Source organism: Ranitomeya imitator, chromosome 5 (genome assembly GCF_032444005.1).
Source record: "Ranitomeya imitator isolate aRanImi1 chromosome 5, aRanImi1.pri, whole genome shotgun sequence".
NCBI classification, from domain to species: domain Eukaryota; kingdom Metazoa; phylum Chordata; class Amphibia; order Anura; family Dendrobatidae; genus Ranitomeya; species Ranitomeya imitator.
In genome coordinates this window covers 155,035,868-155,945,543 of record NC_091286.1, presented here as the reverse complement: position 1 = coordinate 155,945,543, position 909,676 = coordinate 155,035,868, and the positions used below count along the sequence as shown (strand labels likewise).

General features: G+C 43.7%; 2 protein-coding genes and 2 non-coding genes across 5 annotated transcripts; all 4 read right to left on the bottom strand.

The window, feature by feature from the left end:
- Positions 1–56,792: 56,792 nt before the first annotated feature.
- On the bottom strand, positions 56,793–672,880 carry KIF26B (kinesin family member 26B). Its single transcript, XM_069769230.1, has 15 exons — positions 672,492–672,880; positions 660,928–661,329; positions 481,355–481,891; positions 376,994–377,160; positions 292,519–292,702; positions 184,902–185,108; positions 160,172–160,265; positions 159,123–159,385; positions 152,511–152,694; positions 142,609–142,768; positions 105,487–105,649; positions 101,449–104,818; positions 75,264–75,466; positions 63,116–63,266; positions 56,793–57,739 (listed from the first exon to the last, which is right to left on the bottom strand). Exons 1-15 carry the CDS (start codon positions 672,555–672,557, stop codon positions 57,591–57,593), a joined length of 6,300 nt encoding a protein of 2,099 aa, XP_069625331.1. The 5' UTR covers positions 672,558–672,880; the 3' UTR covers positions 56,793–57,590.
- On the bottom strand, positions 155,735–155,806 carry TRNAP-AGG (transfer RNA proline (anticodon AGG)). Its single transcript has one exon. It is a non-coding gene; the product is annotated as a tRNA-Pro (tRNA).
- TRNAK-CUU (transfer RNA lysine (anticodon CUU)) lies at positions 444,057–444,129 on the bottom strand. The gene has a single exon. It is a non-coding gene; the product is annotated as a tRNA-Lys (tRNA).
- Positions 672,881–839,370: 166,490 nt separating the features above from the next.
- EFCAB2 (EF-hand calcium binding domain 2) lies at positions 839,371–907,961 on the bottom strand. 2 transcript variants are annotated; one of them, XM_069767932.1, is made up of 7 exons: positions 907,927–907,961; positions 893,113–893,197; positions 880,132–880,204; positions 845,753–845,832; positions 844,771–844,813; positions 844,505–844,571; positions 839,371–839,804 (listed from the first exon to the last, which is right to left on the bottom strand). In XM_069767932.1, the coding sequence occupies exons 1-7, from the start codon at positions 907,949–907,951 to the stop codon at positions 839,794–839,796; spliced, it is 384 nt and encodes a 127-aa protein (XP_069624033.1). In that variant the 5' UTR covers positions 907,952–907,961; the 3' UTR covers positions 839,371–839,793. The 2 variants fall into 2 exon arrangements, with proteins under 2 accessions (XP_069624033.1, XP_069624032.1); XM_069767931.1 differs by lacking the exon at positions 839,371–839,804 and adding an exon at positions 844,131–844,426.
- Between the last annotated feature and the right edge of the window lie 1,715 nt (positions 907,962–909,676).

Genomic DNA, 909,676 nt, shown 5'->3' with positions numbered 1-909,676 from the left:
CACACTTCAAACTTGTGGCCTATAGCTTAGATTGCTATTTGAATAACTCAACCATAACTCCCCAACAGGAACTAGCTTCCTGTACAAAATACGCCAGTAATTCCTCCCATACTTTTGCTGGCATAAAGTGTTAACCTTATCATAGGCTAATAAGCTGCAGCAGTTGAATGAATGTAAAATCACATGATTATGTCACAGTCTTCAGAGAGGGTGTTTGGATGACTTAGCCACCTTTACATTGTCATGATCCAGTTCAGGGTTTGTTTTCTGCTATGCTCTCTCTGGACTGGTCATGCGGGGATTAATCCCCTCGGCTTTGTTTTGGAGCTGGCTGGGCTTTTTAAGTCCTCTGCAGTCTGCAGGCCAGCATCAGTGATAGTTAATGCTTCCAGGCTAGAGCAGCTGACCCGTATACCCTGGTGAGCTTTCTTCCTCTGACTTCCCGTATATGTGTGAGACCCCTTCCCTATCTCTAACGTAATGTTTGTTTGGTGGTTTCCTTACAGTGTAAGACTCGGCCTGATCTCTGTACCTCACCTCTTGCTTTCTGTCTCCGGTATCTCGTTCCCTGATCGGCTTTGACTTCTGGTTTGTACTCCGACTTTGTCTTACGTCTCACATTTTAGATACTGCGCTCCCGTTTGGCTCTGACTCCTGGCTTGTCTCTGACTTTGTGCATGCTGTAACCTCTGGCAGTTTCTGACTCTGCTTGTCCTACCACTCTTTAGTTACCTGTGACACCTGTGCGGCTGCTCAGTGTTGTTACGCTGATAGTGTACAACCTCTTTTCCCTCACCAGCACCCCCTGGTGGAGGTTGCGCTAATCTGCACTGCAGCCACTTCACATTATCACTGACCACACACTTAAAGGGGATTTGGCTTTTTTTTTCTCTGGTCATGGATCTCCTTTGTAACTTGGCGGATCAAGTGTCCAGTTCACAGATGATGCAGGATTTTTCAGTGGAACATTGGACCCTTGCCACGTCTCATACTCCCTTATGAAAAAAGCTGACGGAGACTGTTAAGACTGTGCAGGAAACCACCCTTCATGCTGTTAGTCGACCTTGTGATTCAGTAGATGTTGTTTTGCACTTCCCGAACCCTCGGTTAAGCTTCCTGACACCTTTTCTGGCGAAAAAGATAAATTTTGTACATTCAGAGAGGGCTGTAAATTATTGTTTTCTCTTAGACCCCGATCGTCTGGGAGTGAGACTTAGCGAGTAGGGATTATTATCTACTTACTTAGGGAGAGTCTCCAATCTTCTCGCTGCCCCCTACTGCCCCTGAACGGATGTCGGTAGATAGGTTCTTTGAGGCCATAGGACTTATCTATGATGATCCAGACCATGTCAGGTTGGCAGAGGACACTATTATGGGTCTGGTTCAGGGAAAGCGCTCAGCTGAGTGGTACAGCTCCAAGTTCCATCGATAGTCCACTGTCCTGGGATAACTTCGCGTGATGCCAGTTTAGGAGTGGACTGTCGGATTACTTGAAGGACACTGTGGCTCTCCATCCTCCTCCCAGCTCATTGGAGGAAGATATGACTCGGGCTATCCATATTGATCGGAGGCTGCCGTAGAGAGGTGTTACACAGTGAGAAGATCCGTTGCTACCTGCTGGTCCTGTTGTTGTGCCTCCATCTGAACCCATGGAGGTGGGAGCCGCCAAACTCGAGGAGAAGGAGAGATGGCGACGTGTAGGAAAGCTGTGTTTTTACTGCACAGATCCCGGACATTGGAAAAAGGACTGCCCCTCGTGCCCATCGACTACCAAGCGGCTGAGTCTGGGTTATTGTCGTGGAAGTCACCCAGACTCTCAGGTACCTTTTTCTACAGTTTCAAAAATTTTGTTGGAAGTAGAACTTTGTTGTGGGAGTGGCTCTGCACCCACTTCTGCCTTCTTGGATTGCGGGTCGTCCATGAACTTTATTTACTCTGACTTGGTGTCCAAGTGTAATTTAGGGACAGTTAGGCTGGAGACTCCTATTCATATTGTTGCCATTGACAAAACACCTCTGGCTAAGAATATCATCAAATTTGTTTCAGAAGAGTTTCTCCTTAAAGTGAGTTCCCTACACCAGGAACATATTTCATGTTTTGTTATGGTCAATCTGCCTGCGGGACTGGTGTTGGGGTTCCCCTGGTTACAATTACATAATCCTGTGATAAACTGGGAATCTCGGGACATTGTTAAATGGGGTCCTAATTGTGGTAAAAATTGTCTCACTACTGTATTTGTGTCATCTGTCAGTCTGGAGGGTATTCCAGAATACCTGAAGGACTTTGAGGATGTGTTCTCTGAAAAGAAGGCTGAGGTTCTACCACCAAACCAAAAATTGATTGTTTGTTAACAAAGTTTATAAGCAAAATAGACGTTGTACTTTTTATTCAAAAGGGTGCTACACCCAGACATAGCATTGCTGATGGACATGGCAGGGCGATAAAAAAATATCATCGATAAAAAAATATCATCGATAAGTGTTCTGTTTGTTGAATCCTGTCATAAATCACACTCTGTGAGTATCTCCAGGCTCTTTATTCACATCATGTCTCAACCTTCATTACATGAATTCCGAGTACAACAACATCCAACAAGTTCCAAACAAAGAATATAGAACACACATAAAAGTAGTGAGACCCCTAGAGGCCACATGAACATATAACATATTGCTACATCCTTTCTCTTTTAACTAGAGGAACAATAAAAGATACTAAACTAATGTATACTATGACAAAGTTAGAAATTAACCTAGTACGTCCAGTTAGATATAATCTTTGAGGTGCGCCGGCTTTTTGCTAATTCTGCCAGCTCTGGTAATATAAGATGTGTCACTTTCTACATCTGGTACATCTGGTAGTTCTTCTGATATTGTCTGTCTCTGGCCAGAGTCCTCACCCTGATGGTCAGCTGTCACTGTTGGTGCCTGACTTGTACTTGCTGCCTCGTTGTCTTGGGTGTCTGGATACTGTTCAAAAGGCCATGAATCATCTCTTTCTTGCGCTTTCCTCAAATATCTTCGATTCCTCCTTAGTCTTCTTCCGTCGTCTGTTAGAATTTCGTAAGACCGAGGTCCCAGTTTCCGGACAAACTTTGCCTCTTGCCAGTGTTTGTCAAATGTGGTGCTTGGCTGCAGCCGAATGTTGTCATCTCTCTGGAGCTCAGGAAGATCCTTTGCAGATTTTTTGTAATAGAAAGCTTGCCTAGCTTGATTCTTCTGTAATTTAGCTTCGATGTTTCCCAGCAGCTTTGGCTCTAACAGATGACACGCAGTTGGTACTAGTGTCTTTGTACGCCTACTCATGAGCCTCTGTGCCGGACTGCTGTCTAGGCCTTGGGTGGGTGTGTTTCTATGATCCAGTATAGATAGATATACATCAGCACCCGCCTGGTTTGCTTTCTGCATGAGTCTTTTGGCCGTTTTTACTGCTGACTCTGCTTTCCCATTACTCTGAGGATATCTTGGAGAAGACGTCTGGTGTTCAAATTCCCAGTTCTTACTGAAAGTTTTGAATTCTTCCGACGTAAACTGTGCCGCATTGTCAGAGAAAACGATATCTGGAATGCCATACCTGGCAAAATGGGCCTTGAGTTTTTTAATCACTGTTCTCGCCCTTGTGTCCTGCACCAAATCAACCTCCCAAAAGTTAGAGAAATAGTCCACTGTAATCAGGTATTCTTTGTCATTCCATGTGAACAAGTCTGTTCCTATTTTTGACCAAGGCCTATGTGGAATTTCATGAGGTTGCAATGTCTCCTTTGGTTGCTTATCATTGCAGGATGCACATATTTCACATTGTGCTATGTAATTTTTTATGTGGTCATTCATTCCTGGCCAATAAACTGATTCTCGTGCACGACGTAGGCATCCTTCCATGCCTAAGTGAGAAGAGTGCAATGTCTTCAATATGCCTCTTCTGAGAACTTCAGGTATAACAGCCCTGTCTCCTTTAAAGATGATTCCTTGCTGCACTGACAATTCATCTCTTATGTGGAAGAATGGTGAGACTTCCCTCGGAGCATGCTGCTTGTATTTTGGCCAGCCCTGTAAGATGACAGTCTTTAAACTCTGGAGACTTTTATCTTTCTCTGTAAAAGTCTGGATTTGCTTGACCTTTTCTTTTGACACTGCAAGGTAGTTACACATATTGATGGTTTCAATGTCTTCCTCCTCATCATTTGTGATTGGAAGGTAAGCTCTGCTTAGCGTATCTGCAATCAGTAAGTCTCTTCCTGGACAGTACCCGATGTCAACATCATATTTCTAAAGTCGCAACAGCATGCGCTGTAGTCTCTTTGGGGCATTTAGTAATGGTTTCTTTGTAATGCTCTCCAATGGTTTGTGATCCAACTGCACTGTTACCCGTCGACCGTAGGTGTACTGGTGAAACTTCTCCATCCCAAATACCACAGCCAGTAGTTCCTTCTCAATCTGCGCATATCCCTGCTCTGTTGTTGTAAGGGCTCTGCTTGCAAATGTAATTGGCTGTTTGTTCTGCATTAATGTGGCTCCAAGGCCTTTTTCCGAAGCATCACATTGTACCACCACTTCTCGATCTGGATCGAAATACTTTAGGGTTGCTGTATCTGCAATGGCATTCTTTACTGCTCGGAAAGCCGTCTCCTGGCTTTCTGTCCATTCCCAGCGCACATCTTTGTGGGTTAGCTGTCTCAGTGGCTCACACATGTCTGACAGATGTCTGCAAAATTTTGAGAGATAATTCACCATGCCCAAAAATCGTTGTACTCCAGAAACATCAGTAGGGGTAGGCAAATCTTGTATTGCTCTCACCTTTTCAGGATCTACTTTGACCCCAGTTGAAGTCAGTCGATGACCAATATAGGCCACTTCTGTCATTTTCAATTTGAATTTGTCCAAATTCAGCTTTATGTTTTTTTCTCTGCATCTGTCCAAAAATTGTATCATCTTCTGATCGTGATCCTTGATTGCAGATTCCATATTTTCACCTTCTCCCACTACTAGGATATCATCCGCTATTGTCTTCACTCCAGTAAGTCCTTCCAAAGCCTGCATCAATTTCTGCTGGAATATCTCTGGAGCAGGTTTTAGTCCCATGGGCATTTTCAGCCATTTAAAACGTCCAAATGGTGAAGAAAATGTGGTCAATAAACTTGAATCTTCAGTCAGGGCCACATGCCAGAATCCATTTTTTACATCACATACAGAAAATATTTTAGCCTTTGATAAATCTGGTAGAACATCATCTAATGTTGGCATTGGGTAATGATTTCGTTTCAGCGCCTTGTTGAGTGGCTTAGGATCAATACATATTCTTAACTTGCCCGATGGTTTCTGCACTATGACCAAACTGCTGATCTAATCTGTGCTCTTATGGATTGGTGCTATCATGCCTCTTCTCTGTAGATCTTGCAGTTCTACTTTCAGCGGTTGCATTAACGCTACAGGCACTCTTCTTGTAGGTAATCTGGTGGGCTGCACTGTGTTGTCAATTTCTAGCCTATATTTACCTTCAAAGCATCCATCACCTTCAAATACATCAGCATACTCTGCTTTTATTTTCTGCATGTCCAAGTTGTGCTCTGCATTTAGTTTTGGATTTTGTATATCCTGGGCAACTTCAACAGACATAATGTTCTGAGACTGTACTTTTATTAAGTCCATTGCCTGAACTGCTTTTACTCCCAGTAATGGTACATGGTTACCACCCCGTAACACGGTAAATTCAACTCTATAACTCTTTCTGTTACATGGGTTTCGTATTTTTAGCTTACATGTCCCCATTGGTTTCAGAACACTTTTGTTGTACATCACCAGTACCTTGTCAGTTGGCTCAATAGAAACCTGTTTGTTTAGCAGATCAAATGAAATTACATTGCAGCTTGCTCCACAATCCAGCTGAAATCTAATGGGCTTCTCATCCAACAAGAATGTTGCATAAAGCTGCTTGGCATCCTTCACTACTGACTGCCCGACTACATTGACTTTCTCTGTTGTAGACTGCATTTGTAGCCATGTAATGTCCTCTGCACTGTCAGTGTCTGGTGTCACAGTGTGGAGCTGTCTGTACTGTTTGCCTCTTCCTTGCCTGCAGACAGCAGAGGAATGATTCTTCTTGCCACATGACCTGCAGGTTTCCCCATATGCTGGACACTTGGTTTTGTCTCTCTCATGGCTTTTCCCACAATACTTGCAGTGGACAGTGTTTATAGGGTAGTCTGGTCCTGTCTTTCCTTTCATAGATACTGCATGTACCTTGTCATCATCATTCTCACTGGTGCCTGCCATCATCTTCAGGCTGTGCTTTGTGAGCTCAGCAGCCCTGCAGATTTGCATACATTTCTCTAAAGTCATGCCTTCCTCTCTCAGTAATCTTTCTTTGAGATGACTGTCCTTTATGCCACACACCATTCTGTCCTTGATTAGACTGTCCCTGATCTCTCCAAAGCCACATGTTTCCGCAAGTCTCCTCAGCTCTGTCAGATATCTATCCACATTTTCACCATCCTCCTGATGTCTTGTGAAAAACTTATATCTTTCCACTGTCTCATTCTTCTTTGGGTCACAGTGTTTATCAAATGCCTGCACAATGTCTGCTAGGAGGAGGTTGTCTGTGTCTGGGAGCAAGGTGTGGGCTAATTCTCTGCCATTTTCCCCAATTAGGTAATAAAACAGCTTTACTTTCCGTTTGTCATCAGTGGGGCCCACAGTCAGATCCACATACAGTGTAAACTCTTCCTTCCAATGTCTCCAAGTCTGGGACAGATTACATGAAGTGACATCCAGTCTCTGAGGGGGCTTCAGACCAGTCTCCATTTTTCTGTACTGTCAGGGAATCTGTACTTACAGTTGCAGTGATCTGTGCAGTTCCAGCCTCATATAAGCTCTAAGAATTTGCAGGTTCTGTGCCCGGCTGCCACCATGTTCTGTTTGTTGAATCCTGTCATAAATCACACTCTGTGAGTATCTCCAGGCTCTTTATTCACATCATGTCTCAACCTTCATTACATGAATTCCGAGTACAACAACATCCAACAAGTTCCAAACAAAGAATATAGAACACACATAAAAGTAGTGAGACCCCTAGAGGCCACATGAACATATAACATATTGCTACAATAAGAATATGGCTGCCGTTATCGGCAGCTCAAACACCAGAGGTAGTGCTGGCAGCAAACAACCCAGCAGTAGAAGCACCAAAAAGACACATTTGGCTGCTTTTGCCTCTGGCAAGTGCATTAGCTGGGGTGGAGTATAGAGTGTAATGGAGTATATGTCCCATTACTCATCTCAATTAGAGCAGGATGAAGTAGCTTCTGACAGCAACACCAAACAACTAGAGTCAGGGTTCACTTCCTCCTCTGCCATAAATGTTAATATTGTACATAGCGGAATTTCCATCCATCAGTTATATCGGTTTTTATTCTGCTCTAATGTCTACTATCCCATAGCATATTGGAGGCTAAGGAACATAATACACCAGAAAACCTTTTACCAGGTGATATCTTGGAAGACATAAATTGACTGTCTTTGTTCTTGAAAGACATGGGCCAGAGGAGATGAACAACATGATTCTAATGTCTATCTGTGTTGCTGGCTGTGCCAGCCAATGTGGTGGGGACACAGTCGATGGTAGTAGCACACTGAGCCAGGGAAAAATCTCAGATAGGTATCATGTGGGGGGAAAGGTGAGCTGCCTTTTCACACAGAGTAACACATAGATACATAGATATTCTCCTGAGAAAGACAAAACCTCACTTTTACTTTCTAAAAAATTCAGGTTTATTAACCTTTTGGACTAACTGACAGCGTTGTAGTTCAACAATAAAATTAATCATCAAATATACAAGTTGCCTAATAATTGTGCACACAGTGTTGATTGCTTCTCATTGTTCTGATTCAGGTAACGTCTTGCCAATTGCCCTTATTAATCCCTGAATACCCTAAAGGTACCGTTACACTAAACGACTTACCAACGATCACGACCAGCGATACGACCTGGCCGGCGCCAGCCGTAAAGCAGAGCACAGCGGTGACGTGATGACTTCACCGCTGTGCTCTGCTTTACGGCCGGCCGGCGCTGACACAGTCAGTGCGGGAAGCTGACACCGGGGGACGTGACAGACATCGGAATGTGAGTATGTACTGTTTTTTTTTAAAACTTTTACAATGGTAACTAGGGTAAATATAAGGCCCTGCGCTTAGTAACCCGATATTTACCCTGGTTACCAGTGAACACATCGCTGGATCGGCGTCACACATGCCGATTCAGCGATGACAGCGGGTGATCAGCGACCAAAAAAAGGTCCTGATCATTCCCAGCGACCAACGATCTCCCAGCAGGGGCCAGATCGTTGGTCGCTGTCACACTTAACGATTTCGTTAACGATATCGTTGCTACGTCACAAAAAGCAACAATATCGTTAACGAAATCGTTATGTGTGAAGGTACCTTTACTGGTTTAACCCTTCGACTACCTGATTTCTTTTTGCCTTTTGAATTGAATTGACCTCCTTATGAATCTGACTAGACCTTCTCTGTGTATGCATTTGGATATGATTGTGTCATTGTCCCTTCTTCTCTGGTACTCAGCTCATGTTTTTTTCTCCAAAACTCACTCCACTGGTCAGCAACTACTCCACATTTCCAACCCAAAGGTTCTTGCAGCAAAGTTCATATCCCTGTATGAATTTAAAGGGTGAAAACTGGGAAGCTCCTGGATCCTGCTAAGTGGAGTGACTTGTGCCATGGAAATCCACTTTTCCTTGACGAATATTAGAGGAAATTTTAAAGATTTTATAGCATCTGACCTCAATGATATGCAAGTCAAAAACATGTTTTCCATTTTCACCATTAGTTACAGATTAATCCTTTAAATACATAGGAAGTTTTCCTTTTTTGTGATTTTTTTTTGTGGTTTTCCTGCACTTGTTTCAAGAGTCATACCTTTTTATTTTTCTGTCGACATATATGAGGTCTTGTCTTTTTGTGGGACAATTGTAGTTGTAGTTGTGATTGACATCAATCATTTTACCATACAGAGTTGAAAAAATTCCAAGTGCAGTGAAATTGCAAACCTACCCTACTATTGCTTTTTTTTTATTTTGTTTTTATGCATTTACTGTGTGGTAAAAGTGACTGTACAAAATGATTTTTCAGATTATGCCGATACAAAAGTTGTTCAGTTTTTTTTAATTATTTTAGTGGTGGAAATAATTCTGGAATTTGCAGTAATCTGCTGTGTCCCTGTCAGGCTCACAAGCTGAGCACATGGGCAGTGTTCATAGGAGATCGTGATTTTTGCTATACATAGCAGAGCTGAAGCCCTGCTATGTGTAGCACAAATGATAAAATCCAATAAAAGGTGATCAAAAGATTGCATCTACCCCAAAGTTGTATCAATAAAAATGTCAGCTCAGGACACAAAAAATAAGCCATCACCCAGCCCCAGATCTCAAAAAATAAAAACGGTAAGAGTCTCGTAAAATTGGGATGTAAGCTAAAATTTTTTTTTTACAAATTTCAGAATTTTTCTTCAACACTTAAATGAAAAAAAAACTGTACTGCTTTTCTATCTGCATACCCGTATGTCAGTTTTATCATATATTCAACATGGTAAATAAAAAAATCAAAATACCATTGTTGAATTGAATTTTTTGCAATTTCACCACACTTGGAATTTTTTTCCCAATTTCCAGTACATCGTGTGGCATTAAAAAATACAACTTGTCCTGCAAAAAAACAAGCCCTCATATGGCTATATGGCTGGAAAAATAAAAAAAGGTATGGAGCTTGGAAGAAGGGGAGGAAAAAACGAAAGTGAAAAGCTGAAAATCAACTGGGGATGAAGGGGGTCAGGCATTCACTTGCTACCCAAGTAGTGGGACTTTGATGCATGTGATGGAGCAATGTACTGCATAGAAGTCATGGAAGATGCAGACTTTTTCCTGTACCACTGCTTGTAGAAATTGTATTAAGCTGGGAGGCACAGGAGCGGTGTGCTCCTGAATAATGGAGCTGGAGCCAGTGCTGGGTAACTTATTAGTATTCTTCTTTATAAATCTGATTCCATTCTCACCACATACAGCTGCAGCTGTGATTACACGATTATCATTTGCTCTCTCTGAAATTAACTGGAGAGGAGCATCTGACTTTGATTGCTATCTTTTGACCTTGAAAGCTAACAGATAAAATGGAAATTATTGAAAAAACTCTTGAGTTTCATATAATGGAATATTTATCTGATTACACAGTAATAGACAAATCAAAAGGCCTGTTGTTTCCTTCATGACACAGTCATGTAGGTTTCCACAAGGCAGCCTCTCTCCGTGACAATTCACAATTAGTTCTATTAGGGTAGGTTCACACGTTGCGGATTTGCTGTGGATCCGCAGCATTTTTTTGCGGTGCAGAAACGCTGCAGATCCGCAATTGATTTACAGTACAATGTAAATCAATGAACAAAAAAAAACCTGTGCACATGGTGCGGAAAATTCAGTGAGGAAACGCTGCAGATTAAAAGAAGTAGCATGTCACTTCTTTTTTGCGGACCTGCAGCGTTTTTGTACCCATTCCATTATAGAAATCCACAGGGGTAAAAAACGCTGAAAATCCACAAAAAATCCGCAGCAAAACCACACCAAAAACTCTGCGGATCCGCACAAAAAACGCGACAAGTCCACAGCTGCGTTTTCTACCAAGAGAGGCAGAATCCGCACTAGAAATTCCTAAGGCTAATCCGCAACGTGTGCACATAGCCTAAGAGTCACTTAAGTGAGCACTGACATAATACCAATGTTCTTCCAATAATGAAGCGGTCATAAAACCTATGGATTTGAATATACTTGCTTTACAGCTAATCTCACAGACATGCGCGTGTATTCATTGCTGATTACCATTCCACATCTTTTGGCTTGATCTCTGTAATCAGCAGATTGCTACTCATATATGGATCAATGATCGTTAGAGAGTAATGGAGAATATGTGGCAAGGCACTGTTTTGCAATATACTTACTGTATCTCATATCTCTCAACAAATTATCTTGCCTACTTGCATTGCTTACTCCCAGGGGATGGAAATCTGAAGGGAACATGTAATGATCGCAGAAGTACATGGTTCGTTACAAGACACAGTGCCTACGTGTCACGGGGCAGAGTTCTTGCCCACCAGAAATAAGCAATGTGAGTTCTTGTAAACAGCGAGGAATGCTAAAAACCACAAGAATTTGATTAACCCCTTCATGACCGTGGGATTTTTCGTTTTTCCGTGTTTGTTTTTCACTCCCCTCCTTCCCAGAGCCATAACTTTTTTATTTTTCTGTCAATTTGGCCATGTGAGGGCTTATTTTTGCGGGACGAGTTGTACTTTTCAACGACATCATTGGTTTTACCATGTCATGTACTAGAAAATGGGAAAAAAATTCCAAGTGCGGTGAAATTGTAAAAAAAGTGCAATCCTACACTTGTTTTTTGCTTGGCTTTTTTGCTAGGTTCACTAAATGCTAAAACTGACCTGACATTATGATTCTCCAGGGCATTATGAGTTCATAGACGCCTAACATGACTAAGTTATTTTTTACCTAAATAGTGAAAAAAAATTCCAAACTTTGCTAAAAAAAAAAAAAATTGCGCCATTTTCTGATACTCATAGCGTCTCCATTTTTCATGATCTGGGGTCGGTTGAGGGCTTATTTTTTGCGTGCCGAGCTGGCGTTTTTAATTATTCCAATTCGGTGCAGATACGTGCTTTTGATCACCCGTTATTGCATTTTAATGCAATGTCGCGGCGACCAAAAAAACGTAATTCTGGCGTTTCGATTTTTTTTCTCGTTACGCCGTTTAGCGATCAGGTTAATGCTTTTTTTTCTTGATAGAACGGGCGATTCTGAACGTGGCGATACCAAATATGTGTAGATTTGATTTTTTTTTATTGATTTATTTTGATTGGGGCAAAAGGGGGGTGATTTAAACTTATATTTTTTTAATTTTTTTTCACATTTTTTTTTTACTTTTTTTAAAAACTTTTTCCATGCTTCAATAGCCTCCATGGGAGGCTAGAAGCAGGCACAGCACGATCGCCTCTGCTACATAGCAGCGATCTGCTGTTCGCTGCTATGTAGTAGAAAATCAGGTGTGCTGTGAGCGCTGACCACAGGGTGGCGCTCACAGCTACCGGCGATCAGTAACCATAGAGGTCTCAAGGACCTCTATGGTTACAATGCAGAAGCATCGCCGACCCCCGATCATGTGACGGGGGTCGGCGATGACGTCATTTCCGGCCGCCCGGTCGGATGCGGTAGTTAAATGCCGCTGTCTGCGTTTGACAGCAGCATTTAACTAGTTAATAGCGGCGGGTGAATCGCGATTTCACCCGCCGCTACTATTGTGGGCACATGTCAGCTGTTCAAAACAGCTGACATGTCCCGGCTTTGATGCGGGCTCACCGCCGGAGCCCTGCATCAAAGCAGGGGAGCTGACATCGGACGTACTATACTGTCCAATGTCAGTAAGGGGTTAAAGAAAATATATTGGAAATTTGTGTGTCTCTTTTTTATTTTTAAACATATATTGATATCTATATTTCATCTCTATACTAACCATATATAAAGAAAAAGATTATATAACTAACTTATACAAGAATTAAGCAAGAAATTCACAGATTTGCTATTCTCTAATGCTTCTATTATACCTGGTATTGTCAAAGTTGTTGGTTATAAGAAATTCTATATTCCAGAAGATGGATAATGTAATTTATCTCCTAAACTGCCTTAATCAAATGGTTTGCAGTCTCCCTGGTGTCATGGTTTGGCATGTGGTGGAATGAGTTAATAAACTATTGCAGCATGTCGGTGATGATCCAGCTGTCACGGTCCACCTGAGAACCAACGACATAAGTAGAGGATCCTTAAGAATAATTTTAAAGAATAAGGCTGCAAACTAAAGGGAAGCAGCTAAAAAGTAGTATTTTTTCTGGCATACTGCCTGCGGTATGCACAAAACACTAGAGACAGGATACGTACCAGTATATTCAACGTCGGGAAAGGGATAAAAGACCAATTTTTTTCCCTGCTTCAAAAAGGTGGACACTACTGAAAAGGAGGTTAGACATAGCAAAAAGTGATTCCATCAACATTATTAAAGATCCGTCATCGTGTTTTTCAGGGCTTCAGATGGAGCCACTGACTTAATGTGAACTTGGCCTTATGTTGATTTCACATTAACCTTGAGTACCCTTTCACACAATGATTAATTAAAACCAAATTTTATAATGGTCAATACTGATGAGCGAAACTGTGGATATTTGGATTCACTGGGTTCAACGAACATACAGTAAAAAGTTTGGTTCCGACCTTGATCCCAGACCCAAACCCAATAGAACTCAATGGAGACCTGAACTTCAGTGCCTTAAATGGCTGTAGAATGATCATGGTGAGGGGCTGCAAAATGAAGCTAAATGAGGGTAGAGGAAGACAATTGCCCTGAAAACAAATGTGAATAGGGAAATTATTTTAAATAACAGAATAAAATAAAAATAATTTAAAAAAAATCTTGAACCAGGAGGTGGAGGGGGTGGAGGACGTGGATGTGGTGGTTTATGAGGCAGGGGAGGAGGTATGCAACACTGCTTTTCTGAGAGTTTTTTGTTTTTGTTAGGGAACTGACTTAAAAGAACATAGAATAAGAATAAAAACTAAATAACAATCTAGAACCAGGAAGTGGAGATCCAAGTGGAGGACAAGGTTGAGGTGTAGGTGTAGGTAGAAGAGGGGCAAAAGGAGGAGGTAGCAAAAACTGACTTTGTGTTTGTTTGGGCTTTTTTGGGTGGGGAGGGGGTACTCTGAAAACAGTCAGTGTAATAATCTGCTGGCCACTGTCTGTATATACTGGTCATGTAATACTCTGCACTTTTTGGGGTTGGAAACAATGAGGAGAGCATCAAATAAGGGACATGGCCGTGTTGTTGGTAGTGGTGGTGTAGCTACTGCAGAGGGAGAGAGGATGTGGTCAATCTATACCTGCTACCAGGGCCCATGGGCAACTGTCTTCCACCTCACCCCTTGCAAATCAGGCAAGCAGTCTGAGCCCCAAGTCATGCAGCAGTCACTTCTGCCTTTTGATGCTGGCTGTGATTCCGTGGTACATCCAGCTGGACCTGTTGAACAATTGGAAGAAAATGAGTGCACTGATGCCCAACCACTTGTTCTGTTGGAGTATGAGTACATGGGAGGGGTAGTGCAAACGGTTAGCAGACCACCGCAGCACATCTCTGATGATGATGAAACACAGGTGCCAACTGCTGCAGCTTTCTGTTGTGTGTTGCTTGGCAAGGAGGGCAGGGGTGAGGACTAAGTGGAACATCATGCAGAGAATTATTATTTTTATTTTTTTAGAGCACCATTGCTTCCATGGTGCTTTACATAAGGAGGGGTGACATGCAAAACACAAACAGAAACTACAATAAACAAACTAATAGTGACAGACAGGTACAGAGAGGAGAGAACCCTACCCTTGCTACCTTTATAATGGGGAAGCAGACAAAAGGTTTGGGGGCTACCGCAGCTCTGGTGTTGGAAAGGTGGCAGCGGGGTAATTACAGGCTGTAAGCTGTTCTGAAGACATGGGTTTTCAAGATCGGCTTGAATTTCAGAATGTAGGGGATAATCACGTGTTGGGCAAAAGAATTCTAGTGGATGGGGGCTACTTGGGAGTAGTCTTGCAGGCAATTGGATGAGGAACGTTCGATTGTGGAGGAGAAAAGATGATCTTGGGAGGACCAGCAGTTACATGGTGGGAGATATCGGGAGATTAGTTCAAAGATATATGGAGGAGACAGATTATGAACGGCTTTGTGGTCAGTGTTAGCAGCTCGCAGTGGATATGTTGTTAAACTGAGAGACAATAAAGGGATTAGCAGAGGAGTAGCGAGGACGCGACTGGATTAATAGGGCAGCAGAGTTAAAGGGAACCTGTCACCTGAATTTGGCAGGACCGGTTTTCGGTCATAGGGGCGGAGTTTTCAGGTGTTTGATTCACCCTTTCCTTACCCGCTGGCTGCATGCTGGTCGCAATATTGGATTGAAGTTCATTCTCTGTCCTCCGTAGTACACGCCTGCGCAAGGCAAGCTGGCCACTTTCAACAAACTTTATTATACTGGCAAACCTGAACAATAAACCGGACATACAGTAAAAAGTCTGTGTTTGGGGTTTGCTGATCCCTAATGATCAACTTCCAAAGTTCTGATGCAAAAAAAGCATCTCCAAATCATGCAATCTTTGAGTTTTGCATACATGCCTTTACATCCTCATTCCAGAGCACATTGTTCCCAAAATATTGATGTTTGTCTAGGTGTTCATGGTCAGACTTTATCCTCATCCAGTAGCTCTTTAAGTAATAATAGCAATAGCAAGGGCAGATTAAACCAGGAACTCAGACACTTTAGGCTGGGCAAGCCCCTCAGCACCTGATATACCATGTGACATATCACATGGAGTTTTTGGGAGTCTATTTGATAGGTTATGTGCTGACTGCTGAACACACAGGCCCTCTGTAGTATATCTGTTTGTAAGACAAAGGGCTCATACTCACTTGCGCGAGACTTGGATAGCGGGGGCTATCTAGTTATACTTACCTACTCCCGGCGCGGTCCCTGCTTCTTCCAGTGCTGCATCTTCTTCCTGTATTGAGCGGTCACATGGTACCGCTCATTACAGAAATGAATATGTGGCTCCACCTCCCATAGAGGTGGAGCCGCATATTCATGACTGTGATGATCGGTAACTGTGACCGGTCAATACAGGAAGAAGATGCAGCACTGGAAGAAGCAGGGACTGCAGGGACCGCGCCGGGAGCAGGTAAGTATACGGGGAGGGGAGCACTGCGCGATATTTACCTGCTCCTCGTTCCGGTGCGGCTCCGTCTCTCCAGCGTCCTCTGGCAGTGACGCTCAGGTCAGAGGGCGCGGTGACGTAGTCAGTGCGCGCCCTCTGCTGAGCGTCAGTGCTGGAGATGGAGCCGCACGAGGAGCAGGTAAATATTGAAAACGCCGGCGTCCTGAGCGAAGAGAGGTGAGTATGAGATTTTTTTTTTTATTGCAGCAGCAGCAGCATTCTATATGGCACAGCTTTATATGGAGCATCTATGGGGCAATAATCAACAGTGCAGAGCATTCTATATGGCACAGCTTTATAAGGAGCATCTGTGGGGCCATAATGAAGGGTGCAGAGCTTTCTATATGGCACAGCTTTATATGGAGCATCTATGGGGCCATAATGAACGGTGCAGAGCATTCTATATGGCACAGCTTTATAAGGAGCATCTATGGGGCCATAATGAACGACGCAGAGCATTATATATGGCACCGCTTCATATGGAGCATCTATGGGGCCATAATGAACGGTGCAGAGCATTATATATTGCACAGCTTTATAAGGAGCATCTATGGGGCCATAATGAACGGTGCAGAGCTTTCTATATGGCACAGCTTTATAAGGAGCATCTATGGGGCCATAATGAACGGTGCAGAGCATTCTATATGGCACAGCTTTATAAGGAGCATCTATGGGGTCATAATGAACGGTGCAGAGCATTATATGTGGGACACAGCTTTATATGGAGCATCTATGGGGCAATAATGAACAGTATGGAGCATTATATGTGGCACAGCTTTATATGGAGCATCTTATGGGGCAATAATGAACGGTACGGAGCATCTATTTTTATTTTTGAAATTCACTGGTAGCTGCTGCATTTCCCACCCTAGGCTTATACTCGAGTCAATAAGTTTTCCCAGTTTTTTGTGGCAAAATTAGGGGGGTTGGCTTATACTCGGGTCGGCTTATACTCGAGTATATACGGTAAATTCATGGGATCAAATAACTAAAAATTGTCTTGTGCATATGTATTCACCCCTTTTACTATAAAGCCCCTACAAATTTCTGATGCAAGCAATTACCTTCATAAGTCACAGGCTTCAAGCAGGGCCGCCATCAGAGCATTGCTGCCCTGACTGGCGTATGGGGCCCGGGGGGGCAGAGGGGGCCCGCATCGGGCCCCGTCTCATCTGCTCACCGGGCTCCCCTACAGGTGCTGCGGCACGCTATTGACGTGCTGGCCTGAGCCCGCATGTCAATAGTTAACAGCCGCCAGCCAATCGGAGGCTGGCAGCTGACTTGAGCCGCAGCGCGCACTTCGCCGGCGTCTGACATCATTGTCAGCCGCTGGCGAGTGCGCGCTTCACCTGCGTGGAGGGAGTGAGCTTCGCCCGCTGCAGGAGCGCGGGCAGGTAAGAACTTGTGTTTTTTGGGTTTTTTTTTTAGAGAAACGATCCAGGGGGCCCCGGGGCAGAATGCTGAACACGCTGGGGCAGAGATGCTGGACACGCTGGGGCAGAGATGCTGGACACACTGGGGTAGAAATGCTGGACACGCTGGGGCAGAGATGCTGGACACACTGGGGGGCAGAAATGCTGGACACGCTGGAGCAGAAATGCTGGACATGCTGGGGCAGAAATGCTGGAGACACTGGGGCAGAAATGCTGGAGACACTGGGGGCAGAATGGAGATATGGGCATGATTGGAGACATGGGGCAGAATGAAAGAGATGGCATGATTGGAGACACTGGGGGCAAGATTTGAGATAGATCGTGCAGCATCATGGGGCAGGATGGATATGATGGAGACAGATGGGACAGGATGGGGAGATCATATAGGACAGGATGGGGAGATCATATAGGGCAGAATGGATACTCATGAGGGCAGAATGTGAGAACATATGGCTGGAGCCAGGAATGAGGCACACAGGGGCCAGGATGAGGGATACTATTACCATAGGGGCTAATTAAGGGATATTATTACTTCAGTGACGTATTTAGTTTATTTTTTGAGTATACTGTTTTAAATGGGGGGCGGTCCTGTTACTGTGTAGAGTAATACTATGTCGCCTTTTTTTCTTCATGTGGTGTAATGTAAAAGTTGGGAAAAATTAAGTAATGTGTTCTGCAAGCGGAGCTCGAGATAACGGTGTTATTTCCTGCAGAGACAAGTCCTGGCTGGAAGAAGTGACGGCAGTCTGTGCTGGATGAAAGTTGAAAGATGAAGGACTTCACCTAGAGACATCACTGGTGAGTCAGTGTGTTACCTATACACTGACACTATACACTGTATACTATATACAGAGGTCTTGTGTATAATGTCACTAGTGATCACTGTATTACCTATACATTATATACAGAGCTCCTGTGTATAATATCACCAGTGATCACTGAATTACCTGAACACAGACACTGCATACTAAGTACAGATCTCCTGTGTATAATGGCACTTATGGTGATGGTATTGTGTTTTTTTTTATTACTGATCAGTATTGTAGTATTCGGTCACTTTGTGGTGGTAATATGTGGTCTGGTCATGGTGCAGTGGTATTTGTCCCTTGTATGTGCTATTTGGTCACTATGTGGTAATAATATGGTGTCTGGTCATAGTGTTGTGGTATTTGTTCCTTGTATGTGATGTTATTCAATCACTGTGGCGGTAATATGTGGTTTTGACATGGTGTAGCGGTATTTGTTCCTTGAATGTGATATTATTGGTAATTTTAAAAATTTAAAAATAAATAAAAATATACCTAAATTTTATTGCATATTTTAACAAATATTTAATAGGTTACAGCAGAGTAGGGCCCGGCCAAAAGTGTCTACCATGTTATGGTGGTGGCTTAAAAAATCTTTTGGCCAAAACAAAAGCTGCTGGCTATATGTGTGATATGGTGATGGGAACTGTTAATGTGTGATAGGTGAGAAGTGGAGTTTTTCCAAGAGAGAGCAGTGGGACTGTGGACAGTTCAAGGAGTGGAGCTTAGAGGTGGGGCTGGAACCTGGGCGAAGTCTCAAGAGGGCCCCGAAAAATTTGCCAGTATGGGGCCCCAAAATTTGTAGTGGCAGCCCTGGCTTCAAGAAAGGAAGTCCTCCTGTGTTCAATCTAAGTGTGACATGGTCTGGCAGTATATACACACCTTTTCTGAAAGGCCACAGGAGGCTGCAACACCATTAAGCAAGAAGCACCAGTAACCAAACAACACCATGAAACCAAGGAGATCTCCAAACAAGTCAGGGACAACGTTGTTTAGAAGCACAAGTCAGAGTTAGGTTATAAAAAAAAAAATCCCATTCTCTGATAAGCACCATCAAATCCATAGAGTAAGAGAAAAAAGAAGTGTATATAAAGTGGCAAGGATCATCGTTATTGATAAAATAAATCAAATTAATTTGGATACAACTATACAAACAAGAAAACACACATTTTAAAAACAGTTAAAAAGCCATTTGAGCTGGTATGAAAAAACATCCGGGAGGTCACATAACACCAGCCAGACTTCTCCAGGTATTACTCAACAATAGGCAGACCTGGGTATGACAAACTGTTCAAATAATATAGTGGTAGATCTTAGGCTAGTTTCACACTAGCAATCGGCAGGGCTGCGGACTTCCTCTGTGAAGCCCCGCCCAATGCCACGCCTCTTCCTTCAGCTCCACCTATGGCTGATTGCATCCTGCATACCCTATCTTTAACATTGGGTACACAGGCCATGCGGATATATGCGGATGCCTCCGCATGCGTCATCTTGATGCTGTGCTGACCTGCGTAAAACGCAACATGTTAGAATTTTGTTGCAGCTTCAAAACGACGCATGCATGCGGAGGCATCCGCATACTTCTGCATGGCCTGCGCACCAAATGTTAAAGATAGAGTACACAGGATGCATGCAGACGTAGGCGGAGCTGAAGGAAGAGGCGCGGCAGTGGGTGGGGCTTCACAGAGGAAGTCCGCAGCCCTGCCGAATGCTAGTATGAAACTAGCCTAATACATAGCAAATGCAGGAGTATATTTGAACAGTAAAAAGAAACCTTCCAATACAAATATGCCCCAAAGCCAAATGCAAACCCCCCAAAAATGATGGTTAGAGAAAAGGGGATAAGTCAAGTAGTATCCTATGTGTAGAAGATATAACACAGGCTATAGGCGGACAAAAAGTGGACCCAGCAGAGCAAAAGGCTAGGTAAACCTGTAAGTATATGAAAGTGCAGGGTCACAACATGATGTGTGGAGGGAAGGATACACATTGGAGCGAGCCCTATTGCACATTTCTTGGGATTCTCCATCAAGCCCACAGCTCTGAGCGAATCTACTACCGCTTGTACCCGGGAAAACTGGGTATGCCAGTCAGTACTAAAGGTGATGATGCATACTTCCAATGGGGTTCTTGCACTATGTCCATCAAGCTCTGGAATGTGGCTGGGGCCCCATGTAGTCCAAAGGGCAAGACGATTTAGTGGTACAGACCCTCCGGTGTTATGAAGGCATTCTTTTCCGTTGCCGACTCACTTCCTTTGCCGACCTGCCAATAACCCTTAGTCAGTATAGTCTAAAACAAGAAAAAAGGTGGCACTCACTTTCCAATTAAAACAGTCCTTTATTTAGTCCATAAAATGGGTACAGCAGGAGAGGAGCGGAAACCTTCTGTGGACAATGGCCGTTTCGCAGTGACTGCACTTCAAGGGGTCCTGAGATAGCAGTTAATGACGAGGTACCCTATTACAGGGAATACCTCACAGGTGATTCTAACAAACATAAGTATATCTGATTAACATTTTCAAACATTTTGTCGTTCATTTCCTGTGTTGTTTTTTCTGTTTTACTGGGTGGAGTGACTTCTGGTTCTACACTCATGTTTGTCGGTTGTCTGGTGCTGTGATAATCACAGAAGTAAGTGCCGGCAGTACACTCCTTATCCAAACCCTTGGTCAGATCAAGCGTGGTAAAGTACTGGGCCTGACCCAGTTGCTCGATCAGCTCATCCTCCAGGGCCATTGGATAAAGGTTGAACTTCAACACCTCATTTAATTTACGTAAGTCATTGTTAAACCGTAATGATCCGTCAGGCTTAGGGATTAGCACAATCGGGCTAGCCCAATCACTCTGGGATCCCTCAATTACTCCTAGCTGGAGCATTTGTCTTACCTCACTCAAGATGGCTTGTCTCCGAGCCTCCAGCAGACGGTATGGTTTCATTTGCACCCATACGTGATGCTCAGTGACAATGTCATGCTGGATGACAGAGGTATGACCTGGTAGTTCCAAGAATACATCTGCATTCTTTTGCACTAATTTCCAGACTTCTTGACGCTGCTGTTTCGAGAGAGTGTATCCCATTTTTGCCTCTCGGCCTCATCCTTGGCCCATGACCGAGGGTTACCTGTTGGTACGACCGGGGTTGCCTCCACGACCAAACATCCCCAGTCCTTCCAGGCCTTTAGTAGGTTCACATTTTATTACTGTTCGGTTTATCTCTTTCTGGGCTGGTAAACTCGGTAGTTCACTTCCCCCACATTTTCCTGAACCCACATGTCTGGGACCTTGGCATCGCCAGCACCTGATAGTGGGAGCACCGTTAGTCTTTGAGACTGATTTGGGGAAACTGGTCTCCTCCCATTCTTGCTTTGGGGTACCCCCTCATTATGGATGCGGGGATGACTGGCCCCAGCAGCAGGTCATGGACTTTTCCCAGGTTCCTGGGCTGGCGGTGCCCAATGTGACAGCCGAAGTGGAGCAGTGTCCCGTATAAAGCCATAAAGTCCTGAGTGGCTGTATACCATTCAATCAGTCCAACCACCTGGTCTAGTGTGTCTGGGTCCCCTTGCCCCACCCATTGCTGTATGGCTGCTGGCAGAGCTCATATCAGCCGGTTGACCAACACCCTCTCCACCATCTGGGCCGGGGTCAAGATCTCAGGTTCGAGCCACCTTTTCACAAGCTGAAGCAAATCATAATCCTCGGAACGGATGGGCTGGGCCTCCACAAAAATCCATGAAAATACCCATTGGGTTTTCACATAGGTATTAACTCCCAGTAGGGCAAGGATCTCACCTTTTAGCTTGGCATAGTCCTGGGTGTCCTCCCGACTGAGGTCAAAGTAGTCCTTTAGCGTGTCTCCCTTTAGGAACAGAGACACTATGGCAGGTTCTTCCACTCTGCAGTACGCTCATAGACGGTGAGGAAAGCTTCCATGACATCTTTCGGATTCATCTTCCTCAAAGTGGAACGGACCTTGTCCTGGACCTCACGTCATTCCGGGGTCGGTGCTGTAGGTGCCTCCAAATGTAGTGCAGCGGTGTCCACACCGTGCAGTAATGAGGCAGTGACGCAGGAAAGTTCAAAGCAAATGTGTTTAATGTGCAAACCACTCACAAATAAAGAAAAGAACGGTGTCCTCTGGATCGCAGCCGGAGTGTCAAAACAGTCTGTATCCGAGACGGGTTGCCATGGACGACTGCACCACTGTGTTACGCTGAAGGGTGCCAGGCGTTCGCTTATCTTGGCTCTGTGTTACCTCACACAAGCCGGCTGTTGCAGAGCCACCTGCTTTGCCGCTTGCAAACAAACACTGACACACTTAACCCTTTGGTGCAGGGTTTTTAAATGGAATCTGTAGCCATGGGCCACTTGTAAGATCCGGCCTGGAGGGAGTGAACTGACCCACTAGCATCCTGTAGTTCGCTCCAAAAATAAAAGCCCATGCCGGATTTTCCTAAATCTGCTTGGGCATATAGCTTGCCCAACAGCAAACTTACTTTCATTTTGCACCGCAATCACAGCTATAACTGCCTCACAACATTGAAACATGGTAGTGGCAGCATCGTGCTGTGAGGATGTTTTTCGCAGCACGGACAGCGCACATGATCCAAGACGAGTGAAAGATGGATGGTGTGAAGTACTAGGATATTCTTGAGCAAAACCTGTTTCAGTCTGTCCTTCCAACAAGACAATGACTCAAAGCATACTGCTAAAGCAACACTCGAGTGGTTTAAGGGGAAATCTTTAAATGTTTTGTAGTGGTCTAGACAAATCCCAGACCTTAATCCAATTGAGAATCTGTCCTCAGACTTGAAGATTGCTGTTCCCCAGAGGAAACCATCTAGCTTGAAGTGGTTGGAGCAGTTTTGTCTTGAGGAATGGGCACAACATCGCTCCTCAGCCCCTGTATACAGCATATGGAGATCTGTAGTACATGTTTCTCAGCCCCTGTATACAGCATTCACCTGCAGTACAATGCACCACAACCCATGCATAGAGCTTCCATATGCAGTATATCACTCCTCACCTCCTATATGCAGCCTCCATATACAATACATGGCTCCTCCAACACTGTATGCAGCCTCTATATACAGTACATCACTCCTCAGGATCTGTATACAGCCTCCATGTGCAGTACATAGTCCTCCAGTGACTGTATATAGCTTCCATGTGTAGTGCAAGTTCCTCAACCCTGTATACAGTCTCCATAAGCAGTGCATGGCTCCTCAGCCCCTGTATACAGCCTCCATAAACAGTGCATGGCTCCTCAGCCCCTGTATACTGTACAGAACACCTGACAAGTTATCTATTGCTTTTCCTCTGCAGGTAATGGAGTCCTAAATCAGTATCAACTAGGATCTATACAAAAGCTTAGAATTAAAATAATGGTGAGAATCCAATTACCCTGAGTCTGTGCACAATATCTAGCACTGTAATGAAGGAATTATTACACATTATTGCCACGCTTTGTCTAGCATTTTACTTCATTTTCTTTCCATTTTTTATTCATTTTGTCTATCTTATCTATAAAATAAAGTGGAGTACATTCATTTAATTTATCATTTGTGACAGGCATTTGTCTTCATATATTCTTTCGTCTCGCCCACGCTTCATCACAGAGACGCCAGAAATGAACATGAAATCTGTAGGTGAGCAAAATCCAGACGTCGACTCCACTATTCAGAGGATGTGAACTTGAACGCTACATTTCGAATCTCTAAAATGCACAACGTCCAGCTGACAATGGTCTCACACACCGTCCCCATCAGCCGTGTGAGTGTCGCTGCTCCCCAGAAACTAACCTGGAAAATGGAATACAGAAGCTCTGAAAAAATGTCAAGGCCAACTGAATAGGTTTTGTAAAACCAATTTCGCATCAGTGAATATTTTTTTGTAATGCTTTCACTGGAAAGATGCACGCCTGGAAATACGGATTTTTGCAATTGGACAACATTTCAGTTTAACCCCTTACCAGCCCTCACCAGTCTTTCCCGTATACCTTGTCTCAGGGATAATATAGAATAATTGATGTACAAACGATAATTAAAATAAAATAATGTAACCACTGAGTCTTTTTTAATTAGATACTTCATTACAGAGGTTAAAAGTTGAACAATTAAGTGTTCAAAATGCAATATGGATATTTCCCTAGAGTCTAAATGCCGTCTGGAAGTTTCCATAGTAACATCACATCCAAGGCAGACGAAATACAATTATTTTGTTTAATACGAAAACATTAAAGAAAATAAGAAGCTGGAAGCCGCTGGTTGGAAATGTCGTCATTACTCCTATTCCCTGGTGATAAGGATCTGCTGTATGAGGATTCTTTATAGATGATTTTGAGCCATTTCCTCAAGTAACTCATCTACTTCACAATTACTAGATGCAGCATTCTTCATGATTTCATTGTACTCAATAGTGTAAGTGATCGGCATTTCAATGCAGTAGTCGCATTAATCACCGCAGAGGCATTATGTGTACAGAATGAAGAGGTCTTTGACGTAGTAATATCGCAACACAGCAGAGACCTGGGTGTGTGTATTGCAGCGTGAAGTCATTGCATAGCTCTATAGAAGCCATGGAGGGGACAGAGATGCTGCCTTGTACAACGGACTTCTCTGGAGTAGGTTTATCATCTACAAGTGGATTTCCTGTTATCCTCTAAACATATTCCAGGTCCAGCATAATCCCAAATATAATGTAGAAGAAATGACTTTTAGTGATGATCGAGTATACTCGTTGTTCGGGTTTTGCTGAGCACGCTCAGGTGATCTCCGAGTATTTGTTATTGCTCGGAGATTTAGTTTTCCTCGCCTCAGCTGCATGATTTACGGCTGCTGGACAGCCTGAGTACAAGTGGGAATTTCCTAACAAACAGGCAATCCTCACATGTATTCAGCCTGTCTAGCAGCCGTAAATCATGCAGCTGCAGCAACGAAAACTAAATCTCCAAGCACTAACAAATACTTAGAGACCATCCGAGTGTGCTCGGGAAAACCCGAGCAACGAGTATACTCGCTTATCACTAATGACTTTCCACAATACTGCCCATGGTGTGTGCTTCATCTCCATTGTGGTCAGGCCCAGTGTTAGACAATGGCTGGCATTCTGCAAAAATTAAAAGTGGGGCCACAAATTCTAATATATTGTCCAATCCAGAGGCGTAGCTAGGGTTTTGGCTCAGGGGGGCGAAACTTCTGAGTGGGCCCCTAACCAAGTAACCTTGATTACAACTTGATGACGCACTCTAAGGGCCCCTTTCCACTTGTGTGAGAAAAAAACGGTCCGATTTACGGACCGAAAAAACGGATGTAACGTCTGCGAGTGCCATGCGAGTGCCATGCGAGTGTCATGCGATTTTTTTATCGCAACATCCGTATGACATCCGTATTGCTGTCCGATTTTTACGCACGGGTCTCCTTTGAAAAGCCGGTAATTCAGCGCAGAGTACAGTAAAATCACAGTGACAGGTTAGATTAGAGTAGATATATACACATAGAATAGGTATATATACATATATATATGTCAGGGAGACACCTATATATATATATATATATTTAATGCAGCGCTAGATAGCTTTAAAGCTGGTAATTCAATTACCGGCTTTTGCTTTCTCCTTCACAAACCCGACATGATATGAGACCTGGTTTACATACAGTAAACCATCTCATATCACCATTTTTTTTGCATATTCCATACTACAAATGTTAGTAGTGTGTATATGCAAAATTTGGGCGTTCTAGCTATTATATTTAAGGGTTAAATGGCAGAAAAAATTGGCGTGGGCTCCCGCACAATTTTCTCCACCAGAGTAGTAAAGCCAGTGACTGAGGGCAGATATTAATAGCCTGGAGAGGGTCCATGGTTATTGGCCCCCCCCTGGCTAAAAACACCTGCCCCCAGCCACCCCAGAAAAGGCACATCTGGAAGATGCGCCTATTCTGGCACTTGGCCACTCTCTTCCCATTCCCGTGTAGCGGTGGGATATGGGGTAATGAAGGGTTAATGCCACCTTGCAATTGTAAGGTGACATTAAGCCTAATTAATAATGGAGAGGCGTCAATTATGACACCTATCCATTATTAATCCAATTGAAAGAAAGGGTTAAAAAAATACACACACACATTATTAAAAATTATTTTAATGAAATAAAAACAAAGGTTGTTGTAATTTTTTATTTAACGCCCAATCCACTCAGTGAAGACCCTCGTTCTGTGACAAAAAAAAAATAATAAACCAATAATATACTTACCTTCCACAGATCTGTAAAGTCCAACGATGTAAATCCTTCTGAAGGGGTTAAAACATTTTGCAGCCAGGAGCTTTGCTAATGCAATGCTACTCCTCGCTGCAAAACCCCGGGGAATGAGTCTAAATATAGATCAATGAGCTATATTTAGCTTCATTTGCGGTGAGGCGCCCTCTGCTGGCTGTTCATAGATCGTGGGAACTTTCCTAGAAAGCCTGGGAGCCTGGGAGACAGAAGGACAGACGGAAGTGACCTTTAGACAATTATATAGTAGATAATGTACCCACACAGTATACTGACTCCTTAGTAGCCCCTAAACTGTTTGATGGCTCCAACAATGTATAATGACCCCCACACTGTAATCTCCATACTGTATGATGGCCCCCCTACCTAAATAGCCTCCATGTACAGTAGCATAGTGCACCAAATAGTCCACAATATAGTATAATGCACTCCCCATAGGCAGACTCTATATCATACGGCAGCCCCCATAGTCAGACCCTGTAATAACGCAGCCCCCATAGTTAGACCCTGTAATAAGGCAGCCCCCGCCCAGAGGCAGACCCTGTTATAAGGCAGCTCCCACAGTCAGACGCTGTAAAAAGGCAGCCCCCCCATAGGCAGACCCTGCAATAAGGCAGACCCCCACAGTCAGACCCTGTAATAAGGCAGCACCCCCATAGTCAGACCCTGTAATAAGGAAGCCCCCATTGTCAAACCCTGTAATAGGGCAGCCCCCGATAGGCAGACCCTGTAATAAGGCAGCCCCATCACCAGTCAGACCCTGTAATAATGCAGCCCCCATAGTCAGACCCTGTAATAAGGCAGCCCCCCATAGGCAGACCCTGTAATAAGGCAGCCTCCCCCACAATCAGATCCTGTAATAAGGCAGCCCCCCATAGGCAGACCCTGTAATAAGGCAGCCCCCCCCCCCACAGTCAGACCCTGTAATAAGGCAGCCACCCATAGGCAGACCCTGTAATAAGGCAGCCCCCCCCCCACAGTCAGATCCTGTAATAATGCAGCCCCCATAGTCAGACCCTGTAATAAGGCAGCCCCCCATAGGCAGACCCTGTAATAAGGCAGCCTCCCCCACAGTCAGATCCTGTAATAAGGCAGCCCCCCATAGGCAGACCCTGTAATAAGGCAGACCCCCCACAGTCAGACCCTGTAATAAGGCAGCACCCCATAGTCAGACCCTGTAATAAGGCAGCACCCCATAGTCAGACCCTGTAATAAGACAGCTTCCCCATAGGCAGACCCTGTAATAAGGCAGCTCCCCCATAGTCAGACCCTGTAATAAGGCAGCCCCCCCACAGTCAGACCCTGTAATAAGGCAGCCCCCCACAGTCAGACCCTGTAATAAGGCAGCCCCCCACAGTCAGACCCTGTAATAAGGCAGCCCCCCACAGTCAGACCCTGTAATAAGGCAGCCCCCCATAGGCAGACCCTGTAATAAGGCAGCCCCCCATAGGCAGACCCTTGCTAAAAATCTCTATACAAAGAGCAACACTGATATTACTGCCATATGGTCAGTGGTAAATACCAGCCCTGCAGAACATATAACAGATCAAAGTACAGTTACAGATAATGACTTACCGCCAGGGGCGTAACAACTGCAGTCGCAGGGGTCGCGATTGCGACGGGGCCCGCAGTGTTTTCAGGGCCCGCCCAGTCCAGCAAACAAGTAGCAGGGGAAACAAAGGAGAGAAGTCACGCACGCATCCTGCTGGCCATGCCCACAGCTTCCCCAGACTTTCAGCAGTGTGCAGGGAGTGGGGAGATGGAAGGCAGCAGCTGGTGAGTGATGTGCTGCGTACACCACACACACACACACACACACACACACACACACACACACACACACACACACACCTACCTGTTCTATGCGCACAGGACCTGTGATGAGGTCACAGAAGGGGAGGAGTCAGGGGTCACATGAGCAGTGGCCTCAGTGTATGCAGGTGTGGCACCCCTAGGGGTATTTGCCACAAAAATAGTTACTGACAGTAAGTACAAATACTAAAATAGCAAGACTGCACTACCACCTCCGGCCAGAAGGGGGAGCTCCAGAGACTCCCCTTGATCCATTCTGGTCTGAGAGAAGAAATGGCAGTTGGGCCAAGGAGCTGATAGTGAGAGGTCATACAGTTGAATCTCAAACAGCCCTGTGACTGTTACCAGGCCTAAATCACCGGCCTGAGGAGAAGAAGGATAGAGAAAAAGGACATTGTGAGAACCGGGTAGCATTAATCACTACCCAGAACAGGCGCAAAGACGGATACCGGATCCGTGGCTGTATTCATTATATATAATACAGCAACCGGAAAAACGTGAGGTGATATCAGCTTCACTAGGGTCGGATGCAGCAACAGACACAGAGTTCAGCGGTACTCCCAGAGGGGGTAAACCGATAAAAGGACTCGGGTTGCCCGTCGAACCAGGACCCGGAGGGGACAGATTGGGCCGGCAGCCAGTTCACATGCAGCAGCAGGGCCACACAGAAATTGCACACAATAAGAGGCGAAGACCCCGGCAGGGTCAAAGTAACTCAGAGTTCCCATACAGACTCCGGTGACAGGACTGGTTGTAAATCCTTTTATGTTAAAGTAAACTGGTTAAACGTTTCAGTGCCTTAGTCTTTCATTTGGACAATAGCCATCTATCCAGGATCGAGATCGTCACCGCTGGGAGAACCTGCTGCTGATCAAGTAAGTGCCTGTCCCCTCACGATACCCCTTACACTGTGCATTGCCTGAGGCCACAGCACCGGGTCAAGCCACCCGTGACATCCCCCTCAAGAGACAGACTCCATTGGTCCGGTGCTGGGTATCCCGGTCTCCTGGGCGTCACAATTGGCGTCACGAACAGGATCTAGCCAGCCCGTATACCGGGTATTGTGTGCCGTGATTGGAGCCCAAAACTGTGAAAACTGGGATGAAAAATCTTGAAAATTGACTTTATTAAAGAAAAATCCATTCCCCATTGAAAACTATTGAAAGTGACTTTTCCCCATTGGTTATAATGGAGTAAAGATGGCCGCCATCCCCTGAGGTAATCACTTCATAACCGTTAGGCACGAGACTGTTAATTGAGCTACGCCATCACCTGAGCCCCAGTCTAACTGAAAAGCTTCAGAATCCGCCATTACAGAGCGCGGTGGGTGGGAGCAGCAGGGGGCGTGTCATTGTGGGCGGCACCAAGCTGAGCGCTCTGACATCAGAGCAAGGGGAAAATCGATCCTGCTGCACAGTGGAACGAATCTACACTATCCCGACGGAAGCGGAGGACCGGAAGGGTCCGGATTAACTAAGGGGGCACAGTATGTCGCAGCACGGAGACGCCGCAGCACTCGGCAACGCTAATGCAGCTGAAAGACAGAGTGTCAATAGAGAGTCCGGCAGCGCAGCGGTGCAAGGAGTGGCGCCCATCATGCTGGTGCTGATGCCATATACCCCGGGTGGCCCATGGCTTCCAATGTATGAAGGTGAGCCTAATACCCTTGGCGATTTCAGAGAAAAGATGCTGGCCCATTTTGACATGTTCCCTGTGGGTGAAGTTCAGCGTGTTAGTCTCCTGATGATGCAGTTAAGTGGCCATGCTAAGCGAGAAGTCACAGCATGGGCAGCTGATCTAAAAGGCACTGTTGAACGCATATTTGCTGGATTAAAAGCTACATTTGAAACCACGGCCAGCAGCAAAGCTAAAATACGATTCTTTAGTTGCAAACAAAAAGCTAATGAGGGCGTGAGAGACTTTGCCTTAAACCTGCAGGAAGCCCTTAAATCACTTACATTGGCTGAACCCATTTTTAACACCGGAGCGGATAAACTGCTAAGAGATCAATTTATTGAGGGACTCTACACCCCTTCTCACCGGGGGCATGTGAGCATGCTTGTTTTTAAAAACCCTGAATTGACATTTGCCCAATTAAAGGAGAGCGCTATACATCTCCAGCTGGCAGAGGCACCTCGGGATCAGGATCCTGCGCAACCCATGGCAGAGGCACCTCAACAACAGGGAGTGCCAGTGACATCAGCTATGTCTGGGGCCATTGCTAAGCCCCTGGGGCCCAGTACTAATGAGGCTCTTCAACAAAAGCTTGACTCTTTAGCTGATGTTGTTGCTTCAATGGCTAAAACCATGCAGGAGATGAGAGGACACAAGATGGAGTTGGCAAACTGTAGAGAGGATGTTCCATGGATGAGACCCCGGAGATACCCGACATGGAGAGGACGACCCCGCGACCGCTACCAACCGGATGGACAGCCCATTTGCCGCCGTTGCCAGCAGCCGGGCCACTTTGCACAAGATTGTGATTTAAACGGGAATCCCCTGGGAATGCGGGCCGCTTCGCAGGAATGAAATTTCAAGGCCCAACACCCTGGCACGACAGGTACATCGGAAGACGACCCATTATCCCTATCGTGCTGGACGGAATTCCCCTCAACGCTTTGCTGGACACAGGTTCCCAGATTTCATCTATACCGTATATCCTTTATAAGAGGTACTGGGCTGATGCAGATATTGATAAAGGGCCCTCTGATGTTGAACTAGATATATGGGCCAGTAATGGTAAGTTGGTACCGAAACTAGGATTCAGGGAGATGACCATAAAGATTGGTAAAGTAGAACTGAAGAAACAGGGTATAATTGTTGTTGATGTTGACCGGCGGAACTGTGAACCAACTGTATTGATAGGAATGAATGTGTTAGAGAACTGCTTTTCCGAAGTCATTTCTGTCTTACAGCAAATTGCTGAAACTGCCCAATCCTGCCAGCAGAGAGTTCTCCGGAGGGAAATAAAAGTATTGATGTTAAGGCAACAGGTAGAAGTTGCAGGTGGAGAAATCGGCAGTGTGAGGGTAAGTGATCCAACGTCTATTGTAATCCCACCAAAAACAGAAATGCTGGTATGGTGTAGAGCAGCCATTGGTACTAAGGGACGAGATTATCAAGCCTTAATAGAACCAGTGTACACCGACAGCAGGCCCACTATACTCACAGCACGAGGGATAGTCGAGGTACACCGGGGACGAGTGCCGGTACGACTTTTGAACTGTGGAGAGGAAGAGGTCACTTTGCCAAGGTATGCTACAATGGCAAAGCTACATACTGTTGACAACAATGCCATCACAACCATTGAGCCCTTAGAACCAACCTGTCAGGTGGAAGGCAATGGCTCAGATGGAGAAATGGAGGATTGGTGCCAACAGCTACACGTGGGCATAAATTCAACACCTACCCATCAAAAACAAGGGGTGTATAGGCTAGTGACGGAATATGAACAAGTCTTCAGTAAACACCAATTGGACTTCGGACGGATAGAAGGGGTAGAACACACAATCCCCACAGGTGACCATCCCCCAATAAAAGAAAGATATAGACCCATACCGCCCGCTCACTATCAATGTGCAAAAGATATGCTGAGGGAAATGAAACAGGCCGGGGTAATAAGAGACAGCTGTAGCCCATGGGCGGCCCCTCTAGTGATTGTCAAAAAAAAGGACGGAACCATGAGAATGTGCGTAGACTACCGGAAGATTAATAACATCACCCATAAAGACGCCTACACCTTGCCTAGGATAGAAGAGTCCTTAACTGCTTTGAAATCTGCTAATTATTTTTCCACCTTAGACTTAACAAGTGGGTATTGGCAAGTCCCTGTGGCTGAGAGAGATAAGGAAAAGACGGCATTCACCACACCAATGGGTCTATGTGAATTTAATCGCATGCCGTTCGGACTCTGCAACGCATCCAGTACCTTCCAGCGGCTGATGGAATGCTGCCTCGGACACAAGAACTTCGAGACCGTCCTCCTGTACCTAGATGATGTGATCGTCTACTCAAAGACTTACGAACAACACTTAATAGACCTGGCAGAAGTGTTCGAAGCCTTATCCAGGTATGGCATGAAAGTCAAGCCATCCAAATGTCACCTTCTCAAGCCAAAGGTACAGTACCTGGGACACATCGTGAGTTCGGAGGGAGTAGCACCAGATCCCGAGAAAATAAGCGCCATAAGGGATTGGCCAAGACCTACCAGCGCAAAAGAAGTGAGACAATTCCTGGGATTGGTGGGTTACTATCGCAGATTTATAAAAGGATTTACCAAGTTGGCAGCACCCTTGCAAGACACCTTGGTAGGGCAGACGAAGAAACCTTCAAACCGAAACCCTCCTTTTCAGTGGAACGACGAAAGGGAAGACTCCTTTGAACAACTAAAGAAGGCACTAACCGGAGAAGAGGTTCTGGCATACCCAGATTACCATAAACCTTTCATCCTCTACACCGATGCCAGTAATGTGGGACTAGGAGCGGTGCTGTCACAAAAGCAAGAAGGTCGGGAGAAAGTCATCGCCTTTGCAAGTAGAAAGCTCCGGCCTACTGAAAGAAATTCAGAAAATTACAGCTCCTTCAAATTGGAACTACTGGCAGTAGTTTGGGCTGTGACGGAGCGTTTCAAACACTATCTGGCCGCTGCAGAATTTATTGTCTATACTGACAACAATCCGTTGACCCACCTGGACACAGCCAAATTAGGTGCGTTAGAACAGCGATGGATAGCCCGGTTATCTAATTACAACTTCATAATCAAGTATCGAGCAGGTCGCAAGAATGGAAATGCCGATGCCCTATCCCGGATGCCACACTTGAGAGATGTAGAAGAGGAAACGGGGGAGCTTGAAGAAATTGAACTACCAGCCTTCCATCGTCCCAAGGCAAAACATCATCAGTCAAGTACCTATCAGAAACAACAAGAGGTGAATTTTAATCCGTTAGCACACCATAGATGGGCTGACACCCAAGACAGCAATCCGGCTGTGAAGTTGGTGAAGGAACTGTTGACTGAGCAAAGTGCATATCCCTATGAGGATGCCCCAGAAGAGACGCATCAACTCTGGAAAGAGAGAGGCAAAATGTTCCTGTATCAAGGGAAGCTCTGTAGAAGATACACCAATCCGAAAACACATGAATTGGTTTGGCAGATTATTGTGCCTAAACAAGATGTGAAGATGGTCCTCGAAGCTTACCATAATGGTGCTGGTCACTTCGGTTGGAAAAAGTTAGAAGTACTTCTAAGAGAAAGATTTTATTGGGTCGGGATGAGAAAATCAATCGAACAGTGGTGCAGAAATTGTGGCCCGTGCAACCTCAGAAGAAACGATCAAAAGAACCAAAGAGCACCACTGCAGCCCATAATCACCAAACAACCACTTGAACTTGTAGCCATGGACCACGTGAAGTTGACACCAAGCCGGTCCGGCTATGTCTATGCCTTGATCATCGTGGACCATTATTCACGTTTCTTGGTAGTAGTACCCGTAAAAGATCTGACAGCAAAAACAGCAGCCAAAGCGTTCCAAACGTACTTTTGTAGACCCCATGGATATCCGGAACAGGTTCTCACCGACCAAGGTACAGCCTTTGAATCAGAGATCTTCAGAGAATTCTGTAATATGTATGGTTGCAAAAAGATCCGGACGACGGCCTATCATCCACAAACAAACGGCTTATGCGAGAAGATGAACCATATTGTAATAGACCTACTAAAGACTTTACCTGAGACAGAAAGGAATCAATGGCCAGAGAAATTGCCTGACTTGGTGGATCTGTATAATCATGTCCCGGTGAGCTCCACCAACTGCACCCCAGCTTACCTTATGCGTGCAAGACCCGGCCAATTACCAATCGATCTAGAAATGGGAATTCTGAAACCAGACGCAGAAGTTCAAGACTCCAATTGGGATATCATACGGCAAAAGCAGTATCGCCAAGTGCAAGAGAGTGTGGAAAGAAGCCTTCAGCAAACTAGAGAAAGACAAGAGCGAACTTTCAACCAGAATGCTCTAGCGACCCCATTAAGACCGGGTGACCAAGTGCTCAAGAGAAATCGTCGAACCAATAAACTGGACAATCAGTGGGAAGCCGTACCCTACACAGTTTTACCAACAAGAGTGGATAATCCTAAAATGTGTCTCATTAGCAAAAACGGAGGCTTAACATCTGTACTAGTGTCAAGAGACAATCTTAAATTATGTCCGGAAGCATTGAAAGAGCCAGACGTTGTCCAGCCAGAACCAGAAGTTATTCAACCCATACAGGTTCAACCAGTAAAGGAAAAAGAAGAGGAAGTGTATCACACCTGTATAGGAGACTTTCCCAAAACCCTACTAACATACCATGGTGCAGTAGTGGTTCCCATGGTGGCCTTTTACCCAACACCGAACCCAATACCAGAAGTCCCAAGACAGGAAGAGGCTGACCCCGTACTACAGGAGGTTCCAGGCCAGGAAGAACAGATTCCTGGTCAGAGTAATCCCATTCACGGTGGACTTGCCAACTCCATAGTCGTGGAATTATCTTTAGCAGAGCGGGCAGATACTACATCCGCAGTAGACAGTAGTACACCACATGAAGAGACACCGCTATTACGTAGATCACAGTGTAGTACCCAGGGTCAATTACCGGCCAGGTATGCAGATTACCAACTATAAAGCTCATAATGTGAATTGTATATATGTTATGCCGTATATAGTTAAACAGAAAATGTAGTATAGTCATTGCTATCACTCTGCAACGTTTAAGCCCAGTGCCTACAGAGACTTGTCTGTATGAACTTATTGCATATTCTTGAACTTTTTATCAGCCCGGAGGCACTAAATCAAAGCTCCGGAAAGACTGCTTTTTGAACTTTGCTTTTTGCTCTTTTTGAACTTTCTTTAGACTTTATATTGATAACTCCGTTGGAAAAATGGAACTAAATTCCTGGACACTAAGTACAGTGCCGTTCCTAATACCTTCAAGGATAGAACTGTATTAATGGACGCTATTTGAAGTGACTTTTTACAGAACTCTATTTTTGTTTCCTTGAGTGGTTTTTGTAACTTTTCATTTTTAAGACTCTGTACATATTAATTGTTATTTCAAAATGTTATTGTCCCACAGTCCCGGAGTACTGTTCTTAACTAAGGGGGAATGTGGCACCCCTAGGGGTATTTGCCACAAAAATAGTTACTGACAGTAAGTACAAATACTAAAATAGCAAGACTGCACTACCACCTCCGGCCAGAAGGGGGAGCTCCAGAGACTCCCCTTGATCCATTCTGGTCTGAGAGAAGAAATGGCAGTTGGGCCAAGGAGCTGATAGTGAGAGGTCATACAGTTGAATCTCTAACAGCCCTGTGACTGTTACCAGGCCTAAATCACCGGCCTGAGGAGAAGGATAGAGAAAAAGGACATTGTGAGAACCGGGTAGCATTAATCACTACCCAGAACAGGCGCAAAGACGGATACCGGATCCGTGGCTGTATTCATTATATATAATACAGCAACCGGAAAAACGTGAGGTGATATCAGCTTCACTAGGGTCGGACGCAGCAACAGACACAGAGTTCAGCGGTACTCCCAGAGGGGGTAAACCGATAAAAGGACTCGGGTTGCCCGTCGAACCAGGACCCGGAGGGGACAGATTGGGCCGGCAGCCAGTTCACATGCAGCAGCAGGGCCACACAGAAATTGCACACAATAAGAGGCGAAGACCCCGGCAGGGTCAAAGTAACTCAGAGTTCCCATACAGACTCCGGTGACAGGACTGGTTGTAAATCCTTTTATGTTAAAGTAAACTGGTTAAACGTTTCAGTGCCTTAGTCTTTCATTTGGACAATAGCCATCTATCCAGGATCGAGATCGTCACCGCTGGGAGAACCTGCTGCTGATCAAGTAAGTGCCTGTCCCCTCACGATACCCCTTACACTGTGCATTGCCTGAGGCCACAGCACCGGGTCAAGCCACCCGTGACATCCCCCTCAAGAGACAGACTCCATTGGTCCGGTGCTGGGTATCCCGGTCTCCTGGGCGTCACACAGGACTCTGCTGTGCTTGATTGTCATGGTGCTGAAAGAGGGGAAGTTTATGTAACAGAGCCGTGTGTGTGTGTACAAGGTGTACAGAGCGGAGCCGTGTATGTATGTAGTGGAGCAATGTGTACGAGGTGTACGGAGCGGAGTCAGGTGTGTACGAGGTCTACAAAGCTGAGCCGAGGGTGAAAGAGGTGAGCAGATTCGTGTATGTATGGGGTGTATGGAGTGGTGCTGCGTGTGGACGGGGTGGACAGAGCGGAGAAGCGTGTGTGAGGTGTACGGGGCGGAGCCGCGTGTGTACAAGGTGTACGGAGCGGAGCCGCGTGTGTACAAGGTGTACGGAGCAGAGCCGCGTGTGTACAAGGTGTAAGGAGCAGAGCCGCGTGTGTACAAGGTGAAAGGAGCAGAGCCGCGTGTGTACAAGGTGAAAGGAGCAGAGCCGCGTGTGTACAAGGTGAAAGGAGCAGAGCCGCGTGTGTACAAGGTGAAAGGAGCAGAGCCGCGTGTGTACAAGGTGAAAGGAGCAGAGCCGCGTGTGTACAAGGTGAAAGGAGCAGAGCCGCGTGTGTACAAGGTGAAAGGAGCAGAGCCGCGTGTGTACAAGGTCTACGGAGCAGAGCCGCGTGTGTACAAGGTGAAAGGAGCAGAGCCGCGTGTGTACAAGGTCTACGGAGCAGAGCCGTGTGTGTACGGGGTTCTCGGAAGGAAGCCGTGTCTGTACGGGCTGTAAATTTCCGAGTCGGGAAGAATGGTACACGGCTGTGGGCAGAGCCCAGCATGTGCACTGTGGGGGAGTATTGGGTGTACTCGCCAGCATCAGAATGTGCAGTGCGCATGCTCCGGAGTCAACCAGTACACCCAATACACTCCCACACTGCACAGGTCTGGAAATGATGCACTGCAGCGTCATACCAGGAAGAAACAGCACACAGATTTCAAACGCCGGGAGTGCGCCTGGAATTAGAGCGAGGGAGGACATATTACAATAGGGACATGTTAGTTATAAAATCATTTTTCTCAGCGATTACAGGGCAGTATTAGGTCAGACTATACAACATTGCAACACAACTATAGTGTGCGAAATGAATAGGGAAAATGTGAATTTCGGTGGGAAATATTTTGGCGCCGGGGGGCCCCATTTGAAAGTTCGCATCGGGGCCCCTCACTTTGTAGTTACGCCACTGCTTACCGCTGACATTCTTTCTGATGGAGTCGTTCACTTTTCTGGTCTTTTCCATCTGGTCCAGACCGACACAACTTCTTCCACCCAGGACTTGTCTGCAGAGAATACAACAAAGACACATTTCACTTCTCATATTTTCAGCTCCGTCACCATCTGTTCCCAACCTGCACAAGCTCCTCATCTCATCCTGCCGATACTGAGCCGCTGCTGCCGTTTGTGTCCCTATTACTGCACCTGCTGTGTGGTTCTCTGTGCCCTCTAAATTCTAAAGCACCCCTCTACAATATAGTAATGCCGGGTGCAAGTGCCCTATAAAACAGTGCCCACATTTTGCTCCCTAGAAAGTAATATTGCCCTGTGTGCCTCTTTGTTAGTCATAGTAACCTGAGCTCCCCTATAACAATAAGTGCCCACTTAACATTGAATAATGTCCGAGCCTCCCCCCTGTACAGCTCCCCTATACACAGCATGATGCTCTCTTATATATAACATGATGCCTCTGCACTGTAATGTACCCCCCACACAGTATACTGACCCCTTAGTAGCTCCCAAACTGCTTGATGGCCCCATCACTGTGTGATGGCCCCTTCACTGTAATCCCCACACTGTATGATGGCCTCCTCGATAGCCTCCATACAGTATAATGTGTCAGATAGTCCTCAATATAGTATAATACATTCCTCATAGGCCTCCATATAGTTTAATGCATTCCCCATAGGCCTGAATAGTATAATGCATTCCCCATAGGCCTGAATAGTATAATACATTCCCCATAGTCCTGAATAGTATAATACATTCCCCATAGGCCTGTATAGTATAATGCACTCCCCTTAGGCCTGTATAGTATAATGCATTCCCCATAGGCCTGTATAGTGTATTGCATTCCCAATAGGCCTGTGTAGTATAATGCACTCCCTATAGGCCTGTATAGTATAATGCACTCCCTATAGGCCTGTATAGTATAATGCACTCCCTATCGGCCTGTATAGTATAATGCATTCAACGTAGGCCTGTATAGTATAATGCACTCCCCATAGGCCTGTATAGTATAATGCACCCCCAATAGGCCTGTATAGTATAATGCACTCCCTATAGGCCTGTATAGCATAATGCACTCCCCATAGGCCTGTGCAGTATAATGCACCCCCATAGGCAGCCAGAATGTAACTTGTGCATGCCAATACAGTTACATATTGTAGCTCCGAGTGGGCCCCTTCAGAGCGTGGGACCCTGGGTGACCGCCCCCTTTGCTCCCCCAGTAGCTATGCTTCTGCTTTCTGTATATCGTCCGAGAAAAAGGTAGCATCCAGCTCGGTTTCCCATGCATGCACAAATCTGAGATCCACTGAACAGAGTGAATGGCTTAAAAGGACTCTGTCACCTGAATTTGGAGGGAACAATCTTCAGCCATAGGGGCGGGGTTTTCAGGTGTTTGATTCACCCTTTCCTTACCTGCTGGCTGTATGCTGGCTGCAATATTGGATTGAAGTTCTTTCTCTGTCCTCCGTAGTACATGCCTGCACAAGGCAATCTTGCCTTGCGCATGCGTGTACTATGGAGGACAGAGAATGAACTTCAATCCAATATTGCAGCCAGCATGCAGCTGGCGGGTAAGGAAAGGGTGAATCAAACAGCCGAAAACGCCGCCCCTATGGCTGAAGATTGTTCCCTCCAAATTCAGGTGACAGAGTCCCTTTAATAGTCGACATACAAGGGAAATCAAATGGGAGGGCGGTGTGTTATGATCTGGTGGCCTAGGAGCAGCATGAGACGGACTCTGGAGGAGGTGGTCCCTGTACTGACCGCAAACCCTGAATCTAGCAGCGCAACTAGAAGTAGCCGTGGGGGGTACCTGACACTCCCTAGACCCCCTCGGCACAGCCTAAGATCTAACTTCCCCTAAAGACAGAAACAGGAAACCTATCTTGCCTCAGAGAAAATCCCCAAAGGATAGATAGCCCCCCACAAATATTGACGGTGAGAGGAGAGGGAAATAACATACGCAGATATAAAATCAGATTTTAGCATAGGAGGCCATACTAGCTAAAAGAAAGAATAGAACAGAGTACTATGCGGTCAGTATAAAAACACTAGAAAATATCCACCACAGAAAATACGAATCACCACATCTGACTAAAGACATGGGGGTATATCTGCATCTCTAGAGACACAGCTTAGCTGCAAAAAATCCTTCACAGACAAAGCTGAACAAGACAAAAACATGAATATGCACAGAACTATAAGGTCCACCGCAGGTGGACAGCAAAAACAAAGCCAGGACTTATCTTTGTAGAAAAGCACAGCAAACTGGAGAGACCAGCAGGGAAGTGAATCCTTCAAAAACAATGGACAACTGGCAGGGACTAAAGAGTCCAGCAAGGCTATATACCCCAGTCAGTTTTGCAATTAGTAGATACACCTGTCCAATCCTGCAGTCCAGTCACAACTGCATTACCCTCTACAACCACCGGAGGGAGCCCAAAAGCTGAATTCACAACAGCGGTGAGCTCTGAAGGAATAGGTTCTCAAATGGTGTTGGTGACACTAGTAAGGAGTGCCGTCCCCTCTTCTGCCAAAGATTTATAAACTATTTCAACTGTTCGTATTCTATTAACATAGTAACATAGTTATTAAGGTTGAAGGAAGACTTTAAGTCCATCTAGTTCAACCCATAGCCTAACCTAACATGCCCTAACATGTTGATCCAGAGGAAGGCAAAAAAAACCCATGTGGCAAATAGTAAGCTCCACTTTGGGGAAAAAAATGTCCTTCCCGACTCCACATACGGCAATCAGACTAGTTCCCTGGATCAACGCCCTATCAAGGAAACTATATATATACCCTGCAACATTATACTTTTCAAGAAAGGTATCCAATCCCCTCTTAAATTTAAGTAATGAATCACTCATTACAACATCATACGACAGAGAGTTCCATAGTCTCACTGCTCTTACAGTAAAGAACCCGCGTCATTCTGTTTTTATGCCTAAACCTTCTTTCCTCCAGACGTAGAGGATGCCCCCTTGTCCCTGTCTTAGGCCTGTTTCACACGTCAGTGTCTCCGGTACGTGAGGTGACCGTTTCCTCATGTACCAGAGACACTGACACACGTAGACCCATTAAAATCAATGCATCTGTTCAGATGTTATTGATTTTTTGCGGACCGTGTCTCCGTGTGCCAAACACGGAGACATGTCAGTGTTCGTGGGAGCGCACGTATTACATGGACCCATTAAAGTCAATGGGTCCGTGTAAAACACGTACCGCACACGGACGTTGTCCGTGTGCAGTCCGTGTGCCGTGCAGGAGACAGTGCAACATTAAGTGCTGTCCCCCCCACTGGTGCTGAAGCCCCGATTCATATCTTCCCTGCAGCAGCGTTTGCTGCAGAGAAGATATGAATAATAGTGTTTAAAATAAAGATCTATCTGTCCTCCATAGGGGTGGAGCCGCATATTCATTACTGTAATCGGCGGCCTCACGTGACCGCATACAGGAGAAGATGCAGCCAGAACAGGAAGCAGCGACAGCCAACGAGGGAGCCTGGTGAGTATTTTCAGAACAGCGGGGGAAGGGGCGCACAGGGGGTGGGAGGGCAGGGGACAGATAGATCTTTATTTTAAACACTATTATTTATATCTTCCCTGCAGCAAACGCTGCTGCAGGGAAGATATGAATCGGGCTTCAGCACCAGATGCTGGTACATGTGGTACCCATGAGGTTTTTGATCACCCAAATGGAAATAAAGTGACCTAGACCATGGTACTGATAAAAACTGATAATTTATTGAAGAAAATAATTCTTAAAAACAAGATATGTAAATGGAAAAAGAGGGTACTGGACCATAAAAATGAGGGACACACAAATGCCATAGGCTACATCCCAACAGTGGACCGACACAGTATATTAGCATGTAAAACACACCGGTACAATATATATCATATGCACATAACAGCCACTATTTGTGATACCTGTGATGTTACAAACCATCTAATGAAATATGCTCATGCTTCCATACTGTTCTGAGGTGAGCTATACTCATCCTCTGATGTGATACATGATTCTAAACAATAGACACTATGCTATGTGCAGACATGGATGAATTACCTGAAGGTCAGTCACACGGGTGAAGTCCTCGGCGTCCCTCTGCCCCGACGCGCGTTTCGCACTGCTTCTTCAGTACCCTCTTTTTCCATTTACATATCTTGATTTTAAGAATTATTTTCTTCAATAAATTATCAGTTTTTATCAGTACCATAGTCTAGGTCACTTTATTTCCATTTGGGTGATCAAAAACCTCACGTGATACAGTAGTTGTTACGGTACTTAGTCCTCCAGTTGAGAAGGACATTAATAATATAATATTGAGCAGATTTTTTGTGAACATGTGGTACCCAGCACGGTGCGTGTGGTACCCGGTGGGCACATGGCTGGCACACGTGTGCCACACTTGTGCCACACTGATGTTCCACAGAAACGTAGGGGCACACGGACATGGATAATTCCGGTACCGTTTTTTTCCGGTACCGGAATTATGTGGACGTGTGAAACCGGCCTCAGGTCTATGATTAAAAAGATCACCAGAAAGGTCTTTGTACTGTCCCCTCAAATATTTATACATTAAAATAAGATCACCCCTTAGTCTTCGTTTTTCCAAACTAAATAGCCCCAAGTGTAATAACCTATCTTGGTATTGCAGACCCCCCAGTCCTCTAATAACCGTGGTCGCTCTTCTCTGCACCCGCTCTAGTTCAACTATGTCTTTCTTATACACGGGAGACCAGAACTGTGCACAGTATTCTAAGTGTGGTCGAACTAGTGACTTGTATAGAGGTAAAATTATGTTCTCCTCATGTGCATCTATGCCTCTTTTAATGCATCCCATTATTTTATTTGCCTTTGTAGCAGCTGCCTGACACTGGCCACTGAATATGAGTTTGTCATCCACCCATACACCCAGGTCTTTTTCATTGACGGTTTTGCCCAGAGTTTTAGAATTAAGTGCATAGTTATACATCTTATTACTTCTACCCAAGTGCATGACCTTACATTTATCCAAAGAAAAAAGAAATCCAGCTCACCACAGTAACAGTCCCAGGAGGCTCGGAGCACGGAAACGCTGTGTCAAGGCGTGCAGTACCAGGAAAAGAAAAAGGAATTCCAGCTCAACGAAGCGGTGAAAAGTAAAAACTAAATACTTTATTCACTTCATATAATAAGCAGAGGATAAAACATCAGCACAATATAGGTAAAAAACACTATCTACGCGTTTCAGGTGACGCAGCACCCTTAATCATGATATCTGATTAAGGGTGCTGCGTCACCTGAAACGCGTAGATAGTGTTTTTTACCTATATTGTGCTGATGTTTTATCCTCTGCTTCTTATATGAAGTGAATAAAGTATTTAGTTTTTACTTTTCACCACTTCGTTGAGCTGGAATTCCTTTTTCTTTTCCTCTTACATTTATCCCCATTAAAGCTCATTTGCCATTTATCAGCCCAAGCTTCTAGTTTACATAAATCATCCTGTAATATAAAATTGTCCTCCTCTGTATTGATTACCCTGCAGAGTTTAGTGTCATCTGCAAATATTGAAATACTACTCTGTATGCCCCTACAAGGTCATTAATAAATATGTTAAAAAGAAGACGGCCCAATGCTGACCCCTGTGGTAACCCACTGCTAACCACGACCCAGTCCGAGTGTCCCCCATTAATAACTTTGTTTCCTATTCCTGAGCCAGCTCTTAACCCACTTACACAAATTTTCCCCTATCCCCATTATTCTCATTTTATGTATCAACCTGTTGTGTGGCCCTGTATCAAAAGCTTTTGAAAAGTCCTTATACACTACGTCCACTGGGTTCCCTTGGTCCAGTCCGGAACTAACCTCTTCATAGAAGCTGATCAGATTAGTCTGACATGAACAGTCCCTAGTAAACCCGTGCTGATACTGGGTCATGAGGTTATTCCTCTTCAGATACTCCAGTATAGCATTCCTTAGAATGTCCTCCAGGATTTTACCCACAGTAGAGGTTAAGCTTACTGGCCTATAATTACCGAGTTCAGTTTTTGTCCCCTTTTTGAATATTGGCACCACATTTGCTATACGCGAGTCCTGTGGTACAGACCCTGTTATTATGGAGTCTTTAAAGATTAAAAATAATGGTCTATCAATGACTGTACTTAATTCCTGCAGTACTCGAGGGTGTATCCCATCCGGGCCCGGAGATTTGTCAATTTTAGAGATTTTTAGACGCCGACGTACTTCCTGCTGGGTTAAGCAGGTGACATTTAATGGGGAATTTTCATCGCTAGTCATTTTGTCTGCCATGGGATTTTCTTGTGTGAATACTGATGAAAAAAAGTCATTTAGCATATTGGCTTTTTTCTCATCCTCATCCACCATTTCACCCAGACTATTTTTAAGGGGGCCAACAATATTATTATCATTATTATTATTATTATTTATTTATATAGCACCATTGATTCCATGGTGCTGTACATGAGAAGGGGTTACATACAAGTTACAAATATCACATACAGTAAACAAACTAACAATGACGGACTGATACAGAGGGGCGAGGACCCTGCCCTTGCGGGCTTACATTCTACAGGATTATGGGGAAGGAGACAGTAGGTTGAGGGTTGCAGGAGCTCCGATGTTGGTGAGGCGGTAGCTCCGGTGTTGGTGAGGCGGTGGCTCCGGTGTTGGTGAGGCGGTGGCTCCGGTGTTGGTGAGGCGGTAGTGATGAGGCAGCAGCGGTGTCAGTGCAGGCTGTAGGCTTTCCTGAAGAGATGAGTTTTCAGGTTCCGTCTGAAGGATCCGACTGTGGTTGATATTCGGACGTGTTGGGGCAGAGAGTTCCAGAGGATGGGGGATATTCGGGAGAAGTCTTGGAGGCGATTGGATGAGGAGCGAATAAGTGTGGAGGAGAGAAGGAGGTCTTGGGAGGACCGGAGATCACGTGAAGGAAGATATCGAGAGATTAGTTCAGAGATATATGGAGGAGACAGGTTGTGGATGGCTTTGTAGGTCAGTATTAGCAATTTGAACTGGATACGCTGAGGGAATGGGAGCCAGTGAAGAGATTTGCAGAGGGGGGAAGCGGAGGAGTAGCGAGGAGAGAGATGGATTAGTCGGGCAGCAGAGTTAAGGATGGACTGGAGAGGTACAAGGGTGTTAGCAGGGAGGCCACAGAAAAGGATGTTGCAGTAGTCAAGGCGGGAAATGATGAGGGCGTGCACAAGCATTTTAGTAGATTGGGGGTTGAGGAAAGGATGGATCCTGGAGATATTTTTGAGCTGGAGGCGACATTTTATTATTCTAGCCAAGAGAGTTTTTCAGTAGGAAAATTATTTTGAAGCTCTGAGAAGGAAGGAACATCGGGTCCCTCCAAAATATAGCTAATGCGAATATCATCACGACTATTCCAACAGAGGAATTTGTCCTTCGTACAACCAATTTTCCCGGAGTCCATCGCACAGGAAACCATGGAACTGCGGGGGGTGGCTCTGGCCTTTCACAAAATGTCGGCAGAGCCCCCCACAGCACAAGAGACACGCGCAGCAGCACCGGACACCCCACAGCAGCGCCGAACACCCCTACATCACCAGAGACACACGCAGCAGCACCAGACACCCCCGCAGCAGCTCCAGACAGCCCTGCAGCACCACCGGACACTCGCAGCAGCGCCGGACATCCCAACAGCACCAGACACCAGCAGCAGCATCAGATACCAGCAGCAGTGCGCAGCACATCAGAACTACCCCTCATCCCAGCCTGTGGCCTGCAGCATCACCCCACTCCTGCCTCCTCAAGCAGCGACCCTGGGACCTCGCTCCATCGCAGCCACCACCCCCGGTAAGCAATAAGACACATGAATTATAAGAAGCACCACAATTTTATAAAAAAAAAAAAAAATTCCTATTTTTGTCCTCAAAATTTCAGGTGCGTCTTATAATCCAGGGGCATCTTAAATTCCAAAAAATACAGTACATTATCTCGGGATTCTCTTCCCTATACAAATCCCACTTGATCAGTGTGAATTATTGAAATGAGAAGGGGTGTTAACCTGTTGGCCAGCAATTTAGAGAAAAGTTTGATGTCAATATTTAATAGGGATATTGGCCGGTAGTTGGGAGACGACGAATCCTTCCCTGGTTTTCGGATCACTGTTATGTGTGCTTCTAGGGTTTGTGGGGCAAAGGGGGTGGAGACAGAGACAGCATTAAACACTTTGGTGAGGAATGGAATAAATTGCTCTCTGAATGATTTATAGAACTGTGCTGTAAAGCCGTCTGGCCCAGGACTTTTACCTGGGGGTGTGCTTTTAATAGCGGAGTTGATTTCATCTTCCGAAAATTGATTTTCTAAGTGTTTTCGTGAGTCAATATCGATAGTGGGGAGGGCCGTGTCACCTATATATTTATCAATGCGGTCCTGCAGAATCTGAGGGTCTAAGTCTGAGATATTTCCCTGAATGTTGTAAAGTTTAGCATAGTATGAGTCCATTATTCCCAGAATTTCCACAGGATTATACGGATCCCCTCCTCCCTGCTGCTGTCATCGGGGGATATAAGAAGTTTGGTTGCGTGGATGAAAGAGACGCGATAAAGTGCGACTACATTTATGGTGTTACCATCCACCTCTCGTGTCTCCCCTTTTCCCCATAGTTTGTAAGCTTGCGAGCAGGGCCCTCACTCCTCCTGGTATCTGTTTTGAACTGTATTTCTGTTATGCTGTAATGTCTATTGTCTGTACAAGTCCCCTCTATAATTTGTAAAGCGCTGCGGAATATGTTGGCGCTATATAAATAAAATTATTATTATTATTATTATAAGCATGATTATAAAAGACCCTCTTAAAACGATGTTTATATTTCAGATATTTGTCATCCATTATGGATCTAAGTTCCTCTCTACACTTAGTCAATTCCACCAAGGTGGTAGGAGAGAGATTATTTTTATGTCTAATTTCCAGTGTACATATCTGTTTTAGGAGTTATGAGATTTTAAGAGCTTTTTTTTTGAGACTAGCGCCATGTTTTATCAGCGTGCCCCTAAGAACAACCTGAGAGCTTCCCACTGTAAGGGTAAAGATGTGGGTTCTGAAGAATGTGTTGATAAAAAAAAGTTCAATTGTCTCCTGAAGGTCAGAGGTACAGACAGAATCCCTGAGCAAATTATCATTGAGCCTCCATGTCCAAGTATGGTTTGGGCTATCTGGAGGATGGATGGTTAAGAAAACAGCTGCATGATCCGACCAAATAATGTTGCCTATGGCAGGCCGAGGTTGCCAAGCGAGTGCTTGATGACTAATTAAGAAGAAGATTTGTGGGGATTTGAATAAAAAGTATATTCTCTACATTGCGGATTCATGATATGCCAAATGTTTGTTAATTGCATGTGGTGTAGCCTTTTTGTCACGGCTGATCTTTGTCTGGAGGGAACGGCACTCCTGCTATGGTATCCAAGGCAGGATCTATGGACATATTAAAATCACCACCAATTATCACTACACCCTCTGCTACATCAGAGAGTACCGTCAGAAAGGAACAACAAACAACAATTAGTTTGACCTTGGTTGGGTGCATACCATCCCACAATAGTATACATATTGGCAAAGATTCTGAGCTTCAGTATGGCATATCTACCTTCAGTATCCAACCAAGTGTCTACCACTGAATGGATCAAAGATTTGTGTATTGTTATAGACACTCCCCTTGACCGTAACTCTGCATTGTCACTCTGGAACCATTTTGTGTAATACCGATCTATTATATTATGAACGTATCCATCTTTAAAATGGGGTTCCTGTAAAAGTAGTATTTGTACTTTTTGCTTGTGCATTGTGTATCTGAGATCTTTTTTGAGGAACATGGAACCCCTTGGTATTTAATGATTGTAACAACTCTGCTGGCATCACGGTATGGCCTCACATCTCTCACACAATCTTACCCACTGCTCCAGGTCATGATGTGGTTTCTGTTTCATGCCAGCTCAATGTTCTGTGTCTCTGCTCTGTGCATACTTCATGGCTATGTGTATAGGGGGCCGGCACCTGAACTCTCTGGTTCTTATAGAAATCAGGTGCATCTGTCTAATCAGTTCCTGACCAATTATCAAGAGGCCTCCTGTATATAGTGCAGCTCCACCCTGTGCTCTGGGCCTGTGCAACTTACTCCCTCAGTCAGTTCTTAGCTGCTGAGGTGCCAGGTCCTGTCTCGGTTACTCTTTCTTGTCTGCCACCCAGGGGGGCGTTGTACCCTGGTCTTGTCCTGTGTAGCCACCCAGTGGGGCTTTGTACCCTGGTCTCTGTCTTGTGTAGCCACCCAGAGAGGCATCATACCCTGGCCTATTTCTGCCACCCAGAGGGGCATCATACCCTGGCTTGTGTCTATGTCTCTGTGTCTTGTCTCGTTCCTGACTCTGTCCTAGTCTAGTCCTATTCCTCTGTCTGTTTATATCTGTCTTGGTTTGCCTTTTCTGCTTTGTTCGTCATTGTCTGTGGCTCTGCTTACTTTGCTCTGCACTCTGACCTTGCTTTACACTCTGTGGCTTTGCTCTCTGCTCTGCACTCTGACCTTGCTTCGCACTCTGTGGCTTTGCTCTGTGGCTTTGCTCTTTGCGGTTCTACCTGGCTCCGCCTCCAGCGTCTCCGCTCTTGGCTCCGCCTCCAGCGTCTCCGCTCTTGGCTCCGCCTCCAGCATCTCTGCTCTTGGCTCCGCCTCCAGCATCTCCGCTCTTGGCTCCGCCTCCAGCGTCTCCGCTCTTGGCTCCGCCTCCAGCGTCTCCGCTCTTGGCTCCGCCTCCAGCATCTCTGCTCTTGGCTCCGCCTCTTGCGGCTCCGTCCTTGGCTTTGCCTTCTCCTTCTCTTAGTTCCACCTTCTACTCGTACTCAGCCTCCTGCGTTTCTGTTCTTGGTTCTAGCTCTTGTGCTTTCGCTCTGCATCCGCTCTTGCGGTCTTTCTCTACTTGTTACTTAATCCTCCTGTCTGAACAGGTTCCTACCTGTTTCACATACCTGCCTGCAGACCGGTCCCTACCGGTTCTTCCTATGTTCCAGCCGTACCTGCCTGCCTACCAGAGAGCCAGTCGTGTCCGCCTGCCCGCCAGTGTCTGTTGTACTCGTCTGCCTGCCTGTGTCCCAGCCGTGTCCGCCTGTCAGCCAGTGTGCCAGCCGTGCCCGTTCCGTTCTTTAGTGGGATCAGCAGCCACAGCCAGACATTACCCTGGAGTGGCACCTGGTAGCTTCCTATTGCACAAGTCTGACCTCACCATCAGAGGCTCCAGCGAACACCTAGGAAGCTACTTAGTTACGTCCCTTCCAGGGAAGTTTGGTCTGTGGTCCAGTGGGGCCACACCCCCGTATGCCCGCGCCAACCAGTCTGGGCGTGTGCGTGACAATGATCCAAATTTTATGGGAGGCATATTTGTATCAGATTACTATGGCGATGCTGACCACGTTTTGAGTAGCCCCTATTAATAGGAAGTGAGAGAAGGGAGGAGAAGGGGGTAACAAGCAAAAAAAGGGGGGGTCCCTAAAGAAGAGGGTAGAGAGTGAGGGGAGAAGTGTGATACCCAAAGTGTTTTATCCAGATCTTTTTTCTCTATTGATTCGGGGAGGCCTCTGACTCTGATATTGTTTCGTCTGCCCCTGTTCTCTGCATCATCCGTCAAATCAGCAAGATATTGTAGTTGATAAGTGTGATTTGATAATACAGTTTCCCGGGACCGCATTTGTACAGAAAGTGTAGAAGTAGATGCCTCCACTGAAGTAATCCTTCCACCCTATTGTTGGACTTCATCCCTTAATATGGACAGTTCAGCCCGATATGAATTTTCAAGTCTTGAGACATAATGCTCCATATCTTCCCTAGTAGGGATATTTTTAATCCAAGTACTTAAATTACTCCAGTGTTGGGTGTTTATTTCTGTTGCACAGAGCCTCCTTGCCCAGGCCTTTTAAGAAAGTGAACAAGTGCAGTCTGTGAGACACATCACTGTCACTGTCCTCTGTGTTGTACCATTTGCACTGGTGAGGCTAGTGCCCTTGCCAGCCAGTGCACTAGTCAGAGCACTGTGAGGTGACAGCGAAGGATGAGGTTCCTGATGGCGGTGGGGGAAGGACCCACTTAGGGCGTTAGGGGAGTGCATTTCCCTATCAGTAGGGTCTTCCTCCCCCCTTTTCCATCCTGTTGTGTGTTTGTTGTGGCGTTCACTGACTGACCTCCCGTTGGGTTGTTATATTTCATGACACCCACTATTTTCCTCTGCTACCCGGCTGACATGTTCCTCATCAGGGAGACAGATACATGACTCTCTATATCTCTTCCGCACTTTAGGTTCAAGACTGTCCCGGCATGCAGACGTCATGCTGCATGTGAAACCTCTGCTTACAGAGCAACTGCACATTTCTTCAGAGTCTTCTCTGGGGATGTGCACTTTAATTCTCCCTCCCACACCCTGCTAATCAAAGCGCTGCAGCTAATCTAGTAGTCTCATAAACTTCAATTTTATTATAAGCCAAATGTAATAAAATACAGTTTGCACGATGGTACATTACCCTGTTTCACCACACCATGTTAATATTGTAATATTATTCTTAAGTAATAAAGCAATTATTTAGGTGCTAAAACAACATTTCCTTTATACCTGGCCAATATTTTGGGGTACCTGGCCAATACCTACAATAATATTTTTGGTAGTGAAGGTGTCTACCCTAAAGTAGCCATACACATTGACTACTTCTCACCAAGCTATTTATTTCAATCGCCATCTACACTTGGATCAGCTAGACATGCATGTGTTATCTATAGGGACAGAGGAGCAAGCAGCCACCAGACACTTTTGAAGGTAGCTTATCGCCAGTAAGAATACAAGTATGTGTTGTCTGATGGTGAGACTAACTTTAATTCACAGAAGGCTGCCATATTGGAGGAATGTACTGTACTGTATAGAGAGAGAAATGTATAAAAGTACAGCCCTCTTCCTAACCTAATTTAGGTGTACATCATTGCTATGCTACTGCTTTGGCAATGTATCCCACAATATATCTATAGATTCATTTGTGATTACTTTAAAGCTCAAAAATATTTTTAAAGCTTGAGCCAAGTGTTTTCCCGTGTGGAGTTGGACGTATACTTGCTCTAAATTTCCCTTGGTTTCTTCTTGTCTTTTATTCTATCTTTTACTCTATTCTTTATCATGTTTGTGTCATGTTATTGTTGTTTGATGACTTCCCATGCTTTGGTTTGTGGAAAAATAGCAGGGTGTAGGAGGTACTCAATACCCAAGCAATTTTTGGGTTCTGGATTTGCTGATCTCATCCTATCATGCATTATAGTCTTACTGGTTTTATAGGATTACGATTATGATAATCTGTTTTTTCTTTTTTATTCACACTCATTGTTGCTATCTAATTTTTTGTTTATTATGCCTTAAGAGCTTATGTCCTAATTCATGGTTTCATAGTTTTTAATATTGAAGGTAGAAATAAGTCCATTGAGTCTAACTTGTAGCCATTACTTTCATGTTATATACCTACTTTTTGTGTGGCTCCATGTCAAAATCCTTAGAAAAATCCAGATAAAGAACATCCCCTGCCCAGTGCATTACCATGGTCCAGTCTGGAACTCACTGCCTCACATTAATTTGACAGGATCGATCCCTCAACAACCTATATTCATGTTGAGTCATGAGGTCATTCTTATTGAGATACTCCAGCATTACTTAAAAAACCCTTAAAGATTTTACTCACAGTAGAAGTTAAATTTACTGACTTATAATTTCCAGACTCAGATTTTGGTAAACGCACTTTCAGCAAGGTGGCGGGGCAGCATTGCAATGCTATTTACTTGCAGATTACCCCTATATCTGCAGGTAAATTGTGTTTTCCAAAATGACAGGTTCCCTTTAACCAAGGGTGATTTTCTACAGAGCAAAATTTACTATTCTATATTAATTACAACTGTAACTCATAGAACTGCATAGCAATTTTTATAATGTCCATAAAGGAAACGCAAAAGAAGCAGAGCGACGCAAAACGCGCATCGTGGACTGTCTCATGCCGGTGATCTGCAATCTCCATCGCAACCATATTCAGCAACACATTTTCCTGGTAATACCACCTCTTAAGCACTATGTCCCACCATATGGGTTGGCACTGCAATTAGTAATATACAATCCAAGAAAATAAAGTGTACTAATTATATGGTTGTTGGCGAGTTTTCTGTTTATGCATTGTATACATTTTCCATACCTACTCATAGTTTGTGTACCTACAGATTGGATTCAATATGTATTTTATGATACCAACAGTGGTTCTTTACGCTACATACTAGAGACTCCTCTATTTTGCATATTGATATAAGTGTAAGGGATTTCGGATATTGATAGAGATTCATATGCATTTTACTTTATAGAATAACCTACAGCTTATAATATTATAGATGCAGCTTCAAGTGGCTGATAGCACTTAATTAAAATGGTCTGAAATTACTATTTTTGGGGGTCTTTACAAGGGGACATGGCTCACAGGGTTCTCTGGGAGTGTGTCTTTAGGTTGCTCTGCTTTACTCTGGAACCATATGGCGGATTTTTTTTTTTTTTTAAATGGTATGATTAGTGGCGTAATCGAAATTAAATAACAGAAAAAACTGTCAAATTTTGACTAGAACCTTTTTAACCCCTTAACGACCGCCGATATACCTTTTAAAGGCAGCAGTTAAGTGTAGTTATTCCTCAGCGCCGCTTTTTAATGGCACTGAGAAATAAGTGTATAGCGCCGCCAGCGTCGGAAAATCTCTGAGACCCAGAAAACATGATTCAAGTCAGTTTTTACCATCCCCAGTATTGTGCTCGCAATTATTCACCAAATAACGGCGATCACTAAAAAAAGTCCGATTTCCCATTAATTTCTCTCTCCTCTGATATGATCTAGCATACTAGACCCCAGTGATCAAAATAAAAAAAATAGTAAATCAACTCCCCCTTTGTCACCCCCTTAGTTAGGTAAAAATAGTAAAATATATATATTTTTTCCATTCTTTGCAGTTAGGGTTAGGCTTAGGTTAGATCTAGGGTTGGGGTTAGGGCTAGGGTTAGAGCTAGGGCTGTATTGGGGTTAGGGTTGTGTTGGGGTTATGGTTGTACTGGGGTTAGGGTTGTGTTGGAGTTACGGTTGCAGTGTTGGAGTTAGGGTGCTGTTGGAGTTAGGGTGGTGTTGGGGTTATGGTGGCGTTGGCGTTAGGGTTGTGTTGGGGTTATGGTTAGGATTGGGATTAGGGGTATGTTGGGGTTAGAGCTATGTTAAGGTGGGAGTTAGAATTGGGTGGTTTCCACTGTTTAGGTACATCAGGGGGTCTCCAAATGCGATATGGCGCCCGCCATTGATTCCAGACAATTATACGGGTTATCAGCGTACTCAGGAGAAATTGCACAGCAGATTTTGTGGTCCATTTTCTCCTGATACCCTTGTGAAAATAAAAAAGTTTGATTCCAAATGAATTTTTTTTGTAAAAAAAAAGTAAAATGTTCATTTTTTCCTTCCAAATTGCTTTAGTTCTCGTGAAGCACCTGAAGGGTTAGCAAAGTTCTTGAATGTGGTTTTGTGCACATTGGAGGGTGCAGTTTTTAGAATGGTGTAACTTTTGGGTATTTTCTGTTATATTGACCCCCCCAAACTCACTTAAAATGTGATGTGGTCCCTACAAAAATGGTTTTGTAAATTTTGTTGTAAAAATGAGAAATCACTGGTCAACTTTTAACCCTATAACTTCCTAACTAAACAAAAAAATTTGTTTCAAAAATTGTGCTGATGTAAAGTAGACATGTGGGAAACTTTATTTAATAAGTATTTTGTGTTACATATCTCTCTGATTTAAGGACTTAAAAATTAAAAGTTTGAAAATAGCAAAATTTGGGGCAACTTTCCATTTTTTACACAAATAAACGCAAGTCATATTGAAGAAATTTTACCACAATCTTTAAAGGGAATCTGTCACCTCAAATTGGCGGGATATGTAAATGCCTTTTTTCCGGTCCAATGGGTGGCGTTTTGTCTTCATTTCTCCACCCCTTCCGTCCCTATTGTCCGCAATATGTTCGAGAATTAGAGTACTTGTCCTCCATAGTTCGTGCGTGCGCAATGCAATCTTCGCTCGCGCACGCGCAGTATGCTTTGCCACAGTGTGGACAAAGCCAAAAAGCATTACTGCACATGCGCCCGTGCACTATATCTTGGAAGTACAGTACAGAGCAAAAGTTTGGACACACCTTCTCATTTAAGGATTTTTCTGTACTTTCATGATTATGAAAATTGTAAATTCACACTGAAGGCATCAAAACTACAGTATGAATTAACACATGTGGAATTATATACTTAACAAAAAGGTGTGAAACAACTGAAAATATGTTTTATATTCTAGGTTCTTCAAAGTAGCCAATTTGAGGTCACAGATTCCCTTTAAGTACAATATATCATGAAAAAACAATCTCAGAATCAGAGGGATCCGTTAAAGCGTTCCTGAGTTATAACCAGATAAATTGACAGTGGTCAGAATTGTAAAAATTGGCCTGGTCATTAAGTACAAAATTGGCTCTGTCACTAAGGGATTAAATATTGCTTTCTTATAGTTGAGGATACTAAGAATAGAGAAATCCTTTTCAACATTTACTTCTGAATCAGTGTATGAGGGCATGGTAGAAGAAGACACAACCTCTGAAAGTGTTGGTATTGCTGTGATATACTGAATTCAATGCATTCTTGCATTGTTGATACAACTGTCAATGTATTATTTCTGCTTTCTAGGAAAATATGTTGTGGAGCGTGAAAGTAACAGTGTAGATGCATGGTACAGAATGGTTAACACTTTGCCAAGTCCTATAGCTGGGGGAGATTCAGTATTTAGACATTGGAGAAAGAGAAGGAAGCCAGTCACAAGTATTGCAACTGAATAGCCACAGTACAGTGGGTACGAAAAGTATTCATACCCATTTAAATTTTTCACTCTTTGTTTCATTGCAGCCATTTGTTAAATTCAAGTAAAGTTCTTTTTTTATATTAATGTACAATCTGCACCCCATCTTGACTGAAAAAACCCAGAAATGTGGTAATTTTTGCAAATTTAATAAAAGAAAAACTGAAATATCACATGGTCATAAGTATTCGGACCCTTTGGTCAGACACTCATATTTAAGTCACATGCTGTCTATTTCCTTGTGATCCTCCTTGAGATGGTTCTACTCCTTCATTGGAGTCTAGCTGTGTTTAATTAAACTGATAGGACTTGATTTGGAAAAGCACACACCTGTCTATATAAGAGCTCACAGTGCATGTCAGTGCATGTCAGTGCATGTCGGACCAAATGAGACTTATGAAGTCAAAGGAACTGGCCATGGAGCTCAGAGACAGAATTGTGGCAAGGCACAGATCTGGCCAAGGTTACAACAGAATTTCTGCAGTACTCAAGGTTCCTAAGAGCACAGTGGCCTCCATAATCCTTAAATGGAAGAAGTTTGGGACCACCAGAAGTCTTCCTAGACCTGGCCGTCCAGCCAAACTGAGCAATTGTGTGAGAAGTGCCTTGGTGAGAGAGGTAAAGGAGAACCCAAAGATCACTGTGACTGAACTCCAGACATGTAAAGTGAACTATCACTGCAGCCCTCCACCAGTCGGACCTTTATGGCAGAGTGGCCAGGCAGAAGCTTCTCCTCAGTGCAAGACATATGAAAGCCCGCATAGAGTTTGCTAAAAAACACATAAAGTACTTGGTCTGATGAGAGGAAGATAGACCTTTTTAGTGATAATTCTAAGCAGTATGTGTGGAGAAAACCAGGCACTGCTCATCACCTGCCCAATACAATCCCAGCAGTGAAGTATGGTGGTGGCAGCATCATGCTATTGGGGTGTTTTTCAGCTGCAGGGACAGGACGAATGGTTGTCACTGAAGGAAACATGAATGCGGCCGAGTACAGAGATACCCTGGATGAAAACCTCTTCCAGAGTGCAAGAAGCACAGTCACTTGGCCAAAAGTTCACCTTCCAAAAAGACAATGACCCTAAGCACACAGCTAAAGTAACAAAGTGTGGCTTCAGAACAACTCTGTAACCATTCTTGACTGGCCCAGCCAGAGCCCTGACCTAAACCCAATTGAGCATCTCTGGAGAGATGAGAAAATGGCTGTCCACCAACGTTCACCATTCAGCCTGACGGAACTGGAGAGGATCTGCAAGGAAGAATTGCAGAGGATCCCCAAATCCAGGTGTGAAAAACTTTGCATCATTCCCAAGAAGACTCATGGCTGTACTAGCTCAAAAAGGGGTGCTTCTACTCAATACTGAGCAAACAGTCTGAATACTTATGACCATGTGATATTTCAGTTTTTCTTTTTTAATAAATTTGCAAAAATGACTACATTTATTTTCCATTCAAGATGGGGTGCAGAGTGTACATTAATGAGAAAAAAATGAACTTTTTGAATTTACCCACTGCATGTGTGTGTGTGTGTGTGTGTGTGCGTGCGCGTGTGAGAGGAAGTAGAACCAGAGACATAGGTAGCAAGCCATTAACCGAATAGCAACATACCAGTTGGATCTGGAAAAACAGCAGGCAAGTCTATTTATCTGGAAACATTCTGGATGCAAAACTGATAGCCATGCTCAGCTTTAGTGGTACGCAGCCAAAGGTTTGAAGGAGGTAGCCATGGTTAGTAGAACCATGTGAAGGCAAAGTGGAATAAAGGGACAGAGGCTGATGCGCCACCAGTAATCGCAAACTTTGTGCCTATGTGTAAAACAGATGATGTTTCACCTGTGTCAGCAGTTTCGCCATCTATATTACCAGATCAGGGCTTATTTATTGTGGGACATTTTGTATTATTAAATCGCATATTTTTGGGTGCATGTAGTACATTGAAATGACTAGTTTTTGCCTTTATTGAGGAGCAGGATTACATAAAAAAGAGCAATTTTGACACTGTTCTTTGTATTTATTTTTCATTGCTTTTTGCCATTATACAATATACTGTATATATACCGTATTTTTTTTCGGTTCAGTATGGATGTGAAAAAAATAATTATGTATGTTTTTTCATTTTTTAAGCAATTTTGCACAATAAAAACATGTTTTAAGGGAGAAAAAATGTATTGTCACATTCCCAACTTTATAACTTATTTATTTTTATTGACTAAGGGCTTATTTTTGTGGGAAAAAAATGTAGTTTTTGTTGACTCCATGCAATTTATTGCCATTTTTTGGGGCGTGGTGGGGTGTGGGGTGACAAATGTTACACAACCAAATTAAATCGAATAATTTAAAGTGGACGCCATTATTTTTGAACTTTAGTTTTCCAGGCACTGATCTACAGGATAAGTCATGACAAATGAGACTGGGAAATGTTTCTTTTAATACTGTATGGAGCTGTGCCCATTGTACATTTAATACTGTATACCTAAACATGCATACACAAGCTGTTTATCTTCAGTAACTGTTACAACAGAAAACCTTTTACCAGGTACTGACCATGTGAGTCCTCAGAGTCCACACATTGATACCAGACAGATCACACATAGTCATAAGCTGTACTGATCATAAAACATTGCAACAAACACAAGTACTTAAAACAGCAAGTCAGAGTTAAGATAATTCACAATGGGAAAACAAGCTGCAAATACATTAAAAAAATGTTGTTTTTTTTCCAGATTTTTTTTTTCTTTTTCATGACTAGCACCATCTGTACACAAGAAAATATTAACATAAAGTTTGGATAATAAAAGGTTTAAAGGCACTTATTCTGTCTCACGGCAGATTCTCCTCTGTCGTAGAGTACTTTTGAAGCGTTTTAGTCACTCTTTCTTTGACCCCCAATCCTCATAAATGAGGAAAAAGTTTAATTCTACCAGTCTCTATATACAAAAATTAACCATTAAAGTTTTTCAAAGTGCTTTCTTCAGTTTGCTGCTGACCTTTGTCTTTTTTATATTTTAAAACATAATTTGCAAATGTGTTTATTCAGTTGACATCTTCTCTGCCCATCTTTTCACATTCTCTGTCTCATTCTGACAATACATTGTCCACTGCTCGTCATCATTCCAAGGTTTTTGGATGTTGATCAGAGGGAGAAATTAACTACTGGGGGCTGTAAGTTTTTTTCATAGTCACCAGCATCATCTTAACCCTCCATGTTTACCGACGTCTTGATGTAATATCAAAGCAGGTAATCATCATAAGGTGAGCCTTGCAGAAGTTGACCCGGTTTTCTAGACGTTCAGTCACACATTCCAGTGCTTCCAAATATTCCAGGGAGTCCACCTCATAGGTTTGTTCCAAGTCAACTGAAACACAGTGGATTAAAGCAATTAATAACTATATCTGTGAAAACCTCTATTTCATATTTAATACCACGAACTCAAGGTAAAAGGCAACAAAGCAAATTCCCTGCTTTACCAAGAATATACCTACACACACAAGGATTATTAATGGACATATAAAGTACTAAGCTAAAGTTTTGGGTAAAGAAATAATGCTTTAAAAAAGATAGTGATAAGTGATTATTTTTGACAAGAAAATGCAAAGTAAATAAAAAAGTAATTAAAAGAGAAATCTAAATCAAATAAGTATTTTTTTGTGAGGAACCCTTTGCCCACAAAACAAAATCAATTCTTCTAGGTACACTTGTATAGTTTTGAAGGGACTCTGCAGTGAGGCAATTCCAAACATCTTCAACAACTAACCACAGATCTTCTGTGGATGTAGTCTTGTGCAAATCCTTCTGTCTCTTCTGGTAATCCCAGACAAGCTTGATGATGTTGAGATCGGGGCTCTATGGGGATCATATCTCCACTTTCATTTATTTTTTATGACATTGGCTGCATGTATGCGGCCGTCCTAGTGTAAAATAAATCTGGCCAATCAGATGCCTCCCTGATGGTATTGCATGATGGATTAGTATCTGCCAGTATTTCTAAGCATTGAAGACACCATTCATTTTAACCAAATCTCCAACTCAATGTGTAGAAATGCAACATCAAACTTGCAAAGAGCATCCTCCATGCTTCACTGATGCCTGCTGACACTTGGGCAAACAAAGTACTTTCAGTTATAGCCAAATATATGAAATGCTAGCTCATGAGTCCAGAACAACTCCTGCCTTTTCACTGCACCCCAGTTCCTAAGTTCTTGTGCATAGTTCAGTGCTTGGCCTTTTTTCTGTCATGACTCTGGACAGGATGGTACCGTTTCCATCGTGGTCAGATCAGAGTTAATTTTAGTCCGCCTCTCTTTGGTTCTGGGGTGGCTATTTAATGTTGGTAGTTCCTGGGTTTGGTGACAGTGATACTTTCGTATACTTGGCTTGTGGTTGCTGACTCAGGTTCTCGTCCGTAAACATTGTGCCTCTGTGCTAGTGTGCCTTGCTGTGTATGACTCGGTTTTGTTCTCTGACTTCTGTCTCTCCTGGTTATCAGACCCCTTGGCTTGTCCCTATTTACTCTTTGGGTACCGTTACACTAAACGATTTACCAACGATCACGACCAGCGATACGACCTGGCCGTGATCGTTGGTAAGTCGTTGTGTGGTTGCTGGGGAGCTGTCACACAGACAGCTCTCTCCAGCAACCAACGATCAGGGGAAAGACTTCGGCATCGTTGAAACTGTCTTCAACGATGCCGAAATCCCCCTGCAGCACCCGGGTCACCAGGGCAAACATCGGGTTACTAAGTGCAGGGCCGCGCTTAGTAACCCGATATTTACCCTGATTACCATTGTAAAAGTAAAAAAAAAAAAAACAGTACCAAAAAAAGGTCCTGATCATTCCCCAGCGACCAACGATCTCCCAGCAGGGGCCTGATCGTTGGTCGCTGTCACACATAAAGACATCGTTAGCGGGATCGTTGCTACGTCACAAAAAGCGTGACGTTGCAACGATATCCTTAACGATATCGTTATGTGTGAAGGTACCTTTTGTCTTATCCCTAAGGTACTTCACTCCCTCCTGGCTTTGACCCTTGGCTCTATTTGACTACGTTTTCTGTCTGTGCCCCTTCTCACTGTGTGTTCAGTGTCATTCCCTACACTCAAAAGCTGTGGCTCTGCCCCCTGGTCATGTGACTGCTTTGTGCTAGGTCCTGTGCTCACTGCATTAGAGTAAGGTCCTTGAGTTCGGCATTACTTGTTTCTGCACTCAGTACATTTATTCGTGCCCCTTGATAGCGTCCCCTAGGCAGCGCCAGTGACACCTTAGGTGTCACAACAGTTTCCTTGCTGAAGGTATCATACAAAGGATGTAGAAATGGTGACCATTCCTTTTTAATCAATACGTCCGGATTTCCATTTGTTCAGCAGCGCGGACAATATCCACAAAAATACTTTGTATGGTTCCAGATATGGTCAATCTTTGACCCTTGGGTCTGCGGCAGCTGACGTTTATATGCCCTATCAAAGGGGCACAAGGTGAGCAGTTTTCTGATTAACAGATTCTGAAATTGTCGGATAAGACCCTATGTGCTCTTCTTCTCTCCTATAGTTTCCTTGTTGAAGGTATAGCTTTTTGGGCACAATTCTCCCATGATGACCACTCCTGGCCAGTCATCTCCAAACAGTAGATGGGAGTATCTGGGTTCCACTGGTTGATACCAGTTCAGAGCTGATTACTACTGGACATCGTCCTGTTTTGAAGGGAAATATGCATGATTTGTCTTTCATCTTCTGCACCAAGTTTCATTGGCCAACAATTGCTTCTCAACGTTGTCCATTTCCTGGTGTTTCTTGAAAAGAGCTTGAACAGCACATCTTAAAACCCCAGTCTGTTTTGAAATCTTTGCCTGAGACTTTGACTGATGCAGTATATCTAACGAGGGTCTTGTTGCTGTTTTCAGTCTTACCATGGTGTATCATCTCTGACATTAAATTATCTTCTACTACCTCATTTTTGTAGCAGAGTTTGACTAAGTCTACTACATGGCTATTTCTGCTTCAGTTAATGACTTGCTGAAATCTACACATGAAAATGATGATCATTATCAATTGTTTAGTAATCATTGACTTTGTGCAAGATGCTGTTTTCAAGGTAAATGATGGTCATTACAAATATTTATTTGATTTACCGTATATACTCGAGTATAAGCCGAGAATTTCAGCCCTTTTTTTGGCTGAAATTGCCCCTCTCGGCTTATACTCGAGTCATTCCCAGGGATCGGCAGGGAAGGGGGAGCGGCAGCTGTCTAATAATGCTCACCTGCTCCTGGCGCGGTCCCTGGATGTCCCTGGTTCTCTGGGCGTTGACAGCGTCTTCCTGTATTGAGCGGTCACATGGTACCGCTAATTACAGTAATGAATATGGACCCGACTCCACTCCCATAGGGGTGAAGCCGCATATTCATTACTGTAATGAGCGGTACTATGTGATCGCTCAATACAAGAAGAAGCTGTCAGCGCCCAGAGAACCAGGGACCTGCAGGGACCACGCCAGGATCAGGTAAGTATAATGGGGGCATATTCACCTGTCCCACGTTCCACCGTCAGCGCCGCTCTGTCTTCCGAGTCCTCTGCGGTGATGCTGAGGTCAGAGGGCGCGATGACATGATTAGTGTGCGCGCCGCCCTTTGCCTAAACAGTCAGTGCAGAGGATGCGGAAGACACAGCGGCGCCGACGGTGGAATGGGAAAGGTGACTATAGCAAGTGCAGGGGGCCTGAGCGACGAGAGTGAGTACGTCATTTTTTTTTATCGCAGCAACAGCATATGGGGCAAATATCTCTATGGAGCATCTTATGGGGCCATGTGCAGCGTTATATGGGGGCAAATATTTATATGGAGCATCTTATGGGGCCATGTGCAGCATTATATGGGGCAAATATCTCTATGGAGCATCTTATGGGGCCATGTGCAGCGTTACATGGGGCAAATATCTCTATGGAGAATCTTATGGGGCCATAATCAGCATTTGTGCAGCATTATATGGGGTAAATGTGTTTATGGAGCATCTCATTGGGCCATAATCAGCATTTGTGCAGCGTTATATGGGGCAAATATCTCTATGGAGCATCTTATGGGACCACAATCAGCATTTGTGCAGCATTATATGGGGCAAATGTGTCTATGGAGCATCTCATGGGGCCATAATCAGCATTTGTGCAGCATTATATGGGGCAAATGTCTGTATGGAGCATCTTATGGGGACATAATCAGCATTTGTGCAGCATTATATGGGGCAAATGTCTCTATGGAGCATCTTATGGGGTCATAATCAACATTTGTGCAGCATTATATTGGTCATATTTTAATATGGAGCATCTTATGGGGCCCATTATGAACTCTATGGAGCATTATATGAGGCTCCTGATTCAATATGGATATTCAAAAACACTTAACCTACTGATGTCTCAAATAATTTTACTTTTATTGGTATCTATCTTTACTTTTGACATTTACCGGTAGCTGCTGCATTTTCCACCCAAGGCTTATACTCGAGTCATTAAGTTTTCACAGTTTTTTGTGGCAAAATTAGGGGGGTCGGCTTATACTCAGGTCGGCTAATACTCGAGTATATACGGAAGATTTCTCTTTTGATTAATTCACTTTGCATTTCATTGATTGAACTAACCTATTAACACATCTATTTTTTTAATACTACATTCTCATGATTAGTTTTCAAGCAGCGTTTCTGCACCTACTATGTTAATTAAGTTACTTGCTTTTTTCATTAGTTTTTTAGTGCATTTAGTTTACACATATTTTTATTGCGTTTTTGATGCTGCAGTTTTTGTATATTTTTGTTTTTTTATGTGTTAAATAAAGATGTTTTGCATATTATTGATATTTGAATAAAAAAAAACCTTTATTGACAGAGTCATATGTAGTACGTTTCGGTAATGGAAAAATGCATATGCATTTTTACCTGCCAATGTTCTGCTCCTAGTGTAATTCTATGGGGAAAACAGCACAAAAATCAGCATATGTTGCGGATGTCAAAAACACACCTCTGGTCGGTTTAAGCAGTATTAAAAAAGTACATTGTACATGAGATTTCTATAAATCCCATCCACTTTGCTGGGACTGGAAGACACTGTGTTGTTTTAGCAGCAAAAAGAATCCACTTCAAAAACTAAAAAATAAATACAACTCATCATGCGAACTTCCACACCTGCCTAAAACGTTTGCATAGTACTGTAGCTAGATGTAGTTATTTTCTAAAACCATAAGTAACCATCTATCTAAAGAGTCTGCACTCCAGTATCCATCCATACACCCATCCATCAGATGTACAATGCTGCATGCAATACTCCAACTTGATGAAAATTAATGTACACAGTGACTGATTTGTCGTAGCTTTCTTGAAATTAATTGGGCCTCTGTTTCCATTGGAATACCCAAAATTCTACAAATTATTCTACACAAATGCAGAGAATCTCAGAAGTGTTCTACTACACAACTGTTTTACTCATGATGTCATTTTAGGGAACCGGTATTGGCAAAGATGAAATTTTTGTCACAACCATTGAAAGATCTGAAAGGAGGCTCATGATTAAAAAACATATACAGGCCATGAAAGTACAGCAGGTCTCAGGTCTAATGTGTGCAATTAAAACATCCGTCACATCCTAACATCACTACAACTTAATCCGCTAGCTAACAGGAAATAATGTGGTCAGTGGGCTCATGTGGCTAATAAAGTGGCCCCCATTTATACACAGTGCTTTAGATATACTTACATTCACTTAGCCATTTATTTGGATCCAGCATCAAGTATTGCTTGGTGATTTCTAATTCCTTCATAAGCCATTCATACTTAGCTTTGACCTCCGCAATTCTTTGCTGGCGATGTTCAAGAATTTTCAGCTTTGAACTAAACAGTGAAACAGACTGCAAAAAATAAAAAAGGTATAAAATTTAATTTAGTTACTTAATGTTGATTCTAAATAATTGCACATACAATATATATGTTAGTATACATAGTATATATATAGTTTATTATTATTTTCACTAGTATATACTATATTTCTTGTTGCATTGCTAACATTACCTGATACAGACTTTTAAACTTTAGGCAAATTTTTCGTTCCTTTGGTCAGTTACCTTCTGTAGCATACTCACTAATATTTTACACCAGTAAAATTTTATTGTACTTACAATATATTGTGCTCTCTTCTTTTTTCCATTCTTACACTTTTTTAACCCCTTAGCGTCACAGCCAGTTTTGGCATTAATACTGTACCCATCTCCGTGTGCGGTTCCACCATTACTCCAAAGCAACATGCCCGCTGCCTTGGGGTCATCCTTGATTCTGACCTTTCATTCACCCCCTACATCCGATCACTGGCTCGCTCTTCTTATCTGCATCTCAAAAACATTTCTAGAATTCGCCCTTTTCTTACTTTCGACTCTGCAAAAACTCTGACTGTTTCACTTATTCATTCTCGTCTGGACTATTGTAACTCTCTACTAATCGGCCTCCCTCTTGCAAAACTCTCCCCGCTCCAATCTGTCCTGAATGCTGCAGCCAGGATCATATTCCTCACCAACCGTTACACCGATGCCTCTACCCTGTGCCAGTCATTACACTGGTTACCCATCCACTCCAGAATCCAGTACAAAACTACTACCCTCATCCACAAAGCACTCCATGGCTCAGCACCACCCTACATCTCCTCCCTGGTATCAGTCTACCACCCTACCCGTGCCCTCCGCTCCGCTAATGACCTCAGGTTAGCATCCTCAATAATCAGAACCTCCCACTCCCGTCTCCAAGACTTTACACGTGCTGCGCCGATTCTTTGGAATGCACTACCTAGGTTAATATGATTAATCCCCAATTCCCCCAGTTTTAAGCGTGCCCTAAAAACTCATTTGTTCAGACTGGCCTACCGCCTCAATGCATTAACCTAACGATCCCTGTGTGGCCTATTTATAATAAAAAAAAAAAAGGTTCCTCGCATCATGTTCTCATACACTTTATGCAGTATTAGCCCTCTGTGTCTGTACTGCTACATACTTAGGCAGTTAACTGGTTCATGCAGCTTTACATGAACACCTGAGCCTTACACTATAGCTGGTCCGAATAACTAAAGCAATTGTTATCATCCACCTCTCGTGTCTCCCCTTTTCCCCATAGTTTGTAAGCTTGCGAGCAGGGCCCTCATTCCTCCTGGTATCTGTTTTGAACTGTATTTCTGTTATGCTGTAATGTCTATTGTCTGTACAAGTCCCCTCTATAATTTGTAAAGCGCTGCGGAATATGTTGGCGCTATATAAATAAAAATTATTATTATTATTATTATTACTTTTTTTTTAGCACCTTTCTATTGCTGCGTTTCAGGAGCCATGACTTTATAATTCCTTTGGTGACCTAGTCAAACAAATGGTTGTGTTTTTTTCAGGATGAGATGTATTTCAGAGTGGCACCATTTTGGAGTTCATATAAATTATTAAACTTTTATTGACTCTTTATGGGAATGAAAAACAAAACAACAATCCTACTACTGTGTTTTTGCACTTTAAATTTTACACTAATTACTGTGTAGGACAAATAAACTGTTGACTTTTTTCTTTGGGTCAGTATGGTCATGACGAAACCAAATTTCTATAATTTTATTCATATTTTATTATTTGTTTTCGGTACTATAATGTGGTGCAATTTTTTAAATCACTTTTATTACACTATTTGGAAACAAAATTAACACGAAAATATAATTCTGAATTAGTTTTATTTCTCTTAAAAACAGTTTACTGTTCGGTATATTTGTCATGATATCTATTATACGGGTCGGTTAGTTCAATACTAAATTCATAAAAATTAATTTATGTTTTACCACTTTTGAGCAAAAAGAATTACGGTACTTAAAATGACAAAAATATTTTTTTTTTTTGCTCACTAAATTCTGATACCCATAACATATTTGTTTTTCAGCAGATGAAGTTGCATGACGGTTTGTAGTTTTCACTGGTGCCATTTTAAATAGACTTTTTAACACTCTATTTATTTTTTGGTAGTAGGCATGAACAGAAAATAATAAATCTTAAATAATTTTTAATTCTATTATTTTATGGCGTTCACTGTGCAGTATGGTTGACACGTTAACAGTATTTTGTGTGTCGATTAGTGTTGAGCATTCCGATACTGCAAATATCGGGTATCGGCCGATATTTGCTGTATCGGAATTCCGATACCGAGTTCCGATATTTTTGTGATATCGGAAATCGGAATCAGAAGTTCCTATAAGTTCCCAGTCATCTTCGGCGTGTGCGGTGCGTATGGTTCCCAGGGTCTGGAGGAGAGGAAACTCTCCTTTAGGCCCTGAGATCCATATTCATGTAAAAAATAAAGAATAAAAATAACAAATATGGATATACTCACCCCTTGGACGAACCCTGGCTGTCACCGCTGCGAGCGTCTGCCTCCGTCCCTAAGAATGCAGTGAGTGAAGGACCTTTGATGACGTCACGGTCACGTGAGCAGTCAGGTGACCGGTCACCTGACCGCGATGTCATCGAAGGTCCTTCACTCTCTGCATTCTTAGGAACGGAGGCAGACGCTCGCAGCGGTGAAAGCCAGGGTTCGTCGGATGGGTGAGTATATCCATATTTTTTATTTTTATTCGTTATTTTTTACATGAATATGGATCCCAGGGCCTGAAGGAGAGTTTCCTCTCCTTCAGACCCTGGGAACCAACCAGGATACATTCCGATATTTGTGTCCCATTGACTTGCATTGGTATCGGGTATCGGTATTGGCGATATCCGATATTTTTTGGATATCGGCCGATCCCATCCGATACCGATACTTTCAAATATCGGAAGGTATCGCTCAACACTAGTGTCGATTCAATCAAACTGACGCCCAATTAATATATGTCATATTGTATGAGCCCTAACTTTCATTTTTCTGAATACAGACCTGTCTGGTGGCTTGGATTTTTTGGAGTAAGGTGTAGATTTATTGGTACCACTTTTGGATACATACAATGTATCACTTTTTATTCAATTATTTTGAGACAAGATGAACAGAACTAGCAATTGTAGCAGAGTTTTTCAATTTTTTTTAGCTTACCTCCAATCTTAGTTGTTCGTATTTGGATCTGCTATTGTTTATCTGGTGATACATGGAAAGAGCTGGATTTACCTGAGCTGAGTTGGGGAAGTGCTTATGCTAAAGTGAAAATAGGGTACTGAGGGCATGAAAACTTTACAGAACACGGGGAGACTTCGTGGGGCAAAACGGGATCTTCATTACTTGGGAGTACAGTGACATGTGCCTTTGTGAGGCATAGTGGGATGACTATTACTTTGAAGGGCAAAGAGGAACCACTATTACTTTTACTTTCAGGCCCACAAGCGGTACTAGTAATTCCTGGGGACACAGAAAACATTATTTTCTAGTGCGCGCATTGAGAGAATTATTACTACTACTATCAGCATTGGTACCTCGGGAGGTATAGAAAAGGTACGGGTACTGCTCAGGGGGACACTGAGATAAATATTGCAGGTAGGATTCAGATGGGGAGTTTGTGGGCAGAGATGAGTTGTGACTGGACAAATTCTTCACGGTAGTCAGGGCTTGGATGAAGAAGAAAAGATAAAGCAAAATACTCAAATAAAACAAGATGTCTCCTGTGAGTCATTGGACATAACTACAAAATATTCAATTCTTCCTATATAACTGGCATATGCTGCTGGGATAGGGGTAGAGGGCGGTTGGCGGCTCAAGCTAAACATTTCCTCCCTTAGAACATAGTAGACTTTATTTTTGTTTGAAAGTGATTAAAATCTACAAAAACATGATATTATAACTAATGACACAAATATTGAATTTGGTTGAAGGAAAAAGGTTTTATATGTCAACTAAATTGTTTGGAAATGTAATATCCCAGCACTCCAATTCACACGACACCTTATTCTTCAATTCAAGCCCTCATTTAATATTTGTCAGTCACCAATGCAAACTTGCTTATTTAAATCCGTAACATAACATCAGTTAAGGAATATCATTATAAGACCAGAGAAAGCCTGCACTGCTCTTTCTTCATTTGACTTGTGTCCTCTCTCATGTATTCATCTTTTTATAGAAGTTCTCCGACATCCGTAAAGTTAACATGCCACAGATAAGGTTTGAAGCAGCAAAACCAATAATACAGCACAAACAGTTTTCAGATTCACACGAGCAACGTTTCAGGGGCAAAATATAGATGAATCAAGGGGAGGTGAATTTAATAACCAAGATACTGCATGGCATATTAAAAAAGAAGACTATCTCAGGTCAAATACATGATACTTGTTCATAAACTTGATGGCTTTTTTTTAATTTAAAGTGTAACTGTCATCTTAATTTTATTTCATAAATCATTAGTACACATGAAAATATGCAATTTTGTAATATATCTTATCGAAAAAATTTGATTCTCTCTGCCAAAATTGATCAGTCATTATTAAATTTCTCAATTCTGAGGTAAAATCTGTATTCAGTGAAGACAGACTTTCCCCTCTCGATAGAAGGGTGGAGCTCTTGCTGTAGCTCCTCCCTCCTTCCCTATACATGGAATTGTATCACCAAAAAGAACAAAGCAGGTGCATATTGTCTTTTGAAATGTAATGTTTATTAAACTTATAAGATTAAAAAAATCAAATACATATAATAACAGAGTAACCCAATTGAGGACCGTATGAAATGCATTTGAAATACAGAAGAGAAAATATGTTCAGTAATATGGGGGACGCTTGTTTCAGTCTACACACATCAATTGGGACCATTCCTGAGTCTTCCCTCAGTAAATTACTAACCCACATTGGGTCTCCATGCCCCTGATCTTCCTCTCTGGGTATGTCCAACCTGACTGTCCCTATCTCACAATGGGCCACCAACCTCAAGTCAATCAAGTTTACTGAAGACCCGCAATCTACAAAAGCAGAAGAAGGAAAAAAACAATTGTCCACCCCAACTTCCACTTTTAACAATAGTTTGAAGAGGAAAAAAGTACCTGTGGGTCTGGGTAACTTCCTCGGCAGTTACCCAGACCTAGTCATTTCCAGAGACCTTGGAATCTGGGGGGCAGGAGGGACAGTCCTTTATCCAATGTTCTGGGGCTTCAGAAGGTTTTTCTCTCTGCGACGTCTCCTCTCATTTTCCTTCATGGAGACAGCATCCACCTCCATGTTCAACCGACGACGAAGGCTCCGATTTCATTGGCAACAGAGGAGCTTCACGTTGCACGACTCCTCTCTCTCAGCCTGCGGTCCATTCAGACAGCCTGGGTCATGGCCTCCTCCAGAGAATCAGGCGGTGGATGCAGGGCTAAGGCATCCTTTAAATGCTTGGAGAGGCCCCTTCGGAATAGCCCCCTGAGTGCCGAGTCATTCCAGGATACTTCTGATGCTCATCGCCTGTACTCAGAACAGTACCACTCAGCAGAGAGCTTTCCCTGGGTAAGACTCATAATCGTGTCCTCTGCCAATCTCACTTGATCAGGTTCATCGTAAATTAGACACAAGGCCTCGAAGAACCGATTAACAGACATTCTCTCGGAACGTAGGGGATTGGGAGAAAGCCCAGAATTGCAGCCCCTCAAGTAACAGGGAAATAACTATCCCCACCCTTTGACTCTCATCACTTGAGGAGCGAGAACTGTTATGATACGGTGGTCTAGGAGCAACATGGAACGAGCTCTGAAGGAAGTGGTAACTGTACTGACCGCAGTCCCTAAGCTCAACACAACACTAGAAGTAGCCGTGGAATGCTCCTAACTCTCCCTAGGCATCTCGTCACAGCCTAAGAGCTAACTACCCCTAAAGAAAGAAGCAGGAAAGCTATCTTGCCTCAGAGAAAATCCCCAAAGGATAGATTAGCCCCCCACAAATAAGGACTGTGAGTGGAGAGGGAAAAGACATGCACAGGATGAAACCAGGATGAGCACAGAAGGCCAGTCTAGCTAAATAGATAGGACAGGATGGAATACTGTGCGGTCAGTATAAAACACTACAAAAATCCACGCAGAGTTTACAAACAATCTCCACACCTGACTAAAGGTGTGGAGGGCAAATCTGCCTCCCAGAGCTTCCAGCAAGACAGAATTAATTCACACTGATAAGCTGGACAAACATAGAAAGCACAGAATGGATAAGTCCACAATCTATGGACAGAAAAGAGCAAGCAAAAACTTAGCTTTGCTGAACTGGTCAGGATAACAGGGAACTCCAAAGAGATGTGAATCCAACCAGGAACCATTTGCAAGTGGCACTGGCTGAGGAAAGAGCCAGGCCTAAATAGCCGAGCAGAAGAGAAGATAAGTGGAGGCAGCTGAAGACAGCTAACTCCAAGGAGCAGCCATACCACTAGAAACCACAAGAGGGAGCCCAAGAGCAGAACTCACAAAAGAGCCACTTACAACCACAGGAGGGAGCCCAAGAGCGGAATTCACAACAGAGGACGTAGGGAAAAAAGTAATTTACAGCTCTCTCTAAACACCCAAAATGTTCTCTTATCCCCAGAAAAGGTATCCGGAAGTTTGACAGAGGGTTCAAGAGAGGATGTGGAAACATCAGAAACAGTACCCCCCACATTGCCAAACGAAGAAGGGGCACCCTGAACAGCATTAACTGTATCTGCCAACTCCCTCTATACCTGTTGGTGAGAAGCAACCAACACTCTTTGCTCTACCGGAAGGTTCTGCATCATTTCGGTCAGGTTAGATACCTGATCCGACAGAGTACACAGCGGGTCCATAACACCCAAACACACAAAACCCTCTGAAAAAATGTAAAAGGTTGGTGATAATGTAATGACACCAACGGTATCACTGGTGCAGCCTAGGGGGTGCTGTCAGGAGGCACGGGAAGGAGCGCAGGGAGTGAAGAAACAAGGCACGCAGTGTGCAAGGACCTGTGACAAAGCAGTGAGCGCAGGACCTAGAATAAAGCAGTCACGTGATAATAGGGGGTGGAGTCACAAATTAATTAGGAGTGTATTCTCGACATTTCAGCTATTTTTTTGCTCTGTTTTGTTGGACTAACATAACACACACCAGGTGATTGGCTGGTGTGAGATGACACCGCAATGACTGCCTTTTGATTGGCTTAGCAGATAAGCATACCATAATTTGTGAGTTGCCATTGGTTAAATAATCTACACACTTACCTTTATATACCTATCTTCTTGCTTCTTTTCTGAAACACCTTGTCAAAGCAAGGGTGAAACATGTGTTGGAGCACCAGGACCACATGCCACCAGGGCCGCCATCAGGGCATTACAGCCATAACTGGCATATGGGGCCTGGTGGGCAGAGGGGGCCCGCATCGGGCCCCGTCTCATCTGCTCACCGGGCCCCTACCGGTAGCCGCAGGCTAAACCGGGCCCTTATCGGCGGCGCTGCAGCTGTTTAACGCTATTGACGTGTGGGCCCGCGCCCGCACGTCAATACTTAACAGCCGCCAGCCAATCTGAGGCTAGCAGCTGACGTCTGCCGCAGAGTGCAACTCGCCGGCGTCTGACGTCATTGTCAGTCGCCGGCGAGTGCACGCTTCACTGTGTGGAGAGAGCCAGAGCTTCGCCCGCCGCAGGAGCGCGGTCAAGGTGAGAAGAACTTGTTTTTTTTTATTGAGAGCGGCGATCCGGGGGGCCCAGGGCAGAATGCTGGACACAGACAGAGGCAGAACGCTGGACACAGGGGCAGTAGGCTGGACACAGGGGCAGAATGCTGGACACGGGCAGAAAGCTGGACACAGCGGCAGAATGCAGGACACAGGGGCAGAATGCTGGACACAGGGGCAGAACGCTGGACACAGGGGCAAAAAGCTGGACACAGGGGCAGAATGCTGGACACAGGGGCATAAAGCTGGACACAGGGGCAGAAAGCTGGACACATGGGCAGAAAGCTGCACACATGGGCAGAAAGCTGGACACGGGCATAATGCTGGACACAGGGGCATAATGCTGGACAAAGGGGCAGAAAGCTGGACACAGGGGCAGAAAGCTGGACACAGGGGCAGAAAGCTGGACACGGGCATAATGCTGGACACAGGGGCAGAAAGCTGGACACAGGGTCAGAATGCTGGACACAGGGGCAGACTGTGAGACACAGGGGCAGAATGCTGGACAAAGGGGCAGAATGCTGGACAAAGGGGCAGAATGCTGGACATTGGGGCAGAATGCGAGACACGGGCAGAATGGATATACGGGGCATGATTGGAGACACGGGGCAGGATGAAAGACATGGGGGCATGACTGGAGACAGATGGGGCAGAATGGAGACGCAGGGGGCATGATTGGAGACAAGTGGCAGGATTGCAGACATGGGGGCATGATTGGAGACATAGGGGGCAGAATGGAGACGCAGGACAGGATGAAAGACATGGGGCATGATTGGAGACACTGGGGGCAGAATTGGAGACAGATGGGGCAGGATTGGAGACAGATCGTGCAGGATCATGGGGCAGGATGGATATGATGGATACTCATGAGGGCAGGATGGGAGAACATATGGCTGACGCCAGGATGGCGAATATTATTACCATAGGGGCTAATTAAGGGATATTGTTACTGCAGTGATGTATTTATTTTATTTTTTGAGTATACTGTTTTAAATGGAGGGCGGTTCTGTTACTGTGTAGAGTGACACTATGTCGCCTCTTTTTCTTCATGTGGTGTAATGTAGAAGTTGAGAAAAATTAAGTAATGTGTTCTGCAAGCGGAGCTCGAGATAACTGTGTTATTTCCTGTATAGACGAGTCCTGGCTGGAAGAAATGATGGCGGTCTGTGCTGGAAGAAAGATGAAGGACTTCACCTGGAGACATCACTGGTGAGTCAGTGTTACCTATACACTGACACTATACACTGTATACTATATACAGAGGTCCTGTGTATAATTTCACTAGTGATAACTGTATTATCTGTACACAGACACTGCATACTAAGTACAGATCTCCTGTGTATAATGGCACTTATGGTGATAGTATGGTGCTTTTTTTTTATTACTGATCAGAATTGTAGTATTCAGTCACTATGTGATGGTAATATGGGGTCTGGACATGGTGCGGTGGTATTTGTTCCTTGTATGTGATATTATTCGATCACTGGTGGTAATATGTGGTCTGGTCATGGTGTAGCGGTATTTGTTCCTTGTATGTGATATTATTGGTCATTTTAAAAATTGAAAAATAAATAAAAATATACCTAAATTGTATTGCATATTTTAGCAAATATTTAATAGGTTACAGCAGAGTAGGGCCCGGCCAAAAGTGTCTACCGTGTTATGGTGGCGGCTTAAAAAATCTTTTGGCCAAAGCAAAAGCTGCTGGCTATGTATGTGATCTGGTGATGGGAACTGTTAGGCCGGCGTAAGAGAGGTGCTGAAAATACGGATTGCATACGGTACAATGCTTCTCTATGCCCCAGCTCCTATCAGCCGTATTTTACTGATCCGTATTATACGGTCTTCTACGGCCGTAGAAAATTGCAGCGTTTGTCACCGTATTGCGCAAAAAATACGCCAATGAAAGTCTATAGGGGCCAGAAAAATACGGATTACACACGGACCAGCAGTGTGCCTTGCGAGAAATACGCAGTGGTGTTCTATAGAAAAGCCAGCAATTCAGTGCGGTGTACAGTAAAATCACACTGACAGGTTACAATAGAATAGCTAAAATAAATGTCTACACATAGTATAGGGGTATATATATATATATATATATATATATACATATATATATATATATATATATATATATATATATGGGAAAATATTCAGAAAAGTTCTCAGGCTCGGGTTCATATGAGGACATCCAGCAGAGGGCGCCTCACTGCAACTGAAGGTAAATACAGGTCATTGACCTACATTCCATTCATTCGCTGGGGTTTTACAGACAGAAGCACAGTTGCATTAGCAGAGCTTCTGCTTGTAAAAATAGTTAACCCCTTCAGATGGATTTACAACGTGGGACGTTACAGAACGACGGAAGGTATGGGATATTGTTGTTTTTTTTATTTTAACTTTGTTACAGGACGAGGGTCTTCAGGTGGATTACCAGAATAATAAAATATTCCAACAACCTGTCTATTTATTTCATTAAAAGACTTTGTAATAATGTGTGTGTGTGTCTTTTAACCATTTCCTACTATTGGATTAATAATGGATAGGTGTCATAATTGACGCCTCTCCATTATTAATCTGGCTTAATGTCACCTTACAATAGCAAGGTGACATTAACCCTTCATTACCCCATATCCCACCGCTACATAGGAATGGGAAGAGAGTGGCCAAGTGCCAGAATAGGCGCATCTTCGAGATGTGCCTTTTCTGGGGTGGCTGGGGGCAGATGTTTTTAGCCAGGGGGGGGCCAATAACCATGGACCCTCTCCAGGCTATTAATATCTGCCCTCAGTCACTGGCTTTACCATTCTGGCGGAGAAAATTGCGCGGGAGCCCACGACAATTTTTTCCGCAATTTAACCCTTTAATTCAATAGCTACAGAGCCCACATTTTGCACATACACACTACTAACAGTAGTGTGGAATATGCAAAAAAAAGGGATATGAGATGGCTTACTGTATGTAAACCATGTCTCATATCATGTCGGGTTTAGGAAGGAGATAGCAAAAGCCGGCAATTGAATTACCGGCTTTTAAGCTATCTAGCGCTGTATGAAATATTAATATATATATATATGTGTGTCTTACTGATATATATATATATATATATATATAGACATTATATATGTTTTATGATTTTTTGAGCACATGGATCCATTGTATGTCCGTATGTCGGTTTTGCAAGCCTGCGAGAAAATCTCGCAGTACGGATGCCATACGGATTACATACGGAGGATGCCATGCGCAAAATACGCTGACACACCCTGCCTACGGAGTACTTATGGATCACCATTTTTTTACTTTTCTGGCATATTACGGCCGTAAAATACGGACCATATTTTTATACGCTGAGTGTGACGCCGGCCTTAATGTGTGATAGGTGAGAAGTGGAGTTTTTCCAAGAGAGAGCGGTGGGACTGTGGACAGTTCTAGGGGTGGAGCGTGGAGGCGGGGCTGGGGTGGAGCCTGGGCAGAGTCTCAAGGGGGCCCTGAAAATTTTACCAGTATGGGGCCCCGAAATTTCTAGTGGCAGCCCTGCATGCCACACTAGCTTGTTTGAAATGTAAGTGCTCATCTTTCGATTTTAGGACATATCTTCTGCCATTAGGGCTCTAATTTGACTGATATAGATCAGCACTGTTCATATATTATTTAGATGTTAATTGTAAACAATATAGCTAGATTGTGTATAAATTGATATCATATTTATTATATTTCTGGCTGTAATCTATTATATGTATTTGATTTTTTAATCTTATAAATTCAATGAACATTGCATTTTAAGAGACAACATGCACCTATTTTGCTCTTTTTGGTGGTATTTTTGATAAGAGGTGTGTCTTTAGTCACAAGTGTATTCAGACATTTTGCTCTCATGGGTTGGTAGTCATAGAATTGTAACGGAAGCAACTACCATCTCCTCTCTTAGCAATGTGAAAGTGTTTTCACTGAATACAGATTTTCCCTCAGAATTGAGAATTTTGATGACTGATCAATTTTGACAGAGAAAAAAGATTTCTCTGATACGATATATATCACAAAGTTTCTTATGTTCGTGTATACTATTGATTTATGAAAGAAAAATTAAAACAACGGTCACTCTTTCACTAAGCAAGTTTGCAATGGTGAATTGAATAATATCATGTTGTGTGAATTGGTATAAAACTTATTAATGATGTCTTGAGGAATGGTTGGACTTGAGGAATAGGTAGATCTGCCATCACTTAGTGGTTACAATTTATGATTAATGAAATAACTTGAAGAAGTCAATAAGAAACGGTATACCTTGCAGTCTTCACTGCGGCGGCGTTGAAGCCTTTCCACATCATCGATTTCATAAACTTTTATTTCAAACGGCTCTCCCAAGCCTCGCTGTCCACTACGTAATGGGCCATCCACCCAGCGTACTCCTGGGCTGTTGGCTGGTTTTCTTACAGGAGAAGTTGCATCAAGTGATAAAGTTGGAATAAGACGGCGCCTTTGTGATCCTAATTAGGAGAAAGTTCAGTTACACAACATGTTCAGAAAAAATAAGCATTACTACCATTATAACTGGAAAATCTTGTGTAAATCCAGAACAGGGTTTTCTGTTAGCTTTTCTTTTTATACTTATGAAATTAATTATTTAAAAGTAAAAATTCATTGTATTTTAATTGGATCAATTGTACATAGCCCTAGTTGCTGTATGTTGCACATTTATACCTTTCATAAATTAATAATGAATTACTTTTTATTAATATACATAAGCATTGCTTTTATTTCTCAATTAATAGAGAAGCTTTTCCTATGAAATAATTGCCATAAGGTTGTGCACAAAAGCAATGTGAGTATCTCATTGAAGGCAGTATCAATAGGCAACTTCTGGGCTCATTTACAATCATTCTAACTCTCAAGATGGCCATTCACATTGCAAATTACAAACTCTCCCATTTAGGGCTCATACCCATATTTGTGAAAAAAAAGTTCCGTAATCTACCAGTTCATTTTCCCATGCTCCAGAGTTCAGCGCAGGTCAGGCTGTGAAGGAGCGCAGCTTCAGTGATGGCACCGCTAGTCACTGAAGCTCCACTCACAGCATCTCCTCATTCACCAGTGGTTTTCAGCCAGGACGGTGGCATCTTGGTACCATCCTGGTTGAAAACTGTATATACCCCAGATATGGATTATGGCGTGGGACACAACTACGGACAGATATGGTATATTGTTGGTTTATTATTTTATTTTTATTACAGGAGATTGAGGGCATCTCATGGATTAGGAGTAACAATAAAATGGTAAACCTTTGTTGTATTGTATTTCATTAAAAGACTTTATTCTGGCTGTGTCTTTATTTAACATGTACCAACTATAGGATTAGTAGTGGATAGATGTCTTATTGACACCTCTCCATTACTAAGCCGTGGGCTTGATGTCACCTTTCAATACAAAGGTGACATCAACTCCACAATTATTACCCCACTTGCCACTGCTACAGGGCAAATGAGAAGAGCAAGGCTCAGTGCCGGAATTGGCACATCTTACAGATGTGCCTTTTCTGGGGCTGCTAAGTGCTGATGTTTTTAGCTGGGGGGGACTATATCCATGGCCCCTTCCTATGCTATTAATATCAGCCTGCAGCTATCTGCATAGCCTTTGCTAGTTATTAATTATATGGGAACCCCACATCATTTTTTTGGGGGTCCCCCATTTTAATAGCCAGTAAAGGCTAAGTATACAGCTGTGAGCTGATATTAATAGCATGGGAAGCTCCAGGCTATAAACATCTGCCCCCAGTTGCTGACTTTCCCTCTGCTGGTTTTGAAAATTGCACGGGAGCCCATTTTTTTTCCAATAAATAATCGTTTATTAATTAAGTACATGTCCAGTAATTTGCACACACTGTACTTGTATTTGTCACTGACATCTATATATTTACCTATTCTATATGTATTTACTGTATGTAATCCATCTCTCTTCTATCCTGTCGGCTCCTGCAGTGATTTTACTGAAGATGGCAGATGAATTACCGGCTTTTTTTTCTATTTTTCTGTGCAATATAAATACTGTGCAATATAAATACATATATATATATATATATATATATATATATATATATATATGTGTTACTGACGTGTATATATATATATATATATATACTGTATATATACAGTACAGAACAAAAGTTTGGACACACCTTCTCATTTAAAGATTTTTTTGTATTTTCATGACTATGAAAACTGTACATTCACACTGAAGGCATCAAAACTATGAATTAACACATGTGGAATTATATACTTAACAAAAAAAGTGTGAAACAGCTGAAATTATGTCTTATATTCTAGGTTCTTCAAAGTAGCCACCTTTTGCTTTGATGACTGCTTTGCACACTCTTGACATTCTCTTGATGAGCTTCAAGAGGTAGTCACCGGGAATGGTTTTCACTTCACAGGTGTGCCTTGTCAGGTTTAATAAGTGGGATTTCTTGCCTTATAAATGGTGTTGGGACCATCAGTTGTGTTGTGCAGAAGTCTGGTGGATAGACAACTGATAGTCCTACTAAATAGACTGTTAGAATTTGTATTATGTCAAGAAAAAAGCAGCTAAGTGAAGAAAAACGAGTGTCCATCATTACTTTAAGAAATGAAGGTCAGTCAGTCTGAAAAATTGCGAAAACTTTGAAAGTGTCCCCAAGTGCAGTGGCAAAAACCATCAAGCGCTATAAAGAAACTGGCACACATGATGACCGCCCCAGGAAAGGAAGACCAAGAGTCACCTCTGCTTCTGAGGATAAGTTTATCCGAGTCACCACCCTCAGACATTGCAGGTTAACAGCAGCTCAGATTAGAGACCAGGTCAATGCCACACAGAGTTCTAGCAGCAGACACATCTCTACAACAACTGTTAAGAGGAGACTTTGTGCAGCAGGCCTTCATGGTAAAATAGTTGCTAGGAAACCACTGCTAAGGACAGGCAACAAGCAGAAGAGACTTGTTTGGGCTAAAGAACACAAGGAATGGACATTAGACAAGTGGAAATCTGTGCTTTGGTCTGATGAGTCCAAATTTGAGATCTTTGGTTCCAACCACCGTGTCTTTGTGCGACGCAGAAAAGGTGAACGGATGGACTCTACATGCCTGGTTCCCACCGTGAAGCATGGAAGAGGAGGTGTGATGGTGTGGGGGTGCTTTGCTGGTGACACTGTTGGGGATTTATTCAAACTTGAAGGCATACTGAACCAGCATGGCTACCACAGCATCTTGCAGCGGCATGCTATTCCATCCGGTTTGCGTTTAGTTGGACCATCATTTATTTTTCAACAGGACAATGACCCCAAACACACCTCCAGGCTGTGTAAGGCCTATTTGACCAAGAAGGAGAGTGATAGGGTGCTATGCCAGATGACCTGGCCTCCACAGTCACCAGACCTGAACCCAATCGGGAAGGTTTAGGGTGAGCTGGACCGCAGAATGAAGGCAAAAGGGCCAACAAGTGCTAAGCATCTCTGGGAACTCCTTCAAGATTGTTGGAAGACCATTTCCAGTGACTACCTTCTGAAGCTCATCAAGAGAATGCCAAGAGTGTGCAAAGCACTCATCAAAGCAAAAGGTGGCTATTATGAAGAACCTAGAATATAAGACATATTTTCAGTTGTTTTACACTTTTTTGTTAAGTATATAACTCCACACCTGTTATTTCATAGTTTTGATGCCTTCAGTGTGAATGTACAATTTTCATAGTCATGAAAATACCGAAAAATCTTTAAATGAGAAGGTGTTTTCAAACTTTTTGTCTGTACTTTATATATATATATATATATATATACATACTGTATATATATATATATATATATATATATATATTTATGTATTCTATGGGTATATTTCTATTCTATCCTATTCTAACCTGTCAGTGTGATTTTACTGTACACCGCACATGAATTACCGGCTTTTCAATAGACACCGATGCGTAAAAAAATGGACAGCACTCGCATGGTGCAAGCGCTGTATGTTTTTTTCTCGCATCCATTGACTTACATTGGTGAGTCTCGTGTGAGATATGCAGCAAATCACAGCATGCTGCGATTTTTTTTCTCAGTCCGATTTCAGCTGAGAAAAAAAATCGCAGATAAGGTGCAACTCATTGAATAACATTGGTCAAAGTGCAATCCGATTTTTTTATCGGATTGAACTTGTCTGTTTTTCTCGCAAATGAGTATGAGCCCTTAGACAAAGTCTTCACTTGGCAGGCACCACCTAGTGTATACCATTTAGCAAATTGTAATTAGAAAATTTAGCATCAAACATCTATGGTCGGCATTATTTATAATTCCCAATTTATAGGGCCCATAAATATTGGAACTCATCTATGTAATAGTAATGACTCCAGCTAGCAACATTAAAGCGGATCTGTCACCACATTTCACGAGAAAAATGGCACACATTAAATAGATCTCATGTTACTTGATCAGAATGGCTATAGAATCCCTTATGAAAGTTCAACTCCATCTCCGCCCTTCTAGACTGCTTGACAGTTCCCCATTGTCACCTGTACTGCTGAGGTCTCACACTGCTCAGTACAAGCTGCAGCTGTCAGTCAGACTGGGTGGAGAATGATTACACTTGGACTCATGTGCTATTTCACTCTGCACTTGGGCTCCATAAATGCTCACCTTAAGGCCTCTTTCAGACGTCCAGATAATTCCGGTACCGGAGAAATCGGTACTGGAATTATCCGTGTCCGTGTGCTCACGTAGCACATCAGTGTAGCACACGTGCGGCATCCGTGTGCCGCTCGTGTGCCGCCTGAGGACAACACGGACCATGCAGGAGAGACAGCGCTACACTAAGCGCCGTCCCCCCTGTGTGGTGCTGAAGGCGCATTCATCTCTTCTCCCCTGCAGGAGAGAAGAGATGAAAGATAATTTTTTCTTTTTTTTTTGTTAAAAATAAAGTTTGCTTGTGACTCCCGCCTCCCATCCCCCGTGTGCCGCCAGGCCCCTTGCAAAGAAATACTCCCCTAGCTCCCGCGATGTCTCCTCTCTCCTCTCAGCGCTGGCAGCAGGTCCTGTGTGAGTGGTCACGTGGTCCCGCTCATTACAGTGAGGAATATGTGCATATTCCTCACTGTAATGAGCGGGACCACGTGACCGCTCAAACAGCACAGTCTGCAGCCGCTGAGAGGAGACATCGCTGGAGCTTGGAGCTGGGTGAGTATTTCCTGGCAAGCGGCAGGCGCACAGGGGATGGGAGGCGGGAGGCGGGAGGCGACGCATTAACTTTATTTTTATGGGGAAAGAAAAAAAAATGATGATTCATCCCTTCTTTCCAGCGAACGCTGCTGGAAAGAAGGGATGAATTCTGGATTCAGCACCACACGCAGGGGGGACAGCGCCTAACTGTAACGCTGTCTCGCCTGCAGACGGTACGTGCACAGGGAGGAGAGTGCACACTGTTCTCTGTGTGCACGTGTGCGGCACGTATTGCGGTACGTGCTGCCGGCGAAAAACAGACATGTCTCCGTGTTTTCAACACGGACACACGGTCTGTGAAAACACGGAGACATGTGCATAGACCCATTCTTTTGAATGGGTCTACGTGTGTCAGTGTCTCCGATACGTGAGAAAACTGTCACTACACGTAACGGAGACACTGACGTGTGAAACCAGCCTAATATACAGCTATTCTAACATAGATGTTTAAAGTAAGTACACTAGTGTCATCAGGTCTAAGAGATCTATTAATTAATGTATACAATTTGTTTTGTCAAATCTGATGACTGATCCACATTAGGATAATTAATAATGGCTATTAAACAACAAACATGATGGAATTTATGATATTGAAAAAAATAAACGTTTTAATTTTATGTTATTTGCAATTTGTTGAAAATATTCTCCATGGCTAAATTCTACAAACATTAATCTGCCTGAGAGAAAGCAAGACGCAGCTAGATAAGGACACCTTTCTTGTGGTTTCACTAAGCAGAAAGGCGCCTTGGGTATTTTTTATGACACCATGACTGACACGATCTGCATTACTCAGCTGAAAGATGGAAGCGTTCTCTCATTTGTAAATTCCACTTAGATTCCATTCATCACACCCGGTGTTTGTGGTTTCTACGGCAAACAATTGATCAGCTTAGCAGGAAAGACACAGGTAACAAAGCAATAGTGTTTGTCATACTGCCACACAACAGGATGGAGCTTGTCTTCACATGGGGAGCAGTAACGTGAGCTGCCACCGACTGTTACATGTCGGGAGCCCAATGTAAATTACCGTCTCTGCCAGAAACCTATGAGTGTTGATTTTATTCTTGTTACTCTAATGACAATTGACATTATACAGAGCAGAACTGCTGACAAACGCAGGACAGTCTGCAAAGCTGGAGCTGATGGAAAACTGCATTCCTTCTTCATGCTCATGAAAGCCAACTTTAATATCTTCACCTTCTCTGGGAAAAGGAAATCTGTGCTGTGACACCACATGTCTCCTTTTCTGTACTTTTGTGATCACCTCTGAATACTGGGTGGTCCTGCTCCTACTATCAAAATGGGAAAATCACATTTGTAGTGTTTCCCAGCTTGGTTGTTCCTGCTGTGAGACCTCATCTTGCCTTTTCCCTTGTATGACTGGCTATCCCCAGCTCGTACCAACCGGCTACCTTTTCCAGTCTGGAAGCACTGGGAACGTACCTAGAGTCAATATGGACTAATAGGAATTGGGACTTCCACCAAAAGCTACATTGGAAGGGTGGAAAAGCCACCTACTCATAATCAGGCAGCCACAACTGTGTGCACAGCATTTATGTGTGCAGCATCGGCAGGGCTGGTTTTAGGCAAAGTGGGGCCCTAGGCAAAAGTTTCAAATGAGGCCCCAAATACTAACATATTGCACATCACACAGAAACATTTTGGTTGTAGCTACATGCGCTGATTTCAGGCCACTAAACAAGTGTGATCAACAATATTGAAGTCATTCGCCACTTGTTTCCCAGCCTCTTTACACCTGCTGAGGAATAATGATGGGGACAGAATGATCACTAGATCAATCTGTCCCTATACAGTATCATCTTACCAGCATATCTGCAGTTTTCACTGGGCGATGTGCTGATGAGAAGAAGGATTTTTGTTCCGGCAAAACCAATCACATACACACACACATACTGTACAGGCATACACACACAGCCACACAAATATACCATACATACACACATATACCATACATACATCCATACATACACAGATACACACAGATAGAAGCATACACATAGATGCACACATATTGTACATACATAGATGCACACATACTGTACATACACAGATGCACACATACATACTGTATATACACACATGCTAATCTGTGATATCAGGTGATCAGATGAGCCCTGGATGAGGTCACATAGTTCAGCTGGAGGGCTGCAGAAACAACTGTGGGGGATGGGGCACAGAGCAGACTAATATCAGCCCCCTGGTTCTGCAGTGCTGTCCCTTGCAGTGAGTTCCTCCCCCATCTCTTCACATTGAGGAGATGCCGCAGGCAGCCTGCTCCGAATAGAACAGTGGAGGGAGCAGAAGACACACTGTAAGTCCTGCTCGTCCTCCACTGTTGTCCCTGTGTGCTGTGCAGCCGGGGCCCGACCACAGGTGAGTACTCACCATTGGGACACGCCATGCAAGAGGACAGACGGCAGCCAGTGAGTGCTCTCCTCAGTCTGGTGGGGAAAGCGTTCATTGGCTAGCATCTCTCCCTGCATGACACTCCCTCTCTTTGAAATCCTGCACTTCGCGTCCCGCTCTCTCTCTGGCACTTGGTGTTCCATGATTACAGGAGGGAGTGAAAGGGGCCTGATCCTGCATGATACTGGGCCTGCCTGCAGGGGCCCCCCTCCACCTCTGGGCCCTGGAGCAGTGCCATCAGCAGCATTTCTAACCCTGGCTGGGGGCCCCTAGGGCAGCAGGGGCCCTAGGCAGCTGCCTAGTCTGCCTGCCCCTAACGCCGGCCCTGAGCATCGGGATCCTACAGCCAGTGAGATTGCTAGACCCTGAGCCAAAAGCAGCATGGGGGCTCAGTGGTTAGCACTGTTGTTTTACAGATCCTGAGTCCAAATCCCACCAAGGACATCATCTGCAAGGAATCTGTACGTTCTCTGTGTGTTTCCTCTGGGTACTCCACTTTTGTTATCGCTGTACATGCAAAAATCCAGTTTATCAAAATATAAAATTACTTTACCAGTGCGCTAAATAACGGAAAGCAAAATCAACTTAAAAAAGCCACAATTGCCTTTTTCTGTCACTACACCTCATGAAAAAAATTCAACAAAAAGTGCTAAACAAATCTTACCTATTCCAAAATGGTACCAATAAAAATTGCAGCTTGCCACACAAAAAAAACACTCACACATGTTTATTGATGGGAAAAGGAAAAAGTTACAGACACCAGGAATTGTCCACATAAATTAATTTGTTTTCCTAACAAATCTCGGATTTTTTTCCATCACTTGAAAAAAAATGATATGTATGTACTGCTATACTGGTAAAGAACTGAAGAATCATGTTAGATCATTTTTGCCATACAAACCCCCTATACAAAATAAGGGTGGAATTGTATTTCTTTTCACCTTTTTATCCCAGTTGGAACCCCCCGCCCTCCCCTCCCCATTTCAAGTACATTGTATGGAAAAAGGAATGAAGTCATTCAAAGCAACAACTTATCCCACAGAAAACAAACCTTCATATGACTATGTAAAGAGAAAAACTAAAAAAGTTATGACCCTTGGAAGAAGTGCTCCTCATTCCCACATGATGCACTTTATTGCACACAATTATCACTTTCTTTTATATACTTTTTGATATTTAACCTTTTATCGACTCTACATATGCATTGCACCTTTCTTTTTTTTACTGAATCCTACTTGACATCACTTTAGGGGAATTTCCTATTCATACCACACTTACTTGGCATTGTTGGTTATCACGCCGGTCATATGGGTTATCGTATACCCCAGTGCCAATTTTTGGCCTAGGGAACAGGTTGGGCACAATTTGCGTACTTTTAAATGATTTCGTCTTGTATAAGTTTTTGTGTTTTTTACATAGTAAAGATTTACAGTGTTTCAATTTAGGAAGTGCAACAACCTTACGTATGGGTTTTCTCTTTTTTTAAATTGCATTTGTCGTACACGTATTTTGGCTAGCGCTCCATCGATATCCACGTGGTGACTGCTCCACTGTTACTTTTTGACTCTAGGAAAACGGGGAGCAATTAACAAAGTGCAAAATTGAAAATTGACCATGTCTGGAAGAGGGTAAAGATTGGTGATGTTTGTGGGCCCTTTTCAAAATTTTCCCTGGTGGACTACGAGCTTAAAGTTATGCCACTGGAGAAGAATTTACATAAAAATGGAAAACTCCTCGAAATTGTGAGGAGATTCTGCCACTAATAATGCGTCATCCTCCAATGTCTGCATTCATTCAGTAACAAGCTGTCTGTGCACAGGATGAGCTGTCATCACCTCCATTAATCTCAGGTAGACTATTAACTCCGCGGTGCAGGGCACTTAGGAGAACAGAAGAAGGGTGCAGAAAATGTTTGAGAAATCCCATCACAAGCTCAGACAAACAATTTAATCTTTCAATAGCTGTGTTATTCTACTGCTGGGGACACAGGACCGCCCGGCTTATACGAGGTCGTGCATTTATAGGATAATAAAAATTTCTTATTCCCTACTGCAACTTGCTAAGATGTTCTTCCCTCAAAGATTTATGATTCTCATCTGCAATAAAATAAAATCCCCTACAGATCGTGCAGCGGCAGGTCAAGCATGCACGCTGCGCCCCTCTGCACTCAGGCCGACCTCAACAATTTATTAAAATAGCGCTATCAATTACTGTACTGCACCGCGGCTCCACTTACTGCTCCGATTCAATTATAGAAGCTACTAATAACATGGATTTAAGTATTCACACAACTACAGCACTTAAATGTTGACCCTCGGTGTGGAACATGCCTAAATAGCTGAGATATTTGTAAGGTTTCTGCACACTAATATATTCCACAGTGATGACACCCTTACAGGAGACATGAGGAGGGAAAACTGTTATTTTCTGGCATTTTAAAACACATTTTAAAATGCATTTATAATTTATGGAACTAGCTTTTTTTACAGAATTTTTAGAGGTTTTTTTTTAATCTGTGTCATTTTTTTGCATGAGCTTTTCAAGTCATTTTTCCAGAACTATAGAAAAACATAAGTGAAAAAATACCTTTCATAAACACCTAGTTTGCCACTGTAATTTTCCACTGACCAAAAAAAGCTACAAAAATGTCACAAACGAAAACGTTAAAAACAGCAGCATGAAAAACGCAACAAAAAAAACACAAAAAGGTATGGTAGAATCCAACCTAAACATTGGAAGTAGTTCACATTCACACATCTATGTTTCAAATAGACTGAAACAGGTGGCGTCTGCGTGCTGTCCGTCTTACACATGGTGCTGTAATCATAATTACCGAGTGTATCAAATCAGACCAAACTTGGATAAATTACTCCATTTTATATGCAAGCTATCATTTTAAAAACCCGACAGCACACATTCATGAAAGCAGATGTGTGAATTCAGCTCAGCACGGTGGCTCAGTGGTTAGAACTGTTGCTTTACAGCACTAAGATCCTGGATCAAATCCCACCATGGACAACATCTGCAAGGAGTGTGCATGTTCTCCCCGTGTTGTATTGATTTTCTCCCACACTCCAAAGACAATACTGTTAGGGAGTTTACATTGTCAGTCCAAATGGAGACAGTGAAGATGTTCAGAAAGTGCAATGAAAGATGATGGGGCCATAAAAGTAACGTTTTTGCCTGTTTGGTGTGTCATGCTTTAAATAAAGCTGCTTTGTTTTTCAAACTTCCTGGTATCTGACATTCTTAGGTGCGGATTACATGCATTTTTGATGAGTTTCCACTGCAGATACGCACTAAAACACATGCAGCTTTTATTTACTGATTATCCGCATAAAAAATGGAAATCTTTGGGGATATTCTGCACAGGTTACTCAGGATACCCGCAAAAGAAATTGACATACTGCGGATTGGAAAAAATGCACTGCAGATGAATACACGCAGCGTAAAAAAAAAGCACAGGGGAAATGGCATTTCTATAAATCCCATCCACTTTGCTGGTAGTGTAAAACACCGCTTTCGATGCACCAAAAATACACAGTGTCAAAAACGCAATAAAAGATCATTGAGGGCATACAGCCTTAGATATACAAGTGATTCTCACAAAATTAGAATATCCTGAAAAAGTTCATTTATTTCAGTTCTTCAATTCAAAAAGTGAAACTCATATATTATATAGAGTCATTACAAACAGAGTGATCTATTTAGAGTGATCTAAGTGTTTATTTCTGTTAATGTTGATGATTATGGCTTGCAGCCAATGAAAACCCAAAAGTCATTGTCTCAGTAAATTGGAATAATTAACAAAAAACAACTGCAAAGGCTTCCTAATTGTTAAAAAAGGTCCTTTAGTCTGTTTCAGTAGGTTCCACAATCATGGGGAAGACTGCTGACTTGGCAGATGTCCAGAAGGCAGTCATTGGCCCACTCCACAAGGAGGGTAAGCCACAAAAGGTCATTGCTAAAGAAGCTGGCTATTCACAAAGTGCTGTATCCAAGCATATTAATGGAAGGTTGAGTGGAAGAAAAAAGTGTGGTAGAAAAAGGTGCACAAGCAACCGGGATAACCGCAGCCTTGAAAGGATTGTTAAGAAAAGGCCATTGAAAAATTTGGGGGAGATTCACAAGGAGTGGACTGCTGCTGGAGTCATTGCTTCAAGAGCCACCACACACAGACGTATCCAGGACATGGGCTACAACTGTCGCATTCCTTTTGTCAAGCCACTTATGACCAATAGACAAAGCCAGAAGCATCTTACCTGGGCCAAGGAGAAAAAGGACTGGACTGTTGCTCAGTAGTCCAAGGTATTGTTTTCATATGAAAGTAAATTTTGCATTTCATTTGGAAATCAAGGTCCCAGAGTCTGGAGGAAGAGTGGAGGGGCACACAATCCAAGCTGCTTGAGGTCTAGTGTGAGGTTTCCACAATCAGTGATGGTTTGGGGAGCCATGTCATCTGCTGGTTTAGGTCTACTGTGTTTTATCAAGACTAAAGTCAGCAAAAGCTGTCTACCAGGAAATTTTAGAGCACGTCATGCTTCCCTCTGCCGACAAGCAGCAGGACTTGGCACTTGTCCACACTGCCAAAAGCACCAATACCTGGTTTAAAAACAACAGTATCACTGTGCTTGATTGGCCAGCAAACTCGCCTGACCTTAACCGTGTTGTCAAGAGGAATATGAGAGACACCAGACCCAACAATGCAGATGAGCTGAAGGCTTCCATCAGAGCAAACTGGGCTTCCATAATACCTCAGCAGTGCCACAGGCTGATCGCCTTCACTCCATGCCACACCACATTGATGCAGTAATTGATGCAAAAGGAGCCCTGATCATGTATTGAGTGCATTTACTGAACATACATTTCAGTAGGCCAACATTTTGGATTTCAAAATCATTTTTCAAGCTGGCATTATAAAGTATTCTAATTTACTGACATAATGACTTTTCATTTTTCATTGGCTGTAAGCCAAATCATCAACAGTAACAGTAATAAACACTTGAAATAGATCAATCTGTTATATAGAGCCATTGCTCTATATAATATATGAGTTTCACTTTTTGCATTGAAGAACTGAAATACATTAACTTTTTGATGATATTCTAATTTCGTGAGAAGCACCTGTACTTCCGTTTTTTCCATTGTGCTTTTTTCAGCTGCGCTTTTTGTCTCCCTTTGGTGCATCACATCTCCAATAAAACTACTTTGTTTTGGATATTTCTTGATATTTGTCTTTGATAAAACTTTATTGATAAAGTCATGTGCGGATTTCATGTGTTTTTGTGTGTTTTCACAGCGGAAACATACTTAGAACGCATATGTGCTTTTTATTTGTGGATTTTCAGAATAATAATAATTTTTTTTTATATAGTGCCAACATATTCCGCAGCGCTTTACAGTTTGCACACATTATCATTTCTGTCCCCAATGGAGCTCACAATCTACATTCCCTATCAGTAGGTGTTTGGAATGCGGGAGGAAACCCATGCAAACATAGGGAGAACATACAAACTCCTTGCAGATGTTGTCCTTGGGGAGATTTGAACCCAGGACCCCAGTGCTCCAAGGCTGCAGTGCTAACCACTGAGTCACTGTACTAATCTCATTCAAGTCTATAGGAAAAACCTGCAAAAAAAACTAATATTCACTGCAAGAGAAATTGACGTTTCGCATTTTAAAAACGCTTCAGTTTAAAAAAAGAAACATTGGGCATGACATTTCTCTAAATTCCATACACTTTGCTGCCAAAATACACAATGTCAAAAACGCAATAATTTATCATAGGAACTAAGCATCAAATCCAAAACATACAGTATGTACAGTGGGTACGGAAAGTATTCAGACACCTTTAAAATTTTCACTCTTTGTTTCATTGTAACCATTTGGTAAATTCAAAAAAATCCATTTTTTTCTCATTAATTGACACTCTGCACCCCATCTTGACTGAAAAAAAACAGAAATGTAGAAATTTTTGCAAATTTATTAAAAAAGAAAAACTGAAATATTACATGGTCATAAGTATTCAGACCCTTTGCTCAGTATTGAGTAGAAGCACCCTTTTGAGCTAGTACAGCTATGAGTCTTCTTGGGAATGATGCAACAAGTTTTTCACACCTGGATTTGAGGATCATCTGCCATTCTTCCTTGCAGATCCTCTCCAGTTCCATCAGGTTGGATGGTGAACGTTGGTGGACAGCCATTTTCAGGTCTCTCCAGAGATGCTCACTTGGGTTTAGGTCAGGGCTCTGGCTGGGCCAGTCAAGAATGGTCACAGAGTTGTTCTGAAGCCACTCCTTTGTTATTTTAGCTGTGTGCTTAGGGTCATTGACTTGTTGGAAGGTGAACCTTCGACAAAGTCTGAGGTACAGAGCACTCTGGAAGAGGTTTTCATCCAGGATATCTATGTCCTTGGCCGCATTCATGTTTCCTTCAATGGCAACCAGTAGTCCTGTCCTTGCGGCTGAAAAACACCGCCATAGCATGATGCTGCCACCACCATGTTTTACTGTTGGGATTGAATTGGGCAGATGATGAGCAGTGCCTGTTTTTCTCCACAAATACTACTTAGAATTATCACCAAAAAGGTCTATCTTCGTCTCATCAGACCAGAGAATCTTTTTTCTCATAGTCTTGGAGTCCTTCATGTGTTTTTTTTAACAAACTCTATTCGGGCTTTCATATGTCTTACACTGAGGAGAGGTTTCCGTTGGGCCACTCTGCCATAAAGGCCAGACTGGTGGAGGGCTGCAGTGATAGTTGACATCTCCCTACTGCATCTCTGGAGCTCAGCCACAGTGATCTTGGGGTTCTTCTTTACCTTTCTCACCAAAGCTCTTCTCCCACAATTGCTCAGTTTGGCTGGATGGCCAGGTCTAGGAAGGAAGACTTCTGGGGGTCCCAAACTTCTTCCATTTAAGGATTATGGAGGCCACTGTGCTCTTAGGAACCTTGAATACTACAGAAATTCTGATGTAACCTTGGCCAGATCTGTGCCTTGCCACAGTTCTGTACCTGAGCTCCTTGGCCAGTTCCTTTGACCTCATGATTCTCATTTGGTCTGACCTGCACTGTGAGCTGTGAAACACAGCTGGACTCCAATGATGGAGTAGAACTATCTCTAGGAGGATCACAAGGAAATGGACAGCATGTGACTTAAATATGAGTGTCTGAGCAAAGGGTCTGAATACTTATGAACATTTGATATTTCAGTTTTTCTTTTTTAATACATTTGCAAAAATTTCTACATTTTTGTTTTTTTCAGTCAAGATGGGGTGCAGAGTGTACATTAATGAGAAAAAAATGACATTTTTTGAATTTACCAAATGGCTGCAATGAAACAAAGAGTGAAACATTTAAAGAGGGTCTGAATACTTTCAATACCCACTGTACAATATTTAAAAAAATATTATACCTTGTGCTTAAATGTAATTAATGAAACAAATACTGTAATTACGGTACCTATTTGACATTTCTGTTCAAACAGACTGGTATGGTGTATATATGACTTTATGACAGTTTTGAACTCTTATTTTTACATTGTTCCTTTCATAAATACAGATTTCTATTATTCTTGTCTTATTTTTTGCACAGACAAAAGCCTAACAGAAAGAAGTTTCCATAACAGATTTCACTTTTCCTAACTATGAGGATGTTAGCAGGTAAAACCTCAAAGCTGCTCAAAGCTGGATCTATTATGTAGCAGATCTTCCTAGACTGCTGATCTTGAGAAAAAAAGAAATAGGTATGGATCTAATCTGTAGATTTAAACGATGTGCTGACATGGGAGGAATTGATGGAAGGAGCAGTGTGGGATATTGCAGGATGTTCTCACACTTTGTAATCTATAGTCTGCAGTAATCTAGTCCCTGAGTGCACGGCTTACGGTACTACTGTATTTTCCGATGTCCAGGGCCTCCACAAACAAGGAAGCTTACATTGCAATTCAATGTGCACAGACATTGTCTAACGATTAATTCAATACAAGCAACTGATGCTCCTGATCGTTCCTGTAACATCGGGGGGCAGTGGGGCGGACTATCACAGGATCATGGATTCAGTTTATAAACTTGCAATTGAGATATTGATCAGTGATTTGTTTTGTCCTCCTTTGGAACAAGTTAATATAACACAATTTTTTTTTGCAGAAGGTCTACATAAGTGTGATTATTTAAACATAGAGTGACAGTGAGTGGCTTTGGCTTCTAATGGGTTAACACTGATTTAAAGCTTCACGATGACCCTTCAGTGTCACTGCAAGTCTCCATCTACTTATTTATGGTGATCATTTATGTCAGAAGTGTTTCTGGTCACAACAGCCATAAATAAGCCGGACAAGGTTGCGTGATCCAAGATGAGCGTATCTACACTGATGTAATCTTTGAAGCACTATGAATTGTGGAGCGCAGTGTCCAGGGCGCTGAACACCAATAAAGAGATTGTGATTTCGTCTCCTAAACTACTTGCCCTTTTTATGATTTGCCGTAATGAAAAAAAAAATTCCATTTGGAAAAGGATGGGCAGTGGGAGTTGTTGCACTTGATTCTTTCCTGTCATTTTGCCTCAGGGCATCAACTCATAACTGAACTAATTCCAACTCTTGCTATCTCTCTGCAAAATTGCGTTGAAACCAAAAGGAAAGATAAGAATACTTCTCTTGACACAGAGAACTCACACTACCACCTAATATTGTTCCATTGTGTGTAATATAGATAACTAGTGGGCAGTATTCGGCACAACTGCACACAATAGTACAAATAATACACATTTAAACAAATTCATTAGTTTATTATAAATTGAAATATTAGAATTAATCTTAAAAAGAAGACAAGAAAAATGGCTTCCTATTATATTTTGAACACAAAAACCATATAAATATAAAAAAGTGAAAATGGAGGAAAACTGGTAGGTTTGTTTAAAAAATAATGAAATAATGCTTATTTAATTGTTAAATGATACCTATCATTTTTAATGTAATAAATATGTCCATTCATCGATACACATACTGCAGATTGGTGGTTATCCAGGCACTTAGACCACTGTTAATCGCTGCTCAGGGGGCATACACATGTGGTCAAAATTGTTGGTACCCTTTGTTTAATGACAGAAAAACCCACAATGGTCACAGAAATAACTTGAATCTGACAAAAGTAATAATAAATAAAAGATCTATGAAAATGAACAAATGAAAGTCAGACATTGTTTTTCAACCATGCTTCCACAGAATTCCACAGGCCTGGACAGAAATGATGGTACCCATGAAAATAATTTGACAAAGGGACATGTATAATCAAGGTGTGTCCACTAACTAGCATCATTGAGGTCTACAATCTTGGAATCAGTCAGTGCGCCTGTATATAGGGCTACAGATACTCACTGTGCTGTTTGGTGACATAGTGTGTATCACACTCCACACGGACCAGAGAAAGCGAAGGAAAGAGTTGTCTCAGGAGATTAGAAAGAAAATTACAGACAAACATGTTAAAGGTAAAAGATATAAGACCATCTCCAAGCAGCTTGATATTCCTGTGACTACAGTTGCACATATATTCATAAATTTAAGATCATGGGACTGTAGCAAACCTCCCTGGACATGGCCGCAGGAGGAAAATTGATGACAAATCAAAGAGACAGATAATAGGAATGGTAACAAAAGAGCCCAGAAAAACTTCTAAACAGATTAAAGGCGAACTTCAAGCTCAAGGAGCATCAGTGTCAGATCGCACCATCTGTCGTTGTATGAGCCAAAGTAGACTTCATGGGAGACGACCAAGGAAAACACCATTGTTGAAAAAAAATCATAAAAAAGCCAGATTGGAATTTGCCAAACTACATGTTGACAAACCACAAAGCTTCTGGGAGAATGTCCTGTGGCCAGATGAGACAATAATGGAACAAGGCACATCAGCTCTATGTTCACAGATGGAAAAATGAAGCATATCAAGAAAAGAACACTGTCCCTACTGTGAAACACGGAGGAGGCTCTGTTATGTTCTGGGGCTGTTTTGCTGCATCTGGCCCAGGGTGTCTAGAATCTGTGCAGGGTACAATTAAATCTCAAGACTATCAAGGGATTCTAGAGAGAAATATGCTGCCCAGTATCAGAAAGCTTGGTCTCAGTCACAGGTCATGGGTCTTGCAACAGGATAATGACCCAAAACACACAGCTAAAAACACCCAAGAATGGCTAAGAGGAAAAGATTGGAATATTCTGAAGTGGCCTTCTATGAGCCCTGACCTAAATCCTATTGAGCATCTTAGGAACGAGCTGAAACATGCCGTCTGGAAAAGGCAACCTTCACACACGAGACAACTGGAACAGTTTGCTGTTGAGGAGTGGAACAAAATACCTGTCGAGAGGTGCAGAAGTCTCATTGACAGCTAGGCCGCGGTCACATTTCCGTGTACAATCCAAGAAACTCGCACGAGTCTCTCGCATCAATACCCGACACTGCCGCCGGCACTCGGAACCAGAGGGTTCAGCTGCATAGAAATACATGCAGCTGTACGCTCCGGTCCCGAGTGTCGGCGGCTATGCCGGGTATTGATGCGAGAGACTCGTGCGAGTTTCTTGCATTGTACACGCAAGTGTGACCCTGGCCTTACAGGAATTGTTTGATTGCAGAGATTGCCTCAAAAGGTTGTGCAACAAAATATTAAGTTAAGGTACCATCATATCTATCCAGGCCTATTTCATGAGTTTCATTTTTTTTTTTAATTCTGTGGAAGCATGGTTGAAAAGCACTGTCTGGCTTTCATTTGTTCATTTTCATGGATTTTTATTTATTTATTATTACTTTTGTCAGATTCAAGTTATTTCTGTGACTATTGTGGGTTTTTCTGTCATTAAACGAGGGGTACCAACAATTTGGACCACATGTGTAAATAGCTCCTTTGCATTGTACACTGCATTCTTAATGAAAGGGCAAGCATTCATTAAGAGGTGCACACAACTTCATGAATTCAGCGCACCTGCTCCATGGTGTGAGCCTCCTTGCACGTCATAAGATATCTTACTCCAGTGAGGGACTAGAGTAATATTTCTAGAGTAAGCAATGGTGTAGGTTTTGATTAATTCAGTGTCTGAGAACCCCCACGTCCAATCTTGTGTGTATGTTTCATACTCTTTGGATATAGCTGGACTAAACTGGAGCAAAAACGCTGACTTTCACTTGCAAATAAATTTTGCGATTCTTTAAGTGTTTTATGCCAGAAGGCATACGTTTTTTGATGAATCGGACCCTAAATCTCTCAAAAAACCTTTTTAGAGCAGTCCCACACGTCCAGATAATTCCGGTACCGGAAAAAATTGGTACCGGAATTATCCGTGTCCGTGTGCCCCTGCGTTTCTGTGGCACATCAGTGTGGCACAGGTGCGGCACGCGTGTGCCGCCCGTGTGCCCACTGGGTACCACACGGACCATGCAGGAGACAGCGCTAAAGTTTAGCGCTGTCCCCTGCATCGTGCTGAAGCCGCGATTCATATCTTCTGTGCAGCAGCGTTTGCTATAAAGAAGATATGAATAATCAATTTTTTTGTGGTTTTTCGTGTATAAAATAAAGGTCCATGTCACCACCCCCTGTGCGCCCCATGTCACCACCCCCTGTGCGCCCCCCCCCCCCCCCGCTGTTCTGAAAATACTCACCCAGCTCCCTCGTTGGCTGCCGCTGCTTCCTCTCCTGGTCGCACCTTCTACTGTATGCGGTCACGTGGGGCCGCTAATTTACAGTAATGAATATGCGGCTCCGCCCCTATGGGACATAGATCTTTATTTTAAACACGATTATTCATATCTTCTCTACAGCAAACGCTGCTGCAGGGAAGATATGAATCGCGGCTTCAGCACCAGTGGGGGGGACAGCGCTTAATGTAGCGCTGTCTCCTGCACGGCACACGGACTGCACACGAACAACGTCCATGTGTGGTACGTGTTTTACACGGACCCATTGACTTTAATGGGTCTGTGTAATACGTGCGCTCCCACCAACACTGACATGTCTCCGTGTTTGGCACACGGAGACACGGTCCGCAAAAAATCAATGACATCTGCACAGATGCATTGATTTTTATGTGTCTACGTGTGTCAGTGGCTCCGGTACGTGAGGAAACTGTCACCTCACGTACCGGAGCCACTGACGTGTGAAACCGGCCTTACACTATGTGGGTAATGGTAGCATTGCTTGGCATTTATAAGTTCACATCAGTGTGCACATCAATCATTTGACAGTTGAGACACATCATTCTAAATAAGTATAATACTATTAATGAAAATGCTGACAATATTACAATATATGTTTTTAAACATCCTTATTTAAACTGCTGGTATATTTTATTTTTTTTAAATAAATGTAAATTTAAAATAAAATTTTATTAAAGGAATTATCCACTACTCCAACAACAATGTCTGAAAGAGTAACCGTTGTTTTAGTTTTTATTTCCTCAATCAATTGTACACTTAAAAATAAGCAATTCTGTAATGCATGTTATCAGGGAAATCTGCTTCTTTCTCCTTCTATACTGATCATTCATTTTCAGAATTTTTAATTCATGGTTAAAATCTGTATTCAGTGAAGATAGAATGTTACATTACTGAGATAGGAGATGACAGTAGTATTGATAAGATTCTATGTGGAGGAGAGGAGTGGAGGGAGGAGATAGAGGCAGAGCTCCTCTCTCCTCTATCTTATAAAAAACAACTAAACCTAAGGCTGTGTGCACAAGTTCCGTATTTTTCGCGTTTTTTCGCTATAAAACCGCGATAAAACCGCAAAAGAGCTCACATTAAGCATCCTATTAAAAGAATGCAATCCACATTTTGTATGCACATGCTGCGCTTTTTTCCTGAGCAGAAACGCATTTCGGAACAAACGCAGTATGTTCATTAATTTGCGGAATCACGGGGATTCCGCACACATAGGAATGCATTGATCCGCTTACTTCCTGCATGGGGCTATGCCCACCATGTGGGAAGTAAGCGGATCATGTGGGGATGGTACCTAGGGTGGAGGAGAGGAGACTCTCCTCCACGGACTGTGCACCATATAATTGTTAAAAAAAAGAATTAAAATAAAAAATAGTGATATACTCACCTTCTGATGGCCCCTGGAGTCCTCCCGCCTCTCAGCGGTGCACGCGGCGCCTTCCGTTCCCAGGGATGCTGTGTGCAAAGGAACTGGGATGACGTCGTGGTCACGTGACCGTGACGTCATCCCAGGTCCTACGCACACAGCATCCCTGGGAATGGAAGCCGCCGCGTGCACCGCTGAGGAGATCAGAGGCCGTCGGAATAACCATTTTTTTTATTTTTTTTATTATTTTTAACATTAGATCTTTTTACTATTGATGCTGCATAGCCAGCATCAATAGTAAAAAGTTGGTCACACTTGTCAAACACTATGTTTGACAAGTGTGACCAACCTGTCAATCAGTTTTACAAACGATGCTACAGATCGCTTGGAAAAACGCTAGCATTCTGCAAGCTAATTAAGCTTGCAAAACGCTAGTGTTTAGCGGGAAAACGCATGCCAATTCCGCATGCGACATACCAGCGGCATGAGTTGCAGAATTGCCGTGGAAATTTCCGAGGCAATTCTGCAACGTGTGCACTTAGCCTAACCCTAACTGAATACTAATTTTACTCATGAATTGAAAATCTTTAAAATAAATGATCAATCCTAGGGGGAGAAAGAAGCAGATTTCTCAAATAAGATATATTACAAAGTTGCTTATTTTCATGTGCACTATTAATTTAAGACATAAACATTATGACAGCTACTCTGTAAATAATGTATCCCCTAGTGTAAAATAACAAATAATCACGTCTCATACCTGCATGCACCATCACCATTCCAGCAATGAGGGTGCCGGGTTTTTCAAGGGTCTAATGACACTGTTATGCCATGCGAGCACTGGAGCCAATGTCAAGCGAGCCTTTGGAGACCCAGAGGAGACATTGTTGGAACTGTGCAGATATGGGAAATATCCATTGTTTTAACTTTACCAAGGAGAATATAGTATTTAAGAAGGGGTTGTCCGAGGAGTAGGCAATCACTTTAATTCTAAGGTCAGGACTAGATTCTAATCTGGGGTCTGAATTTCCTCTCTAGTAGGGTGTCTAATTAATTTAGTTTGTTCTTGTCCACAATGTGAGCTATGTGTGCACTATTTAGCCACTCTGTAAGCTCTTTGTGTGAGGCATGTGTCCACTGATTAAGCTTTGTGTGTGGAATGTGTCCACTGTGTAGACTGTATGGGTGTGTCATGTGTCTTATGTGTAAATTCTTGCTTAGTGAGGTGTCTAAATAATTTAGGGATTAGCCTAGTGTTGTAATAATTTCGGAGTCTAGTTTGGTCTTGTCCACAGTGTGAACTGTGTGTGCATTAACTTCTTTGTGTGAGGCATATGTCCACTGTGTAAGCTATGAGTGTGGAATGTCTTCACTGGTTGTGTGTATGGTAGGTGGACCTGCGTAAGGTGTGTGTGTGTAGAATGTGTCCTTTGTGTGAGCTGTGTGTGACAAAAGTTAGAAAAAAATAAAAAATAGAGACTGTGGTAAAACTATATCACTTCTGTTTGGCATTATCAGTTTGGAAATATATGTTGATTTTTAGCACATTGGGAACATTTTATTTGAATACACCTGACAGCTGGCTACAATGGACAGGGTTCGTGCAATCCACTCCTTTTACCAGATCCCATTGGTTGTCCTGGCCTTCACCCATTAACTTCTGGTAAGTGATCTGGACTTACTCAGGGGACTCTGGGCTGGGGCCATTGGCTTAGCTGCTACCCGGCAGGAGTGGACAGTTAGTCAGGTTAAAAACAGGAATACAGTGAAGGCACAAAATCAGAAGATGCAAGTATAGTCCGTAAAGAGGCCGAGGTCAAAAGAGGAAACAAATACACAAGACAGGAGCTGAGCATACAGGAATGAACCAGAGGAGAACAATGCTGGGTTTCACTGCTTAAAGCAATATACCGAGAGTTTCAGTATGCTGTGTTGCTTTCCAAGTGGTTGAAGAAGAGAGCTGATTATTGCAGGTGGACAGCAGACACACCCATACTGCGAGACTGGATGGTGCTACAGGTCCCAGCTATCCTAGTCTTAAGAGGCTGGACAGAGCCTCCATCACCCAAAGCTTCTGTTTCCGACATTTCCTCCATCACTGGCAGTGTGCGTACTGATGGACAATGACCCAAACCATATTACGAAAGCAACTCAGGAGCTTTTTAAGGCAGAGCAGTGGAATATTCTGCCTTAAAATGGCCCAGTCCGTCACCAGATCTCAACCCCATCAAGCAGCATTTCACAAGGTTGAGACAAACTTAAGGCCAAAAGACAAACAAACAAGCAACAACTCAAGTCAGCTGCAGTAAAGGCCTGGCAAAGCATCACAGAGGAGGAAACCCAGCATTTGGTGACATCCATGGCTTCCAGACTTCAAGCAGTCATTACCTCCAAAGGATTCCAAAGTATTAAAAATAAACATGTTATTTATAGTAAAATTAACTGAAATGAGGAGGCTTTGTGGAAAAATGTTTGCAATTCCTTTCACAGGATACTTTTGTTCAACCCCTTTAATTAAACCTGCAAGTCTTCACAACAGTTGCATCTGTTTCATCTTACAGTAAATACATAACAGTGATGTGCAGATTCACGAAGATTTGGTCACTGTCCAAATATTTCTGGACCTAACTATGTATATAATCCCAAACAATGAAAGTTGATCGGCACATCCAAAAAACAGATAAGATAATCACATTTTATTCCACAGGTATCAATCAATTAAAATCCACATACTGGAGATAGAAAAAACACTCAGACACATTTCTGGCGCTTGTGTGCCCTTAGACTAAGTGCAGGCGCTGGTACAGGAGGTCCACATACATTTTTTAATATAATGATGTTTTCTGGTTATAGGTTTGCAAAGCACTGCATTAAAATAATAAATCAGATGTTACTCAGTCTCCCCACCACTGCTATTGTCTTTGTTTATTGGCTGTAGTGGTGACATCACAACTACAGCTCACATCACCGCTGCTGCCAATCACTGAGCTCAGGCAGCTCTGCTGATGTAAACATTTGATCTGCTGAGGTCAGTAATTGGTAACAGCAGTGAATTTAGCTGTAGTCGTAATGTCACTGCTGCAGTCATTAAACATATTGAAAAAATGGCAGCAAGCGAGAACTAGACTTGGGGAGGGTGAGTAACATCTGATTTTATCACTTTAATCCAGCATATGTCATCTGAAGCATGAAGCCTATAGAAAATACCATTAATGCAGCAACACCTTTACTATTAAATTAATATACAAGTGCACAAATACTCTATGTGGCAAATATACCAATAGATTCAAACATGATGCGTCAGCACACTGCGACTAATGAATCCATGAACACTAGTGATGAGCGAGTATGCTCGTTACTCGAGTTTCTCCAAATACATGTGGGGACTGCCTAACAAGCAAGCAATCCCCCCACATGTATTCAAGCCATCTAGCAGTTACATATCATACAGCAACGTCGACATAAACTAAATCTCCGAGCACGCCGAAATACTTGGAGACCACCCAAGCATGCTCGGAGAAACTCGAGTAACGAGCATACTCGCTCATCACTAATGAACCCCAATATTGTGGCAAATGTTAAAAATGTAAGGTACTTAATTAATATGAAGTGGTTAGATCAAAAGGTAATTAAGTGCCGCACATTTTTAATGCGTCTAGCAATATTGTAGTTCATGTATTCATTATTTGCTGCGAGCACTGCTCATGCATCGTGTATGTATACGTTCACACAGCAGCGGTTCTCCAGGAATAACTTTTTCTGTCCATTGGGTTTTGCTACATGAAAACAATAACAGGATCAATTACTCACCTTTCCATGTTCCAGCGACACGTCTCTGCCGCGGCTCTTGTGATTGGTCACCAGTAATGTTTCGCAGTATGGGTAACGTGCTGACTCACTACTAATACAAGTGACGAATACCTTATTACAACCCATATTCTTAGCGGTAGCTGCCAATCAAAACCATATTTATTCACTTATATTCCACCATTAATTTCACAATGCTTTATAGATGTCAGAAGTCATATGATTTCTTGCCTTTTCTAAAGTGAGAAAATTTATTCTGAGTTGAGTTTGGTCACTTAGTTCGGCCCACCACAACAGTCCTAGTTTCTTACGTGGCCCTTTGGCAAAATGTATTGCCCACCCCTATAATTTCATATAATATACAGCGTGAACCAAATGTAGGTGGACAGTAACTAAACATATATCTATAACTCTATTCCACCTACTGTCCACCTACTTTTGGTTCACCCTGTATTATGAAGCTATTGATCATTGCTAAAAATCAAGCAGTATCCAGGGTCAAGTCCCTCGTGTTTAAAATTGAAATAATTTAAAATTAAGCATCATCTTAAAAAACACTGTTGGTAAGCCCCAGATTTTCTAATAGCTTTTGACTTTTCCTGGCTAGAGTTCTATAGATGTAGAGTTACTCCGCAGTCTGGCTGGGTAGTCTGCCCTCCATACTGCTTTAGAATGACTGTGGGGGGAGACAGCTGTACAACAAATGCTAATAAAAGTATTAAAAATGCCTTTCTTTTTAGCATTACCAGCTATTTAACTCTAGAGGTCACTTTTAACGTGAATCTGTGAATTTGTGACATTACACTTATATACGAAAACACTTATATAAATTATAGTGGTGATATATTTTACATAAAAATGGCATTATAACTATAGAATATTTTTTTTCTGTAGCACTGAACAAACATGATGGCTCAGAGCAATATAGATTTCCATTGAAGTTATATAGTACTGTAGTCTATCAGCTTGCAAAAGAAAAATGAACTAGCATAATGCAAGCAGAGTATAGTATCCTACAGCCAATGCAATCAATTTTATTGCTTAATTATATCCAAGGCCATTTTTCTCATAGCCTTTTTGTGCGCTATTGATTACTAATATAGCATACAATTTTATGGTTCCCAGCTGCTCCTCCAATCAATTTGTCTCCTGATGATGTCAACAGCACCAATGTTCTACAGCTGATTCATGCAAAGGGTAAAGGGCTGATGACTACATTACAGTACCACTTATGTCCTGTGTAACATAATCCTGGGATTAGTATGTGTATAATAACATCAGTGTGCGGTCACTGTCATATGTCAGGCCTGCATGTGAGTTGATACACACAGTGCCTTTTGTCTCCTAAGAGAATGTCCTGTTCGCCTCATAGGCATTATAAGAGTATAGGACCAAGCAGTTTACTGTACACAATGAATCAGTGAAAAAAAAACATTTGGGTAGCATATGCTCACGGCCTCCTGTCAGTGACATACATCAAATAATACTTTTTTATGTATATGTTTGATGGAAGAAGCAGCACAAGATCTGAGTCAAGGAGCAATTCTACCAAAATCCAGTGCAGCCACCACTATTCTTTTGGAGAGACACACAAGCAGGGGACACAACCACTGCACAGATGTTGCCCAGATAAATTAGTGCCCTCAGTTACAGAACTACTAAGATACTTTAACATCCAAATCAGATAACGTAGCTGACTTTTATGTGGACAAATAGAAAAGATTGCAGTGTTGTGCTGCTACTCTTGAGGGGTTCAAGGGGTTTTTGCAGGATCACAATTTTGAAGGTTTAGCCTTAAGATCCCCACTGGACTAATATTAATGGTCTATACCCAAGACAGTCTATCAACATTGCCATACCGGAAAACCCTTTTAACATATACGGTATATATTACATATTTGGCCAGAAATTAGAAAATTTCAAAACTACGTTGACCCATACCTGAATTAGATCTTTTTTTTGATGATTTAAGACTTCGACACCTCCCGCTGACAGAGCTACTGTTTTCACTCATAGAATCTTGAGCAGAAGAACCACTTCCCGTGGCTTCACTGTCTCTCATCATGCTTTCATATCCACTGCTTCCACCACTGTGATAAAAGAGTGCAGTTTTGCCCATAGCAGGTGGCAGTTCACCACTAAGAACACTGCTGTTGTCACTGCCATGGCCACTGCTGCAGCGTTGTGGTTTTCGTGGAGGAGTGATTTTACTATAGGGAGAAGGTAAAGTGTGTACAGTGGGTTTCTCCTCAGCATGGAGAGCACCACGTTCATCTGTGTCTGCATTTCCATGGGAATGCACACCTCGACTTCCTGCGCTTCCTTGAAGTAATTCTGAAATTCGACCATTAACGGCTCTTAACGGCAACTTGGAAGCAAGACCAGAGCCTCTATTTCTGCTGAGAGACTGTGTTGACCAAGACATATTTTTTCCATTTGGAGGAAGGCTTGAGCTTCGTCCTACAGATTGTGGAAGTGACTTTGTGGAAAAGCTCAGGGTTTTGGTTGTAGAAGCAGAGAGACTACGGGCCTTAGGACTGGCAAGAAGCAGCTTGCTTACTGCTGATATCTTTGAAGGGGTTGCTTTAGGAGAAGCTCCTGCAGACTGAGAGGTGTTAACTGGAGATGACAAAACACTTCGATTAAGACTTCTCCCAGACCTTGGCAAAGTGCTGTCTTTGCTAAGGATTATTCTTGAGCTCACTGATGAAAGGCTCCCTGCTCGCTCTAAAGATAAGCATTCATAGTGACTTCCATTGGATCTTCCCAAAGAATTAGTTCTGCTAGCTAACTGCTCTAGTTTGGCACTAAATAACTTGCTACTACTGTTGCTTCTAGTGTCCATACTGAATCCTGTCAATTTACCATTAAGTTCATCTGGAAGACTAGGTAAGGAAGAGAGAGAGTGTTTTGATGGGCTGTTTACAGTGTGCTGAGGGCTTGCCCTATTTCTATGATCTAGGCTTGATTTCCTTACTGGTGGAAGAGGCGGAATACCTTTGGGGCGAGTAAGAATGCAATGTTTAGGGGAAGCAACTTTTCTCTCTAAAGTAGATCTATTGATTTGAAGTGGGTTGACGGATCCAGCAGTGTTATTCTCGGAGTCATAACTCAAGATATCCTGCTCCTCAAGCTTACAAGATCTGTCCAACACTCTAGGAAGGCTACATCTTTGTGAGTAATCATTTATGAGAGCTAGACTCTGTGTGGTTAGTGCCATTTCACACCCATCTACAACCCTCTTAATGCTCTCAGAGAGTGGGGAGATGCTGCCTTCTCCACTGCTGCAGCTTAATCTGTCAGACAAACTTTGCTTTCTGTACAAGTCATGGTCAGTTATACAGTTAGCTGCTTCAGCTATTTGTCCCTCCATTGCTTCATTTTTCTGTCTTTTGTTATCATCATTACGTTTTAACCAAGGATCATCAAATATAGGTTCCATTTTACAGTTTTTAGCATCATTTTCAACAGACTGTGACAATTTGTCAGGCAGATTGAATTCTGGCAGGCATTCAATATTATCCTGAGCTTTAAAAGGACTCACTGCAATGCAGGGATAAACTGTAATGTTGGTTTTCATTGGAATGTAGTTTTCACAGACGTTCAAACTTGAGGTATTTGATATAGTGACTGTGGTTTTCCCTACTGCTGAAATCTTGCAGTTCTTTATAGTAGATGCATTATTCTGTACAGGGTCAAGCATTTCTGACTGAATGAGCACTTTATCCATTTCTGGCTTTAGTCTGTTGTTTGCACACATCACACTAATATTCTGCAATGCAGTTGTAAATTCAGAAATAGGGGGCTCAGCCAATGCTTCACCATGGCCATAGCATGTCTGAGCAATAAAACTGTGACATGACTGATCACCATCACTACCCGTGCTCATTTCACTCAACCAGGAGCTGATGGAAGACCTCCTGCTTCCACCTTCTTGACACTTTTCTTCTAGTCCAGGCTTAGGAAGGGGTAAGAACTGTGTGAGGCTGACTTCAGACATAGGTGCTGAATTGGTAAAGCATTCAAGGTCCTCACTTATGCTGCTAATAATACTTACAGGTCTTGAACCAGAAGCCATAGCCTGCACAGAACAGTCACTATTAAAACTGATAATACTTGTTGGCCGACCATTGTCAAGGACTCCACTGAAGGTTAATTCTTCAACTAGGGTAAAAACTAATTCATCTTCACCATTTAGTTCCAATGGTTGTTGCACAGTTACCATTGTTGTACTAAGGACTTCCTTTTTGGTCTCCTCTGAAGTTTGCTGCTCTTTAAGTATAGATTCAGAAGCTAAATTGCTTGAATTAGATACTGATCTTTTCATGATTTGAGGACTCATACCAACAGGAGGAGTCCGAATCTCTGGTTGCGGTAGAGATGCCAAGAGTGATCCGGGATCTTTATTTGTAAACTGTGGAGGAGTAGAGCAAGGTATTACCCCTTTCTGTGTGTATACTTTACACCTCTGTGATGGAGAATTTGGTGGTTTGTACTCAGACGTTTTAGAGAGACTAGCAATACCTAATCTTGGTGATCCCATTGCTCTTGGTTTTCCTTCCACAAAGCCGCAACTGTTCAAACTTTCTCGACTTCCTTGTAAACTGGCATTTTGTACTAATTGAGAGGTTCCATTTGCCATTCCACAGCTACCAGTAACACTCCTGGGAGAAGATGGAGTAGATGTACTAGCTACATTACCAGATGGAACTGGAGAGTGATTTCTTGGTATTTTAGAAGCCGGGCCAACATTTTCTCTGCTATCTTTGTCATATTCTATATCTTCTGCAATACTTTCTTCTATATCTGATTCAGTTAAGTTTTTGGGTTCTGTGGTTGGGCATAAAGCTTTTGTTGATTGGTCTCCGCTATACTGAGCAGGCAGCTCTTCAAATGGGAATTGGATAGTTTCCTCACTGCCATCAATACAGTCCAACCTTTCCTGCAGTTCTGCAAAAGTATTACATTTTAGACAATCTCTTTCCGGTTTGTTGTGCGCAACTTCATTTACATCCTCAAGTTTCACTTCATTTTTTGACTTTTGCAGAACTGGAACAATTGGGACAAAGTCAGGTGGCCCTTCATTATCTGTAAGTTCCTTGTCGGACAGGGCTGTTCCATTGGGGCCAACATAAATAACTGTATCACATGACTGTTCACTGCTTGAAGAATAATCTGGATCACTGGATAAACTGAGAAGAGGGAAATCAGGGTCAACTACGTTTCTCGAATGAAATGGTCTCAGTTGAGTCGGTCTGCGCATTCGTCCTTCTTCACAGGAACTCTCTCCTCCAGATGAACTTGATGTATACTGGTAATCAAGAAAACAATTTGTATGAAGAAATGTTAAATAAGACAAACAAAATAAAAAATGACAAGCAAAAGATTTGACTTCTCGTGTATGAGAGCTTTGACACAGGACAAATATCTTTACATATAATACAACTTATGTAAATAATTAAATGAAACAAAAAAAATGAAATAAACTAATTTAAGAGTTCACAAAGTTGTATGTCATTTATAAAAAAAATACCCCAATGATTGCCGTGTGAAGACTGTAAAATACAGAAATAATTTTGATAACACAAAATAGAAAAAAGACCTACATGAGAATGAGTACAATAACATATTAATTAGATGTAGGATCCTTCCCGAATAAATATTTTGAATGCTAAATCTTGATCTATACTTGTTATACAGATTTCAGGATCTACAGTTTTAAATGGATTTGCAAATAATTTAGATGTATTTAGATAGAAATGACATTATTTTACAAGTTATACATAGACACAAAACATTTGTTGAACTAATAGTAGCTCTAAGTTCATCCACATTTCATGCTAGTCCATATGGCTCTCATACTGAGTCTATCTCACTCATCTAATCTAAAACACCGCACAATCTGTTGCTTTATTGCAATTGATCTGAACTCTCCCTCCAATATCATGACAAAGGTATCTTTAATCAAGTGTCTCTTACCTTGCTTTTCTTTTTCTTCATCCTCAGCACCCGAGAAGCGATCTGAATAGTGGACAGTGTCTCAGCATAGTTGCCTGCAGCAGCCGAAATGTGAGCTATCATTGTAGTGCGGCAGTTCATGTTCCCCAGAGACTCTCGAAGTAGCATTGTGAGCTTGCTCTCTCTGCAGAAACAAAATGAATTAAGGCTGCATTAGTGAAACATGTTTCACTTGTACTGTCATGATGTGACTTCAGAGCCCTGAAGTTTTTTTCTCTCTTCGCCTTAATGGCATGCTAATCAGGATCATGCTGCAGAGTCACATAGCATCTCATGTAAAGATGAGAAATACAGGGGATGGGTCACTAAGATTTACTTTATGGAATTACATCAATCTTGTGACCATTTGATTTTATGCAGAAATGTGCCTACAAGCAAATGTTAATACTTTTGGCTTTTAATATGCCTAATTAGTTTTGACAGCTTGAAAGTTAGAATGAAAATTACTTTTCTATGTTATAATATTGGATTTTCAGTGCATTAATTTTGTTTCTCCTTAATTAATCTTTTAACTAAAATAATACACAGTAGAGAGGAGTTGTAACCCCAACTAAGGATAAGCGTCCCAAGAGCACTAAATTAAATAGAAAATCCAAAAAGAAAATGTACAAGGACTAGATAAATAAAAGTAATCAAAGAATCTTTATTAAATAGTTTGTTAAAAAATAGGTAATAAATATCCTACATAACAAAAAGGAACAAAAATAGTGGGTGAGCCACAGGAGAAAAAGATTACCAGAAGAATCAAAGCAAAATCAAAAGTACGTCTGGGCAAAAAAACCTTATAAGCAATGCATAACCCTTTATGTTTGTCACAGAGTCACTAAATATTGAGTAATGAATTGTTCTGAAAACCTAAGTGACTGAGAGACCATAAGGGTAAATTCACGATTAACCCAATAAAGCAGGGTAAACACGATAACAGAGGTGCCAAAAATATTGTAGTTTCCATAAAATGAATAATTTAAAGTGCAAACGGTGCATGTAAAAATGTGCACAAAATGAGGCTCACCGAACACCCGACGCGCGTTTCAGCAATGCTTTTTCACGGGTCTATATGGAATTACATCAATCTTGCGACCATTTGAATTTATGTAGAAAATGTGTCTAGGAAGCAAATGTTAATATTTTGGCTTTTGAGCTACCTAATCAGTTTTGACAGCTTGAAAGTTAGAAAGAAAATTACTTTTCTATATTGTAATATTGGATTTTAGTAATATTAATATTGTTTCTTCTTAACTGATCTCTAAAATAATATACAACAGAAAAAATTACCACTAATTTTGTAACAATTAGAGAAATGTATTTTACTTTACAAGTAAGTACAAGTGACTGCACTTTTTATAATACCCATTCATTCCAAAGGACATTGACCATGAATGCACAGCCTGCTCTTCACCACAATGGGTGGGTGTAAAGCCATTTCTTGGGATCAATAATGGTTCCAATGGATAGACCCTCACTAATTAATGTTTTATGACATGTACTATCAATATATTTGTGGGAAAACTGCTTTAGTATAAATATTTGAACTGTCTCCAGAATTTACAAACAAAAACATTATTAAAAGGTTGTCTTAAGGTACCTTCACACTAAACGATATCGCTAGCGATCCGTGACGTTGCAGCGTCCTGGCTAGCGATATCGTTCAGTTTGACACGCAGCAGCGATCAGAATCCTGCTGTGATGTCGTTGGTCGGGGCTAGAAGGCCAGAACTTTATTTGGTCGCTGGCTCTCCCGCTGACATCGCTGAATCGGCGTGTGTGACACCGATTCAGCGATGTCTTCGCTGGTAACCAGGGTAAACATCGGGTTACTAAGCGCAGGGCCGCACTTAGTAACCCTATGTTTACCCTGGTTACCATCCTAAAAGTAAAAAAAACAAACGCTTCATGCTTACCTTCCGCTGTCTGTCCCCGGCGCTGTGCTTCTCTGTACTGGCTGTGAGCACAGCGGCCGAAAAGCAGAGCGGTGACGTCTGGATCGTTGTCTGGATCGCTGCAGCGTCGTTTAGTGTGAAGGTACCTTTAGTTTTGTTGAGGCTGGGGGACTCACTATGAAAATCCATGTCAGAACAGCTATGTTAGTTTTTAAAAGTTTGTATGATTGATACTAAAATGAGCTTTTTATGAGTCCATCCCCAGCTATTCCTTTGGAAGTCTCTGTATAACCCGGCCTATCGCAATGTTTTCCCCCCCTTGCGACCACTGAAACCTCTGGTCTGCATGGAAAATACCCACAGTCCATGGATGACATTGTTGACATCTAATACACTTTGAAATTACTATATTAGGCTACGTTCACATTTGCGTTGTTGGGCGCAGCGTCGTCGACGCATACCGATGCATGCATCATGCGCCCCTATCTTTAACATGGGGGGCGCATGGACATGTGCCGGTATGCGTTGTATTGCGTTTTACGACGCATGCGTCAATTTGACGCACCAGACAGGGTGCGGAAGATGCTACTTGTAGCGTTTTCCCTGCGCCAAAATTCAAGAACATTACTAGTTTATGGCAACGCATGCATCAAAAAATGCAGCGTTGTGTTTTGCGTTGTTGGTTGTGTTGACGGCGCTGCGCCTACAACGCAAATGTGAAAGTAGCCTAACATTGTAGGTTTTCCACCCCAAAAATCGAGACCCATGTGAACAAGTCCTTAGCTTATCAGTAGGAAGAGATTACCATTGAAAATAAAAATTATCAGCTCACCTATCACCAAGTGCACAAGATCCTAAAATCCAAGAGGAAGCAGTCCATGAAGAGAAGGGAAGAGATGAATCCAGGACTTCAAATGCAATCCTAAGTTTTATTTCATTCTTTAAAACATGATTCCAGGGAAAAATTCACACTGAACATTGGCTATGTATATAATATCCGAGGAGAAAGTCCCACAGGAAATTGAATATCGGAGTTGATGCATTTTGCAGTGATGCTTCTTATTCCTAAACAGGTTATAAATAAGAAGCATCACTTCAAAACGCGTCAACCCTGATATTCAATTTCTCGCGGGACTTTCTCGTCGGATATTATATACATAGCCAATGTTCAGTGTGAATTTTTCCCTGGAAACATGTTTTAAAGAATGAAATAATACTTGGGATTTTATTTGAAGTCCTGGATTCATCTCTTCATGAAGAGATTACCATTGTTTATTTCCGCCTCTGCCTTTCTTTTTTTACTACAAAATGAATTTGGCCATATTAATTAGGCGAAAGAATGAATGCTCTGTTCTCATCACTGTCCAGCCAGGAAAATTATTTTCCTCCTAGATGGGCCAGAGATATTTGAATTTTAGATAAAAACACTTTAAGGCTATGTGCACACGTCAGGTTATTTTCCTGACAAAATCCGGAGTTTTCTGGCAGAAATTTGCGTTTTTTTCCGCGCGGATTTTTCGCGGTTTTTGCGCGTTTTTTGCGCGGATTTTGCGCGGAATTTTTGCGGATTTTTTGCGTTTTTTTTTTTTTTTCCCTGAATGTCCTTTTATCAGGGAATCCGCAAAAAATCCGCAAAAAGAATGAGCATGTTCATTTTTTTTGCGGATTGCGTTTTTTTTGCGGAAAAAAACGCATCCATCTGCACAAAAATTCCGGAATGCATTCTAAATGATAGGATGCATATTTTTAGCGTTTTTGATGCGGAATTATAGCGTTTTTATGGCGAAATTCCGCAAAAAAAACGCTAAAAATCCGGACGTGTGCACATAGCCTAAGAATGAACAAGTGTATAGCCTATTATTAGGTACACAAGAAAAGCACAGTCTTGCTATTCGGGACGCATTTCTCACATTCGCAAGGTAAGGAACTAGTTTAGTTAACAGTGATAAGGACTACCTTATCACTTATTAGAGAAAATAGCTGCCTCCAGAGTATATCGGCCACACAATTGCGACTTGATACAAAATGTTATGTGGCATTCTATACTACTGTTATGTCCCGTATTGCTGATAATGGATGTTGCGTAATTAATATACATTTAGTTCTAAATCCACTAGGGATGTTCTATTATACAGCCATTAATTACATTTATCAGCATTTCTACAGCTGTTTAGATACTAAATGCAGGATGTATTACTTCTTGTTATCTCTTTGTTTCTAACAAAAATGAATTCAAATTCATTTTAATATCACAATGTTAATTAGACAAGTAGAGTCATAGATTCCTGCAAGTCAGCACTTCAGTAATGATTATGCATCACTTTAACATCAAAATGTCTGCTTTTATAAGTATTCACCCTCTTTTGCAATTTTTGTGTTTTGCTACCTCACAACATGGAATTTCACTTTTTTTTGGAGGATTTGCATGCTTACAACTGTCAACATTTAGGCTATGTGCACACGTTGCGGATTAGGTTTAGGAATTTCTGGTGCGGATTCTGCCTCTCCTGGCAGAAAAAGCGCCTGCGGTTCCGCAGCGTATTTTGTGCGGTTCCGCAGCATTTTTTGTGCGTTTTTGCTGCGGTTTTCTTGCGGTTTTTACCGCTGAGGTTTTCTATAATGGAATGGGTACAAAAACGCTGCAGATTCACAAAAAAGAAGTGACATGCTACTTCTTTTAAACCGCAGGGTTTCCGCAGCGGATTTTCCGCAAAATGCGCACAACCTTTTTTTTTTCTCATTGATTTACATTGTACTGTAAATCAATTGTGGATCTGCAGCGTTTCTGCACCTCAAAAAACGCTGCAGATCCACAGAGAATCCGCAACGTGTGCACATACCCTTAGTTTTCCTACATTTTATGAAGCAAATAACAAATAGGACAAAATAACTAAAAACTTCAGTGTGCATAACTATTCACCCTCCTAAAGTCAATAATTTGTATTACCTCCTTTTTGCAGCAATTACAGCTGCAAGTCGCTTTGGATAAGTCTCTACAAGCTTTCCACATCTTTCCACTCGGATTTTTGCCCATTCCTCAAGGTAAAACTACTCCAGCTCCTTCAAGTTAGATGCTTTCCTCTGGCGAACAGCAATCTTCAAGTCTGACCACAGATTCTCAATTGAACTAAGGTCTGGGCATTGATTATGTCACTTCAAAACATTTACACGTTTCCCCTTAAACCACTCGAGTGTTGCTTTAGCAGTATGTTGTCTTGTTGGAAGGTGAACTTATGTTCCAGTCTCAAATCACTGACAGTCTGACAGTCTGAAACCGGTTTTACTCAAGTATATCCCTGTATTTTGCATTATCCATCTTCCCCTTGACTTGGACCATTTTCCCTGTCAATGCTGCCAAAAAAACATCCTCACAGCATGATGCTGCCACCATGTTTCACTGTGAGGATGGTGTTCTTGAGGTGATGAGTTGCATTGGTTTGGTGCCAGACATAGCATTTACCTTGGTGGCCAAAAAGGTCAATTTTCATCTCATCTGACCACAGCACTTTCCTCCATGCATGGAATCTCATACATGTATACATGTCTTTTGTCAAACTCAAAAAAACCCTAACAATTTTTGTGTGTAAGTAAAGGCTTTTTTCTGCCCACTCTTCCATAAAGGCCGTCGCCTCTATGGAAAGTACAGCTTATTGTGGACGCATGGACAGATAGTCCAGTCTCTGCTTGGGAGCTTTGTAGCTTCTTCAGGATTACTTTTGGTCTGCCTCTCTGATGAATGTCCTCCTTGCCCAGGCTGAGAGTTTTTGTGGTATTAAGTCAGATTTCTGTTCAGTTGTTGTGTGCTTTGGAGTTTACCACCACTGTCTTTCACAGATGGCATTAGGTTTTTACAATGTATCGGCAGAAGATAATTTACATTGTACCAGCAAAAGATTATCACTAAGTGTTGGGACTAGCCCACAGGGGGAGGGCTTAGTGATAGGGACAGGACTGTGCTGCCTGGATAGAGTAAGATAGAGTTTGGAGAGTAACAAGTGTGCAGTGCTGCTAAGGGGTGATCCACAGCTAGAAGAGACTGGAGCAAGGAACAGCAAAATCCTAAAGAAAGTTACTGACGAGACTGTGAGACATTCTAGAAGGCATTATTGAATAAGATGCCGAGTCACGAGAAACTCGAGAGCTTGAAAGTTCCGAATGGTAGCAGACCTAAAGAGGATTGAGAGCGAATGACTAGTGGGGAGTCCTGAGTGGTAAATCCAGGGCGTCCATAGTGATAGGACGCAGAACCACTGAGCGAGTAGAGAGAAACTCAATGTTCAGGACTATGGCCTAGAAGCTGGGTTGTGGCGATATAGAGATGAAACAGATAAGCTGCAGAGTCCTGGAGTAACCTACAGAGGAAGGATATAGTGGGAATGAAAAGGCTTCTTACTGTGAAGGAAACATGCTTAAGACTGTGTACCCAATATCTTTTGTACATAATCCTTATTAAGTTTAGTAAAGTTCCCATGTTTGAAGGGAAGTCTCCGTTATTTATATGTGGAATTTGTGATCTTGGCCAGCCAACACCATCGGTTGAAGGTGGTCTGCATGGGCATACAGCCCACCAACACCCAACCAGGATCCAATTTTTAATGTAGCGTGCCAAGGTGTGACAGGAGAAGACAACTGCCTAGCCAGTGGCTGCCGCCCAGTGCTGCGTTACATTAGATCTGACACTATTTTTGGAGTAACTTTGGGCTTCTGAATCCAACAGTGACCACAATTTTTCTATATCGCAACAACTTTTTAAGCTACAGGATACTCTCCCTTTGTCTTCAAAATGATACAATGGAAAATAATGCAAATAATATCCTGAATGTAATGTTTATTTAAAGCTATTTTGTTCATACAAAGGATATATTGTTACTGTAAGTCAAATTGTGTGCAAGTAGTAAAATTACGTAGCAGTTAAGGTAAAAATGTACTCACAGCTTTTACTGGAGTGTTCAATCTTTGAACAATGTTGCCTAATGCTCCAACAATAGTCAGCTGTCATATGTACATGCCATCTACCCTGACACCGTCCCTCCATGACATTCAAACTTGGTGGAATTGTTCACCTTGCTCATTACTGACTGCATCAATGTTTTCAGAGACGTTAGCAAGATGGCTTTTGCAGAGAATGCACCTTGATGCTCTTGTTGCAACCAAGCATATTGTAGCCCTCCAAGAGTTTCTTTACAATTTTGGTGAAATTGTTTGCTTGTGTTTTCGTGTTTAGCGCTAAATAAAAAGTCCCATTTCTCTGGAACTGTATGTCAGATTTGAAAAAAAACAAAACTAAACCAAAAACAAAATCATAATGCTCAATGGAGTAGCAGGAACAAGATAAGGGCAAAAACTGCTCACTTCTGACCTGGTGACAAGTCCTCTTTAACCCCTTCCCGACCTTTGACGCCACGTAGGCGTCATGAAAGTCGGTGCCAATCCGACCCATGACGCCTATGTGGCGTCATGGAAAGATCGCGTCCCTGCAGGCCGGGTGAAAGGGTTAACTCCCATTTCACCCGATCTGCAGGGACAGGGGGAGTGGTAGTTTAGCCCAGGGGGGGTGGCTTCACCCCCTCGTGGCTACGATCGCTCTGATTGGCTATTGAAAGTGAAACTGCCAATCAGAGCGATTTGTAATATTTTACCTATTATAACGGGTGAAATATTACAATCCAGCCATGGCCGATGCTGAAATATCATCGGCCATGGCTGGAAATACTAATGTGCCCCCACCCCACCGATCGCCCCCCCAGCCCCCCCGATCTGTCCGGTACACTGCTCCGGCTCCTCTCTGTCCTGTGCTCCGCTCCCCCCGTGCTCTTGTCCGCTCCCCCGTGCTTTAATCACCCCCCCGTGCTCCGATCACCCCCCCTGCACTCCGATCCACCCCCCTCCGTGCTCCGTTCCACCCCCCCGTGCTCCGTTCCAGCCCCCCCTGCTCCGTTCTACCCCCCACGTGCTCCGTTCCACCCCTCCCGCGCTCCGATTCACCCCCCCATGCTCCGATCCCCCCCCCGTGCTACCCCCCCACCCTATCATACTTACCGATCCTGCCGGTGTCCGTCCGTCTTCTCCCCGGGCGCCGCCATCTTCCAAAATGGCGGGCGCATGCGCAGTGCACCCGCCGAATCTGCCGACTGGCAGATTCGTTCCAAAGTGCATTTTGATCACTGAGATAGGTTATATCTCAGTGATCAAAATAAAAAAAATAATAAATGACCCCCCCCCCCTTTGTCACCCCCATAGGTAGGGACAATAAAAAAAAAAGAAATTTTTTTTTTCCACTAATGTTAGAATAGGGCTAGGGTTAGGGGTAGGGGTAGGGGTAGGGTTAGGGCTAGGGTTAGGGGTAGGGTTAGGGGTAGGGCTAGGGTTAGGGCTAGGGTTAGGGCTAGGGGTAGGGGTAGGGTTAGGGGTAGGGTTAGGGTATGTGCACACGTATTCTGGTCCTCTGCGGATTTTTCCGCTGCGGATTTGATAAATCCGCAGTGCTAAACCGCTGTGGATTTATGGCGGATTTACCGCATTTTTTCTGCGCATTTCACTGCGGTTTTACAACTGCGATTTTCTATTGGAGCAGTTGTAAAACCGCTGCGGAATCTGCACAAAGAAGTGACATGCTGCGGAATGTAAACCGCTGCGTTTCCGTGCAGTTTTTCCGCAGCGTGTGTACAGCGATTTTTGTTTCCCGTAGGTTTACATTGAACTGTAAACTCATGGGAAACTGCTGCGGATCCGCAGCGTTTTCCGCAGCGTGTGCACATACCTTCAGAATTAGGCTATGTGCACACGGTGCGGATTTGGCTGCGGATCCGCAGTGGATTGGCCGCTGCGGATTCGCAGCAGTGTTCCATCAGGTGTACAGTACCATGTAAACATATGGAAACCAAATCCGCTGTGCCCATGGTGCGGAAAATACCGCGCGGAAACGCTGCGTTGTATTTTCCGCAGCATGTCAATTCTTTGTGCGGATTCCGCAGCGTTTTACACCTGTTCATCAATAGGAATCCGCAGGTGAAATCCGCACAAAAAACACTGGAAATCCGCGGAAAATCGGCAGGTAAAACGCAGTGCCTTTTACCCGCGGATTTTTCAAAAATGATGCTGAAAAATCTCACACGAATCCGCAACGTGGGCACATAACCTTAGGGTTAGGGTTGGAATTAGGGTTGTGGTTAGGGGTGTGTTGTGGTTAGGGTTGTGATTAGGGTTATGGCTACAGTTGGGATTAGGGTTAGGGGTGTGTTGGGGTTAGTGTTAGAGTTAGGGCTGTGATTAGGGTTATGGCTACAGTTGGGATTAGCGTTAGGGATGTGTTGGGGTTAGGGTTAGGGTTAGGGCTGTGATTAGGGTTATGGTTACAGTTGGAATTAGGGTTGTGGTTAGGGTTAGGGGTGTGTTGCGGTTAGGGTTGTGGTTAGGGGTGTGTTGGGGTTAGGGTTGTGATTAGGGTTATGGCTACAGTTGGGATTAGGGTTAGGGGTGTGTTGGGGTTAGTGTTGGAGGTAGAATTGAGGGGTTACCACTGTTTAGGCACATCAGGGGTCTCCAAACACAACATGGCGCCACCATTGATTCCAGCCAATCTCGTATTCAAAAAGTCAAATGGTGCTCCCTCAATTCCGAGCCCTGACGTGTGCCCAAACAGTGGTTTACCCCCACATATGGGGTACCAGCATACTCAGGATAAACTGCGCAACAATTACTGGGGTCCAATTTCTCCTGTTACCCTTGTGAAAATAAAAAAATGCTTGCTAAAACATCATTTTTGAGGAAAGAAAAATGATTTATTATTTTCACGGCTCTACGTTGTAAACGTCTGTGAAGCACTTGGGGGTTCAAAGTGCTCACCACATATCTAGATAAGTTCCTTGGGGGGTCTAGTTTCTAAAATGGGGTCACTTGTGGGGGGTTTCTACTGTTTAGGCACACCAGTGGCTCTGCAAACGCAACGTGACGCCCGCAGACCATTCCATCAAAGTCTGCATTTCAAAAGTCACTACTTCCCTTCTGAGCCCCGACGTGTGCCCAAACAGTGGTTTACCCCCACACATGGGGTATCAGCTTACTCAGGAGAAACTGAACAACAACTTTTGGGGTCCAATTTCTCCTGTAACCCTTGGGAAAATAAAAAATTCTGGGCTAAATAATTATTTTTGAGGAAAGAAAACGTATTTATTATTTTCACGGCTCTGCATTATATACTTCTATGAAGCACTTTGGGGTTCAAAGTGCTCACCACACATCTAGATAAGTTCCTTTCGGGGTCTAGTTTCCAAAATGGGGTCACTTGTGGGGGGTTTCTACTGTTTAGCCACATCAGGGGCTCTGCAAACGCAATGTGACGCTCGCAGAGCATTCCATCAAAGTCTGCATTTCAAAACGTCACTACTTCAATTCCGAGCCCCGGCATGTGCCCAAACAGTAGTTTACCCCCACATATGGGGTATCACCGTACTCAGGAGAAACTGGACAACAAATATTGGGGTAAAATTTCTCCTGTTACCCTTGGGAAAATTAAAAAATTCTGGGCTAAATAATTATTTTTGAGGAAAGAAAACGTATTTATTATTTTCACAGCTCTGCATTATAAACTTCTGTGAAGCACTTGAGGGTTCAAAGTGCTCACCACACATCTAGATAAGTTCCTTTCGGGGTCTAGTTTCCAAAATGGGGTCACTTGTGGGGGGTTTCTACTGTTAAGCCACATCAGGGGCTCTGCAAACGCAACGTGATGCCCACAGAGCATTCCATCAAAGTCTACATTTCAAAACGTCACTACTTCACTTCCGAGCCCCGGCATGTGCCCAAACAGTGGTGTACCCCCACATATGGGGTATCAGCGTACTCAGGAGAAACTGGACAACAACTTTTGGGGTCAAATTTCTCCTGATACCCTTGGGAAAATAAAAAATTGCAGGCTAAAAGATCATTTTTGAGAAAATAATTTTTTATTTTTATTTTCATGGCTCTGCGTTATAAACTTCTGTGGAGCACTTGGGGGTTCAAAGTCCTCACCACACATCTAGATTAGTTCCTTTGGTGGTCTAGTTTCCAAAATGGGGTCATTTCTGGGGGATCTCCAATGTTTAGGCACACAGGCGCTCTCCAAACGTGACATGGTGTCCGCTAATGATTGGAGCTAATTTTCCATTTAAAAAGCCAAATGGCGTGCCTTCCCTTCCGAGCCCTGCCGTGCGCCCAAACAGTGGTTTACCCCCACATATGGGGTATCAGCGTACTCAGGACAAACTGGACAACAACATTTGGGGTCCAATTTCTCCTATTACCCTTGGAAAAATAGGAAATTCCAGGCTAAAAAATCATTTTTGAGGAAAGAAAAATTATTTTTTATTTTCATGGCTCTGCGTTATAAACTTCTGTGAAGCACCTGGGGATTTAAAGTGCTCAATATGCATCTAGATAAGTTACTTGGGGGGTCTAGTTTCCAAAATGGGGTCACTTGTGGGGGAGCTCCAATGTTTAGGCACACAGGGGCTCTCCAAACGCGACATGGTGTCCGCTAACAATTGGAGCTAATTTTCCATTCAAAAAGTCAAATGGCGCGCCTTCCCTTCCGAGCCCTGCCGAGTGCCCAAACAGTGGTTTACCCCCACATATGAGGTATCGGTGTACTCGGGAGAAATTGCCCAACAAATTTTATGATCCATTTTATCCTATTGCCCATGTGATAATGAAAAAATTGAGGTGAAAAGAATTTTTTTGTGAAAAAAAAGTACTTTTTCATTTTTACAGATCAATTTGTGAAGCACCTGAGGGTTTAAAGTGCTCACTAGGCATCTAAATAAGCTCCTTGGGGGGTCTAGTTTCCAAAATGGGGTCACTTGTGGGGGAGCTCCAATGTTTAGGCACACAGGAGCTTTCCAAATGCGACATGGTGTCCGCTAACGATGGAGATAATTTTTCATTCAAAAAGTCAAATGGCGCTCCTTCCCTTCCGAGCCTTACCATGTGCCCAAACAGTGGTTTACCCCCACATATGAGGTATCAGTGTACTCAGGAGAAATTGCCCAACAAATTTTAGGATCCATTTTATCCTGTTGCCCATGTGAAAATGAAAAAATTGAGGCTAAAAGAATTTTTTTGTGAAAAAAAAGTACTTTTTCATTTTTACGGATCAATTTGTGAAGCACCTGGGGGTTCAAAGTGCTCACTATGCATCTAGATAAGTTCCCTGGGGCGTCTAGTTTTCAAAATGGGGTCACTTGTGGGGGAGCTCCAATTTTTAGGCACACGGGGGCTCTCCAAACGTGACATGGTGTCCGCTAAAGAGTGCAGCCAATTTTTGATTCAAAAAGTCAAATGGCGCTCCTTCCCTTCCAAGCCCTGCCGTGCGCCCAAACAGTGGTTTACCCCCACATATGAGGTATCAGCGTACTCAGGACAAATTGGACAACCACTTACGTGGTTCAGTTTCTCCTTTTACCATTGGGAAAATAAAAAAATTGTTGCTAAAAGATAATTTTTGTGACTAAAAAGTTAAATGTTCATTTTTTCCTTCCATGTTGCTTCTGCTGCTGTGAAGCACCTGAAGGGTTAATAAACTTCTGGAATGTGGTTTTGAGTACCTTGAGGGGTGCAGTTTTTAGAATGGTGTCACTTTTGGGTATTTTCAGCCATATAGACCCCTCAAACTGACTTCAAATGTGAGGTGGTCCCTAAAAAAATGGTTTTGTAAATTACGTTGTAAAAATGAGAAATCGCTGGTCAAATTTTAACCCTTATAACTTCCTAGCAAAAAAAAAATTTGTTTCCAAAATTGTGCTGATGTAAAGTAAACATGTGGGAAATGTTATTTATTAACTATTTTGTGTCACATAACTCTCTGGTTTAACAGAATAAAAATTAAAAATGTGAAAATTGCGAAATTTTCAAAATTTTCGCCAAATTTCCGTTTTTATCACAAATAAACGCATAATTTATTGACCTAAATTTACCACTAACATGAAGCCCAATATGTCACGAAAAAACAATCTCAGAACCGCTAGGATCCGTTGAAGCGTTCCTGAGTTATTACCTCATAAAGGGACACTGGTCAGAATTGCAAAAAACGGCAAGGTCTTTAAGGTCAAAATAGGCTGGGTCATGAAGGGGTTAACACTAGAAGTCCCAGAAATTTCGAGCTCCAAAGGTTCCAAAGGTAGAAATGTTAAATGACCCCTCTTTGGGACTTCTAGTGTTCATAATAACCTAATATATCTCTCTTTTATTTATTGCATATTATTTTCTCTATATTGAAGTATATATCATTGTGCATTGAAAGAAATATAGACAATGTATTAGAGGGAATCTCTCAGCCCTTGGAAGAATTTAAATGGAACCTGTCACCCCCAGGCGTTTGTAACTAAAAGAGCCACCTTGTGCTGCACTAATGCTGCATTTTGACAAGGTGGCTCTTTTAGTTCGGGTCCCTGGCACTGCTGCAATAATCGCTTTTGAAGTTTGTCCCTTTTACCGTGAAATCGCCAGGGGGGCAGGACTTTCCCCCCTAATCCAGATGCCTCGCAGCCATCACTCATGGCCTCTGCGCGCCGCCTCCTCTTCCAACTGCGCATGACCAAAAAAAAACAACAGCGCAGGTGCCAGGTACGCTAATGAAGGAAGAGGCGGCGCCCGGCATGTAGAGGCCCTGAGTGACGGCTGCGAGGCGTCTGGATTAGGGGGGAAAGACCTGCCCCCCTGGCGATTTCACGGTAAGAGGGACAAACTTCAAAAGCGATTATTGCAGCAGTGCCATGGACCCGAACTAAAAGAGCCATCTTGTCAAAATGCAGCATTAGTGCAGCACAAGGTGGCTCTTTTACAAACACCTAGGGGGGTGACAGGTTCCCTTTAAGCTATTACTATGGGCATACAGGTAATACAATGGTAAAACCGGTCTTATCTGTATGCCTCATTGCTGCGGTGTAGATGTTGAGAAATTTAGTTTTAATCTTTTATGTTAATGATTTCTTCTAGACTACGGGGCATGCAGAGCCTGGAATAATGCCTGCCTTCTCTCTTCATTATAATGGCACCTCACTCCCATGTACGTCACACTGACCTGTGACGTGCAGTAGGGGCGCTGTAATCCCACACATGTGCCATCCACTGAGCAGTGACTCATCGGCACCTGTGCCGAATATTGATGAAGACACTGACCGTAGAAGGGTGGATAAGGTTCACATAACTGCGTGAGTGCATGGCGCATGCGCAGGATTACAGAGCCGCAACTACACGTTACAGGTCAGTGTGATGTGCATGGAAGGGAGGTGCTATGATAATGAAGACAGGAGACAGGGATTTCTTCCAGGCACCGCACGCCCCCGAAGCCTGGAAGAAATCATTAACATATAACATTAAGGCTATGTGCACATGTTCAGGATTTTTCAAGTTTTTTTCGCGTTTTTTCAGCCGTTTCCGCTAAAAAAAGCTTACATTAAGCATCCCATCATTTCAATGCAGTTTTTATGCACATGCTGCATTTTTTTTCCGCAAAAAAATGCATTGCGGTAAAAAACGCAGCATGTTCATTAATTTTGCAGATTTTCTGCGTTTTTGCAGCTATATTATTGCATTGGGAAGCTCCGGAAAAAAACGCGAAAAATCCGCAAAAAAAGAAAAAAACGCGAAAAAAAACGCAAGCGGATTTCCTGCAGAAAAAGTCCGGTTTTGTTCATGAAAATTCTGCAGACATTCATGAACGTGTGCACATAGCCTAAAACTGCTTTTCTCAACATCTACACCATAACTATGAGGCCCACAGGTAAGGCCCCTTTCACACATCAGTTTTATGCTGTCAGGCTTAATCCGGTGAATTTTGAGGAAAAACAGATCCGGCGAATGCTGCCGGATCCGTTTTTTTCTCATAGGTTTGTATTAGCGACGGATGGCCTCACGTTTCATCCGTTGTTCACTGGATAAGTCAAGAATTGCTGAATCGGTGGCAGGAAAGAATGGACAGAGTAATATTTTTTGTCTGCGGTGAAAAAACGGACAGCGCCAGATTCGGCGTTTGCTAGAATGGAAGCCTATGGGCGCTGGATCCGTCACATGACGAAATCCAGCACTGGATTCTGTTTTTTTAACTGCGCATGCTCAGATACAATTTGCCAGCCCCCAATTAGGAAAGCTCTATATAAAGCCTGTCATGTGTAGGGCTTCACTCATCCATGTACCAGCCTGCAAGCAAGACAGAGAGCTAAAACCTGCCGCCAGCCAGAGCAAAAACCTGCCCCAGGCCAGCAGCCAACCACAGCACACCAGGCCAGCAGCCAGCCACAGCCTACCAGCCAGCAGCCAGCCACAGCCTACTAGGCCAGCAGCCAGACAACCAATGTCTTCTTCTGGGAGGCCTCCTTCGCGTTGTCAGCGCTGTGAGGGTAAATAAATAAATATATATATATATATATATATATATATATATATATATATGCTGTATTCTTTTTATATCTATATGATACAGCTTGAAGCTTGCATGTGTTCACATTGGGAGTGCTGGTTGGCTTTTTTTTCTCTGTTTAGTGTATGGATGTGGCTGCAACCAGACTGATCTTGCACTCCTCCCATTGACCTTGCAGGTGGCGGTAATCAACTCTACCTGCCCATAAACTGTAGGTTTAGCCCAGAGTGACATGTTTGTCCAAAGTTGTTGGCTGGTGGTCCAAGAGTGGCATGTACGGTAGAGTAGGACCCATCAGAGGGAGATCACCTTACCGTTGTTGATGGGCACACATGAATTGGCCAATTTATGCGCTAAGAATCTTCATTTTATCTATAACTGTAAGTTTTATGAAAAAAAATTTTTTGAAATTTTTTTTATGAAAAAATATTTTTGAGAAGTATGATTCATATCGAACATTTGTCTGTGTTTTCACATGGCCTAGATTCATGTACATGTGCTGCTGTGTTCTTTTATATCTATATGATACAGCTTGCATGTGTTCACATTGGGAGTGCTGGTTGGCTTTTTTTTTCTCTCTCAAATTATATATATACAGTATAGACCAAAAGTTTGGACACACCTTCTCATTTAAAGGTTTTTCTGTATTTTCTTGACTATGAAAATTGTAAATTCACACTGAAGGCATCAAGATTATGAATTAACACACGTGGAATTATATACTTAACAAAAAAGTGTGAAACAACTGAAAATATGTCTTATATTGTAGGTTCTTCAAAGTAGCCACCTTTTGCTTTGATGACTGCTTTGCACACTCTTGGCATTCTCTTGATGAGCTTCAAGAGGTAGTCACTGGAAATGGTCTTCCAACAATCTTGAAGGAGTTCCCAGAGATGCTTAGCACTTGTTGGTCCTTTTGCCTTCACTCTGCGGTCCAGCTCACCCCAAACCATCTCGATGGGGTTCAGGTCTGGTGACTGTGGAGGCCAGGTCATCTGGCGTAGCACCCCATCACTCTCCTTCTTGGTCAAATAGCCCTTACACAGCCTGGAGGTCTGTTTGGGGTCATTGTCCTGTTGAAAAATAAATGATGGTCCAACTAAACGCAAACCGGATGGAATAGCATGCCACTGCAAGATGCTGTGGTAGCCATGCTGGTTCAGTATGCCTTCAATTTTGAATAAATCACCAGCAAAGCACCCCCACACCATCACACCTCCTCCTCCATGCTTCACAGTGGGAACCAGGCATGTAGAGTCCATCCGTTCACCTTTTCTGTGTCGCACAAAGACACGGTGGTTGGAACCAAAGATCTCAAATTTGGACTCATCAGACCAAAGCACAGATTTCCACTGGTCTAATATCCATTCCTTGTTTTCTTTAGCCCAAACAAGTCTCTTCGGCTTGTTGCCTGTCCTTAGCAGTGGTTTCCTAGCAACTATTTTACCATGAAGGCCTGCTGCACAAAGTCTCCTCCTAACAGTTGTTGTAGAGATGTGTCTGCTGCTAGAACTCTGTGTGGCATTGACCTGGTCTCTAATCTGAGCTCCTGTTAACCTGCGATTTCTGAGGCTGGTGACTCGGATAAACTTATCCTCAGAAGCAGAGGTGACTCTTGGTCTTCCTTTCCTGAGGCAGTCCTTATGTGAGCCAATTTCTTTGTAGCGCTTGATGGTTTTTGCAACTGCACTCGGGGACACTTTCAAAGTTTTCCCAATTTTTCGGACTGACTGACCTTCATTTCTTACAGTAATGATAGCCACTAGTTTTTCTTTACTTAGCTGCGTTTTTCTTGCCATAATACAAATTCTAACAGTCTATTCAGTGGGAATATCAGCTGTGTATCCACTATCCACCATACTTCTGCACAACATAACTGATCGTCCCAACCCCATTTATAAGGCAAGAAATCCCACTTATTAAACCTGACAGGGCACAACTGTGAAGTGAGAACCATTTCCGGATGAAGCTCATCAAGAGAATGCTAAGAGTGTGCAAAGCAGTCATCAAAGCAAAAGGTGGCTACTTTGAAGAACCTAAAATATAAGACATATTTTCAGTAGTTTCACACTTTTTTGTTAAGTATATAATTCCACATGCGTTAATTCATAGTTTTGATGCCTTCACTGTGAATTTACAATTTTCATGGTCATGAAAATACAGAAAGATCTTTAAATGAGAAGGTGTGTCCAAACTTTTGGTCTGTACTGTATATATATATATATACATATATATATATATATATACACAGGGTCGTCGGCGTGAGCGTCAAGGTGGACGCCATCGAGTGAGTACCTTTTCTTTTTAGATTTTTTTTTTTTCCACTTCATGTTGATGATTTCAGTGTAATATTTTTGTTTTTTGTCTTATTTAACAGGTTTCACAGCGTGCTCCGGACTTTGACGGTGAGGAGGCCAGTCTAGATATCGACCTCCTCATCAATCTAATCCGAGAGCGGGAGCTGCTGTGGAATATGGGGGACCGCCACCACGCTGATCTTGGTGTGACTCGTTGGCTCTGGGAGGAAGTATGCCATGAAGTAGTGGACCATTGGGAGGACCTTGAGTTTTGGGCCCAGAATCAAGCGCGTAAGTATTCACAGTTCAGTTATGTTGCTTGATGTAATGTGTTGTATACTAACCAATTTGTGCTTTCACTTTACAGGGGAAAGTGTTATCAAGCGGTGGCAGTCATCGCTTCAAGAAGGAGTTCAACAAGGAGATGCAGGCCCCGAGTGGATCGGAAGGATGCAGGAACAAATACAAATATGCTAGAGCCCTGTTGTTCCTCCGGTTGACTATGGTTAGCAGAAGATAAATATTCCCCACCCCATTTACTAAGTAAAAATGTTTACATGTGTAACCTTTTTTTTGTTTCAGCCAGGGCCAAGCAATAACAATATATTAATTACAATTTTTATTTTCTTTATTCCACAGCACCGTCTGCAGCATTCCGGAGCCTGCAGAGTTGAACCCTTCTGAAGAGATCCCACAGGAGTCCGCCACCGGGGGCCACTTCGACAGATCCGACCCATCTGCACCTTCCCAGCCTTCCCTCAAACCAGAGTGCCAGGAGGAAACCCACGCAAACATGGAGAGAACATACAAACTCTTTGCAGTTGTCTTTGGGGGGATTTGAACCCAGGACTCCAAGTGCTGCAAGGCTGCTGTGCTAACCACTAAGCCACCGTGCTGCCTGTAGCTTTTCGTTTACCCCACCCCTCTGACACTGCTGCCACCTCTAGAACACCTTTGGGTTCTGAGTGGCAGCGCCAGAGGGGTCAGGAAAAGAGCTATGAGGCCGAGTTCTTGCATCTAAATGCATCCTTCCAGAACTCGCTCAAACTGCTGTCGGAGCCATTGACTGCAAGATTTAACCTCCTCAACAACAGTATTCTTGAGTTGCACACGCGTCTGGATGGGATGCATTCAGATGCAAGTAAATCGACAAATCACTCATTTTTCCAGGAATTAGTCGAGCGCATAGACAAGCTATCTCCTGACCAGCAGATGCATGTAATGCAAGCCTGCCAGTTTGCCCTAGCACATGTTAGCTCCCAAGCCCCTCCACCTGCCACGGTATTTCCTTCCGCACCTGCCCCCCTCCAGCCACTGTCCCTCCTCCCCCTCCTATACAATACCAGCTTCATATCTCTTACCAGCTTCCTGCCCCTTACCAGTTCCCAACCACATCATCTGTGCTTCCACTCCCTGCCCAACTTCTACTCCCTGCCCACTTCCACCAGTCTCCTTCCACACCCATCATGCCCCAAACACAGCCCTCTTCTCCACCCACCACCTCTTCTTTCTCCCAATCCCTACACTCCACCCCTTAAGCCTTCCAAATTCCCTTCCCTACTTCCAGTTTTATGTCCACCCCTTCACCTTCTGTTTTACCTTCTGATCCGTCACCACTAGTGATAAGCGAATATACTCGTTACTCGAGATTTCTCGAGCATGCTCGGGTGTCCTCTGAGTATTTTTTTGTGCTCGGAGATTTAGTTTTCATCGCCGCAGCTGAATGATTTACATCTGTTAGCGAGCATAAGTACATGTGGGGGTTGCCAGGGAATCCCCACATGTAATCAAGCTGGCTAAGAGATGTAAATCATTCAGCTGAGTTGAGGAAAACTAAATCTCCGAGCACTAAAAAATACTCAGAGGTCACCCGAGCGTGCTCGGGAAATCTCGAGTAACGAGTATATTTTCTCATCACTAGTCACCACCACCACAATCCTCTCTCCACATTCCCACTGTCGAAGTGGTCCAGTCTGACAGCCCCTCCAGTAATATCTCCACCCCACACTACCTAAACTTATAAATGTTTTATAAAATTTGTAAATAAAAAAATATTTTTGTTTAAAATTTTTTATTTTTCATTTATTTAATTATAAAATTAAATACTTTGGGTAAAACAAGGTACAATACTTTGGGTAAAACAGGTACAATACTTTGGGTAAAACCCACCAGGTACAATACTTTGGGTAAAACAAGTACAATACTTTGGGCAACAAGGTCTAAGACAAATTTTTCAAACTATCTCATCCTGCCAGTGTACTCTTCCTTGAGGTGAAATAAAGTATTCTGCAAATTTGTCCCTCATTTTGGAAACTTCTACAATTAATGTTATGATAATCATTCAAGGTGGTTTCTTCAAAGTTGTCATCAATGGAAATCTGTTCCTTGCATATTACGAAATTGTGCAGGACCACACAAGCTTTCACCACCTCGTCCACAGTGTCAGTCTTCAGGTTTATAGCGGTCAACAGAACTCGCCATTTGGATATTAGAATCCCAAAAGCGCACTCCACCATTCTTCGTGCTCGTGTTAGTCGGTAATTAAGAACTCTTTTAGTTGGCGTCAATCGACTACTTGAGTATGGCTTCAGCAGGTGTTCCGAGAGTTGGAGCACTTCATCTCCAACACAGACAAATGGCATTGGTGGCCCAGAGGTTTCAGGAAGTTGTCTTGGTGGTGGAAATTCGAAGGTGTTTCCATACAAATGACGCCCCATTGCAGACACTTTAAAAACTTGCGAATCATTGGAGCGGCCATAGGCCCCAATATCGAACCGCTATAAACTTGTATTGAGCGTCTGCAATGGCCATGAGCACAATGGAGAAATATTTCTTGTAGTTGAAATATTCAGAGCCAGATGAAGCAGGTTTCATTTCACGATACGAATATGTTTCCCACTGCTCCCAAGCAATTGGGAAACTGACAAATTTTTGGGAAGTTGTGGCAATATCCAACCAACTTTCCGTTGTGGGATGTGGGATAAATTCTTCATGTAAACTGTCCCACAATGCACGGCAGGTGTGCTTAACAATCCCCGATATGGTGGAAATCCCGAGTCTAAATTGAAAATGGAGTGAGGAAAGGGATTCTCCAGTTGCAAGGAATCTGTTAAAAAGGAAAGGCATTAATTACTACAAAATACCAGCAACAACATTACAGCTAAAAGTCAGCTTTAACAGTAGGAGGTACAATAAAAATGGCTTACCGAAGAGTCACCATCAAATGCTCCGCCGGTGAAATGGAGAAGCGGCTATATGTATCACTTCTACGGATGAGGTTCTCCGCTTTCATACGAACGTAGCTGAAAAACTTCTTGGGGTTTCCTCTAAACACCATGTATAATGTTGAATACATCCCACGTGTCATTCTCTGTGCTGTGATTGGGAGTATCCAAAAACGTCGTCAGCGCATATGCATGATGCGCTGTCTCTCGCTCCTTATCCAGAACAATCGCTTTCAAACGATTCACCTCAAAAGTGAAATCCACATAAATCTGCAGAATGTTTGCCATAACGCCATCCATCTTTGCCACTTGCTCTACAACCTGTCAAAGATGGGCTGTAGAAACACTGTATATATAGGTTTTCAGTAGCCAATAACGTTTGGGAACCTCCCATGGGCATTTAAAAAAAAACGGATCCGTCGTAAAACGGATTAAAAAACGGAAGAAACGGATGAAAAACTGATGCGACGGATCTGGTTTTTTGCTGGAGCAGCCGGATTGTGACTGACGGCAAAAAACTGATGTGTGAAAGCAGCTTAAGGCCATGTTCACACCATCCTTTTTTTAATGCGGAATCGCCGCGATTTTCCCGCTGCGGGTCCGCAGCTGTTTTCCATGCAGGGTACATTACAATGTACCCTATGGAAAACAGGAACTGCTGTGCCCACATTGCGGAAAATCGCGAAATAGCCGCGGTAAAAAAGAAGTACCATGTCACTTCTTTTTGCGGAACTGCAGCGGTTCTGCACCCATAGACCTCCATTGTGAGGTCAAACCCGCAGTAAAACCCGCAGATGAAAAAAATATCTGCGGGTTTTCTGCGGTTTGTGGTGCAGAACCGCTGCAGTGTGGCTGCCCCCCTCGTGCCCCAATCCCACCCCCCCATGCTCCGATGCCACCCCCCCGTGCTCCGACGCCCCCCCGTGCCCTCATCTCCCCCCCCTTATACTTACCTGGCCTCCCGATGTCCGTCCGGCCGTCTTCTCCCTGGGCGCCGCCATCTTGCAAAATAGCGGGCGCATGCGCAGTGCGCCCGCCGAATCTGGGGGTAGGGTTAGGGTATTTTCAGCCATTTTAACCCTAAAAAACTTCCTAGAAAACACACAGACTCTGCATAGAAAACTGCATAAAAAAACCCATCAAAAACGCATCAAAAAACGCACCAAAAAGCACCAAAAAAAGGACCTGCGTTTTCTGCCAAGAGCTGCGGTTTTTAGTCCTGAAAAAAAAGGAGGGAAATCAGGAACGTGTGAACATAGCCTAAGACTGATTTAACCATTCTATTACCTGTGTACTCATAGTTTAAAATCGTCCAGAGAATGACAGATTCCCTTTAATGTTCTTTTATTTGTCACCTCTTCAGTATTCTCATCAGCGCTTTACCCTTGCATACAATGTTATAATAATGTCAGTGTGGGATGTTTTCTGGTTACTTTATGGTCCAGTTAACTGAAAATAAAGCTCCATCAAATGACCAAACATTCAATGAATTATTAAACAAATTCTGACAAAGGGACTTTATAACAAAGCTGCTGAATCTGGAAAATATGTCAAATAATCAAAAGCCTTAGAATGGTTAAGCATAATAATAATGATAAATTTAAGGCTATTCGATGGAATCTGCAGACAGTATCATAATGGTTTGCCTTGCTTCCAAAGAAATGTATTTGATTTTTTTTTATTTCAATTATTTTGGTAAAGGGGCACTATTTATTGAGAAAGTGACCATCCATGCTATGAATACTGATTAAACGCAGTGTTATATATCTTCCATTAAATGCCGGTTAGTCAGTATTGGTTGGTCAGGATGTGTCTTCATACAATTGAGCCTGAGCCATGTGGGAAGCAGGTGAATATATTTATAGCCGGAGACTCTGACTTAAGGTCTGCTGAACTCCGCACATACTCATTTGTATGCAAAATTGCTTCTAAAGCCTCATTTACTGCTAATCAAGTCATATTTGAGAAATATGAGGGGCGATGGACTCAATAATTTGCAGATAATTCATGTTTATATATTGACAATGGGAAACCATCCCTAACTATTTAATTGGCAGATAAGCCCTTGCAGAGTTTGCATATTAATAAGGCCTGCACTGATCCCTTTATCCTCTTTTAAGGAATATTATGCGGAACGGGTGCAGAAACTGCACAGTGTGGTGGAATACAATAAATACAATTTCATTAAGGAGATTGAACAAACAGTTTATATTCAGGACCCTTCTAGAGATTTTCCATTTTTTCCAATACCTGTTCTCAAAAGGGCCTTTTTTAAAATAAATTCACTCTGTTAATGGGCCACCAGGGACCCACTGTAATGTGCTGAGGAATACAGCTGCTTAAAGAGGTTGTCCACTACTTTAGCATTGATGACCTAACCTTAAGATAGGTCATCAATGTCTGATCGGTGGGGGTGTCACACCCGACATCCCCCCCGATCAGATGTTCTCAATGCTGCCGATAATGCACAGTTACGAAGCTGCTCTGTCTACTGATAATGGCAGGAGCCAGGTAAAGCACATCCACACCCTTTTGATTTAAATAGGACGAGGATGTTCAGTACCCGGCCACCGTCACCATCAGTGGAGAGAGCAGCTCCGTAACTGAGCACTTCTGTCAGTCACCAGCACTGAGAATAGCTGATTTATGGGTGGTGCGGGGTGTCGCAATCCCTCTGATCAGACATTGATGACCTCTCCTAGGGATAGGTCATCAATGTTAAAGTAGTGGACAACCTCTTTAAGTTCAGTTCTCCTGCAGAGCCACCACAGGGGAAACGGAGCACTGCACAACTCCCATATACCTAAAAAATCGGATGTCCAGTTATTGGATTCATTTAGTGGGTTATCAAGAGAGGGACAGTTTAACTTTGATAATGATCCCAAATTAACTTGTAGGGCATGTGCACACAATGTCTTTTTTAGGTGGATATGCTCCATAAACCTGCCTGAAAAAATGCTACATGAATGCTAAAAAGAATGAACATTTGCACTGCAATGTAAAGATGGTATGCTGTGCAAATGTTCAGTATTTTGAGCTTCTTTTCACCACTTCATATTTATAAGGAAGCAAAGTGGTTAAAAGATGTGACCTGATCATATCTCCAGCCAATCACTAGTCTATATACTACAAGCAAATAATATAGAAAAATGCAGGTGGCAAAGGAGCTAAAAAAGTGATTGTAAAGTCACCAAAAGAAAAGGATGCTTTGGAAAACCACTGCCGGCGTTTCACTGAATTGTCTTCTGCTTCAAAAATGTCTTGTGTACGCCGGCATCTAAATGACATTGTGTGAAAATATCCTAATGAGGTATCTGTAAATGGGTTTTGCAAACCAGAAAACCTTTAAGGGTATGTGCCCATGATCAGAAATTGATGCGATTTTAATGCTTAGCATTTATGCAGCATCAAAACTGCAGTGGCCAGATGTTACAGTAAAGTGGATGGGATTTCTAGAAATCCCATGTCCACTATGCATGCATATGCGCCTATGGATCACACGCGGAGACGGACATGCGGTGTGTCTTTCAGGACTGCAGCATGGCAATTTCTATTGCAGGGATGCTAGTCTCCCCAATAGAAATTTCACCAATAGAATGTATTGGATGCGGTAAATCAACACGGTTCAGTGAACACCTGCAGATTTACCTGCGTTCAACAGAATGCAGCGTTTTGGACTCCCAAAGCACTGCTACTTCCGGATTGTGGGCACACAGCCTAAGTAATGTCACCCCCTTTTCCTTTTTGCTGGATGAGAAGGGTTACTGCGACAGATCGCTACACAGTCAGAATAAAAGCTGATATCCAACATGCTAAGGTTGCAGAGAACAGACTAATCAGACGGCCGTGAGTGTGTACTAATGAATTCCAACTTTCCTGCAGCCTCTCACAGCTTGACACTGATGAAGAAAAATGAGGACTTTTCATATTCTTGTGTGAATTTTTTCGCATTTTTCAGAAGCCGCTCCAGCTAGATTCAGAGAGCTGTCATAGGCGACAAATGGAGCTGTTTGTTTTTATTTCTTTTCTAACAAGATAAAAGGCAATGTGTTTTCAGTAAAAAAAAACCACTAAACAAAATTGGATTTTGTACAGATCATGATATTAGCTGAGAAAACATATAAACCACGCTAGTATAGATTATGCATGAGTGCGTTCAAAACGCATCCAGGGATCAGTAATAGAAATGTCAAATGTACAAACTGTTGATGACATAAATTGCTAAATAAGGCGATTTTATTGTGTATAGATTTATTAAGCAGAAATTTTGCCCTTTCGGGAGAATACACGTCCCTTCAAACCATGTCTTAAGTATACTGTTTTTTCAGTTGATTCAGACAAAATTGAAAATTGCCAGTTATCCACTTACCTTTGGATTGATGTGAAAGTTGAGTATGGGCTTAAGGTGGACGTATACACAATATTAATGTCAGGTAAACTGGACAATTTTAGTGGTCCGGGCTGATCATTTGCGTATGGGATCACTCACCTTCCACCTGACGCATGATAAAAAAAGGATCGGGCAGATGCATTTCAACAAGCACGATTGTTCTATTCTTAAGGCAGACATGTTGCTACGGGAGATGCTTGATTGAAAGTTACAGTATTTTCTACTCACCATTCAGTACATGCACGATTGGCAGAGATGACAATGCATTTGTATAGTGTATTGTATATTATGTCATTTTACTTAAGCTCTGCACAATTCTAAAAATGGGTGAGGCTTAATGGGACGAGCATTGCCAACCTTAGCACAGCTTTTTAACTATAATTTATGTTATAAACTGAGAAAATGATAGACAAAATCTACATTTGCTCCTACACTTGCTATTACATAAACCCAGAAGAAACTAGGAGTACTCAGTCCAGATATTTCATATAAACGTATATAGTACTTTATTACATCACTTGTAAAAACATGTATAACAACATTACATAATTAGAGGGTTAGGGTAGTCACAGTTACACCGGCACAATCATATATCACAATGTAAAGTGCATAGTGCTCTAAATTTGGATGGGAAGCTTCCCCAATAATGTATACCCACTAGAGTCAGGGATTGGAGATTGCTACACACTTGTAGCCCAATAGAGTGATAGTACTCTTTAAGGGGGCTTACCCATCATGTGGTAAAAGACCGGGTCTGTGTTGCACCGCCACCGACGCGCGTTTCGCAGTTCTTCTTCAAGACCGCACCTTGAAGAAGAACTGCGAAACGCGCGTCGGTGGCGGTGCAACACAGACCCGGTCTTTTACCACATGATGGGTAAGCCCCCTTAAAGAGTACTATCACTCTATTGGGCTACAAGTGTGTAGCAATCTCCAATCCCTGACTCTAGTGGGTATACATTATTGGGGAAGCTTCCCATCCAAATTTAGAGCACTATGCACTTTACATTGTGATATATGATTGTGCCGGTGTAACTGTGACTACCCTAACCCTCTAATTATGTAATGTTGTTATACATGTTTTTACAAGTGATGTAATAAAGTACTATATACGTTTATATGAAATATCTGGACTGAGTACTCCTAGTTTCTTCTGGGTTTATGCAATTGGTCGGAGTGTCCTTTTGATGATATATGGCCTGTGATACGTGGTTCGTATTTACGGATCCTATGGGCTGTGGTAGAAGTAGAGTGTTCTATCTGGTTTGGTTTTATACACTTGCTATTAGTTGGAAAAGATTTTGGTTTTCAGTGCACTGGTGGGCAGTAGATGTGCCATTTTTATAAATAGGTATGTCTCTTAACTTGGTGCAACTAACTCAAGCTGGCCTTTGATTAAAACTGCCATATATCCCCACTCCACAAACTTGCACATCCTCGCAGAAATCGCAAACACCTCGACCTATACTCACTCTCTGAATCCCTTCTCCCTCTTAAAGACGTAAGTTTCTTACAAAATACAGATGCTGCTGTCACTTTATATAACACCAGAACAGCTGCAGTTCTTGAATTGGTCGCCCCCCCTCCTCCACATACCAAAGCTCGCACACTTATCAAGCAATCCTGGCACACCAGCCTAACTAAACGACTGAGGGGGCCATCCAGAATTGTAGAGCAGAGATGGAAATGAACCCACTCGAATAAGCACTTCATCACATTCAGACAGTCCCTCATTACTTTCAAGTCCATGCTCACTGCAGCAAAACAAACATACTTCTAATCGCTCATATCCTCTCTGTCTCCCAACCATAAACAGCTATTCAACACTTTCAGCTCTCTCCTCTGTCCACCAGGGCCTCCTCCCTCATCTCTCATCTCAGCTGAAGACTTTGCCTGATTCTTCAAGCGGAAGATTGATAACATCAGAGAAAGCTTTGGCCTACAGTCCCCACTGCCCCTCCTCATAACTACTCAGCCTTCCTCCTCCAAAACCAGCAACTCCATCATTACAGAAGATCAACTTTCCTCTTTACTCTCCAAATCACATCTCACTACCTGTGAACTTGACCCAAACCCATCCCACCTCATCCCAAACCTCACCACAGTCTTCATCCCAACCCTAACTCATCTGTTCAACCTATCACTAACAACTGGTATCTTACCCTCATACTTCAAACATGCCTCAATCACACCCATCCTCAAAAAGCCCTCCTTTGACCTATCCTCTGTCTAACTATCGCCCCATATCACTTCTACCCTATGCCTCAAAACTACGGGAACAACATTTTGAACTGTCCTCCCACCTGTCATGCTCGGATACGGGTAAGTCTGGAGGACAACACAGCATATAAATAAGACAGAATGAAAAAAGAGAGGAAGGCTCTAATGGCAGGGAGCGGTGGATAGGACACATCCTGACATCAACCTATGCCTAAGCCTAAGCTTCCTTAACACTCTACGTGGGTCCTTTCCCCCCACAGCCATCACGTACCTAGTCCCTGTCTCTCACCGCTTTGGATCCTGGCTAGTGCACTAGCGATACTAGTGATACTAGCCTTGCCACTGCAGATGGTAACACACAGGGGAAGAGACAAACAGGGAACAGACAAAAAGAAAACTACTCAGCTTACACTCTGCTGCTAAGCTCCACAGCTGCAGAGTAAGGCTGGTTTCACATTTTACGCGTCATGCGTACATAAATTTAACATGGTGTACGCAGGGACATGCGTCTGCATGTGTTTGCTTGCAGATGCGTACGCATGCTTCGTTTCGAGGTCTGCGGCTGGGTCCAGCGAACGCAACATGTTGCATTTTTTGAGGCGTTAAATATTGCACAATCGTCCGCATGCGGACGATTGTGTCAAAAACCGCATTACTGTCTATGGGAATGCATTGGTACGCAAGTACATGCGTACGCATGCATTCGATACGCATGCATACTTCACACTAATCATGTCCAGGAAATGATGTTACCACCTGAAAAATCACCGATGTATAAAAGGGGGTCTGGAGACAGGTAGTCCATTACTCTCAAGACTCTGGAAGCGATTGTTACTGCTTTGCTGCTCTGAAGACTGCTTTGCTGATCTGAAGACTGGATTTCACTCAGGATGTGAAAGCTATGAGAATGTCTTTTTCTCTCACTGAAATCTGTACTCACTTCTGTCTTTCTTGCAGCATTCCTCATCAAAGATGTCCTCCAGTGAAGAGCATACCTCCCAGAGTGGACAGGAGACTGATGAAGTGAGTACATTTGTTACTGATTGGTAAGTATTGACTGTCAATATGACACGTGGGGTAAAATTATGTATTTTCTTTACAGAACAGTTCCAGTGCGGAAGAGCAGGAGCAGACTCAGGCCCAAGTTCAGGTGAAAAAACGGCGGGCAAGTATTATTGACTGTTTTTGTTTGTTTTATGTTTACAACTATATTAATGTGTTTCTTTGATTTCTAGGTTCCACATTGTGAAGCCACTATTGAATGCAGTGCAGTAAGTGGGCAGGTTTCACAGGCTAGAGAACAGACAGCTGGTCCTTCAGGTTTTCCCCTGTCCCAGTTCTCTGCCACTGTTTTTTTTTTTGCTCTTCTGGCCACGGCAGAAGGCCTGGAACAGGCCTCTCATGCCAGACTCGGTCTTGCAGAATGGCATAAAGGCCGTTGGGGGACAGACTGGAAAGTGGGTTCGCGCATGTGAACTCACTTTTCCAGGAAGTCAACCTATGCCTTGACCGCCTGGAAGCTGATCTTCAGAGAGCGGCACAACATTTTTTTAATTCTATAGAGTGGGGCATGTCGGAAAACCTTACACCTGACCTCCAGGTGAATGTGATGCAGGCCTGCCATGCTGCTTACAGCCAGGCTATGCAGCAGACTCGGTACCTCCAGCAGCCACACATGGCATTTCCGGCTGTTCCACCAATAACCAGGTTCACCACCATACCGAGTCCTGCTGAACACCTGCCTCAAGCCACCACCATGCCGAGTCCTGCTGCACGCCTGTCTACCTCCACCACCATGCCGAGTCCTGCTGCACACCAGCCTACCTCCACTACCATGCCGAGTCCTGCTGCACACCAGTCTACCTCCGCCACCGTGCCGAGTCCTGCTGCGCACTAGTCTACCTCCACCACCATGCCGAGTCCTGCTGCACACCAGCCTCAAGCCACCACCCCCACCCTCCCAAAGAAAAAAAGAAGCAAACAGAAGGCCAGAACCAGTTCAGCACAGCAAACCAAGAAGACAAGGACCAGCCAATGTACCCCCGAAACTGTCCTACCACCTCCAACCTCACCCTCCAATATGTCTGTTTTCTAATTTCTCTCTCCCTTCCCAGGCTTCCACTTCTATTGTGTCTACTTCCATCCTTGACCTCCCAGACCACACGCATTTTGTAGGCCCTTCCGCTGGAACCCCTTCATCATCCAAACATGCAAGCCAATCATCCCAGCTCCACACCCCCCATGTCCATTATATTTCACCGTCCAACATTCCCCAAAGCTAATTTTTTATTGTTAAATAAAATTTTGCTTTCGTTTGCATATTCACTGTGTCTTCTTTATCTCTGTATGCGCTGTCGACACAACTTATGCGCTGTCGCCGCAAACACACACTTACCGTATATACTCGAGTATAAGCCGACCCGAGTATAAGCCGACCCCCCTAATTTTGCCACAAAAAACTGGGAAAACTTATTGACTCGAGTATAAGCCTAGGGTGGAAATGCAGCATTTACCGGTGAATTTCAAAAATAAAAATAGATCATTATTTCCCCATAGCTGTGCCATATAGTGTTCTGCACCGTTCATATTTCCCCATAGGTGTGCCCCATATAGTGCTCTGCACCGTTCATTGTGCCCCCTAGCTGTGCCATATACGGTGCTCTGCACCGTTCATTGTGCCCCATAGATGTGCCATATACGGTGCTCTGCACCGTTCACTGTGCCCCATTGCTGTGCCATATACGGTGCTCTGCACCGTTCACTGTGCCCCATTGCTGTGCCATATACGGTGCTCTGCACCGTTCACTGTGCCCCATAGCTGTGCTGTGCCATATACGGTGCTCTGCACCGTTCACTGTGCCCCATAGCTGTGCCATATACGGTGCTCTGCACCGTTCACTGTGCCCCATAGCTGTGCTGTGCCATATACGGTGCTCTGCACCGTTCACTGTGCCCCATAGCTGTGCTGTGCCATATACGGTGCTCTGCACCGTTCACTGTGCCCCCTAGCTGTGCCATATACAGTGCTCTGCACCGTTCACTGTGCCCCATACATAGCTGTGCTGTGCCATATACGGTGCTCTGCACCGTTCACTGTGCCCCATAGCTGTGCTGTGCCATATACGGTGCTCTGCACCGTTCACTGTGCCCCATAGCTGTGCTGTGCCATATACGGTGCTCTGCACCGTTCACTGTGCCCCATAGCTGTGCTGTGCCATATACGGTGCTCTGCACCGTTCACTGTGCCCCATAGCTGTGCTGTGCCATATACGGTGCTCTGCACCGTTCACTGTGCCCCATAGCTGTGCTGTGCCATATACGGTGCTCTGCACCGTTCACTGTGCCCCATAGCTGTGCTGTGCCATATACGGTGCTCTGCACCGTTCACTGTGCCCCATAGCTGTGCTGTGCCATATACGGTGCTCTGCACCGTTCACTGTACCCCATAGCTGTGCTGTGCCATATACGGTGCTCTGCACCGTTCACTGTGCCCCAAAGATGTTCCACATAAATTTGTGCCGCCGCAATAAAGAAAAAAAAACACATACTCACCTCCCTTGATTGCAGCTCCCGGCGTCTCGTTCCGGCGCCTCCATCTTCCCGGCGTCTCTGCTCTGACTGATCAGGCAGAGGGCGCCGCGCACACTATATGCGTCATCGCGCCCTCTGCCTGAACAGTCAGAGAGCAGAGACGCCGGGAAGATGGAGGCGCCGGCCGGGAAGATGGATCGGCGCCCGGCGGCTGGAACGAGGACAGGTGAATATGCTATACTCACCTAGTCCTGGCGATCCTCGCGCTGTCCCCTCCTGTCTTCGGCGCTGCAGCTTCTTTCTCTATCAGCGGTCACCGGCACCGCTGATTAGAGAAATGAATAAGCGGCTCCGCCCCTATGGGAGGTGGAGCCGCCTATTCATTTCTGTAATGAGCGGTCCCACGTGACCGCTGAAGAGAGGAAGAAACTGCAGCGCCGAAGCCCGTGGGACGGCAGGGACAGCGCGAGGATCGCTGGGACTAGGTAAGTATACCCCAGCGCCCTCACCCCCTCACCCGCCGACCCCACCGCTACCGTGACTCGAGTATAAGCCGAGGGGGGCACTTTCAGCCCAAAAATTTGGGCTGAAAATCTCGGCTTATACTCGAGTATATACGGTATGTGTATTGTATTATTGAGGGAAATTTGAACAGGTGTTTAACTAGAGGTGGTTTATTATTTCAGTCAGCAAATATTACAGGAACATTTTAACATTACAGGTAAATTTCAAGATAACATTACAGGTACATTTTAACATTACAGGTACATTTTAACATTACAGGTAAATTTAAACATAACATTACAGGTACATTTTAGTGGCCTAAACCATTTCGTCTTGCCATGACACACATCCATTATCAGAAACAAAGTAGGCAGCAAATGTATCCCTCATTTTGGCAACTTCCACTGAAGTCCTCAGAGGGTGATCTTGGTAATCACGTAATGTGGTAGTAACAGGTTCCTCTAGTTCTAAGTTTGGTTGCTCTATAGCCAGAATGTAGTTCAGAACAACACACACAACCTCATCAATAGTATAAATTTTTAGATTAATGGCTGTTCCCAAAATGCACCATTTAGAGACCAGCAATCCAAAGGCACACTCCACAGTTCTTCGTGCCCTTGTCAGTCGGTAGTTGAAAATCCGTTTGGTGTGATTTAAGTTCCGACTTGAGTATGGTTTTAGGAGGTTGGCACACATTTGGGACACTTCATCCCCAGCCACAATAAAACACATTGGCGGTTCTTCAGTGATGGGAAGAGGTTGTGGCAGTGGAAAATTAAAATCATTACCATACAAATGTTGGCACATGTCAGAGTTTTTAAAAGTCTGTGAGTCATTTCCTTGTTCAAATGAGCCAATGTCAATGGCGACAAATCTACAGTCAGCATCTGCAATCGCCATGAGAACAATAGAAAAGTATTTTTTATAATTGAAAAACTCGGATCCACTTCCAACTGGTTTCCTAATGCAAATTTCTTTGCCATCCACAGTCCCCAAACAGTTAGGAAAATTACAAATGTCCATAAATTTTCCAGCATTTTCCAGCCACAGTTCAGTTGTGGGTTGGGGGCAGGAATTCTTGACGTAGAACGTCACATAAAGCACAGCAGGTGTCTGCAACAATCCCAGAAAGGGTGGACACTCCAATCCGGAATTGGAAATGGAGAGATGATAATGTCTCTCCAGTAGCCAGGAACCTATGGAACAGAAAATGGAAAAAAATCAGTACATGGCTTTTAGAAAAAAATGGAAAAAAAAATCAGTACATAGCTTTTAAAAAGAAGGGAAAAAAAAGTCAGTACATAGCTTTTAGAAAAAAAATGGAAAAAAGTCAGTACATATCTTTTAGAAAAAAAGTTAGTACATGACTTTTAGAAAAAATGGAAAAAAAATCAGTACATGGCTTTTAGAACAATCATATTAATGACAGATGTTTCTTTTTCAAAATTACATACCTTACACCAACAGACGTTCCTCAGCATGAATTGCCATAGTTGTGTCATGCCTGGTGATGGATCCTCGCACACGTTACAGTAAGTCAACGAAGATCTGTTCCGACACCCTGGTGTAATCGAAAAGTTCTGAGGGTTTGCCCGCAGCTCTGTGTACAACGTGTGGTAGGCTCCACGGCTCTCTCGGACTTCAACAAATGGGTGTTGCCAGTAGTGACAACGATGTCTTCTCCGTCTTTCTCTTTTTCTTTCTTCATAACAAGCAACAGCAAAGGCATAAGCCAAGTTCAAATCCAAATCCAGATTACGATATAAGCTCTCCATTCTGAGATCCATCTTGCAGCAGAAAACAGCAGCAAAAGATGAGGATTTCATCTGTACAATGGTCTATACAGAGAATTTCCATGAGACACGCCCATTGGACGTGGCTTATGTCTAGGAAATTCTCCTGGAAAAGCATTGTCCCATCGAACGCTTGCGTATAAATATCGCAAACACATGCCAAAACGCATGCAAAAACTGCAATTTTTGGCGTCATGCATAAGGTGATGTGGATAAAAAACGCTGTGTTAGCATGCGCTTTGACATGCGTTTGCGCATGCGGATAATATGCTGTGGACTCAATCGCTAATGTGAACCTAGCCTAAACGACACCAGTACAGCAGAACTCCCACAGAAGCAACACCACCATCACATGTGCGCTCCACGCACCAAACTTGTCTGCATAGAACAAAAACACTAAGACCGACAATCAGCTGATGGGTCATGTGACTATTTAAAGGAAGGTGGGAGTGGTTACAAACCAACATCAGCTGACCAGCCTAAAAAACAACTTCCAGCAAGAGACTGACATTAACTATTGCTAGACCAAAAGAAAAAAAATAATTTAAATTTCAGCAGACCCAGAGATGCCACGAATCCCTAAATGATTAATGAAACCACCTCTCCTCCCGCTCCCTTTGACCACTCACAATCTGGCTTCTGACCTCACCATTCCACTGAAACTGCCCTGACTAAAGTTACCAACGACCTACTAACTGCCAAACCCAAGCGACGCCACTCTATCCTCCTCCTACTGGACCTATCATCTGCCTTTGACACAGTGGACCATTCCCTTTTACTACAGATTCTCTTATCTCTTGGCATCACAGACTTGGCCCTATCTTGGATCTCCTGATACCATTATACTATACCGAACTGGACATTCATCTTCTTCCACTCACACACCACCTCCTCACCTTGCCCCCTATCTGTCGGTGTCCCCCAAGGTTCAGTTCTAGGATCCTTGCTCTTCTCCATCTACACCTTTGACCTCAGACAGCTCATAGAGTCCCATAGCTTTCAGTATCACTTCTATGATGATGACTAGTGATGAGCGAGTATACTCGTTGCTAGGGTTTTCCCAAGCACACTCGGGTGGTCTCCGAGTGTTTGTAACTGCTCGGAGATTTAGTTTTTGTTGCCTCAGCTGCATGATTTACAGCTGAAAGACAGCTTGAATACATGTGGGGATTCCCTAGCAACCAGGTAACCCCCACATGTACTCAGGCTGGCTAGAAGCTGTAAATCATGCAGCTGAGTCAACAAAAACTAAATCTCTGAGCATTTACAAATACCACCCGAGCGTGCTCGGGAAAACCAGAGCAAAGAGTACACTCGCTCATCACTAATGATGACACACAGATCTACCTCTCTGGACCTGATGTCACCTTCTTACTATCCAGAATCCCACAATGTTTGTCCACTATTTTATCTTTTCTCTCAGCTAGATTTCTAAAACTTAATATGGATAACAGATTTCACCACCTTTCCACCATCTCACTCAACCCCACCTACAGACCTATCCATCAAGGTCAATGGCTACCCATTCCTCCCAGTCCCGCAAGCTCGCTGCTTAAGGGTAACCCTTGACTTTGATTTCTCCTTCAAACCACACATCAAGCTCTTTCCACTTACTGGCTCCAGCTCAAAAATATCTCCAGGATCTATACAATTCTCAACCAAGAATCTGCAAAAACACTAGTGCAGCCCTCATCTTCTTCTGTCTCGACTCCTGCAACCTCCTGCTTTGTGGCATCCCCTGCAACACTCTCACACCCCTCCAATCTATCCTAAACTCCGAAACTCCACTGCCCGACTAATCCACCTATCCCCCTGCTATTCCCCGACTTTTCCTCTCTGTCAATCCCTTCACTGGCTCCCCATTATCCAAAGACTCCAGTTCAAAACTCAAACAAAAAATGGCATACAAAGCCATCCAAAACCTGTCTCCTTCATAAATCTGTTACCTAGTCTCCTGCTACTTACCTACACGCAACCTTTAATCTTCAAAATATATCCTTCTCTACTCCCCTCTTATCTCCTCTGTCTACAATTTCATACAAAATTTTTCCCATGTATACCCCCACTCTGGAACTCTCTAACCCCAACATATCAGATTCTCGCCTACCATGATAATCTTCAAAAGGAACCAAACTGCAGCATGACCAGCTATACCCTCACCTACTGTACCCTCACCCATTCCTTGTAGATTGTGAGTGCTTGAGGGCAGGGTCCTCTCTCCTCCTCTACCAGTCTGTGACTTGTTTTGTTCAACTTTATTGTACTTGTTTTGTGTTATTTTCCCCCCTTTTTCACAGGTAAAGCGCCATGGAATAAACGGTGCTATAATTATAATAAAAAAAAAAAAACTATGTTGCCAAAGTTCCTGTATTCTCTATGGAAGCCATTAACACATTCATTACAGGAAGTTCACTCTACTTAATACAAAAGCATTGGGAACTGTGCGCCGGACTCTAGATCCATTTTGGATGCCTCTACTTAATGTGTAATGTGTACCACAGAAGATCTATGATACAACGTTTTAAAATATAGAACATGATAGTGGTACAAAAGTACAATGTTTATTCGCTTCTCACTGCTACTTCAAATTAGGCGGTATACAGAGAACTAAAACACAGTACCAGTCAAATCAAGTTGTATGGTACAGGGTGGGAAAATATTGGAAGCAGCCTCTGCGTTTTACTAGCTCCAAATTCCCTTATTGGTGAGGGCATTGGCTGTCAGAATTCCACCTCTAGTAAGGTATACACAATATATTACATAGTTTAAAGGGAACCTGTCACCCCGTTTTTTGAGATTGAGCTATAAATACTGTTAAATAGGGCCTGCGCTGTGTGTTCCTATAGTGTATGTAGTGTACCCCGATTCCCCACCTATGCTGAGATATAACTTACCAAAGTCGCCGTTTTCGCCTGTCAATCAGGCTGGTCAGGTCGGGAGGGCGTGGTGACATCGCTGGTTCTTCCTCAGCTTTACGTTGGTGGCGTAGTGGCGTAGTGGTGAACAAGCAGCGCGCGATCTGCGCTGTAATCCCTTGCATCGGTGGGGGCGGCCATCTTCCTGGGGCCGCGCGTGCGCAGATCGAGTGCTCTGCTGCACGGGGCTTCAGGAAAATGGCCGCGGGATGCCGCGCGTGCGCATTAGAGATCGCGGCGGCCATTTTCCCAAAGCCGAGATGCAAACTCGGCTTTGGGAAAATGGCCGCCACGATCTCTAATGCGCACGCGCGGCATCCCGCGGCCATTTTCCTGAAGCCCCGTGCAGCAGAGCACTCGATCTGCGCACGCGCGGCCCCAGGAAGATGGCCGCCCCCACCGATGCAAGGGATTACAGCGCAGATCGCGCGCTGCTTGTTCACCACTACGCCACTACGCCACCAATGTAAAGCTGAGGAAGAACCAGCGATGTTACCACGCCCTCCCGACCTGACCAGCCTGATTGACAGGCGAAAACGGCGACTTTGGTAAGTTATATCTCAGCATAGGTGGGGAATCGGGGTACACTACATACACTATAGGAACACACAGCGCAGGCCCTATTTAACAGTATTTATAGCTCAATCTCAAAAAACGGGGGTGACAGGTTCCCTTTAAGACAGAAAACTAATTTATTTTACATTTTGGACAAAGTAATATAATTTTCTCATATTCAGTCCAAAATAGAATTTAAAACAAGTTATATTTTGAAATGTATTAATTACCCAATACATTGTCATATATTTGTTGCTTAAGAACCTAACATATTGTAGTTAATTAATGTCATCTGCTCCAGTCCCCTTACTGGATTGCTAACATTGAATAGATAAAATTGCATTTTTCTAACATCGACAGTCCTTTCATGTTGCTTACTTGTATGGTATGTGCTTGCTGCCATTGACCAGAGCGAGAATGACATTGCCAAGTGCTGACAGAGAGAGACACAAGCCCGTGCTGCTATCTCTATTTTTACTCTGCACCTTTACGCAGCTTCCCAGATCAATAAGATGCAATCGACTGCGACCTCCCGACACTGCCAAGAGAAAAGAAGGCAGGTTAACCTTTGAGAAGTGTTGCACGCTCCAATATATTATGATACAGTGTCATTACAATTTTTGCACTCACAGCATTAACACTATAGGGAAAATGTTTCATAAATGAAATACTGGACTAAGAGAGCCCCAAAAACTGTCCCAAGTGACATGTACCAGATGTATACAAGTATTTCTAAGAATATATTTTAAAAATGCCTCCCTTTAAAGGAAAAACTATGATCAGAAAATTATCTATTGTTTACATTAGGTTTTTGTGTTACATATATTTTTTTAGCTCTTTCTAGACAATGTTTTTATTTTTAATTTTCCAATTTAAAAAACAAATAGCAATCTTGCAATTTTTATATTAACCACTGGGAGTTTTTAGACTTATACTTCCTGTCCTTTCTGTAATGGTTATCCAGCAAAGCTTCATATTACCAGAGATAGGATTATAATGACAAGTAATACCTCTATATTCAGCTCATTAGACACTTCAATACAAAAGACTTTCAGGATGAGACCATTGTGGCTATGTACATGTGTTGTTTCCTGAAGTAAAGGGAAGTTAGAGACTAAAAAATTCCCAGCGGCCAGTGTGAAAATTCTATTTTTTTATTACAGATTGTGTTAAAGGGGAAAAACACTGCAAAAATTGTAAACAATAAATGTAACACAAGAAAACCCAGATTTAAACAACTGTTCATTTTTTTTATGATATACGACTCCCATATAAGATCATCTACTCTCCAACTGTATGAGCTTGTAGTGTAACACATGTATGAACTGAACTATTGATAACACTGTGGGAATGGAAAAGGTCAGAGATAATTTGTCTGCATATATTGCTAAATAGCCTCTTTCAGACAGTTTAGCTAAGAAAGAGAACGTACATAAGTTCCCTTGCTATGTTGCCATATGCCTATACCTTAACGCTAAAACCAATATCTAGCTAGAGCGCATTGTTCCACTATTCCTTAAGTGATTAGAGCAAATTCTGATATGGTATTCACAGCTGCAGAGCAACACATTCAGATAAAGCCTCATCTGTTCAGTATAGTTTGGGCACTAAAAGTGAACTAAATTTGATTTTTCTCCCTCAAAGATCTGAATTGTTGCTTAATTAAATATGCAAATACATTGAAATATACTTTCATTAGATGGATACATGAAAGATATGTAAAAGTAAACTCCAAGTCTCTTACCATCACCCTAACCCAGGAAATCTGCTATGTATGTTCTATTGCTATTCATGCAGGTATTATGTAAAATTATTGCTTCATTTTCCTACTTTCCATAAAATGGTTTATTTGTGCTAGATTCATCATTCGTGGCTTTTCTCTATCGAGTAGGGTCTACAGAACATGACTTTGTCATTCGAGAGTTAGATGGAAGCGAATAATTCTTCTGCTTTCTTCTTGTACTTGGTTGTCATCAATCAACCGGAAAATAAATCCATCCAACACAGTGCTGAGCATGAACTCTTACTGTTCCTTTCAGTTAAAATTGCTTTTGTTTAAATCTTCTAGTTTTTGGTTACGTCTTGTCACTTTCGATCAAGCTTGGCTCACATGTAGGGCTCTTGCTATATGCTGATTTCAGATCTTGTTGAATTCCACTGACCGGTCATTGACTGTCTGTTATTGTTTATGGGTAGGTTTATTTTTCCTAATACTTTACATAGTAAAAAAATATTAAAAACTGAGAGTTCTCAGTGGTTGAAACCTTTTAATAGCTAACTGAAAAGATGATGACATAGAATAAAAAAAAGAAAAAATAATAATCTCGAACCAGGAGGCGGAGGTCCAGGTAGAGGAGGTGGACGTGGCAGTGTAGATGAAGAGGAAGTGGAGGAGGTATCCAACACAGTTTTTGTAGGTTTTTCGCTCTTTTTGGGGAACTCACTTAAAAGAACATAGAATAAAAAAAAATAAAATAAAATAACAATCTAGAACTAGGAGGCATAGGTCCCAGTGCGGGAATTAGATGGAACAGGTGTAGGAGGAAGAGGTAACCAATACTGGTTTTGTGTTTTTTGTTTTTTTTTGGTGGGGGAGTAGTCTAAAAACAGGCAGTGTATTAATCTGCTGGCACTGTCTCTCTGTATGCGGCTGTGTAATACTCTGCATTTTTGGAGTTGTAAAACAATGAAGAAATCATCAAATAAGAGACGTGGCTGTGTTGATGCTGGTAGTGGTGTAGCTGCTGCAGAGAAAGAGAGCGCGTGGTCAATCTGTGTTTGTTACCAGGGCTGTGGATTTGGAGTCATGTAGTGGAAGTTGGTGTCCATTTTCGTGGAGTCTGTATAAAATAGCCTGCCTCCAACTCCTAACATATATAATACATTTGGTACAGTAGTCCAAAGCAATATGTGCTGTAATTTTTGGGATCTGGGAAAGTTATGAAATCTACTATATAATTGTCTAAGGGTCACTTTCGTCTGTCCTTCTTACTTTCTGTCACGGATATTCATTCGTTGATTGGTCTTGGCAGCTGCCTGTCATGGCTGCCGCGACCAATCAGCGACGGGCACAGTCCGGAAGAAAATGGGCGCTCCTTACTCCCCGCAGTCAGTGCCTGTCGCCCGTATTCTCCCCTCTGGTCACCGCTAACACAGGGTTAATGCCGGTGGTAACGGACCGCATTATGCCGCAGGTAACGCAATCCGTTACCGCCGCTATTAACCATGTGTGTCCCCAACTTTTTACTATTGATGCTGCCTATGCGGCATCAATAGTAAAAAATGTAATGTTAAAAATAATAATAAAAAAAAAAAACTGCTATACTCACCCTCCGTAGTCGCTCGCGCCGGCTGCCATCTTCCGTTGCAGGTTCCGGTGGCAAAGATGGTATGGGAGAATATGAGCAATATACTATGTGGCTGGGAAATATACGTGACTGTGCAATATACTACGTGGGCTGTGCAATATACTACGTGGACCTGCATATTCTAGAATTCCCGATGCGTAAAGGTACCTTCACACTAAACAACTTCACAACGATATCGCTAGCGATCCGTGACGTTGCAGCGTCCTCGCTAGCGATATCGTTGTGTTTGACACGCAGCAGCGATCAGGATCCTGCTGTGATGTCGTTGGTCGCTGCAGAAAGTCCAGAACTTTATTTCATCGCTGGACTCCCTGCAGACATCGCTGAATCGGCGTGTGTGACGCCGATTCAGCGATGTCTTCACTGGTAACCAGGGTAAACATCGGGTTACTAAGAGCAGGGCCGCGCTTAGTAACCCGATGTTTACCCTGGTTACCATCGTAAAAGTAAAAAAAACAAACACTACATACTTACCTTCCGGTGTCTGTCCCCGGCGCTCTGCTTCTCTGCACTCCACCTGCATCCTGTGTCAGCCAGCCGGAAAGCACAGCGGTGACGTCACCGCTCTGCTTTCCGGCCGCTGTGCTTACAGTCAGTGCAGGAAAGCAGAGCGCCGGGGACAGACAGCTGAAGGTAACTATGTAGTGTTTGTTTTTTTACTTTTACGATGGTAACCATGGTAAACATCGGGTTACTAAGCGCGGCCCTGCGCTTAGTAACCCGATGTTTACCCTGGTTACCCGGGGACCTCGGCATCGTTGGTCGCTGGAGAGCTGTTTGTGTGACAGCTCTCCAGCGACCAAACAGCGACGCTGCAGCGATCGACATCGTTGTGTGAAGGTACCTTTAGAGTCGGGCCACCATCTAGTGTACTATAATTGTCTATTCTATCCTTGATCTAAGGATGTAGGCTTTTAGTTAAGATGAATCTCTGCTGCACTTTATGCTTGCTGGGTGACAGAATGTAAAGCTGCACTCAAAATGTGATATGTGCGCAAAGGAAAACACCTGTGTTACGCTAGACAGACTGCAGCCAGAAAACAAAACACAAACACCCAGAGAAATAGTGTGTCTCCTGTGGCTCGGCAGAAAGAAAATCTGACCACAAAACACAAGTTCAATGGATCAAATCCATGTTTCAACAATATGGTAATGTGTCCACACATCTTCACAAACTGATTGATGGGTCTGGCCCATTTAACTTCTGTGTCTCCAAATTGGACACATAGCCTAAGCTTGCCCTTTACGCCTTGGAGGAGCTAGCCTGCCCTGCTGCAAGTGTAATGTCGGAATGTGTGTTTAGAATGGCAGATGGTGTGATCACAGACAGGCGCATGTAATTGTCCACAGCATTAAAATCCAGGTGTGGATCCCTCAGGATTCGTCTATAACTTTGGCTGAATATAGAAGTATACCAGCCGCACCCAGTCATTGTTAGACTGCACAACAGTCTGTTTGTTCTATTTTCCATCCACAATGTTTTGTGGTCTACCCAATTTTTTTTTAAAAAGGTTGTTTTGCAGATTACACCCACACAGGATGTTTTGCAGAGAACCCGCACAGAGGCTTTTTTCAGAGTATTTACACAGATATGCGTGCAGAGTACACACAGAGGTTTTTCTGGAACAGTGTTCCTACAGACACGGTTGCGGTGTAGAAATTATTTTTTTTACATACAGTATTCCGAATTTCCAAGCAATAATTTTTTTTTTTTCCGAAAAGGAGAAATGGTCAAAATTAAAAATATAACCAGTGCTTTCAGACCTCAAATAATGCAAAGAAAACAGATTCATAATCATTTAGAAACAACAATACTGTTTTAACTCAGGAAGAATTCAGAAATCAATATTTTGTGGAATAACCATGATTTTTGTCACACTCACGCCCTGACTGGTGGGCGTGAGCTTGGGGGGGTTTGGGGCCCCACTGTGCCACAAACCAGTCTACCCAGGAAGGGGCGTGACTATGACAGCTGCCTGGGTTTCCACTGGAGCCTCTGATGGTGAGGTCAGGCTTGTGCAGCAGGCAGCTGCCAGGTGCTACTCCAGGGTGGTGTCTGGCTGTGGCTGCTGATCCCACTTGGAGAACAGGAACACTAGGACAGGTGCGGGCATCAGGCAGGACTGGCAGAAGAGCACGGCTGAAACTCAGACGAGTAGGCTGGCACGGCAGAGACACAGGGCTGGCAGGCACTGCAGAGAACACAGGGCTGGCAGGCACGGCAGAGAACACAGGGCTGGCAGGCACGGCAGAGAACACAGGGCTGGATGGTGTGGTGTATGAAGGAACAGGTAGGGACCTATTCACACAGGAGGTGCAGGTATGGATATGTAGTATGAGGAAACAGGTAGGGACCTGTTCACACTGGAGGTGCAGGTAAGAAAACAAGCAGAAAGGAATGAAGTATGAAGGAACAGGTTGGGACCTGTTCACACAGGAGATGCAGGTACGGAAACAAGCCAGAAGGAAAGGAGAATGAAGGAACAGGTTGGGACCTGTTCACACAGGAGATGCAGGTACGGAAACAAGCCAGAAGGAAAGGAGAACGAAGGAACAGGTTAGGACCTGTTCACACAGGAGATGCAGGTACGGAAACAAGCCAGAAGGAAAGGAGAGTGAAGGAACAGGTTGGGACCTGTTCACACAGGAGATGCAGGTACGGAAACAAGCCAGAAGGAAAGGAGAATGAAGGAACAGGTTGAGACCTGTTCACACAGGAGATGCAGGTACGGAAACAAGCCAGAAGGAAAGTAGAATGAAGGAACAGATTGGGACCTGTTCACACAGGAAGAGAAGTGCAAGGCTGCAGATAGGAGCGGAAGAGCAGCAAGAGATAGCATAGCAAGAAAAGCTAAGCAGAGCAGAACCGCAAGGAATGCGGAGAGGAGCTGCAGCAAGAGATTTCTGCAGAAGCTAAGCAGAGCGGAGCCACAAGGAGTGTGGAGAGGAGCTGCAGCAAGAGATTACTGCTGCAGCAGAAGCTCAGCAGAGCAGAACTGCAAGGAATGCAGAGAGGAGCTGCAGCAAGAGATTACTGCAGCAGCAGAAGCTAAGCAGAGTAGAACGGAGCAGAACCGCAGGAGTGCGGAGCAGAGGCAAAGCTACAAAGGTACAGAGCAGGCAGAGCCACAAGAGTGCAGAGCATAAGCAGACTGAGAACACGAGGAAAGACACAGCAGGGAAGGAAGCCACAGACAAGGAGACAGAGATAGGACTAAGTTAAGACAAGGTAATGGAACAAGACAAGGAACAAGAACAAAGACACAGGGACCAGGATATTCTGCCTCCTGGAGGGCGGACAACAAGATCAAGGCAAGAACACAGCGAAAGACCACTAGAGAGGGAGCAACACAGAGGAAGGCCTGGCAAACTCAGAAGCTAAACACAAACTGAACTAACACATTGCACAGGCCCAGTCCACTGGGTGGAGCTGCACTAAATACTGGAGGCCCCTTGGTAATTGGTCAGGAACAGATTAGACAGGTGCACCTGATTCCTATAAGAACCAGAGAGTTCAGGCGCCACACAGCCAGGAAGCATGCAGAGGGCAGAGGCACAGAATATGGAGCTGGCAAGAAATAGAAACCACATCATGACCTGGAGCAGTGGGTAAGATAGTGTGAGAGATGAGAGGCCATGCCGTGATGCCAGCAGAGTTGTTAGAATTTTTAATCACAGCTTTCATGTGTCTTGGCATGCTTTCCACCAATCTTTCACACGGTTCCTGGTGCAAAAATGTAAGCAGTTCTTCTTTGTTTGATGGTTTGTGACTATCCATCATCCTCTTGATTACATTCCAGAGGTTTTCAATGGGGTTCAGGTCTGGAGATTGGGCTGCCCATGACAGGGTTTTCATGTGGTTGTCTCTTAATAATTTTTGCCTAAACTGTATGTGAGTTGCAGAATATACACAGAAGCTTAAAAGACAGTACTCCAAACAGGCGGGCGGGTGCAGAGTACACACAGCAACTTTTAGGGCAGTACTCCCACAGATGGGTATTTAGAGTGTACACAGTGGCTTTTAGCACAGCACTACCATATATACGGTATGGGTTACAGAGTACACAAAGTGTTTTTTTTGCAGTGCGTGCAGTCCCTATCTGTCCCTCACTACAGCTGCGTCCTATCCCTACACTAATGAGAGCATAATGCCAGCGGGACTCATGATCCAGTCTTTATACAGGCCGGGTCAATACTTGTCATGACTGTAATGGCTTCCGAAGTGCCCACAATCTAAAAGCTATTGATTGGCCTTTCAACTAGCTTTATTAGACTGGCGATCCCAAACAGGAAACTGGACCTGCAGTAAAAGGTCCATGTTTGGGGTTTCGTTACCAGTTCGGGTTCGCTCATCCCTAAACAAGAGGTTTGCGGTTTCTGCTCACAGGCTTACAATCAATGAATGAAAAGGTGTCGATCACTGAGGACTCTCAATTTATAATATTTTGCTAGCTACTGGCTAACAGGATACAAATATATATTTTTCCTGTATACGATACAAAAAAAAATCTATATAATTATGTTGGCTAAATTGTTTGCAGATATAGAAATCTCATCCTGCTTAAATTCGTTTTAGGGAAAGAGGCGGTGGTGTCAGAAGCAGGGACTGTCAAGGATGGCGACTGAAGGTATGAGCGCTAGGGACATAAGCTGCAATGACCTCTTCGTCACTTCCCCTAAAACAAGATGTCATCAGGGGATGGTGGTCACATAAGCTGTGGTAACTGACCGAGGCATCTCCTTCTGATTATGTCCCGTTTCAGGGAGTGATAGAAACTGTGGGGAAGGAACTGTAGGGCCATCCTCCTGGGATATCCTATTTCAGACTCCCCTCAAACTAATTGTCACAAGATATAAAGAAAAAAAAGCACATGTAGGGAATATCTGTATAGGGAGAATGGAAAGGAATTTTATAATAAGGCAAATTACAAAAGTCGTTATGCCTTAAAGATGCAGTGGGGAAAATAAGTATTTGATACCCTGCCAATTTTGCAAGTTTTCCCACCTACAAAGAATGGTCTGTAATTTTTATCATAGGTACACTTCAACTGCGGGAGACAGAAAATCATATTGCATGATTTTTACATAATTAATTTGGATTTTATTGCATTAAATAAGTATTTGATACAATATAAAAATGAACTTAGTATTGGTACATAAACCTTTACCCACAATTACAGAGGTCAGATGTTTCCTGCAGTTCTTGACCAAGTTTGCACACATTGAAACAGGGATTTTGGCCCACTCCTGTATACAGATCTTCTCCAGATCTTTTAGGTTTTGGGCTTGCCCCTGGGCAACATCGAGTTACAGCTCCCTCCAAAGATTTTCTATTGGGTTCAGTTCTGCACATTGCCTACGCCACTCCAGGACCATGAAATGCTTCTTACAGAGCTACTACTTAGTTTCCCTGGCTGTGTGTTTCGGATCATTTTCATGCTGGAAGACCCAGCCATGACCCATCTTCAATGGCCTTACAGATGGAAGGAGGTTGTTGGCCAAAATATCGCAATACATGAACCCATCCATCCTCCCTTCAATACAGTACAGTCGTCCTGTCCCCTTTGCAGAAAAGCACCCCCAAAGTATGATGCTTCCCCCACCATGCTTGATGGTTGGAACGGTGTTCTTGTGGTTGCACTAATCCTTTTCCTTCCTCCAAACACAGCGAGTGGGGTTGATATCAACTTTGGCTCTACTTTGGTCTCATCTTTGGTCTCATCTGACCACATAACCTTCTCTCATGCCTCCTCTGAATCATCCAGATGGTCTCTGGTGAACTTCAAACGGGCCTAGACATATGTTGGCGTGAGCATGCCCTGCAGGTTTTGAATCCATGATGGTGTAGTGTGTTACTAATGATAATGTTTGAGACTGTGGACCCAGCTCTCTTCAGGTCAATAACCAGGTCCTCCCATGTAGTTCTGGGCTGATTCCTGACCTTTCTCAAAATCATCCTCACCTGACAAGGGGAGATTTTGTATGGAGCCCCAAACCAAGGAAGATTGACAGTCATCTTGTGTGTCTTCCATTTTCTAATAATTTTGCCAACAGTTGTTTCCTTCTCACCAAGCTGTGTGCCTATTGTCCTGTAATTCAAACCAGCCTTGTGCAGGTCTACAATTTTGTCCCTGGTGTCCTTAGACAGCTCTTTGGTCTTGGCACATGGTGGATAGGTTGGAGTGTGATTGAGTGTGTGGACAGGTGTTCAAACAGGTGCAATTAATACAGGTAATGAGTGCAGAATAGGAGGGCTTGTTGAAGAAAAACTAACAGGTCTGTGAGAGCCAGAATTCTTGCTGGTTGGTTGGTGATCAAATACTTATTTCATGCAATAAAAAGCAATTTAATTATTTAAAACTCATACAATGTGATTTTCTGGTTTATATTTTTAGGTTCTGTCTCTCACAGTTGAAGTGTACCTACAATAAAAATTACAGAAACCTCCATTCTTTGTAGGTGGGAAAAAGTGCAAAATCGGCAGTGTATCAAATACTTATTTTCTCCACTGTAGATATTTATAAACAGCTCTGTAGGTACTGTATATATTGTATGCCATTTTAATCAGTGTCACTAATATTGATGGTTATATTCTTTGTATGTGTTGGGTATTTGATGTTTGGTTTTCCTTTGATGATGCAGGATATCAGATTCTTTTTTCAAAAAAGTTCATAGATGGTCTAATTCTAGAGTGCGGATTTTTAATAGTATTCATTATTCTGTTTCAAAATGGATGGAATTATGAACAAGTACAAAATACATGAACAATACCATTAAAGGTCTAAACTTATTAATGATTTTTGACTCTTAGTACATTCCCCGTCACTATGTCTCACATAGTTATAGAGCGTGCACACTGCAGGAAAGTGACGTTTAGATTTTTTCAGTTTTTTATGCTGGATTTACACTTACTGCCTCCTTTCCCACTTTTCTCCATACGATACTGATAAATGTGCAGAGTAAAGAGCATGTGAGAGTTTCTGTGGTCATCTTCATCACAATCCCGTTGGCTGCATTTGCGTGAGGCAATAGCAGCATCCAGGAAAAAGGCCGCTTTCTCAGCAGTTGGTGCTCGCAGTTCACTCTGGTTCTGCAACTAAACACAAAGCAAATATAGTATAAGCGATAATTAAGTAATTTCTACAGTTTTAGAATTGTGGAGGTGGACTATGTGGATGCAGAAACTCACTGACACTGATCAACTGGTGTAGAAGAAGTCCAAGGCATCTTTTAAGTTACAGGTGGGAACCAAGTCAAATGCAGAACTGCTCAACTACTTGCTCATGGCTATCTCTAACATGAAAAAACACTTTCTAAACATGAAAATATACATATAAAATATATTATTTTGAAATATTACAGTGTACTATTATGATATATAATATATTATAATATACACTGTGCATGAAATATTGATTGGATTTAGATTTTTCTTTTATCCTGGCACATTTTATTATTTGATACAAGTAAACCATTTAAGGGGGTTATCTGGGACTACCTATCTGTGTTGCCCTACAATGATCTCCCCTGGCTCAGGGTGGTCATGCCATCAATTCTCCTGTTTCTTGTGGTCACGTCCGCTCTGCTAACTGCTAATGTCAGGTTGATTGACAGCCGCCTCCCCACTCCCCGCTACTTTAGACTGAGCTCTGTCAATGAATATGACATCGGTAGTGACACCATGTTGACGGAGCAGAGCAGAAGAGAATCACCAGTAGGAGCAGTGCATGACCACTCTGACCTGGGAGAGATTGTCGCATGGCAGAACAGACAGATAGTTTGCAACTGTTTGCCGATAAGCGCTTAGCCCCATAGGAAAAAAAAAGTCCAGGATAACCACTTTAGCACTTCTATTTTTTAGAACATTCTTATTTTGCTGAAATGTTAACACAGTCTCCCCAAAAATTTTTTTTTGCAAAAAACGTCAAAACAACACTTTGATACACACAACCACCAATATGAGTGCACTTAATGTGGTATACATCTGTTGATCCTTATCTTCTCAATAGCTTTAGCCTATGCTTGAAAAGCTCTTTTTCAGGATTTATGCAATTTCTTTGGTGCAATACTTCATAGGTACTTACCTTGTGTCCCCTTGCCTTTGTGTTCTTCTTTTTGTGGTTCCAGAAGCTTGATTCTGTAATTTTATTCTTTTTTAAAATACTAATAAAAATTATTTTGTTTTAATTATACACATCTTGCATTTATCGTCCTCTCCCACTCATATTGGTGGTTGTGTGCATCAAAAATTTCTTATTTTGCTGCATTTTTTTCCACAAAAGCATAAAAACACTTTGCATAGCTATGTATATATAATACATATAATATACTCCTCAACGTTGAAATTGCAGCCCTAAGAAGGAAAACTTGTGGAATTGCCGACAAATGATGTACCAGATATGTTCGATGGAAGACAAGAGATGCCACAGGCCATGGAAGCAGATTTAGGTCATGCAGGCTGCTTATAGTAGCACAAACATCATGAGGGCTGGCATTGTCGTATTGAAAAATGTCACCTGGGAAACTTTGGAGAACTGGTTCCATGACCAAAACAATGTAACGCTGAACTGTTAAAGTACCTTGAATACATGTTACAGTGGTCCAGCTACCGTACGTTATGCCACCTGTGACAAAGTAACTGTCAAAGTACTAGAGGAGAGGTATGTTTCACTAAGGGTGTTAGCTTCAGTGATAGCAACCTAGCAAATGCTCCAGCACACCAAGTGCTAGAAGGGGTTGATCAGCCATACTTAGTGCTCGGCTGATTGAACAGCTGTACAGTCGGAGTAGACCAGAGAATAAATATCCAGCCTTCTAGAGCATTCAGTGTGGGGTTGGCCTGGAGGTGCAAGCTCTGGAGCTGTTTTTTCATGTTAAGGGAAGTTGAACCTTTTCTTCTTTGTTCCTAAATATGGCAGATTCCCATAGCAACAAGGACTGTGCCATACATTATGTTTTTGTTTTCATGTTAGGCCAGGAAGGCCAGGTTTTCTTATATAATGTTGCACTGGTTTATGCAGTATATACTATATAATCGTCTAATTATGTCTGTTACGGAAATCCCACGTCGCTGATTGGTCGTGCCAGCTACCAATCAGCAAATGGCGCAGTCCGACCGCGAATTGATGCGGGATTTGAACCATGCTTCGCTGATTGGTCGTGCCCAGCCAGCCACGACCAATCAGTGATATTGGCGCGGGATTTAAACCCCGCTTCGCTGATTGGTCATGCCCAGCAGGCCGAGTGACCAATCAGTGATATTGGTGCGCAATTTAAACCCCGCTTCTAGAATACCCGATGCGTTAGAATCGGGCCACCATCTAGTTCTTAATAAACCAGTGGATGATTTAAAAAGACAGTATCCTGTGTCTATCTCTATGTGCAGCCAAGTGAGCCGATCTACCACATACCCCACACCAAAATCCCAGTAGTACAGTAGTAGGACCGGCACAATGATTCCTCATGAAGGCCTCCCCATGGCATTGCCCACATTGTCTCCAGATCAATCTCTGGCTAACAATGCATCCAATACAAAAGTGCGAGTCTTCGCTCAAGTGGAAGACCTCCAATCCTGCTTCCATTGCAGTCTTGCCTGCACCATAGCCTGCAGTCTCTCCAGACTTCTTCCCCATTGAGCACATCTAGGACGTCATTAGTCAGCAATTGCAAAGGGAGCTTAGAGCTGCAGATCGTGATGATTTTCATGCTCAGTCTTGGCAGAACAGACTGACTTTTTTATTTGACTCTCTCAACTCTATGCCAATAGATGTTGTCATAAGAAAGAATAATCAAGCATGTAACATAGTAACATAGTTAGTAAGGCCGAAAAAAGACATTTGTCCATCCAGTTCAGCCTATATTCCATCATAATAAATCCCCAGATCTACGTCCTTCTACAGAACCTAATAATTGTATGATACAATATTGTTCTGCTCCAGGAAGACATCCAGGCCTCTCTTGAACCCCTCGACTGAGTTCGCCATCACCACCTCCTCAGGCATAGTAACAAACACTTATCTTGATAGCAAGTTGGGGTTATTGTCATGCCTTGGTTTTGGGGATTTGATCCAGTGACCTCTTGCTCCGTTGTCGGTTATCCTGTCTGCTGGGCTATTGCCCCTTTTTTTTTTAGAGTAGGGCTCATCCGGGATTTGAACCCGGGACCTCTCGCACCCTAAGCGAGAATCATACCCCTAGACCAACGAGCCAACGACAGACCAATGAGCCGACGACAAATTTCAATTGTTGATACTTTTTTTCTTGCAGGACACTAGCTGCAGTTAAAAGTGTCTAAAATTAGCTACAGTCTTCCTCCATTCAGGACAAGTGTACGTGCATGCAAGAATCGTGAGGAACTAGCATTCATCCGACAGGCATTAAAAGTGCATAGGTACCTTAAAAATAGCTGCAACCTGCATGGTTTCTATTGGATTTTAGTAAACTAATAATTGGAGTACAGATGGCTTAAAACAGGGGTGGGGAATCGTTTTTCTGCCAAGGTCCATTTGGATATTTATACCATCCTTCAGGGGGCGTACAAACTCCGCCAACAAAGTACATCCTGACTCTGGCACTGGTTTCAGGACGTAATCTTTTATTGCATGCCCTTCAGTGTTCAGTTGTGAACACTGCATGTGTGTGCTAACTGAGCAAGAAGAAATTAATGAGCTGGTGGCAATCAAAATACACCTCCCTGCCCAAGAAGGCGGTCCCTGAGAATCTGCTCGGGTGCTTGATAAAAGGTCATCAAGGGCCATATATGGCCCTGAGGCCTGAGGTTCCCCACCCCTGGCTTAAAATCTTCCCTCTCCTTCCCTCCAATTTTCTTCATAAGTAACTTGATCTTTTATTGGACGTCATACTTATATTTTATGATAAATTGATGCTGATATTGCCCTGTTTATTCTTTTTTTGTATCTTTGTAATTGAAAATGTTATAATCCATCAAAATTTTCATTTAAAAAGAAAAAAAAATGATCAGGCAGAATCAGTTCAACCGGACATAATTATACACACATGCAGTCATTTCAGATAAAATGTATGAATTAGGGACCTAAACTGCAGGTGTTTTTATTTTTATCAGATTGCACAATATGTTATATGTCACTATTTTCTAGCATCATCTAAAGAAACTTCAGCAGACAAATTCGTTTAGATAAGTGATACAGAATTCTATTCTATCACTCAATTTTCAGCATTCTGGGGCTGCCACGGATCAGATACAGAAAGAAAACAGACTGTCATGAATAGTAGATTGATTTACAATGTAATAGAACAACTCAAAACTCAAATTAATTGTTTTAGATTTTTCAAAGCTTGCACTTGACATCCCCCTTTGAAAGATATACTGGAGCTGCCACCTTTTCCTATCTACCAAGATGATTGATTTTGGTGCCTGATACATTTCTAATTTATTACTACTCGTCATAAGTTTTATTATCATGGTTCACTGCACAGCAGCAAACGCTTTGTGTTTATTTGTTGTCACACAGTCACCTAAACAGCATGTTTCTTATATTAAATCCATTCTATCCATTCTACCCTACCTACTGTATCCTCACCCATCCCTTGTAGATTGTGAGCCCTCGCGGGCAGGGTCCTCTCTCCTCCTGTACCAGTTGTGACTTGTATTGTTTAAGATTATTGTACTTGTTTATTATGTATACCCCTCCTCACATGTAAAGCGCCATGGAATAAATGGCGCTATAATAATAAATAATAATAATAATAATAATAATTCTATAAAGTTTTATACTGGGTTTATAATTTACAGCTTGTTTCTGATATATTGAGGAGAATGGCTGTGCATTTTATTTGGAGATTTGAGGCTACTAGCCTGTTTTGGGGGAGAAGGAGGTCCTCTCCCTACTTATGGAGAACTGCAAGCTAATGTAGGGAGGTTTAGGCCAATTTCACTTGTTGCGGATTTGTTGCAGATGTGCGATGCAGATTCTGAAGTGCAAGACGCCAGCAATTAACAGTACAATACAAGTAAATGGATTTATGATAACCCGAATCACACATTGCAGAAAAAAACTAAGCTTAAATTAAAGCATGGGGTGGATTTCAAGTCTTCAGTGTGCTTACTGTTTTGCAAAATTTCATTGCGGTTTTCACCCTATTCAAACCTTAGTAAATGGAGTAAGACGAAATCCGCAAATATCACATGAGGATTCCGTCTGTGGATTTGCCGTGGATTTGTCGAGGATCTGTAACCAAATCCGCAGCGGAAATTTTCTACAACATGTGAACATATCCTTATAGGCCAAACAATGGTATGCAAATAAGCTCCCCTCCAAAAAGAAGTAATCTGGTCCCCTGATGCCACCGATTGGAGGTCGGAACCCTATAAGTCAATGTCTAACCTGTTGTGAATTCTGTGGCAGAGCTCCCTCCTGTGGTCACAAGTGGTACTTCGGCTGATTCTCTCTGTGAGCTTCCGTTGGTGGAGGAAAGTGGTACTGCGGCTTCTGAGTTTCCTTCCTCAGGTGATGTGGTAAGTCGTTAGGTGCTGCTCTATTTAACTCCACCTAGTGCTTTGATCCTGGCCTCCAGTCAATGTTCTAGTATTGGACTTGTTTCCTCCTGGATCGTTCCTGTGGCCTGCTGCTCTGCATAGCTAAGTTCCGCTTTGCTATTTTGTTTGCTGTTTTTTTCTGTCCAGCTTGTCTATTTGTTTTTTCCTGCTTGGTGGAATCTCTGGGACGCAGAGGGTGTACCTGCGTGCCGTTAGTTCGGTACGGAGGGTCTTTTTGCCCCCTTTGCGTGGTTTTTGTAGGGTTTTGTGTTGACCGCAAAGTTACCTTTCCTATCCTCGCTCTGTTCAGAAAGTCGGGCCTCACTTTGCTAAATCTATTTCATCTCTACGTTTGTCTTTTCATCTTAACTCACAGTCATTATATGTGGGGGCTGCCTTTTCCTTTGGGGTATTTCTCTGAGGCAAGGTAAGCTTATTTTCTATCTTCAGGCTAGCTAGTTTCTCAGGCTGTGCCGAGTTGCATAGGGAGCGTTAGGCGCAATCCACGGCTGCCTCTAGTGTGGTTGGAGAGGATTAGGGATTGCGGTCAGCAGAGTTCCCACGTCTCAGAGCTCATTCTATGTTTTTGGGTTATTGTCAGGTCACTGTATGTGCTCTGACCTCTATGTCCATTGTGGTACTGAATTACCTTATCATAACACTAACCCTTTATCAAACCAAGTCTTTAATACATTTTATTGCATGACTTTCGTTTGCTGTCAGGATAATTGTGAAATCTAGGGAAACACTACGCTGTGACATTAGTGGGGAATAATAATATTAATATGCCAGTAATAAAAAACCCAACATAAGCATAGATTTGAAGAGCTGCCAATAGAGAACCCTGGTATTCATTCACACAAATCATATTAGATTAAAGCTAACTCTGAATTCAAGCTATAGATATGAGTGTACCCTAATAACACCCATTATCAGGCTTCCATTATTTTTCATCAGCTTATGAAGCATACCATACAACTTTGTTCTGAAGAGACAGCTCTAGTTACCTGCATGCCGCATATTGGATCCTCACACAGGTAGACTCCAGGAGACTGGCCATCCTGAAGACTGCCGGTAGCCACTTCTGATAACAGGTCTCTCAGGTTCTCCTCCTTCCCCCACACTTCCACTGCTGACACTCTGACCGAGAACCGAGCTCCTGTCTTTTCCTTCCGTTCATTAATCAACTTAAAGAGCCATGAAATAGCACAGGGGATAATGCCAAGATTCTGCATGGAGTCATCCTTGCCAATCATAGTGTATGACTTTCCTGTCGGACACAGATTTGAAAAGAAAAACATAGAAATGTATTAGATTTTCCTGTACACGTTTATTCTGCATTCAAATATTTTCATCAATATTTATTTAAGTAAAAAACAGTTCTGTTATTAATGATGTATTTGTGGAATATTCCTAGTTGCTCTAAATGGAAAGTCACCCTAGTAACACGTATCCCTCTCTAGCGTATGAATAACCCCATAAGAGTGACATGTCCACAAACACTGCTAGGGTTTGAGTTGGTTAGATTTCACATGATTTCATTTACTGTACTCACTTATATAGCACCATTAATTCCACAACATTTTACAGACATTATCGGCTCTGTTCCCATTGGTCTCACAATCTACATTCCCTATCACTATGTCTTTACAGTATGGGAGGAAACCGGAAAACCTGGAGAAAACCCATACAAACACAGGGAAAACATACAAACTCCTTTATGAAAACCGCTGAACCATATGATTGCCTAAAAAGCCGCCCATTTATCTGGCACCCATTTCCAGCCTTTTCTATGCCTAGGACCCTTAAAAGAGGCAGTTTAAGTAGCACGGTATAAAATGGCTGTGGGTGAATCAGGGCATCCAAGATGTTGGCTAAGAGTTAGTGCCTTGAATGGGGCACCCTTTTCCCGACTCCGAATTCCCTTCTACAGTAAAATGTGCTTTCCAATCCTGACAATCCCTACAATTATTTTTTAATAACGTTTAACGTATAATTGATAGATGGTAATATTGGAGCGCTGCACACTTCTTCACATTGGTTGCTTAGTACTTACCAAGCTTGGAATGCCCGAAGCAGAAAACGCATCCATCTGCTCCATTCACAACAGACTGGATAACTTCAGCAACTGTTCCAGCGCACACCTCTGCCTATATGGGACAGGTAGAAAAGTCATCTCATTATCTATACATATAATTACATTTCAACTTTAATCCAATGCTTTGCTACAAATTTAATAGTAAGATTCAAATGGATAAAACATTATAAGATTATGCACACAAAGTTCTCTATCCCCATCAAGTACAAATCTGGAGTGCTGACACCGCTGCTCATTATTTCCTATCCGCGCTGCATTGCTTTGAAACCATTCACACATAATTCCTCTATCCTGACACAGAAACCTAATAAAGGAATCTTCTGCTCAGACAAGTCTAAGATATTCCATGGGCTATAGTAGATTTTCAGAACTTCTAAGGTATAGATCTGAATATCCAAATACTTAGCAAACTAACCCTTGACATCATTAGCAAGAACCCCATAAAGATTTATACAGACACATCACCTACAGACAGTCAGAAGATAATTTCCTTTACAATATTCACACATTAATATACAGACAGGGCTGCATTAAGTTAAATGGTTATTCCACCTAAAAGATAAGTATGGCTACTGAACCATCTCTAGTAGGGATGAGCGGACCTGTAGAGATTCGGGTTCTGGTGTCCAACCTGAACTTTATTCTACAGTTCAGTTCCAATACCAGAACTTAAACCAGAAAACAATGGGGTCCCAAACTTCTGGATGGAAAATACTCTCTTTCGAATGTTTATGGTTATCTTTACTTAATATTTAGGGCGAACGTTACTAAATACATGGATGAGAGTTTTGACTTACAGATCAGAGCTTCAAATCTGTACAGATATAAATTACCAGCCTAGGGGGAACGTGCAGCATACAGATTTATTACTGAGTTCAGTGGGAACAGTATAGAGAGAGCTCCTAGCTTCTACCCAATGGTGGCTGCATTCCGCCAGCATTTTTTCATTAATGGCTGTCTTACACACATTTACAGATTACTTTGATATTGAGTGTTTGATGGGATTATAAGTTTTCTGTTGCATGTACTGTACATGGACAGAGCTATGACGTTAAAGGAAACCTGTAAAGGGAGATTTTAGCGTGCACTCAGTCTACTAGAGGCGAGGTGCTGGTGTAATGGACCAAAGGGTCCTAAATAATAGTAAATTTTATAATTCACCGCACACTCTAATTAGATTCTGTACAATGGATTCATGCAGATAAAAGTGTGGATTTATTTATACATTTGGGAGCATAACAGAATAAAGCAGCTCATGCGATCTGACACAACGTTTCGGCTCCGCCGGAGCCTTTTTCACGTGATCGCTTATTCCAGTGTGAAAGGAACATACGGAGGAGGGAAAGAGATCCCAATGGTGACACTTACACTAATGAAGATGCAATGGCCTATGTGTGGCTGCTGGCCAGATGAGGGTATTCTGTCGGAGACGCTGTGCTGACCGGCTTGGTCAATCCCTTCTAATGCTTTCGGGTGTGACAATGTACTTCTAGGTTCTCAGTTAATGTTATCCGAGAATGCTAGTGTGCTAACTGAGTGTTCAAGTCCTCGCTGCTGCATGTCTCGTGGCTGTTCGACAGTCACAACACATGCAGGGATTACCTGTTTGTTAGGCAATCACTGCATGTGCTGCAACTGTCGAACAGCCAAGAGACCTGCAGCTGTGGGAACTCAAACATATTATCCGAGCATGCCGGACACTAGGTTAGCACCTGAGCATGCTCGGATAACACCCTATCGGAGCACATTCGCCCATCACTATTCTCAGTCTTAGGCCGGCGTCACACTAGCGTATTGCATCCGATGCGAGAGCATCGGATGCGATATGCTAATGACCCTCGGCTCCTTCTCGCAGCAGAGCAGGAGCCGAGTGTCATCCGTCTGTGCTCCGATTCTCTCGCACAGGGAGGATCGGAGCACAGCTGCGGAGGAGGCGGAGAAATTAATTTCTCCATCTCCTCCATTGCTGGGGTCCGCTTAAAGCGCACATCACTCGGATGTTATCCGAGTGATGTGCGCTGTCTCACTCGCACCCATAGGCTTATATGGGTGCGAGTGAGCCGCGAGTTTTCCTCGGTCCGAGACAATCGCAGCATGCTGCGATTGTCTCGGACCGAGGAAAATGGCCGACAAAAAGTCGGCTGCTGGGAGCGGCCCCATAACTTAATATTGGTCCGAGTGCAATGCGATTTTTTATCGCATTGCACTCGGCCGTTTTAAACGCCAGTGTGACGCCGGCCTTACGCTGTATTTCTTACCTAGCAAATCCCTCCTTTGGCTGATTGACAGAGCAAACGACCTGTCAATCGGCCAGGGGATGATCCTGGCAGGTAGGAATTACAGTGTGAGACTGTAAAGTTGCAAAGAGCAGTAGTCATGACCGAGCTGCTGTCCGGTTACGCTCTGACACTTTACAGGAAAATAGTGTCCCAGTGTGTTGTCAGGTGTGGGGTGCACCACATTCAGTTGTAGGCCCCAGGCCTCTGCTGTCTCCAGGCCTCCATCCTCAGGAGATTCCGCACACAATTCAGAAGACATCAAGTTCATTGCAACAAGCAAACATTTACTGGTTAGTTAAAGGGTCATTCCATGGTAGCTTACGTTACAACACAATATAGTAACTTATGTTACAAAGATGATGGTAACTTACCTTACCATAAGTTTAATCCAATGGATGGTAACATATTGTAACGTAAGTTACCATCAGCTTAGTAGCGAAAGTTACTATACTGTGCGGTAACGTAAGTTATCTATATTTCTTGTAATAAAAACTGTTGCTTTTAACTTGAGAGGTTAAAATAATTTTTTTAAAAGTTGCTGGGACTATGGTGTTTTTATACAATAAAAATAATGCTTCTCCCCTGTTTACCAAAACAGAAAATTTGGCAGACTCATGAAGGACAATTGCCTTTCCTTATTTTGTAACGTAAGTTACCAAGTAATAACACTGTATTTTGTATTTAATTTTATTGTTGAAAAATCAAACTGTGTTGAAATCTATTGAGAATAGTGATGAGCGAGTGTTCTCGTTGCTCGGGTTTTCCATCATCCTACTGAGGCACGTAGCCGGTGACCGGAACACCGAGGAAGTAACAGACTCCATGCACTACTTCAAATACTGCAGGACAGTTGATTATAGGTTGGCTGTCTACCATACATCACCTAAGAAGACATAGGGGGCAAGCATGGAGAGGGGCGTCTCTAGGGTCCCAGAATAGCTCCGAGCCTTCCCATCAAACAGGTGCGTCCTATCCAGATAAACTTGGGGGACGGAGAGCGAGAGAGAGAGAGAAAGAATGAACATGAGAGTTGTGAGGACTATCCCGAATGCTCAGCAGGGAAGAACTACAACACACAGGCACTAGTTGGTAGGCACTGATTTCCACCTGCAAAGGGAACTCTGGATGCTCCTTCGGACCGGCCGGTCTCAGACAGCCCAGTTAGCAGTGCTCTGGATTGAGGATCCCGAAGCCTTCAGTAAAAGGTAAAGAGACTCATTATTAACTGCGCCTCACACCATCACCACCTACACTACTGGGAAGCCCTGGGGATATACTTCACCTGTGGGAAGGTATACCATCTAGCTGCTATCACATCACACCCAGTGGACCCCAAGCAGCGTCGGTCACCCTGACCGAATACCACAGGTGGCATCACAAAACCTTAGCCGACTTTCATCACCCCTTTTATTGGACGCCCCTTAGCAGGGTCACGGACTGGGTCCAGCCACCGTGACAATCCTAGAACTGAGAAAGAGAGGACCGGTATCGAGTAACCCGCGGCCCTGCGTCTGGGGGTGCTCCACATGTAGGGACCATAAGCTATCCCCCTCCAATGTGCTAGCTCTGAACACAGGTAAGCATGAATCATAAACATGGAACAAACCCCAAATAATGTGCTACAACAACATTTAGATGGTACCAAAGTGCCAAATTGTGATGATGGTCCACTATATAAAAATAACAAAGCACATAAAACAATTCCACTGCAAGAACCCTTCAAAATAAAGCGTGTTTGTTCCTGTATAGACTAATCCAAACAATGTAGTAAAAGGTCATGATGAAATAGATCATAAACTATAAATAAGACCTTAACTATTGTAGCAATGCCCTTGTGAATAAAAAACAGATCCAATTATTTTGCACACAACAGGTGAAAACGAAAAAATCCATAAGCATGATGTACTTAGAGTAAAAAGAGCATATATTCCATAGATAACAATGGATCAGCGCTATGCCAGCCTATAACTGATCAAGATGAAGATATGCAAAACAAGTTCAATGACTCCAAGAGAAAGTGAAAAAATGCAGATGCGAAATCCTGCAAGAATAAGGCAAGAAAAGGAAAACACACATTAAAAAGCATAAGAAGCATGAGATAGCTTCATGAAGAATTCATAGCAAGATTGGAACCTGCTGCCAGCATGATGTATGAGGAGGAGGAGGAGAACCCCACGCGTATCGCCACCCTAAAGCGTGGCTTCCTCAGGGGATGGAGAGTCATGGCCTCTACAGTTGCTAAGCCATTTAACTATATGAACAGCACTTATTATATCCCAAATGTAACCCTGTGCTTACCCTGCACTTTTCAGTACTCACATTGTACATTAACAATTTACATTACTTATACGCTGTACATTACCATCCCACAATATAAAAGATGCACATCACTACTCACTTTAAATGAAAAACTGCATGGCACTGTACCCATAGCATGATTGTTGTATTCAGGGGTAGGAATGCAGCAGAACAGTCCATCACCCTGACAAGACTGAAAAGCTAGAAGTCCATCAACATGTCACAGTGCAGACACAACTTCAAAACGCTATTTCTCTTGGCCCTAGAAGGGCTTTGGAGTCATAAAGGGATCATCTGACCTATCTTTTAACCCCTTTCTGACCTCGGACGGGATAGTACGTCCGAGGTCAGATCCCCAGCTTTAATGCAGGGCTCCAGGGGTGAGCCCGCATCAAAGCCGGGACATGTCAGCTGTTTTGAACAGCTGACACGTGCCCACAATAGCGGCGGGTGAAATCACGATTCACCCGCTGGTATTAACTAGTTAAATGCCGCTGTCAAACGCTGACAGCAGCATTTAACCGGCGCTTCCGGATGGAAATGAGCGCATAGCTGACCCCCGTCACATGATCGGGGGGTCGGCGATGCATCAGAATGGTAACCATAGAGGTCCTTGAAACCTCTATGGTTACTGATCCCGGCCTGCTGTGAGCGCCACCCTGTGGTCGGCGCTCATAGCACACCTGCAATTCAGCTACATAGCAGCAATCTGATGATTGCTGCTATGTAGCAGAGGCGATCGAGTTGTGCCAGCTTCTAGCCTCCCATGGAGGCTATTGAAGCATGGCAAAATAAAAAAAAAAAACGTTAAAAAATATGAAAAAAAAAATATAAAAGTTTAAATCACCCCCTTTTGTCCCATCCAAAACAAATCAATAAAAAAAAAATCAAACCTACACGTATTTGGTATCGCCGTGTTCAGAATCGCCCAATCTATCAATAAAAAAAGGATTAACCTGATTGCGTAGCGAGAAAAAAATTTGAAACACCAGAATTATGTTTTTTTGGTCGCCGCAACATTGCATTAAAATGCAGTAACGGGCGATCAAAAGAACGTATCTGTACCAAAATGGCACCTAAAAAGTAAGCCCTCAACCGACCCCAGATCATGAAAAATTGAGACACTACGGGTATTGGAAAATGGCGCAATTTATTTATTTTTTTCGAAAAGTTTGGAATTTGTTTTCACCACTTAGCTAAAAAAGACCCTAGACATGATTGGTGTCTATGAACTCGTAATGACCTGGAGAATCATAATGACTGGTCAGCATTTAGTGAAGCTAGCAAAAAAGCCAATCAAAAAACAAGTGTGGGATTGCACTTTTTTTGCAATTTCACCGCACTTGGAATTTTTTTCCCGTTTTCTAGTACACGACATGGTAAAACCAATGATGTCGTTCAAAAGTACAACTTGTTTTGCAAAAAATAAGCTCTCACATGGCCATATTGACGGAAAAAATTTATGGCTCTGGTGAGGAGAGGAGCGAAAAACGAACACGGAAAAACGGAAAATCCCAAGGTCATGAAGGGGTTAAAAGGCTGCACAATCATAGTAATAGTTTGTAGGGGTAAATATGATGGACAGGTTCCCTTTAACCCCTTAACCGCTGGGCCATTTTCCGTTTTTGCGTCTTCATTTTTTGCCTTTTTCCCAGAGCCATAACTTTTTAACTTTTTGATCAATTTGGCCCTGTGAGGGCTTGTTTTTTGTGGGACAAGTTGTACTTTTAAACACCATCATTTGTTCTAACATACCGTGTACTGGAAAATGGGGAAAAAAAAATGTCAAGTGCGGTGAAATTGCAAAAAAAAGTGCAATTCCAAAATTGTTGCTTATTTTTAAATGCTAAAACTGACCTGCCATTAGGATTAAAAAAAAAATCCAAAATTTGTAAAAAAGTAAACAAAAAAAAAAAGCGCCATTTTCTGAGACCTGTAGCATTTCAATTTTTCGTGATCTGTGGTTGAGTGAGGGCTTTTTTTTGCACGCAAAGCTGACGTTTTTATTGATATAATTTTGGTGTAGATACAATGCTTTGATCATCCGTTATTGCATTTGACTGCAATGTAGCGATGACCAAAAAAAATCTAATTTGGGCGTTTTGACTTTTTTTCTCATTACGCCGTTTACATAGTAACATAGTTCTTAAGGTTGAAGGAAGACTTAAAGTCCATCTAATTCAACCAATAGCCTAACCTAACATGCCCTAACATGTTGAACCAGAGAAAGGCAAATAAAACCCCATGTGGCAAAGAGTAAGCTCCACATTGGGGAAAAAAATTCCTTTCCAACTCCACATATGGCAATCAGACTAGTTCCCTGGATCAACGCCCTATCAAGGAATCTAGTACATATAACCTGTAACATTATACTTTTCAAGAAAGGTATCCAGTCCCCTCTTAAATTTTAGTAATGAATCACTCATTACAACATCATACGGCAGAGAGTTCCATAGTCTCACTGCTCTTACAGTAAAGAATCCGCGTCTGTGATTATGCTTAAACCTTCTTTCCTCCAGAAGTAGAGGATGCCCCCTTGTCCCTGTCTCAGGTCTATGATTAAAAAGATCATCAGAAAGGTCTTTGTACTGTCCCCCCTTATATTTATACATTAAAATAAGATCACCCCTTGGCCTTTGTATTTCCAAACAAAATAGCTCCAAGTGTAATAACCTGTCTTGGTATTGCAGACCCCCCCAGTCCTCTAATAACCGTGGTCGCTCTTCTCTGCACCCGCTCTAGTTCAGCTATGTCTTTCTTATAAACCGAAGACCAGAACTGTGCACAGTATTCTAAGTGTGGTCGAACTAGTGACTTGTATAGAGGTAAAATTATGTTCTCCTCATGAGCATCTATGCCTCTTTTAATGCATCCCATCCCGAACTTTCCTTTACTCCCTATATCCGATCACTCACTCACTCCTGTCACCTGCATCTTAAAAACATCTCCAGAATCCGAGCTTTTCTCACCTTTGAAACTGCTAAGACTCTTACTGTCGCTCTTATTCATTCTCATCTGGACTACTGCAACTCTCTTCTGATCGGTCTGCCTCTTTCCAAACTTTCTCCTCTCCAATCCATCTTGAATGCGGCAGCCAGGGTCATATTTCTGTCCAGCCACTTCACCGATGCCTCCATCTTGTGCCAGTCATTACACTGGCAACCCACTCGCTACAGGGTCCTGTATAAATTCATCTCTCTCACCCACAAAGCTCTCCACAGTTCTGCACCTCCTTATATCTCCTCTCTCATCTCCATCTATCGCCCAACACGTGCCCTCCGTTCTACAAATGACCTAAGACTAACATCCCCCGTAATCCGAACCTCGCACCTCTGTCTCCAAGACTTCTCTCGTGCTGCACTAGCTATCTGGAATGCACTTCCCCAGATGATGAGACTGATACCTAGCTCCGACCTATTCAAGCACGCTTTAAAAACCCATCTCTTCAAACAAGCCTACCACATCAACTACTGAGTAAACTAACTTTGTCCTGTTCCCTCCTTCCAAATATTATCTGCATGTGAATCTGCACCCTACAATTCATCTGTCTCCACACCCTCCATGCACACGATAACTGCACTTGATACTTGACTATTGCACTTAAACACACGGGCTGATGACCGGATCATGCAGCTTTATATGAAAATCCCTATTTATTATAATTGCCAGACCTGAAATAACAAGCACTTTTCACCTATTGTGTCTCCCCATTTTCTTGTAGATTGTAAGCTTGCGAGCAGGGACCCCCCCCCCCCCCCTATGTCACTGTTTAAATTGTCTTAACTTGTACTGAATTTATTGTCTGTACATGTCCCCGCTTAATTAAAGTGCTGCGGAACATGTTGGCGCTATATAAATGAAAATTATTATTATTAATATTATCCCATTATTTCATTTGCCTTTGTAACAGCTGCCTGACACTGGCCACTAAATATGAGTTTGTCATCCACCCATACACCCAGGTCTTTTTCATTGACGGTTTTGCCCAAAGTTTTAGAATTAAGCACATAGTTATACATCTTATTACTTCTACCCAAGTGCATGACCTTACATTTATCCCCATTAAAGCTCATTTGCAATTTATCAGCCCAAGCTTCTAGTTTACATAAATCATCCTTTAACATAAAATTGTCCTTCTCTGTATTGATTACCCTGCAAAGTTTAGTGTCATCTGCAAATATTTAATATAAATTCTGCTCTATATGCCCCCTACAAAGTCATTAATAAATATGTTAAAAAGAAGAGGGCCCAATACTGACCCCTGTGGTACCCCACTGCTAACCGTGACCCAGTCCGAGTGTGCTCCATTAATAACCACCCTTTGTTTCCTATCCCTGAGCCAGCTCTTAACCCACTTACACATATTTTCCCCTATCCCCATTATTCTCATTTTATGTGTCAACGTTTTGTGTGGCACCGTATCAAAAGCTTTTCAAAAGTCCATATACACTACGTCCACTGCGTTCCCTTGGTCCAGTCCGGAATTTACCTCTTCATAGAAATTGATCAGATTAGTCTGACAGGAATGGTCCCTATTAATCCCATGCTGATATTGGGTCATGAGGTTATTCCTCTTCAGATACTCCAGTATAGCAGCCCTTAGAATGCCCTCCAGGATTTTACCCACAGTAGAGGTTAAGCTTACTGGCCTATAATTTCCAAGTTCAGTTTTTGTCCCCTTTTTGAATATTGGCACCACATTTGCTATACGCCAGTCCTGTGGTACAGACCCTGTTATTATGGAGTCTTTAAAGATTAAAAATAATGGTCTATCAATGACTGTACTTAATTCCTGCAGTACTCAAGGGTGTATCCCATCCGGGCCCGGAGATGTCAATTTTAGTGATTTTTAGACACCGACGTACTTCCTGCTGGGTTAAGCAGGTGACATTTAATGGGGAATTTTTGTTATCAATGATCATATTGTCTGCCATGGAATTTTCTTGTGTAAAGACTATTTTTAAGGGGGCTAACACTATCATTTTTTTAGTTTCTTACTATTTACATTGTTAAAGAATATCTTGGGATTATTTTTACTCTCTCTGGCAATGAGTCTCTCTGTCTCAATTTTTGCTGCCTTGATTTGCTTTTTACAGAATTTATTTAATTTTTTGTATTTATTTAATGCCTCATCACTACCTATTTCCTTTAATTCCCTAAATGCTTTCTTTTTGTCACTTATTGCGCCCCTTACAGCTCTACTTAGCCATATTGGTTTCCTCCTATTTCTAGTATGTTTATTCCCATAGGGTATATACTGTGCACAGGTCCTATCCAGGATGCTAATAAACGTCTCCCATTTTCTTTGTGTATTTTTATGTCTCAGGATATCGTCCCAGTTAATTGCACCAAGATCATCTCTCATCCGTTGGAAATTTGCCCTCCTGAAGTTTAGTGTCCTTGTAACCCCTCTACTACACATTTTATTAAAGGATACATTATTATTATTATTATTTATTGTTATAGCGCCATTTATTCCATACATGAAAACTTATTATTTTTTATTGATTATTATCACTTTTCCCCAAGTGATCCCCAACCCTTATATTAGCTCTGCGGTCTGGCCTGATGGTTAATATTAGGTCTAGCAGTGCCCCCCTTCTTGTTGGGTCCTCAACCAGTTGTGAAAGGTAATTGTCTCTCATAGTTGTCAAAAACCGATTACCTTTGCTGGAACTACAGGATTCTATTCCCCAATCTATTTCAGGGTAGTTGAAGTCCCCCATAATAATGACTTCTGCTTGAGTCGCAGCTTCATCTATTTGCTTTACGAGGATTTTCTCCGTTGCTTCCATTATTTTTGGAGACTTATAAAAAACCTCTATCAGTAATTTATTATTTTTTCCCCTCCCCTTATCTCCAACCATAGGGACTCTACATTTTCATTAGATTCACCTATATTATCCCGCAGGATGGGTTTTAAGGATGATTTTACATATAGACACACACCTCCCCCTCGCTTATCTGTTTGGTCATTTCTGAACAGACTTTAACCCTGCAAGTTAACAGCCCAGTCATGGCTCTCATCCAGCCACGTTTCAGATATCACCACCATGTCATAATTATGCTTCAACACCATTAATTCTAATTTGTACATTTTGTGGGCGAGGCTTCTGGCATTAGTATACATGCACTTTATGTATCTCTCTGTACCTCTATTCTTTCTTAAATTATTACTTGTTCTAACCCCACCCCCCTATGCCACCGCCACCACCAACTTCCTTATTTGTGCCCAAGTCTCTATCTTCACTATCTTCCCCTCCTATAAAACGAATACCCTCCCTCCAATCCCTAGTTTAAACACTCCTCCGACCTTCTAGCCATTTTCTCCCCCAGCACAGCTGTACCTTCCCAATTGAGGTGCAGCCCATCCCTAGCGTAGAACCTGTAGCCAATTGAAAAGTTCTGCAGGAATCCTTGCTTTCAGCTTGCAGCCTAATTCCCTGAAATCATCTTTAAGGACCTTCCACCTACCTCTAACTTTGTCATTTGTGCCAATGTGCACCATGACCACTGGGTCCTCACCAGCCCCTCCCAGTAACCTGTCAAACCGCCAGATCAGGACTAGCCTCTCTCTACCCGGCCTTCTTACTGTCACCCAGTTTAGTGATCGGGGTTTTTAAAAAAAAACATTTTTTTAACTTTTTGAACGCTTCAATAGTCTCCAGATCGCCTGTCCATCAAGTTCAACCTATAACCTAACATGTTGATTCAGAGAAAAGTAATACCCCCATGAGGCAGATTCTGATTGCCCCATAGCAGGGGAAAGATTCCTTCCCGACTCCACATACGGCAATATTTCCTTTGGTTTCTATGAAAATAATTGGTTGTGCTTCTGATAGGTAAACCTGCTCCAGTCCCCCAGAGTACACCAGCATTAGCTGATACCATAATTATTATATTATTCATATTACATGCACAATTCCCTTATGAAACGTCATGTGCTGTTGGGCAACCCAGAAATCAGGATGCATGTGATGTCACGTGTCCAATTACATTATTCTGCCAGCTGTTTTATGATGGAAGCGGCAGGTGTACAATGTGGACGAGCATTGAGTTATGAGGGCTTAATAAGGCTATAGTGGCTCTATATCATCTAAGCATCTGGGTTGTTTAAGAACCAGTGGGTTTGAAACATGTAAGGCCATGAATTTCCCGGGTTAATCTCAGTGGAGATTTAGGGTCACATGCTCAGGTTTGGCAGTCTCTCATTGGTCCTTCTAGGAAGGTCTTTTACTTGCTGCAGCTATATAAGGCTCGCATGGCCGCACAGCCATGCGCTAGTATCAATTCATATATGTGCTTTGCGCCAGTGTTGTTATGCTTGAGTGTGTTCAGGGACCCGGCTGAAATAAGCCCCTAGAATACCGGCACCTCCAGTGAGGAGATTGTATGAGTGTGTTCAGGGACCCGGCTGAAATAAGCCCCTAGAATACCGGCTTCTCCGGTGAGGAGATTGCATGTTGCATAACCACTGACTGCTATCAGCTTGGCAGTAAGCTTGTGCTCCTGTGAGGCTAACAGGGCGCAGTGCTTCCCTTCCACGGCTACTCTGTGGAGTAACAGAGCTAGTCTATACCGCCAAACAGTGCCGCCATTCGCTAGCAGCAGGTTCCTCCTGCACGGTGGACCCCGGGCTGCGAACGCACCATTTATAATAAACATCTCTATTTACTCGGTGCGTTCCGCTAGCCCTAACAACTTTTTTCTCACATATATTTTTAGTCGTGTTTTAAGAATGAAACGCTGTATAAAAAAAGCCGTAGGTGGTTAGCAGCACTGCATGGGTCATACACGTACTTTTGAGCTTATAGGTCCTGTTTCATGAAGGTGTTTTCATCAGAATTCTAGCTTAAAACACATTCAAATATCACAAAATTGCTGTGCAACATGAAGTTTTGTCATTTATTAATTATTTATTTAATCAGTTTAATTTATCAGTTTTCGCCAGCTTTCCCAACGTTTCACTGAGTGAGGTGTGGCAAAGTCCACCTGATAAATTCATCAAAGGTTGTGGCATGCTAGTTGTAAGATGTGCTAATTCATTAGGTAAAATGCACCTCTTAAAGGGGTTCTCTAAGAAATAAATAAAATGTCCCTCATCATGTATTTCAAAGATCAGACTGATCTAGTCATGTGTCAGAACAGGCTGCAGTCTGAAGAATCACAACTCCCAAAACTTGTGTCTCAACTGACAGAGGAGCTGTATTGTAAAACCTATATTGTTGAGCTGTTGGAAAAGGATTATGACAGGAAGAAAAATAAATCTTCTCCTCGACTGACTGAGAACAAATTATTCTTTTCAGCCTCAGTCCTACGGTACACAGTCAACCAAGGAGAAGATTATTTTTTTCTCTGGTCACAGCCCCTCTCTGCTAGCTCACCAGTATGTGTGCTTACAATACAGCTCCTACAGAAGTTGAGACACAGCTCTCTGGGAGCTGTGTTTCTTCAGATTGCAGTCCATCTTCACATGTGACTAGGACGGGCTGACATTTAAATGATGTGATTGAAGCTATTTTATAAACTTCTTGCAGAACCTCTTTATTGAAATAGATGCATCGTACTCAAGAACACCCATCTTTAAGACTGGTGTGTACAATTCCAGTCTTAATGAATCAGGTCCACAATGTAGTTTTTCTACGATTTCCATTAAATTCAGTGCTCTCAGGTTGTGTTTTAAAGTCAGTCTCTTATTAAGCACGTTGTAACAATTTTTCTGTATTCTGTTCATATAACCATGCAATGAGCCATCTCTCTGATCTCTAAACTATTTAACACAATATAACACAATATAACAAACCTGATCAATTTTACATTTGTGGAGTATCATGTCATACTGGCAGAATCAATGAATTCATACACTTCCCCGAAGAAAAATATAATAAAACAGAAAGTACATCTGAAATTAAATTACGGATGATTTGCCTTGGTACAGAAAATGTATCACAACAACAAGAGGCTAAACACAAATTTCCCCACAGATGGACTCACAATTTCTGCTTGAAGGAAAATACATATAAGTATGATTCACCTTAGATCTACATATTTGGTTTACTTAGTTAACAAAAGAAACAGAAAAATAAACATTATGGCATTGTTTTCATCAAACGATAGAAAAAATGAGCAGTTTGAATTAAGATGCAGTATAATATTGGTGCACAGTTCATGTCTGAGTAAGGCTACTTTCACACATCAGGTTTTTTGTTTCAGGCTATATCCGGTGAATGTTGGAAAACCTGGATTCGGTGCAGATCGTGAAAAACTGATGCGATGGATACGGGTTTTTTACGGATCCGGCTAGCCTATCTAGATTATTGGATTAAAAAAAAAATTGGAGCATGCTCAGTTTAAAAAACCGGATCAGGCCGCCGGATCCGGCTTTTTCTGGATCCGGCATCTTCCGGCTCCCATGGGCTTTCATTCTAGCAAACAGCCGGAAGCGCCGGATACGGCGCTTCAGGCTTTTTCGCCAGAGACAAAAAACGTTACAGTAGACGTTTTTTTCCAGACGCCAGAATCGAATGTTCGCCGGATCCGGAAAAAAAACGGAAGAAACGCTGGGCCATCTGGTGCAATCCGGCGCTAATAAAAGTCAATGGGGGAAAAACCGGTTCCGGTTTTTATTTTTTCTGGTTCCGGTTCTTCTCCAAAGAGCCGGATTTAGCCTGAAACAAAAAACCTGATGTGTGAAAGTAGCCTAAGACTGCCTAGTGCAGTCGAAATGCGTCGACTGGGTCATGTAAATTTTTCTTTTGTATGCACCATATTTTCTTTTTAAAAATATAAAGAAAAGGAAAATCCAGTCCTGTTGAGCCGGACTCCAATTTTTTCTATTAACAATAATATCTGTCTGTGATATCTGCAGAGTGTCAGACCCATGACTAGAATACTGACCGCCATTGCCTGCTGAATAGTTTCAGGCCAGTGCCTGGGTGCTTTAATCACCATCCCTAGGTCCTCCTCGACTGCTCCCAATGTTTGGTATTGGCTGCAGCTCAGTGGCTCATCTTGTGTAAGCGGTGCGCCCTCTTCTGCTGGGTGCCCGTTGCCCTTCGTGACCGTTAGTTACAGACGTTCCAGGCCGGCGGTCACTGTGCGCACACTGCATAAGGGTATATGCACACGTTGCGGATTTTGCTGCGGATCTGCAGCGGTTTTGATGCTGCGGATTCGCAGCTGTTTTCCATGAGATTACAGTACCATGTAAACCCATGGAAAACAAAATCCGCAGTGTACATGCTGCAGAAAAAAACGCGCGGACACGCTGTGTTGTTTATTCCGCAGCATGTTCATTCTTTGTGTGGATTCCACAGCGGTTTACACCTGCTCCATTATAGGAATCCGCAGGTGTAAAACCGCAGGTGGAATTTGCACAAAAACCGCATAAAATCCACTGTAAATCCGCAGGTAAAACGCAGTGCTTTTTACCTGCGGATTTCTCAAAACAGGTGTGGAAAAATCTGCAGAGATTCCATCTACGTGTGCACATACCGGGTGACTCAAACAGAACTGAGTAATTTCTCCCCCGCACACCTCCGCAGAGTTGAGCCACGCGCCGGCGGTATAACAGACTGTGCTGCACCCTGTATGATGAACCGTGGATCCAGGACCCCGCTTGGAACAACAAGGACTCATCGCCATCACCGAGAAACGAACCTCCAGCTTCTACAGGACGAAATTGGAGACATCACGCACCAGTTGCATAGGCGCCACCGTTGGAACTTAAAGGCTCTGCGGCCAGATAAGTTAACCCTTTTATGAACAGTTGCTTATTCTGTTACCTCGGCCCGCATTCATTTTGTGTTAATGTTCATCCCTATACCCCCTGCTTAACCCATTACCTCCCTGTGTAGAGTATACCCTTGTCAGCAGGTTTTTATTATATAATTTGAGGAGAGCATGAGGGAAGTATTAACACACAAATTTCAATTCAATGTGTCACACAGAGGCATATCTAGGAGGGGGCAAGCGGGGCATTTGCCCTGGGCGCAGTCGGGCTGCCTAATGCGGTGGTCCAAGGTGCTTCCCCCCCCAGATCTGCATTTTGCCATCCCCCCCCACCCCCCACACACACACACTGGGATTCAGTTGTTCTTTGAGCCGGCTGAGACATACTGATAGGGAATCTAGATTGTGAGCCCCAATGGGGACAGTGATGATAATGCCTGTAAAGCACTGAGCAATTAATGGTGCTTTATAAGTGGGTAAAATAAATAAATGGGCCTGGGATGGAGGACATATACTGTATACCAGGAAGGAGGCCAGGATGATGGACATTACTACATAAAGGGGGAGGAGGTGCAACTCGTATGTCCTTAAAGGATTTAGAACGCTACAAGAGCCCATACATCTGACAAACATTCGAGGGAGGGCCCAGGTCCAAATCGGGGCCCATCCGTGTCTAGTTATGTTGCTGTTTATATATATATTCATTAATAAGCTAAGTGTCATAGAAATGCTGTGGTATTACCAGCAATAAGGTATCTGGGCTTCCCCATACAGTATATGGTGCTTACAATGTACTTTCTGCCCATAGAAGGAGACTTTTCATAGCAAAACACCATCTAAGCAGGAACAGGAGACTAAACAGCAGCTGCAGATCGGTTCAGTGCTCTTCTTCACACTTGCTGAGGTGAAAGGAAAATTCTGCCATGTCTGCTTTTTCCCCTTGTGTTGTATGTTCATGATAAAATCAACACAAAAGCACATCAGTGACACATCCAGGATCTGAAATGCTGAGGTGGCTTCATTACAATTCATGAATTTCTGCCCAGATATAATCAGATCTTTTACTCCACGGCAAATGCTATGCAGTACCAGCGTGGCACGAGTACTGCTGGCACAAATTTATAGATCATATAAAATTTAGGGAAGGCTTCTTTATGTTTCAAGGCATAAAACATACTTGATTTACAAATTAATGAGCTGTGATGTAAAGCGGAGGAGACAGGCTTATTTTCCATCTTCCACTGAGCACTGCTGAATTAGTAACAGCATAATGAGATGAAATAACCAATATAGTAATCCTGAATTTCCAGCAAGTGTCAATGTTTGTGTAATATGAGAAACACTCTGTAATATGCAGCACAGAGAGAGCGGAGAATTATATCTGGGACTGAAACAAGCCGTAGTGTGCACGGCGGGGGTCTTCTATGTCAGGAATAGGAATATACTGATGCCTCTGTGCATGACATCGGCTGTGGAGAGGGGGGTCTTCTAAGTCTACAGTTGAGCTATAATACACTGTACACTTTATGGCTGGCATTGTGTATATTTTATGTAAACCTCCAAAGGAGCACTGTCAGGGATTCTTCTAGCTTTGAGAATTAAATATGACAGTGTGCATGCTGGTATAATGAGGTGTGGGGTCTACTGATTTTTACTGGCAAATGATCGCACCCACTGTAAGAAAAAGGAGGTTTTGACTCGTATACCTCAACCATGCTGGACTAATGAGAAAATTATTCAGTGCTTGGCTGTCACATCTTTATTTCAACAAAAGTAAAGAAAGACCCTTTCTCATATCATCAAAATAATATTACTTTATTAGTTCAAAATATCAAAAATAACGCAATTGTATACAAAATGTAACAATAAAATTCAAAGAATATACATGATGTGCAGGAAAGAGCCCTGTGGTAATGTGCATTACAGTGTTTGTGAGCTCCTTCAATATCAAAACACCAATTGCCTATAAGGATACTGTTTATGTGACAAGGAGACGCTGCATTGATGATTTAGAATCATCCAGCAACTAGAGGCATTATAGTAGTTACAGGAGACAGAGTGGTTAGCACAGCCCCAGGGAATTCTGGGATAGTTGTTGTTGTGTTCGGGAATCTGTAGGAGGAATCAGTGTCAGAGAAAGTCTCTTTTCAGTTCTTTCAGGGAGGTGACTACTGGAAGAATAGAGGCAGTCAGGACAGCTTGGAGCGATTATTTTTGCCTCAAGACGAGTGTGGGAGAGACAACACTGGACTCATCCCCCCTCCACCTCACTGCATGATGAAGGTATACTGTTACGCTGTGTAAAGACACTGTGTGTGAAGAGAAATTGTTTGTGAAGAGCCTTTCATATATGTTTGCTGGAAGCATTGCATAAAGAGAAGTGATTCTGTGTGATGGAAAGAAGCTTGATTAAAACCTTATAATCAACCTCTGCCTGGAAGCTGTTACCTCACATAACTGTGAAAGATTCTGGTTAATGGTTGCCTTGAGAAAAATCCCTTCAAGATTCCAAAGAACTCATATTCCTTTGCCCTGCTTCCATATACTGAGTGGTGGACATTCAACATTTATACATAAACTAGATGGTGGCCCGATTCTAACGCATCGGGTATTCTAGAATATGCATGTCCACGTAGTATATTGCCCAGCCACGTAGTGTATTGCCCAGCCACGAAGTGTATTGCCCAGCTCCGTAGTATATTGCCCAGCCACGTAGTATATTGCCCAGCCACGTAGTATATTGCCCAGCCACGTAGTATATTGCCCAGCCACGTAGTATATTGCCCAGCTACGTAGTATACAGCACAGAGCAACGTAGTATATTGCCCAGTCACGTAGTATATTACCCAGCCACGTAGTATATTGCCCAGTCACGTAGTATATTGCCGAGCCATGTAGTATATTGCCCAGTCATGTAGCATATTGCCCAGTTACGTAGCATATTGCCCAGTTACGTAGTATATTGCCCAGTGACGTAGTATATTGCCCAACCCGTAGTATATTGCCCAGCCACGTAGTATATTGCCCAGTCACATAGTATATTGCCCAGTCACGTAGTATATTGCCCAGCCACGTAGTATATTGAAAAGTCACGTAGTATATTGCCCAGTCACGTAGTATATTGCCCAGCCACGTAGTATATTGCCCAGTCACGTAGTATATTGCCCAGTGACGTAGTATATTGCCCAGCCACGTAGTAAATTGCCCAGCCACGTAGTATATTGCCCAGCCACGTAGTAAATTGCCCAGCCACGTAGTATATTGCCCAGTCACGTAGTTTATTGCCCAGTCACGTAGTATATTGCCCAGTCACGTAGTATATTGCCCAGCCACGTAGTATATTGCCCAGCTACGTAGTATACAGCACAGAGCAACGTAGTATATTGCCCAGTCACGTAGTATATTGCCCAGTCACGTAGTATATTGCCTAGCCACGTAGTATATTGCCCAGTCACGTAGTATGTTGCCCAGTCACGTAGTATATTGCCCAGTCACGTAGTATGTTGCCGAGCCACGTAGTATATTGCCCAGTCATGTAGCATATTGCCCAGTTACGTAGTATATTGCCCAGTGACGTGGTATATTGCCCAGTGACGTGGTATATTGCCCAGCCCGTAGTATATTGCCCAGCCACGTAGTATATTGCCCAGTCACGTAGTATATTGCCCAGTCACGTATTATATTGCCCAGCCACGTAGTATATTGAAAAGTCACGTACTATATTGCCCAGTCACGTAGTATATTGCCCAGCCACGTAGTATATTGCCCAGTCACGTAGTATATTGCCCAGTGACGTAGTATATTGCCCAGCCACTTAGTAAATTGCCCAGCCACGTAGTATATTGCCCAGTCACGTAGTATATTGGCCAGTCACGTAGTGTATTGCCCAGTCACGTAGTATATTACCCAGCCACGTAGTATATTGCCCAGCCACGTAGTATATTGCCCAGCCACGTAGTATACAGCACAGAGCCACGTAATATATAGCACAGGGCCATGTAGTATACAGCACAGAGCCACGTAGTATACAGCACAGACACGTAGTATATTGGCCAGTCACGTAATATATTGCCCAGCTATGCAGTATATTGCCCAGCCACATAGTATATTGCCCAGTCACGTAGTATATTGCCCAGTCACATAGTATATTGCCTAGCCACGTAGTATATTGCCCAGTCACATAGTATGTTGCCGAGCCACGTAGTATATTGCCCAGTCACATAGTATGTTGCCGAGCCACGTAGTATATTGCCCAGTCACGTAGTATGTTGCCGAGCCACGTAGTATATTGCCCAGTCATGTAGCATATTGCCCAGTTACGTAGTATATTGCCCAGTGACGTGGTATATTGCCCAGTGACATGGTATATTGCCCAGCCCGTAGTATATTGCCCAGCCACGTAGTATATTGCCCAGTCACGTAGTATATTGCCCAGTCACGTATTATATTGCCCAGCCACGTAGTATATTGAAAAGTCACGTACTATATTGCCCAGTCACGTAGTATATTGCCCAGCCACTTAGTATATTGCCCAGTCACGTAGTATATTGCCCAGTGACGTAGTATATTGCCCAGCCACTTAGTAAATTGCCCAGCCACGTAGTATATTGCCCAGTCACGCAGTATATTGGCCAGTCATGTAGTGTATTGCCCAGTCACGTGGTATATTACCCAGCCACGTAGTATATTGCCCAGCCACGTAGTATACAGCACAGAGCCACGTAGTATATAGCACAGGGCCATGTAGTATACAGCACAGAGCCACGTAGTATACAGCACAGACACGTAGTATATTGGCCAGTCACGTAGTATATTGCCCAGCTATGCAGTATATTGCCCAGCCACGTATGTAACAGGTTAAAAAATAAAAAATAAACATACTCACCTTCTGAAGGGCCTCTTGTAGTCTTCTCGCCTGGGTGCGGTGCACGCGGCAGCTTCCGGTCCCAGGTTTGGTATGAGCGCAGGACCTGTGGTGACGTCGCAGTCACATGACCGTGACGTCATGGCAGGTCCTTCTCGCATAACATCCTTAGCACCGGGACCTGCCGCTTGCACTGCCGAGGACAAGACGACAATTCGGAGGGTGAGAATAACGGGTTTTTTTTTATTATTCTTATTTGTAACATCAGATCTTTTTACTACTGATGCTGCATACGCATCATCAATAGTAAAAAGTTGGTCACACAGGGTTAATAGTTGCGTAACCGGAGTGCAATACACCACGCTCCGGTAACGCTGGCATTAACCCTGTGTGAGGGCTGACTGGAGGGGAGTATGGAGCGGGCACTGACTGCGGGGAGGAAGGAGCGGCCATGTTGCCGCCGGACTGTGCCCGTCGCTGATTGGTTGTAGCAATGGACGTGGGCATTTTGCCACGACCAATCAGCGACTTGGATTCCATGACAGACAGAGGCCGTGACCAATGAATATCCGTGACAGAAAGACAGAAGGACAGACAGAAAGACGGAAGTGACCCTTAGACAATTATATAGTAGATTAGATGCATCTCACTAGTCCTCCTCAATAACGGTCAGATCTCAAAGTGCATATATCTCACCTCTGTCAATTACAGTTCTTATGTGATATTTCAGTTTTTCTTTTTTAATAATTTTGCAAAAATTTCTACATTTCTGTTTTTTTCAGTCACGATGGGGTCTAGAGTGTACATTAATAAGAAAAAAATGAACTTTTTTGAATTTATCAAATGGCTGCAGTGAAACAAAGAGTGAAAAATTTAAAGGGGTCTAAATACTTTCTGTACCCACTATATATATATATTTGTATTTATGTACAGAGAGGTACTATTATGTAGTTCCAAATACATCCAAGACTTAGTCTCACAAGAACAACCTAATATACAACCCCTGGCAAAAGTTATGGAATCACCGGCCTTCGAGGATGTTCATTCAGTTGTTTAATTTTGTAGAAAAAAAAGCAGATCACAGATCTGGCACAAAACTAAAATAATTTCAAATGGCAACTTTCTGGCTTTAAGAAACACTAAAAGAAATCAAGAACAAAAACTGTGGTAGTCAGTAATGGTTACTTTTTTTAACCAAGCATAGGGGAAAAAATTATGGAATCACTCAATTCTGAGGAAAAAATTATGGAATCACCCTGTAAATTTTCATACCCAAAAATAACACCTGCATAAAATTAGATCTGCTCGTTAGTCTGCATCTAAAAAGGAGTGATCACACCTTGGAGAACTGTTGCACCAAGTGGACTGACATGAATCATGGCTCCAACAAGAGAGATGTCAATTGAAACAAAGGAGAGGATTATCAAACTCTTAAAAGAGGGTAAGTCATCACGCAATGTTGCATAAGATGTTGGTTGTTCACAGTCAGCTGTGTCTAAAATATGGACCAAATACAAACAACAAGGAAAGGTTGTTAAAGGCAAACATACTGGTAGACCAAGGAAGACATCAAAGCGTTAATACCGGAAACTTAAAGCAATATGTCTCCAAAACAGGAAATGCACAACAAAACAAATGAGGAACGAATGGGTGGAAACTGGAGTCAAAGTCTGTGACCGAACTGTAAGAAACTGCCTAACGGAAATGAGGTTTACATACAGAAAAGCTAAATAAAAGCAATCATTAACACCTAAACAGAAAAAAACCTAGGTTACAATGGGCTAAGGAAAAGGAATCGTAAACTGTAGATGACTGGATGAAAGTCATATTCAGTGATGAATCCCGAATCTGCATTGGGCAAGGTGATGATGCTGGAAATTTTGTTTGGTGCCGTTCCAATGAGATTTATAAAGATGACTGCCTGAAAAGAACATACAAATTTCCATAGTCATTGATGATATGGGGCTGCATGTCAGGTAAAGGCACTGGGGAGATGGCTGTCATTAGATTTTCAATAAATGCACAAGTTTATGTTGATATTATGGACACTTTTCTTATCCCATCAATTGAAAGGATGTTTGGGGATGATGAAATCATTTTTCAAGATGATAATGCATCCTGCCATAGAGCAGAAACTGTGCAAACATTCCTTGAAAAAAGACACATAAGGTCAATGTCATGGCCTGCAAATAGTCCGGATCTCAATCCAATTGAAAATCTTTGGTGGAAGTTGAAGAAAATGGTCCATGACAAGGCTCCAACCTGCAAATATGATCTGGCAACAGAAATCAGAGAAAGTTGGAGCCAGATTGATGAAGAGTTCTGTTTGACACTCATTAAGTCCATGCCTCAGAGACTGCAAGCTGTTATAAAAGCCAGAGGTGGTGCAACAAAATACTAGTGATGTTTTGGAGTGTTTTGATTGTTTGTTTGTTTTTCATGATTCCATATGTTTTTCCTCAGAATTGAGTGATTCCATAATTTTTTCCCTATGCTTGGTTAAAAAAGTAACCATTACTGATTACCACATTTTTTGTTCTTGATTTCTTTTAGTGTTTCGTAAAGCTAGAAAGTTGCCATTTGAAATGTCTTTAGTCTTGTGCCATTTCTGTGATCTGCTTTTTTTCTACAAAATTAAACAACTGAAAGAACATCCTCCAAAGCCGGTGATTCCATAATTTTTGCCAGGGGTTGTATAAAGCAATAGGATATGGTGCCCAAGATTTCAGAGATATTTTGAGATATCATGTGCAGAATCACAATTTGGGGTAAATGTGCCCCCTCCCATTTTACTCCATAATACTTCACAGTGGCAATCTCCTTGACGGAGAACAATGCATAGTGCAAATGTAATGAGCATTCATGAAGGAGTACAGAGTAATACATGCACCACAATCTCTTACACAGTCATAACAACAAGTGAAATGAGAGCACCAGAAGGCACATAAATTACTATGTAGCTTAAGCAACACTATGTCTATATCTGATGTAACGGTAAGGAAACACGGCACTCAGTAGATATGAGGGTTGGCGGTGCTCAAGTAGGGTGTCCACCCCGTATATTAAAGATGAATGAAACTTAGCACTCAATTTTCTCCTCTGCTCTGCACTACTAGCGCTCAGGATCCAGCGCCGTTACTCCCTCCAGGCTTTGTGCCTCTCCTCTGGCGCTTCACCTTCCTTTGTGATCCTGCAGCAGACTGCAGCTCCTATAACCCGTGCTCTGGCTGACGCTCATTAGCTTCCTCATCCAGTCAATGTCTAAGAAACGCTCTGACGAAGGTCCGGTGTGGACCGAAAACGTTTAGCGGTTTTGTTGGTCTGGATGCATCAATAAACTAAGAAGCTTTTCTTCTCAAAAATTGAGTGCCAAGTTTCATTCATCATTCATCTTTTATATCTGATGTAAGATAGCGCTTACTGCATGTCTTGGGGGACACTCGCTTGGCAACGGGATTAAGGCACACAGGAATGGTTTCTCACAAAAAAACAGTCTATTTGGTTTATTTTGACATCATAAACCGCACCGTAGGCCATTTTACACGTCACAGGCCTACACAAAGTCCATAGCACTTTATAGTATACAGTTTTAACTCAGTCACGCCGGACTTCTCTCTTCGTCCGTTTACCATGGGTGATCATACAGTTCATAAACATCCATGGAACATCATAGACACTAACAGTCTGTTCCACTGGCAGATACTCATCTGCCCATAACCCCCTTTATCTGGAGTTACCTTACAGGAGCTCCTGCTCCACAAACTGACTCCTGTCAGTCCTCTCTCCTGGGGAAAGCGGACTTACTGGGATCACCGTCCTTGTGACTCCTGACAGTCCAGACCCGCAGAAGGAACGGTAGCTTCCCCAATGCAGTGCCATCACAGACTCTGCACATACGGTCTCTCCATGTGCTATTCAGGAAGTCCACTCCTTCGACCTTCCAACACACAGGCCTTCAGGTCCATGGCCTCACCATATGCTTTAAAAGGAATCCGATCCTACTCCCAGGATCTTCCAACACAGACCATCCAGGATCTTGCACTCTGACCACAGCCCATGTGACCCAAACTGTGGTCAGATTATGTAGCTGTAACCACCCCCATAGGTGGGAGGTGTGTGTGGTTAGTCAGACCCAGCCAGCTCTCCGACTAACACTGTAAGCTTCCCTTTAAACTAAGCAAATACTTGTGGGACTACAGGTCCCAGAGCAACATTACTGACTTACAGTGCAGAGGATCTCCTCTGTGACACATACCGGCCATTCACAATGACATCGGTCACTGTCTCACTATCATCATTACTCAAGTGAGTGCCATGCACTCCCATGGCCTCAATACGCCTCCGTGCGTATTCTGAGAACATACAGCGCCCCCTAGCTGCAACAGGGGTCACCGCCTCACATAGACCATACTATAGTGTTCGTCCTAAAAACTAATTCTACTGATCGTGGTCGGCAAATGATAAACAAAAGACATGCCAGGACGTGAGCAGGTATAAAAAGTAAAACATCACCTACCTGTGAAGCATCTTGGGGAAACACGGCATCAAAGGCAAACATTTTTGGTGGTATCTGAGTTCCTCTCTTCTGGAATGCATTTTGCCCTCCACAAGATAATGGGTCATACAAGGTAACCTGTTTCTTCCTTGGATCAGCTTTCAAGAAAGAACTGGAATCAGTTGACTCTCCCACTAGAGTTGAACAGATGCGCACCATGACCTTCACCTGTGATGCAAGAGAAGAATAGTGGGTTTTAATTGTATTTGCTGATTTAGGAACAGACCTTAAAAAATACTGCAAAGCCCCCATACACATTAGACTAATGTCGGCTGATGAGGACGGATTCGGCTGACAGTCTAATGTATGAGGAAGCCCACGAACAATTGATTGTCAGGGGAGTTTTAGATTTGGCATGTCCAATTTCGGATTGCCAATCCTATAAGCTGACCAGAGATATCTGATATCGACTTTCATAAAGGACACAGGAGCATTCCTGAGAGTAAGCACTCCTTAGTATGGGACAGTTGGGTGAGATAGCTGCCATCAACAGCCATGTAATGTGTATGGAAGGCTTAAGGGTCCTTTTCTATAGGCATGTGAACTATCTACTGTAAAACCAGTGCCAATCACAATTTAGAAAGTCAAGGGGTGTTCTTTTACATATTGCAATAATAGTGAAGGTGGACCTGGGAAAAGTGAGTAAAGAATGGTTTGTTTTTGTAGCAAACTGCGCCCACTAGGAATTTTTGAAAGGGGCAACCCCTTTAACACCAAAATAAGCTTATGGAGATGATAAGTAGCTATTGCTGGATTTTATTCTTCTTTTGTTGGTTACCATTTTTTCACTTTGCATTTTATATGACCCAGGAAAGTTCCCCCTTCAAGATGCAAATGTCTACAGTCTCAAATATTATATTAGGAACCTTTAGTTTATGTTTCAAAATATATGCCTCGAGATGTATAAGGGTGTACAAGTGTATTGGCTGCATTGTTGGCAGATTAAATATGTATACAATCAATAGTTTCTACAAAATCCTGTTTACATAGTATTCTAGATTGTAAAATATCTTTAGGTCAGCGACAATAGTTTTGAAAACCATGGCCTTGTCTTAATAGCCGCTTAGAGAAATTGAACTTCATGCAAACAAATGTGTGCAACAGCAGCCTGTATACCAGTACACATCATTACATCAGATCCTTGTACATCCTTGTACAATGTACTTCAATACAAAAGGCAGAAATTACCATGGCCAAAGTAGAGTCCATAGATCTCGGGACAGTCCCTAATTTGCTGCATGTCACAAAGTCATTTTATGTTTGTGTGTGTGTAGCCCATTCACTATCTCCATCTATCCTCCACCCCCTAAAGATGGCTGGCCATCATTGTAAATACATCATTGTAAATACACACCTGTACTTTGTATCTCTCCCACCTCATTGTAGATTGTAAGCTCTCACGAGCAGGGTCGTCTTATTTCTCTTTAATTATTGTATTGTTAACGTTGTTACTTATGACTTTTGTGTTTGAAACTGTTAAACTGTAAAGCGCTGCGGAATATGTTGGCGCTATATAAATAAAGATTATTATTATTATTATTAATGATGTCTTAAAATGAACAGTAAAATGTACTCTTAATGACAGCCATTTGGGTTGTCTGCTGTGAAATTGCACACCTATAAATATTCCTTCCCAAGAGAAGATATGGGTTATACCTACTAGCGGGTGAGGGAAGATGAAGACAAAATATCTACTGATTCTCCAAATGCAATGTCCAATCTCCCACTGACTTACATTAGCAATCACTGTGCTATAACAGTATGATCAACTCTTAATGAACAACTCCTATGGAGATGGTCATCATCCCAAGCTCTGCTTTGCCAGCTGCATTTGTGGATTAGGCATCTCCACATTCCAAACGTGATTGCCACTCTGTAAAATTCCTTTTAGTGATTTCAGTAGTACGCATAACCGAGTCCAACACTTCACATTTTCATACATAAAAAATGAATGCAAAAAAAGAAAAATCATATGACTTTATTTGGAAATATTTTCTAATATTTTCTTGAAAATGCATTGTTGGGGCAACAACCATCTTGAAAGAATACAATCATCAGAAAATGACCTTTAGTTTATCTGTGTTACACGTATTTAAAAATTGACAACGTATTTTGTTTTTTTTTGTTTTTTTAAGCACAATCTTTATAAATAAAAAAATCTAAATTAGTAATTGTGCAATTTTCACACTGGCCGCTCGGGATTTTTTTAGACTCTTACTTCCTGTCCTTTCATTAGGTGTTTTCTAATCAGCAGTAGCAAGTGTTATGACTGCACAAGCACACTCACATGGGTAACCTACAAACCAGGAGAGGCAAACACCTGAACCCAACGGGTCCCTATTCAGATTAGGAAAGTCCCTAATCTGAGCCTGCTTTGTCCCTTCCTAAGAGCGGAAGATGGCACCCTAAATTTACACAATGGCGCCCCCACTCAATGTTGACTTACCCTGAATGTCCTTAACTGCACCCTCTCTATAAACAAAGGACAACATAAAAAACAATAATAACTTAAAAGTGAAATACACAAAAATCTGAGGAAAAGCCACAGGCCTTTGAATGTGTTCACTCGACACACAATAAATACGGAAGAAAATAAGAACAACACAACAAACTGAATATGTGGAAAACCCAAACGTAAAAGAAAGGGTATTGGGGAGGAAGACACACAAACTATAGGAAAAGCAACAGAGATTAATCAGGAACGAAAATCCCTAGTTGAGGAGCTGGATCTCCAAACACCATTGATATTGAAATATAGCCAGCAAAGACTACATGTGCCGGGAGAGAATAAGTAGTCCCTCCCGAGAGGAAGTGAAAACATCTGCACAGAAGCCACATTGCAAAAGAAAGACAAGATCATTATCAGCAGTTGGACAGTGACCACACAGGCTGTGGTCCAACAGAGAGGGAAACTGACCACAGCCAGAGGGAAACTGAACACATGACCGGATCGAGCCCCAGAGTCAACTCATGACAGCAGAATCATAATGAAAGGTAGTATCACTATACACAGCTGTGAACACAGGATCACCGTTCACAATAGCTGATATCACAGGTGACCCTGCTCCCACAGAATCATTAGATTGAATACAATACACAGGGTTAGGTTCTGACCATTGTGGCTATATACAGTGGGGCAAAAAAGTATTTAGTCAGTCAGCAATAGTGCAAGTTCCACCACTTAAAAAGATGAGAGGCGTCTGTAATTTACATCATAGGTAGACCTCAACTATGGGAGACAAACTGAGAAAAAAAAATCCAGAAAATCACATTGTCTGTTTTTTTAACATTTTATTTGCATATTATGGTGGAAAATAAGTATTTGGTCAGAAACAAAATTTTGTCTCAATACTTTGTAATATATCCTTTGTTGGCAATGACAGAGGTCAAATGTTTTCTGTAAGTCTTCACAAGGTTGCCACACACTGTTGTTGGTATGTTGGCCCATTCCTCCATGCAGATCTCCTCTAGAGCAGTGATGTTTTTGGTTTTCGCTTGGCAACACGGACTTTCAACTCCCTCCAAAAGTTTTCTATAGGGTTGAGATCTGGAGACTGGCTAGGCCACTCCAGGACCTTGAAATGCTTCTTACGAAGCCACTCCTTCGTTGCCCTGGCGGTGTGCTTTGGATCATTGTCATGTTGAAAGACCCAGCCACGTTTCATCTTCAATGCCCTTGCTGATGGAAGGAGGTTTGCACTCAAAATCTCACGATACATGGCCCCATTCATTCTTTCATGTACCCGGATCAGTCGTCCTGGCCCCTTTGCAGAGAAACAGCCCCAAAGCATGATGTTTCCACCACCATGCTTTACAGTAGGTATGGTGTTTGATGGATGCAACTCAGTATTCTTTTTCCTCCAAACACGACAAGTTGTGTTTCTACCAAACAGTTCCAGTTTGGTTTCATCAGACCATAGGACATTCTCCCAAAACTCCTCTGGATCATCCAAATGCTCTCTAGCAAACTTCAGACGGGCCCGGACATGTACTGGCTTAAGCAGTGGGACACGTCTGGCACTGCAGGATCTGAGTCCATGGTGGCGTAGTGTGTTACTTATGGTAGGCCTTGTTACATTGGTCCCAGCTCTCTGCAGTTCATTCACTAGGTCCCCCCGCGTGGTTCTGGGATTTTTGCTCACCGTTCTTGTGATCATTCTGACCCCATGGGGTGGGATTTTGCGTGGAGCCCCAGATCGAGGGAGATTATCAGTGGTCCTGTATGTCTTCCATTTTCTAATTATTGCTCCCACTGTTGATTTCTTCACTCCAAGCTGGTTGGCTATTGCAGATTCAGTCTTCCCAGCCTGGTGCAGGGCTACAATTTTGTTTCTGGTGTCCTTTGACAGCTCTTTGGTCTTCACCATAGTGGAGTTTGGAGTCAGACTGTTTGAGGGTGTGCACAGGTGTCTTTTTATACTGATAACAAGTTTAAACAGGTGCCATTACTACAGGTAATGAGTGGAGGAAAGAGGAGACTCTTAAAGAAGAAGTTACAGGTCTGTGAGAGCCAGAAATCTTGATTGTTTGTTTCTGACCAAATACTTATTTTCCACCATAATATGCAAATAAAATGATAAAAAAACAGACAATGTGATTTTCTGGATTTTTTTTTCTCAGTTTGTCTCCCATAGTTGAGGTCTACCTATGATGAAAATTACAGACGCCTCTCATCTTTTTAAGTGGTGGAACTTGCACTATTGCTGACTGACTAAATACTTTTTTGCCCCACTGTACATGTGTTGTTTCCTGAAAGAACAGGATGTATGAGACAAAAAAAAGCCACAGTGGTCAGTGTGAAAATTGCAGATTTCTATTTTTTACTTTTAATACAGATTGTGCTATGCATATATAAAAAAGAAGAAAACATTGCCCCCAAATGTTAAACAAGGCATTTAATACAAAAATCTGATTTAAAGGCGTGGTCAAATATCTAAATTTTTCTCGATAAATATCTATTTTTACACACTAAGCACTATTGGCATTAGCTTTATTATACAATACCCTACACTTCTCCCTAACCCATTAATCCATTAAAAAAATCATTAATTTCTTGTGATCTTTTGTTCGAGTAGTCTCAAAATAATCAAGTTATTTTCTGATTACTTCCCTTTGATATATAAGGTACCCATACACATCAATTAATGTTGGCCAAATTTGACGATTTCACAGGACGACCATCTTATGTGTGTTGGAGCCTACCAACCCAACTCGGCTTGAAATCAAACACCAAATCCTTTTATTCACTCTGGACCTAAGCTGATACCATGAGTTGATCTCATTGACAACACATAAACACTCGGTGGCACAGAGTATTCATTAGTATGGGGGAATTGGGATCTATTGCTGCTGCCAATAGCCATCTAAGGTCTATGAGCACCTTAATCCCTGCAAGTGACTGCTATCGTCTTCTATGGGACCCCTGATCCTTTTCCATATTAATATTTTGAACAATCACATATTATATAGATACAACGATCCTTGGCCTGTGACAAGTTAACACCCTTTTCTATTGCTTATGTTACCTATTCTATGAGATCCAAAGCCATGTATGTTGGCCTGGAGTCTGTGTGAGCACCTATAGTAGCACCCAGTCCACTATTCGGCCTTGTGAATGAGGCCTCCAGATTATACACATGCTGACTAGCAACCTCAGAGGCATGCAAGGGAACAGATAATCATTTGCTCCCAGTGATGATATATTCTTGGAAGTAGCTAAATGAATTTATCGTGCAGTAATCATTCAGTGCAAGCATGATGAAAAACAAAGAAATTGGTTTGTAGAGACCAAGTCATTATCAGAGAACTGTGGAGAGAAACGAACAGGTTATTACAGGAGTGGAGAAAGTGAAGAAACACACTGTGTGAGAAGGCTCGCAGGAAGATGCAATCTCCTATAGCTATTAGGAATGACTTAGATGGCATCGCTCTAAATCTAAACATCACATGCGCAGAGATCATGACTTCTGCCAAGCTTCAGCGCCTGCGATAAGCTCACACTGCAGGTAAACCACTGCGAGCTGCTTCCCATACAACTAAACTGGATTAAATTAGAAGGTTTGAAGCTTCTAAACCAAATTATTTTTCTAATTTAACCCTCTATTGAGAACTAGTAGAAAGAAGAATTGCTTCATTCTTTGATATTTCTGGGAATTATATATACAGGCCCTGAAATCTACAGGTCTACTTCAAATAAAATTGATAAGCTTCTATCAAATAGAAATTACTCCAAAAAATTAAAACCTGTGGCAGGTAGAATGGCTAGATAAATATGGACACACATGGCAGATTCATCATCTTCTTGCAGTTCTTCTTACAAGGGAATTCACACTGCGATTATATGTCCCTTAGAAATCTGTATGTCTTTCATAGGGATGTTGATGCAGATTTGCCTTTGACCTTCACTAATTCAATTACATTTTCATGCCATCTACATTGAAATTGCATGTAACATATGTAGATTTATCAGGGGCATAAAATTCTCCCACATGGCTTATATAAAGTAAGTTTGCCTTGACAGAATTTTTCATTAATGGCCCATTCAAACAAAGCTCACTACATGTAAACCGACCGGTGATCAACTATTCACCTATTAGACAGGCTGATCTCACTTCTATGATGCTTGCGATGCTCCACTCAGTGGGGCTAATGTAAATATCTGAGCATTGTACTCAGTTCTACAGACAATAAATGGAGTAGAAGTATGCATGCTTGTCCCCAGCTTCAGTCTCCAGCCACATTAGGGCAGAGTCAAATGAGCATATAAAAAAATCATTGTTACATAGGTTGCAAAAGAGCACTCAAAAGCTTTCTCCACCAATTATACATTTTTTGTCACTAAATTATCTATAATTCACAATTTTATATGTGTTGAGGAAATCATGCAGCCCTTTTTAGCCCCTTTTAGAGACTACTACTTCCATCAGGCTACGTCTGTTGTCACTGACAACAGTGATAGCAGGCACCGCTGCTGGAAGTAGTCTATCGACAGCCGGCGCCTGTGCTCAAAGTAAAATAAATAAATAAATAAAACATGTAAAATAATTAAATACATATGAGAATAAAAACAATAAAAACATTACACTCACTGAATGCCTAATGCCCTTGTTTCTTGTAAACAATATAAAATAATAAACAACCATATACTCTCTTGTCCGCTGTAGTCAGCCTGGTCAAGAGTGTCCCACAGCGATCTCACTCATAGAAAAGTCACATCAGGAGATTTGTCTGCTCTAACCGGCAGGGGTGAACCTAGCCTCTCTGCAGCCTGAGGCGAACAGCAAAATGGCGCCCCCCCATAGTAAAATCAGTACAAATAAATCTGGTTTACTCTTTACTAGCCTAACCTGACGCACATGGAAAAAACATACACTTTTAAATAGGAATATATTTGAAACATCGATCTTTACACTTCTTCAGGGACTAAATGCCGCCTGAGGTGAAGTGATCAACTTGCTTCATTTAAAGAGTGTCCTTGACCGGGGAACAGTACTTACTGTAGCGCTTCTTCCCCGGCAGGCGTCCGTGTCGTACAGATGCGGCACACAGTTGCCACACGTATTACACACACGGACACGAATATCTCCAGTACCGTTTTTTCCGGTATTGGAAATATCAGGATGTGTGAAACCAGCCTAAAGCCATATTCACACGTTCAGTATTTGGTCAGAATTTTACCTCAGTATTTGTAAGCCAAATCGGGAGTGGGTAAGATATCCAGAAGTGGTGATGTGTTTCTTTATACTTTTCCTCTGATTGTTACTCTGCTGGTTTTGGCTTACAAATGCTGAGGTAACATACTGAACATGTGAATGTGGCCTGATAGCGTGTTTCTGTTACTTCTGACTTCCCACAAACAGCTGGAGCTGGGGCGGACCGCGGCGCCCATCTGACCCGTAACGGACCGGGACCGCCCCTGGGTTAGTATAATATAACCTTTATTTTTCATCTTTCAGGTTACATTGGGGGCTTATCTACAGCATTACAGAATGCATTACAGAATGCTGTAGATAAGCCCCTGATGCCGGTGGCCGCAGCTCATATACGATTTTTGGGGTGACAGACGCCCTTTAAAAAGGTACTACTGGCCTCTTAGATCCTCAATATTAATCTGACCTGATAGCAAAATGACTATAGTTGCCCATAGGATATGTCCTCCACTTGCCCAAGTAAGTCACAATAACATGTATGTTATCTTATAAGCACCACTTATTTGTACCATATAAATGAGATCATGTATATACTATTCATCCTATGGGCAAATATAGTTATTTTGCTATCAGGTCAGATTAATATTGAGGATCTGAGAGGCCAGTAGTACCTTTTTAAAACCCCCGCCCCCTTTTTCTGTTCGTTGGTTATAGGGAAAGGAAGAACAGAGAGAGAAAGAAAGAAAAGAGAGAGAGAAAAAGAAATAAAGAACAGAAAGAGAAAGAAAGAAAAAAAGTAAGAAAGAAAGAAAGAAAGAAAGAAAGAAAGAAAGAAAGAAAGAAAGAAAGAAAGAAAGAAAGAAAGAAAGAAATGAAAAGGTGTCAGCCCAACCAAACAGCAACTATTAATTTTAAAGAAAAAAAAATTGTGAGGGCTCCTGCATAATTTTCAGAACCAGCAGAGGGAAAGCCGATGGCTGAGGTCTGATGTTAATATTCTAGTAAGGAACCAATAGCCATGAAGGTTCCCAGGCTATGAATATCAGCTCTCAAAGACAGCCATAGAAACACTGAGAGGAAGTAATCGCTCTCGCAGTGTATAGCACTGAATTGCCATGAGAAAGTCCTCATGCAGTTGTGCCGTTCGTGAGAGCACTGGAGCTGATCAGCTAATGAACTGTCTCACGCAGCCCAGTGACACAGTGCAGGAGTGATCCTGTCAGTGTACTGTATTGCTGACGGCCGAGTAGAGCAATCACATCTCTCGATGTGACTTTTCTACACATGAGATCACGTGGGACACTCGGAATTAAATGGACTATGGAGGACAGGTGAGTATACGTTGGTTTATTAATTTACATTTTTTCTAAGAGACGAGGGCATCGGGGATTTGGTGTTAAGTGAGTATAATGTTTTTTTTTCTTTTTTATTTGAATATGTATGTGACTATTTTACTCTTTTTTTAACTGTGAGCACAGGCGCTGGCAGATGAGACTTAGGCTACTTTCACACTAGCGTCGGAATCTCCCCGTCGCAATGCGTCGGGCAGAGATTCCGACGCTAGCGTTTAACGCATTGCACAACAGGTGCAGCGGATGCATTTCTCCGGCGCATCCGCTGCCTCATTGTGAGGTGCGGGGAGGTGGGGGCGGAGTTCCGGCCGCGCATGCGCTGTCGGAAAAAGCGGTCCGTCAGGAGCAAAAAACGTTACATGTAGCGTTTTTTGCTCCCGACGGTCCGCCAAAGCACGACGCATCTGTCGCACAACGGATGCGACGTGTGGCAATCCATCGCAATGCGTCGTCAATACAAGTCTATGGGGAAAAAATGCATCCTGCAAGCACTTTTGCAGGATGCGTTTTTTCTGCAAAACGACGCATTGTGACTGATTGCAGTTAACGCTAGTGTGAAAGTAGCCTTAGTCTCCCATCAGCAGCACCTGCTGTCACTGTTATCAGTGACAGCAAATGTAGACATAGCCCAATGGCAGCAGTAGTCAGCCCACACCTACTGACCTGTGGTAAACTCTTTACCACAGGTCACAGCTGCGGGGTCACTTTTGACAGCATGATCCCGCAGCGCAGTGACGGACGGTCTTACTGACGGTAGCATTACTGCAGGTCACTGCTGTGGGTCACAGCTGCGGGGTCACGCTGACAAATGACAGCATGATCCTGCAGCGCTCTGACCAACAGTCTTACTGATGGTAGCGTCATCGCACGTCACAGTAACAGCTTCGGGGTCACGCTGACATCTAACAGCATGACCCCGCAGCGGTCTGAATGACGGTATTAATGGTGGTAGCATTACCACCAATAAGAATCACCATGCCGGTGTTTCCAATGCTTTCACACAGATGACAGCATGGGAAACACCATAGGAAGCCGGTAAAAACGCAAACAAGAACACAGCAAATCCGCAAACATTTTTATACTTGCGTTTTTGCTGTGGATTTGACTGACTCAATTGAAGTCAATGGGTGAAAAACGCTGCAGAAACGCACAAAGAATTGACATGCTGCAGAAAAATAACGCACTGCAAATACTTCAGGAAATTTACTGATCATGTGCACAACACTTCAGGATTGTCATTGAATTAACTTCTATACAGATTCCCTAACACTTTTGGCTCATTTTCACATGGAAAAAAACACTGCGAAAAAGCATAAAAATAGCACAGTGTGCACACAGCCTAAGAATGTGAGATACAGCGGTCTGTCAATTACTGTGCTCAATTCCCGCAATATCTGTGGATGAATGCCATCTGACCCTGGGGATTTGTCAATATTTCATTTTTACTTCTTGTGTTAAACTAGTTACATCAGATGGTGAACTTTGATTTTTGCCTTTTTGAATGACCCCTGTGCTTGTGGATGAAAAGTGCCTATTTAATATCTCAGCCTATTATTTTTCCTCTATTGTTACCATCTTCTAAGGGGCCGATACCATCCATTTTTATTTTCTTTTTGACATTGCTGTATTTAAAAAAATGTGGAATTTATTTTAATGTTGATGGCGATTTGTTTCTCTGTAGATAATGTAGCTTGATTTCTTTTTTCATTTCGAGTTGAAATCTTTATACTGAAATGCTGTTTTTGTATTTTCAGCATTCAAGATTTTGAATGCCCTTTGTTTTTGTCTTATTAAACTTTGTAGCGTCTTATTTATCCATACTCTTGGACATTTTATTACTAGAAAATATACCGTAAATTTTCTACAGGATTCCTTTAGTATTTCCTTAAAAAGCCCCATTTATGTTCGGTATCCCCAGTTACCATGAGATCGTCCCAATATACAAGATTAAACGCTTTTCTTAATTTGTTGAAATCAGCTTTCCTAAAGTTCGAGGTTTTTGCATTTACCCTTTTGAATTTTTTTTTTTTTTAAATATTACATTGAAACTTACCATATTATGGTCGCTGCTGCCCAAATGCTCCCTGACATGTATATCTGAAATTGTATCTGGTCTATTTGACAGAACCAGATCCAGCAGATTACCTCCCCTGGTTGGTTCATCAACCAGCTGAGAGAGGTAATTGTCGTGAACTCTGGATATGAACTTGCAGCTTTTAGACAACCACAAGATTCTATGTCCCATTGAATGTCTGGGTAGTGTAGTGCTGCAGGGTGGGTGCAGTGTGACAGATAGGCAGGGACCACAGGACGGTTCAACACAAATGTTTTATAATGTCCAAAAAACTCACAAAAGAAACAAAACTCTAAATCCTCTGGATCGCAGCTGGGAATCAAGACAGTCCATATCCGAGACCTTTGCCGTGGGCAACTGCACCGCCGTGCTATGCTGAGGGATGCCAGGCCTTTTGGCTCTGCTTGGCTCTGCATTACTTCACCCAGGCTGAGCCATGCAGTGCCACAGGCTCTGCAAGTTTGCAAACCAAGACTGACACACCCAACCCTTTTCTGCAGTGTTTTAAATTAAATCTGTAGCCATGGGCCACTTGTAAGATCTGGCCTGGAGGGACGCGGACTGCCCCACTACCAACCGGTAGTCCGCAACAAAAATAAAAGCCCATGGCAAGTTTTCTTAAATCTGCCTTGGGCAAATAGCTTGCCCAAGACCAAACACTTTTATTTTGCACCGCAATCACAGCTATGTCTCAATACGCTTCTGTGCGCATCCAGGGGGACACATCGTGACCCTCGCATATAACACCTGTCGATGCCTCACAGTTGTTAAAATCCTCCATAATAAGGACCATATTATTATACTTTTCAGTTTGTAGATGCATTTCATCCTCTACCTGTTCAGCTATATTAAGAGGCTTGTAGCAAACTCCAGTTAGCAGCTTTCCATTATTGCCATCTCGGTACATTTATCCATAATGACTACATTGTCGCAGCTCCCCCTATGTCATCATTGAGCACAGGTTTTAAGTTGGATTTAACAAGAATTCACAGTCCTCCACCTTTTTTGTCTTTCCTGTCCTTTCTGAATGTAGTGTAACCCTCTATGTTTGTCACCAATGTGTTTGTCCAGCCAGGTTTCTGTAATGCCCATCACATCGCATTATGTGGCTGACATAAGAGTCTCCAATTCATTCACTTTGTTTGCAAGACTTCTTGCATTTGCCAGCAGACATTTAATACTATTAGCACATTTATTACTCCTGTTTATTTCCCTATTTTACTTGCATGTCCTAGTCCCCTCTAAATCCTCATTGACCCCAACTTTTTCATTCTCTCCATCCACTCTATCCCTTTGTTTGCACAACCACCTTGCCTTCCCCGCAGATCTTAGCTCCTCCATTCGCCTGATCATTTTTTCCCCTGGCACAGCTGTATCCTCCCCATTGAGGTGCAGACCATCCTTTCTGTAGAGCCCGTAAACTCAGTCCAGTTCTCCATGAACCCAAACCCTTCTTCATGCACCAAATTGCCACTTATCTCGCTAAGCTCCCGTTGTATTTCTAGTGAAAACTCAAACAAGTTTCATCCATGTCGTCATCCATGTGCCATAACTATGTCAATTTTTTGGTCACTGTGTGACATCCATGTACCATACGTTTTTACACATGAACATTTTAAAATGTACATGATCAAATACAGTTTCCTAAGTTATTCTTGGCTAATCCATAAAAATCGGATGATACAGAGCTGATCTACATGCGATCCAATTTTTATTTGCGCAGCCATAGTCTTGTATGGGCGATTGTCATCTGATACTCTGAACAGAATAGTGCATGTTGCAATTTTATTCACACAGACATTTGGTCCATGTAAAAAACTATAATCTGAACAGCCTTATTACGTTAAATTAGACTGGACAGGTAATAAAAGTCATTGATGAGAAAAAACCCTGTATGCTCTGTGTGCACATTATACTGATTTTGATATTGTTAAAAAAAAAGCTAAATCGGGGGGCGTCGCCTGAACCTTGGACAGAGAGGACATGTGTTGGAGCAGCTCCTGCTGCCAGGTCAACTGATTTACTGTTTGGGCTCTCTCAGAAAAAGTCTTGGTGTCAGAATAGGCACCGGAGCACTGGAGGAGGGTGCCGCAGCATCTGAAGGTTCCCTGGGATCGGAGGCGACCCGGTAAAAAGCGAGGAAACTTTTCGGCTGCAGGACCAGGCGCCATCATACCGCGCGTGCTGCTCGTCCCGCCACTCCGGACAGGGAGGTGAGCGGCGGCTTCATTAATACAACAGCACACGGAGAGAAAAGAAGATCTCACCCACACAGCGGAGATCCCCCGATGGTGTACAATAGAAGGCGCTATATCTGCTCCACGAGGGTCTGCAGGTGAGAGTCGCAGCTCCTGAACGCTAGCTGAGATTCAGGAGGGGAAGTCAAAGAGAGGCTCCTGGAGCTCTGCTACATGAAAAGACCGTGTTGTGAGGCCAGGTGCTGAATTGAGAAATCCTGTGGTGGGGGCCTTACTATTGGGAACGGAGAGTGTATGTGCTTTACCTCCATATTCCCCCCCCTCCTCCCCTGCTATTATACGCTGTAACATACAGTAAAAGACTCCTTAAGGGAAACTGTTATCCATCTATATCCCTCTTCTCAGCCAGTTTAACCCCTCATTGCCATACCCTCTGGACTGGGGCTTTCGTGGAAGGGGTTGTTATGCTTGTATTCAACCCTGCACAATAATCTTTTTTCTATAAATCATATAAGTTGCTAATCCCGACAGCCTCTTGGCAACATTCCCTTTAACTCAAACTGAGTAGCTGGGATGAACTCCTCAGCCTTAAATATGTTGATCTAAGTACTGCTCTGGCACACGAGCGGTGATCTTTAAAGCGAGCGCTATATTCAGATTTAATGGTCAAACCTCATAAGGAGCGCTGAAAAACTTCTACCACTGTTCCCCATCAGGATAAACAAAACGAAATGGAGAAGTTCCTTAGACGCAAATCGTTGACAACTCGAATTGCCCACAAAAACTCTCTCTCTAATACTGCTACAGAAGACCACATTGATGATTCTGACGCTAGTGATGAAGCATCAGGGGGCGATATTCTCCACATGGACTCTGGTGGGATCTCAAAATCCTTTCTTAAAAAAGCTTTAGTCCTAGCGATGAAACCTTTGATTGCTGAGGTCTCTGGTTTGAGGGCAGATATCCAACAAATTGGCAATAGGGTGGACTCTCTGGAAGCCACTCAATCTTCCATAATAGGCTATTCAAACATCATTAAAGAACACTTAGATTTCCACAGATCTCAATTAAATATGGCATCTCTATCCATAGAAGACCAAGAAAACCGGAGCTGCAGGAAAAACATCAGAATTAAATGCATACCGGAAAGCATCTCCAATGAAATACTTGAAAAAACAACTGAAGAGATATTTGCATTATTATCGCAGGAAAGATGTGATCAAATGGTGATTGAAAGGGTTCATCGCTCACTTCGATCCAAACCAAAAACTACAGACCCTCCAAGAGATGTGATTTGTGGTCTGCTGAACTATCTCGACACCTCAACAGTCTTGAGCGCAGCTAGAGACAACAAAAACATATCCTATGAAGGTTCTTCAATTCAGCTGTACCAAGACTTAGCTCCATCAACTCTTGCGAAAAGGAGGGTCATGAAACCCCTTTTAGATGCACTCTGTGCAAATAAAATACTATACAAATGGTTATTTCCTTTCGGATTGACAATACATGGCAGAGGAAAACAAGCTATTATTCATCATCCAGATGACCTCGTCAAAGTATGGGAGATGTTTAACATCGAGGCAATAGATGTTCCCTCCTGGCTCACCCTGGACATGACTTTAAACGCTCCCCCCAGGCTTCATTCTCTGACAGGTCAAGTTGAATGGCGTTCAGTTAAAAGATATTCATCACCGAAATAAGGAAAAACTGGAGCAAAGAAGAAACCACCTCCTTGAAGTGCTAATAAGTCAAACTGTCCATTTACCTTTTATTGGTCTCTGGGTCATACCTCATTGTTGTGGTCTGTTTTGGTCAAGTTTTGTGACTGGCAAAAAAAATGGATCCTGTTCCCTACATTATTTCTTCAGAAAAGTTTGCATTTAGTAGATGTTTTTTTTTTTTTTTTTCCTTCCTTCCACCCAGCTACTTTGGATCATCACTTGTGCGCCTATGATAGACTGTTCTATCTGCTTTAGGAGGATGTTTCGTGCCCCTACCTCCGCTGCGGATGGGATTTATTATGTTAATATGTTATATTCTGCTTCACTTGTTGTTATGGTTATATTTCAGGTTTGGTACACACGTGTTGACACTTTTTCTACCCTACTTCTAGGTCATGACCGGTAGCGATTTTAAGTCAGCCACTAAAGTAGTGGCCTCATACAATGTTAAGGGCTTACGCTCACCAAGAAAACGAGGACAGGTGTTGAGATTTTTACATTCCAAAAGTTCTAGTATAGTATTTTTTCAGGAAACCCATTTTAAGAGGGGTAGAATTCCTGATATGACAAGAACGCGTTTCCCTACTTGGTATCACAGCACAGGTTCCACGGCTTCAAGAGGAGTATAGCAATCCAAACAAATGTTCCCTTTAATTTGAAAGATACTTTATCTGATCTGGATGGGAGATACATTATGGTTAAAGACCAGTTAGCCAATCCAAAAATTACTCTTTGTAATCTCTATGCCCCGAACAACAATCTAATTACTTGGTTGTGTAAAGCACTGAATATTCTTAGTTTGTTCAAGGAAGGTCTTCTAATAGTAGGAGGGGATATCAATGTCTCATTTAACCCGACGATAGATACTTCATCTGGTAAATCCTCTATCTCGCAAAAATCTTTAAGAAAACTGCATTTTAATCTACAATCTTTAAATTTAATTGATTCATGGAGAATGCTATACCCCTCATCTAAAGATTTTACCTTCTTCTCCCCTCCCCATAATAGTTATCATAGAATAGATTTTTTAATCCAAGCCTCCCATTTACAACTAGTGAAATCTGCAAAAATAGATGTTATTTCTCTTTCAGATCACGCCCCGATATTTATTGAAATGAATATCTCATCTCTGCCTTTACCTTCATACACCTGGACACTGAATGAAACACTATTAGATTCCAGCTCCCATCTGTCTAAATTTTGAGACTCCCTTGACCTTTTTTTCAAAGAAAATTCTCTCTCTGGTCCTTCCATACTCGTGGTCTGGGAAACTCACAAAGCTGTTTTGAGAGGAGAATTTATAGCTTTAGATTCATACTTGAAGAAGGAAAGGTCAAGGGAGATAATTTCCATTCTCCATCAGATTAACTCTTTTGAAAAATTACACAAAAGATCTCAGGTAGATGAAATTCAGATAGAGCTCATAGCACTTAGAAGAACTCTGAAAGATCTCTTGAATATCCACTCAGCTAAGATATATATGAGAAGTCGGCAGAGGTTCTATCTCCATGGCAACAGAGGCAGTAAACTCATGACTTCCTTTCTGAAGAAACGCAGTGGGCAAACTTTTATTACACAATTAAAAGCCTCTAATGGTTCAATCGTATCTGAGAATGCTGATATTGCCAGGGAGTTTAAGTATTTCTACAGTGGTTGTAGATACAATTGATAATTTCCTTTCCTCCTTAAAACTCCCCTCAATGTCTATGGAAGACTATGCGTCATTGATGCTCCCAATCACATCTGAAGAAGTACTAGAAGTTCTTTCGACCATCCCTAATGGGAAAGCACCGGGCCCTGATGGTCTCCCAATCATTTATTATAAAAAACTAATTAAACCATTATTACCACACCTGGTAGCTCTATTTAATTCATATCTAGCAGGACAAGCCCTGCTGAAACAAGCCCTGGAAGCTTTTATTACCATTTTGCCAAAAGAAGGGAAAGATCCCAATCTTTGAGCAAGCTATAGGCCGATATCCTTACTCAATGCAGATACAAATCTTATGGCCAAAAATTTTAGCGACCAGGCTGGGACACATTCTTCCTAAATTAATACATTCAGATCAGACAGGGTTTGTACTGGGCGAGAAGGTAGGGACAATTCTGCAAAAATTCTCCAATCCATAATGTATGCTAAGAATCGGAATATTCCTCTAACTCTCCTATCCACAGACGCTGAGAAAGCTTTCGATAGGGTGAGCTGGAGATATATGGAGAAAGTATTGATTAAATTTGGATTCCCACCACAGTTTATTTCTGCGATTTTTTCTTTATATTCTTTCCCTACAGCTAGGGTCCGGGTCAATGGCACTCTATCAGATAATTTTAAGATTAATAATGGTACAAGGCAGGGGTGCCCATTGTCCCAGTCTCTATTTATATTAATAATTGAGACGCTGATTCAAAGAGTCAGACAAGATGAACATATTGAGGGATTCAAAATAGGAAAAATTGAATTAAAAACATTAGCTTTCGCAGATGACTTGCTTTTCGTTATTACTAATCCTTTTAAAGCATTCCCTATCATCCTTAATATACTCAATCATTTCGGCCTACTATCTAATTTTAAAATTAATAACTCAAAATCAGAAGCTCTCAATATAACTTTATCAAACTCTCAATTACTTAAACTCCGCAAATTGACCCCCTTCTTTTGGTCCACAACCTCCATAAAGTACCTGGGAATATGGATTACTAGAGATCCCACTAATCTATTTAGATCCAATTTTTCCCCTTTATTAAAGAAACTAGAAGCGCTGATGAAGTCTTATGACTTACCCACTTTATCTTGGGTGGGACGTATTAACGTATTCAAAACATACCTGATGCCAATACTTTAGTATTGTATGATTATACCTATTCATCTCCCCCTTACCTTTTTCAAAAATCTAAAATCCCTGATATCTAGATTCATTTGGAGACACAAAAAAGCTAGATTGCCCTATAAACTAGTTGCATATCCCAACTCTTATGAAGGCTAAGGTGTACCTGACCCTTATATTTATTACAGTATAAAGCCATTCACTTAAGTAGATGGTTGAGAACTGTACTCAGCTATGAAAAGGGTGCACTAGACACCATTGATTTAGCTTTACAAGGTACTAATTGAATACCATTTCTGTGGTCACGCTCAAAGCCACTCGAATCAATGAGATTGGATGAAATTACCCTGCGAATCAGATGCTTGGCACTCAATGACCTTCCACCAGAGTCGTTTCCTTCATCTTTAACTCCTGTTGCAGCTATACCATATCTGGTTGACCCTTATTTTCAGGAACCATATAACCTATGGTCGACGCTACCTAAAGACTTCTTGAACAGTTTTTACGACAATAAAATCTTTGAAGATGATGTTTGGCCTAGAAATGCTCTGACAAAACCAAAAAACTTCCTTCAAGAGCAACATGTTAAATGAACTCTCTCAAGGTTTAGACAACAATATCCACATAAATGTAATTAGTCTTGGCTAGACCTCATGTTCAAAACATCCTCTCCAAGACTCAATATCATATCACGAGTATACTCCCATCTCATCACTCCTCCTCATAATTTTAAACCTTCGTTTATATACTCTTGGGAATCCGAACTACATGTCAAATTTTCGGAAGACCAGATAGCTAAAATATTGCTATATGCGCGAGGTTTCTCACGCTGTATCCTACTTCAGGAAAATTCATACAAAATTTAAACTAGATGGCATATGACCCCGATCAAACTCCGTCATCTAGGTCTATCAGATTCTGACTTATGCTGGAGGTGTCATAACCACCAAGGTAATCATGCACATATATTCTGGGAGTGCTCATTAATTAGAAATTTCTGAGATAATGTGAATCTCACCCTTGAACGGTTAAATTTAATCCAAACTAACCTGTTGGCCTCTGAAGCTATTCTTTCATGCCCGTCAAAATTTTTTAAACCATCTAAACATGGTCTTCTTCCCTTACTATTAACTGCTGCAAAACATTTAATAACTATACACTGGAGAAGTGAGACTTCTCCCACTTTAAGTGAATGGTTTGCCAAAGTAGAACAAATCTCCAGATTAGAGGAACTCTCAAGCTGGGAAGTACATAATCACGACCTATTTCTGAAAACTTGGATGCCTTGGAAAAACCTACAAGCAGATAAGGTTCTATAATGCCCTTTACCCACACTCGTCCTTTAGTGTAATACCTGCTGCCAAAATGCTTATATCCTTATAGTGCTCATGTGTGTACCCATGTTCTATTTTTGATTGTTATGTTGATACCCCCACCTCTCCCTCCCCTTTTTCACCTAGTTTTCCCTACCTACCTAGATTTACATTTTCCTTTTCCTTCTTCTTCCTCCCCTCCCTTCTCCCCTTACTTCCCCCATGTTTTGTTTGATCACCACCACACTGTAACTGTAGCAATATGTTATATGTTCATGTGGCCTCTAGGGGTCTCACTACTTTTATGTGTGTTCTATATTCTTTGTTTGGAACTTGTTGGATGTTGTTGTACTCGGAATTCATGTAATGGAGGTTGAGACATGATGTGAATAAAGAGCCTGGAGATACTCACAGAGTGTGATTTATGACAGGATTCATCAAACAGAACATGGTGGCAGCCGGGCACAGAACCTGCAAATTCTTAGAGCTTATATGAGGCTGGAACTGCACAGATCACTGCAACTGTAAGTACAGATTCCCTGACAGTACATAAAAATGGAGACTGGTCTGAAGCCCCCTCAGAGACTGGATGTCACTTCATGTAATCTGTCCCAGACTTGGAGACATTGGAAGGAAGAGTTTACACTGTATGTGGATCTGACTGTGGGCCCCACTGATGACAAACGGAAAGTAAAGCTGTTTTATTACCTAATTGGGGAAAATGGCAGAGAATTAGCCCACACCTTGCTCCCAGACACAGACAACCTCCTCCTAGCAGACATTGTGCAGGCATTTGATAAACACTGTGACCCAAAGAAGAATGAGACAGTGGAAAGATATGTTTTTCACAAGACATCAGGAGGATGGTGAAAATGTGGACAGATATCTGACAGAGCTGAGGAGACTTGCAGAAACATGTGGCTTTGGAGAGATCAGGGACAGTCTAATCAAGGACAGAATGGTGTGTGGCATAAAGGACAGTCATCTCAAAGAAAGATTACTGAGAGAGGAAGGCATGACTTTAGAGAAATGTATGCAAATCTGCAGGGCTGCTGAGCTCACAAAGCACAGCCTGAAGATGATGGCAGGCACCAGTGAGAATGATGATGACAAGGTACATGCAGTATCTATGAAAGGAAAGACAGGACCAGACTACCCTATAAACACTGTCCACTGCAAGTATTGTGGGAAAAGACATGAGCGAGACAAAACCAAGTGTCCAGCATATGGGGAAACCTGCAGGTCATGTGGCAAGAAGAATCATTCCTCTGCTGTCTGCAGGCAAGGAAGAGGCAAACAGTACAGACAGCTCCACACTGTGACACCAGACACTGACAGTGCAGAGGACATTACATGGCTTCAAATGCAGTCTACAACAGAGAAAGTCAATGTAGTCTGGCAGTCAGTAGTGAAGGATGCCAAGCAGCTTTATGCAACATTCTTGTTGGATGAGAAGCCCATTAGATTTCAGCTGGATTGTGGAGCAAGCTGCAATGTAATTTCATTTGATCTGCTAAACAAATAGGTTTCTATTGAGCCAACTGACAAGGTACTGGTGATGTACAACAAAAGTGTTCTGAAACCAATGGGGACATGTAAGCTAAAAATATGAAACCCATGTAACAGAAAGAGTTATAGAGTTGAATTTACCGTGTTACGGGGTGGTAACCATGTACCATTACTGGGAGTAAAAGCAGTTCAGGCAATGGACTTAATAAAAGTACAGTCTCAGAACATTATGTCTGTTGAAGTTGCCCAGGATATACAAAATCCAAAACTAAATGCAGAGCACAACTTGGACATGCAGAAAATAAAAGCAGAGTATGCTGATGTATTTGAAGGTGATGGATGCTTTGAAGGTAAATATAGGCTAGAAATTGACAACACAGTGCAGCCCACCAGATTACCTACAAGAAGAGTGCCTGTAGCTTTAATGCAACCGCTGAAAGTAGAACTGCAAGATCTACAGAGAAGAGGCATGATAGCACCAGTCCATAAGAGCACAGATTGGATCAGCAGTTTGGTCATAGTGCAGAAACCATCGGGCAAGTTAAGAATATGTATTGATCCTAAGCCACTCAACAAGGCGCTGAAACGAAATCATTACCCAATGCCAACATTAGATGATGTTCTACCAGATTTATCAAAGGCTAAAATATTTTCTGTATGTGATGTAAAAAATGGATTCTGGCATGTGGCCTTGACTGAAGATTCAAGTTTATTGACAACATTTTCTTCACCATTTGGACGCTTTAAATGGCTGAAAATGCCCATGGGACTAAAACCTGCTCCAGAGATATTCCAGCAGAAATTGATGCAGGCTTTGGAAGTACTTACTGGAGTGAAGACAATAGCGGATGATATCCTAGTAGTGGGAGAAGGTGAAAATATGGAATCTGCAATCAAGGATCACGATCAGAAGATGATACAATTTTTGGACAGATGCAGAGAAAAAAACATAAAGCTGAATTTGGACAAATTCAAATTGAAAATGACAGAAGTGGCCTATATTGGTCATCGACTGACTTCAACTGGGGTCAAAGTGGATCCTGAAAAGGTAAGAGCAATACAAGATTTGCCTACCCCTACTGATGTTTCTGGAGTACAACGATTTTTGGGCATGGTGAATTATCTCTCAAAATTTTGCAGACATCTGTCAGACATGTGTGAGCCACTGAGACAGCTAACCCACAAAGATGTGCGCTGGGAATGGACAGAAAGCCAGGAGACTGCTTTCCGAGCAGTAAAGAATGCCATTGCAGATACAGCAACCCTAAAGTATTTCGATCCAGTTCGAGAAGTGGTGGTACAATGTGATGCTTCGGAAAAAGGCCTTGAAGCCACATTAATGCAGAACAAACAGCCAATTACATTTGCAAGCAGAGCCCTTACAACAACAGAGCAGGGATATGCGCAGATTGAGAAGGAACTACTGGCTGTGGTATTTGGGATGGAGAAGTTTCACCAGTACACCTATGGTCGACGGGTAACAGTGCAGTCGGATCACAAACCATTGGAGAGCATTACAAAGAAACCATTACTAAATGCCCCAAAGAGACTACAGTGCATGCTGTTGCGACTTCAGAAATATGATGTTGACATCGGGTACTGTCCAGGAAGAGACTTACTGATTGCAGATACGCTAAGCAGAGCTTACCTTCCTATCACAAATGATGAGGAGGAAGACATTGAAACCATCAATATGTGTAACTACCTTGCAGTGTCAAAAGAAAAGGTCAAGCAAATCCAGACTTTTACAGAGAAGGATAAAAGTCTCCAGAGTTTAAAGACTGTCATCTTGCAGGGCTGGCCAAAATACAAGCAGCATGCTCCGAGGGAAGTCTCACCATTCTTCCACATAAGAGATGAATTGTCAGTGCAGCAAGGAATCATCTTTAAAGGAGACAGGGCTGTTATACCTGAAGTTCTCAGAAGAGGCATATTGAAGACATTGCACTCTTCTCACTTAGACATGGAAGGATGCCTGTTATGAACAGGTGATTCAGAACCACAATGGACCTAGTGGTTAAGAGCACACAAAGTGACCTGATAGTTACTAACATAGGACGAGCTCTGAGACGTGGGAACTCTGCTGACCGCAATCCCTAATCCTATCATACCACACTAGAGGTAGCCGTGGATTGCGCCTAACGCTCCCTATGCAACTCGGCACAGCCTGAGAAACTAGCTAGCCCTGAAGATAGAAAAAATAGCCTACCTTGCCTCAGAGAAATTCCCCAAACGAAAAGGCAGCCCCCCACATATAATGACTGTGAGTTAAGATGAAAATACAAACACAGAGATGAAATAGATTTTAGCAAAGTGAGGCCCGACTTACTGAATAGACCGAGGATAGGAAAGATAGCTTTGCGGTCAGCACAAAAACCTACAAACAACCACGCAGAGGGCCAAAAAGACCCTCCGCACCGACTAACGGTACGGAGGTGCTCCCTCTGCGTCTCAGAGCTTCCAGCAAGCAAGAAAAACCAATATAGCAAGCTGGACAGAAAATATAGCAAACAAAAGTAACACAAGCAAAACTTAGCTTATGCAGGGCAGACAGGCCACAAGAACGATCCAGGAGAAAACAAGACCAATACTGGAACATTGACTGGAGGCCAGGAACAAAGAACTAGGTGGAGTTAAATAGAGCAGCACCTAACGACTTAACCTCGTCAGCTGAGGAAGGAAACTTAGAAGCCGCAGCCCCACTCACATCCACCAGAGGAAGCTCATAGACAGAACCAGCCGAAGTACCACTCATGACCACAGGAGGGAGCTTGACCACAGAATTCACAACAGTACCCCCCCCCTTGAGGAGGGGTCACCGAACCCTCAACAGAGCCCTCAGGCCGACCAGGATGAGCCAAATGAAAGGCACGAACCAGATCGGCAGCATGAACATCAGAGGCAAAGACCCAGGAATTATCTTCCTGACCATAACCCTTCCACTTAACCAGGTACTGGAGTTTCCGTCTCGAAATACGAGAATCCAAAATCTTTTCCACTATATACTCCAACTCCCCCTCAACCAAAACCGGGGCAGGAGGATCAACGGATGGAACCACAGGTGCCACGTATCTCCGCAACAATGACCTATGGAATACGTTATGGATGGAAAAAGAAGCTGGAAGGGTCAAACGAAAAGACACAGGATTAAGAACCTCAGAAATCCTATACGGACCAATGAAACGAGGCTTAAACTTAGGAGAGGAAACTTTCATAGGAATATAACGAGATGACAACCAAACCAAATCCCCAACACGAAGTCGGGGACCCACACAGCGCCTGCGGTTAGCAAAACGTTGAGCCTTCTCCTGAGACAATGTCAAATTGTCCACCACATGAGTCCAAATCTGCTGCAACCTATCCACCACAGTATCCACACCAGGACAGTCAGAAGACTCAACCTGCCCTGAAGAGAAACGAGGATGGAAACCAGAATTGCAGAAAAACGGCGAAACCAAAGTAGCCGAGCTGGCCCGATTATTAAGGGCGAACTCAGCCAAAGGCAAATAGGACACACAATCATCCTGATCGGCAGAAACAAAACATCTCAGATATGTTTCCAAGGTCTGATTGGTTCGTTCAGTCTGGCCATTTGCCTGAGGATGGAAAGCCGAGGAAAAAGACAAATCAATGCCCATCCTAGCACAAAAGGCTCGCCAAAACCTCGAAACAAACTGGGAACCGCTGTCAGAAACGATGTTCTCCGGAATGCCATGTAAACGGACCACATGCTGGAAGAACAATAGCACCAAATCAGAGGAGGAAGGCAATTTAGACAAGGGTACCAAATGGACCATCTTAGAGAAGCGATCACAAACAACCCAAATGACCGACATTTTTTGAGAGACGGGGAGATCCGAAATAAAATCCATAGAGATATGTGTCCAGGGCCTCTTCGGGACTGGCAAGGGCAAAAGCAACCCACTGGCATGAGAACAGCAGGGCTTAGCCCGAGCACAAATCCCACAGGACTGCACAAACGAACGCACATCCCGCGACAGAGACGGCCACCAAAAGGATCTAGCCACCAAATCTCTGGTACCAAAGATTCCAGGATGACCAGCCAACACCGAACAATGAACCTCAGACATAACTCTACTCGTCCATTTATCAGGGACAAACAGTTTCTCTGCTGGGCAACGGTCAGGTCTATTAGCCTGAAATTTTTGCAGCACCCGCCGCAAATCAGGGGAGATGGCAGACAAAATTACCCCCTCTTTGAGAATACCCGCCGGCTCAGACAAACCCGGAGAGTCGGGCACAAAACTCCTAGACAGGGCATCTGCCTTCACATTTTTAGAGCCCGGAAGGTACGAAACCACAAAGTCAAAACGGGAGAAAAACAGCGACCAACGAGCCTGTCTAGGATTCAACCGTTTGGCAGACTCGAGATAAGTCAAGTTCTTGTGATCAGTCAAGACCACCACGCGATGCTTAGCTCCTTCAAGCCAATGACGCCACTCCTCGAATGCCCACTTCATGGCCAGCAACTCTCGATTGCCAACATCATAATTACGCTCAGCAGGCAAAAACTTCCTGGAAAAGAAGGCGCATGGTTTCATCACCGAGCCATCAGAACTTCTTTGCGACAAAACAGCCCCTGCTCCAATCTCAGAAGCATCAACCTCGACCTGGAACGGGAGCGAAACATCTGGTTGGCACAACACAGGGGCAGAAGAAAAACGACGCTTCAACTCTTGAAAAGCTTCCACAGCAGCAGAAGACCAATTGACCACATCAGCACCCTTCTTGGTTAACTCAGTCAACGGTTTAGCAATACTAGAAAAATTATTGATGAAGCGACGATAAAAATTAGCAAAGCCCAGGGACTTTTGCAGACTCTTCAGAGATGTCGGCTGAGTCAAATCATAAATGGCCTGAACTTTAACAGGGTCCATCTCGATGATAGAAGGGGAAAAAATGAACCCCAAAAATGAAACCTTCTGAACACCAAAGAGACACTTTGACCCCTTCACAAACAAAGAGTACGCACGCAGACCCTGGAACACCATTCTGACCTGCTTCACGTGAGACTCCCAATCATCCGAGAAGACCAAAATATCATCCAAGTATACAATCAGGAATTTATCCAGGTACTCTCGGAAGATGTCATGCATAAAGGACTGAAACACTGATGGAGCATTAGAAAGCCCGAATGGCATAACCAGGTACTCAAAATGGCCCTCGGGCGTATTAAATGCTGTTTTCCATTGATCGCCCTGTTTAATACGCACAAGATTATACGCACCACGAAGATCTATCTTGGTGAACCAACTAGCCCCCTTAATCCGAGCAAACAAATCAGACAGCAGCGGCAAGGGGTACTGAAATTTGACCGTGATTTTATTTAGAAGGCGGTAATCAATACAAGGTCTCAGCGAACCATCCTTCTTGGCCACAAAAAAGAACCCTGCTCCCAATGGCGACGACGACGGGCGAATATGACCCTTCTCCAAGGATTCCTTTACGTAACTCTGCATAGCGGCATGTTCAGGCACAGACAAATTAAACAGTCGACCTTTAGGAAATTTACTACCAGGAATCAAATCGATAGCACAATCACAATCCCTATGCGGAGGTATGGCACTGGACTTGGGCTCATCAAATACATCCCGGTAATCCGACAAGAACTCTGGGACCTCAGAAGGGGTGGATGATGAAATAGACAGAAAAGGAACATCACCATGTACCCCCTGACAACCCCAGCTGGACACAGACACTGATTTCCAATCCAATACTGGGTTATGGACTTGTAGCCATGGCAACCCCAACACGACCACATCATGCAGATTATGCAACACCAAAAAGCGAATATCCTCCTGATGCGCAGGAGCCATGCACATGGTCTGCTGGGTCCAGTACTGAGGCTTATTCTTGGCCAAAGGCGTAGCATCAATTCCTCTCAATGGAATAGGATACTGCAAGGGCTCCAAGAAAAACCCACAGCGCCTAGCATACTCCAAGTCCATCAAATTCAGGGCAGCGCCTGAATCCACAAATGCCATGACAGAATAGGATGACAAAGAGCAGATCAAAGTAACGGACAAAAGAAATTTCGACTGTACCGTACCAATGGTGGCAGACCTAGCGAACCGCTTAGTGCGCTTAGGACAATCGGAGATAGCATGAGTGGAATCACCACAGTAAAAACACAGCCCATTCCGACGTCTGTGTTCTTGCCGTTCAGCTCTGGTCAAAGTCCTATCGCACTGCATAGGCTCAGGTCCATGCTCAGATAATACCGCCAAATGGTGCACAGTTTTACGCTCACGCAAGCGTCGACCGATCTGAATGGCCAAAGACATAGACTCATTCAGACCAGCAGGCATAGGAAATCCCACCAAGACATCCTTAAGGGCTTCAGAGAGACCTTTTCTGAAAATTGCTGCCAGCGCACATTCATTCCATTGAGTGAGCACAGACCACTTCCTAAACTTCTGACAATATATCTCTACCTCATCCTGACCCTGAGACAGAGCCAGCAAATTTTTCTCTGCCTGATCCACTGAATTAGGTTCATCATACAGCAATCCGAGCGCCAGAAAAAACGCATCAATATTACATAATGCAGGATCTCCTGGCGCAAGAGAAAATGCCCAGTCTTGAGGGTCGCCACGTAACAAAGAAATAATGATCTTTACTTGTTGAACTGGGTCACCAGAGGAGCGGGCTTTCAAAACCAGAAACAGTTTACAATTATTCTTAAAACTCAGAAACTTAGCTCTATCTCTAGAAAACAAATCAGGAATAGGAATTCTTGGCTCTAACATAGAATTCTGAACCACAAAGTCTTGAATATTTTGTACTCTTGCAGTGAGATGATCCACACAAGAAGACAGATCTTTAATGGCCATCACTACACCTGTGTCCTGAACCACCCAAATGTCTAGCGGAAAAGAAAGACAAAACACAATACAGAGAAAAAAAAATGGTCTCAGAACTTCTTTTCCCTCTATTGAGAAGCATTAGTACTTTGGGCCTCCAGTACTGTTATGAACAGGTGATTCAGAACCACAATGGACCTAGTGGTTAAGAGCACACAAAGTGACCTGATAGTTACTAACATAGGACGAGCTCTGAGACGTGGGAACTCTGCTGACCGCAATCCCTAATCCTATCATACCACACTAGAGGTAGCCGTGGATTGCGCCTAATGCTCCCTATGCAACTCGGCACAGCCTGAGAAACTAGCTAGCCCTTGCCTCAGAGAAATTCCCCAAAGGAAAAGGCAGCCCCCCACATATAATGACTGTGAGTTAAAGGGAACCTGTCACCTGAATTTGGCGGGACCAGTTTTGGGTCATATGGGCGGAGTTTTCAGGTGTTTGATTCACCCTTTCCTTACCCGCTGGCTGCATGCTGGCCGAAATATTGGATTGAAGTTAATTCTCTGTCCTCCGTAGTACACGCCTGCGCAAGGTAATCTTGCTTTGCGCAGGCGTGTACTACGGAGGACAGAGAATGAACTTCAATCCAGTATTTCGGCCAGCATGCAGCCAGCGGGTAAGGAAAGGGTGAATCAAACACCTGAAAACTCCGCCCATATGACCCAAAACTGGTCAAGCCAAATTCAGGTGACAGGTTCCCTTTAAGATGAAAATACAAACACAGAGATGAAATAGATTTTAGCAAAGTGAGGCCCGACTTACTGAATAGACCGAGGATAGGAAAGATAGCTTTGCGGTCAGCACAAAAACCTACAAACAACCACGCAGAGGGGCAAAAAGACCCTCCGCACCGACTCACGGTACGGAGGTGCTCCCTCTGCGTCTCAGAGCTTCCAGCAAGCAAGAAAAACTAATATAGCAAGCTGGACAGAAAATATAGCAAACAAAAGTAACACAAGCAAAACTTAGCTTATGCAGGGCAGACAGGCCACAAGAACGATCCAGGAGAAAGCAAGACCAATACTGGAACATTGACTGGAGGCCAGGAACAAAGAACTAGGTGGAGTTAAATAGAGCAGCACCTAACGACTTAACCTCGTCACCTGAGGAAGGAAACTCAGAAGCCGCAGCCCCACTCACATCCACCAGAGGAAGCTCATAGACAGAACCAGCCGAAGTACCACTCATGACCACAGGAGGGAGCTTGACCACAGAATTCACAACAGATGCCTACGTCGTGCACGAGAATCAGTTTATTGGCCAGGAATGAATGACCACATAAAAAATTACATAGCACAATGTGAAATATGTGCATCCTGCAATGATAAGCAACCAAAGGAGACATTGCAACCTCATGAAATTCCACATAGGCCTTGGTCAAAAATAGGAACAGACTTGTTCACATGGAATGACAAAGAATACCTGATTACAGTGGACTATTTCTCTAACTTCTCGGAGGTTGATTTGGTGCAGGACACAAGGGCAAGAACAGTGATTAAAAAACTCAAGGCCCATTTTGCCAGGTATGGCATTCCAGATATCGTTTTCTCTGACAATGCGGCACAGTTTACGCCGGAAGAATTCAAAACTTTCAGTAAGAAATGGGAATTTGAACACCAGACGTCTTCTCCAAGATATCCTCAGAGTAATGGGAAAGCAGAGTCAGCAGTAAAAACAGCCAAAAGACTCATGCAGAAAGCAAACCAGGCGGGTGCTGATGTATATCTGTCTATACTGGATCATAGAAACACACCCACCCAAGGCCTAGACAGCAGTCCGGCACAGAGGCTCATGAGTAGGCGTACAAAGACACTAGTACCAACTGCGTGTCATCTGTTAGAGCCAAAGCTGCTGGGAAACATCAAAGCTAAATTACAGAAGAATCAAGCTAGGCAAGCTTTCTATTACAATAAATCTGCAAAGGATCTGCCTGAGCTCCAGAGAAATGACAACATTCGGCTGCAGCCAAGCACCACATTTGACAAACACTGGCAAAAAAGGCAAAGGTTGTCCAGAAACTGGGACCTCGGTCTTACGAAATTCTAACAGACGACGGAAGAAGACTAAGGAGGAATCGAAGATATTTGAGGAAAACGCAAGAAAGAGATGATTCATGGCCTTTTGAACAGTATCCAGACACCCAAGACAACGAGGCAGCAAATACAAGTCAGGCACCAACAGTGACAGCTGACCATCAGGGTGAGGACTCTGGCCAGAGACAGACAATATCAGAAGAACTACCAGATGTACCAGATGTAGAAAGTGACACATCTTATATTACCAGAGCTGGCAGAATTAGCAAAAAGCCGGCGCACCTCAAAGATTATATCTAACTGGACGTACTAGGTTAATTTCTAACTTTGTCATAGTATACATTAGTTTAGTATCTTTTATTGTTCCTCTAGTTAAAAGAGAAAGGATGTAGCAATATGTTATATGTTCATGTGGCCTCTAGTGGTCTCACTACTTTTATGTGTGTTCTATATTCTTTGTTTGGAACTTGTTGGATGTTGTTGTACTCGGAATTCATGTAATGGAGGTTGAGACATGATGTGAATAAAGAGCCTGGAGATACTCACAGAGTGTGATTTATGACAGGATTCATCAAACAGAACAGTAACAGTCATGGTTCATTATTGCAATGATAATAAACTGGCTGTAATGTTATCAGTGCTTTTCAACAAATAAAGAATTTACAAAAAAAAAGAAGCTAAATCAACTTACAGCTTATATAAGTTTAAAGTGTTATTCTTTGAGTCTTAAATTGCAGAGATACAACTTTTAACTAATAAAATCCACATGCTTTTTTATTATTTAATGCAGGGGTGGGGAATCTTTTTTTTTACAAAGGGCCATTTTGATATTTATACCATCCTTCGGGGGCCGTACAAATTCCACCCACAAAGTACATCCTGACTCTGGCACTGGTTTCAGGATGTAATCTTTCATTGCATGCCCTTCAGTGTTCAGTATTGAACACTGCGTGTGTGTGTGTGCTAACAGAGCAAGAAGAAATTAATGAGCTGGTTGTAATCAAAATACACTTCCCTGCCCAAGAATGCGGTCCCTGAGAATCTGCTCTGGGGTCTGATAAAAGGTCATCAAGGGCCTGAGGTTCCCCACCTCTGATTTAATGCATTATTGTTACAGATTCTTCTATTAATGAGAATGTAAACTGTTTATTCTAGACAAAAAGGGTATCAAAACTGAAGTTCTAAAGAAGTTAGGCGCCCCTTTTACAGATCATTTATAGTATAAAAGGGAATAATCGGGTTTCCAAGGTCAGCTCTATGTGATTGAGTGTCCAATGTACAAGTTGCATACTTGAGGTCGTGGGTATACTAGATCTCATCTATTTTTCTCAAGTGAACACTGAGAGAAGATAGTCAGTACGTTACCGCAAGTATTTAGGACGCATGTTTGTACTCACGCGATGGCTCACTTGTTCTGGAAATACAAAAGGATCCTGTAGTGTGCATCTAACACACTGTCAGGATTAGGCAATCTGCAATCACATAGACTGACAGCAGAAATGTATGCTGAGCCTAGAAAATCCTACTAGGGGGGGTTTCAGTTTTATCCAAATAAAGATTGATCACAGTATAATGGAATAATATATACATTTCTAACAGGCTTTGCAGATTAATACTCCCCATTTTCAAGATCCAAGCTTGCTGTTGGGGAATGTAAACCTACTCACTCGCATCCAGTGGGTACAAATTAGTCTAAATCTATTTCAGCCATTGTCACAGGAGAACAAATTGTAGCAGATACATGGTTAGGCGATACTTTTTTCCCTTTGAATAACTTGCATTTCCGTTTATTCAGGAAGTCACATTTTACATAGAACATTGCTATCATGCTAAAGATGATTCTAAACTATGCGAAAGTTTTAACATGTCACATACTAAAGCAGCTGCTGGAAATGATAGGATATTTGCACATTATAATATTTGGTTGTGCGGCACATACCCATTTATGCGTGACTTAACCAATGCCAGGAATTTACAGCCTCAGAGCATCCGCTTTCTAAAGAGAACATTATAAAGATCAAACACAATTTTCGGATTTAACATAGTTACATTGCTTTATGAAACATGACAGCAGCTACTCAACAATGCTCTAATTAGCCATGTCAAGAATATTTCATTCTTCCTTAAAGGCACAGTTCCATTTACAAATTTCCAACAAATGCTTTTTATAAACTTTGAACATAAGACTCACACTTATTCTCACATTGGGGCTTTAGGAGCAACCTTCAGGGTGTTAGAAGAAACTGTATAGTCAACACTAAGTAATTCAGTGTTGAAAATGAGAAATGTGGCGTACTGTAGAGCACAAGCCACACTGGGCTAAAATGTATCTAACAAGGTGATAGTAAAGATACTTTGGTTTCATCAGAAATAAAATAGATGCTGGAGTGTAATATACCAGAGCTGGGCAAAATGCGGCCTGCGGGCCACACCAGGTTTTCTGGCTGTTCCAGTCCAGAGTGCGGACCGAGACAGCCGGAGGGCTGAATATAATTGCCATTGCCCCCCTGCCTGAGGCCTGTCCGCAGCCGCCCTCTGTCACCATTATCCACATCCCCTCAGGAAGCAGATAGGGATTAAGGTTAGTTTCACATTTGCGATCGGGAGGGCTGTGGATGGCTGCCTACTTCCTCCTTTCTTCCTCACTGAAGCTCCGCCTACTTCTGTATGCGTCCTGCGTTTCCCTGCGTACCTATCTTTAACATTGGGTAAGCAGGGACGTGCATTGTATGCGGTTGCGTCCGCATACGGCGATTTGACGTGTGCGGCGAATGCACAAAAATGCTAAATGTCCCTGCGTACTCAATGTTAAAGATAGGTACGCAGGGAAACGCAGGACGCATACAGAAGGGAGGAAGAAAGGAGGAAGTAGGCAGCCATCCGCAACCCTCCCGACCGCAAATGTGAAAACCAGCCTAATACAGTGGTGAAAGAGGTGTTGCTGTCTTCTTCCACTAATCAGTGTGTGACTGAGCCAGCAGATGCGATGCCATTATTTCATCACGTCTGCTGTGCCGGACAGTCAGTGCACATGAGACCAGAGCAGAGCACCAGGGGAATGGGAATGAGGTGAGTATGTGTTGTTGTTTTTTTCTCATATGTTTATGGTAAGTTTTCAAGTACATACTGTAGGAGGCTATGTTGGGGGCTCTTATTGCAGTTAGAGGGCTACGTGAGGGGTATGTGGGGGATCGTGCTGTATATAGGAGGCTATGTGAAGGATTATACTGTATATATGGGTACTGTGTGGAGGCTCATACTGTATATAGAGAGGTAATCAAACAAAAAAGTTCCAGCAACAGACATCCAAAATCAGGTTATGGACTGGACGTTAAAAACTTCATTTTATTACAATGCCTTTAAAAACATGCATGTTTTGGATGTCTGTTGCTGGAACTTTTTTGTTTGATTACCACAGCTGATTTTTCCAAGCACCATCCTGGAGTCCACACCCAAAGCCAGAGAAATTCATCTAACGGTGAGCAGAATATTTTTTCTTCCTTCCATATTAATGTATATAGAGAGGCTATGTCCGGGTGATATTGTATATAAGAGGTTATGTGGGAGCTTATACTGCATTTAGGAGGGCTGTGTGAGAGCTCATACTGTATACAGGTGGCTACTTAAAAGCTCAAACAGTATAGAGAAACGCTATGTGGCGACTCATATAGGAGGCTATTTGGAGGGTTCATATTGCAGTTAGAGGGCTATGTGAGGGGTATGTTGGGGATCATGCTGTATATAGGAGGCTATGTGAAGCATGGGCAGACATCCTGCTTTTCAATCGATGCGCCTACACTGGGGCCCGGGGGGGCCTGCTACAGGGCGGCTATTTATGAGGGCAATATGACCAGTTTATCCGGCCCCGAGGCTCCGGGGGGGCCCTGGCCAGATTGCCCTCATGTGCGGCGGGCAGGGAGCAATCCTGCCTGCAAGAGAAAATGGCAGCGGAGCAGAACTGCAGGAAATGGATCTGTCCTGCTTCCTGCCCGGCGCTTACTGTCTCACATAGCAGATCCTCATGACATCATCAATCAGCGCAATGGCTGTGCAAGACAGGGAGCTGCTGGCGACAATAGTGCGGCTTCAGGATACCATGTGGTGAGGTGAGGGGTGTGTGTATGCAGAGGTGAATGTTGCTGTGTGTGTGTGCAGAGAAGTGAATGCTACTCTGTGTGTGTGGATGTATGCAGAGAGGTGAATGGTGCTGTGTCTCTGTGTTTGTGTGTATGCAGAGAGGTGAATGGTGCTGTGTGTGTCTTTGTGTGTATGCAGAGAGGTGAATGGTGCTGTGTGTGTGTAGGTGGAGGAGAGGGCAATGATGGGGGTGATGGGGCAGAAGGCAATGATTGGGTTGACAGAGGGCAGTGATGGGGGAGAAAGCAATGATGGGGTGGTGGTAAGGGCAATAGTGGGGGTGGTGGGGGAGAAGGAAATGATGGAGGTGGTGAATGGGCAATAATGGGGATGGCGGGGAGAAGGAAATGATGGAGGCGATGTAATGGGCAATGATTGAGGTGGGGGCAGAAGGAAATGATTGGGTTGACAGAGAGGGCAATGATGGGGGAGAAAGCAATGATGGGGTGGTGGAAATGACAATAATGGGGGTGGTGGGGGAGGAGGAAATGATGGAACTGGTGAATGGGCAATAATGGGGGTGGTGGGGAGGAGGAAATGATGGAGGCGTTGTAATGGGCAATGATGGGGTGGTGGGGCAGAAGGCAATGATTGGGTTGACAGAGAGGGCAATGATGGGGGTGATGGGTTAGAAGGCAATGATTGGGTTGACAGAGGGGGTGATGGGGAGAAAGCAATGATGGGGTGGTGGAAAGGGCAATAATGGGGGTGGTGGGGGAGGAGGAAATGATGGAGGTGGTGAATGGGCAATAATGGGGATGGTGGGGAGGAGGAAAAGGTGGAGGCGGTGTAATGGGCAATGATGGGGGTGGTGGTGTAAAGGGCAAAGATGGGGATGGTGGGGGAGGAGAAAATTATGGAGGTCATGAAATGGGTAATGATGGGGGAAAAGACAATGATGATGGCAGTTGAAAGGACAATGATGGGGGTGGTGGGGAGGAGGAAATGATGGAAGAGGTGGAATGGGTAATGATGGGGTGGTGGAGAAGGAAATGATGGTGGCAGTGGAAAGGACAATGATGGGGGTGGTGGGGAGGAGGCAATGATGGAGGTGGTGGAAGGGGCAATAATGGGGTGGTGGGGAGAAAACAATGATGGAGGTGATGAAGAGGGCAATAATATGATGCGGGGGGAGGAGGACAATGAGGGGTGTGGGGGATTGGGATGGGAGGAAGGGGGATTTATAATGGATTTAGGAACAGGGGGAGGTGGAGGAAGACTTTATTATCGATTATTATGTCTAACACAGTCCCTTAGTATAAAGTGTACTCACTTATTATGTATAGTACAGTCCCTTAATATATAGTGTATTCACTTATTATGTGTAACACCATCCTTATTAAAATCGTTTCCTCTTTTGTTATGCATAACACCGTCCCTTATTACATACCATCCTCTCTAGTTATATATGGTGACATCCCTTATTATATATCTTTCTCTGCTGTTACGTGCAGTGCTGTCTCTTAGGCCAGTCTCACACGTCCAGAAAATTCCGGTACCGGAAAAATCGGTACCAGAATTATCCGTGTCCGTGCGTTTATGTGGCACATCAGTGTGGCACATGTGCGGCACACGTGTGCCGCCCGTGTGCCGACTGGGTACCACACGGAGCGTGCAGAAGACAGCGCTAGAGATAAGCGCTGTCCCCTGCATCTGGTGCTGAAGCCACCATTCATATCTTCTGTCCAGCAGCGTTCGCTGGAGAGAAGATATGAAAAAACAAAAAAAAGGATTTTTCATATCTTCTCTACAGCAAACGCTGCTGGACAGAAGATATGAATGGCGGCTTCAGCACCACGTGGGGGGGACAGCGCTTACTGTAGCGCTGTCTCCTGCACGGCACACGGACTGCACATGGACTGCACACGGACAACGTCCATGTGCGGTACGTGTTTTACACGGACCCATTGACTTTAATGGGTCCGTGTAATCCGTGTGCTCCCACGAACACTGACATGTCTCCGTGTTTTGCACACGGACACACGGTCCGTGAAAACACGCTGACATGTGCAGAGACACATTGATTTCAATGTCTCTACGTGAGTCAGTGTCTCCGGTACGTGAGGAAACTGTCACCTCACGTACCGGAGCCACTGACGTGTGAAACCGGCCTTACATAGTGTATTCTTGTTATTTTTGTTATTCACAGCGCCCTCTTTTATTACATAGTCCCCTCTCTTGTTAGATGTAAAATGACTACTGATGGAGGAGCCAGTGACCAGACAACCAGTCCACCAGCTCCTCATTTAGAAAAGAAGCTTTCCCATGCTCCATAAGCCATCTTTGCATTATACAGCTAACAAGACAGGATAGTATGTAATAAAAAACAGGGCTCTATACATATATGTGGCTATATATATATATATATATATATATATATATATATATATATATATACACACAGTGCAGACCAAAAGTTTGGACACACCTCATTTAAAGATTTTTCTGCATTTTCATGACTACGAAAATTGTACATTCACACTGAAGGCATCAAAACTATGAATCAACAAATGTGGAATTATATACTTGCCAAAAAAGTGTGAAACAACTCAAATTATGTCTTATATTCTAGGTTCTTCAAAGTTGCTTTGCTGGTGACACTGTTGGGGATTTATTCAAAATTGAAGGCATACTGAACCAGCATGGCTACCACAGCATCTTGCAGCGGCATGCTATTCCATCTGGTTTGTGTTTAGTTGGACCATCATTTATTTTTCAACAGGACATTGACCCCAAACAAGTGCTAAGCATCTCTGGAAACTCCTTCAAGATTGTTGGAAGACCATTCCCGGTGACTACCTCTTGAAGCTCATCACGAGAATGCCAAGAGTGTGCAAAGCAGTCATCAAAGCAAAAGGTGGCTACTTTGAAGAACCTAGCATATCAGACAAAATTTCTGTTGTTTCACACTTTTGTTAAGCATATAATTCCACATGTGTTAATTCATAGTTTTGATGCCTTCAGTGTGAATGTACAATTTTCATAGTCATGAAAATACAGAAAGATCTTAAAATGAGAAGGTGTGTCCCAACTTTTGCTCTGCACTGTATATATATAAATATATATATGTATATATATATATATATATACACTATATAGCTTTGTCGCCTTAAAAGGAGGGGGGCCCAGACACATTTCCTGCACAGAGGCTCCAAGCTGTGTCCACCCCTGATGTGAAGGATTATACTGTATATCGGGGGACTGTGTGGGGGCTCATATTGTATGTTTTTTTCAGCTCTGATCAGATCGTGATTGGACAGAAAAGAAAACAAAGCATGCTGTGATTGCATGTGGAATTTGGATCTCAGGCAAACATATAAGTCTATGGGTGCGTGTGAAACATTGCACTGCACTCTCATATCACCACAGTGCAGTGCGATTCCCGCGGACGCCACCTCTGTGTGAGAGGATAGGAGCACAGAGCACTGGCACTTGAGCTAGAGCCGAGTGTCATTAGCATATTGCGTCCGATGCTCTTGCATTGGATGTGATGCACTAATCTGACTGCTGAATTCACAGTTGTGTTAGACTGCTGGCTGTGAGGTAGCTGGTTCAGGTTTGGGGAACCACAGTCAGTTCGGATATAATACAGACAAGTGAATTAAGTGCAAGGGCTGGTTCACAGGAGAACATAATCAGCCTGTGTGCTGTCCATGTGTGCCACAGAACCATTATAACCAGTGTGCCAGTCACCTGGCAAGTTGAATGAAAAAAAAAAAAGAAATACACTGTTGTGGTCTATTTTAAGTATCAAAATAATGTGGGCAGCCGCAGCTCCCGTCCTGGGTAGACAGGCAATTGCAGATGTGGTTGGCCTGCTCTCAATATGGCCGTCTGACCCTGCCATGTAAGGCGCACACCAAATTAAGGCCGCAGACACACTAGGGTATCACATCCGATGCTCTGTGCAATGTGCTAATGACAGCTGTCTCCTGCTCGCTGCGAGCGTGATCCGAGTGTCAGTGCTCTGTGCGCCCATTCTCTTACATGACAGGATCGGAGCATAGTTGCGGAGGAGACAGAGAAATTAATTTCCCAATCTCCTCCATTGCCGGCGCCGGCGGGAATCGCACTGCACTGTGGTGATATCTGAGTGCAATGCGATGTTTCCATAGATTTATATGGGTGTGTGTGCGATCCGAGTTCAGCAAGCAATCGCAGCATGTTGTGTTTTTTGTCTGTCTGATCGTGATCCAATCAGAGCAGGCAAAAGAACACCATTGAGAACACAAGCATGAGATTACATTGGTAGAAATACGATTTAATCGCTATGAAAGCGAGCCCTAACTCTTACAAACGTTGGACAAGACTCATGAAGCAGTTCTCAGCAGTTTTCTGATGTAAACCACATGTGAGAGGATCGGAGCGCTGAGCACTGACACTGGGCTCACGCAGCAGAGCTGGGCCGAGGGTCTTTAGCATCTCGCACCGGACCCCAGACGCTGGTGTGACTCCAGGCTGCTTTCATTGTGATATTCCAGATTGGGTGATAGTATTATTCTACGTGTTTTACCAGAGAAACCACAAAATTCCTCAGGTGGAAATGCCGGCTTATGGTACATATACAGGTCCTTCTCAAAAAATTAGCATATAGTGTTAAATTTCATTATTTACCATAATGTAATGATTACAATTAAACTTTCATATATTATAGATTCATTATCCACCAACTGAAATTTGTCACGTCTTTTATTGTTTTAATACTGATGATTTTGGCATACAACTCCTGATAACCCAAAAAACCTGTCTCAATAAATTAGCATATCAAGAAAAGGTTCTCTAAACGACCTATTACCCTAATCTTCTGAATCAACTAATTAACTCTAAACACATGCAAAAGATACCTGAGGCTTTTATAAACTCCCTGCCTGGTTCATTACTCAAAACCCCCATCATGGGTAAGACTAGCGACCTGACAGATGTCAAGAAGGCCATCATTGACACCCTCAAGCAAGAGGGTAAGACCCAGAAAGAAATTTCTCAACAAATAGGCTGTTCCCAGAGTGCTGTATCAAGGCACCTCAATGGTAAGTCTGTTGGAAGGAAACAATGTGGCAGAAAATGCTGTACAACGAGAAGAGGAGACCGGACCCTGAGGAAGATTGTGGAGAAGGACCGATTCCAGACCTTGGGGAACCTGAGGAAGCAGTGGACTGAGTCTGGTGTGGAAACATCCAGAGCCACCGTGCACAGGCGTGTGCAGGAAATGGGCTACAGGTGCCGAAATGGGCTACAGAGAAGCAGCACTGGACTGTTGCTAAGTGGTCCCAAGTACTTTTTTCTGATGAAAGCAAATTTTGCATGTCATTCGGAAATCAAGGTGCCAGAGTCTGGAGGAAGACTGGGGAGAAGGAAATGCCAAAATGCCTGAAGTCCAGTGTCAAGTACCCACAGTCAGTGATGGTGTGGGGTGCCATGTCAGCTGCTGGTGTTGGTCCACTGTGTTTCATCAAGGGCAGGGTCAATGCAGCTAGCTATCAGGAGATTTTGGAGCACTTCATGCTTCCATCGGCTGAAATGCTTTATGGAGATGAAAATTTCATTTTTCAGCACGACCTGGCACCTGCTCACAGTGCCAAAACCACTGGTAAATGGTTTACTGACCATGGTATTACTGTGCTCAATTGGCCTGCCAACTCTCCTGACCTGAACCCCATAGAGAATCTGTGGGATATTGTGAAGAGAAAGTTGAGAGACGCAAGACCCAACACTCTGGATGAGCTTAAGGCCGATATTAAAGCATCCTGGGCCTCCATAACATCTCAGCAGTGTCACAGGCTGATTGCCTCCATGCCACGCCGCATTGAAGCAGTCATTTCTGCCAAAGGATTCCCGACCAAGTATTGAGTGCATAACTGAACATTATTATTTGATGGTTTTTTTGTTTGTTATTAAAAAACACTTTTATTTGATTGGATGGGTGAAATATGCTAATTTATTGAGACAGGTTTTTTGGGTTATCAGGAGTTGTATGCCAAAATCATCAGTATTAAAACAATAAAAGACCTGACAAATTTCAGTTGGTGGATAATGAATCTATAATATATGAAAGTTTAATTGTAATCATTACATTATGGTAAATAATGAAATTTAACACTATATGCTAATTTTTTGAGAAGGACCTGTACATAAACTTTTATTTCTGACATTTCAGTGACTGTGACTTCATGGGTGGTTTTCAATTTATTACAAAATAATATCATCGGCATGAGCAGCGATAAGTGAAATGTGAATAATATCCGCATTATTTTTTCTTTAATTCTGAAAACTATTCACACAAGATTTATGTAAACATTTTCTCCTCAGCCAAAAGAAAATTGTCCTTTTCTGTTTGGCTCCCAGCGCGTCATTATTCCCGTGGGATTAAGGCAACATATTTGAGTAATCCTGTGCAATTAATGGGCTTAAGATGATACCTCTCCTATTTAGTGAGAGCACTCACACAGCTTCTGCTTCAGCGGCAGCCATCACCAATGTAGGAAAGAATAATAAATATCAGGTTTCTGGGACTGCTCACCTTCATCACATCATTCCTGAGGATTTCCACCTCAGAAAGCCACTTAAAGACACATATACGTTAATCATGACAAAACGTCTGTCATAGTTCACCAAACAAAAATCACCGACGCCAAAAAGTATCCATTTTCTTACAATCTCAGAAGTGTGAAAAAATGGACTTCTGTTTTAATCCTTTGGCTTTAGCTGTGATAATAACCAATTATGTCACATCCAGCAATCTCACCTGTCCATGCCATGTAAAGTGCATGAACTTTATTTGCTCTGTTCATGAAAACCTGCAACAACTGAAGTAACAGCCACAAAGTTGTAATGCCTGGCTAGCAGCCATATGTGTCATCGCCAAGTTGCGTTTTTAGACATTTTGCAATGTGTTCCTTCTTGTCAACTATTTTTATAAGTTCTTACTGTAAATCGCATAAATTCTTACACGTGCAGTTGAGCCGTCAGTGTACATCCCGTATATATTGATTTCCTTGTACATTAATTTCCAAGTAAACATAAATGCACTAAACCTACCTCAGTGTGCAAGGCCCACGAATACGATAGGAGATAATCACCGTATGGTCAAAGGTATTGGGACTTAGTCATTGATTTTCAGTTTTTCACTCAGTCCCATTGTCACAGATATATACAATTGAGGCCTTAGCCATGTAGACTGCCTTTACAAACATTTGTGAAAGAATGGCTCGTTCTATAGGGCACGGTACTGTATTAGGACACCGCCGTTCCAGCAAGTCATTTGTGAAATGTCTTCAATCCTAAATATTCCACAATTAACTGTGAGTGGTATTATTGAAAAGTGGAAGCATTTAGGAACCAGAAAAACTGAGCCCCAGAGTAGCCACCAAGTAAAATTATAGCGAGTAGCCGCCTAGTATTGATGTGCATAAGTCACCGACGCTCTACTGACTCAATAACTGCAGGGCTCCAAACCTCCTTTGGCATTAACATCAGAACAAAAACTGTGCACCAATAAGTTCATGACAGAGCAGCCTTACATCACCAAGCACAATGGCAAGCCCTTACTGTAAAGCACACTGCCTCTATACTCTGGAGAAGTGGAAACATGTTCTGTGGTTTGGCAAATTATGCTGTTCTACCTGGCAGTCGGGGTATGGTGAATGCCAGGAGAGAGTTACCTGCCTGACTGCAAAGTGCCAAAAGTAAAGTTTGGTGGACCTGGTATACTGCTATGGGGTTGTTTTCAGGGGCTGGCATCTTAGTAGCAGTGGAGGGAAGTTTTATTGCCTTAGCATAGTAGGACATTTTGGACAATTGTGCACTTGCAACATTGTATCAACAGATTAGGGAAATGTTTTTTTCTGCTGCAGCATTACAGTGGACCGATTCACAAAGCAACATCCGTAAAGGAATGGCTGACTGACTTTGGTGTGGATGAACTTAACTGGACCACACAGACCTCGAACATCTCTGGGATGAATCAGACCAGAGTCAGGCCCCTTCGTACAACATCAGTGTCTGACCTCACAAATACATAGTAACATAGTTTTTAAGGTTGAAGGAAGACTTTAAGTCCATCTAGTTCAACCCATAGCCTAACCTAACATGCCGTGACATGTTAATCCAGAGGAGGCAAAAAAACCCATGTGGCAAAGAGCAAGCTCCACATTGGGGGAAAAAATTCCTTCCCGACTCCACATACCGCAATCAGACTAGTTCCCTGGATCAACGCCCTAAGGCTGCTGTCACACTAGCAGTATTTGGTCAGTATTTAACATCAGTATTTCTAAGCCAAAACCAGGAGTGGGTGATAAATGCAGACGTGGTGATGTCTTTCTATTATACTTTTCCTCTGATTGTTCCACTCACGGTTTTGGCTTACAAATACTGATGTAAAATACTGAACAAATACTGCTAGTGTGACGGCAGCCTGAAAAGGAATCTAGTGTATATATAAACTGTTATACATTTCAAGAAAGGCATCCAGTCCCCTCTAAAATTTTAGTAATGAATCACTCATTACAACATCATATGGCAGAGAGTTCCATAGTCTCACTGCTCTTACAGTAAAGAATCTGCGTCTGTTATTATGCTTAAACCTTTTTTCCTCCAAATGCAGAGGATGCCCCCTTGTCTGTTGTGAATTCTGTTTTCGAATTCCCTCCTGTGGTCATGAATGGTACTTCGGCGAGTTCTGTCCATGGACTCCCTCTGGTGGCTGTGAGTGGAGCTGCTGCTTCTGAGGTTCCTTCCACAGGTGACGTAGTTTATTCGTTGGCTGGCTGTTCTATTTAACTCCACTCAGATCGTTACTCCATGCCAGCTGTCAATGTTCTTGTACTGGTTCAGTTTGCTCCTGGATCTTTCTGGTGACCTGTCTACTCCAGCAGAAGCTAAGTCCCTGCTAGTTATTTATTTGTTCATTGTTTCCTTGTCCAGTTGGCTATCATGATTTTGTCTTGCTAGCTGGAAGCTCTGGGACGCAGAGTGGCACCTCCGCACCGTGAGTCGGTGCGGAGGTCTTTTTGCACACTCTGCGTGGTCTTTTGTAGTTTTTTGTGCTGACCACAAAGATACCTTTCCTATCCTCAGTCTGTTTAGTAAGTCTGGCCTCCCTTTGCTGAAACCTGTTTCATTTCTGTGTTTGTGACTTCATCTTAACTCACAGTCAATATATGTGGGGGGCTGCCTTTTCCTTTGGGGAATTTCTCTGAGGCAAGGTATGCTTTATTTTCTATCTCTAGGGCTAGTTAGCTCTTAGGCTGTGAAGAGGCGTCTAGGTCGTGTTAGGTACGCTCCACGGCTATTTCTAGTTGTGTGATAGGATTAGGGGTTGCGGTCAGCAGAGTTCCCACTTCCCAGAGCTGTGTGAGTTTAACCATCAGGTCATTCCGGGTGCTCCTAACCACCAGGTCCATAACACTTGTCCCTGTCTCAGGTCTATGATTAAAAAGATCATCAGAAAGGTTTTTGTACTATCCCCTCATATTTATACATTAACATAAGATCTCCCCTTAGTCTTCGTTTTTCCAAACTAAATAGCCCCAAGTGTAATAACCTATCTTGGTATTGCAGACCCCCCCAGTCCTCTAATAACCTTGGTCGCTCTTCTCTGCACCCGCTCTAGTTCAGATATGTCTTTCTTATACACCGGAGACCAGAACTGTGCACAGTATTCTAAGTGTGGTCAAACTAGTGACTTGTATAGAGGTAAAATTATGTTCTCCTCATGAGCATCTATGCCTCTTTTAATGCATCCCATTATTTTATTTGCCTTTGTAGCAGCTGCCTGACACTGGCCACTAAATGTGAGTTTGTCATCCCCCCAGGTCTTTTTCATTGACGGTTTTGCCCAGAGTTTTAGAATTAAGCGCATAATTATACATCTTATTACTTCTCCCCAAGTGCATGACCTTACATTTATCCCCATTAAAGCTCATTTGCCATTTATCAGCACAAGCTTCTAGTTTACATAAATCATCCTGTAATATAAAATTGTCCTCTTCTGTATTGATTACCCTGCAGAGTTTAGTGTCATCTGCAAATATTGAAATTCCACTCTGAATGCCCCCTACAAGGTCATTAATAAATATGTTAAAAAGAATGCTCTTCTTGTGAATGGGAAACATTCACACTGACACACACCAAAATCTTGCAGAAAGCCTTCTCAGAAAAGTGGAAGCTGTTTTAACCGACTTCATATTAATGTCTAAAGATGTAGAATGAGATGTCATAAAAGCTCCTATAGGTGGAATGTAAAGGTGTCTCAATACTTCTGTCCGTAAGGTGTACCATGAAATACTGGCAAAGTAGCTAATGAGCAGGTAACATATGCGGTGGAAGTACTGTGTACAGAGACTGCAGAATCTGGGGACAAGCAGACATTTACATTAGGCTGTCTGTTAGTCGGACAACCCATTTTCAATCCCTATGTTACTCCCCAGTAAAATAAGAACACTTATACTCCTTTCTGGTGCCAGCACTGCCAGCCGCTGTGGTAAATCAGCATTGGCTTCACTCTCCTTTGGATAAATCAAACATCTGGAGTAGGCGAGAGCTGCAAATCCAGCGCTGATTGCCTACAGGGACATAACAATGTTGTGCGAGCCCAAGGAGAGCCAGTACCGACACCGCTGGAATGGCGGCTACACCACAGGTGAGGAGAAGTGTTATTATTTACTGGAGGGAAACACTGAGAATGAGAATGGGTTGTCCGAGTAGTGGCTCTTTAGCTGCACTGCCCTGGACTACAATTCCCAGCAGCCTTTGCTTCTTTTTATATTCTGGAAGTAGTGGCATATTAGGGAAAGAGGCGGATTGAATGGGCAATCTGGGGAAGAAGGGAGGAGCTAGCAGCAAGAGGACATGTGTATACCGCCATTAAAAACAGCTGAAGGCCTGACAATGGAGAGCCGAGAACGGAGGCACATAGTGAGTACTGACAGCCCAGCAGCTCAGGGTGAGGAGGAAGATCATTCTAGAGCCCAATCACATCTGCAGGCCAGGTTACCAGGAGAGGTGCACCCGCTGGGTCTACTGAAGGTAGACTGGATCCCAGTGTGACCAGAGAGTTGCTGTATCAAGGAGAGAGTACATCATGCTGGGACTTGTGGTTCTACTACTAATGAAACTATAAGAGAACTGTTGTGGATGGGATATTACTGGGACTTGTGGTTCTATTGTTAAGAACTTCGTGAGAGAACTGTTACTGAAGAAATTTTGCTTTGATTGTGACATTAAAGTGCATCAACGTATACGTGCCAAGGTGCCAGCATCCACACCAACTGGGCCCCAACATTGGACTGTATTACTCGCTTTGCTGCAGCCATTTATGGGTTAGGGGTCAACGGTTATCTGGTAGGAGTGTGTCTGTTGCCATTTACAGTGAAAGTGTCATCCTTAAAGGGGTTTTCCCACAAACAAAAGTTAATTTTAATCAATAGATCTTTGAATAATAATAATTTCCACAATTGGATTTGTTTAAATAAAATGTCCCTGTGCTGAGATAATCTTATACATGTGTCCCTGCTGTGTGCTGTGCAATGGCTGTGTCTGACCGTACAGGGACATGGGCTGATCATATCACAGCTCCTGGGCGGGGTGGGGGGGGGAATCATGTCTGACCGTACAGGGACATGGTCTGATGATACCACAGCTCCTGGGCAGGGGGGGGGAAATAATGTCTGACCGTACAGGGACATGTCTGATCATACCACAGCTCCTGGGCGGGGTGGGGGGGGGAATCATGTCTGACCGTACAGGGACATGGTCTGATCATACCACAGCTCCTGGGCGGGGTGGGGGGGGGAATCATGTCTGACCGTACAGGGACATGGTCTGATCATACCACAGCTCCTGGGCGGGGGGGGGGGGGAGGGGGAAATAATGTCTGACCGTACAGGGACATGTCTGATCATACCACAGCTCCTGGGCGGGGTGGGGGGGAATCATGTCTGACCGTACAGGGACATGGTCTGATGATACCACAGCTCCTGGGCAGGGGGGGGGAATCATGTCTGACCGTACAGGGACATGTCTGATCATACCACAGCTCCTGGGCGGGGGTGGGGGGGGAAATAATGTCTGACCGTACAGGGACATGGGCTGATCATACCACAGCTCCTGGGCGGGGGTGGGGGGCGAATCATGTCTGACCGTACAGGGACATGGTCTGATCATACCACAGCTCCTGCGCGGGGGGGGGAGAAATAATGTCTGACCATACAGGGACATGTCTGATCATATCACAGCTCCTGGGCGGGGTGGGGGGGGGGGGGGGAATCATGTCTGACCATACAGGAACATGGTCTGATCATACCACAGCTCCTGGGCAGGGGGGGGGGAAATAATGTCTGACCGTACAGGGACATGTCTGATCATACCACAGCTCCTGGGCAGGGGGGGGGGAAATAATGTCTGACCGTACAGGGACATGTCTGATCATACCACAGCTCCTGGGCGGGGGTGGGGGGCGAATCATGTCTGACCGTACAGGGACATGCATGGTCTGATCATACCACAGCTCCTGGGCGGGGGCGGGGGGAAATAATGTCTGACCGTACAGGGACATGTCTGATCATACCACAGCTCCTGCGCGGTGGGGGGGCGGGGGGGTTGGGGGGAGAAATAATGTCTGACCGTACAGGGACATGTCTGATCATATCACAGGTCCTGGACAGGGGAGGGAATCAAAAGAGTACACAGACATTACATGACGGGGTTGCAGCTGGTTCTTTTTGTGAATGAAAACATTTCCCTGCCTGTTTTTAAACAATGTCCCAGTACGGTCAGACACAGCCATTACACAGCACACAGCAGGGGCACATGTATAAGATTATCTCAGCACAGGAACATTTTATATAAACACATCCAATTGTGGAAGTTATTATTATTCCAAGATGCATTGATTAAAATGAACTTTTGTTTGTGGGAAACCCCCTTTAACTGTGAGTCAGTGACATAAATATAATGGGTGAATTCATATTCATATAGTTGTACTGTTTTACCCCCTATGGATTGACTTGTGCCATCTGTTGAGGCTGGCAATCAGGCAACACAGCGTGCAGTAACCAGCGCACATACAGAGATCTGGCAATAACCAAAAACAATAGGACGAGCTCTGAGACGTGGAATCTCTGTAGACTGCAGTACCTGATCTATCCTCACACAACTATAAGCAGCAGTGGATTGCGCCTATAACTACCTATGCAACTCGACACTGCCTGAGGAGCTGACTAGCCTGCAGATAGAAATACAAGCCTGACTTACCTCAGAGAAATACCCCAAAGGAATAGGCAGCCCCCCACATATAATGACTGTTAGCAAGATGAAAAGACAAACGTAGGAATGAAATAGATTCAGCAAAGTGAGGCCCGATATTCTAGACAGAGCGAGGATAGCAAAGAGAACTATGCAGTCTACAAAAAACCCTAAAACGAAAACCACGCAAAGGGGCAAAAAGACCCACCGTGCCGAACTAACAGCACGGCGGTGCACCCCTTTGCTTCTCAGAGCTTCCAGCAAAAGTTAATAGCAAGCTGGACAGAAAAAACAGAAAACAAACTAGAAGCACTTATCTAGCAGAGCAGCAGGCCCAAGGAAAGATGCAGTAGCTCAGATCCAACACTGGAACATTGACAAGGAGCAAGGAAGACAGACTCAGGTGGAGCTAAATAGCAAGGCAGCCAACGAGCTCACCAAAACACCTGAGGGAGGAAGCCCAGAGACTGCAATACCACTTGTGACCACAGAAGTGAACTCAGCCACAGAATTCACAACAGTACCCCCCCCTTGAGGAGGGGTCACCGAACCCTCACCAGAACCCCCAGGCCGACCAGGATGAGCCACATGAAAGGCACGAACAAGATCTGGGGCATGGACATCAGAGGCAAAAACCCAGGAATTATCTTCCTGAGCATAACCCTTCCATTTGACCAGATACTGGAGTTTCCGTCTAGAGACACGAGAATCCAAAATCTTCTCCACAATATACTCCAATTCCCCCTCCACCAAAACAGGGGCAGGAGGCTCCACAGATGGAACCATAGGTGCCACGTATCTCCTCAACAACGACCTATGGAATACATTATGTATGGAAAAGGAGTCTGGGAGGGTCAGACGAAAAGACACTGGATTGAGAATCTCAGAAATCCTATACGGACCAATAAAACGAGGTTTAAATTTAGGAGAGGAAACCTTCATAGGAATATGACGAGAAGATAACCAAACCAGATCCCCAACACGAAGTCGGGGTCCCACACGGCGTCTGCGATTAGCGAAAAGCTGAGCCTTCTCCTGGGACAAGGTCAAATTGTCCACTACCTGAGTCCAGATCTGCTGCAACCTGTCCACCACAGAATCCACACCAGGACAGTCCGAAGACTCAACCTGTCCTGAAGAGAAACGAGGATGGAACCCAGAATTGCAGAAAAATGGAGAGACCAAGGTAGCCGAGCTGGCCCGATTATTAAGGGCGAACTCAGCCAACGGCAAAAATGACACCCAATCATCCTGGTCAGCGGAAACAAAACATCTCAGATATGTTTCCAAGGTCTGATTGGTTCGTTCGGTCTGGCCATTAGTCTGAGGATGGAAGGCCGAGGAAAAAGATAGGTCAATGCCCATCCTACCACAAAAGGCTCGCCAGAACCTCGAGACAAACTGGGAACCTCTGTCAGAAACAATATTCTCAGGAATGCCATGTAAACGAACCACATGCTGAAAGAACAAAGGCACCAAATCAGAGGAGGAAGGCAATTTAACCAAGGGCACCAGATGGACCATTTTAGAAAAACGATCACAGACCACCCAAATGACCGACATTTTTTGAGAAACGGGAAGGTCAGAAATGAAATCCATCGAAATATGTGTCCAAGGCCTCTTCGGGACCGGCAAGGGCAAAAGCAACCCACTGGCACGTGAACAGCAGGGCTTAGCCCTAGCACAAATTCCACAGGACTGCACAAAAGCACGCACATCCCGTGACAGAGATGGCCACCAGAAGGATCTAGCAACCAACTCCCTGGTACCAAAGATTCCTGGATGACCGGCCAGCACCGAACAATGAAGTTCAGAGATAACTTTACTAGTCCACCTATCAGGGACGAACAGTTTCTCGGCCGGACAACGATCAGGTTTATTAGCCTGAAATTTCTGCAACACTCTCCGCAAATCAGGGGAGATGGCAGACACAATGACTCCTTCCTTGAGGATACTCGCCGGCTCAGATAACCCCGGAGAATCGGGCACAAAACTCCTAGACAGAGCATCCGCCTTCACATTTTTAGAGCCCGGAAGGTATGAAATCACAAAATCAAAACGAGCAAAAAATAACGACCAACGGGCCTGTCTAGGATTCAAGCGCTTGGCAGACTCAAGATAAGTAAGGTTCTTATGATCAGTCAAAACCACCACGCGATGCTTAGCACCCTCAAGCCAATGACGCCACTCCTCGAATGCCCACTTCATGGCCAGCAACTCTCGGTTGCCCACATCATAATTACGCTCAGCAGCAGAAAATTTCCTGGAAAAGAAAGCACATGGTTTGAACACTGAGCAACCAGAACCTCTCTGTGACAAAACCGCCCCTGCACCAATCTCAGAAGCATCAACCTCGACCTGGAACGGAAGAGAAACATCAGGTTGACACAACACAGGGGCACAGCAAAAACGACGCTTCAACTCCTGAAAAGCTTCCACGGCAGCAGAAGACCAATTAACCAAATCAGCACCCTTCTTGGTCAAATCGGTCAATGGTCTGGCAATGCTAGAAAAATTACAGATGAAGCGACGATAAAAATTAGCAAAGCCCAGGAATTTCTGCAGACTTTTCAGAGATGTCGGCTGAGTCCAATCCTGGATGGCCTGAACCTTAACCGGATCCATCTCGATAGTAGAAGGGGAAAAGATGAACCCCAAAAATGAAACTTTCTGCACACCGAAGAGACACTTTGATCCCTTCACGAACAAGGAATTAGCACGCAGTACCTGGAAAACCATTCTGACTTGCTTCACATGAGACTCCCAATCATCTGAGAAGATCAAAATGTCATCCAAGTAAACAATCAAGAATTTATCCAGATACTCACGGAAAATGTCATGCATAAAAGACTGAAAAACAGATGGAGCATTGGCAAGTCCGAACGGCATCACCAGATACTCAAAATGACCCTCGGGCGTATTAAATGCCGTTTTCCATTCATCTCCCTGCCTGATTCTCACCAGATTATACGCACCACGAAGATCAATCTTAGTAAACCAACTAGCCCCCTTAATCCGAGCAAACAAGTCAGATATCAATGGCAAGGGATACTGAAACTTAACAGTGATCTTATTAAGAAGGCGGTAATCAATACACGGTCTTAGCGAACCATCCTTCTTGGCTACAAAAAAGAACCCTGCTCCCAATGGTGACGACGATGGGCGAATATGTCCCTTCTCCAGGGACTCCTTCACATAACTGCGCATAGCGGTGTGTTCAGGTACGGACAAATTAAATAAACGACCCTTAGGGAATTTACTACCAGGAATCAAATCGATAGCACAATCACAATTCCTATGCGGAGGTAGGGCATCAGACTTGGACTCTTCAAATACATCCTGAAAGTCCGACAAGAACTCTGGGATGTCAGAAGGAATGGATGACGAAATAGATAAAAATGGAACATCACCATGTACTCCCTGACAACCCCAGCTGGTTACCGACATAGAGTTCCAATCCAATACTGGATTATGGGTTTGTAGCCATGGCAACCCCAACACGACCACATCATGCAAATTATGCAGTACCAGAAAGCGAATAACTTCCTGATGTGCAGGAGCCATGCACATGGTCAGCTGGGCCCAGTACTGAGGCTTATTCTTGGCCAAAGGTGTAGCATCAATTCCTCTCAACGGAATAGGACACCGCAAAGGCTCCAAGAAAAATCCACAACGTTTAGCATAATCCAAATCCATCAGATTCAGGGCAGCGCCTGAATCCACAAACGCCATGACAGAATATGATGACAAAGAGCACATTAAGGTAATGGACAAAAGGAATTTGGACTGTACAGTACCAATAACGGCAGAGCTATCGAACCGCCTAGTGCGTTTAGGACAATTAGAAATAGCATGAGTAGAATCACCACAATAGAAACACAGTCTGTTCAAACGTCTGTGTTCGTGCCGTTCTACTTTAGTCATAGTCCTGTCGCACTGCATAGGCTCAGGCTTACTCTCAGACAATACCGCCAGATGGGCCGACCATTTCCTAAATTTCTGACAATATACTTCTACATCATCCTGACCCTGGCATAAAGCCAGCAGATTTTTCTCAGCTTGATCCACTGAATTAGGCTCATCGAAAAGCAATCCCAGCGCCTGGAAAAATGCATCAACATTACTCAATGCAGAATCTCCTGGTGCAAGAGAAAACGCCCAGTCCTGTGGGTCGCCGCGCAAAAAAGAAATAATAATCAAAACCTGTTGAATAGGATTACCAGAAGAATGAGGTTTCAAGGCCAAAAATAGCTTACAATTATTTCTGAAGCTCAGGAACTTAGTTCTGTCACCAAAAAACAAATCAGGAATCGGAATTCTTGGTTCTAGCATCGATTTCTGATCAATAGTATCTTGAATCTTTTGTACATTTACAACGAGATTATCCATTGAGGAGCACAGAGCCTGAATATCCATGTCCACAGCTGTGTCCTGAAGCACTCTAATGTCTAGGGGAAAAAAAAGACTGAAGACAGAGCTAAGAAAAAAAAATGATGTCAGGATTTTTTTTTTCCCCTCTATTGGAAATCATTGGAGTGGCTCCTTGTACTGTTGAAGCTGGCAATCAGGCAACACAGCGTGCAGTAACCAGCGCACATACAGAGATCTGGCAATAACCAAAAACAATAGGACGAGCTCTGAGACGTGGAATCTCTGTAGACTGCAGTACCTGATCTATCCTCACACAACTATAAGCAGCAGTGGATTGCGCCTATAACTACCTATGCAACTCGACACTGCCTGAGGAGCTGACTAGCCTGCAGATAGAAATACAAGCCTGACTTACCTCAGAGAAATACCCCAAAGGAATAGGCAGCCCCCCACATATAATGACTGTTAGCAAGATGAAAAGACAAACGTAGGAATGAAATAGATTCAGCAAAGTGAGGCCCGATATTCTAGACAGAGCGAGGATAGCAAAGAGAACTATGCAGTCTACAAAAAACCCTAAAACGAAAACCACGCAAAGGGGCAAAAAGACCCACCGTGCCGAACTAACAGCACGGCGGTGCACCCCTTTGCTTCTCAGAGCTTCCAGCAAAAGTTAATAGCAAGCTGGACAGAAAAAACAGAAAACAAACTAGAAGCACTTATCTAGCAGAGCAGCAGGCCCAAGGAAAGATGCAGTAGCTCAGATCCAACACTGGAACATTGACAAGGAGCAAGGAAGACAGACTCAGGTGGAGCTAAATAGCAAGGCAGCCAACGAGCTCACCAAAACACCTGAGGGAGGAAGCCCAGAGACTGCAATACCACTTGTGACCACAGAAGTGAACTCAGCCACAGAATTCACAACAGCCATCACAGTATCCAGGTCTGTTGTAATGCGCCTCCTGTACCTTTAAGAGTATGATATATCTGTTGTGTTTGTGTGATATCATGTGTTTGCTGTTCTTGGCTTCCTTTCTCTACAAAGGCTGTGCATATTACCAGCTTAATGTGGATATGAGGTTCCACATAGCAACAAAGGAGCTGAGTGGCAGGGGCAGATGATAATGGGATTGTGGTCAAGGAAAGTCCTAGTGGAAATCAATGTCATGGTCAGGTTAGATAGGAAATTCAATTATTAGCATAAAAAAAGGAATCAGGTAAAAAGTAGCAGGGACCATGACAACTACTGTACATATATATTCTAAGCTTTTAAGAACTGATCCTTGCTGCTTCTTTTTATTATCAAGCTTAGAATAGTCTAAGACAAGTCTCTGCATTAATACTCCATGTAAGGACATGTTTCAAGTTTAGAGTAGAATTTCTTCAGTTTCTAGTAAAGGCCAGGCTCATATACTCTTAGGGAAATGGAACTGTGAAGACAGAATGAAATTTCTCAAAATGGAAAAGATGGACATTTCCTTCGCTGACTTCACACATTCACACCCTCATGGGCATATAGGAAGTCACTAGACCCACGGCCAGTCCATACACCGCAGGCTGGGAAAAGTCCGATGTGTGGCGCTGGCCTTAAGGTTCCTAATCACCCGCTGCTATTGCTTTGAACGTTTCACCGCTATGAAAACTAAGAATGCCTCACCCTTCTGGGAAAAAGGTGGACACATATTGAGAAAATTCTAAAACTGAATAATGTCACTGCTGCAGTGAGACTATGCCTACAATCAAGTGTTTTCTGAATTTCACCTTTTACTCCATCCACTCTGAAATATTGCTACTATGTAGCAGTGCATTGTAACGTCACAGGTACAACCATGATACTGGGTGATTGCTGGGCTCTGCTCACATCAATTCATTCACTCTGATCTATTGTAGGAAAAAAATGGAATTGTTATGGGAACAGATCCATTACAACACAAGCAGGGAAACACATATGAATAAGTGGGTCCCATCTGTTTTTTTTATGGAATCTTTGTAACGTTTTGCTGACAAATGTGGACTCTTTGACCCAGGCTCCTGTCAGAGGTTCCAGTGCAGATGTGAAAAGAGACTTATGTCTGTGACTTTCTCTCTAGACAGGGGGACCACCTACTGCTTTAATTCGTAAGAAATAAAATGGCACAAAAGCGTTGATTTTTCCTAGATCTGTTTTTTTCCCTTTTTTTCCTGTATAACAAAAATTATATACCGTATATACTTAAAGGGGTTGTCTAGTCTAAAAGGGCAAGTCTGCAGTCACTCCATAAGTACAGACTTGTAAATCTCCCCAGTGCACGCCCTGCACTCGGTGAGGATTCTCTGGTGTCAGTGCAGGGAACGGCGGTCCCGTGACCCAAGTGTACAATATATGCATACTCCCGGTCAGAATCAGACTAAACTGTGTCCGGCGTACTCAATACAAATTTATCATTATTTTTAGTGTATTTAGATTTTTATTGCGATATCCAGGCAAATATTTATTTTTGGACTGGATTTACTAGTATGAAAATGCTATAAATATTGTAGATATATGCACATTCTTTCACATATTTTATTCATAAATTTTCAATAAGCCTGTTTGTGTTCTAACTCTTTGAGAGTTGGCATATTACTTCTACAGTGTTTTTTTTTATTTTGGGTACACAGTTTTGCCGATGCTCTGTGTTTTAATTTTGTTAGAGTGCAGACAGTGCTAGGGTTGGCAGATTGCACTGAATAAAATATAAAATAGAGTGCAATCGCAACCCGGGGCCCACCGTGCAGAGAGGACCTCTGCTGCTAGTGAGAATAATGACGAGCGTTACCTTAAACACACAGTGTGATTGGAACACCGAGTACCAAGCTCAGTTACTTCACCGAGAGAGCCAAGTGCTAAACCCTGTTCACGTCACAGGGCCGTTAGCACGTGGATTAGACTTACTCTGCAACTAAACTGTACTAACTGCACATACAAGTGAAGAAGATGCTGAGCCAATAGAAAGAACTCTTATGACGATAGATCCAATACCCTGTCGCCTTCATTGAGAAGTATAGTGTAAGGGTTGAGCTTGCTCTGTAACTGAACTGTGCTAACCGCACACAAGAACGAAACAGATGCTAAGCCAAATGGCTAGTTACCCCAGTCCTGATACTAGTGAACCCGTGCCTGACCGGCACCCAAAGCATGTAGCAGACTAGAGACTCAGGCAGAGAGCCATGGGTACGAAACCACATAAGTGTGCAACCTGCCTGCCAACGTGTACAGGCTCAAAGCAAAGGCAGACACACAAACGTGCAGACAGAGTGGCAGCGTATCCATCCTTACACACCAAACATAAAAGACACTAGTGCACCCACGTGCGCCGCTAAGAGCCTTTTATATGCTAGGCTCCACCCCAAACACTCATGCCCAGTCAGCCGAGACATCGCCCGTGGGCCCATCCGGAGCTGCCACATCACCAAAGGAGCTAACGTTTGACCACCAATCAGAAGACACCACATCACAGTCATGCTCAGTAAGGTGATCTCTGGACTTAGACTCCAGAGCGCAAGCCTGTATCTGAACATCACTAGTTACCAAAGACTTGGCTGAAGGGCCAGCAGTAACCAACTGTATACCACGAGCCTGAGCAAGACACTGGCACTGATGTCTTTGCTGAGCAGCAATTGCAGCGGCCGGACCTGAATGGGAGACCACAGAGGCAGATAAAGCTTGGGATCTATCCCACGCAGCAGGAGAATCCCAATGACAATGGACAGTCTGCCATAATTCTATTTAAAATATTTTAGTGAATATTGGTCAAGAAGCAGGTCAAAATGGCAATAGTTGTCAAATAGGTTTTTATCTTAATAATTTCACAATCTAAAATAATTATTTATTTTTAGGATTAATTTGAAGTATAAATAGTAATGAGCGAATATACTCGTTACTCGAGATTTCTCGAGCACGCCGAGTATTTTTTAGTGCTCAGAGATTTAGTTTTCCTCACCGTAGCTGAATGATTTACATCTGTTAGCCAGCATAAGTACATGTGGGGGTTGCCTGGTTGCTAGGGAATCCCCACATGTACTTATGATGGCTAAAAGATGTAAATCATTCAGTTGCGGTGATGAAAACTAAATCTCCGAGCACTAAAAAAATACTCGGAGGTCATCCGAGCGTGCTTGGAAAATATCGAGTAACAAGTATATTCGCTCATCACTAGTACTAAACATTAAAATATGTATGATGTATATTTATAATTAATAGTCTCTTCCTAAAAAATTTTCTTAGACACCACTGAGCAAACAGAAGCCTCCTGTGCCTACACTACAACATGTCTATTGATCCATTAATTCCCCCAGTCCTTCTTTTATACCAACATCACTGAATAAATGTATATAATTCCAGCTCTGAGGTATGAATGCATTTCTTATTCTCATATTATGTGTAAAACTACCTACATATACTTTACTTCTAAAATGGACCCACAACTTTTCTCATAGACGTGGATAGACGCTACTCACTAAAGAGTGGTTTGATAGTACTGGAAACTAAAACACGACAGAGAAAAAAATTATGAGTTTTATCAGTGTTTCTTGACTTGAGAGACTGCAATTTCAGACATATGACTGAAGTCATACTATACTGACAAAGATCCCATTCAACATTTAGAGACTCAGGAAATTTCATGACTTTTGTTTAAAAGTCTTCCATACACATATTCTTTACCAATCAACAACCTTCAATCAATATGTCCAGATGATTGCAAGGTATAAGTCCAATAAACTTTCTTTCCGCAAACCATACTTGATAAAATGTAAGCCCATATAGACCACAGAGAAGGGATATCACTTTCCCAGACTGTCTGTCTATCTAATAAGCAAAGTTCATACAAACAACCTTTCAGTTTGAGCCAACATTCTTATGAAAGAAGCAGTTATACGGCTGCGACCATTTCATTTGACATATACAATGACTAGAGGTGAACTGCAGTTCCCTTCTAGCTGCTAAGCATAGGATTGAATTAGAGAAATACTTTCTTAAGCATTGCTGCTGTTGTTGATCTAACTAGATTAAATACCTCTATATTCCTTGTCATTTAAACTTTTACTTTGTTTCAATAGTATTTTAAAATCTCTAAGAAATATCAATTTCAGTAAATATCACTACTCTAATCTAATTCCTGTGTTGGTTATTATATCATTTTCAAAATATGGCATTGATTTGATATTCTAAGAAAGAAGAATAAATATATCTAGCAAATAAGTTACTAATATCATACATGACATGCCCTACATACACTAGAAATTCCAGGAAAATTAATGTTAAAATGATTAGAATGAAATGTTCAAAATCTGGTCTGTAAATTTGCTATGTGATTTTAGGGATGACAATATATTAGAAGTTACCATTTAATAAATATTTAGGAGCACTATAGAATAAATTCATCTAGGCAGGGACACCACTAAGTAAAAACGATCATACTGTCTCGGTCACAGGATCAGGGCAGTATATGTTTTCTATATGTTTTCCAGATTGCGAGACCTACTCGAAGCAGCACTTGTTGTAAAAGTTATGGCTCGTTACTTTTTCACGCAGGAGTTCTACCAATGTCCGTCATGTACTGAACTCATAGCTATTATGCTCTATGGAAATGTACACATCTCTGAGTATTTTTACAGATCAAGTGGTCAGCAACAAAACATTGAAACATGTCTGATTTCGATCGGAATATGTAGAGAGGTGAAGAACAACACTTCAGAGTCTTACAGGTTTGTTTCAACCATATATTTATTGACATAATCCAGACCCAACAAAACTACAGTTTTTGTAATTCTTATTCATTACATGCTATATTTTGGGTCAAGAGACCCTTCATCAGCTAGGTTGTTGTTTGTTTAGGTGGTGTCCCTTATATTATGGACCTGACAGCATGTAGAATGCAGTTGTGTTTTTAACAGCAACACACTCGCATATCCAAGTTATGAATCAAACTCGCTAATACAGGTCTATGGGTCAGTGAAATAAATCATACAGCACTCGTATGACATCCGTGTGCTGTCTAATTTTCATATTTGTTTCATATGAAAAGCTTTAAAAAAACTTGTCATACACATAAAAAAAAGATGAAACATCAATGGTAAAAATACAGTCACCAAACAACTGTGCACATCTGATCCAAAGCAGAGATAAAATCTGTCTCATTTTTGCATATGAGAAAAATCACTGATGTCTGAATGGGTCCTTAACATTCGGGAATGAGAAGCTTAACGCATAGGTAGATATAGAACAAAGATTTACTAAAATTCCATTAAAAACACATCATCCCCTAGGTGTGATATTGGTGTTATCTTAGAGTAGCCAGATATGTTGGACCAGGTACATTTTATTATTTTTAGAATGTAAATGTCATGTTTATATTGTGGTGAAATTTTCTTTCCTATTGTGCTACTGAGGAGAGAGTTCTACCATTTTCTTTCTCTTAAATAAAATATTAAAAATAAGTTATCATATTGGTATAGAAGGGTTAAGGTTTTTCTAGTCTCATATTTTATTTAATATTTACTTATCTCTAATGCAAGCTTTGAAGATACAGTATGTTGCATGCTGGCAAAGAGATGTGAACTGATTATTATTAGACCTAACCTCTGAGAGCAGGAGGTTTGGTGGAATTTCCCATAGGAACTTTACGTTAATTAAACGGTATAAGGTGCCTGTAAAAATCAACAGAGGTGCTTTTGCCCACTACCTATGTGCATCAGTCTCTCTCCCAGTTTGTACTGAACAAAGCCTTAAGGTACCGTCACACTAGACGATATCGCTAGCGATCCGTGACGTTGCAGCGTCCTCGCTAGCGATATCGTCCAGTGTGACAGGCAGCAACGATCAGGATCCTGCTGTGCTGTCGCTGGTCGGGGAAGAAAGTCCAGAACTTTATTTGGTCGCTGGACTCCCCGCAGACATCGCTGAATCGGCGTGTGTGACACCGATTCAGCGATGTCTTCACTGGTAACCAGGGTAAACATCGGGTAACTAAGCGCAGGGCCGCGCTTAGTAACCCGATGTTTACCCTGGTTACCAGCGTAAAAAAACAAACACTACATACTTACATTCAGCTGTCTGTCTCTTGCCGTCTGGTTCCTGCACTGACTGCTGGCCGTAAAGTGAAAGCAGAGCACAGCCACAGCGGTGAGTCACCGCTGTGTGACTCACCGCTGTGCTGTGCTTTCACTTTCACTTTACGGCCAGCAGTCAGTGCAGGAACCAGACGGCAAGGGACAGACAGCTGAATGTAAGTATGTAGTGTTTGTTTTTTTACGCTGGTAACCAGGGTAAACATCGGGTTACTAAGCGCGGCTCTGCGCTTAGTTACCCGATGTTTACCCTGGTTACCGGGGACCTCGGGATCGTTGGTCGCTGGAGAGCGGTCTGTGTGACAGCTCTCCAGCGACCAAACAGCGACGCTGCAGCGATCCGGATCGTTGTCGGTATCGCTGCAGCGTCGCTAAGTGTGACGGTACCTTTACTCCCTGACTAGGCTTCACTGGTGATCCCATAGTCTGACTCAGCCTGGGAACATAGCCAATCAGCCTATTCGGAATCTGTGACAGTGAAACTTCTAGCTGCAGCACGGTAAGAAGTTGTTTATTGTTACAATTTCATTTCACTATCTCTGTGTTTTCCGGGTAAGGTTGTACACAATTTTCTGGCATCACCAATGAGTTATGTGAATGTGTGAATCAAGGAAAATAACAGAAAAGTCCCTGTTTCGGTAAAAAGACTGCTCTACCACTGTTGTGATGGAGAGGTTCCTGTTGTCTTTGCTGTGAGCACAAAGGACTGAGTATTGTCCTCCTACCAACCCTGTCTGCACTCCCGTGTGTTTTGGCAAAGGATGGTGTTGCACAGAAAAACCAAAGACCTGAGCACAATAAGAGGAGACAGATCAGAAATAAAGCGAAAGTGATATTGTGCCTACTCATAGAAAACCTGTCAGTAATTGTTTTGGTCATCAATGTGTGTGTTTGTCTTGCTCCTTGTCGTGTGGTTGATGTATGGGATAATCAAACTGCAGTGTAAGGGTACTCTACTGCACACTTGGTCTAGTAGGTGAGAAAGCTGTGTGAGCCTTCATACTTCACCACGAGCTGGTCTAATGGGTGAGAGAGCTTTGTAAGCTTTCCCATTAAACCTTTCATAGTTTTTAAGGTTGAAAGTAGACCTAAGTGCATCAGGTTCCCATAACTTAAGATGCTGACCCAGAGAAAGGCCAAAACTCCATAAGGCAGATACTAATAGCTCCATATTAAGGGAAGAAATCCTTTCTGACTTCACATACGTTAATCAGACTAGCTCCCTGAATCAATATCCAATCACAAAATCTAGTACCCATAACCTGTAATATTATATTTTCAAGAAAAGTATCCAGGTCTTCCTTGAACTTTAATAGTGAGTCATCCATTTGGCAGAGTTCCATAGTCTCACTGTTCTTACAATAAAGAAATGCAATCTGTGATTATGATTAAACCTTCTTTCGTCTAGACATAGTGGATGCCCCCTTGTCATCGTCATAGGTTTTGATGCAAAAAGATCATTAGAAAGATGTCCTCATATATTTCTACATTCTATTTTGTCATGAGCATCTATGCCTCTTTTAATGCATCCCATTATTTTATTTGATGTGGCATTAGCTGCCTGGCACTGGTCACTGAAGTTGAGTTGGCCATCCACCCAGTATTTTTCAGTGTCAGTTTTCCCAAGCTTTTTAAAATTTAGCACATAATTATACATTTAATTTCCTCTTCCCAAATGCTTGAGCTTACATTTATCTACATTAAATTTCAACTGCCATTTCTCAACCCAAGACTCAAGCTACATTAATCCATCTGTAACATGAAATTATCCTCCTCAGAGAGAGCATTCTAACTTGCTATAGGAGTGTCGCCTGTTGACAAGGATCCAGGTAAACCAGGAAGGCATTCGCAGAAGGTGGGCTGTTGAAGGAAGAAGCTGAGGTCATTGGCAGGGCCAGCGTTAGGGGCAGGCAGACCAAGCAGCTGTCTAGGTCCCCCGCTCCTGCAGAGGCCCTCAGATAAAGGTGTGCCACATGGTTGCTATGGGTATTGGAGCCACCCCCCACATCGCGCATTCAACTTATCGGCTTCACAGATGCCGATACAGTTGAAAGAAGTGATTAAGGAGAGAGCGTCAGATGACACTCCCTCTGCCATCAGTCCCCCTGTGCTTGTTACTCAGCGGGCGCGCGATGATGTCACTTCATCGTGCACCATGCTGTGCCAGCAGTGGAGCCGACGAGACGTGCTGCAGAAGCCAGAACAGCGCAGGGAACGAGGAGGAGAGGCAAAAATTGTATATATGTGTATGCAGTATACTGGGTGTATATATGTGTATGCATTATATTGTGTGTGTGGGGAGCTGCATTACACTCTGTGGGGGGCTGCATTATACTGTGAGTGGGGGGCTGCATTATACTGAGGGGATTGCATTATACTCTGAGGGGGCTGCATTATAGTCTGAGGGGCTACATGATACTCTATGAAGGGGCTACATTATACTGTGTGTGTGGGGCTGCATTATACGCTATGAGGGGGCTGCATTATACTCTATGAGGTGGCTGCATTATACTCTGAGGAGGTCTGCAGTATAGTCTGAGGGGCACTGCGCTATACTCTATGAGGGGGCCTGCAGCATACTCCATGAGGGGGGCTGCAGTATACTCTGCAGGGGCTGCATTATACTAAGAGCGATCTGCATTATAGCCTGAGGCGGCTGCATTATACTTTATGAGGGGACTACATTATACTCCATGAGGGGGCTACATTATACTGTGTGTCGGGCTGCAATACACTGTGTATGTAGGGCTGCATTATACTCTATGAGGGGGCTGCAGTATACTCTGAGGGGGATGCATTATACTCTGAGGGGCCTGCATTATACTCTGAGAAGGGCTGCAGGTGCATTATACTCTGTGGGGGCCACATTATACTCTAAGGGCGTTGCATTATACTCTGAGGGTGCTGCATTATACTTTGAGTGGGCTGCATTATACTCTATGAGGGGTGCTGCATTATACTCTATGAAGGGGCTGCAGTAAACTCTTAGGGGGGCTGCAGTATACTCTACGAGGGGGGCTGCATTATAATTTATAAGGGGGGCTGCATTATACTCGATCAAGGACCATGGGGAGTGCATTATACTATATGTACTACATGGGACCTGCATTATACTGTATCGAGGACTATCCGTACTCATCATTTTTCCTCAGCCAGTGTAAAGAAACTCAGGAACAAGCGTCAGACTACTTCAATATTGTTCATTACACTCGTTTAACAACCTGAACTCAGAACATGTAAATACAACCAAAATGTTTCTGTGTGATGGTGCAATATGTGAGCATTTGGGGCCCCACTTTAAACTTTTGCCCAGGGCCCCACTTTGTCTAAAACCGGCCCTAGTCATGGGTAAGTTCAAGTTGTTTAGTGTGCAGACTGGTCTGACAGTGGGATCTAAAACAGCTAATTAAGTAGTAATAGATAGAGAAAGAAAGAAAGAAAGAAGGAAAGAAAGAAAGAAAGAAAGAAAGAAAGAAAGAAAGAAAGAAAGAAAGAAAGAAAGAAAGAAAGAAAGAAAGAAAGAAAGAAAGCAGTGAAGAATGTTGGAACAATACTAAAAAAGGCAAATATGCCAGAGTGTGGATGTGTGGATGTAGAAAATGGCACAGATTCAGGGAAGATAACATGAGTTGGATAAAGGACAAAGGAAAGGAGTAGCAAATGAATACATGGTGTTGTGTGGCTGAGAAAGCGCAGCAATGCAGGCATAGTAAAACCAAACTAGGATGTATCATGTATTAAGAATGTTTTGACCAAAACCGAAGACTGCTACTGCGGGGAGAACAGATATTACTCGGATTTTCCATTCCACTTGCCATAGGAAGTCGGCAACTCAATGACAAATGTTAACCCTGTTTTTGACAATGACCATAACAATGCTAGGGGAAAGGAGGTAAAAATTTTGATTGACACTGTGGTGCACAGACACTTGATAGAAAGTGTGTGGTGATAGAGGGTCTGGTGACTGAAGATCCTCTGACTAAATGGATGAAACTGAAATTGCTAGACAGCCAAAATGTGTTTGTGTAACTTATTATTAGTGAAAATGTTCCTATGAATTTACTGGGGAAGGGGGCAAATGTGCTAAGTGAATCCAGGCTACTGTACAATACATTCCTGAAGGTATTAGAGTCACAAGTCCCCTCTCAGATAAACAGTTATGCAAACTTGCAGGAATTATGAAAACGTCAAAAGCTGTGAGAACACCTCAGGCCAGACTGATTTAGAATATGAAAATGTATTAAGGTGCCAGAGAAAATGTGGTCAAATAGGAAAACCGATGTGGGGCGATTCCGCGTCCCTCCGGTCATGATTAAATTGAAAGAGGGAACCACCCCTCCATATATTTGAAGCAGTATCCCTTAACCTAGGCCAAATCTATGGCATGGAGTAGGAATATAAGAAAATATATTCAGGAAGGAGCCCTGGTGCAAAGATCTCCCCTTTTACCCAATTAAGAAAAAAGGACCCAAAGGTTCCCCTGATAGTTACCGAATGGTCCATGATTTGTGGGTTGCTAATCTTTAATGCCTTTACTGACAGCCAAGCAGTGGAGTACTTTGATGTATGCGATGGTGCATCGTTCTGCGGTTTTCCTGAAAGATGCAGTTTTTAGTGTACCACTGCTTGAACAAATGAGAAGGAAAAAGTCCAGCGCAATGACAGGTACATGGATTAAAAGTCCAGAATTTATTGTAGAATCATATGGGTAAAATCAGAGTAATAGGCAGCTCTACCATGACTAAGGGTCCCTTGAGCTGAAACGCATTGGTTTCATTCACACTGGCTAGAGCTGCCCATTACTATGATTTTACCCATATGATTTTTTCCATTTCATTCGTGGTACACAGCTGTTATCCCAGGCTTGTTCATGTGCATTCACAGAAGGATTGGTGCTGCAACAAGTGGTGAGCTGACTCTCCTTTTCCCGATCCCTGTTTTGATTTTTGTACTGCTTGAACAAAGTGTCCTCTAAAAACTGGCAGTATATTTGAGAGTTAATTTTGCACTCACATCACCCATAAAAAGTACAACTAGCTCATCTTTAATAATACCAGCCCCCAGCAGTACCTACAGCTTGCTGGTGTTTGAGTCAAAGTGGAGGTCTGTCCTGTTACGGATCCAGCCACGGGCTCATCAATCTGGTCGGTTAAGAGTAACTCTGAACTCACCAGTGCAAAAAAACCTTTTAAAAAATCTGTCTTCAGATATTTCTTGGGCCATTCTTCATGTATCAACTTGTGTGTCTCGTTCAGTGGTGGTTGGTTTCAGCCTCCCTCACCTTGGCCGTGTCTCTGGCCACTGGACACCTTGTACTTTGGTGTCTTGTTCAATGGTGTTCGGGTTTCAGCCTCCCTCACCTTGGCGGTGTCTCTGAGCACTGGACACCTTGTACTTCTGTGTCTTACTCAGTGGTGGTCTGATTTCAGCCTCCCTCACCTTGGCCTTGTCTCTGAGCACTGGACACCTTGTACTTCTGTGTCTTGTTCAATGGTGTTCGGGTTTCAGCCTCCCTTTCCTTGGCCGTGTCTCTGGGCACTGAACACCTTGCATTTTTGTGTCTTTTTCAGTGGTGGTCTGATTTCAGCCTCCCTCACCTTGGCCGTGTCTCTTGGCACTGAACACCTTGTACTTCTGGGCTCTGTCTTTGTTACATAGTTACATAGTTACATAGTTATTAAGGTTGAAGGAAGACTATATGTCCATCTAGTTCAACCCATAGCCTAACCTAACATGCCCTAACATGTTGATCCAGAGGAAGGCAAAAAAAACCCATGTGGCAAAGAGTAAGCTCCACATTGGGGAAAAAAATTCCTTCCCAACTCCACATACGGCAATCAGACTAGTTCCCTGGATCAACGCCCTATCAAGGAATCTAGTGTATATACCCTGTAACATTATACTTTTCCAGAAAGGTATCCAGTCCCCTCTTAAATTTAAGTAATGAATCACTCATTACAACATCATACAGCAGAGAGTTCCATAGTCTCACTGCTCTTACAGTAAAGAATCTGCGTCTGTTATTATGCTTAAACCTTTTTTCCTCCAAACGCAGAGGATGCCCCCTTGTCCCTGTTTCAGGTCTATGATTAAAAAGATCATCAGAAAGGTCTTTGTACTGTCCCCTCATATATTTATACATTAAAATAAGATCACCCCTTAGTCTTCGTTTTTCCAAACTAAATAGCCCCAAGTGTAATAACCTATCTTGGTATTGCAGACCCCCCAGTCCTCTAATAACCTTGGTCGCTCTTCTCTGCACCCGCTCCAGTTCAGCTATGTCTTTCTTAAAGACCGGAGACCAGAACTGTGCACAGTATTCTAAAGGCCCCTTCACATTAAGCGACGCTGCAGCGATACCGACAACGATCCGGATCGCTGCAGCGTCGCTGTTTGGTCGCTGGAGAGCTGTCACACAGACCGCTCTCCAGCGACCAACAATGCCGGTAACCAGGGTAAACATCGGGTAACTAAGCGCAGGGCGGCGCTTAGTAACCCGATGTTTACCCTGGTTACCATCCTAAAAGTAAAAAAAACAAACACTACATACTTACCTACCGCTGTCTGTCCTCCAGCGCTCTGCTTCTCTGCACTCCTCCTGCACTGGCTGTGAGCACAGCGGCCGGAAAGCAGAGCGGTGACGTCACCGCTCTGCTTTCCGGCTGACCGACGCTCACAGCCAGTACAGGAGGAGTGCCAGAGCACAGCGCTGGAGGACAGACAGCGGTAGGTAAGTATGTACTGTTTGTTTTTTTACTTTTAGGATGGTAACCAGGGTAAACATTGGGTTACTAAGCGCGGCCCTGCGCTTAGTTACCCGATGTTTACCCTGGTTACCAGTGAAGACATCGCTGGATCGGTGTCACACACGCCGATCCAGCGATGTCCACGGGAGATCCAGCGACGAAATAAAGTTCTGGACTTTGTTCAGCGACCAACGATGGCACAGCAGGGGCCTGATCGTTGGTCGCTGTCACACATAGCGATTTCCTTAACGATATCGTTGCAACGTCACCAAAAGCAACGAGATCGTTAACGATATCGTTATGTGTGAAGGTACCTTAAGTGTGGTCGAACTAGTGACTTGTATAAAGGTAAAATTATATTCTCCTCATGAGCATCTATGCCTCTTTTAATGCATCCCATTATTTTATTTGCCTTTGTAGCAGCTGCCTGACACTGGCCCCTGAATATGAGTTTGTCATCCACCCATACACCCAGGTCTTTTTCATTGGCGGTTTTGCCCAGAGTTTTAGAATTAAGCACATAATTATACATCTTATTACTTCTACCCAAGTGCATGACCTTACATTTATCCCCATTAAAGCTCATTTGCCATTTATCAGCCCAAGCTTCTAGTTTACATAAATCATCCTGTAATATAGAATTGTCCTCCTCTGTGACTCAGTAGACTATTTGAAACAAAAACTTTGTTGGTTCTGTGATCACACCCCAATATGTTAAAATGTTTCAACACAACTGTATCCAATTTTTTTACTTTTCAGCCAGTTAAAACTGTTTTTGGCACATTTTGCAGGAGGGAAACAAGCTGCCTAATAATTCTGCACACATTGATAAAGGGTGCCGTGTCCTTAGGCTGCATCCTCTCTTAATACACAAATGCACATCACCTGATCTGCATCATCTAATAGGTATTAAAGCTTATACAGCTTAGAATTGGAAAATCTGCATAAAAATGATAAGGTCAAAATACTCACTTGCCCCCAAAAATGGGGGAAAATGATGTGTAAGTGTATACTGCAGTTACAGGCTGATGCCCGGAATCCGCCTGGTATGCAGCAGTCTTAGCTCCTGAGCTGACTTTATACTTTCCTTGGCAAACTATGACAAAATGTACATTATAACTTGTTGAGCAGTTTATATAAATCAAGAATTATCCATGACAACTGAAAGTAAATTCCAGTCTCACTTCTCTTACTGTAAGGAATTCACTGAATAAACTGTATTTTGTAGAAAGTAATGAATGTCTCCTTATCATAAGTGGGTATGAACAGATTATTATAGAAATTTCTATACTGACATTATATAAATATTTATGAACATAATTTTGACACCGTTTTACTTTGAGTGCATACTGCACACTACTATGCCATGGTTCCCAACACCCTATACTATTCTATATGCAGTCTGAGCAGTGATTGGTAAAGCAATATAATGACGCTGTCGTATGTATTTATGTCCCTTTTGATGCATCTCATGACCATATTTGCCTTGGCAGCAGCTGCCTGACACTGGCTGCTATAGTTCAGCTTCCAGTCCCCATTATCCCCAGAGCATTTTCCATGTCAGTTTTACCCAGTGTTTTCCCAAGCAGTGACACGTATTTCCCTTCGAAGTCCCTTTCCAAGTCTATAACCTCACATTTACTGGTGTTAAATATCATTTCCCATATGGTTTTGCAAACACTATGACGAGGAGAAATAGAACGTCATAGAGTCACTAGATTGTTTCCTATTTTTTCTCTTTATTTTTATTTCATATGTGCAGTTAACTGATACGATGGCCATTTGCTGCTGTTTTTTACTCCCCATAGAACTACATATTGGAATAATTTGTGTTACAACATTCATCAGTAAGAGATAGAAGAATAGAAGACGCATTTCAAAGGTGCAGTTAGAGATAAGACATAACTGATTTACTGCCAAAAATATGCTTCTTTGTTGTCAGCAATGGCACGTAATAAATTGGTATTTCCAATTATTTACGTCTTCCGACAGGGAAAATGCTGAATAAAATGCTAATTTAATGACAAAGAAATAAAGCATTTGCCTTCAAGTCTAACGATGCATTTTTCTATGTGCGGCATAATCATTTACATCTTTTAGAACAGAGGTCCCCAACTCCAGTCCTCAAGGCCCACCAACATGTCATGTTTTCAGGATTTCCTTAGTCTTGCCCAGGTAATAATTGCATCACCTGTGCAATGCAAAGGAAATCCTGAAAACATGACCTGTTGGTGGGCCTTGAGGACTGGAGTTGGGGACCTCTGTTTTAGAAGACTTGACTGACACTATTACAAGAAGCAAATAATAATAAGTGACTTTTCTTCGCCAGAAGTCCTTAGAGTCTTAAAGTGACTACAAAAACCAGATTTGTTCTATGATGCCTCATCTGAATTGCGATCAATGAGCACATTTGAATCTATGCACTTCTGCCATCCTAATACTTCCAGACAGAGCTGTATTATTTCATGTGCACATTACAGTTATCTCCCTAAAGCATAAAACTTAGTCAGGGAACAACAGAAAAAGGCTGAAATAAATGTTTTCTTGTTTTACACAGACCAGTGTAATTTTTGCCAGCAACCTTTAACAAACGGCGCCTGATCAATAATGCAGACTTCTCCATTGGAGAATAAAAAGGTCTGCCTTACCAGTTATGTCTGTGGAAAATGTCAAAACCATTTATCACTGGCCCAGATGAATATCCCGCAGCTATATTTTGCTGAAAATATAAAACTTCATTCTGTCCTGCCTAGGGACCGGACGATTCCAACCGAGAAAATCTCCCATCATTGCTCATTTACCCGCGAGCACCAAGTATAGTTACACCATCTTCCGGGAGTAGTGTCCGCCATTAACTGGCCGCTTTTGTGCTCAGTTCTCAGTTCTCACTTATTTGCCCAATTTTTTCCTATTTTTAGCTTTCTAACTGCTTTGAAGTTTCAGTTGCACATTTGGTCTTATCATGACGCTCACATTTGTGTTGCCTACAATTACCACTGACTTGGCTCGCAATACGATTCAATTTCTTTAGGATGTAGCTGTCTCTAGGATTTGTTTTCATGTTGTGATACATTTTAATACATGGGTTGAAGCTTCTTTGAGCTGTTAGTTGGCTCAGCAATACAGCTTTTCTTTTTATTGCTTTCACTGCTGAATAAGAAAAGGCTATGTTCACACGGTGCATTTTTTTCTGCAGGCCAAACCTGGTCTCTTGGAAGTAAGGAAGCTGCTTGCTAAAAGCAGGTTTTGCTGCTTTTTTTGTGCAATTTTTGTGCATTTTTGCTGCTTTTTTATATGTGTTATTTGTCTACAATACATGTCTAATAAAGTTTGTTTTATTCATAAAAAATGCTGCAAAAAATGCATAAAGAATTGACATACTGCAGTTTTCAAATTCAGTCAGGAAAAAAATGCGTGCGTGAGATTTCTGAAATCTTACAGCTTTTCCTGGTAAGTAGCTTTTAAATTGTATAAAAAACAGCAAAAAACTGTAAAAAACGCAAAGTGTAAACATAGCCTAAAGTAGACCTGTAACTGGGTCAAAAGTGGACAGTTTTTGTTTTCATTTTATTCCCGGCGGCTAAAAAAAAGTAATTCTAGAGCTTCAATTAACCAATCGGATTTATTTATTTTATATTGTGATAGATCGGACGTTTACGAAAGCAGCAATACTAAAGAAGAGACACCGTGTTGTCTTGATACAGGAATCATCCGATCACTTGCACTATACATAGCAGGGCTTCAGCACTGCTATTTATAGAGAAAATCACAATCTCCTATGAATGCCAGCTAAATGCTGGCTTTCACAGGAGAATCGTCACGACAAGCACAGAGGTCTTCATGGCAACTTATCGGCACCCTGCGATCACATCATGGGTGTGCGCCAATTGGCACGTGTAATGATGTACCCCCCCTTCCGGCACGTGTTACATGCTGCTGTCACAGATTGATGTGGCATTTTACCGGTTAGCAGTCGTGGGCCTGACTCCGCTCTGTCTGTGGCAGTTAAAGACAGATGATGGCTGATTAAACCAGCAATCATCAGCCGATAAGACATGGGCTCGATGTGCGAACCACCATGAAAGTCAGTGATGTAAATGTACATCATATGTCATGAAGGGGATAATAGGTAACACCGTATATAGCCATAGCCATCCTTGGCTTACAAAAAATGAGAAACATTACTCTGAGGGATCAAATACATTTATGCATCACACTGACAGGTCAAGGTTAGTAAACTGGCACTGCGTATTACCTCACTTTTGGTGGTACCATGGGAAAATTGAATACTTGTTGAAATGTTCCCTCAGATCTCAGCTGTTCGCTAGGGGGCTCATCTAAGGAAAAGCCGTTTCCAAAGTGGACAACCTCTTTAAGCACTGAAATCTATAAGATGCCTTTGGGCAACTAAAAAGGACAGTTTTGAATGTGCAGCACAGAGCATATGCTAGCTGTAAAGACTTAGACATTTGTTTTTTGTTTCTAGTTAAGCACAGATTATTTACATACCTCTTTTAACCTTCCTGCCTCACTAACATGAATTGCCTTGAACGCTTGGTAAATTGCAGCATCTGACACAATTAGTTGTAATCGAGCTCTGAGCTGCAGACACAAATTAAACCTGACTTTATGTGTATTAAGCCAATGACAAATTGAACTGAAATCAAAACAGAGTCTGTGTGGGCTGCGAGATTAGCAGAAGACCCCTGAAGATGTATTAGGTTACATTATCAACCTGAGGCTGTAGGAGTGCCCACAGTACAGTGAGCAGACATTACCATCACCAGAGATTTGCTCGGGCTAATTTTGGTTACCAGGGGCAACTGGCTACAATCTTCGCAGCGCTGCGGAGGTCTCGGACACGCTCCCGGTACTGATTTACTGTTCTGTGAAGCCCATAATTACCATGTACAGAAAAATAAAGCAAGGGCAGTGACATGGGCAAAATCGTAAACTGGTTCCAACAAATGTCTGTAAAACCTCATTCCCAGGCCTCCAATGACACACTACTAGCACTCGTCATTACAGCACATAAAAGGCCAAACACTATCGGATATTTCATATTCATTATCCTACAGGCACAGATACAGCTACAGCAATAAATCTGATACATAATGCCGTTCTTTAGCTCTCCTGGGAAAGGCAACTCTCCCCTGAAGAGGAGCTGGAGATGAAATCATGAAGTATATCATTCTGTTGTACATGGCATTTATATAGGTTAATAGTTAATAAACGCAGTCATATTTCAGAATCAGACAGCAATTATTTACACAAAAAGATGACACTACGCAATCTACGGCAATGTCGGACTGGGGTGCCAAGGGCCCACCGGTAACATTAACTTGGGGGGGCTCCTGTGTTCAGTTACATGCAAATATTAAATTACCGTCATTCATAAATGTACCTAAATGTAACTTGTTACATGAATAATGCTGCCTTTGTCTGTACATAGTGAATTAAGTATATTGTGCCAACTGCTGCTCCTATCAGGGGTGGGGGTCCACTCCTGCACTGAGGCCCACCGGGGGATTCACCTGTACACCAGTGGTCAAGTCCAAGTCTGCAATAGGGATAAATTAAGATTTTAAATCATGTGAGAGTCTAATATTCTATGAGACTTTTCTATACTAAATAATAGAAAAAAAAGATGAAAAAAGGACATTTGAAATAAAATAGATTAATAAACCATGATTAAGACGTTAGTCGAAACGCGTGGAAAGAACGCTGCCATGTGTGCATAATGCTGTAAGAAATTATAACTTATTTACAAGTGGTGTTCCATAGGATACAACCCTTTCCTTTTTTAAAAAAATGAAGAAATAAATTTACTGATTTTACTACATTCCTGCTGGATTCATCGATTTTTCTGTGGACTGAGTGCTCAACTTTTCCGTGCAGGAACAGGTGTGCAATAGCCGATATTCAGGTGAGCTGACCATCTTTTGGTTTTTTTGTGCCAAAACCAGGAGTGGGTGATAAATGCAGTAGTGGTGCATATGTTTCTATTATACTTTTCCTCTATTTGTTCCACTCCTGGTTTTGGCTTACAAATACTGAGGTAAAATACTGAACAAATACTGCTAGTGTGACAGCAGCCTAAGACTGAGTCTCAGCGCTAATTTTTCACCAGGTCCATAGGTCCACCTTCAAAGGCAACCTTTAGGGGTAAAAAGTTGAAGACTTGGTATGGATGAAGTGGAAAATATCCGCAATGGGTGTGGACCATTGAATAGAGATGTTGGGATTTAAACACTGAAAACAGTGTAAAATTCTGCCATGTTAATGGTACCCAGTTAACCTCTTCCCACTGCTTTAATGATGAAGTATGAGATTAATGGCTAACGAACAAGAAGAAGCATTGTTCACAGATTTAGCCGCACCACAACGATCGGAAAAAGCTGAGAACTCTCAAAGAGACCTTTAGGTCTGTGGCTTTGTAAGCAATTTGCCACACTAGTCATTCGTTGTGGATAAAAGCCATTCCCTGAGGAAATTGTTCTAGCAAAATTAGCCGCTGTCCAAGCCAGCAAGCTCATCTTGTCTCAATCAAGGAGGCATGAAGAGAAAAGCCAAGCCATGCATGTCGCTCTGTTGGGTGATTAGCCTTTTCTTTGGATGCAGACGCTGGCTGGAATTACCAGTTCTCCAGATAATCCACTGTTTTTATTCATTTACAAAGAATTTTCATGCAGCTGTCAAGGTCATATAGAATGATAGTTGTTTGAGACGTATCTGCAAAAGATCATTTCATTTTTTATAGATACCCTCACAAAGTACTAACAAACTTTAGCATGAAAAATTCATGTTAGAAATATATGGTGCAGTGTTATATGTGTAATTTTTTTCACAGTACAAGCTTAATAAAGTTAGTTTTATTCATCAATAACACATCAAAGATGCATAGTTGTGCTTTTGCAGCATTTTTGCACTTTCTCATTGCCTCCTATGGTGAAAAACACTACAAAAACGCTGAAAGAATTGACATGCTGCAGATTTAAAAAACAAGCAGTTTTTCAATTATAGAAAGGGGAAAAAAAACAAGAAAAACAAATGTGTGCATGGGATTTCTGAAATCTCATAGCTTTTGCCGATACCATAGAAAGTAGTTTTTTTATTTCTATTAAAAAAAGCAACAAAAAAACCTACAAAAATGCGACATGTGAACATTGCCTAAGCCGTGAGATAGCTGAAGAGCACAATTCCAACTATTTATCTCAATATGTTCCTTGTTACTGACTATTAACTATCGGGGCAGCACGGTGGCGCAGTGGTTGGCACAGCAGCCTTGCAGCGCTGGGGTCCTGGGTTCTAATCCCACCCAGGACAATATCTGCAAAGAGTTTGTATGTTCTCTCCGTGTTTGCGTGGGTTTCCTCCGGGCACTCTGGATTCCTCCCACGCTCCAGGGACATACTGATAGGGATTCTAGATTGTGAGCCCCATCGGGGACAGTGATGATAATGTGTGCAAAAACTGTAAAGCGCTGCGGAATATGTTAGCGCTATATAAAAATAAAGATTATTATTATCATTTAAGAGAATAAATGACAACAGATGTGACAAAAAATGTTGTTGACGTTTTGGTTTCTTGGAACTTGAAGTTTATGTTACACTAGATGGTGGCCCGATTCTAACGCATGAGGTATTCTAGAATATGCATGTCCACGTAGTATATTGCCCAGCCATGTAGTATATTGCCCAGTCACGTAGTATATTGCCCAGTCACGTAGTATATTGCCCAGCCACGTAGTATATTGCCCAGCCACGTAGTATATTGCATAGCAACGGAATATACAGCACAGAGCCATGTAGTATACAGGCTTAAAATAAAAAATAACCATATAGTCACCCACCGTTGAAGTCCTGGCCCTGTGTGCGGTGCACGCGGCAGCTTCCAGTCCCAGGGTTGGTATGGGCGTAGGACCTGTGATGACGTCGCGGTCACATGACCGTGATGTCATGGCAGGTCCTTGTCGCATACCATCCTTGCCACCGGAACCTGCCGCTTGCATGGAGTGGTCATCGGAGCGTCGCGAGGAGAGGGAAAGGCGCCGGAAGGTGAGTATATGATGATTTTTTATTTTTTTTATTATTTTTAACATTAGATCTTTTTACTATTGAGGCTGCATAGGCAGCCTCAATAGTAAAAAAGTTGGTCACACAGGGTTGATAGCAGCGTTAATGGAGTGCGTTACACCGCGGCATAACGCGGTCCATTAGCACTGCCATTAACCCTGTGTCAGCGCTGACTGGAGGGGATAATGGAGCGGGCACTGACTGCGGGGAGGAAGGAGCGGCCATGTTGCCGCCGGACTGCGCCTGTCGCTGATTGGTCGTGGCAATGGTCATGGGCGTTTTGCCAAGACCAATCAGCGACTTGGATTCCATGACAGACAGAGGCCGCGACCAATGAATATCCGTGACAGACAGAAGGACAGACGGAAGTGACCCTTAGACAATTATATAGTAGATGTGACCGACTTCCAGCTTTCAGATACTTAACAATGCTGCTTATGGTTACTGAAGGTAGGTAAGCTGGCACTTCAAGAGAACTAGACGGCAAATAGATTGGGGGAACTCCTTTCTGGTTAGCTATTTGCTCTCTAAACTGCTGTAGAGGAGATTTTTCAATAACTCCCCGCAGTACTCTAAAATCAAGATTATTTCTAAGCAGCCTAACAGACTTAATATGGCCATACATACACTGCTCAAAAAATAAAGGAAACACCAAACGACAGAATATAACTCCAAGTAAATCAAACTTCTGTGCAATCAAACTGTCCACTTAGGAAGCAACACTGTTTGACAATCAATGTCACATGCTGTTGTGCAAATGGAATAGAATAGTGCAAATGCTCTTCACAGATGAAAGCAGGTTCACACTGAGCACACGTGACAGAGTCTGGAGACGCCATGGAGAGCGATCTGTTGCCTGCAACATCCTTCAGTATGACCGGTTTGGTAGTGGGTCAGTAATGGTGTGGGGTGGCATTTCTTTGCAGGACCGCACAGCCCTCCGTGTGCTCGCCAGAGGCTGTTCTGCCCTGTATGCACACATGGATTTTTCCTCTCTGAACCCTGTTCACACAGGTAATATACAGATGATCAGGTTTTTAAATACATCAGATAGGGATTGCATACATTAGTTAGGACTGCTCTGATATGGGTATACCGTGAAGATTGGTAGAGCAGCTTAGTATACATTTTTTGCAAAAAACGTATCAACCAAATACCCTGTTATTTACATCTTTTACTAGCACTTGCGGATTACTGCAAACATTTTTTCAAACTGAGTGTTTTTGGTTTTACCATTCTCTTTTGTGTCTTCAGGTTTCTTGGTGGTGTGTGAACATGTTCTTACAGACTTGTTCACTGTGCAAGTAGCCCATGTGTTCCTGTTTCCATGATTGTTCTCTTGTGTCTACAAGACTGGGGAGTTCCACCACTCCTCTTGGGCTAGCTGCACAAAAGCTGTTCTGCCCTGTATGCACACATGGATTTTTCCTCTCTGAACCCTGTTCACACAGGTAATATACAGATGATCAGGTTTTTAAATACATCAGATAGGGATTGCATACATTAGTTAGGACTGCTCTGATATGGGTATACCGTGAAGATTGGTAGAGCAGCTTAGTATACATTTTTTGCAAAAAACGTATCAACCAAATACCCTGTTATTTACATCTTTTACTAGCACTTGCGGATTACTGCAAACATTTTTTCAAACTGAGTGTTTTTGGTTTTACCATTCTCTTTTGTGTCTTCAGGTTTCTTGGTGGTGTGTGAACATGTTCTTACAGACTTGTTCACTGTGCAAGTAGCCCATGTGTTCCTGTTTCCATGATTGTTCTCTTGTGTCTACAAGACTGGGGAGTTCCACCACTCCTCTTGGGCTAGCTGCACAAAAGCTGTTCTGCCCTGTATGCACACATGGATTTTTCCTCTCTGAACCCTGTTCACACAGGTAATATACAGATGATCAGGTTTTTAAATACATCAGATAGGGATTGCATACATTAGTTAGGACTGCTCTGATATGGGTATACCGTGAAGATTGGTAGAGCAGCTTAGTATACATTTTTTGCAAAAAACGTATCAACCAAATACCCTGTTATTTACATCTTTTACTAGCACTTGCGGATTACTGCAAACATTTTTTCAAACTGAGTGTTTTTGGTTTTACCATTCTCTTTTGTGTCTTCAGGTTTCTTGGTGGTGTGTGAACATGTTCTTACAGACTTGTTCACTGTGCAAGTAGCCCATGTGTTCCTGTTTCCATGATTGTTCTCTTGTGTCTACAAGACTGGGGAGTTCCACCACTCCTCTTGGGCTAGCTGCACAAAAGCTGTTCTGCCCTGTATGCACACATGGATTTTTCCTCTCTGAACCCTGTTCACACAGGTAATATACAGATGATCAGGTTTTTAAATACATCAGATAGGGATTGCATACATTAGTTAGGACTGCTCTGATATGGGTATACCGTGAAGATTGGTAGAGCAGCTTAGTATACATTTTTTGCAAAAAACGTATCAACCAAATACCCTGTTATTTACATCTTTTACTAGCACTTGCGGATTACTGCAAACATTTTTTCAAACTGAGTGTTTTTGGTTTTACCATTCTCTTTTGTGTCTTCAGCTCGCCAGAGGTAGCCTGACTGCCATTAGGTACCGAGATGACATCCTCAGACCCCTTGTGAGACTATATGTTGGTGCAGGACAATGCCAGACCTCATGTGGCTGGAGTCATGTGTCTGCAGTTCCTGCAAGATGAAGGCATTGAAGCTATGGACTGGCCTGCCAGTTCCCCAGACCTGAATCCGATTGAACACATCTGGGACATCATGTCTTGCACCATCCACCAACGTCACGTTGCACCACAGACTGTCCAGGAGTTGTCGGATGCTTTAGTCCAGGTCTGGGAGAAGATCCCTCAGGAGACCATCTGCAGCCACATCAGGAGCATGCCCAGGTATTGTAGGGAGGTTATACAGGCACATGGAGGCCACACACACTACTGAGGATCATTTCCTTGTCTTGAGGCATTTTCACTGAAGTTGGACCAGCCTATAAATTGATTTTCCACTTTGATTTTGAGTATCATTACAACTACAGACCTCCGTGGGATATTAATTTTGATTTACATTGATCATTTTTATGTTTTATTGTTCTCAACACATTCCACTATGTAATGAATAAAGATTTGCAACTGAAATATTTCATTCAGTGATATCTAGGATGTGGTATTTTCGTGTTCCCTTTTATTTATTTGAGCAGTGTATAAGACAAAAGTCAAATTTGGAAACATTGGCTGACTGTTACACTAGGGTAGTGTTCCCCAACTCCGGTCCTCAAGAGCCACCAACAGGTCATGTTTTCAAGATCTCCTTAGTGCACAGGTGATAATTGCATCACCTGTACAGGCAATAATTCCATCACCTGTGCAATACTAAGGAAATCCTGAAAACATGACCTGTTGGTGGCTCTTGAAGACCGGAGTTGGGGAACACTGCACTAGGGCTTCTCAAGTCTCCCTTGACGGCAGATATTAGGGGAATAAAAGATTGTACATGTTGAATTTATCATGTAAATCTTTTTCTTTGCCCCATAATGTAAAAGCCATTTTCCCCAAAAGTTCATGGAGTTATAGATCACTGGGTGACGTACGAGTGTTCTGCCGACAGCTCCCTTATTTGATAAGAGATTGGGCATTTAACTACTCAAAAATCAATTTTGGCTCATTTTCACTTTACGGTTCACCGTAATTGTGTCCAGTTTTTTCCTACATTTGCACTCCACTGTAGATCACTAAAAGAACACCAATAAATCACCCGCTATACAGCGCATCTACAGTAAAGTTGTTTCTGTAGAAATAAAAACAACGATTTGCCAATCCTTCTTTAAAATTTTTGTTCTTTACTGTTCATTTTTCCTAAATAATCCCATCTTGTGTGAGTTGCCACTATCATTCCTCCCTGCAGGATGATCTAAGTCTCACAATGTGGAACGGCACAGTTGATGGATTGAACTAATATCACTGTCATCTGAAGAAGGTTTACTTGGGAGCTTTTTTTTTCCCCTTAACAGAGAAAGAAGGCGCTGTAATGTTTTATTAGGGCAGAGCAACTTACAAAGACAAATGATCCTGGTTACTGGGCCACTTGCTCAGTCAATCGTCCCAATAATCCTAAACGCCATGTGTGATATGCTTGTGAGGCATTATTAATTGTCTGTCTGCCTCAGCCCAGCGCAGGGTTTGGTTTATTTTTCTGAAAAATCTTCCTTGCCTGTCCCTGAGAGACAATAGATGCTGACTGTGCCTTCAGGACGAGGACATCCGATTAATCACTGTCTCCTGGTTATTACCCTCGGAGTTGGACTGGAGCAGTGCCATCCATCTTTTGGGCCATCTCAACATGTACCATTTGGATTTAGCCTCCGGTACAAGGAGTCTGTGTGACTACTACAAGGAATGACAAAAATACACCTTATCCAGCCCCTTGGCATCAGTGCCAGACCTTTTTTTTTTTCTTTTTTTTGTTCACTTTTCTACTGTCTTGTATCAGCAGCCATAACTTTTTTGCTTGGGCAACAGTCATATGAGGGCTTGTCTTTTTGGAATGAGTTGTATTTCTCCGTGACATCATTTTGCGGTACAAATAAATTATTAATAAACTTTTTATTAACTCTTTTTGATCACTTTTTATTACACTCTTTAGAAGGAAAAATGAACGAAAAAATACAATTCAGAATTATTTAAAAAAAAAAAAAGCAGTTCACCATTCAGTATAATTGTCATGATATCTTTCCTTTTTGTGTCAGTTCATTCATAGCAATACTAAATTTATGTAGGTTTGTTGCCAAAATAATGGGGTTCACCATATTCTAACAGCCTTAACGCTTCTATTTTTCAATAGTAAAGTAGTAGTTCATGAAGTAATATGATATTACTGCTTGTTTTTATTTAGGACCAGTTGTAGTTTTCACTGGTACAATTTTGAAGTACATAGGTCTTTTTGATCATTTTTCGATTTTTTTTTTTTTTTTTTTTTTTTTTTTTTTTTGGGGGGGGGGGAGGAGGCATGAACAAAAAACAGTAAATCTGAAATTGTTTTTAATTGTACTTTATATGGAGTTCATATATAGTTTTGTTTTACACAAAAACATTTTTTAGAAAGACCCCAGATGAAAGCTGGATGCAGCCAAAACGCATTGTTGTTTTTTTACTTCTTATTTTTACTAAAAAAAAAAAACCTTTTTAGTGAGTTTTACTACTTTCCATTTTTATCCACGACATCACCCAAAAACTGGCTCTATTACCTTTATTACCTATTAACTTTTGATTTTGGCTGTCATATTGTAAGAGCCCTAACTTTTTCAGTGAGGGATTATTTTTTTTGAGACGAGCTGTATACTTGTTGGTACAACTTTGGAATACTTACAATTTTGTATCACTTTTAGGGTACTCTCACACTGGTGTATGACACAGCCAAGTGCTATTTCATGTTTTATTGGATAGCCCTCAGCCCACTGTTATACTATGGGGCAGTGCAGGTCAGCGATTATTTTCTCATGCTAATTCGGCAGGAAAGAACGATCACAGCATGCTGCTGGTGCATCTGATCTTTCGGATAAAGTGCACCCATACATGGGTGCGTGTGAAATATCGGGCTGCACTCAGCTGTCATCCGAGTGCAGCCCGATGTAAGCTCACAGAGACAATGGAAAAATTAAGTTCTCCATCTTCTCCGCACCTGCGCTGTAGTTCTTTCATGGAGGATTATATATCTTTTAAAACTTCTAAGTCTAAGTACTGCACCTAGCTGTTCCCTCCCCGTTATTATGTCATAATAACGATATTTTATATAATAGAAATTTCCCTCTACAGTTACACTGGACTTGGGAGGAGTATCTATGTTTTAATATTAATGTTATAAATAACATTTTTGATTTTAAAATGTATGTAGGGATCACAGATGACTGTAGAGCAGGGGTGTCAAACTGCATTCCTCGAGGGCCGCAAACCATGCGTGTTTTCAAGATTTCCTTAGCATTGCACAAGGTGCTGTAATCATTATGTGTTTAGGTGATTAAATTATCATCTGTGCAGTACAAGGAAATCCTAGGGAGCGGTAACCCTGAGGAAGAAGAGCGTGGCTCTTCGAAACGCGTTGGTTAGCTCCGTTCACTCTTTTTTGAGCGTCTCAGCGCTCCATCCTGAACGTGACGTCACTAGTAGGTGGAGCCTATCAGCCATTTTTCTTTTGCCCCGCGCGATCTCCAGGGACGTTACCGGCCGGAGAATCCCTGGTTGTACATCGCGCTTCACCATCCGAGGCACACGGTGCCGCAGTCCCTGATGCCTGCTCTAAACCAGTGAGTCTGCACCTTACAGACATGAAACAAACCCAAACACCGGTATTATTGATGCACCAGGGAGACCAAACTGGATTCTAAAATAATATCTTTATTAACTAATAGTAGCAATACAGAACAAAAGGCAATTCCCTGAAATTCTTGTGTCATTGTGCCAGAAAAAATTTTAAAAAAATATATATAACAAATATAAAAAATATACAAAAACAATATATAAACAATGTAAATAGCAATGGGTGGAGGTCACACACAAAAAAAGCCGTGCAAAATTGCAGCAAGTAATATAAAGTGCCTAAGTGTGGCAATAGATTCAGGGTGGAATCCTCACATGTGCATAGGGAAATCCCTGAGATCTGTGTGAAATCCCTGGGAGCTGTGCAAAGCTGCAGAATCATAAAGTGCAATGTGCTGAAAAAGTGACTCAGGAAAAAAAAATTTCAGGGGAAGATACTATTAGAGCATTACCTTAGGGTGCCTCACTGTCCTGTAAACGCACACACACACCCGACGCACGTTTCGGAAATCACTTCCTTCATCAGGAATACTGGTGTTTGGGTTTGTTTCTGGTCATGAGTGGTTTCCACTTTTCTTTCTTGTTTTAACACCTAGGGCAATCACTACCATTAATATATATTAATCTTATTTTTTTTTTAAATGTTATAGTTTTATATTGTTCCTAGGTGATTCAACTGTATCTAACCTTACAGACACGGAAGTACATCGCACGCTGCAGCACCCAACATTCACAGGTGAGCTTGCAGCTATATATGGTCCTACCGCTGCAACTAGTGGACAGACATATCATATGGACACGTTAGCTTTCTGGCCACTAGAGGGATTTTGTTGGTATTTACAAAGTCACTTACCGGAGGGTAAGTTGAGGCTTTGGTGTACTGCACAGTCCAACCTACGTAAAGCATTTCTTTTCTGGTTTACCCTTAAGCGCGGGATCGTTATTATAATCTAACTAGATGGCATACTAGAATCCATATATACTTTATTTATTCAAATGTAAGAATAATACAATTAATAAATAATAGTAAGAAAGAACAAAAATAATAGGCAGTATATGGAGAAAACACCAAACAAAAGTTCAAAATTGGTGTGAAAATGTCACTGAACCACTTCACAACTAAATATATATAGTTTTGGTAAATGGTATTATCATTTTTTTGACGAAATTCGGCAGGAGCTTGAAGAGCAACGTCACTGGGCCCGCCTCCACGCAGTAGAAACTTGCTGTGAGGTAAAAATTCAAAAATCACACCAAAATGGCGGGCGGAGTGTGTCACAGTACGGCACTTTCTGATTGGTCGCTCGCAGCAGGCGGCAACCAATCAGACACTGGACACTGTTGACGTCACTTATCTCCGGACATTATCTCCGGACATTAGCTCCGGACAGGAAGTTGGCACAAATTGCAGGAAGTAGTATTCTAGGCAATTATATATCTAATATATAATTGCCTAGAATACTACTTCCTGCAATTTGTGCCAACTTCCGTGGCTTTGTCCGGAGCTAATGTCCGGAGCTAATGTCCGGAGCTAATGTCCGGAGATTAATTGCCTAGAATACTACTTCCTGCAATTTGTGCCAACTTCCGTGGCTTTGTCCGGAGCTAATGTGCGGAGCTAATGTGCGGAGCTAATGTCCGGAGCTAATGTCCGGAGCTAATGTCCGGAGATAAGTGACGTCAACAGTGTCCAGTGTCTGATTGGTTGCCGCCTGCTGCGAGCGACCAATCAGAAACGTGCCGTACTGTGACACACTCCGCCCGCCATTTTGGTGTGATTTTTGAATTTTTACCTCACAGCAAGTTTCTACTGCGTGGAGGCGGGCCCAGTGACGTTGCTCTTCAAGCTCCTGCCGAATTTCGTCAAAAAAATGATAATACCATTTACCAAAACTATATATATTTAGTTGTGAAGTGGTTCAGTGACATTTTCACACCAATTTTGAACTTTTGTTTGGTGTTTTCTCCATACACTGCCTATTATTCACTGACTGTTATACTGAGAGACTGCCGTTTATTAACCTCTTCTTTGCCACATTGGGTATATTGCTCTATTATTTGCCACATAAGGACATTGTCCATTATTGCCCAGCAATTTCTCTGCAATATAAACTGCCTATTTATTAATATCTGCATTCCTGCAAAGAACTATTGCCTATTATTAACTGGCTATTTTCCTACTACCTGACACTGCCTCTTATTAACCTGTTGTTTGCCACCACCACGCTTAAAGCTGTTTAGCTTAGCCAACATGAGCTCTAATAGTAAGGATACTAATGACACAGAGCCCAAAGCTGCTGATGGCGCACGTAAGATCAGGTCTGATAGAAAGTATACTAATAATGCAGAGCAAAAAGACGCCGATGCCGCACGTAAGCGCAAACAGCGTGCTAACAAGAGTACAGAGGATAGATGCAAGCGCATGGAACACGCAAAGTTGTCGTCTGATGTCTTTCATCCCTCCCCTCATAAGCATGTTCATGGATCCTGTGTAACTGTACCTTAAATAACAAGAATTGTCAAGAGCTGGTGAGTGCAGCCATTTTTTGTTCTTTCTTACTATTATTTATTAATTGCATTATTCTTACATTTGAATAAATAAAGTATATATGGATTCTAGACTCCCGATTCTTTAGAATCGGGCTGCCATCTAGTACCAAATATTTGTTGACAGCGGCAGGCGAGGAGTTGAAGGGGTCTTCTGTGTCCAACATTCTACCTACAGTATTAGATATATTCAACACAAAACCATGGAGCAAAAATGTCCAAAACCACATAATTGTAAAAATATATAAAGTCTTTATTTATTGTAAAAATAACACACTTACAACAATTGCAATAAAGTGCTATATGCACTATGCATTTAATGGGCGGACTTCAGCCTCACGCCCGCCCTGCTATGACGGCTCCAGCGGTGACGCGCCCCGGACACCACCGCACATGCACCGGCTTTCCGGCTCCATTTCCGGTCCCACGGCCATTTAAACAGCACGAGACTGGCTATTTGTGTACCCCGCTGAGAAAGCAAACACGCGAAATGCGCGTCTGGGGGCACCAGGCAAGGAGGGGGCACATTATTCAAATGACTGCAATGGGTAAGCTTGATCCTTGATCTATTGCACTTAATGTATTGCATCTGTGTTACTTCTTCTAAAGGGATACCGGCTGGACCCTGCAAGGTTGCTTAACCTTTTTTGCTGAATGAAAAGGGATGTATATTTACCATTGGACATTTTTGCTCCATGGTTTTGTGTTGTATTTTGCTTGGAGCAGTCCCGACATTTTGTCGCCCGTTGGGCATTTTGGGAGAGCTAATTTGGTTTGTTCTCTTTCATCATCTACCGTGGTGCTTCATGATTTAGTTATTAAGTATTAGCTATATTGTCATTTTCTTGCATTGAAAATGTGTGTTCTCAGCACTGGTCATGTAAAGTAGAGAGCAGTTTTACAACCTTTCTGGCCACATGTCTGTCTGATTCTGTCTGGTGAACGATCACTAATCATGTGGTTGTGAGGCTCCATGATCTCCTGTGAGAAATGCGCATGTACAGACTCAGAGCAGGTGGATTCATACAGTCGGAAGAGGATAAGACACAATGGTTGGTGGGAAATGGAGTTTCAGGATGAAGCAGAAATTACTGCCATGCTACACAACTGGAGCCCTGCGATTACTGCGATGCCCCCAGGGCAATCTCACGGTGGTAGGAACATCATTTCTGTGAATAAATTGTATTATTAACAATATTAGCTCTGTTTTCTTACAGACTTGTAGTATCCATTTAATCAAGCCGATACATCCAGGTTACCAGACCTTGTGCCTAAGGGCTGTACAATACATACTTCCGCTCACATTGAGGTCACCATAGAAAATAAATTAACTGTCAGACATACTATTTGGGTTATCAGTAGAGTAGGTTACATTCATAGCCCTCCCTATAAACCCTTTTCAAGTGCTGATCATATTGGAAAAATTCCAATGTACGATGTCATTGCAAATTAAATATAACTTCCTATCAATAAGACCTATTACAATAAATCATGGTAAAAATAAGGTCTGGGGTGTGCGATGCATCAGGCTCCATCAGGTACGGACTGGGGCTGAAATTCAGTCCTGGCATTTGAAATCACCAAGGCCCATGTTGTTCCCGTCCCCATGAACCAGATGGGATATATTACTAATATTACCCTGTATGGAGGAAAGGGAGATTTTCTACAAGACCAATATTTCTAACTAGATGGTGGCCCGATTCTAATGCATCGGGTATTCTAGAATATGTATGTATGTATATAGCAGCCACATAGTATATAGCACAGGCAACGTAGTATATAGGAGCTATGTAGTATATAGCAGACAAATCCGATGTGGCCTGTGCTATATACTATGTGGCTGCTATATACAAACATATATACATATTGTAGAATACCTGATGCGTTAATGCAGGCCACGCAATATATAACAGTGGCCACACAATATGTAACACAGCCCAAACAGTATATAACACAGCCCACGTACTATATAACACAGCCCACGTACTATATAACACAGCCCACGCAATATATAGCAGCCACGCAGTATATAACACAGGCGACGTAGTATATAACACAGGCCACGCAGTAAATAACACTGGCCACGTAACATATAACAGGCCACGCAGTATATAACACTGGCCACGTAATATATACTGAGAGCGAGTATAGCAGGTTTTTTGTTTTTTTATTATTTTTAACATTACATCTTTTTACTCTTGTAAAAAGTTGGGGACACACAGGGTTAATAGCAGTGGTTACCCGCGGCATAAAGCAGTCTGTTACCGCTGGCATTAACCCTGTGTGAGCGGTGACTGGAGGGGAGTATGCGGGCGCCGGGCACTGACTGCGGTGACTGGAGGGGAGCATGCGGGCGCCGGGCACTGACTGCGGTGACTGGAGGGGAGCATGCGGGCGCCGGGTACTGACTGCGGTGACTGGAGGTGAGCATGTGGGCACCGGGCACCGACTGCAGGGGAGTAGGGAGGGACTAATCGGACTGTGCCCATCGCTGATTGGTCGCGGCAGCCATGACAGGCAGCTGGCGAGACTAATCAGCGACGTGGGATTTCCGTTATGGAAGTTGCAGACAGAAAGACGGAAGTACCCCTTAGACAATTATATATATAGAAGATACCCGTGGCCTGCTGCGGTAACTGTCAGCGACTTTGTGCTCCGTCACAACTCTTAACAGTATGGGTCTCTTGAGAACACCGATTATGTTAACAAAGTAGCAGACAAGGCAGCCCATGACCAGACAGGCCCTTCTGGCATTTTATACACAGTGAGATTGGATTATTTGGACACTGTGTATAAGGTACACCATAAGGGTATGTTTCCACGGTCAGTAAACACTGCGGATTGAAAGCTGTGTACAGCCGCAGCGTGTGCTTTTGTAGTATAGTACATTTGTAGGTTTTGACTGACTCCTTGGCTAAGAAAGCCTAGTGCTGATTTCAATTAGTGCTGGATCCTTCCTAGCCTTTAACCCCTTTCTGCCATTAGACGTACTATTGCGTCCATGTGGGGTGGGCTTTACTTCCCAAGGACGCAATAGTATGTCATATGCGATCGGCAGCGCTCACGGGGGGAGCGCCGCCGATCGCGGCCGGGTGTCAGCTGCCTATCGCAGCTGACATCCGGCACTATGTGCCAGGAGCGGTCAAAGACCGCCCCCGGCACATTAACCCCCGGCACACCGCGATCAAAGATGATCGCGATGTGCCGGCGGTGCAGGGAAGCACCGCGCAGGGAGGGGGCTCCCTGTGGGCTTCCCTGAGCCCCCCGCAGCAACGCGATGTGATCGCGTTGCTGCGAGGGTCTTACCTCCCTCCCTCCCTGCTCCAGGCCCGGATCCAAGATGGCCGCGGATCCGGGTCCTGCAGGGAGGGAGGTGGCTTCACAGAGCCTGCTCAGAGCAGGCACTGTGAAGCAGCCTGCACTCCTATCAGATCGGTGATCTGACAGAGTGCTATGCAAACTGTCAGATCACCGATCTGTGATGTCCCCCCCTGGGACAAAGTAAAAAAAGTAAAAAAAAAATTTTTCAAATGTGTAAAAAAAAATTAAAAAAAATATTCCAAAATAATGAAAAAAAAAAAATAATATTATTCCCATAAATACATTTCTTTATCTAAATAAAAAAAACAAAACAATAAAAGTACACATATTTAGTATCGCCGCGTCCGTAACGGCCCGACCTATAAAACTGGCCCACTAGTTAACCCCTTCAGTAAACACCGTAAGAAAAAAAAAAAAAAAACGAGGCAAAAAACAACGCTTTATTATCATACCGCCGAACAAAAAGTGGAATAACACGCGATCAAAAAGATGGATATAAATAACCATGGTACCGCTGAAAGCATCATCTTGTCCCGCAAAAAACGAGCCGCCATACAGCATCATCAGCAAAAACATAAAAAAGTTATAGTCCTGAGAATAAAGCGATGCAAAAATAATTATTTTTTCCGTAAAATAGTTTTTATCGTATAAAAGCGCCAAAACATAAAAAAATGATATAAATGAGGTGTCGCTGTAATCGTACTGACCCGAAGAATAAAACTGCTTTATCAATTTTACCAAACGCGGAACGGTATAAACGCCTCCCCCAAAAGAAATTCATGAATAGCTGTTTTTTGGTCATTCTTCCTCACAAAAATCGGAATAAAAAGCTATCAAAAAATGTCACGTCCCTGAAAATGTTACCAATAAAATCGTCAACTCGTCCCGCAAAAAACAAGACCTCACATGACTCTGTGGACCAAAATATGGAAAAATTATAGCTCTCAAAATGTGGTAACGCAAAAAATATTTTTTGCAATAAAAAGCGTCTTTCAGTGTGTGACGGCTGCCAATCATAAAAATCCGCTAAAAAACCCGCTATAAAAGTAAATCAAACCCCCCTTCATCACCCCCTTAGTTAGGGAAAAATTAAAAAAATGTATTTATATCCATTTTCCCGTTAGGGTTAGGGCTAGGGTTAGGGCTAGGGTTAGGGCTAGGGTTAGGGTTGGGGCTACAGTTAGGGTTGGGGCTACAGTTAGGGTTGGGGCTAAAGTTAGGGTTAGGGTTTAGATTACATTTACAGTTGGGAATAGGGTTGGGATTAGGGGTGTGTCAGGGTTAGGGGTGTGGTTAGGGTTACCGTTGGAATTAGGGTTAGGGGTGTGTTTGGATTAGGGCTTCAGTTATAATTGGAGGGTTTCCACTGTTTAGGCACATCAGGGGCTCTCCAAACACAACATGGCGTCCGATCTCAATTCCAGCCAATTCTGCGTTGAAAAAGTAAAACAGTGCTCCTTCCCTTCCGAGCTCTCCCGTGTGCCCAAACAGGGGTTTGCCCCAACATATGGGGTATCAGCGTACTCAGGACAAATAGGACAACAACTTTTGGGGTCCAATTTCTCCTGTTACCCTTGGGAAAAAACAAACTAGGGGCTAAAAAATAATTTTTGTGGGGAAAAAAAAAGATTTTTTATTTTCACGGCTCTGCGTTATAAACTGTAGTGAAACACTTGGGGGTTCAAAGTTCTCCCAACACATCTAGATGAGTTCCCTGGGGGGTCTAGTTTCCAATATGGGGTCACTTGTGGGGGGTTTCTACTGTTTAGGTACATTAGGGGCTCTGCAAACGCAATGTGACGCCTGCAGACTATTCCATCTAAGTCTGCATTCCAAATGGCACTCCTTCCCTTCCGAGCCCTCCCATGCGCCCAAACGGTGGTTCCCTCCACATATGGGGTATCAGCGTACTCAGGACAAAATGGACAACAACTTTTGGGGTCGAATTTCTCCTCTTACCCTCGGGAAAATACAAAACTGGGGGCTAAAAAATAATTTTTGTAGGAAAAAATGTTTGTTTTATTTTTACGGCTCTGCATTATAAACTTCTGTGAAGCCCTTGGTGGGTCAAAGCGCTCACCACACATCTAGATAAGTTCCTTAGGGGGTCTACTTTCCAAAATGGTGTCACTTGTGGGGGGTTTCAATGTTTAGGCACATCAGTGGCTCTCCAAACGCAACATGGCGTCCCATCTCAATTCCTGTCAATTTTGCATTGAAAAGTCAAACGGCGCTCCTTCCCTTCCGAGCTCTCCCATGCGCCCAAACAGTGGTTTACCCCCACATATGGGGTATCAGCGTACTCAGGACAAATTGTACAACAACTTTTGGGGTCCAATTTCTTCTCTTACCCTTGGGAAAATAAAAAATTGGGGGCGAAAAGATGATTTTTGTGAAAAAATATGATTTTTTTATTTTTACGGTTCTCCATTATAAACTTCTGTGAAGCCGTTGGTGGGTCAAAGCGCTCACCACACATCTAGATAAGTTCCTTAGGGGTCTACTTTCCAAAATGGTGTCACTTGTGGGGGGTTTCAATGTTTAGGCACATCAGTGGCTCTCCAAACGCAACATGGCGTCCCATCTCAATTCCTGTCAATTTTGCATTGAAAAGTCAAACGGCGCTCCTTCCCTTCCGAGCTCTCCCATGCGCCCAAACAGTGGTTTACCCCCACATATGGGGTATCAGTGTACTCAGGACAAATTGTACAACAACTTTTGCGGTCCATTTTCTCCTGTTACCCTTGGTAAAATAAAACAAATTGGAGCTGAATTAAATTTTTTGTGAAAAAAAGTTAAATGTTCATTTTTATTTAAACATTCCAAAAATTCCTGTGAAGCACCAGAAGGGTTAATAAACTTCTTAAATATGGTTTTGAGCACCATGAGGGGTGCAGTTTTTAAAATGGTGTCACACTTGGGTATTTTCTATCATATAGACCCCTCAAAATGACTTCAAATGAGATGTGGTCCCTAAAAAAAAATGGTGTTGTAAAAATGAGAAATTGCTGGTCAACTTTTAACCCTTATAACTCCCTAACAAAAAAAAATTTTGGTTCCAAAATTGTGCTGATGTAAAGTAAACATGTGGGAAATGTTACTTATTAAGTATTCTGTGGGACATATATCTGTGATTTAATTGCATAAAAATTCAAAGTTGGAAAATTGCGAAATTTTCATAATTTTCGCCAAATTTCCGTTTTTTTCACAAATAAACGCAAGTACTATCAAAGAATTTTTACCATTGTCATGAAGTACAATATGTCACGAGAAAACAATGTCAGAATCACTGGAATCCATTGAAGCGTTCCAGAGTTATAACCTCATAAAGGGACAGTGGTCAGAATTGTAAAAATTGGCCCGGTCATTAACGTGCAAACCACCCTTGGGGGTAAAGGGGTTAAAGAGGATCTTTCACCAAATTGTTGAACTGGACACACGATGTAACAGGTACTGCAGAGCAGAATTTTTCTTTTGCTTTTTAATTTTCTCTTCATTGCGGAGATATTAGTGATCAAAGTAATTGGCACCTAAAAAACTTTTTTTTTTTTTTTAAAGTCCAAGTGGGCTTTACCAGAGAGATTTCACTGGGGGCGTGTACTTCTTCCTCTTTCTAAAGCTGACCAATCATAAGCAGGCAGCAACACACTGGGGAAAGAATAACATCCCCCACAATAGTATTGGCAATCTACTCTCCTCATTGCAGTGATGACATGTGCTGGAGCACAGCAGAGCTGAGTGTGGCTATAACAGCTATACGCTCTCACCTGTCACATTCAGTGGCAAGGGCAGAAATTGAGTCTTCTTACAAATACTTCTAGAAACTCTCTTCTCACATACCATTCCAAATTAGCCTTATTAGCAGAACCAAATACACATTAGCATTGCCAAAGCAAGTGTGCCACCCCTGCCTCCACACTGGGTGCATCATTATGTCTCATACACAGCCTGTACAAAGCTGTAGTGGGGTGTGTTCTTCTGTCCCCAGTGTGTTTCTCCCTGATTATCATTGGCCAGCATTAGAAAGAGGAAGAGTGAAATATCTCTGGTAATTTCCTCTTGAACTGAATAATTAACTCATTAGGTACCAAACACATTAATTGTTTATATCTCTGCAATTGAGAAACTAAATGAAAAAAAACAATGTTTTATTCCGCTCTGCAGCCTCTATTACATCATTTGTCCAGTTCAAAATGAAAAATTTGGTGGAAGGTTCTCTTTAAATTTGTACATTTTTTGGCCTAAGAAAGGCGTATCTGATAGGTTGTGCTCGCTCAAGATAAAGGTACACCTTGCTATGGCTTGTGGGCACTGGGCACCTCCATTTTCTAACTATAATCTATATAGCAGTAATGCAGGTTCAATTTTTTTTGTTTGTTTATACCTTAGCCCATATAGTGCTGCAATACACTCGTATATAGATGATCGACGGGTGATTGTGCCATATGAACCCACCATAAGGCAGACCTTGGTTACTGCCTCCAGTTTCATTCATCAAGGGGTTAAAAATAGCTTTCTGAAACCTGCTATTCTGCCAGTCTGTTTTTCTATGAAAAATCTTTATAAGAAAAAAATGTACAGGCAAAGTGTATGACACAAACTGGTTCATGTATGTAATGTTTGGGGTGAGAGGCAGTGCAGCTCCAGCCAGGGCTGTATTTAGAGTTTCTGCTGCCCTAGGCACTTTTAGTGCTGCCTCCCCCATTGTTGAGTATGACACTATCGGCATAGACTTTTGGCAAGAATTGCTGATGTGAAAGTAGCTTTTTGTAGCAGATCAGGCAGTTTTTCTGCATCTGCCGTGTAACGGATCACTTATGGCAACACTGCGTTCGGCCTGATTCATTCCTTATGGGATTTGTGGCACTTGCCGTGATCTGGCAAATGTGGTACCATACCTCCCAACTTTTGAAGAATGGAAAGAGGTATAAAGTTTGCGGCGCGCCGCGGCAAATTTTAGGCCACGCCTCTGACCACACCCATTTCACAACTAGTCACACCCATATCCACGTCCCAACCACACCCATTTAGCACTGCTGATCACACTGTTTCATCTATATATATATAATTGTCTAAGGGTTTTTCCGTCTGTCTGTCTGTCTTTCTGTCTGTCTGTCCTGGAAATCACACGTCCCTGATTGGTCGAGGCCGCCAGGCCTCGACCAATCAGCGACGATGATGTCATAAAGGACGTAGACATCCCGCGTCTCTGATTGGTCGAGGCCGCCAGGTCTCGACCAATCAGCAACGGGCACAGCGACAATGATGTCATAATGGTTGCCATGGCAACGATGATGTCATAAAGGTTGCCTCGACCAATCAGCGACGGGCACAATCTGCCGCGAATTCTGGAATCATCATTGTCCATATACTACGGGGACATGCATATTCTAGAATACCCGATGCATTAGCATCAGGCCACAATCTAGTATACAATAATTATAAACAAAAATAAATATGGCCACACAGTGCTCCATACTGTATAATAGCCACACATGATGCTCCATACTGTATAATGACCCCACATGATGTTCAATACTGTATAATGGCCCCACATGATGCTCGATACTGTATAATGGCCACACATGATGCTCAATACTGTATAATGGCCATACATGATGCTCCATACTGTATAATAGCCACACATGATGCTCAATACTGTATAATAGCCACACATGATGCTCTATACTGTATAATGGCCACACATGATGCTCAATACTGTATAATAGCCACACATGATGCTCTATCTATCTATATAATTGTCTAAGGGTTTTTCCGTCTTTCTGTCTTTCTGTCTGTCTGTCTGTCTGTCTGTCTGTCCTGGAAATCCCACGCCTCTGATTGGTCGAGGCCACCAGGCCTCGACCAATCAGCGACGGGCACAGTATCGACGTAGAAATCCCGCGTCTCTGATTGGTCGAGGCCGCCAGGCCTCGACCAATCAGCAACGGGCACAGCGACAATGATGTCATAAAGGACGTAGAAATCCCACATTTCTGATTCAGCGACGGGCACAGTATCGACGTAGATGTCATAATGGTTGCCATGGCGACGATGATGTCATAAAGGTTGCCTCGACCAATCAGCGACGGGCACAGTCTGCCGCGAATTCTGGAATCATCATTGTCCATATACTACGGGGACATGCATATTCTAGAATACCCGATGCGTTAGAATCGGGCCACAATCTAGTACTGTATAATGGCCACACATGATGCTCAATACTGGTTGCTCATCTCCCTCCCATCCCATATGCATGGCTCATATTCCCCCTCCTCCTGTATGCATGGCTCATATTCCCCCCCCCCCTACTGTATGCATGGCTCATGTTCCCCCCCTCCTGTATGATGGCTTATATCCCCCACCTCCTGTATGCATGGCTCATAATTCCCCCCCTGTATGCATGGCTCATATCCCCCCTCCTGTATGCAAGGCTCATAATTCCCACCTGTATGCATGGCTCATATCCCCCCCCCCTCCTGTATGCATGGCTCATAATTCCCCCCCTGTATGCATGGCTCATATCCCCCCTCCTGTATGCATGGCTCATAATTCCCCCCCTGTATGCATGGCTCATATTCCCCCCCTCCTGTATGCATGGCTCATAATTCCCCCCCACCTCTTGTATGCATGGCTCATAATCCCCCTGTATGCATGGCTCCTCTCTCCACCCCCCGCTCCTTCTCCCATGGCTCTGCTCCCCGTCCTCTTTCTTCTCCCCCGTCCCTCATACTCACCTGTTCCACACCGCGCGGCTGCGCCGACATCCCTCTGGCTCTGTCCCGACTCCCGGCGCAGCACCTTCTTCCTGAGTGCGCGGTCATGTGGTACCGCTCATTAAGGTCAAGAATATGCGGTCGGTTGGGAGGTGACCCAGGACTTTAAAAAAAAAAAAAACCTTTCTCAGGTGCCGCCCCCCGCATCGTCCCCGCCCTAGGCACATGCCCTCAAGTGCCTGGTGGCAAATACAGCCTTGGCTCCAGCCCCTTCATTACCCCTGGGAGGTCTGTAATGCTAGGTCAGCTGTCAGAGTACGGTATGGGCTTTATATTGGACAGCAGGTCTGTCACGTTGACGGGTTTTCTTCATGTGGTAAACCTTATTCCCTTTAGGTGGCAAGAATGTCTTTCCACTTAAGCTCCCTATGAAAACTTTTCAGGCATCCACATTTTTTAAAATTCATTGGATCTTGCAGCTCTGTGAGTCCTACATCCACCTGATGTGATTAAAGGTAGATCATAGGAAAAGCTTGGGGTAGTGATCATGCCCTGTCCAGCTCAGTGTACCCAGTATTACCTATACTGAATATCTGTAGTCACTATATCAACATACACTCGGTATAATCACTGTACACATCAGAGACATGCAGCCGCGTGGACTCGGACATAGTATACGAGCACCCTGAAGACACTGTCAGCACCCGAGCATACGGGATAACGCCTTATACGAGCACATCGCTCATCACTAATTTCTTTCACTCACATAGCATATTCATTCACTAATTCACACTTCCCCTATTTATGGGCCAACAAGAACTATTTTTGAACAGGATATGACTGTCTGCCATCGGATCACATCAGGATCTTCACTGGGTATTTCATTGAAAATTCCTTTACTTGTTATAGCACTGCTATATAACCCACAAATACATACTGATAATAACAGCAAATCTTTGTACCCACAGAATGAGTCGCCTGAAAATATAATCATAATACACTCAGGACAATTTTTTAATACTGTAAGGGATTGTCCACTTTTGGGAAGATTTTTTTTTTAACATAAAGCACCACTCCAGTGTATTTTTTATTACAGCGCTGGAGTGGTGCTACTAATCTATGTTCCCTGCACTAAGTCTTATATGTCCCTGCGCTGTCTTCAGCTGTTCCCAGTGGTGCACATGCCGGTGTCCAGCAGTTCTTGACCTGCGGAATCGCTCCGGTGTTTGGAAATCAATGTAAGTGTATGAGAGCTAAGAATGAGGCCAGAGTGAGGCTCGGACTGAGGGATCGTGATCGTTACCGTTGACTTCCAGTCAGTCACAAGTTGTGGTTGTAAGATGGCGGCACGGGAGCAGCACCAGAAAGAGCTAAGTGCCACCACTCCAGTGATGAAATAAATCAAGCACTGGAGCGGAGCCTTAAATGCATGTAATAAATCGTTTTCAATAGGGTTTCATTAAAAATGTTGCACTGTTTGTCTCCTGTGGGCTTTGTGTTGTTCTTTGTATTGCTGGCTGCAGAATGAGCTAACAGAGTATCCATCAGTGAACTCGCTTTCACAGTCCACAGGCCTCAATAAAATTCACTGTACAGGGAAATAAAATCCAGTAACAGCCAAACAGTGCAAAATGTTTAATGGGACTGAATTATAACACAACATTAATTTATCACGTGTTCTTTATAACGGCTTGCTGATAAAATGGAATAAAAGTCAAGTATACTGATTGGCCCCCAGTATCAGTGTAACTGGGCCACAGCTAGATGTAGGCCTCCAAGATGACCAGTAGGTGTCATTGCCTGCCCCTATGACCGTGTCCACCAGACACACCGTGTACTGCCACATCAGAACAATGGAGGACATTTACTTCAGTTTCCAGGCAAATGACAGATAAGATAAGACACAGGAGTCTGTCATTTAAGCAAACTTACCGGTATTTAGATATGATTAGTTGTTAGTGATGTTACATAGGACTGCAGGCGACCTTACTGCATTAGCGAGCAATATTTTATCAAGTAATGTAAAGAAACATATAGGATCTAGATAATCTAAAAAAAAACACATTTTCATGAAGGATTACTAGATATTTGAACACGAACAATATCATTTGCTGAGCATTTGATCGCATTACCTTGACTTTCTTTAGAAGGTGATTACGTTATTAACGTAAATTAGCTTGTTCATGGATCAAAGGATAATAATGACGAGGCGGGAGCTGCACGCTGAACACTTCATTTGAATGATACGACTGAATGAGCGGATTATGGGAGAAAGACAGAGTGAAAGTGTTCAGAGGCGGACGAGCTGTGGGCAGTGCCACCTAGGTACTATTATGTGGCCAGCCTTTATGCTGCAGGGATGTAATCAGGGGTCAGTACAACTGCTGGTCACAAAGGTCTCCAATGCATGATGGCGTCAGACGTAGGTATAATGAGACTGATCATTGCTAATTTACTGGGAGACTCTTAAATGGACACTGTCACCTGAATTTGGAGGGAACAATCTTCAGCCATAGAGGCGGGGTTTTCAGGTGTTTTGATTCACCCTTTCCTTACCCGCCGGCTGCATACTGGCTGCAATATTGGATTGAAGTTCATTCTCTGTCCTCCATAGTACACGCCTGCGCAAGGCACGGGTTTCCTCCCACATTCCAAAGACATACTGGTAGGGAATTTAGATTGTGAGCCCCATCGGGGACACCGATGGTAATGTGTACAAACTGTAAAGCGCTGCGGAATATGTTAGCGCTATATAAACATGAAGATTATTATTATATTATTATTCAGGAGTTGAATAATTTTGAGACTGCAGTATGCGAGTAGATCCTTCAGAGGAGCATTGAATGGCCTAAAAGCTTTACCAACTCTGCATTTATGGCCACTGTTGGATATATGGGCTCAGAGGCCACAGTCTGGGTAAGCCTAGGCATTCATACATTATAGGGACCCCCTTTTTTTTTTTAAAGTGTACCGCTTGGCTCCTACTTTTGTGGTGGCTCTCTGAATAGAAAAGTATATTCTGCTGTGCTTTCCTGTAGAATCAAATACACAGTATATACAGGTCCTTCTCAAACAATTAGCATATAGTGTTACATTTCATTATTTACCATAATGTAATGATTACAATTAAACTTTCATATATTATAGATTCATTATCCACCAACTGAAATTTGTCAGGTCTTTTATTGTTTTAATACTGATGATTTTGGCATACAACTCCTGATAACCCAAAAAACCTGTCTCAATAAATTAGCATATTTCACCCATCCAATCAAATAAAAGTGTTTTTTAATAACAAACAAAAAAACCATCAAATAATAATGTTCAGTTATGCACTCAATACTTGGTCGGGAATCCTTTGGCAGAAATGACTGCTTCAATGCGGCGTGGCATGGAGGCAATCAGCCTGTGACACTGCTGAGATGTTATGGAGGCCCAGGATGCTTCAATAGCGGCCTTAAGCTCATCCAGAGTGTTGGGTCTTGCGTCTCTCAACTTTCTCTTCACAATATCCCACAGATTCTCTATGGGGTTCAGGTCAGGAGAGTTGGCAGGCCAATTGAGCACAGTAATACCATGGTCAGTAAACCATTTACCAGTGGTTTTGGCACTGTGAGCAGGTGCCAGGTCGTGCTGAAAAATGAAATCTTCATCTCCATAAAGCATTTCAGCCGATGGAAGCATGAAGTGCTCCAAAATCTCCTGATAGCTAGCTGCATTGACCCTGCCCTTGATGAAACACAGTGGAACAACACCAGCAGCTGACATGGCACCCCACACCATCACTGACTGTGGGTACTTGACACTGGACTTCAGGCATTTTGGCATTTCCTTCTCCCCAGTCTTCCTCCAGACTCTGGCACCTTGATTTCCGAATGACACGCAAAATTTGCTTTCATCAGAAAAAAGTACTTGGGACCACTTAGCAACAGTCCAGTGCTGCTTCTCTGTAGCCCAGGTCAGGCGCCTCTGCCGCTGTTTATGGTTCAAAAGTGGCTTTACCTGGGGAATGCGGCACCTGTAGCCCATTTCCTGCACACGCCTGTGCACGGTGGCTCTGGATGTTTCCACACCAGACTCAGTCCACTGCTTCCTCAGGTTCCCCAAGGTCTGGAATCGGTCCTTCTCCACAATCTTCCTCAGGGTCCGGTCTCCTCTTCTCGTTGTACAGCGTTTTCTGCCACATTGTTTCCTTCCAACAGACTTACCATTGAGGTGCCTTGATACAGCACTCTGGGAACAGCCTATTTGTTGAGAAATTTCTTTCTGGGTCTTACCCTCTTGCTTGAGGATGTCAATGATGGCCTTCTTGACATCTGTCAGGTCGCTAGTCTTACCCATGATGGGGGTTTTGAGTAATGAACCAGGCAGGGAGTTTATAAAAGCCTCAGGTATCTTTTGCATGTGTTTAGAGTTAATTAGTTGATTCAGAAGATTAGGGTAATAGGTCGTTTAGAGAACCTTTTCTTGATATGCTAATTTATTGAGACAGGTTTTTTGGGTTATCAGGAGTTGTATGCCAAAATCATCAGTATTAAAACAATAAAAGACCTGACAAATTTCAGTTGGTGGATAATGAATCTATAATATATGAAAGTTTAATTGTAATCATTACATTATGGTAAATAATGAAATTTAACACTATATGCTAATTTTTTGAGAAGGACCTGTAGATACATATAGATGCATATAGATTCTAAACAGTACATTTTTACGTGTCAAGAATTTCTCAAAATGTTTCACATTAAGTTTCAATCAGTAGCAACTCTCTCATTGTAAAAGATGGGCCTTCTAGATTTTATTGCTAATTATTCATTATTAATGAGATGTGATTACCTCTGGAAGTTATTAGTGAAAAAGACACAGACAGACATCTCATAATATCTAAAAGAGATGTCATTAAATTGGTGCCACTTAGCCATAGGCAAAGCGTGATGTTGGCTACTTTTAGAGGTCTGCGTTTGACATTATTTGACTGGGAAGGAATGTGTGGCCTGTAGGACCACATGCGGGAAGTAGACTAAAATGAAGACGAAATTACAGTGTTATCATGCTGGGTACAACACCTCATAAATGCACATGGCACATCTGCTTTACAAAATCTTCTCCACTAATTGTGACTGCTTTTCCTCTGGTCAGTTGCAGCTCATAAACTTTTACTGACTTTATCAATCTGCTTTTACAGATGGCTAATAAACCATTCATATGCAAAGCTAAGGCTATTCAGCGTTTCTCCAGACCTCTGAACATGTGTACAATGCAAACCTAAAGCTTAAAAATGCAATTCATGACCATGTTAACGGGAAAATGCAAAATGTTTCTAAAAATGTGTCCACACTGCCCTGCAGAAACTGCAGCTGATAACCCATCGGCATATTATGGGTCATCACATTATGTGGCACTGGTTTGCACTTAGATGCAATGCAAGGCATTGGCTTGGCCACTATAGTTGGTGCCAATCAATTAACAAGACTTGGTCCATTGGGCACATAAGTCATATGTGGGCACTGGACAGAAGCCCTAACTTAAAGCATTTATGGCTCTTCTTTTGATTAAATGGCATTTATACGGATATAAAAAATGTACATTCCCCTGTTAAAAAGCCAGGCTTTTGTCATGTAATAAAATACTTAGAAGAATAATTACAGAACCTTTTCCACCTTTAATATCATCCATGATCTTTAAAATTCAATTGGAAAACAGACTGCAATCTTTTTGTAAGGAAGTAAAATAATGTGATTGCATAAATGTGCACACTCTTAAACTAATGCTTTGGTGAAGTATTTATGTCATAATTAAGCCTTTTTAGGTAGGAATCTATCAGCATTGCATATCTGGAATTGGCAACTTTTGCGCACTCTTCCTTGCCGGAGCGCTCCAAATCTGTCAGATTGCGAGGACATCTCCGTGTACAGCGCCTACTACAGTTCAACTCACAGATTTTCAATTGGATTTGGATCTGGGCTCTGGTTGGGCAATTCCAAAACAGTTGTTTTCTTCTGGCAAAGCCACTCTTTGGTTGATTTGGTGGTATGCTTAGGGGTGGTTGTTGTGCTGAATCATGTAACTACTCTTCATCTTCAGCTTTTTAGGGTCTGACGATTTTATTGCAAAACTGACTGATATTTGGAAATTTTTATAATTCCCTTCACCTTAACTAGAGCCCCTGTTCCCACCACAGAGCACGACCACCACACCAGCCTGGGAAGGGAGGCTGCATTGCCCTGCAGCGTCGGACCGGGACTGCTGCCACAGTATTTTGTAAGTATATTTCAAATATAAGACGCACCCCTATTTCCCCAAAAAAATTATGGGAAAAAAATGTCTTATAGTCCAAAAAATACGGTAATTTCCTCCCGGTAGCCATGCTTTCAATGCAGCAACCGCAAAGCTTTAGAATTCTTTAGAACCCAGTATCTGCAGGTTAATGGCATCTGTGGACATGACAGATTGCTTTTAAGCAGCAAAACAAGGGATTCCTTATTATTTTTTTCAGGCACATCAGCTCGGATAATAAATGTGTTTGTACCTGGAAATCTGGTATTTCAACTAAGCCCCACTCACCCCATGCACTATGTTTTGATGACTATTAGGGAGGGAGGTCCAGGAACATCTACTAATCAAACACTGGTGGACTATTCCTAGGATAGACCATAATGTATTAGTCCCACAAAAACCTCTCTAAAATTCATAATTATACATCTATTTTAAACATAGGACATGTAGTGTTTGGAACCTTCTTAAAAATATTGGATAGTCCATGTTTTATAGAAAATATTTTGCAATCAGTCTTTGAAATGTTGCTTTTTCTTGATTTGGGCACAATTCGTTATCTCGTTTGCACTTTTTTTGTCTAGTTTTTGGTGTTTTTAGCCTCTTTTCAATTTGCACATTACTCTTTTTAGTTTGCGTCTATGCCATTGCGGGTGGGGTTCATTGTTTCTCAATGTTTTTGGCTAATTCATTAACTGCGGCCTTTAAAAAGTTTGCGCAGTTTTTGCTCATATGTACTCCAGTCTTCTCTTGGAATTATTTTTTTTTTTTGTATGCCTGACATTTTTGCGGTGCAAATTTTGCAATACATGATTTTTTTTTGCACTAAAAGGCTTTTTGTATATTGTAGCTGGGAAAAAGCCTGTGAGCTGAGAGAATAACCTGTAATCCTTTCCCAATGGCGGTCTCATTCCATCACTCAGCTAGTGTAGAGGCATCCTCGTCCATGCATGAGCAGACATTGCAGGCTATATCACAGCAGAAGGTAATTGGCTAGCATTCTCTGGTGGGAATTGGCAGCACCTGAGCCAGTGCCGCTAGGAGGTTTACTTGAAATCAATTGACTGCAGCAGTGAAACCATTTGCGATGGCTTTATGATTTTGGGCCATAAAATCGTGCAGTGATAATTGAAGAAAATAAAGGATAAGGTAATAAAATGAAATAGGGAAGTGGAAGAATATGACCTGTGGTATAATCAGAATTTTGCACTGGGTCATTAGTCAGAGTGGGAAGATCTTACAAAGTGATGCATAGCTTTAAAAACCCTAGATGGGGCAATCTATCACAGCAACCTTCCTGCAAGGTGAGGAAACCACAACTATGGGACAGCCAAAATACAAAGAAACATATGACCGTTATATATTATGCTATTTTTTAAATAATTTAAATTATTTTTTACTTCTAATTATTTCTTTATACTTTACAAAGAAAAGAGATCATGGTGCAGTACAATAGAGCTGAGCTTGTGTTCCGCCACTTTTTTTGGCCTTCCTTGAGACTGTAGAGAATACTCGTCATAGTGTCAATGTGGAAATGTGCCCAGAATGGCACAAATATGAGCGTCGTCAGAGGTGCTACTACTCAGGCTCATGAATGGGAAATGTCTTTGATATGATATCTGACAATTAATATCCTCATTTCTGATATATTTTTATATCTACAAGTATTGCATATTTTTCTATAAATGTCCAACAAGTCTGTACAGGTGACATTCAAACACTTTGCTTGGCTGCTTCCATAATGTATAATGTATGAGGCTGCAATTACGCACAGCCATGTCTTCTCCTAGATGTGGCCACCATTGCTTCCTCAGGTTTGGGAGACACCCACCTATTAGACATTTATGACACATGATGTTTAGAAAGACTGTTTTTCCTCAAGTGTTTTAAAACTAAAAAAAAATATGTTTATAAAAGAATTAGCAATTACATAGATGTAGAAATGGGCACGGCCATGGAAGCATTAGTTATACTGATATTGTATTTAAACTGCAAAATATCACAAAAACGATCAATTTTACCCCGGTTGTAAAAATATTTGACTATATAGCCTAGCACATTAATAGGATTTTCCACCCCTGACTTGCTCTAAAATAATAAACTTAATTTTATTCACCATACAAATCACCACTGCTCCTCTCCCAATGTTGCCCAGGTCCCCCTGCCAGTCTCTGTACTTCAAGTTCTAGATAGACAGAAATGGGGGCAGGGAAGCTAGTAGGCACTGGATGAGGTATGGTGGGGGATGAGTACGGTGAAAATGATTATTTTTTATTACGGTATTTTAGAGAGTGTGTCTTTCAATCTGTTTACATTTGTCTGGGCTACATCTGGAGTTAGACACAGAAGAAGGAGTCAAATCCAATGGTCTCAGTCAGCACATTATTTGCTTCTGGTATTCATTCTAGGTCACGTACTGTAAATCTGCTCATATTTATCTAATTATAACAGTCCAACATTTTCATTGTACTATGTACACACTTCTTTATTTGGAAATATTAGGTTCTAAAAATGTGGCAGGTAATCGTAGCCAAGAGTATTGGATAATCATTAACTTGGATGAATTATCTGACTGTATTTTTTTTATATTTACTCATGTGTTAAATCCTTTATTTGTTAACTTTCCTTTAGTGAAATCCATGAAAACTATGTGCCAAGGTTAACAATAACTTAACCGGGCGTTAACGTTTGCTGCCTTCCAGTGAGACAACATAAATACCCAAGTTGAATACACGGTTGATTATTATTCCAGGTGTTTTCAAAAAAATGTCAAATCCCAGACCTGGGTCATGATTTAGTGATTATTTTACATCAAACAGAACACAATTCAGTCATATCAACACCCTCTTGTCAAAATAGACCATATATACTTAGGCCAACAGACGAGAAAATATTGCAAATCTCTTCCAGGATCATTTTATCAGTAAAGTAAATTTATATGACAATGAACAATAAATATCAACAGATTACTACAGAAAGAACAAAACTGCTCAATTTGGATGGCAATTGTACATGCTCTCCTGAAGACGCCTTAGAGCATAATATCATATGTTCTGTTCCATTGGACCTTATCAGTACAGCACAAGGATCTGATTGGTTATGTTATATACTGTACTGTTAGTACCGCATTGCTCAGGTACTAACTAAGAAGAACTTAAAGGGAAGATCTACCCCAACCCTCCCCCCAAACCATTTATATTACTATTTAGCGTTCTAAAAAAATAAGCCAGTTAATCTCCTTTTCTCTCAAAGTGCTGCTCCACTAACAAGAAATCGCATTTGGAAGTTCAATATATGTCTGCGTGGTAGAGCACAAGTAATGATAATAATAATATTAATAATAATTTTATTTATATAGCGCCAACATATTCTGCAGCGCTTTACAAATTATAGAGGGGACTTGTACAGACAATAGACATTACAGCATAACAGAGATCACAGTTCAAAACAGATACCAAGAGGATTGAGGGCCCTGCTCGCAAGCTTACAAACTATGAGGAAAAGGGGGAGACACATGAGGTGGATGGTAACAATTGCTTTAGTTATTCGGACCAGCCATAGTGTAAGGATCGGGTGTTCATGTAACGCTGCATGAACCAGTTAACTGCCTAAGTATGTAGCAGTACAGACACAAAGGGGTATTAACTGTATAAAGTGTATGAGAACATGATGCGAGAAATCTGATTATGGTTTAAGTTGTTTTTTTTTTAATGGGCCACACAGGGATAGTTAGGTTAATGCATTGAGGCGGTAGGCAAGTCTGAATGAGTTTTTAGGGCACGCTTAAAACTGTGGGGATTGGGGATTAATCGTATTAACCTGGGTAGTGCATTCCAAAGAATGTAAAGTCTTGGAGACGGGAGTGGGAGGTTCTGATTATTGAGGATGCTAACCTCACGTCATTAGCAGAGCAGAGGGCATGGGTAGGGTGGTAGACGAAGACCAGGGAGGAGATGTAGGGTGGTGCTGAGCCATGGAGTGCTTTGTGGATGAGGGTAGTAGTTTTGTACTGGATTCTGGAGTGGATGGGTAGCCAGTGTAATTACTGGCACAAGGTAGAGGCATCGGTGTAACGGTTGGTGAGGAATATGATCCTGGCAGCAGCATTCAGGACTGATTGAAGCGGGGAGAGTTTGGTAAGAGGGAGGCCGATTAGTAGAGAGTTACAATAGTCCAGACAAGAATGAATAAGTGAAACAGTAAGAGTTTTTGCAGAGTCGAAAGTAAGAAGAGGGCGAATTCTAGAAATGTTTTTGAGATGCAGATAAGAGCGAGCCAGTGATCGGATGTGGGGGGTGAATGAAAGCTTGGAATCAAGTATGACCCCAAGGCAGCGGGCATGTTGCTTTGGAGTAATGGTGGAACCGCACACGAAGATGGCAATGTCAGGCAAAGGTAGGTTAGTAGAGGGAGAGAACGCGAGGAGTTCAGTTTTTGACAGGTTCAGTTTCAGATAGAGGGAAGACATGATGTTAGAGACAGTGGTAAGACAATCAATTGTGTTTTCTAAAAAGGCCGGCGTGATATGAGGAGAAGAAGTCTATAATTGGGTGTCATCAGCATAGAGATGGTACTGGAAACCAAATCTACTGATTGTTTGTCCAATAGGGGCAGTATAAAAAGAGAAGAGGAGGGGGCCTAGGACTGATCCTTGAGGAACCCCTACAGTAAGGGGAAGGTGAGAGGAGGAGAAACCAGCAAAAGATACAGTGAAGGAGCGGTCAGAGAGATAGGAGGAGAACCAGGAGAGAACGGTGTCCTTAAGGCCGATGGAGCGGAGCATAGTGAGGAGGAACTGATGATCCACAGTGTGAAATGCTGCGGAGAGATCCAAGAGAATTAGCATGGAGTAGTGTCCATTAGATTTAACTGTTAGTAGGTCATTAGAGACTTTAGTGAGGGCAGTTTCAGTAGAGTGTAAAGAGTGGAAACCAGATTGAAGTGGGTCGAGAAGAGAGTTATCTGAGAGATAGCGGGTAAGATGGGAGTAGACCAGGCGTTCGAGGAGTCTAGAGATGAAGGTAAGATTAGAAACAGGTCTATAATTAGCGGCACAGTTTTGATCGAGGGATGGTTTTTTAAGTAATGGATATATGATGGAATGCCTAAATGAGGAGGGAAAAATACCAGAGAAAGGTTGAATATTTTTGTTAGGTGAGAGGTGACAGCCGGGGAAAGGGACTGGAGGAGATGTGATGGAATGGGGTCACTGGTGCAAGTGGTTGGGTGAGAAGATGCAAGGAGCCTGATTACTTCTTCTTCTGTAACTGGTTCAAAGTCAGAGAGTGAACTAGATGCAGTGGGGGAGGGAGGACAGTGCATGGTATGAAGGGATTGCGAGATAATTTCCTGTCGAATGTGGTCAATTTTTTCTTGGAAGTAATTGGCCAGATCGTCAGCGCGGAGATCAGTGGTTGGGGCCTGCACTCTTGGGTTGAGTAGGGACTGGAAATTGTCAAAGAGACGTTTAGGGTTATTGGACAGCGAGGTGGTGAGGGTGTTGAAATAGGTTTGTTTGGAGAGGTGAAGGGCAGCGTTGTATGTTCTTAGCATGAACTTATAATGGATGAAATCTTCGGGTGGATTAGATTTTTTCCACAGACGTTCGGCGCACCTGGAGCACCGCTGCAGGAAACGTGTTTGCAGCGTGTGCCATGGTTGTCGCCATCTGTGCCGAGTTGTTCTATTTATAGGAGGTGCAGATTCATCCAGGGCACTTTGCAGGGTATCATTGTAATGCTTCAGAGCAGAATCAGGACATGACATGGAGGAGATTGGGGCCAATGAGGACTGCAAGTTCTTCATAATAATGCACTTTCAGCTCCTCAGCCATCACACTGTATTCCCTGTCTAGCGCCTCCCTTCTTTGGTTGACTAATAGGTAATTACTATGATATAGGGCCAACAACTTGTCTATGAGCCAGGGGAGGTTGGCACTAGGAAGGGTATACAGAGTAATGGCTGAGGAGCTGGAAGTGCATCATCACGCCCCAATGCACTCAGCTTGAAAACACAATTTCTCTCTGCTGCTGCAACATCGCTTTTGGGACTTAAAGGTATCGACCGGCTTATATTTTAAATGGTTACATTGTCTTATACATGGTTTAGGAGTAAATGTTTCTAACAGGTTTCCTGTCACATATGACAACTTTTTCATATTCTCTGTTACAAAAAATAGCAATCATTGAGGACTTTTCCCTTTTGATAACCACCTCTTTAACTCAGATAGGAAAACCCCTCTGAATACCCTCACCAACTTTGTTGAATTTAAAGTTATTATTATGGATAACTGTATATTAACTATTTCGTTTGTATGGAACCCGTTTACCACTAGATGATCCAAACGGGGTCATGTCCAGTATCCCCTATCAATGAAAGTGCCCTTGCACTTTGGCAGCTGATGACCCAATTAAAGCTATCTTTACTGACCCCGTTTTTACTCCTATATGCTTAGAGTTTTCTGTATAAGGAGAGAGTAGAAAGCCACTGCCAGAGACCTCCAGGGGCTTATTTCTTGGTAAACAAAAAGGATCGTGTGTTTAAAGTTAACATGCCTGGTACTTCTTTCTCCAAACATCTTCTGTTAAGGAAGAGTCTAAAGGCCCCTATACGAATACAAAGGAAGAGAGAACACAAAAACCGAACTAATACCCAAACAGTAAATTCAAATAATTTTATTTGTAAGTAAATACACCAAATGGTAGAGGGGGAAAGAAAACCAAAAAGAGGCACAATACCAAGAAGACGGAGCAATAAACAGTCCTGCTGTGATAAAATAATGGGGTGATACAAGATAGATAAATAAATATATATATATATATATATATATATATATATATATATATATATATATATATATATATATATATATATATATATATATATAACCCCACACAACTGAAAAACTATTAATACACACAAAAATATGAAATTAAGTGTATGCACAAAAGAAAAAAAGTGTAAAAAAAGTGCAATATGTGGCGGTACACCTAAAAAAATGGCCTAAGGTACTTGATAGGCTAAGGTGTACACAAAAATATACCAAATGCCATAAACGATGTGTGTATATATGGATACACCAGTATAAGGTGCAACCAGTGCTAAAAAGTGCGGCCAGAGTACAAATGAATAAAGTGCATAAACGCGCGTCGGGGAGTGGCACATCCAGGAGACGGTAGCATCTCAGGTAACACCTGCTCCAGGCTCACTACTTTCAGATATTGGTTGTTTAATTTATGATCTACTATTTGTGATATCATGACATACGCCCAGATTTAGGTAGCAGGCACCTGCATTCACACTCCTTTTACCAGCGTAATTGTTGTTGGCCGCACATTTGCACTTTATTCATTTGTACTCTGGCTGCACTTTTTAGTACTGGTTGCACCTTATACTGGTGTATCCATATATACACATATCTTTTATGGCATTTGGTATATTTTTGTGTACACCTTAGCCTATCAAGTACCTTAGGCCATTTTTTTAGGTGTAACGCCATATATTGCACTTTTTTTTACACTTTTTTTCTTTTGTGCATACATTTAATTTCATATTTTTGTGTGTATTGATAGTTTTTCAGTTCTGTGGGGTCATATATATATATATATAATATATATATATATATATATATAATATATATATATATATATACACTAGATTGTGGCCCGATTCTAACGCATCCGGTATTCTAGAATATGCATGTCCCCGTAGTATATGGACAATGATGATTCCAGAATTCACGGCAGACTGTGCCCGTCGCTGATTGGTCGAGGCAACCTTTATGACATCATCGTCGCCATGGCAACCATTATGACATCTACGTCGATACTGTGCCCGTCGCTGATTGGTCGAGGTGAATTCGCGGCAGACTGTGCCCGTTGCTGATTGGTCGAGGCAACCTTTATGACATCATCGTCGCCATGCTGTGCCCGTCGCTGGCGGCCTGGCGGCCTCGACCAATCAGAGACGCGGGATTTCCAGGACAGACAGACGGAAAAACCCTTAGACAATTATATATATAGATATATATTTATCTATCTTGTATCACCCCATTATTTTATCACAGCAGGACTGTTTATTGCTCCGTCTTCTTGGTATTGTGCCTCTTTTTGGTTTTCTTTCCCCCTCTACCATTTGGTGTATTTACTTACAAATAAAATTATTTGAATTTACTGTTGGGCATTAGTTCGGTTTTTGTGTTCTCTTCCTTTGTATATTTTTTCCGATTTGTCCTCTATTATGTCCATTACGGGATACATAAAACTATATATGCAAAATTTGATTGTGTACTGTACACTTTATCATTATTATTATACTAAGAGCATCAGGTATTTATGTATCCCTTGCCTTGAGTTTCTATTTAACCCTATACGAATAGGATGGTCAATCAGTGACACAGAAATCAGGTGGTTTTCGCAGGCTTTTTTTGAATATGAATGGGAGCCCCAGTGTGCATTTCTGGTGTTATTTTATTTTTTGTAGGCATGGGTTGTTATAAAATAAAAAACAAATGCATATTCACTTGCCTAAATCCCTAAATCCAGTGCAGGCCACTTTGATAGTCGGTATTCGCTCTGAAAGCAATGACGGTGCCCCATGGATGTTAAAAGACTTTCTGAAGCCTGTGATTGGCTGGATCAGGAAGGTGACTGGAACAGCACATCATCTGACACTTGTCTGGCACAACGCTATTTCAGTCATCTATCCACTGCAGTCACTCAGACATCGGTCTGAGATGGTTTAGTGAATCTTGCATTCAGCAGGGGGTTGGACCCAATGACCCTTGAGGTCCCTTCTAATTCTAACATTCTGTGATTGCCAGAAGTGGCCTGTACTGGCTTCATGGCGGTAACAACTGGTGAGTATTCCTATGTTTTGCATTTTATACAAATTCTCATCTAGGAAGAAATGTTTTAACACCAGAGCAGCTTAGTAGCAAGCCAGCTTGAGTAAGCTTATATTTAGTAGGACATTTTTCTCTTTCTCCTACACTCTCTAGCAAACAGATTTTGTCTTCTTGGCTTTGGGGATCATAGCAGTAAAAACATATTCTGCATAGGTTGTTCATTTTTATAAATGGAAAATACAGTATCTTTAAGGTCAAAAAGTGAAAATTTAAGACAAATTCTGGTACCTTCAATTATAATTACATATTAGAGCTAAAGGTGTAAGATCTAACTGTTTCTTACCTTCCCCAATCCAGGAGTATCTTTCACTTTGTTGACTGCCCTCAGTAAACATGGTGGTGCAGGTGGAGGAGAAGTCTGCAGAATCCCACAGAAGCTGGTTGAGAAAAGTGGAGGCTCTGACACCAAGGAAGGTGTTGTTCTCTGCTTCTTCTTTTTAGATGACAGATTTAACTTTTGAGCGGCCCTGAAATAGTCACAACAAAATGTCTTAAGTGAATCAATCAATATATAAACGCAACAATCTATAAAATATGTCATCAGGCTGAAGGATGAGTTAATGGTAAAATATAGATTAGCGGACTATAGACATAAGATCACTGTTAACAGCTATTAGCCTCAACTTTCCCATTAATATGTATGATCACTGTATGTCAGACAGTAGAGACAATAGATTGTTGACAAATTCCACCAAAATTCCACCAATCTGTTGATGTAAATCTAAAGTTTATGGCCATTATTATGGGTAATTGTACAGTAAGTCAATGCAATTGATCATTTATGATTACTTATGATAGATATCGTCATAGAAAATTAGCTGACAATTGCAAAATCAGAACTATACAGTGCTATTATGGAAATAAAAGCCTAAGTACGATGGAAATAAAATGCTAAGCTTCTGCTTGCAGTCGGCTTTTTAATGCAATATATTCACATGGCTTCAATGTGCTCAGATTGAGCAACAAAAGTTACCCTTTGGCCGGTAACTGGCTTTGTGATAAAATGTTTCTTAAACTGGAATGTCCACATTTGACATTTAGGTGAACAGGCAGAAGCAATGAAGAAACTGAATCAATCATACACCAGTTTTACTCTAAAACCCATAGGCATGTGGTCATTTCTCAACAGAATTTACCTTTCATATGGCATTTAAAACATATCTATGACTGTACTTTATGAAATTTATAGCAAGTCTCTATCATTGGTATACATGATCTATTCAAGTCAGGTACCCAGCAGCAATCACAAAAAATACAGTACTTCCCAGGTAAGGAAAAATGATTAATTTCAACTAAAGGACTCAAAAGCAATGTGAAAAGATTTTATTTTATACTTTACAGTAGTTTATGGACTAAAAACATCCACAGGTCATAGGAGATGTATACCACTGTGTACAGTGGCGCAGTGCAGCGCTGGAGTCCTGGGTTCAAATCCCACCAAGAACAACATCTGCAAGGAGTTTGTATGTTCTCCCCGTGTTTGCGTGGGTTTCCTCCGGGTTCTCTGGTTTCCTCCCACACTCTAAAGACATACTGATAGGGAATTTAGATTGTGAGCCCCAACAGGGACAGCGATGATAATGTGTGCACAACTGTAAAGCGCTGCGGAATATGTTAGCGCTATATAAAGTACTGTTATCGTATGCAACAGGAAATAAATATTAGATTTCTTTTCCATTATACAACATCCACCTACAACTGAATAAATGCACTCAGCTTAGAAACCGACTACTCTGTACATACCGTTCCAACTGTATTGACATGTCATGGCTGCAGCCAATCACTGTCCACAGTGATAACCAACACTGTGATCAGTGATTGTCTGCAGTGTTTATATGTCCATTATGCGAAAAGCACAGGGACTGGCGGGAAACTCAGGTAGCATTTGAAATGGAGCTGCGGGGATCTGTAATGGTATTTTATAAATATATAATTTTTTACATTTATGGGCTATTTCTGTAAAAAGAAAATCAGAGGTGGAAAATCCCTTTAACATAGAAATAGATGTGTTAAATAATAGCCCATTATTTGCTTCTAAAAAGGGAGTTTCCGATAGGTAAACCTTCCAAATCTGCAGCTTAAATGAGTTTTTCCATTCTTATGCAAAGTAAGTACTGAGAGTCTGCATAGAAGTCATACATACTGAAAAATTCAGCAACTTCTTAAAATACATTCATGTCAATTAATTCCCAGTTTTAAAGGGAAACTGTCACATAGAATATTGTAACCTATAAAGAGGCCAAAGAGGAAGAAAAGTAAACATGGCCTTACAGCCACAAAAAAAGCAAGACCTCATATAGTGAAGCTTACATAAAATGAAAAAGTTTTGCTGCATAGCTTGTATGTCTTGTTCCTCTGGAAAAGTTGGGAGGTATGTTGTAGTTTATAGAAAAGGTGATTACAGTCTAAAGTCAAAGAACTAAAAATAAAGTAAAAGAAAAAAAAGAAAATTCTAACCCCCTTTCTTCTTATTAGAAATAACAAGATAATAAACATATTTGGTATTCCTGCATCTATTAAAGTATCAAGATACAAAATTAACTAAAAGCTGTAAAGAGAAAAAAAAAATCTAAATATCAGAACTGTTGTTTTTCTATTGCCTCAACTCCATTAAAAAGTGCAAAAATGTCACATGTACCCCAAAATTTTACCAAAAAAACCTTTAGCTTATCCCATAAAACAAGTCCTCATACAGTTTTATGGATGTAAAAATGAAAACACTAGGAGAGTCTTGGCAAATGGTGACTCAATAAAAAAAAATCTTACAAATTCTCACATTTTATTTCACCACTTAAATAAAAAAAAACTATAAAGGTTTGGTATGGCCATAATCATACTGACCTGGGGAGTCATAATCCCAGGTCATATTTACTGCACAATAAATGTCATAAATATAAAACCCACAAAACAATGGTGGAAGTTTTCTAGTCCAATGTATGGCTATAATAATGTTGTGATTCAAGAGTAGAGCCCGTCCCGCGAACAACAAGCCCTCATACGGCCATGTCGATGGAATAATAAATAAAGTTATGGTACTGGTAAAAAGAAGAGGAAAAAAAGGAACCATTGGAATAAGAACCCAGTCGTGAAGGGGTTAAAGATTAAGAATGCGACTTCTGCAGAGATTGGTAATCACAATAGATTAACTATGGCCCAATACTGAAAATTCATCAAATATAATCCTTTCTCCTTTGAGACCTATGGTCACAGGAGTCATCATATCTGGACTCTACGTGATTAAAAATCTGCTTATTGACTGATAAGAGCCGAAACATACAAATGCCTAATGATTACTAGATTTCTTGCATGGCAAAGACATATTTATTGGTGAAATTCACTTAGAACCCTCCAGTGAAATGAATTCATGCTGTTATCATTAGTCCACTGCTCCATAAAAAGCAGGTACATGTTTTTCTAAGTAACTTTAATCGAATCTGAGCTAAGCTTTTGCCCATTAGCGGCCAGGCTGCTTAGTTACAAGAGCAGCAGCAGTAAGCAAACAGCCGAAACCTGATTGTCAACAGGCAAACAAACTGAGGGGTCCTATGCCGTACCCGCATAGCGGTGCTTTCATCACAGCATACAGGGATTTGCCGTTTAGAAAGCCTCTGGTAACGTTTGGCACCCTGATAAACGTCTTTCTGTGGGATTTTAAAGTGCTGTCATGCATATTTCATGAAATTACGAAATGTAATTTCTACATTTGCACTAATGAGAACAAATAATTACAGATGCTAAAAGTACAATGAGATTAAACACACTGCTGGAAAGAGGTATGGAGTGCGTTTACATTGACTATATTGAATTAACTTATTTAATTTACATGAATTTTTGAATGCACACGTACTGAACACAAAATATATTCAAAGTATGAACATATCTAAAGTCCCACCACCATTCATAAGACATGAAGTGATCTTAAAGGGTTTATCCGGGACTTTGGGTTTCTTTGGCAATGGGGCAAAGAACTTACCAGCAGGTAGTTGCTAGCCAGGGCTGGCATTAGGGGCAGGCAGACCAGGCAGCTGCCTAGGGCCCCCGCTCCTCTATGGAGCTCCTGAGTAAGAAGGGCCCAGCACTTTTGCCCCCCCTCCCCCTCATCGTGCATTTAACTTATCAGCATCATAGATGCCAATACAGTTCAAAGCACTGATGGAGGAGAGCGTGTCATGTGACGCTCCATCTCTCATCACTCCCCCTCTGCCTCTGACTTAGCGTGTACCAGCAATGGAGCTGATGAGACGCTGAGACGCTCTGCAGAAGCCAGAGCAGCAGGGGAACAAGGATGAAAAGTAAGTATTGTGTGTGTGTGTGTGTGTGTGTGCGTGTGTCTGCTATCCTATACTGTGTGTGGGGGGACTGTACTATACTGTGTTGTGTGTGTGTCTGCTGCACTATACTGTGTGTGTGGGGGGGCTGCACTATACTGTGTATGTGGGGTTGCATTATACTGTGTGTGGAGGCTGCACTATAGTGTGTGTGGGGCTGCATTATACTGTGTGTGCTGCACTATACTGTGTGTGAGGGGACTGCACTATACTGTGTTTTGTGTGGGTCTGCTGCACTCTACTGTGTGTGAGCAAAAGAGAAAGAAACCGAACAATGTGGTCAAATATACAAAATAATGAATACAATTAAATAGATCTGGTACAAAATATATTTTATTATGAAGTACAAAAAAATGGAAGAAATAATGGTAACATGGTACTAATCACACACAGTGGGTATCTGCCCATAAGGACCATACAAGACCAGAAATAGGACATTGTATAAAACCAACAGAAGACCAACAGTGTCCATTCTTTGTTATTGTTTATGTATGATGCTTATTTTTAATTGTTTTTATACATCTTTGCTTTTAGTACTCGATGTGGTCTTTTATCCTTCTTTGCCTTCATTCTACGTCCCCAGGTTGAGGACGGTTATACTACAGCGACTTTCTAACGAACGACTGGGAGTTGATTCATTGTGTGTTTTGTCACATTGTGTCCTGTGTTTAGTTTTTTACGTTCTCATTTTTCATGTCATATTTACATATGTGGTTTTATGGTTATTGTTTTTGCATATTTATTTTATGTGGATTTTTTATACACTTTCATATTTAATGCATATTTTGTTAAAAAAAATTGATATCACTGTGATATGCATACATATTTATTCATATATATTTATGCATCTACCATGTATTTTTTCCACATTGCCACGTATATATATATTTTTTTAATATCACTGTTTGTTATTCATTTCCTCCACACACAATTTTATATATCTTTATTTATAAAATTTTTTATTTAATATTTTTTATTTACACATTTTCATTTTCACATAAATATATATATATTCTAATGATCTTCTATATGGTTGATCATCACTGTTGCGTTTTTTATATCTTTTTCCCACTTTCTGTTGTTCACATCCTCTCTTATATTGGTATATTTCCCCTTGTATATATTTACCCATGTTGGCCGGATCTGCCCTGCATGTATGCGCGCCTGTGTTCCGGGTGCTGTTGGGTACTGGCGTCTCTATGTTGCCACGGTGATGGATCACTGACCTGTGCTCTATCGCTTCAGCGGACATGACACCGGCGCTCATGGCTTCTGGAGTCCTCCTGGCTAGGGTTGAGCGAAACGGGTCGAACATTTTCAAAAGTCGCCGACTTTTGGCTAAGTCGGGGTTTCATGAAACCCGATCCGACCCCTGTGCGGGGTCGGCCATGCGGTACGCGACTTTCGCGCCAAAGTCGCGTTTCAATGACGCGAAAAGCGCCATTTCTCAGCCAATGAAGGTAAACGCAGAGTGTGGGCAGCGTGATGACATAGGTCCTGGTCCCCACCATCTTAGAGAAGGGCATTGCAGTGATTGGCTTGCTGTCTGCGACGTCACAGGGGCTATAAAGAGGCGTTCCCGCCGACCGCCATCTTACTGCTGCTGATCTGAGCTTAGGGAGAGGTTGCTGCCGCTTTGTCAGAAGCAGGGATAGCGTTAGGCAGGGTCCATTAACCACAAAACCGCTTGTGCTGCAGCGATTTGCACTGTCCAACACCACCCTCGGTGTGCAGGGACAGTGGAATTTTTTTTTTTTTTTTTTTTCCCCTCAGCGCTGTAGCTCATTGGGCTGCCCTAGAAGGCTCCCTGATAGCTGCATTGCTGTGTGTACGCCGCTGTGCAAACCAACTGCTTTTTTCAAAGCACAAATCCTCTTGTTCCTTCCTTTCTGCACAGCTATCTTTTTTGTTTGTCCACACTTTTTATTTCATTTGTGCATCAGTCCACTCCTTATTGCTGCCTGCCATACCTGGCTGAGATTACTGCAGGCAGGGAGATAGTAGCTGCCTGCCATACCTGGCTGAGATTACTGCAGGCAGGGAGATAGTAATTGTAGGACATTCCCTGTTTTTTTTTTTTTTTTTTTTTTGGTGGGAGATTAAGATTGGCAATTTGGCATTTCTGCTAGAGTGCCATCCCTGTGTGTGCCATCTCTCTCACATAGTGGGCCATAGAAAGCCTTTTCATTTTTCTGTATTTTTTTTTGTGGGGTGTATAAATTCTCCCTGATAAAAATACAGTGGGAGATTAATATTGGCCTTTGGGCTTGTGTGCCAGTCCTGAGTGTGCCATCTCTCTCACAAATAGTGGGCCATAGAAAGCCTATTTTATTTTTTTTTGGGTTTTATAAATTCTCCCTGAAAAAAAGGGAGATTAATATTGGCCTCTGGGCTTCTGTGCCAGTCCTGAGCGTGCCATCTGTGCCAGTCCTGAGCGTCCCATCTCTCTCACAAATAGTGGGCCATAGAAAGCCTATTTAATTTTTTTTTTGGTTTTATAAATTTTCCCTGAAAAAAGGGAGATTAATATTGGCCTCTGGGCTTGTGTGCCAGTTGTGAGCGTGCCATCTGTGCCAGTCCTGAGCGTGCCATCTCTCTCACAAATAGTGGGCCATAGAAAGCCTATTTAATTTTTTTTTTGGTTTTATAAATTTTCCCTGAAAAAAGGGAGATTAATATTGGCCTCTGGGCTTGTGTGCCAGTTGTGAGCGTGCCATCTGTGCCAGTCCTGAGCGTGCCATCTCTCTCACAAATAGTGGGCCATAGAAAGCCTATTTAAATATTTTTTTGGTTTTATAAATTCTCCCAGAAAAAAAGGGAGATTAATATTGGCCTCTGGGCTTCTGTGCCAGTTGTGAGCGTGCCATCTGTGCCAGTCCTGAGCGTGCCATCTCTCTCACAAATAGTGGGCCATAGAAAGCCTATTTAAATATTTTTTTGGTTTTATAAATTCTCCCAGAAAAAAAGGGAGATTAATATTGGCCTCTGGGCTTCTGTGCCAGTCCTGAGCGTGCCATCTGTGCCAGTCCTGAGCGTCCCATCTCTCTCACAAATAGTGGGCCATAGAAAGCCTATTTTATTTTTTTTTTGGGTTTCAGAAATTCTCCCTGGAAAAAAAAAGGGAGATTAATATTGCCCTTTGGGCTTGTGTGCCAGTACTAAGCGTTCCATCTCTCTCTCTCTCTCAGTCAGTGGGCCATAGAACGCATATTTTTGGTTTTATTTGTTTTCTAAATTCTCCCTGAAAAAATCATTTTATTTTATTTGGTTTCTAAATTCTTCCTGATAAAATCATATTTTTTTTATTATTTTTATTTCTAAAGTCTCCCTGAAAAAAAAAAAAAAAAAAAAACAACCAAAAAAACAGTGGGAGATTAATATTGGCCTTTCTGCTTGTGTGCCAGTCTTGACTCCTGGGTGTGCCATCTCTCTCTCTCTCTCTCTCTCTCTCTCTCTCTCTCTCTCTCTCTCCAATTGTGGTCCATAGAAAGCCTATATTTTTTTTCCTTGATTTGGGTTCTAAAATCTACCAGAGAAAATAACTACATCAATCATTGGTAGAAAAATATTGGCCTCTGGGTTTGTGTGCCACTCCTGACTCCTGTGTGCGTCATCTCTCAGTCAGTGGGCCATAGAACGCCTATTTTTGGTTTTATTTGTTTTCTAAATTCTCCCTGAAAAAATTATTTTATTTTATTTGGTTTCTAAATTCTTCCTGATAAAATCATATTTTTTTTATTATTTTTTTTTCTAAAGTCTCCCTGAAAAAAAAAAAAAAAAACAGTGGGAGATTAATATTGGCCTTTCTGCTTGTGTGCCAGTCTTGACTCCTGGGTGCGTCATCTCTCAGTCAGTGGGCCATAGAACGCCTATTTTTGGTTTTATTTGTTTTCTAAATTCTCCCTGAAAAAATCATTTTATTTTATTTGGTTTCTAAATTCTTCCTGATAAAATCATATTTTTTTTATTATTTTTTTTTCTAAAGTCTCCCTGAAAAAAAAAAAAAAAAAAACAACCAAAAAAAACAGTGGGAGATTAATATTGGCCTTTCTGCTTGTGTGCCAGTCTTGACTCCTGGGTGTGCCATCTCTCTCTCTCTCTCTCTCCAATTGTGGTCCATAGAAAGCCTACATTTTTTTTCCTTGATTTGGGTTCCAAAATCTACCAGAGAAAATAACTCCATCAATCATTGGTAGAAAAATATTGGCCTCTGGGCTTGTGTGCCACTCCTGATTCCTGTGTGCGTCATCTCTCACTCAGTGGCCCATAGAAAGCATATAGTTTGTTACATTTGTTTTCTAAATTCTCCCTGCAAAAATCTATTTTTTTTTTTTTGGGGGGTTTCTAAAGTGTTCCTGAAAAAAATAAAAATAAAAAAAAAATAATAGTGTGACATTAATATTAACATTTGTGCTTCAGTGACAGTCCTGCGTGTGGGGCATCTCTCTAATTTGCAGCCACCAAAAAAAGAGTGTGTAACATTGGGCCTGATTTTCGCTGTGGTCTCACCAACCTGTAAAGGGGTAGCTAAATCATACAGAAGTTATAGCTCACCGTGTAAGTTGTGTGACTGCAACAAATAACGTTAGTTTGGTTACGTTTTTAAAACAATGAGGAAGTCTAGTGGAAGAGGTCGTGGCCGGGGGCGTTCATTGTCAGCTGGTAATGAGGGTAGTGGTAGTGGTGGAGCATCAGGTGGTCGTGGGGGAAAAAATATTGCACCTAAGTCTGGAGCTGTGGAGCCAGGTTCGTCGTCCGGCTACACAAGGCCTCGAACGCTCCCTTTTCTGGGATTAGGAAAACCGCTTTTAAAGCCGGAGCAGCAAGAGCAAGTTTTGGCTTATCTTGCTGACTCAGCCTCTAGCTCTTTTGCCTCATCTCGTGAAACTGGTAAAAGTAAAAGCAGCGCGTCGTTAGTGGATGTTCACGGTCAGGGACAAGTCACTTCCTTGTCCTCTTCAGCAAAAACAACAACAGAGAAGAATGCAGCAGGCGACACAACGGGTTACTCCATGGAGCTCTTTACACATACCGTCCCTGGCTTAGAAAGTGAAGCAGTTAACAGTCCATGCCCATTACAAATTGAATCTGACATGGAGTGCACTGACGCACAGCCACAGCCAGACTACTATGCTGGTCCTTTGACTCAGACCACAACATTGCCCTCGCAGGGTGCTGATCAAGAATCAGACCCTGATGAGACTATGTTGCCCCATCACGAACGCTATACCACCGAACGACACGGTGACACAGACGAAGTTGCGCAGGAGGTACAAGAAGAGTTATTAGATGACCCAGTTCTTGACCCCGATTGGCAGCCATTGGGGGAACAGGGTGCAGGCGGCAGCAGTTCTGAAGCAGAGGAGGAGGAGGGGCCGCAGCAGGCATCAACATCGCCACAGGTTCCATCTGCCGGGCCCGTATCTTGCCCAAAACGCGTGGCAAAGCCAAAACCTGGTGGAGGACAGCGTGGCCATCCGGTTAAAGCTCAGTCTGCAATGCCTGAAAAGGTATCCGATGCTAGAAAGAGTGCAGTCTGGCATTTTTTTAAACAACATCCAATTGATCAGCGCAAAGTCATCTGTCAAAAATGTTCTACTTCCTTAAGCAGAGGTCAGAATCTGAAAAGTCTCAATACTAGTTGCATGCATAGACATTTAACCACCATGCATTTGAAAGCTTGGACTAACTACCAAACGTCCCTTAAGGTTGTTGCACCCTCGGCCAATGAAGCTAGTCATCAACGCAACATCCCTTCCGGCAGTGTAGGACCACCATTTAGCGCACCACCTGCTGTATCTGTGCAGGTATCTTTGCCAGGCCAAAGCAGTCAGGGTCAGGGAATCACCAGTTTCGTAGTAGGAAACACTGCATCTAGGGCACCGGCGGCAACAATACCATCTCCCACCGTCTCTCAGTCTGCCATGTCCACCGGCACCCCCGCTAGTTCCACGATCTCCAGCTCTCCAGTCCAGCTCACCCTACATGAGACTATGGTTAGAAAAAGGAAATACTTAGCCTCGCATCCGCGTACACAGGGTTTGAACGCCCACATAGCTAGACTAATCTCGTTAGAGATGATGCCCTACCGGTTAGTTGAAAGCGAAGCTTTCAAAGACCTGATGGACTACGCTGTACCACGCTACGAGCTACCCAGTCGACACTTTTTTTCCAGAAAAGCCATCCCAGCCCTCCACCAGCATGTTAAAGAGCGCATCGTCCATGCACTCAGGCAATCTGTGAGCACAAAGGTGCACCTGACAACAGATGCATGGACCAGTAGGCATGGCCAGGGACGTTACGTGTCCATCACGGCACACTGGGTAAATGTGGTGGATTCAGGGTCCACAGGGGACAGCAAGTTTGGGACAGTTCTGCCTAGCCCACGGTCTAGTAAACAGTTGTCTGTAGCCGTTCGCACCCCCTCCTCCTCCTCCTCCTCGTCCTCCTGCAGAAGCAAGAGCTCGTCCACAGACCGCAGTCGCACAAACACTCCATCCGCACCTGCCACTGTTGCACACCAGGTCTCCCATTATGGGGCAGCTACTGGCATACGTCAGCAGGCTGTATTGGCTATGAAGTGTTTGGGCGACAATAGACACACCGCGGAAGTTCTGTCCGAGTTCTTGCAGCAAGAAACGCAGTCGTGGCTGGGCACTGTAGATCTTGAGGCAGGCAAGGTAGTGAGTGATAACGGAAGGAATTTCATGGCTGCCATCTCCCTTTCCCAACTGAAACACATTCCTTGCCTGGCTCACACCTTAAACCTGGTGGTGCAGTGCTTCCTGAAAAGTTATCCGGGGTTATCCGACCTGCTCCTCAAAGTGCGTGGACTTTGCGCACATATCCGCCGTTCGCCTGTACACTCCAGCCGTATGCAGACCTATCAGCGTTCTTTGAACCTTCCCCAGCATCGCCTAATCATAGACGTTGCAACAAGGTGGAACTCAACACTGCACATGCTTCAGAGACTGTGCGAACAGAGGCGGGCTGTTATGTTTTTGTGGGAGGATACACATACACGGGCAGGCAGTAGGATGGCAGACATGGAGTTGTCAGGTGTGCAGTGGTCGAAGATTCAAGACATGTGTCAAGTCCTTCAGTGTTTTGAGGAATGCACACGGCTGGTTAGTGCAGACAACGCCATAATAAGCATGAGCATCCCCCTAATGCGTCTGCTGATGCAAAGTTTGACGCACATAAAGGATCAGGCGTCTGCACCAGAGGAAGAGGAAAGCCTTGATGACAGTCAGCGATTGTCTGGTCAGGGCAGTGTACATGACGAGGTACCGGGCGAAGAGGAGGTGGAGGATGAGGAGGATGATGGGGATGAGTATATTTTTAATGAGGAAGCTTTCCCGGGGGCACGGGAAATTGGTGGCGTGGCAAGGCCGGGTTCTGGTTTTTTGAGGGACACAAGTGACGTAGATTTGCCTGCAACTGCCCCTCAACCAAGCACAACCGCAGATTTGACAACGGGAACTTTGGCCCACATGGCGGATTATGCCTTGCGTATCCTCAAAAGGGACACACGCATTACAAAAATGATGAACGATGACGATTACTGGTTGGCCTGCCTCCTTGATCCTCGCTATAAAGGCAAATTGCAAAATATTATGCCACATGAGAACTTGGAACTAATATTAGCAACAAAACAATCAACTCTTGTTGACCGTTTGCTTCTGGCATTCCCTGCACACAGCGCCCGTGATCGTTCTCACACGAGCTCCAGGGGCCAGCAGACCAGAGGTGTTAGAGGGGCAGAAATCAGAAGTGGCGTTGGACAGAGGGGTTTTCTGACCAGGTTGTGGAGTGATTTTTCTATGACCGCAGACAGGACAGGTACTGCAGCATCAATTCAAAGTGACAGGAGACAACATTTGTCCAGTATGGTTACAAACTATTTTTCATCCCTTATCGACGTTCTCCCTCAACCGTCATTCCCATTTGATTACTGGGCATCCAAATTAGACACCTGGCCAGAATTGGCAGAATATGCATTGCAGGAGCTTGCTTGCCCGGCAGCTAGTGTCCTATCAGAAAGAGTATTCAGTGCTGCAGGTTCAATACTAACAGAAAAAAGGACTCGTCTGGCTACCCAAAATGTAGATGATCTAACCTTCATTAAAATGAACCACAACTGGATTTCAAAATCTTTTGCCCCACCCTGCCCGGCTGACACCTAGCTTTCCTATGAAAAGGTCTTGCCTGTGGACTATTCTGAATGACTTTTCCAATCTCGTAATTTTCTTCACCTGATTGTCCAGCATACGACATGTTTCCACCTCACGAAATGGCCAAACTCCCCACACGGGGCCGTGCTATCGCCACTTTGCGCTTGGACCCTTGAGAGTGCTGTTTGTCTGAAGAGGTGGGTGTGGCCGCTTTTGGTCGACGGCACTGCCACTGGGTCCCTCATAGTACAATAAAGTGTCTCTGGCGGTGGTGGTGCGCACCCAACGTCAGACACACCGTTGTAATATGAGGGGCCCTGTGCCTGTACCGCCGGCCACAAGACAGTTCCCCCCCCCCAGCTCAAACAGTGCTCTACCACTAGCAAAATTATCTCTCACAGCTTCACCAATGTGTAGTCTAGCCGCTGACATCCTTCAATGCCTGGCACTGACAATACCATTGTTTTGACATTTTTGTTATGTTAGGCCTTCGAAGCCTGTCTGCGGTCCCTTCTTTCTACAACTACTACACTGACCAGGCCACTGCTGGCCGTGTTACCCTGGAACCAATTTAAAAGTGCCTACAGTCAGCCCAATTTTGTTATGTTAGGCCTTCGAAGCCTGTCTGCGGTCACTCCTTCCACTAGACTTCCACTGACCAGACCACTGCTGCCCGTGTACCCCTGGAACCAATTTAAAAGTGCCTACAGCCATGTGTTATTATTTTAGGCCTTCGATGCCTGTCTGCGGTCACTCCTTCCACTAGGCCTCCACTGACCACACCACTGCTGCCCGTGTACCCCTGGAACCAATTTAAAATTGCCTACAGCCAGCCCAATTTTTTTATTTTAGGCCTTCGATGCCTGTCTGCGGTCCATTCTTTCAACTACTACTACACTGACCAGGTCACTGCTGCCCGTGTACCCCTGGAACCAATTTAAAATTGCCTACAGCCATGTGTTATTATTTTAGGCCTTCGATGCCTGTCTGCGGTCACTCCTTCCACTAGGCCTCCACTGACCACACCACTGCTGTCCGTGTACCCCTGGAACCAATTTAAAATTGCCTACAGCCATGTGTTATTATTTTAGGCCTTCGATGCCTGTCTGCGGTCACTCCTTCCACTAGGCCTCCACTGACCACACCACTGCTGTCCGTGTACCCCTGGAACCAATTTAAAATTGCCTACAGCCATGTGTTATTATTTTAGGCCTTCGATGCCTGTCTGCGGTCCATTCTTTCAACTACTACTACACTGACCAGGGCACTGCTGGCCGTGTACCCCTGGAACCAACATCAGAAAATATAAAAATAAGTATTTTGCTTATAAAAAAGAAAATACTGGTGAGATATCAAATGCAGACATTTTAACATTAAAAACAAACACACAACTCTAATCTGGTACAGTACTAAAAATGGCCACCAGCTACAATTACTTTCTCCTGCAAGTAGTTAACTGAAAGTTTTTTTAAATTGAAAACACACATATGGCATCCACCGAGTGTTGTCCTGTCGCGTCTTCTTTATATTATTGCCGAGAAGATGCAAAATAATGAAAATAATAAAATCATTAATTACCAAAATAATAGAGAAAGTCAACACCACATTGCAAATAAACATTCATTCCAAATAAAGAAGCAGGGCGCGTCCGAGGGTGAGTATATACCTAATAAGAATATAATCACCCTCGGACGCGCAATGCTTATTTCCAACAGCCTTCCTTCCTAAGAATCAGCCCTTCCGTCGTGTAGAGAGACGTTGTGTTACACTCCAAGGTGTTCCCCAGGTTGCCTTTCCTGAGCTTCGATCTTCCGGCTCTCGTTTAGTAGTTCTTGGAAACTACTCTGCATTAGGCCTTCAAATTGGGTATGGGGTGTAGAGAGATGGTGTGTTCCACTCCAAGGTGTTCCCCAGGTTGCCTTTCCTGAGCTTCGATCTTCCGGCTCTCGTTTAGTAGTTGTTGGAAACTACGCTGCATTAGGCCTTCAAATTGGGTATGGGGTGTAGCGAGAGGGTGTGTTACACTCCAAGGTGTTCCCCAGGTTGCCTTTCCTGAGCTTCGATCTTCCGGCTCTCGTTTAGTAGTTCTTGGAAACTACACTGCATTAGGCCTTCAAATTGGGTATGGGGTGTAGAGAGAGGGTGTGTTACACTCTAAGGTGTTCCCCAGGTTTCCTTGCCATTGCTTCGGTCTTCCGACTCTCGTTTAGTAGTTGTAGAAAAGTACACTGCATTAGGCCATACAAAATGGGTATGGGGTGGAGAGAGATGGTGTGTTACACTCCAAGGTGTTCCCCAGGTTGCCTTTCCTGAGCTTCTATCTTCAGGCTCTCATTAAATTGTGGTTAAATGGAACAACTGCATTTGGCGTACTAGTTGGTTTGGGGCCTACTATCGGTGTCTGCCACTCCTTGCTGTTCTCCTCCACTGAACAAAGCTGTGCCGCCTGTTTACTACGGTTGCCAATTTTGAACTGCATTTCGACTACTTACTGATTTGGCCCTACTCTCTGTGTCAGCCTCTCATTCCAGTTGTCCTCCACTGCAATGCCCCCTGGTTATTCCTGTGTTACCAATTTTGAACTGCATTTAGCCCACTTTCTTCTTTGGGCCTATATCTGTGTTTCCACTTCATCGTGCCCATTGCCCAGCCAGTGATAGATGAGTCTGCTGGTACATTGACCCATAACGCAACATTCCCCGTGCACGCTACACAACAACATTGTGACCCTGCTGAAAGTCAGGTTGCTCTTCCCGCATACCATACCACCTTACACGGGGACAAAGAGGAAGGTGCAGATGAAAGTGCAGGTTCCTTCATCAGGTGGGGGGAGGAATACTAGTTGGCGACGTCACTGGCACAGGGCCTCTCATAGTACGCAAAAGTGTTGCTGCCGGTGGGAGGCGCCCCCGCCGTGCAAACACACCGCTGTACTTTGAGGGGCCCTGTGCCAGTGCCAATGCCAACGAGTGGGCCCCCCCTGCTTGCTCAGGTTCACAGCACTTGCAAAGTTGAAATACTTACCTCTCCCTGCTCCACTGCCGTGACGTGGTCCAGATTTCCTGGGCCCACTAATTACTTGAACCAGCCCTACCCCCCACAACTTTAGCCAAATGACCCCCAATTTCAAATGCCTTCCAATTATTATAAGGTAAATTACGCTTGACAAGCTTCATTAAGAAGAATGGATGGTTTTGACATTAAAATGGCCACTCTAGGTGTTTTCCTGGCCCCCACTCACTGCCGACTATGCTGCCCCATTGACTTGCATTGGGTTTCGTGTTTCGGTCGATCCCGACTTTACGTCATAATCGGCCGATTTCACTCGACCCGACTTTGGACATAGTCGGGTTTCGCAAAACCCGGCTCGACTCTAAAAAGGTCAAGGTCGCTCAACTCTACTCCTGGCTACGCATGCGTCAATTTACATTGATCCGTCCTCATTGGCCACATCCCTCTTTTTAAACCCTTTTCACATGACAAGGACACCACTCTCCTGACGAAGGACTTGTTCCAAAACGTGCGTTGGGGCGCGTGTCTTCTCCTGACCCATACGACCACCCAGGTAATTACCTTTCATGCTACTATCCAACTCCTTGCAGCACTACTTCTTGATTCTTTTGGTTAGATGGTTATACTGCTAGCACAGCTTCCACATACTCAATCTTTTTCAGTGCTATCTTGGCTAGTTCACAGCAGATTCATTGATTGCATTGTGTCACCACTGGCACTGGACTATTTGCTATAGGCAGCTCCTGTGTATTATATGTCATTTTGGACAGTGACTTGTCTACAAAGGTTATAGCTGTGTCATTTACTACTATTTTGATTTCCACATTTTTTGTGTGATCATGCTGCAAGTATATTTGTCACCTGGTCTTTATATTGAGGTATTTACTACATTCCACAACTGATACACATATGCTCTTGGCGACAGTTATATTTCATGTATGTTGGTTATATATGACATTATTATGTCCTAGTACTATTTTCTGACACTACATTTTTTATATTAACATTTGTCATACTATTACATTTTTTCGTATTACTGTTCTTCTACGATTGAGCAGGGCAAGCACGGTGGCGCAATGGTTAGCACTGCAGCCTTGCAGCGCTGGAGTCCTGGGTTCAAACCCCACCAAGGACAACATCTGCAAAGAGTTTGTATGTTCTCTCCGTGTTTGTGTGGATTTCCTCCCACATTCCAAAGATATACTGATAGGGAATTTAGATTGTGAGCCCCATTGGGGACAGCGATGATAATGTGTGTAAAGCGCTGCGGAATATGTTAGCGCTATATAAAAATAAAGATTATTATTATTGAGCACTTTAATTGATGTTGTTGGTTTTATACAATGTCCTATTTCTGGTCTTGTATGGTCCTTATGGGCAGATACCCACTGTGTGTGATTAGTACCATGTTACTATTATTTCTTCCTTTTTTTTTCCTTCATAATAAAATATCTTTTGTACCAGATCAATTTACTTGTATTCATTATTTTGTATATTTGACCCCATTGTTCGGTTTCTTTCTCTTTTGCTCGCTATCTGTTCTTTGCCGAATGGTCTGCCATTCTACTTTTGCAAACACGTGGTCACCTACTATATATTACCATAGGACACCCACTATTTATCGTGTGCTTTTGCTGTTTGTAAAGTGTGTAATTTTTTACAACTATACTGTGTGTGTGGGGCTGCATTATACTGTGTGTGTGGGGGGGGGGGCTGCATTATACTATGTGTGGGGGCTGCATTATACTGTGTGTGGGGGGCTGCACTATACTGTGTGTGGGGGACTGCACTATACTGTGTGTGTGGGGGCTGCACTATACTGTGTGTGTGTGGGGGCTGCATTATACTGTGTGTGGAGGCTGCACGATAGTGTGTGTGGGGCTGCATTCTACTGTGTCTGCTGCACTATACTGAGTGGGGGGGCTGCACTATACAGTATGTGTGGGGGCTGCTTTATACTGTGTGGGGGGGATTGCATTATACTGTGTGTGGAGGGTTGCATTATATTGTGTGTTGGGGCTGCACTATACTGTGTGTGGGGCTGCACTATACTGTGTGTGGGGGACTGCACTATACTGTGTGTGTGGGGAGCTGCATTATACTGTGTGTATTTGTGGGGGTCTGCTTTATACTGTGTGTGAGGGGGTCTGCTTTATACTGTGTGTGTAGCTACATTATACTCTGGGGGAGCTACATTATACTCTGAGGGGGCTGCTTTATACTCCGGGCGCAGCATTATACTGAGTGTGTGTGTGGGGATACACTATACTCTTAAGGGGCTGCATTATACTCTGAAGGGGCTGCATTATACTGTGCAGGAGTGGGGGGCTGCATTATATTGTGTGGGTGTGTGGGGAGGCTGCATTATACTGTATGTGTGAGGGGGCTGCACTATTCTGTGTGTGTATGTTTGTGGGGGGGGCTGAATTATACTGTAGGGGGATGCATTATACTGTGTGTGTGGGAGGCTGCATTATACTCTGAGGGGGACTGCATTATGCTCTATGAGGGGACTACATTATACTCTATGAGGGGGGCTGCCATATAGTCTGTGGGAGGCTGCAGTATACTCTGAGGGGGGCTGCATTATACTCTATCAAGGACTATGGGGAGTGCATTTTACTATATGTAGTATATGGGAACTGCATTATACTGTATCGAGGACTATCTGTACCAATCATTCTTCCTCAGCCGTAGTAAGGGTAGGTGCACGCGGTCAGTAAATGATGCGGGTTGGATGCTGTGTACTTGTGCAACATCCAGATTTTACAGCATAGTGGATGGGATTTCAAGAAATCCCATGCCCACTATTCAAGCACAGAAGTAGCGTAGCTACCGGAGGGGCAGAGGGGGCCCACCAAGAACTACGCTACTGTAACTGCATTGGCGCGCTGCACGTGCCAATACAGTTACATTCTGCGGCAGTGCAGGGAGAATCAATCTCCCTGCTCTGCCGCTATGGGGCCCCTGAGCAGGCGGGGGGCCCGGTGCCAGCAGTGGGCCCTCTCGCCATCAAGGCAGGGTCAGCTGTATCGGCATCTAGTTTTATTTATGGGGGTGCTGTCTTATATACAGGATCTGCCTATGGGGGGTGTGCTGCCTTACATACAGGATCTGCCTAGGGGGGGGGGTGCTGCCTTGCATACAGGATCTGCCTATGGGGGGTGCTGACTTATATATAGGATCTGCCTTTGGGGGGTGCTGCCTTATATACAGGATCTGCCTATGGGGGGTGCTGCCTTATATACAGGATCTGCCTATGGGGGTGCTGCCTTATATATAGGATCTGCCTTGGGGGGTGCTACCTTATATACAGGATCTGCCTATGGGGTGGGGTGCTGCCTTATACTTTATGATCTGCCTATGGGGGTGCTGCCTTGTATTATATTGAGGACTATCTGGCACATTATACTATATGGAGGTTATCTATGGGGGCCATCATACAGTGTGGAGATTACAGTGAAGGGGCCATTATACAGTGTTGGGGCCATGAAACAGTTTGGAGGCTACTAAGGGGTCAGTATACTGTGTGGGTGGTACTATACAGTGAGGGGCATCATACTGTGTACAAGAGAGCATCATACTGTGTATAGGGGAGCTGTACAGGGGGGAGACTCTGGACATTATTAAATGTAAAGTGGGCACTTATTGTTATAGGGGAACTCAGGTTACTGTGACTATCACAGGGGCACACAGGACAATAATACTTTCTAGTGGGCAAAATGTGGGCTCTGTTTTCTAGGGCACTTGCACCCGGCATTACTATATTATAGAGGGGTGCCTTAGAATTTAGAGGGTACAGAGAACCACACAGCAGGTGCTGCAATAGGGTCACATATGGCAGCAGCGGCTCAGTATTGGGGTATCAGGAGCAGTAATAGGGACACATACGGCAGCAGCAGCTCAGTATTGGTGTATCAGGAGCAGTGATAGGGACACATACGGCAGCAGTGGCTCAGTATTGGGGTATGAGCAGGATGAGGAGTTTGTGCAGGTTGGGAATAGATGGTGATGGGGCTGGAATATGAGAAGTGAAATGTGTCTTTGTTGTATTCTCTGCAGGTGAGTCGTTGCTGGAAGAAGTTGTCATGTCGGTCTGGGCCAGATGGAAAAGACGGGAAAAGTGAACGATTCCATCAGAAAGGACGTCAGCGGTAAGTCATTATCTGTAACTGTGCAGTGATCTCTTATATGTTCTGTAGGGCTTGTATTTACCACTGACCATATGGCGGTAATATCAGTGTTGGTCTTTATATAGAGATTATCTTCAGTAACAGCGCAGTCATCTGCTGAGGTTCTCCTCCACTATTAGGGTGCGTCACCCAATTGTTATCAAGGTTACCTGGTTAGGGGCCCACTCAGAAGTTTCGCCCCCCTGAACCAAAACCCTAGCTACGCCTCTGGTGCACAGACACCTGTGGATCACCTGTGGAGATGGACATGCGACGCGTCTTTCTAGTCCGCAGCATGTCTATTTATCTCATGGCGACGCAAGTCTCCACAAGATAAATTTCACCAGTACAATGTACTGGATGCGGTGATTCTGCACGGTTCAGTGAACACATGCGGATTCACCTGCACTTTGGATGCAGCGGACATGTGCTGCGTCAAAATCGCTGCCAATTACTGAACGTGTGCGCCTACCCTAAAGTGGCCGGGAAACTAGCGTCAAACGACTTCAATATTGTCAATCACGCTTGTTTGGCGGCCTGAATTTAGTGCTTGTCAATACAACAGAAATTTTTCTGTGTGATGGTGTAATATGTAAGCATTTGGGGCCACACTTTAAACTTTTGCCCAGGGCCCCACTTTGTCCAAAACCAGCCCTGTTGCTAGCAAACTGCCCGCTCTGCCTTGCGACATCTCTCCTGGCTCAGATTGCCATTCTCTAGCTTCAGTTGCCCTCACAACAACAGAACAGTAGCGCTTTCTCTTCCAGTCTACTCTGTCGACCGACCGGATGTCACTACCAAAATCATGCTAATAGACAGACTGCTCCTTGTAGTTAGTGATCCCCCACCAAAAGAGCAGCGAGGAAGAAAAGAAGCTGGAAGCCAGAGACCAGTCTTTGCACTTTAGCAGATTAGTTCCTTATATTCAAATCACAAAAGTCTACAATTTTGTGCAGAGCAACATATGTCACAAGATATATATAATGATGATGTATTTGTTAAGACTCATGATGAAACTTCCACACTGACTGTGTGGCGCCCCAGGGTCCTGGTTGTCACATTAGCATTGCTTTCCTCATGGGGAGAGTGATATTACGTTTGGAAGCGATGAAGGATAACTCTTATCAGGTAACCAACATACACACAACATGTTCACACTCCAGGACACAAGGGGGAGCTTTTGATCCTATTTACTAGGTGACTCCCCTATATATATTGTGGTTTGAGAGATTAGATTGTCAGAGAGACAGAAGAGAGCAGTCTATTGGACTGGAGGGGCCGTTCAGCCAGAAAAGTGCAGAAGCTCCTGGACAAAGATTATACCGACAGCAGAACATCGTTGAGTGAACGTAAAGGAGAGCAAAGCATAGGAGAAAGATATCAGGGGGAGACCAGCTAAGAGCAGGCTGCCTCCCTCTGAGGTGCAGATAACCGGTAGCCGGACCACCGAGGTTGTAAGGACTCTACGACTTACATCAGAGACCGCGCCTCACAAAATAGTGAAAGATCAATCTAACATTTTATTCTGCCCCTTGTGGCGACGTTTCGGTCAGGAGACCTTTTTCAGCTTGAAAAAGGTCTCCTGACCAAAACATCGCCACAAGGGGCAGAATAAAATGTTAGATTGATCTTTCATCTTTTTATGCAGCGCTGTCTTTTTTATCTTTTTTTGACATGGAATACGCTCTGGGATGGAGTCCCTGGCTTTGACATGCGCTTTTTGTCCTTAAAGAATATGGCTTTATTGTGGGGTGCGGTTTAACTGTTTTTGTTTGGACATTACATCAGAGACCGGCAGGACAGCTGAACTGCAAGTTACCTGTCCGTCTGAATACCCAGGAGACACGGTGACACCTATAGAGCCCGGGGCGTGCTAGAGTCCCTGTAAAAAAGCTCAAGTCACCAGTCATACTGGTTATGTCCTATCCTATATGGGGGACAGAGAGAACTGTGAGGACCTTATATGAAGCCATAGGCAGTAAGGGACTACAACACCACCGCGCTATGAGGAAGGCTTTCAACTCCACCTGGTAAAGGGGACTCTGGATTTGCTTCCAAGCCGGCCGGACCCTGCCTGTCCTGTGATCTGATGCCCTGGACTGTGGCTGCCTGAAGTCTTCAGTAAACCAGGTAAAGAGACTGCAAACCTGTGTCCTCGTTCTTTACTGCACCATTCACCATCTTCCATCTACACACTGGAGCCCTGGGGATATACTTCACCTGTGGGAAGTTATACCATCTAGCTGCCATAACATCACCCTAGAGGACCCCTTAAAGCAGCGTCGGTCCCCACTGACCGAATACCACAGGTGGCGTCACAAACATAAACTTTATTCAATTTCCCCTTTTACATAGGCGCCCAGGGCCACGGACTGGGTCGCCACCGTGACATCCCCCCTGTGAACACCGCCGTACCCCACGGCGGGGTGACTCAACTGTCCTAAGCTTCTTTGTGTGGGTCACGGATAGTAACGAGAGTGAACACCATACACTAGCAGGTTGCATGCATGTGAGCAGTCAAGGTTTTTCTAGAGTAGAAACCATCAGTTGCTCACTATACTTCCATGTGAGATCTCGAAATCTAGTTTGTGTGTAAAGTACAGACACAAGCAAATTATATTCCTTCGTGCTCAACCACACATCTGTTATTCACGTACAAGAGCTATCCGTGTTATTCACAGTGAATAGTTCGTGCAAAATCACAGAGACATGTCCGATATTAATCCCTGTGTCGAATCAAACTCTGCAATGGCAGTCTATGGGTTCATGAAAAAATCATCCAGTACTCGAATGCCAGCCGTGTGCTGTCGGTTTTTCACTAATAGAAGGAGGTGGGGAATCTTTTTTTTCTAATCTGTGAAAAACTAAAAAAGCTCTGACAAAATTCTGATGACAATCTGATAAAACTCTGATGAAAATCACTGATGAAATTCGGTTGTTTTTTCTTGTATGTAAAAAACACTGACGCCTGCATAAAGCTTTACTCTCTATATAATCTCTGTTTTATTTCTTAGATGAATTTTATCTGTAATCTAGAAAAACTTCTTAATCTGTTATATAACTATCTATCTTCACTGATCTGAGGAGGAATGGAAGATACACATATTTCAAAGGATCTGGTGCAGATATGTGCATGAGTGAAAATGATGCATCTAGGTACGTAGATGTAATAAATCTTCCATAAATGTGTCCAAGAAGATTATTTTGAAGAATGTCTGCACTTTGTATTTGCATCACGATCAAATATATTAACTGTCACATCATTTGATGTAGTGTATGCAGGAGAAAAACAGCAAGCTTTCTATTTCCTACCACAATTGTGGAAGAGGTGAGAAATTTTCTGGCTTTACCAATAACTCTTTAAATCTACTGTATGATGAAAATATGATTTAAGTAAGTTGGTGAATGTGACTTTTATCAATCCCTTCCTTACACATGCATATTCATGGTGAAGATTCTTATTACTGCATGGGCTCTGACAATTTTATAACCAAAATTACTATAGAAAATAGAAATGATAAGCCCAATACTACATCTCCCAACAACTCACATGAAAGATTTGGACAAGAATCTTACAGTCCACAAATAAACTACATACCGGCATACATGAATGACTATGGATGGATATCTGCAGATATCTAACCTGGGCTCTCTTAAAAGTCTCCAAAAGCAGATGCTGAAGGAGGAAAGACGAAAGAGCTCATTTGGCTAGGAAAACATAAAAAATGCCAAGTTACTAAAGAAGGTATTATTCTTTATGATCAAAAGCTACATGTTCCAGCACCATGCTGTTGCTCTTAATATGCAGTTGATGCCTAATAATGATTAATGAAGACTTTTGTACAGTGCCACAGTATGGTACAAATGACACCAGGGCCACCATCAGGGCATTACTGCCCTTACTGGTGTAAGAGGCCTTGTGAGGAAGAGGGCCCGGTCGGGCCCGCCTCCTTGTCGGGCCCCAGGGTCAGGATTCGGCCATTTGCTCGGTAACTGCATCCCCGGAACGTGCATCCCTGGACACATGTTCAGTTGCAATCTATTGCTGTGCAGGACCCGCTTCCTGCACTGCAATAGGAGCCACCAGCCAATCAGAGGTTGGCAACTGACGTCGGGTTGCGTGTCGCCGGCATATGACGGTTGTAGAAGAGGACGCAGCTGGACCACGTATACTGAAATCTGCAATATGGGTAGACATATGAGAGAGGTAAGATTGAGACCTATAGCGGGCAGGATGGAGACATATGGGGGCAGGATGGAGGCATATGGGGGGCAGGATGAGAGTACATATGGGGGGCAGGATGGAGACATATGGGGGGCATGATGGAAGCATATGGGGCACAAAGGAAACATATGGGGGGCACAATGGAAACACATGGGGAGGCAGGATAAAGACATAAGGTGGGCAGGATGGGAGAACATATGGGGGGCAGGATGGAGACATATGTGGCCTGGCGCAGAATGGCGACATACGGTGGGCAGGATGGAGACACATGGGGCCAGGATGAGAGGACATATATGGTGAAAGGATGGAGAGATATGGGGCCAGGATGAGAGGACATATATGCGGGAAGGATGGAGACATATGGGGACAAGATGAGAGGACATTTATGGGGAAGGATGGAGACATATGGGGGGCACAGGGCCAGACTGGCCATATGGCAATTCTGGCGAATGCGAGAAGGGCCTGTCTGGTTGTGAGCTGCCTTGTCTGCTATGCTGTTAACAGAATCAGCGTCCTCCAGATGACCATTATGTTAACAGTTGTGGTGGAGCGCAGTTGTTTCTCCGTCACTTACCCCAACAGGCTTCTGTCTGCTGCCTGCTGGAGTCCAGCACTAAGCAAGGAACGTTAGCAGTGCAATGACGTCACTGCATCTTGCTGCCAGCATCCACTGCGAGAATGGATAGAAGGGGAGACAGATGCTGCAGAGGATGAGGAATCTCGATTAGGTGAGTATAGGGATTTTTTTTCTTTTGGGGGCTCTGGGGTACCATCACACTATATGGGGCACTGTCAGTTGGACCATCATAGTGTATAAGGGGCTGTGGGGAGAACCACCATACTATATATTTATACATATTAGTCCATATAAATCTTAGAAGAACACATTCAAAAATCTGATATAACAAAGAGGCCCCCAAAAACACTGTACAGGCCACGGAATGTTTAGTTCAAATATATAAAGATTATTTTATCATCCATGAATAAAATTATTTCATTTCTTTAACATCCATAAATACATAATGTGCAAGTACCTCCAATCCAAAAACAACTGGTCACATGTGCTTAATTAAAATCCATACTATATAGTGTACTGATGCGGGGCCATCATACTACATAGGGGGCTGTTTGGGGGTACCATCATACTATATGGGGGATTGTGAGGTGGGAGCCATGATGTGAACTATCATCGCACCTTGAGAAAGAGGCGAAACGCGCGTCGGTGGTGGCGTGGACACGTGTCCTGTCTTAGCAACATCATGGGTAAGCACGGATGAGAGTGTATAAACCTGTCTTGTTTAATGGCATAGCGCGCAGTTTATTATAGCCATTAGGATACTTGTATCACTACCACATATTTTTCGTGTAGACATAAGGGTTATTTTTGCTGCACTTGAGCACCTTTTACCCATGAATAATATTACCACCTGTAGTCAGGACACAATTGTCTGTATTTTGATTACCTGATCCTAGTCTTTTTATATGTTGTGTTTATTACTTTAATAAATTTATATTTTTGATTACTCTTGGACTGTACTCCATTTTTCTTATGTTTTGTATTATGCCTGGGAGTGTCCCGCAGGTGTACCTTTGAGACATTTACATGGGTTTTGGTCTCTGTGGCACCTTTAAACTAATGTTGCCCTGTATGGTTTATGTTTATCCACATTCCTACTAAACTGTGTCCGGCATTGCTCAATACACTTGCATTAAGCGAGGCTAGTTGGCACGTGACTGCATGTAAGCAAATCAGATACTTGTGGTCACATGCCCACAGCACTCACAGCTAGTGGTGCATAATGGAAAGGAAATACAATAGTCTTCTCCAGTATGATTGCAGCTTAGCGCTGCATTGTGAGACTTTTTCTCACGGTGCTAACAGTGATCTTACTGAGCTCACCACAGTTCATCGGCCATCGGCACAGCTCACACTGAAATGAGTTGGGACGTAGCCTCAGCAACCTGTGGTAACATCACTAGTCACTTTTACCTCCGGTCACAGCTGCTGGCTCACACAGTTGTGAGAACCGCAGCTCTATGACCGGCGGTAATGATCTTAGATCACAGAGGCAGTGTTTGTCGCACTGTCATGCAGATGGCAACGTGGCAAACAACGTATGTTCGGGCCCGTCATTCATCAGAATGGATCCGGGTACTGTTCTGGTACCCAAACTTTTTTTTAACCGTTCGGCCGAACCTGCTGGACCGAACATCCAGGGGTTCATCCATCACTAATCTTCAGAGAAATACAACCTAACATATAAAAAGCTATAACTGTACGTTAAGTTTATGGGAATCGATGAAACCTTGCAAAATTAAATGCAGACCAGTCTTGCAGATATCATAACTTCCTTATAATGACATACTCCCCTGTATATTTACATAAGACCAAGGACAATCACTTAGCATTAGTACTGTTTAATGTCACCTCCACGCCATTATGCATAAAAGAACTGGTATTCTGATGTTCACATCTTCAAAGAGAACATTTTCTATAAACACCATTTTATGCAGTTCTCGGCCTCGGAGGGGGTTCATTTATTTTAAATAAGGGAATGGATGATCTGTATCATCTTGACTTTTTCAAAGCCGATTATTTATTTTGAAACATTAACATTGATGTAATCCACATTACGCTGCCTGACAGTTTTGATGTATATTCTGAATGCTTTTAAGGGAGTATACACATACATATGAAATGCATAATCTGCTGTACGTCACCTCAAATATTTAGGGAGTGAGATGTTATGCATACTATAATAGAAATAATAAAGCTGATTCCAGGAGATGATGATGGGTCAAAAAACCCTGCATAAAGGCCAGAAATCTACGTAGCAATGGCATAATTTTCTTAAACTAATTTCTTATGTGTATCATGTTTGATCTTATTACAATATGCGCCACTTTATTTAGAAATTATGTTGTCTTAGGCTAAATGAGCATTCAAATGATTGGTGTAGTCATGTCCGTAATTTGAGGACATGACTGGCTCTGTATGCAGCCTTGTATGCCTGTCAGCACAGCAGATGTGTGAAGGGGCTGCTATTTACATGGAAGACAGACCAGAGAAGTGCAGTCTGAGATTTCTTCCATGCAGACCCGGGATCCATGTGAAAAACTGCTCATGTGAACTAGCAAATTGGCTATAATGTGCACGTGGACCAAGAATACGTTTATGTGAACATACGGTGGGTATGAAAAGTATTCAGACCCCTTTAAATTTTTCACTCTTTGTTTCATTGCAGCCATTTGGTAAATTCAAAGAAGTTCATTTTTTTCTCATTAATGTACACTCTGCACCCCATCTTGACTAAAAAAAAACAGAAATGTAGAAATTTTTGCAAATTTGATCTGCTGCCTGACCTTGGACTTCGTTCTGACTATCTGCCTGTTTAATCCCTTCTGCTCCGATCCGTTAGCCTCTCGGTAACACCCTACATCTCCTCCCTGGTCTCAGCCTACCACCCTACCCATGCTCTCCATTCTGCTAATGACCTGAGGTTAGCATCCTCAATAATCAGAACCTCCCACTCCCATCTCCAAGACTTTTCACATGCTGCACCAATTCTTTTGAATGCACTACCCAGGTTAATACAATTAATCCCCACAGTTTTAAGCGTGCCCTAAAAACGCATGTGTTCAGACTGGTCTACTGCCTCAATACATTAACCTAACTATCCCTGTGTGGCTCATTCAAAAAACATCTACTATATAATTGTTTAAGGGTCACTTCCGTCTTTCTGTCTGTCTTTCTGTCTGTTTTTCTGTTTGTCTGTAAAGGAAATCCCAAATCGCTGATTGGTTGCGGCAAAACAGCCACGACCAATCAGCGACGGGCACAGTCCGGCGGCAACATGGCCGCTCCTTCCCCGCAGTCAGTGCCCGCTCCGTACTCCCCTCCAGTCAGCGCTCACACAGGGTTAATGGCAGCGCTAACGGACCGCTTTATGCCGCGGTGTTACGCACTCCATTAACGCTGCTAATAACCCTGTGTGACCAAGTTTTTACTATTGATGCTACCTATGCAGCCTCAATAGTAAAAAGATCTAATGTTAAAAATAATAATAAAAAAAAAAAAATCGTTATATACTCACCGTCCGTCGGCCCCTCAGATCCACAACAGGCCTTTCCGGCTCCTCACGACGCGCCGGTGACCGCTCCATGCATTGCGATCTCGCGAGATGATGACGTAGCGGTCTTGCGAGACCGCTACGTCATCATCTCATGAGACCGCAATACACTCTTGGGACCGGAGTGTGCGAGGAGCGTCGGTAACCGCTTCGATCCGGGGGCCAACGGAAGGTGAGTATATAACTATTTTTTATTTTAATTCTTTTTTTTTAACAGGGATATGATGCCCACATTGCTATATACTATGTGGGCTGTGCAATATACTACGCGGGCTGTGCAATGTACTACGCGGGCTGTGCAATATACTACGCGGGCTGTGCAATATACTACGCGGGCTGAGCAATATACTACGCGGGTGGTGCAATATACTACGTGGGCTGTGCAATATACTACGGCTGTGCAATATACTATGCGGGCTGTGCAATATACTGCGAGGGCTGTGCAATATACTGCGTGGGCTGTGCAATATACTGCTTGGGCTGTGCAATATACTACGTGGGCTGTGCAATATACTGCTTGGGCAGTGCAATATACTGCGTGGGCTGTGCTATATACTGCATGGGCTGTGCAATGTACTACGTGGGCCGTGCAATGTACTACGTGATCAGGGTTTGCTATAAATCTCCAAAAATAATGGAAGCAACGGAGAATATCCTCGTAAAGCAAATAGATGAAGCTGCGTCTCAAGGAGAAGTCATTATTATGGGGAACTTCAACTACCCTGAAATAGATTGGGGAACAGAAACCTGCAGTTACAGCAAAGGTAATCGGTTTTCGACAACTATGATAGACAATTACCTTTTACAACTGGTTCAGGACCCAACAAGAAGGGGGGCACTGCTAGACCTAATATTAACCAACAGGCCAGACCGCATATCAAATATAAGGGTTGGGGGTCACTTGGGGAATAGTGATCACAAAATAATAAGTTTTCATGTATCCTTTAATAAGATGTGTAGTAGAGGGGTTACACGGACACTAAACTTCAGGAGGGCAAATTTCCAACGGATGAGAGATGATCTTGGTACAATTAACTGGGACGATATCCTGAGACATAAAAATACACAAAGAAAATGGGAGACGTTTATTAGCATCCTGGATAGGACCTGTACACAGTATATACCGTATGGGAATAAACATACCAAAAATAGGAGGAAACCAATATGGCTAAATAGAGCTGTAAGGTGCGCAATAAGTGACAAAAAGAAAGAATTTAGGGAATTAAAGGAAGTAGGTAGTGATGAGGCATTAAAGGGACACTGTCACCTGAATTTGGAGGGAACAATCTTCAGCCATGGAGGCGGGGTTTTTGGGTGTTTGATTCACCCTTTCCTTACCCGCTGGCTGCATGTTGGCTGCAATATTGGATTGAAGTTCATTCTCTGTCCTCCATAGTAAACGCCTGCGCAAGGCAAGATTGCCTTGTGCAGGCATGTACTACGGAGGACAGAGAATGAACTTCAAACCAATATTGCAGCCAACATGCAGCCAGCGGGTAAGGAAAGGGTGAATCAAACACCCAAAAACCCCGCCTCCATGGCTGAAGATTGTTCCTTCCAAATTCAGGTGACAGTGTCCCTTTAAATAAATACAGAAAATTAAATAATGTCTGTAAAACGCAAATCAAGGCAGCAAAGATTGAGACAGAGAGACTCATTGCCAGAGAGAGTAAAAATAATTCCAAAATATTCTTTAACTACGTAAATAGTAAGAAACTAAAAAATGATAATGTTGGTCCCCTTAAAAATAGTCTGGGTGAAATGGTGGATGAGAATGAGGAAAAAGCCAATATGCTAAATGACTTTTTTTCATCAGTATTTACAAAAGAAAATCCCATGGCAGACAATATGATCAGTGATAACAAAAATTCCACATAAAGTGTCACCTGCTTAATCCAGCAGGAAGTACGGCGGCGTCTAAAAATCACTAAAATTGATAAAATCTCCAGACCCAGATGGGATACATCCCCGAATACTGCAGGAATTAAGTACAGTCATTGATAGACCATTATTTTTAATCTTCAAAGAGTCCATAATAACAGGGTCTGTGCCACAGGACTGGCGTATAGGAAATGTGGTGCCAATATTCAAAAAGGGGACAAAAACTGAACTCGATAATTATAGACCAGTAAGCTTAACCTCTACTGTGGGTAAAAACCTGGAGGGCATTCTAAGGGATGCTATGCTGGAGTATCTGAAGAGGAATAACCTCATGACCCAGTATCAGCATGGGTTTACTAGGGACCGTTCATGTCAGACTAATTTGATCAGCTTCTATGAAGAGGTAAGTTCCAGACTGGACCAATGGAACCCAGTAAATGTTTTGTATAAGGACTTTTCAAAAGCTTTTGATACGGTGCCACACAAAAGGTTGATACATAAAATGAGAATAATGGGGATAGGGGAAAATATGTGTAAGTGGGTTGAGAGCTGGCTCAGGGATAGGAAACAAAGGGTGGTTATTAATGGAACACACTCGGACTGGGTCGCGGTTAGCAGTGGGGTACCACAGGGGTCAGTATTGGGCCCTCTTCTTTTTAACATATTTATTAATGACCTTGTAGGGGGTATTCAGAGTAGAATGCCAATATTTGCAGATGACACTAAACTCTGCAGGGTAATCAATACAGGGGAGGACAAGTTTATATTACAGGATGATTTATGTAAACTAGAAGCTTGGGCTGATAAATGGCAAATGAGCTTTAATGGGGATAAATGTAAGGTCATGCACTTGGGTAGAAGTAATAAGATGTATAATTATGTGCTTAATTCTAAAACTCTGGGCAAAACCATCAATGAAAAAGATCTGGGTGTATGGGTGGATGACAAACTCATACTCAGTGGCCAGTGTCAGGCAGCTGCTACTACGGCAAATATAATAATGGGATGCATTAAAAGAGGCATAGATGCTCATGAGGAGAACATAATTTTACCTCTATACAAGTCACTAGTTCGACCACACTTAGAATACTGTGCACAGTTCTGGTCTCCAGTGTATAAGAAAGACATAGCTGAACTGGAGCGGGTGCAGAGAAGAGCGACCAAGCTTATTAGAGGACTGAGGGGGTCTGCAATACCAAGATAGGTTATTACACTTAGGGCTATTTAGTTTGGAAAAACGAAGACTAAGGAGTGATCTTATTTTAATGTATAAATATATGAGGGGACAGTACAAAGACCTTTCTGATGATCTTTTTAATCATAGACCTGAGACAGGGACAAGTGGGCATCCTCTACGTCTGGAGGAAAGAAGGTTTAAGCATAATAACAGACGCGGATTCTTTACTGTAAGAGCAGTGAGACTATGGAACTCTCTGCAGTTTGATGTTGTAATGAGTGATTTGTTACTTAAATTTAAGATGGGACTGGATACCTTTCTGGAAAAGTATAATGTTACAGGGTATATATACTAGATTCCTTGATAGGGCGTTGATCCAGGGAACTAGTCTGATTGCCATATGTGGAGTCGGGAAGGAATTTTTTTCCCCAATGTGGAGCTTACTCTTTGCCACATGGTTTTTTTTGCCTTCCTCTGGATCAACATGTTAGGTTAGGCTATGGGTTGAACTAGATGGACTTAAAGTCTTCCTTCAACCTTAATAACTATGTCAGACGTGGGCTGTGCAATGTACTACTTGGGCTGTGTAATAAACTACGTGGGCTGTGCTATACACTTCGTGGCCTGTGCTATACACTACATGGCCTGATTTATACACTACGTGGCCTGTGTTATACACTACGTGGCCTGTGTTACACACTATGTTGCCTGTGTTATAGACTACGTGGCCTGTGCTATATACTACGTGCGTGGGTTGTTATATGCTACGTGAGCTGTGTTATATGCTATGTGGGCTGTTATACACTCCGTGGGCTGTGCTCTATACTATGTGGCTGTGCTATATACTCCATGGCCTGTGTTATATACTACGTGGCTGTGCTATATACTACGTGGCTGTGCTATATACTACGTGGCTCTGCTATATACTACGTGGCTCTGCTATTTACTGCGAGGGCTGTTATATATTACGTGGCTGTGCTATATACTACGTGGCCGGCCGCGAACAATCAGCGACAGGCGCAGTCCTGTGTATTCAATGTATTATTCTAAAATCTTCATAAGCAAACTACGTACATATTCTAGAAAACCCGATGCGTTAGAATCGGGCTACCATCTAGTAAACCATAATCAGGTTCCTCAGATCATGTTTTCATAAACTTTATGCAGTTAATTAGTCCTCTGTCCTCTGTGGCTGTACTATTACATATTTAGGCTGTTAACTGGTTCATGCAACTTAACCTGAACACTCGATCCTTACACTATGGCTGGTCCGAACAACGAAAGCAATTGTTATCATCCACCTCTGGTGTCTCCCCTCTTTCCTCATAGTTTGTAAGCTTGCGAGCAGGGCCCTCATTCCTCTTGGTTTGTGTTTTGATCTGTGTTTATTGTTATGCTGTAATGTCTATTGTCTGTACAAGTCCCCTCTATAATGTAAAGTGCTGCGGAATATGTTGGCGCTATATAAATAAAAAATATCATTATTACCGTAATTATAACACTAGAAATAGCCCCATGAAGGACTATCTATAAAGGTAAAACAAACACACATTAACACAGTGCTTAAAGGGGATTGCTTTAGTAAATTAGACAGTAATACTATATGAAAATAAGCAAGTTTACAATTGACTTGCTTTTTCTATGTACTATCATTCTCTTGCTGTGAGAGCTTTTACCTTACATAATGGCAGGCATGGTACCGCATAGGGAACGTGCCTCTGACTGTGGCGCCCTTATGGGAAAGCTAGTAGGAAACTGTGCAGTGCCAATTCTGCCTTCCTACTACTCCCCCCAAGTGATGCACTAATTGGGACGCCCAGCTGACCAACGGGAAAAAAGAGGAAGGGGCATCCAGCCACACCCACAAGGGTTAAATTCAGGTGCCTGGGTTCAGTACCTTCCTCTTTCTCCCCGGCTGACCCCCTGGAAGCTGTTGTCCCACCCTCCCTCCCTTACATTGTCACGGTTGTTTGCGCCGTTTGAATAAATGGGAAACTTATAATACTCAAAATTTTTAATACTGTCGTTATTAAGTCACAGCGGAAGTGTAGAGAGGGGCAAAGGTTCATAGCCACTCATTGGCTCCCCGCCTGTGGGTTGCAGACTGGGCCTTTGGCTGTGAGCCCGTTGCGAAATGTAATTGCCCCTCTCTGCAAATTAATAAACTGTGACTGACCTGTTCAACCCATCTAGGCCTGTTTGCGTTGTCTTTTCGGAATTGGTGGGAGGGCGGAAGGCACTGCTTACGACACACGGGTCTCCAAAGTCTGTACAGCTTGTTTTCAATGAGCTCAACCACCAGAGCCTGCCCAGACCTTGGCTGAAGGTGCACAATAGTTACATTTCAGGAGAGGAGGTAAAGGGAGCCTGACAACTGATACTTTAGTATATTTCATATCCCTAAAAGTTAAAAACCATTTTAAACAACATTACGAATACATTCATGATAAAGAAGTTGTTTTATAACAAAAGTGTCAAATGTTTCCTACATTGTGTGCAATTTGCAAAACACAGAATTCATTTTCATAAACTAAAGGGTTTTTTTTTCCAGAAAAACAAATTAAACAGTAGTAATCCATTTATTTGCCAGATGTCAGACCAAAGTAAAAAACCAAAGATCCCTCACTACGCAAATTGCCTTTTAAACACATAGTACATGCTGAGAGTAGGTGATAAAAGTCATATTTATTCTTGTGTCTCTTCATCTCAAATTCAGGTCAGTGGTTTCCAATGAGGCTTTCTAAGCACAGAAACAGATGGATATCATGTCGAACACCAGCACTGAGCAAACAGAACTGTGTTTATTGTACCACTAAGACACTGTGGAGTTTACAATTTTTCACAAAGGAAGTATTATTACAATAACAGCCCCATTCAATTGCACTTGATTTGGAATTTTTTTTATCATTAAATAAATGTTACACATACTAAGGCACCGATTCATCAGTTGATTATTTTTTTTAATTACTTTTCTTTTTTGACTTGTGGTTTTGGCTGAATTTTTTTGAGCCAAATTCATCAAAAATGCGTCCGCGATTTTATAAATTTTGTGCAAGGCCCTATTTGTCTTTTTTTTCCTCTTTAACTGTTTTTGCAACTTTTAAGCGGAAAAAAAAAATCACACATTCTGCTAATTTTTTTACCCAATCTGTGACCAGCATGATGTAGAGAAAGATTACAGCAACGTGTCACTTAAGGTACCATCACACTCAGCGACGCTGCAGCGATATAGACAGTGAGCCGATCGCTGCAGCGTCGCTGTTTAGGTAGCTGTAGAGACATCAAACACGGCAACACCAGAACGATGCAGGAGCGATCCATTGACGTACTTATCGTTCTCGCTGGTTGTTAGCTCCATGTAAAAACATTGCTGGCATAATTGCTTTTGCTGTCAAACATGACAAATCACGCCGACCTGACGACCAAATAAAGTTCTGGACTTCTAGCTCCGACCAGCGATGGCACAGCGGGATCCTGATCGCTGCTGCGTGTCAAACACAACGAGATCGCTATCCAGGACGCTGCAACGTCACGGATCGTTGTCGTTCTCGCTGGAAAGTTGCTCAGTGTGAAGGTACCTTTACTGGGCTGTTTGCTGCAGGTTTGATAAAATCACTGTTTTCTCATAGTTCATGGTAGGAGTGATAATCTACTGCTCAATCAAGGTCTGTCTCTATATTATGCTGCTTTTAGATTAGATGGCAAAAACATTGTGACAGATTCCTTTTAAATTCAGAGTTTGTTTCAACTTCAACATTTGGTAATACATTTAGATACTCCAAAATAATATAATATACCATATATCAGGCACCTCAATGATATGCTTGATGGGTCAAAACTGGTTGAAATGAAATTAAATGTTATCCTGAAACGGTATTGCTCTTCCATAGGGTGCAATCAGATGACCATATAAATCAGACTAAGATCAGAATGCAGTGCATGGACTGGTTGGTGGCTCTCTCGACCCGAGTGTGACAGCTTCATGTATTTGTGCCGGGCCGCTGCGGTAATAGTACTGGGTCACGGTAGTACAAGTGGTGGTTGAGTCCGACCGGGGGCGCGTGACAGTCTTTGTCAATTGTGGGGTTAATAATAAAAAATTTTTACAGATTTGTGACGCCAGTTGGGATGTTCGGCCTGGTATAATTAACCCCTTCCAAACTAGGGCTGTCTCACAGGGGAGTTGGAGCAGGAATAGTGCAGCAGAGAATAATCAGCGTTAGAAAGGGTGATGATCAGTTGGTATCTTTTACTGAAGTTCTGCAAACAGTTCCAGAAGCTTCCATACAAGTCACATACAAGGTTTTGGTCAGACCTGCACAGTGAGGGTTCAGTTTCTCTGCTGTGAGGTTGTCTAGCCTTCCTGCTGCTAATTATATCTCTGGTAAATGATTCTTTAGATCCCCAGGGGTCCAAAGTAAACAGTTACTGGATCCGTGATCCCTTCCATGGAGCAGGCAATGTGAATCCTGTCAGGACACTTCTTATTACAACAGTGTCCCTGATTCTAAAGGCCCCGTCACACATAGCGACGCTTGAGCGATTCCGACAACGATACGACCTGTCAGGGATCGCTCAAGCGTCGCTATGTGGTCGCTGGTGAGATGTCAAACAGTGAGATCTCCCCAACGACGCAGCAGCGATGCGGCGACCTGTAGCGACCTGTAGCGACCTGTACAACGATCCTATTTCATGACGATTCAATGGGACGTCCTGTCAGCGAGGTCGTTGGTAAGGTGTCAAACACAGCGATGTGTGTTACCCAGCGGGACCTCAACGATCAAAAAATGGCCTAGGCCATTCCGACACGACCAGCGATCTCACAGCAGGGGCCTGGTCGCTGCTACGTGTCACACACAGCGAGATCGCTACTGAGGTCGCTGTTGCGTCACAAAACTTGTGACTCAGCAGCGATCTCGCTAGCGATCTCGCTGTGTGTGACGGGGGCTTAAGCAGTTGCTGAGCTCCCAGGTAAAAAAAAAACACTCTTCTGCTAGTTATATAAAGACCGAGCAGACTCACAGTTTAGCAAGGACTCTGTACCCTGCCTTAGGCAGTTTGTACTTGCAGAGAGCACGCTGCTCTTCTTTGCATCCAGGACTGCCATGAAGCTACTTCTCCTTCAAAAACTACAACTCCTCAAGCACCTCCTCCCCTCTGAGGGATCGTGCGCACTCTCATTGCTTGGCAAAAGTGCACTGTCCCTCAATAAGAGATTGAGTAACAATGTGTGGATGCAATTATAACAGCAGAGAACTTAGCCCTCACCATAGTTGGCAATACAGATAAATTATATTACACAAGCAGGTCTTTTTGTGGTGCTACAGACACGGGTGCCACATATTTCTATGCAACTGTTCACAACATGGAATCAAAATGAACGAACTGTTACTATCTGCTACTAAACTGCCTAAAAGCAGTGCCTGTGTAAACAGCTATGAGTACTGTATTCCTGTACTTCTGTAGTGTTTTGTTTCTTCAAGCAACCATTGCTCTTAAAGGGAACCTGTCACCTGAATTTGGCGGGACTGGTTTTCGGTCATATGGGCGGGGTTTTCAGGTGTTTGATTCACCTTTTCCTTACCCGCTGGCTGCATGCTGCCTTGTGCAGGCGCGTACTACGGAGGACAGAGAATGAACTTCAATCCAATATTGCAGCCAGCATGCAGCTAGCGGGTAAGGAAAGGGTGAATCAAACACCTGAAAACTCGCCCATATGACTGAAAACCGGTCCCGCCAAATTCAGGTGACAGGTTCCCTTTAAGGAATAAAGCTGTGGATTGCACCAAGTGCTCTAGGCAAATATACTTCAGCTGTTTTAGATGGAACTGCCTGTGATAGAACCCCCAACCATTTCAGTGAAACACACTGCAATGCAGCATATTCTAATGCCCCTTCAACAGTCGTTAAAAAAGGGGAATGTGGCACCTAGATTTTTTTTAGCTAATTTATGGTTCAATAAGTTTTTTTAACTAATTTAAACAAAATACTAAAACATATTTTTTCTCATCTATTTATTAGATTTATTTTCTTCTATTTTCGGTACATGATTATGAGGGTGCCAATCTTGCTGTTAGTAGCATTCAGAGATATGCTTTACAGTTGCCCATGGACAGGAGAAAACAAGTGAGTGGAAATAACTTACTGATGTCTGTGAGAAAGTGTTATATGCTCTGTGATTTGTGTAGAGGTCATAATTCAGGGAGGAAGATTACGAGAGCTTGACTTTCATTTAAAATGAATGGAATGATCCTGTGTAGTGAAGAGTGAGTGTGCTCGTTATTTGGGTTTTCCGAGCATGCTTGGGTGTTCGTAGATTATGTTTGAGTCCCCGCAGCTGCATGACTGGCGGCTGCTAGACAGCCTGAATGCATGTGGGGATTCCCAAACAAACAGGCAATCCCTGCATGTGTTCAGGTTGTCTAACAGCTGCAAATCATGCAGCTGCGGGTCACAATCATAATCTCCGAAGAACACCCAAGCATGCTCGGAAAACTCAAGTAACGAGCACACTCGCTCGTCACTAATCTTGTGCTACCTATAGGGTATAAGTGTTACCTTTCAAATATTCAACCTTTCTCTCACTTCTGGTATTTTTTCATCCTCATTTAAGCAAGCCATCATACATCCATTACTTTAAAGATCCCTCGATCAAAACTGTGCCGCTAATTACAGACCTGTCTTGAATCTTCCCTTCATCTCTAAACTCCTCGAGCGCCTGGTCCACTCCCGTCTTACCCGCTATCTCTCAGATAACTCTCTTCTAGACTCTCTTCAATCTGGCTTCCGCTCTTTACACTCTACTGAAACTGCCCTCACTAAGGTCTCTAATGACCTACTAACAGCTAAATCTAATGGTCACTACTCCATGTTAATTCTCTTGGATCTCTCCGCAGCATTCGACACTGTGGATCATCAGCTCCTCCTCACTATGCTCCGCTCCATCGGCCTCAAGGACACCGTTCTCTCCTGGTTCTCCTCCTATCTCTCTGACCGCTCCTTCACTGTATCTTTTGCTAGTTCCCCCTCCTCTCACCTTCCCTTTAGTGTTGGGGTTCCTCAAGGATCAGTCCTAGGCCCCCTCCTCTTCTCTTTGTATACTGCCCCTATTGGACAAACAATCAGTAGATTTGGTCTCCAGTACCATCTCTATGCTGACGACACCCAATTATACACTTCTTCTCCTGTTATCACGCCAACCTTTTTAGTTAACACCAGTGATTGTCTTACCGCTGTCTCCCTCTATCTGAAGCTGCCTACCGCCTCAAGGCATTAACCTAACTATCGCTGTGTGCAGGGCTGGTTTTAGGCAAAGTGGGGCCCTAGGCAAAAGTTTAAAATGGGGCCCCAAATGCTAACAAATTGCACCATCACACAGAAATATTTTGGTTGTAGTTACATGCGCCGATTTCAGGCCACTAAACGAGTGTGATTAACAATATTGAAGTAATTTGCCGCTTGTTTCCCGACCTCTTTACATCGGCTGATGAATAATGATGGGCTCAGAATAATCACTAGATCAATCTGTCCACATACAGCATCATCTTAGCAGCAGCATATCTACAGATTTTACTGGGCGATGTGCTGACGAGAACAATGATTTTTGCTCAGGCATAACCAATCCAATCACTTGATGAATATCTTGCATTTTACACTCCCCCTAGTTCTCCATATAGTATAATACACTCCCATAGTCCTCCATATAGTATAATGTACTCCCCCTAGTCCTCCATATAGTATAAGGTACTCCCCCTAGTCCTCCATATAGTATAATACACTCCCCATAGTCCTCTATATAGTATAATAGACTCCCCATAGTCCTCCATATAGTATAATAAACTCCCCATAGTCCTCCATAGTATAATAGACTCCCCATAGTCCTCCATATAGTATAATATATTTCCTCTAATCCTCCATATAGTATAACGCACTCCCAATAGTCCTCCATAGAGTATAATACACTACCCATAGTCCTCCATAGAGTATAATACACTCCCATAGTCCTCCAGAGTATAATGCAGTCACCATATAGAATATAATACTGACATATAGTATAACGCAACCCCCCATAGAATATAATGCAGCTCCCCCATAGAATATAATGCAGTCCCCAACAGAACATAATGCAGTCCTACAGCATTATGGCCACCATGTACTCACTCGCTCACTGATATACAGGTCCTTCTCAAAAAATTAGCATATAGTGTTAAATTTCATTATTTACCATAATGTAATGATTACAATTAAACTTTCATATATTATAGATTCATTATCCACCAACTGAAATTTGTCAGGTCTTTTATTGTTTTAATACTGATGATTTTGGCATACAACTCCTGATAACCCAAAAAACCTGTCTCAATAAATTAGCATATTTCACCCATCCAATCAAATAAAAGTGTTTTTTAATAACAAACAAAAAAACCATCAAATAATAATGTTCAGTTATGCACTCAATACTTGGTCGGGAATCCTTTGGCAGAAATGACTGCTTCAATGCGGCGTGGCATGGAGGCAATCAGCCTGTGACACTGCTGAGATGTTATGGAGGCCCAGGATGCTTCAATAGCGGCCTTAAGCTCATCCAGAGTGTTGGGTCTTGCGTCTCTCAACTTTCTCTTCACAATATCCCACAGATTCTCTATGGGGTTCAGGTCAGGAGAGTTGGCAGGCCAATTGAGCACAGTAATACCATGGTCAGTAAACCATTTACCAGTGGTTTTGGCACTGTGAGCAGGTGCCAGGTCGTGCTGAAAAATGAAATCTTCATCTCCATAAAGCATTTCAGCCGATGGAAGCATGAAGTGCTCCAAAATCTCCTGATAGCTAGCTGCATTGACCCTGCCCTTGATGAAACACAGTGGACCAACACCAGCAGCTGACATGGCACCCCACACCATCACTGACTGTGGGTACTTGACACTGGACTTCAGGCATTTTGGCATTTCCTTCTCCCCAGTCTTCCTCCAGACTCTGGCACCTTGATTTCCGAATCACATGCAAAATTTGCTTTCATCAGAAAAAAGTACTTGGGACCACTTAGCAACAGTCCAGTGCTGCTTCTCTGTAGCCCAGGTCAGGCGCCTCTGCCGCTGTTTATGGTTCAAAAGTGGCTTTACCTGGGGAATGCGGCACCTGTAGCCCATTTCCTGCACACGCCTGTGCACGGTGGCTCTGGATGTTTCCACACCATAGTAACATAGTAACATAGTTAGTAAGGCCGAAAAAAGACATTTGTCCATCCAGTTCAGCCTATATTCCATCATAATAAATCCCCAGATCTACGTCCTTCTACAGAACCTAATAATTGTATGATACAATATTGTTCTGCTCCAGGAAGACATCCAGGCCTCTCTTGAACCCCTCGACTGAGTTCGCCATCACCACCTCCTCAGGCAAGCAATTCCAGATTCTCACTGCCCTAACAGTAAAGAATCCTCTTCTATGTTGGTGGAAAAACCTTCTCTTCTCCAGACGCAAAGAATGCCCCCTTGTGCCCGTCACCTTCCTTGGTATAAACAGATCCTCAGCGAGATATTTGTATTGTCCCCTTATATACTTATACATGGTTATTAGATCGCCCCTCAGTCGTCTTTTTTCTAGACTAAATAATCCTAATTTCGCTAATCTATCTGGGTATTGTAGTTCTCCCATCCCCTTTATTAATTTTGTTGCCCTCCTTTGTACTCTCTCTAGTTCCATTATATCCTTCCTGAGCACCGGTGCCCAAAACTGGACACAGTACTCCATGTGGACTCAGTCCACTGCTTCCTCAGGTTCCCCAAGGTCTGGAATCGGTCCTTCTCCACAATCTTCCTCAGGGTCCGGTCTCCTCTTCTCGTTGTACAGCGTTTTCTGCCACATTGTTTCCTTCCAACAGACTTACCATTGAGGTGCCTTGATACAGCACTCTGGGAACAGCCTATTTGTTGAGAAATTTCTTTCTGGGTCTTACCCTCTTGCTTGAGGGTGTCAATGATGGCCTTCTTGACATCTGTCAGGTCGCTAGTCTTACCCATGATGGGGGTTTTGAGTAATGAACCAGGCAGGGAGTTTATAAAAGCCTCAGGTATCTTTTGCATGTGTTTAGAGTTAATTAGTTGATTCAGAAGATTAGGGTAATAGGTCATTTAGAGAACCTTTTCTTGATATGCTAATTTATTGAGACAGGTTTTTTGGGTTATCAGGAGTTGTATGCCAAAATCATCAGTATTAAAACAATAAAAGACCTGACAAATTTCAGTTGGTGGATAATGAATCTATAATATATGAAAGTTTAATTGTAATCATTACATTATGGTAAATAATGAAATTTAACACTATATGCTAATTTTTTGAGAAGGACCTGTATATCGTATTCATGGTTGTGGAGGGCAGTGAATATTCATTCACTTTAGTAGCGGGCACATGTGATCGCTTAGCAGCAGGAAGCCTGCAGCTGCGGCTACTGTGACCGCTATTAAAGTGAAATGAATATTCACTGCTCTCCACTCCTATAGTCCCTCCCATCTCTCGGCATCTGCTTCAGTGCATAGTGGTGGGAGCGACTATGGGTGTGGGGAGTAGTGACTATGAATTTATCTTTAGCAGCAGGCACAGGCTTTAGCCGCAGCAGCCAACTCCTGCCTCCTGTCACCCACTGCTCCTTCTTCACTGGCAGCGGGCAAGCCCCTTTGACTCACGGGCCCCATAGCAGCTGCATGGTGTGCTGCTATTAGCGACACGCCACTGGCTGGGGGCAGAGGCGGATACTGCATGTTGCCCTTGTTCAAGAAATGTGTCTGGACCCCCCTTCCTGCCTGATACACTGCTTATGATGATGGCAATCTGGCAATGGCACCCTGGAACCTCGGGCTCTGAGAAACAAGTCAGATTGCCCTCATTATCACTGCCTTGCAAGCAGGGGCGTACATAGCAATCACAGGGCCCCCATAGCAAAAGTTCTATTTGGGCCCCACACCTCTAAAAAATATATATATCTATATTTTTTCACTGAGATGGATATATATATATATCTAATATATAATTGCCTAGAATACTACTTCCTGCAATTTGTGCCAACTTCCGTGGCTTTGTCCGGAGCTAATGTCCGGAGCTAATGTCCGGAGCTAATGTCCGGAGCTAATGTCCGGAGATAAGTGACGTCAACAGTGTCCAGTGTCTGATTGGTTGCCGCCTGCTGCGAGCGACCAATCAGAAACGTGCCGTACTGTGACACACTCCGCCCGCCATTTTGGTGTGATTTTTGAATTTTTACCTCACAGCAAGTTTCTAATGCGTGGAGGCGGGCCCAGTGACGTTGCTCTTCAAGCTCCTGCCGAATTTCGTCAAAAAAATGATAATACCATTTACCAAAACTATATATATTTAGTTGTGAAGTGGTTCAGTGACATTTTCACACCAATTTTGAACTTTTGTTTGGTGTTTTCTCCATATACTGCCTATTATTCACTGACTGTTATACTGAGAGACTGCCGTTTATTAACCTCTTCTTTGCCACATTGGGTATATTGCTCTATTATTTGCCACATAAGGACATTGTCCATTATTGCCCAGCAATTTCTCTGCAATATAAACTGCCTATTTATTAATATCTGCATTCCTGCAAAGAACTATTGCCTATTATTAACTGGCTATTTTCCTACTACCTGACATTGTTCTTAAGCAAAGAACCGTTGTTGTGGCATTTGCCACAACACGCAAAGTTGTCGTCTGATGTCTTTCATCCCTCCCCTCATAAGCATGTTCATGGATCCTGTGTAACTGTACCTTAAATAACAAGAATTGTCAAGAGCTGGTGAGTGCAGCCATTTTTTGTTCTTTCTTACTATTATTTATTAATTGTATTATTTTTACATTTGAATAAATAAAGTATATATGGATTCTAGACTCCCGATTCTTTAGAATCGGGCTGCCATCTAGTAATATATATTTATTTGTAATAAATATATATGTTACACATAGATACACATACATATACCTTATATGCAAACACACATACTGCAGTGTACATACATACAGATACACATACCGTACATACATACACACCCTGTACATACATACACACCCATAAATATACCGTACATACATACACACAGATACACATATATATATATATATATATACTGTCATACATACATATACTATACATATACACACGCATATACCGTACATACACACATATTGTACACACACACATGTACCGTACATACATATACTGTACATACACACAGATACACATACCGTCATACATACACGCATATAGCGTACATAAACATAGATACACATACATATACCGTACAGGCATACAGGTACACATACTCGTACTGTACATACATACAGTTATATACACAAAGTATACACATACCGTACACACATACATACACATGATATACTGTACATACATGCACACAAACATACATACCGTATATATATACAAATATATCGCACATACAGATACACATATATTATACACACAGACATACACATATACTGTACATGCATACACAGATACACACAGAAGCATACACATAGATACACACATACTGTACATACACACATACATACATACATATACAAGCATATACATATGCACACATACTAATCTTGTATAGGTGATCAGAGGAGCCTTGGAGCAGGTCAATTCAGCTGGACAGGGCTGCAGAACTCACTGTGGGGTATGGGGCACAGAGCAGACTGATAACAGCCCCCTGGTGCTGCTGTGCTGTCCCGTGCAGTGAGTTCCTCCCCCATCTCTTCACAGTGAGGAGGAGATGCTGCAGCCTGCTGGGAACAGAACAGTGGAGGGAGCAGAAGACAAACTGTAAGTCCTGCTCTTCCTCCACTGCTGTTCCTGCGTGCTGTGCTGACTGTAGGGGTGAGTACTCACCAGTCACTAGGGACGCGCCATGCAGGAGAGCAGAGAGACAGCAGCCAGTGAGCGCTCTCCTCAGTCTGGTGAGGAAAGCGTTCATTGGCCAGCGTCTCTCCCTGCAAGACATACCCCCCCTTTTGAAGTCCTGCACTTCGCGCGCCACTCTCTTCCCAGCTGAGGGTGTTGGCAGGATTACAGGAGGGAGTGACAGGGGCCTGATGCTACATGATAACGGGCCTGCCTGCAGGGGCCAGAGCAGTGGCAATGGCGGTATGTCCGCCCCTGGCTGGGGGCCCCTAGGGCAGAGGGGGCCCTAGGCAGCTACCTAGTCTGCCTGCCCCTAACGCCGGCCCTGCCTGTGTGGCCCATTCAAAAAAAAAAAACATAATCAGGTTCCTTGCATCATGTTCTCATATACATTATGCAGTTAATAGCCCTCTGTGTCTATACTGCTACATACTTAGGCAGTTAACTGGTTCATGCAGCTTTACATGAACACCTGATCCTTACACTATGGATGGTCCGACTAACTAAAGCAGTTATTACCATCCACCTCTCGTGTCTCCCCTTTTCCTCATAGTTTGTAAGCTTGCGAGCAGGGCCCTCATTCCTCTTGGTATGTATTTTGAACTGTGATTTCTGTTATGCTGTAATGTCTATTGTCTGTACACATCCCCTCAATTATTTGTAAAGCGCTGCGGAATATGTTGCGCTATATAAATAAAATTATTATTATTAAATTATTATTATTAACTTTCATTGTAATCCTGCTGAAAATGATAATCAGGTGAGTACTATGGAATGATCTCTACAGGACAGGAAATGGGCATTTATTATAGCCAGAGTTAAAGTTCGTTCACATGAGCAGATAATGCGATCACATTTAGTGATGTGCGAATATACTCGTTACTCGAGATTTCCCGAGCACGCTCGGGTGTCCTCCGAGTATTTTTTAGTGCTCGGAGATTTAGTTTTCATCGCCGCAGCTGAATGATTTACATTTGTTAGCCAGCATAAGTACATGTGGGGGTTGCCTGGTTGCTAGGGAATCCCCACATGTAATCAAGCTGGCTAACAGATGTAAATCATTCAGCTAAGGTGAGGGAAAAAAAATACTCGGAGGACACCCAAGCATGCTCGGGAAATCTCGAGTAACGAGTATATTCGCTCATCATTAATCACAACTCATGACTGGCAAACAATGTCAGACAAATTATGAGAATCATGAATGAAATGGGTGAATAGTGATCGTTACAACATAACATCGGACATTGGGAACTGTGTTCACACAGACAGATAATCTGAAGCATAGGCGTGTTCAACGTTCAAATCTCGTATGCAATGATAATTATTTAGAATACATGAATTCACACAGTATTGTACAGACATTTCTGTTGAGACTGTAAAAAAGAAAATGTCAATTTAACAATAAAATCGATTTGTCGATAAAATTTTCAATAATCAACTTCACTGTTCTTATATGAACAGTAGCATTTGCAATAATGAAGATGAACAATATGACACGAATATGTCCTCGTTTCAATTATCCTTCTGTTACTGAACAATCATCTTGGAACACTATCACCCAATCCCTGAACGATGTACCTATACAAGCAAACAATCTCCATTTACATTACACAATTTTCAAAAGATGAGAATTTTTCCGCTTGCCTAAACAATTTCATACTCGATGAATAAGAGTTTCTAGACACATTGTTCAGTCGGTCAACCCATTCGTGTTACACAATTATCATGAACTGTGGGTTGTAAATATTAGAATCTGTAAATGTGCCTTAAAAACAGCATTAACTTACGCAAGTTTTTTCTAATACTCACAGTGACAGAGAAAATATAGAAAAAATTAAATCTGCAAAAATTCCTAAAATATCCTGAACATAAACATTTGATTTAATCATGAAGTCATTGTCTGATGAAATAAGACCTTTAAAAGGACTCTGTCACCAAAGAATGACTGTTCAAACCTAGTACAGACACTCCGGGGCCAATCATTTGAATACATCTTCTTTCTCCTTGTTTTCCAACTATCTCTGCCCTTCTCTGAAGCCAGAACTGTCAATCAAAGAAGAGGAGGGTGGAGATAGAGGGAAAACAAGCAGGTGGGAGGGTGTATTCATATGATTGGCCCCGCCTCTATGCACCAATGTTGTGAATTCCGCTCTTGGGCTCCCTCCGGTGGTTGTAAGTGGCACTTTTGTGAGTTCTGCTCTTGGGCTCCCTCTTGTGGTTTCTACTGGTATGGCTGCTCCTTGGAGTTAGCTGTCATCAGCTGCCTCCACTTATCGTCCGCTATTTAAGTCTGGCTCTTTCTTCAGCCTGTGCCACTTGTCAATGTTTCCTGGCTTGATTCACATCTCTGCTTGGATTCTCCTGGTTTCCTGACCAGTTCTGCAAAGATAAGTTCTGGCTTTGCTCATTTCAGTCCACATGTTGTGGACTTATTGTTCTGTGCATTCTATATTTGTCCAGCTTGTCAGTATGGATTTTTTCTGTTAGCTGGAAGCTCTGGGAAGCAGATTTACCCTCCACACCTTTAGTCAGGTGTGGAGATTTTGTAAACTCTGTGTGGATTGTTTTGTAGTTTTTATACTGACCGCACAGTATCCTTTCCTGTCCTATCTATCAAGCTAGACTGGCCTCCTATGCTAAAATCTGATTTCATTTCTGCGTATGTTATTTTCCCCTCCTCTCACCGTCAATATTTGTGGGGGGCTATCTTTCCTTTGGGGATTTTCTCTGATGCAAGATAGGTTTCCTGTTTCCATCTTTAGGGGAAGTTAGATCTTAGGCTGTGCCGAGGGGTCTAGGGAGCGTCAGGTACCCCCCACGGCTATTTTTAGTTGCGCTGCTAGGTTCAGGGTTTGCGGTCAGTACAGATACCACCTCCTTCAGAGCTTGTCTCATGTTGTTCCTAAACCACCAGATCATAACACACCAAGTGCGTGCACCTGGTTTGAGCTGTGCTGACAGCGTCCCTTTAAACATATCAACCCACCACTACAAGCATATGGAATAAATCAGTCACATGCACATACTTCATCTATCAATTTAAAAAATGTGTTCAGTTTGTCTCAAAAGTGTTGATCTCATCAATTGATAGGGCACAGACAAACAGATTGTGTTTTATGGTGTTTTGGCCCTTTTGTTATGATGACAAATGTTAAATTAATATGATAAATTGTATGCTGTGTACACTCCCTTGGACATTTGTTATACTGGGTGGAAATGTTCTTGTGTTCCTTTACCATCATGGCACATGCGCTCAGGCATCTTACCTGCCCCAATATTGTAGGACAAGTCTCTTTTAGTTGAACATGACGATTGTCATTTTAATACATTTTTTATTTGTGAGATTTATGATTAGCTCCCAAAACAAAACTAATGTGATTTTCTAACAAAAAGTTATTTAGATATATATCCATAATTCTATATTTATTTATTTATTAATTTTTTTCCATTTCTGGATTTCTCCTATAATTGTCTCTATGCACTTTCTACAGCAATAAGTTCTTGTGAGCCCTTTGGAGGCAGGTGGAGGCCCTGATCTGAGTGATTACTGTATAGAATATGCTTGGGCAATACACATCTACAGATATTAAATTGAACTCAGTTAAAAATTATTTAATTATTACTAAACTATTATTTTTAATAGCTCAATACTATCAAATTTAAACCTTTTAGCTGTACCAAGGAGTGGCCAGCAGAAAGGATTTATAGCTGGCACAGGGGTAAAAACAGAAGAACGAAGTTTGCAGAATATTCCAAACTTAGAGATAAGATGCTGTGTCCATATTCTACATGATATGAATTGTAGAATACATCACGGAGCCGATAAGGAGCTGCTAGTCATCTTAGTGAGATTTACTTCTACAGACGATATTACACTTATAGTTAATAGTAGATCATTTCTCGATGTCTCCTGTCAAGGGAAACAAGACTTACCGTAGATTGTTTCATAGATAACAGACCGTGATGCCTGGGGGCAGCTCTCTTCTATCTTTCCATAATAATTAGGGTGTTCTTACACCGGGTGCTTGCCCACATTCAGTGATCCCATGAGGGCTTGTGTTCGAACAGGATTCTGCCGTTAGTGCCAACTTCGGGAGAATGCGCCACAGACCATAATGGTGATGACAGAGTCAATGTGCGCTCTTTTTCGGGAATATATGCCTACTGGAGGTGGACACCTAGACGCAGTATACTATGTCCAACTTCAATAGGCGTATACATTTGAAAATGATACACATCAAAGAACATGTTGACTCTGTCGGTACCATTATAGTCTAGGGCTCATGTTGGGGGTTCGGCTGCAAGCCCCAACAGGACGACTAAAGGTGGTGAAGAACACAATGTGAAAGGGGCCTTAGGCTACGTTCACATTAGCGTTCCGCTAATGTGCGTCGCTGTTGCGTCGGCGACGCAGCGGCGATGCAGCGGCGACGCGCCCCTATGTTTAACATGGGGGACGCGTGCGTTTTTTTTGTTGCGTTTTCCGACACGTGCGTCGTTTCCGACGCTAGCGTCGGACGCAAGAAAATGCAACAAGTTGCATTTTTCGTGCGTCCGATTTTCGTCAAAAAACGACGCACGCGTCGCAAAACGCAGCGTTTTTGCATGCGTTTGCGCGCGTTTTTTTGTGCGTCGTGCGTTGCGTCGCCGTTGCGTCGCCGACGCACCGGCGCGCAACGCTAATGTGAACGTAGCCTTACATACATCTTTATAGTGAAGTTTGGGGAGATAGCTAATACATCAATGATCAGATATTTCATTCATATCTAAGGTAATTTAAATGAATAAGAAAATCAAATGCAAGTTTTACAGATCTCCTTAAAAACTGTCCCTTTGCCATCAACAATTCTTCTTTATTAGTCTCTTGAACTCAGAGTCAGGAGCCCGCAATGGCATTCCACTGCCCAGTCGGCTGTTCATGAATATATTGTACATACATCAGATTTGTTTTCCTAAGCCATTTATGGAAAGAACACGGGATGTGAAACTTCCTATTCAGCAAGTCTGTGCAATGTTCTAATCCGCATTTGTATGTGAAGAAGGATTGAGAGATAAGGCCGGGCCTGACAAACACTGTCACAATGATAATGGAGAAGGACACAGGAGATAGGCACGGAGTCCGAATTCTTTAAAGGCTGATTAAGTTGGGCTGCAAAATGCATATGACTTCATGTATTGACAGTGACAGCGGATCATGGAAAAAGTTGACTACCAGGAAAAATACTGACCCGATTGTAATGGCATCATGTGATTTAATCAATTTAATTATATGTGTATATGTACAGTATATACAGGTGCTTCTCACAAAATTAGAATATCATCAAAAAGTTAATTCATTTCAGTTCTTCAAAACAAAAAGTGAAACTCACATATTATATAAAGTCGCTACAAACAGATTTCTGTTAATGTTGATGATTATGGCTTACAGCCAATGAAAACCAAAAATTAATTATCTCAATAAATTAGAATAATTTATAACACCAGCTTGGAAAATGATTTCAGAAATGAAAATTTGGCCTACTGAAATGTATGTTCAGTAAATGCACTCAATACTTGGTCGGGGCTCCTTTTGCATCAATTACTGCATCAATGGTGCGTGTCACGGAGACGATCAGCCTGTGGCACTGCTGAGGTGTTATGGAAGCCCAGGTTGCTCTGATAGCAGCCTTCAGCTCGTGTATATATATATATATATATATATATATATATATATATATATATATAATGGAAGATTTATTAAACTACACATTAGCTAATGCTGTTTAACCGCTTCACCCAAGGGCAATTTTCCATTTTCCTTTCTTTTTTTTTGTTTTTTTCCTACCCTTCTTCCAACAGACATACAGTACAGACCAAAAGTTTGGACACACCTTCTCATTTAAAGATTTTTCTGTATTTTCTTGACTATGAAAATTGTACATTCACACTGAAGGCATCAAAGCTATGAATTAACACATGTGGAATTATATACTTAACAAAAAAAGTGTGAAAAAACTGAGAATATGTCTTATATTCTAGGTTCTTCAAAGCAGCCACCTTTTGCTTTGATGACTGCTTTGCACACTCTTGGCATTCTCTTAATGAGCTTCAAGAGGTAGTCACTGGGAATGGTTTTCACTTCACAGGTGTGCACTGTCAGGTTTAATAAGTGGGATTTCTTGCCTTATAAATGGTGTTGGGACCCTCAGTTGTGTTGTGCAGAAGTCTGGTGGACACACAGCTGATAGTCCTACTGAATAGACTGTAAGAATTTGTATTATGGCAAGAAAAAAGCAGCTAAATAAGGAAAAACAAGTGGCCATCATTACTTTAAGAAATGAAGGTCAGTCAGTCCAAAAAATTGAGAAAACTTTGAAAGTGTCCCCAAGTGCAGTGGCAAAAACCATCAAGCGCTACAAAGAAACTGGCTCACATGAGGACCGCCCCAGGAAAGGAAGACCAAGAGTCACCTCTGCTTCTGAGGATAAGTTTATCCGAGTCAGCAGCCTCAGAAATCGCAGGTTAACAGCAGCTCAGATTATAGACCAGGTCAATGCCACACAGAGTTCTAGCAGCAGACACATCTCTACAACAACTGTTAAGAGGAGACTTTGTGCAGCAGGCCTTCATGGTAAAATAGCTGCTAGGAAACCACTTCTAAGGACAGGCAACAAGCAGAAGAGACTTGTTTGGGCTAAAGAACACAAGGAATGGACATTAGACCAGTGGAAATCTGTGCTTTGGTCTGATGGGTCCAAATTTGAGATCTTTGGTTCCAACCACCGTGTCTTTGTGCAACGCAGAAAAGGTGAACGGATGGATTCTACATGCCTACACGCCTTGCGCAGGCGTGTACTATGGAGGACAGAGAATGAACTTCAATCCAATATTGCAGCCAGCATGCAGCCAGCGGGTAAGGAAAGGGTGAATCAAACACCCGAAAACCTCGCCTCTATGGCTGAAAATTGTTCCCTCCAAATTCAGGTGACAGAGTCCCTTTAAAGAATTAGAGCGATGGCGCCAAAGAGTATATACCGATCAGTTGCTAAGGTGGGGCCCCGACATGGGATACTCACCACACACGGGGATATGAACACACACACAAAATGCGCCACACACTACCACGTGCTTGAACACATATACCACCCTCATGTCACCACACATACACCAACCTCGCCACATAAAAGTCGAAATACAAAAGTCGCCACTCAAAAGTTGCCACGTGCAAAATTCGCCACATGCAAAACTAAGCTCACGCAAAACTCGACACACGTGGAAAACTCACCTCATGGAAAACTCGCCACATGCAAAACTTGCACATGCAGACAAATTGCCACGTGCACAAAAGTTGCAACACATGCAAAAGTTGCCTCACACAAAACTTGCACATACTCAAAACGCACCACACATAAAACTCGCCACCCGCAAAACTCGCCATGCGCAAAATTTGCTGCACACAACTTGCTACACTAACCTGTCACATGCAACTCGACACACAAAAAGTTGCTACACGCATGTCGCCACACAAAACTCATCTCACAAAAGTCACTACATACATGTCGCCACACACAACTCAACACACACAACCACACAACTTGACACATGAAACTCGCCCTAAAACACACACAAGTCTGGTATTATCCTTCAAAAATAAAAATCTGATTAATAAGCAGACAAATTACAAGAGCAACAAATGTACCATATAGGAAATAGCTGTCAGTCACATGACCTGTCTATTATGTGTATGTGTGAGCTAACATATACTGCCAGGGGGAGGGCTTCCTGTTGGCTGGGGATTTATCAGGCTGCCAATAGCAACCAATCACAGCTCAGCTTCTATTTTGCTACAGTTAATTAATCTGAGCTCTGATTGGTTAATATAGGCAACAAAGGGCATTCTCAGTATAACAAAGCTTGTGTGAGGTAATAGCATGTCAGTTAGGCCTCTTTCACACTTCAGTCTTTCGGCGTCAGTCAAAAACCACCATTTTCGTCAAATGACGGATCCGCCATTTTTTTTTGGCGGATCCGCTATTTTCCCATTGACTTGCATTAGTGTAAGTTTTGAACAGACCGATCCTCACATACAATGCACTACACCCAACACAAACATTCAGCACAGCACACAATACATATGCCTCGATCAAAGAACATTATTAATTTTATTTTTTTTTTAAATTAGTCTTCACAATCCGGGGCTCGACGTAGAGTTCCTCAAAGCACCTCCCATAGTCGTCGGAATGATAATCGCGGCGGTCGCCGAAGAGTAAGTTCCTTTTTGTTTTGGTGTTTAGTAAAATGTAAATTTCATGTGTTGTAATCTTTCCCTTTTTATTCTTATCTTTTTGTTAGGCTTCACAGCGTGCTCCCGAACAAGATGATGAAGAGGAGGGCATCGATGTGAACACCCTCATCGAAGCAGTACAAAGTCGGGAGCCGCTGTGGAACATGTCGGACCGCCGCCATGCTGACCAGTTAATCACCCGACGGCTATGGGAGGAAGTGTGCAGTGCTGTTATGGATAACTGGGAGGAACTCGATGCTGGGGCCCAGGATCTAGCGCGTAAGTATTCACACTTCATAACCTTATGTTAGCATGATTTAATGTGGTGTATAGTAACCAATTTTTGCTTTCTCTTTCCAGGTAACAGGATTATCGTGCGGTGGCGGTCACTCAGGGATCGCTTCAAGAGGGAGTTTAATAAGGAGATGCAGGCCCCGAGTGGATCTAGAGGACGCAGGAGCAGATACAAACATGCCAGAGCCCTGTCGTTCCTCCGGTCGACGCTGCTGAGCAGAAGGTAAATATTCAACACCACATATTTTTAGTCAAACAGTAAAAATGTGTAACCTTCAATTTTTTTTGCAGCAAGGGCAATTGTAATATCCAGATACTAATTTTTTTTTTTCTTCTTTAACAGCACTTTCTGCAGCACTCGGGAGCCTGCATCAGAGTTGCACCCCTCTGGAGCGATCCCTCAAGAGTCCGCCACCGGGGACCACGTCGACCCCTCTGTTTCTGCACCTTCCCTTTCGTTTGATCCCTCAGCCTCATCCACCAGCGCTGGAGCAGCAGGGCGGACTTCGTCACTTGAAGCTGCAGGTGATGAGTTAGAGTTCCCTTTACCCCACCCCTCTGCCACTGCCGCAACATCTAGACCAACTTTGTGGTCAGGACGGCAGCGCCAGAGAGGTCAGGAAAGGAGCTATGCGCCTGACTTTTTGCAGCTGAATGCATCCTTTCACAGTGCCATCAAGCTTTTGAGTGAGCAAACGTCTGCTGGGTACAATATGCTTAACAAAAGCATACTTGAACTCAGCAGTCGTCTTGATAGGATGCAATCAGATGCAAACCAGTCACCAAGGCACTGTTTTTTTCAGTCGGTCCTCAGGCACATGGAAAATCTAACTCCTGACCTGCAGATGCATGTGATGCAAGGCTGCCACACTGCTCTAGTGCAGGCGATGTCCCATGCCCCTCCACCTACCCTTCATGTTTCAACACCTTTCCCCTCTCAATCCACCGTCTATCCTCCCGTCCGTCCTCCTCCTGTCCGTCCTCCTCCCGTCCATTCTACTCCTTCGTCATTTGTTCCTTCCCCCCTTAGTCTTTCACAGTTTTTACCGTCCCCCTTCCATTCTTCACCTTCATACCTCACACACACCACATCTGCACCTCAACTCTCTACACAACCTCATGTTTTCACCACCCATTCCACTTCTGTTCCTCCCCGTGATGTCCTGTCCCCCACTCTCGACGTGGTCCGCCCTGTCAGCCCCTCCGCTACTATCTCCACCCCAAACTATGAGAATCTGTAAATAAATAAACAGTTTTTTGGTTTAAAAACAATTTTATTGTCTTTCTCTTTTTAAAAAAAAAAGTTTTTAAGTCACCAAGGTTATGGCAATAGTAACAATAAACAGTGTTTAAAGGGTACCGTTGCAAAACATACAATGCTGCATTAAAGTACAAAGATTTTGTAAGCAAACAAAAAATGGTATTTTTACAAGTGTAAAAAGAAAAAAATTTTTACACTATTTCATACTGCCAGTCAACTGATCCTGCAGGAGACATGAAGTAGTCTGCAAAACTGTCCCGCATTCTGGAGACTGCTACTGGACTGCGAAAAGTGGGGTTTTGGTAATCCCGTAAGGTGCTTTCTGACACATTATCCTCCAGGGAAACTTGTTCTTTTGATAAAACAAAATTGTGCAGGACAACGCACGCTTTGACCACATCATCGACAGTTTCAGTCTGCAGTTTAATTGCAGTTAGCAGGACTCTCCATTTGGCAGTTAAGATGCCAAAAGCACATTCCACTACTCTTCGTGCTCTGGTTAAGCGGTAATTGTAAATTTTCTTCCTCTGGGTCAGTCCACTACTTCCAAAGGGTTTCAGCAAATGTGGGGAAAGCTGGAACGCATCATCTCCAACGCAAACAAATGGTAATAGTGGACCAGTGGTTCCAGGGAGAGGTCTAGGGGGCGGAAACTCAAATGTCTCTCCATATAAACGGCGCCCCATTGGTGAATTTTTAAATATTTGTGAATCATTTGCGCGTCCATACGCACCGATATCGACAGCGATGAACTTGCATTGTGCATCGGCTATGGCCATCAACACAATAGAGAAGTACTTCTTATAGTTATAAAACTGTGATCCAGAGCCTGAAGGTTTGACGATCCGTATGTGCTTTCCATCAACTGCTCCAACACAATTTGGAAACTGGCAAATTTGATGAAAATTTTGGGCAATCTCCAGCCACCTCTCCTGTGATGGCTCTGGGATGTATTCCGCTTGTAGGCACTCCCACAATGCCCGGCAGGTATCTCTGATGATCCCCGAGATGGTGGATATCCCAAGCCGAAATTGAAAATGGAGGGATGAGAACGACTCTCCAGTTGCAAGGAATCTGTTAACAAAACGAAAAGACAATAATTAATAAAAAAATTCAAAAAACAACATTACAGTTAAAAGTATGATGAATGAGAATCATTTAAAAAAAAATTACTTACCGAATAGTCACCATGAGACGCTCTGCTGGTGATATGGAGAATCGCATCTGGGTGTCTCGTCTCCGTATACAGTCTTCCACATAGCCCAATAAAAATTCAAAATTTTCAGCTCTCATCCTCACATAATTGAAGAACTTCTGAGGGTTTTCCCTTAGTTCGATGTAAAGCGTGGAATAAACACCACGGGTCATACGTTGTGCTGTGATGGGATGGATCCACAGCCTTCTCTTCCGCCGCTGCCGTAGGATGCGCAGTCTTTCTTCCTCCCTCTCTCGAACGCTGACTGCCAACTGATTTGCCTCAAAAGTAAAATCCGCATAGATCTTTGCAATGTTCGCCAGGACTCCTTCCATTTCTGCCACTTTCTCTACAACCTTTCAAAGATGTGGTGTAAATACACGCTATATATAGTTTTCTAGTAGTTTCCAGTAGCCAATCACATTGCAATCCTCCCCTTTTAAAAAACGGATCCGTCAAAAAACGGTTACAACGGATGTAAAAACGGTCGCAACGGTTCTAACGGATCCGTTTTTTTAACGGATCAAGGCAGCTGATCCGTCAAAAAAACGGATCCGTTAGAACCGTTTTTTCACCAAATTTGACGGATCCGTCGATCCGCCACGATGTCGGACCTAACTGACGCCACACAACTGAAGTGTGAAAGAGGCCTTAGCGTGTGTTGGTGGAAAGGCTGATGTCAGTCACATTACCTCTATGTGAGAGGATATAGAAACTGCCAGTTACAGACTATTTTTACCACAATGCCTCATAAGAAAAGGAATTCCATGACATGAATGTCAGCTGATGCGAAAAGAAAAGCTGCATTACGGGCCAATGAAAAATGTGAAGACCGAGAAACAAGGCTGACACACGTGAGAACAGCAGCTGTTTCCTCAAGAGCCAATGAACTTTCTGAGCAGAGGGAAGCGAGGCTTGCAGACATGAAAACAAGAGCTGCTTCCTCAAGAGCCAATGAACTTAGTTTTTGCCTTTTAATAATTACATTTCTATCTATTTGTTTTGTGGATTTTGTGTGTAGAATAAATTTTTGTTAACACATTCTATTTTGCTAACAACAGTTATTAACCCGGGTGAAGACGGGTAGTACAGCTAGTTATAAATAAACACAAAACATATCGACCTAAATTTATCATTATTATAAAGTATAATGTGTCATGAAAAAACAAACTCAAAATCACTGGGATTTGTTGAAGCGTTCCAAAGTTACTACCAAATAAAGCGACACTGGTCAGATTTAAAAAATTTGGCTCCGTCACTAAGGAGTTAAGTGATTTATTTATTGAGAACAGGTGTGGCAATATTCAGACCTGCGTGTGGCTAGGGAATCTGAACTCAGCTTCCCATAGATGTGATATACCACAGTTAATTTATGTTTTAAGGGTGAGGTGAGGCAATCACATTTTCACACAGGACCCTGTAGGTTTGGATTTCTTTTTCTGCTAATAATAAAGATCTTCATTTAAAAACTGTATCTTATGTTTACTTGTGTTATCTTTGTCGAATATTTAAATTTGTTAGGTGATCTGAAGTACAGGTCCTTCTCAAAAAATTAGCATATAGTGTTAAATTTCATTATTTACCATAATGTAATGATTACAATTAAACTTTCATATATTATAGATTCATTATCCACCAACTGAAATTTGTCAGGTCTTTTATTGTTTTAATACTGATGATTTTGGCATACAACTCCTGATTACCCAAAAAACCTGTCTCAATAAATTAGCATATCAAGAAAAGGTTCTCTAAACGACCTATTACCCTAATCTTCTGAATCAACTAATTAACTCTAAACACATGCAAAAGATACCTGAGGCTTTTATAAACTCCCTGCCTGGTTCATTACTCAAAACCCCATCATGGGTAAGACTAGCGACCTGACAGATGTCAAGAAGGCCATCATTGACACCCTCAAGCAAGAGGGTAAGACCCAGAAAGAAATTTCTCAACAAATAGGCTGTTCCCAGAGTGCTGTATCAAGGCACCTCAATGGTAAGTCTGTTGGAAGGAAACAATGTGGCAGAAAACGCTGTACAACGAGAAGAGGAGACCGGACCCTGAGGAAGATTGTGGAGAAGGACCGATTCCAGACCTTGGGGAACCTGAGGAAGCAGTGGACTGAGTCTGGTGTGGAAACATCCAGAGCCACCGTGCACAGGCGTGTGCAGGAAATGGGCTACAGGTGCCGCATTACCCAGGTAAAGCCACTTTTGAGCTACAGAGAAGCAGCACTGGACTGTTGCTAAGTGGTCCCAAGTACTTTTTTCTGATGAAAGCAAATTTTGCATGTCATTCGGAAATCAAGGTGCCAGAGTCTGGAGGAAGACTGGGGAGAAGGAAATGCCAAAATGCCTGAAGTCCAGTGTCAAGTACCCACAGTCAGTGATGGTGTGGGGTGCCATGTCAGCTGCTGGTGTTGTTCCACTGTGTTTCATCAAGGGCAGGGTCAATGCAGCTAGCTATCAGGAGATTTTGGAGCACTTCATGCTTCCATCGGCTGAAATGCTTTATGGAGATGAAGATTTCATTTTTCAGCACGACCTGGCACCTGCTCACAGTGCCAAAACCACTGGTAAATGGTTTACTGACCATGGTATTACTGTGCTCAATTGGCCTGCCAACTCTCCTGACCTGAACCCCATAGAGAATCTGTGGGATATTGTAAAGAGAAAGTTGAGAGACGCAAGACCCAACACTCTGGATGAGCTTAAGACCGCTATTGAAGCATCCTGGGCCTCCATAACATCTCAGCAGTGTCACAGGCTGATTGCCTCCATGCCACGCCGCATTGAAGCAGTCATTTCTGCCAAAGGATTCCCGACCAAGTATTGAGTGCATAACTGAACATTATTATTTGTTGGCTTTTTGTTTGTTATTAAAAAACACTTTTATTTGATTGGATGGGTGAAATATGCTAATTTATTGAGACAGGTTTTTTGGGTTATCAGGAGTTGTATGCCAAAATCATCAGTATTAAAACAATAAAAGACCTGACAAATTTCAGTTGGTGGATAATGAATCTATAATATATGAAAGTTTAATTGTAATCATTACATTATGGTAAATAATGAAATTTAACACTATATGCTAATTTTTTGAGAAGGACCTGTATTTAAGTATGACAAACGTGCAAAAGAATAGGAAATCAGGAAGAGGGCAAATGCTTTTTACACAGCTGTGTATATTTTTTATTGTGTGTCAAGCATAAATATGTGCTTGGCAGAATGATATCCAGGAATGTTCTGTGGGCCTGATAATACCTCACCATATATTATCATCCACAGATGCTTCCAGTGTAACCAACTATAAACCGCTTTAATAATAATTTTTATTTCTATAGTGCCGACAAAATTCACAGCATTTTACAATTCAGAAGGGACATGTACAAACAATATCAGACATTACAGAGTAACACAACTCAACACATGCAGACTGCATTGAAGGCTTACAATTTATGAGGAAATAAAGGTGACACCATAGGTAAAAACAAGAAGTGCTGGTCATTTATGGTCCAGCCATCAATATAATAAATAGGGACATTCAAATAATGCTTCATGAGCTGGTTACCAGCCAAATACAGAGCGCTATTACCGGTAAGTGAATAAAGCGTGTGGAAACAGAGGATAGGAGGGACCAGATTCTGGGGTCAGTTTAGGAATGGAGTACAGGACATAGATTAGTAAGATGATATAATGGGCCACTCTACAGAAATGTGTTTTTAGTGCTTGAATAAAACTGTGGATTAACTAGATTGTCCTGGGTAGTGCATTCCAAAAAAACTGGAGCAGCACAAGAGAATTATTGGAGACAGGAGTGAGAGGTTTAGGTTATAGAGAATGTTAGTCTTTGGTCAATAGTGGAACAGAGGGTAGTAGAGAGATGAGGAAGGAGATGTAGGGTGGTGCAGAACTGTGGGGAGCTTTGTGCATGAGAGTGATAAGGTTATGTTGTTCTCTGTAAACTTTTTTGGATTCGTTTTCATATTAATGGTATGTTATCAATATTAGTACTCCCTCTGATTTGTTTATCACAGATAGATATGTGTGATATTTAGAAATTTATCATTTTGAATTGATATTTTTTAAAGGGAATGCAGACAACATGACAAAAACAAAATCATATTGGGTTCTTTATACATGTTGTCAATTCTCCATGTAGTTTAGTGGTAGAAATTAAACATGTTATTTTTCTTATTACCAAACTGTGGTGGCTCCAGCCAAGATGAGCTCATAGACTGTAAGGAATGATATTTGTCCTATGCTTTCAAGCCACCATGCAATAACCAGGACCAACATCAAAAGTCATCTCTTCAGTCAGTAAGTAAGCTGATTTATGACTTGCTATAGCTTCTCTTTTTCAATAACAGGAAAACGATTCCCATTTCTAAGCAATTCTCCGAAGTATATCTCCAAAGATGACAGAAGAGCTGATGCACAATGCTGACCTATGCCAGCAGGACTGCTTCTGTAGACACAGCTTCTGGAAGAAATTCAATGCCGCCTGGTACAGCTGTACTTTCCTGAGCTCGTACAAAGGCCCACGACAGGGCTATACACTATGTGCCGGAACAATACTGTATGAAGGTGACATAAAGCCTAACCTATCAATAAAAAGATTGCTTTCAAGTTTTTGCTTTCTGACTTTTCTTCATTGAATTCAAGAGTGATTGTTACATAGCATACACATTATTGTGACTTTCCACAGAAATAGCTCCTAAAACATTTTAGGGCCATCTGCCGCTGTTTCTACCATCGACATTTGAGCAATGTAAATATGCCTTTAGGTAAGCACTTGGTATCCCCCATACTGACATTATATAATCATAGCCTAACTTCTGTTATTAGTGTCGCTGCCAGTTGTAGCATCACGAGCGAGATGATGAGCCTGCAGGCCAGCTTAAGATCCTCACACTGTGCCACCTCCCAGTCATTTTAATTGCTAGACAGAAACAGTATGCAAACTATTAAATTCTACTTCCCTCAAGCGAGTGGGTGCTTCTAGTTTTACTTTTTACAGACATTCAGAGAATGTAACCTGTCTGTCATCTGACATAGTAAAGAATATCTGTATGCAGGCTTTTGCTATGCAATCTGAGAACAGCATGAGGTAGGGGCCCGAGACACAGATTTCAGGGATGTGTCACTTACTAGGCTGTATGCTGTTGTTCTTATACAATGAATGTTTGATCACCAGGAGATTATCACTGCTTGGACTACAGCTCCTGTGAGCTCTGGTCTGACTGGTCTGACCACGCCCCCTCCTCTGATAAGCAGCTCACTGTCACTGTACCTGAGGACTGGAATCTGACTGGTTGTCAGGGACTGACTGGCCATCGGGCAGCTCTGGCAAATGCCAGAAGGGCCGGTGCCAGTAGTGGGCTGCTGCGCACCGACTCACGCCCCCACCAGCACCGCCGCTGCGTTCAACTATGACACTGGTACAGTGGAATGCAATGAAGGAGGAGAGAGCGTCTGACAACGCTCCCTTTCCCATCATTCCCTGCTCTGCTTCTGACACTGCGGTTTATGGGGGCTACATTATATATTATGGGGAGGTGGGCTGTATTATATTCTATGGGGGGCTGTATTAGATTTTATGAGGGATGATTGCATCACACTCTTTGATGGGGCTGCATTATATTCTGTGGGGAGGTGGGCTGTATTATATTCTATTCGGGGCTACATCATATTCTATAGGGGGCGGTATTATATTTATATTCTTTGAGGGTTCTGCATTAAACTATGAGGGGGGCTGCATTATATCTTATGGGGTGGCAGCATTATACTCTGGGTTGGCTGCATTATACTCTGGGGTGGCTGCATTATATTCTGTAGGGTGGTGGCTGCATTATACTATATGTGGGCTGCATTATACTGTATTGAGGACTATGGGGAATACATTATACTATATGAAGAACTATGTGGTGCACTATACTATGGGAAGTGAATTGTACTACATGGATGACTATGGCGGTACATTATACTATATGGAGCACTATGAGGAGTGTATTATGCTATATGGAGGACTGAGCAGTGTATTTTAATATATGGAGGACTATAGGGAGTGTATTATACTATACGGAGGACTGAGGTGCACATTATAATATATGGAGGACTATGGGGTGTATTTTACTAAACAAGTAAAATGTTGCATATTCAGATTGTTTTTGCTGGAACAAAAATCATTGTTCTCAGCAGCACATCGCCGGTGTAAACTGTAGATGTGCTGCTGATAACATGATACCGTATGGTGATCTGTTAGTGATCTATTAGTGATCGTTCTGTCCCATCATTATTCCTCAGCTGGTGGAAAGAGGCCGGGAAACAAGCGTTGAACAACTTCATTATTGTCGATCAAACTCATTTAGCGGCCTGAACTCAGCGCATGTAAATACAACCGAAATGCTTTTGTGTGATGTGCAATATGTTAGCATTTGGGGTCCCATTATAAACTTTGCCTAGGGCCCCACTTTGCCTAAAACGGCCCTGCCTACAAGTGTACAAAGATATTATACAGTCACCATGTGACAAGTGGGCCTGTGTAACGTCAAATGCCAGGGCTGAAGTTTAGTCCCAGTCCGGCCCTGCTGGTTGTTATTGGTGATTAATTTACTTCTAAATCAAATACATTTTCATTTATGTAAGATCTTGTACACAGCTCCGACCTGTAACATTATTCAGCATAAATCCAAGAAAATGTTTCCACAAACTACCACTTGTGAGCCGGCTTGCTGCCATACCCGCTGTCCTTAGCCTCCGCTTCAGCTGGTTCATCTATGTGTATGTGACCACAAATGATGTGTCTCCAATTAAGTTCAGAATATCAGGATTCAGCAAGAATTATGACATTTTTCTAAGATGGCGACAGATCTAAACACATCAGCGACTATTATAGCCCATTGATGCCATATCGTCTGTAGTGATAGACACACTGTAACAATATGCTTGTTAAAATAACTATTCATTTATAAATAACGACTTTCCAGAATGCTCAGTAAGAGGAATAATGCAAATCCTAATATTTGGTTACCTAAGCAACAAGATCTTCCTTAATTTGAAGCTTCCATTAGATTCCCTGTGTCCGTAAAATGAACATATTAACTATATAGTAATGTTCCTGGGAAATAAACTCAAGGCACCTTGATTAAATAATGCAAGTGAGCGGATTCGGATGGCGGTGAGTAATAACTGCAGAACCTCTGGGTGGGTGCGGGGGGGGGGGGGGAAGGAAGAAGAATCATTAGTGGAAGCGGTATTGTCAGCCCCTCAGGGGGTCCTGCTCGCGCTGACTGCAGGATGGTAAAGATGAAAAGGCAGCGAGGAGCTGAGGATAATGAAGCCCAAAAAGGACCACAACTGTCTGGCTACAAGTCAACAAACCCTCCGCGGAGTTCCGCCATATAGGATCCCTGTTATACATGAATTATATCATCAGGCAGCAGAATGGATGTGATGATAACAGATAGAGCGTGTGGTTCTTATCTCCGGGAATGAATCACGGTGCTTCAATTTGCCATGTCACTAAAGTAATCCCAGGAAGAATAGGATCTGCAGGAGGAGGCACGGCAGACTAGGTTCTACAGAGAAAGGAAGCTGGGAGGTGGAGTGTACAAACTGACAGCCGCGTATAATAAATGCATGAAAAGATATTTAGTGGTCACCGTTAAGGCACTGAAAATATTCATAGATACAGTAAATATGTAGATATAAAATATGGTTTAAAAGGTATTATGGTAAAAATAAATAAGCACTCTACATTTCCAAATCAATGGTTTCCAACTTTCTTCCAATACAGAGTTTTCAATACTCCATTACTGTATGTTACCTTTAAGCCTAATAGAAAAACTGTATGCACTCTCCAAGTTAAAGGGAATCTGTCACCTGGTTTTTGACACTAATCTGAGAGCAGCATAATGTAGAGACAGAGACCCTGATTCCAGTGATGTATCACTTACCCTGTCTAATTTCAGGAGACTATCACTAGAGGAATAGTAATCCTGCTGCCATGTAGTCCTCCAAATTCATGAGGTCTGTATAACCCTGCCTCTACCACTGATTGGCAGCTTTCTGTGTACACTGTGCATGGGCAGAAAGCTGCCAATCAGTGGTGTGGGCGGGGTTATGCAGAGCTCAGCATTCAGAGAGCTGCTAGATCTTCAGCAGGAAAAACAGTGATTTTATGAAAAAAATACACGAAGTAGCCCTGTAAATGATACATCTTTGGAATCAGGGTCTTTGTCCCTACATCATAGGTTCCCAACATGTAGATCGAGAACCACTTGTGGCTCGTGGGCCCATGGTGTGTGGCTCACGGCTGTCTGCTAGCTTGCTGCTTAAGCCCCAGGTGTAGCAAACGGCTATTAAGAGTAGATCTCTAGATGGTGAATTTTGTGAAGAAGAACAAATCTGAATGAGGGCAAGATAGGAAACCCTGGAGCTTGGTATACTGCATTGGTGTGATTTCACTGGAAATGTTTTGGTGGTCATCATCAGTAATGGGGGCTTTGGTTGTCACTAGTGTTGAGCGATACCGTCCGATATTTGAAAGTATCGGTATCGGATGGTATCGGCCGATATCCGAAAAATATCAGATATCGCCGATACCGATACCCGATCCCAATACAAGTCAATGGGACACAAATATCGGAAGGTATCCTCTATGGTTCCCAGGGTCTGAAGGAGAGGAAACTCTCCTTCAGGCACTGGGATCCATATTGATGTGTAAAATAAAGAATAAAAAAAAAAATATTGATATACTTACCCTCGGACGCGCCCTGGTTGTCACCGCTGCAACCGCCATGATTCCCTTCCTAAGAATGAGCGCGTTAAGGACCTTCGATGACGTCGCGGCTTGTGATTGGTCGCGTGAGCGGTCACATGACGCTCACGTGACCAATCACAAGCGGCAACGTCATCGAAGGTCGTTAACGCGCTCATTCTTAGTAACGGAAGCATGGCGGTTGCAGAGGTAAGTATATCAATATTTTTTATTTTTATTCTTTATTTTACACATGAATCTTAATCACGATACCGATTCCCGATATCACAAAAATATCGGAACTTGGTATCGGAATTCCGATACCGCAAATATCGGCCGATACCGGAATGCTCAACACTAGTTGTCACTACTGTGAATGGGGTGGGAGCTGGATGTGGCTCTGAAGGTCAGGCAGGTTGGGGACCTCTGTCTTATATCATGGCTTCTCTCAGATGGTGTAGCAAAAACCTAGTGACAGATTCCCTTTCATTTTGGACAGTATATTAATATTCCAACGAGCTGGCTGGCCCCAGGATGATAACTGGACGTGTCGCCTCCGGTCTTTCAAACTCTAGTTGCAGGATAATGTATGTGGGTTGTGTCTTTGGTTTAGCACTATTGGATGAGTCTGAGCTGCAGGACCCCATTCAACTCAGTTTTTCTAAGGGCTCATTCAGACAATACGTTATCACGTAAGGGCTGTATTTGGGTTTTACTTGAATAGAACTTATACCTATTATAGTTAAAGGGAACCTGCCACCTCCAAAATGGAAGTTGAGCTAAGCCCACCAGCATCAGGGGCTTATCTACAGCATTCTATACTCACCCAGGGGTGTTCCCGCTGCGGTCCGGTCCGATAGGCGTCGTGGTCCGGGGCCTCCCATCTTCATACGATGATGTCCTCTTCTTGTCTTCATGCTCTGGCTCCGGCGCAGGCATACTTTGTCTGTCCTGTTGAGGGCAGAGCAAAGTACTGCAGTGCACAAGCACCGGGAAAGGTCAGAGAGGCCCAGCGCCAGAACACGGAGAGCACACAGACAGAAAACGGAGAGCACACGGACAGAACAAGGAGAGCACATGGACAGGACATGGAGAGCATGCAGAAAGCACACAGAGAGCATATGGAGAGCACACGGACAGAACATGGAGAGCATGCAGAAAGCACACAGAGAGCACATGGAGAGCACACGGAGAGCACACGGACAGAACACGGATAGAAAACGGACAGAACACGGATAGAACACGGACAGCACACGTAGAGCACATGGACAGGACACGGAGAGCATGCAGAAAGCACACGGAGAGCACATGGACAGCACACGGACAGAACACAGAGAGCACATGGAGAGCAAACGGACAGGACACAGAGAGCACACGGACAGAACACAGAGAGCACATGGAGAGCACACGGACAGAACATGGAGAGCACACGGACAGTACACTGTCAGAACACGGAGAGCACACGGAGAGCACACGGACAGAACACGGACAGCACATGGACAGAACACGGAGAGCACAAGAACAGGATATGGAGAGCATGCAGAAAGCACACGGAGAGCACGTGGAGAGCACACGGACAGAACAGGGAGAGCACACGGACAGAACACGGAAAGCACATGGAGAGCACACGGACAGAACACGGAGAGCACATGGACAGAACATGGAGAGCACATGGACAGGACACGGAGAGCATGCAGAAAGCACACTGAGAGCACATGGAGAGCATACGGAGAGAACACGGACAGAACACGGAGAGCACATGGACAGAACACGAAGAGCACACGGACAGAACACGGAGAGCACATGGACAGAACACGGAGAGCACACGGACAGGACACGGAGAGCACATGGAGAGCACACGGACAGGACATGGATAGCACACGGACAAAACACGGAGACCAAACGGACAGAACATGGAGAGCACATGGAGAGCACACGGACAGGACATGGAGAGCATGCAGAAAGCACACGGAGAGCACATGGACAGAACACGGACAGCACATGGAGAACACACAGACAGGACACGGAGAGCACGCAGAAAGCACACGGAGAGCACATGGACAGCACACGGACAGCACACGGAGAGCACATGGAGAGCACACGGACAGAACACGAAGAGCACACGGACAGAACACGGAGAGCACACGGACAGGACACGGAGAGCACATGGAGAGCACACGGACAGGACATGGATAGCACACGGACAGAACACGGAGACCACACGGACAGAACATGGAGAGCACATGGAGAGCACACGGACAGGACATGGAGAGCATGCAGAAAGCACACGGAGAGCACATGGACAGAACACGGACAGCACACGGAGAACACACGGACAGGACACGGAGAGCACGCAGAAAGCACACGGAGAGCACATGGACAGCACACGGACAGCACACGGAGAGCACATGGAGAGCACACGGACAGCACATGGAAAGAACACTGAGAGCATATGGAGAGCAAGCAGAAAGCACATGGAGAGCACACGGACAGAACACGGAGAGCACATGGAGAGCACACGGACAGAAGACAGAGAGCATGCAGAAAGCACACAGAGAGCACATGGAGAGCACACGGACAGAACACGGTGAGCACACGGACAGAACATGGAGAGCACACGGACAGAACACAGAGAGCACATGGAGAGGACACGGACAGCATATGGACAGCACACGGAGAGCATGCAGAAAGCACACGGAGAGCACATGGAGAGCATACGGACAGCACACGTAGAGCACACGGACAGAACACGGAGAGCACACAGACAGAACACAGAGAGCACATGGACAGAAAACGGAGAGCACACGGACAGAACACGGAGAGCACACGGAGAGCACACGGACAGAACACGGAGAGCACATGGACAGAACACGGAGAGCACACGGACAGAGAACGGAGAGCACACGGACAGAACATGGAGAGCACACGGACAGGACACGGAGAGCATGCAGAAAGCACATGGACAGAACACGGAGAGCACACAGACAGAAAACGGAAAGCACACAGACAGAACACGGAGAGCACATGGACAGGACATGGAGAGCATGCAGAAAGCACACGGAGAGCATATGGAGAGCACACGGACAGAACATAGAGAGCATGCAGAAAGCACACGGAGAGCACATGGAGAGCACTCGGAGAGCACACGGACAGAACACGGATAGAACACGGACAGCACACGTAGAGCACACGGACAGGACACGGAGAGCATGCAGAAAGCACACGGAGAGCACATGGAAAGCACACGGAGAGCACACGGACAGCACATGGACAGAACACAGAGAGCACATGGAGAGCACACGGACAGGACACAGAGAGCACACGGACAGAACACGGAGAGCACATGGAGAGCACACGGACAGAACAAGGAGAGCACACGGACAGGACACGGAGAGCACACGGAAAACATTCTGACCCCATGCTATTGAATAGGGCTGTTTAGATTACATTCTTTCTAACATTTACAGATGTCTATGTGAAAAAAACTGCAGCATAAACTATTCTCTCTCGTATATCACTAACCCAGTCATGTCCATGGGTGACAAAAAACATCGGATCCTATGCAAATCATTTGAATTGCATCCAGTTTCATTTCAGTTGTTTTCATAGGAAACTGCATTCGGTTTTGTAAGTTTTTTAAATGTTGAAAATGTTGATGTAGAAAAACAGATGCCATATGAATGTCATAATGATGTAAAGAAAAAAAAACTACAGCGGGATGACATGCCAATGGAATACAAATGACAATATGGATGAAAATTGGACGATTTTTTTATATGATAGTCTGAACCCGGATTTATTCAAAGAATCGGGCTCCATATGTATATGCTTAGGCCAATGCGCTATTACAAGTCCTGTAGACCAAACTCCATGACTTAGCAGCCTTTCATCTCTCATATATGCTAAAACCAACCTCACAGAGAAAGACGATAATAGGGAAAATGACATCAGTCATATTACATATGATATAAGCTGCCTTGTACATCATCTTAAGTGGAAACAGCCCCTTCCTCAGGGCCGATGCCTGTGACGACTTCATATCTAGCCTTTAGGCTGTCTGTATATCTGTCCCAGCTGTGCTCCACACACATGTCCTTCTGTAATTAATGTGGACTCCACACACTGTATTGGTTGGTCTGTTACCCATCTGTATTTCTCATTGACATCCTGAGCAGCTTTTCTCCTATTTTCTAATAATAAATACTATTACACAGTCATTTTGTATTAGTGGATCTATTATATGAATCATCCAGATTGTCCTAACAATATGTGCTTATATGCTGTACAGTTCTCTTATAAAACATATTTATTGATATTGGGAATTCAGATATATAGCAAGTTTTTGGAGGAGCGCTAAGACCTTAAAGGGGTATTCGGGGTATTCCCAGCTCCAAAATCCTATCCCAATATGTAGTGGTTGTAATGATAATAATAGTAGCAAATACTTCCAATTAGAAATGTGGTATAGTTCTTCTGATGTCTCTTACTCCATGTGCAGCATTGCAGTAGCTTAGGTATCCATGGTTACAACCACTAACTAATTGCCACTATATAAGTGGCCGTAACCATGGATACCTAAGATACTGTAATGCCCTGCGCATGGGGTAATGATATAGAAAATCAGAAAAACTATACTAAATTCCTAAATATTTCTTAACATTATTATTATAATAATAATAATAATAATAATCTTTATTTATATAGCGCCAACATATTCCGCAGCGCTTTACAGTTTAACAGTTTTAAACACAACAATGTGTTTTGAGCGAGCGCCTAAAACTATGCAAATTGTGGATGGTCCTAATATCTTGGGGTAGAGCATTCCAGAGGATTGGCGCAGCACGGGAGAAGTCTTGGAGTCGGGAGTGGGAGGTACGGATTAGTGCAGTGGTTAGTCGAAAGTCATTTGTAGAGCGCAGCCGTCGGCTAGGCCGAGAGACAGAAATGAGGGAGATGTAAGGGGGTGCTACACTTTGTAGAGCTTTGTGGTTAGAATAAGTACTTTGAATTGGATCCTATAATGAATGGGCAGCCAGTGTAATGACTGGCGAAGAGCGGACGCGTCTGAGTAACGATTAGCCAGGTGCATGACCCTGGCTGCTGCATTAAGGATAGACTGGAGAGGGGAAAGTCGAGTGACGGGGAGGCCAATTAATACAGCGTTACAATAATCCACGAGGGAATGGATCAATATTATTATTACACCTACTACACATTGGGATAGGATCTTGGAGATGGAAATAACCCTTTAAGCACACTGCAGAATTATAGATGCATAGATCTGTAATTTGGGCCGAATAGAATTCCACATATACTCAACATCTGCACATTTTAGAATTATTTCCATCACCAAAAAAGCATCTTCAATGTAAACTATAAATTCCTCTATGTACATTCACAGCCTCTAATATCTTATGAAGCCCAGCTGCTGACTGGGTTTCATAGGAACACTAAGATGGTGGCAACGGAGGCCTTCAGCAGACTCCTGCTTCCCATGGCAACTAATTTGCTTATTACAATATTATCATAGCGGGGTTAATTGGAACCAGAATGATTGCGCCATGCAATCAGACCATTTAGTGTTCAATATATTTTTATTAAACAGTTCAAAACAGTTTTCATTATATCATGGAATATTGCACAATGAACAATTGAAGAAAATAAGCAACCAAACAAGCAGACAAATTAACAAATAAACAAGCAATCTCCCTAATTTTTTTTGTCTATACAAATGTTATGTCAGTATCTATATAATGAATCATCCATAGTCATTTTGTAGTACACAACTATGTTCAAGTATCCCAAGTGAGGAGGGAGAAAAAGAATGAAGTCAATAAAAGATATAATTGAGGAGAGGGCTATTTAGTTTGGAAAAACGAAGACTAAGGGGTGATCTTATTTTAATGTATAAATATATGAAGGGACAGTACAAAGACCTTTCTGATGATCTTTTTAATCATAGACCTGAAACAGGGACAAGGGGGCATCCTCTGCGTTTGGAGGAAAAAAGGTTTAAGCATAATAACAGACGTGGATTCTTTACTGTAAGAGCAGTGAGACTATGGAACTCTCTGCCGTATGATGTTGTAATGAGTGATTCATTACTTAAATTTAAGAGGGGACTGGATACCTTTCTGGAAAAGTATAATGTTATAGGGTATATACACTAGATTCCTTGATAGGGCGTTGATCCAGGGAACTAGTCTGATTGCCGTATGTGGAGTCGGGAAGGAATTTTTTTCCCCAATGTGGAGCTTACTCTTTGCCACATGGGTTTTTTTTTGCCTTCCTCTGGATCAACATGTTAGGGCATGTTAGGTTAGGCTATGGGTTGAACTAGATGGACTTATAGTCTTCCTTCGACCTTAATAACTATGTAAAAGAAAGGAAGAGAAAACAAAAACATTAGAGAAAAAGAAAGAATAGGGTAAAGAAATAAGTAGGATGCCAAAACCCCAACACCCCCCACAACTCTTATCTGCTAGGAAACCTGAGAAAGCGTACCTTGTGTTAACCATGACTGAAAATGTCTTTAAATTGGATCCACAAATGCCATATTGCAAACCATTCAATACCCAACCTGTCGTCAAACGCTCTGATCTCTTCCATTCGCTGCAGAACATCTATCGCCTCCACCCAGTCTATCCGTTTTGGTAGAACCGGAGATCTCCACAATCTAGCTATAATTTGACGCATCGCTATCATAAAGAATGGCAATAGATCTTTCTTGATTTTAGATATTGAGCCTGGGAAAATGGATAACAACGCTATCTCTGGAGAGGCCTCCACCTGAACTTTAGTAATATGATTATACAGTGAGAATATTTCATTCCATAAAGATCTAATCCCTTGGCAATTCCGCCATATATGTAACATTGTACGATTACATCTCCAGCACATATCTGATACTATGGTTTAGAGAAACACGGCACTTGAGGATTGTGGTGCTGTTGGGGCCCAAGTCAGGTATCCAACCCGTCAATATAAAATATAACAAACTTGGCACTCGGTACTTGAAAAGCAGAGGTTCCTTTTATTATGCATCCAAAAAAAGTTATGAATGTTTTCGGTCCGGCATAGGACCTTCATCAGATCAATTCTAAACATAAGCTGGATGTGGAGGGACGACCTTATACGCAAAGGTGCATCGGGGCACTGAGTCTGCTATGGAAGGGATAAGCTGAACCGCTGCTTGGTACCGCGTGGCACATAAAGCGCTAGGGGTAGAGGCAATGACCTTGCAATGGAAGAGCGCTGAGAACCGTGGTCCGTGAAGCAGCAATGGAGCAAAGCCCACGGCCCATTTTGTTATGCTAGATGGGATGAAATTGAAGAATTGTGGTTATTTTCAGCACACCTGTTGTGAATTCTGTGGTCGGGCTCCCTCCTGTGGTCATGAATGGTACTTCGGCTGGTTCTGTCCATGGACTTCCTCTGGTGGGTGTTTCTGAGTTTCCTTCCTCAGGTGACGAGGTTAATTCGTTAGCTGGCTGCTCTATTTAACTCCACTTAGATCTTTGCTCCATGCCACCTGTCAATGTTCCAGTATTGGTCTAGTTCACTCCTGGATCGTTCTTGTGACCTGTCTTCCCAGCAGAAGCTAAGTTCCAGCTTGTATTTCTTTGGTTTGCTATTTTTCTGTCCAGCTCGCTATTTTTATTGTTGTCTTGCATGCTGGAAGCTCTGGGACGCAGAGGGAGCGCCTCCGCACCGTGAGTCGGTGCGGAGGGTCTTTTTTGCGCCCTCTGCGTGGTCTTTTTGTAGGTTTTTGTGCTGGCTGACGCAATCCACGGCTATTTCTAGTGTGTTTGATAGGATTAGGGATTGCGGTCAGCAGAGTTCCCACGTCCCAGAGCTCGTCCTTTATTATCAGAAACTATCAGGTCATTCCGTGTGCTCTTAACCACCAGGTCCATTATTGTCCTGACCACCAGGTCATAACAGTACAGGTGGCCCAAAGTACTAATGCATCTCAATGGAGGGATAAGAGAAGTTCTGAGACCATTTTTTTTTCTTTGCAGTGTGTTTTGTCTCTCTCTTCCCCTTTACCTCTGGGTGGTTCAGGACACTGGTGTAAACATGGACATTCAAGGCCTGTCCTCTTGGATGGATAATCTCACTACAAGGGTACAAAACATTCAAGATTGTGTGGTTCAGAATCCGATGTCAGAGCCTAGGATTCCAATTCCTGATTTATTTTTTGGTGATAGATCTAAGTTCTTGAATTTCAAAAATAATTGTAAATTGTTTCTTGCCTTGAAACCTCGCTCCTCAGGTGACCCTGTTCAACAAGTAAAGATCATTATTTCTTTGTTACGTGGTGACCCTCAAGACTGGGCATTTTCCCTTGCGCCAGGAGATCCGGCATTGCGTGATGTGGTTGCGTTTTTCCTGGCGCTTGGATTGCTTTATGACTAACCTAATTCAGTGGATCAGGCAGAGAAAATCTTGCTGGCTCTGTGTCAGTGTCAGGATGAAGCGGAGATATATTGTCAGAAGTTTAGAAAGTGGTCTGTGCTCACTCAGTGGAATGAATGTGCCCTGGCAGCAATCTTCAGAAAGGGTCTCTCTGAAGCCCTTAAGGATGTCATGGTGGGGTTTCCCATGCCTGCTGGTCTGAATGAGTCTATGTCCTTGGCCATTCAGATCGATCGACACTTGCATGAGCGTAAAGCTGTGCACCATTTGGCGGTACTATCTGAGCATGGGCCTGAGCCTATGCAATGTGATAGGACTTTGACCAGAGCTGAACGGCAAGAACACAGACGTCAGAATGGGCTATGTTTTTACTGTGGTGATTCCACTCATGCTATCTCCGATTGTCCTAAGCGCACTAAGCGGTTCACTAGGTCTGCCACCATTGGTACGGTACAGTCTAAATTTCTATTGTCTGTTACTCTGATTTGCTCTTTGTCATCCTATTCTGTTATGGCATTTGTGGATTCAGGCGCTGCCCTGAATTTGATGGAATTGGAGTATGCTAGGAGCTGTGGTTTTTTCTTGGAGCCCTTGCAGTATCCTATTCCATTGAGAGGAATTGAAGCTACGCCTTTTGCCAAGAATAAGCCTCAGTACTGGACCCAATTGACCATGTGCATGGCTCCTGCACATCAGGAGGATATCCGCTTTCTGGTGTTGCATAATCTGCATGATGTGGTCGTTTTGGGGTTGCCATGGCTACAGGTTCATAATCCAGTATTGGACTGGAAATCTATGTCTGTGTCCAGCTGGGGTTGCCAGGGGGTACATGGTGATGTTCCATTTTTGTCTATTTCGTCTTCCACTCCTTCTGAAGTTCCAGAGTTTTTGTCGGATTATCGGGATGTATTTGATGAGCCCAAAGCCAGTGCCCTACCTCCTCATAGGGATTGCGATTGTGCAATTAATTTGATTCCTGGTAGTAAGTTTCCTAAGGGCCGATTGTTCAATTTATCTGTGCCAGAACACGCCGCTATGCGGAGTTATATAAAAGAATCCTTGGAGAAAGGCCATATTCGCCCGTCGTCATCACCGTTAGGAGCAGGGTTCTTTTTTGTGGCCAAGAAGGATGGTTCTTTGAGACCTTGTATTGATTACCGCCTTCTTAATAAAATTACAGTCAAATTTCAGTATCCTTTGCCGTTGCTGTCTGATTTGTTTGCTCGTATTAAAGGGGCTAGTTGGTTCACCAAGATAGATCTTCGAGGGGCGTATAATCTTGTGCGTATTAAACAAGGCGATGAATGGAAAACAGCATTTATTACGCCCGAGGGCCATTTTGAGTACCTGGTTATGCCATTCGGGCTTTCCAATGCTCCATCAGTATTTCAGTCCTTTATGCATGATATCTTCCGAGAGTACCTGGATAAATTCCTGATTGTGTATTTGGATGATATTTTGGTCTTTTCGGATGATTGGGAGTCTCATGTGAAGCAGGTCAGAATGGTGTTCCAGGTCCTTCGTGCGAATTCCTTGTTTGTGAAGGGGTCAAAGTGTCTCTTTGGAGTTCAGAAGGTTTCATTTTTGGGGTTCATTTTTTCCCCTTCTACTATCGAGATGGACCCTGTTAAAGTCCAGGCCATTTACGATTGGACTCAGCCGACATCTGTGAAGATCCTGCAAAAGTTCCTGGGCTTTGCTAATTTTTATCGGCGCTTCATCGCTAATTTTTCTACTGTTGCTAAACCGTTGACTGATTTGACCAAGAAGGGTGCTGATGTGGTCAATTGGTCTTCTGCAGCTGTAGAGGCTTTTCAGGAGTTGAAGCGTCATTTTCTCCTGCCCCTGTGTTGTGCCAGCCAGATGATTCGCTTCCATTTCAGGTTGAGGTTGATGCTTCTGAGATTGGAGCACGGGGCTGTTTTGTCGCAAAAAAGTTCTGATGGCTCGGTGATGAAGCCATGTGCTTTCTTTTCTAGAAAGTTTTCGCCTGCTGAGCGTAACTATGATGTTGGTAATCGTGAGTTGTTGGCCATGAAGTGGGCATTCGAGGAGTGGCGTCATTGGCTGGAAGGAGCCAAGCATCGCGTGGTGGTCTTGACAGATCACAAGAATTTGACTTATCTTGAGTCTGCCAAACGGTTGAATCCGAGACAGGCTCGATGGTCGTTATTTTTCTCCCGTTTTGATTTTGTGGTTTCGTACCTTCCGGGCTCTAAGAATGTGAAGGCTGATGCCCTGTCAAGGAGTTTTGTGCCTGACTCTCCGGGTGTTCCTGAGCCGGCGGGTATTCTCAAAGAGGGGGTAATTTTGTCTGCCATCTCCCCTGATTTGCGGAGGGTGCTGCAAAAACTTCAGGCTGATAGACCTAACCGTTGCCCAGCGGAGAAACTGTTTGTCCCTGATAGATGGACTAGTAGAGTTATCTCTGAGATTCATTGTTCAGTGTTGACTGGGCATCCTGGAATCTTTGGTACCAGAGATTTGGTGGCTAGATCCTTCTGGTGGCCGTCTTTGTCATGGGATGTGCGTTCATTTGTGCAGTCCTGTGGGACTTGTGCTCGGGCTAGGCCCTGCTGTTCTCGTGCCAGTGGGTTGCCTTTGTCCTTGCCGGTCCCGAAGAGGCCCTGGACGCATATTTCTATGGATTTTATTTCGGATCTCCCCGTCTCTCAAAAGATGTCGGTCATTTGGGTGGTTTGTGATCGCTTTTCTAAGATGGTCCATTTGGTACCTTTGTCTAAATTGCCTTCCTCCTCTGATTTGGTGCCATTATTTTTCCAGCATGTGGTTCGTTTACATGGTATCCCGGAGAACATCGTTTCTGACAGAGGTTCCCAGTTTGTTTCGAGGTTTTGGCGATCCTTTTGTGCTAGGATGGGCATTGATTTGTCTTTCTCCTCGGCTTTCCATCCTCAGACAAATGGCCAAACCGAACGAACTAATCAAACTTTGGAAACATATCTGAGATGCTTTGTTTCTGCTGATCAGGATGATTGGGTGTCCTTTTTGCCGTTGGCTGAGTTCGCCCTTAATAATCGGGCCAGCTCGGCTACTTTGGTTTTGCCGTTTTTCTGCAATTCTGGTTTCCATCCTCGTTTCTCTTCAGGGCAGGTTGAGTCTTCGGACTGTCCTGGTGTAGATACTGTGGTGGATAGGTTGCAGCAGATTTGGACTCATGTGGTGGACAATTTGACATTGTCCCAGGAGAAGGCTCAACGTTTCACTAACCGCCGGCGCTGTGTGGGTCCCCGACTTCGTGTTGGGGATTTGGTTTGGTTGTCGTCTCGTTATGTTCCTATGAAGGTTTCCTCTCCTAAGTTTAAGCCTCGTTTCATTGGTCCGTATAAGATTTCAGAGGTTATCAATCCTGTGTCATTTCGTTTGGCCCTTCCTGCTTATTTTGCCATCCATAATGTGTTCCATAGGTCGTTATTGCGGAGATATGTGGCGCCTGTTGTTCCATCCGTTGATCCTCCTGCCCCGGTGTTAGTTGAGGGGGAGCTGGAGTATGTGGTGGAGAAGATTTTAGATTCTCGTGTTTCGAGACGGAAACTCCAGTACCTGGTCAAGTGGAAGGGTTATGGTCAGGAAGATAATTCCTGGGTTTTTGCCTCTGATGTTCATGCTGCCGATCTGGTTCGTGCCTTTCATTTGGCTCATCCTGGTCGGCCTGGGGGCTCTGGTGAGGGTTCGGTGACCCCTCCTCAAGGGGGGGGGGGGTACTGTTGTGAATTCTGTGGTCGGGCTCCCTCCTGTGGTCATGAATGGTACTTCGGCTGGTTCTGTCCATGGACTTCCTCTGGTGGGTGTTTCTGAGTTTCCTTCCTCAGGTGACGAGGTTAATTCGTTAGCTGGCTGCTCTATTTAACTCCACTTAGATCTTTGCTCCATGCCACCTGTCAATGTTCCAGTATTGGTCTAGTTCACTCCTGGATCGTTCTTGTGACCTGTCTTCCCAGCAGAAGCTAAGTTCCAGCTTGTATTTCTTTGGTTTGCTATTTTTCTGTCCAGCTCGCTATTTTTATTGTTGTCTTGCATGCTGGAAGCTCTGGGACGCAGAGGGAGCGCCTCCGCACCGTGAGTCGGTGCGGAGGGTCTTTTTTGCGCCCTCTGCGTGGTCTTTTTGTAGGTTTTTGTGCTGACCGCAAAGTAACCTTTCCTATCCTCGGTCTGTTCAGTAAGTCGGGCCTCACTTTGCTAAATCTATTTCATCTCTGTGTTTGTATTTTCATCTTTACTCACAGTCATTATATGTGGGGGGCTGCCTTTTCCTTTGGGGAATTTCTCTGAGGCAAGGTAGGCTTTATTTTTCTATCTTCAGGGCTAGCTAGTTCCTTAGGCTGTGCCGAGTTGCATAGGGAGCGTTAGGCGCAATCCACGGCTATTTCTAGTGTGTTTGATAGGATTAGGGATTGCGGTCAGCAGAGTTCCCACGTCCCAGAGCTCGTCCTTTATTATCAGAAACTATCAGGTCATTCCGTGTGCTCTTAACCACCAGGTCCATTATTGTCCTGACCACTAGGTCATAACACACACCCCAATATCCTCTTATGGCATTCCACTTCTACTAGGGCCTATTTTCATCTTGTAGGTCCAATGTATTTCATGAGAACTCGTTGTATTCTTGTCAAACACACTTCTTGATGGCCTCCATTTGATCCCGTATGATTAATTTCCTTTACAATCCAGCGATTCCAGAGAGCCTTATAACCAGGATGGTCAGACACCGGTTCACAGTGAGAATTTTTAGCAAACTGGATATGGTTTATACACTCATCCTTGAACTACAATCCTTTGGGAGGTTGCTCAGCTCTGGTAAGTTACCCCTTGGAGAGTATTTCCACTACCAACATGTCCATCACTATGTTATTCATACCCTTTGCTCCCAGTCAATCCCCTAATACTCTTTTGAAGGCTATGCTGGCAGGGCAACTCTACCAAGGCTGTTATAACCGCAGTCTACCAAATACTACTCTCCCCTACAACAACATCCATCCCTGCGCCATAAATATGTGGATAAATGGGAACAAGCTCTTGGCATAAATATCTCCCCAGAAACGTGGAGTACTATTTGGGACCAAGCATCTAATTCCACTATCTGTATCACCTACAAAGAAATGCAGTTCTAACTACTCATACATTGGTACCATAGCCCAGCTTTCCTTCATTACCTAAGCCGACCAATACCACACACCTGCTGGAGGTGTTTAGCTTGAATCCCTCATTCATATCTTCTGGGAACGTAGTCTTATCAACCCTTTCTAAGGTATGGTGGAAGAGATAGCAGAATGACTCCTCCCAATTCACCTTACTCAGGACCACCTAAATTATTACTGAATTTTCCCCCAGAGGTTTAGGAAATAAATCTATCTGCCAGGCTGTTCCTATACATTTGCAACAGCTTGAAAACAAACAGCCCCCATGTCAGCTATATCAATATGGTCGGATGCATGAAGTGCGCTCATTGGAACATCTTATGGCCTCCCTCAACAACACCCTGGACAAACTTGCAAAAGATCTTGGACACCTGGGAAGTCTATGATGCCACCATCAACTACCAAGACACCTGATCAAGACATGACAGCAACACCTTTCTCCCTAATAGCTTTTGCTCTAACCCCCCATCAAATTTTGCCCCTTGTCTTGTGACATGCGCATCTCCCCTCTCTTCTATTCTCTTTTACCTGTTAATCATTGAATTTCTCATCTTATTGGGAGTTCTAAACATTTGACATTAATTTGATTTTTGTATTTTACAACTGGTAAGTTATAACTGCTTGCAAAAGAAAAAAATATCAGAGCATTATTCACCCACAGCTCTTTCACACTCCCCCAATGGCTTTATCATGACTAGAATGCACATGAATGCTGCAGCTACTCTGTTGAAAGACCCTTTTAAGGATTCTCAGATAGTGTTGCCCTTAGGCCAGGGGTGTCAAACTGCATTCCTCGAGGGCCTCAAACCATGCGTGTTTTCAAGATTTCCTTAGCATTGCACAAGGTGCTGGAATCATTCTTTGCAGGTGATTAAATTATTACCTGTGCAATGCAAGGAAATCCTGAAAACATGACCTGTTTGCAGCCCTCGAGGAATGCAGTTTGACACCCCTGCCTTAAGCCACGTTCATATGTTTAGTAAGTGTCTTGGGGTAGGGCACATCGCACAATGACAGCGAGCAGAGACATAACAGGGACTAGCCAGCTCCTGAAATGAGCAACACTGATGAACATCTTCCCCCCCCCCCCTTCCCCGATGACACTTTCATTTTCGGAAATCAGATGAGACTAGCCCATTCAAGTCTATGGTGCTTTGTGGATGCATTGCAAATACTGTAACATAGTAAAATGTAAATGGTCTTGAAAATGATTAAAAGCTGCTGCTGTTAAAAAAAACAGATTGTACATGCACTGCACACAAATGACAAGTGAGAAAAAAATTGTCCTGCTTTTTTGGTTGAAACTCTGAATGCTTTTAATACGGTCATGTAAACCCACCCTTATAATAATATTTATAGCCTCATCTTATCTGTACAATACACCAAAAAAATGTAAAGAAGTGGCTTTCAAAAACAACTACAGGTAAAATGGAGTCTCACACAGTTTCTCCATGGTTTGTCTTTAGATATAAAACAATCATCAGAAAAAAAAACCTGCACGCAGGTCTCCTAACTAAAAGCAGCTGAATTGTTCAATCACATATGGAATTTCAAGGTCAAAGTATGACCTACCATAAGGGCCCACAAGAAGTAAAGAGTGAGCTGTCTGTACAATTACTAGCTTGCAGACCTGCGATCCCGAGAGGACTGGATTTGCTAGACTCTTGTCAGTAAGGAATTACAGAATCCTGACTCTGGAGCCGTTTAATTCTCCGGCATTAGTACAGGCAGTGAGGAATGGCTTGTCCTTCCATGACTTCTGGGCTCTGTTTTGGATCCCCTGCCTTTGCGCTTAACCTTGTTCTTAGCAGACCTAATACATTAAAATGTATCTGTGCTGTAATTAAAGAAGAATGCTGCTAATTTGTGTCGGACACATACTTACAATACACATATCTGAATTCACTTGTTCCAGTCCCACCTGATTGAAAAATGATTTTCATTTAAGAATTGGATACTCTTCTGTTTGTTTCTGCAGTCCATCAATGTTGCTAAGCCGAATCCCAGGAGAGATTTACATTTCGGCTACAACAATTTTAGCATCTTAAACATGCTCATCACTGTCCATTTCCTTGGCAACAACTCGGTAAGATTACTGCAATTTTAACATTTAGTCTAAATACTAGTCTTTCAGAAAAGGGAGAAGCAACCAGCGTGACTTAGACTTAATAGGAGAGTTATAGGGGGATAACCGAATTCTGACTGTGAATAACTATTACAATAACAACTATGTGCAAAGATAACGGACTACCGTATAATATAAAGGAAATAAATAGCACGTCCCTCAACTTCCAATGCACAAGTGTTGGAAAATGGGGTTTAACCTACTTTAAAACCTTGAGACTGACTGACAGTCCCCAGAATAAGGCAAAAAAATGTGTAAGCACCACACCCTTCCTCCATTTCAGGCTAAATTGCACTAAGGCCCCTTTCACACATCAGGTTTGTGCCGTCAGGCACAATCCGCAGAACTTTGAAAAAACGGATGCAGCAAAAATTGCTGCTGGGTCCGTTTTTTTCTCATAGACATGTATTAGCACCGGGTTGCGATGAATGGCCTCACATTTCATGCGATTTTTGCTGGATCCGTCCAAAATTAGCTTTCCGGCGGCTGGAGAAAACGTACAGAGGAAAGTTTATGTCCGGCGAAAAAATGCACAGCGACGGATCTGGCGAAAAACGGATGAAACGTGAGGTGAAATGGTTTAATCCAGCAACCGATTCCATTTTTTAAAGAAATCATGCATTTTCCATTCTGGAAAAAATGTCTCTCTCTCTCTTCCCCAGAACAGAAAGTCAAAACTCTATCCCCAGGTAAAAAAAAATGAAAAAACGGATCCAGTGGAAAAACGGATCCATCGCATCAGTTTTTCACAATTTGCAACGGATCGTTTTTTTCAAAATTAGCCGGATTGTGCCTGACGGCTAAAAACTGATGTGTGAAACTGTCCTGACACAAAGACTCCTGGTGCTATCATTCAAAAGTCTCCACGAACTACACTACTGTTCAAAAGTTTAGGGTCACATAGAAGTGTCCTTACTTTTGAAAGAAAAGCAGAGTTTTTTCCAATGAAACTAACATTAAATGATTTGGAAATACACTCTATACATTGTTAATGTGGTAAATGACTATTCTAGCTGCAGATGTCTGGCTTGTAAGGCAATATCCTCATAGGTGTATAGAGGTCCATTTCCAACAACCATCACTACAGTGTTCTTATGGTACTTTGTTTTTGCTAACTGTGTACAACCCCTGGCAAAAATTATGGAATCACCGGCCTTGGAGGATGTTCATTCAGTTGTTTAATTTTGTAGAAAAAAAGCAGATCACAGACATGGCACAAAACTAAAGTCATTTCAAATGGCAACTTTCTGGCTTTAAGAAACACTAAAAGAAATCAAGAACAAAAACTGTGGTAGTCAGTAATGGTTACTTTTTTTAACCAAGCATAGGGGAAAAATTATGGAATCACTAAATTCTGAGGGGAAAAAATTATGGAATCACCCTGTAAATTTTCATACCCAAAAATAACACCTGCATCAAATTAGATCTGCTCGTTAGTCTGCATCTAAAAAGGATTATTTGCACCTTGGAGAGCTGTTGCACCAAGTGGACTGACATGAATCATGGCTCCAACACGAGAGATGTCAATTGAAATAAAGGAGAGGATTATCAAACTCTTAAAAGAGGGTAAATCCTCACGCAATATTGCAAAAGATGTTGGTTGTTCACAGTCAGCTGTGTCTAAAATATGGACCAAATACAAACAACATGGGAAGGTTGTTAAGGGCAAACATACTGGTAGACCAAGGAAGACATCAAAGCGTCAAGACCGGAAACTTAAAGCAATATGTCTCCAAAACAGGAAATGCACAACAAAACAAATGAGGAACGAATGGGTGGAAACTGGAGTCAAAGTCTGTGACCGAACTGTAAGAAACCACCTACAGAAAATGGGATTTACATACAGAAAAGCTAAACGAAAGCCATCATTAACACCTATACAGAAAAAAACAAGGTTACAATGGGCTAAGGAAAAGCAGTCGTGGACTGTGGATGACTGAATGAAAGTCATATTCAGTGATGAATCACGAATCTGCATTGGGCAAGGTGATGATGCTGGAACTTTTGTTTGGTGCCGTTCCAATGAGATTTATAAAGATGATTGCCTGAAGAGAACATGCAAATTTCCACAGTCATTGATGATATGGGGCTGCATGTCAGGTAAACGCACTGGGGACATGGCTGTCATTACATCTTCAATAAATGCCCAAGTTTATGTTCATATTTTGGACACTTTTCTTATCCTATCAATTGAAACGATGTTTGGGGATGATGAAATCATTTTTCAAGATGATAATGCATCCTGTCAGAGCAAAAACTGTGAAAACATTCCTTGAAAAAAACACATAAGGTCAATGTCATGGCCTGCAAATAGTACGGATCTCAATCCAATTAAAAATCTTTGGTTGAAGTTGAAGAAAATGGTCCATGACAAGGCTCCAACCTGCAAAGCTGATCTGCAACAGCAATCAGAGAAAGTTGGAGCCAGATTGATGAAGAGTTCTGTTTGACACTCATTAAGTCCATGCCTCAGAGACTGCAAGCTGTTATAAAAGCCAGAGGTGGTGCAACAAAATACTAGTGATGTTTTATAGTGTTTTTTTTGTTTGTTTGTTTTTCATGATTCCATAATTTTTTCCTCAGAATTGAGTGATTCCATAATTTTTCCCCTATGCTTGGTTAAAAAAGTAACCATTACTGACTACCACATTTTTTGTTCTTGATTTCTTTTAGTATTTCTTAAAGCCAGAAAGTTGCCATTTCAAATGACTTTAGTTTTGTGCCATTTCTGTGATCTGCTTTTTTTCTACAAAATTAAACTACTGAATGAACATCCTCCAAGGCCGGTGATTCCATAATTTTTGCCAGGGGTTGTAAGAAGGCTAATGGATGGTTAAAATACCCTTGAAAACTCTTGTGCAAGTATGTTAGCACAGCTGAAAACAGTCTGGCTGATTAGAGAACCTATAAACCTGACCTTCCTTGGAGCTAGTTGAGAATCTGGATCAATACATTTGTTGGTTCCATTAAACACTCAAAATGGCCAAAAAAAAGAAATTTCAAGTGAAACTTGACAGTCTATTCTTGTTCTTAGAAATGAAGGCTCTTCCATGCGAGAAATTGCCAAGAAACTGAAGATTTCCTACAACAGTGTGTACTATTCCCTTCAGAGGAGAGCACAAACAAGCTCTAACCAGAGTAGAAAGAGAAGTGGAAGGCCCCGTAGCACAACTGAGCAACAAGACAAGTACATTAGAGTCTGTAGTTTGAGAAATCGACGCCTCACAGGTCCTCAACTGGCAGCTTCATTACATAGTACACGCAAAACGCCAGTGTCAACATCTACAGTGAAGAGGCGACTCGGGGATGCTGGCCTTCAGGGCAGAGTGGCAAAGAAAAAGCCATATCTGAGACTGGCCAATAAAAGGAAAAGATTAATATGGACAAAAGAACACAGACATTGGACAGAGGAAGATTGCAAAAAAAGTGTTATGGACAGACGAATCCAAGTTTGAGGTGTCTGGAACACACAGAAGAACATTTATAAGATGCAGAGCAACTGAAAAGATGCTGGAAGCGTGTCTGACGCCATCTGCCAAGCATGGTGGAGGTAATGTGATGGTATGGGGTTGCTTTGTTGCTGGTAAAGTGGGAGATTTGTACAATGTAAAAGGGATATTGAATAAGGAAGGCTATCAATCCATTTTGCAAAGCCATGCCATACCCTGTGGACAGCGCTTGATTGGAGCCAATTTCATCCTACAACAGGACAATGGCCCAAAGCACACCTCCAAATTATGCAAGAACTATTTAGGGAAGAACCAGGCAGTTGGTATTCTATCTGTAATGGAGTGGCCAGTGCAATCACCAGATCTCAACCCCATTGAGCTGTTGTCGAAGCATCTTGACCGTATGGTATGCAAAAAGTGCCTATCAAGCCAAACCAACTTGTGGAAGGGGCTTCTGGAAGCATGGGTGAAATTTCTCCAGATTACATCAGCAAATTAACTGCTAGAATGCCAAAGGTCTGCAATGCTGTAATAGCTGCAAAGGGAGCATTCTTTGACAAAACCAAAGTTTGAAGGAGAAAATCATTATTTCAAATAAAAATCTTTTTTTCGAGCCTTGTCAATGTCTGGACTAGATTTTCAATTCATTTGGCAACTCATTTGATTAATAAAAGTATGAGTTTTCATGGAAAAATTGTCTGGGTGACCATAAACTTTTGAACGGTAGTGTAAGTCGAAGCCATGGGAATATCCTTTTCACATACTCTCAGCTGAAACATTTCCTAGGTTAAAAAGAACCTGTCACCCCAAAATCGAAGGTGAGCTAAGCCTACCAGCATCAGGGGCTTATCTACAGCATTCTGGAATGCTGTAGATAAGCCCCCAATGTAACCTGAAAGATAAGAAAAAGACGTTAGATTATACTCACCCAGGGGCGGTCCTGGTCCCGGTCTGGTCAGATGGGTGTCGCGGTCCGGTCCGGCGCCTCCCATCTTCATCAGATGACGTCCTCTTCTGGTCTTCACGCTGCGGCTGCGGCACAGGCGTACTATGTCTGCCCTGTTGAGGGCAGAGCCAAGTACTGCAGTGCGCAGGCGCCGGGCCTCTCTGACCTTTCCCCTGATGCTGGTGGGCTTAGCTCACTCTCGATTTTGGGGGTTACAGGTTCCCTTTAACAATGGCAATTTATCCGTAAAATTGGATATTACACAGATGTTCAGTATTTTCTTTTGTTTACGCACCCATAGACTTGACTAGGCAAGAATCGGGAGAGAATAGTGCATTGTGCAATTTTTTTCAGAAGGACACTTGGTCCATGTGATAAAACTGTCATCTGAACAGCCCTATTGAACTACACTAGTCAGTGTGCTAGCTGATTGTTACTCGGACAGAGTACATCCATATTATACGTTCATCTGAACGAGCCCTAAAGCTATACAAGGCTACATAGTGGTGTCATCCTTCCTTAGAGAGAGCCCACAAAATATTGCAGATCGTCAACACGATCTAGTTGCATTGACCCCATAGGATATTTCTGTGGTGGGAGAATTCAGATGTAAAAGAAGGATCTGGATCCATTACCCACGGAGCCGAAAAATGGACAGTCCCATCTGAGACTGAAAACAAAATGCTGTTGGTATTTTTTTTACTTTTTTTGGTTACTTACAGTAGAAGACAACTTCTTGGTTATTGATTACATGATTAGTATTGCAAAAAATAGAGTATAGAATGTAACATGCAAATATTCTAGTATACTGTAGAACTAAAGGCATAGTTAAGTGCACCCTCAGAATCATTTCCCCCGATGAGCATTATGATCAGTAGGTGGACTTACCTGGCAAAAAAGGATGCAGCCACCGAGGTTCCTGTGGATGGTTCACTAGCAACATATGTTGTGTGCGCTGCAGGGAAGCTGTAGATGGAAGGTTTATCAGCATTGTAGCGGTTCAGAGCGGCCTCAGTAAGACCTTCCCTGCCAGTCTCTGTCATCAGCTGAGAGATCTGCAAACAGAAAAACAACACTATTAGGGATAAAAAAAAATAATCAAAAACTTGTTTTTATTTTGCATGGCATTTTTGTGAAAGGAATCACAAGTGATTCATGAAATCTACTAAGTGTAGCCATGCTTTTTTGAGATGTAAACACTGATATAATATTGACTAGAAAATGAATGCTCAGACTGAAATTGACCAATCGTACTCATAGTAGTTTGGTGGGGTTGTCCAAGTTTCCAGGAACAGCACCCCTCAATAGGCTGTGTCTGGTATTACAGATCAGCCTGGTTCACTTGATTATGACTGGGTTGCAGTACCAGTAGCAATTTATTGGCAGACATGGCACTGTATCCAGAAACAGCAGACCCATTTTTGTAATCTGAAACTACCTGTTCCAGCACTTTGACTTGAAAACTTTGCTTATTTCTAATACGCTTCAGGACATCTCATAAGGGGTTATTCTGGTGGTAAACTACTTTGAATAGTCTCACCTATCCATGAGATAGGTGGTAACTGGAGAGACCGGTGGAGGGGTGACCGATGGATGTGTGATTGGTGGAGGTGTGACCGGTGGTACCATTGGTTTTTCCCATATGAAAACAACAGTTGCCCTGCTGCTTTGTTCTGGGCTTATGGGTCCCCATAAAATAACACTCGCCATTGTTACAGTCATACCTAGAAGTTTGGGACCCTTATTCTGGTGATCTGAGGGTGTTCCATTGATAAGACTTACACTGATCTAGCTATCACCTTTCCAGTGGAGACAATAGCGATAACAGAAACAACACTTTAATTAACATTACACTGAACCAGAAAGACGACTCGCTTACGTTTAATTAAAACACATACTGTCAGAAATGAGACAATATAAGCCACCAGTCTACAAATCTATAGTCCACACTTATACAGTGGGGCAAAAAAGTATTTAGTCAGTCAGCAATAGTGCAAGTTCCACCACTTAAAAAGATGAGAGGCGTCTGTAATTTACATCATAGGTAGACCTCAACTATGGGAGACAAACTGAGAAAAAAAAATCCAGAAAATCACATTGTCTGTTTTTTAATCATTTTATTTGCATATTATGGTGGAAAATAAGTATTTGGTCAGAAACAAAATTTCATCTCAATACTTTGTAATATATCCTTTGTTGGCAATGACAGAGGTCAAACGTTTTCTGTAAGTCTTCACAAGGTTGCCACACACTGTTGTTGGTATGTTGGCCCATTCCTCCATGCAGATCTCCTCTAGAGCAGTGATGTTTTTGGCTTTTCGCTTGGCAACACGGACTTTCAACTCCCTCCAAAGGTTTTCTATAGGGTTGAGATCTGGAGACTAGCTAGGCCACTCCAGGACCTTGAAATGCTTCTTACGAAGCCACTCCTTCGTTGCCCTGGCGGTGTGCTTTGGATCATTGTCATGTTGAAAGACCCAGCCACGTTTCATCTTCAATGCCCTTGCTGATGGAAGGAGGTTTGCACTCAAAATCTCACGATACATGGCCCCATTCATTCTTTCATGTACCCGGATCAGTCGTCCTGGCCCCTTTGCCGAGAAACAGCCCCAAAGCATGATGTTTCCACCACCATGCTTTACAGTAGGTATGGTGTTTGACGGATGCAACTCAATATTTTTTTTCCTCCAAACACGACAAGTTGTGTTTCTACCAAACAGTTCCAGTTTGGTTTCATCAGACCATAGGACATTCTCCCAAAACTCCTCTGGATCATCCAAATGCTCTCTAGCAAACTTCAGATGGGCCCGGACATGTACTGGCTTAAGCAGTGGGACACGTCTGGCACTGCAGGATCTGAGTCCATGGTGGCGTAGTGTGTTACTTATGGTAGGCCTTGTTACATTGGTCCCAGCTCTCTGCAGTTCATTCACTAGGTCCCCCCGCGTGGTTCTGGGATTTTTGCTCACCGTTCTTGTGATCATTCTGACCCCACGGGGTGGGATTTTGCATGGAGCCCCGGATCGAGGGAGATTATCAGTGGTCTTGTATGTCTTCCATTTTCTAATTATTGCTCCCACTGTTGATTTCTTCACTCCAAGCTGGTTGGCTATTGCAGATTCAGTCTTCCCAGCCTGGTGCAGGGCTACAATTTTGTTTCTGGTGTCCTTTGACAGCTCTTTGGTCTTCACCATAGTGGAGTTTGGAGTCAGACTGTTTGAGGGTGTGCACAGGTGTCTTTTTATACTGATAACAAGTTTAAACAGGTGCCATTACTACAGGTAATGAGTGGAGGAAAGAGGAGACTCTTAAAGAAGAAGTTACAGGTCTGTGAGAGCCAGAAATCTTGATTGTTTGTTTCTGACCAAATACTTATTTTCCACCATAATATGCAAATAAAATGATAAAAAAACAGACAATGTGATTTTCTGGATTTTTTTTCTCAGTTTGTCTCCGATAGTTGAGGTCTACCTATGATGTAAATTACAGACGCCTCTCATCTTTTTAAGTGGTGGAACTTGCACTATTGCTGACTGACTAAATACTTTTTTGCCCCACTGTATATCGAGTCTTCTTTGCTTATTTGTTATTTCAGTTCATGGCAATATTGTAGATGTGTTTTTACAATTTATTCTGTTTTTGTTCTTATCAGATTAATTGCAGTCAATGAAGTGTTGTCACTTGAAAGAGCGCCTTTCCAAGCTCACAATCCAATATTGAAGATTAATGACTTATACCAGACGCTCTATATCAAATTACCCTTATTGACAACTTGACCACCTAGTGATTAAAATGTAATTATCTCTAGAAGTAGGGGAATGAATGGTACGGCCGTGAGTACAGTAAGAGCTGCCTGTAAATATGGTTATCTGCTTTCAGCTTTATTGGTGGACGTACAATGTGCTGCTTTCCATTGGAGATATAGATGGAGTCTAAACCTTATAAACCGTTTTAGATGAAAAAGTGTAATGCATCAGTCTGGTAGGAGACGAGTCCTGAAACAATAAAGACTTCATTAATGGAGCCGCTGCGCCGTTCTCTTCTCTTGAGATTATGGCTCCAGCTGCTTGATCCCACAAGCAATCCAGTATCAGCTTGCTATGTAACGCTGAGTCTCCCCTGCTGGATGTCGGGGTCTACGTGTCACTGCGACTTATCGGTAAACTGCAGAATTGTCAGTAGACGTTGTAAGCAAATGTAAAATGATGATGGAATTATTTGGTAAAAATGTTTTCATACTTAAGTAGAAAAGCAATAGATATTATAAATAATTATATTATGCTTAGGCAGGCGGAGGGGTCAGGGGATCACAGATAGAGAGGAGAAGACCCAGGGAACAGTCCGGCCCCTGTGCACCCAAATCTAATTAGCACAAAACATCAAATGCAGATTACAGAAGAACCACAAAGCAGATTTCTTCCCCAAAGGTATCAATGTAGTCAGTATTACAGCGCCATTACAAAGTGTAAAGTGTCTGCATTTTACATTACACAATTGTGCTGGCAGGGTCTCTTTAATGTCACTCCATGTTTTTCTCATAATCGATAGGTCTACTTTAAAGGTAACCTGTCGGCAGGATTGTGCTCAGTAACCTACCCACAGTGTCAGGTCGACGCCGTTATACTGATTACAATGATACCTTGGTTGATGAAATCCATCTTTTGGTTGTTATTTAATCTTTATTCTCAGTTTTCAGTTAATGAGATTCTTGTGCTTTTAGGAGTGAGGGGTGGGCTTCATGCGGTGCTTTGATTAGGTATTCATCTGTATGGCTTCTGACAGGTCACTGATCACCAGTCACCAGCGCTGTAGCATGATACAGTGGATGTCATGGCTGTTTACATGTTATTTAGAAATATAGCTTTGTTGTAAAAAAAAAATCTTAATCAAAACGGCGGCTGCGCCTGTGCAGCAGCATCTAATGCGTTCAGATAGGTGCTACTGCGCAGGCACTGCCACTAGTACCGTTTTGCTAGAGAAAAAAAAAATTTAGGCTCCATCAAGATGGCGCTGGTGGCACCTGTGCAGCAGCATTTAGCGGAACACAGAACGCCACCGGCGTCATTTTGATGGAGCCTAATTGTTTTTTCTCTAGCAAAATGGTGGCAGCGGCACCTGCGCACTAGCATCCTGCTGGTGGCGCCTGCCTGATGAATGTGATTTTTTTTTCTTTTTTCAAACCATAATTCTATGCAGTATGCTAAATAGGGATCAGTGACCTGTTATAAGCCAATATGGATGAATATCTATGCAGTGCACCACATAAAGACCCCCACAGGCCACCTCAAAGCACCAGAGCCTCAGTAATTGAAAACTATAAATAAAGATTAAACAACAACCACAAGACAGATTTCATCATCCGAGGTATCATTGTAATCAGTATAATGGCGCCGACCTGACATTGTGTGTAGGTTACTGTGCACAATCCTGCTGACAGATTCACTTTAAATCACTGTTCAAATGGATTCATGGGCACTGGTTTTATACAATGTATGAAAATTATAATGGATGTGTTATCAATTATGGTCTATTGGAAGGAAATGTTGTAATACACATATTTGTAAACAAATGTAATAACTTAAGTAATAGAGCTAATGTAGGTGTGACCTTTACCTAAATAAGACAGAGCTCCAAAAATGCATCTTAAACAATTTTCTAATTCAGTTTTAGAATTGTATTTACATTTTTCATTCAGACTTTTTCCACAACCTCTTATTCCTTATTCCCATCCTTCCATCTTTACCTCATCCCGAGAGGCAGCACTGTGAAGGAAACAAGTCTTGGTTGCTTTAATATCACAAGCATTGATCCTACAGGTCAGTGACCTTTTTTCCAGAATTGTCTTGTGTTGTGAAGAGAGAAACTACTGGGCTGTGTCAGCATGCGGCCATGTAAAGGGCATTAATGAACCAGAAAACAATCTGCCTTTAAAGGGACTCTGTCACCTGAATTTGGCGGGACCGGTTTTGGGTCATATGGGCGGAGTTTTCGGGTGTTTGATTCACCCTTTCCTTACCCGCTGGCTGCATGCTGGCTGCAATATTGGATTGAATTTCATTCTCTGTCCTCCATAGTACACGCCTGCGCAAAGCAATCTTGCCTTGTGCAGGCGTGTACTACGGAGGACAGAGAATGAACTTCAATCCAATATTGCAGCCAGCATGCAGCCAGCGGGTAAGGAAAGGGTGAATCAAACACCCGAAAACTCCGCCCATATGACCCAAAACCGGTCCCGCCAAATTCAGGTGACAGGTTCCCTTTAAGGCAAAAAGAAACATGAATCTCTTGAGCAGATGCCCACATAGAAATAGAACAAATACAGCACAATTTGTCAATCAATAGCAGTAACATCACCATAAATAGAAATGCTAGACATATATACATACAGTTGAAACCAGAAGTTTACATACACTATATAAAAAGAGACATATGCATGTTTTCTCAATATCTGACCTGAACCCAGAATAAACCTTTCCCATTTTAGGTCAGTTAGAATTAACATAATTATTAATAATTGCCAAATGCCAGAATAATGACAGAAAGAATGTTTTAAGGCATTTTTACTACTTACTGCAAAGTCAAAAGTTTATATACACTAAGATTACTATGCCTTTAAACAATTCTGGACAACCCACATGATGATGTCATGTGTTTGGAAGCTTCTGATGTTTTTTGGCAACATCTGAGTTAATTAGAGACACACCTGTGGATGTATTTTAATGCACACCTGAAACACACTGATTCTTTGTGTAGCATCATGGGAAAGTCTAAAGAAATCAAGATACCAGGAAGAGGATTGTAGACTTGCACAAGTCTGGCTAATCCTTGGGTACAATTTCAAGATACCTGAAGGTGCCTCGTTCATTTGTACAAACAATTGTACGCCAGTACAAACAAGAAGGGAATGTCCATCCATCATACTACTCAGGAAAGAGGCAGGTTCTGTGTCCTAGTGATGAACGTGCTTTGGTCTGACATGTGCATATCAACCCAAGGGCAAAAGACCTTGTGAAGATGATGGCAAAATCTGGTAAGGTTGAAAGGCCACTCTGCTAGGAAAAAGCCATTACTCGAAAAGAAACATTAAAAAAGCCAGATAAATGTTTGCAAATGCACACAGGAACAAAGACCTTAATTTTTGGAGACATGTCCTGTGGTCTGATAAAACTGAAATTAAACTTTTTGGGCATAATGACCATCGTTATGTTTGGAGGAAAAAGGGAGAAGCTTGGAAGCCTAAGAACACCATCCCAATTGTGAAATATGGAGGTGGCAGCATCATGCTGTGAGGTTGTTTTGCTGCAGGATGGACTGGTGCACTTCACCAAATAGATGGCTTCATGAGAAAAGAAGATTATGTGGCAATAATGAAGCTACCTCTCAAGACATTAGTCAGGAAGTTAAAACTTGGGTAGAAATGGGTCTTCCAAACGGACAACGACCCAAAGCATACTGCAAAATGATAACAACGAGGCTTAAGTCAATGTTTTGGAGTGTCCGTCACAAAGCCCTGATCTCAATCCAACAGAAAATTTATGGGCAATGCTGAAAAGGCAGCAAGACGACCTACAAACTTGGATCAGTTACACCAGTTTTGTCAGGAGGAATGGGCACAAATTCCAACCAACTATTGAGAGAAGCTTGTGGAAGGATATCCCAAATGTTTGACCCAAGTAATTCAGTTTATGGGCAATGGTACCAAATACTAATGAAATGTATGTAAACTTTTGAATTTTCAGTAAGTACCGTAATGAAAATGCCTTAAAACATTATCTCTCTCATTATTCTGGCAAATATGAATAATTATGGTAATTATGGTAATCCCTATTGACCTAAAATGGGAAAAGTTTATTCTGATTTCAGGTCAGATATTGAGAAAAACATGCATACGTGTCTTTTTATATAGTGTACTGCATGTAAACTTCTGCTTTCAATTCAACTATATATATATATATATATGTATATATATATATATATATATATATATATATATATATATAAATACACACACGCAGTACAGACCAAAAGTTTGGACACACCCTCTCATTTAAAGATTTTTCTGTATTTTCATGATATGAAAATTGTACATTCACGCTAAAGGCATCAAAACTATGAATTAACACATGTTGAATTATATACCGTACTTAACAAAAAAGTGTGAAACAACTGAAATTATGTCTTATATTCTAGGTTCTTCAAAGTAGCCACTTTTTGCTTTTATGACTGCTGTGCACACTCTTGGCATTCTCTTGATGAGCTTCAAGAGGTAGTCACCGGGAATGGTCTTCCAACAATCTTGAAGAAGTTCCAAGAGATGCTTTGCACTTGTTTGTCCTTTTTGCCTTCACTCTGCGGTCCAGCTCACCCCAAACCAGGTCATCTGGCATAGCACCCCATCACTCTACTTCTTGGTCAAATAGCCCTTACACAGCCTGGAGGTGTGTTTGGGGTCATTGTCCTGTTGAAAAATAAATGATGGTCCAACTAAACGCAAACCGGATGGAATAGCATGCCGCTGCAAGATGCTGTGGTGGCCATGCTGGTTCAGTATGCCTTCAATTTTGAATAAATCCCCAACAGTGTCACCAGCAAAGCACCTCCACACCATCACACCTCCTCCTCCATGCTTCACGGTGGGAACCAAGCATGTAGAGTCCATCCGTTCACCTTTTCTGCGTCACACAAAGACACGGTGGTTGGAACCAAAGATTTCAAATATGGACTCGTCAGACCAAAGCACAGATTTCCACTGGTCTAATGTCCATTCCTTGTGTTCTTTATCCCAAACAAGTCTCTTCTGCTTGTTGCCTGTCCTTAGCAGTGGTTTCCTAGCAGCTATTTTACTATGAAGGCCTGCTGCACAAAGTCTCCTCTTAACAGTAGAGATGTGTCTGCTGCTAGAACTCTGTGTGGCATTGACCTGGTCTCTAATCTGAGCTGCTGTTAACCTGCAATTTCTGAGGCTGGTGACTCGGATAAACTTATTCTCAGAAGCAGAAGTGACTCTTGGTCTTCCTTTCCTGGGGCGGTCCTCATGTGAGCCAGTTTCTTTGTAGAGCTTGATGGTTTTTGCAACTGCACTTGGGGACACTTTCAAAGTTTTCCCAATTTTTCGGACTGACTGACCTTTATTTCTTAAAGTAATGATGGCCACTTGTTTTTCTTTACTTAGCTGCTTTTTTCTTGCCATAATGCAAATTCTAAGTCTATTCAGTAGGACTCTCAGCTGTGTATCCACCAGACTTCTGCACAACACAACTGATGCTCCCAATCCCATTTATAAGGCAAGAAATCCCTCTTATTAAACCTGATAGGGCACACCTGTGAAGTTAAAACCATTTTTGGTGACATGTCACACAAAACATGGCCGGACAAAATTGTTGGCACCGTCAACTTAATATTTGGCTCACAACCTTTGGAATAAATGACTGTAATCAATCACTTCCTATAATCATCAACAAGCTTCACTTCTCTACTGGAATTTTAGATGGCTTTTCTTTTGCAAACTGTGCCAGTTCTCTTATATTTAAAGGGTACCTTCTCCTAACAGCAATTTTAAGATCTCTCCACAAATGTTCAATGGGACTTAGACCCAGACTCTTTGCTGGCCACTTCAGAACTCTCCAGCTTTTTGTTTACATCAATTTATTGGTGCTTCTTGAAGTATGTTTGGGGTTATTGTTCTGCTCGAACACTCATGGGACACAAACCCAGCTTTCTGACACTGGACATTACATTGCAACACAAAATCCTTTGATAATCTTCAGATTTCATGATGCATTGAACACAAAGAACTGAGTGCCAGAGGCAGCAATAATAATGTGAAAACATCTTTTAATCTCAACAATATTGGACTGTAGGTACTGTGTTCTTTTCTTTGCAGGCCTCAGTCTGTTTTCGGTAAAGAGTCGAATCATGTGCTTTACCATAAAGCTCTATCTTGGTCTCATCTGTCCACAAAACACTTTCACAGAAGGATTTTAGCTTCCTCACATACATTTTGGCAAACTGCAGTTTAGCTTTCTATGTCTATGTGTCAGCAGTGGGGTCTTCCTGCCATAGCATTTAATTTAATTCCAATGTCGACGGATAGTTCGCACTGACACTGATGCACGCTGAGTCTGAAAGACAGCTTGAATTTCCTTGGAACTTGATTGGGGCTCCTTATCCACCATCCGGACTATCCTGCGTTGCGACCTTTCAGCAATTTTTCTCTGCAGTCCACATCCAGGGAGATTAGCTACAGGGCCATGGGTTGTAAACTTCTTGATAATGTCGTGCATCATGGACAAAGTAACATCAAGATCTCTGGAGATGGACTCGTAGCCTAGAGATTGTTGATATTGTTCAACAATTTTGGATCTCAAGTCCTCAAACAATTCTTTTCTTTTTCTGTTCTTCATGCTTATTGTGGCACACACAGACACATAATGCAAAGATTGAGTCAACTGCTCCCATTTTTATCTAGTTTCAGGTGTGATATTCATATTGTTCACAACTCTTACTTGCCACAGGTGAGTTTGAACGAGTATCAAATGCTTTAAACAAAGTTGTTTACCCTCAATTTTGGAAAGGTGCCAACAATTTTGCCTGGCCCATTTTTGGGTTTTGTGTGAAATTAAATCCAATTTGTCTTTCTCTGCTTTTTTGTAGTGTTCCAATACACATAGAGGAAATAAACATGTGTATAACAAAACACATAATTACAATAATTAGGAGAATGCCAACATTTTCAGCCATAGATGTATTTAAAAGATTTGTAATATTACTACAGATCATATTAGTATCTACATGAAAAAAATCCTGAAAGCTTGCAATATTCATTCTGGCCACTAAGACTAATATTTAGTTCATATTTCTTGTAGAGATCATTTTTCAGCAGTCTCATTATCTTCAAATACAAGATTACAATGAAATGTATTACCTATATATAGATAATACAGTAGTGAGTGAAAAGGAAAATGAAAGGGAGGAGAAGGTGCCTGGTAACAATGTGCCAAGTGCACCTATGCTGGGAATCGAGCGCTGTCAAAGGTGGGCAAATCCTTCAACATCCAAAATGAGCTAGCACAACTTTGCATACGAATAGTTATTTTCTCAGACACTGTACCTGAGACAGGTACAGGGGTGGTAAGATTTTTATAGGGGCTATGTACTCTATATCACGATATCGCTATTATAAAACGCTTTTTCGAGGTGAGAGATTCTCTATTAGGTCCCGATGAAAACATACACAGTTTGGCAATTGACTGCAATTTGGAAATGTCAGAGAAATTAGTCAGGTATTATTGATAAAAACCCTATGAAAACAACTCTATTATGAAAATAAAATCACAAAAATTATTATTATAAGTAGCCTGCAAAGCGTTATTAACGTTAATTCAAATTTCAATCTAGCACACGTAACATTGCAGTAGGTTCTCGATGGAGAAGGAATGGATCTGCATCACTTAAGCTGATCCCACTCACAGGGCGATTAGGCATGAAGGAAACCATGCACGTAATAAGCATGTCAGTACCTTGCCACACATGTGAGACTATCACTGACAGTGCAAGTGAAAGGTTCAATGGCATCAGACTTATATTTCTTCAATGTCAAGCTCAGGCAAGTGTCAGGGAAAAGTTTATATACAGAATCTACTATATAATTGTCCAAGGGTCACTTCCGTCTTTCTGTCTGTCTGTCTGTCCTTCTGTCTTTCTGTCACGGATATTGATTGGTCGCGGCCTCTGTCTGTCATGGAATCCAAGTCGCTGATTGGTCGTGACAAAATGCGACGACCATTGCCACGACCAATCAGCGACGGGCGCAGTCCGGCGGCAACATGGCCACTCCTTCCTCCGCCCGCTCCATACTCCCCGCAGTCAGCACCCGATCCATACTCCCCTCCAGTCACCGCTCACACAGAGTTAATGCCAGCGGTAACGGACCGCGTTATGCAGCAGATAACTCACTCCGTTACCGCCGCTATTAACCCTGTGTGACCAAGTTTTTACTATTGATGCTGCCTATGCACCATCAATAGTAAAAAGATCTAAAGTTAAAAATAATTTAAAAAAAACAACTGCTATTCTCACCTTCTGTAGTCCGACGATGTGCTCACGCCTGCCGCCAGCTTCCGGTCCCACAGATGCATTGCGAAATTACCCAGAAGACTTAGCGGTCTCGCAAGACTGCTAAGTGATCTGGGTAATTTCGCAATGCATCCTGGGAACGCAAGATGGCGGCAGCCGCACGCGCATCACCAGAGGTTTGTTGGATCTACGCTGGATCCCGCCGGCGGGTGAGTATATAACTATTTTTTATTTTAATTATTTTTTTTTAACAGAGATATGGTGCCCACACTGCTAAATACTACGTGGGCTGTGTTAGATACTGTGTGGCTGCTATATACTACCTGGCCAGTGTTAGATACTATGTGGGCTGTGCTCTATACTGCGTGGGATGCGTCGTTATATACTACATGGCTGCTATATACTACGTGAGCAGTGTTATATACTACGTGGCTGTGATCTATACTGCGTGCTATATACTACGTGGCCACTGTTAGATATTATGTGGGCTGTGCTATATATTACGTGGCCAGTGTTACATACTACGTGGGCTGTGTTATATACTGCGTGGCTGCTATATACTGCGTGGCTGCTCTATACTGTGTGGGCTGTGTTATATACTATGTGGGCTGTGTCATTTACTGCTTGGCCTATATTAACACATCGGGTATTCTACAATATGTATGTATGTATATAGCAGCCACATGGTATATACCACAGGCCACGTAGTACTACGTGGCCTGTGGTATATACCATGTGGCTGCTATATACATACATACATATTGTAGAATACCCGATGCGTTAGAATAGGGCCACCATCTAGTAAGATATAATAAAGGAATTTGGTACTCTGCTTTCACAATAAACATATACAGTAGAAAGAAATCTGCATCCTGACAAAAAGGTTCAAGTCTCTAAGTGTAAATATGTGGAAATATATTTTTCTGAGTTTTTTTTTACATGTAATTACAGCATTTTGTCTTTCATGACTTGTAGTACATTTTAAAAAATGCCACCTGAGCTGTATGAGGTGAAGGAAGGCAGAAATATTAATTAGGCAGCTTGTATTTCTACTGAGGCATGTTCCTTGGGGTTTTTTTTTAATTAGGAAAAAAAAGAGAAGACATAAAGTGGGGTGTCAAGAAAGAGCTAAGAGAAAATATGTCTTGGAGCCGGCAAGCCAAGAACACATTCTCTGATATGTTATAGCCCGCTTTGTGGAGGTTTATTCTAAACATTTATGGTCAGCACGGTTTCTCAATGGTTAGCACTATAGCCTTGCAGTGTTGGGGTCCAAGGTTAAAATTCCCCCCCCCCCCTCGTTGAGGAAAATATCTGTAAATTTATATACTCTCCTCATGTTTCTGTGGGCTTTCTCCAGCTACTTTCATTTCTTCCCATACACCAAAGACATACTGACAGGGAATTTAGATTGTGAGACCAATAGGGACAGTGATGATAACGTCTGTAAAGTGATGTAATGCAATGATGCCATGTAACCAATCATATTAAACATCCATACTTGATGAAAAAAAATGCTTGTTGACAAAATTCATGCAATATTTTCTCACTGTTGCACAAAAGGTAAGCAGAAAACAAAGTGCAAAAGCTCTCTCCTCACCATTCTAATGGAACTTCAGCTCAGCTTTCCCTGGTCTTTCAGTATCAGCGATGAGCAGATCTTTTGAAATTTGAATCCACAAGTAATTTGATTTATGGCAAATAAATTTGCTTGAATAGCATAATTAAAAGCTTTTAATTGTCTGGAAAATATGTGTAGAATACTATGAATTCCTCCTACGAGCAAACTAAAAATGTTTTTAATCCTATTTAATGTTCAAATGACTTCAATTTATTTAGCTAGGAGAAAATGAAAGGTAACTAGAAGTGGCCAAAAGCATATTTAACAACACACTGGAGCATCAGACTTTTTAGGTTACCTAAATTGAATAAACAATCTAAAAATAATCCCTTTTGAAGGGGCAAATACATGTACCGCTGTTTACAGACATATAGTACAAATGGAAGAAGATGAGGCATTTTCACAGTCAGATGAAACACTATTATCCCTGTTTGGGGAGTATAAAGAGCTTTGCACTTTGATAAATTAAGAAGCAATAGCTTTTTCATAACCTGTCCAATAATTATCCCTTTAATTATGTAGACAAAACAGGTGTAATATACTGTTTTAAATGTGAAGCATTATCCTCTTAACTAGTAGGCAGCTATGAGCTGCTATTCTTAGGCTGGGGAGGTCCAAATACCCATGGACCTTCCCAGCTTGAAAATACCAGCCCTCAGAGGTCTGCTTTACCTTGGCTGGTTATTAAAAATAATTAATAAAATTGTCATGGGCCCCCACTATTTTTGATAACTAGCCAAGATAAAGCAGAGAGCTGAGGGCTGCAGCATGCAGCTGTTTGCTTTATCTGCGCATGTTATCAAAAACCCAAAATCTTTTTTCTTTTTAAACATACTGCCCTGGCCAATCACAGTAATGCCAAAACTTGGCATGGCTGTGATGGTGCTAGAAGTGTCTGCACTGCAGCCTTTCATCAAGCTTTATTCAGGCTGCTGAACCTGAACAGTAACACAGACCTCTGGGAGAAGTTGGTATTTGGGATCCATGCAGGGACACTAGGTGTCAAGGACCGACCACAAACCTTACCTTTTGGGTTAGCCCATCACTACTTAGGACATAAGATAGGTAGGATAAGATAGATGACTGTAGTTAGATAATGGCATTAAGGTAAGCTATAGTTAATGTCTGGGATTAAACCATAGTGGGAGGAGCTTAGTGTTAGGGCAAGTAACTGGTTCCTATAGTTAGATAGGGACTAGTTGAAGTAATGGACATGAAAATGACTAAGTTTGTGGGACTAGTGGTGGTCCCAAGCGATAGATCCAGGGCACAAGTAATTGAAGAATTAGGATGTGGAGCCGCTAAGCAGGTAGAGAGACTGGCTGATCAGGACTGTGACAACAAGATAGGCTGTGACAAAGTAGGGCGAAACAGGCCCTGGAGTAGGTTATAGGGAAGGATACTGTGTGTATGAAATGCCTTGTGCCACAAAGTAAACATTCATAAGATTTTACCGGCTATCCCTTGTACATAACCTTTACCAAGTTATCGTTCAGTAAAGACTGTGTTATAGAACGTGAGACTCCTTTATTGAACTATGGAAGCTATGGTCCTGGTCAGCCAACAACATCGGCTACAAGTGGCCAGCACGGACACAAGGCCCTCACAGAATTAAAACCAACACCCACTTAGGACCCACACTTTTATGTAGTGTGCCAGGGTGTAAAATTAAGAGACCAGTGCCTCGCCCCACCTACCACCCCACACTGCACTGCACATACACCAAACATACTTAAAAAATGAATAATTACATTGTTATTGAAATATTTGTGTACTTCATAACTGTCAAATTTATAGTGGTTTGTAAATTATATATGTTACCAGTACACTATCCTTCATTCTGAGAAACAGCAGAGATAAGTTAATAAATGCTAATGCTCTTCTTGGTTTCTTCTTGGGCTGAAGTCACAATCTTTTCCAAGCCACTTGCACATTGCACAGAGCTGTAGGGATTCATTCTAAGAGGATCCCCTGGAGGAGCTTCCAGATAAATAGTGTTTTCAAGTACACCATAAATATTCATACTAAGGAAAGAGAATGTAATAAAGGAAATTGCCTGACTTCACTTCTAACTAATTATAAGTCTACCTCTGCTTTTTGTATTATTCTAAACTTTTGTCTATTAACTCATGTGCCACTTCAATTTAATATTAAAAATAGCTTTGCAGGACACAAGAAATTGAATTAGAGGTTATTGTACTGAACCCCATCACTTATTCATAATTAGTACCAGTAACTGGTACAGGAACATTTATACTTAAAATTACCTACAGAGCATATATCCGTCTGATTGACCTTAAAATGCATTTAGCTAAAGTAATGAATGAAATAATTGTTAAATCATACATTTCCAACCATGTTGGTAGTGTATTTGATTTATTATTCAGCTTATTATCTCCCATTTGCAATGAGAAGATACTTGTACATACTGCTACTACCAATTGGTGTCGGGGGCTCAACATTGTTAAACATTGTAAGTATAATAAAAATACAACAAAGTAAGAAAATGTAGCTAATTAACCTCAACGATAATTAGAACTACAGGTTTTTTTTTTCCACAATCAGAAACATTAATCACTAGGGTATACCACTACTACAGCAATCCTCAGATTGGTACTCCTAGGGGCTATATAAAGTGATACGCCCCCGGAAGAAGGCTAAACGCCGAAACGTACGTAGGGAATAAGGAGCATTCAGGTATGAGTAACTGTACATATTTATGACTTTATTTTCTGCTAGGCGCTTGCAGTCTTACTACATTGAGCACTTCAACACTTTATATAGCCCCTAGGAGTACCGTATGTAGATGGTCTCTTTATTGTAACAAGTAACAGTGATTGTGTTACATTTTATATATCTCCAGCAGTATATAACACTTTCAGAGTATCTTGTATAGGTTGCCCTTCAATGGAACAGCTTTTAGCACTTTTGCACCTTAGCATTTTTTTGCGGTTTTCCTAGATTTTGCAACATTGCACATATTATTGCACTTTATGTCAAAAAACTTTTTTTCATATATATCTTTTTCATATATTTATTTTTTCCATTTTTATGGCACCTTAATAGAATTTTCTGGATATATTTATTTTTATTATTGTTATATGTGTATTTTATTTGCACAGCACTTATGCACTTTGTTCTATATACATTGTTTGGTAATAATAATTTTGTGCTGCTGTGTAGATATATATATATATATATATAATAAAATATTTTATATTTTCACTATATATATGTTCTTGAGGGCTTTGTGTTTGCTACTTATAGTCTTTTATATATATTTTTGCATCGCCTGGCAGTATTATATTTATACATTAGTTATATGTTCTTATACCTTTATACTTATTATTGTATGTGCTTCCATCAGCTGTGATATTGACTAATTTTTATAATGGATATATATTTTTACTTTATCTAATTTTTAATAAAATAATTAATTTTATACCGTCTTTTTGCACTAATTTCTTGGGAGGATTTGTTTTGTCAACAGTGCTAGACAAAGTATATTTTGCATACAATTGGTTGCTTATCTGATTGAACCGAACTTAAGGCCCCTTCACATTAAGCGACGCTGCAGCGATACCGACAATGATCCGGATCGCTGCAGCGTCGCTGTTTGGTTGCTGGAGAACTGTCACACAGACCGCTCTCCAGCGACCAACGATGCCGGTAACCAGGGTAAACATCAGGTAACTAAGCGCAGGGCCGCGCTTAGTAACCCGATGTTTACCCTGGTTACCATGCTAGAAGTAAAAAAAAACAAACACTAGATACTTACCTACCGCTGTCTGTCCTCCAGCGCTGTGCTCTGCACTCCTCCTGTACTGGCTGTGAGCCGGAAAGCAGAGCGGTGACGTCACCGCTCTGCTTTCCGGCTCACAGCCAGTACAGGAGGAGAGCAGAGAAGCAGAGCACAGCGCTGGAGGACAGACGGCTGTAGGTAAGTATCTAGTGTTTGTTTTTTTTTACTTTTAGCATGGTAACCAGGGTAAACATCGGGTTACTAAGCGCGGCCCTGCGCTTAGTTACCCGATGTTTGCCCTGGTTACCAGTGAAGACATCGCTGGATCGGTGTCACACACGCCGATCCAGCGATGTCAGCAGGAGTCCAGCGACGAAATAAAGTTCTGGACTTTATTCAGCGACCAACGATCTCCCAGCAGGGGCCTGATCGTTGGTCGCTGTCACACATAACGATTTCATTAACGATATCGTTGCTACGTCACAAATAGCAACGATATAGTTAACAATATCGTTATGTGTGAAGGTACCTTTAAAAGGAGCAGAGCTGCGACTTCCCATAGCATTATTGACTGGGAATGGATCTTGCTCTCTTCATTTTTCAGGATTGTTGAGGGGTCCTAGAAGTCAGACTCTACCGATCAAAATGTTATGGCTTATTTTAGCAAAGCCACATTGCTACAGTCTTAAATTCGAAAACCTGTTCAAGGGTGCAACTGCATTTTATTTACACTGAATCAAATCAGACAAGCAAAAGTGCTGTGTACAGCAGATTACTGGCATTCAGTCACATGAGCAATTACGATTAAGGGACAGGAAACAAAAAGGCGCTGTAAATGGTACATTCTCTAAAGGGGATAACAGTGGGGACTCCAAGGAGCTGTATTAGGACCAATTATTTTTTATTTCTTTATTAATGACCTTGTGGATGAGGTTTCAGGGTTTTTGTATGACACCAAACTATGGATGAATAATAAAAACTGTGATGTTGACAGAATAATATTACAACAGGATTTAAATAAGAAGTCTGAATGGGCAAACACTTGGCAAATGTTTAATGTTGATAAATGTAGAGTAATGTACCTAGGACCGAGTAATAACATTTCTGCAAATACAGTTGTGTGAAAAAGCATTTGCCCCCTTCTTGATTTCCTATTCTTTTGCATGTTTGTCACACTTAACAAATTTAAATATTAGACAAAGATAACACAAGAAAAAAAAATGTCGTTTATAAATTAACTTCTTTATTATTAAGGGAAAAAGAAATTCAAACCTAAAGGGCCCTGTGCATAAAAATGTTTGCCACCTAAACCTAATAACTGGTTGGGCCACCCTTAGTAGCAACAACTACAATCAAGCGATTGCAATACTGGCAATGAGTCTTTTACAACACTATGGAGCAATTTTGGCCCACTGATCCTTGCATTGGAGGGTTTCCGAGCATGAACCGCCTCTTTAAGATCATGCCACAGCATTTCAATCGGATTAAGGTCAGGACTTTGACTAGGCCACTCCAAAGTTTTAATTTGGTGTTTCGTAAGCCATTCATAGGTGGACTTGCTGATGTGTTTTGAATCAATGACCTGCTGCATAACCCATGTGCATTTCATCTGGAGGTCACAAACAGATGGCTGGACATTCTCCTTCAAGAGTTTTTATTTTTGGTAGACAGCAGAATTCACAGTTCCACGAACCACAGCAAATCTTCCAGGTCTTGAAGCAGCAAAAACAGACCCAGACCATCACACTGACACCACATGTTACTATTAAATAAATAAATAAATTGGTATGACGTTCCTTTTCTAAAATGCTGTATTACTTCAACACTAAATTTAATTCTACCTTCCAAACAGTTAAACTTTTGTCTTTTCAGTCCACAGAGTATTCTCCCAAAAGTCTTGGGGATCATCAAGATGCTTTCTGGCAAAACTGAAACGAGCCTTTATGTTCTTATTGCTCAGCAATGGTCTTGGAACTCTACTATGCAGGTCATTTATGTCCAGTTTCTTTATTATGGTGCAATCATGAACACTGACCTTAACTGAGGAAGTGAGGCCTGCAGTTCTTTGGATGTTGTTGTGGGGTCTTTTGTGACCTCTTGGATGAGTAGCTGCTGCGTTTTTTGGGTAATTTTGGTTGGCCGGCCACTCTTGGGAAGGTTCAATACCATTTGTGGTTCGCTGGAGTCCCAAAGCTCTAGAAATGGCTTTATAACATTTTCCAGACTGAAAAATCACAATTACCATATATACTCAAGTATAAGCCGAGAATTTCAGCCCTTTTTTAAGCTGAAAATGCCCCTCTCTGCTTATACTCGAGTCATTCCCAGGGGTCGGCAGGGGAGGGGGAGCGGCAGCTGTGTCATAATACTCACCTGCTCCTAGCACGGTTCCTGCACGTCCCTGGTTCCCAGGCACTGACAGCTTCTTCCTGTAGTGAGCGGTCACATGGTACCGCTCATTACAGTAATGAATATGGACCCGACTCCCATAGAGGTGGATAAAAAAGGCACAGATGATTGGCCTCGGGGAGACCAAAACATCCAACACCGCGGAGACACCATCACGTGTTTCTCAACGCAGTGATTCCAGAACACTGCCCCCATCCCTTATGGGAAATATGCAGATGCATGTAAAGAAGCTGCGGAGACACCATCACGTGTTTCTTGACGCAAGCAGTGAATAGCCAGGCCTTTCCCCGGGAAGGAACAACCACGGGAAGGGCAGCATCCTTCATAGGAAACTGCCCTTCCCGTGGTTGTTCCTTCCTGGGGAAAGGCCTGGCTATTCACTGCTTGCGTCGAGAAACACGTGATGGTGTCTCCGCAGCTTCCCATAGAGGTGGAGCCGCATATTCATTACTGTAATGAGCTGTACCATGTGACCGCTCACTACAGGAAGAAGCTGCCGACGCCAGGGAACAGACGTGCAAGGACCGCACCTGGAGCAGGTGAGTATAACGCAGTGCACGATATTCACCTGTTCCCCGTTGGCCGCCGCTACGTCTTCCCCGTCCTCTGCAGTGACGCTCAGGTCAGAGGGCGCGATGACGCGATTAGTGCACGCCGCCCTCTGCCTGAATCGTCAGTGCGGAGGACGCGGAAGACACAGCAGCGCCCATCAGTGGAACGGGAAGCAGGTGAGTATAGCAAGTGCCGGGGGCCTGAGAGGTGAGTATGTCATTTTTTTTTATTAATCGCAGCAACAGCATATGGGGCAAATGTCTGTTTGGATCATCTTATGGGGCCATGTGCAGCATTATATGGGGGAAAATATCTGTATGGACCATCTTATGTGGCCATGTGCAGCATTATATGGGGCAAATATCTGTATGGAGCATCTTATGTGGCCATGTGCAGCATTATATGGGGCAAATATCTGTATGGTGCCATGTGCAGCATTATATGGGGCAAATATCTGTATGGAGCATCTTATGTGGCCATGTGCAGCATTATATGGGGCCAATTTCTGTATGGGGCCATGTGCAGCATTATATGGGGCAAATATCTGTATGGGACCATGTGCAGCATTATGTGGGGCAAATATCTGTATGGAGCATCTTATGGGCCATGTGCAGCATTATATCGGGCAAATATCTCTATGTAGCATCTTATGGAGCCATGTACAGCATTATATGGGGCAAATATCACTATGGAGCATCTTATGGGGCAATGTACAGCATTATATGGGGCAAATATCTCTATGGAGCATCTTATGGGGCCATGCGCAGCATAATAAGTGGCAAATATCTCTATGGAGCATCTTATGGGGCCATAATCAGCATTTGTGGAGCATTATATGGGGCAAATGTCTGTATGGAGCATCTTATGGGGCCATAATCAACATTTGTGCAGCATTGTATGGGACATATTTTAATATGGAGCATCCTATGGGGCCCATCATAAACTGTATGGAGAATTATATTGGGTGTTGTGAATTCTGTGGCTGAATTCACTCCTGGGGTCACAAGTGGTACTGCAGCTTCTGAGCTTCCTCCCTCAGGTGTTCTGGTGAGCTCGTTAACTGCTTCATTACTTAACTCCGCCTGATGCTGCTATCCTTGCTCCTTGTCAATGTTTCAGTGTTGGATCTGAGCTTCTCCTGATTGTTCCTGTGACCTGCTGCTCTGTATAGCTAAGTGCTTTTTGCTTTTTTGTTGCTTTTTTTCTGTCCAGCTTGTCTTTTGTTTTGCTGGAAGCTCTGAGACGCAAAGGGTGTACCGCCGTGCCGTTAGTTCGGCACGGTGGGTTTTTTTTTGCCCCCTTTGCGTGGTTTTGCTTTAGGGTTTTTTTTTTTCCCCTAGACATTTGGGTGATTCTGGACACAGGTGTGGACATGGATATTCAGGGTCTGTGCTCTTCAATGGATAATCTCGTTATAAATGTACAAAAAATTCAAGATACTATTGATCAGAAATCTATGTTAGAACCAAGAATTCCTATTCCTGATTTGTTTTTTGGAGATAGAACTAAGTTTCTAAGTTTCAAAAATAATTGTAAGCTATTTCTGGCCTTGAAACCTCATTCTTCTGGTAATCCTATTCAACAGGTTTTGATTATTATTTCTTTTTTGCGCGGCGACCCTCAAGACTGGGCATTTTCTCTTGCGCCAGGAGACCCTGCATTGAGTAGTGTCGATGCGTTTTTCCTGGCGCTCGGATTGCTGTACGATGAGCCTAATTCAGTGGATCAGGCTGAGAAAAATTTGCTGGCTTTGTGCCAGGGTCAGGATGATATAGAAGTATATTGTCAGAAATTTAGGAAATGGTCAGTACTCACTCAGTGGAATGAATCTGCGCTGGCAGCTTTGTTCAGAAAGGGTCTCTCTGAGGCTCTTAAGGATGTCATGGTGGGATTTCCTATGCCTGCTGGTTTGAATGAGTCTTTGTCTTTGGCCATTCAGATCGGTCGACGCTTGCGCGAGCGTAAATCTGTGCACCATTTGGCGGTACTGCCTGAGGTTAAACCTGAGCCTATGCAGTGCGATAGGACTATGACTAGAGTTGAACGGCAGGAATACAGACGTCTGAATGGTCTGTGTTTCTACTGTGGTGATTCCACTCATGCTATTTCTGATTGTCCTAAGCGCACTAAGCGGTCCGCTAGGTCTGCCGTCATTGGTACTGTACAGTCCAAATTCCTTCTGTCCATTACCTTGATATGCTCTTTGTCGTCGTTTTCTGTCATGGCGTTTGTGGATTCGGGCGCTGCCCTGAATCTGATGGATTTGGATTATGCTAAACGTTGTGGGTTTTTCTTGGAGCCTTTGCGGTGTCCTATTCCATTGAGAGGAATTGATGCTACACCTTTGGCCAAGAATAAACCTCAATACTGGGCCCAGCTGACCATGTGCATGGCTCCTGCACATCAGGAAGTTATTCGCTTTCTGGTGTTGCATAATCTGCATGATGTGGTCGTGTTGGGGTTGCCATGGCTACAAACCCATAATCCAGTATTGGATTGGAATTCCATGTCGGTATCCAGCTGGGGTTGTCAGGGGGTACATGGTGATGTTCCATTTTTGTCGATTTCGTCATCCACCACTTCTGAGGTCCCAGAGTTCTTGTCTGATTATCAGGATGTATTTGAAGAGCCCAAGTCCGATGCTCTACCTCCGCATAGGGATTGTGATTGTGCTATCAATTTGATTCCTGGTAGTAAATTCCCTAAAGGTCGATTATTTAATTTATCCGTGCCCGAACACGCCGCTATGCGCAGTTATGTGAAGGAACCCCTGGAGAAGGGACATATTCGCCCATCGTCATCACCACTGGGAGCAGGGTTCTTCTTTGTAGCCAAGAAGGATGGTTCGCTGAGACCGTGTATTGATTACCGCCTTCTTAATAAGATCACTGTTAAATTTCAGTATCCCTTGCCATTGTTATCTGACTTGTTTGCTCGGATTAAGGGGGCTAGTTGGTTCACTAAGATAGATCTTCGTGGTGCGTATAACCTGGTAAGAATCAGGCAAGGAGATGAATGGAAAACTGCATTCAATACGCCCGAGGGTCATTTTGAGTATCTAGTGATGCCGTTCGGACTTGCCAATGCTCCATCTGTGTTTCAGTCTTTTATGCATGACATCTTCCGTGAGTATCTGGATAAATTCCTGATTGTTTACTTGGATGACATTTTGATCTTCTCAGATGATTGGGAGTCTCATGTGAAGCAGGTCAGAATGGTTTTTCAGGTCCTGCGTGCTAACTCTTTGTGAAGGGATCAAAGTGTCTCTTCGGTGTGCAGAAAGTTTCATTTTTAGGGTTCATCTTTACCCCTTCTACTATCGAGATGGATCCAGTTAAGGTCCAAGCCATCCAGGATTGGATTCAGCCGACATCTCTGAAAAGTCTGCAAAAGTTCCTGGGCTTTGCTAATTTTTATCGTCGCTTCATCTGTAATTTTTCTAGCATTGCCAAACCATTGACCGATTTGACCAAGAAGGGTGCTGATTTGGTTAATTGGTCTTCTGCTGCTGTGGAAGCTTTTCAGGAGTTGAAGCGTCGTTTTTGTTCTGCCCCTGTGTTGTGTCAGCCTGATGTTTCTCTTCCGTTCCAGGTCGAGGTTGATGCTTCTGAGATTGGAGCAGGGGCGGTTTTGTCACAGAGAGGTTCTGATTGCTCAGTGATGAAACCATGTGCTTTCTTTTCCAGGAAGTTTTCGCCCGCTGAGCGTAATTATGATGTGGGCAATCGAGAGTTGCTGGCCATGAAGTGGGCATTCGAGGAGTGGCGTCATTGGCTTGAAGGAGCTAAGCATCGCGTGGTGGTATTGACTGATCATAAGAACTTGACTTATCTCGAGTCTGCCAAGCGCTTGAATCCTAGACAGGCCCGTTGGTCGTTATTTTTTGCCCGCTTCGACTTTGTGATTTCGTACCTTCCGGGCTCTAAAAATGTGAAGGCGGATGCTCTGTCTAGGAGTTTTGTGCCCGACTCTCCGGGTTTATCTGAGCCAGCGGGTATCCTCAAGGAAGGAGTCATTGTGTCTGCCATCTCCCCTGATTTGCGGCGGGTGCTGCAAAAATTTCAGGTGAATAAACCTGATCGTTGTCCAGCAGAGAAACTGTTCGTCCCTGATAGGTGGACTAATAAACTTATCTCTGAACTTCATTGTTCGGTGTTGGCTGGTCATCCTGGAATCTTTGGTACCAGAGAGTTAGTGGCTAGATCCTTCTGGTGGCCATCTCTGTCACGGGATGTACGTACTTTTGTGCAGTCCTGTGGGATTTGTGCTAGGGCTAAGCCCTGCTGTTCTCGTGCCAGTGGGTTTGTTTTTGCCTTGCCGGTCCCAAAGAGGCCTTGGACACATATTTCGATGGATTTCATTTCTGACCTTCCCGTTTCTCAAAAGATGTCAGTCATTTGGGTGGTCTGTGATCGCTTTTCTAAAATGGTCCATCTGGTGCCCTTGGCTAAATTGCCTTCCTCCTCTGATTTGGTACCTTTGTTCTTTCAGCATGTGGTTCGGTTGCATGGCATTCCTGAGAATATTGTTTCTGACAGAGGTTCCCAGTTTGTTTCAAGGTTTTGGCGAGCCTTTTGTGGTAGGATGGGCATTGACCTATCCTTTTCCTCGGCTTTCCATCCTCAGACTAATGGCCAGACCGAACGAACCAATCAGACCTTGGAAACATATCTGAGATGTTTTGTTTCTGCAGACCAGGATGATTGGGTGTCCTTTTTGCCGTTGGCTGAGTTCGCCCTTAATAATCGGGCCAGCTCGGCTACCTTGGTTTCTCCATTTTTTTGCAATTCTGGGTTCCATCCTCGTTTCTCTTCAGGACAGGTTGAGTCTTCGGACTGTCCTGGTGTGGATTCTGTGGTGGATAGGTTGCAGCAGATCTGGACTCAGGTAGTGGACAATTTGATCTTGTCCCAGGAGAAAGCTCAACTTTTCGCTAATCGCAGACGCCGTGTGGGTCCCCGACTTCGTGTTGGCGATCTGGTTTGGTTATCTTCTCGTCATATTCCTATGAAGGTTTCCTCTCCTAAATTTAAACCTCGTTTTATTGGTCCGTATAGGATTTCTGAGGTTCTCAATCCTGTGTCTTTTCGTTTGACCCTCCCAGACTCCTTTTCCATACATAATGTATTCCATAGGTCGTTGTTGCGGAGATACGTGGCACCTATGGTTCCATCTGTTGAGCCTCCTGCCCCGGTTTTGGTGGAGGGGGAATTGGAGTATATTGTGGAGAAGATTTTGGATTCTCGTGTTTCTAGACGGAAACTCCAGTATCTGGTTAAATGGAAGGGTTATGCTCAGGAAGATAATTCCTGGGTTTTTGCCTCTGATGTTCATGCTTCCGATCTTGTTTGTGCCTTTCATGCGGCTCATCCTGGTCGGCCTGGGGGCTCTGGTGAGGGTTCGGTGACCCCTCCTCAAGGGGGGGGTACTGTTGTGAATTCTGTGGCTGAATTCACTCCTGTGGTCACAAGTGGTACTGCAGCTTCTGAGCTTCCTCCCTCAGGTGTTCTGGTGAGCTCGTTAACTGCTTCATTACTTAACTCCGCCTGATGCTGCTATCCTTGCTCCTTGTCAATGTTTCAGTGTTGGATCTGAGCTTCTCCTGATTGTTCCTGTGACCTGCTGCTCTGTATAGCTAAGTGCTTTTTGCTTTTTTGTTGCTTTTTTTCTGTCCAGCTTGTCTTTTGTTTTGCTGGAAGCTCTGAGACGCAAAGGGTGTACCGCCGTGCCGTTAGTTCGGCACGGTGGTTTTTTTTTTGCCCCCTTTGCGTGGTTTTGCTTTAGGGTTTTTTGTAGACTGCAAAGTTCGCTTTACTGTCCTCGCTCTGTCCTAGAATATCGGGCCCCACTTTGCTGAATCTATTTCATCCCTACGTTTTGTCTTTTCATCTTACTCACAGTCATTATATGTGGGGGGCTGCCTTTTCCTTTGGGGAATTTCTCTGGGGCAAGTCAGGCCTATTTTTCTATCTTCAGGCTAGCTAGTTTCTTAGGCTGTGCCGAGTTGCCTAGGTAGTTGTTAGGCGCAATCCACAGCCGCTTTTAGTTGTGTTTAGGATAGGATCAGGTGTGCAGTCTACAGAGTTTCCACGTCTCAGAGCTCGTTCTTGTATTTTTGGGTATTTGTCAGATCACTGTGTGCGCTCTGATCGCTAAGCACACTGTGTTTCTGGATTGCCTTCATAACACCTGTCATTAGCAAACATAACAATTGGGCTCCTGATTCAATATAGATATTCAAAAACACTTAACCTACTGATGTCTCAATTAATTTTACTTTTATTGGTACTTATTTTTATTTTTGAAATTTACCAATAGCTGCTGCATTTCCCACCCTAGGCTTATACTCGAGTCATTAAGTTTTCCCAGTTTTTTGTGGCAAAATTAGGGATCTCGGCTTATACTCGGGTTGGCTTATACTTGAGTATATACGGTACTTTGTTTCTCATTTGTTCCAGAATTTCCTTGGATTGCGGCATGATATTTGTTTTTTCAGGAGCTTTTGGTCTACTTCACTTTGTCAGACAGGTCCTCTTTAAGTAATTACTTGATTAAGAACAGGTGTGACAGTAATCAAGCCTGTGTGTGGCTAGGGAATTTGAATTCAGCTTCCAAAAGATACTATAAACCACAGTTAATTTATGTTTTAAGGGGGGGCAATCACTTTTTTATACAGTGCCCTGTATATTTGGATTTCTTTCTCCCTTAATAAAGACCTTCATTTAAAAACTGCATTTTGTGTTTACTGGTTTTATCTTTGTCTAATATTTAATTTTTTTTTGTGAACTGAAACACTTAAGTGTGACAAACGTGCAAAAGAATAGGAAATCAGGAAGGGGGCAAGCTACTTTTCGCCCAACTATAAATTAAATGAAAATATACTAGTGATTATAGAACAGGGGAAGGACTTACTGAGCAGCAGTACTCAATGTCAGGTAGCAGCTGCAAAAACAAACAAGATTTTACAGTGTATAAAATGAAACATATAATCCAGTGATCACAGTGAGTTATTATCCCTCTATAAATCACTTGTGAGGCCACATCATGAATATGGTTTCCAGTTTTTTTATCCACATTTTAAAAAGGATATTGGGAAGTTTGAGTTAGTTCAAAGGCGGGCAACTAGATTATTTCAAGTGATAAAAGGCCTCTCATATCATGAAATGTTGGAAAAGTTGTGCTTGTTTATCTTAGAAAAACGATGTCTCAGAGGAGATCTCATTTGTATGTATAAATATACTGTATGTGTGGCCGGTACAAAACACTAGCACATGACTTATTCCTTCCAAAGACAATGGACCAGGGGACATTCACTACGTGTTGCGGAAAGGCGATTCTGGGGGCTCGTCACAGTTAGAGCAGTCAGACTGCGGAATGCCGACCACAAGAAGTAGTAATGATAATAAATCCAAGGAGAACTAAGAGTCCAAAAGGTAGCCAAAATAATATTCACATTAATATTTTATTGAAAAATTCTTTAAAATCACAAAATAAACATAAACATATCATTAAAAATACGTGAGCAAAATCCATAGTGCATCAAAACAAACCTAGGATCGAGGACTAAGATACTACTGGATATATACGGTTGTAAATACCCATAGTGAAATGTATGACCAGTATACTCTCATACTAAATATGAAGCTATAGGTAAAATGCAACAGCTCCATTAACTAGCAGATATAACTCAATAGGTACCGGTACTGCCGCTGTGCATTTACCCCAATAGCCGCGCCAAAGAAGGCACATATATAGACATTAAAGGTTAATTACCCATGGGGGTGACGAGTCCAGTCCAGGTCCAGGTAAGCTACCCCAACGCGCGTTTCGCGTACAATAAATCCCGCTTCCTCAGGGGGATCACGCCCCCTGAGGAAGCGTAATTTATTGTACGCGAAACGCGCGTTGGGGTAGCTTACCTGGACCTGGACTGGACTCATCACCCCCATGGGTAATTAACCTTTAATGTCTATATATGTGCCTTCTTTGGCGCGGCTATTGAGGTAAATGCACAGCGGCAGTACCGGTACCTATTGAGTTATATCTGCTAGTTAATGGAGCTGTTGCATTTTACCTATAGCCTCATATTTAGTATGGGAGTATACTGGTCATACATTTCACTATAGGTATTTACAACCGTATATATCCAGTAGTATCTTAGTCCTCGATCCTAGGTTTGTTTTGATGCACTATGGATTTTGCTCACGTATTTTTAATGATATGTTTATGTTTATTTTGTGATTTTAAAGAATTTTTCAATAAAATATTAATGTGAATATTATTTTGGCTACCTTTTGGACTCTTAGTTCTCCTTGGATTTATGTCTATTGTTAGAGTCGCCATTTGAATGTTTTTTGTTACTAATAACTGACGTTCTATTTATATAAAGAAGTAGTAATGGCAGACACAATAACAGTATTTAAAATAGGGCTGGACGATTTTCTCACAACAAATGGCATTGTGGGTTATAATAAAATCTAGTGAAAGAGCATGTATAACTGGTGGAGAAAGGTTGAACTGGATGGATTTATATCTTTTTTCAACCTATGAGATAAGTGTCACATGCCAATAATATAGTTCTTATCTTGGTGTCAAATATCAGTTACATGAATATGACTATATTAAAATAGTATCAGTGGTACACAATAATAACTGCATGTGGTTGACACAGCACTGGTTGGGCACTGTAACACAATCATTTACAAAATTTCACTCTTCCTCGTTTTACCCTTAATTTTAATTTCTTCCTGCAAAACGCAACCAATACTCCTGTCTACCTTGTGCTCAGAAGATAGCACATTGACTACTCAGTAGATGTTCCTGTATATTAAGTTTTCCATCAAGCTCCTCGTAGCATCAAAACCCACTGGCAGCCTATTTTCTGCCAATATTACAGTAGAAACAGGCTGTAATAAAACATCCATTGTTTGCTGATGTATGTCAAGAAATTCATACAGAATTTGTTTATTATGACAACGTATGCAATTATAGCAGTAAACATATGTGAGGTAATTGTAAATCTACTCAAAGGTTTTACAAACTGATTAAAAAACCACATGAGGCAACAATAAGTGAAACAAATGAAGCATATGGAGCCATCTCACCGCCATTCCAGGGCTGCTACCATGAATCTCTAAGCTGGTCTTCTTTTACATCGGTCATGTTCTATATATCATGTGTGACCCCGGGGGCCAAGCACTGGCCACCACGACAGTATGTGGGAAAGGACTGTTGAGGCCACGGATTCTCTGCAGCTTATGTGGGGTATGAAGGACATCACCAATGCAGCAACGGCAGTATACTGGGGGAAGCAGAGGGGGCCCCGCACTCTGAGGGGGCCCACTCGGAGCTAAGCTACTGTAACTGTATAAGCATGCACAGCACGCCGATACAGTTACATTCTGCGGCAAAGAAGAGAGAATCAACCTCCCTGCTCTACCACCTGGCCGCTATAGGGTCCTTGAGCAGGCAGGGGGGCCCGATGCCAGCAGTGGGCCCCCCCATCATCGCAGGTTCAACTGTATCGGCTAGATGCCGATACAGCTGACCGCATTGATGAGAGAAGGAGCGTTACACTCCCTCTCCCATCATCCCTCTCTCAGCGTCTGACATCACTACTCAGCGCCCACGGTCAGGAGATGAGCGGGAGCTCGGAGCAGTGGAGGAACCAGGAGAAAGAGAGGTGAGTACTGTATTTATTTTTTGTGGAGGCGCATTATACTATAGAGGCCTAAGTGGGTGCATTATATTAGAGTCTGCCTATGGGGGACTGCATTATACTATAGAGGCCTAAGTGGGTGCATTATATTAGAGTCTGCCTATGGGGGTCTGTATTGTATTAGAGTCTGCCTATGGGGGTATGCCTTATACTATAGAGGCCTATGGTGCTGCAATATATTAGAGTCTGCTTATGGAGACTACATTTTACTACAGAGTCTGCCTATAGGGGGCTGCACTATACTATAGAGTCTGCCTATGGGGGCTGCGTTATACTATATAGAGTCTGCCTATGGGGGGGCTGCATTATACTATATAGAGTCTGTCTATGGGGACTGCATTATACTATAGAGGCTGCTTATGGGGAGTCCATTATACTATATAGAGGTTTTTTATTTTTACTATATGTATTTTTAATATCACTGTAGTTTGTGTTGGTACTTTTATGTTACTAATTTGTTATTTTATTTTTTAATAGATGGTTCGGATATGATGCGCTATGCGATGACCATTCTTTTGTCCCCCTACAGCCAGAGGATATGAACTCCATAGATGAAATATCATGAAGAGAATGGCCGGTTTTTGGGAAAACATATAGAGAAGAACCGGAGCAACAAATAGGGAACAGGGAGACTCTTTAAATATATATATATCCGTATGGGTATAACTTGTTTGAATAATGGGAAGGAGAGTCAAAATGGGATGTCTACTATTAGATATCCTTATGTCAGTGATGCATGTATATAATATAAATTTTAGTTTTGGGAGCCATTGGCCCCCCTTTTTTATCCCCTTTGTTATATCTGTAAATTTATATTGGGGCATTGATATTGATCCATATAGGCGTTACGAGTTCACTACTATTAGAATATTAATATTTATATAGATAACAAGGATTATTGTTTTAATAATAACCATGTCCATTTTAAAGATGGTTTGGGACAATGTATATGTATGTATATGGAGCACTTTGGCACTTTATAGGGGATATATGTAAGCCCGCAAGGGCAGGGTCCTCGCCCCTCTGTATCAGTCCTTCATTATTAGTTTGTTTACTGTATGTGATATTTGTAACTTGTATGTAACCCCTTCTCATGTACAGCACCATGGAATCAATGGTGCTATATAAATAAATAATAATAATAATAATAATATATATGTATCCTAGATGCATTTTATTTTAATAAAATAATATATTTTTATCACTTCCCTCGGCATCACCATTCATTGTATTTACACCACTCCTCTTTGCGTACTTGTTCACTACTTTATTGGTAATATATCCTTTTTTGTTTTTACAGTATCTTTGCTATGATACTAATATACACACCACTTAATAACTCAATATGAGTTACAAGGCTTATATAGCTGTTATGTCACCATATCACGTCAGCATTTAATTTATTATTTACTCATTATACCTATTTAATAACATGCACATGGCTTTGAAATCACTTTATTTAGGCTCCCATCAATTAATTCTTTTCTGTGTACAAATAGTTAATATCTGGCTGTCCGGTGTATATCGGCTCTTTTCTTTGAGTGTAATGTCCCCTGGGCTGTGTGCATGCGCTCCTTTGTCCTAGCTCCGTGCATTTCCGGGAGCGCTCTTGTCTGGAGACGCTTGCGATCCAGCTTGCGTTCCAGTGAGCGCTGCCCCGGAAGTGTATTGCTTTACATCCGGAGCAGGTTGGGGCCACATGCGCCGATTAGTAAGGGGGACATTCACTCATGTCTGTGGTCACGCCCCTGACTATATTCCGAATCTCTATTGGTGGCTGGTTATATATAATGACTGTTACTTCTTTACACTAATCACGCCCCCGAAAGAAGCTTGGGCGAAACGCGCGTCGGGGCGCACGTGGGAGTGGAGACAGACTACACCAAAGGTAATATATCTTATATTTGCACTATTTGCTGGGTGTCCGCAATATGGATAACTAGAAGGAGGACTGGTTATATGACATAGTATTCAGTACGTGGACAAGGTTATTGCTTAGGCATGTGGTGGCATCAAAGTTCCCCCTTGTATATCTTCATTCTGAACTATGTCTTAGTTACCAGGGGGCAGTATAGCCTATTCATCTAGTGGCAGCCACAGTAATAGGTGTATTTATATACATACCTATTGTATTGATTGATATTTTGATTTTCTCTATTGATGGTGCGTTGTGTCTCATTTCTCATAGGACACTTTGTTGTTATATATCAGGTCTTGTCTTTTTGTGTGCTTTTATATAGAATTATTAATAAAGATATTTTGTTTTAACCTATATGGATCTCTTCGTGCGGTTAATTGGATTTAAATCCGCTTATGGTTGGTATATACAGACTGCCTATGTGGAGTGCATTACACTATATAGAGTCTGCCTATGGGGGGGCTGCATTATACTATATAGTCTGCCTACGGGACGCTGCATTATACAATAGAGTCTGCCTATGGGGGTGCATTATACAATATATAGTCTGCCTATGGGGGTGCATTATACAATATATAGTCTGCCTATGGGGGTGCATTATACTATAGAGTCTGCCTATGGGGGCTGCATTACAGTTGTGCTCAAAAATTTACCCGGCAGAATTTTTGCTTTCTTGGCCTTTATTCAGAGAATATGAATGATATACACTGCATACAACATTAAATAGATCTATCAGACATGACGAGGATGGTGTACATACTTTGACAATTCATGTCAGAATTGCTATAGATTGTTAGTCATGCTCAGAGGGTGGAGATTTAATACACTTGTGCTCCTGAGCTCTATAATCTATCACTCTTTATGTGAAAAATACTAATTCTTATATTATGATTATGCATGCATTCTTACAAGGATGTGTCAGTAAACTTAACAGCTTTGTCAGATCTAAGAAATCTATTTAATAATTCATGCAATTTATAGTGTGAAATCTGGTCACAGATCTGCTTTAGATCTCTGCAAATCACAACTTGCATGGCTGCATAGTTAATCCTTTAAGAAAAGTTGTTGAGATTTCACTAAGAACCAGGGATTGGAGGAGGTGTCCCTACAGTAACATATGAAGATCTGAAGAGCTAAACGATCTTATTTGTATAGGAAATATATATTTTCTGTTTAGTCCTAGCCATGAAGCTATTACAGATAATGGATCTGATACAGTTGTGCTCAAAAGTTTACATACCCCGGCAGCATTTTTGCTTTTGTGGCCTTTTTTCAGAGAATAAGAATGATAACACCACACCTTTTTCTCCACTCATGGCTAGTGGTTTGGTGAAGCCATTTAATGTCAAACTACTGTGCTTTCTCTTTTTAAATCATAATGACAACTCCAAATCTCCAAATGACCCTGATCAAAAGTTCACATACCCCATTTCTTAATACCGTGCATTACCCTCTCCAACATCAATGAACGCTTGAAGCAAATACTGGAGGCAAATTGGCAGTCATCAGCCAGGAATCTGCGCATGGGTAGTACTTGGATGTTTCAACATTTCAACGATCCAAAACACAAGGCCAAGTCGACCTGTGATTGGCTACAGCAGAACAAAGTGAAAGTTCTGGAGTGGCTATCTCAGTCTCCTGACCTCAACATCATTGAGCCACTCTGGGGAGATCTCAGGCGCACAGTTTATGCTAGACAGCCCAGAAATTTACAGGAACTGGAGGCTTTTTGCCAAGAAGAGTGGGCAGCTTTACCATCTGAGAAAGTAAATAACCTCATCCACAACTACCACCAAAGACTTCAAGCTGTCATTGATGTTAGAGGGGGAAATACACGGTATTAAGAAATGGGGTTTGTGAACTTTTGATCAGGGTCATTTGGATATTTTGGGTTGTCATTATGATTTAAAAAGAGAAAACATAGTAGTTTGACAATAAATGGCTGACAAGTTTCTATTATACTTTTCCACTGACTATCCCACTCCTGGTTTTGGCTTACAAATACTGAAGTAAAACACTGAACAAATACTGAACGTGTGAACATGGCCTTTTTTAAGACTGAACATCAGGTTTTCACCCACTGCAGCTATTTTTATGCTATTTTAATCCATATAATAAAATAATGATTAAAGGAAACTCCATGAAACCATCAATAAAGTTGCTATCAAATGTGTAAGACAGTAATAAGATTATAGTCTGAGTCTAAATTTAGCATTTGAAAGTAGTATTACAGAAATCTCCCGAAATATATAATTTTCTTTATTTTGAAACACAATTTGCAGTGCTAGTAATCAGCTCTTATTTCTACTTCACACTTTAGGCTGGAGTCACACTAGACCGTAATACAGACGAGTGCTATGCAATAAAAAATCGCATATCACTCGGACCAATGCTAATATATGGGGCAGCTCCTATCCTCCGTTGTTTTCTCGGCCGTATTATACGTGCGAGAGAAATCTCAGCATGCTGTGATTTTCACCGTATATCGGCCAAGAAATGCCAATGAAATTCTATGGGTGCGAGAAAAACTCGCACACCACACGAACCATCAGTGTGACTTGCGAGAAATACGCATCGGTGTCCTATAGAAAAGCTGGTAATTCAGTGCGGTGTACAATAAAATCACACTGACAGGTTAGAATAGAATAGATAAAATAAATGTCTACACAGCGCTAGATAGCAGAAAAGCCGGTATTGTCGGCTTTTGCTAAATCCTTACCAAACCCGACAGGATATGAGACATGGTTTACATACAGTAAGCCATTTCCTATCCGTTAGATTTTTATATAACCCTCACTAACAATGTTAGAAGTGTTTTTGTGTGTAAAATTTGGGAGCTGTAGGTGTTAAATTAAAGGGTTAATTCACGGAAAAAACTGGCGTGGGCTCCCACGCAATTTTCTCTGCCAGAGAGGGAAAGCCGGTGACTGAGGGCAGATATTAATAGCCTAGAGAGGGACCATGGTTATTGCCCCATCCAGCTAAAAACATCTGCCCCCAGCCACCCCAGAAAAGGCGCATCTGTAAGATGTGCCTATTTCAGCACTTAGCCTCTCTCTTCATACTGCCCTGTGGCAATGGCATATGGAGTAACAAGGGGTTAATGTCACCTCGCTATTGTAAGGTGACATTAAGCCTGGTTAATAATGGAGAGGTGTCAATAAGACACCTCTCCATTATTAATCCAATAGTAGTAAAGGGTTAAAAATACACACACGTTAAGAATAAAGTATTTTAATGAAATAATGAAACACATAGGTTTTAACATCTTTATTATACGCTCAATCCAAGCGAAGCCCTAGTTCTTCTGTAAAAAAAAGCAACAATATCCCATACCTGTCCGCCGTACAGTCAAGTCCCACTCTATAAATCCATCTCAAGGGGTTAAATACATTTACAATCGGGAGCGCTGCTAATGTGGCCACTCCCGGCTCTAAAAGACTGGGGACTGCAGAAATCGGATCTTCATTGACTAGCGGTGCAGTCACCGAAGGTCTGCCACCTGGCAGCATGAACTCATATGAACTGTATCGTGGGAAAGTTTCTGAATAATTTCCCACGCTACAGTTCATATGAGTTCATGCCGCTAGGGGGCGGAGCTTCGGTGACTGCACCGCTAATCACCAAAGCTCCGTTCCTTGCATTTTATTCATTCCCCAGTCTTTTAGAGCCTGGAGCGGCCGCATTAGCAGCATGAGGTTCACATGAGGACAGCCCCAGGAAAGGAAGACCAAGAGTCACCTCTGCTTCTGAGGATAAGTTTATCCGAGTCACCAGCCTCAGAAATCACAGGTTAACAGCAGCTCAGATTAGAGACCAGGTCAATGCCACACAGAGTTCTAGCAGCAGACACATCTCTACAACAACTGTTAAGAGGAGACTTTGTGCAGCAGGCCTTCATGGTAAAATAGCTGCTAGGAAACCACTGCTAAGGACAGGCAACAAGCAGAAGACTCTTGTTTGGGATAAACACAAGGAATGGACATTAGACCAGTAGAAATCTGTGCTTTGGTCTGATGAGTCCAACTTTGAGATCTTTGGTTCCAACCACCGTGTTTTTGTGCGACGCAGAAAAGGTGAACAAATGGTCTCTACATGTCTGTTTCCCACGGTTAAGCATGGAGGAGGAGGTGTGATGGTGTGGGGGTGCTTTGCTGGTGACACTGTTGGGGATTTATTCCAAATTGAAGGCATACTGAACCAGCATGGCTACCACAGCATCTTGCAGCAGCATGCTATTCCATCCGGTCTACGTTTAGTTGGACCATCATTTATTTTTCAACAGGACAATGACCCCAAACACACCTCCAGGCTGTGTAAGGGCTATTTGACCAAGAAGGAGAATGATGGGGTGCTACGCCAGATGACCTGGCCTCCACAGTCACCAGACCTGAACCCAATCGAGATGGTTTGGGGTGAGCTGGACCGCAGAGTGAAGGCAAAAGGGCCAACAAGTGCTAAGCATCTCTGGGAACTCTTTCAAGACCATTCCCGGTGACTACCTCTTGAAACTCATCAAGAGAATACCAAGAGTGTGCAAAGCAGTCATCAAAGCAAAAGGTGGCTACTTTGAAGAACCTAGAATATAAGACATAATTTCAGTTGTTTCACTCTTTTTTGTTAAGTATATAATTCCACATGTGTTAATTCATAGTTTTGATGCCTTCAGTGTGAATGTACAATTTTCATAGTCATGAAAATACAGAAAAATCTTTAAATGAGAGGGTGTGTCCAAACTTTTGGTCTATACTGTATATATATATATATATATATATGTAGAGAGATAGATATATATAGATATACTGTCCCAATAAATAAATATTTTTATTAAAAAAAAGTACACTATCCCACTAATATAACTCTACAGTGAACATTGTAAACATAAACAAGGCAAAAAAAGTATGCTTTGTCATCATATCGCTAAACAAAAAATGGAATAAAATGTGATAAAAAAGACAAATATAAACAAAAACGGTATAGCTGAAAAGACATCTTGCCCTGCAAAAAAGCCGCCATACAGCTCCATAAGCGAAAAAAAATATGTATAGCTCTCGGAATATAACAATGCAAAAACAATAATTTTTTCTATAAAATAGTTTTTATAGTGTATAATTGCCAAAACATAAAAAACAAATACATGTAGTATGGCTGCAATCGCACTGACCCGTAGAATAAATCTGCCTTTTAATCCCTTCCCGACATGCGCTGTACTAGTACAGCTCTGCGGGAACTGAGTTCCCGCAAACCGCAGTACTAGTACGGCGGAATGATCGCGTGGTCTCACAGTGAGCACCGCGGAGATTGCGTGTGGGTGTCAGCTGTATGTGACAGCTGACATCCCGCAGCAATGCCCACGATGGGCCAAAATATGGATAAATTATAGCTCTCAAAATGTGGTTTTTGCAAAAACTATTTTTTGCAATAAAAAGCGTCTTTTTGTGTTTGACGGCTACCAATCATAAAAATTAACCCAAAAAAACCCTATAAAAGTAAATCAAACCCCCCTTCATCACCCCCTTAGTTAGGGAAAAATAATAAAATTTTAAAAAATGTATTTATTTCCATTTTCTCGTTAGGGTTAGGGTTGGGGCTAAATTTAGGGTTAGGGTTGGGGCTAAAGTTAGGGTTGCGGTAAAGTTAGGGTTAGGGTTGGGGCTAAAGTTAGGGTTAGGGTTGGGGTTAAAGTTAGGTTTTGGATTGGGGCTAAAGTTAGGGTTTGAATTACATTTACGGTTGGGATTCGGGTTGGGATTAGGGATAGGGGTGTGGTTAGGGTTATGGTTGGGATTAGGGTTAGGTGTGTCTTTGGGTTAGGGTTTCAGTTAGAATTGGGGGATTTCCACTGTTTAGGCACATCAAGGGCTCTCCAAACGCGACATGGTGTCTGATCTCAATTCCAGCCAAATCTGCGTTGAAAAAGTAAAACAGTGCTCCTTCCCTTCCGAGCTCTCCCGTGTGCCTAAACAGGGGTTTACCCCAACATATGGTGTATTAGCGTACTCAGGACAAATTGGTCAACAAGTTTTGGGGTCCAATTTCTCCTGTTACTAATGGAAAAATACAAAACTGGGGGCTAAAAAATAATTTTTGTGGAAAAAAAAAAGATTTTTTATTTTCACGGCTCTTTGTTATAAACTGTAGTGAAACACTTGGGGGTTCAAAGTTCTCACAACACATCTAGATAAGTTCCTTTGGGGGTCTAGTTTCCAATATGGGGTCACTTGTGGGGGGTTTCTACTGTTTAGGTACATCAGGGGCTCTGCAAATGCAACGTGATGCCTGCAGACCAATCCATCTAAGTCTGCATTCCAAACGGTGCTCCTTCCTTTCCGACCTCTGCTGTGCGCCTAAACAGTGGTTCCCCCCACATATGGGGTATCAGCGTACTCAGGACATATTGGACAACACCTTTTGGGGTCCAATTTCTCCTGTTACCCTTGTAAAATACAAATTTGGGGGCTAAAATATCATTGTCATAAAAAAAATATTTTTTATTTTCACGGCTCTGCATTATAAACTTTAGTGAAACACTTGGGGGTTCAAAGTTCTCACATCACATCTAGATAAGTTCCTTGGGGGGTCTAGTTTCCAATATGGGGTCACTTGTGGGAGTTTCTAGTGTTTAGGTACATCAGGGGCTCTGCAAATGCAACATGACTCCCGAAGACTATTCCATCAAAGTCTGCATTCCAAAACAGCGCTCCTTCCCTTCCAAGCTCTGCCACGCACCCAATCGCTGGTTCCCCCCCACATATGGAGTATCAGCGTACTCAGGACAAATTGGACAGCACCTTTTGGGGTTCAATTTCTCCTGTTACCCTTGGGAAAATAAAAAATTGCGGGCTAAAAATCATTTTGTGGGAAAAAAATGATTTTTTAATTTTCACGGCTCTACATTCTAAACTTTAGTGAAACAATTGGGGGTTCAAAGTGCTCACCACACATCTAGATAAGTTCCTTAGGGGGTCTTCTTTCCAAAATGGGGTCACTTGTGTTAGGACTGGCGGAACGCACCAAGAAAGATGTAGTAGATGCGTTCGCAGTCCGGGGTCCACCGTACAGGTGAAAACCTGCTGCTAGTAAATGGCAGCGTAATATGGCGGTGGAAGCGAACCCGGTAAGGCCACAGGTCCGCAATACCACACTAAAGAGTGCAAGCAAGGAATCAGCGGACACAACCCCAAGACTCAGGATTGAAGTCCGATTAGACCATTTGCTGACACAACACCACAACTGGGTGTGTTAGGTAACTATAATTCGAGCACCGAAGTGCGAACTGTGCCGTGCTGGCAAACAACACTAAGCACCCAGACGTGGGTCAGGAAGCGCACTACTGGCGCGTGGCGCCGCACTGGCGGACACAGCAATAGACGCTGATACGTGTGTGACACGTTGAGTGGTTAGTCGGGCGCTAGATAGCAGCCATACTCCATACGCGAACAGTCATACAATAGGGTAGGGGTATTTAATGAACGACTTGCACTCACAACAAACATACGTATACAATTGTACACTAGCGCATGGCCGTGCGGTCATGCGCAGTTTATATAGTTGCAGCACAGGAAATAGCTACAGAAGTTTTGCCCTTTCAGGACCTGCCAAGAGGACCAATGGGATGTGCTGCAGTGCCTGAGCATGTGACCCTCGATCTCCAACGGGAGATCTTGCCCTGGGCATGCTCAGTGTGTGCAAATAAGGACTTAGTCCCAGAGAAGCCCGCTCGCTGCTGCCCAGCACTGGCTTTAATGGCAAAAGCTGGAGAAGCAACAGCAAGCCTAAGCACCGAGTGAGACTGAGCCAGACGAAAGGACCGTCGTCTCTGCTGAGCAGGTTTATCTGCGGCAGGAGAGGAATGGGAGACCGCAGCAGAAGCGGCCCGAGATTCCCCCTGTGCAGAAGCGGGAACTCGACCCCTAACATTACCCCCCCTCCTAGGGCCCCCCCCTCCTTGGGCCTCGCTATGTTCGAAAGCAGCAATGAGCTGCGGAGCCCGAATGTGCTCAGCAGGCTCCCAGGATCTATCTTCAGGACCATAACCCCTCCAGTCCACCAAATAAATTTTTTTGCCACGAACCACCTTGTACCCCAAGATAGCGTTCACTTCGTAATCGTCCGTAGACGAACCCGACGTCCCAGTAGATGACTCAGAAAACCCGGGACATGTACACGGGCTTAAGGAGGGACACATGAAAGGTGTCGGTGATACCTAGGCGTGGAGGAAGGGCCAGACGGTAAACCACAGGATTAACCTGTTCGAGGACCTTAAAAGGACCTAAGTAGCGAGGTGCAAACTTGGTAGACTCAACTCGCAGCCTGATGTTACGGGCGGAGAGCCACACTAAGTCGCCAGGAGCAAAGGTTGGAGCGGGGCGCCGATGTGCGTCGGCGGAGGACCTCATTCTCTCCTTGGAAGCCCGAATGGCATACTGAGTGCGATCCCAAATGTCCCGTGCCTCCACAGCCCAGTCTGCCACCCTGGAATCGGCGGAAGACACGGGCATGGGCACAGGTACCCGCGGATGCTGACCATAGTTAAGGAGGAATGGGGTCTGTCCAGTGGAGTCAGCTACAGCATTGTTAAGAGCAAACTCCGCCCACGGTAGCAAAGATGCCCAGTCATCTTGCCTAGCAGAGACCAAATGTCGCAGATATGTGACCAAGGTCTGGTTGGCTCTCTCCACCAACCCATTCGTCTCGGGATGATATGCCGAAGAGAGATTTAACTCGATACTGAGAAGATGACAAAGCTCTCTCCAGAACCGAGAAGCAAACTGGGGACCCCGGTCACTGACAATTTTGTCTGGCATACCGTGAAGGCGGAAGATGTGTTTAATAAACAACGCTGCCAAGGCCCGTGCAGAAGGTAGCCGAGGAAGCGGCACCAAATGCACCATTTTAGAAAAATGGTCGGTGATTACCCAAATGATGGTACAGCCACGAGACTTGGGCAAACCCACCACAAAGTCCATCCCAACCATCTCCCAGGGCCTGTCTGCCACCGGCAGAGGGTATAACAAACCAGCTGGCCGTTGACAGAGAGACTTATTTTTGGCACAAGAGACACATGCACGAACGTAGTCTCCGACGTCACGAACCATATGTGGCCACCAGTACATTCTCGCCAGCAACTCAGATGTCCTCTTTGCCCCAAAGTGTCCACCCACTCTGGACGCATGAGCCCAAGAGAGAACCTCTGGTCGCAAATTGATGGGAACAAAAGTCTTGCCCGGAGGCACAGACTCAAGTGAAACCGGAGCTACGGTTCTAAGACTCTCCGAAGGGACAATAAGCCGAGGCTCCTCCTCCTCAGTTGACACAAGGGAGCGAGAGAGAGCGTCAGCACGAATGTTCTTCTCCCCGGCGAGATAATGTAGAGTGAAGTGGAACCGGGAGAAAAACAAGGACCATCTGGCCTGACGAGAATTCAGCCGCTGGGCTGTACGCAAATAGACCAAATTTTTGTGGTCCGTGAAGACTTGGAATGGAAACCGAGCACCCTCCAAAAGATGTCTCCACTCCGAAAAGGCCAACTTCATTGCTAGCAACTCCCTATCCCCGATGGAGTAATTTCTCTCTGCTGGTGTGAAGGTCTTTGAGAAGAAGAAGCATGGATGCTTCCGACCTTGAGCATCCTTTTGATAGAGAACTGCTCCAGCACCAACGGATGAGGCATCCACCTCCATAAGGAATGGCTTATCCACATCGGGACGATGTAAGATGGGAGCACTAGCAAAATGGGCCGCGCCTAGTAACCCGATGTTTACCCTGGTTACCATCGTTAAAGTAAAAAAAACAACCACTACATACTTACCTACCACTGTCTGTCCTCGGCACTCAGCTTCTCTGTACTGGCTGTGAGCGCCGGGCAGCCGGAAAGCAGAGCGGTGACGTCACCGCTCTGCTTTCCGGCCGCTGTGCTCACAGCCAGAGCAGAGAAGCAGAGCGCCGAGGACAGACAGCGGTAGGTAAGTATGAAGCGTTTTGTTTTTTTTACTTTAACGATGGTAACCAGGGTAAACATCGGGTTACTAAGCGCGGCCCTGCGCTTAGTAACCCGATGTTTACCCTGGTTACCAGCGAAGACATCGCTGAATCGGCGTCACACACGCCAATTCAGCGATGTCAGCGGGAGATCCAGCGACGAAACAAAGTTCTGGACTTTCTTCCCCGACCAGCGATATCACAGCAGGATCCTGATCGCTGCTGCCTGTCACACTGGACGATATCGCTAGCCAGGACGCTGCAACGTCACGGATGCCTAGCGATATCGTCTAGTGTGACGGTACCTTTAGAGTGGAGCCTAACAGGATTGTCCCTTTAAAGGACAGTTTGGAGGAAAATGCAGCTGTGTCTAGTGAACCTCCCAATGGTTACTAGACGCGATCGTTTCCCGACCGCCGCGGACATTTATTGGCATAATGTCCTAGTTGATGACAGTTTTTACAAACCACGGGTACTCGAGCGGCCTGAGACTTAGGTCCCACTTGAGAAACCTCCATGGCCTCATGGGAGTCGAACGCCAAGACAGGAGATTCAAGAGGTCTGGCGAAGGTGGGAGCCAGCCGAAACCTCTGCCTACACTGGGTCCGCTCTAACCTCCGCTCGTGAAAACGGAGGTCGATGCGGATAGATACAGAAATAAGTTCCTCCAGTGTGGCGGGTATCTCCCTGGTGGCCAAGGCGTCCTTCACATGGTCTGCCAGTCCCCTCCAGAACACCGGAATAAGGACTTTGTCTGGCCACTCTAACTCTGAAGCTAGAGTCCGGAACTGGATGGCAAACTGGCTGACCATGGACGAGCCCTGAGTAATAGACAACAACTGGAGCGCGGTATCGTGGGTAACACGAGGTCCTAAAAAGACCTGCTTCAGAGTGTCCAGGAAGAGAGGAGCACTCTGTACCACACGATCATCTCGCTCCCAAAGTGGCGTTGCCCACTCCAACGCCCTGCCCGACAAGAGAGATAGAATAAATCCCACTCTCGCCCGTTCCGTAGGGAAACGTGACGCCAGGAGCTCAAGGTGTATAGAGCACTGGCTCACTAATCCGCGACATTGTTTACTGTCGCCAGCAAACTTGTCAGGGAGCGGGAGACGGGATAAAGTCGGAGCAGGGGTGGCAGCGGACAAACTGGCTGCGGCTACACTTGCAGCCTGAACAGCGACAGCAGTGACATCCACAGCTGAGGTTGAACGCTCTAGAGCCGCCAACCTTCCCTCCAGCTGCTGGATGTACCGCTGTAAACGCTGATCGTCCGCCATTTACTAGCCAGACCCTGGCGCTAGTGTTCTGTTAGGACTGGCGGAACGCACCAAGAAAGATGTAGTAGATGCGTTCGCAGTCCGGGGTCCACCGTGCAGGTGAAAACCTGCTGCTAGTAAATGGCAGCGTAATATGGCGGTGGAAGCGAACCCGGTAAGGCCACAGGTCCGCAATACAGCACTAAAGAGTGCAAGCAAGGAGTCAGCGGACACAACCCCAAGACTCAGGATTGAAGTCCGATTAGACCACTTGCTGACACAACACCACAACTGGGTGTGTTAGGTAACTATTATAATTAGAGCACCGAAGTGCGAACTGTGCCGTGCTGGCAAACACCACTAAGCACCCAGACGTGGGTCAGGAAGCGCACTACTGGCGCGTGGCGCCGCACTGGCGAACACAGCAATAGACGCTGATACGTGTGTGACACGTTGAGTGGTTAGTCGGGCGCTAGATAGCAGCCATACTCCATACGCGAACAGTCATACAATAGGGTAGGGGTATTTAATGAACGACTTGCACTCACAACAAACATACGTATACAATTGTACACTAGCGCATGGCCGTGCGGTCATGCGCAGTTTATATAGTTGCAGCACAGGAAATAGCTACAGAATTTTTGCCCTTTCAGGACCTGCCAAGAGGACCAATGGGATGTGCTGCAGTGCCTGAGCATGTGACCCTCGATCTCCAACGGGAGATCTTGCCCTGGGCATGCTCAGTGTGTGCAAATAAGGACTTAGTCCCAGAGAAGCCCGCTCGCTGCTGCCTAGCACTGGCTTTAATGGCAAAAGCTGGAGAAGCAACAGCAAGCCTAAGCACCGAGTGAGACTGAGCCAGACGCAAGGACCGTCGTCTCTGCTGAGCAGGTTTACCTGCGGCAGGAGAGGAATGGGAGACCGCAGTCTGCAGGGGGTGGGTGAGGATACACTAGGAGAGGGAAGAGCTGGCTGTGCGGCTGTTCAGTAGGTTGAGGATCACTTAGGGGGTCTTCTTTGCAAAATGGTGTCATTTGCGGGGGGTTTCCACTGTTTAGGCACATCAGAGGCTCTCCAAACACGCCATCGTGTCTGATCTCAATTCCAGCAAATTTTGCATTGAAAAGTCAATGGCGCTCCTCCCCTTCCGAGCTCTGCCATGTACCCAAACAGTGGTTTACCCCCACATAAAGGGTATCAACGTACTCAGGACAAATTTTACAACGACTTTTGTGGTCCAATTTCTCCTGTTACCCTTGGTAAAATAAAACAAATTGGATTTGAAGTAAAAATTTTGTGAAAAAAAAGTTAAATGTTCAATTTTTTTTTTTTAAACATTCCAAAATTCCAGTGAAGCACCTGAAGGGTTAATAAACTCTTTGAATGTGGTTTTTAGTACCTTGAGGGGTGCAGTTTTTAGAAAGGTGTCACTATTGGGCATTTTCTGTCATATAGACCCCTCAAAGTGACTTCAAGTGTGAGGTGGTCCCTAAAAAATATGGTTTTGCAAATTTTGTTGTAAAAATGAGAAATCGCTGGTCAACTTTTAACACTAATAACTTCCTAACAAAAAATATTATGTTTCCAAAATTGTGCTAATGCAAAGCAGACATGTGGGTAATGTTATTTATTAACTATTTTGTATGATATGACTCTCTAATTTAAGGGCATAAAAACTAAAAGTTTAAAAATTGCTAAATTTTCTAACTTTTCGATAAATTTCCATTTTTTTCACAAATAAATGCAAGTCAAATCGAAGAAATTTTACCACTATCATAAAGCACAATATGTCACGAGAAAACAATCTCAGAATCACCACGATCCGTTGAAGCGTTTTAGAGCTATGACCTCATAAAGTGACAGTGGTCAGAATTGAAAAAATGGCCTGGCCAGGAAGTTGAAAACAGACTTCGGGGTGAAGGGGTTAAATTTTACAACAAGCAGAATGGCACAAAAAAAATCCTGAATTGCTGGTTTCTGTTCATTCTGCCTCTCAAAACTCGGAATCGAAACAAAAAAACTTTGTGCCCAAAAATGGTGCCAATAAACATGTCAACTCGTTCCGCAAAAAAACAAGACCTCACATGACTCTGTTGGCTAACATATGGAAAAATTATAGATCTCAAGATATGGCGATGCACAATAAAAAGTGTGTTTCTTAGTGTGTGACAGCAGCCAAGCATAAAAAAACGCAGTAAATATGGTATCGCTGTAATCGCACTGACACAAATAATAAAGTCGTCTAAACACTTACACCATGTTCCAAATTATTATGCAAATTGGATTTAAGTGTCATAAAAATGTAATTGCTTTGTTATTCAAATAAAATTGTGGATGGAATTGTGACTCAGGGCTCAATGGATCACTGAAATCAATCTTAAACACATGTGATAACTAGTTTTCCACGTAATTCTAATTAAATGAAAACTACTTAAAAATTATGTTCCACATTATTAAGCAGGCCACAGGTTTCAAGCAATATGGGAAATAAAAAGGATCCCTCTATTGCTGAAAAGCGTTAAATAGTGCAATGCCTTGGACAAGGTATGAAAACATTAGATATTTTACGAAAACTTAAGAGTGATCATCATACTGTGAAGAGACTTGTGACTGAAACAGAGCACAGAGTTCATGCAGATAAAGGCATTATGAGGGAGATTTCTGCCAGACAAATTCATTGGATTAAGAGAGCAGCTGCCAAAATACCATTACAAAGCAGCAAACAGTTGATTGCAGCTGTTGGTGCCCCTGGAGTCCCTCGAACCTCAAGGTGTAGGATCCTTCAAAGGCTTGCTGTGGTGCATAAACCTAATATTTGGCCACCCATAAACAGTGTTCATAAGCAGAAATGGTTGCAGTGGGCCCAGACATACATGAAGACTAATTTTCAGTCTTGTTTACTGATGAGTGTCGAGCAACCCTCGATGGTCCAGATGAATGGAGTAGTGGATGGTTGGTGGATGGCTATCATGTCTTCACAAGGCTGCCACGTCAGCAAGGAGGTGGAGGAGTCATGTTTTGGGCCGGAATCATGGGGAAACAGCTGGTAGGGCCCTTTAAGGTTCCTGAAAGTGTGAAAATGACCTCTGCAAAGTATATAGAGTTTCGGACTGACAACTTTCTTCCATGGTATAAAAAGCAGAAACGTGCCTTCAGGAGCAAAATAATAAAAGTATTTGTAATCTTGCCCGACAAAGGAGCCAATGTGCTCTGAAAACTTGCAAACATATTATTTTCTGGTTAGCCAATAAAGGTATCACTCCTAGAATACTTTTGTCATCATTGGGCAGAAAAGTATTCACATAGATTTTTTCTGGCTAACACGGTACCACAATACAATTTGTTATTGTACATCAAGATATCTCCACAAATGTGACATTTAGATCTGGACTGGCAACTCTCCATCACTTTGTTTTTATCTATTTCTGGGTGCTTTCTGAAGTATGTTTGGGGTCATTGTCCTGCTGGAAGACCAATGACCTATGAAACAAACCTAGCTTTTTGATACTGGGCAATACATTGCGACACAAAATTCTTTGGTAATCTTTACATCTCATGATGCCTTGCACACAATCAAGGCACCCAGTGTCCGAGGCAGCATAACAATGCCAAAACATCTTTGAACCTCCAATTTGACTGCAGGTACTGTGTCTCATCTTATCTATCTTGGTCTCATCTGTCCACAAGAAGCTTTCCCAGAAGGATTTTGGCGGACGCGCATACATTTTGGCAAACTGCAATCCAGCTTTTTTATGTCTCTGTGTCAGCAGTGGGGACCTCATGGGTCTCCTACCATAGCATTTCATTTAATTCAAATGTTGATTGATAATTCACACTGACACTGATGGACCCTGAGCTTGCAGGACTGCTTGGATTTCTTTGGAACTTGACTGGGGCTGCTTATCCACCACCTGACCAAAATTTCATCAAGTATTCTTTGCCGTTCATGTCTAGTGAGATAAGCTACAGAGCCATGGGTTGCACACCATGGACAAAGGAACATCAAGATCTCTGGACATGGACTTATAACCTTGAGATTGTTAATATTTTTCAACAATTTTGGTTCTCAAGTCCTCAGACTGTTCTCATCTCTTCGTTCAGTTCTCCATGCTTATTATGGCATACACAGATACAAAATGTAAAGATGTAACCTCTCTCATTTTTATTTTGTTTCAGGTGTGATTTTCATATTGCCCACATCTGTTACTTGCCATAGGTGAGTATGAACGAGCAATAATACAGATTATTTACTAAAATAAAGATTATTATTATCACGTCTAAAACAAAGTTGTTCACCCATTTGTTTGTAAAAGTTCCAACAAATAATGTGGAATTATGGATGGAAATCACAGGATGAATAGACACGTTAATGATATGCAAATCATGAAAACATAATTTTCAATACATCTCAATGTATCTAGAAATAAACATTTGTAATGCACTTTTCTCATGATGGACTCAAATCACAGTTGGGGAGTTAAATTAATCAGTTTGGTATAATGTCCAAGATTGTGTTACCTGCTTTTAAATGCCAAACTGAACAGAGTCTCATTTTGAGCCTTGATTTAATGTGTCCAGGGAGGATTTTCTGATTGATCCAGGTAATGAATTCCAGAGAGTGGGGCAGTGTAACAAAAGGTTTTGCCTCCAAATGTTGTGGGCTGGATCATGGATATGGATAAACATTATGGCTGTAAAGGTCATCAGGTAAATTATAAAAGTTATACTGTTATAAATCATCTCTTGAGAGACTTTGGAGAAATGGCAGTGCAAGTGGATTAATCACTAAATTAAAATAACACAAAGCTATTAATGTACCTGGAATGAAGATTAGAGAAGCCATACCATATATTTTGCCACCCCACACCATCATCCAGGAAGTAGGAATGGTGTGATGTTACCTTGTGAAGGCCTCATCATGGTATGCCCAAGTAGTCTCCAAATAAATCTCTGGATGACAGTTCATTCAAGATAAAAGCAGAACTCATTTCTGAAGAGGATAGACCACTAGTCCAGTTTCCATTGCTGTCTTGCTTGGACCATCATCGTATTTGAGATCGGTGGTGTGCAGTAAATGTTACAGGTAAAGCTGGACGTGTAACCCAATGTCATACAAACACCTGATGGTTTGTGTAGACACTGTATGACACCTTTGAGTTGGTTTGTATTGTCCAATTTCAATGCAATATGCAATTCTATTAATTTGACGATCCATCCATGAAGAGGTTTGCCTGTGTGCACACTCCAGTTCGTCAGTGTTCTCCCACACACTGGAACACACAATGTTGAACAGTGTTGACATCTCAGACTATGCATGTTGCAGTCTGCTGGACTCATAAACCGAGGCCTCTCAGTTCAAGGATTCTGTCCTTCTCAGTTGCGACAAGTGGCGATAATTCACACGTCGACGACCAGGAGGTCTAGTACAATATTCATGTCATGTCTCTCTGTTGTCAGGTATCCTGGGACCAGGGGCTCCTTCCCTGTCCCTAACACTAGGGGTGCTCTACCTTGCCATGTTCCCTGGATTACTTCGGCAGGTGAAGACGCCGGGGTCACATACCTTGCCTTAGCTCCTGAATTCGCCCTCAGTCAGTATCCCTCCCACACCCAGGGAAAAAGGGAGCAGTAGTCTACCGTAATACACCAACAAGACTAACAAGTTAAAACAAACCGGGATAAAGGAAAATACCAATCATACAAATATACTCACACAAACAACAGAGGTAAACACCGGGGAGTGGAGGATGGGGAAAAATCAAAGTAGGAGAAGGATGGGATTAGCACACACCCAAAAACAGTCTCAGATAAATCCACCAAATGCCTTCTCAAACAACAGTCACAAACCACCGTTTCCAGCCATGTAGCATAAGCCTGCTCTGGCAATGAGTGCTATCAGGGCCCAGATTATATAGGAGATGGGAGTGGCTAACAGTAAACAGCTGAGAGCCTTAATACATGAAAGCTTTCAAGAGCTCTCAACTGAGCAGATTTCCCTGCACTGTTTAATATGAAGGTGAAGTGCTTCTAAACAGTGCAAGAGTAGGTGAAATCAGAGGCTGCGGTTTTCTGGCTCCTCTCTGTCATGGTAAACCCGTGACACTTATCACAATACTTTATCCAATTTGTGAGGTTTCATTTGGCAAAAAAAAAATTGCTTTTAATTTGGCTTTTCCTCCCAAGAGTCACTGATTGGATGTAGGTGCTTAAAAATGTGATCATTTGCAGGTCTTTGAGACAAATACAACTTCCTCAGTTTGCATATCCTTATGCTTTGTACTTCTTCGTGTTGCAATTTCATTGTTGTGGAGTATGTACAGTTAGGGTCAGAAATATTTGGACAATGATACAAGTTTTACTATTTTAGCTGTTTACAATATACAGTGATATAATCAATAATGGCTCAAAGCCCAGACTCACAGATTGAAATTGAGGGAATTCACATTCTATATGGAGTAAGGTTTTAGGAATTACAGCTGTTTGATATGTAACTGTTTCTTTTTAAAAGGACCAAAAGTAATTGGACATTTATCCTGAATTCTCTTTAACCCCTTCACCCCAAAGCCTGTTTTCACCTTCCTGACCAGGCCAATTTTAACAATTCTGACCACTGTCACTTTATGAGGTCATAACTCTGGAACGAGTCAACAGATCCCGGTGATTCTGAGAGTGTTTTCTCGTGACATATTGTACTTTATGATAGTGGTAAAATTTATTTGGTATGACTTTATTTGTGAAAATAACAGAAATTTGGAGAAAGTTTTGAAAATTTCACAATTTTCAAACTTTTAATTTTTATGCCCTTAACAGAGCCATATCACACAAAATAGTTAACAAATAACATTTCCCACATGTCTACCTTACATCACCACAATTTTGGAAACATTTTTTTTTTGTTAGGACGTTATAAGGGTTAAAACGTGACCAGCGATTTCTAATTTTTACAACAAAATTTGCAAAACCATTTTTTTTAGGGACCACCTCACACTTGAAGTCACTTTGAGGGGTCTATATGACAGAAAATGCCCAAAAGTGACACGGCAGGGCTTGGGAGGGAAGGAGCACCATTTGACTTATTGAATGTAAAATATGCTGGAATAATTAGCGGAAACCATGTTGCGTTTGGAGAGCTTCTGACGTGCCTAAACAGTGGAAAATTCCCCACAAATGACACCATTTTAGAAACTAGACCTCTTTAGGATCTTAACTACATGTGTATTGAACACCTTGAACCCCCAGGTGCTTCACAAAAGTTTATAACGTTAAGCCATGAAAATAAAAAAAATCACTTTGTTTCCACAAAAATCTTTTTTAGCTACAAATTTTTTTATTTTCACAAGGGCAAAAAGAGAAAATGGACCCTAAAGTTTGTTGTGCAATTTCTCCTGAGTTCACTGATGCCCCATATGTGGTCGAAAACTACTTTTGAGGCACAGTGCAAAGCTCCGAGGGGAAGTAGAGCCATATTACAGTGCAGATTTTTCTGCACTTGTTTGAGGGTACCATGTTACATTGGCAGAATCCCTGAAGTGCCAGAACAGCAAAACTCCCCCATAAGTGACCCTATTTTACCAATTAAACCTCTCAATTAAATCATCTAGGGGTGCAGTGATTATATTGACCCCACAGGTGTGTCACAGACTTTTATACCATTGGAAAACCAAAAAACACCAGACCATATATGCATCCCCAATATCAAGTACCACGGGTGCTCGGATATACACAGGGTTCAGTGCAACCAAAAGTAAATAGAGAACCTAGAAAAGATAGCACTCAAACGAACCAGTAAAGTAAAATAATCTTTATTAAATGCAAACTGAAAATAACATAAAAGTAGTAGTACACAAGGGAGTCCAGGAGATGACAAGTGGTCACCAAAAACCCGGCAATGTGGAAACCAACAGGCAGTAACACGCAGTGCATAGATAGGCATACACTACCTCCCATACAAAAGTACTGTGTATGAGCTAATCACAATAGCAAGTGTCCAGAAATTAGTACAAAAGCGCAAAGTGCCAAGTATAAGCTGAACCTGCAAGATTATATAGTGCTCCATAAAAAGAAGAAGTACAGGAGGAGTGAAACCCATAAAGAGACCATAACTTTACCTGCTGGAAACACCGGGCTTGTCGGCAGTGTGTTTCCAGCAGGTAAAGTTATGGTCTCTTTATGGGTTTCACTCCTCCTGTACTTCTTCTTTTTATGGAGCACTATATAATCTTGCAGGTTCAGCTTATACTTGGCACTTTGCCCTTTTGTACTAATTTCTGGACACTTGCTATTGTGATTAGCTCATACACAGTACTTTTGTATGGGACGTAGTGTATGCCTATCTATGCACTGCGTGTTACTGCCTGTTGGTTTCCACATTGCCTGTTTTTTGGTGACCACTTGTCATCTCCTGGACTCCCTTGTGTACTACTACTTTTATGTTATTTTCAGTTTGCATTTAATAAAGATTATTTTACTTTACTGGTTCGTTTGAGTGCTATCTTTTCTAGGTTCTCTTTTTATACCATTGGGCAGTGAGGAAAAAATAATTTACATTTTTTACCACCAAAATTGTGTGTTATTCCCAAGTTTTACATTTTCACACTGGGAAATGGGTAAAAATGGCAAGAGAATTTGTCCCACAATTTCTGCTGAATGTAGAAATACCACATATGTGGCTATACAATACTACTATGCCACACGGAGGGACTCGGGAGGGACAGAGCACTATTTGCCTCCTGGAGTGCAGATTTTCCTAGACTTGTTTGCGGATTCCATATAAAGAGCCCCTAAGTGCTAGAAAAGCAGAATCCCCCCTCAAATGACTGCTAAATGTTGTTTAGGCATACTGGGGCTCTGAAGGCAGAGGAGAATTTGCTGAATTTCTTTTGGGGAGCAAGGAGCCATTTAGCTTTTCCAGAGCTTTCATACTACCAGTAACGTGGATGCCCCCTATATTTCCGTTAACAGATGATGGACCTAAGTGAGGGCTTCCTTTTGTTTGTTGAATCTTTTACCGGGAACATTTTACATAACGTTTGGGATCACATTTATCTGGCTCTCTACATTGACCACTTACTTTGGGCTTTCCATCTAAATCTCCGAGTGACCTGACAGATGAAACCCCCCGAGGGGTACATTCACTATAATGCGGCAGCAGAGTTACTCTGGACTCCGTCTAGCCTCTGTTCAGTGGTGTCCTTTTCAGAAGTGCACAAAACTGTGGCCGACGGCACTTTTATGCAATCCTAAAAAGAAAAGGAAACACCCAGATCAGAGGTCCTATGGCATCTACAGTGAATTCATCTGCCTCATGATAGGGAATCTTCCACCAGTGGTTCTGTCTGAATCACGTATTTCAGAGATTTACATGGAAACCCCGATATAAGCGTTCAGCACAGAGCACAGGATAAATGTGAGCTGAGCCTTACTGCGATCTTTGGGAAACAGAATGAAAAAATCAACAGCATGTAAAGAATTGGTATATTTAATTTTTACGCCGTTCCTCATGCGGCAAAAGTGATATGCCGACTTTATTCTTCGAGTCGTGCGATTACAGCAATATCAGATTTATATCAGGTTTTTATGTTTGGCTGCTGTCACACCATAATGACGCTTTTTATTGCAAAAACTAGTTTTTGCATCACCATATTTTGAGAGCTATAATTTTTTCATATTTCCGTTGACAGAGCCTTTTGATGTCTTGTTTTTTGCAGGACGAGCTGACGTTTTTATTGGTACCATTTTAGGGCACATGACATTTTTTGATCACTTTTTATTACGATTTTTGGGAGCTAGAATGAACAAAAAACAGCAATTCAGGAATTGTTTTTTTGTTTTTTTTTAATACTGTTCCATGTGTAGTAAAATTGGTAAAACCGCTTTTTTCTTCGGGTAAGTACTTTTTCAGCGATACCTCATTTATAATTTTTTTATGTTTTGGCACATTTACACAATAAAAACTATTTTATAGAAAAAAAATAATAATTTTTGCATCACTTTATTCTGAGAGCTGTAACCTTTTAGTTTTTCTGCTGATGGAGCTGCATGGCGGCTTGTCTTTTGTGGGACAAGATGACATTTTCAGCTGTACCATTTTTATTTACATCCGTGTTTTTTATCGCGTTTTATTGCACATTTTGTTTGTTGGTATGATGATAAAGCATTGCTTTTGCCTCTTTTTTTATTTTGTTATGGTGTTTACTGAAGGGGGTAACAGGTGGGACAGTTTTATAGAGTGAGTCGTTGCAGATGCGGTGATGCCTAATATATGTACTTTCATTATTTTGCTTTTTTATTTACATAAATAAACATATTTTTTGGAAAAATATTTATATTTTTACACTTTGCAACTTTTTTTTTACTTTTTTACATTGTCCCAGGATGGGACATTACTATATTTTGTCAAATCGCTGATCTGACACTCTGCACTGCAGAGTATCAGACCAGGATCTGACAAACAAGGAAGGAGGCATGCCAGCGCAAGTCACCTTCCCTGCACGACCCGGAAGGACCCTGTGGCCATTTTGGTGCCTGGGATCTCCATAGAGACCATCAGGACAACGCAATCACATCGCATTGTCCTGATGGAAAAACACAGGGACCCCCCTCCCTGTGCGATACCCCTCTATGTCGCTGTCACTACTGACAGCGGCATCAGAGGAGTTAAATGCCCACGATTGGTGCTAGCACTGATCGAGTGTGTTGCTGTGGGGTGTCAGCTGTCACATACACCGCTCAGCGTGAGGCCACGCAATCGGTTCGCCGTACTATTACTGCTGTTTGCGGGAACACATCTCTCGCAGAGCAGAACTAGAACAGTGCATGTGGGGAAGGGGATAATGGGGTGCATGGGCTATTCCCTCATTAATCCATCATCAATTAAGCAGGTAAAAGGTCTGGAGCTGATTTGAGGTGTGGCATTTGCTTTTGAAAGCTGTTGATGTGAGCAAACAACATATGGTCAAAGGAGCTTTCCATGGAAGAGAAACAGAACATCATCAGGCTGAAAAAAAAATCCATCAGAAAGATGGCATAAATGTAAGGAGTGGCCAAATCAACAGTTTTGTTTTTTTTTGCAGAATATACCAAAGAGTGCACTGGTGAGCTTTAGAACTCAAAAATACCTGGTCTACAGAAGACAAGAGTGGTGGATGATCACAGAATCCTTTCCATGGTGAAGAAAAACACCTTCACAACATCCACCCAGGTGAAGAACACCCTTCAGAAAGTAGGTGTTTCAGTATTTCAGTCTACCATAAAGAGAAGATTTCATGAGAGCAATTACAAGGAGTTCACCGCAAGGTGCAAAGCATTAATCAGCATTAAAATTAAAAATACCAGATTAGACTTTGACAAAAAAACATCTAAAGAAGTTAGCGCAGTTCTGGAAAAGCATTCTTTGGACAAATGAAACTAAGATCAACCTGTACCAAAATGGTGGGAAGAAGAAAGTACCGTATATACTCGAGTATAAGCCGAGATTTTCAGCCCAAATTTTGGGCTGAAAGTGCCCCTCTCGGCTTATACTCGAATCACGGTGGGCGGCAGGGGCGGCGGGTGAGGGGGAGAGGGCGCTGAGGCATACTTACCTGCTTCCGGGGCTCCTGGCGCTGTCCCTGCAGTCCCACGGTCTCCGGGTGCCGCAGCTCTTCCCCTGTTCAGCGGTCACAGGGACCGCTCATTAGAGAAATGAATATTGACTCCACTCCCATAGGGGTGGAGCCGCATATTCATTTCTCTAATGAGCGGTAACGGTGACTGCTGATAGAGGAAGAAGCTGCGGCACCCGGAGACCAGCTTTCCAGGAGAAGGAGCGGGACGCCGGGAGCAGGTAAGTATTTCATATTCACCTGTCCACGTTCCACACGCCGGGTGCCGCTCCATCTTCCCGGAGTCTCTGCGCACTGATTGTGCAGGTCAGAGGGCGCGATGACGCATATAGTGTGCGCGGCGCCCTCTGCCTGATCAATCAGTGCGGAGAGACGTCGGGACGGGACGCCGAGGAGCTGCAAGCAAGAGAGGGGAGTATGGCATTTTTTTTTTATTGCAGCAGCAGCAATGGCACAGCTTTCTATGGCACAGCTATGGGGCAATAATGAACGGTGCAGAGCACTATATGGCACAGCTATGGGGCAATAATGAACGGTGCAGAGCACTATATGGCACAGCTATTGGGCAATAATGAACAATAGAAAACAGCAAAAGGTTGAAACCAACCACAATTTTTATAAAAGCCAAGGGTACCCAAAAATATGAATGTAAATAGCACAATAAAGGGACCTAAAACATAACATTTAATATACTAGTTAAAAATGACATAACCCAATACACACAGACAAACATGTATAATACCAACAGTTGGTCAAACAGTTATCCAAGGAATCACAGAAACGGTACTTGAAGCAGAAAAATACTCAAATTTACAACTGCTTCTCCTGCTAGCATGTCCTTACCCAAAGCTCCAAAAAAACGGCTGAAGGAGGGTATATAATAATGCTGCTATTTGTACCTGTGTGCTTTTGCTCAGAAATGTGACATCAAAACAGTATCATCAATTCTCACTGCATCTGCAAAAGTCACTAACACAAAAAATGCACCATAAAGTATGGAACAATCTCACCCGTTCCTGAAGAAGCCATACAAAGGATGCACTCCACCACTCATTCAGAAATTCGGTATAACACTCCATAGACCATTTCTTATTCAGGACCACCTCCCTACGCGTTACATTCCGGGAAAAGGAACTCATCAGGGGATATGAAGGTCAGGTAGCAGTCTTGTATGATGGAACTACAATGTAGTTTCCACCCAGGATAGAAAGTATTGATGGCTGGGTATTCCATACTGTTTTGATGTCACATTTCTGAGCAAAAGCACACAGGTACAAATAGCAGTATTATTATATACCCTCCTTCAGCCGTTTTTTTGGAGCTTTGGGTAAGGACATGCTAGCAGGAGAGGCAGTTGTAAATTTGAGTATTTTTCTGCTTTTAGTACAGTTTCTCTGTGATTTCCTTGGATAACTGTTTGACCAACTGTTGGTATTATACATGTTTGTCAGTGTGTGTTGGGTTATGTCATTTTTAACTGGCAATACTGAATGGTGCAGAGCACTATATGGCACAGCTATGGGGCAATAATGAACGGTGCAGAGCACTATATGGCACAGCTATGGGGAAATAATGAACGGTGCAGAGCACTATATTGCAGAGCTTTCTATGGTACATCTGTGGGGCAATAATGAACGGTGCAGAGCACTATATGGCACAGTTATGGGGCAATAATGAACTGTGCAGAGCACTATATGGCACAGTTATGGGGCAATAATGAACGGTGCAGAGCACTATACGGCACAGCTATGGGACAATAATGAATGGTGCAGAGCACTATATGGCACAGCTATGGGGCAATAATGAACGGTGCAGAGCACTATATGGCAGTTATAGGGCAATACTGAACGGCGCAGAGCACTATATGGCACATCTATGGGGCAATAATGAACGGTGCAGAGCACTATATGTCACAGCTATGGGGCAATAATGATCGGTGCAGAGCACTATATGGCACAGCTATGGGGCAATAATGAACTGTGCAGAGGACTATATGGCACAGCTATGGGGCCATAATGAACGGTATGGAGCATCTATTTTTATTTTTGAAATTCACCGGTAGCTGCTGCATTTTCCACCCTAGGCTTATACTCAAGTCAATAAGCTTTCCCAGTTTTTTGTGGCAAGTTTAGGGGGGTTGGCTTATACTCGGGTCGGCTTATACTTGAGTATATACGGTATGTATTGGGTCACTAGTGCTTATGGATGCTGTGACTAAACACAGAAGCAGCTGGATGAATTCTGAAGTGTACAGGGTGATACTTTCTGCTCACATTCAATCAAATGCAACAATGCTGAATGGTCGGTTCTTTACAGTACAGATTGACAATGACACAAAATATACTGAAAACGCAATCCAGGGATTTTTTTTAAGGCAAAAAAGTGGCCGCGTCAATCACGAGACGTCAACCCCAATCAAGCATGCAATTCACATGAGTAATACAAAACTTAAAGGGGTTGTCCTGTCTAAAGTGAAAAGCCTGCAGTCACTCTGTGTCACTGAAGACTTTTGAATCCTCTAGCGCACGAACTGTGCACTGTGAGGATTCACCAGCTTCAGAGTTGGGAATGGCGGTGATGCATGCGATATGCATACTCCCGGGCAGAAGCCGTCTTGTGGGTGCGGCCTCTCTCCATTACTCCATTACTTGTGCATAACTGGCAAGTGGGCATGGTCTTACTCGATGGCGAACAATGCTTGCGCTGGGGGGATTCAAAAGTCTTCAGTCACACTTAGTGACTGCAGACTTTTCATTTTAGACCAGACAACCCCTTTAAAGCTGAAAGACCCATAAACAAGCAACAACTGAAGTCAGCTGCAGTAAAGGCCTGGCAAAGCATCACAAAAGAGGAAACCCAGAATTTGGTGACATCCATGGCTTCCAGACTTCAGGCAGCCATTGCCTGCAAGGAATCTCCACAAAGTATTAAATGTGAAAATTTTATTTACGGTAAAGTTAATGTGTCCAATTACTTTTGAGGCCAAATCACAAAGATTCGGTGACTCAAATATTTCTATATATAAGAATATAAGAGTCACAAGGTGAGATGTAATGTGAGAAGTGGCTTGGAGTGATAAAGAACTGTTATGCACATTCATATAATTATCTGAATTGCAGAATTTTATCATTTCTCGAATAATGATCAATATGAATATCTGTCATAAATCACTTGCAGGGCTTTTAAATTGATTCAACTACTACTGACTCATTATTCTCTACTGGTAATATGCACAGGTAACCTGTCAATACACTAGAAATCTCACATAGACATTTTCAGAATTAATTTTCTTTTACGGTTGGGCTGTGAAGGCTGTTGTTCTGCATGTAAAGCCATAAATTATAATGATAAATTGCTGATTAGTCTTTGCTGTGGTGTGTGACCTGGCCCCGGATTGGTCTTCAATTGATCAAGCGCAAATCTTTTGTTTGGCACAAACAGCTTTCCTAATTTTGCTAACAACCCCCCCAAAATGCAAAACATCAGATCGGATGTACCAAAGTGATCAGCCTTTTGGTTGGTATCATTAATGCTATGTATGCCAAAAAAAAAGGCTTCAGCATTGATCAGGAAGCAGTCTAAGTGTCTATTTACAATGTATATACAGCATATTTGTCTGAAGAATGGTTGTGACATATCAAAGTGTATACAGTGGCATTTGTAGCCAACAGGCTGCCATTTTAAAAAACAACATACACTCGTGGGGTTTTTTAAGTACAGTTTCAGCACTCAGTCAGTGGCATCAAGTATGTGGATCAGATTTTCATCAGCATATGTTATCAGTTTTTACCATTAGAGCTTCATCATCTTCATTTTAGTTCAAGAAATTTTCTAAAGCTTCTATGAATCAAACATGAAAATCAGACAGCACGTGGATTACACATAAATGGCATCAAGGTGCTGTCCGATTTTTCAAAGACCTATTGACTTGAATTGGAAAGTATAATCCAATCAGTCGGGCAATTTTTTGTCTTTTGGTGTAGACCACTCAAACCACAGAAAAAAACAGGTAAACAGTCCCATACTCTATAATGGGTATGCGTTATCTATGAAAAGCTTGAATAAAACTCGTATGTAAAAAATCACATGTGAATACACCCTCTTATAAGTGTTATATGACCGTTTACCTGTATTTTGCAGTTGTATCTCCAGGAAGCTTTCCAAGAAAAAAGGAAAGTGAAAGCAGAAACCTGACTGAATGGGAATGTGCATGTGCTAGAAACAGAGATTCAGTGATACTACTATTGATGGTTGGACACGTGGATGTTCGGGTCTGTGAGTTTGGCCAAACATTAAAAAAAGTTTGATTCGGTTACCAGAACGGTACCCCGAACACGGACACCATTCAAATGAATGGAGGGCCTGAACATCCGGTGTTTCCCACATTGTCATCTGTGTGACAGCACGAGAAACACCAGCTCTGATCGGCGGTAAGTTGGTTACATCCGATCAGAGTGCTACGGTTCCCACACTGTCACACAGATGACAGTGTGTGAGCCAGCACTCTGACCAGCGGTAAAAATGTTACCGCTGGCCACAGGCTTTGGCTGATGAGAGTACTACTCTCACCATCGTACACCTGGTCTTGCTGATAGCAGTGAGAGCAGTCGAACGATGACAAGAGAATTCTCTTATCATGATCATGGTAGGGCCCCATGCCATTTTTAAAGGGCCCCATGCCATTTTTAAATTATTTAAATTAAAAAAAAAAAAAACGTTGTGGGAATCCCTTTATTTTTGATAGCCAGTCAAGATAATGTGCTGACAGCTGAGGGCTGCAGCCCACAGCTGTCGGTTTTCCCTGCACTGGTTATCAATAAGAGAGGGGACTGCATGCCATTTTTTAATTTTATTTATTGCACAGGCGCCGGCAGATGAACACTCTCATTATCGTACACCTTCTCGCGCTGCTGTCAGGGAGACCAGGCATAGGATGATGAAAGCAGTACTCTCATAAGTCGATGACTGTGACTGGCGGTAATCTTTTACCAGAGGTCACAGCTGCTGGCTCACACACTGTCATCTATATGAAAGCGTTGGAACCGCAGCACTTTGACTGGCGATAACAAACTTATCACTGATCAGAGCCAGTGTTTCTCGCAATGCCTCACAGATGACAGCTTGGGAAAGCCAGATGTTCGGGGTTGCCAAACCCGAACAGTAACACAGACTTCAGAGAGAAGACCGTACACAGGGTCCGTGCATGGACACTAGATGTTCGGTACGGACCTTGAATTTTACCGTTTGGGCTTGCCCATCCCTACATACTACCCATGGATGAAAATCAAAATGGTAATTTCCTCTCTATGTTGAGTAAATCATAATCAACTAACACAATTAATTAAAAACGGTATTATCAATGACATATTATTCCTGTGGACCATGTGGTCAGTGAACTGAATGATCCTAGTCTTAATATTGGGTAATCTGGGAACACATTATTTCACATACAGGTGCTTCTCACAAAATTAGAATATCATCAAAAAGTTAATTTATTTCAATACAAGAAGTGAAACTCATATATAGAGTTATTACAAACAGAGTGATCTATTTCAAGTGTTTATTTCTGTTAATGTTGATGATTATGGCATACAGCCAATGAAAACCCAAAAGTCATTATCTCAGTAAATTAGAATACTTTAGAATACTTTATAACACCAGCTTGAAAAATGATTTTAAAATTCGAAATGTTGGCCTACTGAAATGTATGTTCAGTAAATGCACTCAATACTTGGTCAGGGTTCCTTTTGCATCAATTACTGCATCAAAGATGATCAGCCTGTAGCAATGCTGAGGTGTTATGGAAGCCCAGGTTGCTTTGATAGCATCCTTCACCTTGTCTGCATTGTTGGGTTTGGTGTCTCTCATCTTCCTCTTGACAATACACTATAGATTCTCTGTAGGGTTAAGGTCAGGTGAGTTTGCTGGCCAATCAAGCACAGTGAGGCTGTTGTTTTTAAACCAGGTATTGGTACTTTTGACAGTGTGGACAGGTACCAAGTTATGCTGGAGAATGAAATTTCCATCTCCAAAAAGCTTGTCGGCAGAGGGAAGCATGAAGTACTCTAAAATTTCCTGGTAGATAGCTGTGCTGACTTTGGTCTTGATAAAACACACTGGACCTACACCAGCAGATGACATGGCTCCCCAAATCATCACTGATTGTGGAAACTTCACACTAGATCTCAAGCATCTTGGGTTGTGTGCCTCTCCACTCTTCCTCTAGACTCTGGGACCGTGATTTCCAAATGAAATGCAAAATTTACTCTCATTTGAAAACAAAACCTTGGACCACTGAGCAACAGTCCAGTTCTTTTTATCCTTGGCCCAGGTAAGACGCTTCTGGCATTGTCTATTGGTCATGAGTGGCTTGACAAAAGGAATGTGACACTTGTATGTCATGGAGACGTCTGTGTGTGGTGGCTCTTGAAGCAATGACTCCAGCAGCAGTCCACTCCTTGTGAATCTTCCCAAAATTTTAGAATGGCCTTTTCGTAACAATACTTTCAAGGCTGCAGTTACCCGGGTTGCTTGTGCACCTTTTTCTACCACACTTATTCCTTCCACTTAACTTTCCATTAATATGCTTGGATACAGCACTCTGTGAACAGCCAGCTTCTTTAGCAATGACCTTTTGTGGCTTACCCTCCATGTGGAGTGTCAATTACTGCCCTCTGGAATCTGTACAGTCAGCAGTCTTCCTCATGATTATGAAGCCTACTGAAACAGACTAAGGGGCCTTTTAAATGCTCTGGAAGCCTTTGCAGGTGTTTTTTGTTACCGTATATACTCGAGTATAAGCCGACCCGAGTATAAGCCGACCCCCCTAATTTTGCCACAAAAAACTGGGAAAACTTATTGACTCGAGTATAAGCCTAGGGTGGAAATGCAGCATTTACCGGTGAATTTCAAAAATAAAAATAGATCATTATTTCCCCATAGCTGTGCCATACAGTGCTCTGCACCGTTCATATTTCCCCATAGCTGTGCCATATACGGTGCTCTGCACCGTTCATTGTGCCCCATAGATGTGCCATATACGGTGCTCTGCACCGTTCACTGTGCCCCATAGATGTGCCATATACGGTGCTCTGCACCGTTCACTGTGCCCCATAGATGTGCCATATACGGTGCTCTGCACCGTTCACTGTGCCCCATAGATGTGCCATATACGGTGCTCTGCACCGTTCACTGTGCCCCATAGATGTGCCATATACGGTGCCCTGCACCGTTCACTGTGCCCCATAGATGTGCCATATACGGTGCCCTGCACCGTTCACTGTGCCCCATAGATGTGCCATATACGGTGCTCTGCACCGTTCACTGTGCCCCATAGATGTGCCATATACGGTGCCCTGCACTGTTCACTGTGCCCCATAGATGTGCCATATACGGTGCCCTGCATCGTTCACTGTGCCCCATAGATGTGCCATATACGGTGCTCTGCACCGTTCACTGTGCCCCATAGATGTGCCATATACGGTGCCCTGCACCGTTCACTGTGCCCCATAGATGTGCCATATACGGTGCCCTGCACCGTTCACTGTGCCCCATAGATGTGCCATATACGGTGCTCTGCACCATTCACTGTGCCCCATAGATGCTCCACATAAATCTCTGCCGCCGCCGCTGCTGCTGCTGCAATAAAAAAAAAAACACATACTCACCTCCCTTGATTGCAGCTCCCGGCGTCTCGTTCCGGCGCCTCCATCTTCCCGGCGTCTCTGCTCTGACTGATCAGGCAGAGGGCGCCGCGCACACTATATGCATCATCGCGCCCTCTGCCTGAACAGTCAGAGCGCAGACGCCGGGAAGATGGAGGCGCCGGCCGGGAAGATGGAGCGACGCTCGGCGGCTGGAACGTGGACAGGTGAATATGCTATACTTACCTAGTCCTGGCGATCCTCGCGCTGTCCCTCTGCCTGGTCTTCGGTGCCGCAGCTTCTTTCTCTATCAGCGGTCACCGGCACCGCTGATTAGAGGATTGAATAGGCGGCTCCGCCCCTATGGGAGGTGGAGCCGCTTATTCATTTCTGTAATGAGCGGTCCCACGTGACTGCTGAAGAGGGGAAGAAGCTGCAGCACAGAAGACCGTGGGACGGCAGGGACAGCGCGAGGATCGCTGGGACTAGGTAAGTATGCCTCAGCGCCCTCACCCCCTCACCCGCCGACCCTGTCACCCACCTTGACTCGAGTATAAGCCGAGAGGGGCACTTTCAGCCCAAAATTTTGGGCTGAAAATCTCGGCTTATACTCGAGTATATACGGTAATTATTCTAATTTACTAAGACAATGACTTTTGGGTTTTCATTGGCTGTAAGCCATAATCTTCAACATTAACATAAATAAACACTTGAAATTGATCACTCTGTTTGTAATGACTGCGTTTTTGGCAGGGTACATTTGACTCTTGTGCATGCTGATATACTGTAGTTTAGTGCATAACAAATAATCTGATAGAACTTCATCTGTTTTGGCACCAAAAACGCAGAAAAACCTGATACCTGCAATTTTTGCAGCTTTTTTGCACTACCCGATGCTTTCAATGGGTGAAAAATGCTGCCAAAATGCTGAAAAAAGTGATATGCTGCATTTCGCAAAAACGCAGCTCTTTGACAAATCAGTCAGAAAAAAAACAAGGTGTGTGTCAGGTATCGAGTTCCCGCCTCTGCCTTTCCTGGGCTATATCATCTCCGCCCCGAGATTGGCTATGGATCCTGCCAAACTACAAGCTGTAATGGACTGGCAAGAACCCCATTCTCTTAAAGCGGTGCAGCGCTTTATGGGGTTCATTAACTATTATCACCAGTTCATCCCTCATTTCTCAAATTTGGTAGCCCTCACCAAGAAGGGAGCAAATCCCAAATTGTGGTCTGAGGAGGTCTCCAAGGCCTTAACTTCTATTAAATCTCATTTTGCTAGCGCTCCCATCTTACCTCGCCCCGATGTAGATAAGCCATTTATAATGGAGGTGGATGCCTCATCCGTTGGTGCTGAAGCAGTCCTCTTCCAAAAGGATTCTCAAGGTCGGAAGCATCCTTGCTTCTTCTTTTCCAAAACCTCCACACCGGCGGAGATGAATTATTCCATCGGGACAGGGAGTTGCTAGCAATGAAGTTGGCCTTCTCAGAGTGGAGACATCTATTGGAGGGGGGCTCGCTTTCCCTTCTAAGTATTCACAGACCACAAGAATTTGGTTTATTTACAGACCGCCCAGCGGGTAAATTCTCGCCAGGCCATTTCACCCTTCATTTTCTTTCCGGGGAGAAGAACTTTCGTACCGATGCTCTCTCTCACTCCGTTGTATCATCTGAGGAGGGGGAAAAGGAGCCTCGGCTTATTGCCCCTTCCGAGAGCCTGAGAACTGTGGCCCTGGTTTCGCTAGAGTCTGTGCCTCCGGGCAAGACTTTTGTACCATCCAGTTTGCGTCCGGAGGTTCTCTCTTGGGCTCACTTGTCTAGGGTGGGTGGACATTTCGGGACAAAAAGTACATCTGAGCTACTGGCGAGGACATATTGGTGGCCGCATATGGCCCGTGATGTCGCAAACTATGTTCGGGCATGTGTCTCCTGCGCCAAGAACAAGTCTCCTCGTCAACCCAGCAACAGCTGGATTGCTTCACCCCCTGCCGGTAGCAGACAGGCCCTGGGAGATGGTTGGGATGGATTTTGTGGGCTTACCCAAGTCTCGTAGCTGCACCATTATTTGGGTGATCACTGACCATTTTTCCAAAATGGTGCACTTGGTGCCTCTTCCCCGGCTATCTTCTGCACGGGCTCTGGCGGTGTGGTTTATTAAACACATATTTCGCCTACATGGTATGCCGGACAAAATTGTCAGTGACCGAGGTCCCCAGTTTGCGTCTTGATTCTGGAGAGAGCTTTGTCGTCTACTCAGCATTGAGTTGATCTCTCCTCAGCATATCATCCCAAGACGAATGGGTTGGTAGAGAGGGCAAACCAGACCCTGGTCACATATCTGCAACATTTTTTTTCTGCCAGGCAGGATGACTGGGCATCCTTGCTACCATGGGCGGAGTTTGCACTTAACAATGCTGTAGCCGACTCCACCGGTCAGACTCCTTTCCTCCTTAATTACGGCCAGCATCCGCGGGTCCCTGTGCCTATGCCCGTGTCTTCCACCAACTCCAGGGTGGCGGACTGGGCTGAGGAGGCACGGGACATTTGGGACCTGAAGCCCGTGTACATGTCCTGGTTTTCCGAGTCATCTGCTGGGACATCAGGTTCGTCTTTGGACGATTACGAGGTGAACGCCATTTTGGGGTGCAAGGTGGTACGTGGCAAAAAATTTTATTTGGTGGACTGGAAGGGTTATAGCCCAGAGGACAGGTCCTGGGAGCCTGCTGAGCACATTCGAGCTCCGCAGCTCACTGCTGCCTTTGAGCGTAGCGAGGTCCAAGGAGGGGGGGATGATAGGAGTTATACCATTACCATTACATTACATACCATTACAGAAGATCGACTCTCCACTCTACTATCGAGATCACATCTCACCACCTGTGCACTTGACCCGATCCCATCCCACTTCATCCCAAACCTCACCACAGTCTTCATCCCAACCATAACCCATCTCTTCAATCTATCACTAACAACTGGTGTTTTCCCCTCAAGCTTCAAGCTTTAAACATGCCTCCATCACACCTATCCTCAAAAAGCCCTCTCTTGACCCATCCTCTGTATCTAGCTATCGCCCTATATCACTTCTCCCCTATGCCTCCAAGCTACTGGAACAACACGTCTACCTTGAACTGTCCTCCCATCTCTCTTCTTGCTCCCTCTTCGACCACTTACAATCTGGCTTCCGGTCACACCACTCCACTGAAACTGCCCTTACTAAGGTCACCAATGACCTCTTAACCGCCAAGAGCAAGCGACACTACTCTGTCCTTCTCCTCCTGGACCTGTCGGCTGCCTTTGACACAGTGGACCATTCCCTATTATTACAGACCCTCTCATCCCTTGGCATCACAGACTTGGCCCTATCCTGGATCTCATCATACCTATTAATAATGGAGCACACTCGAACTGGGTCGCGGTTAGCAGTGGGGTACCACAGGGGTCAGTATTGGGCCCTCTTCTTTTTAAGATATTTATTAATGACCTTGTAGGGGGCATTCAGAGCAGAATTTCAATATTTGCAGATGACACTAAACTCTGCAGGGTAATCAATACAGAGGAGGACAATTTTATATTACAGGATGATTTATGTAAACTAGAAGCTTGGGCTGATAAATGGCAAATGAGCTTTAATGGGGATAAATGTAAGGTCACGCACTTGGGTAGAAGCAATAAGATGTATAACTATGCGCTTAATTCTAAATCTCTGGGCAAAACCGTCAATAAAAAAGACCTGGGAGTATGGGTGGATGACAAACTCATGTACAGTGGCCAGTGTCAGGCAGCTGCTACAAAGGCAAATAAAATAATGGGATGCATTAAAAGAGGCATAGATGCTCATGAGGAGAACATAATTTTACCTCTATACAGGTCACTAGTTCGACCACACTTAGAATACTGTGCACAGTTCTGGTCTCCGGTGTATAAGAAAGACATAGCTGAACTAGAGCAGGTGCAGAGAAGAGCAACCAAGGTTATTAGAGGACTGGGGGGTCTGCAATACCAAGATAGGTTATTACACTTGGGGCTATTTAGTTTGGAAAAACGAAGACTAAGGGGTGATCTTATTTTAATGTATAAATATATGAGGGGACAGTACAAAGACCTTTCTGGTGATCTTTTTAATCATAGACCTAAGACAGGGACAAGGGGGCATCCTCTACGTCTGGAGGAAAGAAGGTTTAGGCATAATACCAGACGCGGGTTCTTTACTGTAAGAGCAGTGAGACTATGGAACTCTCTGCCATATGATGTTGCAATGAGTGATTCATTATTTAAATTTAAGAGGGGATTGGATACCTTTCTTGAAAAGTATAATGTTGCAGGGTATATATACTAGATTCCTTGATAGGGCGTTGATCCAGGGAACTAGTCTGATTGCCGTATCTGGAGTCGGGAAGGAATTTTTTTCCCCAAAGTGGAGCTTACTATTTGCCACATGGGTTTTTTTTGCCTTCCTCTGGATCAACATGTTAGGGCATGTTAGGTTAGGCTATGGGTTGAACTAGATGGACTTAAAGTCTTCCTTCAACCTTAATAACTATGTTACTATGTTACTATGTAACAGACCGGACATTCAGCGTCTCCCACTTACACACCACCTCTCGCCTCGCCCCCTATCTGTCGGAGTCCCACAAGGTTCAGTCCTAGGGCCCCTGCTCTTCTCCATTTACACCTTTGGCCTGGGACAGCTCATAGAATCTCATGGCTTTCAGTATCATCTCTATGCTGATGACACACAGATCTACATCTCTGGACCAGATATATCCTCCCTACTAACCAGAATCCCTCAATGTCTGTCCATTACTTCATCCTTCTTCTCCGCTAGATTTCTGAAACTTAACATGGACAAAACAGAATTCATCATCTCTCCCCCATCTCACGTGACCCCCCCCAAACGAACCTATCCATTACAGTAAATGGCTGCCCACTCTCCCCAGTCCCACAAGCTCGCTGCCTCGGGGTAATCCTTGACGCTGATCTCTCCTTCAAACCACATATCCAAGCCCTTTCCACTTCCTGCCGACTTCAACTCAAAAATATTCACGAATCCGTTCATTCCTCAACCAAGAATCTGCAAAAACCCTAGTCCATGCCCTCATCATATCTCGCCTTGACTACTGCAACCTCCTGCTCTGTGGCCTCCCCTCGAACACTCTCGCACCCCTCCAATCTATTCTAAACTCTGCTGCCCGACTAATCCACCTGTCGCCCCACTATTCCCCAGCTTCTCCCCTCTGTCAATCCCTTCACTGGCTCCCCATTGCTCAGAGACTCCAGTAACATAGTAACATAGTAACATAGTTAGTAAGGCCGAAAAAAGACATTTGTCCATCCAGTTCAGCCTATATTCCATCATAATAAATCCCCAGATCTACGTCCTTCTACAGAACCTAATTGTATGATACAATATTGTTCTGCTCCAGGAGAAAATTACGCCCAACGTGGGGCTCGAACCCACGACCCTGAGATTAAGAGTCTCATGCTCTACCGACTGAGCTAGCCGGGCTGCTAGTACAAAACCCTAACCATGACATACAAAGCCATCCACAACCTGTCTCCTCTATACATCTGTGACCTCGTCTCCTGGTACTTTCCTGCATGCAACCTCCGATCCTCACAAGATCTCCTTCTCTATTCCCCTCTTATCTCCTCTTCCCACAATCGCATACAAGATTTCTCTCGCGCATCACCCCTACTCTGGAACTCTCTACCACAACATATCAGACTCTCACCTACCATCGAAACCTTCAAAAAGAGCCTGAAGACCCACCTCTTCCGACAAGCCTATAACCTGCAGTAACCACCGATCGACCAAACCGCTGCATGACCAGCTCTACTCTTGCCTACTGTATTCTCACCCATCCCTTGTAGATTGTGAGCCTTCGTGGGCAGGGTCCTCTCTCCTCCTGTACCAGTTATGACTTGTATTGTTTAAGATTATTGTACTTGTTTTTATTATGTATACCCTTCCTTACATGTAAAGCGCCATGGAATAAATGGCGCTATAACAATAAATAATAATAATACTATTACTGGGGAGTTGCTTCAGGGGGTTGGCTTCATTATGAGCCATTTGGTATTGCATGTAGGTCACATGTGTGACCAATTTTAATGTTTTTAACTTGTGCTCCGTGTGGTTTTCTGTGTTCTTTTTGTATTATATAAATAAAATTTGTATTTTAATACTTGATCCAATGCCTCAGGTGATCCCCTTTTTATGGTCTATTCCTTGTTGTTCTTCTTTGTTAGGGCTGGAATGAGCGTGTTAGTGTGGTTGGGGAGCAGGTGGGAAGGGATGGGGTCAAGTGCACAGGTGGTGAGGTGTGATTTGGAAAGGAGGCGAATAAGTTCTCCTTCAGTGATGTTGGAGAGGGAAGTTATTGGGGAACGGCAGAGGTCTGATATATGGAGTGGTTGGGGTGGTGGAACAGTAAAGGTTTGCCTTGTTTGGTCGATCTTGTTTTTGAAGTAGGTGGCAAAGTCCTCAGAAGAGATTAGGGGAGTTGGAGGTGGCAGTGGTGGGCGGAGGAGAGAGTTAAATGTGCTGAACAGTTGTTTTGGGTTATAGGATAGTGAAGATACAAGGTTAGTGAAATAGGTCTGTTTAGCAGAAGTGAGGGCTAGTTTGAAGGCAAGTGTAGCTTGTTTGAAAGCGGTGAAGTTGTCTGGCAGGCGTGTTTTTTCCAACGCCGCTCAGCGACCCTGGATGCTTGTCGGAGTTTTTTGGTGAGGTTGTTATGCCAGGGTTTCCTATTGATTTGTCGCACTTTGCCATGCATGAGAGGGGCGACTGAGTCTATGGCTGATGTGAGGGTGGAGTTATAAAAAGCGGTAGCGCTATCCGTGTCATGGAGTGAAGATATGGAGGACAGGGGTAGAAGAGAGTCTGAGAGTCTGTGAATGTCTAGGTGTGCAAGGTTTCTGCGAGGATGTGGTACTGGCTGGACGTGGGGGGCAGGTGAGAAGGACAAGGAAGAGAAGGTGAGTAGATGGTGGTCAGATAAGGGAGGGGAGAGGTTGTGAGATTAGATAAGGAACAGAGGCGGGTGAAGATGAGGTCTAGCGTATGTCCGTCTGTGTGGGTGGCTGTGGAGGACCACTGAGTAAGTCCAAAGGATGAGGCCAGTTGGTGGTTATCAGTAGGGATATTAAAGTCACCCATTATGATGGTGGGGATGTCAGCAGAGAGAAAGTGAAGCCAGGTGGAGAATTGGTCAATGAAGGCAGTGGCTGTATATTAGAAAATCTATGACATTATTACATTAAATAGACATTTAGGATTAAATCAGTGTTAGTATTGGACCACCCCTTTAAGGCTTTATCATAAAGCATATATAACTTGAATCGTTTTTACAATTACCGTAACATTTTTAACTTTTTTTTATACATTTGTCTGTCAATATTTCTAATAAAACCACTGAAATGCTGCAGTTTACACTCTGACCACTGAGCCTAATTGTACACAGATGCAGGTAAAGAAGCTGCGGAGACACCATCACGTGTTTCTCGACGCAAGCAGTGAATAGCCAGGCCTTTCCCCGGGAAGGAACAACCACGGGAAGGGCAGCATCCTATGAAGGAAAGCCACCTATGCCAAGCATGGTATCCATCCACAGACAGCTGTTTCGGGGTGTTTGCCCCTCATCAGTGTGGAGTAGGAATCTGGCTGATGAGGGGCAAACACCCCGAAACAGCTGTCTGTGGATGGATACCATGCTTGGCATAGGTGGCTTTCCTTCATAGGATGCTGCCCTTCCCGTGGTTGTTCCTTCCCGGGGAAAGGCCTGGCTATTCACTGCTTGCGTCGAGAAACACGTGATGGTGTCTCCGCAGCTTCTTTACCTGCATCTGCATATTTCCCATAAGGGATGGGGGCAGTGTTCTGGAATCACTGCGTTGAGAAACACGTGATGGTGTCTCCGCAGTGTTGGATGTTTTGGTCTCCCCGAGGCCAATCATCTGTGCCTTTATAGCCTTTTTACTAGGCACTGCTCCTAATAGCCAGATTCCTACTCCACACTGATGAGGGGCAAACACCCCGAAACAGCTGTCTGTGGATGGATACCATGCTTGGCATAGGTGGCTTTCCTTCATAGGATGCTGCCCTTCCCGTGGTTGTTCCTTCCCGGGGAAAGGCCTGGCTATTCACTGCTTGCGTCGAGAAACACGTGATGGTGTCTCCGCAGCTTCTTTACCTGCATCTGCATATTTCCCATAAGGGATGGGGGCAGTGTTCTGGAATCACTGCGTTGAGAAACACGTGATGGTGTCTCCGCAGTGTTGGATGTTTTGGTCTCCCCGAGGCCAATCATCTGTGCCTTTATAGCCTTTTTACTAGGCACTGCTCCTAATAGCCAGATTCCTACTCCACACTGATGAGGGGCAAACACCCCGAAACAGCTGTCTGTGGATGGATACCATGCTTGGCATAGGTGGCTTTCCTTCATAGGATGCTGCCCTTCCCGTGGTTGTTCCTTCCCGGGGAAAGGCCTGGCTATTCACTGCTTGCGTCGAGAAACACGTGATGGTGTCTCCGCAGCTTCTTTACCTGCATCTGCATATTTCCCATAAGGGATGGGGGCAGTGTTCTGGAATCACTGCGTTGAGAAACACGTGATGGTGTCTCCGCAGTGTTGGATGTTTTGGTCTCCCCGAGGCCAATCATCTGTGCCTTTATAGCCTTTTTACTAGGCACTGCTCCTAATAGCCAGATTCCTACTCCACACTGATGAGGGGCAAACACCCCGAAACAGCTGTCTGTGGATGGATACCATGCTTGGCATAGGTGGCTTTCCTTCATAGGATGCTGCCCTTCCCGTGGTTGTTCCTTCCCGGGGAAAGGCCTGGCTATTCACTGCTTGCGTCGAGAAACACGTGATGGTGTCTCCGCAGCTTCTTTACCTGCATCTGCATATTTCCCATAAGGGATGGGGGCAGTGTTCTGGAATCACTGCGTTGAGAAACACGTGATGGTGTCTCCGCAGTGTTGGATGTTTTGGTCTCCCCGAGGCCAATCATCTGTGCCTTTATAGCCTTTTTACTAGGCACTGCTCCTAATAGCCAGATTCCTACTCCACACTGATGAGGGGCAAACACCCCGAAACAGCTGTCTGTGGATGGATACCATGCTTGGCATAGGTGGCTTTCCTTCATAGGATGCTGCCCTTCCCGTGGTTGTTCCTTCCCGGGGAAAGGCCTGGCTATTCACTGCTTGCGTCGAGAAACACGTGATGGTGTCTCCGCAGCTTCTTTACCTGCATCTGCATATTTCCCATAAGGGATGGGGGCAGTGTTCTGGAATCACTGCGTTGAGAAACACGTGATGGTGTCTCCGCAGTGTTGGATGTTTTGGTCTCCCCGAGGCCAATCATCTGTGCCTTTATAGCCTTTTTACTAGGCACTGCTCCTAATAGCCAGATTCCTACTCCACACTGATGAGGGGCAAACACCCCGAAACAGCTGTCTGTGGATGGATACCATGCTTGGCATAGGTGGCTTTCCTTCATAGGATGCTGCCCTTCCCGTGGTTGTTCCTTCCCGGGGAAAGGCCTGGCTATTCACTGCTTGCGTCGAGAAACACGTGATGGTGTCTCCGCAGCTTCTTTACCTGCATCTGCATATTTCCCATAAGGGATGGGGGCAGTGTTCTGGAATCACTGCGTTGAGAAACACGTGATGGTGTCTCCGCAGTGTTGGATGTTTTGGTCTCCCCGAGGCCAATCATCTGTGCCTTTATAGCCTTTTTACTAGGCACTGCTCCTAATAGCCAGATTCCTACTCCACACTGATGAGGGGCAAACACCCCGAAACAGCTGTCTGTGGATGGATACCATGCTTGGCATAGGTGGCTTTCCTTCATAGGATGCTGCCCTTCCCGTGGTTGTTCCTTCCCGGGGAAAGGCCTGGCTATTCACTGCTTGCGTCGAGAAACACGTGATGGTGTCTCCGCAGCTTCTTTACCTGCATCTGCATATTTCCCATAAGGGATGGGGGCAGTGTTCTGGAATCACTGCGTTGAGAAACACGTGATGGTGTCTCCGCAGTGTTGGATGTTTTGGTCTCCCCGAGGCCAATCATCTGTGCCTTTATAGCCTTTTTACTAGGCACTGCTCCTAATAGCCAGATTCCTACTCCACACTGATGAGGGGCAAACACCCCGAAACAGCTGTCTGTGGATGGATACCATGCTTGGCATAGGTGGCTTTCCTTCATAGGATGCTGCCCTTCCCGTGGTTGTTCCTTCCCGGGGAAAGGCCTGGCTATTCACTGCTTGCGTCGAGAAACACGTGATGGTGTCTCCGCAGCTTCTTTACCTGCATCTGCATATTTCCCATAAGGGATGGGGGCAGTGTTCTGGAATCACTGCGTTGAGAAACACGTGATGGTGTCTCCGCAGTGTTGGATGTTTTGGTCTCCCCGAGGCCAATCATCTGTGCCTTTATAGCCTTTTTACTAGGCACTGCTCCTAATAGCCAGATTCCTACTCCACACTGATGAGGGGCAAACACCCCGAAACAGCTGTCTGTGGATGGATACCATGCTTGGCATAGGTGGCTTTCCTTCATAGGATGCTGCCCTTCCCGTGGTTGTTCCTTCCCGGGGAAAGGCCTGGCTATTCACTGCTTGCGTCGAGAAACACGTGATGGTGTCTCCGCAGCTTCTTTACCTGCATCTGCATATTTCCCATAAGGGATGGGGGCAGTGTTCTGGAATCACTGCGTTGAGAAACACGTGATGGTGTCTCCGCAGTGTTGGATGTTTTGGTCTCCCCGAGGCCAATCATCTGTGCCTTTATAGCCTTTTTACTAGGCACTGCTCCTAATAGCCAGATTCCTACTCCACACTGATGAGGGGCAAACACCCCGAAACAGCTGTCTGTGGATGGATACCATGCTTGGCATAGGTGGCTTTCCTTCATAGGATGCTGCCCTTCCCGTGGTTGTTCCTTCCCGGGGAAAGGCCTGGCTATTCACTGCTTGCGTCGAGAAACACGTGATGGTGTCTCCGCAGCTTCTTTACCTGCATCTGCATATTTCCCATAAGGGATGGGGGCAGTGTTCTGGAATCACTGCGTTGAGAAACACGTGATGGTGTCTCCGCAGTGTTGGATGTTTTGGTCTCCCCGAGGCCAATCATCTGTGCCTTTATAGCCTTTTTACTAGGCACTGCTCCTAATAGCCAGATTCCTACTCCACACTGATGAGGGGCAAACACCCCGAAACAGCTGTCTGTTGATGGATACCATGCTTGGCATAGGTGGCTTTCCTTCATAGGATGCTGCCCTTCCCGTGGTTGTTCCTTCCCGGGGAAAGGCCTGGCTATTCACTGCTTGCGTCGAGAAACACGTGATGGTGTCTCCGCAGCTTCTTTACCTGCATCTGCATATTTCCCATAAGGGATGGGGGCAGTGTTCTGGAATCACTGCGTTGAGAAACACGTGATGGTGTCTCCGCAGTGTTGGATGTTTTGGTCTCCCCGAGGCCAATCATCTGTGCCTTTATAGCCTTTTTACTAGGCACTGCTCCTAATAGCCAGATTCCTACTCCACACTGATGAGGGGCAAACACCCCGAAACAGCTGTCTGTGGATGGATACCATGCTTGGCATAGGTGGCTTTCCTTCATAGGATGCTGCCCTTCCCGTGGTTGTTCCTTCCCGGGGAAAGGCCTGGCTATTCACTGCTTGCGTCGAGAAACACGTGATGGTGTCTCCGCAGCTTCTTTACCTGCATCTGCATATTTCCCATAAGGGATGGGGGCAGTGTTCTGGAATCACTGCGTTGAGAAACACGTGATGGTGTCTCCGCAGTGTTGGATGTTTTGGTCTCCCCGAGGCCAATCATCTGTGCCTTTATAGCCTTTTTACTAGGCACTGCTCCTAATAGCCAGATTCCTACTCCACACTGATGAGGGGCAAACACCCCGAAACAGCTGTCTGTGGATGGATACCATGCTTGGCATAGGTGGCTTTCCTTCATAGGATGCTGCCCTTCCCGTGGTTGTTCCTTCCCGGGGAAAGGCCTGGCTATTCACTGCTTGCGTCGAGAAACACGTGATGGTGTCTCCGCAGCTTCTTTACCTGCATCTGCATATTTCCCATAAGGGATGGGGGCAGTGTTCTGGAATCACTGCGTTGAGAAACACGTGATGGTGTCTCCGCAGTGTTGGATGTTTTGGTCTCCCCGAGGCCAATCATCTGTGCCTTTATAGCCTTTTTACTAGGCACTGCTCCTAATAGCCAGATTCCTACTCCACACTGATGAGGGGCAAACACCCCGAAACAGCTGTCTGTGGATGGATACCATGCTTGGCATAGGTGGCTTTCCTTCATAGGATGCTGCCCTTCCCGTGGTTGTTCCTTCCCGGGGAAAGGCCTGGCTATTCACTGCTTGCGTCGAGAAACACGTGATGGTGTCTCCGCAGCTTCTTTACCTGCATCTGCATATTTCCCATAAGGGATGGGGGCAGTGTTCTGGAATCACTGCGTTGAGAAACACGTGATGGTGTCTCCGCAGTGTTGGATGTTTTGGTCTCCCCGAGGCCAATCATCTGTGCCTTTATAGCCTTTTTACTAGGCACTGCTCCTAATAGCCAGATTCCTACTCCACACTGATGAGGGGCAAACACCCCGAAACAGCTGTCTGTGGATGGATACCATGCTTGGCATAGGTGGCTTTCCTTCATAGGATGCTGCCCTTCCCGTGGTTGTTCCTTCCCGGGGAAAGGCCTGGCTATTCACTGCTTGCGTCGAGAAACACGTGATGGTGTCTCCGCAGCTTCTTTACCTGCATCTGCATATTTCCCATAAGGGATGGGGGCAGTGTTCTGGAATCACTGCGTTGAGAAACACGTGATGGTGTCTCCGCAGTGTTGGATGTTTTGGTCTCCCCGAGGCCAATCATCTGTGCCTTTATAGCCTTTTTACTAGGCACTGCTCCTAATAGCCAGATTCCTACTCCACACTGATGAGGGGCAAACACCCCGAAACAGCTGTCTGTGGATGGATACCATGCTTGGCATAGGTGGCTTTCCTTCATAGGATGCTGCCCTTCCCGTGGTTGTTCCTTCCCGGGGAAAGGCCTGGCTATTCACTGCTTGCGTCGAGAAACACGTGATGGTGTCTCCGCAGCTTCTTTACCTGCATCTGCATATTTCCCATAAGGGATGGGGGCAGTGTTCTGGAATCACTGCGTTGAGAAACACGTGATGGTGTCTCCGCAGTGTTGGATGTTTTGGTCTCCCCGAGGCCAATCATCTGTGCCTTTATAGCCTTTTTACTAGGCACTGCTCCTAATAGCCAGATTCCTACTCCACACTGATGAGGGGCAAACACCCCGAAACAGCTGTCTGTGGATGGATACCATGCTTGGCATAGGTGGCTTTCCTTCATAGGATGCTGCCCTTCCCGTGGTTGTTCCTTCCCGGGGAAAGGCCTGGCTATTCACTGCTTGCGTCGAGAAACACGTGATGGTGTCTCCGCAGCTTCTTTACCTGCATCTGCATATTTCCCATAAGGGATGGGGGCAGTGTTCTGGAATCACTGCGTTGAGAAACACGTGATGGTGTCTCCGCAGTGTTGGATGTTTTGGTCTCCCCGAGGCCAATCATCTGTGCCTTTATAGCCTTTTTACTAGGCACTGCTCCTAATACCCAGATTCCTACTCCATACTGATGAGGGGCAAACACCCCGAAACAGCTGTCTGTGGATGGATACCATGCTTGGCATAGGTGGCTTTCCTTCATAGGATGCTGCCCTTCCCGTGGTTGTTCCTTCCCGGGGAAAGGCCTGGCTATTCACTGCTTGCGTCGAGAAACACGTGATGGTGTCTCCGCAGCTTCTTTACCTGCATCTGCATATTTCCCATAAGGGATGGGGGCAGTGTTCTGGAATCACTGCGTTGAGAAACACTTGATGGTGTCTCCGCAGTGTTGGATGTTTTGGTCTCCCCGAGGCCAATCATCTGTGCCTTTATAGCCTTTTTACTAGGCACTGCTCCTAATAGCCAGATTCCTACTCCACACTGATGAGGGGCAAACACCCCGAAACAGCTGTCTGTGGATGGATACCATGCTTGGCATAGGTGGCTTTCCTTCATAGGATGCTGCCCTTCCCGTGGTTGTTCCTTCCCGGGGAAAGGCCTGGCTATTCACTGCTTGCGTCGAGAAACACGTGATGGTGTCTCCGCAGCTTCTTTACCTGCATCTGCATATTTCCCATAAGGGATGGGGGCAGTGTTCTGGAATCACTGCGTTGAGAAACACGTGATGGTGTCTCCGCAGTGTTGGATGTTTTGGTCTCCCCGAGGCCAATCATCTGTGCCTTTATAGCCTTTTTACTAGGCACTGCTCCTAATAGCCAGATTCCTACTCCACACTGATGAGGGGCAAACACCCCGAAACAGCTGTCTGTGGATGGATACCATGCTTGGCATAGGTGGCTTTCCTTCATAGGATGCTGCCCTTCCCGTGGTTGTTCCTTCCCGGGGAAAGGCCTGGCTATTCACTGCTTGCGTCGAGAAACACGTGATGGTGTCTCCGCAGCTTCTTTACCTGCATCTGCATATTTCCCATAAGGGATGGGGGCAGTGTTCTGGAATCACTGCGTTGAGAAACACGTGATGGTGTCTCCGCAGTGTTGGATGTTTTGGTCTCCCCGAGGCCAATCATCTGTGCCTTTATAGCCTTTTTACTAGGCACTGCTCCTAATAGCCAGATTCCTACTCCACACTGATGAGGGGCAAACACCCCGAAACAGCTGTCTGTGGATGGATACCATGCTTGGCATAGGTGGCTTTCCTTCATAGGATGCTGCCCTTCCCGTGGTTGTTCCTTCCCGGGGAAAGGCCTGGCTATTCACTGCTTGCGTCGAGAAACACGTGATGGTGTCTCCGCAGCTTCTTTACCTGCATCTGCATATTTCCCATAAGGGATGGGGGCAGTGTTCTGGAATCACTGCGTTGAGAAACACGTGATGGTGTCTCCGCAGTGTTGGATGTTTTGGTCTCCCCGAGGCCAATCATCTGTGCCTTTATAGCCTTTTTACTAGGCACTGCTCCTAATAGCCAGATTCCTACTCCACACTGATGAGGGGCAAACACCCCGAAACAGCTGTCTGTGGATGGATACCATGCTTGGCATAGGTGGCTTTCCTTCATAGGATGCTGCCCTTCCCGTGGTTGTTCCTTCCCGGGGAAAGGCCTGGCTATTCACTGCTTGCGTCGAGAAACACGTGATGGTGTCTCCGCAGCTTCTTTACCTGCATCTGCATATTTCCCATAAGGGATGGGGGCAGTGTTCTGGAATCACTGCGTTGAGAAACACGTGATGGTGTCTCCGCAGTGTTGGATGTTTTGGTCTCCCCGAGGCCAATCATCTGTGCCTTTATAGCCTTTTTACTAGGCACTGCTCCTAATAGCCAGATTTCTACTCCACACTGATGAGGGGCAAACACCCCGAAACAGCTGTCTGTGGATGGATACCATGCTTGGCATAGGTGGCTTTCCTTCATAGGATGCTGCCCTTCCCGTGGTTGTTCCTTCCCGGGGAAAGGCCTGGCTATTCACTGCTTGCGTCGAGAAACACGTGATGGTGTCTCCGCAGCTTCTTTACCTGCATCTGCATATTTCCCATAAGGGATGGGGGCAGTGTTCTGGAATCACTGCGTTGAGAAACACGTGATGGTGTCTCCGCAGTGTTGGATGTTTTGGTCTCCCCGAGGCCAATCATCTGTGCCTTTATAGCCTTTTTACTAGGCACTGCTCCTAATACCCAGATTCCTACTCCATACTGATGAGGGGCAAACACCCCGAAACAGCTGTCTGTGGATGGATACCATGCTTGGCATAGGTGGCTTTCCTTCATAGGATGCTGCCCTTCCCGTGGTTGTTCCTTCCCGGGGAAAGGCCTGGCTATTCACTGCTTGCGTCGAGAAACACGTGATGGTGTCTCCGCAGCTTCTTTACCTGCATCTGCATATTTCCCATAAGGGATGGGGGCAGTGTTCTGGAATCACTGCGTTGAGAAACACGTGATGGTGTCTCCGCAGTGTTGGATGTTTTGGTCTCCCCGAGGCCAATCATCTGTGCCTTTATAATTGTACACAGACACTTCCAGTTCTGTAGAGATCACTGAAATTTCTCACCCTGATATACTGTAGATAATATAGGATCCACCATTCACAGCTCATCTCCTCCCCTCCTCCACATGCAATGACAATCAAATGTGTTTTTCTGTATCATGAGCTGCTCATATCCATTAGTGATGATGAATGTGCTCTGATAATGTCTTATTTGAGCATGCTCAGGTGTTTTATGAGTATCTGGGCGTGCTTGTATATTATGTTTGTGTCCCTGTGGCTGCATGATTTGCAGCTGTTATGCAACCTCAACACCTGGGGATTCCCTAATAAACAGGCAATCCCCACATGTGTTCAGGCTGTCTAACAGCCGCAAATCATGCAGCTGCAGGGATTCAAACATAAGAACACGCCCAGATGCTGAGTTAAAACCCGAGCCAGCTCGTCACTAATGTCCATGATTACATGATGATTAGGTTCTGGTGTTACGGTTCAGTACCTTTCATACTGATGTGGTGGTGACTATGTCATTGGGATATTAGAGCCTTGTGTAAAAACAGATAGTGTTGCCTCCAATTTTCTACCTGTAAATGATGCTTGCTATTACTGCACCCTTTCATATACATTAGCACATACAGTAACTGGTAACTGGCAAACTGAAAAGGAGGGGAGTACTGATTTTTAATATACAAATGTACATAATTAGAGACAGACAGACCAGAACCATGATGTTCTCCTGGATGGCATGGTCATAGGAACACTTGGCAAAAGTTTTCTTTCCTCTCTAAGTTAGTTTGGCTTGTAATTTACTAAACAATGCCTGTCCATTGTAAAGTTAAGAAACATTTTAGTAAATGCACTGGAAATCTTTTTTGTTTTCACGATAGCACTGCTCCGAATACAAAGCAAGAAGATGAAGAGAGACAAAAATAATTCCTGAGGTATACAAAGTCAGCAACTCCTTTGTCAGTGCGGCTGGGATGAATTTCTGTAGTGTCGAGTTCAATTCATCAAGGTCATCTCAGGCTATATGGAGAGAGACAAGTAAAGTCGGGGAAGGCAGAGAACACTCTGAGCGGATTTTCTTTTTAGCGTTCATATATAAAGAACATGTTTCATGACCTGATCGTTATTTATGGGAAAATGTAAATGGCAGATTATGCAGTTAATGTATCACCGAAGACTATGCCTCCCAAACGGCTGCCATTATTAACAACACTACTTACTGGGCTTCTTGATTTTAAGGCAATGGAGGTTGTACAATGTAGAATATGAAGGTCAGGGCTGCACACAACCTATGGTCATTCTGTGCGTCCCCTAAACATCAGGACAAAGACATGGTACTCTATCTACCAATCGCTCAGAATGACAGGACAGACACCCCATTATGATTGGGAGGACAGAGCACCATCATTAGGTGGCAGATTAGTTCTGATTGTGGATATCAGTACAGGTCTTGGAAGATGAATGTGACAAGTCTTTCTTCCCATGAATCTTTTGTGTCAGAGAGAAGAGGGGCAATGAAGAATAGTGTGCACCACGGGAACAGGAGACCCTGTTCATACCAATAACTGTAACCAACACTACGGTACACTGTGTTCCAAATTATTATGCAAATTGTATTTAAGTGTCATAAAGATTTAATTGTTTTGTTTTTCAAATAAACTCATGGATGGTATTGTGTCTCAGGGCTCAATGGATCACTGAAATCAATCTTAAACACATGTGATAATTAGTTTTCCAGGTGATTCTAATTAAAGGAAAACTACTCAAAAATGATGTTCCACATTATTAAGCAGGCCACAGTTTTCAAGTAACATGGGAAAGAAAAAGGATCTCTCTGCTGTCGAAAAGCATCAAATAGTGCAATGCCTTGGTCAAGGGATGAAAACATTAGATATTTCACGAAAACTTAAGCCTGATCATCGTACTGTTAAGAGATTAGTGGCTGAATCTGAGCACAGACGTGTTCGTGCTGATAAAGGCATAATGAGGAATGTTTCTGCCAGGCAAGTTCATCGGATTAAGAGAGCAGCTGCTAAAAATCCATTATAAACCAGCAAACAGATATTTGAAGCTGCTGGTTGCCTCTGGAGTCCCTTGAACCTCAAGGTGTAGGATCTTTCAAAGGCTTGCTTTGGTTCATAAACCTACTATTCGGCCACCCCTTAACAGTGTTTACAAGCAGAAACGGTTGTAGTGGGCCCAGACATACATGAAGATTAATTTTCAAACAGTCTTGTTTACTGATGAGTGTCGAGCAACCCTGGATGGTCCAGATGGATGGAGTAGTGGATGGTTGGTGGATGGCCACCATGTCCCAGCAAGGCTGCGACGTCAGCAAGGAGGTGGAGGAGTCATGTTTTGGTCCGGAATCATGGGGAAACAGCTGGTAGGGCCCTTTAAGGTTCCTGAAGGTGTGAAAATTACCTCTGCAAAGTATATCGAGTTTCTGACTGACAACTTTCTTCCATGGTATAAAAAGCCCAAACGTGCCTTCAGGAGCAAAATCATCTTCATGCATGACAATGCACCATTTCATGCTGAAAAAAATACCTCGAGTCTTTGGCTGCTATGGACATAAAAGGAGATAAACTCATGGTGTGGCCACCATCTTCTCCTGACCTCTTCCCTATAGAGAACCTTTGGAGTATCATCAAGCAAAAGATCTATGAGGGTGGGAGGCAGTTCACATCAAAACAGCAGTTCTGGGAGGCTATTCAGACTTCATGCAAAGAAATACAAGCAGAAACTCTCCAAAAACTCACAAGTTCAAGAATTGTGAAGGTGATATCAAAGAAGGGGTCCTATGTTAACATGTAACTTGGCCTGTTAGGATGTGTTGGAGTGAAATAGATTTTTTGTTCAGGGAATGTGACCTCCTAATGCTGCAAATTCCACAAATGAGCATTTTCAGTTCTTTAAAACATATGAAATGTATAGAAATTCTACTGTGCATAATAATTTGGAACAGTGCATTTAGAGTTTTCATTCATTTAGGAGATTATACTGTTATCATTGGGAGGTTTCTTCAATAAAATTCGATGTATACTCTAATGGGTGATGACTTTTATTAGACTGACTGTCATTTGCACCAACCATTTAGGAAAATCCGAGAAAAATATCATTTGCATAATTATTTGGAACATGGTGTATATGATACCCTTATGATATACCATAGGAGTTCTAATGGGCTACCTTATGTGATGTCATGTGATTACTCTAGTTTCCTGGATGGGGATGGATTCTCACCATTTCATAGTATTCTATCTAGTTTCCAATGTTTAGCCCCACAAAAGATATTGGCATGGATATATACCATCAGCGGGAGGTAGTCCCCACATGGTGCCATGTACATGGTGATCAAGCGGAATTATGGCTGTGCTTTGCAAACATCATGAGTAGGGTTGAGCGAAACGGGTCGAACATTTTCAAAAGTCGCCGACTTTTGGCGAAGTCGAGTTTCATGAAACCCGATCCGACCCCTGTGCGTTGTCGGCCATGCGGTACGCGACTTTCGCGCCAAAGTCACGTTTCAATGACGCGAAAAGCGCCATTTCTCAGCCAATGAAGGTGAACGCAGAGTGTGGGCTGCGTGATGACATAGGTCCTGGTCCCCACCATCTTAGAGAAGGGCATTGCAGTGATTGGCTTGCTGTCTGCGGCGTCACAGGGGCTATAAAGAGGCGTTCCCGTCGACCGCCATCTTACTGCTGCTGATCTGAGCTTAGGGAGAGGTTGCTGCCGCTTCGTCAGAAGCAGGGGTTGCGTTAGGCAGGGTCCATTAACCACCAAACCGCTTGTGCTGTAGCGATTTCCACTGTCCAACACCACCTTCGGTGTGCAGGGACAGTGGAAGCTACATTTTTTTTTTTTCTCAGCGCTATAGCTCATTGGGCTGCCCTAGAAGGCTCCCTGATAGCTGCATTGCTGTGTGTACGCCGCTGTGCAAACCAACTGCTTTTTTCAAAGCACAAATCCTCTTGTTCCTTCCTTTCTGCACAGCTATCTTTTTTGTTTGTCCACACTTTTTATTTAATTTGTGCATCAGTCCACTCCTTATTGCTGCCTGCCATACCTGGCTGAGATTACTGCAGGGAGATAGTAATTGCAGGACAGTCCCTGGTTTGTTTGTTTTTTGTGGGAGATTAAGATTGGCATTTCTGCTAGAGTGCCATCCCTGTGTGTGCCATCTCTCAGTCAGTGGGCCATAGAAAGCCTATTTATTGTTTTGCTTGATTTGGGTTCTAAAATCTACCTGAAAAAATCACTACATCAATCAGTGGGAGAAAAATATTGGCCTCAGGGCTTGTGTGCCACTCCTGACTCCTGTGTGTGCCATCTCTCAGTCAGTGGGCCATAGAAAGCCTATTTATTTTTTTGCTTGATTTGGGTTCTAAAATCTACCTGAAAAAATCACTACATCAATCAGTGGGAGAAAAATATTGGCCTCAGGGCTTGTGTGCCACTCCTGACTCCTGTGTGTGCCATCTCTCACTCAGTGGGCCATAAAAAGCCTATTTATTTTTTTGCTTGATTTGGGTTCTAAAATCTACCTGAAAAAATCACTACATCAATCAGTGGGAGAAAAATATTGGCCTCAGGGCTTGTGTGCCACTCCTGACTCCTGTGTGTGCCATCTCTCACTCAGTGGGCCATAGAAAGCCTATTTATTTTTTTGCTTGATTTGGGTTCTAAAATCTACCTGAAAAAATCACTACATCAATCAGTGGGAGAAAAATATTGGCCTCAGGGCTTGTGTGCCACTCCTGACTCCTGTGTGTGCCATCTCTCAGTCAGTGGGCCATAGAAAGCCTATTTATTTTTTTGCTTGATTTGGGTTCTAAAATCTACCTGAAAAAATCACTACATCAATCAGTGGAAGAAAAATATTGGCCTCAGGGCTTGTATGCCACTCCTGACTCCTGTGTGCGCCATCTCTCAGTCAGTGGGCCATAGAAAGCCTATTTATTTTTTTGCTTGATTTGGGTTCTAAAATCTACCTGAAAAAATCACTACATCAATCAGTGGGAGAAAAATATTGGCCTCAGGGCTTGTGTGCCACTCCTGACTCCTGTGTGTGCCATCTCTCAGTCAGTGGGCCATAGAAAGCCTATTTATTTTTTTGCTTGATTTGGGTTCTAAAATCTACCTGAAAAAATCACTACATCAATCAGTGGGAGAAAAATATTGGTCTCGGGGCTTGTGTGCCACTCCTGACTCCTGTGTGTGCCATCTCTCAGTCAGTGGGCCATAGAAAGCCTATTTATTTTTTTGCTTGATTTGGGTTCTAAAATCTACCTGAAAAAATCACTACATCAATCAGTGGGAGAAAAATATTGGCCTCAGGGCTTGTGTGCCACTCCTGACTCCTGTGTGTGCCATCTCTCAGTCAGTGGGCCATAGAAAGCCTATTTATTTTTTTGCTTGATTTGGGTTCCAAAATCTACCTGAAAAAATCACAACATCAATCAGTGGGAGAAAAATATTGGCCTCTGGGCTTGTGGGCCACTCCTGACTCCTGTGTGTGCCATCTCTCAGTCAGTGGGCCATAGAAAGCCTATTTATTTTTTTGCTTGATTTGGGTTCTAAAATCTACCTGTAAAAATCACTACATCAATCAGTGGGAGAAAAATATTGGCCTCAGGGCTTGTGTGCCACTCCTGACTCCTGTGTGTGCCATCTCTCACTCAGTGGGGCATAGAAAGCCTTTTTTTATTTTTTTTTATTTGGTTTCTAAATTGTCATTGAAAAAATCATTTTATTTTATTTGGTTTCTAAATTATTCCTGAAAAAATCATTTTATTTTATTTTGTTTATAAAGTCTCCCTGAAAAAAAAAAAAATAGGTGGGAGATTAAAATTGCCCTTTCTGCTTGTGTGCCAGTCTTGACTCCTGGGTGTGCCATCTCTCTCTCTCTCTCAAATTGTGGGCCATAGAAAGCCTATTAATTTCTTTGCTTGATTTGGGTTCCAAAATCTACCTGAAAAAATCACAACATCAATCAGTGGGAGAAAAATATTGGCCTCTGGGCTTGTGGGCCACTCCTGACTCCTGTGTGTGCCATCTCTCACTCAGTGGGGCATAGAAAGCCTTTTTTTTTTTTTTTTTTTTGGTTTCTAAATTGTCATTGAAAAAAATCATTTTATTTTATTTGGTTTCTAAATTATTCCTGAAAAAATCATTTTATTTTATTTTGTTTATAAAGTCTCCCTGAAAAAAAAAAAAAAAATAGGTGGGGGATTAATATTGCCCTTTCTGCTTGTGTGCCAGTCTTGACTCCTGGGTGTGCCATCTCTCTCTCTCTCTCAAATTGTGGGCCATAGAAGGCCTATTAATTTTTTGGCTTGATTTGGGTTCCAAAATCTACCTGAAAAAATCACAACATCAATCAGTGGGAGAAAAATATTGGCCTCTGGGCTTGTGGGCCACTCCTGATTCCTGTGTGTGCCATCTCTCAGTCAGTGGGCCATAGAAAGCCTATTTATTTTTTTGCTTGATTTGGGTTCTAAAATCTACCTGAAAAAATCACAACATCAATCAGTGGGAGAAAAATAATGGCCTCTGGGCTTGTGGGCCACTCCTGACTCCTGTGTGTGCCATCTCTCACTCAGTGGGGCATAGAAAGCCTTTTTTTTTTTTTATTTGGTTTCTAAATTGTCATTGAAAAAATCATTTTATTTTATTTGGTTTCTAAATTATTCCTGAAAAAATCATTTTATTTTATTTTGTTTATAAAGTCTCCCTGAAAAAAAAAATAAAAATAGGTGGGAGATTAATATTGCCCTTTCTGCTTGTGTGCCAGTCTTGACTCCTGGGTGTGCTATCTCTCTCTCTCTCTCTCTCAAATTGCTGGCCATAGAAAGCCTATTAATTTTTTGGATTGATTTGGGTTCCAAAATCTACCTGAAAAAATCACTACATCAATCAGTGGGTGAAAAATATTGGCCTCTGGGCTTGTGGGCCACTCCTGACTCCTGTGTGTGCCATCTCTCACTCAGTGGGGCATAGAAAGCCTTTTTTTTTTTTAATTTGGTTTCTAAATTGTCATTGAAAAAATCATTTTATTTTATTTGGTTTCTAAATTCTTCCTGAAAAAATCATTTTATTTTATTTTGTTTATAAAGTCTCCCTGAAAAAAAAAAAAAATAGGTGGGAGATTAATATTGCCCTTTCTGCCTGTGTGCCAGTCTTGACTCCTGGGTGTGCCATCTCTCTCTCTCTCTATCTCTCTCTCTCAAATTGTGGGCCATAGAAAGCCTATTAATTTTTTGGCTTGATTTGGGTTCCAAAATTTACCTGAAAAAATCACTACATCAATCAGTGGGAGAAAAATATTGGCCTCAGGGCTTGTGTGCCACTCCTGACTCCTGTGTGTGCCATCTCTCACTCAGTGGGCCATAGAAAGCCTATTAATTTTTTTGCTTGATTTGGGTTCTAAAATCTACCTGAAAAAATCACTACATCAATCAGTGGGAGAAAAATATTGGCCTCTGGGCTTGTGTGCCACTCCTGACTCCTGTGTGTGCCATCTCTCACTCAGTGGGCCATAGAAAGCCTATTTTTTTTTTTATTTGGTTTCTAAATTGTCCCTGAAAAATCATTTTATTTTATTTGGTTTCTAAATTCTTCCTGAAAAAATCATTTTATTTTATTTTGTTTATAAAGTCTCCCTGAAAAAAAAAAAATAGGTGGGAGATTAATATTGCCCTTTCTGCTTGTGTGCCAGTCTTGACTCCTGGGTGTGCCATCTCTCTCTCTCTCTATCTCTCTCTCTCTCAAATTGTGGGCCATAGAAAGCCTATTAATTTTTTGGCTTGATTTGGGTTCCAAAATCTACCTGAAAAAATCACTACATCAATCAGTGGGAGAAAAATATTGGCCTCAGGGCTTGTGTGCCACTCCTGACTATGTGTGTGCCATCTCTCACTCAGTGGGCCATAGAAAGCCTATTAATTTTTTTGCTTGATTTGGGTTCTAAAATCTACCTGAAAAAATCACTACATCAATCAGTGAGAGAAAAATATTGGCCTCTGGGCTTGTGTGCCACTCCTGACTCCTGTGTGTGCCATCTCTCACTCAGTGGGCCATAGAAAGCCTATTTTTTTTTTTATTTGGTTTCTAAATTGTCCCTGAAAAATCATTTTATTTTATTTGGTTTCTAAATTCTTCCTGAAAAAATCATTTTATTTTATTTTGCTTATAAAGTCTCCCTGAAAAAAAAAAAAAAAAAAAACAGTGGGAGATTTATATTGACATTTGTGCTTGAGTGACAGTCCTGCGTGTGTGGCATCTCTGTGATTTGGTGCCACAGAAAACAGAGTGTGTAACATTGTGCCCGATTTTCCTTGTGGTCTCACCAACCTGTAAAGGGATATTGAAATCAAACTGAAGTTATAGCTCACCGTGTAAGTTGTTTGACAGCAACAAATAAAGTTACTTTGGTTAAGTTTTTAAAACAATGAGGAAGTCTGGTGCAAGAGGTCGTGGCCGTGGGCGTTCATTGTCAGCTGGTAATGATGGTAGTGGTAGTGGAGCATCAGGTGGTCGTGGGAAAAAAAATATTCCACCTAAGTCTGGAGCTGTGGAGCCAGGTTTGTCGTCTGGCTACACAAGGCCTCGAACGCTCTCTTTTCTGGGAGTAGGAAAACCGCTTTTAAAGCCGGAGCAGCAACAGCAAGTTTTGGCTTACCTTGCAGACTCAGCCTCTAGCTCTTTTGCCTCCTCTTCTGAAACTGGTAAATGTAAAAGCAGCGCGTCGTTTGTGGATGTTCACGGTCAGGGACAAGTCGCTTCCTTGTCCTCTTCAGCAAAAACAACAACAAGAGAGAAGGATGCAGCAGGCGACACAACGGGTTACTCCATGGAGCTCTTTACACATACCGTCCCTGGCTTAGAAAGTGAAACAGTTAACAGGCCATGCCCATTACAAGTAGATTCTGACATGCAGTGCACTGATGCACAGCCACAGCCAGACTACTATGCTGGTCCTTTGACTCAGACCACAACATTGCCCTCTCAGGGTACTGATCCACAATCAGACCCTGATGAGACTATGTTGCCCCATCACGAATGCTATACCACCGACCGACACGGTGACACAGACGAAGTTGCACACGAGGTAGAAGAGGAGGTAATAGATGACCCTGTTGTTGACCCCGATTGGCAGCCATTGGGGGAACAGGGTGCAGGCGGCAGTAGTTCTGAAGCGGAGGAGGAGGGGCCGCAGCAGGCATCAACATCGCAACAGGTTCCATCTGCCGGGCCCGTATCTGGCCCAAAACGCGTGGCAAAGCAAAAAACTGTTGGAGGACAGCATGTCCATCCGGTTAAAGCTCAGTCTGCAATTCCTGAAAAGGGATCCGATGCTAGGAAGAGTGCAGTCTGGCATTTTTTTAAACAACATCCAATTGATCAGCGCAAAGTCATCTGTCAAAAATGTTCAACTAGCTTAAGTAGAGGTCAGAATCTGAAAAGTCTCAATACAAGTTGCATGAATAGACATTTAACCACCATGCATTTGCAAGCCTGGACTAACTACCAAACATCCCTTAAGGTTGTAGCACCCTCGGCCAATGAAGCTAGTCAGCAACGCAACATCCCTTCCGTCACTGTAAGGCCACCATTTTCCGCACCACCGGCAGTATCTGTGCAGGTTTCTTTGCCAGCCCAAAGCAGTCAGGGTCAGGGAATCACCAGTTTTGTAGGAGGAAATACTGCATCTAGGGCACCGGCGGAAACAATACCGTCTCCAACAGTCTCTCAGTCTGCCATGGCCACCGGCACACCCGCTAGTTCCACGATCTCCAGCTCTCCAGTCCAGCTCACCCTACATGAGACTCTGGTTAGAAAAAGGAAGTACTTATCCTCGCATCCGTGTACACAGGGTTTGAACGCCCACATAGCTAGACTAATCTCGTTAGAGATGATGCCCTACCGGTTAGTTGAAAGCAAAGCTTTCAAAGCCCTGATGGAGTACGCTGAACCACGCTACGAGCTACCCAGTCGACACTTTTTTTCCAGAAAAGCCATCCCAGCCCTGCACCAGCATGTTAAACAGCGCATCGTCCATGCACTCAGGCAATCTGTGAGTACAAAGGTGCACCTGACTACAGATGCATGGACCAGTAGGCATGGCCAGGGACGTTACGTGTCCATCACGGCACACTGGGTGAATGTGGTGGATGCAGGGTCCACAGGGGACATCAATTTCAGGATAGTTGTGCCTAGCCCACGGTCTAGGAAACAATTGGCTGTAGGCGTTCGCACCCCCTCCTCCTCCTCCTCGTCCTCCTGCAGAAGCGAGAGCTCTTCCACAGACCGCAGTCGCCAAACCACTACATCGTCAGCTGTCACTGTTGCACACCAGTTGTCCCATTATGGGGCAGCTACTGGCAAGCGTCAGCAGGCTGTATTGGCTATGAAGTGTTTGGGCGACAACAGACACATCGCGGAAGTTCTGTCCGAGTTCTTGCAGGAAGAAACGCAGTCGTGGCTGGGCACAGTAGATCTTGAGGCAGGCAAGGTAGTGAGTGATAATGGAAGGAATTTCATGGCTGCCATCTCCCTTTCCCAACTGAAACACATTCCTTGCCTGGCTCACACCTTAAACCTGGTGGTGCAGTGCTTATTGAAAACTTATCCTGGTTTCTCCGACCTGCTCCTCAAAGTGCGTGGACTTTGCTCACATATCCGCCGTTAGCCTGTACACTCCAGCCGTATGCAGACCTATCAGCGGTCATTGAACCTTCCCCAGCATCGCCTAATCATAGACGTTGCAACAAGGTGGAACTCAACACTGCACATGCTTCAGAGACTGTGCGAACAGAGGCGGGCTGTTATGTTTTTGTGGGAGGATACACATACACGGGCAGGCAGTAGGATGGCAGACATGGAGTTGTCGGGTGTGCAGTGGTCGAAGATACAAGACATGTGTCAAGTCCTTCAGTGTTTTGAGGAATGCACATGGCTGGTTAGTGCAGACAACGCCATAATAAGCATGAGCATCCCCCTAATGCGTCTGCTGATGCAAAGTTTGACGCACATAAAGGATCAGGCGTCTGCACCAGAGGAAGAGGAAAGCCTTGATGACAGTCAGCCATTGTCTGGTCAGGGCAGTGTACAGGACGAGGTAGCGGGCGAAGAGGAGGTGGAGGACGAGGAGGATGATGGGGATGAGTATATTTTTAATGATGAAGCTTTCCCGGGGGCACTGGAAATTGGTGGCGTGGCAAGGCCGGGTTCTGGTTTTTTGAGGGACACAAGTGACGTAGATTTGCCTGCAACTGCACCTCAACCAAGCACAACCGCAGATTTGACAACTGGAACTTTGGCCCACATGGCGGATTATGCCTTGCGTATCCTCAAAAGGGACACACGCATTACTAAAATGATGAACGATGACGATTACTGGTTGGCCTGCCTCCTTGATCCTCGCTATAAAGGCAAATTGCAAAATATTATGCCACATGAGAACTTGAAACTAATATTAGCAACAAAACAATCAACTCTTGTTGACCGTTTGCTTCAGGCATTCCCAGCACACAGCGCCCGTGATCGTTCTCACACGAGCTCCAGGGGGCAGCAGACCAGGAGTGTTAGGGGTGCACACATCAGAAGTGGCGTTGGACAGAGGGGTTTTCTGACCAGGTTGTGGAGTGATTTTGCTATGACCGCAGACAGGACAGGTACTGCTGCATCAATTGAAAGTGACAGGAGACAACATTTGTCCAGTATGGTTACAAACTATTTTTCATCCCTTATCGATGTTCTCCCTCAACCGTCATTCCCATTTGATTACTGGGCATCAAAATTAGACACCTGGCCAGAATTGGCTTAATATGCATTGCAGGAGCTTGCTTGCCCGGCAGCTAGTGTCCTATCAGAAAGAGTATTCAGTGCTGCAGGTTCAATATTAAACAAAAAAAGGACTCGTCTGGCTACACAAAATGTTGATGATCTAACATTCATTAAAATGAACCACAACTGGATTTCGAATTCTTTTGCCCCACCTTGCCCGGGCGACACCTAGCTTTCCTATGAAAAGCTCTTGCCTGTGGACTACTGTGAATGACTTTTCAAATGTCTTAATTTGCAGCAGCTGATTGTCCAGCATACGACATGTTTACACCTCCCTAAATGGCCAAACTCCCCACACGGGGCCGTGGTATCGCGACTTGGCGCAAGCACCCGTGACAGTGCTGTTTGTCTGAAGAGGTGGGTGTGCCCGCTTTTGGTCGACAGCACTGCCACTGGGTCCCTCATAGTACAATAAACTGTCTCTGGCGGTGGTGGTGCGCACCCAACGTCAGACACACTGTTGTAACATGAGGGGCCCTGGGCCTGTACCGCCGTCCACAAGAGAGTTCACCCACCCCCAGGTCAAACATTGCTCTGCCACTTCCACAATTATCTCTCACACTTCCACCAATGTTTAGACTATGCGCTGACATCCTTCCATTCCTGCCACTGACAATACCATTGTGTTGACATGTATAATGGTACTTAACATAGTCAGGGGCAGTGTCCTCTATTTACCAAAGTAAAAACTTTGCGCCAAATTAGTAGGTCAGAAACAACGCAGAGGATCCCACCCCTGTACCTAAAGATTGCACCCTTTAGTGTTTTCGCTGGATTTTAATGTGAGACATTCACATTTATGTATTGTTTTGGACTACTAACTGGCAGACACTCATTACAATCATCCTCCGCTGACCAGGCCACTGCTGGCCGTGTTCACCTGGAACCAATTTAAAATTGCCTACAGCCATATGTTATTATGTTAGGCCTTTGATGCCTGTCTGCGGTTACTCCTTCCACTAGGCCTCCACTGACCACACCACTGCTGCCCGTGTACCCCTGGAACCAATTTAAAATTGCCTACAGCCAGCCCAATTTTTTTATGTTAGGCCTTCGAAGCCTGTCTGCGGTCCGTTCTTTCTACTACTACTACACTGACCAGGCCACTGCTGCCCGTGCTCCCCTGGAACCAATTGAAAATTGCCTACAGCCATCTGTTATTATGTAAGGCCTTCGATGCCTGTCTGCGGTCACTCCTTCCACTAGGCCTCCACTGACCAGACCACTGCTGCCCGTGTTCCCCTGGAACCAATTTAAAATTGCCTACAGCCAGCCCAATTTTTTTATGTTAGGCCTTCGAAGCCTGTCTGCGGTCCGTTCTTTCAACTACTACTACACTGACCAGGCCACTGCTGCCCGTGTTCCCCTGGAACCAATTTAAAATTGCCTACAGCCAACCCAATTTTTTTATGTTAGGCCTTCGAAGCCTGTCTGCGGTCCGTTCTTTCTACTACTACTCCACTGACCAGGCCACTGCTGCCCGTGTTCCCCTGGAACCAATTTATAATTGCCTACAGCCATCTGTTATTATGTTAGGCCTTCGATGCTTGTCTGCGGTCACTCCTTCCACTAGGCCTCCACTGACCAGACCACTGCTGCCCGTGTTCCCCTGGAACCAATTTAAAATTGCCTACAGCCAGCCAAATTTTCTTATGTTAGGCCTTCGAAGCCTGTCTGCGGTCCGTTCTTTCTACTACTACTACACTGACCAGGCCACTGCTGCCCGTGTTCCCCTGGAACCAATTTAAAATTGCCTACAGCCAACCCAATTTTTTTATGTTAGGCCTTCGAAGCCTGTCTGCGGTCCGTTCTTTCTACTACTACTACACTGACCTGGCCACTGCTGCCCGTGTTCCCCTGGAACCAATTTAAAATTGCCTACAGCCATCTGTTATTATGTTAGGCCTTCGATGCCTGTCTGCGGTCACTCCTTCCACTAGGCCTCCACTGACCAGACCACTGCTGCCCGTGTTTCCCTGGAACCAATTTAAAATTGCCTACAGCCAGCCCAATTTTTTTATGTTAGGCCTTCGAAGCCTGTCTGCGGTCCGTTCTTTCTACTACTACTACACTGACCAGGCCACTGCTGCCCGTGTTCCCCTGGAACCAATTTAAAATTGCCTACAGCCATCGGTTATTATGTTAGGCCTTCGAAGCCTGTCTGCGGTCCGTTCTTTCTACTACTACTACACTGACCAGGCCACTGCTGCCCGTGTTCCCCTGGAACCAATTTAAAATTGCATACAGCCATCTGTTATTATGTTAGGCCTTCGATGCCTGTCTGCGGTCACTCCTTCCACTAGGCCTCCACTGACCAGACCACTGCTGCCCGTGTTCCCCTGAAACCAATTTAAAATTGCCTACAGCCAGCCCAATTTTTTTATGTTAGGCCTTCGAAGCCTGTCTGCGGTCCGTTCTTTCTACTACTACTACACTGACCAGGCCACTGCTGCCCGTGTTCCCCTGGAACCAATTTAAAATTGCCTACAGCCATCTGTTATTATGTTAGGCCTTCGAAGCCTGTCTGCGGTCCGTTCTTTCTACTACTTCTACACTGACCAGGCCACTGCTGCCCGTGTTCCCCTGGAACCAATTTAAAATTGCCTACAGCCATCTGTTATTATGTTAGGCCTTCGATGCCTGTCTGCGGTCACTCCTTCCACTAGGCCTCCACTGACCAGACCACTGCTGCCCGTGTTCCCCTGGAACCAATTTAAAATTGCCTACAGCCAGCCCAATTTTTTTATGTTAGGCCTTCGAAGCCTGTCTGCGGTCTGTTCTTTCTACTACTACTACACTGACCAGGCCACTGCTGCCCGTGTTCCCCTGGAACCAATTTATAATTGCCTACAGCCATCTGTTATTATGTTAGGCCTTCGATGCCTGTCTGCGGTCACTCCTTCCACTAGGCCTCCACTGACCAGACCACTGCTGCCCGTGTTCCCCTGGAACCAATTTAAAATTGCCTACAGCCAGCCCAATTTTTTTATGTTAGGCCTTCGAAGCCTGTCTGCGGTCCGTTCTTTCTACTACTACTACACTGACCAGGCCACTGCTGCCCTTGTTCCCCTGGAACCAATTTAAAATTGCCTACAGCCATCTGTTATTATGTTAGGCCTTCGATGCCTGTCTGCAGTCACTCCTTCCACTAGGCCTCCACTGACCAGACCACTGCTGCCCGTGTTCCCCTGGAACCAATTTAAAATTGCCTACAGCCAGCCCAATTTTTTTATGTTAGGCCTTCGAAGCCTGTCTGCGGTCCGTTCTTTCTACTACTACTACACTGACCAGGCCACTGCTGCCCGTGTTCCCCTGGAACCAATTTAAAATTGCCTACAGCCATCTGTTATTATGTTAGGCCTTCGATGCCTGTCTGCCGTCACTCCTTCCACTAGGCCTCCACTGACCAGACCACTGCTGCCCGTGTTCCCCTGGAACCAATTTAAAATTGCCTACAGCCAGCCAAATTTTCTTATGTTAGGCCTTCGAAGCCTGTCTGCGGTCCGTTCTTTCAACTACTACTACACTGACCAGGCCACTGCTGCCCGTGTTCCCCTGGAACCAATTTAAAATTGCCTACAGCCAACCCAATTTTTTTATGTTAGGCCTTCGAAGCCTGTCTGCGGTCCGTTCTTTCTACTACTACTCCACTGACCAGGCCACTGCTGCCCGTGTTCCCCTGGAACCAATTTATAATTGCCTACAGCCATCTGTTATTATGTTAGGCCTTCGATGCTTGTCTGCGGTCACTCCTTCCACTAGGCCTCCACTGACCAGACCACTGCTGCCCGTGTTCCCCTGGAACCAATTTAAAATTGCCTACAGCCAGCCAAATTTTCTTATGTTAGGCCTTCGAAGCCTGTCTGCGGTCCGTTCTTTCTACTACTACTACACTGACCAGGCCACTGCTGCCCGTGTTCCCCTGGAACCAATTTAAAATTGCCTACAGCCAGCCCAATTTTTTTATGTTAGGCCTTCGAAGCCTGTCTGCGGTCCGTTCTTTCAACTACTACTACACTGACCAGGCCACTGCTGCCCGTGTTCCCCTGGAACCAATTTAAAATTGCCTACAGCCATCTGTTATTATGTTAGGCCTTCGATGCCTGTCTGCGGTCACTCATTCCACTAGGCCTCCACTGACCACACCACTGCTGCCCGTGTACCCCTGGAACCAATTTAAAATTGCCTACAGCCAACCCAATTTTTTTATGTTAGGCCTTCGAAGCCTGTCTGCGGTCCGTTCTTTCTACTACTACTACACTGACCAGGCCACTGCTGCCCGTGTTCCCCTGGAACCAATTTAAAATTGCCTACAGTCATCTGTTATTATGTTAGGCCTTCGATGCCTGTCTGCGGTCACTCCTTCCACTAGGCCTCCACTGACCAGACCACTGCTGCCCGTGTTCCCCTGGAACCAATTTAAAATTGCCTACAGCCATCTGTTATTATGTTAGGCCTTCGATGCCTGTCTGCGGTCACTCCTTCCACTAGGCCTCCACTGACCAGACCACTGCTGCCCGTGTACCCCTGGAACCAATTTAAAATTGCCTACAGCCAGCCCAATTTTTTTATGTTAGGCCTTCGAAGCCTGTCTGCGGTCCGTTCTTTCTACTACTACTACACTGACCAGGCCACTGCTGCCCGTGTTCCCCTGGAACCAATTATAAAGTGCCTACAGCCCAATTTTTTTATGTTAGGCCTTCGAAGCCTGTCTGCGGTCCTTCCTTCCAATAGTTCTCCACTGACCAGACCAATGCTGGCCGTGTACCCTTGGAACCCAGCTGAAAGTGCATGGAGCCTCCTTTTTTTCTTTGTTTTATATTTAGAAAGCCCAGATGAACTACGCTGAACCACGGTTCAAGCTACCCAGTTGACATTTCTTTTGCGAGAAAAGCCATCCCAGCCCTCCAGAGGCATGAAAAAGTCTGCATTGTCATAGCACTCAGGCAATCAAACACTAGAAAGGTGCACCTGACAAGAGACGCATGAACCAGTAGGCATGTCCACAAAAAGTTACGTGTCCATTACGGCGCACTGGGTTAATGTGTTGGATGCATGGTCCACAGGGGACAGCCTACAAAGTCTGTCTGCAGTCCCTAATTCAAATTTTCCTCCGCTGACCACACCACTGCTGCCCGTGTACCCCTGGAACCAATTTTAAAGTGTCTACAGCCTAATTTTGTTATGTTAGGCCTACTACGCCTGTCTGCGGTCCCTCCTTCCAATACTCGTCCACTGACCAGACCACTGCTGCCCGTGGACCCCTGGAACCTATTTTTAATTGCATAGAGCATCCTTATTTTAATAGTAGGCGTACAAAGTCTGTCTGCGGTCCACTATTGAAATTGTCCTCCACTGCTCAGAGCAATGCTGCCTGTGTACCCCTGTAACTTTTTTAAGCTGCAGTGAGCCACATTTTTGGTTTAAGGCCTACTACCTGTGTCTGTCTGCGCCACTCAATTCAGCTGTGTTCCTTTGAAAAAAGCTGAGCGTCAATAGTCTTGTTTTCAGCCTCTAGGAATTTTAAAACTGCATTGGGGGTACAACTTTCGTAGGGCCTACTAACGGTGTCTGCCGCCCCAAGGTGTGCCCCAGGTTTCGTCCACATTGCTTCGGTCTTCCGACTCTCGTTTAGTAGTTGTAGAAAACTACACTGCATTAGGCCTACAAATTGGGTATGGGGTGTAGAGAGATGGTGTGTTCCACTCCAAGGTGTTCCCCAGGTTTCCTCTCCATTGCTTCGATCTTCATGCTCTCGTTTAGTAGTTGTTGGAAACTACGCTGCATTAGGCCTACAAATTGGGTGTGGGGTGTAGAGAGATGGTGTGTTGCACTCCAAGGTGTTCCCCAGGTTTCCTCTCCATTGCTTCGATCTTCATGCTCTCGTTTAGTAGTTGTTGGAAACTACACTGCATTAGGCCTACAAAATGGGTATGGGGTGTAGAGAGATGGTGTGTTCCACTCCAAGGTGTTCCCCAGGTTTCCTCTCCATTGCTTCGATCTTCATGCTCTCGTTTAGTAGTTGTTGGAAACTACACTGCATTAGGCCTACAAAATGGGTATGGGGTGTAGAGAGATGGTGTGTTCCACTCCAAGGTGTTCCCAAGGTTTCCTCTCCATTGCTTCGATCTTCATGCTCTCGTTTAGTAGTTGTTGGAAACTACGCTGCATTAGGCCTACAAATTGGGTATGGGGTGTAGAGAGATGGTGTGTTGCACTCCAAGGTGTTCCCCAGGTTTCCTCTCCATTGCTTCGATCTTCATGCTCTCGTTTAGTAGTTGTTGGAAACTACACTGCATTAGGCCTACAAAATGGGTATGGGGTGTAGAGAGATGGTGTGTTCCACTCCAAGGTGTTCCCAAGGTTTCTTCTCCATTGCTTCGATCTTCATGCTCTCGTTTAGTAGTTATTGGAAACTACACTGCATTAGGCCTACAAAATGGGTATGGGGTGTAGAGAGATGGTGTGTTCCACTCCAAGGTGTTCCCCAGGTTTCCTCTCCATTGCTTCGATCTTCATGCTCTCGTTTAGTAGTTGTTGGAAACTACGCTGCATTAGGCCTACAAATTGGGTATGGGGTGTAGAGAGATGGTGTGTTGCACTCCAAGGTGTTCCACAGGTTTCCTCTCCATTGCTTCGATCTTCATGCTCTCGTTTAGTAGTTGTTGGAAACTACACTGCATTAGGCCTACAAAATGGGTATGGGGTGTAGAGAGATGGTGTGTTGCACTCCAAGGTGTTCCCCAGGTTTCCTCTCCATTGCCTCGATCTTCATGCTCTCGTTTAGTAGTTGTTGGAAACTTCACTGCATTAGGCCTACAAAATGGGTATGGGGTGTAGAGAGATGGTGTGTTCCACTCCAAGGTGTTCCCAAGGTTTCCTCTCCATTGCTTCGATCTTCATGCTCTCGTTTAGTAGTTGTTGGAAACTACACTGCATTAGGCCTACAAATTGGGTATGGGGTGTAGAGAGATGGTGTGTTACACTCCAAGGTGTTCCCCAGGTTTCGTCCACATTGCTTCGGTCTTCCGACTCTCGTTTAGTAGTTGTAGAAAACTACTCTGCATTAGGCCTACAAATTGGGTATGGGGGGTAGAGAGATGGTGTGTTCCACTCCAAGGTGTTCCCCAGGTTTCCTCGCCATTGCTTCGATCTTAATGCTCTCGTTTAGTAGTTGTTGGAAACTACACTGCATTAGGCCTACAAATTGGGTATGGGGTGTAGAGACGGTGTGTTCCACTCCAAGGTGTTCTCCAGGTTGCCTTTCCTGAGCTTCTATCTTCAGGCTCTCGTTTAGTAGTTGTTGGAAACTACATTGCATTAGGCCTACAAAATGGGTATGGGGTGTAGAGAGATGGTGTGTTCCACTCCAAGGTGTTCCCCAGGTTTCCTCGCCATTGCTTCGATCTTAATGCTCTCGTTTAGTAGTTGTTGGAAACTACACTGCATTAGGCCTACAAATTGGGTATGGGGTGTAGAGACGGTGTGTTCCACTCCAAGGTGTTCTCCAGGTTGCCTTTCCTGAGCTTCTATCTTCAGGCTCTTGTTAAATAGTGGTTAAATGGAACAACTGCATTTGGCGTACTAGTTGGTTTGGGGCCTACTAACAGTGTCTGCCGCTCCTTGCTGTTCTCCTGGTTTCCTGTCCTGAAATTCCATTTTCAGGCTCTCATTAAGTAGTTGTTAATGTTAGACTGCATTTGGCCTACTAGTTGGGTTGGGGCCTACTATCAGTGTCTGCCACTCCTTGCTGTTCTCCTCCACTGAACAAAGCTGTGCCGCCTGTTTACTACGGTTGCCAATTTTTAACTGCATTTCGACTACTTACTGATTTGGGCCTACTCTCTGTGTCAGCCTCTCATTCCAGTTGTCCTCCACTGCAATGCCCCCTGGTTAGTCCTGTGTTACCAATTTTGAACTGCATTTAGCCCACTTTATTCTTTGGGCCTATATCTGTGTTTCCTCCTCATCCTGCCCATTGCCCAGCCAGTGATAGATGAGTCTGCTGGTACATTGACCCATAACGCAACATTCCCCGTGCACGCTACACAGCAAGATTGTGACCCTGCTGAAAGTCAGGTTCCTCTTCCCGCATACCATACCACCTTACACGGGGACAAAAAGGAAGGTGCAGATGAAAGTGCAGGTTCCTTCATAAGGTGGGGGAGGAATACTAGTTGGCGACGTCACTGGCACAGGGCCTCTCATAGTACGCAAAAGTGTTGCTGCCGGTGGGAGGCTCCCCCGCCGTGCAAACACACCGCTGTACTTTGAGGGGCCCTGTGCCAGTGCCAATGGCAACTAGTGGGCCCCCCCCCTGCTTGCTCAGGATCACAGCACTTGCAAAGTTTAAATACTTACCTCTCCCTGTTCCACTGCCGTGACGTGTTCCAGATTTCCTGGGCCCACTAATTACTTGAACCAGCCCTACCCCCCACAACTTTAGCCAAATGACCCCCAATTTCAAATGCCTTCCAATTATTATAAGGTAAATTACAATTGACAAGCTTCAGTAACAAGAATGGATGTTTTTGCCATTAAAATGGGCAGTGTAGATGTTTTCCTGGCCTCCACTCACTGCCGACTATGCTCCCCCATTGACTTGCATTGGGTTTCGTGTTTCGGGCGATACCCCACTTTTCGCGATAATCGGCCGATTCCACTCGACTCGACTTCTAAGATAGTCGGGTTTCGCGAAACACGGCTCGACTCCAAAAAGGTCAAGGTCGCTCAACCCTAATCATGAGTAGTGTGGCTATTGTCACAACTAAACTCCTGCCCTGGGTCAGGTATGAAGATCTACATACATTATCACATATTCACCGGATATGGGATAATTCTTGGATTGGTGATGATGATACTAATACTGAGATCCTGGGAGATATGTGCCACGTTCTCCACTGGCAACAAGAACAAAGTTAGATGGCTTTAAATGAAGATTATATTCATGGCACCTTATACTCTAGCCAAAGACTGCAGCACTGGCTACCAGCCGAGACCCTAACTGCTTTCTTCATATCTTCAGTGCCTTAGGTTAGAAAGGAGCATGAAGGTCCAGCAGCTCCATGTGATGTCTCTTCCCGTGGAAAGGTTATAATTTATGTAGAATAAATTAAATCCTAATTTAAAGACCATTTCATGTGTTTGCAGTAATTTGCAGTATTATGAAGGAGGAAGATATTTTTTGACAGCCAAGCATGCTTATGAACCATTTACTCCACCATAGTGACAACTGTATAAAACTATATAGAAAAGTCCTCAGTGAGGTGACAATTTGTATAAAATCATCCGCTCAAGTCCCTATCATAAACTTTCTTCTCACCAGGACATGTGATTTAACTAGTTAAAGATTAACATACTCTTTTAACCATACAAAGCCAAGCTTACAAGCCACCCACCCTACCCATCTCGACTGTATCCCAAGGGAAAAATATTAATGTAATTTTACTTTTCATGAAGCATGAATAAAATGTCACACAGGATCAAATCAGGATAAACTAATTAAAACCTAAAATGTAACGAAAATGTCTTGAATTCACAATGAGTTCCACTTTCTCCTCTTGATCCCTTTTGGAGGTTGGATAAAACAGGGATAACACATTTGAGACGTAATTAGCTAATTTACTGTGATACAAAAACCTGACTGATTCCTCGCCAAGGATGAGGTCAGCTGATGCCTTATGACTCCGGAGAAACTACAGTATACATCTAATTACCAGCTGCTCTGTCCAAGAAAGTCAAAGTCCCATGCAAGGAAGAAGGATTTGTACAGCTCATTCAGAATTTGTGAGTCTGTGCCATCATTTAAAAAATTAATAGTAAAGCTGGCCACACAGATTAAAGTAATGATAGCTGAACAAGCTAATTTCATAGGTAACGGACGACTAGCTAATGTGCACAGGCGACCTAACGAATTTCCTCAGAGGTGGATATAGGGAAAACGAAGGATCGAGAAGCTGGATTTTAACATACCCTATATTTTTGTTCTCAAGGAAGATGAACAACCACTAGAGGTGTCTTATTCCCCTTTTCTTAACCCTTTTTGTCATTCAACTGAGATCAGGAGGAATAGCTGTGCTACCTGAAGTGTATGACCACCCTCAGCCAACCTTAAACCATTGCTTTTCAAGTCAATGGGGAGCACTCTAAGTAGTATGATAGTGTGATTTCTTCCTGTGACTCCATCAACTCCACACAGTGGGATTGTGAGGCGACTGTGGTTGCTACGGCAGCTGTAGGACTGACAATGGCCTCCAGGTTTGCCATAGATCACAGCCTAATAACACTGACCGTCTTGATAATACTCTGCACTACACGAGTACTGCAGGGTAATATCAATGCGATCAAAGTATGGAGTGTTTGAGATCCCATTGATCATTGTAAGAAATTATCTAAAAGTCACATTGTATCCCAAAAAACTACAACGCATTACGCAAAAAAACAGGCCCTCATAGAGTTCTGCACTCGAAGAAATGTAAAAGTTATAGCTCTCAGAATATGATGCACAAAAAAAAGATTTTTTTTAAAAAAGTGACATTCTTCTGCAGAAGTAGTAAAAAAAAAAAAAATTAAAACATATACATTGGCTATCACTGTAATCAGTCACACTAGAAAACTAATTTTTTTATCCATCTCGCATGGAGAATGAAAACAAAATGCCAAAAAACAATGTCAGGACTTCAGTGTTTTGTTCATGTCCCTATTAAAAAATCAAATAAGAAAAGATCAAAGTCATACGTACCCAAACAATGGTACCAGGGCCAACTAAATCTTGTCTCACAAAAAATAAGCCATAAAAAAACTCTGTCTACAGAAATGTAAAAAAGTTATGGATCTCAGAAAATAAATGGTGACCAAAAAAAGTATTTAAAAAAAAGTTCTTTTTTTTTATTACAAAAATAGTACAACATCAAGACAGTAAATACATTTGGTATTCTGATTATCATATTAACCTGCAGAAAATAAACGGCATGTTAACTATACGGAATGGTGAGTGGCTTTGAAAACAAATAAATAAGTACATAAAATTCCAGAATTACTGCTTTTTTGTTCTTTGCACCTACCAAAAAGTGGAATGAAAAGTGATAAAAAGTCAAGTGTATTCCAAAATTAGACCAATGAAAACAACATCTTGGCACACAAGGAGCTATGGTGAAAAAATATGTGTGACATTACGGCCACATTAGGTCTGGTCGTTAAGGAGTGATGATAAAGTAGAAATGGCTGACTCTTAATCATTCAGAAGAGCTAGCCGGACTTGAAACGTGTTGAGGGAGACAAAGGTTGGGTATTTTAGACTTAAATGCCCGATCCGTTGTTATTCTAAGACATAAGCTGTTGGCACAGGTCGGTGACACATTGATGGTCTGTGATTAATTAAAGCAGTGCATCGGACAGTGTAAATCCACCCTTACTTTCCACTTTCCGTATAAAACATATACATACTCGGTTAAGCTAAACATTCACAGATAAGAGTCTGACCTTCTCGGATCTAATATTAACAACCTACATTCTTAGTTTTTATACGCCGAGTAAATCCAGAAATATTATTAAAAACAATTCACCCTAGTGGGGATGAGTTAGTAAGAACATCTCAAGCTTGCCGTTAACTTCCCACTCATTTTGCAAAGAAATTTTTTTTTACAAATATCTGGATTACAGATGTAATTACTGAGCTGAGCTGTAAAATATGACTGGCATAAGTATAGTAAAATCCACTATATTTTACAACAACTTGTACCTTTCTGACTGCAAGTACCGTATAGCATGACACAGAAGATGATACTTGTTCAGGAGACAGAAGGGGTTAGTGTCCAGGGCACTGAACCATTTCTGAGAAGTCTGAGAAGATGGGAACTCCCAAGTTCCAGCAGAGTAGGATGCCCACACTAGGAGCCGTGCAGTCTAGCCAGCATCACTGCTAATTAAGAATCAGCTTGACAATGTGATGTTAGAAGAGGCCGCAATACCCAACACAGATTCAATAGCGAGGTACAGAGACAGATCAGATTCATTCACATTATTCTGATATAAACCCTTGATGTACTTAGACAAGATTATTGTACAGTATGATTTTTTTTAATTACCAAACCATTTCAATCCAACAATTTTTTATCTATATTTTTTTATTTTCTCCATATTTTGAATTTCTTATTAAAATTTACATTAAGTATAAAAAAAAACTACTCATTTCTCTTTCCCAACAATAGTTGGCCTTTAAAAAGTAGTCTGTTAAGCCCTGTGACAAAGTCACTGGTAGAGTGCTGGAGGGGAGATATATGTCACTACACTTAATGGTGTCAGTGATGTAAAACAGTGCTGTGAGGTTTAAGTAAAGTTGCATAAATGGACATTCATAGAGAGGGTGGGAGGATGTCCACCTCATCTCCACCTGCACAGCTGACAGGACTAGTGATGAGCGAATATACTCGTTACTCGAGATTTCCCTTGCACGCTCGGGTGACCTCCGAGTATTTTTTAGTGCTCGGAGATTTAGTTTTCATCGCCGCAGCTGAATGATTTACATCTGTTAGCCAGCATAAGTACACGTGGGGGTTGCCTGGTTGCTACGGAATCCCCACATGTAATCAAGCTGGCTAAGAGATGTAAATCATTCAGCTCAGGTGAGGAAAACTGAATTTCCGAGCACTAAAAAATACTCGGAGGTCACCCGTGAATGCAAGGGAAATCTCGAGTAACGAGTATATTCGCTCATCACTAGGCAGGACCTGTGTGATGTCACACTCATGTGTTCAGTCACATGGGGGGAAGAGTGGCATAGTCTGGGGCTTAGATGGCTTGGTTTCAGAGGCAGTCTTTCATCAGCAAGAGAGTATCTCCAGTGGTTTTGTGTCTTGCGGAGGAAAAACTGAACCTGTGTTGCTCCAGAGTGAGATGTTACCCACAAAGCATGGACTCTGTTACAGCATTTTATTTTTCATTGTTGACTTCCTGTTTTTGCCCGAAGGGCTCTGTTTACTTTCAACTTCTAGTTGGTTTATGCTGTCTTATAATAAACCAACTGAAGACTTAAAGAGACAGTGTTCCTGTTTTTCTACCTCCGTCTACCACCAAGTGAGTTGAACTACCACACCCCTTATCTTGATTTAAACAATGTACACATTCCTATAAGGGAATTAATCCCGGTAAAATGCATGTAGGCAGTATACAATTCAATCTCTAACTGTACTGAAAAATTATTTTATTGCATTGGCAAATGGGAGCACCTCGGTGCATTGTTGGCATGGTCAAGAGCTTAGTGCACCGTTCTTCAAGCAACATGCCACACACCTCCCCTTAGCGTGACTGACAGTGCGGCCTGAATTGAAGCCCCGGTGTCCTTCTCATCTGCACTGACAATACAGGAGCTGAACAATTACGCACATTCGCACACAGTGCAGACACACTCTCATCCTCTTTCCTGTCTGTGGTGCCATAGTAGTGAGCGGCTGCTATGTGATTCTGTGTGAGCTGCAGACAGGAGAGAGGGAGCAGAGTGCACCTGCACCGACACTGTATGCACATGCTTGTTTGGCTCCTTCAGTGTGAGCATGGACATGCAAGGCATTGGGGATTCAATGCAGAAGCGCTTGGTCTAGGCAATCGAGTGCTGTCAGTCAAGCTAAGGGGAATTGCCTAACATGTTGATTGAGGGGGTGAAATGGAGCACTCTGGAGTTGACCACGTCAAGGGTGCACTCAAAAGTGTCCATTTGCTTATGCAATAAAATTGTTTGTGTGTACAATTAAATAAGGGAAATCTATACTGCAGGTATGAGTTACCTATAAGACTGTACAAATAGTTGAAATTGAGTATTGGGGGTAACAAACTCGCTTCAATTTGTCACGTAATATCCAGTTATCCTACTTTATCTACTTGATACTTCTCAAAATCTGACACAGAAATTAATAGAAGCAAACCATTTTAACAGGAATTTGCACCAGGTTTTTGGCACCTAATCTAAGAGTAGCATAATATATAGGCAGAGATCCTGATTCCAGAGATGTGTCAGTTACTGGGCTGCTTAGTGTAGTTTTGATAAAACCACAGTTTTATGAGCAGGAGATTATCACTAGAGAATTTGCAAACCTGTTGCCAAGTAGTCAGGCATATTCTTGAGCTCTGTGTAACCCCGCCTCCAGCACTGATTGGCAGCTTTCTGTGCACACAGTACATGGGCAGAAAGCTGCTAATCAGAGGTGTAGGCGGGGTTATACAGGGTTCAGCATTCAGAGAACTGTTGCAGATAAAAGAGGGATTTAATCAAAATGACAGCATGCAGACCAGTAAGTGACACATCACTGGGATCAGGGTAACAGCCTTTACATCATGGCTGACTCAGATGGAGCAGCAAAATCCTAATGACAGATTGCCTTTAATAGGAATGTCTTACAAGAAAAAAAATAAAAATAAAAAATATATATATTAAACATTTTGTAGAGACATTTTGTAGAGTCTAAAGTAGCCAGAGTGAACATTGCAAGATTTCAAATTATTTTTTTAAATGCAGATTGAGTTTGAGAAAAAGCCTGCCAAATGTTATAAAAACAACATCTAACATAATTACTTGGCTGAAACAACAGGTTATTTTATAATTATACAACTGAATTTAAAAGTATTGATATTCTCTGTGAAATACCAACGCTTGGGAGTTTATAAGAAGTCAACATTGAGCTGTTCCACTGTTATTATTCCTGGAAATGTTCAACAGAATTTCCAACTGGGTGGTTCCAATCAATGGGGTGTGTCTCTACACAATCCAACAAGCAAAACACGTTCATGATAAACATTAGACTTACTTGATATGGGTACAGTGTCACGCCGTTAGCTCTTGATAATGACCATGTACCATCGAGATACTGATGAGCTTGAATGGCTACTGAATTCATTATATTGCCATTACTTGGGCTTGTTGCTATTGGCAGGCTGACTTTGGCTTGATGTGAAGGAGACCCATTTTTCTTTTCTTGACCATTGGCAAGCCCAAGACTGTTAGGTTTACCACCATGTTTGCTGGGCACAAAGCCTGGGTAATTTGGTGTGGTGTAGGCATTTGGCATATAAACCCAGTCTTTTGGCTGGAGGCTCCCCATGTGTCTTGGACCTACTAAGGCTGGAATATTAGAATGTCCTGGAGGAGATCCTGGAGATGCCGCATCGTAGTGTTCAGCATTGGCAGACTGTTCCAGAGAAGTAACCATCTGTATAGCTTCCTGTTTTAGCTGGTTGAGATGGGTGGCGCATATATCACAACGGTTGTCTCTCTCATTCCAAGACTTTCGAATGGTGTTTGGTACTTGAAGCTTGTCATGTATGCCAGTAGTGATGGATGGGTCCTGTAAAAGACAAATGAATTCAATTTGTGTTATAAATGTAAATCCAAACTCATTCAATGTCTAAAATGAAAAAAAAAAAGAATTATACAATTTTACAATGTAAGTAAAAAATGGTAATAAATAAATACATTGAGGGTGCACGCAGACACAGCTTTGTCAGCACTCAGGCGTAGAGCTGGTGCATCGGTACATTCATTGGACAATATCCACTGATACATGAAAAAAAGTACTTTCTTATTCTGACACTTTAGTGTTATAAGTAACCAACAGCACATTTAGAGTGTCCTACTCCCATACTACCTCTTCATCTCGCCCCCTCTCTGTTGGTGTCCATGAAGGCTCTGTCCTAGGACCCCTTCTCCTCTCAATCTATACCCTTGGCCTGGGACAATTCATAAAGTCCTATGGCTTCCAGTACCATCTATATGATGACACTCAGATCTACATCTCTGACCCAGATGTCACCTCTCTGCTCTCCAGAATCCCAGAGTGTCTATCAGCCACATCCTCCTCCTTCTCCTCTCGCTTCCTCAAACTCAATGTGAACAAATCTGAACTAATTATCTTTCCTCCATCTCGCATACCTTCCCTACCTGATCTATCTATCACAATAAATGAATTCACACTTTCCCCCATCCCGGTAATCCGCTGCCTCCGAGTAACCCTTGACTCTGCCCTGTCCTTTAAACCAAACATCCAAGCTCTCGCCACCCCCTATTGCCTCCAACTCAAAAATATTTCCAGAATCCGTCCTTTCCTCAACCCTGACTCTACCAAAATGCTTGTGCATGCCCTAATCATCTCCCGCCTCGACTACTGCAACATTCTCCTCTTAAACTCTCGCACCACTCCAGTCCGTAATTAACTCTGCTGCCCAACTAATTAATCTCTCTCCTCGCTACACTCCTGCTTCCCCTCTTTGCAAATCTATTTACTGGCTCCCAATTTCCCAGCGTATCCAGTTTAAACTACTAACACTGACCTACAAAGCCATCCATAACCTTTCTCCTCAACATATTTCTGAACTAATCTCTCAATATCTTCTCTCACATAATCTCCGATCCTCCCAAGACCTCCTTCTCTCCTCCACGCTTATTTGTTCCTCACCCAACCACCTCCAAGACTTCTCCCGAATATCCCCCATCCTCTGGAATTCTGTGCCCCAACACATCCGGTTATCCAGAACATTTGGATCCTTCAAACGGAACCTGAAAACCCATCTCTTCAAAGAAGCTTACAGCCTGTAAAGACCACACGGCCACCTCAACACCATCGGAGCTACTGCAACCCCCAATCTACTGTCTCCTTCCCCACAATTCTGTAGAATGTAAGCCCGCAAGGGCAGGGTCCCCTTCCCTAACAGTCTGTCATTGTTAGTTTTGTTTACTGTAAGTGATATTTGTATTTTGATGTAATCCCGTCTCATGTACATCACCATGGAATTAATGGTGCTATATAAATAAAAAATAATAAGTAATAAAATGTTGATAAAAAATGTAACATATTCAAGGGTTTTTACATCCTTTTTTCTACAGACCAAGTATATAAATTGTTGCTAGTCTGCTGGGCTCTTATTACTCTTAATGAGCATATACCTACTCTATTGTCGCCATGCTCCTTTAAGGAGGTTTTCGGGAAAAATTGTAAAAAACCTAAATAACAAACTCAGCAGTGTGCCTCATCACTGTGCCTAACCACTACCCTCAGCCGCTGTGCCAGCGGTAGATGGCACGAGCCACAGAGCTCAGTGATTGGCTACAGCCGGGAAGGGCACAAAGTGATGTCACCATTGCAGCCAAAACAATGAGACTAGGTGAACAGCAGGGAACTGTCGCTGGACCCAGGGATGGTGAGAAGCTGCTGAATTTGTTATGTTAGGTACTTTACAGTGTTTGGGGGCAACTTTCCTGAAAGTAGAAAACATTAAATATTAACCTCCTTCCCCCTCTGGGCCACTCTGTTACATTTTTTTTCCTCCCCTTTTTCCAAGAGCCATAACTTTTTTACATTTCTGTTAATATAGCTGTATGAGACTTGTTTTCTGCAGGGCGAGTTGTAATTTGGAATGGCGCTGTTGATTTTACCATATAGTGTACTGGAAAACTAGGACAAAAATCCAAGTGCGGTGGATTGGCTGTCTTGCCTGAGATGCTCAGCATTCATAGATAGGATTCCCACCAGTGACATCCACCACACTGGAGATGTCCATTGAGGTGTATGGGAGTGTTCTAGGCTCTGTGATCTGTTCAGCGGTGATTGTTCAGGGAGGCAGGAGGGGAGGCTTAGCCACCACCTATTGTTAATGTGTGACATGTGGTTTCTTTAATGCTACAAGTTCAACATAACAACTTCATTTATACAATAGGCTTTTTTTTATTAAGGCAAATCCCTTTAACCCCTTCAAATTAATTTGACCAACAACTATGATGTGTATAAAAGGAACCCTGCAATGGTCTTGCCATAAGTACATTTTGTAAATGAATGCAATCGTACACCTATACCACCATTTGTATAGACTGTGCTTTACAAAACAGATGGGCTGTGGGGTTCGGATCTATACTCGTCAGACAAAGGCAAATTGTTCCACATTTGTTGTGCATTTTAGACATTACAATTTTTTTGATTACCACAACGCCATACACCAATATGGATGAAATGTGCCCATATAATACTGGTTTATAGCAGCCACTGGTGTTTTATGACTCATGCTCTGCTTTGATAAATTTGGAGCAACATGTACCATGTCCCTTACTTCCCCCACCCCACTATACACACATTTTGTTCCCATCATTTTAATTCTGTACTCTACATTTAAAATTCTATAAAATATGTTGTGGAAAACAAAAAACAAATCATAGTACTGATAGACCTCCATTATTAAAGTGCTGTTGTGTTCCTTTGGTGAAGCACAAATACACTTATATAATAAGGGTGCATTTACATTGGCCAATTATCATGAACGAAAGGCTTGATTCCCAATAAATGGGCACCATAAAAAGGCTGCCGATCAACTGACGAAAGAGCAAAATATTTGAATATTGGCTGAAGTGATTTTTAAAGGGGTTGTCCGAGACTTTAACATTGATGGCTTATCTTTAGGATAGGTCATCAATGTATGAGTGGAGGTGCGACAGCCGGTACCCTCACAGATCAGCTTTTCCCGGTGTCGGCTGGAACTGCTCAGATATGGAACTGCACAGCTCTGTTGACTGTATAGTTGCCGCGGCCCGCTATTCAAATCAATAAGGGGTGGATGTGCAGTACCCGGCCGCGGCCACTATTCTGTCAATGGAGCTGTGCTTTGCAGATCCACTGACACCAGTAACAGCTCATCGGCGGGGGTACCGAGTGTCGCATCCCCTCTAATCAGGCATTGATCAGACATTGATGACCTATCCTAAGCACAAACCTTGTTCTTGGCAGCACATCATCTTGTGCAGGACATGTGCTGCCGAGAACAATGATAGTCTGTACATATTTATTTCCAATTGTTGAGTGCATGTGGGGAGTGCGGCTGGCCAAACTAAACAGGCCTGCTGGTAACATGTAAATGAGCCATAATATCCATGAGTTCTGCATCCTTCAGAACATAAGGTCCTTCAGATCTATAGTCAACTTCAGTTTGTGAACTAGTTTTCAATACCACATTGTGATTCAGTTCATACTTAATGCCGTACATTTCCAGCAGGCACGTTGAACAAGGACATTCAAAGTTACAATAGACACCGATAGCTCAGAGTCTGCACCGTTCTCACACAGCAGGAGGCGTTCAACGAACTTATAAATCAAAGTCTTCCCTGGGTTACATGGAAGGCAGGAAACCGAAGCCCTGACAAAGAACAAGATGGGTGGGTGGGGGATTTTGCCTTGTCAGAAAAGACCACAAAAGTCTGTCACAAGCCCACGTGTGAGAGCCAATAGTGTCAATCATTGCTAATCCTCAATGAGCCAAGTCAAGGAGGCCTTTATTATAGAGTATCACTAGGGTCGTGTGGTGGTCATATGTAAGATTCTCTTCTAGAAGCAGGCTAAAATGTATTCTCAAAGGCTCAACGTTATCAATGATGATATACATAGATTCGTATCTTAAGATTTACTTACAAACATATTTTTTACCTTCATTGACTTCCCATTGCTAATGTGTTGTACAGTATCTGATTGTAAAGAACTCATACAATATAGTATTACCGAAGATGAAAAATGTAAATAAAGTGCACATTAATGTATGGATGTGATTAACATAACAACATTAATTTAAAGGGTTTTTATCAATGACTATTTTGTTTTTACTATGGGTCTAAAAAATAATAGGCAGGTAACTACCTATCTGTTCTACCAAGTTGGTGACCACTCAGTGCCTTCGATTCAGCTGCACATTAACAGAGCAGCTCTCCCAGGCTGCTCTGTCGACAGAGTGTGATTGACGACATCATGCTGATTGACAGCTGGCTTTCCGCAGTTAGGCAGTGGGGAGTCTGCTGTCAATCATCATGACCATGACATTGGCAGTTGCACCCCATCAGCTGAACAGAAGAGAAGCCGATGCTCTGTGGACTTGACAGCAGCAGAACCTGCTAATTCGCCAGCAGGTCGGTCTGTGATCGTTCTGGAGTGGCAGATGTCAACACTGGGAACAACAAGCAGGTAGCAACTACCTGAGAGTTAGCTTTTAGGTCAAGTGAATACGTTCAGTATTTGGTCAGTATTTTACATAAGAATTTATAAGCCAAAACCAGGAGTGGGTGATAAACAGAGAAGTGGTGACGTGTCTCTATTAGACGTTTCCTTTGCTTGTTCCTCACCTGGTTTTGGGTTACAGATACTGATGTAAAATACTGACCATATACTGAATGTGTGACGGCAGCCTTAGGCCCATAGTAAAAAAAAACAGCCCTTTTATATCTTATATGACCTTTGTCCAAACATAGTAGTCACCTTGGAAGCATACCTCATACTAACTAGGTAGAAACGTCACAGCTTATGCTAGCGATTAGCTGCATAGGTCGCGGATCATGCAGATGTCATCACTGCCACAACGGCAGCGACCACCTCTGTAATGTAGAGCTCATTCTGCATCCACCTTTGATCCAGGGAACTAGTCTGATTGCTATGTATGGAAGGATTTTTTTTCCTTAAAATGGGAGAATTATCATCTGCTTCATGGGGTTTGTGCCTTCCTATGTAATAACATGTTATGTTATATATTGAACTGTACAAACTTGTGTCTTATTTCAACCTTGGAACTGCTGATGCTGAAGACATATCTGGGTACTTTGTACATGCTATGACTGGCACAAGCACCGGTATCCCAAAAAAATCCCAGATAATGAAGGAATCCCATCCCCAAGTGTGTATATGTACAATGGCATATATCAATCACAGCACATGTCTAGAAAACAAAACCTTTAGTATAACAGAAATCCAGCCCGTACGATAGGTCAGGGCAGAGATTAACTGATGATTTGTCACAGGGCCGGCGTCAGCACCCAGCACTCCGGGCAAATGCCGGGGCCCTGGGGAGAGAGGGGGGCCCACTCATGCTGTCATAGATACAGCTGGGAGAGCAGAGCAGGAGATAACATGCTCTCTCCCCCCACAAAGTCACTGCTGGCTGAGTTCTCTTAACCCCTATGTGCCAGCTCTGACACAAGCATCTTCTCACTCAGTTAGTGCAGCCAGGCAGGCACACATAGGGGTTAACAGAAGGCAACCAGTGTGACATTGTGGGCGGAGAGAGCACGTTCTCTGCTCTCCCCCCTGGGTGGCTGCAGACAGTGCTGAAGTTTATCAGATTCCGGAGCTCCATCCTACCAGTGCCTGAGTGAGTGTTATGGTATCCAGCAGTGGTTGAAGTTGTGGCTCAGTCTGCTGCTGTCTGTCTCCGCTGCCTAAAAATGTGGGTGATGTCTGGAGGAGCAGCTGGTGGGGTGCAGCCTGTAGCCGCCCAGCTCACCCAGAATACATGCATGCTGCACCAAACCTGCACCAGTGGGGTAGGAAAAAGCTTAACCCCTTCCCATCTGTATGAAGGTTACTGCTGAACCTTAAAGATAACAATCCGACCCGCATAAATGGGGTTAACCAGATGCCAGGAGGAAGGGGAGCTGCTGCCATGGATAAATCTGAGCTGTGGGCTGTAGGTTGGGGCCCCGTGGCCCCAGGCTGGTGACTGGAGGGACTCTGCCCAGTGCTGGCATGTGGGTGATTTCTGCTCCGGAGTCTCAGCTTCTCTCCTCCAGGTCACACTGTGCAGTCACAGCAACATTGGTTGTCTCTGTCCAGGTCCCAGCAGCTGCCACTGCTCCGACCACGGACATGGCATCACTTAACCCTTCCCCTGCAGCCACCGGCAACAAATCCACATTATTCCTTGATTAAATCAGGTTCCAACCCAATAGAGGAGCAGACATTTCCTGCTGCCATTAGGGTCCGGGAGGGGGTGACATTGGCTGTCCTGCTACTCTGTAGTGGGGGGTGACAAGTGTAACATGGGGTAACGATGAAGGAGAAATGCACAGGAAAATAGTGAGCGCGACAGAGGGCAGTGTATGGTATGGAGCAGTCGGGGTGGGCTGCAGGATCCCCCCATACTGTACATGACTGCTCAGGACAGGGAGGTGTTTAATGAGCTTCTAATGACGGGGCACTAATTGGGTCATTAGGGTTTGTGGAAAGGATTCAGCATCAGGTCCCTCATTAATGCCCGAGCCGCCTGTTACTTTGTAGCACAGATCTGTTGGGGCCGCAAAACCAAACAACTCTCCTGTATATATACACTGCACAGCACCTTTCCTCCTGTATATATACACTGCACAGCACCTCTCCTGTATATATACACTGCACAGCACCTCTCCTGTATATATACACTGCACAGCACCTCTCCTGTATATATACACTGCACAGCACCTCTCCTGTATATATACACTGCACAGCACCTTTCCTCCTGTATATATACACTGCACAGCACCTCTCCTGTATATATACACTGCACAGCACCTCTCCTGTATATATACACTGCACAGCACCTTTCCTCTTGTATATATACACTGCACAGCACCTCTCCTGTATATATACACTGCACAGCACCTTTCCTCCTGTATATATACACTGCACAGCACCTCTCCTGTATATATACACTGCAGAATCTACAATAGCTGTCACTCATGTAAGAAGTGAAATCTGGCATTGTACTATACATTTCTCTGCCGTATCTGTGCATCATAAATCGGGGTATGTGTTAAAGGGGGGGGGGGCCCACTGAGACTCTTTCGCCCGGGGCCCTCGAAAACCTGGAGCCGGCCCTGATTTGTCATATAAGGCTACGTTCACACTAGCGTTGTGCGCCGCTGCGTCGGTGACGCGACGCACAACGCACCGAAAAACGCGTGCAAACGTACGCAAAAACGCTGCGTTTTTCGACGCGTGCGTCGTTTTTTGACGAAAATCGGACACAAGAAAAATGCAACTTGTTGACGCACGTGTCGGAAAACGCAACAATCAAAAACGCATGCGTCCCCCATGTTAAACATAGGGGCGCATGACGCGTGCGTCGCCGCTGCGTCGCCCGACACTAGAGCGACGCACACTAGCCGAACGCTAGTGTGAACGTAGCCTAACAAATGCCCAAAATGACAACACTCACAGACCCACAATGAAAATTCAGAAGTTTGAAAGCTTGTGGGGACAGAGTGATAAAAACGTTCTGCTCTGTCATGCATACCCTTGTATTACAGACATGGGCACGAATCAAGGAGTGTCTCTACTGTTCCATCCATGACACTAAATATACAGATCCTGCACGGACCTATATGTGTATCACATAGGAAATCTCGGCTAATGTGTGCTCCTTCTAAGGAGGAGAGTAGTACTGAAAAACAGGTAAGTCTGAACACTTGTTGTCTGAGAAACAGCATTGATCGCCATCAATTAAGAAAGGTCTGTAGGATGTCGGCCTTTTAAGCCTGATGAGAACCACATGAGTATTGGGGAGGAAGGAGGGTTTTTGCTTTGAAGCAGTGCTCACACTTCATGCTGCCTTTTTAATTGTACTGCAAGGTGCCAAGCTGTTCTTATTAGCCCCATGTTCACACACAGACACAGCAGGATTTGGCTTTCTTGAAGTCTTCGACTTAGTTTTATAAAGCAACACTTTTCATAGTGCAATTTATCTGAAAATGACTATTTTTTTAAATCTGAGTTTAATAAGTGTAAAGCGTCTTTATTTATTATGGAGTCATAGACTAGTCAAACAAAACATTGGTAAGTAAAAAAAAAAAGAAATAGAAAAAGAAAGAGCGTGTATGGAACAGAGAACAAGACATGTAAAAAGTCACTTACACATAATGCAAATTGAGGCAAGTGCCGTCCAATAAACCAAGTCAGGTCCTGCTAACTTCAAGTATACATAGGACTTAGAAAGTAATAAAGCTTACAAAACCTTAAGGTAATTCAATGCAGCTGTATGTTTCATCCTCCGTTTATGGAGCAGTAATTCCCTAGACAACCTTCAGTACATAAAAGGCAACATATTATACATGGACTCTCAATGAGTCCATTCAGTGACTGGAGTCCACCAGCATCAAACCCTACCCCCTATGTCGGCTTCACCTATGTGTGCAACATGAAGCCCACTTAATGATCACTGAGCTTAAAACAGTAGGATCTAAGTGGCCCCCAGTGGTATTCCGTAAACTAAGACTAACCTACAGGGAAGTCAGCTGAATAGGTTAAGTGCTGACAGGCTGAAGAAGCTGTCAGCCCCTTGACTTGTGTGGTCTGAGGAGGTCTAACATTACATTCCTCCATAAATATTTCCCAAATGACTCCAACAGCAGAAGACTGAAGAATGGCGGGCATTTTACACTACAGTAACCCTAGCAAGGCATTTACGTCATTGATACAGGGCGCTACAGTTACAGGTGAGCTGAAAGACCGATGGAGCCAAAAGGCAGAAGGTCCTCCTCGCCCGCATCTGTAGACTCAAAGACTACACAATACAGAGAATATACCCAAATTTTATAGACCAATTAATGTTCAAGGCGTACCTCCAACATAATATATAACCAGACAAAAAGGGAAGTAGCATACCAAAAATAAAATATAAAAGAATTTTTATTTGACAATATTTAAAAGCCAAACAATACAAATAACACATACAAAAGAGGGATGCAAGCACAAGAAATGGTGACCAAATGGTAAAAGGCTACAAGGCAATGCCATCAAATAAGTATCAGTGCATAATGTTGCTAGGTGAATGCCCAATTGCGCCTATGTAAAAGCCATATAGAAAGGTCACTGATAAAGTATTGGCGTTGTGCTCATACCTGCTAATGGACGAATCTGCCAGGGACAGGAAAACCCCGACGCGCGTTGTTTTATATACCAGCATATGGCCTTATATACCCGCAGTCTCTAGTAGGTTCTCACACCACTCTTGGACTTTCATATACTGATCTGTTGTTTTACTTGTTAGCATAGCTTTTCAGCATCATCTGGCTATTTGTTATAGGTATTAGTATATTACCTCTAGTAGGCACATTTTGGTCACTTCTTTCTCTGTAATCCAGAGCCTGCTGTTGCATGTAAATGTATACACTAGTCTATAATTACTATATTTATATGTATATATAGTACCATATTTTATGGACTGCCTTGGACTCACTTTGCCGTGCTTGCATCCCTCTTTTGTATGTGTTATTTGTATTGTTTGGCTTTTAAATATTGTCAAATAAAAATTCTTTTATATTTTATTTTTGGTATGCTACTTCCCTTTTTGTCTGGTTACAATACAGAGAATAGCATACAAGGCGGGATCGCTGGCTTCCTTACCTCTAATATGCCCGGGTATAACTGAATTCACCGACTCTACCCATATTCTGGGCATCATGGATTTTATTTCAGAGATGAAAACAAAAGTGCAGAGTTTATGTGATCTATTATCACCTTATATTACAGACAGCAAGGAAATCACGCATCAATAATAAAATGGAAATCATTAGCAATGTATTTACAATTTCAATTATTTGGATCAGTTTCAATGTTACCTGGAATTCATTGATAGCACTAGGATAGAGGATTTTTATGGCAATGTAAACTCTTCTTTTCATTTAAGGGGTTTTCTCAAACAGATATTGATGGCATATCTCAAAGAAATACACCACTGTGTAGTGGGGCGCCGATGTAACGCAGGAAATATGTAGTGGTGCACCGCTACAGCCGCTGGTCCACATCACTGGAGAATAACAGCCGAAGATCGCCTAATGATACAGGAGCCATGGAGGCAGAGAGTGGGTACTCGGCAATGTAATATATTTCAGGAAAAAAATCCTTTTAGGCAATGAACTACATGAGGAAAATGCTTAGTCCTACATTATATCAATTGATCAGCATGACGGTTTAGGGTAGTCTTACATGGCACATTTCGCAATCATTAAAAAGGCAATTATTTTCCAGTGAGGGGTAGCCATCAAGAGATATAATAACTACAGATACACAAAGGAAAAATATATATATTTACGGTATGTGTTGTCACTACATGGACTGTGTTCGTTGGTCCCCAATATCTGCTCAATGGCATAATAACTATGGAAACTTTATTACACAGTGTTAGCAACTTCTATTACCCTTACTAGTGAAATGTAAAGAAGAACACAACAATTATGAAAGGAATATGATCCACAATAATGATGAGCATTACTTGAAAGCTTTTAATCCCTTAAAATATTTAAGGGAGTTCTTTTAGTAGATATTGACATCCAATGATTCTTTATTATGTCAATCATGTTAAAGGGGTTGTGATGATCGGGGCGACTCATCATCAGAACCCGCACTGACCGGCAGATCAGGGGACTTTCATTCCTGATGGGGATATTATAAATTGGCGTGGCAGGTCTGATGCCCGACCACTGTTCCATTCATTCTCTAAGTGGCTGCCGGGAAAAGCCAAGCACAACACTTGGTAGCCCCATAGCGAATGGGACATAGGTTGCACATATTCGCTGTCCCTTCTACGCTAAATGACATAAAAGTTACCCTTTCTGCTGATTAATGGGGGTCTGAGTGGTCAGACCCCCACCAATCCACAAGTTATTACCTACTCTATCAATGACTGATTTTCACTGGACAATCCCTTTAAGACTTCTGCCATGTAAGTCAGCATGACACTCCATACAACAATCAAGAAATCCATTTTTTAGTATAATCATAAATCATCACATAGTTGATGAACATGTTTATGTAAATGCAGACTGAGTGATATAATTGTCTGCAGATATATAAAGTTACAGCACATCAGAATTGTAAATGCCATCTCTGCCATCTGCCTTACCAGCCACAATTAGAATCATTGAAGGGTTCTTGTACAATGTGTCTTAGGATTACAAGAAGACCCCAATTACTGTCATAATGTTAAGAGCAGTTAGACTACGGTAAGCAAGTAGCAATTGTCTGCCACAGCAGCAATTCAAGGCGCTGTTATTGTCAAAGGTCACCATGAAGAGCCCCTTACTGCCAGCGCCAGTATATCCTTTATGATCAGGAGGTCCATCTACTAAACCTAACAAGCCGAGCAACAGGGTGAGCTAATCAGTAAACTAATAATGCAGGCTGCTCACTTCACCTTGCTGCTCACTCCTGTATGTTTTACAAAATCATACAGCTATTTAATAAGACCTGCGAAGGATACAGACCTTCTTATTTGTGCTCTATTATAGAGGATTTGTCATCTCTCCTGATATTTCCATAGTAGCAAAAATAACTTCCCAATAAAATAACAATTCTGCATAATCCTCTTTACCTATAACATCATTTTGTGCTGCCCTGGCATTTTTTATAAAAATGTATGAGTAATTTGCCAATGGGGCGTTACCAGAAAGATGTGTGTCTCAACACACTCTGACGCTGTCCAATCAGTGCTGGAAGTGCTAGACGCGCCCCTTTGACAAGTAGATCGGGACCCACAGTTGTACATGCATGCCAATAACAGAGAAATGGCACAAGATGTATAGGACAAGATTCTCCAAAATGATTATTTCATGGGGAGTACGGATATTTACACATCAGCAGTGATGGCACGTCCTCTTTACACAGGGTCACAATGATTTATATTATTCTGCTTTTTTCTGGTCCAGAAACCAGAAGGATTCTTGTCCCAGACTAAATGGGAAATGTCTACGGTAGCTACAAATCTGACACATATCCGAAAAGGAGCGATTAAATCAGCACTATTCCTGCCTTCATAATGATGGTCATTGACACTATTGGTGTAATGGAAACAAAACATTGCTTTTTTCAATAGTAAACATTCCGATTCCATTTGTCATTTTCCAAGTGAAGGGAGACAAAAAAAGTGTGCATCCGATTCTATGCTATAAGTAGGTATATACTAAATTATGCACTAGGTTTTATATTCGACCCTCTATTACATCAAGCCTAGATAACCCAAGGATTAGAATATTTTTTCATAAATGCGGTACACAAGTAAACATTCTAAACTATTAGCTTTAATTAAAAAATAAATAAAACACATTAATTTGTGTAACTAAAATTGAACATCAGAGTTTGGGGAAATATATCTCCAGGGTGATATAATAGCAGCCTAGATTTTAGATGGCCTATGTCCTAGTGTCTCCTCATTGTAGTTGACAAATAACAAGAATAATATCTTTAGCAATGACTTCGAGAGCAGTAATAGTGAGAATGAGGGGCTCCGTAACAGAAGCTGCCAGATCCCCCGCAGAAGTAGCCCCTTCGGCTTATCAGCAGGTGGTGTTTGGGAAGAATGGACCAACCAACGCCATCACATTACACTCCTCTTATCTGACCTAGTCTGGAATGAGCCAGTGATGGGGAACAGTCTGTAACACCTTCTTGACAAGTCCTTTGTTGCACTGAACATTTATGAAAAGTAGATAACCGCTGCTCATTTCCTATGCTAATCTTTGCCATTAAAATGTAGACTTTGAGACATTTTATCAAACGTCTAGCCACATATTTCCATTGGCCATAAACTAACAATATTTGTAACAAATTGTACCATGTTATAAATAGTAGGAATGTTAAAGAAACATTATCTCCCCATTAACTTCTACAGACTAAACATTCAGATTTTGAACAAATATTCCATCGGAAGATTTTAGGAAATGCATCCAGGGTACTTCATTGGGAAGTATTACAATTCTTAATGTGAATTCAGTTAACCACTTTTTTTTATATAATTTTTTTATCTTCAAGGTTGTATTCTGAGGGATTGATAGAAGGAAGAACATGGAGTCAGTTCGACTTCTTGAATATGCTGCAATGGTCCTAGTGTGGAAATAGTATGCTATGTCATTCAAAGTGACCACTTCCTAGGTCTGAGACCATGTCCTAACCCTGGTACAAGTGCAGTCTGCAGGAGAAGAACCACATTAACATTAATTTACAAGGGTTGGCCACTACTTTTTTATCAATGACCTATCCTTGGGATATGCCATCATGAGTAGGATCTGCAGTACTCGCCCGCGGCCACTACCATTTTGATGGAGCTGTAGCATCTGACAACTTCCGGCCGCAACCGGTAACAGTTGATCAGATAGTCCATCAATAAAAAGTAAGTGGCCAACCTCTGTAATCTAGCAATAGCTAAGTAAGCAGTGTTCATTTTACTCCAGCTGTCATGGCAAACTTACAGCATTAACATCAACACATCCCAGAAAATGTCTTAGGTAAGCCCACCAGAGCTGGGTGTATGGATCACCACTGTGTTTTCCTTTGCAGACAGAGGCCTTGTGTTGGAATGGTGGTAAAATTGACAAGGCTATGTAAGTGACAAGAAATAATAGTTGTTTGACCTTTGAATTCCTGGAGGACAGACCACTTCTCACATTCATAGAAAATTTTTGCAGGGTGTTCAAATTGGCAAAACACACGATAATATATGTATTCCTAATTTAAAACTTAGTAGTGAATTTACTATATGGACCTAATTGTCTTCACTTAAATATATGTGTACAGAAACACCATGAAGTAACCAGCTTGGATACAGAGAATATATTTCATTGTTTTATTTCGACTGTGTTGCACTTTATTGCTAACTTTATGCTAGGGCTACATGGCGACACTCGATCCAAAGATTGATAGTTATCACTACTACATACAAGTGAGTGGGGTCACATTACAGTAAGGTCCCTGTAGTTTGGGGGTTGCAATGCGTCCACTTTCACTTGTATTGTTCTGCGATGTTGCAGAGATACCTAGGAATCGTTGGCTGTGCAATCTGTGTGGAGGCAAAATTTGGCATAAGGCCATTTTTCTACAGAAAAACCACATAATTTAACCACTTCATGGCTGGGCGAATTTCAATATTTGGACTTTTTTCCATCCTCGTCTTTAAAGAGTGATAACTTTTTTATTTTCCATAGTCAAATTTTTTTTTTTGCAGATTGAGTTGCTGTTTTGAACTACATAATTAATTTTACTATTTAACACAGAAAAATGGGGGGAAAATCAAAGAGGTGAAATTGCAAAGAAAAAAATCCTCTGCCGTCCTTTATTAGCATTCATTATGCAGTAAGAATTACCGTAATAAGATTTTACAAGTCAGTATGTTTTTTTTTTATTTAAATGGTGAAAAAAATTAAGAAATTAGTTTTAAAAAAAATGGTTTGCTGCTACTTTTTGAGACTCAATGTTTTCACTTTTATGTCAATGGAGTTGTATGGGAGATAGTTTTTAGCATGGCCAGCTGATGTTAATATTGATATGATATTTGGCTATAAAAGACATTTTGATTGCTTCTTATTGCATTTGTTTTAAGGAAAAGACAATTCACAGCTTTGGGCTGCAATAACTGAAATGAAGATCCATGATCTAATAATATAGAGGGGCGGGTTTTTTGTTCCCCAACACGTTTCCAAGCCGAAATGGCCTCTTTCTCAAGTGTAACAACTAACTGTGCACGTTGTGGGAAAAAGACTGCGCCTATATATTATTGGATCTATTATCTTCATTTTGGTTAGCACTTCCCAAACCGAGAATTGTCTTTTCCGTCAAGCATCCTGGTGTAGTTCATCCCCGGCCACGAGGCAGCAGAGCCGTCATTGAGCTTTCACAGGAGTTGTGCCTACTGGTAGAAGGTTTACACAGTAAAATATCGATATTTGCAGATGATACAAAACTATGTAAAGCAGTTAATACAAGAGAAGATAGTATTCTGCTACAGATGGATCTGGATAAGTTGGAAACTTGGGCTGAAAGGTGGCAGATGAGGTTTAACAATGATAAATGTAAGGTTATACACATGGGAAGAAGGAATCAATATCACCATTACACACTGAATGGGAAACCACTGGGTAAATCTGACAGGGAGAAGGACTTGGGGATCCTAGTTAATGATAAACTTACCTGGAGCAGCCAGTGCCAGGCAGCAGCTGCCAAGGCAAACAGGATCATGGGGTGCATTAAAAGAGGTCTGGATACACATGATGAGAGCATTATACTGCCTCTGTACAAATCCCTAGTTAGACCGCACATGGAGTACTGTGTCCAGTTTTGGGCACCGGTGCTCAGGAAGGATATAATGGAACTAGAGAGAGTACAAAGGAGGGCAACAAAATTAATAAAGGGGATGGGAGAACTACAATACCCAGATAGATTAGCGAAATTAGGCTTATTTAGTCTAGAAAAAAGACGACTGAGGGGCGATCTAATAACCATGTATAAGTATATAAGGGGACAATTCAAATATCTCGCTGAGGATCTGTTTATACCAAGGAAGGTGACGGGCACAAGGGGGCATTCTTTGCGTCTGGAGGAGAGAAGGTTTTTCCACCAACATAGAAGAGGATTCTTTACTGTTAGGGCAGTGAGAATCTGGAATTGCTTGCCTGAGGAGGTGGTGATGGCGAACTCAGTCGAGGGGTTCAAGAGAGGCCTGGATGTCTTCCTGGAGCAGAACAATATTGTATCATACAATTATTAGGTTCTGTAGAAGGACGTAGATCTGGGGATTTATTATGATGGAATATAGGCTGAACTGGATGGACAAATGTCTTTTTTCGGCCTTACTAACTATGTTACTATGTTACTATGTTACAACTCGCTCAGGTGAGCAGATTACCTGGATCTAATATGTCTTTTCATGAAGCTATAACCCTATGGTCTGGTGTGCTCTGTTGACCTACAGTGTTCATTTATTACATTTTTTTTTTGCATAATTGTAAACCAAATGTTTCTTTTTTTAATTCGAAGGGGGATGATTCACATTTTTAGATTTCTAGGTTTTATCAGATATTTTTTAAAACTTTATCTTTTACTCTCCTTGGGGGACTTGAACCTGTGATCATCAGATCCTTTGTTCCATTTATATTGCAGTATATAGGTAAAATCACAGTCTGCTATGAAACAGAGTACAGCTATGTTACTGCCGTTAGAAGCAGGCGCTGGCTCTATAGCATCTGCTATAGCAATCTTTGCAAAAAATTGCATTGGAAAGTCATTTTAGATAAAACCTACAAAGGTTGGCCAATTCTTTCTGGTAAGTTAAGGCCTCTGGATTCATTCCTGCATGAATCTACATGAAACCATGTCTTACTATGATATTATCATTATTGGTCATGATGGAAAGATCCTATGTGACAGAGACAGCTAAATTTTTATCTAAATTTTGACTAAAGTCAATAATGTACTATGGGAAAGGACCATATTTGTGTTTTATGACCTGTCCAGGCGGTTACATTTCTTAGCAGAACAAGATATACCGTATATTCAGTATGTTTGGAAAGACTGGCTAATGCTCACACAGACGTCTTTTGGCTAAACAATGATGTTAAATAACTGATCCAAATGATAAATGTTTAAAGTTCACTCAATTACATTCATTAAATGCCCTTGTAAAGCAATCCATCACTTGGAAATAAAAGATATATTTCATAAACATCATGCTGGTGTTGGCAAGAGGCCCGTGAAGTCTGAAGTCTATTTTTAACTGTGAAGTTTGGTAAGAGACTGCTTCAGCCAAATTTGGGATTGTAGGACCAGGCATCTCTTGTTTGATCTGGGCACTGGTGGCTTGTACTTTATTACTTGGTGATTACGTTTGTAGCTGAATTCGGGAAGCGAATTATCTGCCCCAATAAGGTGATGCATATGTGTCCTTCCAACCTGCCCCATACAAAGTGCTGAATGCAACGGCTGCCGGTCAAGTCAAGCCGGTCAAGTCAGATCAGCAATTGCTAATAGAAGCTTCAGCCACTTACTCACACCTGAAATAAAGGAGCACTTCTGCACCTTAATTTATGATGCTGCCAGTTGAGGTCATTACACCCATGATTGAGTTGAGAATTATGGTCACCATAGGGGGCCAGAAATCAATTTTACTGAAACTAGCCTTATCCTAGGGCTACAAACTGATGTTTGAATTATCACATTTTTCCATATAACGTAAATAAAACCTCAAAGGTGTTTTCTCATCTGGGACGTTCATGGCAAATTGATAGAATTTCCAATAAATTTCCGAAAGATGCAGCTTCCAGTATCTCGAGAAGGGACCCTTGTACATGCTCTCCTTCACATTTGTTTTTTTTGAGGGCACCAAATATAGCCAAATATTCAAAAACATTGGCCCCAATTCATCATAACATATGTCCCAGAAGTCTAGTTTGAAGCATTATGAAAAGGGACATTTTTGCACAAACCTGTTGTGATTTTTTTTGTTTTCATAACAGTTTTGAACAGCTCTGAGAAAATGGCAATTCATATGCTACAAATCTTACTCCAGTCCTCGCATGGAGGTGCATGACACTTTTAAGATGTGCATGATTTATTAAGAGGTGCATCTGAATCCAACATTACCACCCCATATCGGGACTAGCGTGAACAGACGGAGCTTTTGTCTTCAGTATCTTTGTAGTATACCTCTATTATGGGTTGTGGTTTCTTTTTTTGGCAAACAATGTTTCAATAAATTGACCCTATGCCCTCCAACCCAGCAGCATTCGCCTATGTATGAGTAAATTCCCTGCCTAACCTGCTCTGTATAACATTATTCAGTTAAATAAATGTTTTAAAAGATCATTTATAATGTCCCTATTTCCTATGCTAATGAGAGCTTTGACTAGGAGATGGGGCATTAGTTTCCCTGTGGGCGTGATAACATAATTTGCACGAGTCGGCCTCATCGTCAGCTCATGCAAATCTCGCGCATGCACGCCGCTTTTCATCAGTGTCACTGTGCCTCTGTAACCGGGTGCATGCTTCCCGGTTTCAGAGGCACACTGCGTTTGACCAGAAGTCAACTTCTGAACTTCCGGTCATGTTCAGTGCGCCTCTAAAGCCGGGAAGCAAACACCCAGGTTCAGAGATGCAGTGATGCTGGCGAAATGAGAGGAGAGCATGCGCGAGATTTGCATGAGCTGAAGATGATGATGACTCTTGTAAGCCATATTATCACACCCACAGGGGCATGATAACATAGAAAGAAGGTTGACTAGTCAGTGGAAACTAATGCCCCATCGCCTAGTCAAAGCCGTAATTAGCTAATTAGGAAACTGGGACAATATAAATGTGTTTTTAAAACATTTACTTAACTGAATTATGTTATAGAGGGCTGGATAGGCATGGAATTTACTCATACATAGGTGAATGCTGCAGTGTGGAGGGCATGGGGGACCTCACAGGCTCCCTTTAAATGATTATCTCATAAACAACATTTATTACCGATCCAAAGGATCAATGATGAATCTGTAATTGCTGGGGGTCTGACTGCTAAGACCCCAATGATACTGAGAATAGATGCCAAAAGTCCCATGTGTTGTTAATGGAGCAGTATTACTATTATTACTTAATATGTCATATCTTGATTTGATTATCATTTAAACAATTTATATCTAGATTACCATTCATGTGTATTTGTATGCTCAGTATAAGTTCTGTTCATAAAAGCAACAAGTGTGTTGGCTTGTTTAAAACTGTAGTTACCTTGAGAGTTGGTTTAAGCTAGCTCTTTGGGGAAGCTAGCAAAATTCATGATATATGGCTTTTGCTCTGCAAACTTACTTTATCCTTTTCTGGTAATGTATTAAACCATTCCCCTTTTTCCCCGTGGGAAAGATTGAAATCTCTGCCTTGGAACCTGAGACCAGACAAGTCTTGTACACTGGTAGATGTGGTTGTGTATGTTCTTGTCTCCGATGAATCGCTCTTAATTTGACCAACATTGGCAGATCTGGAAACTCCTTGTGCCTCATCCCAAACTCTCCCGGAATAGGGGTTTCCATGACACACTATATTCCACAGTGCCTTACAAACATTACCATCATTGTCCCCTTGGGGCTAACAATCTAAATTCCCTTTCAGTATGTTTTTGCAGTGTGAGAGGAAATCTACACAAACACAAGGAGAATATACAAACTCCTTCCAGATCTTGTTCATGGTGGGTTTTGAACCTAGCACCCCAGAGGTGAACAGCAACAATGCTAGCCAGAGCTGAACAAATGTATTTGAGTGGAACTGAATACTACTCAAATTTTTTTTTAAAAAACTTCGTTTGTCAAAAGAATCGTTATAGTCACGTCGCTGCTCACCTTCTTGCTGTCATGGTGCCAGCCTGTGTTCTGCTTTGAACTCACACTTTAAATGATTGGTGGTTGACCCAGTGATTTGGATAGGTGATATATATTCTTTATGGAAACCAAAGTTGATTGTGGTACTTACATAGTCAAATAGAAGTCATATAGAATAATGCATAAATAGTTGTCCCTTAAACCACAACTACAATGCAACAAAGAAGGCTATTGAGTGCCCAGCTGTATAATGTACAAGTGCTGATTGTGCCGACTCATGGGATAATCCAAGCCAGAGTGAGCAGTATGGGCCAGTGTTGGCATGAAGATGGGAGAAGCCGATCCCTGGAGTCTACGTGATGGCTGTGTTAGATAGATGAAGTTACAGTGTTACTGACACACTAGGGTACAGTCCAAGAGGATTTCCCTCCCTCTCCAGTAAATCCTCATCACCTTACATAAAGAATGATGCAGTGATTTGAATTTGATTGTGTAGTAAGAATTGCTTTATCCTTGTTCTACAATTCACACAGAAGATATGCAGACAGAGCAGAGAGAAAAGCTTTGGCAAGATACATTGGCAGCGGCAAACTGTGAAACGGCATTATCCGACAATGTGCTGTGCGCTGATATCTGAATCAGGAGGAAAGAACTGAATAGCAGGACTATCTGCACACAGGCAGGGCGGATCACAGATTGCCTGGCTCAGGGGCTTCGTCATTGCGGGTCTGCACATTTCAGCTCTTCCAGCTCTGGATGTGTACAATGATCATGTAATGCTCTGTACTACGACTTATGTACATATGTTCTAGCAATCAGATCATTATGGAGACACACAGTTGTCTGGTCTGTACAGATTTATCATATGATCCTGTCTAATAAAAGTTGAGTCAAGCTTTGAAGTTAGTACGTATCCAGCTGATTTACTCTCTGGAAAATGACAAGATAATTGTCTTCCATATTTTACAAAAGCTATGTCATCACAGAACGGTGTTCAGATTTCCAGTTCTCAGAAATATTGTAGTGTGGATACACTCACACAACGAGGTCCAAAATTCTCCATGGACACATTTACCATGACAATGTAGAAAGCCACTACTATGTTTATGTTTTCAAGAGGTGTTCCAGGAATAAAAATATGGTTTAATGTCATCAGGCTGCATGAAAAAGTTAAAGGCATTGTCCTGTTTCAACTAACTTCGTCCATACCCTCAGTGATATATAAAATAACAAAATAAGTTCTACCTACCCTACCCCAGGTCCGGTGTTCCCTCCCCACTGCTGCTCTACTTTTATGTGATTGTCTGCAGTGGTGGTGTCACTTCATCAGCACTGCAAACAATCAATGTGCTCAGGAGTTCATGGCACTGTGTACATTTATTGAACAGCTGAGCTCAGTGATTGGCTGCAGCACTGTTGATATGATGGTGCAGCCAATTAAGAAAGTTAGGAGAAGTGGCAGAGACACAACTTTGGACCCAAAGAGGTTGGGTAAAGCTTGATTTGTTTTTTAATACACCACTGAGCTTAAGTTAGAGAAAGCCAGCAGTGCAGCAGGAATATGAAGAGAATGCAGAAAGAATCCATTTTCAGGTATCCTCTAAAAACATGGTTTTTATTTATTAGAAATAAACAGCAACAGCATGAATGTCACAACCCCTACAAGGGGGAAAAATGGTCTAGCAGACACGTTTCAGACGGTGAGGTCTTGTCCTGTACAGTGGAGGTTTTCTGATAGGTCCTGCATAGTGGAGGTTTTCTGATAGCCCCTGCACAGTGGAGGTTTTCTGATAGCTCCTGCACAGAGGAGGTTTTCTGATAGGTCCTGTACAGTGGAGGTTTTCAGATAGGTCCTGCATGGTGGAGGTTTTCTTATAGGCCCTGTGACGTGGAGGTTTTCTGATAGCCCCTGCACAGTGGAGGTTTTCTGATAGCTCCTGCACAGTGGAGGTTTTCTGATAGCTCCTGCACAGAGGAGGTTTTCTGATAGGTCCTGTACAGTGGTGGTTTTCTGATAGGTCCTGCACAGTGGAGGTTTTCTGATAGGCCCTGCCCAGTGGAGGTTTTCTGATAGGCCCTCCACAGTGGAGGTTTTCTGATAGCTCCTGCACAGAGGAGGTTTTCTGATAGGCCCTGCATGGTGGAGGTTTTCTTATAGGTCCTGCACAGTGGAGGTTTTCTGATAGGCCCTGTGCCGTGGAGGTTTTCTGATAGGCCCTCCACAGTGGAAGTTTTCTGATGGGCCCTGCACAGTGGAGGTTTTCTGATGGGCCCTGCACAGTGGAGGTTTTCTGATAGGCCCTACACAGTGGAGGTTTTCTGATAGGCCCTACACAGTGGAGGTTTTCTGATACCGACTTGTATTGTACAATTCATCCCATCAAGCCATAGTTAGCTAAGGTCACCAAAAGAGTGTATTTGTTCATACTTTGTTGATTATAATTAATGATTTTAATATATGAATAGGCAGAGTACAGTTTTTATGAAGCATATCTGAATAATGTGGACCATGCCTGAGGACGCTTCGCTTGTGTAAAAGGTAGTATGCTCAGAAATCATGCTACAATGACAAATATATTGAGCTAATGTATTATCTGCAATTCCCTTATCTCAAGTTGTAAGATTCTCTCGTTGTTATTGGGAATTCCTCCCTGTTCTTCAGCTGACTTTACAACCTATAACTCGTGCCTCATATTCAGATTGTACACTGCTTTCAGTGGCCATCCGTAGTTTGAATACAGGCTCATGGGGCAACGAGGAGTCATGATTGTATCTTTCTTCAGCTTCAGGCACTGTATATGAAATTAATATTTTAAACAATGTGCCATATTTTACGTAGTATATTACTAAACAGACAAATAAATATAAAAAAAAATGTGAGTCCTTAGCGTCAGATAAAGCTGAAACGGGGCTTCAGCTACATAGCAAATGTACTACCTCTGAGGCCTATTAAAGTAAATTATGAGCATGACGCAATACTTTAATAAAAGCCAATGAAGGGATATACCATGTCACAGGCTGATGGCATTAAGCCCAGTTATTTAGTACAAGTCGCTGTTTAATCCTTGCCACGGGAAACAGTGTTGGAATGGACATAGCTGAACTTTACTAATAAGTACAATGTTGTTTTATCTTAATGAAGGTTATATTATCTCACTCTATGAGTTGCCTCAAGTATAAAATCTAATAATTAAAGTAATATTCACAGTGCATTGTGTTGTTAGCCCATAAGCAGGAGCACAAGTCAGCAGGAACCAGCACATCTATGCCTCCTTACCACCGCTGCTAATTATCCACAAGAATTTTTAAAAGTTTAATAACTATGGCGGTTAACTCTGTCTCCAATTAGTAGAGATCAAAAGCAATATGTGCTCTGCCAGAACACAACTACAGATGCTCGGGGACCTGTGAGCTCTCCCAAACACATCTCTATTTTGTATTGTTTGTTAAGACTCCTCAGATATTTATCCAGAGACCTTTTGGATTAAAAATGAAACAATCTAAAGTTACAGCAAACACAGCAGATATTTCTTAAAGGGTTCTTCCTAACATTGGAATTTATCACTGATGCACAGCATAAATGAAAATGTTCTGATTTGGGGGTTTCCAACCACTGGACTCCGATGGATCCTGAGAACAGAGCTCTAACATGCCCATCGGAATAGAGAAGTGGCCACAACTGTGTGTCCTATCATTCTTTATGGGACGAAAGCCAAGTGCTTTAATTACTTATCCATGGTTGCAGAGACTGAATGAAGTGGTCGCAGCCACTACTCTATCCCAATGTGACATATCAGACGTCTGTCTCAGGATCAATCCATTCCCAGTGGTATTATGGTCACCAATAAGAAAGTTATCTATCCACTGCATAGGTGATAACTTTCAATGCTGGGAAAAACTCACTGATGTCCAACTCAAGTCACAAAGTGTGCCATTATGTAACATTAATCTATTCCCTACAAAAAACAGAAGAACTCATGTATTACTTCCCATTGAATGGTTGTTATTAGTCTTTATGTGCTAAGCTGAAGTTTGTTTTTATACAAAATCGTTTAAAATTCATGAAAAAATATTTTTTTTGTTGGAAGCATGGTGAATTAAAAAAAAATGGTTTGTCCACTCCCAATAAACTCATTAATTGTGCTCCTAATCCCATTAGTGATGGTTGCATGCAGGAGATATGGAGCTCTGACTCAGTATATTAGGGCTTCAATTCTTTTAGAGATATTTGACACATTTATATATACACAGAAATCAGCACTGCACTTAATTTCTGACCTTAGATAAGAGAATGGACAATATATTTGTACAATGACCTCAATCTTTATAATTTATAAGGTTCTCTATCATTGTACAATTGTGGCGTGCTAGCACATATACAAATAATACATTTTTTTACTTATTTTTAAAATTCCTTGCTTCTGCTGATGGATGGCCAGCAGAGTCTCAGGAGCCCTAGAATGCTTACCGAAGATAGCATCTTTCCAGCATGAATAAGCCACTTTTGCAACCTGGTAACAATATTTAAAAATCATCATAGTCTTATGTTTGGCCAGTGGACACTGTGATGAGCATCAGGGAACAATGTGCCATGTACCTAGGGAATCAAAATCATTTTTGCCACAAGAAACAGAGAAGTATATTATGGATTTAATTAGAACTTGCGATACTGTCTTAGAAAAAAATAATGCTGTCATGAATATTCAGCATTGCTATTGATGTTTTAGTAGATGCCATACGGAAAATTTGTCATCTTACTCTACTGCCATAAGCCATTTTTTTTCTTTGCAAAGAGTGCTACACAATAAAAATACACACAAGGTAAAAGCAATAATTCAGATACCGCAAAACAGACAAAATGCATTAAAGGCAGAGAAAAATATAATTGTATAAAAATGCTAGATGCCCCAGAAGACATTTCTAAATCGGTCTTGTAGTGTGCAACAGTGCAGAATTCCATCAGCACGTGAAGCTATGCCGGTATATAATTGCAAGGGATGCTCACACTCCCAGCAGAAACCACCGGTGATGGATGATAAATGACTTGTTCACAGGCTGCAAATTTGTCTTCTTGACAGCTGAGTCTGCTTAGAGGTCACAGCCATCTCCCCGAGCCTTGAAACTCAGCAGTAAAGATAATGCAGCAGCTATAGCAAACTTCAACTTGACCCTGGCACACTGTCCATATGCCTCATTTAGACTTCATATGTCTAATTACTGCATAACATCAAATTAATTCAGAAGAAAAAAAAAAGATGCAGAAATCTATAGAGATTTATTTTAGGCAACGCCAACCGAGTGGGCGATTGACCAATCAAATTCTCATGTTCGAATGTGCACAATATCAGCATAAGCTGACATATGCTAAGTAGCTGCTACTGAGAGATTTAGGAATAATGGGGGGGTAACTATTAGGGATTCACATGCTTCTTGCTTTTACCAATTTCGGTTACTAATTTTATTTGTACTCATTTTAATCCTCACTGTAGTAAGTGAGCCCTGAGATTCTATGTAGAATTGTTCTACAAAGATATCCAAAACACTGCTAAATTAGCCACTTCTGAGAATATCTAAGGATTGTAAAAGTATGTGTCCCAATCAGATCCATGCTACAGCTTCTGAAGTATGAAACAACATTTTCATCAGAATTGTAAATGTATCGGTACCTTGAAAAGGGTTATCCAGACTTTTCAAATTCAAGGCCTTTGCTTCAGGGGCCCGAAACAGTTTTGATATTGGTCGACCAAACAGCTATTCCAACTTCCATGTAAATGCATTCTCATTTCGGCTGAGAGTGTTGGATTTTTAATGGAAGAGTGGCGTAAATGACAGCCAACACCTTTGGTTGCATCACATGTTCTAAGAACACAAAAGTATGAGGTGTAATTCAACTTGCCCTATTCTTTTCTAACAAAATATCATCTATTGGCATGTGAGTAGACCTCCATTCACATTAGATGAAATATGCGCCTTTGGACAACTTTGGTGTGTATGGGGTTTCAAGGATAGACCATCATCATTAGATTAGTAGTTAGTCAGACTCTGCAATCCCGGAAATCAGCAGTTTGATGAGGCCACAACGCTAGTTTGCAATTTGAAGGAGCAACACAACAGTGTTGAAGCCACTTTAAATGCCAAAATTTGGACCCCTATATCTTGTTTATGAATTGCATTCACACATAAATTACCCATCTAGAAATAATTTTACCAATTTACTGCTGAAGCCTGTTTTCGCCTTTCTGACAAGAGATCCATTTTACAAATCTGACATGTGTCACTTTATATGGCAATAACTTTGGAATGTTTTCACATATCCCAACAACTCCAAAGTTTTTTCATAACACATTTTACTTCACGATAGTGGTTAATTAAGGTTGACAACATTTATTCCGTGGGAAAATGAAAAATTATGTTTGTTACTATAAGTAGATTTAGATCAAAATGTTTCATTTTTACCATGGCTTTACCATGGCTAATAAGAAAGAACACGCCCTGTAAATTATTACACTATTTCTCCCAAGTAAATTGTGTCCCTATGACAATGTTAAAATATACATCTGGAAAAGTTTCCAGACATATAATGTAGGCTAGGTGCACAGACGCAGTGCGCACCTAGCCTAAGTGATGTATAAGGCTAGCTTCACACTAGCGTTCGGCAGGGCTGCGGACTCCATTAAGCCCCGCCCACTGCCATGCCTCTTCCTTCAGCTCTGCCTACTTCTGCATGCATCCTGCGTACCCTATCTTTAACATTGGGTACGCAGGCCATGCGAATGTATGCGGATGCCTCCGAATGCATCGTTTTGAAGCTGCGCCAACCGCAACAAAATCCTAACATGTAGGGTTGGACGCAGCTCAGCGCAGCATCAAGACGACGCATGCAGAGGCATCCGCATGGCCTGCGTACCTAATGTTAAAGATAGGGCACACAGAACACATGCAGACATAGGCGGAGCTGAAGGAAGAGGCGCAGCAGTGGGCGGGGCTTCACAGAGGAAGAAGGCTGCCGTCCACAGTCCTGCCGAACGCTAGTGTGAAGCCTGCCTAAAGCAGTCCCATACATTGCTTGGTGGCCGCTGCTGAATACTATGGTATATTCCCTATCATGTGAGATAAATTGCAGTACTCGTCTGCACCAATAAGGATCATACAGGATTGTTGGGTTCCGCTCGTACATCACTTCGTTCTAGTTCTGCTGGAGCTGTTTTAAGGTGATAAGTGGGTGTGCCGATGTCAGACCACCAACTATCTCATACTGATGAACTATCCAGCTAAATCAGTCAACAATGATTAGACCCGGAGAACCCCTTTAAATGAGTTCTCTCTTCTGCAGGGCAATGTCATTCATGTTGATGTTAAAGGGGGTGGCCCAAAACATAAATAAATATTAATCCTAAATGCTTATTAGATATCATTATCTAATCTTTTTTTCTAATACACTTTAATTAACAATTCCCTATCCTTCCATCCCAATCCTATCTAAGTGCTTTATTACTTTTTCTACTTGTTTGACATCAGGGGGCAAAGGCTTCTGTCTCTGCCGCAGCCTCTGCCCCCTCCATGAAATCAAGTGTCATCACTGACTACCCTTTCAGGGGCAGGGCTAGTCCCTGTTCAACTGAGCATGCTTTGGCTGGCAATTCAAACAAATGATGAGTAGATTCTTGTCACTATGCATATTGCACAGTGACAGTGCGCTCCCTCACCAGCTATGATCAGAAGTAGCGAGCTGGCAGGATAGCGCACAGTTAGTACACATTGTAAGAATACCCAGCGTGCAAAGACCAGCCCTGCCCATGCAAGTGACAACACTGACCTCCTTTTCAGGGGCAGGGCTAGATCCTGTTCTACTGAGCATGCTCTGGTTGTCAATTCCGAAAAATGATCAATAGATTCTTGTCACTGTGAATATTGCCCAGTGACAGTGTGCTCCCTCACTGGCTCTGATCAGAAGTAACAAGTCGGCAGGAGAGTGCACAGTTAGTGCGCGTTGAAAGAATACCAGGTGGGCAAAGACCAGCGCAACCCACGCAAGTAACATCACTTGTGACCTGCAGCCTACAGAATGGAGAGCGGTGGTGCAAGGAGACCATGTGGCCATGCAGTGAGGATAGCAGACAGATTTTCAAGAAATAAGTCACAAAAAGCTGTTCTGAGTAATTGGGTGAAAGGTCTTCTTTAAGGTGTGAACAATCTAATTAAGAAAAAATATTAAATATAATAATAATTATAGTCATAATCACACGCGATATCTGTTTAAGAGTATCCAACCCTTTATGTGAAAGTTTATTGAGATACGTAAACGTTATACACATTTTTAAGTGTTCAAGTCAGGAAACCATATGAACTCAGGCATTTCCCATTAAATCATTTGTTGGCAAGTTCTTTTCCTCTTTCTATGTTAATGTATTTTTGCCAAAGTGATTAATGTTATTCAATGTTATATGACACTTTACATTTTATGTTATATGCCTTTCGCTTTATAAAGAGATTGATGAAACGTATAAATGCTACACATTAAAAGAGTTGTGTGGGAAAAGAAAACACTGTAGGGAAATCTACAGTGGGTATGGAAAGTATTCATACCCCTTTCAATTTTTCACTCTTTGTTTCATTGCAGCCATTTGGTAAATTCAAAAAAGTTCATTTTTTTCACAGTAATGTACACTCTGCACCCCATCTTGACTGAAAAAAACAGAAATGTAGAAATTGTGCAAATTTAATAAAAAAGAAAAACCGAAATATCACATGGTCATAAGTATTCATACCCTTTGCTCAGACACTCATATTTAAGTCACATGCTGTCCATTTCCTTGAGATTCTCCTTGAGATGGTTCTACTCCTTCATTGGAGTCCAGCTGTGTTTAAATAAACTGATAGGACTTGATTTGGAAAGGCACACACCTGTCTATATAACAGTGCATGTAAGATCAAATGAGAATCATGAGGTCAAAGGAACTGGTCAAGGAGCTCGGAGACAGAATTGTGGCAAGGCACAGATCTGGACACGGTTACAACAGAATTTCTGCAGTACTCAAGGTTCCTAAGAGCACAGTGGCCTCCATAATCCTTAAATGGAAGAAGTTTGGGACCACCCAGAAGTCTTCCCAGACCTGACGTCCAGCCAAACTGAGCAATTGCGGGAGAAGAGCCTTGGTGAAAAAGGTAAAGAAGAACCCAAAGATCACTGTGGCTGTGCTCCAGAGAGGAAGTAGGGAGATGGGAGAAAGTTCCACAAAGTCAACTATCACTGCAGCCCTCCACCAGTCGGTCCTTTATGGCAGAGTGGCCAAACGGAAGCCTCTCCTCAGTGCAAGACATATGAAAGCCTGCATAGAGTTTGCAAAAAAAACACATGAAGGACTCCCAGACTGTGAGAAATAAGATTCTCTGGTCTGATGAGAAAAAAATAGACCTTTTTGGTGATAATTCCAAGCGGTATGTGTGGAGGAAACCAGGCACTGCTCATCACCTGCCCAATACAATCCCAACAGTGAAACATGGTGGTGGAAGCATCATGCTATGGGGGTGTTTTCCAGCTGCAGGGACAGGATGACTGGTTGTCATTGAAGGAAAGATGAATGTGGCCAAGTACATAGATATCCTGGATGAAAACCTTTTCCAGAGTGCTCTGGACCTCAGACTTGGCCGAAGGTTCACCTTCCAACAAGGCAATGACCCTAAGCACACAGCTGAAATAACAAAGGACTGGCTTCAGAACAAGTCTGTGACCATTCTTGACTGGCCCAGCCAGCGCCCTGGCCGGAACCCAATTGAGCATCTCTGGAGAGATGAGAAAATGGCTGTCCACCAACATTCATCATCCAACCTGAGGGAACAGGAGAGGATCTGCAAGGAAGATTGACAGAGGATCCCCAAATCAGGTATGAAAAACTTGTTGCATCCTCCCAAGAAGACTCATGGCTGTACTAGCTCAAAAGGGTGCTTCTACTCAATACTGAGCAAAGGGTCTGAATACTTATGACCATGTGATATTTCAGTTTTTCTTTTTTAATAAATTTGCAAAAATTTCTACATTTGTTTTTTTTCAGTCAAGATGGGGTGCAGAGTGTACATTAATGAGAAAAAAAATGAACTTTTTTGAAATTACCAAATGGCTGCAATGAAACAAAGAGTGAAAAATGTAAAGGGGTATGAATACTTTCCGCACCCACTGCATAATTTTCTCTACGTCAAGTCTCTGACAAAATAAAGAACTATGCTGCATGTCATATTTGCGTAATAATTTGTGACTCTTTATCTTAATTTTTTTACACTTATGCCTCTATCCTAAAATAAAAACTCAACAAAAGGGACATGGTGTTCGTCAGATTGATAGATTTATTATATCATACTATATTTATTTATACCCCTATACCCCTGGGGTAGTGGCACCATTGCAAAGCAAAGCTCAGGTGTACTGACATTTGTCTAGAGTAAACATGCAATAAGATTTTTTTAATAAGTCCATGTGATGTACTGTGATTGCTCTTGCTATTTAGATATTGTTCAGTATCTTGCGATAAACTACACTATGTGATATTCATTATATCCTGACCTTTCAGATGCCTGCTAATACTTTATATTTGTATGAACCTATAATTCTGCATGTATCTCATTACAATATATTAGCCTGACAGCGATGTGTGCCATATTTTGGTAATTTTGCAACATTTACCCATGACCATTTTTGTCCCCCATTTCTTGTTATCTTATAATAAATTTTAATATAAATATCATTACTTTTACACTGATAAGTTCTGCTCTCAGTGCCTTGAACAAGTATTCATACCTCGTGAATGTTTCCATATTTTTTCACGTTACAGCTACAATCTTAAATCTGTTACTGGGATTGTATGCGATATGCTAACATTAAGTAGCAAGTATTTGTGAAGTGTAAAGGAAATGATATATGGTTTTCTAAAAATATAAATCTGAAAATTGTGATGTGCATTTGTATACAGCCCCTCTCAATCAATACTTTGTATGACCAACTTTTGTTGTAATTACTGCTGCAAGTCTTTTGAGATATGACTCTTCCAGCTTTGCACATTTAGAGGATGACATTTTTGCACACTCTTCTATGCAAACCAGCTCTGGCTCTGTGAGATTGGATCGAGGCATCTGTGAACAAAAATGTTTAAGTCTTGTCACAGATTCTCAATGGGATTTGTGTCTGGACTGTGACTGGGCCATTCACACACAGGAATATGCTTTGATCTAAACCATCCATTGTAGCTATGGCAGTATGTTTATGGTCGTCCTTATGGAAGGTGAACCTACGCCCAAGTCTCATGTCTTTTCCAACCTCTAACAGGTTTTCCTTTAGAATTTAGCTTCCTACATCTTCCCATCAACTCTGACTAGCTTCCCTGCCCCTGCTGAAGAAAAGCATCCCCATAGCAAGCTGCTGCTGCCACCATGTTTCACAGTGGGGGTGGTGTTTTCATAGTGATGTGCAGTGTTACTTTATTGCCAAACATAGTGTTTGGAATTTAGCTCAAAAAGTTCTATTTTGGTCTCATTTGATCAGAGCACCTTCTTCAACATCCTATATGGATTTTTGCCAGCTGCAATCAGAACTTCTTATGGTTTACTTTCAAAAATGGCTTTCTTCTTGCCACTTTTCCAAAAAAAGCCAGATTTGTGGAGTATATGACTAAGGGTTCGTTCACATTGTCGTATAACACAGTGCTATCCGATGCTATACTGTTGAACAGTAGAGATCTGATTTAGCATGAGAAAACAATCGTAGCATGCTGTAAATGGCACTGACATTCGGATCACGCACATCCATACCAGTCTATAGGTGTGTGTGAAACATTGGACTGCACTCACATGTCATTCGCGTAAAGTCCGATGTGCACTCACAGAGACAATGGAGAAAATGTAGAAATTAAGTTCTCCATGTTCTCCGCACCTGTGCTGTGGTTCTCTCAAGCGAGAGAACCAGATCACACTCGGATGTCACTTGGCTCAAACCTAGCTGATAAGGGGCCTAGTTTCCAAAATGTGGTCATTTGTTGGGCTTCAGGTGCCTTGGTCCCTTATTGGCAATAATACATTTTAGGGTCCATTTTCTCCAATTACTCTTTGTAAAAATTAAGAATTTGTGGTTGGAGAACTATTTTGGTCGCAAAAAATGCAATTTTTTATTTTTTCATTCCACTTTGCCCTAATTCCTTAGAAGATAACACATTTCCTGACAGTAGTCTTGAACAATTTGAGGGTGTTATCACTTCTGGGGGGGGGAGGGGTTTCCATTATATATGTCTCTCAAAGTCACTTCAAATCTGAAATGGTCAGTAAACAGGATTTGTAAATGTTAACCCTTCGAACACCCCAACAAAATAAAAGTATGTTTGAAAAATGATGGTAGTATGAAGAAGACATATAAAACTTGTTATTTATTAAATATTTTGTGTGCTATGTCTATCGAGTTTACGTATATACAGTAAGTATTCAGAGTTTGCAAACTGCAAATTGTTACATGTTACATTTTCATCAACTTTCAGATATATTTCAGATATTTCACATACTGACCTATCTTTACAGCTAACATGAAGTACAATGTGTCAAGAAAAACGCACAATAAGAGTTATTACCACACAAAGTGACAAAGGTTAGATTTCCAAAATGGGACTTGGTCATTAAACTCTAGCCAAATTAGATCTTGTACTTTGACCTGATGAGGGGCAACACAGAGTCTGCAAATTGAGATTCTGGTTTGGCTTTTACCCTAAGTCATTTTGCAAGGGTCTTAAAGAATCAATACTGACTGTTAGGATTGCTACTTCCAATAGGTGGCACTAGAATTCTAGTCATCTTCCTCTCTGAAGAGACAATTTGCATATTTAATTTCCCAGAAGAGCATGCAAAACTTTTAAGTTTCCTCACTCTGACATGCCAGGCTTGGCATTATTATTTAAAAGTATACACAGGGTTTGATCTACTATTTATCTACTAGCCAAAGGAGCTTTCAAAATACTATTTTGTATTCTAACCTCCAAAATTTAAGAGCCCCTCACACATTAGCGGTCAGGTGAATGATCAGTCGGCCGACAACTATTTTTTCCAACTTCCCTATAGACAAGAACATTCCACTCAGTGGAGTGTTCATGTGTTTTCAAAGGATAGAGTGGAAAAAGATGGAACCATCAGATAATCTCATGAATAACAAAAGGGGGGAGACTCTTATCTTCCCCAAGATCATGAGATGGAGGAGAGTCAGGAGGCCCCTATACAACTTAGACTGTCAGATGGTTCCACCAATATTGGCAGGTTCAGCCAAAGAGCCTAAAATGTATAGGGGCCTTTACATTTAAGAGATGGGAGGAATTATTGGTAGGATTGTAGTCCTGCGTCCAAGTTAGTAATCTGTGGCCCCTGGATTGGAACACTGTTAATCTATTTATGGTATTTCGACAGGACATGTCATACATGACTAACGGCATGCAAGTTCTTACTCTCAGATACACACCCATTTACAGAAGGATGCCCCATTGTGTGCCATTGGCATTGGAGAGATGGCTGTGGATGCATGGTCTTCTTCATTCATTTCTACAGAAGTTCCAGAAATAGCTGAGCAAGCATGGCCTCCTCTCCATTCCTGGTGATGTGACACGGGACCCCATTCTAGCACGATGAGCACATCCAAGCCGATATGCAGTTGCTGAAAGGTACATTTAGGTGGGTTGACGCAAATTCTATGTGCACAAGACAATTTGTTCGTTTTCTGCTTATCAGCCAGTCTAAATTGGCCTTTAATGTAAATTAAATAGAGTGCTTCTATTTTTTAACTACAATATAAATCCTGATATTTTAGCAATGTAAATGTTAAAAGGGTAATATGTGGATGGTCTAAGTCTGCCACAGTGAGAGCCGCTGAATGTTAGTGACTCGTTCTCTCAAGATGTATTTCTATCAGCTACACAATAGAAAGCAAGCATTGACGCGTAACAGTACGTATTTAAATAAATTCTACATCAGAAAGGTTTAAAAATGTTTTTCTAATGTTCTTTTGGGTCTGTTCCCCAGGAATGTCATCTGTGACTTCTAGAAAATTGTTAGGTTAGTAGGTTTCATACATTCACTAAAATATATAGGGTTCTTAATGCTGCTGCTCAAATGCCGGAATCTAAAACGACATCTGTAACAAATTATTTTTTTGGCCTCAGGTAAAATGTAGACTTAGTCACTGTTGAACTTCATTTAATGAATAAGTTCCCCATTTAGGAATCAAATTGTTGAAGTTGTTTGGCTGTTGGCAAGCCATAAAAATCTGTAATCACAGGACATAATTAGTGCTTTTCAGCTAGCACTTTTGGCTATTCTGCAATATCCAAAAAAGAGGGTGTTACATTTCCTAGAGAAGTTATCATTGCCCAGTTGTTTTTACTTTAAAATGAAACATCTCTAAGGTAAGCAAAATAGAAACCATTGTGACAGTTTCATGAACACTGTAGACTTTGTTTAGTTCATGTATAAAAGTTTATATTATGCTGGAGTTAAACAAGAACTCCCTTCAAAAATGTTATCCCCTTAATATATTACAATCATCATATTATATAGCACTGTGTACTTACAATTGCTCATTTTGCCTTTCTACTCAGCTAATTCTTCTGTTTTCCATCATGTGACTGCAAACTCATTAGCTGAGTCCTTCTAAGTTCTATCTAAAAACAGGAGGTCAATTTTCTCTGCACAAGTCTTAAGTCACTGCAAAACTCTATGGCAGGGGGGTGGAGCGGAGCAGCTGAGTCAAGGTATCATTTTATACAATTTTCTATGACCTGCATGCCCAAATAAATGGCTTAGGATGGTCCATTCAACTGACACATTTTCTTTATGGATAATGTCCCTAAATATGTGCAGAGTTGCAAGCCAGCAGTGAGCACATCCCCTATAACTCCACTTAAACCTTAACGCTACAGGGAATATAAGTACCGCATATACTCGAGTATAACCTGAGATTTTCAGCCCATTTTTTGGGGCTGAAAGTCCCCCTCTCGGCTTATACTGGTGTCATACCCAGGGGTCGGCAGAGGAGGGGGACTGGGGGCTGTCTGACCTGAGCGTCACTGCAGAAGATGCTGGAGATGGAGAGGTGCCGGAGCGAGGAGCAGGTGAATATTGCGCTGCGCTCCCCTCCCCATTATACTCACCTACTCCTGGCGCGGTGCAGTCCCTGCTTCCCGGCGCTCCAGCTTCTTCCTGTACTGAGTAGTCACATGGTACCGCTAATTAAAGTAATGAATATGCGGCTCCACCTCCCATAGGCGTGGAGCCGGATATTCATTACTGTAATGAGCGGTAACAGTGACCGCTCAGTACAGGAAGAAGCTGCAGCGCTGGGGAAGTAGGGACTGCACCGCGCCAGGAGCAGGTGAGTATAATGGGGAGGGGAGCGCAGCGCAATATTCACCTGCTCCTCGCTCTGGCACCTCTCCATCTCCAGCATCTTCTGCAGTGACGCTGAGGTCAGAGGGCGCGATGACGTGGTTAGTGCGCGCCCTCTGCCTGAGCGTCAGTACAGAAGACGCTGAAGATGGAGCGGCGCCGGAACGAGGAGCAGGTGAATATTGAAAGTGCCGGGGGCCTGAGTGACGGAGAGATGAGTATGTGATTTTTTTATCGCAACAACAGCAAATGGGGCAAGTGTCTGTATGGAGCATCCTATGGGGCCATAACGTTTGTGCAGCATTATATGGGGCAAGTGTCTGTATGGAGCACCCTATGGGGCCATAACGTTTGTGCAGCATTATATGGGGCAAGTGTCTGTATGGAGCATCTTATGGGGCCATAACGTTTGTGCAGCATTATATGGGTCAAGTGTCTGTATGGAGCATCTTATGGGGCCATAACGTTTGTGCAGCACTATATGGGACAAGTGTCTGTATGGAGCATCTTATGGGACCATAACGTTTGTGCAGCACTATATGGGGCAAGTGTCTGTATGGAGCATCTTATGGGGCCATAACGTTTGTGCAGCACTATATGGGGCAAGTGTCTGTTTTGGGCATCTTATGGGGCCATAATGTTTGTGCAGCACTATATGGGACAAGTGTCTGTATGGAGCATCTTATGGGACCATAACGTTTGTGCAGCACTATATGGGGCAAGTGTCTGTATGGAGCCATAATCAACGTTTGTGCAGCACTATATGGGGCAAGTGTCTGTATGGGGCCATAATCAACGTTTGTGCAGCACTATATGGGGCAAGTGTCTGTAAGGGGCCATAATCAACGTTTGTGCAGCAGTATATGGGGCAAATATCTTTATGAAGCATCTTATGGGGCCATAATTAATGTTTGTGCAGCATTATATGAGGCAAATGTCTGTATGGAGCATTTTATGGGGCCATAACTTTTGTGCAGCACTATATGGGGCAAGTGTCTGTATGGAGCATCTTATGGGGCCATAATTAAAGTTTGTGCAGAATTATATGAGGCAAATGTCTGTATGGAGTATCTTATGGGGCCATAATTTTTGTGCAGCACTATATGGGGCAAGTATCTGTATAGAGCATCTTATTGGGCCATAATTAACGTTTGTGGAGCATTATAAGGGGCAAGTGTCTATGGAGCATTTTATGGGGCCATAATCAAGGTTTGTGCAGCACTATATGGAGCAAATATCTTAATGGAGCATCTTTTGGGGCCATAAGCAAGATTTGTGCAGCATTATATTGGGCAAATGTGTCTATGGAGCATCTTATGGGGCTATTAGCAACCTTTATGCAGGATAATATGGAGCATATTTTAATATGGAACATCTTATGGAGCCCATCATAAACTGTATGGAGCATTATATGGTGCATATTTTGTATGGAGCATCTTATGGGGCCCATCATGAACTGTATGGAGCATTATATGGGGTTCCTGATTCAATATGGATATTCAAAAACACTTAACCTACTGATGTCTCAGTTAATTTTACTTTTATTGGTATGTATTTTTACTTTTGACATTTACCGGTAGCTGCTGCATTTCCCACCCTAGGCTTATACTCGAGTCATTCAGTTTTCCCAGTTTTTTGTGGCAAAATTAGGGGGGTCGGCTTATACTCGGGTCGGCTTATACTCAAGTATATACGGTAATGCAGAAACAGCATCCCTGGTAGTAAAGATTGTCCTCTATCCCCATGGTTGACTAATGGATGGGATGGATGGGTGGTTGGGGAGAGAGATATAAATATATTTATTATATAGAGGGGAAACAGTTGGGTGTATATACAGTACCCGGGGTATAGAGCAGGGTGTATACATGTATATTTACCCTGCTGTATACAACCCATTAGTTTCCAGCGCCTGGTTCTCAGGAGGATTTTGACATGACATCACAGCAAGTCAGGGGATTCTCAGACAGATTCTTTCATGTTTTAAGTAACAAATTAAGGCTTGTTTCACACTTCCATCTTCTGGCGAGCGTAGTAATGTGTTGTTACGACGTATGGATGAACGTTTTGAAAATAGTGAAAAACAAGTGTAACGCATCCAGGGTTTTGACGGATGCGTCGTTTGTGTTCTTGCCTGAATTTGAATGGAGAAATTTCTGGGGAGAGAGAGAATTTTTTTTTCAGGTTGGAAAATGCTTCCAGGCATGCTCAAATGCAAAAACAGGATCCGTCACTGGATTCCTGCGTTTCACAGTGACCGCAGGATCCTGCGTCCATAGGCTCCCATTCTGTGGAACGACGTATTACGCAGGAGGCGTCCTGGCACGTTTTTCCATTGCAGACAAAAAACGTTTCTTTGAACGTTTTTTTCAAACGGCGGTCCGTCAAATGCCGAAGGATCCAGTGCACGATGGACGAAATGTGGCCATACGTCGCGAAACGTCGCTAATACAAGTCTATGAGAAAATGCAGGATCCTGCAAATTTTTTTGCAGGATCATGTTTTCTCAAAAAACGACGTATCTCAACGGGAGTTCAATGACGGAAGTGTGAAAGAGGCCTCAATTGAATGTCTGACTGCTGCGTATCCCATTATTGTTAACCCTAGAATCACGTGGAACGATATGTGCAATGCATTGGTTCACAAAAGGTTCAGCTGAGGGCTACGGAGTCTAAATTGACAATATGCAGTACAGTACAAATTTATAGGTTCCAGCTTCAAAATAAAAATAATAAATATTATCAATTATTAATATTGCATTACTAAGTTATGGCATGCAAAACTGGAAGAGCTGGGCAGATCAGGCAAAATTCAAATTCACCTGCTTATGCGGATTTTCCCAGAAAATTTGATTTGCAGAGAAGTTATACTGTGCAAATTTAATGTCCAGAGCATAATAATTCTAAGCTGTAAAAAATAAAAAGAAACACTTATAGTCACCACCTAACTCACTTCTCCAGTCTCTCCGCTCCTCACTGTCGCCCATCTGGTCCTCACTGCATCTACAGATAGTCACCACTTGTGCTCAAATCCCAGGGCCTAAAATACTAGGAAGGAAAGGTCTTATAGTTTAGAGGAGGCCCAGGAGGATTCTTTCAATGTGAGCGAATCGTCACAGCACATGATGTTAGATCATGAGGGTGTATGTTATGTTTGCTAATGACAGGTGTTATGAAGGCAATCCAGAAACACAGTGTGCATAGCGATCAGAGCGCACACAGTGATCTGACAAATACCCAAAAATACAAGAACGAGCTCTGAGACGTGGAAACTCTGTAGACTGCACACCTGATCCTATCCTAAACACAACTAAAAGCGGCTGTGGATTGCGCCTAACAACTACCTAGGCAACTCGGCACAGCCTAAGAAACTAGCTAGCCTGAAGATAGAAAAATAGGCCTGACTTGCCCCAGAGAAATTCCCCAAAGGAAAAGGCAGCCCCCCACATATAATGACTGTGAGTAAGATGAAAAGACAAAACGTAGGGATGAAATAGATTCAGCAAAGTGGGGCCCGATATTCTAGGACAGAGCGAGGACAGTAAAGCAAACTTTGCAGTCTACAAAAAACCCTAAAGCAAAACCACGCAAAGGGGGCAAAAAAAAACCCACCGTGCCGAACTAACGGCACGGCGGTACACCCTTTGCGTCTCAGAGCTTCCAGCAAAACAAAAGACAAGCTGGACAGAAAAAAAGCAACAAAAAAGCAAAAAGCACTTAGCTATACAGAGCAGCAGGACACAGGAACAATCAGGAGAAGCTCAGATCCAACACTGAAACATTGACAAGGAGCAAGGATAGCAGCATCAGGCGGAGTTAAGTAATGAAGCAGTTAACGAGCTCACCAGAACACCTGAGGGAGGAAGCTCAGAAGCTGCAGTACCACTTGTGACCACAGGAGTGAATTCAGCCACAGAATTCACAACAGGTGTAACTTTCTGCGTACTTGCGCAGAGTCGTCAGCAAGGCCAGAAGGCCAGCATGAGAGGCCCAGGATTTAAAACACGGGCAGCAATCTGAACATGTGGCAAGGATCAGATAGGCTGGAGGGACTGGAGACGTGAGTATAAAGATTTTTGTTTAAATTTTTAATATTTTGATGAACCTTTACTGTTTAGAAAACTGGTGGCCGAGGACACCATTTTGCTGCATCTGAGCAGAAGTGAATTACAAAAAAACAGCATTTTGGTGAATGTTGATTTTTGTAAAGTTCAAGTATAATTCATTTTCCATCTCTAATAACTGGATACATATATACTTTCATAGGAATTTAATAAAATGTAGAAATTTTAATTACAAAACTTATTCTATGTTCAACAAATCTAAGTCCCTTATTTTCTATTTTATAGTAATTTTTTTAATATAAATTATTATATATGACCAGGGGCAATTGCAGATACACAGGGTGCGGCGGGTGCCCCAGTCCGCTAGCCGAAAAAGCATAGACCTGGGATCGTCCCACCGAACGCCCGCTCTCCTTTTAAGATGGGCATAACGCTACTCAGACAAACACAGGGTGAAACAGTGAGGCAATGCTTTATTAAACTACAAAACAAGCAGATAACACGGAGAACAGTCCCAGCAAAATACCCCAAGATGGTGCACATTTCAGAGTCTCACCCTTAAGCTGACATGCATGCCGGGATAATGGCAGTTGTTACTTTAGAGCTACCAGGATCGACTACCCCATCTGTGGCACGCACCCAGAGAGGAGGTAATGACAAGCCTAGAGAGATGACAGTCACTTCAGGTACCAGGCTAGTTGACCAGAGGGTCACAAGCTGGCTTCATCCTCCAGGGTCGACTACACCCCCCCGTGGCACACACACAGAGGAGGCAACGACAAGCTTAGGAAGATGACGGTCCACTGAGGTACAAAGCCAGTTGACGTGACGATCACAACCTGGCTTCTCTGGACATCTCCATGGAGCCAGGTGATCGGCGGGTCCCAATCCTGGCTTTCTCCAAATGTATTTTCCAATCGGGGCCTCGGTCCCCTAAGTTGTTTTCTGCAGAATAATAGGCCCGTGTCCCTCAGATGGGTCCATGATGTATTGGCGGCAGTCCTGTAGGGTCCCCTATACGTTTGGATGTCTCTCTCTCTCTGCCTCTCACTCTCTGCCTCTCTCTCTCTCTGAGTCTCTTAGAGGCATATCACCTCTTTTTATGTTAAACCAGTGTCCTTCAGTCCAGCATCACAGATAAGGGGAAGAATAGTGACAACCAAGATGCCTTGCTTGATTATGTAATCTATTTGCATAGATTTTCCTCCCGTTTTAAAATCAACAAACTATCTGGGCTACTCAATGCATAATAAGCATATCAGTACACATCACTAGTCATCAAGGATAAGAGCACACTATGTTTTACCAAATTTCAGCTTACAAGTCAATATTAAGGTACCGTCATATTAAGCGATGCTGCAGCGATATAGACAACGATGCCGATCGCTGCAGCGTCGCTGTTTGGTCGCTGGAGAGCTGTCACACAGACAGCTCTCCAGCGACCAACGATGCCGAAGTCCCCGGGTAACCAGGGTAAACATCGGGTTACTAAGCGCAGGGCCGCGCTTAGTAACCCGATGTTTACCCTGGTTACCATTGTAAATGTAAAAAAAAAAACCACTACATACTTACATTCCGGTGTCTGGTCACGTCCCTCGCCTTCAGCTTCCGCACTGACTGTGAGCGGTGCGCCGGCCGGCCGTAAAGCAGAGCAGTGACGTCACCGCTGTGCTCTGCTTTACGGCCGGCCAGCGCTCACAGTCAGTGCGGGAAGCTGAAGGCGAAGGACGTGACCAGACACCGGAATGTAAGTATGTAGTGGTTTTTTTTTACATTTACAATGGTAACCAGGGTAAACATCGGGTTACTAAGCGCGGCCCTGCGCTTAGTAACCCGATATTTACCCTGGTTACCAGTAAAGAAATAGCTGAATCGGCGTCACACACGCCGATTCAGCGATGTCAGCGGGAGATCAGCGACCAAAATAAAGTTCTGATCATTCCCCAGCGACCAACGATCTCCCAGCAGGGGCCTGATCGTTGGTCGCTGTCACGCATAACGATTTCGGTAACGATATCGTTGCTACATCACAAAAAGCAACGATATCGTTAACGATATCGTTATGTGTGACGGTACCTTTACAGGTTTACTTAAACAAAAGTCTGTTTTCTTGACCAGTCAGAATGAAATGCTTAAATTCAAAAGTCAACATACAGATTACAGTCTATTATTTTTGGTTTGCTAAAAATAGACATCTGGTTAATTAAGATACAATGCTGTGTCTCCGCAGTGATTATTTCTGACCCGGCCCATGTGGGTAGGGGGCCGCTAACGCTAGAGCAAACTTCAACTGGATGTTTGTCCTAGGACGCATATTCAGATTACGTGTATTGTGGCGCAGAGGGCCGCCAAGTCTGTGTGCTGCAATACATGCTCCGACCAATCAGAAGCCCACATCTGACATCGACGTGCACATGTCTATATATAACAGGATGGATTCCAAGATAGGGGACATATATACCAGGATGGGAAACAAGTAAAGTCTGAAACTCCGGCACTCAAGACAGAAAATGGTAGATTTTCAAGAAAAACTTCTTTATTACAAGACACAATGTTGGTGGGAATCCACATATGATGGTTGGATGATAATAAACAGTGTATATGGTTCTCAACGTTTCGGCTTTTTGAGCCTTTTTTAAGAGATTACTGTTTATCAGCCTTGATATAAGGGTGGAACTCCCACTTAGAGACAGGCGCCGCTAGGGTATCCGGTGTGGAGGTCCGGGAGGCAGTGACCGTCCAAAATGGAGGTTGGGAAACATACATGCTAAGATGGAGGACATGTATGTGTGCGCGTGTATATATATATATATATATATATATATATAGATATATAGAAATATATATATATATATCAGGATGGGGCCTGAATGAAGGACATGAAGGACCAGGATGGGTCACATACCATATATACAAGGATGGGCCCCGGGTTTGGGGACATACAGTATATACCTTGAAGGAGGCCAGGGTGTAAGACATCTATAATATAACGCTGGGAGCGTCACTCTGTCCGAAGCCTTTATAGACTGCGCAGGCACAAGCGCCGGCACAGTCTGGCCCCCACAGAGTAACGCTCCCAGGAGATCGCGGTATGCGTAAGCACTGAACGCATACCGTGATCTCCACCGGAGAGTCAGGGACCGCCAGGAGGGTAAGTATATTCACCTTTCCCCGTTCCAGCGCTGCGTGCGGCTCCGTCTCCTCTGCTGTGACAGTTCAGAGGGCGCGATGACGCGCTTAATGCGCGCCGGCGCCGCCCTCTGACCAGTCACAGGCAGAGGAGCCGGAGTGTATCTTCAAGAAAATGGCGCCGGAAAGCGCGGACTGCGCAGGCGCCGATTCCTGCTGCCGGAATCGGCGCCTGCGCAGTCCGCGCTTTCCGGCGCCATTTTCTTGAAGACATACTCCGGCTCCACTGCAGGTGTGTCTTCAAGAAAATGGCGAAGGAAAGCGCGGACTGCGCAGGCGCCGATTCCTGCTGCCGGAATCGGCGCCTGCGCAGTCCTTGCTTTCCGGCGCCATTTTCTTGAAGACACACCTGCAGTGGAGCCGGACGATAGGTGAGTATGGTATATTTTTTTTTTTATATGGCAGCAGCATACGGGGGCATACACACTGGAGCGTCTTATAGGGGCATATAATACAATGGTGGCGCAGGATGGGAGCAGCACATGACAGAACGGGGGCAGGATGGCAGCAGCACATGACAGAACGGGCGCAGGATGGCAGCAGCACATGACAGAACGGGCGCAGGATGGCAGCAGCACATGACAGAACGGGCGCAGGATGGCAGCAGCACATGACAGAACGGGCGCAGGATGGCAGCAGCACATGACAGAACGGGCACAGGATGGCAGCAGCACATGACAGAACGGGCGCAGGATGGGAGCAGCACATGACAGAACGGGGGCGCAGGATGGGAGCAGCACATGAAAGAATGGGGGCGCAGGATGGGAGCAGCACATGACAGAACGGGCGCAGGATGGCAGCAGCACATGACAGAACGGGCGCAGGATGGCAGCAGCACATGACAGAATGGGCGCAGAATGGCAGCAGCACATGACAGAACGGGCGCAGGATGGCAGCAGCACATGACAGAACGGGCGCAGGATGGCAGCAGCACATGACAGAACGGGCGCAGAATGGCAGCAGCACATGACAGAACGGGCGCAGGATGGCAGCAGCACATGACAGAACGGGCGCAGGATGGCAGCAGCACATGACAGAACGGGCGCAGAATGGCAGCAGCACATGACAGAACAGGCGCAGGATGGGAGGAGCACATGACAGAACGGGGGCGCAGGATGGGAGCAGCACATGAAAGAACGGGGGCACAGGATGGGAGCAGCACATGACAGGATGGCAGCAGCAAATGACAGAACGGGCGCAGGATGGGAGCAGCACATGACAGAACAGGGGAGCAGGATGGGAGCAGCACCTGACAGAACGGGCGCAGGATGGCAGCAGCACATGACAGAACGGGCGCAGGATGGCAGCAGCACATGACAGAACGGGCGCAGGATGGGAGCAGCACATGACAGAACGGGCGCAGGATGGCAGCAGCACATGACAGAACGGGGGAGCAGGATGGGAGCAGCACATGACAGGACGGGGGCGCAGGATGGGAGCAGCACATGACAGAACGGGGGCACAGGATGGGAGCAGCACATGACAGGATGGGAGCAGCAAATGACAGAATGGAGGCGCAGGATGGGAGCAGCACATGACAGAACGGGGGCGCAGGATGGGAGCAGCACATGACAGAACGGGGGCGCAGGATGGGAGCAGCACATGACAGAACGGGGGCGCAGGATGGGAGCAGCACATGACAGAACGGGGCGCAGGATGGGAGCAGCACATGACAGGATGGGGATGCAGGATGGGAGCAGCACATGACAGGATGGGGCGCAGGATGGAGCAGCACATGACAGGATGGGGACGCAGGATGAAGCAGCACATGACAGGATGGGGACGCAGGATGGAGCAGCACATACCAGCATGGAGACCATATACCAATATAAATGCTCGCCACCTGGGCGTAGAATGGGTTCAATAGCTAGTTACTACATAATGGGGGAAGGTGAGCAACTCGTATGTCCTTATAGGATTTAGGGCCCATATATCTGATCAACATGTGCAGGGGGTCAGTCAGGTCAAAATTCGGCACTAGGACTCATCGGATTCTAGTTACGCCATTGTATATGACCTATCTATTATGGACTCGGATTAGAAATTGGGCACCAATTAAGTAACAGTGGATTCAATTACGGAGTAGCCAAATATAAATTTCACCGCACTCTCAAAGGGAATATAATGCCAAATTTTTAACAAATTTATTAAATGTGTTCAGGGAGCATAACAGAATATTTTAAAAAAGCGATAAGAGACGTTTCGGCTCCACCAGAGCCTTCATCATACTCGCTTGTTTGGAGAGTTTAGTGCGTATAGGGAGAATAGGGATAGGGATCCCAGTGATGCTATATTTACGTAATGCCCAGGCGTATCTGCGCAATGTAGGGACAACTTTGGATCTTAATGGAGGAAGGAGGTAGCGGCACTCCCGTGCCTAGCTGCAGTGTTATCCCTATTCTCCCTATACGCACTAAACTCTCCAAACAAGCGAGTATGATGAAGGCTCTGGTGGAGCCGAAACGTCTCTTATCGCTTTTTTGAAATATTCTGTTATGCTCCCTGAACACATTTAATAAATTTGTTAAAAATTTGGCATTATATTCCCTTTGAGAGTGCGGTGAAATTTATATTTGGCTATTTACGGGACCATTCGGTCCGTTGCACCTGCACCCCAATTCTCTGACAGAATGCACGCTATATCTATCACTCAATTACGGAGTAGACACTGCGTGCAGTTGTGTTTGTTGATCTCTGTGGCCATGCCCTGTTGGAACGGAGCAGGGTGCAGATGAATTTAACATTATTTTATGCCTTCTATGATGTTTGCTCCCAACAAAATGGACATAATTTAACAAGTGATAAAGCAAGTACATGATAAAAGGTGAACTGCACTGCCATTAATTACAGAGGAAATTCTACATGTAAAAATACAAATACTAATACTAAATCTCCTTTTGAGCTCCCACCTACTTAGTGCCCAAATTAAAAAAAAATCTATATATGGGTCAATATAAGGAAGAACAAAAACCATGTTTTAAGTTGAGCACTCTTCTCAGCAGGAACTTCCAATCAGAACTTCATCTTATGTAAAGCTAAAGTTATAAATGCAAAACATAAAATCATACAGTTCCTCGAATATATACTAAAGCTTAGGCCTCAATTAAGTGTTTACGAGGTGGGAAAGATTTATACACATGGATTTTAGCATCTGTGCAAGAGTTGATGCGTTGTAAGAGAATATTTGGCTGAAAGAATCAAAGGCCCTTTCAGGAGGCAGCTATGTCTGGGTCTCCATTTTCATTTGATTATGGGTCACACTGCCCCTGAAGTGGTTAATATGTTACAGTGATACACAGAGGAACCCGTTTTCCCAGTGAGTCCTCATGACCTTGGCTTGGAATCGACAGAAAAATACAATATCTTATTATTTCTCACCTTTGAAGGGAAAGGGAAGGAAAGTGGTGAGCAAGTGGCTGCTCCTCGGACTCAAAGAAAAGGAGATTCAAAGAAAAGGAGGAAACTGTTATTCAGGATATGTGTTTGACCTTGACGTTCTCCTGCCAACTTTAAAGAAACACTCATTAAGTCACACCTTCTCTATTGAGGGACGAGCCGCCAATAACATGTCAGTCACTGTCACAAGAGTTATGCAGCTTTCAGCAACTTCATTGTTTTGTAGAGGTTAAAGAGTCATTCTCATTGGTTGTCCTCTGTTCCTTGAGCCCTGAGACATTAACTGCGCAAGAGAAGAAAAAATCCCCAATCATATGATAAATAGTTGTTATCAGAGCAATAGAGCAAACCTACACTCATAATTCACTAAGGAAATATGAAAGATTGAGGCAAACGTACATCATCGTTCTTCCAGTGCCTAATATGACGTCCTGGTCATGTTCACCTTCAGGGTTTCCAAGCTCTACCTTGTCAATGTCACCTATGCTTAGACAAGAAACACATCGGAACATCCAACTGTACTCATTCACTCATTCCAACTGTATTCATTTTTTTACCTTTGTCTTATAGTGAAGTTATAACTGTACAAGAGATGGAAATCATGCCAATTTTCTGCATGGAGTAGCAGGCAAGTGGCTAAGATATTACACCTTGCCTGATTCCTTCCCAGCATCTTTATCCAGGCCCTAACACATCACCACTGGAAGCAAGCATATAAAGCGGACCAGGCAAAGCATGGCCATAGGAGCGCAGGGGTTTGCCACACAAAGTATAATGTTGTTAAAGCATAATGTGTAAGATTTGGTACTCTTTAGTCAATGCACATTTATTTGCAGCTTAAGTTATTTCAACAGCAAATCATATATTAGAGCATGGGTGACAAATCTTCTTACGTCTGACAGCTGTAATGTCAGATTAAACAAGCCCCAAGGGCCACAATCGAACGTGGGTATTAGGAGGTATTACCTTCTGAGGGCACATTGAAAGTATGTGCCATAAATATCTACAGCTACTTATTCCATTTTCAAACAATTTTATTAACATTTTGAGGATAATTATATTACTGATTTTAGCAGATTTTAAAATATCTCCTAACTGAGGAAGGTAGGGGGAAGGAAGAGGAAGGGGGGGAGGGTAGAAAGGAACGGGGGTGGGAAAGATAAACAAGATGTGTATATATAACCTTTTCAGCAACTTTTACAGTAGTCAGATGCTTCATTTCTATAAACAATAAACATAAACCTTAAGTTTTGGTCCACCGACCTAAATATAATAATAATAATAATAATACAAATAATAATATACAAATAACTGGGTGCCCAAGGATTAACTGTGTTAATAGTCTACAGCTAGTTATTCCAAGACTCCCACCATCAGGTGGAAGAAGGTCAGCTCCCACTCACAATTCAGAAAGGAAGACTTCATGCATTCAGCTCTCTCCATTCTAACTAGAGGGGGAAACAAGTTAGCACCTATCTGCAGGATCCTTGGGGGACCAACTATTGTGCCTGCACCAATCGGCAGAATGGGGAAGTTTTATCCCCTTTAGAATGGAGCAATTTGTGTGCATCTTTGATTGCTGCTCCATTCATTCCTTATGGGACTAAGTAAATCCATATTTTGTATGTTCTCCGTGTTCATGTGAGCTCTAAGTGTGCATTCTGGGGACATGGCAAGCAGTAAAGACCCAGGAACTATAGGGCCTAGTATTCCTACGTATTGAGACTTGTATCTTGAACAGTCTATAGTTAGATACCAACAATAGTGCACTGTGTAAACTTTAGATTTTAAAATCATTAACTAAAATACAAACAAGTAAACAACTTTACGGAGTTGTCTCTGGAGCGGCTCAAAGCTATGCAGTCTCCTTACACTCTCCTTACAGTCTCCCTACTTCCTGGATTAAGGCAGGGCAGCCTCTCCTCCTTGAATGACAGTTCTGGTGAGCAGCAGAAATGTAGTATTAGTAGAACTATAAAGTTCAGCAAAAGTTCTGCTGTAACACATTCAGGTAACAGTGTTATTTTGAGTGTTCATTGATATTACTGCATTTACATATAAAGATAAAGGATATTTGAACAAACACAGGGCAGTGAGCCAGGAGCTGAGAGGTAGTAGACGGAGGTGAGCAGCTATCTACTGTATAGAAATCAATGTGGCATGGCATAATTAAGAGGTGGACGGCTTTTAATGAATTTGCTGCATTTTAATCCAATGCATTTTTCATAAAGACTGCAATGCAAAATTCAAGCCTTGATGAATCAGGGTCTTAGTCTTTCAGCCCAAAAGAGGACTATCAACGTTGACTGAGAAAAATAGTGCAAACTGTGACAAATGTATCTACATATTTATCAAGCATTTTATCTTATTGTCTCTACCACAATACCATAAGATGCTGCAAAGAGCCTTGAAGTGCCTTATAATACTGAGGGTAAGCACAGCTCTGTATTGTCAAAGTAAAATCATTAAAGAATAGTGGAAGTAGTCACAAATATGTCAGAAAAGACAGGTGTCAAGAAAGAGCGCTGGTAAACTCAGAGAACCCTCATCTTCTTTTGTCAGTGCTTGTGCGGCATCGGTTGTGATGAGCAGCTTGGCATTTAATTATACGCACAGGTTTAGTAAAGCTGCTTTGTGGTGTCACCTGTCAGTCTGTAGCCAATACAAATCAATATGGCTAGATGGAAACGGAGAGCAAGTCGTCAGATCATCCTTATTACTGGTGAGTGTGAAAGGCCAGAGGCCAGATTTTCCATTTATTTTCTTTCTTTCTTTTTTTTAATAAAGAAATCTTTTTGGCAATGTTTTGCTATATAAATATATACTGCATATTTGTTCACTTATCATCACAGCATATAAGGGTGTTTACCATCTGCCTATCATGCAGTACTGAAAATCTGATTAAACCAAGTAAGTGTATGTGCACACAATGGTTTCATTTATTGAAGGGAAGAGGCTTCAGGGAACGCAATCCTTTTTTTGACTGAAGCACGTTTGTTAGTGTTTTTTGGTTGTTTCCTGAGCGGTTTTTTTTTTTCAAGTTTTTTATTTAGCTGTTTTTTTTCCAGTACGTTTGGGCAAACTTTTTTACTGGTGTGTTCCGGGCGTTCTTTCTAACTCAATTCAACAATGAAGCAATTTTTCAAGCAATGATGTTATCTAAACACTCAAAACATGTTTGGGCATCTTCCGGGCATCTAATGAGTCTTCCCATTGACTTGTTGTGAGTGTAAAACCGCCTGTAGAATAGTCAGCACACTCCTTTTAACTGCTTGGCATCTTTGGAAACATTTAACTTGCAGTTAAAAGACACTCAAAAGCCTGAACATATAAACCTCAAGTTGTTTTTACGTAGAAATGCATGTTTGTTCTTTTGATCATTTTCTGGAAGCTTGATCAGGTGGCTTTCAGAGCGGACCCAGCAGAAAAAGATGTGGTGTGCACATACCCTTAAAGAAAATCTGCCTTTGTTGCCACCAATGAGAGGGAAACTAATTTTAACAGAAAAACTACCGTAAGTCCCGATTGTTTGCTGGGGGTAACAAAGAGAGAATTTCTTTTAGACAGTTTTTATTAATGAAGCTCATTGTGTGTTGGCTGGAGTAAAAAACAAGAACGCTTTGCATAGATGAATCTGTGAACCTATCCTCATACTTACTATTAAAGCCATGTTTCTACTTAGTAAGATTATTAATATAATATTAAAATAATATTTGCATGCTTATTCACATAAATAAATTTATACTGCAACAGTTTAGAGCTGGGAAGTAATAAATAAGTAAAATGACAAATACTAAATATAAAAGATAAACAGTGAGATAACAGAAGTCCTTGGTCATGAGAGTTTCTAATCTAAATTTGCTTCCAAATAACCCACTATAAAAAAAATCCGCTTTCTTATGTTTTTCTAGGTTGCATTAGGGCTCTTGGAAATATATCTGGTATAAACAATCGAGCTTTACAAGTTTTTAAACCAGGTGTCTCAAACACGCGGACCGCAAGTGGTCCTCGAGGCCTGCAGGCACCGAAGCTCTAGATACGATGGCAGCTCTGTCCAGGTGGCTACCGACACCAGCGCTTCTTTTCAGCTAAATGTGTGTGCTCAAAATGTACATTCAATTGAAATGTATTGCAGCGCAGAGACTGTCTCACTGCACCGCAATACCAGCTGCCGGCCAATCAGTGGCTGCCAGCCAAAATAAGCGTGCCCGTTGTGGGAAGCAAATAACATCATTGCCATGCACTGTCCTGGCTGTGGAGAAGATGATCCAGGGACAGGTGAGAAGAATCATTTGTTCTTTTTTTAATATTGTGTGTTTGAAGAGTGGCAGAATTGGGGACATTACTACAAGAATGAGGACCACAATGCGGAACATTGGTACAAGATGGGGACCAAGATGGAGATCACGAAGGGGACCAGGATGGGGAACATTGCTTCAAGAAGGGGACCAGGATGGGGAACATTGCTTCAAGAAGGGGACCAGGATGGAGAATGTTGCTACAAGATGGGTACCAGGATAGGGAACATTGCTACAAGATAGAAACCAGGGTGGGAATCGTTGTTACAAGATGGGGACATTACTACAAGATGCGGACTAGAATGGGAGACATTGCTACAAGATGGAGATTAGGATGGGGAACATTGCTACAAGTTGGGGACCAGGAAGGGGACATTGGTACAAGATGAAGACCAGGATAGGGAACATTACTACAATATGGGGACCAGAACGGGGGATATTGCTACAAGATGGAGACCAGGATAAGGAACATTACTACAAGACTTGCACCAGGAGGGGGTACATTGCTACAAGATGGAGATCACGATGGGGAATATTGCTACAAGCTGGGTACCAGGACGGGGAACATTGCTTCAAGACAGGTACCAGGATGGGGAACATTGCTACAAGATAGAAACCAGGATGGGAATCATTGTTACAAGATGGGGACATTACTACAAGATGCGGACCAGAATGGGGGACATTGCTACAAGATGGAGATCAGGATGGGGAACATTGCTACAAGTTGGGGACCAGGAAGGGGACATTGGTACAAGATGAAGACCAGGATAGGGAACATTGCTACAAGATGTGGACCAGGATGGGGACTTTATTACAGTTTGGAGGTTAGAACTACTATATGGGGCAAGTTACAAGACAATATTATTGCTTGGTGCCAATTGAGGGACAAAAAAGGAAATAAAATTGTAAATATTGAAAAAGAATTAAAAATAAATTATGAAAAAAAAATGGAAATATATTTGACACTAATGATGTTTTATGTACAAGATAAAGTAGGCAAAAAAGTACACATTGGTTATCACCACATTCTTAACAACCCAAGCTATAAAACTGTACCATATCCCACATGATAAATTCCATTAAAAAAAATAATTGCATCAAAAATGTTTAAAAAAAATGATTAAAAAGTAGTATAGGAAAAAAATGGTATCACTGAAAAAGTCATCTTGTTCTGCAAAAAACGCAGCCATTTAAATAAAATTTCTACTAAGTGCGACCCATATACCCAGCCGAGTTAGAGACACCTTTTCTTTCTCTACTGGGAAAACATGTAAATAACAACCTAGAAATTATAAAAAGAAGGCCTGTCACTGAGTCAAAAGTGACTAGTTTCTGCTTTTATTGTTTTTTTCTTTTTTTTATCCATCTTATGGTCCAATAGATATGGATCTTTTCGTCTTGAGCTAATTTTTATCTTCTTTACTAAGGGGGCATGGCTTACAAGATTGTCTGAGGGCATCTCCTTAGGTTGCTATGCATAATTACCCTGTGTACAACACCTTATTGGTAAAGACCACAAATGTTAGCACTAAATAAAAAGGTCCATAGCTCTAGAACCGTATGGAGAATTACAAACATAAAGCAAAATACTCAGAGGAGCAGCAGCAATAACATAAGAGCAAAAAGTCTCCACTTATGACCTGGTGCCAGGTCCAAGGGGGTTGGTGAATATCAATCCAAGAACATGTTCCAAAAGGTCATGGTTTGTAAATGACGTATTGCTGCTTAAGGACAAATGCGGAGAGCGGTTCCCTAAAATAGGGTACTAGGAAACAATCTATGCAGTCATAAGAGGGCTGTGACAAAGCAGGATGAAAAACGCTCCCTATAAACCCTGCAGGCGCATCAGCAGACACAATGTCATTAATGAGAAAGACCATGTTCAGGAATATCAATCCGCAAGCAATGCCTTATTATATTGGGCAGAGAAGTACACGAGGAAAACAAATATATGTATTTTCCTTGCAGTAACATAGTGTTTTTCAATTAATGGGGTTCTCTGGTTTAGTGAATGGGGTGATCCCAATAAATACATGAATGACCTATTCACAGAAAAGATAATACATGTATGATCACTGAGGGTCTGACTGCCACCATCATGAGAACTTCATTTACACATGGAACTTAGGCCCCTGAATTCTGTGGTTGGTTGGGGTCCCAAGCTTTGGATTCCCAACGATAATACATTTATTATCATCTATCCATGAGATAGATGATAAACATAATTAGTGGAAAATCTCTTTAAAGGTAATATGTCACCAGATTTATGCTACCTAATCTGAAAGCAGCGGGATGTGGAGACAGAGACCCTGATAATAATAATAATAATTTTTATTTATATAGCGCCAACATATTCCGCAGCGCTTTACAAATTATAGAGGGGACTTGTACAGACAATAGACATTACAGCATAACAGAAATACAGTTCAAAACAGATACCAGGAGGAATGAGGGCCCTGCTCGCAAGCTTACAAACTATGAGGAAAAGGGGAGACACGAGAGGTGGATGGTAACAATTGCTTTAGTTATTCGGACCAGCCATAGTGTAAGGCTCGGGTGTAGTGTAAGGCTCGGGTGTTCATGTAAAGCTGCATGAACCAGTTAATTGCCTAAGTATGTAGCAGCAACGACACAGAGGGCTATTAACTGCATAAAGTGAATGAGAACATAATGCGAGGAACCTGATTTTTTTTTTTTTTTTAAATAGGCCACACAGGGATCGTTAGGTTAATGCATTGAGGCGGTAGGCCAGTCTGAACAAATGAGTTTTTAGGGTACGCTTAAAACTGTGGGGATTGGGGATTAATCGTATTAACCTAGGTAGTGCATTCCAAAGAATCGGCGCAGCACGTGTAAAGTCTTGGAGATGGGAGTGGGAGGTTCTGATTATTGAGGATGCTAACCTGAGGTCATTAGCGGAGCGGAGGGCATGGGTAGGGTGGTAGACTGAGACGAGAGAGGAGATGTAGGGTGGTGCTGAGCCATGGAGTGCTTTGTGGATGAGGGTAGTAGTTTTGTACTGGATTCTGGAGTGGATGGGTAGCCAGTGTAATGACTGGCACAAGGTAGAGGCATCGGTGTAACGGTTGGTGAGGAATATGATCCTGGCAGCAGCATTCAGCACAGATTGGAGTGGGGAAAGTTTGGTAAGAGGGAGGCCGATTAGTAGAGAGTTACAATAGTCCAGATGAGAATGAATAAGTGAAACAGTAAGAGTTTTTGCAGAGTCGAAAGTAAGAAAAGGGCGAATTCTAGAAATGTTTTTGAGATGCAGGTAAGAAGAGAGAGCCAGTGATCGGATGTGGGGGGTGAATGAAAGGTCAGAATCAAGGATGACCCCAAGGCAGCGGGCATGTTGCTTTGGAGTAATGGTGGAACCGCACACGGAGATGGCAATGTCAGGCAAAGGTAGGTTAGTAGAGGGAGAGAACACGAGGAGTTCAGTTTTTGACAGGTTTAGTTTTAGATAGAGGGAGGACATGATGTTAGAGACAGCGGTAAGACAATCACTGGTGTTTTCTAAAAAGGTCGGCGTGACAACAGGAGAAGAGGTGTATAATTGGGTGTCGTCAGCATAGAGATGGTACTGGAAACCAAATCTACTGATTGTTTGTCCAATAGGGGCAGTATACAAAGAGAAGAGGAGGGGGCCTAGGACTGATCCTTGAGGAACTCCAACAGTAAGGGGAAGGTGAGAGGAGGAGGAACCAGCAAAACATACAGTGAAGGATCGGTCAGAGAGATAGGAGGAGAACCAGGAGAGAACGGTGTCCTTGAGGCCGATGGAGCGGAGCATAGTGAGGAGGAGCTGATGATCCACAGTATCGAATGCTGCAGAGAGATCCAAGAGAATTAGCATGGAGTAGTGACCATTAGATTTAGCTGATTCCAGCAATATCACCTACTGGTCTGCTTAGTGTAGTTTTATAACATTATTATTTCATTCGCAGCAGATTATTAGAAGAGAATTACTTGGCCTCCTGCCAGGTTGTCCAATTTTGCTCCCCCACCACCTCCCCACACACACACACAACTGATAGACAGTTTTCTGCCTATGCATAGTGCACACAGACAGCTGTCAATCATTGGTGTGGGTGGGGTAAGTCAGAGAACTGGTAGATCTGCAGCAGATAAAACAGGGATTTAATCAAAAGCCCAGTAAATGACCCTACATCATGGTGCTCTTTAATGGGAAGACAAAAACCTATTGATATAATCCCTATAATCCATTCTCGTGAACGCTATTTGGAAACAGAGAGGTAATAACATTACCTCCCAGAGGTCGGATAGCCACTTCAAAGAGGTTGTCCCACAAATAAATATGAATATTCAATATTACTTCTTATGGGTTCTCCACAGCACAACCACCTAAAGGTACCGTCACATTAAGCGACGCTGCAGCGATATAGACAACGATGCCGATCGCTGCAGCGTCGCTGTTTCGTCGTTGTGTGGTCGCTGGAGAGCTGTCACACCGACAGCTCTCCAGCGACCAACGATGCCGAAGTCCCCTGGTAACCAGGGTAAACATCGGGTTACTAAGCGCAGGGCCGTGCTTAGTAACCCGATGTTTACCCTGGTTACCATTGTAAATGTAAAAAAAAAACACTACATATTTACATTCCGGTGTCTGTCGCGTCCCTCACCTTCAGCTTCCCTGCACTGTGTAAGCGCCGACCGTAAAGCAGAGCGGTGACGTCACCGCTGTGCTCTGCTTTACGGCCGGCCGGCGCTGACACAGTGCAGGGAAGCTGACGGCGAGGGACGCGACAGACACCGGAATGTAAGTATGTAGTGTTTTTTTTTTTTACATTTACAATGGTAACCAGGGTATATATCGGGTTACTAAGCGCGGCCCTGCGCTTAGTAACCCAATGTTTACCCTGGTTACAAGTGAAGACATCGCTGAATCGGCGTCACAAACGCCGATTCAGCGATGTCAGCGGGTGATCCAGCAACGAAATAAAGTTCTGGCCTTCTAGCTCCAACCAGCGATGTCACAGCAGGATCCTGATCGCTGCTGCGTGTCAAACACAACGATATCGCTATCCAGGACGCTGCAACGTCACGGATTGCTATCATTCTAAAGTCGCTCAGTGTGAAGGTACCTTAATGTGTCCAAGGCCAGTGGTCCCATGTGCTTGGTAGCTTACTCAGACCCCTGAGATTCTGCCTTACTTGCTGTGAAGTGATTACCGCTATTGTTGGATCAGCGAACTCAAACTACCAACTACCAATTAAAGAGAACGCCAGGGGGCGCTCCGATAAGCATTAGCAGTAATATATTATGATGCAGTAGATCATTTTTTAACTATTCAATTGAAAATTTCATATTAGTTTTTGTGATCTCGAAAAATAAATTAATAGTTAATCATGGGATAATCCATTTAAGGTATATTGTAGGGGCTCCCGGTAGCAATAAAGTGGGGTCCTCTCAGATGTATGCAACATCTACAGGGCAGGATTCTACTTTGACTCATCCTTTCTTCAATGTACAGATGTGAAATAGTCCAGGACAGCGCAGCGAAGAATGAATAGTAATGCATTATCTAATATATAATTGCCTAGAATACTACTTCCTGCAATTTGTGCCAACTTCCGTGGCTTTGTCCGGAGCTAATGTCCGGAGCTAATGTCCGGAGCTAATGTCCGGAGCTAATGTCCGGAGATTAATTGCCTAGAATACTACTTCCTGCAATTTGTGCCAACTTCCGTGGCTTTGTCCGGAGCTAATGTCCGGAGCTAATGTGCGGAGATAATGTCCGGAGCTAATGTCCAGAGCTAATGTTCGGAGCTAATGTCCGGAGATAAGTGACGTCAACAGTGTCCAGTGTCTGATTGGTTGCCGCCTGCTGCGAGCAACCAATCAGAAACGTGCCGTACTGTGACACACTCCGCCCGCCATTTTGGTGTGATTTTTGAATTTTTACCTCACAGCAAGTTTCTACTGCGTGGAGGCGGGCCCAGTGACGTTGCTCTTCAAGCTCCTGCCGAATTTCGTCAAAAAAATGATAATACCATTTACCAAAACTATATATATTTAGTTGTGAAGTGGTTCAGTGACATTTTCACACCAATTTTGAACTTTTGTTTGGTGTTTTCTCCATATACTGCCTATTATTTACTGACTGTTATACTGAGAGACTGCCGTTTATTAACCTCTTCTTTGCCACATTGGGTATATTGCTCTATTATTTGCCACATAAGGACATTGTCCATTATTGCCCAGCAATTTCTCTGCAATATAAACTGCCTATTTATTAATATCTGCATTCCTGCAAAGAACTATTGCCTATTATTAACTGGCTATTTTCCTACTACCTGACACTGCCTCTTATTAACCTGTTGTTTGCCACCACCACGCTTAAAGCTGTTTAGCTTAGCCAACATGAGCTCTAATAGTAAGGATACTAATGACACAGAGCTAACAAGAATTGTCAAGAGCTGGTGAGTGCAGCCATTTTTTGTTCTTTCTTACTATTATTTATTAATTGTATTATTCTTACATTTGAATATATGGATTCTAGACTCCCGATTCTTTAGAATCGGGCTGCCATCTAGTCTAATATATAATTGCCTAGAATACTACTTCCTGGAATTTGTGCCAACTTCCGTGGCTTTGTCCGGAGCTAATGTCCGGAGCTAATGTCCGGAGCTAATGTCCAGAGATTAATTGCCTAGAATACTACTTCCTGCAATTTGTGCCAACTTCCGTGGCTTTGTCCGGAGCTAATGTCCGGAGCTAATGTCCGGAGCTAATGTGCGGAGATAATGTCCGGAGCTAATGTCCGGAGCTAATGTCCAGAGCTAATGTCCGGAGATAAGTGACGTCAACAGTGTCCAGTGTCTGATTGGTTGCCGCCTGCTGCGAGCGACCAATCAGAAACGTGCCGTACTGTGACACACTCCGCCCGCCATTTTGGTGTGATTTTTGAATTTTTACCTCACAGCAAGTTTCTACTGCGTGGAGGCGGGCCCAGTGACGTTGCTCTTCAAGCTCCTGCCGAATTTCGTAAAAAAAATGATAATACCATTTACCAAAACTATATATATTTAGTTGTGAAGTGGTTCAGTGACATTTTCACACCAATTTTGAACTTTTGTTTGGTGTTTTCTCCATATACTGCCTATTATTTTTGTTCTTTCTTACTATTGTTTATTAATTGTATTATTCTTACATTTGAATAAATAAAGTATATATGGATTCTAGACTCCCGATTCTTTAGAATCGGGCTGCCATCTAGTGTATTAATAAAAGCGAATCTGTCAGAGGAGCCTGTAGAGAGCAGGCGTGCTGTGCTCCATCTTGGGACAGGTCGTATCACACACAAGCAATCATACTGTCCTCTCCTTGTGCACTCAAGCTTTTAACTATAAGGATCAAAGAATACATCAATGTTCCCATTCTCACAGAGAAATCACAGCGAAGTAAAGGCAAAGCACGGAACAATAATCGCAGCAGATTTATGGTAGCAAATATCAGGTTGGATTTCTGACAATAAAGTCTGCTGATAAGTGAGTGTACCCAGGAAGATTGTGTATCATTGTTATACAAATCAGGATTAATATACATAGGGCCCAGAATTCGAGTCTAGTAAGCTTTGAAAAATTGCAAAATTTTGGTGCAACTCAAGGCCGTGCTAACATTTTTCAACTTTTGGTGTTTTCACTCCATTTCTACCCAGTTCTGACAAAACTGGCACAGGAGGGTGGCAACCCCCAAATTACAAATTCATGTTCAGTGGCGATGTTTTTTACACCACAAATCTTACTCCAATCTATGACTGGAGTAAGGTATGTGGCGAGGCAGACACCTGATGTTCCTGACTCATTAAGGGTATGTGTCCACGTTCAGGATTGCATCAGGATTTGGTCAGGATTTTCCATCAGTTTTTGTAAGCCAAAACCAGGAGTGGGTGATAAATGTAGAAGTGGTGCATATGTTTCTATTATACTTTTCCGCTAATTGTTCCACTCCTGGTTTTGGCTTACAAAAACTGATGGAAAATCCTGACCAAATCCTGATGCAATCCTGAACGTGGACACATACCCTAAGAGGCAAGCACTGACTCCAGCACGCCCCTAAAGGTACCTTCACACATAACGATATTGTTAACGATATCGTTGCTTTTTGTGACGTAGCAACGATATCGTTAAGGAAATCGTTCTGTGTGACAGCGACCAATGATCAGGCCCCTGCTGGGAGATCGTTGGTCGCTGAGGAAAGTCCAGAACTTTATTTCGTCGCTGGACTCCCTGCAGACATCGCTGGATCGGCGTGTGTGACACTGTCTGTCCCCGGCGCTCTGCTTCTCTGCACTCCTCCTGCACTGGCTGTGAACGTCGGTCAGCCGGAAAGCAGAGTGGTGACGTCACCGCTCTGCTTTCCGGCTGCTGTGCTCACAGTCAGTGCAGGAGGAGGGCAGAGAAGCAGAGCGCCGGGGACAGACAGCGGTAGGTAAGTATGTAGTGTTTGTTTTTTTTACTTTTACGCTGGTAACCAGGGTAAACATCGGGTTACTAAGCGCGGCCCTGCGCTTAGTAACCCGATGTTTACCCTGCTTACCCGGGGACCTCGGGATCGTTGGTCGCTGGAGAGCTGTCTGTGTGACAGCTCTCCAGCGACCACACAGCGACGCTGCAGCGATCGACATCGTTGTCGGTATCGCTGCAGCGTCGCTGAGTGTGAAGGTACCTTTATCCAAACCGACCCTAGTTGTGAGAAATAATGCCAAGGCAATAAAATATCTTCAACATCATGCCACTCCAGACATATGAAATACACCAGCATAGACCTGGCGATACAATGCTGGCACTGCCATGGCTCCCTTCTGATTTGGTTACCTTAAAATTCAACTGCAACTCAATTCTACTACACTACATGACTGCATCATTTTTCTGGCACTATGATCACAATAAAGGCTGCCGTCACACTAGCAGTATGTGGTCACTATTTTACATCAGTATTTGTAAGCCAAAACCAGGAGTGGGATAATTAGAGGAAAGGTATAATAGAAACATATGCACCACTTCTGCATTTATCACCCACTCCTGGTTTTGGCTTACAAATACTGATAAAATACTGACCAAATACTGCTAGTGTGACGGCAGCCTTTGAGTTATATTTTTTTGCTATAAGGCTTTCCATAAATTTGTGTTATAAAGCACATGTTATATATACTACTTGTGTATGGGATGGGGTTTAGTAAAACACTTTATTACTATTATTATTATTATAGCACCATTTATTATATGGCACTTTACATGTGAAAAGGGGTATACATAATAAAAAATAACAAGTACAATAATCTTAAACAATACAAGTCACGACTTTATACTTGCATTAAACTGTACTATGTGGCAGATTTTTAGTGCAAAATCCACAACACTCTCACTGTGTCTGAAATGGCCTAAAGGTTGTTCGCTAACGGCCGTCCTTTCTTTTCACTGCGTCCTCCATGCAGGTTAATTTACTCACTAGACCTTGCAGTACATTTTATTCTGGAAGAAATGTCAGGTCAGATATAAGCAATATTGGTGTAAATAAGATTAGTGTCACTTATTTACGTATAAAGTCACAACAGAATTGGAAAAAAGACATTTAAACTCAACACTAAAGTGACACAAAGGCACAGTTACCAGTCTTATATATGAAATGATATAAAACGTGTGGTCTTACTGCACTGAAACTGATTCAAGCCTAATATTTACATGAAAAAGCTAAAATCTGCTATAGATCTAAAAGTGGTTATTTTTATTTAAGTCAGCTGGTCTAAGCTGCAATACACGATACAGCCCATGAACAGAGGTGGCGCTGTTTCTTGAAAACAGCACACTGTTCTTTTCTTTTAATGCTGGTCTAATCCTTTAAAGGGATATTCCCAGAATCACATACGGTAATTGTTCCTGAAACACAGTAAATGTATAGTAAGTATACAGATTAAGTCCAACATACAATTTCTTTCTTGAACCTTTGTGTCTTTTGTCATGCTCTGCAGTGCATCCAATTTCACACAGCTGAGTGGGTGGTCCTATGTACGTTGTCTGATAGTGTACTGTACTCTGCCGGACCAGTTTTATCTTCTTCTATCTACGGTATATCAGTAGCTGCCTGTCTGATTTTACAATGTTAGCTGGTTATAGCAGAGCTCAACTGTCCTGCCTCTTCCAGAACTGCAGTGAGAAGCTGTGTTCATCTGCTGACAAATCAGGTTTCTGAAGCTGCAAATGCTGCTCTGTTGATGCATATCAGAAGATACTCCTCAGCCATATGCATCAATATAGTGGTATTAGAAGTTTCATGTAACTCGGGTATCTGCGCTAGCGGGATCGCCAAACGCGATCCCTTTTGGGACACTGCGTTAGCGCAATCCGCTAGCATATGCGCTAAACGGATTGCCCTAACGCAATGTGAACCTAGCCTTAGGGTAATTAAAGGGTTCAAGGATTGGAGCTTTATGTCAGAAAAGCACAATGAAGTCAGCACAGAGTTTAGGACTTTTTTTTAGACAATACAAAAAAAATGTGTATATACCGGTATATACAGTACAGACCAAAAGTTTGGACACACCTTCTCATTTAAAGATTTTTCTGTATTTTCATGACTATGAAAATTGTACATTCACACTGAAGGCATCAAAACTATGAATTAACACATGTGGAATTATATACTTAACAAAAAAAGTGTGAAACAACTGAAATTATGTCTTATATTCTAGGTTCTTCAAAGTAGCCACCTTTTGCTTTGATGACTGCTTTGCACACTCTTGGCATTCTCTTGATGAGCTTCAAGAGGTAGTCACCGGGAATGGTTTTCACTTCACAGGTGTGCCCTGTCAGGTTTAATAAGTGGGATTTCTTGCCTTATAGGGTTGGGACCATCAGTTGTGTTGTGCAGAAGTCTGGTGGATACACAGCTGAATAGACTATTAGAATTTGTATTATGGCAAGAAAAAAGCAGCTAAGTAAAGAAAAATGAGAGGCCATCATTACTTTAATAAATGAAGGTCAGTCAGTCCGAAAAATTGGGCAAACTTTGACAGTGTCCCGAAGTGCAGTGGCAAAAACCATCAAGCGCTACAAAGAAACTGGCTCACATGAGGACCGCCCCAGGAAAGGGAGACCAAGAGTCACTTCTGCTTCTGAGGATAAGTTTATCCGAGTCACCAGCCTCAGAAATCACAGGTTGACAGCAGCTCAGATTAGAGACCAAGCCAGAGTTCTAGCAGCAGACACATCTCTACAACAACTGTTAAGGGGAGACTTTGTGCAGCAGGCCTTCATGGTAAAATAGCTGCTAGGAAGCCACTGCCAAGGACAGGCAACAAGCAGAAGAGACTTGTTTTGGCTAAAGAACACAAGGAATGGACATTAGACCAGTGGAAATCTGTGCTTTGGTCTGATAAGTCCAAATTTGAGATCTTTGGTTGCAACTACCGTGTCTTTGTGCGACGCAGAAAAGGTGAACGGATGGACTCTACATGCCTGGTTCCCACCGTGAAGCATGGAGGAGGAGGTGTGATGGTGTGAGGGTGCTTTGCTGGTGACACTGTTGGGGATTTATTCAAAATTGAAGGCATACTGGCTACCACAGTATCTTGCAGCGGCATGCTATTCCATCCGGTTTGTGTTTAGTTGGACCATCATTTATTTTTCAACAGGACAATGACCCCAAACACACCCCCAGGCTGTGCAAGGGCTATTTGACCAAGAAGGAGAGTGATGGGGTGCTACGCCAGATGAGATGACCGCAGAGTGAAGGCAAGAGGGCCAACAAGTGCTAAGCATGTCTGGGAACTCCTTCAAGATTGTTGGAAGACCATTCCCGGTGACTACCTCTTGAAGCCCATCAAGAAAATGCCAAGAGTGCGCAAAGCAGTCTTCAAGGCAAAAGGTGGCTACTTTGAAGAACCCAGAATATAAGACATAATTTCAGTTGTTTCACACTTTTGTTAAGTATATAATTCCACATGTGTTAATTCATAGTTTTGATGCCTTCAGTGTGAATGTACAATTTTCATAGTCATGAAAATACAGAAAAATCTTTAAATGTGAAGGTGTGTCCAAACTTTTGGTCTGTACTGTATACCCTATATACTCGAGTATAAGCCGAGATTTTCAGCCCAAATTTTTGGGCTGAAAGTGCCCCTCTCGGCTTATATTCGAGTCAAGGTGGGTGGCAGGGTCGGCGGGTGAGGGTGCTGAGGCATACTTACCTGCTTCCAGCGATCCTGGTGCTCCCCGACCATCCCACGGTCTTCGGTGCTGCAGCTCTTCCACTGTTCAGCGGTCACGTGGGACCGCTCATTAGAGAAATGAATAAGCGGCTCCACCTCCCATAGGGGTGGAGCCGCCTATTCATTTCTCCAATCAGCGGTGCCGGTGACCGCTGATAGAAGAAGAGGCTGCGGCACCGAAGACAGCTGTCCGGGAGAAGGAGCCGGACGCCGGGAGCAGGTAAGTATCGCATATTTACCTGTCCCCGTTCCAGCCGCCGGGCGCCGCTCCATCTTCCCGGCGTCTATCTGCACTGACTGTGCAGGTGAGAGGGCGCGATGACGCATATAGTGTGCGCGGCGCCCTCTGCCTGATCAGTCACAGCAGAGAGACGCCGGGACCGGACGCCGGGAGCTGCAAGCAAGAGAGGTGAGTATGGCGTTTTTTTTTTATTGCAGCAGCAGCAGCAATGGCACAGATTTATGTGGAGCATCTATGGGGAAATAATGAACGGTGCAGAGCACTATATGGCAAAGCTATGGGAAAATAATGAACGGTGCAGAGCACTATATGGCAGAGCTATGGGGCAATATGAACGGTGCAGAGCACTATATGGCAGAGCTATGGGGCAATATGAACGGTGCAGAGCACTATATGGCAGAGCTATGGGGCAATATGAACGGTGCAGAGCACTATATGGCAGAGCTATGGGGCAATATGAACGGTGCAGAGCACTATATGGCACAGCTATGGGGCAATATGAACGGTGCAGAGCACTATATGGCACAGCTATGGGGCAAAAATGAACGGTGCAGAGCACTATATGGCAGAGCTATGGGGCAATATGAACGGTGCAGAGTACTATATGGGGCACAGCTATGGGACAATATGAACGGTGCAGAGCACTATATGGCACAGCTATGGGACAATATGAACGGTGCAGAGCACTATATGGCACAGCTATGGGGCAATATGAACGGTGCAGAGCACTATATGGCAGAGCTATGGGGCAATATGAACGGTGCAGAGCAATATATGGCAGAGCTATGAGGCAATATGAAAGGTGCAGAGCACTATATGGCAGAGCTATGGGGCAATATGAACGGTGCAGAGCACTATATGGCAGAGCTATGGGGCAATATGAACGGTGCAGAGCACTATATGGCACAGCTATGGGGCAATATGAACGGTGCAGAGCACTATATGGCAGAGCTATGGGGCAATATGAACGGTGCAGAGCACTATATGGGGCACAGCTATGGGACAATATGAACGGTGCAGAGCACTATATGGCACAGCTATGGGGCAATATGAACGGTGCAGAGCACTATATGGCAGAGCTATGGGGCAATATGAACGTGCAGAGCACTATATGGCAGAGCTATGGGGCAATATGAACGGTGCAGAGCACTATATGGCAGAGCTATGGGGCAATATGAACGGTGCAGAGCACTATATGACAGAGCTATGGGGAAATATGAACGGTGCCGAGCACTATATGGCACAGCTATGGGGAAATATGAACGGTGCAGAGCACTATATGGCAGAGCTATGGGGAAATATGAACGGTGCAGAGCACTATATGGCAGAGCTATAGGGAAATATTAACGGTGCAGAGCACTATATGGCACAGCTATGGGGCAATAATGAACGGTGCAGAGCACTATATGGCACAGCTATGGGGCAATAATGAACATGCAGAGCACTATATGGCACAGCTATGGGGCAAGAATGATCTATTTTTATTTTTGAAATTCACCGGTAAATGCTGCATTTCCACCCTAGGCTTATACTCGAGTCAATAAGTTTTCCCAGTTTTTTGTGGCAAAATTAGGGGGGTCGGCTTATACTCGGGTCGGCTTATACTCGAGTATATACGGTATGTATATCATTTATCTGATGCATCCAATATTTCTCTCGCCATCTGATTTTTACATACATACAATATGGATTTCTAGGAAATATACCAGATACTTTGTTCTAAGAAAACACTCCATACCAAGAAGTAATTCCAGTCATATGTGTATTGCTGATAAGCTCCTCAGGCTCTCAAAGGTTTGGAGATATGAAAAAATCTATAAGTGTACCCTTCAATCTACAACGCGACATAGCTGTCAGGGTGATTATAATGCTGTGATCACTACACATGCTATATGTTCTCTTTTCCAATACTATTGCAGAAATCACTGAGCTTCACCATCGGAGCTGCAGTCCTCAGGGGACCGAGAGGTCACATCCCAGAAGAGAGATTTTTACATCCTTTCCCTTTAATGAGTGTTGTAAAATGTAGGATATAAATCAAAAATGTGAAAACATATGACGGAGGAGCTGGTAGGATCCAGTTACCTGGGGATCCACAGTTGCGACATTTCCTTCTAGCCCTGGAGAAAGATGAATAAAATATAAGCAGATGCAATAATTTGCCTTTTGTTGACGTGTTTATGGCACGGGGGCCGCAGCAGGGCCATATACATTCCTGAGCACCGGTATATTACACACACCTAATTAATACCATCGGCACAGGAGCCTTGTTAGTTCCATAAACAGATTCATCTATTCCTAGACATTTCTGCATTTTGATTAGCATCTTACAATAATGCATAGACCAAGACGTCGTGGTTGTTCATCTTCTGTGCAGGCTCAATATTAATCCCATATATTTGCATATTTATACCTAATTAAAATGTTACTGACCTACAGAAATTTAGGCAGAGAGTAATCAAAGCTTAATTAGTGTGTGAATAGAAATATATATAGTACTATGCAAAAGTTATAGGTTGGTGCAAAAAATGGCTTCTCTTTTGTTCATTCACTTGGTAAATTGATAAATACTATTAACATTTCTATTTTTTATAGCACTTCTTACTGTATACATACTGTATATGTGTGTGATTATGTGGGCTACTCCCATTAAAGTTTTTATACATTAAATGTGTGTGTACATGTATGTAATGTTGTGTGAGTATATTAATATACTCACCTACCCCTGGTCTCTCCGGGGACCAGCGCTGGTCTGCCCACCTCTCAGTGATGTCACCAGAAGTGAGTTCTATAATGTAAGCCAATGAAGCATCAGAATGAGCCTTCATAGACTTATATTGTTAAAGAGGTGAAGTAGTTCAACTCACTCAGCAGTACACGGAGGTAGAAAACTGGAACACTGTCTCTTTAAATTTTCTGTTGGTTTATCAAACAGAAGGCATAAACCAACATGAAACAGGAAAACAAAAAAACAAAATGCTGTAACACAGTCCATACATTTGCGGGGAGCTGCCCAATCTGGAGCAACACAGGGATAGCACAGGATCAGTCTTTTCCTCCTCAAGACACAAACCACTGGAGATCCTATCTTCAGCCCTACTGAACAACTACTGCTTCTGGAGACCAGCTACTAAAGCCCTAGACCACACCCTGGGGTGGAGATAAGGTGGACATCCTCCCACCCGCTCTATGGTTGTCCAAATAAAACTCAGCGCATTACACAAATTAGCTGTTAACTCCTCACTGCACTTAGTGTGCTGGAGGAAAATCTCTGGGTTTTATATCACTGATGCCATTAGGCACAGTGAAACATATCTCCCCTCCAGCACTTTACCAGTGACTTTGTCACAGACGTTTCTGGCTCACGCATAGGTTATATAGTGAGAGAGCAGCAGTAGGTGAGTGTTTTAATACACTCACACTACATTGCATGCAAATATACACACATTTAATGGAAAAAAAACTTAGAGTGCTTCTTTAAAAGCAACCCCTAGAAGTCTATGAGAAACTGAGCATGTGTAAAGGGCAGCAGAGCGCGGCTCATGGTGTAGCGGATGCTGTACAGGCCTGACAGGACACAATCACGGTATTAAAAGCACTTTGTGATATTTTCCACAGAGGCTAAATGTATTTATGTATCTCACAATGAAAGAAAATCTGAAATCCTGAGGTGTCTCTCCTCTCCTGCTGTAAAGCCATCTCCCCTCTGTTGTCGATTGAAGCAGCAAGGGATGTGTGGTCCCCATCATTAGGTCGGTCCATGGGCAGATTTCCTTTGAACGTTTCACCAGAACATCACCTAGTATTTAAATCAGATTTCATGTGAAATATATTTTTTGCAAATCAAAACCTTTCAAGATGATATATTTTACCCAAATGTCTATGTTTTATTTCGCTCATGTTATGATCCTGAAGACGACCTTATCTTGAAGGTCTGGTGTGCTTATTTTGTTGGCATTGGCTGAATGCCAGATTTAGTTTAACCAATGTACAGGCCGGTAAATGTGATGGTGATACCATTATTTTTTTAGCAGAGTGGTTGGTATATGGCCACTGGCGAATTTATATAGAAATGAGTAATGGGGCAGCTGCGTTAGGAGGTGCACTGATGGGCTTACTATGAAGGTCTCATCTATGAATCCATCCTCACCAGTATCTCTGCCTCTGACACTGGACAAAGATAGGAGGAAGGCACGGGATGTGCTGCGAACATCTGATATGCTGTCTAGGGGCAAAGAACAACCCCAGCTGCAAAGAAGTTGGGACGATGCATAAAATGAAAAGAAAACAAGAATACAATGATTTGGAAATGACTTATAACCTTATTTTACAACAAAAATACAATATATTTTACAACCAAGCCTAGAACACACAGACTGTGTATAAAAAAAAGTATGATAGAGATGAAGGGTCTCACCATCTGAAGTACACAATGTCATCAGAAGATTAAGAGCATGTAGAGAAATCCATGTGCACAAGGCCAACAGTCAACATCGGACGCTTGGAACCTACTGGCCCCCAGGCGGCACTGCATGAAACGCAGGCATGATTTAGTCATGCAAATCACTGCATGGGCTCAGGAATACTTCCAGAAATCATTGTCTGTGGGCACAGTTTGCTGTGCAATCTAAACATACAAGCTAAATCTACCGTATATTATGTGAATAAGAAGCCAACACAATCTACAAACGCTGCTGTCTACTCTTGGCCAAAGCTCATATACAAAGGACCGAGGAAAGATGGAAAACTATTGTGGTCAAATTAATCAAAATTTTAAATTCTTTATGGAAACCACAGAAGCCTCATCCTGCGGACTCAAGAGCAGAGGAACCATCCAGCTGGTTATCAGCCCACAGTTCAAAAGTAGTGATGAGCGAATATACTCGTTACTCGAGATTTCCTGAGCACGAGTATTTTTTTGTGCTCGGAAATTTCGTTTTTATTGCCGCAGCTGAATGAGTTACATCTGTTAGCCAGCATAAGTACATGTGGGGGTTGTCTGGTTGCTAGGGAATCCCCACATGTACTTATGCTGGCTAACAGATGTAACTCATTCAGCTGCGGCAATAAAAACTAAAACTCTGAGCACTAAAAAATACTCGGAGGACACCCGAGCATGCTCGAGAAATCTCTAACGAGTATATTCGCTCATCACTAGTCAAAAGCCTACATCTGTGATGGCATGGGGCTGCATTACTGCCTATGGCATGGGCAGCTTACACAACTTGAAGGGCACTATCAATGATGAGCATTATATGGTGGTTTTAGAACAACATATGCTCCATCCAGACAATGTCTATTTCAGGAAATACCTTGCATATTTCATCAAGACAGTGCGAAACCACACGCAGCATCCATCACAATGGCCAGACCACACAGAAGAAGAGTTTGGGTGATGATCCGGCCACATGCAGTCCACACATTTCAACAGCATTAAACATTTGGTGCATTATGGAATGCAAAATCTGGCAAAAAAAAAAAACAAGTTTCAATTTTTAAATGAGTGGATTTTTTCAAATGAAATGGAAGAATACATAAACTTTCTGATCTGTGGTATATGCTCTGTTGTGAGTAAAATATAAGGGATTTCCAAGTCATTGTATTCTTCTTTTCTTTACATTTTACTCAGAATATCAAGTGGGAATTGTGCAAGGAACTACACAGAACAGCTGATGACAATACTCACACTATGAATACATGATTACACTATTTCATATCAAATGACTCTAACAGGAGTATATCTCTATATTACCCATAACTAGTGAAAACAACATGCCTAGTAATCACTAATAAATGTATTCAAACATAAGAAAAATTAAGTACACAAAAATTAATTGCCATATGTCAAAATGAATCACAATATGCCCATTCCAATCACATGAGTGTAATAAATATTCTATAAGATATGAAATAACCAATTGCTCCAATTGCTATAGATATCCTATGTAGACCATGTCAAGAAGACTTTACATGTAATACCCACCAAACACCATATCATAGTTTTAACTCTTTTTATGTTTTTTTACTTCTAATAATAATAAAAAACAAACAAATTGGGCATTAACTTAAGGTACCGTCACACTAAGCGACGCTGCAGCGATACCGACAACGATCCGGATCGCTGCAGCGTCGCTGTTTGGTCGCTGGAGAGCTGTCACACAGACAGCTCTCCAGCGACCAACGATGCCGGTAACCAGGGTAAACATCGGGTTACTAAGCGCAGGGCTGCGCTTAGTAACCCGATGTTTACCCTGGTTACCATCGTTAAAGTAAAAAAAACAACCACTACATACTTACCTACCGCTGTCTGTCCCCGGCGCTCTGCTTCTCTGCCCTCCTCCTGCACTGACTGTGAGCACAGCGGCCGGAAAGCACAGCGGTGACGTCACCGCTCTGCTTTCCGGCTGCCTGGCGCTCACAGCCAGAGCAGAGAAGCCCAGCGCCGGGGACAGACAGCGGTAGGTAAGTATGTAGTGGTTGTTTTTTTTACTTTAACGATGGTAACCAGGGTAAACATCGGGTTACTAAGCGCGGCCCTGCGCTTAGTAACCCGATGTTTACCCTGGTTACCAGCGAAGACATCGCTGAATCGGTGTCACACACGCCGATTCAGCGATGTCTGCAGGAAGTCCAGCGACGAAACAAAGTTCTGGACTTTTTGCCCCGACCAGCGATATCACAGCAGGGGCCTGATCGCTGCTGCGTGTCACACTGGACGATATCGCTAGCCAGGACGTTGCAACGTCACGGATCGCTAGCAATATCGTCTAGTGTGACGGTACCTTAAGACTGCTTCTTCATGTTGGGCATGACCCTTTTAAGGTCTGATATGTTTTACCAAGCTAAATTAGAAGTAGGACCAAATTGGGAGTTTTGTGAAAACCAATGCATATTGAATTATTGCATTTTTCTTCCTTTGAATTTTCTCTTCAAAGAAAGTACTAACTTAAAAAAACTAAGCTTCAGTAATTATATTTACCATCTCTACTATGCCTACAAACTCTCCTTACCGTAGATGGATATGGAAAGCTCACCAAATGAAAGAGCAATAAGCAAAACGTACATAATTGTAAGTAAATTGCCAACTAAATGAAACAGAAAACGGCATAATATTACCTCGAGACTGTTTAAACATAAACAGGATGATCCAAAATTGTAATGGCCTCACTGTAATTAGCAAACTTGAAATGTGCACGACGAGGAAAATATTATTTCAAAATCCTTGTGGTTGGAGGAGATAGAGGGAAAGGTTTATAATTATCTATACAATGCATGTGTGTGGTTGATGATGTGGGGCATACAGTACACATGTCAATGTGCAGATGTACTGGCATAAACTGGCACAAGGAAAGTGAAATTATTTTTGCAGTCTTACTACAATAATGTAGATCTACTTACTGCACTAGTAAAGGTCCATTTACTACAATAGTAAAGGTCCACTTACTGCAATGGTGTTGATCCACTTACTTTACTAGTAGAGGTCCACTTACTACACTAGTAAAATGCACTTACTACACTAATAAAGGTCTACTTTCTACACTTGTAAAAGTCCACTTACTGTACTAACAAAGGTCCACTTACTACAATAATAAAGGTCTACTTTCTACATTAGTAAAAGTCCACTTACTGCACTAACAAAGGTCCACTTACTACACTAGTAAAGGTCTACTTACCACACTAACAAAGGTCCACTTACTACCATAGTAAAGGTCCACTTACTACACTAACAAAGGTCCACTTACTACCCTAGTAAAGGTCCACTTACTAAACTAAAAGGTCCACTTACTACACTAGTAAAGGTCCACTTACTACACTAACAAGGACCACTTACTACACTAGTAAAGGTCCACTTACTACACTAGTAAAGGTCTACTTACCACACTAACAAAGGTCCACTTACTACCATAGTAAAGGTTCACTTACTACACTAACAAAGGTCCACTTCCTACCCTAGTAAAGGTCTACTTACTACACTAAAAGGTCCACTTACTACACTAGTAAAGGTCCACTTACTACACTAACAAGGTCCACTTACTACACTAGTAAAGGTCCACTTACTGCAAAGACCGACGTATTGGACTAGTGAAGGTCCACTTACAGCACTAGTAAGGTCCATTTACTCCTCTAATAGAGGTCCACTTACTGCACTAACAAAGGTTCACTTACTACACTAGTAAAGGTCTACTTACTGCACTAGTAATGGTCCATTTACTGCACTAGTAAAGGTCCACTTACTACACTAATAAGGGTCCATCTTTTGCAATAGTAAAGATCCACTTACTACACTAACAAAGTGTTATGATCTGGTGGTTTAGGAGCAACATGGGACGAGCTCTGAAGGAAGTGGTACCTGTACTGACCGCAGTCCCTAAGCTCAACACAACACTAGAAGTAGCCGTGGGATGCTCCTAACACTCCCTAGGCACCACGTCACAGCCTGAGAACTAACTACCCCTAAAGATAGAAACAGGAAAACTATCTTGCCTCAGAGAAAATCCCTAAAGGATAGATAGCCCCCCACAAGTAATGACTGTGAGTGGAGAGGGAACAGACATACACAGAATGAAACCAGGATGAGCACAGGAGGCCAGTCTATCTAGATAGATAGGACAGGATGGAATACTGTGCGGTCAGTATAAAACACTACCAAAAATCCACACAGAGTTTACAAAAATCTCCACACCTGACTAAAGGTGTGGAGGGTAAATCTGCTTCCCAGAGCTTCCAGCATCACTGAATTAATTCATACTTACAAGCTAGACAAACATAGAAAGCACAGAACGGATAAGTCCACAACCTGTGGACAGAAAATAGCAAGCAAGGACATAGCTTTGCTGAACTGGTCAGGATAACAGGGAAATCCAAAGAGATGTGAATCCAACCAGGAACCATTGACAAGTGACACAAGCTGAAGGAAAGAGCCAGGCTAAATAGCCGAGCAGAATAGACAATCAGTGGAAGCAGCTGCTGACAGCTAAATCCAAGGAGCAGCCATTCCACTTAAAACCACCGGAGGGAGCCCAAGAGCGGAATTCACAACACAAAAGTCCACTTACTATACTAACAAAGGTCAACTTACTACACTAGTAAAGGTCCACTTACTACACTAACAAAGGTCAACTTACTACACTAGTAAAGGTCCATTTACTGCACTAACAAAGGTCCACTTACTACACTAGTAAAGGTCTACTTACCACACTAACAAAGGTCCACTTACTACCATAGTAAAGGTCCACTTACTACACTAACAAAGGTCCACTTACTACCCTAGTAAAGGTAAACTTACTAAACTAAAAGGTTCACTTACTACACTAGTAAAGGTCCACTTACTACACTAACAAGGACCACTTACTACACTAGTAAAGGTCCACTTACTACACTAGTAAAGGTCTACTTACCACACTAACAAAGGTCCACTTACTACCATAGTAAAGGTCCACTTACTACACTAACAAAGGTCCACTTACTACCCTAGTAAAGGTCCACTTACTAAACTAAAAGGTCCACTTACTACACTAGTAAAGGTCCACTTACTACACTAACAAGGACCACTTACTACACCAGTAAAGGTCCACTTACTACACTAGTAAAGGTCTACTTACCACACTAACAAAGGTCCACTTACTACCATAGTAAAGGTTCACTTACTACACTAACAAAGGTCCACTTACTACCCTAGTAAAGGTCTACTTACTACACTAAAAGGTCCACTTACTACACTAGTAAAGGTCCACTTACTACACTAACAAGGTCCACTTACTACACTAGTAAAGGTCCACTTACTGCACTAGCAAAGACCCACGTATTGGACTAGTGAAGGTCCACTTACAGCACTAGTAAGGTCCATTTACTCCTCTAATTGAGGTCCACTTACTGCACTAACAAAGGTTCACTTACTACACTAGTAAAGGTCTACTTACTGCACTAGTAATGGTCCATTTACTGCACTAGTAAAGGTCCACTTACTACACTAATAAGGGTCCATCTTTTGCAATAGTAAAGATCCACTTACTACACTAACAAAGTGTTATGATCTGGTGGTTTAGGAGCAACATGGGACGAGCTCTGAAGGAAGTGGTACCTGTACTGACCGCAGTCCCTAAGCTCAACACAACACTAGAAGTAGCCGTGGGATGCTCCTAACACTCCCTAGGCACCACGTCACAGCCTGAGAACTAACTACCCCTAAAGAAAGAAACAGGAAAACTATCTTGCCTCAGAGAAAATCCCCAAAGGATAGATAGCCCCCCACAAGTAATGACTGTGAGTGGAGAGGGAAAAGACATACACAGAATGAAACCAGGATGAGCACAGGAGGCCAGTCTATCTAGATAGATAGGACAGGATGGAATACTGTGCGGTCAGTATAAAACACTACCAAAAATCCACACAGAGTTTACAAAAATCTCCACACCTGACTAAAGGTGTGGAGGGTAAATCTGCTTCCCAGAGCTTCCAGCATCACTGAATTAATTCATACTGACAAGCTAGACAAACATAGAAAGCACAGAACGGATAAGTCCACAACCTGTGGACAGAAAATAGCAAGCAAGGACTTAGCTTTGCTGAACTGGTCAGGATAACAGGGAAATCCAAAGAGATATGAATCCAACCAGGAACCATTGACAAGTGGAACAAGCTGAAGGAAAGAGCCAGGCTAAATAGCCGAGCAGAATAGACAATCAGTGGAAGCAGCTGCTGACAGCTAAATCCAAGGAGCAGCCATTCCACTTAAAACCACCGGAGGGAGCCCAAGAGCGGAATTCACAACACAAAGGTCCACTTACTATACTAACAAAGGTCAACTTACTACACTAGTAAAGGTCCACTTACTACACTAACAAAGGTCAACTTACTACACTAGTAAAGGTCCACTTACTACACTAACAGAGGTCCACTTACAAAACTAGTAAAGGTCCACTTACTACACTAATAAGGGTCCATCTTTTGCAATAGTAAAGATCCACTTACTACACTAACAAAGGTCAACTTACTACACTAGTAAAGGTCCACTTACTACACTAACAAAGGTCAACTTACTACACTAGTAAAGGTCCACTTACTACACTAACAAAGGTCAACTTACTATACTAGTAAAGGTTCACTTACTACACTAGGAAAGGTCCACTTACTGCAATGGTGTTGATCCACTTACTTTACTAGTAGAGGTCCACTTACTATACTAGTAAAATACACTAATAAAGGTCTACTTTCTACACTTGTAAAAGTCCACTTACTGTACTAACAAAGGTCCACTTACTACAATAATAAAGATCTACTTTCTACATTAGTAAAAGTCCACTTACTGCATTAAAAAAGGTCCACTTACTACACTAGTAAAGGTCTACTTACCACACTAACAAAGGTCCACTTACTACCATAGTAAAGGTCCAGTTACTATACTAACAAAGGTCCACTTACTACCCTAGTAAATGTCCACTTACTACACTAAAAGGTCCACTTACTACACTAGTAAAGGTCCACTTACTACACTAACAAGGTCCACTTACTACACTAGTAAAGGTCCACTTACTACACTAGTAAAGGTCCACTTACTACACTAGTAAAGGTCCACTTACTGCACTAGTAAAGACCCACTTATTGGACTAGTGAAGGTCCACTTACAGCACTAGTAAGGTCCATTTACTCCTCTAATAGAGGTCCACTTACTGCACTAACAAAGGTTCACTTACTACACTAGTAAAGGTCTACTTACTGCACTAGTAATGGTCCATTTACTACACTAGTAAAGGTCCACTTACTACACTAATAAGGGTCCATCTTTTGCAATAGTAAAGATCCACTTACTACACTAACAAAGGTCCACTTACTACACTATTAAAGGTCCACTTACTACACTAACAAAGGTCCACTTACAAAACTAGTAAAGGTCCACTTACTACACTAGTAAAGGTCCACTTACTACACTAGCAAAGATCCATTTACTACACTAGTAAAGGTTCACTTACTACACTAGTAAAGGTCCACTTACTACACTAGTAAAGGTCCACTTACTGCACTAGTAAAAACCCACATATTGGACTAGTGAAGGTCCACTTACAGCACTAGTAAGGTCTATTTACTCCTCTAATATAGGTCCACTTACTGCACTAACAAAGGTTCACTTTTGCACAACTAAAGGTCTACTTACTGCACTAGTAAAGGTCTGCTTACTACACTAGGAAAGGTCCACTTCCTGTACTAGTAAAGGTCTGCTTACTACACTAGTAAAGGTCCGCTTACTACACTAGTAAAGGTCCACTTACTACACTTATAAAGGTCTATGTTTTGCACTAGTAAAGATCCACGTATTGGACTAATGAAGGTCCACTTCCTCCACTAGTAAGGACCACTTACTACGCTACTAAAGATCCACTTACTGAACTAGTAAAGGTCCACTTACTGCACTAGTAAAGGTGTACAACGTGCAGCAGCGTTAAACAACCACTGAACAACCACATGTTAATTGTAGTGCAGTATAAATGCACCTTTGAATACTAAATTGTTGCAAGGAAACAGTTCCCTTATCTTCTACAGTCAGTTAGACACTTGTTATTATTTTCTAATCCTCACTTGACTGCCAGCTTTAGTCCAAACAAAGATGTTTACTTTAATAAAAAGTTTTTTAATAGCACAATAATTTTAAAAAACTTTTTATTATCTACAGTTATGTCCATATATATTTGGACAGAGACAACATTTTTCTCATTTTGGTTATAGACATTACCACAATGAATTTTAAACAAAACAATTCAGATGTAGTTAAAGTTCAGACTTTCAGCTTTCATTTGAGGGTATCCACATTAAAATTGTATGAAGGGTTTAGGAGTCTGAGCTCCTTAACATGTGCCACCCTGTTTTTAAAGGGACCAAAAGTAATTGGTCAGATTCAATAATTTTAAATAAAATGTTCATTTTTAGTACTTGGCCTTTCTGCCTGAAGTTTAGTCTTTAGCAAGTGAAATGTATGCTCAGTTGGGTTGAGATCAGGTGACTGACTTGGCCATTCAAGAATATTCCACTTATTTGCTTTAATAAACTCCTGGGTTGCTTTGGCTTTATGTTTTGGGTCATTGTCCATCTGTAATATGAAACGACGACCAATCAGTTGGCTGCATTTGGCTGGATCTGAGCACACAGTATGGCTCTGAATACCTCAGAATTCATTCGGCTGCTTCTATCCTGTGTCACATCATCCATAAACACTAGTGACCCAGTGCCACTGGCAGCCATGCATGCCCAAGCCATGACACTGCCTCCGTCGTGTTTTACAGATGATGTGGTATGCTTTGGATCATGAGCTGTACCACGCCTTCGCCATGCTTTTCTCTTTCCATCATTCTGGTAGAGGTTGATCTTGGTTTCATCTGTCCAAAGAATGTTCTTCCAGAACTGTGCTTGCTTTTTTAGATGTTTTTCTTTAGCAAAGTCCAGTCTAGCCTTTTTAGTCTTGATGCTTATGAGTGGCTTGCACCGTGCAGTGAACCCTCTGTATTTACGTTCATGCAGTCTTCTCTTTATGGTAGATTTGGATATTGATACGCCTACCTCCTTGAGAGTGTTGTTCACTTGGTTGGCTGTTGTGAAGGGGTTTCTCTTCACCATGGAGATTATTCTGCGATCATCCACCACTGTTGTCTTCCGTGGGCGCCCAGGTCTTTTTGCATTGATGAGTTCACCAGTGCTTTCTTTCTTTCTCAGGATGCACCAAACTGTAGATTTTGCCACTCTTAATATTGTACCAATTTCTCGGATGAATTTTTTCTGTTTTCAAAGCTTAAGGATGGCTTGTTTCACCTGTATGGAGAGCTCCTTTGACCGCATGTTTACTTCACAGCAAAACCTTCCAAATGCAAGCACCACACCTCAAATCAACTCCAGGCCTTTTATCTGCTTAATTGAGAATGAAATAACGAAGGGATTGCCCACACCTGTCCATGAAATAGCCTTGGAGTCAATCCTCCAATTACTTTTGGTCCCTTTAAAAACAGGGTGGCACATGTTAAGGAGCTGAAACTCCTAAACCCTTCATCCAATTTTAATGTGGGTACCCTCAAATAAAAGCTGAAAGTCTGATCTTCAACTGCATCTGAATTGTTTTGTTTAAAATTTATTGTGGTAATGTCTATAACCAAAATTATAGACATAGACAGCTGTCTCTGTCCAAATATATATAGACGTAACTGTAATTGGTGGTTGTTTAGCTCCATATTCTTTGTTTTCTATCTTAGTGGGATGCTCCACTTGGTATTACCCATATTTGGTCCTGATCTTTTTAGGATGTTATTGTACTATGGTATCTGTATCTGAGAGTTTATTTTTGAAGATGTTCACTTTGTATAATCCATTTTTGTTTCAATTGACCAGCAGCAAAAAGCTGAACACTGGGTGCCCTGCTGCTGAGACCCCTGGCAATCAGCTGTAATCCAATAGTGTGCAAGTGTCCTAATTTACCACATTTATCCCCACTGAATCAACTGGTTGTTTCTGTATGGGGACCTACCAGGGCCAACAGAATGATAATTGCTCTAAAGCTGCCTTGCAATTTCAAAACAGAAAATTCCCATGTAACAACAAAAAAAATTCCCTAACAGTATTTCAGAATGTTTTTTTTTGGAAAGCCGATAACCATTTTTGGTAAGACATCAATGGCTTTAGAAGATGAGAAATTCAAGCCAAAATACAGTGGTGGTACAATCAGTTACACTCAGGTAAGTGACAGACAAATTGTCATTTGTTGCTATGAGCGCCACCATTCACTCCTTGTTCTAGTTGTGAACACTGGTGACAGTCATTCCTTAGTGTGTTTTTATTTGCTGCCTTTTGCTTCCTTGCAGCCCAGGCTCTCCCTGTAGTCCCGTAGTGCATCAAGTCTATGTCATATCTTTATTCTGGGAAAATTGGAATATTTGCTACAAATTAATGCACATTACACAGAGATGGACTTTAGTTGCTAGTGGCTACATTCTTGTTCCAAAGGCTTACATCATTTACACACACACATAGTTCTGCTGTATTTCATTGTGCAAAATGTTCTCCTATGCTTTCTAGCTAACGTTATGCAAAAACCTCAGTCGCAGCCCAATGTAAGGCTCTGTTTAAACTTGCACCATGATTTCAGCTTTTAGAAAAGCCATAATCCATAATCCAATATATCTGTTTTTATAGGAGTATTCCCATCTATGACATTAATGACACATCCAAATATTATACCTCTAGAACCTGCACCAAGGTCAATGATAAGCTGCAATGATAAACCTCTGATCCACCTGGTAGAAAGGCAAGATGCGGAACTTCTTTATAAAAAGGTGATGATATGAGTTATCAAGAAGGTCAGACAACATCTGAGATGTTCCGCAGCAGCTGTGATGTGTATCATTTGTATAGTATAAGATACCTTGGACTTCTGATCCCTACATGAATATATTCCACTAGCAATATATTCAACGTTTTGCCCTCTGTTCCAGTGTTATGATAATTTATAGTAGGATGTACATTATATATTAGATAATAGGTTGGGTTTTTAAACCCAAGCAACAGAAAAAAGAAGTGGCTGCTATAAAAGGCAAATCAGACGTAGCAGCCAGGCACATGCAGCAGCTCCAGGATTTCCTACCGATGAATAAATGACCGGCTGCTGGCTCGGAGCAGTGAGTTGGCTTTGATTGCTCACATACAATTGCTTATTCCATGCATTTCCCCCTGCAGTAAGGAGCCTGCCTCATTACAGGAGCGGCCGATTGTGATGTGGCCAGCAGACGTTCTTTGAAGGCGCTGTAAACATGTTTTTGTGCCTAGTATGGCCCAATAGATACGTTTCTTGCTTTTCTGGAAGGTATCAGTTACCTTAATGCTGAAACTGACTGAAATAAGCACTAAACCTAACAAGAGGCCAGTTTTCACAGCCACACAAATATTTCTGGAATCGCACGAAACAGTATAAACTATAGGGTAGACATTATTCTGGATCATAGACTTCCAAACTGGCTAACGCTTGCCACTGCACAGCTTTAAAGCCCAAATATTCTGTATTAATATATTATATATTTATATATATATTTGCATTGTCTTTGCTCTAGAACAGTTCACATGGAGCTTTTTCATATCAAAGTTTGCTGCATTTTTACAATCATTTGTATAGAAAAACACAAAAAAATAAAGTAAAAACAAACAATCCTTTACATTTCCGCCCTAGGAGAACATATTATTGTCGTGTGAATAATGAGGGAATGCTAAGTCAAAATGACACGGACACTTTTTATAGCAAGCAAGAATATTTGTACCTTTCTTAGGCTCTGTTCACATTTTTTGTCCACTTGAAAAAAACTAATTTCAACTGGATCCATTTTATTTAACATTTAAGCCTGTGGAAAATGTATTTTATTCCCTATTGAAAAAGAATCTTTTTTGCTTAGCAGAGGTAGAAAATGAATATTTAACATATCATACTGGACACATCAACTTTCAAGGATACATCCATTTGTAACTGATCCACTAAGCAAAAAATGGAACCATTCCACATGAGAGAAAAATGGATGGCTAATTAACGGATATGTTATTCACAGTGTTCAATTTAACAAAAAAGAACGGATCCAGTTGAAATCACTTTTTTGTGTCTGCACAATTTTTTTGTCAATGGATTGCTGCTAGATCCATTCTAGCGGATGATAACTGGATTTGTGACTCTTTACAAGTTACGGATACAACGGACATCTGTTAACCTCATATGGGTATTCCCTGCCACTGCGGGACCCAGGCTTTACACGGACCCTCATGAATGAGATCTGATTATTATCTTTTACGGACTATCGCAGACCCATTGGTCGTGAATCATACAACTCCCCTGATGATTCTCCCCCATCGGAGTTGAAACGCGTTGGGAGACTATAGACATTATTTTCTTTTCTTTTGTTGTTTTTTCTCGTTGGTTGGTGGGTATCCATAGCAGGATCTACTTGGGGCCTGTCCTTGTCAGGACAGGAGTTCGTGGAGGGTTCACAGGGAAGACAGTGGTTTACATATTATTTCCCTACCCTCTTACCTGGCTAGTACAATCGGTACCACCTTCCTCCTACAATCTGAGGGATTTCCCTTATTTGTCCGTCTAATTGGTAAGACTGCTCCAATTTTTTACCTTGAGCACTGTTTCACTTGAGCACGGTTTTCTTTTTTGTTTGTGTTTGTTAGGATCCATATTTTAACTAGATGTATTAAAAGTTATGTTTTATATAATGGATATCCTCTATTGCTGTTATTATTTGTGAACTTAGCCTTACAATGAGCGCAGGGATATTGGGGGTTACTGTCACTTTAAGTGGTACACAACAGTACTGGCTAGAGTTAAATGGGTTACAGAGCTTAGTGGAACATCTCACACTTGGTGAAATCAGTGTCTAGAACAGTTGCAGTTTACATTGCCTTTGGTTGAGGCCGGCTGGTTGCCAGGTTTTGCTTGCACCAATGGGTCTCTATAGGTCTAATGGGGGTGACATACTCCACCTAAATGTTGCACCAGCCACTTGTCTAAGGATGCCCTTGTGTCTCCAGCTATGTCTTCGGCTGCTAAGCCACCACTTGTTTCTTAAATCCATCTGACCACTAGCAATGGATGCCTTCTACCTATGACATTCACACTTACAGTTATTAGAGAGAGCAGCCCATTCAAATGAGAATACCGTCTCTTTAAGAGTAACACTGTCTCATAGCTAACCTGTCCTATATAAATTGTATCTTCAGCAGGAAGCTGGATTGGATCAGCACAATATAACCAGATTTTTTTTTTACTAAAAATAAATTTAATTCCAGAGCCTGTTTAATGAATGGATCTACAAAGGCATGGACTATGTCTACATCAGAAGAACTGTAACACCTCATTAATGACTGATCTCTCATGTATTTTAGCGCTAACCAATTACTTTAGATCCAGTCTGAAAGGGAACCTGTAATCTGGATTTTATACCCCAAGCTAATGACATGTATGTAAATCCTGATTTAATCTTTACTTTGTAGAAATCTGTTTTGTTGTTTTGGAGAAATGCATTATTAGGTGGACATTGCACTTACAGTTCTCCTGCCTCTTGCTCTATTCCCCACCCACCGCCTGCCCTGTCTCTTACTGACGGGTTACTCCTGTGTCAGTTACCTGCATCCTCTGATCATAATCTGTGTGTCAGATACAGGGGGCAAGATGTGGACTGATAACAGAGGTAGGAGCACTGTGAGATCAGGGACCACTCACTGCACTTGCAATTTATTACAAAACAGTTTCAATAATTGATTTCTTTAAAACAGCAAAATGGATTGTTACAAGAAAGGTACAGGTTTTATCAGCAGTAAAGCGCCTTTACAAACATGCCATTAGGGTGGGGTATAACATACTGGTGACAGGTCCCCCTAGTGAAGGACAGTTCAGTAAAATTGATGCATGGGGGAATCAGGGACGGCAAGTTTTCATTCACTGTCCGGACGTAGGAAAGCCTAAGAGATGTCCACAAAGACAGAGGTTCACAATACATTGATTCAGAGCTTGGACTAGCAACAGAAACAGCAAAGTCCTTCCTGACATTAAGAGGTTAAAGCTAATAAACAGCAAAGAAACATGAGAACACCCAGAACCAGATGATACAGGGCAATGTTAGACCTCACAGGTCCTATTCTAGTCTGGCACTTGAATGATCTTGTTTATCTGCACTGCGGTTTTTGTGGTATTGATGTCTACCTCTGTCTCTACGAGGTGCCACCCTGCTGGCATTTTTTAAGTAAAATGATCCATCGTGTATTTTATTTCTTAGGATATAGTAACAAAAGATATCAAAAGACTAACACTATAAATACTCTTTTTAAATAACCGAAGTAGAACGTTACATCAGCAGTTGTGTAAATCACACTTGACTCTCCATTAATAGCAGTGAAATATTGAATACATCATTGATGGCAGACTTGGGTGCCCCCAGGAATCATGTAGGACAGATTATCTATCCCAGCCAAATTAAAATGAATAATGATATTAGTAGGGCCACCCACAAGCACCAAATGTAGGAAAGTCATCGTATCGTAAGACTTCTCATCCTCATAGATAGGGCTGATCTGATCTAGGAAATACTACGGTATGTTATATTGGCTGCCTGTATATAGAGAGTGGGGATTATGGATATAGATAAGGTTAGTTGTATTCAGAACTTGTTGTTTTACGGTTTGTGGCATCATTTTTTACATTTTTATTTTATTTATTCCCCAAAAATAAAGGAAATCAAATTGTGTTAGATTTCTTTCAGGGTATTCCTATGTAGGGAAGAATCTTTGTGGGCTACTGCTGTGAGACTTGTACTTTCAAGAATCCGGAGTAGACTTTTAAGTCCCCCATACTTATTTGATTAAACTTGGCCAAACCTGAAAATATTGACCACCATCTAATGTGTATATAGACCGTCTGATGTTGTTGGAGAGATAATAAAATGGACAAAACTGTACATCCAGATTGCAGGTGATTTCTCGCAATCGGGCATAAAGTTATGTCTAATGGATGGCATGAGCACAGGAGTTGAGAGAGCTATTATACACAGCTGAGCTCCTGCTGTATGTGATGAGAGAGGACACAGCTCCAATCTGAGCACTTTAACCCCTCAGATGCTGCTATCAGTAGTGACAGTGGCAAGTGAAAAAGTGAGATCATTCCCCTTGTCAGCCCATCAGCACCACCACAAAGAGATCTCCGGGGTGCCAGTGGTGCCAGTGACAATAGGAGACTTGACAGTGGGCTTTGTGTCTCCCATAAGTCTCAGCCAATTAGATACAGCCAGGTGCAGAGCCTCGTAGGCTGTCAGTCAAACACAGCCATGTTAGACAAGGCACTGTAGTATAAGAGAACTACAGTGTATTATCAATGCGATGAAAGCATGGGATGTCCAATCACCCTTGTAGGGCTGGTACGTACTGTAAGTAAAAGAAAAAAAATATTTTCAATGTTAAAAAAAGTTAAAATAAAAGTCACAAAATAGAGATGTAATATTAATATTTATTTGTTTAAAAAAATTCTCTGCAAAAAAATGATATGCTTGGTATAGCCACATTAATAATGACCCATACTATAAAAATAGATAATTTTTCATTCTGATCAGGATATGTTGTTAAAGGGAATCTATCAGTAGGCTCTACCTTCCTACCTGAAGTCTTATTCCAAAGAAATCCACATATTCTCAATATGTAAATGAGCTGTTAAGATCTATAGGCCGGACACTGATCTGCATGAAAATCTGTTACCAGAGTGAGACATGTAACTAACACAGAACAGAACTGAACTTTGTCTCATTACAAACATGTCTGCAGCAGCCGCTCTCTTAAGGTATTGTACCTTCACACTGAACGATATCGCTAGCGATCCGTGACGTTGCAGCGTCCTGGCTAGCGATATCGTTCAGTTTGACACGCAGCAGCGATCAGGATCCTGCTGTGATGTCGTTGGTCGCTGCAGAAAGTCCAGAACTTTATTTCGTCGCTGGACTCCCTGCAGACATCGCTGAATCGGCGTGTGTGATGCCGATTCAGCGATGTCTTCACTGGTAACCAGGGTAAACATCGGGTTACTAAGCGCAGGGCCACGCTTAGTAACCCGATGTTTACCCTGGTTACCAGCGTAAACGTAAAAAAACCAAACACTACATACTTACCTTCTGCTGGCTGTCCCCGGCGCTGTGCTTCTCTGCTCTGGCTGTGAGCGCCGGCCAGCTGGAAAGCACAGCGGTGACGTCACCGCTCTGCTTTCCGGCCGCTGTCCTCACAGTTAGTGCAGGAAAGCACAGCGCCGGGGACAGACAGCGGAAGGTAAGAATGTAGCGTTTGTTTTTTTTACGTTTACGCTGGTAACCAGGGTAAACATCGGGTTACTAAGCGCGGCCCTGCGCTTACTAACCAGATGTTTACCCTGGTTACCAGGGGACTTCGGGATCGTTGGTCGCTGGAGAGCTGTGTGACAGCTCTCCAGCGACCAAACAGCGACGCTGCAGCGATCGACATCGTTGTCGGTATCCCTGCAGCGTCGCTGAGTGTGAAGGTACCTTTAGCTTTGCTGCATTGTAACACTGTCTGCCTATGAGATGGAAGCTGAAGCTTAGAGGAACCTGCAGATGTGTCAGGTATAATTACACACAGCTCTGCAGTGAGACCAGGAGAGCATAGAGAGGCCATTAGACATCACACTGGTAATTCCCCCTTTATGTAGAATAATTTCTGAAGGCAGATACTCCTGCAGATCAGTCTCTGGCTCATAGCATGGAAGAGCAAATTTACAAATAAGAAAAATGTGTATTTCTCTGGAATAAGACATCAGATCGCAGATATCCAGATATCATTTAATTCAACTTTCTGTGACAGGCATGCCCAAATAGATGGCTTAGGAGGGTTGACCCTTCTGACATATGCTCTTAAAGAAAAAAAATATATTAAAAACTATACCATAATTGTAGTTTTGTTAATCATGGCTTGTAAAAATGTAAATAAAAAGTGACAAAAAGTTTTATGTATACCAATAAGAACTATAGCTCATTGTGCAAATAATTAAAGAGGTTGTCCACTACTAGGACAACCCCTTCTTGATCTGAATGTTTGGCCCCAATAAAGTAGATAAAGCTTATACTCATCCCCATGCTGGCGTCCTTCCAGCATTGTTGGTAGTTGCAGTCCCGGGTCTCTCGTGCGGTCGCTGTGACACCTGAGCCTGGTGCCCAATCAGTGCTGGCTCACTGTCCCCGCCTTCAGACGATTTGAGCATGAAGAGCAATTCAGGGCTGCAGCTGATCTCTGACTTTGTCTTCATATTCAATTCCTATGAAGGTGGGGTTAGTGACGCCAGCCCTGATTGGGCACCAGGTTCATGTGTCACAGCAACCGCACGAGAGACCTGGGACCTATATGTGAGTATAGGCTTTTTTATTTTACTGGGGCCAAACATTTAGATCAAGAATGGGTTGTTCTACTAGTGGACAACCCCTTTAAGTTCTGTAAACAGAAAAATTAAAATGTTTGGGTTCTTTAAATGTGACAACCAAGAAAAACCTTTTTTTAATGGCATTTTTCTTGTGAAGAAGTAGTAAAACATAAAAAAGGTATAAATTGGGAATCAACATATTCATATCAAACTCCATAATAAAGATCAAAATTTAAAAACAATTCAAAATGTTATGTTTTTTTGTTCATTACTATACACATTGGTGTAATCATACTAACCCACAGAATAAAGTTAACATTATATTTGTGCAGCAAAACGAATAGTGTTATACTTAAGATGCAAAAAAGTGGCAAAAATTGCAGTTTTATTCATATTCCTTCCCATTAAGACATTAATAAAAGTTTGTTAATACATTATATGTACTCTAAACTGATGTCACTGAGAAACACACCTCATCTGGAAAAAAGCAAGCCCTCCTATGTCTTTGTCGCCAAAAGTGTAAAAACGTAAAAGGGAACCTGTCACATGAAAAAAATGCTATTAATCTGTAGATATAGGGTTAATCTGCAGGTTTATAGTGTTTGGAACCTGGCTGGCACCCGCACTGGCACCCGCACTTAGAACCCCCTGCCGTGAGGAAATGGACTTTATTCCTCCTGGCATCGCTCCACGTTCTGATATGGGGGCGGCATGGGCGCAGTCACCGCACTGTGCATAGAGGTCTGTGACTGTAACCACACCCCCCGCACTGAGTGACAGCCAGCCCTAATAAAAAGCTGCTGTCAGTCAGTGCGGGGAATGCATCTACAGCCGCCGCTCTCTATACACAAAGCGGAGACTGCCCCCGTGACTGAACACCAACACTGCCAGGACCTCCCGGCAGAGGGGTCCAAGTGCAGGCGCCAGGCAAGTTAGTGATGCTATTAACCTGCAGTTTAACCCTATATCGGCAGGTTAATAGCATTATTTCACATGACAGGTTAAAGTTCCTGGAATGCGACAACAGAAAAGTGAAAAAAAAATGGTGTGGCGTGCAGGCCAAAAACTGTCTGTGATGCCAAAGGGTTAGGGTGCTTTTATATTGCATTCTGTGTCCCCGTCAGGGCATACGTCCAAAATTCCCATATCATTTTCAGGAGTGTTCGCCTACAGGAGGCGGGCGGACACTCAGATGTAGTAGACTGTGTCTGAGTATCCATCCCCACAATCATGACTTACTCCTTCCTGCCATAGGGAACACATGAACGACTGGCTGAGCAGTCCCAACTATGCAGGAGCCTAAGGTGTATGAGTATCTTTAGACCACGATAATAAGAGAGTTGACTGGAATATAATAAATATGACTTTACTTAAGACCCAGAGATGCATATTTTTCCAGGTGGAAAATATAATGAAAAACAATGAAAACATCTTCTTATTGTCATTCTTACAACCCCCGCTTTAACCTTCCTATACTGGTATTTATGTTTACAAAAAATAAAAATATTCTAAAAGAAGGAAAGAGTCCAGGATATCAAAGCATTAGATCATAGTAAAATAAATAACGGATTGAATTATTGTCAGGCGTAGACATTCCACTGCTTTGACCCTGTGGCGATGGAAACATCTGCAAATAATTACTGCATGTTTGTTTCTTTCCACTTTTTTTGGTATAGCAAGCCATGACATTTGCTTATGAAACGAGGTTAGTCCCATTTAGAAGCGATGAGGAAAAAGAAACAGTGGAGGGTTCGACCATAGCCGCAGGATCAATACTTGAAAAAGTGAAAAAAGAAATGAGAGTACTCAATCACTAGGAAAAGCCTTGTACCGTGTCGTCAGACAGCCATCACACGATCAATAGGAAGGCTCACACATTGGAGGAGAGATGACAGCTCTTCTCTCAGGAAATCTTCTAAATAAAGGGAAATTGTTTAATTTTTACTATCGGCACCTAACTCTTTCACTTCCACATTGGCAGAATATAGCAAGGACTCTATGGAGACTTTAGTCACATGATAATAAGGTCACAGCACTACAAGTTCCAGAGACTAAAAGCGCATCTTGCTGAGCCAAGCAAGTTTTGCATTTAAGTGTATAATTAATCACAAAAACGTAGGAAACTGAAGATTGGTGGTTTCCTTTATTTGTTTTTGCTTCGATATTGTCAGTTCTGTTCCCCCCATTTAATATGTGCTCCATGGACAATGCTATTAAGTGTGCATCTTGTGGGATGTATGCATGCCTTGAGTGGCCTTTTGAGGGTGATTATCTATTTTGGATGTCAGCAAGTTGTATATTTGGAATCTCAGATCACAGATCTAAATATGCAGCTTGCAACATTCAGGAACATTGCAAACCTGAAAAGGGGTTTAGAGCTCACTGAGCGGCTCTGGCTGGGGCCAGTGATATGGAGGAGGGTGGCGGTGTGGAAGATCAGGACCCAGAAATAGGTAGCTGGGTAACAGCTGAAGGTGTAGACGAAAAAGCGCCTGGGATGCTACTCCCAAGCCGGTGCACTCTAGTACATATGACTGCCTGGCCGATATCAGGGATATAAGCCTAGGACTGGGATCACTACAGAAGGACATTGCTCCTAGTAAGCAGGAAAATGACTGCTGTAGGAAGGAAGGAGATAGGAGTGCAACAAAGGCTAGGCTGATGTCGATGGTAGGGGACTCTATAATTAGGCACACAGACAGGGTCAGCTGCCCCCGAGATGGTGAGTGCTCGGGTTTGGCATATCGCGGATCAGAAAGACAGATTGATGGGTGTGGCTGGGGAAAACCCAGTGGTCATGGAGCACATTGATACTGATTATGAAGCCAGAGGGAGAAGGCAGGTCAAATTTAGGGAACTAGAAAAGAAGATGCAGTCCAGGACCTCCAAGGTGGTGGTTTCAGAAATATTGCCATTACCACGAGCATCACTAGGAAGACAGTAGAAGCCTAGAGAGATAGCAAGGAAAGGTTTGGGTTCATGAAGAACTGGGCTGACTTCCCTGGTAGCTACAGACTCTACGGTAGGGACTGGCTGCACCTCAATGGGGACGGTGTAGCTGTGCTGAAGGAAATAATGGTCAGACATATGTAGCAGCTTTTAAACTAGGATCTGGGGGGGTAGGGTGGTTGTGCAAAAGGAGGATACTGTACATAGAGCAGTCAAAAAGAGGGAGGCAGTAGGGGTCAATGAGGATTTAGAGGGACTGCTACAAGAAAGGGAAGTAAGGAGGTGAGTAGGAATAATAAATGTGCTAATACTGTAGTATAAAATGTCTGCTAGTGAATACTTCACTACAAGTCTTGCATGCAGGTGTTTTAATTACAGCAGGTCCAATACCCCTCCACAGAGAGAGAGAATTTTAGTCTAGGAAGAGGTTTCACATGTACCCGTTCAGATGGAGACGTTTATTCTCAACGAGGTAAGGCAAGTTTAGGACCTGGTATAAGAGAGATGCCGTAAAGGGGCTACCAGGTACACATAAAATTGGCCATTTTTATGCGCTAAACGCTCTCATTTTTCATATTTCTAGTGCAGTAATGCAGTTCAAATTTCGTGTTTTCAAGTTTGCATGTTCTAGCGCTGCAGTGTGCTGCCTTATTTACTTAACTATATACGAGTTGGCGACTCTAGGTTCAGCACCTGTTCACACTTAGTCTATGTTTGGATGTGCAGGTCAGGTTTTTGAAATGTATTCTTTAGCCTTCTGATCATGCACTCCGCCTCCTAGCTTCAGGTGTTTTAATTACAGCAGGTCCAATACCCCTCCACAGAGAGAGAGAATTTTAGTCTAGGAAGAGGTCTCACATGTACCCGTTCAGATGGAGACGTTTATTCTCAACGAGGTAAGGCAAGTTTAGGACCTGGTATAAGAGAGATGCCGTAAAGGGGCTACCAGGTACACATAAAATTGGCCATTTTTATGCGCTAAACGCTCTCATTTTTCATATTTCTAGTGCAGTAATGCAGTTCAAATTTCGTGTTTTCAAGTTTGCATGTTCTAGCGCTGCAGTGTGCTGCCTTATTTACTTAACTATATACGAGTTGGCGACTCTAGGTTCAGCACCTGTTCACACTTAGTCTATGTTTGGATGTGCAGGTCAGGTTTTTGAAATGTATTCTTTAGCCTTCTGATCATGCACTCCGCCTCCTAGCTTCAGGTGTTTTAATTACAGCAGGTCCAATACCCCTCCACAGAGAGAGAGAATTTTAGTCTAGGAAGAGGTCTCACATGTACCCGTTCAGATGGAGATGTTTATTCTCAACGAGGTAAGGCAAGTTTAGGACCTGGTATAAGAGAGATGCCGTAAAGGGGCTACCAGGTACACATAAAATTGGCCATTTTTATGCGCTAAACGCTCTCATTTTTCATATTTCTAGTGCAGTAATGCAGTTCAAATTTCGTGTTTTCAAGTTTGCATGTTCTAGCGCTGCAGTGTGCTGCCTTATTTACTTAACTATATACGAGTTGGCGACTCTAGGTTCAGCACCTGTTCACACTTAGTCTATGTTTGGATGTGCAGGTCAGGTTTTTGAAATGTATTCTTTAGCCTTCTGATCATGCACTCCGCCTCCTAGCTTCAGGTGTTTTAATTACAGCAGGTCCAATACCCCTCCACAGAGAGAGAGAATTTTAGTCTAGGAAGAGGTTTCACATGTACCCGTTCAGATGGAGACGTTTATTCTCAACGAGGTAAGGCAAGTTTAGGACCTGGTATAAGAGAGATGCCGTAAAGGGGCTACCAGGTACACATAAAATTGGCCATTTTTATGCGCTAAACGCTCTCATTTTTCATATTTCTAGTGCAGTAATGCAGTTCAAATTTCGTGTTTTCAAGTTTGCATGTTCTAGCGCTGCAGTGTGCTGCCTTACTTACTTTGCATAAATTTGAGACTCATGAGAACTTACGATGTGGTGGGCAGTACAGAAATTTGGCTGATCGAAAGCCATGACTAGATGACAAACGTAGAGGGTTACAATGAATTCAGTAAGGTCAAGAAAGACAAAAACGGTGGAGGTGTGTGCTTTTGTTAAATCCTACTTAAGACCTGTTCTCAATGATGACATTGGGGGAGCTGTGTTAATGTAGTCACTATGGGTAAATGTACATGGGGATGGCAATAATAGAAAGCTGCTAATTGGAGTTTGCTATAAGCCTTCTAATATAGCTGAACAGGTAGAGGATGAAATGCAGCAACGAATTGAAAAGGCAGCAAATAATAAAAGGGTCCTTATTATGGGGGATTTTAACTATACCGACATTCAATTGGACATAAAGGGGCTGATTCATAAAGACGGATGGCGCCTCTTCTGAGTGGTGTGCACCTCCCTTTGCCGCTCCAGATTTGCTACTGCAGTCTGAGGTTTCATTTCTGGCATAAAAAATGCCATCACTTTTCATGAATTGGACGGACGGGCATGACCACTCGTCCCACCCCAGCTCCTCCCCAGCTGTGCCGAAATGGTTGAATTGATCCAAAGTAGCGTGAAAATGCCAAAAGTCGCAATTTTGCAATTTATTGCTTAAAATATTTGAAATTTATATATTTGAATATCTGAAAGTCTGCTGGTTGTGCTAGAAGCTGTGTGGTTTTATCCACAATTTCATACAATTATCTCTCTTGGTTGTAGAACCAGAGGAGATAATCTGCTGGATCTGGTGCGCTCAAATAGACCAAATACAATATCAGATCTGTGGCATAAACTTAATTGTACTGATGAGGAGAATAACACTGATAGCTTTTTTTTACCACACAATGTGCATTTTTTTCCTATTTCACCGCACTTGGATTTTTTCCCATTTTCCAGTACACTATATGGTGAAATGAATGATGTCATTCAAAAGTGCAACTGGTCCCGTAAAAGACTAGCCCTTATATGTTAATGTGGACAGAAAAATAAAAGTTATGCCTATGTCAGGTGTCATTCAGTAAATCAAAATACTTAAAAAGTAGCTGTTATTTTATTTTTTCCAATAAATGTATACATGAAAATAATCAACTTTGTAATGTTATCAGCGAAATCTGCTTCTTTCACCTCCTGGAACGGTCTTTAATTCTCAATTCATGGATAAAGTCTGTAAATTCTGTATTCAGTGAAGATATACTTTTCCATTAATGAGATGGGAGACAACAGTTGGTCCTCTTAAAATTCTATGGAGTTGGGAGGAGGAGCTAGAGGCAGACACAGACATTCTGCTGCGGGTTCTCCTGAAACTAGTTACAGTTCTTCACAAAACTTTATGAGCACCAACTATCATCTCCTAATGAGAAAATCTATTTTCAAAGAAAACAGATTTTACCTATAAATTGAGAATTTAGAGAATGAATGATCAGTGAAGGTGGAAAAAGAAAGACTTCTCTAATGAGATATATTACAACATGTTAGGCGCCGGCATCCTCTCGCTGCGCGGGATAGATTCCAAACCATATCTGCCTCTGTGGTCTCCCATTCGGGCTTGGCCGCTGCCCAGCAAAGAACTCGGTCCCAGCGTCTAGCTCTGGCTCGTGGTATACGGTTAATTACTGCAGGCTCTCCAGCCAAGTCCTTAGTAACCAGTGATATACAGGAGCAGCCTGGTACTCTGGCGCCTAAGTCCAGAAATCACTTTACTGAGCACGTCTGTGATGTGGCAGCTTTTCATTGGTGGTCGGACGCTTGATGCTCTGGTGGTGTGGCAGTTCCAGATTGGCCCGCGTGCGATCTCTCGCCCGACTTGATGTGCATGTTTGGGGTGGAGCTTTTTGTATAAAAAACACCCAGTGGCGCACGCGGGCGCGCTAGTGTCATTTGTGTGTGGCTATGTGTGTGTAGACCCTTCCACTCTGTCTGCAAGTGTCGTATGTCTGTCTAAGCTTTGGGACTGTACACGTAGGCAGGCAGCTAGCGTCAGTGGGGGTAATTAGCCGTTTGGCTTAGCATCTGTTATCTACATGTGTTAGCATAGTAGAGTTTCAGAGCAAGCTCAACCCTAGTCAGGGTATTATGTTCAGCATCTGTTTCGTCTCTGTGTGCGAGTGATACAGCTCAGTTGCAGAGCATCTCTTTAGTTTCTGTGTGCGAGTGACACAGCTCAGTTGCAGAGCATCTGTTTCGTTTCTGTGTGCGAGTGACACAGCTCAGTTCCAGAGCATCTGTTTCGTTTCTGTGTGCGAGTTCAGTTCACCTGCTTGTCCTGTGACGTTTAACAGGACAAAGCACTTAGTACTTAGTACTTGTTTGTACTGTTCCTCCCTGTGGAGTAAGAGAGATTGGAACTCAGCGTCCTGTTCACAGTGAGTGGCGTTCACCTAGTGTGTACAGGTAATCGCTCGCCGTGTGTTCCGTCATTGTTCACTAGCAGCAGTTTTACATCTCTGCACGGCGGACCTTGTGTTGCGATTGCGCTTTATTATTTATTTTATTTAGCGCAATCCACTAACCCTAACACAGCGTTTCTTATTTTCATGTAAACTATTGATTTTTTAAGAAAAAAATTAAACCGACGGTTACTCTTTCATCCAAGGAGTATGACTGCGAATGAGTATACTGAATTTTGACAAATATCAAATGGTATTCATCCACAAGTATTGAGGGAGTTGAGCTCAGTAACTGTATCTCATCTTCTTAGACTCTTTTGTAACAGGGTCGATGCCACAAGACTTGAGGATGTCGAAAGATTGACATTAGTGGTGTGCAAAGTTTTTGCAGGCATTATAAGAGATGACCTGCAGAAATACAGTATATTGCAAAGAATAAAATAATAACTTAAAACCAGCATGGATTAATAAAAGATAAGTCATGTCTAACCAACATGTTGGGTTTCTATGAGGAAATAATGTGATTTATCTGGATTTTGCAAAGGCATTTGATGCTGTACCACATAATAGTCTTATACTGAAGCTTCCGAAGCAGGGACTGCGGATTCCAGCAGCTAAATAGTAAAAGATTATTTATCATTAGAGCAGTCAGACAGTGAAATTCCTGACTGCAAGAGGAAGTAGTGGTAGACACTTGTCACGGCACAGATGCAAGATATCCCGGGGCTAGGGGCTCCTTCATTATTCCTAAAGCTAGGGGCGCTCTAACTATCCCTACTCCCCGGATTATTTCTGATGGTGAAGATGCCAGGACCACTTGCCTTACTATGCTCCTGAATCACACCTTATCTGTTCCCTCCACCAACCAGGGAAGTGGGGAGTTGTTGTGTATAGGAATACACAAACCAGACTAACAAGGAAAGACATACAGGAATAAATGGAGTGGAACACCAGAAAGGAAGAGAAAACCAAATAGGAGAAGATGAAGATACGCACACAGACAAATCACAAAACAACAGTCTCCTGAGTTACACTCCAAACACTTCCTCAAATAACCAACACTTCCAGCTCCAGAACCAGTATCAAACTAACTCTGGCAATGCCTGCTTGCCTGAGGCTAGTGTACTGTACATAGCAGAGGGGAGTGGCAAATGCTGAACAGCTGAGAGCATCAAAGCAGGAAAGCTCCACAAGCTCTCAACTGAACAGATTAACCCCTGCACTGCTAGCAGAAACTGTTTAATTTGAATAAGTGCTTCAGTGCAGGAGTATGAGAAATCAGACAGCACAGTATTCTGGCTCCTCTCTGTTGTAAACCTGTGACAATACTATAAGAGAATTTCAAAAAGAGTTGGATGCTTTTCTCTCAATAAATGGCATTGTGGGTTATTAATAACCAGCGATAGGGAATGTGGTGGAGTTACTGCACTGTCGCTCTGCAGCGTTGGGTCCTGTATTTGTATGTTCTCTTCTGCATGAGTTTCCGACAGCCACTCTGATTTCCTTCCAAACTCCAATAATCTCCGAAGCTCAGAAATATTCATTTTAGCTTGTGAGCAATGGCCATGTCTCTAAGGCACTGCAGAGTATGTTATACAGGCAACAGGAATAAATAAGAGGCATGTCGCTAATATTTCCACATATGTCAATTTTATGCAAAAAGCTGGCCTGGATAAGCTGTTTTATTCAGTCACAGAGCTCAGGTGTCAGCGTTTCTCTACACAACATGTCACATCACTGCAGCGATCAGTGCGTGGCCTGCTCCTTGTGCACATTACAATCTCATTACTGCAGAGAATAGAGGAGCCATTCCACCTACAGCACTAGCAAGAAATCAGTCTTTCCTCTTCTTCGGCACAAATGCAAATACATTTTCCTCACACATGGCAACTTATGTTTAATAATGTATATGCAGGTAATAATTTCATAAACTGAAAGGCCATATACAATGCAGACACCCACCGAGCAACTCACATACAGCTTTATAGTCAACCAGATAAATCCTGCTGTTCACACACATGATCAAATCATACAAAAATATGGCAGCACAACTTCTTCGGTTCATTTACTGAATTTTTCCAGAAATTATGGACAGTTATTTACAGTGGGGAAAAAAGTATTTAGTCAGCCACCAATCGTGCACGTTCTCACACTTACAAAGATGTGAGAGGCCTGTAATTGACATCATTGGTAGACTAAAACTATGAGGGTCAAAATGAGAAAACAAATCCAGAAAATCAACTTGTCTGATTTGGCAAAATTTATTTTGCAAATTAAGGTGGAAAATAGGCATTTGGTCAATAAAAAAGATTCATCTCAATATTTTGTTATCTATCCTTTGTTGACAATGACAGAGGTCAAACGTTTTCTGTAAGTCTTCACAAGGTTGGCACACACTGTTGTTGGTATGTTGGCCCATTCCTCCATGCAGATATCCTCTAGAGCAGTGATGTTTTCGGCCTGTCGCTGGGCAACACGGACTTTCAACTCCCTAAAAGGATTTCTATGGGGTTGAGATCTGGAGACTGGCTAGTCCACTCCAGGACCTTCATATGCTTCTTACGAAGCCACTCGTTCATTGCCCTGGCGTGCTTGGGATCATTATCATGCTGAACATAGTAACATAGTAACATAGTTAGTAAGGCCGAAAAAAGACATTTGTCCATCCAGTTCAGCCTATATTCCATCATAATAAATCCCCAGATCTACGTCCTTTTACAGAACCTAAGAATTGTATGATACAATATTGTTCTGCTCCAGGAAGACATCCAGGCCTCTCTTGAACCCCTCGACTGAGTTCGCCATCACCACCTCCTCAGGCAAGCAATTCCAGATTCTCACTGCCCTAACAGTAAAGAATCCTCTTCTATGTTGGTGGAAAAACCTTTTCTCCTCCAGACGCAAAGAATGCCCCCTTGTGCCCGTCACCTTCCTTGGTATAAACAGATCCTCAGCGAGATATTTGTATTGTCCCCTTATATACTTATACATGGTTATTAGATCGCCCCTCAGTCGTCTTTTTTCTAGACTAAATAATCCTAATTTCGCTAATCTATCTGGGTATTGTAATTCTCCCATCCCCTTTATTAATTTTGTTGCCCTCCTTTGTACTCTCTCTAATTCCATTATGTCCTTCCTGAGCACCGGTGCCCAAAACTGGACACAGTACTCCATGTGCGGTCTAACTAGGGATTTGTACAGAGGCAGTATAATGCTCTCATCATGTGTATCCAGACCTCTCTTAATGCACCCCATGATCCTGTTTGCCTTGGCAGCTGCTGCCTGGCACTGGCTGCTCCAGGTAAGTTTACCATTAACTAGGATCCCCAAGTCCTTCTCCCTGTCAGATTTACCCAGTGGTTTCCCGTTCAGTGTGTAATGGTGATATTGATTCCTTCTTCCCATGTGTATAACCTTACATTTATCATTGTTGAACCTCATCTGCCACTTTTCAGCCCAAGTTTCCAACTTATCCAGATCCATCTGTAGCAGAATACTATCTTCTCATGTATTAACTGCTTTACATAGTTTTGTATCATCTGCAAATATCGATATTTTTCTGTGTAAACCTTCTACCATAGTAACATACATAGTAACATAGTTAGTAAGGCCGAAAAAAGACATTTGTCCATCCAGTTCAGCCTATATTCCATCATAATAAATACCCAGATCTACGTCCTTCTACAGAACCTAATAATTGTATGATACAATATTGTTCTGCTCCAGGAAGACATCCAGGCCTCTCTTGAACCCCTCGACTGAGTTCGCCATCACCACCTCCTCAGGCAAGCAATTCCAGATTCTCACTGCCCTAACAGTAAAGAATCCTCTTCTATGTTGGTGGAAAAACCTTCTCTCCTCCAGACGCAAAGAATGCCCCCTTGTGCCCGTCACCTTCCTTGGTATAAACAGATCCTCAGCGAGATATTTGTATTGTCCCCTTATATACTTATACATGGTTATTAGATCGCCCCTCAGTCGTCTTTTTTCTAGACTAAATAATCCTAATTTCGCTAATCTATCTGGGTATTGTAGTTCTCCCATCCCCTTTATTAATTTTGTTGCCCTCCTTTGTACTCTCTCTAGTTCCATTATATCCTTCCTGAGCACCGGTGCCCAAAACTGGACACAGTACTCCATGTGCGGTCTAACTAGGGATTTGTACAGAGGCAGTATAATGCTCTCATCATGTGTATCCAGACCTCTTTTAATGCACCCCATGATCCTGTTTGCCTTGGCTGCTGCTGCCTGGCACTGGCTGCTCCAGGTAAGTACCAGATCATTAATGAATATGTTGAAGAGAACAGGTCCCAATACCGACCCCTGCGGTACCCCACTGGTCACAGCAACCCAGTTAGAGACTATACCATTTATAACCACCCTCTGCTTTCTATCACTAAGCCAGTTAATAACCCATTTACACACATTTTCCCCCAGACCAAGCATTCTCATTTTGTGTACCAACCTCTTGTGCGGCACGGTATCAAACGCTTTGGAAAAATCGAGATATACCACGTCCAATGACTCACCGTGGTCCAGCCTATAGCTTACCTCTTCATAAAAACTGATTAGATTGGTTTGACAGGAGCGATTTCTCATAAACCCATGCTGATATGGAGTTAAACAGTTATTCTCATTGAGATAATCCAGAATAACATCCTTCAGAAACCCTTCAAATATTTTACCAACAATAGAGGTTAGACTTACTGGCCTATAATTTCCAGGTTCACTTTTAGAGCCCTTTTTGAATATTGGCACCACATTTGCTATGCGCCAGTCCTGCGGAACAGACCCCGTCGCTATAGAGTCCCTAAAAATAAGAAATAATGGTTTATCTATTACATTACTTAGTTCTCTTAGTACTCGTGGGTGTATGCCATCCGGACCCGGAGATTTATCTATTTTAATCTTATTTAGCCGGTTTCGCACCTCTTCTTGGGTTAGATTGGTGACCCTTAATATAGGGTTTTCATTGTTTCTTGGGATTTCACCTAGCATTTCATTTTCCACCGTGAATACCGTGGAGAAGAAGGTGTTTAATATGTTAGCTTTTTCCTCGTCATCTACAACCATTCTTTCCTCACTATTTTTTAAGGGGCCTACATTTTCAGTTTTTATTCTTTTACTATTGATATAGTTGAAGAACAGTTTGGGATTAGTTTTACTCTCCTTAGCAATGTGCTTCTCTGTTTTCTTTTTGGCAGCTTTAATTAGTTTTTTAGATAAAGTATTTTTCTCCCTATAGTTTTTTAGAGCTTCAATGGTGCCATCCTGCTTTAGTAGTGCAAATGCTTTCTTTTTACTGTTAATTGTATGTCTTACTTCTTTGTTTAGCCACATTGGGTTTTTCCTATTTCTAGTCCTTTTATTCCCACAAGGTATAAACCGCTTACAGTGTCTATTTAGGATGTTCTTAAACATTTTCCATTTATTATCTGTATTCTTATTTCTGAGGATATTGTCCCAGTCTACCAGATTAAGGGCATCTCTAAGCTGGTCAAACTTTGCCTTCCTAAAGTTCAGTGTTTTTGTGACTCCCTGACAAGTCCCCCTAGTGAAAGACAGGTGAAACTGTACAATATTGTGGTCGCTATTTCCTAGATGCCCGACCACCTGCAGATTTGTTATTCTGTCAGGTCTATTAGACAGTATTAGGTCTAAAAGTGCTGCTCCTCTGGTTGGATTCTGCACCAATTGTGAAAGATAATTTTTCTTGGTTATTAGCAGAAACCTGTTGCCTTTATGGGTTTCACAGGTTTCTGTTTCCCAGTTAATATCCGGGTAGTTAAAGTCCCCCATAACCAGGACCTCATTATGGGTTGCAGCTTCATCTATCTGCTTTAGAAGTAGACTTTCCATGATTTCTGTTATATTTGGGGGTTTGTAACAGACCCCAATGAGAATTTTGTTACCATTTTTCCCTCCATGAATTTCGACCCATATGGACTCGACATCCTCATTCCCTTCGCTAATATCCTCCCTTAAAGTGGACTTTAGACAAGACTTTACATAGAGACAAACCCCTCCTCCTCTCCGATTTTTACGATCCTTTCTAAACAGACTGTAACCCTGTAAGTTAACTGCCCAGTCATAGCTTTCATCTAACCATGTCTCGGTTATTCCCACTATGTCAAAGTTACCTGTAGATATTTCTGCTTCTAGTTCTTCCATCTTGTTTGTCAGGCTTCTGGCATTTGCGAGCAAGCAGTTTAGAGGATTTTGTTTTGTTCCAATCTCCTTGCTGTGAATTGTTTTAGAAATGTTCTTTCCTCCCTTCTGAGTATGTTTTCCTGGTTCTTCTTTGTTCGAGTCTAATGTTTTTCTTCCCGTCCCCTCTTCTCCTAGTTTAACGCCCTCCTGATGAGTGTAGCGAGACTTCTGGCGAATGTGTGTTTCCCAGGTTTGTTGAGGTGTAGTCCGTCTCTGGCGAGGAGTCCATCGTACAAGTAATTTACACCGTGGTCCAGGAATCCGAATCCTTGTTGTATGCACCATCGTCTTAGCCAGTTGTTCGCATCAAGGATCCTGTTCCATCTCCTGGTGCCATGCCCGTCTACTGGAAGGATAGAAGAAAAAACTACCTGTGCATCCAGTTCCTTTACTTTCTTCCCCAACTCTTCAAAGTCCTTGCAGATTGTCGGTAGGTCCTTCCTTGCCGTGTCATTGGTGCCAACATGTATCAGAAGAAATGGGTGGACGTCCTTGAAGCTGAAGAGCTTTGGTATCCTATCGGTCACATCCTTGATCATCGCACCTGGAAGGCAGCATACTTCTCTTGCGGTTATGTCCGGTCTGCTGATGGCTGCTTCTGTGCCTCTCAGTAGTGAGTCTCCCACCACCACCACTCTTCGTTGCTTCTTGGCTGTACTTTTTGCTGTCACTTGTTGCTGTGTGCCCTTTTCTTTTTTGCTTGCTGGTATTGCTTCATCCTTAGGTGTGCCATCTTCATCCTCTACAAAGATTTGATATCGGTTCTTCAGTTGTGTGGTTGGTGATTTCTCCATGGTCTTCTTGCTTCTTTTGGTCACATGCTTCCACTCATCTGCTTTTGGAGGTTCTCTGACACTTTTTTCACCTTCTGTGACCAGTAGAGATGCTTCTGTTCTGTCTAGGAAGTCTTCATTCTCTTTGATGAGTTTCAAAGTTGCTATTCTTTCTTCCAGACCCCGCACCTTTTCTTCTAAAAGGGCCACTAGTCTACACTTCTGACAGGTGAAATTGGATTCTTCTTCTGGTCGATCTGCGAACATGTAGCACATGCTGCAGCTGACCATGTAGGTTGTCACATATGCCATGTTGCTCCTAGATCCTACTGACTTGCTGTGTGTTTTCCTTCTTGTGTAATCTACTCAGCCAAGCTTTCTTGCAATAATGTCCTACAGGCAAAAATTTGCGCGCCGTAAGGCGCGCGGTTTGGTGATGCTTTCCAAGCAGCTGGTCCCAGCTGTACCCAACGATCTTCTTGCTGAGGGAGACTTTTCGCTTTTCCCAGAAGACACCTAGAATATGCAAATTATCCTCCTCAAGCTTGAATCCCTGGTTTGGTGATGCTTTCCAAGCAGCTGGTCCCGGCTGTACCCAACGATCTTCTTGCTGAGGGAGACTTTTCGCTTTTCCCAGAAGGCACCTGGAATATGCAAATTATCCTCCTCAAGCTTGAATCCCTGGTTATACACATGGGAAGAGGGAATCAATATCACCATTACACACTGAACGGGAAACCACTGGGTAAATCTGACAGGGAGAAGGACTTGGGGATCCTAGTTAATGATAAACTTACCTGGAGCAGCCAGTGCCAGGCAGCAGCTGCCAAGGCAAACAGGATCATGGGGTGCATTAAAAGAGGTCTGGATACACATGATGAGAGCATTATACTGCCTCTGTACAAATCCCTAGTTAGACCGCACATGGAGTACTGTGTCCAGTTTTGGGCACCGGTGCTCAGGAAGGATATAATGGAACTAGAGAGAGTACAAAGGAGGGCAACAAAATTAATAAAGGGGATGGGAGAACTACAATACCCAGATAGATTAGCGAAATTAGGATTATTTAGTCTAGAAAAAAGACGACTGAGGGGCGATCTAATAACCATGTATAAGTATATAAGGGGACAATACAAATATCTCGCTGAGGATCTGTTTATACCAAGGAAGGTGACGGGCACAAGGGGGCATTCTTTGCGTCTGGAGGAGAGAAGGTTTTTCCACCAACATAGAAGAGGATTCTTTACTGTTAGGGCAGTGAGAATCTGGAATTGCTTGCCTGAGGAGGTGGTGATGGCGAACTCAGTCGAGGGGTTCAAGAGAGGCCTGGATGTCTTCCTGGAGCAGAACAATATTGTATCATACAATTATTAGGTTCTGTAAAAGGACGTAGATCTGGGGATTTATTATGACGGAATATAGGCTGAACTGGATGGACAAATGTCTTTTTTCGGCCTTACTAACTATGTTACTATGTTACTATGTTACTATGAAAGACCCATCTATGTTTCATCTTGAATGCCCTTGCTGATGGAAAGAGGTTTGCACTCAAAATCTCATGATACATGGCCCCATTCATTCTTTCATGTACACGGATCAGTCGTCCTGGTCCCTTTGCAGAGAAGCAGCCCCAAAGCATGATGTTACCACCCCCATGCATCACAGTAGGTATGGTGTTCTTTGGATGCAACTCAGCTTTCTGTCTCCTCCAAACACGACTAGTTTTGTTTCTACCAAAGAGTTCTACTTTGATTTCATGAGACCATATGACATTCTCACAATACTCTTCTCGATAATCCAAATGCTCTCTAGCGAACTTCAGACAGGCCTGGACATGTACTGGCTTAAGCAGGGGGACACATCTGACACTGCAGGATCTGAGTCCCTGGTGGTGTAGTGTGTTACTGATGTTAGCCTTTTTAACAGCGGTCCCAGCTCTATGAAGGTCATTCACTAGTTCCCCCCGTGTGGTTCTGGGATTTTTGCTCACCATTCTTGTGATCATTTTGACCCCACGGGTTGAAATCTTGAGTGGAGCCCCAGATCGAGGGAGATTATCAGTGGTCTTGTATGTCTTCCATTTCCTTATTATTGCTCCCACAGCTGATTTCATCACACCAAGCTGTTTAACTATTGCAGATTCAGTCTTCCCAGCCTGGTGCAGGGCTACAATTTTGTTTCTGGTGTCCTTTGACAGCTCTTTGGTCTTCACCACAGTGGAGTTTGGAGTGTGACTGTTTGAGGTTGTGAACAGGTGCCTTTTATACTGATAAGTTCAAACAGGTGCCATTACTACAGGTAATGAGTTTAGGACAGAGGAGCATCTTAGGCTATATTCACACTTAGCGGTTTTTACCGCGGAACCGCCGCGATTTTGATGCTGCGGGTCCGCAGCAGTTTCCATAGCGTTTACAGTAACATGTAAACCCTATGGAAACCGCAAACCGCTGTGCACATGCTGCGGGAAAAACCGCGCGGGAACGCAGCGGTTTACGACCCGCAGCATGTCACTTCTTTGTGCAGAATCGCTGCGATTCTGCACCCATAGGAATACATTGAACCGCTTACTTCCCGCATGGGGCTGTGCCCACGTTGCGGGAAGTAAGCGGATAATGTGCGGGTGGTACCCGGGGTGGAGGAGAGGAGACTCTCCTCCAGGCCCTGGGAACCATATTTGGGGTTAAAAAATAAAAAATCTGGTTATACTCACCCTCTGATGTCCGGAGCTCCTGGGCGCTGCACGCGGCCGTCCGGTCAGAGTTGCTGTGCGACCAGGACCTGCGGTGACGTCGCGGTCACATGACCGTGACGTCACGAAGGGTCCTTCTCCCACAGCATCTTAGGAACCGGACCGCCGGGTGCAGCGCCCAGGAGATCCAGACATCAGAGGGTGAGTATAACCAATTTTTATTATTTTTAACATTACTATTGATGCTGCATATTGCTGCATATGCAGCATCAATAGTATAGGCGGAAACCCGCAGCGGAAAACGCGGAACAAACCGCGATAAATCTGCAGGGAGAACCGCAGTTGTTTTGCCCTGCAGATTTATCAAATCCGCTGCGGGAGAACCCGCAGGGACCCGACGCAAGGTGTGAACATAGCCTTAAAGAAGAAGTTACAGGTCTGTGAGAGCCAGGAATCTTGCATGTTTTTAGGTGACCAAATACTTATTTCCCACCATAATCTGCAAAATAAATCTTGTCAAATCAGACAAGGTGATTTTCTGGATTTGTTATCTCAATTTTGACTCTCAGGGTACCGTCACACAGTGCAATTTTGATCGCTACGACGGCACGATTCGTGACGTTCGAGCGATATAGTTACGAGATCGCAGTGTCTGACACGCTCCTGCGATCAGGGACCCCGCTGAGAATCGTACGTCGTAGCAGATCGTTTGAAACTTTCTTTCGTCGTCTAGTGTCCCGCTGTGGCGGCATGATCGCATGGTGTAACATATATCGTATACGATGTGCGCATAGTAACCAACGGCTTCTACATCGCACATACGTCATGAAACTATCGCTCCAGCGTCGTAGATTGCAAAGTGTGACAGCAGTCTACGACGCTGGAGCGATATTGTTACGATGCTGGAGCGTCACAGATCGTACCGTCGTAGCGATGAAAATTGCACTGTGTGACGGTACCCTCACACTTGTGGTCTACCTACGAGGTAAATTACAGGCCTCTCTCATCTTTTTAAGTGGCAGAACTTGCACAATTGGTGGCTGACTAAATACTTTTTTTCCCCACTGTATCCGTGTGCTGTGCGTACAGTCCTTGTGCAGTCCCTGATGATATCCATGTACTGTGTGTGTGCAGTCCTTGTGCCGTCTATTATATCCACGTGCTGTGTGTGTGCAGTCCTTGTGCCGTCTGTTATTATATCCACGTGCTGTGTGTGTGCAGTCCTTGTGCCATCCGCGATTATATCCATATACTGTGTGTGTACCGTCCTTGTGCTGTCGATGATTATATCCGTGTACTGTGTGTGCAGTCCTTGTGCCGTCCGTGATTATATCCGTGTACTGTGTGTGTGCCATCCTTGATTATATCCATGTACTGTGTGTGTACCGTCCTTGTGCTGTCGGTGATTATATCTGTGTACTGTGTGTGTGCAGTCCCGGATTATATCCATGTACTGTGTGTGTGCCGGCCTTCTGCCATCCATGATTATATCCATGTGCTGTGTGTGTGCCAGCCTTGTGCCATCCATGATTATATCCGTGTGCTGTGTGTGTTTCGGCCTTGTGCCATCCATGATTATATCCGTGTGCTGTGTGTGTGCCGTCCGTAATTATATCCGTGTGCTGTCCGTGATTATATCCGTGTGCTGTATGCGTGCTGTTCTTGTGCCATCCATGATTATATTCATGTGCTGTGTGTGCAGTCATTGTGCCTTCCGTGATTATATCTGTGTGCTGTGTGTGCTGTCATTATGCCATCCGTGATTATATCCGTGTGCTGTCCCTGTGCCGTCCGTGATTATATCTGTGTGCTGTGTATAATGTATGCAGTCCTTGTGCTGTCCGTGATTATATCCGTGTGCTGTCCCTATGCCGTCCTTGTGCCATGCGTGATTATATCCGTGTGCTGTGTGTGTGCAGTCCTTGTGCGTCTGTGATTATATCCGTGTGCTGTGTGTGTGCAGTCTTTGTGCATCTGTGATTATATCCGTGTGCTGTGTGTGTGCAGTCCTTCTGCTGTTCGTGATTATATCCGTGTGCTGTGTGTGCAGTCCTTGTGCCATTCGTGATTATATCCGTGTGCTGTGTGTGTGCAGTCCGTGTGCATCTGTGATTATATCCGTGTGCTGTGTGTGTGCAGCCCTTGTGCTGTCCATGATTATATCCGTGTGCTGTGTGTGTGCAGTCCTTGTGCCGTCAGTGATTACATCCGTGTGCTGTGTGTGTGCAGTCGGTGATTATATCCATGTGCTGTGTGTGTGCAGTCCTTGTGCCGTCGGTGATTATATCCATGTGCTGTGTGTGTGCAGTCCTTGTGCCATCTGTGATTATATCCGTGTGCTGTATGTGTGCCGTCCGTGATTATATCCGTGTGCTGTATGTGCAGTCCTTGTGCCCTCTGTGATTATATCCTTGTGCTGTGTGTGTGCAGTCCTTGTGCCATCTGTGATTATATCCGTGTGCCGTATGTGTGCCATCCGTGATTATATTTGTGTGCTGTGTGCAGTCCTTGTGCCGTCCGTGATTACATCCGTGTGCTGTGTGTGCAGTCCTTGTGTTGTCCGTGATTATATCTGTGTGCTGTGTGTGTGCAGTCCTTGTGCCATCTGTGATTATATCCGTGTGCTGTATGTGTGCCATCCGTGATTATATCCGTGTGCTGTATGTGCAGTCCTTGTGCCGTCCGTGATTACATCCGTGTGCTGTGTGTGTGCAGTCCTTGTGCCGTCGGTGATTATATCCATGTGCTGTGTGTGTGCAGTCCTTGTGCCATCTGTGATTATATCCGTGTGCTGTATGTGTGCCGTCCGTGATTATATCCGTGTGCTGTATGTGCAGTCCTTGTGCCCTCCGTGATTAAATCCTTGTGCTGTGTGTGTGCAGTCCTTGTGCCATCTGTGATTATATCCGTGTGCTGTATGTGTGCCATCCGTGATTATATTTGTGTGCTGTGTGTGCAGTCCTTGTGCCGTCCGTGATTACATCCGTGTGCTGTGTGCAGTCCTTGTGCCGTCCGTGATTACATCCATGTGCTATGTGTGTGCAGTCCTTGTGTCGTCCGTGATTATATCTGTGTGCTGTGTGTGTGCAGTCCTTGTGCCATCTGTGATTATATCCGTGTGCTGTATGTGTGCCATCCGTGATTATATCCGTGTGCTGTATGTGCAGTCTTTGTGCTGTCCGTGATTACATCCGTGTGCTGTGTGTGTGCAGTCCTTGTGCCGTCCGTGATTATATCTGTGTGCTGTGTGTGTGCAGTCCTTGTGCCATCTGTGATAATATCTGTGTGCTGTATGTGTGCCATCCGTGATTATATCCGTGTGCTGTATGTGCAGTCCTTGTGCCATCCGTGATTACATCAGTGTGCTGTGTATGTGCAGCCCTTGTGCTGTCCATGATTATATCCGTGTGCTGTGTGTGTGCAGTCCTTGTGCCGTCCGTGATTACATCCGTGTGCTGTGTATGTGCAGCCCTTGTGCTGTCCATGATTATATCCGTGTGCTGTGTGTGTGCAGTCCTTGTGCCGTCCGTGATTATATCCGTGTGCTGTGTATGTGCAGCCCTTGTGCTGTCCATGATTATATCCGTGTGCTATGTGTGTGCAGTCCTTGTACCGTCCGTGATTATATCCGTATGCTGCGTGTGTGCAGTCTGTGATTATATCCGTGTGCTGTGTGTGTGCAGTCTGTGATTATATCCGTGTGCTGCGTGTGTGCAGTCCTTGTGCAGTCTGTGATTATATCCGTGTGCTGTGTGTGTGTGCAGTCCTTGTGCCATCCATGATTATATTCGTGTGCTGTGTGTGCAGTCCTTGTACCGTCCATTATTATATCCGTGTGCTGTGTGTGTGCAGTCCTTGTGCCGTCCGTGATTATATCAGTGTGCTGTGTGTGTGCAGTCTGTGATTGTATCCGTGTGCTGTGTGTGTGCAGTCTGTGATTATATCCGTATGCTGCGTGTCTGCAGTCTGTGATTATATCCGTGTGCTGTGTGTGCAGTCCTTGTGCCGTCCATTATTATATCCGTGTGCTATGTGTGTGCAGTCTGTGATTATATCCGTGTGCTGTGTGTGCAGTCCTTGTGCCGTCCATTATTATATCCGTGTGCTGTGTGTGTGCAGTCTGTGATTATATCCGTGTGCTGTGTGTGCAGTCCTTGTGCCGTCCATTATTATATCCGTGTGCTGTGTGTGTGCAGTCCTTGTGCCGTCCGTGATTATATCAGTGTGCTGTGTGTGTGCAGTCCTTGTGCTGTCCATGATTATATCCGTGTACTGCGTGTGCAGTCCTTGTGCCGTCCATGATTATATCCGTGTGCTGTGTATGTGCAGTCCGTGATTATATCCGTGTGCTGTGTGTGTGCAGTCTGTGGTTATATCCGTGTGCTGCGTGTGTGCAGTCCATGTGCCGTCTGTAATTATATCCGTGTGCTGTGTGTGTGCAGTCTGTGATTATATCCGTGTGCTGTGTGTGCAGTCTGTGATTATATCCGTGTGCTTTGTGTGTGCAGTCTGTGATTATATCCGTGTGCTGTGTGTGTGCAGTCTGTGGTTATATCCGTGTGCTGCATGTGTGCAGTCCATGTGCCGTCTGTAATTATATCCGTGTGCTGTTTGTGTGCAGTCTGTGGTTATATCCGTGTGCTGCATGTGTGCAGTCCATGTGCCGTCTGTAATTATATCCGTGTGCTGTGTGTGTGCAGTCTGTGATTATATCCGTGTGCTGTGTGTGTGCAGTCTGTGATTACCGTATATCCGTGTGCTGTGTGTGTGCAGTCCTTGTGCCGTCCGTGATTATATCCATGTGCAGTCCTTGTGCCGTCCGTGATTATATCAGTGTGCTGGGTGTGTGCAGTCCTTGTGCCGTCTATGATTATATCTGTGTGCTGTGTGTGTGCAGTCTGTGATTATATCCGTGTGCTGTGTGTGTGCAGTCTGTGATTATATCCGTGTGCTGTGTGCAGTCTGTGATTATATCTGTGTGCTGTGCTGTGCTGTGTGTGTGCTGTCTATGGTTATATCCATGTGCTGCGTGTGTGCAGTCCATGTGCCGTCAGTAATTATATCCGTGTGCTGTGTGTGTGCAGTCTGTGATTATATCCGTGTGCTGTGTGCAGTCTGTGATTATATCTGTGTGCTGTGTGTGTGCAGTCCTTGTGCCGTCCGTGATTATATCCGTGTGCTGTGTGTGTGCAGTCCATGTGCCATCTGTGATTATATCCGTGTGCTGTGTGTGTGCAGTCCATGTGCCATCTGTAATTATATCCGTGTGCTGTGTGTGTGCAGTCTGTGATTATATCCGTGTGCTGTGTGCAGTCTGTGATTATATCTGTGTGCTGTGTGTGTGCAGTCCTTGTGCCATCCATTATTATATCCGTGTGCTGGGTGTGTTAAGTCCTTGTGCCATCCATGATTACATCTGTGTGCTGGGTGTGTACAGTCCTTGTGCCGTCCATTATTATATCCGTGTGCTGGGTGTGTGCAGTCCTTTTGCCGTCCATTATTATATCCGTGTGCTGGGTGTGTGCAGTCCTTGTGCCGTCCATGATTATATCCGTGTGCTGCGTGTGTGCAGTCCTTGTGCCGTCCATGATTATATCCGTGTGCTGCGTGTGTGCAGTCCTTGTGCCATCCATGATTATATCCGTGTGCTGCGTGTGTGCAGTCCTTGTGCCGTCCATTATTATATCCGTGTGCTGGGTGTGTTGAGTCCTTGTGCCATCTATGATTAGCAGTGCAATATATAGGAGAATCTTGGTCATTTATTTATTTTTTTCATACATGAAAATCACTGTTGGTAATAACAAACACGTAGACCAAACAATAAGGAAAATCAGATCAAAAGACCTAATGAAACTCGGCCCTTTTTTTGCATTTGCGAAAACAACTACATAATAATAATCTTTATATAGCGCTAACATATTCCACACATTATCATCACTGTCCCTGATGGGGCTCACAATCTAAATTCCCTATCAGTATGTCTTTGGAATGTGGGAGGAAACCCACGCAAACACGGATAGAACATACAAACTCTTTGCAGATGTTGTCCTTGGTGGGGTTTGAACCCAGGACTCCAGCGCTGCAAGGCTGCAGTGCTAACCACTACGCCACCGTGCCGCCCAAATTAAGCCTAAGGATAAAAATATATATGGTACATTGCTTGGTCCTGATTTCATAAAACTAAATATATTCAGACAGAAGTATGACACAAGTATTCTGCTTGGATGAGATCAAGTGCTGCATCTATTCTTATCAGTGTAATATCCTGACAGTGCCGGCCAAGTGCGATATCTAGGATCACCTGCTCATAAGAAGAAATAGTCATTTATTCATAGACTGTATATCTAGAAAGGAAATCAGGCTTGTACATTACAAGGTAGCAGACTGCTACACTGTGCACATATAATGAAAGATACACACCCAGGGTCATATATCCACTATATGCTGATGATCGCTACACTTTTTTTTTTTATTTCCTCTCTGCATCTCCTTTGGACAAACTATAAGTTAAAAAAAATCTCCAATAAAATACAAAGTATACTAAATAATTTTCCCCAAACTATACAGCAATCTGTTCAGCTCCGTCTGCTGAATAACCCCTCCCCCCCCGCACAAATCCGATGACATCTTCAACGTGGCATGCCCCTCGTAATTAAAAATGGTCCATATATGGCCACTGTAACAACGTGTTCTCAATCGCTTTTTCACTCACAAAACTGGTTGCCCTTTAAAATAAAATAGTTCTGCTAACATATCCCTAATGTAAGCCCAGCTTTAGCTATCAATCTTATGATTGCTAGTAGTCCATTCCCAGATATGAGAAATGTAATCCCTGCATACAGATGGCATATGGAATGTTTATTCTGTATGAAAGAAAAACGAGATAATAGCAGGAAAACTATGTGTAGAAAAATGAAACTTTATTTTGAAAAACTCTTTAAACTGGTTGGCTGGGACTATTTTAATTTTTTGCTCCTTGGGCTAAGAACTTACAGGCCTGCTCTGCCCGAAACCGGTTCAGAGTGATCACAGACTGCTCCTGCCGGCAACTCTGCTGCTTCACAGTAAAAGAGCAGCTCTTCCTTTTCCAGGCTGCTGTGTCGACAGGACCTGACTGCCGACGTCATACTGACTGACAGCCAGCTTCCCGCAGTTAGGCAGCGGAGAGCCAGCAGTCAATCAGCACGATATCAACAGTCACTCCCCATTAACAGATCAGATTGGAAAAGAAGCCAGTTCTCTGTCGATGTGACGTCACTGGAAGTCTGTGACCTTTCTGAGCTGGCAGAGATCAGCACAGGGCATGACAGGCAGTTAACAACTACCTGCCGGTAAGTTCTTAGGCACATAAGAAAATAATTAAATAGCTAAGTTCCAGGTTAGGCTAGGTTCGCACTAGCGCAAGACATTTCATTTTTTGTTCTGTTCTGGAAAGCTTCTTAAAAATGCACATGGTTTATGAAGGATCTAAATGGCACCACAGGAGAAAAAAGCACAACATGTTTCATTTGGTCTTCCAGCAAAAATGACAGAAATGGCGATGAAGCCTCCCAAACCGAGCCTCCAATGCAATAGTGATTCTAGTTTCACCCAAAGGCAATCTATTGCAACCAATCACAGCATTTTTATTTGTTCTCAAAACAGTTTAAAATGTGAATGTTCTCACTAGTTGCAGTGCACTACGGGATAATTTATGATAATTGAGGCTCATTGCCCCCAGCATAAACATTTTGTATCCAACAAAGAAAAAAAAACCATGGGCCACACATCCAAAGATTATTCATTGATCTATTGCGTCTAAGCAAAATTTACAAAAATGAACATCAGATTCTTAGCTGACACTTTATGTGGGTTAGGAACCCATTAAGAGATCCATTGTGACGTGGCAGTGGGCTTTATCATTTGTTATCACAATGTTAACTAAGAACCTTGCTTATTTTCCTTAGCTACAATAGATCAATGTATAATACTTGAGTGCAGAGTCCTTGACTTTTTTTCTGCCGTTTTGGTTTCTAGTAGAAGAGGTTAATAGGTTTTGAATACCATTAGTCGTTATATGGGATCATCTTCAAATATGTTTGCAGGCTGAGAAGTAGCAATTGTAGAATTGAAGTTTTTCCTGATGAACAATGCAATATGTAATTTTATAAGCAAAAATGTGCAGGAGGAACCTGAGAGCGGGCGAAGTGCTTGCAACCCCTTCATTCTCAGTATTGGACCATACAGTGACCCTTAGGACATATGTCATGTCGGTAAATTACCCGGTAATGGGCTTTCGGGGATCTGGGATGTCAATATATTACATGGACGTCGATATTTCTAGCCATAGGGGATGTCTGTCCGCAGAGTCTGAAGCGGATCAGCCGATCACAGGGCAATAAAACTTTTAGCTATCACAATGTTGGACTATGAATTTAAAGCAGGGTGACATATTTTTGTGTCCCAGCAGGAATTCTGCCATCACAATCTGCCCTGTGTGGGTGTAGATACCGTAATACCCTCTGAAGAAGCATGGGACAATACAATCCACTAGGTTGATAATTGAGGTAAAATCATAGGTTATGATGCACACGTGCCTCGCCACGCTCTGTCAGAAGGCCGGAGACCCTCTTCCCACACAATGAATACGATCACCAGCAGTAGCTCGCTTACCTGTCAGAATGATATGTGCTAGGAATCGCTGTTCAATGAACGCAGAATTGGAGGTCATCTTCTAAGAGAGTTCCCAGAATGTGTTCACAGGGAAACTACAGGAAAACCTAGTATGCACAATGGCCCTTCTGCTTTTTCGGCCTACGGCTTTTCATATGACGTCCTTTTATTAGCTACAAGGGCCTAGTCTCAATGGCACCGGGTTAATTTTGCCATGTCTTGTGCTGCTTTCTTTAGAGGTGTGAATGTAACTTAGGAAACTGGAGCGCAGCTAGTAAAAGGAAAGTGATCACTGTGGAATTGCTAGCTGGCGTGGATAAGCCCACAGTAGTCTTGTAACCATTTTATATCCGTTTGTGTTTCTCTAAGGACAATGAAACAACCGCTTTATAATTACTGACAAAATGCAGGTTTGTGTAACAGTAAGCAAATAAAAGCAGAGCTATACCAGATTTAGAGTCATTTCCCCAGCACCAGCCAAATGGAACAGACACAAATGGAGATTTATCAATGCAAGAAATAATGGGGGTACTGCATTGTCATAGCAACCAATAAGATCCCGGCTGCCATTTTCAGAAAGTCTTTTGGAAACTGAAAGCAGATTACGGATTAGTGGTTGGAGGTTCCTCCTCTACTTTTCCCTTGTGCTTAGTGTTGATGAATCTCCTTCATAGAGAGCAGTCTGAAACAAAGTCTCAAAAACATAACACAGACCATGGAAACCAAGAATAGTCTGACATTTCTTACACCTTTAATGTAAATGTCTGGTCACTGTGGAAAATAAAAAATTGAATATTGTAGTAAACATTGAGCAGAACAGTGGCTCAGTGGTTAGCACTTTATTATGGTAACTTATTATGGTAACTGCCACCTTACCGCCGCCAGAGCCACTGCCGCCTCACCGCCGCCTCACCCCTACCTTCTGTCTCTTCCCCACTATCCCATAGAATGTAAGTCCGCAAGGACAGGGTCCTCTCCCCTCTGTACCAGTCTGTCACTGTAAACTTGTTTACTGTAAACGATATCTATAACCCTGTATGTAACCCCTTTCTCATGTATATAAATAAATAATAATAATAATAACTTATATAGCGCCATCATATTCCACAGCGCTTTATAGACATTATCATCACTGTCCCCATTGGGCTAACTATCTATATTCCCTATCAGTATGTCTTTGGAGTGAGAGAGGACACCTACACAAACACGGGGAGAACATACAAACTACTTGCAGAATTTGTCCTTGGTTGGAATTGAATTTAGGTCCCCAGCCCTGCAAAGAAACAGTGCTAACCACTGGGCACCCTGCTGTTCATTGGTGCTTTACAGCACTGGGGTCTTGGGTTTAAATACCAAAAAAGACAATGTCAGCAAAGGATTTTGTATGTTCTGCCTGGGTTTCCTCCAAAAGACATTCATACTGTATAGGGGATTTAGATTGTGAGCCCCATTGGGGACAGTGATGATAATGTCAGTAAAGTGCTGTGGAATATGAAGGCGCTATATAAGAGAGTAATAAAGAAACACATGAAAGCTGTGAAATTATCTTGAGGTCAAAAACCCCCTGTTATTTTTAAACTTGTATTAAGTGATTACAGTAATTACAAGAAACCTCTGACATAGAAGACTGGTGTAAGATTAGGAAATCTAACGCTGCAAAAAACATCCAGAGTGTCATGTGACACTCAAACGACTAGAATTAACTTGTAAAGCTAATGATTACAACTGTACCCGGTGACTACCTCTTGAAGCTCATCAAGAGAATGCCAAGAGTGATCAAAGCAGTCATCAAAGCAAAAGGTGGCTACTTTAAAGAACCTAGAATATAAGACATAATTTCAGTTGTTTCACACTTTTTTGTTAAGTATATCATTCCACATGTGTTAATTCATAGTTTTGATGCCTTCAGTGTAAATGTACAGTATTCATAGTCATGAAAATACAGAAAAATCTTTAAATGAGAAGGTGTGTCCAAACTTTTGGTCTGTCCTGTATATCTATGCAGCTGTCACACTCAACTAGCCCAAGCACCGCAGTGCCATCGTTAACAAGTCTGAATGCGCCCTTAGGCCGGTTTCACACATCCAGATAATTCCAGTACCAGAAAAAATCGGTACCGGAATTATCCTTGTCCGTGTGCCCCTACGTTTCTGTGGCACATCAGTGTGGCACACGTGCGGCACACGTGTACCGCCCGTGTGCCCACTGGGTACCACACGCACCGTGCTGGGTACCACACGTACCAGTATCTGGTGCTGAAGCCGCGATTCATATCTTCCCCGCAGCAGCGTTTGCTGCAGAGAAGATATGAATAAGTGTTTAAAATAAGGATCTATCTTCCCCCTGCCCTCCCACCCCCTGTGCGCACCCCCACCCCCTGTGCGCCCCCCCCCCCCGCTGTTCTGAAAATACTCACCCGGCTCCCTCGTTGGCTGTCGCTTCTTCCTGTTCTGGCCGCAGCTTCTCCTGTATGCGGTCACGTGGGGCCGCCGATTACAGTCATGAATATGCGGCTCCACCCCTATGGGAGGTGGAGCCGCATATTCATTACTGTAAATGAGCGGCCCCACGTGACCGCATACAGGAGAAGATGCGACCAGGAGAGGAAGCGACTTTAATGGGTCCGTGTAATACGTGCGCTCCCACGAACACTGACATGTCTCCGTGTTTGGCACACGGAGACACGGTCCGCAAAAAATCAATGACATCTGAACAGATGCATTGATATTTATGTGTCTACGTGTGTCAGTGTCTCCAGTACGTGAGGAAACTGTCACCTCACGTACCGGAGACACTGACGTGTGAAACCGGCCTTAGAGAGACTTCTGGCTCCCGCACACTGCACAGAGTGATCTGAATATCTGAAAAACGGTGCTGTCACTCAGCACAGCAGTGGAGTGGCACTGAATCCCGGCGAAGATGGTAGGAGAGTATAGTAACACACTGACGGTACACTATACACACACTATACACACATATACACAAATTTCCTGCAAATTGTAAAAATAAAGTCTACATGAAACTAGCAAAAAAAAAGTTAAAAACATACCATTATCTCTAATGGAAAATGATTTCTTTGTGCATAATATACTATTGCACACAGTAATAAACAATCTATATCGCTGAATGTTATTTCTTCTATGCATTACATAAAAAATTATTATCATGTGGAAATGGTATTAACATGCGAAAATGTCTGGATATTTATGAAGGGGACTGATAACACTTTATACTATTACACAGTGTGTAATAATGGGTTTCACTGAATGAAACCATTTAAAAACATGCTAAATCGTATAGTTGTGGTGCAAAGCAGCGATATTATTACACGAAGGAAGTAGAATACACAAAGTATCCTGGCACCAATATCCAGACGTGGGAGCCTTGGACCTGCAGGAAATGCTCAGTTCTATCTGTATCTGCACTACGGGATGTGGCATCGTCTCTAGAGCAGATTTCTAGCAAATATCCTGCTAATGATTGTTTCTCAATACTTCTGCCATATTATTTAGCATTTATCATAAGTTTCCATATGGTATATCTGACAAAAGCAACTGTAGTAGCATCTCATGGTTATCACATTCTTTCTGGCTAAGGACACGCCACGTGCCAATAATCTGCAATTATTGTGTCTGGTCTAAATGTTTCTGATCTCCTGAAATTGACATTTTTTTCTCCACCGATCCTGACACGAGCTTCCACTTCCAATATGGAAATCCAGTCCTGTTATCTAAGGAGATGTGCTTTTCAGAAAGACTCCAATGGACAAGAGTTGTGAAGCGGGCCCTCTTGGCTACCATGACTATATCTATACACAGGTAAGAGGGGCCATTGCATGGGGACAGAGAAATAAAAGAGAAAAAACAGCTCCAAGTCCAGGAAAATGGCAGCATTTTGACCAGATAAGAAAAACATTTTTCAGTTTTGGGAAGTGACAGGTTCCCTTTAAACTGTGACAAAGTCTGTCCCATAGATGTCAAATTAGACAGAATTGTTCCATGTTTGCTCTCTCCCTTTTTACCCCACTTGCCATGTGTTTATCCACATCATTTACTGAGGTCTTCTTTAGCTCAACCCACCAGGTGACAGAGTCTCTTTAATACATTTCTTTTACTATTCCATCTCCGTACTTGTGGCAGGCGTTATATTACGGTGTACATTATATGTACTTTTATAGCACAAGTGCAATGAAATAAAAATGGCTAAAAGCCAATAACATTTTAGTGATAGAGTATTCCCAGTTACCACTGATATTGTCATTTTCATTGGTGAAGGATTGTTCATTTATTTCAGCTTATAAAGCCATATAACGTATCTGTAAGCCATCACAGCACCGAAATACAGCACCATTCATAGTATAAGACGAGTGTATAACCGTTGCTAGGGAACAGAGGGCAGGACACGGCTAACGGTAGAGTTATAATATGTAATTGTCCTCTTTTCTTCTTCGGTCTGGTGCTCCAGCATTTTTCAAGTGAAGGGGGATGAAGATATATACTGTATATTTTTTTAATTTGTGTATCTGAGCCAGGGCAGAGCAGTGAGAGCCTGATTCTGATGGACCTGACATAAATCTGAGCACCTACATCACTTTACAGGCACATGTATACGGTATGTACCAGGAAGCTTTGTAGGATAGCCCCTGCTGGAACTACAAAGGCCTGTAGGATGGGATGATGTTGACCTTTTGTCAGATGCTTGTACAGACATGAAAAGGCAATGAGAAAAAACCCTTTCCGGCTGTGCTCCAGACACACACTGCCTCTTATCTTTTCATTGTAGGAGTTCAAGGCCACCAGGCTCCCAGAAGCCCTCTCATTAACACCCTCAAAGGGACTTCCTTTGTAGGCCAGTCTCTCACCTCAGAGCCATTCATGTAATTACCAACTTCCTATAGCTCACATGCTTAGGCAGCACTATATGACTGCCTGGTAACACATGAAAGCCTGCCTTGAAGTCACACACTTATTGATCTCATTTGCACCAGTATTGCTAGGTAATTAGCTGGAGGATGAATAGCAGAAAGAGCTTCAGCAAAGGTCATTGTTAGGATTCCTACCTAACATACATTATTTTGTGGAGAAAGTATTGCAATGAACACACCAAACACAGATGTAATAACACCTACACATCCCGCATCCAGCCTGATGAGGCAGGGCGCAAAAAAAGTCTGCAGGTCTTCCCTATTTTATACCATTTCCTACCTTTTGTCCATTTTTGTAAAAGTTGAAGACAAACCCTTTAAAAAGGAGTTGTCATTGCTAATGTGTTGACCACTAATTATGTTTTGTTTTGTTGGAGCATTTTGCAGATTTCTAATTTAAAGCACCCTTCCATCCCATAGTAAATGTGACTGCATATTGCTAATGTATAGCCATTATACTATAGCCTCCGCTCTGCTGTCATTTCTGCCAGGGGTGGATACACCAATGGTGCAACAAGTGAGGCTGTACAGGGGCCTAAGATGTAAGGGGTCCATTTCCACCTCCAAAACAGGTGGAATTGTGCATTATTATGGGCTATTAGACTGCAAAGGATCCATATATCATTCTTGCCCATGGAGCCATTTCTGCCTGTGTCCTCTCCTGGTTACTGCCATATCTAATATTGGTGCATCATGTTCAGTATGGCTCCTGGGGCGGCATCGGGAGCACAGTGGGGAGTCTGAGCATTGCCTCCCCTGCCATACTCTGTCTTGGAAACCCTGGGCCATTGCCATCATTAGCGCTGGTCCATCCCACACTAACAGAAAGGCATGGCTCAGACTTAAGGTACCGTTACACTAAACGATTTACCAACGATCACGACCAGCGATACGACCTGGCCGTGATAGTTGGTAAGTCGTTGTGTGGTCGCTGGGGAGCTGTCACACAGACAGCTCTCTCCAGCGACCAACGATCCGGGGAAAGACATCGGCATCGTTGAAACTGTCTTCAACGATGCCTAAGTCCCCGGGTAACCAGGGTAAACATTGGGTTACTAAGTGCAGGGCCGCGCTTAGTAACCCGATATTTACCCTGGTTACTATTGTAAAAGTAAAAAAAAAAACAGTACATACTTACATTCTGATGTCTGTCACGTCCCCCGGCGTCCACAGGGTTAAAACTGCTTTCGGCAGGAGCGCTGCTAATGCACGCGCTGCTGCCGAGAGCTTCCCTCCACTGACTGTCAGTGCCGGCAGTAACAGCGGTGACGTCACCGCTCTGCTCTACTTTACGGCCGCACTGACAGTCAGTGGAGGGAAGCTCTCGGCAGCAGCGCGTGCATTAGCAGCGCTCCTGCCGAAAGCAGTTTTAACTCTGTGGACGCCGGGGGACGTGACAGACATCAGAATGTGAGTATGTACTGTTTTTTGTTTTTTTTTTACTTTTACAATGGTAACCAGGGTAAATATCGGGTTACTAAGTGCAGCCCTGCGCTTAGTAACCCGATGTTTACCCTGGTTACAGGTGAACACATCGCTAGATCGGCGTCACACACGCCGATCTAGCGATGACAGCGGGGTGATCAGCGACCAAAAAAAGGTCCTGATCATTCCCCACGACCAACGATCTCCCAGCAGGGGCCTGATTGTTGGTCGCTGTCACACATAAAGATATCGTTAGCGGGATCGTTGCTATGTCACAAAAAAGCATGATGTTGCAACGATATCCTTAACGATATCGTTATGTGTGAAGGTACCTTTAGCTCAGCTCTCCATGTCTCTCCGCTGGAAACTTTGGACATGAAGAGAAGATATGAGAGGAGCATCACCACAATAGAAGCCATTAAGTAAATTAACTAACAGCATACATTACAAAATGTATAGTTACATTACCCGCAGCCTCCTCATCACTACCGAAGCTACCCCCTCACCAACACCGGAGCTCCTGCAACCCTCAAACAACTGTCTCCTTCCCCATAATCCTGTAGAATGTAAGCCCGCAAGGGCAGGGTCCTCGCCCCTCTGTATCAGTCTGTCATTGTTAGTTTGTTTACTGTAAGTGATATCTGTAACTTGTATGTAACCCCTTCTCATGTACAGCACCATGGAATCAATGGTGCTATAAAAATAATTATAATAATAATTACTATTGGGGTGTGGAGGATAGCTGACGTGGAGTGTGACATGGCGGCTGATTGCCTGTATGGTAAATGTTTAATTTAAACTTTCTGCATTTAATACAATTAAAATATACTAAATTAAGTAAAATATTACTTATTAGATATTGGAAATAGTTGTATACATTGTTTCATTTTTTCGCTTTAAAAAAGTTCCTTACCTTTTATTCCTGGCCGGACATACAGTATGGAAAAAACGCAAAATATGGAGGCAAGATGCTATTTGTTAGTACATTAATACAATAACTTTGAGTGCTACTCCATGACACGGTAGAATTTAATGCTGCCAATTTTGTAATTGGCGAGACGTTCACTGCAAGGTCCTGCATCATCGGACAACTTCAGATGCCCAGGCATGAGCACAATAGGCCTTCTACATTTCCTCTCTTCAAAGCATCTTGCTCTCAGTGAAAACAGTTACCTGGACGTGTGCTACTCTCCTTAAACTTTAATGTGGTCAGGTGACAGACGACATTGAACTTCAGCCTACTCACGCGGTGACAGACAATGTCCAGATGTTCTCTTAATTCCTGTCCAAAAGATTTTGCAGTTTATGTGGTTCAGGTTGAATTGTTCAAACTTTCCAAAACTGTCTGAGATACTGAGTCGAATTTTACTTGTATTCTGGCGGATCTGCTCCATATGATTGACGTGTTGCATGCCATATACATGTTGATTTATCGTGGCCAGCACTCGTGTGATATGGACTCAAGATATTGTTTGTGTTCTTCAAGATGTAAACGGGCAATGGAGCATCAACTACAACAAGCAATGACAACAAACACATTCAGTTCAGAAATTGTCTGTGCTGGAGTTAGAGAAAAATACTTCTAAGGTAAGTAATGATAAAAAACCTAAAAGGTCATACAGTAATAAATTAGATCAACTGGGGAAGAGCACTAGAGCTGGTGTGTAATTGAAGAGGTGAGTTTGAGCGATTTATAAAATGTACAGAAAACAAGAATGCAATGATTTGGAAATCTCAATATTTTATTTAAAACAGAACATAGAACACAAATTAGACGTTGAAAGACATTTTTACATTTAATTTGAAAAATTAAAATAATTTTGAAAATTGATGGCAACAACACATCTAAAAAAAATTAGGACAGGGCCCCTCTGCCATTGTATAACAACAGGAGGACAAAAAGAGCAAACTGATTACATCTAAAAGATATCATATCATTTTATTATATCATAGAAAAGATAAAATGTCATAACAATATATAGAACACCAAAAAACAATGCAGACTGTTATGAACCCCACCCACACCTAACCCCACCTCACATATACACTTCAATCCCTAGAAAAATAAATAAAGGTCCAAAGACCGTAACTCAGGGAAAAGACAGTGTGTCCAAACATGGATGACAGGGAAGCAGCATGTATGAACCAGAAGATCGGGAATAAAGTTACACCCGTCTATCTAACATCTAAGGTGCAATAGTGCATGGCAAGAAATGCAGCGCTTACCAACAGATGAGTGGAAACAAGGAGGGGCAAGGAGGGTCCCTCCATCCACCCCCTTCCTTGTTTCCACTCATCTGTTGGTAAGCGCTGCATTTCTTGCCATGCACTATTGCACCTTAGATGTTAGATAGACGGGTGTAACTTTATTCCCGATCTTGTGGTTCATGCATGCTGCTTCCCTGACGTCCATGTTTGGACGCACTGCCCTTTCCCTGAGTTACGGTCTTTGGACCTTTATTTATTTATTTTTCCAGGGATTGAAGTGTATATGTGGGGTGGGGATAGGTGTGGGTGGAATTCATAACAGTCTGCATTGTTTTTGGTGTTCTATATATTGTTGTGACATTTTACCTTTTCTTTGATATAATAAAATGATATGATATCTTTTAGATATAATCAGTTTGCTCTTTTTGTCCTCCTGTTGTTATTTGATACTGTTTGGAGCTGATTTTTGATTTGGGTTTCCAGACAGATATTCTCTGCCTCCCTGGTCTCTAAGTATGTACATGGGATTTTGGTTGCCCTCACCTCTGCCATTGTTTCTCATCCCCACTGCTTTTAGCGGCATTTTATAAACCTCTGGGAAATGAGGAGATCAATTGCTTGCGGTGTGGGAGAGGAATGTTGTCCCATTCACGTCTGATATAGTATTCCAGCTACACAACAGTCCTAAATTTTTTTTATTAGATTGTTCTTTTCAAAATGCGCCTAATGTTTTCTATTGGTGAAAGGTTTGGGCTGCAGTGGACAGTTTATCACCCAAACTCTTCATTTGTGAAGCCATGTGTTGTGATGGATGCAGTATGTGGTTTGTCCTAATGAAATAAGCAAGGCCTTCCCTGACATAAACATCTCTATATAATGCTTTAACTTTGAATTGCACAGCGAACTGTGTTCACAGACAATGATTTCAGAAAGTATTCCTCAGCCCATGCAGTGATTCAGTGATCATGAGCATGTGACATGAGACATCGGCTTTTTTCTGTGTGCTCACAGATTTCTCCAAAATCTCTAAATGTTTTGATGATATTTTATACTACAGATGGTGGAATATTCAAAGTCTTTGCAATTTTATATTGAGAAAAAAAATCGTTCCACATTTTTTAGATACAGCTGTTCAGATTGGTGAACCTCTGACCATCTTTACTTCTGAGAGAGAGACTCTACCTCTCTATCATGCTCTTTTTATGCAGTCATGTGACTTACTTGACCTTACAGCTGCTTTTCATTATCACTGTTTACATTTTATTTTTTTTTTATTTCTGTCCTAACTTTGATGTACGGTATGTTGTTTTCATAGATTTCTAACCTAATAATTTTTTTTAAATGAAATGAAAAAATTTCTAACTTTTAACTTCCGATCTGTGTTCTACGTTCTCTTGTGAATAAAAAATGGCTATGAGAGATTATTGCATTCTTGTTTTCTTTACATTTTAACACAGCGTCCTAACTTTTATTGGTATTGGGGTTGTATTTTTTACTCTTAGCTAATTCAGAAAAAGAAATGGTGCAAACTTTTATGGGGGTGATTATGTTTCTTTAATATACAGTCAAACTGCCCATATTCTGCTTAGGGAGTGACTTTTGCCAATTTCACAAAAGAAAATGCAGAGAAATGTGTTGGCAGTTTTGTATTAGCTTCTTAGAAACTGAGCATAAACTGTGATTTTGCACTATGCTGCAGGAACAACAAAGTTACAATTTACTTAACCTCCAATTTAAAGGTGGTAGCCAATATGCACAGATTTGTTGTTAATTTGCAAAATTACCACCGTACAACATCTTGAGAATATATCTGCCAGTAAAAGAAACATGACTACTAAACTTTGGCTACAGGGAAGTGGTTATCATTCTTCTTCTTCGGTACTTTAAAAGATACTTGAATTCTTCAAATATGCGCAGTGCTTACAAGCTTTTTTACATTACTCTTGTAAGCACTGCACTTAAGCTGGCTGGGATCCCTGACGAGTACTTGTTGGCTCCCAAACCCAGCCAGCTTCAGTGCTACAGGACTCCTCCAATATTGCTTCAAATAGCAGCAAAGGATAGTGCAAAGTTTGGGCCAGTCAGACAACGATGTAATTGGTCTCAACTGAAAATTAAGCAGAAACTTCTGGCCACCAGAAGGCAAGAAGCCAAGAGACTGGTTCCTGAAAAGACAATGTGGGACAAACCCTTTAATACTCTACAACCTGGAGCTGCCATAGTGGTTCATACTAGGGTGAGATATTTGTTTTTGATCAATTCTTTCTTACTATGGTAATTCTTTTTTTGCTGTTTTAGCAAAAATGTAACAAGATATAGACAAGGTCAGCTTTCATGTTGCCTAATAACCACAAACCAGTTTCATCATTAATTATGTACTGTATGTATCATGTACAGTGAATACAAAAGTCCGCATACCCCTGTTAAAATACCAGGTTTTTGTCATGTAAAAAAACATACTAAGAAGAATCATTTCAGAACGTTTTCCCCCTGTAATGTAATACATAATTTGTACAAATCGATTGAGAAACAAACTGAAATCATTTTTTAGGGGGAAAAAAAGCAGTAAAGCATGGTGGAGGCAGCATTATGCTTTGGGGCTGTTTTCCAGCAACTGGAACTGGACCTTTTGTCCAGGTGTAGGGAATTATGATGAGTTACAAATATCAGTCAATTTTGCATTAAAACCTTCTAATTAATAGCTGAAGATAAAGAGGAATTTCACTTTTCAGTTTCAACAATCCTATGCATACCTTCAAATGAACAAAAGAATTGCTTTGCTAAAAGATGATCAACGCTTTGGAATGGCCCAGCAAGAGCCCAGACCTGGATACAATTGAAAATCTATGAGATGACCCGAAGAGGGAGCTGTACACTGAAGATATCCTTGCAATCTGACAGATTTGGAGCGCCACTGCACGGAAGAGTGGGTATAGATTGCCATTTCTAGTTGTGTCATGCTGATAAATTCATATCCCAAAAGACTGAATAATCTCATGAATTCAAACGATACTTCAACAAGTATTAGATTAAGGGTGTGCATATTTATACAATACACAATTGGCGCAAGCTGTGCAGCCGCACAAATGGCATGGGGGCATTTCCACCTCCAAAGCATCACAAAAAGGGGTGCATTGTGATGAACTGACCCACATACTGTTCTTGCCCATGAGACCTCTTTTTTCTATGTCTGATTCCTGAATAGCACTAAATATTTAATGTGCAACATTTTAAAGACAGACCCCAGTATTCACACAGAATTGTTTTCAATCATCCTGTAATTTAGGGTTCAGTTGAGAGTTCGGTCACCATTTACTGGTTAACTGTTTGGTTAACTGTTTGAGCTGAATTTCCACAGCTACACCAGAATAACCCTATAACCTTACGTTTAAATATAACAGAACCTTCACTCTCTCTTGAATCCATTTCTATATTATATTCAGCTGCTCTACTGTACAATTATTGGTTTGTTGTTAACTAAACTATAACAATATTCAGTTATTATACAAATACCATAAAATATTAGAGTATAATAATAGAGGTATATTATGTGTCCATATCATACATGCGTTAAACCATAAAACATGATTTTTTTTACGATAATCAGTATGCTATTGTTCTTTTTCAGGTGTTTTTATCCAGTTTATTTTCAATGTACTTCCACTTTTTTCATTTTGTTAGCTTTTTCTCTAGAAGTTGATTTTGGCATCAAACATAGTGGAAGACAGCCAAAAGTAAGTGTTAAAATCAGTATAATTAACAGGTCTCCATCTGGCGCTGGGCCAGCATTTTGCTGTTCCAACATCACAGATGTATTTTGCCAGTAAAGGTTATCCAGAGTGCCAGAAATACTAGAACATGGAAGAAACTATTTAAATCAGTGTTTGTGGGCAGGATAATATAGAATCTGTGGATGCAATGAACAGTTATACCTGCTATTGGCAGCTCCTTTACTTTTCCTGTTTGTTTGCTTTAAATCTATTTTCCATATAATTTACCTTACTGCTCTACATTGAAATTTATATAATGACGAGCCTTTTCCTGCTGCTTCTATAGGATCATTCACAGTACAAGCATCACTGTCGAAATCCTGTATGTACAAATTAGGTCTGTACACGAGAACGTCTCTACATATCAGTGACTTAATGGTGACGTCTGCGCCTGACTCTAAGAACATATTTGTTTTGTCAGTGGTCCAGATCCAGGGGGGTCACACCGCTTCCTTGATTAGCTGTGAGTCTTCTAGAGTTAATCTCCCCCAGAGAGTTCACCTCTATGACAGACGCTGCCAATAGAAAGCCAATTGAGTACTTGGCCTATATGTATTGGCTTGGACTCAAACCATTTATTCTACTTTATGATTTCCTTCTCTAGCACAGCACACAGCTATTGTCAGAATGGGAGGTATTGCTGTGTTCTCTTAGAAATCAAATTACTGAAGTCCAACCAAATAATGTCTGCAATCAATAAAGCCACAAGATGGAGGATCGCTTGTCTTAACCCATTGATTCTGTCCTTGCGGACGATTTCCGAGGTAGGATTTCTCGAGCACCAGGTATAATAACTTAAAATAAAATCTGATCATTATGCTTTATTTAGATTCTGCTGATGCACTAAACAGCTTGGTATAGTCGGTAGACGCTCCTGTGAATGGCTCACTCCTTGCACATAACTATAGACTCTACAGTTTACCCATATGTTTGCTTTTTTTCTAATACTGCAGATTTCACCTTATGCCCGTAGACCAGCAACATAGCAACACCAACCGCTGTGATGGTGAGTAACCAGATGCAAAAATGAAGCAACACCATCTAATTTTTTATTTTTTAACTTCAACACAAAGAATAAAAGGCTGGCAGGTGGTCTCACTGCAGGGGTAATAGTAACATAACATAGAAAGATGCTGACAGCAAATGCTAGCGGTCTAGTCAGCAAAGGCTTCTTTCTAAGAGAAATCTAGGCTTAAATGTTTTTTTCTTTGCTAGTAGCTCAAGAACAAGCTTTCTGTTACCTTGTGCCATACAAAAGAATGTAAAAGGATATGGTCCATGTAAAGCCATTTCAGAAGAAGCGCCCCAACCTATTCCTGAACTCTCCAAGTTAGGGTGCTTCACATTGTGGGTCCCGTCGGGGGTTGCGTCCAAACCCCCTGCCTAACGGCATTCAGACGTATGTGCCGACGGAGCATAGACTGTAATGGTGCTGACAGAGCGAACGTGTGCTCTGACATGCATTATTTTTGGGCTGTGTGTCTGCAAAAAAATCATGGACACCTGTCTGCTTTTGAATTTCTTTATGGATCAAAATTACAAATATACGTCTATGTGTCCATGAAAATCACAGCCAGCACACGGATGACATCAGCGTACGACCCATGTGCCGTTGGTGATTAACACTGCTATGAATGGGAGTAGCTTTGAAATGTATTTATTTCTTTTTTCATAACAGAAAATCACTAATTAAAGACTGATAGTAAAAACTGACAGAGTGACCAAACCCTGATGAGAATTGGCGGAATAACACTAATGGCACTCATACCGTTTTTGCGTACATAAAAAATGACTGACGACCTTGATATGATGTGTCTGTTCTAAAGGATTTGCCCACTGCTGTCCCAACGTCTGCTACAACTCACAGTCTAGGTTTGGCTACCCCATAGGTGGGAGAAGGGTTAATGACAAATAAGAAACTATATTACCTCAACCCTCAGGAGGGACACCAAATAGGACACTGAACCCTTAACATTTTTTACAAACATGGATACAGCACAATCCACCCCCTCCCAAAAAATAGAAACTTGGGCAAATAAAAATGTGTACATAGTGAGTCAAGGGGATCACATTACCAGTCATTTCGGGTACCACATGGACTCTACTAATGGCACACAAAATACTCAGCTTTTTTCTGCATTCCATTGGTTTCCAGTCACCTACTCTGGTACCTTAAAGAAGATTTCTGCTTGAATGGCAAGCCAGTGCGTGCCGCCCCTTTATGGCTGTCTGTCCTGGTGCTGCATGTTAGACAGCTGGGGGTATCACAGTACTTGTGAATCTATATAATAATAATAAAATAATAATAATCTCAATGTACTAGCACTTCACATTTATTCTAGTGCCTAGGTTTACTGTAGTTATGGCTGTTTTAAGATAGAGTGGGGGTCCGTCCCATATCCAAAAGTCATGAATACGCTGAGTATAGCGCAGGATTCTGGGAAACAATCTCAAGACACTGGGAACTACTGTGAATAGCTTTCCAGACGTCTCATTTATCACTGTCCCCCTCTAAATGGCTGTAGAAGCTGCTCGTTCCCCGCTCCTCTGTGTGGATAAATCTAATAATATACTACTTTTAGGACTAGTGTAGAGCAGGGAGTTCATTTATTTTCTGTATTTACTTCTGGAAGTCATGGCCTCCCATTTCTCCATATGCACAGCACACAGCATTAATTATTAATCACATACAGAGCTAATGTTGCAGTCAGGCCTTATTGTTATATACTCCAGTGTCACCAAACTGTATTACGGCTCCCTGCATTAGTCAGACATTTCGAGCCATGAAGAGGAACCAATTAAATCTTATTACAGCTTTCCTGATCTCCCAGGACAAGTTGCAATCCCTTCCTTGGCACTAAATATACAGGTCCTTCTCAAAAAATTAGCATATAGTGTTAAATTTCATTATTTACCATAATGTAATGATTACAATTAAACTTTCATATATTATAGATTCATTATCCACCAACTGAAATTTGTCAGGTCTTTTATTGTTTTAATACTGATGATTTTGGCATACAACTCCTGATAACCCAAAAAACCTGTCTCAATAAATTAGCATATCAAGAAAAGGTTCTCTAAACGACCTATTACCCTAATCTTCTGAATCAACTAATTAACTCTAAACACATGCAAAAGATACCTGAGGCTTTTATAAACTCCCTGCCTGGTTCATTACTCAAAACCCCCATCATGGGTAAGGGTACCGTCACACTATAACATTTCGATCGCTACGACGGTACGATTCGTGACGTTCCAGCGATATCGTTACGATATCGCTGTGTCTGACACGCAGCAGCGATCAGGGATCCTGCTGAGAATCGTACGTCGTAGCAGATCGTATGGAACTTTCTTTCATCGCTGGATCTCCCGCTGTCATCGCTAGATCGGTGTGTGTGACACCGATCTAGCGATCTAGCGATGCGATCCAGCGATGCGTGCGCTTGTAACCAGGGTAAACATCGGGTAACTAAGCGCAGGACCGCGCTTAGTTACCCGATGTTTACCCTGGTTACAAGCGTTAAACTAAAAAAAAACAAACAGCACATACTTACATTCTGGTGTCCGTCAGGTCCCTTGCCGTCTCTGCTTCCCGCACTGTGACTGCCGGCCGTAAAGTGAAAGCAGAGCACAGCGGCTGTGCTTTCACTTTCACTTTACGGCCGGCAGTCACTGAGTGCGGGAAGCAGACTGCAAGGGACCTGACGGACACCAGAATGTAAGTATGTGCTGTTTGTTTTTTTTTAGTTTAACGCTTGTAACCAGGGTAAACATCGGGTAACTAAGCGCGGTCCTGCGCTTAGTTACCCGATGTTTACCCTGGTTACCCAGGGACCTCGGCATCGTTGGTCGCTGGAGAGCTGTCTGTGTGACAGCTCCCCAGCGACCACACTACGATTTACCTACGATCACGGCCAGGTCATATCGCTGGTCGTGATCGTAGGTAAATCGTATAGTGTGACGGTACCCTAAGACTAGCGACCTGACAGATGTCAAGAAGGCCATCATTGACACCCTCAAGCAAGAGGGTAAGACCCAGAAAGAAATTTCTCAACAAATAGGCTGTTCCCAGAGTGCTGTATCAAGGCACCTCAATGGTAAGTCTGTTGGAAGGAAACAATGTGGCAGAAAACGCTGTACAACGAGAAGAGGAGACCGGACCCTGAGGAAGATTGTGGAGAAGGACCGATTCCAGACCTTGGGGAACCTGAGGAAGCAGTGGACTGAGTCTGGTGTGGAAACATCCAGAGCCATCGTGCACAGGCGTGTGCAGGAAATGGGCTACAGGTGCCGCATTCCCCAGGTAAAGCCACTTTTGAACCATAAACAGCGGCAGAGGCGCCTGACCTGGGCTACAGAGAAGCAGCACTGGACTGTTGCTAAGTGGTCCCAAGTACTTTTTTCTGATGAAAGCAAATTTTGCATGTCATTCGGAAATCAAGGTGCCAGAGTCTGGAGGAAGACTGGGGAGAAGGAAATGCCAAAATGCCTGAAGTCCAGTGTCAAGTACCCACAGTCAGTGATGGTGTGGGGTGCCATGTCAGCTGCTGGTGTTGGTCCACTGTGTTTCATCAAGGGCAGGGTCAATGCAGCTAGCTATCAGGAGATTTTGGAGCACTTCATGCTTCCATCGGCTGAAATGCTTTATGGAGATGAAGATTTCATTTTTCAGCACGACCTGGCACCTGCTCACAGTGCCAAAACCACTGGTAAATGGTTTACTGACCATGGTATTACTGTGCTCAATTGGCCTGCCAACTCTCCTGACCTGAACCCCATAGAGAATCTGTGGGATATTGTGAAGAGAAAGTTGAGAGACGCAAGACCAACACTCTGGATGAGCTTAAGGCCGCTATTGAAGCATCCTGGGCCTCCATAACATCTCAGCAGTGTCACAGGCTGATTGCCTCCATGCCACGCCGCATTGAAGCAGTCATTTCTGCCAAAGGATTCCCGACCAAGTATTGAGTGCATAACTGAACATTATTATTTGTTGGTTTTTTTGTTTGTTATTAAAAAACACTTTTATTTGATTGGATGGGTGAAATATGCTAATTTATTGAGACAGGTTTTTTGGGTTATCAGGAGTTGTATGCCAAAATCATCAGTATTAAAACAATAAAAGACCTGACAAATTTCAGTTGGTGGATAATGAATCTATAATATATGAAAGTTTAATTGTAATCATTACATTATGGTAAATAATGAAATTTAACACTATATGCTAATTTTTTGAGAAGGACCTATATGGTTCAATCACTGAGCCATGATACCATTGTGTGAACTAGGCCTAATTAGTTTTGTGATGCAAAGTCCGATCTCTCTGGTTAATTCTTAGGGTATGTGCAAGCGAAGCTTTCTCATTTCAAGTTTGTGAACCCGCGGAGTTTTTCAAGAGGAGGATGCTACAGGAAACTTTGCCTTTTTTTCCTTAGCTGTCTTTTTCAGCCGTTTCCGTAGTGCTTTTTTGATGTTTTTGACCACTTCTTTTTTAGCATTTCTGTGGCGTCATTTTTGACTGGGCAAGAATGAAAAAAACGCCGGCAGTTTTTCTCGCAAAAATGCTGGCAAGACACTCAAATATAGTCTTTGTGGCGTCTTTTTAGTCTTTCCATTGACTTGTATTGTAACATCTAGAGCAGGGGTGTCAAACTGCATTCCTCGAGGGCTGCAAACAGGTCATGTTTTCAGGATTTCCTTGCATTGCACAGGTGATAATTTAATCACCTGCAGAGAATGATTCCAGCACCTTGTGCAATGCTAAGGAAATCTTGAAAACACGCATGGTTTGAGGCCCTCAAGGAATGCAGTTTGACACCCCTGCTCTAGAGCGTCTTCATAGCAGATAACACCAGAAGAATAATCGGGTCAAACATCTTGGCGTCTTTTGTAACCTGAAGCAGTTAATTAAAAAACACTCAAAAGACTGAACATATGTATCGTATGCCGTTTTTTCATGAAATGCACATGTTCAATCATTTCAGCGTTTCCTTAGCACTCTTTCAGGAGGGGTTTGGAGCAAAATTCGTGTGCCCTTACTGTTTTTTTTTCCTTTGGGTGTGATGTATTTTTTCTTTTATTCTACAGAAGAGTTCATACACGTGCAGATACATGCCAATGTATACCCGATGGTACTACTGTACACATTTTATCAGACTTTCATTCTAAAATAAAACATACACTAACATATAGTACCTTTGAACGGTTTCTCCAGTAAGTACCTCAGATTTCCACACACCCCACTCACATGTATGGTGCTGATTTTGGCAACTTTTTGTTTTTGTAGACAGACATATACATCTGACGTAAGCCAAATATGTTAACACGTACATGTCAATTGCTCCTTACACTTACAGACATTTTTGCATGTTTACATTGAATTTGCCTTCTGTTATATACCGTAGTATATTTTACGAGCTTTTAGAAGCAGTTGAAGCTTTTTACAGTGATTTTTATGACACTTCCCCCAGTAAAAACCGTATCCTGTCATAATCAACTTTTAAGGTTGTATTTTGTCAATATTACATTGCGAGCAAGCCTATAGCGGCTTGTATCATCATTATATTTCCACTATTACCTAGTTATGTCGTTTGCCCAGCTACTACATTGCTATTATTATTTTACTGCAGTATCTAGAACGAGTGCTGGAACCATAAAGTGACTGAATACAATACTGGCCTTCTGGGCTCCGCTCCGCTGCCATCCCTGCCCCCGGCTGGAATCCAAATCACGGTGTAACGGTACAGGCTCACATCTGCAATCCTCTGACGAGATCAGGTATAGAGCCGAGCCTTAAAGCAACGCTCATATTACATTTCGACAGAAAGAGACCCTCAAACCTGGATATCCCTCCAGGGCTTTTCTTGTTTTTAATCAGAAAAATAGCTCACACAGGAAGAACTTATATGACCCATATTAACTAGGTACCTTTGTTAGTTCATTTACTGCCCTTCCTACAGAAAGTGCCCATAAAGGCTCCCATTATGGCTTTCCAGCTGACAGCCATTCAGCTAGCCCGGCCTGCCCAGACAGGGAGCTGTCCCTTTTCCTGCTGAATGCTTTTTTAATTGCATGTCCCTCTTTATGAGCTGTCTTGACCTTCAATAAAAGCTTTCTATGGTAAAGCATAATGCCTGAAATTGGAGACAGAAAATGGCTAGCAGAGTTTGGCGCTGAAACGCTGTTTATGTTTTCCTTTGGGGCTTTGCATACAATAAGGTAATGACCAGGGTATACACATGGCCATAAATCTCACCTATACAAAAAGGCATATAGAGTTAATTAACTCCGTTCTGACTAGGAGCCATTGCAGGCAGATGGATTTTGGGACTTAAAATAGGGGCAATTATGAGATAATCACTGCATTTTTCCTATTATGCTGCTATAAATACATGTACCTATGAGTAAAATTATTACACACGTCTTCACGTCACACGTAATTGTTTTTACTTGCAGTCTTTTACAGGTCTTCTGAGAATTAATATACAGCAGATGAATGGGAAAGCTGAGTTCATGTAGAAAATGATGTGGAATAATCCCTGTGTCAGCATTATTACATTGTCAGAACATTAATAACTCCCTGCAATGTTGGAGCGCTACCACGCCATCGTAGAGGAAGAAATGGATTATGCTGCCCTGATGATTACCTGCAGGTTGGGACTCATATATGTAACTGGGTGAAAACTGGAAATTTATTGCAAGGCTAGTCATATTGCAATTTAATCCCGTAGAACATCACAACTGGTGTCAATATACGGAACTTGACAAAGCACATGAAACAACCATAAGGGTATGTTCACATATACTGGGCTCACGGCAGGTTTTCCATCTAGATTTTTTTGGGGAAAATCAATGGAAACTTACAATAACTACAAAGTAGATAAGAATTTACAATTTCTCAACCACATGCGTCAGGTATCTGATTTTATTAAGAAATTCACCAATTAATGTGAAAACCCATTTTTTGCAATTGTTCTGCAGATTACCCACAGCACAATCTGCATACAGAATAACAAAAGAACACATAAAGTTGATAATGAAAAAACCCATCATACTCACCTCGTCTGCCAACTTCATTGGTCCAGTGGTGGCGTCTCATCCCATGTGCCCACTACAGAATTAGAGGATCCATGCTAACATGTAAAGGGGTGTCCAGTGTGGTAAGTAATAGAAGGAAAAACCAATACCTCTGTGACTGGTGCTCCTCCACGCCAAGTGCTGTGCCCTGGCAATCTCATGATAAAATGCTGGGAAATCATCTGCCTGGAGCAGAGGAGCAGTGCCGATCAGTGAGTTCAGTATTGTTTTTTTACTATTTTATTTAGCACATTTGGGAAACTCAAAATGTGCAGTCCAGTATTCGACAACCTAGCTAAGATTTCTAACAGCATTTATTAATACGATTACTGACATACACTTTAAAAAGCTGCTAGCTACCCTCTCACATATGCATGCTGGCCTTGCTTGAGCGTGTACGCGCTCTGATCTCTGATGGCGGTGCATTAACCTCAGTGACAACTAAAGAACGGGCATGCTGGAATCTGACATGTCTGCTAGTTTTTTTCTCTAATACTTGCCGTTGGGTATAGTTAGGACATCACTATACTGTATACAATAGATGGTGGTCCAGTCCTGCTGACATTAGCAGGTTCAGTTGGTAGTCATCAAATGGGGGATATGTGGTTCAGCACAGGACCCAAATATTTTCCTAGGGGAGTCTTGAGGAAGTAGACGGACCTTCCGTTTAAGTAAGGCTGGCCATACACATTAGATGGCTGTCGGCCAAGTGCTCCTGTGTTCTCTCTGAGAAAGCCGCTGACTAACAGGTTGGTTGGCATCATATCTCAGGTGGAACAATGTAATTGACCGATGCCCCCATACACGTCCATCATCTGCGCCCATCGATATCGGTGGGCTCAACAATTTGTCTATGTCTTGTGTATGAGGGCCTCAAGTCTGCCATTGATTTACATATACATGCAAAACAAAAATAATTTACAAGGGACATTGTATTATGGCAAGATATTTCTATTGGCTTCTGTAAACTGGATAACTATGCAGAAAACGGAACGTTGGAAGGGTGACTGAGGATGTGTGACCAACAGCACTTAGCAGGACTATCTCAATGTCAAAACTTTTCACACAATTAATTTTTAGCAACATACAGATTGCAAATAATATTCATTTTTTAAAGCTTATACAATGGATGTGATGGTGGGCCAACTCTTGCAATAGAATGGTGGATTAACTACACAGAGAAAAATTGGTAAATAAATGGATTTATAATAGCTCAAACCTCACATGTTGTATCTATCATCATAAAGACATTGACGGGCTACGGACTTACGTCTCTCTTACCTTATGTTGTCATATACAGAATATAATGATTTTGTTTCTGTTTTTTTCTCTTTGTTGAACATTGAGGACTTATATCCTCATCTCATTTCTGTGTACTTTTCTATAATGTTTCAATAAAACTTTAAGATATAGATAATGGTCTTATCTTTCCATGTAGAAATGTTTGAGGAAAATGTAAAATAAGGGTCTCCCAATGTCTACAGATAGTGCGCTTCTACATCTACACCCAGTCGTAAATGACCCATCGTGACCCAGCTGGGGTAGCTTTTACTGAATCTTTCCCGCATGAAGCAAAATGACAACAAATGAAGATAACACATTACATTGCCAGGTGTTTTAGGGAAAAGACCAAGAATTTACACTAAGGAATGGTGGGAATCTGCTTACTATGTTCAAAGGCTTTTTTTCCAAACCCAAACTAAAACAATATCACTTTCCACAGTGTCTTTCAGCACTCAGATCCCTCAGTGCTGCACCTGGAAAAGCTGGGCCGCATGTCTGTGTGTCCAGAAGTGTGAAGGGAAGGGTCCTTGATGTCCACCTCTAGTGTTTTATTACACCCTTGTAAGCCAAGCCATTATATGGTGGGAAGTGGAGTGCAAGGTTAAACTAGCAAACACTCCAGAATGCCAAGAATTTACATTGGACGCTGATGCTGGGCACAATGTCTCTACACCCTGTGACGCTCAGTCAACAAATGCTTAGATGGACAATGTGCCTATTTACCTGGGCAAGCACCACGCCAACCTGGGCCAGGAACCGTAGCAGCTAATGGCCTGAAAGCCTCAGGATCTACCTCTACTAACTACATCTACATATCAGTAGCCAGAATCATATATAGGAAGAATAAATATTGTTCCATATAGCCTTTAGTCTGACAATGGACTTCCGATTACAGACTGTCATAAAACAGTGACTGTCTGCTAATAGACCTGCATAGCAACCACAGGGAATCCACAAATCACAACATTCCCACGACCCATGGAAGCATTTCTGATAATTATATTGGTAACTGTTATTCACATGTTTCCCTTATACAAGGTTCCAACAAAATGGTTGCTAATGTGACCAAAAATTTTGGGAGCTAAGGGTGCCTAGATGATTGATGTACCCTGAAGCCCCACTGAGTAGTCATAGCTGTAGAACATAACATGTTTGCCCCCAGCAACCACTACCAGAAGGGGCACAAACATTCAATGTAACAGTCTACATTCCCACAATGGGTATTTTGTGCTTTTTTGGTGCTGCATCATTTTTGCAGCATTTCCGCACTAATTGGCTAAATTAGGAAACTTGTGTTTTTTTTCAGAGTTTTTATCATGTTTTTCACCTGCAGTTCTTGTCTCTTTTTAGTATGCCACATTATGCTTTGTTTTGGATATTTCCAGTTACTTAGCTGTGATAAAACTTAATTGACTAATTCTCCTCGTCACATTCAAGTCTATGAGGAAAATTTGCAAATAAAATGCATATTTTAACTGAAGTAAAACGCAGCAGATTTCAAAATCACACCGCAGGTCACTTTCCACAGCGTAAAAATGAAGTTCAGAGGTCATGAGATTTATATTAAACCCATACACTTTGATGGAACTGTAATACGCTGTTTTTTTTTGTGCAGAAAACGCACCAAATACTGAGCCTGACAGTATACAAAAAACAGCTAGGCTCCTAGTGGTGGCTGCAAGCAGTTAGAACATGAACGCTGCGGTCAGTCCCCAGTCCAATGTAAATGTTGTGGTCAACCAGTACACAATCCACTTTGATTATTTTACACCTAGTCATTTTCATTTTTATTTGGTTTTAAGACTAAGCAGCCAAAGCAGCTGAAGTGATTTTTTAGGGAGTTCTACAGCAGCGCCAAAGATGGAGCAGGACCATAAAAATCATCTTTTATAATAACAAACTCTAATTAGCAGGGCACACTTTATTTCAGATTCACTTTGGATATTATTTTTCTAATTTGATACAGTTGATATACAGTATGTACCCTCTATCTTTAATTGTGAAATATGCCACCACTTTTGAAATACATATCACCTTAATATAATATTTGTCAAAGTGTCTTTACGATCTTTACCAGATTTGTTAATGGATTTTTGTAATAAAAATTATAATATAAACACATGGATACAGGAGAAGTAACCACACCTGAATCCAGTGATTGTATAGTAATAAGTATCAGGAAGCAAGTCTGAAGCACCCCTGGTAAATAATAGAAGGATAAGTGTTGGTACCTCTGTAAGGTCTCCTTCAGACGTCAGTGATTTCTCGTAAGAGAAAATGGATTCGAGTTTCATGCTCAGTGCTCTGATTCTGTCGCATGCGAGAATCACAGCACAGGTGCGGAGGAGATGGAGAAATTAATTTCTCCATCTCCTCCATTACCGGCATCCACGGGAATCACACCGCACTCAGGTGATATCTGAGTGCAGTCCGATGTTTCACATGCACCCATAGACTTACAGTTGTGGCCAAAAGTATTGACACCCCTGCAATTCTGTCAGATAATACTCAGTTTCTTCCTGAAAATGATTGCAAACACAAATTCTTTGGTATTATTATCTTCATTTAATTTGTCTTAAATGAAAAAACACAAAAGAGAATGAAGCAAAAAGCAAAACATTGATCATTTCACACAAAACTCCAAAAATGGGCCAGACAAAAGTATTGGCACCCTCAGCCTAATACTTGGTTGCACAACCTTTAGCCAAAATAACTGCGACCAACCGCTTCCGGTAACCGTCAATGAGTTTCTTACAATGCTCTGCCATTTTTAGATCTCTCCACAGGTGTTCTATGGGATTCAGGTCTAGACTCATTGTTGGCCACCTTAGAAGTCTCCAGTGCTTTCTCTCAAACCATTTTCTAATGCGTTTTGAAGTGTGCTTTGGGTCATTGTCCTGCTGGAAAACCCATGACCTCTGAGGGAGACCCAGCTTTCTCACACTGGGCCCTACATTATGCTGCAAAATTTGTTGGTAGTCTTCAGACTTCATAATGCCATGCACAAGGTCAAACAGTCCAGTGCCAGAGGCAGCAAAGCAACCCCAAAACATCAGGGAACCTCTACCATGTTTGACTGTAGGTTCTTTTCTTTGAATGCCTCTTTTTTTCTCCTGTAAACTGTATGTTGATGCCTTTGCCCAAAAAACTCTACTTTTGTCTCATCTGACCAGAGAACATTCTTCCAAAATGTTTTAAGCTTTTTCAGGTAAGTTTTGTCAAATTCCAGTCTGGCTTTTTTATGTCTCGGGGTAAGAAGTAGGGTCTTCCTGGGTCTCCTACCATACAGTCCCTTTTCATTCAGACGCGGACGGATAGTATGGGTTGACACTGTTGTACCCTCGGACTGCAGGGCAGCTTGAACTTATTTGGATGTTAGTCGAGGTTCCTTATCCAACATCCGCACAATCTTGCGTTGAAATCTCTTGTCAATTTTTCTTTTCCGTCCACATCTAGGGAAGTTAGCCACAGTGCCATGGGCTTTAAACTTCTTGATGACACTGCGCACGGTAGACACAGGAACATTCAGGTCTTTGGAGATGGACTTGTAGCCTTGAGATTGCTCATGCTTCCTCACAATTTGGTTTCTCAAGTCCTCAGACAGTTCTTTGGTCTTCTTTCTTTTCTCCATGCTCAATGTGGTACACACAAGGACACAGGACAGAGGTTGAGTCAACTTTAATCCATGTCAGCTGGCCGCAAGTGTGATTTAGTTATTGCCAACCCCTGTTAGGTGCCACAGGTAAGGTGCTGTTAATTACACAAATTAGAGAAGCATCACATGATTTTTCGAACAGTGCCAATACTATTGTCCACCACCTTTTTATGTTTGGTGTGGAATTATATCCAATTTGGCTTTAGGACAATTATTTTTGTGTTTTTTCATTTAAGACAAATTAAATGAAGATAACAATACCAAAGAATGTGTTTGCAATCATTTTCAGGAAGAAACTGAGTATTATCTGACAGAATTGCAGGGGTGTCAATACTTTTGGCCACAACTGTATATGGGTGCATACAATCCGATTCTTCAAGCTACTCGCCAAGAATTGTTTGAAGACAGATTTTTCAAAGGTTTTATGGACTGATGAGATGAAAGTGACTCGACAGACTAGATGGATGGGCATGTGGCTGGATCAGTAAAGGGGTCCTGCTATGGGCTGGTGTTATTAAGAATGAGCTAGTTGGACCTTTTGGGTTGAAGCCGGACTCAAAATCAATTCCCAAACCTACTGGCAGTTTTTAGAAAACACTTTCTTCAAGCAGTGGTACAGGAAAAAGTCTGCATCTTTTTATTATTATTATTTATTTATATAGCACCATTAATTCCATGGTGCTGTACATGAGGAGGGGTTACATCAAAATACAAATATCACTTACAATAAACAAAACTAACAATGACAGACTGGTACAGAGGGAAGAGGACCCTGCCCTTGCGGGTTTACATTCTACAGGATTATGGGGAAGGATACAGTAGGTTGAGGGTTGCAGTAGCTCTGATGGTGTTGAGCTGGCCGTGTGGTCTTTACAGGCTGTAAACTTCCTTGAAGAGGTGGGTTTTCAGGTTTCTTTTGAAGGATCCAAAAGTAGTGGATAACGGGATGTGTTGGGGCACTGAATTCCAGAGGATGGGTGATATTCGGGAGAAGTCTTGGAGGCGATTGAGTGAGGAGCGAATAAGCGTGGAGGAGAGGAGGAGGTCTTGGGAGGACCGGAGATTACGTGAGGGAAGATATTGAGAGATTAGTGTGGAAATATACAGAGGAGAAAGGTTATGGGTGGCTTTGTAGGTCAGTATTAGTAATTTAAACTGGATACACTGGGAAATTGGGAGCCAGTGAAGGGATTTGCAAAGAGGTGAAGCAGGAGTGTAGCGAGGAGAGAGATGAATTAGACGGGCAGCAGAGTTAAGGACAGACTGGAGGGGTGTGAGAGTGTTAAAAGGTAGGCCAAAGAGGAGTATGTTGCAGTAGTCGAGGCGGGAGATGATTAGGGCATGCACGAGCATTTTGGTAGAGTGTGGGTTGAGGAAGGGACGGATTCTGGAAATATTTTTGAGCTGGAGGCGACAGGAGGTGGCGAGAGCTTGGATGTGCAGTTTGAAGGACAGGGCAGAGTCAAGGGTTACTCCGAGGCAGCGGATTTTGGGGACCAGGGAATGTGTGATTTCATTTATTTTGATAGATAGATCAGGTAGGGAAGATATGCGTGATGGAGGAAAGATAATGAGTTCAGATTTATCCACATTGAGCTTGAGGAATCGAGAGGAGAAGAAGGAGGATATGGCTGATAGACACTCTGGGATTCTGGAGAGCAGAGAGGTGACATCTGGGCCAGAGAGGTAGATCTGAGTGTCATCGGCATACAGATGGTACTGGAAGCCATAGGACCTTATGAGTTCTCCCAGGCCGAGTTTATAGATTGAGAAGAGTAAGGGTCCTAGGACAGAGCCTTGGGGGACTCCAACAGAGAGGGGGCGAGATGAAGAGGTAGTATGGGAGTAGGAAACGCTAAATGTGCGGTTGGCAAGGTATGAGGAGATCCAAGATAGGGCAAGGTCTTTGACCCCAAAGGAAGAGAGGATCTGTAGTAGGAGGCAGTGGTCAACTGTGTCGAAGGCAGAGGACAGGTCTAGGAGGAGGAGTATAGAGAATTGTCTGTTAGCTTTGGCTGTAAGTCGTTAGTAATTTTGGTCATGGCAGTCTCAGTGGAATGGTGGGGACGGAAGCCAGATTGTAGGTTGTCGAAGAGAGAGTTAGATGCAAAGTGAGAGGAAAGTTCAGCATGGATGTGATATGATATGGGGTGATAGCTGGACATACCGCTTGGGTCAAGGGATGGCTTTTTGAGGATAGGTGTGATTGTGGCATGTTTGAAGGCAGAGGGGAAGGTACCAGAAGTTAGTGAAAGGTTGAAGAGATGGGTTAGGGATGGGATTAGTGTGGTGGTGAGGTTGGGGAGGAGGTGGGATGGGATGGGGTCAAGTGCACAAGTGGTGAGGTGTGATTTGGAGAGAAGATGAGCAAGCTCCCCTTCAGAGATTTTGGAGGTTGAAGTTATGGGGTTTGGGCATTGGTATCTCATACAAAGGGGTTATAGTGGTTGGACAACAAAGACTTGCCTTGATTGGTCTATCTTATTTTTGAAGTGCAAGGCAAAGTCCTCGGCAACGATTAGGGAACTCGGAGGGGGCAGTGGTGGGCGGAGGAGGGAGTTAAAAGTGTTGAACTGTTTGGGGTTGTGGGATAAGGAAGATACAAGGGTTGTGAAGTAGGCCTGTTTAGCAGAGGTGAGAGCTGATTTGAATGCCAGTGTTGCTTGTTTGAGTGCAGTGAAATCATCTTGTGAATGCGTTTTCTTCCAACGCCGTTCTGCAATTCTGGATGCTTGCCAAAGCTTTTTAGTGATGTTATTGTGCCAGGGTTGTCTATTGGTTCGTCACACTCTGCTATGCATGACAGGGGTGACCGTGTCAATAGCTGATGCAACAGTGGCATTGTAGAAAGCAGTGGCAGTGTCTGTGTCGTGGAGTGAGGATATAGAGGACAGTGGTAGGATAGAGTGAGAGAGTGTGTGGGTGTCTAGGTGTGCGAGGTTCCTGCGTGGCTGCGCATGGTGCTGGACATGGGTGACAGGTGAGGAGGACAGGGATGAGAAAGTGAGTAGATGGTGGTCAGATAGAGGGAGAGGGGAGGTTGTGAAGTTAGATAGGGAGCATAAACGGGTGAAGACCAGGTCTAATGTGTGTCCGTCTATGTGGGTGGCCGAGGACCACTGAGTAAGTCCAAAGGATGAAGTAAGGGACAAGAGTTTGGAGGCTGCTAACTGGTGTGTATCAATGGGGATGTTGAAGTCACCCATGATGATGGTGGGAATGTCAGCAGACAGAAAGTGAAGGAGCCTGTGGAGAATTGGTGAATAAAGGCAGGGTTCGGGCTGGGAGGTCAGTATATGATGGCCATTTGGAGGTTGTAGGGGGAGTAGATGCGGACAGAGTGGACTTCAAAAGAGGGGAGGATAGGGGAGGGTAGAGGTGGGATTGGGTTAAAGGTACAGTTGGAAGAAAGGAGAAGGCCCACTCCTCCACCATGTTTGTTGCCAGGGCGAGGAATGTGGGTGAAGTGGAGGCCACTGTAACATAGTGCAGCAGAAGAGGCTGTGTCAGAGGATGTCAGCCATGTTTCAGTGATGCCCAGAAGGAAAAGATTACGAGAGGTAAAGAGGTCGTGAATCACATGGAGTTTATTCCAGATGGAGCGGGCATTCCATAGTGATCCAGAGAGAGGGTGCAGGGGGGTGGCGTCATGGGCACGGATTTGAGGTGGGCAAGATTTCGGGTGTTTATATTGGGTTGGGAGCGATAGGAGGGGGTAGTAATAGGAGGTTTGAGCTGTGGGGGCCCAGGGTTGGGAGATATGTCTCCAGCAGTGAGGAGAAGTAGAGAGAGACAGAGCAGGTGGGAGAATGAGAGTGCGCGGCTTGTTTTGTGTTTTATTAGGAGAGATCTGAGGTTGAGGAGCAGGTCAGCAGAGGCTTTCAAGAAAGCCATGATTTTTATGCAAATGCAATGCTCTATGGCAAGTACTCCACTGGAAAACAGTACATGGCTCTGAACAGTGTCTAGGAGGCTGTGGTTGGTGCTGCTCACAAAGTTGATTGTCAACAGATTAAGACACTGACAGACTCCATGGACAGACAGTTCATTACTGTTAGTGAAAAGAAGAGTGGCTATATTGGTAACTGATAGTGTATTTTAAAAAGTAAAAAATGTATTTTTGCACATTTTGAGTTGTTTGGTTATTATTTTCACTGTAACAGATGAAAATAAACAATTGAGATAAGAAAACATACATTTTTCATTTAGTTACATAACAGTTCTGCACACTAATAGTTTCGTAGGACAACAACTAAGTGAGACTAGCTGACAATTACATAACAACCTAAGTGTGGATATTCACTGAAACACAATTAGAATACCTACTCAAAATTTATGAATAAACCAAATCAAAAGAGATGTATATAAAATATAGAATTCTATTAAATCATAATATTAAAATATAAAAGACATAAAAAGGGGACCAAATGACAAAAAATACAGAAACCACAGCACAAAGATTTTGGTAATGAGCACAAAGAAATAAATAACATGATCATACATATTAAAACCCCATAAAAATAGCCTATTGGATAAATACAAATAAGTATAGCAAAAATACACATCTGAAAACATGTATAGAAAAAAGAGGGAGTCTAAAAAGATAATATATACCAGTAGTCAGTATCCCTGGGCACCTGTGGGGGAGCAGTAGCTATGGAGCAGTGGATCACAGGAGGCAGGAGCCGGCCGATGCGGCTAACCCCTGTGCTACAGAGAAATTAATATTCACTTCTCCCCATGCCAATAGTCCCTCTCACCTCTATGCACTTAAGCGGGTGCCGAGAGGTGGATGGGATTGTGGGTGTGGAGAGAAGTGAATATTCATTCCTCTTTACTAGAGGACACGCTGTTAGGCGCAGCACTGGCTCCTGCAGTCGATGGGCCTGGGACAGCTCATAGAATATCACGGTTTACAGTATCATCTCTACGCCAACAACACGCAGATCTACCTCTCTGGACCTGACCTCACTTCCTTACTAGCCAAAATCCCACAATGTCTGTCTGCTATTTCAGCTTTATTTTCTGCTTGCTTTCTAAAACTGAGTTGGACAAAACAGAATTCATCATCTTTCCCCAATCTCACTTTGCCCCTCCACGAGACCCATCCATCAATGTCAATAGCTGCTCACTTTCCCCAGTCCCACATGCTCGGTGCCTCGGGGTGATCCTCGACTCTGTCCTCTCTTTCAAGCCACATATCCAGCCACATATCCAAACCCTTGTCTCCTCCTGCCGACTCAAACTCAAAAATATTTCCCAAATCCGTGCATTCCTTGACCATGAAACCACAAAAACACTAGTGCACGCCCTTATCATCTCCCGCCTTGATTACTGCAACCTCCTACTCTTTGGCCTCCCCTCTAGCACTCTGGCATCTCTCCATTTCATCATACACTCTGTGCCCGATTAATCCACCTGTCTCCCCGTTATTCCCCAGTTTCCCTCTCTGCCAAGCCTTTCACTGGCTTCCTATTGTCCAGAGGCTCCAGTTCAAAACCCTAACCATGACATACAAAGCCATCCACAACCTGTCTCCTCCAAAATCTGTGACATGGTCTCCCAGTACTTACCCACACGCAACCTTCGATCCTCTCAAGATCTCCTTCTCTACTCCCCTCTTATCTCTTCTTCCCACAACCGCATACAAAACTTCTCCCGTGCTTCCTCCATACTCTGGAACTCTATACCCCAACACATCAGACTCTCGCCTACCATGGAAACCTTCAAAAAGAACCTGAAGACCCACCACAAGCCTACAACCTAAAGTGATTCTTTGCTGAACTGCCGCACAACTAGCTCTACCCTCTCCTAGTGTATTCTCACCGATCCCCAGTAGACTGTGAGCCCCCGCGGGCAGAGTCCTCTCTCCCTCTGTACTTGTGTGTGCCTTGTTTTGCTCATGTTTATTGTACTTGTCTATTATTGCCCCTTACACTTGTAAAGCGCCATGGAATAAATGGCGCTATAAAAATGAATAATAAATGAATAATAATAATAGTGGGCACAGAGGCCGCAGCCGCCGGCTTCCTGCAGCTGCCAGACGATCACTGTGCCTGCTATTAAAGAGAATGAATCTCCACTGCTCTCCACGCCCATGGAAGTGATGAGCAGTAAATATTCATTCTCTTTAGTAGCGGGCTCATGTGTTCGCCCGCAGCTGCAGGAAGCCGGCAGCTGCAGCTAACAGTGTGCCTGCTATTAAATAAAATGAATATTCATTGCTCCACACACCCATAGTCCATGGTATGTAGAGCAGTGAGTATTCCAGCAGCTGTTCTCTGCTTGCAAGCAGCGCATGATGTTACTGCCATCCGCTGCTTGCAAGCATAAATCAGCTGCTGGCATCAGAACAGGATGCCGCTAGGGAGCGTAGGGAGGGAAAGTAGAATGGTTTATGCTTTTTTCTAATGGGGGCAATGCATACCAGAATAGGGATGATGGGACCATGCATACCAGGATAAGGATGAGGAGGCCATGCATACCAGGATGGGGATAGGAGCCATGCATACCAGGATAGGGATGAGGGGACCATGCATATCAGGATAAGGATGAGGAGGCCATGCATACCAGGAGAGGGATGACAGGACCATGCATATCAGGATAGGGATGAAGAGGCCATGCATACCAAAATGGGGATGGGGAGGAGGAGCAGATAAATGTAGGAACAACTTGTCTCTACATAGAGCAGAGAAGAGAATAACTAACTTGGTAGAAAGGCAAAATGAGCAATTGTAATTACACAGTGCTATTAAATATGATGCAATATATTAAGAGGATAAACACTTTGATGGGAGTGCTTCTTTAAACATTCAGGTTTCTGGTTTACTAACCTTTTGGATTGACAGACAGAATTATAGTTGTCCAATAATAAAACTAATCATCAAAAATACTGATTATATAAATATACTAGCTGAAGAGCCCGGCGTTGCCTGGGCATAGTAAATATCTGTGGTTAGTTATAGCACGTCACTTCTCTTATTTTCCCATCACGCCTCTCATTTTCCCAATCACATCTTTAATTTTCCCCCTCACATCTCTCATTTTCTCCCTCACACCTCTCATTCCCGCCTAACACTTGTCATTTCGACCTCACATCTGTCATTTTCCGATCACTACACTATTTTCCCTCACTCCTCTCATTTTGCACTCACACCTTTTCATTTTCACCTCACACCTCTCATTTTCACCTCAGTATATACATGTTTGTCATCTCCCTTATATATAGTATACACCTGTATGTCATCTCCTGTATATAGTATATACCTGTATGTCATCTCCCCTGTATATAGTATATATATACCTGCTGTGTGTCATCTCCCCTGCATATAGTATATACCTGTATATCATCTCCTCCTACAGTCATGGCCAAAAGTATTCACACCCCTGCAATTCTGTCAGATAATACTCAGTATCTTCCTGAAAATGTTTGCAATCACAAATTCTTTGGTATTATTATCTTCATTTAATTTGTCTTCAATGAAAAAGCACAAAAGAGAATGAAGCAAAAAGCAAAATATTGATAATTTCACACAAAACTCCAAAAATGGGCCAGACAAAAGTATTGGCACCCTCAGCCTAATACTTGGTTGCACAACCTTTAGCCAAAATAACTGCGACCAACCGCTTCTGGTAACCATCAATGAGTTTCTTACAATGCTCTGCTGGAATTTTAGACCATTCTTCTTTGGCAAACTGCTCCAGGTCCCTGATATTTGAAGGGTGCCTTCTCCAAACTGCCATTTTTAGATCTCTCCACAGGTGTTCTATGGGATTCAGGTCTGGACTCATTGCTGGCCACCTTAGAAGTCTCCAGTGCTTTCTCTCAAACCATTTTTAGTGCTTTTTGAAGTGTGTTTTGGGTCATTGTCCTGCTGGAAGACCCATGACCTCTAAGGGAGACCCAGCTTTCTCACACTGGGCCCTGCATTATGCTGAAACATTTGTTGGTAGTCTTCAGACTTCATAATGCCATGCACACAGTCAAGCAGTCCAGTGCCAGAGGCAGCAAAGCAACCCCAAAACATCAGGGAACCTCCGCCATGTTTGACTGTAGGGACCGTGTTCTTTTCTTTGAATGCCTCTTTTTTTCTCCTGCAAACTCTATGTTGATGCTTTTGCCCCAAAAGCTCTACTTTTGTCTCATCTGACCAGAGAACATTCTTCCAAAACGTTTTAGGCTTTTTCAGGTAAGATCTGGCAAACTCCAGCCTGGCTTTTTTATGTCTCGGGATAACAAGTGGGGTCTTCCTGGGTCTCCTACCATACAGTCCCTTTTCATTCAGATGCCGACGGATAGTACGGGTTGACACTGTTGTACCCTCGGACTGCAGGACAGCTTGAACTTGTTTAGATGTTAGTCGAGGTTCTTTATCCAACATCCGCACAATCTTGCGTTGAAATCTCTTGTCAATTTTTCTTTTCCGTCCACATCTAGGGAGGTTAGCCACAGTGCCATGGGCTTTAAACTTCTTGATGACACTGCGCACGGTAGACACAGGAACATTCAGGTCTTTGGAGATGGACTTGTAGCCTTGAGATTGCTCATGCTTCCTCACAATTTGGTTTCTCAAGTCCTCAGACAGTTCTTTGGTCTTCTTTCTTTTCTCCATGCTCAATGTGGTACACACAAGGACGCAGGACAGAGGTTGAGTCAACTTTAATCCATGTCAACTGGCTGCAAGTGTGATTTAGTTATTGCCAAACACCTGTTAGGTGCCACAGGTAAGTTACAGGTGCTGTTAATTACACAAATTAGAGAAGCATCACATGATTTTTCAAAGGGTGCCAATACTTTTGTCCACCCTCTTTTTTATGTTTGGTGTGGAATTATATCCAATTTGGCTTTAGGACTATTCTTTTTGTGTTTTTTTCATTTAAGACAAATTAAATGAAGATAATAATAACAAAGAATTTGTGTTTGCAATCATTTTCAGGAAGAAACTGAGTATTATCTGACAGAATTGCAGGGGTGTGAATACTTTTGGCCATGACTGTATATATAGTATATACCTGTATGTCATCTCCTCCTATTAATAGTATATACCTGTATGTCATCTCCTCCTATATATAGTATATACCTGAATGTCATCTCCTTCTATATATAGTATATACCTGTATGTCATCTCCTCCTGTATATAGCATATACCTGTGTGTCATCTCCCCTGTATATAGTATATACCTGTATGTCATCTTCTATATATAGCATATACCTGTATGTCATCTCCTCCTGTATATAGTATATACCTGTAGGTAATCTGCTCCTGTATATAGTATATACCTGTGTGTCATCTCCTCCTGTATATAGTATATACCTGTATGTCATCTCCTCCTGTATATAGTATGTACCTGTATGTCATCTCCTCCTTTATATAGTATATACCTGTGTGTCATCTCTCCTGTATATAGTATATATCTGTGTGTCATCTCCCCTGTATATAGTATATACCTGTGTGATCTCCTGTATTAGACCTCGTTCACACGTTATTTGCTCAGTATTTTTACCTCAGTATTTGTAAGATAAATTGGCAGCCTGATCCCCAGCCAACAGGAAGCCCTCCCCCCTGGCAGTATATATTAGCTCACACATACACATAATAGACAGGTCATGTGACTGACAGCTGCTGTATTTCCTATATGGTACATTTGTTGCTCTTGTAGTTTGTCTGCTTATTAATCAGATTTTTATTTTTGAAGGCTAATACCAGACTTGTGTGTGTTTTAGGGCGAGTTTCGTTTGTCAAGTTGTGTGTGTTGAGTTGTGTGTGGCGACATGCATGTAGCGACTTTTGTGAGATGAGTTTTGTGTGGCAACATGCGTGTAGCAACTTTTTGTGTGTCGAGTTGCATGTGACAGGTTAGTGTAGCAAGTTGTGTGCAGCAAGTTTTGCGCATGGCGAGTTTTGCGCGTGGTGAGTTTTATGTCTGGTGCCTTTTGAGTATGTGCAAGTTTTGTGTGAGGCAACTTTTGCATGTGTTGCAAATTTTGTGCATGTGGCAATTTTTCCGCGTGTGCAAGTTTTGCGTGTGGCGAGTTTTCCATGAGGTGAGTTTTGCACTTGTGGCGAGTTTTGCAAGAGCCTAGTTTTTGCATGTGGTGAGTTTTGCGCGTGGTGAGTTTTGAGCAGCGACTTTTGTGTTTCGACTTTTATGTGGCGAGGTTGGTGTATGTGTGGTGAAATGTGTGCTGAGGGTAATATGTGTTCAAGCACGTGGTAGTGTGTGGCGCATTTTGTGTGTGTGTTCATATCCCCATGTGTGGTGAGTATCTCATGTCGGGGCCCCACCTTAGCAACTGTACGGTATATACTCTTTGGCGCCATCGCTCTCATTCTTTAAGTCCCCCTTGTTCACATCTGGCAGCTGTCAATTTGACTCCTACACTTTTCCTTTCACTTTTCCCCATTATGTAGATAGGGGAAAAATAGTTTGGTGAATTGGAAAGCGCGGAGTTAAAATTTCACCTCACAACATAGCCTATGACGCTCTCAGGGTCCAGACGTGTGACTGTGCAAAATTTTGTGGCTGTAGCTGCGACGCCTCCAACACTTTTTATTTCACTTTTTCCCCATTATGTAGATAGGGGAAAAATGGTTTGGTGAATTGGAAAGCGCGGGGTTAAAATTTCGCCTCACAACATAGCCTATGACGCTCTCGGGGTCCAGACGTGTGACTGTGCAAAATTTTGTGGCTGTAGCTGCGATGGTGCAGATGCCAATCCCGGACATACACACACACATACACACACACACACACACATTCAGCTTTATATAGTAGACTAGCTGAAGAGCCCGGCGTTGCCTGGGCATAGTAAATATCTGTGGTTAGTTATAGCACCTCACTTCTCTTATTTTCCCATCACGCCTCTCATTTTCCCAATCACATCTTTCATTTTCCCCCTCACATCTCTCATTTTCTCCCTCACACCTCTCATTTTCTCCCTCACTCCTCTCATTCCCCCCTAACACTTGTCATTTCAACCTCACATCTGTCATTTTTTGATCACTCCACTATTTTTCCTCACTCCTCTCATTTTGCACTCACACCTTTTCATTTTCACCTCACACCTCTCATTTTCACCTCATCACCTCAGTATATACATGTTTGTCATCTCCCTTATATATAGTATATATCTGTATGTCATCTTCTATATATAGCATATACCTGTATGTCATCTCCTCCTGTATATACATGTACCTATATGTCATCCCCTCCTCTATATAGTATATACCTGTGTGTCATCTCTCCTGTATATAGTATATATCTGTGTGTCATCTCCCCTGTATATAGTATATACCTGTGTGTCATCTCCTCCTGTATTAGACCTCGTTCACACGTTATTTGCTCAGTATTTTTACCTCAGTATTTGTAACCTAAATTGGCAGCCTGATAAATCCCCAGCCAACAGGAAGCCCTCCCCCTGGCAGTATATATTAGCTCACACATACACATAATACACAGGTCATGTGACTGACAGCTGCCGTATTTCCTATATGGTGCAACTGTTGTAGTTTGTCTGCTTATTAATCAGATTTTTATTTTTGAAGGATAATACCAGACTTGTGTGTGTTTTAGAGCGAGTTTCGTTTGTCAAGTTGTGTGTGTTGAGTTGCGTGTGGCGACATGCATGTAGCGACTTTTGTGAGATGAGTTTTGTGTAGCAACATGCGTGTAGCAACTTTTTGTGTGTCGAGTTACATGTGACAGGTTAGTGTAGCAAGTTGTGTGCAGCAAGTTTTGCGCATGGCGAGTTTTGCGCGTTGCGAGTATTATGTGTGGTGCCTTTTGAGTATGTGCAAGTTTTGTGTGAGGCAACTTTTGCATGTGTTGCAACTTTTGTGCATGTGGCAATTTTTCCGCGTGTGCAAGTTTTGCGTGTGGCGAGTTTTTCATGAGGAGAATTTTGCACTTGTGGCGAGTTTTGCAAGAGCCTAGTTTTTGCATGTGGCGAGTTCTGCGCGTGGCGAGTTTTGAGTGGCGACTTTTGTGTTTTGACTTTTATGTGGCGAGGTTGGTGTATTTGTGGTGAAATGTGTGCTGAGGGTAATATGTGTTCAAGCACGTGGTAGTGTGCGGCGCATTTTGTGTGTGTTCATATCCCCGTGTGTCGTGAGTATCCCATGTCGAGGCCACACCTTAGCAACTGTACGGTATATACTCTTTGGCGCCATCGCTCTCATTCTTTAAGTCCCCCTTGTTCACATCTGGCAGCTGTCAATTTGCCTCCTACACTTTTCCTTTCATTTTTTCCCATTATGTAGATAGGGGCAAAATTGTTTGGTGAATTGGAATGCGCGGGGTTAAAATTTCACCTCACAACATAGCCTATGACGCTCTCGGGGTTCAGACGTGTGACTGTGCAAAATTTTGTTGCTGTAGCTGCGACGCTTCCAACACTTTTCCTTTCACTTTTTCCCCATTATGTAGATAGGGGCAAAATTGTTTGGTGAATTGGAACGCACAGGGTTAAAATTTCACCTCACAACGAAGCCTATGACGCTGTCAGGGTCCCGACGTGTGACTGTGCAAAATTTTGTTTCTGTAGCTGCGACGCCTCCAACACTTTTCCTTTCACTTTTTTCCCCATTATGTAGATAGGGGCAAAATTGTTTGGTGAATTGGAAAGCGCGGGGTTAATATTTCACCTCACAACGAAGCCTATGACGCTCTCAGGGTCCAGACGTGTGACTGTGCAAAATTTTGTTTCTGTAGCTGCGACGCCTCCAACACTTTTCCTTTCACTTTTTTCCCCATTATGTAGATAGGGGCAAAATTGTTTGGTGAATTGGAACGCGCGGGGTTAAAATTTCGCCTCACAATATAGCCTATGACGCTCTCGGGGTCCAGACATGTGACTGTGCAAAATTTTGTGGCTGTAGCTGCGACGCCTCCAACACTTTTCCTTTCACTTTTTCCCCATTATGTAGATAGGGGCAAAATTGTTTGGTGAATTGGAACCCGCGGGGTTAAAATTTCACCTCACAACGTAGCCTATGACGCTCTCAGGGTCCAGACGTGTGACTGTGCAAAATTTTGTTTCTGTAGCTGCGACGCCTCCAACACTTTTCCTTTCACTTTTTTCCCCATTATGTAGATAGGGGCAAAATTGTTTGGTGAATTGGAAAGCGCGGGGTTAATATTTCACCTCACAACATAGCCTATGACGCTCTCATGGTCCAGACGTGTGACTGTGCAAAATTTTGTTGCTGTAGCTGCGACGCTTCCAACACTTTTCCTTTCACTTTTTTCCCCATTATGTAGATAGGGGCAAAATTGTTTGGTGAATTGGAACGCGCGGGGTTAAAATTTCGCCTCACAATATAGCCTATGACGCTCTCGGGGTCCAGGCGTGTGACTGTGCAAAATTTTGTGGCTGTAGCTGCGACGGTGCAGATGCCAATCCCGGACATACACACACACACACACACACACACACAGACACACACACATTCAGCTTTATATAGTAGATATACAGTATGTGTGTGAAAAAGATTCTAAAAACCCGAAATGTTGCTATTTGGGCTTAATAAAGTCCACTTTTTTGTCAATTTTGTATGTCTTGGAGTGCTGCCTTCTTCGTATATCTTTCTCTCTTTCTCTCACTCTCTGTAGGTCCCTAAAAAATAAATGTTGTAAATTTCCTTGAAAAAATGAAAAATTGCAGCTACATTTTTAAACCTACTAAAATGCTAACCATATAAAATAATATTTTACAAATGGTGCTGATGTAAAGCAGACATGTGGGAAATGTTATTTATTAATGTTTTTCTGTGCTATGACTATCGGGATTAAAGGGATAATAATTCAAAGTTTAAAAACTAAACTTTTTTTTACATTTTTGTCAAATTTTTTATATTTTTTTAGAAATAAACACAAAACAGATTGACCTAAATTTACCATTATCATAAATTATAATGTGCCACGAAAAAACAATCTCAAATCACTGGGATTTGTTGAAGAATTCTAGAGTCATTACCACATAAAGTGACACTGGTCAGATTTTTTTAGTGTATATTACGGTAATTTAATTAAATTAAGCTATGATGAAGAGGCCAAACATGTAAGTATATCTAATATATATAAAAAGGGAATCATGTAAGTAATAAAATGGTAACATGCTGTGGAAGTGTATTGTTCTCTATAGCACATCTATAGATATAAAGCTGAGTCTATGCATGTGTGTGTATGTATCAAACCACGCCCACTCCACATAGCCCCACCCACTCTACATAGCCCCGCTTACTCCACATGCAAAGCCCCATCCACGCGGCCCATGTTGTTAGCGCACATGTGCAGAGACACATTCACCTCAAAAGCCACTCTGCAAAACTCACTTGCTGCAACGTTCCAGCCTCTGCGAGCTACAATCAGGGGGCGGCCGCCTTCAGAGTATCAGTGCGCGGCAGGCACAAGCCACATCTAGCTCCGTCGTGTCTAGAATGGAGTTGCTCGTGTGAGGCATGACGTCAAGGGAAAGGGAGGAGCCTCATGGATTACTCCGCTGTGCTCATAACAGGAAGTTGCTGTGCACGTGTGAGAAGAGAGGAGTGAGGGGAAAATGAGTAGAGTGAGGGGAAAATGAGAGGAGTGAGGGGAAAATGAGAGGAATGAGAGGAAAATAGTGGAGTGAGGGGAAGATACTGGAGTGAGGTGAAAATGAGAGGTGTGAGATGAAAATGAAGAGGTGTGAGTGGAAAATGAGAGGAGTGAGGGAAAAATAGTGGAGTGATCAGAAAATGACAGGTGTGAGGTCAAAATGACAAGTGTGAATGGGAAAATGAGAGGAGTGAGGGGGGAATGAGAGGTGTGAGGGGGAAAATGAGAGGTGTGAGGGGGGAAAATGAGAGACGTGATGGGAAAATGAGAGAAGTGAGGTGCTGCTGCAGCATGAGGCTGTGCAAAGAGAAAAATGAGGCGCTGCAGGTGGAGGCTGTGTATAAGGCCACATTCACATATTCAGTATTTGGTCAGTATTTTACCTCAGTATTTATAAGCCAAAACCACGAGTGGGAGAAAAATAGAGAAGTGGTGACGTGTTTCTAATATACTTTTCCTCTGATTGTTTTACTCCAAGTTTTAGCTTAGAAATACTGAGGTATTTTTACTGACCAAATAACATGTGAATAAGGTGTAAAGGAGAAAAGTGTGGTGCTGCAGAAGTAGGCTGTGTATACGATACGCTTTATTGCAATTAGTGCAATTTCTCTCGGGATCAAGTGTTTCCAATTGTATATGGAAGAGGAGTGTGAATAAAATACTATAAAAACTTGGGTAATCATTTAGTTAATTTGTGTTGCAAATCTGTAGTGTTAAATATATGATGTGAAATGTTTCTATGTGCAATATAATCATTATAATTTATAATAACTAACCACAGTTAGTTACTATGCCGGGGCAACTCCGGGCTTGTCAGCTAGTACTGTATAAATGCCACACTAGCCCAGGAGCTACTGAAATAATGGTATGTGAATATGTAGGAGGTGTGTTTTATGACAGCATTGAACACTGTTAATAATGATAATAATATTACTACTGGTAGTATCTGCTGCTCATTTACAAACCTGCCAAGTGAATTTGCTGCAAAGTGATCCTGAATTTTAGCTTGTTTTCTATTCTAATAATTATTGATTACAACATGATCACCATTCGCACACATTTCCTATGAAATCTCTTTTGGAAGTTATCTGCCAACTGCTACTTACACACTAGTGTGTGATGAATGTCTACAAACAAAAAACTGATAAATGATCTGAAAACCATTATGTTGGGTTTATATGAAGCAATAAATGCTCCATTTACATGAAACTGTTCAATATTTACAGCAGATTTTTAACCAGCAAAAACCAAAGTGTTCGCAAGAAAACACAGTTTGAAAGCAGCACGTTTTTGCCATATTTTTGCTTGCCTTTTTGATGTGTTTTAACTTGTGGGTTTTTACCATTCATTTCAGTGGGTGAAAAACCTTACAGAAATGCTGCAGATATGATAAAACGCTTTTATGGTTCGACTACATAACGAAAAAATAAGCCGCATGAGAGTGAGATTTCAGAAATTTCATTCACTTTACTTCACAGCAGTAAAACGCTGCATATTTTCTGTAAACCCAAGGAAAAATCGCAAGTGTGAATAAGTCCTAGGTGGCGTATTCAATGAATGGGAAGACGGGAGAGGCAGCTCACCAACAAGACTATAGTGGTGTTCACAATGTACACATCACACGGAGCCGGGAAAGAAAGGAAAATCTCTGCAGTCCCCAAGCACTTTTTGTATGTGCACAAAGGAGCTGTTTCCATTCCGAAATTTGTTGGCATTGAAAGGGTGACCTAACAATTAAAGGTGGAAATCTAAAAAGGACATTTTTCTGGATTTTCAGACTGAATACAAGAACCTTTTTTAGGTTTTAACACAAGACAGAATATCATTCTCCAATACATGTAATGTAATATTTGTTGCTTCAGTATTTTAATATGTGCACTTTATTCCCATTGGCTGTTAACCAGACGAGATTTTAACATACACTATTCAATGATGCTATTTACAGCAATACTTGAACCACGATTGAGGTTTTCAAGCTGAAATGTGTAGGTTTGATCTCAAGATGAAGGCACCACCATTTTGTTGATGCATAAAATACCATATAGAATGAGCCCTTATATTATACCATATAGAATGAATCCTTATATCATACCATATAGAATGAGCCCTTATATCACACCATATAAAAGGAGCCCTTATATTATACCATATAGAATGAATCCTTATATCATACCATACAGAATGAGCCCTTATATCATACCATATAGAAGGAGCCCTTATAGCATACCATATAGAAGGAGCCCTTATAGCATACCATATAGAATGAGCCCTTATAGCATACCATATAGAAGGAGCCCTTATATCATACCATATAGAAGGAGCCCTTATAGCATACCATATAGAAGGAGCCCTTATAGCATACCATATAGAAGGAGCCCTTATAGCATACCATATACAATGAGCCCTTATAGCACAACATATTGAATGAGCCCTTATATCATACCGTATAGAATGAGCCCTTATAGTATACCATATAAAATGAGCCCTTATGGTATACCATATAGAATGAGCCCTTATAGCATAACATAGAGAATGAGTCCTTATATCAAACCATACAGAATGAGTTCTCATAGCATACCATATAGAATGAGTCCTTATTTCAAACCATATAGAATGAGTCCTTATAGCATACCATATGGAATGAGCCCTTATAGTATATTGTATAGAATGATCCCTTATAGCATACCATATCGAATGAGCCCTTATAGTATACCATATAGAATGTGCCCTTATAGCATACCATATAGAATGAGCCCTTATAGCATACCATATAGAGTGAGCCCTTATAGTATACCATACAGAATGAGCCCTTATAGCATACCATATAAAATGAGCCCTTATAGTATACCATATAGAATGCGCCATTATGATACCATATAGAATGAGCCCTTATAGGATACCATATAGAAGGTGCCCTTATAGCATACCATATGGAATGTGCCCTTATAGCATGCCATATAGAATGTGCTCTTACAGCATACCATATAGAATGAGTCCTTATAGCATACCATATAGAATGAGCCCTTATAGCATACCATATAGAATGAGCCCTTATAGTATACCATATAGAATGAGCCCTTATAGCATACCATATACAATGAGCCCTTATAGCACACCATATAGAATGAGCCCTTATATCATACCATACAGAATGAGCCCTTATATCATACCATATAGAAGGAGCCCTTATAGCATACCATATAGAAGGAGCCCTTATAGCATACCATATAGAATGAGCCCTTATAGCATACCATATAGAAGGAGCCCTTATATCATACCATATAGAAGGAGCCCTTATAGCATACCATATAGAAGGAGCCCTTATAGCATACCATATAGAAGGAGCCCTTATAGCATACCATATACAATGAGCCCTTATAGCACAACATATTGAATGAGCCCTTATATCATACCGTATAGAATGAGCCCTTATAGTATACCATATAAAATGAGCCCTTATGGTATACCATATAGAATGAGCCCTTATAGCATAACATAGAGAATGAGTCCTTATATCAAACCATACAGAATGAGTTCTCATAGCATACCATATAGAATGAGTCCTTATTTCAAACCATATAGAATGAGTCCTTATAGCATACCATATGGAATGAGCCCTTATAGTATATTGTATAGAATGATCCCTTATAGCATACCATATAGAATGTGCCCTTATAGCATACCATATAGAAGGAGCCCTTATAGCATACCATATAGAATGACCCCTTATAGTATACCATATATAATGTGCCTTTATAGCATACCATATAGAAGGAGCCCTTATAGTATACCATATAGAACGTGCCCTTATAGCATACCATATAGAATGGGCCCTTATAGCATACCATATAGAATGAGCTCTTATAACATAGCATATAGAATGAGTCCTTATAGCATACCATATAGAATGAGCCCTTATAGCATACCATATATGAGTCATTATAGCACACCATATAGAATGAGCCCTTATAGCATACCATATAGAATGAGTCATTATAGCACACCATATAGAATGAGTCCTTATAGCATACCATATAGAATGAGCTCTTATAGCATACCATATATAATGAGTCATTATAGCATACTATATAGAATGAGCTCTTATAGCATACCATATAGAATGAGCTCTTTCTGTCATTCAGCATTCTTAGATTGTGACAATAAGTACCGTACTAATCTATGAGTAAGGCTAGGGTCACATTGCGTTAGTGCAATCCGTTTAGCGCAAGCGCTAGCGGATTGCGCTAACGCAATGTTTTCTATGGGGCTGCGGTCGGGGTCGCGGTAACATCCCCGCTCTTGCAGATCCCCGATCTGCGAGAGCGGGGAACGGACCGCGGGCGCGCCTCGGACGCTGCTTGCAGCGTCCGAGGCGCGCCAGGAATCACCGGCGCGTCGCTAGCGCGTGCCGAACATGGCACGCGCTAGTGAAGCGCGTTCCCATTGCCTTCAATGGGCGCGTTAACGGACGCGTTGCACGGCGTTAATTTCGCCGTGCAACGCTGTCCGTTAAACGCGGTCCCATAACGCAATGGGAACCCAGCCTAAGCCTCATTCAGATACATGTCCGTGAATCACATATATGTTTGTTTTTTACAGAAAAAAACACATAACCATTAATCAATGTATAATGCTATTTATTCAGTTGTCCATGCTTGTTTGGAGTGACTACAAAAAATCACATAGACTACACTTGTCAGTTTTGATCCAAGTCACCAATCACAATTACCTATATACTGTAAGTTGATGGTTCTGTGAGAAATCACCGTGCAATCCGTACACTATCCTTTTTAACATTGTAATGGATGAATTTTCAATGTATTTTTTCATAAGAGAAAATCACTGATGCAACACTGTAGGTAAAAACTGACACACTGACCAAACACTGGTGAAAATCAGTAAAGAAACACTCAGTGTGAATGAGGCCTAATACCAAAGCATGAACCTCAACTGATATCTCAAGACATTGATGAATCAAGAGATAAATATCGGCCAAAATAGGTCATTTCACCTGATTTATAGGACCATCAGCCATGGACCAGTTAGACAAGATAAAATTTGATTTGCATATGTGACGCCCAGGAGACCGGGATACCCAGCACCGGACCAATGGAGTCTGTCTCTTGAGGGGGATGTCACGGGTGGCTTGACCCGGTGCTGTGGCCTCAGGCAATGCACAGTGTAAGGGGTATCATGAGGGGACAGGCACTTACTTGATCAGCAGCAGGTTCTCCCAGCGGTGACGATCTCGATCCTGGATAGATGGCTATTGTCCAAATGAAAGACTGAGGCACTGAAACGTTTAACCAGTTTACTTTAACATAAAAGGATTTACAACCAGTCCTGTCACCGGAGTCTGTATGGGAACTCTGAGTTACTTTGACCCTGCCGGGGTCTTCGCCTCTTATTGTGCGCAATTTCTGTGTGGCCCTGCTGCTGTATGTGAACTGGCTGCCGGCCCAATCTGTCCCCTCCGGGTCCTGGTTCGACGGGCAACCCGAGTCCTTTTATCGGTTTACCCCCTCTGGGAGTACCGCTGAACTCTGTGTCTGTTGCTGCATCCGACCCTAGTGAAGCTGATATCACCTCACGTTTTTCCGGTTGCTGTATTATATACTGTATAATGAATACAGCCACGGATCCGGTATCCGTCTTTGCGCCTGTTCTGGGTAGTGATTAATGCTACCCGGTTCTCACAATGTCCTTTTTCTGTATCCCTCTTCTTCTCAGGCCGGTGATTTAGGCCTGGTAACAGTCACAGGGCTGTTAGAGATTCAACTGTATGACCTCTCACTATCAGCTCCTTGGCCCAACTGCCATTTCTTCTCTCAGACCAGAATGGATCAAGGGGAGTCTCTGGAGCTCCCCCTTCTGGCCGGAGGTGGTAGTGCAGTCTTGCTATTTTAGTATTTGTACTTACTGTCAGTAACTATTTTTGTGGCAAATACCCCTAGGGGTGCCACATTCCCCCTTAGTTAAGAACAGTACTCCGGGACTGTGGGACAATAACATTTTGAAATAACAATTAATATGTACAGAGTCTTAAAAATGAAAAGTTACAAAAACCACTCAAGGAAACAAAAATAGAGTTCTGTAAAAAGTCACTTCAAATAGCGTCCATTAATACAGTTCTATCCTTGAAGGTATTATCAATATAAAGTCTAAAGAAAGTTCAAAAAGAGCAAAAAGCAAAGTTCAAAAAGCAGTCTTTCCGGAGCTTTGATTTAGTGCCTCCGGGCTGATAAAAAGTTCAAGAATATGCAATAAGTTCATACAGACAAGTCTCTGTAGGCACTGGGCTTAAACGTTGCAGACTGATAGCAATGACTATACTACATTTTCTGTTTAACTATATACGGCATAACATATATACAATTCACATTATGAGCTTTATAGTTGGTAATCTGCATACCTGGCCGGTAATTGACCCTGGGTACTACGCTGTGATCTACGTAATAGCGGTGTCTCTTCATGTGGTGTACTACTGTCTACTGCGGATGTAGTATCTGCCCGCTCTGCTAAAGATAATTCCACGACTATGGAGTTGGCAAGTCCACCGTGAATGGGATTACTCTGACCAGGAATCTGTTCTTCCTGGCCTGGAACCTCCTGTAGTACGGGGTCAGCCTCTTCCTGTCTTGGGACTTCTGGTATTGGGTTCGGTGTTGGGTAAAAGGCCACCATGGGAACCACTACTGCACCATGGTATGTTAGTAGGGTTTTGGGAAAGTCTCCTATACAGGTGTGATACACTTCCTCTTCTTTTTCCTTTACTGGTTGAACCTGTATGGGTTGAATAACTTCTGGTTCTGGCTGGACAACGTCTGGCTCTTTCAATGCTTCCGGACATAATTTAAGATTGTCTCTTGACACTAGTACAGATGTTAAGCCTCCGTTTTTGCTAATGAGACACATTTTAGGATTATCCACTCTTGTTGGTAAAACTGTGTAGGGTACGGCTTCCCACTGATTGTCCAGTTTATTGGTTCGACGATTTCTCTTGAGCACTTGGTCACCCGGTCTTAATGGGGTCGCTAGAGCATTCTGGTTGAAAGTTCGCTCTTGTCTTTCTCTAGTTTGCTGAAGGCTTCTTTCCACACTCTCTTGCACTTGGCGATACTGCTTTTGCCGTATGATATCCCAATTGGAGTCTTGAACTTCTGCGTCTGGTTTCAGAATTCCCATTTCTAGATCGATTGGTAATTGGCCGGGTCTTGCACGCATAAGGTAAGCTGGGGTGCAGTTGGTGGAGCTCACCGGGACATGATTATACAGATCCACCAAGTCAGGCAATTTCTCTGGCCATTGATTCCTTTCTGTCTCAGGTAAAGTCTTAAGTAGGTCTATTACAATATGGTTCATCTTCTCGCATAAGCCGTTTGTGGATGATAGGCCGTCGTCCGGATCTTTTTGCAACCATACATATTACAGAATTCTCTGAAGATCTCTGATTCAAAGGCTGTACCTTGGTCGGTGAGAACCTGTTCCGGATATCCATGGGGTCTACAAAAGTACGTTTGGAACGCTTTGGCTGCTGTTTTTGCTGTCAGATCTTTTACGGGTACTACTACCAAGAAACGTGAATAATGGTCCACGATGGTCAAGGCATAGACATAGCCGGACCGGCTTGGTGTCAACTTCACGTGGTCCATGGCTACAAGTTCAAGTGGTTGTTTGGTGATTATGGGCTGCAGTGGTGCTCTTTGGTTCTTTTGATCGTTTCTTCTGAGGTTGCACGGGCCACAATTTCTGCACCACTGTTCGATTGATTTTCTCATCCCGACCCAATAAAATCTTTCTCTTAGAAGTACTTCTAACTTTTTCCAACCGAAGTGACCAGCACCATTATGGTAAGCTTCGAGGACCATCTTCACATCTTGTTTAGGCACAATAATCTGCCAAACCAATTCATGTGTTTTCGGATTGGTGTATCTTCTACAGAGCTTCCCTTGATACAGGAACATTTTGCCTCTCTCTTTCCAGAGTTGATGCGTCTCTTCTGGGGCATCCTCATAGGGATATGCACTTTGCTCAGTCAACAGTTCCTTCACCAACTTCACAGCCGGATTGCTGTCTTGGGTGTCAGCCCATCTATGGTGTGCTAACGGATTAAAATTCACCTCTTGTTGTTTCTGATAGGTACTTGACTGATGATGTTTTGCCTTGGGACGATGGAAGGCTGGTAGTTCAATTTCTTCAAGCTCCCCCGTTTCCTCTTCTACATCTCTCAAGTGTGGCATCCGGGATAGGGCATCGGCATTTCCATTCTTGCGACCTGCTCGATACTTGATTATGAAGTTGTAATTAGATAACCGGGCTATCCATCGCTGTTCTAACGCACCTAATTTGGCTGTGTCCAGGTGGGTCAACGGATTGTTGTCAGTATAGACAATAAATTCTGCAGCGGCCAGATAGTGTTTGAAACGCTCCGTCACAGCCCAAACTACTGCCAGTAGTTCCAATTTGAAGGAGCTGTAATTTTCTGAATTTCTTTCAGTAGGCCAGAGCTTTCTACTTGCAAAGGCGATGACTTTCTCCCGACCTTCTTGCTTTTGTGACAGCACCGCTCCTAGTCCCACATTACTGGCATCGGTGTAGAGGATGAAAGGTTTATGGTAATCTGGGTATGCCAGAACCTCTTCTCCGGTTAGTGCCTTCTTTAGTTGTTCAAAGGAGTCTTCCCTTTCGTCGTTCCACTGAAAAGAAGGGTTTCGGTTTGAAGGTTTCTTCGTCTGCCCTACCAAGGTGTCTTGCAAGGGTGCTGCCAACTTGGTAAATCCTTTTATAAATCTGCGATAGTAACCCACCAATCCCAGGAATTGTCTCACTTCTTTTGCGCTGGTAGGTCTTGGCCAATCCCTTATGGCGCTTATTTTCTCGGGATCTGGTGCTACTCCCTCCAAACTCACGATGTGTCCCAGGTACTGTACCTTTGGCTTGAGAAGGTGACATTTGGATGGCTTGACTTTCATGCCATACCTGGATAAGGCTTCGAACACTTCTGCCAGGTCTATTAAGTGTTGTTCGTAAGTCTTTGAGTAGACGATCACATCATCTAGGTACAGGAGGACGGTCTCGAAGTTCTTGTGTCCGAGGCAGCATTCCATCAGCCGCTGGAAGGTACCGGATGCGTTGCAGAGTCCGAACGGCATGCGATTAAATTCACATAGACCCATTGGTGTGGTGAATGCCGTCTTTTCCTTATCTCTCTCAGCCACAGGGACTTGCCAATACCCGCTTGTTAAGTCTAAGGTGGAAAAATAATTAGCAGATTTCAAAGCAGTTAAGGACTCTTCTATCCTAGGCAAGGGGTAGGCGTCTTTATGGGTGATGTTATTAATCTTCCGGTAGTCTACGCACATTCTCATGGTTCCGTCCTTTTTTTTGACAATCACTAGAGGGGCCGCCCAGGGGCTACAGCTGTCTCTTATTACCCCGGCCTGTTTCATTTCCCTCAGCATATCTTTTGCACATTGATAGTGAGCGGGCGGTATGGGTCTATATCTTTCTTTTATTGGGGGATGGTCACCTGTGGGGATTGTGTGTTCTACCCCTTCTATCCGTCCGAAGTCCAATGGGTGTTTACTGAAGACTTGTTCATATTCCGTCACTAGCCTATACACCCCTTGTTTTTGATGGGTAGGTGTTGAATTTATGCCCACGTGTAGCTGTTGGCACCAATCCTCCATTTCTCCATCTGAGCCATTGCCTTCCACCTGACAGGTTGGTTCTAAGGGCTCAATGGTTGTGATGGCATTGTTGTCAACAGTATATAGCTTTGCCATTGTAGCATACCTTGGCAAAGTGACCTCTTCCTCTCCACAGTTCAAAAGTCGTACCGGCACTCGTCCCCGGTGTACCTCGACTATCCCTCGTGCTGTGAGTATAGTGGGCCTGCTGTCGGTGTACACTGGTTCTATTAAGGCTTGATAATCTCGTCCCTTAGTACCAATGGCTGCTCTACACCATACCAGCATTTCTGTTTTTGGTGGGATTACAATAGACGTTGGATCACTTACCCTCACACTGCCGATTTCTCCACCTGCAACTTCTACCTGTTGCCTTAACATCAATACTTTTATTTCCCTCCGGAGAACTCTCTGCTGGCAGGATTGGGCAGTTTCAGCAATTTGCTGTAAGACAGAAATGACTTCGGAAAAGCAGTTCTCTAACACATTCATTCCTATCAATACAGTTGGTTCACAGTTCCGCCGGTCAACATCAACAACAATTAAACCCTGTTTCTTCAGTTCTACTTTACCAATCTTTATGGTCATCTCCCTGAATCCTAGTTTCGGTACCAACTTACCATTACTGGCCCATATATCTAGTTCAACATCAGAGGGCCCTTTATCAATATCTGCATCAGCCCAGTACCTCTTATAAAGGATATACGGTATAGATGAAATCTGGGAACCTGTGTCCAGCAAAGCGTTGAGGGGAATTCCGTCCAGCACGATAGGGATAATGGGTCGTCCTCCGATGTACCTGTTGTGCCAGGGTGTTGGGCCTTGAAAGTTCATTCCTGCGAAGCGGCCCGCATTCCCAGGGGATTCCCGTTTAAATCACAATCTCGTGCAAAGTGGCCCGGCTGCTGGCAACGGCGGCAAATGGGCTGTCCATCCGGTTGGTAGCGGTCGCGGGGTCGTCCTCTCCATGTCGGGTATCTCCGGGGTCTCATCCATGGAACATCCTCTCTACAGTTTGCCAACTCCATCTTGTGTCCTCTCATCTCCTGAATGGTTTTAGCCATTGAAGCAACAACATCAGCTAAAGAGTCAAGCTTTTGTTGAAGAGCCTCATTAGTACTGGGCCCCAGGGGCTTAGCAATGGCCCCAGACATAGCTGATGTCACTGGCACTCCCTGTTGTTGAGGTGCCTCTGCCATGGGTTGCGCAGGATCCTGATCCCGAGGTGCCTCTGCCAGCTGGAGACGTATAGCGCTCTCCTTTAATTGGGCAAATGTCAATTCAGGGTTCTTAAAAACAAGCATGCTCACATGCCCCCGGTGAGAAGGGGTGTAGAGTCCCTCAATAAATTGATCTCTTAGCAGTTTATCCGCTCCGGTGTTAAAAATGGGTTCAGCCAGTGTAAGTGATTTAAGGGCTTCCTGCAGGTTTAAGGCAAAGTCTCTCACGCCCTCATTAGCTTTTTGTTTGCAACTAAAGAATCGTATTTTAGCTTTGCTGCTGGCCGTGGTTTCAAATGTAGCTTTTAATCCAGCAAATATGCGTTCAACAGTGCCTTTTAGATCAGCTGCCCATGCTGTGACTTCTCGCTTAGCATGGCCACTTAACTGCATCATCAGGAGACTAACACGCTGAACTTCACCCACAGGGAACATGTCAAAATGGGCCAGCATCTTTTCTCTGAAATCGTCAAGGGTATTAGGCTCACCTTCATACATTGGAAGCCATGGGCCACCCGGGGTATATGGCATCAGCACCGGCATGATGGGCGCCACTCCTTGAACCGCTGCGCTGCCGGACTCTCTATTGACACTCTGTCTTTCAGCTGCATTAGCGTTGCCGAGTGCTGCGGCGTCTCCGTGCTGCGACATACTGTGCCCCCTTAGTTAATCCGGACCCTTCTGGTCCTCCGCTTCCGTCGGGATAGTGTAGATTCGTTCCGCTGTGCAGCAGGATCGATTTTCCCCTTGCTCTGATGTCAGAGCGCTCAGCTTGGTGCCGCCCACAATGACACGCCCCTTGCTGCTCCCACCCACCGCGCTCTGTAATGGCGGATTCTGAAGTTTTTCAGTTAGACTGGGGCTCAGGTGATGGCGTAGCTCAATTAACAGTCTCGTGCCTAACGGTTATGAACTGATTACCTCAGGGGATGGCGGCCATCTTTACTCCATTATAACCAATGGGGAAAAGTCACTTTCAATAGTTTTCAATGGGGAATGGATTTTTCTTTAATAAAGTCAATTTTCAAGATTTTTCATCCCAGTTTTCACAGTTTTGGGCTCCAATCACGGCACACAATACCCGGTATACGGGCTGGCTAGATCCTGTTCGTGACGCCAATTGTGACGCCCAGGAGACCGGGATACCCAGCACCGGACCAATGGAGTCTGTCTCTTGAGGGGGATGTCACGGGTGGCTTGACCCGGTGCTGTGGCCTCAGGCAATGCACAGTGTAAGGGGTATCATGAGGGGACAGGCACTTACTTGATCAGCAGCAGGTTCTCCCAGCGGTGACGATCTCGATCCTGGATAGATGGCTATTGTCCAAATGAAAGACTGAGGCACTGAAACGTTTAACCAGTTTACTTTAACATAAAAGGATTTACAACCAGTCCTGTCACCGGAGTCTGTATGGGAACTCTGAGTTACTTTGACCCTGCCGGGGTCTTCGCCTCTTATTGTGCGCAATTTCTGTGTGGCCCTGCTGCTGTATGTGAACTGGCTGCCGGCCCAATCTGTCCCCTCCGGGTCCTGGTTCGACGGGCAACCCGAGTCCTTTTATCGGTTTACCCCCTCTGGGAGTACCGCTGAACTCTGTGTCTGTTGCTGCATCCGACCCTAGTGAAGCTGATATCACCTCACGTTTTTCCGGTTGCTGTATTATATATAATGAATACAGCCACGGATCCGGTATCCGTCTTTGCGCCTGTTCTGGGTAGTGATTAATGCTACCCGGTTCTCACAATGTCCTTTTTCTCTATCCCTCTTCTCCTCAGGCCGGTGGTTTAGGCCTGGTAACAGTCACAGGGCTGTTAGAGATTCAACTGTATGACCTCTCACTATCAGCTCCTTGGCCCAACTGCCATTTCTTCTCTCAGACCAGAATGGATCAAGGGGAGTCTCTGGAGCTCCCCCTTCTGGCCGGAGGTGGTAGTGCAGTCTTGCTATTTTAGTATTTGTACTTACTGTCAGTAACTATTTTTGTGGCAAATACCCCTAGGGGTGCCACACATATTTCTGGATATTTTGTCTAACAGTCATATTTATAGTTAACAGGCTTATTGGAAAAGTTTCTATTGATCCTGGAGAGAACTGAAGTTAGGCTCAATTTACAGGTTGTGGCATCTACATAGGCACCAGATGCACCCGACTATATTACAGTGAGGTCTGTAATTTAGCATTGTGGTACCTGTAGTGTTATTCATCTCATTAAGATGATGGAATCTGTGATAGAGGCTCCAATGCAGATGCACAGTGCTTATGGTCTGTACATGAAGGATGTTTATATAAGGGTTATGGCCAGCTTTTGATAGATTAAACATTTTTAACACTGGAGGTTCACATCCATAATGCATCATAAAGTAAGATACTGTAATACCACCACTGAAATCATAGTAGTAAATATGGCGTATTGGCATTGCTGCAAACACCATGTAACGTGCCATAAAGGTTTCCAAAATGGAATAATTTTTGACCTGCTATTACTGCATTGTTGCAGCTAATACTGACCATAGAAGATATTCTGAATATTCCATAAGTTGACCTGAGCTGTTATTTTGAACAGTTTCCATAGAACCAGCTATGCGGCAGCTAATCATCCCAAATGCTGACACATTGCTGCCCTGGGCCACGGGACTTCACATTTCTGATACAATAATCCTACCTGAAATACAATGAGTTAGGGTGAAAGTTTGCACAGAGAATCAAGGTTCAATGCTCAATGTTGTCCATAAATGGAAGCAGTGGGAGAAATGAATCCACCGGCACGGTAATTGTACACCAGAACTTCCAGTTCTCACTTCGTTGTTTGGGTGATGTATATCTGTGCTTAGTAGTCTGGACCATAGTATAATATTGTGCTAACCCATATAGGAATATCGGCTCCTGCAGATGGTGGGAAAACTGATTTATCTAGGGAAGGAAATAACGGGTTCCGAAATGTAACAGAATCCGAGCTACATGAATTTACTGTGACTGTCTCCGCCATCTACCGCAACATGACTATCTGTGATTTTGTTATATTTATTTCAGTAAATGACGATAGTAATATGCTATGTATGTGATGAGCTGGTTTAGTTATAAGAAATGAAAAACAAAACATATTCAGATTATATACTCAGGTGGATTCTGCCTGGAAGAGAGGTGAAAAACAGCTCAGAGAGTGTTACAAATAATGACCATATGCACAGCAATGTCAAAAGAACTTGCAAAGACAATGACTTGTCAGCCTGGCGCCTGGGAGGAGCCAGCGGAGATCGGCCTCTTGGACTAGTCTACCCCCACAAGTGCTTTCAACTATATTTTTCTCTGTAATTTTGCAGCATTTCAAAGTAAAAGCGATTTTTAGAATACAAGAGCCTGCCTCTGATTCACGCTGCCTGAGGTTTGGCAACATACGGTAACTTACCTGGCAGGCTCCTTTTAAAACCAACCAAACATACAGAGTTGGAGGCCGAGTACTTGTCTTCTCTGTGTCTCATTACCATTCATAGAGGAATTGTGTGGGTTTAAAAAACTTTCAGAAATGTCCTCAAATATCTGTTCAGTTTTGGTTAAGCTTCCAAATTATATTATAAAGCAGTTGCTCACTGTTTCTACATGCTGGCCCACATTTATTATTCAATTTACAGACGTTGCAATCTCTAAGAAAACTTGCAAAAGTGTCAAATTGCACTGCTTTTTTTTCTGAAGAGGACATGGTTTATTATGAGGACGCCTTCAACAACTTTTAAACAGATTTATTAAACCTAACGACAGAAATTGGTGGACGTTTTGAAATCTACATTGTAAAATACAAGTGACTAGCACACTCCAAAAGTGTTGTGATGCAAAGTGGGGTTTTTTATTTACATACAGTATACACAAACGTTTCGGTCGTTACTGGACCTTCATCAGTGTGCTAGTATACTAGTATGCTTAGAGAAGCCCCAAGTAGTAAGATTTGATTGCATCAAAGAAAGCCTGAAGTGTCCACCGCAAGTGCAGGCTCACACCAGGTGGAGTGCAGGTGGACACCGCGTGCTTCCCTGTGCTGAGTAGGCGGATAGTGCGCATTATTTTTGCAGCCCAGACTGGTTGTGCATACTGTGTGGCCCCTGCTTCATCCAGCAGGTGAGTCCTCTGCATTACATGCCTATATAGTGCTAGCAGCCATAGATGTCACATTGTCCTTTCCTCTGCAGATAGTGTCAGTTTATGACACACTATCCTATTTACATGGTTTGCGCCTATCCCTTGAGCACTATTTTGCAGCCCATACTGGCGGCACATACCGCGTGCCTCCTGCTTCATTCAGCAGATAGTGTCATTCCGTGACACATTACCCCATCTCAGTAGCTTGTGTCTACCTCATGCGCACTATTTTGTAGCCCATTCTGGCAGTATATTACGTGTGGCTCCTGCTCCATCCAGCAGTTAGTGTCACTTGTGACACACCATTGTATCTCTGCGGCTTGTGCCTACCCCTGCGTCCTATATATCTTCAGGCTTTTATTGATGCAATCAAATCTTACTACTCGGGGCTTCTCTAAGCATACTAGTATACTAGCACACTGATGAAGGTCCAGTAACGACCGAAACATTTGTGTATACTGTATGTAAATAAAAAAAAACACTTTGCATCACAACACTTTTGGAGTGTGCTAGTCACTTGTATTTTACATAGCAGGCTTGGGAACCTATGACCGTGCACCTCCTCCTCTTGGCTGTGCTGAACATTTTCTATATAACTATTGAAATCTACATTGACTCATAGAAGTATTCATTTAATTTTCTCACTTGAGGACAATACAAAATTTATGAAGAAGCCTGCGCCTTCAAGTAGATTTGGTGCAATTTGCACTTTCTTTTACTTATATAGGCTATGACGCACCAGTCCTATAGAACCACCCCAGTGTTTGATTTACTGCCCCCTCCATTACCCACAACTAATTGTGTACAATGCTTGCATTAAAATACTTTCTCCGTTGCAGTCTTCTGCCGTTTCCAGCGCTGATATGATCCTCTGCTGCGTCACGTGACACCATCGTATTTTGGTCAGCTCAGTGGTCTGTTAGTTCTTTTCTCAATGTAAGCTTATGGAAGCCTTGATCTGAGCCTCAGTGAATGAGCTGGCTAGCCACAACTGTGAATACATGATGAAGAAGAGAAGGAAACAGAGCAGCACTGGAAATGGCAGATCATAGTGGTGGATACGTACCGTATTTCACTACACATAGGGGAATGTAAAAGTTCTGCCATTGCTTGTAAATATATCAGCAGACTATAGGTCGCCAATGTGTTTCAGAATACAGGTCATAAAATAGCCCATGTAAGCAGATGGTAGTAATAGTAATAATAAAGAATTAAGCACAAACTACGGTATTATATTTTAGTAGGCTCACCATTTTTTTATTAAATACTTTACTCACTCCTATTCTTTGCATCCTACAACTTACTCTTCAAAGTTACCAATTGTACGGTAATTGTATACCCTAGTGAACACTAAAACCTGTATACCTTCTGTACTTCAAAACATCAGTAGAAGATAACATGAAAGCAATTAAATACCTAGGGCTAGGGGTAAAAATGGCCAGATAATTGGTCCTACAGAATGTATTCATTGAGTCAACCTATTAATGAATAGAAGCAGGAATATAAAGAATGGTGACCACAGAAAGAGTTAATACAACCAACTGCTTGTACAATATCAGCGTTGAACTTGATCTAATCTGAAGCCTTTGAAGATGGATGGTAAACATTACCGTTTGATAACGCTTGTATCTCCACAGCGAAACATTTGCTCTGAGCTCTAACAACCATTCGCTAGACTATGCACACAGTCGTTATGTACCTGCGGAGTGCCTGCCTCGACCAAGAGGCCTAGGATGGCTCCAAGGACCCAATGAATATCCCATTTACTGTAAGTTCTACCACTATCGACTTATTAATCCCCATGGCTACCTGTGATCACTCACGTAGCATGCATCATACCATGAGTGTCAAATACCTCCACACAGGAGGAGCCGAAGCCAATATCACCAAGACAGGCGAGATCCAGCAGAGAGTCACTCTCAAACTAATCTTCACAGTGGGCTACTTCATTGTACATGTGCATAGATAGGAAGGAAAATGGGACCCTCAGTGTAATCTCTATGATGTGCAGCCCCTTCATTCTCATGCGGCAGTCCGCAGTGCTAGACATGTGGATGCCTTATCCTAGGCTTCAGGATATTGCCTGTTGTAAATCCCAGGAGGTGAGGTGCAATGTAATTGCCAGTCACTTCTCCTTCTCCATCTGCACAGCAGGAAAGCTGATATTGCAGAGCCTATTATTGATGTGGCATGTGGTGTAGCATACATATAGGAATACAGGGGACACAGGTAGGACAAATATTATTATCGGACACGAAAAGACTCTGCTGCGGTAAAACCGCCGTCCAGTTAATAAGTAGGAATATTTTGGAATGAAGAATAATTCTAAATGTTACTGTATGTTTTACACCTTCAACATAGCCAGAGTGCATGGATGCAGATGTTTCACCGTCTGAAGGGAAGAGCTGGCCTGTACCGCTCTAATCTTGACTTCCCATTTTAAACGGTGAAAACTAATCTTGAGAATTGTAATCTGATTCATATTTATACACCATGCGTTAGGTCCACGACATCATTAACAAAAAATCTGTCCAAATGTCTCCACATGCTCATATGTGGGCAATGCAGGGATGCAGCTGCGGAGGCATGAAGGTCACTTTCCCAGGTCACAGGGTAAGAGGACAGGAGAAGGTATAGAATCATGGGTGGGCACACAAAGAAGAGTCCAATAGCTCATGATAATGCACAATTCCACCGGTTTGGAGGTGCAAGTGGCCTCTTTACCTCTCGGGCACCAATGATATGGGTGCACCTGTACAGAATAATTGTGCCTTATCACTCCATCTTCTAACTCTATTTAAAGGGATTTTCCTATCATAAATATTATTAAAACACTGTAAAATCTATGAGAAATGAAGAAACTTCCTAATTTACTGGTAAAATTCTGTTCTGTTCCTGAGCGGTCAAATGAAGATGTGACCTAAAGCTCCTCAGTTCCTACACAGTCCTTGGAAGCACAGAGTACAGAGATTTCCTGTTTTATTTAAAAGAAACCTAGCCTGTCAGTCAGGTGCGGCCTTGTATGCCGGAGGCAGAACTCTGCCGGCAAGTTACTAGTGTGCTCTGAATGGTGATATCATGGATTACTTGGCCTCTCATCTTCAGCAAGTTGTGAGGATAGAAATATCATGGATGTGTGTAGAGTAGTATAGTGGTATGTAAAGTATGTTATGAGGGTGGAAAAATTTGGGGAATGGAGCGATAGGGGGTGACGTCAATCCAATAATTAGATTTAAATGTATATTAATGCAATAAAGTAAACTAGATGGTACAAAAAAGTAGCAGGCCAGATAAATGGATACATTTGGATTTGATTTAAATCTACCTGATTTAAATGACGATTTAAATCACGATTTAAATCACTAGTCAGTAAGGCTACAAAAAGATGCAAGGCCTGGTGGCGCGAATGAGGCAACATCATGAGAAGTGCGGTGATGAAGATGACTCATCTTCATCACCGCACTTCTCATGATCCATGCCACTCATCTTCATCACCGCACTTCTCATGATGTTGCCTCATTTGCGCCACCAGGCCTTGCATCTCTTTGTTGCATCGTTTGCATTTTGCACGCATGCCTGCCTTACCGATAGGCGAAGGAGCTTCATTAAAATATTCCCAAACTGGGTCTCTTTTACGGCCTGCTGCCATTATAAGGAAAGAATGTAATAAACCTCAGATCGTACACACAAACAGATCCAGACTTGTCTGTCTGTGGCTATGCTGCAGTATTGTGCTCAAAGTTTCACTTTCATTTTCTTGTCCGCTTGCCCTTCCTCCTCCTCACACTTAGATTCACATTCTTCTTGTGTTGTGCAGATCTATTCCACTCCAAACAATGAGAAACATATTGTCTAACTTTTTGGACTTGGCACTGAAGGGGTTGATTCTGTATTCATAGGTTTGTAGAACAATAGGATTAAGGTCTTTTTCTCAACTCTGTTCATGTTGTAACATTTTTGATGTGAAGAAGAGGCTGGGACCTCTGCGGAGTCAAATTCAGTTTTGAGAACTGCGTAAGTAAAGCGAGGGTCTGTGATAATATAGGAGAGAAACTGCCCACTAATCCTACAGAAACCTCTGGAAGAGCATGGCATTGTGAATGTTACACATATACAGCCTTTATTCTACTGAGTTAAACAACTCAGCTTTATCTCATGATGGAAGAACCTTTGGATGGTAAAATATTTTCCTCAAAAAGCAGTTTATTGAAAAAAATCCGATTTAAATTTAAAAAATCCGATTTAAATAAAAAAAATCCGATTTAAATCAAAAAAATCTGATTTAAATAAAAAAAATCCGATTTTTTTGATTTTTTTTTAAAAAAACATTGATTTTTATCCACCCTGATTTAAAGTTAATTTTAAAAACCTCAAACCATCTTCATCTAGATCCTGCAGTAAAGACATAATACTGGGAGGATTGAAGGGAACATGACTGGGTGTTAATTAAGTGAATCTTCCTGCGGTCCACAGTCCATTACTTCATACTTGATTTTGGAATGTTCATTACACGGATACGAATGAGCAGTCATTTACAGACATTGTGATGTTTAACATACTTGTGAGTTTACTTATCCCTTAATTGCTTATATGTTGCATTCCTTGGAAGAAGTGAGCCTGATCATGTTCCATGCTATCAAGGCGAGCTTAGAAACACAAGCTTTTCACTTCAAACTAGTAGGTATATGCATGTATCCAAAAATATGCCCAAATCTAGGTTAATGTAACGATAACTATTACCAATCTGACTAATTGCTGCTCCTTTCTAAGTGCGGCATCCAAATGTAAAAATGATATTAGACCACTTGTCGTATTGACAATAAATCTTACTATAACCAGCTTTTCTCTCCAATACATTCCTTTGGAGTCATGTTACTGTAAAGACAAGGTACGGGAATGGCTCACCTTCCAAAATGATAACAGCACCCTGCTACAGCGTGCTCATCCGATCCAGCAGAACAAATCCTCATCTGAAGCCTACATAGGCAGATTGCTTGCTCTTAGGATCTTTTTTTTTAATTAAATTAATTCCCAAATAATTTACAGTACCAGCTCCTATGGATTATACTGTATAACTTCTGCACATTGTGCTCCAAGGTCTTATTTCTGGATCTCTGATCCGTTATTCTCATACAAAGTGATTTAAAAAAAATACATAAAAATACATTTGAGAGATAATCTAGTCGCATTAAAAATGTATAATTGCTCTCATATGGAAGCTAATTTGGATGGGAGAGGGTCTTTTTCCTAAGAAACGTAATTTGCATAATTTCATCCTTGAAGTTTGTCCAGATGCTCTCCAAAATTCTGGGACCCCTAAGAAAATCCCCGCTGTGCCTATATGAGTGCTATATGCTGGCTTGCTAGAGCATAACATTAGGCAATTAGCCTGCTCCCCTTACACTTGAAATATGTCACATTTTTTAACTTACGGCAAAAATCGGCAACATATGGGTCTCATTGAGCAACAGGATCTGCATCAGTTAGGAAATTGAGCTTTGCTTATATGGACAAAAATATTTATTAATTCTTATCCTTTTTCTTTTGCATAATGACCTTTGTGTATCATTAAACTGGATTTCCATTACTTTCTATTGGTACAAAATGCAAAATAACTGACAATTGACTTGAACATGTCTATCGTATGCCAGTTACAAAATGCTATTTCTATTCAGTGGTGCTATTTCCTCTGCTAAATTAATAATGTGAAGCTCGGCATATTTATGTCCTACTCTCTCACGTGCAGCGATGGTGTAATCCACATACATTATATTTCATGCCAGTTTCCCTTTAAATAGATTTTAGAATAAAGATTGTAACTATGGCAACGCCACACACCACTGATTAACCCATTAACAGCAGAGCTATCCACATGCTGAGCTCTTGTGTTCTAGCAGTCACCGGACTTCCAATGAACAATGACAATGATACAGTGGTTATGGAGGCAGAGCCAAATTGGCCTGGGCTGACCGAAGATCCTCCCGACATAACACACAGAGGTATGTCTACAATGAATGTAGTAGATACATGGAGATGGATGGAGCATGTCCATTCACAACGGATCCGAAATTTCCCTGGGTTATACATTGCTTACCTTTGTGCATCTACACATTTTTATATGTTCTTAGTATATATCTGAAAATCCTACAGTACATCTATCTAGAAAATGTGCCAAATTCTAATCCTGGATTAGGTTAATCTCCAGTCAAAAAACCATAAGACCCCAAATTTGCCAGTGGACTCAACCCTTCACTCAGAGGCTTTCCTTACCAGCGCCCACCTCTGTTTTTGAGATCCATACAAGAAAGCATGCAATCCTTGCATTGGTCAGCTGTTGTTTTTCTTAAGATGCTAACATTTTTTTTAAAGGAATAAATATTGAGATTACATCTACTATATATTTGAAAAGGGGTAATAAATATGTGAGAGAGGACTTCAGAGGTTCAGTTCTCCCGGTATTTTTCATATCAGGGATTGGTGGAGGTGGTTAGCCTGTCCAAAGTACAGCTTTCCCCCAGCGACGGCCATTGATAGAGCAATCTATTTGTAAATAAATGAGGGCTGGGGGGATAAGAAGAGGCAACGATGAGGGGGGTTGTCATTCCCCATCACTGCCAGAAGGAATTGCTGCCTCTCCCTCCCTTCATTTTTGCTTTGTCACGGGCCTGGGGCAAGTCGTTCAGGAGACTGAATGGACATCAGGTTTTCGATATGGTTAACGGGTTTGAGCTTTTGCTGAGCAGCATTTTGCTATAAGTTTAATTTAAAGTTTGGTATGTGAATTTTTTAATAAAGGCCATGGCCAAATCATTTCCAACCAAGTCAACGTGTCTTGGGTATTAATTAAATATTGCATGTTTGTGAATGTTAATAAAAAAAGGTGTTCTTTTGCAGGAATTAGCTGTGTAATGCCATGACTTTTCCCACCAAGGGCATCATGGCATGGCCAATCATTTAACTGCACCTTCCCACCTGCTGTTTTCCATCTATCTCCACCTCCTCTGTTGTGATTGAGAGCTTTGGCTTCATAGCGTAAGAGAAGGGCTAAGATACATTGAGTGGAATGGACAATAGGCAAGCAGCTTGGTGAGAAGGCAACAACTGTTGGCACAATTATTAGTAAATGGAAGAAACACAAGATGACTGTAAATCTTCCTCGGTCTGGGGCTCCATGCAAAATCTCGCCTCGTCGTGGGGTAAGGATGACTCTATAAACGGTCAGGAATCAGCCCAGAACTACACGGGAGGACCTGGTCAATGAACTGAGACAAGGTCAAGTGAGAAGCTCATAGGACAACGTCACGTGGTCAAATCAAACCAAAATAAAAGTTTTTGGTATCAATTCCATTTGCCGTGTTTGGAGGAAGAAGATTAATGAGTACACCCTAACACCGTCCCAACTGTGAAGTATATTAAGTTCTGTTTTTCTATTGTATTAAATACTTATTTCATGCAATAAAATGCAAAGTAATTATGTAAAAATCCACCAATGTGATTTTCTATTTCAAATACTTATTTTCCCCACTGTAGATGTAGATGGAAAACAAGCAGGAGGAAGGTGAACTTAAATGTTTGACACTGCCATGATGCACAGAGTGCCTGTACTTTGTATGACCAGTTATTCTGTACTGACTTTAACAATTGATAACTTATCCAAAGGAATTGGAGATATAGCGCAGTACTCTGCAGTGGCCACTAAGCAACGTATTGGGCTGCTGTGCTCTGCTCCGTACATTGCATAGTTATGGCCGAAGATAGAACAGTTTTCAGCTGATGGTTGGGAGTGCCATTTCACCCATTAGTTGCCGGTTTTCAGTCATGCAGGAGTGCCAGGAGCATCTACAAGCACTGCTCACATTACTGTGAGTGGTGGGTGTAAGCACACCCGGGCACTTCCTGATAGCTGGCTCCGCAGTGCATCATTACAGAGCGGCCTACCAATTAGTGCTGATGCATGCTTACAGCTGGCGCTCTCAGTGCTGTCAGCATTGACTGTAATTTCTCTAGGCGTGCCTACATGACTGAAAGCCGATGGCTACTGGGATGAATAAAGTTCATTTTCTTCTGGGTGCCACACTTTCAGTACTGCGGCTGGACACTTGCATAACACTAATTAATCTGCAGAATAACCTATATATGCTGGTTAGTAGAGTTATTAGACCAGACAGGTTGCCTTTAAGCAGACTAATGGTAGACTGCCACTCTCCTTAGGTTTGCTTGGCCATCCTATCTACTTTTCGTTGGGAAGTCCTCTGACAGTCAATATCTGCTATTGCCACTTTTTTGTTAATTTTGTTTTTTTACTAGGGTTTAGTCACTTTTTAATTGTTGGTCTGTGTTTTACTATTTACTATATTCCTATTATGAGTAATCTATCTATTATATATTCTAACTAACCTGCAATAAAATGTTGTACTTTTAACAAAATTACCTTCCGTGTATTTGTGTTCTGCACTGTGGGGGTGTGGAAGTTGTAGCCTGCATTTACTCCCATGTGAATCTCAACTAAATTATGATAGGCATTACAGTATATCAATTTTGTACCATTAAGGTAATCACTGGTTAATGTGAATCCACCACTGGCTCAATATAAGGTTTCCCTAGCAACCATTTAGAATAACAGGTTGATATTCATCTGTCAGTAGGATCAACTGTCATAAGCCATGAACATGGAGGTTATAGGGAGCTGGATAACATGATAACTTGATATGTGCGATTCCATGTCTTAGGGTACGTTCACATTTGCGGTTTGCGCCGCAGCGTCGCCGCCGCAACAAAACGCATGCGTCGTGCGGCCCTATCTTTAACATTGGCGCCGCATGGGGCCGCATGTGCATGCGTTGTGTTGCGTTTTACGCCGCATGCGGCGTTAGGGCGCACCTGTCTGGGCGCGGCAAACGCAACATGTTGGATTTTTTGTGCGGCGCCGACCTTTTCAAAAACGCATGCGTCGTGCGGCCCTATCTTTTAACATTGGCGCCGCATGGGCCGCATGTGCATGCGTTTTGCTGCGTTTTTGTTTGCGTTGTGCGTTGCGGCGACGACGCTGCGGCGCACAACGCAAATGTGAACTTAGACTTAGGGCTCCTTTCCACTTGCGAGATAAACGTCCGTGCAGGGCCGGCTCCAGGTTTTTGAGGGTCCCGGGCGAAAAAGTCTCCGTGGGCCCCCCCTTTAACACATACCACGATTCATGATCGCATATAACACAGCCATGTAGTTTATAACACAGCCACGTAGTATATAGCACAGCCACGTAGTATATAGCACAGCCACGTAGCATATAACACAGCCATGTAGTATATAACAGCCCACGTAGCATATAACACAGCCATGTTACATAGCACAGCCCACGTAGCATATAACAGCCCATATAGTATATAGCACAGCCACATTATATAACACAGCCCACGTAGTATATAACACGGCCCATGTAGTATATAGAACAGCCATGTAGTATATAGCACAGCCCACAAAGCATATAACAGCCCAAATAGTATATAGCACAGCCACATAGTATATAACACGGCCCACGTAGTATATAGAACAGTCATGTAGTATACAGCACAGCCCATGTAGCATATAACAGCCCATACAGTATATAGCACAGCCACATAGTATATAACAAGCCCCATGTAGTATATAGCACAGACATGTAGTATACAGCACAGCCCACGTAGCATATAACAGCCCATATAGTATATAGCACAGCCCACGTAGTATTTAACACGGCCCATGTAGTATATAGCACAGCCATGTAGTATACAGCAAGAATGGCCCCATAGTCCAGTACTCGCTTATAGTTACAAAAAAAAAACACTCCTCACCTCTCAACGTGCCCACGCTGCTCCCTGCTCCGGTCTCGGTGGCTGCCTCTGCACTGCCTGACACACAAGGAGTGCGCAATGACGTCATCGCGCAGCGGCAGTGTCAGAGGCAGAGTGGGGAATGATGGGAGAGGGAGCGTCAGGAGATGCTCTCTCCTCCATCATTTGCTTTGAACTTTACCGGCAGATGCCGGTATAGTTCAATGCGGCGGTGGGGGAGTTGGCTCTGGCGACAGGCGGGGCCCCCTGCCTCACAGAGGCCCCATAGTGGCTGCTGATGTGCCGCTAGCTGAGGGCCCCTGGGGGAGCGAGGGCCCTAGGCAGCTGCCTGCCCTTAAAGCTGGCCCTGAATGGGCCCCCCTGTCTCGCCAGGGCCCCGGCACTTGCCCGGGTACGCCGGGTGCTGACGCCGCCGGGTGCTGACGCCGGCCCTGCGTCCGTGTCTCGCATGTGAAAACCAAGCTATGGTGCCGGCACTTGGGAGCGGAGAGTGCGGCTGCATAGTAATACATGGAGGACAAGTGGAAAGGAGCCCTTATTCCCCAAAACTCCACATTTTCCTTAATATGTAAATGAATTGTTAAGATCCATGGGCGAACACAGATCTGCATAAGAATCTGCCTCCAGAGCTTGTTTTAAATGAAAGGAGGCATTACCAGTGTGAGACATATAATGACTGTCAGTCTGCTATCCGGATCTCACTGCAGAGCTCAACTATGTCTCATTACAAACATATTATCAGCTACATCTCTTCTCTTCTGCGGCAGCTCAGCTGCAGAGCTACGCCTTATTACAGTTACCAGTTTAGGCTACTTTCACACTTCTGTCGTTTGGGCTAAGTCGCAATGCGTCGTTTTGGGGAAAAAAACGCATCCTGCATAGATTTGCATTAGCGACGCATAGCGACGGATGTGTCGTGTTTTGGCAGACCGTCGGCACAAAAAAACGTTCAATGTAACGTTTCTTGTGCAACGCGTCTGCCATTTTCGACCGCAAATGCGCGGCCGAAACTCTGCCCTTCCTCCCCGCTCATCACAATGGGCAGCGGATGCGTTGTAAAACTGCATCCGCTGCCCACGTTGTGCTAAATTTAGCACAACGTCCGTCGGTATGTCGGGCCGACGGAAGTGTGAAAGTAGCCTTAGCTGTCATGTTACACAGCCAAAGTGGCAGTAGAGACATTCTAACTGAGCGAAAGCACTATGAGAGAACTACGACTGCAGATGTGTTTGTAATGAGACAAAGATCTGCCCTTCCTCCCACACTGGCTGCCTGTGAGATAGAGACTGAAGAGACTTAGGGTACCGTCACACTATACGATTTACCTACGATCACGACCAGCGATATGACCTGGCCGTGATCGTAGGTAAATCGTAGTGTGGTCGCTGGGGAGCTGTCACACAGACAGCTTTCCAGCGACCAACGATGCCGAGGTACCCGGGTAACCAGGGTAAACATCGGGTTACTAAGCGCAGGACCGCGCTTAGTAACCCGATGTTTACCCTGGTTACCAGCATAAAAAAAAAACCAAACAGCACATACTTACATTCTGGTGTCCGTCAGGTCCCTTGCCGTCTGCTTCCCGCACTCACTGACTGCCGGCCGTAAAGTGAAAGTGAAAGCACAGCACAGCGGTGACGTCTGCTTTCACTTTACGGCCGGCAGTCACTGAGTGCGGGAAGCAGACGGCAAGGGACCTGACGGACACCAGAATGTAAGTATGTGCTGTTTGTTTTTTTTTAGCTTTACGCTTGTAACCAGGGTAAACATCGGGTTACTAAGCGTGGCCCTGCGCTTAGTAACCCGATGTTTACCCTGGTTACAAGCGAACGCATCGCTAGATCGCATCGCTAGATCGGTGTCACACACACCGATCTAGCGATGCCAGCGGGAGATCCAGCGACGAAAGAAAGTTCTAAACGATCTGCTACGACGTACGATTCTCAGCAGGATCCCTGATCGCTGCTGCGTGTCAGACACAGCGATATCGTAACGATATCGCTGGAACGTCACGAATCGTACCGTCGTAGCGATCGAAATGGCAGTGTGTGACGGTACCCTTACACTAGAGCTGACCGCAACTGCAGCCATAGAAGTGTTTGCAATGAGACAAATATTTAGAATTGAGAGTCCTCAGTGGTTGATACCTTTTAATGGCCAACTGAAAAGATGGTAATAAATTGCAAGCTTTCGAGACTACATACGTCTCTAAATATTTCTATCTACTGGCTAACACGGAACCAAGATATATTTCTTTCCTGTAATGAGACAAAGATTAGTTCTCCTGAGTATTATTATCACAGTCATTACATGTCTCACATTGGTAACTCCCCTTTTATTTAAAATAATCTCCGAAGGAAGATTCTCATGCAGATCAGTGTCTTGTCCATAGATCTTAACAGCTCATTTGCATATTAAAAAAAACATGTATTTATTTAAAATAAAACATTGGATTGCAGATATCAAGGTATCATGTTAGTCAGCTTCCTATGATTTACATGCCCATACAGATGGCTTAGGAGGGTTGATCCTACTGACAGGTCATTGACTGAGTGACAGCTTTCTCTTGCAAGTGTGACCCCGGCCTTAGTTGCAGGGAACAACTGGGGAACTCCATTGTGATCAATATGATTACACGTCTTTTAACAAAATTGCTCCTGGTTAAAAAAATTGGAAATTTTAGATGAAATGCTAAAAAAAAATTACTAAACAAGTAGCTCATACTTTGACAAATCCATGATAACATGTCTAGATATGACAATCAGTAATGGAGGATCTGATTGCTCACTAATATGTCACAAATGATGCTTAGGACTCCCACACACATTAGATTTTGTGGAGGCAAAATAGCAACATAAGGAAAAATATACCAGTATCTCTAAAAGGAAACCTGGCAGCAGGGAGATCTAACGTTTCGCATACTAAACACTGTGTCTCCCGGCATCAACAAAACATGAGCTGTAAATATAGCTCTAATATATGGTATTATAACACCTATATAGATCATTTCTGTGTGACAGACAATTCACTTGTTGTAAAGGGCTTGTGCAGCATCAGGAACATTTTTTTCACTTAAATTCATGTGTTTGGGGCTGCAAATCATTTTTTCAATTGGGTTTAATTAAAAAAGTTGTACCAATTGGTTTTTAAAAGCCCTTTGTTTTTCTGCTCTTCCAACTTTGATGTGGTTGATGGAGCTAAAAGAAACAGACAAAGGAGTTACAAACTCGCCCCACAGACAATCAGAAGGAGCTCACTTATGAATTATCAGTTAACTCATTCTGCAGCCAGCAATAGAGAGTGCAACTCAAAGATTACAGAAGGCAAATGGTGCAAAATGTTTAATGAAACCCAATTGCAAAAAATGATTTTTAGCCCCAAATGCAAGAATTTAAATCATAAAAATTATTGACCCAAGGAATATATTAACCTATTTCCAAAGTTCATTACTAGCAATAATTCTCTATTCTCTCCTTCACAGCAATCACAAATGTTTCAAGTTCTTTGTGAATTGTGGTTTCTATCAGCCCATATTGCAATTTAAGAAAGATTTATAGGCTGAAATCCTTTGAAACATCGGACTCCCCACAACATCTTGGAAGGAGCCCAGGCTATTTCTATCATTCTGTCTCTAATATATCAGCTTTTCATTTAGTTACTGCGGCCTGACTTAAAGATTTAAAGAGATACTTAAGTTATAAATGACACACTAAATAGACAGTGATATAAATACAAATAAGATGCATTGAATATTTTCACTAGTTTTGAAATAATTAATTATTAATCGCTACATTTTGCGATGCTTTTTTGCACTATTTTCTTTTGCAAATGATCTAAGCTGCTTGAAAAACTGATAAAAAATTTATATCAGTTTGTATCTTTTTTTTTGAGCCGTCAACTTAAATGATAAATAAAATCATAATGGATCCTGCAAAAATATAGGGCTTTGTTCACATCATGTTAACGGCCTATGTCTGAATTCTGTGCTCGGAGAAGCTCTAGACGTTTACCTCTAGCGGATATCGGAGACTGCGGAGACTGGCATCCATCCCTCAAAGGCTGAAATGTAAATAACGGTATATTGTTTCAGCACATCAATGTGTACCAGCCTCATGGAGGCCACAAAGACACTCTTTTGTCATCTATCAGGTTAATAGAACACTATTGACTTAGTGTGTGCGTGAGGACCATCTTTGTTTTACGCAGTCTCGTTTTCTTTGATATACACTCATTAAAATGTTTTGATGTCCAATACAGGTGTCATGCATTTCATAAAACAAAAAACATTTCATCCACAATTATTTGTCACGAAACCTCAGCTCTTACCTTACTGGAGTGTGGTCCGGGCAGCAGAAGCTTTAGGGCCTGCCGTTTCAGTTCTACTAAACGTGCATTGCAGTTCTCACACCACACACCCCTGTCTGATCCAGGAGATGATCCACCTCCACTCCCAGAACCTGGAGACCCTGTACCAAATCCTGGAGATCCTCCTAATGATCCTGGGGAGCTATTGCCAATCCCAGGGGATGCGGGTCCAGGAGAACCTGAGAAGGAGCCAGGAGAAGACGTGCCAGAGCCTGGAGAAGGTGTCCCTGAAGAGCCTGGTATGGACCCCGCACCTTCAGGTGCCGGCCTGCTTCCAGCACGAGACTCCTCGTAGGCTTTCCTATACCAGCTTTCTGGAGAGAAGGGTGCTGTTGTTTTTGTAGGGGAGCACACCTCATTGACCTACAAGAAAGAAGTAAATAGCATTACCTATCGTAAGTATAATTAGTTTCCAACAAACTATAAGTGTGATGACTTCAGAACTATTTTTTAGGCAGAAATGGTGCACCCTGGTGGAATTCTGACCCTATTGTATTCAATTGGATCTATAAAGTGCTGTTTCTGTCTCTTTACTGATGGTTTTGTTAACTATGGTACATGAATTCCATTTTTCTGTTATTATAAACAAAATAGGGAATTCCTAAAGATTATGCACCTTAAAATACAACACTTACATATAAAATATATTTGCCACACTTTTCTTTAAGTCTCTTAAATAAGATGTATCTAAGTCAGAGTTTGTTGACTGGGGTTGTCCAGTCAAAACTGATAAGTCTGCAGTCACTCTGTGTGACTGCAGACTTATGAATCCCCCCAGTTCACGCGCAGTGTGTTGCGAGGATTCACCAGTTTTTGATCCGGGAACAGCGGGTATGTATGCATTATGTATGCTCCCAGGCAGAGTCCAACAAATGGGTCCATACACTTGACTAATTTGCTGCTCATGTGATGTCCTGTTTCATTCCTGTTTCATGCCTATGGCCAAATTAAATCTTATGTATACATCACACCCTGAAACCACCTTCACACGTCCGCTTAAAAAAAAGTACTTGTGAGCAGGTCCGTTTTTACTATCCATCTGATTTTCTTTTGGCCATCCATAAGTACGTGTATACCATCTGTGTGCAATCCGTGTTGTGAGGCAGTGACTGGTGTTACATGTGAGGGTCACTGTATGTTCCCCCCAGGATGCACACAGAGGCATATTGAGGCCATGAGATGGCATTGCAGTCACAGGCGTAGCTGTGGTTGCAATGCAGACTAAAGTGAGTATTGGTCTTGGTCAGGCTGGTTGTCCAAGGCAGATTTAGGGAACACCTACTCTGGGCTTTGGTGTTTTGAAACACACTGCAGATGCTAGTGTTGCAGTCCGTTTCATTCCTGGTGGGATTTTCCATGTGGATGAAGGCCACAGGCTGCTAGTTTAAAACCCTGCAGTATAGGGCTTGGGTGTGTCAGGGTCAGAGTCAGTCTAGTGTTGGCTAGAGGGCAGAGCAGTCAGCTCTGCGGAGCTCCACGTGTGAGGCAACACAGGCAAGCAAAGCCAAGCAGCCAAGGAAGCTGAGACGCCTGGCACCCACAGTGGGCACAGCGGTGCAATCACCCATGGTAACTGGTCTGAGGTGGACTGGCGTATTTAGTGACTGTAAACTGGAGGATATGGTTCCTGGCTGTGATCCGGAGGATATTGTGTTCTGTGTAATGCTGTGAGTAGAACGTTAACATGACGGTACAGTCGCCCATGGCAACTGGTCAGAGGTAGACTGGTGTGTTTAGTGACTGTAATCCAGAGGATATGTGCCCAGCTGCGAACCGGAGGTGGACTGTCTTGTGCACGGCTGCGATCCGGAAGTGAACTGTCCTGTTTCTCGGCTGCGATCTGAAGGATATCGTGTGCTGTTTTGTTTTAGATAAAACATTAAAGAGACTTTTGTGTTGGAATTTTGCTGGATCACGGTCTCAAAGGTAAAGCAGACAGCTGTGAGCTGATATTATAAGGCTTCCATTACTAACATCAGGGCTTGATGTCAGCTGTGCTTTTGGACATTTCACTGCTCAATCCCAAGCATCATTGCCCCGATTGCCACCGCTCCAGGGCAATAGGCAAGAGCCAAGGTAAAGCGTCAGAACTGGAGCTTCTCATGTGATGTGCCACTTCTTGGGTGGCTGAGGGCTTGTATTTTAAGGCTGAGAAGGGCCCAATAACCCAGGACCTTCCCAGCCTGATAATATCAGCTCACAGCTGTCTGCATAATCTCTACTGGTTTTAAAAAATGGGGGATCAAATGTCATTTTTCCTAATTTATTTATTAGGTTAATACATGTACAGTAAGTTACACATGCAAGGCACTAATTATATGCCTCACCCTCATGGATAGCTATCTATCATCTATTTAGCCCATAGCTATCATCTACTTAGCCCTTATCTATTATCTTTGTGCATTTTTAATACCAAAAAAGCTGTCATTTCTATTCTGCATTCTATTCCAGTACGTGAAACATAGACAGCACACATACGTCACACTTAAGGTACCGTCACATTTAGCGACGCTGCAGCGATCTAGACAACGATGCCGATCGCTGCAGCGTCGCTGTGTGGTCGCTGGAGAGCTGTCACACAGACAGCTCTCCAGCGACCAACGATGCCGAAGTGCCCGGGTAACCAGGGTAAACATCAGGTTACTAAGCGCAGGGCCGCGCTTAGTAACCTGATGTTTACCCTGGTTACCAGTGTAAATGTAAAAACAAACAAACACTACATACTTACATTCTGGTGTCTGTCCCCCGGCGTTCCGCTTCCCTGCGTTCTGCTTCCCTGCACTGTGTAAGCGCCAGCCGTAAAGCAGAGCGGTGACGTCACCGATGTGCTTTACGGCCAGCTGGCGCTCAGTCAGTGCAGGGAAGCAGAACGCAGGGAAGCAGAACGCCGGGGGACAGACACCGGAATGTAAGTATGTAGTGTTTTTTTTTTTTTACATTTACACTGGTAACCAGGGTAAACATCGGGTTACTGAGCGCAGCGCTGCGTTTAGTAACCCGATGTTTACCCTGGTTACCAGTGAAGACATCGCTGAATCGGCATCACACACGCCGATTCAGCGATGTCTGCGGGAGATCCAGCGACGAAATAAAGTTCTGGCCTTTCTGCTCCGACCAACGATGTCACAGCAGGATCCAGATCGCTGCTGCGTGTCAAACACAACGATATCGCTATCCAGGATGCTGCAACGTCACGGATCGCTAGCAATATCGTTGTTAAGTTGTTCAGTGTGAAGGTACCTTTATATCATCCGTGCGCGTGTGCAGTACATATTGTCATCCATGCTGCCGGAAAAAAACAGACATGTCTACATGTCATTAAAGAAACGTCTCTCTTTTACGGGGTACAAATTGTGGCTATTGCACGCTATCAAACCGGCAGATAGACCCAAACAATGCGTGTTTGCTACAGATATGCTTCATGAGATCGACAATGATGCAAGATTTTTGCAGAAGATTGTGTTTAGCGATTAGCGACCTTCCATATCTGTGGACATGTTCATCGCAATAACGGCCGAATATGGGATGCTGAACATCCTTATGCCTATATTCAGTATGAACGTAACACCCCTAAAGTGAACGTAAGGTGTGGCCTGATGCATAAGGTGATAGGCCCATTTTTTTTCGCGGAGCGGTCTGTGATGGCACACATATCTTGACCTGTTTGAATTGTATGCAGTGCTACAATTTCCAGAAGTTGTCATCTTTCAACAGGACGGCACTCCTCCACACAACGCCACCATTGTTCGTGAGTTTCTGTATAGAACATTCCCCCGGCGGTGGATAGGCAGGGGTTCTGTCAAGTCATAGCCACCACGATCGCCGCATCTGACGCCCTTAGACTTTTACTTTTGGAGCTATGTGAAGCAACATGTATACATTGAAAGTATCAACAACATTAATCACTTAAAATAGATAATCACAGACGTTATTCACTTTGTTACACCAGTGTGTGGCAAGAAGTTCACTATCTCTTGGATGTGTGTAGGGCAACAAATGGAGCCAACATCGAACTACACTGAATAGGTATGACATTGGGAGAGTCTTTCTTTTATTTGGAACAGATTTCACATTTCTATCGCTTTTTGCTGCTTTCCAATGACTGTCAAAATGCACCATGACTTTACGGACACACTGTATATTTGCTATATGACATCAAGGGAACCTAGAGCAGGGCCAAAAGTGTAGTTCTTTAGAGATGAAGAAAGCAAACTTGGCTCTGATTGCTTGATAGTGTTCTGGCAAATCATAAAAGCACCCCACTGACGTCACGCTGTAACCAGACTGGCTCTTCAAACAAACAGCAATCAGCGTTACCATGCTCTTTCATGTGCTCGGCTGCTATGCGCAGCTACTTATGGTTCTCAGTGGTCTTCAAAAGATCTAAACTTCTAATGAGATATGAAGGCTGCAATACAGAATGACATGTTGCTGTCGTACTGACTAATGTAGCAACACTGATTCCTAAAGAATGCTTCTGGGGTCTCATTGTCATAGGTCCTGCATAACCAAATAATACCTGATCACACCTTCCTCAGGACGGTTGGGCACAGTCCCTCCCTGTACTGCAGCCAGGATCTGTCAGGTGCCTTATGTGTGGAGTTAGACTAGAATCAATGCCTTCAGGTAAGAATACCTCCATACATACAATCTGATGGAGCATGGCATTTTTTCTGACTGATCTTAGCTTTTATATTATGACTGTGTACTTGAAGGTTAAATAAGGCAGTGTATGACCCAAAGATTGCGCGCAGAAATGATGATCCACTATGGATGCTCAGTAGTGATGAGTGAACGTGCTCGGATCAAGCACTATCCCGCATGCTCATGTGCTGAGTGTCTTCGGCGTGCTTGAAAAATATGTTTGATTTTTGCGGGGACTGAACATAGTATTCGAGCATGCTGAAGATACTCGGTTAGCACCCGAGCATGGATAACGCCTGATCCGAGCGTGTTCCCTCATCAGTGATCTTCAGTGAAACCTTTATCGGACATTAGTGGCTGCGGATCAGTATTTCCGCTACAATGGCTATATGCAGATGCATAGATGGGTTAGCACCAGCAAAGTCCCATGGAGCTAATCAATGTCTTTTTAGTGTGAGATCCACAGGAACACTGAACATGCACTAAATGATCAAATCCATGGTACTGTCATTATTCCACACTGATTTTGTTTTTCTACATAGCATGTAAATGAGGCATAAAAAACCCATTTGCGCATATTATCAGTGGAATTTATGCAGATTCCATTTACATTTAGGCCCATAATTCTTCATGTCTGAACATGGCTGTACAGTGAGGTGGTGTATTTATTGCATAGCTGATGTAGCTTTTCAGCTTTCATTCTGGCAGATATAATTATCTTGGCAGTGTTTTTTGGCTGTAGTGGGGGGTTGTCCAGATGGTAATGGTCCACTCACAATGGACGCCCCACGGTTGTAAATGACTGGTGATTGGCTACATATGTCCTGATAGGTGATCTGCACGTCCAATGAACGCAGAGCAATCATTAAAAACTTGTTCTGTGCTCATATAAGCTCGACAAGCTTAAAGGGGTTGTCTACCACTGGCAAGCACTGGATTAATCACTTCTGCACCCCACATGAAATAATAACAGTCGATACACACCTCCTGCAGTGGCGCGGTTCTTGCAGTGTTAGTGCTGCCATTCTCGGAGTGTCATGTGACACTGTTGTGTCACATGACTCCTATAGCCAGTCACTACCGGATAACCCCTTTAAAAACCACTTCACCCAACAATCAAGAGTCTAGCTCGTCTGTCAGGTGATCGGTAGCCTGGTGACACTGCACATTGGGAATGAATGTTCCCTAATAATCGCGCAGGGTGAATGCACTTTTAGCATTGTATCAAAAAATAACCTCTTGACCTTTTTTTGTTAAATTCAGATATGTCTTCATTGTGCGATCATGATCTGATCAGTCAGTGTCAGGGCTTGTACTAGTAGGAGTTAATCCGCTCACTATAATTATGAATAATTATACTGGGAAATGATTGTGTAAAGAATTGGGATTGTCTAATATTTCTATAGATACTTCTCCGACCATTATCTACGGTATATAGCAGAGCAATAAGACAGGACGGAGGTACAGAGAATATTGGCAGCGAGTAGAGAGCTGCCTATCACAAGAAAGGAGGCACTGGGCTATTGTGTAGCCAAAGCCAATATAGTTTTATTATTGGAGTCACTCTCTTTAATAGTGGGATTGTAACCAATAACTACGTGCAGTAAAGTCCTGACGGTTCCTGTGACTAACACTGCAGAATGTTACCATCCATTGACTAACACTAATTGCTACCATAACCTGCATTCATGTCATTAGAAAGTGATCAGATGAGAAAATGATCAGAAATGGAACCTTGGATCGGAAACGTTCATGTTGTAGCTTTCACGTTAGATGATTGTCTCTAGTATATAACTACCTTACTTTGATAGCACGGTGAATCAATGATCTCCGTGGCCGCTGGGGAATTCGGGTCTTCCAATGTTACCCGGCAGGAGTGGCTGGAGCTAGTAATGGCCGTCTATCTGCTGACAATGCAATGCTTGAAAACTGGAGCAATGTACTGAATTTCATTGTAGTGATGAGTGATGTGCTCGGGTAAGGTGTTATCCAAGCTCGGGTGCTAACAGTGTCTTCGGCGTGCTCGAATAGTATGTCCGAGTCCCTGCGGCTGCATGTCTCGCGGCTGTCGACAGCTGCAATATATGCAGAGACAGTCTGTTAGGTAGGTAGTCCCTGCATGTGTTGTGGCTGTCTTACAGCCGAGAGACATGCTGCCACAGGGACTCGGACATATTATTACAGCATGCCAGTCACTTTATTAGCACACGAGCATGCGGGATAACTCCCTATCTGACCACGTTCGCTCATCACTACTTACTTGTCATTTCCTACCTAATCTGCAGAAAAGCATAGTGCTCCTGCACTATGTCCAAGAACTATCTAGATTTTCTTGCCCTGTAAATTAAACGTTTAAAGTGAGCAGTTCTTCTCTACCAGCATTCTGCTAGCACCGTATGTACTGGAACTACCATTCCCTCACTTCCCAGGCATACATTAATACCTCACCTGAAATGAAAACGTAACTGTGTGTTATCCTTTATACAGTGTAACAGTGAAGAGAACAGGATCAGAAAGACAGAACCCACACCTACGGTACTTCCAGTAATTCATCAGGGTATTTAAGCCCCTCTTTCTTTTACAAGCAGTGCCACCTCCGGCTTAGCACTTTTTGGGGGGATTCTAATTCTTCAGACAAGTTCCTGTTGTGACTGCGTTATTGTGGATTTCTGAGGGCCACATTCCTTCAATTCTAAGAATTGTGTGATTCCAGCAATTGGCATATTTATGACGTAACAATACTTGATATGAGTAAAACCATCGAAATTAGGGATTTGTGATTATCATGAATAAAATGACAGAGTTAATGGGGCATGACAGTGATAAGAACATTGGACGAAAGGGGTGGACAAATATGTAGAACTATTGTAACTGAGCCTGTTCTGTGCGGTGGTATTACAGCGCTTTCTCCGATTATCTCTCCATACAGCTGGATAGAGCCTCCTCTATGGTGCGGGCACAAATGTTTGGATTGTACCTCAGTTGTGATAAGCTTAGGTAACACAGGATAAAGACAAAGGAAACGGAGCCGAGAACGGAGATCCTTCAGTGCGGCATTGGTCTGGATCACAATCTGGCCAAAAGACAAGAATGATGCGAAAACTGCGATGGTGACTACAAATCTCTAGTGAGGTGCATGTGATGACAGAATGCACATTGTGATGTAGCTAATAGCCCTCTGCACAGACCTGTGCAGATCATAAGCAGCCAACAGGGGGATTTATGTTCCTTTCTCCATCCCAGCAGCTACAGCTCTGTATTGGGGGCAATGATACACTTATCAGACCTGCACTGCTCTTCTCAGTCTCACTGCATTCCTGATATATACTCCTCAATTTTAATACGATTCCTTCAATAACTCCCTTTAATCCTTGCAGTTTAGCTTTCCACCCCAGCCCCGATTCATCGGAGGCAGAGATCCTGCAGGAAAGCATTGCTCCTCCTCACTGCAGATCATACTCCTCACATGTCGTACAATAACAAATTGTATTGTGGTACTGTGTTAGCCAGAAAAATGTCCAAACTGTACTGGAGATGAAAGCCTCCTGTGCCAGGGATGCCTGGTGGAGGTAAGGCGGCAAGGCTTTGTTCTGCTGATCCACCATCAGGTGTATTGCCTTCTAGGCACGGACGACAATGGCTTCTGGCCAGTATTAGGCTGCCATCACACTAGCAGTATTTGGTCAATATTTTACATCAGTATTTGTAAGCCAAAACCAGGAGTGGAACAAATAGAGGAAAAGTATAATAGAAACATATGCACCACTTCTGCATTTATCACCCACTCCTGATTTTGGCATACAGATACTGATGTAAAATACTGACCAAATACTGCTAGTGTGATGGCAACCTTACAAGGCACATACCGCCCACCCTCAATAAACGCAATAATTGCCACCAACACCATCTAGGAATCTAGGAACGTCTTGATTCTTGTAGGGCAAATGCTGCTTCCTGGTCAATTGGTCTGTGAAGACAAGTAGGGACACCTGTGACAGGAGCCCATCATCCTCCATACATTGCCCTGTCTGTGCCATAGGTAACATATCTGGCCATGATTCTTCCAAGACAGTAATGAGGCGGAAGCATGCCCATGAGGCTCCTGAGAAAGGAATGGCTCCTGGACTGAATACCCGAGGGCCTAATTTCACCAAAGTTCAATGACATGATGGTGTTCATGAAATACCTCCCAAAATCCAGTGTCTGGCCCTGTAATGTGCCCATATGTCCTGTATATAGCACTCATGGCAGTCTCTCTGTATAGACAGGTATCTCTGAGACTGCACAGCCACTCATGTTTATCTGGTGCTCTGGTCACGGACAGACATGTCTCCTGTCACACATCACATGTCAGAAATGTCTGAAGCTACGACAGCTTTATGTACACACGATATCTGAACAGGACCAGCACAGTGTGCGTCCATCAGTGTACAGGACATAGACATCTGTGTGCATTCACTACTACTTCAATCATCACGAGTGTGACTAACATGTCAAATACCGATATCGGCAGCCCATTCATTAAGCATAAATGATGCGGACCCTTGAACGTTAACATTGCATTGGCACATACCTCGCAGTATGCCCCAATATATATATATATATATATATATATATATATATATATATATGTGTGTATATACACATCCACCACAAAAGCATTGCGATGCCCACTGCCTAGTGCCGTAAAAACTGTACCTGGGCACAGAAGTGTTGTATGTCTCCTGGCTGGCATATCGGGGCACTGATCTGTAAGATTTATGTGCCCACTACTTGGTATATCTTGGGACACATACTAAGGGACTTATGTCGGACACTATGTGATGTTATGCGCCCAATGGCCAGCGTATGTCGTCATATATAATGTCATGTGCCCACATGAGGATATACACCTATGATCAGTTACATCAGTGCCCCTCTGTATGATGTTGTGTGCCCACATGAGGGTATATACCTGTGATCAGTTATTTCAGTGCCCCTCTGTATGATGTTGTGTGCCCACATGAGGGTATATACCTGTGATCAGTTACATCAGTGCCCCTCTGTATGATGTTGTGTGCCCACATGAGGATGTACACCTATGATCAGTTACATCAGTGCCCCTCTGTATGTTGTGTGCCCACATGAGGGTATATACCTGTGATCAGTTACATCAGTGCCCCTCTGTATGATGTTGTGTGCCCACATGAGGGTATATAACTGTGATCAGTTACATCACTGCCCGTCTGTATGATGTTGTGTGCCCACATGAGGGTATATACCTGTGATCAGTTACATCAGTGCCCCTCTGTATGTTGTGTGCCCACATGAGGGTATATACCTGTGATCAGTTACATCAGTGCCCCTCTGTATGATGTTGTGTGCCCACATGAGGATGTACACCTATGATCAGTTACATCAGTGTCCCTCTGTATGATGTTGTGTGCCCACATGAGGATATATACCTGTGATCAGTTACATCAGTGCCCCTCTGTATGATGTTGTGTGCCTACATGAGGGTATATACCTGTGATCAGTTACATCAGTGCCCCTCTGTATGATGTGTGCCCACATGAGGGTATATACACTTATGATCAGTTACATCAGTGCCCCTCTGTATGATGTTGTGTGCCCACATGAGGGTATATCCCTATGATCAGTTACATCAGTGCCCCTCTGTATGATGTTGTGTGCCCACATGAGGGTATATACCTGTGATCAGTTACATCAGTGCCCCTCTATATGATGTTGTGTGCCCACATGAGGGTATATACCTGTGATCAGTTACATCAGTGCCCCTCTGTATGATGTTGTGTGCCCACATGAGGGTATATACCTGTGATCAGTTACATCAGTGCCCCTCTATATGATGTTGTGTGCCCACATGAGGGTATATACCTGTGATCAGTTACATCAGTGCCCCTCTGTATGATGTTGTGTGCCCACATGAGGGTATATACCTGTGATCAGTTACATCAGTGCCCCTCTGTATGATGTTGTGTGCCCACATGAGGGTATATACCTGTGATCAGTTACATCAGTGCCCCTCTATATGATGTTGTGTGCCCACATGAGGGTATATACCTGTGATCAGTTACATCAGTGCCCCTCTGTATGATGTTGTGTGCCCACATGAGGGTATATACCTGTGATCAGTTACATCAGTGCTCTATATGATGTTGTTTTTCCCCTCATGAGGGTATATACCTGTGATCAGTTACATCAGTGCCCCTCTGTATGATGTTGTGTGCCCACATGAGAGTATATACCTGTGATCACTTACATCAGTGCCCCTCTGTATGATGTTGTGTGCCCACATGAGGGTATATACCTGTGATCAGTTACATCAGTGCCCCTCTATATGATGTTGTGTGTCCACATGAGGGTATATACCTGTGATCAGTTACATCAGTGCCCCTCTGTATGATGTTGTGTGCCCACATGAGGGTATATACCTATGATCAGTTACATCAGTGCCCCTCTGTATGATGTTGTGTGCCCACATGAGGGTATATACCTATGATCAGTTACATCAGTGCCCCTCTGTATGATGTTGTGTGCCCACAAGAGGGTATATACCTATGATCAGTTACATCAGTGCCCCTCTGTATGATGTTGTGTGCCCACATGAGGGTATATACCTATGATCAGTTACATCAGTGCCCCTCTGTATGATGTTGTGTGCCCACATGAGGGTATATACCTATGATCAGTTACATCAGTACCTTGTGCACATAGGCTGCTGTGCATGATGATCTATTGCTATGTGTGATGCTCGGTGCCCACTGGCTGCCACATACAGTATGCAGATCAATCACATTAGTTCTTCTCCATGGGCACACTGCCTGGCATGCAGAGTCTAAATATGTGTGATGTTCGTATGTGCATGTGCGGTTTCTTACCCCATATTTCCTGCTCCTGGAGCTGACGGGAATCCTCTCTTTATTTCCTGTCACTGAGCTCATCATGAGAAGTGATCGGGTACAATTACATCCAGATCTCAAGTAAAGGTGACTGCCCTGGTCGCGGGATCCGGTGTGCAATACTCGAGTCCCTCCAGACGAGCGCGGTGTATGACAGCAGTCCTCACATTCAATCACTGTGCCTGCTGCTGCCACTAATCACCATAGTGTACCTGGGGCAGGAGGGTGGCATCCACACGGCTGGCAATGTGTCCCTTACACCCGCTCCATGCAGCTGCCTGGCAGCTGTATACAAGGCGCCCAGCGATCGCTCCGTGCTGCTGCAGCCGTGAGGCTTGTGGTGAATGACTGGGGAGGGTGCGCGCTCCCTCCTCCCGCCTGGTACCGCCGCAGCCGCAGCTTCCAGCGCACACCTTGACTGACACTCACTGGCGGCAGCGGGGAGGCGCGCGGGGATGCAGGACGCTCGTCATGTGCCAGGGACTGGCAGCCTCATGCAGGACGCTCGTCAGGTGCCAGGGACTGGCAGCCTCATGCAGGACGCTCGTTATGTGCCAGGGACTGGCAGCCTCATGCAGGACGCTCGTTATGTGCCAGGGACGGCAGCCTCATGCAGGACGCTCGTTATGTGCCAGGGACGGGCAGCCTCATGCAGGACGCTCGTTATGTGCCAGGGACGGGCAGCCTCATGCAGGACGCTCGTTATGTGCCAGGGACTGGCAGCCTCATGCAGGACGCTCGTTATGTGCCAGGGACGGGCAGCCTCATACAGGACGCTCGTTATGTGCCAGGGACGGCAGCCTCATGCAGGACGCTCGTTATGTGCCAGGGACGGCAGCCTCATGCAGGACGCTCGTTATGTGCCAGGGACGGCAGCCTCATGCAGGACGCTCGTTATGTGCCAGGGACTGGCAGCCTCATGCAGGACGCTCGTCAGGTGCCAGGGACGGGCAGCCTCATGCAGGACGCTCGTCAGGTGCCAGGGACGGGCAGCCTCATGCAGGACGCTCGTCAGGTGCCAGGGACTGGCAGCCTCATGCAGGACGCTCGTTATGTGCCAGGGACTGGCAGCCTCATACAGGACGCTCGTTATGTGCCAGGGACGGCAGCCTCATGCAGGACGCTCGTTATGTGCCAGGGACTGGCAGCCTCATGCAGGACGCTCGTTATGTGCCAGGGACTGGCAGCCTCATGCAGGACGCTCGTTATGTGCCAGGGACGGCAGCCTCATGCAGGACGCTCGTTATGTGCCAGGGACGGCAGCCTCATGCAGGACGCTCGTTATGTGCCAGGGACGGCAGCCTCATGCAGGACGCTCGTTATGTGCCAGGGACTGGCAGCCTCATGCAGGACGCTCGTCAGGTGCCAGGGACGGGCAGCCTCATGCAGGACGCTCGTTATGTGCCAGGGACGGCAGCCTCATGCAGGACGCTCGTCAGGTGCCAGGGACGGGCAGCCTCATGCAGGACGCTCGTTAGGTGCCAGGGACGGGCAGCCTCATGCAGGACGCTCGTTATGTGCCAGGGACTGGCAGCCTCATGCAGGACGCTCGTTATGTGCCAGGGACGGGCAGCCTCATGCAGGACGCTCATTATGTGCCAGGGACGGCAGCCTCATGCAGGACGCTCGTTATGTGCCAGTGACGGGCAGCCTCATACAGGACGCTCGTTATGTGCCAGGGACGGGCAGCCTCATACAGGACGCTCATCAGGTGCCAGGGACGGGCAGCCTCATGCAGGACGCTCGTCAGGTGCCAGGGACGGGCAGCCTCATGCAGGACGCTCGTTATGTGCCAGGGTCAGGCTCATAAATGAGGCATTCCTCTATATCCATGGCTATGGGGATGGCAGCCTGTTTGATGTCGCTTTACGAGAGGCCGGGCAGTGCTTGTGATGCACACAGTCAGCCTGTGACAGGGAGGCAGAGGCTTAGTGCTGGCTGCTGCCTCCATCACTTTCTCCAGAAGTGTGTATCTAGAAAACATAGACAAGCTGATGGAGTGGGGGAGGGGAGAAGTCACAGAATTAGAAGAGACGGGATTCTATATTACAGAAATGCATACAGATAGATTGGTCCATGTCATGCGTCACATGGACTGTATTATAGTCAAGTAAATAAGGCAGCACACTGCAGAGCTAAAACCTGCAAACATGAAACACGAAAATTGAACTGCATTACTGCACTAGAAATATGAAAAATGAGAGCGTTTAGCGCATAAAAATGGCCAATTTTATGTGTACCTGGTAGCCACTTTACGGCATCTCTCTTATACCAGTCCTACGCTTGCCTTTCCTCGCTGAGAATAAACGTCTCCATCTGAATGGGTACATGTGAGACCTCTTCCTAGAGTTTTTTTGAAATGGACTGTATTATAGACGCATAGCACTACAGTAAACCTGGCGCTGTGCACACCGATGTGACTGACGGCACCGCTGAAGTCAGATGTGTCACAACTTGAACCAGTAGCATCTTTCCACTGTGCACCTCTGAAAGTCATGTACTCCAGTCAGGGTAGGGTGATAAAGAAGAGAGGGGGGAGCACGCTGGGAGCTTTTTGGGTGAGGTAATTTATGTTGTAGAAAGGCAACCAGTGTAATGACTGGCACAGAGAGGACGCATCTGTGTAGCGGCTGGACAAAAATATAGATTGTAGAAGTGAGGGTTTAGGAACAGGGATACTGAAACATAGTTTCAGAGAGAGGGAGGACATGATGATACTGACATTGGTATTTTGTAATAATAATGTCAGGAGAAGATGTGTATAATTGGGTGTCATCAGCATAGAGATGGTACTAAAGGCCAAATCATCTGTTTGTCCAATACAGGTGGTGTATTGGGAAAAGAAGAGTGGACTTAGGACTGAATCCTAACAGTAAGGCCGGGATCACACATGCGAGAAACACGTCCGTGTCTCGCATGTGAAATCCAAGCTCTGGCGCCGGCACTTGGGAGCGGAGCGTGCGGCTCCATGTGTTGCTATGCGGCCGCACGCTCCGCTCCCAAGTGCCGGCACCAGAGCTTGGATTTCACATGCGAGACACGGACGTGTTTCTCGCATGTGTGACTCCGGCCTAAGGGGAAGAAAACAGTAAGAAGAGTCGGCAAATGATACAGTGAATGAATGGTCTGAGAGGTAGGAGGAGAACCAGGAGAGCAGAATCCATGAGGCCGATAGAGTGGAGCATAATGAGGAGGAGCTGGCGATCCACAATGTTGAATGCTGCAGCAAGATCCAGGAGAATCAGAAGAGAGTAGTCCTGGTTACAGACTGGAAGATTCTGTCTTGGCTGTCACAGTTGCCTGCCTTGAACCCAGTAGAACATCTTTGAGCTTTGAAGAAGGCCGTGGCTGCACACTAACTAACCCAAGAATATTAGTGAACTGGAGGTCATTGGCCATGAGGAATGGTGTGGGGTTTCTGAGAAATGCTTCCAGAAGCTGGTGTCGTAACACCTGGAGGTGTACTAATTACAAAACATGCTTGTCATGAAGGAGTAGAAGGTTTATATCTTGGTACCGTGTTAGCCAGTGGATAGAAAAATATTTAGAATTGAGAGTCCTCAGTGGTTGATACCTTTTAACCCCTTCACGACATGCCCCGTACTAGTACGGCGGCGCATGTCGTGTCTCCCCCTTTGATGTGGGCTCCGGCGCTGAGCCCACATCAAAGTCACGACATGTCAGCTGTTATGTACAGCTGACATGTGCGCGCAATAGCGGCAGCACCTGCTGCTATTAACCAGTTAAATGCCGCTGTCAAACGCTGACAGCGGCATTTAACTACCGCTTCCGGCCGCGCGGACGGAAATGAGCGCATCACCAACCCCCGTCACATGATCGGGGGTCAGCGATGCGTCAGCATAGTAACCATAGAGATCCTTGAGACCTCTATGGTTACTGATGCTGGCCTGCTGTGAGTGCCACCCTGTGGTCAGCGCTCATAGCAAGCCTGCAATTCAGCTACATAGTGATCTGATGATCGCTGCTATGTAGCGGAGCCGTTCAGGCTATGCCAGCTTTTAGCCTCCCATGGAGGCTATTGAACCATGGCAAAAGTAAAAAAAAATGTTTTAAAAAATATGAAACAAATATAAAAGTTTAAATCGCCCCCCTTTCGCCCCATCCAAAATAAAACAATAAAAAAATCAAACCTACACATATTTGGTATCGCCGGGTTCAGAATCACCCGATCTATCAATAAAAAAAAAGCATTAACCTGATCGCTAAATAGCGAAGCGAGAAAAAATTAGAAACACCAGAATTAAGTTATTTTGGTCGCCGTGACATTGCATTAAAATGCAATAATGGGCGATCAAAAGAATGTATCTGCAAAAAAGTGGTATCATTAAAAACGTCAACTCGGCACGCAAAAAATAACCCCTCACCCGACCCCAGATCACGAAAAATGGATACACTCCGGGTATCGGAAAATGGCGCAATTTTTTTTTTTAGGAAAGCTTAGAATTTTTTTTCACCACTTAGATAAAAAATAACCTAGACATGTTAGGTGTCCATGAACTCCTAATGACCTGGAGAATCAAAATGGCAGGTTAGTTTTAGTATTTAGTGAACCTAGCAAAAAAGCCAAACAAAAAACAAGTGTGGGATTGCACTTTTTTTGCAATTTAACCACACTTGGAATTTTTTTTCCCATTTTCTAGTACAAGACATAGTAAAACCAATGATGTCGTTCAAAAGTACAACTCGTTCCGCAAAAAATAAGCACTCACAATGCCATATTGACGGAAAAATAAAAAAGTTATGGCTCTGGGAAGGAGGGGAGCGAAAAACGAAAACGCAAAAATGAAAAAGGGCTGTGGCGTGAAGGGGCTAATAGCTAACTGAAAAGATGGTAACAAATTGCAAGCTTTGGAGACTACTCCGGTCTCTTCATCAGGCATAAACTAATAGAAATTCTGAAGAATCACATATTTATGCACAACACAACATCTGTCTTACCTATGGCATTTTTCTGTGCTGTGTTGTGCATAAATATGTGATTCTTCAGAATTTCTATTAGTCTTTGCCTGATCAAGAGACCGGAGTAGTCTCCAAAGCTTGCAATTTGTTACCATCTTTTCAGTTAGCCATTAAAAGGTATCAACCACTGAGGACTCTCAATTCTAAATATGAAGGAGTAGAATAATTCTGAGACTGCAGTAGTCATTAAAGGGAACCTGTCACCCCCAAAATTGAGGGTGAGCTAAGCCCACCAGCATCAGGGGCTTATCTACAGCATTCTCTAATGCTGTAGATAAGCCCCCGATGCTCCCTAAAAGATAAGAAAAAGCCTCCCCATGTTTGCATGGGTCTCTGTGTCCTCCCCTTGTTTGCATGGGTCTCTGTGTCCTCCCCATGTTTGCATGGGTCTCTGTGTCCTCCCGATGTTTGCATGGGTATCTGTGTTCTCCCCATGTTTGCATGGGTCTCTGTGCCCTCCCGATGTTTGCATGGGTCTCTGTGCCCTCCCCATGTTAGCATGACTGCATGCACTATCACAAGTCTACAGCTGGTGTCTGCTAGGGTTTAACTACTGTGCACCACTTCCAGAAATGTCCACCATAAACTATGATGAATTTGTCGGCTGCACTTGGCCAGTTCCTATCCGAGACCACTTGTCTAAATGTTATCAGAGCTGGACGGGACAAGCTCTAAAAGTTGCACAGCTTTAGAGCAACTTGGAGCTTCAAGTAGGTTTAAGCCAAAAATCTGTAGAAAACTATTTGATGAATCTTGGCCCTGTAAGACTCATGCTGGTGTGGTAGTTGCAGGCAGGTATATCTCGCCCAGGTGTTTGTCCTATGTGAATTAGGCCACTCAGTATCTTCAGGGTGCTAATGGGTTAATAAGTGCAGGAATAAAAGATGACCAGCTGGGGGTTTCCAACGTCAGCCTGGGGCACACAGATTGCCTGCCTGTGTGAGACAAACGTGAGTGAGAGCTATGTCCATGAATTGTGTAATGTTAGCTGGGTGGGAGAAGCCCCCTCAGCTGTTGAGATAGCAACGTGTTGGTTTAGTTAGCGCCGGACAGGCTAGGATTTATTTTTATGTTTTGTTTTTCTATGTTGCTTTCACGTTAATAAATCTGACCTGAGGTCAGCTTGCTCAGAAACCTGCTGTACGCCTCAGATTCAATGCACAAACCACGTGGCCTTTGACCCCAGCAAAGGCGATCCCAGACTGTTGTGTCACATTGTGGTGGAGAACGCGGGCATACCGTGGCACAGGCGACAGCATGGAAGACGTGGTGAAAGCCTTAGTACAGTCCACTGCCGTACAGCAGCAGGCCACTGTGTTATGAAAGGCAATTCAGAATCACAATGGACATGGAGGTCAGAGCACATACAGTGATCTGACAATAACCCAAAATAATAGAACGAGCTCTGAGACGTGGGAACTCTGCAGACCGCAATCCCTGATCCTATCAAACCACACTAAAGGTAGCCGTTGAGCGCTCCTGACCAGAACCTAGGCGCCTCGTCACAGCCTGAGAAACTAGCTAGTCCTGAAGATAGAAAATTAAGCCTACCTTGCCTCAGAGAAATTCCCCAAAGGAAAAGGCAGCCCCCCACATATAATGACTGTGAGTAAGATGAAAACAAACATAGAGATGAAACAGATTTAGCAAAGTGAGGCCCGACTAGCTGAACAGAACGAGGATAGGGAAGATAACTTTGCGGTCAGCACAAAAACCTATAAATAACCACGCAGAGGGGACAAAAAGACCCTCCGCACCGACTAACGGTACGGAGGTGGTCCCTCTGCGTCTCAGAGCTTCCAGCAGGTGAGAAAAACCAATAAAGCAAGCTGGACTGAAAAATAGCAACAAAATAACAAAAGCAAAACTTAGCTTTGCAGAGCAGCAGGCCACAGGAATGATCCAGGGAAAAAAACAAATCCTACACTGGAACATTGACAGGAAGCATGGATCAAAGCATCAGGTGGAGTTAAGTAGAGAAGAAGCTAACGAGCTCACCAGATCACCTGAGGGAGGAAACTCAGAAGCAGCAGTACCACTTTCCTCCACAAACGGAAGATCCCAGAGAGAATCAGCCGAAGTACCACTTGTGACCACAGGAGTGAACTCTGCCACAGAATTCACAACAGTACCCCCCCCTTGAGGAGGGGTCACCGAACCCTCACCAGAGCCCCCAGGCCGACCAGGATGAGCCACATGAAAGGCACGAACAAGATCGGGAGCATGGACATCAGAGGCAAAAACCCAGGAATTATCTTCCTGAGCATAACCCTTCCATTTAACCAGATACTGGAGTTTCCGTCTTGAAACACGAGAATCCAAAATCTTCTCCACAATATACTCCAATTCCCCCTCCACCAAAACCGGGGCAGGAGGCTCAACAGATGGAACCATAGGTGCCACGTATCTCCGCAACAATGACCTATGGAATACATTATGTATGGAAAAAGAATCAGAAAGGGTCAGACGAAAAGACACAGGATTAAGAACCTCAGAAATCCTATACGGACCAATAAAACGAGGTTTAAACTTAGGAGAGGAAACCTTCATAGGAATATGACGAGAAGATAACCAAACCAGATCCCCAACACGAAGTCGGGGACCCACACGGCGTCTGCGATTAGCGAAAAGTTGAGCCTTCTCCTGGGACAAGGTCAAATTGTCCACTACATGAGTCCAAATCTGCTGCAACCTGTCCACCACAGTATCCACACCAGGGCAGTCCGAAGACTCAACCTGTCCAGAAGAGAAACGAGGATGGAACCCAGAATTGCAGAAAAACGGTGAAACCAAGGTAGCCGAGCTGGCCCGATTATTAAGGGCGAACTCAGCCAAAGGCAAAAAGGACACCCAGTCATCCTGATCAGCAGAAACAAAGCACCTCAGATATGTTTCCAAGGTCTGATTGGTTCGCTCGGTCTGGCCATTAGTCTGAGGATGGAAAGCCGAGGAAAAAGACAAGTCAATGCCCATCCTACCACAAAAGGCTCGCCAAAACCTCGAAACAAACTGGGAACCTCTGTCAGAAACAATATTCTCTGGAATGCCATGCAAACGAACCACATGCTGGAAGAACAAAGGCACCAAATCAGAGGAGGAAGGCAATTTAGACAAGGGTACCAGATGGACCATCTTAGAAAAGCGATCACAGACCACCCAAATGACTGACATCTTTTGAGAAACGGGAAGGTCAGAAATAAAATCCATAGAGATATGTGTCCAAGGCCTCTTCGGGACCGGCAAGGGCAAAAGCAACCCACTGGCACGAGAACAGCAGGGCTTAGCCCGAGCACAAATCCCACAGGACTGCACAAAAGTACGCACATCCCGCGACAGAGAGGGCCACCAAAAGGATCTAGCCACTAACTCTCTGGTACCAAAGATTCCAGGATGACCAGCCAACACCGAACAATGAAGTTCAGAGATAACTCTATTCGTCCACCTATCAGGGACAAACAGTTTCTCCGCTGGGCAACGATCAGGTTTATTAGCCTGAAATTTTTGCAGCACCCGCCGCAAATCAGGGGAGATGGCAGACACAATTACTCCTTCCTTGAGGATACCCGCCGGCTCAGATAAACCCGGAGAGTCGGGTACAAAACTCCTAGACAGAGCATCCGCCTTCACATTTTTAGAGCCCGGAAGGTACGAAATCACAAAGTCAAAACGGGCAAAAAACAACGACCAACGAGCTTGTCTAGGATTCAAGCGCTTGGCAGACTCGAGATAAGTCAAGTTCTTATGATCAGTCAATACCACCACGCGATGCTTAGCTCCTTCAAGCCAATGACGCCACTCCTCGAATGCCCACTTCATGGCCAGCAACTCTCGGTTGCCCACATCATAATTTCGCTCAGCAGGCGAAAACTTCCTGGAAAAGAAAGCGCATGGTTTCATCACTGAGCAACCAGAACCTCTCTGTGACAAAACAGCCCCTGCTCCAATCTCAGAAGCATCAACCTCGACCTGGAACGGAAGAGAAATATCTGGTTGACACAACACAGGGGCAGAAGAAAAACGACGCTTCAACTCTTGAAAAGCTTCCACAGCAGCAGAAGACCAATTGACCACATCAGCACCCTTCTTGGTCAAATCGGTCAATGGTTTAGCAATACTAGAAAAATTGCAGATGAAGCGACGATAAAAATTAGCAAAGCCCAGGAACTTTTGCAGACTTTTCAGAGATGTCGGCTGAGTCCAATCATGGATGGCTTGGACCTTAACAGGATCCATCTCGATAGTAGAAGGGGAAAAGATGAACCCCAAAAATAAAACCTTCTGCACACCAAAGAGACACTTTGATCCCTTCACAAACAAAGAATTAGCACGCAGGACCTGAAAAACCGTTCTGACCTGCTTCACATGAGACTCCCAATCATCCGAGAAGATCAAAATGTCATCCAAGTACACAATCAGGAATTTATCCAGGTACTCTCGGAAGATGTCATGCATAAAGGACTGAAACACTGATGGAGCATTGGCAAGTCCGAACGGCATCACGAGATACTCAAAATGACCCTCAGGCGTATTAAATGCAGTTTTCCATTCATCGCCTTGCTTAATTCGCACCAGATTATACGCACCACGAAGATCTATCTTTGTGAACCAACTAGCCCCCTTAATCCGAGCAAACAGATCAGATAACAATGGCAAGGGGTACTGAAATGTAACCGTGATCTTATTAAGAAGGCGGTAATCTATACAAGGTCTCAGCAAACCATCCTTCTTGGCTACAAAAAAGAACCCTGCTCCTAATGGCGACGATGACGGGCGAATATGCCCCTTCTCCAGGGATTCCTTCACATAACTGCGCATAGCGTTGTGCTCAGGCACGGACAAATTAAACAATCGACCTTTTGGGAATTTACTACCAGGAATCAAATTGATAGCACAATCACAATCCCTATGCGGAGGTAGGGTATGGGACTTGGGCTCATCAAATACATCCCGGTAATCAGACAAGAACTCTGGGACCTCAGAAGGGGTGGATGACGAAATTGACAGAAATTGAACATCACCATGTACCCCCTGACAACCCCAGCTGGACACCAACATGGGTTTCCAATCTAATACTGGATTATGGGCTTGTAGCCATGGCAACCCCAACACGACTACATCATGCAGATTATGCAACACCAGAAAGCGAATAACCTCCTGATGTGCAGGAGCCATGCACATGGCCAGCTGGGTCCAGTATTGAGGCTTATTCTTGGCCAAAGGCGTAGCATCAATTCCTCTCAATGGAATAGGACACTGCAAGGGCTCCAAGAAAAACCCACAACGCTTAGCATATTCCAAATCCATCAAATTCAGGGCAGCGCCTGAATCCACAAATGCCATGACAGAATACGATGACAAAGAGCAGATCAAGGTAACGGACAGAAGAAATTTTGACTGTACAGTACCAATGGTGGCAGACCTAGCGAACCGCTTAGTGCGCTTAGGACAATCAGAGATAGCATGAGTGGAATCACCACAGTAGAAACACAGACCATTCAGACGTCTATGTTCTTGCCGTTCAACTCTGGTCAAGGTCCTATCACACTGCATAGGCTAAGGTTTAAGCTCAGGTAATACCGCCAAAGGGTGCACAGATTTACGCTCACGCAAGCGTCGACCGATCTGAATGGCCAAAGACATAGACTCATTCAAACCAGCAGGCATAGGAAATCCCACCATGACATCCTTAAGGGCTTCAGAGAGACCCTTTCTGAATATTGCTGCCAGCGCAGATTCATTCCATTGAGTGAGCACTGACCACTTTCTAAATTTCTGACAATATACCTCTATCTCATCCTGAGCCTGACAAAGAGCCAGCAAATTTTTTTCTGCCTGATCCACTGAATTAGGCTCATCGTACAGCAACCCAAGCGCCAGGAAAAACGCATCAGTATTACTCAATGCAGGATCTCCTGACGCAAGAGAAAACGCCCAGTCCTGAGGGTCGCCGCGCAAAAAAGAAATGACGATCCTAACCTGTTGAATTGGGTAACCAGAAGAGCGAGGTTTCAAAGCCAGAAATATTTTACAATTATTTTTGAAACTCAGAAATTTAGTTCTATCTCCAAAAAACAAATCTGGAATAGGAATTCTCGGTTCTAGCAAAGAATTCTGAACCACAAAATCTTGAATATTTTGAACTCTTGCCGGGAGCTGATCCACACATGAAGACAGACCTTTAATGTCCATTGCTACACCTGTGTCCTGAACCACCCAAATGTCTAGGGGAAAAAAAAGACAAAACACAGTGCAAAGAAAAAAAAATGGTCTCAGAACTTCTTTTTTCCCTCTATTGAGAATCATTAGCACTTTTGGCTTCCTGTACTGTTATGAAAGGCAATTCAGAATCACAATGGACATGGAGGTCAGAGCACATACAGTGATCTGACAATAACCCAAAATAATAGAACGAGCTCTGAGACGTGGGAACTCTGCAGACCGCAATCCCTGATCCTATCAAATCACACTAAAGGTAGCCGTTGAGCGCTCCTGACCAGAACCTAGGCGCCTCGTCACAGCCTGAGAAACTAGCTAGTCCTGAAGATAGAAAATTAAGCCTACCTTGCCTCAGAGAAATTCCCCAAAGGAAAAGGCAGCCCCCCACATATAATGACTGTGAGTAAGATGAAAACACAAACATAGAGATGAAACAGATTTAGCAAAGTGAGGCCCGACTAGCTGAACAGAACGAGGATAGGGAAGATAACTTTGCGGTCAGCACAAAAACCTATAAATAACCACGCAGAGGGGACAAAAAGACCCTCCGCACCGACTAACGGTACGGAGGTGGTCCCTCTGCGTCTCAGAGCTTCCAGCAGGCGAGAAAAACCAATAAAGCAAGCTGGACTGAAAAATAGCAACAAAATAACAAAAGCAAAACTTAGCTTTGCAGAGCAGCAGGCCACAGGAATGATCCAGGGAAAAAAACAAATCCTACACTGGAACATTGACAGGAAGCATGGATCAAAGCATCAGGTGGAGTTAAGTAGAGAAGAAGCTAACGAGCTCACCAGATCACCTGAGGGAGGAAACTCAGAAGCAGCAGTACCACTTTCCTCCACAAACGGAAGATCCCAGAGAGAATCAGCCGAAGTACCACTTGTGACCACAGGAGTGAACTCTGCCACAGAATTCACAACACACTGCCGCACAGCACGAAGCTAATCGCTTGATGGCCGCACAGCTGAAGGAGTTAGTGGACATGACGGTTGCAGACCGCCAACTTCTCCAACAGGTGGCGCAGCGCCTGGTGAGCATGCCTGACGCTGACCCAGAAGCAGAGTCCAGAAGGATCCATGTGAGTCGATACTGGCAAAAGCTGACTGCAGAAGATGACGTCGAGGCATACCTGACAACGTTTGAGCGGACGGCATTGAGAGAGAAGTGGCCGAAGGCACGATGGGCCGATTTGATTGCCCCGTTTCTCTCCGGCGAGGCCCAAAAAGCTTACCATGATTTGGACCCGGAGGTCGCTCAGGACTTTGAGAAACTGAAAGCTGAGATCCTGGCCCGGCTAGGTGCGACGACGGCTGTCCGGGCACAGAGGGTACATCAGTGGACATACCAGCAAGATAAGCCGGCGCGGTCTCAGATGTTCGACCTGATCTACTTGACAAAGAAATGGCTGCAACCCGAGGTACTGACAATACCCGAAATAATCCAGCGGGTTGTCCTAGACAAGTACCTGAGAGTACTACCCCCAGCGCTGAAAAGGTGGGTAAGCCAAGGAAATCCCACGACAGCGGATCAACTTGTGGAGTTGGTCGAGCGTTATTCCGTGGCAGAAGGACTTCCCGACGACACCGCCAACCCCCGGTCTGTGCCTCCTCCTCGTGGAACCGGTAAGACTGTTCCAGGGACCACGGGTGAAGGAAAATCGCTTAAAACTGTGGGGGAGGAGTCCGGGACTGTTCGCACTCCGAGACCAAGAGTATTGGACGGTGGTCTCAGTAGGGGACCTGTTAGGTGTTTTCGCTGCCATGAGAAGGGTCTTGTTTCTGCGAACTGTCCTGTTACCGCTGAACCCATGCAGTGCGACGTTATAGACTCTAAAAAACGCATGTCTTTGGTTACACAGCTAGTGAGTGTGAATGCGGGTCAAAATGATACAGCGAAACACCTGTGTGAATTATCTGTTGATGGGAAAAATGTTGTGGCATTACTAGACTCTGGAAGTGTGGTGACTCTGGTGAAAGCTAGTCTGGTGGCACTTCCATCTGGTCCGTCTGACAAGTTTTCTGTGACGTGTGTGCATGGTGACACCTGCTCGTACTTAACAGCGGTCATATGGATTTCTACTCCCTATGGGTCAGTGCATCACAAAGTGGGACTCGTTCCCGCATTGTTACAGGATGTAATCCTGGGCAGGAATTTTCCCTATTTCTGGCAGTTGTGGGAGAATCAGTTGCTCCTTCACGGTAGCTGTACCCGTGAATCTTCTCCCATGCCATCTGGAGGTCCCGAGTCCCTAGAGAGGAGACCCCACCGGAAGATGTTGCTGGGGAGGTTAGTGAATCTAACCTTCAGTACCCCTTCTCCGTCATGGCGGGGGAAACGGAGGAAACTGAGGAAACTCAGCGAGAGGCGGAGGCAGACAGCCATCCGGCACCCTGCCTGCCAGATTTGAGAGTCCAGGTGGATGACTTCCACAGCGAGCAAATGAAAGATCCTACACTGACTCCGGCTAGGAAAAATGTAAAAATGATAGATGGGGTACCCGTAGAACCTGACACTAGGCTAGCGTACCCGTATATGGTTCTTGAAAATGATTTGCTCTACCAGGTAGAAAAAAAAGGGGAAGACACAGTGCAACGGTTAGTGGTACCCAAACCTTATCGGCGGAAGGTACTGGATTTGGCCCACGGACATATAATGGGGGGACATCTGGGGGTACAAAAAACCACAGAAAGGATATTGCATTGTTTTGTGTGGCCTGAAATACATTATGATGTGCGTAACTATTGTGAGTCCTGTCCAGAGTGCCAAATCGCGGCCCCTAAATCTCGGTTCCGTAGTCCTTTGGTACCCCTTCCTATCATTGGGGTCCCTTTTGAGAGAATTGGGATGGATTTGGTTGGGCCCCTTCCCCGATCCGCACGTGGGCACCAACATATCCTCGTCATCGTGGACTATGCCACTCGTTACCCGGAAGCCGTCCCTTTGCGTAACACAGCTACCAAGATGATCGCCAAGGAATTGGTACAAGTGTTTAGTCGGGTGGGAATTCCAAAACAGATACTCACCGACCAGGGGACTCCCTTTAAGTAATGAAGGAGCTCTGCAGGCTCTTACAAATAGACCCGTTGCGTACGTCTGTCTATCACCCTCAAACAGATGGCCTGGTTGAGCACTTCAACAAAACCTTAAAACAGATGCTCCGGAAGGCGATAGACAAAGATGGGAAGAACTGGGATTACTTGTTACCCTATTTGCTGTTTGCCATTAGGGAAGTTCCCCAGTCTTCCACAGGGTTTTCGCCTTTCGAACTGTTGTACGCCCGTCGTCCCCGGGGACTGCTGGACGTCACAAAAGAAACCTGGGAAGGTCAAGTCACTCCCTTTAAAACGGTGATCGACCATGTAACACAAATGCAGGATCGTATTGCCGCTGTCATGCCCATTGTTAGGGACCATATGTTACAGGAAGCCCAGAGGCAAAGTTATGATAGAGGCGCTAAGGTCCGTACATTTGCACCCGGTGATATGGTTTTGGTCCTAATCCCTACGGCGGATAGTAAATTCCTGGCGAAATGGCAGGGCCCATTTGAGGTCCGAGAAAGAGTTGGTGAAGTGAACTATAAAGTGTACCAGCCGGGTAAGAGAAAACCGGAACAGATTTATCATGTGAATCTGATAAAATCCTGGAAAGACCGCTCTGCCCTAACGGCGGATCTGCCCCGTCCGGTTTGTTCACCTACCGTACCGGAGGTGCAGGTTGCCGAGACTCTCTCAGAACGACAAAAATCTGAGGTTAAGCAATTTTTGTTACAGAACCGACTAAGTTGGTGAAACATGAGATTGTCACAGAGCCTGGCGTCACTGTTCATGTGAAGCCCTACCGGATTCCGGAAGCCCGCCGTGAAGCCGTCTCCCGGGAAGTGATGGCAATGTTGGACTTAGGAGTCATTGAGGAGTCGCACAGCGCCTGGTCCAGTCCAATTGTGTAGATACCTAAACCGGATGGCTCCATCCGGTTTTGTAATGACTTTAGGAAACTGAATGCAGTTTCTAAATTTGATGCGTACCCTATGCCCCGTGTCGATGAGTTGATCGACCGGCTTGGTAAAGCCCGATACATTACGACCCTGGATTTAACAAAGGGGTACTGGCAGATTCCTCTGGCCGAGGCGGCCAGAGAGAAGACGGCATTTGCTACACCGGAAGGTCTGTTCCAGTATGTCTATATGCCGTTTGAACTTCAGGGAGCTCCCGCAACGTTCCAGAGATTGATGGATCGAGTCTTGAGGCCTCACAGACAGTACGCTTCTGCCTACCTGGATGACATCGTAATTTACAGCATGTACTGGGAAACTCATCTCCAGAAGGTACAAGCGGTGATTGATGACCTGCGAGATGCAGGTTTAACGGCAAACCCCAAGAAATGCCACATCGGGCTTGAAGAAGCCCGATACTTGGGCTACGTGATTGGCCGAGGAGTGGTTAAACCCCAGATCGACAAAATACAGGCAATTCAGGGCTGGCCACAACCAGTGAACAAAAAACAAGTACAGGCTTTCCTGGGGATTGCCGGCTATTATCGCCGGTTCATACCCAATTTTGCAGCCATGGCTACTCCCTTGACGGATCTTACCAAGGGGAAGGGTTCCGTCATGGTAAAATGGACCTCAGCTGCTGAAGAGGCCTTCCACAGCCTGAAACGGGCTTTGTGCTCTCAGCCCGTACTAGTGACTCCTGATTTCAGCAGCAAGTTTGTGGTACAAACTGATGCCTCTGATACTGGTGTCGGAGCTGTACTTTCGCAGGTGAGGGACGGAGTCGAACACCCGGTCCTCTACCTCAGTCGGAAACTGAATGTACATGAGCAGAGGTATGCGGTGGTTGAAAAAGAGTGCCTAGCCATTAAATGGGCTGTCGACTCCCTCAAGTATTACCTGGCCGGTAGGAAGTTTAGGCTGGTCACAGACCATGCCCCTCTCAAGTGGATGCACCTCCACAAAGACCATAATAGTCGGGTAACCCGGTGGTTCCTTGCCCTGTAGGCTTACTCTTTTACGGTGGAGCACCGACCTGGGGTGCAGATGGGGAACGCCGATGCCTTATCCCGAGTGCACTGTTTCAAGAGTGTTCTTGCTCGACCGGAGTGGTCTGAGCAAGGGGGGGGGATATGTAAGACTCATGCTGGTGTGGTAGTTGGAGGCAGGTATATCTCGCCCAGGTGTTTGTCCTATGTGAATTAGGCCACTCAGTATCTTCAGGGTGCTAATGGGTTAATAAGTGCAGGAATAAAAGATGACCAGCTGGGGGTTTCCAGCGTCAGCCTGGGGCACACAGATTGCCTGCCTGTGTGAGACAAACGTGAGTGATAGCTATGTCCATGAATTGTGTAATGTTAGCTGGGTGGGAGAAGCCCCCTCAGCTGTTGAGATAGCAACGTGTTGGTTTAGTTAGCGCCGGACAGGCTAGGATTTATTTTTATGTTTTGTTTTTCTATGTTGCTTTCACGTTAATAAATCTGACCTGAGGTCAGCTTGCTCAGAAACCTGCTGTACGCCTCAGATTCAATGCACAAACCACGTGGCCTTTGACCCCAGCAAAGGCGATCCCAGACTGTTGTGTCACAGCCCATTGAGTCATATGTTCAGTTAGGCTCTTCTTAGAGCACATTTACAAAAGTTAGATATTTGGGCACTACAGAAGCTGAATAAATTCTGACACCTGTCGACAGCACTATATTTTGCATCACCATTTGTGAGCCCAAAGTAGAGCCTACAGAGAGATTGGTATTTTGGAATTATTTCTACCTCACTTGCGTTTTGAACCTACCTTTGATTTTGGCAAAATACTGCGTGCTAAAATGGCCTGCAACTAAATATATCCAAATAAATGTAAAAATCACAATTATTATTGAACAGGTGACTGTAAACCTGGATAACTGTCACCCCCTGCAAGTATTCGATGTAGCCTTGTGGCAACTGCACTCATTCTGAATTAGGCTGGGTTCACATTACGTTTTAAAAGTCCGTTAGATGGACTGCGTTACACCGTGGCATAACGCGGTGTAACGCAGTCCGTTAACGCTGCCATTAAGCTCTATTTCGGGAGCATCGCTAGCTCACACCCAAAATGGGCGTGCGCTAGCGATGTGCCTTCATTGAGTGACGGAACCCTGGGACGCGGGCTGCAGCGTTTCCGGGTCCGTCACCGCTAGCACAGACAGAGCATCTGCTAGCTCTATCTGCATTAGCGATATGACATGTCGGCACTTGCGTTAACGCAGCCCGTTTAACGCATGTGTTGAACGGGCTGCTTTAACGCAATGTGAATCTAGCCTAAAAGGGTTCTCCATAAATAGAAAAAAAAATAACTACAGAAGATATCAGTATAAGTATATTACTAAATACATATATTTAGTAATTCACAATCGTTTTGTTTTGGGATGTACGGTAATCACAATAGAATCAAAATGGCCGTCAGCTTGTTTCACTGAGAGAAACCTGTTCTTGGATGTTAGGACAGACGCCTGTGAGCGTGTGCAGTAGGAAGCTTCACCCTCCTTCATGTATAGCAAGATGTGCTCTACTAATACTACTGGAGATACCAGAGGTGCTGAGGGAAGAAAAGGAAGCTCACACCTACGTCTGCCTTTTAATTCTATAGTGATTACCTCCCTAGACAAGTCGATTGTGATTAGATAATTACCGTATATACTCGAGTATAAGCCGACCCGAGTATAAGCCGAGACCCCTAATTTTGCCACAAAAGACTGGGAAAACTTAATGACTCAAGTATAAGCCTAGGGTGGAAAATGCAGCAGCTACCGGTAAATGTCAAAAATAAAAATAGATACCAATAAAAGTAAAATTATTTGAGACATCAGTAGGTTAAGTGTTTTTGAATATCCATATTGAATCAGGAGCCCCATATAATGCTCCATACAGTTCATGATGGGCCCCATAAGATGCTCCATACAAAACACGCCCCATATAATGCTGCACAAATGCTGATTATGGCCCCATAAGATGCTCCATACAGTCATTTGCCCCATGTAATGCTCCATAAATGCTGATTATGGCCCGATAAGATGCTTCATACAGTCATTTGCCCCATGTAATGCTCCATAAATGCTGATTATGGCCCCTATAAGATGCTTCATACAGTCATTTACCCCATGTAATGCTCCACAAATGCTGATTATGGTCCCATAAGATGCTCCATACAGTCATTTACCCCATGTAATGCTCCACAAATGCTGATTATGGCCCCATAAGATGCTCCATACAGTCATTTGCCCCATGTAATGCTCCATAAATGCTGATTATGGCCCGATAAGATGCTTCATACAGTCATTTGCCCCATGTAATGCTCCATAAATGCTGATTATGGCCCCTATAAGATGCTTCATACAGTCATTTACCCCATGTAATGCTCCACAAATGCTGATTATGGTCCCATAAGATGCTCCATACAGTCATTTACCCCATGTAATGCTCCACAAATGCTGATTATGGCCCCATAAGATGCTCCATACAGTCATTTGCACCATATAATGCTCCACAAATGCTGATTATGGCCCCATAAGATGCTCCATACAGTCTTTTGCCCCATGTAATGCTCCATAAATGCTGATTATGGCCCGATAAGATGCTCCACACAGTCATTTGCCCCATGTAATGCTCCATAAATGCAGATTATGGCCCGATAAGATGCTCCACACAGTCATTTGCCACATGTAATGCTCCATAAATGCTGATTATGGCCCCATAAGATGCTCCATGCAGTCATTTGCCCCATGTAATGCTCCATAAATGCTGATTATGGCCCCTATAAGATGCTTCATACAGTCATTTACCCCATGTAATGCTCCAGAAATGCTGATTATGGTCCCATAAGATGCTCCATACAGTCATTTGCCCCATGTAATGCTCCACAAATGCTGATTATGGCCCCATAAGATGCGCCATACAGTCATTTGCCCCATGTAATGCTCCACAAATGCTGATTATGGCCCCGTAAGATGCTCCATACAGTCATTTGCCCCATATAATGCTGCACAAATGCTGATTAAGGCCCCATAAGATGCTCCATACAAGTAATTTGCCCCATGTAATGCTCCATAAATGCTGATTATGGCCCTATAAGATGCTCCATACAGTCATTTGCCCCATGTAATGCTCCACAAATGCTGATTATGGTCCCATAAGATGCCCCATACAGTCATTTGCCCCATGTAATGCTCCACAAATGCTGATTATGGCCCCATAAGATGCTCCATACAGTCATTTGCCCCATGTAATGCTCCACAAATGCTGATTATGGCCCCTAAAGATTCTCCATACAGTCATTTGCCCCATGTAATGCTCCACAAATGCTGATTATGGCCCCTTAAGATGCTCCATACAGTCATTTGCCCCATATAATGCTGCAAAAATGCTGATTATGGCCGCATAAGATGCTCCATACAAGTAATTTGCCCCATGTAATGCTCCATAAATGCTGATTATGGCCCCATAAGATGCTCCATACAGTCATTTGCCCCATGTAATGCTCCATAAATGCTGATTATGGCCCCATAAGATGTTCCATACAGTCATTTGCCCCATGTAATGCTCCATAAATGCTGATTATGGCCCCATAAGATGCTCCATACAGTCATTTGCCCCATGTAATGCTCCACAAATGCTGATTATGGCCCCTAAAGATTCTCCATACAGTCATTTGCCCCTTGTAATGCTCCACAAATGCTGATTATGGCCCCTTAAGATGCTCCATACAGTCATTTGCCCCATATAATGCTGCAAAAATGCTGATTATGGCCGCATAAGATGCTCCATACAAGTAATTTGCCCCATGTAATGCTCCATAAATGCTGATTATGGCCCCATAAGATGCTCCATACAGTCATTTGCCCCATGTAATGCTCCATAAATGCTGATTATGGCCCCATAAGATGTTCCATACAGTCATTTGCCCCATGTAATGCTCCATAAATGCTGATTATGGCCCCATAAGATGCTCCATACAGTCATTTGCCCCATGTAATGCTCCATAAATGCTGATTATTGCCCCATAAGATGCTCCATACAGTCATTTGCCCCATGTAATGCTCCATAAATGCTGATTATGGGCCCATAAGATGCTCCATACAGTCATTTGCCCCATGTAATGCTCCACAAATGCTGATTATGGCCCCTTAAGATGCTCCATACAGTCATTTGCCCCATGTAATGCTCCATAAATGCTGATTATGGCCCCATAAGATGCTCCATACAGTCATTTGCCCCATGTAATGCTCCATAAATGCTGATTATGGCCCCATAAGATGCTCCATACAGTCATTTGCCCCATGTAATGCTCCACAAATGCTGATTATGGCCCCATAAGATGCTCCATACAGTCATTTGCCCCATGTAATGCTCCACAAATGCTGATTATGGCCCCATAAGATGCGCCATACAGTCATTTGCCCCATGTAATGCTCCACAAATGCTGATCATGGCCCCGTAAGATGCTCCACACAGTCATTTGCCCCATGTAATGCTCCACAAATGCTGATTATGGCCCCTGAAGATGCTCCATACAGTCATTTGCCCCATATAATGCTGCACAAATGCTGATTATGGCCCCATAAGATGCTCCATACAAGTAATTTGCCCCATGTAATGCTCCATAAATGCTGATTATGGCCCTATAAGATGCTCCATACATCCATTTGCCCCATGTAATGCTCCACAAATGCTGATTATGGTCCCATAAGATGCTTCATACAGTCATTTGCCCCATGTAATGCTCTACAAATGCTGATTATGGCCCCATAAGATGCTCCATACAGTCATTTGCCCCATGTAATGCTCCACAAATGCTGATTATGGCCCCGTAAGATGCTCCATACAGTCATTTGCCCCATGTAATGCTCCACAAATGCTGATTATGGCCCCTTAAGATGCTCCATACAGTCATTTGCCCCATATAATGCTGCACAAATGCTGATTATGGCCCCATAAGATGCTCCATACAAGTAATTTGCCCCATGTAATGCTCCATAAATGCTGATTATGGCCCCATAAGATGCTCCATACAGTCATTTGCCCCATGTAATGCTCCATAAATGCTGATTATGGCCCCATAAGATGTTCCATACAGTCATTTGCCCCATGTAATGCTCCATAAATGCTGATTATGGCCCCATAAGATGCTCCATACAGTCATTTGCCCCATGTAATGCTCCATAAATGCTGATTATGGCCCCATAAGATGCTCCATACAGTCATTTGCCCCATGTAATGCTCCATAAATGCTGATTATGGGCCCATAAGATGCTCCATACAGTCATTTGCCCCATGTAATGCTCCACAAATGCTGATTATGGCCCCTTAAGATGCTCCATACAGTCATTTGCCCCATGTGATGCTCCATAAATGCTGATTATGGCCCCATAAGATGCTCCATACAGTCATTTGCCCCATGTAATGCTGCATAAATGCTGATTATGGCCCCATAAGATGCTCCATACAGTCATTTGCCCCATGTAATGCTCCATAAATGCTGATTATGGCCCCATAAGATGTTCCATACAGTCATTTGCCGGATGTAATGCTCCATAAATGCTGATTATGGCCCCATAAGATGCTCCATACAGTCATTTGCCCCATGTAATGCTCCATAAATGCTGATTATGGCCCCATAAGATGCTCCATACAGTCATTTGCCCCATGTAATGCTCCACAAATGCTGATTATGGTCCCATAAGATGCCCCATACAGTCATTTGCCCCATGTAATGCTCCACAAATGCTGATTATGGCCCCATAAGATGCTCCATACAGTCATTTGCCCCATGTAATGCTCCACAAATGCTGATTATGGCCCCTAAAGATTCTCCATACAGTCATTTGCCCCTTGTAATGCTCCACAAATGCTGATTATGGCCCCTTAAGATGCTCCATACAGTCATTTGCCCCATATAATGCTGCAAAAATGCTGATTATGGCCGCATAAGATGCTCCATACAAGTAATTTGCCCCATGTAATGCTCCATAAATGCTGATTATGGCCCCATAAGATGCTCCATACAGTCATTTGCCCCATGTAATGCTCCATAAATGCTGATTATGGCCCCATAAGATGTTCCATACAGTCATTTGCCCCATGTAATGCTCCATAAATGCTGATTATGGCCCCATAAGATGCTCCATACAGTCATTTGCCCCATGTAATGCTCCATAAATGCTGATTATGGCCCCATAAGATGCTCCATACAGTCATTTGCCCCATGTAATGCTCCATAAATGCTGATTATGGGCCCATAAGATGCTCCATACAGTCATTTGCCCCATGTAATGCTCCACAAATGCTGATTATGGCCCCTTAAGATGCTCCATACAGTCATTTGCCCCATGTAATGCTCCATAAATGCTGATTATGGCCCCATAAGATGCTCCATACAGTCATTTGCCCCATGTAATGCTCCATAAATGCTGATTATGGCCCCATAAGATGCTCCATACAGTCATTTGCCCCATGTAATGCTCCACAAATGCTGATTATGGCCCCATAAGATGCTCCATACAGTCATTTGCCCCATGTAATGCTCCACAAATGCTGATTATGGCCCCATAAGATGCGCCATACAGTCATTTGCCCCATGTAATGCTCCACAAATGCTGATCATGGCCCCGTAAGATGCTCCACACAGTCATTTGCCCCATGTAATGCTCCACAAATGCTGATTATGGCCCCTGAAGATGCTCCATACAGTCATTTGCCCCATATAATGCTGCACAAATGCTGATTATGGCCCCATAAGATGCTCCATACAAGTAATTTGCCCCATGTAATGCTCCATAAATGCTGATTATGGCCCTATAAGATGCTCCATACAGCCATTTGCCCCATGTAATGCTCCACAAATGCTGATTATGGTCCCATAAGATGCTTCATACAGTCATTTGCCCCATGTAATGCTCTACAAATGCTGATTATGGCCCCATAAGATGCTCCATACAGTCATTTGCCCCATGTAATGCTCCACAAATGCTGATTATGGCCCCGTAAGATGCTCCATACAGTCATTTGCCCCATGTAATGCTCCACAAATGCTGATTATGGCCCCTTAAGATGCTCCATACAGTCATTTGCCCCATATAATGCTGCACAAATGCTGATTATGGCCCCATAAGATGCTCCATACAAGTAATTTGCCCCATGCAATGCTCCATAAATGCTGATTATGGCCCCATAAGATGCTCCATACAGTCATTTGCCCCATGTAATGCTCCATAAATGCTGATTATGGCCCCATAAGATGTTCCATACAGTCATTTGCCCCATGTAATGCTCCATAAATGCTGATTATGGCCCCATAAGATGCTCCATACAGTCATTTGCCCCATGTAATGCTCCATAAATGCTGATTATGGCCCCATAAGATGCTCCATACAGTCATTTGCCCCATGTAATGCTCCATAAATGCTGATTATGGGCCCATAAGATGCTCCATACAGTCATTTGCCCCATGTAATGCTCCACAAATGCTGATTATGGCCCCTTAAGATGCTCCATACAGTCATTTGCCCCATGTGATGCTCCATAAATGCTGATTATGGCCCCATAAGATGCTCCATACAGTCATTTGCCCCATGTAATGCTGCATAAATGCTGATTATGGCCCCATAAGATGCTCCATACAGTCATTTGCCCCATGTAATGCTCCATAAATGCTGATTATGGCCCCATAAGATGTTCCATACAGTCATTTGCCGGATGTAATGCTCCATAAATGCTGATTATGGCCCCATAAGATGCTCCATACAGTCATTTACCCCATGTAATTCTCCACAAATGCTGATTATGGCCCCTTAAGATGCTCCATACAGTCATTTGCCCCATGTTATGCTCCATAAATGCTGATTATGGCCCCATAAGATGCTCCATACAGTCATTTGCCCCATGTAATGCTCCATAAATGCTGATTATGGCCCCATAAGATGCTCCATACAGTCATTTGCCCCATGTAATGCTCCATAAATGCTGATTATGGCCCCATAAGATGCTCCATACAGACATTTGCCCCATATGCTGATGCTGCGATAAAAAAATCACATACCTCTCGTCGCTCAGGCCCTCGGCACTTTGTATATTCACCTGCTCCGCGTTCCACCGCCGCCAGTCGCCACTGCGTCTTCCCCATCCTCTGCACTGACTGTTCAGGCAGAGGGCAGCACGCACACTAATCGTGTCAGCGCACCCTCTGACCTGAGCGTCAGTGCAGAGGATGCAGAAGACGCCGCGGCGGCTGGCGACGGTAGAACGAGGAGCAGGTGAATATCGCGCACTGCGTTATACTCACCTGCTCCTGGCGCGGTCCCTGCTTCCCCGGCGCCCGCAGCTTCTTCCTGTAGTCAGCGGTCACATGGTACCGCTCATTACAGTAATGAATATGTGGCTCCACCCCTATGGGAGTGGAGCAGGGTCCATATTCATTACTGTAATGAGCGGTACTATGTGACCGCTCACTGCAGGAAGAAGCTGCCGGCGCCGGGGAACCAGGGACACTGCGCCAGGAGCAGGTGAGTATGCTTCGACAGCTGCTACTCCACCTCCCCTGCCGACCCCTGGGTATGACTCGGGTATATGAAGAGAGGGGTAATTTCAGCCTAAAAAAATGGGCTGAAATTCTCGGCTTATACTCGAGTATATACAGTAAAGTTATTTAGGAATTTATAAAGACATTTCCTTTAATTTTTCTATTTCCGGAAAACCCCTTTAAGGCGGTCATACACATTAGATAGAAGAAGGTAATGGTTGCACAACTATAAAGCTCCAACATAGAGAAATGAAAGAACGGCACCAGGGTCATATGCGCTATTTTATATGGTGGATCCGTAAGTTTGACCAGCGTGCAGTTTTGCAAAATGTCGGGTAGTAGGTGCTCAGCATAAAACAATGAATGAATTAAATGGAAGTTGAAGAAGAAATGCAGCACTCAACCTTTTGCATTGATTTCATAGTCTTTATTACACTATTAAAGGTTTAAACGAATTCAGTCCATAGGAGCGGCAGGTATTCCGAGAGGTGCGGGAAGGGGAAAGTGGACGACGGCCGTTTCGCACACTCAGCGCTTCAACGGGTCCAAAGGGTGAGTGCAGCATTTCTTCTTCGACAACTATAAAGCTGCTGTCTGGGGAATGAAATTCAAAACTACCCCAGCTAGAGTGTCCCTTATATATAACTAGCTGAAGAGCCCGGGTTTTCCCCAGCATGGTAACTAACTGTGGTTAGTTATAACAAATTATAATGATTATATTGCACAGAAAAACATTTCACATCATCTATTTAACACTACAGACTTGCAACACAAATTACCGTAACTAAATGATTACCCAAGTATTGATAGTATTTTATTCACAATCCTCTTCCATACACAATTGCAAACATTTGATCCCGAGAGAAATTGTACTAAATGCAATAAAGCGTATCATATACACAGCCTACTTCTTCTGCAGCACCACACTTTTCTCCTTTACACCTCATTCACACGTTATTTGGTCAGTATTTTTACCTCAGTATTTGTAAGCTAAAACTTGGAGTAAAACAATCAGAGGAAAAGTATATTAAAAACATATCACCACTTCTGTATTTTTCTCCCACTCGTGGTTTTGGCTTATAAATACTGAGGTAAAATACTGACCGAATACAAATGTGACCTTATACACAGACTCCACCTGCAGCGCCTGACTCTTCTCTATACACAGCCTCATATTGCAGCAGCACCTCATTTCTCTCATTTTCCCATCACACCTCTCATTTTCCCCCTCACATCTCTCATTTCCCCCTCACCCCTCTCATTTTCCCCCTCACACCTCTCATCAAGGGCTGACTGGCACTTTTCAGCCTGGGGGGCAATCACAAGGCGGTGGCCCTCCATTTCCCTGCTTATATCTGGCCACTGCATTAAAGTAGCAGAAATAACAGGCTTTAAAAACAGGCTGGTACACAGATATGGGAACAGAACGGAGCTTGCTGCATAGATATGGTAGCAGAATCAAGCTTACTCCAGAGATATGGGAGCAGAATCGAGCTTACTCCAGAGATATGGGAACAGAACAGAGCTTACTCCTGAGATATGGGAGCAGAACCGAGCTTACTACAGAGATAAGGGAACTGAACAGAGCTTACTATAGAGATATGGAAGCAGAGCCGAGCTTACTGCAGAGATATGGGAACAGAACCGAGCTTACTGAAGAGATATGTGAGCAGCACCGAGCTTACTACAGAGATATGGGAACAGAACAGAGCTTACTACAGAGATATGTGAGCAGAACAGAGCTTACTACAGAGATATGGGAGCAGAACCGAGCTTACTACAGAGATAAGGGAACAGAACAGAGCTTACTATAGAGATATGGGAGCAGAACCGAGCTTACTGCAGAGATATGGGAGCAGAACCGAGCTTACTACAGAGATATGGGAGCGGAACCGAGCTTACTACAGAGATATGGGAGCAGAACCGAGCTCACTGCAGAGATATGGGAGCAGAACCGAGCTTACTGCAGAGATATGGGAGCAGAACCGAACTTACTACAGAGATATGGCAGCAGAACCTAGCTTACCGCAGAAATATGGGAGCAGAACCGAGTTTACTACAGACATAAGGGAGCAGAACCGAGCTTAATAAGTCTACTACATGGAACCAAGCCTGCTACATAGAAACTGGAGCAGAACCGAGATTACGACATACATACAGTACCATAATCTAGATTACTACATTGATACAGTACCAGAACCAAGCTTACTTAGATATGGTGCCATAACAGAGCTTACTTACAAACATACATACAATACAGCTACACAGTGCCTAGTACTATCACCACTACACAGCGAATACATAATTTTATAATATCACCATTACCTCTACATGAAACTACACTCTATACAAAGACCAATGATGCCACCATACACTCCTTGACAGAAGTTATGTCGCTTATCCATGTTATGTAAATAAAAGCTTATAACCTGACGTTAAGTTCATCCATTGGTTGTATAAATTATTCTTTTGAAAGCTGAAACCCTCCAAAATGTGGTTTAGGTTAAGAAAATAAATTGTCATCAGTTAATGAACACAGAATGGTCAGATTTTGGCAAGACAAAAGTTTTGACGCCCACAGAAAGTAATGTGATATTCAAACAATTAACTTAAAATACAAATATATGTTGCGTAACATTGGTGAATGAATCTGTGGTGTAATTAGAGTCATAGTTAATATTTTATTTGACTTCCATGAGCTTGAAGGACTGCATCCATGCAGTTCAACAATGATTCATACAATTTATTAATGAAGTCTGTTATGAACAGGTGATTCAGAACCACAATGGACCTAGTGGTTAAGAGCATGCAAAGTGACCTGATAGTTACTAACATAGGACGAGCTCTGAGACGTGGGAACTCTGCTGACCGCAATCCCTAATCCTATCATACCACACTAGAGGTAGCCGTGGATTGCGCCTAACGCTCCCTATGCAACTCGGCACAGCCTGAGAAACTAGCTTGCCCTAAAGATAGAAAAATAAGCCTACCTTGCCTCAGAGAAATTCCCCAAAGGAAAAGGCAGCCCCCCACATATAATGACTGTGAGTTAAGATGAAAATACAAACACAGAGATGAAATAGACTTTAGCAAAGCGAGGCCCGACTTACTGAATAACCACGCAGAGGGGGCAAAAAGACCCTCCGCACCGACTAACGGTACGGAGGTGCTCCCTCTGCGTCTCAGAGCTTCCAGCAAGCAAGAAAAACCAATATAGCAAGCTGGACAGAAAATATAGCAAACAAAAGTAACACAAGCCAAAATTAGCTTATGCGGGGCAGACAGGCCACAAGAACGATCCAGGAGAAAGCAAGACCAATACTGGAACATTGACTGGAGGCCAGGAACAAAGAACTAGGTGGAGTTAAATAGAGCAGCACCTAACGACTTAACCTCGTCACCTGAGGAAGGAAACTCAGAAGCCGCAGCCCCACTCACATCCACCAGAGGAAGCTCATAGACAGAACCAGCCGAAGTACCACTCATGACCACAGGAGGGAGCTTGACCACAGAATTCACAACAGTACCCCCCCCTTGAGGAGGGGCCACCGAACCCTCACCAGAGCCCCCAGGCCGACCAGGATGAGCCAAATGAAAGGCATGAACCAGATCGGCAGCATGAACATCAGAGGCAAAGACCCAGGAATTATCTTCCTGACCATAACCCTTCCACTTAACCAGGTACTGGAGTTTCCGTCTCGAAATAAGAGAATCCAAAATCTTCTCCACTATATACTCCAACTCCCCCTCAACCAAAACCGTGGCAGGAGGATCAACGGATGGAACCACAGGTGCCACGTATCTCCGCAACAATGACCTATGGAATACGTTATGGATGGAAAAAGAAGCTGGAAGGGTCAAACGAAAAGACACAGGATTAAGAACCTCAGAAATCCTATACGGACCAATAAAACGAGGCTTAAACTTAGGAGAGGAAACTTTCATAGGAATATAACGAGATGACAACCAAACCAAATCCCCAACACGAAGTCGGGGACCCACACAGCGCCTGCGGTTAGCGAAACGTTGAGCCTTCTCCTGAGACAATGTCAAATTGTCCACCACATGAGTCCAAATCTGCTGCAACCTATCCATCACAGTATCCACACCAGGACAGTCAGAAGACTCAACCTGCCCTGAAGAGAAACGAGGATGGAAACCAGAATTGCAGAAAAACGGCGAAACCAAAGTAGCCGAGCTGGCCCGATTATTAAGGGCGAACTCAGCCAAAGGAAAAAAGGACTCCCAATCATCCTGATCGGCAGAAACAAAACATCTCAGATATGTTTCCAAGGTCTGATTGGTTCGTTCAGTCTGGCCATTAGTCTGAGGATGGAAAGCCGAGGAAAAAGACAAATTAATGCCCATCCTAGCACAAAAGGCTCGCCAAAACCTCGAAACAAACTGGGAACCTCTGTCAGAAACGATGTTCTCCGGAATGCCATGTAAACGAACCACATGCTGGAAGAACAATGGCACCAAATCAGAGGAGGAAGGCAATTTAGACAAGGGTACCAAATGGACCATCTTAGAGAAGCGATCACAAACAACCCAAATGACCGACATTTTTTGAGAGACGGGGAGATCCGAAATAAAATCCATAGAGATATGTGTCCAGGGCCTCTTCGGGACTGGCAAGGGCAAAAGCAACCCACTGGCACGAGAATAGCAGGGCTTAGCCCGAGCACAAATCCCACAGGACTGCACAAGCGAACGCACATCCCGCGACAGAGACGGCCACCAAAAGGATCTAGCCACCAAATCTCTGGTACCAAAGATTCCAGGATGACCAGCCAACACCGAACAATGAACCTCAGAGATAACTCTACTCGTCCATTTATCAGGGACAAACAGTTTCTCCGCTGGGCTACGGTCAGGTCTATTAGCCTGAAATTTTTGCAGCACCCGCCGCAAATCAGGGGAGATAGCAGACAAAATTACCCCCTCTTTGAGAATACCCGCCGGCTCAGACAAACCCGGAGAGTCGGGCACAAAACTCCTAGACAGGGCATCCGCCTTCACATTTTTAGAGCCCGGAAGGTACGAAACCACAAAGTCAAAACAGGAGAAAAACAGCGACCAACGAGCCTGTCTAGGATTCAACCGTTTGGCAGACTCGAGATAAGTCAAGTTCTTGTGATCAGTCAAGACCACCACGCGATGCTTAGCTCCTTCAAGCCAATGACGCCACTCCTCGAATGCCCACTTCATGACCAGCAACTCTCGATTGCCAACATCATAATTTCGCTCAGCAGGCGAAAACTTCCTGGAAAAGAAGGCGCATGGTTTCATCACCGAGCCATCAGAACTTCTTTGCGACAAAACAGCCCCTGCTCCAATCTCAGAAGCATCAACCTCGACCTGGAACGGGAGCGAAACATCTGGTTGGCACAACACAGGGTGTGCTGCTCAGTTTATTATGATAGACTTTCAGCCATACATGGACATTATGTAGTGCTAATAAGCCTGGTTCTATCATTTGTTATACTTTGCTGCCATCTACTGGCCGTTTGCTATACCACTGTAATATTTGTTATGGAATTCTCCCACAACACCTTTCTGTCTTTAGCTCCTCCTATCTTTTTCCTTTTCTTCCTGTTTTTGTACTCCGTGCCATCTTGGATCCCACATGTGCTGCAGAGCTGGAGAAAGGATTCTCTTGTTACCTCTAACCTGAAGCTTCTATTATCTCTGTCTGGTGATTCTGTAACAGCTCTAACCTACAGTCCTCACTCTCACCAAGGTACTGTAAATAAACCTGTTGAATGTATCACTGCATCATCCTTCCGGATCACCACGCGCGGCTGATAGAGACTGGTGGCACAGTTAGTGAGTAACGCTACCTGTCATTGTTTATATAGCGATTTGTGATCACATCCCTCAGACACATCTCATCCACGTATATCGGTGGCAGAATAGTAACAAGAGACCTAAGTCAACAGTGTCTGTGTGCATATGCATTGTCTGCTAGAAAGTCTTAACCGTCCGCCATCTTATCTAAAACATGTCCACAAAGGGCACCATGGACCCATCTGCAAGTGAAGCACATCATTTTCCCGACACCATAGATGCTGCAGGAGCAGAGTCCACACTTACTGCAGAGCAGGACGTACGACCCAAACGTGTAACCAAGCCGACACAAAAGGCCAGAGAGAACTTTGAGACTACTAGAGACGAGTTCCATGATAACCTAGAACATTTATGGGGCAGAGTTGATCACTATTTAGCAGCTCTTCCACGCTATCACAGTGACGCTGCAGGTTTAACCGCCACATTGAAGAGTTTATCTGCCGCCTATGATCGCTACCAGAGACTGTCTGCAAAGTTCATCACATTCCTGAGTAACTGTGACATGGAAGATGCCCATGCAGAAGTAACTGAAAGGGAAACTCTTCTCCAAGAAAAGACCTCATTAGTACGAGATGCCCAGGATAAAGCAGAACTCCGCATCGCTCACCTCCAAGAGGTTAGGTCACATCGCACAACATCGACCAAAATCACAGCTCGGTCTTCCAGATCATCTCACTCCAGGAAATCAACATTGTCTGACAAGCTACTGGAGATCCGTGCAGCTGCAGAGGAAGCTAGGGTAAAAAGCTCCTTTGCTAAAAGGGAGGCTGAAGTGGAAGTGGAAGCTCAAAGAAACAAAGTGGAAGCTCAAAGAAATGAGATGGAAGCTCAAAGGAAATTAAAAATACTCCAAGCAGAAAAGGAAGAAGCAACAGCCCTTGCTAAACTGAAGGTCCTTGAAAAAGCACTGGGACAAGATGATAATCCGGACTGTCTTATTCCAGAAGAAATGGAAGACGCAGCTGATCGAACTTCAGACTACGTGCTAAGACATGCAACATCTGCACCAGCACCACCTCCAGTTTCTAACACGGATGCGCCCGCAAGTCAAGAAATGTCGCCACCTACTGCGGACAAGGTAACTTCCAGCACTGACTCACAATTTAGGCCACAGCCAGCAGAACCTATTGAGACTAAACCGCAGTTTAACCCTTATGCCGCATCATTTCGTCCTGATTTGTCGCAGTCATATAAGCCAGAGAACTTACATTCCCTACGGATACCACAAGTTCATCCTGCAACAATGACCGAGAGATCGGACATGTCTGACTTCGCCAGATACATGATTCGCCGGGAGTTAATAAACATTAGTCTCTCAAAGTTTGATGATCGTGCTGAGAATTATAGAGCCTGGAAATCCACCTTTCAAGCAGTGATCCAAGACCTTAATCTCACCGGCAAGGAACAACTGGATTTGCTTGTTAACTGGTTAGGCCCTGAATCAGCAGAGCGCATAAAGACAATAAGGGCAGTTCATGTGGACTATTCAGATGCAGGTCTTATTGCAGCCTGGGAGAGACTGGAACAAACCTATGGCAGCTCAGAAGCTATAGAATGTGCCTTATTTAAAAGACTGCAAACCTTCCCAAAGATAACTAACAAGGACAATAGAAAACTTCAAGATCTGAGCGACCTGCTAAAGGAAATAGAATTGGCAAAATTAGACCCACGTCTTTCAGGACTGAGCTACCTAGATACTGCTCATGGCGTTAATCCAATAGTGTCCAAGTTGCCACACGGCATGCAGGATAAATGGGCAGACCACGGCTCACGGTATAAAAGGCAGTATAATGTGTCCTTTCCCCCCTTTTCATATTTTTCCAGGTTCATCAGTGACCAAGCTCGGAAGAAGAATGATCCCAGCTTCGACTTCACTGAGCCTACTCCACCAGCATCATCATCATCTACAAGGTATGATAACATTGCCAAACGTAGAGATTCAAGGAACACAGTATCTGTGAGAAAGACTGACGTTCCACTTACTACACCTGCCTTCACTAAGACAAATAATGTTGCTCCTAAAGTCATGGACAGTAACCGTATGTGCCCTATCCACAAAAGGCCTCACCCGCTTAAAGAATGCCGTGGATTCAGAGCAAGGACTTTGCAGGAGCGTAAAGATACCCTCAAGGAGCTTGGGATATGTTATAAGTGTTGCACCTCCTCAGACCACCTCGCTAAGGAGTGTAAGGCCGCCATTAAGTGCACTGCATGCAGCAGTGATAAACACGTCACAGCCATGCATCCCACGCCAGCTCCATACAACTCACAACCTTCTGCAGCATCTAACCCTGCTCAAAAGCATGGCGGGGAGCCACAGGTCCCTGACCCAACTGCAACCGCTGTTTCCTCCTCATGTACTGAGGTATGTGGAGAAGGGACTGATCCTAAATGCTGTGCCAAGGTATGTCTGATTAAGGTCTATCCAGAAGGACAACCCGACAAGGCCTCCAAAATGTATGCCATAATAGATGAGCAAAGTAACCGATCTCTAGCAAGGCCCAAATTCTTTGAGATCTTCAACATAAAGGGACAAATGACTCCATACACCCTCAACACCTGCTCTGGTCGTATTGAGACTTCTGGCAGGAGAGCCTCTGGGTACATAGTCTCTTCAATCAAGGGAAACGTGCATATACCTTTGCCAACCCTAATTGAATGTGACCAGATACCTGATAACAGGGAGGAGATTCCCACTCCGGAAGCCGCACTTTATCATCGCCACTTGAGGCACCTGACTAATGAAATTCCTCCTCTGGACATGAATGCTGATATTCTAATCCTACTCGGAAGGGACATTCTGAAGGTCCACAAGGTACGCCAACAATGCAACGGCCCAGATGATGCTCCATACGCCCAAAGACTCGACCTAGGCTGGGTAATCGTGGGCGATGTATGTCTGGATAGGAGTCACAAGGCATCCGAAGTCAACGCCTGTAAAACATATGTGCTCCAAAATGGTCGCGCAACTCACTTTAAGCCATGCCTTCATCACTACGAAGTGAAAGAGAGGTTCTCTGATTCCGTCCAGGAGCCTGACATCATTCCCACTCCCTACGGTGATGACTTAGGGAGAACAGTGTTTCACACAACAAAAGATGACAACAAAGTTGCCTTATCCATAGAAGACAAGGAGTTTCTTAAAATCATGGACAGTGGATTCTTCAAAAATGAATCTGACCACTGGGTTGCTCCCTTACCCTTCAAGGCTTCAAGGACCAGGCTTCCTAACAACAGAGAACAGGCCTTATCTAGATTCATCTCACTGCAGAGAACATTAAGGAACAAGCCTGAAATGAAGGAACATTTCATAGCTTTTATGGACAAGATATTTCGCAATGATCACGCAGAGCCAGCTCCACCATTGCAAGCTGATGAAGAATGCTGGTATCTACCTTCCTTTGGAGTGTATCATCCAAGAAAGCCGAAACAAATCAGGGTGGTGTTCGATTCAAGCGCCAAACATGACGGCGTATCTCTGAATGACGTTCTCCTCACTGGTCCGAACCTGACTAATAACCTGGTGGGAGTGCTCATGAGATTCAGAAAGGAACCGGTCGCCATTACCGCCGACATCGAACAAATGTTCCATTGTTTCATCGTGCAACAAGATCACAGAAATTATCTCCGTTTTCTATGGCACCGAGACAACGACACCAACAAGGAAATGATCGAATACCGCATGAAGGTGCACGTTTTCGGAAACAGTCCTTCTCCTGCAGTCGCCACCTACGGCCTACGTAGGACCGCCTCCGATGGTGCAGCAGAGTTCGGGAAGGATGCTCAACAGTTCGTTGAAAAGGACTTCTACGTGGACGACGGTCTTAAATCCCTTCCTACAGTGGAGGAAGCCATAGATCTGCTCCAACGGACACAAGGTATGCTTTCTAAAGCTCATTTTAGATTGCATAAAATTGCCTCCAATAGTGCTGTTGTCATGAAGGCCTTTCACCCTAATGATCATGCCACAGAATTTAGGGACTTGAACCTAGGCTCAGACAATCCACCAGTACAGAGAAGTCTAGGCCTGAGGTGGAACTTGCTAAATGACTCCTTCAGCTTTCAGGTTAGTGGTGCAGAAAAACCATTTACTAAGCGTGGGGTTCTGTCAGTGGTGAACAGTCTATATGATCCACTTGGGTTTGTCGCACCCCTGACTATACAAGGCAAGCTCCTGCTGAGACAACTCTCAGAGTACATTAAGGACTGGGATATACCACTCCCTGCAGACAAACAACTAAAGTGGAAGTCATGGAGAGAATCTCTTTGCGCCTTGGATAAGATCCACATACCACGTTGTTACACTCCAGCATCCCTAACTACAAGTCAAAGGAAGGAGATTCATGTATTCGCTGATGCCTCCACTGAAGCTATTGCCGCTGTCGCTTACTTGAAGGTTGTAGACTCTAACAATGAAGCCCATGTTGGATTTCTGTTTGGAAAGGCTAAACTGGCTCCTAAACCCGAGCACACCATACCCAGACTCGAGCTCTGTGGGGCTGTACTAGCCATAGAGATTGCAGACTTCATACAGAGCGAACTAGCTATTCACGTGGATGACATAAGATTCTACACAGACAGTGGAAAGGATCAGGAAATCCTCCAAACCCCAGCAATGGCAGCACGTCCCATCCCATCTTAACCCTGCGGACCTTGCTACTAGACCAGTGTCTATTGGTGCCTTCGCAAGCTCTTCTTGGTTGACAGGACCGGAGTTCCTTCACGAACAGTGCAAAGAGACTGCCGTTGAAGACAGCTTCAGCCTTGAGGATCCAGATGTCGACCCAGAGATCCGTCCTGATGTCAGCACCTTCATCACCAAACTCAAGGAGGAGGTTGGCTTGGACTGTCGGCGTTTTGATCGCTTCTCAAGATGGACGAGGCTGGTTCGTGCCATTGCAAGGTTAGTACACATTGTACAATGCTATCGCAATAAGGACAGTAACACTGATTGTCATGGTTGGCATATCTGCCATAAGCCTCTCTCTGCAGAAGACATTGCTCTGAGTGAACTCATTGTGATACGCAATGTGCAGCAGAATGTTTTTCACAAGGAACTGGAATGTATACGTAAAAAACAAGACGTTCCTAAAAACAGCCCCATTGTCAACTTAAACCCAGTAATAGACGAAAGGTGTTTATTGAGAGTTGGTGGTCGTTTAAACAAAGCTAAATTGGATGAGGCAGAAAAGAATCCTCTAATTATTCCTGGTCATCACCATATCACCACTCTACTTATACAACATTACCATGAAAAAATCAAACATCAAGGCAGACACTTCACTGAAGGTGCCTTAAGAGCTGCAGGCCTCTGGATTGTGGGAGCAAAGAGACCGATTTCCCATTTAATTCATCATTGTGTTCAGTGTCGTAAGACAAGAGGAAAACTGCAACAACAGATGTCTGATTTGCCTGCTGATAGGACAAGCACAGAGCCCCCATATACCTATGTTGGCTTGGACGTTTTTGGCCCATGGGCAGTCGCTGCACGTCGGACCAGAGGCGGGCATGCGGAAAGTAAACGTTGGGCAGTGTTGTTCACGTGCATGAGTGTACGAGCAATACACATAGAAGTGATAGAGTCCATGGACTCCTCCAGTTTCATTAATGCCTTAAGACGATTCTTCTCCATCAGAGGACCAGTAAAACAACTAAGATCTGATTGTGGAACAAACTTTGTAGGTGCCTGTCGAGAACTACAACTGAATTCAACACCAGTCCAGAACTTCTTGACAACCAATCGCTGTTCCTGGGTCTTCAATCCTCCTCATGCTTCCCATATGGGCGGATCATGGGAAAGAATGATAGGCATTACTCGTCGGATACTGGAATCTATGCTGATGGACTCAAATCTTTCAAGACTCACTCACGAGACCTTGACCACTTTCTTAGCAGAAGTCTCTGCTATAGTAAACTCAAGACCTCTTGTACCCATATCTACGGATCCAGAATCTCCTACAATTCTCACTCCGGCAACTCTCCTCACCCAGAAACTTGGAACTGTTCCTAACCCGCCTGAAGACTCTGTGTCCGGTAACAAATATCAGAGACGGTGGAAATATGTGCAACATCTGGCTAATTGTTTCTGGAATAGATGGAAGAAGGAGTACCTGACACTTCTCCAAAAACGAAGAAAATGGCAACACGTAAAGCCAAATTTACAAGTAGGAGATATTATCCTCATGAAAGACCAGAAGGAGGAAAGAAGCACATGGCCTATGGGACTTATCTCTAAAACCTTTTCAAGTGACGATGGCAAGGTACGCAAGGTAGAAGTGACAGTTACTAAGCAAGGTGACCCCAAAACTTTCATTAGGCCTATATCAGAGATTATTTTACTCATACCGGTTGAGGATTGATTATCCATCCAATCAGTAGGAACTCTTTCAAGGAACTTCAACCTTTGGATTACAAATGGGTTGGAGACAGTTTGGCCTAGCGTGGCTTCTCCAACCCGAAGATGGGTTATCCTTTGGATTACTTCAAGAAATCGTTCTAGACTTGTTATTCAATATGTTATTGTTGCATTGCATGCGTTGTTTTTATCTTACAGGTTGAGGTATCCCTCCATGCACTTCTGGTGAACACTCCCAATTCGAGACTTATGGTATAGTGAAATCCAAGGATTTCAGATGGGGAGTGTGCTGCTCAGTTTATTATGATAGACTTTCAGCCATACATGGACATTATGTAGTGCTAATAAGCCTGGTTCTATCATTTGTTATACTTTGCTGCCATCTACTGGCCGTTTGCTATATCATTGTAATATTTGTTATGGAATTCTCCCACAACACCTTTCTGTCTTTAGCTCCTCCTATCTTTTTCCTTCTCTTCCTGTTTTTGTACTCCGTGCCATCTTGGATCCCACATGTGCTGCAGAGCTGGAGAAAGGATTCTCTTGTTACCTCTAACCTGAAGCTTCTATTATCTCTGTCTGGTGATTCTGTAACAGCTCTAACCTACAGTCCTCACTCTCACCAAGGTACTGTAAATAAACCTGTTGAATGTATCACTGCATCATCCTTCCGGATCACCACGCGCGGCTGATAGAGACTGGTGGCACAGTTAGTGAGTAACGCTACCTGTCATTGTTTATATAGCGATTTGTGATCACATCCCTCAGACACATCTCATCCACGTATATCGGTGGCAGAATACAGGGGCAGAAGAAAAACGACGCTTCAACTCTTGAAAAGCTTCCACAGCAGCAGAAGACCAATTGACCACATCAGCACCCTTCTTGGTTAACTCAGTCAACGGTTTACCAATACTAGAAAAATTATTGATGAAGCGACGATAAAAATTAGCAAAGCCCAGGAACTTTTGCAGACTCTTCAGAGATGTCGGCTGAGTCCAATCATAAATGGCCTGAACTTTAACAGGGTCCATCTCGATAGTAGAAGGGGAAAAAATGAACCCCAAAAATGAAACCTTCTGAACACCAAAGAGACACTTTGACCCCTTCACAAACAAAGAATTCGCACGCAGAACCTGGAACACCATTCTGACCTGCTTCACGTGAGACTCCCAATCATCCGAGAAGACCAAAATATCATCCAAGAATACAATCAGGAATTTATCCAGGTACTCTCGGAAGATGTCATGCATAAAGGACTGAAACACTGATGGAGCATTAGAAAGCCCGAATGGCATAACCAGGTACTCAAAATGGCCCTCGGGCGTATTAAATGCTGTTTTCCATTCATCGCCCTGTTTAATACGCACAAGATTATACGCACCACGAAGATCTATCTTGGTGAACCAACTAGCCCCCTTAATCCGAGCAAACAAATCAGACAGCAGCTGCAAGGGGTACTGAAATTTGACCGTGATTTTATTTAGAAGGCGGTAATCAATACAAGGTCTCAGCGAACCATCCTTCTTAGCCACAAAAAAGAACCCTGCTCCCAATGGCGACGACGACGGGCGAATATGACCCTTCTCCAAAGATTCCTTTACGTAACTCCGCATAGCGGCGTGCTCAGGCACAGATAAATTAAACAGTCGACCTTTAGGAAACTTACTACCAGGAATCAAATCGATAGCACAATCACAATCCCTATGCGGAGGTAGGGCACTGGACTTGGGCTCATCAAATACATCCCGGTAATCCGACAAGAACTCTGGGACCTCAGAAGGGGTGGATGATGAAATAGACAGAAAAGGAACATCCCCATGTACCCCCTGACAACCCCAGCTGGACACAGACATTGATTTCCAATCCAATACTGGGTTATGGACTTGTAGCCATGGCAACCCCAACACGACCACATCATGCAGATTATGCAACACCAAAAAGTGAATATCCTCCTGATGCACAGGAGCCATGCACATGGTCAGCTGGGTCCAGTACTGAGGCTTATTCTTGGCCAAAGGCGTAGCATCAATTCCTCTCAATGGAATAGGATACTGCAAGGGCTCCAAGAAAAACCCACAGCGCCTAGCATACTCCAAGTCCATCAAATTCAGGGCAGCGCCTGAATCCACAAATGCCATGACAGAATAGGATGACAAAGAGCAGATCAAAGTAACGGACAAAAGAAATTTCGACTGTACCATACCAATGGTGGCAGACCTAGCGAACCGCTTAGTGCGTTTAGGACAATCGGAGATAGCATCAGTGGAATCACCACAGTAAAAACACAGCCCATTCTGACGTCTGTGTTCTTGCCGTTCAGCTCTGGTCAAAGTCCTATCGCACTGCATAGGCTCAGGTCCATGCTCAGATAATACCGCCAAATGGTGCACAGTTTTACGCTCACGCAAGCGTCGACCGATCTGAATGGCCAAAGACATAGACTCATTCAGACCAGCAGGCATAGGAAATCCCACCATGACATCCTTAAGGGCTTCAGAGAGACCTTTTCTGAAAATTGCTGCCAGCGCACATTCATTCCATTGAGTGAGCACAGACCACTTCCTAAACTTCTGACAATATATCTCTACCTCATCCTGACCCTGAGACAGAGCCAGCAAATTTTTCTCTGCCTGATCCACTGAATTAGGTTCATCATACAGCAATCCGAGCGCCAGAAAAAACGCATCAATATTACATAATGCAGGATCTCCTGGCGCAAGAGAAAATGCCCAGTCTTGAGGGTCGCCACGTAATAAAGAAATAATGATCTTAACTTGTTGAACTGGGTCACCAGAGGAGCGGGGTTTCAAAGCCAGAAACAGTTTACAATTATTCTTAAAACTCAGAAACTTAGCTCTATCTCCAGAAAACAAATCAGGAATAGGAATTCTTGGCTCTAACATAGAATTCTGAACCACAAAGTCTTGAATATTTTGTACTCTTGCAGTGAGATGATCCACACAAGAAGACAGATCTTTAATGTCCATCACTACACCTGTGTCCTGAACAACCCAAATGTCTAGGGGAAAAGAAAGACAAAACACAGTACAGAGGAAAAAAATGGTCTCAGAACTTCTCTTTTCCCTCTATTGAGAAGCATTAGTACTTTGGGCCTCCAGTACTGTTATGAACAGGTGATTCAGAACCACAATGGACCTAGTGGTTAAGAGCACGCAAAGTGACCTGATAGTTACTAACATAGGACGAGCTCTGAGACGTGGGAACTCTGCTGACCGCAATCCCTAATCCTATCATACCACACTAGAGGTAGCCGTGGATTGCGCCTAACGCTCCCTATGCAACTCGGCACAGCCTGAGAAACTAGCTTGCCCTGAAGATAGAAAAATAAGCCTACCTTGCCTCAGAGAAATTCCCCAAAGGAAAAGGCAGCCCCCCACATATAATGACTGTGAGTTAAGATGAAAATACAAACACAGAGATGAAATAGACTTTAGCAAAGCGAGGCCCGACTCACTGAATAGACCGAGGATAGGAAAGATAGCTTTGCGGTCAGCACAAAAACCTACAAACAACCACGCAGAGGGGGCAAAAAGACCCTCCGCACCGACTAACGGTACGGAGGTGCTCCCTCTGCGTCTCAGAGCTTCCAGCAAGCAAGAAAAACCAATATAGCAAGCTGGACAGAAAATATAGCCAACAAAAGTAACACAAGCCAAACTTAGCTTATGCAGGGCAGACAGGTCACAAGAACGATCCAGGAGAAAGCAAGACCAATACTGGAACATTGACTGGAGGCCAGGAACAAAGAACTAGGTGGAGTTAAATAGAGCAGCACCTAACGACTTAACCTCGTCACCTGAGGAAGGAAACTCAGAAGCCGCAGCCCCACTCACATCCACCAGAGGAAGCTCATAGACAGAACCAGCCGAAGTACCACTCATGACCACAGGAGGGAGCTTGACCACAGAATTCACAACAGAAGTCATCAGGAATAGCAAAGAATGCAGTCTTACATGCCTCCCAGAGTTTACCTAGATTCTTTGGTTTTGTCTTCCAAGCTTCCTCATTCATCCTACCTCAAATATGCTCAATGATGTTCATGTCTAGTGACTGGGCTGGCCAGTCCTTGAGCACATTGATCTTTTTTGCCTGGAGGAACTTTGTTGTAGAGATGGATGTATGAGATGGAGCACCATCCTGCTGCAGAATTTGACCACTTTTATGATTTGGAATATAAGAGATACCTAATACTTCTTGATATTTTAGGCTATTGATATTGCCTTCCACCTTGCAAACGTTTCGCACACAACCATACTGAATGTAACCCCAGACCATGATCTTTCTACCACCAACTGTTTTCAGGGTGTATTTTGGATCCATACGGGCTCCAGTAGGTCTCCTGCAGTATTTGCGGCTGCTGTGGTGTAATTCTACTGAAGATTCATCAGAGAAATCCACCTTCTGCCACTTTTCCAGCATCCATCTGTTTAGCAGGCTGTGGGACTTTGCAAATGTCACACGGTTTTTTATTTGCCTTTTGTTTAGTGCTGGCTTCTGGGCACTAATTCGACCATGGAGGCCATTTCGAGACAGAATCCTACAAACTGTTCTAGTTGACACAGGGACTTGAAGTGACCAGGCCTGTTGGAGCTCTGCTGCATTGGAAGAGGGGCTTGCTTTGGATTTTCTAACCAAAAAACATTCCTCCTGAGCAGTTGTCTTGCAGGGTCTGCCGGACCTGGGCTTATCAAACACATCTCCAGTCTCTTCAAATCTTTTTTTAATTCTTTGTACTTGACGCTGAGACACATTAAAGGTGCCAGCCACCTCTGCAGTGGATCTGGTCTCTTGATAATCCAGGCTTTGGTCGCAGGGTGGATTTTTGGCATGTTGTCAGAGCCTAAGATGCAGTTCAAGTGAAGGTCTGGGGTGCTGGATTTCTTTTTATACACACACACTCTCCCTTCATCATGCGCAATCCCCCTTACCCCCACATCATCATGTGCAACCCCATTCCACAATGTAGAGCCCCACTCTCCCCACTTCATCATGTGCAGTCCCCCTTAACCCCCAATTCATCATATGCAGTCCCCCTTTTCCCCCCACTTCATCATGTGCAGCCCCACTCTCCCATTTCATCATGTGCAGTCTCCCTTACTCCCTCCCACTTCATCATGTGCAGTCCCCCTTACCCCCCACTTCATGTGCAGCCCCACTCTCCCTTCATCATGTGCAATCCCCCTTACCCCCACATCATCATGTGTGGCCCCATTCCACAATGTACAGCCCCACTCTCCCCACTTCATCATGTGCAGTCTCCTTTATCCACTAAACTCCATCATGTCCAGCCCCACTCCTCCTTCATCATGTGCAGCCCCACTTACCCCTTCACTCCATCATGTGCAGTCTCCTTTAACCCCAAAATTCCATCATGTGCAGTCTCCTTACACCCCCCCCCCACTTAATCACTTGCAGTTACCCACCATTAAATTTATTTTATAAAGAAAACAAACAAGTTTTTCATACTTACCTCACCTGTCGCTCCCCTGCAGCACCTCTCTGCTTCTAGCATTCGGGACATGTCGGTGCGCGCGTGAGGATGCCATCGCGCAGGCCCGACACCTAACCTGGAAGTATAGAGAACATGAAGGGAGCAGAAGCTGTGCAGCTGTCAAGGTGACAGCCAAGCATAGCTCCCGGCCGCAGCGCAGATGTGTGTGCTAACTGTGATGCGGCTGTGTCTGCTGCAGGCCGCGTCATAGTACAGCGGACATGGCTGCGCACAATTTGCTGTGTGGCTGTAGCCACCACCAGGCAGCCGGCCCTGAACAGCTGCTGGGGGAGTGGCCCGGGGGGCATTTTCCTCTTAGCCACCTGGGCCAGTCAGCCCCTGCCTCTAATTTTCCTCCTCACTCCTCTCATTTTCCCCCCTCACACCTGTCATTTTGACCTCACACCTCTCATTTTCTGATCACTCCACTATTTCCCCTCACTCCTCTCATTTTCACCTCACTCCTCTCTTTCCCTCACACGTGCACAGCAACTTCCTGTTATGAGCACAGCGGTGTAATCCATGAGGCTCCTCCCTTTCCCTTGGCGTCATGCCTCACAGGAGCAACTCCATTCTAGACATGACAGAGCTACATGTTGTCTATGCCTGCCACGCACTGATACTCTGAAAGCGGCTGCCCTGATTGTAGCTCGCAGTGGCTAGGGCCTCACAGCCGATGAGTTTTGCAGGGTGGCTTTCGAGGTGAATGTGTCTCCACCCGTGTGCGCTGACAACGTGGGCCGTGTGGACAGGGCTTTGTGTGTGGAGTGAGTGTGGCTATGTGGATTGGGTGGGGCTATGTGGAGTGGGCGTGGTTTGATACATACACACACATGCACTCAGCTTTATATACAGTGGGGCAAAAAAGTATTTAGTCAGTCAGCAATAGTGCAAGTTCCACCACTTAAAAAGATGAGAGGCGTCTGTAATTTACATCATAGGTAGACCTGAACTATGGGAGACAAACTGAGAAAAAAAAATCCAGAAAATCACATTGTTTGTTTTTTTAACATTTTATTTGCATATTATGGTGGAAAATAAGTATTTGGTCAGAAACAAAATTTCATCTCAATACTTTGTAATATATCCTTTGTTGGCAATGACAGAGGTCAAACGTTTTCTGTAAGTCTTCACAAGGTTGCCACACACTGTTGTTGGTATGTTGGCCCATTCCTCCATGCAGATCTCCTCTAGAGCAGTGATGTTTTTGGCTTTTCGCTTGGCAACACGGACTTTCAACTCCCTCCAAAGGTTTTCTATAGGGTTGAGATCTGGAGACTGGCTAGGCCACTCCAGGACCTTGAAATGATTCTTACGAAGCCACTCCTTCGTTGCCCTGGCGGTGTGCTTTGGATCATTGTCATGTTGAAAGACCCAGCCACGTTTCATCTTCAATGCCCTTGCTGATGGAAGGAGGTTTGCACTCAAAATCTCACGATACATGGCCCCATTCATTCTTTCATGTACCCGGATCAGTCGTCCCGGCCCCTTTGCAGAGAAACAGCCCCAAAGCATGATGTTTCCACCACCATGCTTTACAGTAGGTATGGTGTTTGATGGATGCAACTCAGTATTCTTTTTCCTCCAAACACGACAAGTTGTGTTTCTACCAAACAGTTCCAGTTTGGTTTCATCAGACCATAGGACATTCTCCCAAAACTCCTCTGGATCATCCAAATGCTCTCTAGCAAACTTCAGATGGGCCCGGACATGTACTGGCTTAAGCAGTGGGACACGTCTGGCACTGCAGGATCTGAGTCCATGGTGGCGTAGTGTGTTACTTATGGTAGGCCTTGTTACATTGGTCCCAGCTCTCTGCAGTTCATTCACTAGGTCCCCCCGCGTGGTTCTGGGATTTTTGCTCACCGTTCTTGTGATCATTCTGACCCCACTGGGTGGGATTTTGCGTGGAGCCCCAGATCGAGGGAGATTATCAGTGGTCTTGTATGTCTTCCATTTTCTAATTATTGCTCCCACTGTTGATTTCTTCACTCCAAGCTGGTTGGCTATTGCAGATTCAGTCTTCCCAGCCTGGTGCAGGGCTACAATTTTGTTTCTGGTGTCCTTTGACAGCTCTTTGGTCTTCACCATAGTGGAGTTTGGAGTCAGACTGTTTGAGGGTGTGCACAGGTGTCTTTTTATACTGATAACAAGTTTAAACAGGTGCCATTACTACAGGTAATGAGTGGAGGAAAGAGGAGACTCTTAAAGAAGAAGTTACAGGTCTGTGAGAGCCAGAAATCTTGATTGTTTGTTTCTGACCAAATACTTATTTTCCACCATAATATGCAAAAAAAATGATAAAAAAACAGACAATGTGATTTTCTGGATTTTTTTTTCTCAGTTTGTCTCCCATAGTTGAGGTCTACCTATGATGTAAATTACAGACGCCTCTCATCTTTTTAAGTGGTGGAACTTGCACTATTGCTGACTGACTAAATACTTTTTTGCCCCACTGTATACACTGCTCAAAAAAATAAAGGGAACACTAAAATCCTACATCCTAGATATCACTGAATGAAATATTCCAATTGTAAATCTTTATTCATTACATAGTGGAATGTGTTGAGAACAATAAAACCTAAATATTATCAACGTAAATCACAACTAATATCCCACGGAGTTCTGGAGTTGGATTGATGCTCAAAATCAAAGTGGAGAATGAAGTTACAGGCTGATCCAACTTCAGTGGAAATGCCTCAAGACAAGGAAATGATGCTCAGTAGTGTGTGTGGCCTCCACGTGCCTGTATGACCTCCCTACAACACCTGGCCATGATCCTGATGAGGCGACGGATGGTCTCCTGAGAGATCTCCTCCCAGACCTGGACTAAAGCATCCGCCAACTCCTGGACAGCCTGTGGTGCAACGTGACGTTGGTGGATGGTGTGAGACATGATGTCCCAGATGTGTTCAATCGGATTCAGGTCTGAAGAACGAGCGGGCCAGTCCATAGCTTCAATGCTCCTTCCATTCCGAGCCCTGCCATGCGCCCAAACGGTAGTTTTCCTCCACAGCTGCCAGGAGTAGGTAGGTGAGTATAATTAGACAGCCCCCTGGTCCTTTGTACTGACAGCTGCCTGCCCCTATCGCCAGCCTTGAATGGGCCCCCCTGTCTCGCTAGGGCCCCGGCACTTGCCCGGGTACACCGGGTGCAGATGCCGGCCCTGCTTGTCAGTAACAGACACATATATATATGTATTTATATTGCACAGAAAGATAGATAGAAGAAAAGACGATAATTCATCTGCCGGCTTCTGTAAAATCACTGCAGGAGCCGACAGGATAGAAGAGATGGATTACATACAGTAAATACATATAGAATAGTGTGATGCAGTGACCCCTGTAACAGGTAGGGGGCGCTGCATGGTTTCTCAAGTATGCGCACAGAGGTGCATTGAGGCCGTGAGAGTGCTTGGGAATCACAGGGATGGATGTGATGATGTGACAAAATCCGGCATTGTGGTGAATGGCCGATATGTGTCGCAGAGGAGGGGACTCTGCGCTGCCAGTCTGAAGTTTGGTTGGTGTGCTGGGACCTGTAGTCCCACAAGTAAATGTGATGTTACCTCACCTGTGGGTGTGGTTAGAGGCTACCTAAAGGATGGTACTGAGTGTTTGGGAGTCTGCAAGTCTGGGCAGACTTCCATGTGTCCTGGCTGGACACTGCAGAGGGGCCCTGTGTATGAGTGACCTGTGGAAGCCTGTGTTGCTTCCTGGAAAGCACATGCTAGCGTGGGAGGTCCTGGGAGTAGGACTGGATCCCTGAGCAGCGCAATGGAACTTGGGGAAGCTGCAGTCCTCGGTGGGTCTGGACTGACTGAGATATGCCGCAAAGGCAAGTTGGTGATCCCCGTTTGGCAGCTTCTCCAGAAGAGAGGACTGACAAGGAGTCAGCTGGTGGAGCAGGAGCTCCCGTAAGGTACCTTCATAGACTGTTGGTCCTTATTGTGTTCTGTGAACTGTGTGGTAACCCACGGCAATTGGTCAGGAGGACCATCGTGTTTAGTTGCTGCAACCTGTGTTCTATGAACTGTGTGGTAACCTACGGCAACTGGTCAGAGGAGGACCAGCGTGATTAGTTGCTACAACCTGTGTGATATGAACTGTGTGGTAACCCACGGCAACTGGTCAGGAGGACCAGCGTGTTTAGTTGCCACAGACTAAGGTTCTGAGACTTAATGTGAAGATAATGTGTTAACGAATGGACTACATGTAAGACAGTGATATGCAACTTGGCTTACGATGCGGTTTATGCTGTACAAAATAAACCGTATGGACTGTTTTGTTTAAAAAAATCGTGCCCGAGTACGTCAATCCCGTGCCAAGCGAGTAATCCCCTACCCGTTAGTAAGAGCAATCTTACATATGGTGGAGAATGCGGGCATCGTTCCAGGTGGCACGTACAGAGTTAATTGCTGTGGCTCGGCGTGGCCACGAAGATGGCGTCTAGCCTGTAACTCGGCAGGGTTACGAAGGTGACAAGCATTTGGCTGTGGATCGGCGGGTCCACGAAGGTGACAAGCGGCTTGCTGTGGATCGGCGGGTCCACGAAGTTTGCGGTGGAGCCGTGCAGAGCCTTGTGGAGCATAGCTGCAATTGCAGCAAGAGGTTCCGCAGCAGCTGGAGCTGCAGTGCCGGTTATATGTGTCTGCAGCGGGAGCTGTGGCAATACCAGCAGGAGCTGGTGAAGTGACATATAAAAAAAGAAAAAAAAATTATTTTTTTTCCCCTTTCCCAGATCGTGCAGACTCTTAAAGGGCCAGTACAAGCCCAGAGACATAGTGGTGTACTGTGCGAACTGGGGCCTGAGTGCCGTGGGGAAGTCCACGGGGTGTACCCCAGGGAAGGGGGTGTCCCTAAAAGTGGGCGGGGACCCAAACGGGGATGGTTGCCCAAAAGGGGGCGGAGTCCCAAAAAGGGTCGGTAACCCGAACAGGGGTAGTAGCCCAAAAAGGGGTGGAATCCCAAAAGGGGCCTGTAACCCAAACAGGGGTGGTGTCAAAAAGCGGAGCACTTGCCCAAAAGGGGGCAGGGCCAAAAAAAGGGGCGGTAACCCGAAGTGGGGTAGAAGCCCAAAAAGAGGTGGAATCTGGGGAAATGGTGGTTTCCAAAAAGAGGGAGGAGCCTCCCAAAGAGGTACCGCAGACAAATGGGTACCCAGGGCGTATAAGTTATGTGTGTCCGGTATGCGGTGTGAACTATCCCCCTGGTGAAACTTTACAGGGGGTTTGCCGTGCGGATGCATGAGATAGAGATGTACGGACTGGTCGATTCTGGGGGCCCTGTGACTCTAGTGAGGGTTGCACCTGACGGATTTGAAATGCCTGATAGGAGAGTCAGTGTAACCTGCATTCATGGGTACACCAAGGGCTGTCCAGTGGCCAGGGTGGTCCTCGAGATGGCCAAGGACAGTGCAATCCATGATGTGGCCATAGTCTCAACCTTACCCTGCCCAGTGATAATTGGCCGGGACTCTAGGTTGTTCACAGAATTGTGGGAGAAGGGAGCTTCTTTACAACAAGAGAATGGAAGGCTCTCAGCTGGTGGGGTTGCATACCTTAAAGCGTTTATTTCTCCCAAAGTAGTTGGGGCCGACGACGGGTTGACCAGTGGGGAAGGTGAGTCTGCCCAACTTACGGACATGTCACCTGAAGTGTACCCCAGGAAGACTGATGGGTCAGGTATAAGGGTGACCAGAGGAAAAGGTGCGTCTGCCGAACTTACTGACCTGACGTCACCTGACATGTGCGACAATGTGACTGGTAATGATCTGGTAGATAAGGATGTGGTGGTAAAACAGAGTGGAGCTGACACCCGGTTAGAAAGCAACTGGAAGGTTCACCATGTTGGGGGGTGTGACACAGACTCCAAGGATGACTGTGACATGACATGGCCAGTAACAAGCACTACAGCTGAGTACGGTGTAATGTTATCAGAAATACTGACACAGGGGAACGACAGGGCTCCACAGGGTGAAGACAGGATGGCGGTGACAGCTATGCCAGAATTTGTGACCTGTTTAAGTGGGGACTGTCAGTTCCAGGAAGACCGAACGGGTGGTGGTGACTCCCATTCAGATGATGACGCCAGTGGAAAGGAGTGCAGTAAGGCTGACTCAGGTACAGCTGGCAAGTCTTCCTCCCGTCGCCGGAGACGTAAAAAAGGCAAAGGGGCTGAACCAGTTGCACCTTGTGAAGATGTGACGGAAGAGGGTGAAGGCTCCAGAAAACCTCGTGCTGAGGACTTGAAGTGTCTAGAGTACTTTAAAGTCCCAGGGGAACGGGACGAACCTAAGGATGTCACCGCTGAGACCCAAAAGAGGGCTGACGCTGACAGTGCAACGTCTGAAGGTGCAGATGTGGAGGAGGCCACCAAAGAAGTGGTGCCTGAAGTAGATACCTCCTTAAGTGTCGCATGCTCCACCAATCCGGAGGATGGGAGAAGTGAGATAGAGCTGCTCAAAGAGTCTCTCGAACAAGAAAGAGTTCTGAGACAAGCGGTTGTGCACAGAGTGGACGAGCTGGAGAGGGAGGTCTTTGAGCTCAGACGTCACCTGTCGGCATGTCAAACCATGAATAGGACCATATTGGAAAATATGGAGGTGCTCAAAATGGCCCAAGAAAAGCAGCAGGAACTGCTCCAGAGAGGGAAGGAGCGTCGCTGCCTGGCAGAGGAGTTGCCAATGCCCATCTTGGCGAAGGCTCAAGCAGAAGAAAAGACGGAGGAAGAGTTCGTGCTAAAAACGGAACAAGACAGTCACCCGGTTGTGGCAGATGTCCGTGAAGATGAGACCCCGCTTTTCAAGAGCATTATAGAAGTACCCGGAGACATGCGAGAAGCGTGCGCCAGGAAGGGTGTGCATGAGGCCTTTAGAAAGGCAGTAGAGGCGTGTAGTGTGCACTGGGCGCCTGAGACGCAGCAATTGGTCATACTGTCGACTAAGGAAGTCACAGTGAAGCGGGTGGCTGTCCTGAGGGATATGCACCTACACTGCCTCCGTACAAAACAGAGAATCATTTTGAAGAATGATGAAGCCGTTCGACGTTTGGAGCGTGAGAGGAATGCTCTTAGTCGGCTGGGCTTAGTGGAAGACACAGTCCAAGTACCCAAAGTTCTGGTGGCGGAAGTCATTGGGAAACATGGGAGAGTGATGCACGAGATGGTGGATAAATCCGGTCTGAAGAGACTGAGGATACCGGCTGATGACGAGGTCCAGGTCATGGGTGAAGATGGGATGGTTCCTTTCCTGGTTGTCGGTTCCAGAGAGAGTCTTAGGAACATCCGCATGCTCCTGGAATATCGCATGGCATACCTAAGGGAGGTAGAGCAGCTGAGACTTGAGAGACTGCAAGTCAATAAGCAGCTGCCAGAAAGGCGAAGAAGATGGCGGCCACTTTCGACCCGAAATGTGGACAAACAAAGGGGTGGGAGTACCCAGTTGTGTGAAAGATGCAGTGTCTCCTCAGATAGCACAGGGCTGAGTGACTTAGGGGGAAGACCTGGTAGCGGACGTGTTGACAAAGAGTCAGTCCAGACAGGTCATATGGGTGCAAGGCGATTGCGACGCCAGATTGACCATGATGCCCAAACCCGACTGAGAGGGCTCTCTCGACTAGTAGGCCAAGGTGACTTGGGTACCCGGTCTCGAGGCCCCTGGGTTAAGACAAATGTTCAATCCCACAAGTTTGAACAGAGGGAGGGGGTATGTGATGCAGTGACCCCTGTAACAGGTAGGGGGCGCTGCATGGTTTCTCAAGTATGCGCACAGAGGTGCATTGAGGCCGTGAGAGTGCTTGGGAATCACAGGCATGGATGTGATGATGTGACAAAATCCGGCATTGTGGTGAATGGCCGATATGTGTCGCAGAGGAGGGGACTCTGCGCTGCCAGTCTGAAGTTTGGTTGGTGTGCTGGGACCTGTAGTCCCACAAGTAAATGTGATGTTACCTCACCTGTGGGTGTGGTTAGAGGCTACCTAAAGGAGGTGTGTTAGCACATGGTAGTGAGTGTTTGGGAGTCTGCAAGTCTGGGCAGACTTCCATGTGTCCTGGCTGGACACTGCAGAGGGGCCCTGTGTATGAGTGACCTGTGGAAGCCTGTGTTGCTTCCTGGAAAGCACATGCTAGCGTGGGAGGTCCTGGGAGTAGGACTGGATCCCTGAGCAGCGCAATGGAACTTGGGGAAGCTACAGTCCTCGGTGGGTCTGGACTGACTGAGATATGCCGCAAAGGCAAGTTGGTGATCCCCGTTTGGCAGCTTCTCCAGAAGAGAGGACTGACAAGGAGTCAGCTGGTGGAGCAGGAGCTCCCGTAAGGTACCTTCATAGACTGTTGGTCCTTATTGTGTTCTGTGAACTGTGTGGTAACCCACGGCAATTGGTCAGGAGGACCATCGTGTTTAGTTGCTGCAACCTGTGTTCTATGAACTGTGTGGTAACCCACGGCGAATGGTCAGAGGAGGACCAGCGTGATTAGTTGCTACAACCTGTGTGATATGAACTGTGTGGTAACCCACGGCAACTGGTCAGGAGGACCAGCGTGTTTAGTTGCCACAGACTAAGGTTCTGAGACTTAATGTGAAGATAATGTGTTAACGAATGGACTACATGTAAGACAGTGATATGCAACTTGGCTTACGATGCGGTTTATGCTGTACAAAATAAACCGTATGGACTGTTTTGTTTAAAAAAATCGTGCCCGAGTACGTCAATCCCGTGCCAAGCGAGTAATCCCCTACCCGTTAGTAAGAGCAATCTTACAATAGGCAGATATATAGATGTCAGTGGCAAATACAATTAGTACAGTGTGTGTGCAAATTACTGGACATGTATTTAATTAATATAAGATTATTTTGTATTACCTTTGTATTGTAAGGTGACATCAAGCCCACAGCTTAGTAATGGAGAGGTGTCAATAAGACACCTCTCCATTACTAATCCTATAGTTGGTACATGTTAGATAAAGACACCCAGAGTAAAGTCTTTTAATGAAATAAAATACTAAGCACAGTTTTCCCATTTTATTGTTACTCCTAATCCATGTGATGCCCTTGATCTCCTGTAATAAACATAAAATAACAAACCAACAATATACCATACCTGTCCGTCGTTGTGTCCCATGCCGTAATCCATATCTGGTGTATATACATATACAGTTGACAACCCAGACGGTGCCAAGATGCGACTGTCCCAGCTGTAAACCACTGATGAATGAATGAGATGCTGTCGGCGCTGCTTCAGAGACTGGCGCTGCTTCAGAGACTATCACTGACGTCACTGATGCTGCGCTCCCTCACAGCCTGACCTGTGCTGACCTCTGGAGTGTGGGAAAATGAACTGGCATTTTCCCATGCTCCAGAAGTCATCCCAGTTCAGCACAGCTGCGAGCGGCAGTTTCAGTGATTATCATATAATACAAGGGACAAATACCACCACTCCATGATCGAATCACATATTACCACCACATGGTGACCGAATAATACCACATAAAAGGAACAAATACCGCCACACCATGACCAGATCACATATTACCACCCGAGTGACTGAATAATAGCACATGCAAGGAACAAATACCACCACACCATGACCAGATCACATATTACCACCACATAGTGACCGAATACTACAATACTGATCATTAATAAAGAAAAAAAACACAATACTAATGCCGTTATACACAGGAGATCTGTACTTAGTATACACTGTCTGTGTACATGTAATATAGTGATCACCAGTCATATTGTACACAGGAGTTCTGTATATAGTGTCAGTGTACAGGTAATATAGAGATCCCCAGTGACAGTATACACAGGAGCTCTGTATTTTAGTGTCAGTGTACAGGTAATACAGTGATCACTAGAGACATTATGCACAGGAGCTCTGTGTATAGTGTACAGTTAATACAGTGATCACTGATGACTAGTGTTGAGCATTCCGATACCGCAAGTATCGGGTATCGGCCGATACTTGCGGTATCGGAATTCCGATACCGAGATCCGATACTTTTGTGGTATCGGGTATCGGTATCGGATACATAGAGATGTGTAAAATAAAGAATTAAAATAAAAAATATTGATATATTTACCTCTCCGGCGGCCCCTGGACTCAGCGCGGGTAACCGGCAGGCTTCGTTGTTCAAAATCAGCGCTTTTAGGACCTGAGAATCACGTCCCGGCTTCTGATTGGTCGCGGGCCGCCCATGTGACCGCCACGCGACCAATCACAAGCCGCGACGTCATTCGCAGGTCCTTAACGCGCTCATTTTTTAAAAATGAGCGCGTTAATGGCTTTCAAAGACGTAGCGGCTTGTGATTGGTCGCGGCCACGCGACCAATCACAAGCCGTGACGTCACCGCAAGCTATTAACGCGCTCATTTTTAAAAATGAGCGCGTTAATGACTTTCAAAGACGTAGCGGCTTGTGATTGGTCGCGGCCACGCGACCAATCACAAGCCGCGACGTCACCGCAAGCTATTAACGCGCTCATTTTTAAAAAATGAGCGCGTTAAGGACCTGCGAACGACGTCACGGCTTGTGATTGGTCGCGTGGCGGTCACATGGGCGGCCCGCGACCAATCAGAAGCCGGGACGTGATTCTCAGGTCCTAAAAGCGCTGATTTTGAACAAAGAAGCCTGCCGGTTACCCGCGCTGAGTTCAGGGGCCGCCGGAGAGGTAAATATATCAATATTTTTTATTTTAATTCTTTATTTTACACATCCCTATGGATCCCAGGGCCTGAAGGAGAGTTTCCTCTCCTTCAGACCCTGGGAACCATGAGAATACCTTCCGATACTTGATGTCCCATTGACTTGTATTGGTATCGGATATCGGTATCGGCGATATCCGATATTTTTTGGGTATCGGCCGATACTATCCGATACCGATACTTTCAAGTATCGGACGGTATCGCTCAACACTACTGATGACATTATTCACAGGAGCTCTGTATACAGTATATAGTGTATACTGTCAGTGTACAGGGATTACCAGTGAAATAATGCACATCAGCTCTGTATATAGTGTCAGTATACAGGTAATACAGTGACCACTAGTGACATTATACACAGGAGCTCTGTATATAGTATACAGTAAATAGTTTAAGTGTACAGGTAACACACTGAGTCACCGGTGACATCTCTAGTTAAAGTCCTTCATCTTCATTTTTCTTCTTCATCCAGTTCAGACCGCCATCACTTCTTCCTTTCAGGAGTCATCTCTCCAGAAAATAACACAGTTATCCTCAAAAATAATATCCTTTAATTAGCCCCTACAGTTATAATATTCCACATTCTGAACCCCACGTGTCTTCCCATACTGGACCCCACATGTCCTCCCATCCTGCCTCATGTCTCTCCGTACTGCCCCCATGTCTCTCCATATTGCCCCATAGTCATTCATAATAATATAATGCATCCCATAGTCATATTTAGTAGTATAATGCACCCCCATAGTAGTATAATGCACCCCCATAGTAGTATAATGCAGCTGCATAGTGGTATAATGAACCCCCATAGTACAGTGCAGCCCATAGTATAATGCAACCCTATAGTAGGATAATGCAGCCCCATAGTGGTATAATGCACCCCCCTAGGGGTATTATGCAGCACCATAGTGTATAATATGCCCCATACCGCGGCATTACAAAAATAAAAAATTTTCTCCTTACCTGGCTGAGATCCAGTGGTGTCCTCCACTTGATGCATCTGAGTTGCGGACCTTCGTTCTGGCATATGACAGTAACGTTATACGCTGGCGACGTGCCTGCTGACATCAGCTGCCGGCCTTTGATTGGCTGGTGGCTGTTAATTGTTGCCGTGCGGGAGTTACTAACCCGGCAGAATTCTACCACTGGGGCCCGCTGAGCAGAGGAGAGGGGGCCTGCTGCAGTAATGCCTGATGGCGGCCCTGGACCCTATCACAGTGATCAAAAGGCCAATATTTAATCAATATGGCAGCACTTGAGCTGTGATTCTCTCTTCTCTTCTTGTAGTTGTTCTGGGAAAGAAGAAAGATACACTATGTCTAAGTGCTGTCCTGTCAGAGAAACAATAATTAAGTTTCTAGCTCAGTTTCAATAAATCCTTCTCCGATCTCCTAATCTACCTCTTGGTCACCCCCACCCCCGTGTCATCCTCCTAGTCAGATTATAAAAAAAAAAAATTATAATTTTTATTTGTTTCATTCTTTGCCATTAGGGCTAGGGTTGAACGTTACTTTGCTCTGAGCAGTCAAAGTGCAGAGAGCCTAAAGATGGTGACGCTGAGGAGGAGACCTGACCTGCGGCCAGCAAGGAGAGGTAAGTATTTCATTTTTTTTATCTGTGGAGCAATATATGGGGCCCATTCTGTATGAAGCATTATATGTGGCCCATTTTGTATGGAGCATTATATGGGTCCCATTCTGTATGGAGCATTATATGGGTCCCAGTCTTCCATTCTGCATGTAGGAATATATACTGCTCATTCTGAATGGAGAATTATATGGACCCATTCTGTATGGTGCCGCCTTAATGCATTAACCTAACTATCCCTGTGTGGCCCATTCAAAAAACAAACAAAACATAATTGGGTTCCTCGCATCATGCATCATCTTTCCTGTATCGCATCATGTTCTCATACACTTTATGCAGTTAATAGCCCTCTGTGTCTGTACTGGAACATACTTAGGCAGTTAACTGGTTCATGCAGCTTTACATGAACACCCGAGCCTTACACTATGGCTGGTCTGAATAACTAAAGCAATTATTACCATCCACCTCTCGTGTCTCCCCTTTTCCTCATAGTTTTTAAGCTTGCGAGCAGCAAGGCCCTCATTCCTCTTGGTATCTATTTTGAACTGTGATTTCTGTTATGCTGTAATGTCTATTGTCTGTACAAGTCCCCTCTATAATTTGTAAAGTGCTGCGGAATATGTTGGCGCTATATAAATAAAATTATTATTATTATTATTATTATTATTATGGTGCAATATATAGGGCCCATACCGTATGGAGCATTATATGGGGCCCATTCTATATGGAGCAATAAATGGGGCCCATTCTGTATAGAGCAATATATGGGTCCATTCCGTATGGAGCATTATATGGGTCCGAGACTTCCATTCTGCATGTAGCAATATATACAGCTCATTCTGAATGGAGAATTACATGGACCCATTCTGCATGGTGCAATATATGGGTCCATTCTGTATGGAGCATTATATGGGGCCCATTCTCTATGGAGCATTATATGGGGCTCATTTTGTATGGAGCATTATATGGGGCCCATTCAATATGGAGCATTATATGTGTGCCATTCTGTATGGTGCAATATATGGGGCTCATTCCTTATAGAGCATTATATGTGCCTCTTTCTATATTGAGCAATATACAGTATGGGGCTCATTCTGTATGGACCATTATATGGTCCCCATTCTGTATGGCGCATTATATGGGGCCGATTTTGTATGTAGCATTATTTGGGGCCCATTCTATATGGAGCATTATATGAGGCCCATTCTGTAAGGAGCAATATATGGGGCTCATTCTGTATGGAGCAATATATGGGATTCATTCTGTGTGGAGCATTATATGAGGCCCATTCTGTATGGAGCAATATATGGGGCCCATTCTGTATGGAGCAATATATGAGGCTCATTCTGTATTTAGCATTATATGGGACCAATTTTGTATAGAACATTATATGGGGCCCATTTTGTATGGAGCATTATATGGTACAAATACACTCGCAGTGTGCAGCAGGCCCCTGATAATAAATGCTAAAGCAGCACAGGTGCAAGCTACTGATGAGAGCAACCACCCACTCGCCCAAACATTAGAGAGGTTGGCAGCCTAGTAGAAAAAATGCACACAGGTAAGGCTTGCATAACACACTATTCACACAGATAAATGTGATGCACAGTGTCTGGACAACCTATTGATCACGCCCATAGTATTAGCAGGCAGGCCGTCTAGCACTATATATATATACAGTACAGACCAAAAGTTTGGACACACCTTTTTATTTAGAGATTTTTCTGTATGTTAATGACTATGAAAATTGTACATTCACACTGAAGGCATCAAAACTATGAATTAACACATGTGGAATTATATACTTAACAAAAAAGTGTGAAACAACTGAAATTACGTCTTATATTCTAGGTTCTTCAAAGTAGCCACCTTTTGCTTTGATGACTGCTTTGCACTCCCTTGGCATTCTCTTGATGAGCTTCAAGAGGCAGTCACCGGGAATGGTTTTCATTTCACAGGTGTGCCCTGTCAGGTTTAATAAGTGGGTTTTCTTGCCTTATAAATGGGGTTGGGACCATCATTTGTGTTGTGCAGAATCAAGAGAGAAAAGAAAGCAGCAAACAGTCCAAAATTATGAAAAATACAAAAGAAACTTTATTAACAATGATGCCAGATAAAAACACGACAGAGGGACAAAGCAATCCCCGCGCTACACAAAGAATGCACCTAAGCGGGCAGGGGATAGGTGTCTACAGTATAAAAATACAAATACTACTAACCCTACAAAAACAGTTCATATGAAATCAAAAAATTGTGCAGGACTAACCTATTATAGCCAAATATACTTAGAACCATATGGTCCATGGTTGTATAGCAACACTCATGCACAATATCTAGTATATACATACCGGGTAAAGTAGAGGAATCACACGTATAGACTGGCACCTCACCCCTGTCCTCCCCGACGTGCGTTTCGGCTAATGCCTTTTTCAAGGGGTATGCTGGTGACAGGCTGGGTGAAGTATATAAAGGGAAGGGGCACACAGTGATAGGGCTAAATTCAACTGTCCAACCTATAGCAGCGAAGTGCCTAATAAATCCGCTCCCAAAACACCTGAACGCCACACAGCAGAAGCCGCATGGGGCCCCATGTGCTCCCGCAGCGATGGCGCCATGATGTTAGGGCAGAAACAGCACTTCCGGACTGCTGTGCGATCACAGAGCGTCCGCGCATGCGCATTTCGCACCAATCGGCCATTTTTAAGAAGACCATAAATAGAGATACTGTGTGGCCATTTTGGTGTAGACTATATTGCAGATAACTGCGCGGCCATGTTATTGAAGCCTGCAGCGCAGCTATTGAAGGGAAACCTGTTCGATAGTGCCCATAAGGAGCAGGTAGTTAATATAATAAGGGAAGAATCTCTAATATCTAGTATAGTCCCTGGCACATAAGGTAACCCACATCAGTGCATCCATATAGGGTGCAACTGAATAGCGCTGCATATAATACATATAAAGCAGCCAAATCTATATGGTACGATAAAATATTAGAACAGTCGGATGCGGATTAACTATAGGTCTATAGCCATTGAGGACCACATTGAACAAGCCTAAGTGCAATACAATATAAATAGAAAAACAAAAAACAGAGGAAAAGAAGATATATAAAAAGAAAAAGCAATAATAACAATCAAAGAAACGGTTGGGATAATAAGCATAACAGATATATTGATTAGTAACGGAACCAAATGGTCCCATTCTCTATGGACAAAACCACTCAGATAACATGTAGGTAGTACATTATGTACGGAAAAGAGAGGTGTCCACAGGAATCACATCCAGATAGTAGCAAGGAGTTTCTTTAGACGGCCTAATTACACATTGTCCGTTATTTCATCCTCTGGACGAGTATATGTGGTTCAAGTGAATCCTTAAATTGCTCCCAGAATAATAACCGATAGATCATCCTCACGTGCCGCGATCATCAATACTATAATAAAAAAGCACCCATTAAAACCATATAAAATAAAATACATGCGGAAGTGCACACAGAGATTTATGCAAAAGCAACCAGTGGACTACAAAAATGGGGCAAATGAAATGTTTTCATTCAGGCCCTCCGGATAGATAGTCTGGAGACGCCAAATCCATCGCGTCTCCAGCATGCCGAGCCTCTTAGAAAGCTGGCCCCCCCTGATGTTAATTCTTAGGGCATCAATCCCCCTAATCCTTAACAACGTTGCATCACATCCGTGATGCTCCCAGAAATGTCTGGGCAACGTTTTGAGCATCGAAGAATCCGTGTGGTCACGTGCCGCCTGTATACCCAAAACGTGCTCCCGAATACGGACCTTTAATTGACGGGTAGTCAATCCCACGTAAATAAGTCCGCAGGGGCAGGTGGCATAATAGATGACGTACCGTGTGGTGCACGTAATATGCGTTCTGATGGAATACACCTTGGCACCCTTTGAATCAACAAATGTGTCGCAGGTATCCACATTGGGACAGGTGACACAGTGGCCACATGGATTACATGCGGCCCTGGGAGTATATCTCTCCAGAAAGGTTGGGGGACGTTGGCTCACATGATGACTTTGGACCAGACAATCCCGGAGGTTTCTAGCACGTCTGAATGTCACCAATGGCCGGGTAGGAAGAAATTTCCCAATAATCGGCTCCACCTTCAGAATTGGCCAGGCTCTCTCCAAGGTCTGGCGTATCTGATCGGATTGAAGGCTGAAGGTGGTGATAAACCTAGTTTTTTCATTAGCACCGACAGAGGGTCGACTAGGGGGGCCATAAATTAAGCTATCATGAGAGGTGTGTTTAGCTCTTAGATACGCTCTTTTTATGGACCTACCACTGTAACCACGCTCCCTAAATCTTAGACGAAGTTCATCAGCTCTTTTTTCAAAATCCCCCATATTCGAGCAAATTCGTCTAAGACGGAGGAAGTCTTGTGTTGTGCAGAAGTCTGGTGGATACACAGCTGATAGTCCTACTGAATAGACTGTGATAATTTGTATTATGGCAAGAAAAAAGCAGCTAAGTAAAGAAAAATAAAATAAATGGCCATCGTTACTTTAAGAAATGAAGGTAAGTCAGTCCAAAAAATTGGGAAAACTTTGAAAGTGTCCCCAAGTGCAGTGGCAAAAACCATCAAGTGCTACAAAGAAACTGGCTCACATGAGGACCGCCCCAGGAAAGGAAAACCAAGAGTCACCTCTGCTTCTGAGGATAAGTTTATCCGAGTCACCAGCCTCAGAAATCGCAGGTTAACAGCAGCTCAGATTAGAGACCAGGTCAATGCCACACAAAGTTCTAGCAGCAGAGACATCTCTACATCTCTACAACAACTGTTAAGAGAAGACATTGTGCAGCAGGCCTTCATGGTAAAATAGCTTCTAGGAAACCACTGCTAAGGACAGGCAACAAGCAGAAGAGACTTGTTTGGGCTAAAGAACACAAGGAATGGACATTAGACCAGTGGAAATCTGTGCTTTGGTCTGATGAGTCCAAATTTGAGATCTTTGGTTCCAACCACCGTGTCTTTGTGCGACGCTGAAAAGGTGAACGGATGGACTCTACATGCTTGGTTCCCACCGTGAAGCATGGAGGAGGAGGTGTGATGGTGTGGGGGTGCTTTGCTGGTGACACTGTTGGGGATTTATTCAAAATTGAAGGCATACTGAACCAGCATGGCTACTGTTGTGAATTCCGTGGCAGAGCTCCCTCCTGTGGTCACAAGCGGTACTTCGGCTGATTCTCTCTATGAGCTTCCATTGGTGGAGGAAAGTGGTACTGCGGCTTCTGAGTTTCCTTCCTCAGGTGATGTGGTGAAGTCGTTAGGTGCTGCTCTATTTAACTCCACCTAGTGCTTTGATCCTGGCTTCCAGTCAATGTTCTAGTATTGGACTTGCTTCCTCCTGGATCGTTCCTGTGGCCTGCTGCTCTGCATAGCTAAGTTCCGCTTTTGTTATTTTTGTTTACTGTTTTTTCTGTCCAGCTTGCTTATTTGTTTTTTCTTGCTTGCTGGAAGCTCTGGGACGCAGAGGGTGTACCTCCGTACCGTTAGTCGGTACGGAGGGTCTTTTTGCCCCCTTTGCGTGGTTGTTTGTAGGGTTTTGTGTTGACCGCAAAGTTACCTTTCCTATCCTCGCTCTGTTCAGAAAGTCGGGCCTCACTTTGCTAAATCTATTTCATCTCTGCGTTTGTCTTTTCATCTTACTCACAGTCATTATATGTGGGGGGCTGCCTTTTCCTTTGGGGTATTTCTCTGAGGCAAGGTAGGCTTATTTTCTATCTTCAGGCTAGCTAGTTTCTCAGGCTGTGCCGAGTTGCATAGGGAGCGTTAGGCGCAATCCACGGCTTCCTTTAGTGTTGTTGGAGAGGATTAGGGATTGCGGTCAGCAGAGTTCCCACGTCTCAGAGCTCGTTCTATGTTTTTGGGTTATTGTCAGGTCACTGTATGTGCTCTGACTTCTATGTCCATTGTGGTACTGAATTACCTAATCAGAACAGTACTGGAAGCCATAAGTACTAATGATTCTCAATAGAGGGAAAAAAGAAGTTCTGAGACCATTTTTTTTCTCTGCACTGTGTTTTGCCTTTTTTTTCCCCTAGACATTTGGGTGGTTCAGGACACAGGTGTGGCGATGGACATTAAAGGTCTGTCTTCATGTGTGGATCAGCTCACGGCAAGAGTACAAAATATTCAAGACTTTGTGGTTCAGAATTCTATGTTGGAACCAAGAATTCCTATTCCTGATTTGTTTTTTGGAGATAGAACTAAATTTCTGAGTTTCAAAAATAATTGTAAACTATTTCTGGCTTTGAAACCTTGCTCCTCTGGTGACCCAGTTCAACAAGTTAGGATCATAATTTCTTTTTTACGTGGCGACCCTCAAGACTGGGCATTTTCTCTTGCGCCAGGAGATCCTGCATTGTGTAATATTGATGCATTTTTCCTGGCGCTCGGATTGCTGTACGATGAACCTAATTCAGTGGATCAGGCAGAGAAAAATTTGCTGGCTCTGTGTCAGGGTCAGGATGAGATAGAGGTATATTGTCAGAAATTTAGAAAGTGGTCCGTACTCACTCAATGGAATGAAGGTGCGCTCGCAGCTATTTTCAGAAAGGGTCTCTCTGAAGCCCTTATGGATGTCATGGTGGGATTTCCTATGCCTGCTGGTCTGAATGAGTCTATGTCTATGGCCATTCAGATCGGTCGACGCTTGCGTGAGCGTAAATCTGTGCACCATTTGGCGGTATTATCTGAGCATATACCTGAGCCTATGTAGTGCGATAGGACTTTGACCAGAGTTGAACGGCAAGAACACAGACGTCAGAATGGGCTGTGTTTCTACTGTGGTGATTCCACTCATGCTATCTCTGATTGTCCTAAGCGCACTAAGCGGTTCGCTAGGTCTGCCACCATTGGTACGGTACAGTCAAAATTTCTTTTGTCTGTTACCTTGATCTGCTCTTTGTCATCTTATTCTGTCATGGCATTTGTGGATTCAGGCGCTGCCCTGAATTTGATGGACTTGGAGTATGCTAGGCGATGTGGGTTTTTCTTGGAGCCCTTGCAGTGTCCTATTCCATTGAGAGGAATTGATGCTACGCCTTTGGCCAAGAATAAGCCTCAGTACTGGACCCAGCTGACCATGTGCATGGCTCCTGCACATCAGGAGGTTATTCGCTTTCTGGTGTTGCATAATCTGCATGATGTGGTCGTGTTGGGGTTGCCATGGCTACAAGTCCATAATCCAGTATTAGATTGGAAATCCATGTCTGTGTCCAGCTGGGGTTGTCAGGGGGTACATGCTGATATCCCATTTCTGTCTATTTCGTCATCCACCCCTTCTGAGGTCTCAGAGTTCTTGTCTGATTACCTGGATGTATTTGATGAGCCCAAGTCCGATACCCTACCTCCGCATAGGGATTGTGATTGTGCTATCGATTTGATTCCTGGTAGTAAATTCCCAAAAGGTCGACTGTTTAATTTATCTGTGCCTGAGCACGCCGCTATGCGGAGTTACGTGAAGGAGTCCTTGGAGAAGGGGCACATTCACCCGTCATCGTCGCCATTAGGAGCAGGGTTCTTTTTTGTGGCCAAGAAGGATGGTTCGCTGAGACCTTGTATAGATTACCGCCTTCTAAATAAGATCACGGTTAAATTTCAGTACCCCTTGCCGCTGCTGTCTGATTTGTTTGCTCGGATTAAGGGGGCTAGTTGGTTCACCAAGATAGATCTTCGTGGTGCGTATAATATTGTGCGTATAAGCGAGGCGATGAATGGAAAACTGCATTTAATACGCCCAAGGGCCATTTTGAGTACCTAGTAATGCCATTCGGACTTGCCAATGCTCCATCAGTGTTTCAGTCCTTTATGCATGACATCTTCCGAGAGTACCTGGATAAATTCCTGATTGTATACTTGGATGATATTTTGGTCTTCTCGGATGATTGGGAATCTCATGTGAAGCAGGTCAGAACGGTGTTTCAGGTCCTGCGTGCTAATTCTTTGTTTGTGAAGGGATCAAAGTGTCTCTTTGGTGTTCAGAAGATTTCATTTTTGGGGTTCATTTTTTCCCCTTCTACTATCGAGATGGACCCTGTTAAGGTCCAAGCCATCCATGATTGGACTCAGCCGACATCTCTGAAAAGTCTGCAAAAGTTCCTGGGCTTTGCTAATTTTTATCGTCGCTTCATCTGCAATTTTTCTAGTATTGCTAAACCATTGACCGATTTGACCAAGAAGGGTGCTGATGTGGTCAATTGGTCTTCTGCTGCTGTGGAAGCTTTTCAAGAGTTGAAGCGTCGTTTTTCTTCTGCCCCTGTGTTGTGTCAACCAGATGTTTCGCTTCCATTCCAGGTCGAGGTTGATGCTTCTGAGATTGGAGCGGGGGCTGTTTTGTCGCAGAGAAGTTCTGATTGCTCGGTGATGAAACCATGCGCCTTCTTTTCCAGGAAGTTTTCGCCTGCTGAGCGAAATTATGATGTTGGCAATCGAGAGTTGCTGGCCATGAAGTGGGCATTCGAGGAGTGGCGTCATTGGCTTGAAGGAGCTAAGCATCGCGTGGTGGTCTTGACTGATCATAAGAACTTGACTTATCTCGAGTCTGCCAAGCGGTTGAATCCTAGACAGGCTCGTTGGTCGCTGTTTTTTGCCCGTTTTGACTTTGTGGTTTCGTACCTTCCGGGCTCTAAAAATGTGAAGGCGGATGCCCTGTCTAGGAGTTTTGTGCCCGACTCTCCAGGTTTATCTGAGCCGGCGGGTATTCTCAAAGAGGGAGTAATTGTGTCTGCCATCTCCCCTGATTTGCGGTGGGTGCTGCAAAAATTTCAGGCTAATAAACCTGATCGTTGCCCAGCGGAGAAACTGTTTGTCCCTGATAGGTGGACGAATAAAGTTATCTCTGAGGTTCATTGTTCGGTGTTGGCTGGTCATCCTGGAATCTTTGGTACCAGAGAGTTAGTGCCTAGATCCTTTTGGTGGCCATCTCTGTCGCGGGATGTGCGTTCTTTTGTGCAGTCCTGTGGGATTTGTGCTCGGGCTAAGCCCTGCTGTTCTCGTGGCAGTGGGTTGCTTTTGCCCTTGCCGGTCCGGAAGAGGCCTTGGACACATATCTCTATGGATTTTATTTCAGATCTTCCCGTCTCTCAAAAGATGTCAGTCATTTGGGTGGTTTGTGATCGCTTCTCTAAGATGGTCCATTTGGTACCCTTGTCTAAATTACCTTCCTCCTCTGATTTGGTGCCATTGTTCTTCCAGCATGTGGTTCGTTTACATGGCATTCCAGAGAATATCATTTCTGACAGAGGTTCCCAGTTTGTTTCGAGGTTTTGGCGAGCTTTTTGTGCTAGGATGGGCATTGACTTGTCTTTTTCCTCGGCTTTCCATCCTCAGACCAATGGCCAGACTGAACGAACCAATCAGACCTTGGAAACATATCTGAGATGCTTTGTTTCTGCTGATCAGGATGACTGGGTGTCCTTTTTGCCTTTGGCTGAGTTCGCCCTTAATAATCGGGCCAGCTCGGCTACCTTGGTTTCGCCGTTTTTCTGCAACTCTGGGTTCCATCCTCGTTTCTCTTCAGGGCAGGTTGAGTCTTCGGACTGTCCTGGTGTGGATACTGTGGTGGACAGGTTGCAGCAGATTTGGACTCATGTAGTGGACAATTTGACCTTGTCCCAGGAGAAGGCTCAACGTTTCGCTAATCGCAGACGCTGTGTGGGTCCCCGACTTCGTGTTGGGGATTTGGTTTGGTTGTCTTCTCGTCATATTCCTATGAAGGTTTCCTCTCCTAAGTTTAAACCTCGTTTCATTGGTCCGTATAGGATTTCAGAGGTTCTTAATCCTGTGTCTTTTCGTTTAACCCTTCCAGATTCTTTTTCCATCCATAACGTATTCCATAGGTCATTGTTGCGGAGATACGTGGCACCTATGGTTCCATCTGTTGATCCTCCTGCTCCGGTTTTGGTGGAGGGGGAGTTGGAGTATATTGTGGAGAAGATTTTGGATTCTCGTGTTTCAAGACGGAAACTCCAGTATCTGGTTAAGTGGAAGGGTTATGCTCAGGAAGATAATTCCTGGGTCTTTGCCTCTGATGTCCATGCTCCCGATCTTATTCGTGCCTTTCATATGGCTCATCCTGGTCGTCCTGGGGGCTCTGGTGAGGGTTCGGTGACCCCTCCTCAAGGGGGGGGTACTGTTGTGAATTCTGTGGCAGAGCTCCCTCCTGTGGTCACAAGCGGTACTTCGGCTGATTCTCTCTATGAGCTTCCGTTGGTGGAGGAAAGTGGTACTGCGGCTTCTGAGTTTCCTTCCTCAGGTGATGTGGTGAAGTCGTTAGGTGCTGCTCTATTTAACTCCACCTAGTGCTTTGATCCTGGCTTCCAGTCAATGTTCTAGTATTGGACTTGCTTCCTCCTGGATCGTTCCTGTGGCCTGCTGCTCTGCATAGCTAAGTTCCGCTTTTGTTATTTTTGTTTACTGTTTTTTTCTGTCCAGCTTGCTTATTTGGTTTTTTCTTGCTTGCTGGAAGCTCTGGGACGCAGAGGGTGTACCTCCGTACCGTTAGTCGGTACGGAGGGTTTTTTTGCCCCCTTTGCGTGGTTGTTTGTAGGGTTTTGTGTTGACCGCAAAGTTACCTTTCCTATCTTCGCTCTGTTCAGAAAGTCGGGCCTCACTTTGCTAAATCTATTTCATCTCTGTGTTTGTCTTTTCATCTTACTCACAGTCATTATATGTGGGGGGCTGCCTTTTCCTTTGGGGTATTTCTCTGAGGCAAGGTAGGCTTATTTTCTATCTTCAGGCTAGCTAGTTTCTCAGGCTGTGCCGAGTTGCATAGGGAGCGTTAGGCGCAATCCACGGCTGCCTTTAGTGTTGTTGGAGAGGATTAGGGATTGCGGTCAGCAGAGTTCCCACGTCTCAGAGCTCGTTCTATGTTTTTGGGTTATTGTCAGGTCACTGTATGTGCTCTGACTTCTTTGTCCATTGTGGTACTGAATTACCTAATCAGAACAGGCTACCACAGCATCTTGCAGCGGCATGCTATTCCATCCGGTTTACGTTTAGTTGGACCATCATTTGTTTTTCAACAGGACAATGACCCCAAACACACCTCCAGGCTGTGTAAGGGCTATTTGACCGAGAAGGAGAGTGATGAGGTGCTACGCCAGATGACCTGGCCTCCACAGTCACCAGACCTGAACCCAATCGAGATGGTTTGGGGTGAGCTGGACTGCAGAGTGAAGGCAAAAGGGCCAACAAGTGCTAAACATCTCTGGGAACTCCGTCAAGATTGTTGGAAGACCATTCCCAGTGACTACCTCTTGAAGCTCATCAAGAGAATGCCAAGAGTGTGCAAAGCAGTCATCAAAGCAAAAGGTGGCTACTTTTTAAGAACCTAGAATATAAGACATATTTTCAGTTGTTTCCCACTTTTTTGTTAAGTATATAATTTCACATGTGTTAATTCATAGTTTTGATGCCTTCAGTGTGAATGTACAATTTTCATAGTCATGAAAATACAGAAAAATCTTTATATGAGAAGGTGTGTCCAAACTTTTGGCCTATACTGTATGTATATAGCAGCCACATAATATATAGCACAAGCCACGTAGTATATAGGAGCCATGTAGTATATAGCTGCCACGCAGTATATAACACAGCCATGTAGTATATAACACAGCCCACGTAATATATAGCACAGCCCATACAGTAAATAACAGCCCACGCAGTATATAACACAGCCCAGGGCTGTGTTATATACTGAATGGGCTGTGTTATATACTGCGTGGGCTGTGTTATGTGTTATATACTGCGTGGGCTGTGTTATATACTGCGTGGCCTGTGTTATATACTACGTGGCTGTGTTATATACTGCGTGTCGGCTATATACTACATGGCTCCTATATACTACGTGGCCTGTGCTATATACTATGTGGCTGCTATATACATACATACATACATATTCTAGAATACCCGTTGAGTTAGAATCGGGCCACCATCTAGTATTATTTATATTGGTGAAACTTTCATGATCATTTTATTGGAGGAGCTCTAATCATGAGGCTGTTCTGTATTTATACACTTTGGGCTTTCTGTATGGTTCTTGCCGAACCTCCTGTACCAGATAATACTTTTACAAATATGCAGGTGATTGGTTGTTTTGCGCATATAGCGGTTCCTATCTTGGCATGCGGAAGCCTGTTATGTTGTACCAAGTCTATTGGCATATTCATCCTTCTTATAGGGATTGATGGAGCTAAACAGACATTGTACGACCAGTCTTTTTGAAAGATAAACCTGTCATTCCAGCCTTGCTGGTGTTCTTTCATCTTTGGAACATACTCAGGTTTGCCACATAGTTAACTGCGTTTTCCTTCACATTTTGCTCGTCATTCCAGTACATTTTATTCTTCCTGCTACAATATACACAATTGCAGGACAACTGTTTTGTTAGCAAGACCAAGTTTTATAATAAGCAAATGGGTTTTAGGGGCATGCCTCTCTCCGTGAGTAATAATTTCTGGAAGGAATTTCTTGTTCGGTAGCTCAGTGTCTCTGTAAGCTTTGAATGTGTCCTGGAATTCCTTCAATTTTACACTAATGACCAAATGGTGTGCTATCTATTATAGGCACAACCATATGTCCAGTACTCACTTTGGTGCCATATTGGATGTATTTCTGAACACTGAAAAACTAGTGCAATAAAATTTGAGGTGTGTTCCTCAAAATTCAGAAATGAAAATTCAAAATTTTCAAACTTGTGTTTTATCAACTGCTTACAGTTGTGGTATCAAACTAATTACTACCTCCCTATATAAATACATTGCAAGGAATAATTTTCTAAAAAGACATTTAAAGGGGATTCCTGTTGCTCTTGAACCACACATGTTCTGCAAATATGACAATCTATTGCAAATAGAGCCAAATTTGTGTTCCAAAATTAAAATTGTGCCTCTTTCCTTCCGTGCCCTGCCGTTTGTCCAAACAGAACTTTTTGACTACATGTGGAGTATCACCGCACTCGCAGGAAAGTTCATAACAAACTGGGGTTCACTTTTATGAAAGTCATATCGAAGAAATTTTACCACTATCATGAACTACAATGTCACAAAAAACCATCTCAGAATCACCGGGATCCGTTCAAGAGTTATTACCTCATAAAGTGGCACTGGTCAGATTTCTAAAATTTGGCCTGGTCATGAAGGTGGTCAAAATTCGCTCCGCCACTAAGGAGTTAAGTACATAGCAGAATTGCTAATGTTGTCTCATGACAAAAAAGTGACTGGCAAACCTCAGCTGTCCAATCATGTAATATGTTCTTTCTGCAGCAAGTGGCTACTATCCGCAAAGATCTGCAGTTTCCAGGGGCAGTATTAAACAGTGCTGGTAACATCTGATTGGTAGGGTGCCAAATGTCTATTTGATATTGATGACTTGTCGCCAATTGAGTGGTAAACCTGTCCTTTAAATGTCGGCATAAATCCTGTTGTAAACATTTCTTTTGCTGCACCAAATGATGTCATTTCGAAGCAGGAATTGTACTTCCAGATGTTGTCCAAGAAATGCTTTGATATTGTACTGGTACCTGTCATCAGAGACTTTAGGGGATCTGGTGGTGACAGGAGAGATGGAAGTTTTATCTTGCCATTTACACAGCATAAACCTGGCGGTTCATCTTTCAATTTTAGGGCACTGCAGTACATGCAGACCACATCCATTTTTCCTATCTGAACTTTAGGATTATTCTGATAGTTTATGTCTGACTGGTAACAAAAGGCAGCATGTTTCAAGTCTCCAACCATTTCCTGTGCCCTGGTGGAAGAAATAGCAATTCTCTTAGTGTTAAGTCACCCTTCTCTCTGCTGAGATGACTCATTGGCCCTTGAGGAAGCAGCTCTTCTTCTCTTATCTGCAAGCCTCGCTTCCCTCTCCTCAGAAAGTTCATTGGCTCTTGAGGAAGCAGCTCTTCTTCTCTTATCTGCAAGCCTCGCTTCCCTCTCCTCAGAAAGTTCATTGGCCCTTGAGGAAGCAGCTCTTGTTTTCATGTCTGCAAGCCTCGCTTCCCTCTCCTCAGAAAGTTCATTAGCTCTTGAGGAAGCAGCTCTTGTTTTCATGTCTGCAAGCCTCACTTCCCTCTCCTCAGAAAGGTCATTGGCCCTTGAGGAAGCAGCTCTTGTTTCTCGGTCTTCACATTTTTCATTGGCCCGTAATGCAGTTTTTCTTTTCGCATCAGCTGACATTCATGTCATGGAATTCCTTTTCTTATGAGGCATTATTGTGGTAAAAATAGTCTGTAACTTGCAGTTTCTATATCCTCTCACATAGAGGTAATGTGACTGACATCAGCCTTTCCACCAACACACCCTAACTGACATGCTATTACCCCACACAGGCTTTGTTATTCTGAGAATGTCCTTTGTTGCCTATATTGACCAATCAGAGCTCAGATTAATTAACTGTAGAAAAATAGAAGCTGAGCTGTGATTGGTTGCTATTGACAGCCTGATAAATCCCTAGCCAACAGGAAGCCCTCCCCCCTGGCAGTATATATTAGCTCACACATACACATAATAGACAGGTCATGTGACTGACATCTGCCGTATTTCCTATATGGTACATTTGTTGCTCTTGTAGTTTGCTTATTAATCAGATTTTTATTTTTGAAGGATAATACCAGACTTGTGTGTGTTTTAGGGTGAGTTTCATGTGTCAAGTTGTGTGTGTTGAGTTGCGTGTGGCGACATGCATGTAGCGACTTTTGTGAGATGAGTTTTGTGTGGTGACATGCGTGTAGCAACTTTTTCTGTTGAGTTACATGTGACAGGTTAGTGTAGCAAGTTGTGTGCAGCAGGTTTTGCGCATGGTGAGTTTTGCGCGTGGCGAGATTTATGTGTGGTGCGCTTTGAGTAAGTTTTGTGTGAGGCAACTTTTGAAAGTGTTGCAACTTTTGAGCATGTGGCAATTTTTCCGCGTGTGCAAGTTTTGCGTGTGGTGAGTTTTCCATGAGGTGAGTTTTGCACGTGTGGTGAGTTTTGCGTGAGTCTAGGTTTGCATGCGGTGAGTTTTGCATGTGACAATTTTTCCGCGTGTGCAAGTTTTGCGTGTGGCGAGTTTTCCATGAGGTGAGTTTTGCACGTGTGGCGGGTTTTGCGTGAGCCTAGTTTTGCATGTGACAAATTTTGCGCTTGGCGAGTTTTGAGTGGCGACTTTTGTGTTTCGACTTTTATGTGGCGAGGTTGGTGTATGTGTGGTGAAATGTGTGCTGAGGGTGGTATATGTGTTCAAGCACGTTGTAGTATGTGTGGCGCATTTTGTGTGTGTTCATATCCCTGTGTGTGGTGAGTATCCCATGTCGGGCCCCACTTTAGCAACTGTACGGTATATACTCTTTGGCGCCATCGCTCTCATTCTTTAAGTCCCCCTTGTTCACATCTGGCAGCTGTCAATTTGCCTCCAACACTTTTCCTTTCACTTTTCCCCATTATGTAGATAGGGGCAAAATTGTTTGGTGAATTGGAACGCACAGGGTTAAAATTTCGCCTCTCAACATAGCCTGATGCTCTCGGGTTCCAGACGTGTGACTATGCACACACACACACACTATATATATTAGATTTATTTATTTTTTGTGAGCTATATTTTTTAAATTTTTTTTATCTTTGGGGTTTATAAAAAGAGCCTTTGGAGCTTTGTTAACCTTTAGTCACCATATACATGGAGAAGCCAAGCTTCGTTGTGTGCGGATATTTAAGTAATATTCAATTTAATTTTTATGTGATGTAGGCACAGATTTACTTTCTGCACAGCCTCAGGCTAATTATTAAATCTTCCTTAACTAAACCGGTTAAATGGATTCCATAACCCAAATCCTATGTTATACTTTATGGTTTAACAAGCGGAGAGTTTTCTCTGTGTCATCTGCCTTATGAAGAGCTACGAGTTATTGCAGGATAAGTGGACAGCGAGATGATTAGATCACAGGCTGCATACATTACAGTATGTAATATTGTGCCAGTGATGGAATGTAAACAAGCAAATCTGATCTGACAATTAACCAAGCGCAGTTATACTAAGGCTATGTGCACACAATTCGGATTTGTTGCGAATCCGCAGTTTTTTCTGCGTTGAATTGCACCAAATCCGCAAAGGATTACAAGAGCAATGTTATTCAATGGCAATCCAGACTTGTGCACACGTTGCGGAAAACTCTGTCCTGATTCGCAGCGTTTTATTTTCTGTAGCATGTCAATTCTTTTTGCGGATCTGGAGCGTTTTTCCCCCATTAACTTCCATTGAGTCACTGACATCTGCAACAAAACCGCAGGTGTTAAAAGGTTTTCGGATTTGATGTGGATTTGGCAGAAAAAAACGCAGCGGATTTGCAAAATGAAATGATGTCAGAAGGAGGAAGAGTTTGTGTGGGCGGAGAATATGTGTGAGCAGAGAAAATGTGCATGTCTGTCTGTGTCTATCTGCGGGTGTCTGAGGGTGTGTGTCTCTGTCTGCGGGTGTCTGTTTGCGGGTATCTGTCTGCAGGTCTCTGGGGGTATATATGTGTGTGTGTCCAGGTGTCATCTGATGGGACTACTACTCCCATCTGGCTATGTCTGCTGTGACATATAACAGTGACAGCATGAGCCGATGATGGGAGAGTAGTCACATCATCCGGCGACTGTGTTCAATTGTAAAAAAAAAAAAAAATTACATAGAATATACATACTCACCAAACACCTAATCCCCGACAGTCCTGTCTCCTGCAAGCAATCAAAAATAATAAACCAACATATACTTACCTTTCCGCCAAAGTCCATTTAATAACGAGTGTCCCATGACGATCCCACATGTAGAACAGTCACAGTGTTGGTTTATTAGTTTATTTTTGGTGCAGGAGACGAGGGCGTCAGGGATTAGGTGTTCAGTTAGTATGGTAAATTAAGATTCAATAAAGGAGTCTGTGTGATTATTTCAAACAAAGGACTTTATTCTGGATGTGTCTTTATTTACCATGTAAGTATAGGGTTAGTAATGGATTGGTGTCTTATAGATGCCGCTCCATTACTAACCTGTGGACTTGATGTTACCTGACAATACAAAGGTGACATCAACCCCACAAATATGAACCCCACTTGCTACCACTACAGGGAAAGTGGGAAGTGCGAGGCTAAGTGCCAGAACTGGAGCATCCATAAGATGCGCCTTTTCGGGGTCGACTGAGAGCTGATGTTTTTAGCCTGGGGGATGCCAATATCCATGACCCCTTCCCAGGCTATTAATATGAGCCCGCAGTTTTATGCTTAGCCTTTACTAGTTTGATTTTATAGGGGGTCCCATGTCAATTTTTTCTGGGGTTCCCCTGTAAACTAGCCAGTAAAGGCTAAGCAAACAGCTGTGAGCTGATATTAATTACCTGGGAACCTTTATGGCTATTGGCTCCTTTCCATAATTATTAACATCTGAACTCAGCCGTCGGCTTTCGCTCTGCTGGTTATTAAGATTATGCGGGAGCCCACTCAATTTTTTTGTTAAAAATAAACAGATACTGCATTTCACGCAGATTTCTGACAGTTGCTTTTTTGTTACAGCATATGTAGGTTAATTATGTTAATGCTCCTACATAGGCTAGTGTGTGTGTGTGTGTCTTTATTTAATATTAATGAGCGTATCTGGCTGAAGAGGTTGAACAAGGAGATGACATCACAATTTTTTTTTTTTTATAAAATATCTTTATTTAGCTCTATGGATTTACAAAAATGCATGAAAATCAGCATCAAATCCACATAAAAAACGCATCAAATCCACATAAAAACCAGGGAGATTTTCAACTGCGTCTTCTGCCAATAGAGGGATAAACCGCACAGAATTTTACACAAGCAAATCTGCAATGTGTGCAATATACTACACTGCAAGATAATCATGAATGAGCATTGTCAAAAACGATTATCTTGCCATGTGAACAGACTGCCGATCACACAATGAAAAAGCTAAATACCAATCTGCAGTCGTATTGTGCTGCCAGTCAGTCTTTGTAAATGGACCCTTAGACTTCTTTCACACTTCCGTTGGTACGGGGCCATCACAAAGCGTCGGCGTGACGTACCGACAGACATTGTAAAAATTCGGCACAACGTGGGCAGTGGATGCATTTTTTCAACGCATCCGCTGCCCATTCTAAAGTCCCGGAGAGGAGGAGGCGGAGTTCCAGCCGCGCATGCACGGTAGGAATTGCAGGACCCGACATATGAAAAAACATTCCCTTGGACGTTTTTTCGCTACGACGGTCTGCCAAGTACCGATGCATCCAGTGCACATCGTGTACGGCCAGACGTCGCGATCCGTCGGCAATACAAGTCTATGGGAAAAAAACGCATCCTGCGGGCACATTTGCAGGATGCGTTTTTTTCCCAAGACGAAGCATTGTAAGGGATCAATAAAGACGGAAGTGTGACAGTAGCCTAAGAGGCACCTATTGATCGTTATCTACTTTTACTATTCAATGTCAGATATCCAGGGCGACAAGTGCAATGCTCAAACTGCAGAAGGAGCCTGAAACTATATATAGTTGCGTCCAGAAGTATTTGGAGACTGGCACAATTTTCAAAATGTAGCAAGCTCAGCAATACATTTACATGCCCAGTCCGCTCCTCCATTGTTGAGAAATGAGAATATGAATTGATAGGCAAATGAGGCTGAAGATCTGAAGCCAGTGTCACTCCAGCTCTACAGTGGGTACTAAAAGTATACAGACCCCTTTAAACTTTTCACTCTTTGTTTCATTGCAGCCATTTGGTAAATTCAAAAAGTTCATTTTTTTCTCCTTAGTGTACACTCTGCACCCCATCTTGACTGAAAAAAAACAGAAATGTAGAAATTTTTGCAAATTTACTAAGGAAGAAAAACTTAAATATCATATGGTCTTAAGTATTCAGACCCTTTGCTAGGTATTGAGTAGAAGCACCCTTTTGAGCTAGTACAGCCATTAGTCTTCTTGGGAACGATGCAACAAGTTTTTCACACCTGGATTTGGGGATCCTCTGCTATTCTTCCTTGCAAACCCTTTCCAGTTACATCAGGTTGAATGGTGACCGTTGGTGGACAGCCATTTTCAGGTCTCTCCAGAGATGCTCAATTGGGTTCCGGCCAGGGCTCTGGCTGGGCCAGTCAAGAATGGTCACAGAGTTGTTCTGAAGTCGCTCCTTTGTTATTTTAGCTGTGTGCTTAGGGTCATTGTCTTGTTGGAAGGTGAACCTTCGACCAAGTCTGAGGTCCAGAGCACTCTGAAAGAGGTTTTCATCCAGGATATCTCTGTACTTGGCCACATACATGTTTCCTTCAATGACAACCAGTCATCCTGTCCCGGCAGCTAAAAAACACCCCCATAGCATGATGGTGCCACCATGTTTCACTGTTGGGATTGTATTGTGCAGGTGATGAGCAGTGCCTGGTTTTCTTCACACGTACCGCTTAGAATAATCACCAAAAAAGTTCTTTCTTTGTCTCATCAGACCAAAACATCTTATTTCTCATAGTCTAGGAGTCCTTCATGTGTGTTTTAGCAAACTCTATGTGTGCTTTCATATGCCTTGCACTGAGGAAAGGCTTCCGTCTCGCCACTCTGCCATAAAGGCCCGACTGGTGGAGGGCTGCAGTGATAGTTGACTTTGTGGAACTTTCTCCGATCTCCCTACTGCATCTGTGGATCTCTCTTACCAAGGTTCTTCTCCCATGTGTTAGGAGTCGAGTTTCCTCTGCTGCACAGGGGGAATCTCGATCCGTGTCTGCTGCGGTCTCCCATTCTGCATCGGCCACAGTGGGGTCTGCTTAGCGGAGACGTCGCTCCCAGCATCTCGCTGAGGCTGATTCTGTGCATAGGGTTACTACTGCCTTTTCTGGCTCTCCTATTGTACCCTGCACTGATCTGCGGTGAGCAGGCTTCTCTGGGACTAAGTCCTTATTTACACACACTGAGCATGCCCAGGGCAAGATCTCTCAGTGGAGGTCTAGGGTCACATGCTCAGGTACTGCAGCGACTCCCATTGGTCCTTCTCATGGAAGGTCCTGCAGGTACTAGGACTAGTTCTGCTTTGCACACTGAGCATGCCCAGGGCAGGATCTCTCAGTGGAGGTCTGGGGTCAGGTGCTCAGGTGCTGCAGCAATTCCATTGGTCCTTCTTTCACAGGTCCTATATGTGCTGCAGCTATTTAGGCTCACATGGCCGCACGGCCATGCGCTAGTATCGTCTTATGTTATATGCTTTGCGCCAATGTGGTCATGCGTTTGAATGTGTTCAGGGACCCGGCTGAAATAAGCCCCTAGAATGCTGGCACCTCCGGTGAGGAGATTGTGTTTAAGTGTGTTCAGGGACCCGGCTGAAATAAGCCCCTAGAATGCTGGCATCTCCGGCGAGAAGTTTTGTATGCATGCATGACCACTCACTGCTCACATCTGGGTAGTTGGCCTGTGCCTCTGTGAAAGTCTAACAGGGCACAGAGCTTTCCTCTCGCAGTTACTCTGTGAAGCTAACAGAGTTGGTATATACCGCCATATAGAGCCGCCATTATTTAGCAGCAGGTACTTTCCTGCACGGTGGATCCCGGGTTGCGAACGCACCAATTCCATTCAATAAATAATATATTTGGTGCGTTCTGCCAACCCTAACAGTATACTATCGCCAGGATCTGGCTAAGTAATGGCGGATAAACAGCGATTGCAGGGGTACATCCAGCTGCTGGAGGGCCAGTTGGCGTCTCTTGAGCGTGCAACCTCGGCGGTGGATGTTACCGCAATAGCTGTTCAGGCTGCTAGCGTGGCTGCAGCAGCTTTACCCACTGCCACCTCTGTTCCGACCCTATCTCGCCTTCCTTTGCCTGAGAGATACTCTGGGGACAGTAAGTCCTGTAGGGGTTTCTTGAGCCAATGTGGTATACACCTCGAGCTCCTGGCTGCACTTTTCCCTACTGAGCGGGCAAAGGTGGGATTCATAATCTCTCTCTTGTCGGACAGAGCGTTGGAGTGGGCTATGCCGCTGTGGGAGCGCAACGATCATGTGGTGCGGAGTGTTCCTCTGTTTCTGGACACTCTGAAACAGGTCTTTTTAGGACCTCAGGTCACCCATGATACAGCGCTCCAACTGCAGGCTTTGACTCAGGGTTCAACCATGGTCAGCCATTTTGCTGTTCACTTCCGGACGTTAGCGTCTGAGTTGGAATGGCCAGATAAAACCCTCATTCCCGTATTTTGGAGGGGGCTGGCTGACCATGTGAAGGACGCTTTGGCCACTAGGGAGATTCCCGCCACACTGGAGGAGCTCATAGCCGTATCCACTCGCATAGACCTTCGTTTTCACGAGCGAAGGTTGGAGCGAGTCCAGTGTAGGCAGAGGTTTCGGCTGGCTCCCACCTTCGCCAAACCTTTGGAATCTCCAGTCCAGGCGTCCGAGTCACATGAGGCCTTAGAGGTGACACGAGCGGGATCCAAGTCTCAGTCCGCTCGTGCATATAAGGTTCGTCATGTTTGCCGGCAGTCAGGACATCTTGCCTCCAAGGGTCCTCAGCGGTCGGGGAAACGTCAGCGTCTAGTGGCAGTTGGAGGAGGTACACTAGACACGGTGACATTTGCCTCAAAGTTGTCCTTCAAGGGGACAATTACCATAGACCCATCCACTCTTATGGTCGAGCTATGCATGGATTCTGGGGCAGAGGGTAACTTTATGTCTTCCGCTTTTGCCCAGCGTCACGCAATACCCTTGGTGATGCTCGCCAAGCCAGTAACCGTTCGAGTGGTAAATGGGTCGACACTACCCTCACAGATTACCCACCAAACCATTCCTTTCACGCTTTCTGTGTCTCCATCACATCAGGAGATAATCTCCCTATTAGTCATTCCTGAGGGAATTGATGAGGTCCTGTTGGGGATACCATGGCTTCGCTACCATTCTCCTCATATTGAGTGGTCCTCAGGGAGAATTTTGGGATGGAGTAAATCCTGCGAGGGTAGATGTCTGAGGGAGTGCGTTCAGGTTGTTACTACACAGGTACCCGCAGATCTTTCTTCTCTCCCCAAGCAGTATTGGCCCTATGCAGACATGTTCTCCAAAAGGGCTGCGGAGACCCTTCCTCCTCACCGCCCCTATGACTGTCCTATTGACCTCTTGCCTGGTGCTGAGCCTCCCCGGGGTCGAGTCTTTCCGTTATCTCTCCCGGAGACGGAGGCAATGTCTCAGTACATCCAAGAGAATCTGGCAAGAGGATTCATTAGGAAGTCAGTGTCACCGGCAGGGGCTGGTTTCTTCTTCGTACAGAAGAAGACTGGAGACTTACGTCCATGCATAGACTACAGGGGTCTTAACGCCATCACCGTTAAGAACAAGTACCCGTTACCCCTGATATCTGAGATTTTTGATAGGCTACGGGGAGCAAGGGTATTTACAAAGTTAGATCTGCGGGGTGCTTACAACCTGATTCGCATCCGTGAGGGGGATGAATGGAAGACGGATTTTAACACCAGGGATGGGCACTATGAATATCAGGTGATGCCCTTCGGGCTCTGTAATGCCCCAGCCGTTTTCCAAGACTTTGTGAACGACATCTTCCGAGATATGCTCACCACCTCGGTCGTAGTCTATCTGGATGATATCCTCATCTACTCTCCAGATATTGACTCCCATCGGAGAGATGTTCGCAAAGTCTTCGACCTCTTACGGGCAAACTCCCTCTACGCCAAGTTGGAGAAGTGTGTGTTTGAGCAGGAGTCCTTGCCTTTCCTTGGTTATATCATCTCTGCTCAGGGTTTGGCTATGGATCCTGCCAAGCTACAGGCTATAATGGACTGGCAGGAACCCCATTCTCTTAAAGCGGTGCAGCGCTTTATGGGGTTCATTAATTATTATCGCCAGTTCATTCCACACTTCTCAACTTTGGTAGCTCCCTTGGTAGCCCTCACCAAGAAGGGAGCAAATCCCAAGTTGTGGTCAGAGGAGGTCTCCAAAGCCTTTCTCTCGATTAAGTCACACTTCGCTAGCGCTCCCATCCTACATCGCCCCGATGTAGATAAACCATTTATCTTGGAGGTGGATGCCTCATCCGTTGGTGCTGGAGCAGTCCTTTTCCAAAAGGATGCTCAAGGTCGGAAGCATCCTTGCTTCTTCTTCTCCAAGACCTTCACACCAGCGGAGAGGAATTATTCCATCGGGGACAGGGAGTTGCTAGCCATGAAGTTGGCTTTTTCAGAGTGGAGACACCTCTTGGAGGGAGCTCGCTTTCCCTTCCAAGTCTTCACTGACCACAAGAACTTGGTGTATATACAGACGGCCCAGCGGCTGAATTCTCGCCAGGCTAGATGGTCCCTGTTCTTCTCCCGGTTCCATTTTACCCTCCATTTTCTCTCCGGGGAGAAGAACGTTCGTGCCGACGCTCTCTCCCGCTCCGTAGTGTCGTCTGAGGAGGAGGAGCCTCGGCTTATTGTCCCTTCTGAGAGCCTGAGAACTGCAGCTCCGGTTTCGCTAGAGTCTGTGCCCCCGGGCAAGACTTTCGTGCCAGCAAATTTGCGACCGGAGGTTCTCTCTTGGGCTCATTCCTCCAGAGTGGGTGGGCATTTTGGGACCAAGATGACATCTGAGCTTCTGGCGAGAACATACTGGTGGCCGCATATGGCCCGAGATGTCAGGGACTATATTCAGGCATGCGTTTCTTGCGCCCAGAATCGGTCTCCTCGGCAACGGCCTGCTGGGTTGCTTTACCCTCTACCGGTGGCAGACAGGCCCTGGGAGATGGTCGGGATGGACTTTGTGGTGGGCTTACCCAAGTCACGTGGCTGCTCCGTTATTTGGGTTGTCACCGACCATTTCTCTAAAATGGTGCATTTGGTGCCCCTTCCACGGTTACCTTCTGCACGGGCCTTGGCGGTGTTGTTCATTAAGCACATTTTCCGTTTACATGGTATGCCTGATAAAATTGTCAGCGATCGGGGTCCCCAGTTCGCGTCTCGGTTTTGGAGAGAGCTCTGCCGTTTACTCAGCATAGAGTTGAACCTCTCCTTTGCATACCATCCCGAGACGAATGGGTTGGTGCAGAGAACCAACCAGACTCTGGTGACATATTTGCGACATTTCGTCTCTGCTAGGCAGGATGACTGGGCATCTTTAAAACCTTGGGCGTAATTTGCCTTGAACAACGCCGTAGCCGATTCCACTGGTCAGACTCCTTTTCTCCTTAATTACGGCCAGCATCCGCGTGTCCCTGTGCCCATGCCCGTGTCATCCACCGATTCTAGGGTGGCAGACTGGGCGATGGAGGCACGTGACATCTGGGACCGCACACAGGATGCCATCCGGGCCTCCAAGGAGAGAATGAGGGTTTCGGCTGATACACACCGGCGTCCCGCTCCGATCTTTGCTCCTGGCGACTTAGTGTGGCTCTCCGCCCGTAACATCAGGCTGCGAGTTGAGTCCACTAAGTTTGCTCCTCGCTACATTGGCCCGTTTAAGGTTCTGGAACAGGTCAACCCTGTGGTCTACCGTTTGGCTATTCCTCCACGCCTTGGTATCACCGATACTTTTCACGTTTCCCTCTTTAAGCCCGTTCATTTGTCCCGGTTTTCTGAGTCATCTGCTGGGACATCGGATTCATCCACGGAAGAGTTTGAGGTGAATGCTATTGTGGGGTGCAAGGAATTTTATCTGGTGGACTGGAAGGGTCACGGCCCAGAGGATAGAACCTGGGAGCCTGTGGAGCACATTCGGGCTCCGCTGCTTATTGCAGCTTTTGAGCGTAGTGAGGCTCTAGGAGGGGGGGGTAATGTTAGGAGTCGAGTTTCCTCTGCTGCACAGGGGGAATCTCGATCCGTGTCTGCTGCGGTCTCCCATTCTGCATCGGCCGCAGTGGGGTCTGCTCAGCGGAGACGTCGCTCCCAGCATCTCGCTGAGGCTGATTCTGTGCATAGGGTTACTACTGCCTTTTCTGGCTCTCCTATTGTACCCTGCACTGATCTGCGGCGAGCAGGCTTCTCTGGGACTAAGTCCTTATTTACACACACTGAGCATGCCCAGGGCAAGATCTCTCAGTGGAGGTCTAGGGTCACATGCTCAGGTACTGCAACGACTCCCATTGGTCCTTCTCATGGAAGGTCCTGCAGGTACTAGGACTAGTTCTGCTTTGCACACTGAGCATGCCCAGGGCAGGATCTCTCAGTGGAGGTCTGGGGTCACGTGCTCAGGTGCTGCAGCAATTCCATTGGTCCTTCTTTCACAGGTCCTATATGTGCTGCAGCTATTTAGGCTCACATGGCCGCACGGCCATGCGCTAGTATTATCTTATGTTGTATGCTTTGCGCCAATGTGGTCATGCGTTTGAATGTGTTCAGGGACCCGGCTGAAATAAGCCCCTAGAATGCTGGCACCTCCGGCGAGGAGATTGTGTTTAAGTGTGTTCAGGGACCCGGCTGAAATAAGCCCCTAGAATGCTGGCATCTCCGGCGAGAAGTTTTGTATGCATGCATGACCACTCACTGCTCACATCTGGGTAGTTGGCCTGTGCCTCTGTGAAAGTCTAACAGGGCACAGAGCTTTCCTCTCGCGGTTACTCTGTGAAGCTAACAGAGTTGGTATATACCGCCATATAGAGCCGCCATTATTTAGCAGCAGGTACTTTCCTGCACGGTGGATCCCGGGTTGCGAACGCACCAATTCCATTCAATAAATAATATATTTGGTGCGTTCCGCCAACCCTAACACCATGATTGCTCAGTTTGGCTGGACGGACAGGTCTAAGAAGACTTCTGGTGGTCCCAAACTTCTTCCATTTAAGGATTATGGAGGTCATTGTGCTCTTAGGAACCTTGAGTACTGCATAAATGCTTTTGTAACCTTGGCCAGATGTGAGCCTTGCCACAATTCTGTCTCTGAGCTCCTTGGCCAGTTCCTTTGACCTCATGATTCTCAATTGGTCTGACATGCACTGTGAGCTGTGAGGTCTTATATAGACAGATGTGTGCCTTTACAAATCATGTCCTATCAGTTTAATATAACACACCTGTATAACTCACACCTGTACCTGTGAGTGTTTGAGCAAAGGGTCTGAATACTTGTTACCATGTGATTTGATATATCCCTCGTGATATAGATAAGTTTCATGTAGAGAAAAGCACTCTGTATCCTGTAATGGAGCAATTAATGCTAGGATCTGGTTCCAGCTGCTAATTAGCATTGATTATCTGCCCTTTTCTCACCATAGAAACAACAAAAACCCTCACTGTCACATTGATACACTTCCACCTGGATTACTGTAACGCTCTATTAATTGGCCTCCTCCTTACTCGACTTTCCCCTCTCCAGTCCATCCTTAATGCAGCAGCCAGGGTTGTCCATCTAGCTAATCGGTATTTAGACGTGTCCGCTCTTCGCCAGACATTACACTGGCTGTCCATTCATTATAGAATCCAATTCAAAGTATTTGTTCTCACCCTCTCACCCACAAAGCTCTCCACAGTGCGTCATCCCATTAATCTCCTCCTTCATTTTGGTCTCTCAGCCTAACCAACCGCTGCGCTCTGCAAATGACTCTCGACTACCCTCTGCACTAATCCGTACTGCCCACTCCCGACTCCAAGACGTATCCCGTGCTGCACCAATCCTCTGGAATGCTCTACCCCAAGATATTAGGACCATCAACAATTTGCATAGGTTTAGGCGCTCCCTCAAAACACATTTGTTCAGAGCGGCCTATCACGTTCTCTAATCATCACTAGTCATTTTATGTTAGTGTGTAGCCCATTCACTACTTCCATCTATCCCCCACACCCTAAACATGGCTGGACCATCATTGTAAATACATCATTATAAATACACACCTGTACTTTGTATCTCCCCCACTTCATTGTAGATTGTAAACTCTCACGTGCAGGGTCATCTCATTTTGCTTTAATTATTGTATTGTTATCGTTGTTTCTTATGACTGTTGTGTTTGAAACTGTTCAACTGTAAAGCGCTGCGGAATATGTTGACGCTATATAAATAAAGATTATTATTATTATTAGATGTGGTCATCCATTGGTGGCACACTGGCGTAAGCTGACGCAGCCATGTCTGAGCTAGGAATGGCCATTCAGATCGTAGGATCTACCTCCAAATAAACTAACATTAACCTATGATGCTTCACCAAAAGGGCGACTTTGTGATCAAGGCTATCAACTAGCCGAACCGTCGGTGACTTTGTGATCAAGGCTATCAACTAGCCGAAACGTCAAAATGTAAGTGTCGCTGTACCAATCACTATAAATAAACCCTCGCTTGAATCATATTTTTCAACTTGTACATGTGCAGTGATCTCAACACTTATTGTCTACAGGACCATGGGCTCCTTTCATTAGCAATGTTACACTCACTCCAGTTGAGTGCTAGCCATTTGAACTTCTTAAGGGCTTTACAGAAACTGGAGGCTTTTTGCCAAGAAGAGTGGGCAACTTTACCATCCCAGAAAATAAAGAACCTCATCCACAACTACCAAGACTTCAAGCTGTCATTGATGTTACAGGGGGAATATACGGTATTAAGAAATGGGCTATGTAAACTTTTGATCAGGATCATTTGGATGTTTTGGGTTATCATAATGATTTAAAAAGAGAAAACACAGTAGTTTGACAATAAATGGCTTCACCCAACCACTAACTATGAGTGGAGAAAAAGTTTTGGTGTTATCATTGATATTCTCTGAAAAAAGGCCAAGAAAGCAAAAATTCTGCCGGAGTATGTAAACTTTTAAGCACAACTATATGTGATATTGCTCTAAGGCTGGGGTCACATGATCGTATGTTCTCTCATGCGAGAGAATCGGGACGATTATGCTAATGACACTCGGATCAAACTCTCTCAGACTCTGATATGAGTGTCAGATGAGTGTGATCCGATTATCTCATATTACAGGTGATGACAAGACAGAGAAATACATTTTATCTCATATTACAGGTGCGGAGAAGACGGAGAAATACATTTCTCCATCTTCTCCATTGTCTTTGTAAGCATACATCGGACTGCACTCGGATGTCAATTCGATGTTTCACAGGTACCCGTAGATTATCAGGTTGATTATCAGATGCACTCGCAGCATCTGCACTGCCCAATAATATAAAACATCGGATAGCACTCAGCCATGTTATACCCTAGTATGAGTGAGCCCTAAGGGGTAAAAAGTTTTCCCACTCTTATGTAAAGTTTGTTTATTATATGGCTTTGTTCACACAAATTTATTTTTGGTCTGAGTGCTGTCTATGGAAAAAAATGAAATCACAAGGACAGAACTAAGACCAATGGTATTCAATTGGGCTGTTAAGATGACAATTTTGTTCCCCATGGAACGAATGTCCACGTGAGGAAAAAATGCAGCACGCCCTAGTCTTCTCCATATTTCAGATGAGACTTGCCTATTCAAGTCTATGGAAGTTCAAAAGAAATTGCATCCCATACAGATTATCTGTATAGTATCTGAATTCTATGGATACATTGCAGTTCTTAACATACGAAACTGAATTTGATCTTGTAAATATTATTAACTGTTAATGTATTAAAAAAAAAGGCCACACGGATGGCATAAAAATGACTGTGCAGGTGAAAAATTGTCCATTTTTTCTGGATGAAAATTGGATGTTTTCTTTATTTTATACAGTGAACTTTGCCTATAATTGTCAAATATCCACGTCACTCTTGTGACGATTGCTGTAGTATGCTGTTCCTGCTCTCTCCTATTTTGTTTTCACTCCTTGGTTAGCAATAAAACCCTCAATTCTAATAGTTGATAAATGTAATTTATTTTAATTTTTTTTCTGGTTAGCCAATAAAGGTATCACTCCGAGAATATTTTTGTCATTTTGGGGCATAAAAGTAGTTATGTTGATGTTTCTGGCTAACAAGGTGCCACAATATACGAGTTACTTTTTTTTTTTTATTGTTCATCATTTTTAAAATTCTGAAAGACTACCCCAAAGACTACCCCAAAGTTTTGGCTCTATTTTTCTGTAACTGAGCTCCATATACACATAACCCATATATAACCACAAAGTAATAGAGTAAGTTTACTTATAAACAGTCTATCAGGGGACTAATAACAAACATAGAAGTCTGAAGATCCTAAAATCAGAGAGCAAGGGGAGAGAGATTGGAGAAAATTACTGGGTGATGTTTTCTGGCATGACTCTCTTAAAGGTGAACTTTGCCTTTTAAATGAAATACTGTACATCAGCTCTCTTCAGTCGGCTTTACTACATAGCAATCTATGCAGGTCTCATTAAGTTGCATAATTAAATCTGTAAAATCTCCTTAGCTTCCCATAAACTTTATTACTTAACCCCTTCTGCACACTGTCAATTTATTTTTGCATTTGTTTTTTCCTCATCTTCTAAGAGCTATAACTTTCCTTTGCATTGCCATATCCCTATGAGGACACCATTTACTTTACCATCTAATGTCCTGAGAAGTGGAATAAAAATCTTAACTGGGGTGGAATGGTGAAAAAACAACCAAAATTCAATTCTATCATGCTTTTTTGGAATTGGTTTTTACGGCATTCACTGTGCGGTGAAAATTACCGGGAGCTATACCAAATGTTAAAAGCTATTTTCTAAGACAAAACTTTTCATTCTACCTTTGATGGAGCTGTGTGAGGGATTGCAATGCAAGGACAGGCCAGCATGATGTCAATGCGCTTGGGCACACACCGGATATCAGAGTCTTGGTGTGTTGATGTCATCACGTTGTTCTGACTGTTGCAGTATGTAGTGAAACTGATCTACTCCTATGAAGCCCAATCACGCGAGAACCAAGATGGCAACCAATTTATACCTCGCAAAAGTGCAGTGGGAGCTGGAGCATACCAACAACCAAGCTATTTCATTGCTGCTCTCAGTGATTGACAGCGAGATTTAACTGGTTAAACGTCAGTGATCAGCACTAGCTCCAGTCGCTGCTATTAAAGGCAGATAGATGCATAAAACTGCTCTATATACCTGCACCAAACATGTGCTATACAGGTACGACCTACAGGAACAGGTTGAAGTCATGTGGATTTAATTATCTTACCTTATGGTAAATCAAACACTGTCAGATTTTTTCACAAACTTCAGTTTATTGATGGTGGTTCTAGCAGTTACCAACTTAGTATATTAAGACCCTTTTAACAAGAAGGAACTGGCTAAAGCAGAGAACCCCTCCGGGCAGGGCTGCCATCAGTGCATTACTGCCACTAGTGGTTTATGAGGCCCAGTGAGCAGAAGCAAAGAGGGGGGCCCAGACTGCATGAGACATGCAGCGCAGCCTGCACTGAGGCAGCACAGCCTAGCCACTGTATAAATGGCATGGCAGACTGGAGGCTTACTAGGGCCCCAGTATAATCACTTTGCTTTATTAAGCCCCGGGACACAGTCAATCACAGCTCTCTGTCTCTCTTTCTCTCTCTCCGGACATTTATACCAGAAAATTCAGCTCTGGATTCATGCAATGATCCGTCATAACACTGGATGCGTTGCACACGTTTTGAACGATTTTTGCAACGTCCGTCGATACGTCGGTTCACTGCACTCTGACACAGGACGAACCACTGAAATGTGAAAGAAGCCTTACCCATCCACTCACCCGTCTGACCTTCCAGTCGCCACCTGCTGGCTTACCCACCAACTACTCTTCTTGTGTCCCCTTCCTTACTTGTGCAGTGTGAGGTTAGAGGCTGTCTCTGTCTGCTACCTGCTTGTAAACTACTAAGTACTACTAAGTTCAATCCTACTGACTGCTGCCTGTCTGCCTGACCGCAATAAGTACAGTTGCTTGTCTTAAAGGGGATATTCTGGTAACCTAATACTTACAGTGCCTTGCGAAAATATTCGGCTCCCTGGAACTTTTCAACCTTTTCCCAAATATCATGCTTCAAACATAAAGATACCAAATGTAAATTTTTGGTGAAGAATCAACAAGTGAAACACAATTGTGAAGTCGAACGAAATTTATTGGTTATTTTAACCCCTTTCTGCCATTGGACGTACTATTCCGTCCATGTGGGGTGGGCCCTACTTCCCAAGGACGGAATAGTACATCCAGCGCGATCAGCCGCGCTCACTGGGGGAGCGCGGCCGGGTGTCAGCTGACTATCGCAGCTGACATCCGGCACTATGTACCAGGCGTGGTCACGGACTGCCCCCCGGCACATTAACCCCCGGCACACTGCGATCAAACATGATCGCAGCGTTCCAGCGGTATAGGGAAGCTTTGCGCAGGGAGGGGGCTCCCTGAGTGCTTCCCTGAGACCCTCGGAGCAACGCGATCCTTACCTCCTCCTTCCTGTAGGCTCGGATCCAAAATGGCCACGGGGCTGCATCCGGGTCCTGCAGGGAGGTGGCTTCACAGCGCCTGCTGTTGTGAATTCTGTGGCTGAGTTCACTTCTGTGGTCACAAGTGGTATTGCAGTCTCTGGGCTTCCTCCCTCAGGTGTTTTGGTGAGCTCGTTGGCTGCCTTGCTATTTAGCTCCACCTGAGTCTGTCTTCCTTGCTCCTTGTCAATGTTCCAGTGTTGGATCTGAGCTACTGCATCTTTCCTTGGGCCTGCTGCTCTGCTAGATAAGTGCTTCTAGTTTGTTTTCTGTTTTTTCTGTCCAGCTTGTTTTTATCTTTTGCTGGAAGCTCTGAGAAGCAAAGGGGTGCACCGCCGTGCTGTTAGTTCGGCACGGTGGGTCTTTTTGCCCCTTTGCGTGGTTTTCGTTTTAGGGTTTTTTGTAGACTGCATAGTTCTCTTTGCTATCCTCGCTCTGTCTAGAATATCGGGCCTCACTTTGCTGAATCTATTTCATTCCTACGTTTGTCTTTTCATCTTGCTAACAGTCATTATATGTGGGGGCTGCCTATTCCTTTGGGGTATTTCTCTGAGGTAAGTCAGGCTTGTATTTCTATCTTCAGGCTAGTCAGCTCCTCAGGCAGTGCCGAGTTGCATAGGTAGTTGATAGGCGCAATCCACTGCTGCTTCCAGTTGTGTGAGGATAGATCAGGTACTGCAGTCTACAGAGATTCCACGTCTCAGAGCTCGTCCTATTGTTTTGGGTTATTGCCAGATCTCTGTATGTGCGCTGATTACTGCACGCTGTGTTGCCTGATTGCCAGCCATAACAGTACAAGGAGCCATTCAATGATTTCCAATAGAGGGAAAAAAGAAATCCTGACATCATTTTTTTTTCTTAGCTCTGTCTTCAGTCTTTTTTTTCCCCTAGACATTAGAGTGCTTCAGGACACAGCTGTGGACATGGATATTCAGGCTCTGTGCTCCTCAATGGATAATCTCGTTGTAAATGTACAAAAGATTCAAGATACTATTGATCAGAAATCGATGCTAGAACCAAGAATTCCGATTCCTGATTTGTTTTTTGGTGACAGAACTAAGTTCCTGAGCTTCAGAAATAATTGTAAGCTATTTTTGGCCTTGAAACCTCATTCTTCTGGTAATCCTATTCAACAGGTTTTGATTATTATTTCTTTTTTGCGCGGCGACCCACAGGACTGGGCGTTTTCTCTTGCACCAGGAGATTCTGCATTGAGTAATGTTGATGCATTTTTCCAGGCGCTGGGATTGCTTTACGATGAGCCTAATTCAGTGGATCAAGCTGAGAAAAATCTGCTGGCTTTATGCCAGGGTCAGGATGATGTAGAAGTATATTGTCAGAAATTTAGAAAATGGTCAGTACTCACTCTGTGGAATGAATCTGCACTAGCGGCTTTGTTCAGAAAGGGTCTCTCTGAAGCTCTTAAGGATGTAATGGTGGGATTTCCTATGCCTGCTGGTTTGAATGAGTCTATGTCCTTGGCCATTCAGATCGGTCGTCGCTTGCGCGAGCGTAAATCTGTGCACCATCTGGCGGTATTGTCTGAGAGTAAGCCTGAGCCTATGCAGTGCGACAGGACTATGACTAAAGTAGAACGGCACGAACACAGACGTCTGAACAGACTGTGTTTCTATTGTGGTGATTCTACTCATGCTATTTCTAATTGTCCTAAACGCACTAGGCGGTTCGATAGCTCTGCCGTTATTGGTACTGTACAGTCCAAATTCCTTTTGTCCATTACCTTAATGTGCTCTTTGTCATCATATTCTGTCATGGCGTTTGTGGATTCAGGCGCTGCCCTGAATCTGATGGATTTGGATTATGCTAAACGTTGTGGATTTTTCTTGGAGCCTTTGCGGTGTCCTATTCCGTTGAGAGGAATTGATGCTACACCTCTGGCCAAGAATAAGCCTCAGTACTGGGCCCAGCTGACCATGTGCATGGCTCCTGCACATCAGGAAGTTATTCGCTTTTTGGTACTGCATAATTTGCATGATGTGGTCGTGTTGGGGTTGCCATGGCTACAAACCCATAATCCAGTATTGGATTGGAACTCTATGTCGGTAACCAGCTGGGGTTGTCAGGGAGTACATGGTGATGTTCCATTTTTGTCTATTTCGTCATCCATTCCTTCTGACATCCCAGAGTTCTTGTCGGACTTTCAGGATGTATTTGAAGAGTCCAAGTCTGATGCCCTTCCTCCGCATAGGAATTGTGATTGTGCTATCGATTTGATTCCTGGTAGTAAATTCCCTAAGGGTCGTTTATTTAATTTGTCCGTACCTGAACACACCGCTATGCGCAGTTATGTGAAGGAGTCCCTGGAGAAGGGACATATTCGCCCATCGTCGTCACCATTGGGAGCAGGGTTCTTTTTTGTAGCCAAGAAGGATGGTTCGCTAAGACCGTGTATTGATTACCGCCTTCTTAATAAGATCACTGTTAAGTTTCAGTATCCCTTGCCATTGATTTCTGACTTGTTTGCTCGGATTAAGGGGGCTAGTTGGTTTACTAAGATTGATCTTCGTGGTGCGTATAATCTGGTGAGAATCAGGCAGGGAGATGAATGGAAAACGGCATTTAATACGCCCGAGGGTCATTTTGAGTATCTGGTGATGCCGTTCGGACTTGCCAATGCTCCATCTGTTTTTCAGTCTTTTATGCATGACATTTTCCGTGAGTATCTGGATAAATTCTTGATTGTTTACTTGGATGACATTTTGATCTTCTCAGATGATTGGGAGTCTCATGTGAAGCAAGTCAGAATGGTTTTCCAGGTACTGCGTGCTAATTCCTTGTTCGTGAAGGGATCAAAGTGTCTCTTCGGTGTGCAGAAAGTTTCATTTTTGGGGTTCATCTTTTCCCCTTCTACTATCGAGATGGATCCGGTTAAGGTTCAGGCCATCCAGGATTGGACTCAGCCGACATCTCTAAAAAGTTTGCAGAAATTCCTGGGCTTTGCTAATTTTTATCGTCGCTTCATCTGTAATTTTTCTAGCATTGCCAGACCATTGACCGATTTGACCAAGAAGGGTGCTGATTTGGTTAATTGGTCTTCTGCTGCCGTGGAAGCTTTTCAGGAGTTGAAGCGTCGTTTTTGCTGTGCCCCTGTGTTGTGTCAACCTGATGTTTCTCTTCCGTTCCAGGTCGAGGTTGATGCTTCTGAGATTGGTGCAGGGGCGGTTTTGTCACAGAGAGGTTCTGGTTGCTCAGTGTTCAAACCATGTGCTTTCTTTTCCAGGAAATTTTCTGCTGCTGAGCGTAATTATGATGTGGGCAACCGAGAGTTGCTGGCCATGAAGTGGGCATTCGAGGAGTGGCGTCATTGGCTTGAGGGTGCTAAGCATCGCGTGGTGGTTTTGACTGATCATAAAAACCTTACTTATCTTGAGTCTGCCAAGCGCTTGAATCCTAGACAGGCCCGTTGGTCGTTATTTTTTGCTCGTTTTGATTTTGTGATTTCATACCTTCCGGGCTCTAAAAATGTGAAGGCGGATGCTCTGTCTAGGAGTTTTGTGCCCGACTCTCCGGGGTTATCTGAGCCGGCGAGTATCCTCAAGGAAGGAGTCATTGTGTCTGCCATCTCCCCTGATTTGCGGAGAGTGTTGCAGAAATTTCAGGCTAATAAACCTGATCGTTGTCCGGCCGAGAAACTGTTCGTCCCTGATAGGTGGACTAGTAAAGTTATCTCTGAACTTCATTGTTCGGTGCTGGCCGGTCATCCAGGAATCTTTGGTACCAGGGAGTTGGTTGCTAGATCCTTCTGGTGGCCATCTCTGTCACGGGATGTGCGTGCTTTTGTGCAGTCCTGTGGAATTTGTGCTAGGGCTAAGCCCTGCTGTTCACGTGCCAGTGGGTTGCTTTTGCCCTTGCCGGTCCCGAAGAGGCCTTGGACACATATTTCGATGGATTTCATTTCTGACCTTCCCGTTTCTCAAAAGATGTCTGTCATTTGGGTGGTCTGTGATCGCTTTTCTAAAATGGTCCATCTGGTGCCCTTGGTTAAATTGCCTTCCTCCTCTGATTTGGTGCCTTTGTTCTTCCAGCATGTGGTTCGTTTACATGGCATTCCTGAGAATATTGTTTCTGACAGAGGTTCCCAGTTTGTCTCGAGGTTCTGGCGAGCCTTTTGTGGTAGGATGGGCATTGACCTATCTTTTTCCTCGGCCTTCCATCCTCAGACTAATGGCCAGACCGAACGAACCAATCAGACCTTGGAAACATATCTGAGATGTTTTGTTTCCGCTGACCAGGATGATTGGGTGTCATTTTTGCCGTTGGCTGAGTTCGCCCTTAATAATCGGGCCAGCTCGGCTACCTTGGTCTCTCCATTTTTCTGCAATTCTGGGTTCCATCCTCGTTTCTCTTCAGGACAGGTTGAGTCTTCGGACTGTCCTGGTGTGGATTATGTGGTGGACAGGTTGCAGCAGATCTGGACTCAGGTAGTGGACAATTTGACCTTGTCCCAGGAGAAGGCTCAGCTTTTCGCTAATCGCAGACGCCGTGTGGGACCCCGACTTCGTGTTGGGGATCTGGTTTGGTTATCTTCTCGTCATATACCTATGAAGGTTTCCTCTCCTAAATTTAAACCTCGTTTTATTGGTCCGTATAGGATTTCTGAGATTCTCAATCCGGTGTCTTTTCGTCTGACCCTCCCAGACTCCTTTTCCATACATAATGTATTCCATAGGTCGTTGTTGAGGAGATACGTGGCACCTATGGTTCCATCTGTGGAGCCTCCTGCCCCTGTTTTGGTGGAGGGGGAATTGGAGTATATTGTGGAGAAGATTTTGGATTCTCGTGTCTCTAGACGGAAACTCCAGTATCTGGTCAAATGGAAGGGTTATGCTCAGGAAGATAATTCCTGGGTTTTTGCCTCTGATGTCCATGCCCCAGATCTTGTTCGTGCCTTTCATGTGGCTCATCCTGGTCGGCCTGGGGGTTCTGGTGAGGGTTCGGTGACCCCTCCTCAAGGGGGGGGTACTGTTGTGAATTCTGTGGCTGAGTTCACTTCTGTGGTCACAAGTGGTATTGCAGTCTCTGGGCTTCCTCCCTCAGGTGTTTTGGTGAGCTCGTTGGCTGCCTTGCTATTTAGCTCCACCTGAGTCTGTCTTCCTTGCTCCTTGTCAATGTTCCAGTGTTGGATCTGAGCTACTGCATCTTTCCTTGGGCCTGCTGCTCTGCTAGATAAGTGCTTCTAGTTTGTTTTCTGTTTTTTCTGTCCAGCTTGTTTTTATCTTTTGCTGGAAGCTCTGAGAAGCAAAGGGGTGCACCACCGTGCTGTTAGTTCGGCACGGTGGGTCTTTTTGCCCCTTTGCGTGGTTTTCGTTTTAGGGTTTTTTGTAGACTGCATAGTTCTCTTTGCTATCCTCGCTCTGTCTAGAATATCGGGCCTCACTTTGCTGAATCTATTTCATTCCTACGTTTGTCTTTTCATCTTGCTAACAGTCATTATATGTGGGGGCTGCCTATTCCTTTGGGGTATTTCTCTGAGGTAAGTCAGGCTTGTATTTCTATCTTCAGGCTAGTCAGCTCCTCAGGCAGTGCCGAGTTGCATAGGTAGTTGATAGGCGCAATCCACTGCTGCTTCCAGTTGTGTGAGGATAGATCAGGTACTGCAGTCTACAGAGATTCCACGTCTCAGAGCTCGTCCTATTGTTTTGGGTTATTGCCAGATCTCTGTATGTGCGCTGATTACTGCACGCTGTGTTGCCTGATTGCCAGCCATAACAGCCTGCTCAGGGCAGGCGACGGGAAGCCTCCAGGAGTGCACGTCAGATCGCTGATCTGACACAGTGCACAGCAAAAAAAAAAAAAATTACATGTGTTAAAAAAAAAAAAATCCTAAATAAATAACAATAATTAAAAAAATATTGTTCCAATAAATACATTCCTTTATCTAAATAATAAAAAAAACAAGTACAATATGTCACGAAAAAACAATCTCAGAATCAGCGGGATCCGTTGAAGTGTTCCAGAGTTATAACCTCATAAACTGACAGTGGTCAGAATTGTAAAAATTGGCTCGGTCATTAAGTACCAAATTGGCTCTGTCACTAAGGGGTTAAAGTTTATGTCATCCCATAGATCATAAAATAATACATAAACAGAAACTGCTTTTCTAATAGACTGACACATCCAGAAGAGATCCCTTTTCAGCAGTCACCTCATTATTACAAGTAGAATTTTCAGGAGAGATAACAGAATCCACCATTCACAGTAGGTAGTGTCACAGCTCACCTCTTCCCCCTTCCTGCACAATGTCATCTGCATGTCACTAAACATGAGAACATGTATAGAAAACTCTCACAAATAAATAGTCCCCTATAATTTCTAGTGTGATATATATATATACAGTCATGGCCAAAAGTATTGACACCCCCGCAATTCTGTCAGATAATACTCATTTTCTTCCTGAAAATGATTGCAAACACAAATTGTTTGGTATTATTATCTTCATTTAATTTGTCTTAAATGAAAAAACACAAAAGAGAATGAAGCAGAAAGCAAAACATTGATCTTTTCACACAAAACTCCAAAAATGGGCCAGACAAAAGTATTGGCACCCTCAGCCTAATACTTGGTTGAACAACCTTTAGCCAAAATAACTGCGATCAACCGCTTCTGGTAACCATCAATCAGTTTCTTACAATGCTCTGCTGGAATTTTAGACCATTCTTCTTTGGCAAACTGCTCCAGGCCCCTGATATTTGAAGGGTGCCTTCTCCAAACTGCCATTTTTAGATCTCTCCACAGGTGGAATTCTATGGGATTCAGGTCTGGACTCATTGCTGGCCACCTTAAAAGTCTCCAGTGGTTTCTCTCAAACCATTTTCTAGTGCTTTTTGAAGTGTGTTTTGGGTCATTGTCCTGCTGGAAGACCCATGACCTCTAAGGGAGACCCAGCTTTCTCACACTGGGCCCTACATTATGCTGCAAAATTTGTTGGTAGTCTTCAGACTTCATAAAGCCATGCACACGGTCAAGCAGTCCAGTGCCAGAGGCAGCAAAGCAACCCCAAAACATCAGGGAACCTCCGCCATGTTTGACTGTAGGGACCGTGTTCTTTTCTTTTGAATGCCTCTTTTTTTTCTCCTGTAAACTCTATGTTGATGCCTTTGCCCAAAAAGCTCTACTTTTGTCTCATCTGACCAGAGAACATTCTTCCAAAACGTTTTAGGCTTTTTCAGGTAAGTTTTGGCAAACTCCAGCCTGGCTTTTTTATGTCTCGGGGTAAGAAGTGGGGTCTTCCTGGGTTTCCTACTATACAGTCCCTTTTCATTCAGACGCCGACGGATAGTACGGGTTGACACTGTTGTACCCTCGGACTGCAGGGCAGCTTGAACTTGTTTGGATGTTAGTCGAGGTTCTTTATCCAACACTTACACAATCTTGCGTTGAAATCTCTTGTCAATTTTACTTTTCCGTCCACATATAGGGAGGTTAGCCAGAGTGCCATGAGCTTTAAACTTCTTGATGACACAGCGCACGGTAGACACAGGAACATTCAGGTCTTTGGAGATGGACTTGTAGCCTTGAGATTGCTCATGCTTCCTCACAATTTGGTTTCTCAAGTCCTCAGACAGTTCTTTGGTCTTCTTTCTTTTCTCCATGCTCAATGTGGTACCCACAAGGACACAGGACAGAGGTTGAGTAAACGTTAATCCATGTCAACTGGCTGCAAGTGTGATTTAGTTATTGCCAACACCTGTTAGGTGCCACAGGTAAGTTACAGGTGCTGTTAATTACACAAATTAGAGAAGCATCACATGATTTTTTGAACAGTGCCAATACTTTTGTCCACCCCCTTTTTTATGTTTGGTGTGGAATTATATCCAATTTGGCTTTAGAACAATACTTTTTGTGTTTTTTCATTTAAGACAAATTAAATGAAGATAATAATACCAAATAATTTGTGTTTGCAATCATTTTCAGGAAGAAAATGAGTATTTTCTGACAGAATTGCAGGGGTGTCAATACTTTTGGCCATGACTGTATATATATATATATATATATATATATATACATGCATAAATGCATACCATGGAAACCTTGAAAAAGAACCTGAAGACCTACCACTTCCGACAAGCCTACAACCTGCAGTAACCACCAAACTGCTGCATGACCAGCTCTACCCTCACCTACTGTATCCTCACCCATCCCTTGTAGATTGTGATCCTTCGCGGGCAGGGTCCTCTCTCCTGTGCCAGTCGTGACTTGCATTGTTAAGATTACTGTACTTGTTTTTTTTATGTATACCCCTCAAATGTACAGTGCCATGGAATAAATGGAACTTTAATAATAAACAATAATACTAATAACAATAAATCCTATGTCCATATCTCTAAACAGGCAAGAGAGGAACTTCCATAAATGTACTGAAAATAGAATACAATAATCTGCAATCAGAAATACAGATTATAAAACACTATGACAGTCTGGTTTCAATTAGGTTAAAAAATATATGTGACTCATTCCCTTAACCCCTTTACCCCCAAGGGTGGTTTGCACGTTAATGACCGGGCCAATTTTTACAATTCTGACCACTGTCCATTTATGAGGTTATAACTCTGGAACGCTTCAACGGATCTTGATGATTCTGACTTTGTTTTCTTGTGACATATTGTAATTCGTGATAGTGGTAAAGTTTCTTTGATATTACCTGCGTTTATTTGTGGAAAAAAACGGAAATTTGGCAAAAATTTTGAAAATTTCACAATTTTCCAACTTTGAATTTTTATTCAATTAAATCACAGAGATATGTCACACAAAATACTTAATAAGTAACATTTCCCACATGTCTACTTTACATCAGCACAATTTTGGAACCAAATTTTTTCTTTGTTAGGGAGTTAAAAGGGGTAAAAGTTGACCAGTAATTTCTCATTTTTACAACACCATTTTTTTTAGGGACCACATCTCATTTGAAGTCATTTTGAGGGGTCTATATGATAGAAAATTGCTAAGTGTTACACCATTCTAAAAACTGCACCCCTCAAAGTGCTCAAAACCACATTCAAGAAGTTTATTAACCCTTCAGGTGTTTCACAGGAATTTTTGGAAGTTTAAATAAAAATGAACATTTAACTTTTTTTTACAAAAAATTTACTTCAGCTCCAATTTGTTTTATTTTACCAAGGGTAACAGGAGAAAATGGACCCCAAAAGTTGTTGTACAATTTGTCCTGAGTTACGCCGATACCCCATATGTGGGGGTAAACCACTGTTTGGGCGCATGGCTGAGCTCGAAAGCGACGGAGCGCCATTTGACTTTTCAATGCAAAATTAACTGGAATTGAGATGGGATGCCATGTTGCGCTTCGAGAGCCCCTGATGTGACTAAACATTGAAACCCCCCACAAGTGACACCATTTTGGAAAGTAGACCCCCTAAGGAACTTATCTAGATGTGTGGTGGGCACTTTAACTCATTAAGTGATTCACAGAAGCTTATAATGCAGAGCCGTAAAAATAAAAAATCATATTTTTTCACAAAAATGATCTTTTCGCCCCCAATGTTTTAATTTTCCAAAGGTAAGAGAAGAAATTGGACCCCAAAAGTTGTTGTACAATTTGTCCTGAGTACGCTGATACCCCATATGTGGGGGTAAACCACCGTTTGGGTGCATGGGAGACCTTGGAAGGGAAGGAGCACCATTTTACTTTTCAATGCAAAATTGACAGAAATTGAGATGGGTCGCCATGTTGCATTTGGAGAGCCACTGATGTCCCTAAACATTGAAACCCCCCACAAGTGACACCATTTTGGAAAGTAGAACCCCTAAGGAACTTTTCTAGATGTGTGGTGAGCACTTTGACCCACCAAGTGCTTCACAGAAGTTTATAATGCAGAGCCGTAAAAATAAAAAATCATATTTTTTCACGAAAATGATATTTTCACCCCCAATTTTTTATTTTCCCAAGAGTAAGAGAAGAAATTGGACCCCACAAGTTGTTGTACAATTTATCCTGAGTACGCTGATACCCCATATATGGGGGGTAAACCACTGTTTAGGCGCATGGCAGAGCTTGGAAGGGAAGGAGCACCATTTGACTTTTCAATGCAAAATTGACTCGAATTGAGATGGGACGCCATGTTGCATTTGGAGAGCCACTGATGTGCCTAAACAATGAAACCCCCCACAAGTGACACCATTTTGGAAAGTAGACCCCCTAAGGAACTCAACTAGATGTGTTGTGAGAGCTTTGAACCCCCAAGTGTTTCACTACAGTTTATAACGCAGACCAATGAAAATAAAAAATCTTTTTTTTCCACAAAAATTATCTTTTAGCCCCAAGTTTTGTATTTTCCCAAGGGTAACAGGAGAAATTGGACCCCAAAAGTTGTTGTCCAATGTGTCCTGAGTACGTTGATATTCCATATGTTGGGGTAAACCCCTGTTTGGGCGCACAAGAGAGCTCGAAAGGGAAGGAGCACTGTTTTACTTTTTCAACGCAGAATTGGCTGGAATTGAGATCGGATGCCATGTCACGTTCGGAGAGCCCCTGATGTGCCTAAACAGTGAAAAACCCCAATTATATCTGAAACCCCAATCCAAACACACCCCTAACCCTAATCCTAACGATAACCCTAACCACACCCCTAACCCTGACACACCCCTAACCCTAATCCCAACCCTATTCCCAACCGTAAATGTAATCCAAACCCTAACCGTAACTTTAGCCCTAACCGTATCTTTAGCCCCAACCCTAACCCTAACTTTAGCCCCAACACTAACTGTAGCCCTAACCCTAGCCCCAACCTTAACCCTAGCCCTAACCCTAGCCCTAACCCTAGCCCCAACCCTAGCCCCAACCCTAGCCCCAACCCTAGCCCTAACCCTAGCCCCAACCCTAGCCCTAACCCTAGCCCCAACCCTAGCCCTAACCCTAGCCCTAAGCCTAGCCCTAACCCTAATGTGAAAATGGAAATAAATACATGTTTTACATTTTTTAATCTTTCCTTAACTAAGAGGGCGATGAAGGGGGGCTTGATTTACTATTTATGGTGGGTTTTCTAGCGGATTTTTATGATTGGCCACAGTCACACACTAAGAGACGCTTTTTATTGCAAAAAATATTTTTTTGCGTTACCACATTTTGAGAGCTATAATTTTTCCATATTTTGGTCCACAGAGTCATGTGAGGTCTTGTTTTTTGAGAGACGAGTTTTTTTTTTTGTTTGGTAAAATTTTTGGGCATGTGACTTTTTTTATCGCTTTTATTCTGATTTTTGTGATGCAGAATGACCAAAAACCAGTTATTCATGAATTTCTTTTGGGGGGGGCGTTTATACCGTTCCGCATTTGGTAAAATGTATGAAGCAGTTTTATTCTTCGGGTCAGTACGATTACAGCGATAACTCATTTATATCATTTTTTTATGTTTTGGCGCTATATATATATATATATATATATATATTTACATATCTGATATATATTTTTTTTTACTCTACAACATTGCCCCGGGGGTGGGGGGGGGGATCATGTTATAGTGTAAGATCGCTGTTCTGACACTTTGCTGTGCACTGTGTCAGATCAGCGATCTGACGTGCACTCCTGGAGGCTTCCTGGCGCAATTTTTCTAGGAATGGGTGGTGGGACTGTGAAAGGTTCAAGAGGTGAAGGCGAAGCTGGGGTGGAGGTGGAGCTGGGGTGGAGGATTGGCGGAGTCTCAAGGGGGTCTGAAAATGTTGCCAGTATGGGGCCCTGAAATTCCCGGTGGCAGCCCTGCCTCTGAGAATAGAAAAAAATACAACATTAAAAGAAATGTCATTATAAATTCCCAAATACTTTCATTTAGCAAATTACATTGTTTTTTTCACAGATCAATGGTACAAATGCGATCAGAAACTTTGTAATATATCATAGAGAATATTGCCTCTTTTTGCGCATTTATGATGAATTATTCTCAATTCACTGTAAACTATATCTTCACATTTCTAGGGCGACACAGACATAACACTTTAATTTGTTACACTGTAACATATTTTTTTGCTATACTAAAATGTTTTATTTTAAAAATATCCCTTTAGCAATCTTTTAATATTTTGAGTAGCTGCCAGTTACATAGAACAGAGAATAGAAGAGAGTAACAATACCTCTGTAGTTACTGAGTCAGGCCTCTATTTTGCACCATTTGATGCCTTATTGGTACAGTTTTGTACTTATAGCAAAATGAAGAGGGCCCCCTCCCTTTAATATCATTGTAAGCCACTATACTAAGGGCTTTCCTTTATGCACAGATCATGATATTCCTCATTTTTAAGTAGAGTTGCCTTTCTTTGTTCTTCAATTTAGTGTCTCAGCCAAGCACCAAATTACCTGGGATTCAACACTTTCTTTTATTCGTGCAGATGAAAATGGGAAGTAGTGTCAGAATAAAAGCACATTCAGCATTTCTTTTGTAGCACCAGCCTAAGCTGAGACCTACACCATTATCAGAGCATCAAACAATCTCCAGGGAGTGAACATGTCCTTCCTGCAGCAATGGGTTGCATTCCTAAGCAGTGCAGGCTTCTTTATATATTTTGTTTGTGGGGATTCAGTGCTCTCTAGTGTCAGTGTAGGAAAATAACAACAACCATTTTTAGACTTTGTGCTGACATAAAACATCATCATGCCAGGTAATGGTATCTGTTTGTTTTAGGTGTATAAAAGTGCAGCACCCTGATTTTATGTATACTGAATGAAAAAAATCTTTTATCCTCAGTGATGAATGTGTGTATGCCAATAGGGCTTACTTCTGTCATACATGAGTCCATCTATGAACTACTCCCAAGATAAAAATGACAAAAAGCAGGCATTGTGAGAAAACAATAAACGAACCTAAACTCACTCATAACATCCCCCATCACTCAGCACTGCCACTTGGTGCTCGCTAATCTTTATTTTACTGCAGTGATGACTTCTCGCAGGGCCGGGACAAGGGTTTGGCACGGTAGGCACCAGCCTAGGATGCTACCTCCTGCCTTCCCAACAGGGGTGCACTTTGGGAAAATTGTGACATGGCTGAAGGCCTGCGGCCTCCTGGACCCTTGCTTCGGCTACCGACATTCAGCACTGTGAAAGCCTGTAATGACCAGAGGTCCGAATAAGATCCAGTGAGTCACAAACCAAGACCAAGGCAGAAATCTCCAACGGTATTTACTCAAAAGCAAAATAATAAAGGTAATATGGAGAATATTAAGGCAGATGCACCCCAAAGATACACTAGCTCAGCAGCAGCTGAAATCACTGTGCCACTCCAAGGTCTCCTGAGAACTGTATACTACAACAGACTAGTAAGAAATTTACCTAACAGGGCAACTAAAAACAGGAAACAAGTGTAAATTGAATGTAGTGTTATCAAGGGAGCCCCTGGAACGGCACACTGAGTATAACTTACACAACTCTAATATAAGATACACCTCTAAAGTAACAATTAAACACTCAGAGCAGAGATACCCGGGTATCTATAACTATGGTACTGTATCCTGAGATGGATTTCCTCTCAGGCAGGAATCCGCACAGGCTGCAGCCAGTCCATATCTTCAGCGCCAATAAGTTACAGCAAGCTCCTCTTGTCTTGTCAGCCGATGCCGAGCCCAAACGCCGGGGACTTAGTTAGTAGTCTCACGATGTTGTCTCTGCTTCTGTAGCTCCTAGGAATGCTTCCACGACAACCCGTCCGTCTCTGTATCAGCAGTCTGCCCAGACTTGTTTCTCCACTCAATGCACAGGGAATCCACAGACTTCCAAATACGTACTGGGTTTTTAGTAAAGTCTCAGTCTTTTCTTAGATAAAGGGTTAGCTCTTCTCCAGGAAACGTTAGCAACAAAAGTCTCTCAAAAGCTTCTTTTCCTCCAAACACACTCGCAGTAAATCCACACACAGTCTCTTTTTAAGATATCACAGCAGCTTCTGCCTTTTCTTCCCGCCTTTCTCTCTCAGCTCTCACTTCCTTGTTTCACTTTACACACAAGACACCAGACCCCACCCCCAGCACACATTGTCTCCGGGAGTTTTGCAGGGTCTGTCCTCTGCTGCAGCAGGCAAAAACCACAGGGTCCTAGTGCCCTCTCAGTGGGACTACAGTTGACTCTCTTACAAGCCACCCCACTAGAGGTTGGCGTCCTCGACATACCTTCCCACTCAAATTCATCTTGAGCATATCGCTGAGGCGGTATTCCTGCCGTAGATCGTGTAGTTCTCCTGAGTCCTACATCAACAGGTGCAACCTTAGAGGGAGCTAAAGTCTCTTCCGTGGTCGTGTTAGTGGGCGCAAGTGGAGTTGTCTCCTCCTGCGGCTCGATGTCCTGTGATACAGCGTCAGGACCAAACAGTTGACCTGATGCACTCTCCTCATCAACATCCTCCATATCCCCAACATTCTCATAACTCGAGGCCAGATCGGTCACAGGGGGCAAATAAGCAGGCGCAGGAGTAAGCACACCATCAAACTCAAGATCAGAGTTCCCGCCCCTTGGAACATGGCCTCTGGCTCTAGGGGGGTAGGCGCCGAATCTTCAAACCAGCACCGTTGTAACATGTTACGATGCAAATTACGGTTTGGCCCCCCTGTCCCCACCGGTTTGACCTCGTACACTGGAATTTTTTTATCAGATACGGTATCGCCTCCCATCGGTCACTCAGCTTTCCTGACCGTCGTTTTGTCCTCACCAACACTCTGTCTCCCGGAGAGAACAGCTCTGTTTGTACAGGTCGCGTGTCCTTATGGACCACCTGGCGAAGGCGGTCGCCCACCACCTGATGCACCACCCTCAACCGCCGCCGATGCTCTCGTACCCACTCGGATGCAGTCCGAAGGGGGGCGGAGGAGGGATCTGGCATGTTCAAATCCTCAATGTCTCGGCCAGGTCTACCAAACATCAACATGTGTGGTGAGTAACCAGTAGTACTGTGCACCCTGTTATTGTAAGCCCACATCAATTCGGGGAGATACTCAGGCCAGCATGTCTGTTGCTGACTCTCTAAGGACCTCAACATTTGCAACAAGGTCCGATTAAAACGCTCACACACCCCGTTACCCTGAGGGTGGTAAGGCGTTGTTCTCGACTGCTCGATACTATAGAGCTGGTGCAACTCTTTCATCAGCGTCCCCTGAAAGCGGGCCCCTTGATCTGAATGTATTCTCTGCGGACACCCGAACACTTGGAAGAAATGTCGGCACACTGCCTCAGCCGCCGACTTGGCCGTCTGATCTCTTGTCGGCACCGCTACAGCATACTTGGTATAGTGATCTGTCATCACCAGGCAATAGGAGTAACCTGACGTAGAGTACCCTATCAACACGTAGTCAATCATGAGTGTTTATGTGAACTGCATATAATTCCCACCTGGTATGCTGCTGTCCATCTACTCTGCCTTTCCTGCAATGTGTGTTTATGTGAACTGCATATAATTCCCACCTGGTATGCTGCTGTCCATCTACTCTGCCTTTCCTGCAATGTGTGTTTATGTGAACTGCATATAATTCCCACCTGGTATGCTGCTGTCCATCTACTCTGCCTTTCCTGCAATGTGTGTTTATGTGAACTGCATATAATTCCCACCTGGTATGCTGCTGTCCATCTACTCTGCCTTTCCTGCAATGTGTGTTTATGTGAACTGCATATAATTCCCACCTGGTATGCTGCTGTCCATCTACTCTGCCTTTCCTGTAATGTGTGTTTATGTGAACTGCATATAATTCCCACCTGGTATGCTTTGCTTACCCATTGTTTTCTATCCATTCGTATTTCACTTCCCTTGCTTCTTGCTTGCATACCTGAGTGGCCATCTACCCCACCCCCTCTTTATGACCTGGCTTAACTGTGAACATGTGCTCTAGACACACACGCCCACATCCTCCCTCTCAGCTGTGAGCCCTTAGGTGCCCATAAATTCATAGCCATGAGTCTGACCAGACGTGTCTGACCATCTTAGAAATTGCATTTTTAAATTGCAGTTTTTTAATTGCTATGAATTAGACTAGAATTCCATGGGGCATTTGAGCATTCATCACTGCTGTACTTTCATCATCCTCATCACCACCTGTATCCTCTGATCAAGCTGTTTTGTCTACCCACAGGTATGCTGCTGTCCATCTACTCTGCCTTTCCTGCAATGTGTGTTTATGTGAACTGCATATAATTCCCACCTGGTATGCTGCTGTCCATCTACTCTGCCTTTCCTGCAATGTGTGTTTATGTGAACTGCATATAATTCCCACCTGGTATGCTGCTGTCCATCTACTCTGCCTTTCCTGCAATGTGTGTTTATGTGAACTGCATATAATTCCCACCTGGTATGCTGCTGTCCATCTACTCTGCCTTTCCTGCAATGTGTGTTTATGTGAACTGCATATAATTCCCACCTGGTATGCTGCTGTCCATCTACTCTGCCTTTCCTGCAATGTGTGTTTATGTGAACTGCATATAATTCCCACCTGGTATGCTGCTGTCCATCTACTCTGCCTTTCCTGCAATGTGTGTTTATGTGAACTGCATATAATTCCCACCTGGTATGCTGCTGTCCATCTACTCTGCCTTTCCTGCAATGTGTGTTTATGTGAACTGCATATAATTCCCACCTGGTATGCTTTGCTTACCCATTGTTTTCTATCCATTCGTATTTCACTTCCCTTGCTTCTTGCTTGCATACCTGAGTGGCCATCTACCCCACCCCCTCTTTATGACCTGGCTTAACTGTGAACATGTGCTCTAGACACACACGCCCACATCCTCCCTCTCAGCTGTGAGCCCTTAGGTGCCCATAAATTCATAGCCATGAGTCTGACCAGACGTGTCTGACCATCTTAGAAATTGCATTTTTAAATTGCAGTTTTTTAATTGCTATGAATTAGACTAGAATTGGACTGGAATTGACTGGAAGGTAAAGGAATAGAAAACCACTATAATGTTTCGGTTTCTTTTCACATTCACCCCCATACTACTCTATTTCTTCCTATCTCCTGTAGTCCCTCCACCCAGTAAAGAACTAGTCATTTCTCCCTCCATCCTCCCCAGTCATCTCACCTCCTCCACAGAACTATTCCTCCACATACAATCCTTTCTCGCCAGGCACACACGGCCACATCATGACCTATCCAGCTCACACCTTCTAACGCTCTGTCTGCTGCTCCTCATTGCTGGCGACATATCCCCAAATCCTGGCCCTCCTCATCACATCCCCACACTCATTTCTAATCCCCTGCCACGATCCTCTACACGTCCTCGCAACCACAGTAACCTCATACCCATTCATCCTGCCCCCACTCCCCCAATTTCCCTATCTGGAGCACTATGGAATGCACGCTCTGTCTGCAATAAACTTCCATTTATCCATGACCTCTTTATCAATAACAAACTCTCCTTCCTCGGCATCACTGAAACCTGGCTCACCCCTTCTGACACAGCCTCCCCTGCGGCACTCTCTTACGGTGGCTTCCACCTTTCTCACACACCCCACCCCAGCAGCAAGCATGGCGGAGGAGTTGGTTTTCTCCTGTCAGATAACTGCTCATTCACCCCAATCCCACTGCCACCCTCTGTTATCCTCCCTTCCTTTGAGGTGCACTCTGTGCGCATCTACTCCCCCTCCAACCTCCAACTGGCTGTCATCTACCGTCCCCCAGGGCCAGCCACCACCTTCTTCGACCACTTCACCACCTGGCTACTCCACTTCCTCGCCGCTGACATCCCCACTATCATCATGGGCGACTTCAACATCCCCATTGACACTTCCCTCTCAGCTGCCACTAAACTTCTATCTCTCACTTCCTCCTTTGGCCTCACTCAATGGTCTTCTACAGCCACCCACAAAGATGGTCACACACTGGACCTCATTCTCACCCGCCTCTGCTCCCTATCTAACCTCTCAAACTCACCTCTTCCTCTTTCTGACCACAACCTACTTACATTCTCTTCCCTTTCCACTCCTTGTCTACAACCCCCACCCCACAAACTCTCACACCCTCGCAGAAATCTTAAACACCTTGATCTTCACTCACTCTCTGAATCCCTCCTCCCTCTCACAGACATAAGCTCCCTACACAATGCGGATGATGCTGCCACTCTATATAACACCACAATAGCTGCAGCTTTGGAATCTCTTGCCCCTCTCACACATACCAAAGCTCGCAAAATCAACAGACAACCCTGGCACACCAGCATGACAAAAGAACTGAGGCGAGCTTCCAGAGCTGCTGAGCGCAGATGGAAAAGATCCCACTCCATCGAGCACTTCATCGCATTCAAACAGTCCCTCACTGCTTTCAAAACCATGCTCGCCACAGCAAAACAAACCTACTTCTCATCTCTCATATCCTCCCTGTCTCACAACCCCAAACAGTTATTCAACACCTTCAACTCTCTCCTCCGTCCCCCAGCACCTCCTCCCTCCCCACTCATCTCAGCTGAAGACTTCGCCTCATTTTTCAAGCAGAAAATTGAGAACATCAGAGACAATTTTAGTAAACAACCCCCAGAACCCTTCCTCCCAACTACCCAGCCCTCCACCTCCAAAACCAACTTCTCCACCATTACAGAAGACGGACTCTCCACTCTACTCTCAAGATCGCATCTCACCACCTGTGCACTTGACCCACTCCCATCCCACTTCATCCCAAACCTCACCACAGTCTTCATCCCAACCCTAACCCATCTCTTTAACCTATCACTAACAACTGGCATTTTCCCCTCAAGCTTTAAACATGCCACAATCACACCTATCCTCAAAAAGCCCTCTCTTGACCCATCCTCTGTATCTAGCTATCGCCCTATATCACTTCTCCCCTTTGCCTCAAAACTACTGGAACAACTTGTCCATATTGAACTGTCCTCCCATCTATCTTCCTGCTCCTTCTTCGACCGCTTTCAATCAGGCTTCCGGTCACACCACTCCACTGAAACTGCCCTAACTAAGGTCACCAATGACCTATTAACCGCCAAGAGCAAGCGACACTACTCTGTCCTCCTCCTCCTGGACCTGTCCTCTGCCTTTGACACAGTGGACCATTCCCTGCTGCTGCAGACCCTCTCATCCCTTGGCATCACAGAATTGGCCCTATCCTGGATCTCATCATACCTAACTGACCGTACATTCAGCGTCTCCCACTCACACACCACCTCCTCACCTCGCCCCCTATCTGTCGGAGTCCCGCAAGGTTCAGTTCTAGGACCCCTGCTCTTCTCCATCTACACCTTTGGCCTGGGACAGCTCATAGAATCTCACGGCTTTCAGTATCATCTCTATGCTGACGACACACAGATCTACATCTCTGGACCAGATATCACCTCCCTACTAACCAGAATCCCTCAATGTCTGTCTGCTATTTCATCCTTCTTCTCCACTAGATTTCTAAAACTTAACATGGACAAAACAGAATTCATCATCTTTCCCCCATCTCACGCGATCTCCCCAACGAACCTATCCATTACAGTAAACGGCTGCCCACTCTCCCCAGTCCCACAAGCCCGCTGTCTTGGGGTAATCCTTGACACTGATCTCTCCTTTAAACCACATATCCAAACCCTTTCCACTTCCTGCCGCCTCCAACTCAAAAATATTTCACGGATCCGCACATTCCTAAACCAAGAATCTACAAAAACCCTAGTCCATGCCCTCATCATCTCCCGCCTTGACTACTGTAACCTCCTGCTCTGTGGCCTCCCCTCTAACACTCTTGCACCCCTCCAATCTATTCTAAACTCTGCTGCCCGACTAATCCACCTGTCCCCCCGCTATTCCCCGGCCTCTCCCCTCTGTCAATCCCTGCACTGGCTCCCCATCACCCAGAGACTCCAGTACAAAAGCCTAACCATGACATATAAAGCCATCCACAACCTGTCTCCTCCATACATCTGTGACCTCGTCTCCCGGTACTTTCCTGCACGCAACCTCCGATCCTCACAAGATCTCCTTCTCTACTCCCCTATTATCTCCTCTTCCCACAATCGCATACAAGATTTCTCTCGTGCATCCCCCCTACTCTGGAATGCTCTACCACAACATATCAGACTCTCGCCTACCATCGAAACCTTCAAAAAGAACCTGAAGACCCACCTCTTCCGACAAGCCTACAACCTGCAGTAACCACCGATTGACCAAACTGCTGCACGGCCAGCTCTACCCTCACCTATTGTATCCTCACCCATCCCTCGTAGATTGTGAGCCCTCGCGGGCAGGGTCCTCTCTCCTCCTGTACCAGTTGTGACTTGTATTTTTCAAGATTATTGTACTTGTTTTATTATGTATACCCCTCCTCACATGTAAAGCGCCATGGAATAAATGGCGCTATAATAATAAATAATAATAATAATAATAATAATGAGTAGCTCCAGTGGAGCTGAAGTCTTAATAGACTGTGTGGGAGCCCGCTGCTCAGGGCTTTTGTTGAGCCCACAAATTCGGCACTGCCGACACGCGTCGGCCACCATCCCTCCCAACTCAGGGCAGTAGAGGACTCGCTGCAACCACTGAAGTGTCTTTTCACTTCCAAAATGGGCCCCCTTCTCATGCGCCTCACGAGCGACCACTGGACCCATCCCCACAGGAATTATCAGTTGGTACCGATGCTGCAGCTCCGAAGGCAGGTAGACCTTACGATACAACAGACCTTGTTCCACACACAATTTATCCCATTGTCGAAGGAGTTTCATTCCTTCCATGGACAACTGAGCCTTGTCCTCTGCACTGGGCCAGGCCTTGTACCCAACGGCGCACAAGTGCAACGTCCGGACACTCATCCTGGACTCTTGTCCAATCTGAGGGTGTTTTACCCAGGACACAGGGCATCCCGGTGGCCACCCCACTTGAGTGTACCACACTTTGGAAGATAGGTATCTGCCCCAAAGCTGGAGTTTCAGTATCCTCAAGTTGTTCGTCAACATCTTCCCTTGATGACCCAAGGGGCACTCTTGACAATGCATCTGCATTGCCGTTCTCTCGACCAGAGCGAAATTTAATGCTGTAATTGAACTTGGCCAGTCTGGCGACCCACCGCTGCTCCAACGCCCCCAGTTTTGCATTCTCTAAGTAAGCTAGCGGGTTGTTATCTGTCATGACTAGCACCTCAGCTCCTGTTAGATACTCGGCGAAGCGTTCTGTCATTGCCCACACCAGGGCCAGCAATTCAAGCCGGAATGAGCTGTAGTTAGCCGGATGTCGCTCGGAGTCTCTTAAAGATCTGCTGCCATAAAAAATCACTCGCTCTCGGCCGTCCTGCACCTGTGCTAGTACTGCCCCCAACCCATGAAGACTACCATCGGTATACAACAAAAAAGGGGTGTCAAACCGGGCGTAGGCCAGCAATGGGGCACTCGTTAGGGCGGTTTTCACTTCATCAAATGCCTTTTTCTGTAGGGACCCCCATGGAATGGGGCGATTTCGAGGACCCAGCGCTGTCCCTCTCAAAAGTTCATTCAAGGGACTCACCACTTGTGAGAATTTAGGCACAAACCGCCGATAGTATCCTGCTAGGCCCAGGAAGGCCCGCACTTCTCGCAGGTCACAAGGAGGTGGCCACTCTTGTACCGCCTTAATCTTACTGGCTAAAGGTAGTACCCCGTCCGGGGTCACCAGATGCCCCAAATATTCAATCTGGTTTCGTAACAGTTGACATTTTTTTGGCTTTATTTTCAGGCCGTAGCTCTTGAGCCGCCGGAGATCTTGACGCAGCTTCTCCAGATGATCTTCAAATGAGGTTCCGAACACTACAATGTCGTCTAGATATATCAGGACTGATTCAAAATTTAGATCGCCCAAGCAATGTTCCATCAGGCGTTGGAAGGTTCCCGGGGCGGTAGCGAGGCCAAAGGGCATCCGGTTGAACTCAAAGAGCCCCATTGGCAAGACAAACGCCGTCTTGGCCCGATCTTTTTCAGCCATTGGGACCTGCCAGTACCCGCTTGCCAAATCCAACATTGAGAAATACTTGGCCCGACCCAGGGCCGACAGGGATTCTTCAATACGGGGTAAAGAATATGCGTCCCGTACGGTGTGGGCATTCAATTTCCGATAGTCCACACAAAATCAGAGTGTCCCATCCTTCTTGCGGACCAAGACTACAGGGGCCGCCCAGGGACTCCGGCTCTCTCGGATCACTTGGTTGTCCAGCATACTGGCCACCATGCTCTTCACCTCTTGATAGAGCGCCGGAGGAATTTGACGATATCTTTCTCTAATGGGTGGAGTATCCCCCGTTGGAATCTCATGCTCAATCGTCTGGGTACACCCGAAGTCCTCTCCATGTCGGGAAAAGGTCTCTTGATGTTCCCACAAAACTCTCTCCAACTGCTCCAACTGCACGGGGGTCAGCTTCTCCCGATCCACTCCCATCTGCTCCATGATCACATGACCATTCCATTCCTCCGTAGGAGGCTCAGTCCGGCCTACCTCGACCGCGAATGTCCAGGATGACTGTTGGTCTGGTCGCAATCGAACCCTGCATTTTCTGGCACCTTCTCTGCCGGCACGAACAGTTCAGCCAGTATGGTCCCAGCGGGAATTGCAACAGCTTCATCTAAAACATTGATGCATCGGACCGGCACTCGTCCATTCTTCACAATCGCCAAAGACCGGGCCACATGTACCTTGGCAAATGAGGAACCCTCTCGGGCGGGCTCAAGTAGCACTTCAAGCCCATTCAATCTCTGTGCAGCTCCCACAGGCAGCATTAAGAGTTCCTCTTGTCTGGGTCCCAGCAGGATCGGGGCCCTCGAAGTCACTTGGACCTGGCCCACCCGGCCACCTGGGACCGCACTTTTCAGCAAGTCGCAACTCAGCACTAGACGGTGTAGAATTCTCTGTGTGGGTCGGTGTCTTGTCGCACGGGCCCAGTATCGGGGTCCTTCACTGGCATACATCTGGTGATTCAAGTCTCGCAGCACGTTCATGCCGAGCGTCACTTCCATCCCTCTTCTAGGGGGGTGATCCACCAGTACTACCCCTTTCTGCCCCAGCTCTTGACCAAACATTTTTAGTTGCATCCACACGATTCCCTTGACTGACTAATTGACCATTATTTGCGGCGGTCAGTCGTATCACTCGGCCATCCTCTGGAATCACTAGTCGACTGAAGTATCTCTCATATACTTCTAGAGGCATTATAGTACATTCGGATCCCGTGTCAACCAAGCACCTCATCTTCCGCCCTTCAAACTCTGCTTCTATCACTGGACTACATGCAAACAAATCTTGTTCATTCCATCGAGGGCTTTGTGTGTGTGGGGCCGCTGCTGCTTGCCCTCTCATGGCAGTGGCCGGAAGTTTAAAGCCGGCGACGGGGTTTCTGGGGTTGTACGCGTCCGGCAGTAACGCGAGATGTGTCCCTGGTGACCACACTTCCAGCAGGTGATTGTTCCTCATGGACGAGGGCTTGACTCATTCTGATAGGACGACCTGGCCATTTGCGGGGTCACCGTTCCAGGGGGTGGGGCAGGAGGTCCCCGTGAGGGGGTAGAGGCGGGATCAACTGTCAGTTGAGACAATGTCAGCTTCAACTCCTTCACCTCAGCACGCAAAGCTTGCACCACGCTTACCAGCCCCTCTTCCCCCGACCCTGATGACCCACCTTCCTCCAGCTGGGCACTGTTCACTGACCCCTCGGGAACATAGGCTGATTTCTCTTCCCTTTCCACTGCAGCTCGGTAAATCTGCCAGAAAGATAACTCTGGTGCAACCCGGGCCATTTCCAACAGTTTGTCCCGGAGAAGTCTATTGGCTAAACCGGTGATGAATTGGTCCCGGAGCAAGCGGTCTACCTCCCGGAACGCCCCCATGGCCCCCGGGTCTAGTCGCTGCATCTCATTCAACGTCTCTTGCAAGATATTAGAGTACTGCATCAGGGACTCACACTCTCTCTGGGGACGATTAAAGAATAGGGACCGAAGCTGGGCCACACGCGCTCGGCCCCCCAAACTCCCCTCTAACAGTTCCAAAATCTTTTCTAACGTATCCCTCTCTGATTCTGGGCGCACCATCACCATACGCCTAATATCACCCTCCAGTGCATTTAATGCCAACTCAGCGCGTAACGCGGGGGTCAAATTACACATGCGCAGAATACTCCGGATTCTCTCAGCCCAATCTTGCAACGCCATATTGCGCCCATCGTATTTCGGCATGTGCTGAAGTAAAGCTCCTACAGGCACATACCCTCCCGGAGTCGCCGCGGCTGCCAGGGGAACCCCAACCCCCGAGGAGGATGCGGATACAGCGGGGTCATTTCCACCCTCGCCCCCGTCCATGACAAACACTGGATCCTGCCGACTACGCCAAAAATGTAATGACCAGAGGTCCGAATAAGATCCAGTGAGTCACAAACCAAGACCAAGGCAGAAATCTCCAACGGTATTTACTCAAAAGCAAAATAATAAAGGTAATATGGAGAATATTAAGGCAGATGCACCCCAAAGATACACTAGCTCAGCAGCAGCTGAAATCACTGTGCCACTCCAAGGTCTCCTGAGAACTGTATACTACAACAGACTAGTAAGAAATTTACCTAACAGGGCAACTAAAAACAGGAAACAAGTGTAAATTGAATGTAGTGTTATCAAGGGAGCCCCTGGAACGGCACACTGAGTATAACTTACACAACTCTAATATAAGATACACCTCTAAAGTAACAATTAAACAGTCAGAGCAGAGATACCCGGGTATCTATAACTATGGTACCGTATCCTGAGATGGATTTCCTCTCAGGCAGGAATCCGCACAGGCTGCAGCCAGTCCATATCTTCAGCGCCAATAAGTTACAGCAAGCTCCTCTTGTCTTGTCGGCCGATGCCGAGCCCAAACGCTGGGGACTTAGTTAGTGGTCTCACGATGTTGTCTCTGCTTCTGTAGCTCCTAGGAATGCTTCCACGACAACCCGTCCGTCTCTGTATCAGCAGTCTGCCCAGACTTGTTTCTCCACTCAATGCACAGGGAATCCACAGACTTCCAAATACGTACTGGGTTTTTAGTAAAGTCTCAGTCTTTTCTTAGATAAAGGGTTAGCTCTTCTCCAGGAAACGTTAGCAACAAAATTCTCTCAAAAGCTTCTTTTCCTCCAAACACACTCGCAGTAAATCCACACACAGTCTCTTTTTAAGATATCACAGCAGCTTCTGCCTTTTCTTCCCGCCTTTTTCTCTCAGCTCTCACTTCCTTGTTTCACTTTACACACAAGACACCAGACCCCACCCCCCAGCACACATTGTCTCCGGGAGTTTTGCAGGGTCTGTCCTCTGCTGCAGCAGGCAAAAACCACAGGGTCCTAGTGCCCTCTCAGTGGGACTACAGTTCACTCTCTTACAAGCCCACACACAGGCACGGAGGTGAGCAGTGTCAGTCACTAACACCACTCCCTCCTCTCTTCCTGTGCCACAACTGTTGCATCCTCCCTGCACTCAATAGTATTCGTATCTTACAGACAAAAATATAATCGCTGTGAGGGCCACCCAGGATAGGGGTAGAGGATCTGTAACCAGCTACCCACAGAACACAGGCAACTTCCTTTGCACTGAAGGAGACGGTGCACTCAAGAGATGTCACAAGGCGTAATGCAGCAACGTCATCGTTCCAGCACCAGACAGAAGAACAGAGAGAGGCTGCGCTGGATTCGGTGAGTATAAGCTTTTCTTGTTTTTCTTATTTTACTTTGTCAATAAATGAGGGCTATCACAATAGGGGCTGGATATGGGGCCATTATGAGGGGCTGGCTGTGGAGACATTACAAGAGGGGCTGACTGTGGTAATATTACAAGAGGGGCTGACTGTGGTGACATTAACCCCTTCCCGACCTTTGACGCCACGTAGGCGTCATGAAAGTCGGTGCCAATCCGACCCATGACGCCTATGTGGCGTCATGGAAAGATCGCGTCCCTGCAGGCCGAGTGAAAGGGTTAACTCCCATTTCACCCGATCTGCAGGGACAGGGGGAGTGGTAGTTTAGCCCAGGGGGGGTGGCTTCACCCCCTCGTGGCTACGATCGCTCTGATTGGCTGTTGAAAGTGAAACTGCCAATCAGAGCGATTTGTAATATTTCACCTATTATAACGGGTGAAATATTACAATCCAGCCATGGCCGATGCTGCAATATCATCGGCCATGGCTGGAAATACTAATGTGCCCCCACCCCACCCCACCGATCGCCCCCCCAGCCCCCCGATCTGTCCGGTACACTGCTCCGGCTCCCCTCTGTCCTGTGCTCCGCTCCCCCCCCGTGCTCTTGTCCGCTCCCCCCGTGCTTCAATCACCCCCCCGTGCTCCGATCACCCCCCCTGCACTCCGATCCACCCCCCTCCGTGCTCCGTTCCACCCCCCGTGCTCCGTTCCACCCCCCCGTGCTCCGTTCTACCCCCCCGTGCTCCGTTCCACCCCTCCCGCGCTCCGATTCACCCCCCCCATGCTCCGATCCCCCCCCCCGTGCTCCCCCCCACCCTATCATACTTACCAATCCTGCCGGGGTCCGTCCGTCTTCTCCCCGGGCGCCGCCATCTTCCAAAATGGCGGGCGCATGCGCAGTGCGCCCGCCGAATCTGCCGGCCGGCAGATTCGTTCCAAAGTGCATTTTGATCACTGAGATATAATCTATCTCAGTGATCAAAATAAAAAAAATAATAAATGACCCCCCCCTTTGTCACCCCCATAGGTAGGGACAATAAAAAAAATAAAGAATTTTTTTTTCCACTAATGTTAGAATAGGGTTAGGGTTAGGGGTAGGGTTAGGGTTAGGGGTAGGGTTAGGGGTAGGGTTAGGGGTAGGGTTAGGGGTAGGGTTAGGGTTAGGGCTAGGGTTAGGGTTAGGGGTAGGGTTAGGGTTAGGGCTAGGGTTAGGGCTAGGGGTAGGATTAGGGCTAGGGTTAGGGGTAGGGTTAGGGGTAGGGTTAGGGCTAGGGGTAGGGTTAGGGGTAGGGTTAGGGGTAGGGCTAGGGTTAGGGTTTCGGTATGTGCACACGTATTCTGTTCCTCTGCGGATTTTTCCGCTGCGGATTTGATAAATCCGCAGTGCTAAACCGCTGCGGATTTATGGCGGATTTACCGCGTTTTTTCTGCGCATTTCACTGCGGTTTTACAATTGCGATTTTCTATTTGAGCAGTTGTAAAACCGCTGCGGAATCCGCACAAAGAAGTGACATGCTGCGGAATGTAAACCGCTGCGTTTCCGTGCAGTTTTTCCGCAGCGTGTGTACAGCGATTTTTGTTTCCCATAGGTTTACATTGAACTGTAAACTCATGGGAAACTGCTGCGGATCCGCAGCGTTTTCCGCAGCGTGTGCACATACCTTTAGAATTAGGCCATGTGCACACGGTGCGGATTTGGCTGCGGATCCGCAGTGGATTGGCCGCTGCGCATTCGCAGCAGTGTTCCATCAGGTGTACATAGTAACATAGTAACATAGTAACATAGTTAGTAAGGCCGAAAAAAGACATTTGTCCATCCAGTTCAGCCTATATTCCATCATAATAAATTCCCAGAGCTACGTCCTTCTACAGAACCTAATTGTATGATACCATATTGTTCTGCTCCAGGAAGACATCCAGGCCTCTCTTGAACCCCTCGACTGAGTTCGCCATCACCACTTCCTCAGGCAAGCAATTCCAGATTCTCACTGCCCTAACAGTAAAGAATCCTCTTCTATGTTGGTGGAAAAACCTTCTCTCCTCCAGACGCAAAGAATGCCCCCTTGTGCCCGTCACCTTCCTTGGTATAAACAGATCCTCAGCGAGATATTTGTATTGTCCCCTTATATACTTATACATGGTTATTAGATCGCCCCTCAGTCGTCTTTTTTCTAGACTAAATAATCCTAATTTCGCTAATCTATCTGGGTATTGTAGTTCTCCCATCCCCTTTATTAATTTTGTTGCCCTCCTTTGTACTCTCTCTAGTTCCATTATATCCTTCCTGAGCACCGGTGCCCAAAACTGGACACAGTACTCCATGTGCGGTCTAACTAGGGATTTGTACAGAGGCAGTATAATGCTCTCATCATGTGTATCCAGACCTCTTTTAATGCACCCCATGATCCTGTTTGCCTTGGCAGCTGCTGCCTGGCACTGGCTGCTCCAGGTAAGTTTATCATTAACTAGGATCCCCAAGTCCTTCTCCCTGCCAGATTTACCCAGTGGTTTCCCATTCAGTGTGTAATGGTGACATTGATTCCTTCTTCCCATGTGTATAACCTTACATTTATCATTGTTAAACCTCATCTGCCACCTTTCAGCCCAAGTTTCCAACTTATCCAGATCCATCTGTAGCAGAATACTATCTTCTCTTGTATTAACTGCTTTACATAGTTTTGTATCATCTGCAAATATCGATATTTTACTGTGTAAACCTTCTACCAGATCATTAATGCATATGTTGAAGAGAACAGGTCCCAATACTGACCCCTGCGGTACCCCACTGGTCACAGCGACCCAGTTAGAGACTATACCATTTATTACCACCCTCTGCTTTCTATCACTAAGCCAGTTACTAACCCATTTACACACAATTTCCCCCAGACCAAGCATTCTCATTTTGTGTACCAACCTCTTGTGCGGCACGGTATCAAACGCTTTGGAAAAATCGAGATATACCACGTCCAATGACTCACCGTGGTCCAGCCTATAGCTTACCTCTTCATAAAAACTGATTAGATTGGTTTGACAGGAGCGATTTCTCATAAACCCATGCTGATATGGAGTTAAACAGTTATTCTCATTGAGATAATCCAGAATAACATCCCTCAGAATAACATCCCTCAGTACCATGTAAACATATGGAAACCAAATCCGCTGTGCCCATGGTGCGGAAAATACCGCGCGGAAACGCTGCGTTGTATTTTCCGCAGCATGTCAATTCTTTGTGCGGATTCCGCAGCGTTTTACACCTGTTCCTCAATAGGAATCCGCAGGTGAAATCCGCACAAAAAACACTGGAAATCCGCAGAAAATCCGCAGGTAAAACGCAGTGCCTATTACCCGCGGATTTTTCAAAAGTGATGCTGAAAAATCTCACACGAATCCGCAAAGTGGGCACATAGCCTTAGAGTTAGGGTTGGAATAAGGGTTGTGGTTAGGGGTGTGTTGTGGTTAGGGTTGTGATTAGGGTTATGGCTACAGTTGGGATTAGGGTTAGGGGTGTGTTGAGGTTAGGGTTGTGGTTAGGGTTGTGATTAGGGTTATGGCTACAGTTGGGATTAGGGTTAGGGGTGTGATTAGGGTTATGGCTACAGTTGGAATTAGGGTTATGGTTAGGGTTAGGGGTGTGTTGGGGTTAGGGTTGTGGTTAGGGGTGTGTTGGGGTTAGGGTTGTGATTAGGTTTAGGGGTGTGTTGGGATTAGGGTTAGGGGTGTGTTGGGGTTAGTGTTGGAGGTAGAATTGAGGGGTTACCACTGTTTAGGCACATCAGGGGTCTCCAAACGCAACATGGCGCCACCATTGATTCCAGCCAATCTCGTATTCAAAAAGTCAAATGGTGCTCCCTCAATTCCGAGCCCCGACGTGTGCCCAAATAGTGGTTTACCCCCACATATGGGGTACCAGCATACTCAGGATAAACTGCGCAACAATTACTGGGGTCCAATTTCTCCTGTTACCCTTGTGAAAATAAAAAAATGCTTGCTAAAACATCATTTTTGAGGAAAGAAAAATGATTTATTATTTTCACGGCTCTACGTTGTAAACGTCTGTGAAGCACTTGGGGGTTCAAAGTGCTCACCACATATCTAGATAAGTTCCTTGGGGGGTCTAGTTTCTAAAATCGGGTCACTTGTGGGGGGTTTCTACTGTTTAGGCACACCAGGGGCTCTGCAAACGCAACGTGACGCCCGCAGACAATTCCATCAAAGTCTGCATTTCAAAAGTCACTACTTCCCTTCTGAGCCCCGACGTGTGCCCAAACAGTGGTTTACCTCCACACATGGGGTATCAGCGTACTCAGGAGAAACTGAACAACAACTTTTGGGGTCCAATTTCTCCTGTAACCCTTGGGAAAATTAAAAAATTCTGGGCTAAATAATTATTTTTGAGGAAAGAAAACGTATTTATTATTTTCACGGCTCTGCATTATAAACTTCTATGAAGCACTTGGGGGTTCAAAGTGCTCACCACACATCTAGATAAGTTCCTTTCGGGGTCTAGTTTCCAAAATGGGGTCACTTGTGGGGGGTTTCTACTGTTAAGCCACATCAGGGGCTCTGCAAACGCAACGTGACGCCCACAGAGCATTCCATCAAAGTCTGCATTTCAAAACGTCACTACTTCACTTTCGAGCCCCAGCATGTGCCCAGTGATTTACCCCCACATATGGGGTATCAGCGTACTCAGGAGAAACTGGACAACAACTTTTGGGGTCAAATTTCTCCTGATACCCTTGGGAAAATAAAAAATTGCAGGCTAAAAGATCATTTTTGAGAAAATAATTTTTTTTTTTATTTTCATGGCTCTGCGTTATAAACTTCTGTGAAGCACTTGGGGGTTCAAAGTCCTCACCACACATCTAGATTAGTTCCTTTGGTGGACTAGTTTCCAAAATGGGGTCATTTCTGGGGGATCTCCAATGTTTAGGCACACAGGGGCTCTCCAAACGTGACATGGTGTCGGCTAATGATTGGAGCTAATTTTCCATTTAAAAAGCCAAATGGCGTGCCTTCCCTTCCGAGCCCTGCCGTGCGCCCAAACAGTGGTTTACCCCCACATATGGGGTATCAGCGTACTCAGGACAAACTGGACAACAACATTTGTGGTCCAATTTCTCCTATTACCCTTGGCAAAATAGGAAATTCCAGGCTAAAAAATCATTTTTGAGGAAAGAAAAATTATTTTTTATTTTCATGGCTCTGCGTTATAAACTTCTGTGAAGCACCTGGGGGTTTAAAGTGCTCAATATGTATCTAGATAAGTTCCTTGGGGGGTCTGTTATGGCTGGCAATCAGGCAACACAGCGTGCAGTAATCAGCGCACATACAGAGATCTGGCAATAACCCAAAACAATAGGACGAGCTCTGAGACGTGGAATCTCTGTAGACTGCAGTACCTGATCTATCCTCACACAACTGGAAGCAGCAGTGGATTGCGCCTATCAACTACCTATGCAACTCGGCACTGCCTGAGGAGCTGACTAGCCTGAAGATAGAAATACAAGCCTGACTTACCTCAGAGAAATACCCCAAAGGAATAGGCAGCCCCCACACATAATGACTGTTAGCAAGATGAAAAGACAAACGTAGGAATGAAATAGATTCAGCAAAGTGAGGCCCGATATTCTAGACAGAGCGAGGATAGCAAAGAGAACTATGCAGTCTACAAAAAACCCTAAAACGAAAACCACGCAAAGGGGCAAAAAGACCCACCGTGCCGAACTAACAGCACGGCGGTGCACCCCTTTGCTTCTCAGAGCTTCCAGCAAAAGATAAAAACAAGCTGGACAGAAAAAACAGAAAACAAACTAGAAGCACTTATCTAGCAGAGCAGCAGGCCCAAGGAAAGATGCAGTAGCTCAGATCCAACACTGGAACATTGACAAGGAGCAAGGAAGACAGACTCAGGTGGAGCTAAATAGCAAGGCAGCCAACGAGCTCAGCAAAACACCTGAGGGAGGAAGCCCAGAGACTGCAATACCACTTGTGACCACAGAAGTGAACTCAGCCACAGAATTCACAACAGTACCCCCCCTTGAGGAGGGGTCACCGAACCCTCACCAGAACCCCCAGGCCGACCAGGATGAGCCACATGAAAGGCACGAACAAGATCTGGGGCATGGACATCAGAGGCAAAAACCCAGGAATTATCTTCCTGAGCATAACCCTTCCATTTGACCAGATACTGGAGTTTCCGTCTAGAGACACGAGAATCCAAAATCTTCTCCACAATATACTCCAATTCCCCCTCCACCAAAACAGGGGCAGGAGGCTCCACAGATGGAACCATAGGTGCCACGTATCTCCTCAACAACGACCTATGGAATACATTATGTATGGAAAAGGAGTCTGGGAGGGTCAGACGAAAAGACACCGGATTGAGAATCTCAGAAATCCTATACGGACCAATAAAACGAGGTTTAAATTTAGGAGAGGAAACCTTCATAGGTATATGACGAGAAGATAACCAAACCAGATCCCCAACACGAAGTCGGGGTCCCACACGGCGTCTGCGATTAGCGAAAAGCTGAGCCTTCTCCTGGGACAAGGTCAAATTGTCCACTACCTGAGTCCAGATCTGCTGCAACCTGTCCACCACATAATCCACACCAGGACAGTCCGAAGACTCAACCTGTCCTGAAGAGAAACGAGGATGGAACCCAGAATTGCAGAAAAATGGAGAGACCAAGGTAGCCGAGCTGGCCCGATTATTAAGGGCGAACTCAGCCAACGGCAAAAATGACACCCAATCATCCTGGTCAGCGGAAACAAAACATCTCAGATATGTTTCCAAGGTCTGATTGGTTCGTTCGGTCTGGCCATTAGTCTGAGGATGGAAGGCCGAGGAAAAAGATAGGTCAATGCCCATCCTACCACAAAAGGCTCGCCAGAACCTCGAGACAAACTGGGAACCTCTGTCAGAAACAATATTCTCAGGAATGCCATGTAAACGAACCACATGCTGGAAGAACAAAGGCACCAAATCAGAGGAGGAAGGCAATTTAACCAAGGGCACCAGATGGACCATTTTAGAAAAGCGATCACAGACCACCCAAATGACAGACATCTTTTGAGAAACGGGAAGGTCAGAAATGAAATCCATCGAAATATGTGTCCAAGGCCTCTTCGGGACCGGCAAGGGCAAAAGCAACCCACTGGCACGTGAACAGCAGGGCTTAGCCCTAGCACAAATTCCACAGGACTGCACAAAAGCACGCACATCCCGTGACAGAGATGGCCACCAGAAGGATCTAGCAACCAACTCCCTGGTACCAAAGATTCCTGGATGACCGGCCAGCACCGAACAATGAAGTTCAGAGATAACTTTACTAGTCCACCTATCAGGGACGAACAGTTTCTCGGCCGGACAACGATCAGGTTTATTAGCCTGAAATTTCTGCAACACTCTCCGCAAATCAGGGGAGATGGCAGACACAATGACTCCTTCCTTGAGGATACTCGCCGGCTCAGATAACCCCGGAGAGTCGGGCACAAAACTCCTAGACAGAGCATCCGCCTTCACATTTTTAGAGCCCGGAAGGTATGAAATCACAAAATCAAAACGAGCAAAAAATAACGACCAACGGGCCTGTCTAGGATTCAAGCGCTTGGCAGACTCAAGATAAGTAAGGTTCTTATGATCAGTCAAAACCACCACGCGATGCTTAGCACCCTCAAGCCAATGACGCCACTCCTCGAATGCCCACTTCATGGCCAGCAACTCTCGGTTGCCCACATCATAATTACGCTCAGCAGCAGAAAATTTCCTGGAAAAGAAAGCACAATCACAATTCCTATGCGGAGGAAGGGCATCAGACTTGGACTCTTCAAATACATCCTGAAAGTCCGACAAGAACTCTGGGATGTCAGAAGGAATGGATGACGAAATAGACAAAAATGGAACATCACCATGTACTCCCTGACAACCCCAGCTGGTTACCGACATAGAGTTCCAATCCAATACTGGATTATGGGTTTGTAGCCATGGCAACCCCAACACGACCACATCATGCAAATTATGCAGTACCAAAAAGCGAATAACTTCCTGATGTGCAGGAGCCATGCACATGGTCAGCTGGGCCCAGTACTGAGGCTTATTCTTGGCCAGAGGTGTAGCATCAATTCCTCTCAACGGAATAGGACACCGCAAAGGCTCCAAGAAAAATCCACAACGTTTAGCATAATCCAAATCCATCAGATTCAGGGCAGCGCCTGAATCCACAAACGCCATGACAGAATATGATGACAAAGAGCACATTAAGGTAATGGACAAAAGGAATTTGGACTGTACAGTACCAATAACGGCAGAGCTATCGAACCGCCTAGTGCGTTTAGGACAATTAGAAATAGCATGAGTAGAATCACCACAATAGAAACACAGTCTGTTCAGACGTCTGTGTTCGTGCCGTTCTACTTTAGTCATAGTCCTGTCGCACTGCATAGGCTCAGGCTTACTCTCAGACAATACCGCCAGATGGTGCACAGATTTACGCTCGCGCAAGCGACGACCGATCTGAATGGCCAAGGACATAGACTCATTCAAACCAGCAGGCATAGGAAATCCCACCATTACATCCTTAAGAGCTTCAGAGAGACCCTTTCTGAACAAAGCCGCTAGTGCAGATTCATTCCACAGAGTGAGTACTGACCATTTTCTAAATTTCTGACAATATACTTCTACATCATCCTGACCCTGGCATAAAGCCAGCAGATTTTTCTCAGCTTGATCCACTGAATTAGGCTCATCGTAAAGCAATCCCAGCGCCTGGAAAAATGCATCAACATTACTCAATGCAGAATCTCCTGGTGCAAGAGAAAACGCCCAGTCCTGTGGGTCGCCGCGCAAAAAAGAAATAATAATCAAAACCTGTTGAATAGGATTACCAGAAGAATGAGGTTTCAAGGCCAAAAATAGCTTACAATTATTTCTGAAGCTCAGGAACTTAGTTCTGTCACCAAAAAACAAATCAGGAATCGGAATTCTTGGTTCTAGCATCGATTTCTGATCAATAGTATCTTGAATCTTTTGTACATTTACAACGAGATTATCCATTGAGGAGCACAGAGCCTGAATATCCATGTCCACAGCTGTGTCCTGAAGCACTCTAATGTCTAGGGGAAAAAAAAGACTGAAGACAGAGCTAAGAAAAAAAAATGATGTCAGGATTTCTTTTTTCCCTCTATTGGAAATCATTGAAGGGCTCCTTGTACTGTTATGGCTGGCAATCAGGCAACACAGCGTGCAGTAATCAGCGCACATACAGAGATCTGGCAATAACCCAAAACAATAGGACGAGCTCTGAGACGTGGAATCTCTGTAGACTGCAGTACCTGATCTATCCTCACACAACTGGAAGCAGCAGTGGATTGCGCCTATCAACTACCTATGCAACTCGGCACTGCCTGAGGAGCTGACTAGCCTGAAGATAGAAATACAAGCCTGACTTACCTCAGAGAAATACCCCAAAGGAATAGGCAGCCCCCACACATAATGACTGTTAGCAAGATGAAAAGACAAACGTAGGAATGAAATAGATTCAGCAAAGTGAGGCCCGATATTCTAGACAGAGCGAGGATAGCAAAGAGAACTATGCAGTCTACAAAAAACCCTAAAACGAAAACCACGCAAAGGGGCAAAAAGACCCACCGTGCCGAACTAACAGCACGGCGGTGCACCCCTTTGCTTCTCAGAGCTTCCAGCAAAAGATAAAAACAAGCTGGACAGAAAAAACAGAAAACAAACTAGAAGCACTTATCTAGCAGAGCAGCAGGCCCAAGGAAAGATGCAGTAGCTCAGATCCAACACTGGAACATTGACAAGGAGCAAGGAAGACAGACTCAGGTGGAGCTAAATAGCAAGGCAGCCAACGAGCTCACCAAAACACCTGAGGGAGGAAGCCCAGAGACTGCAATACCACTTGTGACCACAGAAGTGAACTCAGCCACAGAATTCACAACAGGGGTCTAGTTTCCAAAATGGGGTCACTTGTGGGGGAGCTCCAATGTTTAGGCACACAGGGGCTCTCCAAACGCGACATGGTGTCCGCTAGCAATTGGAGCTAATTTTCCATTCAAAAAGTCAAATGGCGCGCCTTCCCTTCCGAGCCCTGCCGTGTGCCCACACAGTGGTTTACCCCCACATATGAGGTATCGGCGTACTCAGGAGAAATTGCCCAACACATTTTATGATCCATTTTATCCTATTGCCCATGTGATAATGAAAAAAATTGAGGCGAAAAGAATTTTTTTGTGAAAAAAAAGTACTTTTTCATTTTTACAGATCAATTTGTGAAGCACCTGAGGGTTTAAAGTGCTCATTAGGCATCTAAATAAGTTCCTTGGGGGGTCTAGTTTCCAAAATGGGGTCACTTGTGGGGGAGCGCCAATGTTTAGGCACACAGGAGCTTTCCAAACGCGACATGGTGTCCGCTAACGATGGAGATAATTTTTCATTCAAAAAGTCAAATGGCGCTCCTTCCCTTCCGAGCCTTACCATGTGCCCAAACAGTGGTTTACCCCCACATATGAGGTATCAGTGTACTCAGGAGAAATTGCCCAACACATTTTAGGATCCATTTTATCCTATTGCCCATGTGATAATGAAAAAAATTGAGGCGAAAAGAATTTTTTTGTGAAAAAAAAGTACTTTTTCATTTTTACAGATCAATTTGTGAAGCACCTGAGGGTTTAAAGTGCTCACTAGGCATCTAGATAAGTTCCTTGGGGGGTCTAGTTTCCAAAATGGGGTCACTTGTGGGGGAGCTCCAATTTTTAGGCACACGGGGGCTCTCCAAACGTGACATGGTGTCCGCTAAAGAGTGGAGCCAATTTTTGATTCAAAAAGTCAAATGGCGCTCCTTCCCTTCCAAGCCCTGCCGTGTGCCCAAACAGTGGTTTACCCCCACATATGAGGTATCAGCATACTCAGGACAAATTGGACAACAAAATACGTGGTTGAGTTTCTCCTTTTACCATTGGAAAAATAAAAAAATTGTTGCTAAAAGATAATTTTTGTGACTAAAAAGTTAAATGTTCATTTTTTCCTTCCATGTTGCTTCTGCTGCTGTGAAGCACCTGAAGGGTTAATAAACTTCTGGAATGTGGTTTTGAGTACCTTGAGGGGTGCAGTTTTTAGAATGGTGTCACTTTTGGGTATTTTCAGCCATATAGACCCCTCAAACTGACTTCAAATGTGAGGTGGTCCCTAAAAAAATGGTTTTGTAAATTTCGTTGTAAAAATGAGAAATCGCTGGTCAAATTTTAACCCTTATAACTTCCTAGCAAAAAAAATTTTGTTTCCAAAATTGTGCTTATGTAAAGTAAACATGTGGGAAATGTTATTTATTAACTATTTTGTGTCACATAACTCTCTGGTTTAACAGAATAAAAATTCAAAATGTGAAAATTGCGAAATTTTCAAAATTTTCGCCAAATTTCCGTTTTTATCACAAATAAACGCATAATTTATTGACCTAAATTTACCACTAACATGAAGCCCAATATGTCACGAAAAAACAATCTCAGAACCGCTAGGATCCGTTGAAGCGTTCCTGAGTTATTACCTCATAAAGGGACACTGGTCAGAATTGCAAAAAACGGCAAGGTCTTTAAGGTCAAAATAGGCTGGGTCATGAAGGGGTTAAAAGGGGCTGGCTGTGTTGAACATAACAAGGGGCTGGTGGGTACATATTATGTAGGAGACTGCTGGGGACATTATACTGTATATAGAAGGCTGTACTATATATGCAGTAATGGCCAAAAGTATTGACACCCCTGCAATTCTGTCAGATAATACTAATTTTCTTCCTGAAAATGATTGCAAACACAAATTATTTGGTATTGTTATCTTCATTTAATTTGTCTTAAATGAAAAAACACAAAAAGTATTGTCCTAAAGCCAAATTGGATATAATGCCACACCAAACATAAAAAAAGGGGCTGGACAAAAGTATTGGCACTGTTGGAAAAATCATGTGATGCTTCTCTAATTAGTGTAATTAACAGCACCTGTAACTTACCTGTGTCACCTAACAGGTGTTGGCAATAACTAAATCACACTTGCAGCCAGTTGACATGGATTAAAGTTGACTCAACCTCTGTCCCGTGTCCTTGTGTGTACCACATTGAGCATGGAGAAAAGAAAGAAGACCAAAGAACTGTCTGAGGACTTGAGAAACCAAATTGTGAGGAAGCATGAGCAATCTCAAGGCTACAAGTCCATCTCCAAAGACCTGAATGTTCCTGTGTCTACCATGTGCAGTGTCATCAAGAAGTTTAAAGCCCATGGCACTGTGGCTAACCTCCCTAGATGTGGACGGAAAAGAAAAATTGACAAGAGATTTCAACACAAGATTGTGCGGATGTTGGATAAAGAACCTCGACTAACATCCAAACAAGTTCAAGCTGCCCTGCAGTCCGAGGGTACAACAGTGTCAACCCGTACTATCCGTCGGCGTCTGAATGAAAAGGGACTGTATGGTAGGAGACCCAGGAAGACCCCACTTCTTACCCCGAGACATAAAAAAGCCAGGCTGGAGTTTGCCAAAACTTACCTGAGAAAGCCTAAAACGTTTTGGAAGAATGTTCTCTGGTCAGATGAGACAAAAGTAGAGCTTTTTGGGCAAAGGCATCAACATAGAGTTTACAGGAGAAAACAAGAGGCATTCAAAGAAAAGAAAACGGTCCCTACAGTCAAACATGGTGGAGGTTCCCTGATGTTTTGGGGTTGCTTTGCTGCCTCTGGCACTGGACTGCTTGACCGTGTGCATGGCATTATGAAGTCTGAAGACTAGCAACACATTTTACAGCATAATGTAGGGCCCAGTGTGAGAAAGCTGGGTCTCCCTCAGAGGTCATGGGTCATCCAGCAGGACAATGACCCAAAACACACTTCAAAAAGCACTAGAAAATGCTTTGAGAGAAAGCACTGGAGACTTCTAAGGTGGCCAGCAATGAGTCCAGACCTGAATCCCATAGAACACCTGTGGAGAGATCTAAAAATGGCAGAGCATTGTAAGAAACTCATTGACGGTTACCGGAAGCGGTTGGTCGTAGTTATTTTGGCTAAAGCTTGTGCAACCAAGTATTAGGCTGAGGGTGCCAATACTTTTGTCTGGCCCATTTTTGGAGTTTTGTGTGAAATGATCAATGTTTTGCTTTTTGCTTCATTCTCATTTGTGTTTTTTTCATTTAAGACAAATTTAATGAGGATAATAATACCAAATAATTTGTGTTTGCAATCATTTTCAGGAAGAAAATGAGTATTATCTGACAGAATTGCAGGGGTGTCAATACTTTTGGCCATGACTGTAAAGGGCTGTGGTGGTGACCATACTATATAATGGGGGGGGGGGCCTGTGATGGACATCATACTATATATTAGGGGCTGTGGTGGTGACCATACTATACAATGGAAAGCTGTGGTGGATATCATACTACATAGGGGTTTAGGGTTGACATCATAGTGTATATTTGAGCGCTGTTGTAGATATACTGTATGGGCGGCTGTGGTGACCATGATACTGTGTACAGGTTGGAGAGAACAAAGTGCTGGGCAGTGTGAGAGCATAGTGTGAAAAGGGACACAGAATGGATATGGAAAGGGGGAAGGATGAAATGGAGGCACAGTATGCAGAGAGGTTAGCATGATGGCGGACAGTGTGGAGATAGAGTGTAAGGGAAAACAGTGGAGAACAGTTGGGATTTGCTGCAGAAGAGCGGAGGGAAATCTACAGAGAAGAGCTGTCAACGTGAAAAGTCATTATGGCATCTGGACATGATGGAGACAAAAAGAAACGACTTAATCAAAGATATCACCTTTAACCCCTTCATGACCCAGCCTATTTTGACCTTAAAGACCTTGCCGTTTTTTGCAATTCTGACCAGTGTCCCTTTATGAGGTAATAACTCAGGAACGCTTCAACGGATCCTAGCGGTTTTGAGATTGTTTTTTCGTGACATATTGGGCTTCATGTTAGTGGTAAATTTAGGTCAATAAATTCTGCGTTTATTTGTGATAAAAACGGAAATTTGGCGAAAATTTTGAAAATTTCGCAATTTTCACATTTTGAATTTTTATTCTGTTAAACCAGAGAGATATGTGACACAAAATAGTTAATAAATAACATTTCCCACATGTTTACTTTACATCAGCACAAATTTTGGAACCAAAATTTTTTTTTGTTAGGAAGTTATAAGGGTTAAAATTTGACCAGCGATTTGTAATTTGTACAACGAAATTTACAAAACCATTTTTTTTAGGGACCACCTCACATTTGAAGTCAGTTTGAGGGGTCTATATGGCTGAAAATACCCAAAAGTGACACCATTCTAAAAACTGCACCCCTCAAGGTACTCAAAACCACATTCCAGAAGTTTATTAACCCTTCAGGTGCTTCACAGCAGCAGAAGCAACATGGAAGGAAAAAATGAACATTTAACTTTTTAGTCACAAAAATTATCTTTTAGCAACAATTTTTTTATTTTTCCAATGGTAAAAGGAGAAACTGAACCACGAAAGTTGTTGTCCAATTTGTCCTGAGTACGCTGATACCTCATATGTGGGGGTAAACCACTGTTTGGGCGCACGGCAGGGCTTTGAAGGGAAGGAGCGCCATTTGACTTTTTGAATCAAAAATTGGCTCCACTCTTTAGCGGACACCATGTCAAGTTTGGAGAGCACCCGTGTGCCTAAAAATTGGAGCTCCCCCACAAGTGACCCCATTTTGGAAACTAGACGCCCCAAGGAACTTATCTAGATGCATAGTGAGCACTTTGAACCCCCAGGTGCTTCACAAATTGATCCGTAAAAATGAAAAAGTACTTTTTTTTCACAAAAAAATTCTTTTAGCCTCAATTTTTTCATTTTCACATGGGCAACAGGATAAAATGGATCCTAAAATGTGTTGGGCAATTTCTCCTGAGTACACCAATACCTCACATGTGGGGGTAAACCACTGTTTGGGCACATGGTAAGGCTCGGAAGGGAAGGAGCGCCATTTGACTTTTTGAATGAAAAATTTTTTCCATCGTTAGCGGACACCATGTCGCGTTTGGATAGCTCCTTTGTGCCTAAACATTGGCGCTCCCCCACAAGTGACCCCATTTTGGAAACTAGACCCCCCAAGGAACTTATTTAGATGCCTAGTGAGCACTTTAAACCCTCAGGTGCTTCACAAATTGATCTGTAAAAATGAAAAAGTACTTTTTTTTCACAAAAAAATTCTTTTCGCCTCAATTTTTTCATTTTCACATGGGCAGTAGGATAAAATGGATCATAAAATTTGTTGGGCAATTTCTCCCGAGTACGCTGATACCTCATATGTGGGGGTAAACCACTGTTTGGGCACTCGGCAGGGCTCGGAAGGGAAGGCGCGCCATTTGACTTTTTAAATGGAAAATTAGCTCCAATTGTTAGCGGACACCATGTCGCGTTTGGAGAGCCCCTGTGTGCCTAAACATTGGAGCTCCCCCACAAGTGACCCCATTTTGGAAACTAGACCCCCCAAGGAACTTATCTAGATGCATATTGAGCACTTTAAACCCCCAGGTGCTTCACAGAAGTTTATAACGCAGAGCCATGAAAATAAAAAATAATTTTTCTTTCCTCAAAAATGATTTTTTAGCCTGGAATTTCCTATTTTGCCAAGGATAATAGGAGAAATTGGACCCCAAATATTGTTGTCCAGTTTGTCCTGAGTACGCTGATACCTCATATGTGGGGGTAAACCACTGTTTGGGTGCACGGCAGGGCTCAGAAGGGATGGCACGCCATTTGGCTTTTGAAATGGAAAATTAGCTCCAATCATTAGCGGACACCATGTCACGTTTGGAGAGCCCCTGTGTGCCTAAACATTGGAGATCCCCCAGAAATGACCCCATTTTGGAAACTAGACCCCCAAAGAAACTAATCTAGATGTGTGGTGAGGACTTTGAAGCCCCAAGTGCTTCACAGAAGTTTATAACGCAGAGCCATGAAAATAAAATAAAAAAATTATTTTCTCAAAAATGATCTTTTAGCCTGCAATTTTTTATTTTCCCAAGGGTAACAGGAGAAATTTGACCCCAAAAGTTGTTGTCCAGTTTCTCCTGAGTACGCTGATACCCCATATGTGGGGGTAAATCACTGTTTGGGCACATGCCGGGGCTCGGAAGTAAAGTAGTGACGTTTTGAAATGCAGACTTTGATGGAATGCTCTGTGGGCGTCACGTTGCGTTTGCAGAGCCCCTGATGTGGCTTAACAGTAGAAACCCCCCACAAGTGACCCCATTTTGGAAACTAGACCCCGAAAGGAACTTATCTAGATGTGTGGTGAGCACTTTGAAAGCCCAAGTGCTTCATAGAAGTTTATAATGCAGAGCCGTGAAAATAATAAATACGTTTTCTTTCCTCAAAAATAATTATTTAGCCCAGAATTTTTTAATTTTCCCAAGGGTAACAGGAGAAATTTGACCACAATATTTGTTGTCCAGTTTCTCCGGAGTACGGTGATACCCCATATGTGGGGGTAAACCACTGTTTGGGCACACGTTGGGGCTCGGAAGTGAAGTAGTGACGTTTTGAAATGCAGACTTTGATGGAATGCTCTGCGGGCGTCACGTTGCGTTTGCAGAGCCCCTGATGTGCCTAAACAGTAGAAACCCCCCACAAGTGACCCCATTTTGGAAACTAGACCCCGAAAGGAACTTATCTAGATGTGTGGTGAGCACTTTGAACCCCCAAGTGCTTCATAGAAGTTTATAATGCAGAGCCGTGAAAATAATAAATACGTTTTCTTTCCTCAAAAATAATTATTTAGCCCAGAATTTTTTATTTTCCCAAGGGTAACAGGAGAAATTGGACCCCAATAGTTGTTGTCCAGTTTCTCCTGAGTACGCTGATACCCCATGTGTGGGGGTAAACCACTGTTTGGGCACACGTCGGGGCTCAGAAGGGAAGTAGTGACTTTTGAAATGCAGACTTTGATGGAATGGTCTGCGGGCGTCACATTGCGTTTGCAGAGCCCCTGGTGTGCCTAAACAGTAGAAACCCCCCACAAGTGACCACATTTTAGAAACTAGACCCCCCAAGGAACTTATCTAGATATGTGGTGAGCACTTTGAACCCCCAAGTGCTTCACAGACGTTTACAACGCAGAGCCGTGAAAATAAAAAATCATTTTTCTTTACTCAAAAATGATGTTTTAGCAAGCATTTTTTTAGATTCACAAGGGTAACAGGAGAAATTGGACCCCAGTAATTGTTGTGCAGTTTATCCTGAGTACACTGATACCCCATATGTGGGGGTAAACCACTGTTTGGGCACACGTCGGGGCTCGGAAGTGAGGGAGCACCATTTGACTTTTTGAATACGAGATTGGCTGGAATCAATGGTGGCGCCATGTTGCGTTTGGAGACTCCTGATGTGCCTAAACAGTGGTAACCCCTCAATTCTACCTCCAACACTAACCCCAACACACCCCTAACCCTAATCCCAACTGTAGCCATAACCCTAATCACAACCCTAACCACAACCCTAATTCCAACCCTAACCCTAAGGCTATGTGCCCACGTTGCGGATTCTTGTGAGATATTTCCGCACCATTTTTGAAAAATCCGCGGGTAAAAGGCACTGCGTTTTACCTGCGGATTTTCCGCAGATTTCCAGTGTTTTTTCTGCGGATTTCACCTGCGGATTCCTATTGAGGAACAGGTGTAAAACGCCGCGGAATCCGCACAAAGAATTGACATGCTGCGGAAAATACAACGCAGCGTTTCCGCGCGGTATTTTCTGCACCATGGGCACAGCGGATTTGGTTTTTCATATGTTTACATGGTACTGTAAACCTGATGGAATACTGCTGCGAATCCGCAGCGGCCAATCCGCAGCCAAATCCGCACCGTGTGCACATAGCCTAATTCTAAAGGTATGTGCACACTGCGGAAAACGCTGCAGATCCGCAGCAGTTTCCCATGAGTTTACAGTTCAATGTAGACCTATGGGAAACAAAAATCGCTGTACACATGCTGCGGAAAAACTGCACGGAAACGCAGCGGTTTACATTCCGCAGCATGTCACTTCTTTGTGCGGATTCCGCAGCGGTTTTACAACTGCTCAAATAGAAAATCGCAATTGTAAAACCGCAGTGAAATGCGCAGAAAAAAACGCGGTAAATCCGCCATAAATCCGCAGCGGTTTAGCACTGCGGATTTATCAAATCCGCAGCGGAAAAATCCGCAGAGGACCAGAATACGTGTGCACATACCGAAACCCTAACCCTAGCCCTAACCCTAATCCTAGCCCTAACCCTAACCCTAACCCTAGCCCTAACCCTAACCCTAACCCTACCCCTAACCCTAGCCCTAACCCTACCCCTACCCCTAACCCTACCCCTAACCCTAACCCTACCCCTAACCCTAACCCTATTCTAACATTAGTGGAAAAAAAAATTTTCTTTATTTTTTTATTGTCCCTACCTATGGGGGTAACAAAGGGGGGGGGGTCATTTATTATTTTTTTTATTTTGATCACTGAGATATAATCTATCTCAGTGATCAAAATGCACTTTGGAACGAATCTGCCGGCCGGCAGATTCGGTGGGCGCACTGCGCATGCGCCCGCCATTTTGGAAGATGGCGGCGCCCAGGGAGAAGACGGACGGGACCACGGCAGGATCGGTAAGTATGATGGGGTGGGGGGGGACCACAGGGGGGGGATCGGAGCACGGGGGGGGAATCGGAGCGCGGCAGGCGTGGAACGGAGCACGGGGGGCGTGGAACGGAGCACGGGGGGGCTGGAACGGAGCATGGGGGGGTGGAACGGAGCACGGGGGGGTGGATCGGAATGCAGGGGGGGTGATTGGAGCACGGGGGGGTGATTGGAGCACGGGGGAGCGGACAAGAGCACGGGGGGGAGCGGAGCACTGGATGGAGGGGAGCCGGAGCAGTGTACCGGCCAGATCGGGGGGCTGGGGGGGGCGATCGGTGGGGTGGGATGGGGGCACATTAGTATTTCCAGCCATGGCCGATGATATTGCAGCACCGGCCATGGCTGGATTGTAATATTTTACCCGTTATAATAGGTGAAATATTACAAATCGCTCTGATTGGCAGTTTCACTTTCAACAGCCAATCAGAGCGATCGTAGCCATGAGGGGGTGAAGCCACCCCCCCTGGGCTAAACTACCACTCCCCCTGTCCCTGCAGATCGGGTGAAATGGGAGTTAACCCTTTCACCGGATCTGCAGGGACGCGATCTTTCCATGACGCCACATAGGCGTCATGGGTCGGATTGGCACCGACTTTCATGACGCCTACGTGGCGTCAAAGGTCGGGAAGGGGTTAAGGTACCTGGATATAAATGTTTACTTGTTGATATTGACTACAGGTGCTTCTCACAAAATTAGAATATCAGCAAACAGTTCATTTATTTCAGTTCTTCAATACAAAAGTGAAACTCATATATTATATAGAGTCCTTACAGAGTGATCTATTTCAAGTGTTGATTTCTGTTAATGATGATGATTATGGCTTACAGCCAATGAAAACTCAAAAGTCACTATCTCTTTAAATTAGAATAATTAACAAAAAACACCTGAAAAGGCATTCAAAAATGTCCTTTAGTCTCTTTCAGTAGGCTCTACAATCATGGGAAAGACTGCTGACTTGACAGATGTCCAGAAGGCAGTCATTGACATACTTCACAAGGAGGATATGCCACAAAAGGTCATTGCTAAAGAAGCTGGCTGTTTACAGAGTGCTGTATCCAAGCATACTAATGGAAAGTTGAGTGGAAGGAAAAAGTGTGGTAGAAAAAGGTGCACAAGCAATCGGAATAACCGCAGCCTTGAAAGATTTAAAAAAGGCCATTCGATAATTTTTGGGAGATTCACAAGGCATGGACTACTGCTGGATTCATTGCTTCAAGAGCCACCACACACAGACGTATCCAGGATATGGGCTACAAGTGTCGCATTCCTTGTGTCAAGCCACTCATGACCGATAGATAGCAGCAGGAGTGTCTTACTTGGACCAAGGAGAAAAAGAACTGGACTGTTGCTCAGTGGTCCAAGGTGTTGTTTTCAGATGAAAGTAAATTTTGCATTTCATTGGGAAATCAAAGTCCCAGGCTACGTCCCCACAGTCAGTAACCGACAGTGCTTTGGACGCAGCACATGTCTGTTCCATTCAAAGCACAGCCGGCTTTTGAACGCAGGTGATTCCGTATGTGTTCATTGAACTGTGCGGAATCACCATGCCCAGTACATTGTATGGGTGATATTTATCTTGCGGAGACTGAGCGTCTCCGCAAGATAAATAGATATGCTGCGGTCTGGAACGACGTGCCGCATGTCCGTCTCCGCAAGGAAGCAGGAGGTGTCCTTGCACACATTGTAGAGATGGGATTTCTTGAAATCCCATCCACTATGCTGTAATATCTGGCCACTGCGGGTTGAACGCTGTGGATGTGCGCAGCATCCAACCCGCAGCGTTTACTGTGCGTGGGAACATACCCTCAGAGTCTGGAGGAAGAGTGGAGAGGCACACAATCCAAGCTGCGTGAGGTCTAGTGTGAAGTTTCCACAATCAGTGATGGTTTAGGGAGCCATGTCATCTGCAGGTGTAGGTCCACTGTGTTTTATCAAGACCAAAGTAAGCGCAGCCATCTACCAGGAAATGTTAGAGCACTTCATGATTCCCTCTGCTGACAAGCTTTTTGGAGATGGAAATTTAATTCTACAGTAGGACTTGGCACCTGTCCACACTGCAAAAAGTACCAATACCCGGTTTAAAAACAACAGTATCACTGTACATAATTGGCCAGCAAACTCGCCTGACCTTAACTCCATAGAGAATCTATGGGGTATTGTCAAGAGGAAGATGAGAAACACCAGACCCAACAATGCAGACGAGCTGAAGGCTGCTATCAAAGCAACCTGGGCTTCCATAACACCTCAACAGTCCCACAGGCTGATCTCCTCCATGCCACGCAACATTGATGCAGTGGAGCTCTGACCAAGTATTGAGTGCATTTACTGAACATAAATTTCAGTAGGCCAACATTTCAGGTTTTAAAATCATTTTTCAAGCTGGTGTTATAAAGTATTCTAATTTACTGAGATAATGACTTTGGGGTTTTCATTAGCTGTAAGCCATAATCATCAACATTAACAGAAATAAACACTTGAAATAGATTACTCTGTTTGCAAGTACTCTATATAACACATGAATTTCACTATTTGTATTGAAGGACTGAAATAAATTAACTATTTGATGATATTCTAATTTTGTGAGAGGCGCCTGTATGTGCACAAAATCTTTTTTATATAGAAATGCATATATTAATTCTTTCAACGTTGTCAAGATGCTTTTTCAGAAGAAATTCAGAGCAGACCCACCTGAAAAAGATATTGTAGGCACATACACTTAGGCTATATTCCCACGCGTTTTTGATGAGTTTTGTTATGCCAAGTTTAAGCTGTGTTTAAGATGCTTACAAAAAACAAGTGGTGTGCTTTTTTACTTTGTTTTGCCAGGATACATTTGTCTCTTGTGCATACTGATAAAGTTTAGTGCTTAAAAAAAATCTCTTTCAACTTCATTAGGTTTTGGCACTAAAAACCCAAAGTGCGTGCATGAGATTTCTGATTTATTTGTTGCTACTGTGCAACACAGCTCAAAAGTCGCATACAAAAATTTGGAAAAAAAAAACTGCTGAAAAAGTGCAACGTGTGAACATAGTCTTAGTCAGATGTTTCTATGCTTTACTTAAATAAAATTACACATGGATACAAAATTGTTGGACCCCTTCTGTTACAGAAAAAACCCACCATGGGCATGTCATACAGAAAAATTAAAATCCATAAGACATCTTCGTAGAGAGGACATATCACCCTCACATTGAACATATGAGATTAATTATAGAAGGGAGGAGAGAAAAAGATCTAACATTTCATCTTCCTCTGAAGTAGGATTCCAGGATTCCACATTGAACATATGGCATTAAATATAGCTGGATAAGAGAGAAACTAATTATAATTAAGGAACTGAGAAAGAACTAACACCTCAATATCCATTGAAATAGGGGTTCATTTTTTTCAGAGGCTAAGAAGTATAGGGCTTCTTCTGTTTAAAGGAATTTTCTGAGATGTTTTGGAGCCAGTGGTCATGATGAATATTGGGGATTTCATCAATCCGATGTTTAAGGGAGAAAAATTTTCAGCATCATAGCAAAGGAGCAAACATAAAGCATTCACTCACATCACCGTAAGGCTGGCAGAAACCCTCCAACTTAATACTGGTCCAGTGGATGGTGCTATCCATGCCCTGTTTCATCTCTATCTCTATAGACAGGTAAAACTGAGATAAGAAACATGACAACAATATCTACCACCTGTAATGAAGGTATCGTTGTAAGTTGGAAATCTCATAAAATTCTGAAAGACCTGGCATGTCCCAAAATGAGCCCCCACATGAGCTCACCAAGGGGAGGTTTTTGGGTGTAAGCTTGATCTAATAAAAATGAGAGTTTGGCTGTCTATCTTCGTTCATTCTGGAAGACATAGTTCGCTGTGAGAGAGTCCCATTTTCCCTAATTAGAGTGCTTCCCTCCATAAAGATAAGAGCCATTCCTGCAATATCAAGTTTAGCAATTTTCTTTTGTAATTTTTTGTATTGTATGTATTTGTATATACCGATTTTGTTCCCCCCATTTTGTATCATTTTTGTATATATTTTTTTATAAACAATGCATACCTTTCTGGATTAAATATATAAAATTTATTAGCTCTGTTCCTCTTGCTCTGTAAATCGCATCCTTGAAGTCATACACTACTTTTAATGGGTGTCTGTTGTGAATTCTGCTCTTGGGTTCCCTCCAGTGGTTGTAGGTGGGAATGCAGTTGTCTCTGAGTCACAGTCTTGGCCAGGTGTATCTGCTAATTGCTGTTCGGACTGGGATATTTAAGTGTGCAGGATTCATTAGCCCTTGCCAGTTGTCAATGTTCCTTGTGAAGTGTTGGATCACTTTCTGGCTTCTCCTGCCTGCTGCCAAATTCTGCAAAGATAAGTGTTTGGTTCTTTGTATCTGTGGCACACTGCTGTGTGCTGGTTTCAGTTTTATTCCTGCTCTGATTGTAGGATTCACTGGAGTTGCAGATTTACGCTCTTACATCTATTAGTTAGATGTAGGTAATTTTTGTTATTTCTGCAGTGGATGTTTTTGAAGCTTTTTTTACTGACCGCACAGAACTCTGTCCTATTCTGTCCTATTTAGCTAGTGTGCCTCCTGTGCTAAATTCTGTTTTCTGCCTGTGTGTTTTTTCCTCTCCGACTCACCGCCAATATTTGTGGGGGGCTGTCTATCCTTTGGGGATTTTCTCTGAGGCAAGATAGTATTCCTCTTTCCATCTTTAGGGGTAATTAGTCCTCCGGCTGTGACGAGGTGTCTAGGTGTGTTAGGTACACTCCACGGCTACTTCTAGTTGCGGTGTTAAGTTCAGGATTGCGGTCAGTACAGTGGCCACCATCTCCAGTGAAAGTTCTCATGCAGCTCCAAAGTCACCGGATCATAACAGTACAACTGGCCAACAATGAGTTAAATGCATCTCAGAAGAAGGGAAGGAAGCTCTTGAGCCATTTTTTTTCTCCAGTCTATTTTGTGTTCTCCTCCCTCTTAATATCTGGGTGACTGAGGAGCCTGGTGCAAGCATGAATGTTCAGGATTTAGCTTCTCGTGTAGACCAGATTGCTGCTAAGGTGCAAGGTATTTGTGAGTATATTTTTCAGACTCCTGCTTTAGAACCAAAGATTCCTACTCCTGATTTATTTTCTGGTGACAGGTCTAAATTTTTGAGTTTCAAAAACAACTGTAAACTTTTTTTTGCCCTGAGACCTCGATCCTCTGGTGATTCCAGTCAGCAGGTAAAAATCGTTATTTCACTGCTGCGAGGCGATCCGCAGGAGTGGGCGTTTTCTCTGGAATCTGGAAATCCAGCTTTGCTTAATATTGATTCCTTTTTTCAGGCTTCAGGATTATTGTATGATGAGCCTAATTCTGTGGATCAAGCTGAGAAGACCTTGTTGGCCCTGTCTCAGGGTCAAGAGGCGGCAGAATTGTATTGTCAGAAATTCAGAAAATGGTCGGTGTTGACTAAATGGAATAATGACGCTTTAGCGGCAATTTTCAGAAGGGGGCTTTCTGAATCCGTTAAAGATGTTATGGTGGGGTTTCCCACGCCTTCCGGTCTGAGTGAATCTATGTCTCTGGCCATTCAGATTGACCGACGCCTGCGGGAGCGCAGAACTGTGCGCGCTGTGGCGTTATCTTCAGAGCAAATTCCTGAGCCTATGCAACGTGATAGATTTCTGTCTAGAACGGAACGACAAGGTTTCAGACATCAAAATAGGTTGTGTTATTATTGTGGTGATGCTTCTCATGTCATTTCTGTCTGCCCTAAGCGGACTAAGAGGATCGCCAGGTCAATTACCATCACTACTGTACAACCTACATTTTTATTATCTGTGTCCTTGATCTGCTCATTGTCATCATTTTCTGTCATGGCGTTTGTGGATTCAGGCGCCGCCTTGAATTTAATGGATTTTAAATTTGTCAAGCGTTGTGGTTTTCCCTTGCAGCCTTTGGAGAACCCTATTCCTTTAAGGGGCATTGATGCTACACCCTTGGCTAAAAATAAGCCCCAGTTTTGGACACAGGTAACCATGCGCATGGCGCCAGCCCATCAGGAAGATTGTCGATTTCTGGTGTTGCATAACTTGCATGATGTTGTCGTGCTGGGTTTTCCGTGGTTGCAGGTACATAATCCTGTGTTGGACTGGAAATCCATGTCTGTGACTAGTTGGGGTTGTCAGGGGGTTCATAATTATGTCAATCTCCTCTTCTTCACCTTCTGAGATTCTAGAGTTTTTGTCTGATTTTCAGGATGTATTCGATGAGCCCAAGTCCAGTTTTCTTCCACCGCACAGGGATTGTGATTGTGCTATTGACTTGATTCCAGGCTGTAAGTTTCCTAAGGGTCGACTTTTCAACCTATCTGTGCCTGAACATACCGCCATGCGGAGCTATATTAAAGAGTCTTTGGAGAAAGGGCATATTCGACCATCTTCTTCACCGTTGGGAGCAGGGTTCTTTTTTGTTGCTAAAAAAGATGGTTCCTTGAGACCCTGTATAGATTATTGCCTCTTGAATAAAATCACGGTCAAGTTTCAATACCCTTTACCTTTGCTTTCCGATTTGTTTGCTAGGATTAAGGGAGCTAGTTGGTTTACTAAGATTGACATTCGAGGGGCATATAATCTTGTTCGTATTAAGCAGGGTGATGAATGGAAAACTGCGTTTAACACGCCCGAAGGCCATTTTGAATACCTTGTGATGCCATTCGGACTCTCTAATGCTCCATCTGTTTTTCAGTCCTTTATGCATGATATTTTTCGGACTTACCTTGATAAATTCTTGATTGTATATTTGGACGATATTTTGATTTTTTCCGATGACTGGGAGTCTCATGTGCAACAGGTCAGGATGGTATTTCAGATCCTTCGTGACAATGCCCTGTTTGTAAAGGGGTCTAAGTGTCTCTTTGGGGTGCAGAAAGTCTCTTTTTTGGGCTTCATTTTTTCTCCCTCATCTATAGAGATGGATCCGGTTAAGGCTCAGGCCATTCATGATTGGATTCAGCCCACATCCGTGAAGAGCCTTCAGAAATTTTTGGGTTTTGCAAATTTTTATCGCCGTTTCATTGCTAATTTTTCTAGCGTGGTTAAACCCTTGACAGATTTGACGAAGAAAGGTGCTGATGTGGCTAATTGGTCCTCTGCGGCTGTCTCTGCCTTTCAGGAGCTTAAACGTCGATTTACTTCTGCTCCTGTGTTGCGCCAACCGGATGTTTCTCTTCCGTTTCAGGTTGAGGTTGACGCTTCTGAGATTGGGGCAGGGGCCGTTTTGTCTCAGAGGGATCCTGTTGGTTCCTTAATGAAACCGTGTGCCTTCTTTTCCCATAAGTTTTCGCCTGCTGAATGCAATTATGATGTCGGCAATCGGGAGTTGTTGGCTATGAAGTGGGCATTTGAGGAGCGGCGACATTGGCTTGAAGGAGCTAAGCACCGTATTGTGGTCTTATCCGATCATAAGAATTTGATTTACCTCGAGTCTGCTAGACGGCTGAATCCTAGACAGGCTCGATGGTCCTTGTTTTTTTCCCGTTTTGATTTCGTGGTCTCGTACCTTCCAGGTTCTAAGAATATTAAGGCTGATGCCCTCTCTAGGAGTTTTTTGCCTCATTCTCCTGAGGTCTTGGAGCCGGTCGGTATTCTGAAAGAAGGGGTGGTCCTTTTCGCCATTTCCCCTGATTTACGAGGGGTTCTTCAGGAATTTCAAGCTGATAAACCTGACCGCTGTCCTGTGGGGAAACTGTTTGTTCCTGACAGGTGGACTAGTAGAGTGATTTCTGAAGTTCACTGTTTCGTGTTGGCTGGTCATCCTGGCATTTTTGGTACCACAGATTTGGTTGGTAGGTCCTTTTGGTGGCCTTCATTGTCACATGATGTGCGTTCTTTTGTGCAGTCCTGTGGGACTTGTGCGCGGGCTAAGCCTTGTTGTTCCCGTGCTAGTGGGTTGCTTTTGCCATTGCCTATTCCTGAGAGGCCCTGGACGCATATTTCGATGGATTTTATTTCTGATCTTCCGGTCTCCCAGAAGATGTCTGTTATCTGGGTTGTTTGTGACCGGTTCTCTAAGATGGTTCATTTGGTGCCCTTGCCTAAATTGCCTTCCTCTTCAGATTTGGTTCCGTTGTTTTTTCAGCATGTGGTTCGTTTGCATGGTATTCCGGAGAATATTGTGTCCGATAGAGGTTCCCAGTTTGTTCCTAGGTTTTGGCGGGCCTTTTGTGCCAGGCTGGGCATTGATTTGTCTTTTTCCTCTGCATTTCATCCTCAGACAAACGGCCAGACCAAGCGAACTAATCAGACTTTGGAGACTTATTTGAGATGCTTTGTGTCTGCTGATCAGGATGATTGGGTGGCTTTTTTGCCATTGGCCGAGTTTGCCCTTAATAATCGGGCTAGTTCGGCTACTTTGGTTTCGCCTTTCTTTTGTAATTTTGGTTTTCATCCTCGTTTTTCTTCTGGGCAGGTTGAGCCTTCTGACTGTCCTGGTGTGGATTCTGTGGTTGACAGGTTGCAGCAGATTTGGGCTCATGTGGTGGACAATTTGGTGTTGTCTCAGGAGGAGGCTCAGCGTTTTGCTAACCGTTGTCGGTGTGTTGGTTCCCGGCTTCGGGTTGGGGATCTGGTCTGGTTGTCTTCCCGTCATGTTCCTATGAAGGTTTCTTCTCCTAAGTTTAAACCTCGGTTTATTGGTCCTTATAGGATTTCTGAGATTATTAATCCGGTGTCTTTTCGACTGGTGCTTCCGGCCTCTTTTGCTATCCATAATGTCTTCCATAGATCTTTGTTGCGGAAATATGTGGAGCCCGTTGTTCCCTCTGTTGATCCTCCGGCCCCTGTGTTGGTTGATGGGGAGTTGGAATATGTTGTTGAGAAGATTTTGGATTCCCGTTTTTCGAGGCGGAAGCTTCAGTACCTTGTCAAATGGAAGGGTTATGGCCAGGAGGATAATTCTTGGGTTTTTGCCTCTGATGTCCATGTTGCTGATTTGGTCCATGCCTTTCATCTGGCTCATCATGATCGTCCTGGAGGTCCTGGTGAGGGTTCGGTGACCCCTCCTCAAGGGGGGGTACTGTTGTGAATTCTGCTCTTGGGTTCCCTCCAGTGGTTGTAGGTGGGAATGCAGTTGTCTCTGAGTCACAGTCTTGGCCAGGTGTATCTGCTAATTGTTGTTCGGACTGGGATATTTAAGTGTGCAGGATTCATTAGCCCTTGCCAGTTGTCATTGTTCCTTGTGAAGTGTTGGATCACTTTCTGGCTTCTCCTGCCTGCTGCCAAATTCTGCAAAGATAAGTGTTTGGTTCTTTGTATCTGTGGCACACTGCTGTGTGCTGGTTTCAGTTTTATTCCTGCTCTGATTGTAGGATTCACTGGAGTTGCAGATTTACGCTCTTACATCTATTAGTTAGATGTAGGTAAGTTTTGTTATTTCTGCAGTGGATGTTTTTGAAGGGTTTTTTACTGACCGCACAGAACTCTGTCCTATTCTGTCCTATTTAGCTAGTGTGCCTCCTGTGCTAAATTCTGTTTTCTGCCTGTGTGTGTTTTTTCCTCTCCGACTCACCGCCAATATTTGTGGGGGGCTGTCTATCCTTTGGGGATTTTCTCTGAGGCAAGATAGTATTCCTCTTTCCATCTTTAGGGGTAATTAGTCCTCCGGCTGTGACGAGGTGTCTAGGTGTGTTAGGTACACTCCACGGCTACTTCTAGTTGCGGTGTTAAGTTCAGGATTGTGGTCAGTACAGTGGCCACCATCTCCAGTGAAAGTTCTCATGCAGCTCCAAAGTCACCGGATCATAACAGGTGTCCTAACGATTGGTAGTCACAGCTACTATTTCCTTTTGTTATTGTGAGGTTGGCAATGATCGTATCGAAGTATATATATATACACAGTACAGACCAAAAGTTTGGACACACCTTCTCATTTAAAGATTTTTCTGTATTTCTGTATTTTCATGACTATGAAAATTGTACATTCACACTGAAGGCATCAAAACTATGAATTAACACATGTGGAATTATATACTTAACAAAAAAGTGTGAAACAACTGAAAATATGTCTTATATTCTAGGTACTTCAAAGTAGCCACCTTTTGCTTTGATGACTGCTTTGCACACTCTTGGCATTCTCTTGATGAGCTTCAAGAGGTAGTCACCGGGAATAGTCTTCCAACAATCTTGAAGGCATTCCCAGAGATGTGTTGTGAATTCTGTGGTCAAGCTCCCTCCTGTGGTCATGAGTGGTACTTCGGCTGGTTCTGTCTATGAGCTTCCGCTGGTGGATGTGAGTGGGGCTGCGGCTTCTGAGTTTCCTTCCTCAGGTGACGAGGTTAAGTCGTTAGGTGCTGCTCTATTTAACTCCACCTAGTTCTTTGTTCCTGGCCTCCAGTCAATGTTCCAGTATTGGTCTGGCTCTCTTCTGGATCGTTCTTGTGGCCTGTCTGCCCTGCATAAGCTAAGTTCTGCTTGTGTTACTTTTGTTTGCTATATTTTCTGTCCAGCTTGCTATATTGGTTTTTCTTGCTTGCTGGAAGCTCTGAGACGCAGAGGGAGCATCTCCGTACCGTTAGTCGGTGCGGAGGGTCTTTTTGCCCCTCTGCGTGGTTGTTTGTAGGTTTTTGTGCTGACCGCAAAGCTATCTTTCCTATCCTCGATCTATTCAGTAAGTCGGGCCTCACTTTGCTAAAATCTATTTAATCTCTGTGTTTGTATTTTCATCTTAACTCACAGTCATTATATGTGGGGGGCTGCCTTTTCCTTTGGGGAATTTCTCTGACGCAAGGTAGGCTTATTTTTCTATCTTCAGGGCTAGTTAGTTTCTCAGGCTGTGCCGAGTTGCATAGGCGCAATCCACGGCTACCTCTAGTGTGGTATGATAGGATTAGGGATTGCGGTCAGCAGAGTTCCCACGTCTCAGAGCTCGTCCTATGTTAGTAACTATCAGGTCACTTTGTGTGCTCTTAACCACTAGGTCCATTGTGGTTCTGAATCACCTGTTCATAACAGTACTGGAGGCCCAAAGTACTAATGCTTCTCAATAGAGGGAAAAGAGAAGTTCTGAGACCATTTTTTTTTCTTTGCACTGTGTTTTGTCTTTCTTTTCCCCTTTACATCAGGGTGGTTCAGAACACAGGTGTAGACATGGACATTCAAGGTCTGTCCTCTTTGATGGATAATCTCGCTATAAGTGTTCAGAACATTCAAGATTTGGTGGTTTAGAATCCTATGTTAGAACCTAAAATTCCTATTCCTGAGTTATTTTCTGGAGATAGAGCTAAGTTTCTGAATTTCAAAAATAATTGTAAACTATTTCTGGCTTTGAAACCCCGCTCCTCTGGTGACCCAGTTCAACAAGTAAAGATCATTATTTCTTTATTACGTGGCGACCCTCAAGACTGGGCATTTTCCCTTGCGCCAGGAGATCCTGCATTATGTGATATTGATGCGTTTTTTCTGGCGCTCGGGTTGCTTTATGATGAACCTAATTCAGTGGATCAGGCAGAGAAAATCTTGCTGGCTCTGTGTCAGGGTCAGGATGAGGTAGAGATATATTGTCAGAAATTTAGGAAGTGGTCTGTGCTCACTCAATGGAATGAATGTGCTCTGGCAGCAATTTTCAGAAAGGGTCTCTCTGAAGCCCTTAAGGATGTCATGGTGGGATTTCCTATGCCTGCTGGTCTGAATGAGTCTATGTCTTTGGCCATTCAGATCGATCGACGCTTACGTGAGCGTAAAACTGTGCACCATTTGGCGGTATTATCTGAGCATAAACCTGAGCCTATGCAATGCAATAGGACTTTGACCAGAGCTGAACGGCAAGAACACAGACGACAGAATGGGCTGTGTTTTTACTGTGGTGATTCCACTCATGCTATCTCCGATTGTCCTAAGCGCACTAAGCGGTTCGCTAGCTCTGCCACTATTGGTACGGTACAGTCGAAATTTCTTTTGTCCGTTACTTTGATCTGCTCTTTGTCATCCTATTCTGTCATGGCATTTGTGGATTCAGGCGCTGCCCTGAATTTGATGGACTTGGAGTATGCTGGGCGCTCTGGGTTTTTCTTGGAGCCCTTGCAGTATCCTATTCCATTGAGAGGAATTGATGCTACGCCTTTTGCCAAGAATAAGCCTCAGTACTGGACCCAGCTGACCATGTGCATGGCTCCTGCGCATCAGGAGGATATTCGCTTTTTGGTGTTGCATAATTTGCATGATGTGGTCGTGTTGGGGTTGCCATGGCTACAAGTCCATAACCCAGTATTGGATTGGAAATCAATGTCTGTGTCCAGCTGGGGTTGTCAGGGGGTACATGGTGATGTTCCATTTCTGTCTATTTCATCATCCACCCCTTCTGAGGTCCCAGAGTTCTTGTCGGATTACCGGGATGTATTTGATGAGCCCAAGTCCAGTGCCCTACCTCCGCATAGGGATTGTGATTGTGCTATCGATTTGATTCCTGGTAGTAAGTTTCCTAAAGGTCGACTGTTTAATTTGTCTGTGCCTGAGCACGCCGCTATTATTATTATTATTTATTTATATAGCACCATTGATTCCATGGTGCTGTACATGAGAAGGGGTTACATACAAGTTACAAATATCACATAGAGTAAACAAACTAACAATGACGGACTGATACAGAGGGGCGAGGACCCTGCCCTTGCGGGCTTACATTCTACAGGATTATGGGGAAGGAGACAGTAGGTTGAGGGTTGCAGGAGCTCCGGTGTTGGTGAGGCGGTAGCTCCGGTGTTGGTGAGGCGGTAGCTCCGGTGTTGGTGAGGCGGTAGCTTCGATAGTGACGAGGCAGCAGCGGTGTCAGTGCAGGCTGTAGGCTTTCCTGAAGAGATGAGTTTTCAGGTTCCGTCTGAAGGATCCGACTGTGGTTGATAGTCGGACGTGTTGGGGCAGAGAGTTCCAGAGGATGGGGGATATTCGGGAGAAGTCTTGGAGGCGATTGGATGAGGAGCGAATAAGTGTGGAGGAGAGAAGGAGGTCTTGGGAGGACCGGAGATCATGTGAGGGAAGATATCGAGAGATTAGTTCAGAGATATATGGAGGAGACAGGTTGTGGATGGCTTTGTAGGTATGCGGAGTTACATAAAGGAATCCTTGGAGAAGGGTCATATTCGCCCGTCGTCGTCGCCATTGGGAGCAGGGTTCTTTTTTGTGGCCAAGAAGGATGGTTCGCTGAGACCTTGTATTGATTACCACCTTCTAAATAAAATCACGGTCAAATTTCAGTACCCCTTGCCGCTGCTGTCTGACTTGTTTGCTCGGATTAAGGGGGCTAGTTGGTTCACCAAGATAGATCTTCGTGGTGCGTATAATCTTGTGCGCATTAAACAGGGCGATGAATGGAAAACAGCATTTAATACGCCCGAGGGCCATTTTGAGTACCTGGTTATGCCATTCGGGCTTTCTAATGCTCCATCAGTGTTTCAGTCCTTTATGCATGACATCTTCCGAGAGTACCTGGATAAATTCCTGATTGTATACTTGGATGATATTTTGGTCTTCTCGGATGATTGGGAGTCTCACGTGAGGCAGGTCAGAATGGTGTTCCAGGTCCTGCGTGCGAATTCTTTGTTTGTGAAGGGGTCAAAGTGTCTCTTTGGTGTTCAGAAGGTTTCATTTTTGGGTTTCATTTTTTCCCCTTCTACTATCGAGATGGACCCTGTTAAAGTTCAGGCCATTTATGATTGGACTCAGCCGACATCTCTGAAGAGTCTGCAAAAGTTCCTGGGCTTTGCTAATTTTTATTGTCGCTTCATCAATAATTTTTCTAGTATTGCTAAACCGTTGACTGATTTAACCAAGAAGGGTGCTGATGTGGTCAATTGGTCTTCTGCTGCTGTGGAATTTTTTCAAGAGTTGAAGCGTCGTTTTTCTTCTGCCCCTGTGTTGTGTCAACCTGATGTTTCGCTCCCGTTCCAGGTCGAGGTTGATGCTTCTGAGATTGGAGCAGGGGCTGTTTTGTCGCAAAGAAGTTCTGATGGCTCGGTGATGAAACCATGCGCCTTCTTTTCCAGGAAGTTTTCGCCTGCTGAGCGTAATTATGATGTTGGCAATCGAGAGTTGCTGGCCATGAAGTGGGCATTCGAGGAGTGGCGTCATTGGCTTGAAGGAGCTAAGCATCGCGTGGTGGTCTTGACTGATCATAAGAACTTGACTTATCTCGAGTCTGCCAAACGGTTGAATCCTAGACAGGCTCGTTGGTCGCTGTTTTTCTCCCGTTTTGACTTTGTGGTTTCGTACCTTCCGGGCTCTAAAAATGTGAAGGCGGATGCCCTGTCTAGGAGTTTTGTGCCCGACTCTCCGGGTTTGTCTGAGCCGGCGGGTGTTCTCAAGGAGGGGGTAATTTTGTCTGCCATCTCCCCTGATTTGCGGCGGGTGCTGCAAAAATTTCAGGCTAATAGACCTGACCGTTGCCCAGCGGAGAAACTGTTTGTCCCTGATAAATGGACGAGTAGAGTTATCTCTGAGGTTCATGGTTCGGTGTTGGCTGGTCATCCTGGAATCTTTGGTACCAGAGATTTGGTGGCTAGATCCTTTTGGTGGCCGTCTCTGTCGCGGGATGTGCATTCATTTGTGTAGTCCTGTGGGATTTGTGCTCGGGCTAAGCCCTGCTGTTCTCGTGCCAGTGGGTTGCTTTTGCCCTTGCCAGTCCCGAAGAGGCCCTGGACACATATCTCTATGGATTTTATTTCGGATCTCCCCGTCTCTCAAAAAATGTCGGTCATTTGGGTTGTTTGTGATCGCTTCTCGAAGATGGTCCATTTGGTACCCTTGTCTAAATTGCCTTCCTCCTCTGATTTGGTACCATTGTTCTTCCAGCATGTGGTTCGTTTACATGGCATTCCGGAGAACATCGTTTCTGACAGAGGTTCCCAGTTTGTTTCGAGGTTTTGGCGAGCCTTTTGTGCTAGGATGGGCATTGATTTGTCTTTTTCCTCAGCTTTCCATCCTCAGACAAATGGCCAGACTGAACGAACCAATCAGACCTTGGAAACATATCTGAGATGTTTTGTTTCTGCCGATCAGGATGATTGGGTGCCGATGCCTCTACCCTGTGCCAGTCATTACACTGGCTACCCATCCACTCCAGAATCCAGTACAAAACTACTACCCTCATCCACAAAGCACTCCATGGCTCAGCACCACCCTACATCTCCTCCCTGGTATCAGTCTACCACCCTACCCGTGCCCTCCGCTCCGCTAATGACCTCAGGTTAGCATCCTCAATAATCAGAACCTCCCACTCCCGTCTCCAAGACTTTACACGTGCTGCGCTGATTCTTTGGAATGCACTACCTAGGTTAATACGATTAATCCCCAATCCCCACAGTTTTAAGCGTACCCTAAAAACTCATTTGTTCAGACTGGCCTACCGCCTCAATGCATTAACCTAACGATCCCTGTGTGGCCTATTTATAATTAAAAAAAAAAAAAAAAATAAAAAAAAAGGTTCCTCGCATCATGTTCTCATACACTTTATGCAGTATTAGCCCTCTGTGTCTGTACTGCTACATACTGGTTCATGCAGCTTTACATGAACACCTGAGCCTTACACTATAGCTGGTCCGAATAACTAAAGCAATTGTTACCATCCACCTCTCGTGTCTCCCCTTTTCCCCATAGTTTGTAAGCTTGCGAGCAGGGCCCTCACTCCTCCTGGTATCTGTTTTGAACTGTATTTCTGTTATGCTGTAATGTCTATTGTCTGTACAAGTCCCCTCTATAATTTGTGAAGCGCTGCGGAATATGTTGGCACTATATAAATAAAAATTATTATTATTATTATTATTATTGGGTGTCTTTTTTGCCTTTGGCTGAGTTCGCCCTTAATAATCGGGTCAGCTCGGCTACTTTGGTTTCGCCGTTTTTCTGCAATTCTGGTTTCCATCCTCGTTTCTCTTCAGGGCAGGTTGAGTCTTCTGACTGTCCTGGTGTGGATACTGTGGTGGATAGGTTGCAGCAGATTTGGACTCATGTGGTGGACAATTTGACATTGTCTCAGGAGAAGGCTCAACGTTTCACTAACCGCAGGCGCTGTGTGGGTCCCCGACTTCGTGTTGGGGATTTGGTTTGGTTGTCATCTCGTTATATTCCTATGAAAGTTTCCTCTCCTAAGTTTAAGCCTCGTTTCATTGGTCCGTATAGGATTTCTGAGGTTCTTAATCCTGTGTCTTTTCGTTTGACCCTTCCAGCTTCTTTTTCCATCCATAACATATTCCATAGGTCATTGTTGCGGAGATACGTGGCACCTGTGGTTCCATCCGTTGATCCTCCTGCCCCGGTTTTGGTTGAGGGGGAGTTGGAGTATATAGTGGAGAAGATTTTGGATTCTCGTATTTCGAGACGGAAACTTCAGTACCTGGTTAAGTGGAAGGGTTATGGTCAGGAAGATAATTCCTGGGTCTTTGCCTCTGATGTTCATGCTGCCGATCTGGTTCGTGCCTTTCATTTGGCGCATCCTGGTCGGCCTGGGGGCTCTGGTGAGGGTTCGGTGACCCCTCCTCAAGGATGGGGTACTGTTGTGAATTCTGTGGTCAAGCTCCCTCCTGTGGTCATGAGTGGTACTTCGGCTGGTTCTGTCTATGAGCTTCCGCTGGTGGATGTGAGTGGGGCTGCGGCTTCTGAGTTTCCTTCCTCAGGTGACGAGGTTAAGTCGTTAGGTGCTGCTCTATTTAACTCCACCTAGTTCTTTGTTCCTGGCCTCCAGTCAATGTTCCACTATTGGTCTGGCTCTCTTCTGGATCGTTCTTGTGGCCTGTCTGCCCTGCATAAGCTAAGTTCTGCTTGTGTTACTTTTGTTTGCTATATTTTTTGTCCAGCTTGCTATATTGGTTTTTCTTGCTTGCTGGAAGCTCTGAGACGCAGAGGGAGCACCTCCGTACCATTAGTCGGTGCGGAGGGTCTTTTTGCCCCTCTGCGTGGTTGTTTGTAGGTTTTTGTGCTGACCGCAAAGCTATCTTTCCTATCCTCGGTCTATTCAGTAAGTCGGGCCTCACTTTGCTAAAATCTATTTCATCTCTGTGTTTGTATTTTCATCTTAACTCACAGTCATTATATGTGGGGGGCTGCCTTTTCCTTTGGGGAATTTCCCTGAGGCAAGGTAGGCTTATTTTTCTATCTTCAGGGCTAGTTAGTTTCTCAGGCTGTGCCGAGTTGCATAGGGAGCGTTAGGCGCAATCCACGGCTACCTCTAGTGTGGTATGATAGGATTAGGGATTGCGGTCAGCAGAGTTCCCACGTCTCAGAGCTCGTCCTATGTTAGTAACTATCAGGTCACTTTGTGTGCTCTTAACCACTAGGTCCATTGTGGTTCTGAATCACCTGTTCATAACAGAGATGCTTAGCACTTGTTTGCCCTTTTGCCTTCACTCAGCGGGCCAGCTCACCCCAAACCATCTCGATTGGGTTCAGGTCTGGTGACTGTGGAGGCCAGGTCATCTGACATAGCACCCCATCACTTTCCATCTTGGTCAAAAAGCCCTTACACAGCCTGGAGGTGTGTTTGGGGTCATTGTCCGGTTGAAAAATAAATGATGGTCCAACTAAATGCAAACCGGATGGAATAGCATGCCGCTGCAAGATGCTGTGGTAGCCATGCTGGTTCAGTATGCCTTTAATTTTGAATAAATCCCCAACAGTGTCACCATCAAAGCACTCCCACACCTCCTCCTCACATGCTTCATGGTGGGAACCAGGCATGTAGAGTCCATCTGTTCACCTTTTCTGCGTCGCACAAAGACACAGTGGTTTGAACCATGTCCATTCCTTGTGTTCTTTAGCCCAAACAGGTCTTTTCTGCTTGTTGCCTGTCCTTAGCAGTGGTTTCCTAGCAGCTATTTTACCATGAAGGCCTGCTGCACAAAGTCTCCTCTTAAGGCTGGAGTCACACTACAGTGAGATACGGCCGAGTCTCTCAGGTTAAAACCAAACTCTGGCACCAGCACTCCAGAGCGGCTCCATGTATTGCTATGCGGCCGCACGCTCCGCTCTGGAGTGCTGGTGCCAGAGTTTGGTTTTAACCTGCGAGACTCGGCCGTATCTCGCTGTGTGTGATCCCGGCCTTACAGTTGTTGTAGAGATGTGTCTGCTGCTAGAACTCTGTGTGGCATTGACCTGGTCTCTAATCTGAGCTGCTGTTAACCTGCGATTTTTGAGGCTGGTGACTCGGATAAACTTATCCTCAGAAGCAGAGGTGACTCTTGGTCTTCCTTTCCTGGGGCGGTCCTCATGTGTGCCAGTTTCTTTGTAGCACTTGATGGTTTTTGCCACTGCACTTGGGGACACTTTCAAAGATTTCCAATTTTTCGGACTGACTGACCTTCATTTCATAAAGTAATGATGGCCACTCGTTTTTCTTCATTTAGCTGCTTTTTTCTAACAGTCTATTCAGTAGGACTATCAGTTGTGTATCCACCAGACTTCTGCACAACACAACTGATGGTCCCAACACCATTTATAAGGCAAGAAATCCCACATATTAAACCTGATAGGGCACACCTGTGAAGTGAAAACCATTCCCGGTGGCTACCTCTTGAAGCTCATCAAGATAATGCCAAGAGTGTGCAAAGCAGTCATCAAAGCAAAAGGTGGCTACTTTGAAGAACCTAGAATATAAGACATTATTTCAGTTGTTTCACACTTTTTTGTTAAAGGGACACTGTCACCTGGATTTGGAGTGAACAATCTTCAGCCATGGCAAGGCAATCTTACCTTGCGCAGGCGTGTACTATGGAGGACAGAGAATGAACTTCAATCCAATATTGCAGCCAGCATGCAGCCAGCGGGTAAGGAAAGGGTGAATCAAAAACCCCAAAACCCCGCCTCCATGGCTGAAGATTGTTCCCTCCAAATCCAGGTGACAGTGTCCCTTTAAGTATATAATTCCACATGTGTTAATTCATAGTTTTGATGCCTTCAGTGTGAATGTACAATTTTCAGTCATGAAAATACAGAAAAATCTTTAAATGAGAAGGTGTCCAAACTTTTGGTCTGTACTGTGTATATGTATGCTATACTGAAATAAAATTATACGTGGACAAAGTTAAAGAAAATCCCACCATGGTCACTGAAATAACTTAAACCTGTGAAAAAGTAATTTTCAATTTAAATTGACTGAATATCAACTAATGAAAATCAGATTTGCTTTTAAATTGTGGTTCAAAAATTTTTTAAAAACAAAACTAATAAAAATGGCCTAGGCAAAAATAATGATAGCCCTAGAAAAAAATGAAAATAATTTGATCATAGGGATATATGAATTCAAAGTGTATAATCCCATAGGAAAAACTCAAGACAAAAATCCTGGTAAAAAATTTAATTTTATTCCAGTGCGATTAAGAAATGAATTTCATCTTCAATTTCATACATCAATACTGTATGCATTTCGTATGAGTTTCTGACTGTAAATCAGTCCTAAACAGCTTGGTCTGGGTCGCAGATCATTATTCCTCCAACAGGCATTGTTGTAACTAATTTAATTTTCATGGCAATGAATGACTTTGCATTTTTTTTAAATTCATCTACCTTATTTTTCAGACCATAAGATGCACTTTTTTCCCCCAAAATTTTTTGGGAAAATGGGGGTGGGTCTTATGGTCGCAATATAGTTACAAATCCTGGCGGCGGTCCCGGTGGCGGAGGTCCTGATGCAGCTGGTATGGCTGTAGCTGTGCTCTGTGGTGCGGTGGTATCGGGGCTCTTTGGTGTGGCAGCAGCGGGGCTCTGTGATGCGTGAGGGGCTCCGCCGACATTACGTCAAAGCCCGGAAGCCACCGCAGCTCCGTTGCTACAACGTGGTGGCCTCTGGAAAGGTGGCCGCCAGGGCGGCGCATGCTCAGATTCAAATCTCAGCAACGAGATCTCATCCCAAGATCTCATCTCCTGAGATCTCAGGACGAGATTTGAATCTGAGCATGCGCCGCCCCAGGTGGCCTCTTTCCAGAGGCCACCGGCGGCCATCTTTCCGGAGGTCTCCACATTGCAGCAACGGAGCCGCGGCGGCTTCCGGGCTTTGATGTAAAATGGTTGGAGCCCCCCACAAGGCACAGAGAGCCACTGCCACCCCAGCACAGAGCCCCGACACCACCACCCCACAGAGCCCCGCCGCCCCACAGAGCACCGCAGCCCCACAGCCCACCGCAGCCCCACAGAGCACTGCAGCCTCACAGGCCACCGCAGCCCCACTAGCCACCGCAGCAACCACAGAGCACTGCAGCCCTACAAGCCACCGCAGCCCCACAGAGCAGCAGCACCACCGCACCAGTCTGGGATTTCCCAGAGGCCATCGCACCAGCCTGAACCACCGAACAATCTCTGTGACTACTTCTCCACCAGTGCCGAAACCCCTCCCCGGTAAGCTGAATTCAGACTGTAAGAAGGACCCCCATTTGACACTTTTTTCCCCCTATTTGGGGTGAGTCTTATGGTCCGATGCGTCTTATAGTCCAAGAAATACGGTAATCACTCCTCATAACAATCTAGGATTAATGCAAATTGTCACTGTAATAACTGAAGCAGCAAACTGTGTGAAACCCAAAATTTGTGCTAGTCTCAAAACTTTTGTAAACATAACAAAAAGGCAATGGTATTTACCAGCTAAAATCATAGAAACTAATGCACAAACAGGATGCAGCAAACCCCCTTAATGAAGGTGGAGATAACACAGATGCAAAATACTGATGAAACAACCCCTTTCGAGTAGTGACTCGCAAGACAATGAGGACCCTTGACATGCGTTGCGAGCTTGCATATTTTTTCAAAATATCGAACAATCCCTCATATTTACATTTTATACATTTTTGTTACAGGGTACAGCCAGTCCCATCAATGGTGACTGTGTAGACTAGGGGCCTATCCCCAGGGCCGGCTCCAGGTTTTCGAGGGCCCCGGGCGAAAGAGTCTCAGTGGCCCCCCCTTTAACACATACCCCGATTTATGATGCACAAGACGGCAGAGAAATGTATAGTACAATGCCAGATTTCACTTCTTACATGAGTGACAGCTATTGTAAATTCTGCAGTGTATATATACAGGACAGGAGGAGTGGTACTGTGCAGTGTATATATACAGGAGGAAAGGTGCTGTGCAGTGTATATATACAGGAGAGGTGCTGTGCAGTGTATACATACAGGAGGAAAGGTGCTGGGCAGTGTATATATAGGACAGGAGGAAAGGTGCAGTGTATATATACAGGAGAGGTGCTGTGCAGTGTATATATACAGGAGGAAAGGTGCTGTGCAGTGTATATATACAGGGGGAGAGGTGCTGTGGAGTGTATATATACAGGAGGAGTGGTACTGTGCAGTGTATATATATAGGAAGAGCGGTACTGTGCAGTGTATATATACAGGGGGAGAGGTGCTGTGCAGTGTATATATACAGGAGGAAAGTTGCTGTGCAGTGTATATATACAGGAGGAAAGGTGCTATGCAGTGTACATATACAGGAGGAGCGGTACTGTGCAGTGTATATATACAGGGGGAGAGGTGCTGTGCAGTGTATATATACAGGAGAGGTGCTGTGCAGTGTCGTGAGCAGGGCGTTGTTGTATCAGAAAATCTTTTCTGTTTTGAGTTTTTCTATGAAACAAAGACTTTTCTACATAAACAACGTTGTTTGGTTTTGCGGTCCTAACAGATCTGTGCTACAAAGTAACAGGCGGCTCGGGCATTAATGAGGGACCTGACGCTGAATCCTTTCCACAAACCCTAATGACCCAATTAGTGCCCCGTCATTAGAAGCTCATTAAACGCCTCCCTGTCCCGAACAGTCATGTACAGTATGGGGGGATCCTGCAGCCCACCCCCTGACTGCTCCATACCATACACTGCCCTCTGTCGCGCTCACTATTATCCTGTGCATTTCTCCTTCATCGTTACCCCATGTCACACTTGTCACCCCCCACTACAGAGTAGCAGGGCAGCCAATGTCACAGGTCACCCCCTCTCGGACCCTAATGGCAGCAGGAAATGTCTGCTCCTCTATTGGGTTGGAACCTGATTTAATCAAGGAATAATGTGGATTTGTTGCCGGAGGCTGCAGGGGAAGGGTTAAGTGATGTCATGTCCTTGGTGGGAGCAGTGACAGCTGCTGGGAGCAGTGGCAGCTGGTGGGACCTGGACAGACACAACCAATGTTGCTGTGACTGCACAGTGTGACCTGGAGGAGAGAAGCTGAGACTCCGGAGCAGAAATCACCCACATGCCAGCACTGGGCAGAGTCCCTCCAGTCACCAGCCTGGGGCCACGGGGCCCCAACGTACAGCCCACAGCTCAGTTTTATCCATGGCAGCAGCTCCCCTTCCTCCTGGCATCTGGTTAACCCCATTTATGCGGGTCGGATTGTTATGTTTAAGGTTTAGCAATAACCTTCATACAGATGGGAAGGGGTAAAGCTTCTTCCTACCCCACTGGTGCAGGTTCGGTGTGGCATGCATGTATTCTGGGGTTCTGGGTGAGCTGGGCAGCTGCAGGTTGCAGGCTGCACCCCACCAGCTGCTCCTCCAGACATCACCCACATTTTTAGGCAGCGGAGACAGACAGCAGCAGACTGAGCCATAAGACCAACTGCAATCACTGCTGGATACCATAGCACTCACTCAGGCACTGGTAGCAGCTCCTCTGGAATCTGCCTGATAAGTTCAGCACTAGAGTTGAGCGACTTTTACTTTTTCAGGATCGAGTCGGGTTTCGCAAAATCCGACTTTGTGAAAAGTCGGATCTGGGGGGAAATCGGCCGATCATTGCGAAAAGTCGGGGGGCCGAGTGAAACACAAAACCCAATGCATGTCAATGGGGAATAAAAGTCAGCAGTGAGTGGAGGACAGAAAAACACCTACAGAGCCCATTTTAATGTCAAAAACATCAATTCTTGTTACTTAAGCTTGTCAATCTTAATTAACCTTATAATAATAGTTAGGCATTGAAAATTGGGGGTCATTTGATTAAAGTTGTGGGGGGAGGGCTGGCTCAATTTTTTCTTGGGCCCAGGAAATGTGGAATACGTCACGGCGGTGGAGCAGGGAAAGGTAAGTATTTCAACTTTGCAAGTGCTGTGATCCAGATCAAGCAGGGGGGGGCCCACTCGTTCGCATTGGCACTGACACAGGGCCCCTCAAAGTACGGTGTTGTGTTTGACGGCGGGGGCGCCTCCCACCGGCAGTGACACATTTGCGTACTATGACAGGCCCTGTGACAGTGACGTTGCCAACGAGTATGCCCCCCCCCCACCTGATGAAGGAACCTGCACTTTCATATGCACCTTCCTCTTTGTCCCCGTGTAACGTGGTATAGTATGCGGGAAGGGGGACCTGACTTTCAGCAGGGTGAGATTCTGGCTGTGTAGAATGCAAGGGGAATATAGTGGTCTGGGTCAATGTACCAGCAGACCCATCAAGCAGTGGCTGGGTAATAGGCAGGATGAGGAGGAAACACAGATATAGGCCCAAAATAAAAAAGGAGGCTAAAAGCAGAAAAAAATTGGTAACAGGAGTAAACAGGCAGCATTGCTTTGTTCAGTGGAGGACAACAACAAGCAGCAGCAGACACTGTTAGTAGGGCCCAACCAAACTAGTAGGGCAAATACAGTTTCAAATTCTAAATATAGGCCGAAAGCCTGTAGATTGAAACTCAGCAATGTTTCTTTGAGGAAACCAAGAGGCAGCAGCAGACGTCACTAGGCCCAAGAACCAGGCCAAATGCAGTTTCATATTGTTGATAGAGGCCGAAAGCCTGTAGATTCAAACTCAGCTTTGTTTCTTTGAGGAAACCAAGAGGCAGCAGCACACGTCACTAGGCCCAAACCAAGAACCAGGCCAAATGCAGTTTCATATTGTTGATAGAGGCCTTAAGCCTGTAGATTGAAACTCAGCTTTGTTTCTTTGAGGAAACCAAGAGGCAGCAGCAGACGTCACTAGGCCCAAACCAAGAACCAGGCCAAATGCAGTTTCATATTGTTGATAGAGGCCGAAAGCCTGTAGATTGAAATTCAGCTTTGTTTCTTTGAGGAAACCAAGAGGCAGCAGCAGACGTCACTAGGCCCAAACCAAGAACCAGGCCAAATGCAGTTTCATATTGTTGATAGAGGCCGAAAGCCTGTAGATTGAAACTCAGCTTTGTTTAGTAGAGGTAGAGTGGGCGCACCCACCTGTCCATGCAAATGGCACTTGCACAGGTGCTTGCGCCAAGTGGTGACCACGGTCCTGTGGGGGGAGTCAGCCCATTTAGGGAGGTATAAAAATGGCCTATGGTGGACATTCAGCAGCTGCAAATGGAGGAATTGGCAAAGTCAGTAAGAGGAGGGCAAAAGCGAGTCATTTATCACCCAAGCTACGTGTCAGCAGGGGAAGGTGGGGCAAAAGAATTGGCAATCCATGATTGTTTCATTTTAATGAAGGTTAGATCATCTACATTTTGGGTAACCAGACGTGTCCTTTTTTCGGTCAGTATTGAACCAGCAGCACTGAAGACTCTTTCTGAAAGCACACTGGCAGCAGGGCAAGCGAGCTCCTGTAATGCATATTCTGCCAATTCGGGCCAGGTGTCTAGTTTAGATGCCCAGTAATCAAAGGGGAATGACCTGTGAGGGAGAACATCGATAAGGGATGAAAAATAGTTTGTAACCATACTGGACAAATGCTGTCTCCTGTCACTTTGAATAGATGCAGCAGTCCCTGTTGTGTCAGCGGTCATTGAAAAATCACTCACCTTGTCAGAAAACCCCTCTGTCCAACGCCACTTCGGATTTCTGCACCTCTAGCACCTCTGCCATGTTGCCCCCTACGGCAAGTGTGAGGACCATCACAACCTCTGTGTGCTGGGAATGCCTGAACCAAACGGTCTACAAGAGTTGCTTGTTTGGTAGCCAATATTTGCTCAAGGTTCTCATGTGGCATGATGTTTTGCATTTTCACTTTATAGCGTGGATCCAGGAGGCAGGCCAACCAGTAATTGTCATCGGTCATCATTTTGACAATGCGGGGGTCCCTTTTTAGAATACGCAAGGCATACTCAGCCATGTGGGCCAATGTTCCTGGTGTCAATTCAATGGTCCTGCTGGGTTGAGGAGCACTTTCTTGGAAATCCACATCACAAGTGTCCCGCAAGAAACCTGTACCTGACCTTGCAACGCCACCAGTTTCAAGTGGCCCCTGAGAAGCATCCTCCTCCCATACATAGTCATCCCCATCATCATCCTCCTCATCCTCTTCGACCGCCACCTCGTCCTGGACAGTTCCCTGACCAGACAATGGCTGACTGTCATCAAGGATTCCCTCCTCCTCGGCTGCAGACGCCAGCTCCTTGATGTGCGTCAAACTTTGCATCAGCAGACGCATAAGTGGGATGCTCATGCTTATGATGGCGTCGTCTGCACTTGCCAGCCGTGTGCATTCCTCAAAACACTGAAGGACTTGACAGAGGTCTTGTAGCTTGGACCACTGCACACCAGACAACTCCATGTCTGCCATCCAAATGCCTGCCCGTGTATGCGTATCCTCCCACAAATACATGACAGCACGCCTCTGTTCACACAGCCTCTGAACCATGTGCAATGTGGAGTTCCACCTTGTTGCAACGTCGATAATTAGGCGGTGCTGTGGAAGATTGAGCGATCGCTGATGGTTCAGCATACGGCTGGAGTGTACGGGCGACCGACGGATGTGCGAGCAAAGTCTTCGCACCTTCAGGAGCAGGGCTGGTAACTCTGGATAATTTTTAAGAAAGCACTGCACCACCAGGTTCAAAGTGTGAGCCAGGCAAGGTATGTGTTTGAGTTGTGAAAGGGCTATGGCAGCCATACACTGCCCAGCCATGACTGAGTTTCTTGCTGCAAGAACTCGGCCAGAACTTCCGCGGTGTGTCTGTTGTCGCCCAAACACTTCATTTCAAACACGGCCTGCTGACGCTTCCCACTAGCTGTTCCGTAATGGACACCTCGTGTGCAACACTGGCAGCTGCGGATGGAGTGGTCGTGCAACAGCGCTCTGTGGATGAGCTTTCGCTTCTAGAGGAGGAGGAGGAGGAGGTGGGGTGGCGAACGTCTACAGCCAACTGTTTCCTAGATCGTGGGCTAGGCAGAACTGTCCCACTATTGCTGTCCCCTGTGGACCCTGCATCCACGACATTAACCCAGTGCGCCGTGATGGACACGTAACGTCCCTGGCCATGCCTACTGGTCCATGCATCTGTTGTGAGGTGCACCTTTCCACTGACAGACTGCCTCAGTGCATGGACAATGCGGTCTTTGATATGCTGGTGGAGGGCTGGGATGGCATTTCTCGCAAAGAAGTGGCGACTGGGTAGGTCATAGCGTGGTACTGCGTAGGCCATCAGGGCTTTGAAAGCTTCACTTTCAACCAACCGGTAGGGCATCATCTCTAACAAGATAAGTCTGGCAATGTGGGCGTTCAAACCCTTTGTACGCGGATGACAGGATGAGTACTTTCGTTTCCTAACAAGAGTCTCTCCTAGGGTGAGCTGGACTGGAGAGCTGCCTATGGTGGAACTAGCGGTGGTGGTGGTTGTGGACATGGCAGATTGAGAGTGAGTTAATGATGTTGGCCTACATACAGTGCTTCCTACCAATAACCTTCTGACTCCCTGACTGCTTTGGCCTAGCGACGATCCCTCCACATTTGCTGCTGGTGTCCTAACCGGTGGGCTTACAGTGAGGGAAGCAATGTTGCAGTGCTGACTACCTTCATTCAGACCTGGTGCACCAACGGTACGGGACGTTAGGTAGTTAGTCCAGGCTTGCAAGTGCATGCTGTTTAAATGTCTACGCATGCACGTTGTATTTAAATTGTTAAGAATCTTCCCTCTGCTAAAGGTCTTTGAGCATTTTTTACAGATCACTTTTGACTGATCATTGGGATCTTGGTCAAAAAAATGCCACACTGCACTCTTCCTACTATGAAATTCCTTTTCAGGCATTGCACGCTGTGCAACTTTCACAGGATGGCCACGCTGTCCTAAAACTGGCTTTGTCAAACGTTTTTTGCCTGATACGCGCCTGCCAGATGACAGCTGTTGCGATGTAGATTGGTGCTGCTGTGGATAACCCTCCTCCGCTTCTGAGCTAGTGGCAGCGCCACCCTCTTCCCCCAATGGCTGCCAATCTGGGTCAACAACTGGGTCATATATCACCTCATCCTCCTCAATGTCATGTGCACCTTCCTCAGTGTCACCGTGTAAGGTGCTATAGCGTTCGGGACAGGGCACCATAGTCTCATCAGGGTCAGATTCTGGCTCAGCAAACTGCGAGGGCAATGTAGTGATCTGACTCGATGGAACAGCATCATAATCTAGCTGTGGCTGTGCATCAGTGCACTCCATGTCCGATTCTTCTTGTAATGGGCAGGGTACAATTTCCCTTTCTAACCCAGGCACGGTATGTGCAAAGAGCTCCATGGAGTAACCTGTTGTGTCGCCTGACGCATCCTTCACTTTTGGTTTGGGAGAAGGACACAAGGAAACGTCTTGTTCCTGACCGGGAGCATCCACTGACGACTGGCTGCTGTGACATTTTGAACTTTGGGAAGAGGAGGCCAAAGAGCTAGAGGCTGAGTCAGCAAGGAAAGCCAAAACTTTTTCCTGCTGCTCCGGCTTTAAAAGCTGTTTTCCTACTCCCAGGTAAGGGAGCCTTCGAGGCCTTGTGTAGCCAGACGATGACGCAGGCTCAACACCTCCAGCCTTAGGTGCTGCTGTGCTTTTGCCACTACCACCAGATGCAGCACCACCATCAGTACCAGCTGACAACCCCCGCCCACGGCCTCTTCCACCAGACTTCTTCATTTTTTGGAGGGAGACACAGAACCACAACTCTGGCCCAGTGGTATAACAGTAAACTATGAACGTGCCAGAAAGTGGCTGCCTGATATATACGACACACTAGCAGTACAGCAGAATATACACTGTGTGCGAATTTTAATCTCCCTTTTTTTGGGGGGGAGACACAGAACCACAAGTCTGGCCCAGTGGTATAACAGTAAACTATGAACGTGCCAGAAAGTGGCTGCCTGATATATACGACACACTAGCAGTACAGCAGAATATACACTGTGTGCGAATTTTAATCTCCCTTTTTTGGGGGGGGAGACACAGAACCACAACTCTGGCCCAGTGGTATAACAGTAAACTATGAATGTGCCAGAAAGTGGCTGCCTGATATATACGACACACTAGCAGTACAGCAGAATATACACTGTGTGCGAATTTTAATCTCCCTTTTTTTTTGGGGGGGGGGGAGACACAGAAGCACAACTCTGGCCCAGTGGTATAACAGTAAACTATGAATGTGGCAGAAAGTGACTGCCTGATATATATGACACACTAGCAGTACAGCAGAATATACACTGTGTGCGAATTTTAATCTCCCTTTTTTTGGGGGGGAGACACAGAACCACAACTCCGGCCTAGTGGTATAACAGTAAACTATGAACGTGGCAGAAAGTGGCTGCCTGATATATACGACACACTAGCAGTACAGCAGAATATACACTGTGTGCGAATTTTAATCTCCCTTTTTTTTTGGGGGGGGGAGACACAGAAGCACAACTCTGGCCCAGTGGTATAACAGTAAACTATGAACGTGGCAGAAAGTGGCTGCCTGATATATATGACACACTAGCAGTACAGCAGAATATACACTGTGTGCGAATTTTAATCTCCCTTTTTTGGGAGGGGAGACACAGAACCACAACTCTGGCCCAGTGGTATAACAGTAAACTATGAACGTAGCAGAAAGTGGCTGCCTGATTTATATGACACACTAGCAGTACAGCAGAATATACACTGTGTGCGAATTTTAATCTCCCTTTTTTTGGGGGGGAGACACAGAACCACAACTCTGGCCCAGTGGTATAACAGTAAACTATGAACGTGGCAGAAAGTGGCTGCCTGATATATATGACACACTAGCAGTACAACAGAATATACACTGTGTGCGAATTTTAATCTCCCTTTTTGGGGGGGGGGGAGACACAGAACCACAACTCTGGCCCAGTGGTATAACAGTAAACTATGAACTTGCCAGAAAGTGGCTGCCTGATATATACGACACACTAGCAGTACAGCAGAATATACACTGTGTGCGAATTTTAATCTCCCTTTTTTTGGGGGGGAGACACAGAAACACAACTCTGGCCCAGTGGTATAACACAACACTATGAACTTGCCAGAAAGTGGCTGGAATTATTATTTAAAAAAAAATAAATAAATAACAAGCTCCCTACAATGAGCTCAGGACAAGTAGGGCAGCAATAAAAAGGACTGCTTAACACAAAAATGTGGACAAATAAACAAGATAGGTAACTGTGCAGAAAGGAGCAACAGGAATTTTGCTTTAAAAAAAGCAGTTGGTTTGCACAGCACTGTGCACACAGCTATGCAGCTGCTGCACTAAAATACGACCTCCACTGTCCCTGCACAAAAAGGTGGTGTGGGACAGTGAAAATTGCTCCAGCGCAAGCGGTTTGGGGGTTTATATTTCCTCCCTAACTCTGTCCCTGCTTCTGACTAACTGCAGCAACACCTCTCCCTATGCTCAGATCGGCAGAAGTAAGATGGCGGTCGGCGTGCACGCCCCTTTATACCCCCTGTGACGCCACAGACAGCAAGCCAATCACTGCCATGCCTTTCTCAAAGATGGTGGGGACCGAGACCTATGTCATCACGCTGCCCACACTCTGGGTCCTCCTTCATTGGATGAAAAACGGCGGTGACAGCGTCATATGAAACGCGACTTTGGCGCTCTGATCGTGTACCGCATGGCCGATCCCACTGTAGGATCGGTTCGGGTTTCATGAAACCCGACTTTGCCTAAAAGTCGCCGATTTATGAAAATGACCAATCCGTTTCGCTCAACCCTATTCAGCACTGCAGCCAGCCAGGGGCCAGAGCAGAGCAGAGAACGTGCTCTCTCCGCCCACAAACAATGTCAGAGAGAAATTAGTCTGCACTCTTGCTATGCCAGAGGAGGGTGCTGGTGTAATGGACAAAAAAGTCCTTAATAATAGAAATAGGAAAATACACCGCACTCACGGATGGAATATTTTGCAAGTGAATCAAACAATTTATTGGTGTACATACACATTGGATAAACAGCAATGCCAATATATATGCAGTAGAAAAAGCGTGCATACAGATGACGTTTCAAACCCAACCGGGTTCTTAATCATAAAACGCTGTGGAAAAAACGGAAAATACAAATACATAAATCATAACAAACACAAAAAATAAGACTGAAACAGCATACAATCAGAAATGAACACCAAAGGCACAGAGCCCAAAGAAATAGCCCCAAGAACAATACTAAGTCCGGACATAGGCCAGTCCTAATAAAAGAGGGATGTAGCATCACCAACCGTGCTATAGGAACTTATCAAGATATATACAAAGTAACACCGGAGTGGGACAAAGGAGGCAAGGATTTACCTAAAGATGGTATGCAGCCAAGAGCACTGAGAATATCCCACCGGGATGGACTAATGTACTGCACAATAATGCTGTGGGGAATAGTGTGATAATTAGGAAGGAAATGTATTATAGATGTAAGCCAAATAAGTATATAGAAGAATAAAAAATACCTAGAGTAGATGTAGGCCTTAAGATGCAAGCTAGCTGCCGCTAGATAGTAGTACCTGTAGGCATGATAATGACATGAGACCCCAATGTATAGTAAAATAAGATATATAATAGGAATGCTTAAAGGGAACCTGTCACCCCGTTTTTTCAGATTGAGATAAAAATACTGTTAAATAGGGCCTGCGCTGTCCGTTACAATAGTGTATGCAGTGTACCCTGATTCCCCACCTATGCTGCAAAATACAGGAAAATTTCAGGAAAATGGCCGCGGGATGCCGTGCGTGCGCAGATGGAGATCGCGGCGGCCATTTTCCCAAAGCCGAGTTTGCATCTCGGTTTGTCTCCCCTGCGGACCACGCAACCAGATCCATTGAAGCAAGTCACCTTAAGGACACAACCTGGTTTACTGGCCCTACATTCTTATACTGGTCGACGCCATACATGGACGAGTCAAACATCTTTGAACTGGTAGATCCGGAGGCAGATGAGGAAATCCGCCCTCAGGTATCCATCCTACGTACGGTGACTAAAGATAATCACCTCAAATCCCACCATTTCAATAGGTTCTCAACTTGGAACTCGCTTGTTCGTGCCCTCGTTTGTTTAATTCATGTGGCTCGATCCTACAAGTCAACGTCACCCGCCATCCAGAAACCTTGCAAAGGTTGGCACCACTGCAAGCTTGCCTTTACCGTTCCAAACATGGAAAATGCCAAGAACGTTATAATTCGTACCATACAGCGTGAATGTTACGCCAAAGAAATAGATAACCTCAATAAAAACCAACCTGTCTCTAGAGACAGTGTCTTGAAGAAGCTTGATCCAATCATAGACCAAGATGGGCTGTTAAGAATTGGAGGTCGTCTTCAAGAAGCTGAAGTGGAATTTGGGGAGAAACACCCTATAATAATTCCTGGACATCATCATGTCACGACCCTGCTTGTGCAACATCACCACGTCTTGGTGAAACATCAGGGCCGACTATTTACCGAAGGAAATCTACGAACGGCTGGATTATGGATAGTTGGAGCAAAGCGATGCGTGAGTAAACTCATTTACAACTGTGTGATTTGTCGCAAACTCCGTGGTGGGACTCAAAAGCCAAAGATGGCCAATCTCCCACCAGACAGACTTAGTACAGAACCTCCTTTTACCAACGTCGGACTGGACGTATTTGGGCCATGGTCTGTGGTTGCACGGCACACTAGAAGAGTCCAAGCCAACGCCAAACGCTGGGCGGTTATGTTCACCTGTATGTCCATCAGAGCAGTCCACATCGAAGTAATCTAGTCCACGGACACTTCAGGGTTTATAAATGCACTTCGACGTTTCATCGCCATCAGAGGCCCCGTGAAGCACATACGCTCCGATAGAGGTACCAACTTTGTAGGAGCAGTGAAAGAACTTCAAATTCCTTCCAACCTAGACACCACCAGTGTGGAAAGGTACTTGAATGAGCAGGGATGCACCTGGACTTTCAATCTTCCACACTCTTCTCACATGGGAGGCGCTTGGGAGAGGATGATAGGAATGGCACGCAGAATCCTTGACTCCATCTTTTTGCAAGCAGGTAGCGCAAGACTCACACATGAAAGTTTGACCACATTCCTGGCAGAAGTTTCGGCCATTATTAATGCTAGACCATTGACTTCACTTTCTAGTGACTCTGAGGATCCGACCATTCTCACTCCTGCCATGTTACTTACTCAGAAAGCCAGCGTTCTCAGTGCTCCACCTGGAGAATTTAGCAACAAGGACCTCTACAGACGACAATGGAGACAAGTCCAAAGTCTCTCCAATACCTTCTGGGACAGATGGAGGAAGCAGTACCTCTCTACCTTACAACCCAGGAAGAAGTGGCAGACCGACAAACCAAACATCAAAACTGGTGATGTCGTTCTCATGAAAGACAGCCAGTCTCACCGTAATGAGTGGCCACTAGGCCTCATCACTAAGATACTCCCAAGCAAAGATGGGAAGGTGCGTAAGGTCGAGGTCAAAGTAGGCAAGTCCGGGGAGAGTAAACTATTCCTCAGACCAGTTGCTGAACTTGTCTTACTGTTTTCGCCAAAAGAACCTGTGGGTGGCATCGGTTGATGCCAAGCGGGGAGTGTTCTGCCCATTCTAGCGAAGGTCAGGTTTCGTATCTAGCTTTAAAAAGGTTTAATACCATAGTTTTGGTTTTGCTGTGTTATAGCACCACCCAGTGGTGGTTACATTTATTACCTGTGTTTTTCAGTAACTATTAGAGTGTTGCATTCTGGGATTCACCAAGGTATCATGGGAAGGGGAAACTCCATTTTCTCTCTGTGTATTTCCCTGGACACACGTGTTAATCTGCTGTGTTGAACTACCTCACTTACTTGCCATTCCGGTTAAGATTATCCGGTAAGACCATTATCCCTGTTCTTGCTATGTAATGTTGTACAGAGTGTGATTAACTGTATAGCAGCTAGTACACAGGAAATGTGATTTTTGGTTACCTGCTGTATGTAGTTATTATAGAAGTTGCATCATCCTGTATGCTTTCCCTGTTAGTTGCAGTCATGTTATTATTTGCCCAATACTTATACAAATCATTTGTATTCTTATAGTTTTACCACGCTCATGTTTACCAATAAACAAGTTAGACTACAGAGAACAGTCTGCTTATTTGGGAGACAGAAGTGGTTTATGCCGTATGTCGGATCACACACCGTATCAACGTGTATGAAGACAGAACAGCTGCCTTCTCTTAACCCCTATGTGCCTGCCTGGCTGCACTGACTGAGTGAGAAGATGCTTGTGTCAGAGCTGGCACATAAGGGTTAAGAGAACGCAGCCAGCAGTGACTTTGTGGGCGGAGAGGGCATGTTCTCCTGCTTTGCTCTCCCAGCTGTATCTATGACAGCGTGAGTGGGCCCCCCTCTCTCTCTAGGGCCCCGGCATTTGCCCAAGTGCGCCGGGTGCTGACGCCGGCCCTGCCTATCCCTATGTGATCCACTTATAGAGTGTAGGGCAGCCTGCCTAATAATAGTAGTAGCATGTAATAGGCTGATGGCTGGGCACTGTGCTTTACATGTATGTGACGTGCATCCTATTGCCAGCCTCATCTTTAAGCAATTCTTATACTGGGCAATCAACCCTCCATGAACTGGTAGGCTGTGAGTGGTTGTTTCATCAGTATTTTGCACCTATGTTAGCTTCACATTTATTAAGGGGGTCTGCTGAGTCCTATTTGTGCATTCATTTGTGACCACTTACTTTTTGCTATGTTTATAAATGAATTTTTGTAAAGTTCCTTTGGCTATGCTTTCGATTTCTCTCAAAACTTTTGGCCACGACTGTGCAGGGAGTTGCCATGACAGTACGGTAGCTTTTAAATAAAACAACTGTGTGTTTGGGAGTAAAGCTCTTATCATTACTGAAGTTATGTGATGTACTTGTGTAAACTCAAGACCTAAAGACCTAAATTTTACCTGAATTCTGGTGTAGAAAGCTTTGAAAAGTCACTAAATTTTGTGACAGCTCAGAGTTGTTCAAAAAATTTTGCAACTTTTGTTATGTTAACATCAGTCTTTCCGTGCTCCCCAAAATAGGTGGAACTGGGGCAAGATAGCAGCACAACGGAGGCATGATGACACAGGCTGTCTAATTCATGACAAACTGTGATGTTCCCTACACCAGAAATCTTACCTCCTCACGATTCAGCAGCGTCTTACTCCAACATGTCTCTTCACCAAGACCAGTGAAAAAATCATTAGTCTTGATGAATCGGGGCCAAAGTATTCATACTGCATCTTTTCTTTGGACAGCTCATAAAAATGTTGGAGAAAGTGGTCACAAAAGGCTATAAAGAAGTATCTGGCTTGTTTTTATGAGAAACGCATTGCTATTTATAGTGCCTTGCGAAAGTATTCGGCCCCCTGGAACTTTTCAACCTTTTCCCACATATCATACTTAAAACATAAAAATACCAAATGTAAATTTTTGATGAAGAATCAACAGCAAGTGGAACACAATTGTGATGTTGAATGAAATTTATTGGTTAGTTTCAATTTTTGTGGAAATTCAAAAACTGAAAAGTGGGGCATGCAATATTATTCGGCCCCTTTAAGTTAGTACTTTGTTGCGCCACCTTTTGCTGCGATTACAGCTGCAAGTCGCTTGAGGTATGTCTCTATCAGTTTTGTACAGACTGAAATTCTTGCCCACTCTTCCTTGGCAAACAGCTCGAGCTCAGTGAGGTTTGATGGAGATCGTTTGTGAACAGCAGTTTTCAGCTCTTTCCACAGGTTCTCGATCGGATTGAGGTCTGGACTTTGACTTGGCCATTCTAACACCTGGATATGTTTATTTGTGAACTATTCTATTGTAGATTTTGCTTTATGTTTGGGATCATTGTCTTGTTGGAAGATAAATCTCTGTCCCAGTCTCAGGTTTTTTGCAGACTCAAACAGGTTTTCTTCAAGAATGGTCCTGTATTTGGCTCCATCCATCTTCCCATCAATTTTAACCATCTTCCCTGTCCCTGCTGAATAAAAGCAGGCCCAAACCATGATGCTGCCACCACCATGTTTGACGGTGGGGATGGTGTGTTCAGGGTAATGAGCTGTGTTGCCTTTACGCCAAACATATCGTTTGCATTGTTGCCAAAAAGTTTGATTTTGGTTTCATCTGACCAGAGCACCTACTTCCACATGTTTGGTGTGTCTCCCAGGTGGCTTGTTGCAAACTTTAAATGACACTTTTTATGCATATATTTGAGAAATGGCTTTCTTCTTGCCACTCTTCCATAAAGGCCAGATTTGTGCAGTGTAGGACTGATTGTTGTTCTATGGACAGACTGTCCCACCTCAGCTGTAGATCTCTGCAGTTCATCCAGAGTGATCATGGGCCTCTTGGCTGCATCTCTGATCAGTCTTCTCCTTGTTTGAGATGAAAGTTTAGAGGGACTACCGGGTCTTGGTAGATTTGCAGTGGTATGAAACTCCTTCCATTTCAATATGATCGCTTGCACAGTGCTCTTTGGGATGTTTAATAATATTGCACACCCCACTTTTCAGTTTTTTAATTTCCACAAAAATTTAAAATAACCAATAAATTTCATTCAACTTCACAATTGTATTCCACTTGTTGATGATTCTTCACCAAAAATTTACATTTGGTACCTTTATTTAATAAATGGATCATGAAGCACCAAGGTAGAAAATGGCAGAGAACAAAACCAATTAGTTCTCCCAAAATGCCCAACAGGCGACAAAATGTCGGGACTGCTCCAGACAAAATATAACACAAAACAACGGAGCAAAAATGTCCAAAACCACATATTTCTAAAAATATATAAATCTTCATTTAATACAGAAGTGACATACTAACAATAATTGCAACGAGTGCTATATGCACTATGCATTTAAAAGGAGACCATAGGAAGGAGACATGACAATGGCCGGGCATAGGTGGGGATACAAGGTGAAAATACGTCCCTCATTCGTTTACCACCAAAGGGATTAAAGCATAGGATCACATATATAGGGTCCAGCCGGTATCCCCTTCAAAAGAAGTCACACAGATATAGTGTACTAAGTGCAGTAAATCAAAGATCCAGCTTACCCATTATAGTCAGCAGAGTGAAGTGCCCCCTCCTTGCCTGGCGCCCCGGACGCGCGTTTCGCGTATTCGCTTTCTCAGCGGGGTACATGAATAGCCAGTCTCGTGCTGTTTAAATGGCCATAAAGCCGGAAATGGGGCCGGAACGCTGGCGCATGTGCGGTAGCGCCCGGGGCGCGTCACCGCTGGAGCCGTCACAGCAGGGCGGGCGTAAGGCGGAAGTCCGCCCATAGACGTCATGTGACACGCGCCCCGCTGTTACAGATAGCTCCAGCGAGTGACGAGCACTCCGGGCGGCAGCGGGCATGCGCACCTCCGGCGGCCATTTTAGAGAAGACCACGGCAGCGGCCATACTGAGGTAGATTAAAAAGGCTGGATACTCCCACCCCCCAAAACCAACATAAACGCATGTGATAGTCACAGTATAAAATGCAATAGAGTGCAGTAAAGAACTGGGCATTAGGAATGAGGCAAAAACGCCCCATATATGCACCAATAATAATTAATCATGGAAAGGCATAAGACTAAATCTGTAACAAGAGACATACCATCAAACATACATAACAGTCCATACATTAAAGTGGCCAGTGCAATGAATGATATATACATTCACATAAGACAAAAACAAAGACAGTTGTAATGAAGACGTGATTATTCTTTTTCTTTCACTTTTCCTTTTACGTTTTCTTTTTCTTTTTTCATTTTACACCCTTAGTGAGTATAGTGTGGGGGAAGGGGAGTATAGTACAGCCAAGGTATCATCCGAAGCCGTGGACATAACCTAAAAAGTCACTAAAATAAAAACAAACACAAGACAAAATATTAATACAAACACATTAAAAGAACAAGTGGTGGATCGGTATGAGTCACAGGGAGAGAATAACTAGACAAATTTGCCTAGATTTTTACCATATCACATGCCGCACTGCCACGACAGACAAGACAATAGGGTGTACAAAATTCCTCTTATGTATACTAGGCCCTATTACTCATAGGAACGGAGCGAAGCTTAATTTTTCGTTAAGTCCCTTCGGGGCCAGGGTATCAAGGGTGACAATCCACCAACATTCACGTTGGGCGAGTAACTTGGCCATGTTGCCACCCCTGATCCCACTATGTACCCTCTCGATGCCTCTTACTTTAAGGCCTCTGGGGTCAGATCCATGACACGCCCGGAAGTGTCTTGGCAAAGTTTTTAAGCCCGACACATCTACCACTTCGTTGGCGGCCAAAATGTCATGTACATGCTCGCGTGTCCGAATTTTAAGTTCCCTAGATGTGAGACCGACATAAATCAGGGAGCAGGGACAGGTGGCATAATATATTACGAAAGATGTATTACATGAGATATAGTCTCGTATTTTGAATTCCCTGCTCCCATCTGAAGTCCTGAAGGTCCCACATCTAAGGACATTCGGACACGCGACACATGACCCGCATGGGAAAGATCCCCGTCTCGGACTACTCACATCCATAAAGTTTTTGTTCTCTTTTTTGGCTATATAGTGACTCCTCACCAAGGCGTCTTTTAGATTTTTACCCCTGCGCTGTGTCATCAGGGGAGTTTCTGTCAGATGTGTGGCTAATACATTGTCAGTCCGTAACACGGGCCAATGTTTGTTGAGTATTTCCCCGAATGCGGTTCCATTGGCAATTGGACGTAGAAATGAATCTGACCCCAGAGTCATCGTCAGATTTAGGTCTCTTGGCCTGCAACAATAGATCTGCCCTGCGTGTGGACTTAGTCCTCCCATACCCTGCCCTGATGCACCGACTTTAATGTATGGACTGTTATGTATGTTTGATGGTATGTCTCTTGTTACAGATTTAGTCTGATGCCTTTCCATGATTAATTATTATTGGTGCATATATGGGGCGTTTTTGCCTTATTCCCAATGCCCAGTTCTTTACTGCTGTGACGGCTCCAGCGGTGACGCGCCCCGGGCGCTACCGCGCATGCGCCAGCATTCCGGCCCCATTTCCGGCTTTATGGCCATTTAAACAGCACGAGACTGGCTATTCATGTACCCCGCTGAGAAAGCGAATACGCGAAATGCGCGTCCGGGGTGCCAGGCAAGGAGGGGGCACTTCACTCTGCTGACTATAATGGGTAAGCTGGATCTTTGATTTACTGCACTTAGTACACTACAGGTCCTTCTCAAAAAATTAGCATATAGTGTTAAATTTCATTATTTACCATAATGTAATGATTACAATTAAACTTTCATATATTATAGATTCATTATCCACCAACTGAAATTTGTCAGGTCTTTTATTGTTTTAATACTGATGATTTTGGCATACAACTCCTGATAACCCAAAAAACCTGTCTCAATAAATTAGCATATCAAGAAAAGGTTCTCTAAACGACCTATTACCCTAATCTTCTGATTTTGCATGTGTTTAACTCTAAACACATGCAAAAGATACCTGAGGCTTTTATAAACTCCCTGCCTGGTTCATTACTCAAAACCCCCATCATGGGTAAGACTAGCGACCTGACAGATGTCAAGAAGGCCATCATTGACACCCTCAAGCAAGAGGGTAAGACCCAGAAAGAAATTTCTCAACAAATAGGCTGTTCCCAGAGTGCTGTATCAAGGCACCTCAATGGTAAGTCTGTTGGAAGGAAACAATGTGGCAGAAAACGCTGTACAACGAGAAGAGGAGACCGGACCCTGAGGAAGATTGTGGAGAAGGACCGATTCCAGACCTTGGGGAACCTGAGGAAGCAGTGGACTGAGTCTGGTGTGGAAACATTCAGAGCCACCGTGCACAGGCGTGTGCAGGAGATGGGCTACAGGTGCCGCATTCCCCAGGTAAAGCCACTTTTGAACCATAAACAGCGGCAGAGGCGCCTGACCTGGGCTACAGAGAAGCAGCACTGGACTGTTGCTAAGTGGTCCCAAGTACTTTTTTCTGATGAAAGCAAATTTTGCATGTCATTCGGAAATCAAGGTGCCAGAGTCTGGAGGAAGACTGGGGAGAAGGAAATGCCAAAATGCCTGAAGTCCAGTGTCAAGTACCCACAGTCAGTGATGGTGTGGGGTGCCATGTCAGCTGCTGGTGTTGGTCCACTGTGTTTCATCAAGGGCAGGGTCAATGCAGCTAGCTATCAGGAGATTTTGGAGCACTTCATGCTTCCATCGGCTGAAATGCTTTATGGAGATGAAGATTTCATTTTTCAGCACGACCTGGCACCTGCTCACAGTGCCAAAACCACTGGTAAATGGTTTACTGACCATGGTATTACTGTGCTCAATTGGCCTGCCAACTCTCCTGACCTGAACCCCATAGAGAATCTGGGGGATATTGTGAAGAGAAAGTTGAGAGACGCAAGACCCAACACTCTGGATGAGCTTAAGGCCGCTATTGAAGCATCCTGGGCCTCCATAACATCTCAGCAGTGTCACAGGCTGATTGCCTCCATGCCACGCCGCATTGAAGCAGTCATTTCTGCCAAAGGATTCCCGACCAAGTATTGAGTGCATAACTGAACATTATTATTTGATGGTTTTTTTGTCTGTTATTAAAGAACACTTTTATTTGATTGGATGGGTGAAATATGCTAATTTATTGAGACAGGTTTTTTGGGTTATCAGGAGTTGTATGCCAAAATCATCAGTATTAAAACAATAAAAGACCTGACAAATTTCAGTTGGTGGATAATGAATCTATAATATATGAAAGTTTAATTGTAATCATTACATTATGGTAAATAATGAAATTTAACACTATATGCTAATTTTTTGAGAAGGACCTGTATATCTGTGTGACTTCTTTTGAAGGGGATACCGGCTGGACCCTATATATGTGATCCTATGCTTTAATCCCTTTGGTGGTAAACGAATGAGGGACGTATTTTCACCTTGTATCCCCACCTATGCCCGGCCATGTCATGTCTCCTTCCTATGGTCTCCTTTTAAATGCATAGTGCATATAGCACTCGTTGCAATTATTGTCAGTATGTCACTTCTGTATTAAATAAAGATTTATATATTTTTAGAAATATGTGGTTTTGGACATTTTTGCTCCGTTGTTTTGTGTTATATTTGGTACCTTTACTTTTGCAAGGCACAGGCTTTGAGTGTCTTTCAAATACTTCAACTGTTTAAAAAAAAAAAGAAGTGACGTAAAATTCTTTATAATATAAGTAAATGCGGAGAGTCTCTTTCAGCATTTTGTAGGCAGTTTTACATTATAAAATGCTAGCATTTTCTTCCTTGCTTTGTGAATATCAAAAAAGTTCAGAAAACACCAGTGAAAAGGCACTAAAAATGCTTAAGAAAACAGTGACAAAACCCAGATATAAAAAAAGTGCAAGAGCAAGTGACCAGAAGTGTCATGCACTAAGAACATAACCTTGGCATGGCCATATACAGTGTGTCTGTAAAGTCATGGTGCACTTTTGACCTGTCACTGGAAAGCAACAAAAAAACGATAGAAATGTGAAATCTGCTCCAAATAAAAGAAAAACTCTCCCAGTTTCATACCTATTCAGTGCAGTTCAATTTTGGCTCCATTTGTTGCCCTACACACATCCAAACGATAGCATAAGCTTGCGGTTGCATGATGTCACAGACCTGGCAGTGTATTAATCAGAGTTCAGTTGATCAGGGGTTAATCTGGCTGGGGGCTCAGCAACAGCTTAAATGAGTTTGTATTGTTTGATTGGTTCTTGTTATCTCTCCTCATGAACAGGTCTGATATAAGTTGGGCCAGAGAAAGGGCGCCAAAGTGTAAACTATAAAAATGCACCTTGACTTTACGGACACACTGTACTTTAGATAGCTGTCAGGCAAACAGTCCTTGTGAAATCTGTGAGCTTGACCTATCTGCTGGGCTGTCCACTAGTTGTTGGTGAGACATTGTTCAGGAGTGGTTTTGCCAAAAATTACTATAAATTGCCCAGAATTATTTCTTGTATCTTCAATATCTATTTTGGAAACATAATTGACCAATATTGTGCTACATTTTGTTGGCACACTAGATTCAAGAGACAATTATTCCTGAAAAATATAAAATGATTAAAAAAAGGCCCACATTTCTTAACACCAGAAAAATTAGACTTGGGCTCCATGGGGTCACTTATCAGTTGAAGTCAAATCATGGAATAACTTCTACCCACAACACAACTTCAATGTTTATTACGGGCAATAATATTCAGATTATATACAATGTTTGTAATTTGGTTTCCAACTTTCTTCAATAAGGAAAATTTTAAGTTGTTAAGTAATTCTATGATTATCCATTGACTCGCTGGTTGTGCTACACGCTAAGGAAATGCTAGGGAGCTATTCAATAGTGTTCTACCACCATCACTGCAGTGTATTCCTTGTAGGGAACTATATTCTTGTCTGGATCCACAGAAGCTGAAATCATCTCCTCCATTTCCTCCTGTGTGAAAGGTTCTCCTGTGAGAGTCATATGTTCACATGTTACTTACTAGTCTATATTTCATATAAAGCCAGCACTAATTAAGTGACCATTACCCTCTTCAGTCATGTATTTGATGAGTTCATCTTTAGTTAAGAATCCGTTTTTCTTTTCATCTAAAACCTAGAAAAAAGACAAAAATCACTGAAGACTTCTTCTTGCATGGATATATACGATAGCATATATACCAGTGATGTCCAGCAGCTGCTAAACCATAAATCCCGACATGTGCCGACAGTCTGCAGCTGTCAAAGCCTACTGGATGTTGTAGTTCTGCAGCTGCTGGAGAGTCACAGCTTGAAGCTCACCAGCATAAACAGACCTCAAATGCTCGCAGAAGAATGTCTTCAGGTATTGGCCGGTACCTAAAATAAATGAAAGATGGGAAAGGTGAATGAGATTTCTGTAACAAAGATGCTATAATGGTCTGTGGAAGGCTCTGTTCACATTGCCCTCACAGGCTGCCTTTGGTCAACTACAACTACTACAATACTCAGACAAGTCAAGCAACAAAAAATATTTCTACAACTTGTCTGTGACTTGATGTCATGTAACTAGATTAGAGCAGTGATTTGGTGGTAAGAAAAGCCAAACCTATATCCCTGACAGGTCGCATGCGAGTCTAACGTGAAAAGAGACTTACATTAAATTCTACCTAGTGTTGGTAAAGCTGTTTTTTTCTGGTTTGGTTTTTGAATTTATGTCCTTTAGGTTGTTGTGTATGTAACTTGCAACCAAAACTATCATGGTCACGTTAGGTTCAAGGCTGTAACACAACCCCATCAACAATCATTAGATGCAATGTGACACCGAAACCTTCATGTCACGTGACCTTACTTGGCGTGTTGCCTCAGCCCTAAATGGTCACAGTCATTTCAAGAAATTATGCATAAATCAACAGTACATGCAAATAGCGGAAACAAGATATTTGTTATGAGATTTTGATCTTTTTCCACCTCTCAGCAACTTCTTCACCTCCCTACTGCACTCTGAAAAGTTGATAATATCCTTTTTGATTAAATTGAAACTGAGTGCTATATTACAGCAGTTTATTAAACTGTGGGGCTGCTTTTTTCCAAGAGTGTTGGCTCACTAACAAATTTGCCTAAGAGCACACCATGAATAAAACAATGGTATCTAAGCATCCTACAAGAGCAACTTCTCCCAACAATCAAGGAGCAATTTGGGGATGAACAATAATTGTGCTGTATCTAATTATGGTGCTAAAATGTAAGGAATAATTTCACAGCATATAACACTAACAGTACTATAGGTCTCTGAACTCTCCAGATAAGTCTCCATACCTTCTCTCCAGTAACACTTTTGTCATCATAGGTAAGAATTTTTCAAAACGAATGTACCCTGTCGGCTCCTCTTCCTCTACCTAATGAAAACAGTAGAATGTTTGAATATTATAAAAATTACCTTGCACAGACTTTAGAACTTGGAAAATCTCCTATGTGCAGATGCTATGAACCAGCATATTAAGGAGGACTTGTCACTTGCTCAAAAATTTTAAGTTGAATTGCTCGTAAAAATGCCCCGGCTCCCCCGATTTTGCTGCTCTTTTCTGTTTTGCGAAGTGTCGGTTCACGGCAGACATTTTGGGACCTCCCTCCCATATGCATTAATCACAGCTCAGCAGACTCTGAGATTTACAGACTGCTATATCACCTGCCAAATAGTGACTGTCAGCATTTTAGAAGGAAGGGTGAAAGTGCACACCCCCAGAGAAGACTCTGATGGAACGCTATCTTGGACTGCAAAGCCAATTTTATATAGGAGCAAATGTGAATTTTTCTGCAATGGAGTGATGGCACACATAATGAAGAACAGCTGCAGAATCAGGGGAGCTTAGGCATTTTTTTACAAGGTATTTAAAAACAAACTTTCACCAGTTTGAGTATGTTAAACTGGCCACATCATCGAATAGTGGCCACATCATCGAATAGTGGCTACATCATCGAATAGTGGCCACATCATCGAATAGTGGCTCCAGCGCTGAGTAAAACTAAGAGTACAGATACAACAGAGCTGAGTTATGTATCATTAGAAACACTTCCAAATCTCGTCTCACAGTGCCGTCAGCTCTCACCCTCCCACACACTGCTGTGAGATGAGATCTGGAAGTATTTATAATGATACATAACTCTGTTGTATCTGTACACAACACCTGCAGAGATCAGTAAGGAGAGGAAGGTGTTTTCTTTTTTCCCCTGTGTGTTGCTGACAGGCTTATGATTGGTCAGTCTCTATCAGGAAAAGTACACGCCCCAAGAGAAAAATTCCTCTCTGTAGCCTTTCTGTAGGAGACCAAATCCTCATTGGTCACCTAACCCATTATTTGAGTACCCCATCCTGTAATGAATGGGTATCCATGTAGGGGGAGCAAATGATCAGAGCTCTCAGTACCATCCATAACTCTATAAGTTTAAATGATAATACCCAAAAGGGGGAAGCAAAAGAAACCCAAATAGTAAAACAAATGAATCTTTATTTAATTTGCAATAAAAACCAATAAAATTGACAGTAGCAGGGGAAATAGAGGAAGAGTAAGGCCGGTTTCACACTTGCGAGTTTTACGGACGTAAGAGCGCAGAAACTACGTCCGTAAAACTCGCAAAACATACGGCACAATTATTCTCTATGCCCCTGCTCCTATCTGCCGTATTAAACTGATCAGTATTATACGGCTTTCTACGGCCGTAGAAAATCGCAGCATGCTGCGTTTGTCACCGTATTGCGCAAATAAAACGTCAATGAAAGTCTATGGAAGCCCCAAAAATACGGATCACACATGGACCAGCAGTGTGACTTGCGAGAAATACGCAGCGGTGTTAGCGAGAAAAGCCGGTAATTCAGTGCGGTGTACAGTAAAATCACACTGACAGCTTCCAATAGAATAGGTAGAATAAATGTGTACACATAGAATAGGTATATATATATATATATGTCAGTGAGACACACATATATATATATATTAATATTTCTTCCAGCGCTAGACAGCTTTAAAGCCGGTAATTCAATTACCGGCTTTTGCTTTCTCCTTCCTAAAACCCGACATGATATGAGACATGGTTTACATACAGTAAACCATCTCATATCCCCATTTTTTTTGGCCGTTCTAGCTAGTAAATTAAGGGGTTAAATGGCGGGAAAAATTGGCGTGGGCTCCCGCACAATTTTCTCCGCCAGAGTAGTAAAGCCAGTGACTGAGGGCAGATATTAATAGCCTGGAGAGGGTCCACGGTTATTGGCCCCCCCCTGGCTAAAAACACCTGCCCCCAGCCACCCCAGAAAAGGCACATCTGGAAGATGCGCCTATTCTGGCACTTGGCCACTCTCTTCCCATTCCCGTGTAGCGGTGGGATATGGGGTAATGAAGGGTTAATGCCACCTTGCTATTGTAAGGTGACATTAAGCCAGATTAATAATGGAGAGGCGTCAATTATGACACCTATCCATTATTAATCCAATACTAGTAAAGGGTTAAAAAAAACACAAACACACAAACACATTATTAAAAATTATTTTAATGAAATTAAAACAAAGGTTGTTGTAATATTTTATTCAACGCCCAATCCAATCACTGAAGACCCTCGTTCTGTAACAAAAATAACATAATAAACCAACAATATCCTTACCTTCCGCAGATCTGTAAAGTCCAACGATGTAAATCCATCTGAAGGGGTTAAAATATTTTGCAGCTTTGCTAATGCAACGTTGCTCATGTCTGCAAAACCCCGGAGAATGTAGGTAAAGTAGGTCATTGACCTATATTTACCTGCATTTGCGGTGAGGCGCTCTCTGCTGGCTGTTCCTAGATCGTGGGAACTTTCCTAGAAAGCTCCCAAGCTCGAGTTCATATGAGGACAACCAGCAGAGGGTGCCCTCTTATGATCTCGAGCCAGGGAGCTTTCTAGGAAAGTTCCCACGATCTAGGAACAGCCAGCAGAGGGCGCCTCACCGCAAATGCAGGTAAATATAGGTCATTGACCTACTTTACCTACATTCTCCGGGGTTTTGCAGACATGAGCAACGTTGCATTAGCAAAGCTCGTGGCTGCAAAATATTTTAACCCCTTCAGATGGATTTACATCGTTGGACTTTACAGATCTGCGGAAGGTAAGGATATTGTTGGTTTATTATGTTTTTTTTGTTACAGAACGAGGGTCTTCAGTGATTGGATTGGGCGTTGAATAAAATATTACAACAACCTTTGTTTTAATTTCATTAAAATAATTTTTAATAATGTGTTTGTGTATTTTTTTTAACCATTTACTAGTATTGGATTAATAATGGATAGGTGTCATAATTGACGCCTCTCCATTATTAATTTGGCTTAATGTCACCTTACAATAGCAAGGTGGCATTAACCCTTCATTACCCCATATCCCACCGCTACACGGGAATGGGAAGAGAGTGGCCAAGTGCCAGAATAGGCGCATCTTCCAGATGTGCCTTTTCTGGGGTGGCTGGGGGCAGGTGTTTTTAGCCAGGGGGGGGGGGGCAATAACCGTGGACCCTCTCCAGGCTAATAATATCTGCCCTCAGTCACTGGCTTTACTACTCTGGCGGAGAAAATTGTGCGGGAGCCCACGCCAATTTTTTCCGCCATTTAACCCCTTAATTTACTAGCTAGAACGGACAAATTTTGCATAGACACACTACTAACATTAGTAGTGTGGAATATGCAAAAAATATGGTGATATGAGATGGTTTACTGTATGCAAACCATGTCTCATATCATGTCGGGTTTAGGAAGGAGAAAGCAAAAGCCGGTAATTGAATTACCAGCTTTCTGCTATATCGCGCTGAATGAAATATTAATATATATACATATATGTGTCTACTGACATATATATATACAGTGGGGCAAAAAAGTATTTAGTCAGTCAGCAATAGTGCAAGTTCCACTACTTAAAAAGATGAGAGGCGTCTGTAATTTACATCATAGGTAGACCTCAACTATGGGAGACAAACTGAGAAAAAAAAATCCAGAAAATCACATTGTCTGTTTTTTTATCATTTTTTTTGCATATTATGGTGGAAAAGAAGTATTTGGTCAGAAACAAACAATCAAGATTTCTGGCTCTCACAGACCTGTAACTTCTTCTTTAAGAGTCTCCTCTTTCCTCCACTCATTACCTGTAGTAATGGCACCTGTTTAAACTTGTTATCAGTATAAAAAGACACCTGTGCACACCCTCAAACAGTCTGACTCCAAACTCCACTATGGTGAAGACCAAAGAGCTGTCAAAGGACACCAGAAACAAAATTGTAGCCCTGCACCAGGCTGGGAAGACTGAATCTGCAATAGCCAACCAGCTTGGAGTGAAGAAATCAACAGTGGGAGCAATAATTAGAAAATGGAAGACATACAAGACCACTGATAATCTCCCTCGATCTGGGGCTCCATGCAAAATCCCACCCCGTGGGGTCAGAATGATCACAAGAACGGTGAGCAAAAATTCCAGAACCACGCGGGGGGACCTAGTGAATGAACTGCAGAGAGCTGGGACCAATGTAACAAGGCCTACCATAAGTAACACACTACGCCACCATGGACTCAGATCCTGCAGTGCCAGACGTGTCCCACTGCTTAAGCCAGTACATGTCCGGGCCCGTCTGAAGTTTGCTAGAGAGCATTTGGATGATCCAGAGGAGTTTTGGGAGAATGTCCTATGGTCTGATGAAACCAAACTGGAACTGTTTGGTAGAAACACAACTTGTCGTGTTTGGAGGAAAAAGAATACTGAGTTGCATCCATCAAACACCATACCTACTGTAAAGCATGGTGGTGGAAACATCATGCTTTGGGGCTGTTTCTCTGCAAAGGGGCCAGGACGACTGATCCGGGTACATGAAAGAATGAATGGGGCGATGTATCGTGAGATTTTGAGTGCAAACCTCCTTCCATCAGCAAGGGCATTGAAGATGAAACGTGGCTGGGTCTTTCAACATGACAATGATCCAAAGCACACCGCCAGGGCAACGAAGGAGTGGCTTCGTAAGAAGCATTTCAAGGTCCTGGAGTGGCCTAGCCAGTCTCCAGATCTCAACCCTATAGAAAATCTTTGGAGGGAGTTGAAAGTCCGTGTTGCCAAGCGAAAAGCCAAAAACATCACTGCTCTAGAGGAGATCTGCATGGAGGAATGGGCCAACATACCAACAACAGTGTGTGGCAACCTTGTGAAGACTTACAGAAAACGTTTGACCTCTGTCATTGCCAACAAAGGATATATTACAAAGTATTGAGATGAAATTTTGTTTCTGACCAAATACTTATTTTCCACCATAATATGCAAATAAAATGTTAAAAAAACAGACAATGTGATTTTCTGGATTTTTTTTTCTCAGTTTGTCTCCCATAGTTGAGGTCTACCTATGATGTAAATTACAGACGCCTCTCATCTTTTTAAGTGGTGGAACTTGCACTATTGCTGACTGACTAAATACTTTTTTGGATCCCTTGTATAGCCGTATGTCGGTTTTGCAAGCCTGCGATAAAAGCACACAGTACAGATGACATACGGATTACATACGGAGGATGCCATGTGCAAAAAACGCTGAAACACCCTGCCTACGGAGGAGCTACGGACCACTATTTTCGGGACTTTTCAGCGTATTACGGCCGTAATATACGAACCGTATTTTCATACGCTGAGTGTGAAGCCGGCCTAATGCCTCAGCAAACTCTGGGTACTTCAAATCTCTGATTGCCACCCTCTGGAGGAGTTAAGACCTTAGGTTTTTGGCAAAGGTAGACAGGTGATTTTAGTATATCGCCCCATATTTTCTGCAATCCATAGGTTCCATAGGTTAAGAACACTGGGAACTGTAGTGTACCTGAAAAGTTTGAAGCACAGCCATATCACTTTTTCTTTTTTTTTAAACATTTTTTATTGGATTTTAACATAAAGAAAACAAATTACAGACAGCGGTACAGTATATATCTAATTTCAGAGTCTAACATCGTCATCCTTCAGAGTATCATTTCTCAGTATGTGAGGATTAGGCAGGAAAAAAAAAAAAAAAAAACAAAACAAAAAATGAACAACAAACTTTTACTGATTGTCATCGCCTCAACGAATATTAGCCATATCACTTTTAGTGGTATTACCCTCATTCATTCTCCTGATCCTTTTGACAATACATGTAGTGTAAAACTTTATTAAAACTGAATTAATATTTATTGATTAAAAAAACAAACAACAAACTGAATTACTATAGGAGATTCTCATCCTTAAAATAAATCTGTTGCCAGGTTTTTTACCCCACCTGAGAGGAGAATACACTTTCCAGTTATGTGTCACTTAATGGGCTGCCTGCTGTCATTTTGATAAAAATCACTATTTTAGCTGCTGCAGATTTACCAACTCTCTGAATGCTGACCTCTGTATAATCCCACCCATACCGCTGATTGGCAGCCTCCTGCCTATGCACAGTGTACACAGAAAGCTGCCAGTCAGTAGTGGGTGAGGGGTAAAACAGAGCTCATGAATCTGGAGGACTACATGGCACCAAGTTTACTAGTCCTCTAGTGATCATCTACAGTTGATAAAACAGTTATTTTAATAAAACTACACTAAGCAGCCCAGTAAGTGGCACATCATTGGAATCAGAGTGTCTGTTTCTACACTGTGCTGTACTCAGATTAGGTGGCAGAAACCTGATTACAGATTCCTTTTAACCCTGAATGTCGAGCATATCATCATTCTTGTTATTGTTACTGTCAGGATTGAGATATTATATAGTGTTAGAAGGGTTGGTCCGGTACATAAAATGTCCTTTGTAAATATGCATTTTAACACCCTTTTGTAACTTACTTTATTATACAATATCCTACACTTCTCCATATCCAGCTAATCCCTAAATATGTTTTTTTTTTTTTTTACAGTATTTTACTTTCTGTGACTTTTTAATTGATAGGAGTGTGAGGGTATGTGCAAATGTTGCAGATTTTGCTGCGGATCTGCAGCAGTTTTCCATGCGTTGTACAGTACCATGTAAACCTATGGAAAACAAAATCCGCAGTGCATATGCTGCGGAACAAAAAAACGGGCCGAAACTTAGCGTTGTTTATTTCGCAGCATGTCAATTCTTTGTGCGGATTCCGCAGCAGTTTACACCTGCTCCATAATAGGAATCTGCAGGTGTAAAACCGCAGGTGGAATCCGCACAAAAAACGCAAAAAAATCATGGTAAGTCCGCAGGAAATCCGCAGTACCTGCGGATTTACCAAAATCAGTCCGGAAAAATCCGCAGAGTAATCCGCAGCGTGTGCACATACCCTCAAGGGTCCAAGAAGGCTGGCGTTGCAATGACTTCTCCGCAGCTCCTATCACACCTCCTGGAACAGGACCTCCTCAGGGGAAGGTGCTGCAGTTATCTACTACAGTTTCTTCATCGCAGTCCTCTAAAGATGTCTTGGTAAAATGGCGATGATAGAACGTACAAAAAGGTGATTGTAGAGCTGGCACTCTGCTTGTGTCTCTGCTGCTGCAGCTTCTGTGAGATAAGATGTCATCAGGGGCGGAGACAGAAGCAGTGAGTGACACCAGTGCCGCCACCCAGCTTCTATCACTGCCCTCAAATGAATCGTCATCAGGGGACGGTACTTGTGTCACTAACACTGCTTCTATCACAACCCTCTGATAACAATCTGTTTGGGAGCAGTGACAGCAGATGTGGGGTGGCTTTGGTGTCATTTACTGCTTTTACCTCTGCCCAAAGACTATATCTTTTTTACAATGAGATGCTGCATCAGCGGAGATAGAAGCAGAGTGCCGGCGCTGCACTCGCCTCTCCCTCAGCTTCTATCAGTGCCGTGGAACCAGCACATCTCCAGATGGCGCCGCCGCCAAAAACTGTAGTAAACTGCAGAGCTTCCCCCTGATAACATGTGGGAAGATAGACTCTGCTGGGAACAAAGTGCATACCCAGCCTCCTGTGTTGTCTTGTTTGAGACTCCACTCAAATGACACATCACAGGAAGTGAAGTGGAAAAAAAACACAACAAAAAAAAACTAAACACATGATTAGCTAGATAGGGAGAAGTGTAGGGCATTGTATAATAAATAGGGATGAGCTAATAGCTTCGGGTAACTCCTTATCCGAATAGCTATAGCGCTTCCTGAATAGCTGCCTCGGTATCCTGAATACCTGGATCGCTCCCGATAATTAGCTGTTCGGCTCCGCAATTACATGTGTCGCGGCTGTGTGACAACAAACAGGCTCTCCATGCATGTGCTGTGACTGTCACACAACCGCGACACATGCAGCTGCGGCACCAAACAGATCGGGAGCGCTCCAGGTATTCAAGATACCGAGGTAACTATTCAGGAAGCGCCATAGCTATTCGGATAAGGAGTTGTCCAAAGCTATTCGCTCATATCTAATAATAAAGCTAATTACAAAAAGTGATTAAGGTCTAAAGATAGATATTTATAAAGGGATGTTTTAGGTATGGGACCACTATTTTTAGCTGCGTAACCTCTGAATCACTAGAGAGAAGAGGACCTTGTTCTGCATAACCATTATGAGGATCTGGAAGCTAGAGGAATCCCAGTTATAGTCGGATAATGAGATGAGAATTCTTTAACTGTATCCTGCAGATATCCTTCATCCATAATACAAATCTTTATTAGATTAAAGGGGTATTCCAATATGTCTTAGGTGTAAAAAGAATAATAATAGCAAATGCCTCCAATTGGAAATGTAGGATAGTTCTTCTGGCCATTGCAGTAGCTTAGGTAACCATGGTTAAGAACAGCTGTCATTAAATAAGTGGTCAAAACCATGGATACCTAAGCTACTGCAATGGCCTAGATGGGGCAAGCGACAAAGTAAATCAGAAGAACGATACTACATTTCTAATTGGAAGAATTTGCAGATATTATTATTATTACACCTACTAATTATTGAGATATAATCTTGGAGATGGGAATACCCCTTTAAACTTCCTAAGGAATGTCGTTTAATCTGCAATTTATTCAAGAGTATTCACTGCCATCTGTCAGTGTGAACCTTGAGACCCACGTCTGTATGAATAGTGTGGTTGTACAAATGCAATGTCTATAGCGTTTATTTGTTTGCTGAATATTATATGAAGCAATAATTCGTACACCAGCGCTCGCAGCGCACTATCAGCACAGGGCGGCAGTATGTTTTGGGCTATCTGCTTATCCCATCCATATGTTTAGATAATAAATCACAAATAATTCCTACACACCGTGCTTCTATGTAATAACAAACCTAAAATACATCGCAAACAGGCATACATAGCATCTTGCACTGAGTAATGTACCATACCTACCTATACAGGTAAAAGCCAGTGCTGTAATCCAGAAGATACAATCTGTGTCCAATGTTACGGTGAGCCAAAATTCCTGTGTAGATTTACGGCAATAAATAGATAGGGATTTAGATTAAAATCTATTTGACCTTCGGATAGCCACTTTAAGATTTTTATACAGACTGCCGAGGAAACATGAGAATTTTGCCAAGATTTTGCCATGTGCGGAATGGATCAGTCTTGTAACAGGCAGCTCAATGCCTCTTCTATGGTTGGCCATTGTTGGCGAGTAAACCTTTCGTCTGTAGTAAGCCAGTGATAGATTTGATGTAGAACAGAGGCGACTGCCCACTAACCGTACTTTACCCTACCAGCAGCACCTGGACAGTGAAAGACAAAATGTCTGAGGACAGAACACATCTACTGCTCCTGTGTCCTAGGGCAATGTCTGTGTAATAACACTAGAGGGCGCTGTATGGTTGCCGTATACACAACAGTTACTGGTAGATCTTTGTAGTATGGGAGCAACTAGGGAACCTCCAAGATAAATGGTGGAGCTGACAACTCACACAAATGTTGTACTGTTGGGATAGATCCCAGTAGTCCAGGCTACTGTGCTGGCCACCAAGCCACAGGGCTGCCATAGAAATGGCCTGCATAGAATGAGTGACAGAGGGGGTATATGCACAACATTGCCTGAATAGAGATGACACCAACCTGCTAGTAAAGTATCACTTCTGAGGATATGCACTCTGAGCCTAATTCTTATGAGCTTTCACGTCAGTAATCTGGAGTAAAAACCTTCACAAAATCATATAATTTTGGTGTTCTCACGTCATTTTTGCCAACTCTGATGAAGTGGGTGGAGCTAGGGCAGAAGACGGGGGCATGGTGACTGTCGCTCGTCAAATTTATGACTAGTGGCAGCGATCGCTTCAACACCAATCTGACCAGACAACACCAAACTGTAAAGCGCTGCGGAATATGTTAGCGCTATATAAAAATAAAGATTATTATTATATGTCATAGGGGTGGAGCCGCATATTCATCACTGTAATGGGCGGCACCACATGACCGCTCATATAGGAGAATAGGAGAAGCTGCGGCCAGGACAGGATGCTGCGAGGGAGCCGGGTGAGTATTTCATTAACAGCGGGGGGGAGGGGGGGCGCACAGGGGGTGGGAGGGGGATGGGGACAGGGATCTTTATTTTAAACACGAAAACAAAACAAAAAAAGGATTTTTCATATCTTCTCTGCAGCAAACGCTGCTGGAGAGAAGATATGAATGGCGGCTTCAGCACCAGATGCAGGGGACAGCACTTATCTCTGATGTGCCACATAAACGCACCGACACACGGAAACGGTACCGGAATTGTCTGGACGTGTGAAACTGTCACCTCACGTACCGGAGCCACTGACGTGTGAAACTGGCCTAAGGGCAGTCTCACACGTCCAGATAATTCCGGTACCGGAAAAAATCGGTACCGGAATTATCCGTGTGCCCCTACGTTTTTGTGGCACATCAGTGTGGCACACGTGCGGCACACGTGTGCCACCCGTGTGCCCACTGGGTACCACAAGCACCGTGCTGGGTACCACACGTACCAGCATCTGGTGCTGAAGCCCCATTCATATCTTCCCTGCAGCAGCGTTTGCTGCAGAGAAGATATGAATAATAGTGTTTAAAATAAAGATCTATCTTCCCATCGCCCTCCCACCCCCTGTGCGCCCCCCCACCCCCTGTGCGCCCTTTCCACCCTCCCCCCCGCTGTTCTGAAAATACTCACTGACCCCCTCGTTGGCTGTCGCTTCTTCCTGTTCTGGCCGCAGCTTCTCCTGTATGCGGTCACGTGGGGCCGCCGATTACAGTCATGAATATGTGGCTCCACCCCTATGGGAGGTGGAGCCGCATATTCCTTACTGTAAATGAGCGGCCCCACGTGACCGCATACAGGAGAAGATGCGGCCAGGACAGGAAGCAGCGCCGGCGAGGGAGCGAGCCGGGTGAGTATTTTCAGAACAGCGGGGGGGGGGGGGGGGAGGGGTCCGCAAAAAATCAATGACATCTGAACAGTCTACGTGTGTCAGTGGCTCCGTACCGGAGGAAACTGTCACCTCACGTACCGGAGCCACTGACGTGCCCCTACGTTTCTGTGGCACATCAGTGTGGCACACGTGCGGCACACGTGTGCCGCCCGTGTGCCCACTGGGTACCACACGTACCAGCATCTGGTGCTGAAGCCCCATTCATATCTTCCCTGCAGCAGCGATTGCTGTAGAGAAGATATGAATAATTGTGTTTAAAATAAAGATCTATGTGCCCCCCGCCCTCCCACCCCCTGTGCGCCCTCCCACCCCCTGTGCGCCCTCCCCCCTTCCGCTGTTCTGTTCTGAAAATACTCACCTGGCTCGCTCCCTCGCCAGCGCTGCTTCCTGTTCTGGCCGCATCTTCTCCTGTATGCGGTCACGTGGGGCCGCTCATTTACAGTAATGAATATGCGGCTCCACCCCTATGGGAGGTGGAGCCACATATTCATGACTGTAATCGGCGGCACCACGTGACCGCTGATACAGTAGAAGATGCGGCCAGAACAGGAAGCAGCGCCAGCGAGGGAACCGGGTGAGTATTTTCAGAACAGCGGGGGGCGCACAGGGGGTGGGAGGGGGTTGGGCACATAGATCTTTATTTTAAACACAATTATTCATATCTTCTCTACAGCAAACGCTGCTGCAGGGAAGATATGAATCGCGGCTTCAGCACCAGTGTATCTTAATGTAGCGCTGTCTCCTGCACGGCACACGGACTGCACACGGACAACGTCCGTGTGCGGTACGTGTTTTACACGGACCCATTGACTTTAATGGGTCCGTGTAATACATGCGCTCCCATGAACACTGACATGTCTCCGTGTTTGGCACACGGAGACACGGTCTGCAAAAAATCAATGACATCTGAACAGATGCATTGATTTTAATGTGTCTACGTGTGTCAGTGGCTCCGGTACGTGAGGAAACTGTCACCTCACGTACCGGAGCCACTGACGTGTGAAACCGGCCTAAAAGGAAGAGAGGAAATCTACTTTCCAAGCAAACACCTGGCCGTTAGGAAGGACAAAAGAAACAGTGAGGCGGATCAGAAGTAGGGCTACATAGGACGGGTGATTACGTGAATTGTCAGCCTATCATTACCGGAGGGGAGAATCTCTCCCACTCGTGCTGCTGCTGAAGGACAACAAGGAATTATCAGCTTTCCATGGTAAGGGTGCATTCAGACGGCCATACAAATCACCCCAAGATCAGACCACAACGCACGGACTGGCCGGGGGTCTCCCGACTCAAGCATGACAGCTTCATGTGTTTCTCCGAACTGGTCTGGAGATCCACGGCCAGTCCAAGTGTTGTGGTCTGATCTTGGGGCAATTTAGGCTGGTTTCACACTTGCGTTTCAAAACGCATGCGTTTAAAAAAAAACGCATGGTGAAAAAACGCATGTAAACGTGTGCAAATGCTGCGTTTTTTGACGCATGCGTTTTTGCATGTGGTGAAAAAAACGCGGCATTTTGACGCGTTTACATGCGTTTTTTCATGCGTTTGCGTTTTTTAAACGCATGCTGAGAAATGTGTGACAGCTGCCAATCATCAAAATAAAGTAAAAAACCCACTATAAACAGGAATAGTTAGGGTTAGGGTTAGGGGTAGGGATCATAACCCTAACCCTAAAGGGATCCTAACCCTAACCCTACCCCTAACCCTATGCCTAAAGGGATCCTAACCCTAACCCTAAAGGGATTAGGGTTAGGGGTAGGGTTAGGGATCATAACCCTAACGGGATTCTAACCCTACCCCTAACCCTAAGCCTAAAGGGATACTAACCCTAACCCTAAAGGGATTAGGGTTAGGGGTAGGGTTAGGATCCCTTTAGGGTTAGGGGTAGGGTTAGGGGTAGGGTTAAGATCCCTTTAGGGTTAGGGGTAGGGTTAGGATCCCTTTAGGGGTAGGGTTAGGGGTAGGGTTAGGGATAGGGTTAGGGATAGGGTTAGGATCCCTTTAGGGTTAGGGTTAGGATCCCTTTAGGGTTAGGATCCCTTTAGGGTTAGGATCCCTTTAGGGTTAGGGTTAGGATCACTTTAGGGTTAGGGTTGGGGTTAGGATCCCTTTAGGGTTAGGGTTAGGATCCCTTTAGGGTTAGGGTTAGAATCCCTTTATCACCTTTATGGTGGGGGGTGGCATATCAGTGTGTTTTCTGTTTATTTTTTTTAATAAAAACGCATGCGTTTTTTAAAGCAAACAAACGCATGTGCTTAAAAACGCATGCGTTTCCATTGACTCCAATGTATTTTTTGACACAAAAAAACGCATGAAAATGCATGCGTTTTTATCTGTCAAAAAAAAGCCTCTCAAAAATACTACAAGTTGCATTTCTGAAAAAGAACGCATGCAGCAAAAAACGCATGCGTTTCAAAACGCGACCAAACGCGTACAACAAAAAACACATGCGTTTTCAATGTTAAATATAGGAAAAAAACGCATGCTTTTTTTGTGCAAAAAACGCTGCAGACAAAAACGCAAGTGTGAAACCACCCTTATATGGACATCTGAATGCGCCCTCTGAATGATAAAAAGTAAAATAGCGAGTATTCCAATTCCCAGGACCTTTACCGATCTGATACTGTATATATTTTAATCTCCATTATTACATTTCATGCTAGTCCAAAATAATTTCCTTCTAGTCTGCACAATAAAAAAAAAAACAGCAGGTGGCGCTACAAGACTAGCATATACTTTTCTTCAGCATTTGAACCCAGGCACATTTATCTCTACATAAGATATAACATTTACTTGAAATGTTCTTCTCCAGGCATCCATAGACAGCACACAGAGAGTTAACCCGCTTAACCCCTACTCATGATAGAAGACATACTAGTAGCAATAATTAGGCAATTAATCAATCAATTGCAGACCATTATCATGACCTTAGGAAGGAACTATCCCCATATACGGTGTGTAGCCACGAAATTCTTATTCAAAAGAGGGAAAGTTGTGCTGCCTACGGACGTTAGTAAGAGAAAATGTCAGGTATACATTTTATTTCTTCCTGGACATACTATGGCAGGACACACATTAATGAAAGGAGGGGGGTTACCTGTTAGCCAAAAATTGCTCTAGAAATCCTCAGACAAAATCCAACCTTCTGAAGAGTTTTCACACCAGAATTCTGGAGTAAAAGCTTTGAAAAGTCACAAAATTTAGCTTTGAGATTTTGGGCGTCTTTGCGCCAGTTTTTTCCAGCTTCAACAAAATGGGCAGAGCAGGGCGGATGGAGGCGTGCAAAGGACAATGAAACCACAGCTCATTCATCACGAGCTGTGACATTCCCTATGCCAGAAATCTCACTCCAGTACCAGGCTTGAGTGACTGACTTCCCTTGAGGAAAGTGAACTTTCCGACTCAGCCGATGAACATCACATAGACCACATCCCACATCACTGTTGGTGAAGCATCGACGTGGGATTTCTGACTTTTGTGGTGTTTAGCTGTAACCTCTTAGTGATTAAGCCAATTCTGAGCTTAAAACGTAACCCTGCTCGTGCTGATCGCCGGCAGAGCAGGGGAGAATGATAAGAGCGGCTTTCAGCACCCGAAGCCGGGGAACAGCGTTTACTGTTATGCTGATTCCCAGGCACCGGTACATGGGGTACTAATGTGGTACATGGCGGCACACAGTTGACACACGTGTGCCACAAGTATTACACATACAGACACTGATATCTCCAGTACTGTTTTTTTTCTGGTACCGGAAATATCAGGACGTGTGAAACTGGCCTTAAAGGGAACCTGTCACCTGAATTTGGCGGGACTGGTTTTGGGTCATATGGGCGGAGTTTTCGGGTGTTTGATTCACCCTTTCCTTACCCGCTGGCTGCATGCTGGCTGCAATATTGGATTGAAGTTCATTCTCTGTCCTCCATAGTACACGCCTGCGCAAGGCAAGATTGCTTTGCGCAGGTGTGTACTATGGAGGACAGAGAATGAACTTCAATCCAATATTGCAGCCAGCATGCAGCCAGCGGGTAAGGAAAGGGTGAATCAAACACCTGAAAACTCCGCCCATATGACCCAAAACCAGTCCCGCCAAATTTAGGTGACAGAGTCCCTTTAAGGTGAGAGACTGCTACTCACCTGAATCAGTTGTGCAGCTTCAGGCACAACCCTGATGTTAATATGACTGATCCTCCATGACATCAGCTGTGCCCTCTAAACCTCCAACGTAGGTCCAGATTAAGGGATGTAGGAGAAAATAAAAAGTAAATAATAAAATTGGGCTTCTAAAAGCACTGCCAAGGACCAAGGGAGAGTTATCCTTCTTTTAAAAAAAAATGTTTTTATAGAGCTATGCTTACGGAGCCACTCCACCTCCTTCATCAGGCTAATACAAACGGAAAACTATATGCCGACATTAGTTAATCCACCAATGTTAAAAATTTACCTACAATGGTAATAACATTTAGAAATCCTGGATTACCCCACAGAACACACTAACAAATTATTTGTATACGGTTGCAAACAGAAACAAAGTGAAATATTTTGCTTTGTTTCTCATTTTCACCCTTAGTGGATTCTGTTATCATTTGGTCTTTTACCTTCTAGTTCCCTCTAACAAGAGCACCAGTACCCATCTTACAGTGTTTTCTCATTCTTCACTAACACGCGACCTCTTTCTGCCCTTTTTCAACATGTCATACCTTTTTTCTTTATTGTTCCCCTCAGAAAAAAATTAAGTTCATTGGAACTCCCATTACTCTCATGAATTTCACTTTCACCTTTTTATTCTTACTTACTTACCACTTTTTAAAGCACCATTTCATGCACAAAATCATCCATTGCTCAATTTTTCGCATTTTTTCTTCTACACCGTTCACCGCCTAAAACTTCCTTCTCCAAGTTTTTTTTTCTCAGAAAAATATGTTCGGCTAGTTTCACATTTGCATTACAATCCGTAGCGTTTAATCCGCAACCTCAAATGCATGAAAAACAGCATGCAAACGCGTACAAACGCAGCGTATTTTAGACGCATAAGGTAATGCATGTGGTTAAAAAAATGGCGTTTTCATGCTTTTTTATGCGTTATGCATGCATTTGCGTTTTCTGTGCGCATGGTGGAAAATTTTACAGGAGAAAAATCTAGATAACCAGACACCGCCTATGAGACTACAGACGGCGTGTATTATGAGATATCTATATATAGACTCTTGGACTGCTGAAATCTTCACAGTGTGCTACTGTATCCTGTGTCATGATGGATCTTCGCATGGATAGCTTTTATCTCAACCTGGATTTAAGTATCAAGCTGTTTCTTGCCTGTGCGTTTGCTTGGGAGCAACAAAGAAATAGAGAACGACAGAGAAGGACACGGCATAGGCGTTTTTGGAGACACCCCATTATTGAACTCCGGGAGAGCCGTGGAGCCTACCAAATGCTATATGGCGAGCTTAATGCCAACCCGGACAAATTCCCGGAATATACCAGGATGTCTCAAGACTCTTTCCGGGATTTGCTTGGTCGTGTCCAAGCAGCCAACCGGAGACAGGACACCAGGCGCGGGCTGGCCCAGGTGGCAGAAATGCATATGCCCCCCGGGCCGGTGTCTAAGCAGCTGCACAGGGCCGCTGGAGGACTGGCAGTGACTAATACATAGCGCACCTGTAGTGCGCGATGGTGTCATCCCGCCAGCAGCCCTGACATGCAGGCTGCAGGGGTATGTGATGAGCAAGCTCCTATGCGCCACTGCCACTCTGAGGGAGAGAGCCAGCAGCCAAGATGAAAGGTCAGCATACCGGCATACCCGCCTGTGTGTGCACGGAGCTCCGGCTTCTCCTGCTCTTATCTGCTATCCCGGCAGAGAAGGAGAGATGGGGGAGGTGCCGGGACAGTGCAGAGCTGTGAGCAGGAGAAACTGAAGAGCTGCACATGGACATCAGCCGCCCCTGCACCACAGAGGAGAGTGTCTGTGTGTGTGTATGAGGAGAGAGTGTGTGTGTGTATGAGGAGAGAGTGTGTGTGTGTATGAGGAGAGTGTGTGTGTGTGTGTGTGTGTGTGTGTGAGCTGCGTGTGTGCGTGTGTGTGTGAGCTGCGTGCGTGTGTGTGAGCTGCGTGCGTGTGTGTGTGAGCTGCGTGCGTGTGTGTGTGTGAGCTGCGTGCATGTGTGCGTGTGAGCTGCATGCATGTGTGTGTGTGAGCTGCGTGCGTGTGTGTGTGAGCTGCGTGCGTGTGTGTGAGCTGCGTGCGTGCGTGTGTGTGAGCTGCGTGCGTGTGTGTGAGCTGCGTGCGTGTGTGTGAGCTGCGTGCGTGTGTGTGCTGCGTGCATCTGTGAGCTGCATGTGTGTCATTATACAGTGGGGCCGTGCGTGTGCCTGTCATTATATAGTGGGGCCGTGCGTGTGCCTGTCATTATACAATGGGTGTGTGTGTGTGTGTCATTATACAGTGGGGCCGTGCATGTGCCTGTCATTATACAGTGGGGCCATGCGTGTGCGTGTCATTATACAGTGGGGCCGTGCGTGTGCCTGTCATTATATAGTGGGGCTGTGCGTGTGCCTGTCATTATACAGAGGGGGGCTGTGTGTGAGTGTGTGTGTCATTATACAGTGGGGCCGTGCGTGTGCCTGTCATTATACAGTGGGGCCGTGCGTTTGCCTGTCATTATACAGTGGGGCCGTGCATGTGCCTGTCATTATACAGTGGGGCCATGCGTGTGCGTGTCATTATACAGTGGGGCCGTGCGTGTGCCTGTCATTATATAGTGGGGCTGTGCGTGTGCCTGTCATTATACAGAGGGGGGCTGTGTGTGAGCGTGTGTGTCATTATACAGTGGGGCCGTGCGTGTGCCTGTCATTATACAGTGGGGCCGTGCGTTTGCCTGTCATTATACAGTGGGGCCGTGCGTGTGCCTGTCATACAGTGGGGCCGTGCGTGTGCCTGTCATTATAGAGTGGTGCTGTTGCGTGCGTGTGTGCGTGTGTGTGTGTGTGTGTGTGTGTGTGTAATTATACAGTCGGGCTGTGCGTGTGTGTGTCATTATACAGTGGGGCTGTACATGTGTGTGTGTGTGTATGTCATTATATAGTGGGGCTGTGTGTGTGTCATTATACAGTGGGGCTGTGCGTGTGTGTGTCATTATAGAGTGGGGCTGTGCGTGTCATACAGTAGGGCTGTGCGTGTGCCTGTCATTATATAGTGGGGTTGTGCGTGTGTGTCATTATACAGTGGGGCTGTGGGTGTGTGTTTGTCATTATACAGTGGGGCTGTGCGTGTGCCTGTCATACAGTGGGGCTGTGCATGTGTCATTATACAGTGGGGCTGTGCGTGTGTGTGTCATTATACAGTGGGGTTGTGCGTGTGTGTGTCATTATACAGTGGGGTTGTGCGTGTGTGTCATTATACAGTGGGGCTGTGCGTGTGTGTATGCCATTATACAGTGGGGCTGTGTGTGTATGCCATTATACAGTGTGGCTGTGCGTGTGTGTGTGTCATTATACAGTGGGGCTGTGCGTGTGTGTCATTATACAGTGGGGCTGTGCGTGTGTGTGTCATACAGTGGGGCTGTGTGTGTGTCATTATACAGTGGGGCTGTGTGTGTGTCATTATACAGTGGGGCTGTGCGTGTGCCTGTCATTATACAGTGGGGCTGTGCGTGTGCCTGTCATTATACAGTGGGGCTGTGCATGTGCCTGTCATACAGTGGGACTGTGTGTGTGTCATTATACAGTGGGGCTGTGCGTGTGTGTGTGTCATTATACAGTGGGGCTGTATGTGTCATACAGTGGGGCTGTGTGGGTGTCATTATACAGTGGGGCTGTGGGTGTCATTATACAGTGGGGCTGTGCGTGTGTGTGTGTCATTATACAGTGGGGCTGTGCGTGTGTGTCATACAGTGGGGCTGTGCGTGTGCCTGTCATTATATAGTGGGGTTGTGCGTGTGTGTCATTATACAGTGGGGCTGTGGGTGTGTGTATGTCATTATACAGTGGGGCTGTGTGTGTTTGTCATTATACAGTGGGGCTGTGCGTGTGCCTGTCATACAGTGGGGCCGTGCATGTGTCATTATACAGTGGGGCTGTGCGTGTGTGTGTCATTATACAGTGGGGTTGTGCGTGTGTGTCATTATACAGTGGGGCTGTGCGTGTGTGTATGCCATTATACAGTGGGGCTGTGTGTGTGCCTGTCATACAGTGGGGCTGTGTGTGTGACATTATACAGTGGGGCTGTGCGTGTGTGTGTGTCATTATACAGTGGGGCTGTGTGTGTCATACAGTGGGGCTGTGTGGGTGTCATTATACAGTGGGGCTGTGCATGTGCCTGTCATACAGTGGGGCTGTGTGTGTGACATTATACAGTGGGGCTGTGCGTGTGTGTGTGTCATTATACAGTGGGGCTGTGTGTGTCATACAGTGGGGCTGTGTGGGTGTCATTATACAGTGGGGCTGTGGGTGTCATTATACAGTGGGGCTGTGCGTGTGTGTGTCATACAGTGGGGCTGTGTGTGTCATACAGTGGGGCTATGTGTGTGTCATTATACAGTGTGGCTGTGTGTGTGTGTCATTATACAGTGGGGCTGTGTGTGTCATTATACAGTGGGGCTGTGTGTCATTATACAGTGTAGCTGTGTGTGTGTGTCATTATACAGTGGGGCTGTGTGTGTCATACAGTGGGGCTGTGTGGGTGTCATTATACAGTGGGGCTGTGGGTGTCATTATACAGTGGGGCTGTGCGTGTGTGTGTGTCATTATACAGTGGGGCTGTGCGTGTGTGTCATACAGTGGGGCTGTGCGTGTGCCTGTCATTATATAGTGGGGTTGTGCGTGTGTGTCATTATACAGTGGGGCTGTGGGTGTGTGTATGTCATTATACAGTGGGGCTGTGTGTGTTTGTCATTATACAGTGGGGCTGTGCGTGTGCCTGTCATACAGTGGGGCCGTGCATGTGTCATTATACAGTGGGGCTGTGCGTGTGTGTGTCATTATACAGTGGGGTTGTGCGTGTGTGTCATTATACAGTGGGGCTGTGCGTGTGTGTATGCCATTACACAGTGGGGCTGTGTGTGTGCCTGTCATACAGTGGGGCTGTGTGTGTGACATTATACAGTGGGGCTGTGCGTGTGTGTGTGTCATTATATAGTGGGGCTGTGTGTGTCATACAGTGGGGCTGTGTGGGTGTCATTATACAGTGGGGCTGTGCATGTGCCTGTCATACAGTGGGGCTGTGTGTGTGACATTATACAGTGGGGCTGTGCGTGTGTGTGTGTCATTATACAGTGGGGCTGTGTGTGTCATACAGTGGGGCTGTGTGGGTGTCATTATACAGTGGGGCTGTGGGTGTCATTATACAGTGGGGCTGTGCGTGTGTGTGTCATACAGTGGGGCTGTGTGTGTCATACAGTGGGGCTATGTGTGTGTCATTATACAGTGTGGCTGTGTGTGTGTGTCATTATACAGTGGGGCTGTGTGTGTCATTATACAGTGGGGCTGTGTGTCATTATACAGTGTAGCTGTGTGTGTGTGTCATTATACAGTGGGGCTGTGCATGTGTCTGTCATTATACAGTGGGGCTGTGCGCGTGTGTGTGTGTGCCATTGGTGCATTCACTCTGTCATTCTTTGGACTGCAGACTTGTGCTTCTCACATTGCTGGCAGTGCTGTGGTCATTTGGCGGGTGTGTGGCTGTAAGTTTGTGATTTGCATACATGCGGTCACATGCCGACCAGACTTGCATGGCCTAATGCAACTGTATTGAACAAGGCCCAAAACAGTCTAGTCGAAATGTGGCTGGGAATATATATATCGCATGCTTGCAGTCACAAGACCACCTGTTGCCAGCACCAGAGAATCTTCATAGCGCATGATATGAGGATTCACACATAGTGTCTGTAGACATGTAGCATAAGATCCGACAACCCCTTTAAGGATGAGCCGCTACTCATGGGCCACTGCTGTGTGCTTGCCCCCCAGGCTAAAATTTGCCAGTCAGCCCCTGCAGGACACCCAGCTACGTAGAGCGATTCCAGCAGAGGAACGTCTCATGGTTACATTAAGGTATGTAATAATTCTAAACAAATGGCTGGCATAATTATTGTTGGTCTGCGATGTATTATTTGTATTTTCCTTTATGTCTTTAGCTACACATCACCATAAATTTAATTTTTTTTATTTTATTTCAGATTTCTGGCAACCAGAGAGAGCTTATTATCCCTCCACTTTCAGTACCTGCTTGGAATTTCCACCCTGTCTGGAATAGTTGTAGACACCTGCCGGGCTTTGTGGAACGTTCTCCGGGATGAATTTATACCCATACCCACCAAGGACATGTGGAAGGAAATTGTAGAAAAATTCTGGAGTGTGTGTGATTTCCCCAACTGTTTGGGAGCGGTGGATGGAAAGCACTTTACACATTATCAAATCCACCAGAACTGGATCGGAGTACTTCAACTACAAAAAATATTTTTCTGTTGTGCTCATGGCAATAGCAGATGCGGACTGTCGCTTCATCGTCGTGGACATTGGAGCTTTTGGCCATGGCAATGACTCACAGAATTTCAAGAACTTTGATATGGGCCGATGTGTGTATGGCAAAAATTTTAATTTTCCACTGCCACGACCTCTCCCCAACACTCACCACCGATGCCATTTGTTATGGTTGGGGATGAGGCCTTTCAGATGTGTGAAAACCTACTGAAGCCATATTCCAGTCGGGACTTGAACCACACTAAAAGGATTTATAACTACAGACTGACCAAGGCCCGAAGAACTACTGTTTTTGATGAGTGTATCTTTTGGATTCTAGTCTCAAAATAGCGCATTCTTGGGACAGCCATTAATCTAAAAATGGAGACAGTCTATGAGGTGGTCAAAGCCTGTGTGGTTCTCCACAATTACATAATGGCTAAGGAGCGACCCAACATTGAACTGGATGAACCAGTTGCAAACCCATTGCCAGATGACCAGCATCACCTGCTGCGATCAACTGTTGAAGTTGGCCACATGCGGGACCAATTTGCTGCCTATTTTGATTCTGATATTGGACGTGTGGCATGGCAGGACAATATTGTGTAAAATGTCCAGTTGGGTTTGGGTCTGTACAAGTTATGTTTTAAATGTTACTAATATTTTTTGTTAATAAACTACGTGTTTTGATATCTTGACCGAGTCTCCTATGTATTTCCTCTAAAAAACACTTAGGTTGCTAGTGATAAGGTAGTTGACGTCATTACGTTTTGATTCTGTTCTGCAGTATCTATTGGACGAAGACTAAAGAGATGATGGAGGTATAATACAAAGCAAATCTACACTCATCAAGTCAGGTGTCATAAATAATGAATTCATGATGCACAAATAACAGCCTCATGAATTCACTATTTCTGACACATGTCCAGGTGAGTATAGATATGCCTTGTATGACCTCCATCGTCTCTTCAGTTTGTGTGAAATAGATTACGTACACGGAAGAAAAAATGGAGGTTATACAAGGCAGTTCTCTACTCACCAGGTCAGGTGTCATAAATAATGAGTTCAAGACGCAGAGTTTTGTGCATCGTGAACTCACTATTTATGACACATGACCTGTTGAGTATAGTTCTGCTTTGTATTACCGCCATTTTCTCTTCAGTCTGTGACACAGATTAATCAGACTGAAGAGATTATGGAGAAAATACAAGTTATATATTTTTTTGACACCTCATAGTTCTATACCAAACACACAAAGCTGCAGTTTTGTACTTAATAACTACTGGAGTTATGAGTTGGCAAAAAAATATAGTGTGCGGCACAGTGTTTTATTAGGCGCACGGTGTGTATTGCCGGCGGTGAAATACACAAATAACCAAACATTACTGGGGGCAAAAAACATTATTATTTATTTTTTAACAAAATTTTTTTTTAACTGCGCCTGCTTGGGGTAGAGTGACAGAACTGGGGTGTGGGTAGCTGTGAGGCCTGGCTAAGTGTGGACGACGCAGGGGTGGCAGGAGAAGGGGCAATTAAAGTAGGGGGGTCTGGGAGTTCGGGGATGGGGCTTGACACATGAAAGGCCTGAGACACACTGGAAGGGTGAGACAAACCTGACATTACAGACACATTGGGAGGTGATGGAGGAGGAATACAGATAGTACGCTGATTTTTATTTTTTTCCCCTTTTTGGGATCTACGTGGTCTGGGGAGCCTCGGTGGGCTCATTTGTTGCGGCCTGGTCGTGATGGGCAACCTGTATGGGCCCGGCTGCTGCATTGTGCTCGTAGAGTGGACAGCCATGCTAGAGTCCATTGTGCTCGTAGAGTGGACAGCCATGCCTGAGTCCATTGTGCTTGTACAGCGGACAGCCATGCCAGAGTCCATTGTGCTCGAAGAGCAGACAGTCATGCCAGAGTTTATTGTGCTCGTAGAGCGGAAGGCCATGCCAGGGTCCTGCTGCATCGTGGTGGTGGTGGAGCGGAAGGCCATGCCAGGGTCCTGCTGCTGCATGGTGGTGGGGAAGGCCATGCCTGGGTCCTGCTGCATCGTGGTGGTGGTGGAGCGGAAGGCCTTGCCAGGGTCTTGCTGCTGCATGGTGGTGGGGAAAGCCATGCTTGGGTCCTTCTGCATCGTGGTGGTAGTGGAGCGGAAGGCCATGCCAGGTTCCTGCTGCTGCATGGTGGTGGCAGTGGAGGAGGTAAAAGCAGGAGCAGTAGTTGTCATGGTGGTGGCGGTGGGCTGTCCAACAGCACTTGGCATGGCGGTGATACTGTAGTAGTATCCGGCAGTGCTTGGAATGGAGGTGGCCGTGCAGTGGTATGCAGCAGAGCTCGGCATTGAGGTCAAGTGTGACAGTGTTGGCACAGGTGGATATGCCGCCACTGTCTGCTGAAAATACCGACTCTACTGCATAGCCTGCACGTAAGCAGCATTGCAGGCTTGCATGACACTAAGCTGGAGATCAGGAGTAAGGTGTTCCGACATGCCCTTCTCTATTTGATTGAAAAAATTATGTGCTGGGCTCTGGAGGTCGGCTTTCACTTGGTCAAGGCTTTTGGTGAACTCCTGGATAAGTGTATTCATATGGTTTATGGCACTATCCAGTCGGTCACCCATCGCCTTTAGTCCATCATGAAAGACCGAGCTCAAGTGCAAAAACTCGGGCATGAGTGACCTGTCCGAGGCCCTCTGCCGCTGCCGGGAAGAGCCAAAAAAAAAAGAGGCAGAGGACTGGGACAGGGAAACACCTTATGGACCAGCTTCCTGGTTTCCAGTCTATGTGGCAGGCCCACTTGCTGCAGCGCTGCTGGAAGGCTGGGACGGGTCCGTGGCTGTTTGATCAAGGACCACTCCAGAACCAGGGTCAAGAGTGCTGTTCCATGTGCTGTGAAAAAAGAAGAAAAAAATACATTAATACAAAACATTTACAATAGTAAAGTGCCAACTCCTGTGGAATAGAAAAATACAGATTAGGCAATCCAACACAACCCATTACAGCCCCAAAAATACTTACGTTCTCTGGGCAAGGACCGGTCTCAAAAATGCAAGGATGCAATGATATTTGTATTTGCGGATCCTTGCTCTAGAACCATTAGGAACCCGGCTCTCTTGACGAAGGTCCTTGTTGAAGCGATCCTTCATCGAACGCCAACGTGTTTTGACTTTGAGCACTGTTGTAAAATAAAAATAATGGTTAGACAATGCAGTTTTGACCGTGATCACACAACTGTGTGTGATGAGAGAAACTCCTGAGAGTTTCTCTCATCACACACAGTTGTGTGATCCCGGCCAAGGTCACTGCTGCAGCACACCGCATTGCAATACTTACAAAATGCAATTCGGACCCGAGTCGGGGCATTGTCCCAGCCATCCCACTTCGCTTTGGCCACCTCATTCCATAGCCGCCGGATCATCACGTTGTCAGAGTGCTGCGGAACCCGAGTGTCCCACAATGGGACTCACTCATGGACCAGGGAGATTAGAAGGTCATTTTCAATGAGGTCCTCATCCCATTCTGGAACCTAAAAAATAAATAAAGACATTAATGTTGGAGACATTAGGAAAAGAAAGAAAACAGAGACAGAAAACTGGCATACATATTGAAAGTCAAGAAAAAAAGGAGTCAAGAAGAAAAAGGTAAAGAAAGAGGAAAGTAAAGAAATGAACATTCAATTGTAAAGTCAGGATACAATAACCAGTCAGCCACGTATACGTACACGCTGCCGCCTTGCCACCTGACTGTGTCCCCGCTGCTCAGCCTCTGCCGCAGTGTAAGAACTGCTCTAAAAAAGGAAAAAAAAAATTGTCACATGTGTATATGTTACAGTGAATACTTACCAATCTGAAGAGGTGAGTACTCACTGCACTGACATTTTGCCCATGTGCAGGCCCAGGCCTCAGAAGAAGATGACATTCTGATGCATGCAGAAAGAAAAAAATGGCAGAAATTAGGACATATAGAGACAGAAAATAGAAAATAAAGACATTGGCTTTGATATACTCACATTGTTCATCAGAATCTTGTTTCCTCCAAGGTGCTTTCCTGCGTCTGGTCTGTTTATCAGTCTGCTGTGTAGTGACCTGCCAATGCCCACTCCCTCCTTTTATCAGTTTGTATGTGGCGGGTGGCTAAATAGTGTTTTCCTGTGGTGCAACGCATGCATTCACAAATGCAAGCAAACGCATGTGGTTGCGAACGCATGCGTTCACATAGACTGTAATGCGTTTTTTTGCCGCATTCCTTCCGGTAACAACCGCATACGTTTCTAGGCGGCAAATTGACGCCTCTAAAATTACTACCTGAAGCGTTTACTGCACCAAACCGCAGACAACGAAACGATGCATTCGTCGTCAAACGCGGCATAACACAACCAATCGCAGACACCTGCGTCCCTAATAGATAGGAATACACGACGCTTGCGGAAAATTGCGGCACAAACGCTACGGACACAACCGCAAATGTGAAACCAGCCTTAGCCAGATCTCCTCTCCCTCTATTCTGGACCATCAATGCGGTTATTCTCCATTGCTTTTTAAAGCATCACATCACTCACAAAAACACTGATCACACAAATTCTTCAAACCTGTCTTGATTTTTTTTTTCGTCGTCACTTTTTAAAGTACCATTTAGTCCACAAAATTCCTTCTCACATTATTTTTTTCCTTTTTCACTTTTCTTTTCCAATTCAGTTTCTCCTGACATCCACCTCTTTTACTATCGCCCTTTTTTCATTTTTATGCAATTTTATTCTTTCCACACTCTACTTACCTCTTTCCCACAAAACTACATCTTTTCTTGTATACTTCTTTTTCTCCCTACTTCTGCATTGAACCTGACGACCGCACTTTAATTTTGGACCATATCTCTCTCTGCACCTATCCTTATTATTCATGACCATTCCCCCCTTCCTTTGACCGCCCTCCTTATTCAGTTATTAAAGGCGTCCATGCCAGGCAATTTAAGCCCGACTTCCTTCTATGTGCACTCTACAGTTGTTTTTACCGTTGAGAAAGACGCCAGTCCATCATGGAGATGTGTTTTTAAAATAAAGACTGCTCCTCCATATTTTTGGATCATGGATCTTCATTTCTGTGAATCGTCATTTCCTTCAAGCATCCTGGTGGAGTTTCATCCCCGGCCACGTGGCAGCAGAGCCATCATTGAGCTTTCACAGGAGTTGTGCCTACACAACTCGCTCAGGTGAGCAGGTTAACTGGATCTAATATACCTTTTTCAGAAGGCATCACCCTATGGTCTGGTGTGCTGTTTCCCTACAGTGTTTATTTTTTTTTTTTTTACATGTGACTTTTTATTCAAGTTTTTGTGTGTAAATATGATGAAAAAGCAACATTTTGGTGTGCTTTTTAATTAACCCCTTCCCGACCCATGACGCCACGTAGGCGTCATGAAAGTCGGTGCCAATCCGACCCATGACGCCTATGTGGCGTCATGGAAAGATCGCGTCCCTGCAGGCCGGGTGAAAGGGTTAACTCCCATTTCACCCGATCTGCAGGGACAGGGGGAGTGGTAGTTTAGCCCAGGGGGGGTGGCTTCACCCCCTCGTGGCTACGATCGCTCTGATTGGCTGTTGAAAGTGAAACTGCCAATCAGAGCGATTTGTAATATTTCACCTATTATAACGGGTGAAATATTACAATCCAGCCATGGCCGATGCTGCAATATCATCGGCCATGGCTGGAAACACTAATGTGATCAAAATAAAAAAAATAATAAATGACCCCCCCCCCCCCTTTGTCACCCCCATAGGTAGGGACAATAAAAAAAATAAAGAATTTTTTTTTTTCCACTAATGTTAGAATAGGGTTAGGGGTAGGGTTAGGGGTAGGGTTAGGGCTAGGGTTAGGGTTAGGGCTAGGGTTAGGGGTAGGGTTAGGGCTAGGGTTAGGGCTAGGGTTAGGGGTAGGGTTAGGGGTAGGGGTAGGGTTAGGGATAGGGTTAGGGCTAAGGGTAGGGTTAGGGGTAGGGGTAGGGTTAGGGTTTCGGTATGTGCACACGTATTCTGGTCCTCTGCGGATTTTTCCGCTGCGGATTTGATAAATCCGCAGTGCTAAACCGCTGCGGATTTATGGCGGATTTACCGCGTTTTTTCTGCGCATTTCACTGCGGTTTTACAACTGCGATTTTCTATTTGAGCAGTTGTAAAACCGCTGCGGAATCCGCACAAAGAAGTGACATGCTGCGGAATGTAAACCGCTGCGTTTCCGTACAGTTTTTCCGCAGCATGTGTACAGCGATGTTTGTTTCCCATAGGTGTACATTGAACTGTAAACTCATGGGAAACTGCTGCGGATCCGCAGTGGATTGGCCGCTGCGGATTCGCAGCAGTGTTCCATCAGGTGTACAGTACCATGTAAACATATGGAAACCAAATCCGCTGTGCCCATGGTGCGGAAAATACCGCGCGGAAACGCTGCGTTGTATTTTCCGCAGCATGTCAATTCTTTGTGCGGATTCCGCAGCGTTTTACACCTGTTCCTCAATAGGAATCCGCAGGTGAAATCCGCACAAAAAACACTGGAAATCCGCGGAAAATCCGCAGGTAAAACGCAGTGCCTTTTACCTGCGGATTTTTAAAAAATGATGCTGAAAAATCTCACACGAATCCGCAACGTGGGCACATAGCCTTAGGGTTAGGGTTGGAATTAGGGTTGTGGTTAGGGGTGTGTTGTGGTTAGGGTTGTGATTAGGGTTATGGCTACAGTTGGGATTAGGGTTAGGGGTGTGTTGGGGTTAGGGTTGTGATTAGGGTTATGGCTACAGTTGGGATTAGGGTTAGGGATGTGTTGGGGTTAGGGTTAGGGTTAGGGCTGTGATTAGGGTTATGGCTACAGTTGGAATTAGGGTTGTGGTTAGGGTTGGAATTAGGGTTGTGGTTAGGGTTAGGGGTGTGTTGGGGTTAGAGTTGTGGTTAGGGGTGTGTTGGGGTTAGGGTTGTGATTAGGGTTATGGCTACAGATTAGTGTTAGGGGTGTGTTAGGGTTAGTGTTGGAGGTAGAATTGAGGGGTTACCACTGTTTAGGCACATCAGGGGTCTCCAAACGCAACATGGCGCCACCATTGATTCCAGCCAATCTCGTATTCAAAAAGTCAAATGGTGCTCCCTCAATTCCGAGCCCTGACGTGTGCCCAAACAGTGGTTTACCCCCACATATGGGGCACCAGCATACTCAGGATAAACTGCGCAACAATTACTGGGGTCCAATTTCTCCTGTTACCCTTGTGAAAATAAAAAAATGCTTGCTAAAACATCATTTTTGAGGAAAGAAAAATGATTTATTATTTTCACGGCTCTATGTTGTAAACGTCTGTGAAGCACTTGGGGGTTCAAAGTGCTCAACACATATCTAGATAAGTTCCTTGGGGGGTCTAGTTTCTAAAATGGGGTCACTTGTGGGGGGTTTCTACTGTTTCGGCACACCAGGGGCTCTGCAAACGCAACGTGACGCCCGCAGACCATTCCATCAAAGTCTGCATTTCAAAAGTCACTACTTTCCTTCTGAGTCCCGACGTGTGCCCAAACAGTGGTTTACCTCCACACATGGGGTATCAGCGTACTCAGGAGAAACTGAACAACAACTTTTGGGGTCCAATTTCTCCTGTAACCCTTGGGAAAATAAAAAATTCTGGGCTAAATAATTATTTTTGAGGAAAGAAAACGTATTTATTATTTTCACGGCTCTGCATTATAAACTTCTGTGAAGCACTTGGGGGTTCAAAGTGCTCACCACACATCTAGATAAGTTCCTTTCGGGGTCTAGTTTCCAAAATGGGGTCACTTGTGGGGGATTTCTACTGTTAAGCCACATCAGAGACTCTGCAAACGCAACGTGACGCCCACAGAGCATTCCATCAAAGTCTGCATTTCAAAACGTCACTACTTCACTTCCGAGCCCCGGCATGTGCCCAAACAGTGGTTTACCCCCACATATTGGGTATCAGCGTACTCAGGAGAAACTGGACAACAAATTTTGGGGTCAAATCTCTCCTGATACCCTTGGGAAAATAAAAAATTGCAGGCTAAAAGATCATTTTTGAGAAAATAATTTTTTTTTTTTATTTTCATGGCTCTGCGTTATAAACTTCTGTGAAGCACTTGGGGGTTCAAAGTCCTCACCACACATCTAGATTAGTTCCTTTGGTGGACTAGTTTCCAAAATGGGGTCATTTCTGGGGGATCTCCAATGTTTAGGCACACAGGGGCTCTCCAAACGTGACATGGTGTCCGCTAATGATTGGAGCTAATTTTCCATTTAAAAAGCCAAATGGCATGCCTTCCCTTCCGAGCCCTGCCGTGCGCCCAAACAGTGGTTTACCCCCACATATGGGGTATCAGCGTACTCAGGACAAACTGGACAACAACATTTGGGGTCCAATTTCTCCTATTACCCTTGGCAAAATAGGAAATTCCAGGCTAAAAAATCATTTTTGAGGAAAGAAATTTTTTTTATTTTCATGGCTCTGCGTTATAAACTTCTGTGAAGCACCTGGGGGTTTAAAGTGCTCAATATGCATCTAGATAAGTTCCTTGGGGGGTCTAGTTTCCAAAATGAGGTCACTTGTGGGGGAGCTCCAATGTTTAGGCACACAGGGGCTCTCCAAACACGACATGGTGTCTGCTAACAATTGGAGCTAATTTTCCATTCAAAAAGTCAAATGGCGCTCCTTCCCTTCCGAGCCTTACCATGTGCCCAAACAGTGGTTTACCCCCACATATGAGGTATCAGTGTACTCAGGAGAAATTGCCCAACAAATTTTAGGATCCATTTTATCCTGTTGCCCATGTGAAAATAAAAAAATTTAGGCTAAAAGAATTTTTTTGTGAAAAAAAAGTACTTTTTCATTTTTACGGATCAATTTGTGAAGCACCTGGGGGTTCAAAGTGCTCACTATGCATCTAGATAAGTTCCCTGGGGCGTCTAGTTTCCAAAATGGGGTCACTTGTGGGGGAGCTCCAATTTTTAGGCACACGGGGGCTCTCCAAACGTGACATGGTGTCCGCTAAAGAGTGGAGCCAATTTTTGATTCAAAAAGTCAAATGGCGCTCCTTCCCTTCCAAGCCCTGCCGTGCGCCCAAACAGTGGTTTACCCCCACATATGAGGTATCAGCGTACTCAGGACAAATTGGACAACAACTTACGTGGTTGAGTTTCTCCTTTTACCATTGGGAAAATAAAAAAATTGTTGCTAAAAGATAATTTTTGTGACTAAAAAGTTAAATGTTCATTTTTTCCTTCCATGTTGCTTCTGCTGCTGTGAAGCACCTGAAGGGTTAATAAACTTCTGGAATGTGGTTTTGAGTACCTTGAGGGGTGCAGTTTTTAGAATGGTGTCACTTTTGGGTATTTTCAGCCATATAGACCCCTCAAACTGACTTCAAATGTGAGGTGGTCCCTAAAAAAATGGTTTTGTAAATTTCGTTGTAAAAATGAGAAATCGCTGGTCAAATTTTAACCCTTATAACTTCCTAGCAAAAAAAAATTTTGTTTCCAAAATTGTGCTGATGTAAAGTAAACATGTGGGAAATGTTATTTATTAACTATTTTGTGTCACATAACTCTCTGGTTTAACAGAATAAAAATTCAAAATGTGAAAATTGCGAAATTTTCAAAATTTTCGCCAAATTTCCGTTTTTATCACAAATAAACGCATAATTTATTGACCTAAATTTACCACTAACATGAAGCCCAATATGTCACGAAAAAACAATCTCAGAACCGCTAGGATCCGTTGAAGCGTTCCTGAGTTATTACCTCATAAAGGGACACTGGTCAGAATTGCAAAAAACGGCAAGGTCTTTAAGGTCAAAATAGGCTGGGTCATGAAGGGGTTAATTTGTTTTGCTATGTTAGCAGTACGGAATAAATAATGGAAAGTTTTAGAGTTCGGGTTCTTCAGGATGCGATGATACCAATTATGTGTATATTGTTTTTATACAAAAGCTGAACTTTTAGTAGTGAAACAGCTGATTTTGTTTTGCGCTTTTATATGGTTTTTTTTACATTTTTACAAACATTTTTTCTTACTTTCCTTCACTTAGTCTCACTGTGGAACAGGATTGTTTTCCTGCTTGATTTTTGGTCTCATATACCGCAGTATTTATGTACTGCAGTGCATAAGACCTGGTAATCTTTCACCGACACAGCCTGTTAGACCTATGTGATAGAAACTATCACAATGTCCAACCCATAGACATCCACAAACACGACCTCTCCCTCTTTTAACGATCTAGGCGCAGCTGTAGCAATTGACAATGGCTTAATCAACCCACGATCGGTTCTAAAACCAATCTGGAACAATGCCCCTGATTGTCCAATGTCATATGCAGCCATCATCCATGATATTTTCACCCGTCGGGGGGCGCTACACATTTAATCCTCAGTACCATAGATAAGAAGCTCTGAGGATTAAAGGCCACTAAATGATCGCTGGTACAAGTCATATCTGCAAGGAGGCAAAGAGTAATCTGTCCAGATAGCATAAAAAGCGATCCTCCCATATGGGGGTCTAGGAGACATTACAGCTTTACAGCAAAGGAATTCTGCTGGCTGGCATTCAAAATGACATCTCACTGAAACACACTCTTTAAATAACAGAACATCTAGATCTTGAGTACCGTTAAGCATAGTGTCATGACTCCCGGGTAACACTGCTGTGAGAAACGCTGCACACAACAGCAAGGGAGTTGAACAAAATGCCGGGTTTCTAACCAGGTACAAACAGGACCTGACCCATGTGACAGAGTGGGAGGTGGTCAGGGGCGGAGCCAGACGCTAGGGTGCAGAGAAGGTATAAACACAAAAGAGTTGTCAAACAAGCAAAGATCAGAGCCAGGAGATCACGAAGTACCAAAGGGGAGAGACAGGGGAATGTCAGAAGCGAAGCCAGAGGTCAGTAATCCAGAAGCACAAGCAAACAGAGTAATGCATGGAGGGCAAGGGGAACACTATGCAAACCGGGTACACACTCCAGGGGTCAGGCACACAGACTAAAACAGAACGTATAGCTGACATTGAAACCTAGTTTGGAGTGAGTATAAATACTCCTCCCATATTGAAAGAGTGGCCAACAACATTAACCCTGAGAGAACAGAACATTAACCATGTCCTAACCATGACACATAGATGATGTCATGACGGTTATGACCTCAACCGCGTAAGCCCCGCCAGGGGATTAAGAAATCTACCTACCGAAAGTGATGGTGATTTCAAGGCTCCACATGAAAGCGAGGCCTGTAGCGTCGAAGGAGACAGACCCGAATCGACGGTCATCAAGACAGACGGGGTGAGGTACAGTTGCTGCAGAATCTGCACTATGCAAAAGAGCTCTTTTTAAAGTGAGCGGGTACCCTGAAAATTGCTGACATGTTGACACTACACTCAGGATATAACTTAGCTAGAAAAGCAGAGAAAAAATAGCCAACATCCAAATTGTATACAATTGTCTGTATTCACCTGGATTGATAGATCTACCACTTGTTTGCAGAATGGGGAAGAGAGTTGGCAGGCCCCTTTAGGGTCCCACAAGGTGTGAAAATGACCTCGGCAAAGTACAAAAAAGAACTGTACCATCAGTAGCAAAATCATCTTCATGCTGACAATGTACCATCTCATGCTGCAAAGGATACCTATGCTAATGGCATAAAGAGAGAGAGACTCATATTGTGGCCACCATCCTCCTCAACCCTATAGAGAACCTTTAGAGTATCATCAAGCAATAGATCTATGAAGGTGGGAGGCAGTTCACATCAAAACAGGAGCTCTGGGAGGCTATTCTGACTTCATGCAAAGAAATACAAGTAGAAACTCTCCAAAAACTCACAAGTTCAATGGATGCAAGAATTGTGAAGGTGATATCAAAGAACGGTCCTATGTTAACATTTTGCTTGTTAAGACACTTTTGATTGCAAAAAGATTTTGATTTTAGTAAATGTGGCCCCTTAATTCTGCAAATTCAACAAATAACCATTTTCAGTTCTTTACAACCTATAAAACGTTTGGAAACTGTTGTTGTTTTTAATAGTTTGGAAGAGTGGATTGTGAGTTTTTTTTACTTTTAAAACAAATCCTTCTTCACTGTGAGGTTTGTCCAATAAAATATGATTTCTACTCTAACAGTTGATATGTTGAACATTATACTGACTCGTTTGCATCGACCATTTAGGCAAATCAGAGAAAAATAGTATTTGCATAATAATAATTTTGCCAGCACGGTGGCTCAGTGCAGCGCTGGAGTCCTGGATTCAAACCCACCAAGGACAACATCTACAAGGAGTTTGTATGTTCACCCCGTGTTTGCTTGGGTTTCCTCCGGGTACTCTGGTTTCCTCCCACATTCCAAAGGCATACTGATAGGGAATTTAGATTGTGAGCCCCAATGGGGACAGCGATGAGAATGTGTGAAAAAAAAAACCCAAAATACTGTAAAGCGCTGTGGAATATGTTAGCGCTATATAAAAAATAAAGATTACCGTATTATTATTATCATTTGGGCTGTGGTTTATAACACCATCCTCTGAGTTCAGTCTATTCTTGTCTAATCTATGGATTTAGTTTCTCCCTTGTAGCAATTACAATTTAAGACTGATCACAGTTGTATTTTTCAGCTCAGTTCTCTCTTCCTCTGTAGGAAGAGAAACCTCATTTGGAATATGGATTTGATACATATGAAATTGAAGCATTGACTACAATGGGGTCAGTCTGGCATCTGTTATATGCTTGGTTCTTGAATGGAACACGATTATGGATCAGTATTCTGCCTGAGCTGTTTCTCTGTTCCGAGAAGAGACCAGAGAACAGCTGAAAAAATGCAGACCATGGCATCAGTACATTTTTTATGCCCTTTTTGCAATGCCAAATACTGTACCTCTGCCAGCATGTCATGGAGTTCCCCTTCAGTTGGACAACATCCTAAGGACCTTATGATTGTTCCAATCTCCCTGTAAAATAAAACATTTGATTGAGTGGTGATTTACTGCTGACACAAAATAATTTTCTTTAACCTTTTAAGGGGACAGCCTATCTTTACAGCAATTCTGCTATTTTTTTTACTTTTCTTCTCCATTTTTAATCAAGTAGTATAAATGACATGTGAACCTTATTCTGCGGGTCACTATGATTACTGACATGCCAAATGTATATACAGCAATTTACTACTTTTTGGGGAATAAAAAAGCAACACCTTGAAAAATAAATATTTATTTTTCTGACACTATATATTGAGTGATTCATATTGTTTTATGCTTTTGTCAATAATAGAGCTGTATGGGGGGCTTGTTGTTTTTTTGCTGGATGAGTGGACATATTCATTGGAACAATTTTGGGATACATTAAACTTTTTTAATAACTTCATTTCATTTTTGGGCAGATGGAATATATATAAAACAGCAATTTCAGCATTTTTTTAAGTGTTCACTGAGTGAAAAACATAATACTTTTACAGTTAAATCTTTAACAAAAGTGTATACCTATTTTCTTTACATAATAAAGCATTTTTCCATTAAACACAACTCCTTTCAGAACCCTTAGGCTGTGTGCATATGTTGCGTTTTTTATGCATTTCTGCCACGTTTTTTGCTGCAGCGGAAACGAATAAAAACGCTTAAAAACCACATTCCCATGCAATCCTATGGGATTCCCCAGTTGCTGTGCCCATGCTGCGGATTTTCCCGCTGCGGAATCGCATAGCGGTAAAATCCGCAGCATGTTCATTATTTCTGCGGAATCGCAATGATTCTACAGCCATAGGATTGCATTGAAACGCTCACTTTACACAAGTGGCTATGCCCACCATGCGAAAAGTGAGCGCTTCATGTGCGGATGGTACCCAGGATTTGGAGGACTCTCCTTCAGGCACTGGGTTCCATATTCATGTAAAAAAAAGAATTAAAATAAAAAATAGAGACATACTTACCTTCTGGTGGCCCCCGGAGTCCTCCCGGCTCTAAACGATGCACGCTGCGGCTTCCGTTCCCAGGGATGTGTGGCGCCCCAGGGTCCTGGTCATCACAGTAACATTGCTTTCCTCGCGGGGAGAGTGATGTTACGCTTGGAGGCAAGGGCGGATAACTGTAACCAGGTAACCACAAGCATGCAACACATTCATACTCAATTTGGCGTATAGGCAGCATCAATGGTAAAAAGTTGGTCACACTTCTCAAGCACTATGCTTGATAAGTGTGACCAATCTGTCAATCACTTGGAAAACGCAAGCATTCTGCAAACTAAAAATGCTTGCAAAACGCTTGTGTCTTGCGGGAAAACGCATGCGTTTTACCCGCGGCAGGGAGTTGCGGTAATGCTGCTTAGGGTATGTTTCCACGTTCAGGATTGCATCAGGATTTGGTCAGGATTTTATGCAGGTAAAATCTGCACTAAATCTGCCACTGAGGTCACTGGCAGGTCACCTGCGTTGTCCTTGCGTTGTTTCAGCAATGTAAGGACATGCTGCATTCTTAAAAGACGCGCCGCATGTCCGTTTCCGCGGGTCTGCCGCATGCGTCTTTTAAAGCATAGTGGAGACAGGATTTCATGAAATCCCCTCCACTATGCTGTAACATCTGGACGCTGCGTGTTTGACGCTGCGGCTCAACGCAGCGTCAAACACGCAGCATTTCCTGAACGTGGAACCATAGCCTTTGCGGAATGTTTCCACGGTCAGGATTGCATTAGGATTTCCCCAGGATTTGCACAGATAAAATCTGCACCAAATCTGCACCTCAGGTCACTGGCAGGTCACCTGCATTTTTTATGCGTTTTTACATGCGTTTTTCATGCGTTTTTTCCATGGGGATTTGTGTGTGTTTTTGTAAGCTAAATAAGGATATGCAAAATAAAAGAATTGTGATGTAATTTCTTGTTCAACCTCTTCATTTACATACTCCATTGAAGAATAATGTTTAGACACACAGATAGATAGATATAGTTATAGATAGATAGATAGATAGATAGATAGTAGATACGATAGATAGATCTATCATATCTACAGTATCTATCTATCTATCTAAAGTATCTATCATATCTATCATATCCATCTATCCATCTATTGTATCTATCTATTGTATCTATCTATTATCTATCTATCGATATATATATCTATAAATATATATATCTATGTATATATAGACATATCTGTAAATAGCTAGATCGATATATCGATAGATAGATAACAGATAGATTAGATAGATACGATAGATAGATAATAGATACGATATGATAGATAATAACAAGCCCGATGTTTAGTAATAAACATACTAAAATGTTAATAAAGGGTTAGGCCGGGATCACATCTGCGAGAAACTCGGACGAGTCTCGCATCTTAATACCCGGCACAGCCGTCGGCACTTGGGAGCGGAGCGTGCGGCTACATGTATTTCTATGCAGCCACACGCTCCGCTCCCGAGTGCCGGCGGCAGTGCCGGGTATTAAGATGCATGTGTGATCCCGGCCTTAAATAAAGACACACACACACGAAATCGGCGTTAGACCGGGGTCACACTTGCAAGAAACTCGCACGAGTCTCGCGCATCAATAACCTGGCACTGCCGCCGGCACTCGGGACCAGAGTGTGCGGCTGCATGTATTTCTATGCAGCTGAACACTCCAGTCCCGAGTGGCGGCGGCAGTGCCAGGTATTGAGGCGAGAGACTCTTGTGAGTTTCTCGCAAGTGTGACCTCAGCTTAAAATCTGTTTAATTTTTAAAAAATCTGAAAAAAAAAAATGGAATGGGCTCCCGCGCAATTTTCTGCACCAGAGAGGGAAAGCCAGTGACTGAGGGACCAATGTTTGTAGCCATGGAGCTTCCCAGGCTATGACTATCAGCCTGCAGCTGTATATTTAGCCTTTACTGGCTATAAAAATAGAGGGACCCCCCCAAAAATGATGTGGGGTCCCCCTATAATTTTTAGCCAGAAAGGCTACGCAGACAGCTGTGGGCTGATATTCATAGTCTAGAGACAGCCATGGATATTGCCCCTCCACCCCCCGCTACAAATACCAGCTCCCAGCCGCCCCAGAAATGGCGCATCTGTAAGATACTCCAATTCCGGCACTTAGCCTCTCTCTTCCCACTGCCCTGTAGTGGTGGCATATGTTGTAATTACGGGATTAATGTCACCTTTGTAAAGTGACATTAAGCAGGCTTAGTAACGGAGAGGCGCCAATAAGATACCTACCATTATAATCCTATAGCTGGTAAAGGGTTAATAAAACACACACATGCAGAATAAAGTATTTTAATTAAATAAAACACCACACAGTTTTGATATCTTTATTGTATGCTCATTTCTGCGACGCCCTCGTTCTCCTCGAAAAAAAATAAACCAACAGTATACTCCCTGTGTCCGACGTAGTCCATTTAATGAGTGTCCCACGACGAGTCCAGCTCTGCTACATCTGGATACCTGACATCCAGACATAGCCGACATTGTAGATGATCGCCGGAGATAACTCTCCAGCGATCACCTACACTGCAGTGTTCTCACAATCAGCTGACCGTGAGAACCAGCCTAGTGACCGGAGATAACCCCCAGTCACGTGCATGGCAATTCTCGCAGTAAGCCAATTTATCACAAGAACTGCAGTGGATGAGGACTTCCGGCGGTGGGACAGGTAAGCCCGCATGTAAATCAGTAGATATGCGTAGTGAGCTGCATTTACGCAGTTACTACGCATGTGAACCAATCATTAGAAGGGTATGTTTCCACGGTCAGGATTGGCTCAGTATCTGCTCAGGATTTGATGCAGGTAAAATCTGCGCCAAATCTGCATCAGAGGTCACTGGCAGGTCACCTGCGTTTTTGGTGCGATTTTTTTCATGCGGATTTCTATGTGTTTTTTTGTAAGCTAAATAAAAATATATTATTTAACAAAAAAAAAGATTTGTGATGTCATTTCTGGTCCAACCTCCTCTTTAACATTTGTCTAACCCACACTCCATTACCCACATGCAGCGCCCCAGGGTCCTGGTCGTTGCAGTAATATCATTCTCCTCTAGGGGGGAGTGATGTTTGGAGACAATAAAGGAGATCTCACTACCAGGTAACACCAACACACAACACAATTCATACTCCAGTCCACCAGGGAGAGCTATGCTTTGGGCTTTGGCTCAGGCAGATACTAGCTGGGCTTCGGATCAGGCAGACACTAGCTGAGCTTTGGCTCAGAGGCAGCTGCTATCTGAGCTCCGCTCAGGTAGTTGGTCCCTGACAGGGGTGTGATCCTGTCAGAGGCCTAGACAGAAGGCCACGGAGCTGCACCTGCCCTACGTGCGGCAGCCACTAAGAAAGAGACACAAACAGAGAACTCTATTGTAGAGAGTGAGAAGAAATCATAGCAAAAGGAGAGGAAACCAGAAGGAGTTCTGCCCTACAGAGGCTGACTCCTTCTGAGGCGCAGGATCCCGGTAGCCGGAACACCGAGGGAGCAACAGTCTTTTATGCCTTGCTCCAGAGACCGGCAGGACAGCTCATTCCACGTTACCTGCCCGCCCTATACCCAGGAGGCAAGGTGGCACCCACGAGAGACTGGGGCATGATAGAGTTCCTGTAAAAAGCCTCACACCACCGGTCATATGGGTTTGTCCTATCCATCTGGGGGACAGAGAGAGACACAACATCAAGAACATCTACAACATTTGTGAGGACCTTATGAGAGGCTCAGCAGTAAGGTACTACAATACTCAGGCACTAGAGGAAGGCTACTGAGTTCCACCTGGATAAGAGGACTCTGGATTTCCCTCCAAACCGTCCGGACTCTGCCTGCCCTGTGATCTGGTGATCTGGACTGTGGATGCTGAAGCCTTCAGTAAAAGGTAAAGAGACTGAAACCTTGTGTCCTCGTTCTTCACTGTGCCTCACACCATCCACCACCTACACACTGGGAAGCCCTGGGGACATACTGTGGGAAGGTATACCATCTAGCTGCCATAACATCACCCCAGGGGACACCTAAGCAGCGTCGGCCACCCTGACCGAATACCTCAGGTGGCATCACGAACATTTCCCCTTTAAAGACCTTTCCCCCCCTTTTTACAACGGACCTCCTGAGGGCCACGGACTGGGTCAGCCTCCGTGACATCCCCCTTGAGAACCGAAGGACCCGGTACCGAGTACCCCTAGCCCTTGGGGGCGCTCCACACACAGATAGATAGATAGATAGATAGATCTATCGAGTGTCCCACGACGAGTCCAGCTCTGCTACATCTGGATGCCTGACATCCAGACATAGCAGAGCTTGTAGATGACCACCATAGATCTCCGGCGATCTCCTACACTCTAGCTCTCACGGTCAGCTGACCGTGAGAACCAACCTAAGGTGACTGGAGATAACCCCCCTGTCACGTGCACGACAGTTCTTGTGGTAAGCTATCGTGAGGACTGCAGTGGACTCGGACTTCCAGCGGTGGGACAGGTAAGACCTTATCTAAATTAGGAGACATGCGTAGTAAGCTGCGTTATCGCAGTTACTACGCATGTGACTAATCATTAGATGCGGTTTTACCTAGGCTTGAAAAAGGCTCTTTTGAGCCAAAACGCTCCCACAGCATGTGGGTTTGAAATAAAACCACATTTTTTTCACCTTTAAGCTATGGATTGCTGCCTGCATTTTTTCCGTCTGGATTCAGGCAAGTCTTGGATATTTTGCCTGGGAGGCGTGCACCCACCTGTTGGTAAAGTGCTGTTCCAATTTTCTGGGTCTATCTACAGGTAGATAGAAAGATACGGTATATCTATCTATCGATGTATCTATAGATATATGTATCTATCTCATTCCTATCTATATATAGATAGATATGGGAAAGATAGATAGATAGATAGATAGATAGATAGATAGATAGACAGAATGAGATAGATAGATAGATAGATAGATAGATAGATAGATAGATAGATAGATAGATAGATAGATAGATAGATAGAAGGAATGAGATAGATAGATGGAATGAGATAGACAGATAGATCTATAGATAGATAGATAGATAGATAGATAGATAGATAGATAGATAGATAGAAGGAATGAGATAGATAGATAGATAGATAGATAGATAGATAGATAGATAGATAGATAGATAGATAGATGGAATGAGATAGATAGATAGAAGGAATGATGACAAACATCTTAACAACCAAGGAGTCAGCCTTCTTGCCAAAGAACTTAAAGACATTGTACTCAACAGAGTCCCTGGACCAAGAACCCATACAAACCGAAAACCTATAGGAAGAGCACCAACTAACAGACCTAATATGGAATATGCTCAACGAACTGAAAACTGCAACCTGTATGGAAAACCAGTCTATGAGAGACACAAACCATGGAAGACACCACCCTCCCCACACAGAGTGAAACAGAGCAGTGAGCTGGCAAAAATAAAGACCATGATCAGCTCCATATGCAAGAAACTCACGCGACTGGACCAATTGCCTACAACAAGTTCACCAGTCAGCAACCCAAGATGTCCTATGCAGGACAGCCCATTACAAGGTATACAGCTACACAATGTCAACTCTAATCATTAGTAGCTGGAACATCCAGGGCCTGAACACCTCAGCCTTTGGATACAAGACAAATGACCCAGACTTTAACCAAAGACTGAAAGACATTGATATACAGATCCTCCTTGAAACATGGACTAAGGCCAATAATGAATCCTATGTCCCCATCGGATACAGGGAATTCTCTGTCTCCGCCCTGAAAAACAAAAACATCAAACAGGGCCGGAGCTCAGGAGGAATATTAGTATGGTACAAAGAAGAGCTCCATGAACATATCAGAGCAGTGAAGAGAGGAGACAGCCATATCTGGATAAGAATAAGCCGCTCCATCCTCACATCCGTGGCCGACATCTACCTCTGTGCAGTGTACGTAGCTCCTCCAGAGTCTCCATACTTCAACCCAGACAGCTTTGAGACCCTAAAGACTGAAGCTGCCCATTTCCAGACTCTTGGGAACGTTCTCATCTACGGAGACCTCAACGCAAGAACGGGAAGAGAAAGAGACTACCTGACCACTGATGGAAACATCTATATACTTGGAGCAGATACCGACTGTGACAACCCAGTGCACACCGACAGGAACAGCTATGATTGCACAGTTAATAAAAGTGGCAGAACGCTGTTGAACCTATGCCGAAGCCTTGGACTTCGTATCCTCAATGGCCGCACCAAGGGAGACTCACTGGGAAGACATACCCTAAACTCCCATGTGGGCAGCAGTGTGATAGACTATGCCATCACAGATATGGACCCTACAAATATTGGCGCCCTTATAGTCACCCCACAAACACATCTGTCAGACCATAACCAACTGCTCCTATACATCAAATCCACAAAGAAATCACCCTCACAAACCCCGCAAAAGACCGGCCTCTTTAGCCTGCCACCATCCTTCAAATGGTCCAAGATGTCGGCCCCAAAATACAAAGATGCCATCAACAGACCAGAGATCAAGGAGAAGCTCCAATGTTTCCATAATAACGTGTATGAACTCAACCCAGAAGGAGTACACCTAGCGGTAAGAGACCTTAACGACATTCTATATGCCATGGCAGAAATATCTGACCTGAAAAGAATCATCAACAAGAGACCGAGTAAACAAAATCCCAACAACTGGTTTGACAAAGAATGCAAGACCATACGGAAGGCCCTAAGAATGGCCTCAAATAAAAAACACAGAGACCCCAATAACCCCACTCTGAGAGAAGCCTACCACACCGTACAACGAAATTACAAAGCCATCCTCAGAAAGAAAAAGCAAAACGACATCTCTACCAAACTCCTCCAACTCCAAGATGCCCTTGAAGACAACAAATTTTGGGAACTGTGGAATCACCTTGGATCCAACCAGAAAAGCAACAGCCTCCACATCCAGAGCGGCAACATCTGGCTCCAGTACTTCAAGGACCTCTACAATGACATCCCAAGTGAAGACCTGAACCTGACACAAAAAGAGCTTGTGAAAAAACTGAAAGATATGGAGGAAAAGTTCAAAGATTTCCAAAATCCTCTGGATACACCAATCACACTGACAGAAATAACAGAAAGGATCACACAGATAAAAGGTAAAAAAGCCAGTGGTCCAGATGGGATCCTCCCAGAAATGCTGAAATACAGCCCTCCAGACATCCAGGCTGCGATAACAAAACTATTTAATATTGTACTGCAGGCCGGCTGCTTCCCCAAAAACTGGAACCAAGGCCTCATAACCCCTATACACAAAAATGGGGACAAGTACGACCCAGCAAACTACCGAGGGATATGTGTCAGCAGCAACCTGGGTAAACTCTTCAACTGCATCCTGAACAAGAGGATCCTCACCTTCCTCACCGAGCACAACGTCCTCAGCAAGAGCCAAGCAGGGTTCATGCCAAACCACCGTACCACTGACCACATCTACACTCTGCACAGCCTCATCAAGAGCCACGTCCACAATACAAAGAACGGGAAGATATACGCTTGTTTTGTGGACTTCAAGAAGGCCTTCGACTCAGTGTGGCACCCAGGACTATTCCTAAAATTGCTGGGGAGCGGAATAGGAGGCAAAACATATGATGTCATCCGAAGCTCCTACACAGAGAACAGTTGCAGTGTGAAGGTCAACGGAAGGAGGACAGCCTATTTCCAACAAAGTCGAGGAGTGAGACAGGGCTGCAGCCTCAGTCCAACGCTCTTTAACATCTACATCAACGAGCTGGCAGTGGCCCTAGAGTCCTCCTCAGCACCAGGACTCACCCTCCATGACACCCAGGTGAAATTTCTGCTGTATGCAGATGACCTCGTGCTGTTATCACCAACTGAGAAAGGCCTCCAAGATCATCTGAAAATCCTAGAGACCTTCAGCAGCACATGGGCACTGCCAATCAACGAGAAAAAAACTAATATCATGGTGTTCCAGAAAAGAAAGCAGAAACCCACTGGCAATCCTACCTTTATGATAGACAACCGTCCACTTACTGAAACCAACAGGTACACCTACCTGGGCCTAGAACTCAGCCAGTCAGGGAGCTTCAAGCAAGCCATAGAGTCACTAAAAGACAAGGCATCCAAAGCCTTCTATGCCATCAGAAGGCGTCTGTACCACCTCAAGGCACCAGTAACTGTATGGCTAAAAAATTTTGACTCCATCATTGCCCAAATTCTTCTATACGGTAGTGAGGTCTGGGGCCCAGTCTCATACCCAAACTGGTCAAAGTGGGACGCTGGGCCGACAGAAATATTCCACCTAGAGTTCTGCAAGCATCTTCTCCAAGTCCATCGGAGCACATCAAATAGCGCCTGCCGAGCAGAGCTGGGCAGATTCCCACTACACATCGCAATAAAGAAGAAGGCGCTGTCATTCAAGGCTCATCTACAAAGTAGCAGTCCCAGCTCCTACCATCACAAAGCCTTCCTACACCAGGAAGCCTCAGGAAGCCTCCCAAGGAAAAGTACCCAAAGCCAGTCTGACCAAGCCATCAACCTCCATGGCCTGACAAAAGGTGAAATCCAGAAAATGGTACACAAAGTCAAAGAGGAATATCTCAGCATCTGGAGGAACGACATAAACAAATCCCAGAAACTGACAATATACCGGAATCTACAGAGGGAGTACAAACTGGCCCCATATCTAGAGAAACTAGAAAACCCCAAAGATCGACAGATCCTGAGCCGGTACAGACTGAGCGCCCACAGCCTACTCATCGAATCCGGGCGGCACCGACAGAACTACAAGCCTCGAGAGAACAGACTCTGCCAGCAGTACCCCCAGGAGGCCGTGGAGGATGAGGCCCACTTCCTGCTGAGGTGCCCCAAATACTCCGCAGTGAGGGACACTCACTTCAAGAGGCTGTCTGATCTCCTCCCAGATTTCACCTCCAAGGAGGAGGAAGAGAAACTGCCGATAATACTGGGGGAAGAGGAAAGTGCAGTGGCCGTAGCAGCGGAATATGTCAGTGCCTGCCACAGACTAAGAGGAGCCTGATATGTCATGGACTCCCGTACCCCAACACTGGACATATCCCTATCCCCCGACTAAAGAGCCCGATATGTCATGGACTCCTATACCCCACCCTGGAAACATCCCCTATCCTCTAAAAGGAATTTGATATTCCCTGGACCTCTATATGCCCCCCCTCCCCCACCCCCGTATTTTTACCATATGCTTTGGCAATGCTAACATGTACTTAGTCCTGCCAATAAAGCTCATTTGAATTTGAATTTGAATTTGGAATGAGATAGATAGATAGAAGGAATGAGATACAGTTAGGTCCATATATATTTGGACAGAGACAACATTTTTTGAATTTTGGTTATAGACATTACCACAATGAATTTTAAACAAAACAATTCAGATGCAGTTGAAGTTCAGACTTTCAGCTTTCATTTGAGGGTATCCACATTAAAATTGGATGAAGGGTTTAGGAGTTTCAGCTCCTTAACATGTGCCACCCTGTTTTTAAAGGGACCAAAAGTAATTGGACAATTGACTCCAAGGCTATTTCATGTACAGGTGTGGGCAATCCCCTCGTTATGTCATTTTCAATTAAGCAGATAAATGGCTTAGAGTTGATTTGAGGTGTGGTGCTTGCATTTGGAAGGTTTTGCTGTGAAGTAAACATGCGGTCAAAGGAGCTCTCCATGCAGGTGAAACAAGCCATCCTTAAGCTGCAAAAACAGAAAAACATCATCTGAGAAATTACTACAATATTAGGAGTGGCAAAATCTACAGTTTGGTACATCCTGAGAAAGAAAGAAAGCATTGGTGAACTCATCAATGCAAAAAGACCTGGGCGCCCACAGAAGACAACAGTGGTGGATGATTGCAGAATAATCTCTGTGGTGAAGAGAAACCCCTTCACATCAGCCAACCAAGTGAACAACACTCTCCAAGAGGTCGGCGTATCAATATCCAAATCTACCATAAAGAGAAGACTGCATGAAAGTAAATACAGAGGGTTCACTGCACGGTGCAAGCCACTCATAAGCATCAAGAATAAAAAGGTTAGACTGGACTTTGATAAAAAAACATCTAAAAAAGCCAGCACAGTTCTGGAAGAACATTCTTTGTACAGATGAAACCAAGATCAACCTCTACCAGAATGATCGAAAGAGAAAAGTATGGTGAAGGCGTGGTACAGCTCATGATCCAAAGCATACCACATCATCTGTAAAACACGGCGGAGGCAGTGTGATGGCTTGGGCATGCATGGCTGCCAGTGGCACTGGGTCACTAGTGTTTATTGATGATGTGACACAGGACAGAAGCAGCCGAATGAATTCTAAGGCATTCAGAGCCATACTGTGTCCTCAGATCCAGCCAAATGCAGCAAACTGATTGGTCGTCGTTTCATACTACAGATGGACAATGACCCAAAACATAAAGCCAAAGCAACCCAGGAGTTTATTAAAGCAAAGAAGTGGAATATTCTTGAATGGCCAAGTCAGTCACCTGATCTCAACCCAATTGAGCATGCATTTCACTTGTTAAAGACTAAACTTCAGACAGAAAGGCCCACAAACAAACAGCAACTGAAAACCACCGCAGTGAAGGCCTGGCAGAGCATCAAAAAGGAGGAAACACAGCGTCTGGTGATGTCCATGAGTTCAAGACTTCAGGCAGTCATTGCCAACAAAGGGTTTTCAACCAAGTACTAAAAATGAACATTTTATTTAAAATTATTGAATCTGTCCAATTACTTTTGGTCTCTTTAAAAACAGGGTGGCACATGTTAAGGAGCTGAAACTCCTAAACCCTTCATCCAATTTTAATGTGGATACCCTAAAATGAAAGCTGAAAGTCTGAACTTCGACTGCATCTGAACTGTTTTGTTTAAAATTCATTGTGGTACTGTCTATAACCAAAATTCGAAAAATGTTGTCTCTGTCCAAATACATATGGACCTAACTGTAGATAGATAGATAGATAGATGGAATGAGATAGATAGATCTATAGATAGATAGAATGAGATAGACAGATCGATAGAGAAAGAGATAGATAGATAGATCTGTAGATAGATAGAGCTGTCCATCTATCCTATATCTATCTATCTCATTCCTTCTATCTATCTATCTATCTATCTATCTATCTATCTATCTAATGGAGTGTGGGTTGGACAAATGCTAAAGAGGAGGTAGGACCAGAAATGACATCACAAATCTTTTTTTTTGTTAAATAATATATCTTCTTTTAGCTTACAAAAAACGCATACAAATTCGCATAAAAAAATGCATCAAAAATGCATGTAAAAAACGCAGGTGACCTGCCAGTGACCTCTGATGCAGATTTGGTGCAGATTTTACCTGCGTCAAATCCTGAGCAAATACTAAGCCAAACCTGACAATGGAAACATACCCTAATGATAGTCTATGAGAAATTTATGATGCGGCGACGGATATGCTGCATTCTGAAAAGACGAGCCACATGTCCGTTTACGTGGGTATGCCGCATGCATCTTTTAACGCATAGTGGAGAGGAGATTTCACAAAAATCCCCTCCAATATGCTGTAACATCTGGACGCAGCGGGTTTGATGCTGCGGCTGTACGCAGCATCAAACACGCAGCGTTTCCTGACCCTTAGTACCCTTAGTACTCCTAGTAAAAAGCTGATTTTTCTGCATAGCCACCAGCAATGTATTTACCCTTCAGCAGCAACTGCATTGGAAACGTATTGTTACCAGATGCCCATTTTGATCAATAACCATCCACATAACACCAATATGGCTTCCAAACGACTAGAAAGGGTTCCACAGCCCTTCACAGACAAAAATAGCGTCCGTTAAGATCCCACTATGAGAGCATTTAATCCTGACAAAATTGGCAAGCATTTGACTCATGGTGTACCAATGTCACTGTAAAAAAGATTAACACCATCTTACCTGACATCTACGGTTCTGTTGCTTTCATGATCAAAAACTTCAAATGCTTCTGTAATTCTTTTTTGGAGATCGGACACAAGAGCCTCTATAAATGACAAGCAAAAGGCAATATAAACTATACTAAACATTGGAATATCCAAAATTGTGTGATTGGGCAGGAGACAAAAGGTGTACCATTAAAACAATTACAATGAATATAAAAAGAAAAGAAAAAAATATGCACTATGCAGCAATTGTATAGCAATTAACAGTCTGCAAAATAGTAATAATAATGTATTCATTTGTTTAAAAGGAAACTAATAAGAAAAAAACCTGTAAGAATGACAGCAAGAGCTCATTTGGATGTTTTTCATGGATTGAACCTGAACGTATTATAGCCGATAGCAGTGTTGGCAAATATATGAGCGCGTGCCAGAGGTGGCACTCAGAGCCCTCTCTGTGGGTACATGCACTGTCACCCCAGCACTATGACCTTTTCCTCAGGACTGCGAGCATGAAGTGCTCACTGCTGAATAGTGCAGTGCATGCAAGGAAGTACTATGTCCTGATACTGGCCAGTGCCAGCATCTGGATGTACTCTGTGGGTGGGACAATCCACAAATGAAGACAGCAGCGGAAACCCGTGTCTCCTGTGATTTATGCACCAGCCAAGTGTCTACCATGATGCGTGCACCAGCCTCAATGTCTCCAGTGATGTGTGCATCTGCCCCAAAGTGTCTCCTCCTGGGATGTGTGCACCATCCCCAATGTCTTCGGTGATGCGTGCACCAGCACCAATGTCTCCGGAGATGCGTGCAACAGTTCCAACGTCTCCGGTGATGCGTGCACTAGCCCCAATGTGTCCGGTGATGCGTGCACCAGCCCCAAAGTGTCTACAGTGATGTGTGCTCCAGCCTCAATGTCTCATGTGATGTGTGAATCAGCCTCAATGTCTCCTGTGATGCGTGCACCAGCTGTCACGATCCCACCAGGGGGTCGCTAAGCTGACAGCATGACGAACAAAGGGATGGAAATGGGTAGAGGAAGGCCCTACCGATAGGGAATGAGGGATGGACACTTCCTGAGCTCCAACCTGAGCCTGTCCTTACACTCCCCTAACGCCCTAAGCGGGTCCTTCCCCCGCTGCCATCAGGAACCTCGTCCCTCTCTGTCACCTCGCACTGCCCTGGCTAGTGCACTGGCTGGTAAGGGCGCTAGCCTCACCAGTGCACGTGGTAAAACACAAGGGACAGTGACAAACACGAGAAAGACAAGTTATAAACACAACACTTAGCTTCCAGACTCTGCTGCCACGCTCCACACCGCAGATGACACAGAAACAGGACTCCAAATGGCAGAAGTATGTTGTGAATTCTGTGGCAGAGCTCCCTCCTGTGGTCACAAGTGGTACTTCGGCTGGTTCTCTCTGTGAGCTTCCGTTGGTGGAGGAGAGTGGTACTGCGGCTTCTGAGTTTCCTTCCTCAGGTGATGTGGTGAAGTCGATAGGTGCTGCTCTATTTAACTCCACCTAGTGCTTTGATCCTGGCCTCCAGTCAATGTTCTAGTATTGGACCTGTTTCCTCCTGGATCGTTCCTGTGGCCTGCTGCTCAGCATAAATAAGTTCCTCTTTGCTATTTGTTTGCTGTTTTTTTTCTGTCCAGCTTGTCAATTTGTTTTTTACTGCTTGCTGGAAGCTCTGGGACGCAGAGGGTGTACCTCCGTGCCATTAGTTCGGTACGGAGGGTCTTTTTGCCCCCTTTGCGTGTTTTTTGTAGGGTTTTGTGTTGACCGCAAAGTTACCTTTCCTATCCTCGCTCTGTTCAGAAAGTTGGGCCTCACTTTGCTAAATCTATTTCATCTCTACGTTTGTCTTTTCATCTTAACTCACAGTCATTATATGTGGGGGCTGCCTTTTCCTTTGGGGTATTTCTCTGAGGCAAGGTAGGCTTATTTTCTATCTTCAGGCTAGCTAGTTTCTCAGGCCGTGCCGAGTTGCATAGGGAGCGTTAGGCGCAATCCACGGCTGCCTTTAGTGTGGTTGGAGAGGATTAGGGATTGCGGTCAACAGAGTTCCCACGTCTCAGAGCTCGTTCTTGTTTTTTGGGTTATTGCCAGGTCACTGTATGTGCGCTGACCTCTATGTCCATTGTGGTACTGAATTACCTTTCATAACAGTACTGGAGGCCCAAAGTACTAATGATTCTCAATAGAGGGAAAAAAGAAGTTCTGAGACCATTTTTTTTTCTCTGCACTGTGTTTTGCCTTTTTTTTCCCCTAGACATTTGGGTGGTTCAGGACACAGGTGTAGCAATGGACATTAAAGGTCTGTCTTCATGTGTGGATCAGCTCACGGCAAGAGTACAAAGTATTCAAGACTTTGTGGTTCAGAATTCTATGTTAGAACCGAGAATTCCTATTCCTGATTTGTTTTTTGGAGATAGAACTAAATTTCTGAGTTTCAAAAATAATTGTAAACTATTTCTGGCTTTGAAACCTCGCTCCTCTGGTGACCCAGTTCAACAAGTTAGGATCGTTATTTCTTTTTTGCGTGGCGACCCTCAGGACTGGGCATTTTCTCTTGCGTCAGGAGATCCTGCATTAAGTAATATTGATGCATTTTTCCTGGCGCTCGGATTGCTGTACGATGAGCCTAATTCTGTGGATCAGGCAGAGAAGAATTTGCTGGCTCTGTGTCAGGGTCAGGATGAAATAGAGGTATATTGTCAGAAATTTAGAAAGTGGTCCGTACTCACTCAGTGGAATGAAGGTGCGCTCGCAGCTATTTTCAGAAAAGGTCTCTCTGAAGCCCTTAAGGATGTCATGGTGGGATTTCCTATGCCTGCTGGTCTGAATGAGTCTATGTCTTTGGCCATTCAGATCGGTCGACGCTTGCGCGAGCGTAAATCTGTGCACCATTTGGCGGTATTACCTGAGCTTAAACCTGAGCCTATGCAGTGCGATAGGACTTTGACCAGAGTTGAACGGCAAGAACACAGACGTCTGAATGGGCTGTGTTTCTACTGTGGTGATTCCACTCATGCTATCTCTGATTGTCCTAAGCGCACTAAGCGGTTCGCTAGGTCTGCCACCATTGGTATGGTACAGTCAAAATTTCTTCTGTCTGTTACCTTGATCTGCTCTTTGTCATCGTATTCTGTCATGGCATTTGTGGACTCACGCGCTGCTCTGAATTTGATGGACTTGGAGTATGCTAGGCGTTGTGGGTTTTTCTTGGAGCCCTTGCAGTGTCCTATTCCATTGAGAGGAATTGATGCTACGCCTTTGGCCAAGAATAAGCCTCAGTACTGGACCCAGCTGACCATGTGCATGGCTCCTGCACATCAGGAGGTTATTCGCTTTCTGGTGTTGCATAATCTGCATGATGTGGTCGTGTTGGGGTTGCCATGGCTAGAAGTCCATAATCCAGTATTAGATTGGAAATCCATGTCTGTGTCCAGCTGGGGTTGTCAGGGGGTACATGGTGATGTCCCATTTCTGACTATTTCGTCATCCACCTCTTCTGAGGTTCCTGAGTTCTTGTCTGATTACCGGGATTTATTTGATGAGCCCAAGTCCGATGCCCTACCTCCGCATAGGGATTGTGATTGTGCTATCGATTTGATTCCTGGTAGTAAATTCCCAAAAGGTCGACTGTTTAATTTATCTGTGCCTGAGCATGCCGCTATGCGGAGTTATGTGAAGGAGTCTTTGGAGAAGGGGCATATTTGCCCGTCATCGTCGCCATTAGGAGCAGGGTTCTTTTTTGTAGCCAAGAAGGATGGTTCACTGAGACCTTGTATAGATTACCGCCTTCTAAATAAGATCACGGTTAAATTTCAGTACCCCTTGCCATTGTTATCTGATTTGTTTGCTCGGATTAAGGGGACTAGTTGGTTCACCAAGATAGATCTTCGTGGTGCGTATAATCTTGTGCGTATTAAGCGAGGCGATGAGTGGAAAACTGCATTTAATACGCCCGAGGGCCATTTTGAGTATCTAGTAATGCCATTCGGACTTGCCAATGCTCCATCAGTGTTTCAGTCCTTTTTGCATGACATCTTCCGAGAGTACCTGGATAAATTCCTGATTGTGTACTTAGATGACATTTTGATCTTCTCGGATGATTGGGAGTCTCATGTGAAGCAGGTCAGAACGGTGTTTCAGGTCCTGCGTGCTAATTCTTTGTTTGTGAAGGGATCAAAGTGTCTCTTTGGTGTTCAGAAGGTTTCATTTTTGGGGTTCATCTTTTCCCCTTCTACTATCGAGATGGACCCTGTTAAGGTCCAAGCCATCCATAATTGGACTCAGCCGACATCTCTGAAAAGTCTGCAAAAGTTCCTGGGCTTTGCTAATTTTTATCGTCGCTTCATCTGCAATTTTTCTAGTATTGCTAAACCATTGACCGATTTGACCAAGAAAGGTGCTGATTTGGTCAATTGGTCTTCTGCTGCGGTGAAAGCTTTTCAAGAGTTGAAGCGTCGTTTTTCTTCTGCCCCTGTGTTGTGTCAACCAGATGTTTCGCTTCCGTTCCAGGTCGAGGTTGATGCTTCTGAGATTGGAGCAGGGGCTGTTTTGTCGCAGAGAAGTTCTGATTGCTTGGTGATGAAACCATGCGCCTTCTTTTCCAGGAAGTTTTCGCCTGCTGAGCGAAATTATGATGTGGGCAATCGAGAGTTGCTGGCCATGAAATGGGCATTCGAGGAGTGGCGTCATTGGCTTGAAGGAGCTAAGCATCGCGTGGTGGTCTTGACTGATCATAAGAACTTGACTTATCTCGAGTCCGCCAAGCGGTTGAATCCTAGACAAGCTCGTTGGTCGTTGTTTTTTGCCCGTTTTGACTTTGTGATTTCATACCTTCCAGGCTCTAAAAATGTGAAGGCGGATGCTCTGTCTAGGAGTTTTGTGCCCGACTCTCCGGGTGTATCTGAGCCGGCGGGTATCCTCAAAGAGGGAGTAATTGTGTCTGCCATCTCCCCTGATTTGCGGCGGGTGCTGCAAAAATTTCAGGCTAATAAACCTGATCGTTGCCCAGCGGAGAAACTGTTTGTCCCGGATAGGTGGACGAATAAAGTTATCTCTGAGGTTCATTGTTCGGTGTTGGCTGGTCATCCTGGAATCTTTGGTACCAGAGAGTTAGTGGCTAGATCCTTTTGGTGGCCATCTCTGTCGTGGGATGTGCGTACTTTTGTGCAGTCCTGTGGGATTTGTGCTTGGGCTAAGCCCTGCTGTTCTCGTGCCAGTGGGTTGCTTTTGCCCTTGCCGGTCCCGAAGAGGCCTTGGACACATATCTCTATGGATTTTATTTCAGATCTTCCCGTCTCTCAAAAGATGTCAGTCATTTGGGTGGTCTGTGATCGCTTCTCTAAGATGGTCCATTTGGTACCCTTGTCTAAATTGCCTTCCTCCTCTGATTTGGTGCCATTGTTTTTCCAGCATGTGGTTCGTTTACATGGCATTCCAGAGAATATCGTTTCTGACAGAGGTTCCCAGTTTGTTTCGAGGTTTTGGCGAGCCTTTTGTGGTAGGATGGGCATTGACTTGTCTTTTTCCTCGGCTTTCCATCCTCAGACTAATGGCCAGATCGAACGAACCAATCAGACCTTGGAAACATATCTGAGATGCTTTGTTTCTGCTGATCAGGATGACTGGGTGTCCTTTTTGCCTTTGGCTGAGTTCGCCCTTAATAATCGGGCCAGCTCGGCTACCTTGGTTTCACCGTTTTTCTGCAACTCTGGGTTCCATCCTCGTTTCTCTTCAGGGCAGGTTGAGTCTTCGGACTGTCCTGGTGTGGATACTGTGGTGGACAGGTTGCAGCAGATTTGGACTCATGTAGTGGACAATTTGACTTTGTCCCAGGAGAAGTCTCAACGTTTCGCTAATCGCAGACGCTGTGTGGGTCCCCGACTTCGGGTTGGGGACTTGGTTTGGTTATCTTCTCGTCATATTCCTATGAAGGTTTCCTCTCCTAAGTTTAAACCTCGTTTTATTGGTCCGTATAGGATTTCTGAGGTTCTTAATCCTGTGTCTTTTCGTCTGACCCTTCCAGATTCTTTTTCCATACATAACGTATTCCATAGGTCATTGTTGCGGAGATACGTGGCACCTATGGTTCCATCTGTTGATCCTCCTGCCCCGGTTTTGGTGGAGGGGGAGTTGGAGTATATTGTGGAGAAGATTTTGGATTCTCGTGTTTCAAGGCGGAAACTCCAGTATCTGGTTAAGTGGAAGGGTTATGCTCAGGAAGATAATTCCTGGGTCTTTGCCTCTGATGTCCATGGTCCCGATCTTATTTTTGCCTTTCATATGGCTCATCCTGGTCGTCCTGGGAGCTCTGGTGAGGGTTCGGTGACCCCTCCTCAAGGGGGGGGTACTGTTGTGAATTCTGTGGCAGGGCTCCCTCCTGTGGTCACAAGTGGTACTTCGGCTGGTTCTCTCTGTGAGCTTCCGTTGGTGGAGGAAAGTGGTACTGCGGCTTCTGAGTTTCCTTCCTCAGGTGATGTGGTGAAGTCGTTAGGTGCTGCTCTATTTAACTCCACATAGTGCTTTGATCCTGGCCTCCAGTCAATGTTCTAGTATTGGACCAGTTTCCTCCTGGATCGTTCCTGTGGCCTGCTGCTCAGCATAGCTAAGTTCCTCTTTGCTATTTGTTTGCTGTTTTTTTTCTGTCCAGCTTGTCAATTTGTTTTTTACTGGTTGCTGGAAGCTCTGGGACGCAGAGGGTGTACCTCCGTGCCGTTAGTTCGGTACGGAGGGTCTTTTTGCCCCCTTTGCGTGGTTTTTGTAGGGTTTTGTGTTGACCGCAAAGTTACCTTTCCTATCCTCGCTCTGTTCAGAAAGTTGGGCCTCACTTTGCTAAATCTATTTCATCTCTACGTTTGTTTTTTCATCTTAACTCACAGTCATTATATGTGGGGGCTGCCTTTTCCTTTGGGGTATTTCTCTGAGGCAAGGTAGGCTTATTTTCTATCTTCAGGCTAGCTAGTTTCTCAGGCCGTGCCGAGTTGCATAGGGAGCGTTAGGCGCAATCCACGGCTGCCTTTAGTGTGGTTGGAGAGGATTAGGGATTGCGGTCAACAGAGTTCCCACGTCTCAGAGCTCGTTCTTGTTTTTTGGGTTATTGCCAGGTCACTGTATGTGCGCTGACCTCTATGTCCATTGTGGTACTGAATTACCTTTCATAACAGAAGTAGCTGATACCAGAGAGCTGCAACTGCAAGGCTGGTCTCCATAGAGAAACTCTATCACCAATAGTCAGCTGATGCATCAGGTGACCATTTAAAGGATGGTGGGAGTGGTCACCACCCACATCAGCTGACCTAGCAACTCTACAATTGCAGCAAGTTGCCAGCAGGGGAAACTGACATTAACCTCCGCTGGCCTGAAAGGAAATAATCTACATTTAAAACAAAGTGGAACCAGAGCTGCCACAAATCCAAAATTGGATTGTGACACCAGCCCCAATGTCTCCAGAGATGCATGCCCCAGCCTCAAAGTGCCTACAGTGATGCGTGCACCAGCCCTAATGTCTCATGTGATGCAGTAACCAGTCCCAATTTCTTCCGTGTTGCGTGCACCAGACCCAATGTCTCCAGTGATGCGTGCACTAGCCACAATGTCTCCGGTGATGCGTGCACCAGCCCTAAAGTGTCTACAGTGATGCGTGCACCAGCCCCAAAGTGTCTACAGTGATGCGTGCACCAGCCCCAATATCTCATGTGATGCTTGAATCAGCTCCAATGTCTCCTGTGATGCGTGCACCAGCTCCAATGTTTCCCGTGATGTGTGTACCAGCCCCAAAGTGTCTCCAGTGATGCGTGCACCAGCCCCAATGTCTCTTGTGAAGCAGGAACCAGCCCTAATTTCTCCTGTGATGCGTGCACCAGCCCCAATGTCTCCAGTGATGCGTGCACCAGCCCCAATGTCTGCTGGGATGCGTGCATTAGCCACAATGTCTCCAGTGATGCATGTACAAGCCCTATTGTCTCCTGTGATGCGTGCACTAGCCCCAATATCTGCTGTGATGTGTACAGCAGCCCCAATGTCTCTGGTGATGCATGCACCAATCCCATTATCTCATTTGACGCATGAACCAGCTCCATTGTCTCCGGTGATGCATGCACCAGTCCCCAATGTTTTCGGTGATGCAGGAACCAGCCCCAATATCTCCGGTGATGCGTGCACCAGCCCCAATGTCTCCAGTGATGCATGTACCAGCCCTATTGTTTCCTGTGATGCGTGCACTAACCCCAATATCTGCTGTGATGCGTACACCAGCCCCAATATCTCCTGTGATGCGGGCACCAGCCCCAATGTCTCCGGTGATGCGTACACCAATCCCATTATCTCATTTGATGCATGAACCAGCGCCAATGTCTCCGGTGATGCATGCACCAGTCCCCAATGTCTCCGGTGACGCAGGATCCAGCCCCAATATCTCCGGTGATGCATGCACCAGCCCCAATGTCTCCAGTGATGCATGTACCAGCCCTATTGTTTCCTGTGATGCGTGCACTAGCCCCAATATCTGCTGTGATGCGTACACCAGCCCCAATATCTCCTGTAATGCATGTACCAGCCCAAATGTCTCTTGTTATGAGTACACCAGCCCCAATGTCTCCGGTGATTAATGTATATATGATAGCCAGTGTCTCCTATTCTATGTAGTCCAACTCCAGTGTCTTCTGGGAAGTATATGCTCCAGCCCCAATGTCTCCTAAATTATGTATATTCTCCAGCTAGTGTCTCCAGTGATGTATATGCTCCAGCTCCAGTGTCTCCTACAGTATATTACAAAAATGAGCACACTCTTCATATTTTTGTAAATATTTTATTATATCTTTTCACTGAAAATATAACAATTCAACATGGCACCTCATGGAGAACTCTCTGAGGGTCTGAAAAAAGAATTGTTGCTCTACATAAAGATGGCCTAGGCTATGAGAAGACGTCAGTGCTCAAACCATACGTCTCACACTGCATCAAATTAGTATGCATGGCTGTCGTGCCAGAAGGAAGCCTCTTCTAAAGATGCACAAGAAAGCCGCAAACACTTTGCTGAAGACAAGCAGACCAAGGACATGGATTGTTGGGACCATGCCCTGTGGTCTGCTGAGACCAAGATAAACTTATTAGGTTCAGATGGTGTCAAGAGTGTGTGGCAGCAACCAGGTGAAGACTACAAAGACAAGTGTGTCTTGCCTACAGTCAAACATGTTGGTGGGGGTGTCATAGTTTGGGGCTGCATGAGTGCTGTCGGCTGTGCGGAGCTAGAGTTCACTGAGGAAACTATAATGCCACCACGAACTGTGACATACTGAAGCAGAGCATGATCCCCTCCCATCAGAAAATGGGCCGCAGGGCAGAATTCCAACATGATAACAACGCCAAACACACCTCCCTCCAAGATGACCACTACCTTGCAAAAGAAACTGAGCGTAAAGGTGCTGGAGTGGCCAAGCATGTCTCCAGACCTAATCAATATTGAGCATCTGTGGAGTATCTTCAAACGGAAGGTGGAGGAACACAAGGTCTCCAACATTCATCAGCTCCGTGATGTCGTCATGGAGGAGTGGAAGAAGATTCCAGTGGCAACCTGTGAGGCTCTAGTGAACTCCATGCCCATGAAAGTTAAGGCAGTGCTTGAAAATAATAGTGGCCACACAAAATATCGACACTTTGGGCACAATTTGGCCAATTTCACTTAGGGGTGTACTCACTTTTGTTGTACTGTACTGTGACATCACTGTGCACATTATTACACTATTATTACACCCCTGTGTGCATTATCCCTGTACTGCGACATCACTGTGCACATTATTACATTATTATTACACCCCTGTGTGCATTATCCCTGTACTATGACATCACTGTGCACGTTAGTACACTATTATTACACCCCTGTGTGCATTATCCCTGTACTATGACATCACTGTGCACATTAGTACACTATTATTACACCCCTATGTGCATTATCCCTGTACTGTGACATCACTGTGCACATTATTACACTATTATTACACCCCTGTGTGCTTTATCCCTGTACTGTGACATCACTGTTAACATTATTACACTATTATTACACCCCTGTGTGCATTATCCCTGTACTGTGACATCACTGTGTACATTATTACACTATTATTACACCCCTGTGTGCATTATCTCTGTACTGTGACATCACTGTGCACATTATTACATTATTATTACACCCCTGTGTGCATTATCCCTGTACTGTGACATCACTGTGCACATTATTACACTATTATTACACCCCTGTGTGCATTATCCCTGTACTGTGACATCACTGTGCACATTATTACACTATTATTACACCCCTGTGTGCATTATCCCTGTACTGTGACATGACTGTGCATTTTTCCTCTGCATTGAAGACACCAAAATGAGCATAAGCTTTTCTGAATTTGCGCTGAATAATGGCTGTGGCGCCCAGTGGTTACCTGTTATTCCACTGGCACGTAGATTGCTATTCAAGTATTGTGGTAACCAAGCAGAAAATAAAAATGTTTGGCCATAAGAAAAAAATGCAACATTGTTTATATACAGCTGAATTCTATGAATCAAACAATAGCTGTATTAATAAAGCAGTAAACATGAGATGCACATTACATGCTAATCATACACATTAGATCAGCATCTAATCTAATGTACCTATCTGTGTGGTACCCAACACTGTTGTGTCCGCGTGCAAAGACTGACACTGTCACGATGCTGAAGTTGGTTTCTTATTCGTTCAGGTTCTTATTCGTCAGTTTCTTATTCGGCAATTTTTTCATTTGTTTATTACAGGGTTAACAACAAATAATAAACATCACAATAATAACATACAATGCAGTGAGGTGCCCTGATGTGAATACACTTAAAAACAGCTACAAAAATTATAAAACTGGCACAAAAATGGGCATCAAAGTGGTCACCGAAGGGCGTTAATGAAAGGGTTAAATTACTTTGGGCCACTGATCTCACACTGCAGACATATAGAACAGGGAGCCCCACATCAAAACCAGGTCTCTCTAGCCAGGCCCAAATGGGTTCTGGGTATGAGAATTGGCATCAAAGGGGACAGTCGATTTTGGCCATTTGAATAAGTAACTGATGTTTTTAAGGGGTTAAATGACTTTATTCCACTGATACCACACTAAGAATACACAGATAGTGATGCCCTGCATCACACCCAGGTCCCTCCAGCCGGGCCCAAATGGGTTCTGGGCATCTGAATTGGCATTTAACCCCTTAAAAACGTCAGTTACTTAGTCAAATCTGTGAAAATGGGCTGTTTGTGCACTTTGATGCCAGTTCTGATGCCCAGAACAAGATTGGGCCAGGCTGGAGTGACCTGGATTTGACGTGGGCCATCATTATGTATGAAATGGTTGTGTGAGATCAGTGGCCCAAACTCATTTAACCCCTTAAAAACATCAGTTACTTATTCAAATCTGTGAAAATTAGCTGTTTGCCAACGTTGATGCTAGTCCTGATGCCCAGAACTTATTTGAGCCAGGCTGGAGGGAGCTGAATTTGATGCAATGCATGTAATATATGTGTGAGATCAGTGGCCAAAGTAATTTAACCCCTTAAAAACATCAGTTACTTATTTAAATCTGTGAAAATGGTCTGTTTTCCCAGTTTGATGCCAATTCTGATTCCCAGAACCCATTTGGGCCAGGCTAGAAGGACCTGGGTTTGATGCGTGGCATCACAATCTGTGTATTCTTAGTGTGAGATCAGTGGAACAAAGTCATTTAACCCCTTAAAAGCACCAGTTACTTATTCAAATGGCCAAAATCGACTGTTTGACCACTTTGATGCCAGTTCTGATGCCCAGAACCCATTTGGGCCAGGCTGAAAAGACCTGGTTTTGATGTGGGGCCCTGTTCTATATGTCTGTGTGATATCAGTGACCCAAAGTCATTTAACCCTTTCATTAACGCCCTTCGGCGCCCACTTTGATGCCCATCGTTGTGCCAGTTTTATAATTTTTGTAGCTGTTTGTATAGTGAGAAAAGAAAAATTTGCCGAATAAGAAACCAACTTCAGCATTGTGACGATGTCAGCATGGAGGCCTAATGGAGGCCAAAGTGACCCCATCTGCCCTTTATACTGAACGGTGAGTAAAAGACATCTTATTATTTTTAACCCCTTAATGACCGCCAATACGTCTTTGGACTGACCTGAGATATAAGAGACTAGCCTCCCCATACAGGTGACAATCCAGCAGCTGTCGGCTGTACACTATAGCTGACAACTTGCTGCATCAGCCACAATCAGTGTTTGCACCGTCCAAATCTGTTTAACCTCTTAGATGCTGCTGTCAACAGTGACTACATCATTCTAAATGGTTAACAGAGTGTGGCTTCTCCCTTTTTATCCCCATCGGCACCCTCAGATCATGATTGTGTGGTCCTGATGTTTGTCATGGCAATTCATGACCAAATAGTGGCCTTAGAGTCTGATGGCTGTAGTAATCTGTTTAGAAGTTAGCGATATTTAGGTGGTAAAAATACACATTTTCAGTTCTGTCATGTCACTTTGAATTAATTCCTGAAAGGCACCTGAAGGGTTAATAAACTACCTGACAGCAGTTTTCAATATGTCAGGGGGTGCTGTTTTTAAAATGGTATAACTTTGGGGGGCTTCCTAATATGTGTGACCCCTAAAGTCACTTCAAACCTAGATAGGTCCCTAAAAAAATAAATTTTGTAAATTTCATTGAAAAAATGAAAAATTGCTGCTACATTTTTAAACCTCCTAAAATGCTAATAAAATATCATTTTACAAATGGTGCTGATATAAAGCAGACATGTGGGAAATGTTATTTATTAATGTTTTGCTGTGATATGACTGTCTGGATTAAAGGGATAATCATTCAAAGTTTGAAAATTGCTAATTTTTAACATTTTTCTCAAATTTCTGATCGTTTTTTATAAATAGACACAACACATATCGACCTAAATTTACCATTATCATAAAGTATAATGTGTCACGAAAAAAAGAGTCTCAAAATGACTGGAATTTATTGAAGCATTCTAGAGTTATTACTACATAAAGTGACAGTGGTCAGATTTCAAAAATTTGGCTCCGTCACGGTTCCCAATAACCAAGAAACCCCTCTAACTCAGGATCAGCTATTTTTACTAGTGGAAAATTAACTGAAAAGAGCAGATTGTGGTCCTGAAGGCGCTGTCCATCTGTGCTGCAGTCTGTGGCCCCTCTGGCGGCCCCCACCAGTCATGTTAGCATTGCCCATAAGTCAGGTATATCTGCCTAGTGGTGACCTGCTGCCTAGTGGTGACCTCCTGCCTAGTGGTGACCTGCTGCCTACTGGTGACCTCCTGCCCAGTTGTGACCTCCTGCCTAGTGGTGACCTGCTGCCTAGTGGTGACCTCCTGCCCAGTGGTGACCTACTGCCTAGTGGTGACCTGCTGCCCAGTGGTGACCTGCTGCCTAGTGGTGACCTCCTGCCCAGTGGTGACCTGCTGCCCATAGGTGACCTGCTGCCTAGTGGTGACCTCCTGCCTAGTGGTGACCTGCTGCCTAGTAGTGACCTCCTGCCTAGTGGTGACCTGGTGCCTAGTGGTGACCTGCTGCCCAGTGGTGACCTGCTGCCTAGTGGTGACCTCCTGCCCAGTGGTGACCTGCTGCCCAGTGGTGACCTGCTGCCCAGTGGTGACCCCCTGCCTAGTGGTGACCTGCTGCCTGGTGGTGACCTGCTGCCCAATGGTGACCTGCTGCCTAGTGGTGACCTGCTGCCCAGTGGTGACCTGCTGCCTAGTGGTGACCTCCTGCCTAGTGGTGACCTCCTGCCTAGTGGTGACCTCCTGCCTAGTGGTTACCCGCTGCCTAGTGGTGATTTCCTGCCCAGTGGTGACCTGCTGCCCAGTGGTGACCTGCTGCCCAGTGGTGACCTCCTGCCCAGTGGTGACCTGCTGCCTAGTGGTGACCTCTTGCCTAGTGGTGACCTGCTGCCCAGTGGTGACCTGCTGCCTAGTGGTGACCTGCTGCCTAGTGATGACCTGCTGCCCAGTGGTGACCTGCTGTCTAGTGGTGATTTCCTGCCTAGTGGTGACCTGCTGCCTAGTGGTGACCTGCTGCCCAGTGGTGACCTGCTGCCCAGTGGTGACCCCCTGCCTAGTGGTGACCTGCTGCCTAGTGGTGACCTCCTGCCTAGTGGTGACCTGGTGCCTAGTGGTGACCTGCTGCCCAGTGGTGACCTGCTGCCTAGTGGTGACCTCCTGCCCAGTGGTGACCTGCTGCCCAGTGGTGACCTGCTGCCCAGTGGTGACCCCCTGCCTAGTGGTGACCTGCTGCCTGGTGGTGACCTGCTGCCCAATGGTGACCTGCTGCCTAGTGGTGACCTGCTGCCCAGTGGTGACCTGCTGCCTAGTGGTGACCTCCTGCCTAGTGGTGACCTCCTGCCTAGTGGTGACCTCCTGCCTAGTGGTTACCCGCTGCCTAGTGGTGATTTCCTGCCCAGTGGTGACCTGCTGCCCAGTGGTGACCTGCTGCCCAGTGGTGACCTCCTGCCCAGTGGTGACCTGCTGCCTAGTGGTGACCTCTTGCCTAGTGGTGACCTGCTGCCTAGTGGTGACCTCCTGCCTAGTGGTGACCTCCTGCCTAGTGGTGACCTGCTGCCTAGTGGTGACCTGCTGCCCGGCAATGTGCACAGCACTGATGATCCCGGGAGATCTGATGGAAGCAATGATCCCTCGGGTAAATAACTGCACCGCCTGCTGCAGTGTATGACGCCATGCTTTATCACTAGTGATTCCCATGGCCGGTCTCTGTATTGCCGCGTGCTGAGCCCGGACCGTGTGACTCACCTGCAGCCTCCTTCTCCTCCGCCATGACTGTTGTGCTTAGTTTCCATAGCGACGCGTCCCGCTGCTGAGCCCGCTGCGGCCAGAGGAGACCCGCACTGGAAGCCCTGGAGGGGGCGCTGTGCTCTGCAGGGTGTAGGGTTTTTTTCATGTCGTCAAAGTGATTTCTGCTCTTCCCACCCTTGCAGAGACTTGCTCAATAAATGAAGTTCCATACTTCCGAAAGTACCACCATTCAAATATCAAAATAAGTCCGGAGATGAGGGACGATGTGTCAGTCAGCGCATCGTAAAATTTGGGTGTCAGCGTGTTCAAAAACATTCTGTGCTCAGATTGTCATTGATCTTCAGCGGGACCCTCAGGATGTAGACGAGGAAGAGCATGAAGAAGAGCCACACTGTCCACAGATAGGTCCACGACCACAGCACGCAGGACTTGAGCTGCTCCAGGCCCTGACTGCCTGGTGTCTATAGGTTGTGCAGTCCTCCATATCTTACATTCTGCTGTAGTTTTGGGGTTGCCTGCTATAATTTCCTTACAGGGAGTAGTAATGGAGATTTATGAAAATTTCCTAAAAGAAAATCTCTGTTGCCAATGGCAACCAATAGCAGCACAGCTTTTATTTTTAAGAGTGCTATAAAAAAGTAAAGCTGTGTTTTGATTGGTTGCTATGGGCAACAGAGATTTTCTTTTCTGCATATATTTAACACCTCCTGAACATTCCTGCTCCAGAGCCCCACACTGCGCCCGTGTAAAGCCCACCGTGCATATGGTTGTACTGTGGCCATACACATCAGATAGCGGTCAGCCGGACGATCGTTGGGCTGACAGCACTGTGTCTCCATTCCGCCATACACAGGAAGGCTTGGAATGGGCAATCGTCCATGTGCTGTCTATGGGGCTGCTGGCAGTCTCCTCGGCCACATGATAACTCCCTGCAGATCTAAAAACGCTTTGACATCATCTGTCGAGGGGAGAGGTAGAAGGCCACTACACATTACAGGTGTTGTCCAGGACGGTTTTATATTTTTTACTATGGGCCTAAAAAACAGGCAACTACCAGCGTGCTGTACTGGCGCCGGCCATTCAACTGCTCCTCATCCACAGAACCGCTCTTCTTCCGTGCTGCTCTGTGGACAGGGCGTGACTGTCAGCGTCATTCTGACTGACAGCCAGCTCTCCACATTTGACAGCAGGGAGCCGGCTGTCCTTCAGCACGACGTCTGCAGTAACGCCCCGTCAACAGGGCAGCACGGAAGAGAAGCTGTCAACAGAAGTCACTGAATCGCCAGCCGGAGCGGTCTGTGCCAGCAGAGAACAGGGTAGACTATCTGCCTATTAGTTCTGGGGCCCATAGTGAAAAAACAAAACAAAACCTGGATAACCCATTTAAAGGATCAGCCAATGCTCCTCCACCTCTGGGGACAATTTGTATACTTAAAGGGAACCTGTCACCCCGTTTTTTTCGATATGAGATAAAAATATGGTTCAATAGGGCCTGAGCTCTGCTTTACATCAGTACCTCAGCAAGACAAAAATCAAAATAGCAAGCTGGACAGAAAAATAGCAAACAAGAGAAAAACAAGCAGGAACTTAGCTTCTGCTGGGAAGACAGGTCACAAGAACGATCCAGGAGCGAACTAGACCAATACTGGAACATTGACAGGTGGCATGGAGCAAAGATCTAAGGAGTTAAATAGAGCAGCCAGCTAACGAATTAACCTCGTCACCTGTGGAAGGAAACTCAGAAGCC

Excerpts from the sequence above, each read along its gene's own strand:
- EFCAB2 (XM_069767931.1), bottom strand. The coding sequence starts at position 907,951 with ATGGCGGAGGAGAAGGAGGCTGCAG. Across the intron at positions 893,198-907,926 it reads GGAGGAGAAGGAGGCTGCAG|AGGCTCTTGTGTCCGATCTC; the intron begins GTGAGTCACACG and ends TGTCATTTATAG. Across the intron at positions 845,833-880,131 it reads TCCATGACATGCTGGCAGAG|GTAGAGGAAGAGGAGCCGAC; the intron begins GTACAGTATTTG and ends TGTTTTCATTAG.
- KIF26B (XM_069769230.1), bottom strand. The coding sequence starts at position 672,557 with ATGATGAGCTCAGTGACAGGAAATAAAGAGAGGATTCCCGTCAGCTCC. Across the intron at positions 160,266-184,901 it reads TTCCCCAAGATGCTTCACAG|GCAGAGGTGTGCGCTGGAAC; the intron begins GTAGGTGATGTT and ends TGTCCCATATAG. Across the intron at positions 104,819-105,486 it reads TGAAGAAAAAGAAAAGCAAG|TATACATCAAGTTCATCTGG; the intron begins GTAAGAGACACT and ends CTTGATTACCAG.